General features: G+C 43.4%; 1 protein-coding gene, 1 non-coding gene and 1 pseudogene across 2 annotated transcripts; 2 read left to right on the top strand and 1 right to left on the bottom strand.

Moving 5' to 3' along the window:
• Nucleotides 1–181,850: 181,850 nt before the first annotated feature.
• Nucleotides 181,851–1,135,115, top strand: LOC126267344 (RNA-binding protein Raly-like). Its single transcript, XM_049972467.1, has 10 exons — nucleotides 181,851–182,079; nucleotides 467,067–467,232; nucleotides 529,593–529,700; nucleotides 758,806–758,884; nucleotides 845,556–845,573; nucleotides 959,772–959,962; nucleotides 1,015,381–1,015,509; nucleotides 1,026,266–1,026,486; nucleotides 1,097,157–1,097,342; nucleotides 1,132,523–1,135,115. Exons 2-10 carry the CDS (start codon nucleotides 467,088–467,090, stop codon nucleotides 1,132,604–1,132,606), a joined length of 1,161 nt encoding a protein of 386 aa, XP_049828424.1. The 5' UTR covers nucleotides 181,851–182,079; nucleotides 467,067–467,087; the 3' UTR covers nucleotides 1,132,607–1,135,115.
• Nucleotides 402,731–402,847, bottom strand: LOC126268423 (5S ribosomal RNA; annotated as a pseudogene).
• On the top strand, nucleotides 913,756–913,830 carry Trnas-cga (transfer RNA serine (anticodon CGA)). The gene has a single exon. It is a non-coding gene; the product is annotated as a tRNA-Ser (tRNA).
• Nucleotides 1,135,116–1,153,433: the final 18,318 nt, after the last annotated feature.

Below are 1,153,433 nucleotides of genomic sequence, written 5' to 3'. Positions count from 1 at the left end.
TGAAGGCCAGGATTGCCCTCTCAGAATAGCAGCTCCCTCATACTGGAGGTCAATATAGATCCGAGCATGGATTCGCTCTCCGTGACCTCAGCTGAAGGAGTCAGTATCATCGAGTAGGACGTGAGTCGTTCACAATTACAGATAGACTTGTGCTTTCTAGAATGGCGAACACTGAACTTCAAGAGAACAGAGTTTTTTTTCTTTCTTAGTGCTTCAGGTGATGCATGCATAGTCAGTGATAGCTGTAGTTATAAAACGCTCATGTGGCAAAGAAATTAGTTATATAATTTTTTTATCATTTATGTGATAAAACGAAATAATACACTACTGGTCAATAAAATTGCTACACCACGAAGATGGCGTGCTACAGACGCGAAATTTAACCGACAGGAAGAAGATGCTGTGATATGCAAATGATTAGATTTAAGATCATTCACACAAGGTTGGCGCCGGTGGAGACATCTATAACGTGCTGACATGAGGAAAGTTTCCAACCGATTTTTCATACACAAACAGCAGTTGACCGGCGTTGCTTCGTGAAACGTCGAGGAGAAATGCGTACCATCGCGTTTCCAACTTTGATATAGGTGGAACTGTAGCATATCGCGATTGCAGTTTATCGTATCGCGACGTTGGTGATCGCGTTGGTCGAGATCGAATGACTGTTTACAGAATATGGAATCGGTGGCTTCAGGAGGGTAATACGGAACGCCTTGCTGCTTCCCAACGGCCTCGTATCACTAGCAGTCGAGAGGACAGGCATCATATCCGCATGGCTGTAACGGATCGTGCAGCCACGTCTCGATCCCTGAGTGAACAGATGGGAACGTTTGCAAGACAACAGCCATCTGCACGAACAGTTCGACGACGTTTGTAGCAGTATGGACTATGGGCTTGGAGACCATGGCTGCGGTTACCCTTGACGCTACATCACAGACACTAGCACCTTCGATGGTGTACTCAACGACGAACCTGGGTACACGAATGGCAAAACGTAATTTTTTCGGATGAATCCAGGTTCTGTATACATCATGATGGTCGAATCTGTGTTTGGCGACATCGCGGTGAACGCACATTGGAAGCGTGTATTCGACATCGCCATACTGGCGTATTACCCAGCGTGATGGTGTGGGGTGCCATTGGTTACACATCTCGGTCACCTTTTGTTTCTACTGGCGGCAGTTTGAACAGTGGACATTGCATCTCAGATACGACCCGTGGCTCTACCCTTCATTCGATCCCTGCGAAACTCTACGTTTCAGCAGCATAAAACACGACCGCATATCGCAGGTAGCGTAAGAGCCTTTATAGGTGCAGAAAATGTTCGACTGCTGCCCTGGCCAGCACATTCTCCACATCTCTCACCAACTGAAAACGTCTGGTCAATGTTGGCCGGTACCTGGCTCGTCGCAATACGCCTCACTACTTTTGATTAACTGTGGTATCGTGTTGAAGCTGCATGGGCAGCTGTACCTGTACACGCCATCCAAAATTTGTTTGACTCAGTGCCGAGGCGTATCAAGGCCGTTATTACGGCCTGGAGTGGTTGTCTTGGGTACTGATTTCTCAGGATCTATGCAACCATATTGCGTGAAAATGTAATCATATGTCAGTTCTAGTATAATATATCTGTCCATTGATTACCTGTTTATCATCTGCATTTCCTCTTGGTGTAGCAATTTTGATGGCCAGTTGTGTATTTCTTCAGTTCTAGTACTTGTGTGCCATCTCACCGAGCAATCAGAGAATTCAGATATATGGCCGGTAGGCGATAGTTTCGTGTGGTCGTAGCAGATGGGATGTGATTTCTCGTGCTCGCTTTTACAAAAACGGAGAAATAATTATAAGGAAGAACAGAAGGTGCAATTTATAAAAGCTTTTTTCGTTAATTTCCGAAAGAAATTTGACAATAAAGGAATTTGTGATACTGATCGGCCTGTTTGTGAATAATCTACTGTGTTGTTGTTACTTCGAGCTCGTTGTAATCTATACAGCGTGCTTCAAAAATGACTTCACAACTTGAATAATTTATTGAAAGGAGATACAGAGCTGGCTTTTGTAGGGAAACTCATCAATTTTTTTTTACCTTCAACTTAAGATGTTGTATGTGGCTTCCGTTGGTTATCCTGCACATATCCCATCCGAAACTTTCTGGTACATTAAAACTGTGTTCGGGACCGAGACTCGAACTCGGGATCTTTGCAAGTTTGCCCGTGAAAGGGAAAGGTCGCGAGTTCGAGTCTCGGTCCGGCACACAGTTTTAATCTGCCAGAAAGTTTCTTATCAGCGCACACTCCGCTGCAGAATGAAAATCTCATTCTGGATCCCATCCGAAGTCACGTTTTTCCCAAACTCGCTGTAGCACTGCAGGCGTAACTTACACAGTAGTAGCGTAAATTCTTGCTCTAAGTTCAGGTAGAGAAGTGGTGGGGTGGTGCCAAATAGTGGTATGTAGAATTTACAGTTGGCGAGATGCTCCCGGGATAGATTTCATAGGGCTGTTGGCAAAAATGTTATCTCACTCGCTCAACTACGTCGTCAGATCTGATTAGACGACCTGATGATATTCCATATCTACCGAGCACCCTGTCTCTACAAAACATTTATGCGACCTATAAATTGTTCGCCTACTAGGAAGATATTTAGCGTACTTGGTACCGAAACTACGCTGAACTGTTGTCGCCGACTTCGAGTCTTCAAACAGAAATACACAGCTAGCTCGCTCCGGTCCAGTGAAGGCAGCCATCTTTAAAGCCACTGACGCTAGCGCTCTTACAGATACGATCCGGCACTAGCGATCTATGGGAGAGCAAACTTGATGCATTTCCCTACAAATTGACACTAATGTCACATCTGTAGGTACTATGAATTAATTTATATGAATTTTAAAGTCTTTTTGAAACTCCCTACATTGTTGTCTCGTCTCTTTTGACTGTCAATAGTTTAGAAAAATCATAGTTACCATTTGTTTTGAAATACGACTTCTGACGATAGTTGGTAGGATTCTGGATGGAAAATTGTATTACAATTTTGCTCTTTCTTCCTTCCCTTCGTCCTTCCCTCACAGGACCTCCCACGACGATTGATAGCGGCCTTTTTGCGAGCTTTCATTATCTCAACAGACTTATTCGAGCGACCGCTGTGGTAATTTAACGCAGGTCAAGTTCGTGCTGTTTCTCTTACTTGCACAAGCTCGTGGCGTACTCTTTGAAGAATGAAAATCTAGCTGGCCTTTTCAGGTTTTCCCTCACAGCCGCGGGCTCGCAGGCGAAATGCGCCCTGGCTACGCGCGCTGACTAAACACAAAAACAAAGGGTCAGCATGAGAAATACGTAAACGCGCAAACAAATAAACACACACACACTCACACACACACACACACACACACTCACACACACACACACACAGACACACACACACACACACACACACACACACACACACACACACACCACTACCTCTCTTCTGAATTCACGCAACCGCGAGATTACTCATCGCCTCCCAAAAGGGTCCCCCATGTCAGCAGTTGGTGTAACAGTGCCCTGTCGGAGCGTCAATGCTGACATAAGAAGTGTGTGTAAACATATTTTAATATTGCAGTCATATTAGTTCGAAATTTGCTTCCAATACCAATTTAAGATAGTAAAATTCAAATAATGTGTTCATATAATAAGCTAATGCTAAAGAAACTAATGAGACGATCAACAAAAGAACACATTTATTCAATTCCTTTTCCTTTCTTTTTTTGGGTAATTCTATTGTAGATTCCTGCTCACTCCTTCGTTTACAACTCTACACAGGAAACAGTAAGTATTGCAGACCATACCTCCATTAAATAAGATATCTGATAGCGTTAACAGGAGGAGGAGGAGACTTTTGTCATGGGAATATATTAGTGCACTTTTTTAAGTGCAGTTCACCTCTTCCTTCCAAAAGCTTCTGCAACTGTTGCTCATACATACGAAGGGGAGGGAACTAATGATATCAGCTGCTGGCACATTATGTGGGATGAGCAGCGGCTAGTGTTCATGTGTCGCAGACTGGTAACCTGAACCCGTGATCTGCTTACTAGACAGTTAGGTTAACCACCCAGACACGGTGTTCATAACATACGTGCGGAATATCTCAGCACGCACACACACCGGCTGACTCACATTCCAACTTAGCGCCACCTATCCACAGTCCTGTCCACATCCTCTGCGATCGCTAATTTTGGTCCCTGCTCGATGTCGTACGTAAATGTTCACCAGCACTGAAAATTGAAGGTGGAGGGGGAACAAAGGAAAAGAAAGGGTAGGAACTACACTACTGGCCATTAAAATTGCTACACCACGAAGATAATGTGCTAGAGACGTGAAATTTAACCGACAGAAGCTGTGATATGCAAATGATTAGCTTTCCAGAGCTTTCAACAATGTTGGCGCCGGTGGCGCCACCTACAACGTGCTGACATGAGGGAAGTTTCCAACCGATTTCTCATACACAAACAGCAGCTGACCGGCGTTGCCTGGTGAAACGTTGTTGTAATGCCTCGTGTAAGGAGGAGAAATGTATAAAATGTGTACCACCACGTTTCCGACTTTGATAAAGGTCGGATTGTAGCCTATCGCGATTGATCGTATCGCGACATTGCTGCTCGCGTTGGGCGAGATCCAATGACTATCAGCGCAATATGGAATCCGCGGCTTCAGGAGGGTAATACGGAACGCCGTGCTGCATCCCAACGGCCTCGTATCACTAGCAGTAGAGATGACAGGCATCTTATCCGCGTGGCTGTAAAGGATCGTGCAGCCAAGTCTCGATCCCTGAGTCAGCAGATACGGACGTTTGCAAGACAGCAACCATCGGCACAAACAGTTCGAAGACGTTTGCAGCAGCATGGACTATCACTCGGAGACCAAGGCTGCGGTTACCCTTGACGCTGCATCATAGACAGGAGCGCCGGCGAGGGTGTACTCAACAACGAACCTGGATGCACGAAAGGCAAAACGTCATTTTTTTCAGATGAATCCAGGTTCTTTTTACTGCATCATGATGGTCGAATCCGTGATTGGTGACATCGCGGTGAACGCACATTGGAAGCGTGTATTCGTCATCTCCATACTGGCGTATCATCCGGCGTGATGGTATTGGGTGCTATTGGTTACAAGTTTCGGTCACCTCTTGTTCGCATTGACGGAACTTTGAACAGTAGACGCACACATCCATGCCCGGGGCAGGATTCGAACCTGCGACCGTAGCCGTCGTGCAGTTCCACACTGTAGCGCCTAGAACCGCTCGGCCACGCCTGCCGAAAATGTTCGACTGCTGCCCTGGCCAGCACATTCTCCAGATCTCTCTTCAATTGAAAACGTCTGGTCAATGGTGGGCGAGCAACTGGCCTATCACAATACGCCAGTCACTACTCTTGATGATCTCTGGTATCGTGTTAAAGCTGCTAGGGCAGCTGTACCTGTACACGCCATCCAAGCTCTGTTTGACTCAATGCCCAGGCGTATCGAAGCAATAGGTGCTTCTGGGAACTTATTTCTCAGGATCTATGCACCCAAATTGCGTGAAAATGTAATCACATGTCAGTTCTAGTATATTTGTCCAATGAAGACTCGTTTATCATGTGCATTTCATCTTGGTGTAGCAATTTTAAATGCCCAGTAATATAGATAGCAGCGGCATCCGGACTTGATGCGGATCAGCAGCGATTAGTGAAAATGCGTGCCAGACTGGGACCTTCTGCTTACTATACAGCTGCATTGACCGCTGTACTTCCGGAACACATTGTTTATCCCAAATGCACGCACTGTCCCGACATGTTCACTAGTCGACACCCACTCCCTCCTAATGCCACATATCCGCAGTTCCCATCCTTCACACTCGCTGGATACAGATTTCCACTGGACATCGGACGTAAGTGGGCATCAGCACCGATGGCTGTGGAATCATTGCCCATGGAGGTGGATCATTTAATTGTACGAATGTGTGGTGTGCATCGTTTCGGACGTCTCTAAAAGAACAGATACCACTCGCGACCTACAACCGTGAATCATTGGCAACAATTGAAACTGCAAGCCAGCCAAGGACCCAAATATGCTATCTCTTCCTTCCTAGGCAGTTGCATGAACCACAACGACACACCTCCTTTATCCTGAATTCGCGGACTGTCTCGGAATGATAACCGACCGACACACATTCCTATTTAAGGCCACCTACCCGTTACCCTGTACTGACTCTCACTACGTATGTTCTTCGGTACCTGGTGCAGACTGTACGACAGTTCCATGGTTCAGAGCCGCATTGTGTTTAATCTTCGCTTTTGATTTTATAGTTATTCCTTGTTTTGTCTCGTTTGGACATCGAATGTTATGCAGGCCGCGTACTTCTATGTAATAAAATTGCATGTGGAAATAAATCTTTTCACGGGTTAACCACATGTAACTGGCACCGTCGGACGCGATCACGCAAAACAGTACTTCCGAGCCGATTTCCACATTCCGTGTCGTGTCAAGACAATGGCTGTTGCTACAGCACCAGCCGCGTCTGTTTTTCACGCAGCGTAAAAATGAATTCCTCGCCTGTGCCTCCCTAGTCAGCCTCAAGTGATGGAGTTATCAGCAGGGTTACGACCAAACCACCGACTTTTTGCATCATACCCCCTTGTTACGGTTCGTGCAGTTAGGTTCAAATGGTTCAGATGGCTCTGAGCACAATGGGACTTAACTTTTGAGGTCATCAGTCCCCTAGAGCTTAGAACTACTTAAACCTAACTAAGGACATCGCACATATCCATGCCCGAGGCAGGACTCCAACCTGCGACCGTAGCGATCGAGCGGTTCCAGACTGTAGCGCCTAGAACCGCTCGGCTACCCCGGCCGGCGCGCAGTTAAGGATCCAGTTCATCTTAGCGCAGAATACGGCAAATGAAATATGTAGTTACGAGGCAGCTGCGTTAACGGAAGATTCTACCGAAGAAGACCAACGCATTCTCGCTACGCCTCCGGCAACCGATCGACATACTGCCATGAAAAATCCGTTGATTTTGCACTGTCCCAGTCTGAGGTTAAACGCCTGGAAGAACTTTTACGAAGAGTGGAATTGGGCGTGAGAACTCCGTCTCAGCTGCTTCGTCCGCTGCGTACTTAATACTGTCAGTGACGAGGTATTACGCAGTATATGGCTATCCCGACTACTGGCAAATGTGCAGAAGATTCTAACAGTATGTCCGGCAGATTTGATAGCATTAGCGCAAACAGTTGTTCGCGTAGCGGAACGTCACACACGACACGCGTTGCGACCATGCCTGCTGCAAAAGATAACACAACCTCAGCGAATTCGTCGTCACTACAGTCTCAATTAGTTTCACCCAAACCTCCAGATCTCAGACATTCAGATCGGTACTAAACTTGTATGTTGATAGACTATCAACCAAAACTCGTGTTCAGTTCGTGTTATGTGCTGTAATCCAGTAGAACATCTGTAAACTTGTAACACCAGAACGACAGAGGACAGGAAAAGCATATGTCTGAAAGATCGATTTGTAGATCTCGCACGGGAGAGTTGGTAGAGAATGAGGTCGCAGTACCAAAGGTTCCCCGTATAAACCCCATTGATAACAATTTTTTAAGTTGTTTACTTATGAAACTATTATAAGAGAGAACATATTCCTAATGTGTGAATTGACTTTCCAGAGTTTGCAGCAATGTTCTTTCGGCAATCTGCTTTCGCTTCGTTAGGTGAAAGTAGCCAATTAGCAAATGTATAGAGTTCATTTGTGCAGACAGGTGTGGTGTTCTGTCGGGCATGTGCGACAGAATAGACGCCACAGAATAAGCATAAAAATAAACAATCGGAACAGTAAAATAAAGAAATAATGGCACCACATTTGCGGAATTGTTATTAATCCAATAGAAAAACACTTCGACGCATAAAACAGTAAAAAATTGTTATCACTTTGGCATCATATAGGGCCCTTTGTAAAACGATAACGCCCAACTTCCCCACGGAAGTTATATGTATTAGTTACTGTGAAGAAGCCATGGGTAACACAAGACATACTTCAGTTGATGAAAGAAAGAAGAAAGTGCAAAAACGTTCGTCGAAATTCAGGAATACAGAAATACAAATGGCTGAGGAGTGAAATAAATGGGAAGTACGGGGAAGCTAAGACGAAATGGCGTGAGGAAAAATGTGAAGAAACGAAAAAGAATTTGTTGTTGGAAATACTGACTCAGCGTATAGGAAAGTGAAAACAACATTCGGTACAATCAGAAGCAATGGCGGTAACATTAAGAGTGCAACGGCAATTCCAATGTTAAATGCAGAGGAGAGAGTGGAGAGGTGGAAGGAGTATATTGAAGGCCTTTATGAGGGGGAAGATTTGTCTGATACGACAGAAGAAGAAACAGGATTCGATTTAGAAGAGATAGGGAATCCAACATTAGAACTGGAGAACTTAAGATGAAATAAGGCAGAAGGAATGGATAAAATTCCTCAGAAATTCTAAAATCACTAAGGAAGTGGCAACAAAAAGACTATTCCCGCTAGCGTGTAGAATGTATGAGTCTGTCAATGTACCGTATGACTTTCGAAAAAATATCATCCACACAATTTCGAAGACTGCAAGAGCTAACAACTGTGAGAATTATCGCGCAATCAGCTTAACAGCTCATGCATCCAAGACGCTAACAAGAATAATATGCAGAAGAATAGAAAAGAAAACTGATGTTGTGTTAGATAAAGATCATACAATGAAGGCTTCAACCACCGGATGGTACTCTTGTTGATAATTCTTCCGGGGTATACGGCCGTGGTCCATGGAATACTTCTATTCCTAACGTTTGGTCCAATACTACGTTGGACATCCTAAGAGGTATGGCTGATCCTGATGAGTCCTGGCGACTCGAAACGAAACATTAGGAGTATAAGTATTCCATGGACCACGACCGTATAACCCGGAAGAATTATCAACAACAGATAAGGATCAGTTTGGTTTTAGGAAAAGTAAAGGCACCAGAGAGGCAATTCTGAGTTTTCAGTTTATAGTGGAGGCTACAGTAAAGAAAAATCAAGACACATTCATAAGATCTGTGGACTTGGAAAAAGCGTTCGACAACGTCAAATGGTGCAAGATGTTCAAAATTGCTAGAAAAATAAGTAACCTATAGCGGGAGACGGGTAATGCACAATATGTACAAGAGGCATGAGAGAATAACAAAAGTGGATGACCAAGAACGATGTGCTCGGATTAAAAACGGTGTAAGACAGGGATGTAGACTTTCCCCCCTATTTTTCAATCTGTACATCGGAGAAGCAACATTGAAAATAAAAGAAAGGTTCCGGAGTCTGACTAAAATTCGAAGTGAAAGGGTATCAGTAATACGATTCGCTGATGACATCGTTAACCTGAGTGAAAATGAAGAAGTATACTCCTGGAAATTGAAATAAGAACACCGTGAATTCATTGTCCCAGGAAGGGGAAACTTTATTGACACATTCCTGGGGTCAGATACATCACATGATCACACTGACAGAACCACAGGCACATAGACACAGGCAACAGAGCATGCACAATGTCGGCACTAGTACAGTGTATATCCATCTTTCGCAGCAATTCAGGCTGCTACTCTCCCATGGAGACGATCGTAGAGATGCTGGATGTAGTCCTGTGGAACGGCTTGCCATGCCATTTCCACCTGGCGCCTCAGTTGGACCAGCGTTCGTGCTGGACGTGCAGACCGCGTGAGACGACGCTTCATCCAGACCCAAACATTCTCAATGGGGGACAGATCCGGAGATCTTGCTGGCCAGGGTAGTTGACTTACACCTTCTAGAGCACGTTGGGTGGCACGGGATACATGCGGACGTGCATTGTCCTGTTGGAACAGCAAGTTCCCTTGTCGGTGTAGGAATGGTAGAACGATGGGTTCGATGACGGTTTGGATGTACCGTGCACTATTCAGTGTCCCCTCGACGATCACCAGAGGTGTACGGCCAGTGTAGGAGATCGCTCCCCACACCATGATGCCGGGTGTTGGCCCTGTGTGCCTCGGTCGTATGCAGTCCTGATTGTGGCGCTCACCTCCACGGCGCCAAACACGCATACGACCATCATTGGCACCAAGGCAGAAGCGACTCTCATCGCTGAAGACGACACGTCTCCATTCGTCCCTCCATTCACGCATGTCGCGACACCACTGGAGGCGGGCTGCACGATGTTGGGGCGTGAGCGGAAGACGGCCTAACGGTGTGCGGGACCGTAGCCCAGCTTCATGGAGACGGTTGCGAATGGTCCTCGCCAATACCGCAGGAGCAACAGTGTCCCTAATTTGCTGGGAAGTGGCGGTGCGGTCCCCTACGGCACTGTGTAGGATCCTGCGGTCTTGGCGTGCATCCATGAATCGCTGCGGTCCGGTCCCAGGTCGACGGGCACGTGCACCTTCCGCCGACCACTGGCGACAACATCGATGTACTGTGGAGACCTCACGCCCCACGTGTTGAGCAATTCGGCGGTACGTCCACCCGGCCTCCCGCATGCCCACTATACGCCCTCGCTCAAAGTCCATCAACTGCACATACGGTTCACGTCCACGCTGTCGCGGCATGCTACCAGTGTTAAAGACGGCGATGGAGCTCCGTATGCCACGGAAAACTGGCTGACACTGACGGCGGCGGTGCACAAATGCTGCGCAGCTAGCGCCATTCGACGGCCAACACCGCGGTTCCTGGTGTGTCCGCTGTGCCGTACGTGTGATCATTGCTTGTACAGCCCTCTCGTAGTGTCCGGAGCAAGTATGGTGTGTCTGACACACCGGTGTCAATGTGTTCTTTTTTCCATTTCCAGGAGTGTATTACATGATTTGCTGAATGGATATAAAAGTCCGATGCGAACAGAACATGGAATGAAAGTAAATCGAAGAAAGAAGAAAGTAAAGAGAACTAGCGGAAATGAGAGCAGCGAGAAACTTAACATAAGGATTGATGGTCTCGAAGTACATGAAGTTAAGGAATTCTGCTACCTAGGTAGCAAAATAACCAATGACGGACAGATTAAGGAGGACATCAAAAACAAACTAGCACTGCTAAAAAGGGCATTCCTGGTGAAGAGAATTCTACTACTATCAAACACTAGCCTCACTCCGAGGAAGAAATTTCTAAGAATGTATGTTGGGAGCGCAGCACTGTATGATAGTGAAACATGGATTTCGGGAAAACTGGAACAGAAGGGAATCGAAACGTTTGATATGTGGTACTACAGACGAATGGTACCTGGATTAATAAGGTTATGAATCAGGAGGTTCTGTGCAGAATCGGAGAGAAAATAAATATGTGAAAACTCGGCCAAGGAGAAGGGATTGGGTGATAGGACATCAGTTAAGATATCAGGGAATGATTTCTATGGTGCTAAAGGGAGCTTTAGAGTGCAATAACTGTAGAGGAAGACAGCTATTGGAATACATCCAGCAAATAATTACGGGAGTAGCTGGCAGGTGCTACTCTGAGATGAAGAGATTGGCACAGGAGAGGAATCCGTAGCGGGCAGCATGAAACCAGTCAGAAGACTGATGACTCAAAAACAAAAAAGGAGAAGAATAAGGATTATTGTTTAAAAACCTCAAGGAATTCAAGGCAGGAGACGAGATACTCTTACATGACGAAAGTGTGAGACAAAAGCCGTCAAATGAGTTTACAAACTCCTGGAGAGGAAGTTATCGTGTCGTGAGGACTAGTGGACGGAATGTAGTAATCTAGTTAATAAGCCGCGGAGTGGCAGCTCGGCTTGAGGCGCCATATCACGAATTACGCAGCCCCTCCTGCCGCAGGTGCAAGTCCTCCCTTGGGCATGGGTGTGTGTGTTATCCTTAGCGTGAGTTAAAGTTAGATTAAGTAGTGCTTAAGCCGAGGGACCGATGACCTCAGCAATTTGGTCCCATAGTCCTTACCACAAATTTCCTATTTTTTCTACTTAATAAATACTAAGTTCATAATTACGCACGCGATCAGATTAAAGGAGTTCATTTAACTTTACATATGGAGCTGTGATAAAATCGAGTCCATTCTGCAATATAAAGGAGAAGGAATAGGCTGAATTCTGTCTTAAACTTGGTTGAAGAGAGATCTAGGTACAGGAATTCGAAAGATGCGGGCGAGGGAGTCACCGTGATCGGTTCTCGGAGACACATCGGTTCCAAATCACTTTGCCTCTATTCGCCTATACCTGGCAGCGTTAGGAAATAAAAAGGACAGCACAACATATTGATGAATTGAAAAATGAGTGAATATTACGTAAGAGAGGAGTAGAGGCTGAGAGATCCACTTTGAAAAGCCAGTTTCTGTTTATTCGTTAATAACCACCACAGCCATTGTACACAGAAAACAGAAGTTTAAGCATCTCAACTTCAGCGTCCAGATTAGAAAGGGGAAAGAAAAGAAGTGTTACGACCATATGCGTGTGAAATGGAAAACTCTCAACAGGAAAGGCAAATTATTCCTAAGCCGAGTGTATTGTCACCCGATAATCAAGATCACAGGTTAAGGTCGATGGAGATGTGATTACTTGTTCTTCATATTGGTGCACGTATGTTTATATGATAAAAGAAAAGACAAACCCATGTATTTATGTACATATATGTACACACCAGAGTAAATGGTACAGGAAAGAACTGTAGAATTAGTGTTTAAAATCTGAGGGGGTATTTCCTTCCGGTAAGAGAGGTGTAATAACAGAATCATGAAATGGTGCCAGAAAAAAGAGAAAAAATTACCTGAGTATGAATGATACCTGTAACCCCCGAAACTTACAGTATGCCATCAAAAGTATCCGGAAACTAGGCTCAAAATGACATAACAGTTCGTGGCGCCCTCCATCGGTAATGCTGGAATTCCGTATGGTGTTGGCCCACCCTTTAGCCTTGATGACAGCTTGCACTCTAGTAAGCGTACGTTCAATCAGATGCTGAAAAGTTTCTTGAGGAATAGCAGCCCTTTCTTCGTGGAGTGCTGCACTGATGATAGTTATCTATGTCGGTGAGGCCTGGCACGATGTCAGCTTTCCAAAACATCCCAAAGGATTTCTGTGGGGTTCAGGTCGGGACCCTGAGCAGGCCAGTCCATTATATGGATGTTATTATCGTGTAACCACTCCGCTACAGCTAGTGAATTATGAACAGGTGCTCGATAGTGTAGAAAGATGCAATCGACATCCATGAATTGCTCTTCAACACTGGCAAGCAAGAAGTTGCTTAAAACATCAATGCAGGCCTGTGCTGTTATAGTGCCACGCAAAACAACAAGGGGTGCAAGCCTCCTCCATGAAAAACACGACCACACCATAACACCACCGCCTTCGAATTTTACTGTTGGCACCACACACGCTGGCATATGACGTTCACCGGGCATTCGCCATAACAACACCCTGCCATCGGATCGGCAAATTGTGTACCGTGATTCGTCATTGCTCACAACGTTTTTCCAATGTCCAATCGTCCCATGTTTACGCGCCTTACACCAAGCAATGTGTCGTTTGACATTTGTCGGCATGGTATGTGGCTTATGAGCAGCCGCTCGACCATTAAATCCAAGTTTTCTCACCTTCCACCTGTCATAGTACTTGCAGTGGATCCTGATGGAGTTTGGAACTCCTGTAGGAAGTTCTGGATAGATGACTGCCTGTTACACATTACGAACCTCTTCAATTGTCAACAGTCTCTGTCAGTCAACGGACGAAATCGGCCTGTACGCTTTTGTGCTATACGTGTCCCTTCACATTTCCACTTCACTATCAAGTCGGAAACAGTGGACCTACGGAGTGTGGAAATCTCACGTACAGAGGTATGACACCCAGTCACCTGACCATGTTCCAAGTCTGTGAGATCCTCGTAGCGCCCCATTCTGCTCTCTTACGATGTCTAATGACTACTGAGGTCGCTGATATGGAGTAACTAGCAGTCGGTGGGATCACAGTGCACCTAATATGAAAAACGTACGTTTTTGAGGTATCCGGATAGTTTTAATCACTTAGCGTCTGTAGGAGCCCACAGTGCAAGCTGCTTTCGTCAGGCTATTAAGAAATCTTATCTATCGAGAAACCGCTGATTTCATTCTCTCTGATGGCGAAATGGAGGTAAAAATCGACGCAGCCACGTGTTATCTGTAAGCAAAGACCCAAAAGCGCCGTACATGGATGCCCAAGCAAGGCAGAGTTCTACAGAGTTCGAGTGTTTACAATTCCCAGTGAAAGAAGAGACGGATGAACGAGCCTACGGCAGATATGGTGCTAGAGAACATTAAACTCAGTTAATGTGGCATATTAAGAAGGATTTGTGAAAACTTGCCTTTTAGGTTATTGATTTAAACTCTACATTTGTCTTAATGTACCCACGACTTTGTGTCACTTTAGTTGTGACACGCAATTGAGCCTTAGGGTTTGATTTCAGTAACAGTATCTGGGACTTCCGTGGTTCGAGTTCACAACAATTTTATAGGTTGTTGTAACTGTTTGTTCTGGTAACTGAGTAGAGAATCCAGTTAGTTTCAGCTATGTCTTTATAAACGTGTATCTGTGCTCTTCTGAATGTTTATTGCTAATATGCGAACAGGCACCAAAGAGCAGACAAAGAAACCAAACCTGACCCTCACATTCCTATCAGCACGATATCTGCCGCCTTAGCCTAACATTCAAGTCTTTCTGTTTGCAACCACAGAGACCTAAAATCTAAGCTTGACCCCACTGCCTTTTCACTCCTGCATGCAGCCACTCGTGTACTACGAAATGGACGACCTTTAAATCCCGCATCATCACTCATCGGAGAGCGAGTTTCTAAAGCTGAGACCCATGTCAGGTTACGCTCTTCTGGTCTATACGAGTAACTAGACCACTCACAGCGTTCTGATCTGTTAAAATTTGGGGATCTATAGCTGACAAGTATGACACTGAATGCTCAACACCGCACGAAAATATTCTTAGAAAATAAATCATATTCTAAAAAACAGCAGTCTGGGTCCTTCGCAAAAAGAACTGCGTGTTTCATCATGAGAGTAATTTGCGTCATTCACTATTCAAGATCTAAGAGAGGAACTTTGGTACCGTGAAGAAAGAAGTTTATGGGTTGGTTGATTGAGGGTGAGGGAATCAAACCTCAAGATCATAGGTTCCATGATCTAAGATGGCAGAAATTACGTGAGGAACAACACAAACAGGACAGTCCTGTCAAGAGGAAGGGATAAGGCGAACGAAGAGGAAAAATTGACAAAATGGCAGCAGGAACTAGAAAGAACAGGAGAGAGATGAGGGGAAATGGGGATAGCTAGGGTGCCCCAGAAACTCTACGTGTGATTGGGCACCAGTTTCGCCACCAACCCATCCATTATCGCGATACACGATACACCCCACCATTATCACGGTACAGTGGGGACAACATCAGAGAAAGGAGACACAAGAAATGGGAGAACAAAACTGCTCATCACACCGGACAAAATGTGTGGGAAAGGCAGGAAGAACCTAGTCAGCACAGGGGCAAGGTCAAGGCCTCCATAACCAATATCTAGGCTGTCCAAGGGACTCAAATTGCAGAAGAGAATTCAAGGACTTAAACCTGTGGGGACAAATCACTTAAACGAAGAAAATCAAAGAAAGACGTAACCATGCGATGGTCATCTACAAACACCTGAGACAAGAAAGGTGCCAGGAAATATTTAGTGTGAAAAGTCAAAAGACGGAGACAGTCCAGCAATATATGGATCACCATGAAAAGAGCACCAAAATTAAAGGAGTAAAAAGTGATGGGGTAACCTAGCGTGACCAATACAAAGGAGTCAGAGGATAGTATATACTCATCAGAATATGTGGTGGGAAGAACATCATATGGAGGGAGTCACCTTGAATGCGCGAAGTTTATTATAGAGGGGGATGGCCTCCCAAGTCAGCAAAAAGGTATTTCATGTAAAGCCGCAAATCTGCCCCCAGAGGAGAAAAGGAGAACAGGGCTATGTGACCACCCTGTGAGCCAGACAATGAGCTACTTCGTTTCCCAGGATAGCCACATGGAACGGAAACCAAAGGAAATCAACTAAACGAGCAGCATCACTATGATCAGCGAGACGTCTGAGGATGGCAGAGAACATGGGATGGTGGGGAAAGCTCCAAGAGATAGTGTGAGGACCACTCATTGACTTTGTATATAACAAAATGCTGTTCAGTGAGGTATGTTTACTGAAGCTGAGGGTCTGATAGATGGCCATCAGTTCTGCAGTAAACATCCCACAAGTGACAGGGAACAGATTGTATTCCATGCCAACGGAAGATGTGAAAGCAAATCCTACATGATAGGCGGATTTAGAGTCACTGGTGCCAAAATTGCCACCTGAAAGTCCCAAAGGAACGAATGAACAATGGGACGCAACTGGAATGATGGAGGCACTCAGACTTCGGAAGAGATCTGTCTCAATTCAGGGCCAAGGAAGTATCCGAGTATAGATGGTCAAGAGAGAAGCAGGGAGAAGAACAACCAGTAAAGGCACCTGGTGGAGAGGTAGTGGGTGTATTATGGCCTGAAACCGCGAGAATAGTAGAATATGATGTGTGAGCAGGGAAAGAGTGGATATTGATGGCCTGGCTGTGACCACTGAATCAAGAGGGGGTTGGGGGATACCAGCGTTAGCTAGGAGACTGTCAACGGGGCTAAGGTGAAAGACATCAGCAGCTACACAGATACCACGATGGTGAACCAGGTCCAAGAGGAGCAGTGAGGAAGCACCAGCTGATCAATAAATTTGACAACCTTACTTAAGGCGAGACAGAACTCATGCCCAATAAAGGCAGAGAATGGTTGAACGATCTGTGCCCCAAGACATGTGAGCAAGGAAGCAAAGGACAATGAGTTTACGAAAACAGCCAACATTCAGATGACAGAATGGGGCAACCAAGTAAGTTTGGTGTCAAAAAGAGACCCAATAAACAGACGTAGGGGCCATGGTCAGGTGTTGGATGTCGACGTAGAGCTTTGGATCACAAAGGTCGTATCATAGAGATGCAAATGCATCAACCTCGAGTTAAGGGGAGAAAATTGAAAGCTGTTTGAGAGTGTCCATATTGAAGTGCCCCACAAGCCACCCTGAAGCTCCCACTGAGTGAGTGCTAATCCAGGTACATAAATCATCCACATTCAGGGCAGGAGTGACCAACAGTCTGGCAGAGGCCAGAAGTCCATTAATACCAAGGAGAAAACGAAGGACACTTTATACACTGTCCTATGGAACACCATTCTTCTGACTGTGAGGAGTAGAGAGCACTGTAAACTCGGACACAAAATAACTGTTGGGAGGGGTCTCAAAACCCCCTCCATAGAGCATAGAACGGCGCCTAGCTCTGTCATCAGCTTTACGAAGATGAAAAAACGGTGGCACTGAGAAAAGGCCTGCCAAACTGCGGTTTCCAATCGAAGCAGATGGTGAATAGGAGACTGTCCTTCCTGAAAGCCTCACTTATAAGGAGGTTAAAGATCCTGCGATTCAAGGACACAACTGAGGCGATAAGCCACCATCCATTCTAGTACCGTGCAGGGGGCATTGATGACACCGATTGCCTGGTAACTGTCAAGGCACTGTGGATCGCTGCCAGGCTTAAGGGCAGAAACCGCAATACTGTGTCTCCATTTGGAGCAGAAATATGCCTTCGTGCCAAATATGGTAAACACCTGGAGGAGATATTGTTATTGTGGAGGATATAGGTGTTGAAGCAAGTGGTTATGGATGGAATTAAGGCCAGGAGCTGAATCGTGGGAAAAAGAAAACGCCAGATGAATCTCCCACGCAGTATGAGGTTGATTGTAGGATTCTGCCTTACAGGAGGTAAAATTTAAGTGTGAAGCATCAGCCCACTGTTTCCAGAGAGGAAAGATGGTTGGGTAGGAGGCTGATTCCAGTGCCATTGCAAAAAGCCTCATGAGCTGTTCTATGAAAACTAATGTAGGGCAAAGTCCATCTGGAAGGGCAAGGCCCAGAATGTAAAACTGTCACTGATGAGACATGGCGGCCTAAATTTTGGTGGGCATGGCACTGCTGGCACCAATGACTGCTTGGGCTGCCGAAATCGATCCTAATTATACGTTGGGAGCTAGTGCCTTTGGTCGAGGGATGTGGTGTTGGTTTTTGGGAGGGCACATGGCTGGCAAGTTACTGATTTTAGGGAACTCTGGTTGTCCGTTACAGGTCTCGAGATGGCGGGAGTGGTTAAACTGATCAGAAGCAAGCCCTGGCGGCTCTATTAAGGACTGACTGAGGCGGGTCGTGGGAGGAGCAGTGGATGCCTCATGTAACCTGGTCACTAAGATCCTGACCAACTCTGCACCATTGAGTTTTATGGTACCTACAGATTGGAGACAATAACACCTCTTTTTGGAATCCTGGAAATCATGGCTCCTTCACACCTGAGTGGAGTTAAGTGCTGTTTTTTTAATTGCCACTTGTTATTCGAAGGCCACACCTGTGTTAATGTGGAATTAGACCCGTCATATTAGCGCGCCTCGGGTATGATCATTGAGTCAGTGTAACTGATGATAATTTGTTGTTCCAGACTATGTTCCATGCAAGTGTACAACTATTACAATATCATTCCTATCAGTTCAATTTATAATAGAAAACATAGTCTGTGTCGAAGGCAAGAGACCATTTTATAGACGAGTATATCCTAGTAATTTGATTTGCAGGTGATGATATTTCACTCTGTTAATTGTTAAGTAATTTTAAGGAGCGTTAAGCTTGTAATTTGTATGTGTAGTCGAATAAATTAATACTGTCTACACCCTAAATAGTATCGTCTGTAGCCTCATTTCGGCAGTTTACTGTTCCCTTCTGATGTGTGATGGCAGGGTAGTTTTGGCAACGAACGTTGCTTTCCTGTTTCCAGGGTCGCGAGCAGCGACGTGTTCTGTTGCTGCTGCGGCGACACTTCCGTCATCGCACGACGTAAAAGCTGGCCCGCAAACTGGAGCCTCTACCAGTCGCCTCGTGTTGACTCAAGTTAAGTAAAGTTGATCGTTTGTTACATTTCACAGCCGAGTGTTGCCGATTAATCAGGAACTCTTCATCTATTCAATACTGTGAACTGAGCAAGCACATAAGATTTGAAGCGTGTCCTGCAAGACCAAAGTCCCTCGCCACTATATGAGCTCGTTAACTACTCATTTAAGCCTTGCACCCTTGTTGCTGGAACGTGTTTTAAAGCCTTTTCTTACGAGTATGAACAGCTGAGATTTTCCTTTTTATCCACAGTTATTAGCTAACTCCACTCATTGTACAACTTACCTGCTTGTTGCCTATTGGCTGTGATAGCAGCCTGCCGTATTTACCATCTTATCTTGTATTTTGGGGAATTGTAAATTTATTTGATGGATAGTTTCTATGTTTCAGCTAATGTGTAACAGTTGAGATTCACATTTAAATGTCATGTCTTCCCAGCTTATCTTGTATTTTGGGGTATTGTATATTTGTTTAAGGGTCATTGTCAATCTTTACGATGGTGTGTGCCAGTTGGGAGTCACATTCTAAATTTTATAACTTGCCACATTTGTTTGCATTTTGGGAGATGGAGTACTTTATTGCTTAAGATATTTCATTGAGGCTTATTGATTCTTAAATGATTTCCAACAGCCACAGTCAGTGGTGTGACGTGTTACCCTTTTTGTATTTTTGGTGGACGTTGTCTATTCGTTTAATGTGTTATCCATGCTTGTTAGTACATTTAGTGGCAGTGATTTGTTATTTATTTTGTTAGTAAATTTAGTGGCAGTCATTTGTTATCTATTTTACTCCTAAAACTCTCTTCGTTTGAACCCACTTACTGCCACGCCTAGCTGGTGTGACTTCTTACTGGTATTTGGAGAATATTTATTCCTGGTTTCAAAGCCTGTTCTCTATGGTATAAATTGTTGATGTTTGTTATTAATGAATTGATCATGTTCAAGTTCTTTAAACTACTGTGAGTGCTGTTATTCTTTTGACAAGGGTTTCAGTTTCCAATAATATTGATCCATGTTAAGCAATAAAGCGTATTTCATGAAACAACAAATGACGAAATGTGTGGTTCCACCTCCCATGTAGTTTTCCTTAAAATTATCTCAACCCTGGTTTTCAGCAGTCAACACTGTCGGGTGTGGAGTGTAGCCTCCACCTGTACGAAAGGACAGAAGAACATACAGAGGGGACAAAGCATTCCAAACACACCCACTTACACTGTTAGATTAAGTTAGAGGCTTTAGCGTGAAGACATAATGTGATAAGACCACTGTATAATGCGTGCCGTCTAAGATGTTGCAAGGCGCGACGAATATCACGGTTAGTGATGGCAATGGCTCGCTCATTGAAAACGGGTCCTGTCAAGTGGGGAATGGCAATGCTGGCAGCACAGATTATCTTACTAGTTACATCACGGGCGACTTCATGCAACACGATATGGGAGGTACATAGGGTCCAATCAGCGCGATGGAAATCCCGGCAGTGTAATATGGTCATCAAGAGGCTGGAAGGGAATGAGAAAATCAATGGAAAGTGGTCACTATCATAGAGGTAATCGTGTGACGACCAGTGCAAGGAATGAAGAAAGCGAGGGGAAGAGAGCAAAAGATCAGAGGAAGAGTAGGTGCTGTATAAAACCTAAAATAAATAAGGGGACCATCATTAAGAAGGCACAAGTCAATGTCTGCAAGAAATTGGACAATTCGGCACCGCTGACTAGGTGAAAAAGCACTGCCCCAGAAATGGTTATGGGCATTAAAATCTCCAAAGAGGAGGAAGCGAGTAGCGAGCTGCTGAAGGAGTGCAAGTTAGTGAGTGGCCCATCAGGAGGCATACAGAGACTGAAGATAGTGACAACAGATAGTAGCAACTGTTTCCAATGTGGGATGAAGTGGGACCCTACTACCAACAATATTCATTGAGACTAATATGCAAATATAATCAGAAGCCCTCAAAGGGCTGACCTGGTTCTGACTGAAACCATAGAACAAATGAAGGGCCAGATAATGAGCATCAGTAAATTAAGACTCCCAGGGGACAACACAAGCTGATCAGTAAAAGGCAACTCAGTGAGGTGGCGATAATATGCATTTCAGTTCCAGTGAGTAAGTGCAGAGCAGATATCCAAATTGGTGGTGAATGAGCTGGAGCAAATCACGCTGCCAGGTCAGCATATGTCATGTCCATAATGAAGATGTAACATATGTTGTGAGGTGAGGGGAGGGGTGAGATTTCACTTCTGGAGCCACCAGGGTGAATCTGGTCCTGGGGCTTCACTTTCGTAGGCTGAGAAGTGCAGGGCTTGGATGGAGAGCAGGTTTCTGCAAGATTCAAATACAAATGAGAATAGGTGACCTTGGATCGCACAGACTGTGTGTCCTGGTGCCACGTTGTGGTGGCAGGCCTCCAGTCCGAGAGACACTGTGGGGAGGCATCCCAGGAAAGAGCCCAGTCAACAGTGGGCGCTGAAGAAGAGGCAGGGGTATGGTACCTCGATGATTGGGCATGGGAACTGGAGGGGAGAGGGGGTGGATAGTGAAATGGGACTGCATAAGAAAGGAGTGGGATGGAGAAAGGATGTAACAGAGCAAAAAGCTGAAGTCATCGAGACAGGGTGAAGTTGGTCGTTTTTATTACAAGCATCAGTGTAACACAAACAATCAAGGGAGCTACACTCCTGTAGCTTCTTTTCTATAAGCTTGGTCATCTAGTGAGTGTGGAGAGTGACGGTTGTGACAATTAACACAAACAGGTGGCAAAACATAGGGACTCCTCTCATGGAGTTGGTGTCCACATTCACTACACTGAGGGTCCGCCATGCATCAGTAAGACACATGCTCTAAATGCAAGCACTGAATGCACCTCACGAATGGTGGGATGCATGGTTTCTTCTCACACCGATAACACATAAGCTTCATCTTCTCTGTGGGAATACAACCCTCGAAATCCAAATAAAGACGCCGATATCGGTGCTTTTGTCCTTGCGACCTTTCTGAACACGCCAAACAAAATGAACGTCCCGTCGTTCAGACTAGCCCAGTTTCTCATAGGTTTCCGGGATGAGGTTCCAATGAAAAATCTTGAGCCATATCAAAAATCTGCTAGTTGCAAAGGACACTGGACGTCGCCAAGAAGCACGAAGGGCTGCAGATTTGGTGGGAGCCCAAGTGCGTCTCACTGAGAGACTCCACCAAACTTGTCTTCGAAATTTTCGACATAACATAATGGTGTTGTGTTGGTGAATGTGTTTCTATCCATCTTAGTACGGACTAGGTAGTAGGTAAAGTGTTTCATCCCAGGCTAGTGAGCCTGGTCTTCCTCCGAGGGTGTAACCATTAAAGGATAGGCCAAAGGATTGTAAGAAGCAGCATTAGGGGATCCATTACGAACCAAAGAGATGGCCATAGAAGAATGACGGATTGTTGGAGCTTGGTATGTTCCACGTGACGGAGAGAAAATTTAGATCTGGAGGTCAAGCAAGAAAGTGGGACCTAAAACGCCAATAAGGGTGGATGAAAAAGGCAACTGGGTAAAACCAAAAGGAATACAGAAAACTAGGTGGATAGCCAAGTCGTCATAAGTACCAACACAGAAAGAGGGAAAGGAGGAGGCACAGGTGGAGGAGTGAGGACATGGAGGCAGGAACACGGGGAAGGAAAATCAACTCTGTGTGTGACATTTACGAACCCACGAAAGAACCGGGAGTCCCTTGGAGGCTGAAGATACAAAATGTCGATTCAGTAGTGTAGCACGCTCCAGACATTGCTACCGAAGTCACAGCAGATATCTCGGTGTGTACATTACTAATCATGGAAGCTCTATACGAGAAATATCTTTAATTTTCCTAGACTACGAAAAACTACTATTAAAGGTACTCTATCATCATTTCATCCATCGGGCTTAACACTGAGCGTTTCAATCAACTTTCTGCACCAAAGAAGAAACCTACGTTACAACATGTTTGGAAAAATGCAGGACATGACACTTATATACCAATATCATCTTTTGAAAATGTGATTAGTGTGGCGTCTGATGTTGGGCTGCTTGAATGCAGAAACGCTTTTGTGTGTGAAACAGTGGCTTTAGTCAGATGTGCATATTTTTGTGTTCCACTTTGCTTTGACGGGTTCACTAATATTCCACACCAGCACTTTGAAGACTGTACAGCTGTGCAGGTCTATCAGATCGGTAGAGAAAGTTTGCGGTTGAAAGGGCATCGTTATGTGTAGAAAATGGAAATATAACAAATAAATCACGATACTGAAATATCTGTGTTGTTTCTAATACTATGTAAATATCTTCTTTCTTTGTGACACCAAAGTTCATCCCTTATACGTCGAACTGGAGATCATTTAAATGGCTGTCGTCATAAGAGGAGCAGCTTTTCACGGAACGCTTCATACCAACGTTTATTGGATGAGCTATTTATATTCCACGCACAGTTTAGTGTGATCGTCAGCATTCTAAGTCAGGAACTTCCCTTGTGAATGAAGCCCAGCCTGAAAAACAAATGTACACGAAATTATTAAAGGCGTGGCGTGGTCGGCTATGAGGTCTGTAAGAAGTCATAAAGATTACAATTTGATGTATCGTTGTTCGTATCTGTACTCCGGATGTTTTTTCAAACAGAAGTCCTCAACAATCGATGTGTTACGGCTCTGAAGTTGTGTTTGTGAACACAAGCAGCGTGATCTTAGGTTGTCAGTAGCATTTCCGTTGGCAGTATGAAGTGAGTGAGAGACCATGGTGCTGGCTCACGCTAGTGAACAGTCTGAAAATAACTTCTGGAACACCGATAGGAAACAAACAGGATGTTGCCTTTGGGAAATATGATTATGTAAAGATTAATTTGAAAAGTGTGAAGATACTTTGTTGTTGCATTGCTTGACAATGTATAATTTATCGTGAGTCGGAGAAAAGCTAATTTTTGCATCATTCTTCTTTATTTGCTCAGGTTAGCTAATCTGATTGCAAGGACGTGATTAAACAAAGTTATTTGCTCGCATAGCATAGCGTCAGAGTAACAACTTCACCTCTCCTTCACAATTTCAGTCACGTATTCCATGGCAGAGTATCGTTTTTCTTTCAATAATATATGAGTTTCGTAACTGATAATACAGTTTCTGAATGCTAGTGTCTTCTAGATTGTCTAGTAAATTCAGTTTCTACCACCTTCTCTTCGTGAAAGATTTGTTTCTTAATAGCGTGTTGCACTGTACTTGGCGGAATGAAGTTGCTGAGACCTAATGTATGATGTGGTTAGCATAGTTGCATTTCTTTGCATTCCTTTTGGGCTGCGTTCAGAGAGGCGTAGAAAAACTATGAGAAAAACTCTTGTAGCTATGAAACGGATAAACACAGAGTTTTATGCGAAAAATTACAAAAAATATGGTAGATGGTAGAGCACTTGCCCGCGAAAGGCAAAGGTACCGAGTTCGATTCTCTCCCAGGAAGTTTCATATCACCGCACACACTGCTGCAGAATCAATGTCTCATTTTGGAAACAAAAAATATAGCTTAAAAAGGAAAGACGATACTGAAGTATTTGAGAAAAATGATATCATTGTTTAGCCGTGCGTGGCTGACGTTCGTGCCATCCTTATTTAACACCTTGTTTTTACCGTACGGCCGCATTGTCATTTTTAATTTCCATTAATGATGTCACTGGACTGCTGTCTTGCCTGCCTGTGAGCGGCAGCAGCAGCGCGTATCGGTAAGCGCATGTCGTACTATCTCTGGCCACCTTTAGTGTTTCCGGGTAGTCGTGTGTCTGGAAGTGAGTTGGAGTTGGAACGCGGCAGAAATGCTGTCGGGGACGGAGCCCCAGTGAGGTCCGCATAGACAGGACCAGCGGGGATGACTGTTGGTTGGTCTTTCGGTCGGTCGTCTCATGAATGACGTGTATTTGCGTCGGTTCCTTCCTGTGCAGAGATGGCGGTTGTGTTCCCTCTGGATGGTTGGGTCCGAGCCAGCGTCTCCGGGACGTTGTCCATCAGAAGGAAGTCAGTGTATGGGAGACGCACCAGCAGTGCAGTCGCGACGGAGCAGCACACGCGGACGGACGAGTAGTCAGTCGGTCGATTGGCGCGGAGCAGCAAGCCCTCGTCGCGCCGAGTCGGCCCTTCATCCGAACTTTATTGGAGAGGTTTTAAAACAAGGCCTTCTGCCTTTTAGATTGAATCCCTTTCGAAGCCTTAAGCCGTTAAACATATTTTGTTGATATGTGGTCTTCAGCCAGGTATTTTTTTAATTTTTTTTATTTTTTCTATTTTTTATTTATTTATTTATTTTTTTGGTTCATCAGTCTACTGACTGGTTTGATGCGGCCCGCCACGAATTCCTCCCCTGTGCTAACCTCTTCATCTCAGAGTAGGACTTGCAACTTACGTCCTCAATTATTTGCTTGACGTATTCCAATCTCTGTCTTCCTCTACAGTTTTTGCCCTCTACAGCTCCCTCTAGTACCATGGAGGTCATTCCCTCATGTCTTAGCAGATGTCCTATCATCCTGTCGCTTCTCCTTATCGGTGTTTTCCACATATTCCTTTCCTCTCCGATTCTGCGTAGAACCTACTCATTCCCTACCTTATCAGTCCACCTAATTTTCAACATTCGTCTGTAGCACCACATCTCAAATACTTCGATTCTCTTCTGTTCCGATTTCCCCACAGTCCATGTTTCACTACCATAGAATGCTGCACTCCAGACGTACATCCTCAGAAATTTCTTCCTCAAATTAAGGCCGGTATTTGATATTAGTAGACTTATCTTGGCCAGAAATGCCTTTTTTGCCATAGCGAGTATGCTTTTGATGTCCTTCTTGCTCCGTCCGTCATTGGTTATTTTACTGCCTAGGTAGCAGAATTCCTTAACTTCATTGACTTCCTGACCATCATTTCTGATGTTAAGTTTCTCGCTATTATCATTTCTACTACTTATCATTACCTTCGTCTTTCTCCGATTTACTCTCAAACCATACTGTGTACTCATTAGACTGTTCATTCCGTTCAGCAGATCATTTAATTCTTCTTCACTTTCACCCAGCATAGCAATGTCATCAGCGAATCGTATCATTGATATCCTTTCACCTTGTATTTTACTTCCACTCCTGAACCTTTCTTTTATTTCCATCATTGCTTCCTCGATGTACAGATTGAAGAGTAAGGGCGAAAGGCTACAGCCGTGTCTTACTCCCTTCTTAATCGAGCACTTCGTTCTTCATCGTCCACTCTTATTATTCCCTCTTGGTTGTTGTACATATTGTATATGACCCGTCTCTCCCTATAGCTTACCCCTACTTTTTTCAGAATCTCGAACAGCTTGCACCATTTTATATTGTCTAACGCTTTTTCCAGATCGACAAATTATATGAACGTGTCTTGATTTTTCTTCACCCTTGCTTCCATTATTAGCCGTCACGTCAGAATTGCCTCTCTCGTGCCTTTACTTTTCCTAAAGCCAAACTGATCGTCACCTAGCGCATTCTCAATTTTCTTTTCCATTCTTCTGTATATTATTCTTGTAAGCAGCTCCGATGCATGAGCTGTTAAGCTGATTGTGCGATAATTCTCGCACATGTCAGCTCTTGCCGTCTTCGGAATTGTGTGGATGATGCTTTTCCGAAAGTCAGATGTTATGTCGCCAGACTCGTATATTCTACACACCAACGTGAATAGTCGTTTTGTTGCCATTTCCCCTAATGATTTTAGAAATTCTGATGGAATGTTATCTATCCTTTCTGCCTTATTTGACCATAAGTCCTCCAAACCTCGTTTAAATGCCGATTCTATCTCTTATAAATCGACTCCTGTTTCTACTTCTATCACATCAGACAAATCTTCACCCTCATACAGGCATTCAATGTATTCTTTCCACCTATCTGCTCTCTCCTCTGCATTTAACAGTGGAATTCCCATTGCACTCTCAATGTTACCACCGTTGCCTTTAATGTCACCAAAGCTTGTTTTGACTTTCCTGTATGCTGAGTCTGTCCTTCCGACAATCATATCTTTTTCGATGTCTTCACATTTTTCCTGCAGCCATTTCGTCTTAGCTTCCCTGCACTTCCTATTTATTTCATACCCCAGCGACTTGTATTTCTGTATTCCTGATTTTAGCGGAACATGTTTGTACTTCCTCCTTTCATCAATCAACTGAAGTATATCTTCTGTTACCCATGGTTTCTTCGCAGCTACCTTCTTTGTACCTATGTTTTCCTTCCCAACTTCTGTGATGGCCCTTTTTAGAGACGTCCATTCCTCTTCAACTGTGTTGCCTACTGCGCTATTCCTTATTGCTGTATCTATAGCGTTAGAGAACCTCAAACGTATCTCGTCATTCCTTAGAACTTCCGTATCCCACTTCTTTGCGTATTGATTCTTCCTGACTACTGTCTTGAACTTCAGCCTACTCTTCATCACTACTATATTGTGATCTGAGTCTATATCTGCTCCTGGGTACGCCTTACAATCCAGTATCTGATTTCGGAATCTCAGTCTGACCATGATGTAATCTAATTGAAATCTTCCAGTATCTCTCGGCCTTTTCCAAGTATACCTCCTCCTCTTGTCATTTTTGAACAGGGTATTCGCTATTACTAGCTGAAACTTGTTACAGAACTCAATTAGTCTTTCTCCTCTTTTATTCCTTGTCCCAAGCCCATATTCTCCTGTAACTTTTTCTTCTACTCCTTCCCCTACAACTGCATTCCAGTCTCCCTTTACATACTGCATTGCCCTTTCAATATCCTCATACACTTTCTCTATCTGTTCATCTTCAACTTGCGACGTCGGCATGTATACCTGAACTGTCGTTGTCGGTGTTGGTCTGCTGTCGATTCTGATTAGAACAACCCGGTCACTGAACTGTTCACAGTAACAGACCCTCTGCCCTACCTTCCTATTCATAATGAATCCTACACCTGTTATACCATTTTCTGCTGCTGTTGATATTACCCGATACTCATCTGACCAGAAATCCTTGTCTTCCTTCCACTTCACTGACCCCTACTATATCTAGATTGATCCTTTGCATTTCCCTTTTCAGATTTTCTAGTTTCCCTACCACGTTCCAGTTTCTGACATTCCACGCCCCGACTCGTAGAACTTTATCCTTTTGTTGGTTACTCAATGGTAACTTCCCCCTTGGCAGTCCCCTCCCGGAGATCCGAATGGGGGACTATTCCGGAATCTGTTGCCAATGGAGAGATCATCATGACACTTCATCAACTACAGGCCACATGTACTGTGGGTACACGTTACGTATCTTTAATGCAGTGGTTTCCATTGCCTTCTGCATCCTCATGTCGTTGATCATTGCTGATTCTTCCGCCTTTAGGTGCAATTTCCCACCCCTAGGACAAGAACCTCTATCCGCTCCTCCGCCTTCTTTGACAAGGCCGTTTGCAGAATGAGGCTGACTTCTTATGCCGGAAGTCTTCTGCCGCTAATGCTGATTATTTATCAAAATTTGGGCAGTGGCGAGGATCGAACCCAGGACAGAAGACGTTTTGATTATGAATCAAAGACGCTACCCCTTAACCACCGGTTTTAATATATGTTAAGTTAACGTTCTTATCTTGCCCATAAAGCATGGGGTTGTTATTCTTAATTTTGCATGAAATGTTTTAAGATACGACCTTCAGCCTTTTAAAATTGGAGCTCTTCTTCTAGGGCGTAAGCCGTTAAATTATTTGTTGGTGAGCGGCCTTCAGCCCAGTTTTATTATATCATAAATTAGGCTTCTTCTCTTGTCCTTAAGGCGTAAGATTGTTATGCTTTTGAATGTGGCCTTTAGCCCAACTTGCCTGAAATGTATTAAAATATGGCCTTCTGCCTTTGGATTGAAACTCCTCTTATTGCTTAATATGTGACCTCCACCCATTAAAATTAAATTGCTAACGCCTTCAGCCGATTATTTTGAAGATTTAGAAAATATTCTTGGGTGGAATCTCTAGAAGAACCTTATATTGCAATTTTGATTAAGTCTTCTGTCTTGGATTTTGAGTGTGGCCTTCAGCCGATCTAAAGTTAATCAAAGGAGGTCGATTAATTTTTTCAATGTTTTTCATCTTTGTTGTAATATTGTGTGCTGATAAATAAATTTTGTAGGTTGAGGGCAGCTGACAAGAACTCATTTTGGCCACTTGCCACAACCTAATCGTCTCTGTCCTGCTAGACCAGGCATTTCAATTGCACTTGTAACTGTTTATCTGCGGTCTTTTACTGTTTTATATATACAAATGTTCTCACTCTCCCTAGCGCACGCTCTCTATGTTGCGGTCTTAAGAAGCGTTATTACGTGTAGTGCTTATCCAGGTCTATAATGTAAAGTGGTTTACTGAGCTGATCTCCGACAGTCAATAAGCTAATGAGTGTGCCGAGTTTTGTTTGTAGAACTGGTAAACCTAAGTGAAGTAATCCCAGTTTTCATAATTACAGCTTCTTCTGCAGCAGAGAGGAAACAGCATCGCTGGAGCGCTGCAGTCCACGGCCATTACGTGGCACATTTAGTATTTACGGTATTATTTAACTGCATCGTCCTTATCAGCGCTGATTATTTAATGATTATTCTTCTGGCAAAGCTGGAGACTTGGACTACGCAGTTTAATGACGAATTTGCCAGTCATTTGAAGGTATTGTATGAAATTAGGCACTGACCTGTACTACGTCCAAGAACGACTTTCATTTCAAAATATAAAATTATATTTGACAAAATACGTTGGAAAGCAAAGTGACAGCAACGCATATTATTTTCACGAATAATTCTCAAACTGCATTTGGTTGTGTTTGAAAGTCTTTGTAAGATGTTGCTCGTATGTTGCTCAGAATTTGCATAGCGTTGTTAGATTGTTTTTACTGTTTCATCAATTTTACAACATTAGGCCATATATAGAAAATTTCGCTCAAATAATAATAACAGTATTTAATAGACATAATAATAAAAAAAACTTAAATATTAACCTATTTTCAAAGATCTTACAAAATATAATTTTATTAGTGTATGCGCATATTAAAAAAGTACGTCACAAAACATAGTAGGGGCAGTTTAAAATCAGTTAGGACACAGTAGAATCGTTCACACTCAAGCTTCGCATTTCCAAATAATCAACACGTTCACTTCAGTAAATATTTATTCCCGACTCGTTTACTTTATCAGACACTGTGTGTGTGTGTGTGTGTGTGTGTGTGTGTGTGTGTTTTTAATTTAGTGTACTGGATTCTTTTAGTCAGTCTGCATAGGTAAATATGGTAAATATACAGGACATTTTAATAAAAGCATTTAGGAAATATATTCATTCAAATTAAATTTGTAATATATAGAATTCTTCTTCCATTAGTATTGTGTGTTGGAACTGTGTGACAAGTACTGTGACGTCATGCGTTGTAGCACTCTCCACTGGACTGCACAATAAAGATTTTCACAGGATAACTTATTTAGCATACAGTTCTACGTTTACTAGCTATTTTTGGCGAAAATAAATTTTAATACAGTTTCAGATGGATTAGGTGGCACTTTTTATCAAATAGCCCTTACTTGAGTACATCACTTGTATTATTCAGGTTCACGTTACAACACAGACACACATGAAATATAAAGTGTAGGAAACCAGTTCTCATTGACAAAAAATAAATAAAACGGTTACACATTTCAAAATACTTACTGTGTCTATAGCGAAGTCTTAAAAGGAAAGGTAGTTAATGTAAACGGGCTTTACAGTATTTAGTGAATTTGTTAATTGAGAGTAGGTTGACGCAACTGAAAGACGTGTGAGCCACGACCATGTGAGTGTCAAATACACATTACTGTTTAATGAAACCTAGCGGCAATAAATACAACGGAAAAATGCAATATCTCAAAAATAATATGTTTAATTTTGAATAAAATTTGCAAATCAGGTTTGCTTGATAGTTTGCAAGCGTTGGTAGCATCATATTACTGCACAAACTACACTCCTGGAAATGGAAAAAAGAACACATTGACACCGGTGTGTCAGACCCACCATACTTGCTCCGGACACTGCGAGAGGGCTGTACAAGCAATGATCACACGCACGGCACAGCGGACACACCAGGAACCGTGGTGTTGGCTGTCGAATGGCGCTAGCTGCGCAGCATTTGTGCACCGCCGCTGTCAGTGTCAGCCAGTTTGCCGTGGCATACGGAGCTCCATCGCAGTCTTTAACACTGGTAGCATGCCGCGACAGCGTGGACGTGAACCGTATGTGCAGTTGACGGACTTTGAGCGAGGGCGTATAGTGGGCATGCGGGAGGCCGGCTGGACGTACCGCCGAATTGCTCAACACGTGGGGCGTGAAGTCTCCACAGTACATCGATGTTGTCGCCAGTGGTCGGCGGAAGGTGCACGTGCCCGTCGACCTGGGACCGGACCGCAGCGACGCACGGATGCACCCCAAGACCGTAGGATCCTACGCAGTGCCACTTCCCAGCAAATTAGGGACACTGTTGCTCCTGGGGTATCGGCGAGGACCATTCGCAACCGTATTCATGAAGCTGGGCTACGGTCCCGCACACCGTTAGGCCGTCTTCCGCTCACGCCCCAACATCGTGCAGCCCGCCTCCAGTGGTGTCGCGACAGGCGTGAATGGAGGGACGAATGGAGACGTGTCGTCTTCAACGATGAGAGTCGCTTCTGCCTTGGTGCCAATGATGGTCGTTTGCGTGTTTGGCGCCGTGCAAGTGAGTGCCACAATCAGGACTGCATACGAAAGAGGCACACAGGGCCAACACCCGGCATCATGGTGTGGGGAGCGATCTCCTACACTCGCCGTACACCTCTGGTGATCGTCGAGGGGACACTGAATAGTGCACGGTACATCCAAACCGTCATCGAACCCATCGTTCTACCATTCCTAGACCGGCAAGGGAACTTGCTGTTCCAACAGGACAATGCACGTCCGCATGTATCTCGTGCCACCCAACGTGCTCTAGAAGGTGTAAGTCAACTACCCTGGCCAGCAAGATCTCCGGATCTGTCCCCCATTGAGCATGTTTGGGACTGGATGAAGCGTCGTCTCACGCGGTCTGCACGTCCAGCACGAACGCTGGTCCAACTGAGGTGCCAGGTGGAAATGGCATGGCAAGCCGTTCCACAGGACTACATCCAGCATCTCTACGATCGTCTCCATGGGAGAATAGCAGCGTGCATTGCTGCGAAAGGTGGATATACACTGTACTAGTACCGACATTGTGCAAGCTCTGTTGCCTGTGTCTATGTGCCTGTGGTTCTGTCAGTGTGATGATGTGATGTATATGACCCTAGGAATGTGTCAACAAAGTTTCCCCTTCCTGGGACAATGAAGTCACGGTGTTCTTATTTCAATTTCCAGGAGTGTATATTACAGACTCCGAAATGAATGCACAACTGATTCTAACGTCACAGCTGCGGTTTCCGTGCGGATTACCAACCAAGCGGTTGTCTCCGGATCTGAAAACTAACGGTGGCTGCTAGAAACCTCACCAAAAGCGCCCGCAATGGGGCTATGAGGGGTTACCCACCCTCTCCTAGAATCGGGGTACAGGCGTTTTGTTCATTGGCGAATTTTCCAACATTTCTAGCAATAATTATCGGCGACTCAACTGAACTGAAGGTTTAACAATGCTGAGCCCGAGGGGACGTAGTGTAACTCCATGCCCTTCATTATTTAGGTTGTCACGTTTATCACGGGGGATTATGCCGATTGCTAGCTACACTATACTTAGACTACACAGAAACACACATACACATATAGGGTGTTCAAAAAATGTGTCGTATACATTGAGAGGTGGTAGTACACATCGAAAGAAGAAACATAAGTCCTATAAACATTGGTCCGGAAACGCATACTTGCCGAGATAAATACTTGTTTATAGGGAGGGCTGCACGACGCTTGGTTGCTGATATTAACGCAGTCGATGCATTGGCGCTCCGTCAAATAGGGTATTATGATGTCCTACTCACAGTAATCTACCTACTGTTACGTGGTCTGCTGACATTTGTGCGGTTCGAGTGGCGTTGTAAGCTACGTTAGTTTTCGTGGTATATGTCTGCCTTATTGTACGGTACTTTAAAGCCTAGTTACAGGTTATCGTGTTTCATCTTATGCTTAGTGTTATTGCGTTGGGCAGAATAGGTTTACATTTTCATTTTCCTTCTTCCACCAGTTGTTAGCAATGGAACCCTATTACTCGACAAGTGAAACTGCAGATATGATATTCTGCTACGATTTAGAAAACGGACGTAGCCTGCGAGCCCGTGCCCTCTACGCTGAAAAATATCCACAGAGCAGAGTGCACTGTGACAAGATGTTAGGCAGACTTTTCCAGCGTCTGAAGGACACAGATGGCTTGCTCCTCTAAAGACTGACCGTGGAGGATCCCTCTCAGTCGGCACGCCTGACACAGAGCAGCGTGTGCTACATTCGGTGGAAGGAATCCATGTTACCAGTGTGCGACGATTAGCAGCAGCAGAAAGCGTGTCTCACTCTGTTATCTGGGGGGTATTTCATGAACAATTTCTGTACCCATATCATCTACAGCACGTTCAGGCCCTAAGGCCACATGATCATCATGGCAGATGGCGGTTCTGCAAACGACTGTTGCAGAAGTGTGTCGCAGATCAACTATTTACATACAAGGTTTTATTTACCGTTGAGGCACTGTTCACAATGAATGGTGTTGCGAATTTCCCTAACCAGCATGTATGGGCAGATGTAAATTCCCAAGCGTTCCAAGAAAGGGGGCATCAACACCTATTCTCAATTAAAGTATGAGCAGGCGTACTTGGCGATACATTAATATGGCCATACATGCTACAACAGAGGTTAACTGGGGTTCACTATCTGGACTTCCTGACTAATGTGTTGCCTACCGTGCTGGAAGCTGTGCCGTTGCAGCAAGGAGTTCCAACATGGTTCATTCATAATGGCACACCAGCACACTTTCGGCAGAGTGTGGACGAATCTAACTCACAGAACCGTTGTCTAGGTCAGAGATGGGGAGGGGGTGAGGGAGGAGGGAGAGGGGGAAGATGGCAGGGAGCCCACACCTTGGCCTACACGTACCCCAGACCTCAATCCCATAGACTTTTTGTTATGGGGATACTTGAAGAAACTGGTCTATGCCATACAAATCATCGCTGTGAGGACACTAAAAGGTCGCGTCGTCAATGTGTGTCAGCAGGTATTGCGACAACCGAGTATACTTTAAATGGTGCGTCATTCCTTACGCCAGAGGGCAGAGGGATGCATTGTCGTGAATGGATATACCATTGAACACCCCCTGTAAACATGTGTTTATCGTAGAAAGTATGCTTTACCATATCCGTGTTTACTGGATGTATAAAATATGCATTTCCGGACCGATGTATTGGACTTATTTTTTTGTTTCTATGAGTTACACCAGCTCTCAAAACATTCGACACGTTTTGATAACACCCTGTATACACAGAAATATGAGAACAAAAACAATGGGCACAATTAAATTCATTAACAGATAGTATTTCAAAAATATCATTTGAAGAATACCTAACGACACTATAGACACGCTTATATGCAACGCAACAATGATCTCCAGAAGGAGGACAGCGACACACATATTGACAGCAAATACAGTGACACTGCAGAGGAACAGGAAGAGAAAAAAAAATTAAAAAATAAATAAGACACCTAGAATTATGAATGGGATGTAACTTGCCAAAATGCACTGACAAATTTTACGTATCACTCAAATAATAGTAAAGGATAGTAAATGTAGTGTAAGGTGCTGGAAATCTAGCCAAGCAAGCACCCAATGTAGTACATAGAAGAATACCAATTGTTAACGCATAAGATTTATAATACCTTTTCTCTTTTGCTAGTTATAAACTATTTTGTTGTGACTGGCGGTCAACACGTCGAAGAAAGTATTCCGAGGTATTCACCACCCGTAGCAATTGGTGGTACCACTAATAAATCTCTCCTCTATTCTATGATCTTTTTACATTTTTTTAAAACAACGAAATTCCATTTATATTTCAACCTCAAATTATTGTTATTTTAGAAACAGTGTTATCTACATCTACATTTATACTCCGCAAGCCATCCAACAGTGTGTGGCGGAGGGCACTTAAGGTGCCACTGTTATTACCTCCCTTTCCTGTTCCAGTCGCGCATGGTTCGCGGGAAGAATGATTGCCGGAAATCTCTCTAATTTTATATTTGTGATCTCCTCGGGAGGTATAAGTAGGGGGAAGCAATATATTCGATAACTCATCCAGAAACGAACCCTCTCGAAACCTGAACAGTAAGTCACACCGCGATGGAGAGCGCCTCTCTTGCAGAGTCTACCACTTGAATTTGTTAACATCTGCGTAACGCTATCAAGCTTACTAAATAACCCGGTGATGAAACGCGCCGCTCTTCTCTGGATCTTCTCTAGCTACTCTTTCAACCCGACCAGGTACGGATCCCACACTGATGAGCAATGCTCGTGATTAGAACGAACGAGTGTTTTATAAGCCACCTACTCTGTTGATGGGCTGCATCTTATACACTCCTGGAAATTGAAATAAGAACACCGTGAATTCATTGTCCCAGGAAGGGGAAACTTTATTGACACATTCCTGGGGTCACATACATCACATGATCACACTGACAGAACCACAGGCACATAGACACAGGCAACAGAGCATGCACAATGTCGGCACTAGTACAGCGTATATCCACCTTTCGCAGCAATTCAGGCTGCTATTCTCCCATGGAGACGATCGTAGAGATGCTGGATGTAGTCCTGTGGAACGGCTTGGCATGCCATTTCCACCTGGCGCCTCAGTTGGACCAGCGTTCGTGCTGGACGTGCAGACCGCGTGAAACGACGCTTCATCCAGTCCCAAACATGCTCAATGGGGGACAGATCCGAAGATCTTGCTGGCCAGGGTAGTTGACTTACACCTTCTAGAGCACGTTGGGTGGCACGGGATACATGCGGACGTGCATTGTCCTGTTGGAACAGCAAGTTCCCTTGCCGGTCTAGGAATGGTAGAACGATGGGTTCGATGACGGTTTGGATGTACCGTGCACTATTCAGTGTCCCCTCGACGATCACCAGAGGTGTACGGCCAGTATAGGAGATCGCTCCCCACACCATGATGCCGGGTGTTGGCCCTGTGCGCCTTGGTCGTATGCAGTCCTGATTGTGGCGCTCACCTGCACGGCGCCAAACACGCATACGGCCATCATATTTTCCTAGGCAGAAGCGACTGTCATCGCTGAAGACGACACGTCTCCATTCGTCCCTCCATTCACGTCTGTCGCAACACCACTGGAGGCGGGCTGCACGATGTTGGGGCGTGAGCGGAAGACGGCCTAACGGTGTGCGGCACCATAGCCCAGCTTCAGGAAGACTGTTGCGAATGGTCCTCGCCGATACCCCAGGAGCAACAGTGTCCCTAATTTGCTGGGAAGTGGCGGTGCGGTCCCCTACGGCACTGCGTAGGATCCTACGGTCTTGGCGTGCATCCGTGCGTCGCTGCGGTCCGGTCCCAGGTCGACAGGCACGTGCACCTTCCGCCGACCACTGGCGACAACATCGATGTACTGTGGAGACCTCACGCCTCACGTGTTGAGCAATTCGGCGGTACGTCCAGCCGGCCTCCCGCATGCCCACTATACGCCCTCGCTCAAAGTCCGTCAACTGCACATACGGTTCACGTCCACGCTGTCGCGGCATGCTACCAGTGTTAAAGACTGCGATGGAGCTCCATATGCCACGGCAAACTGGCTGACACTGACGGCGGCGGTGCACAAATGCTGCGGAGCTAGCGCCATTCGACGGCCAACATCGCGGTTCCTGGTGTGTCCGCTGTGCCGTGTGTGTGATCATTGCTTGTACAGCCCTCTCGCAGTGTTCGGAGCAAGTATGGTGGGTCTGACACACCGGTGTCAATGTGTTCTTTTTTCCATTTCCAGGAGTGTATGATCATTCCACTTCAAATCGTTCCTTACGTATACTCCCAGATATTTTACAGATGTAACTGCTACCAGTGTTTGTTCCGCTATCATATAAACATACAATAAAGGATCCTTCTTTCTATGTATTCGCAATACATTACATTTGTCTATGTTAAGGGTCAGTTGCAAATCCCTGCACCAAGTACGTATCCGTTGAAGATATTCCTGCATTTCGCTGCAATTTTCTAATGCTACAATTTCTCTGTATACTGCAGCACCATCCGCGAAAAGCCTCATGGAACTTCCGACAATATCTACTAGGTCATTTATATATAATGTGAAAAGCAATGGTCCCGTAACACTCCCCTGCGGCACGCCAGATGTTACTTTAACGTCTGTAGCCGTCTCTCCATTGAGAACAACATGCTGTGTTCTGTTTGCTAAAAACTCTTCAATCCAGCCACACAGCTGGTCTGATATTCCGTAGGCTCTTACTTTGTTAATCAGTCGACGGTGCGGAACTGTATCGAACGCCTTCCGGCAGTCAAGGAAAATGGCATGCACCTGGGAGTCTCATGAACAAATAAAGCGAGTTGGGTCTCACACGATGGCTGTTTCCGGAATCCATGTTGATTTCTACAGAGCAGATTCTGGGTTTCCAGAAATGACATGATACGAGAGCAAAGAAAGTTCTAAAATTCTACAACAGATCGATGTCAGAGATATAGGCCCATATTTCTGCGCGTCTGCTCGACGACCCTTCTTGAAAACTGGGACTACCTGTGCTCTTTTCCAATCATTTGGAACCTTCCGTTCCTGTAGACTTGCGTTACACGGCTGTTAAAAGGTTTGGCAAGTTCTTTGGCTTAGAATCGAATTGGTATCCCGTCAGGTCCAGTGGACTTTCCTCTATTGAGTGATTTCAGTTGCTTTTCTATTCCTGGGATACTTATTTCGATGTAAGCCATTTTTTCGTTCGTGCGGTATTCCTCTGTGAAACAGCTTTGGAAAAATTCTGCGTTAAATGTCGCAGATAAAAAATTACAAAAGAGATGGTAAACGATAACTGTGAGGCGTATGACCTGTCGTAAAACACCAGGTAAGTGGTCTTTAAATTTACAGTAAGTAAATAAACAAGTAATAGCAAACATAGCCTATACTGGACTGCAGATTCACTTATACACGAATTTTGACCCGATTTCCCAGATCGGCGCAGACATGGTAACAGCATACGTGATGGTAATAATTTCTCCAGTACCCTTAAGGTAGCCCCCATCATTTGCTGCTTAACGAAATCACAACAGCAGTTTAACTTTTCCAGAGGGCGAAACAGTCTGCCTTTCTCAATACAGATTCACATTTACAATAGAGAGCTACTGTAGTGCTTCGTAAAGTGATGTCGCCGCTCTATGCAGTAAGCGCCTTCATTAATTAAAACTTGAGAGCTAAATACAACAGTCGAAAAAAATACCGATTGTTGAGTCGGAAGAGAGGGAAAAAACTGCAAAATTTCAAGATCAAAAAGATGTCCTATGCAGGGATGGGATATTTCTCAATCTCTATGGGGCGCAACACAGTGCCAAATGCAGTCACAGAGCTACGAATTCTGCATTCCAGCTGGTCTGATTGAACAACAGTGTGACAAAATGTAGAGAGCAGGACTGCCCTGATTAACCCCTAGACTTTTAAAAACCGCTTCTGTAGGCCGACTTAAGAGTGGTTGCGGGAGGCTTGCCACAGTTATCCAGTCGAAATCTGACTCTCGGACACAGTTTTTAACGAACAATCACAAAATGTTGATTTATAAAAACATTTTTTATTTCAAAAGAGTTACATCACTGAACATTAAAAACATAAAGGATAGAAATAATTAAGTAAATACGTTACCGTGGTCAGATGTGAAGTTTCGTAACTAAGGCAAGTGTTATAGACCGCGCCGAAATTCAAGAAGTGTTTACAGTTAATTTCTTATTTCTACACTTTGTGGAACATTAAAACGACATTTTTTCTTAGTTCCTTTTATTCGTATCCAACGTGATTTATAAAGCGTGTCTCAAACCTTTTGTGATAGGTGATAGTGTGTCCACAGCCGATTACATGGAGATAGCAGCCTGTAGTTGGAAATGTATATTTCTTGTTTTATGGACGTATACAGTGGACAACGTCTAAAAATAACGTAGCTCATAGTAACTCTTCATAGCGACCGCCAGTCAACGTCTACGTCTACATGATTACTCTGCTGTTCACAATGAAGTGCCTGGCAGTGGGATCAATGAATCACCTTCAAGATGTCTCTCTACCGTTACACTCTAGAACGGCGCGTGAGGAAACGAGCACTTAAATTTTTAAGTGCGAGCTCTGATTTCTCAGATTTTATCATGATGATCATTTCTCCTTATGTAGGTGAGTGCCAACCAAACGTGTTCTTAATCGGAGGAGAAAACTGGTGACTGAATTTTCGTGAGAATATCTCGTCGCAACGAGAAACGCCTTTGTTTTAATGATTGACACTCCAATTCACGTATCATATCTGTGGCACTATCTCTCCTATTTCGCGATAATACAAAACTTTTTCGTGGTGTAAGATGTCTCTTTAGTAGACTTGTTGCACGTTCTAAGTGTTCTGCCAATGAATCGCAGTCTTTGATTTGCTCTACCCACAACATTATCTATGTGATTGTTCGAATTTAGTTTATTTGTAATTGTAATCGCAATGTTTTTAGTTAAATTTATAGTCTTCAGATTTGTGCGACTTATCGTGTAATCGAAATAGAACGGATTTCTTTTAGTACTCATGTGAACAACTTCACCCTGTTCTTTATTCTGCGTCAACTGCTACTTTTCGCACCATACAGATATCTAAATCATTTTGCTATTGGTTTTGATCATCTGATGACTTTACGAGACAGTAAATGACAGAATCATCAGCAAATAATCTAAGAAGCCTACTCAGATCTAAGAGGCCTACTACCTGTATTTCGTAATTAGTTGGTTACTCTGGACGAAATCATATTGTGATGTAATTTGAGGTTGTTGAATAAAATTAAAGGTAACATTTTACTCACAACAAAAAATCAAAAGATTACGTACATTACTCAAATATGCACATAGTTTACGTGTCAAAGAAATCTACACTTCTGGCCATTAAAATTGCTACACCAAGAAGAATGCAGATGATAAACGGGTATTCATTGTACAAATATATTATACTAGAACTGACATGTGATTACATTTTCACGCAATTTGGGTGCACTGATCCTGAGAAATCAGTAGCCAGAACCACCACCTCTGGCCGCAATAACGGCGTTGATACGCCTGGGTATTGAGTCAAACAAGGCTTGGATGGCGAGTACAGGTACAGCTGCCCAAGCAGCTTCAACACGATACCGCAGTTAATCAAGAGTAGGGACTGGCGTATTGTGTCGAGCCAGTTGCTCGGTTACCATTGACCAGACGTTTTCAGTTGGTGAGAGTATGTGCTGGCCAGGGCAGCAGACGAACGTTTTCTGCATCCAGAAAGGCCCGTACAGGACCTGCAACACGCGGTAGTGCATTATCCTGCTGAAATGTAGGGTTTCGCAGGGATCGAATGAAGGGTAGAGCCACGGGTCGTAACACATCTGAAATGTAACGTCCACTGTTCAAAGTGCCGTCAATGCGAACAAGAGATGACCGAGACGTGTAACAAATGGCACACAACAACCTTTCACCATCAACGCCGGTCAACTGCTGTTTGCGTGTGAGAAACTGGTTGGAAACTTTCCTCATGTCGGGACGTTGTAGGTGTCGCCACTGGCGCCAACCTTGTGTGAATGCTCTGAAAAGCTAATCATTTGCATATCACAGCATCTCCTTCCTGTCGGTTAAATTTCGCGTCTGTAGCACGTCATTTTCGTGGTGTAGCAATTTTTATGGTAAGTAGTGTAAATGGGTAATAACCAATCATTTGAGACAAAATTTTTTTTAGTGCTTGGTAAACAACATGTTCATAAACTGTCCGAATAAGTTATATCAAAATTGACAGCTTTTAGATTTTTGTCTCCTATTGGACACATTTCTGCAAACGGCCGTGCTTCTCGCACGGTACTCAGTGCTCGAAAATCGCAACGCGTGATGCAGTCACTTTCTGACCTCGGCGGTACCTCTTGCTCTCTGCAGTGCAAAGACAATGGGCAAAACCTCCTTTTTCCGGATGTAAAGGGGAGACATAGCCGTGCAGCGAAAGTTTGTTAGTGCGTAGCGCATACGTTTTGATACTACCGTACGAATATCTCTGGTTAGGGCGCGCAGGAGACAGTGCGAACCGCACCGAGGGAAACTAGAGCCACAAAGACAAAGGAGCGTGGTGGCCTGTGGAAGGTGGTGGGGGGAATGAACCGCAGTCTGAAGCGGCGGCCAGCGCTGAGCTTCTGCTGCTGCCGCTGCGACTTTGGGCTCCCGCGGGGACCCGGCCCAATATGCGCGCTCGTTTATCTTCTTTAAACTTGCTTTAACTAGGGACGTGTGTGATCCCATTTCCCGCGGCTGCAATCTTGTCTTTGTTATTTCGCCGGCGCTACTCGCCGCTCCCCGCTCGCCTTTGCCGCCGGCCGGACGCTGATCCGGCGGGCTTCTGGACCGTCTCTCGCCTCGCTCCATCGTCAATCCCACACCCGCCCCAGCCGACACGCCCTTGTTTCCTTTTTGTTCCTTCTTCTTTATCTTTCAGCCGCTGAAAAAAGGAAGTTGTGTCACCAGCCATCCGTCTTTTGTCGTCGCTCCTGCCACAAGCGGAGAATACTGATGCGGGAATTTCGAGTTGCTGTTCACATAACGCGGAGAAATCTGATACCAGGCACTGATACTGGCTTACTTACTGTACTAAGTCACCGCAGTAAAGCGGCGCCCAAAACACTTTGACATATGGGTGACGCAAGTAAGGTCGTACCAGAACGACAAGCTGTGTTAGCTATATCTTTGCAAACGCTTTACTACTTGTTACCAGAGATGACAACAACATCCGCTACTTAATAAGTTTCAAATTGCTGCTCATAAAAACGGGATTTTTCAGGGGCTCATACCTGGGGTTCTGTGGTGTCACCGCCAGACACCACACTTGCTAGGTGGTAGCCTTTAAATCGGCCGCGGTCCGTTAGTATACGTCGGACCCGCGTGTCGCCACTATCAGTGATTGCAGACCGAGCGCCGCCACACGGCAAGTCTAGTCTAGAGAGACTCCCTAGCACTCGCCCCATTTGTACAGCCGAATTTGCTAGAGATGGTTCACTGACTACATACACTCTCATTTGCAGAGACGATAGTTTAGCATAGCCTTCAGCTACGTCATTTGCTAAGACCTAGCAAGGCGCCATATTCTTCAAGAACGTGTTCTGAACTGATAATATTGTGAATCAAGTACCGTCAAGAGCGACGATCATCATGAATGGATTAAAGTTAAGTGCCACACTAGCTACGTCCGCTTTCGGGATTCTAATTCCTTGTCATGTTCCAGACCTCACGACAGTATAGTTCATCCCTCCTCACGCCAGCCTGCGTGAGCTAAAACGCTTGCATTTCGGCCTCCTCTACTAACACGGTGTTGGCTCTTCAGCCAACACAACAGGTTCTATTGATGATAAAAAGGTAAGGTCAAGTCCTTTGGGTACACCTCCGGCTAGGGACCATTTGTACCGGGTGTATCATTAATAATGGCGAAATCAATTACAGTTGAAAGTACACGATACTAGAAGCAAAAAAGTTCTCAGTAAACATAGGTTCGAAAATGCATACCTTAAGAGCTACGAGCAATTTTTCACTTCGATACTGTGAAATAGTATGTTATTCAATCTGTATATTGAGCAAGCAGTAAAGGAAACAAAACAAAAATTCGGATTAGGAATTAAAATCCATGGAGAAGGAATAATAACTTTGAGGTTCGCCGATGACACACTAATTCTGTCAGAGACAGCAAAGGACCTGGAAGAGCAGCTGAACGGAATGGACAGTGTCTTGAAAGGATGATATAAGATGGACATCTACGGAATCAAAACGAGGATAATGGAATGTAGTCGAATTAAGTTGGGTGATGCTGCGGGAATTAGATTAGGAAATGAGACGCTTAAAGCAGTAAAGGAGTTTTGCTATTTGGGTAGCAAAATAACTGATGACGGTCGAAGTGGAGAGGATATAAAATGTCGACTGGTAATGGCAAGGAAAGCGTTTCTCAAGAAGAGAATATAGTTAACATCGAGTAGAGATTTAAGTGTCAGGAAGTCGTTTCTGAAAGTATTTGTGTGGGGTGTAGCCATGTATGGAAGTGAAACGTGGACGCTAAATAGTATGGACAAGAAGAGAATAGAAGCTTTCGAAATGTGGTGCTACAGAAGAATGCTGAAGATTAGATGGGTAGACCACATAACTAACGAGAAGGTATTGAATAGACTTGGAGTGAAGAGAAATTTGTGGCACAGCTTGACTAGTAGAAGGGATCGGTTGGTAGGTAATATTCTGAGGCATCAAGGGATCACCAATTTTGGATTGGAGGGCTGCGTGGAGGGTAAAAATCGTAGAGGTCTGTAACATTATTTTTTTAAAATAACATGGACACCTCTGATTGTTAGCTTAACTTAAAGATTCGGCATCAATTTTTGTATTTCCGTATGTAGTGCATAGTAACACTCGCACATTTGTTTCGATGCAGCAACAGAGTATGCAGTGCTAGGGTCCAATGCAGTTGCCTCATCTGTTTCACGAAATGGTCAATTTTTAAACGCTCCTGTAGTCTGTGGCTGTGGCTTTTTCCAAGTTTCTCACCTATGTCTTTAACTTGTTGCTGTTGTTGTTGTTGCTGTCTTCAGTACCGAGGCTGGTTTGATGCAACTCTCCATGCTACTCTATCCTGTGCAAGCTTCTTCATCTCCCAGTACTTACTGCAATCTACATCCTTCTGAATCTGCTTAGTGTATTCATCTCTTGGTCTCCCTCTACGATTTTTCCCCCACGCTGCCCTGCAATGATAAATTTGTGATCCCTTTTTCCTCAGAACATGTCCTACCAACCGGTCCCTTCTTCTTGTCCAGTTGTGCCACAATCTCCTCTTCTCCCCAATTCTATTCAATACCTCCCCATTAGTTATGTGAACTACCCATCTAATCTTCAGCATTCTTCTGTAACACCACACTTCGAAAACTTCTATTCTCTTCTTGTCCAGACTATTTATCGTCCACGTTTCACTCCCATACATGGCTACACTCCATACAAATACTTTCAGAAACGACTTCCTGACACTGAAATCTATACTCGACGTTAACAAAATTCTCTTCGTCACAAACGCTTTCCTTGCCATTGCCAGTCTACATTTTATATCCTCTCTACTTCGACCATCATCAGTTATTTTGCTTCTCAAATAGCTAAACTCCTTTACTACCCTTAAGTGTCTCATTTCCTAATCTAAATCCCTCAGCATCACCCGACTTAATTCGACTACATTCCATCATTATCCTCGTTTTGCTTCCGTAGATGTTCATCTTATATCCTCCTTTCAAGACACTGTCCATTCCGTTCAACTGCTCTACCAAATCCTTTGGTGTCTCTGAAAGAATTACAATGTCATCGGTGAACCTCAACGTTTTTATTTCTTCTACAAGGACTTTAATACCTATTCGGAATTTTTCTTTTGTTTCCTTTACTGCTTGCTCAATATACAGATTGAATAACATCGGGAAGAGGCAACAACCAATCCTGTCTCACTCCCTTCCCAACCGCTGCTTCCCTTTGATGCCCCTCGACTCTTATAACTGCCATCTGGTTTCCGTACAATTTGTAAATAGCCTTTCGCTCCCTGTATTTTACCCCTGCCACCTTTAGAATTTGAAATGGAGTATTCCAGTCAACATTGTCAAAAGCTTTCTGTAAGTCTACAAATGCTAGAAATGTAGGTTTGCCTTTCCTTAATCTATTTTCTAAGATAAGTCGTAAGGTCAGTATTGCCTCAATTGTTCCAACATTTCTGCGGAATCCAAACTGATCTTCGCCGAGGTAGGCTTCTGCCAGGTTTTCCATTCGTCTGTAAAGAACACGCGTTAGTATTTTGCAGCCGCGGCTTATTAAACTGATAGTTCGCTAATTTTCACATCCGTCAACACATGCTTTCTTTGGGATTGGAATTGTTATATTATTCTTGAAGTCTGAGGGTATTTCGCCTGTCTCATACATCTTGCTCACCAGCTGGTAGAGTTTTGTCATGACTGGCTCTCCCAAGGCCGTAAGTAGTTCTAATGGAATGTTGTCTACTCCGGGGGCCTTGTTTCGACTCAGGTCTTTCAGCGCACTATCATACTCTTCACGCAGAATTGTATCTCCCAATTCGTCTTCATCTACATTCTCTTCCACTTCCAGAATGTTGCCCTCTAGTACATCGGCCTTGTATAGACCCTCTATATACTCCTTCCACCTTTGTGCTTTCCCTTATTTGCTTAGAACTATCTGAGCTCTTGATATTCATACAAGTGGCTCTCTTTTTTCCAAAGGTCTCTTTAATTTTCCTGTAGGCAGTATCTATCTCACCCCTAGTGAGATAAGCCTCTACATCCTTACGATTGTCCTCTAGCCATCCCTGCTTAGCCATTTTGCACATCCCTTCGATCTTGTTTTTGAGACGTTTGTATTCCCTTTTGCCTGCCTCATTTACTGCGCTTTTATATTTTCTCCTTTCATCAATTAAACATTTCTTCTGTTACCCAAGAAGCTCTACTAGCCCTCGTATTTTTACCTACTTGATACTCTGCTGCCTTCACTACTTCATCCCTCAGAGCTACCCATTCTTCTTCTACTGTATTTCTTTCCCCCATTCCTGTCAATTGTTCCCTTATGCTCTCCCTGAAACTCTGTACAACCTCTGGTTTAGTAAGTTTATCCTGTGGTGTCACCGCCAGACACCACACTTGCTACGTGGTAGCCTTTAAATCGGCAGCGATCCAGTACTATACGTCGGACCCGCGTGTCGCCACTATCAGTCATTGCAGACCGAGCGCCGCCACACGGCAGGTCTAGAGAGACATCCTAGCAATCGCCCCAGTTGTACAGCCGACTTTGCTAGTGATGGTTCACTGACAAAATACGGTCTCATTTGCTGAGACGATAGTTAGCATAGCCTTCAGCTACGTTATTTGCTAGGACCTAGCAAGGCGCCATTATCAGTTACTATTGATATTGTGAATCATGTAATTCGTCATTAATGGATTCAAGTTAAGTATTCCCCCAGCTACGTCCGTTGTTTCTAAATTCTAATCTCCTTGCCCTGTTCCAGACCTCACGCCAGCCTGCGTGAGCTAAATCGCGTGCCTTTCGGCCTCCTCTAGTAACACGGTGTTGGCCCTCCTGCCAACCACAACATTGGCGACGAGGCAAAACCGCGTTCTCATCGATATTGCCCTGATTTAATTGTGTAATGGCTTCGCCACAATCTCCAGATGTACTGTCCGAGTTTTATCCCTTACAGAATCAGCAGACGCAGGCCTTACTGGATGCCCTTGGACAGCTCGACCAGGGTCAACGTGCGATGCAAAACAATGCGGCCGCAGCCGCTCCACCGCTAACGCAGCCACAACACGCTGTTGCACCCACTTTTCGACCTTTTGATGCTGCACTGGAAAGCTGGACGGAGTGGTCACGCCAATTTGGATTCCATCTCGCCGCCTACAAAATTCAAGGTAACGAGCGGCAGCCATTTTTGTTGTCTTCGGTAGGCTTCCATACGTACCGAGTGATAGTCAAATTATTTCCCCGACCCGACGTAGCAACTTTGTCCTACAACGAAATTTTGTGTGGTTTAGATGCATATTTCAAAGAATCACTCAATGTAGTAGCAAAACGGTATACCTTCTTTCGTACAAAACGTACGGCAGGTCAGACTAATCGGGAGCGGGTTGCAACCTTGCTACGCCTTACTAGGGATTGTGCGTTTGAGTGCCAATGTGGACTCCCTTAATCAGATACTATGGTACGTGATGCAATTGCACAGAACGTTTCTGATGTTCGTATAAGGGAACAGATTTTGAAATTAGTAAATCCCTCCCTTCAACAAGTGATGGACATATTGGATCGGCAGGGCACACTTGACTTTGTTCAGGAATCATTTTAAACTTTGCCAGGAGTGTGTCAGGTTAATCGGCCCGCCGGGCGAGCTGCACGGAGCAGTAAACAGCCCTCGAGCCCGGCCGCGCCGCTGCCGCCAGGCTCTCAGCCACGTGTGGCGCGCCGGCAAGCAAATGCAGTGATCAAATCCTGCCCGCGGTGTCCTACTAAAAATTCGCGTGAGAATTGTCCTTCACGCCAAGCTATTTGCTTTTATTGTAATAAAAAAGGACATGTTCAGAGTGTTTGCCAGAAAGAGCTCAAATCGGAAGGTCAAAGCCGTTCCAGGCCCTTTGCTTCGCACCGGAATCGGAAACGAATCAAGAATACTCAGGCTCGCGAAACGTTCCCCATGAAAATTCATGTCGTTCATTCCACTCCGCTCAGTGCCACTCTCTCTAACAGCGACTGTGTTCGTCCCAAAAACAGTGTGCGTCGACATCGCCAGTACTCCCGTCAAGTCGCACGTGATTATGTACCAGTGCCCGTTCACGTTGCACGAGACAGTCGCTCTTGTCGTCAGCTGGACAATACGTGCCGCAAATGTTAAGTTAATTAGTTATTGAGGTCAAGATATCCCTGTGTTAGGACAGTGCAGCCTTCTTGCAACATACAAAGGACAAACAAAACTTGTGTCACTTTACGTCCTTCGTTCTTCTTCTGCAGTGAACTTGTTTGGTTTCGATTTATTTCAGTTGTATAGTAAATCAGGTCCTATCAGTAAACCAGACTGTGCCTTTAGACAGTGTTTCTCGTCTATGTGAAGAATTTTCAGACATTTTTGCTCCAGGCCTTGGTTGCGCTAAGAACTATTTAGCACATTTGGAACTGAAAGTAAACGCACAACCGAAAGTTTTCAAAGCGCGCAATGTTCCCCACGCATTCCCTGATGAGGTCGCAAAAACATTACACGATTTGGAATCACAAGGTGTAATTGAACGTGTGCAGGCTTCTCTCTGGGCATCACCCTTAGTAATTTTGCCAAAACCTTCCGGAAGGTGAGACTTTGTGTGGACTTCAAGGCAACAGTGTATCCACAACTAGTGGTTGCAACTTTTCCTTTACCCCGCCCTGGTAAATATTTTTCGAAGTTGGACCTCGCAGATGCGTACTTGCAAATACCGGTGGACGAAGAATACCAGCGCGGTTTGGTGGTTAACACGCATCTTGGTTTGTATCGATTCAAACGACTGCCATTCGGGTGTGCATCAGCCCCTGCATTGTTTCAGCAATATCTACAAACTGTTTGTGCGTCGGTCCCTACTGCAGCAAATAATCTGGACGATATTGTGATCTCCGGAAAGACGGAAGAACATTTGGCCAATCTCAGAACATTATTTCAGGTCTTGCTACAAAATGGTCTTCGCTTGCGAAAAGACAAATGTGTGTTTTTTACTCGGGACTTGCCAGACTTGGGACACGTACTCAATGCCCAAGGCATACATTCCAGTCCCACGCACCTTCGTGCCATACAAAACTTGCCGTCGCCGCAGAATTTGAAGCACCTACAGAATGTTCTGGGAAAAATCAACTATCACCACCGCTACGTGCCGAATGCCTCTTCCATTTCAGCTCCGCTTCATCGCTTACGCCGTAAAGGTGTTCCGTTCCTCTGCACGACGGAATGCGAACGCGCCTTTCGCCAGTTGAAATTGGCGTTGCTTTCCAATACTTGCCTTACGCCGTTCGATCCCCAGAAGCCACTTTTGTTGATGGTGGATGCATCAGATTTCGGGATCGGTGCTGTGCTTGCGCACAAACATGAATCGCACGATCACCCTGTTGCCTTTGCGTCCAAATTGCTCTCGTCTGCTCAAAGAAATTATTCACAGATCGAGAAAGAAGCATTGGCTCTCGTATTTGGTGTTAGAAAGTTTCATGATTTCTTGTATGGTCGTCACTTTACTATCATCACAGACCACAAACCTTTGACATCGCTTTTTCATCCGACCAAGCCTCAACCTACACGTACAGCGCAGAAATTCATTCGCTGGTGTATTTTCCTCTCGCAGTACCGCTACGATATCTTGTATCGGTCCACTGCGAAGCACGGAAACGCCGATGCTTTGTCCCGCTTGCCTGTTGCTGAGGATAGGGCATTCGATTACTCCGAACTAACTTGCATGTTCATTGATGCGGAAACCGAAGACGTGGTCGAATCGTTTCCGATTGATTTTCGTCGTGTAGCTACAGCCACAGCTGCCGACCCTGTCCTTGCTCCCGTTCTGCGTTTTTTTACTACGCAATGGCCCTTGTCAACGTCACGGATCGGGGACCCGTCGGTTCGCAGATATTTTGCTCCCAAGGAGAGACTTTTTGTACGACGTGGTGTTTTATTGCTGCGTTCTGATAATGAGCAGTCTAGGGTCGTGGTACCACATTCGGTACAGTCCTTTGTCTTATAGCTTCTCCACCAAGGACAATGGGGTATTGTGAGAACGAAACAACTTGCTCGTCAGCACTGTACTTGGTTCGGAATCGATGCCGCGATTACGAATATGTGCTCTTCTTGCATGGTGTGTGCTGAACAACAATCAGCACCACCACGGAAATTCTTTGCATGGCCAAAAGCAACTTCCCCTTGGCAACGCTTACACATCAATTTTACTGGTCCATTCAGGAATGCTCGATGGTTGGTTGTGGTAAATTCATTCAGTAATTTTTCTTTTGTTGTGCGCATGTCTTCCATGATGTCATATACCACCATCCAAGCGTTAACCGCTATCTTATGCATAGAAGGTCTTCCACAGACTATTGTTTCCGACAATAGCCCACAATTCATGTCCGCAGATTTTCAGTCATTCTGCAAGGCCAATGGTATTCAACATCTGACGTCCGCGCCGTTTTCGCCACAGTCAAACGGTGCCGCTGAACCATTGGTCAGGACTTTCAAGTCACAGATGTTCAAGTTGAAAGAGTCTCATTCTCGGGAAGACGCGTTATTGCTCTTTTTGTCCTTGTATCGCTCTCAGCCCCGAGATGGTCGCTCGCCGGCTGACTTGCTCCCCGGTCGCCATCATCGACCCTTGATGTCTTTGCTACATCCACCGCATCAGGTTCCTGTGCAGTGGCAGACACCTGCTTTTGCTCCAGGCGACGTTCTCTACTATCGCCACTACCGAGGTACACAGCGTTGGCTCGAAGGGCACATTCTTCGCTGCCTCGGTAGTGCTATGTATCTGGTTTTGGGGGCCTCTGGTGAGGTGCGTCGGCATCTCAATCAGCTGCGCCTCTGTCGTAGCACGGGATCTGCCGCTCGCCGTCTGCTTTCAGCGACCGTGCCGTCCGCCCTGGGGACCCATCTACTGGCTCGCCTCAGCCCCAGGTGTTAGCGACGCTGCCTTCCATTTTGCCCCATGGCGACGCACTGCCGCCGCCGCCGCCGCCGCCGCGCGCAGTGGACGCGTCGCTGCAACCGCCGGGCGCCTCCCTGGGTCACTCGCTGCCAGTCGCTTCCCGTGACCAGTTGTCCTCCGACATGGAACTCTTGCCCGCTCCGGACCAAATGTCGTCTTTGCCCGTCGGGTGCCCCGGCGTGATGGAGGTCGACCCTTCGGCCCCTCCTGTCTCTCTACGGCCGCTTACACCGCATGTTGTCGTGCAACCTGGAGCAGATTTCAGGCGTTTCCTAGCTCCCGCGGTCCGAATGGCAGGGTGCGGGTGGCACACCCTCGCCTGTTGTTAGGCTCCCCACCTCGTCGCGTACATCAACATGTGATCCTCCCCACGGCGGGCGGAGGCCTTATACCACAACCGTACGCCGATTTGAGGGGGAGGAATGTGGTGTCACCGCCAGACACCACACTTGCTAGGTGGTAGCCTTTAAATCGGCCGCTGTCCGGTACCATACGTCGGACCTGCATGCCGCCACTATCAGTGATTGCAGACCGAGCGCCGCCACACGGCGAGCCTTCAGCTACGTTATTTGCTAGGACCTAGCAAGGCGCCATTATCAGTTACTATTGATATTGTGAATCATGTAATGTCAAGAGCGACGTTCGTCATTAATGGATTAAAGTTAAGTATTCCACCAGCTACTTCCGTTGTTTCTAAATTCTAATTTCCTTGCCCTGTTCCTGACCTCACGCCAGCCTGCGTGAGCTAAATCGCGTGCCTTTCGGCCTCCTCTAGTAACACGGTGTTGGCTCTCCTGCCAACCACCAGGTTCCATCTCCTGAAATTCTCACCTTTTTGCAGTTTCTTCAGTTTTAATCTACAGTCCATAACCAATAGATTGTGGTCAGAGTCCTCATCTGCCCCTGGAAATGTCTTACAATTTAAAACCTTGTCCCTAATTCTCTGTCTTACAATGACATAATCTATCTGATGCCTTCCTTTATCCCCAGGATTCTTCCGTGTATACAACATTCTTATATGATTCTTGAACCATGTGTTAGCTATAATTAAGTTATGCTCTGTGCAAAATTCTACCAGACGGCTTCCTCTTTCATTTCTCGAGCCCAATCCATATTCACCCACTATGTTTTCTTCTCTCCCTTTTCCTATTCCCGATTTCCAGTCACCCATGCTATTAAATTTTCGGCTCCCTTGACTACCTGAATAATTTCTTTTATCTCATCATACATTTCATCAATTTCTTCATCCGTATAGCTAGTTGGCATATAATCTTGTACTACTGTAGTAGGCATGGGCTTCGTGTCTATCTTGGCCACAATAATGCGTTCACTATGCTGTTGGTAGTAGCTTATCCGAACTCCAATTTTTTTATTCATTATTAAACCTATCCCTCCATTACCCTATTTGATTTTGTATTTATAAACCTGTATTCACCTGACCAAAAGTCTTGTTCCTCCTGCCACCGAACTTCACTAATTCCCACTATATCTAACTTCAACCTATCCATTTCCCTTTTTAAATTTTCTAGCCTACCTGTCCGATGAAGGGATCTGACATTCCACGCTCCGATCCGTAGAACGCCAGTTTTTTTCTCTCCTGGTAACGACGTCCTCCTGAGTAGTCCCCGCTCGGAGATCCGAATGGGGGACTATATTACCTCCGGAATATTTTACCCACGAGGATGCCATCTTCATTTAACCATACAGTTAAGCTGCATGTCCTCGGGAAAAATTACGGCTGTAGTTTCCCCTTGCTTTGAGCCTTTCGCAGTACGAGAACAGCAAGGCCGTTTTGGTTAGTATTGCAAGGCCAGATCAGTCAATCATCCAGACTGTTGCCCCTGAACTACTGAAAAAGCTGCTGCCCCTCTTCAGGAACCAAGCCTTTGTCTGGCCTCTCAACAGATACCCTTCCGTTGTGATTGCACCTACGGTACGGCCATCTGTACCGCCGAGGCACGCAAGCTTCCCCACCAACGGCAAGGGCGATGTTTCCTGTGGGTAGCGCTGCGAAAATCAGACGTCTTTTTATAAGATCCAGGCCAATCAAATTAAATTATTAGCCGGGGCCAGAGTGTAGGTAGATCTCACTAAAAAGGATTCTTTCGACTGCGGATTTGGCACAGGATCAGAGAACACGGCTTCCGATAGTGACCACCAGCACGCAAAGAATTTGGAGGCTTTTTATTTCTTGAGAATTACGTTAGACTGCGCTGGCAATTTCACAGAGAGACAGCAGATCAAAGCGGGGTGAAGGGCACCATTAACGTAACTCTGCCTGTAAACGATGATGCCGACACTAGGTAGGACAGCGTTCAGCGAAGGCTGTTGCGTGTACTGGATAGGATGACTGGGCACCCGTCGCGAGATGACACAAGGCAGACAGCCGGCAACTCCGTCGTTGGTACTTCGCACGAGATGATCACCACTCCCAGGTTGTATTGTATTGCATTGTATGTTAACCTGGGACCTAGAAACGACGGGGAGGCTCCGTCACCGCCGCAGCCGAAGTGTTCCACAAACCCAAGACGCCAGACCACTTCACCCCTCCGAAGCTCCACACCGAACCCAGAGTTATTGTGCGGTTCGGACCCCGGTGGACCCCCAGGGAACGTCTCACACCAGACGAGTGTAACCCCTATGTTTGCGCGGTACTGTAATGGCAATGTACGCGTACGTGGAGAACTTGTTTGTGCAGCAATCGCCGACATAGTGTAACTGAGGTGGAATATGGGGAAACCAGCCGGCATTCGTCTTGGCAGATGGAAAACCGCCTAAAAACCATCCACAGACTAGTTGGTTCACCGGACCTCCTTCCCGCCCGGAAAGTCGTGCGTTAGACCGCACGGCCAATCGGGCGTGACACTCCCAGGTTACTGAGGCGTGTGTCTGAGGTGAGGGCGTTGTAAAGTACAGTAAAGGTTTCGGAAGTCGGGCAGCGATGAGCCGTGGACGGAGAATGCCGGGAAGACGGCACTACTCTGACGATAGCAAAACAATAAGCCTGTGGACACTATGGAAAGATACAGGTATTTATGGCACTATGCTCTCGACAGAACACGGCATGCAGGTGTGAGTCTGCCACTTTCTAGTACGAAAAATACCTGTAGCTGGTCACTCATATATACACTACTGAGCGTTAAAATTGCTACAGCAAGAGAAATGCAGCTGATAAACGGGTATTCATTGGACAGATATATTATACTAGAACTGACATGTGATTACTTTTTCATGCAGTTTGGGTGCATAGATCCTGACAAATCAGTACCCAGAACAACCACCTCTGGCCGTAATAACTGCTTTGATTCGCCTGGGCATTGAGTCGAACAGAGCTTGGATGGAGTGTACAGGTACAGCTGCCCATGCAGCTTCAACACGATACCACAGTTCATTAAGAGTAGTGACTGGCGTATTGTGAAGAGCCAGTTGTCGGCCACCATTGACCAGGCGTTTTCAGTTGGTGAGAGATCTGGAGAATATGCTGGCCAGGGCAGCAGTCGAACATTTTCTGTGTCCAGAAAGTCCCGAACAGGACCAGCAACATGCGGTCGTGCATTATTCTGCTGAAATGTAGAGTTTCGCAGGGATCGAATGAAGGGTAGAGCCACGGGTCGTAACACATCTGAAATGTAACGTCCACTGTTCAAAGTGCCGTCAATGCGAACAAGAGGTGACCGAGACGTGTAACCAATGGCACTCCATATCATCACGCCGGGTGATACGCCAGTACGGCGATGACGAATACACGCTCCAGTGTGCGTTCACCGCGATGACGCCAAATACGGATGCGACCATAATGATGCTGTAAACAGAACCTTGATTCATCCGAAAAAATGACGGTTTGCCATTCGGGCACACAAGTTCGTCGTTGAGTACACCATCGTAGACGGTCCTGTCTGTGATGCAGCGTCAAGGGTAACCGCAGCTATGGTCTTCGAGCTTTTAGTCCATGCTGCCTCAAAGTCGTCGAACTGTTCGTGCAGATGGTTGTTGTCTTGCAAACTTTCCCATCTGTTGATCGAGACGTGGCTGCACGATCCGTTACAGCCATGCGGATAAGATGCCTGTCATCTCGACTGCTGGTGATACGAGGCCGTTGGGATCCAGCTCGGCGTTCCGTATCACCCTCCTGAAACCACCGATTCCATATTCTGCTAACAGTCATTGGATCTCGACCAACGCAAGCAGCAATGTCGCGAAACGATAAACCGCGATAGCGATAGGCTACAATCCGACCTTTATCAAAGTCGGAAACGTGATGGTAGGCATTTCTCCTACTTACACGAGGCATCACTACAACGTTGCACCAGAAATCGCTTGGAAACATTCCTCGTGTCAGCACGTTGTAGGTGTCGCCACCGGCTCCAACCTGAAAAGCTAATAATTAACATATCACAGCATCTTCTTCCTGTCGGTTAAATTTCGCGTCTGTACCACGTCATCTTCGTCGTGTAGCAATTTTAATGGGCAGTAGAATATAAAACAGATAGGAATCTTAGGAGGTTCGTAGGAAACAACATGCTGTAACAAAATAATGCGCTTCTTTGAGGCAACGACAAGGCAGAGCCAAAACACATTCCTGATTTAGCTGTAGGTCTGTGGGAGGTAGAATGCGGGAATTCAGCTGGTCTATCTGGTCGAGAAGAGGGTGAACCCTCCAGGAGAATGAACACTTGACACTGCATGTCTGCTTGTGAGTGGCTACCTTTTGGCTCTCGATGAGTGGACAGACGTTATGAGGGAAGACAGGAAGATGGAGGAGATTTGCGTTTAACGTCCCGTCGACAACGAGGTCATTAGAGACGGAGCACAAGCTGGGGTGACCGAAGGATGGGGAAGGAAATCGGCCGTGCCCTTTCAAAGGAACCATCCCGGCATTTACCTGAAGTGATTTAGGGAAATCACAGGAAACCTAAATCAGGATGGCCGGAGACGGGATTGAACCGTCGTCCTCCCGAATGCGAGTCCAATGTGCTAACCACTGCACACCTCGCTCGGTGACAGGAAGAACTAAGGTTGTATTTCGTCCACTACTAGTGAGAGAATCACTTAGAATTCCGCTTGCAGTCATTTCACTTTGGAGCCCAGACGGGAGCATGATGTAAAATTTGCGTTGGGTAGTTTTTCAGGCTTCACAGCCATCGTCCGACACAGTAACTGCCGACAGCAGCACTGTTCGGGCAACGCAGCGACGCTGTTAAATACATAATAAGATCTGCCCCCAGGTTCTGCGTGTGTAGGTCGCTATGTACTCAGTAAACGTTCGAGTGATTATGAGTTGGTGGAAGTCATCCGTCTGGCATTAATAATTTTACTAATTTAAATTTTGGCAGTCACTGTCGTCGGATCGCAGAAACGGATCAGTGTGCCAAAAGAGTAGAAACCTACCTGTAGTCTCCTTGTCTTGAATCTCCGCCAACCTAGTTACTTGTAACTGTTTCGTGTTCTGTTGTAGTTTGACACTGAATAAGACGGTAGTAAACATGTTAATGTTACACTTCATCGCAATTACTGCATTCATTTCGTATGAGGATTTATAATAGTAGAACGTCAGATAACTATTTCATTACATACGTATCTCACCTTGTCATAAAATTAAATTACAGTTTCACTACTCCGTCATACTTCTGAAGACTGCACTGGAGTAATTTAGCGTTAGTAAAAATGTTTGTACAACAAATGATAGTTTATAGTCTTCATTCGGTATCTACCTTAGATGTCGATACAGGTAAATACCTAAAGGCGTAGGTGGTGGGGTAGTACAATAGAAGAACTGATGTCTGCCTTGTTGTTTATGTTACCTGTAGATTCGTACAAAACATTCGTGTATGCAGCGTTTGAAGTTTTTATACTATTTACATATTCAGTAGCAATGAAATTCATTAGGACTGCTTTTTCAGTAAATCACTATACAGCTCTCGAACTTTCATGCATGCTTTTGTTTAATGGACGAATGGAACTCTTATTCCATGCTCGCTCTGTACTGCCTGCTAGTTAATACCCTTCGTCACAGGAAACCAAAATTTAAGAAGTGTAGGGCCAGCGATACGGAAGCAGAGAACGACAGCAGCGCTCTTTGAGGTCTGGTAGTGAACTATGAATACAGGTACAACTGGAACAAAAATTCGTGATTTTAATTCGAATATATACTGGGTTGGCTTTGTGGTCTATTTACAGTGTATTACTGTAAACTGAAAATGTTTTGTTACCTTGCATAAAAAAATAATTGAGAAATCTAAATTGAAAACAAGGATTAACTTATAATACAGTGGCTGGTGGTTCGGAGTCATGTAAAATTTTGTACCTGACGCCGTGGTTGCCTTCTGATACTAAAATCATTTATTTGTAGAAAACGGTATTGCAGTCACGACTGTGTGGCCTGTATCAAGTGGAATTAATTCCGAATGAGCACTGGTCAACACCTCAAAATCATCTGATGTGATCTGACACAGAAGTTGATTTCATTGCACTGTGATCTAGTTGGCGACATCTTTTGCGCACTGTACTCCACGTTGTGAATATATCCGTCGTAGTTTGCTTATTTTTCTTCGTATCCGTAATATTGGATAGAGCATATGGTTTCATATTCATATTTGTTTCGTATAAAATTAAAGGTCGTTTCGTGACGTGGTGCTCTGTCAAGTCCGGCACACATCCTGCTTACGAATCCGTGTGAGAACAGATTGATTTAAATGCATTTTAACAGCGTTGTTGTATTCCTTCATTTTGGCTCGCATCTGTTTCTGTAACTTCTCGCATTTCATGGAGAAGTTGATTTGAGAGAAATGGTACTTAATTTTACTACATTTAGTCACGGAATGATTATGTATTGCTATTTCTAACGGTGTTGCTTTTTGTCACTGACTATGTTTTGCAGTTTTAATAACTTCAATGCACTACAATCATCCGACCTTAATGAAAATTTGAAAGTAGATAACACGCCCTCCCATGCTTACTTCATCGGATGTACTGCTGAAATATGTACGACCAGAGCTTATTAAATGCTGCAGTATTCGGTAATATGGAGGTACCTTCACTCTAAACCACACAATAAAATGTACAAATATGCAGCGTAGAATATTTCTGGTGCACAAAAGTACCTATCAGAATAATTACACAGTTTCAGTAATACCACAGAGCGTACTGAGTTGCTAATAGCAACATTATTCAAACAAGGAATATTTATTCTTTCTCTAAGAAGATGTAATGAACAGCAATTCTGTGGAATGCTGCTGACTTTTAGTTTTCCACTAACTGCAAGAACTTTCAAAATACGGATGCCAACTAAAATAAAACAGAACACGAGCATTAGACTTACAACGCATTTAAATCGAGCAGTTCTCAAGTGGATTAGTTAGCAGGAAAAAATATACATGAGTCCACAGAAGAATATGCGATAGAAACAGCTTCTGTTTTATATAAAACAAAGACAAATATGGAATTATTTACTCCACCCAATATAACAGATAAGAGCGAAAATAAAACAGAATATGAGCCTTATATTCACAATGCAATCCAAATACTGCAGCAGAAGTAGCACAATGCTTCTGTATACTACGAAACCAAAACAGGTATGGATGCCTTTAAACCACCCAATAAGAATTGAGATGATGGATTAATAAACGTGCAGGGTTCCATGTGACCGGAGCAGCGAACCACCTACTGGTAGATAGTTCCTGAAAAAGTTTCATCTCCCTGCGCTACGTCTTCAACTATGGAAAGATAAACACGGATGTAGGCAGAGGAATACATTCTATCTTATCGGTGGATTACCGTTATCTGAGACCGACATTAATAGCTAAATTAGTGCTTTGACACTTTAAATAACAACTTTACGCGTGTAATTTCCATCCACGATGCAAAGTGAGGTGTAAATATTTGGTTATTCAAGCAGGATCGATACTCCATCGGGCGCTGAGGTGTATCGGGAAAATTCGAACCTGTTCAAACAGGAATATCGTTTGGCCAGCCCTTGCATTATGTCGCTGTTTTCGTGTGATCGGCAACAGTGAAACGTCCACTTTTCAAGAAAAGTAAACAATTGATGCAGCAAGCTCCATATTACTCGACCTAATGATGCCTGCACACAGATACCGAACACACGAGTACGCCATATTTTTACCCGAAACTGTTCCTTACTGTACTTACAAAACGTAGAATATGTTACATTTGAAAGCAACTTGTCAGAAACTAACTAATTCAGAAAACTGAAACTGAAACTCTGTGTTTGGTATAAGTTGCTTTTAGCTGACATTTGGGAAAGTATCATTTAAACTTTTACTCACGTTTTACGTGACAGTGTTTCCACTTTTCTGAAGAATGGGAACTTCAGTATGGTGAAATAAATTCCGCGCTGTATGCTCTAACGACAGACAGAAATATTTCAGCGCCTAGGTGTGCATTCTGAGCCAGTGTAAGGATATACTGATACTGTACGGAAGTTACTAAATACGCCGACTAGTGCCTGTTACTTTTCAGTTGCTGATGTCTTGACTTAGTTGCTGTTGCCTTTATTTGACTTGTTTCGAGGTACAAACCCCAAAATAAGGCAACCATTGCAGTCTAAAAAGACTTATACAGTGATTTTCTCAAAACTTTTTCTGTTAACTTCCTGACTTTTCACACTAAATGTCATGCTTCTGAAGAAATACGGGTTGTCCTCTACAGTAATCTCTGGAGTCAGCTACAGCGGTGGAAGAAGCCAATGGCGCGTGAAAAAATTTTCGCGAGTGATAAACACAATGGTTTCCAGCAAGTGCCAAAATAAGAACAGCACTGAAAGAAACTACACTATGTGCTCAAAAGTACCCGGATACCCGGTTGAAATTGAGTTGTAAGATCGTGTCACCCTGACGCTGGGGTTCAATAGGGCGCAGTCTTAGTCTCAGCTTTCACTCTCACAGGCATACGTTCAGTCAAGTGATGGAAGGTTTCTTGGGGAATGGCAGCTCATTCTTCACGGAGTGTTGCATTGAGGAGAGTTATCTATATCGGTCGGTCAGGCCAGGCACGAAGTTGGCTTTCCGAAACATTCCAAAGGTCTGTAAGATTAGGTCAGGACTCTGTGCAGGCCAGTCCATTACAGGGATGTTATTGTCGTGTAGCCACTTCGCCATAGGCCGTGCAGTATGAACAGGTGCTATATCGTTTTAAAAGATGCAATCGTCACCTCCGAATTGACATTCAACAGTGGTAAGCAAGAAGGTGCTTAAAATATCAATGTAGGAATGTGCTGTAATAGTGCTATGCATCACAAGAAGGGGTGCAAGCCCCCTCCACGAAAACACGAACACACCACATCACCACCGCCACCGAATTTTACTGTTAGCACTACACACACCGGCAGATGACGTTCACCGGGCATTCGCCATATCCACACCCTGACATCGGATCGCCAAATTGTGTACCGTGATTCGTCTCTCCACACAACGTTTTTCCACTGTTCAGTAATCCAATATTTAGCTCCTTACATCAAGCGAGGCGTCGTTTAGCATTTACTGGCGTGATGTGGAGATTATGAGCAGCTGCTTGACCAAGTTTTCTCACCTTCCGCCTAACTGTAGTGGATCCTGATGCAACTTGGAATTCCTGTATGATGGTCTGGATAGATGTCTACCTATTACACATTACGACCCTCGTCAACTGTCGGCAGCTTCTGTCAGTCAACAGACGAGGTCTGCCTGTACATTTTTGTGCTGTACATGTCCCTTCACGTTTCCACTTCACGATCACATCGGAAACAGTGGACCTAGGGATTTTAGGAGTGTGGAAATCTCGTGTAAAGGCGTATGACACAAATGCCACCCAACCACCCAACCACGTTCAAAGACCGTGAGTTCCGCGTAGCGAACCATTCTGCTCTCTCACGATGTCTAATGTCTACTGAGGTGGCTGATGTGAAGCACCTGACAGTAGGTGACAGCACAACTCACTAATATGAAAGAAGTATGTTTTTGGGAGTGTCCGGATACTTTTGATCACATAGTGTATGTGTAGTGCTGACGTGGTTCAATTATAATGACATTTTTGTCTAGGAGTCAAGGTAATTTGAATGCGCTGAAAACTGGTCTCTTGCTGCGAGTCAAAAGAATCTGGACGTTACTTAATGTGTCTTGACCGGAGACATGCGAATTACTGGCAACTACTTCCCTAGCTGGAGGCTGTAGTGAAGTATTCCCAAAACACAGTTTCCACAACAACATCACCAACAAGGATGTAGAGTTATATTTTTAAGGGAAACGGCTGAAACATAACAGAAATCTAGAGTGCCTAGAGGTGGCTCTAGACAGGACGCTCAGCTTTAAAGAGCACCTTCTGGGAACTCCGCTAAGATGAAGACCACAAGCAACATCTTGAAGAAGCTTTGTTGTAGTACATGGGATTCATCAACTACAAGAATTTCTGCTCTTGGACTTGTATCCTCTGTGGAAGAATACCGTGCTGCTGTCTGGACAAACAGCAAATACGTAATACTTGTGGACACGCATCTCAACCAGATTATGTACACCACCACAGGAACACAGAGAAACCCTCTGCCTCTCTGTTTGCCTATTCTCATTTTTGAGACAAGAATCTGCTCTCAAGCGAGAGTTTACAGAAACAGCTTTTATGCCTTATCTCCCTGTTCATGAGGACATTCCTGCGTTCAATTGAAGCACAAATCGCTCCGTTCATTCACGATTGCATGAAGTAATAACAACAGACCGATGGGCAGAAACACGACAAAACAATGCTTCACGGGAAGAGTTTAAGTGGGCGAGCACCTCTTCCAGGCCTCTAGCTTTTGAAGAGCATCACTATATTTGTTTTGCCCTCAGTGGAGAAAGGACAAATAGTGGATATGTGCTGACTCAGTGTACAAATGAGGATTAATAACGACGCTCAGCTGCGACTGTGGTGCAGGACGAAAAACTATTGAATATACCATACGTGCTATCCCAAAGGATCATTTCCTGGAAATCCGAAGGATTTCCTGGAAGCAGCAATCACTTCAGCTGAATGTATTCAGCAGCATGAAAAATGTATTTGAGTCAGTAAATTTAATTAATCTATAACTATGAATGTTTCTGTGGGTGCATGTGTACCGTTACAGAAAGAAACTTTTCCTTGTGTGATGTTATAACAACTTTATGTTAAAAAAATAATGTGTATGAACACGTCACACCAATACAACGTTAGCAATATCGCAACCAGCTCTGAGTACAATTAGTTATTGACGATGTATTCTCTTATTTTCTATTTTAAAAGGGTCATTATTAGACATTAACCTTTTCTGCCGTCATGAAAACCTTTCATTCAGGCTATCAGTCACCTACATTTTGGCCTGTCTGGGAAGTCTGAGCCAATTTCGCCAAATTGTAAACACATGTTGTTGCTCGTGGGAATGTCCGAACAGCCCACAACGAAATTCAAACGACTCAATGTGAACAGTTGGGGCTGGCTGGTAGATTAAGTAAACACTCACCTTTTGTTGCCCGGGTCGGTGAGCCACGGACTTCGTCGCAATGGAAACGGCCTCCCACACACCGACCCCGCGTGGACGCCGCCAGCGGCCTCGGCCAGACACGCGCCACGGACACTTCCTCGCTGCTCCACGCCAACCGACCAACTCCCAGGCTCGGAAACGGTGAAAGGACCAAATACACGTCGGCCGATGAGACGACCAACCGAACGACCAACCAACGGTCGTCCCGCTCCAGTCTGCCTCCGTCGGACAGTTCACGTGTGTCGCCAACGGTCGGCGAGCACTGGTTGTCGGCGCCTCACCGGCGCTCCGTCCCCGACTTCACTGCTGCTGCTTCCCGACTGCTGGTCCATCCCGAACTCACTGCCAGACACACGACGACCCGGAAATAGTATCGTCCACTCCTAAGATAGTACGACAGTGCACTTATCGGTACTCGCTGCTGCTGCTGCCGCTCACGGGCAAGTGAGGCAGGAATTTAGTGAAGCCAGTAAATGGAATAAGAAAATGAGGCGACAGAACGGTAATAGATGACAAACAATAAAATGGCATGAACACGAGGTTTGCACGACTCACATTCGACGGTGGTATAAACAGTTTGAAGACACAGGGTGCCTCTGTAGGCGCAAAAGTCCTGGTCTGCCACGCGTTCCCGAAGAAACAGCGGAACAAATTCGACGAGCATTTGAGCGGAGCCTCCGCAAGTCTATTCGTCGTGATAGCCGAGAACTTGTGTACCGCGCATGGCAGTGTGGAGTGTGCTATGGCGTCGCTTATCCCTCAAACCATACTGATTACAACTGTTACAGGCTCTTCGAAATACTGACAAGGTGAAACGAGTGGACTTCAGCAGTGCTTATCTAGAGAACATGGAAGAAGACACTTTTATGTCACGGTTCATATTCAACGATGAGGCAACTTTTTATATTAGGAGCAAGGTTCGTTCTCATAATGTGCGTATATTGGTCCTCAAAGAATCTCATGAAAGAACTAAACACGAACGTGATTCACCAAAAGTGGATCTTTTTTGTGCTGTTTCGCTAAGCAAGGTTTATGGACTCTACTGTCTTGAGGAAGAAACCGTAACACGACAATCATATCTTGTAATGCTACAGATCTAGTTATTCCCACAACCTGACTGCGACAGTTTCATCTATCAGCAAGATGGAGCACCACCGCACTGGCACAACAACGTGCACAGTTTCCTCAAGGCCACCATGTCTCAATGTTGGGTAGGGCATACAGGACTGCGAGACCAGGCTTTACACTCTTTGCCTCCTAGGTCCTCTGACTTATCACCATGTGATTTCTTCCTGTGGGGATATGTTGAACAACGTGCTTATGTTGCTCCCTTACCTCTTGACACTTATGAAAATAAAATCCAGAATATTAGATGGTGTAGCTTCAGTGACAGGAGACACCTTGCGCTCAGTTTGGGATTAATTCGGCTATCGGCTAGATGTCGTCCGTGCAGCCGATGGAGGACATATTCAACATTAATGATGGATTTTTATAAACTTCTTTTTTTTCTGAGTAATTTAATAGGCAATTTGTGGGTGTTAAGCCCTTATTCCTAATATATAATTCTACTTAAAATCGGATCAATCTTTTTGGGACACCCTTTATAATTGGTTGGGGCCCACCGTCACCTGTTTCGATTTGACCCAAAAGCTTGTGTATGTGGATGTCACCCGAGTAACAAAGACAGGAGGAACAAATCAAGTTTTATAAGGCTGTCAAAGTCAAGTGTGGGTGATGTGATTATGAAGTGGAAACGCCTAGGAACTGCCACAAATAAAGCAAGACCAGACAAGAACGGACAGACCTCATATACTGACTGACAGGGACAGCCAGGGGGAAGGAATCCCTCGTGAGGACCAAAGTGATGCCAGCCGTCCAGCTACCACAACGACTGTCCGGAAGAAGTTAAAAGGAAGGTGGTACAACGGTCGAGAAGCTCCTCATAAACTAGACATATCTTCAGAATGAAACAGCAGGAGTGTACGCTGTTATGGAACTTCATACCAGATTAAAACTGTGTGCCGCGCCGAGACTCGAACTCGGGACCTTTCGCTTTCGCAGTAGAGCGTCTGCGAAGTTTGGAAGGTAGGAGACGAGGTTCTAGCGGAATTGAAGCTGTGTGGAGGGGTCGTGAGTTGTGCTTGGGTTGCTCAGGTGGTAAAGCACTTGCCTGCGAAAGGCAAAGGTCCCGAGTTAGAGGGTTGGTGCGACACTTAGTTTTAATCTGCCAGGAAGTTTCACAGACATATCTTGCAGCAGTGCCGGGTGACGTTTAAGGAGGTGTACAGAGTGACGCAACTGGACAGTGGATGACTGGAAGCGAGTGATTACGAGAGACGAATCATGCTGTACCCTGTGGCAATCCGACCTGCCAAGTGCCTGGAGAACTGTATTTGCCATCATGTCTAGCGCCAGCTGTGAAATGCGGAAGGGGTGATGTTAAGGTAAGGCGCCGTTTTTCGTGGTGGTCATACAGAATTGTGTACTGCGTGCACTAGAGGAACAGTTGTAACAGCATGAGAACACACCTACTCATATACTAGCATCTGTGAGCCAGTGGTTTGTGGACAGAAACATTTCTGAAATGGACTGAAATGCTTAAAGACACATCCTGAACCCCATGACTTACGTCACCAAAATGTGTATTTGACCGGTTGGCCTCTTAGTCAAGTGGTATAGTGTGCGATTGGAAAAGATTCTGTCACCTGACAAAGTAATATATTCGGGAAAACTCGGTCTAAATATAGGATTAACTTTTCGTAGTTAGAGTTCAGAGTCATAGAAAATCTTATAAGTGACATTATACTAGCCATTTACAGTACTATTATTTCTTTTTAAAATCCAGTACTGCAGTTTTGTCTGATTTCATCGCATTGGATTCCCGATTGTTACATAAATTGCACTCTTTTAAAAGCAATGTTTGTATTCTATTTGATTTTTTACCGTGTCCCTAATGTTGGGTCGTGTGACTGATTCCACGTTTGTGTTTGCCTCTGCCGAGGGCTTAAACGTCATTTGCAGGATATGCATGAAGATTTAGATACAAAACAGGAGCTGATTTCGTAACATAGTGTTATCTGGGCTAGCAGACATTTCTTTGTACCTTCGGATCCGGGTGTGAACTGTTCGGTTTTGATACAAGGTAAGTATACTACTCGTAATTTGCTCTGTTTTAGTCCGAAAGGCAGCAGCGCTAGCCACGAGACCACGAGCTGCGGACTAGACGTTCGAAATCATGAGGAAAATACGAGTAAGCTACAGGTAAAGACAGGTAGAACACAATATGTGCAAGAACCAAGAGGGAAGCAATTAGAGTGGAAGACCAAGAACGAAGCGCTCCGATTAAACAGAATGTAATACAGGGATGTAGTCTTTCGGCCCTACTGTTTAATCTGCACATCTAAGAAGCAATGACGGAAATAATGTTTCTAGGTTGAAATGAAGGTTTAAGGTGAAAGGATATCAATGGTAAGATTCGCTGTTGAGTGAAAGTGAAGAAGAAATACAGGATCTACTGAACTAAACGGACAGTCTAATGAGTACAGTTTATGGACTGAGAGTAACTCGAAAAAAGACGAAAATAATCACACGCAGCAGGATTGAGAATAGCGAGAAACTGTTTATGTCAAAACAGATGATGATGGTGTTGAGACAGCAACCAGCCATAACTATATTTTCAGTTCCTTTATTCAAAAGGTACCGTTACCGGTTTCGAATCATCACGATTAATCTTCAGACGGTTTTCGTGCTTTCATTAGAACATGTGGTGCGTCTTTTTTCTTTGCGTATTAATTCTCGTGAAATGTCGGTTTGGAGTGATTGATTTCATAGTTTTCGTCCAACAGATGTGAATACATTCCCTCTGCGTTCTTATCGTTCCACACGTACGATTTTCTCACTGAACACTACATTTGTCACAGAATGCATTCACAACATGCACAACATGTTTTGATACATACAAAGTGCTTACAAACATAACAACATTAACATTCGTCTTCAAATAACAGCCACGGTCTCCAGCCATGTCAACATATGACAAAATTGCACTACGTACATGATGTTAAGGAATTCTGCCAGTTAGGTAGCAAAAGAACCCATAACGGACGGAGCATGGAGAACATAAAAAGCAAACTAGCACTGGCAAAAAGAGAATTCCTGACCAAGAATGTATACTAGTATAAAACATAGACCTCAATCTGAAGAAGACATTTCTGAAAACTTGCGTTTGGAGCACACCATTGTGTGATAATGAAACATGGATAGCTGGACAACCGGAAAAGAAGAGAATCTAAGCATTTGAGATGCGGTGCTTCACAAGAATGTTGAAAATTCGACGAACTGGTATTGTAAGGAATGACGAGATTCTCCACACAATAGGCGAGGGAAAGAATACATCTAAAACACTGGTAAGATGGATTGGTTGGTTCGTTGGTTCGGGAGAGGGGACGAAACAGCGAGGTCATCGGCTCTAATAGATTAAGGAAGGATGGCGTAGGAAGTCGGCGGTGCCTTTTCGAAGGAAACATCCCGGAATTTGCCCGAAGCGGTTTAGGGAAAATATGGAACACTTACACAGGAAGGGAAAAGATGGTAAGACGTCTGTTATGACATCACGAAATAGCTTCCATGGTACTATAGGGAGCTGTAGACGGTGAGAACTGTTGAGGAAGACAAAGAGTGGAATACAGCCAGCAAATAACTGAAGACGTAGGTTGAAAGTGCTACTCTGAGTTGAAGAGGCTGGCACAGGAGAGAAATTCGTGGCGGGCCACACCAAACAAGTCAGAAGACTGATGACTAAAGAAAAGGTGCCTACTAATTTCGAAACAGAGAAAATACAAACATAAAGAAACTGTAGAACGCATCTAGGAATTGAACAGAGGTACGCTCCTGAGTCACAGAAATTGTTCGCTACACCCTCGACGCTTCCGTTGAACAGCTATTTCCTTATGGAAAAGTAAGCGGCGGTCCACAAAATTTATTTTCTCTATTTCTAGAAAATTACCTATTTTTGGACCCATTATATGTCGATTAAAAATACCCACTTTCCTGTTATCTAACGATCACATGAATTCTGAGTCGACCGTGTGTTGTGAACTTTAGGGACAGTTTTCTCAAAAACAAAATACTTTAGAGTCTTTCAGTTTAGGATGTTGTGCACAAGCAGCATGCCAAATAAGAAACGATCACTCGGTCTTGTCTGAGACCTTCCCCTAGTAAGTAGTCCATCGGAATTTGTAGAGGTTCGCCGTAAACCATCTCTGTGACATACACTCCAGTAACTGGTCTGCGTGCCCTTCTGAGACGTATTTGCAGAAAGGGAATGGATCTGTACGCACTCCTTTGTGGCATATTAACAACGTCAACATTCTCTGTCAATCTTCAATGACCCCATTACCAGCAATGTGACAGCTGGTTAAGTTGTGTCGTTGAAACCCGTGAACTTTGGCCCCTTCCTGGAACAGCATGGATTCGGACTGATGGCCTGAATGGTTGGAATGTGGAGGGGGAACCCTAGATCTGCACTCCATGATGTACACATAAAATGATTTTGCTGTAGTTACAGCAGGTATGTCGCCGATGAGGGTTGCCTCCACCCATCTCACACACCTGTCTACTGCTGTGAATAAGTACCTTATCCCCCCCTACAGTGTAAGACGGTCGATCAGATCGATGTGAACATAGGCGAGTCTACTGGTACACCTTGAAAGTTAATTGTGCTGGCTTGTTCGAGAGGGCCAATTTTACTTCGTCTGTTCAGAATGCATGAACGCGCGCATCTTTCTTCATAGAATGCTACACACAGTAACCCACAATTAACCTTATCATAGTGTTGGCCGCAGTTTAAGATAAGCCATGGATGCTGTCGACGACTCTTTTTGAACTTCTTAGAACTGTTGAGAGGCCAGACAAACGTGTGGTTCCTGAAGGTGGCAGGAGCCTTTTCAGTAGGTGCAGGGCAACAATCCGGATGTTTGACTGATCAGGCCTTGTAACAATAACCAAAACGGCCTTGCTGTGCTGGTACTGCGAACGGCTGAAAGCAAGAGGAAACTACAGCCGTAATTTGTCCCGAGGACATGCCACTTTAATGCATGGAGAGTTGCATCAAACCAGTCTCAGGACTGAAGACCACAACAACAAGAACAACAGAACTGTGTGGTCTGGTCGTAATTTTCTCCAGGAAAAGTCACACAACTACTTCAACTTAGAACTGTGCTCAGGCACCTGTTTGAGGTTTAATTCTGCAGACGGTTCATTTAACAGCTGTCATAATTGCAGTTCTGCTGCCTGCTACGTAGCGAGTTCCTGATAGCCATAACCCCACATATTTGAAACGAATAGTCACTAAATTTTCAACACCTTTTATGTTTCCAATGTCTGACTTAAACTGGTTTATAAATTCAACACATCAAAACTATCTAGATTCTAGGTGAACACTTATAGCTAACATTATTGCATTCAGAGGTAATTGTTTTATGATCTGTAAAAATGGTATCTGCTTCAGTTGCTCTTGAGGCTGGAAGTACATAACTGCATCGTATATTGCCGACAGTGCCTTATCATATGCACCCCAATTGTGTTGGGACCATTGCAGCTTTTTAGAGAAATGCTTCGGTGGTTACCACTGTTGATGTACTGTCGACCGGCTCACATACGTAACTACAGCCAAGTCTGTGTTGGGAAATAAGCGAGCAGGTAACACTGCCTGGTTTACACTCACCTGGAGGTCCTGCAAAGCCTTGTCCATTTCGAGTGTTCCTTTGGGAGATATGCGTCCTATGGTATTGCGCCCTGTGAGTACATCACGAACAGTATCTGTACAGCTGCCAATGCTGGGACCTCACAGCCAAAATTTACCGTTCCCAGAAAAGCCCTAACTTGTTGATAATGTGGTGGGTTTGGCAGAGTTTGTAACGTTGTAACGTTTTCCGCGAATTGGCAAATGCCATCAGCTGAAACGATACGGCCCGGAAGCTAACTGAGTCTCACCCAATGAAGCATTTGTTTCACTGAATACTACTCCATGCCAAACAGCCACTAGCATATTATGCACAGACGTTGCTCACGCACTTGAGCGCCTAGCGGAACACCAAAATGTTTTTCAGGTAAGTGAAACAGAATTGAAGTCATATTGGAGCTTTCGGTTCAGTTCCCGTGCTTGCAGAAAAACAAGATTGGATTAAGGACGGGTTCGCCTTTTTTCAAGGGCAGAAACTGGTGTTCCGTTTCATCAACCAAACAAGTTTCACCACAATTGTGGCATCCTCAGAGGTTTTTTTATTATTTTCCCGAAATATATACTTGCTGGTTATTTCTGTGTTAAGGAATATGATACATCAGATTCTGTTGTCATTTAAATTGTATGTGCTTTTTACATTTTATTTTTTGTAGCGTGTCCTGTGGCTATCAACCAAAACAACCCACGAGCCTAAATTAATACACCATGTAACCTGCAAACATAAAGGATGTTATAAAACGTTTTGTTTAACGTCTGATATCTAATATTTATGTTTTCAGAATGAAATTTCCACTCTAAAGTGGAGTGAGTGCTGATATGAAACTTCCTGGCAGATTAAAACTGTGTGCCGGACCGAGACTCGAACTCGGGTCCCAAGTTCGAGTCTCGGTCCGGCCCACAGTTTTAATCTGCCAGGAAGTATCAAGATTTATGTTGTAGTAAAACTCGTGGCATGTGCCCATTTTTGGCCTTACTATTGTAATATTTTCATTGCCCTAGCTGGGACATGTTTGTTTTGATGTATGAGATGTGTATAGTGTAGTTGAGCTGATCCTGTGGACATCGAAAGAAGTTTTGTGAACCTTAGGTGAAGGAGGAGGAGGAGAATGAGAAAGAGATTAGTCTTGAACGTCCATACGACAACGAGGTCATTAGAGACAGAGCACAAGCTCGGATTAGGGAAGGATGTGAAGGAAATCGGACGTGCACTTTGAAAGTAACCATCTCGGAATTTGCCTGTAGCGATTGAGGGAAATCACAGAAAACCAAAATCAGGATGTCCAGACGACGGTTTGAACCGTCGTTTTCCGGTATGCGAATCCTGTGGTCTAACCACTGCACCACCTCGCTCGGTGAGAAGTTTAGGTACGATGAACTACTTCGTGTGAGTCCTGTTACGTTGCTGTCTTGGAAACAAGGTTCACAGCACAAATTTACGTCTCTGACGGGCTTCTGACTGTCGTTTCTTTACTCTTTTGTTTTGGTTTGACATCCGCAAACTTTGAATATGTTCCGTTTGTTTACATTCTATGTTTGTGTGTGTGTGTGTGTGTGTGTGTGTGTGTGTGTGTGTGTGTGTGTGTGTGTGTTTGTGTTGTATTTTCTGTCTCCCTATAAATCGTTTGGAGCGCAGAATAATATTTTGTTACACAGTACCGTTTAGTCATTGATAATATTTTTGCCCTTTGTGATAGCTTTCTAAATGTGGTAGTTTTCTGCTATTGTTAAAAGTGGACAGATGGTTAACATGTCTTAGGATTTGGAGGTCTATTTCTGTGCTGCTGCTGTGGTGGTTGTTTTTGATGAGGTATTTTGCAGATGTGGAATGTGTGCTATCCCTATTCAGTTCTCTTAATCCTTGGATGCGTGAGTGTTCGGACTGACTTTATTTGATGATGCGCATCTCAGAAGCCCCCTCCCACATTTATGTAAATATCGTTATTTTTCAGAGTTGTTACGCTTATTACGAAAACTTATTGTTATAAATGACGTAACTCAGTATTATAAAACTTATTTGTAGTTTAAAATAGGAAAACATCGAAGAACAGGTTTAGTCACTAATTTAATTTCAGTCGAATAAGTTTCAACTTAATAAAATGGCTCGGTGCACTATGGGACTTAACTTCTGAGGTCATCAGACCGCTACAACTTAGAACTACTTAAACCTAACTAACCTAAGGATATCACGTACATCCATGCCCGTGGCAGGATTCGAACCTGCGGCCGTAGCGGTCGCGCCGTCCCAGACTGTAGCGCCTAGAACCGCTCGGCCAATACGACCGGCTCAACTATACTTATGTTATTGTTTTGGCATTTAATGACTTTCATTATCATTTATACACTCCTGGAAATGGAAAAAAGAACACATAGACACCGGTGTGTCAGACACACCATACTTGCTCCGGACACTGCGAGAGGGCTGTACAAGCAATGATCACACGTACGGCACAGCGGACACACCAGGAACCGCGGTGTTGGCCGTCGAATGGCGCTAGCTGCGCAGCATTTGTGCACTGCCGCCGTCAGTGTCAGCCAGTTTGCCGTGGCATACGGAGCTCCATCGCAGTCTTTAACACTGGTAGCATGCCGCGACAGCGTGGACGTGAACCGTATGTGCAGTTGACGGACTTTGAGAGAGGGCGTATAGTGGGCATGCGGGAGGCCGGGTGGACGTACCGCCGAATTGCTCAACACGTGGGGCGTGAGGTCTCCACAGTACATCGATGTTGTCGCCAGTGGTCGGCGGAAGGTGCACGTGCCCGTCGACCTGGGACCGGACCGCACCGACGCACGGATGAAGGCCAAGACCGTAGGATCCTACGCAGTGCCGTAGGGAACCGCGCCACCACTACCCAGCAAATTAGGGACACTGTTGCTCCTGGGGTATCGGCGAGGACCATTCGCAACCGTCTCCATGAAGCTGGGCTACGGTCCCGCACACCGTTAGGCCGTCTTCCGCTCACGCCCCAACATCGTGCAGCCCGCCTCCAGTGGTGTCGCGACAGGCGTAAATGGAGGGACGAATGGAGACGTGTCGTCTTCAGAGATGAGAGTCGCTTCTGCCTTGGTGCCAATGATGGTCGTATGCGTGTTTGGCGCCGTGCAGGTGAGCGCCACAATCAGGACTGCATACGACCGAGGCACACAGGGCCAACACCCGGCATTATGGTGTGGGGAGCGATCTCCTAAACTGGCCGTACACCTCTGGTGATCGTCGAGGGGACACTGAACAGTGCACGGTACATCCAAACCGTCATCGAACCCATCGTTCTACCATTCCTAGACCGGCAAGGGAACTTGCTGTTCCAACAGGACAATGCACGTCCGCATGTATCCCGTGCCACCCAACGTGCTCTAGAAGGTGTAAGTCAACTACCCTGGCCAGCAAGGTCTCCGGATCTGTCCCCCATTGAGCATGTTTGGGACTGGATGAAGCGTCGTCTCACGCGGTCTGCACGTCCAGCACGAACGCTGGTCCAACTGAGGCGCCAGGTGGAAATGGCATGGCAAGCCGTTCCACAGGACTACATCCAGCATCTCTACGATCGTCTCCATGGGAGAATAGCAGCCTGCATTGCTGCGAAAGGCGGATATACACTGTACTAGTGCCGACATTGTGCATGCTCTGTTGCCTGTGTCTATGTGCCTGTGGTTCTGTCAGTGTGATCATGTGATGTATCTGATCCCAGGAATGTGTCAATAAAGTTTCCCCTTCCTGGGACAATGAATTCACGGTGTTCTTATTTCAATTTCCAGGAATTACATATTGGTAGGTAAAATGCAAATCGATAAGCGTAGAGCATCCCAGTACACCAACCAAACAAACAAGGGTTAGACTGCTTGTCACAAAGGTCTACACATTAGTGGAAACTCTTCACAATCAAACACACTATGTTCACTGCATAGATTGTTAGAACATTTTAAATAACACTGAGCAGATTTCCTTTTCAATTCATGTGGACACAAAAAGTATCTTCTTCTGAGCATTTTTCTTTGTGGATGATACCCGTTTAATGGCCCCTTTTGACGCCACATCTAGCCAATGTTGTAGGACAGTTCTAGGCAAATTTAGAGTTTTCGCTGTGGAGTTCATATGCGGACGAATGAGTACTAGGGCTAGGCCTCTCCAGGAAATCCTCCTTTCATGTGGTACTCCATTGGGATATTATGGCTTTTGATTTACAAATAAACCGTATTTATAGTTTCAACTGCCATTACATTAGCCCATAAACAGGGTTACCGGTATTGTCGTGAACTAGTTCTCTTACAGGAATATCCCAACTCCTGTAACTGAGAGTTGGATAATTCCAATAAATGCATTGATCTCCTCGCGTATGACATTACGCCACGTATGATCTTTTATATCTGCTGAGTGTCGTCCTTCCACATTTGTGCAGTCAACTACTTCACTCACAATACTGTTTGTGATGCAGTAACGCGTAGCGTTTTTTGGCATTCATATATTTGTTCCTCTAACTGGACGGAGAAAAATTTTCACTATATTATGAATAAGCGCTCTGCTAGAAGAAGGTGGTGTTTTGCTCCAGTAAGTTCCATAGCGTTTGATAAAATAGTTCAGAGGCTGCGCTGGCTTTACTACATTCTTTGGATCTTCAGGCTAGGTTGTGATTGGTCCGTTATTTTTATTTGCAGGCTGGGGTGTTCTTGCTACATTATTTGTATTTTCACGCTGTGTTGTATTAACCGGCAAGTCTATCCCTGGTAAGCCTACATCATTTACATTCCAAGATTCATTACTACTTTCTCCGGATTCTGAGATGTCCAACATATGTCTATACACTAGATAAATTTCATTTTCGTAAGCCATAGCACATTCACATTCGTCCAACCATTCAAATAATCGCTGAAGTGTTTGGATCACCTATATCTACAGCATCAGTAGGTCATCTATTTCGAGAAGTACAAGATGATTCCATGCTGTAAAAATGAACGTTCCTTGGATAGAAAGGAATTATAAATAGTTACTTTGCCGGAGAAAGAGAAAAGAAAGAACAACAAAGAGAAAAACGAAAGTAATTCCTTACACCAGCTATGAGAGCAACACTTTTCACGAGGTGAACCACCAGAACGTGCATGCCTGAAAAGCCCCCGTCATGCACTGCGCACAGTATTAAGAAAGCACTGTTTTCATACAATCTGTGCTGTATTAAACACAGTTGTCTTAGGGTTCATCATCCTAGAGGTATTTTTAAGGATTACGTAAAATAGGGTCCAACTATGTATGATTTTAATGTGATTAAACGAGGTTATTAATTCACTCTTGGGCTGAATTTCCACCATCAGGCACCAAAAGGTTAAATGTTCTGCATGTCTTACCCTAAAATTTCCACGTGTCTATCTAAAGTACGCTGAATCACAGTCTTTAGCTGGTACACTTGCATTGTTGAATTGATCTGTGACGGTGTCACGTACTTTTAATCTTTTCTGCGTAGTGTTGTTTGTTTTATATGCCACATTTAAACCTTGTTTCTTTGAATAGTTTCGCATTCTGTGTGTTAATTTGTTGTAAAATGATTTCTTATTTTTTGTGGTTTCATCGCCTTCTGTGCTTGTGTGTTCTCTATTGTGTGCTTCTTGCTGGTGTATTATGTTGTCATAACGTTGTGTGTGTTCCGTATCAGTTGTGTTTTTAGTTTACAGTGTAGTTCGTCGTTAACGTTTATTTTGTAACCATTTACTCAAGTCCTTTCGGTACCCTATCGATGACCATTGACGCATCTGGATATCTGGGCAGCACTTTTTACGTCAAAGCGAATGAATAAAAGTTCAAATGAACCAAATGGTACCATCACCAGTCTCTAGGGTATAGCGGGTAGCTATTGATATCTGGTCGTATGCTATTTTACCGTCAACGATGATAAGGACCTTTGTGCTAGATAGCGTACACGTAAAGTATTGTGTGCAGGGCACCAGATAATTGTCCAAAATTATGTTTGCGTTTAAAGGCCAATAACAATCATATGGCCTCCACGAGCTATCTTACGTGAAAACCAGATATAGAGTTGGATACCATCACCTGTCTCATCGACGAATAACCCCAAACTTAACTTTTCCTCGAAAATCGCCATCGTCTCTGTCAGCGATTTTAGTGAAATTTTGTGCGCTTTTAGTGAGGCAGGATGTACTGGTGTAATGTGGATATGGAAGTGAAGTTCCATGCTGCTTGTCCGAGCGCAGCGGAACGATGCGGGAGACCCACACCCCCATCCTAGGCAAGATGCTAATGGAGGTGGCTTGTCGTTGCCTATCTCCGGCCGTAATGGCGATGAATGATGATCAAGACGACACAACAATAACCAATCATCCCGGGTCAGATGAAAATCCCTCACATTGCCGGGAATCGAACCCGGGACCTCGCGCTCTGGAAGCGAGAACGCTACTATAAGACCACGAGCTGCAGACAACGTGGATATACTGCACCTTATCGTGTTGCTGACGTAATTGCGTTCGTCGGAAGCTGCTTGTTCCCTGTGTCCTATATAGCTACTCTAAGCTTGATGACATCTAGCTTATGTTATAGCACTGTTCCTCACTGAGCTTAGCAACCATGTTCACCGCAGGTGAAATGCAAAAGCAAAATGTGCAAGGAAGTCTGCGCTTCGTACAGGTTCTGATACTTCGGTGACTACAGAAGACCATATGAATCGAGAAGACACCACCGACCGTTCACATATTGTATTCATAAGAGCTGATCGTGGATTTATTAACTGCCTTCAACCGTGACTTGAATATCCTCCTCGCTGTGCAGTGCTTGCTTGACAGGAAATGAGCTGATGTCTGAGGCTGTGTTAACAAGGAAGTCGTGCAAGTAGTGTAAAGAGAGGAAGATTGCGCCCTTAAGCTTAATTACAATCATATTTACTGGCCTTTCATCTGACTTCGGCCTGTTATATAAGAGATTTAGGCAGTCATAAGTACATTTTAACCTGAATTGTGCAGTTAGTGTGAGCTGCGCTGACCCCAGCTTATGCGTTGCTTTAAAACTTGACTGTTACTCTGCGTTTGGTTTCCTGTGGTTATCGCTGTTTTGCCACGGTTCTTCCTCTTTCTACGTGTGACAGCAGCGGTGTGTATTCATATTTGCAATTATACCATCTTTGGTATGGTGTTTATAGCTCCGGCTTGGCCGTGTGCAGCGAGTCGGTTGGCTGGAACCGATCAAGTCTCCGCGGGGCGCAGTCGACCGGGCCTGCTGGCGGTCCCTACGCAGTGTTAGAGGTTCGTGGATCACCGACCAAGGACATGAAAGTTGAGTGGTGATTTAATTACCAAAGCCGCGTCTGTTCACATTGTCCCCTTGGTTGGTGGTTCGCTGTTGGCGGTATTCCTGGTAGCAACAGCAAGTGTTCGATTTGGTGAAGATGTAGCCGCCGTCTGGTGGAATTAATTATACACTCCTGGAAATGGAAAAAAGGACACATTGACACCGGTGTGTCAGACCCACCATACTTGCTCCGGACACTGCGAGAGGGCTGTACAAGCAATGATCACACGCACGGCACAGCGGACACACCAGGAACCGCGGTGTTGGCCGTCGAATGGCGCTAGCTGCGCAGCATTTGTGCACCGCCGCCGTCAGTGTCAGCCAGTTTGCCGTGGCATACGGAGCTCCATCGCAGTCTTTAACACTGGAAGCATGCCGCGACAGCGTGGACGTGAACCGTATGTGCAGTTGACGGACTTTGAGAGAGGGCGTATAGTGGGCATGCGGGAGGCCGGGTGGACGTACCGCCGAATTGCTCAACACGTGGGGCGTGAGGTCTCCACAGTACATCGATGTTGTCGCCAGTGGTCGGCGGAAGGTGCACGTGCCCGTCGACCTGGGACCGGACCGCAGCGACGCACGGATGCACGCCAAGACCGTAGGGTCCTACGCAGTGCCATAGGGGACCGCACCGCCACTTCCCAGCAAATTAGGGACACTGTTGCTCCTGAGGTATCGGCGAGGACCATTCGCAACCGTCACCATGAAGTTGGGCTACGGTCCCGCACACCGTTAGGCCGTCTTCTGCTCACGCCCCAACATCGTGCAGCCCGCCTCCAGTGGTGTCGCGACAGGCGTGAATTGAGGGACGAATGGAGACGTGTCGTCTTCAGCGATGAGAGTCGCTTCTGCCTTGGTGCCAACGATGGTCGCATGCGTGTTTGGCGCTGTGCAGGTGAGCGCCACAATCAGGACTGCATACGACCGAGGCACACAGGGCCAACACCCGGCATCATGGTGTGGGAAGCGATCTCCTACACTGGCCGTACACCTCTGGTGATCGTCGAGGGGACACTGAATAGTGCACAATACATCCAACCCATCGTTCTACCATTCCTAGACCGGCAAGGGAACTTGCTGTTCCAACAGGACAATGCACGTCTGCATGTATCCCGTGCCACCCAACGTGCTCTAGAAGGTGTAAGTCAACTACCCTGGCCAGCAAGATCTCTGGATCTGTCCCCCATTGAGCATGTTTGGGACGGGATGAAGCGTCGTCTCACGCGGTCTGCACGTCCAGCGCGAATGCTGGTCCAACTGAGGCGCCAGGTGGAGATGGCACGGCAAGCCGTTCCACAGGACTATATCCAGCGTCTGTACGATCGTCTCCATGGGAGAATAGCAGCCTGCATTGCTGCGAAAGGTGGATATACACTGTACTAGAGCCGACATTGTGCATGCTCTGTTGCCTGTGTCTATGTGCCTGTGGTTCTGTCAGTGTGATCATGTGATGTATCTGACCCCAGCAATGTGTCAATAAAGTTTCCCCTTCCTGGGACAATGAATTCACGGTGTTCTTATTTCAATTTCCAGAAGTGTATTTGTTGGTTTGAAATTCTAGTGCACCAGCGGAATTTTCTGCCTTGTGGCCGTTAGTGCTCCAGTTGCCTGGCCTGCTCGCTGACGTAAATTCAGTCAGTGTCCTTTCCTCACCTGTTTTCACTGTCCAACATTGTGGGTAGTTTTTGACAGCTTAATGTATTTTTGTTTGTGGGCTGCAGTGTCTGTAATGTTTTGGCTTTGGAATTCTCGTATACATGTCAGTGGTTAGCAAGTCATCTAGTCAGTGGGGTCCCTGTCTGTCACTTTGTTGTGCTACCGGAGGATGGAGTATAGTTGAGCTGATTTCTTGCCTCACCTAAGCGAACGTTAAGATTTCTAGGGCAGACCGAGCCCCCTGGAAACTTCTGGACGCCGTTGCCTATACTGCCTTTCTTGTTGGCGTTTAACTGTGTATTTTCAATGGCCCATAGCAGATGGTTGGAAATTGTATGCCTGTAATCTTGTTTTTAAAATCAAAGACCTTCAGCCGTTTTAAAAGTAAGTCTTACATTGTCTGAAGAGAAAGCTTGGATCTTCTGCCTGTTGAAAATTTATTTTATTTTTTTAAACCATCGGCATTCAGCTGCTTTAAGTTTTAAAGTTCTTTCTTATCAAGCATTATATTCTTTCAAGATGAAGCTGTGAGCATTCTGTCTGTTGAAAATTTATAATAGTTGTATTGTTCTTAAAATGATGGGCCTCCAGCCACTTTGAAATTGTCGATTCTTACTTATCAAGTATTACATCACCTGAGCTTAAAAAGCTTTGGGCCTTCTGTCTTGAAAATTGTTTTTTTTTTTTTAAGCAAAGGCCTTCAACCGTTTTGGAGTAAGGTTTCTTATTGGTCATAAAGCTTATTCCTTCTGCCTATTGAAAGGTTATTGTAGTTATGTTCTTTTAAATCTATCGGCCTTCAGCCATTTTTAAAAACTTAATCTATTTGACAAGTCAAGTCTCACATCGCTTGAAGGTTGAAGCCGAGCGCCTTCTGTCTAAATAATAAAAAAAGTCCATAGGCCTTCAGCCTTTCCAGAATTAAAGACGTTTTCGGTCAATAGTGAAGCTTAATGTTTGGAGAACTAAATAAAGTGTTACGTTCCGAGTGTAACAGACAGCCGCTCATTCTGGCCCCCTTCCACAATTCCTACTACTTCTCCTGTCCTGTAGATTTATCAGGGCGTTTCATAGTGAAATAAGTAATGCAAACGTGCAGTCTTACCTGACCATGGGATAAGAGTGTGTTTCTAGCAAGATAAATCCGCGCGCGTTATCATTAAAAAGTGGAAAACATTTGTGCCATTCAATTTGTCTTCCTCCTGCAATTTATAGCATGCATATACGAAAGGTGACTTATTCGCAATAATTTAATGAACAGTTCTTGGACTTGTGAACAAAAACCTGTGGCCAATCAGAGGAAATTCTGTTTAACAGAGATCACAAATGAAGTGTCCAAAACCTTCGTTACAATAGCAGATTCTTACCACTACTTCCCGAACTTGAGACGTTGAACCCAGTCTTCTGTTGGTGGACTGTTACACAATGCTGTACGGTTTTAAGTTTTGCTTTGCATCCTTCAGTTTCCTTGATGAGAATCAAAACGCCTCCTCTTTGACTCTTTTTTATTTTTTTTTTGTTTTTTGTTTTTCTGTTCACTTAAATTGAATTCAAGTTGCTTCTGCGATGGGGTCCCAGATATTACTTTTGACTTCTTTTTTTCTGTCTTTTCGGAAACTTTTCTTGCTGGCTAAGGAATTATTTCATTTAGGGGAACATAGGTACATTGTTCTGGCCGTGGTTAATTTGTTAATAACTGTGATCTTCGGCTGCGGAGAGAGCAAACATCAACCTCGAATGCGTCATTAAAATTGTCACTCTGGTCTGTAGCAGAAGAAGAATCTTTCTTGGTGGGAATATATGACGATCGATTGGATAATGCCGCATATCTGGAACGCTTTCTTGCCGTTCTCCGAGAAGCAGTTCCAAACGATTCTGCAATAAATTACTGCTTGGCTACATATGCAGGGCGGTTGACGAGCTGTTTACATTCTTGTGGATAAAAGTCTGTGGCTGCTGTGTGGTGGAACGGAAAGCACATGGATTTTTTGGTCCCTGTAATAAAGAACGGTACTCAGATTCAAATGTGACTACCGATTGTTCAAAATTAACAAAATTGGATTCTTCTGTAGGCTAGTGCATGTTCCTCAAATTGATGTAACCATGTAAGATACAGATGTGAGTTGATGTATCAAGCGTCGGAACGCAAGCCTGTCGATCAGCTTATGATTTGTAGACGCTAAAATAAAGAACATTGTTTCTTTGCAGACCACTATCGGTGAGTAGTATCAACGAAAGGGCCGACAGTTACCCCACCTCCAATGCGTAAACATGCCCCATACAACACTGACAGAAGTAAAGCTGTGACGAGGGAGCGTGAGTCGTGCTTGGGTATCTCAGGTAGTAGAGCACTTGCCAGCGAAAGGCAAAGGTCCCGAGTTGGAGTCTCGGTCTGGCACACAGTTTTAATCTGCCAGGAAGTTTCATATCAGCGCACGCTCCGCTGCAGAGTGAAAATATCATTCTGGAAACACTATTGAAGCTTTTGTGTGCACCTGGAAATGGTTTTTGGGAATGTCAGCGTGGTAGTACATGATTGTATAAAGCTAAAGCAGGCCAGCCTGGCCATGCGGTTCTAGGGGCTTCAGTCTTAAATCGTGTGACCGCTACGGTCGCTGGTTCGAATCCTGCCTCGGCCATAGATGTGTGTGATGTCCTTAGGTTACTTAGGTTAAAGTTGTAGTTACCCGTGGTCTAGGGGCATTGCGGCTCTCGCAGCCGAGCGAAGCGGACGTGTGGTGTGTGCTCTCCACTGGCAGAGAGGGCCCGCGCGCCTTCGGCGGGGGGTGACATCACTTCCGATGTTCGCTTCTCTCCACCTTCACCATGAATAACCTCGCCCAAACAAGTCGTTGCCAGGCTTACCGCCTGGCGACAATGAATATCAACAAGATCAGTTCTCCTGTCAAGATCCAACTTTTGAAAGAAACCATACGAGCCATGGAGGTGGACTTTGCTTTCCTACAAGAAGTGAAAACGACTGCACTTCTGCACTTTTACGGGTACACCACACATGTAACGCCCGGTGGCCCTGCAGATACCGGAGTGGCAATATTAGTGCGTGAAGGTATTGAAGTTACCGACGTCGCGTTTCTTCCCTCCGCGCGAGGGATAGCATTTACGGCACTCAACACTCGATTCATTAATGTTTACGCGCCGTCGGGTACCACAAGACGTCACGACCGCGCCAGATTCTACTCCACAGATGTCGCTCCCCTTTTCCTTGGACGATACGACCACAGCGTCTTCGCCGAAGATTTTAATTTCGTACTTCACCCCAAGGACCAAATCCCACATTACATGCCTTGTCCGGAACTGGGTGCGATGATCCAAGAACTTCACTTGTGCGACACATGGGAAAAAGTCCACGTAACCGCTCTGGCCACACTCATCTTACCAGTCATTCGGCCAGCCGACTCGACCGCATATATGTGTCACAACATCTCACACAAGGTGTGATGGACGCCGAACTATTGCCTCAAGCCTATTCTGATCACAGTGCCTATATCTGCACTATACACCTACGCCCCCAACAAGTCTGGCGCAGCAATGGCTTTTGGAAGCTCAACATAACTCATCTCCAGGACCTGGATTGCCGTCGGCAAGTTGCAGCAACGTGGACTGACTGTGAACGCCGCCACCCTCGATACACCTCGCCCCTGGAGTGGTGGCTCCTCTGTGCCAAACCAGCAATCCGTAGGACACTTATGTAATATGGCAAGGACGTGACTGCGTGGCATCGACAGACCCTCGAATTTTACTACGCGGCACTCAGGGACCTCGACGCCTTACCCCCTTCCCCGGAGAGACAACATGATCAAAGCAGAATCAAGGCTCACATACTATCATTGACGAAGCGCCGACTAGAAGGTGCAGTCGTCCGCTCGCGACGGCACGACCGAACGTTTGCAGAGGAACCCACTATGCACCACGTTGTGGCGGATAAGCGCCGACAACGCCAACATTTAATCACACAACTCAGGACACTCGACGGTCGCTTATGTACGACCCAAGCAACCATAGTAAAGGCGGTGGAGGATCATTTTCGTCATCTTTACAAGGAAAGAATCGTCGATGACGAGGCCACTACTGAAGTGTTACAGCAGGTAACACGTGCTATCGACGAGGCTACCGTGAATGCACTAACAGAGGAAATCTCACTCGACGAAGTCGAAGATGCGGTGGACAAAGGTGCGGCCAATAAGTCTCCTGGACCTGATGGACTGCCCATCGAATTCTACCGGACTTTCCGTGACATCATGATGCCTCGCTGGATTATAATGTTCCGCGAACTTATGTCTCCAGACTGTGTTGTGCCGCCAGCGTTTGTAGAAGGTCTTCTCATACCGGTACACAAGCCAGGTGGAGGGCTATCGATTAACGACTATCGGCCGCTTACAATGCTGAACGCCGATTACAAGATTTTCACCAGGATTATGGCGAGCCGTATTAAGAATACTTTGCCGACGATCCTCGCTCCAGAACAGACGTCGCAGGGGGGAGAAGCCAACATACACATGGCCACCGGTGACTGCAGGGACTTAATAGCAATCGCTTCTGCGTGCCGTCTGAGAGCGGCGATCGTCTCCGTAGATTTCAACCGCGCCTTTGATAGAGTGCACCACAACTTCCTCCTACGAGTGATGGGCTGTATGGGATTTCCCCCGGGCCTCATCGACACCTTACGGCATCTTTGGACCGCAGCCAGCTCACACGTCCAGGTCAATGGAAGGACGGTAGGACCAGTACCCATTAAGAGGTCTCTACGACAGGGTTGTCCCCTTTCCACCTACCTTTATGCCATCGCACTCGAGCCACTCCTAGGGGGCCTTAACCACCGCCTATCTGGCATCACGCTGCGGGACGTCACCTTTCGCTATAGGACATACGCTGACGACCTGCTACTGCTGGTTCGTTCCAATGACGAAGTTCAAAGCGTACTAACCTGGATTGAGCGATACGGACAGGCCGTAGGCAGTCTTCGGAACATCAACAAGTCGGCGGCGTTGTATATTGGGCGTGGTCTCGAACCGGAAGCCCTCGCTCCCCTCCCACCTGTTTCTGATCTGCGATATTTGGGAATCACATTCAAGAAAGATGTACGTATAACAGCTGCAGCAAACTACCGACGGTTATTACAGATAATACGCGCAATGGTGCGACAGAACCTGCTCCGGGACTTGAATCAGCTACAACGTGTTGAATACCTAAACCTCTACGTGGCACCAAAACTCCACCACGTGGCACAAGTCCTCCCACTACCGATGCAGATACGTCGCCGGCTTCAGGCGGCCTTCAGTTACTACGTTTCCGCAGGTCATATCTTTAAAGTACGATACGACACTCTTACCCTCCCAGTGCATAAAGGGCTGGGATTGGTCAAGAGCGAGAGCAGCTAGCCTTTACATGAGCAACATGAGGAAACGATGGAAAAGTCAATATACCTCTCTCACGGGTCGTTTACTACAGGTTCTGATGCCAGTCTGTGACGTCCCGCTGGTGTCGGTTGCGCACGTCGCACCATAGCTCTCCCATGTGTTGACCTTCATTCTTGATTACAGCTATGTCAGCACGTACCTCTCCGCCACGGTTCCACCAAAGGCGAAAGATTTTTATACCAACCTTCTGCGTGCTGTTCCCCATAACGTGGTGGAAAACAAGTACCCTACGGTTCACTGGCCAAGAGTGTGGAAAACGATACACCACAACCTTCTGTCCTCCACGGTGCGTTCGAAGTGGTATCAGATCGCCAACAAAAAATATGCCACACTACAGCGACTTCACACTATTGGACTGGCAGACTCCCCTTATTGCCCAGATTGTCACCTTTTGGATATTGATGAACATCGTTTTACTTGCGCATCATCGTCCGGAGTTTGGCGACTAACACAGAAGATATTGGCTTGTTACCTCCGGGTCACACCTGATATGATTGACCCTCAGACCCTACTCTGTCCCGATGGAACTTACTTTCCGACTGCAAAATATCATGCGCTTACATGGTTCAAAGGACTTACCGTCACCTACATCTTTAGCGACGGAGAGAAAGAGCAGCTTGATTACTGGTGGTTCCTGCAAAATGCTCACAATGCCCTCGAACGCACACCAAAATACCGTACGCTCTTCGCACATTATTTACGCAGCATTTTCGTTAACCCCCCACTCAGCTGAGGAGTGCCGAGCTGCGGTTAATGTTCTGTGCCGCATCACACAAACGGCTGAACGTTCTGCCTTGTCAGCCATGAGCGAAGGAAGAGACAAGCTGCTGCAAGGATGCTGTTTTCCTTGAGGCACTAGCGAAGCTGAATGCCTCCGTTGCAGATGCCCTTCAAAGGCACAATTGGAGATATCAGATAACGATGGCGAGGCTCCAAGTGGAACCAGTTACATTATTGAAGAACCTTTTAGTTGGAATTACATCAGTGATTTATGTTTTTCCTTCTGGATTACTCTTTTATGCCACCTTTGTTGTTGTAGCACTTACTTGTAACACTTAGTTACTAGAATTCTCGTTTGTACACGTTCCCTAAATGTAATCATGTAAAAAAAAAGTGGTAAAGGATGGCCCTAACCTTGATTTCCCATATTTCTCCTGATATACAGGCAGCTCTCTGGGGTGGGTTTACACAGGAGCCAACGCCTGAAGTGGATCAGATTTTTTTGTTATAGGATGAAAAGTGGAGGTGGCACTTGGGGGTTTTTTTAGTTCCATTATCCTAAGGGGCTTTTTAAGGAAAATTTAAAACAAAGAGTAGTTAAGGCGTTATGATTTATAAAAAAAAGGGTCGCGTCTTAAAAAATTAAAAAGGGGGTAGCATCTTTGACTAAAAAAGGGTAGCAAAAAAAGAAAAAAAAAGGGTAGCGTCTTTGATTCATAATCAAAACGTCTTCGGTCCCAGGTTCGATCCCCGCCACTGCCTAAATTTTAATAAGTAATTAGACTTCCGGCATAAGAAGTCAGCCTCATTCTGCCAACAGCCTTGTCAAAGAGGGCGGAGGAGCGTATAGAGGTTCAGGGCAATATCTTGTCCTAGGGGTAGGAAATTGCCCCTAAAGGCGGAAGAATGAGCAATGATCAACGACATGAGGATGCATAAGGCAATGGAAACCACTGCATTAAAGACACGTAACGTGTATCCACAGGACATGTGGCCTGTAGTTGAAGAAGTGTAATGATGATCTCTCCATTGGCAAAAGATTCCGGAATAGTCCCCCTTTCGGATCTCCGAGAAGGGACTGCCAAGGAGGAGGATACCATGAGAAAAAGATCGAATAATCAACAAAAGGATAATGTTCTACGAGTCGGGGCGTGGAATGTCAGAAGCTTGAACGTGGTACGGAAACTAGAAAATCTGAAAAGGGAAATGCAAAGGCTCAATCTAGATATAGTAGGGATCAATGAAGTGCAGTGGAAGGAACACAAGGATTTCTGGTCATATGAGTATCGGGTAGAATCAACAGCAGCAGAAAATGGTATAACAGGTGTAGGATTCGTTATGAATAGGAAGGTAGGGCATAGGGTGTGTTACTGTGAACAGTTCAGTGAGCGGGTTGTTCTAAACAGAATCGACAGCAGACCAACACCGACAACGATAGTTCAGGTATACATGCCGACGTCGCAAGCTGAAGATGAACGGATAGAGAAAGTGTATGAGGATATTGAAAGGGTAATGCAGTATGTAAAGGGGGACGAAAATCTAATAGTTGTACGGGAAGGAGTAGAAGAAAAGGTTACAGGAGAATATGGCCTTGGGACAAGGAATGAAAGAGGAGAAAGACTAATTGAGTTCTGTAACAAGTTTCAGCGAGTAATAGCGAATACCCTGTTCAAGAATCATAAGAGGAGGAAATATACTTGGAAAAGGCAGGGAGATACGGGAAGATTTCAATTAGATTACATCATGGTCAGACAGAGATTCCGAAATCAGATACTGGATTGTAAGGCGTACCCAGGAGCAGATATAGACTCAGATCACAATATAGTAGTGATGAAGATTGGGCTGAAGTTCTAGATATTAGTCAGGAAGAATCAATATTCATCGAAGTGGGATACGGAAGTTCTAAGGAATGACGAGATACGTTTGAGGTTCTCTAACGCTATAGATACAGCAATAAGGAATAGCGCAGTAGGCAACACAGTTGAAGAAGAATGGACGTCTCTGAAAAGGGCCATCACAGAAGTTGGGAAGGAAAACATAGGTATAAAGAAGGTAGCTGCGAAGAAACCATGGGTAACAGAAGAAATACTTCAGTTGATTGATGAAAGGAGGAAGTACAAATATGTTCCGGGAAAATCAGGAATGCAGAAATACAAGTCACTGAGGAATAAAATAAATAGGAAGTGCAGGGAAGCTAAGACGAAATGGCTGCAGGAAAAATGTGAAGACATCGAAAAAGATATGATTGTCGGAAGGACAGACTCAGCATACAGGAAAGTCAAAACAACCTTTCGTGACATTAAAAGCAACGGTGGTAACATTAAGAGTGCAACGGGAATTTCACTGTTAAATGCAGAGGAGAGAGCAGATAGGTGGAAAGAATACATTGAAAGCCTCTATGAGAGTGAAGATTTGTCTGATGTGATAGAAGAAGAAACAAGAGTCGATATAGAAGAGATAGGGGATCCAGTATTAGAATCGGAATTTAAAAGAGCTTTGGAAGACTTATGGTCAAATAAGGCAGAAGGTATAGGTAACATTCCATCAGAATTTCTAAAATCATTAGGGGAAGTGGCAACAAAACGACTATTCACGTTGGTGTGTAGAATATATGAGTCTGGCGACATACCACCTGACTTTCGAAAAAGCATCATCCACACAATTCCGAAGACGGCAAAAGCTGAAAAGTAGGAGAATTATCGCACAATCAGCTTAACAGCTCATGCATCGAAGCAGCTTACAAGAATAATATACAAAAGAATGGAAAAGAAAATTGAGAATGCGCTAGGTGACGATCAGTTTGGCTTTAGGAAAAGTAAAGGCACAAGAGAGGCAATTCTGACGTTACGGCTAATAACGGACGCAAGGCTAAAGAAAAATCAAGACACGTTCATAGGATTTGTCGACCTGCAAAAAGCGTTCGACAATATAAAATGGTGCAAGCTGTTCAAGATTCTGAAAAACGTAGGGGTAAGCTATAGGGAGAGACGGATCACATACAATACGTACAACAACCAACAGGGAATAATAAGAGTGGACGATCAAGAAAGAAGTGCTCGTATTAAGAAGGGAGTAAGACAAGGCTGTAGCCTTTCGCCCCTACTCTTCAATCTGTACTTCGAGGAAGCAATGATGGAAATAAAAGAAAGGTTCAGGAGTGGAAGTAAAATACAAGGTGAAAGGATATCAATGATACGATTCGCTGATGACATTGCTATGCTGAGTGAAAGTGAAGAAGAATTAAATGATCTGCTGAACGGAATGAACAGTCTAATGAGTACACAGTATGGTTTGAGAGTAAATCGAAGAAAGACGAAGGTAATGAGAAGTAGTAGAAATGAGAACATCGAGAAACTTAACATCAGGATTGAGGGTCACGAAGTCAATGAAGTTAAGGAATTCTGCTACCTAGGCTGTAAAATAGCCAATGACGGACGGAGCAAGGAGGACATCAAAAGGAGACCCGCTATGGCAAAAAAGGCAATTCTGCCCAAGAGAAGTCTACTAATATCAAATACCGGCCTTAATTTGAGGAAGAAATTTCTGAGGATGTACGTCTGGAATACATCATTCTATGGTAGTGAAACATGGACTGTGGGAAAACCGGAACAGAAAAGAATCGAATCATTTGAGATGTGGTGCTATGGACGAATGTTGAAAATTAGGTGGACTGATAAGGTAAGGAATTAGGAGGTTCTACGCAGAATCGTAGAGGAAAGGAATATGTGGAAAACACTGATAAGGAGAAGGAACAGGATGGTAAGACATCTGCTGAGACATGAGGGAATGACTTCCATGGTACTAGAGGGAGCTGTAGAGGGCAAAAACTGTAGAGGAAGACAGAGATTGGAATACGTCAAGCAAATAATTGAGGACGTAGGTTGCAAGTGCTACTCTGAGATGAAGAGGTTAGCACAGGAAAGGAATTCGTGGCGAGCCGCATCAAACCAGTCATTAGACTGATGACCAAAAACAAAAAAATCCTAGTGGACTGATGACCACAGATGTTAAGTTCCAGAGTGCTCAGAGCCATTTATAAAGCTAAAGTTCGTAAGTTCATTATTTCTGAGTAATAGCTTGTTTTAGTTATTTTCGATACAGAAAATCATAACTGAAAATGACGTAGAGCGCTTCTTACTGCATTGCGTAACCGTTAGAACCAGGACAACAACCAAACTAAGACGACACCGAATCAGCCACGGAGGCTGTTTAGTGCCCTGAAGGGTAGCTATCTTTTGGATTATTACCACCGGGGTGTAGGCGCTGTGCTGTCTTACCGGCCGCCTAGAGTTAAGCCACTCTACTCTTTGCCTATCTTGCATTCTTTTCGACGTGGTAGAACTGGTTTACGGGAGCGGCTGCAGAGGACGGCATGTAGACACCTAAGTGCTACAGCGGACGCTCTGGTCATCTGAATCGGAGCTCGAGATGTACACATTGCAGCATATAGCGGAAACATTCATGATACCAGGTCACATCGTAAGAGCATTTCTGCTGTCATGGTTCACGTGGCGTTGGCGTCGTCTTCAACTGACCATGGTTTCCAATTTTGGCGCCTTCTACTCGTCGCTGTGTGCGCATGCGCTTTGCCGGCGCTTCCACTGTGGCCTTAAATCTCATCTTGCATAGGAAACGCTCGGTGTTAGTAGTGGGGCGATGACCTCGCAGTGCGGAATTCTAGCCTAAGGTGATTTCGGCCGGCAGGGGTCTGTTTCCTACGGCAAGTGTGCCGATATAGTGGCAGTTGTTCCGAGCGTCTCGAATGTTACACTCTCTCTGCGGCCTGCAGCAGTTCCTTGGGTTATCTATTGTCCTATAATTCCAACACCGTCCGTACTTGTCAACAGTTGTTTCTGGCAAATGTATTGAAATGAACTGGCTGGCGCTGTATAGCTGTCTACTAAGTTGTACCGATGTCGCCATAATTCTAATGCGGTCTTGTCACTACGTTTCTCCTGGGACAGTTCTTGCCCAACTCAGAGGTCGATGGACTTCCTGCAGCGAGAGATCAGCCCTCTTTCTTGCTTATTATAAGCTCTGTCTGTTGTCGCGTGTGCTATCATGTTTGGCACCAGTTTTGTTGTTTGTTGCTACAAATTGCGATTCGTGATTAAGGGTCACCTTATTGCTGCCGGAATGTGTTCTCCGTCACCGCGAACCGCGTCTGCGGTTTATGGGAAGGTGAGGGGGGGGGGGGATTCGGGGGGGAGGGGGGGGGGCTAAGTGCTCGCATCCGCAGTCGCGTCGGGGATGAGCTGCTCTAGCTGGCAGGCAGACATTTTGTTCATTCGAACTGTGAATTCTTCGTTACCACGTCGTCGCGAAATGGGATTGGTCGGAAGCTACAATTTTTTTTTTTGTAAGTCTGGCTTCGAGTGGGCCAAGGTATCGACTGTACTGCGATGTATGGGCGCTGCAGAGCTAACGCCGGTTTTTCGTCGTGTTGTGTCAACTTCGTGACAGAATGTACCGGAACTGCCAGCTCCATAGCCTTTGTCATTTCAAAGTTTCTTAATTTTATTAGAGACATCGCGGATAGCTTGCTATCGTTGAAAAATTTTCTCTATTTGTATTTAGCTGATTGCCGCCTATGCCCTCCGCCGTAATATACGGACGTTTTTAAACGGAGTCATGAATTGTATGGCCTCGTAATTCATCCACATTAATAATCGCGCGTAATTCTAGTACGCACCGAAGTTATTTTTACTTCCGTAAGTATAAAGTGGAATAACATGAGACAAAAGCATTGGAACCACTACAGTGCAGCAAAGATAATACCACAAAACATGAGAAAGGGGTCACATGTACCACTCGATACCCTTACGAGGGACAATTACACATAAAGGACCAATACCACAATTCCTATCGGTACTCAAAGACTAGCCTAGGAATATACAGTTCTCTCAATTTTAAGTAGCAATCTTCTACATAAATTTGTTGTTTCAGAATCTTAACTCTCCGAATGTTCTTCTCCGAATGGTTTGAAATTTTGACGGAATGTTGCATTCGGATCTGTCCCTCCATTTATACATTCACTGGAGCAACATCTTGAAATAAACACACATATATTTCATATAGAAAGGCAGCTGTAATAAATATTCTGGACTAAACAGGCTACACTATTTTTTTGAACAACACTGTACAGGTTTTCTATTAAAACCGACTAAGGGAAAGAAAATACTTTGCTCTGCCTATCTGTGAATTCATGCGGTTTTCAGAACGTTGCAAAAAAAAAAAAAAAAAAAAAAAAAATGGGTCCGAGCACTATGGGACTTAACATCTGAGGTCATCAGTCCACTAGAACTTAAAACTACTTAAACCTAACTAACCTAAGGACAACACACACATCCTTGCCCGAGGCAGGATTTGAACCTACGCCCGTACCGGTCGCGCGGTTCCAGACTGAAGCGCCTAGAACTGCTCGGACACACTGGTCGGCTCTTTCTTGTAACCATTCTTAGCTGTAAGATAGTAGGGCATTTGAACCATCAGAAAAATTATTTCTCCCATACATTTTCGTTCCAGTTATGTATATTTCTAAAAAAAAATTCCAAAAATGTGTTGATCTGTTTTGTTCCTCACGGTATTCGCAGAAAATAGCTCATCAGCATTCCAATACAATACTATTGCGAAATCTGAATTAGCAGTAACAGTAAACAAGGCTCAAGATTAGAGAGAGGGGAAGGAGTAGATGGAGAAGAACGGAGGGAGGAACTCCTCCTAGAAAGAGGAAGGAGATTTTTGCTAATAACGTTACGTTATAACCTTTGTGTGCTACTCTAAGAATAAACAATTATGTCAACTTCACACAGGGATTACTAAACAAAAGAGGAACTGCACTGCACCTAACTGAATATAAATATCGCATAATCACACACATTATCTCAATAAGTAAAAGAAAACTATCAACTGCTGAACATTAATATAACCACATATTCTTCGAGTACAACTCATTGACTGCGCTTCGTAATATAAATGAGAATCGACCAGCATTACATTCAATTATTGCAGCCTGGTACAAATAAAATATCCATCTCTTAGGAACAAACACAAGACAAACACTGCTAGGTAGAATAATGATTTTATTTTTTCCATTTCTCCAGCTCGCTCGCATTCGTCCTGCGGGTACCTCTTCCCCGGGAGCTTACAGCTGGGTGGCGGTTTCTGCACCTCTTAGTCGTCGAGAATGTGTAACAGATTTATAGACAACTGTTACTAAAAGATTTCGTTCCCTTTTGTCGCCTTCTCCCATCACTGCAGCAACGTTTTTAATACATGTCTAGTTTTACGCTTAGAACTAGTTCTGTCGTGGAACAAAAAGGCGAATGTACTGGGCCATTACACGTTGATTTTGCACGTATTTCTTATCCTAGCAACTCGGGCTCGTGTCCGTGCTCTCATTGTTAGTTGTTGCTCTCGCACCGATATACATGTTTGAAATAAATAATTGCCATAAAAATGCCATACGATGTGTGCTGCTATCAACACGAGTACACCGCAGGTGTACACTTTGGAAATGGGTTTCCATTCTTGGCGATTTTCTGACATACTAAATAGGCAAATATAATACACAACCATTCGTACATACTGTCCTAGAAACACACAATTGCTCTTTTTTTGCAAATACTTACGTATTTAAGCCTCATGTTGCCTCATGGTGATGTATGTTTCGAAAGTAGTGTCTCCTGCTTTTAATCGTGGAAACTGCGGGAGGTATATAATTCACAGCATCACAGCTAAATAGACCAATGATTCTGCTACAGCCTGTCATTTTTCCATTAGTTGGTACCAATCGTTATGCACTTTTGCCAACGATGAACCAAAGCCTGCAGGCTGCGCTTGTGAAAATTGGAACCAGACGAGGCTAACCACAATCTCACAGCTTTGACAACAGCATTCGAGTCTGGAAAATGTTCGCCACAGAGTTCATCTTTTAGAGGCCCGCAGAGATGGACTGTAAGGTGGATGTGGTAAAACAATCAAACCGAATTTTGGAATGAGTTGTGTGGTCGCTAAACTGGTGTGGGACCAAGCGTTATCATGTTGCAGGTGGAAGTTGATCTTCTTCTCTGGCCTTACCTTGGAAATTTGGGCTCTCAGTTCATTCAGTGACATCCTGTAGCGTGCTGAACTGATAGTTTCTACAGGCACCAGGGTATCCAAAAGAACCAAACTTGGCTATCCCAGGAGACTGTGAACATCACTTTACCTGCAGACAATGTGTCTTTAATTTCTTCTTTGACGGAAAATTCAAATGTCGCCATTCGATGGACTGTATTTTGAATTCAGGCTCATACTGATCGCACCAAGTCTCATCTTTGGCGAAGATGTTATTTAGAAAATTGCCACATTCAGCTTCACATTGATCCAGCAAGTCCCGACAAATTTCTATTCAAGGAGTTTTTTGTTCTTCTGTAAGCATTCGTGAGACTTATCTTGCATAGGCTTTGTGATAACCAAGATGTTACATTGTTTCTAAGGTATTACAGCCAACTTCCAACTTTGTACACAATTCTCTGGTCGTTATCCCCCGATCAGCAAGGATGAGTTGATCAAGATGCTCTTCATCGTGAGAGATGACAGCTGCCCAGGGTCGACCGGGCCGCGACTTCTCAAGCACAGCCTCTTCAGCACCTTCAAGGTGCCATACCCATCGCCTCACATTGCTCACGTCTATTGCATCGTCTCCACACCCCCTTAGCAAGCGTCGATGGATTTAAATCGGCAGAATTTCTTCATCAGTGAGGAATTCAATCACACATCGCTGTTTTATACGCGCCTCGATATCAGAGTCCACTTTGGAACAATCCCCTTGCTGGTGCCAACGTAACCACCTCCAAATGAGACAGGAATGTTCAAGCATTAGCACTACACCAACGACATCTGGCACGGACACCCAATGTCACCACATACAGGAGGGGGCGTTACTTTCGCAACGACCCTCATACACTGACTGACAAAGAACGTGAAGCACACAGAAGACATTGTCTGACGTCCGTGCAACTTCGCACACTTTCCCACCATTGGCGGGTATGTAGACGATTACAGCGGAAATTTTATGTGACACGTAAGATGGACGCCAGGGCGGGTTAACATTGCTCGTGTTTAGTGTTGTTACCAGAAGCGTCATTCTATTACTGGGGGATGAACAGTGTCACTGTTCAGTGATCAGTGTGAAGTATGAGGAGACTGACCAAATTATGGGTATTAATCTCCACGACTGATCGATCTGTTCAATATCGAGATTTTGGGGCATTCCGATGTCATAGCAGCTCGATGTTAACTCTGTGGGCACATGAAGGCAGGTATATGCGTCATGAGAGTTTCGGTCGATCACGTCTTACCTTCACAATGGACGATGCCGTACTGTACAACACGCACATTGTAGCCTCTTCACATCATCAACTAATGGATTCACTATAACATTCGGTATAATTGTGCACTGTTGGTCGGAGGCTGACAGCAGCTGGAATAGGCAATCACCACACCATGCTTAGGCTGCCGTCAGTGTAAGAACACAAGACTAGGACTGGAGATTTTCTGAACCCAGGAATCACGGAATACTGATGAATGCTGTCACACTCTGCAATATCCCATATGAACATCATTGGCGAGTAGGACAGCGACCTGGGAAGAGGTCTCGGTTTTCTAATATTCTGGAGAGGCGCAGCAGTGTTACTCCAGACATGACGGTGTGGGGAGCCATAGGGTGTGGCCTCAGGTCATTGCTGATACCGACTGAGTTAACTATATTGACAGGAGAATGTGTCGTGGATCCTTAAGGCATCAACTGCAGAATGCTCGTCCAGACATGTAACGTACCTCTGTGAACTGTCTCCATAATACTGACAGACACCCATGGCCACCAGTAATCCCACTACTGCCTCTTACAGGACATTTTACAACACTGTTCCGAAATAACCGAACTTTTAGTCCTGTCACGGTTAAAGCCACATATAACACTAACATGCCGTGAAATTCGCTAATGTTACCCTCTGAGAGGATTTCAAAGTTTGACCGCGAGTGTGTCTGATGAAAAAGGGTATCGGACTATAATTTCGAATTTTGTGAAATAAACAGAAAATTCAAATGGCTTTTAACCTTGGGAGTAAACGAAAATGGTAAAATCATTAATGAATAAGAAAATGAAAGGTCGCCAGACTAATTAGGCACATTAATTAGGAAATATATACATATGAGGAAATTGAGTATTGGTTATTGAATTTACTTTTGTTGAGATTACCTTTTGAATAGCAAACAGGATACAAACTGACACATGTACTCTGTCCTGTGCGTAGTAGCAGTTGCCAATAACAAACACACCAGTAAATTACGGGGATTAAATTTGCATCAAACTCATACTAATGACAGCCACACTTAAGACCATAACTTAATCACATACTGAGATGTCACTGCATGAAGTCCAGAATTAAGTTTGAACATGAGGTGCTTCCCTCTAGGCTGACATGAAAAACACAAATAAATATGAATAACACCGTTTAAGTTCCTCTACATATAGTAATTTTCCTTAGTTTCTTCCTGATAGGTGGAAAATATGATGGGGACCCAGAAACTAGTACTGTTTCACTACTCGAAGAACTTTGATCAGTACAGTAGTAAAGACTAACTGTAAAAGCTAATCATTCACTTAACTTTGAGTAGTTCATAAATCACTTTGCAAGACAGTAAAATACAACACTGTGTTTAATTAACATCAGAAAAAGAAACTTTCATGATGAGTACCAAAGAAACACCTTCTTTAAAATTGTGCATAATTTCTCTTCTAACGATACTATCGTAAATGTGTGCATTAAAGATTTATATGTACTTGAACTTAAATTACACGTGAAGCAGGTATTCTTTGCAGTAATATTTACACAATCATGCACTGTAATCCTACAAAACCATATTTTATAATAAACTAAGGATACTTTAGCAAAAGCCTATCCAACTTCGCTTTTGTGGTTTTAGCTTTAACTTTTACTAATCGTTATACCTTAGGCAAAAAGTCACTTTTAATGACCACATACATTACTTAACTGAATGTATGAAGTTTGGCCGGCCGGGGTGGCCAAGCGGTTCTAGGCGCTACAGTCTGGAACCGTGCTTCCGCTACGGTCGCAGGTTTGAATCGTGCCTCGGGCATGGAAATATGTGCTGTGCTTAGGTTAGTTCTACGTTCTAGGAGACTGATGACCTCAGAAGTTAAATCGCACAGTGCTCAAAGCCATTTGAACCATTATCAAGTTTGTGAAGCAGTAGTGAAGACTGGTCGTAGGTTACATGGTGGCTAACTGTACTCACGGCTCTTGATGCACGAATGCTCTATAAAATCTCTTTTTGGAGTCGAATTTTCAACATATTAGAGGCATTATATTATTCCGTGAATACCAAATAATAGCCAGAACCACATCCGAGGCAAATCCCTTATAATACAGGTTCCACATGTCTCTCTTATCGCCATGGACGTGTACCGTGCTAAGGCTAGACACATGCTGCGTGTCATTCACACGAAAGAGCCTCTCAGTTCGACCTTTTACATTGCGCCACGCCACGTCCGTTGCGGAGGGACTTGCCTACAGTGTTTACATGTTGCAAATACGAGTGCCCTAAGTATGAACTAGCTTTTAACAAACATTTTGTTTTTATAAACATATTCATATTATAATTTACCATTTCAACATATTATTTTCCTTTTTTCATGTATACATTACAAAACTCTCATTTTCTTGCTATAGATCAAAGAGTTTAAACAACACAGAATAAACACTTCATCAATTGCAGATACACAGTTACATAATATAAACCTACTTTTAATCGATATAAGTGTTACAATTTGTGAGGGCAGCTCTGACGTCATCTGCATCCCATTGTCAGTATCTTGCCTCACGAGAGGGCAACACATCATTATCCCCTTCTAAGGCACATCTTTTGTAACAACTTATAGATAGTTTTTGCTGCCCTATCAGAACTGTGATCAACTAACTATATTTTTTGACAATTTTACTTTTGTGATTTAGGACCAAAAGCTAAGGTGATACATATAACACCACGGCACCTTTGTGAGGTATTAAAACTAGGGTGATGGATAGATGTACCACTTCCCCTTTGTGAGCACTTAGTGTTGCCATTACACGTAAAAAATAACGAACAGTGTTTCCACTTCTTATTTTATGTTTTCTTTTGCCTTATTTAAGAAATGTTTGTTACCGATATTATTGTTTATTTGTCACAATGTGAAAAAATTCTTGAACTTTTATCACACAATAAAGGTATGAACTGATATGGATCACAATAATGTATATAGCAGAAGCGAAGCTACGTGTTCCGACAACTGTAGTGATGCCACAACAAATAGAAACTGATTGTTGTAGAGGTTTTTATACACCTGGTGCAGTGTACTACCACACATAAACAGAAGTGGTAAGCCGTATTTCCAAAAGTTCTGGGATAAACCTAAGCTGGTGGTAAGCATGCTTCCCAAAGAGCACAAATGACATAGCGGCAAGTATTTCCAAATCCCTTCCAGAAACTACACTATTGGCCATTAAAAATGCTACACCACAAAGCTGGCGTGCTATATACGCGACATTTAACCGACAGGAAGACGATTCCGTGATATGCAAATGATAAGCTCCTCAGAGCATTCACACAAGGTTGGCGCCGGTGGCGACACCTACAACATGCTGATATGAGGAAAGTTTCCAACCGATTTCTCTTACTCAAACAGCAGTTGACCGTTGTTGCCTGGTGAAACGTAGTTGTGATGTCTCGTGTAAGGAGGAGAACTGCGTAGCATCACGTTTCCGACTTTGATAAAGGTCCGATTGTAGCCTATCGAGATTGCGGTTCATCGTATCGCGACATTGTTGCACGCGTTGGTCGAGATTCAATGACTGTTAGCAGAATATGGAATCGGTGGCTTCGGGAGGGTAGTACGGAACGCCGTGCTGGATCCCAACGGTCTCGTATCACTAGCAGTGGAGATGACTGGCATCTTATCCTCATGGCTGTAACGGATCTTGCTGCCACGTCTCGATCCCTGAGTTAACAGATGGGGACGGTTGCAAGACAACAACAATCTGCACGAACAGTTCGACGACGGTTACAGCAGTAAGGACTGTCGACTCCGAGAGCATGGCTGCGGTTACCATAGACAGACAGGAGCGCCTGCGATGGTGTAATCATCGACGAACCTGGGTGCACGAATGGCTAAACGTCATTTTTTCTGACTAATCCAGGTTCTGTTACAGCACATTGTAATCGTGTATTCGTCATCGCCAGACTGGGGTATCACCCGGCGTGATGGTATGGTGTGCCATTGGTTACACGTCTCGGTCACCTCTTGTCCGCATTGAAGGCACTTCGAACAGTGGACGTTACATTTCATATGTGTTACGACCTGTGGCTCTACCCTTCATTCGATCCCTGCGAAACCCTACATTTCAGCAGGATAATGCACGACCTCATGTTGCAGGTGCTGCACGGGCTTTTCTGGATACAGTAAATGTTCGACTGCTGCCCCGGCCACCACATTCTCCAGATCTCTCACCAACTGTAAAAGTCTGAGCAATGGTAACCGACCATCTGGATCGTCACAATACGCCAGTCGCTACTCTCGATGAACTGTGGTATCATGTTGAAGCTGCATGGGCAGCTGTACCTGTACACGCCATCCAAGCTCTGTTTGACTCAATGCCCAATCGTATCAAGGCCGTTATTACAGCCAGAGGTGGTTGTTCTGGGTACTGATATCTCAGAATATATGAACCCAAATTGCGTGAAAATCACATGTCCATTCTAGTATAATATATTTGTCCAATGAATACCCATTTATCATTTGCATTTCTTCTTTTTGTAGCAATTATATGGCCAGTAGCGTACTTTAATTGTATCCATACTTCCCAATAATACTACTCTCCACAGTACTGAAGGCTGCATTTCAAAACAAACCGAAACTACAGCTGGTGTAGCGCACTGCCGAGAGATGCCAGGGACGTATATAAGTGCTAACACACATTTGCTTAAACACCGTAAATAAATACATTTAGTTGTAAGTGTATCCGCAACGGCACACGAAAGGGTTATGACACCCTTCGAAACCAGATCAGTAAATCCAGGCTAGAGTTGGTGGGACGTCCAACTGGTAAGTGGTCTGGTATCCCCAAATTCTTTGTTAGCTTTACTAGAGTTTCTAGCTATCAACATAACATCACATCCTCTATCCAACAGTTTCCTCCACCTCTTCTAGATGCTTCACCTTGTTTTTCGTCATATTCTGTGCTTGCAGTTTGTTCGTTTTTAGCTGAGCTACACTTCCGTGCTAATCACCCACTACAATCAGTGGATTCTCCTGTGCTCGTGGCCTGGTGCTGATGCAGGGTGAGGCCGAGAGGGCGGGAAGCTGCGAGCTGGGGGTCGACCGCCGCCCGCCAGCCGCCATCCATCATTGTCGCCACCTGTCGGTGCGAAAAGTGGCTGACACAGTGGCGCGGGCCGCCCTGCGCGCTGCGTCGTTACTGATTTCGCCTGTCTGCGCTGCGCCTGCCCGATAACCAGCGAGCACCACCACAGTGGAAGCAGCCATCCTGCTACAGAGCTGACTGACGCGGTCGCCGTGCTCACTGGAGCGGTTAGCTCGTTAAAAAGCTGTTTTGCTTCAGCGAATATGCGAGTTGACGCGCTCCCTAAGGAAGACTAGACCTTGAGAGGGGAAAAGCAGAGGGCAAGGGATTACTGTTTATTACTCTTTACGTAGTATCAGACAGTTTGTAATGAAATAAATTGAAAATGCAAGAAATTCAAAGACGTAAGGTATTCCTTATTTGCAGATAAGAGAGCTTTTTACTTTAATTCCAGGTTTGTTATTTCATGTAAGCGAAGTGATTGTACAGTATTAGTACCGCAGTTCCTACGCGGTAAAGCACGAGCGGTTTGTTTCCTCACTATCTAGCAAGGATGGTTGGCCATAAGGCGCTATCAGAGCCAGTGGGATGAGGTGGCGATGCTCAGATCGTTCGTAACGTTATCAAAGAGAAACTTTAAAAAATGGCTCTGAGCACTATGCGTCTTATCTTCTGAGGTCATCAGTCCCCTAGAACTCAGAACTAATTAAACCTAACTAACCTAAGAACATCACAAACATCCATGCCCGAGGCAGGATTCAAAATTGCGACAGTAGTGGTGCCCGGCTCCAGACTGTAGCGCCTAGAACCGCACGGCCACTTCGGCCGGTAAAGAGATACTTAGGGAATGGCATATATTCTGGTTGGTATCAAGTAATGTTATTAATAAATATTTGTTAACAAAAGTTACCTTTCGCCCTTCGATGTTAGCAGTGCGCAGGAGCCGTGCAGTTCTAGGCACTTCAGTCCGGAACCGCGTGACTGCTACGGTCGCAGGTTCGAATCCTGCCTCGGGCATGGATGTGTGTGATGTCCTTAGGTTAATTAGGTTTAAGTAGTTCTAAGTTATAGGGGACTGATGACCTCAGATGTTGAGTTCCGTAGTTCTCAGAGTCATTTGAACCATTTAGAACTTCGATATTAAGAGGAGTTTTCGTGTCATAAATACTATATTTCAGTAATTTTACAACCTTAGGAAACGTTGATATTAATAAATAAATGAATAAATTTGGCATAAGCGAAGATGTACGATCTTATACGAACTGTACCGATCGTTCGCTAAAGTTCCAGACTCTGTGGCGCAGTCGACAGTCGTTGATGGGATGCCTTCGATCTAGTCATGCAGTAGGCCATGCTCTCGTACCTTTAATAGTTAGCTTATAACCAATGTGAACAAGTTCATTTTACGGTGTTTCTTAAATAACAGACAGTAGTATTGCACTTTTAGAATCCTACTGTGCTGCGAAGACTCTGCAAAGGGATTTAAAATTACCAGAGCATTTCCATATGGTACGAAGAATAACCACGCATCAGCTCACTAAGTGAGTCCAAGGACGGACTGGTTTACTTACCACAAAAATCGGGTGGTAACGCGTGGTAAGTGATACTTTGCACCTCTTATACCATCATCTTCGGACTCACCGGCTAAACAGAAATTTCTGGAGGTTTAGTAATGTGAAGTATCGAAAATCAAGTGGTCGTCCAAATCACTGGTACAGCCCATACAAAAGACATAGTAGCTTTCTGTGAAATAAATAGAAAATGCAAGGGAGTCAACCACCAAATGGATGCGAGAAGAATGTGAAGAAATCGAAGAAGAAGTCGTCGGCCAAGTGACTGATTTAGCATATGGAAAAGAAAAAACAATCTTTTGCGAAATTAAAATCGCAAGTGTCAACTTGAAGAGTGCAAAAGGAATTTCGCTGCTCAGTTTACAGGAGAGAACGGATAGGTGGGAAAAGTACACAGAATTCCTCTATGAGAGGTAGTAGCCGATGACGTGATTCAAAAATAGTTGAAGTGGAAAATATAGAGTATACGGTGCTAGGGTGAGAGTTTAACAGAAATTTGGAAGATTCTTTTCAAATAATTCGGAATTTCTGAAATCATTGGGTAAAGCTGTAACCGAAAACTACCCAAGTCGTGGAAAACCTGGAGACAGATCATCAGACTTACTAGTTAATCACATCAGCACAATCCACAAGATAGAAGAGGTAACGTAAGTGTGAGAAAAATTGCACAATCAGCTTAACAACACCACACACACCCAAGTTGCAGAGGATAAAACGTGTAGATGAGTGGAAAAGGAAACTGAAGATGTATTACGGGATGATAGCGTTGGGTATAGGAAAGTGGTAGGGAGATGGTTAATAAGCGGAAAGGTTGTAGGACCACAAAGTGCCGTGCTGCTATTGGCGCTTCAGTCTGGAACCGCGTGACCGCTACGGTCGCAGGTTCGAATCCTGCCTCGGGTATGGATGTGTGTGATGTCCTGAGGTTAGTTAGATTTAAGTAGTTCTACGTTCTAGGGGACTGATGACCTTAGAAGTCCCATTGTGCTCAGAGCCCTTTGAACCATTTAAGATTCAAGAGGATCTGTTCACGATTTCCCTTTCATTCCAAAAAACCTGCTGGGACAAGTTTTGGCCAGTTCGACAAGTCTTGTGGTCACTCCACAGTTTCCTGTATTCTTTTACAAGTTGAATGCATCACGTCAACATTTTCCTTCCCCAGTTCCTTGATCATATCACTAGATATACTATCTAGGCCAAGGATTTATAGACCTTCATATGTTGTATTGCGTTCTCTCCTCCGCTGCATAAGGTTGTTGGTTCCAATGTAAGTTGCTCAACTGCTTGACTTCCTGTACTGTTGTTAATCCTAAAATACAACTTTTCACAGCACTGTTTCCATTTTACAGCAGCTTCTTCCTTCTCTCCGGTGGGATTTCTATTCTCATCGTCTGTCGCCCACCGATGAGGAGTAAATGCACAGGGGATACTGTTGAGTTTATCAAAGAGATCACGTGCTTGATTGTGATTAGTATGTTGTTCTGTTTCATTGCAGATACCGTTATTGGACTGTGATCTGTCCTTTCTGCAATTTGTATATCTCTGCACAGGTTCTTACATCTGTCTTGATCCTGGGTGGTGGGCATACTGCTTTTCTATAGACAGCATCTCTCTTCAGTTATTTATAGTATGGACCGTGATATCAAAGGACATTTTCCACTTTGTGGTCGTTCCGGAGTAGGAAATGAGGAGGAAATGACCTTCAGTTGATCCCATGTTTTGTACTGCTGGTGCACTTTATCAAGGCGGATGTTGTAGATTTTTGTTGTTGCTGGCTCATCAAATCCACGAAGAGCTTCCTTTTCTGTGAGTCTTCGATATTTTTCTCTATTCTCCTTAGTGGATTTGAGCCTGATCTCCAATATCCCGGGCAGTACATTGTGATCAGTTTCACAATCAACTCCAGGAAAGGTCTTGCAGTCCACTACCTAAGTCTTCCAACGTCTCAGCACTAGAATGAAGTATTTCTGGTTTCTGAATCTATCACCAGGTTATATCCAAGTGTACAGTCGTCTTGGGTGATGTTGAGGCATAGTTTTGCAGACGGTCAAATCGTTACTCATACGGAAATCTAGCGAGTTCTTACCTCGGTCGCTACTCTTAGCTAGACCTTTTGGCTCAGCCACAGATTGTAGTTTGCGTCATTTGGAACTATACCCAGTTTTAGCGTAGAAGTATCCTTGAATTAATGTTAGTTCTTTGTTAGAGACCTTACTGAAAACTTGTTCCTCTTGTACATAGAATTACCCTATCTCCTTATCCGAAGCTGCAACGGTAGTAACGTGGATCGGGATAATATTGAGATTATGCAGAGAGCCAATAAATCTGATGGAGCTGTTGCTATCACTAATAGTCTAATAATCACGAACGCAATTGTTCAGATTTCTAGGAAGAATTATTGGAACGCCATTTCTGCCTTCATCGGTATTCCCTTTTTCCTTGAACCATTTAATGGCAAGTTCCTTCCCAGTGAGTCTCACTAAGCCCTGGAATATCCACGTTATTCGCACTCATTTCTCTTTCCATTAAAGAAATTTTTTCACGTCTTAAGAAGCCCACGCACATTCTATGATACAGTCTTTCTTACAATGCGCAGGGATAATTTACACTGTGGTGTTGGTCTAATTACTACTTTCGATCTGGTGACGAAAGTACAAATAACATTATCGTAAAACATGAGATATGGACTTTTGATTACAAAGTAGACAAACTAACGGAATTTTGCTACCTTCGAAGAAAAATTATGAATTATGGATGCAGCAAGGAGGACATCTATTACAAAGATCGCATTCCTTCCAAAGTCTGCTTATATCAAACATTTATCTTTACTTTACTAAGAAAACTTGAAGACCGTACGTTTAGTGCACAGCACTGAATCAAAGAGAATTTGGACTGTAAGAAATCCAGAAAACTAGATAATTGTAAGAAAACCTGAAAACTAGATAATCGAAGCGTTTGAGGTGTAATGCTATAGACGTATATAGAAAAGTTGGTGAACTGACAAGAAATGACGAGGTTCTCCGTAGAACCGACGAAGACAGTTACATACGTATTTCCAAAAGAAAGAGGGATGATAGGGCATCTATTAAGTCATCAAGAAAGAACTGTCGTGATACCGGACTGAGATGCAGAGAGTAAAAGCTCTCGGGGAAAAAGAGGCTGGAGCACATCCAATAAATAACTGAGGACGCAGGGTGCAAGAGCTACGCTGAGATGAAGAGATGGCACAAGACAGGAATTAGTGGTGGGCCGCGTGAAACAAGCAATATATTAACACCCTTCCGACGTTCGCATTTGTGGATTTGTCATCTCCCTACGATGCAGCTCCGAAAATATACCAAATCTCCCTAGAAGTGCAATGGGAAGAAGAAAAAGCGCAAATTAAAAAAAAATAGGATAACATGCTAAAACAGTATATATGCAACACGTGGTTTATACTGCAGTGGAATGACATCGATGTTGGCACCTGTACGATGTCACAATTTATTTGCTACGCCATACACTGCCAGTGTAATGGAAAAACAAAATTACCTGGCATTAGGATTCATCACCTCAAAAGATACAGTTTCACTTGTCAGTAGTGATGAACGGGTCTGAAATTTTTATTTTTTCTCCATTTCAGAGTATTGTCACGCCTTAGCACGCCTGTTGATACAGGTCACGTTGCTTGGACATTAAGAACACAGAATAGGATACGGCAGTACACGGTGAAGGAGCAAGTAGTCTTATATAGCGTCATCTGCTCTGGACCACTGCCATCGTCTCAGCGTAGCCATACAAGATCTAGCTTGGTCGGCCATATGTAAGCTCTACGACTTCACCCAAAGGCTGTACTGATGTCGTCATAGAATTTCTCTCGACAAAGTGCTTACCTGTACCAAACAGCGAGGTGGTGGCAGTTTCGCCTCGGTAGTGTAGGTACCACTCAGTTTGTCAGTATTTGTTACGTAATTTTGTGTTCGGTTGACAATTTGACTGGTGAGTTATGGTGCAGTTCTCTTGAATAATGAAAAACGATTCCATTACTATTATATATGTGAGGTAGTCATTTGCATTGTCCTCCTCAAGTGAAAATTTTGTGTAAAAGTCCCATTCTTTCGCCTACACTGATGGTCGAAATAGACTTTATCTATCAGTCCGTACAAGACAGTTCACGATATCAATACGTTCCAAAAACCCAAGCGAGGAATCGCGATTTTACTGGGGTTCTTATCTTGGATTCTATTGCTCACCAAAAATAAAGTGTCAAGTATTTTAGACAGCCCATGACCTAGTGCCCGTTTTTATAATCCTTGGAAGAACGGGCATGCAGTACAGGGTCAAAATTTAACTGTTGCACACTTCGTCCATCCTAGGCGAGTTAAGCAAATAGGCTGGTTCTAGTGCATTATGTGTGATGTAAAAGCGGTCGTAGGCTGCTTATAAATGCACCATTTCTTCATGGGTGTCTTCTGAGAAACTCAGGAACGCCATGATTTTTGGTACCAAAAATACCAGTTGTGGAGATGGAGACTTCTATAATTTCTATTCATGGAAAAACGTCTAAGTTTTCATCATATTTTCTTCAGATGGTGTTTGAAACTGTTCGCGATTTATCCGTTGCGAGATCCAAATGTTAAAACTTACATTGCGTATGAACGTAAAATGTGCACATAATATCCGATATGATCGGTAAATGTAGTTTCAAGTGACGTGAACACGTCGCAAGGGTTCGGTGGTCATCGCAAGGGTTGTGATGTCTCCAAGCTATGTTTTTAATCGCAATTTTTTCACCAATAAAACTTTACGCGCTGTCTCTGGATAATGGACGCATCACACCTGAACAGGTTTCTTCACATGGAAATTATCCGATGGTGGTATCTGGTGGCGTAAGCACCTAACAAAAAATTATTTGTGATACGAAATTCTTAGTACTTAACAACCAAACACCGCATTTTTAGTATACTGCAGGTGTAGCCTAAAAAAGTTTTGCGTTTTATGTAAACTTGTGTGAAGTGCACTTGCGTTGGATGATAGACGATATTGAGTTAACTTTATATGATGCGTACTTATTTGTTGTTTACGTGTGTCAAAGTCTGTAAGCGAACTGTGAAAAATTTACTGATCTACAGAATTCATTTTATACAGGCAAGCCGCCCATTTTTATCAGAGAAAAGGAGGGAACCACGTGAAGAATGCTCCTGTCGGAGCATTAAAGAAGGTGAATACGCTCTTCTTTAACGACTCTAACAGAAACGTTCTAAAATTTTGGCATGTGAATATATCCGCGCTTTTGGCTGCTGAAGGAGAGTAGTAGAGAACCAGTGATTGTGGTAGAGGGAGAGGCTCAAATGATTCAAATGCCTCTGAGCACTATAGGACAACATCTGAGGTCATCAGTCCAGTAGAACTCAGAACTACTTAAACCTAACTAACCAAAGGACATCACACACATCAATGTCCGAGGCTGGATTCGAACCTGCGACCGTAGCAGTCGAGCGGTTCCAGACTGAGGCGCCTAGAACCGCTGGGCCACACCGGCAGGCGATCGAGAGAGGAGACAGTAATCATGGGAGAGAGAAATTGGAAATGAAAGAGAAACAGAACTGGAAGCCAAAGACAAAGGAGATAGTGATGGACAGTTAGGAGCAGAGGCGGTGAAAGGGAAAGGGATGGAGACAGGAGCAATGTGAGCAAAAGGGACAGAATACAGTGGAAATGAAAAATAGAGATAAGTGGATACCATACATAGGCCTGAGGCCTCTGCAACCCCCAAGCCTGTGAACTTTAAGACGAAAAGCCTTGCCCACTTTCCCCCATCTCCTAGACCAACACGCTAGTTTCCCAGTGTAGGGGTCAAAACTCTGAGCAAACTCTCCTCAAACGCACCTCAGAGGAGACAATGGTTGTTCAAGAGAAAAGCAACAAAGTGTAAGCGAGAAAGAATGAGACAGAGGCCATGGGAGAGAAAAAGGATGCATCGAAGACAGTGCCAATGGGACAGAGAAACATGAAATCAGTGAAAGTGGGAGAGAGACGGTACGAAGTGCCACAGGGAGAAAAGCAGTGGACACACACACACATATATATATATATTCTTATTGTAGCAGTGAGACAAAGATGCTCAGTATAAAGGATTCACTAGAAATGGATAGCCGGCCGCGGTGGTCTCGCGGTTCTAGGCGCGCAGTCCAGAACCGTGCGACTGCTACGGTCGTAGGTTCGAATCCTGCCTCGGGCATGGATGTTTGTGATGTCCTTAGGTAGTTAGGTTTAAGTAGTTCTAGGGGACTAATGACCACAGCAGTTGAGTCCCATAGTGCTCAGAGCCATTTGAACCATTTGAACACTAGAAATGGAGAGGAGGTAAAATGATTTAGTCCGTTTTGTGTTACAATAGTAACGATATGTCCGCACGCCAGAATTTTTGAGGAGGAAGGGGGGATTCACTCAGCTAGTGCCCTACTATTCTGTCAGTGTCAGGAGTATATGTGCCTTTTTTTGTATTCTCGCTGGACCATTTAACAGCCTTTCCTTATTAATTGTATGTCTGTGACTGTGGAAGAAGATGTAAAGACAAAAAAATACAAAATCTATTTTCATTTGCACGCCCTGTTTATAATAATTTTGTCGCTTGTCATTATAACCTTTCTTAACAGACTGTGCAATTTGTGCTGGCAGAGACACAAAACTAGCACATTATTTTTTTAAATAATCTTCGCGGAATAGCGATACATAGCGGAACGTTTCTTGGGTTATTTGTTTGTCAGCATTCATTAGCTCGAAAAGTCAACCGTTCTAATACAGAGCTAATACTGAACAGAGAAGCACAGAACAAGAGTTATCCGTGTCTATCAAGTACACTGATATGCAGGTCACTTGTTTTCAAGTAACGATCTTTGACGATATCGAGCTGACTCCGTGTAATGTGTAAAATGTCAGCGCTCCATGCGTATTAAAATATTCGTATCTCAGTGCAGAACGTGAGCCATGATATGAATTATTCAAACTTCTTAAATTAAGAAAAGTCAGAACGTAGTGGCCCTTATTTGTGTGTTGCTGACATACATTTCAGACGTGAAAATACTGTAAAGTAAATCATTTACGAATTCAAGAGACATTTTTGACTTGGAATTAACATCCTGACATTTGACATAAACAATGTATTGTTGATGAAGCTTACGCATTTTTGACACGCGCTGATCAACAAGAACATTATGAACCCCGACCTCCTTTCGATATAAACCCGTTCAGGGGACGTCAGTCACATGGCGAGGAAAAAATTTCTGTTCAGACACATGCACTGTACATGTAGAGTCAGTGAACGTGTTGCCCGTTTGTAGAACGGGAAGTGCGTGCGATATATCTGAGTCTGACTGAGGGCAGATTGCGATGGCCCTGAGGTTCGGCACAAGCATTTCGGAAACTGCACGACTTTTCGGGTCCTCCAGGAGTGCGGTGGTAAGTGTCTTCAACATGTGGAGAAACCAAGGTGAAACCACGTCCTGACGTCGTGGGGTTTAGCGGCCACGGCTCATCACAGAGGTCGGACGTTTTAGGCTGGGCAGATTGGTAAAAGAAGACAAGCTTGACTTATTGTTAACGCCACGACTTTGGCAACTACGAATGAAATGGGCACGTCACTACCGGCACTGGACACTGCGCAGTAGCAGAGCGCTCCGTGGTCTGATAAACCCCGAAACCTTCTTAAATCATGCCGATGAGAAACCGTCGTCTTCCAGAGAGCAGCTGCTTCACACCTGCACTGCAGGACGGAGACAAGCCGGAGGAGGTTCGCGGAACATTCACGTAGGCATCCATTGATCCAGTGGAGCTCGTACAAGGCACCTGGCGGCAATGGAGTATCGTACAACGGTTGCAGGCCACGTGCACACCTTCATGATTATCATGTTTCCCTACGGCAGTGGCATTTTTAAGGAAGATAATGCGCCATGTCACATGCCCGGAGGTTTGAGGATGTAACAGGAGGAACACAGTGGCGAGCTCCAGTTGATGTGCTGCCCCTCCCCCCCACCATTCTCCTGATCCGAAACCGATCGAACACATGCGGGATGTGACTGAAAGTGTAGTAGTTGGCAGGAGAGCCAACCGTGTTCATAAAGGAGGCCTAAATGCACGCGTTTTAGCTCACGCAGTCTGGGGTGAGGTCTGGAACATGACAAGGGAATTAGAATTGAGAAAAACGGACGTAGCTGGTGGAATACTTAATTTTAATCCATTAATGACGAATGTCGCTCTTGACGGTACATGATTTACAATGTCAATAGAAAATGATCATGGCGCCTTGCTAGGTCGTAGCAAATAACGTAGCTGAAGGCTATGCCAACTATCGGCTCGGCAAATGAGAGCGTAATTTGTCAGTGAACCATCGCTAGCAAAGTCGGCTGTACAACTGGGGCGAGTGCTATGAAGTCTCTCTACACCTGCCGTGTGGCGACGCACGGTCTGCAATCACACGCGGGTCCGACGTATACTACCGGACCGCGGCCGATTTAAAGGCTACCACCTAGCAAGTGTGGCTTCTGGTGGTCACACCACATTCCTCCCCCGCAAATGGGCGTACGGTTGTGGAATAAGGCCTCCGTCCGCCGTCGGGAGGACCGCATGTTGACGTATGCGACGAGGTGGGGAGCCTAACAACAGGCGAGTCTGTGCCACCCGCACCCTGCCATTCGGACCGCGGGGAGCGAGGAAACGCCTGAAAACCTGCTGCAGGGTGCTCGCCAACATGCGGTGTATGCGCCCGTAGAGAGACAGGAGGGGCCGAAGGGTCGACCTCCATCGGGCCGGGGCACCCGACTGGCTAAGACGACATATGGTCCGCAGAGGACAAGAGTTCCATGTCGGAGGACAACCGGTCTCGGGAAGCGATCGGCGGCGCGTGACCCAGGGAGGCGCCCGGCGGTTGCTGCGACGCGTCCACTGCGGTCGTCGCCGGCGGGAGAACAGGCGTCGCCATGGGGCAAAATGGAAGGCAGCGTCGGTAACACCCGGGGCTGAGGCGAGCCAGTAGATGGGTCCTCCGGGCGCTGACCGGAAGCCACCGTCGCTGAAAGCAGACTGCGAGCGGCAGATCCCGTGCGACGACAGAGGCGCAGCTGGTTGAGATGAAGGCGCACCTCACCAGAGGCCCCCAAAACCAGATACATAGCGCGTCCGAGGCAGCGAAAAATGCGCCCTTCGTGCCAACGCCGTGAACTTCGGTAGTGGCGATGGCAGACAACGTCGCCTGGAGGAAAAACAGGAGTCTGCCGCTGCACAGGAACCTGATGCGGCGGTTGTAGCAAAGACATCAAGGTTCGATGATGACGACCGTGGAGCAACTCAGCCGGCGAGCAACCATCTCGGGGCTGAGAGCGATACGAAGACAAAAAGAGCAATAACGCGTCCTTCCGAGAATGCGATTCTTTCAACTTCAACATCTGTGACTTGAAAGTCCTGAGCAGTCGTTCAGCGACACCGTTTGACTGTGGCGAAAACGGCGCGGACGTCAGATCTTGAACACTATTGGCGTTTCACAATGACTGAAATTCGGCGGAAATGAATTGTGAGCCATTGTCGAAAACAATATTCTGTGGAAGACCTTCAATGCAAAAGATAGCGGATAACGCTTGGATGGTGGCAGATGACGTCGTGGAAGTCATCCTGACAACAAAAGGAAAATTACTGAATGAATCTACCACAACCAACCATCGAGCATTCCAGAAAGGACCAGCAAAATCGATGTGTAAGCGTTGCCAAGGGGAAGTGGCTTTTGGCCATGCAAAGAATTTCGGCGGTGGTGCTGGTTGTTGTTCGGCACACACCATGCAAGAAGAGCACATATTCGTAATCGCGGCATCGATTCCGAACCAAGTACAGTGCTGACGAGCATGTTCGTTCTCACTATACCCCAATGTCCATGGTGGAGAAGCTGTAAGACAGATTACTGTAACGAACGTGATACCACGACCCTGGACTGATCATTATCAGGACGCAACAGCAAAACACCACGTCGTACAAAAAGTCTCGCCTTGTGAGCAAAAAATCTGCGAACCAACGGGTCCCCGATCCGTGACTTTGACAAGGGCCATTGCGTAGTAACAAAACTCAAAACGGTAGCAAGGACAGGGTCGGTAGCTGTGGCTGCAGCTACACGACGAAAATCAATCGGAAACGATTGGACCACATCATCGGTTTCCTCATCAATGAACATGCAAGCAAGTTCGGAGGAATCGAATGCCCTATCCTCAGCAACAGGCAAGCGGGACAACGCATCGGCGTTTACATGCTTAGCAGTGGACCGATACAAGATATAATAGCGGTACTGCGAGAGGAAAATAGACCAGAGAATGAATTTCTGCGCTGTACGTGGAGGTACAGGCTTGGTCAGATGAAAAAGCGATGTCAAAGGTTTGTGGTCTGTGATTATGGTAAAGTGACGACCATACAAGAAATCATGAAACTTTGTAACACCATATACGAGAGCCAATACTTCTTTCTGGATCGGTGAATAATTTCTTTGCGCAGACGACAGCAATTTGGACGCAAAGGCAATAGGGCGATCGTGCGATCCATCTTTGTGCGCAAGCACAGCACCGATCCCGAAATCCGATGCATCCACCATCAACAAAAGGGGTTTCTGGGGATCGAATGGAGTAAGGCATGTATTGGAAAGCAACGCCGATTTCAACTGGCGAAAGGCGCGTTCGCATTCCGTCGCCCAGACGAACGGAACACCCCTTTCGTTTTTTCGGTAATTGAGATAGAGAATGGGGCTGCAGTCATCTATCGTAAACGAGTTTTCGAAAGCTAGGTTTAGAATTTCGGCCTTCTGTCTATCATCATCAGTTACAGTAACCGCAATGTCAGCAAGAGAAGGTATGGAATTATTTGTAGCGTTCACAGGTTTTTCGTAGGACCAAAATTTTTTGGGGTTATTTTTAAAATTTACAGATAAAACATTGCTTTCAAATTCGTTAAAAGAGTATATCATTGTCCTTCTGACAGCTGCTTTTATTTCGCATAATTTCTATTTGTCAGCGGGGCAGTGACTACGTTTAAAACGCCTGTGCAAAATTATCTGCTTTCTCAGTAACTTCCTAACATGTTTGTTGTACCAACATGGATCGTTTCCCTCCCCTATATTTTTGCTAGGCACATACTTCTCTAGCACGTGGTGAACAATACCTTTAAATTGCTACCAAAGATGCTCAATATCTTTGTGTCCTGCTGTGGATGCTTGTAACTGGCTATGAAGATATTAATTTATGACACTTTTATTTGCTTTCCCAAACAAAAAAACTCCACGCTGGCTCTTTGTTTTTTTGCAACTCCCACTGACATAGAAGCCACAACGACATTATGGTCGCTAATACCTTCTTCTAGATTAAGTTCCTCAAAAAGATCAGGTCTGTCGCCAAGATATGTAATATGTTCCCACCTCGAGTTGGTTTGCATCTCCAATGACTGTCAGTCACGACCATTCGATACACACTTTGGTCTGAGATGTTTTTCCGCTTCCCCTGTATGCGGTAAATCTTCGAAACGGCGCCTCTTAAAACAACAAACAATTCGGTTACCTGGGTTACAGAAGCCCTGACAACTTGACCACGTTCGAAATCATTTAGCTCCGACATAATGCACTCGCAACCACACGGAACACTATTCTAAGTACGTGTGACACTTGCAACGTACTGAGGACGTTGCTCAGATACCGACGGTACGTTAAAAAAAAAAAAAAAAAAAAAAAAAAAAAAAAAGAAAAAAAAACGTACTCATCAAGATAGTACTCATTCTTGCAGCTCTCCATACACGACTGGAACGGGAAGAAACCCAAATCTGTGATACTATGCTCTACTATGCATTTCACAGTGGTATTATGTGTAGATGTAGCTGTAGAACGTTTAAGTTCCGAAGCTGACAAACAACGTGAATTTCATACAGATTACATCGGAAGTCTTTGGAACATCTCATAGTCCAACATAAGGACACCTGCTGAGTTGTGTTGTGGTCTTCAGCCCCAAGACTGGCCTAATATGGGTGCCTCCACACTACTCTATAATGTACAAGAATCTTCATCTCCGAAGAATTGCTGCAACATACAGCCTTTTGAACCTGCTCACCACATTCGTCTCTACAATTTTTACGTCCCACACTTACCCCAAAAACTAAACTAATGTCTCAGAATGCATCCTATTAACAGATTCCACCTTTTAGCCAAATTATGCCAAACATTTCTTTTTTCCTTAGTTCTGTTCCATACCTCCTCATTAGCTACACGATTTACACATCTCACCTGAGTACAGCGAACAGAATAGTCTCTTAATATACATATGTGTCATACAATTACATTCTGAATAGTTCTGTGTTTATTTACTGCCTAGTCGGAAGCTTAGTGCTTTAGTTTTCAAAACCAAGCCATTGAGAAACAAGACCTGTGTTAAAACCGTCGCTCACGTTTATCTTTCGTAACCTCTTTCGTCAAGTGGTTGAAAATTGAAAACGGGCAAGGCAAAATCTTACCACAACTTTTGCAGTGGGTGCGACAAGTGATGTCTTACTTTGAATGAACTTTTTATGGATGTTGTAATTGATGTCCTGTATTCCGTAACTTTCCAGTATATGAGGCGTTTGACGTTTTGTAAGCGCCGTTTCCTTTCTATCGTAGTTCAAAAGTTCATTTAATTTGAAGGCAATCGGACCGTTACAAGAGAGACAAATTACAAACAGCTCACGTCTGGGAAAGTGATGGAACACTGTGCCTACAGCCTGTGATTTGTCTTTAATTAACTGCCGCACAAAATTAATAAGCAGCGAAAAGTATCGTCTGCGATAAGGGACGATGTCAGTTGACTTACTGCATTAATCTTTGAGCAACAGAACACGCCATATTATGCCCTCCTCATTTATACTGACATTATTCACAATTTTAAGTCCTTTCACTCCAGAGAAGCTACATCTGGTTTATGCTGGTACAAGTCGATGCTGATTGTGAGTACACAATCCGGTCTCTAAATAATTGTGGGCACCTGTACTCACGCTAACAGTGGATATTTACAGGAATCACGTGAGTTGGAAATCTGGTCCCATAAGTTTACCTCTTCTCAATATATCGCATTAACCAGATGACATATTTTAGTTAACCTATACATGTGAAATGTTGTGCAGCTCGATTCATCTACTTAAACACATACCTCCACTAATTTCTACGTGCCAATTTCCCGTGATTCTGCGGGTACATGATAATGCAGCAAATGTTATCTCCTGACGTGATATCACTGCCCGCTTTGGGCATTATCGTCGGAGCCACACAACACCATAGCCGCCAGAAAACATTCGAAACAAAATTCAAAACCTAAAATCAGAGCTCACCTAGTGCATGCTACGTCAAAAAGTCGTAAATACACTGTGCTCTGAAAATCCTCACGGAAACATGAATTTAGAAGAAGATGAAAATCTAGTTCTTTTTTATGATGATACAAGTATAGTAATCACACACAGTTAGCGTTTCGGGATATCTATAAACATCCCAACACACCATTGCAAAACCATCGGCAGGAGATGCTCGTGAATAAATCGATTAGAGATAAATGTAGTTGGAAACGGAAACAGTGTGTTTTCCTTTTTTGTATGCAGTGAATGTCAAGCAGTGGTGGAGCTTGCGAGAACAGGAACAGTAAAAATGGCATTACAACAACTGGCCGTCCGTAAGTCATGTGTGCCATGATGCAGCAAATGCCTAAATCCGAGAGCCATAAACGACGCACCAACAAGGGCGTAGTGAACAATTGAACAGTGGTATTTGTTTATCGGTGTTTCCTTTTCTCTCAGGTCCTACGTGTATGGATGTTTTGCATGTACTCAAGAGAGTGGTATTACCTTACAATTATTAAACTTATAAAAATGTTGGGCGAAATATACCCCTGTTTGTGAGAATTGTAGCTATTTACCTCATAGCGCAGTAGAGAGAACTTGAGGATGCATTCCAGGAATCTTCACGGCAGTTGGATCGACAGGGAGGTGTCACGGAAGGATCCGGACCACCAAACAACTGCTCTGCGAAGAGAGGATAAAAGTAATACTACTTACATCTGGCGGTGTACTGGGGTCGGCCAGGGACGCAACGTCCCGCTAGTACTGGTATAAGACCCATCACAAATCTTACACAGTAAGCAAAAGCAGGGAAAGAAGGAAAAATACACCCCATGAGCAAACAACAATCAGCTGAGGAAATTGTAAATAAGGTCATTCAGAAAATCATTAAGAGGTTCTCTGCAAATGGACTCACACTAAATTTTGAGAAACCACAGCGTGTACAATTCTGTACAGTAAATGGTATAACACCAATGATAAATATAGACATTGGACACAAGCGTGCTGCTAACGCAAAATATTAAAAATTTCTGTTTGTGTGCATTGATGAGAAATTAATTTGGAAGAAACACATCGATGGTCTGCTGAAACGGTTAGGTTCAGCTGTTTATGCTATTAGTTTTATTGCCAATTTTGGTGATAAATATATCAGTAAATTAGTGTACTATGCCTATTTTCATTCACCGATTTCATATGCCATCATATTCTGGGGTAATTCATCATAAAGAGAAAAAATATTCATTGCACAAAAGCGTGTAATTAGAATAATAGCTGGGGAACATCCAAGATCGTCTTGGAGATATTTATTTAAGGAACTCGGGATATTCACAGTGCCTTCATAATACATAGATTCACTTAAGAAATTTGCTATTAATAACCCATCCAAATTAAAAAATAACAGCTAAGTGCTTAGCTACAACGGTAGAAGAAAGGATTATCTTCACTGTTTTCAGTCAGATCTCACTTTGGCACAGAAAGGGGTGAATTATACTGCCACAAAAATCTTTGGTCGTTTGCCAAATAGCATTAAAAGTCTGACAGATAGCCAGCCAACATTTAAAAGCAAACTAAAAGAATTTGTAAATGACATCTTCTATTCGATAGATGAATTTTTAGATATGAAGTAGTAACTATAAAAAAATAATTTTGTGTATCTTGTGTCAAAGTGACACGTTCCACATCATTATGAAGTGTCGTAGTCATGATCCATGGAACAAGTACTAATGTACGTACGTATGTGTGACAGAAAAAGAGAGAGAGAAGACGAAACAAAGCAAATCGTAGCAAAGACAGAAAATGTGGAACGTCTTCTCTCATATGCGACAAACGTGACGTTATCGTTATGATGTCTTAACATATTCAAATATCTGAATTAAGTCACTACAGAAACTCCATGTGTTGACCTTACGCTGAACACTTGACAGCTTTGATAAAAGAAGCTACTGTGAAGCAGTGACCTAACTCGCAAAACATTGACGAATACAAGGGTAAAGAGCTGGACTTTTTTGTAACGTTACGCCGCCTTTGGACGGTCCCGCACAAAGAAGCCCTTCTCTCTGAGCTGTTGCAGGAGACGGCTGCCACACAAGGCTTTGTATCGCCGCGGGCGGGTCCTCGACCAGCCGGCTGCCGCTTTGATCCACTTCCCGTCCTTTCCCCTCAACGTTTCGTACCGTGACGAATCAGTTTTCAGAAAGCGAAGTAAAGATTACCATCAACACAAGTAGATTTTTCTACTACAGCTATTAGCTTCTGCCACCTCTCCCCGCTAAATGTTAACGATCACATCAATATTTTTTTTTTCGTTCCATATGACATGATAAATTTTATGGAAGCCTGCTGCTTGATTTCTGTTTGCACTTTTTTTTTATTATGTCACATTCTTCTATATCTAATTGACTCTACAGTTTCTTCTTCCGTAAAACAGGGATTTACATTGTTATTGCCAAACAAAAACACGTCCTGTTCCACCAGAGGCATGTTCACTGTTCGCTACATTCTGCGGTACTAACAATATTCCAAAGAGTTTATAAAATATAAGAGTTTACAAACTTTCTTAACAGAAGAAGAGTCTTCACCAGGCTGTATCATTATTTTACAAGTGGGTGCAGAAATAAATTTAATAAATATCGTCAGATTGTGCAAATTACTAAAAGGAATTTTAAGTATGCAAAATATTCCGTATTTTCAAATACTTCTAAAAGAAGGGTAATTTTAGCTGTAGACCAGAGTTAGTACGTATCGATTGTAAAATAGTTTATTTTTATGCATTTTACCTTGAAATATAGTGCATCGTATACAAAAACATATGAAATTCATTTAGTGAAACAGCTGAGACAATTTTAGCCTACACAAGATTCGCAAATATTCCTGGTATCGGCTATTTCTATTGACTCTGAGCTCTATGGGACTTAACATCTAGGGTCATCAGTCCCCTAGAACTTAGAACTACTTAAACCTAACTAACCTAAGAACATCACACAACACCCAGTGCTATTTCTATTAAGGAAGGTAATGTTACAGGAGGGTGTCGCATTACAATATGGGGTATCTTATTTTAGATACTATTGTTTCAGTTTACATATTTCACCCACATAAGTTTTTAATTTAAACATTGTACAAAGGAACAACGATTTCAGTTTTCATATACGAATATAAGGACTTAATTTTTAAACACGAAGGTAAACACATTATTCTAAGTGGACTGACTCCATTAAGTACACTTCACGCAATTGGACTTTATAGCACCAAGTTTAAACCTGTACATCTACACACATGCTCATTAATTAAGGATAAAGCCGATACATGGTGAAACAACGCCCTGGTGGGCGATTTCCGGGCTTAAGTCACCTTGGGATATCACCATGTGGTGCATTTGACCTGCGGGCGTCGCACGGTGGCGCTGGCAACAGTCCACATACGCAGAGGTGTTTTGGTGCATGTCAGAGTACGGTGCAGCGAGTAAGTGTGCGTATGTTTTTAGACGTGCTAATGGTGAAAATGGCTCAAAGAAGACATATTGATGACATTATCAGAGGTATAATTCTAGGGCGACTGGAGGCTGATCATATACAGCAGGTCATAGCACGGGCCCTCCGTGTGCAACAAAACGTGATCTCAGGATTATAGCAACGATTCCAGCAGACAGGAAACGTGCTCAGGCGCTACAGTACGCGACGTCCACAGTGTACAACACCACAAGAAAACCGATATCTCAGCATCAATGCCCGCAGACGACCTCGTAGTTCTACGGTAGCCCTTCTTGCAACCTTACCGCAGCCACTGGAACAGTTGTCTCGAGACACACAGTCTACAGACGGCTGAACAGACCCCTTGTCACAGGAAAGGCCGTAAAGCCTGGGGTCAATAACACAGTACATGGTCATGGAACAGTAGTCCCAGGTTCAGAGATGAGACCAGGTATTGTCTGAACAGTGATTCTCGCCGGGTTTTCATCTGGCGTGAACCAGGAACCAGATGTCCTTGAAAGGAACCTGTATGGTTTGTTGTGGCTTGATGGTGTGGGTTGGGATAATGATTGGTGCATGTACACCCCTGCATGTCTTTGACAGACGAACTGTAACAGGTGAGGTATATCGGGACGTCATTTTGCACCAGTATGTCCGCCTTTTCAGGGGTCCCACCGTCCTCCTGATGGATGATAACGCACGGGCCCACCGAGCTGCCATCAGGATGGAGTATCTTGAAATAGAAGATATGAGGCAAATGGAGTGGCCTGTCTGTTCTCCAGACCTAAACACCATCAAGCACGTCTGGGATGCTCTCAGTCGACGTATCGCTGCATGTATTCACAGCCCTAGGACACCTCAGGAGCTCCGACAGCCACTGGTGCAAGAATGGGAGGCTATGCCCCAGCAGCTGATCGACCACCTGGTCCAGATGGCCTGTGTGCGTGTGCAAGGTGATCATATCCCATACTGATGTCGGTGTACACGTGCAGGAAACTGTTTCGTTTTGTAAAACATGTGTTTCGGGACGGTTTTCTCAACTTATCCCCAATACCATGGACTTACATATCTGTGTCGTGTGTGTTCCCTATGTGCCTATGATATTAGCACCACATTTGTGGCACCACATCCTGCAGTTATCCTTAATTTATGAGCATGAGTGTACTTCTTTTATGTAATCAAATTTTTCTTATTTGCATCGAGTCTGTAAAGGGAGGACGTAACGTTGATGTGTGGAGGAAACAGCTTCCATCAGCTTTACAGTATTCCTTATGATTCCTTATACTTAATGCTCTCAGGTATTACATAATCCCTACCGGTCACGTCAGTTCCATCCTGATCACGACATACAGAAACTAGAATTTTTATTCGAGGTAAAAGTTCGTGGTAACGTTCGTGCTCCAGTCCCATACGAATGACGGACGCCAAACGACGTTTACTCAGATTCACATAACTGAACCACTGTTACCGAGAAATGTCCCGTTAGATATCCGCTAGGTGTCTGACCTTCTGACTCTTTAATACGTACCATACGCGGTTCCAGTCATGGGAAGAAGCTTTCTTAATCGCAGGTATGAAATGTTTGAAGCTTTCCCACTCCATACTCCTTATACGGTCACCAAATATCTATTCATGTTTGGTCCAGCTAGGTTAGTACCAGTTCCCACCTGAGTGTCACTAACAATTTTAGCACAGCACACATCCAGACAAATGCAAGGGTACTGAACGTTGCCTATCGTCCACAGTGTGCAGTGAAGTATCTCAATCAAAAACTTGATATGTTCGCCGGCCAGAAAATTCACGAAGTCTGGCGGCTGATTTGGCCACGACTGAGAGTAAACCCGGTCGATCAACCTACAGTGATGGACGTCATGTAAACAGCACCCAGCGTGTTGAGGAAATACGGACCAGAGCCCTATCATGCATTGGGCATTTTTCATTTCTGATGATGACATCACTGTGAATGGAACTACAGTCCGAACTGGGCGAGGGTAGAAAAGGCATTCGGCAATGGTTTCTTAAACGGAACATCCCAAAATTAGTCTTGCTAGAAAGAGGTAAATTGTGGAAGACCTGAATCAAAATGACCGTACTCTGATAACAGCCATGTTAATATTGAATGCCAATCCATGTGCTTGTTCTGTGTCAGATTCGGCTAACACTTAAACGCTTCAATTTAATCAGCACTAGTTATCGCGTACCATCAATATCCACCATGTTTATTTCCATGCCAGCAGTTTTATAACGAAGAAGTGAATGGAATGTTTTGTTTCGCCCAGTCTAAAAACAATATCTGTGTCAGTAACAACTTGATGTCAACCGACATGTTCCAGTCAGTTTTTCTACAGTATGGTCACCGGGAAAAACGAGCGTTTACATATGATATATCTTCCGGAAGAAGAAAAACAATTTTCGGAATCCGTATTTCACTGTCGTGTTTACTTCTTAGCGTCTGAAGCAATTTCGCTAGCCCAGTTAAATATGGTGCCTGGAAAACGTATGATAAAGCCGATGATTTACTCAGCACAATCACTGTTTCTCTTCAATTAGACGAGGTGCAAAGAACTTCAGTTTAATATTTCTACTTATCATTTCACTGTACAAAAAGGCACTCCATCCAAACTAGCTGAAATTTTTTAAAAACGAAACGAAGATTGATAGCCCAAGCTCGTTTCAAAACCAGTTGCGTTTACATGGGAGCGAAAATCGATTGCGGAATTGGAAAACCGGCAACCAGAAGCGAGTTTCCTGAATCGATTTTGATGTGTTTACATGACCACCCAGAAACGGAATTGGGGTATCGGTCTACCAGGTCCGGTTTTGGGAGCCCAATGTAAGGGGGGGGGGGGGGGGGAGGTGACAAATAATATTTTGAGATAACGACTTCAGAGGAATTTATAAAATTTTTATAGGCATGAATAGTGAAGTTAACTACATTGTTCATGTTAATGTCACCACCTGGCAATAGCCTAAATAAGCACCTACTGCAAGCCAGAGACTGCGGGAACAGAGTCATTGAGGTGGAAGAAGGTACCATCAGGGATGTGGAGCTATGCCAACTCCAGTAACGTGGACAACTGCGCTAGGCATCTCTGCTAAGGATACATGGCGAGAACGGCGTGTGTGTGATGGCCACACACATTCTCGATTGAAATTTAAATCCGTTGAGTTTGGTGGCCGAGGGAGTTCTATAAACTCATCCTGGTGTTCTTCGAAACACTCACGTACACTGCGAGCATTCCGATTCGTCTTATTGTCCTTCTGGTAGATGCCTTCGCAGTGAAGAAAATCAAACTACGTGTAGGGGTGAGGATGGTCACCAAGGATAGGTGCATACTCCTGTCGATCTATTGTTCCTTCCAGAATGATGATATCACTTGCGGAACGCCTCCTGCCTCGACCATTCCAATGATTGTTGTGGGGTGTTTGCTTGTCGATGTTTCACGACGTACGTGCCAACGGCCATCTGTCGCCTCTCAGTGGACTTCGACGTGACGTATTAGGGTCCAGATTGCAGCCTTAGTCGCCCGTTTACAGCAGTCGGCATTGGTGTTGTAGCGTCTCCTGGCAAATCTTCATAAAAAGCGTGTGACAGAATTTTTCCGTATGTGTAAGACCAGTGAACATGTATCGATCTAGTGCTATGCACACGGCGAAAGAAAAATTATTTAAATACGAATAAACATGACCAAGTGAAGCAATAAAGCAAGACTGTGTAAACATTTCACGAATATATTATGTGCGTATGTAGAACATTCATAATTATTTGACGTTCTATTCATTTTTTAACTTTGATCGTATTGTTGTTAAATGAATTAGTGATTATGATCTGTGCCTCAGATAAAAGGAAAATTCAGTGGCCAGCCGGGGTGGCCGAGCGGTTCTAGGCGCTTCAGTCTGGAACCATGCGACCGCTACGCTCTCAGGTTCGAATCCGGCCTCGGACATGTATGTGTGTGATGTTCTTAGGTAAGTTAGGTTTAAATAGTTCTAAGGTGTAAGGGACTGGTGACCTCAGATTTTAAGTCTCATGGTGCTCAGAGCCATTTAAACCAAATTTATTTTTTATTTTTTTTTACAGTTGAGTACATGTGTAAAGAGTAAAAATCATTGTAATAATTTCTCTGTTCTCTTTGGGTTTCGTTAAGAGTAACACTTGCGTGGTAATCCAATGTATATGCTGGCCGTGAGTCTTTTGTTCATGAAACTTGACATCCGCCATTAGGCGAGTTGTTGTAAAGAGGTGTGTAAAATTAATGCATTTTTGTTTGAATATGTAGAGTTTGAGCAAATACGTTTTTAAAATAATTTGGAAAGTTCCCAGCGATTTGTCCCGTAAATAATTTTGACATTTTCAGCATTTAATTTAGCGTAAGCCGCTGTACGAATCTGAGAGGGCAACGGCCGCAGACGCGGCACATTTAAAAAATATTTATTACAGGCATCGCAGTCGTCTCGCCGGTAAAGCGAGGTAACATAATAATATTTAACATTTTCTAACAGCTTTAGCAATGCCGGCAGACAATATTACATTATCCAGTGCATTTCTCAGTGTGATTTGGAAGGTACTGTGCGACATGTTCTATGCGATCAAAAATAAAAAAAGGAATAACTGTGTTATGACTTTATCATTTTCACATTTTGTGGCAAGGTCTGTTCTGTGAAACTGAAGCAATATTTTACATTTTTTCCTGAGATTAAGAGAATGCGGGCTAGCTGCGTGCCTGTTGTAATGAACAGTATTCAAAAATCCACTACATAACGTAGCCAACATTCAGTGCTGTGACGATCGTTTGAATGTCGTTGCTCACTTTTCTGAACACGATGCGAGGTAGTTAGTTCAGATACAGTTTTCTTTCTTCCTTGATTACGTTACAGTAGCAAGTGAATGTTTCCTACGTGATTATCCCGAGCAGATGTGGAAAAGCAATAATTTGGTCCACGCTGTGCCACATTTATGATAAAAGTGTTTATTCCCTCTCCCACTCCATGTCTGTACTTGACATATGTGTGCTAGTGTGACTCATACGGACAAAGTGGAATATTTACTGAACATTACTCAATGTTACTTGCTTTTATGAAGAAAGAATTACCAAGTAAAGACAGTGTAATAACATTGAATCAAAACCGTAGCAACTTGTCACAAATAGTTGTGTGTACTGCCATCTGCTCTCAGTTTCAGTTTTATATCAGTCTGAACACTGCAAGTTCAAATTTTAATGTCGTAAAGCAAAGTTACTAGTTACCATGTATCAACTTACTTGCTGCTACACATATATAATCATATCTAAATAAATAAAACCACAAGCCGAATAAAATTAACTCCAGTAGTAAAACAGTGAGGGGAGGAGTAAGGGAGACGGAATAGTGCATCAAACATTTGTTGCGGAGGCCCATACGCAGCAGCGCTCGCTGAACGGTTGTGAAGAGGACACTGTCGGTAGCCCCGTGGTTTATGTGGCCGGTCGGTTACCCAGGAGTCGCACGTCTACTCGCCCATACACATCAATACAGCCGTTTTTCACCCCTTTCAGCTACGGCCCGTGGTGTACTATAGATACATTTCGCCGGTTTTGAATAGCGACGTTTTGCCATCCACCGTATACTTCAACCACGGCACACGCGAATAATTTACAGACTTCGCCGTTTCGGAAACGTTTCCACCCATGGCCTGAAAACCTGTGATCATGCCCGTTTGGACGTCAGATAAATCGCTCCATTTTCACATAACGCCACGTGCCCCCAACATGCTTTATATGTCCTCAGCTGCTAGTATCACCATCTACCATATGTGAGCAGTAAGAGCAAGTTGACATACAATATAGGCGTTGGTGACATTCATGCCACTGGACCACACATGTTTACAGGGTTATTTTCCCCACCGTGTACAAACTGTAGGGATTGATCGATGAGAGGATACGAAACAAAAAAGGTTTAATGAATCTGTGTCCGGAAATGCTTGTTTCCATGCTAGAGGCTATTTATTCAGTCACACACTGTAACAGGCACTGTGGTATAATACGCACTGCACCATGCAGCCACGGTTACACTATCTATTGAAAATGTTTGCATTTGCCTCAACGCATGTGTGTACGCGCTGTAGCATGTTCTGTCACACATTCACATCGGCCACGCTGCATCTGAACAGTGTCTAAGGCACCATGAACAAGCTGCTCCAGTGTCTCCGTATATGGAATGGGCTCTGCATACGCGATACTTTTGAGATGCACCCGTAACTAGAAGTTATCGGGTTGAGATCCGGTGAATAAGCAGGACGTGAAACTGGACCCCCGCGTCTGATCCATCTACCAGGGAAGACACGATTGAGATGCGTTCAGAAGCTAATGGTGAAGGGGTCTGGAGCACCCTCATGTAGCAGCCACATAACCCTTATAATTGTCAAAGGCACTTCTTCCAGCAGGGGAAGCAAGGTCACTTACGAAATTGGAATATACCACTCCACATGAAGGCGACCTCATCTGGGACTAGGATGGATGATATAAATCCCGGAATCGTGGTTGCCTGCTGGAGGAATCAGTGACAAAACAGCTCCCGATATGGAATGTCTGTTGCTAGTAAGCGCTGCACACGCTGTAAGTGATGAGGATAGTAGCAATTGCCATTGAGAAAGTTCCACACGGCCGTTTGGTTACGCTGACCGGTACTGACAAGGCGGTCGTCTTCCACAATGTTAAACAGATTTTTCTCCATGCTTGGTATCCGAACATTTTGGGTACGTCCTTCATGATTTCCTAGTTCCGGAAAAGACCCTGTCTCAGACAAATGGCGAAACTTTGTTTGAAACGTTGAATGCTGTGGTTGTTGTCGGGGGTGGGGAATAGCCTTCATGATGCAACTGTGCTGTTTGCCGCCCGTTTCCCTTTGCCTTTCCATAAGCACACACCATGCCCGCAAGCTCTTGATTCTAATATGGAATAATTGTGTACAGCGCTGTATCACATTCACTACAAGGTGAGTTAGCATGTAAAGTGAATCAGACACAACATTACCTAATTACTGTGGCAGGAGAGGACGCTAGGGCATGACGTATGAGGAACAGTACTACCCTCTAGGAGGAAACCATGCATACTGTTGCTGTGCCTGCATGCTACAGCGCGTATTGGCCTGCAGTCTCTGCAACAACGTATGACTAAATAAGTGGCCTCTAGCACGCAAACCGTGCAGTTCCGGATGTAAGTTCTTTAGACATTTTGTTTCCGTATCCTTTCATCGATCAATTCCTAGAGCTAGTACACGGTGGAAAAAATCAGCCTGTATTGCTTCACTTGTTTGGAATTCAGAAATGCCCTTCACAGATGTTAGAAAGCCTCGGAGCACGAAAATTATTGATTACATACATCTGAGATGAATACAAAAGCGAAGGAAAAAAGAGAAGCAGTTGAAGGTAGAGTGGTCACTGATTGTTGGTGATGTGTGTCAAAAGAAAACTGTAGTTGTACGGGTGTCGTATGCATTTTGGATGAATGCGTAATAGCATAATAATAGTGGAAAGCCATTACTGTTCAATCCACAGTGGAAGAAACATGCACGTGTCAGCATAGTTTCTGTAGTGGAATACAGTGCAGAGTTACAGATGCAGGTGTTATGCAACCTCGCGCAATATAAATTGAAGATAATTATTTTTGGTAATAAGAAAGAAGTAGTGTTTATAATAGATATTGTGATAAAACTGTGAGTACGTGAATACTTAATTTCGTGTTTTTGTACACCTATCAGAAACTTCAACGTGGAAATCTCTCTATTAAATGAAGACAACAAATATAAGTTAATGCGAATGTGCAAGAAGATCAAACCCGTAATGTCCGGATACACTATTACTATCGCCCAGCTTGATACAGTCAAGTCGTTAAATATCTGCGCATTACGTTGCAAAGGTGGTGGTGGTGGTAGTTAGTGTTTAATGTCCCGTCGACAACGAAGTCATTAGAGACGGAGCGCAAGCTCGGGTTAGGGAAGGAAATTGGCCGTGCCCTTTCAAAGGAACCATCCCGGCATTTGCCTGAAGCGATTTAGGGAAATCACAGAAAATCTAAATCAGGATGACCAGAGACGGGACTGAACCGTCGTCCTCCCGAATGCGAGTCCAGTGTGCTAACCACTGCGCCACCTCGCTCGGTAAAGCGATATGAGGTGGAACGAGCATGTGAGAACTGTGAGAGGGAAGGCGAACGGTAGTCTTCGGTTTATTGAGAGAATTTTAGGAAAGAGTCGTTTACCTGTAAAACAGACCGCACAGACGATCCTGGTAGGACCTATTCCTCGAGTGTTTGGGATCCGTAATAGGTCGGGTTGAAGAAAGAAACAATTCAGAGGCGGGCTGCTAGATTTGTTACCGGTAGGTTCGAGCAACACCTAGTTGTTACGGAGAGGCTTCGAGAACACAAATGGGAATCCCTGCAGGGAAGGCGACGTTCTTTTCGTGGAGCAGTACTGAGAAAAGAACCAGCATTTGAAACTGACTGTTGAACGAGTCTACTGCGGCCAACATACATTTTGCTTAAGGACCGCCTATAAGATAAGGGGAAATTAGGGCTCACACGAAGGCGTACAGACAGTCGTCTTTCACTCACTCTATTTACGAGTGGATCACGAATGACAAGTAGTGGTACAGGGTACGCTTCGCCTTGACACCGTACGGTGGCTAGTGGAGTATCTACTTAGATGTAGATGTAGGTAAATTGTCACCCATATCCCTCACTACCTCTGTAATACCGTTTTTCGGATTTGAGAATATTGAAATACGTTGTGCGTAGAAATTTTGCACTTAGCGGATAAATTGAATAGCCATAGATGTTTCCCAACTACACACATTACGGCGCCGAGGAGCATCGTTCATGGAGAGCGAATTCTGTATTAGTAAACCACTGTCATGGAACCCAACACCAGAAACCGGAAATATCTCGAAAACGTCTCTTCCGGCCGATGGATGCGACGAGGTCGCCCGTTCACAGGTCCCGCTTACTCCACCGAACTCAAACTTTAAGATTTCTACATGCGTGGCCACCTGAAAGAGGTGTGTACGGAGCCATCTGAAATGTGCAGATACCGGAACAACGCATTCATACTGCCCCTGACGCCATTTGGTTGCCGGATAGCACACTTGAAAGTATGTGTCACTCGGTGCTGCGTACAAGGAATATTTTAAGTTCCAATTATGACAGAAAAAATACTAGCTTATGACTCACCACGCGCATTAGGAGGGCGACAGAAAATGATAGTACGGGAGATGCAAAGATCAAACTTCTATGTGATGTTTGTATCACACTTCGCAAAATGAACATCGTCGACATTCAAGAAGGGTGCAGAACAGACCATTAACTTGCAAGATGGACATCAGATGAATAGTGGCACGCCGTACTGATCACAAAGGTTCACACTATCAAAATCGAAGGGGAGCGCTTTTGGAGTTACAAACCGTGCTTGGTATTCCCTCTTGAAGAATGCATATGGAATCATATTGGTGCAACGGGGTGATGAGAACTGATGGAAGGCGAGATACTCTGTAATGGAGCTTATCGTAAAGCTGGTTGTCCTTTAAGGCGTAACTACATGTAGTGGGATAATGCGTTTTGCTGGTATGGAAAAAAACAACTACCAACCAGATGCTGAATGTGTCCCGTGGTCCCAGGTGGAAGGACGTGCAAAGTCACACATTTTTCGGGAGTGATAATTTGCTCTAAAGGAGTATGATTTTTATATGCAGACGAGTAATCAAGCAAAAGCAAGTTATTTTGACCAGTTATGGGCCACAATCAGTGCTCATGCCGTAGTTCTCTCTTACGCCCATTTTCCCACTCTTTACGGCTGTAGCGTGTACATTCCATATTCCCTCGCAAGATTTCGCGCATGAGAAAGAATCGTAGAGGGCAGAGCTACGCTTCGCAGCACAATAAATAGATTTCCAGCCAATGTACTTTCCAGTTTATCAGTCGTCACAATTATACACGAATGCGTTGATGTATTGATGTTAGTTGATATTGATACAATTTTCTTGGTATTTCTAATTTCCAGGTTCCTTTCATATGGATTTCCTCTTCAAATTATGATTTGTCGAAGATGGAAATACCTTCTTATTGAACGATGGGATAAGTTTCTTCATCTCATCTAAAAATTATCGGGCCGATTCCGCTGTTTGCTGTGTATCGTCAAGTTGATGCTTTCTTGGAAATATGCTTTCTTGGAAATTTCGTTATCTTAGGTCTTCCAGTTCTGTAGTTCTTTTTGAAGTTATGCAACCATCCACTACTTCCCATGGCATCACTTTAATCTGTATCACGAGCAGTTTGATGTGCATAACGTAGCAGGTCATAATTAAGCACATCCTGTAAATTCTATCGAGCATCCTTGCCGTAGTTTTTCTTATGCATTACACGGAGCTATTGTTGCCGACTCACTCGAAATCTGTCCATGATTGCTTTTTCACTATGCTGCGCATGATCGTCCATGTACATTTAGCACATGTATAGCACTCGCTCTTGGCATAACGATTGCCCTGTACTATGTTTCACTGGAGATTGGATTTGTGGCTCCCTGTCCGACAAGGATGACGAAACAGATGGCTCGACACCTGTTTCAGTAATCACTTTCTTTTGTTAAGCAAGTACCGTCACCGTTGCACTACTCATGTACAATATCCACACAATCGAGCGTATACGGCACCACAGACCACCCCCTCCCACCCCACAGACCACCCCCTCCCACCCCACTGACCACACCCTCCCACCCCACTCACTCTTGCTTTAAAAAAGCTAATATTTCATTAACCACTTCTTTCTCAATCTGCGAAATTCTTTGTATTCCTTTCTGACGAAATGTCAGTTTCGACAACTGTTGTAGTAGGCATAATGCAATGTGTGCTTTGTTTATCGTTGCCATTGGTGTGCTTTGTGGCAACACCACTAGCACTGTAGCACTGTTGGGAGTTATTCGTCGACTAAGCTGTTCAAATACCCTCCGTAGTCTCATGCTGTGTTCACCATTGGATAAATCCGGTCCCGCCATTTGCTGCCATTAGCAGCCAATATTGTGGTTGCATGGTGCCCCTCTCCGACCTAGCAGTCAAAGGGGTTCCTTGTTAGAGGCTGAAGGAGGCCATTTCGGACCCCTTGTCTGTATCTGTTTTCATCACAACATGTCGTGCAGTATACTGAACCGCACAGGCATGCTAAATTAATAACCTACCTGTAGCACAGACATCAGGAATTTACGGCCACACGTCCATATGATCTACAGGGTGCCCGAAAAGTCTTTCCCTGATTACAGGCTCGAAGTAAGATACAAATTTGAATCTTGCGTCGAATTGTTTATAGCTATCAAAGGTTTTTTTCTGTTTTAGGTTCGCAGTACGTAAGTACTGGGTGAGGTGCAGTGCCCAAGAAGCCATGTTAATCATTCAGGAGAAAGCTCAGTGTGTCCTGTGTTACCATAAGACATGATCACCAACCACAGTGCAAAGACACTTCCAGACAACATTTGGAAGGAAGCCATCTGATGTCAAAAGCATTAAAGCCTGGTATGAGAAGTTCAAGAACACAGGATCGGTTGCTGACCTTCCGAGGTCTGGTCGACCAAGAACTTCAGCCGATAGGGTGGAAGCTGTAAGGCAGTCTTATCTGCGAAGTCCAAAGAAATTGGTGCGCAGGGCCTCACGTGAATTACAGATGCCAAAAAGCTCTCTCCATGACATTTTACACAAACGTTTATTGTTTCGGCATACAAAGTGCCAATCGTTCAGGCCTTGTTGCCCAATGACAGGACACGTCGATATCACTTTGCGGTCGAAATGCTGTGACGTATTGAGGACGATGATGGTTATCTCAGACGAACTGCCTTTTACGACGAAGCGACCATTTTTTGTCAGTGGAGTAGTGAATCACCATAATGTGTGCCATGGAGTGCACCACAGGCAGTCCAAAGGTGAATGTTTGGTGGGCGCTATTGCACGATCGAATTATCGGGCCATTCTTCTTCGCTGATGCTACCACCGCATCTGCAGTGTATCTAGACATGTTGCAACTGTAAGCTGTTCCTCAGCTGCTTCGGTATCACCCCGATGTCTTGTTTCAGCAAGACGGTGCACCGCCTCATTGGGGTTTGGACGTCCGTGCCTATCTCGATATGACCTTTCCTGGGCGATGGATTGGTCGTGATGGGACAACGGTTTGGCCTCCACGCTCTCCTGACATAACCCCATTAGACTTCTTTTTATGGGGTTATGTCAAGGACGAGGTCTACCGAACACGTGTACCAGATCTTGAAACCCTGCAGCAACGGATAACCACAGTCGTTGAATCGATCCCTCCAGTGATGTCGCCTAATGTGTGGACGGAAATTGAATATCGCTTACATGTGCCACGTGCTACCAAGGGTGCTCATGTGGAAGTTTACTGACCTGTGAAAAAAACTTTGATAGTTTGTAAGCAATTAGACAGCAGTTTCACATTTGTATCTATCTTACTTCTAGTCTAAGTTATCAATTTATGTAATCAGGGAAAGACTTTTCGGACACCATGTACATAACAATTATTGCTCCTTATCGTCTCAGCAATGGTTTCCTGCAGTTTGTCTCCACTTAGCAAAATCATCCTGTATATGTAAATATCAACGATGAAACTGCCACTGCAAGTGCAGTATTTATTCGCAATTTTCGATATTTCTCACGAAACTTCGTTCCGCTGTTACCTCTTTCTACAGTCAGCAATCATCAGCTGCTGTAAACGGAGATGTAGATCCACCACATAAGAAGCAGTAGCTAATAAGCTAACAGTACGACTCAGTTTACAGTCGCTCATACAATAAACTACCATCGCCTAGTGACTGCTTTGGTTAATTTTTCTGCTTAGAGACGAAGCAATACGGAGACTGCGTTTAAGACTGGTCTGTTAAACAGCAGACTCTACGGTTTGCTATGTCACAATCCTACTGGTTGTTGCTCTTCGTGTGAAGAAATTTTACCTTTTGTTATGTTATGTCATATAGGATGATTACCAAGGAACACACCTCCGTTCGACGTCAACGTGCTATGTCTCACGGGTGGCAGGTGACAGCTCTATCGCAGGAGGGTATATAAAGGACACCATACATTCGTTGTCATAATGCAGAAACGGAGCCATTTATCTGACGTGCAAACGTGCATGACCGCAGACTTTCGGCGTTTCCGAAACGGCTAAGGTAGTAAACTGTTCGCGTTCCGCTGTGGTTAAAGTACTCCGCGCATGGCAAAATGGCGCCGTCCTCAAGTTGCTCCAAGGCAAATGTGGTGCACTTCGGTCCATAGATGACAGGGCTGAATGATGGCTGGGGATATGCCTACAGGCGAACAGACGTGCAGCAGTTGAGTAATTGACTTCCCAGGTTGAGCAAGAGGCTACGGACAGTGTCTTCTGAACGACCGTTCAGGGAACTTTGCTGCTTATGGACTTCCGCGATAGCTGACCCAGGCTGAGTGCTGTTCATCGACTATGAAGGCTGGAAGCTACAAGCCGATACCGCAAATCTACGTCCAGTCAGCGGTAGCAGGTGATCTATCCAGCTGAATTACGCTTCTACATCTACATCTCCATTTATACTCCACAAACCACCCAACTATGTGTGACGGAGGGCACCTTACGTGTCACTGTCATTACCTTCATTTCCTGTTCCACTCGCGTATGGTTCGCGGGAAGAACGACTGCCGGAAAGCCTCCGTGCGCGTTCGAATCTCTCTAATTTTACATTCGTGATCTCCTCGGGAGGTATAGGTAGAGGGAAGCAATATATTCGATACCTCATCCAGAAACGCACCCTCTCGGAACCTGGACAGCAAGCTACACCGCGATGCAGAGCGCCTCTTTTGAAGAGTCTGCCACTTGAGTTTGCTAATCTCCGTAACGTTGTCACGCTTACCAAATAACCCTGTGACGAAATGCGCCGCTCTTCTTTGGATCTTCTCTACCTCCTCTGTCAACCCGCTCCGGTACGGATATCACACTGATAAGCAATACTCATGTATAGGCCGAAAGAGTGTTTTGTAAGCTACCTCTTTTTGTTGATGGACTACTTTTTCTAAGGACCCTCCCAATGAATCTCAACCGGGCACCCGCCGTACCAACAATTAATTTTATATTATCATTCCACTTGAAATCGTTCCGTACGCATACTCCCAGATATTTTACAGAATAACTGCTACCAGTGTTTGTTCCACTATCATTCAATCATACAATAAAGAACCCTTCTTTCTATGTATTCGTAATACATTGCACTTGTCTATGTTAAGGGTCAGTTGCCACTCTCTGCACCAAGTGCCTATCCCCAGCAGATATTCCTGCATTTCGCTGCAATTTTCTAATTCTGTAACTTCTCTGTATACTACAGCATCATCCTCGAAAAGCCGCATGGAACTTCCGACAGTATCTACTAGGTCATTTATATATATTGTAAAAAGCAATGGTCCCATAACACTCCCCTGTGGTATGCCAGAGGTTACTTTAACGTCTGTAGACGTCTCTCCATTGAGAACAACATTCTGTGTTCTGTTTGCTAAAAACTCTTCAATCCAGCCACACAGCTGGTCTGATTTTTCGTAGGCTCTTACTTTGTTTATCAGGCGACAGTGCGGAACTGTATCGAACGCCTTCTCGAAGTCAAGGAAAATGGCATCCACCCGGGAGCCTGTTCTAATATTTTCTGGGTCTCATGAAGAAATAAAGCGAGTTGGGTCTTACACGATGGCTGTTTCCGGAATCCATGTTGATTCCTACAGAGCAGATTCTGGGTTTCCAGAAATGACATGATACGCGAGCAAAAAACATGTTCTAAAATTCTACAACAGATCGATGTCACAGATATAGGCCTATAGTTTAACGCGTTCAATCGGACAGATGACCTTCGCGTGTACGGCTTCAAAGATCGGAAAGCGAACACCGTGTATGCGGTATGGTCTGGGGTATGTTTTCGTGGCGTTTCCTGGGTCATCTTGTCATTCAGAAGGCACAACGGACTAACATCAGCACGCACTTATTCTTGGGGACCATTCTCACCCACCACCACTGGAATCCCCTTCCTAGACACTCATGCTGTGGACCTCTCGGACGTAAGGCAGAACACGAAGTTTTTAAGTTTTCTCACCCCTCCATGCAATTTGTTTTGCCTCGACTGAATCACAAGTACTAGATGGACAATGGAACTAAAAAGCTCGCTGTGTACGAACGTGGTTAGAAGAGCACCAGAATGAGTTTACTTTGGCTACCAAACTCCACGGATTTAAACCCAACAGGGTACCAATTGGACCACCTCTATCGGGCTGTCCGCTTCTTGGAAGCCTCATCCGAGGAAACTAGTATAGGAGGCCGTGACACCGGAGACATCACAGTTGTACATCCCTGTCAGTACCTTCCAGAACCTCAATGACTCTCTTCCTGCACGTCTCGCAGCTGTCCTCGCTACAAAATGTTGGTATTCAGGCTGTCTAGGGGTGGTCACATTAATGCCAGTGAACAGTGTATGTCAACTTGTCATAAGTTTATATTCGATCTATATGTCACTTGTCACTAAAGAACTATAGATGCCAGACAGCCTCTAATGTACTCTGTTAATGAATTCTGTTTGGACAGTAAATAATTTTTATCATTAAGTGTTGATTATTAGGAAAACGGCTAAACAAGTAGGATAAGTCGTTATGGCACTTGGTACGCTTTGGGAAGCAGCAGAATTTGAATACCCGGCCGACTTTACAGATTGAGGTTCACCCAAGTTTGTGTAAATCAGTGAAAGGAAATGTTCGAAAGGCTCTAGTTAAAAGAATATGGCGGAACTCCTTCCAAAATGTTCACTAATCCGAGCCTGAACACTGTCCGAAATGAAGTAGTTCTCGACGAGACGTTTGACCGTGATCTAAGTTTCGTTACCTAGGCTATCAATGCCTTGAAATCTGACTTACGAGGGTCGCCCACAAAGTAACGCATCGCATTTTTTTCTCAGCCGAAAACAATGTTACGGATGCGACACACAGAATATGTATTAGTTGAGGTCTCCTGAGTGAGTGAGCCAATTTTACGTAACATCCGAGAGATAGCATGATGTTGTCATTTCACTTGTTTGAGCCATTAAAAGATGCCATTCGTGGAAGGCAGTTTGAGGACGATGTGGAGGTGATTCACACAGTGAAGTACTGGCTCCGTCACCGGACAAGGATTGGTATCGACAGGGTATACACGCCCTTGTTTCGCGCTGGAGGAATCCATAGAATGGGATGGAGATTCCGTGGAAAAATATGGTGTGTAGATAAAACAACTTTCTTCCGTGTATGTAATTCTCATTATGTTCAATAAAGAATTGTTAAAAAATGCGGTGCATTACTTTCTGGGCAACCCTCGTACTTCCGCTTATTTGGGAACATTAAAGCAGTCAGGTAAATAGTTAGTAAAGTGTTTGTGAAGTAAAAGAAGAAACTTGGAGTACAGCACCACTTGAAAGGTCCGTTGACTTTTTTTGTGACAGGGTTTCGACAAATACAGGTTGTTTTCATTTTTAAGTGCTCTTGACTGATTTAAAGTTGGGCTACCAACACCTTCCCAGAAAAAAAACGACATGTGTCTACCTCGGAGAGTGAAACGACTGTCGTTTTAGGCACATCGGAATCGTCGGAAGCGAGAAAGCAATTACGGCTTTTGAGACAAATAATACGAAAGTAAATTAGCCGTCTCCCCGGGCGCGGAAATTAATTTCGGTCCACGCAAAACGGAATACTGTGGTCTTCACTTTAAAACCTTTTCTACCGTAATTCAGTTAACGCGAACAAAGCTGCTGCGGTTAGAGGAGGGTGTGGGAGAGGGGAAGGGAGGGGAGGGAGGGGGTGGAAAAAGTCTGGCGCATTAATATTCAGGAAACAGCGACCGGGCGGGCCGCCGTCACACATTTATCCGGTGATTTATTCCATTTAAATGTGCCGGCCGCCGCCGGTGTGACAGTTGGCAAGTGTGAAACAGAACACGTGCAAATTGCGTTGCGGCCCGTGGCGATGGACGCGCGCAGCGCTGACGCATACCAGAACAGGGCCGGGGACTCGGACTGCCGGGTCCACTCCCTAAGGGCCATAGGGCGGGAGGAAGGGAAGGGCAGCAGCGCGTCACGCCGGCCCTTCCGCTGTGACAGCGCCCCCACCGTGGGACACCACGTGCGTGCACCTTCTGGTTCAGTGCCTGTTCCGCTACCGTACAGGATGCTATGGTGGTATACCGAAGTAGCGTCTCAGCATGTTTCTATGGAAGTCCCTCCTTCCTTTTCTTGTGTTTATGTCCTGCATCGGCGAAGGCGTTGGTTATTGACAGATATGGAATGGATTGATTAAGGGGTTGTAGGATGCCCGGTCTGTCGTATCCCATTACACTCCTGGACGGAATGCATGCACCTCTATGAGCCGTTGTCAAATTTGCTGTTTTGAAGAGCGCGCCGCAGCGCATAGTGTAAAGCAGTCGCCTCCGTTTCTGGCGGTGGCGTCGCTGTGGCAATTGCAGCTTTGGTGTCTCCCTCTGATGGAAAAGGGGAAAAGTTGTCTGTTTACGTGCATTTAAGGGGCGCTATGAGCTCGGCAGTCGGTCTTCTGTGAGTTTCGGCGAGTCTGGTCAGTTGGTCAGCTGGGTCAGTGTGGGGCAGTCAGTGTCTGTCTGTCGTCCTGAGTGCTAGTTTGCGTTAGGCCTCCAGTCTGCTCGCGTTTGTTCAGGCAATGACCAGTGGCGGTTGGATCGATCGGTTGGTCTGTCGGGTACTGAGACACAAGATGACTTGTCCGTCTTGAGCGTCGGCGCATGTGAGGTCGCCACGTGAGTCCGGTGGGCCGCGGCGTATAGCGAGCGGTAGTGGCTTCGCGGCTGACACGAGAGCAACAGGAGCCAGCCTACGACATCAGTCTGGCCGGTGCGAACTGCGACGCCGTGAGACGGCAGATCGGCGCGCCTTCCTGCGTCCGTTGAGGCGGCTGACGGCGGACGGTTCGGGAGAGCGTTTTGGGGGTGCTGCGCCAGGTCAGAAATCGCAGTTGTTAGAAGTTAAGAGATCCGTGATATGTTGTTTCATTTACTTGTTAAATTCTACTTGTTTTCTTGGTCAGTCTCTCGTCCCCAGCTTGCTCGTCTGTCTCCCGTCCGCATTGTTAGGCAGTTAGTGTCTGTCTGTCTGTCTGTCGGTCTGCCGTACGTTAATAGCTGCCTCTGTCATGTTTGTCGGATTCGGTGTTAACGAATTTATCGCTTCAGGTGTAAAGGCCGAGTTCCTGAAATATGTTTTTCTCTTGCCTATCATCTTGAGAGGCGATATATGTGTAATTTAGAGCATGTTTGTACATCTTATGTAAGACTGCATTTCTTTGGTTTGTATTTATTGGTCATTTTACTACATAAAGTTGCCACCCTTCCACTGCAGAAATTTTCTTTCAAAACAGTTTGCACTTTCGGTGGCAAATAATTTTTTTAATGTCAGTGTTTTGTACCATTTCCATCCCTCCTACGGGGTGCATAGTTTGTGTTTGTGTGAGTTGTTAAAATTTTTAGTTTAAAGTAATCTGGTGTGTTGCAGATTTGCACCAGTCTTTCAGAGGTTGTTGTGAGCGGTCTTGACTACGGCCCTGTTAAAAGAGAGCGGCAAGCTTCTCAGCCTATTAAAAATAATAATAATAGTAATAATAATAATAGTAATAATAGTAATAATAATAATAATAGTAATAATAAAATTAAAATTAAAATTAAATGTTATTTCTAGCTCTGAATAAATAGTAACTCGATATTTAGAGGGTGATTCCTGATTTTAATTTTTGAATCTTTTTTTTTAAGGAGGGTTTTTAGGAATAATGTTTCCATTTGCTGCAAGAAATTTGTTTTCGTTACTTACCAATGGCAACTACTTCCAAGCCCACATAGTGTGATTACGTGTTCATGTTCTTGATGAATCGCTAGTAAATAAAGTAAATTCTCTAAGAAAAGAGTTTGAAAGGAAATCCACGGTTCACTCTAACTGTCTGTGTGTAATGTTATTCGCGTGGAAGTTAGTTGTAGCTTTCTAAATGTTTGTGAATTGTGTAACTGGAGCGTGATTTGGGTACCAGCACTACATTCACATACTGCGATGTGCAAAACCGCCTGAAAATCACCTGCAGGGTGCCTAGCACCAACCCTCGCTGTTAATCCGCCAGGCGCATTTGATAGGAGCCAGTGTCGCTCCCACTCTCCGAAGAGCGAAAGCGGCACTCAGTACGTACGGCTATCCGGGCATGTCGCTTTTACGGAAAGTGCTGCTGGATCAGTTCAAATTCGACTTACACCATGGATAATACTTATTTTTGTTTCGATCATCAGCATTATTACTGGTAGCCCACCTCTTCAACTAAGAGTCGCACCGGCACATAACGTCCTCATTTTGTTGAATATAGTAGTGGACCTGTACTAGTTCGCCGACAATGGTCCCATTGCCCTTGTTTCTGTAACAGCAAGCAAAAATGTAACAAGACATAGAGAACGCTCCACTTTACAATTTCAGGTAGGGAACCTGGGTTCGGTGGAGCCAACGCAAGGAAACTGGAAATTTGTGGTAAGTTTCTATGGGACCAAACTGCTGATGTCGTCGGTCCCTAGGCTTATACACTACTTAATCTAACTTAAACTCAGTTATGCTACACACAACATACACACCCCTGACCGAGGTAGGACTCGAACCTCCAACCGGGGGCAGCCGCGTGAACCGCGGCAAGGTGCCTGAGACCGCAACTCTGCCCCGCGGAGCCAGCTCAAGTCGATGTGGAAGTAAACTTGTCTACCGATTTCCCTAGCATTACTGTTTTCCAGATTTTTTTACAAGTAACATGCGTACAATTTTACACGTACTGTGCTGTTCATTTAGATGCACATTCTTTATTTCTTGCAAGGAAACGGAAGAGCCATATCTTTTACCTGGCCTTCTGAATGGTCACCAGGACTTGAGTTTCGCACAAAGAGTCCTACCTGAGTTGTTGGAGAACGTACCCTTGGCTGTTCGTGAGAAGATGTGGATGCACGATGTGGTGCACTGCCTCACTTTAGTGTGGATGTCCGCAACCATCTCAGTGTTGTATCTCCTGGTCGCTGGACTGAAAGGGGAGGTAGTATTCCATAGCCTGCGAGATCACCTGACCTGAATCCCTTTCATTATTTCCTATGGGAATACTTAAAACCACTTGTGTACGAATCCCCCGTGGATACGGAGATAGCATTAGTTGCCGGAATTGTGGCTGCCTGTGGCGTGATACGACATATCTCAGGGACATTTGAAAGTGTACGTCAGTATCATGTTTGCCGATGTCATTCTTGCACTGAGCTTAATGGCCTTCAGATTCAGCACATTATGTAATATACAGTAAAAATGGTAAGTTAATTTTGTCAGTGACAGTACTTGCAGTTAACGGTAACTAATGTAAATAGAAAAAGTACACAGCAGCGTGATTTTATTCCTACTATCTCCTTAAGCTGGCTCCTTCTTCCCCAGGTTGCTTACCTCAAATTCTTCAGTGGAGCATCCTCTACGTCCTCTTAAATTTTTGCAGGCTCTTAAGGAATCATCCTGTATAAGTAACTTGTCCTAGCTTCCCTAATCTAAACTAAGTACTCACTAGTGCCCGTTTTTTGTTGATTTAAGACCTAATCAATAATCCGTAAGTGTTACAATAATCACTGAAATCTATAGCCAAGGAGGCGGACAAGTAGCGTACTTCCATTAATGTCTAAATAGGTGTTAGTTACTGGGTAATGCTTAGAGAGTAAACTGTTAACTATCATCACAAAGCTAGATATTTACGTGCCAACAAATACCTCTCCTCCGCCACTGGTGCGGTCTCCTCCTATTGGTCTTCCTCTCACAACTGCCTCCAACCACTCTGTGTCTCTGGCACTGTGAGACCATCGTTCTTAGCTTGGCCCTCCCTCCAGCGACAGCAGCAGCAGTAAATTCGGGTGATATTCGCATATTTCTGACGTTGTATGGAACTTAACGGAATTTTCTTAGTTTTGGCAAATGTTCAGCAGGTTATCACAACCAGTGCTATTTTCTACTGCATACGATGTTTTTTACAGTGTCGTGACATTTTTTAAACAAGATGAAAGTTTCATTGCTTTTCTAGCGATTTTTATTTCCCCCCACCTGTTAAGAAGATACGCTTAAATTTTTCGTGACTATTTTTACTGATTTTATCAATAAGGCTAACTTAAATACAGATTTTGTAAATATATTATTGACTATGTGTTTGAAGACAGGACCCGTTGTGTATAACTGAAGAGGTGTCATGGTTATCTCGCCATTCTCAAAAGGTTAAAAACACTGAATAGCCAACGAAAGGATAACATTCTACTATTCGTGACGTAGAATAGCAGAAGCTTGAAGGTAGTAGGGAAGCCAGAAAATCTGGAAAGGGGAATGCAGACCCTCCGTCTCGATATAGCAGATTTCAGTGAAGTGGAAAGAAAGAGTTCTCGTCAGATGGGTTTAGGGTAACATCAACAGCAGCAGAAAATGGTACAACGGGAGTAGAGTTTGTTATGAATAGTGAGGTAGGGCAGAGAGTGTATTACTGTGAACAGTTCAGTGATAGGGTTGTTCTCATCAGATTAGACAGCAAACCAATACCGACAACGATTGGTGTACAAGCCGACGTCGCAAGCTGTGGATGAAGAGGTAGACAAAGTATATGAGGATACTGAAAGGTTATTACAATACGTAAAGGAAGATGAAAGTCTAATAGTCATAGAGGACTGGAATGCAGTTGTGGGGGAAGGAGTAGAAGAAAAGGTTACAGGAGAATATGGGCTTGGGACACGGAAAGAGGGAGGAGAAAGATTAACCAAGTTCTGTAATAACTTTCAGCTAGTCATGGCGAATACGCGGTTCAAGAATCACGAGAGAATAAGGGATAATCGGAAAAGGCCTGGTGATACGGGAAGATTCCAGTTGGATTACATCATGGTCAGACAGAGATCCCGAAATCAAATACTGGATTGTAAGGCGTACCCACAAGCATATATAGCCTCAGATCACAATCTATTAATGATGAAGAGTAGGCTGAGGTTTAATACATTAGTCATGAAAATATGCAAATAAGTTGGATAAGAAAGTACTAGGGAATGAGGAAACACACTTGAAGTTATCTAAGGCTATAGATAGATACAGCAATAAGGAATAGCTCTGTAGATAGTGGAGTTGAAGAGGACTGGACATCTCTCAAAAGGGCCATCACGGAACTTGGTAAACAAAGGAACAAATAAGGTAACTGCGAAAAAACCATAGGAAGTACAAAAATGTTTCGCAAAACTCAGGAATACAAAAATACAAGTGGCTGAGGAATGAAATAAATAGGAAGTGCAGGAAGCTAAGACGAAACAGCTGCATGAAAAATGTGAAGAAATCGAAAAAGAAATGACTGTCGGAAGGTCAGACTCAAAATATAGGTAAGTCAAAACTACCTTCGGTGACATTAACAGCAAAGGTGGTAACTTTAAGAGTGCAACGGTAATTCCACTATTAAAATCGTAGGAGAGAGCGTATAGGTGGAAAGAATACATTAAAATCTTTAATAATCTCATGTGATAGAAGAAGAAACAGGAGTCGATTTAGAGGAGATATGGGATCCAGTATTTTACAATCATGATTTAAAAGAGCTTTGGAGGACAAAGCAGAAGAAGTTACATAAGATTCCATTAGAACTTGTTCGGAAGATACGCGTAAATAAGTGTTTCGTGACTAGTTTTACTGATGTTATCAATAAGGCGAGCCAACTGGTCAGAGCTGGTTGCCGTCTACACCACTAGCGCAGGTCGCCGCGAATCCCTTTTATGTACCGACAACAGCCTGACCAGACCAGCCATAGGCTGGGGAGAATCGCGAGCCTGTTTCGCAGTGAGCTTTCGGAGCCACATTACTCATAAGGCTCGCGAGTCTCACGAACCACACGAATAGTGTGGACGCACCTCCAGTTTAATTCTAACCAGCCGGTACTATTCACCAGACACGCAATGGGCTTGGTTGGTTGCGCAGTGTAGTTGTACTGAGCGGATGAGGGTTGTGAATTTCGGATGAAATTACTGTCATCATGGGGGACCATTCCTCCATGTTGGCACGGTCGGCTTGTCAATCGTGGTTTTGGCCCCTGCTGATTCTTATGGAGTCACCTGGCGCTGTGCATGTGGACAGGCAAGATCTGCAGGACAGACACGGCGGCGAGCCTGCTGGTCGGGAAAACGTTGGTTCGGTGAGTGGAGCTTCCACTGCTGTCAATAACGACTTTCAGCAGCGGGAGAGCAACTGACTACAGCCACACTAGCACTGCTCTGTCTACCTTCCAACAGTCTCTTGATAGGCTAGATCCACCTCTGCTCTTTTAGTCTTTATTTCCCTTTGTCTTGTGAATACTGGGCGTGTTTTGTCTGTAGCTTTGTGACGAGTGCCACAGTAATTGCACGGACCAGGACTGTCATGATAATGGCCACATTCTGTACCCTAATGAGAACCTATACAGTGAAAACATGTAAGCCAGCTACAATACTGATTACCTCCGTCTCTTCACTGTTATTAAACGTATTGAGATACGACTTCTCCAAAGATTGCTTCCTACTGTAATAGGTTTGGTGTAGCGTTTGACTTTTGGTACAGCTACGCTCTACTGAATAACTTCAAATAATGTCCACACACCTTGACGTCATGGAAACCTCCATCTTATTTTTCGGAAACACTGCACACCGAACTAGTGCGTTTGCAGCTTCACCAGAGCAAGTTTCTACTTTTACACGATTGCGGCCTGGCGAAATTGTTTCTTATACACGGGCTCGTCAGAAAGAGTATGAATAGCCTTTAGGGGTGTTCTGCACGTAATGAGAAATAATTGTCAATAAGAAAACAACTTGAGCCGTTTCCGTAACATTTAGCACTGAAGTTAGTGAGTCAGGTCGTCGTGTGCAAGAATCTGGCAACCCCCCAAAGACAGTGTCACCAAACGTGTTCTTCCATTGGTCATCTTCAATTCATCACTCTCTAAAAGAACACTTTTAACTCGTAATGAGCATTTGAACAAGGGGTAAATCACAGACACACAGATGTCTGTACATTTCTGCATTTTAGCTCGTACAAGCGCTTGAATATGTAGGCGCAACGAACTGAATGGCTGTCTTTAATGCTAAATAACTCCGAAACGGCCCAACGTATTGAAATTTTTCCTGAACAGTCATTTCACAGCACATCCTCCTCTGCAGCTCCTTTACAAGATTTTCAGCCTGTTTCTAACCTGCGTGTATTTATTCATGACTTTTCAATCGTGATTTAAAATTTTACCCAAAGACATTGGATGTAGACGAACCACAACCTTATCGTTGCTTTCTAGGTAAACGTGGAAAGATTAAGACCAGATTCAGTGTGTATATTTATTTGGTTAACATTTTGAGCTCTGCCATTTACTGGTTCTGCATTTTCTGCGGCGGATTACGTGTAATGACTGACTACGTAGTTAGAGTAGCGCCTGCAATTTTTTTTCTTTTTTTCAGCATCTGCACGTTATATGTTATCAGGCATGCTCATTTACTGCTCGTTGTCAGTCGTTCATCGACCATTTCTAAGAGTTCTTTTCAGGAATTGTTATTTCGATGTCTTCATCTTGTTCACAGCTTTTAAAGTTTCCACTATGACAGCACTTAGTTCCGTCTTTGGTAATCGGCCACTATCATTGTGCGTTTCACTACCATTCGTAATGTCACCGTCATCAGCGCCCAAGGCACCGATGAGTCGCTAACTTTGCTGAGGAACTTAGAGTTTACGTTTCAGTATTCACAAAGTACCGAGAAAAACAAAGCCGCTGATCCTATCGGAGAATTGCTCTACTACATCCAGTACTCGCCTAAGGAGCACAGCGAACTGTGCTTTTCTCGCTAGAATTGTGAGCAAACTATTGTCAAAATTGATCATCACTTCCTGTCGAAATATTCTGTAAGGGATTCCTCTAACGTGGCAGAAGCAAAAATAAAATAAATCATTCACTGAAAATACCTTTCACCATATTAAGAAATATGTCAATGATCCTCAGATGTTATTATACTTCACTTGCGATCAACATTCTACTTTTATTCTTATTGTGATATAACATCACACAAGAAATTGAAAATATTCCTCCAGCAGAAAACAAGAAATTATGCCACTTAATTTTTCGTAATAATCACTGATCGGACTACAAGTGAGTGCTTCTCTGAGGAGCTGTGGCCTCCGACGAATTTCCAGTTGATGGATAGCCACTCCGCATGGCGCTTTGTCTGTGATGAGCCGCTACACGAAAAAGAGGATACACTTCTTTTTGTAACAACAAAACACATATACTTACACTTCTGTTAAGCTTTTACTTTCACTATTTAGCGAAATTTCGTCTGGTGTAAAGTCGGTGGAACAGGGACTGGATAATCTACCTAGTTGACGCATGTATCGTTCCACAGTGCTACTTGCTGTATGGTGGGCTGAAATATATTTTACTCGGACATTGTACTACTCCATACCCTCTTTGTCTTTGAAATATGCTGAGAACCATTACCTAATAACACTGATTTAGGTTTTCTTATGCTATTGAAGTATTCTACCATCCTACTCGATAACGCTTTAGCTGCTGCCTTCTTGATAGGGAAACGTTTTATAAATTTTGAAAACACTTCTAATATTGCTAAAATATTCTTCCGGAAGTTTTCGGTATGGGCCTTAGAAATCCACGGCCAGCAGGTCTAGTGTATCTTCCGTTATGTAGAAGACCTTCATTAGTTCGATTCTTTACCTTCGCTGTTTGAGAAATTTCACGTATCTTTTTACGGTCAGTTACTTGCTTGGTCGCATTATTGATTATTGCTATTACACATGTAAGCTTTTCGGCCCACAGTGTCCTAATGCAAGATGATAGTAGTCTATTACATCGGTCTCAAACCGAGACGATCAATATAGTTTCCAATCCCACCCAGATTCTTTCTCTTTTATAGAATGGTTTTTAGATCTTGTAATATTTAGCAATTTGGGGATAACTTTGACTATCAGAATTCGCTTTTACTATTTTCAGACTTCATATTCAATTTGATGATATCTCAAGTTTTTACAAAACCGTTCAGTTTTCTTTTCCCCATTCATTTCATTAATGAACCTCATTTTGAAGGTACTGTTTTCATTGCATTCTTTTTGGCGCACCTTCAGGTAACCTGCATGAGACATCTACTACATAACTGTAAGTCCCTTTCACACAGCAAATTTCGTAATCGAACCGTTGAAGATACTGTGCCCACCGGGTTAATTTGGCGGTTAATAATCAACAGTATTTCAGAAATGTCAGTGCTTCATGGTCTGTATGTATCATTACTTTATACATTCATAAATAATTTCGGAATTTTTTTCAAACCCCATATGATTGTTAGGGCTCTCTTGTCTGATACGGTGTAATTCCTTTCGTATTTAGTTAACACCCTACGTACGAAAGCTATTGTTTTGTGACATGATTCTTCTGTTTCTTGGAAAGTTTCAATCCCGATTCCACCCCGATCTGCACCCATGTGAAAGGGTTTCATTTTTACTGGGTGGTAGAAAACATTATTCGTCATTAGTTCACTTTTCAATTTTTCGAAGTCATCCTGACATTCTTTAGTCCAAATAAAAGCACTGTTATTTGCAAGTAATCTGTTCAAATGAGGACTATTAGATGCTTGCGCCTTTGCAAGTTTGCGCTAAAATACACAGAGTTCAAGAAAAGCTTTAAGTTGCCTTTTGGTCTTGGCTGGAGGCATTTTACAATAGCATTTAATTTTTCCGGACTCTTGCCTTTTCCCAGAAGTGCTATTGATATGTCGCAGAAACTTTTTCGTTCTTTTAACAAATTCGCACTTTTCAGTTTTAATGTCATTCACCCTGCTTGAAGATAAGAGAAGACTTCGTTTAACAGTTCACGGAGCTCTTGCCACTCTGCCATGGCGATCAACAAGTTGTCTACATACATTGTCAATCTAGCACTTAGTTTCTGTCATAGTGCTGAATCTACAACCGTGGGAAATACCGAAACAGATGTATGAAGACGAAAAGGGACAATTCTATACTTTCCGGCAAGTAAAAACGCGGTATATTTGGAGAGATTCTGCATTCAGAAGAATCTGCCAGTACCCAGTCGGTCTACTTCTCTTTTGAGAGTCTTATCTAAAATTTGTGTGCCAGTCACCACTCGCACACACTCATCTTTCTTACTCGCAATAATGAGGGGACTATTATATACGCTGTTGCTTTGTTGAGTTACCCCCATACAATAATTTCATCTATTTCTGCCTGTACAGCTTGTTTCCTGGGCAAGGGAACCGAATAAAGTCTCACAAAGAAAGGTTCGTGTGCCAGAGTTTCGATACGGTACTCAGAGTTCTTAACTAGCCCTGGCTTCTTCGAAAATACATTCTGGTTACTTTCTAATGTGCTGAACAGTTCAGATTTTTGTTCTAGTATAAGGTCGTGTAGTTTCTCAAAGATTTATTTCAAATCATCCTCTTTCTAGTTGTCACATGTGAAACTTTTAAATGGTACAGGCCAACGATACTAGACAAACCTTAATTTACAGGGTCAATTTCTAATTCCAAAGAATCGAATTCAGCCTCTTGTGAAATTTCAGATTCTTCAAACCCTATTCCCAAATTATCGCGTTTACTGGCAATTTTGACAACTGCGTTACTGCAGCCAGTAACCACACTTTCTTCATCCAGCCAATCTATCCGCAAACTCATTTCAGCGTTCAAATCTGGAACGACCATGTAATCATGTTCAAATTTTCGTCTTTTATTTTTTAATTTTTCTAATACTTGACCTTTAAATAGCTTACTGGTTTTAATAGTAGCCCCTAGGAATCTTACGCCATTTACGGACGTCATTATTGGTCTGAAAGGATATTTAAAAAAACGACTTTGACATGGCACTGACATGTGACTCAGTGTGTATGAGGACTTGTAGCCTAATATCGTAAATTTCGAAGGGAATGATGTTTTATTTCATTACGCTACTGTTGAAGTTGTTTTGCTTCTCCAGTAACAAGTCTTGGTCCATCATAAGGTCATTCCAAGACATATCGTCCTCCTGCAAATCTCATATGTATCGAAGTTTTTTCTGTTTTTGGATTTCAAAGTCTCTTATGACGTGAATTCTTTGTTGACTAGGTATCGTAAAATCCAATGGTTCTTTAGTTCTTGGTTCTGTGTTTACTTCCGCTTCTGCTTTTGAAGTTGCTATGTCTGGTGGTACAAAACAGTATTTCGTCTCGCCTTCCTCGATTTCTGTTATTTCAATATATTCTTCATCCAAACCGTCTTCTGTATCTGAACATTCTCTGTCGCTGTTCGGTTCTAACAGAAATGCCTTTCTTAGACACATGTTAATTTCCTAATACTACCTTGTGTCGGGTCGTAAATACATAGGGTCACGACTTCCTCCTAATGTTATTAGTTCTTTTTCTTTCACATCAGGTTCTTCGTATAAACAGTCATATACAACGATTCTAAAGATGTTTACCACTACTTCCTATTTTGTGTAGTCTCAGTGAACTTCAGTAATTCGTAAACAATTGTCTGTATTTACTTCCTCCGACTTACTGACAACAGTTTGATCTGCAGGCGACTCATTATTTAGGAATGCTTCATCAGCAACGCTGAGGATTTCATCTTCTTCCATTCTCCTCATGGCGACCGTATTTCTTTTCTTGCTATCGGGCCACGTCCTATTCTCGACGTCCCTTATCGTCCTTTCACTATTACCTAGCCGTTTGGTCGCATAATTCGTTTAGAAATCTTCCCACTCACACTGCTTTAGCCCTCGGTACAAATCATCGATCTGTTCACACCAATTAGTAATCCCTGAGAACTCATTTTCGCAAATTTTATGTTATCCAAATTGTCATCGGCGTCGTCTTTCCCTTGCTCCGGTGTTATTATCCGCTGAAAAAAAAAGTTCAAATGTGTGTGAAATCTTATGGGACTTAACTGCTAATGTCATCAGTCCCCAAGCTTACACACTACTTAACATAAATTATCCTAAGGACAAACACATACACCCATGCCCGAGGGAGGACTCGAATCTCTGCCGGGACCAGTCCATAACTGCAGCGCCTGAGACCGCTCGTCTAATCCCGCGTGGCTATTATCCGCTGAAGCGGGTTCATTACTTTCTGCTTTGACGCCCTCGTTGTTTTCTACTGCCGTAACCATAGCTTTCATACGAACAGCCGATCGGTCTGATGTAATCCTAGCTGGCGGGCTCTTGTCGCACGCAAGTATACGTTTCATCGCCTGCCTGCCGTGAGTCATCCCTGAACACATCTGTCGCTTTGCTTGCAGCGACCTGAGGTTTTTTCACAGTCGCCCTCTCGTGGCATTGATCCATTACTTCTACTCCAGTATTGTTACTTACGTTTGGACCATAAAAATCTGTTTGCGTTAGTTCGACCCGCAACATACGCTGACCTTTATTTTCCGAGTGGTTGCTGTCGTGGTAATGCCGCAGTGCAAATCCTCTCCGGCGAACGGCTCAAGTACCTCAACCACTGCCTTTAACTCGTTGAACAATATTAGAGCGATATCTATCGCCGTCATTTTGTTCACTGCCAAAGTCATCACCCCTACTGTTGTTGTTCTAGCTATGATCACGATTACTTCGCCACTGGTTTTCATCCCCTACTGTTTCTAGAAACACAGAAAATCATCCCTACTGTTGTTATTCTAGCTGTAATCACGACTACTTTGCCAATGGTCTTCATCCCGTACTCTTTCTAGAGACACAGAAAAGCTTTTATGGTTGTTTCCTACGAAGCTCTTCGAATCCTCTGGCAGTTTTTTCTGCAGCTCCCATGTAATCTCGGATTCGGATCAGTGCGTCAGTTTTCGGGGCCAGGATTTACAGAAATCTTTCATAGAGTTTCTGCCACTGCTGTCATATAGTCTAGCCTTTTAAATTCTCGTCATAAACAATCTTGTTTTTGTTCTGACCAGTATTCGTTGGTAAATTTTTGTCTGAATTTGCTATATGTCATATTATCAGTGTTTTGAGTTGATTGTCAAGACCACTGACTCGTGTGCTGAATTGGTTATCAAGACCACAAATTTGAGCCTTAATTTGACTGTTTGTGTAGACAAAAGTTAGAAACGGTCGTTCATGTTTAATGGTTCTTCATCATCCTGCTTTACGGCATCCTCAAGTTCTGATTCATCATCATACGACTCTCACGAGTTTTTCTCTATTTTGCGAAATACTAAGCATATCAAACGCTTCTTCATTATCTTCCCTGTACGCTTTCTCATTTGTTTTGCCCTTTGACTCCTGTTGTATTTACGATGGGCGCAACATCTGAATCTCATCATTTACGTACGCGTGGTATGCTGCGCAAGTCAATTGCCGTTCTGTGGCGCCATCTCTGTACTCATTTCGGTAACTACTCTCCGCCTCCATGATGTTTCTCGGTACGCTCTGTATTTTCTCGTTCAGTTCGCTTTGGTCTAAAACTGTTTTTGCGATTCTAGAAAGACAGCAGAACAAACGGGAGTCGATCCAAGGTTCTATTAATAATCAAGCAATCTGTAATTACCTAAAGATAAATAGTTGCCAGCCTAAATATGCAAAGTTGTACTCAGTACTAGCACGGTTCATAAAGAAAGTTAATTATTCAGATTGCCTTTCCTTGTTACTAAACTTCTGTTTAGCCGCTAGGATGCAGGACAGTTTAATAAGTTTTTTTTCCAGTGAATGGATTCCCACTACATTGGCTAAGTATTAATGCATTTAGGCAACAACTCGCATTCAATCTGTATGTTAAATTATAGTAAATTATTGCTGTTGAAGTAGTTATCAATTAAAATTACCTTTAGTACTGATTATTATTTTTATTTACCAGGAAACACCGCCGCTTTATATTATTTAGCTCAAATAAAATGTGTGGCTCGTGGATCTACTATAGTTTGAATATTTGTAGCCAGCCGCTTATTTTGGATTGTTGTTATTGAAATTTGACTTTTCAACTTGGCCCAACAACCAACGTGGCGACCCAGAAACTAATTTATTGGTTGGTTCAGATTGTGGCTGAACATTTTTTCACGACCCAAAATGGCAAACACTGTTAATTACATTACACATGAAACTGTAAACACTATCATTTCGATTAAAATAACCTTTGAACTGAATGCCTTAACTGTTCATTCATGAAAAATACGTGGAGTGTTTCAAAACATATGCACCCTATATAACTTTATACTTTACGACACCACAAAGTCTATTAACTTGTATTAAGGGAAATAATTGCTTTTCCTTTCAGTAAAACAGGATACACGGGTTGTTCGTTGAACTTGGAATAGGACCCTGTCTAGGTAAATGACTAAGAATCAAATACTGTGGCTGAACACAAAGTTAAAAGAACACAAAATCATAACTGAAAAAAGGAACCATATAACTGCCCTATGTAACCTAACTGCTACTGTGAGGTGAAGGTGGTGGCAACGTCGAACTCCTGTGCTAATCAAAAAGGGGTACCGAAAGTATCCATGGCTCTTCCTGTGTGACGAGCTATGAAAATTCTCTTCTTAGTGTCTGATTTTCAGAGAAAAGAGGTAACCCCCAAAGTACTCCATAAATAATAATCCGTATTACTTCCACATCCGAGGCTATATTACATAACCTTGCAGTTCTTCCCGCCTCTTTCAGTTCACAAGATGCGCACCCATTGCCGGCCAGCCACCGATTGACTCAGCCACACACGAACGTCACAGTTGGAAATTTTCTGTTGCCACCTAGCAGGTTCCGTTGGCGACGGACTCCCCTATAAGTTTTATATGATTACAAACCTATTTTCCCTATGCCTTAATCATTATTACAATTACATTTTTAATTTTTTCATTCTTTTATTGCACATTACTTTGGAACTAATATACGTACACTAATTTCAATTACATAAATTACCATGAGTTAAGAATACAACATTTACATCGATTTAGGTCAAAGAGCGTAGTTACACAGACGTCACATTAGGTAAAAAAAATAATTTAGATAAGACAATTATAGTTACATTACTGGCCATTACAATTGCTACAACACCAAGATTACGTGCTACAGACGCGAAATTTAACAGACAGGAAGAAGATGCTGTGATATGCAAATGATTAGCTTTTCAGAGCATCTACACATAGTTGCCGCCGGTGGCGACACATACAACGTGCTGGCATGAGGAAAGTTTCCAACAGATTTCTCATACACAAACAGCAGTTGACCGGCGTTGCCTCGTGAGACGTTGTGATGCCTCGTGTAAGCACGAGAAATGCGTACCATCACGTTTCCGACTTTGATAAAGGTCGGATTGTTGCGTATCGCGATTGCGGTTTATCGTATCGCGACATTGCTGCTCGTGTTGGTCGAGATACAATGACTGTTAGCAGGATATGTAATCGGTGGATTCAGGAGGGTAATACGGAACGCCATTCAGGATCACAACGGCCTCGTATCACTAGCAGTCGAGATGACAGGCATCTTATGCGCATGGGTGTAACGGATCGTGCAGCCACGTCTCGATCCCTGAGTGAACAAATGGGGACGTTTCCAAAACAACAACCATATACACGAACAGTTCGACTACGTTTGCAGCAGCATGGGCTATCAGCTCGGAGACCATGGCTGCGGCTACCCTAGACGCTGCATCACAGATAAGAGCGCCTGCGATAGTGTACTCAACGGCAAACCTGGGTGCACGAAAGGCAAAACGTCATTTTTTCGGATGAAGCCAGGTTTTGTTTACAGCATCATGATGGTGGCATCCGTGTTTGCCGACATCGCGGTGAACGCACATTGGAAGGGTGTGTTCGTCATCGCCATACTGGTGAATCACCCGGCGTGTTGGTATGGGGTGCCATTGGTTACACGTCTCGGTCAACTCTTGTTCTCATTGTCGGGGCTTTGAACAGTGGACGTTACATTTCAGATGTGTTACGACCCGTGGCTCTACCCTTCATTCGATCCCTGCGATACTCTACATTTCAGCAGGATAATGCACGACCGCTTGTTGCAAGTCCTGGACGGGCGTTTCTGGATACAGAAAATGTTCGACTGCTACCCTGGCCAGCACATTCTCCAGATCTCTCACCAATTGGAAACGTCTGGTCAATGATGGCCGAGCAACTAGGTCGTTACAATACGCCAGTCACTACTCTTGATGAACTGTGGTATCGTATTGAAACTGCATGGGCCGCTGCACCTGTACACGCCATCCAAGCTCTGTTTCACTCAATGCCCAGGCGTATGAAGGCCGTTATTACGGCCAGAGGTGGTTGTTCTGGGTACTGATTTCTCAGGATCTATGCACCAAATTGCGTGGAAATGTAATCACATGTCGGTTCTAGTATAATATATTTGTCCAATGAATACCCGTTTCTCATCTGCGCTTGTTCTTGGTGTAGCAATTTTAATGGCCAGTAGTGTAATAACGATAATTGCGTCACACAATGTCAAGTACGCTGATCCCTCTGTAGTTCTTGCAGTTACTGAGGCTCCTTTTTGTAAACAGTGATATAACTTTCGCTTTTGACCATGCTTCAGGAATAGCTCTCTTTCTCGCGTACATATCAAACAAGTCTTGTATTCTCTTTTGTAATAGGGTGTCCTTATATTTCAATAGCTCAGCGCATAACCGTCCGTACCTCCACTTTTTTTTTGTTTTTGTGGAGTTGATGGCTTCACTTATTTCATCCATACATAAATGTATACGTCCTGTTTCAGTTTCATCCTCTATATTCTTTGTATTGCACGATTCCTCATACCACAAGTTCTTCTAATGTTCTGTCTATTTGCACGTTGGGCGTCACTTATTTGAGAAACTTCTATTTCTGTGTGATTTAGCATTTTCACTGTTTTATATGGTTCATTTGTCCTCCCTGAATGTCATCTGTTGCGCTTATAAACTTACTGCAGGACTCTTGACAAGCTGTTTTCACTCCCAGATTTGCTGCGTTTCTCTCTTGTTTGTAAATTTGATGATTCTTCTCTGTTGACTCTTTGCGACACCTAAGATAAGTGCCTTGTTTTTTTCCTTCTATTCTGGTAGATTTTTACCCTTCCTTCTTATCATTTCCTTTTTCCTAAGGTTTCCTCAGCAGCTTTCTTAACTGTAGTGTTCCATATTTTTTCATTCCTTCTCTATTTCCTTAGCTTCTTCTTTCTTCTCCTTATCTTGATTATGTCTCTTTTGGGTCAGATATCGAATGATTTGTTCATTTAGTAGATAAACTTCGTAGATTTCTTTATTCACCCTTTCTTCTGTCAGATACTTGTTCTGTCTCCTTTTCGTGTACATATCTGTTTGATGTATCACCAACCAATTGCCACAACTACTGTCTTATCCCTCACACATTCTTCTCTTACTTTTCTTTCTAATTTTTCATTAATGATAATTAATTCAGTAAGAGACCTTCAACATGACTACGCATGTTCATGGATACCTTTATTTGCGGCAGAATAAGTTGAGCATCGCTAGTTTGTTGAAAGAAACAAAATATCTAAACAATTATCCATTGCCGTTTGTGACGTTTTCTCCGGTCCTTCCCACAATCTTTTGGATTGATTTATTCCTTACGCTTGCATTTAAATCTGATGTAAGTATTATTAGAAAATTTTTGTTATACTTGTATAAACCCGACTGCTGTTTGTGCTTGTCTATCAGAACCACAAATAAGAGTACTTAGATCTAAAGATGATCCAGAGTGATTGGAAAACGTAATCAAATTAAAAATATGTAAATGAGATGGAAACATATGTGAGAATTATGTTAAATAAACTAGCGATACAAACTAATTTTAACCAGCGAAGAAAAACTGTTAATCTTTTCGATTAATTATCGCTGATTATCATGTAACTGAACAAATAGTGGACACTACACAAGATATTCCGCATACATGCGAACACAACTCGAGCACCAACAGCTGTACATTAATATGCTTATGTAAACTGACAGTTCATCGAGAACGGGAATCGAAAATCTCAACGATTTTTCTCTATTACTGATATCGATACTGGCAAGATATTTGTCTACGAGTACCTGTGAAAAAAGAAATCTTACAGGACAGAATGTTGGATAACGAACAGCAAAATAAATAAATAAATATATAAATAAAAGTAAAATAAAATATCTTTTCACATAATTACGAATTAACAGCTTTCGGATCTTTTCCTTTAATTGTAGTGTTAAACGTTGATTCTTGCATATTTCATAACTATAGGTCAACGGAAATTACCCTACAGGTTTTGATGAGTGATCGTGAGGGTGTCTAAATATGAGATATAAACGACAGTATCTTTTCATTTCGTTGACTTAGAAACTTAAATGTTCTTCACTGCCAAATTAGTATGTGACATTAAGTTGAACTTTACATGTCCACGCGCTAGGAAAAAGGGTTCTTAACCATTTGACAGGAAGACGGAGCGACAACAAATAGATACTACCATCTAAGATTTCCGTTTTTCCGATGGAGTCACGGAACCCAAGAAAAGTTAAACCTGTTAGAAAGCAACAGGGCGATCGTTTTTACAGTAAAGGATAACAACACTCTCCAGAGTATAGAGCCTGGCAGTTTATCCGTCGTGAAACTATTTGGCGATAAATAATGGTTGGTGCGCGTCATGAATACGTCCATCATTGACGGCGTGTGTGTGTGTGTGTGTGTGTGTGTGTGTGTGTGTGTGTGTGTGTGTGTGTAAGTCTCATTACTGGGTAGCAGCAAGCGTCCTTTTACGTCCCACTTTCAAATGTAAACTTAGGGGCTGATCATATAACCGACGCAGAAAATAGCGCCTTAATGAACTTTCCTGACGAACAATAGTAGGTCAACCCTCCCCTGCTTTGTCGTTCCGAATATTAGTCGGCTGACATTCAACAAAAGGTCGCGGCCTGCCTTCAACTACTTACCCCCGGTGGTAATTCCATTGAACTGGGGGCGCAAACATTGAAGTTGTGGCGTGACAGCTCCCGTTAATGAGAATCATGTCATGCACACATCGCCACGAAGTTACAAACTTTATCTGAATATACACAACTATGAACAGCACTTCTTCACGAATGGGAATATTCGTTCTATGAACTGCAGCATTTCATCTACGTCCTGTTACATAAGAAGCACTTTCTCTGCACTGCACGCTTCTCACGTTTATTTGTTTATTTATTTCGCTCCTTCTCTTTCATTTACCCCTCACATTTTAGTTTTCTTTCTTTTTTGACAGACATAGCGGCTTTTCTTGAAAAAAAGAAAAAAGCAGGCAATGGAAAAGTAACAATTAAAGATGTCTGGTGTCGTTAAATAGCTTATTTTACTGGAAAATGTACTCCCGCATCACCATAGCTTCAGGTCATTACTAAAACCAGTGAAACAATATTGGCGGGAGCAACGACAAATATTAACTGAAGAAGTCCACGAAAATGATGTGTTCCGAAACTTAGATCGTTTATTAAAATAAGGTTCTCAGAAGACACTACACGGGTTTCATAATTTTCGCTGTTTTCATACCGTAGTTATAGATGTTTCATGTTACTGTGAAAATATGAGTTAGAACATACGAAATCTCGTTACCGTAAAGGCAAATGTTTTCGTAACTCCAAAGCTAAAATACGTTTCCAGACGAAATACGAAAATTCCGTATATAAGGTGGGGAGTATAGCAAACGAAGTGCAGTAATTGTTGACATATGTTTATAGGACGAACTGGGACGAGTTTCGAAACAAGCTTGAAAGAACATTCACGTCTACATAGTAGTAACATTGCTTTGTGGACAACAAATACTTCATCCACCCAGGAATCTACATATTTTGCATAGAGCGGATAAGGGGGCACATTATGAATTTTACAACTACTTAAAATTCACGAATACCAAATAAATTTACAAATGATGGAGCTGATCCCCATTTTTACACAAAAGGGTCAGTACGATACTGCAGGAGCAACGAAAACAGCATGCCAAAATTAAACGAAGACAATAACCCAAAGATTGGCGATATTTTACAGAAGCTCCAAATTTAGAGCAGACTTCAATGCGAGATGCTCATAGTAGTTTCCACAACGAAACTTTGTCTCGAAACCTGACAGAAAATCCAAAGAGATTCTGCTTGTGTGTAAAGTATGCTAGCGCCAAGACACAGTCAGTACCTTCTCTCCACGATATCAATGGAAATACTATTGATGACAGTGCAGCGAAATCAGAGTTACTGAAACCAGGCTTCCGATATTCCTTCACCAAAGAAGACGGAGTAAATATTCCAGAATTGGAATCAAGATCAGCTGCCATCATGAGTAAGCTTTAAGTAGATATCCTCAGAGTAGAGGAGCAACTTAAACCTCTCATCTAAAGCACTTCTTCCTTTCCAGACCATACACCAATTAGGATCCTTTAAGAGTCCGCTGATGCAAAAGCTCCTTTCTTAATATCCATATGCAACAGATCTTGCGTCGGTAGATCCGTAGGCAAGGAATGTAAAGTTGCAAAGATCACATTATTCAAGAGGACCAATAGGACTGCCGTACTAAATTACATACCAGTATCATTAAGGTCGATATGCAGCAAGATTTTGGAACATTTATTGTGTTTGAACATTTTGAATTGCCACGAAGAGATCGTCTATTGACATAGGCAACGCGGACTTAGAAAGCATCGTTCTTCTGACACACAACTAACTCTTTGCTCACACGAAATGTTGACCGCTGTTGATAATGGATTGCAAACTTATTCCTATTTCTAGATTTCCAGAATGCTTTGGACACAGAATCACAAGCAGTTGGTAGCAAAATTGCGTGCGTATAGAATATCCTCTTAGTTATGGGATTCGCGATTTCTGGTCAGAGAGGTCACAGTTCGTAGTAACTGATTGTAAGTCATCGAATAAAACAAAAATGACTTCAGACGTTCCCCAAGGTGGTGTTAGAAACCCACTGCTGTTTTCTTATCTTTATAAAGGACACAGGAGACAATCTGAGACCATCTTCGGTTGTTTGGAGATGATGCTATCGTTGGTCGTCTAGTAAAGTCACCAGAAGATCGAAACTAAATGCAAAACGATTTAGAAAAGATAACTGTATGGTGCAAAAATTGACAATTGACCCTAAATAATGAAAAGTGTGAGGTCACGCAAGTGAGTGCTAAGACGAATCGCGTACAAGATCAGTCAATGAAATCTAAAGGCCGTAAATTCAACTAAATACCTAGGAAAATTTTATTCCAGTCTTTGAGCACAATATGAATTCTGTAGACGATGACCGGTTTCAGTCCGTAATGACCATCCTCAGGTGCGTTGACGATGCCATTATGGCCTTATGACTTTAGGACATGGTGTAAAATAGATCTGAAGAGGGTCATTATGGACTGAAAGCGGTCATCGTCCAAAGAATTAATATTGTGATCAAAGACTGGAATAAAATACATTTGACAGTATTGGATCACTGCTTGTATACGCGACCATGTCGCAGTTGGTGAAAATACTTAGGAATTTCAGTTAGCGCAAATTAAATTGGAAAGCACACACAGAATACGTTGAGGGGAAGGTGAGCCAAAGACTGCCGTTTATTGGTAGAACAATTAGCAGATACAACAGCTCTACTACAAAGACTGCCTACACTGCACTTGTCCGTTCTCTTCCGGAGTACTGCTGCGCGGTCTGGGGACAGGGGAGTGAGTGTCACTGATATGATACAGGATTTGTGGTGGACATCATTAAAACAAAGGCTTTTCTCGTTGCGACCTAATCTTCTCAAGAAATTTCAGTCGCCAACTTTCTCCTTCCAATGCGAAAATATATTGTCGACGACGATCTACTTAAGGGGAAATGGACACACGAACCGCACGGAAAGATGTAGATGTTAGTCTTATCCGCCCTGTTCGAGTATGGAATAATAGAGAGTTATTGTGGACGTGCTTCGATGAAGCCTCCGCCAGGCACTTAAATGTGATATGCAGAGTAACCATGCAAGTGTAGATATACATGGTGGTCCAAATATGTCACGAAATAAGAGTCAAACGAAAAAACTACAAAGAATGAATCTTGTCTAGCTTGAAGGGGAAACCAGATAGCGCTATGGTTCGCCTGCTAGATGGGGCTGCCATAGGTCAAACGGATATCAACTGCGTTTTTTTACCAATAGGAACCCCAGTTTTTTATTACGTGTAGTACGTAAAGAAATATCAATATTTTAGTTGGACCACTTTTTTCGCTTTGTGATAGGTGGCGCTGTAATAGTCACAAACATATGACTCACAATTTTTGACGAACAGTTGGTAACAGGTAGGTATTTTACATTAAAATACAGAACGTAAGTACATTTCAACATTTTATTTCGGTTGTTCCAATGTAATACATGTACCTTTGCGAAATTATCATTTCTGAGAACGCATGCTGTTACATCGTGATTGCCTGTAAGTACCACACTAATGCAATAAATTCTCAAATTGATGTCCGTCAACCTCAATGCATTTGGCAATACGTGTAACGACATTCCTGTCAACAGTGAGTATTTCGCCTTCCGTAACGTTCGCACATGCATTGACAGTGCGCTGACGCATGTTGTCAGGCGTTGTCGGTGGATCACGATAGAAAATATCCTTCAGCTTTCCCCACAGATAGAAATCCGGGGACGTCAGATCCGGTGAACTTACCGGCCATGGTATGATGCTACGACGACCAATCCACCTGTCATGAAATATGCTATTCAATACCGCTTCAACCACACGCGAGCTACGTACCGGACATGCATCATGTTGGAAGTACGTCGCCATTCTCCCACAAAACACTACGTAGGAATTCAGCATACATTGCACGATTTAGATTGCCGTTGATAAAAATGGGGGTCAATTATCGTTCCTCCCATAATGCCACACCATACATTAACCCGCCAAGGTCACTGATGTTCCACTTGTCGCAGCCATCGTGGGTTTTCCGTTGCCCAGTAGTGCATATAATGCCGGTTTACGTTACCGCTGTTGGTGAATGACGCTTCGTCACTAAATAGAACGCGTGCAAAAAATCTGTCATCGTCCCGTAATTTCACTTGTGCCCAGTGGCAGAACTGTAGGCGATGTTCAAAGTCGTTGCCATGCAATTCCTGGTGCATAGAAATGTGGTACGGGTGCAGTCGATGTTGATTTAGCATTCTCAACACCGACGTTTTTGAGATTCCCGATTCTATCGCAATTTGTCTGTTACTGATGTGAGGATTAACCTTGAAAGTAGCTAAAACATCTACTTGGGCATCATCATTTGTTACAGGTTGTGGTTGACGTTTCACATGTGGCTGTACCCTTCCTCTTTCCTTAAATAAAGTAACTGTGTGGCGAACGTTACGGGCACTTGGATGACGTCGTCCAGGATACCGAGCAGCGTACATAGCAGATGCCCGTTGGGCATTTTGATCATAATAGCCATACGTCAACACGATATCGACCTTTTCCGCAATTGGTAAACGGTCAATTTTAACACGAGTAATGTATCACGAAGCAAATAGCGTCCGCATTGGCGTAATGTTACGTGATACTACGAACGTTAGTTACAGCGCCATCTATCACAAAGTGAGGAAAGTGGTCCATCTAAAACATTCATATTTCTTCAAGTACTACACGAATATGTAATAAAAGATGGGTGTTCCTATTTTTCAAAAAAGGCAGTTGATATCCCTTTGAGCTATGGCAGCGCCATGCAGCGGGCCAACCATAGCGCCATCTGGTTTCCCCCTTCAAGCTAAACGAGTTTCGTTCTTTGTAGGTTTTTCGTTTGATGCTTATTTGGTGAGATATTTGTCCCGGTCACTATCACTGGACCACCCTATAGATGCATATGAACACAACATGGAGGATTTTGAAAACTTGATAAACGATTAGACCTGTGGCTCCCGGAGTTCGCTTTTTTGCTGCCTGAGGAACTCGTCCCCCAATTAAGTGTACCACGACGGAGATAAGGGAACCGGCATCTGTTGGAGCATAGTGGTTATGAGGTACGCCCCTGCTGAGCCCTGCTGACGACTACGACAGTAATTGTGGGAACCACCATGACCGAGCACGACACCACCACATCGCCCACAGAAAGACCGCTACCCCACTGTCGTTCGTTTTATAGTAACTTCAATATAACAGTATTAGTACACACTCTCTTACCTACATAGTGAGATAGAATACCTTCAAAAAAACGAGAAGATTATTGTCTACAATAATATTTCGTAACCCGACATGCAACACACACCGAAGCGCCAAAGAATCTGGTATAGGCATGCGTATTCAAATACAGAGGTAAGTAAACAGGCTGAATACTGCACTGCCGTCGGCAACGCCTATATAAGACAAGTGTCTGGTGTAGTTGTTGGACCGGTTATTGCTGCTACAATGGCAGGTACTCAAGAGTTAAGTGAATTTGAACGTGATGTTATAGTTGGCGCATGAGCGATGGGACATAGCATCCCCGAGGTAGCGATGAAGTGCGGATTTTCCCGCACTACCATTTCACGGGTGTACCGCGAATATCAGTAATCCACTAAAACATCAAATCTCGGAGACGCTGCGGCCTGAAAAAGATGCTGCTAGAACGGGACCAACGACGAGTGAAGAGAGTCGTTCAACGTGACAGAAGTACAACCCTTCAGCAAATTCGTACAGATTTGAATGCTGGGCCATCAACAAGTATATGCGTACGAATCATTCATGGAACATCATCGAAATGGGCTTCGGAAGGCGAAGGCCCGCTCATGTACGCTTGATGACTGCACGACACAAAGCTTTATTCCTCGCCCGAGTCCGTCAGCACTGACATTGGACTGTTGGTGACTGGAAACATGTTGCCTGGTCAGACGGGTCTCGTTTCGATTTTTATCGTGCGGATGGATGTGTACGGATATGGAGACCACCTCATGAATGGATGGACCCTCCAAGTCTGCAGGAACTGTTCTAGTTGGTGGAGGCTCTGTAATGGTGTGGGGCGTTTGCAGTTGTAGTAATGTGGGAGCCCTCATACGTCTAGATACGACTCTCAGACATGACACGCGGGTGAACATCCTGTCTGATCACCTGCAATCATTGGTGTCCATTGCGCTTTCAGGCGCACTTTGGAAATTCCAGCAGGACAATGCGACACACCACAAGTGCAGAATTGCTGCAGAGTGGCCCCAAGAATTCACTTCTGTGTTTAAACACTTCCGCTGACTACCAAAATCCCCAAACATGAACGTTATTGAGCACATATGGGATGCCTAGCAACGTGCTGTTCAAAAGAGATCTCCAACCTCTCGTACTGTTAGGATTGATGGAGATCCCTGCTAGATTCATGGTGTCAACTTGCTGCAGACATTAGTCGAGTCCATGTAACGTCGTGTTGCGGCACTTCTGGATGCTCGCAGGGACCCTACGCTATTTCAGACAGGTTTACCAGTTTTTTTGGCTATTCAGTTTACAATATCGCACTTTCAACCACAACATTCAATAGGGAAGATAAGAATATTGTGCCATACTAATGTATATGCACCAAACAACCAAGCAGGCAAGCAGCACAAGAGAGTAACGAGAACAAGAAAGACGGTTACCGCGCCCACAGATTCATTAATCGATACCCAACAAACTGTACATTTTCCGACAGAATTTTTAAATGCTCTTGAGCCCCCAGGATTACCGCCTCACAACTTCGTTTTCAAAACAGGGTCCTCTATCATATTATCACGCAACATTGACCCCCCACTTCGGTGTACAACGGGGCATGGCTGGCTGTAAAGAACCCATTGCCGAGCGTAATAGAAGTCACTTCGTCACAGGGTGTGCCGCAGGTGACGACGTATTCATTCCTCGCACTTTGTTGATACCAGATGATTTAAATATGCCCTTCGATTTCAGGCGGGTGTATTTTCCCTTCAGGTTTGCATTTGCTACAACTACAATTATGTGGCAGGCATTAACTTGGACACACTATGTCTTCACGTGACCAGTTACAGGTGGCTTTCTCAAGAGTCGGCACAACGGTTAGTTTGTTTGTTTACACTCTAGACGGACAAACGAAGAACATTGTGTGCTTTGTGATAAGTGTTTTATTTTATAGTTTTATTCGAGTTTGGTAAAATTATACCTTTTCTGACTGTAAATACGCTTTTGTTATGTTTAGTAAAACGAAAGTTTCGCAGCTTGGTGTAGGAACTCAAACTTTTTTTAATTTTAAGAACTTAAGGTTTTCTTCACCGCTGCTGACTGTATATGTGTATTTAAATCGTAGAAAGCTCTAATAGATTTCGCAATCGAGGCGGATTATTCATAATTTATTTAACTCTAATAGATACTTGAAATATTTATTCATTAAGCATAAGTACATACTTTTAGAGTCAAAATACTTTCCCAGAAAATTAAGTGTACTGAAATGATAAAACTATGTATTTTGGAGTTAAATTTTGGGTATATTATCCATTACAGATATGTAATTTAAAAAAGAATTAAAGCACAATGCGTGACACAATTGACATTACCAAGCTTTTGGTCTAAAATAGGTTTATATTTGTAAAAGTCGGAACTAGAAGCCTAGAACATGATTTTTATGAATACCGCAGGTGAAGAGATATTCTTTTGTCGCAACCCGCTGGCACCCAGTGATTAAAATACGCCATTCGATTTAAAGCATTTGCACTTCCCCATGCCGTTTGCATTCGCTATGAGTATCGACAAGGCACAGGGTTAGTCACTTTGGGGAGCAGATATTAAACATCCCTGGCAAACCAAGCACTGCAGCAAGTTTCATTGGAAAAGTTACTTTTACAATTGGTTTTTAAAGATGACTTTTACCACTGATGTATTTATTTCATTAATGAAATATACTGAGAAATATTCACGATTATGGTTCTCTTACGTGCTCCTAGAAGCATGTATCATATATCAGAGGGAAATTGGTCCTTGCGATAAAAATGCCATATAAAATTTGTCAAATTTCTGTTGAGTACGGAGATACAAGTAAGTTCAATAGATTTTCGTTTCGTGTGTTGGTACACGGGATGCCATGGGTTGCTATGGGCGTATTTATCGAATGTCTGCAGTAGGGTGTTAATGTTCACTTTGTGAAGCTGTGCTATAGTTTACACTGAAGTTTTTATTGTGGTTTGTTAGCCAAGTCTACTGTACTGTAGCCTGTAGGTATGTCGCACGCATTTACATATGCTGAGTGTGCCGATATGGTATTTGTGTATGGGCTTTGTAATGGAAACGCTGCTGCTGCTTGTTGAGAACACGGTGTACGACTTCCTTACCGCAGACTAACAGATTCAGGAGTGTTAACGCGTGCTCTCGATACACTGTGTGACACTGGGTTGTGTTGGGTTGTTGTGGTAGAGGAGACCAGAGAGAGATGTCATCGGTCTCACAGATTAGGGAAGGACGGGGAAGGAACTCGACGGAGCCCTTTCAAAGGAACCATCCCGGCATTTGCCTGGAGCGATTTAGAGAAATTACGGAAAACCTACATCAGGATGGCCGGACGCGGGACTGAACCGTCGTCCACCCGAATGCGATCCCAGTGTGCCATGTGACACTGGTACAGTGCCCGGGAGTCATACTGCACCTAAACGTGCAAATGTGGATGAAGACATTAGACATTATTCAGTCGGTAGAACGTAGTCCTTCACAGGCACACGTAGAATTTTTGTATGAATCGGTGTTCCACATAAAAGAGTATGGCGGACAATACGTATGCACGGGTTCTATTCCTACCATTTACAGCCCATTCAACACCTTCGAGCCGGAGATGGTGATAGGTGATTGGAATTTTCTCACTGGATACTTGGAAATCGCCAGGTAATTCCATTTTTACTCTTCACTAATGACGTCGCTAAAGCTCTTGACGGCATGAATCAGTAGTCCTAATAAAATCCACGTGCCACTGTGGGGACGCATTTTCAAGAACGCTTCTCTGTAAGTGAAGTGGTTTGATAGACAATCAGTAATTGGACCTGTTGTTTTGCCGCATTGTCTTGCAGGACCCTGTTATCTATGCTTTCTTGAAAATGAGCTTCCTGCATTATTGGAAAGGGTTCCTTTGGCTACAATAATGCGTATGTTCATCCAGCATGACGGGGCTCCTGCGTATTGTAGTCGTCAGGTGACTTATTATCTAACCCTAACTTTTCCGGGAAGGTGGATCGGTAGATGCGGGCACGTTTCTTGGCCACCAAAGTCCCCTGTGGGAATGGTTGAAAGATGAATCCTGCAATGCAAAGGTAACCACAAGATTTAATGGTTCGGATTATGAGAAGTTCAGCGCTCGTAAAAGAATGCAAAGACGACGTCAAAAGAGCTACACGTGTTGTTATCAAGAGAAGTCAAAAGAGCACTCAAGTTGGCGGTGGAATTTTTGAAAATCAACTGTGAGCGTTCTCATTTGCCTTTGCTTTAAGTTTGTTGGGCTACGTATTAACAGTTGTATCTCTACAAAAAATAAAAATAGAAACATGTTATATGTCATGGCATGTTTTACTGCAGTTCGCCGGCCGGAGTGGCCTTACGGTTCTTGGCGCTACAGTCTAGAGCCGAGTGACCGCTATGGTCGCAGGTTCGAATCTTGCCTCTGGCATAGATGTGTGTGACCTCCATAGATTAGATAGCTTTAATTAGTTCTAAGTTCTAGGTGACTGATGACCTCAGAAGTTAAGTCGCATAGTGCTCAGGGCCATTTTACTGCAGTTCGTCTATATTATCATCTCATAACATGTTTACCATCCGTCCTGAAATACCCTGTATATGTCTTTCTCGCAGTGTCTCTTCTTTCTCCCATTGATTTACTGTATATCGTAGTACAATTGTCTCTTCTTTCCAAAATCAGCACTACCCAACAGCTACGTACTAATGTTCGTCGGTAGTAGGGAGTCCACATCCCCAAAACCTATTTATGGTCTCCATCACCTGTATTTTTCATTTCTATTGTCTCCTCTCTCTTCTACTCTCACTCCATTCATCTCTTTTCCTCTTTTCCTACGAATTTTATCTCCCGCCATCAATGTCTTCTATCTCTCTTTCTCTCCCATTAGTCTGTCTCTTCCACAGTCACCATTCCTCTGCTATTCTTTTTCAGCCCAAAAAACCACTTTTTTGGATAATTATGTTTTATTCCATGAACCGGTTTTCGAACCTTTTCTGGTTTAGCTTCAGATGGTTTCAGAAAGTTACATCATTATTGCTACCATAATGCTGGGTGTTTGCTCTATGGCAAAAAGATGGACATATTTTAATGTATCGCCGTGACTGTAGCTTATCTGTCGATATGGATGTAAATTTAGTTTTTTACTTACTGCGACAATATAGGCGCCTTTTTTTTTGTTAGTGTCCGTCTGTCTGCCTCCATTTTGATGTCCAGTTGTTATATCACTACACACACTTGCACACAAAGTATATTAATTTACACTTTCACAGCGAGACTTTTCCAGTATCCAGTATGCGCTTTATAACTGTTGCTTGTTGTAACGATTTTCGAAATGGAATGTCCCATACGGCTAGCTCCAACTACCATTCTGCGTCCGGAGCCTGTTAATCAAGTTGGAAATCTTTTCATATGAATCACCTCAGCAGAAATGGCAACTCGGCGAATGCACTGCCACTTTCTACCTCGTGTACGGTATACTACCGTTTTCTTTATGTGTCGATATCGCTATCCCTTGACTTCTGTCACCTCACTGTACAATCAAGTTTACTAACCTTTCAAGTTCGTAGCTCTGTTTGACAAAATTCCAGTGGCAGCGGCAAACCTTAAATTGTTAAGTCTGCTTAACATTTAATTAAGCTTCAGTATTTCTCGTTACTTCACTTAGAATATAATGAGAGATACCATACAACTTGATCTCCCTCCATTTTCTAATTCTGTGGCCTTTTCATGATCACCTGAAAGTATTACTGATGTCTGGTATGTTGGGATAAGTTGTGTGATATCGTACAGGTGATTGCATGGGGTAACAGCTTTTTCTTAGCTCTAGCGCTGGTTGATACATGCGCCAGAATCGCCATTGTAATGTCAACTTTGGAGGAGTAAGACTGCTCACGCGATCTAAAATAAAAAGAACAGTGTGGTTTGCATTGGCACTAATTTATCTTTTTCTAGTAAGTTTTTAGGTGAAAGAACAAAATTTGATGTATTGTGTTTGGCTTGCAAGTATACAACAGATATTATCCTTTATATATGTCTACTGTGACAATGGGTAACTCAAGTAATGACAATGTGGACTTCTATAGTGAAATAAAACTTGCTTTTACATGAAACCCGTGTGCCACCCTGGGAGTCGAACCCGTTACATTTCCCTTTTGCGGAAAAGTGCTATACCTACTGAGCTACTCAAGCACGGCTCATGATCCATCCTCACACACTTACTTCCGACAGAACCTCATCTCCAACGTTCTACCGCAGTAGTATATTCGGGTTTCCATTTAGGATTGCACTGAATAACACACAAACCATAAACATTTAATTTTTTACTGTTTTTTCTGTAATAGGAATATTTCAGAATTTCCCTTCTAACTCTCAACATATCTTATAGGGATTTGTCATCTGTCTAGTTTCCAAGTAACGGATGGCATCAGTATTCCTTCGCGTTTCTCTCCATTTCTGCAGAGCTCCAAATTATCTTCTTTGAGGTCGTCTTCTACCAATAGATCTATTGTTCTATACATAATTGATATGAATATTTAGCAGCCGTAGCGTAATAAAAGAGTAGTTCGACAAGACTCATACCAGTGAGAACCTGCATCTTTCGTTTTGTGATGATTAGTTTCTTGAAGTCCAGTGTCTCATAAAACCTGCAGAGCAGGTGGAACATCATTGTCATAGCCACTTCACCCAGAGATATTAGCAGATCTGGTGTAATGTGGTCATCTGCCTTGTTTACTCGTAGGTAGACTTCGAAGTCTACCCGTACCTTTTCATCATCCATGTACTAATCTTTTTCTATAATGTCGTTGCAAGGTCTCTTCTTTGCATAGCCGGTCTGCATGTTCCTTCCACCTTTCATCGCTCCGTTCTTTGCTTAGTACTAGCTTGCTATCTGAGCCGCACATATTCATATAGCTGCATCTCCGTTCTTTAAAAGTCTTCTTTAATTCTGTATTCTGTTGTCCGTGGTATCTGCTTTTCCTATAGTCATGCGTTTTTCTACACCTTTGCATGTGTTTCTCCTCTAGCCATTACTACCTACCCGTTTATGACAGCTTATCAATTTCATTTTTAGACACATTCGGTCCCAACATTTGCGGTGTTTATATGTTTCGTCCTAGTATCAATCAAATTTAGTATCATGATACCCGAAAGATTTGTGTGGGGCTTGTTATTTAGTGGCCTTGAGTATTTCATCTCTCGATGCTATGCACTTGTCGTTTTTGTATTTCTGTACCTTTTTCTTGTCTGTCGCTGCCTAAACCTCTATGAGGTACACAAAATAAAAGCTACAAATTTTATTTGTCCGTTAGTGGCAATCCCATTAATGGACGTCAAACCAGTATTATTAACATCATAATTTTAATATTTCGACAGAAGCAGTTACAGAAAACGCCATCTTAGTCAAAAATTACAACAATAACACGTCTGAATTCGAATGGATATCTGTATGTAACAGTGCTAGAAATTTCGGATTATTAACACAACTATTCTGAACCACAAAACTATTGCCTGTGAAAACAATATTCCATAAATACGGGGATATAATATCAGTTCCTACGAAACGAACGAAATATAACGGAGCGAAATTTACGATGGAGTTGATACTTATCGATGATAAGTTGGTAACAGGGTACCGTGCATTTCATTACAGCAAATAAGGATTTTAAGTACCCGTGATATTAGTTTTTTAGATGTTATCTTTCGGATCCCAAGATAATGTACTTTTCATTCTGACACTATTCTTTTGCCTGTCCTTAATTGAGTCTTAAACGGCACTACATTTTAAGGGATGATATATCTCATATACTATGCTAAGTTATGGAAGACATGGGTAGGGCCTAATTGGCTTCCTTTGTAGATTTTTGTTGTTATTCCTTAGTGGATATTTTTCAGGCTTATGATTCTGGGTGCTTGATTATTGATCAGCTTGTAAATTTGCACACGGAGTTCAACATCTAAACTGCAATATATAGATATATATCTGCTTATTGCGGCATGGTAATATTTAAACTTCTTATTTGTTGTGTCTAGTAATCGTAACTACTCGTTTCGCTAGACAAACAATCAAACAACTCATATTAACGACCTTACAATTAATGAAATACAATACCTAACTTTGGCAATTGCATAGATGTGTCGCAAGCCAAGGGCGACACACGAAATAATCAACAATTCTCAGTGTCGACGATCACAAGTCTGTGCTTCATTGAGAGTCCAAGCGAAGTGGCTACCGTTGACGCTGCTGTCGGAGTCGCTAATCTTGAAGCTGGTACTGAACTTCGCCGTCCCCAGTCGGTCGTGGCGCTTATGTCCTCTTCACATATGGGAAGCTGCTGTCGCGTTGTCGTCCTAAGGGTTTGGTTGACTTCTCAGAGCCTTTCCTTTTCTGCCGTTCCCAACTGGCGTGCCGGCCCTTGACTTAACGCCGTAACAATGCCTTCATTAAGTGGTTACGCTGATAAAAATTCTAAATATAGTGGATACTGTAGATTTTCGGTCTGTGTATTGAGGTAGCAGTAAAGGAAACAAAAGAAAAATTTGTAGTAGGAATTAAAGTGTAGGAAGAAGAAATAAAAACATTGAAGATTGCGATGACATTCTAATTCTTTGAGAGACAGCAAAGGACATGGAAGAGCAAATGAATGGAATGGACAGCGTTTGAAAGGAGGATATGAGGAGAACGTTAACAAAAGCAAAACGAAGTAATGGAATGTAGTCGAATTAAATCAGGTGACGCTAAGGGAATTAGCTTAGAAAATAATACAATGCCGTAGATATGTTTTGCTATTTAGGCAGCAAGATAACGGAAGATGGCCGAAGTAGGGATGATACAAAATGTGAACTGCCAATGGGAAGGAAAGCGTTACTTAAGAAGAGAAATCTATCAACATCGGGTATAGAGTTAAGAGTCAGGAAGACGTTTCTGAAAGTATTTGTATGGCGTGTAGCCATGTACGGAAGTGAAACATTGACAGTAAACAGTTTCGACAAGAAGAGAATAGAATATTTTGAAATGTGGTGTGACAGAAGACTGCTGAAGATTAGATGGATAGATCAAGTAACAAATGAGGAGGTACTGAATACAATTGGAGGAAGACATATTTTAAGTCATCAAGGGATCACCAATTTAGTGTGGGGGAAGCGTGGGGGTTAAAAATTGTAGAGGGAGACCAAAAGATGAATCCAGTAAGCAGCCTCAGAAGTATGTAGGTTGCAGTATTTACTCGGATATGAAAAGGCTTGCAGAGGATACAGTAGCATGAAGAGCTGCATCAAACCAGTCTTTGAACTCAAGACCAAACAACAACAATGGATTGTTAGAGTGAGATACTGAAGGTAGCTCCGATTTGTCCTCTTGGCCTCAGCATACAAAGTGCAGACGGTTTTCGCATGACACAACAAATAAAGTAGATTCTATTGCGGCAAGAAAAGTCTTTCATGGTTTGAAAAAGTTTGTAAAACTCACCTAGGTAGATGACAATCCCGGCACTGCTGAGTATTCATTTTGCTAATTTTCTGTTATCGATATATCATGAAAAGAAAGACCTTTGAATTTATGAAACAGTCAAAGAAAAAAATATGCAATGTGTACAAATGTATAGGAACAGAATACAAATAAAGAAACATGTTTACGAACAGTTTCTGTATACCGGGCGCAGCTGCCTCTCGTGTGTACAATGCGATTTTGTAAACGTCTCTATGGCAACACCTCTTTGTAGCTCTACAAACGCCTTATCGTTTTCACCCACAGCCGTTTGCACCCCGCAGTTAAAATCTGTCGAAAGCCCTGCCGGGTGTCAGGAATTCCCTTTACTTGACTCGACTGTAGGATGGTCAACTTCAGGCATGTTGCGTAATTTTGTCTCGTGTGTCAGTATTCATAATTTCTGTATCTTGAGCCTTGTGCCGTACAATGACAGGTACACTCAGCGGCGTATGCGGATACTGTCACCGAAATATGTTGCGAATAGAATTAACAGCAAAGAAGAAATAAATTTAAATGTCACGCATGATGCGGCAGTGTTTCCCATCTCACTGTCTATGACGTCTTTCCCCCTGAACAATGACAGGTGGTTGGCTGTTATCAAAACAACGATTGCTGTCTGACAGTAAGGTATGTGTGTACACAGTTTGGTTGAAATCGCTGTAGTGAAACATATGCAAACACATAAACACATACGCTGAGTTGGCGAAAGTTCCGGGATAGCGATATACACGAGTACAGATGGCAGTAGTTTCTCGAACATAAGTTACAAAAGGGTAGTGCATCGGCGGAGATAGCGTTTATACTTAGGTGATTCGTGTGAACAGGTGATTGTGGCGGCACTACGGAAATTAATAGACTCTGAATGCGAAATGGTAGCTGTAACTAGAAGCATGTGAGTTCGAAGTCAGTAATCCGAGATCTGCAGAGTGAAGAGTATGTCGAGACAACCAAATTACAGTCAGGACACTGCGAAATTTTTTCGTTAATGGGTTTTGGCAGCAGGTGACCGATGCGAGTGCCTTTTTTTGCCAATAGCACGACATCGCCTGTAATGAATCTCCTTGGCTCAAGACCATGTTGGTGGGACCCTAAATGACTGGAGAACCGTGGCCTGGTCAGTTGTCCGGATATCAGTAAGATGGTAAGAGCTGATGGAAGAGTTCGAGTGTTGGGCAGAACCCTTGAAGCCATGGACCCATGTTGTCAACAAGGCCCTGTGCAAGCTGATGGTGACTCCATAATGCTGCAGGTTGTGTTTGGAAAGAATAGAGTGGGTACAGTGGTCCAAATGGTTGTGTTCGGCTACTTGAAAGACATCTGCAGCCATTCGTGGACCTCATGTTCCCAAACAATGAATTTCTATTGATGACAATGCGCCATGTCACCGGGCCAAATTGTTCGAGACGCGTTTGGAGAACGCAGCCCAGATTGCCCGACATGAATCGTATCGAACATTTATGAGACATAGTCGAGAGGTCAGTTTATGCACAAATTCCTGCACCAGCAACACTTTCGCAATTATGGATGGTTGTAGAGGCATCATGGATCAATATTTCTGCAGGCGACTTCCAACGACATGTTGAGTCCATGTCACGTCGAGCTGCTGCACTGTGCAAGGCAGGAAGAGTTCCGACACCATACCAGGAAGTATCACATGACTTATGACACCTCAGTGACATACATCCATTTCTGTAATAAGTATGGATACTGTTTGATAATTGTGGACCAAACCAGCGACCTATGTCAGCACGATGTATTACTGGTGATAATTTTCAAATTTATTAATTATCTTTTGGTTTCTATAGTATGGAACCTACTGCAGCTGATATTGCTCACAATTTTGCATTTCTCTCTAGATATCAAGTCATGCAGTGGTATTGCTACTGATGGAACGGCAGATGTGCATTCTGAATGTTCACTGTTCGGCCCATTCTTTGAACCTTGGGACTCAAGAGGCAATACAGATCAATACGACGATGAGAGATTACCTATTAAACGTGAAGGAAATGGCCAATTTGGTACACAATACTTGAGTCTCTGTAAGCTGCCGAAGCTTCTACCTTTAGGCCTTTTTAATCTGCTAGTTGGTGCTGTAAAACAAGTTCGTGGAAAACTGTTTTCCAGAATTACTGACAGCTAATTTTGTTCTTCGAGCTAGAATAAACCATGGCCGGTGTTAAAGCTAAAGTTCACTTAAATTTTCTGTGTTCTTTTGAATTTATAACTGTCACTACACTTCCTTTTAAAATTTTAGACCCAGTTGAAATTTTTAATAGTTTTCTACGAAGTCCTTTGCACAGCTCCAAAAGCCGTGGCCGGTATTAACACTTTTGTGGGGTTATCTCGATCTGATGAAAGTTTCGAAGCGGTATGGGACCTTTCTTAGAACTGTAAGGTGGACATGTCACTGTTTATCATTACGCATTAGCACTTTGGACCATCTGGCATGTAACACTTTGAATATTTATTTAGAAACAGAAACAAAAACAGTTGCTGACAGCTTGGTGTTTCCTGTTTTGCTTTCGCGAAATGTGGGAGGTAGCCGAAAATTTTGATTATGGCTAGATAACTGTTTTACTTCAGTCGCGCATTTCTTGTATTCAGACCATTTACGGTTCAGTTCAGAAAGGTTTACATTCTATGTAAGTTGGATAACAGTTTGTGGGTACATAGTTTTGGTAATACGTAGATTTTCGTAGAGTGGGAAGTAAAGTTGGCTAAATTTCTTACAGAAACATCAGTACTGGGGAAGTTACAGAACTGACAGAAAAAAATGCACGATGAAGATTCCAAACTTCCAAACGTTTGATAGACTTCTCGAAAATTTCGTGACGGCGTTCTACCCTACGCATCCATTGCGATTATGACCGGAATATTTATTTTGAGATTTTACATATTGTGATTCATTTTTTCGAGGATCGATTATATGAAGTTTTTTTCGCTCACTTCAAAGAAAAGGAAACGTTTCTTCTTCCCAAAATTACCGGTTGTAGATATGTAACATAATTTTATAAGGATTTCTTTGACGCAGAAACATTAAAGTTGCACTGAAATTTGACGTTAGATACATGTAAATCTGAAAATTATTTCGTTGGAAGTACGGAAGACTTATTTTCTTCAAACGTGCACTTCGGTGAATTGATTCCAGAAGTGATGTATTTTATAAAGATCGTTTTAACTACTCCCGTTTCTATTTGTATAGCACAACGCTATTCTCCATCCTTAGAAGATTAAAAAATTACCTTCGCAACACCTTAAAGCAGAAAAACTGAACAACAAATCTATCATGCTTGTTAATAAACAAGGAACAAAACACTTGAACCTTGACAGTGTGGTGGATATTTTCATCAAATGATCTAATATTCGTAGGACCACATTTTCTTGTGAATGAGGATTGAGAAATTACACAAAGATCTGAACAAAGACGGCAGTTCTATGAGGATTATGGATGACTTTTGGTTTAATTAATCAGCGTGGAGGAAGAACGTAGTAAATATCAGTTGTTTTTTTACCTTCTTTAAATGCTGCTTATTGCAAAATACCTGAAACTGTATTTTTTGGAGGGTTGATTTTGCACATCTGTGAACAGCGATTTAGAGATCTCATTCAATATTAAAATCAGGGACATCTGCGAGCAACACTGAGAAAGGTGTGGTGTGGAACAAGCATTTTACAAGCCACTTCTTTCGTGAATGAATTGAATTACTATAAAATTTTATAGCAATACGAGCATTCTTTGACTCCATGAAGGAGTACAGGACAGATTTATGTAGCTACGATAAAGCAGTATAGAAAGGTACCAGGGGATACTGACATGCAAGAACAAACGGAAGACTATCGGAAGAAAAATACGAACATGAGAAACTAGTCTTTAGGTAGAAGGTAGTACTTAATTAGAAACGAACAAACTTGGAAGTACGAATCCACACTGCAAACGTTAACGGAATAACACAGATCTGCACCAAGTATCGTCTGTCAGTACAGAGGTAAATCTGGGATTCCGTATTTAAGACACAATATAAAAAAATAGTTCAAATGGCTATTTGGACTATGGGACTTAACAACTGAGGTCATCAGTCACCCAGAACTTAGAACTACATAAACCTAATCTAAGGACATCACACACATCCATGCCCGAGGTACGATTCGGACATGCGAACGTAGCGGTCGTACGGTTTCAGACTGAAGCGCCTAGAACCGCTCGGCCACATCGGTCGGCGACACAATATCGTTGGCTAAAATTTGAGTAGGTGCTTGTTAAACTCTACACAATGTGTTGCTAACAAAATCTTCGAGTGGTTGGTTGCTATAGCAAAAATGTGGCTACTTTGGATCGCGGGCGGCTGCAGAAAACATTGAGGTTAGTGTTCCTCTCTTTGCGAAAGTCCCACAAGAGCGATTTGCTCCACTGTAAGCCGTATAATTCTGCTGTAATTAAAGCAATGTTTAAAGCTGTCTTGTATCTCAGGAACGTTGTTATGGCAGTGTAGTTATGTGTTCTGCACTACACTGAAGCGTCAATGAATATAGTATTGGAATGCGTATTCAAATACAGAGGTATGGAAACAGGCAAAACACGGCACTGAGGTCGGCAACTGCTGTTAACAATCCTCTTGGTTCAGTTGTTAGACCCGTTATTGCTGGTACAATTGCAGGTTATCAAGATTTAAGTGAGTTTAAGTCGGCACATGAGCGATGGGCGGCGGCATCTCCAAGGTAGCGATGAAATGGGGATTTTCCCATACGACTATTTCAAAGGTGTATAGCGAATATCAGCAGTCCGGTAAAACATCATATCTCCGATGTCGCAATGGCTGGAAGAAGATCATGCAAGAACAGTACCAACGACGAGTGAAGAGAATCGTTCAACTGTTACAGAAGTGGAACCGTTCTGCAGGTTGCTGCAGATTTTACTGCTGGGCCATCAACAAATGTCAGCGTGCGCACCATCCAACGAAACAAAATTGATGTGGGCTTTCGAAGCCGAAGGCCCACTCGTACGCTCCTGATGAATGCACGACAGAAAGCTTTACGCCTCGCCTGGGTCCGTCAACACCGGCACTGGATTTTTGACGACTATAAATATGTTGCCCGCTCCGTCGAGGCTCGTTTCAAAGTGTATCGATCGAATGGACGTACGCGGGCATGGAGACAACCTTATGATTCCATAGACCCTGCATATCAGCCGGGGACTGTTTAAGCTGGTGGAGGCTCTGTAATGGTGTTGGGCGTATGTAGTAGGAGTGATATGGTCTGTGACACGTACATAAGCATCCTTTCTGATTACCTGCATACATTCATGACCATTGTGCATTCCGACGGTCTTGGGCAATTCCAGTGCGGCAATGCGACAACCCACACGTCCAGTATCGCTACAGAGTGTCTCCAAAGACACTAGTCTGTATTTGAACACTTCCGCTGACCACCAAACACCCCAGACTTTAACATTATTAAGAATATCTAGGATGCCTTGCAACGTACTGTTCAGAAGAGATCTCCACCCCCTCGTACTGTTAGGATTAGCACACTTCAGACATTACTCGAGTCCATACCACGTCGTATTGCGGCACTTGCGTGTTCGCTGGGGCTTCCTCATATTAGGCATGTGTACCAGTTTCTTTGACTCTTTACTTCTGCATAGTGTCTTTCCTTATAACACTATTAAACATGTAGTTTCCTCTCTAAGATGACTGTAATTTTCTACATAGTACACAGAAGTACTGAAGACTCTTCTGGGGTGACAAGTACGGCCTTCACTAACAAATATTCTAATACTAGTACGGCACTGTGTTTTTTGTATGCGCTGTCGAGAGAATGTTTATGAGAGCAAGCACCAGTTCACAGTCTCTGGCCAGGGTAGTCTCATGACGGCACTTTCATTCTACATTGGCCCAAATGTAGTAATATTCATAATACCACAATTCCTATTATTCAACGTTGTTTCTATTCGATACGCCAAAGCAACTGTCTTGATTATAATTAATGGTTCAAATGGCTCTGAGCACTATGAGACTTAACATCTGTAGTCATCGGTCCCCTAGAACTTAAAACTACTTAAACCTAACTAACCTAAAGACATCACACACATCCATGGCCGAGGCAGAATTCGAACCTGCGACGGTAGCCTAGAACAGCTAGCCCACCGTGGCCGGCGATCAAAATTATTGATGAGACATTATTTTCAAGATTTCGTCCACCACTAATAACGAAAAATACATAGATAGCTTAAAGCTTTTTCCTTAAAACATTATTTTGAAAACTATTTATGAAAACAATGTAGAAGGTAACATCTATGTACCGTCTGTTTAACTAACATGGACGACAGCTGTCACAGTTGTTTGGATTGTTTACACAAGCGTAGCCCATCACGTGATTTCGGTCACACATGTTGATGTAATAAATTCAGATGGCACTTTCTATTGACAGTCTGATTTTACTGGAACGCACAACAGCAGTTAGAACTGTTTAATTTCTTTAAGCAAGTGTCGTGTACAGCAAGAATAAAACGAATTAAATCAACTTTCATCGTCTCTGGTAAGTACGGTTTACTTTTATAACATAGTTTATTTAACTACTGATTAGTCATTACTTTACATCGTTTGCACTATTATATTACAGTTCTCCTAACCCCAATACCATTAATTTGCATCGCCATCATATGTAAAAGAAAAATTTACAGCCGGGAATGTTTATTTCTTATAAATTTTTCTTAACAAATTGATAATTACAAAACAATAAAAATTGTCAAATATCAAAAGAAATTTTTTCTTCTGTATATCTTCAACATTTTGTGGCCCATTCAGCAGCTGTATAATATTAATTTTAATAATGAACAGCCTCAGTTGTACCGTTTACCTAGAAATTACCTAGGTTCCAGTCGGGATAACCCAACCTTCTTCAGATTAACAGTATCTATCGTTTGTCCATAATGGAGATCAAGCTAAAACTACAAATCCTTAAAGTATCGTTCGACTGTAAAACTTATCTGGCACTGCCTCGGCCCCACTTCGCGATCGCGATGCGGCTGTTCCAGTACAGCACTCGCGGCTGCCACATCGCGGTCGCGAAGTGAGGCCGAGGCAGTGCCAGATAAGTTTCACAGTCTGACGATAATTTACTGATTTGTAGTTTTAGCTTGATGATGTCCATTATGAACAAACGATAGATAATGTTATTCTGAAGAAGATTGGGTTGTCCCGACTGAAACCTAGGTAAATTCTAGGTAAACGGAGCAACTGAGACTGTGCATTATTAAAATTAAAATTAATTTTCTCCTGTATTTCAGTTTTCCATGATGCCACGGGGCACAACATGCATACCGATGTGGAGACTCCCAAGCAGAGGTCGCTCCATGCCAATGGAACGCGTTACAGGCTGCAGAAGAAAAAATGCTTGTCAGAGTAAAGAAGAAAGACCAGTTCGACTTTAGAAAGATAGAGAACCTCACCGCAATCGTAGACAAGACCGATTTAGTGCTTAATGGCAAGAATTAGTGCAAGTCAACTACTTTGCGTCACCAATTTATCGAAGTCAACTCCATCAAAATATTAGTGCAAGGAGACCACTAGATATTCGTGCAAAACACAAAACCATATTCTTTTGCCCGCCTTTTCCCTAAAAACAATGAAGTGCCAACACGTAGTACTGGTGGTATGGATAAATCTGCATACAGTGGTCTGCAAGGTTATAAGCAAGGAAATTCAGTGGCAACTGTGTTGTCAAAAAGCAGAGGTTACCTTGGCGTCCATTAAAGTTTGTGAAAAGTATCTCATAGAGCAGAATAATGACTATGCTAAGAACTACCTAGAAGATATTAGACAGTATAACAGTGTTTAGGCATTCGCTTCAGTTCAGTTTAATTCGGTTGATATTGTTTTAAAGAACGTGGCTCAAAATGGTTCAAATGGCTCTGAGCACTATGGGACTAACCTAAGGATATCACACACATCCATGCCCGAGGCAGGATTCAAATCTGCGGCCGTATCGGTCGCGCGGTTCCACATTGTAGCGCCTAGAACCTCTCGGCCACACCGGCCGGTAAAGTACATGGGCAGGTGTATCACTTGCTAGGACGCATACAAACTGCTGCAGGAGTTACAATATTACACGCTTGGCTCCTCATTTAGAGATTCTGGAACAGCATTACAACACCATGTAGAGAGTACAGTTAATGGAACATGTCGCAGGGAAGCATACTTTACATGCAATGCTTAATACAGATAATCGTTACGTAAAGTCATTTAAATACATAAAAGTTGTAGATCACAGTACGGCTGATTTACAAACTAGAGCACTCACTACAATATCATACTTGAACCTGCATTCTGATCTAATGTGCTATCTATTGCTTTAGCCATGTGGTGATTCTCGATGGACTGTAGGTGAGGTGCATGTTCAAGACTATGCTACTGTGTTGAGAAGAGTAACAAGGCAGCTACAGTAGTATAGAATATCCATATCCTCCTCCTCCTTTTCACTGCTCAGCAGTGTCGGTCCGTTTGTGTAACGCCTGCAGTACAATCCGATACTACCCTCACAACACGCCGGTCAAAGTGCAAATACAATTGCATTGGTGGTTCCCTAAGTATTTCCCACTAAGAAAGGACTATTTTTTCAGTGCTAACTTTGAAACCTCACCTTAGAAAAAATTATGAAAGATTGTGCTGATAAACCCCTTACGTTATTTGATTTTCAAACAACTAAGTAGAACTGAACGTACTCAGACATTTCTCTCTTTACTTATCGTGATCAACACTGAACTGACACACAATATTCTTAGCGCAACGCAATCTGACTTTCAATAATCCCTACAAAAGAATGGCCCTGACTAACAATAACCTATACCTTTCATGAATCACTTACCTCACAAAAATCTTCGTTACTCGAACTACTGCAATACAGCGAGCGCCAATACTGCCAGCTAAATAAAAGATTCTAACTACTGAAGGTACTAACTACTGATAGGCATACTTAGCAAATGAAAGATTTTGATAGAGAACAAACAATTTATTTACATTAATAATGTTCAAAAGTCATAATATATATATACATCAGTTCATGATAAACAGTATTACAAATTCACTCTTTCTCATGGGCACACGTACAGATCGTCCGCTCTCAAAACTCCGCCATCTCTCTCCCCACATCCACCACTGCTGGCGGCTCACCAACTGCGCAATGCTACGAACTGCTCACATTCGACTGCCCAACACTACAATGGCGAGTATTACAACAATGCCAACCAGCCACAGACTGCACACAGCACAGTCAGTGATTTTCATACAGAGCGCTACGTGGCGTTACCAACATAAAAACGTAAACAGCATACTTACAACGTAACCCCCATGGTGAGGCAGGTCTTCTTACACCCACAGTGCTGCTTTCCATTATATCAAGTTTGGCTGAAACTGACTGAATGGGTGAGGAGGAGAGCTGGATCATACATACACACATACACACACTTGCAGGCACATGCATACATCCATTTTTATAATATACTAGCTGTTATGATGATTGATGATGAGTAAGTAAGCTACTGTACTTACAGTAACGTGAGCTGGCCTTACGTGGCTGGGTAAGAGCAGCTCGTGTTTCGTGACTCACCTCTACCCCCGCCCGCATCGCAGAAGTGATCCTATATATCGTGACGTCCAAACGGACGTAATCATTAGCTTTAGAGGCCAAGAGTGGAAGCATTTCTGAAAGGCCTAGGTTTGTAAACTGTCTGCGTGCCGCCATGGTTAAAGTATACCGTGCATGGCAAAATGGTGCTGTTCAAAATCGGCAGCAAGACCACTGTGGAGCACCATGGCCCACAGATGACAGGGGTAAATGGCGGCTATGGAGATGGGTATGGGCGAATAGACGTGCGACTACTTAGCACTGATCACCCAGATGAACCGATGGCCTAACGACTTCGTCTCTTGAACAATCATTCATTGCTGTGTATGCACCACCACAGCAGCTGCCATGTCCATGCACCCATGCTGGCTGCTGTTCGACGGTGATGAAGGCTGCAATTTGCACGCCAATACCGTAACTGGACGTCCACTGAGTGGCAACAGACGACCTTTTCGGATTAATTAAGTTTTATTCTCCATCAGATAGATGGTCGCTGGCGCATACGCCATGAAACGTCTAAAAGCAAACAACCTGCTTGCGTTATCCACTGGTGAAGTCTTCGTGGCGTCATATGGGGCATCTTGTCATTCTGGAAGGCAAAATGGGTCAACCCAGGTACGCTCCTATCCTTGAGAACCGTGTCCACAGGTACAGTCGTGTACAAAACGAGCCAGACCCCTCGTCTTTTCGTTATGCTGTTCCGCACAGCTTTAAAGTCTGCTACACAGCATACAAGTCAAGGAGACGAAGTGCTACTAACATACTATGCACAGGAGTGAAACTGAAAAACTATGCGAACTTTGTCGGATAGTTTTCAGTCACGTGTAAAATTATATTAATGCTGGTTAGTGTGTTAAACAACACGTAGCTATAAATGAAAGAAGAAACGCTAATTAGCATGACCTAAGGGACCGTATACCGCCGGAAGTGAGATACATTTCCGCTTATTAGGTCTACCTGTACTCGAGATATATTAGGTCTAGCTGTACTCGAGATAAAGGGGTTTCAAGGGTTGGGTAGACAGACACACGGTCAAGAAAGTGAGACTAGTAGGGTTCCATTTTTACCGATTCAGGTGACGAAATCCTAACAACGAAAATAGCTGCAACATTTACTGAAGATGAGGGCCCCATAAATAATTCCCCCTACTCTTTATTCGAAATGTTCTAGTTGAAGTCGATACATCGCAATATTAATCGTAGCTACGCTTTCTATCCAAATCACATTTACAGGAATGCAAATAAAATCCATTTGCCTATACACTTAGTAATTCAGATCCCAGTATTAATGCCACCGAGCATTCCAATCGACAGCTAGCTTAAGAAACACTTCGGCTAATGAACGTATCCTGGCTGTGGCGAGTCTAATGGAGAATTCGAAACATTGTAGAATACGTTTGGCAGCTGTGTAGTCGTTTATTTCCTGGAGTGGTGCAGAATTATTCTACTAAATTTACTCGCTAATAACGGTATTTTGTTATTTCGACAAACATCCCTAATGATTGTCACATAAGCGGTGACATAAAGGTAGAAAATTCATGTTTTTGAGTCCACAAAGCTCTATGCAACAGAAACTGCGGATCATTTTGCCATTTTCAGTGCGAAATTCAAGTGTGGGTAATAATAGAGGGCTGTTTTCCGGGGTTGTCTGTTAGCGTAGTGAAAGATATCGGTTCTAATCTCGATGGAGGCAGATAGACTGTCAGTAAAGCAATTGTAAGAAATTCTCGTGCACCCAATACGTTTTATTGTTACCTTTATTATGTACCGGCGCCCTGTGGATGTAAATATGAAAATCTTGTAGAATTTCATACTTGTTACTGCCTACTTTTTCCGCTCCTGTCAATAAATGACTTGACATGACGTGGCACCGAATGATTTTTAAATGAATTTCGTTATGAATCTTCACGCATTGCAAAATTTGCACACTTTTATGGTAGGTCAGCAACCGTAATCCAGTAACACTGGTCTGAACTTTGACACAGACCGTTTTGCGGCCGAATGCGCATAATGTTTTGCTAATTCATAACCATCTGGGGTACTTTGTCTTACTAAAGCAGTTATGTTATCTCGATAAGTTGCAATTCATTTTTATTAGTACAGTTCATACTAATTAGCGTTTCTTCTTTCATTTATATGTTATATTTACGTGTTGTTTAACACAATAACCAGCATTAATATAGTCTTACACGTGACTGAAAACTATCTAAGTTCGGACAGTTTTTCAATTTCACTCCTGTGTATAGTATGTTGGTAGCACTTGATCGCCTTGCTTTGTATGCTGTGTAGCAGACTTTAAAGCTGTGCGGAGCAGCATAACGAAAAGCCGTGGGGTCTCGCTCGTTTTGTCCAAGACTTTACGTGCAGTTTTCCTTTCATCGTCACGATGACATCTACCAGCACAACAATGCAACGTGTCGCACAGAGTGCAGTTTACGTGCATAGTTCGAAGAGCGTCAGGTTGAGTTTACCACACTTTCCTGGATACCAAGCGCCCTGGATTTATAAATCTGTGGGATCACCTAGATCGGGCTGTTCGGGCCATGGTTGGACAACCGCGAAATGTATGGCAGCTGACCACGGAACTGAAGTCCGCCTGGTTCTTATCCTGTCGATCCTTCCAGAACCTCGTTGACACTCTTCCTTCACGTCTAACAGTGGTACACGCTGCAAAAATGTTTATTCTGGCTTTTGGCAGCCGACCACACAAATGTGACTCTACAGTGTACAATGTGTGCTTTATGCCGCAGATTAACGACTTTTTAACACGGTTTAATGTACACCGAAGTGAAAAAGATGTATCATTTCCTACCTCACCATCTTTAGGGTCGAAATCACTTTTAATTTTTGAGGTGACCTCCGTTCTACCTCGGGAATCGAGCCATCTCCATGCCAGTTTCATTTAAATTGGTTCAACTGTTTAGTCTTGAAAACATGACAAGCTGAGTTACCTATCATTTATAATATCAGTATTGATGTATGGAGTAAACACGTTGAAGATTTTACAGGGTGAGTCAAAAATGACTTCAGAGCTCCGGGAGAATGTACAAATTTATTGAGATAACTTACGGAATCGGCAGATGTGTCGGTTTGTAGCAAACAACCTCAATTTTAATTCACACAGTGCGTCAGTACCGCATTCCACCAACAGGAGCGCCAGTGTAGTGCACAGCTAATATAGCTTTCACCGGTGTGTTTTGGTTCAGTGAATATCCACAACAGCAGAATGTGTACTAGCGAATATCCACATGCAGTTCTGGAACATCTGCGTGACAGCTTCAAAATTAAAGTGTTTTGTGCCCTTGGCATATTGAAAATGTGCGGCCATTCTCTTCGTGGAGAAATCTGTCACTGGTATCGTGTATCCTATCTGGATAGGCTATGTTTGAAAATTTTTTAATAAGGACTAATCAAAAGTCCACCTCGCTCCCTGGGCTTAACAACAGTGGATTTTTTTTAACACCCTGTGTTCGTTCCTCCGCTACCACAGAATTTAGCCGACCTGATAAATCGAAACTATGGTGCCGTTGCACGCAAGGAATGCTGGGAGAAAGTGTCATTGCCGCATCACAGATGGTAGTGACATCGAACACAACACTTACGTGAAACTTGAGGTTGTTTATTACAAAGCCGCGCGGTATTATCCACGCGGTCTCAGGCGCTGCAGTCATGGACTGTGCGGCTGATCCTGGAGAATGTTCGAGACTTCCCTCGGGCATGGGTGTGTGTGTTTGTCGTTAGAATAATTTATGTTAAGTAGTGTGTAAGCTTAGGGACTGATGACCTTAGCAGTTGTCCCATCAGATTTCATACACATGGGTTATTAGGCCGCGTCATGTTTTTTCTAAAATGTTCGACGTTTCGACCCCTCTACTGGGATCTTCCTCAGGACCTTTTAGTGTCCACTACTGTTCTAGCAATAGTGGACACCAAAAGATACTGAGTAATCCCAGGAGAGGGGTCGAAACGTCGTACATTTTAGAAAAAACGTGACGCAGCCTAATAACCCAGAAGATTTTAACTTCAGTGACAACTACCACGAAAGCCTGCAGACTTACATAAGTGTAACAATCTTCCAGTTGTTAAATATGTAGCATTACAATTTTTCTAAAGTAACCTATGTTCTCAGGTTTCGAACCATCTCCATATCAAATTCCACTGAAATCTGTTCAGTGGTTTGCTCGTGTAAACGTAACAGGATGAGTCACTTTCGTATTTTTAATATTAAGTATGGGCTATGGAAGATATGTACATATCCAGTGGTAGTGTAAGTAAAACCCCTGAGTTCTACTCCCCTTTTCAGAGATATTTGTGTTCCCTGAATAAGTATAAATTCTAATATGAAGTGCTTTTTGGACATTTCCGTAATAAAACGAACCAAAACTAGAAAATTAGGTTTAACATATACGGAGAAAAAGACGCGCAACAAGGCAGCTATATTTTTGTCATGCATCGAATGCTATTCAGGAGATAGGGAGGGAATTCCGAGCTACTACCAGATCGCACGACATGGAGGCGGATAGCTGTGATCCGTCCCTCGCATTTGGGAGGGACAGACTACAGCACAGACAGACAGAACTGCAGATATTTTGCTGCTGGCGGCGGAGACGATATTCATCTGTCTGCACAGTGGCGGCCCGGCTGCTGGCAGACAGCTGTGATGCTGCGGCACCGGCGGTAACAACTGTTGCACGCAGCGCGACCGCAGCGGCGGCGGCGGCGGTGGCAGCTGGTCGCAGCCTGCAGCCTCCGCCTCCAGGCGTGTCGCCCAAAGCTGATTACAGCCGACACGCCCGCCGGATTCTGCGCTGCGCTGAGACACGGGGCGAAGACTGCAGGGGCGGGGGTGGAGGCGGATGGGCTCCGTAGCCGCCGCCGCGCCGCGTGGCGCCGCCAGAAACGGCGAGCGTCGCAGCGCCGGCCGCACGTGACAGCCGGGAGACGCGCCGACAGGCGACCGCCGCCCGAGCGTACCCGAGCGCCGGCGGAAACGCCCGAGGCGAACGCGCGTCGCCCGCGGGCCGCTCCGCCCAGCCAGTCTCGAACCGACCGCCGAGGCGAGAGGTCGCGCGGAAGCCGCTCTGCCTGCTGTGCGCTCCCCCCGTCCTCTGAGGACAGGCGTCCGTTCCGTTGCGTAATTGGTCCTCTCTCTTTCTCACTCTCTATCTGTCCCACCGACTGACGTATCATTACCCAGCTGCAGCTAGGTGCGTTCCATCTGCACCTGTCGGCGCCTGCGGTAGTCGACCGTCGCCTTGCTGACTGGTGAGTTACCCTCTATGGCCAACGGTAAACATTCCGACAGTGAAGCGGATACACACCGACCGAGAAGAAAATGTAGCAAATCCGAATTAAATTGGCCCATCATTTCAGACATCCACTTTTGGTTGATAACCACTTCACGAAACAAACTTGTAAAGAACCTAATGTTCAGCCACAATTTAAAAAGAAGCAGAATTACATAAGATGGTATTCTGCCACAATCTCAACGAGTTTTTACAGCGTATTTGCTTCGTTATAGTGTAAAATCGTAGTTCAGGTTTTATGAACCCACTGTAATCTTATGCTGTTGCTAATACAACGTGGTAAAAATGAAACAGGCTGGGAAAATATGTGATGCACCTCAAGATAGGTAGTCCAACTTACATAGCCTGCACCTGGAGCGCATGATGTAATTTTGGGTTGCCTATTTTCACGGACTCCAAGGCAGCTTTGTTTTGCCACCCTCTTAAGAGTTTCAAGTCATAATGCAATGACATTAAATGCCTTTATTATTTTAAGAATAAGCTTCCCAGCAATGTGCTTTGCTCCAATGTTGCAATCTTCAGCTGTTGGCACTTTTGTGCCTTTTATGACGTGTTTTTCGACCTCTAGCTTCTGATCCACCAGATCATTTTCTAAACTATGACCCCACTCTTTTGAAGTATATATCATCAGTTCTTTGTGGACTGCATTCTTTGTAATTTTAATGAAGTGTGGATTTTTTTTTCAATCATCCAAGTTAACACTATACTTGAAATGCATTTCTGATAGTTTACAAATACTGAGATAAACTTTTCCAAAACTCCTCATGTAGAAAACTGCTAACAGTCAATTCCTTGTAGAAATATTAGAAGTTTCGCTCAAACAAGAGACCACTCCCGGCCATGAGAACGACATGGGATAATGGGATGCCGTTTGGCCGATACTCCAAGTATTTCAATGAAGAACTGACATAAAGCTAGTATACCAAATCATAATTTCTTTTGTTTAAAAGCTGTCCACCAGCACCTTCTCAAAATAATACCTGATAACAACTGTTCATACTTGCTACAATTTATTATCCAGCATCCCCTCACACCCCAATCCCTCGACTTGTATTTCCACATACCCGCAATATCGGCTTAATTAACATCAGCCATTGCGGCTAAATAATAATTTTTCGTAGCAGATGCTAGTAGCCTGCAACTTTCGTAAGGCATAATAAATCTGTCACACGTCTTCCGGCTGCATGTAAAAATATCCAGGAACATCCACTGTTACATCAACATGCGCTTGTGTACAACCCACATGATTGTGTTCAAAAGAGCTCATCACGGTAAATGTTGAGTACACTGAGCTCTTCTTGACGAACGTTTTGTATTATTATTTAATACAGATGTTAAGAACTTTTTCTGCATAATTTAAGATGATAAATTTGTGGAATGCATTTCATTCCGTACTGTTTCGCAATCCAATATGCCATAAAATATTTTTTTGCCGATTCATGATGTCAGTAAGGTTTATCAGCCCCTAAACTGTTTTACATTGCACTGTAAATATACGATGACATGTGATACCCACGCCATTACCAGTCTGTATCTAAAGTATTCCTTTGGTATAATTTGTTGGAAAGATTACGTTAGCGACATTATTTACATGAAGTAAAAAAACTTCGGCTGAATTACAAATAAATTTTAATAAAATATTTCTCCTTCATATTGGAGAGTCATAAATTATTTCGGTTAATAGGTGTGAGGGAAAACAGAGATAGAAATACATAAAAGTAGACCAAATTTCACAAGGGGTCCCACAAAGACCGTCCAAGGATGATAGAGTGGCCAGTTATCCAATGCTTTCTATGATTTACGTCACGATTTTGAATGCTTTGGCTTCTCTCCTCTTTATAAAACCGAAATTTCCATCGAGTGCCGGAGGTTTATTGTATCGCCTTCTAAGATATTTGTTATCCGGAACTGCCTTGCTGTGACAGTACCGTTATGCACCTTATATACGCAACTTTCTATACGAGAATATTGCTTTATGGAAGCTTGCTTATCGAATGTATGCTCTATTTCTTTGAATATATGCATTCATAACTAAATTCTGACGTTTCTTAATTACAAGGGAATTCGAATTACATTATTAATATAATAAATGTTGATTAAAGCAGTCATGACATAATAAGCGTACGACACATTTCCTGAAGGGTGTAAATACAGAATTAGAATCATATTGTATGTTATCAGATAAAGTCATTGAATCACCATTCACATTTACATAAAACAACCTACGTAACTATTGATTATAGCTAAGAATTCAGTACCTGAATAGCTTTTCTTGTACCTAACTTAGTATTGTCAAATATATTCCATAAAATTTTAAAAAAATTCTGCTGAGTTGCGTTACCTTTCACAGATGCATAGTTTATCGCTTTGATCTTTTGTTATTTTATGACGTCACGCATCGACAGGAATTGAAATATACTCGAATACATACTTGTGATCTAGTAAAAGTCCAATGTTATAAGTTTGTTTTATAGCTCTTGACGGCACGTTTCAGTTCAAAAACGCAGTTATCAACTGTATCCTCTTGTTTTTATTTCACTTTTATATTGAAAACACCATTGACAGTTGTATTTTGAAGTGAATATAAACACTATGCCAAAAACAAACAGTTGAAGATAGTGATATTTTTGTCAACTTTGTACAACACAGTATTAATTATAAACCCCCTGATTTTATCAAACTAAACAAATGAGTACAAATGACGTTCAAAAAGATACAATAGTAAGTTAACCTAACAACAATTTTGTCAGCGTGAGGGTTAGTGCATCCACAGGCAGAAATCTTGCTGAAGCAAAGTAACTAGTGAAGCAGCTTTTTATGCTGATACGTAGATGAAGCTATGAAGCGACAGACTGCTGGAATAAGTGGTCGTATTTTTTCAGAGTAGCCATTAGTCTGCTGAAAAATTGTTCGGCTTAAATTCTATTTGACGAAGACTAAGTGCATTCCTCATAATATGGACGTATGCCAAATCCACAGCGAATGCTGTAAACTTAAATTACTAGAGTTGTTTGAAAGAACCACAGTCCCTGCACGACAAATAGGAGATTTATATTGTGGGAATAAAAATGAATTTAGTGCTGCAGTAGATGCGAATGGGCAGTTAAAGCAAATACGAGAAGCAGAAAATGTATATCTGTAAAAACGTATGATTGTATTCCTTTTTAGGGAGAGAAGCATACGTAGAATATTGTTGCAGATGTGCTCGACTTCTGTTATCTCTGACATTTTCATTATTATGATGTACGGTATAATATTATCTGCTTTCAATGCGTGTGGAAGTGTACGTCAAAACAAAAGCAGATATAAACATAATAAAACTTTAATTTCTGGTACTTTTGTGTGGAGTCAGCTTGCTTATAAGTGAAAATGGCTGAGATCCATTAGTTATACCGTTTTATCATTGTATTTGTTTGTGAACAGGATTCCTGTGTTTTATTTAACAAATATAAATTTTTGTATGTTTAAAATTACATTCGTAAAAGAGTTGCTCTCAGCTTTGTTCAATTCTTGATTATTATTTTTCTCTTTACGAAAGTGTTTCTCGCTGAGACCTGACAGAGAATAATTAAAGGACAAATGTTTATCGCTTACTACATTCTCGCTCTACGTTCATGAAAACTGCAGCATGGAGCCTGACGTTTTACTTTACTTTTGGATTACCCTCTCTATATGCAATACGTGTTACAGTATCCACATATACCACTGAACGTTCTTCCAAAATTGTATCATTTTCCGAGCCGAAACCCCGGTGATATGGCGCTATAAACATTGAGATGTGTGGAAAGCTAGTATTTGTTAAAGGAGAGCGCAAATTAAACGGAATACACACACCTAGCGTTGAATAATCAGGGCACTTGCTGGTTTCCAAAAAAATTTTAAGCATCTGAAGCGGTTTTGTAGGTGAGAATTCGATTTTTTAAAGAATATGTTGTGTGAGGGAAGGGGGAAGGGAAGGCGTGAAAGGGAGAGGGAGGGGCTACTACTAGTTATTAAGTTGTTCCAGGCGAACGAATACTCAGTAATAATAATCGTTAATCCGTGTCCGTATGCGAATGTAGGCTTTCCCGGTGTATACTGCTGATGAAATCTTCTCCGGCTTACATACGGATAGCTGCGCTGAAAATCCACGTTTCGATGAGTGTCATTCTCATCTTCTGGCGAAGTGATCATCAACTTCGCCAGAAAATGATGAAAACGACATTCATCGAAACATCGCGGATTTTCGACGCAGCTACCCGGACGGTAGCCCAAGAGGATTTCATCAATCCATGTCGTGTTACGCTGTTGCTCCCAGACGCGTTTGGGTTTTCTGTCATTATCGGAAAACGTAACAGCACAGAAAGATCAGCGTAACTTCAGTAAGTACCAGAGGTGCCTAACAACGTAACACGGTTTTCAGAAAACTTCTTCAGTAAAGATCTTGCGATCTAGCACAACCGAAAAACGACACGACACAGTAATTGTGTCGACTACTAAATCTCATCGAGTCCACTATAGTAAGGTTTGATTTTCGTCACGCTTGTGGTGGTATTAAGATCGAGTAAAATAACAGCTCTACGAAACAGGAAGAATCAATATCCGACCAAGTGATAAAGAGAATAATAGTTAATAGCCCATAAGAATGAGGCACTTCTTTATATTCTATCCGGTGACCTCGGTTTACTAATTAATTAAACATGAATCCAGAGCGTAAATTTGCCATTTTTCACTTATGCTGACCACCTCCACATTTGGAAGGTACTTTAACGCCACATTCCGATAGCCCGGGTACTGAACGCTGATCGTCAGCATAATTTACCCGGTAAGCTTACATATTGCACCTGTAGTGAAAAGGAAGTTCCGGCTACGCAGTGACGTCATTAGAACTATCAGCCGAAGACCAAATGCTCAAGGTTGTACACAGATGCAGGTCAGTTGCCCTGTTCCCTTCCGTCGATTTAGGTGACCGAAATTCTCAAAAGATAGCGATTTTCGATCAGCACCAGGGTATTGCCGTGCCATATGTATGCTGCCGTTCACAACACAAACGGTTACACTTATAATGGTGCTGCGGCTGCGAGTCATGGACTGTTGACAGGAAGCATGGACTGTTGACGAGTGTCATCGCATTGTGTCCAGCAATGAATTGTGTTTCTGCACTGTCCTGGACGACCATCGTCGGCGAATATGACAGTGACCTGGGGAGACACCCCACTCTTTCAATGCTTTGGATTGGCGGTGGCTAATCCTTGAATCATGATATGGAAAGTCATGATGCGGAAAGCCATTGGGTATGACTATAAATGGTAGTGATTTTGGGAACTCGGAAGGTACAAAGATACTTCAAGGACGCCCTGCGTCCGCACGTGTTATCTATCATTTGGCAATATTCTGGTGCCATTTTTCAACTGGAGAATGCTCTTTCACGTATCGCATGTGTCATTATGAAATGTCTGCGTAATGTTGAGGTATTCCCATTGCAGGAGGATCCCCTGATCTGTCACCGACAGATCGGGCGTAGGACCATCTGGGCCGTCTACTTCGTCCCGGAAGTATCATAAATTTTGCTACATGTGCTATTTTTATATCATCTTTTGCTTTGATTTGTAGAATGAAATCACTGCTATAATGTTTCAAGTGGTCTCTAATTTTTAAAATGAAACTTTCTTGTACGGTGCAGCTGGCGTGTTCCGTATCGCTTTTTGCAAGTTTCCGAAAACAGTTGTTGTGTTCATGTGTCAACCGTTTCCTTGTGCTAGGTGATATTCAGAAGATATACAGCTAACGGCAGTCGACTAAAGCCGATGGCCTAAACTTCCCGCTTCAGATGACGTGCAGAATACCGAATAAAAGCTAAGCGTAGTGGTTTACATAGCCCCTTACTAGGAGCTCATGTTGAGTTCATATAACATTCGTCATAACTACTAAGTAATTTTTCTTTTATTGATGTCGTCACTCATAAATTTTTGTAACGGTATAAAAATACTGCACTACTTAAATCTGGTCGAGGTTTACCAAACGTAGTCTGTTTTGTAAATGGTGAAGACGAGATAACTATTACTGTGGGAATAACAGTACATCACTAACGTGAAGATTATCACTACACTGTTAACATGATTTGGATACTACACCAGAAACATTATTTTAATTAGTGTTCTATGGTATATTTTGTGAAATCAACACAAAAAAACTCGTTTGGTAACTGCATGACAACGTATTTTAGTGTAATTCGTTGATTTAAATTGGTCCCTCCCTACATTTGTACCGTTAAATATGTTTGATTAAATTTAAAGGATAGCGCGTCCTATTGAACAGATATAAATCGAGTAATTCATTAGGTCATTAAGGTGACACTGAGTTAACGAATATGTTTCTGTGATAGCACTTCGCATACCGACTATTTGTTTCATTTTTAGGCTTTATACAGTTATATAAGTTTTACTAGATTCTTATTTATTCTGAAATTGTGTAACTCGTGTTTCCTTAGCTCCTAAACGATTCATAATATATTGCTTTTGGTGAATAACACTTTCACTCTTCTATTGTTGTCGATACGCATTAATGGAAGCAAAAATGTATACCTATGACATAGTTTATAGTTCATAAAGAGCTAGGTTGCCCTCGTACTTTTATTAGCTGTTGTTACTATGTGGCGTAACTCGTAGGGAATTTACCTAAAACGAACTACAGTGTTTGATGGGTTACAAAGACACTATGGAATATGTCCTGTTCCAGTGCCGATTTTGAACTGCTGAACACTGTATTCCCCTTTTCAATGTATTGCCCGCCCTCTTCTTTTAATCTATCATATATTTTCGTTTATCTTTCAATTAGACGGAATGAATGTAGCTGTATATTTATTTTCTTCAGAGACCTATCTTTCATTATGTGTTCCTTCATTAAGATCTGCGGCACTCTGCAGTCCTGTACGGTTTTAGTTTGATATTTTTTCAATGCTGGCACGCTAAACAATTCAGAGCATTCTGCATGCTGTAATGCAAATGGAAAAGGAAATCAAATGTGTAAGCAGGACAAGGATTATAAATTGTATCTTGGTCATATAGTTTACAAGTACAGTTATGCGTGACTAAAATGGATGATAAAATATATGCATGTGAGTAGTGTTAAAAAATAATACGTGATCCGCTAATGAAATGGCTGATTTCGTAAATTGGTATCAGACCAATTACAGAAAATGTTACGTTTTATGAAAAGATGCCCGACACACAATGTTGACGAAAAGACATTACTAAAAAAGCTCGTAAACGAAAGATAATCTTTTAAGTAACAAAATAAAAAGATAACAAAAATTTTAACTGTAGACACGGCTACTCTTAAGTGTCACACAAACTTGGAAATCTGCAGGCTCATTTTCGACACGGTGGCTAAAGAGATCTGCAGAACCCAGACGCTAGAGAGACGTAGGTTCCAGCTGACAGATTCCACGTTGCTTCACTAATGCGTCTCAGACAGCTTCGTAAGTGGTGGATGTCTATATCAGTAATAATTATTTGCATTCAGCCACTTGAATAGTACCTGATACGATTCAATTACTTGTTTCTAATGCTAATACTGTCATTGTCAGGGGTCATCACCATCAACACCAGCGTAACAAGGGCTTGGGGAATGTATGGGATTTATTTTATCAAAATCGGAGCACGAAAAACGTATTTATAAATTCATAAGACTGTATGTATGCATGTTTTACATCTCCTCCGAAACCACTGGACCGATGTCAACCAGACATGGTATACATATCACCCACTGTCTGTAAAGAGTCGCTGAGGCATTAAAAACAACCTACACTAAGTGATCAAAAGTATCCGGACACCTGGCTGAAAATGACTTACAAGTTCGTGGCGCCCTCCATCGTTAATGTTGGATTGTCATATGGTGTCGGCTCATCCTTAGCCTTGACGACAGCTTCCTCTGTCGCTGACAAGCGTTCAATCAGGAGCTGGAAGGTTTCTTGAGGAATGGCAGCCCATTTTCACTGAGTGCAGCACTGAGGAGAGGTGTCGATGTCGGTCGGTGAGGCCTGGCAATAAATCGGCGTTCAAAACATTCCAAAGGTGTTTTATAGTATTCAGGTCAGGACTCTGTGTATGCCACTCCATTACAGGGATGTTATTGTCGTGTAACCACTCCGCCACAAGCCGTTCATTATGAATAAGTGCTTGATGGTGTTGAAAGATGCAATTGCCATCCCCGAATTGATTTTCAACAGTGGGAAGCATGAAGGCGCTTAAAACATCAGTGTAGACCTGTGCTGTGATAGTGCCACACAAAACAACATGGTATGCAAACCCCCTCCATGAAAACAACGACCACGTCATAACACCACTGCCCACACCCTGCCATCGAATCACCACATTCTGTACCGTGATTCGTCACTCCACACAATGTTTTTCCACTGTTCAATCGTCCTTATACCAAGCGAGGCGTCGTTTGGTATTTACCAGCGTGATGTGTGGCTCATGAGCAGTCATTCGGCCATGAAATCCAAGTTTTCTCACCTCCCACCTAACTGTCATAATACTTGCAATGGATCCTGATGCATTTTGGAATTCCTGTGTGATGGTATGGATAGATGTCTGGCATTACACAATACGACCCTTTTCAACTGTCAGCAGTCTCTGTCAGTCAACAGACGAGGTCGGCCTGTACGCTTTTGTGCTGTGCATGTCCCTTCAGGTTTCCACTTCATTATCACATCGGCAACAGTGGACGTAGGGATGTTTAGGAGCGTCGAAATCCCACATAGACGTATGATAGGTGACACCGAATCACCTGACCACGTTTGAAGTCCGCGAAGCGCCCCATTCTGCTCTCTCATGATATCTAATGACTACTGAGGTCGCTGATATGGAGTACCTGGCAGTAGGTGGCAGTAACATTGCGCCGTATATGAAAAAACGTATGTTTTAGGGTGTAACCGGTATACTTTTCATCACATTGTGTACATATCAAAAGACCAAGGAACGAAAGCACTTAATTACCTGCAACACACTTTACACGTATTTTCAAACGTTTACTAAAGTTTTCTCTCCAACGTCCCCCACAAAATGATGAACGGAAATAAGTCCGTCGCTTACTACATATTCGCTTTCCATTTTGTCATAAAGCAAGAATTTCTACTTTTCTTCTTCTTTACTTCTAACTGTACTAGCGACGCCTTTTGCAGACGCTGTCCACATATGCCAATGAACGAACCTACAAAATTATATCGTTGTGCAACGCATACCATCAGTGAAATCTGGTAACGAGGTAGCTTTAAAGCTGTGGAAGAACGTAGGTTAGTTTATAAAGTATGTTGTACAGAACACCTGCTGGTTTAAAAAGTATTAAACGAATTGGGGAAAAATACGTACTCTTTGAAAAATATATTTACTCTAGGATTTTTAAACTTTATTTGTGAATATGCATTTATTATTACATATGTGCTTAGTAATACGATTCTAAGTAATGAATACAATAGTTATACAATCTTGAATGATGTAATCCATACGCCCACCCTATTTATTACATAAGGAACATATCGCATACTTTATAGCTACTGTGCGTGCTGTCCAGTATTTGAGAACGAGAGTACTTAGTGACCTGCAACAAACTTAACGCATAATTTCAAACTTCTAGGGACGTTTTCGCGCTTACAATCTTCACAAAATGATGAAAGGAAAATGTTTATCCACTTACATTTTCGTTGTTACGGCAGGAAAATTGTCGCATCAAGGATCACGTCATGACCAGACCTCGGATTTTAGAAAAAATCCTATTCTGTTCTTCATTAAATGAAGGCAATATAAGTTGTACATACACGAATTTCGCCAATTTATGATCGAAAACGATAGTTCTAAGTCAACAAAAAATACCAAATTTCAGGTTAGTAGGTGCTGTACCTCAGTTTTAAAAATCCAATCAAATAAAATTTTTTATGTTACATAATCTTGCGATCTCCCCAGCTAAGAATTACGCAAATATTTTATCGAACATTTTAATTTTGTTGTTCCTGAAGTACCTTATTTCATACTAGAACCAGACTCTACCTCATTTTTAAAAATCTTAAAAATACCAAATTTCATGTTGGAACCTGACTGTACCTAATTATCAAAAATCCAGTCAAATAACATTTCTATTACTAAAACTACGCTTTTGATCTTCCCGGCTACTTAGAAAACAGTGGTTGAATGATAACTGGTTTGTTTGCATGGGTGAACGCTAATCATGAGTCAGACGACGACAACGCCGGCCAATGTGACCGAGCGGTTCTAGGCGCTTCAGTCCGGAACCGCGCTGCTGCTACGGTCGCAGGTTCGAATCCTGCCTCGGACATAGCTGTGTGATGTACGTAGGTTAGTTAGATTTAATTAATTCTACGTTTTAGAGGACTGATGACCTCAGATGTTAAGTCCCATAGTGCCCCGAGCCATTTGAACCATTTGAACGACGACAGCGTACGCCAGTCTGTTCCAGCCCGCCCTGCTCCGCAGACCGTTGTCGCTCGCTGTGATCCGTCAAGAGGGCCTGCAGGGCATGGAGGAGCTTCGTGATCTGCCTCCGGCGTCTTCCTGCCCTGTTTGAACAGCCTCTTTAAAACACCTGCACTGTCTTCATTCAGTCGGTCACCGTGCTTCCGAGATGTGGTGAAACATTTCACAGCGACAGAGCATTTGGGGAAAGTCCAGCACGCTGAAAGTAGCCAGCTCCAAGTCATCTGGTATTCATCGTTGGTTACAAGAATTTCCTGATTTCTCTACAGTCGGAAAGTTATTCACTGCAATTTGTGCAGCAGATACGTAAGGAAAATGTTAAACTTTTATCTGCTTCGCCCAGTTAGAGAACATTGATATCACTGTTTTTCCCCAATTACCTTGGACCACACAAATGCGAATACAAAAATGTAGTTTCTAAACCCTTAATGTAGGTTAATTTTGCCAAGTAGATCTTGCACGTAAACTTTTCCACAAAGTATTTCTCATTTCTTTTCGTTTTTAGGTACGCTCTGAACAGAGGTCGCTTTTAAGTCAGCATGTTGCAGCGATTAAACATTAGGCAAATTTTTAAAAATAAATATATCAAACTTTAAACAAACGCTTATAACTAAACCAAACGCAACAAACAAAACCAAATTTCATCATGACCTGTGTCGAGCCATTGTTGGAGCAAACATACCATTCAATGCACTTAAAAATATCCTGTTCAAAAGTTTTCTAGGGAAATACTGTCACCGCAGCATTCCATCAGAATTCACTAACTACTTTGATACTTCATATGAAAATACGTTGAGCAGGTTAAAGGAAAATATAGACGATTCATGCATGTGAATCTCTGTCGATGAGACAACTCACAGACAAGGAGGAGACAGTGAGCATTACTTCAGCTAAATTTCTTGTAAAGTTCCCAACAACTTCCAACGACAATGTATACATAATATCTCGTTATGCATTTTAGGTCCCTATTATTAAAGCTGTAGTGTATTCAGGGAAATTTGTCTACACGCAACTGCGATTGATAGAAGAAGTGACAGAAAAAATCAACTTGGTCCCAGGTTCTGTTGGTATGAAAATTTGTGAGAAACTAAAGGCAATGCTACAAAAAAACCAAGGACTGCCCACTCTATGCACAGTGGTTGACATCGCATCAGGTAAATCAACAGAACGTGAGTGTGTGGTCCCACTGCGCCTAATACCGTTATTTAAATATGTTCCGGTGACATCTGTTGTGGAACGCTAATTCTCGACATATAAGATGCTATTAACAGCAAGTGATGGAGTTTCTCAATGGAAAATATGGAGAAAGTGTTAGTTATTTACTGTGACTGCAATTATGGACATGGGCAATAATATAATGTAAATTTTTGTCAATCTATTTATTTCTCTAGACAATAAAATGTCACATTTTGATCACCTATTTTCTGGTTCTTATAACCTGTTTTTGTAAGTGATAGAACGGTAAGTAATTTAAGATTTTTAAAACCTACAATTCCGAGGTCTAGTCATGACGTTTAAATTTATTGCTTCTTCGCTACTAACTCTATTCGCAACACATTCAGCTGACAGTACGGCACAGAAAGAGGGGGCAGCGGCGATTGGCAGAGAAAGAAAAGAGGAGGAGATGAACATGGAATTGTGGGAAGAGGATATGGATGCAGAAAGGAGAGAAGGACAGAGAGAGATGGGGAGAGGAAGATGGACAGAGAGGGGCAGCAGGAGATGGGCAGAGAGTAGGACGAGAAAGTGGACAGAGAAGAGTGAAAAGGGAAAGAACAGAAAGCAGTGAAAGGAGGGGATGGTCTCCTAGACTTGAAATAAATTCGTCCGCATCACTCACAGCAACCCCACAGCAGGCCGTATATTCCTCTTCAACTGTGTGTAGCGACAGTGTTGACGCTTCTCCTGGTGTCCAGAGATATTGTGAGCTGGTCTGCTTGAGAATCTACTGCGCGTAAGTAACTGCTGTTTACATTTCCACAGATGTTATTTGGCTTGCTTTCTTGTACGTGTGCGTCCAGTGTATTTCGCCCTATTCAAGAAATATAAAAAATATTTACAATCCTATCTAGCTCTCCAAGTTGCCGGTGTGTATGGCAATCCATGCAAATGTGACATGTATTACGTCAGGCAGGGTGTCAGAACCGTCATGGAGAAATGCAAGGAACATCTCCAACTGTCGCAACTAAAACAATCAATCAAATTAAAGGACACCGACCACTGGCTCGAATAAAATAATGAAATGAAATGCGATGAGAACTCGAATTTCTGGGACTGCATAATCAGACAGTCTGTTGAAGTAAAGATGTCGGAAAGAATAATAAACATGAACGGAGAGTTCAGTTTTAAAATGTGCTGGAGTCCAGCACTCAATTTCTCGAGCACTCGTTGGTCTTAATGTCCAAGGACTAGGAAACACAGAGAGACTGAATGTTTCACGCAATAGCAGTGCAGCCTCTGACAAACAAAAGAGTATCAAAGGTCGAAATCGGCGTTGGGAATTGGACTCAGACACAAAGAACGGCGAGAGATTAGTTGGGATCCAGCCAGCGGATACATACATTGAAGACCAAAGGAAACTAGTATACTTAGCTAATACTCGTATCTGGTAGGGCCCATGCGAGCGCGCAGAAGTGCCGCAACACGAGGTCGCATGGACTCGACTAATGTCTGAACAAGTGCTGGAGGGAATTGACACCATCAATTATGCAGGGCTGTCCATAAATTCGTAAGAGTACAAGGGGAAGGAGATCTCTTCTGAACAGCACTTTGTAAGACATCGCAGATACGCTTAATAATATTCATATCTGGAGAGGCTGGCGGCCAGCAGAAATTTATAAACTCAGTCGAGTGTTCCTGGAGTCATTCTATAGCAATTCTGGACTTGTTGGGTGTCGCATTGTACTGCTAGAATAGCCCAAGTCCGTCGGAATGCAGAAGCGAAAAGAATAGATTCAGGTGATCAGGCAGGATGCTTACATACATGTCACCTGTCAAAGTCGTATCTAGACGTATCAAGGGTGCAATATCACACTAACTGCACACGTTCCACATAATTACAGAGCCTCCACCAGCTTGAACAGTCCCCTGCTGACATGCAGAGCCCATGGATTCTTGAGGTTGTCTCCACACCAATGCATCATCTCGATACAATTTGAAACGAGATTCGTCCGACCAGAAAACATGTTCCCAGTCATCAACAGTCACTTCTAGATGGCCCAGCATTAAAAACTGCAGCAATTTGCGGAAGGTTTGCACTTCTGTCACGTTGACCGATTCTCTTCAATCGTCGTTTGCCCGCTTCCTACTGGATCTTTTTCCGGCCGCAGCGATGTCAGAGATTTGATGTTTTACAGGATTTAGGATATTTACGGTACACCCGTGAAATTGTCGTACGGGAAAATCCCCACTTCATCGCTGCCTCGGAAATGCTGTGTCCCATCGCTAGTGCGTTGACTATAACACCACCTTCATATCTTGATAACCTGCCCATGTAGCAGCAGTAACTGATTGAGAACTGCGACAGACACATGTCTTATATTGGCGCTGCCGACCGCAACGTCATATTCTGCCTGTTTACATATCCCTGTATTTGAATACGTATGAATATACCAGTTTCTTTGGAGCTTCAGTGTATAACAGCCGAAGGCACATAACCTGAAGAAGGCATCTGGTTCGGTTTTCGAAATATTGTGTATCATGTGGAAACAACTACTCGGCAAAACACACTCAAGTTCCCTATTGACATTGACGATGTCTTGAAGAGACGTTGTAAGGTTAACATAACGAAAGTAATACAAGGGTAATGGATTGTAGTGGAAAGAAATCAGATAATCCTGAGTGTATTGCACGAGGAAGTGAGAAATTAAACGTAAATAAATGTGACTTGTTATTTGAGCAACAGAATACCCAGACTTAAAAAAAAAACAGGAGACGACAAGAATGCCGAAGGGGAGAAGGAAAGGAGACGAAATGAAGCTTCATGACTTCAGAGACTATGTTATATTATTTCAGTGGTTACAGCATTATGTCAAATTTCCGAAGAACCTGGTATTACGAGTCTACTTATCAGTATCAACTTCTATGCATACACCGTCTGGATTCGAAAATGCTACTCCTGAACCATGCTGGCCGAAAGCTGTGGTAACTGGTCTTTGATCTTCTGAACACTGGCACTGGGGCGCAGTTGACGTCCGAGCTTGTCCTGCATACGTTCATTCGGGAACAGATGTGGGTACTTTTCTCGCCAAGGGAGTTCCTAAACGTCACACAGTCGTAGAGACACTCGCTATGTGCAGGCGAGGACTGCACTGTTCAAAAAATAGCACGAAAGCACCGCGGCTTTCTGTAACACGTGAATTTCCTTGACGTACTGTTGCGCTGTCAGAATTCGCTCAGTCGCTGCCAGCCGTGGCCTGCATCCATTCCCGATGGCTCCCTAAACCATCGTTCCCGAAGCGCCTGTCGAAGACAGCGGAGGAATACGACTTCTCCCCAGGTCACCGACACGTTGGCCGACAACGGTCATCTGGGGCAATGGAGAAACGCGATTCACTGCTCAACATTACCCATAAGCCATTCATCAGGAGTCCATGCTTCCCGTCATGGCAGCGCTCCAGTCGTTTCTGTTGAGTTGTTGACGGGGCCCTATGCCTGGGACAGTAATTCCGGTCCTGCTGCTTCTGGTCCCAGACGAGTGGTGTGGGATAATACAGAATGTCGAATGGAGTCCTCTTCTTGCTGTTGTGGTGGTCACACGTTGTCGACCGAAATCCTGACGACTGGTGTTCTTGCCCTCACGTTTCCATGCCGCCACCATCTAAATGCCCCACGTACCTGGATACTTCACGATTCAACCAGCTAGCGAAATGGAGACCCACAGTGAGACATCTACCAAATTAGAGTTCTAATAACGACTGTCTGTCACAAGTAGGTCCTGGCCGATACAGTCAAGTCGTTTAAATAACTGGACGTAACGTTTCAGAGCGATGTAAGGCAGAACTAGCATGTTGGAAATGTGGTAGGGAAGAATGGTCGACGTCGGTTTGCGGGGAGAATTTTAGAAAACTGTTGTCCACTTGTGAACAATAGCGCATATAGGACGCTTGTGCGACCTACTCTTGAGTACTGCTCTTGTGTTTGGGTTCCGCACCAGGTCGGAGTAAAGGAAGACATCAAAGCACTTCAGACGCGTGATGCTACATTCGTTACCGATAGGTTTGAACGACGCCTAAGCCTTATGGAGATGCTTCGGGAAATCAGAGGGGAATCACTGGAGAGAAGGCCACATTCTTATCGAGAAACTTTGCTGAGAAAATTTAGAGAACCGGCATTTGGAGGTGTCTGCCGAGCGATTCTGCTGCCGCAAACATACATTGCGGGTAAGGACCACGAAGATAAGATACGAGAAATTACGGTTCATAAGTATGTATATAGACAGTCGTTTTCCCTTCACTCTATTTGCGAGTAGCACAGCATAGGAAACGACTAGTAGTCGTACAGGCGACGCATCGTATCGTGGCTTGCGGAATTTCTATTTAGATTTAGAAGTAAATGTACGTTGCATTTCCGTGTCGATATCTGACGATTTTCACGACTCTTGTGTACCCCATCAGGCATATTAACAACGTTAAACGCTAGCAACACTGCTGTCACAGACAATTGCAACCCCAGTAATACATAGACACCGATAGTGTTTTCGTGTGCCATGTTACACTGACGTTTGACCATGTCTTAATTTTGTCGGACATTGTAACTGACAAAGTTGAACTATGCAAGATTGAATGGTAGATTGCAGTTGCAAGAAAAACATATCTAGAAACAAATGGAATTTCTCGACATCCAATATAAATTCTAATGTTGGAATGTCTTATCTGTATGTATTTATTTGGAATGTAGCATCGTACGGGAGGAAAACGCAGATGATTATCAGTTCAGACCAGAAGAGAGCAGAAGCTTTTGAAATACGTTGCTGCAGATTCGACGAGTATGTTGCATAACCAAAGGGGGTTTACTGAATCTGATTAGGGAAAAAGAAATTTGTGATAAAAATTGGCCACAAGAAGGTATCACGTATCATGAGACCTTTTTATGGGTATAACTGTGCAGTATAAGAAATATTAGATTGAGGCTAAGAGATCGGACGCTTCGACAAGACAAAGTAGCGTGGAAAGTTGCATCAGACTGTTCTTCGAAATGAAGATAACAACAAGAACAACAACTACAACAGTGAAATCACATTTTCAGCTCAGTAATTCTCTCATTGCTAATTACGTCTGTATGGTTGTGATTTCTTTCTGGAGTCGGCTGAAGACGAAAATACTTAGGCATCAGAGTCTTGACGAGCCGCGTCGCAAGAAGTCGTAAAAGACTTGACTGCATGTTGATATCTAGAGAATAGGTGGAGATGTGTTCTCCTGAGATAAGAGCTGATGGGTCATACACCCATATAAGGAGTGCATGGCCCCAGAATGCATTTCACAAGTCGCGGAATGTGTAATGATGTGGGTAACAACGCGATGATGCGGCCAATGAACTATTAACGTCGCGGATGTGTCCCTGGCGAGGGTACAAGGTACGTAAGAGCTAGTTGAAATTCCCTTCGGTAAAAAGATCTTTACAAGATTCCTGGCGTGTACCGTTCTCACTCACTCAGCATGCAGCACTGACATATTATCGGATACTCTAAAGGACCTAAGAAGTACTTTCACATTGGTGCGTTAGTCGTTGTGCCTCTGTGCTTGGCTCACATGTAATAAGAGGTAAGTGTGTAGGTGTGTGTCCGTTTTTGAACACGTGCGCATGGATTCACCCTAAATGATCTCGCCCAAAATTGTCCTGGTGTCGTGCTTGGATTGAAGAATAACTTCCGTAACAATTCCTTAAGTCTGAACATCAGAAAAAAGTCTAATGGACTTTTAAATACACCCCTAACCGGACGAAATGCAGTACATTGCTGTATCAATGATAAAAAGGCTTTCCTTGGTGTAATGTTAGGTCGACATCTTTCTTCAAAAATGATTGAAATGGCTCTGAGCATTATTAGACTCACCATCGGAGGTCATCACTCTCCTAGAACTTGGAACTACTTAAACATAGCTAACCTAAGAACATCACACACATCCATGCCAGAGGCAGGACTCGAACCTGCGATCGTAGCGGTCGCATGGTTCCAGACTAAAGCACCTAGAACCGCTCGGCCACAACGGCCGGTGACATCTTTCTTGGCTGCATCATATTTATTTCTTATGCCAAAAATTAACAAAATAAATTAGTGAAATAAGGACAATGTCACAGTTCATTAATTACGAGCAAATAAGAATCGTCTACTATAGTGTATCCATGTGCTACGAACTCAACCGAAGTATAGGGGTACGGTGGAGCCGGTTATGTAAATAGGATACTCATTTGTCATTGAAAGGCAATAATGATTATTTGTAGGCTTAGCTATAATGAGCCTTCCGAGCGAATTTTCAAAAGCAGGATCTGATAAAACTGACATCAGTACATAATCAGCGACTGAAACGTTCCCGACGAAGACCGTACAGTCCAGAATCGGTTTGCCAATCAGTCAAAATTTTCTTGAGTACTGAGACAATCATCCCACCAGCACACCAGGCTGCAGATATCCTGGTATAACACCGTGACCTGTTGCTTGAAGAAGGCAGAAACGTCCGCTACTCATCCTCGACGAACAGGAACATTTTTTAAGGGACAGACGAGTGATAATGCCATGAGGGGCAATCTGGACTATAGGGCGTGTGCTCGAGTGGCTCCCATTCAGGCTGGTGTAACTTCTGCGTTACTACATGTGTGATACGGGGACCAGCGACATAGTGAAATGGCTGCACCCCTTGGTGCACCATTCAGAAACGGTTGTTATCGACAGGCATACTGCGATATACATATTTTTCATTCTCTGATGGATGTCTACCTGTGTTTTTCTTTTCGCAGCCAAGAAAATAATAACAGCACGTTCGTCCTGTTCGAACGCTACTGGTAATCAAGTGACCATACTTCACGTTTCCGCATTTACCGTACGCATTTTGGGAAGACACGAATGCCACATGAGAGGGGGGGGGGGGTGGAAGACAGAGATAAGGGAGAGATGGAGATTAGGACATATATCCAGATCCCATAAGTATTAGGAATGTGTGCTTCTAACGAGACTATGCAACAAAAAAGCGTCTCCGAATGCAGTTTGTGAAGCTATGTAATATTTCAATCTCTATTCAAAAATGATTGAAATGGCTCTGAGCACTATGCGATTTAATTTCTGAGGGCATCAGCCGCCTAGAACTTAGAACTAATTAAACCTAACTAACACGTAACGTGTATCCACAGGACATGTGGCCTGTAGTTGAAGAAGTTTCATGATTATCTCTCCATTGGCAAAAGATTCCGGAATAGTCCCCCATTTGGATCTCCGGGAGGGGATTGCCAAGGGGGACGTTACCATGAGAAAAAGATTGAATAATCAACGAAAGGATAATGTTCTACGAGTCGGGGCGTGGAATCTCAGAAGCTTGAACGTGGTTGGGAAGCTAGAAAATTTGAAAAGGGAAATGCAAAGGCTCAATATAGATATAGTAGGGGTAAGTGAAGTGAAGTGGAAGGAAGAAAAGGATTTCTGGTCATATGAGTATCGGGTAATATCAACAGCAGCAGAAAATGGTATAACAGGTGTAGGATTCGTTATGAATGGGAAGGTAGGGTGGCGGGTGTGTTTCTGTGAACAGTTCAGTGACCGGGTTGTTCTAATCAGAATCGACAGCAGACCAACACCGACAACGATAGTTCAGGTATACATGCCGACGTCGCAAGCTGAAGATGAACAGATAGAGAAAGTGTATGAGGATATTGAAAGGGTAATGCAGTATGTAAAGGGGGACGAAAATCTAATAGTCATGGGCGACTGGAATGCAGTTGTAGGGGAAGGAGTAGAAGAAAAGGTTACAGGAGAATATGGGCTTGGGACAAGGAATGAAAGAGGAGGAAGACTAATTGACTTCAAGTTTCAGCTAGTAATAGCGAATACCCTGTTCAATAATCACAAAAGGAGGAGGTATACTTGGAAAAGGCCGGGAGATACGGGAAGATTTCAATTAGATTACATCATGGTCAGACAGAGATTCCGAAATTAGATACTGGATTGTAAGGCGTACCCAGGAGCATACATAAACTCAGATCACAATATAGTAGTGATGAAGAGTAGGCTAAAATTCAAGACATTAATAAAAAAGAATCAATACCCTAAGAAATGGGATCCGGAAGTTCTAAGGAATGACGAGATACGTTTGAAGTTATCTAACGCTATAGATACAGCAATAAGGAATAGCGCAGAAGGCAACACAGTTGAAGAGGAATGGACGTCTCTAAAAAGGGCCATCACAGAAGTTGGGAAGGAAAACATAGGTACAAAGAAAGTAGCTGCGAAGAAACCATGGGTAACAGAAGAAATACTTCAGTCGATTGATGAAAGGAGGAAGTACAAACATGTTCCGGGAAAATCAGGAATACAGAAATACAAGTCTCTGAGGAATGAAATAAATAGGAAGTGCAGGGAAACTAAGACGAAATGGCTGCAGGAAAAATGTGAAGACATCGAAAAAGATATGATTGTCGGAAGGACAGACTCAGCATACAGGAAAGTCAAAACAACCTTTGGTGACGTTAAAAGCAACGTTGGTAACATTAAGAGTGCAACGGGAATTCCACTGCTAAATGTAGAGGAGAGAGCAGATAAGTGGAAAGAATACATTGAAAGCCTCTATGAGGGTGAAGATTTGTCTCATGTGATAGAAGAAGAAACAGGAATCGATTTAGAAGAGATAGGGGATCCAGTATTAGAATCGGAATTTAAAAGAGGTTTGGAGGACTTACGGTCAAATAAGGCAGAAAGGATAGATAACATTCCATCAGATTTTCTAAAATCATTAGGGGAAATGGCAACAAAACGACTATTCACGTTGATGTGTAGAATATATGAGTCTGGCGACATACCATCTGACTTTCTGAAAAGCATCATCCACACAATTCCGAAGACGGCAAGAGCTGACAAGTGAGGGAATTATCGCACAATCAGCTTGACAGCTCATGCATCGAAGCTGCTTACAAGAATAATATACAGAAGAGTGGAAAAGAAAATTGAGAATGCGCTAGGTGACGATTACTTTGGCTTTAGGAAAAGTAAAGGCACGAGAGAGGCAATTCAGACCTTACGGCTAATAATGGAAGCAAGGCTAAAGAAAAATCAAGACAAGTTCATAGGATTTGTCGACCTGGAAAAAGCGTTCGACAATATAAAATGGTGCAAGCTGTTCAAGATTCTGAAAAAAGTAGGGGTAAGCTATAGGAAGAGACGGGTCATATACAATATGTACAACAACCAAGAGGGAGTAATAAGAGTGGACGATCAAGAACGAAGTGCTCGTATTAAGAAGGGAGTAAGACAAGGCTATAGCCTTTCACCCCTACTCTTGAATCTGTACATCGAGGAAGCAATGATGGAAATAACAGAATGGTTCAGGAGTGGAATTAAAATACAAGGTGAAAGGATATCAATGATACGATTCGCTGATGACATTGCTATCCTGAGTGAAAGTGAAGAAGAATTAAATGATCTGCTGAACGGAATGAACAGTCTAATGAGTACACAATATGGTTTAAGATTAAATCGGAGAATGACGAAGGTAATGAGAAGTAGTAGAAATGAGAACAGCGAGAAACTTAACATCAGGATTGATGGTCCCGAAGTCAGTGAAGTTAAGGAATTTTGCTACCTGGGTAGTAAAATAACCAATGACGGACGGAGCAAGGAGGACATCAAAAGCAGACTCGCTATGGCAAAAAAGGCATTTCGGGCCAAGAGAAGTCTACTAATATCACGTACCGGCCTTAATTTGAGGAAGAAATTTCTGAGGATGTACATCTGGAGTACAGCATTGTATGGTAGTGAAACATGGACTTTGGGAAAACCGGAACAGATGAGAATCGAAGCATATGAGATGTGTTGCTATAGACGAATGTTGAAAATTAGGTTGACTGATAAGGTAAGGAATGAGGAGGTTCTACGCAGAATCGTAGAGGAAAGGAATATGTGGAAAACACTGATAAGGAGAAGGGACAGGATGGTAGGACATCTGCTAAGACATGAGGGAATGACTTCCATGGTACTAGATGGAGCTGTATAGGACAAAAACTGTAGAGGAAGACAGAGATTGGAATACGTTAAGCAAATAATTGAGAACGTAGGTGGCAAGTGCTGCTCTGAGATGAAGAGGTTAGCACAGGAAAGGAATTCGTGGTGGGCCACATCAAACCAGTCAGTAGACTGATGAGCAGATTGTAGCGCCTAGAGCCGCACTGCCACTCCGGCAAGCTCTATCTCTATTGTGTGTATCAGTTCGCACAAAGTAACGATGGGAAGTGTAAAATATGTGTACAGTCGAAAACAAATCCTCGTATTTGTGTATGGAGAATAAGTGAGTAAACGATGCCAGTCACAACGATGTCAAAGAATGTACGAATTCCCTGTTTCCATGAAGTCCAATTCGTTGCAATTATATGCTGCCGTAGCCTGTGTCATTTCGAGAGGAAGGCTAAACTGCAGAAACGAGCACACTTTCTGGAATGATGAACAAGTTAGATTTCTTTTTTTGTCGTATTTCATATGTGAGTATGATGGAAGAGATAATAATGGTAATATTTTGTTGCTCTTGTTGTTGTAGTCTTCTGTTGGCAGTCTCTCGAACACCATATTGCTACAGCAACGTACCTCTGTTTGAACCTGCTTAATGACTTCAGATGTTACCTCACTCTACAGTTCTCGCTCTTGCCCCCCCCTCCCCCCCCCAAAACACACACACACTTCCTATTATTACCAAACTGACAATATCTTAATGTCTCTAGTCTCATCTACAGGTCCCTCCTTTTAATCAAGTTCCGCCATATATTTCTTTTTTCCTCACTTGGGCCAGTACCTTCTCAACAGTTATTCGATGTGCCAATCCAGTCTCCAGCAACTCGTCTACTGCACCACATTTCAAATGCTTGTATTTTCTTCTTGCACGAACAGCCACTCTTCCGTACAAGGCTATAACCCGACGTCAATAGAAACTTTCTAAATCTAAAATTTGCACTCGACGTTAACAAATTTATCATCTTCAGAAACTGGATTCTCGCTATTGCCGCTCTTCTTTTTATATCTTCTCTGCTTTAGCCATTATGAGTTATTCTGCAGCCCAATTAGCACAATCCATCTACTGCTTATAAAGTTTAATTTTATGATTTTTAAAGCTACTCAAATGGTTTAGAGGGAATAATTCATTTTGTTGGGCCACTGATTGCGAAGAAAAGCACGAAAACCAGACACGCTATACCAGTGGCAAAAGTGATAAAACCTTCAGCGTCATTCCGAAGTTACATATGACTTGCGACACTGCCTCGTGGCTTTAGACGGCCAACACGTTGTTCTGCAGTTGCTGAAAACTTACACCTTGTTCGATCACCTAGAATGAACGAGAGCGGCTCACAGAGGATCCAGGACCTTACCTCGCCTTAGACATTTTCTTCGTTTTGTATGCGCGAACGGAAGTGTTAAACGGTCTAGAAAATGAGTAAGGATACATTGCAATTGCGAACTGATGTCGCACATAACGTATGCGACCATTATTATTAACCCAGTAAACATATACAGTGCTGATTAATCGCTAATAAAAGATATTGTGTGTTCCATAGAAAGGTTGTATTGAATCCACAGAGTTATTACGCTTTTCGAGCGTGCCCATCATCAGAGAATCTGTTACTAAATATATACATCATGAACACAACAGTAGTTCATAACCCACACAATAAGGCAAAATACATGACAGACAAATTTACAGAATACCTACCAGTGTACATAATAAAGAAAGTTATATAAGCACTGACATATAGTGTACGAGACTTCACAGAGAAAAACATTCAAGTGCAACGGTTGAACATGAAAACAAAAGTAAACAAATCGTGCTAATCAGAGTGAAGTAAAATAATATACTGCCAGATGGCGTGCCGAACTTAGCGCTCCAAAAGATGTAAAATACAAGAAAAATTACAGAAAGTGAAAAAAGGCTACAGTTAGCAGTGTATGACAATGAATATCATCAAAATTCACAACATTAATGGGAACAACCCATTTAGTACAGCAAAATATATTAAAATAAAAGTGTATTAACAGGCAATGGCAAATCAAAATAGACGTTTATACAGACTACGTGATTCAAACTTGTCCTGGATAAAAGATATGAAGGAAAGAGAATATATTACAAAAAAAAACTTATTTTTATGCAAGTAGAGGAATTCAGATTTGAAGTCATGCGATGAAACGATACGAATAAATCAAACACCATCAGTAAAAAAGCTGCCGAAAGCTGCTACACAATACCAAAATATATTTCCCACAATAATCGAAACTGATGGAAGTACAGCGGCAAACAGTAATCCCAGTATCAGGACCGTGCACATAAGATCAGTTTGAACTAAAATAACGAGGCAACTGAATATTACGAGAAAACTACCAAATCTTTGTTAAAAATCACCGAGAAACTGTCGCAGGAGGAGCATGCGGAGGTACCAAGTCATCAGTTATATCTGTACACAATAATACGAAACAAACTTCAGCCAATACAACGCCAGCGCTAGGAAAACTAGCAAAGCCAGACACACATTTCTACAGAGATTCACATGGGCAGCCCAAAAACAAGTATCCATTAACACAGAACTTAACACATGAAACAAACAGAAACTTCATAAACGACTGTAGTGAAGGCACCAGTCACAAAAGTAGTACATCATCAAAGACAGTAGAAAACAAAAATTACAGTTGCTTGCAATCCGCTAATTAACTATAGTTACAGGGTTTAATGTGTGTACTTGGTGTTTCTCCGGTGTATCAAGGTCCCTATCCTCAGGCTCCATGTGGATAATTCAGCACAGCGTATCTATGGATCATCCAAGATTGGTTATTAGCAACAAGTGAACATTGTCTTTGAATGAGGATATTTCGTAAGTAACGTTATTAAGCGTGAGCCATCGTTTGGAAGTGTGAGAATTGTACAATACATGGACCAGAGAAAACAAGACAGAAGCTACATGTATGTGATGTGGAACCGTGTGTATACTGTGATGCCGTGGCTACTCCCGAAGTGTTGACACTTTCCTCCATCTACCAAACATGAGGCTTTGAAAATTTAACGGATATCGGGAAAATTTATGAGGACTACTTCTGAAACAACTAATGGAACATCGATGTCTACTATGCCTGGCACCTCACCTGAGGAACACTATGGTCTCCCGAAAGCCACCCCGTTTCATCGGCCACTCCAGCAATAAATTCCGACAAACCTAGACGAAGACATCGCTAGAGCTGTTTATGCTTCAGGAGCGATCGTAGAGCTCAAGTACTGGAGGAAAGCCTTTCGTTTAATTCGTCCTGGTACGAGGCCCAAACCACCTTACTATGGCTTCCACGTAGGTAAGTGCTAAATATTAGCTTGTTCACACTGTTTTCGAGATAAGATTAAACGTTCAGATGCTCTAGCTGGTAGATGGACAGATTTGTCCAGACACAGAGTGACACCAGGACCAATATTCCTGAAAAGTATCCATCCTGGTGAGTGCAGAGAAAAAGCACAATTAAGGATATAAGATGCAATATTGACTGATACTAAGGAAGATAGGTGATTCTTGTTAACTTTAAAACAAACAAACAACAAAGAGAAATCATCGTCTCCCATTTCTTTCTCGCACATTTGTTTATGTTTCTTCCTCTGGTAGTCATACCAATGTTACTGATACTCCTACCATGTATTACGTTGTTTATGCACTGTGCCAAAACTACGGAACAGTATATTGGATTAAAAAAAATGGTTCAAATGGCTCTGAGCACTATAGGACTTAACATCTGAGGTCATTAGTGCCCTAGAATTATAAATTCCGTTACTTAAACCTAACAAACGTAAGGACATCACACACAGCCGTGGCCGAGGCAGGATTCGAACCTGGGAACGTAGCAGTCACGTGGTTCCGGAATGAAGCGCATAGAACCGCGCGACCACAGAGGTCGGCTAGATTAGATAGAGCGCAACTGTAATTGGGGCAGATGGTGCAATTTGGTTTACACACGATTAGGTGAATCGCGTACTTTCCATGTGAGTTTCATTTTGTTCATCCTTTATAAGTACCGACTATCGATCCTGTTGAAGATATATATTGTTTACTGAGACCAGTGAACGTATTTTCGAGAATTAATTAGAATGTGTTGTAACGTGGCTCTGTACAGCAGTACGTCACTTCAGTATGACTGCACGAGCATTGTGTGTGAAACAGCTACACAAATAAATAATCTAAGTATAGTAACTGATAGTTTTTGTATACACATTAGGAACAGTAGCGATCACAACGAACAAGTAATAGAAACTTCTGTAAAACAGTCTTGATCGCATAAAATCACTTTTTATTCGTAAGTGGTGACCGGTTTCGATCTGATGTTGATAATCTCAGACCTTACTCTGTAATGTAGCGTACAACAGAATAGAAGGGAAGATATAATGCCATAAATATTATGTTAAATCTAAATTATACTATGTTATATACAGAGATGACGTATGGAGACGATAGCACAGAGCAGGGACTGTGAATGCTACGCTCTGATGTCGACTGCTGAATATCTGGCTGTGTGATGGAGATAACTAGTAGAGGCCCCGCTTCAACACTGCGTTATGTACGTATTATTAGCGTGGTTGTGTTACTGGAAAGGCTGGTGAATGGTTATATGGGTTTTGCACAATACACAGTACTGTCTAAAATACTATCGGTCGTTGTTGAAGGAAAACTTACAGCCAACGCAGAGATGAAGAGCATATGCGGCTGAACCAAACTAAATGTAATACGACAATAGCATAGCAACTGTGATAGCTGTTGATAAGGTATCCAAGGTAACCAGCAGCATCCGACAGTCTATCTTTGGTGAACACAAAGTCATAAAGGCGGCAGTCTAGTAATGTGACGCATTTGACCGGTCAGTTATACTTTTCAACGTTATGTTATGCAAAATTTTAAGTGTATAACATATAAGCAAATAAATCACAGTACAAAAAAAATGCAACGCAAAATTCTTAGCAACAGTTTTGGAGCAGTACACAGAGATGGTATCTGGATGAAGAGACCAACTAAATAATTAGATGGACGTACGGACAGGCTCACAGACATGATAGGAAAATACCGACTAATATTCTGCTGTCACACACAAAGAGTCAACAACAACGTGATCGTAGAGAGGATTTTTGATTTAGTAAACAGCTCAATGAAAAAAAAATCAACTGTTTTCAAGAAAGAAAAGACATAAAACAAACATGGACGAGTATGGACATGATAAATGAAAGAGACACATTCAGAAACAGAATTGATGGAATAAAAGAAAGGAAGGAAACAGGAAAAATTTAAAGAAACAGTGACACAGCCAAGGAATGAAGAGTTTTCGGGATGAGAAGAAGAAGAAAGAAACAAAGGAAGAGAATAATCAGCTAACAATCACGTTTACCATTGTCCTAGAGTCAGTAAACAATTGCTGCTTAGCTATAACTTACGATTAACACTCAGTGTGGTACGAAAGTTCGTGTTTATGCCGTATGACATATATCAAATACGTTCTATTCCATGGGCAAAGATGACATAGGGGACAAGCAGCGGGCGGGACTTCTGGTGTTTAGCTCCATGACCCAGACACATAGCGATCTACATCAGTGGGTACAACATTGTATAATTTAGTCATTGCAGTATATTCTCAAACTCTGTGGCAGTGGTGCGGCAAACGTGGTGCTGTTACAGAGATAGTAGAGTTGGAGTTGGCTCTGAGCACTATGGGACCTAACATCTGAGGTCATCAGTCCCCTAGCACTACTTAAATCTAACTAACATAAGTACATCACACACATCCATGTCCAAGGCAGGATCCGAAACTGCGACCGTAGCGGTCGCGCGGTTCATGATTGAAAAGTCTAGAGATAGTAGAACTTTGTCCTAAACCAATATTAACATTAGGTTGTATACAACATTATTAGCAATACCAATAAAAGAGAGACAATCAACCCTACATTCTGTAGGTCTACAGTAATGCGGTAACGTATAACAAGGCAGTAATGCAAACGAAAAATATCTCTCGTAGGGTAACATCAAATCTGACATTTTAAAAATGCTGGTTCTGTCAGCAGCATAAAAAATCATATGGAGAAGGAAAACAGCACTTTTAAAATATGTGCACCATGACTTTATACAACAGGAGGAAACAAACTGTCTGCATGTCGAAAGAGCTAAGACAAAGACATTATTTGACTTCCAATGTGGAGACGACGACCCTTAAATAGAAAGTAGGGATTGGTTACATCTACCGTATATCCACAATTTTACGTGCTAGCTTTCGTATAACAGGACGAAAACTAAGGCCTACAATGTCGTAGTGTGTAAATAATTGGGAACAATTCCCAGTGTCTGAACTAATATAAATTCATAAACTCATTTGGAAGATGTGCATCATAGCATCGAAAAACAGTGACTGTTCTTTCATAATCCTCGGCAATTTGAAGCGAGCGTGTTTCGAAATTACTAATTACTTAAGCCAATGTAACTTTCGACCTATATTGCCTACGTGCAGGATTATAAGATACTCCAAACTAGGAGACTGATGACCTGAAACTCATAGATGTTCAGAGAAAGGGGAATATTCTCTTTTCATTTTTTTTGCCATTTTTCATTAGCAGGTGTTCGCTGAATCTAACGACAATTGACTCCCCCGTCTGTCCGATTTATTCGGCCGGGCATTCTGGACACCTAATTTTATAAACCATCTATTTCAAAAATAAATGATTAGTGGGTTGTTCATTATGTGGGAGAGCACAATGAATCGAGCTACACCGAGAAAAAGAATTTGGATATTAGTCTGTTTAAATAACTTTGCTAAATTATACGATAAAAGGCCTAAATATGGATTAGCATCTTCTGTAACCTCACATACCTCAGAATTGTGGGGAGGAGGAATGGCCCAGGCTTGAAGAGCATATTTGCGTTCGGAATGCACTCGGTGTGCCAACGATGGGATGTATCCATTTTTCTGTGCTACATATCAGAGATTGTTCAGTTGTTTCCTAATAGTATTCTCACAACGGGGGAGCACACAATTTCTTACAACAGCAGCTCGAAAATACTAAGCTTTTAGCATCACGGAGGGGATCTTAAACTAATTAGATCTTTCTTTGCAAATCTAGAAAATAGGATTTTCTTTAATATCTTTAGGACACCCTTCACCAGAGTGTCTGCTGTATATTCCACATCCAGTCATACGAGGCGCTACAAGCATAGCTATTCTCGAGATGCTGTTGTAAGAAATTGTGAGCTCCCATTTTCTGACAATACTAGCTCAGAAAAATGGATACAGCACGTCGTTGGTGCGTCGGGTACATTCTGAACGCAAATATTCACTTAAAACCCGGGTCATTCCTCCTCCCCACAACTCTGAGGCATGTGTTACACAAGTTGCGATTCCATACTGAGATATAGTTTAACAGTGTTGTTTTCCTTCTCTAGATGATTTTTTATGTCGTTAACCTATATTCTTGAAATGTCACATATGATGTTACCATATGAGACTTATTTTTCATTAGCATTGATGGGTTGTGGTATGTCTCCGCGTTACTGTAGAGCTTCATAAGGTAGGCTTTTGCCTGTTTCTCTTTTATGGCCATAGCTAATAATCCTGCATATGACCAAATGTCGTTCTTTCTGTAGGCTCAAAGTGCTACCATTGGCATTGTTCCGTAGTTTAGCTTTATTCATGCGCTTGGCCCAGCCTTTCCTGGGTGTAGTTTCATGCGTTTGACTCCTCATTTCATGGGATGATTATTTACTCATAGTTCGTAGGTGTTAAATTTTGTATTTCACACTATTGGAGCTAGTGCACTCTTTATGACCTCCTTCCTCCCTCCCCCCCCCCCCCTCCCCTCCTTCCTCAAACGCAGTTTTGGATCTGTTACTTTTATGTTGCAGGGATAAAGAATTTGTAAGTAGTTTTATTGTTTCAGAATTTTTGTGTCTGGGCATTACATTTGTACTGAGTGTTGTAATTTTCCAAGATTGTCCGAAGATGCGTTGCAATACAGACGAAACGCGTCGGAAATGAAGAACTCGTAAGTCAATCTTTATTGCAACCACGATTGAATACTCCTTATATCGTATAATTTATGTTTAACTTTATTATTACCACATTACATGTTTGCCTCTACTGTCTTGTACTCTAAGCTGCACAGTACAGTCCGAAGATGATCCACGTCATCTCGAAATCCGTCACGACATATGAATAAATAGTGTTTTTATATGATCAAGACTGGTCCATGTAATACTTTACAGCTGCAGTAATTGAGTTTATTACAACAGTCAGACACAACGTAGAACTCTGGTATAAACACAAATAGCACTCCCTGTAACAGACAACTTACAGTAACTGTATACGTAATTGAACAGGCAGTACAAGTCTCATAGTTTCTCATACAGCAAGTTATGTCGCGATATGACTTCCTGGAGACCCACTGTACTCGTGGTGGTTCCACTCTCCGATGACTGTGCAGCACAGAGTAGCTCCTTCTCTTCTTCGCGTGAACTCCAAAGGAGGACTGGTTGCACCGTTCACTCACTGCGAACTGTGTATAGAGTTGTCTAGAATCCCGGTGGTACTGGTTATATTATCACGCGGATGACTACATTCAATGCCTGTGACTGGCTACCACTCAATGTCCTGTGCATGATGTGAAGCCATCCGGCGAGTGATTTGCAATCTAGTTCCGTCGGCTTCGGTGCCCTCTTGAGGCGGCCGTTGCTATCAGCTTTGCCGAACGGCAGCGCCTGTTCTTTATGCAACCACTTACACTGCGCGGTACAAAGGGATGTCATCTTGCGGGTGCTGGAGGAAGTTAGAAATGCCGCTGACGTAAGTGGTAAAAGTGTGGTTATTGTAGATAGTCAAACGGCTAACGAGCCGATAGGCAACGCTCGGTCAGCAAGAGACCGCAAACAGCGCATCATGACACAATACGAATATGAGAGTTAATATCAAAATCTGAGGTCGAGCGATATGGATTCTGTCTAGTGATGGTATGTGGCTGTATAACGTCACAGACTGCTTTAGTAGGAATCTGGAAGTGCCGATGGTCCGCGTGGAATCATATGTGCGATCTATCACGGTAAATCCGACGTATCAGTAGTAGCGACATGCGAGCGATGAGTTGGTACACTGTCTTGCTACATAAAACCGGCGGTCTGTCCTGCCTTTCTATGGCTTTACGAACTCTGATAAACACCTGCAACATGGCGACTTAGTAGTACGTTCACGTGGCCTGCAAACTGACTGTACTATCCGTGGATGCGGATGTAAATGTAACATGTAAATGACCTACCATCCGTCTGACACTCATTACAGCGCCGGGAGCTATTTAAAACCTCGGTGCTCGAAGAAAACAATGGACTGTCCAGGGAGGGACTATTTTATACAATACAACTGGGATGAGTTTCTCAACTTTTGAGAAGAGTACAGAGATCCTTTAGGTAGACACATGAGAATCCGTTCATGCTCCCGCAGGCACTTTTGACGTGGAAAGCGATTGGGGGGAAATTACGGATGTATTATTGAAATGAAATAGGCGTCTACAAAAGTGATGAAAAAATCCTTATATACCTACGTACCTTCATTAGCTGTTCGACATCTCTAGTCTACCCTCGCATACTATGAATATGTGTCAATCCAAAACATTCCGTCTGAAGGTGTTGCTGCAACGCGTATGCAACGTAACGCTACTCCTGTGCTGGTACGAGGATGAGTCAAATGAAAACCTTAAATATTTTATTAAATAATATTTATTGTGCAGACGTCGTACAAAGCTGTATCACTTTTCAACATAATCTCCACCACGCTCAATGCGAGTCTTTTACCGCTTACAAAATGCATAAATTCCTTTAGAAAAAAGTTCTTTTGGTAGTCCGCGCAACCACTCATGCACCGCATGGCGTACCTCTTCATCAGAACGGAACTTCTGTCCTCCCATTGCGTCTTCGAGTGGTCCAAACATACGTAAATCACTTGGGGCAAGGTCTGATGAGTATGGTGGATGAGGAAGACACTCAAAATGCAGGTCTGTGATTATTGCAACTGCTGTACGGGCAGTATGGGGCCTTGCATTGTCATGTTGCAAAAAGACACCTGCTGACATCAATCCGCGTAGCTTTGATTTGATTGCAGGCCGCAGATGACTTTTTAGGAGATCCGTGTACTATGCACTGGTGACAGTGGTCCCTATAGGCATGTAATGCTCCAAAATGACTCCTTTTTCGTCTCAAAAGAGAGTCGGCATAACCTTCACTGCTGATGGTTCTGTTCGAAACTTGGTTTTGGTGATGATGTATGGCTCCATTCCTTGCTCGCTCTCTTCGTTTCCGGTTGGTGGAATTGAACCCAGGTTTCGTCCCCAGTAAAGATTCGTGCAAGGAAGATATCACCTCCTCGTTCAAAGCGCCAAAGAAGTTCTTCACAAGCATCAAAACGTCGTTCTCTCATTTCTGGAGCCAGCTGCCGTGGCACTCATCTTGCAAACACTTTGTGAAACTGGAGCACATCATGCACAATGTAGTGTGATGACCCATGACTAATCTGTAAATATGCTACAGTGTCATTCAGTGTCACTTGGCGGTTTTCCTTCACTATGGCTTCAATTGCTCCAGTGTTCTGTGGAGTCACAACTCGCTGTGCCTGACGTGGACGGGGAGCATCTTCCACTGAAGTCACACTATTTGCGAACTATCTACTTCATTTGTAGACTTGCTGCTGTGACAAACATGCATTACCGTACTGAACCTTCATTCGTCGATAAATTTCAATACGTTTCACACCTTCAGTACGCAAAAACCGAATAACAGGACGCTGTTCTTCGCTGGTGCAAGTCGCAATTGGGGCGGCCATCTTTATATTGATACTGCAATGATATGTCTGCATCTGCGCCATTCTGCACGCTGTTCGAAGCACGCTTACCAACGTACAGGATAACGGCGTGAAATTTCGATTTGTCATTACAAATTTAAGGTTTGCATTTGACTCACCCTCGCAGATAAGTCCCACATCTAGGGATTAGTGTGGCATCCCTGTCATTCCAACATTTCCGTCCGATAAATGGGGAAACGTGAGCTACGACGACGTAATTCGTATTAGCAAATGTTGCCAGACAGGACCAGCGTTCTGTTATTCTTCTCTTGGCTACAGAAGGACAAACGCGTGTAGATACCCAGCGGAGAGTGAAGAATGTATATAGGGCAGCATGTCTGTCGAACGGCACAGTAGTAGAATGGTTCGTTAAGGGTTAACTCTGCTTCATGATGACGCACGTCATAGTTAAGTGAAGTCTATATGGAAGACACAGGTTACCCAGTGTTAAATAAGAGTCAGAGTTTCATTGATCTTTGGAGGACTGCTGAGAAAGTAAGACAGAAAGACCTGTTTCGGAATTTCTAGAAATATTGGGGGCACTGACAAATAAAGATCCTCCACGCAACACGGAAAACAGCAAGGGCTAGAACTATCGCTTAATCAGCTTAACACCTCGTACATCCAAGTATAATACACAGAAGAATTGAAAAAAAATTGAGGATCTCTTAGAAGACATCTACATCTGCATGGATACTCTGCAAATCACATTTAAGTGCTTGGCAGAGGGTTCATGGAACCACCTTCTCAATTCCCTATTATTCCAATCTCGTATAGCGCGCGGAAAGAATGAACACCTACATCTTTCCGTAAGAGCTCTGATTTCCCTTATTTTATCCTGGTGATCGTTCCGCCCTATGTAGGTCGGTGTCAACAAAATACTTTCGCATTCGGAGGAGAAAGTTGGGGATTGGAATTTCGTCAGAAGATTCCGTCACAATGAAAAACGCCTTTCTTTTAATGATTTCCAGCCCAAATCCCATATCATTTCTGTGACACTCTCTCCCATATTTCGCGATAACACAAAAAGTGCTGCCTTTCTTTGAACTTTTTCGATGTACTCCGTCAGTCCTACCTGGTAAGGATCCCATACTGTGAAGCAGTATTCTAAAAAAGTACAGACAAACGTACTGTAGGCAGTCTCCTTAGCAGGTCTGTTACTTTAAGTGTCCTGCCAATAAAACGCAGCCTTTGGTTAGCCTTCCCCACAACATTTTCTATGTGTTCTTTCCAATTTAAGTTGTTAGTAATTGTAGTACCTAGGTATTTAGTTCAATTTACGGCTTTTAGGTTACACTGATTTATCGTGTAGCCGAGGTAGACTATCTGTTTGGCTATCGGAAAGGTAAGAGCTCCAGAGAGGCGACACTGTCGTAACAAATCACAATAAAGAGTTAAAAAAAAATCAAGACGACGTGAAAAATGTGTTTGAAAATGTAAAAACATAAAATGTTACATGATGTTACAAATTCGGAGAAAAATTTGACTAACTTGTATAGAAATGTGGAGAATATAAAACACGAGTAAATCAAGAGGGAACATTAAGAATGGAAGACCAGACACTATGTACCAGGATCAAAACAGTCGTAAGGCATGGATGCAGTCCTTAACTCCTACTGTACAGTTTATGTACCGTACAACCAATAACGGAGACAAAAGAGTGCCGGCCGGTGTGGCCGAGCGGTTCTAGGAGATTCAGTTTGGAACCGCGCCCCCGCTACGGTCGCAGGTTCGAATCCTGCCTCGGGCATGAATGTGTGTGATGTCCTTACGTTAGTAAGATTTAAGTAGTTCTAAGTTCTAGGGGGCTGAAGTCCTCAGATGTTAAGTCCCATAGTGCTCATAGCCATTTGAACCATTTGAGACAAAAGAAGAGATTGAATTAGGAATTAATATTCAGAGTGAAAGGCTATCAGTGATAAGATGATCTAATAAATTAAGAATATGAACTGACAGTGAACCTATAAAAGACGGAAGAAACTGGAAGTAGCCCAATTGAGGTTAGCGATAAACTTAAAGTCAAAATTGCGCATTACGAAGTAGACGAAAGTTAAAGAGTTCTTCTACCGTTTGGGAGCAAGATAACACTTGATGGGCGAAGCTACGAGCACGTAAGAAGCAGGTTAGCACGGGATAGAAGAGCATTCCTGCTCAAGATGAGTCGGACAGTATTTCACTGCTATCAAACATTGGTCTTTTTCGGTGGAGTAAATTTATGAGAATTTACATCTGGACCACAGTACTGTAAGTTAGTGAATCATTGATAGTGGGAGAAATGGTTCAGAAGAAAATTGTAAGGCTGTGGATATGGTGCTCTAGAAGTATATTGAAAATCAGGTGGACTGATACAGAATGAGGAGATTCTCTACAGAATAGACGAGGAGAGAAGCACGTAGATCCATTGACAGGAAGAAGGGAGAGTATGATAGGACATAGATTAAGGAATTATGGAATAACTTACAAGCTATTAGATGCACCTGTAAAGAGTAAAAACTGTAGGAGTGACAGAGATAGGAAGTATCCAAAAAAGCATTTGGGAGGGACATTGCAAGAACCACTTTGAGATGAAGAAGTTGCCTCAAAACAGGGTCTGGTGTCGGGCTGGATCGAACCAATCAGTAGACTAATAACAAAAAATCGTTCGTTATTTAAGTACATTCTGCCAGTCCTAGACTCTATAGTATTACAGTTTTCTTTGTTCTTTCCAGATAGTACTCATATTGCAGGAACCGTAGATAATCATTTACTTCACTCTGGCTATGGCCCTCGGACTTCACCAACTGGAAACAAGTAAATACGCGGTAGCCCCCACAAATTCCACGCGTTTCTCTTCAGATCACTCAGTTGTCGTGCTGACAAAAGCATAATTTGAATGCGAGCAAAAAACTGAATTATTCAGCAATCAGCGGCAGTAAAACAACGCAACGGACGAAGAGAACCGGCGACAGGCGCCCGCCTGTTCCACTATGCGTGCCTCTTCGAGTGACGTGGGGAAACTACGACGATGTACAGGGCGGACGGTCTGCACGCTCGAATCAGACGCACGTGTGCCTTCGTTCCGTTTCATGTACTCCCTTGCGTTTCCGTGCAGTGGCCGCATGCACCTGTCTGCGCGGAAAATTAAGCGGATGTAAATGCAGCTTAAAGCCCAGCTCATGGGAAAAGAGTTCACAGGAGCGAGTTACAATGAAAGACCGGAACGGATGTTCAGAAACAAACAATATGTGAATGGAAGGAGGTTTTTAGACACATCTCAGTGTCTCAATCAGCGGGACAAAGTTCAGTTTTAAAGTTCTCCAACTTATCAATGGTTCAAATGTCTCTGAGCACTATGGGACTAACCATCTGAACTCATCAGTCCCCTAGAACTTGGAACTACTTAAACCTAACTAACATAAGGACATCACACACATCCATGCCCGAGGCAGGATTCGAACCTGCGACCCTAGCGGTTTTGCGTTTCCAGACTGAAGCGCCTAGAATCGCTGGGCCACTCCGGCCGGCCTCCGTCTTATCATTTATGACAATTTAAAGCTGATTTCTGGAAGGAGTTTGAATCCGAGCATGTGCACTTTTGCCAGCAAGTACTCGTAGAACAAGTGCAAACACTCGTGCATCTTAATACATCTATCCAACCACTTGAATAAGTCAGTCTGCCACTGCTTGTCTCCGGCATCATCTTCTTCTTATTGTTCTTCTCCTTCATCATCACCTACTTCTACTTTATTCAAGGAGTGGCGATTTGCCTGATTCATTCACAGAGGAAGTTGCTATCAACGTTCCTTCGTACTCCACTGTCTCTTCTTCTATACAGTCTATATTATGATACCTTCTTACCCATGCATTCTATTTAATTTCTTCATTTTCAAATGTATTCATTTCCGTCCGCACATAGATTTCAATATACTCAGTTCCATGCATCTTTTCATGGTTCCGAGGAATCTCATTTCTGGTCGCTGGAGCACACTGAGGCACATAAAATTCCTCTGACATATCACAACTGGCACTTTATAAAATCTATTTTACTCCAGAAGTTTAGTTAACTTTAATAGGTGTAGATCCGCTATCTGAAGCGACATACAAAATTTGTGCTGACCAGTATTCGAGCACAGAATTTCTACTTATTACGATAGGTCGTCTTACCACTTAAGTACCAAGACTTCTGTATGTCACACATCTATCTATTTCTTCTCACAGCTTATTAATTCATTTACAAATCTTATGATTTCCGAGCAGATTCTAAAACAATTCAGGGTGCGCATGCACGGAAAATAAATAGTTTCGTGTCATCAAGAGCAAGGATCATTGTAATTGCATTGTGGTGCAATGTATTACTGTTGTGCAAATGACAACAAACGTTATTTATTCTAGTTTCTCAAAGATGAGCACTTGCAATGCAAACGAATGATCTGAGGCAAACGAGCTAACAAATGTTAAATGTCGTTGGCTCAAATCACACCTGATCATAACGCATTATTATCACTAAATCTTTATCGAAATAATGTTGATCATTATTTTCATCCAGTTAATTGGTTTAGAAGTAAATTTTAATTTCTAATCTTTTACTGCGTTATTTTAATCATCAAATTAACAAACTTCATACCCTTCATTTTTCTTCCTAAAATATTTTCTGATTTGGAATCTTTAGCATGTGATTTAAATTATTTTTAAAAATCTGGCATAGTATTTTAATACTTGAAAATGATTATCTATCAATTTAAAAAGAAAGTAAATAACCAATTTATATCGGCTGTGCAGTGATGTCAAAAATATATTTCGTTAAAAGGTTTACATATTCTTTGGATGGTAATTGTTAGAACCACCACGATGGAGGCTTGGATAGAAAGCGGAAATGATTAGAAAAACACATAATTAGATTTTTTATGTGATAATTTTACTTAACAACTGAGGTGACAGAAGTCATGGTATGGCGATAAGCATAGATGGTGGTGGTATCGCATACCCAAGGCACAAAACGGCCGTGGTCGTCACCATATCGGTTGGACCCTAGACGAATAGAAAACCGTGGCCTAGTCAGATAATTCCCGATATTAGCTGGTAAGAGATGATGATAGGATTCGAATGTGTCGCAGACCCCGCAACACCGTGGACCCAAGTTGTCAACAAGACACTGTGCAAGCTGGTGGTGTCTCCATAATTGTATGGGTTGTTTGTGTATACATCGGACTGGGTTCTCTGGTCCAGCCGATCAGAGACTGTAAATGGTTACTGTCATGCACTTGGGGACCACTTACAGCGAAATAACGATGGAATTCTAATGAATGACAATGCGCCATGCTACAAGGCCACAATTGTTCGCTATTCTGGATAACTCGGTCGAACGATTTGGCGACGCAGACTGCCCGACAGGAATGCCATCGAACATTTATGGGACATGATCGAGAGGTTAGTTAGTGCACAAAATCCTGCACCGGCAACACTTTCGCAGTTATGGACGGCTATGAAGGCACCATAGCTCAATATTTCTGTCTTCTAACGACTCGATGAGTCCTCACCACGTCGTGTTACTGCAGTACGCCGGTCAAGAGGAAGTTCGACACGACATTGGTAGGTGTCCCATGACTTCTGTCACCTCAGCGTAAGTTTCCAGAAAAAACTGTCCAAAATGTCATATTATCACACTGAGGTGCTAGAAAAATATCTGTACAACCAGTTTCAGTCATCTGACCACGATCTGGTTTATAAAGGTATTCACAGAATTGTGTTAGGAGGGATATAAAATCGTTATCGTGAGTTTATAAAACCATGAACAATGGACTGTCATCGTATCGTTTGCTAGTGGGTGTACACAACATGCCAGCAGTGCAATATGCGTTAACGCTATGAGCAGATTCGTACCGCACAGAGGCGAACCTTATGATGATCAGATGATTGAACCTAGCTGTATAAATTATTTTACCATCAGCTTAAGCAGTAATATGTCATTTTTCAAATTTTGCTTCACTTGAGCTGCAAGTCCGAGAAAGAGTCCTTTAATCAGATCCTAGTCGTCACACGTAAACACAATCACGCATGGATACTGAAAGCTGCTGAGACTTCGGCTGAGTTTGCTATTAGACAGAACTGGTCCCGTAGCAGCGTCTTGTGATGCTGGCTAGGTGGTGGCGCTTCGCGAGCGTTCAGCCGGAGGTGTGGCTTGAGGACAGGTTGGTGAGGCTGTCACGCGGTTTACTGCCAGCTTCGGGATGCGCTCTGCCTGGTGTGGTATCGATAATGCATGACACAACAGGAATCCTCACAGACACATCTAAAACAAAAATTCTTATTGCACTATCGGCAAAATAACACAGATGAAGATTTAAACAGAAGAAGCCATTACAATTAAAACGAAATTCTGTGAGGATGATGAGTAGATATAATGAATGCTGAGACATGGACAATAATGTAATACGATAAAACGGAAGAAATAAAATTAACATTGATAGATGCAAATAATTAAAATCAAATGAAAAAGATTTCAAATGAAAAAAAGACAATAAAATGTCAATACGACAATTAAAAAGATGTGACAAAGGATTAGAAATAAAAAAAATTACCTTGAAGTAACTAATAAATATAGACATGTACTGTCTATTCTGTTGCACATGTCAGACAGAACAGACAACATATCTATATAAATGTTGACAATTATTGAACTACACGAAATAAAATCTTCATAACTTCTGTAATGGTTTGCGTTAGGACGTTCAAACTGCACAGTTGGCCACGAGGCATGATGGAAATTACTATATGCATGTATGGTTTAGCTCATTGATGAAGGCAACTTTCATTTGGATCAGTTTATCAATAAGCAAAATTGATGGATTTCGGAAACTGAGAATTCGTATTTCGCGATCGAGAAATCTCTTAATCCTCAACGGGTTACTGTGTGGTGTGCAATGTCCAGTTACGGAATAGTCTGTGCGATATTCCTTGATGGCACGATGACTGCCGAACGGTACGTGTAAGTTTTGGAAGATGATTTCATCCTCATTATCCAAAGTGATTTCTACAAGATGTGGTTCATGCTAGGCCAAGCTCGATTCCATCGAAGCAGGAGAGTGTTTGATGTACTGGAGGAGCACTTTGGGGACCGCATGCTGACTATGGAGTACCCAGAAGCCACTGTCAATGGCCTCGATTAGTCGCCATATCTCCGGATCTGAACAGAAACCACTCCTTTTTGTGGGGCTATACTAAAGGCAAGTTCAACAGTAATAACCCCAAAACCACTGCATAGCTGAAAACAGCCATTCTGGAGGTCATCGACAGCATCGATATTCTGACACTTTAGAAGGGTCGTGCTGAATTTCGCTATTCATCTGCGACACATCATCGCCAATGATGTCAAGCATATCGGACATGTCATAACCTAAATCCGAATGTCTGTACTGTAGTTTACATGTTGAATAAAGTGTCTGCACGCCGTAGATTGTAACTAATTCAAGTTTTTTCTTATAGTGTACAATAAGTGTCACACTTTATGAGCGAGGATGGTTCTAGATCCCCTCAGCGCGATGCATCACAACTTCCGATATATTCTTGACTTTGCGATTGCTACGAAATGTGGCTAATGGCCTGGGGAGGGGGAGGGGTGCGATGTTTGCGGTGACCAGGAGGCGTGTGAGGGTGGACTTGGCGGTTTAGGCAACTGTTCTCGAGAAGCGAAGCATCCAGATTCGAGTCTCAGCCCAGGACAAATTTCCAACTTTTACCACTGACTTATTTCAGTACCTGTAAGTGGCTGAGTTGACAGTGTTGGAACCCACAGCCTTCAGCACGTTAGTTAAGAATTATAACCACTGCACTACACGACAACTGGGGTGCACTGGCTATGAGTATCACAAGTATGAGAAATGTCAGGAGTTGTGAAAGATACAGGTGTGCAATGACTCCATAACCTCTGATATACTTACAAGTGCAGTGAAATACATTCCAGGCTATACTGCGTTTACATGCCGAAGCAGTGATTAATCATTGGCTCTTCCAGCAGCAAAAAATGAAGTGCTTGAACAGGCTGAATATCACTTGGATTTTGTGAGGGTCTCTACTAACCAACGCCAAGGTAAAAAAACAAAGTGCTTTTCGTAGAAACGGACTGTTCAAACAAACAAAAATTTTCGTAATACATCTGTGCTCTATTTTGAAACAGAGGTTCCCTTATTTTCATGGTGTAGTTATTGCTCTTTGTGAAGGAACAAAAATATTTATAAGCTTTAGGTATCTAAACCAAGAAGCTAAGATAAAAACCCTGAAGGCGTGTGCCACAGCATGGAAAAGCTAGACGCTGCTTCATCTGCTGAATGGTAATAGAAATCTCGAACAGGCTACATTACCGTCTGCTCCTTCATCAAATGATTGAGTTACTGCCCGTCTTCACTATCGTTTGTTTAGTCCTAAGGCATAATCGCCTGTCATGCCACTTTGTTTGATTTCTGAAAACTTGTACTGAACCTAACCAAAAGAACACGATCGAGTATCACGCCGCAGCGTCTGTGATATGTCGCATCTGTCGTATAATCATAGTGTTGGGCTGCGCTACGCATGCTCGACGTGACGTCGGACTCTCCAGCTAGAAGAATGTGTTTTTGCCTTAGTGGCCTCCCCCTTCCTTTCACTAAGTGATATGCTGCATGTGGTTGCAGACAACACTCTTGGCACAAACGTCTAAGAGTGCTCTCATTTCATGAAATTATTTCCGATTGTCATGCTTTGCTGATGTAGCTGCGGATGTTGAGACACAGGTCATTCGACACCATGTCTAGTGGTGTGTGATGTCACATGTTTGGGAGATGATGCTCACTTCAATAAAATGTCACCTACACTCAGGCATGAGCGAAATTTGAGCTTATTTTTATGGGGACGTAATCGTAAGGATCAATTTGAAATACAATCGTACTGAAAATGACAACATTACATATTGAAGTCATTAGGGCATTGACCGCCAATCCACAGTTATCTCGAACACAGCTTATTTGCGAATCCATGTTTGCTGTAATTCCTTTGCTTCTCTTGTCATAGACATTCATCTGCCTCAGATGCTATTAACTACGATAACCCCCGTGTAGCTGCTCCTGGGTGCATTTCAGTTTTTCACTTTGGAATCTCTGTCTCAGAATTACGTAATATATCAGCCGTCTTCCCATTTATCCAGACGTTTTCGTGTATGCCGTCATCTTTTGTGTTATTTTTAGCAGTATATTTTTTACTTCCTGCTAACATTTATAGCTGAATGCAGTCATTTTCATCTGTCACTGCCACAACTGAGACCATATGTTTTAGTAATCTTATTTTCTATTCATTCACATACTTCAGTGTTCCAATATCCATTATTAGTATATTTTCATTATCTTGTACATAAAAAGTTACCCACTCAGCTGCGTCATATACTCTCTCCTCTCTCTCTCTCTCTCTCTCTCTCTCTCTCTCTCTCTCTCTCTCTATCTCTCTTTCTCTCTCTCTCCTTCTCTCTCTTTGCATCTTCCGCTTCTAGCGACGGCATGTATAAATGTATAACTGAACTATTGTTGCTGTCATTGGTTTTCTATCGATTCTGACAAGATTAATCCTATCACTTAACTGTTCATAGCAACTTACTCTCTGCCCAACCTTACATTTCATTACGAATCCTACTCCCGCTATAGCATTTTCTGCTGCTACTGACATTGTCCTGTATTAGCGTAACTACATATTTATACCTTCTTTGCATTTCACTTCACTAACTCCAACTATATCTAAATTGAACCTATGAATTTCCCTTGTAAGATATCCGAGTCTCTATGCCCCATTTGGACCTCTAAGTTCCCACGTCCCGACTCGTAGAACGTTCCAGTTTCGTTGGTTTTTCAATCTATTTCTCATGCTCACCTCTCTCTTCGCACTCCCGTCTAGGTATCCGAATGGAGGACTAATCGGTAATCTTTGGCCAATTTCGAGATCATAATGACACATTTTCAGTAACAGCCCTCATATCCTGTGGAAGCATTTCGTGTGCCGAAAATGTTGTATTATCCATTGCCTTATGCAGAGCAAGAGGTTCTCTTAAGTTCTGTTTGCTCATCCATCATCTTCGACAAGGTTGTTGGCGAAATTGGGATGACTCTTTCACCGGAAGATTTCAGTAGGCATCTTGAGTCTAAAAAGATCAATTTTTCAGGAGATTAAAGTGCATGGTTTCCTGAAAATGACAAATTTGAGAATGTAAAGTACCTTACTATTTTCATTTGAAAACCAGAAAATTTTGTTTAATAATGTCTGTCCACTTCAGCCGGCCGCTGTGTGGTCAGGCGGCTCTAGGAGCTTAATTCCGGAATCACCCGGCTGCTACGGACGCAGGTTCGAATTCTGCTTCTGGCATGGATGTGTGTGATGTCCTTAGATTAGTTAGGTTAAAATAGTCATAAGACTAGGGGACTGATGACATCAGATGTTAAGTACCGTAGTGCTTAGAGCCATTTGAATCTTTTTTTTTTTTTTTTTTTTTTGGTCCACTTTATCTTAAACTTGCTTCAGGGCATAGCAATTCTGCCTGTCTCGTTAGTATTTTCCACCTCTACATCGCATTCTTTAGTCGACGCAGCAACCGAGGACAGCTTTTCGACTTACGTCGTATAGCGGGGTTCTTAATTTCGTCAAATCATCACAAATTACTCTTCAAGCAAAGACCCTCCCATTACGCACTGCTCAGCCGTAGAATGCCGCTGAGTTGACGTCATTATTATTCTAGCACCACGTGTGCTACTGCCTGCTGGGTATTGTCTTCTATTTATACAGCGTTGCGGCACCTGCTGGTCACCCATCAGCAGGAGTGTTTATAGTGTCGTTCTTTTCGTGCATAGTCACCTCCAAGTTTTCGGGATGACAACATTATACGGCACGACAAATTCGACCGTTGTCGCGCCACCTGTTCTATTCGTTGAACGTTTAATAGGAACAGAGGCAGTTGATTCAACAAACTGAAAAACAGAAGGGAGTTCTGAAACCTATGCATTTTAGTGGATAAAGCTCAAAATCAACACTATTATGAATTGTACTTACTTCGTTATACAGGAAGAAAATATTGACATTTGTATTAGCGATTCTTCCTCTCAGTCGCATAAACGCGTTTGAAGTGTCTACAATATTGAAGGAACACCTCTTGATCATCTTTCGGCTATGGTATTGTTCTCAGCGTGTGGGGCCACTACCGTCAATTCTTCTCCTCAACCCCTTAAAACTTCAGTATTAACCCCCCGCTACGGTCTGTCCGTAACGGAAAGTCGTCCACAGTCGGTGTCGGCAGATTTCAATACCGACTGGCTTCCACGGAAGCAACAGGCTGAGTCGAATTCACCTGTATCAGGTGCCGTCAAATGTAACACATTTTGAAACAAACCCCGGTGGGGGGGGGGGGGGGGGGAAGGGGGGGGGTTGGAGTGAGGACTGCTGTGAATACCTTCAGTGCGGTCACAAAATTCAATCTGTTAAATTCTCTGTAAAGATATACAGAGTGCACTAGGAGATAAGGCTCAAGCCCTGATGGGTGATAATATTCCGAACAGAAATCTTCAAATGTAGATGGTCCTGTTCTTAATGGTATCCTAAATACAGGTGGTTGAAAATCACGTGCATCCGCCGCATGTCCTCACTCACCAGCACCCACGTGCAGATACAACTAGAATGACACTAGGCTGCGCAGTGTTTCTTATCTTTTCCAACCATAGGTCATTTTTTCTGAAACTACTCGTTTTTTCCACATACACATGTCGTAGTGGGCCCGCTGCTTCCAGCGGTCTGATAAGTCTTTATGATATCTGATTTTTACACCAGTTGGACTGATACTTCTCCAATGACGGACATTTCGACGAAAGCAACAGCCAAGATATTCCTTACTGCAAGGAAGATCTCGCTCGTGTTTTGCATGCGCCTACTGAAGTAAAGGACATTGTGGATAAACTCAGGTTACCAACACAGCGGTTGTATACAAGAGCTGCAATATGCATTGCATTTACAGTGGACTCTTTCAACGTATTTTGTGAGGAAATTAGATAACAATATTTCATTTACTGTCACCTGAGTTTGCCCTTTTTCCCATAATTTTCATTACTTTCCCCTGAAACTGTTAAGAAAAGAACATGTTGATATGACTTTTTTCCAGAATATCTGATACTGACTGTCGCCCGTCAAAGCATATACGTTTCCAACGCACCCTGTAAATCTATGACAGAGCAAAGCTTACTATTTAAAGTTAATCTAGAAAAATGTCAACCTCACATAATTAGTTACATTTTTAGTACAACTGAACTGCGTTTTGGTTTGTTCTGGATATACCATTGAAAACAGTTGACTTGTGCAAATGATCTTTTAGTGGTACACCCAATTAAGGGCTAAAATTAATAAGTCCTCCAAAACAAAACAATGGTTTCCTGACGATTCAGTTTCTTTACGACTCCGTAAGATCATGTCAAAGGAACCAGAGAAACGAATGCAATTTACTTCACTATTTTACATGCACCAAGTACACCTAACTTCGCAGTTTTCCTTCTATACTCACTATTCAGTTGTTCATTATAAAGTGGCAGTCTTAAACAATTTTGTTCAAAATAGCTCTGAGCACTATGGGACTTAACTTCTGAGGTAATCAGTTCCCTAGAACTTAGAATTGCTTAAACCTAACTAACCTAAGGACATCAGACACATCCATGCCCGGGGCAGGATTCGAACCGGCAACCGTAGCGCTCGCGCTGTTCCAGACTGACGTGCCTTGAACCGCTCCGCCAAATCGGCCGGCTACTGTGTTACAAACTAGATCTCACTGTCCACAACGTATCACATACGGCAACGCATTAGGAAATCGCGATATCAAGAACCGAAACACACAGTTACGTTGAAGCACCACAATACCTATACAAAATATTCTTACAAATAATATTCATACACGCGATAGACATAAATATTACGACAGAAGTAACAGCAACAACTGAAATATTCTAGCCACTTTCTCAAATATTACAATGTTTCCAATCTGAGCTCTATTTAATATTAATGAAAATATGAAATACAGTTATGCTGATGAGGCAACATTTTCTACCAATTTCTATCCTCAAAACAAATTTGTGAATGAAACAGAATTACTATGGTTGCTTTTAAAATATCAATATTGGTAATATTTTGGATAACGAAGTAGCGTGCTCTGGCTGCTTTTAGAGCAATTTAACACTGCGGGAGGAGAGAAAGCTGGAAGAAGTCTCCACCGTAGAGTAGTGTCAGGTAACGGCGCATCTGTGACTTTTTCGAGTTTGCAATGCACGCAGACTCCAGCGCCCCGTGACGTCACTGGCGAGCATGTCACCTGTGCTACGCAGGGGTCTCGACTCGTGCCTGCTGCACGTAAAATTGGTCCCCTTCTCAGGCAGGGAGTTGGCGTAGCAGTGGAAAACACCCTGAGTTTGCCTCAGAGACCGGCAGCAATTATGGATCCGTAACGAGGCAATAGCACGTTGGACGACCTGACTTATACTTTTCATCCCATGTATTAGATTCCCTGAACCAAAACAGTGCAATAGAAGGGGACTTAACGAAGTGTGAAATTATTGAGAGTTGTGCAACACTGCAACAGTGCCAGGCACCGCCACTGCCAGACTACATCTGTTGATGCAGTTTGCTGTAACAGACGCTACTTTCGTGATTTTTTTCTGCCCTCTTCGTTAATTCTGTTAATCAGCAAATATACTCTTTCTTATTTTCGTCTTGGCCATCTGAGGACCACGTGAGTTTGGGTCACTTCCGTTTCTTCTGATTTTTACGCTTGTCCACTGTTTTTTCATTTACGTAATGTGCAACCTTCTTCGTTCTTGTCTCTGACGATTCAATCCTTGATCTAATTCTTTTCTGGAAAACTATGGCAACATGAATTTTAGGTTTGAAACCCACCATGTTGTAAATCTCTATCTCCTGTGTTACCAGTTCTTTCAGATATCTGTTAACCTCTTGATTCCAGCGTACTTGGGTTCTTTTCCTAATAAGGAAATTCAGTATCCGACGTATTAACCGCCCATGATCCAGTCTACAGATACGTCTTAAGAATATGGTCCTCCTTTTTCAGGCGTTCTCTCAGGTTCTCTGCGTCTTTACGAAGATCTTAGTTCACCCGTCTTTTCTACTGATCCTCTCTTGTTCTTCGAGGTAAGGATATGTTCCTGAGAATCAACCCTACGTTGTACCAGTCCTAGCCTCTTAAGTAATGACGTCAGGCTTTTTTTCGTATAAGGATTCAGATTGCATATATTACTGTAGACGTTCGTAGTGACGTCGTACGCTAAATTTAATAGGTAAGGTTGTACCCCCACAGCTCATTTATTATTAGCAATTCTTTACCAAATTACACTTTAAGAACTAATATTTCATGGAATCTTTATTTCAGTATTCTGTGGAAAGGTACTTGCGTCATGGACTACTCATTGGCGCGGCAGTATCTAGCTTGTCCGCATCAGGAAGAAGAGTTTGCTTAAACCACTGCCCATGCGAAGAACTGGCGAGCTTGTAAGCCAGCAGCTGCAAAAAGCGAGCATCTGCCTCCGTCAGAATGTCCTTTCAGTGCACTGCGCGGAATTACACCGGCAAAGTGAACGAATATTCTGTTCCACACGATGAGCAGGAAGTGTAAAGAGAACCAGAAAAGAGTTACAATCGGGAACCGTGCATTCAGAAGGGGATGCTGCGTCCAAGTAGCTTTAAGTGTTAGGAAAAAGATTCAAGGATATGCTCGGGGGTCTGAACACGTTTTTATTTACCGAGAAAGGTTACACAACGGCTTATCAACACCACCTGTTGCAGAACCATTAGCATTTTGCCGCAGGACTTGGATGGGAGTGCTTACTGGGTCAGAGTTGTGCAGGTGTGAGCTCACAATTCGTCTGTACTTTATGAAAAATATAAATCGCGATAGCAGAGCGCATACTAGTACCAAAGCCTTTACGCTCAACCACTTAAACAGTTCAGTAATCGGATGACAAGAATCCAAACCAGTATTTCTTTTTTGTTTTACTACAATTATCTTATCTCAAAACTGGGCAAAAAGAAGCTATCTGAGAATTTGAAATATGTGTTCTTTTCATGCAGGAAAAAGAAATAATAATGCTTCTGCCCACAAATAGATTACAAAAGGAAACAAAAATAAAATATCAATTTTAATATAATAATAGTAGTAGTAATAATAGTTCCAGTAATGTAAAATATCCAAATAGTACAGACTGTCCTTATAATTTGTTTCTCCTCGTTAATTGTGCAATGAACTGTGTGTACCAGTCACTGACTTCCGTCTCTCATCAATTTTGCTGTTGAAATGTAATGAATTACAACTGTAGAATCATTATATTATTCGCATCTGACTGCTTCAAAATCCCTATTGCTATATTTGCTAACTTCTTAGTACTCTATAGTGAGGAATATATTTTCTCCCTCCTTTTTAAGGTTCCGTACCTCAATCGGTAAAAACGGAAGCCTTAATGGATAACTCTGTTATCCGTTCGTTAGTCCGTCTGTCCATTAAGATACCTTTTTCAAATTTTCAATACTAAGGTCTATGTCCTCTTGGTGGTGTAAAACGTGTAAGCATCTAATTCAGTGCAATCAAAAGATACGGGCATTTACGTGACATATTTGGATACTCGCAAACTCACTTATCAGAATCTATATGGTACTTCCCGTTGACCTAGAATCAGGAAATTTGGCATCAAGCAACGTTTCATAGCCGAGGTAACGGAAAAAGTAGGAAATTGTGTATTTGTGATCATAGCACGCAAAAAATTTAATTTTTGGGGAATTTGTTTTCCTGCAGTCGGTCGGTCCGTCTTTTAAGACGACTTTTTCTCAGGGGGGGGGGGGGGGGGTGGAGCTATCAATCGAAATTGGTGTCAGACACTAAGGCCTATGGTCCTTCATAGTCATAAAAATTTAAGCTTGTAAATCAATACAGTCAAAATATATGGACATTTACGTCACATATTTTGATTCTCGAAGTAACTCATCATAATCAGTACATGAACTGTCGGTTACACACATCAGAAAAATGTTTTGAATCACCCCCATACACAGAACTTCTGAAGATGGACGTTGTTGACTGTGGATATTGTATCACAGACACAGTACCGTAGACTGTAGATGTAAACCACCATACCTGAGCAGCATCTATTAGACAGAAGGGGTCCGACAGCTGATCAGTAGCAGCTATTCCACCAGGAAGAAGGTACATGGCTCTAGTTGTCTGTAGTTCAACCATGCCTAGACGGTCAATACCGCCGTTCTATCGCGTCCGCATTGTTACTTTGTGCCAAGAAGGGCTCTCAACAAGCGAAGTGTCCATTCGTATCGGGGTGAACAAAAGCGATGTTGTTCGGACATGGAGGAGATACAGAGAGACAGGAACTCAGTCGGCCCAAGAGCTACTACAGCAGTGGATTATGGCTCAGAGGATACCTGATAGCAACGCCACCATATTGAATAATTCTTTTCGTGCATCAGAAGGACGTCGTGTTATGACTCAAACTGTGCGTAGCATTCTGCATGATGTGAAATTTCACTACAGACGTCCATGGCGAGGTCCATCTTTGTAAACACGACACCATCCAGCGCCTTACAGGTGGGTCCAGCAACATGCCGATCGGACCGCTCATGATTGGCATCACGTTCTGGTCACCGATGAGTGTCGCATATGCCTTCAACCAAATAATCGTCGGAGACGTGTTTGGAGGCAACCCGGTCAGGCTGAACGCCTTAGACACACTGTCCAGCGAGTGCAGCAAGGAGGAGGTTTCCTGATGTTTCGGGGTGGCATTATATGGTATCGACGTACGCCGCTAGTGGTGTTGGAAGGAGCCGTAACAGCTGTACGACACGTGAATTCCATCCTCCAACCGATTGTGTAACCATATCGGCAGCATATTGGCGATGCATTCGTCTTCATGGACGACGATACGAGCCCCCATCGTGCACATCATGTGAATGACTTCCTTCAGGATAACGACATCGCTCGACTAGAGTGGCCAGCATATTCTGCAGACATGAACCCTACCGATCATGCCTGGGATAATTTGAAAAGCGCAGTTTATGGATGACGTGACCCACCAACCACTCTGAGGGATCTACGCCGTATCGGTGTTGAGGAGTCGGACAATGTGGACCAACAGTGCCTTGATGAACTTGTGGATAGTATGCCACGACGAATATAGTCATTCATCAATGCAAGAGGACATGTTACTGGGTGTTAGAGGTACCGGTGTGTGTAGAGCAATCTGAACCACCACCTCTGAAGGTCTCGCTGCATTGTAGTACAACATGCAATGCGTGGTTTTCATGAGCAATAAAAAGAGCGGAAATGATGTCTATGTTGAGTCAATTCCCCTTTTCTGTACAGGTTCCGGAACTCTCATAACCAAGGTGATGCAAAACTTTTTATTTTGTGTGTTATAATTTAGTCTGTACGGAACCCCAGAGACCTACTTGCCCGTGTCTGTTTTTTTTCTTTTCTTTTTTTTACAACTGGAATATCTCTCACTTAACATTATTTTTCCCGATGAAGATCTTTAGAGCACTAATTGAAAATTTCTTCTGATACTTTGAAATTCAGAGATTCTTGTAACTTAAACAACACCCAAAAATTGAACAAAACAGAACAATTTGCCTTGATTTAATTCTGATCTGCAACGATAATTCCTATTTATCTTGTTTCATGTACAACGACTGGACATGTGAACCGTATGTTAAATTCCTCTTTTCATACACTGCTCGTAGTTTTGAGTAAACATAAAAAATGAACACTAATTGTTACGCGTTACCACCAGTTTGTAACTAAAAGAAATACACTACACCACTTCAAGCGTTAGCTACCTCACCATGTTCCCAGACAGTACTTTATAGACTTGTTCGCAGCAAGACAACAATCCCCACGAGTAATGGTTCGATGTCCTGAGCACTACGGACCGACAGCATGGCAACCGCTGTGGCATCTTCCCTGAAGCAGGCAATCTCGAGAGGTGAGTCTGGACGCAGCGCTCGTATCACGCCGTTTTTTTCAGTGGAGTGTCAGTTCTCAGTACAGCATCCCGGCAGACGAATCCGTGCGTGAAGGCTCAGAACAGAATGAACCTTGCCATATTGTATTTGTCATAGTCGTTTGGACCAACTACTCATGTCATGGTGTGGCGTACCATCGGCTACACAACACGATCATCTCTGATTGGCGTATCCTTTTTTCGAGGTGTCCATTATCTTTCAGCAAGATAACGCAAATCCGCAAGTTACCTGTGTTGTTCGATCGGCCGTGCGCGATCATACCCCAAAGTCTCGAATCTTGTCCGGAGGTGGATTTGTTCGCTACCGGATGGCCTTCCTGTCGCCAAATTCGTGAGTTACTTAATGCACTGAAATCGTTTGCGGCTTCTGCCTGTGGATTGTGGAAACTTCCATCCGTATGGGACTGTACTTTAAATGTTTGTTTAATGTGTCAACTGAGGCAGAAGACCAGAATTAGCACAGACCAGCGTGCTAAACCGCCTAAAAGAAAGACTCATACGCTGGTTTGTGCACCAGCGACGGTCGTTAATCCGCTGCGTGTATTCCATTCGGGTTAGGTTAGATACTCCTCTCTTGTAATCCAGCACGCACCATGCCAGACTGTGGAAACAGGTCAATTCGAAGGGATAAATAAATCAAAAATATATTACATGTCACCTTAAACGCCGCTGCGCTGTCGAGGGCGCCTTGCCAGTTTCGAGCAGCTCTCCCCGTTGGAGGTTTGAGTCCTCCCTTGGGCATGGGTGTGTGTGTTGTCCTTAGCGTAAGTTAGTTTAAGTTGTCTGTAAGCCTAGGGATCGAGGACCTCAGCAGTTTGGTCCCATAAGAACTTACCACAAATTTCCAAATTTTTCGTAAACTCCATTTTACCTATGAATTATTTAAATCTCGACCACACATAATTTCCCAATCCACCATACTTCATATATCCATACATATGTATCCAGTAAACATTCTGCAGGTAGTTGTAAGTATTCATACTGTTATGAAGTAGTTTATTTGCTACTCTACCATACTTCCTGCCACCATTTTATTCTTCCATTCTACTCCCTTCGGTACGACTTTCCTCTCGAAAGTTTAGAATGTTTGGGGGAAGCTACATATTTTCTCAACACGTGCAATGTTAAACAGTCTGCACTGTACGACAGTAAGCTAAATAAATTATAGCACAACGCCAAAATTATCTTAACGCTACACCTAATTTACGACGTAGTCTCTTGTTAGATCAACAGGATTGATGCAAAGTTGTTTCATTAAATAGACTGTATCCCTCTATACACTGTTTTCTTTTTTTTTTTTTTTTCAATCGTCTGTCTTCTGGCTGGTTTGATGCGGCCCGCCACGAATTCCTCTTCTGTATCAACCTTTTCTTGTCACAGTAGAATTTGCAACCAACATCCTCAATTATTTGCCGATTGTCTTTCTCTACAATTCTTACCCTCTACGGATCCCTTCAGTACCACGGAAGTTGCTCTGTGATGTCTTAACGGATGTCCTATCATCCTGTCCCTTCTTTTAGCCATTGTTTTCCATATATTAGTTTCCTCGCTGATATGAACCTCCTCATTCGTTACCTTACCAATCCGTCCAGTGTCGAACGTTCTTCTGTGGTACGACATCCTAACAGCTTCAATTCTACTTTTACGGTTTTTCCACAGTCCAAGCTTCACTACCATACCATACAGTACATCAAGCGTACAGTCTCAGAAATTTCTTCCTCCGTTCGTCGTTGGTCATTTTGCTGCCTAGTTAGCAGAATTTCTTAATTTCATCCCTGGGTTACAACTGCCATAAACATTACATGGTATTTAAAATGAATTCCGACTACAAACTGCACAGATCCGTGAACTGGTGGCGAACATCTGGTTCCAAATTTAGTGAATAGAACGGTTACAACTAGAGTTTGTATTCGAATGTATCAATATGCTCACTGGTAAATCGTTTTAATGAGGAAGCTAACAGTCCTTATGATTCAATTTTACGACTTAGACATGTTCTGTCGTGACGCATTTATCAATTTAGTGAGTCGAAAAAAGTACTGATTAAAGCGAGGTCTTGCAGAAACTATTTTGGGAGAATAAACAGAATGTTCTCAAGAATATGCCCACGTAACACGATTCTATTACACGTAGAACAGCGCTAGCTGAGTGGTCAGTGGGGCGGATTGTCTTGCTAAGGGGTCCGGGTTCGATTCTCGGCTGGGTCGGAGATTTTCGCCGCTCAGGAACTGCGTGTTGTGTTGTCTCCATCTTATCCCCATTGACGCGCAAGTCGCCGAAGTGGAGTCAACTGCAAATATTGCTTCAACGTCTTAAGTTGATATTTTCCACATCAAACGAATCAACGTCATTTTTTCGGATGAATCCAGGTTCTCTTGACAGCATCATGATGATCGCATGAACATCGCGGTGAACGCACATCGCCATATTGGCGTATCACCCGGCGTGATGGTATGGGGTGCCATGGGTTACACGTCTCGGTCACCTCTTGTTCGCATTGACGGCACTTTGAACAGTGGACGTTATATTCCAGATGTGGTACGGCTCGTGGCTCTGCCCTTCATTCGATCCCTGCGAAATTCTACATTTCAACAAGATAATGCACGACCGCATCTTGCAGGTCCTGTACGGGCCAGCACATTCTCCAGATCTCTCACCAATTGAAAACGGCTGCTAATGGTGGCCGAGCAACTGTCTCGTCACAATACGCCAGTCACTACTCTTGATGACTGTGGTATCGCGTTAAAGCTGATGGGCAGCTGTACCTGTACACGCCATCCAAGCTCTGTTTTACTCAATGCCTAGGCGTATCAAGGCAGTTATGACGACCAGAGGTGGTTGTTCTGGGTACTGATTTCTCAGGATCTATGCACCCAAGTTGCGTGAAAATGTAATCACATGTCAGTTCTAGTGTAATATATTTGTCCAATGGGTGTAGAAATTTGTTCTAGTGTCCAGTAGTATAAATACTTCCCTAAATAGCTGTATAGATAAAAGTGTGGCACGCATCAAGCTACAGCACCCTCATATGGCAACATAACAAAGAGCCAGATACTGCCTCGATTCTGCGACACTTGTCGCAAGACTTGCCCTCCTGGCAGCTCTAAATCGATTGTTTGCTTTAGCTGCCCTGGCTTCAGCTCAGCAGGAAATGACCAACAGCCGACAATCAGGATATTAACAGTCTCTGCCATCTTCTCCCTCCCTAATTGACTTGCAGGAAATGGAAGTGAATGCAATATTGCTCATGCTGTTCCACGCTATATTTAGCTGAACTCCGTAGCTGTGTGTCTAAAAGCCCATTTGCAGGTTGCCGAGAGAGATAAATGCTGGAAATTTACTTTAAAACAATTCCAAGTTCAGTATCAACCGATTAAAGGAATTTTAGGTCGAACACTGACGCAGTGTCGTCGGAATGGAGTTCATCCTTATGGTGAGCTATTTCTTGATGTGACGCCATCAATGCAAATAAATGAACCCAGACTTTTCTTTTCGCCGACGTGTATCGAAGACTATTGGAAGGTCCTAACAAGTTAAAACCATAGGGGGTAGTCAAAAACTATGGGAACACTAAAAACACATCATCAAGTCTAATACGGTGTAGTAAAATCATTGGCTTTCAAAAGAGCTTCTATTCGTCTCATAATGGATAAATACAGGCCCTGTATCGTTTTCGTGAGACTCATACCATTCTTTTTTGCTTAAGCTGAGGTAACGGTGAGGTGGATAGCAATCACGCGCCCTTTTCTCTTAATTAAACCACAGAGGCTCAATAATACCGAGACCTGGTCACTATGGAGGCAACGAAAGATGCGACCATTCCCGTGCTCACAGTCCTCGATAATGAGAGAGCCGTCCGAGGGTGGCCGAGCGGTTCTAGACGCTACAATCTGGAACCGCGAGACCGCCACGGTCGCAGGTTCGAATCCTGCCTCGGGCATGGATGTTTGTGATGTCCTTAGGTTAGTTAGGTTTAAGTAGTTCTACGTTCTGGGGGACTGATGACCCATAGTGCTCAGAACCATTTTTGATAAAGGGAGCTGTGTGAACACGGGCCATGTCATCTTGGAACACAGCGTCACTACCGAGCAAGAAGCACTGTACCCTGCTGTAGTCCTAAACATTCGAAATGGTCACCTAATCCTTATCAGTAATGCGATTATGCAGAGTAACCATGAAGCCCGTGGAATGTCACGACACGCCTGTGCAAATCATCAACCGAGACCCCACCATCTTCCGTTCTTGGGAAGTAAATTTGGCCAAGAGGTGGATAGCGTGCAATAAAACATCTTTTTTCCGGTGCTCTATAGTTCTGGTTTAATGGTTTCTCCACCACGTTTTCCTCTTACGGGAATTTGCATCACAGATGAGTGCTTTTGCAATTCCACCTCGCCTTGCAATTTCCTGCTTTTGTGTTGTTTTGGTGCTGATGATGTTCACGATTGCGACATTCCCTTCTCCAGAGATTTTTTCAGCTATCGTCTTCTATTTTTTTGCCACAGTCCTGGTCAAGGACCTTCTGTCACGAACGCTCGGCATATATTTTAGTCCTCTTTGTGGCTTAGCGAATAATGAGTTCCCACTTTCCTTGCATGCTACATTAATATTCACTGTAGTGCCTCTTGAATAACCGAACTGTAGGGCTTTCTTGGTTACGGAATGATACACGATAGGCGCCAAAACTCTGTCCACGTTGAAATTCACTTAGCTCCAACATAATGTACTCATCACTGTTTAGAACAATACGCTAAGATGTCAAAAGTCATGGGATGCCATCTGATACCATGTTGAACTTTCTTCTGCCTCGCATAGAGCAGCAATCCGACTTGACATGGAAGTCTTGGGTAGACCCCTGGAGAAATATTGATCCAAGTTGCCTCTATAGCCGTCCACAATTGTGAAAGCGTTACCAGTGCACGATTCCGTGAACGAACAGATCTCTCGATTATCTCACACAATTGTTCGCTGAGATTCATGTCGGGCGATCTGAACGGCCAAGCAAGTCCATCGAATCACCCAGAATGTTCTCCAAACCAATCGCAAACCGTTGTGGTCCGGTGACGTGGCGCGTTGTCACCCATTATAATTCCATCGGCGCTTGGGAACATGAAGTTCATGAATGGCTAGCAACGGTGTCCAAATGGTCTGCAAATAACCATTCACAGTGAGTGATCGGTTTACATGACCAGATGACCAATACCATTCCGTGTAAACACAACCCACATCATTCTGGAGTCACCACCAGCATGCACAGTGCCTTGTTGAGAACTTGTGTCCATGGCTTCGTGTGGTGTGCGTTACACTTTAACCCTACCATCAGCTCTTATCAACTGAAATTGGGACTCATCTGGCCAGGACACGGTTTTCCATTCCTCTAGGGTCAAAGCGAGGTGTTAACGAGTGCAAGACAGGCGCTGCAGGCGATGTACTTTGAACAAAAGTACACGTGTCGGTCGTCTGCTGCCATAGCCCATTAACGCCTAATTTCACCGCACTGTTCTAACGGTTATGTTCGTCGTACATCGTTATTGATTTCTGCTGCTATTTCAAGCCGAGTTGTTTGTCTGTTAGCTCTGGAAATTCTACACAAACGCTACTGCTCTCTGTCGTTAACTGACGGCCTTCGGCCAACTGCTCAGTCACACGACTGTCGGAGGGGGATCGTTGCAGCTGTAGAAGGGGAGAGTCGCGGAGGTTGTTAGGGTGGGGATGGAAGAAGAATGGGTGATGGGGCACTGTATGTAGGAGTGTGTGTGAGGTTTTTTTACATATCTGTGGAAGACTGTGAATTACTTGGTTTTCTTCCGTCGCTCTTTTGTTCATTGAAAATCTTTTTATTTTTATTTACGACCTTCAATACAAAGAAAGAAATACTCAGTGGAACAAGCCAGTGCTATGGGCATTTAGTGCAAATGAAAAAACAAATGCTTGCGTGAGTATGATACAAAAGGAATATAATGAAAGAAACACAACCATATATATTTATAAACAGAAATAGCTAGTTTCAAGCAAACTACCAAAAAACCATTACAAATCTCATAGAAAAAAACATGTACTCAAATAGTTTTATATCTATTATAAGCACTGAATATGCCTAACACGAATAGGCGAAACATGTCTGGCATATAAGAATAAATTTTACTGGCAAAAGACAGTAGGTTTCTTATCTTCATGGTGAAACGTAATTCGTTTGACCAGTATTGGAAATCAAATAAGCTGCTTTTTACTGCATGTTGCTTCCCCGGTATAATTTAATTTAAATGAGTGGAGTGACTGTTACTGAGCACATTATGCTACCTATGCTTCAAATGGCTCTGAGCACTATGCGACTTAACATCTGAAGTCATCCGTCTCCTATAACTTGATTGGAACCTGCGACCGTAGCAGTCGCGCAGTTGCAGACTGAAGCTCCTAGAACTTCTCGGCCACAACGGCCGGCTATGCTACCCATGATAATGAAGTTTGAGTACAGGTGAAAATGTCTGGGTCACCACAATACGCGACATAATTATTTATTTCTTTGGATCTATAATCGTCAGGGATATTTGACGTCACCTTTTCAAGTTGTGGGATTCAATGTTGCAGTCTCGTTCCCACAACGTGCAGAATTTCTCAAAACGTGGTAGCCTAATGTTAAGGTCACTGGACTCGTATCTGGAGAGAACAGGATTCGAATGATTCTCCAGCCAACCAGACAGATTTTTCGCTGTATCCGTAGATTGTTACTTCTCATTCTGTTCGTATCCGAAACTGCGCTCCTTTTTCTAGTGATGTCGCTGTCGACGCAACGTTACACCGAAAGGTTTGTTTATTTCGCCCTCGAGGCAGTCACAGTCCAGCAGCGCAGAGCGGTCAAGACAGAAGTACGGCAGAATCAATCAACGGCGGTTTCCGTCTTCAGCAGCTGTGGCAACAATTTGGGGGCGGGGGAGAGTGATTTCGTGACGTGTCCACAACGACGACGAAAATATGGCGCAGAAAGCAACGTGAGATATGTTCCGCAATTTGCTGTCGGTTGTTACGGCAAACGGGCTTAATGGCGACAGGCGCGGGCGGTATTATTCAAAGGGCGGCGAGCCCTATCCGCTGTATAAATTGCAGCCCGTCAGACGCACTCGTTCGGCCCTTTGGCTGCGTGCACGGCCTCGCGATAATTGCGGGAAGAGCTTCCGCTGAATCGGAAAAGCAGCAATTTCATGTGCGCTTCTGGAAAGTGACAATTACATTTCCTCCAAAGGCAAATTCTCTATATGGATGCAACTCTTTGGTCAGTTATCAAACTTTCAGTAACTTTTAATTATTTTACGTATTTCATGCACTGGTATACGAAATACATACATGTGCAGTGATGCCGATGTTACGACACTGTTAATGTCCAAGGCTTCGTTTATTTTCGAAACAACGCAACTGAAGCGTAAATTGAAGACCTCCCTGAAAGAAGGTTCTAAATCGCATTTTTGGAAATGTTGAGTTTTCACTGTAATAACGTGAGACATGCTTTCGTGACAACGGATGTATTATTTTCTGCTAACAGTTTGAAATATTTGTAGTTGTAAATTTGTCCATCGTGGAGGAAAGTTGTATATCAATGATATGAATGATGTAGGTTTCCCCTCAAAGACTATTGCAAACCATAAACACATCAAAAGTGGTACGTAGAAGAACGTTACTTATCATTGCTATATAAAAATTGGTCTGACGTTGTGTAAGGCCAAACAACAATTGGACAGTGGTTCAAATGGTGCTGAGCACTATGCGACTTAACTTCTAAGGTCATCAGTCACCTAGAACTTAGAACTAATTAAACCTAACTAACCCTTGTCCTTGCCCGAGGCAGGATTCGAACCTGCAACTGTAGCGGTCGCTCGGTTCCAGACTGTAGTGCCTAGAAACGCACGGCCACTCCGGCCGGCATTGGACAGTGTTACTTTTGTACAACTGCCTTGTTTTTATAGGATATTTTATAACAGTAGAGGAGAAATGCGTGAGTTTCAGGCATAGCTTTCTGCCCCGTGACAACACTTTTGCAATAATCAGAAAAAAGAAGAATGATTAACTATGCATGAAAGTAGTAAGCATCTGAATTCTGTTTGAGAGCACCTTTTATTATAAAGGAGATGAAGCAGACTGAGTTTGTTGCTGTCAATGTTCTTGAAAGAATATTGCTATGTGACCCAAACTTAAAATTAATTGCAGTTAAGTGGTAGAAAATCAATACAGATGACGCAAATGCATTGTATGTGCAACTAAGCCTTAATGTCTTTCAACCTTGGGTATGTCATTCTCTTGATAAAAACAAGAAAGGAAATCAACTTCATAATTGCATCGCTACACCAATTATTAAATTTCCTTCGTTTGCATAAGTAGCTTCTTCCTCTATTTGAAGTGGAAAAGAAGGGCTTGTTAGATATATGTAAGTACCCTCATGTACAGTACAAGGAATGTTATGTGAATTTACCTTCTGATTGTGCAGTTCAATTTACTTTTTCTCTGTTTACATCTTTCTTTACTATAGTTTCTCGTTCTATGTAGAATTAGTTCTTTTCTTTTGTAATGCTTCAGTCTGTCAGATTCTATTCGTTCTTTTCATTACTTTTCCCACCGTAAAAGAAAATTTATATTTTTTATAAAACGTTATTTCAAAATGCACCTTTACAGTAAATGATAGTATCTTAAATGTGAAGCTACAAAAAAATTAAGATAACTTCGTAAATATTGCAGGATATACGAAATTTGGCTCATCTATGAAACGTACTGTATCACTTGATCACACGTATATTAATACAATGTAACAAAGGAATACAACGTTTTCTTTTACCCTATGAAATATTGTGAAATTATGATTTTCTTCTTTGAGGAAGGTCTTTCAATTCAAAATGATAAATTGCTCTCGTTTAATTTTATCATCATTAGGATGCCTAAGTAGTGGTAAATTGCGTTTTGACACCAAGTGTTTCTCCCATGCCTCATGAATATCTTGGCCTCCCAGGCCCCCATATCTGAAGTAGATGGATTTTTATATGAGGGTCTATTTAAAAGCTTTGATATATCTCTAGTTTGTTGAAAGAAGATCCAGGTGTACCTCATGTCAACAACGATGACCCCTAGGAACGCAATGTGGCTGCTTGTCAGTGCACTCGGAACACGAATTTCTGAACGTGTATGGACATCAGTGAGAAGACTTGGTGAAACTTGCCGTCACACATATGGCGTCCCTGCACAACACTTGTTGGCATGTATTTGTTAAACGCTTAATTAAGTTGAGATTGTTTGGGTCTCTGTTATCAGGTATTCATGTACTCCGTAGTGATACCTTTATTTTGGTTTCCGGACTTATTGCCAGCTTGCAGTAGTATGATTCAAAATTGTAGGTGTGGAAATTTGGCCCTGTATCTGACATACATTACATACACTCCAAAATAAGGAATTAGGAATCAAATGATTATTAAATGAAACAATAATCACTATTAATTCGGTTTACTCCATTAAAAAAACATTTGAAAAGCAATGCCATTATTATTCTAGTAAAACTTTGGCATATCTGATCAAAGGGTGCGGCCGCGGTGGCCGGTTCTAGACGATTCAGTCCGGAAGAGCGCTGCTGTTGCGGTCGCACGTTCGAATCTTGCTTCGGGCATGTATGTGTCTGATGTCCTTAGATTAGTTACGTTTAAGTAGTTCTAAGTGTAGGGGGCTTATGACCTCAGATGTTAAGTCCCATAGTGCTTAGAGCCATTTCAACCATTTTGATTAAAGGGTCTGGAGTACGATTCTAGTAATTACATAAACGAGTCACTTGCAATCGCAAAGTTTTTCCGTGATTGTCGTTACGTTAGCAGAAAAGACAGATAGTTGCCTACTACAGAAGGGATTGCGTTGTACCTCTGGTCGGAACTGAAAGCAAGATGGTCATTGAATCTTAATACAGATATTCAAATTGAAGCGTGGATGTATAAAATAGCTTTAACATCCCTACGTATTTATATTGGCTGCGGAACGATCTCCCCATATTAAGTTGTAGATGTAGGCTGAAAAGACTGCAGAAACAGTCATTGGCGGCACACCAACGACCATCGACAACAGTTAAGTGCAAATCAATCAAAAAATTTTCAAGTCCCTCGATACGTCGGCTCTGGGTGCACTCCAGCCTCGCTCTGAGAGATCGAGGTGGAGGCTCTCTCGAAAGAACTAATTTTGAACCACAGAGTGTTCGCTAAAAGGAAAACTTGAATTTCCGCCTTTTCCTACTTGTCTCTACTCAGGCTGCCCGGGGTATACAGGGTGAGTCACTTAACGTTACCTCTGGATATATTTCGTAAACCACATCAAATACTGACGAACCGATTCCACAGACCGAACGTGAGGAGAGGGGCTAGTGTAATTGTTTAATACAAACCACACAAAAATGCACGGAAGTATGTTTTTTAACACAAACCTACGTTTTTTTTAAAAAAATGGAACCACGTTAATTTTGTTACCACATCTGAACGAACATATAAACAAATACGTAATCAGTGCCGTTTGTTGCATTGTAAAATGTTAATTACATCCGGAGATATTGTAACCTAAAGTTGACGCTTGAAACATTGTGCTCACTTCATTGCAGGGGCCCAAACAGCTGCAACATACATCGCCTTTCTACAGAATGATCTGCCAACGTTGCTCAGAATAGTCCCACTGGAAATGCGTCGACGTATGTGGTATCAGCATGATGGTGCACCTGCACATTCCGCAATTAACACTAGGCTGACCCTTGACAGGATGTTCGACGGGCGTTTCATAGGACGTGGAGGACGCATAAAGTGGCCAGCCTGTTCTCCTGATCTTACACCTCTGGACTTCTTTCTGTGGAGTACGTTAAAGGAGATTGTGTACCGTGATGTGCCTACAACCCCAGAGGATATGTAACAACGTGTTGTGGCAGCCTGCGGCGACATTACACCAGATGTACTGCGACGTGTAGGACATTCATTACGCCAGAGATTGCAGTTGTGTGCAGCAAATGATGGCCACCACATTGAGCATCTATTGGCCTGACATGTCGGGACACGCTCTATTCCACTCCGTAATTGGAAATGGAAACCACGTGTGTACGTGTACATCACACCTCATGGTAGTGTACATGTGCGTCAGTGAAAAAGACCAATAAAAAGGTGTTAGCATGTGGACGTAATGTGCTGTTCCAGTGTCTTCTGTACCTAAGGACCATCACCGTTCCCTTTGGATCCCTACGTAATTCGGTGCTCTCCGATACAAACGATCGAACAGCGGAGGAGCGGCACTCAAGCGCCAACTTTAGGTTACAATATCTCCGGATGTAATTAACATTTTACAATGCAACAAACGGCACTGATTGCGTATTGGTTTATATGTTAAGATGTCCTAACAAAACTAACGGGGTTCCATTTAAAAAAACGTAGGTTTGTGTTAAAAAACATACTTCCGTGCATTTTTTTATGGTTTGTAGTGACCAGTTACATTAGCCCCTGTCTTCACGTTCGGTCTGTGGAATCGATTCGTTAGTATTTGATGTGGTTAACGAAATATATCCAGCGGTAATGTTAGGAGACTCACCCTGTATATCTTCCTGGACTTTCCTATAGGTGGGTAACCAGCAATGTGTGTCCTACCATTTGATACGGAAAAAGGTATATCGCTCCCTTTATAACTCTCTCTGAGGTGGGTCCTAATTGACACACTCAAGTTTCTCTGTCTAACCGGTAGGATTAGTCAATCCTGGCAGTTTTCATGTTGCCTAAATATTTGGTTTTTGTGAAGTCAGTGTTCAGCAGCGTCTCGTGCTACAAAACGCCCTAAAAATGCACTTCATTTTCGAGGTAGATCCGGCCGGAGTGGCCGTGCGGTTCTAGGTGCTACAATCTGGAACCGAGACACCGCTACGGTCGCAGGTTCGAATCCTGCCTCGGGCATGGATGTGTGTGATGTCCTCAGGTTAGTTAGGTTTAATTAGTTCTAAGTTCTAGGCGACTGATGACCTCAGAAGTTATGTCGCATAGTGCTCAGAGCCATTTGAACCATTTTCGAGGTAGCATGTGCAGCATCCAGCACAGTGTGAAGGAAACACAGCTCTTTACGTTTTGCGCAGAATAATGCGTCATGGGCTTCACTGTACAAAGCATTGCACCCCACTCCATGGTTGTAAAAACATTTCCAACTAGGGACCTTGCGTCACAGGAGATCTAATCTGCGTTTGCCTGCAGTGCCTAAGGCATCCAGTGGCGGTACTACAAAGACTGTGCTGTCGCCTGCGAGCCACTGACCTGTAGAGCCTGGCAGCGCTACCTTCTAAAAGCCGCTACATCACGTGCTGTGGCCTACTTGGCTTCACGGCTCTGCCGCCTCGTCTCAGTCAGCTTTCGAGGCAGTGTTACAGACAAGCGAATAGACAGGTCTGGTCCACAATTCAGATGTATTCACCATAAAACACACTAATTGTGTGGTAGCCTCCTACATTCTATGAGAGACTGATCCACTCACAATTGCAGAAATGCCCAGGGAACGTACTGTCTCATGTCAAGGCGTAAACAATAAAATGGCAGTGAAGATAGGAAATGGATATGAAAGTGTGTGCTAACAGAATATCACGAGAAACTTTGGAACTCCTGGTCAAAGGAGACATATTAATAGCCATGAGGTTTGATCTGAATCCTAGGCACAGGCAACAAGAACATCGTTATCACGTTAGCATGGAATAAGTTACATACCTATCGACAGAGATGCAAACAGTACCATGACTCCGAAGTTACTATGGGAATTCTATTGAGAAACTGTGATAGTAAAACAAACTCCTTCGTCCATTGCTGCTAATTGAAACAAGCGGACACACACTAAAAATTAGGGTAACTCCTGTTCTTGGTGTGGCTCTGACTAAGCTCTGCAACGAAATGGGATGCTAAGAGCGTATTTTGTAGATCTGTATGCTCACCACCGTAGATATATTGAAACCTCTCCTTAGAAAAATTTATGAATTACTGTGCTAGTAAACCCCTTACGTTATTTGATTTTCAAACAGCTCAGCAAAATTGAACGTACTCAGACATTTCTCTCTTTACTTATTCTAATCATCAATAAACTGACACACAATATTTTTAGCGCAACGCAGTCTGACTTTCAATAATTCCTACAAAAGAATGGTACTGACGAACAATAACCTATACCTTTCATGAATGAGTTACCTGACAAAATTCTTCGTTACTCGAACTAGTGCAATACAGCGAGCGCCAGTACTGCCAGCTAAATAAAAGATTCTAACTACTGAAGGCAACAACTACGGATAGGAATAGACAGCAAATGAAAGATTTTGATAGAGAACAAATAATGTATTGACCTTAATAATATTCAAATAATAATATTTGAATAATATTCAAATTTACTCTTTCTGATGGACTCACGTCCAGATCATCCGCTCTCAAAATTCTTCCGTCTCTCTCCCCACATCCACCACTGCTGGCGGCTCACCTCCAACTGTGCAATGCTACGCGTTGTTCACATCCAACTGCCAAACACTACAGCAAATATTCCAACAATGCCAACAAGCCACAAACTGCACACAGCACAGTCAGTGATTTCATACATGGCGCTACGTGGCGTTACCAACATAAAAACCTAAACAGCCTATTTACAATATGTGAGCGGAAAGATGGTCCTGGACGGAGGTAACAATATGTACCGATCAGTGACAGCCTGGCCTCAGAGCTCTGGAATTGAGGATACAGAAGTGGCACCAATTCTACAAGGGGGAAGGCATTGTACTAGTGCGAGCCGAAGTAGCTGCATCTTGAAACTCGAAGTAACGGCTCAGAAACTCTACTGGAGTTTTACTCCACTGCGAATAATTAGCAATAATTAATCCACTGTCTTGAAAATTTCTACACTCCAATTATCAGTAGTTTTCTATACAGGCAAGTCATCGGTGATCTCAGGTAGCCGGAGAAAACGGATTTAATATCATCTACAACCCATATAATTTTATCGTCTTCCGAATTAATAAATTGATCAGTCTGAGACTGGATATCATTATAGAGCCGTGCATGGATCGTGTCCGTGCCATATCTCATTTGACACCTTGTTTTTACTGTACGATCACCTCGTTATGATAATTTCTATTACCGGTGTCACTGAGTTGCCGCCTTGCCTGCCCGTGAGCGGCAACACGGTGCTTATAGATATAAGACCCTGGCGTATTATCGTTGCTGACTGCTATTACTTCCCGGTTACCGTGTGTTCGTAGTTAGTTCAGATCTGCCAGTGAGTTGGAAGGCGCTAGCAGTGCAGTTCGGACCTGGCAGTATTTGATTTGGCACGCGGCAGATGTTCAGTCGGAGCGAGGCAGCAGTGAGGTCCGGAACGCCTTGACTCGCCCGACGGCTGCCCACACACATGATGGGAGTGGGGACGGCTTTGGTTGGTCGTCGGTCGGTCGTCTTGCCGGACGACGCGTATTTGGCCTGCGATCGCTTATGGGTTGGTTGCGTGCGCCAACTCGCGATTCGTCGCTGTTATTGTACAGTCACTGCCGTTAGCATTGTCTAGTTGTTCGTGCAAGTGTTCGTGAAACTGTGTGTGGGTTGTGTGATTTTGACCGGCAAGTTATTTTAAATGTTGTGGGCGTACTGGCTGTGAGGAGTCGGTCGGTTGGCGTGGAGCAGCAAGGAATTCTCGGCGGGGCGTAGATTGGCCGGGACCTGCTGGCGGTCTCTATACGGTGTCGGAGAGTGTGGCGCTGTTCCCATTGCTACGAGGTCCGTGGCTCACCGACCCTGGACAAGGAAGTTGAGTTTTGATTTAACCTACCAGCAAGTCAAGACTGTTCACATTGTGTCATTTGGAGTTCGTTGTCGGCTGTTGGGATATTCCCGCGAGCAACAACGTGGTTTTAAAGTTGGAAAATTCTAGCAACCCTCAGGTGGAGTTTCACTGTATTTGGTTATTTGAATTAAAGTGCAACAGTGGAATCTTTTGCTTCGTGGTCGTTAACATTCCGGTTACCTTCCCTGGCCGTTGACCTAAATTTCAGGCAGTGTAGTTTCCTCATAGTGTTGTTGCTGTCCAGCACGGTGTGTAGTTTGTCAGCTCCGTGTATGATTGCTTGTGGGCGCCAATATCTTCTACGTTGTTCCGTTGAACTCCCTGTTGTGCCCTGGTCGGGAGAAGTGAAAGTTATCTTGTCGGTGGGTCCGCTGACTGTCAGTCGGTTTGTTTGTTGTGGGATCGTGAATGGTTGGCCAAACTCCCTGTCTCACTAAACAAGCGTTAGTGTTTGAATTACAGGCCGACACTCGAACATCTGGGCGCCCTTGTGTGTACAGCCTTATTTCTTTAATGTGTTCTTGTTTTTGAGACTTTTATGGCTTCTAGCCGCTTTTGTGTTTTAAATTAGAGTTCTTTTACTCCTAATGCCTCCAGCCTTGTTTAAAGAACTGTGTCACGTATACCCTTTGGCATAAAAAAAATTGAATTTTTAAGTCTTCACCTTCAGTCGGTTTGAGTTTCAGTTGTTTGTTCTTAAGGCCTTCAGCCTAAATTAAAGAACTGTTCCACGTAAGGACTTTCGTATTTTAAAAAAATAATGTTTTGGATATTTAAGTGTTCGGCCATCAGCCGATTTGAATTTAACTTGTTTACTTCAGCCTAACTAAAGAACTATTTTAAGATGAGGTTTGCCTTTTAAGTTTCTGCTCATGCTTGCGTTTTAACTTATTGTCCTTCAGCCGTTTTTAAATTAAAGTGGCTGTTAGCCGGTAATTAAGTCCCAAAGATTAAAGCGGTGTGTTTAAAATTTTTTTGGGCTCTTGTAATGTTTGATCAAATAATAAAGTTGTATGTTCGAGTGTAACTGACATCCCTTATTTTGACCCCTTTTTTTGTCCTGCAGGTTAAGAAGGGCATATGAATTAAGTTCCTAACTTTATAAACAGTCCGCATCTCTGATGGGATGTATAACTTAAATTTTATTAGCAACCCTCGCCTTGTCAGGAGACAGTGCTGCAGCAGAGGCTTCTCCAGTGTCATCGGATCCTGCACAAAAACATAAAAACTGATGATAGTGGTCGGTATAAATGATGTGGTACCGCTTACATGTGCAATGTCGTTGTCGTTGTTGTTGTTGTTGTTGTTGGCTGTACCACTGCCGGGTCACACCTCCGTGCTGCAAACACATGGGTAGCTTCAAAAATAATCACCGTCTTGGAGGACCATGGTGCTCTATACCTAGTAGCATGTCCGTGTGGGTACGTCTCATACTGTAAACAAGCCCAAGTCCTGGACGTGGCCTATACGATCCTGCACGCGCTAGTCATGCGGGGAAGTTGACATTCTACATCGTATCAATTTCCTTTACTTTACGTCTATGCTCACAAACTTTTTGTCTACAGATTACCGGTTTCGATCTATGACCATCTTCAGATCTGTTTTATAAACACAGTGTCCTGATGTACTAAAGCCATAGTGGCATCGTCAAATGTTAAATGCAAAATCAGCACTATGTCATGCAGGGACATTATATACACTACTGGACATTAAAATAACTACACCACGAAGATGACATGCAACAGACGCGAAATTTAACCGACAGGAAGAAGATACTGTGATATGCAAACGATTAGCTTATCAGAGCATTCACACAAGGTTGGCGCCGGTGGCGACTCCTACAACGTGCTGATATGAGGAATGTAGCCAAACCGATTTCTCATACACAAACAACAGTTGACCGGCGTTGCCTTCTGAAACGTTGTTGTGATGCCACGTGTAAGTAGGAGAAATGCGTACCATCGCGTTTCCGACTTTGATAAAGGTCGGATTGTAGCCAATCGCGATTGCGGTTTATCGTATCGCGACATGGCCGGCCAGAGTGGCCTAGCGGTTCTAGGCGCTACAGTCTGGAACCGCGCGACCGGTTCAAATCCTACCTCGGGCATGGATGTGTGTGATATCCTTAGGATAGTTAGGTTTAAGTAGTTATAAGTTCTACGTGACTGATGTCCTCAGAAGTTAAGTCCCATAGTGATCAGAGATTGCGACATTGCTGCTCGCGTTGGTTAAGATCCAATGACTGTTAGCAGAATATGGAATCGGTGGGTTCAGGAGGGTAATGCGAAACGCGGTGCTGGATCCCAACGGCCTCGTATCACTAGCAGTCGAGGTGACAGGCATATTATCCGCATGGATGTAACGGATCGTGCAGCTACGTCTCGATCCCTGAGTCAACAGATGAAGACGGTTGCAAGACAACAACCATCTTCACGAACAGTTCGACGACGTTTGCAGCAGAATGGACTATCAGCTCCGAGACCATGACTGCGGTTACCCTTGACGCTGCATCACAGACAGGGGCGCCTGCGATGGTGTACTCAACGACGAACCTGGGTGCACAAATGGCAAAATGTAAATTTTTCGGATGAATCCAGGTTCTGTTTACAGCATCATGACGGTCGCATTCGTGTTTGGCGAAATCGCGCTGAACGCACATTGTAATGGTGTATTCGTCATCGTCATACTGGAGTATCGCCCGGTGCGATGGTATGGGGTGCCATTGGTTACACGTCTCGGTCACCTCTTGTTCGCACTGACGGCACATTCAACAGAGGACGCTACATTTGAAATGTGTTAAGACCCGTGGCTCTACCCTTCATTCGCCGACCGAAGTGGCTGAAGTGCCCGACCGCTACGCTCGCAGGTTCGAATCCTGCTGCGGGCATGGATGTGTTGACGTCCTTAGGTTAGTTAGGTTTAAGTGGTTCTAAATTCTACGGGATTGATGCCTCAGCAGTTAAGTCCCATAGTGTTCAAATCCATTTGATCCATCTGAACTACCCTTAATTCGATCCCTGCGAAACCCTACATTTCAGCAGGATAATGCACGACCGATGTTGCAGGTCCTGTACGGATACAGAAAATGTTCGACTGCTGCGCTGGCCAGTACATTCTCCAGATCTCTCACCAATTGAAAACGTCTGGTCAATGGTGGCCGACTAACTGGCTCGTTACAACACGCCAGTCACTACTTTTGATGAACTATGGTATCGTGTTGACGCTGCGTGGGTAGCTTTACCTGTACACGCCATCCAAGTTCTGTTTGACTCAATGCGCAGGCGTATCAAGCCCCCGTTATTACGGCCGGAGGTATTTGTTCTGGGTAGTCATTTCTCCGGATCTATGGACCCAAATTGCGTGAAAATTTAATAATAGACCAGTTCTAGTATAATATATTGGTCCAATGAATACCCGTTTATCATCTGCATTTATTCTTGGGGTAGCAATTTTAATGGCCAGTAGTGTATTATGCATTGAGACCAATATGCTGCAATGTTCTATTATAGTTTTACCAGAATAGGCCTCCTGCGGCGTGAATGCCATCTTCAGATTATATCAGGTGATCTTGATGTACCTATGATATCACTGTCTTACTTGCTGTCACTATTGTATAAGCTCGCTCGTTGGATGTTACTGGACCTATAAGAGGTGTTAAACTTTAGCTTTAGCTATTATTTCTAAAGTTGTCGAATTACGAAAGTTTACTTCATAAGGATACTACTTGACAGACGTAACTGCTCGAGCTAAAGCTTAACACTCACTATAGTTCTACAAACAGCAAAGCACCAGATGTTTGCAGTAAGGACAGCAGTACCATATGGATAGCAAGACTTCCTGATATAACCTCAAAGTGGCAGTCACGCCGAAGTAGGTTTATTGTAATAAAAGTATAACCGAACACCATTACACTGCCATTATATTATCTTGGAAGAAAAAATTACATTTAAATGCTTTATCTCAGTAACAGTGCAGCGTACGCTTTACCCATATACAGAATGTAGAGGGCGTTCCTCCTTCGTACATCTACACTGACACGTCAACTATTTGTATACCCAAGCAGGGAACACCGTACATGCTAAAGTGAGGTTTGTTGCATGTGAACTTCACACTACCGTGCGCACGAGGTTATGGCTCCAGGTCTCAGTATTTTAGTAAATAACTACGATTATACTGTAGTATTTTTATCTTCTCTAGATTAGCAGTAACGGTCGAAACTGGCCATTTGTGTAAACAGAAAATAATTGCTTCGTGCAATGTGAGTTCCAACGTTTTGTCAGTCATGTGCTGTAGGCTTGAACATTATATCACTTTTTTCCAAAATCAGGTTTCCTTGTGCGCACTAGGGAGAGGTCCTGCTCGTAGCACTGAAACACGTTAAGCGTCCGTTAGTAAATGCCTGTTCTACCTAACAACTATATTTGGGATTAAATTAGTCTTGACATTAGCGGAGTACGACCTTTAGGATTCAAGCGTATGGGAAATTGACATGCATCTAGGTAATATCAGTTCGCCTTTTGCGGCTCAGTTTTAATGCAGTTTGAGATTATATGTCCAAAGTAATATCGTGCCAGATTAAAAGGAGTGTATAAACGGCTCGCTGCACAACCGCATGGGCGGTGAAAATGTCACGTTTTGCATGTCGGCAGTAGTAACGAAGTAACTTTATACTAGCGGCCCCGTTACGGGTGGATTACATTGTACTTATGAGTTTGATATTTCCCAATGGACACATCTACCAAGCTGTTTTGTAGAGCTTTTTTCTCGTTTGTAGTTTTACAGATCCTAATTTCGTTATGTAGGCACATACTCAAATGCACGAAAAAGTCCTGTTTCTCTGCAGTACAGTACGTCGTAAAATGAATCTTCGTGGAAATCTGGAACGTCTCGACTCACTTTGAAATGAAACAGAACCTCTGTACCTTAAGGGTAGTGTTCAACCGAATGTTTTTTACGACTTACTCTCCGTACGACGACGCAATGTTTCGGTCTGCAACTCGGAGTATTGTAATTGCATCTGCGTTGGTTCATTCTGCTAAGGTGAATTGCAGAATGTTCATTGAATTTTGAGGATGGCAGATCCAGTGCCAGATTCAAACTATACTGACGTTTGTGGACGTTCATAAAAGTATGCAGAAATGGAAAATTCTTAGCAGAAATCAAATTTTATCGTTCTTTTCAAGTTCGAAAAATCTGTAATTTTATCATAGGGACTATTTGTAAGCATCACTTCAGTACATTACTAAGGCATAATTTAAGTCGTCACTATAGTGTGATGATTGTCGACGCGTATCTAGTGCCATATGTGTCTGCCATAGCTGTTGCGACTCCTAATATTTATTCTTAGTTAAGATCTACACAACTGAATGGTTGAAAAGGTCAGCCGGTAACCCTCACCAAGGGGAGAGAATCGACGTTATAACAGAGCAAATGAAAGCTTCGAAGTTTGCAGATGACGTACTAATTCTGTCAAGCCGGACATAGAAGGGCAGTTGAATGGAACGCATAGTGTCTTGAAATGACATTATACGACAGACGTCAACAACAGTAAAACATGGATAGTAGAATGGTGACGTATTGACTTGGCTGATCCTGAAGAAATATGACATTATTTACTATTTGACCTTCAAAATATCTGATTAATTCTTCCGGGCTGTTAGGCCGCATCACATTTCTTTTACGTCACCGATATGTGGACGTCAGTAATGGAGTATTTCTTCAGGAGGTGAAAAAGTTATGTTCCGTTACGTGCAGACGATTGGCAGCTATTCGTGGACTGCATGTTCCCTAACAACGATGGAAGTAATGGATGGCAATGCGCCAAGTAACTGGGCCACAATTGTTCACGATTGGTCTGAATAGCTGTCTGTACATTCCAAGTCATACGGCGACCCACACCGCACTACATGAATCCCATCGAACGCTTATGTGACATAACCCAGTGAAACAACCATACCCGTTAACAACTGGAAAAAGTTTCATAATCGGGAGGCCAGTTCGTGTACAAAACACTGCAACGGTTACACTTCGCCGGCCGCTTCAGTTCGGAACCGCGCTGCTGCTACGGTCGCAGGTTCGAATCCTGACTCTGAATGGATGTGTGCGATGTCCTTAGGTTAGTTAGGGTTAGTTAGGTGTAAGCAGTTCTAAGTTCTAGGGGACTGATGACCTCCGATGTTAAGTCCAATAGTGCTCAGAGCCATTTGACCAATTTTTGACTGAATGAATAAACATCGAAGTTAAACTTACGTAAATCTATGACTTATTACATTTGGAGGATTGGACATTAACTCTAACTGCATACGGTTACAAGGCGTTCCACGTTCCAATCTGTAACCAGTTGTACAAATTACATGCCTCGGGCATGGATGTGTGTGATGTCTTTAGGTTAGTTAGGTTTAAGTAGTTCTAATCTCTAGGCGACTGATGACCTGAGATGTTAAGTCCCATAGTGATTAGAGCCATATGAACCATTTCTTGGTTACACTTTCGCAATTACGGACGACTATACAGGCAGCGTTCATAGCATTTCTGCAGGGGACTTCGAACGACTTCCTGAATACGTGCCACGTCGATTTACCGCACTACGCCGGGTAAAAAGAGATTCGGCACCATATTATGAGGTATCTCATGACTTTTGTCAACTCTGCGTACGTTCCACATCCTCTCATAAGTACTGGACCGATTTCAACCAAACTTGTTCACATATCACTTACAATCTGGAAAGAATCGCTGTGGGGTAAGAACAATCAAAATCATGGGGCTCAGGGAGAAAAAGCAGCGTAGCTTATGACGCGCGAAGACCCATACTTCAGTCATCCAGTATTTGAGAATGGGAACAGCTTGTTTCTTGCGACGAACTTCACACAATTTCGGCCTTGTATGAAACATTTTGTCGCTAATCACCACCACAAAATGATGAAGAAGTTTTGTCGCTTACTACATTTTCGCTGTACTTGCCGTATAATTGCCACTTTGTACGACACATAGTTCAGGCGATATGTCACAAACACTGAGGTGGTTGAAAAGCTGCCACCTCACGCAGGACATTTAAATTTGTTAATTCTTTGTTGCAAACTTATTCTCAAGACATGTCGCAGACATAAACTACATATACTACTGGATGTATCTGCAAAATTATATCATTATACGACACATAGTTCAGGCGATAAGAAGTCTTAAACAATGACCTGCTTGAAATGAAGCTGCAAGACGCAATTCGATAGAAATCGCGATGAGATATGTGTTCAAATGCGTGTTAAATATGTTAAATGTATGTGAAATATGGTTGATGTGTGAGTAAGGGGACAAAGCCACAGGAAAAGCTGTCATCCTAACCCCAGGAAAAATTTCAAGCAAATTTGGTACGCATATTAATTACGAACTGGGAAGAAATACTGTGAAAATAAGAGAGACAAGGAGGGGGTGGGAGGTAGGGGGTGGGGAAAGAGGAGACGGGCATTGATACAGAGCGGAGGAAATGGATGGAGAGATGGAGAGGGGGAAATAGAGGAGGAGATGGGCAGAGGAAAGAAAAAGGAGGAGCTCGAAAGAGACAGGTGGAGTAATAGAAGGGCAAAGAGAAATACTAGATGGAAACTTATAGAGAAAGGGAGGTGGAGGATGTGTACAGAAAGATGGGAGAAGCCGAGATGGACAGAGGAAGGAAAGAGGAGAAGGTAGACTGGGAGAGGAGGTGGAAATGAGTGGAGTGGGGGAAAGAGGAAATGAAGAGGGAGAGGGACATGAGGATATGGACACAGAATGGAAGGAGAAAATGTGCAGAGAGAGGGGTAGGACGAGAAGGACAAAGAGAGAGGGACATGAGATGCTGGAAAGAGAGTGGGTGGCGGTGGAGAAGGTGGACAGAGAGGGTTGAAGGAAGAGATGGAGAGAGAGATGGGGAACAAGGAGTTGCACTAATAGAAGATTGAAATACACTCGTATATACGAGGGTCGTTCAATAAGTAATGCCCCACATTTCTGTTTAAATCCAATAATATATATTAATGGATGAATATATCCATAGACAAAAGTCCTTGTTGGTGCTTCACATTTGATGTTTGTTCTGTGTGCCGGTGTAGTTTCGGACAGTTCTGGCAGATGGCAGATCCGTAGTACAGGGTCAAAATGGCGTCTACATATGACTCGCGTTACAAGGAGCTTGCTGTTATTGAATTCTTGTGTTCAGAAAAAACATACCGTGATAAGCATCCATAAACGTTTGTGAGAAGTGAATGGCGATGCTGCAGTTCAAAGTACAGTTGGGGGGTGGGTAAAGAAAGCTACAGCTTCAGGAAATGCAGAAACAGAGCTCCATGATCAGCCACGCTCTGGACGTCCTGTCATAGCCACTGCTCCTAAATGCTGAATCGTGCGGATGCCATTATTCGTGCCGAGCGGCGCATCACAACTCGAAAACTGGCTCTACAGTTTTGGATCAGCGTTGAAAGTGCGTCTGTAATGATGGAGACTCTCGGATAATCAAAGAGTTGCTCACGATGGGTTCCAGGAATGCTCACAGTGGACCACAAGATTCAAAGAAAGGTAATTTCATCTGAATTGTTGGAGCGTTTTGAGACCGACAGAGATGCCTTTATATCACGGATCGTTACGAGGGACAAAAGTTGGGTTAATCAATTTGCGCCGGAAACAAAAAAGACGGTCCATGGAGTGGCATCATTCTCATTCACCACAAAAGAAGAAATTCAAGACAACCCCCCACTGCCGGAAAAGTTGTGGTCCGACGTGTTCGATCGGACAAGAATCCAGAGAAATCTTACTCGAACACGATAATGCACACTCACAAAGAATCCTGAGGACCTGGGAACATATCGCCAAATTGTGTCGGACATCATCCATTTCTTTGGGCCGCTTAAAGATTCTTTACGGGGAACACACTTTGAAGATGACGAGAGTGTCAAATCATGCAATGTAGACGTGGCTACGCCTACAGGACAATAGTTTTTACCAGCAGCAATACATGCTCTTCCACAACGCTGGCGTACGGAAATAGAACGTGATGGAGACTACGTAAAAATATAGAACTTGGGCAATATACCGGGAGATCAAAAAGTCAGTATAAATTTAAAAACTTAATAAACCACGAAATAATGTAGATAGAGAGGTAAAAAGTTACACACATGCTTGGAATGACATGGGGTTTTATTAGGAAAAAAAAGAACACCCCATATTGCTAGACGCGTGAAAGATCTCTTGCCCGCGTCGTTTGGTGATGATCGTGTGCTCAGCCGCCACTTTCGTTATGCTTAGCCTCCCAGGTACTCAGACCTCAGTCCGTACTATTATTCGCTTTGGGGTTACCTGAAGTCGCAAGTGTATCGTGATCGACCGACATCTCTAGGGATGCTGAAAGACAACACCCGACACCAATGCCTCACCGTAACTCCGGACATGCCTTACAGTGCTTTTCACAGTACTGTTCTTCGGCTACAGCTATTGTTGAGGAATGATGGTGGACATATTAAACATTTCCTGTAAAGAACATCATCTTTGCTTTGTCTTACTTTGTTATGCTAATTATTGCAATTCTGATCAGAGCAAGCGCCATCCGTCGGACATTATTCCATGATTTATTCAGTTTTCAAATTTATACTGACTTTTTGATCACCCGGTATATTGGTGTATATTGTCACCAAATTCTGACTCTGAATAATAAATATGTTCTGAGGAAAAGAATATGGGGCGTTACTTACTGAACCACCCTCGTACTTACGCAAACAACGCCGTGTACTTATCTAACATAATACAATTTTAAGTCTCTTGATGTGTTTGGTGAAGGCATTTGTATGGAGTGTACCCTTGTATGGAAGACAAATACGGATGACGAGCAATCCAGAGAACAGAAGATTTTGTAATATGGTGCCACAGGACAAGGTTTGATGGGTAGACCGAGTAACTAACGAAGAGGTAGTGAACTGAATGGATAAATGCAGAAATTTTTGGAGCAAATTAAGTCAAGGTAGTGTCGGTTGATGGGACACACGTCCTGCTCCATGAACGAATCGTCAGTTTGGTAATGGATGTTAAGTGTGTGGGGCAAAATTTATAGCGAGGGGACGAGGCAGACTAAAATGGCCGCAGGTCGTGGTAGTTTTTAGTGACAGATAATGCGGCTTGTGCAGAGTAAAGTAGCGTGGAGAGCAGCGTCGTACCACTCTTCGGACTGAAGGCCACGGTGCACGGTGTCACGCAGTGCAGGAAGCGGTGGAGCAGCCTCGCATCTCGCGGACAGGTGGCGCCCGCTGCTCCCTGTGGTTTGGAGATGAGACGGCCGGCTCCGTGGTTTGGCTGGTTGGCTCGGTGGTCGCCCTGGTCCCTGATTTATCGGCCCACGGGTCCTGAGCGCAGCCCGAGCCACGCCTCGCCACCGCTCCATCTATAATTCACAACTCGTATGAGGCGGTCGCGGGTCGATAGCGCTCGTATAAGCGCCCGGCAGGCGGGCCGCCTGGCTTTTTACCGCCTGCCTAGTTCTCCAATAGTTGTCTCGCTCCATTCTTCTCCGCCGGCCGTCCGTATCTTTACGACGCTGGAATAGGCCGCGGAGTAGTGGTGCAGCGGGTAGAGAGCTCTAAGCGAGTTGTGATTCTGGGGAGTTCTTTCTATTGTTTCACCGTGGGCCGTTCTAAGCCACTGTATTTACGCAGGAACTTTATTGCTGCTCTGTTTTGACGGAAAAAAGTTGTCTATATAAGACTTGTCATAACAATATAGTTAGCCGGCCGCGGTGGCCGTGCAGTTCTCGCGCTGCAGTCCGGAACCGCGGGGCTGCTACGGTCGCAGGTTCGAATCCTGCCTCGGGCATGGATGGGTGTGTGTGATGTCCTTAGGTCAGTTAGCCTTAAGTAGTTCTAAGTTCTAGGGGACTTATGAACTAAGATGTTGAGTCCCATAGTGCTCAGAGCCATTTGAACCATAACAATTTAGTTACTGTTGTTCACTTGGAAGTCCAGTTTGATACTGATTTTTGCACAGTTCTGTCCTGCTAAAGCCACTCTTGGCAAAACTAATGTGACCTGTGGTGGGGGGGGTGGGGGGGAGAGGGTATATGGTAAATTTCATAACTGGTTGTCGATACCAACATTAATAAAAGCCTCGACATTAACTCACGTATGAATTATGTGATACCTGCGATCGTATATATAAGCTTTCAATTATTTAAAAGCAGAATGAGATTTTCACTCTGCAGCGGAGTGTGCGCTGATATGAAAAGTTTGGAAGGTAGGTAGCGAGGTACTGCCAGAAGGAAAGCTGTGAGGACGGGGCGTGAGTCGTGCTTGGATAGCTCAGTTTGTAGAGCACTTGCCCGCGAAAGGCAAAGGTCCCGATCTCGAGTCTCGGTCCGGCACACAGTTTTAATCTGCCAGGAAGTTTCTTATTTAAAAGCAGTCTCGATCGCAGCGGATGTTAACTTCTGACCGCTTTCGGTCTTTTAATTACAGCCCACCAACAGAGTTTTCGCTCTAATAATAAAAAGCAACAGTGCTATATTACATAGAGTAGGCAATGTTGTAAAAGTATGCTCTCAAATGATGTATCATTCGTACATTACCCACAGGAGTGACGGCAATGGAGCCTGACCCGCTGTGGATGCCTCAGTCACTGTAATTAATGCCGATGGCTTAGTAGCCATGAGTTACATAGGGTGGAGAGTGGATGCTCCAGAGCCTAAGGCATCGCCGTCAGCCAATGCGGAACGACTTACATTTCGTTTCGAGTCTTCATTCTTAAATATTTATTTATAAATTTAACTAATCAAGAAAATAATATATATTCATTTATGGTTCATAATCTATGTTACAGCCAGCCTCATAGCAGGCCCGACAATTTAACGCAAATCGTTAAAATGAGGTCCAGAGCGTCGTCTGGATGAAATAATTACCACTGTACGACCGTTAGTTCTATAGCTACTGCTATTTATTCGTAATGAAACCAAATATGTGGTGTATTAACATGTAAGTATTACATGCTGACTCATTTTTATTGGTCGTCAGTTATTTAAAGTCTTAAAAAATACTAGCTTTTCAATAATTTTATGACACTGAGATCACTGTTCTCCAGCAGTGTTATAAAAAATTAGATATATAAATAATTATTTCATTCAGCTTATGTTATAAACTAATAAAAGCATTCTTTTCAGTTACACTCAAGTACAACATGTATGTTTCCCGCCTGGTAATGGCGAATCATCATTAGGTCATGTACGTCAAATTGAAGGAAGTAACTGGAAACAAAAGGAGAGCTAATGATCCAAATGAAATGTACATTTCATCAGTGCCGTATCTGCACGGATATCTCAGCACTCTTAACAGCGCGGTTCCAATATACGGGGAGGGGCGCCGGCGGCGGATTTAGAATCCGTTCAGCAGGTCAACGCTGAGAGCCATAAGTTCTCTTTTTTTTTTAATATATACACTACTGGACATTAAAATTGCTACAACACAAAGATAACGTGCTACAGATGCGAAATTTAACCGACAGGAAGAAGCGGCTGTGATATGCAAATGATTAGGTTTTCAGAGCAAGGTTGGGGCCGGTGGCGACACCTACAACGTGCTGACACGAGGAAAGTTTCCAACCGATTTCTCATACGCAAACAGCAGTTGACCGGCGTTGCCTGGTGAAACGTTGTTGTGATGCCTCGTGTAAGAAGGACAAATGTGTACCATCACGTTTCCGACTTTAATAAAGGTCGGATTGTAGCCTATCGCGATTGCTGTTTATCGTATCGCAACACTTCAGTTCGCGTTGGTCGAGATCCAATGACTGTTATCAGAATATGGAATCGGTGGGTTCAGGAGGGTAATACGGAACACCGTGCTGGATCCCAACGTCCTCGTATCACTAGCAGCATCATGGTGGTCACATTCGTATCTGGCGACATCGCGGTGAACGCACATTGCAAGCGTGTGTTCGTTATCGCCATACTGGCGTATCATCCGGCGAGATGGCATGGGGTGCCATTGGTTACACCTCTCGGTCACGTCCGCATTGACGGTACTTTGAGCTGTAGACGTTACATTTCAGATGTGTTACGACCCGTGGCTCTACCCTTCGTTCGATCCCTGTGAAATCCTACATTTCAACAGGATAATGCACGACCACGTGTTGCAGGTCCTATATGGGCCTTTCTGGAAACTGAAATTGTTCGACTGCTGTCCTGGCCAGCACATTCTCCAGATCTCTCACCAATTGAAAATGTCTGGTCAACGGTGGCCGAGCAAGTGGCTCGTCATAATACGCCAGTCACTACTCTTGATGAACTGTGGTATCGTGTTGAAGCTGCGTGGGCAGCTGTACCTGAAGACGCCATCCAAGCTCTGTTTGACTCAATGCCCCAGTGGATCAAGGACGTTATTACGGCCAGAGGTGGTTGTTCTGGGTACTGATTTCTCATGATCTATGCATCGAAATTGCAAGACAACGTAATCACATATCAGTTCCGGTATGATGTACTTGTCAAATGAATACACGATTATCATCTACATTTTTGCTTGGTGTAGCAATTTTAATGGCCATTATTTCACATTCGTCAGCAGAATCAAGAAACAAATGTATATATATATATATATATATATATATATATATATATATATATATATATATATATATATATATATATATATATATATGTGTGTGTGTGTGTATGTGTGTGTGTGTGTGTGTGTGTGTTCAAAAAGAGATACATTGTTTCTTGATTATGCTGCCAAATGTGAAATTTGAGACTTAGAACGGTTAACATTTCCGCTGTTCGTTTCGCTCAGGTGCTCTGTTCACATACTATGGTAAATGGTGTATACACATTAGAATCTCTCTCACAACAGATCATAAATCTAGGGACTCATACCTTGTGAGCACGACGGTTTTTGGCCCATCGCGAAAACCGATTACACCGGTTTTAGTATATTGCGATAATGATTTGGCTATCTGCATACATCACACTGTCCATCGCCACTTCACGCCCCTCCCCCGTTCACCTCTTCCTCTTTCCTTCTCATCTCCTCCCCTCCTCCTACCTCAGTCCATCTTCTCCTGCCTACCATCTGTGCCCATCTCCTCCTTCTCCCCTCTCTGTCCGTCCATCTCCTCATCCCCCATCACTCTCCTCGCTATCACATTCACACCCGTAGGAGGATATTCTTAACCTCGAGGTATTTCTTCCCAAATCGTAAATAATATGTGTTCCAAATTTGGTTGAAATCATTCCAGAGGCGTAGGATGAAGTTATTACCCGTGGCTTTGGCCGCATACGCAAATGTCAAATTTGTTTAACATATATTTAACGCGTGTCATTCATATTTGTACACATGTTTCATCTGTATCTCTAGCGAATTTCCCCTGCAGTTTCAATTTCACGCAGGTCAATGTGTGTAATGTCATTTCTGCTCAACTATATGTCAAATAATGAAATAATTATGCACGTACTTCCAGCTGTTTGCGAAATGTTTTGGCAATAGAGTTAGTAGTCAAGAAGTAGCAAATTAAAACGTCGTGCATGTTGCTGCAGTTATTCACACATCTTAGTCTTTGTGACGTCATATCTCCTGAACTATGTGTGGAAAAATGACATAATTTTATATGTAGATTCAGTGATATATGTGGATAGTCTCTGCAAAATGTGTTGGAATAGAGTTAGCAGTGTACCACTTGCTTATGTGGAGCAACATCTGATTGAATAACGTAGAGAATCAGAACATTAGGCATTCATTAATTGAAAACACACAACTGGTGAATAAACTAATATGTCTCAAAGAGCTTTTTCTTGTCAGAAATGAACTAAAATTTTACAGTTGAAATCATAAAGCTAATTAGAAAAATGAGTTGAATTACCCGGGCTCATCACCACGAAGCAAGCAATATAGAATTAGTACAAATTTCACATTACTACAAAAAATGTGCTGGAGGCTATTTAGCGTCCACAGTATACAAGCATCTATGCTGAATTTCCGTACAGTCCATTATAAAAGATTCTGCAAGGCAATAATTCTGGTCATTTGAAAAAATAACAATTAATACACTGCGGCCATTATATTCCGTCCGTCCCCGCTACGACGCTAGCTGTAACAACCCAGCGCCACTCACACATACTGTTCCAATTAATGCAAGAAATTGATAAGAACCTCCTCAAATTTATTATCATACACATTAGGATAAGCACCACCAGACAATAAGCGAGTTCGGATTTTAATTACATGAAGAATTAAGTAATTTAAGATCACACCTCATTATATCACTAACGAAAGGAGTTCCACTAATCTTCGAAAACATCTCAACAAACCGATAAATATAAAACCAAAATATTCAAGACAGTAACAAGAGCAAAATTTGTCTTAAAATACAATTATAATTCTTACGTCATTCTACCTGCACACTGGAGGCGCCTCCTGTGAGCCCTGTATCAATAGTTCGCTTAATCGAACTTTAGAATCGGTAATGAAGTTCAAATGCAATGGCTGAAGTCACGAACTGGTAAAGACAACACTCGATTATACTACAGTCACAGAGGACACGAACCGATAAATTTAATGTTCCTACCACTGCCGTGGCTCTAAAAGGAAAAGAACGTACCTTCCGGAAGTTTAGCTGTGCCGATGTAACGCACCACCGCAGTATCGTAGTTACTTCCAGTTCAGACAGGACTCGCCGGCGTTGCAGAGTCTAATCAAACGCTGCTGTAACAGCAGATGCAGCGACCGTCGGAAGGTCAGCGCCCACAGTCTCAGCCCACTTCCTGTAGCCGCACCCGCTGACTCAGCCGCACGTTTACAGGTGCTTGCTGGGCCGTGCCGCTCCCCTCTTCACAATATAGGTACCCATTACTCTGCATCCCGCAGACTCACCTTCGTGCAGCGGCCAACAGGTGACACCACCGGCACCGGCCGAAGTTATTCAGCGTAAGTCCATTGTACGGACAATCGGTACAGTAGTAAAGAGGTAACACATTAAAACGTCATGCCTGTTGGTGAAGCTTTTCTGCATGAACAGCCAAAATGCAGTAAATGGTAAACTTTTTGCGTTTCATTATTTTGTGCTTGGTGTAGGGTACCAAAAGTTTCGAAAAGGTTTAATTTATTACCTGCAAGCTTTGTTAGAACTCCCTAAAAGTTTTCATTCTTAAATACATGATGCATGTATTTAGAATGATTTGCGCTTCTTGAGTTACACTGCCTCGAGATACACAGTTTCTAACTGTAAAACTTGACTTACTGTGTTGAAACTCTAACGTAAAGTTATACCTTTTAAGGGAACTGTTTCGTGAAACCAAAGGGAAATCTTCAAAAAAAAAAAAAAAAAAAAAAAAAAAAAAAAAAAAAAAAAAAAAAACATTCAAGTATCTAAATAGTGTAGCTCAAAGAATAAAAGTTGTAATCCCGTATAATGCGTACCATCATGTAACAGTTGGTTAGGGAACAATTTGATAAATGAGCCACAGCTTTTGGTCTCACACCTCTTACCGAATTGTAATTTGTGCTTTCAGTGAAATAAGGAATGTTAATTATTTATGTATAGCACAGGTACACAATACGAAATAAAAACAAAGCAGAAGTTTGATGTTTCTCTTGGAGTTCATTACACTATTATGTTTAAAACAGACTTTAAAAAGATGTTGCTGTCTTGAATTATGGTTCAAAAACGTCTTAATAATGATTATCAAAATTTCAGTAGTTTTTCTTTTAAGAAATTCTTTAATTTTCAAATTTAGGTCGTACGAATAGTGTGCTTTTTCGTTAAGTATGTTTTAAGACGGTATACAAAATTTCAGCCCGCCATTTTGAATAATTTTTAACCAATGTATGCTAGAACATAAAAAAATTCAAGGAAATTCATGTTAAAGCTAAAGCTAGTTTCTCGATCTATCCTGAAAGAGATTAGTGCACCCCAGGTCCCCATTCAACTTGTTTCTGGTGGTGTTCTCCATCCATTTTCTTTTTCAAACTACTTTTTCTTATTCTTGCTTCTTTGAAGCTTTCTGCTCCGAAGGGGTTTGCTGTGGTCAGTGGCAATTTTGGTTCTTAGCACATTTAGTCCACGAGGTACTGCCACCAACTGCATAAACTTACACCTTGACACTGCACTATCATTGAAACATAGCAGAGCATCCATTTTCAATATGTTCATTCCTAAGAGAGCATTTATTCGTATCCGTTCCCATAAATGCAGTTGTTAAAATTTGGGTGTTTAGTCCTGCTGTGTAACCTCTTCTCTAATAATATTGTTTTACTAAGAGAAAAGACACCAAAAAGTCATAAAAAACAAACAAATGAAAATAAAATTCTGTTTTTTATACAGCTACCTGCGTGACACGGAAAACGTCGTCATTTGTGCATGCACTTGTAAATTCGTCAAGTTTTGGGGCTTTCTTGGGCACAATGTCCTCGAAGTAAACCTTTCTTGGTCAGAAAACCACAGAAAATTTTTCTAAGACAAAAACTAAAAATCTGCTTTTTGACACTTAATTGATGTACTTGCCCCTTTAATGAGTAGATCGTGGGAAAATTTGAAATTTTGTCAATAATTACACGAAATAGTGAAACTAAAATTTTTCATTAGAAGGATGCACGAGAATAGGTGCTTGTAATCACTAACATTTATTCACGACAGTCGAGTTTCGGCATTTATCCTATTATCAAGTATTTGTGCATACAGTATTGGTGAGAACGTGTATAAATGTGAATTTCATTTACAGTGAAGTGACTATACTACACTCAGGTCTAGAATCATGTGATGTCTACATTACTTCGTTAGTGAACTTTATCATAACCATAAGATGGTAAATGACGTAAGTATTTTGAAAGTAGTATGTTAATTATGGTATGATAGTCCAACTATAACGACTTTATACGTTTGCAAAGATTATCCAGATGAACGGTGATATTACTTTATTTCGTAAATTTAGTTTGTTGCATATCTTACATCCGGTAATCGTGACAAAACATAGTTAATAAAAATAATATCGCTATTCATCTGCATAATCTTTCAAACATAAAACGATGTAAGAGTTGAACTGTCAGACTACAGTGGAACAATAATTAGTGTATTAGATTCAAAATATAAACGTCACACATAGTGAAACTGAGACGATAAAAAGTTTAGACAAGAATAAAAAATAAAAAAAGATTCAAATGCCCCTAAGCACAATGGGACTTAACGTCTGAGGTCATCAGTGCCCTAGACTTAGAAGTACTCAACCGTAACTAACCTAAGGACATTACACACATCTATGCCCGAGACAGGATTAGAACCTACGACCGTAGAAGCATCGCGGCGCCTAGAACCGCTCGGCCACAGAGGCCGGCAGACAATAAGAGAATAGGAGCTTTGGAAACGTGGCGCTACAGAAGAATGTTGAAGATTTGATGGATATATCACTTAACTAATGAGGAGGTACTGAATAGAATTGGGGAGAAGAGTAATTTGTGGCACAACTTGACTAGAAGCAGGGACCGGTTGGTAGGGTCACATGCTGAGTCATCATGGGATCACCAATTTAGTATTGGAAGGAAGGGTGGAGGGTCAAAATCGTAGAGGGAGACCAAGACATGAATACAGTCAGCAGATACAGAAGGATTAGGTTTCGCAGTACTTACTCGGAGATGAAGAGGCTTGCACAGGATAGAGTAGCATGGAGAGCTGCATCAAACCAGTCTCTAGATTGAAGACCACAACAGCAACAACATACGTCAATTACCATATAATCAAAACTATGACAGTAACTGATACGTCGTGGTATGGGAAAACTTAACCAAAACGTAAGGTAAGCAGAGCTCAAAGGTTGCAGGGAGTGAAAGCTTAGACCAAAATGAGGGTACAGTTTCAAACACAATTTAATTTTATTAAACATTAAAAACAATTGTCCACAAAACACAATAAATTTTTTTAAACTCCAGACCTGAAGGGCCGCTGCAAATTCACAACTGTAATGTCAGAATGACAGCCTTAAGATTCAACGTAAGGAGATAATCACGGTCTGATGGACCCAACACTTTTGATTAATTATTGATCAACACAGCAATTCTCTATAACACATAAAATAATAATTACTGTCTAGGCAGGAACTGTTAATGACGCCCACTGGCCTTCGTATATCTTCGACTCAGAAAATAAGACGACAACTACTAAATAATAATACCACTCAACAAATTGTAAAATACAAGATGGTTATTGCACTTGGGTCAGAATAAAACTTCAAACACAGATAATATTTTAGGTTCAGTTATTAATGCACAGCGAGTTAACACTCGTTTCTAGTGATAGTTACACTTGACAATATAACAGCAGATCATTGAATCGGGACTTCGGGCACGCCTGAGCCTACTAAAATTGCGAAACACCATGGCACAGGACCTTAGAGCAGAACACACCCGACGACACGGGCAGAAACTAAGTGAGACACATCAAGGCAAGGAATTCTCATCGTTAGTCCAGAAGGTAGACAAGCATTCGGCGACAGGTTGCAACCAGCACCAACTCGAGTTATGTCAACTGCCCCAGCTCCGCCATAGGAACGAGGACACGCCGCGTCAACAGTTGCCACTCTGAGCTTCCTTATCACACAGCCCGTCCAGAACGACTGCCGCCGTCCCGAGTACACGCTAATAGCAATCACGTGTGTTGACAGGAAGTTATACTACCTTTCTCGCATCATTGTGCTGCCACACAACCGGAAACTAAATTGGCCGTCTCACTCCGGCAGCAGCACTCGATACTCTCGTCGTCAGCAGTCTCTCCCTAGAACCCAGCACCCTCCGAAATTTAAAAGCAAACGGACCAATCGCGGCAGATCAAAGCCAAGGTTCCGGAAGACGACACACCACACCTAGGCAAATATGAAGTAATAAGTTCCCTAGCAACGTAATATGGACGCCACATCATTCTAGACCCGAGAACAACGTAATCCCCATAATATTAATGACATTCAAATTTCTACACGTTCTCATCGAAATTGTTTTCGCAGGTGCTTGGTAATGGCGATTACGTTAGTAAAGATTAGATATTATAAGCAGCTATTCTGTTGCATCTTCCCAATAATCATTTTATTATCTGACATATATTATGCAGCTGGTCTTAAAGAAGAAAAATTGATTGTGTTAGATAGGGAACCTGCCACACGTATCGGCGGACCGAAGTCGTTTAGTGTAAAACAGATCGTGGGTCACGGAAAGGGTGTGATGCTTGTGCAGGGCTGATGTCGGGCCCCGCAGAAAACGCGACGCACAAAGATGCCGACAGGGCTTCGAGGGCGAGCAGTCGGGCCGCGGAGCAGCGCGGGACTGCGAGAGAGGGCTTTCATTCCGTTGGCTTCCAATTCATGCCGGTGCGCCGTAATCTCTCCTCAATGTTAAGTGTATTAAATTACGCTCCGGCGTGCGCGTGGCGCAGCAAAGTAGTCGTGGGGTGGGTTGGGGAAGGGGGCAGGCAGCGGCTGGGGAAATCAATAGTTAATTTGTATGGCTGCCGCGTAGCGGGGCCAGTCTAGAGCTCACCCTCCTGTGGACGAAACGAATGCTGCGCTCTGCCCGGCGCCGGTATCCGCTCCTGCTTCCTCCCGACTCTGCGGCACTTTAGTCGTGAGGTCCATATTTAGTAACGAACACAGCCATCATCATCATCGTCGTCACCATCATCAGCGGTCCTTCCTGTTAGCAGGTTTCAGACACCATTGCTACCTCCATCTGACAATGTACCAGATAAATTGCTTCCTATTCTAGTACATTCCTCTTCATTCAAAATTACTGACATTTTTCTTCGCATTCCATTCTCTCTTTCCACTGCTTTTTTATAACTGTTATTACAACCAAATGTTTTTTTTTTTATTCCAGTCTCTGATCACAATATCAGTTCTTTAGACGATGACTGGTTTCATTCTGTAATGACCATCCTCAGATCCTCAGATCACCAAGTTCTAAAGTGATAAGGCCATAATGGCATCGTCAAAACATATAATTATAATCAGCACAGCATAGTCACATGGATCTAAAATAAGGTGTTGAACAGGCCACGTCGTCCACATAGTGATTGTTGCAACTGGACATGGTGTAAAAAAGATCTGAGGATGGTCATTACGCACTGAAACCGGTCATCATCTAAAGAATTGATATTGTGATCAGAGACTGGAATAAAAAAAACATTTGACAGTACTGGATCACTGTTTGTGTACGCGATTATGTCGTAGTTGGTGTTATTACAGTGCATTTCCTCGTAATACACACGGTGTCAAGAGGTGCAGATAATTTTGTTGGTGAAAGAGGACATAGTACTGCACAACATTATATCAGTATTTACTTCATTTGAACATTATAGAAGTATTTACATCATTCGTAGACTAGCTGTTTGGAGTAGAATGTTTTTCAGTTGGTTAGTATGTCGAAGTACATGTAACAAGAGGAGGTCATTAATGCTTTCTTTCCCCTGGGGCAGTGGGTCAGGTGTTGAAGTGTGGACGCTTGAATGCTAAACGCTTGTTCTCTTATGAAAGGCCTCGTCCACTTAGTGTTGCAGTAAAGTCCGTGCAGCAAACATCTAGTAGTCTTTGGGAAGACAGACTCGGAAAAAAACAACCAACACACTGGAATGGGTAGATATTAAGATACCAATGATCACAATATCTAGTACCATAATACCCTGTATTGTATTGAATTGTATGTTAACCGGGGACCTAGAAACAACGGCGAGGCTCTGTCCTCGCCGCAGACGCAGTGGTCCACAATCTCACGACGTCTATCGCAGTCCACGTCACCTCCCAGCCACCCAACAGTGGACCCCCCTAGGGAACGTCTCACACCTGACGAGTGTAACCCGTATGTTTGCATGGTAGAGTAATGGCAGTGTACGTGTACGTAGTAACTTGTTTGCGCAGCAATCGCCGACATAGTGTAACTGAAATGGAATAAGGGGAACCAGCCCGAATTCGCCGAGGCCGATGGAAAACCACCTAAAAACCATCCACAGACGGGCCGGTTCACCGGGCCACGACAGAGATCCGCCGGGCGGATTCGTGCTGGGGACCACGCGGTCCTTCCCGCCCTAAAAGCTGTGCGTTAGACCGCACGGCCAACCGGGCGGGCCGTAATACCCTGTACGTCGCACCTAGTCTGCTTTCCTTTTTTCAGCCTAGTTTGGGAGAGTTCCTTGCTCCTTTACCTCTTCCAGTACTTCCCTGCTCTCGACTTTATCCACACACTTAATTTTCGCAGTTCTTCTACAAATCCATATCTCGAACACTTCAATTTTGTCTCTGTCTCTCTTCAGTATCCACAGCTGCACACAAAAACACTCCTCTAGAAGTCTTAACTCCAACCCGGATCTGCTCTATAATCAGCCACTCTTTTTCTGGAAAGCTTACTTTGTTAATTCAGTTTTTTACCTTAGTTGCTTCTCACTAGTACAGTTATCAGGTAGCAGGGTCCCAAATACATGGCTGAGCGACATTAATGTGACCACTGCCCGTCTCCGAAGTCAGCTTGCAGTAACCACTCACAGGTGGTAGGTAGCAGCACTAGCAGTGGAGGGTACTTACTGGTGCCGGAAGGACGTGGCAAACAGTGCAGATGTGGAAACGGAGCGATTTATCAGAAGATCAAGAGTCAATCATCATTGACTTTCGGGCCAAGGGTGGAAGCATATCCGAAACGGTGTGGTCTGTAAAGTGTTTTGGTTAAAATGTACCGTGCAGGGCAAAGTGGCTCCATCCAAAACTGCCGCTGAGGCAGCTCTCCTGCAACACGGGCCGTAGATGACATGACTGAACGAGGTGAAACTATGGGTAAACTGCCCATCCAGATGAACCAAGGGGCTACCGAAAGTGTCTACTGAATTACCGTTCAACGAATATTGCTGTGTATGGTCCTCTACAACAAGTACTTGCTCTATGGTAGTGTGACTGCTGTTCATCGGCGACGAAGGCTGGAGTTTGCAAGCACGTACTGCATTTCGTCACCCACTAAATGCCGACAGGTAGCCTTTTCGGATTAATTACGTTTTATGCTCCATCGGACAGGTGATCATTAGCGGCTTGAAACACCTGTAAGCAAACACACTGCAAGAATAGACGTAAGGGTGCAGCACGAAAATGTGGATCTGAACGACAAAAACTAATTACAGACTGCACATCGTCAAGTCATTAGAGTTGAAATTCTCGTAGCGAAATTTAGCATAGTCTAGAGGCGCCACCGTATGAAATCAAGGAAACAGAGAGGATTCACGACGACACATTTTCAATGAGTAGCGGTGAGGAGTGATTGAAAGGAACACTGTTGTGAGGACATAGTATATCTAGGTTTTTTGATCTTCGACTGGTTAATAATCGATCATTTACGAGCCATTATATATAAGGCGTTCTATCATATGTAGCTGAAAATAGGCGCAAAATGTTCAAATGTATGTGAAATTTTATGGGACTTAACTGCTAAGGTCATCCGTCCCTAAGCTTACACACTATTTAACCTAAATTATCCCTAGGACAAACACCCATACCCAAGGGAGGACTCGAACCTCCGCCGGGACCAACCCCTGCAGCGCCCAAGACCGCTCGGCTAATCCCGCGAGGCTGAGAACAGGTGATTATAAGAAAATTTGAATATTAAACTGTGTTTTACTGAGAATTCGGTTCTCCATTTCGGATGAATTGTTTAGTTATAGACTGTTTGTCGCCAATCAGTGTTAGTTATATCGTTCTGTGTATATTCGCGTAAACGCAAGGAAGGCGGAACGCCACTTAGCACAACCAGCGAACGAGGCGGTAGATAACCACGAAGAGGTAAGAGAGTGTTGTGACCTATAGATATAAATATTTGAAACAGAAGGCAAATAATGGCACACTGTTGAATGAAACAAAATTTGACCGTCTGCATCGTCGTCACAAAACCGGAATTTATTAGTATAGTTACACACAGCTGTATGAGTGATAAAATTCTTTTACACAGTGTTTACAAACGGAGTATACAATATAGGATTAATCTCGCAGTTGCTTTTCCAGCACACTAATAAAACGTACGAATAAGAGAAAGTTAAATAGACGATACATTTCTCTGAGATTACTTACCGCCAACAGTAGAGAATTACCAAGAAACTGATGCTTCAAATACGGCATCTACACGTACAGGGAGTCTCAAAGTTTTAGAGTCGGTATCATTCAAGACGACAAGAGGACACAAAAATGAGCATTTCGATATGAAATATCAATCTGCAGTGAATACTACAGCTTGGCAGAGCAGTATTTTGCGTTTTTGTAGAGAAGCATGTGATTCGCAACAAACAGTTGCATGTTGCTTGGAAATTGGTGGCAGTACCATGAAGACAATAATAATTCTTGGAGGCAATAATAATCGTTTTCCACGGTGTACATTGTTGGATTCCTCCAATTGCGATATCAGCATCTTCGTACAGCTGTATCACAGATTTTATTTTTCGTGTTCAATTCATCTATTGTCCATTTCCATATAGCACAGATTGTTTAAGTAAAGTGTCTCGTTCTCTTAGTGGATCTCTACGCAGAACAAGAAACAGAAAGAAGTCCTATGAACACACATTCCAAGGAGAGCACAAAAGATCCAACGCACGTCAAACGAATGATGCGAATGGGACGGCAACCGGTAGATGTGATGTACATGTACTGGCAAACAAATGATTACAATTTCAGAAAAAAATTGATGATTAATTTAAGAGAAAGAGCTTGAATAATTGTGAATGTCAGTAACGCTTGGTTCACTTCTGGCCCTTATGCAAGGAGTCATTCGGATCGGCACTGATTGATGAAGATGTTGGGTGTCCAGTTGGAACGTTAGATGGTCAAAATCCCTAGCTGGTTGCAGGACCCTGCCCAAAATGCTCCGAATTTTCTCAACTGTGGACAGATCTGGCCACATTGTTGGCCAACGATGGTTTAAGGAACCACGAAGACAAGCAGTAAAAACTGTTGCCGAATGTGGGCTGGTATTATGTTGATAAAATGTAATCCCAGGATGCCTTGCAATGAAGCGTAACAAAATGGGGCGTAGTTTGTTGTTGTTGTGGTCTTCAGTTCAGAGAGTGATTTGAAGCAGCTCTCCGTGCTGCTACATCCTGTGCAAGCTTCTTCATCTCCCAGTACCTACTGCAACATAGATCCTTCTGAATCTCTATAGTGTATTCATCTCTTGGTTTTCCTCTACTATTTTACCCTCCACGATGACCTCCAATACTAAATTGCTGATCTCATTATGCCTCAGAATATGTCCTACAAACCTATCCCTTCTTCTACTCAAATTGTGCCACATATTTCTCAATTCTGTTCAATACCTCGTCATTAGTTACGTGATCTACCCATTTCATCTTCAGAATTCTTCTGTAGCGTCATATTTCGAAAGCTTCTATTCTTTTCTTGTCTAAACTATTTATCGTCCACCTTTCACTTCCATACATGGCTACGCTCCATACAAATACTTTCAGTAACGATTTCCTGCCCCTTACATCTATACTCGATGTTAACAAATTTCTCTTATTCAGAAACGCTTTCCTTGCCATTGCTAGTCTACATTTTATATCCTCTATACTTCGACCATCATCAGTTATTTTGCTCCCCAAAGAACAAAACTCATTTACTACTCTGAGCGTCTAATTTCCTAATCTGATTCCCGTAGCATCACCCGATTTAATTCGACTACATTTTACTATCCTCGTTTTTCTTTTGTTGATGTTCGGGGCGTAAGTAAGCCACACGGAGAGAATTTCTGCTGCTCGTCTTCTTGGTAGGCAAACCTTGCCTTGGCTTTAGTTCGCCAGATATCAACCTGATTAAGAGCGATTGGAACATTATGGGCGGGCCTAACTTGTATAGGATCCTACTGTCAAGGATTCATATCGTGTTTTCACCTACCATCAGATTGCGCAATACGTTTTGACTGCCGTCATCATAACGTTTTTCTTGAGTGCACTTGGAGTGCTGGAGCTGCCTCTCGCTTTGTGATTAGTGTAGAGATCCCCTCCACAAAGGACTCACATAGGCGAAACCTCAACGAAATTAAATTCTGAAATACCCTCACAGCTCACGTCGATAAATTAGAGAATCTAAAGGGTGGCGGGGATTGCATGGGGATGGATGGAGGTTAAACCCGTCATTTCAGTATCGTTCTGATAAATGTGTGATGAGACAACTTGGAAGCATGTACAATGCGAGGGCGTTATGAAAAGTAATGGCTCTGAATTTTTATATCAAAAGTCTCAAAGCTTTATAAATAAAACATATCTTTTTAACATTCCGCACCTTTATTCTTCGTGGTTACACATTTGCAGCCTTCTGCCCATAGAGGACTCAAAACTGTAGCGTGTAACACGGCTGTGTGTCACGTAACTATGTCGGTGAGTGAGAAACAGCGTGCTGTAAGGGAGTTCTTAATTCAGACAGCTCGTCCACACATGGAGCACCCGCGTCCTTCAGCACGACTATACCAGACCGTATCTGAGCACTGAGACATCTACAACAATCGGACACCTTGGGTTCACTGTTGTCGATCTTCATCTTATACAGTCCTGACTTGGACCCGTCCTACTTTTATGCATTTCCGCAACTTACAGATCTCCTTCGAGGGCTTCACTTTGATAGTGATGGAGCAAGCAAGCAGGGTTGAGATAGTGGCTTCACGAACAAGCCTTACACTTGACTTCATCCGTGAGGGATTATACAGGTCGATGGCGTCATAGGTGCACCACAAGCTGCTGTAGCAAATATTCACTCAATTACAAGCAGTATCTTCCTGTCTCGGTTAAAATAAGTACATGCTAAAGGAATTTTCCTTGGCGTCACAGTATGTAGGCGTAATGGTTTTCTGTTGTAGTTGTTACAGCCGAAAGCAGTTGTGTAAATAGCAAATGTCACTCCTAAGACGTTTCAGGCGTATTTTCTCTGATCTTCATCTACATCTGCATATATACTCCGGTAGCCACAAAGCACTGTGTGGCGGAGGCCACAATTCGCGCCAAAGTCATATTCCTCCCCCCCTCCCCCCCCCCCTTCTGTTCCACTCGCGGATCGCACGAGGCAAAAACGGCTGTCTGAACGCCTCAGTACCTCTTATTTCTATTATCTTTGAATGATGATTATTACGCGATTTGAAAGTTGGTGGTAATAATATATGCTCTACATCCTGGGTAAAGATTGGATTTCGGAATTTAGTGAGCAGCCCCTTCTGTTTAGCGCGTCGTCTATCTGCAAGTGTGTCCCACTTCAAACTTTCTATGAGATCTGTAACGCTCCCGCGATGGCTAAATGTACCAGTCAGGAATCTTGCCACTCTTCTTTGGATTTCTTAATCTCTTTAATCAGACCCAACTGGTAAGAGTCCCACACAGACGAACAATACTCCAAGACTGAAAGAACTAACGTATTGTAAGATATTTCCTTTGTTGAAGGAGTGCATCGCTTCAGGATTCTACCAATAAACTGCAATCTAGATTTCACCTTACCCGTTACTTGTGTAGTCTGATCATTCCATTTGAGATCATTTCAAATAGTCACACCCAGATACTTGACTGACGTTACCGCTACCAAAGACTGATCATTTATTTTGTACTCATACATTAATGGGGACTTTCGCCTTGTTATATGCAGTAGGTTACCCTCACTAATATTGAGAGATAACTGCCAGTAAGTACACCTCGCATTTGTTTTCTGCAATTCCTCATTGATTTGTTCACAACTTTCGTGTGATACTACTTTCCTATAGACTACAGCATCATCGGCAAACAGTCTAAGGCCGCTGTCAATACCATCAACCAGATCGTTTACGTAAATCGTAAGAAGCAGAAGACCTATTACGCTGCCCTGGGGCTCACCTGAAGTTACTCTTGTTTCTGTTGAAGTTACCCCGTTCAGGACGATATACAGCTTCCTGTCTGTTAGAAAACTTTCTATCCAACTGCATATGTCATTGGATAGAACGTAAGCGCACACTTTTTGTAGCAAGCTACTGTGCGGAAATGAGTCGAACGCCTTTTGAAAGACGATAAATATGACATCAGCCTGGGAGCTGGTATCTAGAGCCTGTTGTAAATCATGCACAAAGAGGGCCAGCTGTGTCTCGCATGACCGCTGTGTCTTAAAACCGAACTGGTTTCTGCAGATGAGCTTCTGAGTGTCTAGAAAGGTCATTATTTCTGAACACAAAATATGTTCCATGATTCTACAACAAATCGATGTCAGTGAAATTGGCTACTAATTATGTGCATCCGATTTTCTGCCTCTTTATAGATTGCTATGACCTGGGCCTTCTTACAGTCACGTAGAACTTTCCGCCGTTCCAGTGATCTCTGATAGGTGACGGATAAGAATGGTGCTATATTTGTAGCATAGTCAGCATAAAATCTTACAGGGATACCGTCTGGGCCAGATGCTTTTCCGGCGTCTAAAGATCTTAACTGTTTTACAATGCCAGATACACTTAACACTGTGCCAGTCATCCCTTCGTTTGTTCGATAATTGAAAGGGGGAATGGTGTTTCGACAGATATTCACAATTTTGGTTTTGCAATGTGTAGCTGGAGTCAGTCCAAAGAAATACTGCTCGTCATGTCTTTCATGTAAGGCCCGGTATCGTTGGAAAGAGCCAACTTGTTCCCTTTACAAGCAAAATAATTCTTAAAGCTTAATTCTACGTGTCCAGTTGAAGGAGAGGTCCCAGATTAGTCTAGTGCGCTATTCGTTTTATCAATGTGTGTTAACTGTGACGGTTAAAAATAAAGGATAAGCAGTACTGTAGCAGAGGCAGCACCGACACAGCCTGCGCTGATTGCTACCGCCTGTGACGAGGTGAGAGGAAATGCATATTTTGGCCAGAAAACGAATAAATGTGAAAAGTGATTTTTTAATGTAAAAAGATGATGACGTGAACGGTTTTATGCTCTATAAGTATCACATTTAAAAACAAAATTGTATTTTTATAGATTAATTCCACTGAACATACCTCGGTCCTAAAGGCGAAACGCGTTTGGAACATAAACAAATGTCAACAGCAACAAGATAAAGCTGTTTCAGTTTATAAAGCCGATATTTATGTATTACCTGCTAATAATGGGCACACCAAAGAGCTTATTAATTACGTATGAAATGTCAGTCGGTCAGAAGGGCTGGCGCAAAAAGTGGGCCACATACACATCCACTGAAGGAATTGACAAATGTTGTTTCTACGTCTATATACGTGCTTCGCAAACCGCCGTGTCTCGCAAAGCAGTCGGTATGTCCCACTGTACCACGTATAAGGATATCTGTTATTATGTTCCCAAGTACTTCAGTCATATTGGCTCTTCAAAATCTGTTAGAAGGCTTGCGTCGAATTGCGGCCCCACTCATTACTGGGGACTAATATCGCCACAAATTTTTACTATCAGTATTCTCTGACTCTCATTATGACTCAGTGTTATTGTAGCTATAGTATGCTACGTTTTCCGGGCATTGTTAAATGGAAAATATGGTAGATTTCTGTACATTTAGGCCGGCCGCGGTGGCCAAGCAGTTCTAGGCGCTTCAGTCCGGAACCGCGCGACCGCTACCGTCGCAGGTTCGAATCCTGCCTCGGGCATGGATGTGTGTGATGTCCTTAGGTAAGTTAGGTTTAAGTAGTACAAAGTTCTAGGGGACTGATGACCTCAGATGTTAAGTCCCATAGTGCTCAGAGCCAATTGAACCATTTGAACATTTAGACCTAGATGTCAATCTATGAACAACTATGAAATATTAGAACGATCTAGCTGAACACAACATTTCTAGATGATACTTGATTATAGATGGGATATATATGTATGGTACACAATGTCAAATTACTTTCTAAAGGGGAATGTCGTCTTCTAAAGTAGTGCTATATAAATTGGCCCTGTCTGATATAAATTCATTAGACAGCCTAAAAAATATTGAATTAGGAATTCAATGAAAACTAAATGAAACAAAAGTTTCATTTAATTCGTTTTATTCCAGTAAAATGACTCGTAAAACGAGTGACAAGCAATAACGGTATTAAAGTAAATCCTTGGCACACCTGATAAAAGGACATGTGGTAATCAGCAGTACATCTCGCTCTTTTTCTTTCTCTTTCTGTGGCCAATGAGATGAGTTCCCTCCAGCTTTCAATTTATTTGCATTAGCCAAGCTAGGCCAATATTATGTTCCATGAACATATGGTTTTTGTGAGGTCAACATTGTGAGAAATCTCATGATTCCAAAGGCACAGACTTGCTGCCCAGACGACGTATCCTTCTGGGAACAGTGCCGAGCGTGGTTCCTCTGTTTGCCCACATGATTCCACCGCTCAAACGAGCATTACCACCTCTTCCCAATCTGCTTTCAACGTCCTCTTACTTATGTGAAGCGCTCAGAATCGGACAAAAATTTAAATTACGGTCGGCCATGCAGGCCGAGCGGTTCCAGTCGCTTCACTCCGGAACCACGAGACCGTTACGGTCGCAGGTTCGAATCCTGCCTCGAGCATGGATGTGTGTGATGTTCTTAGGTTAGTTAGGTTTAAGTAGTTCGGGACTGATGACCTCAGATGCTAAGTCCCATAGTGCTCAGAGCCATTTCTTTGTGTAAATTACGACAGTCACTACTATCGTTAAGCAATAACTTTCTCAGTGTTATTTGCTCCTATGTGATGGGTTCCTATATTTTGATATTATACCAATTTTTGGGCAGCTATGGAAGAAAAAGTCATGTAACTGTCACACGCCTGAAGTACCTCTACACCTGCCAGTAACTCTACATCCAAGACGTCTAGCTGTTCCCTCCATAACAAGAGATTTATGATCTGTTCAAAAATTCCATTTTCAACCCCCATGCAACAGAACTTTCATTTATAGGCTTTGGTGTGGCACTGCTTGCACTGGGCTCATGAACAGTGAAGATGCAGTGTGCTCACACAAAAGCTGCAGATCGCCTGCAGAGAAGTCCTCACTGAATGCTCAAATGGGCCATGCGTAGGACGCTGGTACTAACACCTCATGTTAACAGCTCAAGTGACTGCTCGTTTGCTTCCCAGCAGTATTGCACTGGCTATGGTCCATAGAAACGGCACCCTACAGCCGTATGTGATTCTTAATTTAGAGTATGTTGGCCCTCGGATGCATCTTGTCCCTGATAATGACCGATAACGGTGTGCGAGACGACTATCTTAGGACAGAGGGGGGGTATGATTCAACAAGACACAGTTTCTATGTTACTAAAAGTAACAATGAACTAACAGATTTTCTTGCGTGTACACTATGTGATAAAAAGTATCCGGAGAGCCCAATGTAATGCGGAATCGACCCGCTGGATGATAGAGATGTGGACCCGCCAATACAAAAGGAGGGGGGGGGGGGGGAGTACTGTGTTGGCAGCAGAGGAGGAGTAACAGCAAAATAGGTCGGTAAGGGACCTCGAACTGGATACCAACTGAGTAACAATATTAGCAGGGACATTTCAACTCTTCTAAAGCCACTCAAAAACACTTTTGGTGATGCGATTATGAAGTGGAAACTTGAAGGAACACCCAGAGCTACACCAAGATCAGACAGATCTCGTGAGGTGACAGACAGGAATCGCCGAACATTAAAGTGGGCAACTGTAAAAACTCGCATAAAATCATTGCAAGAAACCAATCGTGCATCCGAAAGATCTACTAACAGTCCAGCTAGCAGAATCAGGAAAAATGGTCGAACATATCCTCATGAGCCATCCATTTAGAACAATGGTCAAACATCTCCTCATTAGCCACCCATAAGCTTGAAGTGGTGTAAAGACAGACACCAGTGGACACTGGGTGACTGGAAACGAGTGATCTGGAGTGATGACTCACTCTATACTCTGCGGTAATCCGATAGAAGGGTTTGGGTTTGACGAATGCACGGAGGTTGTTACCTTATAGCTTGCATAGTCTCAACAGTGAAGAACATAAAAGACAGGGTTACGGTATGGGGGTGTTCTTCGTGGTTTAAGTGCGGTATAGTAAAATTTCCGGGATGATGGCTGACAACGCATCCTGTCATATAGCAACATCTGTGACAAAATTACTTGTGGACAGCAACGCTCATGTAATGAACTAGCCTGCGCAGAATCCCAAACTGAACCCATTGTAAGATCTATAGAACTATCCTCCAGACCCCGGCATCACACGTCACTGCCTCTTCAGTTTTCAGCTCTTGAGGACGAATTTGCTGGCATTACTCCACAGACAGATACCTCATTGAAAATGTTCCAAGTAATATTCAAGGCATCATGAGACGGAAAGTGGACACATCCCGTGTTACTGTCAACTGATAGGTTTGCGGTGTGTGAACTGAACATCCAGCACCTTCTCGGTGTGTTTTTCTATACGACAATATCTTACATTAGTTTGAAGTCTTTGAGCACAACATGAATAATACATGGCTCGTTTTTTTCTTTACAACATTATAAGGTTCAGCTTTGCATTGATTAAATCGAGAATGTTCACGAAAGATGGAAAAGTGCTGTTTGTTGGATACTCTGCAAAGTCCCCAAACTTACAATACATGAAACATAAAATTTAGTGACACAGTCCCCACACAAAGAACAGGTTCTCTCAATACTTTGTCACAATGTGTTTTGCTATCAAACATGAACCACAGCCCTCCATATGACTCCCCCCTCGACACGCAGAATCGGCCCGTCCCCCATAACAGAACACCCCCTCCACTTCATCTCACTATGCGAACTATATACGTCAAATGTAGAAGTTCACCTGGACTGTGTGTCTCCTGTAATGCGCGTAGAAAAAGTGAAGATCTGCATGGTGTTAGTCTATACACGCGATTCATATTTGATAGTTTTTTTTGGTCATCAGTCTACTGACTGGTTTGATGCGGCTCGCTACGAATTCCTTTCCTGTGCTAACCTCTTCATGTCAGAGTAGCACTTGCAACCTACGTCCTCAATTATTTGCTTGATGTATTCCAATCTCTGTCTTCCTCTACAGTTTTTGCCTTCTACAGCTCCCTCTAGTACCATGGAAGTCATTCCCCCATGTCTTAGCAGATGTCCTATCATCCAGTCCCTTCTCCTTATCAGTGTTTTCCACATATTCCTTTCCTCTCCGATTCTGCGTAAAACCTCCTCATTCCTTACCTTATCAGTCCACCTAATTTTCAACATTCGTCTATAGCACCACATCTCATATGCTTCGATTCTCTTCTGTTCCGGTTTTCTCACAGTCCATGTTTCACTACCACACAATGCTGTACTCCAGACGTACATTCTCAGAAATTTCTTCCTCAAATTAAGGCCGGTATTTGATATTAGTAGACTTCTCTTGGCCAGAAATGCCTTTTTTGCCATAGCAAGTCTGCTTTTGATGTCCTTGCTCCGTCCGTCATTGGTTATTTTACTGCGTAGGTAGCAGAATTCCTTAACTTCATTGACTTCGTGACCATCAATCCTGATGTTAAGTTTCTCGCTGTTCTCATTTATACTGCTTCTCATTACCTTCGTCTTTCTCCGATTTACTCTCAAACCATACTGTGTACTCATTAGACTGTTCATTCCGTTCAGCAGATCATTTAATTCTTCTTCACTTTCACTCAGGATAGCAATGTCATCAGCAAATCGTATCATTGATATTCTTTCACATTGTATTTTAATTCCACTCCTGAACCTTTCTTTATTTCTATCATTGCTTCCTCGATGTACAGATTGAAGAGTACGGGCAAAAGGCTACAGCCTTGTCTTACACCCTTCTTAATACGAGCACCTCGTTCTTGATCGTCCACTCTTATTATTCCCTCTTGGTTGTTGTACATATTGTATATGACCCGTCTCTCCCTATAGCTTACCCCTACTTTTTTCAGAATCTGGAACAGCTTGCACTATTTTATATTGTCGAACGCTTTTTCCAGGTCGACAAATCCTATGAACGTGTCTTGATTTTTCTTTAGCCTTGCTTCCATTATTAGCCGTAACGTCAGAATTGCCTCTCTCGTGGCTTTACTTTTCCTAAAGCCAAACTGATCGTCACCTAGCGCATTCTCAATTTCTTTTCCATTCTTCTGTATATTATTCTAGTAGGCAGCTTCAATGCATGAGCTGTTAAGCTGATTGTGTGATAATTCTCGCACTTGCAGCTCTTGGCGTCTTCGGAATTGTGTGGATGATGCTATTCCGAAAGTCATATGGTATGTCACCAGACTCATATATTCTACACACCAACGTGAATAGTCGTTTTGTTGCCACTTCCCCTAATGATTTTAGAAAATCTGATGGAATGTTATCTATCCCTTCTGCCTTATTTGACCGTAAGTCCTCCAAAGCTCTTTTAAATTCCGATTCTAATACTGGATCCCCTATCTCTTCTAAAACGATTCCTGTTACTTCTTCTATCACATTAGACAAATCTTCACCCTCATAGAGGCTTTCAATGTATTCTTTCCACCTATCTGCTCTCTCCTCTACATTTAACAGTGGAATTCCCGCTGCACTCTTAATGTTACCACCGTTGCTTTTAATATCACCAAAGGTTGTTTTGACTTTCCTGTATGCTGAGTCTGTCCTTCCGACAATCATATCTTTTTCGATGTCTTCACATTTTTCCTGCAGCCATTTCGTCTTAGCTTGCCTACACTTCCTATTTATTTCATTCCTCAGCGACTTGTATTTCTGGATTCCTGATTTTCCTGGAACATGTTTGTACTTCCTCCTTTCATCAATCAACTGAAGTATTTCTTCTGTTACCCATGGTTTCTTCGCAGCTACCTTCTTTGTACCTATGTTTTCCTTCCCAACTTCTGTATGGCCCTTTTCACAGACGTCCATTCTTCTTCAACTGTGTTTGATAGTTAAACACAGTAAGACAACAGTACTGGCTGAACCCTGTGTCACTGTGCGTGGTGTATACCGTGAGGTGGGAATATTCCTAATAGTCTTGTAAATCTGCCATATTACTCCCCACTTCCTCTTTCGTACAGAGTCTGAAGCAATGCACAGTGGCGAATGGTTACACTGGGAAATAACTTCTTGTTTTTGTATCAATGGATGCACGAACCTGAGTTATTAATGACTATAACGTCGACAATTGTCGAAAGGTCTCTTAGTCACGCGATGGCCATTTCTGTGGGCCCATAATGATACAAATAATGGTTAAAAACGCACAACTGATCTGTTTGATACGGTATGAACAACTTGTCAAATCCCTCTCTCCCTCTGTCTGTCTCTCTTTCTTCTAGTCTAGTTATTTCCGATTCTTTGCGACCATATAAACTAAGGTACGCCAGTTTCGTCAGTGTTCTCCCTTAAGTCTTTGTACCTTAGACTCCTCTAGTCCTGTGATGTAGTCACTACATCTCATCCTTTGTCCCCTTTCTTTTTCTTGTTTTGATGGTTCCCAGCATTTACGCCTCTTCCTGCTCAATAATGCCTTCTTACATCTGCCCAAAGCTCGTCGGTTTCTGTTATATTGTCAGACATTCCAAGGATAAATCAGGTTTTATTTGCAGTAATATCGTCCTATTCTTTCTCTTTGGAGTCAATGGTACTTAAATTAGGGTCTTTGAACACCGCAATTCAAAGCAGTATGTTTTACAAATTTCAGCCATTGTTATGATCCAGGTAGAACATCCCTATGTCGCAATACGAAAGACCATAACATTCAATGTACGGATATAATTTTGACAGTGTTATGTCTCTACTCCTTAAAACAACTTCTAAGTTACACATTGCGTTTATACCAAGAAACAAGCGTCTCTTGATTTCGTGACTGTAGTCACCATCAGCCGAAATCTGGTAGACGAGATAGTCCAAATTAGAAGCAATTTCCATTGTTTATCCCACTATATGAAGTGATTGGTGCATTGGCATAACTTTCGTTTTTTGAGGTTTCGCTTGAGTCCAATCTTTGCCAGCCATATCGTAAAACTTCCTCATAATTTACTAACTTGTAATGAATGGCTCTTGACGAACTGATTTAGCTCACTCACAACATTTTTTAGAGCTAATCGCGATTCTACGTCACTACGACATCTTGCACCCGTCATCTGCATTACACACCGATCCTGTTGAAATCTGTTCTTCTTTTTATTTGATTTTAACAGAGATTTCCTCTCTCTCAATACGTCCCGTTACCCCTACAGTACATCTATCTCCACGCACACAGAACCAGTTTTTCTGATTTACCCAATATTCTGATATAGTAATGTTTCCTAAATATTTTTAGCCCACTGAACTGCAAGATGGTTGATAACGGTGTTAACATGTTGCCGAATGAAATCCTCAACATCAGTCGAAGATAATGTAACCCCTGTATTTTAAATTTGTAAAATGGACTATTGGGGAAAGCGCAGTAGTCTTGCTGCAGTATCTCGGTTCGAAGAGGAAATATTTATGGGTACTAGCAACAAGAGTGTAGAACTGTCTCGCAGTATTTCAGAGAGATGGATCGATCCAAAAGATGCAACTGAGCCATCAGAGGACGTGCTGCAGCGCAGTCGCTAGCAGCTAGAATCGATAACTGCTCAGATCCGCACGACTGAAACAAAATACTGGCCACGGGGACTGAAGGAGGCGTCTTCAGAGTTCTTTCCTGCGTTAATGTTTTTCTTTAGGAATTTCATTAACTGTAATTAAAAAGCAGTATAGTGACTCTCGGGTCTTCACATACCCCCAGAAAAAGGCTTGTAAACTAGATAACGATACTTTAGTTTTGTTGATGGTTCAGTTCAAGCGATGTTGTTGTATGTCGTTTAACAATGTAGAAGACTAATTCTGCTGATCTACATTCATAACATTAATTACATTGAAATCAAGGCAAATTAAAACAGATTATACTGAAGAGTAATTTTTGTCTTCAGACACACATACCACAAGAAATCTCAGCAAGTCTTCGAAAAAAACGCTACAAATTATATATGAAACGATGTGTAGCTATTATTGGATGGGGTATTCAGATTCATATGACGTCGTGTGCCTGCAGCTGGCAGCATAGTGCGATACAATTTTAAGTTTATTAATTGCAATGTTATTAATTGAAGGCATGTGAAGGGAAGCAGGCTACTGTACGGATTTTGAAAATGGAGAAAAAGAAGGTTGTCGTAAATGGCACTGCAAAAATATTTCAAATTACTTTATTCTTCTTTTAACCGAAACTCATACAGAAAGGACCAGTTTCTGATCACTCATATCCCTTATAATCCAACTTGACATAAGCAGTAATAATTTGCTAATATTAGCCGTTGAGATAAAAATCATTATTTCTGTTGCAAATCGACTTCAATCACTGCGTGACCGACTTCAACACTGGTATTATAGCCCTGTGGATTATTAAATACAAGCAGTAAAATTACAGCATCTGCACATATCAGTGAAGAGTACTTGCCATACGAAAGATACGAATGTAAATGAATCAACACAGCTTTAATACTAGCACTGTTGATGGTTACACAGAGATTGAAATCGATTTACAACAGAAATAAATACTTCTATTTCAACGACCGGTGTTAACCCGCCTTTTGTTATTAAAACTGGTGTGGTGTTTACCGTGCACGCAACTCCTGACGAAATTCCCATTCAAATAAATGCTGAACCCCAAAATGGTGATCGCAGGGTACAGATGTATAACCAGATACTAGATATATTCTACAACATCGAATTCTGCTGATTCTTGTGAGGGTAAGAGAATTTCCAGATGCTTTGCGCCCAAATTTTTGAAAATAAATCGTTTAGTTTATTGAGGGAGAAATGTCATGCTAAATTTGAATATAGTCGAACAAGCCTTGTTAGCAGAAGATATGTTAATTTTTCATTTAGCAAAATTGTACAGAGGTTAAAAGTTAAATTATTTGTTGGGAAAATTTGATAAGGAGCAGGCATAGTTTCGTGTTTGTTGTTATTATTCCGAGGTATACCGTACGAGCTATGTGCCGCCCTAGTAATATTAAAGCTGTGTGTTCAGCGGCAGCAGAGAACTTTCTGCACGGAACATGGCATCATGGATTACCAATCACCAGAAGATAAATAATGTTAATGATGATGTATAAGATTTTGTTTTCGGCTTTGTAAGCTTGAAGCTGATTCATAGGTGGTTCAGATCACACTTGTAATAAAAGCCATAATAAAAGCATTCACACAAATCACAGTTTTTCAGTTCTGGCTTTGGATATGAACAGAATTCCTCCATAGACATAAGAAGACTTTAACAATAAGTAGGGAGCTCACAGACTACTCGCAGCTAAAGACAAGTGATGAGGTAATTTAAAAAGTAACTGAACCTTCGCACTTTGTTACGTACATACAAAAGCTAACCAAGGAGAGGTTTCCGTTTATGCCCAAAACAAGAATCTAAATACAAAATAAGACGATGTGCGTTTTTGTGATCGATGCTATTTCTACAGACAACTGGGGCGTTAGCAGACATTGTTTCATGTCGAAAGCTACGCCAATAACAGAATAGTTATTTTTTGAATATTCTTCTTTCGATTTCAAATTTTCATAGCCTATAGTAGCCTGTTTAACATGAAAGGTTAGTTTTGCTTCCAACTAATTATCTTGTCATTTCCTTCAAGTGCAATTTATATCAAGGTAATTGAAAACTTGACAGGTGTCACTCTATGGTGTTGCAAAGCCAATATGGAAAAACTGATAAAATGTTTTGCGATACATATTAAGGCCAAGGGGTTCCTTACTGCTGCTTTTGCACTTATCTTGGTAAAGATTGTACATATTGCTAATGTTTCGGTCTGCATACAAATATATCATGTTTGGATTATTTTCCCTGAAGTAGTGACTCGACTGCGTTAAAATGTTCATTACACAGGCCAACGAAAAATTTTTTTTCGAAGACTTTTTTACTTTGATAGCAGATCTTCATAGAATTTTACGAGCTGAATCCAAATCTAACATTAATTTTTTGTATCACCCATAGTTTTCGATCAATATGCTTTTTACTATATAGTATGAAAACCCTATGTTATACGCTAAACTAGGAAATTAATGAAACGCTTTATTACGACATAAGCGTGCTTTCTGTTTACAGTACGCTACTTAAAACAATGATATGTGTTAATAGAGGTCTCACTTGTCAGCTGGAATTGGTTTGTATTTTCTTTTTCTTTTTTCTTTGACGCTTCTTGTGTAGCTTTTCCTACGATGAGTCGCTTGATAAACTTTTCAGTGAAGTGACACACAGTATTTCCCTACCATGTTGGTGTTCCAGCGGCCTTGGTAGCGTTTTCCCATCACTTTAACATCCTCGTGAAAATGCTCTCCTTGCTCCTCACAAACATCTCTCATATTGTATAGGAATTAATCAAGGAGACTGTTCAAAAAGTGAACTTTCAGGCTCGTTAAACATCCTAAAGTTTTAAACTTCTTTAACATTCTAGCTATAATAGAAACATATTCTGGGTCCTTTTCATGTCGTAGGAACTTTTCTAACGACTTGCTTGAATGCTACCCATGCTTCCTTCTCATTTAACGTCATTGTAGATTCAAAGTTAACATCAAACATCAATTTTCTAGTGTCAGGCCGACAAATACGCCTTTCTTTAGTTTAGCTTCTGAAAGTTGTGGAAACTTTTAGCAGAGATACTTAAAACGTGGTCCACCTTTAGCAAAAGCCTTTATAAACTGTTTCATTAGACCTAACATTATATATAGAGGTGGTAGGAGTAAGTTTTATGGATCTACAAGGCTTTTGCGTAGAATGTTCTTCTCATCAGGGTTTAAAGACTCCCTCACAGGCCAGTTCTTTCTGCACCAGTGTTGATCCCTCGCCGTACTGTCCTATTCACACAAGAGACATAGAAATTTGGTAAAGCCAATTTGCTGAACAAGGAGCATGTATGTTGCATTTAGATCGCCACATATCATCCAACCATGAGCATAATAGCCCATTTTATTTAGCACTATTTCTATGTTTTATTAGCTTTCTTTCATAAGTACAGAATGTCCAACAGGTATAGGTGCATACATGTTACCATTGTGTAATAAAACAACCTTTAATCTAGTTTTTGACGCCGGGCGGATTGGCTGTGCGGTTCTAGGCGCTACAGTCTGGAGCCGAGCGACCGCTACGGTCGCAGGTTCGAATCCTGCCTCGGGCATGGATGTGTGTGAGGTCCTTAGGTTAGTTAGGTTTAAATAATACTACGTTCTTTGCGACTGATGACCTCAGAAGTTAAGTCGCATACTGCTCAGAAGCATTTGAACGATTTTTTAGTTTTTGATGAATCATTAAACAGCCTCTAGTTTTCCTTTTTCTGTTCGATAGCAAACTCATTCATCAGACTGAGAATGACTGAGCAGTATACTAAATCACCTTCTTGTTGAAGAAACTTAGAAATGAGCTGCTCTATCTTCCTGTAGGTGTATATGCTGGTCCAACTGCCAATAAGTTATTTTCTTTTAATCTAGAGCCAAGAAATTCAGCAAATCTACACTATGCCCTACTGGTCGGATGGCGGACGGAAGGTTAGGGTAGATTATTACCGTCTTGTTTTTCGAATTATGACCAGTAATGTCAGAACTGCAAAAGTAGCAAACATTGGACTGATTTCTTGGCTCCCTCCATATCATAGGAACTTCAAATCAAAAGGAGGAGGAGGAGATTAGTGTTTAACGTCCCGTCGACAACGAGGACATTAGAGGCGGATCGCAAGCTCGGGTGAGGGAAGGATGGGGAAGGAAATCGGCCGTGCCCTTTCAAAGGAACCATCCTGGCATTTGCCTGAAGCGATTTAGGGAAATCACGGAAAACCTAAATGAGGATGGCCGGAGACGGGATTGAACCGTCGACCTCCGGAATGCGAGTCCAGTGTGCTAACCACTGCGCCAACTCGCTCGGTTTCAAATCAAAAGGCTTTGGACCATTTTGTCTGATATTCAACACACACATACCTCATGTGGAGCCCAAGGTTTATCTTGATCACCAACTTTAGATCCAAAGTATGATAGATAAACCATTTTCACAAAGTCTGTAATGTTTATTTGGTGTTTTTAATCACAAATTCGCCAGAAATATGAAAAAAAACTCTCAGCAGAGTTTTTACAACCACGATTAGATATTGTATTGAGCATATGTTCAGGAAAGCAAGGTTAGGTTAACAGTAAGCAAAACACCATTTGTTAACAGAAAAATCTACCACTGCTTCCAAAACTTTTAAAATGCAGTTAATTAAATTTGTCTGTTTATCATGTGGCACAGTGTTGACTATCCTGCTACTCATCTGTTCAACTTCTTTCCACTTTAGGGAGGTTGGAGTGCGGCAGAAGATTAGTCCATTTATGGCGTTACGGAAATTGTATCTAGAGAAGCCTAACAAGCGCTATGTGCTGTATTACATACTAATGTGGTAGTTAATCGTTAGATCAATGAAAATTTTTTAGCTATCGGACCCGTGAACAGACTGCAGCACTTATCTTATTGTTTTTTTTCTTTTAACTGTAGAATTGACCCATTTTCTCGTTCATATCTTAAATTGGAGATATCAACAGACCACCCCAAAAGCAGTTTTGTTTTGAAAATAATCTTTATGTCGGTTTGAACTTTGTTAAACATTTGCTTTTTACTGTAACAGAATTTCTGTACATTTGTTTATTTAGGCACTAATTTTACGTGTTGTATTATCACTGACATACATACAATACGCCAAAGAAATTTAATGAAGGGCAACTCGAAATAGAATCTCAGTTCTGAAGCTCTAGTTTAAAAATGAAAAAGATATGCAGTCTATAATCAATTGCCAAATTTGTCCTATCTCGTCGGTAGTCACAGATGTCTTAGCAGCGAAATATCTACAATCCACCGGAAATGCGAAAGTCAAAATGTAGGCTCAGCGTCTTGTAATGCAAAGGCACTTTTTTGCATAGATCGACTTTTGTGGACTTCTTTCATACTAAGCCATTTTCCATATTGTTGTTGTTGTTGTCTTCAGTCCTGAGACTGGTTTGATGCAGCTCTCCATGCTACTCTATCCTGTGCAAGCTGCTTCATCTCCCAGTACCTACTGCAACCCACATCCTTCAGAATCTGCTTAGTGTGCTCATCTCTCGGTCTCCCTCTACGATTTTTACCCTCCACGCTGCCCTCCAATGCTAAATTTGTGATCCCTTGATGCCTCAAAACATGTCCTACCAACCGATCCCTTCTTCTAGTCAAGTTGTGCCACAAACTTCTCTTCTCTCCAATCCTATTCAATACCTCCTCATTAGTTATGTGATCTACCCATCTAACCTTCAGCATTCTTCTGTAGCACCACATTTCAAAAGTTTCTATTCTCTTCTTGTCCAAACTAGTTATCGTCCATGTTTCACTTCCATACATGGCTACACTCCAAACAAATACTTTCAGAAACGACTTCCTGATACATAAATCTATATTCGATGTTAACAAATTTCTCTTCTTCAGAAACGCTTTCCTTGCCATTGCCAGTCTACATTTTATATCCTCCCTACTTCGACCATCGTCAGTTATTTTACTTCCTAAATAGCAAAACTCCTTCACTACTTTAAGTGTCTCATTTCCTAATCTAATTCCCTCAGCATCACCCGATTTAATTTGACTACAATCCATTATCCTAGTTTTGCTTTTGTTGATGTTCATCTTATATCCCATTTTCAAGACACTGTCCATTCCGTTCAACTGCTCTTCCAAATCCTTTGCCGTCTCTGACAGAATTACAATGTCATCGGCGAACCTCAAAGTTTTTACTTCTTCTCCATGAATTTTAATACCTCCTCCAAATTTTTCTTTTGTTTCCTTTACTGCTTGCTCAATATACAGATTGAATAACATCGGGGAGAGGCTACAACCCTGTCTCACTCCTTTCCCAACCACTGCTTCCCTTTCATGCCCTTCGACTTTAATAACTGCCATCTTGTTTCTGTACAAATTGTAAATAGCCTTTCGCTCCCTGTATTTTACCCCTGCCACCTTTAGAATTTGAAAAAGAGTATTCCAGTCAACATTGTCAAAAGCTTTCTCTAAGTCTACAAATGCTAGAAACGTAGGTTTGCCTTTTCTTAATCTTTCTTCTAAGATAAGTCGTAAGGTCAGTATTGCCTCACGTGTTCCAACATTTCTACGGAATCCAAACTGATACTCCCCGAGGTCTGCATCTACCAGTTTTTCCATTCGTCTGTAAAGAATTCGCGTTAGTATTTTGCAGCTGTGGCTTATTAAACTGATAGTTCGGAAATTTCACATCTGTCAGCACCTGATTTTTTGGGATTGGAATTATTATATTCTTCTTGAAGTCTGAGGGTATTTCGCCTGTCTCATACATCTTGCTCACCAGCTGGTAGAGTTTTGTCAGGACTGGTTCTCCCAAGGCCATCAGTAGTTCTAATGGAATGTTGTCTACTCCGGGGGCCTCGTTTCGACTCAGGTCTTTCAGTGCTCTGTCAAACTCTTCACGCAGTATCGTATCTCCCATTTCGTCTTCATCTACATCTTCTTCCATTTCCATAATATTGTCCTCAAGTACATCGCCCTTGTATAAACCTTCCATATACTCCTTCCACCTTTCTGCCTTCCCTTCTTTGCTTAGAACTGGGCTGCCATCTGAGCTCTTGATATTCATACACATGGTTCTCTTCTCTTCAAAGGTCTCTTTAATTTTCCTGTAGGCAGTATCTATCTTACCCCTAGTGAGATAAGCTTTTATATCCTTACATTTGTCCTCTAGCCATCCCTGTTTAGCCATTTTGCACTTTCTGTCGATCTCATTTTTGAGACGTTTGTATTCCTTTTTGCCTGCTTCATTTACTGCATTTTTATATTTTCTCCTTTCATCAATTAAATTCAATATTTCTTCTGTTACCCAAGGATTTCTAGCAGCCCTCGTCTTTGTACCTACTTTATCCTCTGCTGCCTTCACTACTTCATCCCTCAGAGCTACCCATTCTTCTTCTACTGTATTTCTTTCCCCTATTCCTGTCAATTGTTCCCTTATGCTCTCCCTGAAACTCTGTACAACCTCTGGTTCTTTCAGTTTATCCAGGTCCCATCTCCTTAATTTCCCACATTTTTGCAGTTTCTTCAGTTTTAATCTACAGGTCATAACCAAAAGATTGTGGTCAGAGTCCACATCTGCCCCTGGAAATGTCTTACAATTTAAAACCTGGTTCCTAAATCTCTGTCTTACCATTATATAATCTATCTGATACCTTTTAGTATCTCCAGGGTTCTTTCACGTATACAACCTTCTTTCATGATTCTTAAACCAAGTGTTAGCTATGATTAAGTTGTGCTCTGTGCAAAATTCTACTAGGCGGCTTCCTCTTTCATTTCTTAGCCCCAATCCATACTCACCTACTATGTTTCCTTCTCTCCCTTTTCCTACACTCGAATTCCAGTCACCCATTACTATTAAATTTTCGTCTCCCTTCACTATCTGAATAATTTCTTTTATTTCATCGTACATTTCTTCAATTTCTTCATCATCTGCAGAGCTAGTTGGCATATAAAGTTGTACTACTGTAGTAGGTGTGGGCTTCGTATCTATCTTGGCCACAACAATGCGTTCACTATGCTGTTTGTAGTAGCTTACCCGCATTCCTATTTTCCTATTCATTATTAAACCAACTCCTGCATTACCCCTATTTGACCTTGTGTTTATAACACTGCAGTCACCTGACCAGAAGTCCAGTTTCTCCTGCCACCGAACTTCATAATTCCCACTATATCTAACTTCAACCTATCCATTTCCCTTTTTAAATTTTCTAACCTACCTGCCCGATTAAGGGATCTGACATTCCACGCTCCGATCCGTAGAACGCCAGTTTTCTTTCTCCTGATAACGACATCCTCTTGAGTAGTCCCCGCCCGGAGATCCGAATGGGGGACTATTTTACCTTCGGAATATTTTACCCAAGAGGATGCCATCATCATTTAATCATACAGTAAAGCTGCATGTCCTCGGGAAAAATTACGGCTGTAGTTTCCCCTTGCTTTCAGCCGTTCGCAGTACCAGCACAGCAAGGCCGTTTTGGTTAATGTTGCAAGGCCAGATCAGTCAATCACCCAGACTGTTGCCCCTGCAACTACTGAAAAGACTGCTGCTCCTCTTCAGGAACCACACATTTGTCTGGCCTCTCAACAGATACCCCTCCGTTGTGGTTGCACCTATGGTACGGCCATCTGTATCGCTGAGGCACGCAAGCCTCCCCACCAACGGCAAGGTCCATGGTTCATGGGGGGAGGATTTTCCATGTTAATATTATGATATTGTAGGCTTTTATTTTCTGAGCTCGTAAATAATTTTTTGTTTTGCATTGTGGATGGTAGAGCCTACGTTCCGGCATATAAGTTTAAGACAAACAATATGACCGCGTATCTACCTTGGAGAATATTAGAACAATGAAATAGGTACCAAACTGCTTAGTTTGGAAACTGTTGACAAGAGGTGAACAGTTTGTACGTTGCTTAGTTAGTTACGCCTTTTTACGGTACTGTGACTTCATCTGACAGGATCAAAACACTTTATAAACTTATGTTATCAACCAAGTCAAATGAAACCAAACGCAATGAATGGAAAGAAGCCAATACAGAAGGTCCGATAACAGCGTATTTGCCTTCAGGTTGCACGTCACACACAGTGTCACCGGTTTGTGCCTTTAGAAGTATCGCGTGATCTATATGAACACTAACAATTATCCTTTCTCCAGGTGATCTGTAACAGAATTGAAAAGTATAGAAATATAAAAGTACCTATTAATTATTAGCAATAGTCCGCTTATCAGACCTGTGGGTATCACATTGAATGGCCCGAAAACTTCAGTAGACGTTGTTTTAGGTTTTCTTGTAGTCCACTTGCTCAGATTCCTACACATATTAAATGTATATCAGATATATTCATACTTTAAATGTTTCAGTTGTAGTCATTCCCGTGCGAAGTAAGAGAAATTGGAGACGTATTCCGCCTTATGGAAGACACCGGTTTGTAGCTTTTTTTCACGCAGACATATATCAGCCGTGTGTGTGCTATCTTCAGTGGGTTTATTTGTTCATTTTCTGTCTGAAAAACTGTCCTTACCCTTGTTAACATCTCAAGTGTAAGTTTGTACAGTGAATTTACATTTGTAAAATGGGCGATTATTGTCAAATATTTCACATTAGCTTGCATACAGTACAGAACTGTGACATGTATCACTGAGTTGAGACATTCTATGTTTTTCATTTACAATATGTGTGAAGGTTCTTCTTTCATAATAATAAATTTAGAAATTAAGTGCATGTACACATTTGTTTAGATATCTCACATTACGCTGTCGGTTGTTTATGCTGATTTTATACCGAAGTTTCCTTAGAGTTTTACATGTAACAATAATTTTGACGAAAGAAAACAAACAAATAATCATTCAGAAGATAACACAAAGAGCGCTGAAACATTTGTGGTCGAAAACAAAACAACAAAACGTAATCTCTCTTTTGGCAGGATTCCTCTCCAATGACTCATAATATTTACAGCGAACAGCACTGAAATGATATACGGGGAATCGTTTCCCAAAAAGCTTGTAGCAAAAAATGAGTAAACGATATTGTGACATGCATCAGAAGAAGTTATCCTATAAACAAGCATATCATTTGTATAGTTCCAGGCTCTCAGCAACCATTTGTTATGAATAAATTAGAATAAAAAATGAATAAATAAATGGTTGTTTTGTGACTCTAGTTGTGTTCTGTGCTGTGTGATATGTTAGGGAAAGGATGAATGCTGCCTTCTGGTGGGGAAATGTATATCGGAAATTTCGTAAGACAATAGGGAAAGAATAAAAGGCGGGTCCACGATTGCTCACGTAACTTGAGAGAGGCACCGAGGCGTGTTGTTGGCCACGGTGGGAAACTCCCCCTTTCCACTAGGGGAGCGGATGATTGGCGGGGCGCGTGGCAGGGGGAGGACAGAGAGAGCGGGGTAGTGTTGCACTGACTTGTCCCTGACTGAACGGCGCTGAATAAGTAACGCGGGGATTACATCCGGTGGCAGCGGCTGCCGTGCTACGCACTCAGATACGGCTGACGTCCTATCGTGGGGCGTCGCGGACACTGGAGAGCAGGCGTTCAGCGGGAGGGTATACACCATAGGCGACCTGGTCAGATTATCGGCCGTGGCGGCGAGCGTGATTCGCGCTCGCAAGTCTTCAGCGGCTAGGAGCGTACAGGCTTGTACGTACAGGGGTTAGAGAAAAATACAAAATCACAGTGAGAAGTACGTCCTTGTACACAAATTCAGATACTAGCCAGCCCTGCAAGTTGTAGTGCTGTATTTCAGCATCTGTGCAATGTCCTCAATACGTTGCAAGTGGCAGTCGTGGTAACAACACTGTTCTGTGTACTTACGAGTGTGTTATGTCGCAAGTAAGTGAATTCATACGTGGGAAAATTGTTGTGTTAGTATGGTGGAGGCTTCCGTAAGCAAGGTTCCAGAAATGTTTCAAGAGGCACCATATCGAAGATTAATAGCGCAGACAGGGAAACCCGAGAAACACGATCCGCTAAGTCACAGCGGGGACGGAAGTGTGTGCTGAGTGCTTGTACAGGCGGTAACTGAAGATGATCATGAAGAAAATTAATGGGAAGGCAGCTGCAAAAGTTGCTAAGAAAATTATTAGCCACTTTCACATTGATTGACGAACAGTACCATCAGGGTGTCATGCTGGTGGCGCTGTATGGAATATGCCACGCCAATTCTGCATTGCGGAGACGGCACCAAAGGCCTTCTGTAAGGAAGACGGGACACATAAGTGTTTAGTTTAAGCTAGTTTCTTTATTCCCATTTCCATGTCCGAGTGCATTTCAGATGATTCTATCGGTAGTTAGAATTTAATGTATGCTGGTGGTAGAGAAAAGAAAAGTACAGTAGGTCGGCAAAGGCAGTTTGTTTTTTTCTAATGATAATGAAAACTTCTGTCAACTCGAAACTTTCGTTACTTGCTGAGTGTCAAAGACGCGCCTTGCATGAATAAGACCCCAAACATTGAGGAAAATCTCTCCCCTCCACCTGAGTCACTGAGGGTGTGAGAAAGGGTCGTTTTGATGAGAGAGATGACACGCTGTGGGACAGACAATAAGATAATCATTCGCTTGTTGAAATTGTAACGAAAATTCCACCCAGCCACTCGGTAGAGAGAGCCACTTTTTAGACTGGAGAGAGAAATGGGTATCCCGCACAGCCTGGGATTGGTGTCTTTCTAATGCACAGATCGCTTCTTCCCCCTCTACCTGGGGACGAGCGCCGATCTGGAAAAGACGAGGAAGGCCTAGTGCTAGAGAGGCAGAGGAAAGAAGAGTAGTAAACCTTGTAATGATTGGATGTTCCAAATTCTAAAGCTTTTACCCTGTGTCTTTGGATCGGAAGTAACACGCTGGTGGGACGTGAGAGCTAGATGTAGATTCACTTACATTGTTTGGAAAGATGATAATTGGTCACTTTAAGATTCAATATATTTTGCTTTCCTCATTCTTAAGCACTGTTTACTGATCAGAGTGTCTCGTGACAAGAGTGTCCGAGTACGTGGTTCTCTGGAAGTCGGTAGTTAGTCCATGTTAAGTTGCGTTCTGTCGCTTTCGTATTTTGCTCACTTGTTTCAATCAGATCTTTCGCAGATCAAGGTACTGGCGGGAGATTCGATGGTGATTTTGGGCGACCACATCGTGGTATTGCATGGGCTATGTCGGTACTCAGTAAGGCTACATTAATGCTAAAAGATTATTTGAACATTTTGTTTTGGGCCCCAGTGGTGATGCTGTGTTCCAACACGACGCAGCTCCTGTTCACATTTCTCGCGTCATCAGCGACTGAGTTTGTGAGCAGGAGGATTCTGTGAAGCATCAGCAGATGTGCGTTCCCCCAACTAAAGCAATCCTACACTCTCCTCCAAGCCATCTTCCACCAATTACGAGTGCAACGATGTTTCTGTAGCACCAGAATTCGATGATTACTACCTGGGCCGCGATTTAATTTCTCGTCCTAATTTCTAAAGCGGCAGGGATGAAAACTGATTAGGGGTGCATAAAAAGTTAATATTCCATTTATCCTGTCCCATTGTAAACTACTTTAATCCCCTTGGATGCTTGAAAGAAGTACTTCCAGTTTAGTTTTTCTAGTAGGATGAGTAACTAAGGAGGAACAGTAGGCTTTCAACTCCAAATTTGAAAATCTTACTGGCGAACCAAAAAGGAGCACAGATTTGCAGCGTCTTGTGGAGTCCATAAGCAATTCATCAATGATGCAGATGTTCGTAACGAAATCGTGGCGCAGAAGCCATAAAACGTGGACTAGGGACAATGGAAGAGTGTCTTTTGAACGGGTGACTCTGGTACAGTATTGCTTTCCCAAAGGCGATGCTGCGTTCCATGGCGACAGGGACTCTGTTCACACTGCTCCCATCGTGCAGGACCGGATGTGTGTACTGGAGTATGAATTGGCGCGTCTTCCCTGACCACCACAGTTACCTGATGTGAATTTTGTTCAGTTTCTGTGGTGTGCTGTGGAGAGAAGGATGAGTGCAGGAAGTACGGCAACCATTCATTTTAAAACCATATCGTACCTGTATTTATCCATTCCGAGGCATGTCTAATCTGTTTTGAACGCATGAAGCTTTCTTACTTCGTATTAGAACTGGTAAAGGGTTGTGTTTCTAGTGGTTCCATATTTTTGTCCAACGGCTGTACATCAATTTTTACCTGTTTATTGTATTTATCTCTATGTATCCGTCTATAGTTTTTATACCTCACAATTACCTCCATTGCCAAATCGACCATTCCTGAATGCTTTTGTGTGTCCTTCTGATGCTGAAGTTGTGCTTTTTCCCCTAATTCTGTTAACTACTTCATTAGTTACTCGATTTACCAATCTAATATTTAGCATTCTTCTGTGGAGCTACAGTCCGAAAGCTTCTCTTGTTGTTGGAAGTGCTCATTGTCCAATGTTTCACTTCCGTACAAGTCTGCACTCCAGACAAGTACACGCAGCAAAGAACTACCTAACACTTAAATTTATATTAGACTTGGGATACTCCTCTTTTTCAGAAGTGCTTGAAACAATTTACATTTTATATCCTCTCTGCTTCGCCCATCATTAGTTAATTCACTGCCCAGATACTAATTTTAGTGTCTCATTTCCTAACCTAACTTCTTCAGCATCAGGAATTACATCCAATTACCACTGCTTCAGTTTTATTATTGTTCATTTGATAACCTCTTTTTCACAACACTAAGCATTTCATTCAGTTGCTCTTCAACTGCCTTTTCTGTCTGTGACAGTATTAGAATTTCATTATCAAACATCAAAACTTTTTTTTTGTCCCTGAACTATAATTCCCTTTCCAAACTTCTTCTTGATTCCCTGCAGAACTTGCTCAATGTGCAGATCGAATAAAATCTGTTCCACATAACACACCAAACAGTTCATCTACATTGGTTACAGAAACACCCACCATAAGATCACCAACAATTTTCCCACGTTCTAACTCACGTAGTTCGGACATAATGCACTCACAGCTGACACTTTCAATCTACTGGAGACTTTGAATACGATACTTTCACGGCCAAATACAACAGTGCAAGCTGCTGGCTTGCTGTCATCTGCATTTATATTCATACTTGCATTTCTAGCAGTGTTCCCATAATTTTGTCCAACCCCACGCATATAAGATTTGAGTAGCAATGGGCTTGACTATTGCACCGCGACACTGACACATGAAAGGCTGCTAAAAAGATTCATCTAACTCTACTGGTTAATCTTTAGGCAGCGTTTTACATTTTCCTATGGCCTACTCATGGGAAATATTCTAGGAATCTGAAAGGAGCATTTACCTGCTTCCACTCACATAGCTGTAGCCGAATCGATGTTTCCCATCGCTTGTGCTGTATACAAATTCGTAGTACGTCCACGAAAGTCTCTCTCTGTTCTCGGAAGACCTACTGGACAGGGGCTTATGTGGCTAATCGTCTGCAGAAATCGCCAAGCTGCTTGCACAGTACTTTACTCCCACTTAAAAAAAGAAATAGCCTACTGCCCTGGTGCTGTAGCATCCTCAGTACCGGAAGGAATTACGTCATATCAGGGCATCTGCTGTCGGAAAAAGATAGCAGCCTCCCTTCTGTGAGCTGACTATAGTGCAGCTGGCCATCATTTCAGCACTCGGCACTGGTTTCTTGATATTCCGGAGAAAGCACTACAAAACATATTTTGCTCTGTTTTATTTGCTTAGCAGCACACTTTCGAAGGGAAATGGCGTAATATTTGTGCGATTTCTGACTCGGATTCGAAGAGAAACGGTACGTACAATTCTAGTGTGATATTTACAGTGTGGTGAAGCACAATAGCACATGATCACTGGCCGTCACTACATGCAACACTAGTTTGATGTCGGTTTTGAACAGAAGACTGCTCGCCCACACGTGGCAAGTGTATCTACGAATTCTCTGTTTGAGGTTGAGATACTCCCCAGACCAGCAAGGTTTGTTCCCAGTAGATCACGCCAAGTCCGTAAATCAGTCCCAGTGTCAGTATTCAGATTACCAGGGGTCTTTTATACCCCAATGGGGGACCAACGTGGCTCCCAAGAGAACACAACGGCGGTTTGAGACCCCAAACGAATCAGCGCATGGATCCAGGCCAGAGGAGGTACAACGTCATTCTCATAAGTCGGCCCTATGTTGTTTATAAATCTGACTCGGTTTTCTACTAACTGGAATAACATCAGATACCTTCACAAGCTGTGAAGTTCCATTGCGTTTTATCCCCCCCCCCCCCCCCCCCCATCTGGGTGCTTCACTCTTTTTGTCAGGTTGCGTATTATTTCCAGTTCACTTCAGTTTTCATTGTACAGCTCCGTACCGCCATTTTTTGGGTGTGGGAGGGGGGGGGGGAGGATGGAATCAACACACTCTTTCACGGGATTCGGCACGGTGTGAGCGTCGCTAATCGCCGCCATTATTTTGCCGGGCCTCACAGGCGGAGCAGTTGGCGGATTACGAGCGACAGTCGACAGTCGTTGTGGAGGATTAGCGCCCGGTGGCGCGTCCAGAGGGCAGCTCTGTCTGTGTGCGTACACGCCGCCGAACCCCAGCCCCAGCTTCCGGCGGACAGGCAGCTCTGTCCGGAGGCGACACGCCGCTGTTTGACTACGAAGAGAGCTGTTTTATCCTGTTTGACAGCTCAGGAATTGGTTCTTTGCAAACATTTGCCGTGTCGCGTATAAATATTTGCCCGTGAGTCCTTTCACCTTCCCATCAATGAATTACACAATTGCCCTGAGATAAAGTCAGCTTGACTTTTCCCGGTACTGGTATGAATATCTGTTTTGTATTATTTATACACACGGAACTCATCTGAAGCTTACAAAGGAGACCTGCAAGCTAAAGCTAGCAGCGTTAAACTCAGTTCCTTATGAAGGATTTCACTCTAATAATTTTGTTTTTGTTAATTTTTTGTAGTTTTAAGAGGGGTAGGACGTCAGACGGGACGACTTGGGGCAGGAGAGACACCACAGAAGTTTTTAACTGCCTATACTTTTACAAATAAATTCATAAAACTTTGTCAGAATGACCAGAAAGGATTGGTTCAAAAATGGTTCAAATGGCTCTGAGCACTATGCGACTTAACTTGTGAGGTCATTAGACACCTAGAACTTAGAACTAATTAAACTTAACTAACCTAAGGACGTCACACACATCCAGGCCCGAGCAGGATTCGAACCTTCGACCGTAGCGGTCGCTCGATTCCAGACTGGAGCGTCTAGAACCGCACGGCTACTCCGGCCGGCCAGAAAGGATTCAGGATTTACACTTATAGTGGTGGAAGTTCAAAAATATAAGAAAATAATTTACTTTTTACACTTGTATTTCACCTTTTTTTCACTTACCATTGGCTGCTGTAGGTACACTTTTCTTCATAAGTAAGGGAGATTCTTCGATGAATTTTCAACAGCATACAAACCATACTTACAGGTGTATGAACCTCTAGAATTTTCCAGAATATATTAGAAACTGCGGTAAAAACTGAGTTAATTAACTATAATATTGTAGTTTTTTCTAAACATAAATTCATTTTCCATAAATTAAATAATTATGAAGAAACGTGTACCTATAACAACAAACGCAGCCATTATAAGTGAAAAAATGATTAACTTTCACATGTAAAAAAATTATTTATGTATTTACTTATTTATTTATTTTTGAACTTCCACTGCTATGAGTGTCAATCGTGAATCCTTCCTGGTCATGATGACAAATTTTTATGAATTTATTCGTAAAGGTACAGAGAGTGGAAATTAAAATGTCCTGTGGTGTCTTCCCTGCTCCAAGACGGCCCGCTTGACGTCCTACCCCCTTCAACCGTAGCCACTACCGGCGACTGCTGGGACGCAACTAAAATTTTCACAAAGAATCGATGACATGGTTATACCAACTCTCCTACAAACTCAAACGCGATGATAATTCGATTAATACCTTTGAATACATGGTTTACCTATAAATGCAACTAACATGGTTCAAATTGTTCAAATGGCTCTGAGCATTATGGGACTTAACATCTGAGGTCATCAGTCCCCTAGAACTTAGAACTACTTAAACCTAACTAACCTAAGGACATCACACACAACCATTCCTGAGGCAGGATTCGAACCTGCGACCGTAGGAGTCGCGCGGTTGCGGACTGCAGCGCCTAGAACCGCACGGCCACCGCGGTCGGCGCAACTAACATGAAAGTCGATTGAAAATACAGAGAAATATGTTAGTAATATTTCTGATTATTACGTTTCCAGAAACATGAACCTCTGACACGACCTGTAGCTATTTAATATTAACGTGACTTAAGTGTTAAATCTGATGTGTGCATTTTCATGGAAAGTGCCTACGGGCAGAAACCAACTGAGTTTAATACGAACAAAAGGCAGCGCGGTCGCACTTTAAATAACTTTATTGTGGGGTAAGGGTATGGTGACGATGGTCAGATCATCACACTCCGCCTTCAGGCCACGAGTGGCCTACCGGGACCATCCGACCGCCGTGTCATCCTACGTGGAGGATGCGGATAAAAGGGACGTGGGGTCAGCACACAGCCGTCCCGGTCATTATGATGGTATTCTTGACCGAAGTCGCTACTAATCCGTCGAGTACCTCCTCAGTTGGCATTACGAGACTGAGTGCACCCGGAAAAATGGCGACAACGCATAGCGGCTGGATGGTCACCCATCCAGGCGCTGGCCACGCTCAACAGTGTTTAACTTCGGTGATATCACGGGAATCCGTGTATCCACTGCGGCAAGGCCGTTGCCTCATATCATCAGACCAGATGTAAACCTAACGGAGCTATGCACTATTTCATCAAGCACTGTTTGTAATTCTGAAGTGCTCTTAAGGTTGTATAACAAGGCACAGCCAAATCCTTCCGAATTCAGTTAACCAATTATTCTGACAGAGCTGATCGTTGGGTATATTTTGCTAATCTCTCTACACCGTTGTCTTCATCATTCCTACCCGCAACGGTCAAAGTTGTTAAAAGTGTTAATCTACATCTGCCTGATTACTCTGCAATTCGTACGAATAGGCAGAGGTTTCATACAACTTTAAAACTGCACTGTGGGTCAGAAATAATGATTGTGTTCCATTACGACTCGTCAGTTTGACATTGGGCTCAAACGTGCCTACAACCTTCCCCTACAATGGTGGAAAAACATGGCACTCTGGAACATCACCCACGGGCTCGACGGCGCTTCAAACAGCAAGGTGTCGATACATAAGAGAAAAAGATCCACTTCAGAAGTTCAGCTGAAGTGTAATGTGGGGGTAGATGTATCGCAATGTTGCATAATTGCACCGCTCTTTTACCTAATGCTACCGCACACATGTAAACGATGGGAAGATTGTCATCGTCCTCTTATCCACATTTCATGGTTTCTTTTGACGCCTCTGCTGGCACTGAAGAGACTTCCGAGAACAGAAACCAGTTCTGCAACTGAAGGTCATAACATCATTTAAAACTACACGTAGTTCATTCGTTTTCCCGTTTATGAATGCATCATATCCGGAAAACAAAGCTGTGCTGTAATTTTATTTCTGGGTTCCTCCGGCGTGAATGTAAGTGGAGAAGGAAATGGGTATACACCCCATGTTCTTCTGCTGATCAGAATCTTTCCGCCAAATTTATGTATTTATTTATTTATTGGGTAAGTTCTCTACCGACTGAGTAGTCCAAGCACGACTGACGATTCGTCTTCACAGCTTGACTTCGCCGTTATCTCTCTTCTGTCGTTCAAGATACATAGAAGTTCACCTACATAGCTTGCGGGACTTGAGCTCCTGGAAGAAAGGATATTGTGTAGGTGTTGTTCAGTCACAGCTTAGGGTGTGTTGTGCTTGAATAGCTCTGTCAGTAAAGCACGCTTCCGCGAAAGGTAATTTTCCAACTACACCTCGTGAATGTACCAGAGTGGTTCAAAGAACAAGGTAACCAGTTCTCAGCCAATACGACTTTATTCAGAGAATGAGAGAGCTACACCTCTGCGACGGCATTGGTGCACTCTGCCTGTCCACATAATCACCGTGGTTGTCTCACCATTTGTCCTAACAGTGTACTAATATGTCAAACTCGGCATACCGCGCGGTGGTTGGTGGTGGTTAGTGTTTAACGTCCCGTCGACAACGAGGTCATTAGAGACGGAGCGCAAGCTCGGGTTTGGGAAGGATTGGGAAGGAAATCGGCCGTGCCCTTTCAAAGGAACCATCCCGGCATTTGCCTGAAGCGATTTAGGGAAATCACGGAAAACCTAAATCAGGATGGTCGGAGACGGGATTGAACCGTCGTCCTCCCGAATGCGAGTCCAGTGTGCTAACCACTGCGCCACCTCGCTCGGTATACCGCGCGGCATTAGCCGAGCAGTATAGGGGGCTCCAGTCATGGACTGTGCGGCTGGCCCCGCCGGAGGTTCGAGTCCTCCCTTGGGCATGGGTGTATGTGTGTCTCCGTAGGATAATTTAGGTTAAGTAGTGTGCAGGCTTAGGGACTGATGACCTTAGCAGTTAAGTCCCATAAGATTCCGCACACATTTGAACATTTGAACTCGGCATAAAGGAAATTACGAACCAGAGGTGCCTCTTTATGCAGCCGAAGAAGTGAATACGGCTTGGTGCGAGATACATGATGAATGGAGTGCCACCCAAAACCATCAATAGATAAGTAAAAACTACAGCTGCATGTGGAGAGGACCTCGTCAATCATAGGCTTTGTAGCAAGCATCTGGGCACAGTGGCATCGAGGCGCGGTGAACGGGCAGTGAGGGGTGTACTCCTCATATTAACAACGGTCTTTGGCACCACGTCAACGGAAGCTACACTGGTTATCCTAGAAAGCTATCCAGCTGATACATCGGCAAGATGTCGTCCAGCCTTCTACAGTTAACGTAAATGGGATTTGATGAAACTCCAACAAATCATAGCAAATGTACACAGCCCACTCACATAATGTTATAGCTTTCTATTTTCGACGTCAGCGTGCAATAACCACACGCAGACGGCATGTGGCAGAACTAGCAGTGGAGGAGTGTAAAACACGCTAGGGGTACCCGGAAAATAGTGCAGCCGTTGTGGTAATACGGCGTAATAAGGCGTGATCATTGGCTGACGGGCCAAGGGAGGAATAATTTTAGAAACGCCGAAATTTGTAAGCTGTTCGCATGCGACTGTGGTTAAAGTACATCGTGCATGGCAAAATTGTACTATCCGAAAACGGTGCCGAGGAAACTATGGTGTACCACGGGCCATATATATGACAGGTACGACCTATGGCTGCGGAGGTGTGTACAATCGAATAGACGAGCAACTGCTGAGTAACTCATGGTCAGGGGGACCAAGAGGATAAGCATAGTATAATCTCAGTGACCGTTCAGCGAACGTTGATGTGTATGGCCGTCTGCAAAATGTAAGAGGGTCATGCGTCCATGTTGAACGCTGTCCATCGGTGACGAAGGCTGGAATTAGCACACTAGTATCACAACCGGACCTCCACTGACAGGTGGGCTTTTCAGATAAACCACATTCCATCGTCTATCTACGTGCAACGTATGAAAGCAAACACCACAAAACAAAAGTTGGGACAATCCAGGCATAAGGACGGAGATTTTTGGTCTGGGGAATGTTGTCGTGGCATTCAGTGGGTGATCTCATCATTCTGAAAGGCGCAATGGATCAACACTAGAATTCGGCATACATCTACTTGAATCTCGGTCTCCTTCTACAATCATTCCCCCTCCCACCTCTCCGAACACTGGACACCATTCCCATATCGAGTCTCCCTTCATACCTGAGGATATGTACTCTCAGTCTATACCTTCATTAAGTTTTCCCATAAAATCCTTTGACGTAATTTTCTCTGGTTGCCTGCTGACTCGGGCGTCGTGTCGTCTCAAGGTTTCGACAGGTTTCCCGTTCATCATCTTCGGGCGAAGTGTCGGTGTCACGTCCCCGATACTATCTTATATGCCCATTATTATCTGAAACTGCCCCAAACGTATTTTTTTAACATTTTATACTGGTTTCGCTAGATAAAATTGTGTATACTAGCAGTGCATATGATAACTGAGTTAAGATTTATTTTATCCAGTGAATGTTCTTTTTATTGCTCAGTTTGAGTCCTGTAAGTTAGCTAGTGAAAATAAGTAGTCTGTTAAGAGGAATTGGCTACCATAAAAACGTTCCATTACCAATGCAACTGGAGGTAGTCGAACAAAAATTCAGTTCCCTCACTCCATGTAACGCAGGTGTGACTTTGGGTGGTCTTGTCCACTATAAAATATATAGGATTCTTCCCAGAAACCTTTCAGCAAGAAGAGACATGTAGCCTGTTGTGACTTTCCAGAGGACTATTGTGTATCTTCGTTACAACGCCTTGAGACCATGTTAGGTTTAGACTTTCTGGTCGATACTTACTGTTATTTTTTTCGTAGAGCACGCAGATTTTTTAGTTGTACATACGTGTCCCCAGTATTACAGGTCAGTTCCAAACTGTGCCATGTTGTTAGAGAGCCTGTCTGCCTTCCTCCCCACCTCAGAGCACTGTCGACTGAAAACAGAAAAGATCTACGAGAGCAGGAGATTGTTTAATGTCTATCCTTGAGTTTTTACTGGACGGCGAGTTACTGCTCTAGCGAAAGGCGGCCAAGTTAAATAGTGTTCGCAAAGAGAACATTTTACATTAAGGGATGGGAGTAAACACTTGACACTAGGCGACAGAAGCGTGATGACTTCTTGGTAGGATACAGAACAGTAATTACAAAGGCTGCTGGGAGATTAATACGGCGAGCCTGGCGGTCACACATATAGATGTTTCCACTTTATTACTACCAACAGGTAGAGAGATGAAGTCAGGGCCTCCAGTAGTACTGACACTGCCTTTCGCATTACGCTAAGAGTGAGGTAAGATGCGCCGCTGGTATAGTCCACAGATTCGTTGAGAAGAAATATTAGCTAACTCACAGCAGGAGACAGCTGTTCCATTTCAATACCCTGTTTCCCAAAATTAAAGCAACAAACCGCCATTTTCCCCGTCCTGTGTCTAATTCACGTTATGATTATACAAACCGCCTACAGTACGACTGTGATCTGCACGGGAGATGACATTCCGGTCAACGGACAACCACGTCGGCGATGATATCAGGGCACCTTTCAAACGTGGTAGTGTTTGCCGGGTGGCCCCACATTCACAATTGGTATGCACACAGTCATAGGCGGTTCAATATGACACAGAGAAGACGCCTACCTGACTCTGAGGACCATAGGAAGAATGGTAGCAGGATAGTCACCAACGGATTTGGCAACAGTTCACAGTGACCGAAACGGTATCATGAAAATTATTGCAGGGGCGAACACGTGTGACATCAGAAAGAGATGGCCGTTATTTGGCTGTATGGTCATGACGGTACTACCTTAGTACTTCACGGCAACTGACATATCCACGGGACGCGTTGTATCGAGGAAAACCGTATACAGAAGGCTTCTGCAGACTGGTCTTTATTGTGGGAGACCTGCTGTATGTGCACCAGCGACGCGTCTTCACAGAAGGGTGCGCCTGGAGTGGAGTCGTCAATGTACCACCTGTACGCTCGAATGTTCTATTCAGAGATCAGTCCCGATTATGTCTGGAGAGTAATTCTCGAGGGGTTCGCATGTGAAGCGAACGTGGAACTAAAATTCGGGACACAAACATTGTGGAAAGTGTCCGATATCGAGAAGAATCCCTACGAGCGTGAGCAGGAATTATGTTGATCACTTGAACACCTCTTCATAAAATTGTATGAGTGAATCGGCAAGTTTTAACTGCTATCAGGTATCGTTACGAGATATTGGGACCTCATGTGCGGTTTTTGCGAGGTGCTGTCGACCCATATTTCGTGTTGATGGATGGTAAAGGTAGACCTCTTAGAGCGCAGGTGATTGATGTTTTCTTGGACACGGGAGATATTGCAAGCATATCGTGGACTGACCGCTCGCCCGATTTGAATCCCATGGAACAAGTCTGGGAAGCACTCGGCATACGAATTGCATCACGTCAGCAACCAACAACCACTCTCGGCAAGACTGCGAGCACATCTGCAGGAAACAGTGGCGATACTGCTTCAACATGAGACTGAAGACGTCATTCACAGCATACGCCGTCGTTGTCTGGCCTGTATTGCTACCAGAGGTGTTCACACCCCATACTGAGCACATTCACCAGTTGTCAGAATGTGTGTGCAAATCCGTGAAGTAGGAAAAAAGCGGAGAACATTTTTGTCAACCATTATGTGAGTTGCAGTTATTTACGAGCTGTATTCTTTACATTGTTCCTACTTTACTATCACCTATTTATGCTACTTCGTGGTAAAATAATCGCAACGTTGCAAAATTTACTTTTGTTGCATTAATTTGGGATACCAGTGGATTTCGCAGCCGGCTAGTTTGCTTTCAATATCTGCTTTGGCGGTATAATGAAATGTCGTGTGACGAGGGCCCCCCGTCGGGTGGACCGTTCGCCTGGTGCAAGTCTTTCGATTTGACGCCACTTCGGCGACTTGCGCGTCGATGGGGATGAAATGATGATGATGATTAGGACAACACAACACCCAGTCCCTGGGCGGAGAAAATCTCCGTCACAGCCGGGAATCGAACCCGGGCCCTTTGGATTGACAGCCTGTCGCGCTGACCACTCAGCTACCAGGGGAGGACTGCTTTGGCGGTATAACTGGTATTCAATCCTATTTTCCCGTGTTCTTCCAGATATTTACAAAACATTCTTACGGTCACAAGTTGTATCCGTGTGTTATCTGTGTAACTTTGCACTTATTGATTCCCCCCACTTGTCCCAAGACTACAGTTCACCATTAGAACCCTCTTTTTTGTTAATAGCAGTGGGTAACAACGGTGAAGTGACTGAAGACAGTGCAACTAAAGGAGAGTTATTAAACACGGTTTTCCGAAATTCCTTCACCAAAGAAGACGAAGTAAATATTCCTGAATTACAATCAAGAACAACTGCCAAGATGAGAAACATAGAAGTAGATATCCTCTGTGTAAAAAAAGCAGCTTAAATCACTTAATAAGGACAAGGCCTCCGGTCCAGATTGTATATCAGTCAGGTTCCCTTCATAGTATGCTGATACAATAGTACCATATTTAGCAATTATATACTCACAGAGAGATCCGTCTAAAGAAACGGGAAAAGGGAATCGGTTCAATTACAGGCCCATATCACTAACGTCTATTTGCGATAGGGTTTTGGAACATATACTGTATTCGAACATTATGAAGTACCTCGAAGAAAACAAGTTACTGACATAAAGTCAGCCGGCCGCTGTGGCCGAGCGGTTCTAGGTGCTCTTGCTACGGTGGCAGGTTCTAATCCTGCCTCAGGCATGGACGTGTGTGATGGTCTTAGGATAGTTAGGTTTAAGAAGTCCTAAGTCTAGGGGACTGATGACCTCAGATGTTAAGTCCAATAGTGCTTAGAGCCATTCAAACCAATTTTTGATACATAGCACGGATTCAGAAAATATCGTTCTTTCGGAACATAACTAGCTCTTTATACTCATTAAGTAGTGAGTGGTAGCGACAGGGGATGTCAAATTGATTCCATATTTTTAGATTTGCAGAAGGCTTTCGCAATAGGTCTTCTAACCAAACTGCTTGCCTATGGAATATCACGGTAGTTGTGCGACTGGATTCGTGATTTTCTGTTAGAAATCTCACAATTCGTAGCAATAGACGGAAGATCATCAAGTAGAAGTAATATCCGGCGTTCATCAAGGAAGTGTTATAGGCCTTCTATTGTTCCTGATCTATATTAACGACATAGGAGACTATCTGAGTAGCCCTCTTAGATTGTTGGCAGATGATGCTGTCGTTTACCGTCTTGTAAAGTCATCAGATGACCAAAACGAATTGAAAAATTATTTAAATAAGATACCAGTATGGTGCGAAAAGTGACAATTGCCCCTGAATAAAGAAAAGTGTGTCACATGAGTACTAAAAGAATTCCGCTAAATTTCGATTACGCGATAAGTCACACAAATCTGAAATCTATAAATTCAACTAAATACTTAGGGAATCAATCACAAATAAGCTAAATTGGAACGATCACATAGATAATATTGTGGGTAGAGGAAACCAAAGACTGCGATTCATTGGCAGAACACTTAGATGGTGCAACAGGTCTACCAAAGATGCTTCTTACATCACGCTTGTCCGCCATATTCTGGATTGTTGCTGTGCGGTGTGGGATCCGCAACCGGCGGGACTGACGGATTACATCGAAAAAGTACAAAGAAGGGCAGCTCATTTTGTATTACCGTGGAAGTGCCACAGACATGATACGGGAATTGGAGTAGAAATCATTAAAAAAAAGGCGTTTTTCGTTGCGACGGAATCTTCTCATGAAATTTCCATCACCAGTTTTCTCCTCCCATTGCGAAAACATTCTGTTTTCTCTCACTTATATAAGGAGAAATGATCATCATGATAAAATAAAAGCAATAAGGGCTGCACAGAAAAATTTAAGTGCTCGTTTTTACCCCGCGCGCCATTCGAGAGTGGAACGGTAGAGAGACAGCTTGAAGATGTTTCATTGAACCCTCTGCCAGGCACTTTATTGTGAATAGCAGAGTAATCACATAGATGTAGATTTTAATTCATGTGCTGCTGCACAGGCACTGCATTGAACGTTGCCAAGATGCCGTACAGAAGATACCGCCGCCGTTCGAAACAGACAGTCTACAAGACCATCGAGAACATCGAATTTGCTACAACAGCTGGAGACAGTTAAGTCTGTCGCTGCTCAAGCCCTGCTGGATGGTCCTGCCGTTTTCGTCAGTTGCAGACTTAAATTTAGCTTAGATATAAACGATACGTTTGGCCATCGTAACGGATGGTTTACCGTAGCCATTGTTCGTGGTGGAACTGGAGTACCAAATGTTCCTGGACTTGAAAGTTTTGTGGACAGAGACATTATTGCTTTTCGCACCTACCATATTTCTGAACTAGCTAATAAGGATTTTTATTTCCTTTACTTAAGGTTTTATGTGATATGAGGTGCTTTCTTCTCTGTAGATACCAACGGTCGGCCATTAGTACTACATGGTAAGCGAAACAGCCCCCGACATCACGCAAGTTGCCCTTGAATATGGCGATTAGGAAACTCGTCGAAATGTTGTTGTAACACGATTCTGCTGCTAAGAAGATTTCATCAAAGAAATTCGATGGTAAATGCTGCACTCCCGTAACTTAGGAAGTGGGGATGAGGCGTACACATAGGATGGAAGGTCAAGGCCTCTATAATGTCAGTCCTTAAACAAAACAACTAGCAGGTCAAGAAGTAAATTAACAATTTATTTTAGACCACGTTAATGAAATAGGTAACATACAACCGACATGTGGCCATCAAAAAATGGTTCAAATTACTCTGAGCACTATGGAGCTCAACTGCTGTGGTCATCAGTCCCCTAGAACTTAGAACTACTTAAACCTAACTAACCTACTGACATCACACACATCCATGCCTGAGGCAGGATTCGAACCTGCGACCGTAGCAGTCGCACGGTTCCGGACTGCGTGCCTAGGACCGCGAGACCACCGCGGCCGGCATGTGGCCATCATTAAGACAATATCGATAAATGACAGCTCACTTCTTAAGCAAGCAGGAAATTATTGTTACTTAACGAACAGTAAATTACATCAGAGCGATTTAAAGAAATGTGGAATGTGGCACCAACTATATATATATAGCAGGAGACCAGCCGTCCAAACAACACCCAAACGCCGGGACCCAGCCGGGAGTCACTTCCCATTAGACGGCACTTCACAGCTTCTGTGCACCAAAGCGAGACGTGGCGTCTCATTCGCGCACCCCAACTCGCAGAAAACTCGGACACAAACAGACTGCAGAAAACACGGCAAACACCAAGGAAACATCAGTTAATATTAGAACCAATAAGTGCTTTCAATAAAACGTCTAAAATATCAGATTTTTACACTCACATAAGCAAAGAATATTTGCACAAACCAAAAAGACCGACAATGTGTACACAGATGAAATGGAAATAATTTAAAGACAAATTACGTTATTCAAATGCACAACTGCATCACATAGTAGGATTTGTGCACTTTAGTTTCCTTGCATAAGTCTGCAATTTACTGTGAATAGTGTAAGCTTGGTGTTGTGTACATAGTTCCGCGTAGTCAGCGCGTACACAACTTTCCCACTAGAGCGCACCCCGCTAAGCACAACAGCACAGGCGCAGCGCTCGTCCGTCTCCGCACTACGAGATGGCGCTGTCATTGAGTCGGACCAAATTGTGCTTCCGCCGATCCGCGTATTAATATGTAACGGAGCCAATGAGATTGCTGCTAACGTAGAACCGTCTCCCCTCGCGGATCACACTCGCGCGGTGATACCTGAACGCGCAAGGTATTATAACGAGTGTACAGTCCCCTTATTAGTTAGTCAGCATTTGTCTGCACCAGTCTGTACCAGTCTGCATTTGTCTGTACCAGTCTAAGTCAAGTTTCAGTCTGCGCCCAGTAAGATAATCAAATTCCTGTACATAGCCATGAAGAGAAATTTATAGACACTTAGTCAAGTATCAGATATATGTGAGAATAAGATTAATGTACCAAATCCAAAGGAACTTCAGATTGTCAATTGTAAATAGCATCCAGAATCAAGTTAATTAATTTAATGCTTGTTACTATTTTAATAAATGTGTGTGAAAATTAATCAAATTCTGTTTTAAGTTGGTCACCGTCAACCTGCTACTCCAAGCGTGCAAGTGTCATTTCTATTGTCTGACCTAAGGGCAGAACATAAACACGCCACGATAAGACCACGAGACGTATTGGTGACACTCGCCTACTTCGTTAGAGCGACAAGTCAAATGATCTGATGGTGTGTGTACTGAAGGTCTTACAGTACGCGCACCACACTTGGTATGCAGAAAACTACAACTCGACTATGACCTAATACACTCCTGGAAATTGAAATGTCCCAGGAAGGGGAAACTTTATTGACACATTCCTGGGGTCAGATACATCACATGATCACACTGACAGAACCACAGGCACATAGACACAGGCAACAGAGCATGAACAATGTCGGCACTAGTACAGTGTATATCCACCTTTCGCAGCAATGCAGGCTGCTATTCTCCCATGGAGACGATCGTAGAGATGCTGGATGTAGTCCTGTGGAAAGGCTTGCCATGCCATTTCCACCTGGCGCCTCAGTTGGACCAGCGTTCGTGCTGGACGTGCAGACCGCGTGAGACGACGCTTCATCCAGTCCCAAACATGCTCAATGGGGGACAGATCCGGAGATCTTGCTGGCCAGGGTAGTTGATTTACACCTTCTAGAGCACGTTGGGTGGCACAAGATACATGCGGACGTGCATTGTCCTGTTGGAACAGCAAGTTCCCTTGCCGGTCTAGGAATGGTAGAACGATGGGTTCGATGACGGTTTGGATGTACCGTGCACTATTCAGTGTCCCCTCGACGATCACCAGAGATGTACGGCCAGTGTAGGAGATCGCTCCCCACACCATGATGCCGGGTGTTGGCCCTGTGTGCCTCGGTCGTATGCAGTCCTGATTGTGGCGCTCACCTGCACGGCGCCAAACACGCATACGACCATCATTGGCACCAAGGCAGAAGCGACTCTCATCGCTTAAGACGACACGTCTCCATTCGTCCCTCCATTCACGCCTGTCGCGACACCACTGGAGGCGGGCTGCACGATGTTGGGGCGTGAGCGGAAGACAGCCTAACGGTGTGCGGGACCGTAGCCCAGCTTCATGGAGACTGTTGCGAATGGTCCTCGCCGATAACCCAGGAGCAACAGTGTCCCTAATTTGCTGGGAAGTGGCGGTGCGGTCCCCTACATCACTGCGTAGGATCCTACGGTCTTGGCGTGCATCCGTGCGTCGCTGCGGTCCGGTCCCAGGTCGACGGGCACGTCCACCTTCCGCCGACCACTGGCGACAACATCGATGTACTGTGGAGACCTCACGCCCCACGTGTTGAGCAATTAGGTGGTACGTCCACCCGGCCTCCCGCATGCCCACTATACGCCCTCGCTCAAAGTCCGTCAACTGCACATACGGTTCACGTCCACGCTGTCACGGCATGCTACCAGTGTTAAAGAGTGCGATGGAGGTCCGTATGCCACGGCAAACTGGCTGACACTGACGGCGGCGGTGCACAAATGCTGCGCAGCTAGCGCCATTCGACGGGCAACACTGCGGTTCCTGGAGTGTCCGCTGTGCCGTGCGTGTGATCATTGCTTGTACAGCCCTCTCGCAGTGTCCGGAGCAAGTATGGTGGGTCTGACACACCGGTGCAAATGTGTTCTTTTTTCCATTTCCCGGAGTGTATCTTCAGTAGCTTACAATCACTACATCTTTCGGGGACGATTTCCTTAAAGGATATATTGACTGCTGGTCTCCTTCTGATCACACACCTTGCCGGCTACTCTTACTTCATCAACAAATACACTAGACCAACCAACGAACCCACAAGTGACCGTCGCTACAACGCAAATGGTTCCACGAAACGAAGGCACCAAAACCCCTTCCGCCTCCTACGGAAAGCGTTGTTCGAGATAGTCTCGAGGAAATGGTCTGTTTGAGAAAACAGGCACCAAAGCAATGCGACGAGCAGCGCCCGCCGTTGAGATCAGGCAGGTGCATCACAAACTCGCGACCGTCGTGCAAGGTAGACCGGCCGCGACGCTGCTGGCCGAGCCCGCGTGTTTCGCTCCCTCATCCCCTGAAGCATTTCCTAACGCCTCGTAGCGAGACCCACGACCACCGAAATACCCGCCGCCGCCAAAGATTGTAATACAGCCGGGTAATCGATAGTATTGCCAAAGACCTGGTGTACCGGAAAAGGCGCACCACAACTCAACTCCCATATAAAATTCATTTCTCCCAAATCCGGTTCAGTATCTCCTCATTTTCCGATCCAGCAACTAAATCCTGAGTATTGTTGTGTAGCATCATATTAAGCTCGTATTCTTTTCTAGTTCGGTTTATTGTCAACGTTACACTTACCCCAGACTCATTAATGAGGAAGACTTCACCTGATGTGAAGCTACGTCAGTACGCCATGGACAGCAGCTTCTGCCGACGGGCGTCGTACGCGACAGGTCAGGTCGACGGGGCGGGAGGAGGCGGAGGAGCGAGTCGCGCCGGCGAGTTTCCGCCACATTGGCGGCAGCCAGCGGCGCGCACGGCGTCGCTGTCTGCGTCGTCGGCGCCGCGCCACGTCGCGTCGGCAGATAGCGCACAGCGGCAGCCGTGGGCGGTCGTTAGGCCGCTAATGTGATGCGAGCTAACGAGCTGCATTCCAGGCAGCGCTCGCCCGCGAACACAAATACACGCGTAGCGCGCTGGTCCCGCCCAGTTACCGCCGGCGGCGTGTGTGGAAGTTACTGAGTGAGTCAGCGGTGATGCTGATTGTCCCTGTGTGAGGCTACTCGTTTGCACTAACATTGGTCTGGAAAGGTGCATACAGAACATAGAATTAATCTCAGTTAGTCTAAGATTAATTGCGATCGTATACGCAAGCAGTGTATTGTCATAAACTGAGGAATTAATAAATATAAATACCCTAGCGCTGTGCGAAATAAATACGCTACTGGCCATTAACACTGCTACACCAAGAAGAAAAGCAGATGATAAACGGGTATTCATTGGACAAATACATTATACTAGAACTGACATGTGATTACATTTTCACTCAATTTGTGTGCATAGATCCTGAGATATCAGTACCCAGACCAACCACTTCTGGCCGTAACAACAGCCTTTATACGCCTGGGCATTGAGTCAAACAGAGCTTGGATGGCGTGTACGGATACAGTTGCCCATGCAGCTTCAACACGATACCACAGTTTATCAGGAGTAGTGACTGTCGTATTGTGACGAGCCAGTTACTCGGGCACCATTGACCAGACGTTTTCAATGGGTGAGAGATCTGGATAAAGTGCTGGCCAGCGTAGCAGTCTTACGCTTTCTGTATCCAGAAAGGCCCGTAAAGGATCTGCAACATGCGGTCGTGCGTTATCCTGCTGAAATGTAGGGTTTCACGGGGACCGAATGAAGGGCAGAGGAACGGGTCATAACACATCTGAAATATAACGTCCACTGTTCAAATTGATGTCAGTACGAACAAGAGGTGACCGAGATGTGTAACCAATGGCACTCCAAAACATCACGACGGGTGATACTCCAGTATGGCGATGACGAATACACGCTTCCAATGAGCGTTCACTGTGATGTCGTCAAACACGGATGCGCCCAACATGATGCTGTAAACAGAAGGTGGATTCATCCGAAAAAATGACGTTTTACCATTCGTGCACCCAGGTTCGTCGTTGACTACACCATCGCAGGCGCTCCTGCCTTTGATGCAGCGTCAAGGGTAGTCGCAGCCATGGTCTCCGGGCTGATAGTCCATGCTGCTGCAAACGTCGTCTCACTGTTCTTCCAGATGGTTGTTGGCTTGCAAACGTCCCCATCTGTTGACTCAGGGATCGACATGTGGCTGCACGATTCGTTACAGGCATGCGGATAAGGTGCCTGTCATCTCGACTGATAGTGATACGAGGCCGTTGGAATCGAGCACGGCGTTGCGTATTACCCTCCTGAACCCACCGATAACCTATTCTGCTAAAAGTCATTGGATCTGGACCAACAGGAACAGCAGTGTCGCGATACGATAAACCGCAATCGCGATAGGCTACAGTCCGACCTCTATCAAAGTCGGAAACATGGTGGTACGCATTTCTCCTCCTTATACGAAGCATCACAACAACGTCTCCCCAGGCAACGCCGGTCAACTGCTGTTTGTGTATGAGGAAACGGTTGGAAAATTTCCTCATGTCAGCACGTTGTAGGTGTCACCAAGGACCCCAACCTTGTTTGAATGCTCTGAAAAGCTAATCATTTGCATATCAAAGCATCTTCTTCCTCCCGGTTAAATTTCGCGTCTGTAGCACGTTATTTTCGTGGTGTTGGAAATCTCATGGCCCGAAGGCATGGAAACATCATGACCTATGTCGATATGCAGCAGTATTTTGAAACATATACAGTGTTCGAACATTATGTATCACCTCGAAGATAACAGGCTTAACAGATTTAGAAAATATTGCTCTTGTGAAACGCAACTAGCTCTTTACACGCACATGAAGTCTAATGACAAAGGATTTCTAATTAATTCTGTATTTAAAGATATCCAAAAGGCTTTTGACACTATACCACACAAGCGGCTTGTAGTTAAATTGCGTGTTTATGGAATATCGTCTCAGTTATGTAACTGCGTTCGTGACATCATGTCAGAGAAGTCAAGGTTTGTAGTAACTGACGGAAAGTCATCGACTAAAACAGAAGTGATTTCTGGTAATGTTATAGGTCCTCTGATGTTCCTTATGTGTATAAACGATTTAGGAGACAATTTGAGCAACCGTCTTGGATTGTTTGAAAATGATGCTGCGGTTTATGTTCCAATAAACTCGTATGAAGATCAAAATAAATTAAAAAATGATTTAGAAAAGATATCTGGATGATCCGAAAATTGGCAATTGAGCTCATCTTCTTGAAAGCTAAAATACATCCGTTAAATTTTGGTTACCTACGAATTACAACTTAAATTGGGAAGAACACATAGAAAATGTTGTGGAGAACGCTCACCAGAGACTGCGTTTCATTGGCAGAACACTTAGAATATATAATACATCTACTAAAGAGACTACCTACACTATATTTGTCCGTCCTGTTTTGGAGCACTGCTCCGCGGTATGGGATCCTTCCCACAGAGGATTAAAGGAGTACATCGAGAAAGTCCAGAGAATTATCGCAAAATACGGGAGGGAGTACCACGGACATGAAACAGGAACTGAGATTGACATCATTAAAACAAATGCGCTACTCGATGCGGTAGGACCTTATCAAGAAATTTCAGTCACCAGCTTCCTCCTCCGTATGCGAAAATATTCTTCTGTCGCCCCTCTGCAACGGCAGGAACGATCATCATTAGAAGATAAGGTAAATCAGAGCTCGCACAGAAAGATATCGGTTTTCGCTTTCCCACGCGTTGTTAGACACTGGAATATTATACAATTATTGTAAAGGTGGTTCAATGAACCCCCTGACAGGTACTTAAATGTGATTTTCAGAGTATCCATGTAGATGTAGATGTTCATTGACTTCAGGCAGACATATGACAGCATTAATCGACCAGCCCCCTGGAAGATAATGGAAGAGCAGCATACTAGTGAAGTACATTGGGCGGACTGCAGCTGGTTACAACGTATCAAGTTTGCAAGTAAGCTTTGCAAATCAGTTGTCGGCTCCCTTCGCAATTAAGAAGAGATCCTCTGTCAACATGCCATTTCAAGATGACATTGAGAAAGGTGAGGCGTGCAGTTAGCCATAATACACTCCTGAAAATGGAAAAAAGAACACATTGACACCGGTGTGTCAGACCCACCATACTTGCTCCGGACACTGCGAGAGGGCTGTACACGCAATGATCACACGCACGGCACAGCGGACACACCGGGAACCGCGGTGTTGGCCGTCGAATGGCGCTAGCTGCGCAGCATTTGTGCAGCGCCGCCGTCAGTGTCAGCCAGTTTTCCGTGGCATACAGAGCTCCATCGCAGTCTTTAACACTGGTAGCATGTCGCGACAGCGTGGACGTGAACCGTATGTGCAGCTGACGGACTTTGAGCGAGGGCGTATAGTGGGCATGCGGAAGGCGGGTGGACGTACCGCCGAATTGCTCAACACGTGGGGCGTGAGGTCTCCACAGTACATAGATGCTGTCGCCAGTGGTCGGCGGAAGGTGCACGTGCCCGTCGACCTGGGACCGGACCGCAGCGACGCACGGATGCACGCCAAGACCGTAGGATCCTACGCAGTGCCGTAGGGGACCGCACCGCCACTTCCCAGCAAATTAGGGACAGTGTTGCTCCTGGTGTATCGGCGAGTACCATTCGCAACCGTCTCCATGAAGCTGGGCTACGGTCCCGCACACCGTTAGGCTGTCTTCCGCTCACGCCCCAACATCATGCAGCCCGCCTCCAGTGGTGTCGCGACAGGCGTGAATGGAGGGACGAATGGAGACGTGTCGTCTTCAGCGATGAGAGTCGCTTCTGCCTTGGTGCCAATGATGGTCGTATGCGTGTTTGGCGCCGTGCAGGTGAGCGTCACAGTCAGGACTGCATACGACTGAGGCACACAGGGCCAACACCCGGCATCATGGTGTGGGGAGCGATCTCCTACACTGGCCGTACACCTCTGGTGATCGTCGAGGGGACACTGAATAGTGCATGGTACATCCAAACCGTCATCGAACCCATCGTTCTACCATTCCTAGACTGGCAAGGGAACTTGCTGTTCCAACAGGACAATGCACGTCCGCATGTATCCCGTGCCACCCAACGTGCTCCAGAAGGTGTAAGTGAACTACCCTGGCCAGCAAGATCTCCGGATCTGTCCCCCATTGAGCATGTTTGGGACTGGATGAAGCGTCGTCTCACGCGGTCTGCACGTCCAGCACGAACGCTGGTCCAACTGAGGCGCCAGGTGGAAATGGCATGGCAAGCCGTTCCACAGAACTACATCCAGCATCTCTACGATCGTCTCCATGGGAGAATAGCAGCCTGCATTGCTGCGAAAGGTGGCTATACACTGTACTAGTGCCGACATTGTGCATGCTCTGTTGCCTGTGTCTATGTGCCTGTGGTTCTGTCAGTGTGATCATGTGATGTATCTGACCCCAGGAATGTGTCAATAAAGTTTCCCCTTCCTGGGACAATGAATTCACGGTGTTCTTATTTCAATTTCCAGGAGTGTAAGTTGATGAGGTTACTGGGAGTCAGACGATCCTGGCATTTCCTGGTGACATGGCGATTGTTGGCGAAATTCTGAATGAGATGACAGCAGATACATTTCGATTTTTCCTAGAAGCGAGCAAATCAAGATTACAGCTCAGTGATGAGAAAACCAAATGTATTCCCGTTTCTCGTCGACACAATTATAATGACGCCACCCGTAAAGAATTTCGTAATTTTGAAAGATAACATCAGAAGATAAACTTCAAAACCAAGACTGCTACTAAAGCATTTACTTCGAGAACCGGTAAGACTACGACATCATCTTCGAATCTTGTACAGTACATACATTTAAGTAACTGGAGTCAGTATCGGCGAATAAAAGTGTGATATAGAAGGAAATTCGACAAAGAATAATAAATGCGAACCGCATGTGCTACAGTAAAAACGACATTTACTATGCTGTATTGTTGTGAGACACGGGCAAGCTCACAGGCAATTGGAGAGCGCATCCGCAAATTCGGGGGGAAAAGTTTAAGAAAAAATTGCGGTCCAGTAGTGAATACAGATATACTGAGGTGGGAAAGAAGGTGCAAAGAAGATCTGTGTCGGCGGCTTAAGAAAGCTGATTTTGTGAGAATTGTTGCAGGAAGAAGACTGCTGTGGGCAGGGGATGCTCTGCGAGCAGAGGGTACTCTCCCTAACAACGTATTTGCATGAGCTAACTGGTAGACGTCCAAGAGGTCTTCGGCGATCGAGGTGAAGAGATCAAACATAAATGACCCTGGAATAAGCAGATCCAACAGCCCGCATTGAGGATGCCTGAGGCAGAACTACATGTGCAAACTTGTATCATACATTTTTGTTGTGGTACAATTGTACTTAGTCGTAATTTCTGAACTGCATGTGTGTTTCGCTATGTTTTATGTTTATGTATTTGTATATTTTTGTCTTCTGCCAAGGCCTAATTGCCTATTTATGAGCATTAGACGATGATGGTAACGTTTATTATTACAACACATACTCTGGCAAAAAATGTGAAGCACCTGGAAGACACGGTCACAAGTCAATGTAACCTCGCACGGGTACACGCCTTATACTGATATGTAAATGAGTGAGTGATTGTGACACGTTGAGCGGCGATCAGAAAGTATTCGTATTGGTGTTTAATACTGTTAGCATGTCCAGGAGCATATACAGGATGATTCACGAAGATATGCAAATATATTATACTTCAAGCAAGAAAAAAGTTCATATATACATATGTCAGCAATAGTTTAGTTTCAGAGTTACGACTAATAAAAGATTTTGCCTGAAATTCAGCAACTTCGCTAATATGAAGCCACCGAAAACCTGTACGAGGGTAAAGTAAAGCGCGACTTCCACTTATTTTGTTGTTATTGGTCTGGTGAATCTAATAAAACATGTGCCAGGCGTGTATCTGCAGTAGTTTTCCGCAACATCCAGATAAGCAAAGACTATTGTACAAGTAAATGTTTATGTCAGTTTCGGCAACCGTTAGTGAGTTGTGAACTCGGAAGAGATATTTTTGAACATTTGTGAATGTATTGTGTAATTGTATGTACTGTTTAAAAAATCCTTAACACAGAGCTTTGTATTTATCCGGTTCAACATGAATTCACGTGTGGTATGGCATTAATAAAAGTAGAAAATCTGAGACATTCATACAGTTTCAGTTAACGTTATTACCGTCATCTTTCCAAAATTAAATTCTCTAAAACTTGTGTCAGTATGCAGCACGTATCAATTGCAACTGGTGTTGGCCAGCTAGTCTCAGGAGACAACAGAACGCCATTACGAGATCCCTCCCAACGGAGTAGTAGCTTCCAGAGCAGAGCGGAGTGCAACGTCGTACCAACATGTGGACTCATAGTGTCAAGTTCCTCGAAAATTTGTCTCGATAGTGTACTCAATTAAGAGGGTTGACCAGGATGACGATCGATTTCGGAACCGGTATTCATGATTTTTTCCAATAAAAATAATAATTACAAAACTGACTTTGGGCTTTCATTGTACATCCCTAGGATTTAATTATACATTTTTATAGCTAAAAAACTAGCACCCAGAGGACACCGCATATCAACGGAAGACATTTGTGGAGTGCGAGAGCGGTTGGTTGGAACTCTTATAGCCATAATTTTCAGCTTGGAACAAAAGTTCAAAAACTGCTTTTGATTCTAATGTAGCACGTAGGGATATTTAAGAGAATAGTTTTTAAGAAAATAGCCTCACACTGAAATAAAGTCCAGTTTTCGACAAAAAATTAGTTATCAAATCGTGCAACAAAAGCCGAAATTAAAATAGATCGAAAAAGTGTACGTAATTCATAAGAAAAAGAAAGGCGACACACAAGTTAGAAAAAGGTATAACGTAATTTCATGTATGTTTCATGAGTTATAGTTTCAGCCAATTGAAAATAAAACAAGCGTTTAAAGTCTCAAGTTGTGTCTTCGAATACTGAAACTGAACAAGCATTTAATCGGCAATCCCAGCAGCGTACAGCTGGAGTGTGTTTCGACCGTTGCGTCGAAACACATTCACTTTAATGAAATTATATCGATTAAGTGAGTTCCTTTTGCCAACTGAAGCATCTTTTACACGACTGGGACTACTTTTCGATCCTTTTCTATCCGCAGAAATGTGTTTGTTAATTTCAAGCACCTCCATTTTACTTCGTATAAAAAACACAACCGAAATTACAAGAAGACGCGAGACAAGCACATGCTTTCTGACTGTCTACGAATCATGTTATAAAGGGAAATCTTGTTGAGAGTAGTACTGTAGTTGACCTTGGTGCCCTCTTTTGTACTATCCAAAACTAATAGGACCACTATTCCGTCGGTAACCACCGCGGTATTACATCGCTTGCATTCGAGCGATCGGATGTGCCGTAGCCCCTAGTAGTAAATCGCGGTTTTAACATATTTTAACATGTATGCAAATTTTATATGGTTGAATCTTAAAAACAGACATCCAAAGGAACATTTCAAGCCAATAAAAAATTAGACTACAAGAAAATTTCTACCCTGACCGCGGTGGACGAGCGGTTCTAGACAATTCTGTCCGGAGCCGCGCGACTGCTACGGTCGCAGGTTCGAATCCTGCCTCGGGCATGGATATGTGTGATGTCCTTACGTTAGTTAGGGTTAAGGAGTTCTAAGTTCTAGGGGACTGATGACCTCACATGATAAGTCCCATAGTGCTCAGAGCCATTTTAACCATTTTTTACTCTCTTAAATAACATCATAATACCCACTCAACGTGCGAAGTTTCATTTCCCTTCCTCCTCTCCTTCTGGCTGCTCCACTTTTTTGTTCTGGCAATGCGTTTCACAAAGCATCAACATAAAAACGAAATCGTGGCTGCTGACTCGGCGTAGACACACATCAGTAATTTGTCATATAAGAGTGTGGGCCTGGGGTAGGGAAACAAGCAATTTCATTTTACTACATCACAGAGCAGGTGTTACGTGCAACCAGTGGAATACGATGCGAGTGAAAAGGACATGTCGATCTCTTGCCAGATTTCTTCAAGTGTCACGTGCCTATTGCTTTACACTTAGCTGCCTTCTTCAGGGTATAGCGCAGCTTTCAGGGCCACACTGCGTGCAGGCGAAGCCCAACCTCGCTCGGTTCAAGTCGCTCTCCAGGTAAAACGGCACCAACCAGCCGACGCGATGCTATCGCCCTCACCTGAGTGGACGCTCTCTGGCTCCAAATATGCTCGTTGCGTCAGGGTTTGAAGTTGTGCTCAGGCAAGGGAGACGCAAAGATTCAAGCATCAGGATGCAGTAAAGACAAGGGCTCAGTCTACTACACTGTCACTCAGTGAATGGTCGACAGGATAACCATCCTCGTTAGTCACAGTAAAGATTTTTCTTTGGAATGTGGGAGCTCCCGAGTCCTTCTAAATGCGTCGACTACCACCCTTGGCCACACATTCCCCAGCAGTTCAAAAGCTAGATTTTCTTGTCTGAAAATTCCTACAGGCGTTACCTGATGTTCCGGAGATATCAAGAAAGCTGCACCTGAACAAGCCCATCTGTCACGGAATGCTTTGAAACCCTCGCTTAGGAGTATTAGGTGCCTGTAGCTCGGCTGTGTTTCTCAGTTGTTAGTTAATTTTTTAACACGGCACCACTTTCACAGCATAGCAGGCACTTCTCTGTCCATCTTTTGTTGATTTTGGAACTGACTCACAAGATTATTTTTTCGAGAGACGAGCTATAAAGTATTACAGTTGATGTCATTCTAGCGGATTTATTGAGATAGTTACGGAAAATAGCAGCCGAACGCTTATTCGGATTTGTGTGTGTGATAAGTGTGTAGTCATTCACACAACCCCAAAATCAGCAAGGCAAGATTTCACAGTGCCTCACGGAGATACTGTATATATTATGTTGAAGCCGATGCGTTTGTAACTTGAGGCCGTAACTCTTCTGACTGGTTATACGCGCCACATCACGACCTCCCCTTCCGTGCCAATCTCTTCATCTCAGAGTAGCACCTACATCCAACGTCGTCAACTACTTGTTTGGTATATTTCATCGTTGTTTACATTTTTACCCACCACTGCTCCCTCCAGCATCGCGTAAGTTATTCTTGGATGTCTTGACACACTTCTTGAGACACATTGACAACAAAATGTCAGTGTTTTCCTCATGTTCCTTTTAGATTCGGCACACAAACACGACATTTTTTACCATTTTACATAATTTTCAGCATCCTTATTTAACACTATACTCCAAACGCTATGATTCTTATCTCTTCTGGCTTTCCCACAGTGCACGATTCACTTCAGTATAATTACCTGCCCCAGATGTACATTATAGAAATCTTTTCGTCAAATTAAGGTCTATGTCTGATACAAGAAAGCTTATTTCAGCGAGGTACCCCCTCTTTGCTTCAGCTGCTCTGGTTGTCAAGCCTCCCCTGCTTCGTCTGTCACGCTTTATTTTGCTTCCGAGGTGGGAGAATTTGTAGCTCCCTGGCCTGTCTAGGGTGTAATAACCAAACCCACTGGAAAAATGCTCCAATCGGAACACAAAAAAAGCGAATTTGCTCTTGTTTAAAAGACTCTTCACTGAAAAGTGTGGTACCTGTTGCATCAGTCTACTTTCCTCAGCAGCACCTATAAAAATGTTCCAAAATGTCTGTACATACGAATATACTCGCGATCTTTTTAATATGCAACTCACTTCTCAGTGCCACCAGCTGCCCTTACTATAACTCGCTCAAACCCACTAGTCCGTTGCTGTTGTGGTCTAGTGGCTGGATCAAGCGGTCCAAGGTTCGATTCCCGGCGGGGTTGTAGATTTTCTCTGCTCCGGGAACTGGGTGTTTGTCTGTTCCTCATTATTTCATCATCATCATTCGTGATAGTGGCTAGACTGGACTGTGTAAAAATTGGGACTTTTTACAGGTGCTGATGATCGCACGGTTTAAAGCCCCACAAACCAAACATCATTATCCGTCGCTGTCAAGTAGCTCATACCTTTACTTTCCGACTTGCCCATTCTTATTTACTCATTCAGCCCAACTCCACGTCGTTATCGCTTTATATCTCTCTAGCTGTCAATGTCCCCTGTCTCCTTCGTTCTGTTCTACTATCACTGTCTTTTCACACTGTCACTATCTCCCTCTTGCTTCTCTTACTGCTACTTTATCATTCATTACTCCTCACTGCAGCTGCCTCTTTTCACTGTCAATATATGTCTCTTCCTCGTTGTCATTGCCATATAATCTTTCTCTCAATATAACTGGCTCTGATCCAATTCCACTTTCTCCTTCTCTTTATTCCTCTCCCACTGACATATCTCATTCACTCTTTTTCTGGCATTTTTCTGTCAAATATGTTTCTTTCACACTGCCACTGGCCCCTCCGCTCCTTCTGTTCTACAACCACAATAATTATCTTCCAGTATTAATTATCTTTCCGTGTCTTTCCCACTGCCACCGTCTCCTCTCTCAGCATAAATGAGTATGCCAACATTTTTGGGAAAATTTTTATTGATGCCGATGGGCGTAGAATGAGGCAACAGGTAACCCACTTTTGAGTCAGACCTTTTAAACATGACCATATTCGCCTTTTTTATGCTCTGATAGGAGAAATTGTCTGGTAGTTCACTTCTCTTTCCCTGTCTCAGCAGAATATGTCACATACATGAAAACAAATTTATGCTTGAGTAAAATTTTAAGAATACACTTATGTGAAACTGAAATAACGCGAAACAAATCTTACACCCCATATCGGATTTTACGAGTACAAAAACTTCGGCAAGGCCTTCATTAGTACATCTGGTTACTAGGACGTTTCGCATGATAACGGTGACAGCATATATCTCCTCGACACGTTACTTTATAAACAACGTTTTCGAATCACGCCAGATTTTACGTGTGTGTTTTACGTACATAAGTAAGGGGAATTTGAACCTCTGGATATCGTAAACGAATAAAGATATCAAGAAAATTTTCAAGCTTATTCGATATAGTGATATTAGCAATGTATCGTTGATAGTTCACCCATTTCCTATGCATAGCTGTCTTGGAACTCGCGGCTGTATTATTGTACGGAAAAAGGGAAATAAAAATCCTTTTAGGAGTTTTTTGAAGAATCGTCGATGAATTAATGGTGCCTCCATAAGTCAGTTAAGGCGCACCGTAGACAACATAAAAAACAAAAGGAACCAACCGATTCTCTCAATTTGCCTAAGCAGGAGGAAGTGCATAATATTCGTAATTTGACTCTGTACCGTAGGTTAATAAAACTATGACGTTCCTTTGCTGGGTACACAAATGGTCCCTCAAAATTACATTATTGGTTACAAAACTGTTTAGACAAAACCAATAATTAAAACTCCTCTTTTGCACAGCACTTTCGTATTTCTGGTCATCCTCCATGGAAACTGGAAGACACAGTAATTCCATGTAAACAGGTTAAAGGCTGGAAATTAGATTTGTTATAAGAACGTGAAATGGTCCATCAGTTAGATAATAGAGATGGTGACATATTGAGTGGTCAGTTGCAGTTGGCAAGTAAGAACTTCCTCAAACGGCTGTAAGCCGCTGTCCACAGCCGCATAGCATGTGTTCTCCACTAGCTTCGGCGAGCAGACCCCAAGTCGTTTTCTTCAAAACACTTTCTCTCTACAATAATATAATGATGCCTTCATTTGTATGATAATTTTGACGAGTTCGTAACGTTGTTGTCAGCCTTTTTGACAAATTCAAGAAATGTTTTGAGACTAATCTGAATTTGTTGGCTGTTTTGCTTCATGTGCTGTTCGTAAAATTCGCTAATGATAAGAGGAAGTTTCTTCATTTTAGGAAATAGTTTTAACAAATTTTAGGTCATGGTCCCTCTTCCCTCCCCTTCCTAACAGTATTTCTTACTTTTAATAGACCTATTCACCACATGGTCAGCGAAATGTCACTATTATGTTACTTCGTTATGAGATACCGTATGTAAACTACTTTAATGGTAAGTGGTAGTTACTTCATTATTGCAATTAGGCGTTAATAAATTTTAGTTCATGTTCCTCCTCCCTCCCCCCCCCCCCCACTTCTTTACAGCGTTTACTACCTGTAATAAAATTTTATACTACATACGCTGTGAAAAGTCTTTGCAGTATTACTCTGTCGTAAGAATGTTTTCAGATTTCGTTTTTACACACACTTTTTACATCTGTTTAATTTATTATACCTTTAGATGAACAATGATTTTTTTTCTATTTCAATTTACATAAGCTACTCACTGCATTCTAGACGTATTTTTTACACGCTTCCATTTAGCGTCCTCTGCACGTTGATTTCCTTGGTGTTAGACTATGTACATTTGCCCACTGGCCTTTTGCTATTTTTCATGTGCATACTGTTATTTTCTGGATACCATCATCGTGTTTTAATTTACCTAGTCAGCTTCGACGTCGATGAAAGCCTTATGTTAGTGGGCCACTACACTTGGCACGTATCTTCACATCCGAAATAATATGTTGCTGTAGTTGTAAGTCATGGATTGTGTTTATTTGCGTTAGTAAGATGAGTGCCTCGTATGATAAGATGCGTCTCAATTTACTCAGTGTACTTCATTGGCATGTGATGTAATAAGTGAGTACTCTCAACTCAAAATGGTTCCAATGGCTCTGAGCACTATGGGACTTAACATCAGAGGTCATCAGTCCCCTAGAACTTAGAATTACTTAAACCTAACTAACCTAATGACATCACACACATCCATGCCCGAGGCAGGATTCGAACCAGCGACCGTAGCAGTCGTGCGGTTAACGACTGCTGCGCTGAGAACCGCTCGGCCACCGCGGCCGGCGACTCTTATCTCACAATTTGTGTGTAGAATCGTTACTTCTGTTTATTTAAAATATTTTTGTAACCACTAATGTTATTTTTGAGGTACGAGCGCATTTTACTTTCTAAAGAAGACACGTTTAATGCTATCGAAACGTCTGCCATGGGTTCCACTAAACCTATATTGGCAACTGATCAGCTGTTTCTTTTGGCCTCTCCAGGATCACTCACTGCATTCTGAAATGATATAAATACAACTTGGGAGGGCGTGCTCGTTTAGCTGGTAGCGATCACGATGTTGGGACACGAAACCACGTTCACGAGAAGAGGAGTAAAAACTATGCTTTGATCCGAGTAGTCGTAATTAGCGGCGGCAGCACTCGACGACACTACATCACAGCACGTTTTAGGGGTGACGAATGGCGCACGAGGGTCCAACGGGCCCTACGACCTGCCAGCCAAGACTTTCTGGACAGCCGCAGTAAAACGTGTTTATGGTTTCTCCGAGAGTAAACAAGTATTTCAGACGCTAGCCCACAGTACTTGGCTGCATCCCAGGCTGCCGCCCACAACATTTGCCTACAAGGAGATCACTTTTCATTGGAGTCGTCTGCATGTGTGTTCGTCCTAATTGCATCCGAATGAGAATGCAGGCGCTCCGACTCCAGTGTTGTGCCAGTTCAGTGGTATTTATTTTATTTACTGACTAATAACTTAAGTGGGACATAATTTCAATAGCACTGGCTTCCAAAACGCTCTGAGGCTGAGACAAAACAACTGATGAGATATCAGAAGTTGTCTGCTAGTCTCACACTAAGGCAACAGAACAAGCACAACAATTAGTGTTCGCTTTCTTCCGGCACCTGGGATGTTTGTGGCTGTTGCGAGGCACGTCGACCCTAATTACGTAAGAGTAATAACATTTTTTCTGAATGATAATAACCAACCACATAGGTTGTCATCTGGTGGATTAAAATTATTTTCATGTTGCAATCAGCACCAGTTACGCCTGTGCAGGCCTTTCCGCGTGGTTGCCTAGAACATCACATGGACAGCACATATTTATGTTATAGTGGAACTGTTCTGCTAGACAAATAATCGTAAAAGAATTGGCGATTCACCATAGGCCAAATACAATCATTTTGCTCCGGTTGGAAGCTCTTGTTAACGTTCTCTCCACGTTTTCGAATAAAGTTCAGTGTTTTTAAACTTTTTATACAAAACACAATGTATTTAGTTGTCTATTTATCCACTCATGTTTCAGCATGTGGGTCTCTATTTATTTCTGTTAAATGACATACATTTTTCACGGTGTTCTTTTTCTATTTTCGACCTAAAAGCTATAGCATGTGTATTGTATTGAACTTGTTTTGATTTCACACCTGAAATTACACTACTCGTGAAAGTGACTTGTTTTTATTTCTTTTTATCGTTCTGACAGCATTTTATCTACGAAGTAGTCCTCAAAATTTTCTAATTTTTTAAACACTTTTGATCCGCAAGGTGGTTGTGTCGGAGAAAACATGAAATTTATCGTATACCTACAAATATCCATAATGGGGCGACACCCAAATTTTCGAATAACCACACCGGGAAACAGGTTTACGAAAAATTTCAGTTTTAACTCTACTTCACGAGCTCTGTAACTAGTACGTGTCACATTTGATGTGGTGTATTACACGAACGGTATAAAACGACTATACATACGAAATTCCGCAGTAGTGGTGAATGCAGAACAAAAGGATAATTTGAACCAGCTGATGACAGCCATTGCACACGTTATTATGATTCAGACAAAAACTGTTTTGCATTTCGGGCCCATTTCAAGTAAAATAAGAAGATATAAAAGCTTTTTTTACACAAAAGGATGTATGTTACATGTTTCGGGTGTTGTACCTCGAACACTACATGCCAACGAGCATGGGCTGGCTGAAAACATCGATCATACAAAACGCAGCTTGCACATTTTTTACATTACATCCCGGAAGCAAAGAAGGCCATCCACAGGAGGGAATATTTATTGATTCTGAAAAAGCATTTGAGTGGGGTCGATACCAAAGATTATTAACAAATGCACACTATTAGGTGGGATGCGGAGTATGATGTAGATGTATATTATACGGCGCGTAAAACAAAATTTGTGATGGAATTGAGGATGCTCTTGATGGAGGGGACGCAGCATGTTATCTTGGATGGACAGTCATTATCAGAAGCGGAAGTCTCTTTAGGCATGCACCAGTAAAGTGTGTGGGGACCCTTATTGTCCGTATCGTGTGTTAGTGGCGTGGTAGACAAAGCCACCTACCTCAAAAGCTGCAGGAATATCGAGTCACGTGCAGATAATGTTTCTAAGTGTTGCAAAACTTGGCAACTTGTTTTAACCATTCATAAATGCCAAATTTTATGAATTCATGAAACGCAGAGAAGAAGTGTGCTGTGAGTAGGACAGTGACTCATAACTGGAATCAGTGACCTCGTACAAATACTTGGGTGTTACTGTGCGTACGGATATCATTTTAAATGATCGCATTTTCGGACCAAGAAGTTTCGAGACTCGAGTAATAATTATTACTTAAATAAGTTTAACACGTTTTTAAAAGGAACTGAAAAGTAAAAAAGAAATTTCTTCCAGCGTCATACAGATTCCTGTCTCCACACGGATAGTCCTGAAAACATTTGCTTGTGATTGTTTTGTTCTAATGAAAACAGTTGTAGAATTTAAAACGAAAAATAGGAGCGCATGCAGCAGATTAACATTCATGTATCAATTATGTATCGCATGCGCCCCAATTTCCTTCTTTCTAAATTCTAGAATTCTTTCCATAGCTATTAAAATTTCAAATCCCAGATTTTCAGGACTATCTCTATGGAGATAAGAATCTGTATGGAGCTAGCAGATTTTTTTAAATATTTTGTAGACCGTTTTCAAAACTTGTGATGTTAAAAAGGTTTTATTTAAATAATTATTTTCTCCTTTTTAGTCTGACTGTGTGCAAGTTTTTTTTTCAATCGAATTGAAAGATTTCCATGTGGTTACAACAGAGAAGAGTTCCAAATGTGCGGATTAATTCCGTGACTCTTCATGTGGGTCGACAATGCATCGCTTCCTCCTAAGTTTATCTCACAAAAAGGCGTCGAAGGTAAAAGTTAGAGAGAATGGAGCTGCATTGGGACCGTTCTTACAGCAAAACATTCGCAAGTTGGAGGGGAGATGGGAAAAATTGTAATGGTACACAAAGTACAGCCCGCCGCACACCAGAAACCAAAGCGGGTTAGTATGGCATCGTCATTGAGTTCTGAGCTATGTTTGTAGTTTCAAGTCTCTAATTCAACGAGAAATGATAATACTAAACAAAGTACTCTCCGCCAAACAACAGACAGTTCTGAGCTATGTTGAAAGTTTCAGATCTCTAGCTCATCGGGAAATGACAGTGGTAAACGATGTATCCTCCGCCAGACACCAGACATGAAAGAAAGTTAATATTGCATTTTCATCCAGTTATGAGCTATGATGAAAGTTTCTCGCTTCTAGCTCATCGGGAAGTTAGATCAAAATTAATAAAAAATTTGCACCGAACAAGCAGACAAGAAAGCGACCTAAAAACAGTCTTAATAAATATATATAATTGAAGATAGTGATTTTAATAAAACATTTGTTCTACATACTCACCACCCACATGCCTCAACGCACAAATCGTTCATACAGCCATTTGAAACTCTCAGTAAAGTCCTTCTTGAGAATGCTGTTTTACTTACGTTTCTCATTGGCTGGGATTTCGTTAACAGCGTCAAAGCGTTGACTCTTCAAGCGAATTTCTGCATTTTGTCGTCTTCTGATAGGTTCCTACTGGTAACACGGAGTCTCGTCATCAGTGATGGTTTTACTAGGAAAGAATTTTTGTACTTCACTCAGATCGCGGCAGAAATCCATGCACCGTTGTTTTTGTTGGGGAGTCAAAACGTGCGGGACAAACTTTACACACATTTTTCACTTCTTCAAAACATTCTGGAGAATGTAATGTACATAGCATTATATCAGAGATGTTGCTCCGTGGTGATTTGTAACACAACAACGTTGACACGTTATGGTCAAATGGCCACCACTTCACACTGCCTGGTCGAATGCACATGTGTCGTTTACAGTTGTCAGTTCATGTTGCAACCTTAGTTACTGTACTGGCGTCATATTTACACCAGCAATAAAACTAATAACTTTCTGGACGACTGTGTAGGCTCTGTCGTAGATAATGCAAGTAACAGACTCAGACAAGAGGCCGAGAAACTGCTATCAAATCGACAAACGGTAAACCCAACGAATCACTTGAGGTCCCATCTTCGAAAACTACTTAGGTGTGTGGTACCTGCAACAAACAGGCCTAGAAGGGGACGTTCAATGTATACAAAGAAGGAGTCTGGTTTGACTCACGGAAGAGCGTCACAGAAATGTCGAAAAATCTGCGTTGGCAGATGATTCAGTATAAACGCCGATTATTCCGCGAGGCTCTTCTCGTGAAGTTTCGTGAGTCAGTATTAACTGAAGGATCCAGAGATACAGGTAAATACCCTACGTATCACCGCTGCAGGGGCCGTTATGCCGGAATCAGACCAGTTGCAGCTTTTAATGAGCCTCTTTTTTAAAGAACTCGTTCTTCTCGCTCTGGAACGGGAATAAACACGGAGTACCGCGCTAACTACCCGCTGCAATGCCCTGTGCTATGGTAAGCTGATTATGTATGTGTACATCGAGCACGAAAATTTACGAATTCAGTTATGGTTCTTTGTTACACAACTAGGGATCCCACCGTCAATATTTATTTCTGTTAAAAGTTCACCCGCAATTTGGCCGTGATCGATGTATAAAATTATTTTCTAACTTGAAGTATTATGGATAAGTGATTGCAAAAAGCCGAGCGGTCTAGGGCGCTGCAGTCGTGGACTGTGCGGCTGGTCCCGACGGAGGTTCGAGTCCTCCCTCGGGCATGGGTGTGTGTGTTTGTCCTTAGAATAATTTAGGTTAAGTAGTGTGTAAGCTTAGGGACTGATGACCTTAGCAGTTAAGTCCCATAAGTTTTCACACACATTTGAACATTTTTTATTGCAAAAAGTATTCCGTGAAAACCAAAAATATGAGGGTATAGGAAGTTAAATTTTAAACAAAGTTTCATTCTGAAAACTCCGCAGAAGTTGCAGAAAACGATTTTTCTCGTGCTCCGATCGAAACATGTTTGAACGAGAAAGTTATAAGTATTAAAATTATCAATCGACTGCTATTTTACGCGAAATGTTCGCGCTCTAACGTTTCGAGATGTTTCCAAAAACCAGTTAAAATTCAGGTTCCCTATAATGAGGTAAAATACACTATTCTTATACTTGCTGTTTACTGTTAGCATAGTTCGCAGTAAGCCCAGTAAGTACTGGTATGCTATACTAGAATGAAGTGCCTGTATGAAAAACAAGCAGATAATAATTACTTTTCAGATACATCGAAGTTTTGAAAAAATACTTCGGAAGATTTGCCCCTTTTTTGGGCGCAAGCAATATCTTTTAATGACTTTTTTCATAAAATGAAAAATGAGGTAGTTAAAAAACACTCCCAACAAAAGTGCAAGTTCGAAGTCTTTTTTGATACGATTAATAAAATATTAAAACTTATTTAATATCATGGCAGCACAACTCTTTCAAAGAAATGTTCAAATATGTGTGAATTCGTAAGGGACCAAACTGCTGAGGTCATCGGTCCCTAGACTTACACACTACTTAAACTAAATTACTCTAAGGACAGGACACACACCCATGCCCGAGGGAGCAGTCGAACCTCCGGCGGTAGCAGCAGCGCAATCCGTGACATGGCACCTCAAACCGCGAGGCAACTCCACACAGCCACAACTCTTTGCGAAGATAATATACCAAAAAGTTACTGTAAGGCCATTTCCTGCGATCTATCCAATTATCGAGTGAGCCTTATTTTTCTTTCAAAAAGTCGGTGTATCTGGAAGAGTAACTGGCACTTTTGAATTTATCACATAAATACCATTTTGACTTAAAAGGGACGATACTCACAGTAAATAGCAAGTATGGCTACGTTAATGTCAACGAATGAAAGAAACCCAAATTTTAGCTGATTTTTTCGATACATTTTGACATGTAAGAAAGTAATCGTTATAAAAAGCAATCGATATATCATTTTATCCCCTACAACTTTATCATTCAAAATTTGTCGATGAGAGCTGTGGTTACTTACTTATTGAAGGAAAACATTCTATTGTAAGTCTGCGGAATTTTTTGGCTATGTTCGGCAGCTTGGATCCAGTTTCATGAAAAACAAACTCTATTTAAAATTTTGTTTCCTACCCGCTCAAATTTTTTGTTTACACATAATAATTTTTGCAAATTTAAAATTAGGCCGTCACAGACTGCAAGGACTAAATGTGGAAATTCTGTCAGTGCGTGACTTCACACTCAGTGTCTTATCTCAGAAGATGGCTGCAGCAGACGGTGACGAAGTGTGCATTGGCCACAGTGTCGTAACCAGGAACTTAAGATGTTTCTTGTACTAGATAGCCTAATCATGAATTGAACTCCAGAATGAGATTTTCACTCTGCAGCGGAGTGTGCGCTGATATGAAACTTCCTGGCAGAAGTAAATCTGTGAGTACCGGGCGTGAGTCGTGCTTCGGTAGCTCAGTTTGTAGAGCACTTGCCCGCGAAAGGCAAAGGTCCCGAGTTCGAGTCTCGGTCGGGCACACAGTTTCAATCTGCCAGGAAGTTTCATATCAGCGCACACTCCGCTGCAGAGTGAAAATCTCATTCTGGAAACATCCCCCAGGCTGTGGCTAAGACAAGTCTCCGCTATATCCTTTCTTTCAGGAGCGCTAGTTCTGCAAGGTTCGCAGGAGAGCTTCTGTAAAGTTTGGAAGGTAGGAGGCGAGATATTGGAAGAAGTAAATATGTGAGTACCGGGCGTGAGTCGTGCTACGGTAGCTCAGTTGGCAGCCGGCACGGTAGCTCAGCGTGTTCGGTCAGAAGGTTACGTACCCTATGTAATAAAAAAAAAACTGAGTCAATCGATCAACAACGAACATAAATGGATGTCTTACGACGTCCGCCCCGAGCAGATGCAACGTTCAAAAGCGACCAAAATGAGATTTAAAAAAAAAAAAAAAGTTGGTAGAGCACTCGCCCGTGAAAGGCAAAGGTCCCGAGTTCGAGTCTCGGTCGGGCACACTGTTTTAATCTGCCAGGAAGTTTCATGAATAGAACTGAATACATAGGCTTATGTGAGTGTAGAACCCAGCTGTGCCCCAGTAACGAATATGGTGTTGTGATTTCATGTTGAAGGTGTAGTCTGTACGGTAGTTGCGTGACTCGTTCGCCAGGATATGACGTTGTGTGGCTGTCAGAGACCCGAAATACATCTAATGTAAACATCTCCCAAACGGTAGTACCTTCACTAGTTGCTTGTGGTAAAATTTCTGGCGTCAGAAATGTGTCAAGTTTTTCATGAAATCATGTTCATGCGAATGTTACAGAATAAAAAATATAGGACTGTTATTAAAAAAAAATCTTCTGATCTTCGTATCTTAGTAACGAACGAAGCTATAAGAAAGGCTGTCATGTTACTTAATGTTCCTCTGGTAGCTAAACAGTGTTTGCCCAATGCCCTTGTTCTGCATAAAAATTCATTTGGCATGGGCAAAATAAATGGTACGCCCTGCATACTTAGAGCGCGTAGGGCAGGCTCGTTAGTTCCCATTAATGAGGAGGTGCATGTCTGTATCATGGCTGCTAGCCAGCTGCTTGTGGTGCTGTGTCCTCAAGAGGTGTGGCGCAATTTCTGGCCTCTCGTCAGCTTCGTAGCTCACGAAAATCAGCTGTTAAATGGGAGTTCAGGTTCGTTCACTTTCCAACGCAGCAAGTACACCTAACGATAATACAGACACATGGAACATAAAAGTAATGGATAATAGCTCGCGAGGGTGAACTGTAATTTCCTGCAGATATGAAGTTAGATTGATGATAGTGTAAAACTGTACCACATGCAAATATGCGATGCTACAATACCTTCATGTCGTCTTTGTTTTCCTGCACAATAAAAGGGACGTTACAGGATCATTTAGTAATCGCGAAAGCGTTACGGTAATGACAGATAAACTCCAGTGAAAGACTTTGCAGGAGAGACACTCAGTAGCTCGGTAAGGGCTTTTGTTGAAGTTTTGAGAACATACCCTCACCAAGGATCAAGCAGTATATTGCTCCCTCCTACGTATATCTCGCGAAGAGATCATGAGGATAAAATCAGAGAGATTAGAGCCCACACAGAGGCATACCGACAATCTTTCTATCCACAAACCATACGGGGCTGGAATAGAAGGGAGAACCCATAGGGGTACTCAAAGTACCATCTGCCACACACCGTCGGGTGGCTTGCGGAGTATGGATGTAGATGTAGATGTAGATTCACTTGCCCTAGGTATTAGGAAAATTGCAACACCTTCAGATACCACATGTGGGATTTTCGTATTCTCTGACTCACTACATGCAGCCTATTAATCCTATAGAAAAAAAATTAACACGATCTTTTTATAGGAAATACACTGCAGTTAAATTTTTCTCCGGGATACATTTTAACTGTAGGCCACAGTTTTCGAGTTATTCAAGAAAAACGTATTTGAAGGTCACTTTTGTACGTTTTTATTGAATAATTCGAAAATTATGACTGGGGAAAACATTTCCGAATACAAAATTTAACAACATCAAATTTTCTACTCAGATGTCCTGTTCATTTTTCGTGGAGGACTAATACTTTGTGAGTAGAGAGCGAGAGATTGTAAAACTCTTGCTCATGGCATTTGAACGTGTTGCGGGGTGCATAGGACCCAGGGGCAGGGCAGCCGAGTCAGCCTGTTGACTGGTCTTTGGATGTGAGAAGAGAACACTGGCATTGCCAGCACTACCGACCGACACTGGTCCGCCACCTACCTGAATATCTAACGGAATGATGTGATACATGTCAACCAGGAAGGATACCAAAAACGTGCATCATGTAAAACCCAGCTTGCATTTTTCTCCCATAACAACCTCGAAGACCCAGATGAAGGAAAGCAACTACATGCAGTATTTCCACACTTCCAATAAACATTTGAAGAGCTACCACATAGTGATTATTAACAAAAGTAAGATTGTGTGGGGCATCAAACAAAATATGTGAATGGGTTGAGGATTTCTAAGTGGGCAGGACGCAGCATGTTATCACTCATGGACAGTCATCGACTGAAGTAACTTCATGCATGACTCTGGGGACTGTGTTGGGGCCCTTGCTGTCCATGGTGCGTACTGATGATCTGCAAGACAGTATCAACAGCAAACTCAGACTTTTCGCACGTGATACAATTATCTGCAATGGATTGTGCTCTGCAAAAACACACAGAGATAGTTAATCAAAATTTCATAACACTTCAAAGTGGTTCACCGACAGGCAAATCTCTTAATATTGTGCTCTTCACAAAACGGAAAGTAAACGTAGTATCGTACGACAACAATACCAATGAATCACAAGTAGACAGTCTACGAATTCAAATATCTTGATGTTGTGAATTGCTACCAGCTACACCCGTGCATCAGCAAACGAGGTGGTGACGTTATAGCTGAAGAACACACAGCTTTGTATGATGAATGTGTTAGTAAACGACAGAAATGGGCGATCTCACAGTGCTGGGTTGGCAAAACTGTACTGGCTGCTTTTAAGATGTAAGTTTTGCACGAAATACAAGATGTTTCTGCAGTGTATTAAATGTTATTCTGTATAGATTTATGTCCGCTACAAAATTTTGTGAGATACGGTGACAATACAAAGAAAATTCGAGCTGTGAGTTACACGTTAAAATGTAGTCTCTCAAAATTATGAGTATTTATTTGAGGTCAGGATCGAAGACATACGTATTTTTAAGAGATGTAATGACCCTTACCATTCAATTCCTAAAATTTATCCGACGCTGTGACCGAGCGGTTCTAGGCGCTTTGGTCCTGAACCACGATGCTGATACGGTGGGCAGGGTCGAATCCTGCCTCGGGCATTGATGTGTGTGATGTCCTTAGGTTACTCAGATTTAAGTAGTTCTAAGTCTAGGGGACTGATGACCTCAGATGTTCTCATAGTGCTTAGAGCCACTTGAACCTATTATTTACACACATATGAACACTGTAAAGTAGAAGACCGTTCTCATCTGCTTCGCAACAATAAACTCAGCTTTACATCTAAATTCAATGGTGTAAACTAGAACAAATTTTAACAGTTTTTTGTCAAATTTAAAGGAGGACAGCAGTCATTCGCAAAAATCCGTAATTTGTTGCAAACAAAGATTTCGATTATAACACAGTCATCATCTGTGCTAAGAGACAGAAATAGGCAGAACCAGACCAGGTATAAATAACGTATGCACCACAGTTATACACAGCCGTATAAGTGGGAACATGGTAATAAAATACCATTACCAGAAGAGTCATACAGATACCATCACGTCAGAGTCATTTGTGACAAATGACACTACCCTTACCATGACAGAACCAAAACTGAGACCGTAGCTTACAATCAGCATAGACAGTATGACCATGTGTAACCCAGGCTCTATAGTGCCGTATATTGGAGTACAAATCCAAGAAGATATATTTTAATTTTACCGAAGACGGGAACAGCTAAACGAACCTTAACATACGGTATATCCGGGATATGCAAATCATATAGTGAACATGCAAATGTATAAAAACAAGCAACAGAATTACACGCAAAGAAAATCGTAACAGTCATGTGGCGTCACCTGTAGGACTGCACTGCGACAAAAGCATATCGAATTTTATAATAATCATAATGTAAGAATGCAACTTGTCCTAATATTTGATTTAATGGTTCTGTTTTTTAGGTATTGGTAGATAATTTGATATTATGCAAAAAGAGCGGCGAAGAGGTGTCAGACAAGGGAAATGCCTTAAAGATCAATCAAAAAAACAGCAAACAACGCACATTATTTCATTTATTAAGATGAACGGTTTTGGGAATGTGTAATCGGCAATTAAAGTGCTAAACCCAGTCGTTTTAATAAATGAGGTACTTCGCGATGTTGACTGATTTTATTAATTTATCACCAACAACAAATCGCCGTTACCTCCTTACCATACTAGTTAAAATTAGTAACTGCCCTAGCTTTTTGTCTATGATTTGTACCTTGTTATACTATGACGAATTTCACCTTAAAATATTTTTTAACAGTATTTAACGGTTCATTTTTTAACGGACAGCAATAAGAAACTGTCTGAATGAATATTTGTCCTAATATTTGGTTCTTTAACTCAAAGCTCCTTAGATTATTACCTCACTCAGTAATCCCAGAGAGGCATCCTCATGACGCTTATAGCACGAATTTAGGAGATTTTATTTTGCTGTAGAATTTTCACATGTTTATTCGCGATACATCTTGATATCTTTTGACACAAATTAATAAGATACGTTGCATGAATCTTTCATAAACTAATATTAATTCATTAGTATTATTATAAAAGCCAAAATGAATTTGTCACAATGGAGTCTTACATGGGGACGCCACATGAGTATTAGCAAGTAAATTCTGTTGCTTGTTTCTATGCATTTATATATCCACCGTGTTGCTTACGTAAGTCAGCTACACCGTATTTTGTGATTCATTTAACCAGTTAGTCTTCAATGAAATTAGAATATAACTTCTTGAATGTATACTCCAATATAGGGCACTACAGGTCCACGATGACGTGGTCTGCGCTGGTTGTAAGCTAGTTTTGTTTCTCCCATTTAAAAACTATTGTCATTTGTCACAAATTTGTTCTCTAACATGGTGGCATTTGTACGAATCTTCTGTTAAAGGTATGTTACGGCCATGTTCCCACTTACACTGTGGCGGAAATCAGTATACACTATGTGATGAAAAGTATTCGGACACCCTAAAAAACATAAGTTTTTCATATTAGGTGCATTGTGCTGCCAACTACTGGCAGGTATTCCATATCAGCGACCTCAGTAGTCATTAGACACCGAGAGAGAGCAGAAGGGAGCGCTCCGCGGAACTCTCGGAATTTGAACGTGATCAGGTGATTGGGTGTCATTTGTGTCATACGTCTGTATGTGACATTTTCACACTCCTAAGCATCCCTAGGTCCATTGTTTCCGGTGTGATAGTAAAGTGGAAACGTGAAGGGACGCGTACAGCACAAAAGCGTACATGCCGAACTCTTCTATTGACTGACAGAGACCGCCGACAGTTGAAGAGGGTCGTAATGTGTAATAGGCAGACATCTATCCAGATCATCACACAGGAGTTCCAAACTGCATCTGGATCCATTGCAAGTTCTATGACAGTTACGCAGGAGGTTAGAAAACTTGGATTTCATGGTCGAGCGACTGCTTAGAAGCCACACATCACGCCGGTAAATGCCAAACGACACCTTGCTTTGAGTAAGGAGCGTAAATATTGGGCGACTGAACAGTGAAAAAACGTTGTGGACGAATCACGGTACACAATGTGCGTATGGCGAATGCCCGGTGAAAGTTATCTGCCAGCGTGTGTAGTGCCAACAGTAAAATCCGGAGGCGGTGGTGTTATGGTGTGGTCGTGTTTTCCATGGAGAGGACTTGCACCCCTTGTCGTTCCGCGTGGCACTATCGCAGCACCTTCTTGCTTCCCACTGTTGAGGACCAATTCGGGGATGACGACTGCATCTTTGAACACAATCGAGCACCTGTTCATAATGCACAGCCTGTGGTGGAGTGGTTACACGACACTAACGTCCCAGTAATGGACTGGCCTGCACGGAGTTCTGACCTGAATGCTACAGAACACCTTTGGGATGTTTTGGAACACCGACTTCGTCGCAGGCCTTACCGACCGACATCGATACCTCTCCTCAGTGCAGCGCCCCGTGAAAAAAGGGGTGCCATTCCCCAAGAAAGCTTCCAGCGCTTGCTGTAACGAATGCCTGCATGAATGGAAGCTGTCATATAGGCTAAGGGTGGGCCAACAACATATTTATGTCCAGTAATGCCGATGTAGGGTGCCACGAACTCGCAAGTCTTTTTAAGCCGCGTGTCCGCATACTTTTGATCTCATAGTGTATATGCATGAATATTCGTAGAAAAATGTACATTGTCCTTTGGAATAGATGAACACAGTGTACATTCAATAGTATGAAATTCAGTTGTCCGCAGGTCGTGGTCGTGCGGTAGCGTTCTCGCTTCCCGGGCCCGGGTTCCCGGGTTCGCTTCCCGGCGGGGTCAGGGATTTTCTCTGCCTCGTGATGACTGGGTGTTGTGTGATGTCCTCAGGTTAGTTAGGTTTAAGTAGTTCTACGTTTTGGGGGACTGATGACCATAGATGTTAAGTCCCATAGTGCTCAGAGCCATTTGAACAATTCAGTCCATGGTATCGCATTTGATGTCACTAATACAGTAGATAATAAGACATCTACGGTTCAATTCATGGAAGGTGGAGCTCGGTGTAATGGCAGTCGACCACCTGTGGTGTTAGTGTGTGCGTATACTCGTACTTTCCTATGGACAGCAAAGTTTCGCCATTAGTGACTGTGCGTAGTATGTACATAGTCCACGACCGCTATTATGACCACGCGGAACACATTTATCACTCGATGAAGTGGAGCGCTGGAGCGCCGCTACTGGTGAATAATATAAGACAACCCGGCGTAGAACGGAGTACCGGGACATAATGAAGCCGTACGTATTTTCGTGTCGAGGAGGTGCTGCCAACGATCGGCAGTAAGTAGAACTAGTTCAGACAGTTACTGCTTAATCTACGCAGCCACGTATGTTTGATTTTCGTAAGCGCTGGATCTTGAAGTTTTCGTTGTGGTAATTTTTTGCTCCTGGCTTGTAACTTCTGGCGAGTTGGAATAAAGGAAAGGTATACCTACTTATTTAGAATACGACTATTGTTAGTAGATCCTTAAAATATTTTAATTATCCATATGTTCGTGCGGTTAAATGTTTCTTTTCGTATCTTTGTTTAGTGGTCTTACCTCCATAACCTAAACCATGTACAAGGGGTGGAACGGGGAGGTACCCCATTCTGCCCCGCTACATTTTCAACAAAGAGATCGCTTTTATTAGGATCCTAATCTATTTTGCTTTCGTTTTCAGATGGTTCAATATATAAGAGAAAAACAATAGGCAGTTATGTCTACTGAGACCATGAACAATGCTGTGGGGGCAGTTAATTCTGGCCATAGTGGGTATTGGAAGACTTCAGACCAATTTGACGTTCCCCAGACAACCCTGGAAAGATACGTTAGAAAAGAAGGGGAAACCCTGACTATATAATTGATAAAATGGCTGGAAAGTTGATAAACTTATTTACAGAAGAACAGGAACTTCAGCTTGTTAAGTACTTTAAAAGTATGGAGGCTTAACAATCAAAGACCTGCGCAACATAGCTTATCAGTTGGCTGTAAGAAATGGTATTGTTCATAGAATTAAAAATGAAATTGTAGGTGAATATTGGGCCAAAAGATTCCTTAAAAGGCGTCCTACTTTATCTGTTCGCAAAGCTGAAGGAACATCTGGTGCAAGAGCCATGGGTTTTAATAAAGTAGCTGTCGACTGGTTGTTTTCGTTACTAACCAGTGTAATTGACAAACAAAAACTAATAGCGTCTCAGATATTTAATTGTGATGAAACAGTGGTTCATGGTGTGGGTTCCTGTAGTCATTTCCTAGTTCATGAACCACGGGCAAGGTATGAGTGGCCACGTAAGTGGCCCCGACAGTCGAGATACCAGTTACTTTGGAATAAGGCAGGGCATCTCGGACATATTCTGAGTCGTGGTCACCTTTGTGCTCATACGGCAAAGACTAACATATCCACCGGTTGGTACTTAAACCGTTAGGGGTAATACTCAATGGGACTCGGGGCAAGTAAGGCTAGCAACCTGCTTCCCTGGTACTTTAAATATGATGGTGGCAACAATCAGAGCAAAATGCCTCGGACCTATGGAGGTGACGGAGTCCCACCGCTAACTGGGATTCCTAAGATACGACTTGGCAAACAAATGGTTATGAGATGGGGAGCTATTAAAATCAATGGGGGCTACTCTGGAAAGACGGTAGAGCTGGCAGAGGCAGCAAGTAAGATGGGGCTGGACGTTTTAGCTGTTAGTGACATTCGGGGAAGGGGTGAAAAAGAAGAGGAAGTTTGAGAATACAAGGTCTACCTGTCAGGAGTCAAAGCAGGAATAGCACAATGGGGTGTAGGGCTTTATATCAGGAAAGAAATGGAACTCAGCGTAGTTGCAATAAGGTATGTAAACGAACGACTGATGTGGATAGATTTGACAGTGTCTAGCAATAACATTAGGATTGTGTCGGTATATTCGCATTGTGAGGGGACAGATCAAGATCAGATGGATAGTTTTTATGACGCACTCAGTGTGTAGTTCTTAGAGTAAAGGACAAGGACAGTGTTCTGTTCATGGGTGATTTTAACGCCAGGGTCGGAAATCGAACAGAAGGGTATGAAAAGGTTATGGGTAAATTTGGAGAGGATATGGAGGCCAACAGGAACGCGAAACACCTCTTGGATTTCTGTGCCAGTATGGGCTTAGTAATCACAATCTCCTTTTTTAAACATAAGAACATTCACCGGTATACTTGGGAAGGCAGGGGAACCAGATCTGCCATTGATTATATAATAACAGATCAGGAATTCAGGAAGGCTGTGAGGGACACATGTGTATTTAGGGGATTCTTTGATGACACTGATCATTATTTAATCTGCAGTGAAATTGGGATTGTGAGGCCGAAAGTGCAGGAGGTCAGGTCCATATGTAGGAGGATAAGAGTGGAGAAACTTCAGGATAAGGAAATCAGGCACAAGTACATAGCAGCGATCTCAGAAAGGTACCAGTTAGTTGAATGTAGTCAATTACAGTCATTGGAAAAGGAATGGACAAGGTACAGGGACACAGTACCAGGAGTGGCTAAAGAATGTCTTGGAACAGTAGTGTGTAAAAGTAGGATGAAGCAATCAGCTTGGTGGAATGACACAGTCAAGGCAGATTGTAAAAGCAAAGAGAGGGCTTATCAAAAATGGCTACATACTAGAACTCAGGTAGACAGAGAAAGTTGTGTTGAAGAATGAAACAAAGCCAAATAGATAATGGCAGCATCCAAGAAGAAATCTTGGGAAGACTTTGGAAACGGGTTGGAGACTATGGGTCAAGATGCTGGAAAATCATTCTGGAGTGTAATTAGCAGTCTTCGAAAGGGAGGTAAGAAGGAAGTGACAAGCATTTTGGACAGGTCAGGAAAACTGCTGGTGAATCCTGTGGATCTCTAGAGCCGATGGGGGGAATATTGTGAAGAGTTGCTCAATCTAGGTGAAAATACGATCAGTAATATTTCGAGATTTTGTGGTTGGAATGGGATAGGAATGATGATGGAAATAGGATCACATTTGAGGAAGTGGAGAAAATGGTCAATAGATTTCAGTGCAGTAAAGCAGCTGGGGTGTATGAAATTAAGTCGGAACTCATCAAATACAGTGGAATGTCAGGTCTTAAATGGCTACACAGGATAACTGAAATGGCCTGGGAGTCGGGACAGGTTTCATCAGACTGAACAAAAGCAGTAATCACACCAATCCTTAAACATGAAAACAGAAAAGATTGTAACAACTACAGAGGTATTTCTTTATTCAGCGAAGTGGGTAAAATCTTCTCAGGTATTGTTGAAAGGAAAGTGCGAGTATTAGCTAAGGACCAATTTGATGAAAATCAGTGTGGGTTTAGGCCTCTTAGAGGTTGTCAGGACCAAATCTTTAGCCTACCGAAAATAATGGAGAAGTTTTATGAGTGGAACAGGGAATTGTGTCTATGCTTTATAGATCTAGAAAAGGCATATGACCGAGTTCCTAGGAGGAAGTTATTGTCTGTTCTACGAGATAAAGCAATAGGGGGCAAAGGTTTGCAAGCAGTTAAAGGTCTTTACATGGATAGTCAGGCAGCAGTTAGAGTTGACGGTAAATTGAGTTCATGGTTCAGAGTAGTTTCAGGGGTAAGACAAGGCTGCAACTTGTCTCCACTGTTGTTCATATTATATATAGATCATACGTTGAAAACAATAGACTGGCTGGGTTAGATTAAATTGTGTGAACACAAAATAAGCAGTCTTGCATATGCGGATGACTTACTTGTGATGGCAGATTCGATTGAATGTTTGCTAAGTAATATTTCAGAGCTAGATCAGAAATATGAGGACTATTGTATGAAGATTAGCATCTCCGAAACAAAAGTAATGTCAGTGAGAAATAAATATAAACAGATTGAGTGCCAAATAGGAGGAACAAAGTTAGAACATGTGGACGGTTTCAAGTACTTTGGATGTATACTCCCACAGGATGGCAACATAGTGAAAGAACTGGAAGCGATGTGTAGCAAAGCTAATGCAGTGAGCGCTCAGCTACGATCTACTCTCTTCCGCAAGACGGAAGTCAGTACCAAGACTAAGTTATCTGTGCACCGTTCAATCTTTCGAGCAACTTTATTGTATGGGAGCAAAAGCTAGGTGGATTCAGGTTACCTTATCAACAAGGTTGAGGTTACGGATATGAAAGTAGCTAGGATGATTAAAGGTACTAGTAAATGGGAGCAATGGCAGGGGTTGCCAACAATGAGGAAATCAAAGAAAAACTAGGAATGAATTCTATAGATGTAGCAGTCAGGGCGAACAGGCTTAGATGGTGGGGTCATGTTACACGCATGGGAGAAGCAAGGTTACCCAAGAGACTTATGGGTTCAGCAGTAGAGGGTAGGAGGAGTCGAGGCAGACCAAGGAGAAAGTACCTAGATTCGGTTAAGAATGATTTTGAAGTAATAGGTTTAACATCAGAAGAGGCACCAATGTTAGCACTGAATAGGGGATCGTGGAGGAATTTTATAAGGGGGCTATGCTGCAGACTAAACGCTGAAAGGTGTAATCAGTCTTAAATGATGATGATGATGAAACAGGCGTTTTGGTTAACCCAAAACCAATCAATCATCATACCTTGCAAGGGGAAACGTCAAGTAGGATCGTTAACACCTGCATAGAGGGGCGAAACTGTAACCTGCCTCATTTGTATGTGAGCAAGCGGAGCTTACATGCCACCAGATCTTATTTTTCCGCGAAAGAAGAATCAGAAAGAATTTGAGTTAGGACTACCACCAGGAGGTTGGGTTGAGGTCCACAGCACCTGATGGATGACCACAGAGTCATTCTTTGTATGGTTTCGAAAATTTGTGGGATTATATATGCATCATAAGACTTCCCTGTTTTTCTTATATTTAATGGCCACTCAACACATTCCAAGAACACTGACGTTATAGATTACGCAAGGGAGAGTGGCGTTTCGTTGCTGTGTTTACCACCACATCGCTCTCACAGACTGCAGCCACTTGATGTTCCTTTTATGAAGCCTTTAAGTCTTCATTATAGAGTAGCCTCTCCCCATGAACCATGGACCTTGCCGTTGGTGGGGAGGCTTGCGTGCCTCAGTGAGACAGATAGCCGTACCATAGGTGCAACCATAACGGAGGGGTATCTGTTGAGAGGCCAGACAAACGTGTGGTTCCTGTAGAGGGGCAGCAGCCTTTTCAGTAGTTGCAGGGGCAACAGTCTGGATGATTGACTGATCTGGCCTTGTAACAATAACCAAAACGGCCTTGCTGTGCTGGTACTGCTAACGGCTGAAAGCAAGGGGAAACTACGGCCGTAATTTTTGCCGAGGGCATGCAGCTTTACTGTATGATTAAATGATGATGGCGTCCTCTTGGGTAAAATATTCCGGAGGTGAAATAGTCGCCCATTCGGATATCCGGGCGGGGACTACTCAAGAGGATGTCGTTATCAGGAGAAAGAACACTGGCGTTCTATGGATCGGAGCGTGGAATGTCAGAACCCTTAATCGGGCAGGTAGGTTAGAAAATTTAAAAAAGGGAAGTGGATAGGTTGAAGTTCGGTGGCAGGAGGAGCAAGACTTTTGGTCAGGTGAATACAGGGTTATAAATACAAAATCAAATAGGGGTAATGCAGGAGTAGGTTTAATAATGAATAGGAAAGTATGAATGCAGCTAAACTACTACAAACAGCATAGTGATCGCATTATTGTGGCCAAGATAGATATGAAGCCCACACCTACTACAGTAGTACAAGTTTATATGCCAGCTAGCTCTGTAGATGACGAAGAAATTGAAGAAATGTATGATGAAATAAAAGAAATTATTCAGATAGTGAAGGGAGACGAAAATTTAATAGTCATGGGTGACTGGAATTCGAGTGTAGGAAAAGGGAGAAAAAGAAACGTAGTAGGTGAATATGGATTGGGGCTAAGAAATGAAAGAGGAAGCCGCCTAGTAGAATTTTGCACAGAGCACAACTTAATCATAGCTAACACTTGGTTTCAGAATCATGAAAGGAGGTTGTATACATGGAAGAACCCTGGAGATACTAAAAGGTATCAGATAGATTTTATAATGGTAAGGCAGATATTTAGAAACCAGGTTTGAAATTGTAAGACATTTACAGGGGCAGATGTGGACTCTGACCACAATGTATTGGTTATGACCTGTAGATTAAAACTGAAGAAACTGCAAAAAGGTGGGAATTTAAAGAGATAGGACCTGGATAAACTGAAAGAACCAGAGGTTGTACAGAGTTTCAGTGAGAGCATAAGGGAACAATTGACAGGAATGGGGGAAAGAAACACAGTAGAAGAAGAATGGGTAGCTCTGAGGGATGAAGTAGTGAAGGCAGCAAAGGATAAAGTAGGTAAACAGACGAGGGCTGCTAGAAATCATTGGGTAACAGAAGAAATATTGAATTTAATTGATGAAAGGAGAAAATATAAAAATGCAGTAAATGAAGCAGGCAAAAAGGAATACAAACGTCTCAAAAATGAGATCGACAGGAAGTGCAAAATGGCTAAGCAGGCATGGCTAGAGGACAAATGTAAGGATGTAGAGGCTTATCTCACTAGGGGTAAGATAGATACTGCCTACAGGAAAATTAAAGACACCTTTGGAGAAAAGGGAGCCACTTGTATGAACATCAAGAGCTCAGATGGAAATCCAGTTCTAAGCAAAGAAGGGAAAGTAGAAAGGTGGAAGGAGTATATAGAGGGTCTATACAAGGGCGATGTACTTGATCACAATATTATGGAATTGGAAGAGGATGTAGATGAAGATGAAATGGGAGATACGATACTGTGTGAAGAGTCTGACAGAGCACTGAAAGACCTGAGTCGAAACAAGGTCCATTGGAACTACTGACGGCCTTGGGAGAGCCAGTCCTGACAAAACTGTACAATCTGGTGAGCAAGATGTATGAAACAGGCGAAATACTCTCAGACTTCAAGAAGAATATAATAATTCCAATTCCAAAGAAAGCAGTTGTTGACAGATGTGAAAATTACCGAACAATCAGTTTAATAAGCCACAGCTGCAAAATACTAACACGAATTCTTTACAGACGAATGGAAAACTAGTAGAAGCCGACTTCGGGGAAGATTAGTTTGGATTCCGTCGAAATACTGGAACACGTGAGGCAATACTGACCTTACGACTTATCTTAGAAGAAAGATTGAGGAAAGGCAAACCTACGTTTCTAGCATTTGTAGAGTTAGAAAAAGCTTTTGACAATGTTGACTGGAATACTCTCAAATTCTAAAGGTGACAGGGGTAAAATAGAGGGAGCGGAAGGCTATTTACACCTTGTACAGAAACCAGATGGCAGTTATAACAGTCGAGAATATGAAAGGGAAGCAGTGGTTGCGAAGGCAGTGAGACAGGATTGTAGTCTTTCCCCGATGTTATTCAATCTGTATATTGAGCAAGCAGTAAAGGAAACAAAAGAAAAATTTGGAGTAGGTATTAAAATCCATGGAGAAGAAATAAAAACTTTGAGGTTCGCCGATGACATCGTGATTGTATCAGAGACAGCAAAGGACTTGGAAGAGCAGTTGAACGGAATGGAGTCTTGAAAGGAGGATATAAGATGAACATTAACAAAAGCAAAACGAGGATAATGGAATGTAGTCGAATTAAGTCGGGTGATGCTGAGAGAATTAGATTAGGAAATAAAACACTTAAAGTAGTAAAGGAGTTTTGCTATTTGGGGAGCAAAATAACTGATGATGGTCCAAGTAGGGAGGATATAAAATGTAGACTAGCAATGGCAGGAAAGCGTTTCTGAAGAAGAGAAATTTGTTAACATCGAGTATTGATTTAAGTGTCAGGAAGACATTTCTGAAAGTATTTGTATGGAGTGTAGCCATGTATGGAAGTGAAACATGGACGATAAATAATTTGGACAAGAAGAGAATAGAAGATATTTAAATGTTGTGCTACAGAAGAATGCTGAATATTAGATGGGTAGATCACATAACTAATGAGAAAGTATTGAATACGATTGGGAAGAAGAGAAGATTGTGGCACAACTTGACCAGAAGAAGGGATCGGTTGGTAGGACTTGTTCTGAGGCATCACGAGATCACCAATTTAGTATTGGAGGGCAGCGTGGAGGGTAAAAATCGTAGAGGGAGCCCAAGAGATCACTACACTAAGCAGATTCAGAAGGATGTAGGTTGCAGTAGGTACTGGGAGATGAAGAAGCTTGCACAGGACAGAGTAGCATGGAGAGCTGCACCAAACCAGTCTCAGGACTGAAGACTACAACAACAACAATAACGTAGTGTTGAGCTTCCAAATGGCCACGAAGCAACTCAGGAAATGACATAACGCTCTTTCAAATTTCAATGCTTTTTCGTTCAGCTTTCATCACAAGTGCAACAATGAAAACCGCTATTAAAGGTTTCGAAGCAACTGGAATATGGCCCGCTGACCCAACCATATTCACCTATGCAGATTTCCTCTGGGCAGACACAACTGACAACGAACTTAATAGGCCGTCAGATAAAGAGGTTATTATAACTGGAGCTGAACAATTGGAATTGCCTTCACCTAGCAAACCAGCTAAAAAAGACGACGCCAATGGATTGGATGATCAAGCTGGCGAGGTTTCAGCGAATTGTAACAATGAACTGCCGCATAAGAATGACAAAGTTATTGGCTAATTGTTCTAGTCCTGGGTGCTGTTTGATAACAACTAACATCACGGCCTCTTCATTTCATATTTCACCTGAAATTCTGATGCCCTTACCAGAAATTAACGAAAGCACGAAAAGGGCGATGCGGAAGAGGGGGAGACCATTGTCTTAACTGATTCGCCGTGTTAAAGAGAAAGAGGAAAATAACTTTGCCAAAGAAGAAAGAGCAAAGAAAAAACTATTAACGAAAGAGAATATATTTGAAATAAGAAAGGAAAGAGCCTGAAGATAAGTGGAAAAAGAAGGAGAGAGCATCCAATACTAACGAGAGTAATTATGAGCCGTATTCTGACTTTGAATGTTTATACTGTGGTGAGATTTATTCAAAATCAGTTGAAGGTTGGGTCGCTGGTTCCATGTGCAAAACATGGGCAAACGATTCTTGTGCAGGATTAGATAGCGAAGATGATGAGTCTCTCCTGGTGTGTGAATTTTGTAAATAGCCTTAAGAAAAGGATACAATACACGAAAAATGTAGTTTGACATCAACATTCACTTTAAACTAAATAATTACCGAGCAAGCCAATAGTTTCTGAATTTTCTATAATTTTATACGTTTTTATAATCACTTGTACTTACCACCCCAATCTGCCCCGTGCACAGGGCAGAATGAAAAAAATATTGTTATTTTATTTTATGGCAATGTTCTTGTATTTTGTGATCAATACCTCATAATGTGTACTTATAAAAATTGATAACTCTCTCATTTATCACTTTTGTACTTTTAATAAATTTTTTCTACTTTGTACCCCGTTCTACCCCGGTTTCCCACCCTACATATGCCAGTCCGAACGCTACCCTTTAAAACTGCGATTTGCGGACACACTTTTCCGAAAAAATGGACGTCTAGCCTGTAGCGCGTCCGTCGAGGTTTTCCTTAAAAATGTGCATGTATGGACAATATGACCATGGAGTCAAATTAACTTGTAATAGAAGTCTGTGTTAAAAGAAACTGGTTCTTTACATTATATTTTATCTTTTTAGTTTCAGACTGTGAACGCAAAACATTACTGAGAAGATGCGCTTCACCATAAAAAAACGTCGTTTAGCGTTATTGTTACTGTGATATCTCTGTTCTGTGGAAGATAAAAATATTTCTAGATCCGTCCTAGTTCCGTTTACTGTCATGTTATGTTAATTACCTACATACACTGAACAGCCAGAACATTATGACCACCGATCTGCTATCGATATACACCTGTCCAGCCCATAGCAGTGCGACCTGGTGGGGAATGACTGATAGAAACACGCACGGTGTATGTAGTATCAGTCAGCGTGCTTTACGTGTTTAGAATGCAGAAGGCGCGCGATTAATCTGAGTTTGACGAAGGGCAGATGTGGTGGCACAGAGGTTCAGGACGAGCATTGTCGGGTGTTAGAGGATTGCTGTGGTGAGTGTCTTCAACACGTGACGAAGCCAAGGTGAAACAATGTCCAGCCTAAGGCGTCCGACACCTTCAAAACTTTGCAGATGTTCTGCAAGGTTCGCAGGAGAGCTTCTACAAAATTGGGAAGGTAGGAGGCGAGGTACTGGCAGAATTAAAGCTGTGAGAACGAGGCGTGAGTACTGCTTGGGTAGCTCAGTTGGTAGATCAATTGCCCGCGAAAGGCAAAGGTCTCGAGTTCGAGTCTCTGTCCGGCACACAGTTTTAATCTGCCAGGAAGTTTCATATCAGCGCACACTCCGCTGCAGAGTGAAAGTCTCATTCTGGACAGTAAATACATCTCAACTGGAATTCAGTACGGCCTAGACGTAAACGCGAACTACGGCGAGTACGAGACTGCTAGGGTAGCTTTTTTCTTTACTGTCATTTTAACACCTTATGCAAGGTAGACCGGCAGCGGCAGGACTGCGCCGCTCTCCTCCCACAGATATCACAATTAGTACAGAGGAAGACATAGAAAATAAATGAAAACAAAACGATGGATAAAAAACAGTAGACAGTCAATGTAAAATACATGGAGCCGCTTACATGTGTAGTGAAACTGAAAAACGTTCAGCTCTAGTACACGAACGTAGATGACAGAAACGACACACGTGAACGATGGAGCACAGGCGGTGAAACACTAACGCTTTAACACAATGGCACGCAAATAGAAGACGGCGACGATATCTGGCGCGCGAATGTTCACTGTACGTGTATGAGTCCGGGAACCTGTCAAAGTGGAAAAGGTGGGGGAGGAGCGAGAGGGGAGGGTGTAGATGCCAGCGGCAGTGGAGCAGGTAGGGGGAGAAAAGAAGGTAGAGGGGTAGGGGAAGCCCAGGGGGGAGAGGAGGGAGGGAGAGGGAGAGGAGGGAGAGAAGTGAGAGAGGCTGCCCTTGGGAGAAACATAGGGGGTGGAAGGGGAGGATCAAAGTAAGTAGGAGGAGTAGATGGAGGGGATGAGGGCATCATCAGGGAGGGTGAGTTGGCGGAAGGCAATGGTGGAGAGATTGAGAGCGGGTGGGATGTGGGAATATAGGTGCAGCAGCAGACGGGGGTGGGAGGATTGGAGAGACATTCGGATGATGGGAATCAAGTTTGTGGGAGGTATACACGATCTGTATCCGTTCGAGCAAAAGGAGGAGGTGCGGCAATGGGAGGGGAGGCGGATCAGATAGGGGAGGCAGAATACATGGCGTTCCAGGATTTGAAGGGATTTATATAAGGTAGGAGGGGCAGAGATCCAGGTGGGATGGGCATAGGGTAGATGAGGGATTTATAGGTGTGGAGGATGGTGGAGGGGTCCAGACCCCAGATGTGGCCAGAAAGGAGCTTGAGGAGACGGAGTCAGTGGGGTGCCTTGGCTTGGATTGTCCGCAGAAGGGGGGTCCAGGAGAGGCGACGGTCCAGGGTGACGCCAAGGTACTTGAGGGTCAGGGTTACGGTAATAGGACAGCCATAGATGGTGAGCTATGGTAGCACCCTGCAGCAGTCTAAATATGTTACCACGGAAAACGCGATTGGCTGCAGACTTCCCGTGGCATGGAGAGTGGCTCCCTTCCACGGCGACGCTCGCGAGGTATGCGTGCCAGAGCGCAGTGGCCCTAGTGGGTATCCAGGTCCATACCCTCTGGCGCCCCTGCCAACACCAGAGTTGAAATCATACATGGTAGCCTTACCGCCGAGCAGTACATCGAACAGATCCTGCTGAACCACGTGACTGCTGCATACGGTGGTGAGCCTGAGTTCCTTGTAATGCCAGAGCCTATGTGGCGGGCGTCGCCAGGGGTGTCTTGCGAAGCCTGGACATTGAAGCATTTCTGGCGGTGAGTGTCCCACCAAAATCCCACCATTCATGTGTGGGACATTGTTGTCAAAAGCATTCATGGTCGTCCTGTTCCTCTACAGACTCTCCAAGTACTCTCGTGGTTCCTCGTTGAAGAATGTGAAAGATACCAGAGGGTGACCTCCCTAGACTTATATGGAGCATGCAACATAGTTGTCGGGCAAGGATAAACGCTGACTGGCAGCTCACACGTTATTGACGCTGTCACAGTCCAATGAAAAGCACCCATGATGACGGGATGAATGATGGTTTCCACTTTGTTTTCAACACGTGTTGTGTATTTTAGTTTTTATTATATTGTATTCAAATATTATGAATTACTTCGAAGAGAATGGTCAACACAGATATAGAAAAAATCTTTCTTGTGGAACCCAACTAGCTCTTTGCACATACGAAATGATGAGCGCTTTTGACAAGGCATTTCAAATTGATTCCATATTTTTAGGTTTCCAAAGGGCTTTTGACACTGAATCACACAAGTTGCTTGTAGTAAAATTGCAGGTGGCCTTTGTGGCCGAGCGGTTCTAGGCGCTTCAGTCCGGAACCACGCTGCTGCTACGGTCGCAGGTTCGAATCCTGCCTCGGGCATGGATGTTTGTGATGTCCTTAGGTTAGTTAGGTTTAAGTTGTTCTAAGTCTAGGGGACTGATGACCTCAGATGTTAAGTCCCATAGTGCTTAGAGCCATTTGAAAGTAGAATAGCGTACTTATGGAATATCGCCTCAATTACATAAATGAATCCGTCATTTCCTGTCAGAGATGGAAAGTGTTCGAGTAACACAGAAGTGATACTTGGCGTTCACCAAGGTAGTGTTATAGACCCTTGTTGTTCCTTAGCTAAATAAACAATTTAGGAGACAACTTGAACAACCGTCTTAGGTTGTTTGCAGATGATGCCGTGGTTTATCGTCTAGTAAAGTCATCAGAAGGTCAAACGATTTAGAAAACATACCCGAATGATGCAAAAACTGGCGATTAACCCTAAATAATGAAAAGTGTGACGTCGTCCACATGAGTGGTAAAAGAAATCTGTTAAACTTCGGTTACACTATAAATCAGTCTAGTCTAAAGGTCGTAAAGTGAAATAAATAGCTAGGAATTAAAACATCTTAAATTGGAAAGAACACAAACCTAGAGAATGTTGTCGGTAATGCGAACCAAAAAACTGCGTTTTATTGGCAGAAAGAAAATGTAGAAGATCTAATAAACAGACTGCCTACAAGAGCCTTCTCTGTCCTATTTTGGGGCACTGCTACGCGATCTCGCATCCTTACCAGATAGGATTAACGGAATACATCGACAAAGTTTAACGAAGAGCAGCACGTTTTGGACTATCGTGAAAGCACACTATTAAAACAAAGGCGTTTCTCATTGCGGCGGAATCTTCCCACGGCATTCAGAGCTCTCAAGGAAAGACACATGTGTTCTGTTTCCTCCTAGCACTGTTAGAGAGTAGAATAATAGAGAATTATTGTGAAGCTAGTTCGATGATCCCTCTGTCAGGCACTTAAGTTTGATACGCAGAGTATCGATGTAGATGTAGATGCCAACAGTGGAGGATGTAATTACGTTTTGTTGTGTATTTGACATGTGAGTGCTTATAGTGCAGTTGGTTAACATACCCAGTGCTCAGTTATACCTCGCAGTCACCCAACCTCATATTCCCCTAGTTCTTTTGAGCAGTACATTATTATCCCCGAATATCAAAGTCTTCAGACAGAAATGACAGTATTCGTGCAAACCGTTTCCAATTCTCCCAACAGATGGCAATACTGGTTGCGGCGAAGAACATTGGCGCATACTTGGGGTTGGGGTTGTTTTGGGGGAGGAGACCAGACAGCGAGGTCATCTGTCTCATCCGGCCGCGGTGGTCTCGCGGTTCTAGGCGCGCAGTCCGGAACCGTGCGACTGCTACGGTCGCTGGTTCGAATCCTGCCTCGGGCATGGATGTGTGTGATGTCCTTAGGTTAGTTAGGTTTAATTAGTTCTAAGTTCTAGGCGACTGATGACCACAGATGTTAAGCCGCATAGTGCTCACAGCCTAAATCAGGATGCCCGGACACGGGATTGAACCGTCGTCCTCCCGGGCGCATACTTTGAGAAATTCCAGTTCGGATTATGAACTGAAATTAATAAACTCAGAAATTATGCTGTGCTTCTGTGTTCCACAAGAGAGTATCTTAAGGGTTTCGCATAACCGTGTCGTTGCAAGGCGAGGAAAGCACACTGCGAGTGGCGATGTAAAATGTACCGCGAGAAGAAGAGTCGAGAACGAGCGGACATCTTTGCAGATGCTAGCAGAGCCACCTGGTTCCGGGAACAGAAGGCCGGCGAGCCGGCAAGGAAAGCCCCCAAGGCTCTGGCGTATTCAGCTTATTTTCGCGTTCTCTCTGAAAGCGCCACCCGCGGTTTGAAAGGAAACGTTTAACGTAATTAACTTGTCGTCGGGACACAAAAGAATGGCTTGGGCGCGCGCAGTCGCCGAGGACAAAGGGAGCGGCCGGGTGCGTTCCTTTGTCGCGCGGCGCTTTATCGCTCGCGGCACGCGAACCGAGGACGCGCAAAGGAGCGCGCCCGCTCGCCGCTGCGGGACACGCCGACTGTCTGTCCGACACGGGCGCCGAGCGTTGTTTATTGTCGCAGCTCGCGGCTCGCGACGCGACGCGACACGGGCCGTCTTTTGAAGTCTCCCCGGGCCGGGCGCCGGCCGCTTGGCACAGTATCTGGTGCTCTGAAGGCGAGGAGCAGAGTGGACAGACAGACAGCTGGCAAGCAGACAGTGCAGCGGCGCGGAGGACACTTGACTGCGCCTCTGAGGGACAGCACTGTACTTCAGGGGCGTTGTACATCTCATTTCGCCACTGCATCTACATCATACTGCGCAAGCCACCTAAGGGTGTATGGTGGAGGGGACTTACTTCTGCTACCACTAAAGCCGAGTTTACACACGCAACAAAAGTGGCACCACAGTTAATGGCACACTGCATTGCTTGTGTGAACTCCTAATTTAAGTGCCGCAACTCTTGTGACGCCACAAAAATTTCAGTTTGATCTAACTTCGTTGTGCCACTTTCCTGCCACCACTGCTCCCTGGAGGCAGTATTTCAAAACGCGAGCATTCTGTCGCACTTTTTGTGCGGAAACTGCTGCAGTACTGCTTGCGATTTCAGTGCATTTTTATTTCATTTCTATAAAAAGTGAGAAAAATTGTTGGCAGGTATACTTTCATAACATCTGGAACTACACTACTGCCCATTAAAATTGCTACACCAAGAAGAAATGCAGACGATAAATGGGTATTCTTTGGACAAATATATTATACTAGAACTGACATGTGATAAATTTTCACACAATTTGGGTGCATAGATCCTAAGAAATCAGTACCCAGAACAGCCACCTCTCGCCGTAATAACGGCCTTGATACACCTGGGCATTGAGTGAAACAGAGCTTGGATGGCGTGTACAGGTACAGCTGCCCATGCAGCTTAAACACGATACGTGTCGTCAATGCGAACAACAGGTAACCGAGACGTGTAACCAATGGCACCCCATACCATCGCATCAGGTGATAACCCAGTATGGCGATGACGAATACACGCTTCCAATGGGCGTTCACCGCGATGTCGCCAAACAGGGATACGACCATCAAGATGCTGTAAACAGAAGGTGGATTCATCCGAAAAAAATGTTTTGCCATTCGTGCACCCAGGTTCGTCGTTGAGTACACCATCGCAGGCGCTCCTGTCTCTGATGCAGCGTCACGGGTAACCACAGCCATGGTCACCCAGCTGATAGTCCATGCTGCTGCAAACGTCGACGAAATGTTCGTGCAGATGGTTGCAATCGTCCCCATCTGTTTGCTCAGGGATCGAGAAGTGGCTACACGATCCTTGGGGATAAGATGCCTGTCATCTCGACTGCTGGTATGAGGCCGTTGGGATCCAGCACTGCGTTCCGCACTTCCCTCCTGAACCCACCGATTCCATATTCTGCTAACAGTCATCGGAACTCGACCAACGCGAAAAGCAATGTCACGATACGATAAACCACAATCCCGATAGGCTACAATTCACCCTTTATCAAAGTCGGAAACGTGATACAACGCATTTTTGCTCCTTGCACGAGGCATCACAACAACGTTTCACCAGGCAATGCCGGTCAGCTGCTGGTTGTGGATGAGAAATCGGTTGGAAACTTTCCTCATGTCAGTACGTTGTAGGTGTCGCCACCGGCGCCAACCTTGTGTGAATGCTCTGAAAAGCTAACCATTTGCATATCACAGCATCTTCTTCCTGTCGGTTAAATTTCGCGTCTGTAGCACGTCATCTTCGTGGTGAAGCAATTTTAATGGCCAGTAGTGTACAAGAACATCAACCTATGATTTTCCGCACTGGCAGGGTTTGTGTGTGTGTGTGTGTGTGTGTGTGTGTGTGTGTGTGTGTGTGTGTGTGTGTGTGTGTGTGCGTGTGTTGGCAATAATTGCATACCAATGACTTATCTGACAATCTTAAAAGAATTTTAGATATGTAAATAAAATAAAGGTCAATAAATCTAACCAAGAAGGCGAGTTGTATACCAGTATGAAGCCGTAATTTCCCTATAGATGCTGCTAGCCATTAGTGTTGGGCCACGTCTGCGGCCCCATCTACTCCCTGTACCGTCTGAAGACGAATGTCGACACACAGTAATCCAAGTTTCATTCATCGGTATCTGTTTAAAACCAATAAACATGTCTAGTATGTGCCTACAAACTACGATTTGCGCACAACAGCGGTTTTCTGTTATCATTTGAAGAAAACTGCTGCAAAATCGCATCGAATGCTTGTCGAAGCTTTCAGCGAACATGCTATTTCGAAAATAGTGTTTCTAGTACTCCGTCTTCAGACCACGAGTGGCCTACCGGAAGCATCCGACCGCCGCGTCATCCTCAGCGGAGGATGCAGTTAGGGGGGGCCGAGGGGTCAGCACACCGCTCTCCCGGTAATTTTGATGGTATACTTGACAGATGCCGCTAGTATTCGGTCGAGTAGCTCAGTTGGCATCACGAGGCTGAGTGCATCCTGAAAAATAGCAACAGAGCAAGGCAGCCTGGATGGTCACCCATCCAACTGCCGACCACGCCCGACAGCGCTAAGCTTCGGTGATCTCACGGGAACCGGTGTATCCACTGCCGCAAGACCGTTGCCAGAGCATTTCTAGTGCTTCAAAAAATTCAAAACTGGTGATTTTGGCGTGAGAAACGACGAGCGGGTGAAACCACCGAGAAAGGTCGAAGATAACGAATTGCAGGCCTTATTGGATGAAGATGATACTCAGACTCACTAGGAACTCGCGAAACAACCGAATGTGACGCAGAAATCCGTTCCTCTTCTATTGAAAGCTATAGGAAAGGCGCAGGAAGTGTGAAAGTTAGGTTCATCATGAACTGAACAAAAGCAAGCAACCCGAAAGACCATTTGTGAAATCTGCACGTCAGATACCAAAGAAAGTCGTTTCTCCATCGAAAAGTGACAGGTGATCAAAAATTGATATATTTTGAGAACACTAAACTTTGTAAATCGTGAGTGAATAGAGGCAAACCATCGACATTCATTGTAAGAAGAAATGGCTTTGGAAAGAAAACAATCCTCTGAGGTCAGAAAGGTGTCATCTATTATGAGCTGCTAGACCCCGGTGAAACAGTTAATGCTGATCGCTACCAACAGCAAATAATCGATTTAAACCGAGCTTTGTGTGATACCCGACCAGAATATGGAAAAAGGCAACACAGAGTAATATCGCTCCATGATAGCGCCCCATCACAAACAGCAAAACGGGTCAGGGAAACGAGGCGTTCGGTTGGCAAATACGAGGGCATTCGGCTTATTCTCCAGACTTGGCTCCGTCCGATTATCATCTGATTGCATTACTGGAACGCGCTCTCGCTGACCAACGCTCCAGTTTGTATGAAAATATACAAAAATGGCTCGCTGACTGGATCGCTTCAAAAGAAAACATTTTTGGCGTGGCGGTCATAGCCTGCAGGAGAGGTGGCAAATGTGTAAATAGCAATGGAGATTATTTTGAATAAAATATTGTTTATCTGTTTCAAACAGCAGACGTGTAATTATTGCAACAATATTCCGGTTTCATACTTCTACACTTGGTAAACCTCGCGATTTGTGAGATCAAAGATTATATAAATTGTGGATAATATGCAGGAAATAGCTCCACAATGTGAGTGGCTGTTGTGAAACGGAAAACTAGTTGTTTGAAATGCCTGCATCAATGAATACTAGATTCAAAAATTTTGGAAGAGTATCTGCAGATGGTATTAAATGCCAGCTGTTGGATACTTTGCCACTGCAGACTTTGTGTCTAAATTTTATTTCTGTTATAAAGGTGATTGTGGCCACTGATTTACATCCATCCGAAATCTTATTTTCGGATCCAACATCTGTGTTTTGTCTTTCTTCTATTTAACAGCTCATATGATTTCAACTGACACCGTATTGGGAGCTGTGTAACTACGTAGAATTTGTGGCGTCCTGTGTGAAGGATAGCTCACGATGCCACTACAGAAAGCCACAAGTTGTGGTGCAACACTTAGACGCATATGTGTATCCATCTTAACTGATCCCCCTCAAGTCTTCCGCACACGGACCGTGCATTCGAACATTGCGCATTGAACGTGCCAGTTTCTGACGTCATAGCGGTGAAAAAGCGCGATGGGGAACCTTCCCGAAAGTGCAGAGCAGTATCTAGTATGATAGATATTCTGAATGCGTTTTAAGGTCGACCAGTGTGACAGAAGACGCTACCTAAGTCGCGTGTACACTGTCTCCATCCAGTACAGAGTCGCGAGATGTCACGTGTTCATAAACGTCGTTACTTAGCATCAACTCATTGAGCATCTCTCGAAAACATGTCTCTACTTTTATGATTTTCTGTAATGGAATGACGGTAAACTCATATGGATGGTTAAAGAATTATTGTAACTTTCGTATTATGAAAGTATGCCGTAAATTGGACGACTAAAGCTCTCAGGAAACGCTAAGTCGCAAAGTGTCAGAGCGTAACTGTTATGGCTGGTATAGTGCAATGAGGAGAGTCGCAGAATTGTAAGATAATGAGTGATTTATTACTGGTTCGCATCTGACAGGATCCACAAACATTTTACTAGCCTTCGCGTGTTAAGATCCGTTGTGATAGTTTCCTATTAGTTTAATAAAAGTATGTTCTGTAATATTCGTTGTTATGTAAAAAATAGGTGCGCTCTTTCTGAGGAGTGAGTTTGTTCGACTGGCTTAATCAGCAGGGCAGCTTCCGTTTCTTGCAGTAAAATGTGTTTGGTATATCATGAAGATTCTTTTACTAAATAGGAACAGTGATCAAGTATGGTTAGGATTTTACTAAAAAGTGAGAGTGGTGGAATAATCTCTGTCTTACGTGGAGAACTATTGTAAATTTGTATTGTACTATTTCTAATGCAACTTTATAAGCCGATGTTCTTACTGAATGGACATAGCACTTCCTTTTCTGCTTTATAACATGTTCTTCGATATCAAAGTTTTTACCTACATATATTACAGAGGAAACAAAATGACTAGTAAATGGACAAGGGAGTATATGGGCGTTTAAATAGAGGTAACGTACGAATTTTACGCCCGTTGTCATGTGCGAACCAGATACAGCCGACAACTGCCACTGGAAGGCGATTTGACTGTATATAGCACGTTGGGTCTCACGTACCGTATACAGAAGTCGCACCGTTTCCGAACGTTCAGCAGCACGTTGCACTCAGCAAGGTCGAAGCTGACGTTAGAAGGCATGGCGTGCGTGCCGGGGGCTTTATCCTGCTCCATTCGCAAATGGCGCGTGGGAAGAACGATTCTCACTAAATCTCTTGTATCGCCTCTAAAGTAATGAATTTGCTCGTCACCAAATCTTGAGATGTATGAGGGAGGAAGTAATATGTTTTCCGACTCTTCTTGGTAGGTGCTCTCTCGAAATTTCAGCAATAAATCTCTCCATGATGCACAGTGCCTCTCTTGTAACGTCTGCCACCGAAGTTTGTCTGTAAAGCTCTTGCGCCGACTAAACGAACCCGTGGCTAAACGTGCCGCTCTTCTTTGGATCTTCCCTATCTCTTCTATCACTCCTACTTTCAAAGATCTCAGAGTGATTATATATTCAGGAACCGATCGAACACACTCTTTGCTAACCACTTTTTCCGTGGATGAATTACATTCCCTTAAGATTCTTCCTATGAATCTCAATCCATCTGTCCTTCCTACTTCGAATTTGTTTTATGTGTTCATTCCACTTTAGCTCGCTCTGAATAGTTACTCCTGCAATTTTTATGGTAGATCCTGTTTCCAGCAGTTTTTCATCGGTAGTGTGGTTGTACAGTAGTGGATTTCTATCCCTGTGAATGCGGTATATGTTACAGTTATGTACCTTCACTGTCGGCTGCCAAAGACTGCACCATTCCTGAATACTCTGCAGGTCATTCTACAAATTGATACTGCCTTCTGGAGATGTTGCTTTCCTGCCGGCAACCGCACCATCTGAGAGCAATCTTAAAAAGCTTCCGGCGGTTTCTGCTTGTTCAATTACGTACGTCGTAAGCAGAAACGTTCCTGGTACCCCTCTTTGAGGTGCTCCGGAAGTTACCTTTACATCTGTCGATTTTGTTCAAAAATGGTTCAATTGGCTCTGAGCACTATGAGACTTAACATCTGAGGTCATCAGTCCCCTAGAACTTAGAACTACTTAAACCTAACTACCCTAAGGACATCACACACATCCATGCCCGAGGCAGGATTCGAAACTGCGACCCTAGCGGTCGCACGGTCCCAGACTGAAGCGCCTAGAACCTATTTCGTTCCTATAAGATCGACGTGTAGAGTTCAGTCTGCAAGAATGTCTTGAAACCAGTCGCAAATCTCGTCTGATATTCGATAAACACGTATTCTTTCACCAACCGGCGGTGCGTGACGTTGTAAATGCTTTCTCGTAGTGAACGAACAAAGCGTCAACATGAGTGGCGTTGTCTGTGGCGCTATGAATCCCACGGAGGAACACAGCGAGCTGAGTTTCACACGATGTCGGTTTGCGGAATTCACTTTGCTTTCAATAAAAGAGATTTTCGTTCTACAGAAATGTCATAATTCCTTCGCATGAAACATGTTCCATAATTCTACAACAGATTGACTTCAACGATAGAGACCTATAACTACGTGCACACCTCCTGCAACCTGTCTTGAAAAGGGAAGGACCTGCGCTTTTTTTCCAGTCGACGAGGTACCCTCCGTTGCTCCAGCGATCTACGATAAAGAGCTGCTAGAAGAGGAGCAAGTTCCTTCCCATAATCTTCGTAGCATCTTATAGGTAACTCGTCTGGTCCCGATGGCTTTCCAGTACTAAGCGACTGTAGTTGCTTTTCTGTTCCTGGCCCGGTTATCTCGGTACCAGTCATTTCGACATTCGTACGGTGACTAATAGGAGGGATCGTGTTACGATCTTCCGTGGTGGAACAATTTCGGAAGACCGAATTCCGTACTTCACCCTTCTCCCTGATATTTTCCATTTCACTGCCAGTACGGTCACTGAGTGAATGAAGAGACGATTTCGAACCACTTACTGATTTTACTTAAAATCCAAAATCTTCCAGGGCTTCTATGCCTGTTGACAAGATTTTACTTTGAGAGTCACTTAACGCTTACCTTACTGCTCTCCCATGCCACTGGCACGAGCCCTGAAAGACTATCGGACATCTGTCACCAGCAGCGACGCATACACATGGAAGAAACGGTGGACATATCAGAATTTTTAATTCTCCATATTAACGAGAATTTTACATGGAAAAGGAGCATTTTGGAAATTCTAAAACAAATTAGTTCATCACATATGCATTTACAATCATTGCAAACCTTTGGAAGAGGCAAATCAATAAGTTGGCGTGTTGTGCATATTTTCATACAATAATGACATATGGAGTAATGTTGTGGGGTAACTCATCTTTGAAAAGGAAAGTCTTCATTGCTGCCGGTCGTTGTGGCCGAGCGGTTCTAGGCGCTTCAGTCTCGGGCATGGATGTGTGTGATGTCCTTAGATTAGTTAGGTTTAAGTAGTTCTAAGTTCTAGTGGACTGATGACCTCAGATGTTAAGTCCCATAGTGCTCAGAACCCATTTATTCAAAAACGTGTGTAATGAGAATAACCAGTGCTTGCCCACAGTCGTCTACTATTGAGTTGGGCATTCTCGCTACTGCTTCACAATGTATATATTCCCTCATGAAATTCGTTGTAAATAATTCACTGTAGTTCAAAAGAGGCAGTGATGTACCTAATTACAATACCAGAGGGAAAAATTGCATTCATTAATTTACGTTATGGTTGTCTTTAGCACAAAAAGGGGTGCAAAAGCTAGCACCGAAATTTTTGATCACTTAACTAAGAATATAAACCGTGTGACAAAAAGAAAAGTTAAATTTGAAACCAAGAAGAAGAAGTTTCTTCTAGACAACACCTTCTATTCACTAGATGAATTGCTAATTTTTTAATGTATAAAATTTGATGGGTGAGAACTCACAACAGTACTATAAAGTTGTAGATGATCAGCATATAGCCATATTTACATGTGGAGGTGTAACGTTAATCTAAAATCCCGCCGGCCGGAGTGGCCGTGTGGTTCTAGGCGCTACAGTCTGGAGCCGAGCGACCACTACGGTTGCAGGTTCGAATCCTACATCGGGTTTGTATGTGTGTGATGTCCTTAGGTTAGTTAGGTTTAATTAGCTCGAACTTCTAGGCGACTGATGACCTCCGAAGTTGGGTCGCACAGTGCTCAGAGCCATTTGAATCATTTTTTGTAAAATTCCTCGTTACACACCATTACGATTAATCCTAAAAATGATCCACGGAACACGAAACTAATCACCTAAGCAATCATAAGAGGCACGCTTGTCTTCCTGAAGCTTGTAAAGTGGTATGTCACACCATTCATGTAACCACGTTCTACACAGTGGACTACATTCTGGTAGTGCCACTCTCTAAACAAAAGAGTTATGTCAGAACCGCAGTCAATTTGCAGCTGAGCAATGAACATACCTTTTGGATGTCAGAATGACCAGTACCGGATGACTTTAACGACACAAATCCGTCCCCATAGAATCACATGATTTTAGTTACATATGCCTCGCAGTGGTTAACTTATCGAATTTTCCTAATTAAACATACGTAACACATATGAAACATGCGTGCTACAAGTCACGACGGTAATATAACAAGGAGTTCATCGAGCTACTGACTGGAAAAGGAAGTCGCTACAAAGGCTTATTTATTACAAGTCCCTCAAGACTACAAATTGAGCACGAAGTGCACAAACGACTGAGAACAGTTGGGTCCATGGCAAAGTTCGGATAATCGATCTGTAGTGACTACTTGGAAACAGCACAACGTTTAGGGAAGAAAGTAAGTTCGCAGAAGCTGCACAGTGATTACCTATCATTAATCAGGAAGCAAGAAACTATTACGTCGACTGACAGCATGTTGAAACCCTGACTGTTAATTAAGGGTACTTAAAAGATCTAATAAGGCGGCAGTCTCTCTTTCATAACGTAGTTAAATAATATAGTTATGGAGCTCCGGCAGCATCTGGCTCCCACTAGCTGTTCCATTCTGTGTTCCAGCCAATTAGATCTCCTCCACGTAGCCACAGACGAGCTCCGTTCTACTACTCGAGAATTTATTTATATTAGTCAACGGTGACTGCTCTTATTGGTTCCTAGCAAATTCAGTAACCTCAGTTAGCCTGACGCTAGCCCGACAGCCGCTGGTACCATGCACCCAAGCACAGAACAGCATGTCCACTACCATGGACATTTCCTATAAACTGTCACTTGCCCAGCATTTCGCAGTATACTGGACGTCGCGCTTTCCTACCTGGCCTCCCGCTTCGCCTGGCGATGGACCGGTTGCCCGCTCGGGACTAATAGCCCAATACTGACACTCTGGACTCTGCTCTGCTGGACTTCGCGCAGAATGCATTCTCAACCACGAATTTAAGTAATCCTCCAGAAGAAGAAATTAACATGAAATCTTAGTTCTTAGATATGGCAATCACTGACACAAAATCTACCAGTACTGGTAATTTCATTTCTCTGTGGAAATTATCACTTTAATAGAGTTTTATTACACGTTGAGGTAACACTACTCATGGGATACCTGCTAATACCGTGTCGGATTCCCTTCTTCCCGGTGTAGTGTAGCAATACGACATAGTATTGACCCAACAAGTCGTTGGAAGTCTTCTGCAGAAATATTGAGCCATGCTGCCTCTATAGCGGTCCATAATTGCGAAAGAGTTGCATGTTCAGGGCTTTGCGCAAGAACTGATTTATCGATTATGTCCCATAAATATTCGATGCGATTAATGGTGGGCGATCTGGGCCTCCAGATCACTAGTTCGAACTACAGGGTGTTTCAAAAATGACCGGTATATTTGAAACGGCAATAAAAACTAAACGAGCAGCGATAGAAATACACCGTTAGTTGCAATATGCTTGGGACAACAGTACATTTTCAGGGGACAAACTTTCGAAATTACAGTAGTTACAATTTTCAACAACAGATGGCGCTGCAAGTGATGTGAAAGACATAGAAGACAACGCAGTCTGTGGGTGCGCCATTCTGTACGTCGTCTTTCTCTAGTAAGCGTGTGCTGTTCACAACGTGCAAGTGTGCTGTGGACAACATGGTTTATTCCTTGGAACAGAGGATTTTTCTGGTGTTGGATATCCACCACCTAGAACACAGTGTTGTTGCAACAAGACGAAGTTTTCAACGGAGGTTTAATGTAACCAAAGGACCGAAAAGCGATACAATAAAGGATCTGTTTGAAAAATTTCAACGGACTGGGAAGGTGACGGATGAACGTGCTGGAAAGGTAGGGCGACCGCGTACAGCAACCACAGAGGGCAACGTGCAGCTAGTGCAGCAGGTGATCCAACAGCGGCCTCGGGTTTCCGTTCGCCGTGTTGCAGCTGCGGTCCAAATGACGCCAACGTCCACGTATCGTCTCATGCGCCAGAGTTTACACCTCTATCCATAAAAAATTCAAACGCGGCAACCCCTCAGCGCCGCTACCATTGCTGCACCAGAGACATTCGCTAACGATATAGTGCACAGGATTGATGACGGCGATATGCATGTAGGCAGCATTTGGTTTACTGACGAAGCTTATTTTTACCTGGACGGCTTCGTCAATAAACAGAACTGGCGCATATGTGGAACCGAAAAGCCCCATGTTGCAGTCCCATCATCCCTGCATCCTCAAAAAGTACTGGTCTGGGCCGCCATTTCTTCCAAAGGAATCATTGGCCAATTTTTCAGATCCGAAACGATTACTGCATCACGCTATCTGGACATTCTTCGTGAATTTGTGGCGGTACAAACTGCCTTAGACGACACTGCGAACACCTCGTGGTTTATGCAAGATGGTGCCCGGCCACATCGCACTGCCGACGTCTTTAATTTCCTGACTGAATATTTCGATGATCGTGTGATTGCTTTGGGCTATTCGAAACATACAGGGGCGGCGTGGATTGGCCTCCCTAATCGCCAGACATGAACCCCTGTGACTTCTTTCTGTGGGGACACTTGAAGGACCAGGTGTACCGCCAGAATCCAGAAACAATTGAACAGCTGAAGCAGTACATCTCATCTGCATGTGAAGCAATTCCGCCAGACACGTTGTCAAAGGTTTCGGGTAATTTCATTCAGAGACTACGCCATATTATTGCTACGCATGGTGGAAATGTGGAAAATATCGTACTATAGAGTTTCCCACACCGCAGCGCCATCTGTTGTTGAAAATTGTAACTACTGTAATTTCGAAAGTTTGTCCGCCTGAAAATGTACTGTTGTCCCAAGCATATTGCAACAAACAGTGTATTTCTATCGCTTCTCGTTTAGTTTGTATTGCCCTTTCAAATACCCCGCTCAATTTTGAAACACCCTGTATGTACAATGTTCTTCACATCAGTCACGAAGAATACGGCATTTGACTGATGTCTGGAAATTGTCCTAAGTGATTGCCCCTTTTTATGCTCCTTCCATGCTATTACTTCCTCGTGAGTTTCAGTATTCTTATATAAAAACGAAAACGTAATTCAAATAATTAGAAAGCCCGCTAAAGCGCTCCTTTGGAGTCGTGTGATGCCTGCGACGTCAATGGCAAGATCGATGCTCCTACCGTCATGTCAATTCACAGTGATGTCTTATTTTGGAATTTACGTTTCGGAAAATGTGCTACAAATGGTGTGTAGTACCATACTGTACAAACACGTGTATATAAACTCCTGAAAAGATGTTTTTGAGTGCTATCGACAATGAGAAGATGAGTAAAATGTGGCTATGCTGTATCGCCAGTACGTCGACGCACAAGTTCACTGACGTAATTAAAGATATATCGCACTACAAAGTTAACATTGACTTACGTCCGAGAATTGCTGTCCCATTATAGCAGGATTCAGCGAAATTAAACTCCTTGTGAAAATTATAGTTTTACCCACTTACACCGCTGTAACAGTTGTTAGGGCGGTAGACGGTCGAATTTTATAAGCTGATGTCCATAGACCGCCGGTTCCAATCTAACCCGAAAGAACATTTTAACTTATTTGTAAAACGACTCGTCAGTTCTCTCAAATGAAAACCAAATCGTAAGTACAAATCTTCACGACACCGATGAGAAAAAGAATATTACTGTGTTTTCCGTGTTGTTTACACACGCTTACATTTACAATCTCTGTTCACACACTTCACTTTCAGAAAGATATTTTCTGGTTTATGAGACCACACACTCCTTTAATGAGAATCAATGTCCTTGTCTTCTTACTGTCCACGTAGGATCCTTATTGATTGAACATCCACAGTTTCATCGCCTTTCGTAAAGATGAAGTTAGTTTACACTTACAAACATCACAGTCCTTTTCTTTTTATCACCTGTTTGTATTACCTGTATGTTGTACATGCTTTTTATCTCTCCGTATAACCTCATCGTCTTACATTTCGTTGTACTGTGGGCGTATGGTGATATTTTCACTACTATCATTACTTTCTAAAGAAGGGAATTGTCTGTTCGCAAAGTAAATGCACTTATCCTCTTTGGTCTATTTCTCAGACTAAGAGTAATGTGAAGCTGCTGCATACAATACATCCCGCAACCGAAACAACTGCTACACTCAGTTCTTGCTAAAGCTACTTTAGTATTTTGTGTAAGACTTATGGCTATTCAAAGATTTTTTTATCTAACTTTGATCGTTATTGTTCGTTGAATTTGTTCGGTGTGGACGTTTCATAACACCCGTTCATGGTCATCGTTAGTCCGTTCACTGAGTTCTTTATGACAGAGGGCAGCTAACCCTCTGACAAAACACGCTGAGCTACCGTGCCGGCTTCCAGGATTCGAGCATAGGACGTCTTACTCTGGGATCGAATGCGCTATCCGTTTCGAAACCGAACACCTTCTGAATGTAGAATCTCTGCTGACGTGACGTCTTCTAGAAAGGGAATCAGCACTAAGTTTGGCGAAAAATAATTTCATTGTGTTCTGAGTCGGAGCTCTTACTTTAGTCGACAATTCAGTTATAATATACGTTCCCATTTGCAACAGTTCTACAATTCCTTGGCTTTTAACGAGATTAATTATGTTTCAGGGAACAGGGAAATGAATATCCGACGTTGCACATATCGCCGTTGTAAATAGGCGGAGCATAAACGTATAAAAATTCGCAGAGCTTCGCCGTTCACAAAATTCCTTTCTATTGTTACTGAAATGTTGTAATTGCATTTGCCATCACTAAACAGCTGAACTAGAATGAAATTTTGCTCTCCAGCGGAGTGCGCTCTGATATGAAACTTCTTGGCACATCAGGAGTGTGTACCGAACGGATACTCGAGCTGGGGAACTTTGCCTTTCGCGGGCAATTGCTCTACCAGCTATACTCTTCACAGAAAAACTACATGTAAACGTCGTAACTTCAGCTAACGCTCCTGTAACGCACGTATAGCTTCGACTTATTGCTAGTCTGTGACGTCACTAGAGCGTCAGCCAATAACAGAACGTCTGTGATCAGGTGAACAGATATTAATGTTAAATGATTTTTAAGCTTTAACTACCTAAAAAAAAGAATATATATTGTGCAAATATTTACCGTAAATGCTATTTACATATTATAGTGAATGAGAATAACAACAATGCGAACCATATTTTTGACATAGGAAAATAACCTATTGTGGCCCTGTGACATGATGCATTGTCATCTGTAAGAACTGCATTGTTGTCCATGACTGGCTTGAAATGAAGTAGCTGATGATAATCAACTGCAGTCAATGAAGCCGGCCGGTGTGGCCAGCCGGTTCTAGGCGCTTCAGTCTGGAACCGCGTGACCGCTACGGTCGCAGGTTCGAATCCTGCCTCGGGCATGGATGTGTGTGGTGTCCTTAGGTTAGTTAGGTTTAAGTAGTTCAAAGTTCTAGGGGGCTGATGACCACAGATGTTAAGTCCCATAGTGCTCAGAGCCATTTTGAACCAGTCAATGATCCATTACTGAGACAGCAACATCTTGCTTAGTGCCTTGTGGACAACCCGGGTCCATGGCTTCGTGGGGTCTGCGCCATACTCGAACCCTAACATCAGCTCTTACCAACTGGAATCGAGACTCATCTTACCAGGCCAGATTTTCCAGTTCAAGGTTCAGGTTCAAACAGATCTGATCATGATTCCAAGAGAGGCGCTGCAGGCGACGTCTTGATGTTAGCAAGGACACTCACGTCGGTCGTCTCTTGCCATAACCCATTAACGAAAAATTTCGCCTCACAGTCCTTACAGACACGTACGTTGTACGTCCCACATTGATTTATTCCGTTGTTTCACTCAGTATTGCTTGTTGGTTAGCACTGACCGCTCTACGCAATCCGTGCTGCTCTCGGGCGTTACGTTGCCGGTGCTGAGAGGTTATGCCTGAAATTTGGCATTCTCGGCACAATCTAGACACGGTGGATCTCGAAACCATGAATTCACTAATGATTCCGAAGTGGAATGTCTCGTGGATCTAGCTACAACTACCATTCCGAGTTCAAAGTTTGTTAATTCCCGTCTTGCGGCTGTAATCACGTCGGAAATCTTTTGACATCAATCTCCTAAACATAAATGATGCGCCGCCAGGGCACTGGCCTCTTGTACCTTGCACACGGTGTACTACCGCCATATGTATATGTTCATATGGCTATCCCATTATTTTTCTCACTTCAGTGTAATACGACGCTGTTTGTTCATGCATTCGTTCCAGGTTTGATGAACAGTCAGGATTACTGTCACATCTTGACTGACACAGCCGGCCTCGGTGGTCTCGCGGTTCTAGGCGCGCAGTCCGGAACCGTGCGACTGCTACGGTCGCAGGTTCAAATCCTGCCTCGGGCATGGATGTGTGTGATGTCCTTAGGTTAGTTAGGTTTAAGTAGTTCTAAGTTCTAGGGGACTAATGACCACAGCAGTTGAGTCCCATAGTGCTCAGAGCCATTTGAACCATTTGACTGGCACACCAAGACACCTGATCTTAATCACACAGATAATATCAAGTACGATTCGGGACAGTGGATGAAGTAAAGTAACCCACATCCCCTTAAACTATTGACTCTGTGTGGCCTAACCACCAAAGAGTAGCTCGTATTAGATACGGCGGATTCTCTTCGTTGCCGGACTACTACTGTTACCAACGCTAGGGACGGTTTAGTCGGTATCTGCACGATTTCTCTTGGAGGTGATGAATATTTTGTCCAGGATCTGTGCGTGTTAGTAAATTTCTAAAACACAGACCCGTCACTAAGTCATACTTGCAAGCTCGTACCTAATGGCTTCCATGGACAACCAAAATTCCAGTTCCATTATTTCGCATAATTACCGACTGAATTAAAAAATTAAAATGCCGTGATGTTCTACTTATTAACATGTCTAATCTTAAGTTAAACTTTTTACAGAGCAAATGAAGTATTTATACCCATAAATGAGATCCGTCTTGATTCACGCAAATTAGGCAGACTATATTAATTCTGTATTTGCAAAACAGCACTTGGCGACTTCCAGAAAACTTGACCCGTAACTACAAACCTTTTCGTATCTTGTTCCAACTGACACACGGCAGAACACAAAGTAATGAAAGCAAAAAATTGTGCTGTTTACTACATTTTCGCTGTTGCTGCAGTAGAACTTCGGTATCAGCTGTAACGTTTAAATTTATTACTTTTGTGATTCTAGTCTAACCGCAAAACATTTTACAGATATTATCCACATATTAATACCTATTGTAACTGCAAAATTATGTCATTATAGACACATACCTCATAACATACCCATTCATACTGTAAAATGGTATTCATGTGTGTGTGTGTGTGTGTGTGTGTGTGTGTGTGTGTGTGTGTGTGTGTGTGTGTCCTCATAAACCACTGATCCAATTTCGACCAAACTTGGTACGCATAACCTTTACTGTTAGGCGACAATCACTGTGGGGCGAAATACCACATAACTATCATAGTTCAGGATAAGTTGAGATGCGAGAAAAATTGGAGCATCATGCATAACGTTTAAATTTGTTACTTCGCTGCTAGTTATACTATTCGCAATAAATTTCTCACATAGTATCCATATATTCCATTAAATATATTTACAAAATTATATCATTGTATGACACATATATCAGGGGATAAGACGTCATAAACACTGATATGCGTGAGAAACTGTCACATAGTGACGTTTCCATTTTCTACTTTGTTGATATTAACTCTGTTAGCAACACTTATTACACACAGTATCCCCATATTCCGCTGACTGTACCTACAAAATTATAACAACCATATGCTGCTGAATGTACCTACAAAATTATATCACTATGTGATATAAGTACCAGGAGATATGTCATAAACACTGAGATTCGTGAAAAAATGTCGTATCCTGCGTTAAGTTCTAATATATTCATCTTTTAGGCTAAGACACTCATATACAGTCGAATCACCTGGAGGAAACACCTGATACCTGGCGGCGCATTCGACAGCTTTCAACAGCGAAGAGTTAACGGCTGTATGTGAAAACAGTAGCCATCTACAGAAATATGAAAAGGCGTTGCCATGGACACGTTTAGAAAATCGCATTATAGACAGCGAAGCAAAAGCGTCCGGAGGACGTCAAATGTTGCGTAATTTCAGAGGTGTTTTCACGAATACAGGGACATGATTATTTTTTATATTATACTGCAAATACCTTTCAGCCTTTGTTTTCGTTTCTAATAGAAAACCCGCAAAATGATTACCTGAGAAATTCAGGGTTTGTAAGCTAGTAGCGTCACAAGCATCGATATACGTGAAAAACAAGCTTTTCTTAAAATGGAACACAAATTACCCATATTCTGCCAGTCCAGTCTGAAGCAGTTTTATATTTGGTAGTTTCATTTTTTAAAGAATCGTGACTGGAGAACGGTTGGCGTACTGGTGTTTTCGTCTACATTTACATCTACATGAATACCCTGCAGATCACACTTAAGTGTATGGCGGAGGTTTCATCGAACCACCTTCACAGTTCTCTATTATTCCAATTTAGTATAGCGCGCGGAAAGAACGAGCAGCTATATCTTTCCGTGCGAGCTCTGACATCCTTTATTTTGTCATGGTGATCGTTTCTCCCTATGTAAGTCGGCGTCAACAAAATATTTTCTCATTCGGCGGAGAAAGATGATAATTGAAATTTCGTGAGAAGATTGCTCCGCAACGAAAACGCCTTTGTTTTAATGATGTCCATTCCAAATCCTGTATCTTTTCAGTGACAGTCTCTCCCCCACTTGGCGATAATACAAAACGTGCTGCCCTACTTTGAACTTTTTCGGTGCACTCCGTCAATCCTATCTGGAAACGATCCCACACCGCGTAGCAGTATTCTGTAAAAGGACGGACAAGTGTAGTGTAGGCAGTCTCCTTAGTAGATCTGTTACATTTTCTGTCTAGTTTGTATACGCGACTTTCCTGCGACTTCAGCCACGGTATCTATTAATAGAAACTATCGATATGTAGAGGACAAGTCAGGACAATAGCTTATGGAAATCTCATGCTCATTATAAAAGTAACTGTGTGATTCCTTCACTCATGTAATTACAAACCCATACTTCTCATTTCGTTAGCTGTCGATGGCCCATAAAATACTTACACTGTTTCATTGAAGAACTGTTACTCATATAACACTGTAGGTAAGAAAATTTTGCATTTTAACTATATGCCAAAATACTATCAACTTTTCCAAAAAGTCATTTCGTTAACTCAAACTGTGAGATGTGATTGATATGAGGAATATTTCATTGTTATTCCTCTGTTTGCGTGTGTGACTGGAATTGGGTGCATTAACTACATATTTTTAGAACTGAAGATAGATATAGATCTCGTCTGAGATTTAAAGAAAAGTTCAGTGTTATAGGTTAAATATTGCTGCATACGAAATGTACCTAACATACACTAAAGACAAGCTCATTGCAACCCCCGCCCCCCGCCCCCCTTTTTTCGAATTTTATGCAGTGCCTTACTTAACGTGGAAATATTACAGTTTATGACTATGACCTTTAACGAAATGATGGGTAGTTCATCATGAAAATCGTGGATAACGCTACGAGAAGGGAGCGAATGAATTTTTTTCCGAATAGTTTCTTAAGACGATTTGAGAAGTTGTTATTAAATTTTCCCCGAGATATTTAAGTCTCATCTTTAATTACGACAATGATGAAAGCGGAACAAACGAATTAAAATTTGTGTCACGGCTGATACTCGGCCCCGGGTTTTCTTGCTTTTTGGGCAACATTGTTGCACGAACCACCCAACTCGAATGCCCTCCCAAATGCAATGTAGGGAGAAAATAAGCTGAAGAAAAAATTGAAGTTTGCACTGGGGAGGGCAATCGCCTTGCGTAGTTGGTGCAGCAATGTTGACCATAGTGCCGCGGAGGTGTGATGGTCAGCTCTTCTGCCTAGCAAGCGGGAAAACACAGATTCGACACCCGGTATTCTCACAAACTTTAATTCATTTCTTTAGCTTCCATGATTTGAGAACGATTTCTGAATAGCCAACGTGTGCACGCCTCGGAGACCGATCGAGATGAGAACGAAAATGTGTTTCTGTACACGGATCAAGATCTTGCTCTACCAGCACCAGGCTGGTCTCGCGTTGTTTCTATGCAGTCATGCGCCTGTCACCTTGGTCTACATGCAGGCCTGTCAAACCCTACCCATGGGGCTCACTCCGTAGAGTCCCACAACACCAAACCCACTGTGTCTGATGGTGATATTCCGATATGTAACGTCACACACTGTTGGTGCAGTTTGCAGAATTTATCATGGTACCCCACAAGTGATAATACCACTGTTAGTAAGGGAAACAAATATTCTGAACAAATTTACTATCAGTGAGGTTATTTTGTGAACTGAAGCCATCTAGGTCTCACGTACATTTCCTTATTTCTAACGTCGTTTCGGCTACTGTCATCATCATATCAAAACTTAAAGTTTGTAAAAATATGTTCATTGCCAGTTCCTATGAAACTTTTGCATAAGGGAGCCACTTAACTTAGGGCTTGGCAGCTGACACTGAACGTAGTTTCACAAGTTTTAAGTCAGCAGCCAAGATGATGTTATTAATAAACGAATATATTAAGCGATCTATACGGGTTTGTTTTCAAAATACTCATCACCGAGTTGCGGTGTCCTGAACAGTATAATATTTTGGATGATGTTCATCTATAACGATTCTGGATAAGTAATGTTTTTATCGTAGTGGCATGTAGATAAAGAAAAAGTTCGCTGAGTTTTCATCCTGTTTTGAATATGATACTGTAATGTCGAAGAACTTCGCCCTGTAAGTAGGGTGTTTAGGTTTTTATGTTGGTAACACCACGTAGCGATCTACGTCAAAATCACTGACTGTGTTGTGTGCAGTCTAAGGCTGGTTTGCATTGTTGGAATTTGCTATTGTAGTGTTGGGCAGTTGGCTGTTAACAGCGTGTAGCGTTGCGCAGTTTGAGGTGAGCTGCCAGCAGTGGTGGATGTGGGAAGAGAGATGGCGGAGTTTTGAGAGCGAATGATCTGGACGTGTGCCCATCAGAAAGAGTAATTTGTAATACTGTATATCATGAACTGATATATTTATATTATGACTTTTGAACACTTAAGGTAAATACATTGTTTGTCCTCTATCAAAATCTGTCATTTGCTAACTATGCGTATCAGTAGTTAATGCCTTCAGTAGTTAGAATCTTTTATTGAGCTGGCAGTATTGGAGCTCGCTGAATTGCAGTCGTTCGAGTAACGAATATTTTTCTAAGGTAAGTGATTCATGAAAGGTATAGGTTATTGTTAGTCAGCGCCATTCTTTTGTATGGATTATTGAAAGTCAGATTGCGTTGAGCTAAAAAATATTGTGTGTCAGTTTAAGCACAGTCATTTATAATTTTTCTAAGGGGACGTTACAACTCGCTGTTTCTTGAGCAATAAAGACTCATTGGTCTCGTCATACAATAAATTATTTTCTTCATGACGAAATAGTTACCATGTCATGACATTAAATGAGGAAGTGTGCATTGTAATGTACCACCAGTTCCGTGTGTAGCAATCTTTCTTTCTTCGTTATTTTCGCTGTTTGTTTTGGTGTATACTTCTAATTTCTGGCGAATATTTACTATGTAGTTCAAAATATTTATCGGCGTATCGGAGAATGAACTTTGAATAAGAGTGAAGTGCATTGCTTTGGAAAAGGGTTGTACACATAGCGAAACCAGTACCTAAAGTGAACGTTGCCAATTATGAGAAAGGTGGTAGTTTAAAATTAACAGTCCAAAATGTACAACAAAGACAGGTGTACAGGTCAACCAAGACACCGAATGAAATAGTTCATCCGCCAATTAGCTAAAAATATTTTATTTACGACAAGACGTACTTCTAGTCTCGTAATACGTACTGAAAATCTCGTAATCAACAAATTCACAACGCCTTTTCGGAAGAAAGCCAAATTGCTTAAAGTAAGCAAGGCATGCTATTACTTCTTACGATTTCATGTTGATAAGCAATGAGGGTATGTAATTTTCACACAGTTCCAGTTTGTTAGTAAGCCAACTGATTGGTACTGGTATACACTACTGTTTGAGGCGCAACGAAAATATGATCTTACGAAATCAGTGACATTTATTCGTAATAATTAGTATTAATCACATCGTCCATTAAATCCTAATTGTTTCCAGCTTTTATACTTTCCACTTCTGACGCAGGGTATTTGTAATTACCCCTTGCCGACAATGGAGAAACAGCATTGGCGTTAGAACAATACCGAGTAAATTATGCGACGCAAAACAAATTTAAAACTGGTTCGCCACATTATTCGCTGACGCCCCAGTATATATCTCTTTGACAATTTACAGGGAATCGTGCGAGCGGATCGGCGGGCGTTAATTCCGGTATTTCTGGACAATTAAAAGCGCCGAGTCGCCATTGTCCGCTCTATTGTTCTTTTTGCGCATGCGCACCGTATGAGTGTTGTGTTTACCGCTGCGCTGAGCCATATATTTGCAATAGGCCCCACGGGCGAAAAAAAGAAACACTACCGCAAAATGCCGCTGCACCAGTGGTAATTCAATTATTGGTTCATTGTCAAACGTTCGCCGATATTCGCGACTTCTACTAAACTGCGATCTATTCATTTATTGGCAGTGGAAAGAATGGAACTGTAGCTGAAATGGAATTCATCGCACGTCCGGCGGCAAAGAAAGTGGTACAAAAATACATAGTGAAATAGTTACTGTTTCGTGAGTCACATGCTTAGAAATTTTATGAACCTATGAAAGGAACAATGAATAAGAATTGAGACAGATGAGACATTGTAAAATATCAGTGACAAAATAATTAATCCCTTCCACTAGACCATAATTTCTAGACTTTTGCGAGAAGAGTATCTTACTGTAAACATTACTTCACTACATTAGGTTTTGAAGTCAACTCATTCTTACTCGAAAAAATACTGTTAAATTCACAACTTAAGGACAGCCAGGCAGCATTATTCGTTTTATTCAGCCCTGCTATTTTAGGTAGTCATGGGAAAAGTTTACAGAGGAAAAAAAATCAGAAAATCTGTGAATGGAACATTTACAGAATGGAATTTTCTCTATGCAGCGGAGTGTATGCTGATATGAAATTTCCTCCCACATCAAAACTTTGTCCTGGACCTAAACTCGAACTCGGGACCTTTGCCTTTGACGGGCAAAGGCTTTACCATGTCTCCCTCACCTTCATGTTTCTGATTACAGTGAACTACTTTCTTCAGTTGCAGCTTGATTTTGAGCATATGCGTGGATGCCATAAAACTAAATTAATCTATAACCAACATATATGAAAGAAAACTGTACAAGTTAGCTATGATTAATGGCAAGTGTATGTCAAACTGTATATTTAAGGCAGCAGGAGACAATGGGTGGATAGGTAAGAGAATAAATGGAGAAGACACTGAGGATGACGACATGGTTGTTGTTGCAACATGCTGCTTGGTGTCTACGTAATGGAGGCTGTTCGTACTAGACATATGACATGTCTTCTCTCAGAAGTTTAAGACAACAAACATTCTTATTGCGCCTCAACAACACCTACAATTTTCGTGAAGTATACAGAAACCGTTTATTATGATGAAACACATGCATATGAACGTTCATTCTTTTGTTACAGCACGTTGAAAAAAAAAAAGAGCTGTTTGATGTGTTGCAGTTTACAATGCCCAGGTGATGGGGAAATGTATCTATAATGGATGAATGTAACGAGATTTAGTAATTCCAATAATATAGGACTCTTTTCAGAACTGATGAAACAATATATAAGTGGATGTAGAGTTTCTCCTTAAATGTCCTGCGTTATGAATCCATGTACCTTATTTTCATTACAATTCTGATTGTTTATGGTGAAAAAGATAGCCTATCAACATTTAATCACTGGATTTGCAAGCACTTTACCTTCCATGAATTTAGTTGATACTTGTCGGCTGTGGCAGTATGTTTTCCTAAATGGTTAGAAGAAGCTGTTGTTATTTCGAACTTTTATTAGATAATCTAAATCACTAATTTATTAGAAACATCAAAATCGCAAACACAGGTCAGGTCGTAAAAACAAACCTGTGATGGAAATTTCTAACAGCAGAAATTGTCTTTTGGCTTGTCACTATGCGACGTATCCTAGCATCATCTGACGACGTTGCAGTGAGAAATGGAATTCTTGTTCGATTTTCTGATGTCTTCTACACAACGACGCGGTAACACATTATACTGCAGCCATTCGATACCATCAAGTACCCAAATTCTGAGAAAACTATCACGAAATTGTCGCTAAACGTATCGTGCATTACTAGGTACTTAGTTTTTGGGCTAAAGTTCGAACGCGATAAGAACATACAAGGAATTCAGTAGTGTCCATTTCGAATGACTACTGAACTGAACTGTTCACAAGTGTCATAAAAAGTCTTAGCAAGAGACAGTAGAGACGATTGCTTGTGGTTCCTACATAATAAAAAGCAAATTACTGAGTGGTATATCAGAAACTACGGCGCCCATTTACTGTCTAAGACGTGTCTGGTGGTGTCCCGGACAACGGTGGAATGCCAACCTATCACCAGCCATACAGCCGACAACCAGGAGTTTGGGGTCAGATGTTTTTCATAGCAAGACCGTTAGGATTATCATCTGCGATACCCGTACATCACAATGGTACGTCTTCTACATTCTGCGTCTTTTGTTGCCCTTCATGGCAAGCCATCCTGCGCATATATTTGAGCAAGATAATGCCCGTCCGTAGACGGCGAGGGTTTCTACTACTTGTGCTTCTCAACCCTACTTTGGCCAGCAAGTTCTCCGGATCTCTCTCCAGCTGAAAACGTGGGCAAGGTCCTCCATCCAGTTCGGAATTATGACAATTTAATGCGTACGTTGGGCGGTATTTGGCACTATATCACTCTGCTGGACATACAGCAACACTGTCGATCAATGCCAAGGCGAAGAACTGCTTACAGAATGTCCCGGGGCGGACCAAGGCGTTATTAATTTGCTCAATTTGTGAAGCCATTTCTCTTGAATAAGTCGTCCAATTTTCCTGAAGTTGTAATGCGTTCCTTGTCTGTACATGTACACCACATCCACCTTTTCGTCCCATTCTGATAATTCCATCTTTTTCTTGCCTTAGAGTATAATTAATGCAATCATCGTGGTCTCTCGAAATCGATCTGTTTGGGTAGTTGAGCATGGAAGAATTGTTGACAGGAAGGGTTAAAATCATATAAAACGTTTTGGGCATTTTCACAGTCTCCAGAAGTATGGCATATTCATTTCAAAGAATTATTATACCACTGTGAAATATTTCATAGAATTTCCGATACGATAAGAGAATAAAGGAGATGACAGATTAATTGTGAATGGTGGGCTGAAACTTATAGCAGGAAAAAGAAATAGAAGGAAGTTGTAGGAGAATATGAACTGGAAGAAAGAAGTGGAAGGGGAAGACACCTGGTATATGTTTGCACAGATAACAATATCATCATTGCAAACATTTCTTTAAAGAGACGTGAAAGAAGGTTGTATTCATGTGAGAGAAGTGGATACATCACTATGTTCAATATAAAAGAGTTAGACAGGGATTTCGATTCCAGATTTTAATCAAGAAAGTATTTCATGTGCACAAATGGACTCTGACCATAGTTGGCTAATAACTAGAGACTGAAACGGAAGAAAATTCAGAAACGGTAGAAATAAAATGGTGGGGCCTGAAAGAGACATGAGTGCTTGAGTGTTTGACATGGAACACTAGTCAAAAAAAAGCTAGTTGATAGTTGTACGGTATTGTCTTGTGAAGGCAGCAGAGGCACTACCAGGCGAAACATTATAAAACCGTGGATAGCTGAACTGATGAAGGGAGAATATATAAAAACCTCACAAGTGAATCAGACGTAAGTGAATGCCGACGTTTAAAAACTAAAATACGCAATAAGTGCAAAATGGGAAAGGAAGGAAAAGTGAAATGAAAAGATATAGAAGGACGCATGAATACAGGAAAATTGTAGCCTATACGAATATGAGAAAAAAAATCTCTGTAGAGAAACTGCACCTGAGTTCGATTGCAAAATTATCTCTTAGAAAGCCGATACCGAGTGAGCGCACGAGCACTCACTTTCAGTAACGGTCAAATTCAGAAATCACTTGAAATATCTTGTTTATTAGATGTTATTGAAACTTTACTGCCCAATTTCGCAAAACAATTAGTTTTACCCCTGCCAATGTTTACAGCTCAGGTCTTAAACATTAGACTGTATCTAAACTTTGTCTTGCTTAAAGCAGACAAAACCGTGTAAATGTAGGAAGTAAGAAGCTGGGAATTGTAAGGTGCCGGGCCACGAAAGACGTAACGTCTCACCCACAAAACACAGATTTATTCGGGTAATAGTGAAATTTTTACAGTTTCAAATGAATGTAAGAAAATCAGCAATAAGTATTTAACATTTGAAATTAATTTTCATTTAATGTTTGTCAGCATTACCCTGCGTAGAGCTCCTGTCTCAAAATGGTTTCACTAAAGCGGATTATGAATTCAGGTAATATTGGAACGCACAGTAAATATTTCAGTGAACACCTCAAGCGTCACTAGACATCTAGTTAGCACGTCAGTTAACACCTAAAAGCACAGCAGAACAGAACATTCAGAGAGCGGCTATAAAATAATTTACAATATAACCTTAAAATATATCACAGATTTATTATTTGAAGTGTTGAAAGATACAGGGTACTATTAAATGGTGGAATAATCGAATTTTTTATAACTCTATTAAATATATGCTTTTCTGATTACATTGATATACAGATTACAGGGTTTCATACGAAAAATAACCTATTTATTCCATATTTTAAAGGTACGATCATGTATACCACCACGCACCCTTTATTTCCTTATAGAAACCAGTATTATTGCGAAAGTAACAGTGAACATTCTGTTTCTAGCGGTTATGCGCATGATACATTGCATATGTTGGTAACAGTGCAGGCTTCTGTAAATTATTGTCTTTGCTAGTATTTGCTTTTGTTTTGCTAAAGCAGTTTGTTCTCGTGTTACTTAAAGTTTTTAGCCCAAGTGCTACAAATACTTGTGGGAGTAAATATCCTTTAGTGTGCAATAAATACGAACTATGACAAGCATCAAGAAAATCACTAAATGGAAATTCCGTGATAACCAGTTCACAAACAAAGCAAGCCACACTGTTGAAAGTAACCTATGTGTCAGTTTTTCAGGGCAGAAACTCCTACATGACAGGTCTCCTGGTGATTCAAATTTTGGTGTTAACAATGACGCTGTTTGTAGTGGGTTTTAGTTGCTGATGTGGGCACCTTATCTTCTCTGATAAAGGAAGTGGCGAAATGTAAACAATGTGATGGTGTAGGCTGTCTGGAAATAATTGAACAACAGAGTAACAGGGACGGTTTAGCGTAAAAATTTGTTATTCTGTGTAGATCCTGCAATAAATCTACCTCGAAAATGACTTCGAACATTGTGCATAATTCAGATGATGTGAATTTCGTGCAGTCAACTCGTGCAAGAGGAAAAACAAAAAAGGCTGCTCAGACGTTTTGTGGTTTGATGGACCTTCCTCCTCCTCCCAGTAGGTTAAGCAAGTACATAAAAATACTTTTAGGTGCCTTGACGGTTGTGTCTAAGGCTTCTATGTAACGTGCAGTAGAAGAAACTGTAAATATTTGTGGAACGAGGGACATCGTTCTAGCATTTGATGGGACATGGCAACGTCGAGGACATCATTTCTTGAATGAAAAGTTATTAATGTTGAGTGCTTATCTAAGTTCAGCCACACCTGCCATGGTAACACTGAAGGACATATTGAACTTCAGTGTTCTAAGAATTACGATGGTTACAGTGGAGGTATTCAGTGTCATGGAGCTCTAAAAATATTTCAGAGGTCGGTACCCGTTTATAATGTTAGATATACGAAGTACCTATACGAAGGGGACTCTAAAGCTTTCATCTACATCTACATACATACTCCGCAATCCACCATACGGTGCGTGGCGAAGGGTACCTCGCACCACAACTAGCATCTTCTCTCCCTGTTCCACTCCCAAACAGAACGAGGGAAACATGACTGCCTATATGCCTCTGTACGAGGCCTTATCTCTCTTATCTTTGTAGTCTTTGCGCGAAATATAAGTTGGCGGCAGTCATCTGGCTAGTTTAATGCGGCCAGCCACGAATTCTTCTCCTGTGCCAAACTCTTCATCTCATACTAGCAGTTGCAACCACGCCCTTCATCATTTGCAGAATTTATTCAAATCGCTGTCTTCCTCTACAGTCTTTATCCTTTACAGCTCCCTCTAGTGCAGTGGAAGTTATTCCCTGGTGTCTTAAAAGATTTCCTATCGTTCAATCCTTTCTTCTTGTCAATGTTTTCCATATGTTCCTTTCCCCGTCGATTACGTGGAGATCCTCCTCATTCCTCACCTTATCAGTCCAACTACTGTTATGATTCTCCCACAGCCCATTTTCCAGCGCCGTGTTCCAAACGTACATCCTCAGAATTATCTTCCTCAGATTAAGCCCAGTGTTTGAAACTACTATGTAGGCTACTCTTAGCCAGGGTTTGCCATTTTTGCCACTGCTAGCTTTGTTTTTGTGTTCTGCTTGTTATGTGCGTTATGAGTTATTTTGCTACCTCGGTACAGAATTCCTTAACATCGTCTGCTTTGTGATCCCCAATTCTAATGTTACGTTTCTTGCTGTTCTCATTTCTGTTACTTTTCATTTCTTTTGTTTTCTTAGATTTACTCTCACTTCAAATTGTTTACTCATTAGACCATTCCATTCAACAGAACCTGTAATTATTCATTTCACTGAGGATAGCAATGTATTGATGTCACTGATACCCTTTCATGCTCAATTTTAATTCCACACTTGAACCTTTCTTTCATCTCTGTCATTGCTTCTTCTATGTTTAGATTGAACAGTAGGGATGAAAGACTACATCGATGTTTTACGCCTTTTTTGATCCGAGCCCTTTGTTCTTGGCCTTCCACCGTTCTTGGTTATGGTATACTCTTTGTATTACCCATCTTTCCCTAGAGCTTACTAATTTTTTTCTCAGGATTACGAAATTCTTAGCCAATTTTATATTGTAGAAATCTTTTTCCAGGTCATCATTTCTTTCAGTCTTGCTTCCATTATCCACAGCAAACTCAGAACTTCCTCTCTGGTGTCTTTCCTTACCTAAGGCCAAACCGATCGTCATGTAACAGAGCCTCAACTTTCTTTTCCGTTCTTCTGTATGTTATACTTGTCAGAAAGTTGGATGGGTCAGCTCTTAGGCTGTATGTAAGAAAATTCTCGAACTTGTTGGTTCTTGCTATCTTCGGAATTGTATGGATGATGTTTTTCTGAAAGTATGATGGTATATCCCCAGTTTCACACATTCCACATACCTACGTAAACAGTCGTTATGTTGCCACCATCCTTACTGATTTTAGAAATTCTAATGGGATGTTACCTATCCCTTCTGCATTTTTCTATCCGAAAACTTCCAGAGCTCCTTAAATTTAGTTTCTAACACCAGATTTCCTATATCTCCTATATCAATTGATGTTTCTTCTTCTATGAAGCCATCGGAGAAGTCTTCTTCCCCATAGAGACCTACAGTACACTCTTTCTATCGATCCGCTCTCTCCTCTGCATGTAGCAGAGTAATATCCATTGCACTCTTAAAATTAGCGCCCATGCTTTTAATTTCACATAAGTCTGTTTTGACCTTTTTTTATGCTGACCCAGTCTTTCCTCAATCACTTCTTTTTCATTTCCTCACATCTGTCATGCAGTCATATTGCCTTAGCTTCCCAACACTTCCGCCGGCCGCGGTGGTCTCGCGGTTCTAGGGGCGCAGTCCGGAACCGTGGGACTGCTACGGTCGCAGGTTCGAATCCTGCCTCGGGCATGGATGTGTGTGATGTCCTTAGGGTAGTTAGGTTTAAGTAGTTCTAAGTTCTAGGGGACTAATGACCACAGCAGTTGAGTCCCATAGTGCTCAGAGCCTACACTTCCTGTTTATTTCGTTCCAAGATGACTCCAAAATTACAGGAATGTAAGGAGACTGGACGTGGATAAAGAGCCAGAGGTTGCAGAGTGTTTCAGAGGGACCATTAGGGAACGATTGAAAAGAACAGGGGAAGGGAATACAGTAGAAGAAGAATGATTAGCTTTGAGAGATGAAATAGTGAAGGCTGCAGAGGATCAAGCAGGTAAAGAGAGGAGGGGTAGTAGAAATCCTTGGGGAATGCCAGAGATATTGAATTTAATCGATGAATGAAGAAAATATAAAACTGCAGTAAATGAAGCAGGTGAAAGGGAATACGAACGTCTAAAAAATGAGATCGACAGGAAGTGTAAAATGGTTAAGCAGAAATAGCTACAAGACAAGTTGTTCTTCCTGACTTGTCAGCAGTTACTGGTGGTAAACATGATATGCTGACATTTTGGCTGAGAGACTAAAAATAGCTGTGGTTCGTAGTTTTTCATACAAGTATTGCTTTCATTAAAATTGGCGTTTTGCTATTTTGTTGCACATATATTCGTGTATGAAAAAAACATTTTCGACCCCATTAGAAATTAGAAAGGTGGCTGCAGCCGTTGTCAAATTATGAGCCCCCTGGCATCCTGATTTGCTCTATTTGTGGAATTCATAAAAATAGAAAATTCTTAAATCAGAAAGAATTTACGGACTCATCAGATGGTATTCTAAAAATACCTCAAAACAAAAAATGTTTGCTATTTGAAAAACATTTTAAATTCTTCCCATGTTTTCTTAGTTCAAATGTTTGAAAAAATCATTTAAAAATTCAAATGAATAGGTTAATCTGTCGAGGCTCTAGAGCGATTCGTGCGCTTAAAAATTCTGTTTAAGATAACGGGTTTAAAAAAAAAAACTTACAGTTAACCTGTGATCTCGGGATCACATAGGCGTCCTTGCTTGTCCTCAAACAATGCTCTTGCTCTGAATTTGTATTATTTCAATCTTGGCTCTTTTAATAAAAGCAAGGGAAAATCCCCGTTGTATTCACCTCAGATTTTGTGGTAAGAGGGCACAGTGGACAGCCTGTCGAACATTACACACATGGAAACAGGAAGAAGTTGTACTGGACTGTAGAAAAAGAGCAAAATAGAAAATGTGAATGGTCCAAGAACAAGAAGGGCAATATAACGAAGCCATGAATAAACGTGGCGTCGTGATTGAGTGGCTATGCCGGCACGGTGCTGGTAGCTCTGCATGTTCGGTCAGAGGATCCGCTCCCCTCTGTGTGTGGAACTCTATTAGCGACCGAATGGAAGTGGCTTTCTAATGGGAACCGCAAACGTTTGATGGCAAGGTGACAAGGTAATCGAATCCTCCACCGGTAAACAACTCTTGTGTGTCATTCACGGAATTAGTGACAGTATGTGGGTCGTATGAAAAGAATATCTTACCGACGCACCTAAGTTGTACTCCTGGTAAAAGTGTGAGATATGCCTCCTTGCCCGATTTGGGTGTTCGTATGAATGTGAACGTGATTCTCCCAAGAAAATGATGAAAATATAATAGTTTCACACATAAGCTGCATAAAATGAACGCAACAGTTTTACAATCACGCAGTTCCTCTGTGCTCTGTCGAATGAATATGTACTTAAGGTTTTTGAAGTTGTTTCCCCGTTCTGGAAGAAAAAAGATAGCTCTGAGCACTATGGGACTTAACTGCTAAGGTCATCAGTCCCCCAGAACTTAGAACTACTTAAACCTAACTAACCTAAGGACATCACACACATCCATGCCCAAGAAGGATTCAAATCTGCGACCGTAGCGGTCGCTCGATTCCAAACTGTAGCGCGTAGAACCGCTCGGCCACCTCCGTCGATCGTCCTGGAAGCCTCGACTCTTAAATTCCTTTCTAGTAACATAGTTCACATCCTTTTATTTGTTTCTTTTTTTCATTTCTGTGTGACGTCTACGTGGCATCTCGCCTGCTCTCACTATTCATCACATCTGCTTGCGACGGTGACGTATTTTGTACCATATGACTCCTATTCTATAAGCAATGTGTAGTATGACAACTGTCAACACTACAGAAAGAGAAAAAACATTTCAATGTCTGGACGGACTGTCATAATGTTGTGAAAAATATAAGTAAATAAATGGCAGTCCCACACCATGACCACTTACCGACGTTGCCGTTGCTGTTTCAGGCTGCTCCATATTGCACTTCTTTTTCTTGGACCGTTCACTGTTCCTATTTTGCTTTTTCTTCACAGTTCAGTACGCCTTCTTCCTGTTTTTATTGTTAATCTGTGTGATATCTCCTCGGTTATCTCACCACTGAATGTCAGGGGGTTGCGATGGGGATTTCCCCGCGAGAGAAATTATTTGTTCCGCGGCTGCCACTTATTTCCTGCCATATGACTCCGTGACTCTGTGAAGTTTCCACTGTTCGTCCCTACGACGATTCTAACAAGTTCAAATGTTCAAATGTGTTAGAATTCCTAACGGAGCAAACTGCTGAGGTCATCCATCCCTAGACATAAACACTACTTAAACTAACTTAAACTAACTTATGCTAAGGACAACAAACAAACACACAGACACACACACACATCCTCGAGGGAGGATTCGAACCTCTGGCGGCAGGGGCCGCGCAATCCGTGACATGGCACCTAATACCGCACCGCCACTCCGCGCGGCAACAAGTCCATGGTCTATAAAATAGGTGACTATCAGTCGTTGAATATACCTGTAACTGCATATGTTGCTATTTCAGCAATTTTTGCCACAAAATGAAGATATTTCGCTGCTATTCTCAAAATGCACGCTTTGAAGCTCTCGTTTTCATTTTGCGTATTTGCACCGGTGCATCATTTAAGCGAGTCTTCATCGACACAAATTCACATGTTGGTCAAACTTTTCCTCGAAACCGTAGTTCATCGAGGTCCTAAGCTGCCTATATTCCGTTGGAGCACGGTTCCAGTCATTATGCCGTAATTTCTAAAATATGTTCACTATCTAAAACTCCTTTTGCCGGCATAATCTAGATAATTCAGGAGGGAAAATTACAAAAAACAAGAAATTCTATTTTTTTCATTGGTCTCGCCCAGCATCTCTGCTTAAGTCGATGCGGTAGAGTACGCACTTATCTCCCTGGCGGAACACAAAAAAAGCAATTGCTAAGCTACACAGGTAGACGGATTATACCGTACTTTCAGTTTCATGTCGAAGCACTCTAGTGTCGAAAGTAATGAAAGAAGTAGAGTTTATCACTTACTGAATGTTAGGTGTCCACGCGGTAATAGTTTCTGCCCAAAGCATGAGGTTCCAATGAATTATTAGTAGTGATTAAACCAACGTCTCATTTCCAACCACAAAATTTTATGTTTTTACTGTCCAATATCTGACACATTACCTCATTTGTAAAGTAAGCAACTGTTTCATGCATTGGAATTCAATTCTTTAACGAGTCACTGGTGGGTGGGGGGAGTTACCGTTTCTCTTCTACTTAGTGTTGAGGTTTACGCAATCCCATCTCAAAGCTGGTTCAAAATTCTGAAAGTTTGTAGTCGTTGCTGTTATAATAGCTCTTGGTGGTCATTAATTGGTTTCGTGTGTTTTCAGTAGTAGCCATTGAGTTTGCGTAGAGTTCGTTGAGTCTGTCGCACACCGGTTGTAAAAATTTGAAGCTGTCACCCACACTAGCACTTGTTCGTCCACAACACGTATCTATGGGATGTGGCTATCTCTTCCCTTTTTATGAAATCGGAATTAATCTGATAAAGCTCCTCCTTAATGTTTACCGCAGCAAATTATTGTTCCACACGTATTACTTGTTAGAGATAAATACCATTAATGATATATTTTCAGTCAATGAAATCTGACAGGAGAAAATTTTTATTTAAATTGTTGTTGGTGTCAGCGTCCAGGAGTTATGATATCTGCATAACTTTGTTTGAAAAAATGAGGTCCTGGTTTTTTCACCAGAACAAGCTGAAGAAACATTTGGCTTGATTTTCACATACCATACATTTATTTCCACTTCTTGATGTTCAATAAGCACAAAGTCCCAAGCAGTCTTTAACTCCACTCAAATTGACACATTTGTTACAATACATCTACACCTGTATATACGCTATTGGCCATTAAAATTGCTACACCAAGAAGACATGCAGATGATAAACGGGTATTCATTGGACAAATACATTATACTAGAACAGACATTTGATTACGTTTTCATGCAATTTAAGTGCATAGATCCTGAGAAATCAATACGCAGAACAACCACCTCTGGCTGTAATAACGGCCTTGATACGCCTGGGCATTGAGTCAAACTGAGCTTGGATGGCGTGTACAGGTACAGCTGCCCATGCAGCTTCAACACGATACCACAGTTCTCAAGAGTAGTGACTAGCTTATTGTGACGAGCCAGTTGCTCAGCCACCATTGACCAGACGTTTTCAATTAGTGAGAAATCTGGAGGATGTGCTGCCTAGGGCAGCAGTGGAATATTTTCTGTATCTAGAAAGGTCTATACAGGACCTGCAACATGTCGTCGTGTATTACCCTGCTGAAATGTAGGGTTTCGCAAGGGTCGAATGAAAGTTAGAGTCACGGGTCGTAACAAATCTGAAATGAAACGTCCACTCTTCAAAGTGATGTCAGTCTGAACAACAGGTGACCAAGACGTGTAACCAATGACACCCCATACCATCACACCGAGTGATACGCCAGTATGGCGATGACGAATACACGCTTCCAATGTGCGTTCAACGCGATGTCGCCAAATACGGATGTGACTATCATGATGTTGTAAAGAGAACCTGGATTCATTCGAAAAAATGACCTTTTGCCATTCGTTGCACCCAGGTTCGTCGTTGAGTACAGCATAGCAGGCGCTCCTGTCTGTGATGCAGCGTCAAGGGTAACGGAAGCCATGGTCTTCGAGCTGATAGTCCATGCTGCTGCAAACGTCGTCGAACAGTTTGTGCCTATGGTTGTTGTCTTGCAAACGTCCCCATCTGTTGACTCTGGGATCGAGACGTGGCAGCACTATCCGTTACGGCCGTGCGGAGAAGACGCCTGTCATCTCGACTGCTAGTGATACGAGGCCGTTAGGATCCAGCTCGACGTTCCGTATTACCATCCTCAACCCATCGATTCCATATTATGCTAATAGTTATTGGATCTCGACCAACGCGAGGAGCAATGTCCCCATACGATAAACAGCAATCGCAATAGGCTACAATCCTACCTTTACCTAAGTCGGAAACCTGATGGAACGCATTTTTCTCGTTACATGTGGTATCACAACAACGTTTCACCAGGCAACGCCGGTCAACTGTTGTTTGTGTATGAGAAATCGGTTGGAAACTTTCCTCATGTCAGCACGTTGTAGGTGTCACCACCGGTGGCAGCCTTGTGTGAATGCTGTGAAAAGCTAATCATTTGCATATCACAGCATCTTCTTCCTGTCGGTTAAATTTCGCGTCTGTTGCACGTCTTCTTTGTGGTGTAGCAATTGTAATGGCCAGTAGTGTATGAAGCGTCGCGGGGACGCAGAGAACAAAGCAGTCGTCATAGAGCGGAAACCGAGCTCTTCACTTGAGGTCCTAAAGAGCATGAGCGCTTCGTTTTGGTCATCGTCAGTGATCAGAACCTTTAGTAAAAGTTTATCGTGCTTGACAGAATGGCTCTATCCAAAACTGACGGCGAGGCAACTTTGGTGCATCACACGAGTGGAGAACGGCTGTGCATATGTGTACGGACGAACAGACGAGCAACTCATCTCCCAGATGAGCCAAGTGGCTACCAACAGCATCTCCTCGACGACCTTTCAGCAAACGTTCCTGCGTATACGGGTCTCCGCTGGAGGTGCCTGGTTCATGCACAAATGATGGCTGCCGTTCATCGACGGTGAAGGCTGGAATTAGACGTCCACTGAGTGGCGACAGGTACCTCCTTGAGATGGAAATGAGCGTTTGGCTTCATTGTCAGGGGTAGGTCCGGTCGCCTTTGTGCAGGTATTAATACATTTGACGCCCCATTGCTCGACCTGCTCGTCGGATGGGAATGAATTGATAATGAAGACAACAAATCACCCAGTACCTGAGCGGAGAAAACCCCAACCCAGCCGGAAATTGAACCTGGGCCAGTTAGGACGGCAGTTCGTCACTCTGACCATTCAGCTATCGGGTCGGACATATTTTTCAGATGGTTCACGTTTTATGCCCCGACGGACAGATGGCCTTTGGCGTGTGCAGCCCTGCAAGGATGCCGGCCGGAGGAGCTAAGTTTGCGGTGTGGGGAACATTTTCGTGGCACACCCTCTGCGAGTTGGTCACTCTGGAAGGGATTTACATCTACATCCATACTCCGCAATCCACCTGACGGTGTGTGGCGGAGGGTGCTCTCAGTACCTCTATCGGTTCTCCCTTCTATTCCAGTCTCATATTGTTCGTGGAAAGAATGATCGTCGCTATGCCTCTGTGTGGGGTCTAATCTCTCTGATTTTATGGTTATGGTCTCTTCGCGAGATATATGTATGAGGGAGCAATATACTGCTTGACTCCTAGGTGAAGGTATGTTCTCGAAAGTTCAACAAAAGCCCGTCCCGAGCCACTGAGCGTCTCTCCTGCAGAGTTTTCCACTGGACTTTATCTATCATCTTCGTAACGCTTTCGCGATTACTAAATGATCCTGTAACGAAGCGCGCTGCTCTCCGTTGTATCTTCTCTACCTCTTCTGTCAACCCTATCTAGTACGGATCCCACACTGCTGAGCAGTGGACGAACAAGCGTACTGTAACCTAATTCCTTCGTTTTCGGATTGTATTTCCTTAGGATTCTTCCAATGAACCTCAGTCTGTGCATCCGCTTTACCGACGATCAACCTTATTCGATCATGCCATTTTAAGTCACTCCTAATGCCTACTCCCAGATAATTCACGGAATTAACTGCTTCCAGTTGCTGACGTGCTCTATAGTAGCCCAATGATAAAGGATGTATTCGCAACACATTATACTTGTCTACATTGAGATTCAATTGCCATTCCCTGCACTATGCGTCAATTCGTTACAGATCCTCTTGCATTTCAGTACAATTTTCCATTGTTACAACCTCTCGACATACCACAGCATCATCCGCAAAAAGCCTGAGTGAACCTCTGATGTTATCCACAAGGTCATTTATGTATATTGTAAATAGCAACGGTCCTACGACACTCCCCTGCGGCACACCTGAAATCATTCTTACTCCGAAAGACTTCTCTCCATTGAGAATGACATAGTGGATCAACTCAAGTGTACAGCTATCCTTGGAGATCATTTCCACCCTTATATAAAGTTTTATTTTCCTTTGAACGATGGCATCTACCAGTAGGACAATGTAGAGTGTTACACGGCTCGCAGCGTACTAGCGGAGTTGGAAGAGTACTAGGGTGAGTGAACCGTACTCCCCTTCCCATCAGACCCGCCGGGTCCAAACCCAATCGAAAATCGATTGGACCATCTTGGACTCTTTAACGCCATGGATGCTCAAACTTGAAAATTATCGCAGTCGGCGTGGCTCCCCATCCCTTTAGGGACTCACCGGAGGCTCACTGATTCTCTTCTTCCACGTCCGCACTGGAAAATATAGTTATTCAGGCTTTTGAAAGGTGGTCACATTAGTGTGCGTAGGTCGGGCACACCTCGACCCGACACCTTTAATTGACTAGTTCCTCTACCGTTACTCTTCTAGAGATTGTGAAGTCTCCGATACGTGCTCCAATACATCATTTTAATCTGATATTACACTCCGCAGTCACTTGCAGAGTACGCGAATCGTTTTAAGAACAGTTGTGAAAAAGCACACAGTATAGAATTATCCGATCTCAAATACAAACACAAACCTGCAGTGGTATGGCAGATACTCAACTACTACCAGTTATACACTCTCTTATCAAAACTAATCTGACACACCTGCGTAATGCGATTTTGACCACTAGATGTCACGAGAGCCGTACCGACAAGTATAAAAGAAGCCGTCGGCCGAGAATTGCGTTGTTAACAGAGAGGCATTGTTACCAGAATGAGTCGACCAGAAGTTCTGAGGGATCGTAACGTGGACTAGTCACTGAATTTCACCTCAGTAACAAATCCATCATGGACATTTCAACCCAAATGGACTGTTGGTGATGTGATCACGAAGTGCAGCACGAAGGAATTGCCACAGGTAAAGCGGGAATAGGCAGATCTGATATGCCGACAAACGGAGACCGTCGATTTATGTGGCGGATGATTGTACAAATCGAGTGAAATCAGCGCAATGGATCACTCGTCTGTCTCAAAGTGCTACCACGAGTCGAGCTAGAAACATGACCGTGCGTGTGCAGTTGAAAAGAATGCGGGATGCCATGGTCGGGCAGCTCCTCATAAACCACATATGTCTGCAAAAAATGCTACGTGACGCTTGAGGTAGCGTAAAGAGATGTGCTCTGTGGCAATCCGAGTGAATGTTTCCGTTTCGGCAGATGCCTGGAGCTTGTTACCTGCCATCATGTACAGAGCCAGTACTAAGTTGCAGTGGAGGTCTGGCGGATTTTTTGTGGATTGTGGTTTCCTACTGTGCTTGAGAAAACTCTAAATGCAGGACGATAGGAACATATTTTACGACGTTGGGTATTCGGCATAGTAACGGACAGTTCAGACACGGTGATGGTACAAATGGTTCAAATGGCTCTGAACACTATGCGACTTAACTACTGAGGTTATCAGTCCCGTAGAGTAAAACTGAAGTGATATCAGGTGTTCCCCAGGGAAGCGTCCTGGGACCTCTGCTGTTCCTGTTCTATATAAATGACGTGAAAATCTGAGCAGTTGATGCTGTAATTTACCGTCTAGTAAGATCATCCGAAGACCAGTATCAGTTGCAAAGCGATTTAGAAAAGATTGCCGTATGGTGTGGCAGGTGGCAGTTGACGCTAAATAATGAAAAGTGTGAGGTGATCCCAATGAGTTCCAAAAGAAATCCGTTGGAATTCAATTACTCGATAAATGGTACAATTCTCAAGGCTGTCAATTGAACTATGTACCTCGGTTGGAAAGATCACATAGATAATATTGTGGGGAAGGCGAGCCAAAGGTTGCGTTTCATTGGCAGGACACTTAGAAGATGCAACAAGTCCACTAAACAGACAGCTTACACTACAGTCGTTCGTTCTCTGTTAGAATATTGCTGCGCGATGAGGGATCCTTACCAGGTGGAATTGACGGAGGACATCGAAAGGGTGCAAAAAAGGGCAGCTTGCTTTGTAATATCACGTAATAGGGTGAGAGTCTTTCAGATATGATACGCGAGTTGGGATGGAAGTCATTACAGCAAAGACGTTTTTCGTCGCGGCGAGATCTTTTTTACGAAATTTCAAACTTTCTTTCCGAATGTGAAAATATTTTATTGAGCCCAACCTACATAGGTAGGAATGATCAACAAAATAAAATAAGAGAAATCAGAGCTCGAACAGAAAGGTTTAGGTGTTCGTTTCTCCCGCGCTCTGTTCGGGAGTGGAATGGTAGAGATATAGTATGATTGTGGTTCGATGAACCCTCTGCCAAGCACTTAAATGTGAACTGCAGAGTAGGCATGTAGATGTAGATGTAGAACTTAGAACTACTTAAACCTAACTAACCTAAGGACATCACACACATTAAAGCCCGAGGCAGGATTCGAACCAGCGACCGTAGGGTAGCGTTGTTCCACACTGAAGCGCCTAGAACCACTCTGCCACACCGGCCGGCAAGTGAATGTTTGTTTTTGTCGTGTAGTTATTTGTCTGATATGTCACATGACTCCTTATCTGTGCAAAAACTGTCATTTGAAACCAGGTTAGTTGCTGTCAAAATGGTTGCCATGTTGGTAACATGGGCTCAAATCTCATACTATTTTAACTTTCTCTTTATCAAAATGCTTTTTGGTTTAGAACGGTAGAGCAACCCGCTATATTTTCCAAGCCTGGCAACATAAAACTGGTCTAGAAAGATATTTCATGCATCTAAAGATAGGCAAGTTAACTTAGATCATCTACACATGGCTTTGATGATGAAATATTTACGGTCCCAGTTTTATTTTTCCTGGCCCGTATATACAGCGAATGATAGCGCGGAAGTATCTTCCAAAGCACTACTTGTTCGTATACGAAATGTGCCGCACAACTTATATTTCCGCTAGTCGTGATGAAAACAATAAAATTTAACATCATACTAAAGAGAGAGAGCGTAAAAGTCCGCCACGGAACGACTTTCCTCTCCGCCCGCGCGGCATCATCTCGTACTCTCGGCGGGGACGCACGCGAGCTTCGACGTCATCCCGATTGTCGGTCGAAACAAGTAGTCGTCAGAGCGCGTCGCGCCGTCGGCAGTAAAGGCGGGCCCGCGGAGCCGCGTGTTCTCTTTGCGTGCGCCCAGTGTCGCAGCTCATCATAAAGACGGCGGCGGACGGCTTTACGCCAGGAGGCGCTGTAAAACTCGAGCTCTACGGCTACTAAACACTTCTGATGACTTTTCGGTAAAATGCTGTGCGGACGCCGCCCGACCAGGTCGCCGTTTCAGTGCGTCGTAACGGCGGGGCGGTCTTTACAGCAAACACACAGACACACACACACACACACACACACACCACACACACACACACACACACGCACGCACGCACACACTGTCACTCATACTCATAGACAAGCGTCGTAAGCATCTCGTTCAGGAGGACCGGGCGAACTCCAGCGCTGAGTGACGGCTTTTTTATCGGCGAACTATTACTGGGTACGTAAGTTGTAATAAGTCATGATCTTGTGAATTTCTCTTAACTACGGAAATCTACGATATAACTTGGTTTCATACTACCTTGACACCAGTTTTGGGTTGTAAAACACATGATTTATGTTTTTGGACGTTTACGATGTTTATAGGCATTCAGGCGAAGCTTGTGTTTATGTATATATTAATGATTATACACTGATACGCCAGAACATTATAACCACCGACCTACTATCAATAAAAGTAGTCCTGGTGATAGCAGTGACGGCTCTTTTTATCGACGAACTATTACTGGATACGTATGTTGTAATAAGTCAGGATCTTGTGAATTTCTCTTAACTACGGAAATCTACGATATAACTAGGTTTCATACCACATTAACAACAGTTTTGGGTTGTAAAACACTTGATTTATGTGAAACTTCCTGGCAGATTAAAACTGTGCGCCCGACCGAGACTCTAACTCGGGACCTTTGTCTTTCGCGGGCAAGTGCTCTACATCTGAGCTACCCGAAGCACGAGTCACGCACGGTACTCACAGCTTTACTTCTGCCTGTATCTCGTCTCGTACCTTCCAAACCTGCGAAACTTGCAGAACTAGCACTCCTGAAAGGAAGGATACTGCGGAGACAAGGCTGTTAGCCACACCCTGGGGGATGTTTCCAGGATGAGATTTTCACTCTGCAGTGGAGTGTACGCTAATATAAAACTTCCTGGCAGATTAAAACTGTGTGCCCGATCGAGACTTCCAGGAAGTTTCATATCAGCGCACACTCCGCTGCAGAGTGAAAGTTTCATACTTGATTTATGTTTTTGGACGTTTACGATGTTTACAGGCATTCAGGCGAAGCTTGTGTTTATGTATATATTAATGATTATACACTGATAAGCCGGAACATTATAACCACCGAACTACTACCAATAAAAGTAGTCCTGGTGATAGCAGTGACACCTGGCGAGCTGTGACTGCTAGTCAGACACACGCACTGTACTTGCAGTATCAGTGAGCGAGCAGTCCGTGTGCAGATTGGCGGAGGTGCGCCATCTATCTGAGTTTGACGGATGGAGAATTGTGAAGGCGCAGAGGCTCGTCGCGAGCATTTCGGATACTGCACGACATGTCGGGCGTTCGAGGAGTGTTGCGGTGAGTGTCTTCAACACGTTGTGGAACAAAGGAGAAATCACGTGAAGACGTCACGGGGTTAGCCAGCTACCCCTCATTACAGATGTCAGACGTCGTGGTCTGGGCAGACCGGTAAAACAGGAGAGGCGGAACAGACTTCAATGCCGGGCAGGAATGACTAGCAGTGGTAGAAGGTACCTTACACCACGCAGCGTACGGTAGCTTGTGAAGTGTCTATATACGCTACTCACTCCGTCGTCAGGCCGTGAGGGGCCCACCGGGACCATCCGAACACCATGTCATCCTCAGTGGAGGATGCGGATAGGAGGGGCGTAGGGTCAGCACACCGCTCTCCCGGTCGTTATGACGGTATTCTTGACCGAAGCCACTACTAATCGGTCGAGTAGCTCCTCAATTGACATCAAGAAGCTGAGTGCACTCCGAAAATTAGCAACAGCACATGGCGGAATGGATGGTCACCCATAAAGTGCCACCCAGGCCCGACAGCGCTTAACTTAGGTGATCTCACGGGAACCGATGTAGCCACTGCGGTAAGGCCGTTGCCTTTATGTACACTACTAGCCATTAAAATTGCTACCCCACGAAGATGAAGTGCTACAGACGCGAAATTTAACCGACAGGGAGAAGATGCAGTGATATGCAGTTGATTACCTTTTGAGAGCATTCAAACACGGCTGGCACCGGTGGTGACACCTACAACGTGCTCACATGAGGAAAGTTTCCAACCGATTTCTCATACACAAACAGCACTTGACCGGCGTTTCCTGGTGAAACGTAGTTTTGATGCCTCGTGTAAGCAGGAGAAATGCGTTCCATCACGTTTCCGACTTTGATAACCGTCGGATTGTAGCCTATCGCGATTGCGGTTTATCGTATCGCGACATTGCTGCTCGCGTTGGTCGAGATGCAATGACTGTTAGCAGAATATGGAATCGGTGTGTTCAGGAGGGTAATGCGGAACGCCGTGCTGGATCCTAACGGCCTCGTATCATTCGCAATCGAGATGACAGGCATCTTATCCGCATGGCTGTAACGGATCCTACAGCCACGTCCCGATCCCTGAGTCATCAGATAGGGACGTTTGCAAGACAACAACCAACAACAGTTCGACGACGTTTGCAGCAACACGGACTATCAGGTGGGAGATCATGGCTGCGGTTACCCTTTACGCTGCCTCACAGACAGGAGCGCCTGCGATGGTTTACTCAATGACGAACCTGGGTGCACGAATGGAAAAACGTCATTTTTTTTTTTTATGAATGCAGGTTCGGTTTACAGCTTCATGATGGTCGCATTCGTGTTTGGCGACATCGCGATGAACGCACGTTGGAAGCGTGTATTCATCATCGCCATACTGGTGTATAACCGGTGTGATGGTATGGGGTGTCATTGGCCCCACGTCTCGGTCACCTCTTGTTCGCATTGACGACACCTTGAACAGTGGACGTTACATTTCAGATGTGTTACGACCCGTGGCTCTACCCATCATTCGATCCCTGCGAAACCCTATATTTCAGCCGGATAATGCACGACCGCATGTAGCAGGTCCTGTACGGGCCTTTCTGGATACAGAAAATGTTCAACTGCTGCCCTGGCCAGCACATTCTCCAGATTTCTCACCAACTGAAAACGTCTGGTCAATGGTGGCCGAGAAACTGGCTCGTCACAATACGCTATTCAATACTCTTGAGAACTGTGGTATCGTGTTGAAGATGGGCAGCTGTACCACTACTCGCCATCCAAGCTCTGTTTGACTCAATGTTGAGGCGTATCAAAGCTGTTATTACGGCCAGAGGTGGTTGTTCTAGGTACTGTTTTCTCAGGAGTTATGCACCCGAACTGCGTTAAAATGTAATCACATGACAGTTCTAGTATAATATATTTTTCCAATGAATATCCGCTTATCATCTGCAATTTTAATGTCGAGTAGTGCATGCCCTGCTTTACTAGTGCTGCCATCTGCTGTCTATGAGCCATTATTGCACTTTGATGTCCATCAATGTGACTGGAGCGTGTATGATCGCAATACAGATTCGGCAAAAGCACGATCCGCGGAAAGTAATCATCCACCCTACTGTCTAAGACTGACGTACACACAGGAAATTTGGATACTGTATACACTTGCGCCGTAGAGAGAAAGATACTGTCTGTGTTTAGTTTGATTAGAGCTTCGACGATGCCTTCTTTTATTGTAGTCTGTAGCTGGAGTAAGCTGTGAAAGCCAACAAAGCTACAGTGGGCGAGGGACACGGTGGCATCGGCGCTTGGATACGGCGCGTGTTTAACGTGACGCACAAGTGAACTGCGTAGCTTGTCAATACCGCAGCCCGAGGGCCGACGCGAGTGCTTGCGTGGTTTTGCCGGTCATTCCGCGGAGTGGTGAGCGCCGCTAATATTGGCATTGTAGCCGCGTCCATCTGTCGCGGCCGATCTAGCGGATTGCCGACCAACGTGCGTCTAAGGGAAACCTCCACAATACGCTCCCATTGCCAGTGCGATAATCTTTCTTCTGTTCTTTTCGGACGTAGTATATTTCAGTTCTTTTTTTTCATATCATCTTGTTAGGTAGATATTCTTCGCACGCTTCAAATAAAGCTCCTGGAAGCTGAGTTACGCAGTAGTCGTCAGCCAGTTGTGTTTCTAAAAACACTTGTTCAAACTGTTTACCGTTTGATTACAGTGCCCATTCTTCTGAACTACGCGACATTCTACACTGTTGAAAGAATTAGGGGATCAGGTGAGACATTCACGTATGGTAACGTGTTTTATTCAGATATCAGTTACAAAGTTCCACTGGACTGGAAGAAGGCCCAGGTCATACCAATTTATAAAAAGGGTAGAAAATCGGATGCACATAATTACCGGCCAATGTCACTGACATCGATTTGTTGTAGAACCATGCAACATATTTCGTGTTCAGATATAACTTTCTACACTCTGAGAAGCTCATCTGCAGAAACCAGTACGGTTTTAGAAAACAGCGGTCAAGCGAGACACAGCTGGCACTCTTTGTGCATGATATACAACAGCCTCTAGATACCGGCTCCCAGGTTCATGCCATATTCCTCCACATTCCAAAGACGTTCGCCTCAGTTCCACACTGTCGCTTGCTACAAAAAGTGTTCGCTTGCGGTCTATCCAATGACGTATGCGTTTGGATAGAAAGTTTTCTAATAGACAGGGAGCAGTATGTCGTCCTGAACGGGATAACTTCAACAGAGACAAGAGTAACATCACGTGTGCCCCCGGGCAGAGTAATAGGTCCTCTGCTTTTTACGATTTACATAAACGATCGGGTTGATGGTATTGACAGCGGCTTTAGACTGTTTGTCCATGATGCTGTAGTCTACAGGAAAGCAGTATCACACGGAAGTTGTGAACTAATCAATGAGGATTTGCAGAAAATAAATGCGTGGTGTAATGACTGGCAGTTATCTCTCAATATTGGCAAGAGTAATCTACTGCGTATAACAAGGCGAAAGTCCCCATTAATGTATGAGTACAAAATAAATGATCACTCTTGGGAAGCGGCAACATTAGTGAAGAATCTTGGTGTGCCTATTCGAAATGATCTCAATTGGAATGATCAGATTACCCAAGTAACGGGCAAGGCGAACTGTAGAATGCGGTTTATTGGTAGAATCCTCAAGCGATACAGTCCTTCAACAAAGGAAATAACTTCCAATACGTTAGTTCGTTAGTCTTAGAGTATTGTTCGTCCGTATGGGACACTTACCATTTGGGTCTGATTCAAGAGCTTGAGAAGGTCCAAAGAAGACCGACAAGGTTCGTGATGGTACATTGGTACATTTACCCATCGGGAGAGCGTTATAAATCTCAAAGGAAGTTTGAAGTGGGACACACTTGCAGATAGACGACGGGCTAAACAGAAAGGGTGCCCACTAAATTCCGAAATCCAATCTTCGCCGAGGAAGTACGTATATTTTTACCATCAACTTTAAAATCGCGTAATGATCATCATTCATCATTCAAAGATAAGGGAGCCCGTACTGAGGCATTCAGAGGGTCGTTTTTCCCTAGCGTGATCCTCGAGTGGAAGAGAGGGGGGGGGGGGGGGGGATATGACGCGAATTGTGCCCTCCACCACACACAGCTTGGTGGCTAGCGGGGTATATATGTAGATGTATGTAGATGTAGAATTATAGTTTCTGTGAGATACAGTGCGATATTTTGCTATCTCAAATCTTTACTTGAGGTTCACGAAGCATTTACGTAGAGCGATGCAGCATGGGGCTACTATAGTTGCTCTCTAATATGGTGTTTGATCACCTCGGACGGCCAGCACAGATTCACACCTGCGTGTACAGTATGAGGTTCACAGTGAGGGACTGATGGATATTTGGCCATTCTTCCATGAGTGCAATATCTAGCTCTGCAACTGTTGTGGGAGATGTTGGTCTGGCTGCAATGCGTCTGCCAAGTGCATCCCAGACGTGTTCAATCTGGTTTAAGCCCGATGAATAAGATGACCATTCCGCACGATGGAGAGGCCTACTGTCCATCTTCCGACATCGTATGTTCCGCGAATAGTCAAACAACACATTACTTCCTCTTACATACACAATGTGCTCCAAAGTATCGGGACACCTCCAGAAACATATGTTTTTCAGGTGCATTGTGGTGCCACCTACTGCCAGGTATTGCATATCAGCGACCTCGTCATTACACATCGTGAGAGCAGAATGGGACGTTCCACCGAATTCACGGACTTAGAACGTGGTTAGGTGATTGGGTGTCACTTGTGTCATACGTTTGTTCGCGAGGTTTCCACACTACAAAACATCCCTAGCTCGACTGTTTCCGATGTGATAGTGAAATGGAAACGTTATGGGACACGTGCAGCACGAAAGCGTACAGGCCGACCTCGTCTATTGACTGCCACAGATCACCGACAGTTGAAGACTGTCGTAATGTGTAATAGGCAGACATCTATCCAGACTATCACATAGGAATTCCAAACTGCATCAGGATTCACAGCAAGTAGTATGACAGTTAGGTGGGAGGTGAGAAAACTTGGATTTCATGACCGAGCGGCTGCTCATCAGGCCACACATCACGCCGGTAAATGCCAAACGACGCCTCGCTTGATGTAACAAGCGCAAACATTGGACGATTGAACAGTGGAAAAACGTTGTGTGGAGTGACTAATCACGTTACACAATGTGGCGATCTGATGGCTGGGTGTGGGTAAGGGGAATTCCCTGGTGAACCTGATCTGCCAGCGTGTACAGTGCCAACAGTAAAATTCGGAGACGGTGGTGTTATGGTCTGGTCGTGTATCTCATAGAGGGGGGTTGCACCCCTTGTTGCTTTGTGTGGTGCTATCACAGCACAGGCCTACATTGATGTTATAAGCACTTTCTTGATTCCCACTGTTGAAGAGCAATTCTGGGATGGCGATTGCATCTTTCAACACGATCGAACACCTGTTCATAGTGCACGGTGTGTGGCGGAGTGGTTACACGACAGTAACAGGGACTGGCCTCCACATATCCTGACCTGAATCCTGTAGAACACCTTTGGGATATTTTGGAACACCGACTTCGTGCCAGGCCTCACTGACTGACATCGATACCTCTACTCCAGTGAAGAATGGGCTGCCATTCCCCAAGAAACCTTCCAGAACCTGACTGAACGTATGCCTGCGAGAGTGGAAGCTGTCATCAAGGGTAAGGGTGGACCAACACCATACTAAATTCCTCCATTAACTATGGAGAGCACCACAAACTTGTAAGTAATTTTCAGCCAAGTGTCCGAATACTTTTGGTCGTATAGTGTATGTTTCGTGAAACAATCAGCACGAGAAAAAAAAGAAGAAATTAGTAAATCCTCATTACACGCACCACGCATGAGTAGCACAGGGAAGTCAGGAATTTTACTAGAAGCGACGTTTCCTCCGCCACACACACCGGTATCCAATATTAAAGCAACAAACTGCTATTTCGCAGTCCTGTGTCTGATTCACTATGTAATCAAACAAACTATCAACAGATGTCGTTACGATCGGGTTCTGCACGGAAGCTCCCATTCCTACCAACGGACAACCACGCCAGAAATGACTTCAGGGCACCTATAAGGCAGGGTAGTGTTTGCAGGGTAGTCTCACATCCAAAATCGCGGAGTACATAGTCACAGACGGTACAGCATGCGCCAGACAAGACGACTACGGGCACTCTGCTGTCGAGGACCATAGTGGAAGCAGGAGAGTCGCAAACTGATGTGGCCTGATGCCTTAATGTGAATCGTTCTGTTGTTTCTCGGATGAGGCGACGGATTATAGAGACCTAAACTGTGACACGGAGACCAGGACAGAGCTGACCACGCCATATAGAGTGGACCGTTATTTGGGTGTAAGGGAATGACGGTACCGCCTTACCAATGCACTGCAAGCTGCACCCGGACCTCGCCGCACTCCATGGACGTGTTGTAGCAAGGCAAACAGTATACAGAAGGCTTCAACAGAGTGGCCTTTAGTGTCGGAGACCTGCTGTATGTTTATCTCTGGCCTGAACATCTAGAGTGGAGCTGTCAGCTTGACATCTGGACAGTCATACAGTAGACCCCTGTTTTTTCACAGATGAGTCTCGATTTGGCCTGGAGAGTGATTTTCGACCGATTCGTATCTGGAAGGCACGTGGAACACGATTTCTGGACCGACACATAGTGGAAAGAGACGGATATCGAGGAAGATCCCTAATGGTGTGAGCAGGGATCATGTCGACCACTCGAACACCTCATGAAACTCTATAGGTGAATCAGCAAGACTTAAAGTGCTGGCAGGTACCGTGAGGAGATCACGGGAGGTGCTTTGGGCCCAGACTTCATATCAAAGCACTCCGTCTTAAGGCCACAAGTGGCCCATCAGGACCGTCCGACCACCGTGTGATCCTCAGTCGATGATGGGGATAGGAGGGGCATGTGGTCTGCACACCACTCTCCCGGTCGTTGTGATGGTTGTCTTTTACCGGAGCCGCTACTATTCCGTCGACTATCTCCTCAGTTGGTATCACGAGGCTGAGTGAATCCCGAAAAATGGCAACAGCGCATGGCGGCCGGATGGTCACCCATCCAAGTGGCGGCCACGTCCGACAGCGCTTAACTTCGGTGATCTCACGGGAACCGGTGTATCCACTGCGGCAAGGCCGTTGCCAGACTTCGTATTAATGGACGATAATGTTCGATCACATGGAAGAAAGGTGGTTGATGTTTTTGAGGAAATGGAAGGCATTGCACGCATGGCGTGACCTGCTCGTTCTTCCGATTTGAATCCCATGGAGCATATCTGGGACGCACTAGGGAGACGTGTTGCATCGACCACCAATCACCCTCCATGAGTTGTGAGCAGCTCTGCAGGAAGAATGGGAGTTATTTCCTCAACATGAGATTGATGACGTCATCAACAGCATGTTCCGATCGTTGTCAGATTTACACTGGTGCCTGAGATAGTCACACACCATATTGTGCACATTAACCAGTTGTCAGTATGTGTAAGAAACTAAAAGCATTTTTGGATACCGTTACGCATGTTGCTGTTGATTACGTTTTGTATTCTTTACGTTGTCTCTACTTTAGTATGACCTATTTGTACTGTTTTTGACAAAATAAACGTAACCTTGCAAAATTTCCATTTGTTGCTTTAATTTTGGAAACAAATAGAGTTTTTGGAATATTGAAGTAGATAGATGCAAATGTACACTCCTGGAAATGGAAAAAAGAACACATTGACACCGGTGTGTCAGACCCACCATACTTGCTCCGGACACTGCGAGAGGGCGTCTTCTGCTGACGCCCCAACATCGTGCAGCCCGCCTCCAGTGGTGTCGCGACAGGCGTGAATGGAGGGACGAATGGAGACGTGTCGTCTTCAGGGATGAGAGTCGCTTCTGCCTTGGTGCCAATGATGGTCGTATGCGTGTTTGGCGCCGTGCAGGTGAGCGCCACAATCAGGACTGCATACGACCGAGGCACACAGGGCCAACACCCGGCATCATGGTGTGGGGAGCGTTCTCCTACACTGGCCGTACACCTCTGGTGATCGTCGAGGGGACACTGAATAGTACATCGAAACCGTCATCGAACCCATCGTTCTACCATTCCTAGACCGGCAAGGGAACTTGCTGTTCCAACAGGACAATGCACGTCCGCATGTATCCCGTGCCACCCAACGTGCTCTAGAAGGTGTAAGTCAACTACCCTGGCCAGCAAGATCTCCGGATCCGTCCCCCATTGAGCATGTTTGGGACTGGATGAAGCGTCGTCTCACGCGGTCTGCACGTCCAGCACGAACGCTGGTCCAACTGAGGCACCAGGTGGAAATGGCATGGCAAGCCGTTCCACAGGACTACATCCAGCATCTCTACGATCGTCTCCATGGGAGAATAGCAGCCTGCATTGCTGCGAAAGGGCGATATACACTGTACTAGTGCCGACATTGTGCATGCTCTGTTGCCTGTGTCTATGTGCCTGTGGTTCTGCCAGTGTGATCATGTGATGTATCTGACCCCAGGAATGTGTCAATAAAGTTTCCCCTTCCTGGGACAATGAGTTCACGGTGTTCTTATTTCAATTTCCAGGAGTGTAGATCAAACAGCCATTGGCGCTCTTCCTGTTTACAGAACTGGCAGCAGAACAACAGCGTTTTAAGTAGGGTTTTGAAGAAGAGCATACTCGTATTAAGCATCTACACATTTGCAGTACATTGTGTGGTGGCCAGCGCAAAATTTACTGAATTTCCGTTTACACGCAGAATTTGCTTCCATCGTTTATGAAGGAATTCATGCATGGCGGTTCTCTTTCAGTGGTATTATTCAGTACATCAAGAGAGACACTATGAAACTCAGCAATGTTTCGAACGGCAATCATTTTCTTGCCTGAAACGAAGGCGAAAGAAAGTAATTTGCAACTAAGACTGGAAGATAGTACTGTGATGTCACACGGTTTACATTTCATACGACTATACAGGAGAAACAGCAAACACACAGAGAAGAGAACGATTTTAAATTAATAGAAGCGCAAATTGACTACAAATACAAGGCTTGGAGATTATGAAATGAAAGAAAATTTGTGGAGTTGAAAGCCTTAATTATCTATTACATCACCTACCTATGATCACATATTTTGAGCAGCCGTGGTTTATTCTCTTAGTCCAAAGACCCTACGTTCTAAATAATGCAAACAGAGACAGTACGTACCAATGAAAAACCAACAGCCGACGAAATAGCTTTACAGATGTTCCAGAAAATTTGAACCATGTAAACCCACTGTTTTTTGGACGCCGAAACACCTCGTCATTTGCCGTAATTTGTCAATGCCGTAATTTATCAATGCCGCAATTTGTCGGGAAAAGCTGCAGAAGTTGTGGCTGACTATTTAAGCGAGGCGAAAATGTCACTGCGAAAACAAGTACTGACTTTAATTTAAGGAACTAAATAGCTCACAATGCCCAAACTGGAGAAGCTAGGTAATTACAGACTGACAACAGAGAGAGAAAAGTAATAAATCTCTAAACTTTTAATACATAAAGGCCTCCATGAAAGTATTTGTATGTAGTGCACCCTTGTACGGCAGCGAAATGTGAAGAATTCAGGCAGTAAGAGAATGTCGTGCTACAGAAGAGTACTGAATACTAGGTGCCTAAACAGTATCATTAATGAATAGGTATTAAATCGATTTGGAGGGAGAGAGGAAATTTGCGGCACAACTTGGCTAAAAGAATGGCAGTTCATGACTCATCAAGGATCTTTCAGTTTTTTTGGGGGGGAGGGGGGGAGGTAAGAGGTGGACAGGGTGAAAAGTTTTAGAGGAATAGCAGGACACGACTACAGCAAGCAGGATCGAGTGTATCTACATTGCATCAGTTTTGTAGAAATGTAGACGATTGCACAGGAGAAACTATTGTGAAGAACCACATCAAAACAATGGTCAGCACGTACAGGATGGTAGCAGTTTCAGTGCTGGTATTTTTATATTTGAATGAGGACAGTGCACTGAGCTACATTACATCAAAACTTACTTCATTTCCAAGTCAATAATTAGAAATTATTAGGAGTAGTACGTTTTTAGGTTGATTAGTTCCTTCAAGTACATATGGCAAGAGCTAGCCATTAACGCTCATTTTGTGCTGGGCAGCAGGTCCGGTGTTGAAGCTTGGATGCACGGACGAAAAACGGGTAGACTATTCTGACAGGTGTACTCCACTGAGTGTGGCAGTTACGACGATGCAGAAAGCATAATGTGGTCAATTATGTGATGTGTTTACAGGAGGACTGTTAGACACAGAGAACAGACACACTGACATCGGTAGATAATAAGATAGCAGTGACCAGAACATCTGCACCTATACCCCTTACATACCGTGTACAGGGTGTTCTGAAGTGTCACCGCGAAACCTCTAAGGGTGGTAAATCACTTCATGAGGAATAGCTTTTGTTAGAGAGAAGATTTGTATTTGTTATGCACTGCGAGGCAGCAAGGATTACGCAATGTGTGTGGTTCGTAAGTAATGTGCGATCTGCCTATCATCCAATTACCGGCTCTGAAAGGTTGTAGGCCCAGGAAAACAGAACTTCGCTATACGCTCTAAACTATCACTCTCTGCAAGGAGAGACATATCCTTACGGTTGTCCTGATGAAAACCACTCTCATCAATTTACTCGTGTAGGTACTTGCCTGCCCACCTATTTGGTGAGCCCTGTTACTTCGGTGAAATCTCGTCGGTCCAGGTTCAGCGAATGTTAAACGAAACGTCGCCAGGAAGAGTAAGTGAACATTTTATCTCTAACATGTGTCGTTCCCCATGAAAAGATCTAGCACTCCTAGATTTTTATCGCCAAGGCTTCAAAACACCCAACATCCAGCAAGAAGTGTATCCGACTAGTTAATAGCCGTTCTCAAGAACTGTAACACATCACTTCTATCTAGTTGTGAGTAGGCCGGCCCGTGTGACCGAACGGTTCTAGGTTAGAATCCTGCCTCGGGCATTGATGTGGGCGGTTAGTTAGGTTTAAGTACACTACTGGCCATTAAAATTGCGACACCACGAAGATGACGTGCTACAGACGCGAAATTTAGCCGACAGGAAGAAGATGCTGTGATATGCAAATTATTAGCTTTTCAGAGCGTTCACACAAGGTTGGCGCCGGTGGCGACATCTACAACGTGCTGACACGAGGAAAGTTTCCAACCAATTTCTCATGCACAAAAAGCAGCTGACCGGCGTTGCCTGGTGAAACGTAGTTGTGATGCCTCGTGTAAGGAGAAGAAATGCCAACCATCACGTTCTCGACGTTCATGAAGGTCGGACTACAGCCTATCGCGATTGCGGTTTATAGTAACGCGACATTGCTGCTCGCGTTGGTCGAGACCCAATGACTGTTAGCAGAATATGGAATCGGTGGGTTCAGGACGGTAATAAAGAACGCCGTGCTGGATCCCAACGGCCTCGTATCGCTAGCAGCCGAGATGACAGCCATCTTATTCGCATGTCTGTAACGGATCGTGCAGCAAAGTCTCGATCCCTGAGTCAGGAAATGGGAAAGTCTGCAAAGACATCAACCATCTGCACGAACAGTTCGACGACGTTTGCAGTAGGATGGACTATCAGCTCGGAGACCACGGCTACGGTTACCCTTGACGCTGCATCACAGAGAGGAGCGCCTGCGATGGTGTACTCAACGACGAATCTGGATGCACGAATGGCAAAACGTCATTTTTTCAGATTAATCCAGGTTCTGTTTACAGCATCATGATGGTCGCATCCGTGTTTGGCGACATCGCGGTGAACGCACATTGGAAGCTTGCATTCGTCATCGCCATTATGGGCGTATCACCCGGCGTGATGGTATGGGGTGCCATTTTTTACACGTCTCGGTGACCTCTTGTTCGCACTGACGGCATTTTGAACAGTGTAAGTTACATTTCAGATGTGCTACGGCCCGTGGATCTACCCTTCATTCGATCCCTGCGAAACCCTACGTTTCAGCAGGATAATGCACTATCGCATGTTGCAAGTCCTGTACGGAGACAGAAAATGTTCGCCTGCTGCCCTGGCCAGCACATTCTCCAGATCTCTCACCAAATGCAAACGTCTGGTCAATGGTGGCCGAGCGACTGGTCGTCACAATACGCCAGTCACAACTCTTGATGAACTGTGGTATCGTGTTGAAGCTGCATGGAGTGCTGTACCTTTACATGCCATCCACGTTCTGTTTGACTCAATTCCCAGGCGTATCAAGGCCGTTATTACAGCCAAATGTGGTTGTTCTGGCCACTGATTTCTCAGGATCTATGCGCCCAAATTGCGTGAAAATGTAGTCACATATCAGTTCTAGTGTATTTGTCCAAGTAATACCCGTTTATCATCTGCATTTCTTCCTGGCGTACCAATTTTAATGGCCAGTAGTGTAGTTCTAAGTTCTAGGGGACTGGTGACCTCAGATGTTAAGTCCTATAGTCCTCAGAGTCATTTGAACAATTTTAGTTGTGAGTAGACAGCGAAAGACAATTTAATTTCGAAAATATGAATGGAAATTTTAGCGTGTGACTGTTATTCGTATTGAGTAACAAGTGGAATGGAATTCCTGCGCTGTTCTAGAGCTGACTGAACAGAGAGTTTTTGTCGCGAAATGCTTAAACAGCCCGCATTCAGCTGCTAAACCGAGAACCCCACAATTCAGTTTCCGACCATCGCCCATCTGGTCGCGGCACGCGGACACTTGTTGGTAGAAGCAGGCCCCTTCCCTTCGACGCGCCGATGGCTGTGCTTATATAGGATTCCGGGTCCGTCCGCCGTCCGTGGAATTCTCTCCCGAAAAGAATTCGATTTAAATTAGAGCGCCTTCATTTGTTACGATGTCCTGCGGGGGTGGCAGGCGTGAGTGGGTAGTGGTGGGAGTGGGGGATGTAGGGGTGGGGGTGGCGAGGACGGATCACCCCCGGACGGGGATTTATAGCCGGCTTCCGCACCATCAGATAGCGGCGACACTCTGCGCCGCCCCTTAAACGCCCCTCCATGACGACACTTGGGCCCTTCCCGCCGACAGTATTTACCCCCGCCGCTGAAAAGATCCGAGTCGTTTTTATTACCTGTGGTGGAATATTTTCTCTCTAGAAAGTAGTACATCGCGCAAACGCTTTAGTGACGGTCCATGGTGGTTATTGAGATATATACTGATAAGCCGCAACATTATGACCACTGCCCACTGCGAAGTTGGATGCCGCCTCGTGGTGTTATGGGTACGTGACACGATTACAAAAAAATGTAAGCAGAGTAGACAGGGACGGGGGATCACCCGAGCGAAGGTGTTGTGACCGTAGAAAATTTTACTTTTTATTCTTGATTTTATGACCATAATATGAATACAGGCTATATAAGAAATAGTCCACCAGGACGTAGGGACAACATAAGCGGAGGAGGCTTGACTTACTGCCAGAGGAAGCAGCGTGACTCAACCTTGCGCAATGGAAGACGCAAACACCAGGGCGATAATACGGCAAGAGAGAGTGTCAGTCACGTGCGGGAAAGAGTCGTGTGGATCCAAATTAATTTGTGTGCAGCTAGAAACGAAAGTGTCGTGTGGAACCGAAGGCATTCTTGCGCAAGCTGACCAATTAGGAACGAGAGTGTCGTGTGGAACCGTAGGCATTTTTGTGCAAACCGATCACTTAGAAATGAAAGGGTGGTCGTCATCATCATCATCATCATCATCATCAAGACTGATTATGCCTTTCAGCGTTCAGTCTGGAGCATAGCCCCCTTATAAAATTCCCCCATGTTCCCCTATTCAGTGCTAACATTGGTGCCTCTTCTGATGTTAAACCTATTACTTCAAAATCATTCTTAACCGAATCCAGGTACCTTCTCCTTGGTCTGCCCCGACTCCTCCAACCCTCTACTGCTGAACCCATGAGTCTCTTGGGTAACCTTGCTTCTCCCATGCGTGTAACATGACCCCACCATCTAAGCCTGTTCGTGTGAAAGGGTCGTGTGAAACAAATTAACTCGTTTGCACCCATGTACATGAGAAACGAAATGAAAGGCGAGGCAGCGGAATACCTAGAAGCAGAGATTCAGATGCAGATTCAGAGCCACTGCCGGTAGTTTGGAGATTTCGCAGTGAGTGGAGCCGAGTAGGACAATAGGGGCCGATACTGCTGATAAAGACTTCGACTGCGAGAAGATGGTGACAAACTCTGGTGGACACTCAGGAACTGCAGGTCAAGTAGGATTTTTATATTAAATAACTTACGGGTTTGCTGGCAGGTGACGTAGTCGACCACCGGTGGTGGACTACGTCACCTGGCAGCAAACCAGTAAGTTATTTGAACATTCCATTCGCCGGGAAAAGTTAAGGTATCACAGGATTTTTAGAGGTTCATTGCAATAGTGTTGAACAGAGGCTGTAGTCTTTCTCTCAACTACTTAGGGAGATTTCAGTGCTAACCAAGAACAAGTGATTGCTTTGTACTTCTTTCACAGAGTCCGTGAACGAGTATCTCGAAAACGGCGAAGCTGGTCAAATGTTCACGTGCTACTGTCGTCAGCACCTACGGAAAGAGGGAGAAGTGCAGTGAAACTACCAGTAGGCCTTAAATGGGTGGTCGTCAACGACTCTTCACAGAACGTGGGACTCGGAGGCTTCCGTGCTCTGCAAAGTAGGAAATATGCAGGATCTGTGGCATCTCTATCGAAAGAGCATGATGCTAGTGCACGCACAAGTGTTTCGGAGCACATCGTTCGTCGTACAGAGTTGAACACGGAGCTCCGCAGCAGGCCACTCCCGCGTGTTCATATATTGATCGAACGACATCGTCAGTTACGACTGCAGTGGATTCGGAACCATCGGGATTCGACTGTCGATCACTAGAAGCGTGTCGGCTCCTCCAATGAATCACAGTTAGGTAGACAGCAGTCTCCACATACGCGTTCACGGAGGTGAACGGCGGCACGAAATGTGCATTGCGCCACAGTAGCAGGCTGGTGGGAGTAGCATTATGCTATGGAGACATACTCCTGCTCTTGCATGGGACATGCAGTAGTAATCAACGACACGCTGACAGCTGCGAATCACCTGCAACCCTTCAGGCTTGGTGTCTTCCCCGACGGCGACCTCATCTTTCAGCAGTATAATTGTTCGTGTGTCGGAGCTAGAGCCGTGCTACAGTGGTTTGAGGAGCGTTATACTGAACTCACGTTGATGTCTCGCCGTCCAAATTCATCTCACGTTTTATCGTATGGAACCCATGAGGATCGCCAGGATCTCTATCGGGCACCATCATCGCATTCGTAAATCAGCGGCCGTTATTTGAGTGAATTAGACGGTCTGTACATATACTTTTAATGACACACACCTGCAGTAAGCTACGAACATACCTTCAGTTCCCCAATACGCAGAATCAGTGATTATTTCGTTTCAAAGATGGACAAACAAGCTATTACGCTGGTAGCCATTATGTTTTGGCTGAACACTGTAATTTTGTTGAAGCACTTCCTCTGCCAGGCACTTAAATGTCATCTACAGAGTACCCATGTATATGTACATGTAGATGTAAAATGATGTAGGTGCTTAGGTATCAGCTTATCATCATTTAAGAGTGGATGTTAAGTTTTACAAGGCTTGCATATAAATAAGACACATAATTTAGATAACATTCCTTCGGAATATGTAACACCATTGTGGACGGCAACCAAAAGACTCTTCAAGTTAATGTGTACAATCCGTGAGGCAGCTGACACACTAGGGCTGTTCTTTCCTTCATCAGGTCGTTACGAAATTACAACCACAGTGATAATCAGTTGCAACTTTGCATGACAGTCTTGTGCAGTGTCCCTAATATGATCGTCTATCGCGTCACATCGCAATTTTCAGTCCTGAGTGCGGTGGGACACGTAAAGGTGTCTAGAACATAATGTGTCCCTCCAAGCATGACCGCTTACTGAGGCATTTCGCCTGATTTCATGCAACCCATATAACGTAACTGTCATGCGTTTCCTCCTTCATGACAGTTCTCGTCCGCATGCTGCAGGTATGACAGAGGCGATTCCTGTGACGTTTTCGATGCGGAGCGTTTGATCACCACACCAGACAACCCGGTTTTATGTCCCTATGAGTTTCGTCTTCCTTCTCACATAAACCACTGGGTATGACGACAGCATCTTGCCACAGACAACGAACTGTATACCAGTATAGGGAATTGATGGAATTCACAAGCGACTGACTTTAATTACGAGGCTATTGGTACCACGTTACAGCAAATATTTATTGTGGAGTGGCTAGCTAACTGTTACAAATAAAATATTCTTGATTTTCCCCATGGGTTCTACTGCGTGAAGAAGGTAGAAAAAAAAACCCTCGTACCATCGGTGTCGGGAAAAGAATTATCCATACACTACCATACATAGAAAGGATACAGAAGATGTGGCCAGCGGTTCTAAGCCCTTCAGTATAAATCGCATTGCGCCTACGGTCGCAGTTTCGAATCCCGCCTCGGGCATGGTTCAAATGGCTCTGAGCACTATGCGACTTAACTTCTGAGGTCATCAGTCGCCTAGAACTTAGAATTAATTTAACCTAACTAACCTAAGGACATCACACACATCCATGTCCGAGGCAGCTTTCGATCCTGCGACCGTAGCGGTCGCTCGGCTCCAGACTGTAGCGCCTAGAACCGCACGGCCACTCCAACCGGCCTCGAGCATGGATGTGTGTGATGTCCTTAGGTTAGTTAGGTTCTAATTGTAGTGGACTGATGACCTCAGATGTTAAGTCGCATAGTGCCTAGAGCCATTTGAACCATTTGATACCGAAAAGGCTTCACCGTGTAGAGCTGCCTGTATAAAATATTTCTTGCGTTAAACGAGAAAGTCTGGTTTGTGCGGTTATGCAGCATCTTCATTTGAAAAAGATGGGGTGAAAGCAAATAGTATTTGCGCAAAACTATAATAATCATATAAAGTGTTAGCAGTTGGCACTTTCCGTCCATTAGCGCACACACACTACGGAATCACATTGAAATCCTTTGTCCATAGCACTCAACACTTCCTGTGAATAAAGAGCTAATTATGTTTTACAAGAACAATGTTTTGTAAATCCGTGTTGAATGTGGGTCAACACACTACTCTCTTCGACGTTACTACAACTCAGTTACACGGATTTGCATTACACTGTTAGCGAAAAGGTGAAATATGGTTCTACATTTACCAATGCAGTCCCTTTCACAGAGACACTAGAAAGTTCACTGGGAACAATACAGCTGCACCTTGTGGGTCACTGGCGGCGCAGTACGCAGAAATCCCCCGAAGCTGTTTATTTTCCACAAGGTGTATTGAGACTGCGCGGATTATATTCATGAGTTAGTAATAATGCTAGCACAAGGAACGCTTATGGACAGGCTTTAGGTAAATCTCTGCTCACCCTTCTACACCGCTTGGGTGGAAACTGATCCTGCGTCATCCTGTACGACAGCTTCCCGTCCAGTTGTCATAAGTGAGCGGACAAAATAACCTCATAGAGCTTGTGTTTCCATGGCGGAGCTATTTCCAGTTTATTAAATGCGTGTTCATTTACGGTTGTTAAGTTAGTAAGTGTATTGTACAGCAATAACAGCCTTTCAAAACACGACCTAACGGGAATCAAGTAATTTATAGCAATACAACACTTTCAAAAATTTAAAGAACATTAGTAAACAGCCTACTAAAGTAAATACAGAACTTTGTTAATAAAGTACGGTGAGGCAGCGAAGCTACCAACACCGCCATTAAAAAAAGAAATATCTATTTTACTGCCGCCAACTTACATTTCGCGGAAAGATCAGAAAGATAAGATAAGAGAGATTAGGGCTCGTACAGAGGCATATAGTCAGTCATTTCCACTCGTTCTGTTTGGGAGTGGAACAGGGAGAGATGATGCCCCACCCCTACGCACACACCGGTGAAAATGTTTAGTGTGTTGTTCGTGACACTCTCCCCTACGACTGAAAAAATATTTGCAGCTCCATGATTTCTTTCCCTATTTCTCCGTCGTTAACTGGACTAGCAGCCGTATTACAGTTTTGCTTGCAGGCCGTTAACGTACAAACTCCCATTAGCTGCTCTACAGCCGGCCGCTGAGGACGAGAGGTTCTAGGCGCTTCAGTCGGGAACCGCGCGACTGCTACGGTCGCAGTTTCGAATCCAGCCTCAGGCATGCATGAATGTGATGTCCTTAGATTAGGTTTAATTAGTTTGAAGTTCTAGGGGAGTTCGAATCTCGGTCCGGCACATAGTTCTACTCTGCCAGGAAGTTTTTGTCATTTATATTTATATTTCAACTTTTTAGTTTTCCTGTGACAACTTTCTGTATGAATTTCATGCACCATGCAAATCGACTTTCATCATCTGCCCCAGGTGAGAAAGATGTAAGCCTGTTTTCCTGCCTTAAGGTTCATGAAATATTTTACAGGGACTTATGACCTCAGACGTTAATTCCCATAGTGCTCAGACCCATCTGAATTTTGCTCCCTCTACAGTTTACAGGCCTGTTAAACATGAAACCGTATGACCTCAATCCGGCGACCAAAGTGGACGCCAACCAAAAGACTCTTCAAGTTAATGTGTACAATCCGTGAGTCAGCTGACACACAAGGGCTGTTCTTTTCTTCATCAGTTGGTTACGAAATTTCAACCAAAGTGAAAATCAGTTACAACTTTGCACAGATGTCTTGTGCAGTGTCCCTAATATGATCGTCTATCGCGTCACATCGCACTTTTCAGTTCTGAGTGCGGTGTGACACGTAAAGGCGCCTAGAAAATAATGTCTACCTCCAAGTATGACAGCTTACTGAGGGGTTTCGCCTGATTTCATGCAACCCATATAACGTAACTGTCATACGTTTCCTCCTTACGACAGTTCTCCTCTGCATACTGCAGGGATGACAGAGGCGTTCTTGTGACGTTTCAGATGCGCTGCAGAGGGCCGATATAATTTTGCGAAGCACCCTGTAGTTGCTTCTTGTGACACAGTTGGCTAGAAAGAGTGGGAATCACTTGTTAGCTGCTGAACGGGCTGCTTAGAGGCAAAGGTTGGCCTTTTTCATCGTTTCATGACGTTTTTAGGCCTGTATTCCTGCCCTCTTTGTTCGTTGCATAAGACACCTTCTCCAACCCTTGAATTTTCTCCGTATTGTTCCGTTACACCTTGGATGTGCAAAATAATAGTGGTGGGACTTTCGCCTTTCATGGGCAAGTGCTGTACCACCTGAGCTACGCAACCATGACTCACACCACGGCCTCACAGCTGTACTTCCGCCAGTACCTCGTCCCCTACTTTGCAAACTTCACAGAATCTCGGGAAGAAAGGATACTGCGGAGACATGACTTTGCCACAGCCTGGGGGATGTTTCCAGAGTGAAAATCTCATTCTGATAACTGACAAAGTTACAAAAATGTTCAAATGTTTGTGAATTCCTAAGGGACAAAACTGCAGAGGTCATGGTCCCTATACTTACACATTACTTACAGTAATTTAAATTAACCTATACAGTTACAAAACTGAATGGAAGTGAATATTAAAATACACTCCTGGAAATGGAAAAAAGAACACATTGGCACCGGTGTGTCAGACCCACCATACTTGCTCCGGACACTGCGAGAGGGCTGAACAAGCAATGATCACACGCACGGCACAGCGGACACACCAGGAACCGCGGTGTTGGCCGTCGAATGGCGCTAGCTGCGCAGAATTTGTGCACCGCCGCCGTCAGTGTCAGCCAGTTTGCCGTGGCATACGGAGCTCCATCGCAGTCTTTAACACTGGTAGCATGCCGCGACAGAGTGGACGTGAACTGTATGTGACAGTTGACGGACTTTGAGCGAGGGCGTATAGTGGGCATGCGGGAGGCCGGGTGGACGTACCGCCGAATTGCTCAACACGTGGGGCGTGAGGTCTCCACAGTACATCGATGTTGTCGCCAGTGGTCGGCGGAAGGTGCACGTGCTCGTCGACCTGGGACCGGACCGCAGCGACGCACGGATGCACGCCAAGACCGAAGGATCCTACGCAGTGCCGTAGGGGACCGCACCGCCACTTCCCAGCAAATTAGGGACACTGTTGCTCCTGGGGTATCGGCGAGGACCATTCGCAACCGTCTCCATGAAGCTGGGCTACGGTCCCGCACACCGTTAGGCCGTCTTCCGCTCACGCCCCAACATCGTGCAGCCCGCCTCCAGTGGTGTCGCGACAGGCGTGAATGGAGGGACGAATGGAGACGTGTGGTCTTCAGCGATGAGAGTCGCTTCTGCCTTGGTGCCAATGATGGTCGTATGCGTGTTTGGCGCCGTGCAGGTGAGCGCCACAATCAGGACTGCATACGACCGAGGCACACAGGGCCAACACCCGGCATCATGGTATGGGGAGCGATCTCCTACACTGGCCGTACACCTCTGGTGATCGTCGAGGGGACACTGAATAGTGCACGGTACATCCAAACCGTCATCGAACCCATCGTTCTACCATTCCTAGACCGGCAAGGGAACTTGCTGTTCCAACAGGACAATGCACGTCCACATGTATCCCGTGCCACCCAACGTGCTCTAGAAGGTGTAAGTCAACTATCCTGGCCAGCAAGATCTCCGGATCTGTCCCCGATTGAGCATGTTTGGGACTGGATGAAGCGTCGTCTCACGCGGTCTGCACGTCCAGCACGAACGCTGGTCCAACTGAGGCGCCAGGTGGAAATGGCATGGCAAGCCGTTCCACAGGACTACATCCAGCATCTCTACGATCGTCTCCATGGGAGAATAGCAGCCTGCATTGCTGCGAAAGGTGGATATACACTGTACTAGTGGCGACATTGTGCATGATCTGTTGCCTGTGTCTATGTGCCTGTGGTTCTGTCAGTGTGATCATGTGATGTATCTGACCCCAGGAATGTGTCAATAAAGTTTCCCCTTCCTGGGACAATGAATTCACGGTGTTCTTATTTCAATTTCCAGGAGTGTATTAGCCTCTTGCATTCTCCCCCAATGCGATGGTAACAAACGTTGTTGTTTTGTATTGCTATACTGGAATGAATTAAATGCGTTTTTAATAACGGATGTAAGGAACTAATAGCTGTGGAAATCGTAATAAACTGATAAAAAGAATGAAGAATAGATTTAGTGACGGAATAAAGTCGTCATTGAACCCATTAAGAAATATTTTAGAACATTAGCATAATTAAAAGTGGTGTAACACAAGCGACGCTGCAAAGGGCTTAAATAAGGGAATAGACGAGAAATTCAGAAGTGGGGAATCGTTAACAACAATCTGATAGTCCAGATGAAAGACACGAAGAAGAAAAGTCGAGGGTTACCACTGTAGGATAAGACAGATTTCTGTACCTTAGAGCACTAACAAAAATATCTTCAAATGTCAGCGTGTTAAGATGTGGCCTGCAATATGTAACATATATGTTTGAATCGAAATTATCAGAAACAGGCTACCCAGAAATAGTCCTCCATACCCGTCCATCTTTAATGTTTTCAGTTGTTCGCCATGGAGACGTCATGTTTTGTGATGCAAACAACATCAAAACTGGGCTGTGAATCAGTGGGGACAAGTGCTGTTAACAGATGATTCAAATAGTTCAAATGGCTTTGAGCACTATGGGACTTAACATCTGTGGTCATCAGTCCCCTAGAACTTAGAACTACTTAAACCTAACTAACCTAAGGACATCACACACATCCATGCCCGAGGCAGGATTCGAATCTGCGACCGTAGCGGTCACGCGTTTCCAGACTGAAGCCCCTAGAACCGCACGGCGACACCGGCTGGCTGTTAACAGATGGATCACGCTTCGGTTTGTACTCAGATTCAAGAAGAGCACTTAAATGAAGGTGACCAAGTGACGCAGAAAGCCTTATGAAGGTACAGGAAGGCCACAAATTTCACTGTACTTCACCATGGTCCGGGTAGAAATAACGAGCAATAGAGAAACAGACATAGTTTTTGTTCATTGAAAATGCCAACAAACCCAAAACAACTTGGGCAGTCCGTTAAACGAGTGTATGCCCGGGGTGATAAGAACTTTGATATAAGTAACATCTATAAACTAATAGTAATGGACGGTGGGATGATGTTATGACTAAAACGTGGCCGGACAGTTATGTCTATACAGGAAATCTTTCTACCGATTAATAGGATTTGTACAATCTTAAAATGGAACGCTGTAAGAGTATCAGCTGGGGACTGAAGAAATATGGAAAGTGGCTAAAGAAAGACTTGCAGACATGCTTACAGGACTCATACTCGTGAAGAAGTAAGACTCTCAATACGCCGATAACTTTGCAAGTAGTAAATCATTGAGACAGTTGAAGTCACACAGTTATGTAACGGACGTGTAGTGGCAGTAGAAGTGTTGCTACTACTTAATCATTGGTATTGAATCAATAAGTATTGTCAGTATAGAAATGAATCTGAAGTGTGATTATTACAGATATGATAAATAATAAAGGCATTTTAATTTTATATGCTAAGTCACTGATGTGATTTAAGTGTACACTGGATTAGAAAGGGCCCGCATTGGAAGACATAACTGTGGTGTTTCACCTACGTGTGGAAAACGAAGAATGTAACCCGCTTACCTACAACATTAGAGCAGATGTGGAAACTAATATTGATGCATCCTTAGCGTCAGAAACAGTGGCCATTCAAAATACCTACTAGAAAGTCTTAGATGCGGTCACACCTAGCGATCATAATGTGATAGAGATTCAAATAGGAAATATGCAAGAAGAACGGCACACGTGGCTAACTGATAAGAATTTTTCTAAAACAACCTGGGATCTGCATCACCGCGACTTCAGACCTCCAGAAGCGGCTGAAGATGTTGATGTTGAGGTATTTGCAGAGGATTTAACAGCGTAGATTCAAGAGATGATGAACAAGATTCGTACAGGTGTCAGGGAGTCGCGTGTATCATGTCTGGTGTGATGGTTGCCAGAGCTGGATGAACTTCGTCGGAATACTCGGAGAACGCCCGAGGTATCGAAGAAGTTTCATACTAGAGGAAAGGCAGTAATTGTTGAGGATATAGAAAGAATAAGGCTGTTTATAAGGGTAAATACAATGAAGACAGCTGGAAAAGATGGGAAAATTTCTTAAAGAAAATTTTTGTTTAAACCTGTGGCGAATTCCGTGAATTATTATAAAAGAGAATTAAGATCCCAGAACGTCCTCTCCACATTAAGTGGACCGAGGGAAACGCCCAACATACTGCGATAGCATCGCAAGTGTATTGCTGAATGTTCCTCTGCCGGATGGTAATCCGGCGGATGGAACTCCAGGACACGTCCAGTAGAGAGATTCCTTTCAGGAAGACTATGCTGGTTTATTCATTTTTAATGAAGAAGTAAAGAACGAAATTTTAAGTTTAAGAGAAGTAAAACTCCGGGCGCTGGTAATATTCCAGTACAAAAATCAGCATTTAAATTGGCGGCGTTTTTAGCAGCATTGTGCAATGTTTCTTTAGAAAAACACAAGTATACCAAGTGTTAGAAAAAAAATGAGGATAGTGGTCGTCTAAAAGGCTCCTGACAAAGATCCAGTCAAGTCGAAGTCGTACAGCGCAAATATTGGATGCATTAAGTGAAACGTTTGAAAAACGTCTTTGCGATGGGTTCGCGAGTCATAGAGTGCCGCACGGTCTGAATGAGTGGCGGCCGGGTAAGTCGACAGCTGATGCTGCCAAATAAGCCATCAGTCTCGTCCACTCGCCAGAAATCGAAATGTAACTGGGGTGATGGTCAATACTACGGAGGCCTTTGACAACCAATGTCGGAACTGGCTGTTCTCCTGCTTGAGGGAGATGGAGCGTCGGCGGCGGCTGTGTGGTTCTTTGAAGGCCCGTTACGTTGACAGAACTGTGGAGTTGGCAGCTGCAGGACGCACTGCCTCAAAGACCGTGACTACAGGCTGCCCTCAGGGCACTGTCTGCGGTCGAGTTTTCTGCGACCTAAATTCGGAGCCGCTGCTGACCGTCTTGCAGGAAGACGCGGCAGTGCTGGTAGCTGCCGCGTATGTGGACGACTTGCTCGTTCTGGTGAAGTACAGATCACGTAAACAGCTAGGAAGAGAGAGCCAGCGTATCAATGACATGTTTATATCATCAGCCAAACAGTCGCAGGAAAAGATTTGTTGAAATCCTTGATCACGGTTTCGGTATATCTAAATACACCGTCTTCAGAAGCAAAAATACACCTGAACAGGGAGACACATTCATTAGCAAAAAACTTAGGGACGATACGAAAGAAAAAACATTTATAGCTTTAAGTACTAAGAAAATTGCCAAAGTATTACAAGCACAAATCTTTTATTCACTTACTAATATCACATCTGCATTAGAAGTACGTAAAACAATCGTGCCAAAGGTGCCGTCAGAAGTTAAAATTAAAATATCATTTCCATCTGTACAGCATATTTGTGAAGAGTTGGTCGATGTGAACACGGCAAACTATCGGTACTTACCCTGTGAAGGAGCGTGAAGAGGTGTGGACTAGAGCAGACAGTTTCACCGAGAGAAGGCACTTGTGGTATGCCCGAGACATTCGCGCACATTAAAACCCGGGATAAATACTCATGCGTGTCAAAATTTTACAGGTTATGCTACTTCAAATCCTCTGTCTTAATAACTAAAACGTATCAGAATCATTTAGAACACCTGCATCAATTGGAAATATGAACACCAATTTGCCTGTGTCCTAGTGTCAAGCAAGTAAAGCTTGCGCTAAGGAACATATCCAACGAGAGAGGACACTAGTCTAATGCGCGAAAATCTCGCGCAAATTAATGTCTACGGCACATACCAGCGAAAACGAACAGAATATTGTAGTAAGGCGAAACCATCTGTCATTACGAATAAAAAACATAACTGAATCATTTAAACCACCCATACACATCAAAAACCGCGATGAACAGTCGTCAAAAATACGTAAAATCCCAACAAGAGAGGAAAGGAGCATCTCACCAGCATTAACAGTCAAGCAAATTAGCTTCTAGTCAGCCAGACAATATTACGTTAGAGCAAGAAGAGGTTTGAAACTATAGAAAAAAATTTAGTTTCTAAGCTGCACCTGTTCGTTAAGAATGAATCCATATTTTTGAGATAGATGTTTGAAAATTTCTAATTCCTCGAACTGGTCCAGTTTGTAACCCTTACTCTCTTCGTGCAGCAATTCTACGTCATCCAGTTTACGTGGCGTATGTTGTAAGAGCAATAGATGTTCAGCAAACGTGGAATTGTACACGTTTCCCCCATTTTTACCTAGCATATGTTCTTTATATCTTACTTTCATGGCACTACCTGTCTGTCCAACGTAACAGCTTGGGCAGTCATTACAAGTAATTTTGTATACTCCGGATTTAATGGCAAGCTATTGTTTACGGAAAAGGCAAATCTGTAATCGTATTGTTTCTTTAGAAGTCTCCTTATCTTGTATGATACATTTTCCATATCGGAATAGAATCGAAAAAAGCCAAAGATTTAGAAATATATTCGCTTTTATGGGCTACAACGAACGAGTTTCCTTTATTGGATTTCGTGATAAGAGCATTATTTTTAAATTTACGGTTAATGATAGTGATAATGCACCCCTCCCTCTGTTGTAAGCCCTTACTTTTTACAGAATTAACCTCTCTTTCTAAAATAGCTCTACATTCATGTGCAGTCCTAGTTTGTTGGAATTTTTCTGTTTTTACTGACTCAAGACCAACTTTAACGTCAACAATAATATTATTCACCACTTTAGGGTCTTTAAGACTAGGCATAAAATTATATTTAAAGCCTCTTGCTAGCATGGCACTTTCTTGGGTAGGAAAACTTATGGAAGTTTTATTTAGCACTCTATCAAAAAAATTATTTTCACTATCAAAACTTCTTAGTGCAGGAACAACCTTACATCTAGGCATAGCATTTTCCAGCTTAAGAAGTTTAGAATCATGCCTAAGCTGACAGCTTAAGAAGTTTAGAATCATGCCTAAGCTGATTTGGCTCCTACGATTCTGTAACCACTCACTAACACAATGCCAAATACTATCCAAATTAAAGTTAAAATAATCTTTTTAAGTTCTAGTAATCAAAAGATACAAAGAGTAAGCTTCTTTATTTAGTTTATCTTTCTTCTTATAAAGGACACAGATTCTGTCAGCCGGCTGCGGTTATAAGTCACAGAATGAGACACAGAATCAGTTCAAAAATGGTTCAAATGGCTCTGAACACAGTTGGACTTAACATCTGAGGTGGAAAGTCCCCTAGAACTTAGAACTACTTAAACCTAACTAACCTAAGGACATCACACACATCCATGCTCGAGGTAGGATTCGGACCTGAGACCGTAGCGATCACTCGCTTCCAGACTGAAGCGCCCAGAACCGCTCGTACAAGGCGGCCGACAGGGTGAGGTCTGTGGAGTTCGCATTCCAATATACGGTTTCACCTTCTCCTAACATTCCACCAAGTTAATTTTGTTGTAAATAAAGGGTGCCTGTGGTTGATATGATTCTGTTTAGTTAAAGTAGTGGCAGTGGTAGTTTAACATTTTTTCCATTGAGATGGAAAAATTTTTTATGGTTAGCAGTAAGAGTACGACCGGTGGTTTGGCTATATACACTACTGGCCATTAAAATTGCTACACCACGAAGATGACGTGCTACAGACGCGAAATTGCGAAATTTAACTGACAGGAAGAAGATGCTGCGATATGCAAATGATTAGCTTTTCACACAAGGTTGGCGCCGGTGGCGACACCTTAAAAGCCCTGACATGAGGAAAGTTTCCAACCGATTTCTCGTGCACAAACAGCAGTTGACCTGCGTTGCCTGGTGAAACGTTGTTGTGATGCCTCATGTAAGGAGGAGAAATGCGTACCATCACGTTTCCGACTTTGATAAAGGTAAGATCGTACCCTATCGTGATTGCGTTTAATCATATCGCGACACTGCTGCTCGCGTTGGTCGAGATCCAATGACTGTTAGCAGAATATGGAATCGGTGGGTTCAGGAGGGTAATACGGAACGTCGTGGTGGATCCCAACGGCCTCGTATCACTAGAAGTCGAGATGACAGGCATCTTATCCACATGGCTGTAACGGATCGTGCAGCCACGCTTCGATCCTTCAGTCAACAGATGGGGACGTTTGCAAGACAACAACCATCTGCACGAACAGTTTGATGATGTTCGCAGCGGCATGGACTATCAGCTCGGAGACTACGGCTGCGGTTACCCTTGACGCTGCATCACAGACAGGAGCGCCTGCGATGGTGTACTCAACGACGAACCTGGATGCACGAATGGCTAAACATCATTTATTTTTTGATGAATCCAGGTTATGTTTACAACATCATGATGGTCACATTGCGGTGAAAGCACATTGGAAGCGTGTATTCGTCATCGGTAAACTGGCGTATCACCCGGCGTTATGGTATGGGTTGTCATTGATTACTCATCTCGCTCACCTCTTGTTCACATTGACGGCACTTTGAACAATGGACGTTACATTTCAGATGTGTTACCACCCGTGGCTCTACCCTTCAGTTGATCCCTGCGAAACCGTACATTTCAGCAGGTGAATGCACGACCGCATGTTGCAGGTCCTGTACGGCTCTTTCTGGATACAGAAAATGTTCGACTGCTGCCCTGGCCAGCACATTTTCCAAATGTCTCACCAACTGATAACGCCTGGTATCCAAGCAACTGGCTCGTCACAATACGCCAGTCACTACCCTTGATGAACTGTGGTATCGTGTTGAAGCTGCTTGGGCAGCTGTACCTGTACGCTCCATCCAAGCTCTGACTCAATGCCCAGGCGTATCAAGGCCGTTATTAGGGCCAGAGAAGGGTGTTCTGGGTAGTGATTTCTCGGGATCTATTCAGCCAAATAGCGTGAAAATGCAATCACATGTCAATTCTAGTATATTTGTACAATGAATACCCGTTTATCATCTGCATTTCTTCTTGGCGTAGCCAAGGTCGGTAGTGTAGAAGTGCCCGCCCGCTTGCTTGTGGTTGAGGACGGGTACTGGCCCTCCTTTAGGTGGGATCATACGCGGCATGATAGTATTTTCAATAGAGACAAACAGAGACAAAGTCACTGTAACTGAAAAAAAAACGTAATATAGTACCATTGTTGAGTAAAGTTTAGGTTACTTTAAGATACTACACTCCTGGAAATGGAAAAAAGAACACATTGACACCGGTGTGTCAGACCCACCATACTTGCTCCGGACACTGCGAGAGGGCTGTACAAGCAATGATGACATGCACGGCACAGCGGACACACCAGGAACCGCGGTGTTGGCCGTCGAATGGCGCTAGCTGCGCAGCATTTGTGCACCGCCGCCGTCAGTGTCAGCCAGTTTGCCGTGGCATACGGAGCTCCATCGCAGTCTTTAACACTGGTAACATGCCGCGACAGCGTGGACATGAACCGTATGTGCAGCTGACGGTCTTTGAGCGAGGGCGTACAGTAGGCATGCGGGAAGCCGGGTGGACGTACCGCCGAATTGCTCAACACGTGGGGCGTGAGGTCTCCACAGTACATCGATGTTGTCACCAGTGGTCGGCGGAAGGTGCACGTGCCCGTCGACCTGGGACCGGACCGCAGCGACGTACGGATGCACGCCAGGACCGTAGGATCCTACGCAGTGCCGTAGGGGACCGCACCGCCACTTCCCAGCAAATTAGGGACACTGTTGCTCCTGGGGTATCGGCGAGGACCATTCGCAACCGTCTCCATGAAGCTGGGCTACGGTCCCGCACACCGTTAGGCCGTCTTCCGCTCACGCCCCAACATCGTGCAGCCCGCCTCTAGTGGTGTCGCTACAGGCGTGAATGGAGGGACGAATGGAGACGTGTCGTCTTCAGCGATGAGAGTCGCTTCTGCCTTGGTGCCAATGATGGTCGTATGCGTGTTTGGCGCCGTGCAGGTGAGCGCCACAATCGGGACTGCATACGACCGAGGCACACATGGCCAACACCCGGCATCATGGTGTGGGGAGCGATCTCCTACACTGGCCGTACACCTCTCGTGATCGTCGAGGGGACACTGAATAGTGCACGGTACATCCAAACCGTCATCGAACCCATCGTTCTACGATTCCTAGACCGGCAAGGGAACTTGCTGCTCCAACAGGAAAATGCACGTCCGCATGTATCCCATGCCACCCAACGTGCTCTAGAAGGTGTAAGCCAACTACCCTGGCCAGCAAGATCTCCGGATCTGTCCCCCATTGAGCATGTTTGGGACTGGATGAAGCGTCGTCTCACGCGGTCTGCACGTCCAGCACGAACGCTGGTCCAACTGAGGCGCCAGGTGGAAATGGCATGGCAAGCCGTTCCACAGGACTACATCCAGCATCTCTACGATCGTCTCCATGGGAGAATAGCAGCCTGCATTGCTGCGAAAGGTGGATATACACTGTACTAGTGCCGACATTGTGCATGCTCTGTTGCCTGTGTCTATGTGCCTGTGGTTCTGTCAGTGTGATCATGTGATGTATCTGACCCCAGGAATGTGTCAATAAAGTTTCTCCTTCCTGGGACAATGAATTCACGGTGTTCTTATTTCAATTTCGAGGAGTGTAGATAATGTGTCTAGAAATCCTGCCTACCTGGTTCGCTAGACAAACAATCAAACAACCCGTGTTCATGAGTTTTACTACAATAAGATAAGATACAATACTCAATTTTGGCAATTGCGCAGATTCATCGCAAGCAAAAGGCGACATACGAAATAACCAGTTTTTGCAGTGACTGCTGATCTCTGACTGACAAAAGTCTTTCGTGATCTGGTATCGAAGTGGCTAACGTTTACGCTGCTATCCAATGGGGATGCCACCAGTCCGGTGTAGTGCTAATGTTGTCTTCATAGAGGGGCCGCAGCTGTCGCGTTGTGGTCCTGGAAGGAAGATCGGTCCGTGTACGATTGGCCTTCTCTTCTTCGTCGTTTCCGACTGGCGTGCCGGCGGTTGACTTTACGCCGTAACTAGATAATAAAGATAGTTGTAACTGACGATGTAAAAAAATAGGAAATAAAAGTCCAGAAGAAAGGTACCAAGGAAAGCCGAGGTTAACCATTGCAGGACAAGACCAATTTCTGTACCGTAGAGCACTGACATAAAGATCTTCAACTGCCAGAATGTTAAGACGTGGCACAAAATGTAAGTAACAAATGTGTTTGAAGCCAAACTGTCAGATACAGGCTACATGAAAGAATCCTCCATGCCCGTCCACCATTGAAGTTTCTACCTGTTCGCCATGGAATGGAAACGTCGTGTTTTGTGGTGCCAACAACAGCAAAATTGGACTGTGGATCGGCGGGGATAAGTGCTGTTAACAGATGGATGACCGTTCAGTTTGTATCCAGATTCAAGAAGAGCGCTTACATGGCGCAGAAAGGCTTAGGAAAGTACGGGAAATCCACAAATTTCAGGAAGCGTCTACCGTTGTCTGGGGAGAAATAACGACCATTAGAAAAACGGACTACGACGTATTTTCGTAGCAATACAAGGAGCAAATAATTATTTTCAAAACATTTGGCAGCGTTTGGTGCTTGGGATCACTGAACAGTGTGGACCTAATTACCACACATACATGATAATGCCGGACCCATGGTGCCGGCGCGGTGTCTGAATGGACAGGAAGAGACAATATTCGAGCTCTATAGTGGCTTGCTCAGCTTCCTCACCTAGACCCCAAAGACCACCTTTGGGATAACCTTTCGAGGAGAGTTTAGGAGGACGTAACAACATCCAGAGTCTGGATCAGCTGTACTGGCTCACACATCACTGTCTGTAAATTTTTAAGATAATTTTCACAATTCTAGGACTGTTTCTCTAAAATTGTCATGGTGTGTCACTTACTCTGAAAAAGATTGAATATTCTTCTAAAGTAATATAATGAAAAATGTGATGATACATGTTTATGATAAGTTACCTGTAGGTGGTAGAAATATACTAAATTGACCTGTGATTTTTCATGAAGATAAAAGCTATATGTTCCTTACACAATTTTTATGTGTATCAGTTAATTTTCCTTACGCTGTATAATCTGTCGACATGATGAAACAAGTATGGTTTCTTTGAATTAGAATAATGATGCAGTTTTGTCATCAATGTTCGGTGCCTTGCGACACGTAGACTTTAGTAATATAATAATTGTCGTTGCTCACAGCCAACTTTTCCTTGAGAAACCGGAAATTTTATTCATTTCGTCGTTGATATACTCACGTTCAACGAATTAACCGCTACTGAGGCCTACTGCAAGTACATAATGTAACGGACTATACCGCCGTGTCAACATATTTCCCAATGCATTTTTGGAAGCAATAAATTTTAAAGTGATTGTCGACTTATCCTACTATTTTTCCACACACATCAAGACAGCTAAAATTCCAAACTTAACGTTACTTATTCGGCTAAAATTTTTATTCAGTGTGAGTATACATTTTTTTTGTGAATACAGACGGATTTCATTAGTGAACCTTTAATCACTTGTAAATGTTTCGTGTACGAATTACCGCCTCGAGTAGGTATTTACCTATTTATGACTACATACATATATATTAAGCACACGTAAAATACTCACATCCTTTGTGGCATCCTGTAACTGGCTCCATATTACAGCAGCACAGAATTTCCTGTGGCATTTTTATAAATTAGAAAACGTTTATGGTCCAGTGCTCGTCACTGAATAAGTGCCTGCCTCAGAAGATTGTTTAAACAGAGGAACATCCACTTCTTACCTAGCGTCGAACACTGATATTTCCGAAGACGTAGGCCACTGGTTTAGCGGTTTTCTGTGAGTCCTCCCAATACATGTATCAAAAAGCTCCGCTAGTGTTTCCAAGGACTATTGAAAAGCGTACGTAGTTCTATTAGGATATAGCTCATTAAAGTGTTGGCAAATAAAGAAATACGTAGTTAAATATCCTTCTGTTATTATTATTATATGCCAGAAGACTTGTAAGAATATCTTTCATCGGTTTTGATCTAGAGAGTATCAATTTTGTAGTAAAACACACACGCACACACACACACACACACACACACACACACACACACACACACAAAATTCCTTTGCTCTACAGTTATATTCATGTACATTAGAAATCAGCAAAAAATATGCTGCATGAACCCATTCGAAAATAAAATGAAATCTTGAAATCGATTCTGTATTTAGTATATTGGTCGAGGCTAAAAGCTTTGTTAAATATTTTGTTAAAAATTTTACACTTGCTACACTGTAACAGCCGTGGAGGCCAAACCTTTTCTTTGCATCTGAGACAAGGAATTAAACTACGTATATCGGTGAAAAGCAACGGGGCAAAAACACAGATGGTTCCAAAAGATCCAAGACCGTACACATCTTTGAAATCGTACCAACTATATTAGATTGTAGTTGCAGCTCATAAATTGGAATCTTATCCTGTATATTTATACAACAAAGGAGTGATACTTAGTACGTGCGCTGAACTAGAAAGTAAAAATGACGCCCTCGAATGGTACACTTTTGTTACTAAAGGTAGCTCGGATGATTTTTATCTTTTCAACGTAACCGACCCCAGCGCAGTTTCCATTCCCCGACCGATACCACAATATCGTTCCGATACCATATTTTTGTTGTCTAAATGCAACTATTGCCACACAACCTACTCGGACAAAAGAATCTCTCACACATTCGCAAACAAGGGCAAAATGTTTTAAGCAATTTCTTCACCCTCGAAGCTAAAAGGCTCACGAGTATATATTAGAAAATCTTGCGACTCATCTGCCTGTTAAAAGCTGTTCTACTGTAAAAGCTTCGTGCATTGATAATTTATCTACATGTGTTTCATTATACCGAAAGCGGGCGTTCCGCTATGAAGACGAAACGAAAGTTTCAGGAAAAATTATCATAGCCTTTGTCTTTTTGTTACTCCCCCGTCTACTTCTTTCCGTTTTTGCTCATAGTGGACCGCCTAGTCCGAAGTCAGTTGAGGATCACTAGTAGCTAACAAACAAATTTGTAGAGTTGACCATTTGCTCGTCTTTGACATTACGAGACAGAGCACCACCTTTTGTGGCCAAGAACGATTTTGAAATGCAGGTATGGTGTGGATTATCTCGATATAAAAGGTCTAGAATACGCGTGGTTGGACAGGGACTGAAATTCTACCTGAAAAATAATCAGGTTCCGTAAAAGGAGATTCTATGTATCCTCTATTAAGCGGATGTATAGCCTCATAAGGTGTCTAATTTAAGCTCTAAAAAAACTGAAATACTGTATCAGCACATAGTTCGGCCACAACTCCTTTCCTCGGTGCTTCAGATAAAGTTACTGCAGCCCACGTAGAGAACAGTTCACTGTTCGTCGTAGAACGTGACCTAAAATTGCTGTAATCCGCATTTATATAGGCTAGCATATTTGAGAGTTTTGTGGAAATCTTCTTAAATATTTAACTATGGCATTTTCTGATCATAACTTGCGTGTTTCCTCCTGAATTTCAGTATTTAAGAAAAATGCGGAAACGAAATTGAAATAGTTAGAAAGGCCGCAAAAACTTTTTGATTTGAGTCATGTGGTGCCTGTGATGTCACTTGCTATAGTTCGCTGCTCCTGCTGTTGTTACGATCATTCAGAGTGATGTCTTGTTTTGGAACAGGTATTTCCGAAAATGGGTTACAACCGGGGTATAGTAGTACCACGTTGTACACATATATCTATATAAACTCCTGAAAAACTGAGTTTGACTGTTCATGAGATTAAGAGGATGCCTAAAATGTGGTTGCACTGCACTGTCCAAATGCCACCACGTCGATTCACGAATTCCCTGAATTAATTAGGAATGTTTTGCGCTCTGAAATCAACATATCAACATTAAGTTATTTCCGAGATGTGCTTTCCCACTGTTACAAGAAAGGACGATGTCACTCAACGAAATGAGACACGCAGTAAAAATTGGGAGAATTAACAGTCGTTGTATACAATATCACGTATTCACTTCGGTAGTTTAGTTGGTAAAAAATAATACTAATAAAAAGAAGAGCTGGTACAACGGTCGAGAATTATGGTTACTAAGTAGTTACCCATAGGCCACTAGTTCAAATCCAAATCTACATCTACATCTTCATTTACATCCATACTCCACAAGCCACCTGACGGTGTGTGGAGGAGGGTACCTTGAGTACCTCTATCGTTTCTCCCTTCTGTTCCAGTCTCGTATTGTTCGTGGAAGGAAAGATTGTCGATATTCCTCTGTGTGTGTTCTAATCTCTCTGCTTTTATTCTCATGCTCTCTTCGCGAGATATACTTAGGAGGGAGCAATATACTACTTGACTCCTCGGTGAAGGTATGTTCTCGAAACTTCAATAAAAGCCCGTACCAAGCTACTGAGCGTCTCTCTTGCAGAGTCTTCCACTGGAGTTTATCTAACATCTCCGTAACGCTTTCGCGATTACTAAATGATCCTGTAACGAAGCGCGCTGCTCTACGTGGGATCCTCTCTATCTCTTCTATCAACCCTATCTGGTGCGCAACCCACAGTGCTGAGCAGTATTCAAGCAGTGAGTGAACAAGTGTACTGTAACCTTCTTCCTTTGTTTTCGGACTGTATTTCCTTAGGACTCTTCCAGTGAATCTCAGTCTGGCATCTGCTTTATCGACGATTAATTTTATACGGTAATTCCATTTTAGATCACTCCTAATGCTTACATCAAGAAAATTTATGGAATTAACTGCTCCTAATTGATACCAATACATTTTTTGAATTACGTACCTTACGGTTTTGTTACGTGCGTTTTGTACATGCTTCATCTATCTCCGCATACAAAGCCTCGTAGTCCTACACCTCTCTGTACTGTTGTCACGTGGTGATACCTTCGCTACTACCAATGCCTTCCCAAAAAGTGATTTGTGTGTACGCAGATTAAGTGTATTTGTGCTCAGCTGTCCATTTCACTGACTAATATTAATGTGAAGCTGTATATAACACATCTCGCCATCGAAACAACTGTGACACATTGTTCTTGCTAACGTTCATTTTGTATAAGACTACCGTGTCAGAATTGGAAGTGATATCCACCTGATAGGAAGTCAGCGGCATTATCCGTTGCAGCGCAAAGCCGATCAACGACGCTTTGCCTCTGTTGATTCTCTTGCATACAAGGAAATCAGCACTAAGATTTAAGAAGAATTTTATTGTCCTTTGGCTCGTAGTTCACGACTGCAGTGACAGTATACCATGGTACGCTTTACAAGTTGAGCTCATCTTAGTTTCTGAAGACGTATTTCATTTGAACTTTATTGTCCACAATTTGCATACAAAGTACAGACCCTTTGCAAAACGTTCTACAATTCCTCAGTTTTGAGTGAATTTATTGATGTTGCAGGAAGAAAGGGAAAGAATTACGTCCTAGCACATGTCTCCTTTCTAAATGGTCGTAGTATAAACGTCAATGTTTGGAAGGTTTCCACTGTCAGGGTTCACAAAATTCGTTCTTATTGTTACTTAAAATTCGTAAACGTGTTTTCCCGTCACTAAATAGCTAAACTGTTTGCAGAAAAATTAAGGAAAAACATAGTAACTTCGGCTAATACTACTCTAATACACGTATAGCTCCGTCTTACTCCTAGCATGTGTCGTCACCAGAGTTCAGCCACTAACAGTGTTTTCGTTGACGTGATCAAATCTTGCAATTTAATGAGTTATGAGCTTCTTTTACGTTAAAATAACACTTTTTTGTGAGGATATTTATCGGAAATTCTATTTGAATGTTATAATCATTCAAAACAATAACAATCCAAAAAATATTTTTAACATAGGGAAATAACTTATTGCCCTATATATGCATCCATAACGATTTCCAAACAACTCTTCATAAACACTTTCTCAATTAGAAGCACTGCACTTAACTATAATTACACTCGTAGATTCTTGTATCAGAGTGAGGCACTGTTTTTTATAGACTACTTACACTTTTTTGCGATAAAATTTGTTAGTTTGGTTTGTTGCCACTCTTCTGAAAGATTTCTCTTTTTTTTTTTTTTTTTGTTATAGTTCTGAGAAAACGCCCTCCTCATCTGATTTCTGCGCTAACCAAAATCACCAAAACGAAGAATGTTACGAGGCAACCAAAACAACAGCCTTCTTGTAATCTCGATATTTAGCTTCAGTAATTGGGCCCTCAAATTAGTTTCTCTAATACCGGAGGAGTTAATTCAACAATAGCAGTTGGGTAAACTAAAGGACGATACTACAAGCGTAGGCTTCCACGGCCGTTGTCACAGTAAACAAAATTATTCTGGGTATGGGATCTTACTGTCTAAGTGTAATACTCTACGACTTTTCAGCCACTATTGCAGATGGCCTTCCTTAGGGTGTTTTTGGTAGCTGCTTTCAGTAAAGACACCATGACGAAAGCCATTTTCAACAGTGGCCGAAACGTTGGAGAATTTTACCGATTGACGATGTTGCCACATTCCCAGAAGAATTTTGACAACGATGGAATACTTGTTTGCTGGTAATAAATGTCGAAATCTACGGACGTGTCCATAGACTTTAATCTGTTTTTCTATTATTTTCTGCTCGGCGACTCCTCTTCACTCGGCAAATTACGAAACACCCGCTGTGATCATGTGAAAGTAATCATAACGGAATTAGCCTAAAGTGAAACAATGGGCAACCTAAATCACATCGTTCTGCTGAGAATTATAATTCAGCTTCTGATTAATTCCGTACTAGTGCTTTGCTACTGTGTTACGCTGTGTGCAACGCTTTCTCCCAGCAGTGTAAGGATTCTGTCAATCAGGAAAGACTACATTTCGTTGATTCTGTTTATTTTGACACACAATATGAACCCCAATCAATTATTTGAATTAATGTATAATACAAACAAGCTTTTCGTTCTCGATTAACCTTTTTTAGATACGATTTTCAAGTGTATTATTTGGTACTAGTTTTTTCTGTTATGTCGTCCATCTGGCATCAGAACTAATAAAACACAGTCGTTAATAGCCCCTTAGGTGTTTGTGAATTTATGCTTTCCTAGAAAAAAGATATCAGCAGCCACGATGGAAAACATAGTCCGAAACGTGGAGACAAACATTAGGGGATAATACTTTTACGTTGACTGTAGATACAGTTTGCGCTTTTTAACTGAATATGATGCAGCCTTCACAGTTGAGCTCAGTGTCAGTAACTTGTCTACATACCAAGGGTGTCCCAAATTAAAGCAAGAAAAGGAAATTCTTCATGGTTGCGCTTGTCACCATACGGTATAAACAGGTGATAGTACAGTAGAAGCAATGTAAAAAAAAAAATCAGAATGCAAACAACTGCAACGTTCATAGCGGTAGACAAAAAGGTTTCTCGTTTTTTCAAACTTACCGGATCTGCACATACATTTAGACAACGAGTTAATGTGGTCAGTATGGGATGTGACCACCTCTGGCAACAAAACAGGCCTGACAACGAGGGCATATGCTCTGAATGATGTCATACGTTTCATGTTGAAGCAGTAACGCCAATTCATCCTGCAAATGTGCTCGCAGTCTTGGAGAGTGGTTGGTGGGTGCTGACGTGTCTCTATCGCATCCCAGACATGCTCTCTGGGTTTCAAATCGGGAGAACGAGCAGGTCACGCCATGCGTACAGTATCTTCTGTTTCCAAGAAAACATTGACCACGCGTGCTGTATGAGGTCGACCATTATCGTCCATCAATACGGCGTGTGGACTGACAGCACCTTGCAATGAAGCCGCAAGTTCTCGCCACGATACTTGACAGCAGTTAGACCTTGCTGATTCGCCCGTACAAATTCATGAATCGGGGTTCGACTTGTAAACAGGATCCCTGCCAACACAGATAAGGATCCTCCTTGATCTCGGTCTCTTTCCACAACGTTTGGGGCTCGAAATCGTGCTCCACGTATCCTGCGGATGAGAATCCATCAAGAATCACTCTCCAAACTAAATATGGACTCGTCTATGAAAACAACATTGGTCCACCGTTCGACCTTCCAGGTAACATGTTGGTGACTCCACTCCAGACGTTCCCTTGTGTGGTGACGCGAAGGAGGTAGACATACAGCATGTCTCCGGCAGTAAAGGACACTCTGCCGAAGCCTTCTGCACACCGCATACCGCACACCTTTTGCACACCGTTTGCCTCGATACAATACGTCCAGTGCATGCTGCGAGCTCACACGCCAGTTTCCGTGCATTACTAAGGCGAAAATATCGTGCCCTTACAGCCAAATAACGGTCGTGTCTTCTGAAGTCACACGTGGTCAGCCTTCCCCTGGTCTTCAGGATAAGGTTTCGGTCTCTTCTTCTTCATCTTATTCTCCTTACAGCCTCTGTAGGACCATGGTTCCCCTTCGTGGACTGGGTTTTCCTCTTCTTCTCCCAGAACCTCTTCATTCTTTCTCTTCTTCTCCCCCGCTCTTCTTCCGAGAGCTTCTGTGTATATTTTTTCCTCCAATTTCCCTGTCCTTCGACCTTGATCCCCAATGCCAACCAGTCCTTCCAATGTTAAATAACCCACTTGGTTCCTGTCTTTCCCCTTGTCCTGTATAAATTATACATGTTTCGGTCTCTATAAACTGTCACCACATTCGAGAAACAACAAAACGATTCACATTAAGCCATTGGGCGAAATCAGTTTGCTACTGTTCTGCTTCCATCCCAGAGAGTCTGGTAGCTATCTTCTCTCTGTCGTACTGCCCCGTCTGTGAGTATGTACACAGCGATTGTGGATTTGAGGCTACCCACCAAACACTACTTCGATTCATATGTGCCCGAACGTCATCGTTGAAATGGTTATCCATCGACCGAAATGTCATCTTCCCTGCAGAACATGATCGTATGGACATCTGGCTGACAGTTTGTATGATTATATCGTGACTGAGACACAGGACGGGTAAACACAGGTTTGTTGCTTTAATTTTGGACACCAGTATAGGACATGCAGACCCTATTTGACGTCGACCTTATGAAGAATCAGAAGACACTAGAATCTGAGTATCTGTACTAGCAATTAGTGATGACAGATGGCAGAATTCTGTACGATCACAGATCGGATTGTCCCCATAACTATGTCCTCATTAGGTTCCAGCGGCATTCACGTCCAGACAGACCGCGCCCTAATGACAATGAGATAAACAATTGATTAATTTACATAAGTAATCTGTACATAACTTCATACTTTCAGCAAAGTCAGAAGACGCAAACACATATAGCGTAGCTAAAAAGACCAACAATAGACGGTCGACATGACAGATACAATTTTTGGGATTTGAGGTCCGCCAGTTACGCAAAACACCCTTTTTCTCAGTACCCAAACATGTTTCGACACCATTGTGCCATCATCAGTGGGTTTTCGTTTGAACACTCCTGGAAATTGAAATAAGAACACCGTGAATTCATTGTCCCAGGAAGGGGAAACTTTATTGACACATTCCTGGGGTCAGATACATCACATGATCACACTGACAGAACCACAGGCACATAGACACAGGCAACAGAGCATGCACAATGTCGGCACTGGCACAGTGTATATCCACCTTTCGCAGCGATGCAGGCTGCTATTCTCCCATGGAGACGATCGTAGAGATGCTGGATGTAGTCCTGTGGAACGGCTTGCCATGCCATTTACACCTGGCGCCTCATTTGGACCAGCGTTCGTGCTGGACGTGCAGCCCGCGTGAGACGACGCTTCCAGTGTTAAAGACTGCGATGGAGCTCCGTATGCCACGGCAAACTGGCTGACACTGACGGCGGCGGTGCACAAATGCTGCGCAGCTAGCGCCATTCGACGGCCAACTGCGCGGTTCCTGGTGTGTCCGCTGTGCCGTGCGTGTGATCATTGCTTGTACAGCCCTCTCGCAGTGTCCGGAGCAAGTATGGTGGGTCTGACACACCGGTGTCAATGTGTTCTTTTTTCCATTTCCAGGAGTGTATTTATTCTACAATGTGAACATTTTTGTTACCTGTTTATAAAATTATATGCATTTTTAGTTCAGACAACAGATCGCTTCTTTTTGTAAATACCTTTACATTTGGTGAACATAAATTTTCTGGTCCCCTTTGGTGTTAATTATTACAGGTAGCTTTTCATCTGCAACCAAACGGTGTTGATGAGAAAGTTTTTTTTTCTGAGAGTAAACATATCTTCTACAGTGTAATTTAGTTTCTCGCAATGTTTTCGCGCCAATTTTCATATTTACTTACGTTTTCGTGTGGAAAGCAATTACAATTCTGCGCATCATGCTGAGATGTTGTGATGCATACGTATCTGTAACAAGTATTTTAGCAGAAATAACGTAGTAAAGCGCTTTTCACTACACCAGAAAACAGTGTGACTGTGGTTTGTTATGTATCCCAGCCCAGTCAATGTTCATTTGTTCAACAGACAGCTCGGCGCCAAATTAGTATTTTATTTGCATTTTATCTTTGTGTGTGTGTGTGTGTGTGTGTGTGTGTGTGTGTAGCTGGCGGACCTCAAATCCCAATAATTTTAACTGCAAACACTGCCAATACAAGGAGCTGCAAATCAAAAGATGAATATGACAGATATATTTTTCTAATTGACCGCAAATGGACCGCAAATGCGAAAACAACGTTGTACCATAGGAAAGTAACTGATGAAAGAGGACTCTTCCTTCAGGACGCTATACAAGAACAGGGCCTTCATGTCATGCTTAGGCCTCTGCACCAGTCTACTTTTCACAGTCGTGCAGGCGCAGCAACAAATTAGATTTCACCTTCGCAAACTCAGAAGTCAGTGGCTACATGGCAGACTGGGAGGACTATGATGGACGAGTGACCATTATCTTGTTTGTTTTCACAGCTACAGATGCATGTAATGACTCTTAATTCGGCCTGAGTGGCTATACAGTCTAGGAAGTTTTAAAGACAGAGTTTAAGATACAACCACTGCAAGGAAATGGATTTGATGCTGACATCAAATCCGACGGACTGGTATGCGCGTTGCAGACTGCGCAAGACGAGAAGATACCACAATTTGTTAGCAAATGGAAATGGTTTAAAATTCCCTGGAGTCTCGCCCTGCAGTCATTAAGATGCAGAGCGAGGCGGGCGAGGAAATACTACCAGAGATTCTTAGGGAAAACGGAATGATAAGTAAATCTGTGCTTTACCGAACAACAAAGGACATTAAAAGAAACCATTAAACCAAACAAGAGTAGAAAAATGAGTTGCATACATCAACGACTCTATGGTAACTGATGTTTCGGGTTTTGCATGCAAACTTGCAACGAACAAGGTTGGTTCACCCAGTTTATTATCAGTCTTACGGCGCGATGACGATAGAATATGAAGCATCATTGCAATACCTACTCAGAACTGTGTTACCGGACGACACACAGTACCGCAGCATCTTAGATCTCGAATATGATGAAAGCTTATGCTAACAGTGATGTAATTTCAGTGTTGCATTAGCTAATGGACCAAATTGTGCCAAAACTAGCACTGCTATTAAACGAATGTTTTTGCTGGATGTACAGAATATAAATCTCGAATATTATGTTACTAAAATGGAGAAGACAAAGACCAAGAGAACCAAAATTATACAGTTCTGTTTGTTTGGTAAAAGCTCTACCCAAAGTACAGGAGAAGCTTCTGTGCCACCGCCTGGGAGACCACAGACAAGTTGTAGGCATGAGTATAATAAACTCCTGTGGCTTCATCTTAGCTGACCATATGCTAATCGTAGTTTCTGTCAAAGGGTTAAATTAGGGGAAATTGGTAAGATAATTGATATGGTTCAAATGGCTCTGAGCACTATGGGACTAAACAACTGAGGTTATCAGTCCCCTAGAACTTAGAACTACTTAAACCTAACTAACCTAAGGACATCCCACATATCCATGCCCGAGGCAGAATTCGAACCTGCGACCGTAGCGGTTGCGCGGTTCTCGACTGAAGCGCCTAGAACCGCTCGGCCACAAGGCCGGTAGGTAAGATAATTATTGAAAGACTAAATAACTGGTGCGTAGCAAACAATCTAACGATAGTAAAACACAAAACTATTTATGTTTTACTGAAAGGTAATTATCAAGATCGAGAAATTCCACATTGAGAAGAAATGAGATAAATGAACAACCTCGGAAAAGAAAAGTTGTATATATCCACTTTGGCATAAACGGCGACGAAAAGAGAATGCTTCACGCACAAGTAAAAAAGTCCGACAGGGAGGTATTAAAACCTTGAACAAAATAGAAACAATTGGCCAAAGAGGTTGCCGCTGCCACTTACATGTAATAATAACATGGCACAATGCTCTCTTAATAGCTATTGTGGGCTGCAGACGGAGAGTTTGTGCGCATAGAACGAGAAAGATAAGGACATTATATGCTCTAGTGTGAGCACAGTGAATTGTAGTACTACGTTCGACATAAGCGTATAGAACTATCCCGACTGAGACGCTATTTGTTATACTGAGCTCGCTGCCGCTGGACCTAGCAGTAAGAAAGGCAGGTGCACAATATAGGGTCAAAAAAAAGGTGATTATGATAAGGTTAAGAATATACTGGGCATAAGAGCTGCTTCGAATATGACATGTCCTCGATGGGTTGGGGAATGGGTGGGGCGGTATTTTCCCTGAATATCCTCTCAACTCAAGAGCTCGTCCACCGGCGCCCGGCACTATTCCATGCGGTTATTCATAAGAATGAAGTTGGACCGAAAGCACTGCTGAAGAAATGCACTTGCAGAAGTAGTACAGTGCCACAATAATGTTTCCACCGTGTCGTGTTCAAAGAATTGGATGGGAGTACGTCCATGCAGCATTATGCCTCCACACATCCTCATCCTAATCACGAAAACGATCATGTTCGACAGGTGGGAACTCATAACGCATCCGGAAACACACACTGCAGCACGTCCAAATGCACCAATGACCGTCTAGCAGTTATCAACTGCGCTGGTTGAGGAATGGAAAGCTTCATCACAAGTCCTCTTTACAAACCTTGCGGCCAGTATGCGAGCACGTTGCGGATGATGCATTGTCGTTAGTTGTAACCTCACACCCTGTTAAGAACCATGTCCCGCCATTTGTGATGATCAGGGTACCACCGTAAAGAGCGGTGACTTTGGTGTAATTTTTCGAATAAAAGCGTCATTTTTGTTCGTCTCGTTGGGTACTTCTTTCAACTATCTTCCACAATGTATTGTTATATAATGAAGCACCAAAGGAACTGCTATAGGCGTGCGGATTCGAATAGAGATATATGTAGTAAGGCAGAATACGGCGCTGCGGTTGGCAACACCTATACAACACATGAGGTGTCTGGCGCAGTTGTTAGATCAGTTGCATCAATGGCAGGTTATCAAGATTTAAGTTAGTTTGAACGTGGTGTTACAGTCGGCGCACGAGCGATGGGACACAGTATCTCCGAGGTAGCGGTGAAGTGAGGATTTCCCCGTCCGACCATTTCATGAGTGTAGCGTGAATATCAGGAATCCGGTATAACATCAAATATCCGACATCACCGCGGCCGGAAAAACATTCTCCAAGGACGGCACCAACGACGAGTGAAGAGAATCGTTCAATGCGACAAAAGTGCAACCCTTCCGCATATTTTTGCAGATATCAGTGCTGGGATATCGAGAAGTGTTGGCGTGCGAACCATTCAATGAAACAACAGCGATACGGGATTTCGGAGCCGAAGGCCCATTTGTGTATCCTTGATGACTGTACAACGCAAAGGTTCGCCTTACCTTGGCCCATCAACAACGATTCTGGATTGTTTATGACTAGAAACATGTTGCCCAGTGTGACGAGTCTCTTTTCAAATCGTAACAAGAGGATGAACGTGTACGAATACGGAGAAAACCTCAAGAGTCTATGGACACTGCTTGTCAGCACAGTACTGTTCAAGCTAATGGAGGCTTTGTAATGGTATTGAGCGTATGCTGTTGGAGTGATATGGGAACTCTGATACATCTAGATGCGATTCTGACAGAGAACACCTACAAAAGCTTTCTGTCTGATAACTTGCAGCCATTATGACCACTGTGCATTCCGACGGATTTCGGCAATTCCAGCAGGACAATGCGACACCCCACACGTCCCGAATTGCTACAGAGTGGCTCCAGGAACACTCTTCTGAGCTTAAACGCTTCCACTGGCCACCAAACTCCCCTGACATGAACATTATTAAGTGTATCAGGAATGCCTTGCTACGTTCAGAAGAGATCTCCACCCACTTATACTGTTACGGCTTTATGGGCATCCCTGCAGGGATCGTGGTATCAGTTTCCTCCAGCACTGCTTCACACGTCTGTCGATGTCATGCCACGTCATGTCGCAGCACTTCTGCGTGCTCGCAGGGTCACGACACGATATTAGACAGGTGTGCCAGCTTCTTTGGCTCTTCAGTGTAGTTCTTTCTCTGTGTGGTGCAAGTTTCATCGAGCTATGATAGATGGCAGTGCCACATCACGCAAAAACTACTTACGTCATTGTTTTTTCCAAATCTGTATGTTTACGGAAACTTTGCGAACGACGAGAATTCACCATAGGTGGAGCAATATCTTAATTATTCTCCTTCTTCAGAGTGAGAATGGACAAGCTATAAGAAGCGGTTGCTCTTAGGTGCCTTCATCATATTTAATAAAGGGACATAAACATCACAATAACATTAAGCATTGGAACAGTTGAAATGTAATGCTACACTACCAACAGCCGTTATTTTGGTATTGCTATATTCGTTTGTTTTGTTGTTTATTTTGACTCCTCTCTCTAGTTTGGAGATCTACAGGACCAGGTATAGTTATTGGTACCTTGTGTTATACATACACAGGCAGTACTTGGTGTTATTCACCAAGGCCTGAAGAAGACTTGCGTGGAACGTCGAAACCGGTTGCCTTAGAAAATAGTGTCAAAATAACGGCTGTTGGTACCGTATTGATACAAGCCATCGAGCAGGAAGCTTTCCAACGCTCCTGGGCCCAAGATGGAGCTAAATTTATTGGAACGCATTGATTATAGAAGTGGTATTACTTTTTAGACCAAACGGTGAACAGAAATTATAGAATGGAACAAAGACTAAGAATTAGCCCTCTGACTCTGCCCCATAGACCCTGAGTAAGGGCTGGAGTTCGTTTTAATCAGGTTTATACTAAAGGCACTTGAGACACTAATTCAGTAAGTTATAAGGTACCCCTTATTTTCAGATGCGACTGCATTTTATTTTATTTCCAGTTTTGCAATTTTACATACGTGAGGTTAAGTATCAGCGCTGCAGTAAGTACGGAGTAAGGGGCGAGCCTTTGGCCATCTTTTGGAACCAGCGGGATGAGGTCCCAAGGCAGAAACCGCTCGTGACGTTGGCAGGGAGATACGGAGGGAAAGTAAATTTATTCTAGGGCGCATCAAGTAACAGTTATTAATGAATATTTGTTAAGAAGAGTTGCATTTTGTCAGTCAGAGGAGTCTACAGATCATAAATATTATCTTTCGGTAATTTTACAATGCCAGGAAACGTTGATGTTGATAAATACATGAATAACTTCGGCATGACCGAAGATGTACGATCTTACACAAACTATAAAAATCGTAACTCAAGTTGCAGACTGAGCACCATGGTATGCAGTCGTCGATAGGATAACATTCGATCTAGTCATACAGTGGACCAGGCTGTCAATCTGTTAACACCTTAAAATCAGTGTGAAGAAGTTCATTATACGATGCTTCTTAAATAAACGCACCATCATGACATCCTGTGTAAACGTTATTTGCACAAAGAACTTCTTCTCGCTTCGTTACGTAAAACATAGACGATAGTATTGCGCTTCCAGAATCCGATGGCGCTGCTGCGGCTCTGTTACTGCGAGAGCGTCTCCACATATCAGATGGGAATAATTCGTGCACGGCGGCTCACGAAGTCAGTTCAAGGGCGGGAGGCGTGTCCAGTTATACTTACGCCCCTTATACCACCATCTACCTATCACCGGCTAAACTGAGGCATTTCTACATTTCCGGAGGTTTAGTATTAGTGGAGGGCGGGGTTCATGCAAAGTCCCCGGATTCTGAAGAATATACTTATACAACCAATGCAACAGACTTGACTACAACAGGATAGAGAGAAATTTAGAATGGAAGAAATAGTCAGGAGTCAAGTCATCTCGCTTCTGCACGTGTCCTAAAGACACTTACTCACTTTACAGGTTGCTGCCTCATAGTTTTCTCTTGGAATCGAGCAACGAATTTGCTTGCAAGCCTTCATCCTTGATACATACTCAGTTTAACTGTATTTAATACATATCTACATTTCTCACGGACTATACATTTTTGAATAGTTTTACATGTATTAGTGCCATAAGTAAAATGTGATAATACACGGTGCTCTGACATGTTTATCAGTCACATGAAGAATATTAATAAAAATTAAATACACTGTACTGATGTTCCACAATACTATTGATCTTGTAATTCGTTATGAGCCGACTTCGAAATTTGTAGGTAATTCTCAGACAACTTAAGACTAAAAGGACACGCAACATAAGCGAACATCATAACCAAAAACCATTGTTTTTACCGAGATATGTGACATTTTGAATCTACGTATCTATACAAAACAAAAACGTAATTGAATTCGCAAACAAAGCTTGGCATTATAAAATTCGGAAACAAGCGTTGAAGATACAATTTTATATTGCTTTATACTCGAATATCAAAAGTGTAAGAATGTGCTAGCGAGAAATGGTGTGCAGTTGGGTACTGGCATGGACTGCAATGCTATATGGACAAAATAAATAGAGAAAGTAATGAAAAGTGAGAGGTAGAAGGGGGGAGGGGGAGGGAACAGAGGAGAAAAAGGAGTCTGAGCAACGTGTGAAAGGGCCATGCGTATAACAAGCATATTATTTAACGTCGAGAAAAGTACCATATGGTTGCTGCTACTTTATTAAGGAACAGTGAAACTATGTGCGGTCGGTGAGGATGAGGTAGGGATATAACTGGCAGACTATGAAAGTGGTTTTGAGATTGAAAAAAAAAAAGTTCCAACTTTGTTGAACGTGGTATGAATGAATGTCATTCTCCTGATGTTAAATGTGATGTGCTCCATAGAGGAACCAAAGACTAACATTGCTATTCAAGGAATCCCGACCTGAAACTTATTTATCAGTTGTGTGTTATCTTTTTACTCTTAAGTTCTCGGAGGGTGGCCTAGAAATCCGAAAGCCGGTTCATAACGAAGTATCAAATAAATATTACTGTGGAACGTCTCTACAGTGTATTTAAGTTTTAGATATGTCTGCATTTCTCCATGCACCGAAGAAATATTCCATAAACGTTAAAGAGCATTAGAGTATTAGAGTTAATGTTAAAGTGTATTAGAGTTTTGTGCTTAGCTTACAAGAGGAATTTACAACTATTTATTCTGAAAGAATTTTTCCTTTTTGTTTACGCAGCCGATGTCCTTAGCTCTCTTAACTAACAATGCCAGATTTCATAACAGCATTGTTAATTTGTGTAATTTTCTATCTAATCTGATGTTTGTACATTCCTTTATCTGCAACATACGCAAATATTTCACAGTTACTGTCTTTTAGTGAATGTAGTTTTTATTGCTAAATTTTATTTAGCGTATTCTCAACACGTACATTCATTGTCATGGCGCTGATACTGTTTACTTTCCTTTTCATATATACAACAGTTGTATGTGATAATTTTACCCTCCGAGAAATGCTTGTTATTTTTAAACAACTTGTTTATCTCATTGTTTGTTTTTCATATGCGGTTACAGATCTGTCTGTCGCATTTAAATCGCTCGTTGTCACAACAAATAACGTTTGCTGAAACGATACAAATATTGCAGGAAGATACCACAGTCGGTCGCTTTCGCTGAACATTCACATATCTATGGAATATAAATTGTGGAAATATTTTGCAAGGCGTTAATGATCTTGTGTAAGATGTTTCAGTCTTATCAATATAAGCGTGTGAGGGTGTGCAGTGGTTAGGACACTGGACTCGTATTCAGGAGGACGACGGTTCAATCCCGCGTCTGGCCATCCTAATTTAGGTTTTCCGTGATATCCCTAAATCACTCCAGGCAAATGCCTGGATGGTTCCTTCGGAAGGGTACGGCCAACTTCCTCCCCGTCCTTCCCTAATCCGATGAGACCACTGACCTCGCGGTTTGGTCTCACAACCCAAACCCTCTCATATCAATACTCGATTTTTTGATAAGCTTATACGAAAGAATGTTTCAGAAGATTTCTTGAGACGAAGTTAACAACAAGTATGTACATTTTGCGTACGACTTTCTAGGATACAAGTAGAACACAAACTACTGTGATTAGTTACATACGCCAAATCAATTCAATTAAGGGCGAAGTGTGGTGTTCTTCAACAAATGAGAAAAAATATTTATGTATAAAATAACTATTTTATCTGCAACGGCGTCCGCAGTCAAAAAGAAGTTCTGAATGATAACAGTTTCCCCTCCTGCTGCCGTTAGCGGGATTAAAATATCCTGTTACTTTAGGTCCTCTGCTACTACATAATGTCGACAGTGTAGCCAGTTTCAAGTATGTATAGTGTATCACGTTAAATTCTTTTGTTGGATTCCAGTCAAAAAGTTGGTTTAAATTTCTGAAATGGCAGCAGTTAATAACAGGACACAAAGTGTTTCTTGAAAAGCAGAGAATTAACATATTTCTTTAATTGATATTTTATTTTAGTTTGTTATCTGAATTGGCATGAATGTACCAGAGAACATTTTAACATTAATTTCAAATGTATTAGTGTAACCAAGGATTATGTTGGCCCGCATCTCGTGGTCGTGCGGTAGCGTTCTCGCTTCCCGCGCCCGGTTTCCCGGGTTCGATTCTCGGCGGGGTCAGGGATTTTCTCTGCCTCGTGATGGCTGGGTGTTGTGTATTGTCCTTAGGTTAGTTAGGTTTAAGTAGTTCTAAGTTCTAGGGGACTGATGACCATAGATGTTAAGTCCCATAGTGCTCAGAGCCATTTGAACCATTATGTTGTTTGACGGTAAAATCTGCATAAAGTATCTATATTAAAAAATAATGATTTTTTAAAGAAAAAAATCTACATACGACCCTTTGGTATACATCTTAATTTGGAATCCAGAAGGAATATGCTACTGTTCTCCTGTACTGAACGGTATTGCTGAATCATAGTTTTTGTAATTTGTAATTCTGGATTACAGTACTGTACAACACTATGCTTCTCAGCCTGCAGTACACCACACTAAACTACACTTACTACGCTACTGTGCTTGGTATCATAACCCGGCAAATGTTCTCATTTACCTGGACCGTTGACCCCCGGCGCACTGAGGGATAACTCAGGAATCACAGGGGCTGTGCTGGTGTGCCACCCAAAGCAAAGAGATTGGGAGATGGCTGCCGGGAGGCGGCAACGCTTTCCTAGTCCTGTCCGGGGCTCGTTTTATCAGCGACTTCAGCTTATGCCACAGTTCCTCATTTCTCATTGTGTTATAGACTACTGTGTTATCAAGACGTTCCTGTCCTGGCCTGTAACGTCTTGTTTAACGACTCTTGGTTCACTAGGAACTTACATGCATGATGGATCCTGCACAGTTATTTCCTTATCACAAAAGATGTTGTTTCCTCCCTGTGTAACATCATAGCAGCCGCACATAGTCGCAACTGTCTGATATCAAACGTTGTTCACTCACTCCAATTACATTTTGTTGTAATACGTAATTAGCATGGAATTATATCATTATGTTGGTCACTGTTAATAAAGTTACTGTGCAGCTGCTATTCCAGTTATGAAAAGTTTAAGTAGCTGCAAATATATCATCTAACGCAACTAGTTGTGAATGCATATACACAAACAACCAAGTCTTGGTGAAAACATATCTGACCTGGTCTGACGCAGTTGCTTGCGATTACTCCTACTGACGGCTTTGCACTCCATCATATCTTTCAATGTATTACGACTTAATTATTTGCTTTTATTTCTTTGATCTTTACCATCTGTGGACCAGGTGAGAAACAGTCCTCATGAATATGTCTTCTCTCTGAGTTTTGGTCTTTCACACTATTCTTTCCTTGAAAGTTCCTGGCAGATTACAACTGTGTGCCGGTCCGAGACTCGAACTCGGGACCTTTGCCTCTCGCGGGCAAGTGCTCTACCAACTGAGCTACCCAAGCACGACTCACGTCGCGGCCTCACAGATTTACTTTTGCCAGTATCTAGTCTCCTACCTTCCAAACTTTACAGAAGTTCTCCTGTGAAACCTGCAGAACTAGCACTCCTGAAAGAAAGAATATTGCGGAGACATGGCTTAGCCACAGCCTGGTGGATGTTTCCAGAATGAGATTTTCACTCTGCAGCGGAGTTTGCGGTGATATGAAACTTCCTTCTCCGAAATATCCTTTCATTCAGGAGTGCTAGTTCTGCAGGGTTCGCAGGTGAGTTTCTGTAAAGTTTGGAAAGTAGGAGACGAGATACTGGCAGAAGTAAAGCTGTGTGGGCGTGAGTCGTGCTTGGGTAGCTCGGTTGGTAGGGCACTTGCCCGCGAGAGGCAGAGGTCCCGAGTTCGAGTCTCGGACCGGCACACAGTTGTAATCTGCCAGGAAGTTTCATATCAGCGCACACTCCACTGCAGAGTGAAAATCTAAGAAAAATGGCTCTGAACACTATGGCACCTAATTTCTCAGGTCATCAGTTCCCTAGAACTTAGAACTACCTAAACCTAACTAAACTAAGGACATCACACACATCCATGCCCAACTCAGGGTTTCAACCCGCCACCGTAGCGGTCGCGCGGTTCCAGACTGTAGCGCCTAGAATCGCTTGGCCACTTCAGTCGGCGAAAATCTCATTCTATTCTTTTCTTGTTTGATTTGTCCCCAAGGTGCGCTTTCCTATCTTTCCCTGAAAGCGCCGAACTTCCTAATCTTGTTCCGATAAATTGACCTGTCCAGAATTTCTACTTTTATAATGTTAATTTCTACTAATTCCTTTTTTAATTCCCTGAAAAAACTGAAAAGAACTTTGGGATTTATTTTTCGAAATGGAAAAATATTTATTTCAGTCAGTGTGTCCGCATACATTTGAATCAAATGATTATAAAACGGAATTCTCTCTTTCCTGAAAGTATCAGATAATTTTTTTTCTGTTGGGATGTAGATTTCTTCATTGCTTCTTCTCATCCACAGATGTACCTTACATGGACAGACGAACAAATGATTGCAATTTCAGAAAAATTCTAAGATTTTTTCAAGAGAAATTGTTTCACAAAGTGAGAAAATCAGTAACGCGTCGGTCAATCTTTGGCCCTTATGCAAGCAGTTATTCGATTTTACTCTGATTAAGAGAGTTGTTGGATGTCCTCCTGAATTCTGTCGAGCCAAATTTCGTGCAATTTGCACTTTATATCGTCATAGTTTCAAGATGCTAGGAGGGCCCTACCCAAATGCTCCAAATGTTCTCACCTGGGGAGAGGTCTGGCGACGTTGCTGGCCAAGGTAGGGTTTGGCAAGCAAAAGATCAAACAGTACAAAACTCTCGCCATGTTTGGGCGGACATCATATTGCTGAAATGTAAGTCCAGGATGACTTGTCATGAAGGACAGAAAATCGAGTGTAGAATATCGTCGACGTACCGCTGTTCTGCAAAGCTGCCTTAGATGATAACCAAATTGGTCCTGCAATAAAAAAAAAAGCACCAGTCTTGGTTGTAGGCCCGTATGGCGTGGGACAGTCAGGCTGGAAGCACACCACTGGCTGGGGTGTCTTCAACCATGCCTTCGGTGATCATCTGGGCTCATTTCGAAGCGGGATTCATCACTGAAGACATTTATAATCCAGCCAATGAGATTCCACGCCGATGACGTGTGTGTTGCCCTGGACAGTGATGGGATGCTACCCTTACTGTGCCCCGCCGTATCGGCCAATAATGAGGAGTGATGGTTTGGAGGACCATTTCTTCTCTTACCAGGACCCGTTTGGTTGTCACGCTTGGCACCGCAACAGCACAGTGTTACGTCGACGATAATCTACGGGCCGTTTCGTTGCCCTTCATAGCAAGCTATCTAGGGCTTACATTTGGATCAAATAACACCTGACTGCACAAGGCCAAATGATACCTGGGTCAACAAGGTCGCCGTACCTCTCCCCACCTAAGAGCATTTGGAGCATTATGGTCAGAGCACTCCAATCAGCTATGGATTTTTAAGATCTAACGCCCCACTTTGGCAAAATTGGACACGATATCGCTCATGAGGACACTCAACAACTATCAATAACTGTCTGCATAAAAGCCAGAGATGCTGACTTGCTCAGACTGTGAATCTCTTCAACTATTTGCTTGTCTCTATATGTCCATCACATGTACAGATTTCCGTCCCATTCGGGTAACCCCTTCGTGGTAAAACACTCCGTCTTCAGGCCACGAGTGCCCTACGGGGATAGGAGGGGCGTGGAGTCAGCACACCGCTCTCCCGGTCGTAAAATGGTATTCGTGACTGAAGCCGCTACTATGCGGTCGAGTAGCTCCTCAACTGGCACCACGAGGCTGAGTGCACCCCGCAACATAGCAACAGCCCATGGCGGCCTGGATTGTCACTCATTCAAGTGCCCGCCACACCCGACTTCGGTGATCTCACGGGAACCGGTGTATCCACTGCGGCAAGATCGTTGCCAAACCCTTCATGGTGCGTCGATTTTTTTTTCTTAGAGAGTTTTTGATTTGTCCTCATTATAGTCCATGTTGCAGCAAGCCCAAGAGGAAACGGCTCATACAGTAATTTATGTGGCGTCAGTATTTATTGTTGGCAAGCTTGGGAAAACAGCCTCATTTGTGTAAGATAGAAATAGTCACCATCTCAACGAATTTTCACTCTGCAGTGGGGTGTGCGCCGATTCGAAACCTCCTGGAAGATTGAAACTATGAGGCTGGGTGGGCCTCAAAAGTGTGACCTTTTGCCTTCCGCGGGCAAGTACTTTTCTGGCTGAACTGCCCAAGCACGAAACGCGACCTTCCTTCACCGTTTTACTTCCGCCAGTTACCTCATCTCGTACCCACAGAACCTCACAAAACGTCCACAGCACTCCCTTGTGGCAACAGCACTTTTTTTGGAAGAAAATATCAGGCGCAGACAAGACATAGTCACAGCCTGGGACATAGTTTCCAAAACTAATTTTCACTCTGTAAGGGACTTTGCGCTAATTTGAGGTTTCCTGGCACATTAAAATGAGTCGACGTGAAAACAGACGCATTTAATCGAGCAACAAGCACAGGGCATAGTAACTGGTGCAGCATTGCTGGGACAATACAAATAGGTGACAAAAGTAATGGTATGGCAACATGCACATACTCAGATGACAATAGTATCTCTTACACAAGGTATAAAAGGGAGCGCATTCGCGGAGCTGTTATTTTTATTTAAACGATGCATGTGAAAAGGTATTCGAAGTCATTATGGCCTCAGGAAGGGAATTCACGGGCTTCGAGCTGGAGACATTCCATTTCGGAATCCGTTAGGAAATTCAGTATTTCGAGGTACACTGTGTCCAGAGTGTGCCGAGAAAACCAAATTTCGGGCATTACTTCTCACCAGTGACAACGGAGTGGCCGAGGGCCTTCATTTAGCGACCAACAGCTGCAGCATTTGCTTAGAGTCGTCAGAGCTCACAGAGAAGTAACATTGCGTCAAATAAACGCAAAATGTGAGACGTACGACGAACGTGTCCTTTAGAACAGCGCCGCGAAATATGGCGTTAATGGTCTCCGGGAGAAGACGGCTGAGTTTAGTGGCTTTGCTAGCAAAACGAAATCGCCTGCAGCGCCTCTCCTGGGCTCATAACCATATCCGTTGGACTGTAGACGACTGGAAAACCCTGACCCGTTAGGTGAGTCTCCACTTCAGTTAGTAAGAGCTGATTCTAGGGTTCGGGCGTAGCTTAGACCCCACAAAGCCATAGCCCCAGCCTGCCAACAAGGCACTGTGCTAGCTGGTGGTGGCTTGATCATGGTCTGGGCTGCCTTTATATATAAAAGGCTGGGTCCTCTGGTCCAACTGAACTGATCATTGAGTGCAAATAGTTATGTTCGGATACCTGGAGACCGTTTCCGGTCGTCCATGGACTTCATGTCACCAGACGATAGAATTTTTATAGATGACAATCCGCCATGCCACCGGGCCACAACTGTTCGCGATTGGTTTCAAGATCGTTCTCAACAATTCCAGCGAATGATTTGGCTACCCAGGTCCCCCAACGCGAATTTCATCGAACATTTATAGGACATAATCGAGAGGTCAGTTCGTGAACAAAATCCTCCACAGTTTCGCAGTTATGGACGGATATAAAGGCAGTGGACATCTAACGTCTTGTTGATTCAAGTGGTTGAAATGGCTCTAAGAATTGTGGGACTTAACATCTGAGATCATCAGTCCCCTAGACTTAGAACTACTTAAACCTAACTAACCTAAGTACGTAACACACATCTATGCTCGAGGCAGGATTCGAACCTGCGACCGTAGCAGCAGCGTGGTTCCGAACTGAAGCTCCAAGAATCGCTCGGCCACAGCGGCCAGCCTTGTTGACTCCATGCCACGTCGACTTGATGCAGCAGGAGGTCCGACACGATGTTTAGAAGGTATCCCATGATTCTTGTGACCTCAGTGTAAGGCCTCTTTTGCAGTGTATCGTGGCTTGAGGTACATGCAGTATGCAAGAATTGCCATTATCTCATTTATACGGAAGTTTCTGGCTGTCGTCGCTGTTCATCCGGTGTATTGCAGTGTGGAATCAATCTTGTATTTAATATTTTTAACAAGTGACGTAGCTATGAAGTACAATGTTTCATTTGATTTGAAAGATTAAAGATTTGTCTGTCGTTTCTGTGAAATACGAGTAGTAAAATAGGAAGGAAAGTATGGTATCAGTGATAAATTAAAAACTTAAAATTTCATTCATAGTATACAATAAAAGCAGGAAGTAGCTAATGTGTTGCTTGTATCTACAGAATACGCCTTTATCTGAAACTGCCTGGCAGGTTAAAACTGTATGCCGGATCTTGACTCCAGTCGGGGCCTTTGCCTTTCGCGGGAAAGTGCTCTACCAACTGAGCTACCCAAGCACGACTCACGCCCTATCTTGACAGCTTCATTTCCACCAGTACCTCGCCTCCTAAAGCTGTGAGGACTGGGTGATTTGTGCTTGGGTGCGAAACGCAAAAGTCACGAGTTCCAGTCTTGGTCCGGCACACAGTTTTAATCTACCAGGAAGTCTCCGTTGCAGAATGAAAATCTCATTCAGGAAGTCCCTTTATCTGTTTGTAACTCTTGAAAACTGGCATTTCAACACAAAACATAGTTCTTCAAACTCAGTTTACACCTTTAACACTGACTGTCTCTAATTTCCAAACTGACTTCCGAACTGACTATGCGAATGTAGACCAAATGTGGCTCAAATTCAAAGACATAGTAGCAACAGCAATTGAGATATTCATACCTCATAAATTGGTAAGAGATGGAACGGATCCCCCGTGGTACACAAAAAAGGTCCGAACTCTGTTGCAGAGGCAACGGAAAAAGCATGCGAAGTTCAGAAGAACGCGAAATCCCGAAGATGGGCTAAAATTTACGGACGCGCGAAATTTGGCACGTACTTCGATGCGAGATGCCTTTAATAGGTTCCACAACGAAACATTGTCTCGAAATTTGGTAGAAAATCCAAAGAACTTCGGTTCGTATGTAAAGTACACAAGCGGCAAGACGCAGTCAATACCTTCGCTGCGCAGTGCCGATGGTACTGTTATCGATGACTGTGCCGCTAAAGCGGAGTTATTGAACTCAGTTTTCCGAAATTCCTTCACCAGGGAAGACGAATGGAATATTACAGAATTTGAAACACGAACATCTGCTAGCATGAACTTCTTAGAAGTAGATACCTTAAGGGTTGCGAAGCAACTCAAATCGCTTGATACGGGCAAGTCTTCAGGTCCAGATTGTATACCGATTAGGTTCCTTTCAGATTACGCTGATACTATAGCTCCCTACTTAGCACTCATATACAACCGCTCGCTCACCGATAGATCTGTACCTACAGATTCGAAAATTGCGCAGGTCGCACCAGTGTTCAAGAAGGGTAGTAGGAGTAATCCATTTAACTACAGACCTATATCATTGACGTCGGTTTGCAGTAGGGTTTTGGAGCAAATACTGTATTCAAACATTATGAATCACCTCGAAGGGAACGATCTATTGACACGTAATCAGCATGGCTTCAGAAAACTTCGCTCTTGTGCAACGCAGCTAGCTCTTTATTCGCACGAAGTAATGGCCGCTATCGACAGGGGATCTCAAGTTGATTCCGTATTTCTAGATTTCCGGAAAGCTTTTGACACCGTTCCTCATAAGCGACTTCTAATCAAGCTGCGGAGCTATGGGGTATCGTCTCAGTTGTGCGACTGGATTCGTGATTTCCTGTCAGGAAGGTCGCAGTTCGTAGTAATAGACGGCAAATCATCGAGTAAAACTGAAGTGATATCAGGTGTTCCCCAGGGAAGCGTCCTGGGACCTCTACTGTTCCTGATCTATATAAATGACCTGGGTGACAATCTTAGCAGTTCTCTTAGACTGTTCGCAGATGATGCTGTAATTTACCGTCTAGTAAGGTCATCCGAAGACCAGTATCAGTTGCAAAGCGATTTAGAAAAGATTGCTGTATGGTGTGTCAGGTGGCAGTTGACGCTAAATAACCAAAAGTGTGAGATGATCCACATGAGTTCCAAAAGAAATCCGTTGGAATTCGATTACTCGATAAATAGTACAATTCTCAAGGCTGTCAAATCAACTAAGTACCTGGGTGTTAAAATTACGAACAACTTCAGTTGGAAGGACCACAGAGATAATATTGTCGGGAAGGCGAGCCAAAGGTTGCGTTTCATTGGCAGGACACTTAGAAGATGCAACAAGTCCACTAAAGAGACAGCTTACACTACACTCGTTCGTCCTCTGTTAGAATATTGCTGCGCGGTGTGGGATCCTTACCAGGTGGGATTGACGGAGGACATCGAAAGGGTGCAAAAAAGGGCAGCTCGTTTTGTGTTAACACGTTATAGGGGAGAGAGTGTGGCAGATATGATACTCGAGTTGGGATGGAAGTCATTACAGCATAGACGTTTTTCGTCGCGGCGAGACCTTTTTACGAAATTTCAGTCACCAACTTTCTCTTCCGAATGCGAAAATATTTTGTTGAGCCCAACCTACATAGGTAGGACTGATCATCAAAATAAAATAAGAGAAATCAGAGCTCGAACAGAACAGTTTAGGTGTTCGTTTTCCCCGCTCCCTGTTCGGGAGTGGAATAGTAGAGAGATAGTATGATTGTGGTTCGATTAACCCTCTGCCAAGCACTTAAATGTGAATTGCAGAGTAATCATGTAGAAGTGGTACGATCCCAGATTACAACATTAATTAGGAACTGAGTTCCAAAAAAATTTGAATCATTTGGAGAAAACTGTTTAGTTTTTTTGTAACATTTAAGCACTTATCTCTTTTAGGAAAAAGCAGCGAATGGTGATTGGGCAAAGATATCTTTTATTTGCCTATTTAATATTTTGATGCTGTGTATCTTGAAAATGAGGGAGTCAAAATTTTCCAATATTCGTTCAGTTTCTACGTTTATTGAACGAAATAATACCAAAAAAACACCGAAAATCGGTTATTTCAGAAACCGGTTATTTCGACCGGTTTCAACAGTGGAACTGGTGCGGAATAAAACGATATGACCGAAAACCGTTTGTTTCAACCATAACCGTCGTCCCTACCATCGATTCACACATGCAGTTTACTATAGACATTCGGATGCGGTCCACCGAAGTCCTCACAAAACGAGCTTCGTCACAAACTTCCACTGCACACAAAATGTTTTCGTACAAATTTTCGCGAGGCCACCGTACATGAATCGTTCCTCGTTCTCCACGGAACAGACGGACAGGTAAGCGGTAAACTGCTCGTCTGCTGTCACCGCGTTGAGAAATTTTAACCGAGACAGCGTCAGAACGTTGTTCGACATATAAACCCAGTCGCGCAGTATGACGCCAAGTACAGTGAGTAGCTGATTTTTTTGGTCGAGGCATGAACGCACCACCCCTTGCGCACCTGCAGGTTCAGTGACCTTTGCAGACTCCGGCAGCCGTGCGGTGCGGGGGCCCGCAGCAGCGCCAGACCGCTACAAAGGGCCGAGCAGGGGAAATGTCCCGGGCCCGCGGCGCTCACTGTTTGCCGCGGTCTGGTCTCCGCCTCGCGCCGCCGGAGATACGAGTCTCATTAGGCCGGCGCCAACTTTGCCGTGCCTGCCGCAGGCTTGCCAGCGTCGCGCGCTCTAAGTGGCCGCGTGCGTGAGAAATGGTCCGGCTCGGGTCGCCGCCTGCACCACCGCTCTCCATCCTACCTCCCCGTATGCCGCTTCCACTATGACCGTCCTGGCCGACAAGTCTAATCATCGCCGCTCATCACTTACCCCCACTCTCGAACTCCGAGCACCCTTATCCTACACAGGGTGGTCCATTGACAGTGATCGGGCCAAAAATCTCACGAAATGAGCATCAAACAAAAAACTACGAGGAACGAAACTCGTCTAGCTTGAAGGGAGCAACAAGATGGCGTTATGGTTGGCCTGCAAGATGGTGCTGCCATAGGTCAAACGGATATCAATTGCGTTTTTTTTTCAATCGAAACCCCCATTTTTATTACATATTCGTGTAGTACGTAAAGAAATATGAATGTTTTAGCTAGACCATTTTTTTCGCTTTGTGATAGATGTCGCTGAAATAGACACAAACTTATAAGTACGTGGTATCACGTAACATTCTGCCAGCGCGGATGGTATTTGCTTCCTGATACATTACCCGTGTTAAAATGGACCGTTTACCAACTGCGTAAAAGGTCGATATCGTGTTGATGTATGGCTATTGTGATCAAAATGCCCAACGAGCGCGTGCTATGTATGGTGCTCAGTATCGTGGATGACATTATCCGAGTGTCCGGAGCGTTCGCCGGATAGTTACGTTATTTAAGGAAAAAGGAAGCGTTCAGCCACATGTGAAACGTCAACCACGACCTCCAAAAAATGATGATGCCCAAGTAGGCATTTTAGCTGCTGTCGCGGCTAATTCGCACATCAGTAGCTGACAAATTGCGCGTCAATCGGGAGTCAAATAAACGTCGGTGTTGAGATTGCTGCATCAACATCTATTGCCCTAGTACCTTACTTCTATGCACCAGGAACTGCATAGCGACGACTTTGGACGTCGTGTACAGTTCTGCCACTGGGCACAAGAGAAATTACTAGACGATGACAGATTTTTTGCACGCATTCTATTTAGCGACTAAGCGTCATTCTCCAACAGCGTTAACGTAAACCGGCATAATATAAATCCACGATGGCTGTGACAAGTGGAACATCAACGACCTTGGCGGGTTAATGTACGGTGCGGCATTATGGGAGGAAGGATAATTGGCCCCCATTTTATCGGTGGCAATCTAAATGGTGCATTATATGCTGATTTCCTACGTAATGTTCTACCGATGTTACTACAAGATGTTACACTGCATCACAGAATGGCGACGTACCTCCAACATGATGGATGTCCGCCACATAGCTGGCGTGCTGTTGAAGCGGTATTGAATAGCACATTTCATGACAGGTAGATTGGTCATCGATGCACCATACCATGGCCCACACGTTCACCGTATCTGACATCCCCGTATTTCTTTCTGTGGGAGAAGTTGAAGGATATTTGCTATCTTGATCCACCGACAACGCCTGACAACATGCGTCAGTGCATTCTCAATCCATGTGCAAACATTACGGAAGGCGAAAGGCAAACTACTCGCTGTTGAGAGGAATGTCGTTACACGTATTGCCAAATGCACTGAGTTTGACGGACATCATTTTGAGCATATATTGCATTAATGTGGTAATTACAGGTAATCACGCAGTAACAACATGCTTTCTCAGAAATCGTAAGTTCACAAAGGTACATGTATCACATTGTAACAACCGAAATAAAATGTACAAAGGTACCTACGTTCTGTATTTTAATTTAAAAACCAACTGTTCGTGTAAAATTGTGAGCCAAATGTTTGTGGCTATTACAGTGCCTTCTATCACAAAGTGAAAAAAGTGGTCCAACTAAAACATTCATATTTATGTACGTAGCACTCGAATATGTAATAAAAATGGGGGTCCTTATTTAAAAAAAACGCAGTTGATATCCGTTTAACCTATGGCAGCGCCATCTAGCAGGCCAACCACAGCTCTATCTGGTTTCCCTATTGAAGCTAGACAAGTTTCATTCTTTGCAATTTCTTCGTTTGACGCTTATTTCGTGGTCGGCCGCGCTGGTCTAGCGGTTCTAGGCTCACAGTCCGGAACCGCGCAACTGCTACGGTCGCACGTTCGAATCCTACCTCGGTCATGGATGTGTGTGATGTCCTTAGGTTAGTTAGGTTTAAGTAGTTCTAAGTTCTAGGGAACTGTTGACCACTGATGGTAAGTCCCATAGCGCTGAGATATTTCGTGAGATATTTGGCCCAGTGCCGATCAATGGACCACAGTGTATAAAGAAACCTCATGCGACCTCATCCATGCGTTACTGCGACAATTATTGGTGAAATACACTGATGGAAAAAACTCGCAACAGCAAGGAGTTGCGAGATGTAAACGGAAGTCGGTACTCGTGTTTCTACATCTGTAAGACCAGGGGCGGCCAGCATTTCGGCTCGCGGGGTGTGCCCGTACATGAGTGCCGAAGCGCTCAGCCTCACTTCGCATTCCCCCCATTGCCTCAAAAAAATGGTTCAGGTGGCTCTGAGCAGTACGGGAGTTAACTTCTGAGGTCGTCAGTCGCCTAGAACTTAGAACTAATTAAACCTAACTATCCTAAGGACGTCACACATATCCATGCCCGAGGCAGGATTCGAACTTGAGACCGTAGCGGTCGCTCGGCTCCAGACTCCAGCGCCTAGAAACGCACCGTCACTCCGGCCGGCCCCATCGCCTCACCACGCGATCTGTGCGTGAGTTGCGGGAAGAGGGGAAGACTGCGAATACGTCTCATTTAAACGCCTGTGCAGTCGCACTACGTTCTATTTCGTATTATATATTTCACATTTCTCAACAACATAGGATGCAAATGAAGTTTTCGGTATTATTTATTTTGGGCGCGCTGAGGACATAATACAATTCTTACCCGGTACGAATTGTCGGTATACCGAGAGACGCAAATAATTTCAGAGTTTCGCACCCAAGTTGCCATGGTACCGCAACTTATTTAGTTCCATAATCGAGAAAAGGTCTTTCGCACAAATGCGTCGATCGAAATGTTGGAGCAATTTTATGAAGACTTGGGTACTCTACCTGAAGAAAGCAATGCACACAATTTTAATGTAAACAGATTTGTCATTAAAATAGGAATTGTCTTCCAAGTTAATTAGTTACATCTGCACATGCACAGGGGCGCTTTTAACTAAACCGACAAACGGTCTCTAAAACATCTGGGAAACAAATGTCCTCAAAATACTTATAAAACTATCCTTGAATTCTTTCAAGGCCACAATGAATTCTTCAGTCCTTGTGTTCTCTTTAACACCAGTGAGCTTAGGGAACAGAACTGACGTTGTCTGAATATGTCGCTTCTACACCGCAAGTTTCTATTTAAAAGCATCCTTATCATATCAGAAAGAAGTTACCTTGCAGTGTCTTGAGTATTGAGTATTGCACCGGGCACCTAGAAACGACGGAGAGGCTTCGTCCCGCCGTAGCCCTTAGTGGTTCACAACCCCACAACAGGCCACAGCAGTCCACCCACCCCACTGCCACTCCACACCGATTCCAGGGTTATGGTGCGATTCGGCCCCCAGCGGAGTCCCTACCCCGCCCTCCTCGGGAACGTCTCATACCAGACGAGTGAAACCTCAAATGTTTGCGTGGGAGAGTAATTATGGTGCACAGTGTTTGCGCAGCAATCGCCGACATAATGTAACTGAGGGAAACAGCCCGCATTCTACAACAGCGAGTTTTAAATCGAAAAATCGTTCCGGGCATGTCCCTTCACTTAACCAACGTACTTTACAGTAATCTATGAAGTCTCCGTACTCTTTATTCGCTTGTGACGGACACTTGAATAACGCGTGTAATTTCAGATATTTTACTTTTCGTGCCGTGCTCCAGGTCTGCAAAAATAGCTCAAAGGGCTTATTCATATACGGAACAATGAATATCGTCTGTCGATTATTCAAATTTTTTGCTCTTTCATTGTCGGTTACATCCTTCTCTTTTTGCTTGGTATTGCAATGTCGTTTCATAGCAGAATGTGCAATAGCTGTTCCTTAAGCACACTGAGAATTCTCATCAAATTTCGCGCCAGTAGCGCCGCTATGAGGACGCTCATCTGTTTTCTATTCATATCGACGATTTGCCGCTTGTGAGTGCTAGTTACGTTTGAGATTCGACATGGTCAGTTGATGTTAGTCTAGAATGCCTCTAAGGCGACAAAGATGCCTTTATCACCACCTCACTTAGAACGAGGTCGTGTAACAGGGCTACGAGAACTGGATGTTGTTTATGGAATACTGCAGAAAGGCTTGGCAGATATGCAGCCACGGTGCATGGTTGCTGGCAGCCATGGTCATGTGAATGGCAACAAGAAGACCGGGCTTCGGACGGCGCCACCGAGAGGGAAGACTATCGTGTTCGGAGCATGTTTCTGGCTCAATTTGAGCAGTAATTTGGCACCACAGTGTCACAACGAATTGTTACTTCAAGGACAGCTCCGATTTACCATAGATGCCCTGCAGGATGCATTCTATTGACCCCAAACTACCGTCACTTGCATCTTCAGTGGTGTCAAGTGAGAGCTTATTGGAGGGCAGGTTGGAGGTCTGTTGTGTTTTCTGATGAAAGCTGGTTCTGCCTCGTTATCAGTGATTGCCGTGTGTTGATTAGGAGGCCAGTTGAGAACCTGGAATCAATCTGTCTGGGTGCCAAACACATAGGACCCACATCGGCTGTTATGGTCTAGTACTCGATTTCGTATAACAGTAGGATCACTTTGGTTGTTATCCCTCCCACTCTGACTGCAAAACTGTACGTCAGCCTGATGATTATACTTTTTGACTTTTTGTGCTGCCATTCATGAACAGCATTCGAAGACGTGTTTTCCAGCAGGATAACGCTGGCCTACATGTGTTGTAACCCAACAGGCTCTACGGAATTTGGTCATGTTGCCTTGCCTGCTCGAATACCACTTCCATCTCCGATCGAGCACATACGGGACATCAACGGACGACAACTCTGGCGTCATCCTCAAACAGCATTAATCATCGCTGTATTGACCGGCCAAGTGCAACAGGCATGGAATTTCATCCCCCAGACTGGCATACAGCACCTGTACAATAAGATACATGCACGTCTGCATGCTTGCATTCAATGTTCTCCTGGTTACACCTGTTAATTATGTACCAGCGTTTGACATTTGCAATGGCTTATCTTCCACTTACATTAACCTGTGGTCTTGCATTGGTAATCACTTAATAATGTTACGTAGGCAAATACATTATAGAAATGTCATTACCCTACATTAATTATTTTTGGGTGTTTTGATTATTTTTATATCAGTATAGACATACAGGGTAGTCCATTGATCGTTACCGGGCCAAATATCTCAGGAAATAAGCAGCAAAAGAAAAAACTACGAAGAAGGAAACTTGTCTAGCTTGAAGGGGCAAACCAGATGGCGCTATGGTTGGCCCGCTAGATGGCGGTGCCATAGGTCAAACGGATATAAACTACGATTTTTTAAATAGGAACCCCCATTTTTATTAAATATTCGTGTAGTACGTAATGAAATATGAATGTTTTAGTTGGACCACTTTTTCTTCTTTGTGATAGATGGCGCTGTAATAATCACCAACATATGGCTCATAATTATCGATGAACAGTTGGTAACACGTAGGATTTTTAAATTAAAATACAGAATGTTGGTACGTTTGAACATTTTATTTCAGTTGTTCCAATGTGATACATGTACCTTTGTGAACGTATCATTTCAGAGAACGCATGCTGTTACAGTGTGGTTACCTGTACATACCACATTAATGTAATAAATACTAGAAATGATGTCCGTCAACCTCAATGAATTTGGCAATACGTGTAACGACATTCCTCTCAACAGCGAGTAATTCGCCTTCCGTAATGTTCGCACATACATTGACAAAGCGCTGACGCATGTTGTCAGGCGTTGTCAGTGGATCACGATAGCAAATATTCTTCCACTTTTCCCACAGAATGAAATCCGGGGACGTAAGATCCGGTGAACGTGCAGGCCACCTGTAATGAAATATGCTATTAAGTACCGCTTCAACCGCACGCGAGCTATGTGCCGGACATCCATCATGTTGGATATACATCGCCATTCTGTCATGCAGTGAAACATCTTGTAGTAATATCGGTAGAACATTACGTAGGAAATCAGCATACACTGCACCATTTAGATTGCCATCGATAAGATGGGAGCCAATTATCCGTCGTCCCATAATGCCGCACCATACATTAACCCACCAAGGTCGCTGATGTTCCACTTGTCGCAGCCATCGTGGATTTTCCGTTGCGCAATAGCGCATATTATGCCGGTTTACGTTAGCGCTGTTGGTGAATGACGCTTCGACGCTAAATGGAAAGCGTGCAAAAAATCTGTCATCGTCCCGTAATTTCTCTTGTGTCCAGTGGCAGAACCGTACAAGACGTTCAAAGTCGTCACTATGCAATTCCTGGTGCATAGAAATATGGAAGGGGGGGGGGGGGAGGGGGGAGGCAATCGATATTGATGTGGCATTCTCAACACCGACGTTTTTGAGATTCCCGATTGTCGCGCAGTTTGTCTGCTACTGATGTGCGGATTAGCCGCGACAGCAGCTAAAACACCTTCATGTGCGTCATCATTTGTTGCAGTTCGTGGTTGACGTTTCACATCTGGCTGTTTTAGCACACGCCCGTTGGGCATTTTGATCACAATAGTCATACATCAACACTATATCGACATTTTGCAGAATTGGCCAACGGTCCGTTTCAACACGGGTAATGTATCACGAAGCAAATACCGTCCGCACTGGCGGAATGTTACGTAGTACTAATTACGTGTGTGGCTATTACAGCGCCATCTATCACCAAGCGAAGAAAGTGATCCAACTAAAACGTTCATATTTCTTTACTTACTACACTACTATGAATTAAGAATGAGGGTTCCTATTTATAAAAACGCAGTTGATATCCGTTTGACCTATGGCAGCGCCATCTAGCGAGCCAACCATAGCACCATCTGGTTTCCGTCTTCAAGCCAGACAAGTTTCGTTCTTTGTAGTTTTTTCGTTTGCTGCTTATTCCGTGAGATATTTGGCCCGATCACTATCAATGAACCACCCTGTATGTAGGATTTAAAGTGTATAAATGCATTTTCTTCCATCAGTGTATTAAGGCAAGTTCTCTTCTTAATGTTTCGGCTCACTTAGCACATCACCATGTCCCGAAGATACCACAACAGAAGAAAACAGTCGGTGGTTTGAAATGCAAGCATATGGAGATACTTCATAGAGCGCGAACGGTATTCAAATCACTTAATTTCATCTATTGTACGAAATGGCTGAATCAGTCATCCCTCATGTGCATGCACTGCGCCAGTTGCAAGCTGCCTGTCTAACGGTTTCCAGGTCAGCAAAAAAAAGATTTTCAGTATCTCCTATTTTCTATAAATCCGTTCTTCTTCTTCTTCGTATTCTTCTATCGTCTTCTACGTATGACCGTTTCTTCTTCTACCTATACACATACAAACTGCCATAGGTGGAACATACCGCTACAGTTGTAAGGTTCTTCTATTTAGCAAAGACCGGTTTTGGGGTCTTATACGCAAATCTTCACGTATGTCAACATGGTGCTGTGATATCAAGCGCCGCAGTGGACGACAACAAGACGCGGTGAGCTACCTATTAGCGCAGAGCATCAACCTCTGCTGTAATGAATATTGCGGATGCACCTCCGACAAACTGAGTATACATGTCGTGGTTGCTGCCTAACCTCAGGAACAAATGGTTCAAATGGCTCTGAGCACTATGGGACTTAACTTCTGAGGTCATCAGTCCTTAGAACTCAGAACTACTTAAACCTCACTAACCTAAGGGCATCACACACATGCATGCCAGAGGCAGGATTCGAACCTGCGACCGTAGCGGTTGCGTGGTTCCAGACAGTAGCGCATAGAACCGCTCAGCCATCCCGGCTGGCACCTCAGAACATTTTCAGTTTTTCACACGTTCTGCGCTGACAGATAAACTGATTCACGAGGAAGGCTTGCGTGTATACACGGTACAGTCACATTAATGTGACCACCGCCTATGTTCGACTTCAACGTGCTAAAATCACTCATAGATGGCACGTAGCAGCACTAGCAGTGGAGGGAAAGCTGATGAGCGGGACGCGGGAAACACAGCAGTCGTTGTCGTATGCGGAAGCGGAGCGATTTTTCTGACGTTCAAAAGGGATTGGGCATTAGATTTGGGGCAAAGGATGGAAGAATTTCCGCAACGGCTAAGCTCATAAACTGTTTGCGAGCTCCGTGGTTAATACATGCAATGTATGGCAGAATGGCACAGTCCAAAATCCGTGCCGAAGTGGTGCAACACAGACAGTAGACGGCAGGGACGAACGACGCATGAAAAGACGTGTACGAGCTAATAGTTGTGTAACTTTTGAACAACTGGCCGCCCAGACGATGCAAGCGCCTACTGACAGTGTCTTCTCGAGGTCTATTCAGTGAATATCTCTGTGTATGAACCTCCATGACAAGCGTCTGGTTCATGCATCAATGCTGACTGCTGAAAGCTTGAATTAGCACGCCAGTACAGCAGTTGAACATCCACTGACTGGCGCCAAGTCACTTTTTCACATAAATCACGTTATGCCCCATAGGAAACGTGGCTGTTTGGGCGCACGGGGTGAAACGTCTCAAAGCAAACACAGTAGAACTGTCGTCGGAAGGGTCCAGGCCGCAGGGGGGATCATTATGATCTGGGTGATGTTTTTATGGCGTCACCTGGTTAATCTATCCTTGGGGACTATGTTGACCACTACATCTGGTTTATGCATCTTCGATACGATGGCATTACCAGCAGCAGAATGGAAAGTGCCATACACTTCTCAGTGTACGTGCGTGGTTGCTAGAGCAACAGGATGAGTTTACCGCAGCCCCCTGGCTGTCAAACTGCGATATTTAAACCCAATGGAAAATCTGTGGGGCACCTCGATCGCACTGTTCACACCATGGCGTAGCTGACCAGTCAGCTTGGCTCCGCAACCCTGTCGGCACGTCCCAGAAATTGGTTGACTCTCTTCCTGCTCGTCTCGCAGCGGTTAGCACTGAAAAAGTGGTTATTCAGGCTGTTGACAGTTGGTCACATTAATGAGACTGGAGAGCATAGTTTATAAATATTTGTGGCAATGTGGCATAACTGTGATGGACTGAAGTCCGCTGTGAAAACGATAACATTATGATCCAATGATCACTAGCAAAACTCCTCGGGAATGCTGTAAGCCGCACCCACGGTGTTGTTTCGTGGCAGCGGGTACTTTGTACCGATGTTGATGGCAGACTGCGTTCCGTACCGATGTTACGTGGCACAGAGCATTTCCTACCAATGTCACCTCGCTAATGGCGCTTCATACCAAAGTCTGATGGCAGGATGCTTTCTTCATTGTTGCGTGACGGCGTCCTTTGTACCAATGTACGGTGGCATAGGGTGCTTCGTACCAATATTGCAGGGCAGAGAGGGCTTCAGAACATGTTGCCTGGCAGAGGGCGCTCCTAACCGATAGTGTATGACATAGCGTGCCTATTAGCAATATTGTGTGACGGACGATGCTTCGTACTGATGTTGCGTGTTGGTGCGTGCCACATACCACTGTTTTGTGGCAGAGAATCCACTCTATCGATGCTACACCGCTACGTAGTGATGATGCGCTGGGAATTATAGGAGTGTGTCTCACGTAAAATGAGGTTCGCGATTGTCTGGTGCTACATTCAAGTGGACCGACCGGTGCTGTAGCTCGCAATTCCTATCACTGGCTTGGGATGCCACTCTAAACGCCACTTAAATATGGAACAGACAACGTTCATGCACTTTCCTGGAATGTGCTGCTTAAATACACTCCTGGAAATTGAAATAAGAACACCGTGAATTCATTGTCCCAGGAAGGGGAAACTTTATTGATACATTCCTGGGGTAAGATACATCACATGATCACACTGACAGAACCACAGGCAACAGAGCATGCACAATGTCGGCACTAGTACAGTGTATATCCGCCTTTCGCAACAATGCAGGCTGCTATTCTCCCATGGACACGATCGTAGAGATGCTGGATGTAGTCCTGTGGAACGGCTTGCCATGCCATTTCCACCTGGCGCCTCAGTTGGACCAGCGTTCGTGCTGGACGTGCAGACCGCGTGAGACGACGCATCATCCAGTCCCAAACATCCTCAATGGGGGACAGATCCGGAGATCTTGCTGGCCAGGGTAGTTGACTTACACCTTGTAGAGCACGTTGGGTGGCACGGGATACATGCGGACGTGCATTGTCCTGTTGGAACAGCAAGTTCCCTTGCCGGTCTAGGAATGGTAGAACGATGGGTTCGATGACGGTTTGGATGTACCGTGCACTATTCAGTGTCCCCTCGACGATCACCAGATGTGTACGGCCAGTGTAGGAGATCGCTCCCCACACCATGATGCCGGGTGTTGGCCCTGTGTGCCTCGGTCGTATGCAGTCCTGATTGTGGCGCTCACCTGCACGGCGCCAAACACGTATATGACCATCATTGGCACCAAGGCAGAAGCGACTCTCATCGCTGAAGACGACACGTCTTCATTCGTCTCTCCATTCACGCCTGTCGCGACACCACTGGAGGCGGGCTGCACGATGTTGGGGCGTGAGCGGAAGACGGCCTAACGGTGTGCGGGACCGTAGCCCAGCTTCATGGAGACGGTTGCGAATGGTCCTCGCCGATACCTCAGGAGCAACAGTGGGGAGTGGCGGTGCGGTGCGGTGCGGTGCGGTGCGGTGCGGTGCGGTCCCCTACGGCACTGCGTAGGATCCTACGGTCTTGGCGTGCATCCGTGCGTCGCTGCGGTCCGGTCCCAGGTCGACGGGCACGTGCACCTTCCGCCGACCACTGGCGACAACATCGATGTACTGTGGAGACCTCATGCCCCACGTGTTGAGCAACTCGGCGGTACGTCCACCTGGCCTCCCGCATGCCCACTATACCCCCTCGCTCAAAGTCCGTCAGCTGCACATACGGTTCACGTCCACGCTGTCGCGGCATGCTACCAGTGTTAAAGACTGCGATGGAGCTCCGTATGCCACGGCAAACTGGCTGACAGTGACGGTGGCGGTGCACAAATGCTGCGCAGCTAGCGCCATTCGACGGCCAACACCGCGGTTCCTGGTGTGTCCGCTGTGCCGTGCGTGTGATCGTTGCTTGTACAGCCCTGTCGCAGTGTCCGGAGCAAGTATGGTGGGTCTGACACACCGGTGTCAATGTGTTCTTTTTTCCATTTGCAGGAGTGTAGTTTAAGTTACCTGAAAGTGACGTTATTTAGTTTCGTAACGTTGTTTTCTAAATGTTTATTACAACTCAAAGCAAGGCTCTCTTCTAGAAAATTAAGGCTACAGTTACGTAACGTTGTTTTCTAAATGTTTATTACAACTCAACGCAGGGCTTTCTCATAGAAAATTGAGGCTACGCCAGACAAGTCTCCCGACCCTAGGTATTTAGTGCTATCCGTATGGAGCTGGGGCGGCTCGCTAGGTTCGTATAAATACTCACCGAAGTTAATAATTTAAATTGATATAAAAATCTTCTTATTAAAGGCTTAACGAACTTTAGACATAATTTCAAACGTTTTCGCAACTTTTTCTGTCCAACGCTCCCGACAAAATAATGAAAGGAAAAGTGTCACGACATTTTTCGCTGTTCACGTAGTAAAACTTCAGAATCACGCTTGGCATTTTATTACTGCATTACTCATTGCTGTATTCGCAACACGTTTTGCAGGCACTACCGACACGCATCACCCAATGTACCTACAAAGGAACACTGCTGTACGATAGGTAGTGCAGGAGATCTCGCATCATGAAGACTAAGATGGGCGAGAAAAGGGCCTCTGTTAAAACAGAGTGCGCATTTCTCTGTGCACATCCAGCGTCAGATAGTGAGGGCACTTATCTACTTCCAACGGACTTTAAACCCGATTTCACACATTTTACGTGGTTAAAGTCAAGTTTTTAACGTAAAGTTTCATTTGTAAAGAAAAAACAAAAACATGGGATTTCGATTCATAAAAGAATCGACAGATGCGGACTTATTGCTATGATAGTCGTCCAAAGATCATATTTTAGTACTGGCGGCGTGTTTCTTCAGGAAAGCGGAGTTGACGTTGTACGATATCTGAGTCATGCAGTCGCAACTAGCAGTACGCAACTTATTTGAATAATTTGAATTGGCGTCTTTTATATTCTCCGATCATTTGCAAGCTTTGCGGCATTGCAGTCGTACAAGTCAATGTGATGCCTAATAAATTGAATAGGATTTATTCTCCGGCAACAATACGCAAAAATACAATGTGCCGTTAACAGACAAAAGTAAAGAATTCTCAAAAGCATGAATGTAGCACAGACCAAATCTAAGGAGTTTGACACTACGCATTCGGAAAGCCGTTCCAGACTACTCTATTGCCTGTATGCGTGTTCACTGAACAAGATTCATTCCGTTAATCCGTTATTCATGCTGGATGTGATGTTGGAAACCTGGCTCCCAAAACAAATTTGATGGACAGTAATTTACAGAATCCTAAGCAGTCGATGTTCATAATCAAAATTACGAACTGCCTCTAACCCTCAAAATTAAAATTGTTATTTACCCGTCGTAAATATATAGGTTCTTACCAAATTGGGAAATGAATCAAGAAGGCTTCTGATATTACAGCGCTTAAGTGCAGTATGTATTAATGATGACGGTGTTCAAATAAACCTGAAAATATAATTATGTTGTCAGTAACGTATCGCTGTTATCGTGTGCACGGCCTCGCTTTTCAACAAACCATGTTTTCTTCCCGTCATATTGTCTCCATTCTGCTGTTTTGTCACAATATGACATTATTAGGGTTGTTTTGAGTGAACACATTATTTCACCAGGTGAACAAGACTCTGTAATTTCTTGCTTTGGTATGTGAGTCAGACGTGTTGAGCTATTCACACATTTCACGGGTTTCCCAATTTCTTGTTTGCAGACCACCCTCGCTGAGCGGGCTATGAAGATGAGCAAGGTGGGCAACCAGACAAACTCACAGGACCCGCAGGCTGTCAACTCGCGGGTCTTCGTGGGGAACCTCAACACCTTCCAGTGCTCCAAGACCGACGTCGAGAGGATGTTCCAGCGCTACGGCCGGATAGCGGGTGAGTCCACAGCGCCGTGCAACTTTATACACCAGGCGCAGGGCACGCGGGATTAGTGCTCAGAACGGGCAACTTATGGGTCGCGTCCTTTATCAAAGGTACTATCTCGCACTGGCCTTAGGTAAACCGAGCAAACCTTAAATCCTCTGTATCACATGACGTTTTGATCCCCGTCCTACCCAGTGTGTTAACCTTCGGAGCAGCAAGCTCCAAATTCAACAACATGTACCAGGAGGAGACAAATGAGACCCCACACAATAATAATCACAGAGTATCAAAGTGGAGGGGGAAGATTTGTCTGATGTGATAGAAGAAGAAACAGGAGTCGATTTAGAAGAGATAGGGGATCGAGTATTAGAATCGGAATTTAAAAGAGCTTTGGAGGACTTACGGTCAAATAAGGAAGAAGGGATCTACATCTACATCTACATGACTACTCTGCAATTCACATTTAAGTGCTTGGCAGAGGGTTCATCGAACCACAATCATACTATCTCTCTACTATTCCACTCCCGAACAGCGAGCGGGAAAAACGAACACCTAAACCTTTCTGTTCGAGCTCTGATTTCTCTTATTTTATTTTGATGATCATTCCTACCTATGTAGGTTGGGCTCAACAAAATATTTTCGCATTTGGAAGAGAAAGTTGGTGACTGAAATTTCGTAAAAAGGTCTCGCCGCGACGAAAAACGTCTATGCTGTAATGACTTCCATCCCAACTCCCGTATCATATCTGACACACTATCACCCTATAATGTGATATTACAAAGCGAGCTGCCCTTTTTTGCACCCTTTCGATGTCCTCCGTCAATCCCACCTGGTAAGGATCCCACACCGCGCAGCAATATTCTAACAGAGGACGAACGAGTGTAGTGTAAGCTGTCTCTTTAGTGGACTTGTTGCATCTTCTAAGTGTCCTGCCAATGAAACGCAACCTTTGGCTCGCCTTCCCGACAATATTATCTATGTGGTCCTTCCAACTGAAGTTGTTCGTAATTTTAACACCCAGGTACTTAGTTGAATTGACAGCCTTGAGAATTGTACTATTTATCGAGTAATCGAATTCCAACGGATTTCTTTTGGAACTCATGTGGATCATCTCACACTTTTCGTTATTTAGCGTCAACTGCCACCTGACACACCATACAGCAATCTTTTCTAAATCGCTTTGCAACTGATACTGGTCTTCGGATGACCTTACTAGACGGTAAATTACAGCATCATCTGCGAAAAATCTAAGAGAACTGCTCAGATTGTCACCCAGGTCATTTATATAGATCAGAAACAGATAACATTCCATCAGAATTTCTAAAAGCATTAGGGGAAGTGGCAACAAAACGACTATTCACGTTGGTGTGTAGAATATATGAGTCTGGCGACATACCATCTGACTTTCGGAAAAGCATCATCCACACAATTCCGAAGACGGCAAGAGCTGAAAAGTGCGAGAATCATCGCACAATCAGCATAACAGCTCATGCATCGAAGCTGCTTACAAGAATAATATACAGAAGAATGGAAAAGAAAATTGAGAATGCGCTAGGTGACGATTAGTTTGGCTTTAGGAAAAGTAAAGGCACGAGAGAGGCAATTCTGACGTTACGGCTAATAATGGAAGCAAGACTAAAGAAAAATCAAGACACGTTCATAGGATTTGTCGACCTGGAAAAAGCGTCCGACAATATAAAATGGTGCGAGCTGTTCAAGATTCTGAAAAAAGTAGGGGTAAGCTATAGGGAGAGACGGGTCATATACAATATGTACAACAACCAAGAGGGAATAATAAGAGTGGACCATCAAGAACGAAGTGCTCGTATTAAGAAGGGAGTAAGACAAGGCTGTAGCCTTTCGCCCCTACTCTTCAATCTGTACATCGAGGAAGCAATGATGGAAATAAAAGAAAGGTTCAGGAGTGGAATTAAAAAACAAGGTGAAAGGATATCAATGATACTATTCGCTGATGACATCTGCTATCCTGAGTGAAAGTGAAGAAAAATTAAATGATCTGCTGAACGGAATGGACAGTCTAATGAGTACACAGTATGGTTTGAGAGTAAATCGGAGAAAGACGAAGGTAATGAGAAGTAGTAGAAATGAGAACAGCGAGAAACTTAGCATCAGGATTAATGGTCACGAAGTCAGTGAAGTTAAGGAATGACCAAAAAAAAAAAAAAATAGTCAAAGTGGAATGCCTAGGTTCTGCTGACGACCTGGCTGTTCTCACTAAGACTAGCGTGGAAACGGAGTAGCACACGAAGTAATACGAGATAGCAGGCTTTCAAATATCATATGAGAAGACTCTTTTGATGAAAAATTACATAAAAGTATCAGAACAAACGAAATATGGGACAGATTTACGTGTGTTGTCTTCTAAATATCTCCGATAAATCATAATGCCCTCTGTAGTAGGCGGTAAAACAAATTTAGAAAGTTACCAAACTCCATAAAGCGTACAGAATAACGTGAAAACACTGCAAAAAACAAGTTATATGTAATGCGAATCTTTGTCATTACAAAACAATGCATGAAGCAGTATACGAATGAGAAGCTATCTCTTTAGGAAGCCATTCAAAAACTGATGAAACTGCAAAGAACGAGCGAAAAATTTTAAGAAATATTTCTCGTCCCACTCACGTAAATGGCAGATAGATTAAAAGAAAAATGACTGACCTATACACATACCTTGACAACTTCAGTGAAGCAATGCACAGAAGACAGTAGAAGTTATATTTTTCATCTGGTCTAGCGCAGTTCCAATTGCGAAGCCGTGCGGGCAGGACGTTGTTTAATTTTGCTACGGGTATTGCGAAGGTTGGCATTTACGTGACGTATTGTGCTTTGTGTGCCTGCGTTCTACGCCGAATACGTCTTCGTGTTCGTTTAAGTGTGCTCTTAGTAGCAGCACTGATCGCTTATGTTTTTCCCCGGAGTGAATGTCTATTTCACGTAAAGGTACAGTGAGTTCTTCTTTTGGTAAGTCGACCCGTCATGTACAGTGCAGTTCTCCGGAAATACATGACCGGTAGATGCTTTTGCTTTGACTTCAAATCATATACAGACAGCGTGTTTTGACACGGAACTGTATGTTCTCCTTGTTGTATTTGTGAACCCCAACAAGTAGACATATAACTGCTCAAATAGGGTCCAGGTTCCTTTCCGTCAGTACAGTCCTCCCTGTTAACGCTGAAGTTCAATGGACGAATTTTCGTGTGTTCAAACTGCCTGCTGAGGGTGATAATGTTTACCTCAAAGGCGATTTGCTCAAGGATGGAGGACTTAAAAAAATTCGACTAGAACAGTTGTCATACAGTACAGACTTCACTGCTACAGCGGGGTGCGTTCCGTAGAAATACAGTTAAAACGGGGTATTCCGTCTCGTTTACGTGTAGGTAATTAATGGGCACATACAGCGGGCGGGTGTGGACGTGCTTTTTGTGTAACGAGAGTGTTTGAGAAGGGTTTTTGTTTTGCGATCTGCTCTTGAACACTGACGTAAGTCAACGATGATTGACCGCGAATCAGTGACTGGACAATGTTGTGCTAATGACGCCCACCGGGCATATTTGAATTTCACTGTGGTTAATTCTCCGCCGTTACGACCTAAGACGGCTTTTGATGTAACGACTCATCGCACGAATGTTTATGTCATACAAAATAATAGGCACCGTGCACTGATACTGCTGACGACGTTCTCCCAGTCTTGCCCCTCTCCCATCTCTCCCCTACCTCTCCTACGAACTCCGTACAATTACTAATTCTCCGGGTAGTAGAGATGGAGTCAGGACATCACTGTTTAGATTTCTGCAGAGGTTTCCTCTGAATTTCTCCAAGGTCGCAACACTTGCTGTCTTATCATAGCTCCCAGCTGTTCGTTGTCTAGTGGCCTACACTATTTTCTTGCTCTTAGAAAATCCGCACACGGGTGGCGAAGAGGGCGGGGGGGGGGGGGGGGGGGGGGGCGAGCTTCACATGATTTGCCTCCCTTGTCTTGTTGACGTGGGTCGGTCGCTTTCGCTAGAGGCTCCTCGTGTGCCGACAGCTTCCGATTCAGGGCCGGCAGTGAGTGACTTGGATACAGCTAACTATCCTCCTACCTCGCCAGCGGAGAAGGATAACTTGCCTACCACACGCCCGACGTAAACGACGAATGCAGTTAGACCGTGCTCTTGCAAAGACTAAACAACAGCGTAATGGTTTCGTAGAATGTGGCACTAGTCCCCTCACATTTGTCGATTGATGCAGCTATGGACTGTGAATGTCGAATGGAGTAATACGTTGGGCTTTCTTTTTCTTTTTTTTTTTTTTTTTTTTTTTTTTTTTTTTTTTTTTTTTTTTGCCGCTTCAGCCTGTTCTTATTCTGATTGAAGACTGAAGCAACAGCTTTATTAAAATAAATGTTAATATAATTGAATCAGATCTGCGTTTGGCTTCGTTGCGTTAGTTTAATTATGATTTCTGTGCTGATATCTTACTTTAACAAGATGTTTTATTCACGTTTCTCTTCCTGTATTTCATACTGTTTTTAATGTAGCTCCCGAAAATGTGACAGGTGCCGCTCTTTTCTTTCGTGAGTATATTCCTGTAGCCGATAATGAAATCCTTGATTCTGGTAGTGAGATAGGGTGTCGTCTTTTTTAGTTTTTTACACGCACTGTCTGGTTCGGGTCATACAGTGGAGCGTTCGCGGTTTTACAAAGAGGACGTTGTCTACCTTTTCGCAAGACTCTTCGGTGTCTCGTGTTAGTTGGAGATTTAAAATATTGTTTTATCTCCTAGCGATTAGTTGCTACATTATATTTTTTGCCGTGAGTTAAGTGAATTGCTCATTCGATGTGCTTGCGTGACGTGTGGGAGCACAAATATTCCACCCTGGTTAGTTAGATACATGTTTCTTATAGCCACCTCTTGGAGTCGTACCGACAGTTTTTTTTTATCTATCTGATGGTTTATGACTGTGGGGCTGGTCCCGGTGGAGGTACGAGTCCTCCCTCGGGCATTGGTGTGTATGTTTGTCCTTACGATAATTTAGGTTAAGTAGTGTGTAAGCTTATGGACTGATGACCTTAGCAGTTAAGTCCCATAACATTTCCCACACACTTTTTTTACTGTTTATGCGACGGGATTTTTGCAAATTGGGATGGTACCCGTTTCCCTTTCCGACCACTTTGTTGCGGCGGCCATTGTAAACCTTGGACGACAACATGCAAGCCGACCGGAGTGGCCATGCGGTTCTAGGCGCTACAGTTTGCAGCCGAGCGACCGCTACGGTCGCAGGTTCGAATCCTGCATCGGGCATGGATGTGTGTGATGTCCTTAGGTTAGTTAGGTTTAATTAGTTCTACGTTCTAGGCGACTGATGACCTCAGAAGTTAAGTCGCTCAGAGCCATTTGACAACGTGCGAAACTGTTACGACCACAGTGGATGCTGAATGTCTGCCACCTGAAGGACAGCGTGCTGGATGATGCGGCTTTCACCTTATGGGAGCGTTGGGTCCACTCCGCTGTGCGTTGTTCTTCGCCTTCGGATTGGTGGACAGAGATTCAGCGGAGCCGTAGTTTCGTCAGTGTTTAGTATCACAGTGTGCCGCTCGAACGAGGAAAACTTACAAATTTTTATCACACTCGTCTATGTACTCTACGCAAACAAGCAGTTGACTCCCTCTACGGATCCAAGACTTTCGCCGCATTAAAGCAAATCCGCTGCAGCTGAAGCGCATCAGATGGAGGGTTTATAGGTAAAATCTAAACCTCGTTCGCTTCTTGAAACGGAATTGACGCCCTTGTATCAACTACTTCCCCATAAGCCCCGACGTTATCGCTCCTTCATTATGTCTCTCACAGCTGCTGAAGGCTGGCAAGTGACTGCACAAGGCGGTATTGTACGCGGCAGCCACCAATATCACGCGGAACTACAAGATGCTTTTTTTTCCATCGTGTACAAACTATAGAGATTGATCGATGAGGGCCTATGGAACGAAAAGGTCTAATGATCTTATGTCCGGAAATGCTTGGTTTCCACGCTAAGGACCATTTATTCAATCACACATTGTTGCCGAGACTGCGGTCTAATGCGCGCTGTACCATGCAGCCACAGTTACAGTATGTGTTGCAAATGGTTTCCATGTGTCTCAACGCATGTTCTGTCTCACACGTTAACGCCAGCCATGCTGCATCCGAACGGTGTCAAAGGTAGCACGAATACACTGCTCCAGTGTGTCCACATCTCGAATGGGCTCTGCATGCACGATACTTTTTAGATGGCGCCAAAACCAGAGATCCGCTGAACGAGTAGGCCATGTAACTGGACCCCTTGTCTGATCCATCGACCAGGGAAGACACGATTGAGATGCGTCCGGATGTTAACAGCGAAGTGGGCTGGAGCACCATCATGCAGCAGCCACATAACCTTTCGAATCATTAGTGGCACTTCTTGTAGCAGGGGAGCAAAGTATGCCGATAATTCTGGCCTTTTAGGCGACATGGAAGGAAAACTGGTCCCAAAATACTGTCAGCAAATTATTCCGGCCAAACACTCCGGCTTCACTGATGCTGATGATTCGCTGTCGCCAAACCTTGGGGCTTCAGCATGCTATCCCACAGATGACTGTTATCAAATTTGAAGATACCGCTCCTCGTAAAGGGGGCCTCATCTGTGAAAACGATGGATGACAAATCTGGGAAACGTGGCTGCCTGGTGAAGAAACGAACGACAAAGCTGCTGCCGATATGGGAAGCCTGTCGCTAGTAAGCCCTGCAGACGTTGTAAGTGGAAAGGGCAGTAACAGTTGTAATGGAGAACGTTCCACGCGGGGGTCTGGCTTACCCTGTACTGGTGGGTCAGCTGCCTGGTACTGACACGGCGGTCGCCTTCCACAGTGTTAATCACATTTTCCTCCAAGTCTGGTATTCGAAAATTTCGGGTACGTTCTTTATGACTTCCCGCTTCCTGAAACGACCCTGCCTCATACAAACGGTGAAACACTCTTCAGGCTTTGAATGCTGTGGTTGTTGTCAGTGGGGATAGATCTCCTGGTACAACCTTGCTGCCCACCGCCCGTTGCCATTTGCCTTTATGTAAGTAAACTCTATCTCTCGGCAAGCTCTAGACTGGAATACGGAATCCTTGTGTACAACGCTCTACAAGGTGAGTCAGCAAGAGAAGTGAATCGGACACATTATCAATTACTATGGCAGGAGACGGCGCTAGGGCATGACATACGAGAGATAGTACCACCCTCTAGGAGGAAACAATGCTGTAACTGTGACTGCATGGTACAGCGCTATTAGAGCGCAGGCTCTGTAATAATGTGTGATTGAATAAATGGTCTCTTGAATGGAAACCATGTATTTACGTACATAACTTCATTAGACCTTTTTCGTTCCATGCCCTTTCATCGATCAATCTCTAGAGTTTTTACACGGTAGGAAATATCACATGCTGCGGTTGACCATGTGAGACCCCTTCCCAATGGTGCTCATAGTGACGTAAGTGGGAAGATCAGAACCTTGAATTTCCGGTCTCCCGTAAATCATCTGGTCTAGAGTTTTATGTCCACTTCAGTCCCATCCTGAATGCGAATTTTACGACAATGTTAAACGGGATTATATCAGGGGAGACCCGCGCCCGCAGTATGTAAGTAGTATAGGATAATATTAATAATAAAACACACTGACCCTGTCATGGTGCATTCTTTTAGCCCTCACACTTTGCTAAATTTTGATTATAAAACTTTATCGAGGGAAACCACTAGGCAGGTTATCTTCACTATTGGCGAACGCGACTGAGGACAGCATCGGTGTTGCTGTCCTAGCCGCTCGACTTTTACACCAAGTGGAACACCAGGATGTGGTTTCTGGTGCTGTAGACACTTCTGTTCACTGCGTTCTTATTTTTATAGATTTTAACAAGGCGTTTGACCGTGTTTCTCAGAATTATTTGCTCGGTGTGTTCCAGATACTTGGTTTCACTCCTGAGGTCAGTTTTATGGCATTGTGGAGAAAATACGTGTTAATGCTCAGCTAAACCCACCGATCGCAATTAGTCGGGGTCGGGACGCGCCCCAGGCAGTCCGTTAACGTGGAATAACAATTTCTCGTGCGACCCACATGGATGGGGCGTATGTCAACGATGTGGGGGCTCTCCTCCGCCGTAGTGAGAAATTTCCCTTGCTAAACGCGCTGTTACAAGGTTACTGTCGAGTCTCTGGTGCACGGTTGAATGAGGGCAAAAGTAAAATTCGAAGCTTCGTTGAAATTGCTGTACCTTGTGGTAGACCGGCATGCGTCAGTGGGTGTTATCACTGATCGTTGCCGTGTAAAATGGCGACACGTAACTGGAAACATGCAACTGCCAAAATCGAGGAGGCCCTCCTCGAAAACAAACGGCGCCGAGTTACGCTTCTCCAAAAAGTTCGCATTTTGCATGTACTGTGTAAGACAGTTTACTTTGCCAAGTGATCTCACTCACTGAGATAATGCAAAAAATATTGCACCAACAGTCTAGGCGATATTTTTGGAAACGTTACATATTTAGGTTGTATTATACGACGAACCACCAAATCATCTATTTTAGGAGGTTTTGGGCACCTATGACATCAAGACTACAGATTCTACTTTATACATATGGCGCGCGATTCTCATTGTTACCCATAATTTTTAACTAAGCCACGTCAGAGAATTTTACCTTGCAGTGAGCTGTTTGGGTACCGATGTACCGCAGAGATTAGTTCTTTGCTCGCTCGCTGGGAGGGGGCGGTCTGTCCCAGTCCCATAGAACTACTTCTGTCGCGGATCCACTGGAAGGCAGTGTGGAACTGTGTTACTCTCTTGGATCATATCATGGCAGTGGCCTCTTCTTCGCATAGAGTCGTAAATAAATTGATTCCCACTAACGACCATTTGCATCGGATTGGGTTCAGTGAAATTGACAGATACAGTAACCTTGGCCCCTATAGATACCATCCATCAACGGTTTACCTACGGTGGACATTTGGCGAACCTGTACTGGCCCCGGTAGAAACAGTTGGCTCTCCTTACCAGATATACCTATACCACTGATATTGTTCCGTGACCTGCAGCTTTGTTTTACAGAGAACGAAGAACAAAACCAAAATTTGGGTGCTTGGTCATTTTGTACACTGACGTTTCGCCTGTATATGCGTTGTGCATAATGGTGCTGCCGGCAACTTCCCCGCTTTCAAGACACCTTTGTCAACACTGTTATACGTACTTTCTACCATCAGGGCATTGGCTGAGATCAGATGCGGATGCCTTTACGTTGCAATAAAGGCTGGCGGGTAGAGGAAACGTAATAGCATTTATGTAGGTAAATAAATAAATTAAATTTAATGTAGAGTAGTTAGCAGAGACAATGTGTTACAATGGTACAGGAGTTGGCGTCTCACTGTGTCCAGAGTTTCTTTCCGTCTTCCGGTTTCCTAAATCACTGTGGTACTTTTTATATGCAATTAACAAAGATAATTTTTAATATAAAAATGTGATCTACCGGTTAAGTGCATACATGAAAACAAGAGGTTGTGGGATCTGATCTCGGATGGATCATTCTTTTTCACTCTGTCTTTTTAACTGGCATTCATCTTTCAATGATGTGGAAAATTCCCCAGAAACGAAACGTGGCTCGGAATGTAGCTCCACTCCCCCCTGTTGAATATTTGGTTAGGGACATACAAGTCAGCTAAGTGACATTTAATGGGAGGCAATCGCTTCAGAACAATTGCATAGCGAAAAACAACGTGCGAATGGAAAACCTATGGTTTTCTGTTCTGAAAATCTACTTCAGCATGAGATGCAGCTTTCCTTGGTTTATACAAAGGCTTGCACCAGATACCTCAATTTTCGGCTTTCTGGTTTCCTTGAGCCAGCGGAGATGCGAACACAATCCTTTGTGTCATGGGGCAAAGGGTATTATTTTCTGAACAGTTTCAAGTTATAGACAAACGAAACAAAAGACTGATGAATCTCCACAGGTCTCTTAAAAACTGAAACGCAAATTGCTTCTTCACTCTCTTGGGAGATTTTTTCAGTGTTTTTTTTTTTTTTTTTTTTTTCAAATGATAGGTGAGATTCAAGTTTGGTAGCAAGCATTCTCGTATCCGTTTTCATAGTCTTAAAGCCCTTTCCTGATCTCATCTTCCTCAAGAACTGCCAAAACTATCACATGTTATGCAGCGCTTTCGCTTGTGTCTGTTGTACTATAAACAGGCCCTGAGTCCCTTTGTTGCACAATCCATGCCACTGAAATGGCGTGGTTGAGAGATGAAGAAATGCCTTTGTGGTTCTTAACCAAAAACGAAACTACCCTAGAAGGCCGAAAACCGACTACCTTCGAGACATGTAAGTGCTTATCGATGAACGTATGAATACGTAGAACGAAGGATGTCCGTTACAGATACCTTTAACACTACGTCGAACATTTCCCAGGTTAGATCCGTCTATGTGCCACTGAATAAAACCAATTTTATTATACCGTACGCGTTTCGCCTCTATAATTCAAAGGCATTATCAGTGGCCTGAAACGTGTAAATATTTTATACATGTGTTTGACATTGCATTAGTCGTTGGGGGCTATGTGAAAATTATATTACTCTTGAAGAATCATGATTGCCTAGATCATTAGCAGTTCCTTTTATTACAGGTTTAGATGGATCTACGTTCTTATCATCTGATCTGAAAGTTACCAAAACAAAGATCCCACGTGAAGGTGGTTCAAATATATAAGACTTCATGTAACTATTGTGTACACTACGTCAACGTTGGAACGTAGAGCGTAAAATTTTTAAATGTACATGCTAGCTATTAATATGAATGTTACGTAGTGATGTTGCATCAAATTGTAATAAAAAGTGGCAAGGAACATCAGCATGTCATAAATAAAATTAAAATAAAATATACAACATATTGTGCTGGTCTTCCAGCATACGCTAATCGTTTGACACCAAAATGGCGACTCAGCCAATATAACATTTTCACAAGTAAGTCAGTCTATACTTTTTTTACATAGGGGTGACAAATAACCGATAAATTTCAACACATGTGCCATACTTCAATTATGTTTCGTCTCCAATGTCACTAAAATTATTTTAAGATACTTTATGCAAGATTTTAAAACGCCGATTTAAAATAACATTATGGTCTCAAAATGTACAGCGTTATATTTAAGATGTAAAATGTACCGTGAAACATTCATTGTCATCCTTTACATGGAAACTTGTAATAAACTATCGTTTTTCAAAAAGGAAATAAGTTTACAAAAAACACAATTCAGACTACTCATCAACAGAGAGCCATATCAAAAGTCCTGACAGGGAAAGGTCATCAGGGTAACTATATGCAAAAGAAATATAGGCCATAGGCGTGTTTCATACAAAATCACTCAATGAAATACGCCCAAGTTCACTTAGTTGTATTCTTCGCCCCATATGAAATGAACTACACTAAGTCTTATGTGCCAGTGATGAGGTGTTCGTGATCTAAGTACAGCGTGTTCCTTAAAGAATTACAGGTTAACGTGTTGGTCTAAATCAGGGATTCCCAAAGCTTCCTAGGGGTCGACATACACGAAAACTGATTTTGGGGGTCGACGAGGTCTAAAAATCGACCCCTATTAAATTAACACAAGTTCTTATTTAAAACTTGAAGCATTGCTAATTCTCACCCTGTCTTCTTCTATTGACCTAAGTCAGAATGAAAAATAACACTCTGTACCAGCTGTTTTAAGTTAGCGGATCATTATGAATAAGGGGGTTGAACTTAAAAGTAGATAATTTGGCCGTGGGGGTCTGAGGTAACAGTTCATTTTGGAAAAGAGGTCACTTGTCCAAAATACACTCCTGGAAATTGAAATAAGAACACAGTGAATTCATTGTCCCAGGAAGGGGCACCTTTATTGACACATTCCTGGGGTCAGATACATCACATGACCACACTGACAGAACCACAGGCACATAGACACAGGCAACAGAGCATGCACAATGTCGGCACTAGTACAGTGTATATCCACCTTTCGCAACAATGCAGGCTGCTATTCTCCCATGGAGACGATCGTTGAGATGCTGGATGTAGTCCTGTGGAAAGGCTTGCCATGCCATTTCCACCTGGCGCCTCAGTTGGACCAGCGTTCGTGCTGGACGTGCAGACCGCGTGAGACGACGCATCATCCAGTCCCAAACATGCTCAATGGGGGACAGATCCGGAGATCTTGCTGGACAGGGTAGTTGACTTACACCTTCTAGAGCACGTTGGGTGGCACGGGATACATGCGGACGTGCATTGTCCTGTTGGAACAGCAAGTTCCCTTGCCGGTCTAGGAATGGTAGAACGATGGGTTCGATGACGGTTTGGATGTACCGTGCACTATTCAGTGTCCCCTCGACGATCACCAGATGTGTACGGCCAGTGTAGGAGATCGCTCCCCACACCATGATGCCGGGTGTTGGCCCTGTGTGCCTCGGTCGTATGCAGTCCTGATTGTGGCGCTCACCTGCACGGCGCCAAACACGCATACGACCATCATTGGCACCAAGGCAGAAGCGACTCTCATCGCTGAAGACGACACGTCTCCATTCGTCCCTCCATTCACGCCTGTCGCGACACCACTGGAGGCGGGCTGCACGATGTTGGGGCGTGAGCGGAAGACGGCCTAACGGTGTGCGGGACCGTAGCCCAGCTTCATGGAGACGGTTGCGAATGGTCCTCGCCGATACCCCAGGAGCAACAGTGTCCCTAATTTGCTGGGAAGTGGCGGCGCGGTCCCCTACGGCATTGCGTATTATCCTACGTTCTTGGCGTGGATCCGTGCGTCGCTGCGGTCCGGTCCCAGGTCGACGGGCACGTGCACCTTCCGCCGACCACTGGCGACAACATCGATGTACTGTGGAGAACTCATGCCCCACGTGTTGAGCAATTCGGCGGTACGTCCACCCAGCCTCCCGCATGCCCACTATACCCCCTCGCTCAAAGTCCGTCAACTGCACATACGGTTCACGTCCACGCTGTCGCGGCATGCTACCAGTGTTAAAGACTGCGATGGAGCTCCGTATGCCACGACAAACTAGCTGACACTGACGGCGGCGGTGCACAAATGCTGCGCAGCTAGCGCCATTCGACGGCCAACACCGCGGTTCCTGGTGTGTCCGCTGTGCCGTGCGTGTGATCATTGCTTGTACAGCCCTCTCGCAGTGTCCGGAGCATGTATGGTGGGTCTGACACACCGGTGTCAATGTGTTCTTTTTTCCATTTCCAGGAGTGTGGTTTGGGGACACCTGGTCGAAATAGAAAAATACTGTGCAGCTGATGGTGTAGTTCCTGAGCTTTTCATGACAGCACTCGCATCCACATATGAAAATATTTTATGGGTATTGTGGATTCAAAGGTTACGTATGCTAAATATATGTAGTACTATATAAGTCGCCATTGGTGTATCAAGCAATTCGTATAAGCTTGGATATCAGCACAGCATGTGGTATGTTTTAACAGTGTTTTTATTTGTGACATCCTGATGTTCCTTACCAATTTTTATTACAATTTGACGCCACATCACTATGTAACATTCATTTTAATAACTAGGATGTACATTTAATAATATTACTAGATACGTTCTAACTTTGAATTACTGTACACAATGAAATCGTATATGTCCGAGGCACTTTCACTTGTGATGTTTGTTTTTGTAACTTTCAGAATCGATGATGACAGCGTAGATCTGTCTAAACACGTAGAAGTAATAAAACGAATTGAAAACAATCTTAGCAAACTTTATTCTTCAAGAATAGTATAATATTTACTGTATACCATTTTACTTTACAACTGGACGCTGCGCGTTCCGGTTATAAGCAATTCTAGCACTTTCGAACTTTGCAGAACGCAATAATGGTGCAAATAGTTGCCAATAACATTCAAAACAGTATGTGATAAAATCTTGTGTTCAAATTCTCATTGCTGTGCAAGTGAAAATATGAAGCACAGGAAGGAGAACAACAGATATTTTTTTTTTTTTAAATAATGGCTCTAGGCACTATGGGCCTTAAAAGCTGTGGTCATCAGTCCCCTAGAACTTAGAACTACTTAACCATAACTAACCTAAGGACATGGCACACATCCATGCCCGAGGCAGAATTCGAAGCTCTGACCGTAGCAGTCTCGCGGTTCCGGACTGAGCACCTAGAACCACTCGGCCACCGCGACCGGCAACAGCCTTAAAGCCCACATGCAAGCACACATGTAGAAGAGCATCTACATACTTTGGAAGTAAAAGTTTCGATCATTATTATTGTAACTGTCAATAAAATTCACCAACAGCCGTGTACTTTTAAGATATTGATTTATTTCATTCTGAAGGTCACGAGTTTCGGCATTTCGTTATGCCATCTTCAGGCTCCATACACTTCTATCCAAATAAACTACCTTGTGGAATAGCACAATTTTTCAACCACGACTTATTTAACTGATAGTTCGGTAATTTTCACACCTGTCAGCACCTGCTGTGTCGGCCGCGGTGGTCTCGTGGTTCTAGGCACGTAGTCTGGAGCCGTGCGACTGCTACGGTCTCAAATTCGAATCCTGCCTCGGGCATGGATGTGTGTGATGTCCTTAGCTTAGTTAGGTTTAAGTAGTTCTACGTTCTAGGGGACTGATGACCACAGCAGTTGACTCCCATAGTGCTCAGAGCCATTTGAACCATTTGAAGTACCTGCTGTCCTTGGAATTGGGATTATTATATTCTTCTTGAAGTCTGAGGGTATTTGCACTGTCTCATGCATCTTGCACACTAGATGGAGTAGTTTTTCATCCCTGGCTCTTAGTAGTTCTGACGGAATGTATTGTGATGGTAGAAAATTGTAATTTTTATTCTAGCTTTTGTAACCATAATGAGAGTCGAGGCTCCATAGGCAAACAGGCAGAAATGGTCCACCAGGACGTAAGGACAAGATAAGCGGCGGAGGCAGCCAAGTACGGCTTGTTGATCAAATAACATAGTGTTTGGCTGCCTACCAGAGGAAGCAGCATAAATCGAACTTGCGCAATGGAAGACGCAAACACCAGGGGGATAAAACAGCAAGAAAGTGTCAGTCACTTGCGGAAAAGATACGTGTGGAACCAAATTAAGTTGTGTGCAGCTACAAACAAAAGTGTCGTTTGGAACCGAAGGCATTCTTGTGCAATCCGATCACATAGAAATGAAAGGGTCGTGTGAAACAAAGTAATTCCTGTTCACCCAAGTACATGAGAAACGAAATAAAAGGCCAGGCAGCGGAATAGCTAGAAGCAGATATTCAGATGCAGATTCAGATCCAGGGCCGGCAGTTTGCAGATCCCGCAGCGAGACGCCAGCGGGGCTGAGTAGGCCCATAGCAGCCGATACACCTGATAAAGACTTCAACTATGAGAAGACGGTGATAGACTCTGGTGGACACTCAGGTACTGCAGGTCAAGTAGGATTTTTAGAGTTTCATTGGAATAGTGTTGAACAGAGGCAGTCAATCTTGGTCTCAATTACTTAGACAGATTTCAGTGCTAAACGAAAACAAGTGATTGCTTTGTAATTGTTTCTTACATGTACCTGCAATTAGTTTTGAAGTAGCAAATCGAAATAAATAGACAATCTTACTAAGGGGTTTATGGTCCAACACCTAAGTATATGTGAGAATAAACTTGATAGAAACCAACCAAACTTTTCTGCCTATTGCAATTCTGTAACCTATTTTCAGGAAACTTATTTGCTTCAAACCAAGGAGACTCTCTCGTTCTCATGTCCGATATAACGATTGGCAGCAATTTATAACTAACTCATTGTCGTTAACGTCACGATTGCGTTACGCAGTTTGCACTTACTTGGTTCTGGTATAGTGAGGTTGTGCCGGGAAGCGACAGACGTCGTCTATTTCAAGTTCCTTGTTTCGATTTAGGTCTTGTTACGGCGCAAAGTCAAACGCCGGCACGGCAGTTGGGAACGAGAGAGCAGAGAGGGCTGTGAAGAAGACGTCAGCCAATCACATGCTGACCGACCCCTCTCCAGGATGACAACGCGAAGAGGAAATAAGCACCGCGCCCGACTGGTCGCGGCCCAGTCGACGAGAAGCGTCAAGAATAACGACCTGAATGGAAGCGTCAAAGCTCATTACTTCGTTTTTATGACTATAGTTATACTGAAGAAGCTTGTGTATTTCGGATGTCGCCCTTTGCTTGCGACATTTCTGTGTAATTCTCCAAGTTAAGTATTGTCACTTACTTTTCTTAATAAAACTCATTAATACGATATGCTTGAATTTGTCCAGCGGTCCTAGAAAGTAGGTTTCCTAGATACCCCATATTCGACGACTAGGCAGGATTCAACAGGTCCTTAGCGCACAAACAAGTTTATTATTTTGTTATATAAAAACCGAAAGTGACTCTAAGTGAAGATGTAGTGCCAGTACACTACTGGCCATTAAAATTACTACACCACGAAGATCATGTCCTACAGGCGCGAAATTTAACCGACAGGAAGAAGTTGTTTTTCACAGCATTCACACAAGGTTGGCGCCCGTGGCAACACCTACAACGTGCTGAGTTGACGAAAGATTCCAGCCAATTTCTCATACACAAACAGCAGTTGACCGGCGTTGCCTGGTTATGCCGCGTGTAAGGAGGAGATATGCGTACCATCATGTTTCCGACATTGATAATGCTCGGACTGTAGCCTATCGCGATTGCGGTTTATCGTATCGCGACATTGCTGGTTGCGTCGGTCGAAATCCAATGACTGTAAGCAGAATATGGAATCAGTGGGTTCAGGAGGGTAATACGGAACGCCGGGATGGATCCCAACAGCCTCGTTTCACTAGCAGTCGAGATGACAGGCATCTTATCCGCTTGGCTGTAACGGACCGTGCAGCCACCTCTCGATCCGTGAGCCAAAAGATGGGGACGTTTGCAAGATAACAACCATCTGCACGAACATTTGGACGACGTTTGCAGCAGCATGGACTATCAGCTCGGAGACCATGGCTGCGGTTACCCTTGACGCTGCATCACAAACAGGAGCGCCTGCGATGGTTCAAATCAAATGTGCGTGAAATCTTATGGGACTTAAATGCTAAGGTCATCAGTCCCTAAGCTTACACACTACTTGACCTAAATTATCCTAAGGTCAAACACACACACTCGAACCTCCGCCATGACCAGCCACACGGTCCCTGACTGCAGTGCCTGAGACCGCTCGGCTAATCCAGCGCGGCGCCTGCGATGATGTACTCAACGACGAACCTGGGTGCAAGAAAGGCAAAATGCCATTTTTTCCGATGAATCCAGGTTCTGTTTACAGCATCATGATGGTCGCATCCGTGTTTGTCAACATCGCGGTGAACGTACATTCAAAGGGTGTATTCGTCTTCGCCATACTAGTGTATCAACCGGAGTGATGGTATGGAGTGCCATTGGTTACACGTCCGGGTCACCACTTTTTCTCACTGAGGCACTTTCAACAATGGACGTTACATTTCAGATGTGTTACCACCCGTGGCTCTACCATTCATTCGATCCCTGCGAAACCCTACATTTTAGCAGGATAATGCACTACCGCATGTTGCAGGTCATGTACGGGCCTTTCTGGATACAGAAGATGTTCGACTGCTGCCCTGGCCAGCACATTCTCCAACTGGAAACGTCCGGTCAATGGTGACCGAGCAACTGGCTCGTCATAATACGCCAGTCACTACTCTTGATGAACTGTGGTATCGTGTTGAAGCTGCATGGTCAGCTGCACCTCTACACGCCATCCAAGCTTTGTTTGCCTCAATGCCCAGGCGTATCAAGGCCGTTTTACGGCCAGAGATGGTTGTTCTGCGTGAAAATGTAATCATATGTTAGTTCTAGTACAATATATTTGTCCAATGAATACCCGTTTATCATCTGCATTTCTTCTTGGTGTAGCAATTTTAATAGCCAGTAGTGTACATAAAAAAGTAAACGTAAACAAAACCTAAAGAACACTCAGAGTTTAGACGTTAGGCTTATTCCGACTACCGACTTGCTGCTTATAAGGCAATACCATCGGCGCAACATGTAGCAGTCGCCCCAGCCACCATTGCCAGCAGGTGACTCCTGATTACGCCGCTGCTTCTTTATTCAAGTAGCTACTCCTCTGGCCTGATAAGTCAGAGTGCACCCTGCTCCAAACCTCCCTACCTCAGAGAATGAAAGACAGGTCCTTCAGCACCGAAGGCAGCAGCGCTAACCATTCAACTACGGCGTTGGTAAGGAAAATAGAATCGCATAAATACGTTTATCCTTCAGGTCACTGATAATATCTTTCATAAAGTAAGCCGGCCGCGGTGGTCTCGCGGTTCTAGGCGCGCAGTCCGGAACCGTGGGACTGCTACGGTCGCAGGTTCGAATCCTGCCTCGGACATGGATGTGTGTGATGTCCTTAGGTTAATTAGGTTTAAGTAGTTCTAAGTTCTAGGGGACTGATGTCCACAGCAGTTGAGTCCCATAGTGCTCAGAGCCATTTGAACCATTTTTTTCATAAAGTAAAGAGTGAACTCAAATGGTAAGCATTCAGTTTCAGACAGAGAAACCTGAGAAATTGTCAGCATAGGAACCGACCACTTCATGATGGATTTTTTTATATAACATGATGAAGCTATTGGTGGATTCAGCATCTAAGGACAGCTGAAGTAATGAATTAAAATTTTTGCCATGGCCGGGATGTGAGCTCGGGTTTCCTGCTTATTGGTTAGATGCTCTATCCACTACATCAGTCTGACATCACTGCTGCACCGACTTTCCTAGTCCGTTGCCTTCTCTAATAAAAACTTCAGTACACGCCTTCATCCCATTTTCCTTTCAAAAATGGTTCAAATGGCTCTAAGCACTACGAGACTCCACATCTGAGGTCATCAGTCCCCTAGAACTTAGAACTACTTAAACCTAACTAACGTAAGGACATCACACACATCCATGCCCGAGGCATGGACCTGCGACCGTAGCGGTCGTGCGGTACCAGACTGAAGCGCCTAGAACCGCTCGGCCAGCAATTTTCCTTTCTGAAATCGTTGATGTTGCCGAGGTTCTACGACATTGGAACAGCACTCCACCTTTTTGTAATGGGAAATACTGTCTGTACCTCAGGCGAACATGATCCATTGATCTGATGTAATTACATTTTCCTGGAGACACACTGGTTCCCAACATTATCTATCCTTACCGAAGTTAAAGTTGAAACTCAATATGTCTCCAAGAAAATGTAATTACATCAGATCAATGGATTATTTACCTTTTCTGAAGATGGCAATCAACTGTCGAAGGTAGTGACCTCAATATTTTTTATCTGCGTTGATCGAAAGTTCTTCACGTGACATCAAGAAGAGGGCGTAATTAGTTTAAATTTATGCTCCATGGTAGAAAAATTTCTTCTTGGAATGCGAATTAATTATGCTCTGCTGCTATACGCTTATTACGATACAGTTTTCTGCGTATTGAGATATCAGCTATTCTATGTGGAAATTATCAGATGCTTCTAGCTGTTTGTAATGTAAACCAACTTCCTAAGAATTTAAAGAAACTTCAGCAAGTCTGGCACACTCTTTAGCAAGAACCATTGTTTCCTGTACTGGAGTTGTATCTGTTACGTCTTCAAAACGGCTCATTCAAGGTTTCTCCACAACTTTTGCAGCGAGTGTTTTGATGAACATAGTGGATAATTTAGTTTACTAACCAGACGTATGGTTATTGCTTGCTACATCCTACACGTTGCATGGGAGAATTTTTAGAGAAAAAGTAGATAGCTGCGAGAAAACAGGAAAGATTATCAACGCATACAGAATTGTGCGCTGATGCGGTAGCGTTGTCAAAATTCTTCGGAATGAGCACCAACTGTTTCGAAATGGTTTTCGATCTACATAGAGCTTGCTGCTTCTCCCACAATACAGAGTTTCCCTTTACTTCTTCGCCTTAGAAAGTTAAATAAGTAGTTCTGACTTAATTATTTGCTCCAGATTATTAACAAATTAGCAACCGATGAGTCGTCAGGAACTGAAAACCGCGAAACACTTAGCGCTGCTCACGTTCATAAGAAGAGTTGACCAAGAATAACATAGATAAATACCTGGTGGTACAGTTCGTGATGAGAGGAATCTTTCAATGTAAACAGCCTCTATACAAAAAAAAACTTTTAAACAAACTGATAATACTGCGCACAGGAGTACAACAAGGAATAGAGCTCAATGAACCACGTTTCGCTGTCAAAATGGCAGTGTGTGAAACCTTTAAAGACCATCGCCGCCGATTCTAATGGAAGCATCTATCACGTGTACCCTAACTCAACAAGAAACAGTGAATCAATACAGGAAAGGTCATATGTGAATATTGCAGTACTGTGTAAATCAGGAACGCTTCCGTAATATCTTCAGAAAAAGCATTTACATTCTGATAACCTTTTGAATTTAGACAGAGATTGCTTCTTGTGCAAAAAAGCAGTATAATTTACGCAACTTCCCCTTGTAAACAGAATAATGCGGTAGTAACTCCGGCAAAATCCAATATCCCACAAGTAACTAAAGACTGGACAGGCAGCATGGAAAATTAATTAAACCTGCTTTTATTTACCTCCTATTTTTGGCTAACGCTAGCACATTACGGATTGTAAAGCCACTGTGCGTTGTTTCGTAAATTTAAAACTTTTGCCCTGCAAGATACAATAACTGTCGCGTAAACAAATATTCCCCCGGACATGCGATAGTCCGTCTCCGATTTACTCCGAAAACAACATGGAAACCACTATTCGTGCAGTGTTAACTTCGGCTGTTAAATGTAACTGTCCTGAAAAGCCGGTATGAAGGGGAATTGCGAGACACGGCTGAACTCGGTAGGCAGTCGGGGGCAGTGTCTGGTGCAGAGTTGCGTGCCCACACTGCATAAAGTCTGTTTCCTCCAGATAGTAAGAGGCACGTCTCTTCTTCCTGCTACAAATTCATTTCCGATTTATTAACACCATTTAGTACGTGGCAGCGACTCCAGTGTTGACAGAGCGTATTCAAGGAACGCAGTTCCCAGAAAAAGCTCTCTGCGTAATATTAGTGGATTATTTATTGTTAATTTTTAAACATCATAAAACTATAGAAGGTGGTGAGAAACAGTCTGAAAAGCTTGTAACGGTGATGCAGGGTAGGTTGTCCTGAGAAAAAGTTGTTAAGAAAGAGATTCGGATCGTTGCGTCATTTATGAGTTCATTAGCACTGAAGATAGTCAGTCAACGCAGTCGCGCGAATATTCAAGCGCCCCCCAGAGCAATCAACACAGATGACAGAGCACGAGACTGCTTCGCCTTTGGCCCAGTGCAACGTGCCACTTGCGTCCAATAATAAGACACGAAGCAGCAGGGTGATAATTACCAAACATACACACCTAGTGTTAAACAGTGTTTATTACCTTGCACAATTTAATACAATAAAACAGATTAATTTAACAACCTCAAAGGAGCACAATAAACTTTTTTTTTAACCCCCTGTTAAAATCTGCATAACAAATGCATAAAACATTAACAAAATTTCTGTTGGTGTAAATATTTTATAAAATCAAAACTTGCTAAACTCTGAGCCCGCAAGACTATCCTGTAAAATGACTTTTCTTTTGCAACATAAATTCATACGACGGCTGGGTTGGGTTGTTTGGAGGAAGAGACCAAACAGCGAGGACATCGGTCTCATCGGATTAGGGAAGTACGGGGAAAGAAGTCGGCCGTGCCCTTTCAAAGAAACCATCCCGGCATTTGCCTGGAGCGATTTAGGGAAATCACGGAAAACCTAAATCATGACGGTCGGACACGGGATTGAACCGCCGTCCTCCCGAATGCGAGTCCAGTGTGCTAACCACTGCGCCACCTCGCTCGGTCCATACCAAGGTATAACATTTTATATGTCCTCCGTTGATCCTATCTGACGCGGATCCCACACCGCTCAGCAATACTCTTGAAAAGGACGTTCAAGGGCAGTGTAGGCAGTTTCTTTAATAGACCTGTTGCACTTTCTCAGTTTTCTGCGAATAAATCGTAGTCTTTGGTTTGCTTTACCCTGAACGTTCTCTGTGTGATCGACCCAACTTGCGTTGCTCAGAACTGTAATCTATAAGTATTTAGTTGAATTTACAGCCTTTAGACTTGTGCGGTCTATCTTGTAATCGAAATTTAGCGGATTCCTTTTGGTACGTAAGTGGATGGCTTCACACTTTTCATTATTTGGAGTTAATTGCCACTTTTCGCGCCATACATATACCACGTCAAAACCATTTTGCAATTAATCACTAAGTTATGCGTTAATAGTGGATAAAAACTGACATTTCTTGGACACTAAAAGAGCCACGAAAGTGAAGCCCAGTGTTCACACCGCTAATATTAAGGTTCATTACCAAATGTTTCTGTTCTTTAAAAAAATCTTAGCCTTTACATTTGGCAAAGAAGAAAAATAATTCTGGAAACATTAATCTTGAATTTAACGTTGCTCATCTATTGTAATCCTGTAGCTGCCGTTTCTACAGTTCTGTTAAATTGTTCGTCCCATCTGTAGCTCCGTTTCTTACAGTCCAGACTGATGAATGAGAATCCATTTTACACTGACAGATTAAGGAAAAATGAAATGTGAAGCATAAAAATACTGCAGCAAGCAAAGAAATGGTGTGAAGTCTGAGTGACAAACGGTTCCATCTAGTACTCCATACACTTTGCGACGTGTGTCAGCTTTTCAAAAGTGACGGCTAAAGGCATTCATAGTGTACGTTGTGAACTGACAATGGCGAAGGAAATGCTCACGTAAAAATGGCTACGTCAAGAGCAGTCCAACAGTGGAGATCCCTAAAGAGATGTTTGCACTGTCCGCGAAGAGCACTTTACAAGAAACAGCCGAGGCGTTAATGGAGCCCATTACAAACAATTTCTCCACCGAGGGAAGTTTGAAGTGCGATTTTGCTGCGGCAGGAGGGATTATTTGCCTACCTGCTGAACGGAGGGTGCCGTTACGTAAAGGATAAAGGAGCAGTGGAGGACAAGAATAGTCATTTGTTATCTCCGTTCCCCGCCAGGTTACGCAAGCGCTTGATGTATTGCTCGTGCAGGAATGATGATAAATTATGACGCGCCGGGGCAATCTGCAAAGTGACGGCGGGCGCTGGGGCAGCCGCCGTGGTGGCGGTCCCGTCTTCCCGGAAGGAGCTTCCGCTCGCTTCCTCACCTTAACTCGCCCGCCAGTCGTCTTTAATCACCGCAGGACGCGATTCGGTATCCCCATTGTAATTCTTTACCCTCCTCCCTTGCCCTGTGGTGTAATAGTCATTTCTTTTCTTAACTCATCACTTTAGTCCGCAGCTCGTGGTTGTGCGGTAGCGTTCTCGCTTCCCGCGCCCAGGTTCCCGGGTTTGATTCTCGGCGGGGTCAGGGATTTTCTCTGCATCGTGATGACTGGGTGTTGTGTGATGTCCTTAGGTTAGTTAGATTTAAGTAGTTCTAAGTTCTAGGGGACTGATGACCATAGGTGTTAAGTCCCATAGTGCTCCGAGCCATTTGAACCATTTTTTCATCACTTTATTGATCTTTCATTGCATCCTTTATCTGTTTTCACTCATCAACGGTGCTGTTTATTATCTGTCTTCCTGCTAACCACGAAAGTTATCAACTCACAAGGGTACAGTACGAACTTCGTCACACTCATTTTATTCATACTGTGTAAACTGATGGTAGAGGGGCGAGAAAGGAAAGGAAATGAACTAATGTTCTCAGTTGCATCAGGATTTTATGCCTAATGAGAAGCGGTGAGTGAAAATGTCTTTGGACACGGACTCGAACTCGGGACCTCATGCTTAGTAAGCAGCTGCGTCAACTACCGACTGTTCGGCACGCACCCTGGCAGACCGACACTCCCACCTAACGCGACCTATCCGCAATCCCCGTCCATGCCCTCAGTGTTCGCCAATTTTAGATTCCCGCTGAATGCAGGTAATATGATACATGTTGTAACTGAACTAGAGTATGTAGTGTCTCTGTATGTCTGTGAAGGACAATATCAGTTTCCAGAGGGGCGTCGACTACTCCCACAGCCTACGTAATTTCGTACTCGTAGACAAGTTAGTCTCGTGTTGTAGAAGCAGCTGCTGACTCCGACGGTTGCGTTTTCTCGAAATGTAAGAGAAAGAAGACTTCTCTAGGATCTTCTCGAATTTCGATACTGACATTCGCGTTTGTTTATTCCATGATTGTCTGCAAGTAAAACGAGTTCGTTTTAGCAGAGAAAACTTTATCTATGCTTTTGACCGCGTTATTGAAGCAGGATCTATACCAAACATCGACCACCATATACTCGAAGTCCTATACAAGCGCCGGTCTGGGTGGCCGAGCAGTTCTAGGCGCTACAGTCTGGAACCAAGCGATCGCTACGGTCACAGGTTCGAATCCTGTCTCGGGCATGGATGTGTGTGCTATTCTAAGGTTAGTTCGCTTTAAGTAGTTCTAAGATAGGGGCCTGATGACCTCAGAAGTTGTCTCATAGTGCTCAGAGCCATTTGAAGCCTATACAAGCTTCTCGTACATTACAGTTGATCATAGACTCTTTTGATCAAAAATAAATACGCGACATTATCTTTGAAATGAACCAGACTGTACTGTGGATGTTATTAAATTCCACGTTATGGTTACATTTCACTTGTGAATCTCAGAAACTGCTAGTTATACAATATGGCTGTCAACAATGATTGTTTCATAGCACATACTTCATACACGCCCTCTCGTTATCCTGACTCGCAAGAAAGTCCGGTCACATTTCTTACATTTCGTCCCTCGCTTTGGAGCAACACTAAGTTAAGGAATAAATATTTCGCTCGCGCAGACGAAACGCACCGCCTTTGAACTAAGATGAATCAATACGATCAATACAAAGTCAAACCGCTCGACTGCTATGGTCGCAGGCTCTAAACCAGCCTCGGGCTTCAATGTGTGCGTTGCTCTTAGGTTAGGTAGGCCTAAGTAGCTCTAAGATGCACACGCTCGGCTGCCGCTGTAGCCGAGTGGTCTTAGGCGCTTATGTCCTGCACCGCGCGACTGCCATTTCTACCACACTTACGCTCAATCTCCAATGGGAATCAAAAATTAGCAAGCATGGACGATACGGACTGGGACTGCAGATCAGGATATGTCTGAAAGAACGGACACGACGCATTCATATACCACCGTCATAGCGATGGCATGTACAGGGCACGACAAGCCACTTCAACATACGTAATCAGAAAGACATAACTCACAACAGTTCCGGAGGACATCGAGTTTGAAAGTTTTACATGTACCAGTATACCTCGTACAGTCGCCTGCCTTCAGCGAGTCCACAGGCTAGCGGCGAAGTGCTGAGTTTTATAAGCGTGACATCTCTGGACCGAATCTCGCTGCCATTACTGCTTTTTTTTTCGTTCCCAAATAATTCAAACGTCAGGCCCATTATGACTGCGCATTTTGATGGTCTTTAGCCTGAAAAAACGAAAATAAAATGGTTTTTCGTAAGGAAACTTAAATAGAAAAATGATGCAAGGGCCGTAAATTCAATAAAATACAAGGAATTACAATTACAAACAATTTAAAATGGAAAGAACACGTAGAAAATGTTAAGGAGAAGGGTAACAAAAGACTGCGTTTTATTGTCAGAAAGAAAATGTATCAGGTCTCCTGAAGAGACTGTCTACACTAAGCTTGTCCGTCCTCTTTTGGAGTACTGCTACGCGGTCTGGGATACGTATCAGATATGATTGACGGAGTACATGAAGAAAATTTCAAGGAGGAGCACGTTCTATATTATAGCAAAATAGGAGAGACAGTCTCATGGACATGATACAGTGTTTAGCGTGGACACCATTAGAACAAAGGCGTTTCTCGCTGCGGCGGATCCTTCTCACGATATTTCAGTCATCAACTTTCTTCTCTGAAGGCGAAAATATTTTATTGACGCCGACCTCCATAGGGAGAAACCATCATCATAAATTAAGGGAAACCAGAGCTCCAGTGGGAAGATATAGGGTCTCGTTTTTTTTTCGCGCGCTGTTCAAAATTCGAGTAATTGTAGAATTACAGTGAAGGTGGTTCTATGAACCCTCTGCCAGCAACATAAATGTGGTTTGCAGAGTATCCATGTAGATGTAGAGACACGACAACTTTCAGAAAATCAGAAAGTCGTTTTATCTACGTTATAGTATCTACAGTTGTATGAAGTATAATACCTAACATACGGAGCACAGCGTGAATCATGATGACACCGATCGTACAACACGAAAACCGATAATTATTGCGAAATAATGCACACGTAATGAAGGGCGACTTTTTTTAATTTTCTTGGTTTTTTTAAATGTACACCCCTGGAAATTGAAATAAGAACACCGTGAATTCATTGTCCCAGGAACGGGAAAATTTATTGACACATTCCTGCGGTCAGATACATCACATGATCACACTGACAGAACCACAGGCACATAGACACAGGCAACAGAGCATGCACAATGTCGGCACTAGTACAGTGTATATCCATCTTTCGCAGCAATGCAGGCTGCTATTCTCCCATGGAGACGATCGTAGAGATGCTGGATGTAGTCCTGTGGAACGGCTTGCCATGCCATTTCCACCTGGCGCCTCAGTTGGACCAGCGTTCGTGCTGGACGTGCACACCGCGTGAGACGACGCTTCATCCAGTCCCAAACATGCTCAATGGGGGACAGATCCGGTGATCTTGCTGGCCAGGGTAGTTGACTTACACCTTCTAGAGCACGTTGGATGGAACGGGATACATGAGGACGTGCATTGTCATGTTGAAACAGCAAGTTCCCTTGCCGGTCTAGGAATGGTAGAACGATGGGTTCGATGACGGTTTGGATGTACCGTGCACTATTCAGTGTCCCCTCGACGATCACCAGAGGTGTACGGCCAGTGTAGGAGATCGCTCCCCACACCATGATGCCGGGTGTTGGCCCTGTGTGCCTCGGTCGTATGCAGTCCTGATTGTGGCGCTCACCTGCACGGCGCCAAACACGCATACGACCATCATTGGCACCAAGGCAGAAGCGACTCTCATCGCTGAGACGACACGTCTCCATTCGTCCCTCCATTCACGCCTGTCGCGACACCACTGGAGGCGGGCTGCACGATGTTGGGGCGTGAGCGGAAGACGGCCTAACGGTGTGCGGGACCGTAGCCCAGCTTCATGGAGACGGTTGCGAATGGTCCTCGCCGATACCCCAGGAGCAACAGTGTCCCTAATTTGCTGGGAAGTGGCGGTGCGGTCCCCTACGGCACTGCGTAGGATCCTACGGTCTTGGCGTGCATCCGTCGTCACTGCGGTCCGGTCCCAGGTCGACGGGCACGTGCACCTTCCGCCGACCACTGGTGACAACATCGATGTACTGTGGAGACCTCACGCCCCACGTGTTGAGCAATTCGGCGGTACGTCCACCCGGCCTCCCGCATGCCCACTATACGCCCTCGCTCAAAGTCCGTCAACTGCACATACAGTTCACGTCCACGCTGTCACGGCATGCTACCAGTGTTAAAGACTGCGATGGAGCTCCGTATGCCACGGCAAACTGGCTGACACTGATGGCGGCGGTGCACATATGCTGCGCAGCTAGCGCCATTCGACGGCCAACACCGCGGTTCTTGGTGTGTCCGCTGTGCCGTGCGTGTAATCATTGCTTGTACAGCCCTCTCGCAGTGTCCGGAGCAAGTATGGTGGGTCTGACACACCAGTGTCAATGTGTTCTTTTTTCCATTTCCAGGAGTGTATTTATTGCAAAACAAACTTGGTATCCATTCATCAAACAACTTCGCGGCCTATTACGCATATCGAAGTACGTAAAGAGATATTGGTACAGATAACTGGTAGTGAGGGACTGGAGTGAATTTTCATGCAATATTCTCTAGACGCTACCTCTCTATTCTGTTCGATGTTGTACGCCCATTTTTGCCGTCTTTCAATACGGGTTTTCATCTACGTGTGGAAAAAATCGTCACAAGGCTGCATCAGAGGAGAACATTTTGGAGGAATTACTTTAATACTGCGCGTTCGGAGACCACCTCCATATTGGAAAGTTTACTTGGCAATAAAAAACACTACCCCCAGCGACATTCGATCTGATGGCCTCGGGATTACGAAACTAAGCGCTTGCTAACCCATCTGAGGATTTCTTGAATGCCAGCAGCCATACTTAGTACGTGGGGTCGCTGAAAGCTAAAGCCTCCGCATTTTTCGTAGGAAAACCATGAAGGATTTGTAAACAAAATAAACATTATTAGTATTCTGTATCCTTATTCTTCATGTGCACACATTTATTTCTCAACATAGTCACACAGGTGCCGAGCACATTTCTCCCAAATAGAGACCGGTTTGTAGATGGTGTAACTATAGAATCGTCTGACCCTGTTAACGCAGACACAACCTCATCTCTGCTTCCACGGCCTCATCACTACCTAAGTGACGTTCTCTATCCTGTTCTTTCAGTTTTGGGAACAGGTGAAATTCGGATGGCGCCAGGACGGAACTATAGGGAGGATGAGCAATGGCAGTGTACTCAAAGCGTCCCATTGTTGCAGATGTCACAACACTCGTGTGTGGTCCGATGCTGCCATGCCAAAACAGCTGGTGGTCCATGTGTGCACGAATTCATCGAATTCGGATCTCGATTACAGCAGGATGTTTCTCGCGCACCCACCTTATGTTGCACACCGCTGTTACAAGGCTGCAAATACAGACATGGCGAATGAGGGTGTAGAATGTTGATGAGGTTACTTTTATTTAAAAAGATCTCACAGTTTCGTATAAAAAATTTGGAGGCGTTAGTTTTCAGCACTACCTCGTATACAACCAGGTCTAAAATTTTCTATCTAGATTCTCTCGAAAACGGTTGAGGGTTACGTCTTCTTGTTCACAGACGTCTGAGTCGCAGTTGTGCCATATACACTTTGCCAATACGAATCAAATCGGCGAGTTGATGTTCGCAAGACCTTCTTGTTAATCGGTTTAGCAGAAACACAGCCAGTGTAATGCTTCTAAAGTAAGAAGAGTCTTAAAATTAGACTGATTACACGTGTCAACAGGGTGTATAATTATATTGAAGTGTCTTTACCCTAAAAAAAAAAAAAACTTAGCTGGTATCATTATGTCTGATTTTAACTAATAAGTAAAGAAAAGTTCTTGCGTTAAAACGTTTGTTATGTCTTGTGTCATGAAAACAAAATGTTCAAAAGTGTGTGAATTCCTAAGGAACCAAACTGCTTAGGTTACTTAAAGTAACTTATGCTATGAATAACACGCACACACCCATGCCCGAGTCAGTCTGGAACCGCGCGACCGCTCCGGTCGCAGGTTCGAATCCTGCCTCAGGCATGGATGTTTTGTGATGTCCTTACGTTAGTTAGGATTAAATAATTCTAAGTCTAGGGGACTGATGTCATCAGATTTTAAGTTCCATAGTGCTCAGAGAAATTTGAACCATGACCGAGGGATGACTCGACCTCCGGCGGGAGGGGCCGCGCTGTCCGTGGCACGATGCCTCAAGCCGCGCAGCCACTCCGCAGCGGCTTGAAAACAAAAGATTTTTGTGAAGTCCAGCCAATTAAACTATTCCAGAAAATTAATAAACCGAAAATAAATTCTTTTTGTTACTAGTACGTTTACACACTCTCTCGACATTTTAAGGTTTTCACTCGGATCTGATCCTCAAAGTATTGCACTTTCCGATAGTTAGCAAATAGTTTACAAATACACAAGAAGCTTAACAGCTTTGAATTCTCGCTATGTAGATCATCACTTGTGCATGTAAAAAGTTTTCGATTTTGATAGCACAGCATGCTGAAGTCTATCTTATAGAACAAAGTTTCAGTTCTCACTGAAAAAATAAAAAAAATCTGCAGACATCATCTGCGCTGTATCACAAACTTTTATTGATCAGTTATAGCAGAAAACGTATTTTTACTCACTTTCAACGAAATTATCTACGGGCTACGTGATCTGACCCAAGCGCCAATTCCCTCTACCATTACTAAAGCGCGCAAAATCTATCTTCTCAAATATGAAGGACTTATTTCAATAGTGGTAAAAGTCAATTTTTGTTCATTGTGAGATACAGAGTCCTAAAGTGAAATGAGCGCTGAAAAATCTGCAGTTGATGTACCAGAAATATCAAAGCATATGGCTTCTTGCTAGGGATGAACCTTTCTTTCTGTTTGTTTGGATCATTAATTGCAGAAGTATTATAGGCAGAAAAGTGGAGGTAATGGACTTGTACCACTATTGAAATAAGCTCTTCTTACCGCGGTAGTCAATCACCTTTCATATTACCCGGTACTCTCTTCCTTGCACCCACCCTCCCCTTCCCTTCCCCGCGCAATGGAACAATCCCCGTTCCGAAACAAATTACATAATAACTCATTCTCAAAATACAAATGAAAACGAATGAACTCCAGACTGAGTCTTTCGCTCTACAGCGGAATGTGAGCTAGTATGAAACTGTTAGATTAAAACTGTGTACCGGACTAAAACTGGAACTCGAGGCCTTTGCCTTTCGCGACCTAGTGCTTGGGTAGCTATGTTGGTAGAGCACTTTCCCACGAAATGTAAAAGTCCCGATTTCGAGTCCTCGTTCGGCACACACATTTAATCTGGCAGGAAGTATTATATTAACCACATCATTAATCGTCTAAATTATTTTTATGTTGTTACGATATTGAAAACTGACACCTTCACAATTAACACTTTCGCCCCACATATGACAGCCGTACCAGAACTGCATGTACAGATCCTCACACTAGCACCGGCACAACCGTTGCTGACACCTAATTACTCACTTTTTCAATATTCACATACACGCAGCATACGTTCCCTCATTCACTCATGTGAAACTAACGTTGTCCAGCAGAAATAATTATAGCAGTATGAAACTAAAATTTTCAAGTGAATTTTAGTCTTTTCCAAACTCTTGCTGACATTGTTATTTGAGGATCACTTTTTTAGCTAATTTATTTAGCAGACTTCTATACGAAACCCATTAACATGTCAGGAATTTATTCAGAGCGAAGTTATGGGACAATGGGACAATGATATACACATAACAGATGGCGGTAGTATCTCGTATTATAAAAGGGAAGCATTTGGCGGAGCTGTCTTTTGTACTTAGGTGATTCACATGAAAAGGATTCTGACGTCATTACACGTTATTACAGCCACACGACGGGATTTAACGGACTTTAAACTCGGAGTAATAGTTTGAGCTACACGCATGGCACATACCATTTCGCAAATCGTTAGGGAATGCAGTGTTCCAAGAGCCACAGTGTCAAGAGTGTGGCAAGAATGCATTTCAGGCATTACCTCTCACCACTGACAACGCAGTGTCAGTTCACTACAGAGAGCAGCGGCGTCCGCGCAGAGTTGTCAGTGCTAACAGACAAGCAACGCCTCGTGAAGTATGTGCAGAAATGAATGTGCGGCGTACGTCAAACACATCCTTTAGGACAGTGCGGTGAAATTCGGCGTTCATGGACTGTGGCTGCAGACGACCGAGGCGAGTGTCTTTGCTAACAGCACGACATCGCCTGCAAGGAATTTTGCAAGCAGGTGGTGGCTACACAAGTGTGTGGGCTGTGTTTATATGGAATGGACTGGGTCCTCTGCTCCAACTGAACCGGTCATAGACTGGAAATAGTTGTGTTCGGTTACCTGGGGTCCACTTGGACTTCAAGTTCCCAAACAACGATGTCATGTTCACGATTGGTTCGAAGGACAATTTGGACAATTCGAGCGAACGATTACGTAATTTCTTGTATATCTAATGACACTTTAGATAAAAAGTGTATTACAAATTGACTTTAACTGTTATCACTACAGAAGATCGTACAAAATTTCATAAAACTTCGGTTACTGCAAACATCTTTAATAATTTATAGTAATTTACGAAATATTTGAGTGTGGTTCTGTGCACATACAAAGCACTGCTTCAGCAACCTGCTGACTCTGGCGCGAACGTATGTTACCCTGAGACCATGACGCATTGCCTGTGGTGAGACAGCTCCTGTCAGATTCCTTACGGACGTGGTCTATTGCTGTGCATTAATTATACATTCGATGACCCCTACAACTTCTTTTAGTATTTTCTAATTTTTATCCACATTTATAATTTCCCACAGTATTTCTCCTTCACGCTCCAAGTTATCGGTTGCTGGATACAGAGCAGAAATCCCGTCAAACTGTTCGTCATTCTGGTGACTATCTTCAGTATACTGTATTTCCAGCCCTTCCTTTTCATTTCATATTCTACGTACCAGAAGGCGTTCCATGAAAGTATTTGTTCCTACTCTTCTAGTGTTCCTTGAATGTTCCTTTTCATACTTCATTTGTCCGAGTACTTTCTAACTCTCGTCTGGATTCACAAATTAGCTGCCGAAAATTTCAAATCGCCGTTAGTTAAATATTGACGTTACGGTACACAAGGTGGTGGCAGTCAATTTGCACAAGTTCCCAAAGGGGGGCGGGTGTAGCTGGTAGGTGTTCCGTGCACTTCTCGCACTTCTCTAAATGCATGATGGTGCTTTCTGTAATGAATTTATACGTTTCGAAGTAACCGTGCTTAGAAGAACAAGTAACTGATAGAATCAGTTCTCTTTAGGATTAAAAATTCTTCTGTAGCAGTGTATATCATATATTTTCACTCTCATCTTTTCATGTTAGCCAACGGTCCCCATCCAGTGGTTTCACTTATACAAAATGCTGTGACTGTAACGTGAAAATTCAGTCGTCTCGTCCCAGGTAGAGTATTTCGTAAGACTGAAAGTCGCTTCACATTTGGACTTGCGGACCTTTAAAACACTGAACCAGAAAGTCTCATATTTCTTTAAGAATTAGGTCTATCGCTCCGATTACAGTATACCATCTACATATTATCTCATTATCCGTATCTAATTTGATCACTCTTCTGCGTTTACTGGATATCAATTTTCAACATAGATTTGAACTTGCTGACCTTGAAAACATCCGCAACCAAATAGTCTCGTAGTTCTTTAAAAATACAGTCGATCGCTCTGGATAGAATACATCATATACGTATTAGCTCATTAACCGTATCTAATTTGACCACACTTTTGCGTTTACTGGGTACTAATTTTGTAACATTAGCATTTCGTCGTTTAAAGTTTTCGAATCGTTCGTATTTAATTTCAATGGGGTGAAAAATTACAAAATCATAGTATGTTCCGGAAGGAACGCATAAGAAATTCTGTAAAATTTGGAAACTACGGCATGAGGTACTGGCGGACGCGAAGCTGTGAGGACAGGTCGTGATCCGTGCTTTGAGTAGATCACTGTGTATAGCATCTGCCCGAAACAGCAGAGTTGCCTGATTAGAGTCCTGGTCCAGTGCACGGTTTTATCAGCCAGATAGTTTAAAATCTTAAAATCGTTCCTCAATTTTCTTTTGTTCAAAGGCCGTTTATTCAGAGCTGTGAGCCCATTTGTTCTCCTTGAACAGTTTGTATTTTGAATAGCGTCATTGTGCTTGTATCTGCATATTTATGTATATATTATATTTCACAATTATAAAGATTACATTTCGATGTGTAAAGAACTTCGAATGGCGTACATTTAGAGATGAAGCTTATCAGAAAGTTACAAGGGCACCAAAATGTAAGTCAAAGATTACTCCGGCTCACAAAGTAACATTTATTGAATTCTGAACTATAAAGAGACACAGGTACACGACGCTAAGTTCCATCACTTGTTCAGTTTCTCGACGAAAGAAATGCTCTCGTTAGTAACGGAGGCATTCAAGATCAGCCGTGTGGAATTCCTCATAGCTGGAAAATATTTGTCCATCCAGATGTCACTCTAGCTTGCCGAAAGGACTGCCTTGACACTGTCATCTGTGCTCGATGTCGATGGCTTCCTTATCGATCAGCATCACCCGCCTGAGGGTGGTCTTGTTCAAATTATTGGCACCATTTCACTACTGCTGGAAGCGACATTGTATGTGGCCCGAATTTAACTGTCAGTCTGTCCACAAGATTCGAACTACATAGCGTACTTCAACTCTGGAGTACTTCTGCAGTTGCCAAGCACTTTCACTCGCACAGTGCGACGTACCTTGTACCCGCACCGCAGCTAAAGTTGCCAGGTCCAGAAACAGACAAGCGGTAATAGCAGTTATGTTTAGCCGGAAATTTTGCCCTGAAAAGCAGACTACATACTTTAAGTAGAAATGGAGTTAGTTCAGTGCTTTCACTTCTCTACTAATAAGCAATATTAGTAGGTTTTCTGCCAGTTCAACTTTATAATTGCTTAAACTAAAAAGAATCATAAAACAGCCCCCTCATTTAACGACTACGGTACAAACTGGTGCTCTGCCGTCTTACTCTCGCATTCTTCCTAAGGTAATCTTACATCAAAATGAACTAAAAGTTCTTCGTTAAACAAGAAAACAGTTTACTATTCTTCTCAGAAAGAAACAGAAACGATATTCGCTGCCTTTGATCATTTCAGTTAAGCTTCTAAGTAAATAACAGTGATCTTTAGTTAAGTATTAATATCCCTCCTTTGAACCCACTTGAGCAAGAAGCTTACTTTTGTTGAAAAACGTTTCGTGAATCTGTTGATAATTTTGAGTTAACCCGTCACTGATGCTTCTCAACCCGCTTCTCGTTTCACATGGCCGTAACTGGACACCTTCAGATGTATGAAGTTCTTTGCGTCATGATGCTTTCGTTTCTTACTTACAAAGATTTTGTATTGTCTTTATTATACCTTCGATATTAACGATAAGCAGCAACAGTTTGTCCTGCAGCAGAAACGTAACTCTTCATCTGTGAAATAAGCAGAAAGAGGAGCAAGGAGACATACCATAAGCATACACACATGTATCAGGCAAAGCCATCCGTACGCCTGTGTACTACGTTTTTCTTCGCAGGCTGTGTTACTCGCAAAGTGAGCGAGATGAAACACAATGTGTCGACCCGCCCCGTCACGTTCGCGCAAGTTCGAACAAACAGTGAACAATAAAAGCTGACTGGCTGGACCAAAACTTTAGTCCAAGTCAAAGTACTTGAAATTTAAAGGCGTGTATCAGAAACACGTCAAAATCACGTGGAAGGATTTACAGGAAACAAAAATAATTTGTACATATTTGGCAAACACTACTTAAAATCCTGAACATGTTAAGTTTTTGTTGTTGTTGCTGTGATCTTCAGTCCAAACCTTGGTTTGATGCAGCTCTCCATGCTACTCTATTCTGAGCAAGCCTCTTCATCTCCGGGTAACTACTACAACCTACAAACTTCTGAATCTGCTTAGCGTACTCACCTCTTCGTCTCCCTCTACGATTTTTACCTTCCACACTTCCCTCCAGTACTAAATTGGTCATCCCTCAAGTTAAGTTAGCACCCATTTAAAGAACTTCCCGTGGATGACATTAGCTGATGTTTCAAATCTGGGAAAATCACTGGGAACTATAGACTTTTTTATCTAGAATAAAAGCCATGTTACATGACAGTAACTTCTCTGATCAGAGGAAAAATTTCGAAATGTTCATGTAACTAAAAAAGAGAACTTTGCCTTGAAACATTTTTTACCACATAGAAAGCTGTCGGTTTATTCCTCATGAAATCATAGTGAACAATTTCATTCGATGTTATCGAAATTGCCACAGTATTGCTTTCTAGTTGAATCCATAACGTCAGGGTCTAAAACTTTTCTCTTCCTATACATCAGAAGGACAAAACAGTGCAGTAAATAGTCAACCGACACTGTCACAAAGATGGTGATTTTGTTGTAGTTGTTGTTGTTGCTGTTGTTGTCGTGTGATTTAAACTTATCCTGCCAACGAAAGTAAATTCTTGATCAAGTGGGTTCGAAGCAGGAATATTAATAATTGACTAAAGATTACTGCCCTTAGAAGCTTAACTGAAATTACCAAGGATGGTGAGTGAATATCTTTCCACCCGAGACGAACAGTTAACTGTTTCTTTTGTTTAACGAAGAACTATTAGTTTATTTTGACATAACGTTATCTTAGGAAAAGTGAGATGGCAGAGCACGTAATTCATATCATAATCGTCAAATGGGAAGGCTGTTTACTGATTCTTTTTAGTTTTATCACGTCTAAAGTTGATCTCACATAAACCTTACTTCTATCGATTATCAGTTGTGGTCTCTAGTCCCGAGACTGGTGTGATGCAGCTCTCCATGCTACTCTATCCTCTGCAAGCTTCTTCATCTCCCAGTACCTACTGCAGCCTACATCCTTCTGAATGTGCTTAGTGTATTCATCTCTTAGTCTCCCTCTTCGATTTTTACCCTCAACGCTACCCTCCAATCCTAAATTGGTAATCCCTTGATGCCTCAGAATATGCCCTACCAACCGATCCCTTCTTCAAGTCAAGCTCTGCCACAAATTTCTCTTCTCTCCAGTTCTATTCAGTACCTCCTCATTAATCTTCAGCATTCTTCTGTAGCACCACATTTCGAAAGCTATTCGCTGCTTGTCTAAACTATTTATCGACCACGTCTCACTTCCATACATGGTTACATTCCATACAAATACTTTCAGAAACGACTTCCTGACAAATCTATTCTCGACGTTAACAAATTTCTCTTCTTCAGAAACGCTTTCCTTGCCATTGCGAGTATATTATATATCGTCAGGGGAAAACATCCGGCTAAATATAACTGCAATTACTGTTTGTCTGTTTCTGCGCGTGGCAACTTCAGCTGCGGGGCGGGTATAAGAGGTGCGTCAGTGCGGCCACCGCAGATCTTCTCCAGAATTGCAGTATGAGAGTGAGTTCGATTCCTCTGGAAAGAACGTCTACATTGCACTCAGATTCACAGTTAAATTCGGGAGGTTTACGGGCCAAACACAACGGCGCTTCCGGCAGTAGTGAAATGATGCCAACTATTTGACCAAGGCCACACAGATGTTGCTGATGCCATCGACATTGAGCACAGGCGACAGTCTCCAGCCAGTGTTCCCGGCAAGCTGGAAGATCATCTTGGGGGCAAAGATGTTTTCCAACTACGAGGGCTTCCACAAGGCCGAACTTGAATGTTTCCGTTGCCAACGACAGCGTTTCTATCAAGGATAAATTGAGTGACAGTTAGAACGTTGCGGTCCTTGTTCACAAAGACTTGGTGACTGTGTTGAGAAATAGTGTTGTATACCTATGTCACTTGAAGGTTTAGTTCAACATTCAATAAATATTACTTTGCCTGCCGGAATAACGTGTCACTTATTTTTTGAAATCCCCTTGTAACTTTTAGATACCATTCATTAATAAATGTACTACATTTGAAGATATGTATGCATAGGAAAGTCATATTTATAATTGTGCAATATACTATTTAAATAAATACACAGATACAATCATTCCGTTATAAGTGCTTTTACAACCAAAACGAATTTAATGAAATGGAAATAATTACAGCACGTTTATACGTTCAACCAAAGTCAACAGTCTATCTTGTTACTGTACAGCGTCAGTTCGTAGTTTCACCGGTTACTAGCTCCCGCGAGAACTGGATCCAGTAACGGGAAGAGCTGGACGCGAGAGTTCAAATGGTTCAAATGGCTTTGAGCACTATGGGACTTAACACCTGAGGTCATCAGTCCCTTAGAGCTTAGAACTACTTAAACGTAACTAACCTAAGGACAGCACACACATCCAAGCCAGAGGCAGGATCGAACCTGTGACCGTTGCAGTGACGCGGTTCCGGACTAAAGCGCCTAGAACTGCTCGGCCGACCTGAACGCGAGAGTATCTCAACGTGATTGTGAAGCTACAGGTACTGGTGCAGTGGCAGATTTAGCGTTCTGGACCGCGGCTCTGTGACAAGACAAGAGGCCCAGAATAGGCTGCCGGCCGCGGTGGTCTCGCGGTTCTAGGCGCGCAGTCCGGAACCGTGCGACTGCTACGGTCGCCGGTTCGAATCCTGCCTCGGGCATGGATGTGCATGATGTTCTTAGGTTAGTTAGGTTTAAGTAGTTCTAAGTTCTAGGGGACTGATGACCACAGCAGTTGAGTCCCATAGTGCTTAGAGCCATTTGAACCATTTGAACCAGAATAGGCTGCCACTACGCGTCTGTCGGGAGTTAAGACGACTACGAATACTTCCTTCATCTAAAACTACTACTCTTAAAGAGAAATGAGTAGAATAAAGCATGAAAGAGATTTGGTGTGAACAGAACCTTCTTAGCTGCAGATGAAGACTGAAAACATTTCAAATTTGATACTCTATTTTAAGAGTTCGATGACATAAAAAGTACAAGTTAATCGAGAAGAGAATGAGACAGGATTGTGGAATATCTTCTGTGGCTCCTCTGTGGCATTAACACTGTACCTATAGCTCGGAAACGTAGCCCGGAGAAATTTGTAAAAGAAAAGAAACGACAAGACAAAAATACTCTCAGACGCAGACAAAGGATTTGGCAAGGTTAGCTGGAAGGAATAGATAGAACATGAAGAGCGATGCAATGTCATAGGATTATATCAGGCTCTAGTGTAGGAGCTCGGTTAGGAAAAGAGTCTCTGGAAGCAGCGTACGAGTTTTGGTATTTAAGTAGCAAAATAACAAACGATGGCCGAGGAAAAGAGGAAGCTTGGGAATTTCAAGAATCCTTTTTTTCCGGAAGAGAGAAATTTCATATCGTCCAGTGTAAATGTGTGCTTTAGAAATTATGTATCTCGAGAGTGGTTTTATATAGTACTGAATCATGGACGATGGACAGAAGAGACAACAAAAGAATAGACGCTTATTAAACGTTGTGTTACAGATAGAGATAGTACATCGAATTCGGTAGAAAAGGGGTTTCTATATAAGTAGACTAAAATAAGTCATAGGTTGTTAGGATAGATTCCGAGACGTCAAAGAACAAATCTGGTAACAGAGAGAAATATTGAGGGGGGGGGGGGGTGGCGCAGACGAAATCTATCAGTTTGCAGTGCATATAGGCGGCGAAAATTACGCGCAGATGAAGAAATTTGCGCATGTTAGGCAGCCGTAGAAGTGCATCAAAGCAACCTTCGGACTGAAGACGACATCAGCAACAACTGACTCAAGTTCTTTTGACTGATGATATGTCGTGGCATGAAGTTTGGCTTCAGACGTCTGAAGTTCGATATTTCGTCCACCCGACTCACATGAATTAATTTCCATGACCAAGACGAAGTACACGGCACCAGATATGGAAGTATTGCACGTATTTCGTTATCTGGTCAACGTATTGTTTCTTCCGTCCTCTGTGTGTGACATTCTGCAAAAGTGTTGTGACAGAACATGATCTACATTCGTATTATTGTTATCGTACAGTTCCAACTACTCAGTATGTTTAATCGTGCTATTTTCATAAACACTTTCAACTTGAAACCTAACTGTATTTATACTGTTACTGTTATCTCCAAAATCCTCTCAAAACGTATAATGTTTTTCCTGGAGCTGCTACGTTTTTCCACACCAACGCTGAAAATTTCTAACAAACGCATATTGGTGCACAAGTTATAATCTCAAATATTTAAACGTTTCTAACTTGCTCGGGTCGTATAAAACAACAAACAGCTACTTTAAATTCAAACAATTCATAATTAAAAACGATACCATGCGGATACGGCATTTAAATGAATGTTCGTGGCAGCTCAGAGAGTATTTATTTTTCCGCTTTCGGCAAGAGCTCTGTTCGTGATGCTATTACATTAAGACAGTATATAGCGAATTATAGGCGAAAGGGTATCAAAGGTCTCGCAACTCTGCTGCTGAAAGAAACCTTAGTGGCAGAATAGAATACAGTAATTGTCGCGTTACGGCAGAGAACAGGTTTTTCTCTCTTCATTTGGCAGCGTTAAATCCATATTAAACGTGTGGTAACGAGAAAAGTCGTCTATGGTGAATTTATGCTCTTACGAAAGAGATGAAGAGATGATGGAATGGCAGTTTAAAAGTTCTATTATAATTGCCTCTTGCTTAAGACTAGGAAAAGGGAAACAGAAAAAGGTCCACCGAGTAACTATACTGTCACTTTGTGGTGTGGTTATATGTGCAACGGTACAAGGGAATTACGGCGATGTCTTCTTATAGTTGAGATGAAACTGTCAGATGATAAAAGCTTACAGTATGTTCACAAAGGACCTTACATTTTTGCAGACGCCTGTAAAAGGATTTAGTTCTGGTCTATAGCTGTGGCGTTGCAGACGTCTGCATCTTAAGCGTAATGAAGCCGAAGTAAAGTCAGCTGGTAACATGTCACACGTACATTAATGTTGCAATACTGCTATGAGCCCCGCAATCCCAGAAGCAGTAAGGAAGACGTGTGCTACCCGAAAACATCTTTTCGGGGCTGTCACCTTTGGTGACAGGTTACTTGCTGCCAGTTATGGCTTTCTAAACCGAAAAGTGGTTCGTAATTACTACAAAATACAAAATAACTATGACTGTTTTATGGGTAGATGTTTTCTTTAAACTCATCAGTTGTTTTGGTCTGAAAATTTCTGTTGCTAATTCTTGTGAAGCATTCGACCTCTGGTTATCATACAGCACAATTTACACATCACACTTCACATTATTTTCAGAGCCTTACAAATAAATCTTTTAAAAGTCTTATCAGTCAGCAATCCCAAAGTAGCTTGGATTATGTCTCATTAATTTCTTTTTCTGGCAAGTATTTTTTTATATTCAGTCTTCGGCTACTCACTCTAGCACCTCTTCATTTCGAAATTTTTCTGCGCATATATAACAGAGCATTTTAATGTAATTTAACCCACGAGACTATAACTTACCTTTCCAACAAAGTTCCCCTCTACAAGTGACAAAACAGGTATAAACGATTGGTCGCCAAGACTTGTAACTGCAATATTCTGAACTGGCATTTACTGATGGCTGTAGAGTACTTGAGAGAGTTAATTGTATGTTTACATAGTTGTACAGTTTATTTTTTAAAACAACCAGTATCCGTTAGCTTAGAACCCTCTTCAAGTTACCTGCATACAGAATATTTAAGACTGTAGCAGTACACTGTAGAAAGGTTCGAAAATAAGGAGACAGGTCTTGGATTAGTTGAACGATGTGGAGGTTGTTGAGAAGTTCAAAGACCAATTGACTGAAATGGAGGAAAGAACCACAACGGAAGACGAATGGGTAGCATTGAGAGATGAAACAGTGAAGGCAGCAAATAATCAAAAAAGGTAAAAAGAAAATTCCCGAGAAAAATAATTGGATAATACGTGAGATACTGAAATTAATTAGGGATAGGTGAAAATATAAAAAGTAGCAAATGAAGCAGGCTTAAAGAATACAGACACCTAAAAGCTGAGAGTGATAGGAAATGTAAAATGGCAAATTACCAATAGCTATACGAGAAATGTTAGGCTGTAGAAGCTTTCATGTCGAGGGGAAAAACAGATGCCACGTATAGGAAAGTTAAGATATGGAAAAAAAACAGAAGCAGCTGTATGAATAATGCAGCTGCACTGTATCGTTAAGTGATGATGGCATGCTCTTGGGTAAAATATTCCGGAGGTAAAATAGTTCTCCATTCGCATCTCTGGGCGGGGACTACTCAGGAGGATGTCGTTATCAGGAGAAACAAAACTGGCGCCCTATGGATCATAGTGGACAGGTAGGTTAGAAAATATAAAAAGGGAAATGAATAAGTTAAAGTTAGATATAGTGGGGATTAGTGAAGTTCAGTGGCAGAAAGTATAGGACTCCTAGTGAGGTGAATACAGGTTTATCAATACAAAATTCAAATAGGGGTAATGTAGGGGTAGTCTTAATAATTAATGAGAAAACAGGTACTCAGATAAGCTACTATGAACAGCATAATTAACGCATTATTGTAGCCAAGACAAAGTAGAAGCCAACACACACCACAGTAGTAAAAGCTTTGTATTCCAGCAAGCACCGAAGATGATGAAGACATAGAAAAAATGCGTGATGAGATAAAATAAGTTATTCATATGGTTAAGGAGACGAAAATTTAATAGTAATGGGAGACTAGAATACGATAGAAGGGAACGGAAGAGAAGGAAAAATAATAGATGAATACGGACGTGGGGAAAAATGAAAGAGGAAGCCACCAGATTGAATTTTGCATAGAGCATAATTTAATCATAACTAACACTTGGTTAAGGATCATAAAAGAAGGTTGTATATGTGAGAGAGACCTGGAGATAACAGAAGGCTTCACATTGATTATACAATGCTAGGACAGAGATTTCTGAAACAGATAGTAAATTGAAAAATATTTCAAGAGGCAGATGTTGAATCTGACCAGAATTTGTTAGTTATGAATTGTAGATCAAAACTGAAGAAATACAGCAGAGGAAGGAGATGGAATACTTGAGGCAGGAGACGATCAAGTAGGTAAAAAAGGTGGGTTAATAGAAATCCTTAGGTAATACAACAGATACTGAATTAATTGTTGAAATGAGAAAATATAAAACTGTAGTAAATGAAGCAGGTGAGATGGAATACAAACGTCTCAAAATTGAGGTCGATAGTAAGTGCAAAATGACGAACCAGGAATGACTAGGGGACAGATGTTAGTATTTATAAGTGTATATCACTAAGGAAAAGGTATATTCCGCCTATAGGAAATCTAAAGAGACCTTTGGAAAAACGAGAACCACCGGCATGAACGTCAAGAACTCAGATGTAAAATCAGACCTAAACAAAAAAGGGAAAGCTGGAAGGTGGAACGAGGAAGTAGAGGGTCTGTACAAGGGAGGTGTAGTTGCGAGCAGTATTATAGAAATTGAAGAGAACGTGCATGAAAATGAGATAGGAGATAAGATACTGCGTGAAGAATTTGACAGAGCACTGAAAGGCCTAAGTCCAAACAAGACACGGGAAGTAGACAACATTCCGTTAGAACTACTGATAGCCATGACAAAACTCTTCAGTCAGGTGAGCAAGATGTACGAGACACGCAAAACACCATCAGATATCAAGAAGAAAACAATAATTCTAATTCAAAAGAAAACAGGTACTGCTAGGTAAAAAAATTGACATGAATTATATACAAAAGAATCGATAAATTAGTGGAAGCTGTGGTGCCACCGCCTGACACCACACTTGCTAGGTGGTAGCCTTTAAATCGGCCGCGGTCCGTTAGTATACGTCGGACCCGCGCGTTGCCACTATAAGTGGTTGCAGACCAAGCGCAGCCACACGGCAGGTCTAGTCTAGAGAGACTCCCTAGCACTCGCCCCAGTTATACAGCCGACTTTGCTAGCGATGGTTCACTGTCTACATACGCTCTCGTTTGCAGAGACAACAGTTCAGCATAGCTTTCAGCTACGTCATTTGCTACGACCTAGCAAGGCGCCATATTCTTCAAGAATGTATTCATAACAGATAATATTGTGAATCATGTACCGTCAGGAGCGACGTTCATCATTAATGGATTGAAGTTAAGTATCAAACTAATTACGTCCGCTTTCTGAATTCTAATTCCTTGCCATGTTCCAGACCTCACGTCAGTATAGTTCTTCCCTCCTCACGCCAGCATGCGTGAGCTAAAACGCGTGCATTTCGGCCTCCACTCGTAACACGGTGTTGGCTCTTCTGCCAACACTACAGAAGCCAACATTGGGAAATATCAGTTTACGTTCCGGACAAATGTAGGAACATGCGAGGCAATACTGTCTCTACTACTTCTCATAGAAGATAGGTTAACGAAAGGCATTTGTAGACTTAGAGAAAGCCTTTGACAATATAGACTGGAATCAATTCTCAGGGTAGCAGAGGTAAAATACAGGGAGGGAAAGGCTATTTGCAACTTCAACAGAAGCCAGATGGTAGAGTCGAGGGTCATGAAAGGGAAGCAGTGGTTCAAATGGTTCAAATGGCTCTGAGCACTATGCGACTTAACTTCTGAGGTCCTCAGTCGCCTAGAACTTAGAACTAATTAAACCTAACTAACCTAAGGACATCAGACACATCCATGCCCGAGGCAGGATTCGAACCTGCGACCGTAGGCGTCGCGTGTTTATTTTCTGCTGGACAGTATGTCAGATGGGGCATGGAAACGTGGACGCAAAACGATTCGTCTTTATTGACATGTGTAATCCACTTAGTGGTTTTGTTACAACTGTGCAAAAAAACATGAGTTAGTAGCTTGTCTGCTGACACAGAGTACAAAGAGCCAACCAACTGATGTGTATGCATATTGAGGTACCACATGCATCAGTTACATCCTGTACACAATGAGGCGTTCATACTCACACAGGAGGGCACACACTCCCTACCACCCACCCACGCAACCCACACACACACCCACCCACACACACACACACACACACACACACACACACACACACACACAAACACACACACAAAACTATGAAAAGCGACTCATCTAGCTGTTCCACACAAACTCGCACATACACATAAACAATTTAGAAAAAATATACAACCACACATTCAGTCACTCCAGTGAATAATGTGAGTACACTAGAATGCTGATCCTATCGCCGCACCTCAACTGTTTTTGCCTTCGTGACGAGGTAGCCCTACTGTCAATTACAGTGAAGGATGTACGTCACAACCCCTGGATCGAAAAATTACCTGGTACATTACATGTGGAGCTGTGTCAGCACCCTTGTAATCTGTAATCGTTAAATCCTTGGAGTACGCATGATGCGCACCGTTAGCCCAGCTATGATACCTGCATGTATACATTATGTATACATCTTTGATCTGAGCCCCATGAACTCCACAGTTTGCAACCCATTCGTCACGTCTTTTATCAATCCTTGTTTTGAAGTGATGTTCCAAAAGGACTATCAGTCGCATATCCAGACGTCTCCAGTGTTTCGGAAGTGTACCTAATTACTCCATACGGACCGCAGCCTTTTACCCAGGAGTTGGAACTGTCTGTATCCATATAAGGTAACTTAGCGGTCTGGCTTCGCTAAGACATAACGGAAGCGGTACATGTGGAATTTGGAGGGGTCCAGAACACATATACCGATATAGGAAGGCTTCGTCTACTGCATTGAAACCTTAGCCGCTTAAAAACCGACTAGTAGTTAATTGTAGATGGTGACCGGTTAGAAATTTGGTCTGGAGATGTAATCTCTTGCGCCATAACGCCCAACTCACCGATAAACCAAATGAAACTCGTGGTTTCATCTAACATTATCCACGGCTTTTTACAAGACTTAATTTTTAATTTACCAGTAAAAGTCTTTCAGAATCCGACTTCAAGATAGTCATCTGTTCTGTCTCAACACTAAAGTACTCCCCCCACAATCTGAACAGCACTCTTAGATTAGTTGCATGTGATACTGTCCCATACCAACCTGTAAAGTCATCAGATCCAATTGCAAAATGATACAAAGAAGATATCTATACGGTTCCAAAATTGGCAATTGACTCTGAGTAATGAAAAGTGTGAAGTCATCCACATGAGTACTATAATGAATCCGCTAAATTACGGTTACACGATAAATCACAGAAATCTAAGGGTTGCGAATTCAGCTAAATCCTCAGGGATTACAGTTACGAATAATTTAAACTGGAACGATCATGTAGATAATTTTGTGGGGAAAGTACATCAAAGATTGCGATTTATTGGCAGAACACTAAGAAAATGCAACAGGTCTACTGAAGAGACTGCCTACACCACACTTGTCAGTCAGGAGTGAGAGTGTCGCTGATAAGATAGGCGAATCAGGATGACAATCATTAAAACAAAACAAAGGAGAATGTCCTTGGGGAAGGATCTTCTCATTAAATTTGAATCACCAAATTTCTCCTCCTGATGCGAAAATATTATGTTGGTGCCCACCTACATAGGAAGAAATGATCTTTGCAATAAAATAAGAGACATCAGAACTCGCACGGAATGATTTAAGTGTCCCTTTATCCAGAGCATTGCTAGAGGGTGGAACGGTACAGAAATACCTTCAAGGTGGTTTCATGAACACACCGCGAGGCATTTAAATGTGAACTGCAGCGTAATAAAGTAGATGTAGATGCAGACGGTCCTTCACAGCGTCGGACATCGCTTCAGCATCACTATGAGTCCGGCAGTAACCCTCAGTGCTCTGTTAAGGACCACCAAATAAGTCCTGCTGCTGCGTTGGATTTCTCTGTGGTTGGTGGCGGTTTTGGGAAGAGGATACCATAAGTTCGTCCTGACAAAAAACCAATGTAGGCTACCGATGTCCTGCCACTTTCCTTAATGCCTTCGAGACGTTTTCGAAAAGATGCTCCCCGAAATCATCAACCACCTGTGGTAACATGCCGTTCAGTATAACACTAGCCCCATATTATGAGCTAACGCACCTCTCGAAGCAGCGAAGTGATACAGGCGAAGAGAAGATCGTCTTGTTAATGCGGTGGAGAACTGGTCTGATATTGTGGAGCGATTCAATCGCAGAGTGGCTGGAACGTTCTTTAAGACTGTCACACCCTCTGCCATTTTTCCGAAATGTATGAAACAGGAACGGGTGAGGCACTCAGCCATGTATTTCAACTCAGTATGTGTACTACGATCCACGTAATGTGGATTCCAATTCCATCCGTCTTCCCAAAGATATTGCTACTAGAAGAAGCACATATTAAGGTTCAGAAACTTGACGAGAGGGCTGTATATTCCTGTTCATTGCCGCTTCTGGCTACAAAAGGATTTTATGGTGTTCAGCCTGAGCTTATAAGCATATGTGAAAAATGTAATATCCATGGGAATTACAATTTCCAAGGCATGTCATTCCCGCAAAACTCCAGGATCTACCAGAATTCGAGAGGCAGAACCCTGATTATTCAAGTCCCGTATACACCCTGGATGTTGATACTAGCAAGCGACAAGATGATGACTGTGAACACATTATGCAGGATAGAGAAGTGCAAAGCAGTTGGAGCCCCTCTACGTTTGAACATTAGCCTATCAGTGCCCAAAACATGTCGATTTGTTGCTGTTCTCCAAAAGCTACAAGCAAAACTACATGTAGATTGTAAGCATCTGCCCCCTACTTTCCGCCCAGATGAGTACAAAAGAATGTGCAAGGTATTTCTGCCATGGATGTCTTCAACTCACTTACCACGAGTCAGTATTTCAAAAGGCACTTCATTGGTAGCTGTAGCTAGGAACCAGTACCAGTGGGAAGGTCTACATAGGAGAAAAAGTTCTTACAGTTCAAGAACGGTTATCACCATGAGCTATGTCTTCTCGTCGTACACGGCGACTTCGAGTGGTGCATTTTCAAGGCGAATCCACTGCCTTCCGTAGTACATCCACAGAACGCCATACCTTAAGCACCATCATATAAACTTTTATGCTCGTGTGTCTCCAGTCACAAGAAATTCGAATCATACTTCGGCGATAATGACACCAGATGGTTGTTCTCTTACTTAACTTGATTGGATTTATCGCAACCAAGCCCCCATGACTCACAGGAGAATGATGCCCTGTATGGGCAGGCATGTATGTGGGCTGCCATTCGATACAGAAGCAGAAACTCCACGTGGGGATCATAGTCATCAAAAGGGGAACTTCACGGTGCAGCTCACAATCCATGCGCTGTAACAACTGATGTGGCATATAACAGCCTTCTTTCAAAAATTGAGCAGGAATTATGTCCACTTCATCTTTCAGCAGTTGAAAAATGCATTTTGGTTTTCAAGAGAATCACACCAAGAATAAGGCTGTGATCCCTGGATTCGCTTCGCTTCAAGGTTGCGTCTTGGATTACTTCCTATACTTGCTGTATAAGGACGATTTGCACATCACCAGATCTACGTATCCCAATGATACAAAGCTTCACCTTATGACGAAGATGGATGTCTTTCTATACGAATAATTGGATTCGATAAAGAGACTCCCTGAAACCATGTTGCCTAACATAATGGCATTCTCCAGTAAACTAACAGGCATTGCCTTAATGGATATAGATTATGAGTGCATGGTAGGTTTAGGCAGGAGTTCGGCATCTCTGATTTAGAGGAATATACAAGATTATATATGAGCACTGACGTGCCACTGATCACTGATATTTCCGAGCAATTCCAGAGCACGAACTTTCTGGATCCTGCATTCACTGTGCCAAAGCTTTTGTGGGACACGATGAAGAGCAGCATGTCGACATTGGTGAAATGCGGAAGTGGTGGGGGGATTTGCTAGTGAGTACACAGGTACGCCAAGACGAATAATTCGTTGATGAGTCAGGAGGTGTACCAAACATCTTGACGATTTACGTTACGTCGTTTATCTAGTTGTAAACAACCTCTACAGGTACACCATGAAAAATCTTCTGGTGGTTTCCGATCGAAGTCCTGAGGAAAATTCGCCAGACTGAAGGAAAAGACCCGTGATGTGGATGCACATGCTGGTGAAGGATGTAGTCTGGGGTGGAACTAGCATTGCATGACGAGCACAGCAACTTGTTGCCATATCGGAAACACCTAGTCCTGCGAAATAGTTCGATCCCGAAGCTGTTGACAACCGTAGGGAAGAAGCAGTGGTGTATTCTGTACTACAAAAGCCTCCAGCAATGTCTCAGGTTTGTGGTTGGATCCTCTTAGTATCACCTGCGGCATCTCCCTCAACCATCATTGTTTTTGACGGGAGTTCATTGATGTAAACACTGACCAGAAGGCTCTCACCATTTGTGACTCTAAAAAAGATTTGTACAAGTTATCAAACAATTGAGTTTTCGGAAAAAAAAAACATGGAAATGTTACAGAGAATTGCGATATTCATTTTGTTTAGCGTTGGGATGGGCGTTATGGCGTAGGAGATTATATCGCCAGACTAAATGTCAAAGGCATCACCATCTTCAGTGTACGCCTATTTGTTTTAGAGATGGCCAAGATTTCAGAGCAGTTCAGAAGACTGTCTATACTGGTGTGTGTGTGTTTTGGATCTACACATGTACTGATTGCATTACAAGTTTAGAAAACCAAACTCCGCCGATCCCGCGTTACTTTATTTGTGTACATACAGTTGTATCTTCTGGGTGCGAGGCTGTGATCCGAGTGACGTAATTAGGTACAGTCACGAAGAATTCGAGACGTCTGGATGTGTTGTCGTTAATACATTTGGAATAAAACCACCGAACATGAAGGTTGTTGGCATGAAGAATGACGAGACGAATGGTTGACATATTTTGAAATTTGTGGGGCTCAAAGATTAATTCGTATCGTATAGATTGGGGGTCACCCAGAGGCGGGCTAGGGGTGCATCGTGCAGTCTCAGAGGCAGTCTCGGTAGATGGTCACAAGAGGTGCTTGATCAAGAGTGTTGGCGCCGCTCCACATATGGAGTCCATGAGGTACGTACTGCACTAGAGCTGAAAGCACGGTGACAGTTGGTTCATCCGTGGGATCGGATTGGCACTCACAATTCACCGAGTGACTGAGTGTGTGGCTGTACTGTATTTGGAAGGAAAATGTAAATATTAAATGTAGAAACAAAAGTGGAAATATAGTATTTAAGTTCTGCTAGTTTTAGTGTAATGTATCTGGTAGTCCTAGGTCATTGGAAAATACAAATAAAACAGATGTAGATAAACATAAGAAAAAAATTCTGTTTAAATACACCAACAGAAATTTGGCAATTATTTTAGATAAGAAAAAAATTTGCAAAAGAAAACTGTTTGTATAACAAATTTTTATAAAGAAAAAAGTTGTTAATAAACAACAACCAATGGTTATAAAAATTTATTGCAGAAACAGAATTTGTATTTTAATAAATTATTAATTAATTTGTCATATCATTATTATTTTACCAAATCCTGTCACTATAGCATTATTGTTAGTAACAAACTTGAACATCCATCCGTAGGGTCCAATCCCCCTCTCCCCCCTTGACGCACAGACCTCAAAATAATGAAGAGATGTACACTGTTGATCTGGTTATAAAGTATAACAAGTGGGAGGGTCAATGAGGTATCCCACCATTTTAAGGTGCTTGCATTGGTCTAGGTGTTCTTCAACCAGTATCGAGTTATGTCATGGCCTCGCATAACTGCCTATTCGGAAAATTCATGGAAAATGTTAGCGAACATTGCAAAATTCATTTAATTTATTATTGGAATCATAATTGATTTTCGTGATATTCTCTAACATTTTCCATGGACTTTCCTAAATTAGTTTTACTCATTAACTTGTAAAAATCTTTCACACCTACACACCTTTGACAAATGTGCGAGCTATATTCAAGGTCATCCAGGGGAACCCCCCGCACCACCTACTCACTCGGATAACCTTAATGAATTGCCGATGGATCCACAGGGAGAGGAAAGAGGTAGGTGACCTCAGTTATGTCACCCAAGACAGCGGAAGTCCTTATCAGTGATCTTGTGATAAGAGCGTCATCCTACACAGAACTGTCCTTGATAACCAACTGCTACTCACTTACAGCATTATCATACTGCAGGAAGTGATGAATCGCCCGAAGTTTACCTGTCTTAGAACTCACCTTGCTATCCTACTCGTAGGATTATATCTCTTAATTATGATAGGACTTTATTTTGAAATTCGTTCAAAAATTACGTGAAATACTGAAAATTAAAGTTTTGTTGCCACCTGGACGTGGTTAGACAGCTGTAGCTGGAACTGTGCTCCGGGTAATCAACTAAGTTGTTGGAACTCAATTATTGTCTCAAATAGTAAAGTTTACAACGCTTTCATGAATAACACAGTGCTAGAAAGGCATTTTCAGTCGAATGTTTGAACTTAAATGCGTATGTATCCCGTAATACAACGCATTTTTCCCTTTAGTGTAACCATCCTTTTGTTATACGCTTCCAGTAACCAATAAGAGAAGTATGTGACTTGGAAAGCCTGCTGAAATAGCAGTCCAGCATTTTGTTTAATAACGTCGTCTTCCAGAAAATGCTGAGAACATAGTTTGCTATGCTTGGTCGGTATCCAATCTCTCCTTCTCATAGCACTCTGAGAGCAAAATGAAGAAATGAAACCAGTACTGCAGCGTTTTAGAACTCAAACAAAATTCGTGAACATGAAAGAAAAAATCGCGTGAATACGTCCACTTACGAATTAAATGTCATTTCTTTGCACATTATACTAAGATCAGAACGATTAGTACACCCATAAATAACGCAGGCTGGCATTTTTTATCAAAACACTTCATCCAGAAGCTAGTGTTTGGAGCTATTTACATGGCAGACGTCTGTTTCAATTTTGTGGCGTCATGTCGTGTATACAGGATGCGACGGATATAGGTGGTGACTTGATACGTACACACATTACTGCGTTGGTTGGTTGTCTCTGTGGCGAACTGTCTTCCCTCGAACGTGTCCCACAACTTACTGCCTGATGTCTTCTACATGGCCATAACTGCACCACCAAGTGAATCGCTGATTTCGAAAACCTCCGAAGTCCACTTTTCTGCATGTAGCTCCACCAGACTCAGCACGAAAACAGCCAAAGTCATTATTTGCTGTAGTTCAAACAGAGGTAGGAAGTTTGAAATGAGTGCAGAAACGTCCGGAGTCCAGAACTTAGGTTACTTTTCTTCTCAACTGTTGGCACTACAGTAAAGTGCGGTACATCTGTACGGAAGATATCGGCATTGTTGATTTTAGTATTCTTGTGAAAATGGGTGAAGTGGCGTGTACCAGCAGTTATGAGAATAAAATGGTGAAACAGTCTTCGGAATATCAAAGAAATATTATGAAGAAAATTAAAATGCATGGAGAGGAACATATGAAAGCAATTCCGAAAAGGGTGACAGAAGAAGACCGCAAGTGTCGAGGAAGCTGTCTTAGTGTTATTGCGGAAGACAAGAGAATTCAACCCCCATTACTGAACATGGAATAGAAAAAGACCAGGAACATTTCCTGTAAGGACTGATCACAGCTAGTAATGTTAAAATACGCTGTCCAAGAAGTAAGAAGAGGTTCAGGCGTGAAAAATCTTTTAGCTACTGCGTCCTCGTTGGAGACAAACTGTTTGAGGTATGTAGAAAATCTTTTGTAAGTATTTACGCAGTAAGTAATGAGAGAGGTAAAAGAATTTGCATGCTGCTGTGTAGTGGGCAGACACCGAAAGGCGAAGAGGGAAATGTAAGGGTATTAATGCTATGAAGTCAGAGGAAATTGTCAAAATTACGGATGACATTAGATCATTTCCCATTAAGGAAAGTCATTATGGTAGTCGCACTGTGTACTAACTTGACTGTGAACTATCTGTGACAAAATACATACTTTTAACTGCCAAACATCCTAGCTCGCCAGTGAAATGCGAGTACTATAATAAGATTACTCGTGAAAACCTTTCACTTGCTTCCGGAAGACCTAAAGCAAACACTTGCTGCACCAGCGAAAAGTTGACGTTAAAGATTAAGTCAAAAATACTGAATGAGGTAGCAAAACGAGCAGCAGTAGCAGAGAAGATTTTCCTTTTCCGAAGATCTAACAAGTTTTATGATGAACTGCAAGATGGGAATAGGCAGCCGGAGACAAATCCTAAGACTTCTGCTTTATGTTTCGACTACATGCAAAATGTTCAACTTCCTCGTGACCCGGTGCAAGAGCTGTTCTATTTGCGCCATTTGACTGTTTCAGTATTCTGTATACATAATCTACGTACAAGGTCATCTGTTTTTTATCTCTATCGTGAAGGGAATGCGAAGAAAGGACCCAATAACGAGGCCGCCGCCAGATTGTCTCCGTCCCGTAGTACAGGTGACAAGGAGCTGCTCCCGTGGAAGACGACAAATCGTCGCCCTCCCATCGCCCTGATGATGAAGGTATTGTGATTCTTCACACCATGCAATGCTCTGCCTCTGCGCCAGTGTCCAGTGCCGATTTCAGTCGTAGTTGCAGATGTCGCGGTGTAAACATCGACACATGCATGGGTCGTCGGTTGCGGAGACACATCGTTAGGAGCGTTCGGTGCACTGTGTGTTCAGACACACTTTCACCCTCCCCAGCATTATAGTCTGACGTACGTTTTGCCACAGTTCTCCGCCCGTCCTGTTTTGCTAATTTCCCAGCTTAAAACGTCATCCCTAATGAGGGGTGGTCCCACGACGTTTGTGCGTGATTTCACCTTGGTTTCGCCACGTGTTGAACACACTTGCCACACCATTCCTCGAACACCCGACAAGTCGTCCAGTTTCTGAAACACTCGTGTTTAGCCTCCGGGCCATCACAATCTGTCCTCGGTGAAACTCAGATACCAGTAGACCGCGCGAATTCCCCATTCTATACACGGACAGCACGCTCACCGGTACTACATGCACCGTGCTTGTGTCTGACTAGCAGTCATTCCTCGTTAGGTCGCTGGTCATAATATTCTGGCTGATCAGTGTGTACGTTCGTTAATTTCGTTTCTTATTAACAATATCAGCTTACATCTACATCTACATCCATACTCTGCAAGCCACCTGACGGTGTGTGGCGGAGGGTACCCTGAGTACCTCTATCGGTTCTCCCTTCTATTCCAGTCACGTATTTTACGTGGAAAGAAGGATTGTCGGTATGCTTCTGTGTGGGCAGTAGAAGAGAAGATTGTCCTTTTCCGAAGATCTAACAAGTTTTATGATGAACTGCAAGATGGGAATAGGCAGTCAGAGACAAATCCTAAGACTACTGCTTTATGTTTCGACTACATGCAAAATGTTCAACTTCCTCGTGTCCCGGTGCAAGAGCTGTTCTACTTGCGCCATTTGACTGTTTCAGTATTCTGTGTACATAATATACGTACAAGGTCTGCTTATTTGCAAAAATTAGAAGCTTTCACTCATTTAATACTATCTATAAATCCAATCTGCGTTTTTATCGCTGACTTTTATGCAGAAACGCGTGGGGTAATCTGCATATCCGTTATCAATAATATACTACAAGTATTCCAAAATTTGAGCAGTAATCCATACGCTGGCAATTTTAAACTTAAGAGTTTCTATTCTGTCGAGGAGTTCTTTCAAAAATTAAGGTACTTCTTGGGTTACATTATTGATTGCCTTTATGTAAACTAATAGCTTGCCTTCATTTTAGTATTCATGAACATTTTATTTTATCTATCATAAATTTTCTGTAGTAATTTCATTTACTGCCACGTTACATGACCATGGGAATTTGCTCCTCAGTGTGGTACTACGGAACTGGAGTAAAATGAAAATAAACTTTCATTCGGTATCTAATGCTAGGGATTTGTTATTGTCTAAAGTATTTATGTCCTTAGGAAGGCCGTATTGTATTCGTGGTAGCAGTTCCTGATTTTTCCAGCCACCACTATAGGAGAGGAGCTTGATGATACTTTGAAAGGCCTTGCGCGCGCATGACGGCAATGCAGTCTGTCTATACGATGTTGCTTGATCGGTATCTTTCACATTTTTTTTAAGACAGGCAGTAACATTTGAGTGGTCCACGCTTCTGGAATGGTACTTGCTGTCTAAATATTGTTGAAAGTGCTCACTACAATGTGATTAACGTTGTCAGGCAAATTTCTGGCCAAAGAGCAATGAATCTTGTCGTACCAAGGCGGCTGGTTCGCAGAGTCTTTCAGAGTTTTGTGTAGCTCGTCGAAAGAAAACGGTTTTGGTGAAACTGCTACGGAGGTTGTTATTGGGACCTGATGACGTGAATTCAGGTGGCTCGTACATTACCGTGGGAGGTGCAATAGCTTCTGGAACTCAGCAACTGCTTGGGAGAGAACTGTTTTCTTTTGAGCTAGCAAGCCATTGTCCGGATGGGGGTGTTTTTTCGTAATTTTCCCCCCAAATTCCTTCCAGTGTTCTCTCTTATGGATCTCGATAAAGCGTTTGGCGGCCGCATTCGTCCTCTTATACGCGATGTTGTTCTCCCAAGTCGCATGTTGCTTAAGCCGATTACAAGTTTGCCTCCTTCTCGCTACCCAAAGCGAACACTCTCGATTTCACCAAGGAACTGGTAGTTTGATGGTGTGTGCAAACACTCTTTCCTGTCGAACAGAGCCGACCGGGGTGGCCGAGCGGTTCTAGGCGCTACAGTCGGGATCCGCGCGACCGTAACGGTCGCAGGTTCGAATCCTGGCTCGGGCATGGATGTTTATGATGTCCTTAGGTTAGTTAGTTTTAAGTAGTTCCAAATCCTAGGGGACTGATGACCTCAGATGTTAAGTCCCATAGTGCTCAGAGCCATTTGAACCATTTTTCTTGTCGAACAGAAAGGGAGCTGCTGCGATTAATATCATCGTTGAAGATAATTTACCTTGTTTCTGTGGACTGCACATTCGGTAACAACAAAATTTTTGCGTCCATCATACCTAAACCAATCAGACTTGTTAGGTGGATTATATACTGTGACATGGTAATGGATGACAGTTGAAATAACTTTTTCGTAATGGTCGGATGCATTTTGACAGCAGCCCTCATTATACCTCCACGATATACGTGGTTGCAGATTTTAGAGCCTTTTGTCTGAATTGAAAAAACTTTCTTTTCAAGTAAATATTTTAAATAATTATACGTTCTCTCCACTTCTAAAAGTTTCTATCATTTGGAGGTGATTGTATTTTGTTACTTGTTTTGCGTTTCATACACACTCTCCGTTCACACTTACGTGACCCCTCGTCAAAAGCCTAAATAACTACCTATCGCAGTGCGGACCGTAGCGAAACAAGCAGGAAGAGAGTCACAGAGGCTCTGGAAGGGACTGATAGTGATGTGGAACTCCACAGTGATTGACAATTCCAGTCCGTCAGTACTTGACACACGGCTGGTCTTCATTTACCTGTGATTGTTCCTTCGCGTTTCCAGTTCACAATCACATCGACGACGGTCGATTTGGGAGCTTTAGATGGGATGGATTTGTTACTCACGTGACTTTCACGTTCGAAGTCACTGATCTCTTCTCGCCGGCCCATTATGATGTTGCTGTCTTTCTGCTGACAACATTATGCTCACCAGCTGTTTTTATACTGGTGGACCAGCCTTTCGTGACATCTAGAGATCAGTTCCATATTACCAGAGTTTGAAAATACCGCTACAGTTGTAAGTTTCTTTCATTTAACACACGACCGGTTTCGGGCTTTTACACGTCCATCTTCAGGTGTTGTGCCTTGGTGCTGTGACCCCGAGCGCCTCGGTGGACGATTAAAGGACTGCAGCGGTATTTTCTATCTCTGGTATAATGCTCAGTTGCGGATGTTCCTCCGACATTACTTTTTGTAGTTCCACATTACATAGGGGTGTCCGTGTACTTCAGATAAGATGTATGTTTAGCGATAATTCAGCGTCTGCCATTCCTGTGCAGGCTTTGTATTTGATTTCTGATCTTACTGTGCTCTGTGTGTTACTGCAGTCGCTCTTAACGCGTATCCTGTGCTCTGTTGCCGGCCGCGGTGGCCGAGCGGTTATAGGCGCTACATTCCGGAACCACGCGGCTGCTACGGTCGCAGGTTCGAATCCTGCCTCAGGCATGGATGTGTGTCATGTCCTTAGTTGGGTTTGAGTAGGTGTAAGTTTAGGGGACTGATGACCTCAGCTGTTACGTCGCATAGTGCTTAGAGCCATTTTAACCATTATGTGCCCTGTTGGCGAGTGGGGACTATAATGAAACTTCATAACAGATGAAAAGCTTTATTGGAACGCGGGTCGGAAGTTGCTCTTATCTGGAAAAATAACGGCAGAGCTGCCACTGAATTGAAGGTCCTTGTCGGGTCGATATATCCACGGTCCACTTACATTAATATCATCGTCTGTCGACAGCGTAAATAACCAAGTTGTACGGAGTAGACGTGCACAAAAAGGGACAGAAAAGTTCTGGAATGTACCGAATGGGATGTGAAGTCGTGACCGGCTGCGCTAAAATTCTCGGCTGGGGTTCCAATTTAGGTGGTCCCAGAGATTCTCGACTGGTTTAAATCCGTAGACATTGGTGGCTCGCGGAGCACGGTAAACTTATCGTGGTGCTCTTCGAACCACAAACACACTGTCAGCTGTGTAACACGTTACACTGCTCTGCCAGTAGGTGCCGTCATGACGACGAAAAGCAAAGTGCTTGTAGTGTTGAACAGGGTCCCCAAGGAAGGATGCATACTTGAGTTGATTCATGGTGCCTTCCAGAATGACGTGATCACCAAGGGAATGATACAAAAACATTCCCCAGACCATAACGCTCCCTCGTCTAGCCTGAACCCTTCTGACCATTGTTACAGGGTGTTTGCTATCAGTCCAATAGAGCATAAGACGGCATTCATCTGAATGGACCACAAATCGCCACTCGGTGGATGTCCAGTTACGGTACTGACATGTAACTTCCAATCTTTGTCGCCATTGAAACAGGCGCCTACTGAGGAGGTCTATACACTGCAGCGACGGACGTTGAGGTGTCACTGTTGCTAGCCCATTGGTACATTTGGATGGTCAGTTGGTCAACATTTGCACGTCTTTTCCCACGCACACATCTCCTCAACCGTGGTTCACAAGTGTAATCGAGAGCCCATGGTGCGACACAGTAGCCTCGACGACGGGTTTGGCTAATGCCATTTTTCCATGCGCGGTGTATTTTAACCATGGCGGTAGGCAAACCTACTAACTTAGCAGCTTTGGAAATGCTTCCAGTCTCGCCCGAAGGTATATGTTCATGGCCTTTTAACGTGAAATAAATCGCTCCGTTTCAGCATTAGCACAACGATTGCACTGTTTTGTCCGCATCCACCCAACACGCTTTATATGCCCTACACTGTAAGTGCTGCCACTTCCCGTGAATGAATGCTATTGCACGTTGATGCCTGTCATAGGCGGTGGTCACGTTAATGTGACCTGACCGTAATTTTAGACAATGCGTTTTAGACAGGAACGTGCCGAGTAAAACTGTGAGGGACGGGAAAAACCCACCGTCGTTCAACAACAAAGTTAGTAAACTAATGCGAAAGCAAAGACAGCTTCACTGCAAAGTTAAACGCAGCAAAAACATCTCAGGCAAAGCTAAACGATGTCAAAGTTAGCGTAAGGAGGTCTACGCGTAAAGCGTTCAGTGAATTCGAAATTTAAATTCTATGTAACGACTTGACAGAATATCCTAGGAAGTTCTGGTCCGACGTTAAATCAGTAAGTGGATCGAAACAGCATATCCAGACACTCTGGGATGATAATGGCATTGAAACAGTGGATGACACCCTTAAAGCTGAAACAATAAACAACTTTTTCCAAAGCTGTTTCACAGCGGAAGACCGCACTACAGTTCCTCGCACGAAAAAAATGGCTGACATCGAAATAAGTGTAAAACAAATAGAAAAACAACTGAAATCACTCAACAGAGGAAAATCCACTGAACCTGCTGGGATACCAGTTCGATTCTACACAGAGTACGCGAAGAACTTGCCCTCCTTCCAACAGCCGTGTACCGCAAGTCTCTAGAGGAATGGAAGGTTCCAAATGATTGAAAAAGAGCACAGGTAGTTCCAGATATCTAGAAAGGTCGTCTAGCAGATGCGCAAAACTATAGGTCTATGCCTCTGACATCGATCTGTTGTAAGATTCTAGAACATGTTTTTTGCTCGCGTATCATGTCACTTCTGGAAACCCAGAATCTACTCTGTACGAATAAACATGAATTCCGGAAACAGCGATCGTGTGAAACCCAACTCGCTTTATTTCTTCATGAGACCCAGAAAATATTAGATACAGGCTCCCAGGTACATGCCATTTTCCTTGACTTCCGGAAGGCGTTCGATACAATTCCTCACTGTCGCCTGATAAACAAAGTAACAGGTTACGGAATATCAGACCAGCTGTGTGGATGGATTGGAGAATTTTTAGCAAACAGAACACAGAATGTTGTTCTCAATGTCTACAGACGTTAAAGTAACCTCTACTTTTCACAATATATATAAATGACCTAGTAGATAGTGTCGGAAGTTCCATGCGGCTTCTCGCGGATGATGCTGTAGTATACAGAGGAGATGCAGCATTAGAAAATTGCAGCGAAATGCAGGAAGATCTGCAGTGGATAGGCACTTGGTGCAGGGAGTGGCAACTAACCCTTAACATAGAAAAATGTAATGTATTGCGAATACATAGAAAGAAGGATTATTTATTGTATGACTATATGATAGCGGAACAAACACTGGTAGCAGTTGCTTCTGTAAAATATCTGGGAATATGCGTACGGAATAATTTGAAGTGGAACGATCATATAAAATTGATTGTTGGTAAGGCGGGTGCTAGGTTGAGATTCATTGGGAGAGTCCTTAGAAAATGTAGTCCACCAACAAAGGAGGTGGCTTACAAAAACTCGTTTGACGTATACTTGAGTATTGCTCATGAGTTTGGATTCCGTTCCAAGTCGGGTTGACAGAGGAGATAGAGAAGATCCAAAGAAGAGCGGCGCGTTTCGTCACAGGGTTATTTGGTAATCGTGGTAGGGTTAAGAAGATGTTTAGCAGACTCAAGTGGCAGACTCTGCAAGAGAGGCGCTCTGCAACGCGGTGTAGCTTGCTGTCCAGGTTTGGAGGGGATGCGTTTCTGGATGAGGTATCGAATATATTGCTTCCCCCTACTTATACCTCCCGAGGAGATCACGAATGTAAAATTAGAGAGATTCGAGCGCGTACGGAGGCTTTCCGGCAGTCGTTCTTCCCGGGAACCATACGCGAGTGGAACAGGAAAGGGAGGTAATGACAGTGGCATGTAAAGTGCCCTCCGCCACACACCGTTGGATGGCTTGCGGAGTATAAATGTAGATGTAGAATTATCTAGGCTGATTTTCCATGTTTACAGTTTGCTACAATTTGTAAAATATTTGTAGTAGTTCACAATAGACTGCTGTCGTATATAATTTAGTGACCAGTTTCAGTGCATAGTGGCAATCCTCAGACCATTGTAATAGTAGAAGGCGTACCCCAGTTATAACTATGTCTACAGGTATACGCCATAAGTCACTCTGCGGACTCTAGCGATGTTTACGGCCTGTACCAATGTCAGTTCCCTCGTTTCCAGTTCCAGTCGTCGATGGTGCGTAGAAAAATCGGTCTAGTGTTAATCATGTGGTCCTTTCTCAAGATGTACGTAGGAGGAATCGAAATGTTTGTTCCATCATTGCGACACACCCAGTACTCGTGTATGGCGTTTTGGCGGCTAGAAACGTCACCTGGGCTGACGTAATAGGGCTTCAGTACATCCGCTGCCGCCTCGGCCTTGTATGATTTAAAATGGGTACGAACAGCTGCGGAGATCAGCCGGCGTTGGACGTGGACATTACCAAAATGTTGCGCAAGGTGTTGGAAACTGATCCATTACTGATTTGAACTGTTCCGACTGTCACCCTGATTCTGACACGCTGCATGTCGAGCACCAGAGCCTCCACTTCTTTTGCGGCTACCGATTACTTAAAAACGGATGGTTTCCTATGTGGTTCTATGACTTTCAGACTTACATAATTGTCTCTGCCACCTACTCTCTGCGTTATCTGATGCTACATGATTTTTTATCAATTTCACAATCGCGGCCTGTATTCTCGCTGCGAAAACGAATTAGCGTGACATTAATACAGTTTGCCAGTACTCTCTGCTATATTGCACTGGATCATCTAGCGTAGCGGCCTGCTGCGATGCTGCGTCGAGGGGATTTTAATGTGTACCATGACTGCAGACATGTACCTGTAAACAAACTTACAAGCAAATTAATTACGTAACTTTCTTTTTCCGGCTGACAATTAAAGATTTATGACTACCCTCGTACAGATTACAGCTTGCGAAGCATATAAACGGGAATACATTTTGGATCCGTATTGACAAGTACGGAAGATCCTAACGACTGATTTATTTACTTGTCAGGTGCAATGGGATTAAGCGATATAAAGGCACTCTGTTGTGGAACGAGTCCGTTCGAAGTTTGCGGAACACTGACTAGTAAATTTATAAACAACCAATTAAAGACTTAATTGGAGAGTGCACAGAACTGCAGCAAAATATAGTCCCGTTCAAGATAACAGATTGAACATAAGTGAAGTAAGATAAGCCTTCACATTTAGGTGTCAGAGACAGAGGAATTCTTTCATATAGTGAAGACTGCAACTGTTATGGTAATAAGGGTAATCTCTACTGGGCACCTAGCGGAAACCGGCCAGTCTGGAGACTGGCTCAGAGTGGAGAAATAGAAAAGCAGAAAGGGACAAATCATAATTTCTAGTATGTATGGGTGCCGAATGGAAGTCGTAATCTCCTCCTCCTCCTCCTCCTACTCCTCCCCGAAGCCCTATGTGATAACTTCCTCCTTCTTTCCCTTCTCTGACCATCATCTCCTCTCCCTCTCTCTCTCTGTCCATCTTCTCCTCCCACATTCTCTACACCTCCTCTTGCCCTCTCTCTCTCTGTTCATTTCATCCTTCCCGCTCCCCATGTCCTTCCACGCCCTTATCCATCTATTATTCCCTCCCTCCCTCTCTGTCTTTGACCCTGATTTATTGTTCCTTCAAATTCAGATTCTAGATTAATATCCAATCATAAGCAGGTAAACCAGAAATACAACTTCCCTCTTTGCCGTCAAAACCGTCTGTGACGAAGGAAAACAAAACATCACACTGTTGATTATACAGTTTAAGTTTAAAAATACCTATAATGAGAAAGGAATATATATATATATATATATATATATATATATATATATATATATATATATATATACCCAGAAGTACAATCACTTGTGTGTGTGTGTGTGTGTGTGTGTGTGTGTGTGTGTGTGATTGTACTTCTGAAAATTTTTTATGACGTTGTTTCACTTATGTATATTACATATTTATGTATATATGAATTATAATAAAAACATGTAGCCTATGTCCATCTAAATGTTCAGTGGAACATCGTGTAAAAATCTGAAGTAAATCGTAAGAACTTTTTGAAATTTTTTCCAGTTTTGTATTATCTACTTATTTACATACTGTAAACATTTAAAAATGGGAATAAAAAACATTCATTTATTCGAATGCAAATTTTTCAAGCACAAACATGAGAAGGCTGAATATATATATATATATACACCCACTTCAAAGTGTTTTTTTTTTTTTTTCTCTGTGTCTAGCATTTCCCGCAAGCACATCACGTAATTCACTGCCAAATATTTTTTGCATGCTCGTCATTCCGCTTTGAAATGGGACTGTTCATCTTCAGTCCACGTGTCCATCTTTCAGCACCTGACCTGCCACCGGGCTTGGTCGCCAGGTTTTCTGTGAGGTACTAACCAAACATATTGCTCATAATAGCTGGGCCTATATTTATTAGTCTGCAAATTCAGTAAATACTTATATATTATTCATTATACGGTCCTCAGTCACTAGTACATACACCTGCATTTACGTCCCTTACACCCTTTGTATTAATGTAAACAGACCAGTATGGATGACGTATTTCCTACGTTGTTTTTTGTTGCAGGGATCTCGATGCACAAAGGCTACGCGTTCGTGCAGTTCACGAACCCCTTCGACGCCCGCAGCGCCTGTCTTGGCGAAGACGCCCGCACCGTCCTAGGACAAGTCCTCGGTGAGTAGAATGCCGTAATGCTCTCGCGTTGAATCTGTATACTTCTACTTTGTCGTGATGGCTAGTAAATTTGTCAACACTTGCCGCCCCTTTATGGATTGTTAATTGAACTCTGACGAAGATCTTGTATTCGCTGCTTCGGTTGCCATAACTTTTCATAAGGCAAAATATCTTAGAGTTTCCGGAAAAAAGAGATTTGTCATGGCGATGGATCCGTTTTGGATCATGTGGAATCTTCAGAGAACTGAAAAGTAGATGAATTATATCTAAAACATGTCCCCAAAGTAATAGTTTCCAAGATAGGAAACTATTATCGACTGCGATCGGTTGCAAACATGCGTCAAAAGCTGTACCAACGATTCTTGCAAAATGGACGGTGGCCTGTTTACACCTACCATCAAAACCAATGTCGACACACTGTGAGCATCGCTTTGGTCTGTACTTTCTTAAATAAATTTTCCATTTCGCAAGAGAATACAGTCTGTCACGACATTATTATGACGTTACCTTAAATGTGTTTGTACGTGTGTGTTCATCTGTATGATTGTCACAAGTGGCAAAACACAGTCAATACCGTCACTGCGCGGTAGCGATGGAAATGTTACCCATGATGGTGCCACTAAACAGAAGTTACTGAATACAGTTTTCCGTAATTCCTTCACGAAAGAAGAGGAAGTAAATATTCCAGAATTCGAAACCAGAACAGCTTTTAGCATGAGTGACATGAAGGTAGTTAACTTAGGTATTGAGAAACAACTCAAATCACTTAAGAAAGGCAAGTCTTCCAGTCGAGATGGTATACCAATCAGGTTCCTCTCAGAGTATGCCGATACAACAGCGCCTTTCTTAGCAATCATATACAACTGCTCACCTGACGAAAGGTGTGCTCCTAAAGACTGGAAAGTAGCATAGGTCACACCAATATTCAAGAAAGGAAATAGGAGTAACCCGTTGAATTACAGACCCGTATCACTGACCTCAATTTGCAGTAGGATTTTGGAGCATATACTTGACTCGAACATTATGAATCACGACTATGAAGAAAATTACTTATTGATACATAACCAACACGGATTCATAAAATATCGTTCTTGTGCAACACAGCTAGCTCTTTATTCCCATGAAGTAATGAGTGGTGTCGGCATGGTATCTCTGATCGATTCCATATTCCTAGATTTCCAGAATGCTTTTGATACCGTTCCTCACAAGTGACTATTAATCAAATTGCATGCATAAGGAGTACCGTCTCACAACGGGACCATCTATACCGTAAATCAAAGATTTTGATCCGCTTCAAATATGTTGCAGGGGCACTTACCCTGAGTACCTGGCTATCCGGTTTTTTTAACGACGTGCCTTGGTTTTTGAGAAAATCGATATTGCAGTTCATCGCGTGCTTTTTATATCCGTAACATTACATATATTCCGAGCAAGTCAGCGTAGCGCAGCGGTAAAGATTAACGGCTCCCGCGATGGATGTACTGACCATAGTTTGTAGACACTAGTGCTGTATCAGAAGCGGATAGACGATCGAAATCCTTCGTTCTTCCTTCTTCTTCTGTGCTTTGCGCATTCCTGCGAGGGTGTTTCCAGCAGTTAGAGACGTGGCGCACCATTTAAGATAATGGTTTCGCAATAGTGACATGAAATGTTCAGATCCTCAACTCATTAAAATATATTTATTTGCGTACTCCCCTTAATCCACTTCTGTAAGTACTAGGCCTGTAAGAGAACTATGTGTGACGTACTAACCACTTATTAGCAACCTGTATAAACAGAGTAGTCGGACGACCTCAGGATCTATATAAGTACTTCCATCATTGCAGCGCGTCATCATAGTAAGTATCGAAATAATTATGAAAAATTTGCCTAGATGGCACAAACTACCTGGAGTTTACCTAGGTTTCAGAGTGGCTCAAGGCTAAAATCAACACCTTGCCGCTGTCAGTGTTGATTTTAGCCTTTGACTATGCCTATTTAGGCAAGCTGTTTTATATTTGTTCTGAAGAAGGCGTGGTTACCCACGCTGAAACCTAGGTAAACACCAGGTAGTTTGCGCAATCGAGGTGGATTTTTGATAATTAGTCAGAAAATGTCTCCCGCAGATGCAGACGAAACGTTAGGTGGAAATTTTAAATATCGACCACGGCCTCTCAGCCCGCAACTTTCAATTGAAGACAACACCGGCAGTGAAAGCCTACATTGTCTAACCTGTATAAAGTTGATAGCTTTCGGCTGCCTCAAGTACTAACCCTCCCAACGTGGTTAACTGCAAATTCTTCAGTCTCCAGTCTCACTAGAACCCGTTGACCCCGTGAGACAAGGGTAACTCACTGTGGCTCAACCGGTCCTTCAGACTGCTCATTTCCAAGAGACCCAACATCCGTCCAGAGAATCGGCGAATGCTGAATGCTGAATGCTGAATGCTGAATGCTGCAAAACGCACGAATATAAACGGAAATAAATGAATGACTCTTCCGCTCACTTACGTCTATCACAGTCAAATATTACACAACGTAATGGGAAGCAGCCGTAACACAAAATGTCTCAACACATTTTAAAGAAAATAAACGCAAACAATTAATAAAGATACGACAGTTTAAATTGAATGTGAAGTTCCTTTACTAAATTTAAATTCACAGTCACACCATCAGACTAAAGTCCTCCAATACCTGGACGCGTGTCTCTATTCAAGTAGTTGTTAAAACTTTGATATGTCTCTGTAGCACCCGTACTTCCTCATATGTTCCCCTGAAAACAAGTAACAGTAATAGAAAACTAGCGATCCAATCCCTATTCATTCAGTATCTAAGAATGAGGGCACACAGCGGCTGCCGACAAAATTAGGACATAATTAAAAACTCTTTCAAAATAATTTCTCGCCAACACCCTCCGAAATATAATGAAGAAACACGTTTCATCGATATGTCCGAAGGAACTTTCCCCCTTTTTTGCTGCGGTGTACCGTAGGTATCTAGATTTCAAAAGATTGGAAAAGGGCACAGGTCATCCCCGTTTTCAAGAAGGGACATCCAACAGACGTGCACAACTATAGACCTATATCTCTAACGTCGATCAGTTGTAGAATTTTGGAACACGTATTATGTTCGAGTATAATGACTTTTCTGGAGACTAGAAATCTACTCTGTAGGAACCAGCAAGGGTTTCGAAAAGGACGATCGTGTGGAGCCCAGCTCGCGGTATACGTCCACGAGACTCAGAGGGCCATAGACACGGGTTCCCAGGTAGATGCCGTGTTTCTTTATTCCCGCAAGGCGTTCGATACAGTTTCCCACAGTCATTTAATGAACAAAGTAAGAAGATATCCACTTTCAGACCAATTGTGCGATTGGATCGAAGAGTTCCTAGATAACTGAATGCAACATGTCATTCTCAATGGAGAGAAGTCTTCCGATGTAAGAGTGATTTTTGGTGTGGTGTGTCGTAGGACCGTTGCTATTCACATTATATATACATGATCTTGTGGATAACATCGGAAGTTCACTGAGGTTTTTTGCGGATGATGCAGTAGTATATCGAGAGTCTGCAACAAATGGAAAATTGTACTGAAATGCAGGAGGATCTGCAACGAATTGACGCATGGTGCAGGGAATGGCAATTGAATCTCATTGTAGACAAGTGTAATGTGCTGCGAATACATAGAAAGAAAGATCCTTTGTCATATAGCTACAATATAGCAGGTCAGCACCTGGAAGCAATTAATTCCATAAATTATCTTGGAGTAGGCATTCGGAGTGATCTAAAATGGAATGACCATATTAAATTAATCGCCGGTAAAGCAGATGCCAGACTGAGATTCATTGGAAGAATCCTAAGGTAATTCAGTCCGAAAACAAAGGAAGTAGGTTACACTTGTTCGCCCACTGCTTGAATACTGCTCACCGGTGTGGGATCCGTACCAGATATGGTCTATAGAACAGATAGAGAAGATCCAACGGAGAGCAGCGTGCTTCGTTACAAGATCATTTAGTAATCGCGAAAGTGTTACGGAAATGATAGATAGACTCCAGTGGAAGACTGAAAAAAGAGAGACGCTTAGTAGCTCGGGACGGGCTTTTGTCGAAGATTCGGAACATACCTTCACCGTGGAGTCTAGCCGTATATTTCTCCCTCGTACGTATATCTCACGAAGAGAGCATGATGAAAAAGTCAGGGAGATTAGAGCCCACACAGAGGCATACCGACAATCTTTCTTTCCACGAACAATAAGAGACTGGAATAGAAGGGAGAACCGATAGAGGTACTACGACACACGCCGTCAGGTGACTTGCAGAGTATAAATGTAGATGTAGATTATTACATTTCCGCTGCTCATACAGTTTGAGGCGTGACGTTTTAATTTATTACTTTTTTACTGCTAACTATTCGCTGCACGTTTTGCAGATACAGATATAGCGCTGAATGTACTTACAAAAGTACATCATTGTACCATTATTGTAACGCATATAGTTAAGGAAATATGACATTACTTAGGATTATATTTATCCAGTATATTAAAATGGGTCTGTATTTTGTAAAACATCCTTTGCGTAAATTAGAAAATTGATACGGTAATATTCACACGTAAATATACTGTTGCATTACCATTTTGTGACTTGCTTTTTTGACATGATTTTGCTGTGACCAAGCTCAGCAAAATGAACTGACACTATGCACTTCTTGGCAAAAATGTCTTGCTGGAACATGGACTGAGGTGAAAAAAGTCACTGAATACCCCCTAATATCGTATCGGACTTCCATTTGCCTGGATGAGTGCAGCAACTCGACGTGACATGGACTCAACAAGTCCTTGGAAGTCCCTTGCAGATATACGAATATGGGACCATGCAGCCTCTATAACCGTCTGTAACTGCGGAAGTGTTGTCGGTGAAGGATTTTATCTGCGAACTGACCTTTCGATTATGTCCCATAAATGTTCGACGGGAATCATGTCGGGTGACTCATCTGACCTTGCCACCGTTTTGCAGTCCAACCGATATGGTCACGGGCCCAGGAGAGGCGGTGCAGGCGATGTCTCACTGTTAGCAAAGGCACTCGCCTCTGCTGTCTGCTACCATAGCCCATTAGCACCAAATTTTGCTGCACTGTCCTAATGGATACATTCGTCGTACGTCACACATTGATTTCTGCACTTATTACACGCAATGTTCCTTCTCTGTTACCTCTCACAACTCAACGCAAACAACGATAATCAAGGCCGTTACGTGAAAGCCGTCGGCTATTGCGGTGTCCGTGTTGAGAGTTAATTTAAGAAATTTGGTATTCTCGGCACACTCTTGACGCTGTGACTCTCGGAATAGGAACCGCGCGACTGCTACGGTCGCAGGTTCGAATCCTACCTCGGGCATGGATGTGTGTGATGTCCTTAGGTTAGTTAGGCTTAAGTAGTTCTAAGTTCTAGGGGACTGATGACCACAGATGTTAAGTCCCGTAGTGCTCAGAGCCATTTGAACCATTTTAACTCTTGGAATATTGAATTCTCTAACGAAATCCGAAATTGAATGTCCCTCACGTCCACCTTCAAGTAGCAATCCGCGTTCAACACTGTTACGTCCTGTCCGACAGCCATATTCACGTCGGAAACTCACCTGAGCATAAATGACAGGTCCATCACTGCATTCTTTTATGCCTTTTGTACGCAATACCACTGCCGTCCGCATATTTGTATATCCCCAACCCATATGTGCATAAGACTTCTGCACCTCACTGTATAAAGAGATTATCAGTCTCTTGGTTTACCTGTTTTAGTTTTGACTGTGGATCGATAATCGGAAATTAACAAAAGCAACATCATGGTGTTTTGAACAACAAAGGTTTAACGTACTTAAACTCTACTATTTTTCACATTAACTTATCTATAAAGTATTCAAATGTTTTAAACTGTTTTATACATAGAACCTCGATCCTTTAAAGAGTATGGAGTGGAGATTACAAGTGATATGGAAATTGAAGACTGGATGTCTCAGGGCATCGTGAACATTTTTGGCTGTTGATATACTTTCCGGGATGTGAGGTCGTGGTCCAAGAACTTTTTCTGCTCCTTACGTTTCGTCCAGGACTGCGCTGGACTTCCTCAGAGGCGCTGCTCCGCTGAGTCTTGCCGACTGACTGGTCGGGTGTCTGAGAGCGACTTATATATTGTGAGAAAGAGGGGCGCGTGGTTCAGGTGACACGTGACGAGCAGTGATAACCCGTAGCAAAGATAAGGTTGACTATCGATTACCACCTTGTCAAGATAAAAATTGTTAGCAATTTTGTAGAGCCACTGTCCATATATCGCTGAGTTTCATAGCCTCCTCTTTCCTATTAAAATTATCATGATGTTTATAAATTTCAATAGCTTCTCTGTATAGGCGTGGATAGTAATTTAACGTTGTAGATAAAACTCCGGTATCCGAAAACTTTACTTGGTGGTTTCCTGGTTGAAGAGCATGTTCCGCAGACTTTTTTTTCTTCGATATGTGGAAGAACAAGAGCTTAAATTCCTCTGTTAGCGTTGTACGAGTAAATTGTCTGATACTGTATTAGCATTCGATGTGGATGGGAAGGGTAGGGTACAGGGGTGCCGACGTGCAGAAGGCTCTAGTATATTCCCAGGTTCCTCGCTTAAGACTGGTTCTCCAAATTTTGTAAATAGGTTTCCGCGAGATAATTGTAGTATTCATCCGAGCGTCTACGTATTCATTTTTTTTATTTTTTGTAATTTCTGTAACGATCTTCTGTTAGTAGTACAGACCCCTATCCAGTTGCCATCCTTTGTGTACACTCAGTATCCTTTGTTCTATTTGCTATGGGTCCAAAATAAGTGAGCAGTTCAAATGATTCAAATGGCTCTGAGCTCTATGGGACTTAACTTTTGAGGTCATCAGTCCCCAAAAACTTAGAACTACTTAAACCTAACTAACCTGAGGCCATCACACACATCCATGCCCAAGGCAGGATTCAAGCCTGCAACCGTAGTGGTCGCGTGGTTCCAGACTGTAGCGCCTAGAACCGCTCGGCCACTCCGGCCGGCAAGGGAGCAGTATTCTCGTGCCACTCACGCAGGTATTCTGTAAGCAGCCCTTGTCATAGACCGACCGCGTTTCAGGGATGGTTTCTCCGTTAGGGCTAAGGCTGTTTTCCTGACCCATCAATCCTCCTTGGAGTCCGTTCAGAATGACCACACCGTTAACGACACTTTTGGTCCGTAACCTTCCTTTCTTACTTTTCAGCGGCACACAGCCACATTTGGCGAGAAATAGGCTAGCCTTCTTCGAAGAAGAATGAGCACAGCTGTTTTCCACCCTACGCACAGACGTAGGCCAAAAACATGAAAATACAGCGAGCAATGAATGCTTGAAATTAAACTTATGCGTTATTGTATTTCACCACGGACGGTAATGCAATGTCCTCAATACTGCTAGGTTCCAAGTATTAGTCGCGATCAGAACTACGTTCTGTTTAGTTGTGAGTTTGGAGCTACGGCTATTCGAACGAGAGCAAATTTTTGGTGTTCGTATGGTAGGTACACCCATAACCAAGACAGCCGTAGTGTTTGATATTTCAAGAGGCACGGTTTCGAAGCTTTAATCCTCATATACAGAAAGTCGTAAAACTTCATGCGCTAAGTCACAATGCGGACGAGAGTGTGTATTGAGTGATAGTGACGGACGGTCATGGAAGACGATTGTGACGAAAAATAAGACGACACCTCAAAATTTCACGTCCGAAGAGAATGTAAGCACTACCGAACCCTGTGAGCACCAAAACAATGCGAAGGGACCTTCACAAGCAGGGCAGGCAGGAACCATGTACAATTCATCGGTGACGCAAAAGCCCGTAACAGGAAAACCTGCTGCCTAAGTCACATAACCTGGCCTATGGATCAATGGAAGAAAGCCATTTGGTCGGATGAGTTTCTGTTACCAACTTCCGGGCTAGTTTACGTCCCAAGAGAGAGACATTGCGGGGATTCAGTGATGACCCGTGTTGTCATTCGTTGTATCCCACGAGCAGCATAGTTACTCTGCAAGGCGGAATTACTGCTAAGGATAGTGTGAGCGTTTTCGCTGACCAGGTCCTTCACATGGTACAGCGTTTGTTGTCCAACTATGGACCTGTGATCAATCATGACAGAGTCTCTGTTCACAAAGATCGCATCGCATCGCTTTGCTTCTCAATTAGCGTGACTAAATTTCAATATTACTGAGTGTCCGTGGTCTATCTCGGAGACAAGGGTGAGTGAACGCTACCGACCTCCATCATCGGTACCTAAAATTGCCGGCAGAATGGTATAAGATTCCGTTAAAAGCTGTACAGTATCCCTCCTTCCCAAAGAACTAGGACTTGTTTTGAATGCGAAGGGATTTCTGCACCGTATTATGCGAGGTAATTTGGTTTCGGTGTTTCCAGATATGTAGTTCCGGAGACTTTTCAATAACGATGGAAATCGTATTACATATTCAAAAACAGATAGTCCCACAATGATTACTTTATGGATCCTTTACCTAGTTTATTCTCAGTCGTGATTGAACCAGTGTGGAAAAATTTCTACTACTAACACTGCATCTTCGCATCGAAGTTTGCTGTCGTTACATACGTACAACGCCACAATATGCATTGCGTATTGTAGTAATTCACACGTACCACTTGTATCTTTCATTATGCCATATTTTTGTGCTTAGCTTGATTAATAGCTGGAAATCAGGAAACTTTATACCTCCGATTCTGTACGTAATCCAGCTCCAGTGTTTAAAACGGCTTCAAAAGTTTTGTTTCAAATGATTTAATGTACAAAACATTTGGCATTAAACATGTAGTACGGTTGTCACTGAAGACAGATAACTCCATTTAGTTCTGTTTTATTAGTGTCGGAAATGTCTTTTTACACAACGGATGAGTATGGGCTGGAAAAATTTTCGTTCCGTTTTAAGAAGAGCTGGTTTTTCAAGAATTTGAATTTTTATGACGTCCTGAAACATGAATTAAAGGTCATACAGTGAAAGAATTTTGCAGGTGAGTGCAGCGATGTATGCGAAAACAGTTTGCAAAATCTGCTAAAGTGTTGATAGTACAAAAGAAGTCATAAATTAAATCGTCGTACGTAGTGTTGATAGTACAAAAGAAGTCATAAATTAAAAAGTCGTACGTAATGTTGAAGTTGTAGTGTATGAATAGTTAAAACGCGGTAAGCTACAAGTTTTTTTCGGTCTATAATTTTTATGGGTGGATGTCAACGAGAAGAAGTCTTGAAGAGGTTTTAAATTATTCGTCAAGTGTGTTGGAAGTGGCTAGGTGCTCTCGCTCTCAAATAGAGGAAAATATGTGGAGTCGGCAAACTTTCTTGACCGCGATAAGTGTCACATATAATTCGTTGTACGTAAACTGAAAGTGGGGAGAGGAAGAAAGTAAAGAAAAGCTTCAGTGGTACGTTACGCGTAATCAGCGAAGACGAACGGGAAGCCGGCTTCTGTGGCCGAGCGCTTCTAGGCGTTAATCCGGAACCGCGCTGCTGCTACGGTCGCAGTTTGGAATCCTGCCTCGGGCATGGATGTGTGTGATGTCCTCAGGTTAGTTAGGTTTAAGTAGTTCTATGTCTAGGGTACTGATGACCACAGATGTTAAGTCCCAAAGCGCTTAGAGCCATTTGAACCATTTGAACCGATGAGAATGGGTACCGCGCTGGGAGTCAAACCCAGGATTTCCTGCTTACCAGGCAGGTGCGACAACCACTGCGCCAGTTGGGACACAGCGTTGACACCTCTGCGAGGACTACCTCGGCACTCTTCACGGCTTTTTCACACTCCCATTGAGCGCCGCCTATCAACTGTCGGATGTTCTTGTGAATTCCCACCGAAGAAGGTGGATCCGTCACCCAGCTAGGCGAATGAAATATTTGAGTGCGTGGCGTCTGTTCCTTTCGGAAATGTCCGAATTCATACAACATGTATTTCGGTTGCCGTGTGGGTAGACTTTTTGCCGCACGAATGTTGCCCGGGGCGTCACTGCTACCACATGCACGAGCGAGCGCTAAAAACAGATCCTGCTGTGCTCCATCCAGGAATGAATCTCTAGAAAAGCCAATGGAGTGTGGTTCATTGAACCCTCTGAAAGACACTTAATTGTGAATATCAGAGTAATCACGTAGATGTAGATGTAGCAGTGTGTCCTCAATCGCATCAGAACAGGACACACCCGAGCGGAAGAAAGTCTCTGCGTGGATGTAGAATGGCCGACGCCCATGTTGCGACTGTGGAACCAAAGAACGATCAACAACGCACATAATATACGAACGCCCGACGAGAAAGTTCGGGGAAACCACGAAGGCAGGCGGCAATGAGCTGGTTAAGATCGCTAGATGCACAAGTGTGATAATAAGATGAAATTACTTTAATATTGCAAATACCCGGTCTCCTCTGTCTGATCTTTTCAGCGTTCTGTGATTTTACGTCTAGGTGTAGTTGTCAGTGTGACGTTTAAAAATTCGTAATTAACCATATTAGATCTACATCTTTATCTACATATATACTCCACAAGCCCCAGTACGGTGCGTGGTGGAGGGTACATTGTACTACTACTTATCATTTCCTTTTCTGTTCCATTCGCAAAAAGAGCGAAGGGGAAAACGACTGTCTAGATGCCTCCGTATGTGTCCTAATTTGTCGTATCTTATCTTCATGGTCGTTACGCACGGCTCATCTTGGCGGCAGTAGAATCTTTCGGCAGTCAGCTGCAATTGCCGGTTCCCTAAATTTCTCAATAGTGTTTCCTGAAAAGAACGTCGCCTTCCCTCCAGGGAGTCCCAGTTGAGTTCCTGAAGCGTCTCCGTAACGCTTACGTATTGTTCGAACATACCGTAGCAGCCCGCCTCTGAACTGCTTCGATGTCTTCCTTCAATCCGTCCTGGTACGGATCCCAAACACACAAGCTGTACTCAAAAATAGGTCACACTGGCGTCCTATATGCGGTCTCCTTTACAGGTCAACGAATGTTTCCCAAAATTCCCCCAATAAACCGAAGTCGACTATTCGCCTTCCCTACCACAGTTCTCACGTGCTCGTTCCACCTCATACCGCTTCGCAGTGTTACGCGCAGATATTTAAACGACTTAACTACGTCAAGCATGACAGTAGTAGCACTGTACTCTAATAGTACAGCTTCGATCTTCCTACTCATTCGCATTAACTTCTATTTTTCGACACAGGGAGCTAGCTGCCATTCGTCACACCAAATGCAAATTTAGCCTAAGTCCTTTTGTATATTCGTAAAGTTACTCAATTTCGACACCTTACCCTCCACCCATCATCATCAGCAAGTCGACAGCAGATTGTTTACCACTCTGTCCGCCAAATCATGAATGTAGATGGAGAACAACAGCGGTCCTATCATACTTCCCTGGAGCACTCCTCACGATACCCTTGTCTCTGATGAACATACGCAGTCGAGGACAACGTACTTGGTTCACTATTTAATAAGTCTTTGAGCCACACACATATATTTCTGAACCTATTCCACATGCTCGTACCTTCATTAACAGCCTGCAATGGGACACCGTGTCAAATGGATTGCGGAAATCTAGAAACTATCGAATCTGCCTGTTGCCCTTGATCGATTATTCTCAGCACTTCGTGTGAGGAAAGGGCAAGCTGAGTTTCGCATGAGTGATGCTTTCTGAAACCATTCTGATTCGTGGACATAAGCTTCTCTGTCTCATCAAAGTTGATTATTTTCGATTTGAGGATGTTTTCAAGGATTCTGCAGTATGCAGAAGTTAGGGATATTGGTCTGCATTAGTCTCTGCTAGTAACAACATTTATTTATTGCTATATATAATATCCAAACACTTTACAGTATATATATTCACTTACGAAATTTGTTAATAACAATCGCCGGCTTGTGTGGCCGAGCGGTTCTAGGCTCTACAGTCTCGAACCGCGCAATTGTTACGGCCACAGGTTCGAATCTTGCCACAGGCATGGATGTGTGTGATGTACTTAGGTTAGTTAGGTTTAAGTAGTTCTAAGTTCTAGGGGACTTATGACCTCAGAAGTTAAATCCCCTAGTGCTCAGAGCCATTTTATTAACAATCCGAACGAATTCAAAAGTAATAGCAGTGTAAATGGCTACAACACTAGGACAAAGGATGATCTTCACTACTCAAGATTAAATCTAACTTTGGTTCAGAAGGGGGTAAATCATGCCGCCACAAAAGTCTTTGGTCACTTACGTAATACCATCAAAAGTCTGACAGACAGCCATATAGCATTTAAAAGGAAATTAAAAGAATTTCTGAATGGCAACTCCTTCTACTCGTTAGACAAATTTTTCGATATAGTAATTGGGTAATTTCCCCAACCCCCACAAAGAAATAAAAATATTAAGTGTCATGTAATATTTTGTGTAATGTAATATCTTGTATATCAAAAAGTTTCAGTTAAAGTGAGAGGAGAAAGTACAAACTGGATCAGACTAGAAAAAGGAGTAAGACAAAAATGCTATCTATCACCTACTCTTTTCAACCTCTACTTGGAAAATATGATTGACCAATGCTCATTAGATGACAAAGGAGTAGAAATTGGAGGAAGAAGAGTGGGGTGTTTGAGGTTTGCTGATGACACGGTCCTTTTAGCCACAAGAGAAGAAGAATTACAGGATTTGGTGGACATCATTGCAACTAACGGAAAAAAGTATTGGCACTAGGAGGAAATAAGGAAATAAAAATTATGCTGAACGGAGAAATATTACAACAGGTACAAAATTTTAAGTATCTTGGAAGCAGGATAGACACCGACTGGAAGTGCACCATAGAAATTAAAACAAGGATAGCAATGGCAAAAGAGGCGTTTTATAAGAAAAGGAGAATTTTCTGCAGCGCTCTGGACAGAGAACTCAGAAAGAGGCTCATAAAATGTCTTGTATGGAGTGTTCTTCTATATGGCGCTGAAACTTGGACTATGAGGAAAAAGACAGAAAAAGGCTGGAGGCTTTTGATATCTGGACATGGCGGAGGATAGAAAGTATAAGTTGGATGGACAGAGTAAGAAATGAAGAGGTACTGAAAAGAGTGGGAGAGAAAAGACAGTTACTAGATGTAATAAAGAGAAGAAAAAGAAATTTGATCGGGCATATATTAAGAGAGAATGACGGACTGATAAAAACAGTTGTAGATGCTTATCTAGAAGGGAAAAGAAGCGAGGAACGAAGAGATTCTAGATACTGGATAACATGATGGACGGTACAACATACAGCAGCCTTAAGAAGGAAGCAATGGATCGCAGAAAATGGAAAGGCAAGGGACCTTTAAAACAGAGGATAACTGATGATGAATAACTTGTATAGACACCTTTCATTAACCTGACACGTTCCACATCATTACGAAGTGTTGCATTCATGATCTATGGAACAAGTACTAATCCGATCTAATCAAATCTAATCTAATCTAAACTTTAAAAAATTAATTTAAATATACCACACGATTCTGCAGATGCGCCATCGATATGATGATATATACTGGGCTACTTGCGATCCGTGAGCTACTCTGCGTCTACCTTTAATATTCATTTATTCCAATGAAATTCTGACATGATGTTATACCGGTTAACGAGTAGATTACGGTATGACAGAAATTTTAATTTTCAAATTAGGGATATAATTATATGAAATACCGAAAATCGAATTGTTGTTGCCTGTGTAATCCCGAAGATGAGCATTGTGGAACTTGGAAAGGTTGATAGGGTGTTCGTCCTTTAGTAGTGTAGATGTCGTAAGAATAAAATCTGTTATAAGAATTTAACTATAAGTAAGCTGGAAGCTCGTAGATGTTATATAAAAGCTTCAAAAACTTGTAGTATGTAATTCTGGGTGAGTGTGTGCTCTGCCAAGTTGTCAACTAGACGAGTACGCTGAAGAATATCTTAATATTATTAGCGTTATGTAACACTTACAAAAACACTGGGAAGACCACCGCGTGTTAGGTTAGTCATTCCCCAGAAGTTTTTTTATTTCGTGATAGTTTTTCTCTCCTGACTTTTAGGAGCGCCAGCTGTAGAAATTTAGGCATTAAATTACTTTCTTTTTTCCCCTTTATGTACTGAGGGGCGGGAAGAAATTCCCACATCCACAGTGAGAATTCCCCGCACTCGCAGAGATGAAGTAGCGACAAATTTGTCACCTCGCTCACCGGAATACCGCCTTAGGACGCCCCCACCCCCATACGTTATCACCACAGAGAATCCTCCTGGCGTCCATTGAAGACGACTTCCGAGAACCTCTCTCCCGCTGGCGGAGCGAAATCTGCGGCTGTATTCTGCGGTCGGTTGTGTCGGCCGCCGCGCTGGCACTCGACTGCGGATATTGTCGCCGCCCGCAGAGTAGACCAGATCCGACTGCAGCGGCAGCTGGGCGTCTCGCTCTTCTAAGCCGCTCACCGCACGCCCACTGTACTCACAAGTCCCCCCGCGCTGTCGCGAGTGAAACGGACGCCGCCCGGCGGAACTGCCGAGGAGTGGTGCCCTAAAGTCGTTGGGACATGGGGATCTCGGCGGGGCGCCAATCCTTTTACCGAGCGAACTGGCGGGAAGCTACCAGCGGAAGAAAAATTCCACCGCAATTTACGGTTCATTTCTCGGACTGTTCATGTGAATAATATACACTACCGGCACATTAAAATTGCTACACCAAGAAGAAATGCAGATGATTAACAGGTATTCATTGGACAAATATATTATACTAGAACTGACATGTGATTACATTTTCACACTACTTGGATGCAGAGATCCTGATAAATTAGTAGCCAGAACGACCACCTCTGGCCGTAATACCACAGTTCATCAAGAGTAGTGACTGACGTATTGTGACGAGTCAGTTGCTCGGCTACCATTGACCATTGAGAGATCTGCAGAATGTGCTGGCCAGGGCAGCAGTCGAACATTTTCTGTATCCAGAATGCTCGTACAGGACCTGCAACATGCGATCGTGCATTATCCTGTTGAAATGTAGGGTTTCGCAGGGATCGAATGAAGGGGAGAGCCACGGATCGTAACACGTCTGAAATGTGACGTTCATTGTTCAAAGTGCCGTCAGTGCGAACAAGAGGTGACCTAGACGTGTAACCAGTGGCACCCCATACTATCACGCCGTGTGATACGCCAGTATGGCGATGACGAATACACGCTTCCAATGTGCGTTCACCGCGATGTCGCCAAACACGGATGCGACCATCATGATGCTCTAAACAGAACCTGGATTCCTCCAAAAAATGACGTTTTGCCATTCGTGCACCCAGGTTCGTCGGTGAGTACACCGTCGCAGGCGCTCCTGTCTGTGATGCAACGTCAAGAGTAGTCGTAGCCACGGTCTCAGAGCTGGTAGTCCGTGATGCTGCAAACGTCGTCGAACTGTTCGTGGAGATGGTTGTTGTCTTGCAAATGTCCCCATCTCTTGACTCAGGGATCGAGACGTGGCTGCACGATCAGCTACAGCCAAGCGGATAAGATGCCTGTCATCTCGACTGATAGTGATACGAGGCCGTTGGAATCCAGCACGGCCTTCCGTATTACCCTCCTGAACCGATTCCACATTCTGCTAACAGTCATTGGATCTCGACCAACGCGAGCAGCAGTGGCGCGATACGATAAACCGCAATCGCGACAGGCTACAATCCGACCTCTATCAAAGTCGGAAACGTTATGGTTCGCATTTCTCCTCCTTACACGAGGCATCACAACAACGTTTCACCAGGCAACGCCGGTCAACTTCTGTTTGTGTATGAGAAATCGGTTGGAAACTTTCCTCTCGTCAGTACGTTGCTGGTGTCGCCACCGGCGCCAACCTTGTGTGAATGCTCTGAAAAAATCATTCGCATATCACAGAATCTTCTTCCCGTCGGTTAAAATTCGCGTCTGTAGCACGTCATCTTCGTGGTGTAGGTAGCAATTTTAATGGCCAGTAGTGTAAGTAAAAACTGCATATTCTCCAAGGCAATTGTTGTGTGGAAATCTGTGGTCGCATTAATCCGTTAAATACCAACTTTTTTCTGTGTTGCCTGATTGACTTACATATGAAGGAAAGGAACATAAAATATTTTTAAAAAATGCAATAACCTTGAAATAAATGATTTGTTTAAATCGATCCCCAAACGGGGATCATGGCATATGCCACTCTCCTTTTCCATTTTCTTTTATTTTTTGTGCCAGAAAACAAAACAATCAATATGGATTCAAATACTGCACACAGAATATTTTCTCACTTTTTTCCTTGCAAATTGCACATTTTCGTTGTTTCCCCAGTGTTGTGCGTTCAATTACATGTCCGTTTTCAGAAATCCTGGGTTTAGTTGGAACACATGAAAGAGATGATTTTTGGAATGACGGGCGTCCTGCCGCTTCCGGAACAGAAGCACCAGATGATTGAACAAGATGTGCCCTTGACTCCATCCTCTGGAATTGAAGAAGTGGAAGAGATTCATTCCAGAGGGAGCAGAAGGCGTTCGCGTTGACCAACGCTACAGCTAATTCATTGGTGAACAATATGAAGTATCACTGCTTACCTCGAATCCTCACACGATATTTCTGCACAGCCCAGTCCAGTTTGTCCACACCTCCCATTTGATTATTATATTTTGAAATAATTCTTGGTTGTGGAACGTGCATTTCTTTTTTCTCAGCTTTGCTCCATTTCTGTACTTGGCTTACTGGATGCACTGCCTCATGCTTTGACAAGGGCTTTACACTTTGTTATCCTTCCACATTATTGCCATTATCTCCGTATTCCTATCAAATCTATAGTCATATGCACTTCTTAGTTTCTTCTGTATGCTGTTCTATTGGACAGTAATTCATTCGGTTCCACTTGCCCTCACTCACGTTTCTGAGAGATCTTTCATCACACGGAAGCTCCTGAAAAAGTTGACAAACTGTGTTTTGCGAAGTTCAGGAATCAGCAGAAAATAAATCATGTTCAACACAACTGATCCGCCAAGTTACAGAACTGAAACACCACGAGTATCTTCGTTTTCCTTTCATAGACCGACATATGGTAACAGAAACCGCTGTTTGAATCCAAAACTCACTGATTTCCTGCGAATGAACTGTTTTAGGTAATGATGTCCATAATAGAAACTGCATTGAGAACAGCACATTGCCCACTGTTTGAATCCAGATCTCACTGGTTTCCTGCGAATTAACTGTTCTAGGTAATGGTGTCCATAATATCGTACCATTTACTCATCAATGCTCAAGCTGTCGGAAAACACTTGAAATTACATGAAATCATTATTCAGTTAGCCCATCAACTGACAAATTTTAAAAGCTTATCCCTTTCGTCAAGTGGCATATATCTTCAGAAGTGTGTGGTCATTGAAATGAAGGTGACGCTTTATTTCCAGATATCTGTTGCCGCTCATAGACTGTCGTACACACATCAGAGTCCTCACCTTTATTCCAGCGTAGCTTTTCCAGTGGAAGAGCGTGGTATCCAGTAAGGAGTAATATACCTACGAACATTTTTATGTATCCATTGGATAACTCATTCCTGTGATTATTGTTCTGTGTAGCATATCGGACACTTTCACAGACAGTCAAGATCGTCAAAAAATTCTTTAAAGCACACAACAGCAGATTTTCCTTTTAGTGCTGCTACCAAACTGTATTCTCGCTGATCAATTTTTGCTGTATCAGGATAGGTTTTAGAGTCAGTCGGTTTTTCTGTTGTTCAATTAGAAGTGACAATAGCTGTCATATTCTTCCTTCGTAAGCCTGTATGTTCCTTTTCTCTATTCACATGAATTTCCAAGGAACCTGGCACGTCAGATAGAACAGTGTTTTCAAATATATTTTCATCGATATCTTCACGGTTACACAGGGAGCTCGACAATGTCAATGATCTCATTCACATCACCATAATCACGAAAAGAGGCCATGAAGTTCGGCTCATTTACAATTTCTTCAAGTTCACTTATAGAAAGTGCTTCATAGCAACTCATTGTGCCTGTGGAGCAAATAAAATCAAAATAAAGATTTAAGTAGAAATTGCCATCAGCCCAAAATGGAAATCGACGGGCAGACAGGTGTCATGCAGAAATGAAATAGGTCACTGAAATAAATGACCGAGCTACGTCTTCTCAAACCATTACAGAACATTCCTGTTCACATATACTGGAAGTTATTTACATAACAATATAACTTACGCTGTTTTGCAAATGTTGAACTCTTGTAACGCTGAAAAACTTAGCTTATACCAAAAACCAAAAGTGTACAACTCACTCGTTTAACAACAACTGACGAAACTCCAATGCATGCGCTCGCAAAGGTCTGGACAACAATGTGAAATGAGAGCATTCGCTGCCAGTATTATTAGAGTTGCAAAATTTTCGTTACAATCGCAAGTACCCAAATGGGGATCATGGCAGTTAATGGATTAATTACTGATCTGGTCACAATGTAAGGTTATAAATGATCTACACTTGCTTGTTGAGAACATTCGGAAAACCGAAAAAGTACTAGAAGAATGGAAAATAATGTTAATCCCCCTACAACATAAAAAGGGAGACAAATAAAATGTTAACAACATCTTCATCTTCATACCCATCCTACTCGCAAGCTATGTAACGGTGTGTAGCGGAGAGTACCACTAACTATTTCCCCCTACCCTTTTCCACGGGAGAAATGTCTCGAGTTTTCTCATCGTGGTTATGTATATGGGAGGAACTAATATGTTGTCCGGCTCTTCCCGGAAAGTGATTTCCCGAAATTTCAGTAGAAGACCTATCCGTGATGCACAACGCCTCTCTTGTAGTCTGTCCCAGTGGCGTTCAGTATGCGTCTAACGTTCTTACGCCGACTAAACGACTCCGTGACGAAATGCGCCGGTCTTCTTCTCTTGCTCTTCTAGAAGCCCTATCTGGTAAGGATCCGAGACTAATGAACAGTCCTCTAGAATTGGTCGAACAGGCGTCTTATAAATCACGTCTTTCGCGGATGAGTTGCATTTCCTCAAGGGGGGACGTTGATGAAAAACACACACTATTTCAAAAAAGACACCAATTCCACAGTTTTGGAGATATCACAATGAAATTTTGTGCTACGCTTTACATGAAAGTAACAGATTTACCTATAAAATCATTTGATTATGTGTAATTAACTTTTTTTAATGAAATTTGAAGTTTTATTTTCAAAAAATTATGTATGTTCCTTTTTCTCAGAAACTTTTCAAGGGAGAAATGCACGCGTTTTAGCTCACGCAGGCTGGCGTGAGGAGGGAAGGACTATGCTGACGTGAGATGTGGAACATAACAAGGAATTAGAATTCGAAAAGCGGACGTAATTAGTTTGATACTTAACTTTAATCCATTAATGATAACGTCGCTCTTGATGGTACATGATTCGCAATATTATCTGTTCAGAATTCATTCTAATTCCTGAGTATGGCGCCTTGATAGGTCGTAGCAAATGACGAAGCTGAAGGCTATGCTAAACTATCGTCTCTGCAAATGAGAGCGTATGTAGGCAGTGAACCATCGCTAGCAAAGTCGGCTGTACGACTGGGGCGAGTGCTAGGAAGTCTCTCTAGACCTGCCGTGTGGCGGCGCTCGGTCTGCAATCACTGATAGTGGCGACACGCAGGTCCGACGTATACTAACGGACCGCGGCCGATTTAAAGGCTACCACCACAATTTGTGCTAAAATTTCTTTCTTTCATCTCTTTGTATGTTGTAAGCTTCTCTTATGAGGTTTTTGGAATAGGTCAAATAGGATAATTTTCACAAATTTTTAATTGTAATTCCAGAAGTACGATTTTAAATTCATGTTAAATTCCAAGCACTTTGCCCCATATCTCAGCTTGCAGTAGGAATTTCAACATTTGCTCTTGAGACAACATTTATTAGATTTATAGAAAGATGTGTACAAAATTTCATAATTCTAGCATTCATAGAATCTGTGGAAAACGTACATAGAATTTAAAAGCAAACTTTTCAGGAAACGCAATTTAGAGTTCAACCTAACTCTCTTCCTTATGTAACTTCTTCAGAAGGCACCACATTTGTATTCTAGGTAGTCTTCCCCTTTAGACATCACTTCTGGTTTCACGTTGTCTGTCTTATTTCCTTTATCAGGTCTTCAACTGATTTTTCAGCTGTAAATCTATTTTCTCAGCATGTTTTGAATAAAATTTCCTATCTTCAGGCCCATTCTGTCTAATACCTTCATCCTCCCGACGTTCCCATCATTAAATACAATAAATGCATCATAAGATGCAATTCTGACAACTGTAGCAGATGCAAATGTGTTTTTAGGGCATCGTTTCCATATGAGTGAATTTAAAAACTCATTTCGATTTTGGGTTTTCCATGAACACACTTTTTGATAAGTGCAGGATCGGCCATAGATGATCTATAAAACCGACGAGTATGTGTCACGGCCTTCTAGATCCATCCCACACACGGTTGGTTGAAAGTAATACACAGAATCGTTGTTCACTGAGGTGGTATTGAAGTGATGTTTCAAAACGTGGGCGTGGCAGGGAGGCCGCATAACACTTTTAATTAATTTTCAAGCACTTCGGATGCGATTTCAACATTGAAACCTTGGGAACTTATTGTCCATGAGTTTTACTAACAAATAACAAATAAATCGAAAATTTACATTTACGGTCAAATTCATCAATGTCCCTCCTTAAGAGTCTTCCTATGAATCTTAGATTTGCATCAGCTCTTCCTACTATTACTTTTATGTCGTCATTCAACTTAAGGTAACTCGTAATTTTTACTACTAGGTACTTTCTGGTAGACAGTGTTTCGAGCAACTGTTGCCAATAGTCTAGTTCAGGCTTGCTCACACCGCGTATTGAGGCTAGTGGGCGCCCGCTTAATACACGGAGGCGAGCGGGCAGGGTGGTCGCGTGTTGTTGTCAGTCTTCGCTGAGTAAACAAACCTACTGGCTCGCTGTGGTGACAGCTGTCGCTATGAATATGGATTCAGCTGAGAAGAGGGGAAGTCCACAAATAGCGTGCAACAAGAATCCCATTGGGAATTGCAGAGGCTTTTTGTTCGCAATGGGAAACGTGCTGCATGTTTAGTACGTCGACATTCTCTTACATACCAAAAAATATATACAGGGTGGTCCATTGATAGTGACCGCGCCAAATATCTCACGAAATAAGCATCAAACGAAAAAACTACAACGAACGAAACTCGTCAAGCTTAAAGGGGGAAACCAGATGGCACCATGATTGGCCAGCTAGATGGCGCTGCCATAGATCAAACGGATATCAACTACGTTGTTTTTTTTTAAAATAGAAACCACCATTTTTAATACATACTCGTGTAGTACGTAAAGAAATATCAATATTTTAGTTGGACCACTTTTTTCCCTTTGTGATAGGTGGCGCTGTAATAGATACAAACCTATAACTACGTGGTATCACGTAACATTCGCCAGTGCGGACGGTATTTGCTTCGTTATACATTACACGTGTTATAATGAACCGGTTACCAATTGCGGAAAAGGTCGGTATCGTGTTGATGTATGGCTATTGTGGTCAAAACGCCCAACGGGCGTGTGCTATGTATGCTGCTCGGTATCCTGGACGAAATCATCCAAGTGTCCTAACCGTTCACCGGATAGTTACGTTATACAAAGAAACAGGAAGTGTTCAGCCACATGTGAAACGTCAACCACGGCCTGCAACAAATGATGATGCCCAAGATGGTGTTTTAGCTGCTGTCGCGGCTAATCCACACGTCAGTAGCAGACAAATTGCGCGAGAATCGGGAATCTCAGAAACGTCGGTGTTGAGAATGCTACGTCAACATCGATTGCACCCGTATCATATTTCTATGCACCAGGAATTGCATGGCGACGACTTTGAACGTCGTGTACAGTTCTGCCACTGGGCACAAGACAAATTAGGGGACGATGACAGATTTTTGGCACGCGTTCTATTTAGCGACGAAGCGTCATTCACCAACATCGGTAACGGGAACCGGCATAATATGCACTACTGGGCGACGGAAAATCCACGATGGCTGCGACAAGTGGAACATCAGCGACCTTGGCGGGTTAATGTATGGTGCGGCATTATAAGAGGAAGGATAACTGACCTCGAGTCTATCAATGGCAATGTGAATGGTGCAATGTATGCTGATTTCCTAAGTAATGTTCTACCGATGTTACTCCAAGATGTTTCACTGCATGACAGAATGTAGATGTACTTCCAACATGACGGATGTCCGCCACATAGCTCGCGTACGGTTGAAACGGTACTCAATAGCATATTTCACGACAGGTGGATTGGTCGTCGAAGCACCATACCATGACCCGCACGTTCACCGGATTTGACGTCCCAGGATTTCTTTCTGTGGGGAAAGTAGAAGGATATTTGCTATCGTGATCCACCGACAGCGCCTGAAAACCTTCCGCCAGCGCATTGTCAATGCATGTGCGAACATTACGGAAGGCGAACTACTGGCTGTTGAGAGGAATGTCTTTACACGTATTGCCAAATGCATTGAGGCTGACGGACTTCACTTTGAACGTTTATTGCATTAATATGGTATTTACAGGTAATCACGCTGTAACACCATGCGTTCTCAGAATTGATAAGTTCACAAAGGTACATGTATCATTTTGGAACAAACGAAATAAAACGTTCAGACGTACCTATGTTCTGTATTTTAATGTAAAAAAACCTACCTGCTACCAACTGTTCGTCTAAAATTGCGAGACATATGTTTGTGACTTTTACAGCGCCATCAATCACAAAGCGAAAAAAGTGGTTCAACTAAAACATAAATATTTCTCTACGTACTACACGAATATGTAATAAATATAGGGGTTACTGTTTAAAAACGCAGTTGATATCCGCTTGACCTATGGCAGCGCCATTTAGCGGGTCAACCATGGCGCCATCTGATTTCCGCCTTCAAGCTAGACAAGTTTCGTTCTTTGTAGTTTTTTCGTTTGACACTTATTTCGTGAGATAATTGGCCCGGTCACAATCAATGGACCACCCTGTATAACGTCGTGCGACACTAGAATTCCAAAGATTGTAACGTGTATAACATTTTCTAGGGATATAGTGACTTCATTTAACTGTAAATTTAAAAGAATTTTGCCGCAATGGTTGGTCAGTTGGTTTGGCAGAGGGGACCAAACAGCAAGGTCATGGGAGCAATGGGATTAGGGAACGATGGGGAAGGATATCGGTCGTGCCCTTTAAAAGGAACCATCCCGGCATTTGCCTGAATCGATTTAGGGAAATTACGGAAAACCTGAGTCAGATTTGAACCGTTGTCCTCCCGATTGCGAGTCCAGTCTGGTAACCACTGCGCCACCTCGCTCGGTCTGCAGCAATGAAGTAAGCTCGGATCTCTCAATTAATCTTACTTCAACTATTAATATCATGCAAGTTACATTACAATTAGATTTACCTGACGCTTTTGTTTCTAGGATTTTGAAGCTTCAAATGGAGTTGCAGTGAGGAAGAGCCTTAGAATTGCCCATTTAAATGTTCGGGAACTTCGACCGTTCCCCACAGGGCAGTTTGTGAAAAAGCGCTTCAACATTGGTGGTGAATCCGTATTTCCTCTAAGTACTGCAAAATTTCATGCAATTTGCCCGTCCTGATACATAATTGCACGCTGTATAGAAGACCTTAGTGCAGATGCCGAACGACATCCAATGGTGGAGGGCAACAATTCTTCACATATTCTCTATGTCTTGATGGTTCAAATGGCACTGAGCACTATGGGACTCAACTTCTGAGGTCATCAGTCCCCTAGAACTTAGAACTACTTAAGCCTGACTATCCTAAGGACATCACATACATCCATGCCCGAGGCAGGATTCGAACCTGCGACAGTAGCGCTCACGCTGTTCCAGACTGAAACGCCTAGAACCGCTCGGCCACAGCGGTCGGCTATGCCTTGATGAATGTGCCGACGTTACTTATAACAGCACAGTTGGCTATATGGCTATATCCGTCTGAGGCGTGGTTATAGATTTAAATATCACAGAGCATCTTCTTGATTTGTTCCCAGGACACATATACCGACGAAGATATGTATAGTGCTGTTCAACATGCTGCTACGAAACTGAGTCTGCCCTGAAGTAACACCGTTCCCGTCGCCACTGATGGCGCTTCAAATAACGCTGGCTGTAACGTGGTACTTGTGGGACGTCTAAAACCCAAGATGAGCCCAGGACAGCATTGTGCACTGCGTAATTCAACAAGAGGCACTTCGTGCGAAGACTGCGCAATCTAACAGGGTTATGAATGTCGTTGTTAGGACTGTAAATTTCATACGATCTGCTGGACTGAAACGCAGACAGCTTCGATAGTAATGCATTCACTGGAATCAGACTTCAACAATATACACCATTTTTGTCAGGTAAGATGGCTGAGTAGGGGTAAAAGCCTTGAACGTTTCCTCCTTTTTCTTGAAGAGGTAAATATTTTTTATGGGTTTTAAGGGAAGGTCGGTTCCTGAGCTTTCTGACCCTCAGTGGGTTGTTAACCTAGCATTTGTTAACAACATAACGAGTCATTTGAATAGTCTCAGTCCTTCGTTGTACCTCTATTTTCTAGAATTCGTGAGATCCGAAATTCCAGGACCGAAATTTCACACATGTTCCGAATGCGACGCGGTTCGCAGCTAACGTTAATAATGGCCTTGTTGTGTCGTTTGTTCAGTCTCTAGATAATTTGGATGCAGCTTTCACAAAACGATTCGAGGCTTTAAGGTAAGTAGTGTCATATTTTGATATCTTCGTGTCAGCATGCTCGGTGGACGACAGAACTGTCTACTCAGAGGTGCAATTAGAACTGATAGATCTGCAATGTGACCGCTTCATTAAGTATCTAACATTCATGGTGGTGTTTGTTTGTTCCGTATCATGTCTCCCTACCACTTTCGCGCAATGACGCTCTGAGCGTGTTTTTTAGGAAATGGACTATTTTGAACCTGGGACCTGTTGCTGGTAAGGAGACGCCAGACCACACATGACATGTAGAATTCAGAAGAGTTCAGTGAGACTAGCGATGATATAACCAAATACTAAATGATTTCAGCGTCAGCTCCACTGCACTCCCTGTAAAAGAATCTTAATACTAACTAAATTTAGTGGAAGGGGTTCAAGGCTTTCCTATTTTTAGTTAGCTGGTAAAATAACGTCGAAAAAGCAGTTAAGTTTGCCATTGGAAATTTTATTCTACTCACAAAACATTGTTTATAAATTGCACTATTGATAAAAGGAAGTGTTTTAAAACCAACAGCGTTCAACAAAAATGTGAACGAATATTCCCTGAATGGGTTTCCAAGTTCTACAATGGATCGAAGGATGACCTATGCCATATCACATCTATAATCTAGGTTTAAATTAAGTTTCACAAAAGAGAAAACTATCAAAATGGTTTACAGTGACCCTCAATTATCTTTAATTACTTATCTAACTTGTCGTAAATTACAGTGGCTGATGTGGCTTCTTAATAACTATACAACAGAAAAATCATCGCGTTTCAGATTTTTACTTCAAGTGGCAAATATGAACACCATGAGCTTTAATTGACGATCGACACTAGTATTACGCAAAAAGGGGGTGTAACTGATGAGACTTCTGCAGTTCTGAGTGAAGTTTCATGCGCTCAAAAAATGCGGCATCTCGTGCGTTCATTACCTTGTCGGCGTTTAGGCAGCGTCAAGGCGCGGCGGGCAGCACAGCTCCGCTTACCTCACCATCTCGGAAGAAACTAACCTCCTAACTTCTCCTTACTACCATTTACCGAAGTTGGTTTAAAATAAACTTTCTGGCTGTGTTTTCATCTGACCAATTAGGGTCTCAATGTTAACCTTAAGCTCCGCCTTCAAAAATTCTGTCTATCCAATGAGAAACGTTATACTTTTCGTGGTGGGGCAATGTTTTTAAAGTTTGCAACCTAACAGAGAAGGGAGAAAGTCTCACGCTAAAACTTGCAGCTGGTGTGGTCCCTTTAGCGTTATGGTAAGATCTATTCTGGTTTTCTGGAGGGCTCTATCTTTTAACATGGGCTGGGGAGTGGTACTAACTTAACAGAGACGCGAAAAAGTCTCACGCTAAATCGTGCAGGTGGTGTGGCTCTAGTGGTTAGCTGGCGACGTGGGTGTCCAGTCCGTCCCTTATCGTAGAGCCTTCTAGCTTAACACGGTTGTGCTGTCGTCTTCTGTTCTCGTTTCTCCCCTCGGAACTGCGCCTGCCTCACAGTGGGAACGTATGACATGCATTTAGGCATTCTTGTGTTAGTCTGTGGTACTCCATTTGCTCACTCGTTACTCTTATTACTTTGGTTAATTTAATGTCACGATTTATTCGGAGCTTTGTGACATACTACTGGATTTGCTTATCATGTCAGGATTTTCATGGAAGGTGTTGGATTTGCCTGACATCTTACAAGTACAAGTTTAGAAAGGCGAATGACATCATTCAGTTCTATTCTTGCCTTCCACGGAATAGATTTCTTCAACTTCAAGCAGAAGTAGCAGCTAAAACGTGCACGTTTGGTTCTACTCATTTATGTGAGCAACTTTGTCCAACCTTAAGGTCTTCCAAATCGAAACAGAAACCAGAAAAGACAGCCACGCAAGGACCGTTCTTCGATTGCACACGACAGGTAGTATTTGCCCGGACATTCCCTCGCTTGCAGCAAAACATGGGAAACATGGATCACATTATGTGCACCGGACTAGGGCATACGGGCGCCCGGCTTACCACATCTGGCCCAGATGTACAGTAGTGGATTTCCTTTCCTATGTAGACTTAATATGTTACATTTATTATGTTCTGGGTCAACTGCCAGAGCCTGCACCATTCGTTATTTCTCTGGAGGTCATTCTGCAAATCGATACCGTCTTCTAGCGTTACTTCTTGGTTATAGACAATCGCATCATCCGCGAACAGTCTTGCAGAGCTTCCAACGCTCTCTACTAGATCATTAAATTCTAAACAGTAACGGTCCTATCACACTTCCTGCATTTACTGTGGAGGCATACCGCGTCTGTAAGCAGAATACAAACTATTATTAATAAATTCTCCTCAAAAGAGTTGAAATAACTTTAGCCGAAGAACTGGGACAGTGTCAGAGATGTTTTGGCGAGGGAATATCTCACACACAACAGATTTTTAACTTAAAATCATTTATTCGCCACAGAATATTACCCAGCAAATCCATAATATTATCAGTTATTGATTTCTAGAAAGTATTGGAATCGGAAAACAGAAAAGCAATAGGCAGAATCTTATGGAATTTGGTATTACATCAAAATTAGCTAACATAATTCATGAGGCATTAGCAAATAGGATAACTGAAGTAAAATTCATGGGAGAAGCTTCTCACACACTCCAAACACAAACGAGTCTAAGTTGAACGGGCAACTTGTCACCTATACTTTGTAACCGCCTTTTAGAAGAAGTAATAGGAACGATCTAGAATTCGGAGCTAAAAAATAAAAACAATCAAGTACTAATCCTACGAAGTAAATCTAGCTTCTCCAAGCGATTGTGTAATACTTTCAAAAAAATTTACGGAAGCATCTAGTCAAATAAATATTCTGAAAAAAATGAATTTGAATACCTTAAATAAAGTATACAGCAGAATGAATCAGAAAATTTTTTAATAGGTACAAGAACGAATAAAATGGAAAGAGCATAGATTTGACAAAACCTGTAACAAGAAATGCATTTGCAGAAATGCAAAATTGGAACCTTATGCCAGAATGGTAAGACCAGAAGTCTGTATGCATGTGAATGCTTTACGACAAATTGTTAACTGTACAACACAGAGACAGCTGCAAGACGGATTATTAGAAAATAATGGGTGAAATACAAGCTACACCTTAGCGGAGGTCGCTAATACACAAGTGTTCGGTGGCACTTAACTCTGAGGTAGCTGTTGTAACTGCAACCAGGACGGTCGCGGGGTTGCAATGACGGAGAGCGCGGTGGGACCAGCGGAGAGGCCCGCAAATAACAACACGACGGAAGAGGACGGACACGACCAACGAAGGACAGAACGAATACAACAAGACCGAACAACGGAGTCATAAGGAAACAAATACGTCCACTCGTACACGAACCAGGAAGTTGGCAGTCTAACGCAAAGCGAGGTGTAAACCGACGTAAGCGAGATTAGACTGACTGGCTGAGCTTGTTTCTTTTTTTTTTTCGTTTATTGAATTTTAATTCCCCCGAAGGGGGCGGGCTGGCAGCAGCTTAGTACGCTGCTCTACAGCCTAGAAACAATAAAAACAGGCGATAAAACGGTGACTGTAAAATGGCGGAAAATAGTGGGAAGTTAAAACAGAAAGCAAAGGGGTTGGCAATGTTAATAAAATACACAGGAACCAGACAAGTAACATAGTAGACACACAATTAAAAAAAACATGGCGACAGTCTGGTTTCTGCTTGCAAGAGATGAAAAATCACACCCAGCGATAGTATGATGGCGGTTCGCAACAGTTCCCAAAAAGCACAGAACATGGAACACTCACTGTAAAAAACTTACTGTAAAACACTGAGTGAAAGTGTCAGCACAAAGATGACACTCCCTAGCCAAGGGCAGATGGGGGGGGGTCCTGGAGGAGGGGGAAAACAAGGAAGGAGGAGATGAAAAACGAAGAAGGGGGCTGGCTGAGCTCTTTCTTTTCCTTTATTGAGTTTCGATTCCCCCTGAAGGGGGCAGGCTGGCAGCAGATTATTACGTCGCTCTTCAGCCTACAGAATGTGTTTTAAAAAGATGAAGAGAATAAAAAATAACAGTTGGAGATAAAATCGGCGACTTAAAGGTAAAATGGCAGAAAATTCTGGAACTTAAAACATAAAACACAGGGTTGATGATGCTAATAAAATACAAAGGAAACAGAAAAATAATAGACAGTTAAAAAACATGGCGACAGTCTGGTTTCTGTTCGCAAGGGATATAAAATGCACTTCCAGTGACAGCATGATTTCTGTTCGTAACACTGTGGAAAGACGCACAACACTGAACGCTCACTTAAACACTGCATTAAAAAGTTGGCACAAATATGACACACTACAGCCAAGAGCAGTTGGGGGAGGGGGGGGGAACTGGACAAATGATGGGAAAACATAATAGGGGAGAAGGAGAGGAAAAGTGAAGGGGAGGGGGGGGAAAGCAGCCAAAGGAGGATGAGGACCCAGAAGAGGAGTGGGGGATGCTGAGCAGTGCCAGGGAGTGGGGAAGGCAGAGGAGGGGAATACAAAAGGACTCGGGGGGGGTGGGAGATAGGGAGAGATTAGGTGGGGAGAAAACACAGGATGAAAGGGGGAAGAAAGAGTGAGCCCCGGGAAAGGACGGAGGAACGGAGGAGGATCAGAGTTGATAGGAGGGATACATGGAGGGAGAGAGGGCATCATCCAGGATGGGGAGTTGATGGAAGCCAACTTGGGAAACGAGATCAAGGGTGTAGAGATGTAGGGTAGGGAGGATACAACAGTGAAGACATGGCAAGGGGCTAGGATGGGAGAGGAGAGGAGCAATCAGGGGCTGAGGGGGTTCAAGGTGGCGGGAGGTGTAGAGGATGCGGATATGTTCGAGGAGTAGGAGCAGATGGGGGGAAGGAATGAGATCATAGAGGATCCACATGGGGGACGGGAGGCGCATACGGAAGGCGTGGCAGAGTGCATGACGCTCAAGGATCTGGAGGGACTTATATAATTTGGGGGGGGGGGGGGGGCAGATATCCAGGTAGGACTGGCATAACAGAGGATGGGACGGATTAAGGATTTGTAGGTGTGGAGGATGGTAGAGGGGTGCAACCCCCATGTCTGGCTAGAGAGATTGAGGCGATTGTGGGCTTTGGATTGGATGGAGTGGAGATGAGGATCCAGGTGAGGTGACGGTCAATGGTGAGGCCAAGGTAGGTGAGGGTGGGGGTGAGGTGGACAGGGCGTGCGCAGACAGTAACAGGCTGCGCGAGAGGCCGGCGCTTAAGTACGCTGTTGGGGGCGCCGCTATTGGCCGCTGGGACCACATGTTCCACTGTGGCGCCCTCACACTAAAAGCGCGCCAGGAGACGCGCTCCGCCACAGGTTACGGCGCGATGGTGCAGAGACCTCTAGGGGTCTTCGACGTCTATGACGTCTGGCCTGGATTCAAATTTCGCGGCGCGCGGTACCAGAGTAGGCTGTTCGATTCCTGGTAGTGGACGAAAGTTCACCACCAAAACAATGCCAATATTCTGGATCGAAATTCAAACCTCTCTGCAGTGTCTCATGGTATGAGAGAATGTGGCACCGTTTATAGTTATCCATCTGTCTGATGGGATATCAAGCTCACCATTCGCGTTGGCTATCTACGGAAAGAGGAGGCTATGTGCCTACGTCGGCTTTCGCCCCTTGCCTTCTCTCGTCATTGTACACCACAAACATGGCGCGATGTTACGTACACATGCCTGAAACTGCCCCTGCATTTGACAGGGTCAATAAAGGCACAACTCTCAAATACACATGGAATGGGGTCAAAGTACACGGAAGAATAAAACCCTTCCCTATTAGTGTGCTGATCCTGTTGACCATTTTTCTTTCTTCCTTCCCTTCTGTCCGTTTGTGGGCAGGAATGTGCCTGTTTTAATAAAATCTACCTTTCGTTGCAACTAAATACATTCGTAAACAGACACTTTTGCTCCAGGCTATCAAATCTCTGTGAAGTAGGCCTAAGAGGAGCTACAGAACGAATTCACAGCTACACTTCTTGAATCCTAACTGGTCGCTATAAGCTATGTGAAAGTGGAATCACATACCACCAAAGAACGTAACTATCAGTGTTTCAAAGAATATTGGTTGTTGACCAGAATTAGAGAACTGTTATTCAAAGAAGAAAACGTGTAGGAATCATGATGTTCCATAGTCGTTTATTCCATCAGTGTCAGAATAGGTAATGTATCATCTTCCCAGTATGCTTCTTCATTACTTAACTTATCCGATGGATTCATACATATCAGGTACTTTTGGATAAGATATGTGATGCACACACAGGATGTTATGGGTGTAAGTGCAAATATTTTTATTGGTGACTGCGAACAGTGTACTGAACATTACACCAGTATTTACTTCATTTCCAGGCATATAATTACAGCTATTAGGAACAGTATGTTTTTAGGTTTGTTAATACTTCTAGTTATCTAGTTACATGCAGCAACAGCAAGACATGCGGGGGGTTGAAGGGACCAGAATAAAAAGTCCATCGGTAACAGCAAACCATTAATGTTTATTTGTCTCTGGGCAGCAGGTCAGGTGGCCAAGTTTAGATGCATGGACGCAAAATGGTTAAGTATATACTGACAGGTGTAGTCCACTTAGTGGTGCTGTAACGACTGTGCAGAAAACATCAGTTAGTAAATTATATGACGTGAAACTTCCTTGCAGATGGTAGAGCACTTGCCCGCGAAAGGCAAAGGTCGCTAGTTCAGTCTCGGTCGGGCACACAGTTTTAATCTGCCAGGAAGTTTCATATCAGCGCACACTCTGCTGCAGAGTGAAAATCTCATTCTGAATTATATGACGTGTTTGTTAGACACTAACACCCTGTGCAATCGTAGCATTTAATAGTAAAAGTGCACAGGTTTACTACAAGTCAATTACAACCTGAAACATTGGTGTGTGAATGCGTGTCTTTATGTTACTCACAATCGTGGTTAGTACAAGTACTGCTTACAGTCATGTACTACCAAGTGGAAGATATGTATGTAGTGTTTAGTGTTATCGGCTGTATTGTTATTTATGCTGCCATTTTATTACATTTACATGTATTGCAGATAGTATTGGCATATTTTTGATGTATGCAAAACACTACTGATGAGTTACATAATGGAAATCCATACCACATATATAACATGTATGTTTTTCCGTCATGACTAGTTGCGCTCGACACAGATCAAACGAAGTCTTTGCGCCTTTTAAATCATGGGACTGCATAATAATTTGGACGAGCTCTCCTCATCCCTCGACATTCCGAAACAGTTCGGAATGACGTCGTATCAGCACAACTAAAATGTAAAGAGCATAAAATTATGAGTCAGAATGGACCCTTGCATCAAGGTAGTGTCAATCATAAATCTTAATCAAAGAGATTGTCGAAACAGATATAACATTGCTGCACTGCGTAGCCTCATTCAACATACACGATTTGTTTTCAACTGTTATTCAGATTGTGTGTTAACATAGTTCCACAGATCAGAAAGGCATCGCTTGCCTAGCGCACGTCGTATATCTCGCCTCCTCTGGTAGGTGTAGTAGTGCTTAATGCCATTTTTGCTAACACACTGTCTGTAAGCCCCAAATAAGGATTTTTCCGATGGTGGAAGGGGGTGATGATATGTGTCCTCCATTTAACTTCGCTGGGTACGTCCATGATGATGAGTGCGCGAAATACACTTGAACGGGAAGTGCAAGGATTTTCAGACTGCATATATGAGGGAAAAAATAGCTTGTCATTTGTAGATGCGAAGTACAAGGAACAAAATTTTACGCAGAACTTGTGGTTTGAATTAAACCATTAATTAACTTTTCGCAAAACAAAAAAATATCGCTTTAATAATTAGAAACAGCGGTGAATATACTTTTTAAATAAACAGAGATGTCTATGTGGATGAAAAATAACTACACTACAGCACGTAAACAGTAGTTGGTGTGCTATGAACGGAATTCAAACTTGTATACGTGAACCGCTGAGGAAATGGTCGCTCCAATGAAGTTGTTACTGCATACGAAATGTGGCACTTTTAATGAACACACGAGGAATTTTTATTTAATTTTTCTCATCAGAAGTAAATCTGTTTGCCGCGTATATTAATTTCCTCATTTTTTCTACATTTCATACATTTCTGTTAATGTATACTCTGAATGGAATCTATACTTCACAGCACTTATATATCGTGCAACCGCACTGTCACCGATGTACCTGAGGTAAAGATTAAATATTAGGATGTATACTCTCATTGATAGCTTTTATCTCCTCATGTTAGGTGTGATTTTTTCATGATATGGGAAATATATTTGAACTTCGTAACTGAATGCCTTACATGTAGAATCACTCGTTAGGTAACAGTTAAGTTGTGGTGGCCATTTATCTGTCGATATTCTGTGCATTAGACTTTTAAACTGCTCGTGTGTTTTCCAGGATGGACAAAATAACACCTGTTTTGTGTACCTTGTGTTGAGTGGTAAATTCGAGGGCGAATTTCTCCAAAGGGTGGAGGTATGTTGAGTGGTACTTAAGTAAATAAATTACTCAAATCAAAGTGAACTAGAAATTATAAAATAAGTGAAAAACGTGGTTTAGTTTAGACAGTTACATACTGGCAAACACCGGGCAGAACAGCAGAGCAGAAGAGACAATGACCGTCAGCAAGTTCCACATCAGCGGACGCTGTCGATTCAGCCGTCAGGGCATCGCCCGACCGTCCCACGTGTTTCTCAGTTGTCACATGTGTTTAAAGGCCCTCGCCTACATTCCAAGAGCCAATGACCGACGCTAAGAAGATTCTTCGAGAAACTTTTCAACGTGACAAAAGAGGCAATGACCGTGAAGTCGTTCACCTCCAGTAAACTGAAGTGAATAAATACGCGAGACCCAGTGGGAACGACAGACGAAGGAAGAAGAGAAGAGTAGCAGTAGTTTTCAGTCAGTTTCGGTGCTGAAGACCGTCATGCAAGAAGAGACTACATCATGCACAGACGCGCCAAGTCCGCCGCTGTAATGGAATAGCAAGCAGCAGCCTCGGAGCCAGAAGACAGAAGTTAAAAGGTATTTGGTCTGAATTTTACGTACCCCGGTGACTCGTGCGGACGGAAGGAGACGGCCTCACATCAGCAGTCACCTGTGAGCTGGGATGAAGATCTGACAGCCGAAGACTGGCAAGCGGGAGTCCGTTGTTCGAGTCCGGGACACTGGCCTTCCCCCGCCGCGCTTCTCCGCTGCCGACGCACAACACACGCGGCCACTTAGAGAGGAGAAACACTGGTACGCCATATCCAAGTATCACAATCCGATGCACGACTTCGCTCTCAATAATTAAACGGGCCACCTCTAGCTGCGCGTCTCCAGTCAGCTGGGCGAGACGGCGACACGAGATACACACTGCCACGCGTAATCAGACGCCGCCGCTGCCGCTGCCGCAAACGACACTGCTGCCGCTCTCAGAGCCAGAACATCGAGTAAGGAAACAGTTGTACAAATCTGCAATAAAAGTTATCTTATGAAAAAATGCTGTTTCATTCTACCTCATACCCGAGCTAAGGAAGAACCCACCCTGTCCACATGTTGTTAAGAGAGAAAAATTAATTAATTTAGTATTTTCACCCTGACATAATGCTGTAGAATTAAATGCCCATTGCAGTAATGCTCATCCTGACAATTGACTAGCAACAAAAGAGAAAACCCAGTTACATTTAGTATCACAACTGTTACACTTAAGATAGGCAGCCCAAATTGCATCAGCTACCTTTGTATGCAGATCATGCAAGGCGGGTTGCCTACCTTAACGTGCACGGAACATTTTTCGGGCAAGTGTTATTTTGCCCAGCTTGTGTTTCCTAAGGCGGAGATGGGACCTGCACCAGCATTCGCTTACAGTTGTTTGGAAAACCGTCTAAAATCCACACACAGTAGGACCAGCGCATTAGAGCAACAGTTCCGATTCACCACGCGGAAACCATGCTAGTGTGAATCTCATGACCGTCTCGCAAGATGGCGAGGTGTGAGTTAAGCTATGCCAGAAACTGTAGCTGTATGAAATGCCGCTTTGAGCTCCACCTCTGTTTTCTAGAAAATTTGGCTCATGCCGTACGTTGGTGTTACTGCATCTGAACACTTTCCGAATCGAGCGTAAATCCTTACGGTACCTCGCCTTTCCTTGGTCTTAGTGACTCGTATTTTCCTCTACTGTCTGCGCTCCTGTACGTCTCTCTAACACTGCCCCACAACTCGCCAGAGTGCGCATTTATTATGACCCACACACACTGACCATTTTTCTCCTCTGCTTTTCTCTCTCCATCTCCTCCTCCTCCTATCTGTGCGCATCTCTCTTTTCCCCTCAATGTCTGTCCACCTACTTCTTATCCCCCCTCCCCCATCTCTCTCCACATTATCATGTCACCCCAATATCAGGGTGGTGGTTCTTACATCCTAGTGTTTCTTTCCAGATTATAACTAATACAAGTACCAAATTTGCCTGAAATGGTTTAGCATGAGATTTGTCTAGATTTCACGTAGTAGTAAAGAAATAACGAGTAAAAACTTCATGCTTCATGCGGCAGTTTCACTGCATGGGCATTGAACTTGCAGTAAGTGATAAACTTTGTTCCTTAGATCATTCTCTGAGGTGGTCTGCGAGAGTTTTGTAAAGGTTTCCAATTATATGTAAAGTGTGATCCAGGTCACAAAGGTCTCACCTACTGGATTATTAACGTATGGGTATTCGTGCCTCGTGGGATACAGTACCATTACATCCACTCCATTTGATTGCAAGGTTATTTTTACCTCCACAGCAAAAATTTCCAGACAGTAAGTGATATGTGTGCCAGGTGGGGGTGAAGTCTGGCCAGTGGTTTAGGAGTAGATATGGAAAGAAGATATATTAAATAAATAAATACATATATGCAAATAAGTTTACAATATTTCTTTTACGTATACTGAAAAATAAGGGTGTGTCTCACTGATACAAATAATGTTTTGTAAATGTAACTAAATGATGTGATGTTGGTTTATTAAAGAATTATTTACAGCTTTTGAGCATGAATAAAAATTATTTTAACAATTACACATACTCCAAATCCGTTGTGTGTTGAGATCCAAACTGCAGAAAAAAATAATAAAAACAAACTGCCATTTTTTCTAAGTACTTTCACAACTGCTACAAAGTAATGAAAAAGCAGATGTAGAACAATACTTAAGCAAGCAAAACAAGGTTCTATTATAAGGGACTGACAAATGAAAACCGACACTTGCCACAATGTGCCTTTCTTCAGGTCACCAAATACACTCCTGGAAATTGAAATAAGAACACCGTGAATTCATTGTCCCAGGAAGGGGAAACTTTATTGACACATTCCTCGGGTCAGATACATCACATGATCACACTGACAGAACCACAGGCACATAGACACAGGCAACAGAGCATGCACAATGTCGGCACTAGTACAGTGTATATCCACCTTTCGCAGCAATGCAGGCTGCTATTCTCCCATGGAGACGATCGTAGAGATGCTGGATGTAGTCCTGTGGAACGGCTTGCCATGCCATTTCCACCTGGCGCCTCAGTTGGACCTGCGTCCGTGCTGGACGTGCAGACCGCGTGAGACGACGCTTCATCCAGTCCCAAACATGCTCAATGGGGGACAGATCCGAAGATCTTGCTGGCCAGGGTAGTTGACTTACACCTTCTAGAGCACGTTGGGTGGCACGGGATACGTGCGGACGTGCATTGTTCTGTTGGAACAGCAAGTTCCCTTGCCGGTCTAGGAATGGTAGAACGATGGGTCCGATGACGGTTAGGATGTACCGTGCACTATTCAGTGTCCCCTCGACGATCACCAGAGGTGTACGGCCAGTGTAGGAGATCGCTCCCCACACCATGATGCCGGGTGTTGGCCCTGTGTGCCTCGGTCGTATGCAGTCCTGATTGTGGCGCTCACCTGCACGGCGCCAAACACGCATACCACCATCATTGGCACCAAGGCAGAAGCGACTCTCATCGCTGAAGACGACACGTCTCCATTCGTCCCTCCATTCACGCCTATCGCGACACCACTCGAGGCGGGCTGCACGATGTTGGGGCGTGAGTGGAAGACGGCCTAACGGTGTGCGGGACCGTAGCCCAGCTTCATGGAGACGGTTGCGAATGGTCCTCGCCGATACCCCAGGAGCAACAGTGTCCCTAATTTGCTGGGAAGTGGCGGTGCGGTCACCTACGGCACTGCGTAGGATCCTACGGTCATGGCGTGCATCCGTGCGTCGTTGCGGTCCGGTCCCAGGTCGACGGGCACGTGGACCTTCCACCGACCACTGACGACAACATCGATGTACTGTGGAGACCTCACGCCCCACGTGTTGAGCAATTCGGCGGTACGTCCACCCCGCCTCCCGCATGCCCACTATACGCCCTCGCTTAAAGTCCGTCAACTGCACATACGGTTCACGTCCACAGCTGTCGCGGCATGCTACCAGTGTTAAAGACTGCGATGGAGCTCCGTATGCCACGGCAAACTGGCTGACACTGACGGCGGCGGTGCACAAATGGTGCGCAGCTAGCGCCATTCGACGGCCAACACCGCGGTTCCTGGTGTGTCCGCTGTGCCGTGCGTGTGATCATTGCTTGTACAGCGCTCTCGCAGTGTCCGGAGCAAGTATGGTGGGTCTGACACACTGGTGTCAATGTGTTCTTTTTTCCCATTTCCAGGAGTGTATGTGAAAATCACATGGTGAAAGATCCGGGCTGTGCGGAGGACGTTGCAGTGTTTCTCAACCAAGTCGTTGAAATGTGGCGTTCGTTTGATTGGCAATGTGGGGGTAACAAGATGATTCCGTCCAACAGCATTAGTCGGCTTTTTGATTTCATCCTATGGATCCACGGTCGAGGAACTCGACGAGCAGGTGGGTCCTGCAGTCGTAGAAAGAGATCATCGTGATCTAACCGAGCGTGTGTGAACAGCTTTGGATCTCAGACGGGGGAGATGGGGTGTACCCCCTGTTGGCTGGACGGAATGATCCTGTCGCACGGTAACGGTCGCCACAACACTGACAATAAATGAAGGCGACTCTTCAGCAGGTTGGTTGGGAAACACTGAAGGGTCCTCCGTACAGCCAGGATCTTTCACAGTGTGGTTTTCACATCTTTGGTGACCTGAAGAAAGACATAAGTGACGCCGGCTTCGGTTGTACGAGGAAATGGTAGGCCGAAGTTGAGAATCAGTCATGAAACAGGAATTGATTATATCGTTTCCCAGTGGAATAAATCCGTTAACTCATGTGGGGATTACTTTTAAACAGAACCATACCTTGGTTCTGTTGTAGCGGGTGTTCTGTTTTCATCTGACTCCCCTCATAGTTCATTGTTAAAGAAATCAATAAAAGTCATGTACTATTGAATGCACCATTAGTGAAGGGGTGGACAGTAAGTGGTTAAGAACGCGTAATTTCGTACCATGCCCTGATCTGATAGTCAATGTTCAATTGTAAAATTTTTCCCATTTCGAGGGCCAGCGGGTTATGAATTGCCTCTCTGTACATCAGGGGTCGTTTCTAGGAAAATTGTTGAGGAATGTAAAGGCAGCTACTCCCTCCATACTGCCGCAAATTGTCCTAAGCACATTCCGCGATCTCGTTACCTCACAAGTTGCCTCAATCACAAGAGCAATGTCATTTCCTAATATTCATCAATATATGGAAGCGACTGTTTACAAAATGGAAGGAGGGGCGAATATTTTTCTAATAATCGAAAAACTATGTTTGCCAAGCCGCAAATATAAAATTGTTCGCTTATGGGAACCATGCACTGCTTTCAAGGATATCACCTGTCCCATGAGTACAGGGATGCGGGAATATAGCGTATGAAGCATACGATGATGTACACAAAAAGAAAATTCGAAAAGACAGAAACCCACTAGAATATTAGGCCCCAGTAATCCGCCAAAGCGCAGTGTTAAGCACGAAAAGCACTTTTGTACTTTCAGATTTTAGCCTCACATATACCACGATCTTCCACACTATTGTGAGAAATGTTTCACTACGAACATTAAACATGTTCTCAGTCTTTTACGAATTACCAAATGACATTAACAAAGTAGACACATCTATTAAATATTATAGGTTTTATATATCATTAAATCACAAGTCTCCGTGCATTAAAAATCACAACCCATTGCTACTTACATGTACCCGAAACCTCACACAAAGTTATTTCTACCACAGCAGCCATCTGAGATTTTCTTTTCCTGTAACTGAGCCGGCCACTGTGGCCGAGCGGTTCTGGGCGCTTCAGTCCAGAACCGCGCTGATGCTACTGTCGCAGATTCGAATCCTGCCCCGGGCATGGATGTATGTGATGTCCTAAGGTTAGTTAGGTTTAAGTAGTTCTAAGTCTAGGGGACTGATGACCACAGATGTTAAGTCCCATAGTGCTTAGAGCCATTTTCCTTTAAACTGAAAATATATAATACAAAGAAAGCGGAGGGACGGAAAGTAGTCTGTCTCGCTTACGCCGAGACAATTAGAAATGGATCAGTAGCTAGGATTGTGGGAGGATAGCAACGGAAATGTGCCGTGCACTCTTCTACACACAATAAAAAATTAGTATTAGTGTAGGTTAGGCCGGCCGCAGTGGTCTCGCGGTTCTAGGCGTGCGGTCCGGAACTGTGCGACTGCTACGGTCACAGGTTCGAATCCTGCCTCGGGCATGGATGTGTGTGTTGTCCTTAGGTTAGTTAGGTTTAAGTAGTTCTAAGTTCTAGGGGACTGATGACCACAGCAGTTGAGTGCTCAGAGCCATTTGAACCATTTGTAGTTAGGGTGTTCAAGTATAGGGTCAATAGCGCCAAAGCAGATAGAAGTATGTGGCAACAGGCGTAAGATACGCTGTAAAATAATTTGAATGGAAACAATGGCTGATAGAGAACGAGGTACTGAGGCGATGACATTTGGGACACTTCTTTTACTGATTTACTAGCAGCTCCAGGAAATTTCTTATTGGTTTACTAGATGTACCTGGACATTTATTATTGATTTACTGGCTTTACCTGGACATTTTATTGATTTACTAGTGGTACCCGGTTACACGTGGCCGAAGCTCTGTCTGGTTAAACGGAAAAAAGAGAGAAAGCACACGTTTCTAATATTTTTCCGCCATTTCTGTGTCCACCGTCTCTTGACCTCTTCTCTGTCCATCTTCTTCTCACCCTTTGTCTCAAACTTCTTTCCCCCTCTCTCTGTCCATGTGTTCCTTTTCACTTTTTATGTCCGTTTCCTCCCTCCCCTCTGTCCGTCTGCTCATCCCCCTCCCCGCCTCCCCCCCTCTATTTCTCTCTCTCTCCCTCTCTCTCTCTATCTATCTCTGACATCGAGCTTTGTCCACTGCTGTTGTAAATTGAGATTCCTTATTAGTATTCTAACCATAATGTTTCCTATCTTCTGCGAAAACTGTGTACTAGGAAGAAAACAAAATAGCACATTGTTATATGTGTATATACCGTCTAATTACGCACTGAACGTACTTTACATAGAAAACTTTATGACACACATATTGTAAGATATCTTACACCTAATATGAAATCCAAGTATGGGGGAAGTAGTGAAGCTGTAGTAGCTATAGAGGGAAAAAAGTTGATATTCATTCGTTAAAAGTTGAAGTTAAGCATCTTTTTACGCTTTACTTAAATTTGCCAATGTAATTTTGAAACAACTCTTGAACTAATCGATGATCATTTTCAGGAATGACCGTGTGATAACGCTATCTGACTAGGAAGACATAGCAACAAACGGTTAATTTCTCCCAAGCGTAGGGTGGGTCAAGTAGATACGTTTCGGAAGAAAACTTTAACAGGCAAATCTGAAAGAGTAATGACTGCTTCTTTAATAAGTCTCATCTTATTCACGAATACTAGTGCAATGCAACTGTTTTGCCATTTGTACAATCAGAATGTAAGCACATAGGAAAATAAATGTTTAAACTGTAACAGTTAACACCGACACTGCGTACAAGACTGACCTGAACCCTGACTGCAATCAACAACAAACTGCAAACCTACCGTGGAGCCTAAGATATTACGTAAGATACAGCACAGGGTGTGGCGATACGAACAGTGTGCATTACCTGCAGCAAAGATGCCGTTAAATACGGCAAAGAATCATGAGAAAGCTGGTATAGGTCACGAAAAAGCAAAGTCGCGAGCTCTCATGTTAACACAAATGGAGACTTTAATATAGTAAAAATTTGTTTCCGATACACCATTTATAAAGGCTGTCCAAGTAATTTGCTTACATGCCAAGCCGCCCTAAATAAACGACTGAAAACCGTTTCAAATGTTATACAAAAATCGTCAAATTCATTAGTTTGCAAAACACATAAATAAATAATACGTTCAACATAATCTGCTTACTAATGGATGAGAAAGAGGAGGACTGGTTTGTACTTCAACTGACTTGTGCAATAAGTTCAAATGGATATCTTTATACTTGTGGGACCCATTCATCTGTACCAACGAGCAAAAAGGTATACTGTGTTCCATTACAATATGAAAAACATGTGTACGAAATTACTCCATGAGAAACATAACTAAAAAATATTACATCCTATAAGAGACGTAAGTGAAGAACGCATGGAAACGCCGTTTTTTCCAAGAGAATAAACCGATCTCTCCCAAACAAGTGCAGCAGCTTGATGAAGCGATAGGTGAACGCCAGACCCAAACAGCATTCAGTGGCCAAATCTACTAGAAGTGGCAAGAAATTACTATAATACACTACCGGTTATTAAGTATCCAAAGTCAGGCAAATAAGCGATTATCAGTACCAGGCAGTTATTTCTAGTGCGGGCGTAATGTGTTTTCCAGTGTGCGTACGTTATACCTCAATACTCGCCTTCGGCCTCGCTCCGTCTTGTCACGAATAACGAACACGTTGATCATTTGATGTTCGTGCTGCCATGGAAAAAGAGGCGAGTAACTGCTAATGCAACACTTCATCTATTTACCTCCTAATTCGGTCTCGCTCTATACGCTACTGCCACATAACGAAACTTTCAGTTAATCAGCATGTGTATAAAAGCAGTCGGGGCCAGTTCATAACAGAATGTATTTTAACACATAAAATATTTTCTTTTATTTACTTTACATTGTTACCGCACTTATTCAGCAGTTAAGTGCAGCTTCAGGCATCTTCTTCGCCTGCACGGCTGCCAGGTCAGGGTTGTTAAAAAATGGTTCAAATTGCTCTGAGCACTATGGGACTTAACATCTGAGGTCATCAGTCCCCTAGAGATTAGAACTACTTAAACCTAACTAACCTAAGGACATCACACACATCCATGCCCGAGGCAGGATTAGAACCTGTGACCGTAGCAGTCGCGCGATTCCGGACTGCACCGCCTAGAACCGCTCGGCCACCGCGGCCGGCCCACATCAGGGAAGATTACCTCTGGGACGCTCACTGCTCTTGCATCAGCCGAAACAGCAGTTTCTGGGTCGCTGGTGTAACTAACAAACGTACACAAACGTTTTGTAGTCTTCTTGTTTTTCTAGTTTCATTCTCTACTAATGTGCATTCCCTAACCTGAAGGGAGAATGGCAAGGTGACTCGGCACATACCGCTGGCGCGGCACGACTAGGGAATGATGTACTCCGATATGCAATGTATCATTACACACTCATAAGTTTGAAAGTTTCTCCACAATCATTTTCCGCAAAGAAATCCAGAGCAGTACTTAACGCACAACGATCACTCGTTAGACTAACGGTCGAAATGCCATCCAGGGCAGTACTTAACGCACACCGATCACTCGTTACACTGATGGTTAATCTGCGGAAAGATTCATCTACATCTACTTCTACATCCATACTCCGCAAGCCACCTGACGGTGTGTGACGGAGGGTACCCTGAGTACCTCTATCGGTTCTCCCTTATATTCTAGTCTCGTATTGTTCGTGGAAAGAAGGATTGTCGGTATGATTCTGTGTGGGCTCTAATCACTTTGATTTTATCCTCATGGTCTCTTCGTGAGATATACGTAGGAGGGAGCAATGTACTGCTTGACTCTTCGGTGAAGGTATGTTCTCGAAACAAAAGCCCGCAGCGAGCTACTGAGCGTCTCTCCTGCAGAGTCTTCCACTGGAGTTTATCTACCATCTCCGTAACGCTTTTGCAATTACTAAATGATACTGTAACGAAGCGCGCTGCTCTCGGTTGGATCTTCTCTATCTCTTCTATCAACCCTACCTGGTGCGGATCCCACACTGCTGAGCAGTATTCAAGCATTGGGCGAACAAGCGTACTGTAACCTACTTCCTTTGTTGTCGGATTGCATTTCCTTAGGATTCTTCCAATGAATCTCAGTCTGGCATCTGCTTTACCGACAATCAACTTTATATGATCATTCCATTTCAAATCACTCCTAATGCGTACTCCCAGATAATTTATAGAATTAACTGCTTCCAGTTGCTGACGTGCCATTTTGTAGCTAAATGATAAGGGATCTATATTTCTATGTATTCGCTGCACATTACACTTATCTACATTGAGATTCAATTGCCATTCCCTGCAGCATGCGTCAATTCGCTGCAGATGCTCCTGCATTTCAGTACAATTTTCCATTGTTGCAACCTCTCGATACACCACAGCATCGCCTGCAAAAAGACTCATTGAACTTCCGATGTCATCCACCAGGTCATTTATGTATATTGTGAATAGCAACGGTCCTATGACACTCCCCTGCGGCACACCTGAAATCAGTCTTACTTCGGAAGACTTCTCTCCATTGAGAATGACATGCTGCGTTCTGTTATCTAGGAACTCCTCAATCCAATCACACATTTGGTCTGATAGTCGGTATGCTCTTACTTTGGTCATTAAACGACTATGGGGAACTGTGTCAAACGCCTTTCGGAAGTCAAGAAACACGGCATCTACTAGTGAACCCGTATCTATGGCCCTCTGAGTCTCGTGGACGAATAGCGCGAGCTGGGTTTCACACGACCGTCTTTTTCGAAACCCATGCTGATTCCTACAGAGTAGATTTCTAGTCTCCAGAAAAGACATTATACTCAAACACACTACGTGTTCCAAAATTCTACAACTGATCGACGTTAGAGATATAGGTCTATAGTTCTGCTCATCTGTTCGACGTCCGTTCTTGAAAACTGGGATGACCTGCGCCCTTTTCCAATCCTTTGGAACGCTTCGCTCTTCTAGAGATCTACGGTACACCGCTGCAAGAAGTGGGGCAAGTTCCTTCGCGTACTCTGTGTAAAATCGAACTGGTATCCCATCAGGTCCAGTGGCCCTTCCTCTTTTGAGCGATTTTAACACGAAGTCCCCTCTGCTCACAAGCAAAACTGTAAATGCTAGATTTCAAGGTGTGGGCGTCGCACTAGCCCGACAGTCATACCTAGAAGTTTGGAACATTATGTGAGCTGCGTATTCTCATGTGGCCATAGGTGGGAACACGTAATGAGCGCGGGAACATTGTTGAACATTATTGTTTTGGTGGTGTAGGTGTTAACTGAGTGGACAGCTATAATGTTGCAGGCGTACTGGCCTCCAAATCTCTGATCACGGTACACCCAGTGATCAGCGTTGATGTGAAGCTATACTCCTTCCCCATGCGTGACTCCTTAGGGATACATTCGCTCCTGACTTCGTTTTTTTCAGATGGCAATGCGAGACCGAGCAAGATGCTTTACCTCTACGAAAAGAAAGCTTAGCGCCACATAAGAGATAAAAAATGAACAAGAGTTCGAGTCATAAAGATTTGTAATTGGTTAGTCAGTTTCTTACTCTGGTAATAAAATATACTCAGTTGATAAAGTATCCGATACCTCCAAATATCGTGTCGATCTTCCTTTCATCCAGCGTAACGCAGCAACTCGACGTGGCGTGAACTCAAGTAGTTGGAAGTGCTTTGCAGAAATAATGAGCCATGCTGCCTCTACAGCCGTCCATAATTGCATTGTGTGGGCGGTAAAGGAATTTGTGCACGAAGCGACCTCTCAGTTACGTACCATAAATGTACCGTTGGATCAATGTCAGGCTATCTGGGCATTGTACAGAACGTTCTTCAAACAACTGTGGCCCGTTAACATGACACTTTGTCATTCATTAAAATTCCATCGCTTGGAGGGAACATGAGATCCATGAATTGCTGTAAATGGTCTCCAGGTAGTCGGACATAACCATTTCCAGTCAATGATTGGTCAGTTCGAACCCGAGGAACCAGTCCATTTCATGTAAACACAGCCCACACCTTTACGAAACCACCATTACCTTTCGCACTGTCTTATTGACAAATTGGGTCCAGGCTACGTCGGGCCTGCGCCACAGTCGAACCCTACTACCAGCTTTTGCCAACTGAAATCAGGATTTATCTGACCAGGCCACGTTTTTCCAGTCGTCTAGGCTCCAACCGACATAATCACGAGCCCAGGACATGCGCTGCAGGATAAGTCGTGCTGTTAGCAGAGGCACTCGCGTCGGTCGTCTGTGGCCACAGCCCATTAACGCCAAATTTCGCCGAGCTGTCCTAACAGATACATTCGTCGTACGTCCCACATTTGTTTCTGTGGTTGTTTCAAGCGGTGTTGCTTGTCTATTGGCACTGACAACTCTACGCAAACGCCGCTGCTCTCGGTCATTAAGTAAAGCCGTTGACCTCTACCTTGCCTCTTGTGAGAGGTAATGCCTGATAGAGTGCTGCATCGCTCTGTGTTTGACCGGTCACGGCTCGCCTGTTTACGGGAGGACCGAGCCGCTCGCGTCCGGCCCCACACGACTCGGCTCGGCCACGTAGTCGCCCCATGCCTGTTGTCCGGATTCTGGACACGCGGGTAACCGAGCATCACCGCTGACGTCTCACCTAGCCTCGCCCCAGCTCGCAGCACTGTACTGTACAAATCCAACGCCTCTCTCCCTCTCTCTCTCTCTCACACACACACACACACACAATGTATTTATCTCTATCTCTCTCTCTCTTTTAATACAAAAGTAACGTTTCCGAGAACGGGTACGTGACACAGCAACATTCATGCAGCACTCGTTAAGTTAAATCATATTTCAGTACGGTCGAGGATAGAAGACGAGTTCCATTTCCGAACAGAAGATATACTTTTCCTTCCATTAACAGGAAACATTCAATAAGTGCTGTCCCTCTAATGTAGAAGACGCCATCTTCATAAAGAAAGCATACAAAGAACACTAAACATTTACAGACGTAACTTGTCATACTTTTCACGTGTTTGCAAACAGAAACAAAATTATAGTTATTGTTAATCAGCAGTAAATTACTAACGCGTACCGGATTTAATTGGCTGCGCCGATTTGTTAGTAACATTCCGGCTTTACTAAAGCGTCTTTCACTAGGTGCGCTTGTTGCTGGAATACATAAAATACGTCTTGCAACTGCATCAAGGCCTGGCAGATCTGTTTCATGTCCGTTCCGCCACTTTAAGATGTCATCATTATCTCCGGGGTGCATTAAAATGTGGAGATCTATTTCATCTGCTGCGGGTGATCTGTTGTTCATCCCTTCCTTGAAACGATATCTTTTTGTGGGTGGTGATGACACAGTACTTGAAGGATATATGATAGTAAACAGAACTGATATGGAAATCGTCGAAACGTCCCAGTAAAAACGAGGTGTTTTACGTTAATGAAATATTATACGATTTATAACATTCCTGTATCTCTATAATACAAAACCCACTATGTAAAAACGATTATGTTAATAATTGCATGTTGTACCTGGTTATATTAGGCTAGGTTAGTGTTGTTTAACGTCCAGTCGACAACGAGGTCATTAGAGACGGAGCACGAGTTCGGGTTAGGGAAGGACGGGGAAGGAAGTCGGCCGTGCCCTTTCAAAGGAACCATCCCGGCATTTGCCTGAAGCGATTTAGGGAAATCACGGAAAACCTAAATCAGGATTGCTGGAGACGGGATTGAACCGTCGTCCTCCCGAATGCGAGTCCAGTGTGCTAACCACTGCGCCACCTCGCTCGGGTTTGTTGTACCTGCGTAAGCTGCACACATTTGTCGCACATTGCTAAGAATTTCCGGCTTTTCATTTATTACAAGCATACTAAGATCACGGAAAGTCGGCCAATTTCATGTCACGGAGTGATCACAATCTTCTCACAAAGAAAGGTCATGGCTCGAATTTTAATCCTTTGTACCTCCTGTAAAAAATACATATCTGTTAGTACACATCAATTACGTTAGTTAATTATAAATTTATAGCGTATCATAATGAAACAGTGCTTTTAATTGCAGTAATTAGTATACTCAGCTGACAGTCAGTGTCATTGTCACTGCAAATTTGTTGCAGTTTGTGAAAACAAAGAAGAACTAACTGGATTGTCGGTTCTTTTTCGCCTTCTAATTCATCTGTGACCTCTTTAAATAGTCTCAGAAAATGCGCAATTTTTCCTGCGAGCTCATTATCATACACTTGCAATCTGTGAGCGGAGTCCATTTCCGTCAGCAACGCAGCAACTTCGTTATACTGAGTGTGTAAGGATTCCAGCATAGTGTGCAAGCTGTTCCAGCTTGTGCAGACCTCTTGATTCAACGATGATTTCAAAGACGAGCAGAGGTCACTTTTTAATGTACCTTACAATGCATTTTGCGGTATTTGTTGTTGATGTGATGTTCGTGGCACGATTTAACAAGAAGTTATCTTCATCGAAAGTATGGCCAAGTGCTGTGTTTATACAGTGAGCAGCACATGGAATCCTTTCGTGATTTTCCAAAGGCTTTATTACATTGGCATCCTGGTCGGAGACAAAAACAAAACCGCGCAACATGTCCGACGAAATGTCCCAATCAGCCATCCTCTCTTCAAATTCTTTCCTAATATTTACTCCCGTCTTCTTAACGTCCGGGAATTTTGTTGCAAATAAAAACTTGTTCACAAGAGACCAATCTGTGTTAAGGTAATGTGTTGTAAGCGTCAAATAGTGCACCTATTTAAGCGAATCAGTCATCATATCAACTGCCGCAGCACATATTTTATTAATAACTTCAGCAATAACGGAAGGCATTATGCTGTTTCATATTGTATCAGCTTGTTCTTTGACATATCTGCTTATAGTACAGGGATGTGGCATGGCACGTGACACGTTAACTTATCCATAATGTGCACCTACATGTATCAATTCTTGGCCTAGTTCTCTGAAACCTTTACCTGAAACAACATTAAAAGGTCTCACATCTTTAGCATACATTGCAACACACTTTGCTGTAATACTGTTCTTTTATTACTACCGTATCCCTGAAGGAGCTCTAATTTTTTTTTAAGTTTTTAAATGAGTGGTTCCTGACTGGAAATACAATAACGTGGTCCAGTTTATGCCCGATACGTACCCAGTAGACACATTGTTTTCGTCTACAGCCAACAGAAATGTACTCCATACTTGGCTTTTTGGACCTTCCCTTTTCTTCAATGCGTAAACATTGCTTTCAGTCTTAACATTTTACTGCATTGGCTTCCTAGCGCTGCATGATTACTGAGAGAGAGAGACGCCACTAATGAGAAGCCCATACTGGCAGCAGTCTTACACGGATGATGGCACGTGTAATGTGTTTGCAGTTACGTGCTACGTATTCGGTCACGGCATCTATGCTCGGTCACAAGGACTACTGAAGGCAGCCTATCCAGTTAGGATGTGCTCGCCCTATCTCGTATTTTGTGCTCCCTTACTCGGTCATGCAGGACTCAAATGCCTGAAATGCGGTACTATGGGTACACTCTTGACAGTGTGGGTCTCGGAATACTGAATTCCCTAACAATATCCGAAACGGAATTCCCTGCGCGTCTAGCTGCGAATACCGTTCCGCGTTCGAAGTTGTTAATTCTCGTTGTGGCGCCATAACCAAGTCTGAAACCTTTTCACATCAATCACCTCAGTACAAATGTCAGCTCCGCCAGCTCACAGTTCCTTTACACCCTGTGTACCCGACACTACCGTCAGCTGTACATATGGATGTCGCTATGCAGAACTTCTGTCTCTTCGGTGCAAATTCTTTTGCTTAATTCAGAGCTTTTGCCTGTTGTTTCTAAGGTAAAGTTGTTTGTTCCCTGTATTTTTAGTATTTTCTTATACCTTGTAATTAAAAGACTGTCCATGTTGAGCCATGTTAAGCCTCATATTTTTCTTCAACAAGCCAAAGTTTGACAACTATTTGTGAAAAAGTTTTTGTAAATCATCGTACTTATTTAAACATGTATCATCTGTCTAATTAAGGAAATTCAGAATGGTGAAGAGAGATATAAACGACTGACGTAGTATTTTGTATCCGTAGAAAAAGTAACAGAAACCCGATCTGTTATTTTACTTCTTATGAGCTTAACATCAAGTACAATTATGCCAAAGTTTGATCGTTTCTAAAATTTTTAATTGTTTTTCAGACGTTTTACTCGAAACCAAAGGTTATTGTATCTACTTTTGATACAATCGTAAAAGTACATTTCATATGTGAAGACATTTACCCATTACATTTATCGTTGTGCAGCACATATCGCAGAACCAACTTGATCTGCACATTAAGTGTGAGCCCTGAACGGTTGATAATTTTAGCCACATGTTATTACTTTTGTACGAGACACGTTTTAGCAGCTTCAAAACAGTAACAGCAAGTTATAATTTTCCTACCGTTTTTTTCTAATCGGCGATATTAGAATGTATAAGGTGACTAACGCAGTAAAACGCCATAAGACTGGCTCCTAAATATATTTTTGTGTAATTAATGATAGTTTTCCGTGGACAACATCGAAATGATCAAAGACAGTACCCGTTCCTCAGTACAATCACCTCTCCTAAATAACCGCTGTGACATACTATTTCGAAGCAGGAACATCTTCGCACATGTTCTGATACATTGTTACTGCGGTACAAATAGAAACACAGTCCACCTTCATGGTCGTTTGACTAAAAACAGGCCAGCATCTGACGGGTGAATTAATGGAACGATATTTTAGGAAAGAGGCTAGGGAATAAATCTACTGCTGTCGTAAATCTTTGAGAAAAAGAACACAGTTTACAGAAGGAAGCTACGACGGCGAAAGTAAAGTATGTTGGCTACTTTTAATAAAGTAGGCCTAATGTTGAAATTCTGAGCTGAGATTCACGCAGCAAGTCTGCAAAATATTTGAACCTAAAATAAAATGCTTTCGACCTAAGTTCTTAAACCAATTTGTTGGCGGGAAGATGGAACGCCGCTAAGGCTTTATGATGTTTGATTCAACTTAAGGATGGTTCGTTATTATAAACTGGGGTCACTGTGCTCGCTAACCTATAAATGCTTGCCTTTTCGAACATACTTATTTACTCGACAAAACAGTACAAGTATTGTACTGTGTTACGCGTCGTTTTACTCACAGTTCAGATATATTGATATTAAGCTTAGCCAGTACTGACGTTCAAGAACCCGTGACAGATTACTGAGTATAAATACAGAAAACTGCAACCAGCACTTTTTTAACTAATTAATTATTCGATGATGCGATTACCGAACCTTTTCAGGCTGATCCTGATACGGCGTAAAAGAGGTGACTGAGCTATATCAAAGCGTCATGCTAGATGCTGACTCGGTCACAAGAAGATGTAACAGAGCGAGCACCCAGCATTCCACTCCAGAATAGCTGTGTAACCTGCCGTGCACCATCTGAACATGAGCCTTTAAAAGTTCGAAAATCTGTTCATGGGAGAAATAACTGTTTCAAAAAAGCGACTGGTTGCAGTTGCCTACATTCATATCAGATGAGCCGACAGTCAAAATAGTGTATGCTAAAAGTTTTGGAAATTAGGTCAGGATAATGCGAAATTGAACGTACCAATTACTAAAATCTGAATGAATTTGTGAGATCACATGACTGGCATAAAAAAAAGAACTTGGAACAACGATATTCCGTTTACTGAGAAGAGTAACTGAATTATTAATAAACTTCGCTCTATCTTTAACAAAACGTATTTTTACACTTACATATACTGAATGAATAATAATAAATTGTTTGGTATTATTATTTGCTCCAAGACACAACATCGACAGATATCCGCCACCTAGTTTCAGCAATGTGTAGCTCGCGTCAGCCGAAACACGCCCTGCTCGTCTTCCGTGCGGCACCCAGCGTTGACGGAAAGTGTCAACCAGAACTTAACGCTTCCAATCGTTTGAGCGGTCCCAAAATTAGCCTAGTGCGACGTTTGTTTTATCTATCTGTATTAATAGGGACAATAAACCACGAAACTCTCCGGCAACGATTCGCGTGCCGCCCTGGCCCGCGCTGGTCGCTAAAGCAATGCAGCAGCGCGCTGCTCTGTCGCTGCTGGACTACTGGCTGTTAATGGCGTTTTACTGTCCCGCGTCATACATATCGACAAAACGAAAATCGCACATGACAAATTCGGGACAGTTCAATCGCTATCGCTTTGACACGCTAAATTCCGCTTTAAAAATCCTTGTCTTTGTAACTGAGAAAATGTGCCGGACAAAATATATATATACCACTAGTAGGAGAGACACACTATAGATACAGGGTGGTCCATTGATAGTGACCGGGCCAAATATCTCACGAAATAAGCGTCAAACGAAAAAACTACAAAGAACGAAAACTGTCTAGCTTCAAGGGGGAAACCAGATGGCACCATGGTTGGCCCGCTAGATGGCGGTGCCATAGGTCAAACAGATATTAACTGCGTTTTTAAATACAAACCCCCATTTTTATTACATATTCGTGCAGTACGTAATTGCGGAAAAGGTCGATATCGTCTTGATGTATGGCTATTGTGATCAAAATGCCCTACGGGCTTGTACTCTGTATGCTGCTCGGTATCCTGGACGACATCATCCAAGTGTCCGGTCCGTTCGTCGGATAGTTACGTAACTTAAGGAAACAGGAAGTAAAACTTTGAACATAGCTGATAAGGTTTAGTGACAGTGTCAGAATTATATTGAAACAATAAGCCCTCGGTCACAAATATTGAGTCAAAATTGACCTGGTTTCGACGCTACTATGAGCGTCGTCTTCAGAATTAGACTAACTGTAATAAAACATTAGGTATATACTACATTAATAAAATTAAAGTTTGTACTGACTCGAAAAGGTGCAGTACTTACAAGTCACATATTAAAAAAGATCTAAGCCGGAAAGGCGACGTCATGCACACTTGTCAGATGGCGAGCCGCTAAGGGCTCATCGTACTGTGGACAAGGCTTGCATGCTTCGGCTAACGTCCAAATTTTGTCGAATGATTTTGAATGGTGCCTACTGATTCCAACCTGTACAGGAAAGTCGCGCTGCATTCCAAAGTGCTGCCGTCAGCTTCAGTGGGGATGCAGCCTCTCACTTCCATTTGAGAAGGGCTGTAACATGCACGGTGTCGGCAGAGCCAAGAACAGCTTCCTGTTGCACATCGAACTGCGATCTGTCATTTTCGATCTTGAAATATGTGGGAATCAACGCCCCCGTAAAAAAGGTGGTTTAGTTAATACCTTTTACGCCAACCCCTGATGCCTTTTAGTGTCAGTTCTGAGTGGCGGTGTGTCTGAAATGTTTTCCTCGGTCACCCTTAATAGAACCGTGTGATTTCAACTCTGAGTATCGAGGTTCTGACCTCCTCCGCAGACGAGTCAAAAGAAGCGGTAAGATGGGACTTCCTGGCCATCGTGTGACACGTCACTCTGGCGATGGGCAGAGCTATGGTGAAATGTGGCGTCAGTGTGCCATCCTTAACCCATCCTAGAGCTTCTGACTCGTGGCCTTGTGCCGACACCTTGTTGTTTGGAGTGGCCGACCCCGGGGATAACATCGTAGGGCGCAATTCTCTCGTTCTATCACAGAGGTAGGATGTAGGCATCTTGGAGCGAAATTTAAAATTTATTTGTCGCAGTGGGAGACAATTATGTTTCGAATGAGTGAACTTTTTATTTTGTTGCACAGTGTAGTAATGACGTTGACATATTACACTGCAACCCAGGTGAAAATATCTGAAATTGGCCCTTATGCACCCAGATCAGTACTCATTTGTGTGGCATCTAAGTCGTGACTGTAATAAATTACCATTTGTTGGTCTACGTTCCCAATATTCCCACAGATTTCAAAATTTGTCTTTCTATGGATAGTTTGGCAAGTCACAAACATTTAAGAATTGTAAGACGTGTATATTTCTATTGTCTCTTGTCAAACCACAATTTATGAAAAATGTTTATATTTGATTAATAGAGTTAAGCAGGAATAATTAATATTTGTCATGTTGGAAATAACTGTGGTAGCAGGGAATGTCTGCACCGAAGTATTGTTGGCAAGAGAGACCGTAAATTGATATAATTTTAAAAAGGACGGGAGAGACCACGTATGGATACATTTTAAGAAAAGAGCGTGCAAGACCGCGCATTGATACATTTTGTAATGGTAGCAGGGATTGTCTGCCTCAGAAAGTATTGTTGGCAGGAGAGACCGCACTTTAGCGTTCGTAGGAAGTCAGTAGTAAGCGAGAAGTGAAGCGATTTGGTAGCAGGTCTGAAGCGAGAGGTTGAGACGAGCAGTGTGCCTGCCAGCCACCACCTATGATTTACAAGAGATTATAAACGGATGTACAGAGACATCAACTAACTATTATCATCAGAGGAACTAATATTATTGAATTATTTTCTTTGCGAAACTCAAGGCTACTGAAGGTACGTTTGCGCAATGCTAGTTCTAACATTATTGTAAAAAGTAAGTCCCATTTGAAAGTTTGTAAAATCATTTCATTACCAACAGTAAATATCTGAAGCTTTTTCAGAATATAATAAATTTTTCCAGTAATGTTGCATTACTGATTATAATCCATCCCAAAAACCGTCAACGTAAAACTTTGCAAAAAATTTATTGTTGTCAACAAAAAGTGTAACAATGCAGTACCTAACTTCAGTCAAATTAATTAGAGGATAACGTCAACTTTCCTATTAAAGAATAACGTGAGCTTTGGTAATAAATACAGCCACTTATTATGACAACCCACCAGCAGTTAATAGAGTATAGTAAACCAGAGTAAGTATATTCATGTCGCAGTTCGATGTAGCAGTCAGATGGCGATACAGTAACAGTAAAAAAGGTAAGGAACAGTTTTGGGTTATGGCAGATAACGACTGAGGGCCACGACGACGACACATTCCATGTTTCCTCGAAATAATCAGAAAATCACTTTTAATAAGCATCAATTAAATTTGTATGCGAAGATCGAGAAAGAGAATAAATTTTAAAGGGAAGATTTCATTTGTTATTATTAAGCAAGAGATAGAAATACTAAGGAAAGGTTTCATAGGTTATTGCAAAGGGAAGGTTGCGTATCAAAAGAGATATAGAGGAGACGGGAAGGTTTCAGAATCTTTGTGTTTTTAACGGCTGACAATGATATTACAAACTATTGCAAGCAAATCAGTTAATATCACAGGGATGTCTCTACAATTATCAGCCATCAGTCCCTACTCGTAGTTACGAAAACGTACATCTGCAAAAAAAAAGTGTGGGAAAGGCGTTAAAAGAACCTAGCGTAAATAAACTTCCCTCCCTTTCCTGTTGACAGGCATCGTACAGTTCGGGGGAACTAAATTTTTCATTGTAACATTTCGTAAAAAAATTAGATCCCATATCGAAGAGTTCATGAGAACTGGTGATGGACCGCGTACAGATATCAAACAAGAGCAGTCTTTACCGTCAAGAAAGAAAAACAAAATAACTAATTTCCTAACGGAAATAAAAACGTAGAAGAGCAGGAAAATCTTAAGACGATCTGAAACCAGTATTAGTAGCTTAATAATTGACAGAAAGTGTACGATTTGAAGAGGAAATACTTTTTAAAAGTAGTCGCCATCGGCCAGCGCGGTAGCTTCCGCAGAGGCGACCTCTGTTTTCCATGTGGATGCCCTCTTTCTGCACACAGCTCGAGGAAAAGATCTCGATGGAAGTGGAGCAGGTCAGTTTCGCAGCACGAACGGGAGACACCGCTGGCTGTGTACCTTATCCGTGACCTCGCCCCAGCCACGCCTGGAACAGGGCCACGGCCTAACTCTGCCTGCTTTCTCCTCCGTTATTTGCATTCCAGAGCAGTCCCGACAAATGAGGTACTTTCCTCGGCTCCTCTAGACAGCGCCGTTATCCTGCAGTGTTGCTTACGGATAATTTGCCAATATCGTTCTCACCGCCAACACCTACTTGTGCCGTTCTACGTTCCTGCATTGGTTGCTGCTACCTGCGACTAAAATTGAAGAGTAGTTTCGTGTGACTCCGTTCTTATATCATCCATAACTGGAAAAGTTTATCTCATGTTTATGTACAACAAATCACGACAGTATTACTCTCCCTATTAATACGTATCGATAAGACGAATATCGCAACGGACTAATTTGTGGGCTCTATAGAATGGGTACACAGAAATTCCGCTTTAAAAGTCAGTTTGTTTGTAACCAGCAAAGAAACCGTCGCTCTCAGTAGACGCTGGGTGTCGATTGAAAGACGTGATACGCAGTTTGGAGTCCAATTACACATCGTAGAAATTTGAAATACCTGCCGAATGTTAAGGAAACAAGTGCGTCATGACCCTTCGGAGACAACGTGCTGTATATATAGTGTACCTCTGAAGGAATGGTCGTTATTCTGAAACATGAAACGAACGACCAATCGAAGCAACAAAATCTAGTAAACATGGACCCTGGAATGCACACTTTAAGCGCCATGAACACATCCCCGATACTGTGAAACAGCTCTCTTCTACTACAAGCCCTCTGTTTTCCATATTTTGTGAGGAAGTAAGACACAGAAAAAGAGGAAAAAGTTTCTCTAGTCAGTAAATACATATGCCACAGAAAATGTACCGGACCACTAGTTGGGTGAGTCATCTAACATTACCGCTGGATATATTTCGTAAACCACATCAAATACTGACGAATCGACTCCACAGACCGAACGTGAGGAGAGGGGCTAGTGTAACTGGTTAATACAAACCATAAAAAATGCACGCAAGTATGTTTTTAACACAAACCTAAGTTTTTTTTAAAAGTGGAACCCCGTTAGTTTTGTTAGCACAACTGAACATGTAAACAAAAACGTAATCAGTGCCGTTTGTTGCCTTGTAAACTGTTAATTACATCCGGAGATATTGTAACCTAAAGTTGACGCTTGAGTACCACTCCTCCGCTGTTCGATCGTGTGTATCGGAGAGCACCGAATTAAGTAGGGATCTAAAGGGAACGGTGATGGGCCTTAGGTACAGAAGAGACTGGAACAGCAAATTACGTCCACATACTAACACCTTTTTATTGGTCTTTTTCACTGACGCACATGTACATTACCATGACGGGTGAGGTACACGTACACACGTGGTTTCCGTTTTCAATTACGGAGTGGAATAGAGTGTGTCCCGACATGTCAGGCCAACAGATGTTGAATGTGGTGACCACCATTTGCTGCACATAATTGCAATTTCTGGCGTAATGACGTGGCGTGTGACGACCTATTTCGCGCCTTCCTGTCACTTGATTACGCTGGAGTGCAATGTTAACGTGCACGTAAATAAAGCAGAAAAAGGTTCCTCTAACTCCATTCCTCCCAGTTCGGCAACGTCCTCGGCGCCACCGACGCACTTTTATTAGTCACATTACAAATGTACGTGTCGGCCGCTCTAGCACGTCAAGGTAGGCAAGCCATACCCAAGGAGCGTCGAAGGAAACTGACCCTCATGCGAGGTTGTGACCTCCATCTCAGAGACGCCAAAAGAAGGGGTGAAATGTGCATAAGAGGGGCTGTGACGGCCTCCCCATCGTGTGACACGTTAGCGGTGTAGTTGGGCAGAGTTGTGGCGAAATTTAGTGCCAAAGTGTTATTATTAACCCCAAATAACAGCTCACATGAACTTCCGAGCTGTGACCTTCCTTTAAAACGTGCTGGTACCTCTCACGATTTTGCACCATTACAGAAGAATATACTTATACGGATATGGTGTCTGGTCTTTTGGTAATGTCCGAAAGAACAGACACCATACCCATATAAGTATACAGTACTGGCAGTACCAGCGACGACCTTCTTCTTTCTTGCGCATGCACACATATTCCCCGAACTCTTACGGGATTTGTTAAGAATGTCTTCCACGAGTAAAGAGTATGTTGGGGTGGGACACTACGTCTGTAGTGTGTGGACATACAAGGTGAGAATGTGGGTCTCGCGGGAGGCGTGAGCGAGATAGTCCCTGCAGTTGCACTATCCTCCGTGCCCTCGGTGGCTCAGATGGATGCCGGCACGGAAGCTCAGCGTGTTCGGTCAGAGAGCTGGTTGGCCTCTGAAATAAAAAAAAAAAACTGAGTTAAAGGATCAACAACGAATTTGAAAGGATGTCATGTGACATCCGCAACGACCAAACACAACCATCAACAAAGAACAAAATGGGGAAAAAATCGATAGCGCGTCTGCCATGTAAGTAGGAGATCCCGGGTTCGAGTCCCGGTCGGGGCATACATTTTCGCCAGTCCTCGTTGATATAGATCAACGCCCCTCAGCAGCTGAAGATATTAATATAACTATAATTACAGGGGAAGGTTGTAAACACTTTTGAGCTGAGTTTCTAACTTATCTCTGCAATGGGTGACAATTAAGGGGTTCCGAAAAGTGATCATTCAATTCTGTTGCGCAGTGTATTTTAGTTATCCGTCCGGAGAGCGTTAACGGGCCGATCCAAGAACACTGGGAGGCTACGCTGACTCGGATCGTATGCACCTCGTGGATTGACAGGAGTCAATGCTCCGATCAGCCTGGATATGTTTTTCAGGCACCTTCCCACACACCACAAGGCAAAACGCCTGTCTAGTACCCAAGTGCCGTCTCGGATACACGCTACGCATACATTTAAGAAACGTTCCCACACACTAACATGCGATTCACGCCAGATGAACGCAAATGGATTGCACAAATTCCGCGCTGGTAGCTTTTTCGTTGCCGTGTGCTGTAACATATCACAGCGAGAGGTTATAAACTGCTCAGAACGGGCACCTACCACATAACACTCTTAATATTCTACAAGAATGTCTTCCAACTTGGATTTCCAAATCGCAGTTTTTAATTGCATTTTTCTGATGGAGTTGATGTGATTTACCCAACTTTCTCTTTTGATCCTACCACTTTGTCTTAATAGTAGCATTTATACACTCCTGGAAATTGAAATAAGAACACCGTGAATTCATTGTCCCAGGAAGGGGAAACTTTATTGACACATTCCTGGGGTCAGATACATCACATGATCACACTGACAGAACCACAGGCACATAGACACAAGCAACAGAGCATGCACAATGTCGGCACTAGTACAGTGTATATCCACCTTTCGCAGCAATGCAGGCTGCTATTCTCCCATGGAGACGATCGTAGAGATGCTGGATGTAGTCCTGTGGAACGGCTTGCCATGCCATTTCCACCTGGCACCTCAGTTGGACCAGCGTTCGTGCCGGACGTGCAGACCGCGTGAGACGACGCTTCATCCAGTCCCAAACATGCTCAATGGGGGACAGATACGGAGATCTCGCTGGCCAGGGTAGTTGACTTACACCTTCTAGAGCATGTTGGGTGGCACGGGATACATGCGGACGTGCATTGTCCTGTTGGAACAGCAAGTTCCCTTGCCGGTCTAGGAATGGTAGAACGATGAGTTCGATGACGGTTTGGATGTACCGTGCACTATTCAGTGTCCCCTCGACGATCACCAGAGGTGTACGGCCAGTGTAGGAGATCGCTCCCCACACCATGATGCCGGGTGTTGGCCCTGTGTGCCTCGGTCGTATGCAGTCCTGATTGTGGCGCTCACCTGCACGGCGTCAAACACGCATACGACCATCATTGGCACCAAGGCAGAAGTGACTCTCATCGCTGAAGACAACACGTCTCCATTCGTCCCTCCATTCACGCCTGTCGCGACACCACTGGAGGCGGCCTGCACGATGTTGGGGTGTGAGCGGAAGACGGCCTAACAGTGTGCGGGACCGTAGCCCAGCTTCATGGAGATGGTTGCGAATGGTCCTCGCCGATACCCCAGGAGCAACAGTGTCCCTAATTTGCTGGGAAGTGGCGGTGCGGTCCCCTACGGCACTGCGTAGGATCCTACGGTCTTGGCGTGCACCTGTGCGTCGCTGCGGTCCGGTCCCAGGTCGACGGGCACGTGCACCTTCTGCCGACCACTGGCGACAACATCGATGTACTGTGGAGACCTCATGCCCGACGTGTTGAGCAATTCGGCGGTACGTCCACCCGGCCTCCCGCATGCCCACTATACGCCCTCGCTCAAAGTCCGTCAACTGCACATACGGTTCACGTCCACACTGTCGCGGCATGCTACCAGTGTTAAAGACTGCGATGGAGCTCCGTATGCCACGGCAAACTGGCTGACACTGACGGCGGTGGTGCACAAATGCTGCGCAGCTAGCGCCATTTGACGGCCAACACCGCGGTTCCTGGTGTGTCCGCTGTGCCGTGCGTGTGATCATTGCTTGTACAGCCCTCTCGCAGTGTCCGGAGCAAGTAAAGTGGGTCTGACACACCGGTGTCAATGTGTTCTTTTTTCCATTTCCAGGAGTGTACATTGCTTAATCGGCTATTTTCTGGATAAATTTCTGTCTCTGTCTCTCATATTCCATTTTCCTTTATTAAAGTGATTTTCTGACCTCTTAAGACTTTGTCGGACATCATACCCTTTGCTTTAACGGGAGTTTTCTACATATTCATTGCCTCTTAAATACCACAGACAATGTCCAAACTTTTATCAGTACTTTTCAGTATCAAGACCGTCTGAATTTCCATATCCTAAGTGCTTCGTTTCTCTTCCTCTCTGGTTTTACCACAGCCCATGATACACCTTCATTCAATTTTACGCTGCAGACATATTTTCAAAATTCCTCCTATGTTTGAAAGTGGTAGACATCTTCTCGTGAGAAATGCCTTCTGTACCTGTGCCAGTCCCCTTTGTTATATCTTTCTTGTTTCTTCCCTTCACTGCATCTACTAGAGGGTACGCAGTTATGGTGTTAAATACATCGCGAATATCATTTCTGCTAGTCAGCAGTGTGAGCGTGTGGGTGCTATTCTGTCATTCTGTGCAGCGGATTAATCTGAGATGTAGCCTTTACCCTGTGGCTCTTGCAAGATGCAATTGCCACCCCACGCTTCTACAGAAGTCAGACAAACGCTCCTAACGTTCTAAAGAGAAATGCCTGAAAACCTTTCAGCAATAAATATCTTCTGGAGTCGTGCGCTGTAAGGAAATGACACAAAAATTCACAAAATTTCTTACGGAACTAGTGGGATACTTGGGTACTGGAGTAGTGCTAGTTAGTGTAAGAAACACATGAAATAACGAAAATTATTATTATTACTTTTTTTTGCAAAAATTCTGAAGAATTACCATAGCACTTATAGTTATGAACTTAACACCTTATTTCCAAATTCTTCTCGGAATGTGAAGTTACCTTTCAAGGATAGGATTCGCAAATGAAATTTCTATACAATGTTTATGATTGTTATTGACTTGGCAGAATGGCTGAGAGCTGCACCTACTCAACTTGAATAATTATCCATTAGAGTGTTGCTAGGCACGGTCGAGACTGTCGCTTGTGAAATGCAGTGAAGTGTATTGTTGTGGAGGAAATATGGGGCTCGCAAGAGCTTAGCGCACAATACCATAAGCTGCGATGACTGCTGTCGGCGCCGCTCGCTGCTGATAAATAAGATAACTCTCGTTCTATCTAGATTGACCTTCGCCAATCAAACTCTCCCTACGCCTTGATGAAGTCCAGGGCTCCTATTCGCCCCTATTCTAACTATTGGCGTGGTACACCGGTCAGATAACCAGTCCATTGTGATGCCACTCAAAAATTCGTACGCATGCGTTTAACTATAAGTCTGTCTCTTCACACCACACAATAAGTGTGGCGGCCAACACAGTAAACAAAGCTTAATCGCAAGGACACAATATAGAGCATCACTTCCATTCGCTCTCGACGGAGGTGCTCTCCCAGTGAAGTACTGAGGACAAACTTGTTCCTTGCTCTTTGAGCACACGAATGAGCGCGCACGCTCATGCTGCGTGTTCTCGCTCCGAGAGCGACAATGGAACGGTCCCTCTCCAATCCAGATGGGAAGGGTTATATCTTTCGGTCTCTTCCATTACTCCTTTAGCTCAAGGAGTCAGAAATATCGTCTGCCAATCAGCATTGCTCTTCTAAAACGGGGGAATGACGTTTCGTTTAAGGTGACCAATGCGGAAATCTGTAGTATCGGCGTTTGGTGTTTGCTGTCTCCCTGTGAAAATCTCTGAAACTACGTGTTATTTGTAAAGAATGCGTAGGCTGGCCGCTCCCTCACAATGTAGCGGAATTTGCTTATAAGCCGAACACGGGGTCGTCCTTTCACTCGGGCAAACGCTGTCTGCTCTACAGGCGGTCACCGGCTGACGTAGATCGGTTGGGACCGGCCTCCTGGCGTGAGGTTGCCCCTCTCGAACTAAAAGCTCCTGTAACTGTCGTGTCTGGAATGTATGTGTGTACGCCAGCCTCGAGTATATCAACCACGGTGCGCACTTGCGATTTATTAGTTATTTGCATATCGTTTACATGAATTCTTCATACAACATTGACTTTATCTTATCGAGTTTGGGTTCTAATTAAGTGGCCTGATGTGCGGAATATGATTCTGAGGGCGAAATGTGTAAGCAGTGAAGGCCAGGAGACCACGACGTCTTACAGCAGTACTTTGATCTTTCTTTGGTCTACTCTCGGTACACAACACTTGCTAATCAAATGTTAATTCTACATGTCCAGTAATTACTTCTCAGATTAACGAAGGGTATCCAGTCTCAAAGTTGTATCATTTCTCCGTGAATTGTAATTCCACTCTGGATCTCTATGTTATTTCCATTGCAGCTTCTCCGAGTACACGTCGAAGTCTATTGGAGACAGACACACCTATCCCTAAAACTCTCTTTAATCTGACTACTCTCTTGATGTTATTTTGCTATAATCCCCAATTAGTTGTTCTATCTTTCTATCTATATCCGGATCCCGCTCCAGCTACTGCCGGGTCTGGGTGCTGATGAGTCCTTTCCATTCGGCTCGGTTCTCCCACCACTTTTCTTCCTCCACTTGCTGCCACACTTCTCCTTTCCACAGATATTCTCACTCCCGTTTTCCACCCTGTTTTTGGGAGCCCTCAAGGTCTTTTTCCATCCACCTTTAATTCTTCCATAATTCTGGAAGTCTCTGCCCACGCATCCTCTTAACATGCCTGTACAGTCTTAATCTCTTTGTCTTTTTCCAATTTTTTCTCTCATACTTTCTTGTTTAAGGATCTTTCTAATACCTACATTCCTGACTCTGTCCATTCTTGTTTTTCCTTAACTACTCTGAGAAATTTCATTTCCCCTGCTTGCAGTCTACATAGTTGTTCTGTATATTGAAGTTACCCATCTCGCCCTAAGGTTTGCACCTAGTCGCTGCGTGTTTGAAACGGCTTGCACTATTTTCCGTTGTTAATGTATTTTTCTACGGAGACGAAACTGTGACACACCTTTACTTCTTTTAAGCTTTACAACGTCAGAATTGCTTGGCTGGTGACTTTAGCTTTTCTATTGTTGTTGTGACGGTACTGGCCAGTAGGATTAATGGAGGAGTCGTTTTATTGAGTTTTAGTTACTTGGATGGAAATTATATGTTTATTTTTGTCATAAGCGATGTAAGATATAAAAGTTCTCAGGCACAAGCTTTAAGCAGATCTAAAACGATCAAAACGATCATATTGATATGTGAGGGGTAGTCGAATGAAAACCACAACTCTACCATGGAATGTTTATATTCAAATACAATCACCACACACGTATGACTCAAACTGACGTCCACACGTGTTACTTCAGATCTCCAACGTGTGAAGATCACACGGTGAAAGATCAAGGTTATACGGAAAACGTTGCAGTGTTTAACAACTAAATTGCTGAGGCGTTGTCTTCTTTTGTTTAATAGTACAGGGGCGGACGCTATCGCGCAATAGGATGATCCCGCCCAACAGCATTCCGAGAGCCCAAGGGCAAACAGCAAATCCACCAGTGGAAAAACATCAGCATCTCCATTGTCAAAGATATCCAAAACTGTTCACAGAACTCCCAGTAACGTCATGAGGACTACCTTCTTCCACTGCATGGCCAGTCTACTCGACCAGTTTCTCGAGAGTTTAACCACAATCAAAGTGCAGCTCTATGCATACAATTTGCAGGAACTGCGACGCACCATGCTTTCAGACGGAATTGTCCTGTTGCATATAGTGCCCGCCGTCACACTGTCAATCGGACCAAGGTTACAATTCAACGATTTGGTTGTGAAGCACTGAAACGTCCTTTGTACAGCCTGGGTATTTCACCACGTTATTTTCACATCTTTGGTGACGTGAAGAACGACGTGCATGGACGTCGGTTTCAGTAGGACGAAATTGTGAAGGATGAGTGTGGTTGTGCATCTGTCAGCAGCCTACTGAGTTCTACTAAACAGGAATCAATTGTTTCGAGTCCCATTGGAATGATACTCTTAACACGTGTGGTGATTACTTTTGAATGGAACAATTTCATGCCCGTGTTGTGACATGTGTTCGATTTTGATCTGACTGCCCCTTATATCTACATCTACATCGTACTCCGCAAGCCACCTAATGGTGTGTGAAGGAGGGTACTTTCGGTACAACAATTTGATCCCTCCTACCCTATTCCCCTCACGAATAGTGCATGGAAGGAATGATTGTCGGTAAGCCTCTCTACTGGCTCTAATTTCTCGAATTTTCTCCTCGTGGTCAATACGCGAGTGGTATGTGGAGGGAAATAATATGTTGTCCGACACCTCCTGAAAAGTGCTGTCCCGAAGTTTCAGTAGTAAGTATCTCCGTTAAGTACAACGCCTGTCTTGTAACGTCTGCCAAATGAGTTTATTTAGCATCCCTGTAACGCTCTTCGGCCAGCTGAAAGATCCCCTGACAAAACCCGCAGCTTTTCGTTGGATCTTCTCGTCCATCAGTCCTAATTGATAGGGATCCCAGATAGATGAACAGTACTGAACAAATGCCTTATGAAATTCAGATTACATTTCCTTCAGATTCTTCCGATGAATCTGGTATCTGCATTTCCCACTACTTGTTTTATGTAGTCATTCCCTTTAAGGTCGCTCTGGATAGTTACGCCTAGATATTTTACCGCAGACGCTGTCTCCAGCCATTTGTCATCAATAATGTAGCTGTAAAGTAGTGGATTTCTTTTGCTATGTATGCGCTATAAGTTACATTTATTTACGTTCAGGGTCAACTGCCAGAGCCTGCACCATTCATCTATTCTCTGCAGGTCTTTCTGCAAATTCTTACTATTTTCTGGCGTTGCTATTTTGGTATAGACAACTGTATCTTCTGCGAGTGGCCTCAAAGAGCATCCGACGATTTCTAATAGATCATTTATTATGTTGTAAACAGCAGCGGTCCTATCACACTTCCCTGTGATACTCCGGATATTATCTTCACATCTGTTGATTTTGTTCCATTAAGAGCGACGTGGTGAGTCTTATCCACAAGAAAGGCTTGAATGCAATAGCAGATCTGCTCCAGTAATCGGTAAGTTCAAATTTTTTCGTTAACAGGCAATGCCGGACGGTGTCAAATGCATTACTCGAATCAAGGTACACGTCATCAACTTGAGCGCCTTTGTACACTACTGTGTACATCTCATGGAGGAACAGAGCGAGCTGAATTTCGCAGGATCTCTGTTTGCCGAACCCTTGTTGATTTTTATATAGGAGATGTTCATTTTCCAAAAACGTCATAATTCTTGAGCATAAAATATGTTCCATAATTCTAGAACAGATTGACATCTACGATGTAGGTATATAATTGTGTGGATCTGTCTTACGGCCTTTCTCACAAACGAAAATGATCTGCTCTTTTTTCCAGGCGTTAGCTACCTTTCGTTGCTCAAGCGATCTGCGATGAATTACTGCTAGAAGGGGAGCAAGGTCTTTCACTTGATCTGCATAGAATCTTTTACGTATCTCGTCCTGATGTCTTTCGACTACTAAGCGACTGTAGCAGCTTTTCAATTCCACGATCAGTTATCTCAGTATCTGCCATTTGTAAGTTCGTACGACGATTGAAAGGAGGGGCAGTGTTACGATTTTCCGAGGTGAAACAATTTCGGAAGACCGAATTCAGTATCAAAAGCCTCCTAGCTATAAAATCTGTAACATTACCAGACGAATTTGAAAAAGAGTTAACAACAATTAAAATAAAATGCTTAAACTCAGAAGAACAGTACAGAACAATTAATTTAACGAAATAACCGCACAGCAAAATGAAAGACAAAATCAAATTCCTAAATTTCTATAGTATCTTGAAGAACCAGTGTGTAAGAGTCACAAGTGTACAAATTCAGGCCAAAAATTAGCGTTTTGGAAAGAACACTGATGTTCGGTGCCTGATTTGACTCTCAAGAATATCCACCTTTGTCCAATGCCGCACGTAGTGTGTACATGAAACAACTATGCACTGATTCAACTGAAGCAGTTCAATGTCAGGCACAGTAATCCTTTATCAAAATTAATTACACGAATGTAGCCAATCATGCGCTCTTTACACACCCACTTATAGCAGTGTCCCTTCAGAAATTTATTAAACCTTCTATGCAACCAGTGCCATTACGACAATTCATTATAATGTCTGTATCTAAAACTCAGCATATCGTTCACTCTCGATAGTCACTTTAAAGCAGCCAGTTATAGAAATCTGTACCTAGCCACAGTGTCTCTATGATCGTTAGAAACACATCAGCTTATAGTACGCTCTGGTAGCTCTATACTTCTCGGCAGAGGCAGTCATATTCTCGTACTACTCATGTCATACCGTCCCTTGACTAAAGTGGTAGGTAAAACAGGATCAGCTGGAATCCGACATCCATGGATCACGTGTTCCACCACTCCGTGTATGCGCTCCGCCCACTACAGTAGGCCACGAGATAGCTCCGCTGCGGTCGGATGTCCTCCATAGTGGGCTCGCAGCAAACTTACCTACCGTCGGCCGTTCTCCCCAGTCAACAAATTCGCAGCTTGGCTCACAGTGCAAACCACTCTCTCCACACATCACCGCCAGATATCACAGTTTCAGTCAGAGAAGTCATAACATTGCTGCCTACTGACTTAGTGATCCAGAGTAATGCCAACTTCTGTACCAAAATAAGACATACGAGTACACTGTGGTGACCAAAGTCATTTGATGCCTCCTAATATCCTTTTGGGCCTCCTTTTGCCGGGGATAGTGAAGCAACTCAACGTGGCATGGATTCAAATGTCGATGGAAGTCCCCTGCATAAATATGGTACCATACTGCCTCTGTCGCCGTCCATAATGGCGAAAGTGTTGCTGTTGCAGGATTTTGTGCACTATTTCCCATAAATCTTCGATGGGATTCGTATCAGACGATCTGGATGGCTAAATAATTGACTTAAACTGTCCAGTTCAAACCAGTCGCGAACAATTTTATCCCGGTGACATCGTTGTTTGGGAACATGGAACCGATGAACGCAAATGGTCTTGTAGTAGCAGAGCATAATCATTTGCAGTCACTGATCGGTTCAGTTGGACCAGAGAACCCGGACCGTTGCATGTAATCACTGCCCATATGATAATAGTCACTACCAGTTTTCACAGTACGTTGTTGACAACTCGGGTCCATTGCTTCGTAGGGTCTCCACCGACACTCGAATCCTACCATCAGCCATTACCTACTGGTAGCGGGACTCATCTGACCAAGCCATGGTTTTCCAGTCGTCTATGGCCGAACCGATATGGTCACGATCCCAGGAGAGGCGGTGTCGTACTGTTGGAAAAGGCAGTCGTGGCTGACGTCTACTACCATAACCAATTAACGGGAAATTTCGAGGACAGTCCTTACGGATACCTTCGTCGTACGTTTCACATTCATTTCTATGATTATTCTACGAAAACTCCACTGCTCGTGGTCGTTAAGTGAGGACCGCCGGCAAATGCGATATCCATGGTGAGAAGTAACGCCTGAAATTTGGTGTTACCGGCACGCTTCTGACACTGGATTGCCTAATAATTTCTGAAATGGCCTGTCTCAGGCGTCTAGCTCCACCTACTAATACTCGTTCAAAGTTTGTTGGTTCCAGTCGTGGGGTCATAATCATATCGGAAACCTTGTCACATAAATCATCACAGTAGAAATGACAGCTCCACTAGTGCACCAGCCTTTCATACCTTATGTACGCGATACCACCGCCACTTCTCTACATGCCTATCGCTATACCGTGACATTTGTCAGCTGAGTGAAGTGCCATCCTTGGCACACAGCTATGTGCACCGATGAGATTCAACGACATCCAGTGTCGTTTCAGCCCCTTGTCGCTGTAAGGAAAGTACACTACTGGCCATTGAAATTGCTACACCAAGAAGAAATGCAGATGATTAACGGGTATTCATTGGACAAATATATTATACTAGAACTGACATGTGATTACATTTTCACGCATTTTGGATGCATAGATCCTGAGAAATGAATACCCATAACAACCACCTCTGGCTAAATAACGGCCTTCATACGCCTGGCCATTGACTCAAACAGAGCTTGGATGCCGCGTACAAATACAGCAGGTCATAGAACTTCAAAACGATACCACAGTTAATCAAGAGTAGTGACTGGCGTATTGTGACGAGCCAGTTGATCGGCAACCATTGACCAGCTGTTTTCAATTGGTGAGAGATCTGGAGAATGTGCAGGCCAGGGCAGCAGTCGAACATTTTCTACATCCAGAAAGGCCAGTAGAGGACCTGCAACATGCGGTCGAGCATTATCCTGCTGAAATGTAGGGTTTCGCAGCGATCAAATGAAGGGTAGAGCCACGGGTCGTAACACATCTGAAATGTAACGTCCACTGTTCAAAGTGCCGTTAAAGCGAAAAATAGGTGACCGAGACGTGTAACCAATGCCACCCCATACCATTACGCCGGGTTAAAGTCAGTATGGCGATGACGAATACATACTTCCAATGTGCGTTCACCGTGATGACGCCAAACATGGATTCGACCATCATGATGCTTAAACAGAACCTGGATTCATCCGAAAAAATGACGTTTTGCCATTCGTGCACCCAGGTTCGTCGCTGAACACACAATCCCAGGCGCTCCTATCTGTGATGGAGTGTCAAGGGTAACCGTAGCCATGGTCTCCGAGCTGATAGTCCATCCTGCTGCAGAACGTCGTAGAACTGTTCGTGCAGATGGTTGTTGTCTTGCAAACGTCCCCATTTGTTGACTCAGGGATCGAGACGTGGCTGCACCATCCGTTACAGACATGCGGATAAGATGCCTGTCATCTCGACTGCTAGTGATACGAGGCCGTTGAGATCCAGCACAGCGTTCCGTATTAACCTCCTGAACCAACCGATTCCATTTTCTGTTAACAGTCATTGGCTCTCAACCAACGCGAGCAACAATGTTGCGATACGATAAACGGCAATCGCGATAGGCTACAATCCTACCTTTATCAAAGTCCGAAACGTGATGGTACGCATTTCTCCTTACACGAGGATCACAACAACGTTTCACCAGGCAACGCCGGTCAACTGCTGTTTGTGTATGAGAAATCGGCTGGAAACTTTCCTCATGTGAGCACGTTCTAGGTGTCGCCACTGGCGCCAACCTTGTGTGAATGCTCTGCAAAGCTAATCATTTCCATATCTCAGCATCTTATTCCTGTCAGTTAAATTTCGCGTCTGTAGCACGTCATCTACGTGTGTAGCAATTTTAATGGCCAGTAGTGTAGATAAACCGAGCAGAGACGACGAGGCAACTATTATAGCGATAACATGGTTTCCAAATGGGGAAAACCTCTGATATATTTGTGTCTCAGCATATGAGAACGTGCATATTAGAAAAGGTTTGCTGGTCAGCTGTTCACCTGCATCTCTCATGAGCATCTATGAAAAGTGACTGAAGGATGGTGAAACTAGCAATAGGCACAAGATATTGGACAACCACGTCACATCACATAACGTAGAGGTCAGAGGCTTGCACACTTTGTAAAGCAGGATAGGCAGGGCTGGCGGCAGAGTACGGTACTGGTGCTCGCACAAGTGGTTTGGAGCACACCATCCAGAGCACGTGGTTGACGTAGGGGCTTCACAGCAGGTGACACTTATTTGTTGTCATGTTGACACGGTGACATCACATACGAATGTAAAGGGTACGGGCTTATGGAGACTGCATCCAGAAAAACGAGTTGCCTTGTCCATTGAATCACGTTTGTTGTCTGACCAGGTCGATGATCTTGTGTGGATACGCGTCATGCAGGTTACTGATAATTCATCACGCTACATAAGGGTAGATCACACAACTAATGAGGAGGTATTGTATAGAATTGGGAAGAAGAGGAGTTTGTGGCACAACTTGACAAGATGAAGGGACCGGTTGGTAGGACATATTCTGAGGCATCAAGGGATCACAAATTTAGCATTGGAGGGCGGCGTGGAAGGTAAAAACCGTAGAGGGAGACCAAGAGATGAATACACTAAACACATACAGAAGGATGTAGGTTGCAGTAGGTACTGGGAGATGAAGAAGCCTGCACAGGATAGAGTAGCATGGAGAGCTGCATCAAACCAGTCTCTGGACTGAAGACCACCACAACAAAAATATTAAGCTATGAAGACACTCACCTGGGCCCTCATGTAGCTGTGGTAACAACAGTAGGCATCATGAAAGTTCTGGACTGCCCGAACATTAGTGCGGGCATCCAGCGTCCTTTCGTGGTTCTCGTTTTTCCCAACGGCGGTGTCATCTTTCAGAAGGATATCTTTGCCTTTCAGTAGGGGAGAATCGTGCTTCAATGGGCTAAGGAGCTTGATAATAAACTTACGTTCACATCTTGGCCCATAACCACGCTTCAACACGGTGGAACACATCTGCGACGCTACTACACGCCACTTCCGTCTCCAGAAACCAGCGCCCTCTAATGTATAGGAAACACGCGACCTCTGGGAAGAAATCTGGTGCCACATCGAACACCTCAGGAAACGCATAACGAAGATTAGCAAAACTGTACTTATTTATCGCAGGGAGTTATCCCCGATCCTTATTTATACAGAACAGGCTCAATTGCTGTCGGTCGCTCACTGTTTTTGTTTGAAAATGACCGTTATCGGGCGAAGCCGTCCATATTCAGATCTCGTACTAACAGAGTATCCAGGCTTAGAGGAACTATCAGTACGCTGTCACATGACAGCAAACTGGCAGTTACTTTCAGACTGGTTACTCTCTAACGGCAAAATGTGATGTGCAGATGCGTGATATTCCACGTAGCCGTTCACTACGAATGCAGGACCCAGTCATATTTGAACAGTGAATTTACTTTCCAAACACTTTCTTAAGAATCTGCTTTATTTACTAGCGCTTCATCAACAACATGAACACATTTAATCACACTATGTGAGCGTGGAAGAAGTTGCTGGTGGGTAACTGATGAAAACAAATCAAATTTCTTTCAACAAATGGAAATTTTATTCCTAAAAATCCTTTTTTTTTTTTAGACACAGATTTAAAATTATAAGCAGAAAGCAGCCTCTAAATATTAAGTTACAATTATTCCGAGGCAGAAAGAACAAATATTGACAGTATGAGCTTTCAGCCTCCCTCCATGAACCATGGACCTTCCCGTTGGTGCCTCAGCGATACAGATGGCCGCACCTTAGGTGCAACCACAACGGAGGGGTATCTCTTGAGAGACCAGACAAACGTGTGGTTCCTGAAGAGGGGCAGCAGCCTTTTCAGTAGTTACAGGGGCAACAGTCTGGAAGATTGACTGATCTGGCCTCTTAACACTAACCAAAACGGCCTTGCTGTGCTGGTACTGCCAACGACTGAAAGCAATGGGAAACTACGGCCGTAATTTTTCCCGAGGGCATGCAGCTTTACTGTATGGTTAAATGATGATGGCGTCCTCTTGGGTAAAATATTCCGGAGGTAAAATAGTCCCCTATTCGGATCTCCGGGCGGGGACTACTAAAGAGGACGTCGTTATCAGGAGAAAGAAAACTGGCGTTCTACGGATCAGATCGTGGAATGTCAGATCCCTTAATCGGGGAGGTAGGTTAGAGAATTTAAAAATTGAAATGGACAGGTTAAAAGACATAGTAAGAATTAGTGAAGTTCGGTGGCAGGAGGAACAAGACTTTTGGTCAGGTGACCACAGTGTTATAAATAGTGAACGCATTATTGTGGCCAAGATAGACACGATGCCCATGCCTTATACAGCAGTACAAGTTTATATGACAACTAGCTCTGCAGATGATGAAGCATATGATGAGATAAAAGAAATTATTCAGGTAGTGAAGGGAGACGAAAATTTAACAGTCATGGGTTACTGGAATTCGAGAGTAGGATAAGGGAGAAAAAGAAACGTAGTAGGTGAATATGGATTGGGGGTAAGAAATGAATGAGGAAGCCGCCTGGTAGAATTTTGCACAGAGTATAACTTAATCATAGCTAACACTTGGTTTAAGAATCATAAAAGAAGGTCGTATACATGGAAGAATCCTGGATATACTGACAGGTATCAGATACATCGTATAATGGTAAGACAGAGATTTAGGAACCAGGTTTTAAATTGTAAGACATTTCCAGGGGCAGCTGTGGACTCTGACCACAATCTATTGGTTATGAACTGTAGATTAAAACTGAAAAAACGGCAAATAGGTGAGAATTTGAGGAGATGGGAACTGGATAAACTGATTAAACCAGAGGTTTAACAGAGTTTCAGGGAGAGCATAAGGGAACAATTGACAGGAATGGGGTTAAGAATGGATAGCTCTGAGGGATGAAATAGTGAAGGCAGCAGAGGATCAAGTTGGTAAAAAGACGAGGGCTAGTAGAAATCCTTGGGTAACAGAAGAAATATTGAATTTAATTGATGAAAAGAGAAATTACAAAAATGAAGTAAATGAAGCAGGCAAAAAGGAATACAAACGCTTAAGAAATGAGATTGACGGGAAGTGCAAAATGGCTAAGCAGGGAAGGCTGGAGGACAAATGTAAGGATGTGGAGGCTTATCTCACTAGGGGTAAGATAGATACTGCCTACAGGAAAATTAATGAGACTTTTGAGCTGGCCGCGGTGGTCTCGCGGTTCTAGGCGCGCAGTCCGGAACCGTGTGACTGCTACGGTAGCAGGTTCTAATCCTGCCTCGGGCATGGATGTGTGTGATGTCCTTAGGTTAGTTAGGTTTAAGTAGTTCTAAGTTCTAGGGGACTGATGACCACAGCATTTGAGTCCCATAGTGCTCAGAGCCACTTGAACCATTTGAGACTTTTGAGAAAAGACAGCCATTTGTATGAATATCAAGAGCTCAGATGGGAACCCATGTCTAAGCAAAGAAGGGAAAGCAGAAACGTGGAAGGAGTATATAGAGGGTCTATACAAGGGCGATGTACTTGAGGACAATATTATGGAAGAGGATGTAGATGAAGATGAAATGGGAGACACGATACTGCGTGAAGAGTTAGAGCCCTGAAAGACGTGAGTCGAAACAAGGCACCAGGAATAGACAACATTCCATTAGAACTACTGACGGCCTTGGGATAGCCGGTCTTGACAAAACTCCACCATCTGGTGAGCAAGCAAGACGTATGAGACAGGCGAAACACCCTCAGACTTCAAGAAGAATATAATAATTCCAATCCCAAAGAAAGCAGGTGTTGACAGATGTGAAAATTACCGAGCCATCAGTTTTATAAGTAACGGTTGCAAATTATTAACGCAAATTCTTTACAGACGAATGGAAAAACTAGTAGAAGCCGACATCGGGGAAGATCAGTTTGGATTCCGTAAAAATATTGGAACACATGAGGCAATACTAACCTTACGACTTATCATAGAAGAAAGATTAAGGAAAGGCAAACCTACGTTTCTAGCTTTTGTAGACTTAGAGAAATTTTTTGACAATTTTGACTGGAATACACTCTTTCACATTGTAAAGGGTAAAATACAGTGAGCTTAAAGCTATTTACAATTTGTACAGAAACCAGATGGCAGTTATACGAGTCGAGGGGCACGAAAGGGAAGCAGTGGTTCGGAAGGGAGTGAGACAGGTTTGTAGCCTCTCCCCGATGTTATTCAATCTGTATATTGAGCAAACAGTGAAGGAAACAAAAGAAAAATTCGGTGTAGGTATTAAAATCCATGGAGAAGAAATAAATTCTTAAAGGTTCGCCGATAACATTGTAATTCTGTCAGAGACAGCAGAGGACTTGGAAGAGTAGTTGAACGGAATGGACAGTGTCTTGAAAGGAGGATATAAGATGAATATCAATAAAAGCAAAACGAGGATAATGGAATGTAGTCCAATTAAGTCGGGTGATGCTAAGGGAATTAGATTAGGAAATGAGACACTTAAAGTAGTAAAGGAGGTTTGCTATTTGGGGAGCAAAATAACTGATGATGGTCGAAGTAAAGAGGATATAAAATGTAGACTGGCAGTGGTAAGAAAAGCGTTTCTGAAGAAGAGGAATTGGGTAACATCGAGTATAGATTTAAGTGTCAGGAAGTCATTTCTGAAAGTATTTGTATGGAGTGTAGCCATGTATAGAAGTGGAATATGGACGATAAATAGTTTGGACAAGAAGAGAATAGAAGCATTCGAAATGTGGTGCTACAGAAGAATGCTGAAGATTAGATGGGTAGATCACATAACTAATGAGGAGGTATTAAATAGAGTTGGGGAGAAGAGAAGTTTGTGGCCCAACTTGACGAGAAGAAGGGACCAGTTGGTAGAATATGTTCTGAGGTATCAAGGGATCACAAATTTAGCATTGGAGGGCAGCGTGGAGGGTAAAAAAAAATAGAGGGAGAGATGAATGCACTAAGCAGATTCAGAAGGATGTAGGTTGCAGTAAGTACTGGGAGATGAAGAAGCTTGCACAGGATAGAGTAGCATGGAGAGCTGCATCAAACTAGTCTCAGGACTGAAGACCACAACAACAACAACATGAGCTTTCTGGCTGAGAACCTTGTCCGTAGTCACGACCGCTCGCAACAACCTCTGAAAGACTACACATGACAGAGGCGGCTATTAACGTATGACAGATTGATAGATAGATTACTGAACAACTGGAACCGCAGGTTGTTCTAACCCGCCCATACTCCACAATGGAAAAACCGACCAACCAATTCATAAATAACCACCTTACCGCGGGTGGGGAAAAGGAGAAGAATGGTGGGACGACCCCAAAACAAAGTGGCTGGTGACTTCAGCAAAAAAACAAATAGAATTTAACAAGTAAATGAAACAAAATATCACGAATCACCTAACTTCTAATAAACTGCGATGTCTGGCGAAGACCTAGCGCAGCACCCCCAAAACGCTCTCCCAAACCGTCCACTGCCAGCCGCTTCAACGGACGCAGGAAGGCGAACCGATATACATCTACATCTACATCTACATCCATACTCCGCAAGCCCCCTGACGGTGTGTGGCGGAGGGTACCGTGAGTACCTCTATCGGTTCTCCCTTCTGTTCCAGTCTCGTACTATACGTGGAAAGAAGGATAGTCAGTATGATTCTGTGTGGGCTCTAATCTCTCTGATTTTATCCTCATGGTCTCTTCGCGAGATATACGTAGGAGGGACCAATATACTGCTTGACTCTTCGGTGAAGGTATGTTCTCGAAACTTTAACAAAAGCCCGTACCGAGCTACTGAGCGTCTCTCCTGCAGAGTCTTCCACTGGAGTTTAAATATAATCTCCATAACGCTTTCGCGATTACTAAATGATCCTGTAACGAAGCGCGCTGCTCTCCGTTGGATCTTCTCTATCTCTTCTATCAACCCTATCTGGTGCGGATCCCACATTGCTGAGCAGTATTCAAGCAGTGAGCGAACAAGCGTACTGTAACCTACTTCCTTTGTTGTCGGATTGCATTTCCTTAGGATTCTTCACATGAATCTCAGTCTGGCATCTGCTTTACCGACGATCAACTTTATATGATCATTCCACTTTAAATCATTCCTAATGCGTACTCCCAGATAATTTATGGAATTAACTGCTTCCAGTTGCTGACCTGCTATTTTGTAGCTAAATGATAAGGGACCTATCTTTCTATGTATTCGCATCACATTACACTTGTCTACATGTAGATTCAATTGCCATTCCGTGCACCATGCGTCAATTCGCTGCAGATGCTCCTGCATTTCAGTACAATTTTCCATTGTTGCAACCTCTCGATACACCACAGCATCATCTGCAAAAAGCCTCAGTGAACATCCGATGTCATCCACCAGGTCATTTATGTATATTGTGAATAGCAACGATCCTATGACACTCCCCTGCGGCACACCTGAAATCAGTCTTACTTCGGAAGACTTCTCTCCATTGAGAATGACATGCTGCGTTCTGTTATCTAGGAACTCTTCAATCCAATTACACAATTGATCTGATAGTCCGTATGCTCTTACTTTGTTCATTAAACGACTGTGGGGAACTGTGTCAAACGTCTTGCGGAAGTCAAGAAACACGGCATCTACCTGTGAACCCATGTCTAAGGCCCTCTGAGTCTCGTGGACGAATAGCGCGAGCTGGGTTTCACACGACCGTCTCTTTCGAAACCCATGCTGATTCCTACAGAGTAGCAATCTCCCGTATCACGGCGTCGCAGCTCGCACAGGTCAGACCGATGTTGTGGGTTGTCTCCTGTTGCTCTCTCGTCGGCCGCGAAGCCACTATTCATCGCTATATGGTGCGGCCCACTGGACTGACGTGGCGACCTCACATGCGCCGACGCTCAAGACGGACAAGTCATCTTGTGTCCCAGTGCGTGACCGACCAACCTAATCGATCCTACCGCCAATGACCATTGCCTGAACAAGCTCGAGCAGATTTACGACCTAACACATACTAGCTCTCCGGACGACAGACAGACACTGATTGCCGCACAAACGCGAACGGAATACAGACGAGCAATTGGTGACGCTGGACTGACCCAGACTGACTCCGACTGAGCAACCGCTTCACGTGGATCGGCACGGAGATAACTTGTCCTCCGATGTCTGATGGAGGTTGCAGCAGTTAGTGCTTTGCCTCCCATGCATGCCGATGTAATGCGTCTTCACATGTATATTGTCTTGTCGGGTGTCTCCTCCTGAGTGACCCTGCGATAGTCGTCAGCAGTGCGGAGTGTGACCCCGTACAGGTCTCGCCCGCTAGGCTTCACGGTGTACACGGCCGTTGTCCAGCTGCGCAACAACTTCTGCAGTTCCCATAGAGCGGCCGAAACTGGAGGACAACCGGCGGAAGATGGGAGTCTTTCTTTGGCGCAGGATCGCGCGGCAGCTGGTCCGGCGCGTCGAATGAGTTGGCGACGGCAGTTCGAAGCGTCGACGATGACTGCATGCGTCTTGCAGTTCGCCGGGCCGGGACAAAACCATCAGCGTCAGGGGGAAATCTTGCTTGGCCCTCTTCTCGATCGGCGAGCTGCGAACAGCGGTCGTCGCGGCTGTTGCCCTCCTCTTCTGTTTTCCGCTTCGTCCGCGTGGCTGAGGGGCGGTGGAGCTCTCATCTTCAGAATCGGGGAGCGGAGCAGACAGCGTTGTCTTCAAAGTTTCCGGAGCTGTGTCCACCAAATCCATAGCCATAGCACTGGTCGTCATAAGTGGGGGGCCAGATGGGGCCGCCGACGGCGCAAGCGCGGCCGGACGGCGATCTGCCACACCCTTCGCGTCGCTAGCAAGCGCAGGTACGTTCTTCTCGCGGCTGCACATCTCAGCGACGTGTGTGTGTATGCCCGTGACCAACCGCCGAGCTGATAGCGCCCCTTAAATACACGTGAACAGGCAAACTTTTCCCTTTCCCACCAGAGGAAGACACCAAAGCTACCATTGTCACAGCGGCGCCACCGCCTGAAACGGAAGGCGACTGCTTCACACAACGCGCTGCGGCCCGCTCTTCAAAACAGCAATTCTTACCGCGGCTCAAATGTGTTAGGTATGTCGCAGTGTGCGCGGTTAGAAGAACACAAGGAAAAGTGTACCGTAGTCCACTGGTCAGCAAGCTCTCCGGATTTAAACCAGATCGATAACCTACAGGACCCCTCGATCGGGATCTTCGCGGCATGGATCCACAAACGAGAGACCTAGCGCAGTTCGCCACGGCACTGGTATCGGCAGAGCTCCAAATCTCCCGTATGCTCACTAACATTCCTCCTGCACGTCGCACAATGGTCTGCCCTGCAAAAGTAGGTTGTAAGGCTTTTGACACGAGGTCACATTAAGGTGACTGGCCAGCGTATAAATAGAAATTAACGGATAGAAAGTAAGCCTATTTTATAATTTCTAAGACTTTCCCGACTATTTGTTGTCATCTCGTAGAATCGGGTGTACTGCCGGTGGACCACGTCTTCCCAGCACGATATTTCGACGTCGTAAATCGGCGTCTTCATGAGGTGTTCCCTGAGACTGGTTGACGAGCTGACCTCGTTCCATATTTATGCCTGGGCGGTGTGTGGTGCTCCCTATGCCGGCCGCGCCCACTGTGGTCATTTCTAGTGGTGGTATCAATCTCTAGGCGCTCCCTCCTCGGTCCGCGCCCGTTGCAGCTCTCGGACGCGGACCGGACCGCCTATAGATTGATACCACCGCTAGAAATGGCCACCATGGGCGCGGACGGCATAGGGAGCGCAACACCGCCCAGGCATAAATATGGAACGAGGTCAGCTCGTCAACCAGTCTCCGGGAACACCTGATGAATACGCCAATTTACGACGTCGAAGTATCGTGCTGGGAAGACGTGGACCTCCGGCAGTACACCCGATTCTACGAGATAAGCCTATTTTGTTCCTCAAGACTTGTGTAGCCACGCAGTATCGATGCTGGAATGTATTTCAGCGGTGGTCAAACACGCTATTAAGGAGGCTAGTCAGTATACCGACGTCGTATTAGCAGGATATGCGTACGACTCGCAGACGCCCATTGACTATTACCCTTACTAGCAGTCAGTGTACAAACGGGTGAACCACTTACAAGCCTGGAAATGACCTAGCTGCGCCTTAGTGAGTATTCCCCTTTCCTTACACGGGCCTTACAGGCTTCCGCACTAGGTGTCGGCCAGAGCGGGCCAAAGTGCAACATCACCGATGCCGTTACCGCCCCTCGGACGACACGGCCCGGCATGAATTCCAGCGTAAGCGCGGGCGGAGCCTGTGGACCTGGCCTTCATTAAGGAAGCCGTTGGCCCTCCGCCGGCTCGCCTCGCCCTGCGCTGCTGGGTCCCAGCCGGGGTCGCCGGCAGCCGCGGGCTTTACGACGCCGTTCCAGAGGCGGCGGCTCTTTGCAAGTTGCCCTCCGCGCCGCTGAGATACCGGCGGGACGGCGGGGACAGGCGCCGTTTCCGCGCCGCCAGGGCGCGCCAGATAGCGAGCCTTTATCGCCGCCGGGCGCTAACTCTCCGGGGCAGACACGCTGGCGGGAGGCGCGCTGCGCCGCGGTGACAGCTCCTCCGCCAGAGGTCCGGACAACGCGCGTGCCTCAGAATTAGGCTCCGACACCGTCTCTCTCCATCTGTGGAGGCTTCAGCGCTATGTGTCGGGAGGGAGAAGAGGCAGAAGGACGGCTCTGTGGCTGTAGCGTGCTTATCTCCATCATGCATGGACCCGTCGTCTACCGTCTCTCGCGAGTAACACTGGCTCCCAAAATTTAGCCTAGCCACTGATTGAATTCTGAATAATAATAATCAACAGCGACGGCCTAGTTTTGTCGTTTTGCCTAAGATCTAGTCTGAGAGGGCGGGTACAGATTTAGTGTACTCTCTTAGAGTGTATCAGCAGTGATCAAGAGAATGAGGTTGCAGAAGACGATGGAAACCAATGCATTTTTTTTTATTCGTTTGATCAGTCTTGTGACTGGTTTGATGCTGCCAGCCACGAATTCCTCTCATGTGTCGACCTCTTCATCTCAGTTTTCTACATCTACGTGATTACTCTGCTATTCACAATAAATTGCCTGGCATAGGGTTCAATGAACCATCTTCATGCCCTTCGCTTCACTAAATCGCCAGGTAACAGTTCATGATGCCCATGGATTTTGTACGGATAGCAACAGAGGGTACCCATGAATGCCAACCAAAGAGTAGTGTATGGAATGCCGGTGAGACGTGCGACTGCACGAGCGCTGGCTTCCCCTTGCATAGACGAACCCGTTACAGTCTCCATTTCTTTCTGAACTGTCTCAGGAGCATTACGCCTTGTGCTCGGTTGGCCACTACGGGGTCTATCGTCTAAACAACCCGTGACTTCGAACTTCGAAATCATTCTCGCCACAGCTGCATTTGTCAACGGACCTTTACCCGTTCGAATCCCCTTCCTATGGCGATAGGATCGTAACGCTAAACTAGCGCATTCCCCATTCTGATAACACAGCTTCACTAAAAGCGCCTTTTCAGGTAATGTCAACATACTGCGACTGCATCTGATTCTCTCTCTCATTACAGCTCCTTTTACACACTGACGTTTTGCTGTCCAGCGCCATCTGTCGGACATTTTGTGAACTTTGTTCTTTTTTGGTTCCAATAAAACCCCATGTCATTCCAAGCATGTGTCAATTTTTACCTCTCCATCTACATTATTCCGTGGTTTATTAAGTTTTCAAATTTATACTCACTTTTTGGTCACTCGGTTTCTAGATTACCCGACTCTCCCTGGCTTTGAACAATAATTACACTGGGCAACAAAAAAATAATTTTTGAATGTTTCGAGCACTTCATGAGGCAATTCCTACTAATTTTGGGTTGAGAAAAGCAAATATGACAATGAAAAATTTTTATTGGCTCTAGTTTCTATGACATACACAAGGTGGAACTATTACATATTAACGGATTGAGAGAAAAGGATACATTTTAATTACATACATGCTAACAACAATGAAAGTGCATTTGATTTTTTAAACTGGTAATTACATGCTAAGAGTTCTAAATTGCTGGAAAAATACTTCGCAGATGGTCGTGTCTGAAGAGAATCATGTGGTGACCTACTGACTTCGTCGCCTTTTAGCTTGCCTCTTGTAATGGAGTTCCGCAGAATCCCTACACAAAGACCAACAGTAATCGGCAAGCATTACTTCAGTCCTACGGCCATGATATCTTTCGTCCATAACAGAAATGTCCTGCTGGAGTCGAGACATCAGAATTTCTGCATTCTCCTTTAACAGGCCAAGGTCTCTAATGAGATCACTCAATTCCGCCTGACTTAGTCTGTGCGGCTTGCCATCTTTTCCCTCAAAATCAGGGTCATGGGAGTGGGTGGCTTGTTTGTTTCTTCTTGTACCACACTGTCTTCATTTTCTACTTCAAACACGCAATTTTCGGGTGGAGTAGGAACTGGTAAACTATCCGGATGTGGAATGGGCCGATTAGCAGATGGAAGATTCGGGTACTGAACGGTTCTTCTTTTCTTCATAGATAACGCTGCCTTTATAGGTGGAGTCAGGGAGAAATAGCAGTCATCTGTATGGCTTGTAGGCTCCCGCCAAATCATAGGCACAGCGAAAGCCATACATCGTTTCTTCTTTTTCACCCATTCTCGCAGTATAACTGAACATGCGTTGCAACATATATGTGGATTCCAAGACATCCTGGTCACTTACTTTCAAACCGAAATAATACTGATAGGCAGTCTTTACAAGATGCGTCAGATTGCGTTTCTGTGAGGAAAATGTTATTTCACTACAAATGTAACAAAAGTTATTCACCATATTTACACATTTTCGTGGCAATTTCACAAATTTTACACTAAAAAAGCAGTCGCGAACCAGAAATTTTGCATTAATTTGAGTAGAAACTACATGTAATTCACAGTCACAGCAACAGTATCTATGTTTATGACTTACAAACAGCTGAAGGGCATTTGTGTTTTGTTATTTGACAGGTGTGCCAACTCCAAAAAAAATTTCCCCAAATTTAAAATCTTCACTTTAAAAAAGGAAATGTCACTTTATTTTCAAAACAAAAGCTAATCTGTCATTTTTGTGGTGATTTTTGAATTCAGCAGATGGAAATACGTGTAAATGTACTATATTTAAGCCCGAAACATTTTCATTGTCGCCCAGTGTTATTAGTGGTATTTTCGTGTATTCTGCGTTACAATACACGTTTTCAGCTGTGGATACCGCAATTATCAGTATTAACGGCAGAGATGAACAACAACGGTGACTTCCCATTGTTTCATTGTTGCGAAGCTGAACTGTGAGAGTTAACCGTTCAATTAATACACGTATTTCTGAAAAAAAAGTGATTAATGAAGTCACAGGGACTTTTTCCTACTGTGCCATTCGTTTCGAATCACCCTATATAATTTTTACTGCATCGAGAAACGGTGACAGAAAGAAGATAACTTATCCCTCGCAACATACAATAGGTAATAAATGCACATCAGCAAAATTACAGGATACGAACCTCCCCTACGAGCAGGCGGTCCGAATTGATTGTTCAAGGGATAAATTATGTAATCATCTTCACTAAATGTGAAATCATTTCACGTGCGCCATTATTTCCCCGAAAGACGGTCGTTCCTCAACATTTTCCGCCCTCCCTCCCAGCTACCATCACCAAGCCGCCTCCTCACACCGCCTTACCGTAAATGGATACTTCGTTTCTGGAATCTGTGGGAACCGAGGCTGCTGCGGGAACTTTTACGTCGGCCCCGGACTGTCTGCGAGATACATAACAAAGTTGTGGGGAACATCTGAGCGCCGGAAGTGACTGGTAACAAAGGGGGTCTGGAGGGGGTGGCAGGGAGGGGTGGCGCGGAGGCGGCGGTGCCAGCCGGCGTGGCGTGGCGTGCCGGCTGGGTGCTCCCGCTGCCCCAGTGCCAGGCGTGGGCAGCGCGGGGGCGGAACGTGGCGTGCGCACGCGACCGCCCCCACCGGCCGCCCCCGCCCCGCTTGTTTACACCGGCCTGCCTACCTCGCCAGCCTCAGCCGGGGCCTTCGACTTTATTAAGGCCTTCCTACCCGGCAGCCGCTTTACGACTTTTCGCCGCAGAACGAGCCGGCCATATTTCTCCGCTCTGTAATTGGCGCGAAAAGTAATGCCCCGGACTCGGACGAGAAATACAGGTGGTCTTCAGCGTAAAAAAAAAAGAAGGAAAAAGGGAAACAGGCTCACAGCGGCGATGATGGAGCTGCAGTTTCCATTTTCGTTCCGAAGCCGGAGGATCGATGTTTGGAAAGTAACGTCTAGTTTACTTTCAGGTCATTAAGGCCGGTAAACTGGCTCAGCTGGAGGAAGATAGAAAACGGAGCGATTTTGACATGTCTAGGAAATCATCAACATCTATACTGTGCAACCACTTACAGTGTACTTGCGGAGGGTACTTTGCGCAACTTGCACTGCCTCTCTTTCCTGTTCCTGCGAAGTTGCAAGTCTTGAGAAGAATGGTGGAAAGACCACAAATCTCTCTTTTTTTCCTAAATGGTCAGATGTAATCGATGTAACCACCGCAGAGTATTGAATGCAAGCATGCAAACGTGTATGCTTTGGCTAGTACAGGCGACCGATAACAGTTTGTGGGAAGGATTTCCAGGCCTGCTGCACTCCTTCTGTCAATAAAGGAATGTTTGTGGATGACGCCGCAGTTGTTGCCCGATGATGTCGTATGCGTGCTCGGTTGGAGTCAGATCTGGTGATCAGACAGGCCAAGGCAACATGTCGACATTCTGTAGAGGATTTTGTATTACAGCAGCGTTATCATGTTGGAAAACATCCAGTGGAATGCTGACCCACCAGACTGACGTATAAATTGGCAGTCTGGAGCGTGGGATAGCTACGAGAGTTCCCCTGCTGTCACACTAAATTGCACCCCAGAATGTAACTTTAGATGTACGTCCAGTGTGTCTAGCGTGTAGGCTGGTTGGTTGCACACCCTGAACTTGTCTCCCTCCAACCGACACACGGCCGTCACTGGCACCGAGGCAGAACCATCTCTCACCAGAAAACACAACAGACCTTCACTGTGCTCTCCAGCGTGACCTGTCGCTTGTCGATACTGAAGCCGCAAATGGTGGTGGTTTGCAGTCAGCGGGGCGGCCGTGGTAGCCGAGTGGTTCTAGGGGCTCAGTCTTGAACCACGCGACTGCTACGATCGCAGGTTCGAATCCTGCCTCGGGCATGGATGTGTGTGATGTCCTTAGGTTAGTTAGATCTACGTAGTTCTAGGGGACTCATCACCACAGATATTAAGTGCCATAGTGCTAAGAACCATTTTTTTTTTAAGTCAGTGAAATGTATGCTATAGGGCGTTTGGCTCGATGCTGTCCTTGTTAAACGATTTGTAACAGTTTATTTGTGTCAGTTTGCTGGCAACTGCTACTCAAACTGCTGCTGCAGGTTCAGTACGATGCGCCAGAGTCTAATGCCCTACACGATGGTCTTCCCTCTCGGCAGGGACAAGCGTGCGTCCGGTTTTCCCGACTTTCTACGACCGAACGTTCCAGTGACCACCACTGCTAGCAGTCATGTACAGTGGCTACATTCCTGCCAAGACTTTCTGAAATATCTCAAAGAGAATATCCGTCTACTCATAGCCCTATTACACGACCTCAATGAGGTGTTGACACTGGCTTCTTTGTCGTAATAAGGCATTCTTGATTAACGTCAACTCATCATATCCAATATCAAACGTAACTAACGCTCATGACCGTTACAGTGTGACTGTAAAGCAAACCTTATTTACATCCTCATAGCGGAGTTACTACCGCCACTCGTGTGCAACTGGCACGAAATTTGAGTGGACATCACCTTTAAGTTACAGAAACACGCCCACTAACTTCCGCTCATGTCGGTGAACTCCTTCTCAGTGTGTATATTTTAACATTAACTATAACCGTACAAGACCAGATTATAAACATCGAAACTTTCACAACAATGGCCGGCCGTGGTGACCGAGCGGTTCTAGGCGCTTCAGTACGGAACGACGCGACCGCTACGGTCGCAGGTCCGAATCCTGCCTCGGGCATGGATGTATGTGATGTCCTATGGATAGTTAGATTTAAGTAGTTCTAAGTTCTAGGGACTGATGACCTCAGATGTTGAGTCTCATAGTGCTCAGAGCCATTTGAACCATTTTTCACGACAATGTCTTTTCAGATCAGAGGTTCCCCTAATCTGCGATGACGAAATGAACAAGATACCGGTAGGCCAGAATGTCGTTTCTTTTTTTTCTTGTACTCTGTGGGCAGACACACTGATGTATCGCGGCCACAGAGATCTACGCACAGGCCCCGCCATCTTCTCTATTTTCTCTATCAAATCTATCCGTATGTGTCCCACACTGCAGAGCTATACTGAAGTTCCTGTCGAACGTGGGTGATCTGCAGTATCAGAGGATTCTTCCACTGAATCTGAGTCTGGCAGCTGCCTTTCCACTTTAAATCGCTCTACATCCGTACTCCCACATATTTAACGTGTAGGGTGATTATAATCTAACTCCCTGTACATGAGCCAGTGTAGACAGAAAACTATTTACCGTATAGGTACCCAGGTTTATAGGTGTAGCGTCCAGACTGTGCGCTGCAAGATTTGTTTTGTTAGTATCATGACTTGACGTCAGGCGCCGCTGTTGGTACGGCGACGCGAGGTTGAAATGCAAACATCAGTGAACAGTACAGTTGCAGTCACTCAGCATCGTTATGGACAAGCTGGGCAGCACAGTGATTTACCCATAAAGCAATTCTATCAAAACAACAGCAACAGTGCTCTGTTCTCCGCGAGCATCGAAGCATTAAAGGAATACGGTGTGATCCGGTTTCCGCACCAGTGTTGAAGAACATGAGTTTGAATCTCTAATTACCTGGAGATGCTGGAATTGCTCCTGGGAGACGCAAACTACCCACTGTGTCGCCAACTGTTGGTACTTTCGCCATGGCCGAGAATGAAGGACGCATAATGTGTGCACGAGCTGTGTCACGACAGCTAAACATTTCATGGCCCACCATTGTTTCGGACACCATTAGACCATTCTCTATTGTGGTTTCGGAATGTAGTGGATACAGATAATCGTCACACTGAGCAGATTTTCTGACGTGGAGCACAAACGTGGTACGGAGTTAACAAATGATACCCCTTCATGTGGAAATCAAAATTTTTTCCTGGAATTGTTTATTCATTGTTCGTCTTGAGCACGTCCTTGCAAGGGTTTCCACAATGTTTCACTGTTCTAAGATTACTCTCTTTTTACGGGGGTCCCATTCAAATAGTCTCACTATAACCACTCTACATGATTGTTTCAAGCGATTGTTGTGCAGGCGTGTAGTCATACGATGACGTCCACCCGTTCATGTTGAGGATCAACTGCCTATCCGTGTAAGAAGCGTCGATCCTTCCGCAGTGTTGCTCCTCTTCGGTGCCATTTCCTTGCGTTACCACTTTTCTATACATGCGATTTTACAGCCCCTGTTGCATGCTGCTAAGGATTCTACTGAAGGTTTGGTAGATAAAGATTTTATGAGGGATACATGTACGGAAATGTAAGACTTGGCGGCAAAATAAGTTTCAGTATCGGGTCATTGTGAAATCTATCGCTTCAGGGTGTGCACAGAGCGGGTACAATGTAGTCTGACAAGTGGCCTCCACAGGAACCGCTCCACGGGGTCATTCTGCTGTTCGTTACCCAAGATGCAGCTGCGACGCATGCATTCATACACACAGTTCAATAACGCTGATGCGACTTCGTGGAGGACCAGAGTGAACGCCCCTAACTGTGAACGTTATCAGTTTGTTGCTGACGGCTCAATCGGATGAAAAAGATCTACAGTTCGGGATGAAAGAATCTATGGTGGCAGATGTGGCGGGCTGTGATAGGTCAAGATGCAGTGCAGTTCACGAAAAGAAAACTAATTAATCTTTATTTAGACAGGGAAAGAAAGTTTAAATTTTATTGAAAAGTGATTAATTAGAAGTCGAAAGTTATTCCATTTAATTATAGAAGATTGAGATTGACAAAGTAGTTTATTACGATTAAATTTCAACAGAGTCAAGGATGTCGGTGTAGCAAGGCGCTGCTTACAGAGGTTATAGTTAATTGACTACGAGATATAAACCATATTCAGTTACGTCGTTGACTTGTGAACGTATTCTCCGATATACGTAAAAATTTATAACGTTCACACTGATTGATTGTATATACGTTGAAGCTTTAAAAGAGGGGCGACTGCGAGAGGCAACGGATCTATATGACGTATTCATCAATTATATACGAAAGCTGTAGTTTCTTGTACCTACTTGTTAGTTGTGCTGTCAGAGTGCGCAGAGTAAGCTTCGTTATAGGTTGCTGTTGTTGGTAAAGTAAATAGTTGCCACTAGTTACTCACAACCAATACAAAAGAGTTACATGTTTGGAGCTGTTCTTCAAAGTAGTCACCAGCGTTGTGTACAACCAGTTGCCAGCGATGTGAAAGACGTAGTATACCGTTAGCAGAGCCTGTTCTGTTACTGGTACGGATGTAGCGGTCTACTGCCTGTCGAATTTCTGGAAGAGTTCTGAAGCGAATGCCACGAAGCCAAAACTGAAACGCCAATCCAACGAATGGCTTCATTATGCGTCGCCGCGAAAGTCGAAAGTGTGTCACAGCCCCAGTATGGTGAAAGTTACTATGATTCTCGTACAGGACTGTGGTCGCGTTATCGTAACGCATTACGTTCCTCCATTGCAGACCACCAATGCACAGTGTTACTGAACGTTTTTGGAGCATCACCTGCGACCAGCTTTCCGAAAGAAGAGGCAACACTTTCTGCGCAACCCACCCATCATTTTGCACGACAATGCTCGGGTGCATACAGCGCAAGCTGTGGTTGCTCTGTTCGGTTGATGGTACTGGGAAATACTGAACCACCCACCATACTCCCCGGACTCCTTGTGACTTTGGTTTGAATCCAAAGATGAAGGAACCATATCGTGGCATTCGCTTCATAACTGTTCCAGAGATTCGACAGGCAGTACACCGCTCCATTCGCACCATCAACAGAACAGGCTGTGCTAACTATACTACGCCTTCCACATCGCTGGCAATGGGCTTTACACAACGCTGGTGACTACTTAAGGACAGTAACAGGTGCTAACATGTAACTCATTTGTGTCGGCTGTGAATAAATAGTTGCCACTATTTAAGTTCCAAACCTCGTATATCATTCCTAAACCATGTAGAGTCTCGCATTTAGTATTCTTTGGGTTAATGATACTAGCTTTCGTGGTAGTTTGCCTTTCGAACCTAGTGAACACTGAGTGTCAGACGCGTTGCAATTAACATCCAGATAGCTACCACTGACCCCATTACACCACGAAAAATGTTATTGTGTCCATCGTTTTGTACATAGTGATGCCGCAGAGAGATGCAGTGTGATTTATAGCGTGATAAGCTGAATACGAAATCTTACATAACGTCTTTATGTCAGTACAGATGATAATCTCAACTCACACAGATTAAGTCGTTGCGTGTTGGCAAGGTTGTCAGTACACCTTACTGCAGTATTATAAGAGTGATCAAAGTATTGTAGTGCTGTTAGAGCCTGCTCATGCAGTATATCTCCTACGAGTTGGTTGCATGTAAAGGGTAGGGCAGTACAACCTAACAGGGCGTGACTGTAGATGGTGGTGAGTGCTGGAAGGTGATACAACATGGAAACATTTCTGAATGAATAAGACTTTTATTGTTTAACCATTGCAGCGGCGGAGACAGAGCTAGCAGACGGTGAGGCAATGATGAGCGAAACGTGTAAGAGGCAACAAAAAGCCCGTCTAGTACTGGGGTGGAAACTACGCCGGATGAAGTACATGACTTGGCGCAGCTCCTCACCTCCACGTGTTCGAGGCAGCAGAGATCAGACTGCAATTTCAGGCGCAGATGGTTCCCGCTCCAGGCGTGTGCTCTCAGAGTCAGCTTCGCTATAGGTTGCTGTTGTGGTAAAGAAAATACATCATTCCCGCTTCCCGTAGGCTCCCGCCTTTAGTATTATTCTGGTGATTGATGCTAGATCAGGGTGACGAACAGCGCCAGCGTGCTCTCTTGGGTTGTGGTGTCTGGTCAGCTAGGAGGCCCAGACTCGAAGCCAGAGCCCACTGGGATGCAGACAGTAGTAGGCGCCCAGCGAAAGACCCAGTGGTGTGTAGGCGTCGGCATTCTGACTCAGCTCAGACAGTGGCCTGCAACTAATGGCATAAAAGTCAGATGGTGGCAGCGCCCTGGTTCTTCTCGGACCCGAAGTGGTCAAGGACCTCTTCTTGTGGCCCGTGGGTGGCGTCTGCAGCATAACTTAGCATACTGACTACGAATAAACACAACTGAGAGCCTGACGTAGCTGGTATATGTACGAACGGAGCTGGTGTTTGTCAAATGGCATCACTTCTGCCCTCTAAGTTATAAAAGACTGGAGCTGCCAGTCGCGTTCTTGCCTTGTGAGCTCCCCAAAAAGCACTGTTGCAACTGTAATGTGCCACTACTCAGACTTTCAGAAACGCTGAGTGGCGTCTTCCGCAATGTCATCGTACTTTCTATGCCCTCTTGAGTTCTGCAAACGTGTTATTGTGTCATGGCTCCTTATAACCAAGCTGATTTACGATAACCTCCATATGACTTAGGTCTGACGAAGAAGATACAGAAACCATACGCTTTCCCAGGGCTGAGTCGATGCGAGAAAAGTTCCCGATACTTGTGAGTGTGTGTGTGTGTGTGTGTGTGTGTGTGTGTGTGTGTGTGTGTGTGTGTGTGTGTGTGGTAGGGGGGGGGGGGGTGTGGATGTATGTGGGTGGGTTGGCGGAAGGGTGGGTGAATCAGCGATCAGTTACACTGCACTACATCTACATATACATCTCCATCTACGTGCTTACTCTGCTATTCACAATAAAGCGCCTGGCAGAGGGTTCAGTGAACCACCTTCATGCTGTCTCTTTACCGTTCCACTCTCGAACAGCATACGGGAAAAACGAGCACTTCAATATTTCTGTGGTAGTCCCGATTTCTCTTATTTTATCGTGATGATCATTTCTTCCTATATAAGTGGGTGCCAACAGAATGTTTTCGCAATCGGAGGAGTAAACTGGTGATGGAAATTTCACGAGAAGATCCCGTTGCAAGGAAAATCGCCTTTGTTTTAATGCTTGATACTCCAATTCCCGTATCATGTCTGTGGCACTTTCGCGATAATACAAAACGAGCTGCCCTTCTTTGTACTTTTTCGATGTGATCCGTCAGTCCCACCGGATGCGGATCCCACATCGCACAGCAATACTCCAGAATATAGCGGACAAACGTAGTGTAAGCACTCTCTTTGGTAGACCTGTTGCACCTTCTAAGTGTTCTGGCAATGAATCTAGTCTTTGGTTTGCTCTACCCTCAATATTATCTATTTGATGATTCCAATTAAGGTTATTTGAAATTGTAATCCCTAAGTATTTAGTTGAATTTACAGCCCTTAGATTTGTGTGACTTACCGCATAATCAAAATTTAGCTGATTTCTTTTAGTACTCATGTGAATAACTTCACACTTTCCTTTATTCAGTGTCAACTGCCACTTTTCGCACCAAACAGATATCTTATGTAAATCATTTTGCAAGTGTTCTTGTGGGGGTGTTCTTCATTACAACATTGCTCGGTGAAATCGTTTGGACACCTACACGGGAGAAGAAGCATCGGGAAACTGTGTGAGACGTGTAGCCCAGGCGTTTGTTAATCGTGCATGAGGACCATTCCAAACAATGGGCACTACTGTGTAAAGGAAAACAGGTGGTCGACCATGGTCAACTACAGTAGCAGATGGCCACTGCATTGTGTAACAGCCAGCCGTTGTGGTCGAGCGGTTCTAGGCACTTGAGTCGGGAACCACGTTGCTGGTACGGTCGCAGGTTCGAATGCTGCCTCGGGTATGGATGGATGTGATGCCCTTAGGATAGTTAGGTTTAAGTAGTTCTATGTTCTAGGGAACTGATAACCTCTGATGTTAAGTCCCATAGTGCTTAGAACCATTTGAACCATTTCGTAACATGGCAAAAAGGGAACGACGTCAAACAGCGGGTGCGATTGCAACCACATTTAACAGGACTGAAAGGTCCGTGGCTTCGTTTGCTATGGTGCCATGAACATAGAGACTGGACGAGCGATGAGTGAGGTCGAGTGCTCATCTGTTATGGCAGCAGATTTAGTGTGACTGGAGACGCAGTAAGACGCTATTTGCCCAGGAATATCGTGGAACGTGATCGTTCTGTGGTCGAAATTTTATGGTGTTGGGATGGGCGTACTGCCCTCCAAATTTATAATGCGGTACATTCACTGGCCCATGTGACCATGCCACTATAGTCCTTCTGTAAGTGCCTCTTTTCATGGGTACATTCGGCCATGACTTTGTTTTTATGGATTATGTGCGGCCACACTGAATAGCACAGATTGAGAAGCTAATGAAATCAGAGGATATTTGGCAAATGGACTGCCTTCCAGTCTCCACCCGCCCCCCCCCCCCCCCCCCCTCGCCCACCCTGAAATAAATCGCATGGAGCAACTGAGGACTGTATTGCGCAGACGTATTGCAGCGCGTCCACAGGCACCAAACGACCGCCCAGCAGGTTGTCATGCACGCTACCGGACGAATGGAACGCCCTACCACACGGACTTCTCACCAACCTTCAGAGCAGCGTGAGAGCACGTTGAAGACCGTGAGTTGCCTTCCGTGCTAACACACATCCGCTTAATAACTACACCTCCCCTACCCCCTCCCCCCCCTCCCCCCGGCCCCCTTTGTAGTGTCATGGAGACCGTTACACACCACAGTGACTTCAGAGTAATTATTGTCTTTGAATAAAGGTGCGATTGCTGCTAGTCTCACTGCATATTTCCTTAACTTACCTTATCTACTATGCTATAGCAGTTGTTTCTGTGTATAGTCCAATCTTCGTCGAGCTAAGTTTTCAGTGATCTATCATATGAAAGTTAATTTCGTTCTTACGTTGCGCACATCATTGTGTAAAAATTTAATTTTATGCTTTTGACCGGTCGGGAAGAGAGATTTCATAGTGCGCACGCGATGAAAGAAAACTGAACATGTCTTTTTGTACAGTGGGAGAAGACTAATTGGCAGCAGCGCAGTCATATTTAAAGAAGGATAAAGGGTTACATAAGATTAATAACGAATTTCACAGTTATGAATGAGATGCGGCGGCAAAATGGCAAGGAGAGAAATTCTCTGCTTTTGGAAACATGACATGCCACAATACATTAATGTCTGTTGCCTTAGAACCGCAACCAACTGGAGCATACTTGGTAATCGGACTGCGATTAAGTAAGTCAAGACTACACGGCAGAAAATTATGCCAACCAGAGCTCAATTACGTGACGATTTCCTCATTTTTCCGCGGAGGAAGGCAATATTTTCTTAAAGTTTTTTGCGTAGTTAGATTTTCTCCGATTAATATGAAGTGCAAGCTGTTCTCTTGCTGTAAAATCATACCTTCCTATGTGGATATGACGTTTCTTTATTTCCTCAGAAGGATGAATACCAGGATTTAATTTTTCCAGGTTGTATTGTCCATGCTATAGAAGCAGTATTCTTACGCTGCAGTTAGTATTATTACTGTGAAACTAAACTCATCTCTTTCAAAGTTCTGAGGCTTCATAAAGCTTGCAAATAATAGTCGCAGCTGGTTATTCCGTTCGAGAGGGGGCGGGTGCATTAATGACAATGGTTTCCGTTACTAATCGAGCAATATCTGAGGACAGCTTTGATCGTTGGTAACTTTTACGTGACGAATGGTGATATTAAAGAGGTCTATTAAGAGGAAACTTTAACTTCTTTGAGTCTTCTCAGTACGACATCGGCACTTGTGCCTTAAAAATTAAACATTCAGTCCTGGATGAATGCACAGAAAGAAGGTGGAAGGAAGTAGTCCAGCGGAATTCATAATGAATGCTGTATATCAAGATACATAGGAGCTATGAAGTACATAACCATCGACCATACTCTATTTATTACTTTTCCGAAATTGGAAATACTGGAAAAAGACCCTAATGAGCTGGTACGTCAGATTAAGTGCCTTTGTCAGTACATCATCAAGAAGGCATCGGTAAAGAAGTTGCAGAGTAGCCTTCTGTTTATGGTTCCAGTAGCAGCTGTAGGAAGGTGCTGTGGTGATCATGTTCAAAATCATAAGACAGGAATCCCCGCCTTATATCAAACAAGGTACGAAATAATTACTAGATAATTTACATTATTCATGAATGTTTGGTCCTACAATAAATCGTGATTGTTCACTCAGTGATAGCTATATCCTGAAATTTTCTATTCAGACAGATAAAGTACTGGAAACCTACTGGTTTATCAATATTTTTATGAGTCCGCTGATCCGTCAAGCGTATTTCATTTATCTTCGTGTTGTAAGACCCGTATCTGTGCTCCATTTTGCTAAAGGGTATTCCGCTGAAAATGGAATAAATATAAACTGAGGCTTCCGCGGCCATTGTCACATTCAACAAACTTTTTCTGGCCTTATGACCGCATTGACAATGTATATAAAACCACCGACGTTTGTTGCAAGCGCCCTTCTTCAGAGTGTTTTTCTTTGTAAACAAGCGACCTTCATCAGGGTACTTTTGTTTGTAAACAAAAACGCCCTGAAGAAGGTCGCTTCCAACAGGGTTCGAAACGTCGGTAGTTTTATATTTACTGACAATGCGGTCACAAACCAAGAAAAATTTTATTGAAAAATGGAATAACTTGGGTATCTAAGCTGCTAGCAGCTGCTGCCCAGTGCGAGCAGGAAGTTTTTCTTCATAAGTGGTCTGGTGCAGCGAAACGTATGCGTCGTGACATGTATCGAACGAGAAGGAGCGATTCCCAAAACAGCCAACTGCCAGGAGATTTGCATGGTAGCCACATGCTCCTGTGGACCACTCCTAACGTCGTCGTTGAACAGAACGCTGCTAAGTGCACATGCCTGAAGCGAGGAAAGTAGATGACAGTTTACTCCTGCAACGGATGGCTAAATTCTGTGCAGTGCGTTCGTGTGCGGAATACGTCAGATACGATGGCGTACTGATGATGTACGGTCTGTTAAATAAGATTCTGATCGGGTTAGTCAGGAGAAGAATGCACTTGGAAACTTAAACATATAGGCCCTAAATATATCACATATAAACAATTGAAATACGCAATTACAATTCATAACACATCCATTCACTCGCAGCGTCAATAAATGCATGGCTCCTCCGATACTCAAATGTTCAGATGTGTGTGAATTCAAATGTTCAAATGTGTGTGAATTCCTAAGGGACCAAGCATCTGAGGTTGAAACGCCCCTTAGAAAAATTTGTGAATCACTGTGCTGGTAAACCCCTAACATTATTTGATTTTCAAATAGCTGATCAGAACTGAACGAACTCAGACATTTCGCTCTTTACCTATTCTGATCAACACTAAACTGACACACAATATTTTTAGCACAACGCAGTCTGACTTCCAATAATCCCTACAAAAGAATGGTCCTGGCTAACATTAACCTATACCTTTCACAAATCACGTACCTCACAAAAATCTTCGTTACTTTAACTACGGAAAAACAGCGATATATCAGTTCATGACATCCAGTCTTACAAATGCACTCTTTCTGATGGACACACGTCCAGATCATCCACTCCGAAAACTCCGCCATCTCACTCACCACATCCACCAATGCTGGCGACTCACCTCCAACTGCGCAACGCTACGCGCTGTTAACAGCCAACTACCCAACACTGCAATAGCGACTATTCCTACAATGCCACCCAGCCACATATTGCATACAGCACAGCCAGTGATTTTCATACAGAGCGCTACGTGGCTTTACCAATATAAAAACCTACTTACAAGGTCATCTGTCCCTAGACTGACACACACACCCATGCTCGAGGGAGGACTCGAACATCCGGCGGGATGGGGCGCGGAATCCATGCATTGCGCCTCAAACATCGCGGCATCTCCGCGTGGCTTGGCATCTCCGAAGCACGCTTGAAACCAATTTCTCCCCGTAATCACGTGGAAGAGACCCCCAACCACGCAGAATTTGCGCTGACAGCTAGATCTTTCTTCCTTGTGATTTCGTTTGGACATAAGACCATATATTTTCAATAGGATTAGCGGCAGGCGACTGTGAGGTCGATTAGGTACTGGCCACATTTCTCGTTTGCCCAGTCACAGCAAAGCCTGTTGCGCTGTTTTGGATCATTGTCCCGCTGCGGTAACCAATCTTCATTCTCGTCTGTGAACGAACGGTTGGCAGTCGCCATGACACAACTTCGATAAATGCGACGCGTCAACTGGACTCACGTCTCTTCTTGTGTATCCCAGTGAAAGATCAAAGTAAAATAATCCTTTATGGACGTTGCTTGGGCTGTAAAAGAAGTAAGGCGATATCCTTTACCGTATGTGTGTGGTACCCACCGCGCTCTTATTTAACAAACTGTAGCCCCCTACCACTGTGTAATGGTCCCCATCTCGGACTGGGCAGGTGCCGTGTTGTTTTTAGCTGAGCTACAAAAGCAGCGATATAAGGAAGTCTGTTACAACTGTTGCGCCGTTTAGCACTACGAACTGATGCCACGAAGCATTTGTCATTATTGGAACTAGCTTGGTATATTACTTTCATCATGTAGAATATGTAAATTTGTCGAACTGTAAGCAAATGAAAAGAACATGATCATTAAAATCACTGATAACATGGGTATGAATAGGCAAAACACATTTGTTAAAAACAAAATTAATAGTCAGTTGGAAAAGAAGAGCTGTTCTAATCTGCGTGATAAACAGAACTGATGTAGCAATTGAGAAAGATTGGCTGCAAATACAGCAGTGACCAATACTTAACGACGAAAGTAGTTTCCATATCTCTCTCTCCCAAGTAAAATAACTGCCCAAATAACGAAAAGTGAGAGGTCATCCACATGAGTGTTAAACAGAATCTGTTAAACTTCGGATATATGATAAATCAGTCAAATCTAAAGACCGTAAATTCAACTAAATACCTAGGAATTACAGTTATGAACAACTTAAATTGTAAGGAACACAGAGAAAATGTTGTGGGGAAGGCTAACCAAAGATTTCGTTTTATTGCCAGGACACATCTACTAAAGAGACAGCACACACTACGCTAGTACGTCGTCTTTTAGGATACTGCTGTCGGGTGTAGGCTCCTTACCAGCTTGGACTGACGGAGTATACTCGTATCGAAAAAGGTTTAAAGACGGGTAGCAAGTTTTCTATTATCGCGAAATAGGGGAGAGTGTCAGGATTTGGGATGGACCATGTTAAAACAAAGGCGTTTTTCGTTGTGGAGGAAACTCCTCGCAAAATTCCAATCACCAACTTTCTCCTCCGAATGCGAAAATATTTTGTTGACGCTGACCTACATAAGCAGAAACGATCACGATATTAAAATAAGGGAAAGAGAACTTTTAACATTGCAGCATGTCAGCAATCGTGGATAATTTAATGATTATAAAGAATCCACATCGATAGCAAATAGAAACCGAATGTTGACCCAGGCTTCGGCGCCGATAACAACGCCTTCTTCGGAGCACACTCAAACTACAAAATGCCTAAAGAGGCATGGTCCAATATTAATACAGAACACCCAAAAGGGCAAAAGACTCGAATAAAACGTAAAATAAACGGTACGTGTGTACCATGTCAATAGCTGTACTTAGCTCAAACGTCATAAGCGTGCTTTCTCATCCCAGCCAACGTTCGTTGGGCCGTGGGCTCTCAGGTAAACTGAGGTGGCCCCACAGCTAGGCTCTGAGAATGTCAGAAAGGAACGCACATGCTCAAATTGACAAACCGTCTTCTTCCATGTGATTGGCATAAAATTAGTTACGAAAGTGATCCGATGACCTGGTCAAAGGCGCAGGAAGTTAATGCGTGTGCATTTATAACGGCCGGCCACGGTGGTCTCGCGGTTAAGGCGCTGAGTCCGGGACCGCGCGACTGCTACGGTCGCAGGTTCGAATCCTGCCTCGGGCATGGTTGAGTATGGTGTCCTTAGGTTAGTTAGGTTTAAGTAGTTCTAAGTTCTAGGGGACTGATGACCACAGATGTTAAGTCCCATAGTGCTCAGAGCCATTTGAACCATTTATAATGTCCTAGCTCGAGGATGATTTTATAGAACTGTAGAACGTGGATAGGCTGAAACTATATATATGGGATAGCAAATTCCACGGATGGTCAAAACGCATGCACGCAGGTCAGACAAAATATCATCAGCTAGAAGCAGGATACAAATATGGGGGACGAATAACCCACTTTTCAATTACTAGGGGTCGGTGATAGTATTTGACGACTACGCTTGGGTAAGCGTGTAAAGTTACTACACTCCTGGAAATTGAAATAAGAACACCGTGAATTCATTGTCCCAGGAAGGGGAAACTTTATTGACACATTCCTGGGGTCAGATACATCACATGATCACACTCACAGAACTACAGGCACATAGACACAGGCAACAGAGCATGCACAATGTCGGCACTAGTACAGTGTATATCCACCTTTCGCAGCAATGCAGGCTGCTATTCTCCCATGGAGACGATCGTAGAGATGCTGGATGTAGTCCTGTGGAACGGCTTGCCACGCCATTTCCACCTGGCGCCTCAGTTGGACCAGCGTTCGTGCTGGACGTGCAGACCGCGTGAGACGACGCTTCATCAAGTCCCAAACATGCTCAATGGGGGACAGATCCGGAGATCATGCTGGCCAGGGTAGTTGACTTACACCTTCTAGAGCACGTTGGGTGGCACGGGATACATGCGGACGTGCATTGTCCTGTTGGAACAGCAAGTTCCCTTGCCGGTCTAGGAATGGTAGAACGATGGGTTCGATGACGGTTTGGATGTACCGTGCACTATTCAGTGTCCCATCCACGATCACCAGAGGTGTACGGCCAGTGTAGGAGATCGCTCCCCACACCATCACACCATGATGCCGGGTGTCGGCCCTGTGTGCCTCGGTCGTATGCAGTCCTGATTGTGGCGCTCACCTGCACGGCGCCAAACACGCATACGACCATCATTGGTACCAAGGCAGAAGCGACTCTCATCGCTGAAGACGACACGTCTCCATTCGTCCCTCCATTCACGCCTGTCGCGACACCACTGGAGGCGGGCTGCACGATGTTGGGGCGTGAGCGGAAGACGGCCTAACGGTGTGCGGGACCGTAGCCCAGCTTCATGGAGACGGTTGCGAATGGTCCTCGCCGATACCCCAGGAGCAACAGTGTCCCTAATTTGCTGGGAAGTGGCGGTGCGGTCCCCTACGGCACTGCGTAGGATCCTTCGGTCTTGGCGTGCATCCGTGCGTCGCTGCGGTCCGGTCCCAGGTCGACGGGCACGTGCACCTTCCGCCGGCCACTGGCGACAACATCGATGTACTGTGGAGACCTCACGCCCCACGGGTTGAGCAATTCGGCGGTACGTCCACCCGGCCTCCCGCATGCCCACTATACGCCCTCGCTCAAAGTCCGTCAACTGCACATACGGTTCACATCCACGCTGTCGCGGCATGCTACCAGTGTTAAAGACTGCGATGGAGCTCCGTATGCCACGGCAAACTGGCTGACACCGACGGCGGGGTGCACAAATGCTGCGCAGCTAGCGCCATTCAACGGCCAACACCGCGGTTCCAGGTGTGTCCGCTGTGCCGTGCGTGTGATCATTGCTTGTACAGCCCTCTCGCAGTGTCCGGAGCAAGTATGGTGGGTCTGACACACCGGTGTCAATGTGTTCTTTTTTCCATTTCGAGGAGTGTATATTAAATGCTAAGCGCCATTGACCAAAAAAAGGGTCAAATTAGTATGACAGGCTTAATGTAATTGCGTGAAACGAAATACAGCGTCACCTTCTTCGCCCTTGATATCTAATGACCGACAGAGGTCATTTTGAATAGTTCTATCGGATATGTACGAAATAGTGTAAAAAAGAACCTAAAGCTAAACTAGTTTCTTAAAATCAGGTACTAGAGGTATTGAGTCATGAAGCTTAATCAAGTGAGGTCTATGAACGCATATTGCTGGGAACAGACAACCCACCCTTTATGTTCTAATAGCTGTTGACGTGGAAGGTCAAATAATGTAAAGGGCTTAATCTAAGTGCGTGAAATTACGTACAACGTCGCATTCATCGCCCGTATTATCTACTGACCGACCGAGGTCAAAGTGATTAGTGCTATCAGGTGTTATCAAAGTGGTATGCAAAGTTATGTGTATTAATGTTGGACCGTGCCTCTTTATGCATTTTGTAGTTTTAGTGTGTTCTGAAGAAGGCGTGGTTATCCGCGCCGAAACCTAGGTCAACATCCGGTTTCTATAAGAAGTCGAGGCGGATACTTTATAATAATTAAATAAGGGAAAGCCAGGCTCGCACAGAAAAATATAGACGTTCGTCCTTTTCGCGCACTATACGAGACTGGAGCAATAAAGAATTGTGAAGGTGGTTCGATGAGCCCTCTGCTAGGCAATTAAATGTGATTTGCAGAGTATCCATTCAGATGTAGATGTAGGCCTAGGTGAGTATATTGCAGAAGATACCAGACAGAAATACACTATGAAACAAACAGAAATCACTTATTCAAAACCAGTAATTATAAGATTTATGATGGTTCCCTCAACGTTATAAAATGTGTGACAGTTCTTAATACGATGTGTGGTCGCTGCGAACGGCGGTGCAAGCTGTGCACCGTGGTCCTACACAGTCGACAAGGTTGGTGACGAGTTCTTGTGGTGGGGCGTTCCATTCCTGCACCGGCGATGGTAGTTAGTGCAGGTAGACGGGTCTGAGTACTTCTCCCAAAGCATCCCACAATTGTTCGATGGGATTCCAGTTGGAGAAATGGACAGGTCAGGTCTTTTTCCAAGGGCTCCTCCATCTGCGCTGTTCGATGTGGTTGCAAATTATCATCCTTATAAATGATGTCACGGCCAAATTCGCCACTGAAGAGGCGCTCATGGAAAAGTAGTACGATCTCACAATAACATTTGTCACTGAGTGTGTCATGTTAAAAGATTTGGAGGCCAGTACGCCCTTACGGCATTATACCTACACACAACATGGCACGTGCACTACCAATACGATCATGTTCGACAATGGCGCTAGGTGCATTACGTGATGCCATCCCCCGCAATAAGAGGGTAGTTACAGAATCACTACTGAGACTGTCAGATTGATTTTGCTCTCGTCGGAGAAGATCACTGGACCGCAACACTTGAAACGATCGCAAAACGTGCCGACATTGTGCTACTGGCCATCGGGCAAAGAGACCGCCCCTTCAGACGCCGTGCCACTGTCGGGTGTGAGAGTGAGTACCTTGAAGTCCTGTTAAATTTTGTTGCAGTTGTACACTCTGTCTGACGTGGATCCCTTTATTCCTGTTGCAAAATGCAGCGGTCATCTGCAGCTGCAGTTGACTGTGGTCTATCATCTACTCTGCTTCCGGCAGGTGTTCCTCTCTGTTTCGGAACGCTGCCCATGTAGTTGAAACAATGCCGCCAACAATTCCGAACTCTTGGGCTACAGTCGTCGCACTTCGTCCTTCTTCCAGATTCGCGATGATTCTTACCCGTGTGAAATTATCCGGAGTTTTCTCCGTGCCATTTAGAACACGAGCACGGTAACTGTTCGGTGTACGACACACACTGTCTTTTCCCACTCCATCAACTGCCTCGTGTGGCAGGGCCAACCAAAAATAACAGAGGAGATCAGGAAAAAGGACATCTAGTGAGAATGATGGTAAACAGTCCACCGTATTTTACGGACTACAAGATGCACTTCTATCTTCGAAACATTGCCTCCAAAATTCAGGTGCGTCCGATACTCAAAATTAATATAAAACTGTCCAGTGTTCGATTTAAAATTCCGGCCAGTCTTAAAAATTACCTCATATTCAGTGTCACGGGAAACCTCCATCTGGCAACACAGAATTCAATTGGCAGCAGTAGTGCGCCGATGAGACGAACATGAGTTGCGGGGATTCACAAGCTTGCGAACACTCTCCCCCTCGAACTCAGCCATTAAAAACCCAGAACACTGTGCAGCCTATGGTGCATCATTGCAGTCTACGGTGCCAGTGAATATGAATTGAAAGTTTTTTGTGTTATCGGTAGAAGTACAATATTTTTGTCAGTAGGTAGTTTCGCGATCAAAAAAAATAATTGGTATTCATTTGATCGGGGCTGTAAAGTGAAAGTAATAGGACATGCAGAAGAAATGGATATAGAGCAACTAAGCGGAATTTCGGCCCTCCACCAATAGGAAGAAGAACTGAAAAAAAAATGATGAGGGCTAAATGAGCAAATAGAGGATTGAATGAAAAATGGCCAAAGCTACTCTACTGGCCAATAAAATTGCTACACCACGAAGATGTGCTACAGACGCGAAATTTAACCGACAGGAGGAAGATGCTGTGTTATGGAAATAATTAGTTTTTCAGAGCATTCACTCGCTGGCACGAGGAAAGTTTCCAACCAATTTCTCATACACAAACAGCAGTTGGCCGGCATTTTCTGGTGAAACGTTGCTGTCATGCCACGTGTAAGGAGGAGAAATGCGTACCATCACGTTTCCGACTTTGATAAATATCGGATTGTAGCCTATCGCGATTGCGGTTTATCGTATCGCGACAATGTTGCTCGCGTTGGTCGAGATGCTAGTATTGTTAGCAGAATATGGAATCGGTGAGTTCCGGAGGGTAATACGGAACGCTCTGCTGGATCCCAACGGCCTCGTATCAATACGAGTCTAGATGACAGGCATCTTATCCGCATGGCTGTAACGGATCGCGCAGCCACGTCTCGATCCCTGAGTGAACAGATGGGGACGTTTGCAAGACAACAACCATCTGCACTAACAGTTCGACGACGTTTGCAGCAGCTCGGGGACCATGGCTGCAGTTACCCTTGACACTGCATCATAGACAGGAGGGCCTGCGATGATGTACTCAACGACGAATGTGGGTGCACAAATGGCAAAACGTCAGTTTTTCGCATGAATCCAGGTTCTGTTTACAGCATCATGATGGTCGCATCCGTGTTTGGCGACATCGCTGTGAACGCACATTGGAAGCGTGTATTCGTCATCGCCATACTGGCGCATCGCCCGATGTGATTTTATGGGGTGTCATTGGTTACACGTCTCGGTCACTCTTGTTCGCATTGACGGCACTTTGAACAGTGACCGTTACATTTCAGATGTGTTACGACACGTGGCTCTACCCTTCATTCGATCCCTGCGAAACCCTACATCTCAGCAGGAAAATGCACTACCGCATGTTGCACCTTCTGGCCGGGCCTTTCTGGTACAGAAAATGTTCGACTGCTGCCCTGGCCATCACATTCTCGAGATCTCTCACCAATTGAAAACGTCTGGACAATGGTGGTCGAGCAACTGCCTCGTCACAATACGGCAGTCACTACTCTTTATGAACTGTGGTATCGTGTTGAAAGTGCATGGGCAGCTCTACCTGTACACGCCATCCAAGCTCTGACTCAATGCCCAGGGGTATAAAGCCATTATCACGGCCAGAGGTGGTTGTTCTGGATACTGATTTCTCAGGATCTATGCACCCGCATTGCGTGAAAATCTAATCACTTGTCTGTTCTAGTACAATATATTTGCCAATAAATACCCGTTTACAATCTGCATTTCTTCTTGGTGCAGTAATTTTATTGGCCAGTAGTATAGAAGGCAAGTGTCAGGAATTTTAAAGGTCAGTTCGCTTTTATAAACTCATATGTTTGTTTTAGTCTGGATTTGTAGTCAAATATTTAAAAAATGGTAAAAATGTTATACTTTTAAAATTGCTTAAAATTAAAGTGTGTGTTACAGTCCGTAAAATACGGTAACAAAGAAGAAACAGAAGAACAGATCAAATTTGTGCGGATGCAAGACAAAAATGGACTGAGGAGAAATGTGATTTAACGGGAGAACGCACTCACCAAACTAGTGCTACAAGTAAAGGAACTGGAAGCATTTCCAGGAAGACAGAAGAAAAAGAAAATTACGCAGTCGGTTTTCGGGTAATGTTCTCCTCGTCTCACCTAATTCCGTAGTATGTAGACTACAGTTCTAAACACTAAGGAAGTGGGATGACGTTTTCTCAACGACTTCGATGTTCACAACATTTCGGCCACTTTTGCTATCACTTTCTTCGCCTTGCAGGATTGGCCATTCCGGGCTCCCGGGTTCCGCAGTGGAGGGAGACAAGTGCCGCACGAGCGGTACTCCGCAGAGCTATCGACCTGCACACTCTGTCCAGAACAGCTTTTGCGTCGCATACGCGTATTCTGCGCCACTGGTTGGATAACGACCACTTTAATCCTAATTGCCGCTACGGCCTGTCAAAGGAAGGCGATAAATCTTGTTCGCACGTACCTCCAACTGAAGAATCGAAAGCAGTCTAAGAAACAAAACGAAAGTCCTCTTCTTATTTAAAATACTTTCGCAGGAGTTCCATACGAATGAAGTCGTGTGTTGAACGGACTGCATGCCTTTATATCTATGTGCTTACTCTGCTATTCACAATAAAGTGTCTATCATATTACGTACTTAGAAGGTGTGTCCAGCAGATGAGAATGGCTTCTGACGCTTAAAAAACATCCACCGACGTAGATTTGGTGGTGCTACAGTGGAAGAAAAGAAGGCATCTAATCAATCTTCAGCAACAAAAATTTTTGATCGTTTGTCCCATAACATAAAAGTCTGACAGATTGCAAAGAGAGTTTTAAATATAACTTAAAATCATTTTTCCTGGACATCTCCTTCTGTTACAGTGACGAATTTCTGCTGAAAAACTGGTAGACGGTGAATGGACACCTTATTTTTTAGTGTAGTTACATGATTCGTACTAAAACCATAATGTTTTAATTAATGGCCACACTAGTCATGTATACATATCCTGTAAACTGATTCTTTCCACATCATTTCGATGAAAGTATCGTTCAAATTATCTGTGGAACATGTAACCAAGTAGAGTACGTCAGTTAATTACGTGAGGGCTTAATTTTTATATATTTAGTGGCCCCGTTCTCCCTTGGCAACATTTGGTGAGACGTGGAAGGATTGTCCTCTTTCTCTCACATGAGATTTACCCTTTATTTGGGCAGACTACGTAAAAATTAAATTTATTTTTTGTTTTAACCATTGTTAAAAGCATTTATTGAAACATGATTTGTTTAGGTTCTTACATGTGATTAAAAACGCATTATTTCAGACGTCCAAACCAGGGTAGTATTCGTACGGACAAACAGACAGGCAGACGAAAAGGCCCCACGAAAATAGTATTGATTGGTTTGATGGACCCCTAAAAAATTTACCTTTTACTGATGCATTATATACATTAAATATCATTGGACACTTACTAATTTTTAAGATAAAAGGCAAAATTGTTTGTATCTTCACTTCAACCATATAAATACTTAGCTCTTCAGTTTCTTGGTTTGTCCTATCACAAAAAGAATTCTTGTCCGTAACCTTCAGGTCAACTTCCTTTCTCAGTCGAATAATCTCTTGCTCACGCGTGTGTTTCGACTTGTCGGCACGCCGGTTACCATACGTATGATCTGAGATTGCTTAGCGCTGCATACCGCAGTGATCATTGGCAGTATCCATTGCATGCCGTTCCCTTTGCCCCGTCTCCTCAAAATGTACCCGTATTCAGTGATAGAAGACATTCCTGCTGAAGTTGTAACTGATTTCTCCTTTATTTACAGTTTTTGGTATTTCCAATAGTTTTACGTAATTTTCCCATATTTTTCAAAAATTTTCTTACTTTTCGAAATATTTATCAATTTACAAGAATTCCATTCCATTTCTTTCAACTTTACAACATTGCATCATATCACATCAGCATCACAGTGCGGAGTTGGTGCATCAACGTCACATCACAGCCGCATCACATCAGCGTCGAGTAGAGTAGCGTAGAGTTGGGTCAACGTCATGATGCTCTCAGCTAAAACAGTGCAGTAACATCTGCCCAAAAGCTTCTGAATTATATATCATTGCTAAGCCACTCTCTCCTTAGTTATATGCGGGTGGGTGGGTGAGACATCATAATGTGACATCATAACGGTCACGTCCCCGTATTGATAAAAGACTCGACGTCACGACGTATTCTACAAAATTAATGGCATCATAGCAAATTCTATCAGCACTACAGTTTTACTAATTTCCACACAAAGATACACCTACTGTATATCCTACCACAATGCGATTGGTAAATCCTTGAAAAACCACCATGAGATTTCTAGATAGTGTGATGTCAACCATGTCTGAATGTTGAAATTCATGACGTAACAGCAAAATATTGATATTTAACCAAATTCCAGCCAAAGATACGGTACGTATCTATACGAATTAGCACAGCACTGCAAAATACACCGGTACAGAGTATGAAATTATTTCTTAATTTGATTTTTGTGAGATATTAGAAGTTCTGCAAATGTTAGTCCATCCACACACCTTGGTCAATTATGTGCATCCATTACCTGGGTGAGAATCAAATCGTAGAAATACCACAGCTCGATTTATAAACTCTTGCTAAGTCATTTCTACTTTACTAGTTTGTGTGCTGAAATGACTTTTTCTCATATTCATAGAAATAATGACACCATTGCTCACGCCTCTAGGTATTAGCAAAATGTATGACACAACTGTATGCCGTAATAGCATAATTTTGAGGTTTACCAATTTCTAAGACTATTAACCTAAGACGTGGGTAATTACAAAATGTATAACAACTTACTCACTGTTACAAGTACACACCAAGATTACGAGAAACTCGCCGTTGCATTCACCTGATGATGGAGGTTGACTGCCCCCAAGTAGGATGCATGCAGTGGATCCATGGTCACTACAGAATTACATAATACAAATTCTACAATACAGTTTTACCGACTTTCATCCACAGATACTGAACATATAGGAAATACCACACCACACTAAATAAACATGTGCTAAGCCAACACTACATTATTAGTTTATGTGTGTTAAAATGAGCATATTGTCGAAAATAATAATGATGAAACTGTAAATTTATGACATTTTTAGCAAAATTATGAGGTTTTATCGATTTCCAACCGAATACACGTTATGTGTCTACAAGAATTAGCACAGCACTTAGAAATACGCATATACACAGCATGACACTGTTTCTAAATTTTATCCTTGTCAGTTATCAGACGTATTGCAAAAGGTTATCTATCATCTTGGTCATTTGTGCATCCGTCACATCAGTGATATGGATGGGAATACCTAGCAGATATACTACTGCTTGATATATAAACTCTAGCTAACTGAGTCCTACATTATTAGTGTAGTTATTAAAATAAGATTGTAGTCGTATAGGTAGAAGTAATTATGACACAGCATATTCGGATAAGTATTAACAAGATGTAAATATGGTAGGTATACCAATTAGCACACTGATACAAATGAGGACCCACAAAACGAGGAACTCGTATCTGCATTCACCGATAATACACGACAGATGCGGTATGGAGGATGCCCGCAGGGAAGCAAATCAACGAGCTGCCCCAGACGCAACTGAATCCCAGGCCGTGAACGAGAGAGCTCCATATGACTGCCAAACAGCGCGCCAAATCATTTCTCAGGAATGGCAGTGTAATTAGCATTATTTAATGGTGTAAATGTCTCCAACGTGACTGACCCAGTGGCTCGAACAAAAAGACCCTGCCACGAAATTCAGAAGTCAGAGAGTAAACCAGCCACACCTCACCAGTATCTTCTGTCACCAGCCGAAATTTGTTGACAACATTGGAGATCAGAGCTGCTAACAGTTTAAGAGGTAAGCACCTCCCTCCCCTCCTACAAAACATTCTTCCCCCGTCGGAGTTTCGAGTCCTCCCTCGGGCATGGGAGTGTGTGTTGTTATTAGTGTAAGTTACTTTAAGTGGGATTTTAAGGAGATGGGACCTAGATAAACTGAATAATGCCGAATTTGTACAGAGCTTCAGGGAGAGCATAAGGGAACAATTGACAGGAATGAAGGAAAGAAATACAGTAGAATAAGAATGGGTGGCTTTGAGGGACGAAGTAGTGAAGGCAGCAGAGGATCAAGTAGGTAAAAAGACCAGGGCTAGTAGAACTCCTTGGGCAACAGAAGAAGTACTGAATTTAATTGATGAAAGGAGGAAATATAAAAATGCAGTAAATGAAGCAAGCAAAAGGAATACAAACGTCTCAAAAATGAGATTGACAGGAAGTGCAAAATGACTAGGCAGGGATGGCTAGAGGATAAATGTAAGAATGTAGAGGCTTATCTCACTAGGGGTAAGATAGATACTGCCTACAGGAAAATTAAAGAGACCTTTGAAGAAAAGAGAACCATTTGTATGAATATCAAGAGCTCAGACGGAAACCCAGTTCTAAGCAAAGAAGGGAAAGCAGAAAGATGGAAGGAATATGTAGAGGGTCTATACAAGGGCGATGTATTTGAGGACAATATAATGGAAATGGAAGAGGATATGAAATGGGAGATATGATACTGCGTGAGGAGTTTGACAGAGCACTGAAAGATCTGAGTAGAAACAAGGCCCCGGGAGTACACAACATTCCATTAGAACTACTGACATCCTTGGGAGAGCCAGTACTGACAAAACTCTACCATCTAGTGAGCAAGATATACGAGACAGGCGAAATACCCTCAGATTTCAAGAAGAATATAATAATTCCAATCCCAAAGGAAGCAGGTGTTGATAAATGTGAAAATTACCTAACTATCAGTTCAATAAGCCACCGCTGCAAAATACTAACGCGAATTCTTTACAGACGAATGGAAAAAGTAGTAGAAGCCGACCCCGGGGAAGATCAGTTTGGATTCCGTAAAAATATTGGAACACGTGAGGTAATACTGACCCTACGAATTATCTTAGAAAATAGATTAAGGAAAGACAAACCTACGTTTGTAGCATTTCTAGACTTCGAGAAAGCGTTTGACAATGTTGACAGGAACACTCTCTTTCAAATTCTGAAGGTGCCAGGGGTAAAATACAGGGAGCGAAAGACTATTTACAGTTTGTACAGAAACCAGATGGCAGTAACAAAAGTCGAGGGACATGAAAGGGAAGGAGTGGTTGGGAAGGGAGTGAGACAGAGTTGTAGCCTCTCCCCGATGCTATTCAATCTTTATAGTGAGCTACAGAAGAGTGCTGAAGATTAGATGAGTAGATCACATAACTGATGAGGACGTATTCAATAGGATTGGGGAGAAGAGAAGTTTGTGGCACAACTTGACTAGAAGAAGGGATCGGTTGGTAGGACATGTTCTGAGGCATCAAGGGATCTCCAATTTAGTATTGGAGGGCAGCGTGGAGGGTAAAAATCGTAGAGGGAGACCAAGAGATGAATACAGTAAGCAGATTCAAAAGGATGTAGTTTGCAGTAGGTACTGGGAGATGAAGAAGCTTGCACAGGATAGAGTAGCATGGAGAGCTGCATCAAAGTAGTCTCAGGACTGAAGACCACAACAACAACAGTTTAAGTAGTGCGTAAGCTTACCGGCCCATGACCTCAGCAGTCTGGGCGAAACGCTGGTGTATCTAACGAGTAAAACCAACAGCTGTTTAAATATAGAATGAGAATGGAAACTAAATTTTTAGGACTTACCACAAAGGATATTCAACAAATGGCTTTTCAGTTTGCCAAAGCCAACAATGTCTAGAATCCACCTTTGTGTGATCAGGCTGGAAGATGGTGGTAGTGCTCATTCTTGAAGCGGCGCAAAAAGGATACTTGGATTCGAAAAGCCAGAGAAACCTCATTTAGTAGATTTTTAGATGTTCGTCTTCTTCTCAAAGTGGGAGATAGCCAAAATAATGTTAATAGCGAAAGCTGTTAGTACACTGAATTGTTTTGCGCACTATAACATCGCAGACTGTTGGTGTGTGGGTAATGTAAACTTGCTTCTTACCATGAGGTTATCTCTTGTTAATTAAAGCATATCGAACTCGCGGTAGCGTTCTCGTTTCCCGAGCACGGAGTCCCGGGTTCGATTCCCGGCGGGGTCAGGGATTTTTCCTGCCTCGAGATGACTGGGTGTTGTTGTGTCGTCTTCATCATCATCATTCATCCCCATCACGGTCGGAGGAAGGCAACGGCAAACCACCTCCACGGCGGTGCGGGTATCCCGCATCATTCCCCTATGCTCTGTAAAGAAACATGGGACTTCATTTCCATTTTTCATTCCTATTTATTAAGCATTCGATGGTCTATGTGACTGCAGGGCATATAAGAAAACATAGTCACATTTTTAAAGTAATTTCCATTATTTTAGCACAGACTGCGCCATCGCACATTGGCAAAAATTTAGGAGTGAGGTAACAAGAGTTTATTTGTTTAAATATCGTGTTCTGTCAGGTTAATTGTAATTACATGTGTTTTTATTCTGCATGAAAGTGCTGAGTGTCCCTGCTGTTGGTGCTGATCATAATGAACACAAGAACAGAATAAGAAAGACGCCAGTATACATATCCTCTGGTATTAATGCAACGGGATGGTTGGGGACAGCTTGTTTCTTATTGGTCCTGAGCGGAGGATCATGCTTGGCTCTTAAACTGTCAGCAGCGCTTATCCGCAAAGTCGCTCGCTGTTCCCGGGGCCGCGAAGGCGCTGGCGAATTACGTTTCGTTTGCTGTGGCGGGCTGCCCCACCCTGTATATTTGTTTTCTTAGCAATATCATTTGTGCAAGCCATCGGGGCGGTTGGGTCGGAGACGTTTAAATACACACGTTAATTAAATAACGCCAATTTCTGTATCATTTCTTGGAAATGGTTTGGCTTTGAGATGTGCAGTCAAGTGGAGCTCTCTCGTTCACAGGCAGGGATTCGGAGGCGACTGCGCATCTCGAGCAGTTGCGTTCCCTACAACCAGCCCACTTGGTGCATTTGACCTGCATTATTCGGCGAATGCAAGGGCGAGTTCCCAGTAATCTTGATATGTGTTTGTAGCAGTGGGCGTACGTACTACACTCCTGGAAATGGAAAAAAGAACACATTGACACCGGTGTGTCAGACCCACCATACGTGCTCCGAACACTGCGAGAGGGCTGTACAAGCAATGATCACACGCACGGCACAGCGGACACACCAGGAACAGTGGTGTTAGCCGTCGAATATCGCTAGCTGCGCAGCATTTGTGCACCGCCGCCGTCAGTGTCAGCCAGTTTGCCGTGGCATACGGAGCTCCATCGCAGTCATTAACACTGGTAGCATGCCGCGACAGCGTGGACGTGAACCGTATGTGCAGTTGACGGACTTTGAGCGAGGGCGTATAGTGGGCACGCGGGAGGCCGGGTGGACGTACCGCCGAATTGCTCAACACGTGGGGCGTGAGGTCTCCACAGTACATCAATATTGTCGCCAGTGGTCGGCGGAAGGTGCACGTGCCCGTCGACTTGGGACCGGACCGCAGCGATGCACGGATGCACACCAAGACCGTAGGATCCTACGCAGTGCCGTAGGGGACCGCACCGCCACTTCCCAGCACATTAGGGACACTGTTGCTCCTGGGGTATCGGCGAGGACCATTCGCAATCGTCTCCATGAAGCTGGGCTACGGTCCCGCACACCGTTAGGCCGTCTTCCGCTCACGCCCCAATATCGTGCAGCCCGCCTCCAGTGGTGTCGTGACAGACGTGAATGGAGGGACGAATGGAGACGTGTCGTCTTCAGCGATGAGAGTCGCTTCTGCCTTGGTGCCAATGATGGTCGTATGCGTGTTTGGCGCCGTGCAGGTGAGCGCCACAATCAGGACTGCATACGACCGAGGCACACAGGGCCAACAACCGGCATCATGGTGTGGGGAGCGATCTCCTACAGTGGCCGTACACCTCTGGTGATCGTCGAGGGGACACTGAATAGTGCACGGTACATCCAAACCGTCATCGAACCCATCGTTCTACCATTCCTAGACTGACAAGGGAACTTGCTGTTCCAACAGGACAATGCACGTCCGCATGTATCCCGTGCCACCCAACGTGCTCTAGAAGGTGTAAGTGAACTACCCTGGCCAGCAAGATCTCCGGATGTGTCCCCCATTGAGCATGTTTGGGACTGGATGAAGCGTCGTGTCACGCGGTCTGCACGTCCAGCACGAACGCAGGTCCAACTGAGGCGCCAGGTGGAAATGGCATGACAAGCCGTTCCACAGGACTACATCCAGCATCTCTACGATCGTCTCCATGGGAGAATAGCAGCCTGCATTGTTGCGAAAGGCGGATATACACTGTACTAGTGCCGACATTGTGCATGCTCTGTTGCCTGTGTCTATGTGCCTGTGGTTCTGTCAGTGTGATCATGTGATGTATCTGACCCCAGGAATGTGTCAATAAAGTTTCCCCTTCCTGGGACAATGAATTCACGGCGTTCTTAATTCAATTTCCAGGAGTGTATATTTACGACATCTATGGTTGACGGTCTCCGAAAACAGTGAACCTCAAAATTTTGCTACAGCGTCCCACACTTTATTAACATTTACCGGAATGTGATATGGCGTCATTATTTCTAAAAATACGAGTACTAACACGTTTTAGCACAAACACACACCCTAATAATGTATGGCGACTTGGCAAGGAACTTCCTGGCAGAATAAAAACGTGTGCCGGACCGAGACTCGAACTCGGGACCTTTGCCTTTACTGGCAGAAGCAAAGCTTTGAGGACGGGGCGTGAGTCGAGCTTGGGTAGCTCAGTTGGTAGAGCATTTCCGGCGAAAAGCAACGGTTCTGAGTTCGAGTCTCGGTCCGGCACACAGTTTTAATCTGCCAGGAAGATTCATATCAGCGCACACTTCTCTGCAGAGTGAAAATCTCATTCTGGTGACATAGCAAGAGTTAATAGTACGTAGACTGCAGGTGGAGGAGGCAGAAAGGAAAGAAATTACTCATGTCAGCTGCATGGGGACATCAGCCGCGACGAGAGGAATTGTGTGCTGAACCGGGATTCTAACTCTAGATCACCTGCTTTCTAGGCAGGTGCGGTAACCACAGTGCCACCCGGGACAAAGTGTTTTTTTGCAACTGTGTGGACAATCACGGCACGCCTCTCCGCCGACACAAACACACCCACAGAGTGCCACCTATCAACAGCCTGTGTCCGATAGCTCCATGCTCGCTTCTCTGAGACTCCAGCAGGAGGTCAGACGTAATCGTGCATCCGTACTGAAGAAGGTGGATCCATTGCCCATCTAGACGAAACATTTATATGAATACGAGAATGCCCGAAAGAACAGACACCACGCATTCATATAAGAGTTTATAAATCGAGCTGTGCCATTTCTGCTATGTGTTCCCATCACGCTAATCTCGCCGAGGTAATGAGAGTTTACGGAATTGACTTGGGTGTGTAGATGGATTACCATTGGCAGAACGTCTAGTAACTAGCATGAACTAAATCTCGAAACAGAGTCATACTCTGTATATTTTCTAGTACTGTGTTAATGCTTATGCATCTTTGTTTATCAATCGGTAAAACTACAGCATTTATTATGACATCTTCTGTTTACCGTGATTACATTATTATTCGAAACAGCACTCTCGTTTTTACACATAAACTACGGCATCAGACTATCTAGTAATCCAGTAGTGCCTTAGCAAGGGTTTATCAACTACAGTGTAGCGGTACATGCAGTATCTTTGGTAGGAAATTGGTAAATCTGCTGTGACGTTTAATTTGCGGAGTATGATATGCCGTTATCATTTGTACCGCTGGGGGAAGATATTCGCTTCTGACTCACACAAACTTGGCTGAGAGCATCATGACTTAGACCCGACACGATGGCGACCCGACATCGCCATGACACCATGCGACTTTTGGAGAGCGTCGACGTGACCTGTCGGTGACTCGACGTCATGTCGCGATGTGATGCTGACGTAAGGCGAGAGCACTGTGCTGGAACTCACTCACGTTACTGGGTAGACTTAGAGTGACCGTCTGCCGTTTGATTCAGACATGTGTCAATGTCGCCTCGCACTGTGATCACGTCACAGGAGGTCCGGAGAACGCGATGGCCGAGAAAAGATAAACACTCTTACCTTCTTGGGACAGCATCGAAAGATACTGAGCAGCTTTGGTTGTTGCACGCTGGACACCAGAGCAAAATTTGCGCCCTAACTGAAACCCAAAGGAGTGTGGTCACTTTCAGAGGGGTCGCTTGCCGACGATACCCTTACACAAGGGTTGCATCATCTGGATGGTATCGGTAGTGTCGAAGGTTGCCAAGAACGGCCTTCTGTTAGTCATCTTCCTGCGAAATGTCGTGACCGACGGCGAAATGTGCTGGAACCAACGGCCCAAAGAAAGGAGTGGTTTCATTGGCGCCCTTTCTGCCACCGCTGAATATCTTCTGGTGTCGATCTTGAACGACGATGTCTGTGAAATGGTTTCCTCGGGCACCGATAAGGAAACCGAGTGGTTTTAACTCAGGGGGTCAAGGTTCTGGCCTGGCGGAGGCGTGAATAGCAAGGGTGGTAAGTGGACAGTGAGGAATGTGGAAACCTTCCCAGTGCGTGGCACGTCCATGATGGCATCGCGAAGAAACGTGGTGAAATTTGGTGTCATTGTGACATTATTAACCGGGCTTACACCACACGAACCGCTGAGCTGTGGCCTTTTTTCGCATGTATCGGCGTCTTGTTGTCTGGGGCGTCACGGAGACCGAGGATGACGTCACAGGGTGCTACGTCTCTACACCACTACAGAGGCAGGCTGTAGGCATCTTTCAGCCAGACTTGTAGGTAGCAACGAGAGACAGTTACGGAGCCTCGCCCTGCAGTCATGGACTGTGCGGCTGGTCCCGGGTGAGGTTCGAGTCCTCCCTCGGGCATGTGTGTGTGTGTGTGTGTGTGTGTGTGTGTGTGTGTGTGTTTGTCCTTAGGATAATTTAGGTTAAGTACTGTGTAAGCATAGGGACTAATGAACTTGGCAGTTCAGTCCGATATGATTTCACGCAAATTTGAACCGATCCTAGAGAAAATGGACCTTTCTTTGTATTTTGATTTTATTTTACGTTGCGCTCGCGAAAGTTCATCGTTGTCACCAAATAACTTTGAGTCAGCTGCGTTATCTCAAGTGTATGCCTGGAAAACGTCAAACGTCTGTTAATGAACGCCTGGGATATGTTTCAGAACTTTGGTTTGAATATTTAAGATATAGTTTGAAGGTAGCGGTTAACTTTCAAAATCCTGTCCTCTCTGACGCGGATATCGATATTTTTTTTTTCCTTTTGCCGTGGTACAGAAGCTAGTGTTGTGCACTAAAAATATACTACAGGTACATCTCCGTCTAGTCACTCTTTTACGGCGTTCAGACAGTGGACTCGATGGACTGTGTAGCTGTCCAAATTTTCACCGTGGGCGTGCCTTCCCTGTGTTAGCGACAGGACCAGCTCTTCCGCAGTTGCGTGTACGCAGTGTTCGTGCGACTGATTGCGGGGTAGGGTAGGGACGCACAGGCTGGGGAGCGGATGAGCCAGGCCTTCGGAATAAAACTTTTACACAGGTGGGGGCGAGGAAACACGGAAGCTGGTATCGACCGGGCGTGCTGAGGACTTGGGCGCTGGTGAACATCGGTCACGCGGCCGGCGACTTCCGTGTCGGCGGCGGAGAACATTGGCGCCGGACATAAATCAAGACCTCAAGATCGCGCAGGTGGCCGCGACACATGCGAATTGGCGTGCGCGCTGGAGTCACCCCGTGGAAAGCTGCCCCCCGTACCGTGCAATTTCGTACACGTTTTCCAGTCCCGGTTTTTGTACCCCGGCCTTAACGACCCTTTAGAAGCAGCAATAAGCAGAGGGTGCTTCATTAGAAAGGCGTACGGAACGCTACCAACGGCACCAACAAAAACTGAGACGTGTGAAAATGGCTCACAAGTTTCCCTGTTAATCGCGTGTAATAGTAACAAAGTAAGACACGTAGTCTCCACACGCTATGTACATCATCTGAGGGTGGAAGGGTAACAAGACAGCTGCAGTAATATTTGTCTGATTTCTCTAACTCTTGTACAATGCTCTCTTCTCCTATGCTTCCAGTTAACGAGCGAGACACTGCAATGGGTCAGATACTTCTCTGCTGCTGGAATCCTATAGTTTCTTTGAACGACCTGTTCCATTAACAAGATATAGAAGAGACGTTAATCTCTGTCTTACGATCATACTCATTCTTCTCATCTACTTCTTTCTTTTCACCTTCATTAGAAGCAATAGTTACCATATAGTCCCTCGACATCAAATTTCGCTCTCAGTATGGTTAAAGATTAATGAAATTGTTTATAGATCGGTTTGCTGTAGTTCTTAATTCTGTTTTCATTTTTTAAATATATTTTATAACATGATTATTTCATAACGGAAGAATTTGTAACACTTTTGCAATATTTTTAAGTGTTAAAATTTTCACGATTTAGTTTAAGTGTGTCCTTCTCGTCTGAAGAGCATTACTAATTCTACACTACTGGCCAATAAAATTGCTATACCACGAAGATGATGTGCAACAGACGCAAACTTTAACCAACAGGAAGAAGATGCTGTGATATGTAAATGATTAGCTATTAAGAGCATTCACACAAGGTGGCGACACCTAGAACGTGCTGCGATGAGGAAGGTTTCAAACCGATTTCTCATACGCAAACAGCAGTTGACCAGCTTTGCCTGATGAAACGTTGTTGTGATGTCTCGTGTAAGGAGGAGAAATGCGTACCATCACGTTTCCGACTTTGATAAAGGTCGGATTGTAGCCTACCGCGATTGCGGTTTATCGTATCTCGACATTGCTGCTCGCGTTGGTCGAGATCCAATGACTGTTTACAGAATATGGAATCGGTGGGTTCAGGAGGTTAATACGGAACGCTGTGCTGAATCCCAACGGCCTCGTATCACTAGCAATCGAGATGACAGGCATCTTATCCGCATGTCTGTAACGGATGGTGCAGCCACGTCTCGATCCCTAAGTCAACAGATGGGGACATTTGCAAGACAACAACTTTCTGAACGAACAGTTCGACGACGTTTGCAGCAGCATGGACTATCAGCTCGGAAACCATGGCTGCAGTTACCCTTTTACCCATGACGCTGCATCACAGACTGGAGCGCCTGCGATGGTGCACTCAACGACGAACCTGGGTGCACGAATGGCAAAACGTCATTTTTTCGGATGATTCCAGGTTCTGTTTACAGCAACATGGTGAACGCATATTGGAAGCGTGTATTCTTCATCGCCATACTGGCGTATCACCCGGCGTGATGGTATGGGATGCCATTGTTTACACGTCTCGGTCACCTCTTGTTCGCATTGGCAGCACTTTGAACAGTGGACGCTAAATTTCATATGTGGTACAACACGTCGCTCTACCCTTTATTCGATCCTTGCGAAACCCTACATTTCAGCAGGATAATGCACGACTACATGTTGCAGGTCCTGTATGGGCTTTCCTGGATACAGAAAATGTTCGACCGCTGCCCTGGCCACGACATTCTCCACATCTCTCACCAATTGAAAACGTCTGGTCAATGGTGGCCGAGCAACTGGCTCGTCACAATACGCCAGTCACTACTCTTGATGACCTGTGGTAAGTTGTTGAAGCTGCATGGGCAGCTGTACCTGTACACGCCATCCAAGCTCTGTTTGACTCAATGCGCAGGCGTATCAAGGCCGTTATTACGGCCAGAGGTGGTTGTTCAGGGTAGTGATTTCTCAGGATCTATGCACCCAAATTGCGTGGAAATGTAATCACATGTCAGTTGTAGTATATTTGTCCAATGAATACCCGTTTATCATATGCATTTCTTCCTGGTGTAGCATTTTTAATGTCCAGTAGTGTAATAATTTGTAACACTTTGGTAATATTTCTAATCTTAAAATTTTCACGGTTTTCTTTAAATGTGTCCCACTCTTTAATAGAGTATTGCTAAATTCGATATAATGATCTGGTATTAGCCTTGTTAACGACCAATTTGTGATTTCCAGACGCTTGTTACCTCTTCCATATACACTCCTGGAAATGGAAAAAAGAACACACTGACACCGGTGTGTCAGACCCACCATACTTGCTCCGGACACTGCGAGAGGGCTGTACAAGCAATGATCACACGCACGGCACAGTGGACACACCAGGAACCGCGGTGTTGGCCGTCGAATGGCGCTAGCTGCGCAGCATTTGTGCACCGCCGCCGTCAGTGTCAGCCAGTTTGCCGTGGCATACGGAGCTCCATCGCAGTCTTTAACACTGGTAGCATGCCGCGACAGCGTGTACGTGAACCGTATGTGCAGTTGACAGACTTTGAGCGAGGGCGTATAGTGGGCATGCGGGAGGCCGGGTGGACGTACCGACGAATTGCTCAACACGTGGGGCGTGAGGTCTCCACAGTACATCGATGTTGTCGCCAGTGGTCGGCGGAAGGTACACGTGCCCGTCGACCTGGGACCGGACCGCAGCAACGCACGGATGCACGCCAAGACCGTAGGATCCTACGCAGTGCCGTACGGGACCGCACCGCCACTTCCCAGCACATTAGGGACACTGTTGCTCCTGGGGTATCGGCGAGGACCATTCGCAACAGTCTCCATGAAGCTGGGCTACGGTCACGCACACCGTTAGGCCGTCTTCCGCTCACGCCCCAACATCGTGCAGCCCGCCTCCAGTGGTGTCGCGACAGGCGTGAATGGAGGGACGAATGGAGTCGTGTCGTCTTCAGCGATGAGAGTCGATTCTGCCTTGGTGCCAATGATGGTCGTATGCGTGTTTGGCGCCGTGCAGGTGAGCGCCACAATCAGGACTGCATACGACCGAGGCACACAGGGCCAACTCCCGGCATCATGGTGTGGGGAGCGATCTCCTACACTGGCCGTACACCTCTGGTGATCGTCGAGGGGACACTGAATAGTGCACGGTACATCCAAACCGTCATCGAACCCATCGTTCTACCATTCCTAGACCGGCAAAGGAACTTGCTGTTCCAACAGGACAATGCACGTCTGCATGTATCCCGTGCCATCCAACGTGCTCTAGAAGGTGTAAGTCAACTACCCTGGCCAGCAAGATCTCCGGATCTGTCCCCCATTGAGCATGTTTGGGACTGGATGAAGCGTCGTCTCACGCGGTCTGCACGTCCAGCACGAACGCTGGTCCAACTGAGGCGCCAGGTGGAAATGGTATGGCAAGCCGTTCCACAGGACTACATCCAGCATCTCTACGATCGTCTCCATGGGAGAATAGCAGCCTGCATTGCTGCGAAAGGTGGATATAAACTGTACAAGTGCCGACATTGTGCATGCTCTATTGCCTGTGTCTATGTGCCTGTGGTTCTGTCAGTGTGATCATGTGATGTATCTGACCCCAGGAATGTGTCAATAAAGTTTCCCCTTCCTGGGACAATGAATTCACGGTGTTCTTATTTCAATTTCCAGGAGTGTACAATGGAAAGGGGGTACCCATACTGAATGCAAAGAACCAAACAAGTTCTCTCCACTACACAACACGAATACAGATAGCATCGATCATCTGAAACTCATATTTGCTGTCCCTTCCTTGTCTGCTTTCAAAAGGCTGTGTGTAGCTGAAATTGCGTTTCTTGAACTTCAGGGAAGTCTTTCACATATTTTAATACTGTAAACGATAAAAAAATAATTAATATTATACAGACAAATACTGATTCAGTCATGCTGAAGCAGAATTTCAGCGTCTCCTCCAAGAAGTTTTTGTTGTTGTGATCTTCAGTCCAGAGACTGGTTTGATGCAGCTCTCCATGCTACTCTATCCGTTGCAATCTTCTTCATCTACTACTACACCCTACCTTCTTCTGAATCTGCTTACTGTTTTCATCTCTTGGTCTCTCTCTATTGTTTTTAACCTCCACGGTTCTCTCAAATGCAAAATTGGTGATTCCTTGATGCCTCAGAATATGTCCCACCAAGCGATCCCTGTTTCTAGTCAAATTGTGCCACAGATTTCTCTTCTCCCCAATTCTGTTCAATACCTCCTCATTAGTTGTGTGATCTACCCATGTAATCTTCAGCATTCTTCTGTAGCACCTCATTTGGAAAGCTTCTATTTTCTTTTTGTCTAAAGCATTTATCGTCCACGTTTCACTTCCATACATGGCTACACTCCATATAAATGCTTTCAGAAAAGACTTCTTGACACTTAAATCTATACTCGATGTTAACAAATTTCTCTACTTCAGAAACGCTTTCCTTACCATTGCCAGTCTACATTTTACACCCTATTTACTTCTACAATCATCAGTTATTTTGCCTCCCAAATAGCAAAACTCATTTACCACTTTAACCGTGTCATTTCCTAATCTAATACCCTCACCATCACCCGATCTAAATGGACTGCATTGCATTATTTTCGCTTTGCTTTTGTTGATGTTCATCTTTTATCCTCCTTTCAAGACAACGCTGTCTCTGACAGAATTACAATGTCATCGGCGAACCTCAAAGTTTTAATTAATTCTCCATGGAGTAATTCCTACTTGTAATTTTTCTTTTGTTTCCTTTACTGCTTTCTCAATATAGAGATTGAATAACATCGGGAATAGGCTGCATTCCTGTCTCACTCCCTTCCCAAGCACTGCTTACCTTTCATGCCGCTCGACTCTTGGGTAATTTTCAAATTCATGCTTCCTCTCACTGAGCTCGTTCTCCATCTTTCATACTATATCATTGGCGAGTCACTGAAAAGGAAACTTCGTTTATCCCTTCACAGCGGACTAGTGTGGTAACGGGTTGAAAACTCTTTAGTAAACCCAGTAAAATCTCCTTAGCGTACAGAAGTTGTCACAGCTGTCACGGCCCAGGATAGTAAGGGATAGAAATTAGAAATAGAATATTAAAAACTCACATTGCCTCAGGAAAGTCAAGCCAGAGACAGAGGTGGAAGCAGTAAGCGAGACAGCACGTCGCCAGTGGGTCGCGTCGACGACACTGCCTGCCTAGTGAGAATAAGCATTCAGTGAAAAGGAGTACAAAAGCCAAAGGAAGTGAGACAAGCATATTTGATAGCTCGATAGGAATGTTGGAAAGAGCTGTATGTGTGATAGCGAGGGACCGATACAGCAGTTAACAGCCTATTAAGTGAATGCAGCAGAACAAATCGAGTTTTTTTTATAAACTCCACTTCCGACTGCAATGTACCCTCGAATTCTCATGAAAACATATAGGGTAGCGCTTTTGCGGTCGTTTTTGGCTTCCTGTTATGATGACACTACTGTTCATAATCCGAAAAATCCTTTCATCTCTACAGTTTGCTTGCTATGTATATACTTCTCCTTTCAGGCAGCCCTACAGGCAAATACCTCAAGACCACACCGATAATACGAGGGTCACTCGAAAAGAAATGCATACTATTTTTTTTTTAATCCATCATTTATTCTACATGTTTGAAAGTTTTACAGTGTGTAGATACATCCTTTAGGAATAATATTTTAATTTCTTCACATTATTTCCCTCCCTCTCAACTGTCTTACGCCATCTTGGAACCAGCGCCTGTATACCAGCACAGAAAAATCTGCACCAACCTGTTGGAGCCACTGTTTGGCAGCATGCACAAGGGAGTCATCATCTTCAAACCTTGTTCCACGAAGCGATTCTTTCAGTTTTCCAAAGACGTGATAGTCACATGGAGCCCGGTCAGGAATGTAAGGCGGGCGTTTCAGTGGCCGTGCATTGTCGTGAAACAGCAAAACATCCTGCTTTTGCCAATGTGGTCCAACACGACTCAGGCGAGCTTGAAGTTTCTTAAGTGTCGTCACATATGCATCAGAATTTATGGTGGTTCCACTTGGCATGATGTCCACAAGCAAGTTTCCTTCGAAATCGAAAACAACCGTTGCCATAACTATTCCAGCAGAAGGTGTGGTTTTGAATATTTTTTCTTCTTGGGTGAATTTCCATGATCCCACTCCACTGATTGCCTCTTCGTCTCTGGTGAAAAATGATGGAGCCATGTTTCATCACCTGTCACAATTATTCCACGAAATTCATCTCCATCATTCTCGTACTGTTCCAAAAGTTCACTGCATACCGTTTTTGTTGTTTCTTTGTGAGTCACTGTTGACATCCTGGGAACCCACCTAGCACAAGCCTTTTTAACGCCAACACTTTCAGTATTCGGCGAACACTTCCTTCCCCTATCCCAACGTAGCGTGAAAATTCGTTCACTATGATGCGTCTGTCAGCAGCCACCAATTCGTTAACTCTCTGCCCATTGTCTCGAGCGTGTGCAGTACGAGGCCTGCCACTGAGAGGACAATCCTCAATATTGCCGTGCCCGCTTTTATCACGTAACCTGCTTGCCCACCGACTAACTGTACTGCGATCGACAGCAGCATGTCCATACACCTTTTTCAACCTCTTTCGCATGTTTACCACTGTCTCGTTTTCACAGCACAGGAATTGTATGACTGCACGTTGCTTCTGACGAAAGTCAAGTGTAGGAGCCATCTTGAAGACATGCTGTTCCACTCACGGGAACAGGTTGAACTAAGGTTGAGAACAAGCGGGAAGGATGTAGCTACACACTGTAAAACTGTCACACATGCAGAATGAAAATTGTATTTTTACAAAAGTAATGTGCATTTCTTTTGGAGTGACCCTCGTAGTTATGAGCACTGTTCATACCGTCACGTTAGAAGTTGCCACATTAGGAAATGGTGTTAATAGAATTACACTCATATTCAGAAAAGGTAACAGAACACCGTAAACGACTGGGGTAGTCATAGTCCTAGGAATGTACTTTAGTATGTTCTGCAGAAATGATAAGCGTTCTGCACTCGTACTTTCACCATATGCCACACATTTTCGATTAGCGACACGTCTGGTGGTATGGCGGGCCTCGGCAAAAGGCTAATATTCTGTGACACTAAGGAGGCACGTGTTCGTGTAGCAACATGTGGTCATGCACTGTCTTGTGGGAAAATGGTGTCCGGGGTGTTGTGCAGAAAGGGTATGGCTACCGGTCGCAGGATTTCGCGCAGGTCACAGTGGTCCCAATACCCTGGAAACGACACCAGCTGCGATTTGTGGTTGTACACAATAGCACTTCACACGATAAGGCCTTCACTTGTTACTGTAGGTCTTGTGAGAATGCGTCGCTGTTATTCTGTTGCCCCTGTCTGCGGCAAACAAAAATCTTTCCAGACCATCACACAGGATTTCCACACTGTAGCAGGATCCACTGCAAGTACTATGTAAGTTAGACGGGAGGTGTGAAAACTTCGATTACTTGGCCGAGCCAGGATTTGTCCGAAGACACTGATACTATTCCTGTCCAAACTGACGTCGTTCCATACACCGTTGCCTTCTAGCATGTTTTTGCACATTCGTTAGAGGTAGGAGGAGACGTGGACAACGCATACGTAAGCCATGCCGTAATAAAGGGCGACGGACTGTCATTCCTGATAGCGTACGATGTGTTACACCGTTCCACGTAGCTGAGGAGGACGCAGACCTGTCTGGCAGTGCCATTCGGTTGAGGAGCCGACCTTGTTAGGGGGTGATCTAGGTGGTGCGATCTGACCCATTTCATCGTGTTCTACGGCATTTCCTGAGCCATTTCGCGCCCACCCGTTGCACTGCCGAAACACTTAGTCCCACACGAACAGCAATTTCCCGGATGGATGCATTACATTCTCTCATGCCAGTAATGCGCTCTCTTCCAAACACACTAATTTCTCTGGGCGGTTAGTGAATATGACTGTGTGGGCACACTGATCCATTACTTTCGAGAGAAACAAGTACATTTTGTTGGTAGGTAACGTTGCTCCGCGATATCGACGTTGACCTTAAACGCGCGGCCTGACACGGTTCAAATGCTGATCATTTCTGCAGAACATACTAATGTACTTGTCCTGTGACTATGAACGTCCTATCTCTACTAGTTCAAGGCGTTCTACACTACTGCAAATGGAAAAAAGAACACATTGACACCGGTGTGTCAGACCCACCATACTTGCTCCGGACACTGCCAGAGGGCTGTACAAGCAATGATCACACACATGGCACAGCCGACACACCAGGAACCGCGGTGTTGGCCGTCGAATGGCGCTAGCTGCGCAGCATTTGTGCACCGCCGCCGTCAGTGTCAGACAGTTTGCCGTGGCATACGGAGCTCCATAGCAGTCTTTAACACTGGTAGCATGCCGCGACAGCGTGGACGTGAACCGTATGTGCAGTTGACGGACTTTGAGCGAGGGCGTATAGTGGGCATGCGGGAGGCCGGGTGGACGTACCGCCGAATTGCTCAACACGTGGGGCGTGAGGTCTCCACAGTACATCGATGTTGCCGCCAGTGGTCGGTGGAAGGTGCACGTGCCCGTCGACCTGCGACCGGACCGCAGCGACGCACGGATGCACACCAAGACCGTAGGATCCTACGCAGTGCCGTAGGGGACCGCACCGCCACTTCCCGGCAAATTAGGGACACTGTTGCTCCTGGGGTATCGGCGAGGACCATTCGCAACCGTCTCCATGAAGCTGGGCTACGGTCCCGCATACCGTTAGGCCGTCTTCCGCTCACGCCCCAACATCGTGCAGCCCGCCTCCAGTGGTGTCGCGACAGGCGTGAATGGAGGGACGAATGGAGACGTGTCGTCTTCAGCGATGAGAGTCGCTTCTGCCTTGGTGCCAATGATGAGCATGTTTGGGACTGGATGAAGCGTCGTCTCACGCAGTTTGCACGTCCAGCACGAACGCTGGTCCAACTGAGGCGCCAGGTGGAAATGGAATGGCAAGCCGTTCCACAGGACTACGTCCAGCATCTCTACGATCGTCTCCATGGGAGAATAGCAGCCTGCATTGCATTGAAAGGTGGATATACACTGTACTAGTGCCGACACTGTGCATGCTCTGTTGCCTGTGTCTATGTGCCCGTGGTTCTGTCAGTGTGATCATGTGATGTATCTGACCCCAGGAATGTGTCAATAAAGTTTCCCCTTCCTGGGACAATGAATTCACGGTGTTCTTATTTCAATTTCCAGGAGTGTACTTTTCTGAACGTGAGAGTACTTGGCGGTTTCTAATCAGCCAACAACAAATAAGTGAAGGTACTGAATTGTTAATGATACAGATAGAGGCTGTGCGTACGTAACACCCGCCATATTCTTGTATCTGGATCACCGATAGGTGTTGGATCTTCTGCACGTGCTTGTTGAGCTCCTATGATCCACCAAAGGAATGATGTCTACTACTCCACACTCTTTTTATAGGACATCTTGTTCACACCAGTGACTGTTATAACTTTTTATTACACTATTGCAATTTCGGCCTTAGCCCATTATCAAGTGCTGATATTATGGTTTTAAGCCATGTCAACGTAATGTAAGCTATCACATCTGTATGTCGTTGTCAATACTGTTAAACATATTCGTGACGTTGTTACACAGTGCGAATATATTTAACTGTATTGACAATGACATACAGATGTGACAGCTTACATTACGTTGACATGGCTTAAAGCCATAAAGTCAGCACTTTATTATGGCCTAAGGCCAATATTGCAATAGCGTAATAAAAAATAAAGCCATAATATCGGAACCTCGTAATGACCTAAGGACGAAATTGCAATAGTGTAATAAAAACTTATAACAGTCACTGGCGTGAACATGATGTCCTTCAAAAAATTTCTCATGACTGCGAATCCCATCTACAACAAGTTTACTCCACACTTTGTTCAGTTGCATGTTTATACGAAACATGACCGCTGGGCACATCATCATGCTTATGCAGTGGAATAAAAACACGAGTAGACCCTCTTAAATATGTTACTCCGTGAAAATAAATTGTCTACCACATTCTTGATAAGCAGCAGCAGTAACTCCATCACAAACTCGTTCATAAATACCATACCGCCATAATCAGCATTTGTAAAAACTTGCGGCATGCTAAACGATACAATATTGGCAAACTAATCATTATTAGAAAGACATTTGAAAAATTCAGTTACGTAAACACCAGCACAATATACTAATTCTACAGTTGAAAGCTATTTCACTTGACTTTTATGTACGTATTATTAGACTTTAATTATTGAAAAATACTATCAATTTAATTTAATTACTTTAATGTATGCCAAAATGGTCACTAGTAATTGAAATGTTATCTCTTTTTTCTTTTGATATCTTTAGTGTGACCTTTAAGTTTGCTTTGATCGACTGTGCAGTACGCGATAATGTCGCTTGGACAATGGTTTGTGCCTATTATTTAATTTGTAAAACAAGTAGTAGAAAATTGAATCAGATTCCGAATATTCATGTTCTCTAGTCTTCACCATGAACCGGTAACAATCCCGTACCAGTTGAGGTCGCAATTACATGAAAAAAAAGTCATTATGAATTTCTAGTAGCTATACAAATTTCAACATACTACATGGGTCTCACAAATGGTTCTATATTCAGGTTTATAGATCCAGTTAACGTTGCATTAAGCACGTTAATAGCACTCGTACAATTACATTCAATCTGCCAGTATTCATTTGCGAAAGTTTGATACGTCTTTTTCTCTTGACAGACGATAGCAGAAAAGTGTTATATATTCATACATTTTTCCTAAGAAGTTATCGACCAAAAGAATGATGCCAGAGACAACAATTCGTGCACAGGCGGATTTTATCGCAATTCCCTACCAAATAGATATTCTCTTTGGCGTATAACGTAATATTATATTGATATATCATATTGCACCCTGTGGGAGCGGAAGTCATTAATACTCATATATCACTGCTACCATTCACAATATTATTCTGATATTTTGTTACAACTCCACAGTTTTAGCGTCAAAACGAAATTCACAGGCGATAAATAAAACCATAACAATATAGAATTAACATGGAAAAGAATGGCGGAAAGTGACAACCTGTCTCTGCGAACAGCTGTGTCTCTTCCAAAAAGAACTGGACAACAGTTACATGGAATGTTTTATTCGAATTAATCTGTAAAATGTATTTACCACACAGAACAACTTATATGTTCGGACAATCTGTCAAATATTTTATTCATAATCTGTCAGTGATCTTAAGATAACGTACAATGAGCTGACATGAGAATTCCTCACACCTAAGGCGTTGCTTCTTAATCACTTGCTCTTTTCCGTAAAGAGTGGCTGGAAACACATGGGAAGTGGTTGCCCTGAATCCCAAGTCGGCCTGTGTGACCGAAGGGTTCTAGGCGCCTTAGCCTGGAACCGCGTGACTGCTACGGTCGCAGGTTAGAATCCTGCCTCTGGCATGGATGTGTGTGATGTCCTTAGGTTAATTAGGTTTAAGTAGTTCTAAGTTCTAGAGTATTGATGGCCTCAGATGTTAGTCCCATAGTGCTCAGAGGCATTTGATCCATTTCTGAAGCCAAATTTTAAACATCGAGATTCTGCGATACTGAAGTACTAATACAACACGTACATCAACAGAACTTGTTGTTAAAACATTGAAAAATTTAATATGAACACATCCTTGCAGGATATGAAACTTTTTATAATTTTCGCTGTAATTCAGAGGACCCGGCGGGGCAGTTACATTCGGCAGCGATTATCAGCATAAATATTCTCTCCCACCAGAGGGTATTCAAAATTGTTGGAATAAGCTTTTTTTCGCTGAAACAAATGCAGTGTTGCAGCGCGGTTAATTAAAATTAAAATGACAGCGGCGGCGGTGCTTATTAGGACTGTTGCGGTTCTACGGTTAGCGGTCTACCAACGTAATCGGTTAAAATGTGGTCCGTCTCATGTCTAAATTATGTTCCGTATTCAGTCGGTGAAATATCGATTCATTTTAATGCCTGGTTGCCTTGTTAAATGAAACTTACACGCTGGGCCTCGAAAGTGAGAGGAAGCTATTTCTAGCGCAATGCCTCTTAAAAACATAAATAAAAGTTTCGATGATGTCATTTAAATGATTGTATAGTTGTGTAGCAGCAGCTTTTCAGAATATTTGAAAGTGGCTGTTATGAGGGTTTTTTTATGGAGTAATGGGTCTTTTTCCTTGGTACACGAGCATTAAGGTATTCAACAAACAATGGTACAAAAGCGTTGTGGTAAATAAAAGAAGAAACGCAGCTTTGTGCAAAAACGCTAATTTGGAAAGTGAAATAAAATAATGTAAATTTGACCATCGACATCTCTGAGATGTAGCGCCATCTGGCGGAAGATTGTTGTTATCTCAGTTACCTGCCACGATATTCAGTTCAGAGGTCAGAAACAGTCTGAATAGGTTGTAAGGATGTTGTAAGAGAGCCATCTTTAGTGCGCAACGATCAACGACAGCCCCCAAAGGTGTATGTCGATCCACAAAACGTGCCCAAGAACGGACAGTATCCTCTAAGCTGTGTAGGTTGAGAAATCTGCATTTGTTTTCATTTAAGCCTGCACTTCGTAACCGACCCTGCTGATTCCACCTGTGACCAATTCGCCTTTGTACTTTAAATGTCCGAATCGCGTTTAATCAAACCGTTTTTTAACGTTACGTAGCAGGGAAAGGAATACTTTATAATTAGGAACTTAACAATAGTTATTTAAAAAACTCACGACAACGTACTGCATAAACTGGATTTTATTAGTACTGGCGGTTTCGGCCGTGAGTCATCATGTGGTAGAAAAATCACTTAAAACATTTCGTTTTTCACGAATATTGGTATTTGTTGTTGTCGTCTCATGTGAATAGGATGATTGACGCAATTTTAAATGCTGTGATTGAGTTTTTTATTACGTGTTTCATGTGGATTAAAATTTTCAATGCTTTGTGTTCCAATATTCATGACAAACAAAATGTCTTAAGTGATTTTCGGACAGGTGATGGCTTACGGTCGAAACCGATGGTTGTTCTTGTTGTCTTCAGTCCTGAGACTGGTTTGATGCAGCTCTCCATGCTACTCTATCCTGTGCAAGCCTCTTCATCTCCCAGTACCTACTGCTACCCACATCCTTTTGAATCTAAACTTGTCTTGTCTAAACTGTTTATCGTCCATGTTTCACTTCTCTAATTGGATACACTCCACGCAATTACTTTCAGAAAGTACTTCCTGACACTTAAATCTATTCTCGACGTTAACAAATTTCTCTTCTTCAGAAACGCTTTTCCTGCCATTGTCAGTCTGCATTTTATATCCTCCCTACTTAATCCATCATCAGTTACTTTGCCTCCCAAACAGCAACCCTCATCTCCTTTAAGTGTCTCATTTCCTAATCTACTTCTTTGAGCATAACCTGATTTCATTCGACTACATTAAGTAATCCTCGTTTTGCTTTTGTTGAAGTACGTCTTATATCCTATTTTAACGACACTGCCCATCCCGTTCAACTGCCCCTCAAAGTTCTTTGCTGTCTTTGACAGAATTAAAATGTCCTTTACGACTTGCATAGTATACAGATTGAGTAGCATCGGGGATAGACAACAACCCTGTCTCACTCCCTTCTCAAATATTGCTTCCCTCTCGTGCCCCTCGACTCTTATCTCTGCGATCTGCTTAAGTACAAATTGTGAATAGCCTTTCGCTCACTGCGTTTCACTCCTGCAACCTTTACATTTTGAGAGTATTCCATTCAACGATGTCAAAAGCTTGCTCTAAGTCACCTACAAACGCAGGTTTCCCTTTCCTTAATCTATCTTCTATGAAAAGTCGTAGGGTCAGTATTGCTTCTCTTCTACCTACATTTCTGCATAATGCAGACTAATATTCGCCAAGGTCGGCTTCTACCAGTTTTTCCATTCGTATGTAAAGGATTCGTGTTAGTATTTTGCAGCCGTGACTTATGAAACTGATAGTTCGATGATTTTCACATCTGTCAGTGCTTACATCTACAACTACATGGTTACTCTGCAATTCACACTTAGGTGCCTGGAAGAGGGTTCTTCGAACCATTTTCATACTACTTCTCTACCAATCCACTCTCCAATGGCACTTGGGAAAAAGGAACACCTAAATAGAAATAATTCAAAAGCCAAGATCGCTTAAATACTGTTTACTGGATGACCGCTTTCAACACACTAGAGGTGCCAACATCCGATCTGAATGTAGCATAACATTTATAAACCATTTGGATATAATGATACATGAGGAAGACCAGTTGATATAAAATCATTGTCACGGAAATAAAAAAACTAAAAATAACTGCTCTCATGGACATTCTATTCCATTAGAAATAGTTTCGTCAAGTGACTTCGGTTTTATATATCTGATGGAATAGAATGACCATGAGAGCAGTTGTTTTTTGTTTTTTATTTCTGTGACAGTGATTTTGTATCAGCTGATGTGCCTCATGTATCGTTATATCCAAATGGCTTATAAATGTTAAGCTACATTCAGATCCGACGTTGGCACCTTTAGTGTGTTGAAACCGGTCATTCAGTGAACAGTATTTAAGAGATCTTGGCTTTTGAATTATTTCTACAACAGAGTGATCGCCCCACAACACACTATGTGTTCACTGCATAACACCTAAATATTTCCTTTAGAACTCTTATTTATCTTATTTTATAATGATGATCATTTCTCCCTACGTAGCTGGGTGTCAACAAAATATTTTCGCATTCGGAGGAGAAAGTTGGTGACTGAAATTTCGTAAATAGATCTCGCAGCAAAGAAAACTGCCTTTGTTTCAATGACTGCCACCCCAACTTTCGTATCATATTAGTGACACTCTCACCCCTATTGCGCGATAACACCAAACGAGCTGCCCTTCTCTGCACTTTTACAACATCTTCCGTCAATCCTACTTGGTAAAGATCCCACACCGCGCAGCAGTATTCCAGCAAAGGACGGACAAGTGTAATGTAGGCTGTCCCTTTAGTGGGCTTGTCGCATCTTCTAAGTGTTCTGCCAACAAACATCCGACTTCATTTCGCCTTCCTCACAATACTATCTGTGTGGTCTTTCCAATTTAAATTGTTCGTAATACTAATTCCTAAGTATTTAGTCGAACTGACCGCCCTTATATTAGTGCGATTTATCGTATACCCAAAACTTATCGGATTTCTCTTAGTACCCATATGGATGACCTCGCAGTTTTCTTTGTTTAGTGCCAATTGCCACTTTTCGCACCACACATAAATTCTCTCTAGATCATTTTTTAATTGAAATTGATAGTCTGATGATTTTACTCTACAGTCAATTACAGCGTCATCTGCTTACAATCTAAGGGGGCTGCTCAGATTATCATCTAGATAAATTATGTAAATCAAGAACATCAAAGGGCCTATGACACAACCTTACGGAACGCCAGATATCACCTCTCTGAGAGGGAATCACTTTCTTTGGAATTAGAATTATTTATTCTTCTTGAACTCTGAGGGTATTTTGCCTGTCTCATACATCTTCCACACCAGACGGAAGAGTTTTGTCTTGGCTGGCTCTCCCAGGGCTACCAGCACCTCTAACGGAATATTGTCTACTCCCAGGGCTATTTCGACCTTGGTCTTTCAGTGCTTTGTTAAATTCTTCAGTTAGTATCATATCTTCGTTCAGATATTTATCTACGTCCTCTTCCATTTCCGTAATTTGTCCCTCAACATTACCCATAATATTGCTTAACATATAAACTGGGGATCCTCAACCAACTGTCCTCTTATTCGCATTCATGTTGAAAGGCTCGTGACGAGAGATCGCTATACTACCTCTTTCTGCGAAAACAGCCACTGGATCTGTGAACGTCCCCCATACCACGAAAATATAGAGAAGCGTAAAGAGCGATGGCACCACGATACTGCAGCACACACACACACACACACACACACACACACACACACACACAAACACACACACATTACTCGTATGAGGTTTGGCAAGCCATAGTCTGTTTTGTTATACAGGATAGCGAATGTTTGTCACAACCTGAAATAACCATGGCGAGACCTTAAGAAAGGATAAAACGTAAAAACGTCCTCTGACGTTGTCAATTACACAAACGCCTCTCAGGTAAGACCAGCAACACTATCACATTTTCACTGGTGGTACCGTTGTCTCCAACAAGGTGCTGTCGTTAGACGATCCTCGTAAGGAAATGCAAAGACAAACGTTCAAAACTGTCTTTCTGAGTGCTTTCACGCAAGAAGACTCACCAGTTTGAAATAATCTGTGTTCCTTTTTCGGAAGTAAGATACTGAAACAAGCCGTATAAACTGCCTAGCTAGTATCGTGCAATGTTAAAATCGTCGCTTTGGACTAGCCTTTCAGCTACATGCAGTGTGAACCTTTACAACTAGTTAAAGTAACATTACATGTTAACTACCTGGCGGTATTGAATGAAAGGCATGAGCATGTTGCCAGAGGACTCCCAATCAAACACAGTAACTTGGAAGACTCGTGGAGTGATTTCTTACGCCAGATGTGACTGGCCACGCAACACAATGCAATTCAAGGGCCGGGAAAAGATAGTGTGCGTCAGTCAGCGAAAAATTACGGTGCATTGTGGTGGTGTTCTTTATTACAGCATGGCCTAGGGGCGATATCTTCATGACTTCACAGAGGTTATAATCGTAGGGAAACTGGAAGAAGGACGAAGTGTGACCGTAGGCATAGCCGCCCAAAAAAGAGGAGTTGGTCCGCCACGATTAGCTGCCGTGGTAGACGAACGTTACACAACATGCAGGAACAGCGAGCGTAATTGCAACTACCCTTAACAGGGCTTCAAGGCAAGCAGTGTCACGTTCTACAGTGGCACGGCGACTGCTTTGGGAGTGGTTCCTCTGCCGCACGACCAGTACCGTATGGTCTGTTACATCCACACATCGACAGCACCGTTTACCGTGGCGCCAAGAGCTTGGGGCTGAAGAAACGAGGAGGTTGGGTGCTTCTCTCGGACGACAGCAGTTTCAGTCTGAGTTGTGGCTCTAGACAAACCTTCAAATGGAGAGTGGCAGGAAACTAAACTACTAGCCATTAAAATTGCTACACCAAGAAGAAATGCAGATGATAAATGGGTATTCATTGGAGAGATATATTATGTTAGAACTGACTTGTGATTACATTTTCACGCACTGTGGGTGCATAGATCCTAAGAAATCGGTACCAAGAACAACCACCTCTGGCCGTAATAACGGACTTTATACGCATGAGCATTCAGTCAAACAGAGCTTGGATGGCGTGTACAGATACAGTTGCCTATGGAGCTTCAACACGATAGCACAGTTCATCAAGAGTAGTGACTGGCGTATTGTGACGAGCCAGCAACTCGGCCACCATTGACCAGACGTTTTCACTTAGTGATACATCTGAAGAATGTGCTGGCCAGGGAAGCAGTCCAACATTTTCTGTACCCAGAAAGGCCCGTACATGACCTGCAACATGCGGGCGTGCATTATCCGGCTGAAATGTAGCGTTTCGCAGGGATCGAATGAAGGGTAGAGCCACGGGTGGTAACACATCTGAAATATAACGTCCACTGTTCAAAGTGCCATCAATGCGAAAAAGAGGTGACCGAGACGTGTAACCAATGGCACCCCATACCATCACGCCGGGTGATACGCCAGTATGGCGATGACGAATACACGCTTCCAATGTGCGTTACCACAATGTTGCCAAACACGGATGCGACCATCATGATGCTGTAAACATAACCTGGATTCATCCGAATAAATGACGTTTTGCCATTCGTGCACCCATATTCGTGGTTTAGTACACCATCACAGGCGCTCCTGTCTACGATGCAGCGTCAAGGGTAACAGCAGCCATGGTCTCTGGGCTGATAGTCGATGCTGCTGCAAACGTCGACGAACTGTTCGTGCAGATGGTTGTGGTCTTGCAAACGTCCCCATCTGTTGACTCAGGGATCGAGACGTGGCTGCACGATACGTTACAGCCATGCGGATAAGATGCCTGTCATCTCGACTGCTAGGGATACGAGACCGTTGGGATGGAGCACGGCGTTCCGTATTACCCTCCTGAACACACCGATTCCATATTCTGCTAACAGTCACTGGATCTCGACCAACGCTAGCAGCATTGTCTCGATACGATAAACCACAATCGCGATAGGCTGCAATCCGACCTTTATCAAAGTCGGAAACGTGATGGTACGCATTTCTCCTCCTGACACGAGGCGTCACAACAACGTTTCATCAGGCAAAGCCGGTTACCTGTTGTTTGTGTAGGAGAAATAGCTTGGAAACTTTCCTCATGTCAGCACGTTGTAGGTGTCGCCACCGGCGCCAACCTTGTGTGCCGGCCGCGGTGGTCTCGCGGTTCTAGGCGCTCAGTCCGGAACCGCGTGACTGCTACGGTCGCAGGTTCGAATCCTGCCTCGGGCATGGATATGTGTAATGTCCTTAGGTTAGTTAGGTTTAACTAGTTCTAAGTTCTAGGGGACTGATGACCTCAGATGTTAAGTCCCATAGTGCTCAGAGCCATTTGAACCATTTTTTGCCAACTTTGTGTGAATGCTCTGAAAAGCTAATCATTTGCATATCACAGCATCTCATTCCTATCGGTTAAATTTCGCGTCTGTAGCACATCTTCGTATTGTAGCAATTTTATTGGCCAGTAGAGTAGCTTTGGCCATTTTTCATTCAGTCCTCTATTTGCACATTTAGCCCTCATCATTTTTTTTTCAGTTCTTCTTCCTGTTGGTGGAGGGCCGAAATGCCGCTTAGTTGTTCTATATCCATTTCTTGTGCATGTCCTATTACTTTCACTTTACAGCCCCGATCAAATGAATTTCAATTATTTGTTTAGATCGCGAAACTAGCTACTGACAAAAATATTGTACTTCTACCGATAACACAAAAAACGTTCAATTCATATTCACTGGCACCGTAGACTGCAATGATGCAACATAGGCTGCACAGTGTTCTGGGTTTGTAATGGCGGAGTTCGAGGGAGACAGTGTTGGCAAGCTTGTGAATCCCCGCAACTCATCTTCGTCTCATCGGCGCACTACTGCTGCCAATTGAATTCGTGGTGCAGCAATTTTAGTGGCCAGTAGTGTAGATGTACCGGGGAACGCTGTCGCATATAATCGAATTACTTATCCAATTATTATGGTATGGGATGAAATAATTCTGCATGAAGCTACAGTCCTTCGAATCTTTCTACATGGCACATTCACCGGTCAACGTTATTGCAATCCTGCCCTTCTTCCCCATGACCCTGTGTTCATGTCTAAGCATGACAATGCTCGACCACATCCAGAAGTGAGGGCGGAGTACATTTTAGAACAAGAGAATATTGAACGAATATACTAGCCTGTCCGTCCTTCCGATTACAGTCCCATGGAGCACATGTGGGATGCTTCGGGCAGATGCACTGCAGCACGTCCACACGCATGAGCGACCATTGAACAGCTATAAACAGCGCCAGTGGCAGAAAAGTATGCTCTACCCCAAGAACTCTTTACCAGCCTTGTGGTCAGCATGAGACGCCATTGTGGAGCATGCATTGCCATCTGTAGTGAGCCGTGCGTTTCTCGTTTTCCCGCCATCATCTATTTTACACCCAGTTTTTAACGTACTTTCACCTCACTACGTTAACTTAAATTAGTATTGTCACTGAGCTGATGCGTTGCCTGACCGTGACCGGTGCTAGCAGCGCATATCGATGTATCCCTTCTCGTAGTATCTTTGCTCGACTGCTATCACTTCCCGGTCGTTGTCTGTCGTAGTGCGCTACTGCCGCCGTTAGATTAGCAGCTGCCAGCAGCAAGTCGTATACCCCTAGCTTACTTATTTGTTACATAGTTTAATTCTTAATTTATTTTGTTAATTGTGAATTGTAGAGTAATCATGTAGATGTAGATGTAGGTCGTTCGGGTCAGGATTTCTAGTCTGCCTGTCAGCTGGAACGCGTCTGGAGCGCAGTCCGGACTTGACAGTCAGGGAGTTGCCATGCGTCACTTTGCAGTCGGGTCGGAGCAGCAGTGAGGTCTGCGTCGACATGGGTCATCCGACCATTGCCGCCACGCATCACTTGAGCCGGGCCACGGTCTTGGTGGATCGTCGGTGTGTCGTCCCACCGGACGACGCGTTTTGGCTCGTCGATCGCTCATGAGTCGCCCGTGTGTTTGTGCGTCGACTCACGATTTGTATTCGTGCGTGTATAGTTACTGTTGGGTATCGTTCAGGTCTTCGTGCAAGTGTTTGTCAGGTTGTGTGTAGGTGAAGTTATTTCCACTGACGACTATTTTAGATGTTGTCGGCACTCTGGGTGCTGGTTGCTGCGGGCCAGGGAAGTTATCTCCGCTTGGTGCAGTCGGCTGGGTCCGCTGGCAGTCCCTGCGCACTGTCGGAGTGTCTGTGGAGTTGTCCGATCGCTACGAGATCCGTGCTTCATTGACCAAGGACGTCAAAGTTGATTAGTGGTTTCAACTACCCAAGCCACGTCCATTCATGTTGTTGTGGTTTCTTTCGGTGCTTCGCGGTTGGGGAAGTTTTCCTGTGAGCAACACCGAGTGTTTCTATTGCTGAAATATAGCAGCCATGAGGTGCAATTAAATATATATTGGTTGACTACACTTCAAGTGTACCAGCGGAATGTTCTGCCCTGTGGACGTTAGTGCTTTGGCTACCTGCAACGCCACTAACGAAATTTCAGGCAGCGACCTTTACTCACCTGTTGTCGCTATCCAACACGATGTGTAATTTTGACAGCTAATATATATTTCATTGTGGATAATCACGTTCGTAACTTTTTGTGTTTGAGTTCTCATGTACCGATCGGCGGCAAACAAGTCGTTTTGTCGGTCGGTCCGTGGCTGTCCCCTGGTTGGGTTCCGACGGATCAAGTATAGCTGGGCTCACCACCTGTCTCACCTAAGTGAACGAGGGCAGACCGACCTCCCTGGTGGCTTTTGAGTGCCGTTTTCTTTATTGTCCTTCTCAATGGTGATTAATTCTTTGCTCATTATGTATTGTATCCAATGATTTAAAAAATTTCTTGCTTTTACTGGATTATATGTATTTTCTAATTTTGGAAAGTCAGTTGTGGATCTTCAGTGAGAAAAATGCCTTCTGCCTTTGAAAGGTTATGGTAATTAATTTTAAAATCTTGAAAATTTTATTGTGGGCCTTAAGCCGTTTGTATTGCATCTTGTTTATGTCTGTATATTCACTTTTGCCTTGAGCCTCTCAGCCTCGCTGTGTATGTACCGGGTGAACAAAAAGTTAGTATAAATTTAAAAACTTAGTAAACCACGGAATAACGTAGATAGAGAGGTAAAAATTGACATACATGCTTCGAATGACGTAGGGTTTTATTAGAGCAAAAAAAAAAGAAAGTATTGCTAGACGCGTGAAAGATCTCTTGCGCGCGTCGTTTGGTGATGATCGTGTGCTCAGCCGCCACTTACGTCATGCTTGGCCTCCCATGTCTCTAGACCTTAGTCTGTGCGATTATTGGCCTTGTGGTTACCTGAAGTCGCAAGTGTGTCGTAATCGATCGACATCTCTAGGGATGCTGAAAGACAACATCCGACGCCAATGCCTCACCATAACCCCGGACATGCTTTACAGTGCTGTCCACAACATTATTCCTCGACTACAGCTACAGAGCATTTCCTGTAAAGAACATCATCTTTGCTTTGTCTTACTTCGTTATGCTAATGATTACTATTCTGAGCAGATGAAGCGCCATCTGTCGGACATTTTTTGAACGTTTGTATTACTATTATTATTTTTTGTTATAATAAAACCCAATGTCATTCCAAGCAAGTGTGTCAATTTGTACCTCTCTATCTACATTATTCAGTGATTTATCCAATGTTTTAATTCATACTGACTTTTTGATCACCCAGCACATGTTAATTATTTTATTGGCAATTGTAACTGCATATTTTTACCACTTCAAATTTATTTTGTTGCTTTTTAGATTTCTTGTTTGGAGGCCTTCAGCCGTGAAAGAATTTGAGTTTGAAACTCGTTGTTGTAAAAGCACGGCTATATCCCGCTTTGGTTTAAAGGCGTTACTGAATTATAATAAATTACAATTTTAAGGTGAAACTAACGCTGACCTTATTTGGCCCTTTCGACAGTCCTAATCACCTGTTCTGTCCACCAGGTTTAGCGGGCGTTTCATGCAGTAATCATCACTCCATTAAGAACCATGTTCCGCTTTTAGTAATGTCCAGGGGATCAAATACATTGTGCTGACATAATTATAGCCGGCCGCGATGGCCGAACGGTTCTAGGCTCTTCACTGCGGTACCACGCGACTGCTACGGTCGCAGGTTCGAATCCTGCCTCGTTGATGGATGTGTGTGATGTCCTTAGGTTAGTTAGGTTTAAGTAGTTCTAAGTTCTAGGGGACTGATGACCTCAGATTTCAAGTCCCATAGTGCTCAGAGCTATTTTTTGACATAATTGTAGTTGTCGTCATAGAAAAATATTGTCCTTTCTGTTCGTCACATAGCGTATTTCTTCCAGTTAGCTTGTCTAATATGCTGTAGCGGTTCTTTCTTTTGATGGCCCAAGTTTGATAGAGCTACGTTTCTTGGCAGTGACACACCATGCATCACGCGAAAGTTATTTCTGTTCTTATGTTTCGCAATCCAGTGTGTGTGGACACAAACTCATTTAAGTACAAAACACACACCCGAACCGACGCACAGGCAGAAAGATGGACGGAAGCACACAATTTACCTTAGGTGACACAGATCACAGCCGTATCAAATGCATTGTGATGGGTGCTGCTGCTTTGAGCTGGCATGGGGTAATAAATAGCGAAGCAGGCGAGGCATAAGATATTAATATGTCTCTCTCGATTTATACGTGCATTTTCTCGGGAGCAGAACCGCTGAAACGTGGCGTGACACTTGTGGACTCAGGAACAGACGGCGCCAGCTGCAGTGGACACCCGGCCGTAGCCAACTCGCGTCGGCGACCGCCAACGCGGCGCATCTAACTGCCGTCCCGGCCGCCGGCGTCCGGACGAATCGCGGCCGCTCGTGTAGAGCAGCACCTGCTGTCTGATGCTTGCAGTCCCACTTCAGAAGGTCTCTGATAGGTTTCCCAGAAGGTGACTACCGGTTTGCTACGTAATCTGTGACCATGTTGCCGACAGAGTACACTTAATTGGGCAACGGAGACACAGAGACTAATCACCGGTGGCGACCACCAAAAATTTGCTGCGTGGTCTGCAATCATGCTCCCGATAGAGTGTACTTCAATGAACGATGGAAACACAGTGGATAATCACCGATGAGAATCACAAAACAAACTGTAAATTATCTGTGCAGGTTATCTTATTCGATGTAGCATTTTGCTGAAGAGTTTGATTCCCAGCTCATCGTCAAGTGACTGTACTGAATTATATGTTAGCTAATTTATTCATTACTTGTTTAGCCTGATCAGATTAGAGCCTCAGGCTCTCTGTTACATCTGTCCAAGACCAACACATTCCAATAATGTTACGAAACTTTCCTTATAATAATAATAATAATAATAATAATAATAATAATAATACCCGTGGAGGCCCGGGAAAAGAATAGGCCTCCGGTATGTTCCGCCAGACGTAAAAGGCGACGAAAAGAACAAACCCCTAATAGGGTTAACCTCCCTTTCAGTGTGATTGGTTGGTTCAGGACAGAACTAATTAAGCATCGGACAAACGCTGTCATGGTCGCGGACGACGCCTGAACCCTATGTCCGTCCACAATGGTAACGACACTGCTAGCCACACGGAAAATGATTTAAATCCTAATAGAGGTGTTTTGCAGAATATACTTCCTCCAACCACTCTAGAAGGAAAACAAAGACAGAGTATGAGATGGTCAAATGAAGTAAACCGAAACCTCATGTTCTGTCATTACCAAGCAATAAACTTAGGAACCAACACAACTGGATACAGATCACAAGTATACACAACATTTATTACCAGGTACCCAGAATTAAAATTTTTAACAGAACAACGACTAGCCGATCAGATCCGTGTAGTCATCAAAAATAACAGGGTACCCCAGTCAGAATTAGAAAACATCAAACAACAAGTACAACAAATACTGGAACAAAATAATGCGCAATCAGAAGAAGAAGAAAATACAGTAATGGACTCAAACGTCCCAGAGCAAACAAACAAAGAACAGCACGTATCAATTAAACATTCAGAGGAAAACGAAATCTTAAGACAGCCACCAGAACAAGCACAAATAGAACACGAAGTGACACACATGTTAGATATAGAAGAAAAATTTCAGCTGACATATATAGAATACAAATACAAAAATACAGACATTAGACCATTCTTGCATGGACCACCAAATAACCCACAAGTCGAAACAACAACTATCAATACAATCATACACAACAAAATAAATGAAAATACAACTATGGAAGAGTTACAGCTATTGGTTTATATAACAGCACTCACCACACTAACTGAAGTTAGAAAGAAAAGCATGGATAGAAAGAAAGTAACTCCAAAGAAACCATGTTGCCGGCAGCTGTGGTCGAGGGGTTCTAGGCGATTCAATCCGGAACCGCACTGCTACTACGGTGGCAGGTTCGAATCCTGCCTCGGGCATGGATGTGTGTGATGTCCTTAGGTTAGTTAGGTTTAAGTAGTTCTGAGTCTAGGGGACTGATGACCTCAGATGTTAAGTCTCATAGTGCTTAGAGTAATTTGAACCATTTGAAACCATGAAACCATGGGTAATAGAAGAAATACTTCAGTTGATCAATCAACGGAGGAAGTATAAAAATACGCCGGTAAATTCAGGAATGCGGAACTACACGTCGCTGAGGAATGAAGTAAATAGGATGTGCAGGGAAACTAAGATGAAATGGCTGCAAAAAAGATTTGAAGAAACTGAAAAAGAAATGATTGTCAGAAGGACTGACTCAGCATATAGGGAAGTGAAAACAACCTTTAATAAAATTAAAATCAAAGGTGGGAACATTAAGAGGGCAACGGGAATTCCATTGTTTAGTACAGAGGAGAGAGCAGATAGGCGTCTAGGAGGTGGAAGATTTTTCAAATGTGATAGAAGTTGCTGACAAGAATAACATACAGAAGACTGGATAAGAAAATTGAGGATGTGTTAGATAACCATCAGTTTGCCTTTAGGAAATGTGATGGCACCAGAGAGGCAATTCTGACCTAGCTGTTGATAGCGAAAACAAGTCTAAAGAAAAATCAAGACACGTTTATATGATTTGTCGAACTAGAAAGAGCATTCGTCAATGTAAGATGCTGCAAGATGTTAGAAACACTGAGAAAAATAGAGGTAAGTTATAGAGAGGGACGGGCACAAAGCCAAAAGGAAACAATAGGAGTGGACGACCAAGAACAACGTGGTCCGATTAAAGAAAGGTGTAAGACAGGGATGTAGTCTTTCGCCCCTACTGTTCAGTCTATATACTGATGAAGCAATATTGGAAGTAAAAGAAACGTACAACAGTGGAAATGAAATTCAAAGTGCAAGGATATCAATGATGCGGTTCGATGATGACATTGCTATCCTGAGTGAATATACAGAAGAATTACATTATCTGTTGAATGGAAAGAACAGCCTAATGGGTATAGAATATGGACTGACAGTAAATCGAAGAAAGAAGAAAATAATGAGAAGTAGCATAAATGAGAACAAAGACAAAACATAAGGATTGATGGTCACGAAGTAGATGAAGTTAATGAATTCTGCTGTCTAGGCAACAAAATATCCCAGGTCAAGGAAGACGTCAAAAGCAGACTAGCAACGGCAAAAAGAGGTTTCCTGGCCAAGAGAAGTATACTAGTGTCAAAGATAGGCCTTAATTTGAAGAAGAAATTCCTGCGGATCTACGTTTGGAGCACATCGCTGTATGGTAGTGAAACAAGGCCTGTTGGAAGACCGGAACAGTGAAAGAAGGCCTGTTGGAAGACCGGAACAGAAGAGAATCGAAGCATTTGAGATGTGGTGCTACAGACGAACGTTGAAAATTAGGTGGACTGATAAGGTAAGCAATGAGAAGTTTCTGTGCAGAATCGGAGACTAAAGGTATGTGTGGAAAATATTGACAAGGAGACGGGACAGGATGATAGGAAATCTGCTTAGGTGTACGTAAATGGTTTCCATGGTACTAGAGGGGGTTGCACAGGGCAAAAACTGTAGACGAAGACAGATACTGGAATACATCCAGCAAATAGTTGAGGACGTAGGTTGCAAATGCTACTTTGTGATGAAGAGGTTGGTACAGAAGAGGAATTCATGATGGGCTGCATCAAACCAGGTAGTGGACTGATGACCCAAACAAAAATAGTCCGACAGTCTCTATGCTTATCGACATGTAGGAATGATAGTAGATGTGATAGGGCAGGAAAAGGGTGAGTCATAAACGTATTGATCACGTGCATTGATCACCAGTTCCTGCCTGCATGAGCTTCTGTACGAAATTCCTTGGAGAATGAAATCACCAAAGTGCCGTGAGTATTAGTGTGTCTACGAACATTTTTTAAACTCTAAAGGAAATACTTTGTTGTATTTCTGTAGCGAGTGAAGTAATGCTGACACCTTCTTACAGACTGCAGCTGTGTGTTTTGTCAAATCTAAGTGTTGATCCATAATTATCCTAAATTTCTTTGCAGAAAAAAGAAAAACATATTTCCGTGCTGTTTGGGGCTCATGGTGGAAGAGATTCTGGAACCGAGGGATAAAATGTCTTTCGTGAGCAAGTAATATTACTTGCCTTTCATGTGGGATAAGTTTCAGACCTATGTTCTGCGCTCACACTGTAGGGAAAGTGAATTGGCAATACATGCTTGATGGTTGTCCTTAGGTTTGCTAGACTTGCTCTTAGATATTACTGAATGTCATCAGCGTGTAGGTTATATTTGCAGGGGCAGAGAATAGTTCATATCTCATTAACATATGACGAGAAGAGCGGTTGGGCCAGTACTGTTCGGTTGTGGGACCCCTGATACTACGTTGGGACCTTTGTGTTCCAGTCATTAGGCCCTGTCGGCGAGATATAGATTGGTGCGCAGAACTTAACCAATAAAATGATCATGTTCAACAACACTCCTGCGGACACTACGTGCCCCATCTCTCGCTATTTCAGGGTACAAGCACAGTCGCCACTCAGACTGAATCGGCTCTCATCCTATGCTCTCGGTGCTATGACAAATGGTGTGGGTGTCAACGGATCGCAACGTACTGGGCAAGGTCGTCATCCGCACCCAGTCACCGTACCACTGCGCATCGTGGGACTGCGTGCCTTGCAGTTCTCTTAAATGTACTTGTAATTGCACCAGCTATATGACGTTGGTCTCTTCTTCCCTGTTTAGCAGTCATCTGCTACTGTAGCTGCCCCTTTTCAGCCACCTCCTCTCCTTCGAGTGGCAGTGCATGTGATTCGAGTGCTCGCAGAGCACGTGAGAACGATACTGTGGGCAACACCAAACTCCTGGGCTCCACCCGCCACACTCCATTCTTCGTCCCGTGCCTGGATGATTCTTCGCCGTGTAAAGTCACCCAAGCTTTGACACCGGACTGTCTTGTAATGACAAACGCCACAACTTCCCCACAACTGCTTGTTAACTAAAACTCACTGTCTTTTTCCCGTTAATTCATTTGTCTCGTGTTGCGGGTCCAGTCCTATTTCACATTATGGATACGCTGTTGCCCAACTTTACGTGAACGACTGGGAGACCTCTGGCATCATTCATTCATCTGCTTCGAGTAGTTGATATGTCATGTTACTTTGTCTATCTCATTCTTAAGTTTTACAGAACATTGTGCTATCTTAAGGTTCGACTCTGATGAGAACTCGAAATCGCCACTGACAGTGAAATAGTTGGCATGCCATTCAGCTCTCTCCTGCATCTGTTTTACTGAAGTTCTTGATCATGACTTTCTGCCATACTAGATATACTTACCATAGTTTTCTGCAGCAATAATGAACACCACATGGTTTCATCCTATTATACAATCCAGTATTGTTGCTTAGTTTCAGCGAAGAGGAATAAGCTGTAGAAGTATATTTGATAAATAAAATTTTCTCCAAATATTAGTATTTTCATTAGTTTTCCTTCAAAACATAAAGATAGTAACGAATAAACTGAAGCTAATTAAATATGGCAGTTGTTCAGTGTTCACATTCAGTAACGTAAGACAATTGCTATAGTGTGAACTGACACACAGAAAACAATTAGCAACACATATCTGTTTAATGATAGCTGCTAATTTACTTCAACCGTTCATTAAATATCTGTACTAACAGTCCATATATCTACCTATGCGTATGTACTTCTGAAACCAATTGATGGTGTACAGCAAAGGATACTTTACATGCCACTACCAGCATGGTCCAGTCGAGAATACTCTGCGAGAAGAACAATGTTGGTACGCCTGTGGTGTGCTCTCGAATCTCTCATGATGATTTCTTGAGATATACGTAGGAGATAGCAGTATACTGGTCGACTTCTAGGGAAGTACGCTCTTGTAACTTAACAGGAAACCAGAACGTGATGCTCAGTGCCTTTCGTGTAGGCACTACCACGCCTACTAACTGAACCTGTTAACAAAACGGTATGCTCTTCTTTGGATCTTGTTTACTTCGTCTCTTTCCTACCTGTTAACGGGTCCCAGAGTGATGAGCACTATTGATGTACTGGTCTAACAACTGTTTCGTTAGGTATCTCCTTCGCGGATAGATTACACATCCTGCGTATTTCACGTAGTCATTCCACAGCAGTTCACGAGACATACAAGTCGGAACTAAACAGGTGCTCCATGCACAAATCCTCACGTGAATAGTCTTATAAATATAAACCGATAACCAAAATTAACAGCAAAAATATAATCCAATTTTGATAGTCTTTTATTTAAAAAAAAACATTAACTCCATCATTTTCTATCTACCTCTGCTTTTCTTTTAGTCCTCCACTGTCTAATCCATAAAACTCCTAGTTGTGTCATCATAAGGATGAGAGACTCACACTACGTTTTATTCCACGTCAGTTCATATAATATTTTCTGTCACAGATTTTGAATAAGATGGTTGCGGCCTCCCGAAATTACATCTACATCTATATCTACATCTACATAGATACTTCCAAAGCCACCATACGGTGCGTGGCGGAGGCACTCTGCACCACTACTTGTCATTTCCTTTCGTGTTCCACTCGAAAACACAGCAAGGGAATAACGACTATCTATTTGCCTGCGTATGAGCGCTCGTTTCTGATATCTCATCTTCGTGGTGCTTATGCGAGGTGTATGTTGGCGGCAGCAGAATCGTTCGGTATCATCTTCAAATCCCAGTTCTCAAAAATTTCTCAACAGTGTTTTCCGAAAAGAACGCCGAATTTCTTCGGAGATTCCCACTTGAGTTCTCGAAGCATCTCCACAACACATGTGTTCAACCTATTAGTAACAAATCTTGCAAATCGCCTCTGAATTGCTTCTATACCTTCCTTCAATCCGACCTGGTACGGATCGCACTCGGGCATTACTTAAGAATAGGTCACAGCAGCGTCCTATATGTGGCCTCCTTTAAAGGTGAGCCACTCTTTCCTTAAATTCTCTCAATAAATCGCAGCTGACCATTCGCCTCCCCTACCACAGTTTTCTCCTGCTCGTTCCACCTCATGTCGCTTTGCAACTTCACACTCACATGTTTGAAAGACTTGTCTGTGTCAAGCAGTAGTGATACTGTACCATTCATTGAAGTGAACGTTCCACTTAGAATATGCATCGGAAGAATTTGTGTTACAGCCATTTCTGCGTCTCCCTGTGAATCCAAGAACGCGAATTATTATTCGCCACGTGAAACGTAACTGTCGATAAATGGATCCTGATGCTCGCGAAGAGAGCTGTCGGTCTGTGTGTGTGTGTGTGTGTGTGTGTGTGTGTGCGCTGACACCTGTGGCGGCGCCAGCTGCTGCCGCCCCCTGGCCGTTGCCTCGCCACTCAGTCACCCACCACACGTCACCTCAGCCGGCAACAGCTGGGCTCGTGGCGGCAGCCGTCAGCAGAGCGCGCCTAACTGCCGACTCAGGCCGTTGAGCTTCGGCGTGACGTTCGAGTTGCAGGCGTGGCACCTGCTGTGCTGCCCGCAACTATTATTCTCAGAGCATCGTAAGCCTCGAGTTGGTTTCTCAACAGCAGGCTAGCTACCTACCACGTAATCCAGCGTCTTGGTGGAAAGGTAAACAGCGATTGGTCAGTGGACATTATGCTATAAACTTTTCTAGTACTAAGGACGGAAGGAAAGTTGAGTACATGAATTGGGAGCTGTATGGTAGCGCCTCTAGCGGATTATGTAGCGACAGACACAGTTAATCTCTTCACGGTGCGTCTTGAGTAAGTAAGCTGTTTAGGTTTTTATATTGGTAACGCCACGTAGCGCTCTGTATGAAAATCACTGTCTGTGCTGTGTGCAGTCTGTGGCTGGTTTGCATTGTTGTTGGCTATTGTAGTGTTGGGCAGTTGACTTTTAACAGCGCGTAGCGCTGCGCTGTTGGAGGTGAGCCGCCAGCAGTGGTGGATGTGGGGAAGTGAGTTGGCGGAGTTTTGAGAGCAGGTGATCTTGACAGAGACAGTAAATTTGTAAGACTGGATGTCATGAACTGATTTATATATTATGACTTTTGAAACACTATTAAGTTAAATACATTGTTAGTTTTCTATCAAAATCTTTCATTCGCTAACTATGCCTATCAGTAGTTAGTGCCTTCAGTAGTTAGAATCTTTTATTCAGCTGGCAGTAGTGGCTCTCGCTGTTTTGCAGTAGTTCGTGTAACAAAGATTTTTGTGAGGTAAGTGATTTGTGAAAAGTATAGTTTAATGTTAGTTAGGGCCATTCTTTTGGAGGGATTATTGAAAGTCAGATTGCGTTGCGCTAAAAATATTATGTGTCAGTTTAAGCATAGTCCTTTATAATTTTGTAAGGGGACGCTACAATGTTACTTGGAGCGGGTGTTGACAACGAGAGCGGTGCGATACCAAATCGAGTGCGATAATTTTGTTTCTCTCTAGTTGTCTTTTCTGCTGAAATTACGTTGCTTCTTGCTCGTATTTAATTTAACTTTTTGTTTACCCTTTTCAGAATTAAGTGGCAGCTTTTGCGAAAGTAGCAAATACCGTTTTCTTCCTGTTCTCACAACAGTGCAATGGTGCACTATTCGTTGCCAATTTTCTATTATTTTAGTTCTTTGTTTCTGCCCACTGTGTGAGTAAGGCGCTGATTTTGGAATACGTCGCGATTACTGAGGTGCTGTTTATGACGAGGCCTCAGAGCACTTACTGCAAATGAAAGCAGCAGAAATGACTCTCACTGTCGTCATCACACCTCGTGTTTGACATTTTCTTTTTAGATATATACATGTTATCCAAGGTGGTATTTATGCTGGAACTTAGAGCAGAGCTCCGTTAGTTCGTTACTTGCATGTCCTATGGACTATAATTGCAACAATGTTGTGGAACAAGCTAGTGTTACAATTATACTCGTAGTATGTTCTGTCAGACAAAAATACGGCCGGCCGTGCTCTGAGCACTATGGGACTTAACAGCTGAGGTCATCAGTCCCCTAGAACTTAAAACAATTTAAACGTAACTAACCTAAGGACATCACACATATCCATGCCCGAGGCAGAATTCGAACCTGAGACCGTAGCGGTTGCGCGGTTCCAGACTGTAGCGCCTAGAACCGCTCTGCCACATCGGCCAGCTACGAAAGAGTGATTCAGCTGTAAAGCAGATCGCGTATAGGACGCTGGTGCGACCTGTTCTTGAGTACTGCTCGAGTGTTTGGGATTCGTACCATGTCGGACAGAGAGAGAACATCCAAGCAATTCAGACGCGGCCGCCAGATTTGTTACAGGTAGGTGCGAACGAAAAATAAATGTTACGGAGATATTTCGGCAACTCAGAAGGGAATCCCTGAAGGGAAGGCTACGTTTTCTTCGAGAAGCACTATTGAGTAAATTTAGAGAACCGGCATTTGATGCTGACTGACGATTTATTCTACTAACGCCGACATACGTTTCGCATATGGACCACGGAGATAAGATTAGGGACATTAGGGCTCATATGGGAACATACAGACAGTCGTTCTTCCCTCGCTTTATTGCCGAGTTAAACAGGGAAGGAAACGACACGCAGTGGTAAAGGGTACTCTCTGCCACACATCGAACGGTGGCTTGCGAAGTATCCACACTACTGGCGATTAAAATTGCTACACCACGAAGATGACGTGCTACAGACACGTAATTTTACCGACAGGAAGGAGATGCTGTGAAATGCAATGCTTTTCAGAGCATTCACACAAGGTTGGCGCCGGTGGATACCTACAACATGCTGACATGAGGAAAGTTTCCAACCGATTTCTCATACACAAACAGCAGTTGACCGGCGTTGCCTGGTGAAACGTTGTTTTGATGCCTCGTGTAAGGAGGAGAAATGCGTACCATCTCGTTTCCGTCTTTGATGAAGGTCGAATTGTAGCCTATCGCGATTGCGGTTTATCGTATCGCGACATTGCTGCTCGTGTTCGTCGACATCCAATGACTGTTAGCAGAATATGGAATCAGTGGGTTCAGGATGGTAATACGGAACGCCGTGCTGGATCCCAACGGCCTCGTATCACTAGCAATCGAGATGACAGGCATCTTATCCGCATGGCAGTAACGGATAGTGCTGCCACGTCTCGATCCCTTAGTCAACAGATGGGGACGTTTGCAAGGCAACAACCATCAGCACAAACTGTTCGACGACATTTGCAGCAGCATGCACTATCAGCTCGGAGACCATGGCTGCGGTTACCCATGACGCTGCATCTCAGACAGGAGCGCCTGCGATGGTGTACTCAACGACGAACCTGGGTGCACGAATGGCAAAACGTCATTTTTTCGGATGAATCCAGGTTCTGTTTACAACATCATGATGGTCACATCAGTGTTTAGCGACATCGCGGTGAACGCACATTGGAAGTGTGTATTCGTCTTCGCCATACTGGCGTATCACCCGGTGTCATGGTATGGGCTGTCATTGGTTACACCTCTCGGTCACCTCTTGTTCACATTGACGGCACTTTGAACAGTGGACGTTACATTTCAGATGTGTTACGACCCGTGGCTCTACCCTTCATTCGATCGCTGAGAAACCTTACATTTGAGCAAGATAATGCACGACTGCTTGTTGCAGGTCCTGTACGGGCCTTTCTGGATATAGAAAATGGTCGACTGCTGTCCTGGCCAGCACATTCTCTAGATGTCTCTCCAATTGAAAACATCTGGTCAATGGTGGCCGAGCAACTGGCTCGTCTCAATACGGCAGTCACTATTCTTGATGAACTGTGGTATCGTGTTGAAGCTGCGTGAGCAGCTGTACCTGTAGACGAAATGCAAGCTCTGTTTGACCCAATGCGCAGGCATATGAAGGCCGTTATTACGGCCAGCGGTGGTTGTTCTGTGTACTGATTTCTCAGGATCTATGCACCCAAATTGAGCGAAAATGTGATCATATGTCAGTTCTAGTATAATATATTTCTCCGATGAATACCCGTTTATCTTCTGCATTTCTTCTTGGTGTAGTAATTTTAATGGCCAGTAGTGTTTGTAGATGTATATGCAAGTTATGATTTGTATAAGTGTGACTTACAGATAAAAACTTGACGACGTTCGGTTTTAGAGGGTACACGTCCGTTATGAGGTTTGAAATGCAGATTAAGTGCTGTCATCATCCTTATGTGAAACTTGGTAAAGATAAAGTCTCTTCCGAAACACCCTCAGGAAACTGTCACGTCTTATATGAACGTGTGGTGTCAGGCAGAAAAGACACCTCGCATTCATATAATTGATATGCCTCTATGGGCAATTAGGGCAACGGCCTTGCGGCAGTGGATACACCGGTTCCTGTAAGATCACTGAAGTTAAGAGCCGTCGGGCTTGGCCGGCACTAGGCTGGGTGACCATCCAGGCCGCCATGCACTGTTGCCATTTTTCGGGGTGCACTCAGCCTCGTGATGCCAATTGAGGAGCTACTCGACCGAATAGTGGCGGCTACGGTCAAGAATCCCATCGTAACGGCCGGGAGACCGGTGTGTTGACCCCACGCCCCTCCTATCCGCATCCTCAACTGAGGATGACACTGCGGTCGGTTGGTCCCGAAGGGCCACTTATGGCCTGGCGACGGAGTGCTTTTATGGGCAAAATCTATAAACTTTAGTAAGGTACACATTTACATTCGGGCTCCAGCGTGGATCGAAATTAAGCGAGCATGGAGCATATGGACACGGACTGCGAAGAGGTGGCGCTGGGTGGGCTGTGGGTCATGCAGCGAGCGTAGCGTCATAGTCCGTGCATTTGCGATAGCAACTGTGTCGGAGTGGCGCAATTATTAACGCAACTGCCTAGTTAGCAGGATATCGGAAGTCCCCGTCCCGTCCCGACATACATTTTCACTCGTCCCCGCTGATCCCGCAAAGCGGATGTGTGTAAGTGCCTGTCTTTACTACGATTTCTGGAGTTAGGAAGAAATGTAAGAAGCTGGTAACCATTGTAGGTGTACTTCAGTATTTTCCTGCCGTATAAAATGAGTGTCTCGACACGCCGTGGTTGGTGTGGCGCGTGTGGGAAGCGTTGTGGCGTGCTCACATTATCGAGGTGCGGCGCCACTGTATGCGCGCGGGAACACGTGTGTGGGTAGCAGAGTGGACGCGGCGCGTCGGCGAACACCGAGCGCCGGCGCCGCGAGCGGGGCTTTAGCGGCGGCCGCCGACGCTCTCGCAGATGGTATCGGGGCCGGCGCCGGCGCCGCCGTCCTATTAACAGTAACGGGCGGCAGCGCGGGGGCGGTAATCTCGCAAATCCCGCCCCCGGGGGGCCGCGTGGGCGGGCCGCTGAGTGGCGAGCGGTGTGCACGCGCCGCCGCCGCCGAATATTTGAGGAGCGTCTCTCCCGCGCAAAGCTGGACAGAGGCCGCGGTGCGGGCATTTGGAAGCCTCGCGGACAGGCGACAAGGCGGCGAAACCACAGGCCGTCCGTGTTCCACAACTGTCACCGTCCACCGACCACGTCTCCCCTTTTCCGAACGATTTACAGTTTAACATTTCATAACGTGATGCCTTGGAACACTTGCGATCCTAGAGGGTCTAACGAGTGTAACTGCATATACAGGGCGTTTTTTTCCACCATGTGGGAACTCTAGGTATTGGTCGATGAGAGGATACGGAACAAAAAAGGTGCTGTCGGCTGTGGCCGAGCGGTTCTAGGCATGTCAAAATGGCTCTGAGCACTATGGGACTTAAACCTAACTAACCTAAGGACATCACACACATCCATGTCCGAGGCATGATTCGAACCTGTGACCGTAGCGGTCACGCGGTTACAGACTGAAGCGCCTAGAAACGCACGGGCACACCGGCCGGCCTTTAGGCATGTCAGTCTGGGATCACGCGACCTCAACGATCGCAGGTTCGAATCCTGCCGCGGGGATGCATGTGTGTGATGTCGTTAGGTTAGGCCGGTATTACACTAGTGTAATACCAGCCTTACTTAGGTTTAAGTAGTTCTATGTTCTAGGGGACTGATGACCTCAGATGTTAAGTCCCATAGTGCTCAGAGCCGTTTTTGAACAAAAAAGACTTGGTGAACTTCACTTTGTCGTAGAGACTGCGGTCTAATACTTGCTGTATCATGGATCCACAGTTACAGTATGCATGGTTTCCTCCTAGGGGGCGGTACTGTTTCTCATACACTCCTGGAAATTGAAATAAGAACACCGTGAATTCATTGTCCCAGAAGGGGAAACTTTATTGACACATTCCTGGGGTCAGATACATCACATGATCACACTGACAGAACCACAGGCACATAGACACAGCCAACAGAGCATGCACAATGTCGGCACTAGTACAGTGTATATCCACCTTTCGCAGCAATGCAGGCTGCTATTCTCCCATGGAGACGATCGTAGAGATGCTGGATGTAGTCCTGTGGAACGGCTTGCCATGCCATTTCCACCTGGCGCCTCAGTTGGACCAGCGTTCGTGCTGGACGTGCAGACCGCGTGAGACGACGCTTCATCCAGTCCCAAACATGCTCAATGGGGGACAGATCCGGAGATCTTGCTGGCCAGGGTAGTTGACTTACACCTTCTAGAGCACGTTGGGTGCCACAGGATACATGCGGACGTGCATTGTCCTGTTGGAACAGCAAGTTCCCTTGCCGGTCTAGGAATGGTAGAACGATGGGTTCGATGACGGTTTGGATGTACCGTGCACTATTCAGTGTCCCCTCGACGATCACCAGAGGTGTACGGCCAGTGTAGGAGATCGCTCCCCACACCATGATGCCGGGTGTTGGCCCTGTGTGCCTCGGTCGTATGCAGTCCTGATTGTGGCGCTCACCTGCACGGCGCCAAACACGCATACGACCATCATTGGCACCAAGGCAGAAGCGACTCTCATCGCTGAAGACGACACGTCTCCATTCGTCCCTCCATTCACGCCTGTCGCGACACCACTGGAGGCACGCTGCACGATGTTGGGGCGTGAGCGGAAGACGGCCTAACGGTGTGCGGGACCGTAGTCCAGCTTCATGGAGACGGTTGCGAATGGTCCTCGCCGATACCCAAGGAGCAACAGTGTCCCTAATTTGCTGGGAAGTGGCGGTGCGGTCCCCTACGGCACTGCGTAGGATCCTACGGTCTTGGCGTGGATCCGTGCGTCACTGCGGTCCGGTCCCAGGTCGACTGGCACGTGCACCTTCCGCCGACCACTGGCGACAACATCGATGTACTGTGGAGACCTCACGCCCCACGTGTTGAGCAATTCGGCGGTACGTCCACCCGGCCTGCCGCATGCCCACTATACGCCCTCGCTCAAATTCCGTCAACTGCACATACGGTTCACGTCCACGCTCTCGCGGCATGCTACCAGTGTTAAAGACTGCGATGGAGCTCCGTATACCACGGCAAACTGGCTGACAGTGACGGCGGCGGTGCACAAATGCTGCGCAGCTAGCGCCATTCGACGGCCAACACCGCGGTTCCTGGTGTGTCCGCTGTGCCGTGCGTGTGGTCATTGTTTGTACAGCCCTCTCGCAGTGTCCGGAGCAAGTATGGTGGGTCTGACACACTGGTGTCAATGTGTTCTTTTTTCCATTTCCAGGAGTGTATGTCATACCTTAGTGCCTTCTCCTGCGATAGTAATTGGTAATGTGTCGGATTCACTTCTCTTGCTGACTCACCTTGTAGTGGATGTGGTTCAGCGTAGTGCACAATGGTTCGGTATTCCGACCGAGAGCTAGCCGACATCGTATTTACTCACTGGAAGTTACATGGCAACGGGTGGCGGGCAGCGAGGTTCTATCGGAAGCCTATCCCCGCCGACAACGACGATATTCAATGTTTGCAACAGTGTCTCGCCTTTTGTATGAGACAGGGTCATTTCACGAATAAGGAAATCATGAAGGCCGTACCACAAATGTTCGGACACCAGAATTGTAAGAAAATTTAATTAACACTACGGAAGGTGACCGTCATGTCAGTACCAGGCAGTTGGCCCGCCAGTACAGGATAAGCCAGACGACGGTGTGGAATATTCTCCATGCTGCTGTCACCAAGCTTATCAGTTGCAGCGTGTGCAGGGCTTACTACCGACAGACTTTCCACATCGGGAACAGTTTTGTCACTGGTTTCTTCACTAGCAACCACGATTCTGAGATGTGTGTGATCCGACCTATGCACAGATGAGGCACCCTTTGCGCAGAGTGGTATCTTCTACTTTCATAGCAGTCATCTGCGGGATAGTATGCAAAACCCTCATTGTATGGTGACAGCGAATCGCGAGCATCGAAGCAGCCGGTATGTGTGGGCCGGGATAATTGGCGACCGCACTTTGCGACCAGTCATCTTTCCATGTCACCTAACAGGCCGTTACCATCGGCTTCCTTGCGGGTGACTTGCCTACCCTGCTGGAAGAAGTGCCTTTAAGATTCGATGGATCATGTAGCCGCTACATGATGATGCTCCAGACCACTCTGCCGTTAAAGTCCGGAAGTATCCCAATCGTGTCTTCCCTGGTCGATGGATCGGACGAGGGGGTCCAGCTGCATGGCCTAATCGTTTACCAGATCTCGATCCGTGCGCTTTTCTGCTTATGGAGCTACCTCAAAAGTAGCGTGTAAGCAGAGCCCATTCCAGATGTGGAGACACTACTGCAACTGTGGCTGCGTGGTACAGCGCGTATTTAATCGCAGTTTCTTTAACAATATGTGATTGAGTAAATGGTGTCTAGCACGGAAACCAGGCATATCCGGACGTAAGTTCATTAGACGTTTATCGTTCTGTATCCTCTCATCCGTCGATACCTAGAGTATCCACACGGTGGAAAAATCACCCTGTACTTCCATTGCTGACGGAGGTCTCAGTTATCTCACAGGTATTAACGTCATTGATGCTATAATTTTGTTACTGTGCAGAAGGAGCGCTGCTGTCGCTTCACATTATGAGGGGAGTATGAGTAAGTATGTTAATCAATGCTGGGGTCTACCAAAGGATGATTATGCCTGATTTCAGCCAGCAAGCAGTTGCATGCCGCACCTGTTTGAAGGTCGGAGCACCTTTGTGTGTGAATCCCAGTGGACATATCGCTATTGCAGATTCGTATGTTACGTGGCGCGTACCGTGTCTTAAAGGGAAACAGTCCCATCAATACACGACGTTTTACTATGCCCTACCGATGGTGGTTGAAACCTGGGAGCGTAGAGGTATAAAGGCCTCTAGCTCTGTTTGTCAACGGCGATTACCATTTGTGGGGAAAAAATCTTTATCTGTACTATTTTCGCCCTGCAGTGCATTTCAAAGATTTTACGAGAAACAGACCTAAGGAATTACCCCAAAAAGGCTAAGTTGGGAAAGATACTGTACGCGTAAAAAGGCACAGCCAACATGCAAAGTGCCGCAATATAATTCTGTTCAAACATTCACAGCCTGCTGTCTTTTCATTTACATTTTTCCTTCATAATGTTTAAAATTCAGAAGCAAAATTACTCAATGGAGAACATCGAAGGGCCGAATGACTACAGGCAGCAGCAGTTGTTTACTTGTTTTGTAATGAAATTAAATAAGTTACAATGTGAATGGCTCGAAATACCGGTTTGCATCGAAAATTGAGCAACATAGGGATGACGCAACTCCGTATATCAAAGACTGTCAAGAATAACAAATATCACATATTAATTTTGTAGAACTATATCCACCGTGGATAGAACGCTGTATTTACCAATGTTGTAAACAGAGCAAATGACGGGAAAATTGTATTATCTTGCGCTGCTACGAGAAACGAATGCAAAGTAATTTATAAGCCTATCCACGACGAATTTAGCTCCGTTTAACCGTGTAGCACTGTGCTTCGACACGGAACAACATAATAAATTGTCACGGTGTGAAAATACGCGAATCACTGCAGTACAAATAAATATCCCGGCGGAATACATTGGTCTGGTGCCCGCACACGACAGCTGATAAAATTTACGTTGGCATACAGTCGCAACAACGTATTTCACCTGTTGCTCCCGGCGTCCGTAACATTCTCGCTCGCTGCTCATAGCACAGTGCAGCGCGGTTCGTTGTAAGAATGTGGTCAGCGATTCAGCGGCCGCGGCCAGGTGGATCCACGGGTTCCCGGCAGATCGCGAACCTCCGCACCGTTGGTCGTGGTCAGCACTTGTATGAATGACTGTCGGGATACATCACATGTTGTTGCCAATTTTCGCTCTACGGTAGAGTGGTGATGGCGCAAAATCCCTAATCACCGTCATTTGCGCCAAATTCAGTTCCAGATCTCTCCTCAGTGTCCCGTAAAATGAAGACATTGTGATCCGTCCGTCCGATGGGGATGTAAAGTGGGAACGACAGGGTGACAGGAGAAAAACTATTGAATGTTGATTACGGAATTGGAATGTACATACATTGAAGAATTATTCCCCAACATATTAAGCGCGAACAGCAAAAAAGTAATGATTTTGTGAGTGTTTGAAGTCGATCGTGCTCGCTTCCTTAGATGCGTCCGTGAGATGTTTAGGGTTGATTCTAATGGTGAAAATGATACGGTTGAGTTTATCAATGAAAGCTGTTCGTGATAACATCGTTTCTGTTCAAAATGTGTATAATGGTATTTGGGCCACACCATTTCACTGAAGTTCATCGGATGACAATCCCCAACATTACATCTGTCCTGCTGGTGAGCGATCCTGGGACACTTGCCAGCGCTCTAAAGCAAACGTTGAATTGTAGAGTTATAAACAAAAAATGCCATTGCCGCAAGTCGTTATCGTTGCCATCACCACTATTTATACCGATATGAGTATACATTACTTGCCGGAACGTTGATTAATGTGAAAGAAAGTTTCAATAGTCTCATTTGGAAACATACTCCAAAAATAAAATCCCGACGAAGCGAAATTGTCAACATTGCTTCAAATGTGGCCGTATCTCTAGTCAATGCAGGCTATACTGCATTAATCCACGTGGAAAGACCAAAATCGGCGATGAAACGCGCCGATTCCGTTAATATAGAGACGCCAGAAGCGATGCTCTCAGAGACCCAAAAGGGTCTTGAAGACGAAAATGAGGGCTTATCAGATCAAAGTAGCAGAAAGCTGCCATCCACTTGCCAGGGCGATAGTTATTATTGACCAGGCATTAATGATATCCCGTAAGTTTAAAGCCTTGTCCCTTTTTTTATATAAATACTTGTCAAACTTTTAACGCGTTGTTCTTAAAACCATGTTTTTCGGCATGGATTTTGTCGCCCACGCTACAATTTTCATCGGATTTTATGTCTATTGAAGCAAACAGAATTCTCTTCAGTTCATCGTAGCTGATTTTTTATGTTGATACTCAGCATCTTTCGGCCAAAGAAAAGGGTACAAAAGGGATAATTTTCTTCAAATATCTACAATTGCGCCAAAAAATTCATTTTTTTTGCAGATCCCTACTACGAACTAAAATCACACCTCTAGGGAACAGGGTGATAACGCCCGGGTTCGATTCCCGTAGTGGTCAGCGATTTTCTCTGCCTCGTGATGGCTGGGTGTTGTGTGATGTCCTTAGGTTAGTTAGGTTTAAGTAGTTTTAAGTTCTAGGGTACTGACGACAATAGTTGTTAAGTCCGACAGTGCTCAGAGCCATTTGAACCATGTTTTTGAACAGGGTGATACGTTAATTCCATGTTTCAGATATCCACAACCGGAGTTGCAACGACAATCGTTTATCCATCTTCTTTCACAGCTGCCTAGGGAAATCCCAACTACATAGTGAAGATATTAATATTTTTCAATAAAAACTTCAATGTATGCTGTATTAATTTGTCTCCTACATTACAGTACGAAGAAAAAATAAACCACAATTTGAACAATATTTTAGGCCGTCACTCTGTCGGGCTAAACATTCTCTCTTCTCTGATATTCCCCAACGCGAACACGACACCGCACAATACACACATTACAATCACCTACACTTACCAGCTACCCTTACGCACAAACTACTCATACTTGGTGAAGGAACGTGCCTACAAGCGCGAAGGATAAAAAAAGTCCTTCGAAATACGCTACTGAACCTGTCCTTCGGGGTCTCCCAACCATTCGTCTATAAGAATGAAATTTTTATTCTACAGCTGAGTGTGCGCTGATATGAAACTTCCTGGCAGATTAAAACTGAGCACTTGCCCCGCGAAAGGCAAAGGTCCAGAGCTCGAGTCTCGGTCCGGCACACAGTATTAATCTGCCAGGAAGTTTCTTTCGTCCGTAAGTCTTTATTTTAGAATGCCACCAAAGGTGAAATACTTGGGCTGCGATACACGTAAACAAATTAGAATTATAAAACTCACGCTTATTGGTTCAAATGGTTCTGAGCACTCTGGGACTCAACTTCTGAGGTCATTAGTCCCCTAGAACTGAGAACTAGTTAAACCTAACTAACCTAAGGACATCACACACATCCAAGCCCGAGGCAGGATTCGAACCTGCGACCGTAGCGGTCTCGCGGTTCCAGACTGCAGCGCCTAGAACCGCACGGCCACTTCGGCCGGCTCACGGTTATTGCAAGTGGGGCTAAAATAAAAGTGTCCATCCCATCATCACCATTGGCAGCAGCATTATCAGCATCAATAACAATAACATCAAGGATTCGTGTTGTTAAGTGTGTTTTTCCTTAGGTGTTCAAAAAATGGTTCAAATGGCTCGAAGCACTATGTGACTTAACATCTGAGGTCATCAGTCCCCTAGACGTAGAACTACTTAAACCTAACTAACCTAAGGGCACCACACACATCCATGCCCGAGGCAGGATTCGAACCTGCGACCGTAGCAGGGGCGCGGTTCAGGATTGAAGCGCCTAGAACCGTCGGTCACAGCTGCCGGCATGTAAGCGTTTCAATATAGGTTACTGCATCTTTTCTGTGGTCTGTCTCTAGTACACTATCTAATCAAAAGTGTGTTCAAATGTTCAAATGTGTGTGAACTCTTGTGTGACTTCACTGCTAAGATCATCAGTCCTCTAGCTTACACACTACTTAACCTAAGTTATCCTAAGGTCAAACACACACACCCAGGCCCGAGGGAGGATTCGAACCTCCTCCGGGACCAGCCGCAAAGTCCATGACTGCGCCGCCACAGACCGCTCGGCTAGTCCCGCGCGGCTAATCAAAAGTCTCTATTCACCCCTAAGTATTGCAGAAATGACAGTTACATGTTATGAGACGCTGACCTGTCATTATAAAAGGGGATAGTGAGAGGGAGGAGCCATACTGTGTCATCAGTAGAGAGGCAGTAACAGTAGATTAGGTCTGTCAGGAGAGCTGATTGTTGTGCCGTTCTTCGCAACCCTCCGTAAAGTTTTGGATTTTTCGACTTTGTGCCTCTCTGGTAGAATACCTGGTTGTGTAGAATCTTTTCTGCCAGAGAGGCTTCTGGTGCGAATGTGCTCCGCTAGGCGGCACACATTACAGTCACGGGCAGCGACAGGAGTCTCGGTGTAGTATCGGCACGAGGAGGTGGGCTAGCGGGGACCTGTGCTGGGAACAGCAAGTATATGTGCCGGAAAACGACATGGTCGCACCTGGAGGGATAGCTCGGTATACTTGTAATCGAGAGCCGTTGTTTTGCATGCAAGAACGCTTCTGGTGTTGCCCGAAGGAAATCTGTGGTTGGAGTTCAGTACAGCGGCAACAATACTGCCGCAGCGGCCTGGTTTCATTTACCAAGAATCCTGCATAACTCCACGTGGACCTGAGTAGCTTTATCATTGAGTACTTGTACATTTGTTTGATTTAGATCTTCATTGTGCCACATTTTAATTGAGTTGGCCCTTGTGGGTACAATTAGTTCCACTATTTCGCATCTCGTCATTTGTTTGTTCATGTTGCAAGGTGTTTGATTTAGATGTTCATTTCGCAAAATTGTAATTGAGTCTGCGCTTATGGGCATTTAGTTTATCTATTTCGTTTCTGGTCATTTGTTCGTTCATGTTACAAGGTTGTCATTGAGTTTGGCCTGGAGGAGGCCATTATGCTAAATTACCAATGTCATGTAATTTTTAAACAGACCTCGCATGCTGTAACGACAATCGTTCCCTGATTCTCCAGAATTTCTGGTTGCACTCCACGTAGAAAGATAGGGTAATTTCCTCTGTTGCGCGTGTTAGGGAGAAGATAAGGACCATTCAGAAGGCTATGAACCATTCCAGCTCCAAAATTAATGTTAAATACCCGTTGATATTAGAATACCTGAGTTCCCAGAGAACTAACTCTTAGACATGGCTAATGAAGCTGTTCAACTGTTAACATTGGCATAAGAAAGGCAAGGATGAAACACTTCAAGGACACCTATTGGGGAAACCGCACATTTAGTGATGTTTGTATCAGAATTTTGTTTACACACTGTATGTTCTTCGATCTTCTAAGATAAGACTAATCAGTGCATAATTCCCCAGTGTTCTTGGTACAACTTTTTTCGAAGTTCAGTCAAAAGCTTTCCTCATATCTACGAATACAAGGAAAAGTGATGATTAACACTTACTGGTCCGTTCCTTAACTCCATCCACGTCTTGGTTTTAACAATGGAGAGTTGTACTGAAATGCAGGAGGATCTGCAGCGAATTGACGCATGGTGCAGCGAATGGCAATTGAATCCCAATGTAGACAAGTGTAATGTGCTGCGAATACATAGAAAGAATGATCCCATATCATTTAGCTACAGTCTATCAGGTCAGCAACTGGAAGCAGTTAATTCCATAAATTATCTGGGAGTACGCATTAGGAGTGATTTAAAATGGAATGGTAATATAAAATTTAACGTCGGTATGGCAGATGCCAGACTGAGATTCATTGGAAGAATCCTAAGGTAATGTAATCTGAAAACAAAGGAAGTACGTTACAGTACGCTTGTTTGCGCACTGCTTGAATACTGCTCAGCAGTGTGGGATCCGTACCAGATAGGGTTGATAGAAGAGATAGAGAAGATCCAACGGAGAGCAGCGCGCTTCGTTACAGGATCATTTAGATATCGCGAAAGCGTTACGGAGATGATAGACAAACTCCAGTGCAAGACTCTGCAGAAGAGACGCTCAATAACTCGGTACGGGCCCTTGTTGAAGTTTCGAGGACATACCTTCACCGAGGAGTCAACCAGTATATTGCTCCCTCCTATGTATATCTCGCGAAGAGATCAAGAGGATAAAATCAGAAAGATTGGAGCCCACACAGAGGCATACCGACAATCCTTCTTTCCACGAACAATAAGAGACGGGAATAGAAGGGAGAACCGATAGAGGTAGTCAGGGTACCCTCCGCCACACACCGTCAGGTGGCTTGCGGAGTACGGATGTAGATGTAGATGTAGACTGCGCGGGGAGGCACTATCTTGAAGCAAAAACTATGAACAGTGTCGCCATATTTGAGGCCGTTCCCATCTCATATTTTCTCGTTCGCGTCGCATCACGTCCCGGGAGTACCATCGATTAACAGTGAGTCTCTGTGGCACGAATTCATGATGAATTAATTCTTCAAAGAGAAAGAAAACGTCAGCTTGGCTTTGACAATGAACCTGGCCTGGCCTGGTCTTGGAGAAATTTTCCAGACACATTCTGATGAGTGAACCTTGGTGTTAGCATCGTAACCTTAGACTCACGTCTCATCACCAGTTAAGTGTTAATCGATGATACTATCGGGACGTCTAGCGACGGGTGCGAGAAAATATGAGACGGAAGCGGCCTGAAATGTGGCGAGACTGTTCAATGCTTTTGCATAACGATAACGAACCCACACATTCATCTCTATTCTTGCTATTTTTGGGTACTGCACAAAAAACGAAATCACTGTGGTGCCTCACAATATCTCGTTCTCATTTGCGCGATCCAAAAGCTCTTCACAGACTGTGAGGCGAAAATCTTTCTGGTCTTGATCCATGAGCAGTGGAACAAACTTGGCCGCAACACGACGCACTCCAACATGCTGTGTCAGGATTTCATGACATGATCCAGCTGAAATGTTTCATTCTTCTGCAGTCTCTCGGCCGCTCAGTGTTCGATTGTTATGCACAATTTCGTTGACGTTCCTGACATGAGCTTATTCGGTAGCCGTCTAAGGGCGCCCTTAACGAGGGTCATCTTTAACTTTCGTCTGGCCATTTTTAAACCCTGTGACCATTGCCGGCCAAAGCGGCCGAGCGGTTCTAGGAGTTACAGTCTGGAACCACGCGACCGCTGCGGTCGTAGGCTCGAATCCTGCCTCGGGCATGGATGTACGTGTTGTCCTTAGGTTAGTTAGGTTTACGTAGTTCTATGTTCTAGGGAACTGATGACCTCAGAAGTTAAGTCCCTCAGTGCTCAGAGCCATTTGAACCTGTGACCATTACTGAGTACCGAGTACCAGAACGGAGTACGCGTTAAGTACTGATCACCGTAGGCTTCCTGCACCATTTGGCGTGTCTCTGTAAGGATTTCTTGAGTTCCACGTAAAATTTAATGCAGACGCTTTAGTCCTCTAACTCTTCCGTCTCGAAATTTACGAACTGCGACGCAACGTTCTGCTCTTTATAGCACTGGCGCTAAATTACCAATGTCACGTAATTTTTTGAACAGACCTCGCATGCTATGACGACAATCGTTCCCTGATCCTCCAGAATTTCTGGTTGCACTCCATGTAGAAAGATAGGTTTATTTCCTCTATTGAGCCTGTTAGGGAGAATATGAGGACCAGCCAGAAGGCTATGAACCATTCCAGCTCCAAAATTTATGATAAATACCCGTTGATGTTGGAATACACGGGTTCCCATAGAATTAACTCTGAGACATGGCTAATGAGGCTGTTGAACTGTGAACGTTGGCATAAGAAAGGCCAGGATGAAACACTTAAAGGACAGCTGATTGGGGAAACTGCACATTTAATTATGTTTGTGTAGCGTAAAGAATGTGTTTCGTTTATCCCTTATAACAATTCTATAAATTTTAATAAGAATTTTTTTATGCACTATATTTCCTTCGATCTTCTAAGATAAGACGAAACATTGCATAATTCCCCAGCGTTCTTGGTACAAATTTTATCGAAGTTCAGTCAAAAGCTTTCCCCATATCTAAGAATACAAGGAAACGTGATGATTAACTCTTAGTGGTCCGTTCCATAACTCCGTCTACGTCTTGGTAATAGTACACTGTGGCATGTCCACTGCGCTACGCACTTCATGTTGAGAGCGGAATGCAGGTATGGCAAAGAATTCGGCATAGGAGCCATGCTCTGGTTCACGTGCTGCAGTTCCTTCACATTGCTGCACATTCCCACGATCGGCAAGGCACGGCAAGGCTTGAGGAGCAGGAAGATGGGGAAACTGGACTCGGTTTTATGTTTCACATTCCTCACAGCATATATAACAAACAAACCAGCTTTCAATGTTACTTAGCTATTTTTGGTGCGTTGAAGGCAGAATATAATTTCTCTTCTGGCATATGGTCAGACGCAGACGCAGACTTCCATGCCGTGAATAAGCAACGAAGGGTACAGTTGGCGAAGGATATGGTAGACCATGTCCTGTGACCAGTTTTCGTCCAAAGCGCTGGGCGAGTTCATTTGTTTCTTCGGAAAGGGAGGCCGATAGTGTCTGAAACCTTTTGGCCAGTCGGCAATAACAGAATCGAGGCGCAGGCTCTGTACACTTTCTCAAACGGTTTTACTGGAAATATTCCGTAAAAAAAAATTGGCTTTATTTATAGCTTTATTTATCAGGTTCATAATGCCGTTCCCATCATTTCGTTAATGGTCATTGTTACTGTGATATTTACGTGGAAGTAAGAGAATGCGTGAAATTAGAAAAACTTTGTAATGAGAAACAGAGGTCACTATGATTTTCGGTTTGGTGTACATTATACAATATATTGCAGTGTATGAAATTTAGCTAACATATTTAATTTTTCTGTAGTCTTAGCTGGAGATCTCTATCTGTCACCAGTCTCCAGAATACTCTTTTGCGATCGCGCCGCGCCAGTATAGAGACAGAGTGAAATATCTACAACATTCCTCTATTTCCTAAACAGTTTTAGATATCGAAATGCGATTTCGGCAAATAGTGGTTCACAAAGAGGAGAGTATTTTTCGATATGATTATTATGCTAAACTTTGTTATCTACCGCATTATTCCACTAACTACAGACTTTTTCGATGAAAGATTCCAATTTTTAAGGGCCATCGATAGCTGGTGAAACGAGAAATGCTATGGATTTTCAAACAACATGAGTGAAGAAATTACACATTTATTTTGTACTGAGGGTGTGCTTTTTCGTAACCTACTGAGCTTATCCTCCCTTGGTTCCCCACTCAGTAATTTTAATAAACAGCTTTGTCGGAATTCTTTGGCAACTGTGTCTGCACAATAGGTTAGTGAGGTGAGAATCTGTAAGCTCTGCTGTGTTTCGGAAAAAAGAAGCAAATTTTAACATGGAAACCAGAAAAATGCGTAGGTTTTACTCAGAATTCATGATGCTTCTCTGAAAGTGCAAATGGTTAACAATCCACGCGAAAATAAATCGCTTCATTTTTGGTGAAATTCTTTTTAGATACTAACCAAATCAGATGTGACAATATATCTTTTTGAATGGCCACCATGCAAATGTTGGCGTGGCGGGCCCCCACTTAATATTTACAGAACATGTGAGTGTAGGCTGCAGTTTAGAACGGCACTTCCCCTCCGGTACTCGTCATTTCCCCTACACGCCTGCCCGTAGCCCCCACCACCATCGCTATTCACAGGCATGCACTGCCGCCGTCTGCGCTTCTAGCGGCCATGACATTATGCTCGCACTATAAACAGCGCTGACACCGCGATTCTGCTGAACTGAAGAAAGACGTGTCGACAGTAAAACGTCGCATCGCAATGCTAAATGAAATTTCGAACTGTATCAGGTACTTCTGAGAAATACTGAGCAGAGCTGAGTCCTGGCCCACGCATCGTATTCGCGTGCATTTCGGCGTAATTGGAGTCGATCTGTGATTTGGAAGCACGATCAGGCATATTCTATCGGTTCTAAACGTGGGGACTCTCGAAACCCGACATCTGCCAAATACCGATGGACATTTCGGATACAAGTCTGAAATTCTCAATTCAATACTGACAACAAATGTTCTAGCCATTTAGTGTGATGTAGTCTTACAAACATTAGTAAAATGTATGAATGGCTGTCAGAACTAAAAGTGATACCGAGTCCAATTCGTAATTCCTGTTACCAGACAGTTAATATTACTCACTTTTTTCCTTGTGGAATTTGGAGATGGAGAGAGAAAGAAATTGGCTAATTCCAGTCACGGTCTTGATTGTGCTATGGTAAGATAACAAGTTACTCCCTAGTGCAGAATATCACAGCTAAAAGTCAATGTATTGGCAATGCATGCACTACAAGCTGAAAACATTACGTCCTTGAATACTGCACTATCAGGACCATCTCCTCCAGCAAAACTGAGTACAGAAACTTCAGCTTTAAGAGATATAATGTTACATCTGTTAAAAGCACTGAAAGCAGACTGAAAAAGATGGCATAATAATTTGATTCTCATTTTAATGTCCTTAAAAGAGGATTGGCTCCATCAATAAGGTTTTAAAATATTATACATATTTCTCAATTTAAATTTTCTGTATCAGATTTAATTTCTTTTGTGTTGGCATCCAGTTGTGTTAATTGACCTTATGTCGTATTATCCAGGGACGGATAAAGTAGAGGAAAACAAGACTGGGCTTCTACAGTACAAGTACCAGCAGTTACTCCTGTGCGGAAGGCACCCCTCATTTCCCCAGAATGAATTTTCTCCCTGCAGTGGAGTGTGTGCTGATATGAAACTACCTGGTACATTAAAATAGGGCCCCAGAGCATGGTTCAAAGCTGGTACGTTCACCGCTCACGAGCAGTTCTCTACCAGTGGAGCTATCCGAGCATGACTCATGATGCGGCCTCACACCTGTACCATCAACTGTCCAGATGCGAGTAGGGCTCACTCTCTGAGGATCCCATTGTGTAGACCATTGGACCATCCAGGGAATCTTGACGACTAGTACCTCTTGCCGACATTGATACTGGCGAGATGTCGGCCCCAAGAATTCCAAGACTTGCGAGAATGTTTTAATTCTAATTTTGATGTCGGATTACAAATGAGAAAAGAAAAACTTTTTTCGAGTGATATAATGAAAAATTCACAATTTTCGGATTTTCCCGCTCTATTTGTACTGTGGCACCTTGCCTCCTGATTCTAGGTCAGTGGGAAATACTCTATAGGTTTTGATGAGAGAATTTGTAGCAATATATGGGACATAAAAGGCCGGATCTCTTGGTTGCATGGACACATTACATTTATTACACGGCCACGGAGCCTTAGACCTCAGTATGTGACATATCCGACCGACAGAAAAGCAGTGGGACAAAAAAAATTTCGTGTGATGTAATCACAAATGTACACTTTTTCAGATTCTTCCTTCACTTGTGCTGCGAAGTCCTGCTCTTGTCAAATTTCATGATTCTAGGTCAACGGAGCCATACCTATACGTTTTGGTGATTGAGACTGCGAGTATCAAAGTATGTGATATAAATGGCAGTATCTTTTGGTTGCAATCAGTCACAAGGGCAATTCCCCATCGCACCCCCCTTAGGTTTAGTGATAAAATGGCTGAGTAGATAACCCGTCAAAAACTGAACATATATCAATCATGAAAACATGAACTGGACTGTTAAAAACTGGACTGTTAAAAAAGAAGCAAAATAGAAATAGTGATCGCTCCAAGCCCATAGATGTGCAGCATTGGGCGAAATGCAATAGTCGCAGCGTCATCGTTGTGTGGTCGCCGTGTTGGAGTGTGATACGGGAGATTCGTGTTCAAATCTCCGTCGAATCCATTTTTATTTTTTTCAGATTTATGAACTTTCCTTACACTCATTGACGTGTCTGTTCTCCTTCTGTAATTTTGGCAATCGTCATACTATAAACTGGTTACAGAATATGAGTCAAGTGGTAAGAATTACCATCGCAAGTAAATGTTATAAATAGTGACAGGAATCGGCATCCGTTGCAGACCTGCCACAGAAATGAGAACAACGTATAAACAAGTGCGAACTATGTCACAAGAAAGATATTAAGCAGTTAAAATTTTCAAAATGGACCCAAGACTAGCAACTTGGGATCCTCTTTAGAAAAAATAGGAGATACATACGTCTGGAGGTCCCTACCTTGCTATTGCATACGGACGTTACGACTCGACATAGATAGAAATCTGAGTGCGGTGAACAGACAAATCAATGGCAGGATAAACACGAGGGAGGTTTGTACACGGTTCTCCCTCTTCGGAGTCCAACACCATAACCTGAGAACCACAACGCAGTGGCTATCTAAATACGGTCGACGTAAAAACGTGTTGAACTTAAACCGTCCAATGTTTCTGTTTCGTTTTTTTTTTTTTTTTTTTTTTTCACAGTTCATTACACCTTCTTCGTGTTTGCACGCTCGATCTGTATTCAGTTTTTGACAGGCTATTCACTCGGCCATCTTACCACTAAATCTGAGACGGTGCAATGGAGAATTTCCCTTGTTAAAAGCTTACATTTACTACACCACAAAGGGACTATAGATTTTAGATTTGACGAAAATGTTAACGTGATACATCTATCCATTCTGAGAGGAAGAGTCTTAACAGACAAATCGACAGGTAGACAGCCGGTACACAAATAACGAAAAAATTTTGTGTGTGATATAATTACAGCTTTCGGATTTTTTCCTTTAGCTGTACTGTTAAACTGCTCTTATTGCCAAATTTCCTGATTCTAGGCCAGCATGAAGAACCCTTTAGGTTCTGATGAGCGAGTTGGCAAGTATCAGAATATGTGACATAAATGTCCATAGATTCCGAGTGCATTGATTGAGAAACTTACACTTATTACACCACAATGGAACTATAGACGTTAGTATGCGACACAAATTTCAACTTGATAAATCTACACGTTCCTGAGAAAAATGGACCTTGACTGTCGGATAGACAGTCAGGCAGTTAGGCAAACTGACGAGCAACAAAATGATCATACAATGGTGCTATTTTACCGATTAAGATGTAGAATCATGAAAATAAAATAAAAAGAAACAAACAACCTACAGGCACTCATTGCGTAAGTGCCTGAATAATCATACCAATGTCAGTGGTTCGATACAATTTTTTTGGCGGTTATCGCCTGTTTGAACGCTGGCAGTTACTTGTCAATGTTATAAATGCAGAGTAGCTCCGTGACTTGGAGTTTACCTTAAACTGCCCCCTTTAATTATCTGTATTAGACAGCACAAAGTGTGGAGGAAACCGAGCGTGTAATACGACCAGTAGGGCCACTGCCAGCAAATTGCAATGTTCAAACCAATTTTGGGGTAGTGGACAGTTTCACTTCACTAGCTTCTACATCGTTACTATAGGAAACTGGCTGTTTAATCCCCTACTGCTTATCAAGGTTTCATCTGGCTATGTTACTGTTTTTATCGAGTTCAGTCACAATACTGTTGGATCTTATTTGGATGGATACTTGCACCGTCCGCAGTACGCAGCAAAAATAGAAATGATATTTCTTGGTTTGCTCGTTGTTTAAAATGCCTACCGTCTGATAGTTAGCTCTGTTCCTACGTAATATTAATACACAAACACACACACACACACACACACACACACACACACACACACACACACACACACACAAGCAAACACACACACACACACACTCACACACACACACACACACACACACACACACACACACACACACAACCTGTTGCCCTTATGCCGTGCGTGAAGTTTCTACGAAATTGCAGCAGCGCACTCGTGCATCTTCAGCTCTGTAGATATTTTCCCCGTCTTCGTCGTCTCTTCCCGCACAGTCTTCTCTTTCCTAGTTTCCTTTTACACTGTGGGTTCCAGCAGAGAGATCGTCTCTTACTGCTTCCTGGTTTTTTCTGAGTTTATGTCCGATACAGCTCCACTTCCCCCTATTGATTTGGATGGCGACAGATTCTCTCTTCATTCTATTCCAAAATTTTCAGTTGGATATCACATTTGGACAAGAGGTTTTAAAAATTTTCCTAAGACGTCCATTGAGGGTGGCTTGCAACTCTTGGTGATGGCACAGGGAACCTTGCAAGATTCATGTCCGTATAGCACCTTTGCTTTCACATTTGTTGTAAGTATTCGTATTTTAGTTTTCATGGAAATCGTTCATAATGGATACAGATGAATGAAGACTGCATTCGCCTTTCGTATTCTTATTATGACGTCAGCAGATACTCCTCCGCCTTCAGTAGCTACACTCAGAAGATGTGTGAACTTCTTTACTTTCACAACATCGTCGTTCTTCACTCTATTGTATTGGATTTCATCATCTTCGTCTTGGAGGCATTCGCTTTCAGCCCCAAAATCTTGGCACACGTTCAAGTTTCTGCCGCTTTCATTCCACGTCCACATCGTATTACGAGAGAAGGCAGATGTCGACGGCAAACTTGAGATACCAATGCTCCGTCAATTTCCATTATATCTCTCTGTTATTCTTCTCCACCTCTTTGCTCATCACTCTATTCAGCACCAGTAAAAAGATAAAAAAGATAGTTTGAGGCAAAAAACATCCTTGGTGAACTGCAGACTTAACAGGAGAGGTCTCCGTAATTTTACCCTCCTGGACGACTCGGTATTTGTAGTTATAGCTCCCTGATAACCTTTACTGTTTCCTCCGGTACTACGTACTTTTTTGAAGACTTCCACACATGACCTTTTAATGGGCTGAAAGGCCTTTTAATAGTATCAAAAAGAATATGAAGACTAGTGATGAATTCATTTGAAAGCGTGGTCATTTGATCTGCACAAGAATGGTTACTTCTCAATAGAGGTTTTGTGAATTTTATGTTTACATTGGGACTACTAGTTTGATGTACGTTTTCATACTTGTCTCTTTTACTTTATAAGTTTCATAATAACGTTAGTTCTTCCTTTCTGATTTTTTCTCAGAATTGTACGTCTGTGTCCTAGTGTGCCACCTGTTACTGACAACAGGCTGATTGCGGCAGTCGTGGTCAAGGAAACGGACAGAAAAGCCTCTTACTGGCTACTATACGTTAGGGCTCATGCTCTGACCATCACTTTGATGTTGACAAGTGGCACCTACTAACGACGTTGTAGTGGTCAACAATGGTTCAAATGGCTCTGAGCACTATGGGACTCAACATCTTAGGTCATAAGTCCCCTAGAACTTAGAACTACTTAAACCTAACTAACCTAAGGACATCACACACACCCATGCCCGAGGCAGGATTCGAACCTGCGAGCGTAGCAGCCCCGCGGTTCCGGACTGCAGTGCCAGAACCTCACGGCCACCGCGGCCGGCTAGTGGTCAACAATGTACTTACGTACCAGTTATAGAGTACTCACAGTATATTTTTGAGTATTTTAAAAACTTTAAGAATTTTATGAAAACAACTTTTGATTTTTAATCATTATAAGGAGGGTGTCATAGTAAATGAAAGGCAATTTTTCTCTTTGATTTCGTAGGTCTGAGGATGATTGTTCATCAACTAAATTCGATTATCGTATGATTGTTATTACGTTAGACGGCGACCATACAAATATGTAGGACATACGAGCGTTAACATTTAGCCTGTAAGACAAACTCTACGCATATGTGGGAAATTCTGGAAGCTTACAGATGCGGGGCCGGTTCACCACGAGTTTCCTTTAATTCACTCCTGCCGTCATTTCGCACGCTGCGGCTGTCTTTCGAATCGCCGAATTTCGGGCCCAAACGCCAACCGCCTGCGCGCACGACTCTCCGATGCCTATCTGCCCAAGCGACGGAAATTTCGCGAATAAACACTGAGGGACGACTGTTCCAGACGGAAGTAGCGATAAGCGCGTAGCGCCACGGCCGCGAAAGCCACGTTCCCGCTCTAAATCCGATTCAAATCCACTCGCACGTAATTCCGCTTCCATGAAATTACGACTTCTGTTTCGTTTGTAATGTGTTTTAAAGAGTGAAGCTATCATCGCGATTGTTTCTGGGTATGAGATTAAGCAGCACTATGAAATGTTTATTGGTAGGGTGAGGAGTGGAAAAATTACGCAGATATGGGGGTTTTGAGTGATGTTTTATACACCTAGATGCTTAACTGAAACGGTAAATTAGTCTTCATAAGTATAGTTTTGTACTGGCTGGTGAAGTTTACATGAAACGTAGAGAGAAATTTAAACTTTATCCTTTATTTCACCTTCGCAGTTAGGCATTTATTTTTCTGATGACTGGTTACGCTCGATATTTGATTATATTGAGATCTACATACTTGCATAAGCAACCAGTCGTGTGCAGAAGGAACTATCATCATAATACTGTATTCTGATATGCAGTTTTTGTGGATAGTAACTTTAAGAATTTTCAAATAAAAATTTCGGGGCTTGCTTTTCAGCTCAGCTTCGTAGAAGCTTCGGAAATGTGGTGCTACAGAAGAATATTGAAGATTAAACACGCAGATCCAATAACTGATGGAAACAAACTCAATAAAATTGGGAAAAATAATTTCAGAGCACAGGATAATTAATAGAAGGGGTCGGGTAATAGGAAATGTCCTGACGCATCAAGAACTGGTCAATCTGGTAATGGAAGTAAAGTGTCGGGCTACTAAGTGTAGTGAGGGACTAGAGTACAGTATGAGGGTTACACATTAAAATATGGAAAAACAACTTTACAGCTCAGGATGACAAACAGGAGGGGTCGGTTGATAGGAAATGTCCTGAGGTATCAAGAACTAGTGAGTTTGTTAATGGTAGTAACGTTTAGAGAGCAATTAGAATACAGTAAGAGGGTTAAAATGTATGTAAGTTGCGGTAGGTGCGTGTGTTCAAGAACAAACATTATTTAGAATACCAAAAAGTACCACATTAAATTCAGTAACAAGTCTACAGTCTTCCAAAATGAGTGTGAAGCATAGTAGAAAAAATGCGTTTATGCATCAAGAAAGGTACTTACGTTAACATTATAGATAATATGCACTGCCTGAGACAAAAAAGTTAAGTACGCAGTGCTTAACAGTGCCCCATGTCCTTGTATCTTCAAGTTTTATCGCTTCAGAATGCATACGTTACGAATGTACTCTAAAATTACTCCCTGTGACAGAGTTTCAAAGACAGATTTTTCATGTAATCATTTTAGCTATTCTTTATATGGCGGTTATTTTTATTTTTGGTTTGAGTTTTGTGTGTCTGTATTGGTTTGCTAGTATGAATTTTAATTACTAGTTTTACACACTTTTGTTTTTCGAAAATGTGCCTTAAGTCGGTCATGCGCGCCACATCGTCATAGTAATGTTTGTGTGCGCGCCGAGACAGACATTGCCGTATGCACTTGTACCGCGGTTTTGTAATCTATCTTATAGTGCCACGGCGGAGCTGTCTAATGTGATTAGATTAGATTAGTACTTGTTCCATAGATCATGAATACAACAATGATGTGGAACGTGTCAAGTTAATAAAAGGTGTCTATATAAGACATTACGTTACACAAAATGTTACATGCCACTTAATATTTAAATTTTTTTTGTAGGGGTGGGGAAATTACTCACTTACTCTATCCAAAAGTTTATCTAATGAGTAGAAGGAGTTGCCATTCAGAAATTCTTTTAGTTTCCCATTAAATGCCATATGGCTATCTGTCATACTTTTGATGCTATTAGGTAAGTGCCCAAAGACTTTTGTGACCGCGTAATTTACCCCTTTTTGAGCGAAAGTTAGATTTAACCTTGAGTAGTGAAGATCGTCCTTTCTCCTAGTGTTGTAGCCAGGTACACTGCTATTACTTTTGAATTCGCTCGGATTGTTAATTACAGATTTCATATATATATATATATATATATATATATATAGTGAGGCTACAGGAAAGATCCCTAGCTCTTTAAATAAGTGTCTGCAGGATGGTCTTGGATGAGTTCCAGCAATGACTCTGATTACACGCTTTAGTGCAATGAACACTCTTTTACTCAGTGATGAGTTACCCCAGAATATGATGCCATACGAAAGCAGAGAATGAAAATAAGCGTGGTAAGCTAATTTACTGAGATGTATATCGCCAAAATTTGCAATGACCCTAACAGCATACGTAGATGAACTCAAACGTTTCAGCAGATCCTCAATGTGTTTTTTCCAGTTCAACCCCTCATCAATGCATACACATATAAATTTTGAATATTCTACCTTACCTCCCGATTTCTGATCCAAGTCTATATTTATTAATGGTGTCATTCCATTTACTTGTGGAACTGTATATACTGTATTTTGTCAAAGTTTAATGAGAGCCCATTTGCAGGAACCACTTAATGATTTTCTGAAAAACATCGTTCACAATTTCATCAGTTAATTCTTGTCTTTTGGGTGTAATAGCTATACTTGTATCATCGACAAAAAGTACCAGCTTTGTATCTTCGTGAATATAGAATGACAAGTCATTAATATGTATTAAGAACAGCAGAGGAGCCAAGACCGAACCTTGAGGCGCCCCATTCTAGATTGTTCCCCAGTTTGAGAAACCACCAGTGTTTTGCACATTATGTGAACTGCTTATTTCAACTAAAAGTAAAGTACAATAAACGTGAAAAAATTTTCCGTCACGTATTTCTTCTCTCTGGGTGTTATTCTGGCTGTTTCCCTCCTGTCACTAGCTCAACTTCATGGTTTAGATGTTTCATGAAGGATAGGTTATCTGTTCAGTTACCTATGTGCCGATTTTAGATTATATGTCATTTTATCTATCCAGCTACTTTTACTATTTTACATTATATGTGGTTTTCTGACTGATGGGTCACATATTCAGCTTCTTTCACGTAAGTTTTTATTACCTTTAGTTGATGTTGTCTGCGTAGCCATGCAAGATAGGACTACGCCCTTTTCCTCCATTTGTATCAAACTGTTGGTTTCTTCGTTTTGTATACAATCTGATGGTGCCCCAAAAGGGCGAATTGCTTTATTCCGCAACCGAAAATATTTTTGTTCTGAAACGGTTTTGAAGCGGTTGCTGTAATAGCCTGTCACTATGGAACGGGGAAATTTTTATTTCGGTGATAACAGTCTCGAGTCAAATTTGTATATAACTAGAGAGCATGAGTCCACTAATCAGTGTGACGTTGCACCCTGTCTGGCTTGGATGCATGCACTGGGAAGTATATCAAAAAGCCGTCGTATCTTCGAATCAGGTATGATGACTCAAAACTATTGCAACTGGTCATTGGTATACTGGCAATGGGTCCAACTTCACTGCCGAGCTAGTCTCACACATGTTCTATCGAGGACAGATCCGGGGATCTTGCTGGCCACACAGGCACCTGAGCATCCTGCAGACAGTTCTAAGAGACACTTGCTATGAGTGGACGGGCGTTGTCCTGTTGGAGAATCACATGTGGGTACTGTCACCCGAGAAGTTACACGTGAGGTCATAGGATGTCTGTGACGTATCGCTGTTTCGTCCAGGATCCTCAGCCACTCCCAAACATGACCTGATTGCTTACAAAACTAAATAGGTCTTCTGTATCATTGATAGAGATCACACAACATCTGACGCTGTTCACGCCCCTTATACATTATTAGTCCTGGTAACAACATTAAAAACGAACAACACTAGTACACTCTTATGGCTGTGACCCAGTCACAGAAAATTGTAACCTACCAATGATGCGTATGTGTACGAAGTTGCATTAGCACCCGACCACGCCGTCTGCGTATGTTTCTTTCTCCAGTTAAATATATTTCGGGTGCTTGAACGACGACATAACTTGTACTGATGGCTCTAGCTGCGATGAGGCGCAGAATGCAAAAACACTCACAGACGGCAGGTGGTAGCATAAGCGGTGGAAGGTGTATACAGGGTGTCGGAGAGACGTAGCAGAATAGTGCGGTCGTTGTCGTAATGCGGAAACGGAGAGATTTATGTGACGTCCAAATGGGAGTGATCAGTGGTTTTCAGGCCAAGGATGGAAGCATTTCCCAAACGGATAAGTTTGTAAGCTATTCGTGTTCCGTGTACGTGAAATGGCGCTACCCAAAACCTGCGCCGAGCAGGTTTGGTGCACCACGGGCCGCAGCTGATAGGGCTTAAAAGCGGCTGCGGGGATGTGTCCAGCGAAATTGGCGTGCAACGGCTGAGCTATTGAGAGCGCAGATGAACCAATGGACTACCAAAAGTGTCTCCTCATCGACCGTTCAGTGATTGTTGCCGTGTATGGGACTCCAAAACAGGAAAATAGCTTACGCATCCAAGCTGACAGCCATTTATCGGAGACGAAGGCTGGAATTTGCACTCCAGTACCGCAGCTAGTCGTCCACTGAGTGGCGACTGGAGGCCTTTTCAGATGAACCACGTTTTATGATACATCGGACAGATGGCCATTGACGTGCTCTACGAGAATCGTCGATAGGGTCCACGCCAGAGGAGGAAGCGTTACGGTCGGGGGAATCTTTTCTTGGCGTTCCTTGGATGATCTCGTTGTTCTGCAAGGCACAGTGAATAAGCACACATATTCATATATCTTTCTGGACCCTGACCAACCCTACATACTGTTTAGGTTTCCTCGGCACGATGGCAACTGCCAAGAGTTTACCCTTCTCCCCTGGTCACCGAACTACGCTTGTTTAAACCCAGTCTAGAATCCGTGCGACCAACTCGATAGGACTGTTCGTGACATACGAGGCCGTCAATGAAGGGACGTAGTCCATTTGACAGCGGCACTGGAGTCAGTATGGCACTACATCCCTGTCATTACCTTCCACAACCTCATTGACTCTCTTCTTGCACGTATCGCGCTCCAGAACGCGGTTGTTCGTGCTTTTGACAATTGCTCACATAAATGTTACTGGGCAGCGTGTAACTCAGCACGTCGTTCATAACGGAACGAAATCGGAACATTAAAATGTATTTTTGGGAGTACGTGAAGGTACTGCACTAGATCCGCTGCTATTGATTGATAACGTTGGAGGCTCCGCAAAGCTATCCCCGGATCACGCTGTTGTCTAAAAGGCTTCTCACAATTACTTTACAGGCTTCAAGCGCTTATAGAGGGAACACTTTTTTTTTTCCGTCAGTCTATTGACTGGTTTGATGCGGCCCGCCACGAATTCCTTTCCTGTGCTAACCTCTTCATCTCAGAGTAGCACTTGCAACCTACGTCCTCAATTATTTGCTTGACGTATTTCAATCTCTGTCTTCCTCTACAGTTTTTGCCCTCTACAGCTCCCTCTAGTACCATGGAAGTCATTCCCTCATGTCTTAGCAGAAGTCCTATCATCCTGTCCTTTCTCCTTATCAGTGTTTTCCACATATTCCTTTCCTCTCCGATTCTGCGTAGAACCTCCTCATTTCTTACCTTATCAGTCCACCTAATTTTCAACATTCGTCTATAGCACCACATCTCAAATGCTTCGATTCTCTTCTGTTCCGGTTTTCCCACAGTCCATGTTTCACTACCATACAATGCTGTACTCCAGACGTACATACTCAGAAATTTCTTCCTCAAATTAAGGCCGGTATTTGATATTAGTAGACTTCTCTTGGCCAGTAATGCCTTTTTTGCCATAGCGAGTCTGCTTTTGATGTCCTCTTTGCTCCGTCCGTCATTGGTTATTTTACTGCCTAGGTAGCAGAATTCCTTAACTTCATTGACTTCGTGACCATCAATCCTGATGTTAAGTTTCTCGCTGTTCTCATTTCTACTACTTCTCATTACCTTCGTCTTTCTCCGATATACTCTCAAACCATACTGTGTACTCATTAGACTGTTCATTCCGTACAGCAGAATATTTAATTCTTCTTCACTTTCACTCAGGATAGCAATGTCATCAGCGAATCGTATCATTGAGATCCTTTCACCTTGTATTTTAATTCCACTCCTGAACCTTTCTTTTATTTCCATCATTGCTTCCTCGGTGTAAAGATTGAAGAGTAGGGGCGAAAGGCTACAACCTTGTATTAGCCCTTCTTAATACGAGCACTTCGTTCTTCGTCGTCCACTCTTATCATTCCCTCTTGGTTGTTGTACATATTGTATATGACCCGTCTCTCCCTATAGCTTACCCCTATTTTTTTCAGAATCTTGAACAGCTTGCACCATTTTATATTGTCGAACGCTTTTAACAGGTCAACAAATCCTATGTACGTGTCTTGATTTTTCTTTAGCCTTGCTTCCATTATTAGCCGTAACGTCAGAATTGCCTCTCTTGTGCCTTTACTTTTTCTAAAGCCAAACTGATCGTCACCTAGCGCATTCTCAATTTTCTTTTCCATTCTTCTGTATATTATTTTTGTAAGCAGCATCGATGCATGAGCTGTTAATCTGATTGTGCGATAATTCTCGCCCTTTTCAGCTCTTGCCGTCTTCGGAATTGTGTGGATGATGCTTTTCGAAAGTCAGATGGTATGTCGCCAGACTCATATATTCTACACACCAACGAGAATAGTCGTTTTGTTGCCACTTCCTCTAATGATTTTAGAAATTCTGATGGAATGTTATCTATCCCTTCTGCCTTACTTGACCGTAAGTTCTCCAAAGCGCTTTTAAATTCCGATTCTAATACTGGATCCCCTATCTCTTCTAAATCGACTCCTGTTTCTTCTTCTATCCCATCAGGCAAATCTTCACCCTCATAGAGGCTTTCAATGTATTCTTTCCACCTATCTGCTCTCTCCTCTGCATTTAACAGTGGAATTCCCTTTGCACTCTTAATGTTACCACCGTTGCTTTTAATGTCACCAAAGGTTGTTTTGACTTTCCTATATGCTGAGTCTGTCCTTCCGACAATCATATCTTTTTCGATGTCTTCACATTTTTTCTGCAGCCATTTCGTCTTACCTTCCATGCACTTCCTATTTATTTCATTCCTCAGCGACTTGTATTTCTGTATTCCTGACATGTGGCCTGTAGTTGAAGAAGTGTCGTGATGATCTCTCCATTGGCCAAAGATTCCTTTCATCAATCAACTGAAGTATTTCTTCTGTTACCCATGGTTTCTTAGCAGCTACCTTCCTTGTACCCATGTTTTCCTTCCAACTTCTGTGATGGCCCTTTTTAGAGATGTCCATTTCTCTTCAACTGTGTTGCCTACTGCGCTATTCCTTATTGCTGTATCTATAGCGTTAGAGAACTTCAAACGTATGTCGTCATTCCTTCCGTATCCCACTTCTTAACGTATTGATTCTTCCTGACTAATGTCTTGAACGTCAGCCTACTCTTCATCACTACTATATTTTGATCTTAGTCTATATCTGCTCCTGGGTACGCCTTACAATCCAGTATCTGATTTCGGAATCTCTGTCTGACCATGATGTAATCTAAATGAAATTTTCCCGTATCTCATGGCCTTTTCCAAGTATACCTCCTCCTCTTGTGATTCCTGAACAGGGTATTCGCTATTACTAGCTGAAACTTGTTACAGAACTCAATTAGTTTTTCACCTCTTCCATTCCTTGTCCCTAGCCCATATTCTCCTGTAACCTTTTCTTCTACTCCTTCCCCTACAACTGCATTCCAGTCGCCCATGACTATTAGATTTTCGTCCCCCTTTACATAATGCATTACCCTTTCAATATCCTCATACACTTACTCTATCTGTTCTACTTCAGCTTGCGACGTCGGCATGTATACCTGAACTATCGTTGTCGGTGTTGGTCTGCTGTCGATTCTGATTAGAACAACCCGGTCACTGAACTGTTCACAGTAACACACCCTCTGCCCTATCTTCCTATTCATAACGAATCCTACACCTGTTATACCATTTTCTGGTGCTGTTGATATTACCCGATACTCATCTGACCGGAAATCCTTGTCTTCCTTCCACTTCACTTCACTGACCCTACTATATCTATATTGAGCCTTTGCATTCCCCTTTTCAGATTTTCTAGTTTCCCTACCACGTTCAAGCTTCTGACATTCCACGCCCCGACTCGTAGAGCATTATCCTTTCGTTGATTATTCAATCTTTTTCTCATGGTAACCTCCCCCTTGGCAGTCCCCTCCCGGAGATCCGAATGGGGGACTATTCCGGAATCTTTTTCCAATGGAGAGATCATCATGACACCTCTTCAACGACAGGCGACATGTCCTGTGGATACACGTTACGTGTCTTTAATGCGTGGTTTCCTTTGCCTTCTGCATCCTCATGTCGTTGATCATTGCTGATTCTTCAGCCTTTAGGGGCAATTTCCCACCCCTAGGACAAGAGAGTGCCTTGAACCTCTATCCGCTCCTCCGCTCTCTTTGACAAGGCCATTGGCAGAATGAGGCTGACTTCTTATGCCGGAAGTCTTCGGCCGCCAATGCTGATTATTTATCAAAATTTAGGCAGTGACGGGGATCGAAACCGGGACCGAAGACGTTTTGATTATGAACCAAGTCGCTACCCCTAGACCACGGGACACGGGTAGAGGGGACATTATAGATAAAATTTTGATGAATGAACCAAGTCCGTAAATGTACCGTTTAGATGTAAAATGAGTTTGAAGATAGGATCAGTTTCGAATCTCCAGTTTCACGGTACTCACACTGCGGATTTATTGAGCTCTGAAGCCTGTGGTGTTGAGCAGCTCATAGAGTATGCAGTACTTGATGCAGTTGTCATCGGGTTCTCTTCCAAGTGACGAAACATAGCGAGGTGGCGTAGTGGTTAGACACTGGACTCGCATTCGGGAGAACGACGGTTCAATCCCGCGTCCGGCCATCCTGACTTAGGTTTTCCGTGATTTCCCTAAATCACTCCAGGCAAATGCCGGGATGGTTCCTCTGAAAGGGCACGGCCGACTTCATTCCCCATCCTTCCCTAATCCGATGAGACCGATGACCACGCTGTCTCGTCTCCTTCCCCAATCCAACCAAAAATAATCCAAGTGACGAAGGCCATCGAGAGTGCGGTGCGTTGGTGGAACACCGGAGTCAACCTTGGTATCAGAGAGCGTACCAGTTAAATCGCTGGATAAATGATACGCGATTTCATAACTACAACAAGACCGGACGACGGTTCCCTCTTTTCAAATCGTCCGCTCACCGTGAAGCGGGAGGTAAACTACCGTGAGGTTTGGAAGGTGATTCAGTGCTGTCCTTCGTATAATTTCAATATCCCCAGTTTGTCTCAGTTGATATACCTTGACAACAACGGTTTAGCTTCTTTGAGATAAAAATGATAACTATATCATCTGCAAAAAAGGACGAAGTTACTATTTACATCGTCTAAAAAGTCATTAATATACAGAAGAAGGTCTGTATGAATAACACTGAACTGCCCTATCAGCAACGCCCAGAGTATTTGCGAGTTACTCCAGATAAGACCTTACCCTTAAAAAAATATGTGGAAAATGTATCCCATAAAATAAGTTAACGTTCAGAGGCTCTGCAGCACTAAATAGGCAGCGTCACTGCATACTCCACAAATCTCTGTGTTCAGCTTATTGTAATCTGCAACGGAGTAATGCGCACTATTGTGTTTATCCAACAGGCATGTCAAGAAGGTGGGCACCATCTCTACGCTTCTATGAGGATTGTAAGAGGATCTACACTGAAGAGCCAAAGAAACTGGTACACCTGCCTAATATCATGTAGGTCACCGCAAGCACATTCAAGTGCCGCAGCACGACGTGACATGGACTCGAATAGTGTCTGAAGCAGTGCCGTAGGGAACTGACACCATGAATCCTGCAGGGCTGTCCGTAACTCCGTTAGAGTACGAGGGGGTGGAGATGCCTCCTGAACAGCACATTGTAAGGCATCCCTGATATTCTCAATAATATTCATGTCTGGGGAGTTTGGTGGCCAGCGGAAGTGTTTAAACTCCTAAGAGTGTTCCTGGAGCAACTCGTAGCAATACTGGACGTATGGGGTCTGGCATTTTGCTACTGGAATTGCTCAAGCGTGTTCGAATGAATAATGGACATGAATGGATGCAGGTGATCACATGGGATGCTACATACATGTCACCTGTCAGAATCGTATCTAGAGGCATCAGGGGCCCAGTATGACGCCAACGGCACGCGCCCTACACCATTATAGAGCCTCCACCAGTTTGAACAGCCAACTTGCATTGCAGGATCCATGGATTCGTGAAGCTGTCTCCATACCCTCACAGGTCCATCCGCTCGATACAATTTGAAACACATATGAATGATTTTACGTAGAATACTTCGCAGGCTGATACTTGTTGTGGCCCAGCACTGAAACCTGCAGCAATTTGCAGGAACCGTTGTTGCAGGATCTTTTTCCGGCCGTAGCGCTTTCGGTGATTTTGTTTTACCGGATTACCGTTATTCACGGCACACTTGTGAAATGCTCGTAGTCGTACGGGAAAATCCCCACTTCATCGCAACCTCGGAGATGCTGTGTCCCATCGCTCGTGCGCTGACTATAACACCACGTACAGACTAACTTAAATCCTGATAACCTGTCATTGTGCCAGCAGCAATCGATCTAATAGCTGGGTCAGACACTTGTGTTATGCACGCGTTGTAGACCGCAGCGCCGTATTCTGCCTGTTTACATAGCCCTGTATTACACCTATTCTTGTTTCTTTGGCGCTTCAGTGTTTTTGCTAGCTGTATTCCTATTCTGTCTTCCTCTGCAATTTTTGCCCTCTACAGCTCCCTCTAATACAACAGCAGTCATTTCCTGATCTCTTGTCATATCATCCTGTCCCTCCTTCTCGTCAGTGTTTTCCGCATATTCCTTTCCTCTCCGATTCGGAACAGAACCTCTTCATTCCTTACCTTATCAGTCCACCTAAGTTTCAACACACGTCTGTAACACCACATCTCAAGTGGTTCGATTCTCATCTGTTCCGGTTTTCCCACCGTCCGTGTTCCACTACCACACAATGCTATGTTCCAAACGTACGTACTCAGAAATTTCTTCCTCATATTAAGACCTATGTTTGATACTAGTAGACAGGAATGCCTTCTTGCCCGTGCTAATTACCTTTTGATGTCCTCGTTGCTCTGTCCGTCATTGGTTATTTTGTCTCCTAGGTAGTAGAATTCCTTTATCTACTTCGTGACCAACAATCCTGATGTCATTTCTGCTATTTTTCATCTGCGTAAAAGTGAGAGGTTACTATACAGATCGTCTAAAAAGTTGTTAAGATACAGTTGAAGGTTTTTATGAATAACATTGAACTCTCCTATCAGAACCATCCACAGTATTTGAGAGCTACTGCTGATAAGACCTTACCCTTTAAAAGACGTCTTGAAAATGTATCGCATAAGATACATTCAAGCAGTAATTTTATTCAGGGGCTCTGTAGCCCTAACTAGGGAGCATCAATGGATACAGTACGAACCTCTGTACTCGGCATAGCGTACTCTTCAATAGAGTAATTCGCGCCAGTGTTTTTAACTAGCAAGCACGTCCAGAAGGTGGACATTCAGCTTGATGCTGCTATGAGGATTATACTTGGATCTATAAATACTACCCTATTACATTGGCTCCGAACGCCTTGCCTTATAACTCCACCACCCCTGTGGAAACAAGAAGATTTGGTGAAGGAATATACGAAAGTAATGGACAATTCTCTGCTTTCCATCCATATAGCAAGAATTCTAGTATCAGCTTGACTTCACCCTAGGAACTCCCTCTCAGAGTAGCCGAACAGCTGGTAGCTACCAACTTCAGCAGCAACACCTGATGGCAGGACGGTCGGACTTTTACTGCCCTCCCGTGGAACCGTCACCATATTAGTCCAGTAGCAAAGCCTAAGGGCCTTGAACTTCCACGGCAGACATGAAAAAACTTAAACAGACTCCGAACGGGACTTGGAATGGGTACAGAGTATTTCCACAAATGGGGAACGTTACACAGCTGTCACTATGGGTCTGCAAAGCAAACTGGCCACCACCTCGCCCAGGGCTGTGAACTGAGAGCCTATCAGGGTAGCCACAGAGTCCTGCCTGGCACGGTTCACCAGTCTGGGTGTTAGAACACGAAGACAGAAGTTGCGCAGTTTATCTGCTGCCATGATATGTTCCGTTTATTGTCTTATTGTATTCTATATTTCATCTCACGTTATTTTACTATGCATCCTTCGCTGATGTATTCTATAATGTATTTTATCACTGATCGTATAACTATTGTAAGGTGTCACGCAAATCCAACACCTTCCATTAAAACCCTGACATAATAAGCAAATCTAGTAGTATGTCACATAGCTCCGAATAAATTGTGACATTAAATTAACCAAAGTAATACGAGTATCGAGTGAGCAAATGGAATAGCACAGACTAACACAAGAATACCTAAATGCATGACGTACCTTCCCACTGTGAGACCGACGCAGTTCCGAGGGGAGAAACGAGAACAGAAGCCGAGAGCAGAACCGTGTTAAGCTAGAAGGCCCTACGATAAGGGACGGTCTGGACACCCACGCCGCCAGCCTACCTGTACGACTACCACCCGCACGTTTTAGCGTGAGACTTTTTCGCGTCTCAGGTACGTCAAGGATCACCCCCCAGCCCATGTTAAAAGCTAGAGCCCTCCAGAAAAACAGTATAGATCTTACGATAACACAAAAAGGGCCACTACCACCCGCAAGTTTTAGCGTGAGACTTTTTCGTGTCTCAGGTACGTCAAGGACCACCCCCCAGCCCATGTTAAAAGGTAGAGCCCTCCAGAAGAACAGTATGGATCTTACGATAACGCTAAAAGGACCACACCAGCGGCAGGTTTTAGCGTGAGACTTTTTAGCGTCTCTGTTACGTTGCAAACTTTAAAAACATTGCCCCACCACGAAAAGTATAACGTTTCTCATTGGATAGACAGAATTTTTGTAGGCGGAGCTTAAGGTTAACATTGAGACCCTGATTGGTCAGATTAAAACACAGCCAGATAGTTTTTTTTAAAACCAACTTCGGTGAATTGTAGTAAGGAGAAGTTAGTGTAGGGATAGTTCCGTGACGGCTAGCTGGATGGCTGGTGCGGCGGCCGCTGTCGTCCTGACGCTGCCTAAACACCGACAAGGTAATGAACGCACGCGATGCCGCATTTTTGAGCGCATAAGGCTTCACTCAGAACTGCAGAAGTCTCATCTGCTACACCCCTTTTTTGCGTAATACTAGTGTCGATCGTTAATTAAAACTCATGGTGATCACATTTGCCACTTGAAGAACAGATCTGAAACGCGATTATTTTTCTTTTATATAGTTATTGAGAAGCCACATCAGCCACTGTAATTTACGACAAGTTAGATAAGTAATTAAAGATAATTGAGGGTCACTGTAGACCATTTTGATAGTTTTGTCTTTTGTGATACTTAAATTAAACCTAGATTATAGGTGTGATATGGCATAGGTCATCCTTCGATCGATTGTAGAACTTGGAAACCCATTCAGGGAATATTCGTTCACATTTGAGTTGAACGCAGTTGGTTTTTTACCATCCTGTATTAAAACATTTCCTTTCATCAATAATGCAATTTATAAATGATGTTTTGTGAGTAGAATAAAATTTCCAATGGTAAACTTATCTGCTTTTTCGACGCTATTTTACCAGCTAACTAAAAATAGGAAAGCCTTGAACCATTTCCACTATGTTTAGTTAGTATTAAGATTCTTTTACAGAGAGTGCAGTGGAGTTGACGCTGAGATCATTTAGTATTTGGTTATATCATCGCTAGTCTCACTGAACTCTTCTGAATTCTACATGTCATGTGTGGTCTGGCGTCTCCTTACCAGTAACAGGTTCCAGGTTCAAACTAGTCAATTCCCTAAAAAACACGCTCAGAGCGTCGTTCCGCGAAAGTGGTAGGGACACACGATATAGAACAATCAGACACCACCATGAATATTTAGACTATTATAAGCCATATCTGTAGTACCATACTCTAAATAATAAATTATAAAAAGTGGTTTGTGTGTGTATGTTTTCCGCGTCCCTTCCTAAATCAATGGACCGATTTCTACCAAACTTGGAACACATATTCATTACAGTCGGGCAACAATCGGAGCGAGGGTAATAAACACCTACCTTTCAAAGTTCACGAAATATGACGTCATAAACACTGTCAAAATCTGCTGCATTATGAACGAAGTTTAAATTTATAAATTCTTTTCTACTAACCTTATTCGCAACATATCTACATCTACACACATACTTCGCAAGACACTGTCCGGTGCTTGGCGATTGAAACCACTACCTGTCATTTCCTTTCCTGTTCCACTTGCAAACAGAGCGACTTAAAAACGACTGTCTGTGAACCTCCGTATGGGCCCAAATTTCTCGTATCTTACCTTCGTGGTCCTTATGTGCAATATATGTTGGCAGCATTAGAATCTTTCTGCAGTCATCTTCAAACACCGCTTCTCTATATTTTCTCAATAGTGTTTCTCGAAAAGAACGGCGCCTCCCCTCCAGGGATTGCCGTTTGAGTTCCCGAAGCATATCAGTTATGCATGCGTGTTGTTCGAACCTACCGGTAACAAAACGAGGAGCCCGCCTCCGAACTGGTGCGAATCCCAAACCCTTGAGCAGTACTTTAGAACAGGTCGCACCAGCTTTCTATGTGCGGCCTCTGTACATCTACATCTACATCCATACTCCTCAAAGTACCTGACGGTGTGTGGTGGAGGGTACCTTAAGTACCTCTATCGAATCTCCCTTTTATTCCAGTCTCCTGTTGTTCATGGAAAGAAAGATTGTCGGTATGCCCCTGTGTCGGCTCTAATCTCTCTGCTTTTATCCTCATGGTCTCTTTGGAGATATACGTAGGGGGGAGCAATATACTGCTTGACTCCTCGGTGAATGTATACTCTCGAAACTTCAACAAAACCCCGTTCCGAGCTACTGAGCGTCTCTCTTGCAGAGACTTCCACTGGAGTTTATCTATCATCTCCGTAACGCTGTCGTGATTACTGACTGAACCTGTAACGAAGCGCGCTGCTCTCCGTTGGATCTTCTCTATCTCTTATGTCAACCCCACCTGGTACGGATCCCACACCAGTGAGCAGTAGTCAAGCAGTGGGCGAACAAGTGTACTGCAACCTACTTCTTTTGTTTTCGGATTGCATTTCCTTAGGATTCTTCCAATAAATCTCAGTCTGGCATCTGCCTTACCGACGATTAATTTTATATTGTCATTCCATTTTAAATCACTCCTAATGCCTACTCCCAGATAATTTATGGAATTAACTGCTTGCAATTGCTGACCTGCTGTATTGTAGGTAAATGATAAAGGATCATTCTGTGTATTCGCAGCACATTACACTTGTCTACATTGTGGTTCAATTCCCATTCCCTGCACCATTTGTCAATTCGTAGCAGATTTTCGTGCATTTCAGTACAATTTTCCATTGGTACAACCTCTCGATATACGTGAAAAAATGTCGCATCATGTATGACACTCCTACCGTCTTGCCATTTAAGCAAATCCCCGATATCAGGTAGCGCTTTTCACAGCTTTCAACCGTAAACGCAAAAGGCTGTAGGCGGAAACATTCGCCTTTTACAAAATCGTGTTGCAGGCAAGCGAAGCAGCTGCGCCCAGCGTACAGAATCTGCCGGGGATATTACACTAGAAACACAGGTGACTTTTATTTTCATTTCTAGCAGAAAGCTGCCAGAATGAATACAGTGGCAATGCTGGGTTTGTGAGATAGTAATAAATAAATATGCAACATAAACAGCAAGGGCTCATAATACTTTCCTGAGCCAGTCCTGAACTTACTACGTCGAAAGTAACTTATAAAATTCTATGTTTTTGCTGACGTTTGTATTTACTAACGTTCCTGGCAAACATCTTAATATACAGGAACTGAAATCAGATTACGGTTTGGTTTTAGGTCACGAAATAATTGATGCGTGTGATCCGTTTTTTTTTCCTGAACCTGTAACTCCGCGAAATTACGAACACTAAGAGACTGCAACCATGTCATCAGTATCTTACGGCACCCCGTTTGCTATTATCGATTCGAGTCATCGTTATTAATACAACAGTTTATACAATGCGATCTATGCAGTCTTTGAGAAGAAATGTCTGTAATTATCTCTCCGAAGATCTAATTACGAAAAGTCGCTCTTCGAAAGATATTGTCACTTGAGTTGAAATGACACCGAAGAAATTATTTACTTCTTTCGACAGTAGTCTGTAATCGGGTTAATTGATTTTTCCGTTGCCGTTTCCTGTTTGGTGAAACGGTTTCATTCTCCTTACAGAACCACAGACCTTCAACGTCGTACGGTACAACATATACATCCGTATTTTTATTACTAAGCTCTGTGTACCTCCCTACATTTTCATGGTCCCTTACCAGAATGTCATTATTGAATTTTATCATAAGCTGAAGCAAACAGAATTAAACGATTCACTGTGTCTTAGTTTCCATATAAGTTTAATGTGCAGAGCCGGCCGTGGTGGCCCAGCGGTTCTAGGGGTTTCAGTCTGAAACCGCGTGCCCCGCTACGGTCGCAGGTTCGAATCCTGCCTCGGGCATGGATGTGTCTGGTGTCCTAAATTAGTTAGGTTTTAGTAGTTCTAAGTTCTAGGCGACTGATGACCTATGATGTTAAGTCCCATTGTAGAGTCATTTGAACCCTTTTTTTTAAATGTTCAGATATGTACGGCGTGAATTTCAAAAAGCTCAGAAAAGTGTCATCCACTGAGGTCAGCATCAATGAGTCACCACTGGAATCAGACAGATACGGCAGGTGCCACGTGTGGGTTAAATGGCAGGAGACAGGGACGTGCAGTCCGTGTACAAAGGAGACTACTTTAAAAAAAACGTTTGAGGGCCTCATCTTAGAATATTGCCCCAGTGTGTGGGACTCATTCTACTTAGGACTGGCAGGAGATACTGAGCGTATACAAAGAAGGGTGGGACGAATGCTGACAGTTATTTTATTCCCTTTACTCCCACGGGAGTGGCACCAAAATATTTAAAAACCTGAATTGGTAGATTGATAGAAACCAATTATACCACGAAAGCATATTTGCAAAGTTTCCAAAACCATTATTTAGGAATCATGCATTCTCCGCTCCATGAGTGACTGGAGCAGAAAAATACCCTAAAAATACAGGGCCGGCCACGGCGTGACAAATCGCACGCGTGCTGGGTGTGCGGGCAGCGTGTGGAACGCGGCCCTGCCTTACTCTTCTTAGCTCGGTCCGTCTCGGAAGTATTTGGTCACAGTGCGACATATCATTTAGCACTGCGTTGAGGCATTTCTCGGTCGGCACGACAACCTTCAGTTCACCCTTATCGTGGTGTCTGCGCTGTTCGTCCTTCGCTATTTGTTTGCGGTGCAAGGAAAGTTCACAGGTTCAATGGCTGTTTGCACGAAAAGAGGGAATTAGCGATCTATCGTCACAAGTTCAAAAAAAATGGTTCAAATGGCTCTGAGCACTATGGGACTTAACTTCCGAGGTCATCAGTCCCCTAGAACTTAGAACTACTTAAACCTAACCAACCTAAGGACATCACACACATCAATGCTCGAGGCAGGATTTGAACCAGCGACCGTAGCGGTCGCGCGGTTCCAGACTGTAGCGCCTAGAACCGCTCCGCCACCCTGGCCGGCATTACGTTGTTTGTAAGACATACAATGTCAATTATTTTATTATTCGAATACTTCTGCCTTGGGCTCGGTACGTCGTATAGCATTGACAGCGTCAATGCAAGAAAAAAAAACAGAAGTAAATAAACAGAAACGCCGTCACAAGGACACCCCACACGTGAGGCAAGGGTCAGAATTTGTACGCCTCCTGAATTTCGGCTGGCTGCTCCGCCACGTGGCTAGCGGTGTTGACGGATGGGCCTGAGGAGACAAAAAATAAAGGCCCGCGCCGGCTTGCCCCGCTTTCGCGGTTGGCCGGCCGCGCTATTCCTGGCAGCAGCGGCGGTTCGGCCCCGTGGTGTCACCGCACAATCCCCCGTGGCCGACAGGTGACCAGGGCTGTCCAGCACGGTCGCGCCTCCGTCCGAAGCCTAACACAGTCGCTACAGTAGAGTAGCGCAGTGATGCACCTCGCTTGCCTAGCCAACACAACAGTCGATGAAGGATACAGAGACTGGTAAATATGGAAAAACTGCGGTTGGACACCGAACGGTTTCAACAACTCGTACGCCAATCGCCTTGTTTATCCGTCCAGTCGGTCGTTTCTTCTTTCAACCGCCCCCCTTCCACCTGCCGACCGCGGTGGTCTCGCGGTTCTAGGAGCGCAGTCCGGAACCGTGCAACTGCTACGGTCGCAGGTTCGAATCCTGCCTCGGGCATGGATGTGTGTGATGTCCTTAGGTTAGTTAGGTTTAAGTAGTTCTAAGTTCTAGGGGACTGATAACCACAGCAGTCGAGTCCCATAGTTCTCAGAGCCATTTGAACCATTTGAACCACCTGCCGCCCCGCCCTCCACCCGCCCCGTCCAATGAAACCAATCTCTGCGACTTCGTCAGCTATATCAACATTGGTATCTCACTTTCCGGGTGCGCAAAGTTTGACTTAACGTGAACAACCAACTCTCAAGGTTACGTTTGATTTATTAGTGCTTTCACTCAGTCTCCCTGTTTGAGTGATTTCACTTACATTCTTCTTCAGCTTACTTTAACTTTTAGTGTCTGGAAGCCACTCATAGACTTTAAGTCCAGTAACGAGCCACGTCTACGTTCGACAGCAAATCGTTTAGTTTGCATCTGTAGTGACAGTGTGAACAGTCCAGGAGGTGACCCGAACCTTGCATAGTGGCACAACAATCGCACTTGTCGTCATCCACTTTACCCTGGGCCCAACTGACCATGTTAGTTTTCACTGGAGCTAAACCTTTTCTTTCTGCGGTTTGGGATCCTCCATGTTGCTATGGGAACCGCCAGGAACTATCCGTACTGGAGGACAGACAGGTGGTGGTTCTTCAAAGGCCGTGTTTAACAGCATTTTGGTGAACGCCAGTCGTCCAGGCTCGCACTCAGTGCCATAGGATGAACCTCTCTGTGAATTCGTGAGATGTTCTTCGGGCGCTGGGACTTACACGAGCAGCAGCTTTGTAAAGATTTGGTAGGGGTGTGCGCCCATACACCCCGTTGTTATTCGACATGTTTCGTTAAGACTTGTGTCAATTTCTTCAAGAGCGATGATCTGGTCTACACCGGGGAGGTGTTTGCAGCCGAACAGAAGCATAGTGCTTGTGTAGTGGTTCCCAGGACAGTAGTCTTTCAAAATGTACAAATGGGTGTGAAATCTCATGGGACTTAACTGCTAAGGTCATCAGCCCCTACGCTTACACACTACTTACCCCAAATTATCCTATGGACAAACACACACACCCATGCCCGAGGGAGGACTCGTACCTCCGTCGGGATCAGCCGCACAGTCCATGACTGCAGCGCCCCAAACCGATCGACTAAACCCGCTCGGCGACAGTAGTCTTTGCTCCTCATTTGCGCTTTACGCGTTTCCGTAAAATATTGTTTCTGAAGGCCACCTGACGAAACATTCCACAGTGGTATCTACATGTTAGAGATCTGCCCTACGTCACAGCCAGGTATTTTTGTTTATCTGTGCGTCCCAGTGTGACTTTGCAAAAACAGACATAATTTCTGATGGGATACTGCAACCACTGCTTATACAATGTCACCTATAGTCCGTCTTGATTGCAAAAATGTTTATTCGTATGACCGGTTTCGGTTCCTCTAGATCCATCTTCAGATCTGCAATTTCGGTTATAGAAACTGCAGATCTGAAGACGGTTCTAGACGTACCGAAATCAGTCATATGAACAAACATTTTTGCAATCAAGACGGATTATAAGTAACATTGTGTAACCAGCGTGACTTTATTCCAGCAGACACTGAACTTCAGCTTTGCTTGGCGAGATCGAAGGTGGGAAGCGCTTACTCGAGTCTCCGAAATGAGTTATTTTGATAGTATACTGCCAAGCAGAACGAAAGGTAAATGATTTGTGGAATAATACCAAACTGGAACACACAGCTAAGCATGTTCGGTAATACATCAACCACGACTAGAATCACCAGATTTTTAAAGACAGGTTAAGCTTCTTAATCCAAGAAATGTGAACAAAAGCTATGTTTTTAAAAATATTGTGTATTTATTTACTTGAACAAGAATTTTTCCTATATCCGACAATTAAATCGGCATTTATCTTTGGTTTCAAAGTGTTACAAATATATTTTTACATAAATAATTACTTTTTTAATTAAATTTATTGAAATTCTTTTTTCCTCTTTCCACTGGTTTTCAGTCATTACCGAAACCTTTCTATCAGTAAATACTAGGGTTAATCTGCAAAAAGCACAAAAGATGCAATTTTTAATTGTCTGTTGACTTAATTGTTTCCATTTTAAGCAGATACCGCCACCTGTCGGAACTAGTTTTTTCGCACGAAAGATTGCTCCTCAATCGTTAGTTTTGTTATAATTTCTTTAACAGGGAAACTGAGAGGTCAAGTGGTCAAAGTGAAATTCCAGAAGAAAATGATCCAAATGCACATTTAGTACGCTAGAGTGTAGATCTCATACGAGTAAGAGAAGTACAGGCGATTTCCTGCGTAGTGTTACAATATGTGATGATGAAGTTTGAGCTCCATGTATGTGCCTGAGCTGCATTTAGAATGCAACCAGTACAAGGGAAATGGTGGAAGAAGGCAGAAGTTCTGCTATCTGTAATGAAGTCGCAGGTATGCAATTTCTGAAAACACAGCAACAGCCTAATGTGTGCACTTTCAAGAGTACTTATTGTAACATTTAATGCATGTTTAAACAGGCCATAATTTGAAATACTGAATGTACGTGTTAACACAACATCAACATTCTGATGAACTAGATCACAAAGCCCTTGATCGTGAAATATGATAATGACTTTGGGCTATCTGAAAAGCAGTGAAGGAGGTCAGCAGGAAGTTATTCTTAGTGGAAACGAACTCAGAAGCTATCTTTCAAGTCAACTCATGGATGCCATGGCAAAGGAAAAAGCTGCTGAAGACACAGAAGGAGAGAAAATTCAGTTGAGAGACATCACGTGGTGCTAAATCAGCAGAGAAAATTCTCGATAATGCAGTTCAACTATTCACTAAACTTCGACCTTAAATTGATAGAAACGGACTTTAGGGGGCCCAGTATTGATCCCCCAGCAATACCTCTTCTGCAGACTTTGCATTAAGAAGAACTTGAAATAAAATTTGATAAGCGTACAGTATCTTCAGAAGATAATGAACTACAGCCCTGCACTTTATCACGATTTATGTAACAGTACAGCAAAATGAACATTCGCAACACATCGGTACGGCATCATAAGTGTGGCTCCAAGAAGGATATTCTTCACGAGTATCGCAAAAGGAAATTAAAGTGACACTGACTCTGTGTGGATTATGGAAAATGACTATGAATCATCTCTCGTGTACGTTGGAACCACAGCAATATATTTTCGTTAGGTATATTTATTTGCTGTTTACCTACTGTTTCCTTCAGAATGTCGTATGAATTTCGTTATAATTAATAACATATCATTATTTATGGAATATTACGTCGATTCTTGCAGGAACACAAACATATTAATAACTTGAACAGAACGTACTAATGTCCAACAATGACATTTATACGTTCGTCATGAACCTCCTTTCAACTTCTTAGGCTATCGCCAGACAACTTAATGTTGAACAGATACTCCACACAACTTCAGCGAGAATCCATAGCTGTAAAAAGAATGCCGTACAAAGATGTGTGACATTTTCTGGCTTTTGTCGATATAAAACACAAGCATGATGTAATACCTGAAGAGAGACTGAACAAATAAATCTTACATCACAGTATCATAATATATTAAAACTATGTGAATACTTAAAATTTTAACGTTCTACAAGTGAGTAATTGCACAGGCTAGTATGTCATATGGACAAACTGGTGAATGTGATGAACAGACCGAATAAAGGGTGGAGGTGTTTACATTTTAAAGTTGTTCACAAGTCATTCTTACACCTTTGTGAATTCGACGTGTTTGATAAAGCAGTCCGAGAAAAGGCGATTGCCACAACAAACCTGATATATTCGCAAAATTCATTTTTCTCATATACTACTATCAGTCGCGAGCCATCTGCCGAGAACGCTATGGCTGAAAGACCAGCCACGTACAAGGCATCCCAGATGTGCCCAATAATGTTCATCTCTGTGGAGTTTGGTAACCAGCGGGCGTGTTTAAACTCAGAAGAGTGTTCCTGGAGACATTCTGTACCAATTCTGGACTTGTGGGGTGTCACGTTGTCCAGCTGTCCGTTGGAATGCACAATGGACATGAAAGGATGCAGATGATCAGACAGGATGCTTACGTACGCGTCACCTGTCAGAGTCGTATCTAGACGTATCAGAGGTACCATGTCACTCCAACAGCACTCGCCCCACACCATTACAGAGCCTCCACGAGCTTTAACAGTAACCTGCTGTCAAGTAACGCCCACGGATTCATGTAGTTGTCTCCATACCCGTACACGTCCATACGCTCGATACAATTTGAAACAAGACTCGTCAGGCCAGGCAACATGTTTCCAGTCATCAACAGTCCAATGTCGGTTTTGACGACACCAGACGAGGCGTAAAGGTTTGCGTAGTGCAGTCATCAAGGGTACACGAGTGAGTTTCGGTCCCAAAAGTTCACATCGAAAATGTTTCGTTGAATGGTTCGCACACCGACACTTGTTGATGGCCAAGCATTGAAATCTGGAGCAATTTGCGGAAGGTTTGAACGTCTGTCACGTAGAACGATTCTGTTCAGTCGTCGTTGGTCCCGCTCTTGCAGGATCTTTTTTCAGCCCCAGATATGTCAGAGATCTGATGTTTCACCTGATTCCTGATATTCAAGGTGCACTCATGAAACGGTCGTACGGGAAAATCCTTACTTCATCGCTAACTCGGAGATACCCGATCTAACATGTGCGCCGGAAACTTGTCTTATGTAGGCGTTGCCGACCGCAGCGGCGTGTTCTGTCTATTTACGTACGTCTGTATACGAATACACATGCCTATACCAGTTTCTTTGGCGCTTCAGTATATATGCACCGAGAAATTATGAAGGGAGACTAAATGTTCATCAGTCCGTGGTAAGAACGGTAGACCCTTTTGTTAAACCCTTCGTGACCAGGAATGTTTTAACAGGATAATGTAAAACCCTACTCTACTTCACTTCTTAACGCTTCGAAGAACGTAAGGATCCTAGCCTGGCCAAAGCTTTCCATCTGGTTTTTCATACATCGAACATGCCTGGGATGCGATGCGAAGCCTTATACTTCCAGATTAGCGTCCAGCATGTCTTTCACGCTCTTTGCTTTCATGTCTCAACGAATACAGGAATGCATCACTGCAGGTGGTGGCCACACCTCATACTGACGCTAATAATGGACCTCAGTTCCGAATGGAATGAGAGTTTAATCATGTGATACCTGTCACGTGATGAATATGTCCTTCTACTTTTATACATCTGGGACTTGTCTTTCGTGATAGAGCGTTGTTTCGAGTGTGTCGGGCAAAAGTCTCGTGCAGTGCATCGTTGAATGGTTTAGGGAGACACATAACTTTACAATCTTGATTGTTACATGTTATTTCAGCGAAGATGCAACGCACAGCTTCGTTCCATATCGCTCCAGAAGCGATTCTCTTACTTTAACTAGGTGAACGCGGTAACTGTCATAAATACACTTTGTTCCATACTGACTTCATGTTCTCTGTTACAGGGTGTTTGTTACATCTATTAAACGCGAAACTCATGTAACCCATTTTTAAAATCAGATATTTAAATGTTGTGGCTGAATGAAAAAATTATGCTTTTCTCGCCGTTTTATTTGCACTTCCATGTGTTCACTTTCAAATGGTCGAAATGGCTCTGAGCACTATGGGTCTTAACTTCTAAGGTCATCAGTCCCCTAGAACTTAGAACTGCTTAAAACTAACTAACCTAAGGACATCACACACATTCATGCCCGCGGCAGAATTCGAACTTGCGACCGTAGCGGTCGCGCGGTACCAAACTGTAGCGCCTAGAACCGCTCGGCCACATACGCCGGCTTGTTCACTTTCTTAAAGTCTCCAGGAGGTATGCGAGCTTTGCTCACGATCTATGAACAGCCGTATGCCTCAGTTTTCCATTATATTCAGCGAACACTCATTCGAATGGAATTCAACGGTCGAGCACAGGTTAATGAGTGGGTCTACGGCGTGATTCCTCGACCTACGGGTCCGAGGCTCTTGCGACCTACATTCACGGCTGGTTCGCGGTCTCTCGTATATCACAGCCTCCCTGCCGCCCGTCGATGTCGTCTCACGTACTGATTAACTTGTCTCGCGGTCAGGCGCTTTGCCAGTGGCAAGTGCCAAACATTCCCACCGTGCGTCAACATTCGCCCTCCACATTGTTAGGCAGATCGCTGGCGAATACTTCCCAGATGAAACGTTTTCTTCCGTAGTCACCGATTGCGTAGTTTTTTAACCTCAAGCCGTTATACCCAAGGCGCACAGTGATGAATATGAAGTCGCGATGTACTGACGGGTAGGAAGACCATCGACAGTCCTCAACAAAATCAAATATCACTTTTTCGAAACCATTTCATTGTCTCCACTCCGACGTATACCTTTGAAATTCGGCTCAAAGATAGATACAATCTTCCTCTTTAATGGTGCAAAAGCGTGGCGCCCTGCCCTGTGACGTCACATGGCAGTGGCAGTCGGACTACACTCCAAAGAGGTGCAATCACGTTCAATGGACATGCAGACCAACAGTGTCCTTATAGAAGGCTTGAAACGTTGGGGGCGCCGTAAGTGTCAAAGGCTGTTAAGAACATCGTCCTGTTGCTCATCCCACTGCGAACTGTCATTTGTGAGCGACAAACGCCCCAAGGAAAGGGGTAGTTTCACTGACGCATTTTATACCACCCCCTCACGCTTTTATTTATTTATTTACACGTCTAGTTCCGTAGTACCGAACTGAGAAGCAAGTCTCCAAGGTCATAGAACATTTCAGTACACGAAACTACAACACAAAAGTATTAACAGACAAAAATAAAATGTTTATGAATCCAAAAAAGTCCAGCCATAAGCAATGAATAATATAACATAAGAATTAGTTTAATTTTTCAAGGAACTCTTCAGCAGAATGGAAAGAGTGACCTATGAGGAAAATCTTCATGGATTACTGCAAACATTTTTGAATTGTTATGGTAGGTTATCCAAAATGGATGCTGCACACCTTTCTGCGCAGGAGTTAAGGAAGTCCGATCCAAATGCTGATACGGTATCTGCGTAGTATTAACTCAATGAAAGCTGCTAATTCTTGGGAATAAGCTGATATTGTTAAGAAGAAAAGACAGTAAACAATATACATATTGAGAGGGCAATATCAATGTACCCAAACTAGTGTACATGGGTCGACAAGAGGGTCGCGAATTTGCACCACCCATTTCCCGAACCGACCGTTTCTGAGCCAAAACTATCCTTTTAAAACGATAAGAGTTAACCCAAAATGTAATACTATACAACATAAACGAATAAAAATAAGGAAATTAGTCTAATTTTTGTGTCGAGCAATCACTTACTTCAGATACCGCTCGAACAGTAAAAATGGCACCATTATGTCTTCGAACAAGATCCTGAACGTGAGCTTTCCACGACCGTTTAATATCCATCTGAATACCTAGAAACTTGAACTGTTCAGTTTCACTAATCGTATGCCCATCCTCTGAAATTAAAACACCAGGTTTTTTGAATAGTGTGTTAGAAACTGCGAAAAATGAGTCTTCTGTGACTTAGCGTTAGTTTATTTTGTGCAAGGCATGAACTTAGTTCATGAAATGTGCTACTTGAAACCGAGCCGATGTTGCACACAACATCCTTTGCTACTAAGCTAGTGTCATCAGCAAACAGAAATACACTCCTGGAAATTGAAATAAGAACACCGTGAATTCATTGTCCCAGGAAGGGGAAACTTTATTGACACATTCCTGGGGTCAGATACATCACATGATCACACTGACAGAACCACAGGCACATAGACACAGGCAACAGAGCATGCACGATGTCGGCACTAGTACAGTGTATATCCACCTTTCGCAGCAATGCAGGCTGCTATTCTCCCATGGAGACGATCGTAGAGATGCTGGATGTAGTCCTGTGGAACGGCTTGCCATGCCATTTCCACCTGGCGCCTCAGTTGGACCAGCGTTCGTGCTGGACGTGCAGACCGCGTGAGACGACGCTTCATCCAGTCCCAAACATGCTCAATGGGGGACAGATCCGGAGATCTTGCTGGCCAGGGTAGTTGACTTACACCTTCTAGAGCACGTTGGGTGGCACGGGATACATGCGGACGTGCATTGTCCTGTTGGAACAGCAAGTTCCCTTGCCGGTCTAGGAATGGTAGAAAGATGGGTTCGATGACGGTTTGTATGTACCGTGCACTATTCAGTGTCCCCTCGACGCACACCAGAGGTGTACGGCCAGTGTAGGAGATCGCTCCCCACACCATGATGCCGGGTGTTGGCCCTGTGTGCCTCGGTCGTATGCAATCCTGATTGTGGCGCTCACCTGCACGCGCGACAAACACGCATATGACCATCATTGGCACCAAGGCAGAAGCGACTCTCATCGCTGAAGCCGACACGTCTCCATTCGTCCCTCCATTCACGCCTGTCGCGACACCACTGGAGGCGGGCTGTACGATGTTGGGGCGTGAGCGGAAGACGGCCTAACGGTGTGCGGGACCGTAGCCCAGCTTCATGGAGACGGTTGCGAATGGTCCTCGCCGATACCCCAGGAGCAACAGTGTCCCTAATTTGCTGGGAAGTGGCGGTGCGGTCCCCTACGGCACTGCGTAAGATCCTACGGTCTTGGCGTGCATCCGTCCGTCGCTGCGGTCCAGTCCCAGGTTGACGGGCACGTGCACCTTCCGCCGACCACTGGCGACAACATCGATGTACTGTGGAGACCTCACGCCCCACGTGTTGAGCAGTTCGGCGGTACGTCCACCCGTCCTCCCGCATGCCCACTATACGCCCTCGATCAAAGTCCGTCAACTGCACATACGGTTGACGTCCACGCCGCTGCGGCATGCTACCAGTGTTAAAGACTGCGATGGAGCTCCATATGCCACGGCGAACTGGCTGACACTGACGGCGGCGGTGCACAAATGCTGCGCAGCTAGCGCCATTCGACGGCCAACACCGCGGTTCCTGGTGTGTCCGCTGTGCCGTGCGTGTAATCATTGCTTGTACAGCCCTCTTGCAGTGTCCGGAGCAAGTATGGTGGGTCTGACACACCGGTGTCAATGTGTTCTTTTTTCCATTTCCAGGAGTGTATTTTAGAGTTATCCGTAGTACTAAAGGGCATACCATTTATAAAAATAAGGAACGGCAGTGGGCCCCAACACTGATCCCTGGGGCACTTCTCATTTGTTTGTAACCCACCCAGACCCCACATCACAGCCATTGTAAACACTGTGAATAATGACTTTTTGCTGTCTGTTGTTAAAGTAGGAGGTGAACAAATTGTGAGCTACTCGCTGTATTCCATAACGGTCCAACTTCTGGAACAATATTTGCGATATAGATAATCAAACGGCTTAGCGTTCGAAACTTTTTTTAATCCATCCAGTACTTCACAGAGTAATGAGAATACAGAATTTTCAGTTGTTGAAAGACTTCTGCAGTGAAACTGTACATTTGATAGAAAATTATGTGACATAAAATGATAAATTATCCTTACATACACAGCCTTTTCAATCACTTTAGCAAACACTGAAGACATCAAAATGGGTCTAAAATTGTCTACATTATACCTTTCTCCCCATTTATAAAGCAGTTTTACTCCTGAGTACTTCAATCGTTCAGGAAACTGAACATTCCTAAAGGAAAAATTACATATGTGGCTCAGTACAGGGCTAACACGTGCAGCACAGTACTTTAATATTCTGTTAGGCACTCCATCATATCCATGAGAGTTCTTTGCTTGTTTTTTCTCAGTAGCGGTGTGTCTGAAACGTTGCTCTTCGCCACTCACAAGAAACCCGCTTCATTTCAACCGGGCTTCTGACCTCCATCGCAGAGTCTTCAAAATAAGTGGTGAACTATGAGTAACAAAAATTGTGACGGCCTCCTCATCGTGTGACAAATCCCCAGTGCAGTTGGGCAGAATTGTGGTAAAATTTGGCGCCAATGTGACGTAATTAAAATGCATTACAACTCATACCAACTTCTGAGTTGTGATCTTTTTTCACGTCTGTCGACACTTTACTGTTCTAAGCGTCGCCTAGCCCGAGATTGAAGTCACTGGGACCCACTGTTTCCCACTATTACAGAGGAAGGTTCTGCGAATCTTTGAGCAAAATTTGAAAGTTATGCATCGGAATGGGTTTTCGAAAAAGCGATCCTTTAATTAAGTCGTACCCTAGTGCTCAGTTACGTAGGATTAACCAGGACAGATCCCAACATTACACACATTTTACATTCACAACATACTGCAACGAGTGAACAAGTCGAAAATGTAACACAGGATATACAGAGGTAGGAAGTCATAAAAATCCTACTATAGGGACCTGAAAAAGAACTTCCATTATTGGAGAGGCCGATGTGCGAATTGTGACGGGGTTACTGATGTGGAGAAAGCATCGATAGATAGCGGTGTGTGTGCCATTTTCTAAAGGCACAGTGGCTTGGCTAGCTGAGCATCGTGCGTTTGTTGTGCAGGAGTACATCCGTAATGCTGGTCCGTTATGATCATTCAACGTGAGTTTCGCATTGAGTTTGGGTATCAGACTTCAGAGCATCAGGTTTTGCACTGAAAAGAAAATCTACCGCCCGACCTCGGACTCAACAACGCCGGAAAAATGGCACATGTGGTAGCGTCCGTCCAGTAAGCTCCATCCAAAGCGTTCAGCACTCAAACATACGTCTGCCCTTGGACTGACTGACAAGACTATCTGCACAGAGATCTCGACGCGCACCCCTACAAAATGGTGGATGCCGAAGTTTGAAATGAGTGAGATATCCTGAAACTCGCAGAGATGTGTCTGTGAGAAAATTCTTCAATACGTTCCCGCACGCACTGTTTCGTAACCAAACAAAATTTCCGCTACTGGGCAGCAGAAAACCACCAGGAACTTTACCAACGACTACTCGCGGCCATCTTGTGCTGTCTGATGCGCTGTTGCGGGATTAGGTGTGTGCGTTCCGTATTCTCTCGAAAAAGATGGCACAACGGTAACGGTTAATTCACATTGCTACCGTCATAAGATAGCGACCTGTGTCAACTCACCTTTATGGTGACCTTGAAGGGGGAGGTCTGTAACAGATAATACGGAGCCACAGCTCACAACCTTCGGTGTTCTCTAGAAATTTTGAGAGAGCTGTTTCCTGTACTTCTCTCTTCGATATCCTGGAAGCACGTAAGGAGACATCTGCTGATGATATGGCTGACATTCCACCAGAAATGACACGAAGAGCTTATGACAACTTCCGGGAAAGGCTTCATCATTGTGTTGACAATGGAGGACTCCATTTAGCGGACATAGTTTTTTAAACCAACTAACATAAAATGGCACGATATCTGTATAGATAAAACTACTTTCAATGTGTCTCTCTTTCCTTGTTTGTAGCTACCTTTTGAAATACGGGATTTATTATTTATTTATTTTTTTGGCCGGACCATGTAGTAACCGAATAAGAAATGATAAAACGCCGTTGGTACACATTTGCTATATTCCCAATTAAATTCATATTAATAATTACGTATCTAAATTAGCAGTAGAATATTCTTTATATGTCCTGCAAAAAATGTTTCAACTGAACATTTGTGTAGGTACCACGTAGAAAGAAGATGAGAACAACATACAACTACCAGGTATATGTGCTACGCCCGTACATATAGACACATCAGTGTTCGGGCACTTACATGTAAGAGGCACATAGTCACATGCATTTATAATATAGGCTAAGCGTTCCCTATCCTGCTGAATATCACCTGACAATATAGCTATATAATTGTGCTTCTGTCTTCCCCTGGCATTCCAATTACCAAGCGTTAAATTAGTATTTCAGACGTTGCTACGTCATTGGATGCTGACAAGGTTTGGAGGCTGCTTCGGGACTGCTGAACCAAGAGTCGGAAGATTATTCACAAGGACGTTTATGTGAAACGCGTTCAGAGGATACCATAGCAATACATGGTTTGGATCTTCTTCATCTCCGCAAACACACAGAGAGGTGACGCGTAAGTTGTGCCTATACAGGTGTTCGCTAAACTTCCAGCGATTAAATTTCAGCCGACGCCAAAATACTCATATCTGTCATTTGTGGATGCTACCGGAGACGCTGTACCTCATCCTCAGTCTCGTACAAACTATTAGGCAGATTTTTTAATTTTTTTTGTCCTAGTGTGAGATTATAACTTACGGTCAGAGCAAAGTCTAAGCTGTATGGAGACGGCTTGTGACATGAAATGGCAATCAAATGACAAAGATACAAATTGGAAAAAGTAAGTAAACTGCTTATTATTTCAAAAGTATGCCCCATAACTGTGAATGATTTCATCCCACTGTGGGAAAAGATAGTCCTTACCTTCATGGACCAAAGTTTACGGTTGCCTACGAAAGCATAATTGTAGCCCGGGGTTTTCCTCCTCGTACGAAGCAGATGACGACTACGAATGTTTTCCTTTGGGGTTCCAGGCTGTGCTTCTCCCCAAGTCCCACCAAGGTTGTTTCGACTATGCTACAGACGTTTCTTGGGAAGATTTTACACATCCTCCATACAGTCCCGATCTCTCCCCACGCATTTTTCGTAGCTTTGAACCTCTGAAGAAAGACATTCGTGGCCGTAGATTTGCTTCGGACTAAGAGATGCACACCAGGCTGCAACGATAGTTCCGTAGTCAACCGCAAGTTTATTTCCATTGAGGCGTTAGCCGTCCTGTCTCGGAGTGGGAAATACACTCCTGGAAATGGAAAAAGAACACATTGACACCGGTGTGTCAGACCCACCATACTTGTTCCGGACACTGCGAGAGGGCTGTACAAGCAATGATCACACGCACGGCACAGCGGACACACCAGGAACCGCGTTGTTGGACGTCGAATGGCGCTAGCTGCGCAGCATTTGTGCACCGCCGCCGTCAGTGTCAGCCAGTTTGCCGTGGCATACGGAGCTCCATCGCAGTCTTTAACACTGGTAGCATGCCGCGACAGCGTGGACGTGAACCGTATGTGCAGTTGACGGACTTTGAGCGAGGGCGTATAGTGGGCATGCGGGAGGCCGGGTGGACGTACCGCCGAATTGCTCAACACGTGGGGCGTGAGGTCTCCACAGTACATCGATGTTGTCGCCAGTGGTCGGCGGAAGGTGCACGTGCCCGTCGACCTGGGACCCAACCGCAGCGACGCACGGATGCACGCCAAGACCGTAGGATCCTACGCAGTGCCGTAGGGGACCGCACCGCCACTTCCCAGCAAATTAGGGACACTGTTGCTCCTGGGGTATCGGCGAGGACCATTCGCAACCGTCTCCATGAAGCTGGGCTACGGTCCCGCACACCGTTAGGCCGTCTTCCGCTCACGCCCCAACATCGTGCAGCCCGCCACCAGTGGTGTCGCGACAGGCGTGAATGGAGGGACGAATGGAGACGTGTCGTCTTCAGCGATGAGAGTCGCTTCTGCCTTGGTGCCAATGATGGTCGTATGCGTGTTTGGCGCGCGTGCAGGTGAGCGCCACCATAAGGACTGCATACGACCAAGGCCCACAGGGCCAACACCCGGCATCATGGTGTGGGGAGCGATCTCCTACACTGGCCGTACACCTCTGGTGATCGTCGAGGGGACACTGAATAGTGCACGGTACATCCAAACTGTCATCGAACCCATCTTTCTACCATTGCTAGACCGGCAAGGGAACTTGCTGTTCCAACAGGACAATGCACGTCCGCATGTATCCCGTGCCACCCAACGTGCTCTAGAAGGTGTAAGTCAACTACCCTGGCCAGCAAGATCTCCGGATCTGCCCCCCATTGAGCATCTTTGGGACTGGATGAAGCGTCGTCTCACGCGGTCTGCACGTCCAGCACGAACGCTGGTCCAACTGAGGCGCCAGGTGGAAATGGCATGGCAAGCCGTTCCACAGGACTACATCCAGCATCTCTACGATCGTCTCCATGGGAGAATAGCAGCCTGCATTGCTGCGAAAGGTGGATATACACTGTACTAGTGCCGACATCGTGTATGCTCTGTTGCCTGTGTCTATGTGCCTGTGGTTCTGTCAGTGTGATCATGTGATGTATCTGACCCCATGAATGTGTCAATAAAGTTTCCCCTTCCTGGGACAATGAATTCACGGTGTTCTTATTTCAATTTCCAGGAGTGTATATGTTGAAAGGTGATTGAAATAGTTTATATACTTTTTTATTTTCTGCCTCGTTTTCATTTCACAGCTTTTGATAAAGTTCTAATATTATAGGGTGATACTTTCATGATATTACATACTTTCGGGGATGATGGAGAATGGTAAATGTGTTAGTTTGATGTAAGCGATTCTGGTCCCGAAACGATCGATTCGAATGTTGTAACCGAAAACCGTTCGGATACTTCTGACAGTTGAATAAATGTACAGGTACTGTTGTTGCTAGGGTAGCTAGCTGTCAGATGTGGTAGTATAAACCGAAAGAAGAAAAATTTGTAGTACACAGGTATCTAAAGTGCATACCTTAAGAGCAATGGGTAGATATTCGTCTTCGATGTTGCGAAATACCTTTCTTCTACTGCAAGCTTTTCGGTTTGTATATTTTTGGAGGAGAATACGAACTAAAGAAAGAAAAAAATCTATTAAAGGGCTGTAAACTGCATCCCGCAAGGCTTATCAGCACTTGTGCAGTAAAATACTTGTGTTCCACAGTATCGAAGATAAACATACTGCCACCGCCACGGAAGATAAGAAAGAGAAAGCAGAAATATTGATTTCGGTTTTCCAAAATCGTTTCGCCCCCTTACAATCGTCCTAAGATCGTCGAATTGACTGATATTGAGATATCGTGAAGTAGAAGAGGAACTATAATTGCTTAGGAATGGAAAGGCATCAAGAACAAATAACATACCTGTAAGATTCTACAAAGATATTACGAAGGAAGTTGCTCCCATTCTAACGGAGGTTTATCGTAGATTGCTGAAGAAACGACGGGTACCAAGCCATTGGAAACAAAAAAAAAAAAAAAAAAAAAAAAAAAAAAACAGGTGATTTCAGTTTTCAAGAAGAGGCGCAGAACATAAGCACATAGTGATAGGCCTGTGCTGCTGGCGTCAATTTGTTGTAGAATAATGCACGTGTTTTATGCTAACAAATTTTGACGTTTTTGGACAACGAAAATCTCATAAATCAACTTGGATTCCGCGGAGATCTTGCGAAATTTAGGTCCCTCTGCTCATCCAAGAGATCCATAGCTCAGGAGGTTGTTGTCGCGAAAAAAAAAAAAAAAAAAAAGAAGCTTATCGAGTATCGGGCCAGATTTGCGGCTGGACTCAAGGCTTCCTTGAAGAAGAAAACTCTCAACACGTCGTCCTTAACGGAACAAAAGTGACAAATGTAAAGGTAACTTGCGGAGTAGCCTAAGGAAGTGTGATACGACCGTTACTGTTTACAATGCCTTTAAATCATCTAATAGAAAGCGTCGGAAGCTCTTAAGGAGTGTTCGCTGATAAAGCGGTTGTCTATAAGAAAGTAGCAACGCCAGAAGACAGCGACAGTTTTCAGAATGATCTGCAGAGGATGATGAATGGGTGGGGCGCTGGCAGCTGACCATGAACGGGAATAGATGTAACTTGTTGCACATGCATAGGAACAGAAACCGACTACTGTTGATGACGAACTGACGAAAACAGTGTCTACCGTAAAATACCTAGAAATAACTATCCAGAGAAACCATAAGTAGAATGATCGAATAAAACAAATACTAGGACAAACTGATGTCGGAATGAGATTCATAGGGGAAATATTATAGAAATGCATCTCATCTGCCAAAGAAGTGGCTTCTAAAGCGCTTGTTTGACCGATTCTTATCACTGTTCATCATAATAGGATCGTTATAAGGTAGGACTGATAAGAGAGATTGAGAATATCCAACGAAGAGTGGCACGTTTCGTCACGCGTTCGTTTAGTCGTCAAGATAGTGTTATACATATGTTCAACAAACTCCAGTGGCAGACTTTATAAAAGAGGCGTTGCGCGCCATGGATAGGTTTACTATTGAAATGTCGATAGAACACTTTCCGGGAAGAGTCGGACAACATAGTACTTGACCCACATACATCTCACGAAATGACCACAACGAGAAGATTCGAGATATTAGGGCTCATAAGGAGACTTGCCGACAATCATTCTCACCACATGCCATTTTCGAGTGGAACAGGGAAAGGGGAGGGGGGGGGGGGAAATCAGTTAGTGGTGACAGAACTATCCTCTGCCAAAAACTTTTAGATCGCTAGCGGAGTGTAATGTAGATGTAAATCTCTCTTACCCAGATTAATACATTTACCCTTCTCCCTCATCCTTGACACTTTGCAACAAATTCATAGAATCACCATGTACAAAGGCACAGAAACGTTTAGTTCTATTCAGAATTCTTTTCAACTCATTATTGGATAACCTTTTAATTTTAATCTGAGAATTTAACACACTTCAAACTGTTGAGAGAGCAAGGAGAGTTATTTATGTGATCACTATATAGTTCGTTATCTATCGAGCTGCAGACGGATAGTCATAACCTTTTTTTATGTGAATGCAGTCTTTTTCGGGGTGTACTGCTGATGAAATCTCGGGTTGTCGTCTGACTTGCTGCATTCAGATTCCGCGACGTGTCGAAGAGGGTCGTTCTCATCATATTGTGACGAAGTTGAATCCCGCAGTATTTCAGTGAGTGTCGTCCTCAACATGTTGGAAGAAGTTGAAGATGATGAGAATGACACCGAAACGCCGCGGAATTTGAGCGTAGCCACTCGGATGGAAACCCGAGAAGATTTTTTTAATGTACACATATACGGCCCGCCACGAGTTTCTCTCGTGCGCCAAACTGTTGTTGCAGTTGCCAAGAACGCTCAAACCCACGGTCCTTTGGGAGAAAGGGGGGGGGGGGAAGACCCCCTCCCCTACCCCTAGCTCTCACGGAAAAGAAAAAAATATAGCTTAGTCAGCTGCTTCTCTTTCAAGAAAATGATTTAAAGTCGGTATACGCAGGTTTTTAACGGGGTCGGAATTGGAACTTCCTTGTGGCTATTTGAAGTCGCCACTCATCTTCCAAAATATTAAAAATAATCCGTACCCACGTTTCCCTCTACAAACCACCAAATAGGTGCCCTGGTCACTTGAAACCTACATCCTCAATTATCCTTGATGTGTTGCAATCCCGTTTGTTAAATGATAGAACGTGCTTCTTCAGTTACTCGAGAACTTCTCCCGAATGAAACTGACAAGTATCCTGTATGTCTTCCTAGAACTCTATCACGCGACAGGGACCGTTCACCGATCCTGTTGAGGGCGTCGATTTTATGTTGCAACTTTAAGCCTAGATACGTAAATGAATCATACAGCATACCACAAGCAGAGGAAAGTGTTGTGCTGGATTGATAGTGTACCTAGGAACACATGATATTACCTGGCCGTGTTTCAGTCTAGGAGACCGATATTAGAATCACATGATGAACACGCTCTAGAGACATTCATAAATATGTTTCGACATTTTCTCCCATTTCTATTGTTGTGAGACAGGAGCTTGTGTTCGTAAATATGTGTGCCGTATAATACGCTAATCTACTTGGAAGATACATTTTACTCTTCGGTTACAAAAGTTTATGACGAATAATGTATTATACATGTTTAAAACTAGTTATATAACTTGTGGACAAATAAGCCATCCTTCGGCCGTTGCCCTTGTGATGGAAGACGATATTGTACCGTGGAACATGTGATATTTGGAAATGAAATGAGTTTTTTTAATGTACTAATAATTTTACCTGTCATGAAAATGGAAATTTGTCTTAGAATCTGTTTAAAAATATGTTTAACTTCGTTTTAATAATACATGTGTTTAATTTGATTCTGTTTGCTGATTACTGGTATGAAGTACAGAAATAACGTAATATATAGATTATTAAATATAACACTGCGAATGTTTTAAATTTGTATACAATATGTGTTCGAAGATACATGACAATGTTGTACCTCAAAACATTTTTTCATATTTGGAAAGCCTTACGTTTCCGGAGTATGATTCGAATATGGCAGCAAAACTTGACAGATATGCTAACGCGTTAATACAGAACTGATTTACACTGGAAAAAATTAGTTCTAAGTTTGGATACCAGGTGCAAATCTGGCGCTGTACAGCACCTCCTCGACGTCTCTGTTGCTCATACTGAACAAATAGTGAAAGTGGTTAATAATAAAATCAACATTATGTCGTTCTCACTTATTTGACTTTTTCTGCCGTCTTCCCGTTCCAGATACATCAAAAACAGGAACATTTCTATACGTCTTTGTTGCCTTCACAGAATCAGATTTGCGCCTGGTGGTCAAAACTAGAACCAATTATTTGTCAGCATACATCGATTTCGTATTTATTCATTCGAATACCTACCAAGTTTTTCTGCCATACGATAATTACAGACCCATAGTGTAACGCCCTCCCCCTACCTCTCGAGGGCCATGTGACCTTAATTGTTTTCGATGATATCACTGGTCAACATAGGAACACGTAGGGGGCGGCCGCTGCTTATCCCTATGTTGGACAACGTATGCTGAACGCTAAGCTCCGAAACACTTGTGCCTACCCTACGCCGTGAGATCTGCCACGGATGCGACCTATCGTCTGTTACACAGCGGACAAGCCTCCGACCTTTACGTATTATAACATATGGACGTCCAATACCCTACAGCCAACTCATGGTTACACCGACCTGCACTACATCAAGCGAAAACATGTTCGACACGATATTATGACGTACACATGACTTTTGTCGTCTCGGTGTATTTCGGCTACGAACATGTCTCTTATCCCGTTTATATTTCGTGAAAGATGAGTATCGTACTTAGTGGCTTGCTTTACTGTGTCATGTACACAGCTTTCTGCAGTCATTCTGCATATAATCATGACGGGCTTAACTGCACGTGCTGTATAACGACTGAATGGTATCCGTTGCCTATCTTTAAATCCGAGCTGAAGTCGCAGGCGTTTTACAGTATTATTACTATTTAGTATCAAAAATTAATAACTGTACTTGTATTATAAGTACATTCCTGCTGATATTGGACTCATTTTCCTTCACCAAACATTGTAAATCGGGTCTTTGTACCTTGTTTAATGTCAGGAAGAATTAAAATCATCAAGCTAATAAGTGAACGTGTGACAGAATCATTCCGTACTTTATATTCTTCATGGGTACTTAACTGATCGACATGTGGTTCAAGATTCCGCCACGCAGTGCTACCAACTTCTTAATACTGAAAGTTCCCAAAAGCCATTTTAAAAGTCGCCGTTTATAATCAAAATAACCCAGATTTAAAATTAGAGAACATAAGCGACGTGGCTCATGCACATGTATCTTTCGTCTCCAGCGTGATACATTTCCTCTCGTCTAACCGCCGTTACTTGTGTGCCTTTCTGTTCCTGTCCACGCACATAACTGATAGTTACCTTACGTAAAGCTCGTTTGAAATAGGGGTACTATATCATACGTGCCAACTTTTGAAAAGGGCTCCCAGAAAAACCCACGCGCTACAAAAATCTAACGATTTTCAACATACCGCAGCTTGAGAAAATTAATAATACTTCTGGGCTACAAAATACAATAATTCATGCTGGAAACAGGGTACTTCAATGAATTCAAATCTACTCAGATCATATACCGATTACTTGTAGATGAACATAACAGTCAAGAAGAAATCCATGTTAAACAGCAGCAGGCGTGGTAATATTGGCTTGGAGCATACATAACAGAACCTCCTTGGTAAATTAAGCAGATATGCGATAACTGAAGAAGGCTTTAAACATTAAAACTTCCTTAACGTAACACAGGCAAGTAATAGTACAACATATACTGCAAATCACGAACTAGTTCGACTTTGATCTCATAGTGGTGGCTTTTTAGCTTCCTGCAAAAAGACTTGAGAAAATGTTTTGTCTTCGAAATACAAATAAGCTCCAGAGATTCATTGGACATGGATGATCTGGACTCTGTTCTATTTTTCTTCACAAGGCTGAGAATAGAGAGCATTGCTCTAGAGATTCGGTTATACTTAAGAAGTCCATCGGCTCCACGAATTCTTGATATTTGTGTCCAACCGGAATCACTTGTAGCATCTTGATTTGCAGCCAAAGTATCATCTCTCTGAAGAGATGCTGACTGCCTCTGAAGCTCAGTCACTACCTCACCTGTAGTTTCAATGTCTTCCTTGCGTAACATGATAGCAAACTTTACCAAGAAAAAAGGAATGGAAGAAAGCTGTGCATCATCAATTTTATGTAACCTAGCAACTTGAGCATGCTGTAAGACATTATTCTTGTGTGGAAACTTCTTAATGATGTAGTCACAGGCAGTACAGAGGTATTCACCTTGGGTATGCTTGTTTGCCGTGCAAAAGTAGTTTCACACTGATGAAAAGAAAAGAGTGTTGTAGCACAAGTGTAATTTTTAGATTGGTTTTGTCACTTTTGGAAGACTATGTTATTCCTTTTGAACATGTGTAGTGGGAAACTCAAGAAATCTCTTCTTCTGATTCTTTTTGGATCCACTTTGTTCAACTCTAGGAATTCTGAAAGATGTCAAGCTTGTAGAAATGTATCGGGCACGTAATATTATTTAGTCCTTGAAGAAAGAAAGAAACGGATCCCACTGGTCCAGTAGTCTATACAAACATCTGCCTAAAGGTAACCATCTAGAACATACATGCATCAGAATTTTCTTTCTCCTTTCATTCTGCAAGTTCTGAGATTTTTGAAGGCATTCTTTTCTTTTGATACTTTTCTTTACGAAATAAAACATATCAACAAGGATCTCATCCAATTTAAGTGGTAATCTCCCAACATCTCTTTCAGTCAGCTGCCAAATTAATCCGGTGGCAAATGCAATCTATGATGGCAATATCTGATCGAGCTTCCTTGAAAACGGCTGAACCACCGTTTTGTGCCCTACCATAAGAGGAGCATTGTCGGAACAGAAAGCCACGCAGTTTTCAGTTGGTATGCTATGAGAATTCAGCTGCGATAACATGAGGTTACCTATATTTTGCCCTGTTGAGTCGCCGTCTGCCGCTGGTGTGATAGCGCAGTGCTCGCGGTTTTTTCCCGCCTAATATCATAAAATGTAACAACAGAAGGATACAACTTCGTATTAGTATCATTGCTTTCTTCCGTTGCCAAAGAAAATGCTCCGTTCTGAAAGCATTTAACACCAGCAGATGATACATTTTTTGCCATTTTACTTACAAAGCATGTCGTTTTCGTTCGACCTCAGCTATATATAGCACTGTAACTTCTGATATGGAAAACATGTTCTTAAATAAAGCACCAGCATAATCAGCCGTACTTAAGGACACATTGTGTTCCACCAAGAAAGAAGAACACAGATACTCGGCCCTAATTACGTCACTGTCAACGTTTCCAAACTTGGCAAAAAAGGTATTGATTTTCTTGTTGCCTTCCTTTGACTTAACATAAAATTTTTACCGCACTTTAAATGATGACTTATATCGTTTCTTCCACCAAGCGCAATATTAATATCACACCCACTGCCCGTATAAAAGGCAAATTTTTCTCCCTTTCTTGATTTTAGTATGCACGGAAAATCTACATAATTTGATTCTTTAAATGTCTGTAATGTACTGTCTCTTGTCGGATTTATTCATGAATCCTACAATAGGAATACAGCGTATGAAAATGTCCAAGAACAAATGTCTCGATATGTACTGAAGCATCTAAAGGAATCTGGATCACTGAACGTCACATACAATTGTGATAAAAGCACTCAGGCAATCAAACACTTTACTGAAACATGTCAAAGCAGACAAAGTCTTAAACCATTAAATGAAGACGACATCAACCTCGTGATCAAAGAATATGCACATGGCAAAAAACACACACACGTGGAACGAGTGCAATTAGCCCACACGTGGTCCAAGAATATGACATAAATCACAACTATCGAAGAGAGAGGGACAAAGAATTTGCGGACCAGAGCCTGTAGACATGTAAGATTCACGTGAAAGAACTGTTATCCCGGCTTTAAATTCTATTCCAACAAAGACACTATCGTCACACCGTTAAAAGTACCAGTCATATTGAAGAATGAGTAATTTACTACAATAGACTTGTCGTTGCCCACCCAAACACCCCACGGACGTGGAGTGGTTATCGAATGTTAATGTTTCAAATTTTTGTCAGCGAAGTCGTAAAATAACACCTTCCATCCGTAACACCGTAAAATATTCTAATTTCCTTACATTTTACGGATAAACTGTAAAAGTTGGCAGGTTTGCTGTACGATACAGCTTCTGTTGTCCAGCAAGATACGAGTACATTGTAATCCACGTGAGTTTCGATGACACGGTTAGCGTTCCACATTAGGTCAAAATGATTTGATCCCGGAAATGCACTGTAACGCAGTCTCGAAGTCCCCATACTTTGGACTTTATACTCGCACCATGCTACACGCTCTAAAGCGATAGGCAAACCATCACCAATAAAGTCTGTTCCGTTATGCGAGTTATACGAGGGTTGTTCAATAAGTAATGCCCCACATTTTTTTCTCAGAACATATTACTTGTTAAGATTCAGATGTTGGTACCAATATACGTCAACATGTCTTGTCCATGCCCTATTTTTGTATGTAGTCTCCATCACGATCTATGGCCATACTCCATCGTTGTGGAGCAGCATGTATTCCCTGCTGGTAAAAGCCCTTGTCCTGTAGGTGTAGCCATGATGTCACTGCATGACAGATATTTGCTTGTTACGCATAGAGAATCTTTCAGCGTCCCAAAGAGATGGAACTCGAGGGTGCCAGGTCTGCACTGTAGGGATGATGAGGCAATGATGTCCAGCCCAATTTCGCGACGTGTTCTCAGACTTGTGTGTGGGTGTGCATTATAATGTTGGAGCAAGATTACTGCTGGAATCTTGTCTGATCGAACACGTCGTAAACGGTTCTTGAGTTTATTGAGAGTCTACATGTATGACACTGAATTGATTGTTGACCCTCATGGCATCTCATCCACGAGAATAACGCCATCACAATTCCATAAGACTTTCACTGTGACTTTTCCGGCAGAGGGGTTTGTCTTGAATTTCTTCTTCTGTGGTTAATGTTGGTGATGTCACTCCATGGACTGCCTTTTTGTTTCCGGCGCATAGTGCATCCAGTTTTCGTCGCCCGTAACGATCTGTGACTGAAAGGCCTCTCCGTCGGTCTCAAAAAGCTGCAACAGATCAGATGAAATGGCCTTTGAATCTTGTTGTCCGCTGTGAGCAAAATGGCTCTGAGCACTATGGGGCTTAACTTCTAAGGACATCAGTCCCCTAGAACTTAGAACTACTTAAACCTAACTAACCTAAGGACATCACACACATGCATGCCCGAGGCAGGATTCTAACCTGCGACCGTAGTGGTCGCGCGGTTCCAGACTGTAGCGCCTAGAACCGCTAGGCCACCTCGGCGCTGTGAGCATTCGTGGAACCCATCAGGAGCAACCCTTTGAATATCCGGGAGTCTCGATCATTGCAGACCCACTTCAATGCTGACCGACAACTGTAGAGCTAATTGTCAAGTTGTGATGCGCCAGTCGGCAGGAATATTGGCATCCGCATGATTCAGCATCTCTGGAGCAATGGCTGTGACAGGACGTCCCGAGCTTTGCTGATCATGAAGCTCAGTTTGTGCATTTACTGAGGCTATAACTTTGTTTACCCATCACCTAACTGCGCTCCTACCTATTGCAGCATCGCCGTACACTGCACACAAACGTTAATGGATGTTCGCCACGGTTTCTTCTTCTGCGCACAGTAATTCAATAACAGTAAGCTGCTTGTAATGTGATTTGTATGTAGACGCCATTTTGATGCTGTACTACGACTCTGCCATCTCCCATAACGGTTCGAAATTTCACCGGCGCACAGAACCAACATCACTTGTTAAGCACTAAAAAAACGCTTGTCTATGTAGGTTACGGTTTTAAAAAATGTTGTACATTACTTATTGAACGACCCTCGTATAATGCTTAGGGGACCGCAAGGCAAAGACGAACTGTACCACCCATGAGTTTGCAAGAAACTCAGTTGTATCAAGCAATGATCAATGGAAGTTCAGAGCAGCAATTTCCCTTGTAAGAGGTCCATGACTAAGGAATTTATTGCTAGCCCACACGAGCAGATGCAATTTCGATGGATTGCTCACGCGCTGCGTGCGGTATGTTAGCTATAATAGAATCGCAGACCAGAGAGCAGTGTCGGCTGCAGTAGGAGCAGTGTCGGTGGTAGTGGTGGTAGCTCGCAGTCAGGCGGTTGGGCCGGCGGTGCCTGAGATATGTAGTACAAGGTAAAAACAGCCGAGCGCATATCTAGTTTTTTACAACTAAATTTGCACTATTGTGATATCAAGTCCCATGTAACTGTATTAAAAAGTCTTTTAATAATAAACTTTTTTATAAAATTGACTCTTTGACAACCATTCAACGGAATTTAAAGAATTTACTAATTTTTGCAATCCATTACGATTATCGTACAGAAACATCAGTTGTTTCTTTTTATACATGACAAATCTAGCGGCCAGAATTACACTGGGCTGCGCGAAAAAAAAATCTTATAGGAGCAGACACATACGCGTTATCCAGCGACTTCTTTGAGATAAGAATTTTCAATTTATTCATAATGATCTTTCAGGGCCATGACGCAGCACTGCTGATGTCCAAATTTACCAGTTTAGATTCACAGTCAGTTAATAATTGAAAGGTTGTGTATGAGTCACAATTTTTTATTGGGAGGTTAGTTACGTTATTATTGCAAGGTTTACGGAATAATAAACTGTTGGGAGGTTACACTAAAAGTGAATGTTATAATTATATAAGTATAATTATATACATTTTTTCTGTTGGGATGTTACACCCTTCAACACCGAATTACTCAGAAGGCCTACCACCTAAAAGACCTCTTGACTTGGCCCATCCGTACTGCGGAACAAGAAGCTACTCCCATCGACCACGTTCCATCTGCTATACGGACCTCGTTCTTCTCTGAAGGCAGTGACTCAGTCTGCACAGACTTATAGCCACAGGAATCACTGCAAATTTCCACGTCATTTATCTTTGCCTTTGCCCACTTATCACGCACACGTTCAGTTACGTCCCGCCCCACATTCAGCCCACTTGTTCTCGCTCCGCTCGCTCCCACGTCACAAACGTGCTGCATGCCGCCACCGACCTCCCAGCGATGCACAACACGCAGCCCACATCCTGTCGTCAGGCAAAGACGTGCCAACTGGTACAATAGCTGACTTCCAAACGACCCAGTATTTGAGAACTAGACAACTTAGTGACCTGCAAGAAGCTGTACACGTATTCTCAAACCTACGTCAAACTTTTTCTCGCTGTCTCCTCCCCACTAAATGAATGAAAGAAAGTAGATTATCGCATGTTACATTTGCGCTTTCCGTGCAGTAAAATTGTAAATACAAGCATGAAGTTTATATTTATTGCTCCTTTGCTACTAACTCGGTTCACGACGAATTTAGCAGACAGTATGCACAAACGAATGGAAAAACTGGTAGAAACCGACCTAGCGGAAGATCAGTTTGGATTCCGTAGGAATGTTGGAACACGTGAGGCAATACTGACACTAAAACGTAGCTTAGAAAATAGATTAAGGAAAGTCAAATCTACGTCTCTAGCATTTGTAGGCTTGGAGAAAGCTTTTCACAATGTTGACTGGAATACTCTCTTTCAAATTCTAAAGGTGGCAGGGGTAAAATACAGGGAGCGAAAGGCTATTTACAATTTGTACAGAAACCAGATGACAGTTATAAGAGTCGAGGGGCGTGAAATGGAAGCAGTGGTTGGGAACAGAGTGAGACAGTGTTGTAGCATATCCCTGATGTTTTTCAATCTGTATGTTGAGCAAGCAGTAAAGGAAGCTAACGAAAAATTCGGAGTAGCAATTAAAATCCATGGAGAAGAAATTAAAACTTTGAGGTTCGCCAATGACATTGTAATTCTGCCAGAGACAGCAAAGGACATGGAAGAGCAGCTGAACGGAATGGGCAGTGTCTTCAAAGGAGGATATAAGATGAACATCGACAAAAGCAAAACGAGGATAATGGAATGTAGTTGAACTAAATCGGGTGATGCTGAGGGTATTAGACTAGGAATTGAGAAGTTTAAAGTAGTAAATGGGTTTTGCTATTTGGGGAGAAAAATAACTGATGATTGTCGAAGTAGAGAGGATATAAGATATAGACTGGCAATGGCAAGGAAAGCGTTTCTGAAGAAGAGAAATTTGTTACCATGGAATATAGATTTAATTTTCAGGAAGTCTTATCTGAAAGTATTTGTATGGAGTGTAGCCATGTATGGAAGTGAAACGTGGACGATAAATAGTTTGGACAAAAAGAAGCTTTCGAAATGTGGTGCTACAGAAGAATGCTGAAGATTAGGTGGGTAGATCACATAACTAATGAGAATGTATTGAATAGAATTGGGGAGAAGAGAAATTTGCGGCACAAGTTGACTAGAAGAAGGGATCGGTTGGTAGGACATATTGTGAGGTATCAAGGGATCACCAATTTAGTACTGGAGGGCAGCGCAGAGGGTAAAAATCGTAGAGGAAGACCAGGAGATGAATACACTAAGTAACTATTTAGTGTATTCATCTCTTGGTCTCCCTCTGCAATTTTTACCCTCCACGCTGTCCTCCAATACTAAATTGGTGATCCCTTAATGCCTCGAACATGTCCTACCAACCGATCCCTTCTTCTTGTCAAGCTGTGCCATAAACTTCTCTTCTCCCCAATCCTATTCAATACCTCCTCATTAGTTATATGATTTACCCATATAATCTTTAGCATTCTTCTGTAGCACCACATTTCGAAAGCTTCTCTTCTTGTCCAAACTAGTTGTCGTCCATATATCACTTCCATACATGGCTACACTCCATACAAATACTTTCAGAAACGACATCCTGACATTTGAATCTATGCTTGATGTTAACAAATTTCTCTTCTTCAGAAACGTTTTCCTTGCCATTGCCAGTCTACATTTTATATCCTCTCTACTTCGACCATCATCAGTTCTTTTACTTCCTAAATAGCAAAACTCCTGTACGACTTTAAGTGTCTCATTTTCTAATCTAATTCCCTCAGCATCACCCGTCTTAATTCGACTACATTCCATTATCCTCGTTTTGGTTTCGTTCATGTTCATCTTATATCCTCCTTTCAAGACACATTATAGTGTTAAATATATCTATTATCGACCCCATTTCCTTCATTCCCTTAAATGGCACAAAATGCATATATTATATCTCCAGATTTATTCACTCATTTTCAAGAATTCACCTGTGGTTTCGAAGGAGTTGTCAAGGAGGTATGATTTCAATTTGTTTTTGAAACTATTAATGCTGTCTGTCAGACAATTTATTTTATCTGGTAATTTATCTAAAAGTTTTAAATCAGCATATTTTACCACTTTCTGTACCAAAGATTGGTTAAGTAAAGGATAGTGTAGTTCTTTCTTTTTTCTGGTATTATAGTCAAGAATGTCGCTGTTGATTTTAAACTGGTCCATGTTGCTCAGAAAAAATTTCATTTCTCAGTATATGTACTGTGAAACAGTTGTAAGAATTCCCAACCCTTTAAACAGATGCCTACAAGATGTGCGACTATGAACCCCACACATTATTCTGACTACTTTCTTTTGAGCAGTGATTACATTTTGGCTAAGTGTTGAGTTGCCCCAGAATATTATTCCGTATGACATCAGAGAGTGGAAGTATACAAAGTATGTTAGCTTACTAATTTCTCCATCCTCAAAATTGGCAATTATTCTGATTGCAAAAGTTGCTGAATCTAGTCGCTTTAGGAGAAGACCTCAGATGTTAAATCCCATAGTGCTCAGACACATTTGAACCATTTGAACCTAACACTATCGATTGTGGATGCGCGGCCTTTCTACGGAGAGTTGCTGGTTCATTTGGGACCAGCATTTCCTTTCTTTTCCTTGTGTTATCATAACGACACCATTTATTGCCATCAGTAACGATGCAGGATGAGAATTATCGGTGTTGTACAAGAGCCAGTCGATGTAGAGCAAGCGTACATGCACATACTGCTGATTTCTGTAATTTTGGCTTAGAGCATGCGTTACCGATACACCTGCTTTTTGAGCTTTCCCCACTCCCTGAAAAGGACGCAAGACGGTGGAATAGTCACAGTTCATTACATTTGACAGTCCTCAAGCACACTCACGTGGATCATTGTGGATTAATGCGTTTAAGCGTTGCCGTGCTCTGTCCCGTGGCACTATCCCCACACACTACGCAGGTGTTTCTGGCTGCTCGCGCTGCAGTCATCTCATTACTGAGTTCAAGCGTCCACAGCTACAGTCACCATTTCCAAATGATAAAATGACGATGTGTAAACTCAAAGAGCGCCCGTGAACTACAAATAAAAAAATGCAATCTATAAATAAACCCATACGAACCGGACTACCATAGCGCAAAGAAAGAAAAAAAAAGAAACCTACGAGTTTATGCAGCAAGAAACAGACCATTTACTTAAGTCCATTTTAAATGCGTGTAATGGATAATTATTTTTTTATGGTCTGGGGCTTGCTATGTTGGTGGTGCCTATAGTTGAATTCATGAACAATGACCGTCAGCGAATTATAGAGGCACGCACGGGGATTACAGTGTTGCCGGTTGCGATCAGCTGTGGTAGGCGCATGGAGATGTAGGCGCCAAACAGATCATAAGCTTGCTTTTACCGCGCAGGGGGCAGCGGAGAAAGTTATTCGGTCAATTTTCATTCAGTGTTGCTTTTCAGCAGAAAGTTAAGCTTCCTCCACAACATGACTACCGCTGTGATATAGTCGGATTGAAAGTAGTAAGACACGCAATGTCGTCTGGCACTGCTAGTTACAGTGCTTCGTCCCGAGCATCTACGTACAGGGAAGTACAAATGCTTGCATCCAAAGATAAAACTAAAGTTTACAGAAAATTATTTCCGGAAAACACCAAAAAATTGGTGCAACGTGCAGTGCTTAACTACTTCCAACATGGACGCAGTCTCCAGAAGGAGATTTTTCACTCTGCAGCGGAGTGTGCGCTGATATGAAACTTACCGGCAGATTAAAACTGTGTGCGGGACCTAGACTCGAACTCGGGACCTTTGCCTTTCGCGGACAAGTGATCTACCATCTAGCGGAAGTAAAGCTGTGAGGACGGGGCGGTAGTCGTGCTTGGGTAGCTCAGATCGTAGAGAACTTGCCCGCGGAAGGCAAAGGTCTCGCTCGGGCACACAGTTTTCCAGGAAGTTTCATGGACACGTTCTACCACAAATTACGTGCCATATACCATTCTAAATAGAATAATTTTGCTTCCACAAAAATGCTGTGTGTAATATTGGAAAATCTTTCGTCTTTTTGCGACTGTCATACACGTTTCATTTATACCAGACGCATTTCGCTTTCTTTAAAGCACCTCGATTGAAACATAGTTGATAAAGTATACAAAGTCAGTTGTACACTCATTAAAGCATAAAGACTAAAATATACTGAGTGTCGGTAAAGTGCAATGTGACAAAAAACTAACTTATTTGAGTGTGCCTGTCACACACAAACAGCAATTATTTGCTAAAATATAGATCGGTCGAGACAAACGTTGAATATCGTCTTACAATGGAACGATGCACAAAACTACGACAGATAATCAGGTAGCAGTGTAGGAGCCAAAATATTGTTCACCGAAGATGCTTCAAAATTAAGCAGAACGCGTCTGGAATAAATATGACTCTTATTACAGTCGCATAAGACAGAATATATCTCAGTACTACTGGCAAAACTGCAGCTGCGGAAGAGAAGCTATAGAAAAAGAAAAAAAACAACGAGAATGTTCTATTCGTGACCCTCCTTTAGTTGTTTTCAGTCGCTGAGATAGTAGTCGTTTACATAACTGCACTCCATGTCAGTTTCTGACTCATCCGATCTTAGAGGGATGACGATGGGATCAAGCAGATTATCGATTAAAATCTCTCTCTCCATGCCCTCTTCCTGTAGCCGTTCTGCGTGCCGAACACATTCGGCCCATGCTGAAGTAGTTATGCTGTCAAGTGCTCCGTGCAAAAGACTCTCTGTGGCGCCAATTTTAAATGTCTGTTTTGTTTTGCGACATGTGATCTCTATCGGACTGCACTGGCAATGAAGTGGTGGGTAATCCAAAATTGTGTAGAGGTATGCTCCTGTGCAATACAATCGATTTCATACACTTTTACACCAGAGTATGAAACCCTACAAGATTTAACAAGTCACCCTGAGTTCGACTGGCACTGTGCGGTATCTTTTTACTTGCAAGCTACATCATGATTCCTGCTTTTTGTAGTTGATGTGGGAGCCTTGTCAACAACTGAGTGATAACTTGCATTGTCCAGTACAATCACCGAGTTTTGCAGACAAGTAAGGGAGAAACTGTCTCTTAAACCATAATGTAAATGTCTCTGAGTTCCTTTCATAATGATAATCACCTGAAGTACTCTTTTTTGTCCGGAACACTAATTTGATTTCTGGAATGAAGGCGGAAGCTGAACCAGCGTGAAGAACAACTTTTCGTCCCCATTAACAAACTTATAGTTTAAAACCACCTGAACTGTCAGTTTCCAACTCGCTTTCTTGTATGATTCTGGTTTATCCATGTTTAGTCCCAGTAAAAAGCTCTGATTGGCAGATTTTCTTATTTCAAGAACACTTCTTAAAAACTGTGCCCTTGAAGCAGCGATATCACAACGTTCCATTAAAAATTTTCGTTAGTCATTTGTATTTTCATGTTTAAATCTAATGTCTTTCAGTAGTCTTCGCACTGAGGTAACGCAGCATTTAAAATTTACAGTTTCACGCATTTTCGACGTATTTTTTTTAACAGAAGGGAATTCGGCTGTCTTGTACATATTTAGCACAGCTCGCCTTACTACATCTTTGTTGTAGAACATCTTTGTGAAAATCGTCTTACTTCGAGACAGTCTCCTCAAGATTGTAATGTTTCCCTGGCGATCTGAAAACTGGGCTTCCACTGTGAAACACCCTCTTAGAAAAATTAGTGAACTACTGTGCTGATAAACCGCTTACGTTATTTGATTTTCAAACAGCTGAGCAGAACTAAACGTACTCAGACATTTCTCTCTTTACTTATTCTGATCAACACTAAACTGACACACAATATTTTTAGCGCAACGCAATCTGACTTTCCGTAATCGCTACAAAAGAATGGCCCTAACAATAACCTATACCTTTCATGAATCACTTACCTCACAAAAATCTTCATTACTCGAACTACTGCAATACAGCGAGCGCCAAGACTGCCAGCTACATAAAAGATTCTAACTACTGAAGGCACTAACTACTGATCGGCATAGTTAGCAAATGAAAGATTTTGATAAAGAACAAAAAATATATTTACCTTAATAATATTCAAAAGTCATCATCATATATATCAGTTCATGATACCCAGCATTACAAATTTATTCTTTCTGATGGACACACGTCCAGATCGTCCGCTCTCAAAATTCTGCCATCTCTCTTCCAATCTTCCCACATCCACGACTTCTGGCGCCTCACCTCCAATTGCGCAACGCTGCAAGCTCTTCACATCAAACTGCCCAACACTACAATAGCAAAAATACCAACAATGCAAACCAGCCACAGACTGAACACAGCACAGTCAGTGATTTTCATACAGATCACTACGTGGCGTTACCAAACCTAAACAGCCTACTTTACAACTGGTCTAGATGGATGACCACTCAGCAATTCTCAAGCTGACGCCACTCGCTTCAGGTACACGTTGCCGAGATTTCTGATAGGTCCAATGTTTTCTGCTTCACGCTTGAGGAAAGCGTGTATCTTGTAAATTATTCTCTCGCTCGTTTATAGGGAATTTGTCGTTTACCATTACTATCAGCCATGTCAAATTGCAACAAAGTGAATAAAAATGCACCGAATAACTGCCATAGCCACTGTTAACACTCGCATTGGCCAAGACTTTCACAGCAGGGGTTGAGAAAAGTACTGAACGCTCATTGGCTGTCGAACGATGACGTCACATATAAATTGTGTGTCCCTTCGGAAGTCAGAGATATGGAGAGAGCGAATATGAGTCTCACACTGTACTTTCCACCAACCTGTCGTCTTCTAAAATTGTGTCCCCAGCATAGACGACAACCCGTCGATCTTGGGATTTTCTTCGGCTGAGGTTGCTACGCAGTCAGTTCGAATGTTTGTGCTTTTTGCAGGATGCCACTTGCCCAGGTTAGTCTCCGTATCTACAGAGGACATCTGTAGTACTGACAATGATGGTAGGCGGCACCGCTCGTTAATATATCCTGTTTGGTTATTATTCAAATATTTACACATTTGGTTTGCCTTTAACAACACTCGACATAACTTTCTTAATTGTATGGTAACTTTTCCATCCAGCTTCCGAATTAGATTCACACGTCCAGATACGGCACGCACTGGACAGAGTGAGTATTACATATTCACAACTAGGTTATGCCCGATATAGAATACAACAGGTAGGCTCTGAAGAACATCCGAAACAGAGTGACTGTTACGTATTCACATACGAGTAACGCACGATACTGAGATACGTGTCCGGCGGTGCAGAACGCCCGAAACACAGTGACTAGCGCAACCGAAGTACTTCGTCTCTCAGGCGCGCCCAAGCGACCCAAAGGTGTCCGAAGCACGTCGGTAGCAATATTGTTAATCTTATGTTTCTCAAAACTAGTGAAATTTAATAAACAAAAACGATAGACTCGTAGAGTAACCATGAGAGATTGTCATACTAAAAACTGGTTTCAACATAATGAACAGTATGTAAATAATCAATAAGAGAAGTTGGGAGTTTTGGCTCTTAGCACCAGAATGTGCCGACCAATCAGAAGCAAGTTCAGTAAAATTGGGGGACTCTCCCACGAGACTGGTAAATACTGTACCATCTGTCGCTTGTACAGTCGTGGACAAAACGAACGAGACTACTCGCGTTTTCGTTATGCTGATCCGCACAGCAGTAAAGTCTGCTACACAGCATAACAGGCAAGGCAACCAAGTGCTACCAACGTACTATGCACAGGCGTGAAATTGATAAACTATCCGAACTTTGTCAGACAGTTTTCAATCACGTGTAAGACTACATTAATGCTGGTTAGTGTGTTAAGCAACACGTAAATATAACATATAAATGAAAGAAACGCTAATTATTATGAACTGTACTAATAAAAATGAATTCTCTACACCACCAAGGGACCGTATACCGCAGGAAGTGCGATACATTTCCACTTATTAGTTCTACCTGTACTCGAGAAACGGGTTTTAAGGGTTGAGTAGACAGATAGACGGTCAAGAAAGTGAGACATTTTTACCGAAATCCTAACAACGAAAATAGCTACAACTGTTACAGAAGATGAGGGCCGCATTAATAATTCCCCCTACTCTTTATTCGAAATGTTCCATTTGCAGTCGATACATCAGCACATTAATCGTAGCTGCGCTTTCGATCCAAATCACATTTACAGGAATGCAAATAAAATCCATTTGCCTATACACGAGGTAGTTCAGATCCCAGTATTAATGCCACCTCGCTTTAGAAGTTCGAGTACTCCTATTGCTAGCTAACTTAAGAAACACTTCGGCTAATGAACATTTTCTGCCTGTGGCGATTCTAATGGGGAATTCGAAACATTGTACAATACGTTTGGCAGCTATGTAGCCTTTTATTTCCTGGGGTGGTACAGAATCATCTTACTGAATTTACTAGCTAGTAACAGTATTTTGTTATTTCGACAAACAACCCGAATAATTGTCACATAAGCGGTGACATAAAAGTAGAAAATTCATGTTCCCTGAAAGATCTACGCAAAATAAACTGCAGATCAATTTGCCATTTTCAGTGGGTATAGAGGGCTGTTTGCCTGGCTTCAAAAAATGGTTCAAATGACTCTGAGCACTATAGGACTTAACATCTAAGGTCATCAGTCCCCTAGAACTTTGAACTAATTAAACCTAACTAACCTAAGGACATCACACACATCCATGCTTGAGGCAGGATTCGAACCTGCGACCGAAGCGGCCTGAGTTGTCTGCAAGTGTAGTGAAAGGTGTTTGCTACTGCAAGGGAGGTCTGGTTTGTTTTCGGTTCTAATCTTTATGGAGGCAGATAGACTGTCAGTAAAGCAACTGAAAGAAATTCTCGTGCCCCCAATACGTTTTATTGTTACCTTTATTCTGTACCGACGACCTGTGGATGTAAATATGAAAATCTTGTAGAATTTCATACTTGTCACTGCCTACTTTTTCCGCTTCTGTCAATAAATGATCTGACTGAAGTGTGGCACTGAATGATTTTTAACTGATTTTCGTTATGAATCTTCGCGCATTGCTAAAATTTCCACACTTTCATGGTAGGTCAGCAACGGTAATCCACTATGACTGGTCTGAACGTTGACACTGACTGGCTGCGGAATGCGCATAATATTTTACTAATTCGTAACCATCTGGGGTAGCTTTGTCTTACTAAAGCTATTAAGTTATCTCGATAAGCTGAAATTCATTTGTATTAGTACAGTTCATACTAATTAGCGTTCCTTGTTTCATTTATTTCTAACACCTACGTGTTGTGTTAACACATTAATCAGCATTAATATAGTCTTACACATGATTGCTAACAGTCTGACCAAGTTCGGATAGTTTTTCAGTTTCACGCCTCGCATAGTATGCTGGAGCACTTCGTCGCCTTGCCTGTTATGGTGTGTAGCAGACTTTAAACCTGCGCGGATCAGCATAAAGAAAAGGCGAGGGGTCTCGCTCGTTTTGTCCAAGACTGTACCTCACTCCAATTTTAATCCACATACTACTTGACGTGTATCAAGCTGCATCAAGGCGAGCTTCTAGCAAAATAAAATACTGTGGCCACAGCCAGGAATACCACACGCGTCAGATGAGCAGAACGAGCCTAAACTCGACAATTAGAAAAAGGAGGTTACCAAGGAAATTAAATATTTACTGACAGATCACGAATGCACAGTTCGGTCATAGCGGATATTACAGTCAGATCTACGAAAGATGGCCTTCGCGATTGCGAGGCATGGAAGAGGCTTGCATTGTTGACGATTCCAAGCGTAGGTGCGCAGAACAAGTATAAACGCGAAGGTCGTCGTTCGCAACTGCAACAATGGTACAGCTGCAGCAAGCAGCAGCAAAACAGATGCTTACTCTTATCCGCACTCGTCACTTTAGACAAACAGCGATGGAGAGACGCTGGAACTTGCGAACATTGTGTGCGCCAACGCAGCGGGTCGCCGACAAACGCTGCAGCTGATGGTGGCAGCGAACTGCGGAATTATCCCCGGCTGGGAGTGCGGAGCGCGAAGGTGGCGGCGCGGCCGCAGGCCGACACGCCTCGCGCTGCGCCGCTGTTTATCTTGGTTGCGGTGGTGGGGGATTCCCCCTGGGAGGCAGGCGTCGGCGGCGGCGCCGCTGGCGATGCGGCAGACGCGGTGGCGGCGCGGGCCGGCGGGCGGCGGCGCGACTCCCAGCGTCTTGCGGGGGCGGAGCTAGTGGTACTTCGGTGGTGTGCAAGTACGGATGCGCACTGCGCAGACGGAGAGTACTTTCCGACATCGACTGTGTGCCTTAGAGGCGACGAAAAGTAACTGAAATGACTGAAACTGCCAGTTACAGAGACATAGCAGTTACCGTAATGACCGCTCGTCAGTTAATAGCAGTTCTTTTAATAACTGCCAATAGCACGTGATGCCATCTGTTTACCGAAGTGCGTACTGCGCCTTCACAGCATTTGATATGTGACCACGGATGAATGATCAGAGCAGAGGGACAGACCACCTCATAGAGTATACATATACACTACTGGCCATTAAAATTGCTACATCAGCAAGATGACGTCCTACAGACGCGAAATTTACCCGACAGGAAGAAGAAGCTGTGATATGCAAACGATCAGAGCATTCACACAAGGATGGCGCCGGTGGCGACACCTGCAACGTGCTGAGGAAAGTTTCCAACCGATTTCTCATACACAAACAGCAGTGGACCGGCGCTGCTTGGTGAAACGTTGTTGTGATGCCTCGTGTAAGGAGGAGAAATGCGTACCATCATATTTCCGACTTTGATAAAGGTCGGATTGTAGCCTATCGCGATTGCGGTTTATCGTATCGCGAAATTGCTGCTCGCGTTGGCCGAGATCCAATGACTGTTAGCAGAATATGGAATCGGTGGGTTCAAAAGAGTAATACTGAATGCCGTGCTGGAACCCAATGGCCTGATAACACTAGCAGTCGAGATGATAGGCATCTTATCCGCATAGCTGTAAGGGATCGTGCAGCCACGTCTCGATCCCTGAGTCAAGAGATGGGGAACGTTTTCAAGACAGCAGCATGGACTATCAGCTCGGAGACCATAGATGCGGTTACCCTTGACGCTGCAGCACATCTATGTACAAAAATGTCACAGGAGGCGAAACAATCAGAATCATCAAAGAACCAAAGGAGAAACATAGGAAGACAACAGACATAGAAATGGGAGAAGTGGTAGCCATTCTGCCACACAACATAACGAAGCTACTTCTCTTTCAACAACGAATTCTGTTCATAAAAAGAAGGGTTACAATTACCTCGCGCCGAGTAAATGATTATGTGACGAAACACGCCGCTCAGATTTGGGTACTCTTCTATTAATACAGCCTAGTACGTGTCCCACTGATGACCACAGTCCCTACTCAAGATGCCTGCGATGGTGAACTCAACGACGAACCTGGGTTCACAAATGGCAAAACGTCATTTTTTCGGATGAATCCAGGTTCCGTTTACAACATCGTGATGGTCGCATCCGTGTTTGGCGACATCGCGGTGAACGCATATTGGAAGCATGTATTCGTCATCTCCACACTGGCGTATCCCCTGGCGTGATGGTATGGCGCGCCATTGGTTACACGTCTCGGTCATCTATTGTTCTCCTTGACGGCAAATTTGAACAGTGGACGTTACATTTCAGATGTTTTACGACCCGTGGCTCTTCCCTTCATTCGATCCTTGAGAAACCCTACATTACAGCAGGATAATGCACGACCGCATATTCCAGGTCCTGTACGGGCCTTTCTGGACACGGAAAATGTTCGACTGGTGCCATGGCCAGCACATTCTCCAGATATCTCACCAATTGAAAACGTCTGGTCAATGGTGGCAGAGCAACTGGTTCGTCACAATACGTCAGTCACTACTCTTGATGAACTGTGGTATCGTGTTGGAGCTGCATGGGCAGCTGTACCTCTACACGCCATCCAAGCTCTCTTTGACTCAATGCCCAGGCGTATCAAGGCCGTTATTACTGCGAGACGTGGTTGTTCTGGGTACTGATTTCTCAGGATCTATTCACCCAATTTCCGTGAAAATGTAATCACATGTCAGTTCTAGTATAATATATTTGTCCAATGAATACCAGTTTATCATCTATATTTCTTCTTCATGTAGCAATTTTAGTGGCCAGTAGTGAACCTGTGGGATGGGCATTCTGAAGCGCAGAACGAAGAGAATTCTGTCCGCAACATCTCCTTCATCTCAAGTCACGTGACTTTGGGACGGCGCTTTGCAGCCCACGTAGCGCTTTGCGTATTTTGAGTGGTATTACTTCGCTAGTACAGACGGAGCACCTCGAGAAGTGCAGTGAACACTTGTATACGCGCTTTATAGACATCACAACAATTTGATAATAGGAACTGAAATTGGCTTAAAGATGTGAGGAGCAGTGGTATTGTGTTTTTCCGCCACAATATCATAACTCTTATTCCACTTTATTCATGTTTTTTCGGAAACGGGATAAGAAATAACAGCCCACTCTTGGACAAATACGTATTGTCGAATGTCTGTGCTAAGGAATTACGTTACAGTGACGTTGTAAACAACACCGAAGTGTGATGAAAAAACAACGATTTTGGAACTATTAAATGTTTAAGTATGGTAAGCATTTCCCGTCACCTGGTTGTCCATTATTAGTTTTTACTTCCCCTACCACTTTTTATACACAAGTAAAATATCTGTAACAATTTTTAGCCATGTCATCAGAAAAGTAATACCATACACTTTGCAATATAAGATCAATGCTCAGATTCTGCAGTAATAAAAGAAGTGACACCCAACAACATTTTCTGTTTTAGGTTTTCTGTTGCACTAATTAATACTGTTGAATCTGTTCTCATTGATTATTTTACAGTTACACCTGTACAGGAAACTGTTTCATGCAGAAATACCTGGATACATACAATGCTTTGAGACGCTGCATAATATGGAAAAAATTAACCAGATTGTCATGTACAAATTTTATCTGCTTGTGAACAATAAAACAGCAATGTGTGTGTAACGACTGGCTGTTTACTCACACACACTTGCAAATTTGTCCAGCACTTGTCTCGTAAGCACCGTACAAGACGGGTCTCGATACTGGATGTAGAAGTATTAAACCGGAATCTAGTTACAACCATTACAGACATGTTGTTTGCAACTGATAAACAATATTTTATTCAAAATAATCTCCATCGCTACTGATACATTTCTCTCACCTCTTCGGCAGCCTGTGAATGCCACGCAAAAAAAATAAAAAATAAAAAAAGAGTTCTTCGTTTACAATTATACATTTGTTGTACATACTTGTGAAAAGTAACTGGTTCTCCTTCGACGTAACTTGGCTTCACTTCCGTAGCAATCATAGCTGTTACTGAAACTCAGAGGTGCAGAAACGTGTACAGAACAATGTGAATACCAGCAATCTTCAAGTTTCTCCTAGTGATGGGACAACCGACTGGCCAGCGGACGGTTTTTTTCCTTGAGTGGTTTTATCGGTCTACTGGACCAACCGAAACTAGTCTCTGCGGCCACGTCAGCTACATGAATATTTTCACTGATTCGCGGACTTGAGTGGCTTCATTCAGTGCGAGACAACCAACCGACGCAAGTACACTCCTGGAAACTGAAATAAGAACACCGTGAATTCATTGTCCCAGGAAGGGGAAACTTTATTGACACATTCCTGGGGTCAGATGCATCACATGATCACACTGACAGAACCAAAGGCACATAGACACAGGCAACAGAGCATGCACAATGTCGGCACTAGTACAGTGTATATCCACCTTTCGCAGCAATGCAGGCTGCTATTCTCAAATGGAGACGATCCTAGAGATGCTGGATGTAGTCCTGTGGAACGGCTTGCCATGCCATTTCCACCTGGCGCCTCAGTTGGACCAGCGTTCGTGCTGGACGTGCAGACCGCGTGAGACGACGCTTCATCCAGTCCCAAACATGCTCAATGGGGGACAGATCCGGAGATCTTGCTGGCCAGGGTAGTTGACTTACACCTTCTAGAGCACGTTGGATGGCACGGGATACATGCCGACGTACATTGACCTGTTGGAATAGCAATTCCCATTGACGGTCTAGGAATGGTAGAACGATGGGTTCGATGACGGTTTGGATGTACCTTGCACTATTCAGTGTCCCCTCGACGATCACCAGAGGTGTACGGCCAGTGTAGGAGATCGCTCCCCACACCATGATGCCGGGTCTTGGCCCTGTGTGCCTCGGTCGTATGCAGTCCTGTTTGTGGCGCTCACCTGCACGGCGCCAAACACGCATACGATCATCATTGGCACCAAGGCAGAAGCGACTCTCATCGTTGAAGACGACACGTCTCCATTCGTCCCTCCATTCACGCCTGTCGCGACACCACTGGAGGCGGACTGCACGATGTTGGGGCGTGAGCGGAAGACGGCCTAACGGTGTGCGGGACCGTAGCCCAGCTTCATGGAGACGGTTGCGAATGGCCTCGCCGATACCCCAGGAGCAACAGTGTCCCTAATTTGCTGGGAAGTGGCGGTGCGGTCCCCTACGGCACTGCGTAGGATCCTACGGTCTTGGCGTGCATCCGTGCGTCGCCACGGTCCGGTCCCAGGTCGACGGGCACGTGCACCTTCCGCCGACCACTGGCGACAACATCGATGTACTGTGGAGACCTCACGCCCCACGTGTTGAGCAATTCGGCGGCACGTCCACCCGGCCTCCCGCATGCCCACTATACGCCCTCGCTCAAAGTCGGTCAACTGCACATACGGTTCACGTCCACGCTGTCGCGGCATGCTACCAGTGTTAAAGACTGCGATGGAGCTCCGTATGGTACGGCAAACTGGCTGACACTGACGGCGGCGGTGCACAAATGCTGCGCAGCTAGCGCCATTCGACGGCCAACACCGCGGTTCCTGGTGTGTCCGCTGTGCCGTGCGTGTGATGATTGCTTGTACAGCCCTCTGGCAGTGTCCGGAGCAAATATGGTGGGTCTGACACACCGGTGTCAATGTGTTCTTTTTTCCATTTCCAGGAGTGTATTTTGAATTACGCAAGTTCTGTGAATGATTCCACTGAGTCTCTGGGTTTGGATGATTTCACTTCCATACGTCATTCGCCCTTTCCCGCGGAGGACGACGGCCGGTCGGTGGGTGGCGGCCGCGTGGCGCCGCCGCCGTACCAGAAGCCGCCTTCTGATGCTGCCAGGGCCAGGGGTGCAGCCGGTGCAAGGAGGTGGCCACGTGACTGCAACGAGCGCAGGGGGACCTACGCTGGTGGAAACTGACTACCGCGCCACCGGGTGGGAAGCCATTGCGCACGCATCTCATTCACCTCATCTTACGCACTCAGATTTTCCCCTTTTCCGTTCTCTACGCCAGAAACTTTCTTTCCGGATGGAAAGACGTACCGAACATGACTTCACGGGTCCTTCGACACAAAACCAAGTGATTTCTACAATCGCGGAATCGAACAGTTACCCCAGCGTTGGCACACTGTTGTAAGGACATTTTAGTATTGATGAGTAAAGCCTGTGTCATGAGTATCTGTTGTGTTTATTAAGCTGTGTAAAAACACTACGTACGTATGCACCAACACAATACATATACATGTAACCTCATGTACTTAAATTAAGGGCTGTCTGGCGTAGCCGGCACTTGGATGGGTGACCATCCGGGCCGTCATGCACTGCTGCCATTTTTCGGGGTGCACTCAGCCTCGTGATACCAATTGAGGAGCTACTCGACCGACTAGTAGCGGCTCCGGTCAAAGAAAACCATCGTAACGACTTGGAGAGCTGAGGATGACACGGCGGTCGGATGGTGCCCATGGGCCACTTGCGGTTGAAATGGCTCTGAGCACTATGGAACTTAACATCTATGGTCATCAGTCCTCTAGAACTTAGAACTACTTAAACCTAACTAACCTAAGGACAGCACACAACACACAGTCATCACGAGGCAGACACATTCCCTGACCCCGCCGGGAATCGAACCCGGAAACCCCCACTTGCGGTCTGACGACGAAGTGCAATGTACGTAAATGCTTAATATCTCTCTAATATTAGTACAAGAATTTCAGCCAAATAAATGGCTAAAATGTAAGTTTTAGTAGTTTATGTTTTACGCCTTATACAGGGTGTTACAAAAAGGTACGGTCAAACTTTCAGGAAACATTCCTCACACACAAATAAAGAAAATATGTTATGTGGAAATGTGTCCGGAAACGCTTAATTTCCATGCTAGAGCTCATTTTAGTTTCGTCCACCTACGCTCAATTGAACACGTTATCATGATTTCATACGGGATACTCTACCTGTGCTGCTAGAACATGTGCCTTTACAAGTACGACACAACATGTGGTTCATGCACGATGGAGCTCCTGCACACTTCAGTTGAAGTGTTCGTATGCTTCTCAACAACAGATTCGGTGACCGATGGATTGGTAGAGGCGGACCAATTCCATGGCCTCCACGCTCTCCTGACCTCAACCCTCTTGACTTTCATTTATGGGGGCATTTGATAGCTCTTGTCTACGCAACCCCGGTACCAAATGTAGAGACTCTTCGTGCTCGTATTGTGGACGGCTGTGATACAATACGCCATTCTCCAGGACTGCATCAGCGCATCAGGGATTCCATACGACGGAGGGTGGATGCATGTATCCTCACTAACGGAGGACATTTTGAACATTTCCTGTAACAAAGTGTTTGAAGTCACGCTGGTACGTTCTGTTGCTGTGTGTTTCCATTCCATGATTAATGTGATTTGAAGAGAACTAATAAAATGAGCTCTAACTTGGAAAGTAAGCGTGTCCTGACACATGTCCACATAACATATTTTCTTTCTTTGTGTGTGAGGAATATTTCCTGAAAGTTTGGCCGTACCTTCTTGTAACACCCTGTATAAGGATCCGACCCAACACTACTGACTTTCTTCCCTGCAATTGGCCTGCATGGTTGTGGCGTAGACGTGACGTCACGGAGCGAGTAGACATGGATGTGCTCGCTGGAGGAGAATGTCACCAGATAGAGTTTTTCTTTTGTTTGCCTTCCCCACATTTTCTACTCACACAGCCTCCAATACATGATGCGTCACAATTTAAAAGGTTCATCACACTTACACATACCCAAGACTCACATGGAATATTTATATTGGTATGTACAAATGGTGTATACAGTATGTTTGTTTTGTGTTGCAGATGTTAACATGGTGGCAGAACCCAAGCCACATCAGACGGGTCGGAAACGACAGAATGTCGCCAAGACCGGCAACGACTGGTAAGTACCTACTGCAGTCACACTGTATGGACAGGAGTACGTGCTGCCGCGTAAACATGCCTTTTCGCTTAATTCGCAAAGCATAATATACGCAGCGTCATAAATACATAACCTTCCATAGTCCGTATCAGTCTCATTTAGGTCTTGCAGTATGTGATGCCAACAGAAGAATTTCGGTAAGAATATAGGCGGTGTCAGACGCAAAAGGGAGTTATTTTCGTAATTGAGTCACTGGTATCTAAAGTATTCTCAGGTAGTTGTCGTCTCGCGTACATGTACAATTTTGGAGCGCCGACATCATATTGCCGATGTGCTCGTGAGGGTCTGGTGGGTGAGCTTCCATTGATATTGCTATCTTCACCTCACAGCTGTCTTTGTGACCATTACTCCGAAGGCTGGTTTGACGCAGTTGTGCACGCTGTTCTATCTTGTGCAAACCTCTTCATCTCGCTTCCTTTAGTGCAACCCACATCCATTTGAACCTGCTTAATATAATCGAGAGCGAGTGTCCCCTACAAAATACCTCATCGTCCCCCCCCCCCCCCCCCCCCCGGCCCCCTTCCATATACACATTCCTCCATTACCAACTGACGATTCTTTCATGCCTCAATCTCTTTTATGTCGACTGACCCCTTCTCTTAGTCGAGTTGTGGCATAAATTTCTCAACTTTCCATTTTAGTTCACTAACTTCTCATTAGCTGTTCAATCTACCCATCTACTTTCAGCATTCTTCGGTAGCAACACATTTTGAAACCTTCAATAGTCTGAACTTTGTATCGATCACTTTTCATTTCTGTACAAAGCTAGATTCCAGGTAAACACCTCCAGAAAAGATTTACTAACACTAGAATGTAACAAATTTCTCTTATTCAGAAGCGCATATCTTGCTCTTGCAAGTCTGCGTTTTACATCCCCTCTACTCGGACCATCGTTAGTTATCTTGCTGCTTAAATATAAAAACTCATCGGCAGCGAATTGCGTTTCTTATCTTTACCCACCTTCGTCAGATGCAGTCAGCGTTTCCAATCTGCTGACATAGCACGTGTGTGCGGCAGTACTGAGTGTTGGATTTGGATGTGCGCCCTGCATTCATTTTGTCGTTCTCTTTTAAATTGTGTTTTAAAAATTTCACTCTGTGCCTTCGTACGAGATTGTACTTTTCTACTGAAGAACGCAATATTTTTTACAGCGCGATTCTTTGCGTACCAACCGTACGAAGGTGGTGCTTATTTTCGGTAGAAAACGATGTCAAAGAAGGGCATTTTGGTAACAGTGTAATTAAGTATGCCGCAAGTATCGTAATTCCTTGGTATGCGCAGTTGGTGAAGCTATTAGAGTATTGCGTTAGAATACTCGAGTTGGAGAGTTCGGTTCCCTGTGTAGGTTTAATTTTTTTGTTTTCCAACTTTGATCTGCTGCCCAGCATTGCCATAGAACACACTGTTATTTAAATGACGCCTATACGATAATTTTTTATTTTATTTTAATGGTGAACAAAACAGTGACTGGTCAGACACCAAAGGTGTCATGCATGTCTCCAGTACAGTTTGCATCAAGCACTAGACTATACTGCATTTCGCGTTTGCCAGACGTACGCCTGCACATTTTGAAAGAAATTTACGGCTCTTCGAGTCCTAAAAATATGAAAAATATATAATTTTAAATTTTTTTACAAAATAACCTTTATTGTAATAGTAAGGAATTAATGCAAGAAGTAATTGACAAAAAGCAAACAATCAATTGTTTTAAGGTGGTTTCTCTTTGCAATAACAGTTTACAGCCACCCATCATTACATTGGAGATGTTTGAAATCAAATTCTCATTTTTGCCAGACCAAACCAGACCAATTCAACATCACAAAACTTCCATGAACATGTATCGCCTAAAACAAATTATGCTCCTAAATAACAAGCAAAAATGGCCCTACAGTTGAATATAGTTTAATTTATTGATTTTTGTGGGCATAGTGTCCGTAGTTCCTTTATAATTCATGAGGGTATTTTTGATCCGTCGTTGCAACTACAAAAAATCGTGATTTTTTCACCAGGCGCGTTTCGCTTTATTCAGGTAAAGCATCATCAGTGGTCTGTAATTAAGAAAATCAAAATATAAATAACTTAGTTATAGACCAATGATGATGCTTTACCTCAATAAAGCGAAATGCGTCTGGTGAAAATATAACGCATTTTTGTAATTGCAAAGATGGGTCAAAAATACCCTCATGAATGAAGTTTGTATACAAATTCCGATTTACGTTGCACTAACTTTTGATATACTTAGTATCACTGTTAATGACTCCTCAGAATGGCCACAGTAAATTAATAATAATAATAATAATAATAATAATAATAATAATAATAAAAGAAAAAAGTAAGACACGAGCTTTTTCAAAAAAGCAGCAAAATCCCCATGCCAACTCGTGCTCTCAACACTATAAGTGGCTGCTACTATGCATTACGTTCGTAGAAGTTCCTCAGTATACCACTAAATGTCTGTCTTGCAACAGCATCGGAGGTATCATGGCAAAACCACCAGCAAAAATTTATAATAATAAAATGGTCGTTTCAGGTTGTGGCCCATCTTAAATCCCTTGTGTGTATTTTTTTTTTTTTTTTTCGGATACACTTTTACGCTGCTCAGCCGATGAATGTGAAACAACATTGCTGCTCTTGTAACAGCAGATGCACCTACGCTGTGGAGCGTTCAGAGAAGCATGGTGTAGCGACTCGTTAAATGTTCGCAGATTTAAGGAGGGCACTTCGAGTAGCTGCTGCGAAGACGATGCATTTTTCATTAAAGACATCTCATCACTGACATGGCTACACTCCATACAAATACATTCAGAAACAACTTCCTGACACTTAAATCTATACTCGATGTTAACAGATTTCTCTTCTTCAGAAACGCTTTCCTTGTCATTGCCTGTCTACATTTTATATCTTCTCTACTTCGACCATCATCAGTTATTTTGCTCCCCACATAGCAAAACTCCTTTACTACTTTTAAGTGTCTCATTTCCTAATCTAATTCCGTCAGCATCACCCCACTTAATACGACTACATTCCATTATCCTCGTTTTGCTTTTGTTGATGTTCATCTTATATCCTCCTTTCAAAACACTGTCCATACCGTTCAACTGCTCTTCCAAGTCCTTTGCTGTCTCTCATAGAATTACAATGTCATCAGCGAACCTGAAAGTTTTTATTTCTTCTCCCTGGATTTTAATACGCACTGCGAATTTTTCTTTTCTTTCCTTTACTGCTTGCTCAATATACAGACTGAATAACATTGGGGAGAGGCTACAACACTGTCTCCCTCCCTTCCCAACCACTGCTTCCCTTTCATACCTCTCGACTCTTATAACTGCCATCTGGTTTCTGTATAAATTGCAAATAGCATTCCGCTCCCTATATTTTACCCCTGCCACCTTGAGAATTCGAAAGAGAATATTCCAGTCAACATTGTCAAAAGCTTTCTCTAAGTCTACAAATGCTAGAAACGTAGGTTTGCCTTTCCTTAATCTTTCTCCTAAGATAAGTCGTAAGGTCAGTATTGCCTGACGAGTTGAAATATTTCTACGGTATCCAAACTCATCTTCCCCGAGGTTGGCGTATTCCAGTTTTTCCATTCGTCGGCAAATAATTCGTGTTAGTATTTTGCAGCTGTGACTTATTAAACTGATAGTTCGGTAATTTTCACATCGGTCAACGCTTGCTTTCTTTGGGATTGGAATTATTATATTCTTCTTGAAGGGTGAGGGTATTTCGCCTGTCTCATACATCTTGCTCACCAGATGGTAGAGTTTTGTCAGGACTGTTTCTGCCAAGGCCATCATTAGTTCTAATGGAATGTTGTCTACTCTCGGGGCCTTGTTCCGACTCAGGTCTTTCAGTGCACTGTCAAATTCTTCACGCAGTATCGCATCTCCCATTTCATCTCCATCTACATCCTCTTCCATTTCCATAATATTGTCCTCAAGTACATCACCCTTGTGTAGACCCTCTATATACTCCTTCCACCTTTCTACTTTCCCTTCATTTCTTAGAACTGGGTTTCCATCAGAGCTCTTGATATTCATACAAGTGGTTCTCTTTTCTACAACGGTCTCTTTAATTTTCCTATAGGCAGTATCTATCTTACACCTAGTGAGATAAGCCTCTACATCCTTATATTTGTCCTTTAGCCATCCCTGCTTAGCCATTTAGCACTTCCTGTCGATGTCATGTTTGAGACTTTGTATTCCTTTTTGCCTGCTTCATTTACTGCATTTTTATGTTTTCTCCTTTCATCAATTAAATTCAGTATGTCTTCTGTCACCCAAGGATTCCTAGTAGCCCTTGTCTTTTTACCTACTTGATCCTCTGCTACCTTCACTATTTCATCTCTCGGAGCTACCCTATATTCCTCTACTGATCTTCTTTCCCCCATTCCTGTCAATTGTTTCATTTTGCTCTCCCTGAAACTATGTACCACCTCTGGTTTATTCAGTTTATCGAGGTCCCATCTCCTTAAATTCCCACCTTTTTGCAGTTTCTTCAGTTTTAATCTACAGGTCATAACCAGTAGATTGTGGTCAGAGTCCACATCTGCCCCTGGAAATGTCTTACAATTATAACCTGGTCCCTAAATCTCTGGCTTACCATTATATAATCTATCTGATACCTCCTAGTATCTCCAGGATTTTTCCATGTGTACAACCTTCTTTCATGATTTTTAAACTAAGTGTTAGCTATGATTAAGTTATGCTCTGTGCAAAACTCCACCAGACGACTTCCTCTTTCATTTCTTAGCCCCAATCCATATTCACCTACTATGTTTCCTTCTCTCCCTTTTCCTACTCTCGAATTCCAGTCACCCATGACTATTAAATTTTCGTCTCCCTTCACTACCTGATTAATATCCTTTATCTCATCATACATTTCATCCATTTCTTCATTATCTGCAGCGCTAGTTGGCATATAAAACTGTACCACTGTAGCAGGCGTGGGCTTTGTCTCTATCTTGGCCACAATAATGTGTTCACTACGCTGTTTGTAGTAGCTTACCCACACTCCTATTTTCTTATTCATTATTAAACCTACTCCTGCATTACCGCTATTTGATTTTGTATTTATAACCATGTATTCACCTGACCAAAAGCCTTGTTCCTCCTGCCACCGAACTTCACTAATTCCCACTATATCTAACTTTAACCTATCCATTTCCCTTTTTAAATTTTCTAACCTACCTGCCCGACTAAGGGAACTGACATTCCACGCTCCCATCCGTAGAACGCCAGTTTTCTTTTTCTTGATAATGACGTCCTCTTGAGTAGTCCCCGCCCGGAGATCCGAATGGGGGACTATTTTACCTCCGGAATAATTTACCCAAGAGGACGCCATCATCATTTAACCACACAGTAAAGCTGCATGCTCTCGGGAAAAACTACAGCCGTAGTTTCCCCTTGCTTTCAGCCGTTCTCAGTACCAGCACAACAGAGCCGTTTTGGTTAGTGTTACAAGGCTAGATCAGTCAATCATCCAGACTGTTGCCCCTGCAACTACTGAAAATGCTGCTGCCCCTCTTCAGGAACCACACGTTTGTCTGGCCTCTCAACAGATACCCCTCCGTTGTGGTTGCACCTACGGTACGGCCATCTGTATCGCTGAGGCACGCAAGCCTCCCCACCAACGGCAAGGTCCATGGTTCAAGGGGGGAGAAATGGAATGCAAAATTTTTTTTTGTACTCATTATTGTCATAAACAACGCTGATGGACTTCAGCGTCAGTTTTAACTTTGGAAATCTTTTCAACAAACAAGGGATAATAGCCGTTATTAGCTGCAGTAGCTTTTAATAAATTCATCTCTGCATTAAGTTTTTCAGATGACAAAAGTGTAGAAACTGCATCATGAATGGCTGAATGGAAAAGGGCTTTTTCATTCGAACGTGGATGCAACTGAACTAGTGTGTACAGTATGATCTGTATTAGTGGCTTTACGAAAAATACCGAAGGAAAGCGTGTCGTTGTCAAAGCAATACTAAGATCCAAAAATTGAAGCTGAGCATCGTTATTTTATAATTCACAAGTGAAGCTGATTGTTGCATGAAGACTATTAAAAATTTAAAACAACTGTTCAGTTCCTTCCAGGAATGATGTCTACATACCGAGGATACGACAAAATACTCAGATCAAATTAAGTGGTTCAAATGGCTCTCAGCACTATGGGACTTAATATCTGAGGTCATCAGTCCCCTAGAACTTAGAACTACTTAAACCTAACTAACCTAAGTGCATCACACACATCCATGCCCGAGGCAGGATTCGAACCTGCGACCGTAGCGGTCACGCGGTTCCGGACTGAGCGCCTAGAACCGCACGGCCATACCGGCCGGCATACCCAGATCGGCAGCTGAAAAATTATTGAATTTTTCTTCCACTGAATTAACGAAAATATCGGCCAAGATGCATGCCAGTGTGCCAGGCAGTCAGGTTGATGGCACAATTTGCCAGTGAAAACAGAATAGTTGTATTTTACGACTATTCTTAGCAAACGATTTAGGTCAGTGATTTGCACATCAGAAATACCTTTATTAAAAGTGTGTAGGTTTTTTTCAATAATGCCAGTAGTTTTTTGAACAGGTACATTAGTATATAGGTTCGTACTATCTAGTGAATACAATTTAGAACCTTGATCGCACTCCAAAACTTCGAGTTCACTGGCTAGATTTTGACTATTGATGATACAATAATTATTTCGATAAACAAAGGACTTCTTTATTTTTCGCGAAGAAACTTTGCTAACTCATGATATGCACTGTTCATACTGTCTACAATCGGACGTATCGGATGATGAATTTTATGTACTTTTAACTGGGAACGCCATTTTCCCTGTGTGGATTCGCGTTAATAAGCTGTTTCTGCCCGAAACGATTTCCACTCCTGCGCTAACCTCTTCTTCTCAGAGTAGCACTTGCAACAATTAATTGTTGAATGCATTGCAGTCTCTGTCTTCGTCTACAGCTTTGCCCTCTACAGCTCCCTCTATAACCATGGAAGTCATTCCCTCATGTCTTAACAGATGTCCTATCATCCTGTCCCTTCTCCTTACCAGTGTTTTCCATATGTTGCTTTCCTCTCCGATTTGCGGAGAACCTCTTCATTCGTTACCTTATCAGTTCACCTAATTTTCAACATTCGTCTGTAACACCACATCTCAAATGCTTAGATTCTGTTCTGTTTCTGTTTTCCCACAATCCAAATTGAGACCGAGAATTTATATTAGAAGACTTCTCTTGGCCAGGAATGCCCTTTTCCCCATTGCTAGTCTGCTTTTGATGTCCCCCTTCCTCCGTCCGTCATTGGTTATTTTACTGCTTAGGTAGGAGAATTCCTTAACTTCATCTACTTCCTGATTATTAATCATGATGTGAAGTTTCTCGCTGTTCTCATTTCTACTACTCATCATCTTCGTGTTTCTTCGATTTACTCTCAATCCACACTCCGTACTCATTAGACTGTTTATTCCGTTCAGCAGATTATGTAATTCTTCTTAACTTTCACTCAAGATAGCAATGTCATTAGCTAATCATATCATTGATATCCTCTCACCTTGAATTTTAATTCCTGTCCTGAACCTTTCTTTTATTTCCATCATTGCTTCCTTGACGTAGAGATTGAAGAGTAGGGGGGAAAGGCTACATCCTTGTTTTACAATCTTTTTAAAACTAGCGCTTCGTTCTTTGTTCGTACACTCTTATTATTCCCTCTTGCTGTTGTACGTATTGTATATGACCCGTCTCTCGGTATAGCTTACTCATACGTTTTACAAAAAATTCGTACATCTTGCACCATTTTACATTATCGAACGCTTTTTCCAGGTCAACTAATCCTATGAAAGTGCCTTGATTTTTCTTTAGTTTTGCTTCCATTATAACTGTTACGTCAGAATTGCCTCACTCGTGCCTTTACCTTTCCTAAAGCCGAACTGATCGTCATCTAGCGCATCCTCAATTTTCTTTTTCATTTTCCTGTATATTATCTTTTAAGCAACTTGGATGCGTGAGCTGTTAAGCTGATTGTGCGGTAATTGTCACACTTGTCAACTCGTGCCGTCTTTGGAAATGTGTGGATGATGCTTTTCCGAAAGTCAGATGGTATGGCGCCAGTCTCATACATTCTACATACCAACGTGAGTAGTCGTTTTGTTGCTATTTCATCCAATGATTTTAGAACTTCTGACGAAAATTTATAGATCCCTTGCGCCTTATTTGATCTTAAGTCCTCCAAAGCTCTTTTAAATTCCGATTCTAATACTGGATACACTATCTCTTCTAAATCTAATCCTCTTTCTTCTTCTTTCCCATCAGACAAATCTTTCCCCTCATAGAGGCTTTCAATGTATTCTTGCCACCTATCCGCTCCCTCCTCTGCATTTGACAGTGGAATACCCGTTGCACTCTTAATGTTATTACCCTTGCTTTTCATGTCACCGAAGGGTGTTTTGACTGTATGCTGAGTCTGTCCTTCCGACAATCATATCTTTTTCGATGTCTTCACATTTTTCCTGCAGCCATTAGCTACCATACAATTCCGATTTATTTCATTCGTCAGCGAATTGCAATTATGTATACCTGAGTTTCCCGGAACATATTTGTACTTGCTCCTTTCTGCGATCAATTGAAGTTTTTCTTCTGGTTCCTATTGTTTCTTCGCAGTTACCTTCTTTGTACATATGTTTTCCTTCCCAACTTCTGTGATTTTAGAGATATCCACTATTCTTCGACTGTAATGCCTACTGAGCTATTCCCTATTGCTGTATCTATAGCCTTAGAGAACTTCAACCGTATCTCGTCATTCCTTAGTACTTGCGTAACCCACTTCTTTGCGTATTGATTCTTCCTGACTAATGTTTTAAACTTCAGTCTACTCCTCATCAATACTATATTGCGGTCTTTGAATACTCCTGGATACGCCTTACAATCCAGTATCTGATTTCAAAATCTCTGTCTAACCATGGTGTAATATAACTGAAACCTTACCGTATCACCCGGCCTTTTCCAAGTATACCTCTTCCTCTTGCGATTCTTGAACAGAGTATTCGCTATTACTAGCTGTAACTTGTTACAGAACTCAGTCTTTCTCATCTCTCATTGCGTATCCCAAGCTCATATTCTCCTGTAAACATTTCTTCAGTTCCTTCACCTACAACTAGAGTCCAGTCCCCTATGACTATTAGATTTTCATCCCCCTTTACATACTGTATTACCCTTTCAATAGCCTCAAACGCTTTCTCTATCTCTTCATCTTTAGCTTGCGACGTCGGCATATATACCTTCTTTAAGGAACTGTTTAAGTGAATGCGTAGTGTTCTCAATGGTGAGGCTAATTTCTTTTTGTATAGCCTGAGTTGGATCCTCACCTTCCTCCGAGACATTGTTCTCTTCGAATAATTGTGAAGTTGTAGACGCATCTTCGTTCTGAGTAGCAAAGATTAGAGTATTACCTTTTTCAGATTTCGGTATGAGGGCATTGTTTTCTTTTAGCTTGACATTTACATTTTAATGAATGTTTTATCACAATTATGTATCACGTAGTATGCTAAAGTATAATGACGTTTCTGGAGCCTATAAATCTTCTCTGTAGGAATCAGCATGGTTTCGAAAAAGATGATCGTGTGAAACCCGGCTTGCGCTATTCGTCCACGAGACTAAGAGGGCCATAGACACGGGTTCCTGGGTAGATGCCGTGATCGTGACTTCCGCAAGGAGTTTGATACAGTTCCCCACAGTCGTTTAATGAACTTAGTAAGACCATATGGACTATCAGACCAATTGTGTGATTGGATTGAAGAGTTCCTAGATAACAGAATGGAGCATGTCATTCTCAGTGGGGAGAAGTTTTCCGAAGTAAGAGTGATTTCAGGTGTCCCGCAGGGGAGTGTCGTAAGGCCGTTGCTATTCACAATATATATAAATGACCTTGTGGGTAACATCGGAAGTTCACTGAAGCTTTTTGCGGATGATGCTGTAGTGTATCGAGAGGTTGCAACAATGGAAAATTGTACTAAAATGCAGAAGGATCTGCAACGAATTGACGTATGCTGCAGGGAATGGCAAATGAATCTCAATGCAGACAAGTGTAATGTGCTACGAATACATAGAAAGAAAGATACATTATCATTTAGCTACAATATAGGAGGTCAGCAACTGGAAGCAATTAATTCCATAAATTACCTGGGAGTAGGCATTAGGAGTGATCTAAAATGGAATGACCATATAAAATTAATCGTCGGTAAAGCAAATGTCAGACTGAGATTCATTGGAAGAATCCTAAGGAAATTCAGTCCGATAACAAAGTAAGTATGTTACAGTACACTTGTTCGCCCACTGCTTGAATACTGCTCACCGTTGTGGGAGCCGGCCTCGGTGACCATGCGGTTCTAGGCGCTCAGTCCAGAACCACGCGACTGCTACGGTCGCAGGTTCGAATCCTGCCTCGGGCATGGATGTGTGTGATGTACTTAGGTTAGCTAGGTTTAAGTAGTTCTAAGTTCTAGGGGACTGATGATCACAGATGTTAAGTCCCATAGTGCTCAGAGCCATTTGAAATTTGAACCGGTGTGGGATCCGTACCAGATAGGGTTGATAGAAGAGATGGAGAAGATCCAACGGAGAGCAGAGCGCTTCGTTACAGGATCATTTAGTAATCGTGAAAGCGTTACGGAGATGATAGATAGATTCCAATGGAAGACTCTGCAAGAGAGACGCTCAGTAACTTGGTACGGGCTTTTATTGAAGTTTCGATAACATACTATCACCTTGGAGTCAAGCAGTATATTGCTCCCTCCTATGTATATCTCGAAAAGAGACCATAAAATGAGAGAGATAAGAGCCCACACAGAGGCATACCGACAATCTTTCTTTCCACAAACAATACGAGACTGGAATAGAAGAGAGAACCGATAGAGGTACTCAAAGTACCCATCGCCACACACCGTCAGGTGTCTTGCGGAGTATAGATGTAGATGTAGGTCATATTGACAGGATCTTTTAACTGCATGGTTCTCAAAAATACCACATAAATCATAAACTACCCTCGTTTGTCGAGAAGCGTCTAATTTGACGACGGCTGTGGAGATGTGTACGGGCGAATATACGTGCAAATATCGAGCAAGTGACCGCCCAGACGAGCCAAGGGGCTACCAACTGCATCTCCACAATGATCGATCAGCGAACGTTGTTGCGTATGGTTCATTCACCCAAGCTCACTCCTCCTCATCGGCAGCAAAGGCTCTAATTTGTTCCGCAATATCGGAACTGGACGTTCGCTGAGTACCGACAGGTGGCCTTTTCAGGTAAACAATGTTTTGTACTTCTTTGGACAGGTAACCGGCGTGAAATACCTGAAAGCATACCACCTGCAACAGTCGTCCGATGGTCTATGACGGTTGAGTTATCTTTATGCTCTGGGGGGAATGTTTTCATGGCATTCGCTAGGTGACTTCGTCATTCTGGAAGGCACAGTGGATGAATACAGCTGTGTATCAATCCCTGGGCACCATGTCCCCCGCTACATGCAGTTTGTTATCCATGGCACTATGGCGTCTTCCAGCAGGGCAATGAGACGCGTCACACAATTTACAGTGTACATGCATAGTTCGAACTGCAGCAGGATGAGTTTACTGTAGTCTCTTAGTCACAAAACTACCTAGATTTAAGCACAATCGTGAGTCTGTGGGACTACCTCCATCGCGCTCTTCGTTCCATGGATCGTCAACCGAGAAATTCAGCGCAGCTCGCCCTGACTCTAGAGTACGCATGGCTTCACATCCCTGTCGTTAACTTCCAGAACCTCACTGACTCACGTCTCGCAGCGGTCCGAGATACAAAAGGAGGTTAACCAGGCTTTTGACAGGTAGTAGCATTACTGTGTCTGGGCCGTGTGTATAGACTACATATCTCACCTTTGCTTTGTAGTATTTTTTGGTTTAGTACTTCATCTGTCCTGTTACTTTTCATCATTCTTCGATAAAATCTCATTTAAAATGCTCTCAATTTCTTCGTTCTCTGTTTTCGGATGCTCCAACCAATCTCCCCCAAAACTTTAGCTATTCCTCAATAGTCGACATCGAAAAAGATGGTGATTAATTAATCACTTCTAGAATCTCAAAAGCCACAGATTCAAGATTTCTGGAAACACAGTGAAAAGAAGCATGCTTATACAAGGATACACTCTACATCAGAATGTGTTTACTACTCCTGATGATGTGTTCAAAAAATGGCTCTGAGCACTATGGGACTTAACATCTGAGGTCATCAGTCCCCTAGAACTTAGAACTACTTAAACCTAACTAACCTAAGGACATTGCACACATCCATGCCCGAGGCAGGATTCGAACCTGCGACCGTAGCGGTCGCGCGGTTCCAGACTGTAGCGCATAGAACCGCTATGCCACCTTGGCCGGCGATGATGTGTTTCGGCCATATCCATCACAGATGAATCGTGAAACATAGATGCAACGTAGCACGTTGAAAACTCTATTGCAGTGATAGGTGCTAGACTCATTGTAGTGTAAACCAAAACTGTTCGCATGGCCCATTGTACTTGCATGAACCATAGGTTGCCCAAGTATATTCATCAGGGGACATGCAAATCGACAAAGCCGCGTCTAATGAAAGACATGGAACAGGCCGGCTAGCCATATGAAATTTTTGTAATTACTATGATTAGGACTTATTTTGATCTGACGATGGTCAAGGGTGATGCGGGTGTTAATGAGTGATAAAGACGTTGAAGTCATATTTTCTGTGGGTAAGAGCTAATAACGTTGTCTCCGATTTGTGTAAGGATCCCATGTCCAGCGTCACAGGCTGTGTAATAATGTGGGACGTGTGCAGTTGGAGTGATCTGGACCCCTGATACGTCTAGATACGACTCAGACAGATGAGACATACGACTTGTGATTCGGTAACTAAAGTAATAATTTTGAAAATATCATTACAATTATTACTATTTCCTGACGCTCTCTACATCTACATCCATACTCCGCAAGCCACCTGACGGTGTGTGCCGGAGGGTACCTTGAGTACCTCTATCGGTTCTCCCTTCTATTCCAGTCTCGTATGGTTTGTGGAAAGAAGGATTGTCCGTATGCCTCTGTGTGGGCTCTAATCTCTCTAATTTTATCCTTGTGGACTCTTCGCGAGATGTACGTAGGAGGGAGCAATATACTGCTTGACTCCTCGGTGAAGGTATGTTCTCGAAACTTCAACAAAAGCCCGTACCTAGCTACTGAGCGTCTCTCTTGCAGAGTCTTCCACTTGAGTTTATCCATCATGGTCTGATAGTCCATATGCTTTTACTTTGTTCATTAAACTACTACGGGGAACTGTATCAAACGCCTTGAGGAAGTCAAGCAACACTTCCATCTACCCAGGAACCCGTGTCTATGGCCCTCTGAGTCTCGTGGACAAACAGCGCGAGCTGGGTTTCACACGATCGTCTATTTCGAAACCAATGCTGATTCCCTCAGAGTGGATTTCTAGTCTCCAGAAAAGTCATTATACTCGAACATAATACGTGTTCCAAAATTCTACAACTGATCGACGTTAGAGATATAGGTCTATAGTTCTGCACATGTGTTCGACGTACCCGCGTACTGGTATGACCTGTGCCCTTTTCCAATCCTTTGGAACGCTACGCTCTTCTAGAGACCTACGGTACACCGCTGCACTGATTGGTGAGTTATCAATGATTACATTATTTTACTGCAAAAACTGACGTTAGCGTCTGGCATAATATGGTGAACGTTAAAGCTGGTGAAACGAAGGTGTGAATATCTTCCTCACGTTGCCCACCTACCCATACTTTGACACTGCATCTATGACAGAAAAATTAAGACATCTACACTGATGAGCCACAACATTATGACCACCTACCTAATAGCAGTATGTCCACCTTCGACACGAGTAACAGCAGCGGTATGTCATGCCATGGAAGCAATCAGGCCTTGGTAGGTCGCTTGAGGGAGTTGGCACCGCATCTAGACACACAAGTCACTTATTTCCGGTAAATTTCGGGGAGGGGTGATGAGCTCTGACACCACGTTCAGTCACATCCCAGATACGTTATGTTGGATTCAGAACTGCGGAGATGAGGGACCAGCACATCAGCTGGAGCTCGCCACTGTGTTCCTCGAACCTCTCCATCACAATCCTAGCCTTGTGACATGGCACATTATCTTCTTGAGATATGCTACTGCCGTCGTGAAACATGACGGTCATGAAGGGATATACGTGGTCTGCAACCAGTGTATGATACTACTTAGCCGCCATGGCATCTTGAACGAGCTCCACTGGACCTATGGATGTCCAAGCGAATATTCCCCAGAGCGTAGTAGAGCCGCCGCCAGCTTATCTCCGTCACGCAGTACTGCTGGTAACGAATTCGAGACCTCCTATCGGTATGATGTAGAAGGTATCGGGATTCGTCAGATGATGTAACGCTCTGTCACTACGGCGCCAATGTCCAGTGCCCATTTCAATCGTAGTGTCGTGGTGTTTATTGTTGCGGAGGCTCATCATTGGAGTGTTCGGCGCACTGTGTGTTGAGACACACTTGTATTCTGATCAGAATTAAAGCCTGATGTTAGTTCCGCCAAAGTTTGCCGTCTGTCCTCTTTTACCATTCTACCCACCTTACGACGTCCGACATCTATAATTAAAGGTAGCCGCCCAGCCCCACGACGTTTGGCCGTGGTTTCACCCTCATTTCACAACGAGTTGAAAACACTCACCATACCACTCCTTGAAAAGTCGTGCAGTTTCTGAAATGCTCGTGCCGAGCCTCGGTTCCATCGCCATCTGCCTTCACTCCACCTCAAAATAGATCGCTCGCCTTCCCCATCTACACACGGACAGCAAGCTCAGTGGTACTACATGCTCATGTGTCTGACTAGCAGTCATTCTTCTCCAGGTGGCGCTGCCATCGCCTGGACGGGTTTATATGAGTAGTAGATTGGTGGCCATAACGTTCTGGCCTATCATTGTATATCATACACCATATGTGCTTCTTCATGTTTTATAGTCCCGAATAGACCAGAAACTGCCTCATTAGTGACGACACAACAGATAAACGAACTAATCTGAGAACACAACAGTAATTATGTAATGGCTACTACGACCCTGTAGGGCCTACGTGGTGTTTTATTTGTTATTATTATTATTATTATTATATAAGTATTACTATTATTTTTGGTCAGGCAAAAAGCCTGCACTCTTCCAATTTCTGCCATTTCAGAAGTAAAGAGATCAGCAATGAGTTGATTTGCAAACAGTAGGGCAATGTCCAATGCACACATTTTAATTTGATTGATTCTAAATGATGGTGAGGTTGTAGGTGAGGTATCGCCAAGGAGAGGAGGTTGTAGAGGAGGCACGTATTACATAGCAACTGTCAACCATCAATCTTTCTATTCTGAGAAATAGTTGTAGGTAGCGATCGCGATGCACCAAGAATTGCCTCGTCATTCTACAAAAACGTTTACAGGAATAAGAAGTATCAATTGTCTCACTGATTCAGTATCTCGTGGTTTAGTAAAACACCTGCAAAAACTAAGTGCAAATGCCATTTAGCAGGCCGCGGTGTCCGAGCGGTTCTAGGAGCTTCTGACTGGAACCGCGTGACTGCTACGGTAACAGGTTCTAATCCTGCTTCGAGCATGGATGTGTGTGATGTTCTTAGCTTAGTTAGGTTTAAGTATTTCTAAGTTCTAGGGGACTGATGACCTCAGATGTTAAGTCCCATTGTGCTCAGAGCCATTTGAATCAATTTGTAATTTATCTTTCGTCATTTGGAAACTGTTCAAAGAGACATTTTCAATCTTAAGTGTAGTTAGGTTCAAATAGCTCCGAGCACTATGGAAATTAACTTCTGAGGCCATCAGTCGTCTAGAACTTAGAACTACTTAAACCTAACTAACATAAGGACATCACACATATCCATGTCCGAGGCAGGATTCGAACCTGGGACCGTAGCGGTCACGCGGTTCCAGTCTGTAGCGCCTACAATCGCTCGGCCACCCAGGCCGGCCTGTAGTTAGGTGTCAGTATTGATGATGGTAGGGTCAGGGCGGACTGACGGATGTGTGATTATACTCAGGCGTAATAATCTCATAGAGGTTCTAATTACTTGTTGTTGTTGTTGTCTTCAGTCCTGAGACTGGTTTGATGCAGCTCTCCATGCTACTCTATCCTGTGCAAGCTGCTTCATCTCCCAGTACCTACTGCAACCTACATCCTTCTGAATCTGCTTAGTGTACTCATCTCTCGGTCTCCGTCTACGATTTTTACCCTCCACGCTACCCGCCAATGCTAAATTTGTGATCCCTTGATGCCTCAAAACATGTCCTACCAACCGATCCCTTCTTCTAGTCAAGTTGTGCCACAAACTTCTCTTCTCCCCAATCCTATTCAATACCTCCTCATTAGTTACGTGATCTATCCACCTTATCTTCAGTATTCTTCTGTAGCACCACATTTCGAAAGCTTCTATTCTCTTCTTGTCCAAACTAGTAATTGTCCATGTTTCACTTCCATACATGGCTACACTCCAAACAAATACTTTCAGAAACGACTTCCTGATACATAAATCTATATTCGATGTTAACAAATTTCTCTTCTTCAGAAACGCTTTCCTTGCCATTGCCAGTCTACATTTTATATCCTCTCTACTTCGACCATCATCAGTTATTTTACTTCCTAAATAGCAAAACTCCTTTACTACTTTAAGTGTCTCATTTCCTAATCTAATTCCCTCAGCATCACCCGATTTAATTTGACTACATTCCATTATCCTTGTTTTGCTTTTGTTAATGTTCATCTTATACCCTCCTTTCAAGACACTGTCCATTCCGTTCAACTGCTCTTCCAAGTCTTTTGCCGTCTCTGACAGAATTACAATGTCATCGGCGAACCTCAAAGTTTTTACTTCGTCTCCATGAATTTTAATACCTACTCCAAATTTTTCTTTTGTTTCCTTTACTGCTTGCTCAATATACAGATTGAATAACATCGGGGAGAGGCTACAACCCTGTCTCACTCCTTTCCCAACCACTGCTTCCCTTTCATGCCCCTCGACTCTTATAACTGCCATCTGATTTCTGTACAAATTATAAATAGCCTTTCGCTCCCTGTATTTTACCCCTGCCACCTTTAGAATTTGAAAAAGAGTATTCCAGTCAACATTGTCAAAAGCTTTCTCTAAGTCTACAAATGCTAGAAACGTAGGTTTGCCTTTTCTTAATCTTTCTTCTAAGATAAGTCGTAAGGTCAGTATTGCCTCACGTGTTCCAACATTTCGACGGAATCCAAACTGATCCTCCCCGAGGTCTGCATCTACCAGTTTTTCCATTCGTCTGTAAAGAATTCGCGTTAGTATTTTGCAGCCGTGGCTTATTAAAGTGATAGTTCGGTAATTTTAACATCTGTCAGCACCTGCTTTCTTTGGGATTGGAATTATTATATTCTTCTTGAAGTCTGAGGGTATTTCGCCTGTCTCATACATCTTGCTCACCAGCTGGTAGAGTTTTGTCATGACTGGCTCTCCCAAGGCCGTCAGTAGTTCTAATGGAATGTTGTCTACTCCGGGGGCCTTGTTTCGACTCAGGTCTTTCAGTGCTCTGTCAAATTCTTCACGCAGTATCGTATCTCCCATTTCGTCTTCATCTACATCCTCTTCTATTTCCATAATATTGTCCTCAAGTACATCGCCCTTGTATAAACCTTCTATATACTCCTTCCACCTTTCTGCCTTCCCTTCTTTGCTTAGAACTGGGCTGCCATCTGAGCTCTTGATATTCATACACGTGGTTCTCTTCTCTCCAAAGGTCTCTTTAATTTTCCTGTAGGCAGTATCTATCTTACCCCTAGTGAGATAAGCTTCTACATCCTTACATTTGTCCTCTAGCCATCCCTGTTTAGCCATTTTGCACTTCCTGTCGATCTCATTTTTGAGACGTTTGTATTCCTTTTTGCCTGCTTCATTTACTGCATTTTTATATTTTCTCCTTTCATCAATTAAATTCAATATTTCTTCTGTTACCCAAGGATTTCTAGCAGCCCTCGTCTTTGTACCTACTTTATCCTCTGCTGCCTTCACTACTACATCCCTCAGAGCTACCCATTCTTCTTCTACTGTATTTCTTTCCCCTATTCCTGTCAATTGTTCCCTTATGCTCTCTCTGAAACTCTGTACAACCTCTGGTTCTTTCAGTTTATCCAGGTCCTATCTCCTTAATTTCTCACATTTTTGCAGTTTCTTCAGTTTTAATCTACAGGTCATAACCAATAGATTGTGGTCAGAGTCCACATCTGCCCCTGGAAATGTCTTACAACTTAAAACCTGGTTCCTAAATCTCTGTCTTACCATTATATAATCTATCTGATACCTTTTAGTATCTCCAGGGTTCTTCCACGTATACAACCTTCTTTCATGATTCTTAAACCAAGTGTTAGCTATGATTAAGTTGTGCTCTGTGCAAAATTCTACTAGGCGGCTTCCTCTTTCATTTCTTAGCCCCAATCCATATTCACCTACTATGTTTCCTTCTCTCCCTTTTCCTACACTCGAATTCCAGTCACCCATTACTATTAAATTTTCGTCTCCCTTCACTATCTGAATAATTTCTTTTATTTCATCGTACATTTCTTCGATTTCTTCATCATCTGCAGAGCTAGTTGGCATATAAACTTGTACTACTGTAGTAGGTGTGGGCTTCGTATCTATCTTGGCCACAATAATGCGTTCACTATTCTGTTTGTAGTAGCTTACCCGCATTCCTATTTTCCTATTCATTATTAAACCTACTCCTGCATTACCCCTATTTGATTTTGTGTTTATAAACCTGTAGTCACCTGACCAGAAGTCTTGTTCCTCCTGCCACCGAACTTCACTAATTCCCACTATATCTAACTTTAACCTATCCATTTCCCTTTTTAAATTTTCTAACCTACCTGCCCGATTAAGGGATCTGACATTCCACGCTCCGATTCGTAGACGCCAGTTTTCTTTCTCCTGATAACGACATCCTCCTGAGTAGTCCCCGCCCGGAGATCCGAATGGGGGACTATTTTACCTCCGGAATATTTTACCTAAGAGGATGCCATCATCATTTAATCATACAGTAAAGCTGCATGTCCTCGGGAAAAATTACGGCTGTAGTTTCCCCTTGCTTTCAGCCGTTCGCAGTACCAGCACAGCAAGGCTGTTTTGGTTAATGTTGCAAAGCCAGATCAGTCAATCATCCAGACTGTTGCCCCTGCAACTACTGAAAAGGCTGCTGCCCCTCTTCAGGAACCACACGTTTGTCTGGCCTCTCAACAGATACCCCTCCGTTGTGGTTGCACCTACGGTACGGCCATCTGTATCGCTGAGGCACGCAAGCCTCCCCACCAACGGCAAGGTCCATGGTTCATGGGGGGAGGTTCTAATTAGTATAAAGGGCGAACAAAAGGTTTCAGTTTCAGGAATCTGGTACAGCGCATACGCAACGTAACGTGATTCCGATGTGTGTGTGTAAGCATCGACATAAAGGCAGGGGATTATTGTGGCATTCGTGTCTCTCCGACGTGCCTTGGCAAAAGCGGGAACATGAATTATGGTGACGTCACTATCAAATGCGCCAATCAGGACCAGTGCGTTGTTATTCTTTTCTTGGTTGCAGAGGGAGAAACACGGGTAGTCACCCATCGGAGGAGCATGCCTATTAAAAACTACCATTGCGGAAAACTGAGACAAGGTTCGCTGCTGCTTCATGATAACGCACGTCCCCATACCGCCATATTGCAAAAGTCGTAATGGAGGAGTTGCAACAACTCAAGTTGGAGAGCACCCGCATTTGGTTCTATAAAAAAGGCCTTAAATGAGTCGAGGACTAGTATTGAACGAGGATGTGCAGTATGTAGTTCTGGACTTTTTCACGCATCAGGACTCGGTGTTTTTCAAAACGAGTGCCTTCAAGCCGGTGCGTGGGTGGAATGATTGTCTCGATGCGCGAGGCGATTTTCCTGAGTTGCATACCGATTCTGGTCTGTACCACCTTTTAACGGGAACCTTTTAATAACTCGTCATAAAATAAAAACGCTCAGTGTAGTAAATGTTTGAGGTAATGTGGGGAGTACGCTTTAAACGTTGAGGTATACGAGACGTCAGTGAGTTTCTGTGGACAGAGATTCCACTACACATCTATTGGTACTAATGACGAGTCGACTTCTTGAGGAGAAAGAGTGATCCGGAGCGAGACGACGACGAACACTCCGCGGCGCACGGCGGTGCGGGTAAATATAGAGGCCGGCCCAGCAGCCCGCACAAAGCAAATTTCCGTAGGCGGCGATTTGTAAAGGGCCGCGGCGGACGGGCCGAGATCGGCGGGGATAAAGAAACAGCGGTATCGATTCTCCGGTGTCGGTCGATCGGTTCTTCTGTTAGCGGCGCCCGGGAGGCGAGGCGAGAAGGGCCCCGGGGTGGCGGCGCCGGTATTTTGCTGTCTCTCGCGCCGCGCCGCGCCGCGTCGCGTTGTTAGGTCCGCATGGGGGCGCCCGACGCCGCCTCCCGTGCGGTCGTTATCTCGCTCGCGTGGCTCCGCGCCAGCGACGCTGCGGCGGCCGACGCCGGAGAGAGGCGCTGCGAAGACGCCGGCCGCCGCCGCCGCCGCCGACGCCTCCGCCTTGTTAGCCGCGCAGGCGACGTCGGCGCCCTCCGCCTCCTTCTAGGAGCAGAGGCCCGCCGTCCCACTGTGCCCTCGCTGCTCACGATGGGATTACTCTCGAAACGCAACTGAGCGCTGTTTACCAGCAACGCCGGATCGGTAACCTACTGTGCCGACGTGGGGTTACGTATGGGTGCAATGGCCTTTCTGGGGAGTATGGGCTTCTCATTACCGTGACGTTGTTATGGCTCGTCTGCTACCTATGCGTCAACCATGCCAGTGTTACAGCACCGTTTTTTTTTCCAAAATCAGAGGCACTAAACGCATTTAAATTCATAATGAATGCACTACTTGTCAGTACATGTTATATACCGTAATACTACACTGAAGAGCCAAAGTAGCTGGTACACTCGGCCAATATCGTGTACTGTCTCTGCAAGCATACACAAGTGCTCCAGCAGTATGTGGCACGATATCGGTTAATGTCTGAAGTAATGATGGAGGGAAATGACACCATTAATCCTGAAGGGCTCTCCATAAATCCATAAGAGTATGAGAGTTCAAAATGGCTCTGAGCACTATGGGACTTAACTTCTGCGGTCATCAGTCCCCTAGAACTTAGAACTACTTAAACCTAACTAACCTAAGGACATCACACACATCCATGCCCGAGGCAGGATTCGAGTCCCATAGTACTCAGAGCCATTTGACTGGGTTTTGTGTGATGTTCTTAGGTTAGTTAGGCTTAAGTAGTTCTAAGTTCTAAGGGACTGATGACCATAGCTGTTAACTTCCATAGTGCTTAGAGCAATTTTTTTTTTGAACCATTTGAACCATCATGTATACAGGGTGTTCGAAAACAGTGTCGCAGATCATCGAGATAAGAAAAATAAAAGAAAACAAAATGAAAACAAACTGGATCCGGAAACAAACACCCGAGATAAACATGTCTTTTGTAGGAACTGCTGCACGACACTTATTTGCGGATATTTGCACAGTCGCTGCACTGGCGAGCCCTCTGTTGGAGATTGTCATGTTTTACTCACAGCTCTATCACCACATAATGTAGATCACTGTATTGCTAGCGCACTACCAACACACCTGCTTCCCCACAAGGCGTGGTATGATTGCAATATGAATTTTAACTGATACTTAAAAAAATTCATATTTACCCACCTAGATAGGACATCAGTACCTATAGAAAGAACCAGTTCTCCATAGATAATACTCCTAATACCTGTGCACAGAAAGTAATTTGTGAACGCTAAAACATCACATAGACACTCAGACAGAAATATTTTACACAAATGTTTCATACATTTTCTGTAATTCAGAGACTTCTCACAGACTCGGAGAAGCCTCAGCAGCTGTCGCGCTCAATTCATTAGAAAGAAGGAGAGCTTAATTAAACTTAATGGATATTTGAAATTATAGGTTGGCAGAGTTCAATGGCAGTAATCAATTAATTAAAAATCTATTTATACAATGAAATCTATTCTCCCCGGCCAAATGAAATCACCGATGGCTCACCTCAGCAGAGAAACGTCAAATGAGGGGAGGAGGAGGGGGGTGGGGGGCGAGAAACTTTCATGTTCGCCAGTCAGTTAGTTCAGGAAATTCACAAGATGGAAAATATCTGTAGAAGTGTTTCAACTACACATCCTTTCCGAATAGTGAGACTGAAAACGAGAATAATGCTCGTTTGCATGTACTAGTTCCAATCAATTAATTTAATCGTTAAACCAACTATGTTTCCATTGAATCACTGGAATTTTATTACCCTTACCTACTTTAAATTAGATTCAAAGTAAAACTTTCGTATTAACACCAAATGAAATACACCGACGGAGAAAAATAGTACTACGAAGAAGGAGTTTTGCGACATAAACGAAAGTTGACAGGCATGTCTCTATATCTGAAAGATGATGTATATTATACTTTCACGCCGGTCGCTTAAGAGTGGCGCGAGTAGTGCCATTATTAGGATGGAAGACATGTTTGCTTTAAAAGCACGTTGTAACGGTCGTGAGTTAGCTTTAACATTGACGTGGTGAACTGATAGTACTCAAGACTGCCTTCTGGGTGACAGAGACGCCAATATTAACATCTCACTGAGTTTGAATGGGGTTGTGTTATACGACTACGAGAAGTTGGATGTTCCTTCTGCGATACTGCGAAAAGACTTGGCAGGGATGTAGCTGTACATGATTCCTGGCAGTGGTGGTCATGAGAATAAAAGACCATAGTGCTCGGCGTACGGCTTTTGTAAAGTGACACAACGAACTTTGCAAATGGTTTACTTTAACAATAGCTCCTAGCCAGACGTTCTGTAGCGTGCATTCCACTGACCTCAAATCACCGCCATTTGCGACTTCAGTGGTGAGAAGCGAGAGCTCATTGGAGTTCAGATGTGTGTGAAATCTTATGGGTCTTAACTGCTAAGGTCACCAGTCCCTAAGCTTACACACTACTTAACCGAAAGTATCCTAATGACAAACACACACACCCATGCCCAAGAGAGGACTCGAACCTCCGCCGGGACCAGCCGCACGGTTCATGATTGCAGCGCCCTAGATCGCTCGGCTAATCCCGCGCGGCGAGCTCATTAGAGGGCTGGGTGGAGGTCTATTGTGTTTTCTGATGAAAGCTGATTCTGCTTTAGTGCCAGTATGGCTAGCGTGTTCGTTATAAGGAGGGCAGTTGTGGGCTGGTTTTCCCATGTATCAGGACTGCCAATTTGTTGTGCTGTCTTTTATCAACAGCAATCCATTGGATGTTTTTCTACAGGATGACAGTCCCTCATATACTGCTGTTGTAACCCAACAAGCTCTGCAGATAGCAAACATGTCGCCTTTGCCCGTTCGATAACCAGAAATGGCTCCAGCCTTGCACATGCGGGGCATCATTGGACGACAACTCCAGCGTCATCCACAAACAGTACTGACTTACGAAGCGTAACAGCCATAAAAATCTATACTTCAACCTGACATCCGGTATCTCTACAACATAATGCATGCACGTCTTCGTGCTTTCATTCAACATTCTGGCATCTACACCGGTTATTAATGTACCAGCATTTCACATTAGCAACGACTTTTCTCGCCCTTACATTAACTTTAAATGTTAATCACTTAAATAAGTTACCTATACGTACGTATTCCCGAAAATTATTACTCTGCAAACATTATTTTTTGGTGTTGCGGTACTTTTTCGGTCAGTGTATGAGGAAGTCAGTTTATTAAATTAGATGCCTCTAAGGCGGCGAGACAAAAGTAACGTCACAAGCGCAATTTAGTAGGCAGTTTACAATGATTTCGCGAATTAAATCATATTAAGTTTTTAATTACGAACAATAAGGATATCAACAGTTATGTTTGATACTGTACGTATGACATAGTAGCTATTTCAATAACTATTTCTGAACACGTGGGAAAGGACCTCGGTCTTTGTATAAGAATGCATTCGCCTCATCTTCACACACATGCACATTCATTCCACAATGCACGCAAAGGATGAGAAGAATATGAAGATAATTTTGTAAACCATAAAGAAACGTCATAGGCTAGAAGAACGTTAGTTTTACTGATCAACCACTTTGTCGGTAGCTTGCTTGGAAGTACCCACCTCGAAGGTACAAAACATACCAAAATAAATGAGGTAAAAGCAAATGCTTGTTCGATTCGAAATTAAATTGAAACAACTCGCTGGAGTGAATGATAACGTTGTTTGTAGGCTATCCACGTGGCGAGGAGGCACGTGGACTGGTTCAGCTAGCCAACTCAAAAAAATGCCGAACTCGCAAATTGGCTATGAAATTGAAACACGGAAAAAGAATTCCAACAGGACGAACGGATTAACACACACACACACAACGGAGTCACGTTTTCAGATTCACTCTAATTGAAAGAAGATATGGACTGAATAAAACGCTCTCTCATGGATAACTAGCGGTAGAACAAAGAATTAACTGAAAGTTTAAAGAATTAACTAAAATATTAACAAGATTATACTTTTAAGAAACGTATTAACATTTCAGCCTCAACATAATTCTTACACATTCCAGCTTCCTAAAATACATTATAAGATATGATCAGGGCAGTTCCAACAACCCAGCGTGTAGTTCTAAGCTACTGGACCGAGAATTTTTTTTCTTATGGGACTTAAGTGATAGGGTAATCAGTCCCTAAGCTTACACACTACTTAACCTAAATTATCCTAAGGACAAACACACATACCCATGCCCGAGGAACCAGCCGCTCAGTCCATGACTGCAGCGCCTTAGACCGGGACCGAGGTCCCCAGGTAGAAGCGGAACTGGCCAGAGACAATACGTTGTGGCTGCCTGTGCCAAGGTGAGCAATAGCTGCTGACCAGCCTCCTCTGATGTTTCTTTGGTCCTGCAAAAGCTGCTCATTCTCTTCAAAAAAATTGACGTAACTGACAGCACCATTCAAAGAATCCCTGCCAAACAACGAAATTACATAAACTCAGCACCAAGAGACATCCCCACACTATCTCTAGCAGCGGAGACCAGGAATGGAAAACAGAAACATAGTTATGTAATATGAAAACCTAATAAGCAAGTGGAAAGGGAAACCTAAGACTATACACTGAGGTGGCAATATATAAAGATACAGATGGTGGTAGTACCGTGTACACCAGGCATAAAAGGGCAGTGCCTTGGCACAGCAGCCATTAGTACTCAGGTAATTCGTGTTAGGAAGTTTCGGACGTGATTATAGACGCATGAGGCACTGCGGGAATTAACTGACTTTGAACGCAGACTGGTAGTTGGAGCAAGACGAATGTGACATTCCATTTCGCAAATCGATAGAAAATTCTATGTTCCGCGATCGGCAGTGTCAGGAGTATGCCACGAATACCAAATTTCAGGCATTACCTCTCACCACGGACTACGCAGTGCTCGATGGCCTTCACTTAACAACCGAGAGCAGCGGCGTTTGCGTAGAGCCGTTAGTGCTGGAAGACAAGCAACGCTGCGTGAAATGACAGCACAAATCAATGTAGGACGTATGAAGAGCGTATCCGTCTGACGTTTATGCGCTGTGGGAAAAAGGCGACTGGCGTCAGTACCTTTTGCTAAGAGTGCAACATAGCTTGGTTGCTTTCCTAAGCCAATGACCATATCGGTTGGACCCTAGACCACTGGAAAACCGAGACCTGGTCATACGAGTCCCGATTTCAATTGGTTGTAACTGATGGTAGGATACTAGCGTGGCGCAGGTCCCAGAAAGCCATGGACCCAAGTTCTCAACAAGACACTGCGAAATCTGGTGGTTGCTCCATGATGGTGTGGGGTGTGTTTACATGGAATGGACTGGGTCCTGTGGTCGAGCTGATGCTATCATTGACTGGAAATGGTTATGTTAGCCTAATTGGAGCCACTCATAGAGCTCATGTTCCGAATCTAAGATGGAATTTTTGTGGATGACAGTGCACCATGTCACCAGGCCACAATTGTTCGCTATTGCTTTGAAATACACTGAAGCACCGAAGAAACTGGTATAGGCATCCGCATCCAAATATAGAGATGTGTAAACAGGTACACTAAGACGCTGCGGTCGGCAGATCCTATGCGAGACAACAACTGTGTGGATCGGTTACTGCTGTTTTAATCGCCGGGTATCAAGATTTAAGTGAGTTTCAACGTGGTGTATAGTCAGCGCACGAGCGATGGGACAGAGCGTCTCCGAGGTAGCAATGAAGTTACAATTCTCAATACAACCATTTCACGATGGTACGTGAATGTCATGAATCGGTAAAACATCAAATCTCGAACGTCGATGCGGCCGGAAAAAGATCCTGCAAGAACGGGACCAACGACGACAAAAGAGAATCTTTCATAGTGACAGAAGTTCAATCCTTCGGCAGATTGCTGCAGATCTCAGTTCTGGGCCATTAACAAGTGTTAGAGTACGAACCATTCAACGAAACATCATCGATATGGGGTTTCGGAGCCAAAGGCCCACTCGTGTATTCTTAATGACAGCACGATACAAAGCTTTACGCCTCCCCTGGACATTAGACTGTTGATGACTGGAAACAAATTTCCTGGTCAACCCTTTTTAAATCATTGTTCTTTTTTTATGCATAGTAATGTTCAGTGTTATGTCTGAAGTCCACTCGAAGTTTTACTCTGTCATATCCAGTACATCTACATCCATACTCCGCAAGCCACCTGATGGTGTGTGGCGGAGGGTACCCTGAGTACCTCTATCGGTTCTCCCTTCTATTCCAGTCTTGTATTGTTTGTGGAAAGAAGGATTGTCGGTATGCTTCTGTGTGGGCTCTAATCTCTCTGATTTTATCCTCATGGTCTCTTCACGAGTTATACGTAGGAGGGAGCAATATACTGCTTGACTCTTCGGTGAAGATATGTTCTCGAAACTTTAACAAAAGCCCGTACCGAGCTACTGAGCGTCTCTCCTGCAGAATCTTCCACTGCAGTTTATCTATCATCTCCGTAACGCTTACGCGATTACTAAATGATCCTGTAACGAATCGCGCTGCTCTCCGTTGGATCTTCTCTATCTCTTCTATCAACCCTATCTGGTACGGATCCCACACTGCTGAGCAGTATTCAAGCAGTGGGCGAACAAGCGTACTGTGACCTACTTCCTTTGTTTTCGGATTGCATTTCCTTAGGATTCTTCCAGTGAATGTCAGTCTGGCATCTGTTTTACCGACGATCAACTTTACATGATCATTCCATTTTAAATCACTCCTAATTCATATTCCCAGATAATTTATGGAATTAACTGCTTCCAGTTGCTGACGTGCTATTTTGTAGCTAAATGATAAGAGATCTATATTTCTATGTATTCGCAGCACATTACACTTGTCTACATTGAGATTCAATTGGCATTCCCTGTACCATGCGTCAATTCGCTGCAGATCCTCCTGCATTTCAGTACAATTTTCCATTGTTGCAACCTCTCGATACACCACAGCATCATCTGCAAAAAGACTCAGTTAACTTCCGATGTCATCCACCAGGTCATTTATGTATATTGTGAATAGAAACGGTCCTATGACACTCCCCTGCGGCACACCTGAAATCACTCTTACTTCGGAAGACTTCTCTCCATTGAGAATGACATGCTGCGTTCTGTTATCTAGGAACTCCTAAATCCAATCACACAATTGGTCTGATAGTCCATATGCTCTTACTTTGTTCATTAAACGACTGTGGGGAACTGTGTCAAACGCCTTTCGGAAGTCAAGAAACAGGGCTTATACTTGTGAACCCGTGTCTATGGCCCTCTGAGTCTCGTGGACGAATAGCGCGAGCTGGGTTTCACACGACCGTCTTTTTCGAAACCCATGCTGATTCCTACAGAGTAGATTTCTAGTCTCCAGAAAAGACATTATACTCGAACATAATACGTGTTCAAAAATTCTACAACTGATCGACGTTAGAGATATAGGTCTATAGTTCTGCACATCTGTTCGACGTCCCTTCTTGAAAACGGGGATGACCTGTGCCCTTTTCCAATCCTTTGGAAAGCTACGCTCTTCTAGAGACCTAAGGTACACCGCTGCAAGAAGGGGCAACTTATAATTTCTCATCCTGGTCCATTCGCAAATTCAGAGAAGGGGAAAACGACGTACATCCACCTTATGAGCCCTGATTTCTCACATCTTATCTTCGTGGTCCTTACGGGCAATCTATGTTGGCGGGAGCAGAATCGTTCGTCAGTCAGCTTCAAATGCCACTTCTCCAAATTTTCTCAAGAGTGTTTCCCGTAACGAACGTCGCCTTCCCCCTAGGAATTACTGTTTGAGGTCCCGAAACAGCTCCGTAAAACTTTGATTTTGTTCGAACCTACCGGTAACAAATCTTGCTACCCGCCTCTGAACTACTTCGATGCCTTCCTGAAATCCGACCTTGTACCGATTCCAAACACTCCGGCAGAACTCAGGAGTAGGTCTCACCAGCGTCCTACACCCGGCCTCCTTTACAGGTCAACAACTCTTACCTAACATTCTCCCAATAAACTGAAGTCGACCATTTGCCTTCCCTACCACAGTTTTAACATGCTCGTTCCACTTCATATCGCTTTGCAACATTACGCCCAGGTATTTAAACAACTTGTATATGTTCCAAAAAGCCGCGAGCCAACATACACTACTGGCCATTAATATTGCTACACCAAGAAGAAATGATGATGTTAACGGGTATTCATTGGACAAATATATTATACTAGAACTAACATTTTCAATATTTTTTTTGGGTGCATAGATCCTGAGAAATCAGTACCCAGAACAACCACCTCTGGCCGTAATAACGGCCTTGATACGCCTGGGCATTGTGTCAAACAGAGCTTGGATGGCGTGTACAGGTACAGCTGCGCATGCAACCTCAACACGATACCACAGTTCATCAAGAGAAGTAATTGGCGTATTATGACGAGCCAGTTGCTCTGCCACCATTTAACAGACGTTTTCAATTGGTGAGAGATCTGGAGAATGTGCTGGCCAGGGCAGCAGTCGAATATTTTCTGGACCCCGAAAGGCATGTACAGGACCTGCAACATGCGGTCGTGCATTATCCTGCAGAAATGTAGGGTTTCGCAGGGATCGAATGAGGAGGGGTACAGCCACTGGTCGTAACACATCTGAAATGTGACGTCCACTGTACAAAGTGCCGTCAATACGAACAAGAGGTGACCGAGACGTGTAACCTATGGCACCCCATACCATCACGCCGAGTGATACGTCAGTATGGCGATGACGAATACACGCTTCCAATGAGAGTTCACCGCGATAGGAGGCGCTCCTGTCTGTGATCAGCGTCAAGCGTAACTGCAACCATGGTCACCGAGCTGATAGTCCATGCTGCTGCAAACGTCGTCGAACTGTTCGTGCAGATGATTGTTGTCTTGCAAACGTCCCCATCTGGTGACTCAGTGATCGAGACGTGGCTGCAAGATCCGTTACAGCCATGCGGCTAAGATTCCAGTCATCTCGACTGTTAGTGATACGAGGTCGTTGGGATCTAACACGGCGTTCCGTATTACCCCCCTGTACACACCGATTCCATATTCTGCTAACAGTCATTGGATCTCGACCAACGCGAGCAGCAACGTCGTGATACGATAAACCGCAATCGCGGTAGGCTACAATCCAACCTTTGTCAAAGTCGGAAACGTGATGGTATGCATTTCTCCTTCTTACACGAGGCATCACAAGAACGTTTCTCCAGGCAACGGCGGTCAACTGCTTTTTTGTATGAGAAATCGGTTGGAAACTTTCCTCATATCAACACGTTATAGGTGCCGCCACCGGCTCAAATGGTTCAAATGGCTCTGAGCGCTATGGGACTCAACTGCTGTGGTCATCAGTCCCCTAGAACTTAGAACTACTTCAACCTAACTAACCTAAGGACATCACACACATCCATGCCCGAGGCAGGATTAGAACCTGCGACCGTAGCTGTCGCGCCTGCCCTTTAGAATTTGTTTCTTATAACCAGCACACCCTGCAATAGCTTTAGCTGGAAAAAAAAAGGGAACCAGAGGAAAAAATTCTCCTGTTGGAGCATACAAAAGGCGAATATTTTTCTCTTTAAAAGAGTCTGACCGAAAAGTTTGGACCTAGCTGTCTCATTCCCATTCCGCCTTCCATACCAAAAATTTTGGCATTCGTAGGCATTCGTATTTTCGTGCTCAAAGAGAGTAGCAGGAAGGTGGAAGAGAGAGAACAAAGTATCAGTGGGAGATAAAGGGAAATGGATGAGGACAATAGCAGTTTGAGCCAAACTGGGAGGAGAGGTACGTGAGATACAGTATGGGAGGGGGGGGGGGAGGAGAAGTACGTGAGATACAGTAGGGGGGGGAGGAGGACTGTAGGCTTAACTACAAAGAGGGTAAAAGGATTTAGAATGTTCTGTTTTAAAAGATTCTACTCAAACCCTAAAGATGCTAACACTTATGCCAGACTACAGAAATAAGGATTTCGTTCCTGTCACACGAAACGTGTGTCCGCTAAAAGTCGGGAACTTTTAGTTTACGGAATGTATTGAGGCTAAAACAGCTTGATAAAACTAACTTTGATTCTACGAGGGCTGTCCAGAAAATAAGTTACGATCGGTCGCGAAACGGGAACCACAGTGAAAACCAGAAACATTTTATTTTCAACAGTTAGGTACACCTTCCACCTACTTCTCTACATAGTCGCCGCTCCAACTTCGAGTTTTGTCGTAGTGTTGTACCAAATTTCCAATATCCTCGTCATAGAAAGCAGCCGCCTGTGCTTTCGGCCAGGTCTGCAGCTCGTTGTCTGTCGAAAAATTTTGTCTTCATGGCCAGCGGTTTTTGTGAGGAGAAATGAGACTCAGGGGGAGCCAATTACGGACTGTATTGTGGGTGATCAAACACTTCTCATCGGAAACGTTGCAGGAGCGTCTTCATTGCCCCAGCAGTGTGCGGCCGAGAATTGGCTTGATGAAGGAACTGCTCGACAGTTGTCTTATGTGGGCTGCATAAAGACACAGGCGAAATCTCTAACCGGGCCCTCATGCGTGGCGGGAGACGCTGTTCCCTACGCATCTTTACGTGCTCACTGTTCACTCAGAACTGAAAAGAGCATCGCAACACGATTGACGGGCGTACTAGAGACACTGACCAACACATCTGTGCGAAGCTTTACCGCATTTTCCCAGTGGTTTCCATTTAGCGACCGATCGTAACTTACTTTCTGGACAGCCCTTGTATAAGAAACCGTCGTGCAGAGCGGCCGTAAGCTATTTAATGAAGGATAGTAAGACAGTAATCAGTCAGAATCTCGTTGGATTTTATTATTCTTGCATATCCAGATTTCAACTATAAATAACTATATTCTTTGCTAAAATACAAGGAAATTAGAATCAGAAATAATTTACCGGTACATAAAACATTAAGTAAAGCACCACGTTATCCAATTGCAATGATCCATTCTAGTCAGCATACCATCTGAGTAAGTTACCATCAAAGAAACTAGCACCAGTAATGGCGTACAAGCAGTCGGAAATCAAGCTTGTTGTTTGTAACATGTACAGCAGCCTCAGTTTACCTCATGTAGTGGAAATAACACCCTCTGTAATACAAAAATAGCTAACCCGAATGATACCAACAAAGTCTAAGACAAAACGATCCAGTGATAGTACCTTATGTTCTCATATGCCTAGTGTTGTCTTAATAAAGGCGGGCAACAGTTTCCATATTTTGACCGTGTATACTCTAGGCCACAATACAAATGGTAGTATGTGAGAATATAACTTATTATTGTCAGTGGACCGTTTATACTTTTGATTTGTTGCTACCATGCAATGTTATATCGGTTTTACCATCAAACAACTAAAAGACTAGTGAGCTCTTATCTTTAGGGTCTAAGCATAAGGCTATTATACCATACTTATCAAGCAACTTACCGCAACTGGAGCTACACAATAGTTTACGGATGAATTTTCGTCAGTAGAGGACATTTGTATATTATTATTAAATTTACCTAATGAAATAAGTTTTGTCATGCTGATCTTCAGCATTTTTGCTATCTTTTACCAGATCTTCCTTTCACATTAATTATTTAGTGCTTCATTCAACTACTATGACACGAGCGACTACGCTAGTTTTTAGCTTTTGACGAATTTCAGATTGGCGTGTAACGGTATTTTATCAAGAGTCTGCAAATTTTTGTTTAGTTTTTATTTCTAACGCGATGTAACAATTCCGATTAAGACAGCTACTTGGAGCTATTAATTATTTTTTTTGCAGAAGATTTGGTGGGTCACTTCACCACGAGTATATGATCAAACACATTGTAAGTCAGAATGTCTTCATGCATTGAAACGTAGTATGCAGATGTACTTGCTGATTTTATTTATTTACTTCAAAACAACCATATTGCAATGAAACTGGATTATTTATTTTTGTACGATAGGGGCGTTCTATTACAGTGAGATTGCTGTACTTCTCCTACACAGAAACCTCAGTTTCCCTCTGCCTGTAAGTCATATAGTGACATACATTGCCGTTGGTTCATTGGACTGCAACTCACTCGAATGGAATGTTGACTACAATGAATCATTGCTGTTGGACAATGTGGTGTTTTGCTTAATGCTTTATGTGAAGCAATTCTCATTCCGTAATTTCCTTGCATTTTAGCTCTTAAGATAATTTATAGCTGAAATCAGAATATGCAAGAAGAATAATTAAAATAATGGGATTGTTCCTGTCCTTCCTTATAACTTGATGGAATATCTAACTTGTTTCCTTTGTCTTTCCAACACACATGGAGCTTAACTATCTCCAGACGAAATAATAATATGTAAAAATCAGAAATACTCGCCAGCTTACGAAATCGTACTCTAAGCATATGATGTAAACAGTCTCTTAACATCCTAATAAACCACTATGACACGAGAGGCTATGCTAGTTTTTAGCTTCTGACGAATTTCAAATTGGTGTGTAACTGCATTTCGCCAAGACGGGCTTCGACTTTTTTTTTTGTTTCTAATGTAATGTATCAGTTCTGTACTATAACACTAAATTGAGGTGTAGGAAGACCGTTACTATGTCTGTCGGGGTACTGTGTGGAGGTCGCACGGAAAATTTTGGAAATTTCTTTTAAGTCCTTTGGGACCAAACTGCTGAGGTCATCGGTCCCTAACCTTACACACTACTTAATCTAACTTGAACTAATTTTTGCTAAAAAAAACCACATACACCCATACCCGAGGGAGGACTCGAACCTCCGACAGGGGGAGGTCGCACGGTGGCGTGTTTACCGTGAGGGCTCTGCTGGCGCCGTTTCTAAGTCTGCCGGCCTTCACCGGCGGTCTGCGTCGTCTCCTTCCTTCCCCACAACCACCCCTCCCTCCCTCCACCTCCTCATACTGTCGGGCACTTTGCCAAAAGGCTGTGGAAGAGCGCCGAATTCTTTTTGCTCTTTTCCGAATGACTTTCTCCCCTATGCACAAACGACTTCATTTCGCTGAGTGGGTTGGTAGCGTACTGTCCAAGGACGGAGGATGACAGCGGTTTAGTCGCGCAAAAGAGAACAGCACTACGTGACGTCACTTTTCGGCTGCAGTCCCACAAAACTGTCAATAACCGAACGTAGTGGCGTCTTCACTGAAAATAACCGAATTTGTTTTAGAGAATTTAGTAAATGAATTCAGTGGCGTTTCTCGTATTACACTGCCTGTGCCACTAAACTTTCTTGACTCTAATACCTTGTCTGACCTTTTCAGGGTGTTACCAAGCTCATTCCACCCAGGTTAAAATTCAGTAGGTACTCGTTGCACAGTAAACAACGAGTTTGTGTGCCTTTGTTAATCAACGAGAAAAAAACATCAACATTGTTGTTTGACTATAGTCGACAGAATCGTCTTGACAGATTCGCCAACTACATAGATAGTTCAGGTAATTGTTATCTATTGTTTCGTCCCAGTTGCACATTTTTAATTATATCACATGTTTCGATCACTCTGAATCACCTTTATATTTAAGTAGTTGCGCCAACAGCCTCTCTTGTCTATTCAGAACCAACCAGAGTACTGTGTTTAGTGGTTCTGGGAAGACAAGACGGCTTCTTGACGGAACTACTTAGATCTGAAGATGATCCAGAGTCATCTAAACATGCAACCTAATTAAAATTGTTCAACTGATACGGAACAGTAATTAAGAATTGTCTTAAATTTTTGTTTGATATATATCTACTAGACATTCGGATACAAAATATATGTTTCCGATAAGACAAAAGGAAATATGCGACCGTTTATTTGTGTGTTTGATTATTTATTGATATATGTACTTTACGTTACCATGTTGTAGCATTTGTTTCAAATAAAACAAACTTTATTAACATTCTACCTCTTTATTCTTCATGTCTACATATTCATTGCTGAGCATAGTCCCTCTGCCGATGAAAACATTTCACCCTACGGGAGACCGATTTACTGATACTGTTACAGTAGAATGTTTGATCTAGTTGAAAGAAGCACAACATTATCTCTTATTGCACCGCTTCATCACTATTAAAGTGAAGTCTTCGAAGGTGTTCTTTAAGTTTCGGAATCAGATGAAAATCGCATGGGTCCAAGTGTACGGAGGATGATCAGTGCCTATGAACCGAGTGTGTCGGATTGTTGCATATTTCGCAGCGCTTTGTTTGGTGTCGCACTGTGTTGCTGAAGGAGATGGAGCTCCACAGTATTGTCCAACTCTCTGAATTCGATTACAGCACACTGTTTCTCTCACACCAACATAGTTACGTCACAAACGGTCATGTTAAAGGCTCCAACTAGGAGCCAACTGGTGGAAGAGTGCAAATATGTAGACATGAAAAGTAAAGGTGTAGGACGTTGATTTGTTTTGTTTAAAGAGTTTTAAGAGTTTTCACAAAAAATTAATAGTAATTTCTTTTCAACACGTCCTTTTTAGTTAACTTAGCAGCGTGTGTGGTACATGAGGAGTACATAGAAATACAAGTAACAATAAAACAAGAAAGTACATAATGTATATATAACAAAATAACAATCTTCAAGAATACACAGCCGAAAGCAAGAAGCCTGATAGTGAATGAGAAAGGAGAAACGGAAGAACTAGAGAAGAAGGAAAGGAAGAAAATTAATAAAAATAATCGGACCACAGCAAAGAAACAAGGGTATATGAAAAAAGAAGAAAAATGTAGATTTTTATAAATAGATGGAGAAGTTCACAGATACTACACGTAAGAGAAATTTTACGGTCGTCTCTTGAGGATGAGCGAATGCATATCGAGGAAGAAAATCTTCGACTACATCGTCAAATTAAAGGCGACCAGAAAATGATATTAGCGAATAAGAAAGGACATGGAAAAATTGGAATGAATCACAAGGAGATGTGAAATAAAGACTTTTTGGAAAGAAGGTTGACAAATTCAAAGGACCAAAGGACCAAGATCATATGGACAGAGGAAAAGTGAAGAGATAAGAAGAACAGATGATTAATGAGCAAACCAATTGTTTTCCGTAGTCTAGAGTTGGTCGAAATCGAAAATTTAAATACTAATAGTAATAATAACAATAATGAATACAGTATGATGATGATGATATCAATATATACGATCCAACCACATTAATGTAATCACTGCCTGTGTTCGACATCATAATGCAATAACCGCCCACAGATGGCAGGTGGAAGCAATAGCATTGGATGGTGTAGAGAGCGTGTCCGGTGGAGGAGGGGGAGGGAAGGGGGTGATGAGCAGTACAGTCATTGTCCTAATGTGGAAACGGAGGAATTCACCTGAAGTTTAAAATGGGGAAAGGACTTTCGGCCCATGAGTGGAACGATTTCTGAAACGCCCAAGTTCACGTGCCAGCGTGGTTAACATATACAGTGCATGGCAAAATGACGCTATCCGAAACTGGCGTCGAGACAAATGTTCTACGGGCCGTCGATGACACGGTGAACGACGGCTGAGGAGGTACGTACGGGCAAATAGAAGTGAAATTGTTGAATAAGTAATTGCGCAGATGAACCAGGAGGTTACCAATAGTGTCTGCTCAACCACCATTCTCCGAACGTTGTTGCATTACGGGGTCCGCAGCAGCAATAGCCGAGACTAGCTGTCCACTGAATGGCGACAGGTGGTCTTTCTGGAAAAATCACGTTTTACGTTCCATCGGAGAGACAGCCTTGGATGGTTGGAAAGGAGGAGACCGGAGGAAGGAGTGTGGGAAATATTTTCATGGCATTCCCTTGGTGATACGGTAATTCTGCAAGGCACAATGGATCAATACAGGTTGACGACTATCTTTGTGGACCATGTCCACCCCTACATGTATGCGTTGTTCATTGCCACGATTGAATCGACTAGCAGTACAAGGCAACGTGTCATATGTCTCGCAGTGCTCGTGCCTGGTTCGTAGAGCTGTAGGATTTTACAGTAGTCCCCTGACAACTAGACTCCCCAGATTTAAACTCAATCCAAAACCCGTAGGACCACCACGATTGGGATGTTAGTGCCTTGGATCATAAATCGGAAAACCTAGCGGGGCTGGCCACAGCGCGGGAGTAGGCAAGATTCAGCACAACCAGGAGCTCCCCCGAAGATGCCCAACGTAGCTTTGGACGAATCATCAGGGACAGAAGAGTTCCATGGACCACGGCCATACAACCCGGAAGAATTCTCGGCAGCTGAAACATCCGGTCGTGAAAGCCTTCATTGTATGAGGTAGAGCTTTAGTGTTCACTGGAATGCAGAGGGGTTTCGGATGAGAGACAGGTTCCTGTATATTGCATCCTAGTTTTGTATGCATGAAATGAAGAAGGAGATGGAAAAAGCTTTAGTTCAGTGCATAGGCACACACTAGATGCTGGGCGAATCAGATGTTCTATTGTCTTTATGAAATGATGATACATATTTGATATCCGAGCGCGCTCGTGGTGAAAAACTGAAATGTCATCATTTGTAATTCACATCATCTGTATGGTTGCATCCATTGAGTCAAGCATGCTAGGTGAATACAGGAAGGACTGACGTGATCAAACAGCCGAATGTTACACGTATATCTCACATAAACATTCAAAGCTAGCTCATGTCTGTAGTATTCATTATTTCTGCTGTGATTACCTCCTCACAGAACAACGTACTCTTTAGGCGGAAAGGCTTTATTAATTTTTACTTTATTTCAGATTGAAATATTTTTTTATGAATTAGATGAATACCCGTCGTTCCCTGAGTATGTATTTTTCCAGTCTTACGTCAGTCCACATCCACCTGGCTCTCTGTCCACATCCTCCCCCGCCACTTTTTCCGTCACCTTCTGCGCTTCTCTCTATCTGTCTGATCCTCACACGTGTGTATGTTCCGTCCGCAGCTCATGGGCTCGCGGTCGCGTTCTCGCTTCCCGAGCACGGGATCACGCTTTCGATTCCCGGCGGGGTCAGGGATTTTCACCTGCCTCTGTATGACTGGGTGTTTGTGTCGTCCTCATTATTTCATCTTCATTCGTGAAAGTGGCGAGACTGGACTGAGCAAAGATTATGAATTTGTACGGGCGCTGATAACCGCCCAGTTGAGCGCCCCTTCTATGTCCGTCTCCTCGTCACCCTCTTTCTGTTCATCTCTTTGTCCTGCTCTCTGTGTCCATCTCCTCATCTCCCACCTCTCTGTCCTTCTCCCCCTCTGTCCACATCCTTCCCCCTCCACTCTCTGTCAGTCTCATCCCTTCCTTTGTGCCTTTCCTCCTTCCATCTCTGTCCATCTTCTCCTCCCCCACGTTCTCTCTCCATCACCAAATTATCACCACTACACTGCTGGCTGGTGGTTCTTACCTCCACACTATTTCTTTCCAGATGGTAAGTAATATGTGTACCAGTTTTGCTCGGAATCGAACCATGAATTTCGAAGAGCTTTTTAGCTGCGACAACGCTAGAGTACGAACATGTCACATGTATTTGACGGATTTCACATATACTTGTACACACATTTCACCAATAGCTGTAGATAACTTAGTTCTCGCGCTGCTCTTTATGACACCACATCTCCTGAAGAATGTGTTGTACAGTGATATATATATATAATTTTGCAAATACGTCCAGTGGTATATTTTAATACTATCTGCGAAATGTGTAGTGAACCAAGTTAGTAGTAAAGGCGTAATAAATTAAAATGTCATTCATGATGCGGATGTTTTCCACGCATCTCACTATTTATGATGTCATACTTCCTGAATTACCTCTTGACACGCCAGGGTGGCCGAGAGTGCTAACGCGCTGCTTCCTGGCCTCAGGCAGGCGCACCGCCTCCGAATCTAATACGTCCAGTAGATTATCGACGAGGGCCGGTGTGCCGTCCAGCCTGTATGTGGTCTTTAGACGGTTTTCCACATCCTGCTAGGTGAATACCGGGCTGGTCTCCACGTTCCGCCTCAGTTGCAAGCGTCACAGACATTTGAAACACGTTTGCCCTATTTCACGATTTACACTAGACGCAGACAGTTGGAGTGCACTGATTCCGTTCTGGGGGGTACGGGGTTGCAGCAGGAAGGCCATCAGGCCATCGCTAAAACTTACCATGCCACACCCGTTGTAACCACGACAACCCTGCGATCGCTGCGGGACTATGGCATAAGCGCAAGAAAGGAAGAAAGATCTCCTGAATTACCTGTTGTACAATGATATAATTTTGCAGGTACATTCGATGGTATATGTGAACACTGTCTGTCAAATGTGTCGTGAACACAGTCGGTTGTGAGGAAGTAATTAAATCAAAATTCATGCCTGATGTAGCAGTTTTACTGAATCAATAGCGAAAACGTAATAAGCAATAAACTTTTTCTCATTCATTATTTTGTTGGGGTTGTCAGTCAGAAAAAGTTTCTTAAGCATATGAATTGCGTCTACACTTGCCGCAAGTCACTAAGTGCTCTTATTGTCAAATACCAGATGAATAAAGTCTCCGATTTGCGCGTCGTGTGGTACACTCTTTTTCAACCCCACCACCACCCGTTTAATAGGGAGGTGCTTTTTCTCCACACAGCAATTTCTTCCAGATGGTACGTGATATATGTACCGTGTTTTGTTGAAATCGGTCCAGTGGTTTAGGAGGTGATGTGAACATACATGCCGTCCGCTGTGGCCGAGCTGGTCTAGGCGCTACAGTCTGGAACCACGCTACCGCTACGGTCGCAGGTTCGAATCCTGCCTCGGGCATGGATGTGTATGATGTCCTTAGGTTAGTTACGTTTAAGTAGTTCTAAGTTCTAGGGGACTGATGACCTCAGAAGTTAAGTCCCATAGTGCTCAGAGGCTTTTGAACTATTTTTGAACACACATACAGAGGTGTACAAAAAAATTTATCCACTGTTTAAAACTCCTTAAGTGGCAAACTAATTGACGGAGTTGTGTCATCTTTGGTAGTATAATAGTTTGTAGTTCCGCCAATCGCCACACAAGGGTTGTATTGCGTTGTTTTGTTTTTTCAGATGACAGTCGCCAGATAGTCAGTGTTTTGTTCTTAGTTGCACCTAATTACTTGAGTAAACATGGATGACGCAAGGCTTACATTTGATGAAAGGAAGTCCGTTTTGAAGTGGTATTTTAAGTACGAAAACATTAGGAGGTTCAACGGCAATGGCGGAATGTGTATCAAAGAGAGCCACCGACACGTTTAACGATTCGTTGCATTCGAGACAAATTTGAAGCCGAAGGCTGTGTTAAATATGCACACAAACAACGATCTGGACGACCTGTAACAGTAAAAAGTCCAGCTAACTCCCATGGTGTGTTACAACAATTCACTCGCTCACCACAGAAGTCTGTGAGACAGTGTGTCTGTGAAACTGGAGTGAGTCGCCAAAGTGTTCGGCGAATTTTGAAGACAGCAAAGTGGAAGTGCTACACCCCAGGATTGCTACACGCAGTGAACGAGGAAGACCCAGATCGTAGAATGGAGTACTGTGAGTCGTTTACTAACATGGTGTGCAATGATGAAGAGTTTGCAAAGATGATTGTGTGGTCTGATGAGGCACAGTTCAAACTCAATGATACAGTAAATCGTCACAATTGGATCTACTGGGCCCGCCGAAAATCCGAGTGTCCATGTAGACAATGCCGTGAACTTTGCAGAACTAGATGTGTGGTGTGGGTTGTCTTACCGGGGCTTGATTGGGTCATTCTTCTTTGACGGCACTCTTACCTTCAGAAGCTTCAGAAATCCATTTTACCTGCCACCGAGATTTATATGGAGACGGAAGAGTTTACTTTCAACAAGATGGTGCCCCAGCTCACTACCAAAATCGTGTTAGGGCGTATCTCGACGAAAATCTACCAGGAAGATGGATAGGCCGTAGAGGTGCTGTGGAGTATATACCACGTTCCCCAGATCTAACTCCCCTGGACTTTTACTTGTGGGGAACAATAAAGGACGTCGTTTTTCGGCAAAAGCCACGCACATTGGATGAATTTCGAGAATCCATCGTATATTCATGTGCAAATATACAACTGAACACTTTGTAGTCAGTAGTTCGAGCTGTAGTTCGGCGGCATCGTTTGTGTGTGGATGTTAATGGTGACCATTTTGAACACCTACAGTGATATCTTTAAGTTGGGCTTTAAGCTACACTTTCACCAAAAATGAAACATCTCCGCCAATTAGTTTGCAAGTTATGGACTTTTAAACAGTAGGTAATACATAGAATTTTTTCTGAAAGTGGGATGAATTTATTACGCACTCTTTTGTCTACAACAGACCATTTTGTAACATGATCTCCGTTCTAGGCAACAGCCTTACTCTACCTTAGTGGGAGGCCTGTATGCCCAAATGGCACTACTCTACTGTTCCACGTCGGATCCAAAGTCTTGCTGCACCAATAGCCAACCGCCAACCCCCCAACCCCCCCCCCCCCCCCCTCCCTCCATCATCAATTTAATTTACTGCTTCCCGCGGAACGCATCCATCATTGGGCCAAACAGACGGAAATCGGAAAGTGTAAGATCTGCGCTGTAGGGTGGCTGACGGAGGACGTTTCAGTGAAGATTTGTGAGCTCCTCTTGGGTACGCAGACTTGCGTGAAGCCTTGGGTTGTCATGGAGTAGTTCGTTTGTACTTTTGTGTCGACGAAAACGCTTAAATCGTTTCTTCAATTTCCAGAGGGTAGCAGAGTACGCTTCAGACTTGATCGTTGCACCAAGAGGGAAGAACCCAAGCAGAATAACCCCTTTAGAGCTGCAGAAAACCGTCACCATGACTTTACCGTCAAGGACTTTTTCCTTGGAGGAGAGCGCCACGGGGAGTTGGGACGGGCTTCCGCGACCCTGTCGGGATGATGATAGATGCCACGCCGAACGACTAACCGTGCTTTTATTCACTGCCAGATCCCCGTAGACTATAACCACTTCCGAAACATTGGCGATGTATAATTTAACTCCAAAATAAACTCAATGACAGCCATCTGCTTTTAATTCACCTCTTTTGCAGATGCCATTTTGAAACTACGTATAGCTCCGCCACCTATTGGAAGTTCACGAGCGTGTAGGGGCTGAAGCAGGAATACTTCACGACGTTCCACAAACAAATTCCGATATTTGTCAGCTGAAACTGACGGGAAAAAGTTTTTTCACTGCTTATTCAAAGCCTCTCTTATATACATACATTCATTTTTAATATGTATGGATCTTTGGATTACATGCTAACAAGACGGAGAGTTTCTGTACTCTGTAACAGTGTGTTAGTGTGGAACAAGTCTGACAACGCATTGCCGCTTACAAATTCTGAGCCGCGCGGGATTAGCCGAACGGTCTTGGGGGCTGCAGTCATGGACTGTGCGGCTGGTCCCGGCAGATTCGAGTCCTCCCTCGGGCATGAGTGTGTGTGTACTTGTTCGTAGTGTGTAAGCTTACGGGCTGATGACCTTAGTAGTTAAATCCCATAAGACTTCACACACATTTGAACATTTTGAACAAATTCTGAAACATTGGTTTTCCTCCGTTTTTCTTTCGAGCGCTGTTTCTTCATCACCTTCGCATTTAGTGCGCTCATCCTTAAGCCAGATTCTATGTTAAATATTGTTGCCCATTGCGTTTACTAAGCCTCCTAAGCCTTTCTTATATGCGCACTGAAGGGCCGTGTAATCTGCGAATATCACCACAGATTTTTTTTTTACTGATATGCTTATTAATTTATCATTATGGTATTTCGGCCTTAAGAGCCTCTCTTACATCAAACCGTAGAATCTTCATATTTTATCATCTTTCTTCACCATCAGCGTTTGTTTGACGTAAAAGACAAAAATGCTGATATGCGGCAACCCTGTCTTACATGCTTCTGAACAACAGATGGTTTTTTTCTTTCTTTACTGAAACACACAAAAATCCTATTATTCTATACTTTGAGGCCAGTAAAAAGTGTGCTTCCTCCGGTAGCTATTACTGATACTTTTCCATATCTTTTGTAAGTGTTTCTGGGTGTTGGACTCCATAGAAAATGAGAGAACTCTCTTCGTACGTTTTCTGATAATACAATATGAAGATTCTACTGTTTGATGTAAGAGAGGCTCTTAAGGCCGTAATACCGTCATGATAAATTCATAAACACATCAGTAAAATAAGAATACGCTTATCGCCTTGTCTGTTGTGCTCGGAAAGTGGCGTGCCTTCCCCTCACCTTTGTCTAGTGCTCCCTCTAAAACAGTCAGTGAGAAAACACATTTTTTATTTGAGGGGCCGATTGTAATGTAGATATGCCCTGTGACAGACAGAACTAGTAGCTCTTCACTCATATTGAAAGCCAATGAAAATTATATTAAGTTATGGCGCACACATTACACAAGTAAAAACGCAGAGGTGACTGCGGCAGTGCAGCACAAAGTGAGTTTGTTACCTGCCGGACCTACTGGAAACAAACGAATACACTCGCCGTATTATCTGAATTACTCCGCTGTCGAAATCATTAGAAAGCGTTCGGCATACACTTCCGTCATCCACTTCGATAAAATTTTCGATAGCATTTTCTCTATCAAGTCTCTGTTACTAAGAATAATTACACATTTAAAAAGTATCTAGAAATTAGTAATGACTGTGCAATGTAAATATCGGGTTAAGAAAATGCTATTGATTAATTTCGAAACACCTGGAACCAGTATCCATCTACGCTTGGAGTTTCCGAACTAGCCTTATTTACGACTGGATATTCGCAGTTTATCGCGCATGACTTACCTCAGTGACATCTATTCCATTTACAAATGACACAAAATGTTGCAACGAGATCTGAAGCAGAAATGCGGAAATTTTTCACCAGTGGAGATGATGAAAATTGTTTTTCCGAATAAAGGCGACGTACCGAAGGAGATGTAACGATCAAATAACGTCAATTCAGTCCTTTAAATTGGAGCTGTAGCTCCGAAATGAATTGGGTTAACACAAGAAAATAAAATGTTTTGATTGGTGATGTACACTCCTGGAAATTGAAATAAGAACACCGTGAATTCATTGTCCCAGGAAGGGAAAACTTTATTGACACATTCCTGGGGTCAGATACATCACATGATCACACTGACAGAACCACAGGCACATAGACACAGGCAACAGAGCATGCACAATGTCGGCACTAGTACAGTGTATATCCACCTTTCGCAGCAATGCAGGCTGCTATTCTCCCATGGAGACGATCGTAGAGATGCTGGATGTAGTCCTGTGGAACGGCTTGCCATGCCATTTCCACCTGGTGCCTCAGTTGGACCAGCGTTCGTGCTGGACGTGCAGACCGCGTGAGACGACAGCAAGTTCCCTTGCCGGTCTTGGAATGGTAGAACGATGGGTTCGATGACGGTTTGGATGTATCGTGCACTATTCAGTGTCCCCTCGACGATCACCAGAGGTGTACGACCAGTGTAGGAGATCGCTCCCCACACCATGATGCCGGGTGTTGGCCCTGTGTGCCTCGGTCGTATGCAGTCCTGATTGTGGCGCTCACCTGCACGGCGCCAAACACGCATACGACCATCATTGGCACCAAGGCAGTAGCGACTCTCATCGCTGAAGACGACACGTCTCCATTCGTCTCTCCATTCACGCCTGTCGCGACACCACTGGAGGCGGGCTGCACGATGTTGGGGCGTGAGCGGAAGACGGCCTAACGGTGTGCGGGACCGTAGCCCAGCTTCATGGAGACGGTTGCGAATGGTCCTCGCCGATACCCCAGGAGCAACAGTGTCCCTAATTTGCTGGGAAGTAGCGGTGCGGTCCCCTACGGCACTGCGTAGGATCCTACGGTCTTGGCGTGCATCCGTGCGTCGCTGCGGTCCGGTCCCAGGTCGACGGGCACGTGCACCTTCCGCCGACCACTGGCGACAACATCGATGTACTGTGGAGACCTAACGCCCCACGTGTTGAGCAATTCGGCGGTACGTCCACCCGGCCTCCCGCATGCCCACTATACGCCCTCGCTCAAAGTCCGTCAACTGCACATACGGTTCACGTCCACGCTGTCGCGGCATGCTACCAGTGTTAAAGACTGCGTTGGAGCTCCGTATGCCACGGCAAACTGGCTGACACTGACGGCGGCGGTGCACAAATGCTGCGCAGCTAGCGCCATTCGACGGCCAACACCGCGGTTCCTGGTGTGTCCGTTGTGCCGTGCGTGTGATCATTGCTCGTACAGCCCTCTCGCAGTGTCCGGAGCAAGTATGGTGGGTCTGACACACCGGTGTCAATGTGTTCTTTTTTCCATTTCCAGGAGTGTATTAACAACGAAAAGTAATGCTAGTGTATACGTCTCTGTAACGGCAGCCATCTGTGAAACATTTGTTAATAAATTAATAAATGCCTGTTTTATAACATTTTTGCATCGTAATATCTTGTTGCATGTACGAAAGTCTGCATCAACGAATTTGTCTACTTGAGAACTCTTTCATTGAAAACATTAGGATATAGGGCAATATTTTATGATGCCTTTGGGACTTTTAGGTGAGGTTATCAATATCTTCAACTAACGAAAAGAAATTTAAGTTGAAGGAATTATGTGAGACAGACTAGTCTGAAAATCAATAAATCTCATCTATTCTTGAATAGCTTACACATTTGTGGGTATGTTGATTCATTGTAAACATTAGTTCGTATGATCTGTTAGTTCATTCACATGAAACAGGTCTCAACTAAAAATGCTTTGTTTATATAATAAGTTATATAAGATCAGAGTCCTTATCTGCAAACGTTTAATATCCGTTACGAACCCCTCATTTTGCTATTAGCAGACAGGACAGCATAAAATTCTGTTAAACACTTAAACTGTCGCCTTCGTTAGTATTTAAAGCCTACGATACATACACAAATTTTATGCTTTCCGCTACAATTTAATACAACGTTATTTGCGCAGCTTTTCATTTCGACTTGAGAAGTAACTGTAGTATCAACATAACATTCCTGCTCTAGCGATCATTAAAGCGTCTTTGCCTTAGGAATTATCTCATTTACCTCGTGCTGCTTGATAAACAGCATATGTGGCAGGGACAGTTTCTGTCCATTTTGTCTAGAGTCATTACAAAGCGTACGAAATGGAGGATGTGGGGGATGGGATTGCAGTGATTGTTTGGCAGTTGTTCAGATCAATCTATTACTTTTTTACAATAATGTGGTTGTGTTTTTTCTCGTACATTTATTTTTGTTTCCTATTCGGGCAACAATTTGTTTTTCTGTATGTGCTAAATGTATGTAGTATGAGTGTTTCTCAGCAGAGGTTTCTTTGCACATTACCTGTACTGTAGTAAAGTGCATACGGTTGCACTACTCTTCGTCACATGGTTTAGAGTTCACTAAACGAGCATAGGAATAGACTTAGATATCGTGGAAAAGTGTAGTAAATGTTGGAGTAGGGTTGGTGAGGAAGGGTGGGTGGGGGAGGGGGGCACTATACAACAGTTGACTGTGAATTAGGTTGAAATTCTGTGTTCTGTTGTTGTCCTTTTGGTAGTTGAAAATATTTTCATTTTTATTTTTGACCTTCTATATGAAATATTCTCCCTGCAGATTCAGCATTCCCAACAAAAAACAGGGAATGCCCTCTCTGCGGGTAGAATATTTCATATAGAACGCCATAAATAGAAACAGAAAATATGCTCTATTGCCCAGAGGGCAGCAGCGATACAGTAATATACAAACTAATTCACACTCTACAATAAAAACTAAACGAAACACCGTCCAAACAGGCCATGAAGGCCCATCGATGCCGACCGGTCACCGTGTCATCCTGAGCCCAGAAGCGTCACTGGATGCTGATATGGAGGGGCATGTGGTGAGTACACCGCTCTCCCGGCCTTCTGTCAGTTTACGAGACCGGAGCCGCTACTTCACAATCAAGTAGCTCTTCAGTTTTGCCTGACAAGGACTGGGTGCACCCCACTTGCCAACAGCGCTCGGCAGAATGGATGGTCACCCATCCAAGTGCAAGCCCAGCCGGACGGCGTTTATCTTCGGTGATGTGACGGGAACCAGTGTTACCACTGTGACATGGCCGTTGGCTACAGTTTACCGTAATAGATATAATTTAAAAAGTAAGGTAAAATAGAGTAAAAATAAAAAGTACTCACAAATAGTGTCCCATCACCCAGTTTTCATCCATTCTCACACCAACACTCCACTCCTCATTATCCCCTAGACAATCCCCACAAGCCCTCAGTCAACTCTAAAGCATGCGACCAAGAGCAGTGCAAGCATGTTCAGTTTATAGGTTATTTATATAATTATATTATTATAGTTACTGGAAGAAAGCTATAATATGTGCATTTAGCACATACAGAACAAAAAATCGATCCATAAGCAGACACAGAAATGAGTGCAAATAAAAGAAACACGACCATGGAGGGTGAATCACCTAAAACGTGAACCGCAAATAATGCGGAAATGAAAAGTGTAGCCAACGTGTTGTTTTCAAAGAATGTATTAGGAGTCAGGGGCTCGTATTGTTAGCCAATCAACAAATTGTAACAATACTTAGCAAGTGTATTTTTGTGCAAACATACAGTTTTTTAAATGCAACAGTGCCTATGGGTATTAACAAACTGAAAGTGGGGTAAATTAGAATATCAGTTATGTTTGTTTCAGGATGCTAGCGCGAATCATTGACGAGATATCGTGTTTTAATAGGTTTCCACGGTGACACTTCTTTGTACCATTCGGGTACTGCGTTGTTACGTTTGCTTACGGTGTGCCTTTGCCCTTTGAGTGCACTGTGGCTTACTAATCATATAGCGTATGGCAGTCCAAGCCGTAGGACGTGAGAGGACGATTGGCTTTACCAATTCGGAAAAAGCCGACATCCTCATCACAGAGTGTACGAAGAATACAGTTCGTTCTTGTACGGTGTATGAGGCAGGATATCCCAATAGACGTCAACCATCTCGGTAGTTATTTTTCAACCTCTTCAGCTAGGTAGGGTAACATCTAGACAAGGTAACAGAAGGAAAAAAGTGACGATAGAAGGGGAAATAAATGTTCTTGCTGCTGTTTCAGTTGATACGTTAGCTCCTGCGTAATAGCACGAGGAGGTCGCATGAGTCAGGTAAGTGCCCTACGCATTACCGTAACATCACCTTCCATCAAGAGCTGCATGGAAAGGATTATGAGAACCGGTTTAACTTTTGTACATGGGTTTCAGACAGGATATTCCAGATATACCATGTATTTTGTTTAGTGATAAAGCCACATTTACCAGTCATGCCCAGGTAACCCAGCGAAAGTTGCGCTGTTGGTCTGTTTACAATCCCTGTCGTTTTCGTCAGGTGGAACGTCAGCGTCTATGGGGCGTAAATGTTTGCTGTGCTCATAGGCCCGTTTTTCGTAGACGGAACACGGAACGCACACGAGTATCACAGTCTCCTAACAGACCACCTTACACGGATGCTAGAAGACGTACCAAGAAGATTGCTACCCAGCCGATAGCGCACGAACTAGTAATTCGTTTCTTCACGAGTTTGTCCCAAATCGTTGGATTGGACGTAGAAGACCTATATCTCGGCTAGCTCGCTTGCTGTATTTGATGCCTGTAAAAATGTTTCTGTATACAAAGCTGAGAGATGCTGTCTGCAAGGACATACTAGCTACATCCAACTATACGTAATACTGTACTATTGCAGGCTGCTAGGGTATCTCCGCTGAAATGATAGCAGGTATGCAGCCGTCGATCTGCACCAGCCTGGAGAGGTATACTGGCGCCGCCGGTGGTGATTTTGAACGCAACCTGTGATGGTCAGTTGTCCTGCTAATGATCACAATCCACATAGCTCATGTATACACTTATGCTGTCCTTTAGTGTGTACTACCACTGCTACTGAAAGACTTTCGTTGTGAGAGCTTTTCAAAATACGATATCTCGTACATGACTCGCACTAGAATCATGAAACATAAACTGCTGACATTCTAATTTACCCTACTTTCAGTTTTTTAGTAACAGTTCATTTTGTTCCATTTAAAAATGCATATGTCTGCACAAAAAACGCATTTTCTTAGTTATGTTACAATCTTTTGATTGGCTAACAATGTGAACGCCTGACGAGGAATCCATTCTGTGATAAGAGCACATTAATAGCTGTTTACATTTCCGCAATATTTACGGTGCAAATTTTAGGTGATTAGCCCTGTAAAGTTGGAAAAAATAGCTAAATAAATAGCTAAATCCAAACAAACTGTAAAAATCACTACAAATGTTAAATCAAAGTATGTAGAATCAAGTAATTTTATGTGTATTGTAGACCACGCAAGGTGTGTAACATGAATAGGCAAAGCATATCTGATATTCAAGAATAAATTTCATTTGCAAAAGATTTATATTTATAATAAAACATGTTAAAGTTGGCAGTTGATGATGTTGATTACAATTATTAACAACATAGTTTCTACATCTGTTGCACAGCTGTGTCCTGGTTCCAGACAATGCTGCACAACGTTGGCATTGTTTCGTGCAGCCTCCAGATCCGGTTATTTCTTCAAGGTCGCTGCACACTGACCTATCCGTGTTTCTGATGTAGTATGAGCAACACCATTTGGATATGATCTTCCAGACACCACGTTTGTGCAGGGGCACTGCTTGTGTTTGTAAGTGAACAAATTCTAGCTCGCTTTCCTTGAGCCCCATTTTATAGGAACCAGTGAATGGATAGAATTCTCGTGCATAAAACAGCTTCAGACATCTGCGTACTTCACAGATGAGTAAGTGTGCTAATTCTTTGACGTCAAGCACTTAAAAACGTTATGCTTGAAGACGCAAAATCCTAAGTATGTTGGCTTCGTTATTTTCGGAGTATTCATGCATTGACTAAAGAAGAATTTTAGAGCAGCATGAAATTTTAATTAAAGTGTGTGGAAAGACGGGAAGTGTTGTGATTATAAACCATTGGATGCATGTTGTGTTGTTGTTGTGGTCTTCAGTACAGAGACAGGTTTGATGCAGCTCTCCATGCTACTCTATGCTGTGCAAGCTTCTTCATCTCCTAGTACCTACTGCAACCTACATCCTTCTGAATCTATTTAGTATATTCATCTCTTGGTCTCTCTCTACTATTTTTACCCTCCACGCTGCCCTCCAATACTAAACTGGTGATACCTTGATGCCTCATAATATGCCCTACCAACCGATCCCTTCTTTTAGTCAAGTTGTACCACAAATTTCTCTCCAATTTTATTCAACACCTCCTCATTAGTTATATGATCTACCCATCTAATCTTCAGCATTCTTCTGTAGCACCACATTTCGAAAGCTTCTATTCTCTTCTTGACTAAACTATTTATCGCCCATGTTTCACTTCCACACATGGCTACATTCCATACAAACAGTTTCAGAAACGACTTCCTGACACAAATCTATACTCGATGTTAACAAATTTCTCTTTTTCAGAAACGCTTTCCTTGCCATTGCGTCTACAGTTTATATTCTCTCTACTTTGACCATCATCAGTAATTTTTCTCCCCAAATAACAAAAGTCATTTGCTACTTTAAGCGTTTCATTTCCTAATGTTATTCCCGCAGCATCTCCCGATTTAATTCGACTAAATTCCATTATTCTCGTTTCGCTTTTGTTGGTGTTCATCTTATATCCTCCTTTCAAGACACTGTCCATTCCGTTCAACAACTCTTCCAAGTCCTTTGCTGTCTCTGACAGAATTACAATGTCATCGGCGAACCTCAAAGTTTTTATTTCTTCCCCCTGGATTTTAATACGCACTCCGAATTTTTCTTTTGTTTCCTTTATTGGTTGCTCAATATACAGGTTGAATAACATTGGGGAGAGGTTACAACCCTGTCTCAGTCCCTTCCCAACCAGTTCTCTATATACATAAGTGATTTGTTCAATGTACAGTTTGAATAACATCGGGGATAGGCTACAACCCTGTCTAACTCCCTTCCCAGCCACTGCTTCCCTTTCGTGAGCCGCGACTCTTATAACTGCCATCTGATTTCTGTACAAATTGTAAATAGCCTTACGCTCCCTGTATTTTACCCCTGCCACCTTCAGAATTTGAAAGAGAGTATTCCACTCCACATTGTCAAAAGCTTTCTCTAAGTCTGCAAATGCTAGAAACGTAGGTTTGCCTTTCCTTAATCTGTCCTCTAAGATAAGTCGTAGGGTCAGTATTGCCTCACGTCTTCCAACATTTCTACGGAATCCAAACTGATCTTCCCCGAGGTCGGCTTCTATCAGTTTTGCCATTCGTCTGTAAAGAATTCGAGTTAGTATTTTGCAGCTGTGACTTATTAAACTGATAGTTCGGTAATTTTCACTTCTGTCAACACCTACTTTCTTTGGGATTGGAATTATTTTCTTTTTGAAGTCTGAGGGTATTTCGCCTGTCTCATACATCTTGCTCACCAGCTGGTAGAGTTTTGTCATGACTGGCTCTCCCAAGGCCGTCAGTAGTTCTAATGGACTGTTGTCTACTCCCAGGGCATGGTTTCGACTTAAGTCTTTCAGTGCTCTGTCAAACTCTTCACGATGTTTCATATCTCCCATTTCGTCTTCATCTACATCCTCTTCCATTTCCATTATATTGTCCTCAAGTACATCGCCCTTGTTTAGACCCTCTACATACTCCTTCCACCTTTCTGCTTTCCCTTCTTTGCTTATAACTGGATTTCCATCTGAGCTCTTGATATTCATACAAGTGGTTCTTTTTTCTCCAAACGTCCCTTTAATTTTCCTGTAGGCAGTATCTATCTTACCCCTAGTGAGATAAGCCTCTACGTCCTTACATTTGTCCTCTAGCCATCCCAGCTAAGCCATTTAGCACTTCCTCTCGATCTGATTTTTGAGACGTTTGTATTACTTTTTGCCAGCTTCATTTACTGCATTTTTATATTTTCTCCTTTCATCAATTAAATTCAATATCTCTTCTGTTACTCAAGGATTTCTATTTGCTCTTTTTTTTTACCTACTTGATCGTCTGCTACCTTCACTATTTCGTCTCTGAAAGCTACTTATTCTTCTTCTACTGTATTTCTTTCCCCCATACTTGTCAATCGCTGCCTAATGATCATCGTGAAGCTCTCTACAACCTCTGGTCCCATCTCCTCAAATTCCTATCTTTTTACATGGATGTAGTCTGGTTAATTTGCATTCCGTGTAAGTAAAAGCTCTTAACAAGCAATTCAGTGTGTATGGAGTCATATCTCCTGAGGTTTTTGTTGCGCAGTGGAATCGTTTTGGAGGTGCACTCAGTGGTACTAGTGGATACTGCTTGCAAAATGTGTTGCGAATATAAAGAGCAGTAAAGGATTAATCAACTAAAGCAAAAATAGTAAATAATTTATGAAGCAGTGGAGAATGTGTGGTATTTTATGTAATCAGAATATTTCATCAAGTACCAAAAGTTAGACAATAGCCGGCCGGTTTGGTCGAACGGTTCTAGGCGCTACAGTCTGGAACGCGCGGCCGCTACGGTCGCAGGTTCGAATCCTGCCGCGGGCATGCGTGTGTGTGATGTACTTAGGCTAGTTAGGTTTAAGTAGTTCGAAGTTCTAGGGGACTGATGACCTCAGAAGTTAAGCCGCATAGAGCTCAGAGACATTTTAACCATTTTTCTTACGACATTGCAAACAAGTGCCAAATAATTTTTAACCAATATAGGAAAGGCATTTGCGTGCGTCCTAATCACACCAAGTGGTAACATCAGGAGCTTTAGGGTGCCAGTGATCTCTTTAAAGTGTGCCCTGCCCTGCGGGATATCGCGTGCGACAGAATCACACAAAGTGCTGCCACTCCTCCGAAGCGTTAAGTCAGGACGCCCTTTGTTGACGCTGTCACACGGAGATGGATGGTGCGACCGCCGAGTTCGGGGCTCGGTCACTGGCTACTCCTCAGACACGGCCGCTTGGGAACTTCAGCGGATCCCTGCGCGATACTGCCTGTGATACTGTGATCGCCGTCAGATGTTCCTCACTATATTAAGAGCCAGCTATTGACGTGTAAGTAACGCTGTGTGCAGCGCTGCAGAGAAAGTACTAGCATTCAGGGTACGTTACAGGCCCGTTATTGCTTACAGTACAGAGGGCTAACGAAGATGCACCCACCTCGACGCCATAGCACACTTCTTTATATAATAACGGCACAAAAATTGTCTCTAAAAACATTTCACACCATGGATACCCATCTGTAGAAAACTGGCGTCAAAGAAAGTCACTTTAGCAATACTATAAGCATCTATGCGACAAACATCTTCATTCACTATTATTTAGCTTTGTTGTCTAGTGGGTAGAGTTCTGCGTTGAAACTACTCGAGTTAGAGAATTCGATTCCCGGAGAAGAATTATTGTGTATTTATTTCTAATTTTCATTTGCCAAATAATACTGTAGAATTGTAGGTAACCCTGTTCCCTAAAGTACACCTAGAATTACTGATTTTTTAACGTTGAAAATACCAGTTATTGGTAAGATATGTGACAAATATTCATGAAGAGTGACAGTCAGGCAAAATAAATTATTTACCTGCCGGAGGGCAAAAATTATTACAAAATTTATCGATTTACAGGTGTTAAACCAACGTACCACAATGAGATCAGCGAACTGAACGGTAATGTATCATAACAGTCGTTCCGTGATAATGACAGAGTCTCATGTTGGTTGTTGGCCCTACTGTTCACGAAACGCCCTGAAAAATCCAATGGACATGAATGTAGTAAATACACTACAGGCCATTAAAATTGCTACACAAAGAAGAGATGCAGATGGTAAACGGGTATTCATTGGACAAATGTATTATACTTGAACTAACACGGGATTACATTTTCACGCAGTTTGGGTGCATAGATCCTGAGAAATCAGTACCCACAAAAACCACCTCTGGCCGTAATAACGGCCTTGATACGCCTGGGCATTGAGTCAAACAGAGCTTGGATGGCGTGTACAGGTACAGCGGCCCATGCAACTTCAACACGATACCACAGTTCACCAAGAGTAGTGATTGGCGTATTGTGACGATCCAGTTGCTAAGCCACCATTGACCAGACGTTTTCAATTGGTGAGAGATCTGAGGAATGTGCTGGCCAGGGCAGCAGTCGACAGTCGAACATTTTCTGTATCCAGAAAGGCCTGTACAGGACCTGCAATATTCGGTCGTGCATTATCCTGCTGAAAAGTAGGGTTTCGCAGGGATCGAATGAAGGGTAGAGCCACGGGTCGTAACACATCTTAAATGTAATGTCCACTGTTCAAAGTGCCGTCAATGCGAACAAGAGGTGACCGAAACGTGTTACCAATGGCACACCATACCATCACGTCTGGTGATACGCCAGTATGGCGATGACGAATACACGTTTCCAATGTGCGTTCACCGCGATGTCGCCAAACACGGATGCGACCATCATGATGCTGTAAACAGAAACTGGATTCATCCGAAAAAATGACGTTTTGCAATTCGTGCACCCAGGTTCGTCGTCGAGTACACCATCGCATTCGCTCTTGTCTGTGATGCAGCGTCAACGGTAACCGGAGCCATGGTCTCCGAGCTGATGGTCCATGCTGCTGTAAACGTCGTTGAACTGTTCGTGCAAATGGTTGTTGTCTTGCAAACGTCCCCATCTGTTGACTCAGGGATCGAGACGTGGCTGCAGAATTCGTTACAAAGAAAATGGCTCTGAGCACGACGGAACTTCTGAGGTCATCAGTCCCATAGAACTTGGAACTACTTAAACCTAACTAACCTAAGGACATCACACACATACATGGCCGAGGCAGGATTCGAACCTGCGACGTAGCGGTCGCGCGGTTCCAAACTGTAGCTCCTAGAACCACTTGGCCACTTCGGCCGGGTAAACACCGATGAGGACAGGAAAATATGGAGAGGTGCAGTGCGTGTAAGACAACAGAGTAAACAAAACATGGGGCAATGAAAACAATTGTATTTTCATTCTTGTGTTAGTATTAAATAATTGCAAGTTTTTCGTACAATAACTGTTGTAATTTCCGTGTATGAAGTAGCCAGATGCCATTTCATGCAGTTTAAAGTATCAGAAAAAAAAGTGTAGGCTTGGAACCGAACTCTCAAACTGGATTATTCCGACACCAAACTTACTATCTGCTAACGCAGTTGCGTAGTATTGGTATGCCACGCTTGCCGCAGTGTTGCCAAACTGGCTCCTTTGACGACCATTTGGCACTGAAAATTCGCACGGGAAGAAATTTTGTTGCACAGAACTTTGTACTGCCACTAAAGGAGTCATCCGGTGGCATGGGAATGTGCCATTTTTAATCCACCCTGTGCAAATACGGTTGACAGCGTTAGAATCACCGCAAGGCTTTTCAGATGTTACTTTTGACTGATGGAAACAACTTCAACTTTTTTATCACTTTATTGAATTCTGTATTCTCTCTTGCTTACATTGATATATCCTCCATTGAGTATAGAATGAAAAAATGACCGCTATACACTAAATTTTAGAATAACAGCCATGTACTCTGCCGTGCTCCCATTATTTAAATTACACGAAACCATCAGTATTTCGCAAACCAAATGGAAAATTTTGGCTTCCAGCATTTCCTTTTGGGATATACTGTATGTTGGTGACACTGTTCCGGTCGCTCTTCATTTCATGATTCACTAACACACAACGCTAAACTGCACATTCTCGTCTTCCTCAAATTCACTAATATGACTGACTCTAGCGGACTTCTTTTGGACCGGAATGACTTCTTTGCCTGTGGTAGACTGATTTATACGTCCTTCTTGCTTGTCCGTCATAGACTATTTAGCTTCAAGATAGAAAAATACCTTAAAATCGTCTACTTCTTGATTACTAACTCGATGGTAATTTCCTCGCAACTGTCATTTTGTAACTTATTACTTTCGTCTCTTTTCGGTTTACCCGCAATCCCTTTCTTTTACTTACTAGACTCTTCATTCCGCTCGGAAGATGTAGTAAATCTTCTTCAGCTTCACCGAGGACAGCAACGCCTTAAGTGAATCTTAACATTAATATCCCTTAGCCCAGGATTTTAATCTCACTCTCAAGCCTTTTATTTATTATATATGAAGATAGCAACTTTTCTCGAAAGTACAGGTACCACTTATGACTGTGCAGCTTCTCTAGAATAAACGATAACTGATTGAAACCCTCAGCTGTCGACAGGTGTTGTTGATATGACTCGAAGACGACTGCTGAAATTGTGTGCCCCCGCCGGGATTCGAACCCGGGATCTCCTGCTTACATAGCAGACGCTCTATCCATCTTTTTTTTTCTCTCATTTTGTTCGTATTCGGTCATTTACTCGTGGCCGACGGCACAAGACACCCATTTCAGTTCGTCGTTGATCCATTAACTCAGTTTTTTTATTACAGAGGGCAGCTAACCCTATGACCGAACACGCTGAGCTACGGTGCCGGCTGTCCACCTGAGCCAGCGAGGACACACATGAATAGCGCGACTGCAGGGACTTATCCCTTGCACACCGCCCATGAGGCCCACATTCTCAACTGTCCACAATGTACATACGTAATGTACCTAATAGATATTTGTCCATCCACTCATTGCTAGCTCACATTAAGGTGTCTCTCTTTCACTATCAGGCGTCACGTCTCTGGTTGCTCTACCTTTCCTAAAGCCAAACTCATCGATATCTAACAGTTCCTTAATTTTTTCTATTTTTCTGTATATTATTCATGTCACATACTTGCACCCATGAGCTGTTCCGACATTGAGATAGTTCTCGCAATTATATTTTGTTTGCTATCTACAGAATCGATGATATTTTTCGCCGGCCGCTGTGACTGAGCGGTGACTCTGTAACAGGGTGTTATTGTGGAATAAGTCTGACAACACATTGCCGATTACAAATTCTGAGCCGCGCGGGATTAGCCGAGTGGTCTTGGGCGAATAGTCATGGCATGTGCGGCTAGTGCGGGCGGAAGTTCGAGTGCTTCCTCGGGCGTGGGTGTGTGTGTGTTTGTCCTTAAGATGATTTAGATTAAGTAGTGTGTAAGCTTAGCGACTGATGACCATAGCAGTTAAGTCCCTTAAGATTTCACACACATTTGAACATCTTTTGAACTGGTCCCTTAAGGCACAATTAGTTAAAGCATATCCTGCGCCATGTTACCATCTCACAGGCCCTGGGACCCCGAATAGCCTCTTTGCCCACCATGTGCACTTTGTCCGCCCCCCTTCGCACTTGTGTTTCTCTTTCTGTCTGTGAGTGCTCTTTTCAGAAATGACTTCAAAGATAATAGCAAACGTGATGATGAAGTAGTGTAGAAACCAGGAGCAAGTGGCGAACCGCGGGCGTTGAGTCCTTGTTTGGTCAGTGACCTGCGAGCGCCGCTCGGACACAGACAGCGGGAGCACTTAAAGCCGAGTCCGCCCCTCCACGTCCATTTGTGTCTCAGGCGCGGGCCGTCGTTTGCGTAAACACTTGAGCCGGCGACGTGTGCGCGGCGGGGTCAGGCCGGCAGCAAACAGCAGCCCCTTTGAGAGCGGGCCAGCCAGGTAGCGGCGGCAGCAGCGGCTCCAGCCCTCGGGAGCACAGTGACGCGCGACAAACAAAGAACTCGACCGCAGCGTAATTAACTGTCCCCCCAGTAATATCTCATTATTCTGGCAGTTTAATTTTACTCTTCAAAAACACCGCCTAATTGCTGCGCGCTCGCGGCTCGCGGCATACGTGTGCTCCAGCTCCGCACATCAGCCTCCTCTTTCCTGCACGTCTCTTGTGTGGCACCGGCGTCTGTCCTCTCTTTTAAAACGGAAACACTGCGCTGGATGGCGAAAAACAGGAAAAAAGTGAAACAAACGACACCGTGATAAAGGAGAACCGGAAGAGAGCAGTAGCGACTCCAAAGGTGAGGGTTAAGCGTTTTGTCGAGCAAGTGCGTAACAACAGTGTCACCAGCAGCTGCTACTAATTATGATCAAACGGCCAACACCCTCTGACGATTTTCCGACGTGAGCAGAAAACAACAGCTGTGACACTATGAACTGCAGGACGCAACACCACTGCCAGGGTAAAATTATTTATTCTGAACTTAACGTTAGCGTGGTACAAAACTTTGATGCGGCTAGGTAGTGTGGCTACTTATATCGAGGAAGTTTATTTTGGAAATGCACACGGTCCAGTAGCATCTTTGTGACTGAACCGTGGTTTTTATTTTCAAAGAATATTCTTAAGAATTAATTCTACTTACCAGCGATTTATCAAGAACATTAACACATTTGATCACGCTATGTGAGCGTGGAAGTAGTTGCCAGGGAGTAACTGATGATATCATAATCAAATTGCTTTTAACAAATGTGAATTTATTCCTAAAAGCGTTTTTTTAAGGAAACATTTAAAATTATAAGCTGAAAGCACCCTCTAAACATCAAGTTACAATTTATTCAGAGGCAGAAGGAAACTAATTTTAGAGTGTATGAGCTTTCGGGCAGAGAACCTTACCACTCCCTTTTGACACGGCCGTAGTCACGACCGCTCGCAGCAACCTCTGAAAGACTACACTGGTGCAAATCTGCAACACACCAGATTACTATAAACTAAAAGTTTTAACAATTCACACAAGGACACAACCTTTGCAAACCGTAGGAGCGATGGAAATGGCACAAAAAACTAAAATTAAAAGATTAACTTGCTACCGAAAGTGCAACTTGATTTTTATACGAAAGGTCTTACGGTGGGAGGGTTCCAACTTTATATACTAAAATGGCCGTTTAAATAAAAACCCATCAAAAGGAATCTTATGTAAAATTATACAAGGTTGACCAAACGAGTTAACTTTCTCTACAGTACAAATATACCGCCTCTCAAGATGATATGCAAGATAAAAATATATTTCAGGAATTAGGCCGTTACACTCCAAGCAATGAATTCGTTAACACATCGAATCCGATAAACATGACAGAGGCAGTTACTAACGTACTGCAGACAGACAGACAGACACTAACTGCCTAAGAAATGCGCACGAGAGACAGACGAGCATGCTGGGGACGAGAGACAGACCAAAAAAACAAATAGAATATAACAAGTAAATGAAACAACATCGCCAATCACTTCTAATAAATTGCGATTTCTGGAGAAGACTTGGCGCAGCACCCGCAAATCACTCTCCCTAACCGTCCGCTACCAGCCGCTTCAACGGACGCAGGAAGGCGCGCCGATCTCCCGTCTTTCTTGGTCCGCACCAACCGACCTACTGCCCGCTGCTCCGTCGCGACTGCCCTGCTGGTGCTTATCCCACTCGCTTCCAGACCCACGACGGCGGAAATACTGGCTCGGTCCCAAGCATGCAGAGGAAACACGCCATCCCTCCACCAGGAAAGTACCGAGCCAAACTCCACAAGATGGTAACTGAAGAGGCCCAGAAGCGCTCGGAGAACCAGCTACACGACCGCAGTCAAAGCTCGCACTGGCCACACTGATGTCATGGGTTGAATCCTGTTGCTCTCGTGTCGACCGCGAAGTCACTACCCCTCACTATACGCCGCGGCCCACTGGACTCACTTGACGACCTCACATGCGCCGACGCTCAAGACGTACCAGGCCACTTGTGACTCAGTGCGCGACCGACCAACCGATCGATCCAACCGCCAATGACCATTGCCTGAGCAAGCTCCAGCAGACTGGCGGCCTAACGCGGAGACTCAGATGCAGGAACTAAGCCCCGTCCGGGCGACCACTGGCTGAGTTCTCTTACAGGCGGAGTGGAAAGACTCTCAATTTGCCGGCTTTAAAGGTTGATCCGAACGACGAACATACTAGCACTCCGGACGACAGACAGACACCTACTGCTTCAAAATTGCGGACGAGAGACAGACTTACAAGCTTGGGACGAGAGACTGGCGCAGGCCGAATGACTCCGACTGATCCCAGATTGCCTCAATGGCGAGTTCATAGCGCCCCTTAAATGCACGTGAACAGGCAACCTTTCCCCTTTCCCACCAGAGGGAGACACGAAAGCTGCGATTGCCACAGCGGCGCCACCGCCAGAAACGGAGGTCGACTGCTGCGCACTACGCGCTATGGCGCGCTCTTCAAAACAGCAACTTTTACGACGGTGCAGTGATAAGCTCCCAAGTTCAACGTCAACGTACAATAACCACTCACAGACGTCAGGTAGCAGCAGAAACAGTGGAGGGTACATAAAACGTGGCGGGGGGACACTGAAAACAGTGCAGTCCTTGTCGTAATGCGGAAACGGAGCGATTTATCTGACGTCCAAAATGGCATGGTCATTGGATTCCGAGCCAGGGATGGAAGTATTTGCGAGTAGGTTAACTCTCAAACTGTTCGTTTGCATCCCTGGGTAATGTATATTGTTTATGGCCCTATCGAAAAACCGACGGCGAGGCAACTCTGTCGCACCAGGACCGTAGGTGACAGGGTGAACGACGGCTGTGGAGGTGAGCACGTGCAAATAGCCGTGCAGCTGTTGCACGTTTAACCCCATAGGAAAATCAAGGGACTGACAACATTATCTCCTCAACGATCATTCTGCAAACTTTGATGCATGTCGGCCTCTGCAGCAGCTGCCTGGTTAATGCATCCCTGCTGAGTGCTCTACATCGGCGACGAAGTCTAGAATTTGAACGCCAGCGTCGCAACTGGGTGGCCATTGAGTGGAGACAACTGGCCTTTTCCGATGAATGACCTTTTGTGCTCCATTGGACAAATGGCAGTTGTATCGCCAGAAGCAAGGCCTCCAGTGCAGATTGTATACCAGTCAGGTTCCTCTCAGAGTATGCTGATAAAATAGCTCCATATTTAGCGATTATATACAACCACTCGCTCACAGAAAGGTCCGTACCTAAAGACTGGAAAATTGGTCAAATCACAGCAATACCCAAAAAGGGAAGTAGCAGTAATCAGCTGAATTACAGGCCTATATCACTAACGTTGATTTGCAGTAAGGTTTTAGATCATATACTCTATTTGAACGTTATGAAGTACCTCGAAGAGAACGATTTATTGATTTAGAAAATATCGTTCTTGTGAAACACTATTAGCTCTTTATACTCACGAAGTAATAAGTGCTATCGACAGAGGATGTCAAATTGATTCCATGTTTTTAGATTTTCGGAAGGCTTTAGACACCGTTACTTATAAGCGTGTTCTAACCAAACTGCGTCCTACGGCGTATCGCCTCAGTTGTGCGACTGGATTCGTAATTTCCTGTCAGAAAGGTCACAGTTCAAAGTAATAGACGGGAAGTCATCCAGTAAAGCAGAAGTAATATCAGGCGTTCCACAAGGAAGTCTTATAGGCCCTCTATTGTTCCAAATCTATTTTCACGACATAGGAGAAAATCTGAGGAGCCGTCTTAGATTGTATGCAGATGATGCTGTTATCAGATGATCAAAACGACTTGAAAAATGATTTACAAATCTATATGGTGCGAAAAGTGGCAATTAACCCTGAATAATCAAAAGTGTGAAGTTATTGTTCAAAAAATGTTCAAATGTGTGTCAAATCGTATGGGACTTAACTGCTAAGCTTACACACTACTTCCTAAAGTATCCCGAGGACAAACACACACACCCATGCCCGAAGGAGGACTCGAACCTCCGCCAGGACCAGTGAAGTTATTCACAAGAGTACTAAGAGATATCACCTACATTTCAATTCCGGGATAAGTCACACAAATCTGAAGGCTGTAAATTCAACTAAGTACTTAGGAATTACAATTACAAATAACCTAAATTGGAACTATCACATAGCTAACACTGTGGGTAGAGCAAACCAAAGACTGCGATTCATTGGCAAAACACTTGGAAGGTGCAACAGGTCTACCAAAGAGACTGTTTACACTACGCTTGTCCGCCCTGTTCTGGAGTATCGTTGTGCGGTGTGGGATCCGCATCAGGTGGGACTGACGGATGAGATCGAAAAAGTAAAATGAAGGGCAGCTCATTTTGTATTATCGCGAAATAGGAGAGATAGTGTCACAGACATGATAAGTGAATTGGAGTGGCAATCATTAAAACAAAGGCGTTTTTCGTTGCGACGAGATCTTCTCACGAAATTTCAATCACCAGTTTTCTCCTCTGATTGCGAAAACATTTTATTGGCACCCACATAAATATGGAGAAATGATCATCACAATAAAATAAGAGAAACCAGGGCTCGGATAGAAAAATTTAAATGCTCGTTTTTCCCGTGTGCCGTTCGAGAGTGGAACGGTAGAGAGACAGCATGAAGGTGGTTCATTGAACGCTTTGCCAGGCACTTTATTGTGAATAGCAGAGTAATCACGTAGATGTACATGTAACATCGATGCCGGAGGAGTGAGCGTTATGGTCTGGGGGATGGTTTCGTGCCACTTCCTAGGTGATCTCCTCATTCTGGAAAACACAATGGACCAACAAAAGTATGTGACCATCGTTGCGGTCGATCTCCACCATACATACAGTTTGTTTTACGTCAGCACCGTGGCATCTACCGGTAGGATTATACTCGAAGCATACGTCCATGATCGGCAGACAACCAGGATGAGTTTATCATATTACACTCTGGATTTAACCCCAAATGAGAATTATGGAACCACCTCAATTGGGCTGCTAGCGTCATGGGTCCTCAACTGAGAAACCCGGCGCGGCTGGCAGTGGGACTTGAGTCATCACGATCCGACAACGCTGTCACTAACTTCCAGAACTGTCAGTAACTTCCAGAACATCGGTCACTCTTTTCCTGCTCAACTCGCAGCAGTCTGCTGCACTGCAAGAGGTGCTTTATTCAGGCTTTTCACAGATGGTCGTATTAATGTGGCTGGCCAGTGTAAGTAGAGTGATAATGCCAAGAGAAGTACGTCTTACACTTCTGAATTTAGTCTGCATTAGCGCTGAGGGACTACAACCGTTAAAGGTATAGAAAAGTATAACCACTGGAATTCGTTGGTGACACACAGAACAGAATTTTCTGGAGACTGAGATCCAGTATGAGGCAGGAGTTGTACCAATATATGTTGCTTGAAGACTGGGAATCACGGTGACAGACATACGTACACTGACGGAAAAAGGTCTCAACACCAAGAAGTAGTGGTGCGACGTATAAGAAAGTAGATATCCGTGTTTCTACTTCCGAAACGTAATGTGTATTCACATTTGACGCCAGTCACATCAGACTGGCACCGGTAGCGCCACTACTACAGAAATCAGGTTTACTTTAAATACACGCTGTATCGGTGGTGTGTGTTCGTTACCTTTGAGGTTGGACGTGATGAATTGATGGTATCAATAATATCTTACAAGGTACGAAGTCGCCATTATCAAAATGTCTCTAAGTTTGTAATACAGCTACGAGAAGTTGGATGTTCCCTCTGCTATACTGCCGAAGTATATACTACTCTTCAAGAATCATCATCGCTAGTGATTCTTTTTATTGCTGTTACCAGTTTCGATACATCTGCATCACCATCATCTAATAATTTTACGAGATTCGGTGATGAGAGCATAGATCTACCTAATCATAGACCTATCATTTGAAATAGATTAAGAATGGGAAAAATTCAGTAGGACATAATTAAACCTGAGGAAGATCAAGACACCTTTACTTTACATATGCATACAGTGTGCCATGCTGTTGCTCAAAATGGCGCACACGCTCAAAGGTTAAGCAAAACATTTACACATTTATTTACGCACCTTTTCAGAGGAACGATATGCAAAAAAAAACATGTCACAACATTTACATTTAACGTAGTATCCTCTAAGGAAGATAATTAGACACTTACCTGCAAGTTCACTGATATGTGATAAAACAAAGCCATGACAGGTCTAATACAATAATATGAGCAACTGCATGTGATATTTAAACACAAAGATATAACACAAAGTAAAACTGTCGTTTTCACTAAACCGTTCACAGATGTCGCTAGTTTCATCTATGACACCTGGATTCTTACAGCATCAGTTGTCACTCTTGTTCCTGCGTGTCTGTGAGCTGCCACAGAGTTATCCTTACAACATATGGAAATAACGTTTATCGTTTCTATGACTGAAGAAAACTTTGTAGTCTTTAATTGTTATACATCAAAAGCGGCACATGTAACTTATTATATCAATTTACTGTAGTGATAAACTCGGGAAATTATTTGTGACATCAGATACCGGTCGGCCTATTTTGGGAGCCAAACGTGTAGTGAACTCAAGAAATTAAATAAAATCCAACATAAAGGGTACGAAATTAAGGGGTTCATGTATGAATATAAAAGATTGCTTATATGTTCAAAACATGAAAGAAATGTACCAAAAAAAATCATAAATCTTAGGGTGAGTTTGACTGGGCGTGGACACGACTCAGTTATTAAGGAGAAGGAGGAGAGAACGAATCGTCTCACCATTATTCGTTATCGTTCGTCGTATACTGCTGTCGCCAGCAAGCGCTGCGTCGGCGCGTCGCGTCGCGTCGGAGCTGTGCTGCGCGGGTTGGCTGCCCTCTTCAGCAATCGCGGCTTTGCGGCGGGTCCCTGTTACGACCTCCGTGTTGTCTGCCCGTTGTCGGTTGCGTGGCCGAAGCTGTGCTACCATGGCACTGGATGGCGTATTTTGACGATGGGTGGAAGAGCGCCTATGTACTCTCACTTTCGCGGTGTCTCCACGACTTTCACTATTTGCTTCTCATCTATCTCTCAGCTCACCTCCTCTTCGAATCATAATTCCCTTCGGCGTTGTCATTGGCGGACGAAATTTACGATGTAGCCCAATGACAGATCGCCGTTTCATTGCCACGCCTCTCCGTGCAGGGTGGACATTTTCTATCTGGCGTGGGCTGGCGTGTGCCTCGTGAATTGGCATATTTCTCACGATTCCACATTCTTGAGATGTTTTCCTGCCTTCAACGGCTGTTGGGAGAGCAGCTACACAACACTTCTTTATAACTGCTCTCTCTGCGTGACCTCTGGACAGACTCATGTTTGGGCTCCGTCATTTACGAGGAAAATCCCAAAAGTAAGGTCAAATTTTTTTTAATAAGTACATAGACCTGTTTATTTCTACTCTGGTTTACATCAGTTTACAGCTGAAACATTTAGCTATTTTTCGACATAACCAGCATTTCTGTCGATGCATTTTTGTACACGTTGTGGCAGTTTTTGTATGCCCATGCCATACCAGCTCGCCGCCATGCTGTTCAGAAAGTTATGAACCTCTTCTTTCACCTCGTCGTCGGAGCTGAATCGCTTTCCGGCCAAATGTTCTTTTAACCTAGAGAACTGGGCGCCAAGTCAGGACTATAGGGTGGGTGCGTGATTATGTTCCACTAAAACTGTTGCAGGAGAGCAACGGTTTGCCGAGCGATGTGTGGGAAAGCGTTGTCATGGAGAATGTGTACGCCTTTGCTCAACATTCCTCTTCTCCGGTTTTAAATTGCCCGTTTGAGTTTTTTCAGAATCTCACAGTACCTGTCATCGTTAATTGTGGTCCCAGCGATTCAGCTCCGATGTCGAGGTGAAAGAAGAGGTTCATAACTTTCTGAACAGCATAGCAGCGAGCCGGTATGACACGGGCTTTCAAAAACTGCCACAGCGTCTACAAAAATTCATCGACAGAAATGGTGGTTATGTCGAAAAATAGCTAAATCTTCAAGCTGTAAATTGATGTAAGGCAGTGTAGTAATGAAGATGTCTGTGTACTTATAAAAAAATAGGAGTCCTTACTTTTGGGATTACCCTCGTACAAGGAGAGTCCTCACTGTCGAGGAAAACATGTTCATAAGAATGTTGGCTTCTCTCACACGCCTCCCTACGCCGATTCCCCATCCTCCCCCTCTCCCCCTCACATTTTTTTTTTTTTTTTTTTTTTTTTGCCGTGGGGTGATGGAATTGTCGGTATATGTCTGTTTTCGAAGGCAAGTAAAATGACTGAAATGACTGCCGCAAGGCAACAAGAACTCAGATGCTTTCGCGCATGCATTCTTGGCGTTCCGTCCTAATTGCTGCAGATGTCCATCAGTTCTCGGCACGCTTCTCGTTCTCAGACAGGCCCTTCGCACTGTGTCCCTCTTTGAGCGAGGCGAGAATGAGTGCACCCGATGGTGCGCCAGTTTGTACTCAGTTATTAACTATGTAATCAGTTTTCAGATCTATGCTTTATGACATTAAAATTTCGTCGGTAATAAACAAGAGGAGAATAGCCTGTCCACAACCATAATGAACGGATTAACGAAATCGAGCCATCAGCTTCAAATTCTACATTGACGAATAGCAGCACTGCCAGCCACAACGTAAAACGAAACCGTGTCAAAGGCTTTAGCGGACGACTGATATGGAAAGCAAACTCTCATACGCAGAAGTTTATGTATTTCTAATTTTCTATTTAAGACTGAAAGTTATTTCTTTTACAATAAATCTAAAGTTGTTGATTCGGTATTTGAAAAATTTTCATTTAGCCCTCCTGATCATTTTGTAGTGACACTGAAGTGACGCATACAAGTATCCTTCAGCATATCAGTTTGTGTATTATATATTTTGTTTCGTAAATCAAAACTGAAGTGTAATAATTTCATATGCCATATGCACGTTACTAAGGTGTCAATGAGCAGAAACTTTATTTAAAAATTAAATTTGTTTTCTAATCAAATAGGAAATTTATACTGTTGTAGAGCAGTTACTCATTAATCGACATTATTATTCAGCATATCACAGAGAAAGACCGTCACATAGTAAATATTCCCCTCAGTATCATTTATTTATATAATAATACCGACAAATATTCAAAAATCCTTCAACGCCAATTTTAATGTTGTTAGGCTGTAAGCTTCCACACAGTAAATATTTCCAAATTTGAAGTGTCGATGTATGTGCGCAATTAGACGGCACGCCCATGCACTATTATAATGTCTGACTACTTTCTCATTGTCTAAGAACTCGAGCCGCTGCAGTAGATGACAGCAGGTGAAAGTGTGTTTTATTGTTTACGGTAACGTTTCTTGCAAAATGTTTCAAATGGCTCTAAGCAAAATGGTACTTAACATCAGAGGTCATCAGTCCCCTAGACTTAGAACTACTTAAACCTAACTAACCTAACGACATCACACACATCCATGCCCGAGGCAGGATTCGAACCTGCGACCGTAGCAGCAGTGCGGTTCCGGACTGAAGCGCTTAGAACTGCTTGGCCACAACGTGTTGCAAGTAGTTTAAGTTTTTATAGTAAGTACTGTCACTAGAATAAAGAACTTGTGAGTGCAAGAAATCATTTTGTCTCTCATTAATGGTGCTACATGTTGATGGGTAACCAAATTTAGTGAGACTGAAGAATAAATTCATAACGTTTAGGTGTTGTGTCTTCATAGTTAACAGATTATTTTAGGTGTTTGACAAAAAATATAGGGAAGTGTAAGAGCTACGCAGTAAATTACTTTCACTGTTTTGTTACGTTATATCTGTGATTTTCATATATATTGATTATCATATGCAAGCAGCAACACCATAAATAAAACTAATTTATGTGACCCTCATTCTATTTATAAAATCTTTATCGCTCAAGCTGTTTTGTTACAGCATTTTATGCGCTCGAACTTAGTCGGAGGCTGCCTGTTCCATGTTGCAGATAATACTATAAATGTGTCATCACAGCAGGTTGCATATCGCGTGCACAGCATGCAGATATATTAGTGGGAAAAAAATTCATTATCAGCAACAGTGTGAAATATTTTCTTGGCATCAAGTATTAAAGACCAGTGTGTAACTTTGTTTCTTAATGAATGTTAGGCGGTTTATGCGACTATGTTGTAGAAAATTGAAAAATTAAATGTCGGTGTGATAGTGAATTTCGTCTCTATAGAACAAAAGTACATATTCTTAGTATGAGAACATAAATATTGTCTGTGTTTCGAAACGAAGCACATTAAGTCAGGCATATAATTTTCATTTGCCTTGAAGTTTCGGACGTTTTATTCATTTTGTGTTTGGGAAACAATTTCGGATGAGTATCTGAATGAAAATAAAAACAAATTCTAAGAAGTTGAAACAGCCCCTTAGGAAAATTTATATTTTACTGTGCTGGAAAACCTCTACGTTATTTGATTTTCAAACAGCTGAGTAAAAGTGAACGTACTCAGACATTTCTCTCTTTACTTATTCTGATCATCACTAAACTGAAGCACAATATTTTTAGCGCAACGCAATCTGACTTTCAATAATCCCTACAAAAAGAATGGCCCTGACTAACAATAACCTACACCTTTCATGAATCACTTACCTCGGAAAAATCTTCGTTACCCGAACTACTGCAATACAGCGAGTGCCAATACTGCCAGCTAAATAAAAGAATGTATCTATTGAAGACACTAATCACTGATAGGCATACTTAGCAAATGAAAGATTTTGATAAAGAACAAACAACGTATTTACCTTAACAGTGGTCAAATGTCATTACATTGGTTCATGACATCCAGTGTTACAAATTTACTCTTTCTGATGGGCATACGTCCAGATCATCCGCTCTCAAAACTCTGCCATCTGTCTCCCCACATCCACCACTGCTGGCGGCTCACCTCCAACTGCCCAACTTTACGCGCTGTTCACATCCAACTATCCAACACTACTATAGTAAATATTCCAACAATGCAAACCAGCCACAGACGGCACACAGCACAGTCAGTGATTTTCATACAGAGCGCTACGTGGCGTCACCAACATAAAAACGTAAACACCCAACTTACATAAGAGCGCTACGTGGCGTTTCCAATATAAAAACATTAACAGCCTACTTACAAAGTATATTAGTAACTCACAGTACTTTAACAGGGCGTGCACAAAAATATCGGAACAACAAAAACCTTGCCAGATATGGTATAGAAAATCCTTTTTCACTCAAAACAGCTCCAGTCTTCTCGAAATGGATAAATGTTGGTGCTGCATCGTTTTCCAGGGTTTCTTATACCACACTCCCCACAAAATAGTACCAAGTTCAGGTAACGATGATGAAGGTGGATAACGACCACGCAGACATCTGCCTAAAGTAGAACAGAAAAGGTGACTGTGGTGAACAGGGGAGATGAGACAATTCGTCTACGAGCCTAAAAAAAAAAAAAACCCTCATGGAACATGCGAACTGTGCGAACAGGTGCCGTGTGGTCTTTGAAAACAGCATTACCACTGGGGAATTTACTGTACATTTTACCCAGCGATTGACCTAACAAGTGAGAATAGTCACATATTCCCTGTCAGTATTACGATCTTCCAGATTATCCATGGGCCCAATGGAATACCACGACATGGCTTCCCAAATCATGACCGATGGGTCCAATGGAATACCATGACATGGCTTCCCAAATCATGACCGACGGGCCCAATGGAATACCACAACTTGGCTTCCTAAATCATGACCGACGGACCCAATGGAATACCATGACATGGCTTCCCAAATCATTACCGATGGTCCCAATGGAATACCACGACATGGCTTGCTAGATCATGACCACTGATGGACCCAATGGAACACCATGACATGGCTTCCCAAATCAAGACCGAGAGGCCCAATGGAATACCGCGACATGGCTTCCCAAATCATGACGGGCCCAATGGAATAACACAATATGGCTTCCCAAATCATGGCCAAGGGGCCCAATGGAATACCATGATATGGCTTCCCAAATCGTGACCGATGGTCCCAATGGAATACCACGAGATGGATTGCTAGATCATGACCACCGATGGGCCATGGAATACCATGATATGGCTTCCAAATCATGACCGATGAGCTCAACGGAATAGCACGACTTGGCTTCCCAAATCATGACAAACAAGCCCAATGGAATACCACAACATGCCTTCCCAAATCATGACTGAGGGGCCCAATGGAATACCATGACGTGGCTTTCCAAATGATGACCGATGGGCTCAATGGAATACCACTACACGGCTTCCCAAATCATGACCGATGGATCCAATGAAATACCACAACATGGCTTCCCAAATCATGACCGATGGGCTCAATGGAATACCACAACATGTCTTCCCAAATCATGACTGAGGGGCCCAATGGAATACCATGACGTGGCTTCCCCAATCATGACCGATGGGCCCAATGGAATACCACTACAAGGCTTCCCAAATCATGACCGACGGACCCAATGGAATACCACGACATGGCTTCCCAAATCATGACCGACAGTCCCAATTGAATACCACAACATTTCCTAGATCATGAACGACGGGCCTAATGGAATACCACGACATGGCTTCTCAAATCATGACCAACGGGCCGAATGGAATACAATGACATGGCTTCCGTAATAATGACCGACCTCACCGCGTTTCAGTCTTGGCAGCGAGCATTCTGCATCGTAGGTTTGCGATGGCGTACACCAAAAACAAAGGCGGCCAGAAGTTACAAACAATGCCAGAACAAACGACTTTTTTCCATCCTTCCACAGCCCAGGTTCCATGCCTTCGTTACACCTTTTTCCTGTTAAGCGCATGTTCATCAATGATGTGTGCTCTTGGGTATTAATAAACCGCTTCAGCTGTATTTAGTCCTTGGTTATTGGATCACTACCGGTTTCGTGGCACTAAAGGTCACATTTTGTGGTGAACATGTAACTAAAGTATATGATTTTTATTAAATCTGCGACCGGTTTTGCACCACTTACCGGTGCTTCCTCAAGCAATATACGCCCTATTTATAACATAGTAACGATGGACATTGCCCTGTATCCACTTCTCGCTATTCACGTCCAATATAACGTCATCTGGTGAAAGCGGTAGTTAAAATTCAAAAACTTTTTTTAATGTTTTTAATGATGGGAGTGGCAAAGACCGTGCAAGCTGAGAGGAGCCGCGCGGCAGCCGACACGGCTTGACTGGAAAATGAGGCGACCTCAATCCAGTCCACAGAGACAAAGCAGGCTCGGAAAATCATGCGGAAAACAAGCGTCATCTGTGCGAGCAACGAAGGGTTTTCGTGCAAATCAGCCTAAATTCCCACCAGCTCCCCTAATTGCAGCTCGCTCAGACTCACTAGCACATCGCTGTTAAGTCGCTCGTATTCTATCGCACCCAGTCCAGCGCATTTTCGTCATCTCTTTGTTTCTCTCTGCCTTTTTTGTGGTCCGGAGGAGAACTTTTTCGCTGGTTCCCTTCTTTTTCTTGCTGCAGTTGGGCACATAATTCACATGAAAATAAATTGCAATGGCTACTAAAAGTCACGTATGTAAAACAAAAGTAACTCAAAACTTAAACTTCCTGGCAGATGAAAACTGTGTGCCCGACCGAGACTCGAACTCGGGACCTTTGCATTTCGCGGGCAAGTGCTCTACCATCTTTTTTCTTTTTTTCGTTATTGTTCGTTTCAATTGTTCGTGGCGGACGTCACCTGACGCCCGTTGAAGTTCGTTATTGATCCATTCACTCAGTTTTTTTTATTTTATTTATTACAGAGGGCAGCTAACCCTCTGACAGAGCACGCTGAGCAACCGTGCCGGCACTGAGACTCGAACTCGGGACCTTTGCCTTTCGCGGGCAAGTACGACTCATGCCCGGTCTCACAGCTTTACTTCTGCCGGTATCTCGTCTCCTACCTTTCAAACTCTACAGAAGCTCTCCTGCGAACGTGCAGGAGAGCTTCTGTAAAGTTTTGGAAGGTAGGAGACGAGATACTGGTAGATGTAAAGCTGTGAGACAGGGCGTGAGTCATGCTCCGGTAGCTCAGATGGTCAGCGTGTTCGGTCAGAGGGTTTAACTGCCTTCTGTAATAAAAAGTGAGCTAATCGATTCACAACGAACTTAAACAGATGTGTTACGACGTCCGCCCCGAACTAAAGCGAACAAAACGAGATTAAAAAAAAAGAAAGATGGTAGAGCACCTACCCGCGAAAGGCAAAGGTCCCGAGTTCGAGTCTCGGTCGGGCACATAGTTTTAATCTGCCAGGAAGTTTCATATCAGCGCACACTCCGCTGCAGAGTGAAAATCTCATTCTGGTAACTCAAAACTAGTTTTACATATCAGAGCTGACTTGCGTGCAAAAAAATTTCACATGTGCTTGAGTACTATATCACGATGATAACGGAGACATTTTTATAGTATAGTGCTGCGTCCTGTGTCACGTTATAGACTATGTTCCCGCCTCACACCGATTTTTACGTGAATATTTTACTTATACAGATAGGGTAAATTTGTGTCTGTGTATCTCGGGAACGGATAAAGATATGAAGAAAATCTTCAAGCTTCATCGATAACTTGATCTTAGGAATACATCGTAAAAATTACAGCCATTTCTTGTGGTATAGACGTCTCGGATTCCCGGGCTGAGTTTTGATATATAAAAAAAAGTTTATGGTGTTTCTCGATAACGGATAAAGATTTAGTAAACGGGAAGACCGTTCTTCTAGATAAACGCCTAGAGAATATACTGCTCAAATTCGAGCATCTTGCTGTGGTTATTTGTTATTCAGATTTCGTATCATACCGGATTTTAAGTGTAGAAGTAGAGTCAGTTTGAACCTCCGTATCTTGGAAATGTATAAGGATATCAAGAATAATTTCAAGTTATTCGAGGTCGGGATATTAGGAGTATATTGCAAAAAAATCAGGCATTTATCGCGTGTAGCCGTTTTGAAATCCCCTGATGGGTTTAGCTCGGTTCGTCAGGGTGAAAATATAATAAAAGAAATCATTTTTTCCGTTTTTCAGAGAAATCGTCGTTGAAATAAGTCCCATCAAGCCCAGGGTAACCACATCTGATTCAAAAAGAACCAACCACTTTACTCCATTTGCCAAATCATGAGGCAGTGTGTAATATTCATACTTTCACCGTGTACAATGGGATAGTGACACTAAGCCGATACTTCTTTTCGGCTACGCAGAGCACTTGTCCCTACCTGTCTATCAGCAGTGGAGCCCTGGGAATGAGCACTGGAAGAAAACCAGCGTTTTAGCTCGGCGTTCTGGAACGGATTAGGTAGTGCATGCTGTTGCACGCAAACCGACAGCTGTAATGTCGTGAACAGCACTGTATAGCATATCGATAGGGATGGCGGGAAAGTGCCCGCCGATTTTAGCATACCTAGTGAGGTCGGACGTTCGCGGTAGACTTTCGACTTCAGCTAATTTCACAGCCAATAATCATACGGATAGAGGCCCGGGAATGCGGGAGACCAAGCATGACAGAAGCGGTGGCTCTGTAGGCGATTCTGACCAAATGATGTACGCAGGAAATCTTTCACTGGTGCAGCAATAGGGGGTAGTTTACCTTCAAGCAGGTGTTTATCAGCCAGGTTTGAAACGGTGCAATTCTGTAACATACCGACGTACCTCGCATCCGTCATGCTGAGTGTTTGAAAGCAGCATTCAGCATTTCCTCGGAAAATCCGCACCACACCTTGATTTTATCGTATTGCAAAGGGGTTTTGTCGACAGTTGTAGGATTTTCGGCGATGTTTGGTTTGTGGGGCGCTGAACTGTCCGGTCACCAGCGACCGTACGAGGTCCAAATTGTTACACAGTCCATTTTTTTTTACTCATTCCAGTCTAGCCACTGTCGCGAATGGTGGTGATGATTGAATGATGAGTCAACACAAACACCCAGACCCCGGGCAGAGAAAATCCGCTACACAGCCGGAAATCGAACTCGGTACCCCGTGTTCCAGAGGCAACAACGCTACCCACCAGACTACGAGCTCAAATTTTGCGATTGTGGTTGTCGAGATACCGTCGGTGTGTGAAATGCGCGTCACCGGTCCACAACACGTTAGACTACCAATTGCAATCCTTTCGGGTTTCAATGATTCTTCGTTTCATTGTTCGTCAAGTTTTACCTCTCTCTCTACATTGTTCTGAGGACTAGTCAATTTTCTGATGTTAATGGACTTTTGGGTCACCGTGTACAATGTGATGAAAGCTAATTTTTGGCGCGTTTCTGTTGCAGCCCCCACTGTTGCGAACGCGGAAAATTTTCCACTAAATGAGGCGTGAGCGCAAATGTATTGAAATGCGGTGACTGTGTATTTCATTAGCAATAATGAACTCTTCGGAGCAGATAATATTATTTTCACGCAAAGCTGATAACCAAATGATTCTTTCGGGGCAATATCTGAACGAGCGGTCGGGTTTTTGATGTGGGGCCCGATGCCGTTAGCCGTTTAAATAGATGGCGCGAGCGCCGGTCCGAGGGGTATCATTAGCGGCTAATGTGACATCGGCCGCGGGGCCCCGGGCGCAAATGTTTGTTGTGTGCCGCGCGATCGATGTTACACGAGCCGCCTCCGAGATCGGCTGTGTCACATGCCGCTAATTATGTTAAAACCGTGTCGCGAGGCAGCCGAGCCGGCCAACCCGGCAATAGATTGCCCCGGGCCGCGCGTCACAGGCCGACGTGAAATTTTGATACAGCTTAATGAAAATCTAAGTCAACGATTCGCTTACCGTCCTGTCGCACGATGTCACTACCACGTGTAATCAGCGCTCCAGTCATGTCGTGGACAATGCGCCCACTCACTGTAATCCGTCCCCTAATTATGGATTGGCTAGCGCCGAAGCAAGCGACTTGCGCACATAGAGTACTCGCAATCTGTAGTGCATGTTTAATATTCTTACGCTTGTCGGCTGTACAGGCCTCAGCATATTATAAGGGGGTTACAAAAAGGTAGGGCTAAACTTTCAGGAAACATACCTCACATACAAATAAAGAAAAGATGTTATGTGGACATGTGTCCGGAAACGCTTAATTTCCATGTTAGAGCTCATTTTAGTTTCGTTAGTATCTACTGTACTTCCTCGATTCACCGCCAGTTGGCCCAATTGAAAGAAGGCAATGTTGATTTCGGTGCTCGTGTTGACATGCGACTCATTGCTCTGCAGTACTAGCATCAAGCACATCAGTACGTAGCATCAACAGAATAGTGTTCATCACGAACGTGGTTTTGCAGTCAGTGCAACGTTTACAAATGCGGAGTTGTCAAATGCCCTTGATGTATGTATTAGCACGGGGCAATAGCCGTGGCGCGGTACATTTGTATCGAGACAGATTTCCAGAACTAAGGTGTCCCGAGAGGAAGACGTTCGAAGCAATTGATCGGCGTCTTAGGGAGCACGTAACATTCCAAGCAATATGACTCGCGATTGGGAAAGACCTAGAACGACGAGGGCACCTGGAATGGACGAGGCAATTCTTCGTGCAGTTGACGATAACCGTAATGTCAGCGTCAGAGAATCTGCTGCTGTACAAGGTAAAGTTGACCACGTCACGGTGTGGAGAGTGCTACGGGAGAACCAGTTGTTTCCGTGCCATGTACAGCGTGTGCAGGCACTATCAGCAGCTGATTGGCCTTCCCGGGTACACTGCTGCGAATGGTTCATCCAACAATGTGTCAAACCTAATTTCAGTACAAATGTGCTCTATACGAATGAGGCTTCATTCCAACGTGATCAAATTGTAAATTTTCGCAATCTACATGTGTGGGATGACGAGAATCCACACGCAATTGTGCAATCACGTCATCAACATAGATTTTCTGTGAACGTTTGGGCAGGCATTGTTGGTGTTGTCTTGATTGGGCTCCATGTTCTTCCACCTACGCTCAATGGAGCACGTTATCATGATTTCATACGGGATATTCTACCTGTGCTGCTAGAACATGTGCCTTTACAAGTACGACACACCATGTGGTTCATGCACGATGGAACTCCTACACATTTCAGTCGAAGTGTTCGCACGCTTCTCTACAACAGATTCGACGACCGATGGATTGATAGAGGCGGACCAATTCCATGGCCTCCACGCTCTCCTGACATAAACCCTCTTAACTTTCATTTATGGGGGCATTTGAAAGCTCATGTCTACGCAACCCCGGCACCAAATGTAGAGACTCTTCGTGCTCGTATTGTCGACTGCTGTGATACAATACGCCATTCTCCAGGGCTGCATCTGCGCATCAGGGATTCCATGCAACGGAGGGTGATTGCATGTATCCTCGCTAACGGAGGACATTTTGAACATTTCCTGTAACAAAGTGTTTGAAGTCACGCTGGTACGTTCTGTTGCTGTTTGTTTCCATTCCATGATTAATGTTATTTGATGAGAAGTAATAAAATGAGTTCTAACATGGAAAGTAAGCTCTTCCGGATACATGTCCCCATAACATGTTTTCTTTCTTTGTGTGTGAGGAATGTTTCCTGAAAGTTTGTCCGTACCTTTTTGTAACATCCTGTAGAGGCGGGTATATGCCCGCCAAACATTGTGCGTAATGATAGCATCAACAGGAAAAAAAGAAAAGAATTTCGCCAAGTGCGAGCAGGAATGGCTCACTGTGGGTTCCGTATGTGCGTCATGTGTGTAGACAATTCAGGCATTCCGGGAATCCGAAATCTCGACGATTTTTGCCTGTCTCTGTTGGTCCATCATGGTGGCCAGGGGACATCGGCTAATAAGTACTTTTCAATATCAATGAACTTCACCAGCAGCCATATCTTTTTTACATATTTTACGCCCACATTGGAGCACTTTATTCAATCTATATACATTTAAGTCTTAAGGCTAGTTGTAGGTTTGGCTTTCCTCTTCTGCTCCCAAAACTTCTTCATCCTTTCCGACCTAGCTGCCCTTCTTCATCAGTTGTAGTGTATTTTTTGCGTGTAGAAGTCTTTAAATATCGTGTCACTGTGTTTCAGGACCTTCTTCTCTTCTCTGCCTTCAGTTTGTTGCATTGTCAAGCCTAACTCGTCAAAATCATCTTAAACTTCCTTGAACCAGTTGTTCTTGGTCTTACTTGTCCGACAGTAGGAGAAAGTTGTTTTAGTATCCTGGTTTCTGGTAGTCTGGAAATGTGGCAGAAAGAAGCAACCCTCCTTTTCAGCATTGTGTCAATTATTGACTCAGTTTCTTGGTATAAAACTTCGCTAAGTAACAGTCGCCACTGTCCCTCTACTTGGTATTTTTTGTTTATAATTGTTCTAATGACTCTCCTGTCTGCCTTCTGTGGTTGATTTGATGTACATCTCGAACAGTGTTTCACTAGCATAGGTTGCTTCAAGTTTAATAGTAGAGTGGTAGTGTCTTGAGTTTTGCATTTATCGAGAGACATTTCTTCTTGTATGTTGGCCAGGTTGTGCGTTGCTCTTGCTTCAGGTTAGTTGTTCTGCTTTATACTGACATTTTATCGTTTGAATTCCAACTTATAACCACTGCACGATACTTAAATTTATTTACAATTTTAATTTGTGTACTGTCAATCAGCCGTATACTTTAAGATAGTTTATTTTATTCTGAAAGCTACCTGCTTCGACAGTTCATTTCCATCTTTAGGCCCCATAAGCTTTTATCCAAATAAACGAGCTTATCGTACAGAACTATAAAACACTGGGTATCGTGAGCTCCAATCGTTATATAATGCTTCATACGAAGACGTGACAGCAACAGTTTTTGCCTGTTGTCGACTTTGATTCTGCTAGGGAGTCCAAGTCTTTCTTGAAAGGTTTAATTTTAATTCTGGATTTTGATAGCAAAAAAAATTATCTTGTGATGTAATTAGAAATTAACAGTTATCTGATTTTTCCTGTACTTTTACTGTCAAACCTTGCTTCTTGTAAAATTTCTTCATTCCGCGTCAACGGAAAACATCCTGTTGGCTTCGATGAGTGAGTTTGCGAGAGTCTAAATACGTGTCATAAAAGGTAACGTTTGTTATACGACGGATTAACCTTCGGCTTTAGTAAGTGACATACATTCCAATTTGATACGTCTGCCTATTCCTGAGAAAAAGAGGTCTTACCGACGAACGGACTGACACATAGGCGGTCCGATGAAAAATGACAATTTTTTATCCTCTCGTTGACCTGGAAAAAGCGTTCGACAATATAAAATGGTGCAAGCTGTTCAAGATTCTGAAAAAAGTAGAGGTAAGCTATAGGGAGAGACGGGTAATATACAATATGTACCACAACCAAGAGGGAATAATAAGAGTGGACGATCAAGAACGAAGTGCTCGTATTAAGAAGGGTGTAAGACAAGGCTGTAGCCTTTCGCCCCTACTCTTTAATCTGTACATCGAGGAAGCAATGATGGAAATAAAAGAAAGGTTCAGGAGTGGAATTAAAATACAAGGTGAAAGGATATCAATAATACGATTCGCTGATGACATTGCTATCCTGAGTGAAAGTGAAGAAGAATTAAATGATCTGCTGAACGGAATGAACAGTCTATTGAGTACACAGTATGGTTTGAGAGTAAATCGGAGAAACACGAAGGTAATGAGAAGTAGTAGAAATGAGTACAACGAGAAACTTAACATCAGGATTGGTGGTCACGAAGTCAATGAAGTTAAAGAATTCTGCTACCTAGGCAGTAAAATAACCAATGACGGACGGAGCAAGGAGGACATCAAAAGCAAACTCGCTATGGGAAAAAAGGCATTTCTGGCCAAGAGAAGTCTACTAATATTAAATACCAGCCTTAATTTGAGGAAGAAATTTCTGAGGATGTACGTCTGGAGTACAGCATTGTATGGTAGTGAAACATGGACTGTAGGAAAACCGGAACAGAAGAGAATCGAAGCATTTGTGGTGCTATAGACGAATGTTGAAAATTAGGTGGACTGATACGGTAATGAATGAGGAGGTTCTACGCAGAATCGGAGAGGAAAGGAATATGTGGAAAACACTGATAAGCAGAAGGGACAGGATGATAGGACATCTGCTAAGACATGAGGGAATGACTTCCATGGTGCTAGAGGGAGCTGTAGAGGGCAAAAACTGTAGAGGAAGACAGAGATTGGAATACGTCAAGCAAATAATTGAGGACATAGGTTGCAAGTGCTACTCTGAGATGAAGAGGTTAGCACAGGAAAGGAATTCGTGGCGGGCCGCATCAAACTGGTCAGTAGACTGATGACAAAAACAAAACAAAAAAAAATTATAAATTAAGTTTTCGGATTTTTACCTTTGTTTTTACTGTGAAACCTTTTGTTTCTTGCCAAATTTCTTGCTGCTAGACCAACGAGAAGTACCCTATAGGTTTTGAAGGCTGAATTTGTACCTTTTCTTTATATAGTCATCAGGCTGGTTTGATGCGCCTCGCCACCTTTCCATCCCAGTGTAGTACATGCACACTACGTCCTCAATTATTTGCTAGATATATTCCAATCTCTGTCTTCCTCTACAGCTTTTACCGTCTCCAGTTTCCTCTTGCACCCCACGGAAGCCATTCCCTGATGTCTTAACAGATGTCCTATCATCTTGTCCCTTCCTGTTATGAGTGTTTTCCATATATTCTTTCCCTCAGCGATTCTGCAGAGAGCCTCCACATTCCTTTCCTTATCGGTTCACCTAATTTTCAACATTCTTCTGTAGCACCGCAACTCAAATGTTTCGATGCACTTCTGTTCCGGTTTTCTACCAGTCCATGTTTCACTACCATACAATTCTGTGCTTCAGACGTACATTCTCAGGAATTTCTACCCCAAATTTGAAACTAGTAGACTCCTCTTGGCCAGAAAAGCCCTTTATTCATGGATTATTTTTCTACCTAGGCAACAGAATTTCCTAACAGCATCTGCTTGGTAACCATTAATCCTGAGGTTAATTTTCTCGCTGTTCTCATTTCTGCTACTTCTCATTACCTTCGTCGTTGTTCGATTCGCTCTCAATCCATACTCTCTATTCATTAGGCTGTTGATTACATTCCGCAAATGCTGTAATTCTTCACTTTCACTGAGTATAACAATGCCATCAGTGAATCTTACCTGAATCTCAACTGAACTGCCTACATTGTAGCATATAGTGTTAGAGAACCTCAAACGTATCGGTTCATTCCATAGTACTTCCATTCAAATGGTTCAAATGGCTCTGAACACTATGGGACTTAACATCTGAGGTCATCAGTCCCCTAGAACTTAGAACTACTTAAACCTAACTAACCTAAGGACATCACACACATCCATTCCCGAGGCAGAATTCGAACCTGCGACCGTAGCAGCAGCGCGGTTCCGGACTGAAGAGCCTAAAACCGTTCGGCTACAGCGGCAGGCGCTGACTACTATCTTAAACTTCAGAATACTTACTAAGTTATGATATCAGTCTACAGGGTGTTGCAAAAAGGTACGGCCAAACTTTCAGGAAACATTCCTCACACACAAAGAAAGAAAATATGTTATTTGGACGTGTATCCGGAAACGCTTACTTTCGGCGGCTGCGAAGGCAGCCCTCTCTGCCGCAATGACGGCTCTGAGGGCTGTGGTGGCCTCCTTCACGGCGGCGCCGAGTTCGAGGTCACGTATCTTCTCGGGAGCGCGGGCTGCGTCCTGGCCGCTCGTTTCCAAGCGGTCTTCCCCGCTCCTGGCAGGTGGAGCTGCTGCTGCGCCGTCCCTCTGCTGCGCCGGGCTGTTCCGCGCCCTACGCCCTTCGCTTCTTTTGCTGCGTCGGTGCGGCCGCCTCACGCCCCCCCCCCCCCCCCCCCCCCCCCTGCCCCGGCACGGCTGCGGCTTGCGAAAGCCGCACAACCGCGCCAACTGGCGACATGCGGGCCGCCACACCGGACACAGGTCGGCAGAACGTTGCTGCCGCGGTCGCATGTGCGGCTGTCGGGCTCCCCTGAGCACTTGACGCACCGCACCGCGTTGCGGCAATACTTCGTGACATGGCCCTCGCCCTGGCACCTGAAGCACTGGGGCTGGGGGTCCATGGCGGTCGGGAGACCCTCTGACGTCACCGGAAAGCCCAGCAGCTTCCGCAAGTCGAAGATATCGCTCCCGCCGTCGACCGTATGCACGGTCACGGCATAGAGCGGCGCCCTCTTCTTGTTGGTCCGGTTGTGCAGCCTTGCGGTTACACCACCAAACCCGGCTCGCAGCAGCCCTTCCCGGACCGCTGCCTCGCCACAGCACCAAGGTAGCCCCCTGAGGAGTGCCTTGGTCGCCTTCATCCTTCCTGCGGAAGGTGCCTTCTCACGCGCCGGCGGCGCGTCGACGATGTGGTCGGCCACTGCGACCTTGATCGCCCTGTGGTCGGCCACGTTTGCAGCTCGAACGCAGACCAGCGAGTCTGTATCGACAGACTCGTAGACCACTTCGTTCCGAGCGCAGTTCGTCATGGTGTCGAACAGCGCTGTCCACCCACCTTTACACTTGATGTACAAAGGGGGGACAGGCCGCGACTCGTCTTCTCTGGAGTTCCTTGCATGGTCGGCAGACTCAGTGAGTTGCGCAACCGAAGGACCCTTCGTAGCGGCAGGTTTCCTCTGCGCACCCTTCTTTCCCATGCTGTGAGGCGCGGAACACGACAATCTGCACGCGTTGAGAAAACAACGCACGACAATTTGCTCTGCGCGGCTCCCACAGCACAGAAACCTCTTCACGAGCTCTCAACGGCCGAGTTAGCGTAGCGCGCAACGGCAGCGATGCGCTCGCCTCGCTAGCTCAGGCCGCTCTCGGTCGTTGAGGACCGCAGCGCTGTACTCTGCCTGTTTACATATCTCTGTATTTGAATGCTCATGTCTATACCAGTTTCTTTGGTACTTCAGTGTATAAGCGACACTATAGGTATTTTGACCCAGAACCCCCTTCCACCATGCCCTGGTGTTTGTAGGCGATTGACTAGTTTTACTGCACAGTACGTCCACGCTAGCGGAGCTCTAGTTCACCAGAATTTGCTATTGAAGTGGACACTGTCGACCATTGATGGCGATGCTGCTGGGATTGTTTTTGTTCGAGATTCTGTTCAGCAATCAGGCTATTCCAACGAAGGAGGGTGTTTGCTACAGATGTGGCCGATTGCCGTCTCTCGACTTGTGACCAGTAATTCCTTGCGTGGCTTCAGAGGCGCACGCCTCGAAAATAGTAGGTTTACGTTCATGACACCGACCTTATTTTCAATGGTTTTAAGAATTCCAGCTGGTTCTGCTGGAAGTATGTTTCGTACAAAAATGTATCGTGCAAGAATACACGGTGAATACTTTTCAAAATGAAATTTGTGGTAAGATCTTATGGTACCAAACTGCTGAGGTCATCGGTCCCTAAGCTTACATATTACTTAATCTGACTTAAACAAACTTACGCTAAAGACCACGCACACACTCAACCACGGCCGAGGGAGGACTCGAACCTTCGACGGGCGTAGCCTGGCGGACCTTGACAATTCGCCCCCTACACCGCACGGCAATACTTTTCAGTTGTGCTAACAGTGAACATTTTGGAATTACATGATCACAGCCGAGAAACTGAAATGCAGTCACATTTATTTCGGGCGTACTTAGTTCGTAGGTGGCTCTGCGACAAATTCAGTTAAACTGTTCAGTGACATAAATACACTGGTCCCTGTTTACTGTTTTCCTTTCAGCCTTCTCTGAATCAGTAAAATTATAAGTAAAGAATTATGTGAGGGAGGGGTACCGTACACTGAAGGCGTATTTCGCCTTTTCTTTGGTTCTTCTTCATTTCGGAGCAACTGAAAACAGAATACGACTTTTGGATACTACTGTTCCCGGAGGAAGATTCAAGTTGCTGATAGTGTACGAATGGAGATTTCCTAATAGTGTTTATGTCCTTCGATATTAATCCTATTGTGACACGGTTTTAACGTAATATATTAGTTATAGATGTTAACATACACGCGAAAGATGTACAGCCAACTGTTCAGAATAACTGGAAACTTATTAATTAAAAACAATCATGGTGTAATGAAAACGACTGTAACTCATTCGTTTAGCGACATTAAATCCGACGATGTGTATTTGACCACAATGAAAAATGCTCCTGTCATTACACAGAAAAAGGCGAATATGTCCTGGGCCGAGTTAGGCATAAACAAGTAGGGAACTAGGTTTTCTTCTTGTTTGGCAGCTTCAAAGACATTAAAATCACAACATCTTGACACGTCCTTGTGTTTTCACTACTTAGTATTAGTGCCCATATACGTACGAAGGTGAGTCAAACGGAAACCTTAAATATTTCTTAAATATTATTTATTGTGCAGAAGTGGTACAAAGCTGTATCTCCCCCACGCTCAATGAAAGTTCTCCGGCGTTTACAAAGTGCATAAACTCCCTTAGAAAAAAATTCATTTGGTAGTCCGCGCAATCGTTCATGCACCGTGTGGCGTACCTCTTCATCAGAACGGAACTTCCCTCCTCCCATAGCGTCTTTGAGTGGTCCAAACATATGGAAAGCACTTGGGGCTACGTCTGGTGAGTATGGTGAATGAGGAAGGCACTCAAAATGCGGGTCTGTGATTGTTGCAACTGTTGTACGGGCAGTGTGGGGCCTTGCATTGTCATGTTGCAAAAGGACACCTGCCAACGGCAATCCACGTCACTTTGATTTGATTGCAGGCCCCAGATGATTTTTTAGGAGATCTGTATATGATGCACTGGTGACAGTGGTCCCTCTAGGAATGTAATGCTCCAAAATGACGCCTTTTTCGTCCCGAAAGGTAGTCAGCATAACCTTCCCTGCTGATGGTTCTGTTCGAAACTTCTTTGGTTTTGGTGATGAGGAATTGCGCTATTTCTTGCTCGCTCTCTTCGTTTCCGGTTGGTGGAAGCGAACCCAGGTTTCGTCCCCAGTAACGATTCCTGCAAGGAAGCCATCACCTTCTCGTTCAAAGCGCCGAAGAAGTTATTCACAAGCATCAACACGTCGTTCTCTCAATTCAGGAGTCAGCTGCCGTGGCACCCATCTCGCAGACACTTTGTGAAACTGGAACACATCATGCACAATGTGGTCTGCTGACCAATGAGTATTCTGTAAACAGGCTGCAGTTTCATTCAATGTCACTCGGCAGTTTTCCTTCACTATGGCTTCAACTGCTAAAATGTTCTGTGGAGTCAGCACTCGTTGTTCCTGACCTGGACCAGGAGCATCTTCCACTGAAGTCACACCATTTGCGAACTTCCTACTCAAATCACAGACTTGCTGATGTGGCAAACATGCCTCACCGTACTGAACTTCATTCTTCGATGAATTTCAATAGGTTTCACACCTTCACTACGCAAAAACCGAATAACAGAACGCAGTTCTTCCCTGGTGCTAGTCTCAAGTGGGGCCGCTATCTTTACACTGATACTGCGACGGCATGTGTGCATCTGCACTATGCTGCCACCTACAGGCCATTCTGCAAGCTGTTTGTAGCACGCTTACCAACTTAACGGCGCGAAAATTCGGTTTGTTATATCAAATTTAAGGTTTTCACTTGACACACCCTGGTAAAATGATGCATCGTATCATGTAAAGTAACATGATACATGATGTCATGTCATACAACACGAGATATGCCATTACTTCATCTAACATGGTACTGCCATATGAGTAACTTCTCATTAAAGTTTTGGATGCATGTATCCCCATTCTGAGATATTTTCTATTATAGGTACACTGTCACCCTCAGATAGTTCCTATTGTACATGCATCCCATATCTAGAAACACATGTATTCGTGTCTATTTGTCCTTACACTCCTGTCCATACATGTAACAAGGAGTAGGTTTTGAGGGAGACATGGTCCCATTGGGGATAAAAATAAAATTAACTCTCCCTCCACCTACCCATCGACCTACCTTCCAAGACACACAAACACACACACACACACACACACACACACACACACACACACACACACACTAATCAAAAAACTGTTGCAGTGTCCCCCAAGGAACAAATCGACTCCCAGAAAATTTATCTCCCGCAGAAAAACTTTTTTTGGTATTACATGTCTGCAATATGACACTACATTTTGTCTTCTGTAGCTGGCGAATCTTCCGGATTTTGGGCACATGGTCAGGGACTTCAGCCCATACATTGCGAGGTGCAGGTGTGTCAATAACTTGCAGCTAAGAGAACTCATTGTGCTGAGGAAGTAGCGTAGCTCTAAAAAAAAACGCAAATATGTCAACATGTTTTGATTGCAATGTGTGTCAAGCCACCAGACAAGTCAACAAGCTAGTTCCCTTCTTTTACAGTCCTAGCTCTGGCGAAGACATTTTCGTATTCTTCTGGTCATTTTACATTCTCGTTCCCAACTTTTAGCTTACCATATTTTTGACGTTAGGCCGCCATAGCATCGCAACCGGCAGAGACTTTTGTTGACACAGGTGACGACTGATCCGGTGTCTTTTTATTGTCTTTCGAGCCATGTTGCTTATATCGTGGCAACGGATGAAGCCTTCACAAAAGAACAGTACGACTATAGACCATTAATTACATGTATTCGTCTTTGAAACAGTTTTCCACTAGTCTGAAATATAGAAGTGATGTGCTTCAAAAAGCTCCCCGAAAAACGTGTTTGTCTTTTTACGTGCTACATTTACATCCACTTTGAACAATCGTATCCCCACAACGGAAAAAGAATGTTGTATAAAAATTTGTTTTGACTTTATCCTTTTATCTACCTTTGTGCAAAGATCCGAATAACGTGATCTTTGTGGCTTCCGATCTTATGCTGCTGTATTGCGGAGTGTGCACCGAGAATGATGCGGCGTTTCCACAAATTGCCCATGTCAAGTGCATGTACTGTTGCGTTGCATTGTGTTTTGACCAATCCATGGACACTCCAAAAACAACAATATCAGAAATTGAGTACGCCTTGATGCGAAACACCTTGTTATTCGTTTATTTGTTATTTTCCAAAACAAGTTTCGCCGACCAATATCAGCATCATCAGTGGTTTTTTTTAATCTAAAACATGCAGAAAATTGCATGGTTATAAAACACAGTGGCATATTATTTTTTTTAATTATTCGTTTTCTTGTGTTATAATTTTATATGGGTACTTTCATATTCTTATTTATTGTATGTCACAGCATGTTTTTGAGGATTATTGCCGTTGTTTGCGACATATTTTATATATTTTCTGTGCGCTGTTTTTTGCAGTTCGATGACGAATAAGTGACGAATGTATGACAACACAGCAGCCTCAGTTTAGAGAAATAGGACATTTAAAAACTACATATGCTAAAATACATGTTTAAAACTATTTTCTAGCTTTCTTTGCCAAATAATGGATGTTTAGTGTCTGGTTATAGTTATTACCTGTTAAATGGTATTGTTTCGTCATGGAATTATACTTCAGATTCGCTACGCGCAGACAGGGATTACAGACAAATACAGAGTTCTTCAGATAAGTAAGCTTGTTGTGAGGGCAACACACATGCCCCGTTTTTAATGACTTTTATACAGTTCCATCCATTCCCATTTGCCCTACTCCTTTTGTTAGGTGTGCTAATTCTCCCAGAGAGGGGAGTCGAGAGTGTAGTTTGTCGGAACGTTTTCTCGTAGCAAAACTTAACAAAGATGAGCATTCAGTCTGCCGAAATACTGACCAAGAAAAGGCACTCTTTGCTTCTCCGCTGCACATCCACAATCGTCTGTCACCCACATCAGAAAATCTGGAAAACCACATTCATGGGAAAATATTAGAATCTTGCCTGTGTGACCCTCGACACATGGAGTGACTATAACTCGTGATGTCCCTATGAGAATTGTTAAGCGATATTGGGAGTTCAAAGGATATTTGAGTCGTATTGTTCGTTTTTATTTTCCCACTGGCATATTTCTCATGGAGTTTACCTTCCAATCTTTAGACAGTCATCCTTTATAGGATATCCCTGAAAATGACGAGCTCCCTTTAGAGGAATAATGTGAAGAACAGTTTTCGGAACTCCTCACGACGGACACAACGTTTTCTTCTGCACGTTTCACCAAAGCTTGTGGCTATATGTAATGTGAATCGATCACATTGCGTTACATCAAAGTAAATAAAGGGCCGAAAAGGTTAAATTTTTCTGAATGTGCATTTGTGGGATTGCGTCTTTAAACAACAAGACTGGTGCGTGTTAGTTTTTACAACCACCTCAGTCACTGTTTTGTTTCTCAGTAGCGAAAATAGAAAAGTTTGCACATTATCAATAAGTAATGCATGCCCAGTAAAACCGTAAGGGATAATGACTGACCGAATGTTAAGGATAGAGACTGACAGGTATGTACAGAAAGCGTGGACACTAGGTCACAGCTTCCTCCAAATCAGCAATATACAGTTCATCAGTAGGTCAATCACTACATATATGCATTTGCAAAGTATTGGCTGACACTAATGTCATCTTTGTCTTTTTCAGGGATTACTACTACGACAGGTAAGCGAGGCTGGTGAGGAGGTAGTTGTCGACATTACAAGTAAGTGACTGGCACATTTTCTTATTTAAGTAGCTGCGAAGGGGAAAAAATTCTGTTCGACAACAAATAGTGACAACAAAACGTTAATCTCGAAATTAAGTGACGTCTTGTATGAAGTAAGGGGTACGACTGATACGGGATTAAATCTTTATTGAACGGTCTAAAGTATTTCTTACCGTAATAATAATATCACGCTGCTGTGCAATACTTATGGACGAAAGTAAGTCTTGCAATAAGTGTTACTGCCAAGTAACGCAGCTCGACGAGACTGGACCATACGTAATTAGAAGAAATAGGCAATGAGGCGAAAATAAATGTCACTTTTCTTCAAAGACAATAATGGCGCTTAAGTCATCGAGATGTGCTTCCAGACATTACAGGGCGTGCGATCACCATGGATTGCAGGGTATGCTCTGCAACGTGCTCTCTTATCTGCCACAGAGGTGGTAAGGAGTCTATATGGCAGGGTGCTGCAATCCTCCACCAATACGGCCGAAAAATGCTGGATGGTCGATGGTGCACGTGGTCTTTCTGCAGTACGCCTCTCCAACGTATCCCAGTAGCGGTCGATGTGATTAAATTCGGGGAAACGGGCTGGCCAGTCTATTCGCCGAATATCCTCGTGTTCCAAGAACTGGCCCACCTGCACATGGGGAAGGAGAACAGTGCCACAATATCACTGACCTGTGATGTACAGTGTTCACACATTTGGAAGTCACTACGCTCATGGTGGTCAAGATTTGGTGGTGCTTATGACCTCAGAATCTTTAAAAGTGCTACACTCGCCTGTCAGTGTTGTTGTGACATTGTAAACATTACTCGCGCGCTTCTCTTCAGGGTTGCATTCGGCCCTAGCTTATTTTCTATGGAATACAGTGCGTCGGATAACGCAGGTGGAGGTGCCCTTTGAATGAGAGAACATTCAGAGAAGAGCTGCCCTGTACGTTCCTACACTTGAATCCAGCCGAGCACTTGTGAGATGCTTGCAACAGGCGCAAATGCACCACCGACCAGGCAGCACTCGTCAATCGAGCTGGTGGAGGAATGGTATGCCCTACAAGAAGAACTCCTTAGTAGCCTTGTACCCGGCATGGGAGCGCGCTGCAAAGCACACATTCCCGTCAGTGGTGATCACAACCCTATTAAGAACCATGTCCCGCATTTCGTACTGTCCAGGGGACTATCATCAATAGTGGTGAATAAAGCGTAATTATTTTCTTTCCGTATTTCTTTCTGTGACACATGATACGAAAGTTACTTTCATCCTTGCGTTCTGCACACCAGTGTATCATTAACATTGATATTTGTTATCTTTACTTCAGACGTCACATTCCGCATGACTAAATTGAGGAGCAAATCTCCAAGGTCATGGAACGTGTCAGTACATGAAATTACGACTTAAAAGTAATAACAGATAAAGTAAACTGTTTATGAAAGCAAAGACACAAGCCATTAGCTTATGTAAACGCAATCACTGGAAACATAAGAAACAGCTTAATTTTTCAAGGAACTCATCGACAGAATAGATGTGACCCTTGCGTAAACACTTCTGTTTCAATTTGAAAACGCGTCGATTACTGCTAAGACCTTTGACTTCTTGTGGCAGCTTATTCAAAATAGATGCAGCAGAATACTGCACACCTTTCTGCAGAAGAGTCAAGGCAGTGCGATCCAAATGCAGAATATATTTCTGCCTAGTATTAACTGAGTGACGGCTCCTAATTCCTGGAAATGAGCTGACACTGTTACCAAGGGTGAACAATGCATACTTTGAGAGACCAATATCAGAATACCGAGACTAGTGAACCGAGATCGACAAGATGCTCGCGAACTTACACCACTTATTGCCCCAACTGCCCGTTTCTGAGCTAAAAACATACTTTGAAACGGGAACAGTTACCCTAAAATGTAATAGCGTATAACATAAGGGAATGAAAATATGCAAAGTAGAATAATTTTAGTGTCGAACGATCACTTACTTCAGATACCGTTGGAACAGTAAATGTGGCAGCATGAAGCCTTTGAAAAAGATCCTGAACGTGGGATTTCCACGACCGTTTACTATCTATCTGAACAACTAGACTTTAGAACTGTTCAGTTACACTAATCATATGACCAGTCTGTGAAATTAAAACGTCGGGTTTTATTGTGTAGTGTATTAGAAACTGTAAAGATGAGTCTTACTGCGGTTTTGTGTTACTTTATTTGCTACAAGCCATGTAATAACTCCACTATTTAAAACAGAGCCAATGTTGGACACAACATCCTTTACTACCAAGCTAGTGTCATCAGCAAACAGAAATATTTTAGAATTATCTCTGATACTAGAGGGCATATCATTTATTTAAATAAGGAACAGGAGTGGCCCCATCACTGATCCCTGGGGAACCCTCCATCTATTCATTTGGTGATCGTCTTGTAAAATAATGTCCCCAAGGAAATTGTAAAGCCGAATACAGTACGCACAATTTTGATTTATGTTCCTGCTATGCGTGTATGACAACAACTAATACTTATCAGTGCATAGCTGAGAACTTGGCTGTTTAATTCTCAAATTCTAAATTCCTGTATGTATGTATCAAGCTGTCATTGGACGGAAGCAGTAGGAATAACGAACTGTTAACAAATTAATCTTTTTGCCGTAGCACTGGAACACACATAGGTGCAGATTTTTCCGAAATTTTTAAAATCTGAGTTCAAGCAAGGTACGTGTCTAGTTCTAGATATTGGGAGCCTATTGGTTGTGAAAGGGAAACAAATGGAGGCCCATGTTAAAACAGCAGTATCCTAGTCCTCTTTTTGTGGGACACAATGTCAGATCCTTCATCGGACTCCAGTTCCTTCCATGTAAACTTCCCACAAGTATCACCCCCTCCACACCCCCTTGCCATATTAACAAACGAGATGCATGACCTACTGTGGTCTCTGACGCTGCTAACAAGAATGCCTAAAACTGCAATGTGGAAACGAGGTGGGAGCACAGCGTGATGCGCTCTAGAAGAGAAGAGATTCTAGAAGCATTTTGATGAAACTATTGACAATGCACTGTTAACCCATTGGTGAGAAATATTTCCGGTGATAATCATTTACAACGGCGTAGTTCATTATGTGGTGTAGGAAGAGGTACCTCAAGTAGACGTAATTATGGACGCTTATCGGTACGAGATTTCTTTTCCTTTGATCATTCTTTATAATAGCTTTTATGTCAAGCAGTCATAATAATTAGATGCAAGGCTCAATCCACGATTATTAAAGTAAATGTGGGTAAGAACTGCCCTGTAACTTAAATCGCAAACGGAAGAACTAGGCTCAGAACCCATGGAATATTTCACGAACTAATTTCACAACAGTACTTGGGTGTATTAAAGGAAAACTATAAAGGCATTTAACCCCAAAAAAGATAATTCCCAAACTGGAGATATCACAGTGCACAGAACTACACTCCTGGAAATGGAAAAAAAGAACACATTGACACCGGTGTGTCAGACCCACCATACTTGCTCCGGACACTGCGAGAGGGCTGTACAAGCAATGATCACACGCACGGCACAGCGGACACACCAGGAACCGCGGTGTTGGCCGTCGAATGCGCTAGCTGCGCAGCATTTGTGCACCGCCGCCGTCAGTGTCAGCCAGTTTGCCGTGGCATACGGAGCTCCATCGCAGTCTTTAACACTGGTAGCATGCCGCGACAGCGTGGAAGTGAACCGTATGTGCAATTGACGGACTTTGAGCGAGGGCGTATAGTGGGCATGCGGGAGGCCGGGTGGACGTACCGCCGAATTGATCAACACGTGGGGCGTGAGGTCTCCACAGTACATCGATGTTGTCGCCAGTGGTCGGCGGAAGGTGCACGTGCCCGTCGACCTGGGACCGGACCGCAGCGACGCACGGATGCACGCCAAGACTGTAGGATCCTACGCAGTGCCGTAGGGGACCGCACCGCCACTTCCCAGCAAATTAGGGACACTGTTGCTCCTGGGGTATCGGCGAGGACCATTCGCAACCGTCTCCATGAAGCTGGGCTACGGTCCCGCACACCGTTAGGCCGTCTTCCGCTCACGCCCCAACATCGTGCAGCCCGCCTCCAGTGGTGTCGCGACAGGCGTGAATGGAGGGACGAATGGAGACGTGTCGTCTTCAGCGATGAGAGTCGCTTCTGCCTTGGTGCCAATGATGGTGGTATGCGTGTTTGGCGCCGTGCAGGTGAGCGCCACAATCAGGACTGCATACGACCGAGGTACACGGTGCCAACACCCGGCATCATGGTGTGGGGAGCGATCTCCTACACTGGCCGTACACCTCTGGTGATCGTCGAGGGGACACTGAATAGTGCACGGTACATCCAAACCGTCATCTAACCCATCGTTCTACCATTCCTAGACCGGCAGGGGAACTTGCTGTTCCAACAGGACAATGCACGTCCGCATGTATCCCGTGCCACCCAACGTGCTCTAGAAGGTGTAAGTCAACTACCCTGGCCAGCAAGATCTCCGGATCTGTCCCCCATTGAGCATGTTTGGTACTGGATGAAGCATCGTCGCACGCGTTCTGCACGTCCAGCACGAACGCTGGTCCAACTGAGGCGCCAGGTGGAAATGGCATGACAAGCCGTTCCACAGCACTACATCCAGCATCTCTACTATCGTCTCCATGGGAGAATAGCAGCCTGCATTGCTGCGAAAGGTGGATATACACTGTATTAGTGCCGACATTGTGCATGCTCTGTTGCCTGTGTCTATGTGCCTGTGGTTCTGTCAGTGTGATCATGTGATGTATCTGACCCCAGGAATGTGTCAATAAAGTTTCCCCTTCCTGGGACAATGAATTCACGGTGTTCTTATTTCAATTTCCAGGAGTGTATGTACCAAGTGCTACTGAAATTTTTTTATGTTTAAACTCTTTTAATATTGAAAAAAAAGTGTTCCCCTTTTTCTGATCTGAAGATAGCAATGTAAATTGCTGAAACTAGTTGCACATATACCTATTTTTTGGGATCTGGTCAAATAAAATTCTTTTCTAAGAAGATGACATTTTTCAAATTCAAAAATAGCTCTCAGATAACCAGTGTATTTTTAATTCCTGCGATTTTTTCGATATCGTGGAACCCGGAAATTATTAGTCCTACAGGAAAAGAATGGGATCTTTTTTTAGGAATATTAACGAAAGTTTAATTTTGTATTGGGAAACGTTTTCGATAGATGCCTCGGTTATTCAAGAAAAAGATTTAAAAAAAGTGACCTTTAAAGGCCGCCCTCCTTCCCCCAACAACACCCTATTATCAATTTACAACAACTGGCGACTACACAAAGTTTTTGCGTAATTTTCCTTAGATGACTTGGTCATGTACAGTTCAGTTGCTTCCCTTTACCAAAGTGAGATGTGGTACTGCTGTGCAGTGGTTGTTGTGTAGTGTGCTGTACTGCAGTACAAGGAAACCGTTTGGACAGAGTAGTGCGCGAAATAACGAATCCTAAATTACGAATTATTAGCACAGTGGGCCACTTGAAATAATACAAAGTTTCAAAAGGCCTCGGCGTTGTACTTTGCCAGACACTGAGTAAAAAGACGGAATATCTGTTTTAAACAGCAATAAAACCACTTGTGGACTGTCAGTCGTTCGATAATAATTAATTATAGCCAGATTTTTCCGAGGTCAACCTTATATGTTCTTAAAATAAAAATAACAATCAGTAAACATCCTTATCATTTGGCAGTTTTAATAGCAACTGAGTGATGAGTCTTCCTAATTGCTCAGTCTTCTTCTGTAGATAATATCAAATTTCTTCAGTAAACAAGAAACACTTATCTACGCTTCTGAGATAGAAACCGGAAATATATTCAATAACCCCGGCAGATACATTAAGACTTACAGAAATTAACGATGGTCCTTAATTAATATGTCTCATTTTAAACCACCTCATAGAAAACGTTATTTTTGTGGTAAATCATTTCGTAGAACTCTTGAACAAATAATTTTTAATCACGCGACACCAACATTATCTTAGTGATTGTGTCTGTTTCCATTTTATTGCGTTCTTTTGCCCTTTATGCGGTTATGGAAGATAATATCCTTTCGACGTTGGCTCTGTGGCCTGGAATTGCAAAGTAATATTCTGCCAATTTAAACTATTCCGAACCAAATTTTCGATTATTTCTTCATTTGAAATAAGCTGTCCACTATTCATGTGCCGAAACATCTTTTAAAGTCAGAGTCGTTTTTCATTTATTCCATAAATTTCACGAAATTCTGCCGCTAATCAAAGAATTTACTATCATCCACATTTAGGTTGTCCCTAGACACAGGTTGGAACGTCAGGAAATGTCGTCCACTGACATTGCTTTAACTGAGTTCCAAATGCATCTAGCCACGATTTTAAGTTGCAATTTTTTACGTACCTGTTATTCATTTCACTCTAAATTCCACCAGCCCGTATTGATGTGTCTCTCGTAGCTGCCGTCAAATTTCGAGGACTTCGAGTGGACAAAAGTTTTGCTCCATTATATCCGTTACGTTATCAACGAATTGCAAACACTAGTCGATTGCTTCATTGCGTAGCTCAACACGGGCAGCAGCGATGCTCTGGTAGCGGGACGGGATTGCATCGGATGACCGGTATATTCTAAGAGTACTGCCTCTCACACTCGGCCCGTCGCGTAGTCGTGACGTTGTGTGCTGAGCGTGTACGGTGGACGAAGGAAAGAAACGGGAAAAAGGCATAAGAATAACACTGGATAGTACATATGTATACCCATTTACATCTACTACATCTACATATACACTCTGCAAGCCACCGTATGGCGCGTGGCAGAGGGTACCCTATACCGCTATTTGTCATTTCCTTTTCCTGTTCCACTCGCAAATAGAGCGACAAGAAAACGACAGTGTATATGCCTCCGTATGAGCCCTAATTTTTCACATCTCATCTTTATGGTCCTTACGCGCAATGTATGTTGGCGGCAGTGGAATCGTTCGGCAATTAGTTCTCTAAATGTTATCAATAGTGATTTTAGAAAAGCACGTCGTCGTCCCTCCAGGGATTCTCTGTAGCACTTACTTGTTGTTCGAATCTACCGGTAACAAATCTAGAAGCCCGCCATTGAATTGCTTCGATGTCTTCCTTCAGTCCGACCTGGTACGGATCCCAAACCCTCGCTTCCTATATGCTTTCTCCTGTACGGATCAACCACTCTTCTCATAAAATCCTCCCGGTAAACCGTAGTCGACCTTTCGACTTCCCCACCACAGTTCTCACATGCTCGTTCCACATCGTATCGCTCTGCGTCGTTACGCACAGATATTTAAACGACTTGAATGTGTGAATCAGGACGCTAGCGATGCTGTATCCGAACAATATAGGTTTGTTCTTCCTACTCATGCCCACTGACTTACATTTTTTCCGCATTTAGGGCTAGCTGCCATTGATCACACTAAGTCGTCTTGTATGTTCCTATAGTCACTCAACTTCGACACCTTACCGTACACCGCGGGTTCATCAGCGAACAACCGCAGATTGCTGCCCGCCCTGTCAGAAAAAAAATCTTTTATGTACACAGAGAACAACAGTGGTCCTATCACACTTCCGTGGGGCACTCCTGACGATACGCTTGTCTTTGATAAACACTCGCCGTCGAGGACAACATACTAGTTTCTATTATTCAAGAAGTCTTAGAGTCACCCACATATCTGTGAACTTATTTCACATGCTCCTACCTTCGTTAACAGCCTGTAATGGGGCACCGTGTCGTATGCTTTTCGGAAATGTAGAAATAAGGAATCTGCCTGTTGCCCTTCATCCATTCATCGCAGTATATCGTGCAAGAAACGGGAAAGCTGAGTTTCGCATGAGCGAGGTTTTCTATAACCATGATGATTCGTGGGCATAAGCTTCTTAGTCTGAATGAAGTTTATTATATTCGACCTGAGAATATGTACACGCATTCCGCAGGAAACCGAATTTAGGATATTGGTCTCTAATTCTGAGGGTCCGTGCTTTTATCCTTCTTATATACTGGAGTCACCTACGCTTTTTTCCAGTAGCTTGGGACTTTGTTCTGGGCGGGAAATGCACCATAAATGCAAGTTAGGTAAGGGGCCAATGCCGTAGAGCACTCTTTGTAAAATCGAACTGGAATTCCATCCGGACTTGCTGATTTGTTTGCTTTTAAATCTTTCAGTTGTTTCTCCACTCAGGCATGCTTATTTGTATGTCGCCCATACAGGAGTCTACACGATGGTAAAATGACGGTATGTTTGTACGCTTCTAGTGTATGAACGATTTCGTAAAGGTGAATTTCAAAACTTCGGCTTTCGTTTCGGAATCTCCAACTGCCACAACACAATGGTCAACAAGGGAGTGAATGGAAGCCTTGGACGCGCTTGGAGTATATCTCGTTCATGTTCGCACTTACGTCGTTGCTTTGGATCTATTATTAGTTGTACATTATCGTCTCCATCACAAATGCCTAACAAAGGCAGTGCTGGCTGTACTTGAAGATATATGGCAGGAAATAACTTAAGGAGGCCGTCATAACCGGCTCGAGCCGGACAGAAACGGCTAGAGTCTGACACTTGGCAACCCTAGGTGGGAAGGACGCCATACTTGACTGTCACGTGACGCAGGAAGGACATGGCCAAAGTAAGTCAAGGCGACAGTTCAATGCGAGTGCTGTAGCACACATGGGTGAAAGCCTGGGATTAGCTGTGCTGCCAGTTTGGTGCTATTTATTGACCTATTGTATTACTTCTAAGATATTTCTTTTCTGTCGGTAATGCGGCAAGAAAGTAATTTAAACTAGTGTCGATGAATGTTTACTGTGCCACATGGCATAAAAACGTTGTTACAACTTTTAAGTTCCGCCGACTGATCATTATGCTTGCGACAGCAAGCGCAGGTTCTATTCGTGATAGACTGGTAGGGTTAACTGATTCGGACAGCTACCGTGCCTTCGTATACCCAATGGAAGTGTGGTCTTATTGTAACCACCGCACAGTGCGGGATGTATTTTTGTACATCAGATACTTCCTCCAGCATAGGTAAATGGAGCAAAATGGTTGTTTCTTTTTGGACTAGATGTTGTCAACAGTGCGCCTAAAGGGACCTCTAGAGGCACCATTTAATTCAAGGGCGGCTCTTGTGTAAACTCGAAAAGAGTGTATTACTTCATAGCTTTAGCGTCAGTAGTGGATACCTAAATAACTAACAGCAGGAAACTGCTCAAATTTTAATGCTATATTCTCTAGGGCATTTATCCAGAAGTACCATCTTCCCGTTTCGAAAAATATTTATCCACTATCAAGAAATACTTGGACAAAGCTTTTGGGTATCAAAACCGAACCGCGAATTACAAGGTGCCTATGCACAGCAAATGGCTGAAATTCTTATAATAAATTCCTAACAGACCGGTCTGGACGAAAAATAAAATGTTCTTGATATCATTATCCATTTCCGACATGCATATTATGCTAAGTTACCCTACTTCTGCACGCGAAGTATGCACATAAATAGGGTGTGGGGCGAAAACGTAGTTTGTAAAGTAGCGTAGCACGTATATAGTGTCTCCGTCGTCATTAGAAGGAATCTGGGACCCCCATGTTGTAGAACTGAACCTCATACAAAATTGTTGTGCATGTTAACTCCAGTTTGAGTTCTAAAATCAGTTTTCCGTATTTTCAGTTTCACTTAAGTAAATTATCAAAATTTTACTGACCCATTAAGTTCTTTACGCACGAGTGAGATGCCCTGCTGTAGCATGGAAAAGAAGGGAACCAGAGGAAATTCGTTTCTTGCGAAGCACAAGAACATCTTATATGAAACTAAATGAATTTTATCCACAGTGGATGTTGTTGAATTCCGTGATTGTTCCTTTACAGGGTGTAGAATTTCCGTTACCAATCACGATATTGTGACTGGTAGCGGAAATTTTTCTACATTTTATATAGAACTGTTTAAAACGCTCTGATTGAAATGTGGGATACGAGTTGCCTCATTCTTACTTCCTCGGCACCTTTAAAAAAATTGCAAGAATTTTGGAATGCAAACATATTCGTGCTTTTTTATGCTGAGAGAGGAGTCAGTGGCTGTGGGAAGGATGAATAGCAAAAAAGTGCGGGAAGATAGCAGAGAGTGACTGTGGTATAGAAAAAGCGAATGAGACACTGGCAGTGCTACAGGAAGAGAGCAAAACCTGAAACGTCCCCTTAGAAAAGTTTATGAATTACTGTGCTGATAAACCTTTTACATTATTTGATTTTCAAGCAACTGAGCAAAACTGAACGTACTCAGACATTTCTCTCTTTACTTATTTTGATCAACACTCAACTGACAAATAATATTTTTAGCGTAACGCAGTCTGACTTTCAATAGTTCCTACAAAAGAATGGCCCTGACTAACATTAACCTGTACCTTTCACGAATCACTTACCTCACAAAAATCTTCGTTACTAGAACTACTGCAGTACAGCGAGCGCCACTACTGCCAGCTAAATAAAAGATTCAAACTACTGAAGGCACTAAATACTGGTAGGCATAGTTAGCAAATGAAAGATTTTGATAGAGAACAAACAATGTATTTACCTTAATAGCGTTCAAAAGTCATTATATTTATATATATATATATCAGTTCATGACATCCAATCTTACAAATTTATTGTCTCTGTTGGACACACGTCCAGATAATCCGCTCTGAAAACTCCGCAGTCTCTCTCCCCACATCCACCACTGCTGGCGGCTCACCTCCAACTGCACAACGCTACGCGCTGTTAACAGCCAACTGCCCAACAATACAATAGCAAATTCCAACAAATTTGGTGAGAGCAGTTAGTCTACAGTGACAACAAGGAATGGAGAGGTACTGACAGAGAGACACAAAGAGATAATGGTAATTACTTGGCCTGAAAGAGTGAGCGAGAATGGTCGCAAGGCAGTGGATGGGCAAGAGCGGCTTACAGCGATGGGCTATGGCGTGCGAGACAGTTACGGTTAGGGAAGGTTGAATCAGAGAAAAGTGAGTTGCATGTTAGAACGAGCGCGAATGCAAAATTTCTTGAAAAACTGTAACGGTCTCTGGGGAAGGTAGAATGTGGCAGTTGGTGTCATATTTTTCAGTAACAGTCTTTTACATAGGAGCATATTCGCCCTTTTTTTTGTGTTCCGACAGGAGCATTTTACCACTGGTAGTAGATGATTGGGAAACTTGATTCGCTGCTCTGACGCATGCGTGAAGAGCAGTAGAAGTTACTTCTTAATTTTTTGGCAGTAAAGCCTAGTGACAACAAAGCTGTCCAGTATTTTGTGTACTTTTATACCAGAGTTACCAGCTGACGTGCAACGAGGCCTTCGTTAAACTGTAATAATAAGCTGCGTGGCAGTGGATAGAAAATATAGCTGCTGAGGTAATAAAGTAACTCAGACAGTGAAACATGATACGTATTCAAACATACTAGAACTCATAGAAACCTAAAAAGCTTTTCATTCCAGTCACGTGAAATATGATACCGGCTACAATACGAATTACATGTAAAAATCACAAACATTGCGTTAGTGTTGAAGATTTGGAGATCAGGTTTTCATTCCAATCACCGCACTTACACAAACAGGCGTAGCACGAAGGAATTATCAGGCTATCCAAATGGGACGAAATCAGTAGGTGTGATGTAAACGTACAGCCAAATGAATGACACCAGTTTCAGAAAAATTTGATAATTTATTCAACAGAAAGGGCTTCAAAAGCTGATCAACAACGCGTTGTTCCGCCTCTGGCGCTCATTCAAGCAGGTATTGGGCTTGGCATTGTTTCATGTCCTCCTGGAGGATATCGTGCTAAATTCTGTCCGACTGGTGAGTTAGATCAACAAGGACCCGAGCTGGTTGGAAAGTCGGGCTAGTAATGCACCAAACATTCTCAGCTGGAGAGAGATCCGGTGACCTCGATGTTCAAGCGAGGGTTTGGCAAGCCGTGTGCGAGCGGTAATTGTTTTGCTGTAATTTAAGCCCAAGATGGCGTACCATGAAGAGCAACCAACCCCATAGAATATCGTCGATGTAACCCTCAGCTGTAGGGTTCAAAATGGTTCAAATGTCTCTGAGCACTATGGGACTAAACTTCTGAAATCATCAGTCCCCTAGAACTTAGATCTACTTAAACCTAACTAACCTAAGGACATTACACACATCCATGCCCGAGGCAGGATTCGAAACTGCGTCCGCAGCGGTCACGCGGTTCCAGACTGACGCGCCTAGAACCACTCGGCCACACCAACCAGCTGCTGTAGGGGTAGGAGTGCCTCGGACGTCAACCAGAGGGCTCCTCTTATGATAAGAAATTGTAAGTAGGCTGTGTAGGTTTTTATGTTGGTAACTGAACGTACCGCTCTGTGTGAAAATCACTGGCCATGCTGTGTGCAGTCTGTGGCTGGTTGGCATTGTTGAAATATTCGCTATTGTAGTGTTGGGCAGTTAGATGTGAGCAGCGCGTAGCGTTGCACAGTTGGAGGTGAGCCGCCAGCATTGGTTGATGTGGGGAGAGAGCGGATGATCTGGACGTGTGTCCATCAGAAAGAGTAAATTTATAAGACTGGATGTCATGAAATATATATATATATATATATATATATATATATATATATATATATATATATATATATATAATGACTTTTGAACATTATTAAGGTAAATACATTGTTTGTTCTATATCTAAATCTTTCATTTTGTAAGTTTGCCTATCAGTAGTTAGTGCCTTCAGTAGATATAATCTTTTATTTAGTTGCCAGTATTGGTGCTCACTGTATTGCAGTAGTTCGAGTAACGAAGATTTTTGTGAGGTAAGTGATTCATGAAAGGTATAGGTTATTGTTGGTCAGGGCCACTCTTTTGTAGGGATTATTGAAAGTCATATTGCGTTGCGCTAAAAATATTGTGTGTCAGTTTAGTGTTGATTAGAATAAGTAAAGAGAGAAATGTCAAGTTACGTTCAGTTCCGCTCAGCTGTTTGAAAATCTAATAACGTAAGGGGTTTACCAGCACAGTAATTCATAAATTTTTCTAAGGGGAGGTTACAAAATAACATCCCAGACCATAGAAGAAAGATCCGTATCTAAAGACTGTAAAACTGCTCAAGTCACACCAATACCCAAGAAAGGAAACAGGAGTAATCCGCTGAATTAGAGGCCCATATCACTTACGTCGATTTGCAGTAGGGTTCTGAAACATATATTGTGTTCGTACATTACGAATTACCTCGAAGAAAACGATTTATTGACACGTGAGACCTGGAGGCGCCGGAAGATTTCAGATAGATTATATAATGCTAAGACAGAGATTTCGGAACCTGATATTAAATCGAAAAACTTTTCCAGGAGCAGATGTGAACTCTTACCACATTTCATGGGTTATGAACTGTAGATTAAAACTGGGGAATTGGAGAAAAGCAAAATATTAAGGAGATGGGACTTGGATAAGTAGAAGGAACCACAGTTAACTGAGAGTTTCAGAGGGAGCGTTAGGCACGGTTGACTGTAACAGCGGAAAGGAATACGCTAGAAGACGATTGGGTAGCCTTAAGAGATGAAATAGTGAAGCCAGCAGAGAATAAAGCAAGTAACAAGGCAAGACCTACTACAAATCCTTGTATAACACAAGAGATATTGGATTTAATTGATGAATAGATGAAATTAAAAAAAACTAAACTTTTGCATAATACAAATATTTGCAAAATGAGATTGACAGAAACTGCACAATTTCTAATAATAATTGCTAGAGGACAAATTTTGAGATTTAAGAATCATATTTCACTAGAGGTAAGATAGACAACCCCTACAAGAAAATTGAACAGGTCTTTGGGAATATGAGAAGCAGCTGTAGAAATATCAGGAGCTCAGCTGGTAACTAGTCCTAAGCAAAGAAGAGGGAGCTGAAAGATGAAAGGAGTAGATAGAGGGTCTATACAACGGAGATGAGCTTCAGAGAAATATTATAGATAGCGAAGTATGCTTAGATGCAGATGAGATGGGAGATATGATAGTGGGAGAGGAATCTGGCAAAGTTCTGAAAGATCTAAGTCGAAACAAGGCCACGGGAGTAGATGATATTCTCTTAGAGCTACTGGTAGCCTTGGGAGAATCAGTGATATCAAAACTCTTCCACCTTATGTGCAAGATGAGTGAGACAGGGGAAATACTCTCAGACAACAAGAAGAATGTAGTACGTCAAATTACAAAAAAAGCAGTTGCTGACAGTTGTGAAAATTACCGAACTTTTAATTTAGTAAGTCATGGTAGTAAAATACCGACACGAATTCTTTACGGACGATAGGAAAAACTGGTAGAAGCAGACCTCGGGGAATATTTAGTTTGGAACCCAGAGAAATGTAGGAACATGCGAACCATTACTGACCCTACAACTTACGTTTGAAGATATGTTAATAAAAGGCATACCTACGTTTATAGCATATGCACACTTAGAGAAAGCTTTTGACGATGTTGATTGGAATACTCTCTTTGAAATTTTGAAGGCAGCAGGGTAAAATGCAGAGAGCGAAAGGCTATTTAGAGCTTGTGCAGAAACCAGCCGGGAGTTATAAGAACCGAAGGGCAGTGGTTAAAAAGAAAGGGAGTGCCACAGGGTTGTAGCCTATCCTCAGCATTATTCAATGTATACGTTGAACAAGCAGTGAAGGAAAACAAAGAAAAATTTGGAGAAGGCATTACAGTTCAGGAAGAAAAAATAAAAACTTTACGGTTTGCCGATGACAACTTAATTCTGTCAGAGAAAGCAAAGTATTTGGAACTGCAGTTGACCGGAGTGGACATTCTCTTGACAAGAGGATATAAGATGACCATCAACAAAAGCAAAGTAAAGTCGAATTAAATCAAGTCATGCTAAGGGAATCAGATGAGGAAACGAGATACTGAAAGTAGTAGATGAGTTTTGCTATTTGGGCAGTAAAATAACTGATAATGGTAGAAGTAGAGAGGATATAAAATGTAGACCGGCAATGGCAAGAAAAGCATTTCTGAAGAAGAGAAATTGGTTAACATCGAAAGTAGATTTAACTGTTAGAAGTATTTTCTGAAGGTACTTGTCTGGAGTGTAGCCATGTGTGGAAGTGAAACGGTTTAGACAAAAAGATAACAGAAGCTTTTGAAATGTTGAGCTACAGAAGAATGCTGCAGATTAGATGGTTATGTAACGTAGGTAATGAGGAAACACTGAATAGAACTGGGGATACATGAAATTGGTGGCAGGGATCGACTGAGAGGACACTCTACCAGCCACCAAGGCACCACTACTTTACTTTTGTGGGGATGTATGTGGGGTATAAATCGTAGAGGGAGACCAAGAGATGAATAGAGGAAGCAGTTTCAGAAGGATGCAGGTTGTATTTATTCGGAGATAAGGAGGCTCGCACAGGATAGAGTAGCATCAAGTGCTGCATCAAACTAATCTTCGGACTGAAGACAACAAAAACAACTTGAAATATAGAGTACATGAATGCAGCACCCAATTAAAGTACTTTTACTGTATGACATTAGGTAACGGTCCAATCTGGGGACTAATGGCACAAACTACAAATATTTTTTCAACACAAAGCATAAAGCTCGGTGACACTAAAATCTTTGAACAGGGGAAGAATTTTACGAAATTACCTAGTAGACGACTCTGCCTCTAAAAGAATTTGGCGCATGAAATGTGGGCAACTTATTTCGTATTCCAACATGACGACGAATTTCCTTTGGAACTGTTGAATTTGGCAGAATATTACTGTGCAGTTCCAGGTCACAATGCCAAAGTCGAAAATGCCCTCTCTTTCATAAACGAATGCAATAAATTGCGAACCGGTATATATGAAAGTAATTTAAAGTTATGCTGTCGAGAGTTCCGCGAAATAGTTTTCCAGAAAAGTATCAAACTTAATAAAATGGGTTGAAATGATAAATTTTAATACTTAACTACAGATCGTTATTTATTTTTAATTCAAATGACCAAAATATATAAATAATTACTCTTTTTAATGAAGAAGGTGTAGCTCAGTTTATTTTGACATGAGATTATATTAAGAGGGCGACACAGTAATCAACAGACTGAGCACTTACTTTCTGTCATAACTGTCAAATTCTACGCCTGCTTTTCGTTGTGTTTTTAGTTTCAGCACGTTTAACGTTATTCTCGCATAAAACTGATATAATTCATTGTTATACATGGAAAAAGTGCGTGACACCATGCTGTCGGTGATAGTATTTAATTGCCACCGGTTTCAGTTTGAAACCACCTTTACAGCAGCTATAAAACACACAAAAATAAACAAAATGTGACAATGAAAATAAATCATGAAATTCATTGATGAGCATGTTTGAGACAAAATTAATGAGAAATTTAAAAACTGTCACTAAGATCTAAAGACATTGCCGTAGGTAAATCAATTTCAACAAATGTGACCAAACTGGAAATTAACATGACGACTGAGTGGAAAAGTGGCGGCAAACGGGTGTATAAGCTGAAAGCAAAACAAGTCAAAGATCTTAAGAGTGAAAGAAAAATAACATACAAAATCCCAGGATGCTGCCATTAACGAACAGTATTATAGACAGCACGGTGTCATGCATTTTTTGACGTTTGTAGATGCTGTTGCTTTTCGCCTAAGCTCAATGTTCATTGTGACTAACCAATTGAAAATACCGAACTAAACATACATATTTAAAATAGATGGTGTGACTTTTTGGGAAAAATGTTCTGGTAAATATGCCAAGTCCTGTTTTTCGGTTTCTGTGTCTGCCGACCCTAGGGGAGAATGCATATCGCTACACAAATGGAATACACACCTTGAAATTCTGAAGATTGCAGGAATAAAACAGAGGCAACTGGCGTGGAAACCCGACTCAACTTATAGAAGCAGAATTTGACAAAGGGTGTGAGACAGGGCTGTAGCCAATCCTCGATCTCATTAAAGCTGCACATTGAAAAAAAAAAGGTTTGCTATACGAAATTTGTGAAAAGAAATTAAAATTTTAGGAACATAAACTTACATTTTTGTGTTTGCGATGACCCTTTAATTCTACCAGAGACCGCAGAGGTCATGGAAGTGTAGCTGAAAGGAATTTATAGCATATTGAAAAGAGGTTATTAGATGAATTTCGACAAAAGGATAACAAGCGTAATTGAAAGCAGTCGTATTAAATCACGCCGTTGTAAGGGAATTTGATTAGGAAACGAGACACTAGAAGTGGTAGGTGAGCTTCGTTCTTGGACAACAATATAACTGGCCAAATTAAAGAGGGTGAGTATATAAATCATAGAATGCCAATAGGAAGAAAGGCATTAATATAAAAGAGATGTTAAAGTTAAATTTAAACTTGAACGCTAAGAAGTGTTTTCTGAAGGTGGTTGTCTCGGGCGTAGTCTTGCCCGGAATTTAAACACAGACAATAAACTGTTAAACAGTTCAAACAAGATGAGAATAGGAGTTTTCCAAATACTCGTGGCATGAAGGCGGAGTGCGTTTATAGTGACACACTGGAATACTGAAGATTAGATACGTAGATTGTACAAATAATGAACGGATACTGAATCGAACTGGGGAGAAAAGAAATCTACCATCCAACCCAATTGAAAGAAGGGCTCGGGTGACGGATCACATACTTACTCGTCAAGGAATCGTAAATTTGGTAATGAAGGAAAGCACGGGTGGATAAAAATTGCAGAGGCAGTCCAAGGCCTGTCTTCAGCGGAGGTAGGTTGCCGTAATTACACAAAGATGACGATGACAGCAGAGGATGCACTAATAAGGAGAACTGCAACAAACAAGTCTGTGGACAAAAAAACATAATGTCAACGATGGTTATTTATGTTCCCACCTACTTCTAAATTTTAGAGTGATAAAAGTTTTGCTATAACGTGTACGTTGCTAGGGCTAACTTTGTGTAGATTCACATTAATCTTTGGGTATCATCATTATAATCACACTGTTAATTTTGTCCGGTCTAAATTACTCGATATCAGTGATGGCTCTGTCCAGTATCAGTATCAGAGCCGTGCAGTACCATATTGTTTCAAATTTCGGGATATTTACTATTAATTATGTCAATGTTCATGAAATTTTCTTGAATGAGGACCCTGAGGGAGGTTTCTCGGTTATGTCACCGTCTTCTGGAATGAATCTCATCATTTTCGGGAATCCTGTTGACATGTCGAATGATTCATGTGCTTGGTACAGCATTCTGTACGTAACATAATATTTGAAAATATTAGCTCTATCGGTTTTGTTGTTTTGGGGGAAACAGAAGTTCAGCTGGAGAGACGGAATTCGGACTTCAAAGCCGTAATTCGCTAATTATTCTCCTCCTCTCGGATTACAGCGCAGCCATCTGATATCTGAGCGTTGTATAGACGAGAGGAATTCTCAAATGTATATTTCGAGTTTGAACTCTTTACGCGCATTCAGCGCAGAATGCGGCGTAAACAGCAGGACAGGCCAACCTCGCTGAGGCTGTTACAAAATATCTCTCATTTCCCAGCGGCGTTTCTAATTACAAAGCATCAGCAAAAACCTAAAAGAGCTCTTTGTGTTTCGTACATTTCATTATTTTCTGCATTCATTTTAATAATCGGCAACAGGGGTAATTATTTCGTATTTCGCCGTAGTTTCGCCCAGCGATAAGTTTCCATGTAAAATAAGACATCAAAATTTTTGCTCCATAGTTCCGACTACTGTTCCAACAGCTGTGCACCTCGCTACAATGAATAGGAAAAAATGGTGCGCTTTGTTCCACCGTATGCCTATAGTGAGCAATGATTCCGCTGAAATATTGCTATTTGTCTTACCCTGATATTTTTTGGTTACCCTCATCTGAATCTCATCTGAAGACAAAAAGAAAAAAAAGACTAACCACGGAGGACATCAGTGGATGTGATACACATGTACGGACAAATAAATTATTAAAGTATCAGCAAAAGTAAATAGTTTCTTCAGCAGAAAGATCTTCACAGATTGAGCAAGTTGTTCCACCTATGGCCCCTACGAAAGGAATTACTCGGCTTGGCAATGATATCATTCTGAAGGATATCGTGCCATATTCTCTCCAGCTGGTGCGTTAGGTCGCCCAATTTCGGAGATGGCTGCAGAAACCTGCCGATAATAATCAAAACTGGGAGAGATCCAGCCACCTTGATGACCGAGGCAGCGTTTGAGAAGCTCGAAGATAAGCGGTTACAACTCTCGCTGTGTGCGGGCGGACAGTATCTTGCTGTGATGTAAGATCAGGATGGCTTCCATGAAGGGCAACAAAACTGGGCGTAGAATATCGTCCATGCACTGCTGTGCTGTGAGTGTGCCGCAGATGGCAACCAAAGAGGTCTTGTTGTGAATGCTATCCGGGGCGTCGTCGTCGCTCGTCATTGAGGCTCAGTTCGAAGGAGGACTCATGAGTGAAGACAATTCTACTCCAGTCAATGAGATCCCAGAACGAAGACCTATCGTGAGATGTCCCGGATAGCACTGGGATACCAACGTGACTGTCACCCTCCAGAATGCCCGAAATCCAGCAGTGATCTACATCTACGTGATTACTCTGCTATTCAGAATTAAGTGCGTGGTAGAGGGTTCAATGAACCACCTTCAAGCTGTCTCTCTACCGTTCGATTCTCGAACGGTGCACGAGGAAAACGAGCCCTTAAATTTTTCCGAGCGAGCCCTGATTTTTCTTATTTTTCCGTGATGATAATTTCTCCCTATCTAGGTGGGTGCCAACAAAATTTTTTTGCTGTCGGGGGAGAAAACTGGTGATTGCAACTTCAGGAGAAGATCCGGTTGCAAAGAAAAGCGCCTTTGTTTTAGGGATTGCCATTCCAATTCGTGTATGACGTCTGTGGCACTATGTAACATATTTCGTGATAATACAAACCAAGCTGCCCTTTTTTGAACTTTTTCGATGTTATCAGTCAGTCCCGCCTGATGCAGATCTCACACCGTACAGAAGTGCACCAGGATAGGGGGGACAAGTGTGGTGTAAGCAGTCTCTTTAGTACACCTGTTCCACCTTCTAAGTGTTCTGCTAATGAATCGCAGTGTTCGGTTCTGCTCTACCCATAATATTATCTATGTGATCGTTCCAAATTAGGTTATTTGTAATTGTAATCCCTAAGTATTTACGTGAATTTACAGCCTTCGGGTTTATGTGACTTATCACGTAATCGAAGTTTATGGGTTTTCTTTTAGTATTCATGTGAATAACGTCACACTTTTCTTTATTCAGGGTCAATAGCCACATTTCGCGCCATACAGATATCATATCAAAATCATTTTGCAATACGTTTTGGTCACCTGATGACTTTACAAAAAAACAGCAAGATGACAGCATCATGTGCAAACAGTCTAAGAGGCCTACTCATATTGTCTCCTACGTTGTTAATATACAGCAGGAACACTTCCTTAGGGAACGCCGGATACTGCATTTGTTCTACTCGATGTCTATCAGTCTATTACTGTGAGGAAATCACGAATACAGTCGCACAACTGAGGCGATGGTCGATAGGCACGCAGTTTGGTTAGAAGAGGAATGGTGTCGAAAACCTTTTTTAAAATAATTAATTAAGGAGTGAATTTGACAACCCGTGTCGATAGCACTCATTACTTGAAGAGTATAAAGAAATTTTTTCACGTATACAGCCTTCTTTCATGAGTCTTAAACAAAGTCTTAACGGTAATTAAATTATGCTCTGAATTGTGCAAAATTCTACCAGGCGGCTTGCACATTCATTCCTTTCCCCCAATGCATATTCACCCACTATTTTTCCTTGTCTTCCTTTTTGTACTATGGAATTCTAGTCCCCCATCACAATGAAATTTTCATCTCCTTTAATTATCTGAATAATTTCTTTTACCTCATCATATATTCGTTAAATCTCTTCAGCTTCTGCGGAGCTATCTGGCGTTTAAAATGGTTCAAATGGGTCTGAGCACTATGGGACTTAACATCTGAGGTCATCAGTCCCCTAGAAGTTAGAACTACTTAAAACCAACCAACCTAAGGACATCACACACGTCTATGCCCGGGGCAGGATTCGAACCTGCGACCGTAGTGGTCGCGCGGTTCTAGACTGTAGCGCCCAGAACCGCTCGGACACTCCGGTCGGCTATTTGGCGTGTAAACGTGTGCTTATGTGGTGTCCTTTGACAATTGTGTACGTATTTTACATGTTTACTTTAAATTCTTCCATCTGATTTGATGCGTGTCTGATGAGTTGTGCGTGCTTCACTCACCTATAAAAGGCATAACGAAAGTCGGACAGCCGGGATTTGTATACATTTAGTCTGAAACGCCCGTGAAAGCGAGACACGTTCGGAACTAGCTGGGGTTCTTGGCGAGGGAGGGACTGCAGCGATGTGGCTTACGACGGATCGCCGCGATTCGTCAACTCGTGTGTGGGGCTCAGAAACCACGGCAGTGGCGACCTGTGTAGTTCTTCCCTCATTGTCGAGTTTCTCCCTCTGAAAGGTTGCTGTAGCGGCATGGAGCGGGTTTTGGACGTGGAACGTTAGTGGACCAAAGAATATAAACAATTTTATACAAAGTAAACTTTTATTACTGCACTATGCAGTAAATGTGAGAAGTACGGTAACACCAATAATAATTACTTAAAGCCAACTACAAAGGGAAAAAAAAGATGTTAGCATACTCGTAACTTTTGAATAACCAACGTGGAGAACGACAACGTAAGTCAACAAATTTATTAACTTTCGAGTGCACAACTTGAAGGAATGGTGTGAGGCACCCAACATTTATGCCAAATGACGAAAGTTGTTAGAATTCTTCTGATTTGCTGTTCTAACTCGAAGTGTGAGATACAAGGCACCAGAAATAATGTGCACGACCAGATTAAGATGAGTAGCAGCAAACATAGTTTACTTACCCACAGATATGCAGATTATGCACTTTCGTAATTTAGTAACTTTTAGAAAAGTCAGTTAAGGTTTCACTATTAACCACGGTGAAACCAAAATACAAAAGCCTTAAATCAGAAGAGCCCAGTCTGATTGTGAAAATATGCAGCAGAACTGAAAATAAAGCACTCATGAATAACAAAATTCGTAAATAACTGATAACAGAATTAGATATGGTGAAGGTGAAGTTTTTCGTGGCAGTTTAATAAAATAATTACATGGTACTCGCTCATAAGAGTTTCTTCGTCAATCAACATTGAGCTGTGCATGGCTCGCCGTCCCGCCATTTGGTATTTTGTAACCTGTTTTAAAGTATTTCCGTATCACCACGTAGATTTAAATTACTGGCGTTACTGAGTTGCTGTTTTGCCTGACCGTCATCAGCATTAATAGCGCGTATATATATATATATATATATATATATATATATATATATATATATATATCCCCTCTGATAGGATCTGTCGTGTATTGAGTCGGAGAGTGCGAGGAGGAGGGTTCACAGCGGCAGTTCGAGTCGTGAGTTGGGCCCTGCCGGGGAGTTGCAACGCGTCTGGAGCGCAGCCCGGGCCATCCAGTCGCCGGCTGGCAGAAGCAGTGAGCCCTGCGTCGACATCGCCAGCCCGGGCATTGCCGCCATGCATCACTTAGGCCGTGTACTACGTGAGCGACAGAAGCGAGCCACTCCTGGATACGCGACACTGCAGCGACAAGCAGCAGCATCAGGCGAAAACGTTGGTTATCCTGCGTGCGAGGGACCATGTCGCGCTACAAAATGGCTGCTTAGAGCCAACCAGCTGTTTCTATAAAACAGCGCCTTTAACCTGTAGAACACTGTAGCTGGAGAGTAAGGCTACAGAATTGGGTTTACTTAAGAAAGTAAGGCTAAAAGGAATGCTGTGCATGAAATTTACAGAGGGAGGAATCTTCATGGAGAATTTCATATGCATTGTCAACTAAAAGATCACCAGACAAATTCTTCGAATACACATGAATGAGCAGAGGAGCATTTAACTATCTCATCAATAAATTAAATGCGAAATTTTTTTTAAGTGATAAAGAACTTCTAACAGCCAATAAACGCAGAGTAATAACTATTACATGACTAACTAAGCTAAATAAAAACATAAGCTGCCAAATTAATCACAGTGGACAGTAGCTAGCTGTGGAGTAGCGGTAGCGTATTCCGTACATAAACAAGTGTTTTGAAATGGTCATGAGATCGATTCCCGGACAGTGTTACATTTTTACTAACTGTGTTACGATTCTTTATACAAAATTTTATGTATACTGTTTACAGTGCATCGTTAAGTATACGTTTTAGGTCTTGCCAAAGAACTTGTTCTTCACACCGATTCCCGTATATCACACACATTTAATTCCTAATAAATTACAATGAACCATGAAATTTTACAAATATTTGATGTTGCGAACGTAATTCATCAGCAGTCAATGTTAAGGCCAAGCGTTTCAATTACTCTAAACAGTCTGTAAAAGTAAAGCTTCCAAAGTTTTTTAAAAGAAATTAAAACTTTTTGTGTAATGATTTATCTCAAAGTATGAAATAAAAAATTAGAGAAACGTTCGGTGCACCTCATTTTCTATTCATGATTTCGAGCATCATTTAAAGGCACGTAGAACGTTGCTCTGATCTACTTATTACTTGTACACAAAGCATTTCATAACATATTTGACTGATTTCTTCCATTTCTGAATTTCAAGTTTTATTCAGAAAGTATTATCTTACTGACTTCTCGTTTGCCTTCGTAATGTACTTGATTGAAATGAAGTCTTTTTGACATTTAAACACTGCACCAGTGTATCTTTTTATGTCCAAAATAGCTAGGTCTTTAACAGATGAAATTTTTTACATTTCATTTACTGCAGCTTTTGATGAAATATTTCAATTTTTCCTCAGCCTATTAATTAAGTTTTCGTTCATTACTCTGATTACTTTTAAGCAGTTAAATATCTTCATGCCAAACTAGAGCTCATGCTGGTTACTTTGATACCCTGTTTACCTGTTTCTCTCCCTTTGTTTGGCTACGAAAATGTGAACAAAACCTCATGGTGTAAGTTATAGGGAGTCTTGTTTTCGCTCTGCTCACGCGTTTACAAAAATGGATCTACTGTTAATGATATGATGAAATAGTCCTTTCTGCTAGCTCCCATTTCCAAAATTCGTCGTTTAGATATCTTGAACAAGATTCGACGATTTTTACGACCACTTGATTCCTGAAGCGCAGGAAAGGTTCGGACTCGACACAAGTGACCCGTCCACGGATATAACAAAAAATATGTCCAAAATTAAAAATGATATCATTCCGGTTTCAACTTTAAATACAACAAATTGTTCAAATGGCTCTGAGCACTATGGGACTTAACATCTGTGGTCATCAGTCCCCTAGAACGTAGAACTACTTAAACCTAACTAACCTAAGGAAATCACACACACACATCCATGCCTGAGGCATGATTCGAACCTGGGACCGTAGCGGTCACGTGGTTCCAGACTGAAGCGTCTAGAACCGCACGGCCACGCCGGCCGGCACTTTAAATACAAGTTAGATACATTGGTTACATTTCATATGCAATAATGCATGGCCTTAAATTAACTATACATAAAGTCTACAAATCGTGATATCACCTTTGAAAATTCTTAAAAATTTCATGCAGCCATGTACTCAAATTCGTGCAGCACATTAACTGTGACGAATAACGAAAATAGATTCTGACCTTCATCATTTAAGGATATCAAGCTATAGGTTGCGGAAGAATCAAATTTTTTCACCAAATAATTTTCTTAAAATCGGATGTTAAGTAATCCATAGCTGCCGTAGCGTCCGCTCCACCGCTTTGCCGAGAAGACACATGGCTGTCGCTCTGTGCCGCGTATTGCAGCGACAAGATTGAAACACGTTTGAATTCAAACGTCGCCAGTTGCATTGGGACACAGGCAGTGACACATATGTCGCTCACGTAGGACACTTCCATAACCACACCTGTGGTTGTGTTTTGTCGCCTGAAGCTGTCGCGCGCTATCACTTGCTTCTGTCGCTCACGTAGGACACGGCCTTAAGCTGGGAATGACCTTTGGTTGATTGTTGGACGGTCGGGTCCGTGGACATCTCCATGCAGCCTAGTCGACTGGGCCACTGGCGGTCTCTGCTCACAAGGGAACCTCCCCATCGCACCCCCCTCAGATTTAGTTATAAGTTGGCACAGTGGATAGGCCTTGGAAAACTGAACACAGATCAATCGAGAAAACAGGAAGAAGTTGTGTGGAACTATGAAAAAAATAAGCAAAATATACAAACTGAATAGTCCATGCGCAAGACATGTAATATCATGGATAATGTCAGGAGCGCCGTGGTTTCGTGGTTAGCGTGAGCAGCTCCGAAACGTGAGGTCCTTGGTTCAAGTCTTCCCTCGAATGAAAAGCTTTTTTTTTATTTTTAGTTTATGTGACAAACTCTTACGTTTTCATAACTGTTTTGGGAGTGATTATCGCATCCACAAGAAAACCTAAATCGGGCAAGGTAGAAGAATCTTTTTACCCATCGGCCAAGTGTAAAAATTAGGTGGGTCGACAACATATTCCTGTCATGTGACGCACATGCCGTCACCAGTGTCGTATAGAATACATCAGATGTGTTTTACTGTGGAGGAATCGGTTGACCTATGACCTTGCGATCAAATGTTTTCGGTTCCCATTGGAGAGGCACGTCCTTTCTTCTACTAATCGCACGGTTTTGCGGTGCGGTCGCAAAACACAGACACTAAACTTATTACAGTGAACAGAGACGTCAATGAACGAACGGACAGATCATAACTTCGCGAAAATTAAGAAAGTAAACTTTTCACTCGAGGGAAGATTTGATCCAAGGACCTTCAGTTCCGCAGCTGCTCACGCTAGCCACGGGACCACTGCACTATTGAACTACTCCTATCCTTGATATTGCTTATCTTGCACATCGACTACTCAGTTTGTTTATTTTGCTTATTTTTTCATAGTTCCGCAGAACTTCTTCCTGTTTTCTCGATTGACATGTGTTCAGTTTTCCAAGGCCTATCCACTGTGCCAACTTATATCTGAGGGGGATGCGATGGGGAGGTTCCGTTGTCGGTGTCGGAGTCTGTCTGGAGCTGCCCCATCGGTACGACCATCGTCGTTTGCCGACCCAGGACGTGAAGCTTGAGTGGTTTTGAGCATTATGTTGTTGGTCCTGGCGTTGCTGTTTTGGAGGTTTTTCCGTGAGCAACAACGAGTGAAGTGTTCAAGATAGCCGTCGTCAGGTGGAATTGATTAAATTAATTTATCCATAGCCAAGTGAACCAGCGGAATTTTCTATCTTGTGGTGGTGGTGGTGGTTAGTGTTTAACGTCCCGTCGACAACGAGATCATTAGAGACGGAGCGCAAGCTCGGGTTACGGAAGGATTGGGGAGGAAATCGGCCGTGCCCTTTCAAAGGAACCATCCCGGCATGTGCCTGAAGCGATTTAATGAAATCATGGAAAACCTAAATCAGCATGGCCGGAGACGGGATTCAACCGTCGTCCTCCCGAATGCGAGTCCAGTGTGCTAACCACTGCGCCACCTCGATCGGTCCTATCTTGTGGCCGTTAGTGTTCTGCTTACCTGCCCTGACCACTAACGTAATTTTTAGGCAATGTCTTTTCCTCACCGGCTTTTGCTACCCATCATGGAGTGTAGTTTTGGCATCTCAGATCACATACGCATGGTTTGGGTATAGTGATACTTGTAACTCCTTTGAAGGCCTTGAATTTACGTGTACTTCTTTGTGGCAACCCAGCGGTTTGTCGGTCGGTCTGTGACTGTCCCTTTGTTGGCTTCGTACGAATCGAGCGTAGTTGGGCTCACCGCCTGTCTCGCCTAAGTGAAGGAGGACAGGCCGATCCCCTGGAGGCTCCTGCGTGCTGTTCAAAAATGGTTCAAATGGCTCTGAGCACTATGGGACTCAACTGCTGTGGTCATTAGTCCCCTAGAACTTAGAACTACTTAAACCTAACGAACCTAAGTACATGACACACATCCATACCCGAGGCAGGATTCGAACCTGCGACCGCAGCAGTCGCACGGTTCCCGACTGCGCGCCTAGAACCGCGAGACCACCGCGGACGGCGAGTGCTGTTCCCTAAATTATTCTAGTGTTAATGTTGTTGTAATTTATTTTAAGAGACTTTTGGGGGCTTAACTGTATTCTATATTTGCAGTTGAGCAAAGTTAATTGAGGGCCTTCAGCCCTGGAAAAATGTTCTCAGAGTATCCTTCAAGTCCAAAAATTGTTATTCCCTTCTTCTCTTGAAAGGTTATTGTAATTTCCTCTGAAAGATATTACAAGTTACGGTGTTACAAAAGGAACTTTGTAAACCTAATGTATTGTTTTACCGATTGTTGATTTTCAGAATTTAACCTTACGGCCTTCAGCCATCTTATTGCGTTTGTTAATCTGTTTCTGTACTTGCAGGCCATCAGCCCTGTTAGGATCTTGAAACAGTGTGACCTTCTGCCTCCAGTAATCATCATATTATATTTGGAATTTTGAAGATTTAATCCGGCTGCCTTCAGCCGCTCCGCATGCTGATATCATATATGTGTACGATTTATCTTATTACTAAATATAACTGTGTGTCATGTCTTTTCAAAATTGAACTTATTGTAAAGCAGCTGTTTGGATGCCTTCAGCCACGAAGAAGTGTATTTGTGAACTAAATGATAATAAATTACAATTACAATAAATCCGACCGCAACTCCCATGGCGCTTTTCACAATCCTGATTACCTGTTAGCCCTGAGTGATTTACCGGGCGTGGTACTAAAGATAAGTAAATACACTAGAGAAATTAGAAAATAAATGAAAAAGTTTAGTTTAGAAGGATTACACACTGGCAAACAGCGGTCAGAGCAGCAGAGCAGAAGAGGCAATGACCGTGAAGTCAGCAAGTTCAGAAGACATCGCCCTCCCCACATAAGCGGACGCTGTCGATTCAGCTTTCAGGGCATCGTCCGACCGGCTCACGTGTTTCTCAGTTGTCACATGTGAGCAAAGGCCCTCGCCTACATTCCAAGAGCCAATGACCGACGTTAAGAAGATTCTTCGAGAAACTTCTCAACGTGACAGACGAGGCAATGACCGTGAAGTCGTTCACCTCCAGTGGACTGAAGTGACTAAATAAGCGAGACGCAGTGGGCGCGACAGATACGAAAGAAGGAAAAAGAGAAGAGTAGCAGTTGTTTTCAGTCAGTTTCAGTGCTGAAGACCGTCATGCATGAAGAGACTACGTCATACACAGACGCACCAAGTCCGCCCCTGTAAGGGAGTAGCAAGGAGCAGCCTCGGCGCCAGGAAACCGAAGGTAAAAGGTATTTGAAGACGGATTTTTACATACCCGGGTGACTCGTGAGGATGGGAAGGAGACGGCCTCGCATCAGCAGTCACCTGTGAGCTGGTATGAAGATCTGACAGAATGAAACAGCATTTTTACATAAGATAACTTTTATTGAAAGTTTTGTACCACTGTTTCTTACTGGATGTTCTGGCTCGAAGAACGGCAGCTGTGTCGTTTGCGAAGCCTTCTGCTGCGGCAGCGGCGGCGTCTGATTACGCGTGGCAGTGTGTATCTCGTGTCGTCGTCTCGCCCAGTTGACTGGAGACGCGAAGCGCGAGGTGGCCCGTTTAATTATTGTGAGCGAAGTTGAAATCGGATGGTGATACCTTGGATGTGGCGTCCCAGTGTTTCTCTTCTCTAAACGGCCGCGTGTGTCAGTGTTGTGCGTCGGCCAGCGGAGAGGCGCGGCTGGGGAAGGCCAGTGTCCCGGACTCGAACAACGGACTCCCGCTTGCCAGTCTTCGGCTTCCCGTCCTCACGAGTCACCCGGGTATGTAAAAATTCGTCTTCAAATACCTTTTAACTTTTGTTTCCTGTCGCCGAGGCTGCTGCTTGCTACTCCATTACAGCGGCCGACATGGTGCGTCTGTGTATGATGTAGTCTCTTCTTGCATGACGGTCTTCAGCACCGAAACTGACTGAAAACTACTGCTACTCTTTTCTTCTTCCTTCGTCTCTCCGTCTCTTCGTTTGTCGGGCCCACTGCGTCTCGCGTTCTTATTCACTTCAGTTTACTGGAGGTGAACGACTTCACGGTCATTGCCTCGTCTGTCACGTTGAAAAGTTTCTCGAAGAATCTTCTTAACGTCGGTCATTGGCTCTTGGAATGTAGGCGAGGGCCATCGCTCACATGTGACAACTGAGAAACACTGAGCCGGTCGGGCGATACCCTGACGGCTGAATCGACAGCGTCCGCTTATGTGGGGAGGGCGATGTCTTCTGAACTTGCTGACTTCACGGTCATTGCCTCTTCTGCTCTGCTGCTCTGACCGCTGTTTGCCAGTGTGTAATCCTTCTAAACTAAACTAAGTTCTTCATTTATTTTCTAATTTCTTTAATTTATTTACTTATCTTTAGTACCACTCAACAAAACATGTAAAACTTTAAAGCTACAGTTATAACTGCGGATAAGTTTAGAATACCATAAACGGGAACACCTAAAACCTAACACCAAAAACAAACATGACAGAGATACAAGGCCAGTTAACAGCACATCTACCTACTTAAACAAAATGGATAAAGTAAAACAAGCACTCTCCAAATTATAATAAGATATGTCATTTTACTCGGCTGGCCAACTAAACAGATCTCTGAGCGAATATACCAACTAGCCTAGCGCCGGCTGCATTCTCAGGTAGACTGTGTGGTCAGTGCAGTTTTTCTTCTTTAATCGAATTTTTATGGTGTTCACAAGCTATAACAACTTCTAAACTTTTCATGCTAGTTAAGGCCATAGAAGCCTCGTTTGTCTGAATGTATCTCTGACCAAAATGCGATACTGGTAATTGGAGTCTTTCTTAATCCTGTCTTTTGAGTTCTTGTAGCGATATTTCCATATAAACTTTCATATCCTAATTATATTTATTTAGAAGCTAAATATTAATTTTCATAGATTATCTTTAAATATGTTTAAATACAATGAAATATTTTCATAAGAATTTTCATTCCTTATTTCGCCCACTTCGCGGTTAAATTTCCAAAAACATTGAGTAACGTATTTTTTAATTCCTAACCAAAAAGGCAAATAAAAATTTTCTTATATTTAGAATAAAAATGTTTTCTTAATGAACCATTGTCATAAAAATTTTCATTGGCAATTTAACCCCTTTAGAAGTTAAATTTCCAAAAATACTGAATCGCGAAGTCAGATCCTATTTTTCATAGAAGCTTGTTCAAAAATTCTTTAGTAGTACTTTCACAATGTTTCATTTTCAAAATAAACTTTCACTTACTATATTTTTTAAATTTATGACTGGGAATCCAAATACCAGTTTCCATAGTTTTAGCTTCAAAATATACTTGATAGCAGTATACGATTTTCAAAACACGTTTCGTCCCATACTTTACGCGCTTAGAGATGGAATTTCAAATAATCAGTTACTAAACAATGCCTACAATATAAGATCAAACTCATCCCCAAATTTCATGTTTCTATCAACAGCCGTTTGGGCTGAGCGAAGATTGGTCAGTGAATCATCAAGTACTGTTCCATTCCGTTAGGGCTTGTATTTCCGAAAACACCGAAACAAATATTTTTTGATTCCTAACCGTGCAGTCAAATACAAATTTTAGTATATTTAGCTTAAAATGAACTGTTGTCACAATAGTATTCATCTGCTGTATAACACTGAAACAAGTATTTTTTTAAATTTCTGACCGAAAAGTCAAAATCCATTTTCATAGATGTAGCTTTGAAATTGTTTTAGTATTCCTTTAATAATTTATTTTCAAAGAAATGTTTCACCCACTGTTTCACCCGTGGAGTGTGAATTTACAAAAATGCTGAAACACTTACTCTTTTACTTCTGGCAGAGAAACAAAATACCAATTTTCGTAGTTCTAGTTTAAAACTTGCGTTAATATATACAAATTTTCTAAAAAGTTTGCAGACCTTATTTTACCCGGTCAGGGGTGGAATTTCGAAAAATCGTTTTTCTGAAATGTTTTACAGAGGTGGAGCCCCTCCACGCCCACACCGACATGATGGCCAACACAAAAGGTCTACTGCCATCTCTGCATAAGGGTTAGTATTCACTAAAGTGAGGTGTCGCAGGATGTGGGTACTGCGATGTTTGCGTACGTCTGGTTAAGATTAACCATTAATACGCGCTCATCTGGAGATAGCTTGGTCGAAATCTGACGAAGGGTAGCGGTTTTAAGGGCAGAGGAAAAAAAGTGCCAAGGCAAGAGCCAAGGGAAAAAAACTCTGCGATAATTAGGTCGGGTGGTAAGAGCAGTAGCGGTTGTCTTGCTGCCTGCGATAGGTTGTGCAAGGATAGGCTTTGTTAGTAGTGGGTATCACGCTTGTCGATACCTTGGCATTGTGCTGCACGGCGGCTGGCGCTGGGTGCTGGTACAGAGTCCTCGTTCAGCGTCAGCAACCTGTAACAGTTAGGTTTGGTATCGATCTTGTGTCCGATAGGTCATATACCGGAGACACAGTGTGAGGGAATGTTGGCAGCTTGTTTGTGCACCTGTGGGCGAGCTCGTCGGTGTCCCTGCTGTGGCCTGTTGGTCGGCTCTAGTAGCAGCTGATAGTTGCTAGTCGGTGTTGCTGATATGCAGGGGCTACCGACGTTTGTCGCTGTTTGCGTATGTTGGTTTACCATAGGTGGCTATGCCCTAGCTAGCAGTGTCTTTGTTTCCACCTGTGGTTGTGATCGTAGGTTCCCAGAGTGAAGATGAAAGAATTGTTCGAGTGTCTCGCGTTCCTGTATAGTCGTGTGGCGTGTCTTTTGAATACTTCCATGAGGGTATCAAGGCGGTATTCATGGTGAAGATCCACGGTGCGTGTGTAGCGTGGAGCGTTGCTAATGATTCGTAGCACCTTGTTCTGTATGATCTGCAGGTGGCGCTGTCGTGTAGGAGCTGCATATTCCCAGACGGGAGCTGCGTACGTCATCAGAGGTCTAATCAGTGCCATGTATATGGAACTCGACACCCTCCTATTCAGTGTGCTTTCCCTGTTGAGCATTGGGTAGAGCTGTTTGAGCCTCGCGTGCGCTCGGTTGGCAACGTATTCAATGTGGTCCCCCCATGTAAGTTTCCGGTCCAGCCAGACACCAAGGTACCTGACTTTCTCTCGGAAACGTATTGGGCGTGTATGTAGTGTTATCGGTCTACTGTGTTGATGTTTGCGCAGTAGTTTCGGTCTGCGTGTGAACAGAACTTGTCGACATTTACTTTAATACGTCATCTCTCCAACCAAGGCTCAGCTGTTCTGAATGCTGTCTGTATTCGTGAATTGATGTTCGACGGTTTCCAGTCTTGAGCGAGGATGACTGTGTCATCCGCGTAGACGGCTAACGTCGTGTTTTGAGTCGCTGGGAAGTCATTAATGTACAGGTTAAACAAGATGGGCCCTAGAATGCTTCCTTGGGGTACTCCAGCTTGTATACCGTGTTGTGTTGATTGTTTGTCCTGCACGTTAGTGTTGGAACACTAAGATATGAGTGTATGAGACGTACGAGTCCGTCCGGGAAACCAGCTTCGCTTAGTTTGCGTAAGAGTCCATTGTGCCAGAGACGATCGAAAGCCTTTTCGATGTGTAGGAACACAGTCCCTGTGGCTTTGTTCATGTTGTAGCCGTGTGTTATATGTTCGACTACGCTGAGATGTCTACAGTATAAGATCAATACCCTCCCCAAACCTGAAGTTTCTGTCCTCAGCGATCTGGGCTGCTCACTTATGAGTTAGTGAGGACACTGCCTTTTACATACAGGACACGGCCTATGCCTTCAAGTACGTAAAATGGGCTCGTGAACATGAATAACGGTGCATAGACAGAATACGATATCGTGCATGTACAAGTCACTCGTGATAATGATTATAAGTATTTTTTGCAGTATAATAAACTTCGTTAATACACTTACCAGTCACACAAATTTGCATTTCACATTTACTTAAAGAGCCTACAAAAATGTGAAAACCAAATGAAGCAAATTTTGCAAGTGAAATTTTGGTTAACAAGCAACAGCGATCGACATTGCCGGCACAGGTCGTAACAGCTACTCTGTAGAAGCAGTAACGCAATAGGAGGACGTGAATTCAAAACTGGAAGCGGAAATCTAGGTCCTGCGGGAAAACGCGCGAGTACTTATTTGGCGACGCGCCTGCTAGGAAATAACACTCGCGCACCAGGTACGCCTACTGCTAACTGACATTACAACCCATGTACGTTCGGTACGCAAATAGGACAAGTACCAGGGTGGAGGGCTTTCTACCACAGGAAGCGACGGCCGCGCTGTGGGATACTGCCAACGGATATTACAACAGACACATCCTACGCGCCAATACGCAACAACGCCAACAGCTGCCATCACCCAGCACAACTAAAATCCGTGCTCACTATCCTTGTCCGCAGAGTTCATGACATATGCGACAAGGACAGTTTATCTACTGAGATTCAGCACTGAGCCGTGGTAATAATTGTTTTGAAGAGCGCGCCGCAGCGCATAGTGTGAAGCAGTCGGCCTCTGTTTCTGGCGGTGGCACCGCTGTGCCAATCGCAGCTTTGGTGTCTCCCTCTGCTGGGAAAGGGGAAAGGTTGCCTGTTCACGTGCATTTAAGGGACGCTAAGAGCTCGCCAGTAAGTCAGGCGGAGTCAATCTGGGAGTCGGTGCCTTGAGTCGACAGAGCCAGTCGGAAGGCAGACACTCGCATGTTAGTCAGTCTGCTCTAAGTCGCTTTTGGGTTGTGGACTGAGTCGGGTTCGTCGTTACTCCGCCGTTGGACGAGTTGGAGTCAGCAGCAGGCAGATCCGCACGGTGCAAGTACACGCCGGGACCGTGGTCGACGCAGACGGAAGGCCGTTGGTCGATCGGTCGGCTGGCCGCCGCATGGCGACATGTGGTCTGCTGAGCACTGACACCAGGATCAGTCAGGGAGAGTTGGCAGCCAGCAGCAGTCGGGTCCGTACGGTGTTAGAATTCGCCGTGACCGCTGTCGGCGAAAGCGGGCTGCCGTTGGTCGTTTGCTCGGCCGGTCGTCTTAGCCTACGACGTCTTGGATCCTCAGGATGGACACCATTTTCCGAGTCAGGATGTCGTTGGACCTTGTTGGTTCGTTGGAAGTGAGCAGCGACGTAGTCTCCACAGCGCGAAACGAGGCCGGGGCTTTTGGCGGCGGGCACGCGCTGTTGCATTTGGAGGCGCTAGCTGCGAGGGCGACTTTTCGCTCTCCTCCGAAGCGGGATCTTCAAGTTGAGTAATTAGTGACTTCCTTTTAAATCTCGACTGTTACGATTTGTTCGTTATTTGTGAATTGTTATTTCCTCAGCCGTTCACGTGTGTGATAACAAGTCGTGTGTGTTGTTGTCTAGAACCCACAGACTTCTTCCGTAGTGATTTGACAGTTGTGACTCGTGTTTCCTGTATTCTTTTAAACTTGTATTGAGTGGTGTTTGATGCCTTGATCTTGGTGAGGCCGAATTAGAAGGAGTAGGCATCTTGATTTACTCGACATCGGCCGATATTCTCTGTTGTTTGAGCAGTTGGATCTGACGATTGGAAATCGGTCAGATTGTCGATCGGAGTGCCGGTATTCCTGTCGTTCGGAACTGCCTCTGTCATGTTTTTCGGATTCGGTGTGTTAACGAATTTACTACTTGGAGTGTAACAGCCTAATCCCTGAAATATGTTTTGATCTTGCCTATCAACTCGAGAGGCGCAGTAAGTGTAATGTAGGTACAATTTTGCATAAGGTTGCATTTCTTGGGCTTTTATTTAAATGGTCATTTTAGTATGCAGTTGCCACCCTTCCGCCGTAAGACTTTTATTAGAAGTTAAAATCAAGTTGCACATTCGGTGGCAAATTACTCTTTTAATTTTAGTGTTTTGTACAATTTCCATTCCTCCTAAGTGGTGCATATTTTGTGTGCTTGTGTTACTTGTTAAAACTTTTACTTTAAGGTAATCTGGTATGTTGCAGATTTGCACCAGTGTAGTCTTTCAGAGGTTGTCGTGAGCGGTCGTGACTACGGCCGTGTCAAAATGGAGCGGCAAGTTTCTCAGCCTGAAAGCTCATATACTCAAAAAATTGTTTCTTTCTGCCTCTGAATAAATTATAACTTGATATTTAGAGGGTGCATTGTGCTTATAATTTTAAATGATTCTTTTTATTTTTACAGCAATTTGATTTTGATTACATCAGTTACTCCCTCGCAACTACTTACTCGCTCACATAGTATGATTAAATGTGTTAATGTTCTTGATGAGTCGCTACAAAATAAAATAAATTCTTACGTATATTATTGGAAAATAAATCCACGGTTCAAGCACCAGAAGGAAACCTTCCAGAGAATGGTTACACCGAAACTCAGATCAGACGCGCTCTCAAGATGAACAAATAGAAGGAGGACCTTCAGGAAGAAGAGAACAACAAAGTTCTAGATTTCGTCCCGTACGCAGGGCCGCCCACTGCTATGATTGCCAGGATGCTGGAGAAGAACAAGACAAAAGCCACCTTCCATCCACCAGCAAAAATCAGAAATATTCTGGCCTCAGTGAAGGACAACTTGGGTCTAAGAACACCGGGTGCCTACAGCATTTCCTGTGAATATGCAAAACAATATATTGCATAGAGACAGCCTTGCATCACGCACCTCATCTCTGAACATGTGAGAAACGTTCGCCTCTGACAAATGGAAAAATCCGTTGTAGCGGAGTCCTTTGAAGAAACCAAGAGACGGTGAAGAGTGAAAGGTTTCTAGGACTCAATTATTAAAGAGGCAGTGGAGATACGGGTCAGTGATAATCTGGTCAATCATCCTAGTGGCTTCCAACTCAGCACCGCGTGGAACACAACATTATCAAGAATAAGATCAGAGCGCACCGATGGAAGTAGGTCGGTGGCGGCGGATGAAATAAACAGGCCGCACCGAGGCGAGACGCCAGGACCCGGAGCCCGCGGATTTCCCCCCCCCCCCCCCCACTCCATCTCCTGCCCCCACCCCCAAACCCCATTGCACCACCACGCGCTGAGATGCAGCGAAGCCTGTGGTCCAGCAGCTATAAACATACGGACGAGACGTTAACCCGACACTTCGCCTGAAGATGGAAAGTAAGACTTGCTGAAACGTTGCCGGAGAACAACGCATTGACTCGGTTGTCAACTCGAGAAGATCTTATCAAGCTGCACATAGCCTTCAGCACCCTGTCTTTTACTCCTGCTACCTTCAAATTTTTCAGAGAAACTTTTCCAGTCAACATCGTAAAAAGCTTTCTCTAAGTCAACAAATACTACGAACGTAGTTTTCCCTTTCCTGAATGTGTCTACTAAGATAAGTCTTAGTGTCAGTAGCGCGTCGCATGTTCCCACATTTTTACGGAATCGAAACTGATCTTCGCCGAGGTCGACTTCTACGAGTTTCTCCACTCGTCTGCAAAGAATTTGTGTTAGTATTTTGCAACGTTACTTATTAAACTGACAGATCGGTAATTTTCACAGCCGTCAACACTCGCTTTCTCTGAAATTGGAATTATTATATTCTTCTTGAATTCTGAGAGTATTTCGCCTTTCTCATACATCTTGCTCCCCACATGGAAGAAACTCATGCTGGCTCTGCCAAGGCTATCAGTAGATCTAACGGAATGTTGTCTACTCCTGGTGCGTTATTTCGACTTAGGTCCTTACGTGCTCTGTCGAATTGTTCACGCAGTATCATCTCATCTTCGTCGACGTCCTCTTCCATTTCCACAATATTGCCATCAAGTACATCGCCCTTATATAGACCTTTCAGCTTTCCCATATGCCTTAGGACTTGTTTTCCATTTAAGCTCTGGATATTCATACACGTTTTTCTATTTTTCCAAAGATCTTTTTAATTTTCCAGTAGGTGGCATCTATCTTGCTCTCAGTGGCGCATTCTTCAACATCCTTACATCTAGGCACTTTGCACTTTCTGTCGATTACATTTTTGAAACGCTTGTATTGCTCTTCACCTGCTTCATTTACTGCATTTCTATATTTTCCCCTTCCATCGATTGAATTCAATATATCTTGTGTTACCCAAGGATTTCTACTAGCCCTAGTCTTTTTACTTACTTGATCCTCCGCTGCCTTCAATATTTCAGCTCTCAAAGCTACCCATTCTTCTTCATTCCTATCCCTGTTCTTGCCAGTCGGTCCCTAATTTTCCCTCTGAAACTCTCTACAACCTCTGGTTCTTTCATTTTATCCAGATACCATCTTTTTAAATTCCTATCTTTTTCAGTTTCTTCAGTTTTAATATACAGTTCATAACCAATAAATTGTGATCACAGTCTACACCTGTCCTTGGAAATTTCTTACAGTTTAAAATCTGGTTTCTGTACGTTCGTTTTACCACTATATAATCTACCTGAAACCTTCCGGTATCTCGAGGTCTGTTCCATGTATGAAACCTTCTTTCTTTATTCTTAAACAAAGTGTTAGCTATGATTATGTTACGCTCTGTACAAAAGTCTAACAAGCGGCTTCCTCTCTCATTCCTTATCTCCAGACGCTATTCACCTATTACTTTTCCTTCTCTTCCTTTTCCTACTGTTAAATTTTCGTATCCCTTTACTATCTGAATAATTTCTTTTGTCTCATTATACATTTCTTCAATCTCTTCATCATCTGTGGAGTTAGTTGGCATATAAACATGTACTACTGTGGTAGGCGTGTGCTTCGTGTCTGTCTCGGCTACAATAATGCGTCCACTATGCTGTTCACAGTATCTTATCCAAGATCCTTTATTTTTCATTATTAAACGTACTTCCGCACTACCACTATTTGATTTTGTATTTATAACCCTGCGTTCACCTGACCAGAAGTTTTGTTTCTCCTGACAGCGAACTTCACTAATTCCCACTATATCTAATTGTAACCTATCCATTTCCCTTTTTAAAGTTTCTAACCTATCTCCCCGATTAAGGAAACTGAATTCCACTCTCGCCAGTCTTGTTTCTCCTTATAACGACGTCCTATTGAATAGACCCCACCCGTAGATCTGAATGGGTGACTATTCTACCTCCGAAATATTTTACTCAAGAGAACGCCATTATCGTTCAACAATACAGTAAAGCAGCATGACCTCGGGAAAAATTAAGACTGTAGTTTCTCCTTGCTTTCAGCTATTCGCAGTGCCAGCACGCCAATGCTGTTTTGGTCGATATTGCAAGGCCACTTTAATCAATCATCAAGACCCTTGCCCCTGAAACTACTGAAAAGGCTGCTGCCCCTCTTCAGGAACCACTCGTTTGTCTGACCTCCCAACAGACAATATATAGTACGCCTATCTGTATCGCTGAGGCACGCAACTCTGGGTCCAAAGGACTCCTAGCACTATGGGACTTTACATCTGAGGTCATCAGTCCCCTAGAACTTAGAACTACTTCAACCTGACTAACCTAAGGAGAGCACATACATCCATGCCCGAGGCAGGATTCGAACCTGCGACCGTAGCGGTCACGCGGTTCCAGACTTAAGCGTCTAGAACCGCTCGGCCACACCGGCCGCCAACACGCAACTCTCCACATCAACAGCAGGTCCATGGTTCAGGGAGCCACTTTCACATAAGCTAAACAATTTCAGTAGCTGACAAATCTGCCTACTGCAGCGCATACGCGATCCGTGCATCAAAGGCGCAATCTCTTGGCGAGGCGGACGCTCCAACCCGCAGCGAGTACCAACGTCCCTATAGTATTTTATGTAAGTCTGCACGCTTTCTTGGCTGTTTTCACTGAAGTTTTCATTTAGTAATCGCGAAAGCGTTACGGAGATGATAGATAAACTCCAGTGGAAGACTCTGCAGGAGAGACGCTCAGTAACTCGGTACGGGCTTTTGTTAAAGTTTCGAGAACATACCTTCACCGAAGAGTCAAGCAGTATATTGCTCCCTTCTACGTATATCTCGCGAAGAGGCCATGAGGATAAAATCAGAGACATTAGAGCCCACACAGAAGCATACCGACAATCCTACTTTCCACGTACAATACGAGACTGGAATAGAAGGGAGAACCGATAGAGGTACTCAGGGTACTCTCCGCCACACACCGTCAGGTGGCTTGCGGAGTATGGATGTAGATGTAGATGTAGAAGTTAAAATATTTCGGTTCGTTAGGTAGAGTCATATATCTGTTAAACGATCGACGTTTCGACCCCTCTCCTGGGATCTTCTTGAGGACTATGTAATGTAGAGTCAATAGATCCTGATGAAGATCCCAGTAGAGGGTTCCAAACATCGACCGTTTGTAAGAGATATGACGCGGCCTAAAAAAACAAGAAGATTTTAACTTCATCCCTATACTAGTTCCTCAAAGTAGTCTTCATATACAGACAGACAAAGAACTGTAAATCATTGTAGCATCAGATATTTATGAATTATAGATACACACCTTCCTCGTGAATGACCTTACATTCCCTGCGTAAGTGACTGGGATTAGGGCTTATACATAGGCTGGAAAAGGCGGTGGGAAGCTGTAATCTTCTAGATATATAGAAGGTGAATGGTATGTATATACATACAGGTTGTTAGAGGTGTTAGTGCAGATATTGTGAGCATTAGTGCAGTGATATGTACTATCTGCAATGTGTAAGTTGTTTCTTCTCTACGTCTGCCTTCCTGCAGACATGTCACATATTTTACTACCTGATGTATTCTGTATGGTCGTAGCTGCACATTTAAGTATACAATGCCTATTGGTGTAGACTAAGCGTTTTGCATCCACGTGTCCATACTTCAACATCTGACCTTCTGTCTAGAGGAAATTAATAGCTAATGGCGTTCTCTTGCCACAAGTGGAGGTACTAAACAACCTGAGAAATACTACGCCTAACAGCTATAATAGTTAGTCTGTAAATGATGTGAATACTGAAGTAATATTGTTCAGTACACTGTCGTCAGTCACCAATAAAAGTATCTGCACTTGTACCCCCAACAGCCTGTGTGTATAGAGAAGAGAATACGACAGATAACTTCCTGTCAGATTAAAACTATGTGCCGGACCGAGACTCGAACTCGAGACCTTTGCCTTTCGCAGACAACTGCTCTACCAACTGAGCTACCCAAGCACGACTCACGCCCCGTCCTCACAGCTTTACTTCTGGCAGTACCTCGTCTCCTACCTTCCAAACTTTACAGATGCTCTCCTACGAACCATGCAGAACTAGCACTCCTGAAAGACAGGATATTGCGGAGACATGGCTTAGCCACAGCTTGGGAGATGTTTCCAGAATGAGATTTTTATTCTGCAGCTGAGTGTGCGCTGATCCGAAACTTCCTGCCACAGATTTAATCTGCCAGGAAGTTTCATATCAGCGCACACTCAGCTGCAGAGTGAAAATCTCATTCAGTGGAGATAACATCGTCTGGCTGAGGGGCAGCAATATCGCTGATAACAGACGTGAGTCCTCCCTGCTCTACCCCGTCGTGGACAGAACGAAATGATCAATTATAAAAATTAACGTAATTCAATACTATACTATAACTTTTTCTTTCCTTTCCTACACTGCTAGCTCTAGTGAGCCTGCACTTGTGTCCCTTCCTAAGGCACATGAGGCCCGTCAGAAGACAGTCTTGCGTGTGTTGCTCACAGTAGACTTTGGGGGCGGGCGATGCGTCAGCCAAACGGCAGCCGCCTCCGGCCCGAACGGCCGCCCGGGGGCGAGCCATAATCGTTGCCGCTTTTACGGTTCCTCAAGCGCAAATTTCGGCCGCGGCGCCACGTAGTTACCGCCGAGCGGCCCGGCGGGCGAACACAACACGTGAACGAGGGAACGGCGTTCGGACCCGGCGATCTCTCGTCTAGCGGAGCGCGTGTACGTCTGCTCATTGCTCCACGGATGTATCCCGTGTGCAAAGTTAGTCAAATTACACGGTATAAATCCTCAAATAAGACTTCTTCTTGATTATCGGTGGGACAGTTACTTTTATCTACAGCAAAGTGATTGAAAGATTACCTCGATTCGAATTCTGGAATATTTACTTCGTCTTCTTTTGTTAAGGCATTTCGGAAGGCTGTGTTTAGTAACTCTGCTTTTGCAGCGCTGTCTTCGATAGTGCTATCGCGAAGGCATTGATTGTTTCTTGCCGCTAACATACTTCATATACGATCAGAATCGCTTTGGATTTTCTGCCAGGTTTCCAGACAAAGTTTCGTTGTGGAAACTGTTGTAAGCATCTCGCATTGAAGTCCGTACTAAATTTCGAGATTCTGTCAAAGATCGAAAATCTTGGGGATTTTGCGTCTGTTTGAATTTGACATGTTTGTTTCGTTGTTTCTGCAACAGTGTTCTAAACCGTATGTGTTAATTTATTTGGTATAAATCTCTCAATTGCTGCCGATACTATTTCTTTGAATCTAAGCCACATCTGGTCTACAGTTGTATTATTAATTTGGAATGAGTGGAGAATGTCTCTCAGGAAGGCGTCAAGTGAATTTTTATCTGCTCTTTTGAATAGATATGTGTTTCGCTTATTTTTCTAGGATTTGGGGATTACAATATTCAATCTTGCTACGACAGCCCTGTGTTCACTAATCCCCGAATCGGTTTTGATGTTCGTTATTAACTCAGGATTATTTTTTTGCTAAGAGGTCAAGTGTGTTTTCACAAACTGAGGAGACTGCCTACACTACGCTTGTGCGTCCTCTTTTAGAATACTGTTGCGCGGCGTGGGATCCTTACCAGATAGGACTGACTGAGTACATCGAAAAAGTTCAAAGAAAGGCAGCACGTTTTATATCATCGCGAAATGTGGGAGAGAGATTATCACAGAAATGATACAGGATTGGAATGGACATCATTAAAAGAAAGGCGTTTTTCGTTGCAACGGATTCTTCTCACGAAATTGCAATCACCAACTTTCTTCTCCGAATGCGAAAGTATTTTGTTGACACCGACTTACATAGGGAGGAACGATCACAAAGATAAAATAAGGGAAATCAGAGCTCGTACGGAAAGATATAGGTGTTCATTCTTCACGCGCGCGCTATACGAGATTGGTGAAGGTGGTTCGATGAACCCTTTGCTAGGCACTTAAATGTGATTTGCAGAGTATCCATTTAGATGTAGATGTACTAGAGGTGTAGGAGAAAGTCTTTGTACAATAGTCAGAACATACTTGTATGTGCATTATTTTGTGGTGCGAGGTAACTCGAGAGGAGAGACGAAAGCATGGGTAAAAAAGTAATGAAATAAATACGGTGTGTCCCAGTAAGAAAGGTCAGTATTCAAGGATATTGCAAGAACCACCATTCGAAGCAAAAATATCTAGTACCTATGGGCTGTACAGGTTGAGTTTTTCCACCGTGTACAAACTCCAAGAATTTATCGATGAGAGGACACGGAACAAGAAAGGTCTAATGAACTTATGCCCACAAATCCATGGTTACCATGCTAGAGACCATTTATTCAATCATACTTTGTCGCAGAGACTGCGGTCCAATACGAGCTATACCGTGCAGCTACAGATACAGTGTGCATGTTTTCCTCCTATAGGGTGGTACTGTTCCTCGTACATCACGTCATAGGCCCTGTCCTGCCCTAGTAATTCGTAATGTTGTGTCACTTCTCTTGCTGACACGCCTTGTAGTGTATGTCATACAGCGTTGTACACAATGGTTCCGTATTCTAGTCGAGAGCTTACCGACATGGTGTTTACTTACGGCAAAAAATAACTCTGAGCACAATGGGACTTAACTTCTGAAGTCATCAGTCCCCTAGAACTTAGAACTACTTAAGCCTAACTAACCTAAGGACATCACACATATCCATGCCCAAGGCAGGATTCGAACCTGCGACAGTAGCTTACGGAAAAGCACTGGCTGCGGACAGCAACGTTGTATCAGGAAACCTATCCCCACCGACATCAACTACAGCATTCAATGTTTTCAACAGTGTCTCGCGGTTTATATGTGACAGGGTCGTTTCAGGGAGCAGGAAATCCTGAAGGACGTGCCAGAAATGTTCGGACACCAGGCTGGGAGAAAAATGTGATTAGCACTGTGGAGGGCGACCGCCGTGTCAGTCCAGGCGGTTGGCTCGCCATTACACGGTAAGCTAGACGACCGTGTGGGACATTCTCCCTGACACGCCTATGTATTGCGAATACATAGAAAGAAGGAGCCTTTATTGTATGATTATATGATAGCGGAACAAACACTGGTAGCAGTTACTTCTGTAAAATATCTGGGAGTATGCGTGCGGAACGATCTGAAGTGGAATGATCATATAAAATTAATTGTTGTTAAGGCGGGTACCAGGTTGAGATTCATTGCGAGCGTCCTTAGAAAATGTAGTCCATCAACAAAGGAGGTGGCTTACAAAACACTCGCTCGACCTATACTTGAGTATTGCTCATCACTGTGGGATCCGTATCAGGTCGGGTTGACAGGGGAGATAGAGAAGATCCAAGGAAGAGCGGCGCGTTTCGTCACAGGGTTATTTGGTAAGCGTGATAGCGTTACAGAGATGTTTAACAAACTCAAGTGGCAGACTCTGCAAGAAAGGCGCTCCACATCGCGGTGTAGCTTGCTCGCCAGGTTTCGGGAGGGTGCGTTTCTGGATGAGGTATCGAATATATTGCTTCCCCCTATTTATACCTCCCGAGGAGATCACGAATGTAAAATTAGAGAGATTCGAGCGCGCACGGAAGCTTGCAGACAGTCGTTCTTCCCGCGAACCATACGCGACTGGAACAGAAAAGGGAGGCAATGACAGTGGCACGTAAAGTGCCCTCCGCCACACACAGTTGGGTGGCTTACGGAGTATAAATGTAGATGTAAACCATTTTACTGCCTTACCACTTACAGTGTGGGCAGGGTTTGCTATCGACAGCCTTACAATCGGGAGCAGTTTTGTCGCTGCTTTCCTCACCAGGCAATCACTATTCAGGGATTTGTGTCATCCATTCTAGTCACAGATGAGACCACCTTTACACGGAGTTGTAACTTCAACTTCCATAAAAGTCATCTGTAGGACAGTACGCAGAACATCCATGGTACGGTGACAGCGAATCATTAACATCAATACAGCCGGAATGTCTACGCCAGGATAATCGGCGACTTTGTTTTGGGATCACTCTTCCTTTCATGTCGCCTAACATGCCGCAACTATTACGTTTCCAGCGGGTGACTTTGCCTCCCCTTCTGGAAGAAGTGCCATTGACGATTCGAAGGGTTTCGCGCCTACTACATGATGGTGCTCCATCCCACTTAGCCATTAACGTCCGGACACACCTCAGTCGTGTCTTCCCTGTCAATGGATCGAACGAGGGGTCCAGTTGCATGGTTTACTAGTTCACCATATCCCAACCTGTGCGATTTATGGTTATGGGGCAATCTCAAAAGTATCATTTATGCAGAGAACATCCCAGATTTGGAGACACTGCAGCAGCGTATCCATGTTGCCGTTGACACTGTTCGGATACGACATGGCAGATGTGAACGTATGAGACATAACATGCTATGGAGCTTACACGAAAACGTCGAGCCACATGGAAACCATTTTCAACACATACTGTAACTGTGACAGCATGGTACAGCGCATATTAGACCGCAGTTTATGTAACGCTGTATGATTGAATGAAAGGTTTCAGGCATGGAAACCATGCATTTCCCAACGTTTGTTCAGCAGGCCTTCTTTGTTCCGTATCCTCTCATCGATCAATCGCTAGAGTTCGTACTTGGTGGCACAAAATTACCTCAGAGAATGCCTATCCAATGTATGTTAAGCACTTTTTCATGTCCAATGCTGTGAAGCAAACCTCCCATACTGCAAGCTCTTTTCTTTCAATATTTTTCGAGGAGGTAGTATTGACAAAACAAAACAAAAAGGCTAGCAAATACGGTTTCTAATATATATTCCTTAAGAGCTGTGAGCACTCTTTCACTGAAGAGATATGTTTTATAATAGCGAAAATAAACAATTCTTCATAGTTCTTTAGGTACGCACTTCAGATGCTTGGTTTCTGGACGTTTTTACTTATTTTGATCGACACTACCACCTCTCAGAAATTGGAAAGTAAAGAGCTTGCAGAATAATAGATTTGTTTCACAGTATCGAAGGGGAAGAAGTTTCCATAGTTCTTAAGCTGTGCATTTTAAACCCCACGTTTACTAATCTATTTTGCTTCCGATGATCGTCCTTGTCATACCCCAGAATAATGACCGTTGCTTCTGGGAGCAGCGTGAGGCAGCCAACACTGGCCACATAAAATATTCCCAGGACGAGTAAATATACAATGAATACGAAATGCTGAAATGTGCTTCAAGGGTCTGACCCTGGACTTCGTTTTGCCAAAACATTCACAGTTATTTCGACCGTTTGGAATGTGTTTTGCAAATCATTTAAAACTCGCTGCTAAGAAGAATAAGTTTCCACTAATGCTAGCATTTCTCATCTCCCCGAATAGACAAATTCATTATTATTGTTTCTGTTTGATCCCGTTTACATTATAGTTTCTACTAACAGGTTCTTGATGACTCATTACACGATAATGGTTCCTCTGTGGGTGCTGTACCACACTTTGCCGTTGATGATAGAGAAGTCTTAGATGATGTTTTCCCCAACAGTTGATTTGGAAGGCCAGAGCCAATGCCATCATATTCCTCGATTTCACACCTGTGGATTTCTTCCTCTGGGCGTTTGGTGTATAATCCACCAAAGAAACTCTAAAAGATCTGCTTGTTTGTTTTGCTGAAAATGCAAGCATTATTCGTGAGACGTCAGATGGTTTCTAGAGTGTCAGAGAAGCATTGGTACAGCGGTAGCCACGAATTCAACTTGGGAGCCGTGCCCTGGCGTCAATGCCTTAGCGCGTGGCCACGCTGGCACGTTTCCCTCACCACCACGCCACGCTGTCTGAGCGTAAGGAGAGGAAGAGATGGAAACTGCGAATGCACTGTGTTTGAATGGCGACGTTTTCACACTGCATACGATTTCGTTTTATATTTCACGTTCCTCAGCAAAGTAAACAAAGAATAAAACAAATTTTAAATGTTATTTAATTATTTTTGGCGGGCTAAAGACGTAATATTTATCTGGAATAAACTGTACGCATACGGAAGACGAAAACAATTTTACAGATTTTCGAACTCAGGTTGCCACATAATCATACCTTATTTACACTACTGGCCATTAAAATTACTACACCAAGAAGAAATGCAGATAAACGGGTATTCATTGGACACATATATTATACTAGAACTGACATGTGATTACATTTTCACGCAATTTTGGTGCATAGATACTGAGAAATCACTACCCAGAACAACCAACTTAGGCCATAATAACGGCCTTGATACGCCTGGGCATTGAGTCAAACAGAGCTTGGATGGCGTGTACAGGTACAGATGCCCATGCACCGTCAACACGATACCACAGTTCATCACGAGTAGTGACTGGAGTATTGTGACGAGCCAGATGCTCGGCCACCATTGACCAGACGTTGTCAATTGGTGGGAGATCTGGAGAATGTACTGGCCAAGGCAGCAGTTGAACATTTTCTGTATCCAGAAACGCACGTACAGGACCTGCAACATGCGGTCGTGCATTATCCTGCTGAAATGTAGGGTTTGGCAGGGATCGAATGAAGGGTAGAGCCACGGGTCGTAACACATCTGGAATGTAACGTCCACTGTTCAAAGTGCCGCCAATGTGAACAAGAGGTGACCAAGACGGGTAACCAATGGCACACCATTCCATCACGCCGGGTGATACGCCAGTATGGCGATCACGAATACACGCTTCCAATGTGCGTTCACCGCGATGACGCCAAACACCTGCATTCATCCGAAAAAATGACGTTTTGCTATTCGTGCACCCAGATTCGTCGTTGAGTACACCATCGCAAGTGCTCCTGCCTGTGATGCAGCGTCAAGGGTAACCGCAGCCATGGTCTCCGAGCTGATAGTCCATGCTGCTGCAAACGGCTCCGAACTGTTGGTGCAGATGGTTGTTGTCTTGCAAACGTCCCCATCTGTTGACTCAGGGATCGAGACGTGGCTGCACGATCCGTTACTGCCATGTGGATAAGATGCCTGTCATCTCGACTGCTAGTGATACAAGGCCGTTGGGATCCAGCGCGGCGTTCTATATTACACTCCTGAACCCACCGATTCCATATTAAACTAACCTTCATTGGATCTCGACCAACGCGAGCAGCAGTGTCGCGATACGGTTAACCGCAATCGCTATAGGCTATCAAAGTCGGAAACGTGATGGTACGCATTTCTCCTCCTTACACGAGGCATCACAGCAACGTTTCTTCAGGCAAAGTCGGTCAACTGCTTTTTGTGTATGAGAAATGGGTTGGATACTTTCCTCATGTCAGCACGTTATGGGTTTCGTTACCGGCGTCAAACTAGCATGAATACTCTGAAAAGCAAATCATTGGCATATCACAGCATCTTCTTCCTGTCGGTTAAATTTCGCGTCTGTAGCATTTCATCATCGTGGTGTAGCCATTTTAATGGCCAGTAGTTTATTACAAGTTATATGTGCTTATGATAGATAGTACCTCCAGATACGTGTGGCAACAGCTAGCCATCATTTCTCATTTTCCCCTGAGTAGCGGATCTGGTGTTGAAGTGTGGACGCATCGGTGCACGTGTCTGTGGAAAGATTGTTCGACGCCGAGAAGAAACAACTAACACACTGATGTCTGCACATATTAAGACAAAACATATAAAAATATCTGTTCTTAAGCCCATTGCACCCTCTACGTCAATCGAAATATTATAGCACTTTTGCTACCCCTTTATGGAAACGTGGAAACCCTACCTTAGGATGGCAATGTAGACAACCTGGACAGTTATAACGTTAAAGAAATCTGTCTTTAATTTGTGAACTACCTTGCAGGTCAGTCAGTTACATCGGCACCTACTCTGGCCGCTTTCAACTAAAACAGCAAACCATCTGCAAAACAGCTCGAAAACAAATGTAAGATGGGCAGTGTCCTCGAAACGTTTACGAAACTGTCACTGTAATTATTTCAAAGTCAAAACCTCACGCTTTCTTTAACGCCAGTGAGCTTAGGGATCAGGACTGGTCAGAATGTGTGCCTTCTGCAATGAAATTCTCTTTTTAAATGGGTCCCCATCAGACCAGGAAAGAGTTGTTTCTCACGTTGTAATGTCTTACTGTGGGAAGCGTGCAGTCAAGTCGATTTAAAACGTAATGTCGGCAATTTATTTCTGATGACCTAATTTTCGTTACTGAACTCCTTTTTCCTTCATAATTCATAAATGGAGAATTTTAAATCGATAAATCGTTCCACGCATGCACTTTGATTTAAAAATGTTTCAAAAGGCTCTGAGCACTATGGGAGTTAACTTCTGGGGTCGTCAGTCCCCTAGAACGTAGAACTACTTAAACCTGACTAACCTAAGGACGTCACACACATGCATGCCCGTGGCAGGATTCGAACCTGCGACCGTAGCCGTCGCGCGGCTCAGACCGATGCTCCTAGAACCGCTCGGCCACATCGCCCGGCAATATAGGATGTCTCCATCGTCTTCGTTCAGTTCTGCATCGACATACATACTCCGTTAGCCACCGTACAGTTTATTGCGGAGGGTACCCTCTACCACACTACTACTCATTTCATTTTCTGTTCCACTCGTAAGCAGCGGTCGAGAATCGTCTGTCTATACACCTGTGTACGAACCCTAATCTCTTTAATCTTAACTCCATTGTCCTCGTCGGTGGTAATAGATTCGCTCTGCCTCAAGTGCCGGTTCTCTAAATGCCCTCAGAATTGATCCTTGAAAAGAACGCCGCCTTCCCTCCAAAGATTCCCATATGAGTTGCCGAAACATTTCCATAATTCTTGCATATTGTTCGACCCCACCGGTAACAAATATAGAATTCCACCTCTGAACTTCTTCCACGTCTTCCTTTAATCCTACTTGGTGCGGATGCCAAACAACAGAACGGTGCTCAGAAACGTAGTCCCCTTTACAGAGGAACCACATTTTTCTAAAATTCTCCCAATAACCGGAAGTGGACCACCCGCCTTCCCTTCTCAGTCCTCATATGATCATTCCATATCAGACTGCTTACCATCTAAAACTCGCAATTAACAGCGGAATAATGTGAACCAATTCAGAAGATTTGCTATTCTATCTCCATTTTCATCACGTGCTCCATTCACGCATATTTAGCACAAAGTGCTCGTCGATGCACAGGAAAATGAATCCCGTCCGTCGATAGTGGCCATTTTTCGTTCTGTCATTGTCCATCATATTTTTATATTCTTTCTGCACAGTACTGTAAAGTCGCTTCATAGAAAATTTTCAGTACCTGTCACTTAGGCGACTGCATAATATATACCTAGACGTCTCATTCCTCTCTTCAGTCATTCCCATTCATTTTTGAGAAGGCTAGTGACGAGTGATAGACTGTCTCTTTTTGGGTAAACAGTTACCGGACGTGTTAATGTCCTTCATTCCACGTACAAGCAGCTGTGGTGAACAGCGCTGACACCACGATTCTGCTCAACTTAAGAGAGTTATGCTGACCAAAAAACGCCATACCGCATTACTGAATGAAATATTGCGCCGTTCCAGGTATTTTCGAGAGGAACCAAGCAAATATGAGACAGGCTGGCCTTGAACCGCACGCTGCCCGCAAATCCTGCACGCATGCAGTTTGGCACGTTGTGGCCGGCCCTGCATTAATGCACTGATGTCAGTCGAGCATTAATGTAAACGGACTTTTCCACCATTATTTGTAATGAAATGTTCATCATACGTCTGATTTAAATGACAGGTGTCCTGTACAACAATAAAATTTATTTGCAGACTAATTATTGTAGCTATTACGTGTAAAATATTTTCAGATTAGTTAGTATGTCCAAGTAGACGCGGCAAGAGCAAGCTTATTTTCCTCTGGGCAGAAGAGCAGGTGTTGAAGTGTGAACCACTGTATATGAGGACGTAAAATATTTAGCCTATGCTGACAGTCGTATTCCAGTTGGTGGCACGGCTACACACTTGCATAAAATACCAGGTAGTATATTATGTGACATCTGTTCAGCACAGAGTAGAAACAGACAGCACACTGATCTATGTACATATTAAGGTACCACATATATAAATATCTGCAATTATACCTGTTGCAACATGTGTGCATAAACATGTAAAACATCATGCACAGCCTTATGAAACTGCAAGAGCCCAAATAACATACTATTATTGTGACATTGATCTCGCATAATGGACATGAAGTTAAAATTAGATACAATAGACCTCAAACGGAAGCATACTGATAGAGTTACTTCCCATATACTTTCATCAAATGGAATTGGAAGGCGGAAGATTGTACATTACTCCTTACATCCGCTGCCACACTCTGGCCGGTGGCTTCTTGGATTCAGATGTATATTACATGATCAGACCTACCCAGACATGTATTGGTGACCCTACTATGGACTCTGTTTAACGTTCTGCATTATGATAGTACCTCTGAAGCGTGTTGTGAACACTTTCAGGGAGGTGTCTGAATGTTTAGAGGAACAACAGCTCTTTTCTTCCTCAAGAGCTGAAGCCAGAATTGGTCGAGGTGCTGTTCGCTGGGATGTAGTGCGAATTCCTCACTTCTCACAAAGCTGTTCCATTGGGTTCAGATCGGGACCCAGGACATGCCATTACATCCAGGAGTGTTACTGACCACAAGCTGATCAAGTCACAGATGCTGCTCCATGAGATGGTGCGTTTTCATGCTGATACCGTCATTATTGCCGAACTGTTTCTCTGCTCGTGCAGCACTTAATGCTGCAAAATGTGTACGTATCTTTTGGCATTTAGCGTTTCCCTAAACGCAATAAGGGGACCATGCACTAACCACAAGGAACACTCTAGCACTATAGCACCACTGACTCCTTGCTTCACTGTTGACACTACACACGATCTCAGGTAAGGTTTTCCACGTTATTCGCCAAACCCAAACCCGTCCATCAGACTGCCACAGTATATAAAGGATTCGTGACTCCAAATCACTCATTTGCGGTCACCCAGAGTCCAGTGCCGCTGATTTTTACGCCACCTGAAGCGTCATTGCAGAAGTATGTGGCTTATGGGGAGATGTTCAACTATTCTGTCTCATTCTTTTTACCTCACTAGGAACAACCGTTGTGCTGGTAGTACTTGTGAATTCATGAGTGACTCCACCGAGCGAGGTGGCGCAGTGGTTAGACATTGGACTCGCATTCGGGAGGACGACGGTTCAATCCCGTGTCCGGCCATCCTGATTTAGGTTTTCCGTGATTTCCCTAAAATCACTCCAGGCAAATGCCGGGATGGTTCCTCAGAAAGGGCAGGGGCGACTTCCTTCCCCATCCTTCCCTAATCCGATGAGACCGATGACTACGCTGTCTCGTCTCCTTCCCCAAACCAACAACCGACCATGAGTGACTCCAGGTACGGTTTTTGTGAGATTTTTAGAATTGACCTTCCTGCCCGTAAGTATATGAGGTGTGCCTGGTCTCAATTTCGTTACAGTTGTTCCTTCGCGTTTAGACCTCATTATCACATTATCATCATCGGATTGGAACGTCATCGTGGATTTGGTACTCAGGTTTCATACGGCGGCCAGTTCACATTCGAAGTCACTGTGTTCTCACGACATATCCAACCTGCTGTTACTGCTTCTCCCCGCGTTCTTTAAGCCTTTCATTCGCTTCTAAACAAGAGGATCGCCGTCGGCTGTAGAAACGATTTATTATATAAACTGACTGCTTATGGAGTTATCTTTCCTGCAGTCTCATCGACTGTTACACTGGAGTATACAGAACACATTTTTCTTAGTCTTCCCATGGTAACAAATTGGAGTAATGTCAGGAACTTTGTAAATAACACTCGAATGAAGTTCACACTGTCCCTTACCACAGATCGTTTGCTCTTCTCTGCTGCTCTTGTTCAAAATGCCAACAATTCCTGAATCTTCATTTTTCAGCTCGTATACCGGCTGTATAGAAGTGAAAATGCTGTCTAATGCAACATTTTTGCCCTTTCGTAAGTAAAGTTCATTGAGACGCAGTGTAATATCTGATCTCAGGCTAGTATCCGCAAGTCTCGTTTCTTTCTTTTCCCAAATAAGGAAAACAATATTTAGAACATTTCTGATCTTAGGGTGTGAAAGCAGCCAGTACTTTATTCTCAACCTCAAAAATGCACCAACAGCGACAACGACCCATTATGGTTCCCAGTCGTACCATTAGTGACAACCGACGGAAAAACCGTTACATCCAGCACTTATGAAATTAATCATTGTTGGTTAGCAAATGCGCCAAATAAGAAACGGTCAACGGACCGCCAACGGAAACAAGTGGTGTATGTGAAATTATCTTAAAAGACTGTAGTTACAACGTAAAACAATTAAGACGAATTAAATCTCCTTGAAACAATTATAACTCACTAAATCACCGTGACAGACTATATTAACCAGCTAATAAATTCGCATCTCAAGATGTTTACGATGGCCGACCCGAACCTCGTCCGTTCGTCAGTTCCCCATTTCACTGAGTGTTCTTATACTTTTGATCAGACGTGTACAAACCTATAATCTAACCACTCCTTCCTACTTGCAGCTATTGCTCACATTTGACTTTTATGAAGATTTGACATGAGCGAAGATTAATATAAACTTATATTTTACTTATCTTTTCACCTAGAGGTGGCTCCAGTGTTTCTTGTCTAGGAGTCTGATTCTTTAAGCTGAAATTCTCCCATTTATGTTCTCATGGTTGAAATGATCAAAATATATTTGGAGATTGTTGTTGCAGAATTTTTGTTGTCACCATAACACACACATCAAAAAAAGTTTTACATCACCTCGCTTTCTAGAGTTCCGGAATCTGTACAGAAAATTGGAATAGAGAGCAATATCAACATCATTTCCGCCCTTTTTATTACCAATGAAAATCACACATTGTATGTTGTACTACCATACAGAGAGAGATCGTGGTCCAGAGTGCTGTGCACAGCTGTACCTCTAATAACCATTAGCACATGCTCTTGTATTGATGCATGCCTGTATTCGTCGTGGCATACTATCCATAAGTTCATCAAGACACTGTTGGTCCAGACTGTCCCACTCCTAAACGGAGATGCGGCGTACATGCCTCAGAGGTGTAGGCGGGCCAAGTCGTCCATAAACAGCCCTTTTCGATCTATCCCAGGCATGTTCCATAGGGTTCACGTCTAAAGAACATGCTGGCTGACCTAATCGAGCAGTGTCGTTAACCTGAAAGAAGTCATTCACAAGATGTGCACATCGGGGACGCGAATTGTCGTCCATGAAGACGAATGGCTCGTCAATATGCTGCCGACATGGTTGCACCATCGGTCAGAGGATGGCATTCACGTATCGTACAGCAGTTATGGCGCCTTCCATGACCAGCAGCGGCATACGTCGGCCCCACATAATGCCATCCCAAGACACCAGGTAACCTCCACCTTGCTGCACACGCTGGTCAGTGTGTGTAAGTCGTTCAGCCTGGCCGGATTGCCTCCAAACACGTCACCTACGATTGTCTGGTTGAAGGCATATGCGACAATCACTGGTGAAGAGAAAGTGATGCCAATCCTGAGCGGTCCATTCAGCATGGTGTTGGGCCCACCTGTACCGCGCTGCATGGTATCGTGGTTGCATAGATGGGCCTCGCCATGGAAGTCGAGAGTGAAGTTGCGCATGCAGCCCATTGTGCACAGTTTGAGTCTTAACACGACGTTCTAAGGCTGCACGAAAAGCATTATTCAACATGGTGGCTTTGCTGTCAGGGTTCCTCCGAGCCATAGTCCGTAGGTAGCGCTTATCCACTGCAGTAGTAGCCCTTGGGCGGCCTGAGCGAGGCGTGTCATCGACAGTTCATGTCTCTCTGTACCTCCTCCGTGTCCGAACAACATCGCTTTGATTCACTCCGAGACGCCTGGGCACTCCTCGTTGAGAGCCCTTCCCGGCACAACATATCGCTGCGGACTCAATCGAACCGCGGTATTTACCGTCTAAGTACGGTTGAACTACAGACAACACGAGCCCTGTATCTCCTTCCTGTTCGAATGACTGGAACTGATCGACTGTCGGAACCCCTCCGTCTAATAGGAGCTGCTCAAGCATGATTGTTTACATCTTTAGGGGGCCTTAGTGACATCTCGGAACAGTCAAAGAGACTGTGTTTGTGATACAACATCCACAGTCAACGTCTATCTTCAGGAGTTCTGGGGACCGGGATGATGCAAACCTTTTTTTATCTGTGTATATTTTGTCACGTTTTAGAATATCAATCAGTCTTAGGTTTTCCACATTAACAAAGCCGAAATTACAATGTTCGCACAAAATACAAAAATACGTCAGATGGCATCAGAGGCATGCTTACTATTGTCTCACTCCGCGGAAGTAACATTATTCAAAAGGTTTTACAATTTGTCTTTACAAACGAATTTATATTGGTTTCGATTGTTATTTTGTTAACGAATCAGGAAATTAATATAGTAAACAGTACTAGACTGCGTAATGAATAATAGAAATTTCGAGTGTACCAAATAATTCGTAATTTCATATGTTACTAAAAAAAATTAACTGTACATCCAGAAGCAGTACTTATTGATTATCACATCCAAATTAAAGTAATTCCTTTTGAAAAGGTTAAGCTTGAAATACAACACACTACGTATAAAATTATAAGAAAGTTTTCAGAAAATGCAACTGAGATAATATTGACCTGTCCAAAATTCGAAAAGTAATACTGGTATCGACAGCTACTGTTAAGGAAAAGTAATGCTACGGGAAGGTGTCCCGTTACAAACCTCAAACCTTGCTTCCATCTCTCCACATATCATCAGACTGGATGTGGGCTCTGTTCTGGCTTCTTTATCCACTTGAGCCTTCCTAGCAGGTAGGCAATGACTGTGGCGTGGCTGTCGTCTGCAAAATGGGGCACCACTAGGTCTTGTGGCATAGATGTATTGAACCGGCTTGGTGCGAACTTTATGCTGTCTCAGAAGAACAGTCATCTGAGTTCACAATAGCTGCCCTAGTATGCCCGTTATCTCAAATGGCTGCTTGTTTTACATATGGCAGATCTCAAGTTACATTATGAGATTAGAATTACGTCGTCGTGTGTTCTAATATATGGCTAGCTGCAAACAAATTTTTTATGTCCGATTTGCAGATTTCTGTTCTGAGCTCTCGTCCATAGACAACCATAGCATGTGATACTGTACAAGTACACGACATGATGTGTGCTTCTACACACTTAATGTCCACGTCCATTTGTGTACATGAGAATGACCAAACGCTCGAAATCCATGTAAACTAACAGACTGGTGGGAATGATAGCGATATCTGAACTTTACATAGTAGTTACCAAGGATTAACCACGACGCTTGGGCACTACACTTCTATTCCCAGCAACCTCAGATCACAAAAATACATCTAACATAATTTCATCTTATACATATTTTTAGTAGAAATTGGGCGGTGTGGAAAGGCAATTTGTTAACACTGTAGACACATGACTGATACACTACTGACCATTAAACTTGCTACACCACGAAGATGACGAGCTGCAGTCGCGAAATTTAACCGACAGGGAGAAGATGCTGTGATATGCAAATGATTAGCTTTTCAAAGCATTCACACAAGTTTGGCGTCGGTGGCGACACCTCCAACGTGCTAACATTAGGAAAGTTTCCAACCGATTTCTCATATACAAACAGCAGTTGACCGGCGTTGCCTGCTGAAAGGTTGTTGTGATGGCTCGTGTAAGGAGGAGAAATGCGTACCATCACGTTTCCGACTTTGATAAAGGTTAGATTGTAGCCTATCGCGATTGTGGTTTATCCTATCACGATATTGTTGCTCGCGTTAGTCCAGATCCAATGAATGTTAGCAGAATATCGAATCAGTGGGTTCAGGAGGGTAATACGGAACGCCTTGCTGCATCCCAACTGTCTCGTACCACTAGCAGTCGAGATGACAGGCATCTTATCCGCATGGCAGTAACGGATCGTGCAGCCACGTCTCGACCCCTGAGTCAACAGATGGAGACGTTAGCAAGACAACAACCACCTGCACGAACAGTTCGACGACGTTTGCAGCAGCATGGGCTATCAGCTCGGAGACCATGGTTGCGGTTACCCTTGACGCTGAATCACAGACAGGAGGGCCTGCGATGGTGTACTCAATGACGAACCTGGGTGCACGAATGGCAAAACTTCATTTTTTCGTACGAATCCAGGTTCTGTATTCAGCATCATGGTGGTGACATCCGTGTTTGGTGACATCGCGGTGAACGCACATTGGAAGCGTGTATTTGTCATCGCGATACTAGCGTATCACCTGGCATGATGGTATGGGGTGCCATTGGTTACACGTCTCGGTCACCTCTTGTTCGCAATGACGGCACTTTGAACAGTGTACACTACACTTCAGATGTGTTACGACCCGAGGATCTACCCTTCATTCGATCCCTGCTAAACCCTACATTTCAGCAAGATAATGCACGACCACATGTTGCTGTTCCTGTACGTGCCTTTCTGGATACAGAAAATGTTCTACTGCTGCCCTGGCCAGAACATTCTCCAGATCTCTCACCAATTGAAAACGACTGGTCAATGGTGGGCCAGCAACTGGCTCGTCACAATACGCCAGTCACTAATCTTGATGAAGTGTGGTAACGTGTTAAAGCTGCATGGGCAGCTGTGCCTGTACACACCATCCAAGCTCTGTTTGGCTCAATACCCAGGCGCATCAGGGCCGTTATTACGGCCAGAGGTGGTTATTATTGGTACTGATTTCTCAGGATCTATGCACCCAAACTGCGTGAAAATATAGTCACATGTCAGTTCTAGTATAATATATTTGTCCAATGAATACCCGTTTATCATCTGCATTTCTTCTTGGTGTAGCAATTTTAACGGCCAGTAGAGTAAAAATTTTCATTTAATGTGTGTGCTGTCCACTGAGTGCCATTGTTACTCAACTGTGTTTCTGCAGATAGTCATGTAACATATGCACATTCATAGCGAATTACCCATTTGGTCGGAATATTTAACTGACTATGAGGAATACGATAAAAAGCAGTACCAGCGATTGTCGGTAACTGACTAATGTAACCTTACTGATTCAGATTTAAATCAGATTTGACTGTGTTGCAGAAGCGAGAGAACAATGAAGGTATTCTTTGCGTTGTAAGTATAGTAAAAGTTGGCCATCACCTTTAGAGCCATTTCGCAGAAGGCCTCCTGACGCAGATGCTAGGACCAAGAGCCCACGGCCAGGCAGTCCTTTTTGAAGCTGCCCTGGAGCACCCAGTGTTTCGTAGAAACAAAAATGGGACCTCCTGGGACGCCGACTGCTCTGTCAATATTTCACAACCTGAAAAGAGATAAACATTTACAAAAATTACTATTGTGCACAAAAGTAGAAAGTAAAGTTCGTCTCCGGATAGCACTTTGTGCCATAGATAAAAATCTCGAAAATGGGATGGGGACCCACAGTTTTGGGCCTTAGAAGTCATGAGATACTACTGGACTTATTGATCCGACAAAAAGAAATCTTTTCATGTCATAAGAATTAAAGAAATCGGCTCACCTAAATAAACTACAGGTTAGAGAGAGAACTTTGGCTGCACTGACTGAATTGCGCGTCGTTGGTCACAGAAAGAAATAAAGTGAAATTTTTTTCTGTTTAAGATGGTTGGACGAACACTATTGGTTAACTAAATAGAGGAGAGCCCAGTGAATCGTATGCTTCATTGCCGGCTTCATCTAAGCCTCCAACTTTGACGTGCCAAGTGCAGCCTCCAAGGCTTATGTAACGAGTTGTTTAGAGAAATTTCTGGCTGATTTGCATTTTCCCGTTGACGAGGTCGTTGGTGCTGCCAAAGACGGATGATTCTGCGGCCACTTCAGCCTCCAACTACAATACTGTGGTGAGATTGATCAGCCACATGATGATGTGTAGGGAAAGTGAAGTCAGTTTACAACATTTCGATTACTTTAAGCTTCATTCTAAAGAGTTGCATTTCGAATCAATGACCTGTCTGCTTTCAACCACAACTGCAGGTGTGATGTTTTACATTCTGTAATACTAACTGCTTACAGTTAAGATCACGATAATCACTGGACACTTCACAAATGCAGATAACTGGAAAACTAAAAAAACTAAATTCTGTCTGAAGAGGCTTTAGAAAGCCCCATGGCACCGTTTGACTACCGTGTCATTCAGAACTGACAGGCGTCATTGGACGATGGTATAGATGGGCACGTGGTCATCACACTACTCTCATGGCCGTTGTGAGCTTTAGTGACCGGAGCTGCTACTGCTGAATCAAGCAGTTGCTCAGTTAGCCTCCCAGAGGCTAAAGGGATGCTGTCTGGCAACAGGGCTCGGCAGACAGAGATAGTCACCAATCCAAGTGCTAAACAAACCCGAAAACGCTTAATGTCGGATATCTGACGAGAATCAGTGTTAGCACTGCTGCAACGCCGTTGGTGCAGTTAATTCACTTGTGTGGTTATCCCACCGACCCCAATATCAGGTATGCCAAGGTCGTATTATATTAATGTTGCCAGTGTTTGTCATTTTGTGAGATACAGTAGACAGGGGACAGCAGACAGGAGAATGAATGTTCGAAGTATACCTGCCACAATATGAAAAGAGGGCGCACAGTGATCCTACGTGTGATTCACTGATGAAATTGCACGATAATTTGACAGGTGGGTGGATTTAAATGCTAAGCATAATGAGACTTGTAAAATGCTGGAATGTCAGCTTACTTTATTTTATTTCACCAATCGCAAACTTAATCATTAATTCCCGAGCACCAAGAATGTAAGAAAATGCTTCACACGATCTTAGGATCAACATGGAATCACAGAAATAAGTTTTCCGAGAGAACTTCAACAATTAATTCCGTCTTCACGCGGAGCTGCACTTCACACACTATTTCACGTGTTCCCACCTTGAATACCAGTTGTAGATTGCCTTGCATTAACAAAACATCGCACAAGTACGTCATTCGAGACAATTTTTCAACAAACTATTCCGTCTTTACGTGAGATCAGATTTTATACACAAGAGTGATGTAGCCCTCGAGCACCGTTGGTAGATTTGAAGTCTGCTATTGCGCCTGCCCTCTCAGGGCGCACTTGTGACTGGCTCATCCTTCCCATCAACAAGCACTGACAGAAAGTGAAAATTGTAATTTGCATTTTCTGATGAATTGAGTGATATTTAATGTATTATTAACAAGTTCGCCGTGCAAGTAACGTCACTTGCACGGTTTGAGCTGTATATAAATATTCAAACATTAAATACAAATAATAAGATTCACTTATTGACTTCCAGCTTTGTAGGTGAATCCCCACCAACTCTGCAGTAGGATACTACTCTTGCTCACCATGCCGTTCTCATGCTATGTAGCCATCTGGCGCTGCCTTATAATGCTACCAACTCGTTAACCTCCTGTAACAAAATCTTAATTTTCTGTGCGTGAAGCACCAAAAATGCAATAAAGGTGGGCAGCCATGTGACAAAAACGACGCAGTTTGTTTCGTAATAATTAGATTGTAATTCTTTATTTCGGAAGGTACTCTAATTTGTACCATATCTGCGAGCTTACAGATAATTTAAACGGGGTCACCTTACACAGTCGGTAGAGTTTTGGATTAGAATAGCACAATTCGAGAGATACATCCCTGGTTTAGGTGTAATTTTTTTTTATTTCCGAGTGTTAGACTGGATGTTAAGTATATCTAGCTTCTTAAACGTGATACTGCAACTGTAGTTGGCCTTATACGAGACTGCGGCCAAATGTTGTCTGCATGGTCTTGGAATACCCGGAAGCAATATCTTGCCAGTACCGCTACCGATATCGACTACAGGCAAAAATCGTTGAGATCCTCGTTTCCGAGAATGGTTGAAATATCATTAAGTTTGTACGGAGAACTCAGAACTCAAAGCGCGAATCCCACTCGCACTTTGCCAGTTTTTCGCTATTGTATATTCTTGAGTTGACAAATAATGTTTTATGTTACCAACGCTCATATTACAATTTCTTCTGTAAATACGATCATATTCCATACCTGTGCTGTAATCCTCAATGAAACAGTGTCATATTATTTCGGAATGTATATCGTGCACTTCGTTTTATTTTACGTTTCATTTAAGATGTCCTTTCATTTCGTACTTTTTGGCAGCTAACATCTTGTATGGAGTTATATTTTGTTTTTTTTTTTCGTCTGATGATTATATAGTTCGTGTTTTTATAGGCCTTACATCTGCATGGTTCCTGTATCGCTTTCAAGTTCACGTAGTTCATAACCAATATACTCCTTGTGTACTTTCCTATTCGTTACGTACTTTGATAGCCAAATATTGTCTGTATGGCTGCTAACGCCATCTGTTGAGGGCAGTTGTTTTCCTCGCCACTACACTTATCTATTTACGGTCAGTTTGGCACTTGGATCCACGTAAAAGTGAGATATATTGCCAGTACGCCATTTGCCCATGGCTGTGTGGCTTCTTTTTGTATTTCACTGTAAGTATTGATGGGAACCGCTGTCCACAGGCGACACAGATTCACTGTGTGTCGAACCAAACTTTCGGCTCTGTTAGTGGCATGCTCCGATGCTGCGATCGGTTGTTTCTAAGAACTGCAGCCAGTGACCAGCAAACAAAAAAAAAATATTAATTTTGAAATTTTTTTGTAGGTAAAAACCTTATGGCTGACTCTCATAGTCCATGGTACTTTGCTATTTGGATATTTGTTGGCTTACAAGAAATATTAACTGTACACAGTATTTCATGAGATTCCTTGGAGATAACTTGTGAACTGACGTGTAGTTTTACTGGTGGCTGATGTGGGTGGGATGTTGAAGTTCTGGTACTGTAACAGGAAGTTAGAAGTGAGCTGCAATTCGTGAGAGAAAATAAGGAGGAGGGGATGAGACGTTCTTTAAGGCTGATGGTGCTGATCTGCCGCGGAAGCAGAGGCTTTGGCAATGTTGGGATAATGCAATGGGAATGAATCGAAAGACTAACGTGACATAACTCTAGGCAAAAGAGCTATGCCTTGGGGGTCTTATAACTCACTGAAAGGCATGTGAACGCCGAAAACAGGGGTTAAGTAGTAGACTACTGACTTAGTCGATACAGCTTGACTTTACCTCTGGTACATTCCCGGCTTGATTTTGTGGTGACAGACTAGCTACGGTGGCTCAGCTGTGAGCTGAGCTCTCTCAGGTTCCAGGTTTCTGTTTCATACATCTCATTTCTGAAAGTATTCATATGGGGTGTAGCCATGTATGGAAGTGAAACATGGACGATAACTAGTTTGGACAAGAAGAGAATAGAACATTTCGAAATGTGGTGCTACAGAAGAATTCTTAAGCTTAGATGGGTTGATCACATAACTAATGAGGAGGTACTGAATAGGATTGGGGAGAAGAGAAATTTGTGGCACTACTTGACTAGAAGAAGGGATCGGTTGGTAGGACATGTTCTGAGGCATCAAGGGACCACGAATTTAGTATTGGAGGGCAGCGTGGAGGGTAAATATCGTAGAGGGAGACCAAGAGATGAATACACTAAGCAGATTCAAAAAGATGTAGGTTGCAGTAGGTACTGGGAGATGAAGAGGCTTGCACAGGATAGAGTGACATGGAGAGCTGCATCAAACCAGTCTCAGGACTGAAGACCGCAACAACAACAACATCTCACATGTAATACACAAAACAAGCATGAAAGGAAACTGTATCTACATAAAATCTCTCTCAATCACCTTCCACCGAAGTGGCACCATGCTAAATATCCCACGTCATTGCACTCACACAGTCATCTGACAATAATAACTAAAACAATGTAGATTATGGGTCGATATCCTAGGCACCTACAATGTTTCAGACTGGCTAGAGCAGCGGCCTACAATCAAGCTGTGACCATTACTCCAGGAATATATTAGGTAATAGCCTGTACCCGCAGCGAGGTTCAGCACCATCGATTGACCGGCAGGTGTGGCCGAGCTGTTCTAGGCGCTTCTGTCTGGAACCGCGTGACCGCTACGGTCGTAGGTTCGAATCCTGCCTCAGGCATGGATGTGTGTGATGTCCTTATGTTTGTTATGTTTAAGTAGTTCTAAGTTCTAGGGGACTGATGTCCCATAGTGCACAGAGCCATTTGAGCACCATCGATTAAAAAAAAATCCAAGTTTCTGTTTCTAAAGTGAGAAAAGGTAAAGCTTAGTTACAGTTCAAACAAATCAACCTAACAATGACACGGCTGATAACGTATTTCTAACAAACGTTTCTATTCCCTTTTGTGTCAGCCAATTAGCTGCGAAGTTACATTCAGCCCTGCGACAAGTAGAATCGATAATTTAAGGTCTTTTATAATATTTTACAATCAATTCCAGTTTGTTTCAAATTTCGGTATCCGAAAATATTCATTCAGTGTTTGAAAGAAAAGCTGCTGCTAATAGAAAATACTGCTGGTGACTAGTACTAATCACAAATTTTGGATGTACACCAAAAGGAATAAACAAAGTATTAAAAATATGCTAAATTGATTATTGTAAACCAATTAGTTTTCCAAAATGAAGCTTCTGGTGTGTCTTACAAGGAAAACTCACACGATTATTCGATTTTAGGATTTTTTGCTTATGGAAGTGACAACCATGGAAACAGATGGACAGCTAAGTGAGCAATCAAAAGGTGCTTATTGGGAGAAACAGGAGAACAAATAAATGAATCAGGAGAAGGATTTGCGTGGAAGGGGTAACAGTGATAAAAATGAGATGGAGCTGGCTGAGCGAGAAACGTAGTCAGGCAATTGGCGAGAGAGGGACATGCGGACTTCCTCGCTAATGCCGTAATATAAGGGCTGGTGGAATCAAATTAGAAAAAAATAGAGGAGCAGTACCGATGAGAACTACTGGCGCCAGCAGCTGACAGACAGTCGCTCTGCATAGCAGTGAGCTTCAGGTAGATGATGATGATGATGACGATTCTGTAATAAATAAGTAAAAGGAAATATGTGTGAAATCTTATGGGACTTAGCTGCTAAGGTCAGCAGTCCCTAAGCTTACACACTACTTAACCTAAATTATCCTAAGGACAAACACACACATCCATGTCCGGGGGAGGACTCGAACCTCCGCTGGGACCAGCCGCACAATCCATGACTGCAGCGCCTAAGACCGCTCGGCTAATCCTGCGCGGCATATATTTAAAATAAATTGGTAATAACTGTACCAAAATCATACTCATTTCTGTTTTTATGTCTCAGATAATTTAATTTTTTTGCACAGAGGCAACAGATGGAGACCTCGTTTATACGTTTTTTAAGAGGAATGGTAAAATATCTGTGAAAGTGAAATTAACGTTAAAACGAAATTTTTTATTATATTTCTATTAAACTCAAGTTCGCACAAATATTAGATACATATACGGTACTGTAACAGGTACAGTAGTTCAGATCGGCTTACATCTAAGCTATGGACAATTAAAGTCATTTTGGCCTAAAGAATGAATCAGTAGTAGTTTGTTTTTTGGAAGCAAAACTGTAGTCATTAATCAAGTTTTCACATGTTATCTCCGTAAACATCTTGTCATCATTAATGTTTCTCGACTTTATGTTGTGTTAGTTCCAGTGTAGTAACTGCTTCTTATAGACAGGGAGGGATCACAGATTCACCACCGGATTCTTCGGATTCCTGGTACTGGCACTGGTACTTTAATTATTTCATCCTCATTTTGTACACAACACATGGCAGTATCAGCATCACAGTTAACAAAATCATAAAATCACTTCCATTTGAAATACATGTCCAGTCATTGTCTTGTGGTATACCGAAACCTACTTTAAAACGTTCAACATTTCGAGCAGCGGCTTGAGTTTAATCATTTGTGATGCCAGCTTTTCGAAAGCAATTGCGTATTATGTGGGGCTTCAGTTGAGCCCAATCAGTCCTTATGTACTGCATTGCCTAGATAAGAAAAGTAAATTGAAAAAGCTGTATATTCGTATCTGTGCTGAATTTTAGCTAATTCATAGGTCTATTCTAAAACTTTTAGTGCAGTTTAGAGGGAACTGACATGGAATCGTATAAAAACATAGTGTACGTGTAAAGAGTGTCCTAATGTACACTGAAATTCTTTGGTTTACTTCAGAAACCGCGGCGCGTCGTGCGGCTGCTTGAGAACAGGTTTTGGCTGATGTCTGGTGCCGACTGTTCAGAAGTGGCTGCCCGCTGCTTGGCCATGTCAACAGCGCTCCTGAGTGGCGTTGTGTGAAGACCGGTATTGGGAGCAACATTCGGCCAAGTTATGCGATTTGAAAGCGACTGCCACACGGTCAAACAACAACAGTGTCGCCATGTGTACCGTAGCTAATCCCCGCAATAGTAGTTGCATGCAGACAGCAACCCAACAACCTCTGGTCGCACCACAGACGAAACGTTTCGAGACGATTTGGTGGCCTCTATAACGTATAAGTGCGACAAAAATGACTAGCGTAGAAGTGCGAAAACGTATAAATGGATGAAGTGAAAGTGAGGTAACTTTCTATAGAAAATCGAAAAAATGCACAGTATACAGCACACAAGTGCGAACAAGGGAGAGCTGAGAGACCTGTAAATGCGGTTTCTCTGTACTCCCAAGTTTGAGCAGCACCATAATCTAGATTATCGCGTGTAGAGTTCAAAACGAAGCTTTTTCCCAGCATGTGATTCAGAAATGACATACACGGGAGAACGGTGTGAATAACCTGGCAAATCCTCTACACCGGGTGATCAAAAAGTCGGTATAAATTTGAAAACAATAAATCACAGAATAATGTAGATAGAGAGGTACAAATTGACACACATCCTTGGAATGACATGGGGTTTTATTAGAACCAAAAAAAAATACAAAAGTTAAAAAAATGTCCGACAGATGGCGCTTCATCTGATCAGAATAGCAATAATTAGCATAACACAGTAAGACAAAGCATTTCCTCGAAGAAAAAAAGGCCCGATAACGGTAGATGTGGTAAATCCAACCCATACCATGACTTTCTCGTCGTGCAATGGAGTTTCCACGACAGTTCTTGGATTTTAGGTAGCCCAAATTCTGCAGTTGTGGGCGTTGACAGATCCTCGGAGAGTGAAATGCGCTTCGTCGGTCCACAACACGTTACTCAACCAATCGTCATCTTCCGCCACCTTTTGAAACGCCCACACCGCAAATGCTCTCCGCCTCACTAAATCGCCAGGTAACAGTTCATGATGCCGATGGAATTTGTACGGATAGCATCGGAGGGTACGTCTAAGTGCCAACCAAACAGTCTTGTTTGGAATGCCGGTGCGACGTGTGACTGCACGAGCGCTGACTTCCCCGTGCATAGACGAACCCGCTACGAATCCCCTTCTTGTGGCGATAGGATCGTAACGCTGAACTAGCACATTCCCCATTCAGATAATACAGCTTCAGTAAAAGCACCTTCTCAGATAACGTCAACATGCTGCGACTGCTGGCGCATCTGATTCTCTCTCTCTCATTACAGCTCCTTTTATACACGATTGTCATGCGCAGTCGCTGACATTTTGCTGTCTAGCGCCATCTGTCGGACATTTTGTGAACTTGGTTTTTTTCTTGTTCTAATAAAACCCCATGTCATCCCAAGCATGTGTGTCAATTTTTACCTCTCTATCTACATTTTTTCCGTGATTTATAAAGTTTTAAATTTATACTGACTTTTTGATCACTCGGTAGATACCAGAATAGTTTGACGTGCGAGATTACGCTAACATGAGTCAAATATGGAGCTCGGTAGAAGGACAAATCTCGCTGCTACGGTTTCCCGCGGCTGTTACCACTGTATGCCGTGACCAGTGGAAAAAGTGACAAGCGCTCCCGCTATGTTCGTGTTTAGAAAAGGGAAATATGTTTATTTTGTGGAGGGCGAGCGCCGGAGGTGAAAACAAACGGCAGCGTGTGGCAGAGCATCGCTACCGCGGCGGGCTGTGCTGTGCCGTGCCGTGCGTCCTCTTGAGTAAGCGCTTGGCCCGCTTTCCGTATTCGCATGAGTCAACGGAGTTAATTTGGCGTGCCCGGCCGGTGGTACACGTCACGCAGCCGGGACAACGGCGGTATTCATAGCGACGCACCTGTCTCGTCCCTCTCTCTTTCTCTCTCTCTCTCTCCCTCCCTGGGGATCCACGTGCTGTCACTCGGGGACGAGCGCGTCGCTACTGTGTGCCATGGCCGCACCGCGCCGGGCCCCCTGAAGGCGACACAGGCTATTCTGCATTCTGTCTCTAAAGAATCATCAATGAAACGGCGGAGTAAACTGGTACAATAATATACTTACATGGATATGGTGTCTGTTCTTTCTGACATGTCCGAAAGAACAGACAGCATTGATGACCTGCAGCCGTCTAGAACGAAATTAGAATTATATTAATACCGTCGGCTGCGCACGGGCCTTGATATAGATCAACGGTGACAGGTGAAAATGTGTGCTCCGAGCCGGCCGTCCCTGATGTCGCTTCGGCAGCGCGAGACGCTCCTTTTCAGTCTTTTGAGCACTTCCAAGTAGAAAGCTGTGTTCACTGTAGTCTCGGTAGGTACGAATTCGTTGTGAACAGTCTCTCTGACAATGAGCATGGTTTTGATCCTGGACTTGCTCATGCGTGCCTTCTTGGGACGGGGCGACAATGGGGCGTGCCACTGGCACTCTGAACTCTCCTTTCTGTCTCAGGGTCGTACTCAAAAATCCACGACTCATCACCAGTGATAACTGAGTTTAAGAAATGAGGATCATTTTCACACATTTCCAACATCTCTCGGCACCGACACACTCGCATGTGCTTGTGTTCGTCGGTCAACATTTTTAGGGCGAGTTTGGCACACTCGTCTCTCATGTTCAAATCTTCGGTCACAATGCGAAAGACCGTTGTTTTTGACATGTTTAGAGCTTGTGCTATCAAGTGAAGGCTCAGCCGTCTGTCAGCGTTCAAACAGTCGGGCACATACGTCACATTTTCGTAGACTCATGCGGTTGATGGCCGCCCACTGCAAGGTTCGTCGGTGATCTCCTCTCTGTCCTCCGTGAACGACTTGTGCCATCGGAAAGCTTGTGGTTTGGACAATCAGTCAGTTCCAAAGGCATGCTGAAGTAATGGAAACGTTTCGGGGGCGGACTTTAACGTAAAATTTGATAGCGTACCGTTGCTCTACAGAATGATCCATTGTGCCATGTTACATAAACTCAAAACAGTGTTGACGGAAATACACGTCCTGACTCTCTGGCAGCTCGCAGCCGAATGAGACAATGGGCGTTTTGAAGCTAACACTCCCGTCCCACAGCCGGTAACAACACGCTGTGGTGTACCGTTGCGTCAGAAAAAAATTGGTTTCATTACTTATGGAACTTACTCTGTACACACAACATACGACCTGTCCACACTGCTTTACTTCCGCCAGTAGCTTGTCTCCTACCTTCCAGATTTCACGGAAGCTCTCCGACGAATCTTGAAGGACTAGCACTTCTGGAAGAAAGGGTACTGTGGAGACGTGGCATAGCCAACCTCTGGTGGATGCTCCCAGACTGAAATTTTCACTCTGGAGTGGAATGTAAGACTTTGTACCGGCCCGAGGACTGGTATCTTTTCCTTTCGCGATCAAGTGCTCTACCACCGAGTTACCCACGCACCACTCACGACCCATGTGTCAAGATACACAAGTGAAAACACGTCTAGTACAGAATGAGATTTTCACTCTGCAGCGGAGTGTGCGCTGATATGAAACTTCCTGGCAGATTAAAACTGTGTGCCCGACCGAGACTCGAACTCGGGACCTTTGCCTTCCGCGGGCAAGTGCTCTACCCACTGAGCTACCGAAGCACGACTAACGTCCGGTACTCACAGCTTTCATATCAGCGCACACTCCGCTGCAGAGTGAAAATCTCATTCTGGAAACATCCCCCAGGCTGTGGCTAAGCCATGTCTCCGCAATATCCTTTCTTTCAGGAGTGCTAGTTCTGCAAGTTTCCCAGAAGAGCTTCTGTAAAGTTTGGAAGGTAGGAGACGGATACTGGCAGAAGTAAAGCGGTGAGTACCGGACGTGAGTCGTGCTTCGGTAGCTCAGTTGGTAGAGCACTTGCCCGCGAAAGGCAAAGGTCCCGAGTTCGAGTCTCGGTCGGGCACACAGTTTTAATCTGCCAGGAAGTTTCACGTCTAGTACAGTTTTAAACGTGACTGTTACTGCCGCGCAGAGTGACTGCGCTGATAGAGGCGCCATGTCACTAATTGCGCCGCCGGAGATTGGAGTCCTCCCTCGGGCGTGTGTGTGTGTGTGTGTGTGTGTGTGTGTGTGTGTGTGTGTTGTCATTAGCATAAGTTAGTTTACGTAGTGTGTAAGTCTAGGGACCGATGACCACAGCAGTTTGGTTCCTTAGGAATTCACAAACATTCAGACTGTTACTCAGTAACTGTACACTAATTTCGAAATACGATTATACAGCCAACCTGTTGCGAGTAACAGTTTGGTACATTGACCTAAGTTTCGCCACCTGCTAAAATTTTGATAAACATTGCGAAAAAGCTATACTGAAGTCAAAAATAATACCTAGTTTAGTGTATCAAACAGGTATTTGTAACTGGTTGGCTTATAATCCTATTTTGAAACAAATGTAATATGTCCTTTGAAACTAAACTAAACTCCGTCCGAACAGGCCTCGAAAGACCCTAACGGTATCGACCGCCGTGTGATTCTCAGCTTATAGGCGTCACTTGGTGCGGATATGGAAGGGCGTGTAGTCTAGTGTACACACCGCTCTCCCGGCCGTTGTCAGTATTCGTGACCGGAGCAGCTAGTTCTTAATCGAGTAGCTCCTCAATTTTCCTCAAAAGGGCTGAGTGCAGCCCGCTTCCCAACAGCGCTCGGCAACCTGAACGGTCACCCATCCAAGTGCTAGCCAAGCCCGAAACTGCTTAACTGTGGTGATCTGACGGGAACCCACTGCGTCACGGCCGTTGGCATGTTGTCCTTTAGTGTAAATATATTTAACATATAAGTGAGGTAAGTGCTCGGCAGGTGGTACATGAGACTACTTTCAGACTATTTCTCGATCTGTCCACTATCGAATAACGTATGGAAAAACGAAGACCCAGATCATTCAGTGCGAACTCTGATTTATCTTATTTTGTTAAGAGGTCATTTCTGCCTGTAAAGGTGTAAGTCAAAAAAATATTTTCGCATTTCTAGGAGAAAATTGATGTCTTAATTTCCTTGAAAAGATCCCGACGCATTGAAAAACCCCATTGATAAGCCTTCAGCAAAACACGAAGTAACGAGCGATCGGATGCTGTAGCGAAAACTGTGTATACTTACACATAAGGAGCATTTTACATTACGTGTAAATGAAGGCAGAAAGGTCGTAGTTCATATAGTCTGAAACAACTGGTGGTTCAAATGATTATAATGGCTCTGAGCTCTATGGGAATTAACACCTGAGGTCATCAGTCCCCTAGAACTTAGAACTACTTAAACCTAACTAACCTAAGGACAACACACACATCCATGCCCGAGGCAGCATTCGAACCTGCGATCGTAGAATTGGCGCGGTTCCAGACTGAAGTGCCTAGAACCGCTCGACCACCACGACCGGCTGACGTTTTATGGATTGCGTGGTTGCCATTCAAGTGTGAAGACACTTGGCAACGTTTTCATGAGATTCACATCACGGAATCTGTTCGTGACTTACCCTAGGTTGCTGAGCAACCAGTGCAGTTGTGCGATATGGCGTTTTCGACGAAACCAGTCTTCATCGTGAGTCGTGTTATCTTCCGGTACTCATGCACAGCCCAGCGAGTTCATTCTTTCCCGTGATAATTACATTGTTGCACTTTTCTTGATCACAGTTTTCGTTCTGCACATATCTTTCGTGTCTCTTACATTAATTATATTGATGCACAGACCAAATCAAAATGTCGTTAATTGTATCTTCTACACTAGTCCATTACAAATATGGAATTGGTAGTTTGAGAATGAGTATTTCAAAATAACGACACTTGGAAGAAGAGATTCAGCACGGTACTTTGTAACGTTAAGTGTTTTCATTATTTAGAAATGCCACTAGATAAATTCTGTCCTAGTTTTCAGCTGTGCAAAGATGCCACATGAACAATTAAGATTCTATCTGAGGGACGGTAGCAGTACACGCTAAGATGCGCTGGTCAGAGATAAAATTCCGTGGCAATTAAACGCACGAAACTATGCGCACGCTATTGTTTCAGGCAGATCAGGACACGAAGATAGGCCGCTTCAAAACCTGGTGTGCAGGGCCAGCAAACCGTCACACTTGTCCCTACAGCCTTACGTCAGGTAATCTTCCTTGCCAACAGCTTTTCACGTAAACGTTTTCCATTCCAGAAACTGAATTTCCACCCTCGAGCATCTGAAACTACCTGTTTCGGTTCGTACATAATTCGTCATGTGGTCGAACGAGCGTACGGCAGGTGTGCTGCCGGCATAGGTATCTCCCATAAATTATTACCATCGTCAATTGAACATTTAAAAGGCCTCACATGACTGAAATGCTCAATCAGACCTGAACTACGCAAGACCGCAAAGAATTCCTTGGAGCGGAAAACATACAGGTAGAGCTTAAAAAATACTTGTGTCAATGAGGTCGTTATAGAGTACTAGGGCCAAGTAATTGTAACGAATTTCAAAATGTCACTAGATAACTTGTGAATGTAGAAAATCGTGTACTATAAGGAAAATTGTTTGAAACTGTCAGGAAAATAGCTTGGAACTTTTCATTACTTAAACACGCGAAACTTTCCACACGGTGTTGTTTCAGGCAGATCAGCACACGACAATAGACCACTTCGCAAGTTTGCAGGGCCATCAATATTTATTATATTTTCATGGTAACAACTGATGTGTGACATAATACGTTAAAATGGTACAGATACGAGACGTGAAAAATTTGTATATTTCAGGGGTTCTATTGTCACAATGAGTTACGTTAAGATGACCTGGACACGTTGACAAGTCTGGAGTGATGTTTCACAAGCTCGTATATTGTTCGCAAAGCGACAGTGCGCAGTATTATCCAAAACGTTCCGGGAGACATAGACTAGTAGCAATTTGGGGGCCGTTGTATACAGATCTTCTGAGGTTATGTATAGCGAAAGAAAGCAGCATTTCTCCAAACGTTATTTGAGAATCCATTAAATTACAAAGACGAACTTCTCGTTCTCCGAGAAGGTCCATAATAAGCGAAAACAAAAGTGTGTTCCATAATTCCACAATAGCTCAATGGCATCTGTGTTGCCCCATAATTATGTACATATGCCTGATGACCCTTATTGGAAGACTCTTAACGCGCTCTTTCCCAGTCGCATGGACGGGTGTCAGTGGCTGAATCAATGGCAGTTGAGTCAATGGGAGTCGCCACAATATCTTATGGAAAAGAGTTGACAGTTGAGTCAATGGAAGTCGCCACAGTATGAATGAAAAATAGTATTGTACCATGAAATTAAAACAAAACTGACTCCAGGCAGCAGAAATCAACTTAACGCTGTGCAAAAACTACAGTCATCCAAAATGAAGCTATAAGACTACAGTGTAACGAATATATTGTTTGGAATTTAAGCACCTATACCGCCACTTCGCAATTTACTATAAAGGATATTAATTATTTTAAAATGTGACACCGAAGACATAGGACCACCCAACGTCATTTTAGAACGAAATTTCAGTGCGCGTAGTAAAACTATTCCACATTCATGTTGACGTACTGACAGTTGGTAATTAAAATGAAACAAAACAGCTGCGGCAAATGGAGGGTCAACATGGAACGGAAAGCGACGAGTTATGTTGCATCACTGACCCGCATAATAGTTCCATAACGTAATAACTACGATAATCGATCACACTGCCATACACGCACATTACAATACTGTTCATGGTATAATCAATGTAACTACTCGTATTTAAACTGATAGTGCAGTGCAGCTACTAAACTGAATAATTTACTGCAATGGCGAAAATAACACGGTCGTACTGAAACTAGGGTACCAAAACGGTTGTGAAAATAATTATTAAAAGTTATCATTAGCCTACACTAGCATTAATTAATGAGCTTCAAAAAGTGAACACAAACAGTTAATGAGAAACAGCACGTCACAAGCAAACAGAATTATTTGGCTGCATTTTTGCTGTGAGGCTGAGGTTCTATATCTTTCCTCGTTCCTTCTACTGCCACACTACCTTAATTGTTATATAATGGTACACCTCTCATTGTAGTCTGTCCACACACAGCCACGTTATTTCATCGGTCATCGTACACAGAACCCACTGCAATACCACAACGAACCGTCGCCACAAACTAGTACTCTCCAAGTCGTTGCCACAAAGGAACTTTCACAGTTTCCATTTTCTCATGTTCTTCATACTCTGTAACTTTTTAACACGCATTCAGCTCTTTTGTACACTTTAACTTCTGAAACAATTGATTCCACAAATACACTACTGGCCATTAAAACTGCTACACCAAGAAGAAATGCAGATGATGAACGGGTATTCATTGGACGAATATATTATACTAGAACTGACATGTGATTACACTTTCACGCAATTTCGGTGCATATATCCTGAGTAATCAGTACCCAGAACAACCACCTCTGGCCCTAATAACGGCCTTGATACACCTGAGCATTGAGTCAAACAGAGCTTGGATGGCGTGTACAGGTACAGCTGCCCATGCAGCTTCAGCACGGTACCACCATTCGAGCACCCATGTTCGTCGTTGAGTACACCATCGCAGGCGCTCGTGTCCGTGATGCAGCGTCAAGTGTAACCACAGCCATGGTATCCGAGCTGATAGTCCACGCTGCTGCAAACGTCCTCGAACTGTTCGTGCATATGGTTGTTGTCTTGCAAACGTCCCCATCTGTTGACTCCGGGATCGAGACATGGCTGCACGATTCCTTACAGCCATGCCGATAAGATGTCTGTCATCTCGACTGTTAGTGATACGAGGCCGTTAGGATCTAGCATCGCGTTCCGTATTACCCTCCTGAACCCACCGATTCCATATTCTGCTAACAGTCATTGGATCTCGACCAATGCGAGCAGTAAGGTCGCGATACGATAAACCGCAATCGTGATAGGCTACAATCCGACTTTTATCAAAGTCGGAAACGTGATGGTACGCATTTCTCCTCCTTACACGAGGCATCACAGCAACGTTTCACCAGGCAACGCCGGTCAACTGCTGTTTTTGTATGAGAAATCGGTTTGAAACATTCTTCATGTCAGCACGTTGTAGGAGTCGCCACTGGAGCCAACCTAGAGTGATTGCTGTGAAAAGCGTATCATTTACATATCACAGCATCTCCTTCCTGTCGGTTAAATTTCGCATCTGTAGCAAGTCATCTTCGTGGTTTAGCAATTTTAAAGGCCATTACTGTAGTATGGTCCGAAAATACTGAACTGTTCTTACAGATATGACGATATTAGTGCAAGAGTTCTTTGAACTACCAACACATACTGGTTACAGTATCAGAACAGTGGCGCGTACACTCTTCTTAAATATTCCCGATCATAGTATGAACTGAAATTAAAAGACCCACAGATAAAGTTTACCCCGTGCTTTTGCGATACGCAGGACAGTGGCTTATAAGTATATGTTACTGTCTTGACATACGTAAGTCGTTACACAGCTCAGATGACATGGCCAAATTACGTTGAAGGAGATATTTTTGCAAGGTTAATATCTTATTATCTGAGGTATTAAACAGAATCACCTTAATGTTTTCTTGAACTGACAAACATCTGCGTCTTGTTTTGAGCAATTAGTTCAGGAGCCTCGCCAACGGGTTTGCCCCAGTGGTAACACCGCTTCCCGTCAGATTAAGCGTCGTCGGCCTGGGCCAGTACTTGGATTGGTGACCATTTGGACTGCCGAGCGCTGTTTGCAAGCGGTGTGCGTTCGGCCCTTGTTAGAAAAACAGCAGGTACTTGTTTGAGAAGTTGCGGCTGCGGTCTCGTAAATGTGCATGCGCTCTGGAGAGTGGTGTTCTAACCACATGCCCTCCATATTGGCATCCAGTAACGCCTGAGGGCTGAGGTTGACACGGCGACCGGTGGGTATCTTTGGGCCTTCATAGCCTGTTCGGGTTTTCACTTCAGGAGTCTATTCGAAGTGCAAATATTTGCGAAAACATACTTGACCTCTTAGCAAAAAGTAATCCAAAGCAAATAGGGGGCATAATGAGAGATACAGGGATAAGTGGTCACAAAGTTGTTGTAGGTTGACTGCTTACGGTGGTATAAAAACACATCAATAATAAAAGCTTGAAAAAATCTATTTAGAAAAGCAGATGAAAATTGACTTGTCACCTTCCTAAGAGACAATCTCCTTCCAATCTGACTATGCAACTGTAGAGCAGATGTGGTTTGAATTCAGAAAAATAGTATCGACAGCAGTTGAGAGCTATATACCAAATTAAGATAACAAGAGGAAATACAATACCCAAGGAAGAAAATGGATTAATCCTCTGAATTACAGACCCAATCCACTAACGTCGATCTGCACTAGGATTTTGGACAATATACGAAAAGGAAAGATTTATTGACAAATAACCAACACAGATTCAGGAAACATCGTGCTTGTGAAACATAACAAGCTCTTTATTCTGACGAAGTAACGCGTACTGTTCACAGAGGATGACAAATTGATTCCATATTTTTACATTTCCAGAAGGTTTTTGATACAGTGCCTCACAAGCGCCTTCTAATAAAAATGCGTTTATGTGGTGTAAGTTATCGACTCAGTTGTGTGATGGGATTCGTCATTTACTATCAGTTTTTCCCAAAAAAACCGTCGACCGTGTGCTGTTCCCCATTAACATAAACAATTTAGGAGAAAATTTCAGCAGATATCTTTCATTGTTTCAGATGACGCTGTCATTTACCGACTTGTATAGTCATCAGATGATATAAACGAATTGCAAAATGAATTAGATAGGTTATCTGTATGGTGCAAAAAGAGACAGCTGACTCTAAATAATGAAAAGTGTGAAGTCATGCGCGAAAAGGAGTCCATTTAGTTATGGTTACACGATAAATCACACAAATCTGAGGCTAAGCGCAAATCAACACGCTCTGCGCTGACAGAAAAGAACCTCGCGCACACTGTATTCTTTCTCAAGCGATTTTACAGAAACTATTGAGTAAAAATATTTCATTTTTACCTTGCTTCTAGCGTTATATATTAGCTCCGTGGTGAAGTGCCGATCGTCTCGTTATTGGCCATACTGCGGTATACACAGACGCTATGCAAAATTCGAAAAGTTTGTAATGGTAAACAAGGGTCGTTATGATTTTGCATTTGGTACGTATTACACCATATGTTGCAGCGTATGAAATTGAGCCAATATGTCGAATTTTTCCTTAGACTACCTCGAGAAAATGGATCCTATGTAGCACGCTCACTCCAGATCTTAGGCCCGCGAGAATTAAATATGCACAAGATCCCTCCGTGGGAACTGGGTGTTTGTGTTATCCTCATCACTTATCAACATCATCGTCATCATCATTCGTGATAGTGGCTAGATTGTACTTTGTAAAATAATTGGACTGTCTAAAAATTGGGACTTTGTATTTTGTCAATTCGTAAACACACACAACTTTCTTATCTGTGGCGAAGTATCAGTAGTTATACTTCCTTTTTTATTTTATTCACTCAAGCGACGGTAATTTTTAAAGAATTAACAAAAGTTTCATAGCATGAAAATAAACATGAAATTTCTTCTCTTATGCTACTGCAAACAGACGCTATGGGATTTTTCATAAACTATTGAGCTCTTTGATTGTCAATTGCTTGTTTCAAATGGTTCAAATAGCTGTGAGCACTATGGGACCTGACATCTGAGGTCATCAGTCCCCTAGAAATTAGAACTACTTAAATCTAACACATCCATGCCCGAGGCAGGATTCGAACCTGCGACAGTAGTGGTCGCGCGAGTCCAGGCGGATGCTCCTAGAACCGCTCGGCCACAGCGGCTGGCATTACTTGTTTAATGAGGCACCCTGTTTCAGAATTCTGTCGCAGTAGCTTCTGCGAGATTAGTTTGTGCAATTTACACTGCGTTTTGGCAAAGAAAGTAAAATTAAACCTGTCAGGAAGACAAGTATGGCCGTTACCCATAACTGGTGATGCTTCCTCGAATGAGAAAAGGTTAACAATTCACACAAAAATAGATTGCCAATTCTGTTGGAATTTTGGTTGAATCCCCGTAACCCATCGTATTTTTAACACTGAACGACTGGAACGGTAATTTACAAAAGGATTTTGTTCCTCCTCTTTATAAGAGCAGTATTAAAATGATGGTGGGCGTTCCCTTCAGGCGGAATGGTAGGCACATGCCTACTCAGTGATATTAAAATTCAGTTCACAGTGAGGCTGTATTTTTCGGATAGGCAACACTTCCACTACCCATATACGCCATGCCGTAGTGAACACATCTCACGACTACCTTCACGCTCCCCGCCTCATCCCTCTGTGTTCGCGTGGTGCGCAGCGCGAGAAACTGTGCCGCAACCAGAACGCCGCGCGACCGGGAGCAGACGCGAGTCGCCGTCCAATTTCAATCTGTGAAGTTATAAACATGCGTGCTGCACTGGACACGCAACACGCGTATCAATTTGCGCTCTGTCGAAGGACTGTAAATTCAGCTAAACAGGGATTACAATTTCGAATAACTTAAATTGGAATGATCACGCAGATAACATTGCAGGGAAACCAAACAAAAGCCAGCGATATATCGGCAGAACACTTAGAAAATGCAAAAGGGCTACAAAAGAGATTGCTTACACTACGCTTGTCCGCCCACATCTGGAGTGTTGCTGTGCAGCGTATGATTCATATCGGATAGGATTGAAGGAGGACATCGACAAAGTTCGAAGAAGGGCAGCTCGTTTGTATTTTCGTGAAAGGGGGGGGGGGGGAGTTCATTGATATGCTACAAAGAGTAGTGGCCGAGCGGTTCTAGGTGCTACAGTCTGGAACCGCGCGACGGCTACGGTCGCAGGTTCGAATCCTGCCTCTGGCATGGATGTGTGTGATGTCCTTAGTTTAGTTAGGTTTAAGTTGTTCCAGGTTCTAGGGGACTGATGACTTCAGAAGTCATGTCCCGTAGTGTTCAGAGCCATTTTTGCTATCATTAAAACTAAGACTTATCTCTTTGCCGGAGGGTTTTCTCGTGAAACTTCAGTCACAAACTTTCCTCCCAGAGTGAGAAATATTTTGTTACCACCCACCTACATAGGAAGAAATGATCACCATAATAAAATAAGAGATATCAGTGCTCGTACGGAAAGATTTAAATGTTCCTTTTTCCCGCGCTCTGTTTGATAGTGGAACGGTATAAAAGTGGCTTGAAAATGGTTGAAGGAACACTATGCCCGGATCTTATCTGTGAACTGCAGAGTAATCATGTAGATATAGGTGTAGGTGTAGTATGTATCAGTAAAACACTTTCGATACCCGTATACGTCTGTGCTGCATCGGAAAAGGCGCTTGTCCAAATTATTGTCATTAGTCAGAGGTCGGAACTGTTGCGGGAATTTCATAACTGTGTTAGTAAATAACATGTTCCGCTTGTCTATGGGCTTTTGTGTTGAAACTGCGTTCCTGACTGTGAGTGAGCTCGGTGTAGTTGCATATACACAGCAATTCTGTAACACAGGAACTTACAGTCAAGTTATATATGCTTTTCACCATTCAAGCTACCAGCCTTTCGCAACACTTGCCACGTGAGGGTGATTACACTAACTTCCAGACATCTTACAACAAATGCATATGCTACCTTTTCAGCTGGATTTCACAAATGCCCAGTTAACAAATACGTGTCGGTGACGTGGAATACCATTTCTGAAGTTTGCCCATTGTGGGAAACGTTAACAGGACTATGTCTAGCACATCAGAAGGCGAAATGCTGAAACGAGTTTGCGTTTCCTCTGCCGAAAGATGGTGCACACACACGGAAACTAGAAACATATTTCACTAAAGTTGACACTATACCTGATAATGTATATAAACGTCTCCTTCATCAAACATGAATACTTAATAGCCGATGTAATAAATGGCGCACATTTGTAATTACTACAGATGTAAAACTGTCGTAGGCTATCGTAAGTAACCGTAGACTACGACTGTTTTGCTAGTAACTTTGTTCCAGTTAAGATGGTTATTGCGTTATCGGTACATTAAGTGTGTTGCATACCTATTGGGCGTTACATCATTCCTATCGCTTTGGCCGCGTGTGCTGTCAGCGTCTTACTAGATTCCCTTAGAAATCGGAAACGTTTAACCGTTTAGATGCTAGAAACTGAGGCGAATAAAGGGCTGCATAACTCTACATGAATATCCTCTTATATGTTACTTAAAAATAAACAGTACTTGTAGCAAAATTGAGAAATGTCAATGTTTCGTTGAGGTTTTACTCGAAAATTGTTCATTTTTAGTGTGAAACAGAGGGAAGCTGTAATAAAAAAAATAATAAATACAATTAACCGTACTGCGCTACAAAACGCAATTTCTTCAAAACGAAGTAAATTTTTTTAAAAAATGCAAAAAGTAAACATATCAAATGTCACTTCAGTACTTCGTCGCGATTTTGTTTGTTGATGTAAACTGTACTTGCATCAAAAGTAATTTCTTTAATTACATAAAAGCGTAGAAGTTATATGTCAGCCAATTTTTGTTCCATATTGAATGAGTTTATATTTTGCAAGGATATAAAATACACAATGGACTACAAATGAACGATGTGTTGTAAGTAGGCTGTTTAGGTTTTTTTATTTGTAACACCACCTCTGTATGAAAATCACTGGCTGTGCTGTGTGCAGTCTGTGGCTGGTTGGCATTGTTGTAATACTCGCCATTGTAGCGTTGGCAGTTGGCTGTTACCGGCGCGTAGCGTTGCGCAGTTGGAGGTGAGCCGCCAGCAGTGGTGAATGTGGGGAGAGTGATGGCGGAGTTTTGAAATTTGTCAGACAGGATGCCATGAACTGCTATATACATTATGACTTTTGAACACTATTGAGGTAAATATATTGTTTGTTCTCTATCAAAATCTTTCATTTGCTAACTATGCCTATCAGCAGTTACTGCCTTCAGTAGTTTGAATCTTTTATTTAGCTGGCAGTAGTGGCGCTCGCTGTATAGCAGTAGTTCGAGTAACGAAGATTTTTGTGAGGTAAGTGATTTGTGAAAGGTATAGGGCCATTCTTTTGTAGGGATTACTGAAAGTTGGATTACGTTGCGCTAAAAAATATTGTGTGTCAGCTTAAGCACAGCCACGGACAATTTTTATAAGGGGACGTTTCATAGTGTGATTCTAATTATGTGCTAAACAAACAAACAGAGAGGTATAGACTGATAAGTCGTGAGCTCACAGTTCCTTTCTCGCACATTTATTTATGTTTCTTTTCTTACCAATGCTACCAATAGTACCGGTAATCCCACCATTTACTACGTCATTTAAGTTACTGTACCAAAACTATCGAACTGTAGTTTTGATTTTCTGGTTGAGATCAACTCCAGCAATTACAGCGGTAAAGCCAAAGTTGTAGACGAAGACTGCAGAGATGATGGCGTTCAGATGCGTCAAGGTGGAAACGAAGTCTTAATAAGGCCTGTTGCTGGTTACTGATAGTAGCGATGGGGGTGATAATGGTGGTGTTCGTGGTGCAGATCACGACGACGGCGATCATAATGATGATGATGATGATGCTGATGATGATGATTATGATGGTGATGGTGATGAAGTACAATAACGTTCTGCCAAATCACACTGGCAAGGGGAGGCCATGACGTTGGGATCACAAATCTATTTCAAACATTGTACACTTTTAGAGGGTCATTAAAATAACGTAATGTGCAAGAAGTGAGGTGCACTACTCTGGAAATTAGTAGAAAATCCCAAGAGAAGTTTTTGCGTCTATTATATAACTTACATATTTCTACGAAGGTTCTGTTCGTAAAAAGTAATTGTGGCCAAGAGGCCTGGAGGTAGCTTGGTGCATTTTGTTAAAGTTGTAGTGAATTTCATATGTTATATGCCTATTTACTATTTGTCAAACCAAAATAAACAATGATGCTAATGATGTTGTTCACAATCAGTAATATAGTAAGCCACGAGGTGCCAGACCACAAAAGTAATGTGCAATTACTCGTCGCATATCGTCTCAACGACACACGTTGCAGGCATGGAAAACATAAATTGAAACTTCACGCAAATCCAAGCGGCTTTTTCTTTCATTATATTATCTGTCAAATGTAATATAAATTAAATATGACCAGTGATGAAAAAATGAGACGAATAATTCACTTTAAGTGGGAGTCGAAGCTCGAGTGCTTGTCACTTTTTTTTTTATTTGTTAAAGAAACCGTGGTCCATGGTGTGGGTTCCTGTAGTCATGTCCTAGTTCATGAACCACGGGCAACGCATGAGTGGCCAAGTAAGTGTTTCCGACAGTCGGGATACCAGTTACTTTGGAATAAGCTGGGCATCTCGGACATATTCTGAGTCGTGGTTACCTTTGTGCTCATACGGCAAAGACTACCAAATCCACTGGTTACTCCCTCAGCCATTCGGGGTAAAACCCGATGGGACTCGGGGCAAGTAAGGCTAGCCACCTACTTACCTGGTACTTTAAATATGATGCTGGCAACAATCTGAGCAAAATGCCTCGGACCTTTGGAGGTGACGGAGTCCCACCTCTAACTGACAAACCAGGGACTCTTAAGATACGACTTGGCAAGCAAAAGGTAATGAGATGGGGAGCTATTAATATCAATGGGGGCTACTCTGTGAAGAAGGTAGAGCTGGCAGATGCTGCAAGTAAGATGGGGCTGGACGTGTTAGCTATTAGTGACATTCGGGTAAGGGGTGAGAAAGAAGAGGAAGTGGGAGAATACAATGTCTACCTGTCAGGAGTCAAAGCAGGAATAGCAGAATGGGGTGTAGGGCTTTACATCAGGAAAGAAATGGAACCCAGAGTAGTTGCAATAAGGTATGTAAACGAACGACTGATGTGGATAGATTTGACAGTGTCTAGCAAGAAAATTAGGATTGTGTCAGTATATTCGCATTGTGAAGGGACAGATAAAGATAAGATAGATAGTTTTTATGAGGCACTAGTGATGTAGTTGACAGAGAAACGGACAAGGACAGTGTTCTGCTCATGGGTGATTTTAACGCCAGGATTGTAAATCGAGCAGAAGGGTATGAATAGGTTATGGGTAAATTTGGGGAGGATATGGAGGCCAACAGGAACGGGAAACAACTCTCGGACTTCTGTGCCAGTATGGGCTTAGTAATCACAAACTCCTTTTTTAAACATAAGAACATTCACCGGTATACTTGGGAAACACGCGAACCAGATCTGTCATTGACTATATAATAACAGATCAGGAATTCAGGAAGGCTGTGAGGGACACACGCGTATTCAGGGGATTCTTTGATGACACTGATCATTATTTAATCTGCAATGAAATTGGGATTGTGAGGCTGAAAGTGCAGGAGGTCAGGTCCATATGTAGCAGGATAAGAGTGGAGAAACTTCAGGATAAGGGAAATCAGGCACAAGTACATTACAGCGATCCCAGAAAGGTACCAGTTAGTTGAATGTAGTCAATTACAGTCATTGGAAAAGGAATGGACAAGGTACAGGGACACAGTGCTAGGATTGGCTAAAGAATGTCTTGGAACAGTAGTGTGTAAAAGTAGGATGAAGCAAAGAGCTTGGTGGAATGACACAGTCAAGGCAGCCTTTAAAAGGAAAAAGAAGGCGTATCAAAAATGGCTACATACAAGAACTCAGGTAGACAGAGAAAGTTATGTTGAAGAAAGAAACAAAGCCAAACAGATAATTGCAGCATCCAAAACGAAATCTCGAGAAGACTTTGGAAACAGGCCGGAGACATTGGGTCAAGCTGCTGGAAAACCATTCTGGAGTGTAATTAGCAGTCTTCTAAAGGGAGGTAAGAAGGAAATGACAAGTATTTTGGACAGGAGAGGAAAACTGCTGGTCAATCCTGTGGATGCCTTGGGCAGATGGAGGGAATATTTTGAAGAGTTGCTCAATGTAGGTGAAAATACGATCAGTAATGTTTCAGATTTTGAGGTGGAATGGGATAGGAATGATGATGGAAATAGGATCACATTTGAGGAAGTGGAGAAAATGGTCAATAGATTGCAGTGCAATAAAGCAGCTGGGGTGGATGAAATTAAGCCGGAACTCATCAAATACAGTGGAATGTCAGGTCTTAAATGGCTACACAGGATAACTGTAATGGCCTGGGAGTCGGGACAGGTTCCATCAGACTGGACAAAAGCAGTAATCACACCAATCTTTAAACAAGTAAACAGAAAAGATTGTAACAACTACAGAGGTATCTCTTTAATCAGCGTTGTGGGTAAAATCTTCTCAGGTATTGTTGAAAGGAAAGTGCGAGTATTAGTTGAGGACCAATTGGATGAAAATCAGTGTGGGTTTAGGCCTCTTAGAGGTTGTCAGGACCAGCTCTTTAGCTTACGACAAATAATGGAGAAGTGTTATGAGTGGAACAGGGAATTGTATCTATGCTTTATAGATCTAGAAAAGGTATATGGCCGAGTTCCTAGAAGGAAGTTATTGTCTGTTCTACGAGATTATGGAATAGGATGCAAACTTTTGCAAGCAATTAAAGGTCTTTAAAAGGATAGTCAGGCAGCAGTTAGAGTTGACGGGAAATTGAGTTCAGGGTTCAGAGTAGTTTCAGGGGTAAGACAAGGCTGCAACCTGTCTCCATTGTTGTTCATATTATTTATGGATCATGTGTTGAAAACAATAGACTGGCTGGGTGAGATTAAGATATGTGAACACAAAATAAGCAGTCTTGCAAATGCGGATGACTTAGTTGTGATGGCAGATTCGATTGAAAGTTTACAGAGCAATATTTCATAGCTAGATCAGAAATGTAAGGACTATGGTATGAAGATTAGCATCTGCGAAACGAAAGTAATGTCAGTGGGAAAGAAATATAAACGGATTGAGTGCCAAATAGGAGGAACAAAGTTAGAACAGGTGGACGGTTTCAAGTACTTAGGTTGCATATTCTCACAGGATGGCAACATAGTGAAAGAACTGCAAAGCGAGGTGTAGCAAAGCTATTGCAGTGAGCGCTCAGCTACGATCTACTCTCTTCTGCAAGAAGGAAGTCAGTACCAAGACTAAGTTATCCGTGCACCGTTCAATCTTTCGACCAACTTCGTTGTATGGAAGCGAAAGCTGGGTGGATTCAGGTTACTTTATCAACGAGGTTGAGGTTACGGATATGAAAGTAGCTAGGATGATTGCAGGTACTAGTAGATGGGAACAATGGCAGGAGGGTGTCCACAATGAGGAAATCAAAGAAAAACTGGGAATGAACTCTATAGATGTAGCAGTCAGGTCGAACAGGCTTAGATGGTGGGGTCATGTTACACGCATGGGAGAAGCAAGGTTACCCAAGAGGCACATGGGTTCAGCAGTAGAGGGTAGGAGGAGTCGGGGCAGACCAAGGAGAAGGTACCTGGATTCTGTTAAGAATGATTTTGAAGTAATAGGTTTAACATCAGAAGATGCACCAACGTCAGCACTGAATAGGGGATAATGGAGGAATTTTATAAGGGGGGCTATGCTCCAGACTGAACGCTGAAAGGCATAATTAGTCTTAAATGATGATGATGATGATTAAAGAAACCTTCCCGTCGCCGAAAGGGAGGGAAGCGACAAAGTGGGCAGGGGTCGGAATCCAAGGCCTGGCCACCATGTCTCGTTCCCACCCTCCAGGAATCAAGGAAAGCGTAGGGAACGTGGACTAGAGGCACCATGAACATCGTTTATTTGTCTATTTTCCTTTATTTACTTATTTTTGTCATTAATACCACCGAGAATATCAGGAAACGGGCGTCACAAGAGGAGGAGGGGGCAGCAAGACGTCAGACTACTTGAGACTATCAGCGAATAGTTTTTCCGAGAGGAACATTCTGATGACCAGTGAATGCATCGGTTCTAAGGGTGGAAGAGGCGGGGATCAAGTCTTCATGACAGGAACACCCCAGCTCTGGGTGGGGTTGGGGATGGGGGTTAAGGAAGACACTGCAAATGAAACTGGAGAAAAATTTTCTGTATTACATATTGTGGGCAGCAGCACAATGGCTTTCATTAAGGAACTGCCAAAAGTCAAGGATATTTTTCTCGCCATCAGCAAAGAAGTAGTGTGCTGCGTGATCACAAATCCACTTCAAAAGAGTTCGTCTTCGCCTACGGGCAGTGTCCCGCGTCTGGAAAGAGCAGCAGTTGAGTAGGTATATGATGAGGAGTCGTACGGGTAATTAGGGCCAGCATCTTCGCACCAAGAACCAGACACCTCTCGCCGATCTACACACCAAGCGGTGCTCGTCTCTGTCCATAACATCACAGTTGACACACAGCGAGGTGTCTGCAAGGTGAATCCTATGAAGGCGTGACCGGCGTACTGGCTTCCCATTAGCAGTAAGGTACCTTGAAGACGGGGCATCAGTGACAAGATAAGGAGCGCACACCGATCACCTAACGGCACGCTTCCCTTCACTTGATCACCTACGCAAATACGCCTCATAATAGACGCGTAAAATTTCTATTGAGATTTTCTCGGAATTGCCAGAATGGTGCACCTTACTACTTTGCACATTAAGTTGTTTCAATGGCCTACTAAAAGCGTACAAAGTAGAACGCAAATAAGTTATCCCATTGCCTTGGGCTCCCGTTGTGAGATCGAGAAGTTTGTTGACTAGTTCTTATCCAAAGCTAAGAGCACCAAGTGTATGTAATCGATCGTATTTCTGTATTCTGACAAGAATACAGGGTGTTACAAAAGGTACGGCGAAACTTTCAGGAAACATTCCTCACACACAAAGAAAGAAAATATGTTATGTGGACATGTGTCCGGAAACGCTTACTTACCATGCTAGAGCTCATTTTATAACTTCTCTTCAAATCACATTAATCATGGAATGGAAACACACAGCAACAGAACGTACCAGCGTGACTTCAAACACTTTGTTACAGGAAATGTTCAAAATGACCTCCGTGAGCGAGATTATATGCATCCACCCTCAGTCGCATGGAATCCCTGATGCGCTGATGCAGCCCTGGAGAATGGCGTATTGTATGAAAGCCGTCCACTATACGAGCGCGAAGAGTCTCTACATAAATGAAAGTTAGGAGGGTTGAGGTCAGGAGAGCGTGGAGGCCATGGAATTGGTCCGCCTCTACCAATCCATCGGTCACCGAATCTGTTGTTGAGCAGCGTACGAACACTTCACCTGAAATGTACAGGAGCTTCATCGTGCATCAACCACATGTTGTGTCGTACTTGTTAAGGGACATGTTCTAGCAGCACAGGTAGAGTATCCCGTATGAAATCATGATAACGTGCTCCATTGAGCGTAGGTGGAAGAACATGGGGCCCAATCAAGACATCACCAACAATGCTAGTACTTTAGAGCAATTAGTCGCATGTCAACACAAGCACCCAAGTCAACATTACCTTCCTTCAATTGGACCAACTGGCGGTCAGTCGAGGGAGTACAGTATATACCGACGAAACTAAAATGAGCTCTAACATCGAAATTAAGCGTTTCCGGACACATGTCCACATAACATCTTTTTCTGATTTGTGTGTGAGGAATGTGTCCTGAAAGTTTGGCCGTACCTTTTTGTAACACCCTGTATTTAGAAAAAAAGTACTTCTAATCGATTAAAAGATTCCGACGAGACCTGTTTATTCACAGCGGTCACTGGTAACGTAGCCGTCCGAAATGTGCCCGCGCATCTGTCACGCTTCCAAGAGAGACATCTGCTGGGAGGAGGAGTTGGCAGGCGGCGCCGCGGCATCCAGACAGGTGTTCCACCGCCGATACCCGATAGGTCAGAGCGAGACCGCTAGAGCGGTTCTAGCAGGCGGCAGCTAGCGCGCCTCTGTCGGCGGCAGGCGGACCGACAGCGGCCGCGTGTGTGCGTTCGTCGGCTGCCAAGAACGCGCAGCACGTGGGAAATTGCGTGAGGAGCGACAGGCGACCCTTCTGCTCCGTCCCCACCCGCCCACTTCGAAAAATAAACTCTTGTTCTCCGTGCCTACATTCCTGCCGAAAATAGTCGACTGGCTTGATGGGGGGGAGGGGGGAGGGAGGGGAAGGGGCGCGCGCTTGTGACGACGCAGGCAGCTCAGCGGCCCCCTCCCCAACACCGTCTGCACTCCTCCGGACACACTGTGCCCTGTGAGACACGTCACCCCGCAGACATGCCGGCAGTGGGGCACGTAGAGGGGGGGCTGCCGATAGATGTCAGCTGCACTCCACTCACCTCGCTACAGAGCACTTAGTGCTGGTATTTCTACAGAGGGCTACGTCAAATTGTACGCACTGCGTGCAGAATGCTGCTTTAACAATGTTGCAAACAGTAACGACAACAATTGAATCTTTTCGTGTTTCTTGCAGTAGTAAGAACGTAACGTTTCGGAAGGCGCCGGTGACTTTTTCCTACCCCAAATGGTAGATCAGCTTGTTTGAAATGCGCACTACAGAGTCGCGTTTCTTTGCGCAAATACAAAGTGTCTATTAATTACTTACACGGAAGTAACCTTTAAGTGCGAAAGAGGTAAATAACTTACAGAAACTTTGATGCAGTAAAACTTCCTGGCAGATTAAAACTGTGTGCCGGACAGAGACTCGAACTCGGGACCTCTGGCAGGAAGTATCATATCAGCGCTGTAGAGTGAAAATTTCATTCTAGAAACATCCCCCATCTGCGGCTAAGCCATGTCTCCTCAATATCCTTCCTTCCAGGAGCGCTAGTTCTGCAATGTTCGCAGAAAATCTTCTGTGAACTTAGGAAGGTAGAAGGTGAGGTGCTGGCGGAATTAAAGCTGTGAGGACGGGACCTTGCGTGGGTAGCTCAGCTTAGGCCGCCACGGTAGCTCAGCGTGTTCGGTCAGAGGGTTTAGCCATCCTCTGTGATTAAAAAAAAAAAAAAAAAAAAAAAAAAAACAGAGTCAATGGTTCAACGAACAACCAAAACAAGTGTCATAAGACGTCCGCCACGAACAAAGTCAACGAACGAACAATGTAGAACAAAATGAGATTTAAAAAATAATATTGCCCGCCGAAGGGAAAGGTCCCGAGTTCGAGTCTCGGTACGGCACACAGTTTTAATCTGCCATGGAGTTTCATATCAACGCACACTCCGCTGTAGAGTGAAAAATTTCATTCTTTGATGCAGAAGTCCAAGCAGCATCGCTACAAGTTTTATTAACAAATGTTCGGCGCGGCTACCTTTTGTGGCACTACAAATATCCCATCTGTAATCAGTTTCCTACCAAACCCAATAAGGCAAGGGCTTGACATATAGTAGCATCAGTTTGTGTTATCCGATGTCGCAGCTTGTCGATGTTTCCCGGAAGTGGAGGAACTAGCAGTCTGTTTTTAATGTAACTCCGTACGGAAAGGTCGATTGCGGTAAAGGCAAGTGATTGTGGCGGCCAGGTTACCGCTCCAACACGTCGAATCCGAGTCGAAACACTCCTAGGGAGATAAGCAACGGCTTCACTATGATAATATGGTGGCGCGCCATCTCGCTTGAAAATAAATTCTATGCTTGTGTTCTATTGTAACTGAGACGTTAGATAACATACAACAAACTATCAGCCTCGACTGCGGTAACGAAACCAACCTTGACCTAGGTTTCAGCCCAAATAATAGAGTTTGCTTCAGAAGATATACCTGAATCTATAGTTCGTCTAATAGGGCATGGTCTAAAAATAAAACTAAGACAGGCGCAGTCACATTTTAAAAATGCGGTACATACGTTATTTCTAGACCATGGCCTCTTAGACAGATTACAGATTCAGGTATATCTTCTGAAGAAGGCTCAATTATTTGGGCTGAAACCTATGTAAAGTTTCTTCGTATATCCATATTTGAAACGGACGACTTCAGGCGTCATCTAGTACAATATATGTTAATGAATGACGAAATTCCTTCAGCTTTATTAAGGTGTTGGTTTTATTGGTAACTAGTTTCGATGTTGTTACATCATCTTCAGGCCCATATTTGTTGATAGCAACAGTATGTGTCTAATACTAGTAGTCAGTGGTGAGATAGACGTGTTCCATGGTGAAGGAACTCCCCCCCTTCAGCATGGAACGCGCCTATCTCACCACTGACTACTAGTGTTAGACACATACGGTTGGTATCAACAAGTAGCTATGGGCCTGAAGATGATGTTGTAACAACATCGATACTAGTTGCCAATAAAACCACAACTGTAATACAGCTGGAGGGATTTCGTCATTCTTTAATATGGGTAAAGTTTGGTTTCACTACCGCAATCGAGGCTGCTGGTTTCCTAAATATTAGATTATCACGACTGCTAACTGTGCTGCAATGCTGAAACTACATTAGATAATGTTGCAGCATCTCCAAGTGTGGCATGCCAATCACAGTTGACCAGATAAAGAAAGGAATACCGTAACATTTGCTATAGTTTACAGCACAAAAAAACATTTGCCTTAGATTACGGTACGCTGTGGAAGTTGTCTTCCTCACTGAACACAATTTTATTAAGAAAATCATGTGCAGTCAGCATTTTGTTAAACATTTCCCACACAAAACTCTACTCGTTTTTGTCACTTTCTCTTAAATCTTGCAACAATTCCAGTATGTAGGGTTTGAGTGATAAGTGTAACACTAGACATGTTCAATTCTAAGCTAGCATGTCTCTTTGATTTATTTGGACTAATAGTATAACACTGTCCAATTTATTCAACTGCTGAGTCAGAGACTACTGGTCTGTGTATGTGATACACATCCTGTTTCGGTGATACAATTGTTTGTCTTTGAGGAGGTGCCTTGAGATATTTACTCACGAATAGTCTCTGAACGTTAGTAGGTTATGTGGATTCATGAAACCATAAACAACACTGCGAGTGCTCTTCACCGTAGCACAACTCCGTAATAACTTTTGGAATAACTAATTCGCGTGTGCCACCTAGCGGAACGTCGGGAACTAACAGTGGTAGGCAGGAATAAGATTTGAAGATATTCTGATGTATCAAACATTTCTTTAGGTTACAATTTTCACAATTAATCGTTACTTTTGTATAACGAATTGGTAAATAAGTTGTACAATGGGACTTCGAAAAGGAACTAAAGGGGCCCTCGCACGCTTAGTATTTATTTTGCAACAATAATTGTCTGAAAGCGATACTGAAGGTTTGCACAATATGTTTATGGTCGCTCAGTATAGTGTGCAGTGTATGTGCAATGGTGAAATTGCACAATACACAGCAGTTCCTTGCCCAGATTACGTGATTTGTGAACGTGTAAACAAGCGAGCAGCGACGTCATATGAATATGGGTACATCAAGGAAGACAGACGTAAAGAATCGTCTGTGGCAGTGGGTAGTTCTGTTACATATTTCATACGAGGAGGCTACGGCAAGTGGCATAATCGACTTCTCAAAAACTTTGCTTAGTAGAAAATTAATCAAAGTAGTCAAACACGTCTCTCGACATATACGCAGATACTCGACCTTTTCGGAAGAACGATGGGCAAAGTTTTTGACTTGATTCAAATGTTATTTTAGCGCCCGATATTCTCAGCTGAAAAAGTGGAACACTAGTTAGTACCGTTGTTTCTGACATTTGTGTCCCGCTTTCGAAATCCGATTATTGGTTCAAAAATGGTTCAAATGGCTCTGAGCCCTATGGGACTTGACAGCTGAGATCATCAGTCCCCTAGAACTTAGAACTACTTCAACCTAACTAACCTAAGGACATCACACACACATCCATGCCCGGGGCAGGATTCGAACCTGTGACCGTAGCAATTGAGCGGTTCCAGAGTGAAGCACCTAGAATCGCTCGGCCACACCGGCCGGCCCCGATTATTATTTATTTATTGCTCCATTCATCCACTAATTTCCGTAGATTGTATCACACAATTGTTTCTCATCATGTTAAGGGATAGAACGGCGATTGGGTTTCACAACAAGCGTCCGTCACTTAGAATATAATTTACGTTTGTATTGTGTTTCAAGGGTTTATAATCTTTTCAAATTCTCATAGTTTTAAACTTCATTCTTTTATTTTTTTCTTATGTTAATTCTTCTGGTGGATTTGGTACATTCCCTTGGATGATACTGATCGTAGAAAACTAGAAACGTAGGCACGTTTGACACACTGACATTTGTCTGTATGAGTCTCACTCGGGAAAGGAACGTCATTAACATTGATGAAGAGTTCACGCATTGGGGATAATTTCGAGGTAAATTAGTAACGGATCTCTTTACCGAAAACTGGAGCTTATAGTTGATTGTGAAGCAAGATACACTACAGGAAACAATTTCAAATAATTTTCTCATTTGTTAATTTCTTTTTAATTAACTCATGAGAGAGCTGGCCGGTGTGGCCGAGCGGTTTTAGGCGCTTCAGTCTGGAACCGCGCGACCGCTACCGTCGCAGGTTCGAATCCTGCTTCAGGCATGGATGTGTGTGATGTCCTTAGGTTAATTAGGTTTACGTAGTTCTAAGTTGTAGGGGACTGATGACCTCAGATGTTAAGTCCCATAGCGCTCAGAGTAATTTGAACCATTTTGAACTCATGAGACATGACATTGGTTGATGGATAAGGATGACAGAAGATGGTCACTCTCTCACTATTCTCCATATTCGAGTGCACACATTAATGTTGATTTTTCATCCTAGACACCTAGTGTTTGTGAGACGACAGGACGTTGTTAGAATGAACAAGGGTGTACATTGTTAAAGCATTTCTGGTCTTTATGGTGACTCTCTTTCGAATGGTTTTGCTGGAGTTGAGAACAAGATAGTAGTTTGGTCAGTTAACAGTTAAGTCTGGTTCGTGAAAGCCATGGGCAGGTATCAGGGAAAGGAACACCTCAAAGCACTCACTGCGGACAGATTACTGGGCCAAAAAGTTTATCCAACGGTGTACAGACAATGCGTTCGGTCGAGTAGGTGGAAAAATGGACCCACTGGAACCTACCTGTTAGGCACCTCTTGACACAGCGGAGGCCAGGGGCATGAAGTGAATATAGGTCGCCCAGCCAGTGGGTTATAACAGTGTCGTAAACACCTTTTGTGAACAGAGATGGTGCCCATAAAAATTCGTCAGCTTCCATGTTCATCGTGGACATGATGCTGTTGAGCAAGGCAGCAGGTCATCTTGTCCCACAGCCTCCAGAGCTGTTTGGGAATCGTCAGGCCTTCAGAACAATTTCAGAAGGAACGCAACATTAACGGCGTCTCGAAAATGACCTATGTTGGGTCACGAAAGTACTTCTCTTGGTTTGGCAGGGGCTCCTGGTTGGACACGTGGTAATGTTCAGGCCGTTCAGATAATAATCTCCATGGTAAGTGTGCTGTCCACTTTAGAAATTTATGGAAACTCAAAATAATATCCTGCCCGAAGTGTCCATGAGAATAAAAAACAAGTCAGGAACACAACGTCTCCCCACAGGAGACAGGGATTTGCCACTTATCCTGAAAAGATAAGAATACTGTGAAATCAGTTTAGGATTTGCTGATGAGTAGACCAGACAAGTTAGATGACAGACACGGAGTGTCTTGTGATTGGCACGAAACCTTAGTGGGGCTGTTGTGGGAGTGTTTTTACGGTCTCCTGAGATTCGATGGAAAGCGAGGAGAGGAGAAAGTTGGTTTTCCGATTGAAAATCACGTCTGAAGTGGGTCTTCTGATTCTGACTTCAACCTGTAGAGGATACTGGTTTTGAATTTTATTATGAGTGGGGTGCACTTGCGATACTTGTCCTTAGTGTGACTCTGCACTGGCACTGGTCTTGACTGGGGAGTCCCTGGGGAGGCAACAGGACCTCATTTATCTCAGACAACTTGTGTAAGTAGGCTGTTTAGGTTTTTTTATTGGTAACGCCACGTAGCGCTCTGAATGAAAAATCACTGGCTGTGCTGTGTGCAGTCAGTGGCTGGTTGGCATTGTTTAATACTCGCCATTGTAGTGTTGGGCAGCTGCAGTGGGTCTGCATCTCTGGTGGCCCACCAGTACCATAATCTCTACTAGGACTACAGTGGGTCTGCTCCGTGATGACCAACCTTCCAATATTCTTCAAAACTTCGACTGACTCTGCTGTGGGTTTGCTCTGTTGTGGCCCACTACCTGTCAGCATGTCTTTCCGTTGGAAGGACAACACTACTTCTTCAAGACTGCATGGAAATCCACTACTTCCGTGTGCATTTTCTTTTATTGCTCAGACATTGAGCAAAAACACTGCTATTTTACTGTGTTGAACGATCAGGACTGTCTTTATGGACTGTGAGAAAATTTTAGCTTTTGACCAACATTGTATCGATAAGTGTGCGCATTCCATTTCTTTGTCATTGTAATTATGAAAACGTTTTTCAAATCTGTATTGGCCACTGCCCAAAACAATTTGTAAAATTTTTTTGTGGGGAGCATGGGGGCTATGTAAGTAGGCTGTTTAGTTTTTTTTTATTGGTAACGCCACATAGCGCTCTAGCGCTCTGTATGTAAAATCACTGGCTGTGCTGTGTGCAGTCAGTGGCTGCTTGGCATTGTTGTAATACTCGCCATTGTAGTGTTGGGCAGTTGGATGTTAACAGCGCGTACCGTTGCGCAGTTGGATGTGTGCCGCCAGCAGTGGTGGATGTGGGGAGAGAGATGGCGGAGTTTTGAAATTTGCAAGAATGGATGTCAAGAACTGATATATACATACACACACACACACACACACATATATATATATATATATATATATATATATATATATATATATATATATATATATAATGACTATTAAGGTAAATACGTTGTTTGTTCTCTATCAAAATCTTTCATTTGCTAACTATGCCTATCAGTAGTTAGTGCCTTCAATAGTTAGAATCTTTTATTTAGCTGGCAGTAGTGGCGCTCGCTGTATTGCAGTAGTTCGAGTAACGAAGATTTTTGGTGAGGTAAGTGATTTGTGAAAGGTATAGGTTAATGTTTATCAGGGCCATTCTTTTGTAGGGATTATTGAAAGTCAGATTGCGTTGCGCTAAAAATATTTAGTGTCAGTTTAAGCACAGTCACGTATAATTTTTCTAAGGGGACGTTTCACTTGCTGTGCTGAGGGTAATCTTATCTGTGACAGGTCTGCCACTCTGACGTTTGATATCCTTGTGTGAACTGCCACCTAAGCGACTCAAATTGGTTCATGGTATGGCTTGTTGGGAGTGTCGCAAGCTGGAATCTGCCGAGATTTCAGGGCTTTGGTAGAGAGTAATTGCGATCGGTCTAACAGATGAACAGTCGCGACTTTGCATTCTTTGTGCCTGCGTTAGGGAATTACAGACGCTGCACCTTACTACACAGCAGGTGCTTGAACCACGACCACCATCTGTGATAGTGTCACACACTGAGGAAAAGGGTATTGTATTGCTGCTCTCTCTCGTTGAGGCAAACAAGATCGCAGTATCGTCACTTGATGTCAACCATACCAACGTAGTATAACTTCTGTTTAGAATAAATCCATCAAGGTCTATTTAGTGTTAGATAATTTCAGATTGCGTTATCCATATTTTGAGCCAGGGTAAATAGTTCAATCAGACAAACGTTAGCCTCTGACAACCAGCCACCACATTGGTTTGTTATCGGTTCGTTGCATATTTTTGCTGCCATCAGATCATGATTTACTTTTGTCATCACGTTTAATCTGTATTATTGTCCAATTTTTGATTAATAAACTTCTACCATACCTTTTATAAGAGATCAATACCATGTTGTTTCATGTAACACCGGTCAACAGTTGACAAAAATAATGACAGTGCTACCGTTATATTAGCACTATTTCAGTATTCAAGATCATTTACATACTTATAATTGCGATAACCTTTTTATGCTGAACGAACACATTTAAAGGGCAAAGTCAGTTTTGCGGTCGTATGGGGCAGGTAGTCAAGTGGAAGGTGTCTAGTTAACATGATTGCTGTCAGGGAAGTAACTCAGAGTCACCTGTCGCCTTGCAAAACATACTGCAAATCTAGTATGGTCTTGCAAGGACAATGTTACTTCAATATACATTGGAAAACATTTGTGTAGTGAAAGAATGAAAAACAAAAATAATAATAGTAAGTGGGTTGTGAATGTGGGGGCAAAAGTGTGAGGCTGCAACGTTAGCCACTGTGCCACCGAGTCTGTGGAACTATTTACTTGCTACAAGGCACATTAAGCTCCTGGAATCTTTAAAGGTCGTTTGGTTTTTGCGTAAACCGAGACAAGTATTAACTTATTTTGATTCCTCTTCCTCTGAGCGAAGTTTCTGGGAAATCGAGTTCTGGCACTTGCCGTGTTCAAGCATTGGACAAAGGTGTTTAAGTAGCTGAAAAAATACACAACAACTTAGTTGGTCGTTTCAGACGCTTTGAATTATTGTTACTGTGTAGAGACCATCTAAGGCCATATTTAAGTTTGATTTCTTTGTGTTTTGTTCTTTACTTTCCTTCCAGTATGCCTTGATCTGTTCACTGTGTTTCTTCTTTCTGTCTTCAGACTATTTTGAACCAGTCTTGTTAGCTAACGTGCCCTGGGATACCTACATTTTCAATATTTTCTCCCAAAAGGTATCTCAGTTGTGTAATTCTTCTGTTTTTAGATCGATTGTTACTAAATTCTTTTCCACTCCGTTGATCCAGCTTGTTGTGGACTTCTTACCCCACAAGTATCTGGAAATCTTATTAGTTAATCTACTGTCTTCAATTGAAACAAATGTCCAGAAAACACGAGACTTCTTTTCCTCATTACATTTGAAACTTTTTTTAAAATATTTTGGTAAATTTCGGCATAACTTCGTAATTTCCCACCTTCTGCTGTGTTTTGTTGTCCTAATATTTTCAATTCGCTTTTCTATTATTTGTAAATTGTCTAAATCGTAGTTTATCTTAATTTTAGTTTAACTGATTTATTTATGGCAGAAAGACATACTACCACTTGCTATCTAACTTCTACATTGGTCTATTTTAATGCTTGCGGGTTTATAGATGGCTTCCAGAAGTGCGGAAAGTGAAATCCGACGACTGTATCAACAGTACATTTTCTGTGTTTACAAAGTGTAATGAGGTTCACCAGTTCGTTGAAAAATCTATCGTACATCTGTAACAAATTCACGTAATTATCCAGCTCTGCTGCAAACACTATTAGCATGGTAACATGGTCACATTTAGGACGCCTTCTAAGACACTTTCTCGCCAATCGCCGCTTCCTTTTGTTCTTCTTTTCGTAGCAAATAGCGAGTGCAATCGCAAATGTTCACTTCGAAGGTAGAGTTCTAACTGATACGTTCCGGGCACGAATACTGAGCAGTAGTATTGTGCTGTTCTTATCCTCACACATTGCCGCATTATATTGGCACAGTATTATTGCGAAATAAATATTGCACCTGTGAGGACCCCTTTCCACATTATTTTGGCAGGCCAAGCCTCTTTTAATGGACCTTTTTCTTCCATAACCATAGTCATCAAATCTCTGTAAACAGCGATCGAAACGTTCTGACAATCGTCCAGTTGTTCGACGAGAGAAGCTGCTTTGTGAATGTCCTCATGTGCCGCAGTTTGTAACCGTGACAGAGTTGCCGTACTGCTGGGGTCATTTTCTATGCGTATTTCTGTCATACAGGGTGTATCAAAAATCATGCGATTTTAAGATGGTTCAAATGGCTCCGAGCACTTTGGGACTTAGTTCTAGAACTTAGAACTACTTAAACCTAACTAACCTAAGGACATCACACAACACCGAGCCCTCACGAGGCAGAGAAAATCCCTTATCCCACCGGGAATCGAACCCGGGACCTCGGGCGTGGGAAGCAAGAACGCTACCGCACGACCACGAGATGCGGGCCGGTTTAAAGAAATCATAACTATTATGTTATTAGAGATACGTGCGTGAACAACGTAGTGTTGGAAAAGTCAAACTGTCGAATTTTGAATGGGTCCTGCTAGGTAGCAGCGGTGTGCGCCCACTTCAGTTCTATTAAAAATGGTGTCTGAATAACAGAAAGTGTTTCGTATTCTACGTTATGCGCAGTTCCGGTCAGCAATTGTTATTCAGTGTGGCCTTCGTCCTAGGTATGCTGTAGAGCACGGTACAGAGCGTTAGACAATGGCACGAACAATTACGAGAAACAGGTTGTTTGTTTAAAGAAAAATCGCCGAGCCGACTCCGAGTGTCTGACACAGACGTCAAAGGCATCCGCCGTAGTTTCACAAGGAGTTCGCAGAAATCAGTTCGCTTTGAACTTCGGCAGCTCTATATGCCTCCGATATCCGTCTGGAGCGTTGTTGCGTCGACGTTTACACATGAAACCATACAAAACTGAGTTACTGCAAGCTTTTCGTGAAGATGACAAACATAATGTGTGGAGTTCTGTAATTTTGTTCTTGGTAAGATGACAATTTTCTTCAACGTTTTGTGTTTAGTGACATTGCAATGTCCCATTTAAATGGAAAGGTGAACCGTCGTAATGTGGGAATATGGGGTAAGGAACAACCACATGAAATTGTACAACATGAGAGGGACTTTGCAAAGTTTAATGTTTTTTGTGCAGTTTCATTATGAAAAAACTGTATGGCCCATTTTTATTTGCCATGAATACTGTTACAGGAAGCCCGTCTCTCAATATGCTTGAGAATTTTGTTTCCCACAGTTGGTGATTGCTTCAAGCAACTGCATTTACCAAAAGGATGGGGCACCACCACACTAGTATCTGGAAGTGTGGGAATTTCTAAAGCAAAGGATTACTCAACGATGGATTGGTCGCACTAGAGCAAATGATCCAGCCGTGCATTACAGGTCTTCTAGGTCAACGAAACTCGCATGTATGATTATTTCTAGTTGGGGGTATAAAAGACTGTTCATATGCCTCCGCACCAACAACAATGAGACACCACAAACAGCCGTTGTGGAAGCTGTAAGGAGGGGGGGGGGGAGTGCATATTGAAATACTGTGAAAAGATATGAAAAAGCTTTTTGAGTTTACTGCTCATCCAAAAACAAAATTCATAGTTCATGTTTATTAGTCGCAGAAATATAGATATGCCAAATCAGATGATTCTTTTTTATACAACCTGTACTGCTGCCAGCAACAGGCTAGAGTTAGACCATAGAACCTCCCAGTACTCATTCTGCGACACAAAGCTGAGGGCTTCCTGTAAATCTGTCGTCATCACATTGCTCCTGGGGCACAGTAATCACTTCACCATTGCAATACAGTGCTCCCCTCAGGGACTACCTCTCCCTTATATGGGTACTGCGCTTTGCATATGTCACGGTGACACTGTTGGAGCCATTCTGCTAGTGAATTTCTATGACACTGGTGCTGGCACTCGGCTATGGTCTCAACATGGAACCGTTTCTGGATGTCCAGTAGCTTGTAACCAAGTCACAGCTGCCGGCTTACTGTAAACTTTGCACCCTCTGATGGACACAGCGACACAGAAATTTCCTCGGCATCGCATTACTACATTCTTTCTACAGACGCCTCAGTATGATACTAACGCTGCCCCCGAGGAACTGCCTGTCCATCACACGGGTACTGACCTATTGAATATGTCTTGATGACACTGTTGGACTCGTTCTGCTGGTGTACATCTATAATGCTGCCGCTGACACTGGACAACGGTCTCGCCATGGAGCCTCTTATGAGCGTCCAGTAGCTTGTAACCGAGGCACAGGTGCTGGATTCCTGTACCCCTCACACTTTAAGATTAACGCTGGGACACAGAAATTGCTTCGCCATCACACTACTATGGGCTTTCTGTAGACGCTTTACCATGACTCTAATCCTGCCCCTCAGGAATTGCCTCTCCATCACACGGGTGCTGCGCTAGTGCAAGAGTCCCTATCACAGTGCTAGAGCCATTTTTCTTGTGTATTTCTGTTACATTGCTGTTGAAATGAGCTAGGGTCGCAACATGTTACCTCTTGTGGGTGTCCAGTACTCTTCCTGCGACACGAAGCTGATGGCTTTCCGTAATTCTCTCCACGTCGCATTACTCCTTGGAAATACGTTTCTCTTCGCCATTGGAATACAATAGGCGTTCTGCATATATCTTAATATAAAGCTCGTGCTGGCGTTCAGTTATGCCTCTCCATAACATGGCTGCTGGTCTACGGCAAGTGTCTTGTCGACATTGTTGGGGTACTGTGTGAGTGCCTTTTATGAATGTGTTATATGAATGTGGCACTGGTCTCACAATAGTAATTCCTCTGGGTGTCCAATAATTTGCCTCCGAGGCACAGTTGTTCATTTACTGTAACTATCGTGAAATCTTATTGTTGCTGAGAAACTAAAATTGCTTCGCCTTTCAATGCTGTACGCTTTCTGCGGACGCCTCTCCATTGCAGTAATGCTGCCCTTTAGGAACGCCTCTTGATCACACGGGTGTTGTCCACTGCGAGAGTCTCTTATCACACCACCGATCCAAAGAACAAGGGAACTGTGTGACTTGAGCACATGTATCTCTGATTCCACATATTGTTACAGGGAGTTTTCTGAAACAGTCACACAACATATGGAAATACCATATAAATTCGTATTAGATGCCCAATTTCTGATTGAATAATTAATTAAAATCGAAGAAATGAATTAATAACAAATGTATAAGTGACTCTCAGGTTCCAAGGTAAGATAAAACAGATTTTCATACTTGTTGGAAATACGGAAATGTTTTGAGAAGCACACATCCCGACACTGGCATAGCGAGTGGGGAGAAGGACGTAGAGGAGGAGATATTATGACGTTGGTTTTTTGTTACTAGGTGGGGTCGCGTCAGTGATATGAAGATCAATTTTTTTTAAAATGAGATGCTATAGTTTTGTATCTATTTTCTGATACCAGCTATCGAGACGAGTCCGATGATGTGTAACAGTAGGTCACAAAGGTGGCACGAACGTTCATTTACAGAAGATGTTCGATGTGATGTCTGTTGATATCAATGCAGTGCTGCAATTTTCTTATCATGGATTGAGTGGTATTCCTCATAACATCGGCATTTATCGAAGCACATGCTTTGACAAGTCTCTCTCACACATCTTCTGGTGTAGTTGGAACGTTTTTATAAAGAATGTCTTTTACGAATCCCCAGAGGTGTCAAGTCTGGCGAAAGAGCCAGCAGCGACACATCTCCTCCGCGTCCAATCCAGCGATATGGGAACCGTCTCTGCAACCCATTTCTAGCCGTCAGCGAAAAATTTGCCAGACACCCATCGTGTTGATTCCACATTCTGTTCCTTATTTCTTCCAATAGCAGGCCTGATGTTTCTTGCAGCAATGTGGTGTACTTCCTACCATTAAGTTTCCTTCGATGAAATAGAGGTCTGTAATTCTGTCCTCCAGAATCCAACACCATACATTCACCGACCACGGTTTTTGGTGTGCAACTTGCAGCAGGCAACATGGATTTTCAGTTGCCCAATAATGCATGTTATGCAAATTAACATTTTCATATTTCGTAAATGTAACCTCGTCAATAAATAAATATATTAATAAATGTGTCATCCCTATGAATCTGAAGTTGAGCCCATCGGCAGAATTCAATGTAACGGATACAATATGGACCAGTTAATTCTTGGTGGGGACTGATATGGTAAGGATGATATTTATGGTGCTGCATAACACGAACAACACTACTCTGGCTCATGCCGGATTCCCTTCCGATTTGACGCGAGCTAGCAGAAGGATCACTGACCCCTGTGCAAGAGTACCTATTGCCGTTACCTCGTTAGTATCTTTCCTTTGCCGGATATGTATCCGATGCGTTAAAGATCCAGTTGTTCTCAATTTATCATACACATATTTATGTGTACGACGTGTAGGGTGTGTACGTTAAGCATATCTTTCAGCCTGTAAGACTCTAGCTCGCACTGAATTTCGTTAGCATTCTCCGTAAAAGAGAAGCATATCGAGTTGTTCATCGAAGGAATACATCATTCACATTCGCCTGATTCGACGACACAAGTCTCGCCGTTCCTATTAGTGTTGTGTTGAGAAACCGTCGAGTGGTGTTTACACGTCAATGGCACGTTAGATGGATACGCCGTATTCGGCTATTATTGACTATTTGCACGATATACGAGAGAGAACTGTCAGAGCATGTGCTTCGAAAAGTGCCGAAGTGATAAGGAACACCACTCAATCCATGGTAATATTGCAGCACTGCATTGAGACCAACGGTCATCTCCTCGAACACCTCCTGTAAATCGACGTTCATGCCACCATTTCGACATTCGTCGACCTTCAAAGACCTTACTGTTACACATAATTGGATTTGTCTCGATAGCCGCTATCAGAAAATGAGTACCTAACTACAACATCCCATTTGAAAAAAATAGTTGACCTTCATGAAACGCGACACCACCTAGCAACAAAAAACCAACGTCATATTATGGCCGCGTTGGCCCATGCGACATTTGTCCCACAAACGTTTCAGCTCCTATCATACTTTAGGAGTTGTTCTAGGTCCCAACAGTTAGTGACTCACCCTGTATATGTCTAATGCATATTTGGGCAAAGATTCAGGAAAATTGTAGTCTATGTTTATATAACATTTTTTAGTGTCCCAAATTCTGCCACTTAGTTTATTGTTCTAGATAGTGTACATTAACGTTTTCTAGCAGATTAAAACTGTGTGTCAGACTGGGACTAGAAACTGGGACCATGCGGTTCGTGGCCAAGTGTCCTAGTAACTGAGCAGAGTGAGCGCAACTCAGAGCCGTAGTCGCAGCTTTGGAGAGATGACGCACAGGCAGAAGTAAAGCTGTTGCCTGCATGAAGTTCCTTATACTTGCGTTTATTACTCACCATCCAAAAGAACATCTGCTGCAAAATCGTCAATCTAGTCACAGATTTCTGTGATATCCTTTGAAACTGCAGTTTATTGGTAACTGTTGGTGTAGTAACGAATCAGATGCTAGAAATCCCTGGGCTAGCAGGACACAGCGGATGAGGTTATATTTGTGGAAAGGGGCCAAAATAAGTTACTGCCTGTTGCACTCAACATATAGAGTTCATTTCTTAAAACAGACAATCACACAATCAAGAATCAAAAACTCTCAAGGTTTTAACGAAAGACCTCCTTTGATTTAATTAGAACGGCTGAAGGCAACATCGAAAATTCTAGGCATAAGGCCTAAGCAAGGAACTGAGGTACAGGAGTTCTTCTGGAGGTTTCACTTCTTCAGAAATTCTTTTTACCTTCAATAGCCTTAGCCTTAGCTTAAATTTTTCCCATAGATCTCGGCTGAAGGCACCATATCAACAAAACAATTAAATGGCTTAATGCCTAAGAAGAAGAGCTATCAATTTGAAAAGGTTGAAGGCCTCATCTTAAAATATTTCGTATAAAACTCGGCTGACGGCCTCATACTAAAGAATAACAATGTTATGACTTAAGGGCAAGCCAAGGATTTTTAATTTTTAATTTAAGAGAGATTAAAACTCGTCTGAAGGCCGCACACCATACACAAAACAATTTTACGGCTTAACGCTTAAAGGGCAGAGCTTCCAAATGTCAACTAAATTAGGCTAAAGGCTTTACCCTAAAATACTTCACATAAAACTCGGCTAAAGGCCACATATGAAACTCAAACTATCTCATGGTTTAAAGCCCAGACAAAGAAATTTCCAATTTTTAATTTAAGCTAGAAAACTCGGCTGAAGGCCACATACAAATTAGAAAATATTTCTTACCGCTTAAGGCCTAGGCAAAATTTCTCAACTTTTGGTTTGAAAATGCTGAAAACTCGGCTGAAGACCACATACCAACTTGAAACAAATTTATGGCTTAAGGCCTAGGTACAAGGAATTTTCAATTTTAATTTTGAAAGGCTGAAACTCGGCTGAAGGCCACATATCAAAGAAGAAACATTTTTTTTTCGGCTTAAGGCCTAATAAGAAAAGCCTTGCAATTTCCATAAGCTAAAACTCGGCTGAAAGCATTACAGAGTACTTAAGACTAAAAAGGAAATCACTACGTAAAACACAAGGAGCGGCGCTCAGAAGGTTCCAAGGATTAGCCTGGGAAGTTAACACTAACGCATGTTTAGGTGAAACAGGCAGCCAGACCAACAACCTCTTAATTGGAAGGCAACTCAACCAAAAGCCAGCCGACGAACCAACCAACAAGATCAGTTTTGCTCCACCCAACCAGCTAAACGACAAAAAGATATCAATAGTACAACGTTCCGGATACTGGTGCCCAATCCAGCCAAGTCAGAATAAACGCCCAAAACTACCAACAACATCTCAGCTGTCGAACTAAACGCCGAGCTGGACAGCATCGACTCGACGAGGAAAATACACTGCCGAAAACTACGTCAACGAAAAGGCATGCAACCGGAACGCCAACGGCCACAATGCAGAGGATACCGCTGGCACACTTCATTAATGAAGGAATGAATTAAATTAAGTTAAAAACCACACAGGAAGATGGCTGCAATTCTAGCTGACTTCAATGCACAAATGTTGTTGCTCATAGGAATCTCCCAGAAAGAGACAACCAGGATCAAACGAAGAGGTGTGATAGCAGTTGAGGCTTAGGTTAAGTGAGCACTCAACTTTAGTGTCCAGGAAACATGGGCGACTAACTTCATAACCCGCGCAAGAAGCGCCTCAAAACTCCCACCACGCGAGCGCGCCGCCAGTGGCTCTGGTCTGACTACGTACCATGGAGACTCACTCGCTGCTCTGCCCCAACCAACTGACTCCTCACACAGCACACCCAGAAAATATATCCGCCACACCAAAGATAGTACAGCAGTACTAGTATCGATAGACGCTGCTGGAGACTTACTCGCTGCTCTGCCCAACCGACTGACTCCACACACAGCACACCCAGAAAATATATCCGCCACACCAAAGATAGTACAGCAGTACTAGTATCGATAGACGCTGCTGGAGACTTACTCGCTGCTCTGCCCCAACCGACTGACTCCACACACAGCACACCCAGAAAATATATCCGCCACATCAAAGATAGTACAGCAGTACTAGTATCGATAGACACTGCTGGAGACTTACTCGCTGCTCTGCCCCAACCGACTGACTCCACACACAGCACACCCAGAAAATATATCCGCCACATCAAAGATAGTACAGCAGTACTAGTATCGATAGACGCTGCTGGAGACTTACTCGCTGCTCTGCCCCAACCGACTGACTCCACACACAGCACACCCAGAAAATATATCCGCCACACCAAAGATAGTACAGCAGTACTAGTATCGATAGACGCTGCTGGAGACTTACTCGCTGCTCTGCCCCAACCGACTGACTCCACACACAGCACACCCAGAAAATATATCCGCCACACCAAAGATAGTACAGCAGTACTAGTGTCGATAGACGCTGCTGGAGACTCACTCGCTGCTCTGTCCCAACCAACTGACTCCTCACACAGCACACCCAGAAAATATATCCGACACATATAAGATAATACAGCAGTACTAGTATCGATAGACGATGCTGCTGCTAATCACGGAGAGAAGACAGCAAAGTTATGGCGGTAACCAAAGATGAACTAAGACACCATTGAAGTGCTACCAATGACAAAATAAAAACAAGGCATGACGCGAGCCAGCCACGGCTCAATGCTATTTGGAGGTCAATAATTACTTACTTCTTTGACTGCCTCGATCGACTGCTTTCAGGATGTAATGCTAGATTTCACATATTCCCTGTTTTTGGAATTCATGCTGCATAAATACAATACGGTACATTAAAGGGAATTTATAAGTAGCAAGGATATATTAAAATATCCAATCGCCCAGCCTCACTCACCTCCCATATGCTAGCTTTCTAGACATGCCACACTGCAACAGCATGAGGGCCTGAGACATAGTTCCATAGACTGTACACAGCAATGATGTGCCTACTCAACTGTGTATGCCTCTCTCATTTCACATATTTCTTTTAAATAGAGATTCCCCTTAATGTAAGAAAGAATCCAAAGAGCCATACGTACTTTGGCTACGCCTTCGTTAGTTGTATATTAAGTAATGCGATACTTACTAGGTATACCACGACCTCTTACAGGAACTGATGCAGTATGGTCTTTCGTCACTTCACACATACGACACGTTCAGAAAGTCATGGTTTTATCAGCAAAGACATTGCCTCACTTCACCTTCACTTACAAACAAAAACACTTAATTCTCAAGTATCCACTCGATGTTTTACAAACGATAAAATTTAGTTTCGTTCCAGTTTCAAAATAAGGATTCACGCAATTCATTCTAAGCTCGCAAGCAATAAATTACCAGACATAATATTTTTAGCCATTGCTGCACTTTTTTAGTTTTCAAATAATGTGTCAATGTTACTTAAAACCCACAACGCATTGAACGTCACGTAATATACTATAGCTGGGTTTATAGGAAACACTGAGATATTGAGTAGACATTTAGGAGTTAAATTGTTTACAGGTGGTTAGAAGTGTATTGGTTCTGTATCTGATGTAACTTCAAATACAAAAGAAATGATTTTAAATAATTCAAATAAATTACATCTTGAATACACTGCTACGTGATTTTTGTGTAGTATAACGGCTTGCGTATCAGCGACCATCCAAGGATTGCAACATCTCGAAGATGATTTGTATCTGAAGATTCTTAGAATACATTTTTATGGTAATAGGATCAAAGGTGATGCCGCTCGTTTGGTGCTGGTGGAATATCGGACCGAGAATGGTTGGCAAGCTGCTCAACTTTGTGTTCGTTTTGTTTGGTGGTATTGCACAGTAGAAGAAGCCCTTGGCTGTATTACGTTGTTGTGTCTCTAGCTCCCGTGCTGTTGCAGTGTACCGCGACCGCAGTGCTACAATATGGAAGGTGTGTGGCGGCGGGTCTATGGGAATTTTAATATATTTTTGGTACATGCAGACTCACCTTAATGTAAGCAAGAGTCCTGAACTCTCGTTATGATTCCATTAATCGTACGGGGCGTATTTTTTAAGTACCGTTTTGCCACACCGCGGCCGCAGCGCTGCGGTCGGCGTTCTGAGCATGCGCACTGGGTACCTACATCCGTTGTCTATGCACTTACGCCATTACAGTGTGAGTCTTCCTTGTTTACGTTGTGTACTGAGTGTTTAAGATGCCCCCGATAATCGTGAGTCCCGCCAACTGTGAAGTACGGGCTGTTACAAGATTTCTTAGTGCTAAAGGCCCAAAAGGGATCCATATTCATCGTGAGATCTGGGCAGTTTACGGACAAAACATTGTGAATGATGGGATGATAAGAAAGTTGGTGAGAGCATTTAAAGATAACCGCACAAATGTGCATGATGAACAACGGAGTGGGCGTCCTTCAGTCGTTAATGAAAGTCTGGTGCAGGAAGTGGACAATAAGGTGAGAAAAAACAGACGCTTTACGATTTAATCCTTGCAGGACGACTTTCCTAATGTTTCTCGTAGTGTTTTGTATGGCATTGTCACTGAGCACTTGAATTACCGAAATTTGTGCGCACGTTGGGTACCGAAAATGTTTACGGATGTACACAAAACCAAACGTTTATACAGTGCACTGACTTTCCTTGAGAGGTACCACAACGACAGTGATTATTTCTTAAGCAAAATTATTACGGGCGATGAGATATGGGTGGCCTACGTCACACCAGAATCAAAGCTACAGTCCATGGAATGGCGGCATTCAGATTCATCCAGAAAAGTGAATTTTAAGCAAACAATTTCTGCCTGGAAAATCATGTCCACAGTTTTTTGGGACAGAAGAAGAGTATTGCTTGTGGAATTTCTGCCTCATTATGAGACAATTAATGCAGCAGATTACTGTAAGACATTGTACAATCTGCGCCGTTCAATTCAGAACAAAAGACGTGGCAAGTTGAGTAAGGGCATCGCTTTGCTGCAAGACAATGCCTGTCCGCAGGTGGCGAATCAAACCAAAGATCTCATCACATCATTTCGATGGGAAACTCTACATCATCCACTGTACAGCCCCGATCCTGCACCCAGTGACTACCGACGAAGTCAAAACAGTGGTGATGCGGTGGTTAACAAGTCAGACGGCAAACTTCTATGAGGAGGGAATTCGAAAACTGGTACAACGTTATGACAAGTGCCTCAATATTGACGGGAATTATGTAGAAAAGTAGATTAAGGTTCAGGCTTTCATGTAAAAATAAAATTATAGAGATATCGTAGCACGTCATTTTTTAAATTTCAAAATGGTACTTACTTAAAAAACACACTTTGTATATTAGATATCGTTTCTGTGAAAAGTAGCGAATTCATCCGTAAAATGAGGAGAGGTTTTGCAGTGTTAGCGACTGGAATTTGGTGACAAGTTATGTTGTAGTTGAACCAAATTTATCATATTGTAACACAAATATGCTGTACAGTCAGAGATTCCTAATGTCTTTTCATTTAAAAGACAAGAAAACCTGTCTTTCCGCAATACTGTCAAGTTTACTGCCTTCATGTTTGTGTATGCCATTTTTAGAATGGCAAGGAACAGTTTTTGAAGCTAGTAGAACGCCATTTAAACAGGTCTTTGACGTTTATTTATCACTGTAGCCTCGAAAAAAACAGGATTACGTAGTACCGTGATGACTGTTTCACGTACTTTGGTCTTTCCACTTCGCTTTGCGTTTCTTGCCGTGGAGGAGATTACGCTTACAACGTTTTCATTTCGAAGCTTAATTGCCGCATTCATCGTTGCTTTTCATTCTGTGCAGCGCTGCGGCTCCTGCTAACTACTTGCCTCATTAGCTGAATTATCTTAGTTACGCCTGACGCTTTGTGCAAAGTCTATGTAGAAAGCTCCTCTTGTGCTAACGGTTTCTGCAGTTAGATGAAATCTTTACCTTGTCAGCTCCTTCTGTGCAACTACGTTTACGTTTAGTTACTTTAAACGAAATTTTCTCGAGCCTGAAGGTGCATTACACGACAGCAGTGGCCTGACTGCCCCTACCTAAGCCAGACAGATTTCTCCGATTGTACAGATAATTGTTGCCCTATCTTTGATTCGTTAAATAGTTCAATTAATCGCAAGTGTATTCTATGAAGGCTTGATGACCTTGTAAGATACGCACGAAATAAAGTCTTGTCTACACTCATGTGTCTCGTTATTGATCACTTTAAAATGCCCAATGAATTTTACCATAATTCTTCAAACAGTGTTTAGAATTTTTGAGGTTGCTCTTGACGTAATATGCCTGGGCGACCATACGATTTCTCACAGATCTAAATCGCCTGTGTTTCCGAGTTGGTTAATGCACACCTCTGCCGTAGCGCTCGTATTCGAGGTGTTCGGTCAAATCCTTATGGCGGAAGAAAATTTCATTACAAGTATTTGGTCCGCAGGAGGAGGAGAGGTGATGGCGTACAGTTTGCCACCAGATTTGTTGGCCATGTTCTTAGCAGTTTCTCTGAAACATTTCACTGTGTGACACGGACTGAGGCCATGTGACAACACTCATACTGTCCAAGGACACCTTTTTGTGGCCAGCAGATCCGTGATCTGCACATGGTTGCGGTGTGCGAGAGAGGACAGAGAGCGCACATAAACTTAGCACAAATTGATGATATTTTTACGAAAGGAGACCGATTTAACCTCGCCAAATTACACAAATATTAACAGTTCGTGAAACTTCATTAGCGTTGAGAAGTGCAAATAATCAGTCTAAGTCCAGAAACAGATTTTCACTCCGCAGCGGAGTGTGTGCTGATATGATGCTTCCTGGCAGATTAAAACTGTGCGCCGGACCAAGACTCGAACTCGGGACCTTTGCTTTTCGAGGGTAAGTGCTCTACCATCTGAGCTACCCAACAACGACCCACGCGCCGTCCTCACAGCTTTACTTCCGGCAGTATCTCGTCTCCTACCTTCCAAACTTTACAGAACCTCTCATACGAACCTTGCAGGACTAGCACTCCTAAAAGAAAGGATATTGCGGAGACATGGCTTAGCCATAGCCTTGGGGGGGTTCCAGAATGAGATTTTCACTCTGCAGCGGAGTGTGCGATTATACGAAAGTTCCCAGCAGATTAAAACTTTGTGCCAACTGAAACTCGAACTGTGTGACCTTTGCCTTTCGCGGGCGGGTCTGATAGAGCACTTGCGAGAAAGCAAAGGTCCTACGTTAGACCCTCGGTCTGACACACGGTTTTGATCTCCCAGGAAGTTTCAGTCAGTCTTAGTCTTCTTAGTGTTAAATCTCAGAGATATTACTACATTTCCGATGCTGTTCTATGCGTAAGAACACTTATTGTCATTGAACTGTTAATTTAAGCTCCAAATACCTCCCATTGAGCTATGAGAATAGTCATTTTAAAGTTGATTGACTAATGTTAATACAATACAATACAAATTAACTACTCCTATATTAATTAAACTCGAAACTGAACTATGTGTATGTGTATTACATACAATAATTCACCAACAGTTACTGGTCTGATATATCACAAATTTTTAAAGATAACACTCGGGCATCGGATAAAGAAGTGAATACAACATTAATAATTGAAATAATTCAGTATAGACAGTGTTTTCCAGGTTGCCTGCCGTTCGCTAGCCGTCGGTGGACGTCAATAGCGCACAGTACACACGTTGCCACATTGTCAGAATAGTACTGGAGCTCCTTGCGAACTCGATCGTGGGCCATGATACAAATACGAAAGAAACAGTATCAGTACATTAACTCATACAAAATTTACACTATAGGCTATTAAAATTGTCACACCAAGAAGAAATGCAGATGATAAACGGGTATTCATTGGACAAATATATTATACTTGAACTGACATGTGATTACATTTTCGAGCAATTTGGGTGCACAGATTCTGAGAAATCAGTACCCAGAACAACCACCTCTGGCCGTAATAACGGCCTTGATGCGCCAGGGCATTTAGTCAAACAGAGCTTGGATGGCGTGCACAGGTACAGCTGCCCATGCAGCCTCAACACGATACCACAGTTCATCAAGAGTAGTAACTGACGTATTGTGACGAGCCAGTTGCTCGGCCACCATTGACCAGACGTTTTCAATTGGTGAGAGATCTGGAGAATGTGCTGGCCAGGGCAGCACTCGAACATTGGCTGTATCTAGAAAGGCCCATACAGGACCTGCAACATGCGGTTCTATCCTGCTGAAATGTAGGGTTTCGCAGGGATCGAATGAAGGGTGGAGCCACGGGTCGTATCACATCTGAAATTCTACGTCCACTGTTCAAAGTGCCGTCAATGCCAACAAGAGTTGACCGAGACGTGTAACCAATGGCACCCCATACCATCACGCCAGGTGATACGCCAGTGTGGCTATTACGAATACATGCTTCCAATGTGCGTTCACCACGATGTCGTAAAACGCGGATGTGACCATCATGATGCTGTAAACAGAACCTGGATTCATCCGAAAAATGACGTTTTGCCATTCTTGCACCCAGGTTCGTCGTTGAGTACAACATCACAGGCGCTGCTGTCTGTGATGCAGCATCAATGGTAACCGCTGCCATGTTTCCGAGCTGATACTCCATGCTGCTGCAAACGTCGTGTAACTGATCGTGCAGATGTTTGTTGTCTTGCAGACGTCTCCATCTGTTGACTCAGGGACCGAGATATGGCTGCACGATCCGTTACAGCCATGCGAATAAGATGCCTGTCATCTCGACTGCTAGTGATACGAGGTCGTTGGGATCCAGCACGGCGTTCCACATTAACCTCCTGAACGCACCGATTCCATATTCTGCTAACAGTCATTGGATATCGAGCAACGCGAGCAGCAATGTCGCGATACGATAAACCGCAATCGTGATAGGCTACAATCCGACCTTTATCAAAGTCGCAAACGTGATGGTAGGCATTTCTCCTTCTTACACGAGGCATCACCAGGCAACGCTGTTTGTGTATGAGAAATCGGTTGGAAAATTTACTCATGTCAGCACGTTGAAGTGTCGCCACCGGCGCCAACCTTGTGTGAATGCTCTGAAAAGCTGATCATTTGTATATCACAGCATCTTCTTCCTGTCGGTTAAATTTCGCGTCTGTAGGACGTCATCTTCGAGGTGTAGCAATTCTAATGGCCAGTAGTGTATAATACAAAATTATAACATATATTAGTACAAGATCCTACCGGCTCGTCTTTTACGGAGTACCTAGGAAGCTGTTTTCTCGGATAGCTAGACTATATACAAGCAAATCATATTAATGGAGTTTATTACAGTAGCTTTCGTTTCTACATGATGGGTCGCAAGCAGTTGGCGACGTGGCAATAATCAGTATCCTTTGATAGATATAGTTTCTATGAAAGCTAATCGCACAAGTTCATATGTCACTGCTATCATTAATATCACTGCGGCGCTCCTAGCGAGCGTCATCTACTGTCCCCTCTTCTAGTGCGGCGGAGGCTAAGCGGCGCGTCGCTTTTATTCTCTTAGTTTAGAAGCCGCCCCAGTCGTGGTGACGTACTTGTCAGCGTGCTATTGGCAGATGTTGTCTCACAGCCCTCCCTACTGTATCGTTCTTCATCTTCGTGCCGGCGCTTGCCGTTACCGCAGGAACAATTACTATTTGCCTGCCGTCGCTCAGCGGAACCTGTCATTGTTTGTCATAACATATATCGTCAACATTGCAAGATCCAGAGCACTGTAATGCGTGTATACTAGTTATCCCAACCGATTTGCTCAATCACTTTAAGCTAATTCAGTTCCAAAGCCAAGTTTCGTTGGCAGTAACAATAAACAAGCTCCGAGGGAGGAGGAAGAAGAAGATGGACAGAGAGTGAGGGTGGGGGTTCTAAATAGACACAGAGAGGCGAAGGAGGAGATAGAAGGAAAGAGGAAGAGGAGCAGTGGAAACATATGGAGGATGTAGAGATAGGAACTTGTATCTAAATTTATTTTGAGTCATGAGTTTTCTGATTGGTTTGATGGGGCACATCATGAATTTCTCTTCTAATACTTATTCATATCTAGCAAATAGAAAGCATTGCCATGTTCGCTAGTCTTTATGTATATACGGCAGAGTACATGTCCAGTATGGCCTCCAAAATTCTGCATCGATTTGGCACAAAGATAGCAGTCCACAATTTGGGATTTATAAACTTCCACTTCCAAAAGGAGGAGAGATAGTGGCAAAAACGTGATTTTCCCACCTCCTGGAATATAAGCTACACTGAATGACAAGCACGTTGATTGGGAACAGTATCGGCACGCCAAATTGATGACTTGCATGGCTCCGAAATACAGGATGCCCTGCATAGTGGGTGTGTTGTGTTGAAGTAGTATCGATCTGATATGCATAACAGTCTGTATGTGAAGCGCCAATACACGATTTTCTATCGTCTGATATGCAGTGTGACCCGCATGTCACGTTTGTTATGGGAACAGTATTGACCTGCTTTATTGAACTGTATTGCAGGTGCACATGTGCTTAAGAGCGTGGCTGGGGGCAGGTTCTACATCTACATCCCCATCTATACTACGCAAGCCACCTGACGGTGTGTGGCGGAGGGTACCTTTAGTAACTCTATCGGTTCTCCCTTCTGTTCCAGTCTCGTATTGTTCGTGGAAAGAATGATTGTCGGTCTGTCCCTGTGTAGGCTCTTATCTCTCTGATTTTATCCTCATGGTCTCTTCGCGAGATATACGGAGGAGGGAGCAATATACTGCTTGACTCCTCGGTGAAGGCATGTTCTCGAAACTTCAACAAAAGCCCGTACCAAACTAATGACCGTCTCTCCTTCAGAGTCATCTACTGGAGTTTATCTATCATCTCAGAAACGATTTCGCGATTACTGAATGACCCTGTAACAAAGCGCGCTGCTCTCCGTTGGATCTCCTCTATCTCTTCTATCAACCCTATCTGGCACGGATCCCACACTGGTGAACAGTATTCAAGCAGTGGGTGAACAAATGTACTGTAACTTACTTCCTTTGTTTTCGGACTGCATTTCCTTAGGATTCTTCCAATGAATCTCAGTCTGGCATCTGCTTTACCAACGATTAATTTTGTATGGTTATTCCATTTTGAATCACTGCTAATGCCTACTCCCGGATAATTTATGGAATAGAGACAGATAGAGGAGAAGATGGATAGAGTGAGGGAAGAAGAAAATAGACAGAGGGGAGAAGGGGGAGATGGGGAGATGTATGAGGCAGGTGCAAAGTGTAGAGTGGTTGTGATAAGGTGGGAAAAAGAGAGGGGAAAGTACAGGTGAAAAGAGAGGGGGGAAGGGGTAGGAAGGTCGTCAGAGAGAGGGGGTGGAGCAAGTGATCATTGGGAAGTGGAAGAAGAGCCGAGAGAATGGGGAGGAGGGCGTGACAAAGCAACTACAGGAAGATGAAACTTCCTGGCAGATGAAAACTGAGTGCCCGACCGAGACTCGAACTCGGGACCTTTGCCTTTCGCGGGCAAGTGCTCTACCATCTGAGCTACCCAAGCACGACTCACGCCTGGTACTCACAGCTTTACTTCTGCCAGTACCTCGTCTCCTACCTTCCAAACTTTACAGAAGCTCTCCTGCCAACCTTGCAGAACTAGCACTCCTGAAAGAATGGATATTGCGGAGACATGGCTTAGCCACAGCCTGGGGGATGTTTCCAGAATGAGATTTTCACTCTGCAGCGGAGTGTGTGCTGATATGAAACTTCCTGGCAGATTAAAACTGAGTGCCCGACCGAGACTCGAACTCGGGACCTTTGCCTTTCGCGGGCAAGTGCTCTACCATCTGAGCTACCGAAGCACGACTCACGCCCGGTACTCACAGCTTTACTTCTGCCAGTACCTCGTCTCCTACCTTCCAAACTTTACAGAAGCTCTCCTGCCAACCTTGCAGAACTAGCACTCCTGAAAGAATGGATATTGCGGAGACATGGCTTAGCTGCAGAGTGAAAATCTCATTCTGGAAACATCCCCCAGGCTGTGGCTAAGCCATGTCTCCGCAATATCCATTCTTTCAGGAGTGCTAGTTCTGCAAGGTTGGCAGGAGAGCTTCTGTAAAGTTTGGAAAGTAGGAGACGAGGTACTGGCAGAAGTAAAGCTGTGAGTACCGGGCGTGAGTCGTGCTTCGGTAGCTCAGATGGTAGAGCACTTGCCCGCGAAAAGCAAAGGTCCCGAGTACGAGTCTCGGTCGGGCACTCAGTTTTAATCTGCCAGGAAGTTTCATATCAGCGCACACTCCGCTGCAGAGTGAAAATCTCATTCTACAGGAAGATATTCTGAACTTCACACTCGAATTACACTGCGTTGCAATCTAAGATAAGATTAGATATTTTAGATGTAAACCTGAAATAAAGGTGATTAAATTTTCAGTTAGACTGAACTTAAGAAATCCATTGTCCTACGGACTTAGCAGAGACGCGCTTAGCCGGAGGTCTTACCAATTCAGACGCTCGCCGCGGACCGACTGCCGTGGGCCCCTACCAAGGGTGCTTCCTGATACAAAACGGAAGTGACCAGAGAGGCAGCTTCCTTTACCAACATGACAAGGGACGGACAGGACCATACTAAGAATAGAAACCTCTTTGTTTTTAGAAAGCGTAGCTACCTGTTCCGACGTTGGTCCTATCGTTCTCTAGCAGAAAGGCTTGTCTGCTACCATCAAGCATGCAACTAGAAATACATTTGCTCATTCTTCCTTTTACACAGAAGGGAAGAGGGATGACAGTATCTTATCATATACAGTATATAAAAGAAAGCGGATGTAGGTTCCGTATGAGACTGCGTGACATGAATTACATACAAACTGTATTTGAAAGTGTAGTAGTGGGACAGATCGTTCTTGATTATGTGTTAAAGTAATACGTTCCACTGCTCAGTCTCCTCTCAGACAGTAAATTTTTGTGTGGAATGTATGCCGTAAGTGACAACAGTTTTAAAAAATTAACATGAAAGGAATCCAACGGAGACCTTTCAACAGCTTCACCATCGTACAGCAATAACGCAGTGCTGCAGACCGCGGCAGTGACCCGGCGCCCGCCGTGCCGTGTGTTGCAGCTACTACGCGTCGGCGGCGTTCCCGCCGCGCATCGTGCCTCCGCCGAAGCGGCCTCGGCTGATGGCGCCGCCGGCCAGGCCGACGCTGAAGGCCGTCGCGACGCCGCAGCACACCAAGACTGTCCCCCAGCAGGCGCCGCAGCAGCTGCAGTCCCAGCCCGCAGCCGGCGTCGGTCAGCTCAAGACCTACAGTGAGTACCGTCTCACCACTGTCTGACACCAATACCTACACCCGTATTCTGTAAACCTGCTCCACACACTTGTCATTCCGCAACTCTCTAAGGCTGGTTTACACGACAACATCGTGGCACTACTTTCGCGAAACCATTTTCACGGACGTATTTCTCGTACGGTTGTAGACACAGCGACACCAGTGTACTTTTCAGTTTCTCTCACCACTCTGTTACAACGCGGGCTGGGGACCTAACCGCACAATAGCCCTGGGTTCGGTGTGGGTGATTGGACTGCTATAACCTGTTGCGGGGTTTTGAACCTCTGAGGACTACGGCGAGGACGAAGGCTCTCCGTCGTTTCTAGGTTCCCAGTCCCAAAAAGTACAATATGTCCTGTTTCATTACGTCATCTACCCATCTAATCTTCAGCATTCTTCTGTAGCACAACATTTCGGAAGCTTCTATTCTGTTCTTGTCTAAACTATTTATCGACCATGTTCCACTTCCATACATGGCTACACTCCATAAAGATACTTTCAGAAAAGACTTCATGAGACTTAAATCTGTATTCGATGTCAATAAATTTCTCTGCTTCACAAACGCTTTTTTTGCCACAGCCAGTCTCCATTTTATATCTCCTCTACCACATCAGTATTTTGCTCCCCAAACAGCAAAACTCATCTACTACTTTTAAGTTTCTCATTTCCTAATCTAATACCTTCAGCATCACCTGATTTAATTCGATTACATTCTATTATCCTCGTTTTGCTTTTATTGACGTTCATCTTTATCCTCCTTTCAAAGCACTGTCCATTCCGTTCGACTGCCCCTCCAGCTCCTTTGCTGTCTCTGACCGAGTTATGATGTCATTGGCCAACCTCAAAGTTTTCGTATCTTCTCCATGGACTGTAATTCCAAATCCAAAATTTTCTTTTCTTTCCTTTTCTGCTAGCATAATATACAGATTGAAGAACATCGGGGATAGGTTACAACGCTGTCTCGCTCCCTTCACAACCCCTGCTTTCCTCTCATGCCCCACAACTCTTACAGCTGCCATGTGGTTTCTGTGCGAATTGTAAATAGATTTTCAACCCTGTATTTTAGTCCTGCCACCTTCACAAGTTTAGAGAGAGTATGCCAGTCAACAATGTCAAAAACTTTCTCTAAGTCTACAAATGCTAGAAGCGTAGTTTTGTCTCTCCTTTATCTATCTTCTAGGATAAATCGTAGGGCCACTATCGCCTCGCGTGTTCCAACATTCATACGGAATTCAAACTAATTAACATTTCATAACTGGGATTCACAGTCTTGTAAACTTTTTTGAAAGACATCATGTTTACGCCAGTGACTGTTAAACCTTTTATGTCCACTACTGCAGTTGCGACCTTAGGCCATTATCAAGTGCAGATGTTTGGCTTTAAGCCATGTCAACTTTATACACACTGACACATTTATACGACAGTAAATGACAACGACATATCAAAGTGTCAGCGTGTATAAAGTTGACATGGCTTGAAGCCTAAACATCTGCACTTGATAATGGCCTAATGCTGAAATTGTAATAGTGGAAATAAAAGGTTTAGCAGTCACTGGCGTAAACATGATGTCTTTCAAAGGAATTCAACCTGATCTTCCCTGAGGTTTTTCCAATCATCGGTAAAGAATTCGTGTTAGTATTTTGCGACTGTGACTTTTTCAACTGATATTTCGGTAATTTTCACACCTGCTTTCTTTGGGATTGGAATTATTAGCTCTTCTTGAAATCGAGGGTATTTCGCCTGTCTCATACATGTTGCTCACCAGATGGATCAGTTTTGGCATGGCTGGCTCTCTCAAGGCAATCAGTAGTTCTAATGGAATGTTGTGTACTCCCAGGACCTTTTCTGACTTAGGTCTTTCAGATTCATATCTCCCATTTAACCTTCATCTACGTCCTCTTCCAGTTCCATAATATTTCCCTCAAGTACATCACCCTTGTGTAGACCCTCTATACACTCCTTCTACCTTTCTGCTTTCCCTTCTATCCTTAGTACTGGTTTTCCGTCTGAGCTCGTGATATTCATATAGGTGGTTCTCTTTCCTACGAAGGACTGTTTAATTTTCGTTTAGGCAGTATCTATCTTACCCCTATTGATATACGCTTCTACATCCTTACATTTGTCCTCCAGACATCCTTGCTTAGCCATTTTGCACTTCCCGTCGATATCATTTTGGGCAGGTTTATATTCTATTTCGCCTGCTTTATTAACTGCATTTTTATATTTTCTCTTTTCATCAATTAAATTCAATTCTTCTGTTACCCAAGGTCGTCTACTAGCTCTCGTCTGTATACATACTTGATCCTCTGCTGCCTTCATTATTTTATCTCTCAAGTTACCCATTCTTCTTCTACAGTATTTCTTTCCCCTGTATTTGTCAGTCATTCCCTAATGCTCTCCCTGAAACTATCTACAGCCCCTGGTTCTTTCAGTTTATCTATGTCTCATCTCCTTAAATTCCTACCTTTTTGCTTATTCTTCAGTTCTAATCTACAGTTCATAACCAAAAAATTGCGGTCAGTGTCCATGCCCTGATCATACTGGTATCAACTTTCACATCCTCTATTGTACTCTCACCAACCTTCATATATTGGGTTTTTGACAAGCGTATTCTGAGACCTATCTTTAACACGTCTCTTTCAATTCCGAAGCATGAGCTCAGCGTCCTCCTCGTCTTCTAATATGATGACCTGGTCATTAACGACGAGAAATGTGTTCGAAATTTCATTGCATACAGCAATTCCATATTAGCTCCTCCGGGCTCAGCACAGATTTTAAATAGCATCGGTGCCATAACAACCCATGGGGTAGGTCTTTTGTAACAGGAAACTCCGGTAACACTGAATTTACTACTGTCACATCACACACGCAATCCCTGTAGGTAAGTTTAATTGCTTTGATGTAAACAGGTGGGACGTCACTGTTCTTCATAACTGTCCACTGAATGTTGTCTTGTACCGTACTTATTATAGGCCTCGTTTCTCATCTTCACCAGTTCCTCTACTTCTTTATTCCACCGTGGATTTCTCCTTTATTTTCCCAATTTTGTTTCTCTTCAGAGCTTCTAGGACTAAATGGGTCTCTATCCATCCTATAATTCTCTTCTCTATTACATTCCTTAATGTGAATATTCCAATAATACACGAGGTGCTGGACTAGAACCATTCTGTTCTTCAGGTATTATAGCCTACAGCTAAATTCTATCAACATTTTTCGGTATAGTCGCGCTAATGATCACTTTACCATTATACAGCAGGAATTTCCACAGTCCTGCCTATTCCCCTTCTTATATATTGAAGTAATAATAGACATTTTTCTATTCCTTGCGTACCTGTTCCACTTCCAAACGCTTATAATACAACAGGGCCAAGATACCATACACAGCCATATGTGCTTCCGTTACTAATATAATGTTTATTCCATCAAGTTCTGGTGATTTCCAATTTCCCATAAGCTTCACAACTTTACAAATTTCTTGCGAGTTTCTCTGCCGTGGACACGGATGTTCGACTTGTTCCGCCAAATTCAACATTTCTTATATAAATTCCTTTCTCTTTTCCGTGAGCAGGACTGGGCTTCACCCACTCCTCGATGCTTATTAGCGTAATTCCAGCACTATATTTCCTTTCAACTTTCATTGTCCGTAGTATCTTCCAATTCTGCTTCCTCTAAGTACCAAGTAAGTTTTCTTCTGCGAATTTTACCATGCTTTATTGTTAGCTATATTAATGGCCCTTTGTGTTTACCATCTTCATCCAGCTGTGTGCTCAGCCATTTATTATAGGCTTCCTTTCTCATCTTCACCAGTTTCTCTACTTCTTTATTCCACCGGAGATTTCTCCTTTCTTTTCCTAATTTTGTTTCCCGTGAGAGCTTCAAAGGCCGTCTCACGTATCACTGTTTTAATACATTGATACATTTTCTCTCTGCAGCGTCATCTTTCATACGACGTTCCTTGCTTGCCGGTCTAAGTCAATAGGGGAAGCGTGCTGAGTCCTCCTACAAACATTCCAGGTTACTGAGATTGGATACCATCAGGAAATTTGTGCACCACGGCTACACAAGTATTGCAAACAAGGGAAACTACAAGCATTAGTCATATAAATTGGAAACCGTTGCTGTACATTGATTTCGATCACAGAGTGATCATTTCCAGTGCAAGGCTAAGTTCTGTGGACTCACATAATAATGCAAAAAATATAACTTCAATCATAGCTGTTTATAGTAACTACTCAGTTTGAATCTTTCCTGCCAGTTGACATGTTCTTCAGTGCGAATCCCTATGTTTGAGTTATACTTTGGGCATGATTGTATCACGTCGATAGACTTAGTGCTGCACAGGAGATGATCACGATGTGAATGAAATCGCCATGCAATAATAAAAAAATTCGTAACAAACTTGTATGAACAGTGCTTGATCTTCTCTTGTTAACAGATTATACCAGCTCTCTGACCAGCTCCTGACACCAGTAGTTAATGGTCTGATCCTCATTCAGAGCCCTTTAAAACACTCACGTCATTAATAAACTTCATTGTATTTCAGAAGTTTTATCACAGTCAATAACTAATCCCAACTTACGAATAGGTTGTTGCCACGTATACTGTCGTATGGACTTACGCCTGAACCATTTGACTTAAGTCTATCAGCCTACTGCTAGGGCTATTTAACACATTTTCCCGAAACAGTTTTTACACATTCAACCTTAATATATTCCACTATCTAAACAGTTACTAACTACACTGAGCAGCCAGAACACTACGACCAGCTATCTAATAGCCTCTATGTACACCTTTGGTACGGATGACAGCTGCGATGCGTAAGGGTATGGAAGCAATGAGATCTTGGTATGTCTCTGGAGGGAACTGGCACGACGTCTGCACACACAAGTCACATAATTTCCCTTAATTTCGGGGAGAGAGGTGATGAGCTCTGACGCCACGTTCAGTCACATCCCAGATGTGTTCGATAGGGTTCAGATGTGGCGAGTTGGGGCCAAGCATATCAATCTGAACTCGCCACTGTGTTCTTGAAACCACTCCATGGCACTCATGGCCTTCAGACATGGCGTATTATCTTGTTGAAAAATGCGCTGCCGTCCGGAAACATGATCGTCATGAAGGGGTGCTCGTGGTCTGAAACCAGTGTACGATACACCTTGGACGTCATGGTGCCTTGCACGAACTCCACTGGACCCGTGGATGCCCACGGGAATGTTGCCCAGAGCGTAATAGAGCCGCTGCCAGCTTGAGTCAACCCAGCAGCACGGATGTCAAACAGCTGTTCACCCCCCCCCCCCCGCCCCCACCGCCGCCCTCCCCCACTACCACCACCGAGAGAAGGCGGATTCGCGTCCTCCCGTTGGCATGAAGAAGAAGTTACCGAGATACATCAGACCAAGAAATGCTCTGACACTGTGCCAACGTCTAGTGTCGGTGGTCATGTGTCCAATTGAGTCATAGTTGCCGATGTGGTTGTGTTAACATTGTCACATGCTTGGGTCGTCAACTGCGGAGGCCCGTCGTTAGGAATATTCAGTGCACGGTGTCTTCAGAGTCACTTCTACTCTGCCCACAACTGAAGTCTGACTTTATTTACGCCACACTTCTCCGCCTGTCATGGTTTACAAGTCTGCCAAAACTACGACGTCCGACATCCGTAATGAGTGGTGTCCGCCCAGCCTCATGGCGTCTGGATGTGATTTCACATTGATTTTGCGCCGTGCTGAAGACACTCACCACACCACTCCTCGAAGTCATGCAGTTGCCGAAATGCTCGTGCCGAGCCTCGGGGCCATCACGATCTGCCCTCGCTCCAACTCAGAAGGATCGCGCACATTTTCCATTCTATACACGGACAGCCAGCTCACTGGTTGCGTCTGACTAGCACCTCGCCAGGTGACGCTGCTATCGTCTGAACGACCTTATATCGATAGTAGAGCGGTGGTCATAATGTTCTGGTTGTTGAGTATACAGGGTGGTGTATTGATCGTGACCGGGCCAAATATCTCACGAAAAAAGCGTCGAACGAAAAAACTACAAAGAACGAAACTTGTCTAGCTTGAAAGGGGAAACCAGATGGCGCTATGTTTGGCCCGTTAGATGGCGCTGCCATAGGTCAACTCCGTTTTTTAAGAATATGAACTCTCATTTTTTATTACATATTCGTGTAGTACGTAAAGAAATATGAATGTTTTAGTTGGATCACTTTTTTCGCTTTGTGATATATAGCGCAGTAATAGTCACAAACATATGGTTTACAATTTAACACGAACAGTTGGTAACAAGTAGGTTTTTTAAATTAATATGCAGAACGTAGGTACGTTTGAACAGTTTATTTCGATTGTTCCAGTGTAATACATGTACCTTTGCGAACTTTTCATTTCGGAGAACGCATGCTGTTGCAGCGTGATTACCCGTAAATACCGCAGTAACGCAATAATTGCTCAAAATGATGTCTGTCACCCTCAATGCATTTGGCAATACGTGTAACGACATTCCTCTCAACAGCGAGTAGTTCGCCTTCCGTAATGTTCGCACATGCATTGACAACGCACTGACGCATGTTGTCAGGCTTTGTCGGTGGATCGCGATAGCAAATATCCAGTAACTTTCCCCACAGAAAGAAATCAGGGAACGTGCGGGCCATGGTATGGTGCCTCGACGACCAATCTACCTATCATGAAATATGCTATTCAATACCGCTTCAACCGCACGCGAGCTATGTGCTGGACATCCATCATGTTGGAAGTAATTGCTATTCCGTCATGGATTGAAACATCTTGTAGTAACATCGGTAGAACATTACGTAGGGAATCGGCATACGTTGCACCATTTAGCTCTCCACTGATAGAATGAGGGCCAGTTATTCTTCCTCCCATGATGCCGCACCATACATTAACCCGCCAAGGTCGCTGATGTTCCACTTGTCGCAATCTTCGTGGATTTTCCGTTGACCAATAGTGGATATTACGCCGGTTTACGTTACCGCTGTTGGTGAATGACGCTTCGTCGGTAAATAGAACGCATGCAAAAAGTCTGTCATCGTCCCTTAGTTTCTCTTGTGCTCAGTGGCAGAACTGTACACGACGTTCAAAGTCGTCGTTATGCAATTCCTGTTGCACAGAAATATGGTGCGGGTGCAATCGATGTTGTTGTAGCATTCTCAACACCGACGTTTTTGAGTTTCCCGATTCTCGCGCAATTTGTCTGCTACTGATGTGCGGATTAGCCGCGACAGCAGCTAAAACACCTTTGGCCCGCTCACTATCAATGGACCACCCTGTATACCTGTTCACGAGTAGCTACATCCAATCGTTCGGTGGCCTTCTTGAAAAGAAGTGCTCCCTACAGTGTCCCATAAATTTTCTGTAACACGTAATGTATAGTTAGTAACCGATCAAAAATTTTACATATAAATAATTTCTTAATTGTTGTTGTTGTTGTCTTCAGTCCTGAGACCGGTTTGATGCAGCTCTCCATGCTCTATCCTGTGCAAGCTTCTTCATCTCCCAATACTTACTGCAACCTACATCCTTCTGAATCTGCTTAGTGTATTCATCTCTTGATCTCCGCCTACGATTTTGACCCTCCACGCTGCCCTCAAATGCTAAATTTGTGATCTCTTGATGGCTCACAACATGTCCTACCAACCAGTCCCTTCTTCTTGTCAAGTTGTGCCACAAACTCCTCTTCTCTCCAATTCTATTCAGTACCTCCTCATTAGTTATGTGATCTACCCATTTAATATTCAGCATTCTTCTGTAGCACCACATTTCGAAAGCTTCTATTCTCTTCTTGTCCAAACTATTTATCGTTCATGTTTCACTTCCATACATGGCTACACTCCGTACAAATACTTTCAGAAACGACTTCCTGACAATTGAATCTATACTCGGTGTTAACAAATTTCTCTACTTCAGAAACGCTTTCCTTGCCATCAGTTATTTTGCTCCCCAAATAGCAAAACTCCTTTATTACTTTAAACGTGTCAATTCCTAATTTCATTCCCTCAACATCACCCGACTTAATTCAACTGCATTCCATTATGCTCGTTTTGCTTTTGTTGATGTTCAACTTATAGCCTCCTTTCAAGACACTATCCATTCCGTTCAACTGCTCTTCCAAGTTATTTGCTGTCTCTGACAGAATTACAATGTCATCGGCGAACCTCAACGTTTTTATTTCTTCTCCATGGACTTTAATACCTACTCCGAATTTTTCTTTGGTTTCCTTTAGAGCTTGCTCAATATACAGATTGATAACATCTGGGACAGGCTACAACCGTCTGAATTTCTTTATTACCAAACACAAAAGTCATAAATTTAAGAAACTATATGAAACTGGGAACTGATAAATTTCTGTATCTTATCCGAACATCTTATATGTAGAGCGGCTCCATACGTAACTAGCCCATGGGACGGCTAACGAGCGCCTCCTCCCTCACTAACCAGCAGACTCTAAGCGCAAGAAATGCTTGATTCTCATTGGCTGATAAACTGAACGGCAAATAAGAAGGCTCCTGCTGAGAAACTGTAAGGGTTATCCACAACCCAGCCAACTTGATAACAGAAAGTAAAGAAAAAAATCTAAATTTACAACAAATCTAAATATAAACACAAAACAAAGTCGGAATTATTTCCAGAAATAAAACATTAAATAATTTGACTAGTTTTGGCTGCGTTTATACAACATCCATACACAACACCTATGAGAGTAGTACAAAAATTTTCCACTCATACTTTTACATAGTTTCCAATAAAATAAACATCGGCACTTGATGTGTGCACTCCATATATTCTCTCTGTTACAAGACCTTGCAAATCAAAAGTTGATTAATTAATAATTTTGAAATAAATTTATGTCAGCAAGTTAATGAAGTCCAAACTGAATAAGATACTATATAAGGTATTTCTATAGACTGACGTTTTAACCGTATTTTCAGACGAAGTTACTAGTAGATTTATTACAATTACTAATTCTGTTTTGTATTGCAACCAAAGTTATTACGGTATCTAAACAAACTTTTCTATTTTTGAAAGTATGATCGATACTTCTATAATTTTTTTAAACAGTACAGTTTTATTACCAACGCAAGACTGTATATGAAAAATGAAATAAATTGGATAATAATTAATAATAATTATTTGTATTCATAGGAAGTGTGAATATAGGCTTCAACTGTACCCAAGGCTGCCCCGGTGCTAGGGAACAAAGTGTCAGCTGCTCTCTTTCTTACAGCAAGAACAAAGCTCTCCCCTGGCTATAAGAGAAGGCAGGCTGTAAACAAGGAAACATTACCAACTTGACCTCACACTTAGAGCACAAAGAAGTACAGTTGCAAAATACCAGCCCCAGCAATTGATACCACGCAAAAATTCTGGCCGTAATTCTGTTATTACGCAGTATCGACTTTCTGAAAGTACAGCTTTTAAACTTTCGGGCGCACCGATTGTTTGTCACTCTTCCACCCCACTGCAGCCGCCTAATACCCTGGTATGAATTACGGCACAGAGGAGTGAATAAGACGTTTGTGAAATACGGTTTTGACACATGCAACATTGTTTTGCATTGCGTAAAATTGCACGGTTTGCGATCGATAGTTCGTGCCAGAGATCTCTTTACAATGAACATTTTATGTGTTGCAGTTCGCAGATGAAGTGTAAATGAATGAAATAACTTTGTGTATGGTTACAGAAGCAGTGTAGAGGTATTTATTTACAGGCATCGCTGCTGGCCGTTATTTTGTTTGCATTTTAAAGCTGGCTCTGTTAAAGAAAAGTACATTTGTAGTAGATACTCTGTTCTTCAACGTGATTGGCATGATTAAATTGCAAATCCAAGATGATTGACTTCGTTTCATAATTATTCTTCAGTTACTTAGGTTTTGAAGTCCATATATAGCTGGAGACCATGAAGAAGACAATCTTGCTAAACTAAAATTGACTGTATATGTGCGTGACATTGACATATCATGTGTTCATATTACTTACCTACAGGGTGAAAATTATTGGATTACACAGAAAAACGTAAATTAATTGTAAGCTACGGGGTGCACACACTTTATTCAACATATTACCGTCACAGCAGATATTCGGATTAAGGTTATGCAATGTTCCATATGCCTGCAAACCTCATCTTTAGTATAGTCCCACAAAAAGGAGTCTGATGTTTTCAGATTCGGAGAATATGGGGCCAATAGAGGTTCATGCCAGTGCCGTCTGCGTATCCCAGGGCCAGAATGCAGTCCCCAAAGTGCACCTCCAGGACATCAAACACTCTCCTGCTTCGATGGAGCTCCGTCTTTTATGAACCACATCTTGTCGAAATCAGAGCCGCTTGGGGTAATGGAGATGAAATGGTCTTCGAAAACCTTCACCGTGCCATCAAGGAATATCGCACCAATTATTCCGTGATTCGGCATTGCACACCACAGCCACCTGTTGATACTGAAGAGACTTCTCGATCGCGAAATGCGAATTGTCAGTCCCCCAGACGCGCCAGTTTTGCTTATTGACGAACCCATCAAAATGAAAGTGGGCTTCGTCGCTAAACCAAACCATACACGCGCATACTAATTCCCATTGTGCCTCGCGGCCAACCGTGCAGTCTGAACGTCCATACGCAAACTGTTCAGTAGTTATGATGATTTTACTTCATATAGTTCAATAATTTAATGATTATAAAGAATCCGCCTTGATTGCAAATTGAAACCGGATGTTCACCTAGGTTTCGGCTCGGATAACCACGCCTTCTTCGGAACACAATAAAACTAAAAACTGCCTAAAGAGGCATGGTCCAACATTAGTGTGTTCTGAAGAAGGCGTGGTTATCCGCGCCGAAACATAGGTCAATATCCGGTTTCAATTTGCAATTTAGGCGGATTCTTGATAATCATTAAATTATTCACGATTGCTGACGCGCTGCAATGTAAAAAGTTCTCAAGTTCAAAAACTGTCACCCTGTATTTTTCGCATAGAATAACGTGACTGTTCTAGAACAAGACTTCAAAATACGTTGGGCAGAAGTGCCCACCTCCCTTTTCTCTTCCCTCGTCTTCGACAGCCCACGAATTGGAGGACCGGATCGCCACGCACGTGTACCGCAATTCGTGCTCTAGCATTAAGTGGATCAGTGGGGCGGAGCGAGTGAGAAAATCCAGTGCGCGCGAAAGTTTAAAAGCTGTACTTTCGGAAGCTCACCAACTGCGTAATAACATAATTATGCCCCAAATTTTCGCTAGGGATCGATTGCTGGAGACGATGCCTTACAAGTGTGCTTTTTTCTACTTAAAATTTGATGACGATTTGGTGGCATTTCCATGTAAGTCTCAAATAGTGTGTCGCTGAAAGTAAAACTAACGCGGAATAATCTGCTACATTACGGTATTTTGCTTCTCAGAGTAGCTGCTCCTCTCGGCGACTTTTCTTAACTAGATATGCATCTAGAAAGAAACGTTGTTACAAATTACGTACTGATTAAGGGTACAAAGCCGCTTCAGAGTACCAGTTTTGGTTGGTAATATGTATAGCGGCCTCACATTTAGGGTATCTGTACGACCTAAGTCTACATTAGTGAGTTGAGGTTCGTCACATAGGCGGCATCAGAGACGGAGTACGAGTTCGGATTTTGGAAGGATGGAGCGTGAAATCGGCCGTGATCCTCCTATGGCAGAATTATCGTACTCTCCTTAAACAGTTCAGGATCGACACAGGGAGTCTACACTTGCTGTTCGGCCGGAGTTTTGAGCGGCCGACCTGTGGAATCGGGACCGGTTCCTGTCCCACAACTGTAACATCTCGCCCTATACGCATATTTGATGAAAGAATCCACAAGTAAAGTAATCATTTGAGGTAGGTAAATAAAAGGCAAAATTCAAAACCCAAATGACTCACAGTAGAAGGGAGACGTGGCCCAATATTGATATAAGATACAATGCTAGTAGTTATGAGCTGAACATCGAAAAAAGACTAGCTGTTTAGGTAATATAACCAAAGTCGTCAGTCATTTAATTCAGACTGTTGTACAGCTGACTTTTATCCCTACTGAGCTAAAGTTTCAAGCGAAAGTAACGATGAAAGTGACTGATGGACATCTAATAAGCAGAATACGGAATAGACAGACTTGAGGAAAATGGAAATTCAGTATCAATCATTTGCCGCAATCAGAGCAGTCGAAATTTTGAAGAGAAAGCATTTGACGCCCAGTTGCCATTACAAAACGATTAACGTAGCAGACAGTCTAGCTCACAAGATCGAATGCGGTGAAAGAAAATATAACATAACCTCCTACTCACCCAAAATAAATCGCTTGCACGTAGTGTGAATATCAAACGACACCTACATTCGATTACAAATAGTGCTAAAAACAAGAGATAAAGTTTTACCCTACCATCTAGATTTGGAAAAAAACTAGAGCTAGACTGTGTTTTTTACGTATTTATGTTGGCATGAACAGTTGAAAATCGATGAACTCCGGTGAATTTCGAATGTACGGAAACTGCATGAGAGTATCTGTGAGAGTGTGTTACTTATGCCATTTAGTTCACATATGGTTAGATTTTTAAGGTACACAAAATGATGCTTATTGGTAACATAGATTGCTTTCCCATGTCTCTCTAAGTGAACGATCAAATATTAATCAATATTTTCGATTTGTTGCAGTATGGCCCTACCCCATAAAATATCGTTTTTCACAAATTGGTTTCTTAAAGAAAACCATACCGTAGATAGTTGTCTAGGACAGAGACGAATGCATAAACACGGAAGATAAAGAAATACTCGTTACCAGATTCCCAAAACCATTAATGGAAGAACTCATTCACAAAAGGAGAAATAACAGTATTCGTTCCCAAGATTTAATTTCCAGGGGATACGTATAAACACCGACAAAAATGAATGTGTCCAACCAGGGCAGAGATTAATATTTCTTTGTCTGCTGTAAAACCATCACGTACACACCGCCTAAGAAAGAAAAGGAAACACACAGAATATAATGTCGGACATGAATGTAACGTCCTAAACGTACACACCAGTGGCGTGTGCGTGAATAATTAGAGTTGCAATTCTCCGTGACAGGTAGGTCGGCTGCCAGAATGTATTAGTGTGCTGTGTGTTAACTGTTGTTACCGCGCCTGGTAGGGTACGTAAGAAGTAGTCACAGATACTGAGTGACCGCTGTGTAGGGCACACAGATTCCCCGTACCCGTGTGAGACAATGGTATCAGCACTTGAGACAGTTTTAATGGGGCTTCATTGTTGATGTTCACTTGGCCGCCTGATCACATCGTGCAATATCGACTTCTGTGAGGCATCCACAAGTGACGGTGGCTCGATGCTGGGCTGCATGGGAACCTGAAGGCCGTCATACCCGTCGTCAAGGTTCTGGACCAAAGTAGTGAGGAGTAGTAGAGGTGAGAACAGCGAGAGATTTAACAACAGGATTGATGGTCACGAAGTAGGTGAAGAAAGGAATTCTGCTACCTAGGCAGCAAAATAACTAATGACGGACGGAGCAATGAGGACATCGACTGGCAAAAAGTACGTTCCTGGCCAAGACAAGTCTACTGGTACAAAACATAGGCCTTGATTTGAGGATGAAATTTCACAGAATGCAAGTCTGGAGTACAGTATTATTTGGTACTGAAACATGGACTGTGGGAAAACCAGAACAGAAGAGAATCGGTGTGGTGCTACACAGACGAATATTGAATATTAGGGGTGCTCATAAGGTAAGGGATGAGGAGGTTCTACGCAGAATCGGAGAGGATAGGAATATATGGAAAACAAGGGACACGATGATAGGACATCTGTTAAGACATCATGGAATGACTTCTGTGATGCTAGACGGAGCTGTAGAGGGCATCAACTGTAGAGGAGGACCGATATTGGAATGCATCCAAGTCGGCCTGTTTGGCTGTGTGGTTCTAGGCGCTTCAGTCTGGAACCGCGTGACCGCTACGATCTCAGGTTCGAATCCTGCCTCGGGCATGGATGTGTTTGATGTCCTTAGGTTAGTTAGGTTTAAGTAGTTCTACGTTCTAGGGGACTGATGACCGCAGATGTTAAGTCCCATAGTGCTCAGAGCCATTTGAATGCATCCAGCCAATAATTGAAGACGTAGGCTGCGATTGCCACTCTTGAGATGAAGACGTCACAGAAGAGGAATTCGTAGCGGGCCGCATCAAACCAGTCAGAAGACTATTGACTCAACGAAAAGGTCCTGGCCAACCACGTTTAACGACTGAATGGGATGATCAACGTATTGTGCACCAAATACATCGTAATCCTTTCACATAAGTTCCTGGCGTTCGAGAACAAGTAATGGACTCCCTGCAACATTTCTGTGTCAATCCGCACCATTGGTCGGAGGCTAGTAGGCGACGGTCTAGGGAACTTCAGTCGCATGCATGGGCCGCCGTTAACATCATGGCATATATGTCTGCGTTTGTTGTGGTACCGTGAGCAGGAAGCATCGAATGCCGACGAATGGCATCTTTTTGTGTTCAGAGGTGACTCCCGGTTCTGCACTAGCCTACGTGATCATCAACGGCGAGTATCTCAGCCAACTGGCGAGAGGTCCCAAACTTTTCATCACTTGACAAGACTCAGTGCTGTTTTCCTAAAGTCATTGTGTGGGAGCCATCGGTTATGAACTGAGGTGACAGCTGGCAGTGAATGAGGGAACACTGTGCCACAACTGAACGCCACGGACATTATGCGTGTTAATCTGTTGTCTCTCGTACGACAGTACCTTGGTGCCATTTTCCAAGAGGACAATGTTCGTCCATAAATGACACGTATCTCTATGAGCTACTGAGGTACTGCGGTAGCCAGAAAGATCCCCAGATGAGTCCCCAATAGAACACATGAGGTACCAGAACAGACGTGAACTCGTCGCGTTGTCAGTAACCTGGATACCAAGAACTAGTTACAACAGCTGAGGGAAATCTTGCCTCAGAAGTCGACACGGCGGCCTTATGATAACGTCCCCAAATTAATCAATATGCCAAAATACGTATTTGCTTCTGACCGACGAAAGAAGTAAAGTTAGCTTTAAAACTGCCTTAATAGCAACATATTATGTTGGTGTATAAGTCCGTAGCATCTCTGTTTTGAATCTCGGTATTTCGGTTGCTATGGGTTTATTTATCGATTGTAATTTCTTTTATTTGAAGTTAACTATTCCTATCTGAGTTTAAATATTATAATTTTGTCATTTGGAGATCATGAGGGGAGCTGTGGACACCAGAAAATTGAGTGCCAAGAGGAGAAATTTGCATGCAGTCTTGAAGGTTCAAAAATCGGTTGCTTGGGTACGGGACGCTCTGTGCCAAAATCACAAAAGGCAGCGGGTAGCCAAAAATTCTTTTGAAATTTGTGGTAAGATCTTATGGGACCAAACTGGTGAGGTGATCCGTCCGTAAGCTTAAACACCACTTTATCTAAAACTAACTTACGCTAAGGACAACACACGCAGGAGAGGGAGAACTCGAACCTCGGACGAAGGGACAGCACGAACCGTGACAAAACGTCCCGGACCGCTCAGGTACCCCGAGCGGCACGGGTAACAATATGTGCATCTCTTCTTCCTTGTTATCACTGGCTCGTGAACAGCACAGTCCAGTGCTATCCTTCAGTCTTGGTCTTGACGAGAAATGAAGTCTTTGTGCTAACTCGTCGTTAAAAGGCCTGCGTGCATCCACAGAAGCTAATGTTATGCATCTGGTGGATCAGTGACGGTGTGGTGTGCTACGTATTGCTTCCCCGATGTGTAACCATCACTGCTGACCTTTATTTTGTCAACAACGTGGACGGCTTGCAGTCGCAGTCCAAGAACAACGACCAGGAAGACTACGCTAAGTGCTGCTACTCCACGATTATTACCTACCGCATTCTTTTGGACTGACAAAAAAATCTATACACGAGTTGGGTTGGGAAATCATTCCACAGCCACCTTATTACCTAATCTTGCGCCCTCAAACTTCAACATTTTTTGGTCTATATGGAACAATCTCCAGGCAACTTAATTTCCAGGTCAGAACGCGCTCAGAACGAGGCTAAATGAATTCTTCGCTTCAAAATCACGTGAGTTCTACAGTCGTGGAATCGAAAAGTTATCCTAACGTTCACAGTCGTAAATAGTGAGGAGAACAAATTGCCGGTTGGTGTGGCCGAGCTGTTCTAGGCGCTACAGTCTGGAACCATGCGGCCGCTACGGTCGCAGGTTCTAATCCTGCCTCGGGCATGGATTTGTGTGATGTCCTTAGGTTAGTTAGGTTTAAGTAGTTCTAAGTTCTTGGGGACTGATGATCTCAGCAGTTAAGTCCCATAGTGCTCAGAGCCATTTGAGAATATATTATTGATGACTAAACTCTCTGTTAGATGTATCTGTTTCGTTTGTTAGACTTACGGAAAAACGCTACATATATATATATATATATATATATATATATATATATATATATATATATATATATATATATATATGTGTGTGTGTGTGTGTGTGTGTGTACTAGGGCTGTTTTGTTTTTTTGCTCTTTTTTTCAACCTCCGATCGCTTATGAGAGCGGCAGAAAGTGGACATGCGCTGTAGGCTACTGCGCAACTTCCGCACAACACACTCCGCCATTGCCGATGTCAAGGAATCAGTCTGCGTTGCACTACAGCCACGTAAACACAGCTGCCGTCGTTGTTGCTCCCTCCAAGTGTGAATTACGAAGTGTAATTCGGTTTCTGCAAGCAGAAGGGAATAGTGCAGCAGAAATTCATCGGAGAAGGAACCGAGTGTACGGTGATAACTTCATGACTGATGGTGCTGTGCGTAAATGGTGCCTGAAAGTTTAAAGGTGGCCGAAATGACGTGCATGACGAAGGGGGCCAAGGACGCAAGTCTGTGGTTAGAGCCGACCGTGTTGAACGAGTTGACAGAATAGTTAGAGACAATCGCAGATTCACAGTTACTGTTTTGTCTATGGAAGTTCCAGAAGTTTCAAGATCTGTCGTACACTCTATCGTTATTGAACATTTAGGCTCCAAAAACTTTTTGCTCGTTGGTTTCCAAACCTGTTGAACGGACGGACACAAACGTCACCGAATACCGTCAGCTTTGAATTTCCTTGACCGTTATCACGATGATGAACAGAACTTTTTGAAATAAATTGTTACTGTAGACGGAACTCGGATCCAATACGACACAGCGGAAACAAAACGACAGTCACAAGAATGGATGCATTCAAAATCACAAAAATGACCAAAAAAATTCAAACATTCAACAACAGAAAGGTTATGGCTATTGTATTTTGGGACCAAAAATGGTGTGTTGCTTGTAGAGTTTATGCAGCCTGGGACCACTATCAGTGCAGCTGCTTATTGTGAAACTTGTCGACATTTGCGGAGAGCCATTAAAAAAAACGAAGAGGAATGCTGACTTCAGGAATTATGTTGATCCGTGACAATGCTCGTCCACATACTACTGGTACAATCAAATGGCAGCTTGAACTATTTCAATGGGGCATTTTCGATCATTTGCCATCCAGTATTGACCTGGCACCCAGCGACTTCCAGCTTTTCCTTGAACTGGTTAGGATGACGGCACTTTCAAACCAACGAAAATCTTCAAAACAACGTCAATGCTAATTTGAAATCATTGGCAGCAACATTTTTTGAAGAGAGTATTGCAAAGCTTGTCCGTATGTGCAATAAATGTTGAAAAGTAACCATAAGTGTACAAAACTTTTGGTAATAAAATAATTGTTTTCTATGAATTTGTATTTTATTTATAGACTCTCGGAGTTTGAAAAAAAATCCCTCGTATATACTACCTGATAAAACCGGCATTGCCCGGGAATTCATTTTGCCAGTTTTTTATTAGATACGGAAACAAAATTTGAATCTATCTGTGTTGTAACGTCGAAAAAATTTCGTGTCCATTTATTCGTAAAAGCTCCTTTGAAATTGTGAAACAGCCGTACAAAAAAATTCGCATAATGTACAAATGTGTAGGTACATCTGCTTCGCGTCTCTACAACGCGATTTTGTGACCGTCTCTACGGCAATGCCTCTCACAGCTCGATAGATGGCTGTTTTCTCGTATGGAGCCATTTGGGTTTCGGATTTGAAGGATCTGCCAGGTGTCTGGGATTTCCTTAAGTTGACTCGACTCTAGGAGTCACAATGTAGTAAAGAGTAAATGTATTAAAACGTCATGCACGATGCGACGTATTTTCACACATCGTAGTGTTTATGACCTCGTATCTCCCGATTTGTGTGCCACACAATGATATAATTCTGCAGGTGCATTCAGCGGCATATGTGGATACTGACTGAAAAATCCGTTGCAAATAGAGTAGAAGCAGAAGTAATAAATTTAAACGTCATGCACAATGCAGTAGTTTTCCACGCATCTGAGTGTTTATGACGTCATATCTCCTGAATTGTATGCCGTATCATGATATAATTTTGTAGGTGCATTAGTGGCATATGTGAATACTGTCTGCGAAATTTATAGCTAATAGATTTAGCAGCACTGAAGTAACAAATTGAAGCGTCATGGAGGATGCAGAAGTTTTTCACGGATTTCATTGTTTATGACCTTACATCTCCTGAACTATGACAGGTAGGTTGTTCTTTTGTCACAGCATGACACGAAGAACCTGTTTGAAAATAGTTTTCTAATGTTTGTTTTCTATCAGGTCAGGTTCTATTGCCTCACAGTCGAATCTGAGGAAAGATGCGGTTGATGCTAGCTAGTAGATGGGACATTTACGTCGTATTATCGTGTTAAGGTCTAATATTACGTTACATAATGTTCAGCAGCTTTTGCTAACAGAGCAAGTGGCCTGTGAGAGTAAATGGTCAGCAAATGAATCCTCCTCGCGGGTGTGCCGTGAAATAAGCAGCCATTAATCACGCTGCGTTCCGGAGAATTTCCCGGCAGTCGTACGCAATTTAGGGTCAGCGGGCGGCGGCTCGTTTGCGCTACGCCGAGCGTTCGCCGATGCAGCCGACGAGGCCCGCTATTCCTGGCTTTGGGCGTGTGAGGAAGCGGCCGAGCCCCGCCACTTGCCGCTGCATTCCTCGCGTCACACATTTCTAGAAGGCCTTCCGACGCTCATCTCCACAGGCGCTAAATCCCAGCGTCTAGGACGCGGCACTCAAACATCCAGGTCGCACTGAAAATAGCTCGCCGGTCGATTTAGTCGTCTCACGTGTGCTTTGCTGGAAAGTTCCTTGTTACGCGCTGGCCCGCGTATGAAACCAGTTCCCAACAGACTGCTGTGACTTCGCGATCTACGGCTTGTCTGAGATACAGTCACTATATGGCTCGTGCACTTGTGCCAATATCTGTTCCAAATGAAAAGAGAATTACATCATTTCATTGACAATCCGTTCCTGGTGCGTCGAAGTACAGAATTGGTATCACCATTTCTTCCGATGATTCCTCCCACCCCCTTTTATGCTGTTTCACCTCCCTGACCCCATATGAGTGCGGAATGGGCGGTCAGTTGTACACTAATCCACGCTTCAGATAAAAGCTTTGGCAGAGTATGAGTGAAATCATTATAACCAGATCTATCAATACAAAATTTAAAACAGTTTTACAGTCTACTAAAGGGATGATTGTATGATGCTATTTACAAAATATACCATGCTTGTTTTATCGTTTATAATTTAAAAAACACGAAAAAATGTTCAAATGTGTGTGAAATCTTATGAGACTTAAATGCTAAGTCCATCAGACCCTAAGCTTACACGCTACTCAACCTAAATTACCCTAAGGACAAACACACACACACCCATGCCCGAGAGAGGACTCGAACCTCCTCCGTGATCAGCCGCACAGTTCATGACTGCAGCGCCGCAGACCGCTCGGCTAATCCCAGGCGGCAAAAGAACACGAAATAAAGATATAGTAGGTAATGATAAAAACACAAAATAGGCATTTAAAAACATTTAGAAGACGGCAACCTTCATCGGAAAGCAGCACTGCTCTACCACGTAAACGCTGAAGTTTGTGACCTGGGTAAAAGTTTGGGTGTTGTGTTGTTGTGGGAGCAAATATATAATCCTGGAGGCGATATTTGTGTGGGTTTAGTGGGTGGGCACCGCTCTCGTATATTTTTTTATAATTTTTTAATTTTTTATTTTCTTGCTTATTCAGATTTGTGTCTGTGTCTTGGTGTAGCGTCCGTTTGCAACAGTGACGTTTCAGGTAGGGACCTATAATGACAAATGATTCTGTGATTCTGCACAACTACTCTACTAGCAGCCGAAAGGAAGTGGGTTTCAAATGAGACCGCAAAAGTTTAATGACAAGCTGAAAAGTCAACCGAATCCTCCACCGGTGAACACGTACGGTGTGTCATAGACGCATTAATGACAGTACGTGTGCCATATGATAAGAATCTCTTATCGGCGAACTAACTTGTACGCCTGATAAGTGAGGGACATATCCCCCCTTGCCAGATTTAGGTGTTCATATGACTGTGAATGTGATCACTTCCGAAGGAAATGATGAATAGATAATAGCTTATGACACAAACTGCAACAGACGAACGTAACAGTTTCACAATCACATAGTTTCTTTGTGCTCTGTCAAAACCGACATTTTTTAAGTTCCGTTCTGTTTTGGAAGTGTGCCTCTTGAATTCCTTTGTTGTAACATAGTTCACACCCGTCCATTTGTTGTTTTATATTCTATTACCAGAGTATAATGTGACAACTGCCAAGGCTACATAAAAAGAACGAAGAATTCAGTGACTTGACGGATAACTCATAATGTCGTGAAGTAACAAAGAAATACGGACACAAGAGTGACTTGAACTCAGGTCACCCACGTGGCAGGCTAACACTGTCACCATTTCCCCACGACTTTGCTGCTCTTCCAGGCTGCTTCTCTCTTAGGACCGTTCATTGTTTCTATTTTTTTTTCACAGTTCACCTTCTTTCTGTTTTCATGCTTAGCTCTGTTCAGTTTTAGACGGGCTATCCACTCACCCCTCTTACCACTAAATCGGAGGGGGGCGCGGTGGGGATTTTTCCTTGTGCTACCCGTGCGAAGTCGGGGTGACCACTAGCGTTAAATAGTATCAGCTGCAAAGCGATTTAGAAAAGATTGCTGTATGGTGTGTCAGGTGGCAGTTGACGCTAAATAACGAAAAGTGTGAGATGATCCACATGAGTTCCAAAAGAAATCCGTTGGAATTCGATTACTCGATAAATAGTACAATTCTCAAGGCTGTCAATTCAACTAAGTACCTGGGTGTTAAAATTACAAACAACTTCAGTTGGAAGGACCACATAGATAATATTGTCGGGAAGGCGAGCCAAAGGTTGCGTTTCATTGGCAGGACACTTAGAAGATGCAACAAGTCCACTAAAGAGACAGCTTACACTACACTCGTTCGTCCTCTGTTAGAATATTGCTGCGCGGTGTGGGATCCTTACTAGGTGGGATTGACGGAGGACATCGAGAGGGTGCAAAGAAGGGCAGCTCGTTTTGTATTATCGCGTTATAGGGGAGAGAGTGTGGCAGATATGATACACGAGTTGGGATGGAAGTCATTACAGCATAGACGTTTTTCGTCGCGGCGAGACCTTTTTACGAAATTTCAGTCACCAACTTTCTCTTCCGAATGCGAAAATATTTTGTTGAGCCCAACCTACATAGGTAGGAATGATCATCAAAATAAAATAAGAGAAATCAGAGCTCGAACAGAAAGGTTTAGGTGTTCGTTTTTCCCGCTCGCTGTTCGGGAGTGGAATAGTAGGGAGATAGTATGATTGTGGTTCGATGAACCCTCTGCCAAGCACTTAAATGTGAATTGCAGAGTAGTCATGTAGATGTAGATAGAAAACAATGCACATTATCTCTTACAGTAGTACGGGCTACGTAGTGTTCCACCACATGGTACTTCACTTGCCGGAAGCTGTGGACATTGAAAATCTTGTTCTCTCTTCTCTCGCCTACGGACTACGTTATTTCAATACGGTTTGTCATTTATCTTGTCCTTGTGAGGCTAACTGAGGAGCTATTTGAACGAGAAGTAGCAGCTCCGGTCACGAAAACTGGTAACGGCCGGGAGAGCGGTGTGCTGATCACATGCCTCTCCATATAAGCATCAGTGACGCTTGTGGGCTGAGGACGACTCGGCGGTTGGTCGGTACCGTTGGGTCTTCCTCTGACCGTTCGTTTACCTTAGCTCCAGCATTTTCGCATTAATATCATATGCTGTTCTTTCGTTTTGTCGGTTTTTAGCTATGGCTTATCTTGGAAACCAAGGCAGTCTTGGACATATTTCTTTTTGGATATCATCCTCCCTTACCCCAATTTTTGGTGGTTTAAAACGCCTCCTTGGTTTCTGTTTTGAGACGGTAAAAGATGTTTTTCTCTCAATCAATTAAGACAAATACCAGAAATGTGACAGAAGAAGACCTTTCTCTCCTACGAATGGTACCTGTGTTCTTATCTTCGTGTGTGTGGACTTCAGTCTCTGTGTCGTCTCCTGATTTCGCGATGTTATTTGAGTGGCCACAGAGTGGTGCTACAGAAGAATGCTGAAGATTAGATGGGTTTATCACATTACTAATGAGGAGGTACTGTATAGATTTGGGGAGAAGATAAATTTGTGGCTCAACTTGACTAGAAGAAAGGATCGTTTGGTAGGACATATTCTGAGGCATCAAGGGATCGCCAATTTAGTATTGGAGGGCAGCGTGAAGGGTAAAAATAGTAGAGGGAGACCAAAAGATGAATACACTAAACAGATTCAGAAGGATGTAGGTTGCAATAGGTACTGGGATATGAAGAAGCTTGCACAGGATAGAGTACCATGGAGAGCTGCATCAAACCAATCTCTGGACTGAAGGCCACACAGCAACAACATTTGAGTGGCCCCAGTATATTCGCCAACATCGTTCTGTCTCTCGTTTCCCATCTCTCGATCGAACTTTTCCTGTTGACAGCAAGTCGTTTTGGGCCATGTAGAGTATTAATGTCCATTAATGTCGTATCCTGATGTCAGGGGTGTTTACGATTTTAGCAGACCATTTTCTTAGTTGATACACCGTTTCTAGTTTTCAGGTCTTTGATGCAAAGGCTTCTTTGTCGGATGTGATTGTTAGTATTTTTCATAACAATTATTACAGTGAAATATGATCTGCCAAGAGGTCAGTAACATCAAAGCAGGGCTATATCTGTTACCCAAAATTCCGGCACTAACTGAAATGTCTCGCATTGTACTGCGGAAACTGTACTTCGCCTGCAGTATTGGCATTGGTATTCAAACGATATTCCAACCTTTTTTCGAAAAAGGTTCGTTCTTAACATTAACGAGCTTTCGCTCCTAATATGAAAATATGTCCAAGGCGTTAAACAAAGTACTTATCACCGTATAAAATTGCGGGGGCACTTTTGTAATTCGGTGGACAGAAAGAACAAGGGGAGAACGGCGACTAGCGTGGGCCAGCGAAGCCAAAATTGGTGCAAAACTTGTGCTGGTGGCTTGAAATAATGACAAACAAGACCTATATACGGACATTTATTTTTACATAAATGGTGAATGAATGATTTCTATCCAAGAGACACACAGCAAAAACAGGATTTCCAAGGCTTACAGTTCGAAATGTTAAGAAAAGTATCACATAATATGGGCCACACAACAAAATACACTCCTGGAAGTTGAAATAAGAACACAGTGAATTCATTGTCCCAGGAAGGGGAAACTTTATTGACACATTCCTGGGGTCAGATACATCACATGATCACACTGACAGAACCACAGGCACATAGACACAGGCAAAAGAGCATGCACAATGTCGGCAGTAGTACAGTGTATATCCACCTTTCGCAGCAATGCAGGCTGCTATTCTCCCATGGAGACGATCGTAGAGATGCTGGATGTAGTCCTGTGGAACGGCTTGCCATGCCAATTACACCTGGCACCTCAGTTGGACCAGCGTTCGTGCTGGAAGTGCAGACCGCGTGAGACGACGCTTCATCCAGTCCCAAACATGCTCAATGGGGGACGGATCTGGAGATCTTGCTGGCCAGGCTAGTTGACTTACACCTTCTAGAGCACGTTGGGTGGCACGGGATACATGCGGACGTGCATTGTCCCGTTGGAACAGCAAGTTCCCTTGCGGTCTACGAATGGTAGAACGATGGTTTCGATGACGGTTTGGATGTACCGCGCACTATTCAGTGTCCCCTCGACGATCACCAGAGGTGTACGGCCAGTGTAGGAGATCGCTCCCCACACCATGATGCCGGGTGTTGGCCCTGTGTGCCTCGGTCGTATGCAGTCCTGATTGTGGCGGTCACCTGCACGGCGCCAAACACGCATACGACCATCATTGGCACCAAGGCAGAAGCGACTCTCATCGCTGAAGACGACACGTCTCCATTCATCCCTCCATTCACGACTGTCGCGACACCACTGGAGGCGGGCTGCACGATGTTGGGGCGTGAGCGGAAGACGGCCTAACGGTGTGCGGAACCGTACCCCAGCTTCATGGAGACGGTTGCGAATGGTCCTCGCCGATACCCCAGGAGCAACAGTGTCCCTAATTTGCTGGGAAGTGGCGGTGCGGTCCCCTACGGCACTGCGTAGGATCCTACGGTCTTGGCGTGCATCCGTGCGTCGCTGCGGTCCGATCCCAGGTCGACGGGCACGTGCACCTTCCGCCGACCACTGGCGACAACATCGATGTACTGTGGAGACCTCACGCCCCACGTGTTGAACAATTCGGCGGTAGGTCCACCCGGCCTCCCGCATGCCCACTATACGCCCTCGCTCAAAGTCCGTCAACTGCACATACGGTTCACGTCCACGCTGTCGCGGCATGCTACCAGTGTTAAAGACTGCGATGGAGCTCCGTATGCCACGGCAAACTGGCTCACACTGACGGCGGCGGTGCACAAATGCTGCGCAGCTAGCGCCATTCGACGGCCAACACCGCGGTTCCTGGTGTGTCCGCTGTGCCGTGCGTGTGATCATTGCTTGTACAGCCCTCTCGCAGTGTCCGGAGCAAGTATGGTGGGTCTGACACACCGGTGTCAATGTGTTCTTTTTTCCATTTCCAGGAGTGTATATGTTTTTAAATAAAAAAAAGGTGTTTCTGTGGTTTACAAACAAATAAATCTGTGTATACACGGAAAGTACAATATAATCAGAAAACTGTTAAGTAAAAAATATATCTACATTTGATCGATTGAATCCTAAATTTATGGACTGAGGATTTCTATAAGGGAGTTGTGGGTGCTTCTTCATAAAGTTTCGATCCATATCTTTCTTTTCTCTGTTAAATCTTTGAGGGAGCTTGAAAGTTTCAACCAAATCACAAACAAGTTTAGAAACTGAACCTTAGCAAGCGACTTTAAGCGTAATTTTCGTCAACAGTCGATTTGCGAAAATCCATCTAAGGTGTCTCCTGATTGCAAAAACTATTTTAATCTCCTTTCCCTTCCAAAACGCTTGAAACCGCCTGATTCATTGCAGTCTTGATCACCCTCTTCGACTCTCAGCGGCACGTAGCTTACGACCTCACTGTGGTATGGTCCATACTGCCGGACCGATAACTCACTTTATCACAAGCACTGTGTGCGTCCACTGTTTTCCAGAATACTCTGGAAAAACCTATTGGGTCATACTAGCCGCCGGCCAATATTAAGTTTCGATCGCCTTCTTAGTGGCAGCTAAACACTCCTCAGTTCGTTCTTTCCATTATAAGATCTACACTCCTGGAAATGGAAAAAAGAACACATTGACACCGGTGTGTCAGACCCACCATACTTGCTCCGGACACTGCGAGATGGCTGTACAAGCAATGATCACACGCACGGCACAGCGGACACACCAGGAACCGCGGTGTTGGCCGTCGAATGGCGCTAGCTACGCAGCATTTGTGCACCGCCGCCGTCAGTGTCAGCCAGTTTGCCGTGGCATACGGAGCTCCATCGCAGTCTTTAACACTGGTAGCATGCCGCGACAGCGTGGACGTGAACCGTATGTGCAGTTGACGGACTTTGAACGAGGGCGTATAGTGGGCATGCGGGAGGCCGGGTGGACGTACCGCCGAATTGTTCAACGCGTGGGGCGTGAGGTCTCCACAGTACATCGATGTTGTCGCCAGTGGTCGGCGGAAGGTGCACCTGCCCGTCGACCTGGGACTGGACCGCAGCGACGCACGGATGCACGCCAAGACCGTAGGATCCTACTCAGTGCCGTAGGGTACCACACCGCCACTTCCCAGCAAATTAGGGACACTGTTGCTCCTGGGGTATCGGCGAGGACCATTCGCAACCGTCTCCATGAAGCTGGGCTACGGTCCCGCACACCGTTAGGCCGTCTTCCGCTCACGCCCCAACATCGAGCAGCCCGCCTCGAGTGGTGTCGCGACAGGCGTGAATGGAGGGACGAATGGAGACGTGTCGTCTTCAGCGATGAGAGTCGCTTCTGCCTTGGTGCCAATGATGGTCTTATGCGTGTTTGGCACCGTGCAGGTGAGCGCCACAATCAGGACTGCATACGACTGAGGCACGCAGGGCCTACACCCGGCATCATGGTGTGGGGAGCGATCTCCTACACTGGCCGTACACCTCTGGTGATCGTCGAGGGGACACTGAATAGTGCACGGTACATCCAAACCGTCATCGAACCCATCGTTCTACCAGTCCTAGACCGGCAAGGGAACTTTCTGTTCCAACAGGACAATGCACGTCCGCATGTATCTCGTGCCACCCAACGTGCTCTAGAAGGTGTAAGTCAACTACCCTGGCCAGCAAGATCTCCGGATCTGTCCCCCATTGAGCATGTTTCGGACTGGATGAAGCGTCGTCTCACGCGGTCTGCACGTCCAGCACGAACGCTGGTCCAACTGAGGCGCCAGGTGGAAATGGCATGCCAAGCCGTTCCACAGGACTACATCCAGCATCTCTACGATCATCTCCATGTGAGAATAGCAGCCTGCATTGCTGCGAAAGGTGGATATACACTGTACTAGTGCCGACATTGTGCATGCTCTGTTGCCTGTGTCTATGTGCCTATGGTTCTGTCAGTGTGATCATGTGATGTATCTGACCCCAGGAATGTGTCAATAAAGTTTCCCCTTCCTGGGACAATGAATTCACGGTGTTCTTATTTCAATTTCTAGGAGTGTATTTCCACAGACTGATAAGTTTTTTTTTTAATTCTTGGGAATTGCAACGTTGTAAGCGCAGCTGGATGTTTTTCTTCCGCGTGTAAATTTGGAGCCTATTTCATCGCATATTTCTCTCAGACTGATCTTCAGCGTCTCCAGAACAATGACGGCACCTGAAGGCACCTCTGACAAAGTAATTACTGAATAGATTTCACTAAAGTGTTATCAGTTTTCAGTATAACGTGCATGACATTAGTGGATATAGAGAAAGAATTCTGAATGGTCATGTGGGATATGTATTCAGTAGAGTGCAAATGAAGAGAAAATAAAGACGAATAGCTTACATAATTTAATTAAAGAAAACGATAGATAAAGTACAAAAGGAAAAATGGCAAGGTCTGTTTACGGCCGGGCCCGCAGCTTAAAATGCTTCATAATATGACATTTCATAATAAATAATTCCATGTGAGCTCCAGTAGCTTAATGATTAATATTTCTTGTTTACTACAAACTTATTTCGGTCGTAGCGTCATTCTCAACTAAACCTTTAGATGTTACATATAGTGAGTCTACATGCGATTATAAAAGTTGTACAAAAATGTCAGTTTACGTAGATGACCTTATTGCATCAGTGAGTAAACTGTCGACGGTCTGTTTGTTGCTAGATTGTTATAATAACGTTCTTCCTATTTGTATAGAATATTTTTGTGGAAGGATTTTGACATCTAGATTGAAAGTTTATTCACGTTGATGCTTTATGTGTTGTTGTTGTGATTTTCATTCGGAACTCTGCGTGCTGTTCTATCCCGTACAAGCCTCATCTTCGAGTAACTGCTGCAAATTACATCCATCGGAATATGGTTACTGTGTTCGTCTTTTGGTCTCGCTCTACGATTTTTACCTCCCACACGTCCTTCCAGTACTAAAGTGGCTATCCCTTGATGTCTCAGTATGTGTCCTGCCGACCGATCCACTTCTAGTATCCCCTTGTAGTCAAAATTCTATTCATTACCCCCTGACTACTTACCGAATCCACCCATATAATCTTCAACAGTCTCCTGTAGAACCACATTTAAAACGACTCTATTCTCTTCTTGTGTAAACTGTTCATCATACATGTTTCACTCCAATACATGGCTACACTCCAGATAGATACTTCCAGAAAAGACGTCCTGACACTTAAATCTATACTCCATGTTAACAAATTCTTCTTCTTCAGAAATGCTTTCCTTGCCATAGCCCGTCTACACTTCATATCCTATTTTCTTCTACCATCATCAGCTATTTTGCTGCCCAAATAGCAAAATTCGTATACCACTTTCAGTGTCTCATTTCCACATCTAATTCCTTCAGCATAACGTGATTCCATTCGGCTACATTTCATTATCCTCGTTTTGCTGTTGTTAATGTACATCTTGTATCCTCCTTTAAAGACACTGTCCATTCTGTTCAACTATTCCTCAAAGCCTTAGCTGTCTCTGACAGTATCACAATGTCATCGACAAAGCTCAAACATTTTATTTCTTCTCCCGGGACATTAATTCCTTCTCAAAATGTGTCTTTTGTTTCCTTTACTGCTTGCTCAGTATACAGATTTAATAACATCGGGGGTAGGCTACAACCCTGTCTCACTCCATACCCAATCACTGTTTCCCTTTCATGCCCCTTGACTCTTATAACTGCCATCTAGTTCCTGTACAAAATGTAAACAGTATTTCGATCCTGTATTTTACCCATGCTACCTTTAGAATTTGAAAGAGTGTATTTAAATCAACATTGTCAAAATCCTTTACTAAGTCTACAAATGATATACTCATATGTTTGCCTTTCCTTTACCTATCTTCCATGAGAAGTTGTAGGGTCAGTACTGCTTCGCGTGTTCCTACATTTCTCCGTGTTATCAAAGGATTTCTGCTACCGCTTGTCTTTTCACCTTCTTGATCCTCTGCTGCCTTCACGTTTTCATCTCCCAAAGCTACCCATTCTTCTTCTACTGTATCCCTTTCCCCTGTTCTTATCAATAGTTCCCTAATGCTCACTCTGAAAAGCTCTAAAACCTCAGGTTCTTTCAGTTTATCCAGGTCCCATCTTCTTAAATTCTAAGTTTTCTTCAGTTTTAATCTACAATTCATAACCAATAAATTGTGCGCGGATTACACGTATGCATCTGAAAATGTGTAGTTTTCTTTAAATTTAATGACTGGTTCCCAAATCTCTGTCTTAGCATTATATAAACGGTCTGAAACCTTCCGGTGTCTCAGATTCTCTTTCACATATACAGCTTTCATGATTCTTAAATCAAGTGTTAGCTATGATTAAATTATGCTCTGTGCAAAATTGTATCAGGCGACTTCCTCTTTCATTCCTTCCCCTCCGTCCTTATAAATTACTATATTTCTTCCTCTTCCGTTCTCTGCTATTGAATTACAATCCCCCATGACTATTAAATTTTCGTCTTTAGTATCCGAATAGTTTCTTTTATATAATCACACATTTCTTCAATCTCTTCATCATCTGTGGAGCTAGTTGACATATAAACTTGTGCTGTTGTAGTGGCTGTGGGCTTCGTGTCTGTCAAGGCTACAATAACGCGTTCACTATGCTATTCATAGTAACGTAACCGCGTTCCCATTTTTATTCATTATTAAACCTATTTCTGCATTAGCTCTATTTGATTTTGTATTTATAACCCTGTGGTCATCTGACCAGAAGTCCTATTCCTCCTGCCACCGAACTTCACTATCTCCTACTGTAGCTAACTTTAACCCGTCTATTTCCCTTCTTAAATATTCTAACGTACCTGCCCGGTTTGTGGATCTTACATTCTACGTTCCCATCCGTAGAACGATAGTTTCGTTTCTCCTGAACAGCCCGCGCCCGGAGATCCTAATAGGGGACTATTTTACCTGCGGAATATTACCCAAGAGGCTGCCATGATCGTTTAACCATGCAGTATACCTGCATGCCAGCTGTAGTTTCTCCTTCCATTCAGTCGTTCGCAGAACCATCACAGAAACGCCGTTTCGGATAATGTTACAAGGCTCGATCAGTCATCCAGATTGTTGCCCCTGAAAGTACTGAAAAAGGTTCTGTCCCTCTTCAGGAACCACAAGTTTGTCAGGAATCTCAACAGATACCCTCCGCTGTGGTTGCACCTAAGGCGTCTGTACCGCTGAGGCATGCAAGCCTCTGCACCAGTGGCAAGGTCAGTGCTTGATGGGGGCAGTGTAACCAATGCTAGTCAGGGATGTTAAATACGTTTCATTGATTTTATAATTTTGTTATGATCTGTACCGATGGTTACGTTTTGTTTTTTATTTACTGCATGTTTTGTCCCTTCTCGTTTCCCAAAGTGTCAATAAAATCTTGTAGATGAGTTTTATCTTTGAGGTCGGTTTGCTCATTAATATAATTTACTAACAATTTTTATATTTGAGATTCATGTGTTCATTAACGAAAAACTCGATCTGAAACATAATAATTTTTTGAAAATGTTTTTGAAATTCTGGTAAACAGGAACTGATATAGAACACAGTAAACAGAAAACAAAAGATAACTATAGACATAAATTGTAACAAAATTATAACACGAATGAAACACAACTAACATGCTCACTTGCTATGGTTACTCTGTACACAGAAAGCATCAACTAGAATAAACTTTCAGTCCAACTGTCAAAAGCATTTCACGAAATTATTCTATAGAAATAGGACATATATGATTACAACAATGTAGTAACAAATAGACAGTAGAATGTTTACTCACTAATGTAATATGGTCATCTGTGTAAACTGACCTATATGTACCACTTTTATAAAGGTACGTAGAGTCACGAAATGTAACATCTACAGGTTTACTTGAGAATGGTGCTATAGCCGAAACGAGTTTGTAGTAAAGAAGAAACATTACTAATTAAACTACTGCAACCTAACAGGAATTATTCATAGTAAAAGCAAGTTCGATTTGTGTGTCACATATCACCATGATTCTCTTATCTGTCTCAGACACAACGAAGGAAGGTCCGCGGTCGAAACAGATACGGAGAGGGAACAGACGTATGGGTAAACAATCCTGAGTGGAAAGTTATGCAGTGCAGCAAAAGGGACACTACTGCGCGGACAAACATTAGATTTGATGGAGGCATCAGTTAAGAAGTGAAGATTTTTATACCGTCCAGCAAACAAGACTGCACAGCAGAAACATAACAAAGTAGATAGGTAACATATAGTGCCGCAATAGATGGAAATATTCGTCAGCAAAGGCCATTTACAGATGTTTTGTTGTGGTCTCCAGTGCGAAGACCTGAACGCTGCCTGCACGCTGTTCTCACCGACGAAAGTCTCTTCCTCCCTGTACAGCTACCTCCTTACTGTAGTCGAACCTTGGTGCCCCCCACCCTCCTTCACCGTCGGTGACAGAATTAAATTGTCATCCGCGGACTTCAAAGACATTTTTTTTCTCTTTTCCTGGAACTTTAATTCCTTTTTCAGATTATGTCTTTCTTTTCTTTACTGTTTGCTTAATATGCAGATTAAATAAAGTGGATGATAGACTGCAAACTTCTCTCATTTCGTTCTCAATTACTGCCTCTCTTTCGTGACTACCGACGCTTGAAGTGGCACTTTCTAGCTGAACAAGCTGAAAATAACCTTTCCCTCCCAGTATTTCATCCATGAGTGTTTCGGAATTTCGCCAATCGATGCAAGATCCATTTTCGTTTCAATCTGTTTGGATGTTCCCCGGCAGGGCTCACTTACAAGGACACGTTTCCAGTGGTGCAAACAACTTTTTTGCAACCACCTACAGGTATATAGTGTTGTAGGCTAAGAACCCAAGTATCATACCCTGACGCCATTCACCCTGGAGAGCTCTCGTTCACGAATAAAAGCCGAAAAAGAATTTACCCTATTCAACTAAAGCATTACAAGAACAGTAGCTTTTTGATTGGTGCCGTAGCGTAATAGATAAAATAAAGAACAAGAAAATTGAAAGCGGCAGATTCGATTCTAGTAAAATTCCAGCAATTTTTATTTTTATTCCGTTATTTGCGTCAAATGTAATGCTTGTAAATTTTCTAGTCCTTTGCCAAGTCATTTTAACCGTTGTAATAACTTTTTATTTGCTCTAATTTCTCCATTGGGCTCAGAATCATTGGCGCTTTTCAGTTATTAGTCACAAATCACTTCTTTTTGTTCATTTTTTGCGTTTTCCTCTTACATTTGTTTTGTGAGTGTGCGGCATGAAAAATGTCCGACAATGCAAATTCATCAACAAGCAAACGTCATGACTTAAAAATGAAGGAGTCTGATGAAATGAGGATAACTTTCACGAATGTCTTAGGCTACGCATTGTCTGTTTACGAGGTGTCTCTCCTTCCTGAAAAGCCTCTAGATTTTATAAATGCAAACTCAATAGCGATGGGCGAACGAATCATAGAGAAAACGATTCGACTCGTGATGAAGCGTGTTATTATCCATGCGATGACCTCTGTTTAAACTGCAAGACTGATGAACAGTGTCTGATGAGGTAAGCATTTGTATACTATTGTCTGTTAACTTTCGGATATCGTCGTCCGCTATTAGCTCAAGAAATTTGTTCTTCGCAGTATACTCTCGTCAATGAAGACATGGAAGAGTGTTTTAACCCATCCAATTTTCAGGCACCTCCATCAACAAACATTCCATTAAAATGTAGTAGTAGTAGTTGTAGTAGTAATTTTAGTGTACAGCAAAAGCAGTTGCCTTCGCTGAAGCTCACCCAAATTCTCATTGAAAAGTATCCCACAAAGTGCTTTCTTTCGTTTATATAGAAAAATGTACTTAAGTAAATGGAAAAAGACTAACTATATTCGATAATCTCTGTCTAGTTGATAACATATGAAAAATTTGAGGATGCTCGGTCGCGCCACGACAAGTGACAACGCGTACACTGCAACAATGGGCAATGGCTGTAGCCGATCCGTATCTGTTGGGAAACTGCTTCATTCTTTGCACAAGCAAAGTGGACAGTTCGTTTTAAAATAAAAGACGGAATACGTTAGATAAATATGGCTGAATTCGTTAGTGCAAATGTTGTTGCAACACTTGAGGAAACTCTAGCGGCAGAACAAGTAGCGCTAATAATGGGTGATTACAGTCCTGACCCGGTTATTAATATCGATAAAACGGATTGCAATTACGAATCAACACATCATCGACCACTGGAGTTTCGGTGATCAGAAACAGTGGTGGTGCAAAAGAGAAATTTGGCGAAAGCCATACATCCGTATACAGACGAATATGCTTTGACATTCTCCGGTGAATTGCTACCACGCGTGTTCTTACGAACGTGTATGAAGGAGGTCAAAATAAATTCCGACCTAGAGTTCCTAAAGAAATTGAACGTTTTGAATTGGAATAGTCGTGCGGTAGCGTTGTCGCTTGCCGCGCCCGGGTTCCCGGGTTCGATTCCCGACGGTGTCAGGGATTTTCTCTGCCTCGTGATGGCTGGGTGTTGTGTGTTGTCCTTGGGTTAGTTGGGTTTAAGTAGTTCTAAGTTCTAGGGGACTGATGACCATAAATGTCCCATAGTGCTCAGAGCCATTTGAACCACTTTTGAACTGGAATACGGAAATGTGGTGGTCACCTCCTGAAAATCAGGAAAATTAGCGAAAGAGCTGTACAGTCAATATCTGCAATCTGTAGTGGACCATACGTAAAAGGAAATGATTTTCTCTTACTTGTCGATTCATGGAGTGGTCGGATGGACAACACATTATAGGACGACATATTTGTGAACACTGCTACTACATGCACTGTGAAAATTATTGCTCCAAACTGCAATCCCATGTGTCACCCATGTGACTTACATAATTATCGTCAGGTGAAAAATATTATTAGGAATCTTCACAGCGCAATTGAACTACTTCAAGAAAAACGCGAAACTGCTAATTGTGGAGACATAATAAAAATGTATTCACTTGTTCATTGAATTCTGTGTGCACCAGCCTTTCGAAACATGACAAGGTACGCCTGGCACGGATCGAAGTTTGGTAATGAAAAGGCAATATTGAATGAAGTGTGCTTCGCGCCAAATTTGATGAATAAACTACGTGAATATAGAAAGATAGATTTTATAGGTTGTATATTGTGCGAAGTCGAATTAAGTCGGGTGATGCTGAGGGAATTAGATTAGGAAATGAGACACTTAAAGTAGTAAAGGAGTTTTGCCATTTGGGGAGCAAAATAACTGATGATGGTCGAAGTAGAGAGGATATAAAATGTAGACTGGCAATGGCAAGGAAAGCGTTTCTGAGGAAGAGAAATACAGAATATAAATAAAATAGAATTAAAACCGTATGGACAAAGATTTGAAATGAAAAAGAATGACCGGAAGACAGTATGAAAGCAAATAAAGAAAGTTAGCGCAATGGTTAAAATAGCTTGGCAAGGAATTGGAAAATTTAAAAACATTACATTTGAAGCAAATAACTACAGAAAAATAAAAATTACTGGAAAATGACAAGACTCGAACCCACCACTCTCAAATTTGCAGTCTACTACACATTATGTTACGGCGGCAGTTTCAAATCTGATGTTAATGAGCAAGAGGAACAGGTAAAACTGTTATTCGGCTTCTGCTCTGAACGAATGTCCACTAGGGTGAATGGCTTCAGGGTATCATTCCTGGCTGCTTGACCTACAGGACCATATAGGTGGTTGCAAAAAATCTGTTGCACCACTTGGGTCCCGTCCTTGATACTTGCAAAAATTCATTGAAGATTTGCAATTCTCTGTCATAGTCCTTACAAATGTTTTATAGTGGCATCGAACCGATAATAGAGAATCTTTATTTTACCGCCGGACGATGTGGCCGAGCGATTCTAGGCGCTTCAGTCTGGAACCGCAGGACCGCTACGGTCGCAGGTTCGAATCCTGCCTTTGGCATGGATGTGTGTGATGTCCTTAGGTTGTTAGGTTTAGGCAGTTCTAAGTTCTAGTGGACTGATGACCTCAGATGTTAAGTCATATTGTGCTCAGAGCCCTTTGAACCATTTATTTTACCAGGGCGCCGAGAGAAATTCAACGTCATTTGCACAGAGAGTTTGGTTATCAGTAAATCGCTTACTATTGCCATTTGCGTACTGCACGTAACCGTTCAGGGTAATAGGGATAGCATTTACCAGAGCAACACAAGAATGTGATGGCTGCGAAACGTCCGATAGCTACTGTAAATGCGCCCGCCTTTCTCTCAGTGAATGCCAGTAATAACCAGCCATTATCAGGGTTGAATTTTCAGTTGGGAAGTCATTGCCAGGAGACAATGATACGCCACTTTCACTCTAGAAGGTAATTCTTACATAAAGACAAAAAAGCGGTCCAGAAAGAAAAGCGCTCTGGAAAAACATATTTTTTTATATCTGTAGACTGAAGCGGCGAATGAAAATTTATAGTAAGGCCGGTAATCAAACCAGAGGCTCCTGCTTTCGAGGCAAGTGCGTTAGCCACTAATCCACCTTGGCACAGTAGCTTATAGAACTGCACGGGTTACCTGGCACGTCCCGCTCCTCGATACAAATTCTGAGTGCCGCCCCAGACTACTTTAAATTCTCCCTTACACACGAACAGAATAGCCGAGCATTTCCATGTTCTGGAATAGCACCTCAGCATCGAACGTAATTGGGGGATGCAGCCTGAAACCCACGTGCTGGTACTTTTACTGCGCAGCACTGAGAATTGGTATTGAGGAGGGAGGATTGCCAGGGTAACACGTGCAACTCTGTAAGCTTCTATGTCAAGGTGACTTAGTAATTGATGTACCTGTCTATTAAGCACAATACTGGGGCTCGGTTTCCCGGCCATGGCACCAATTTTCATTCGCCGCTTCAGTCTGTATACATAAAATCATATCAGTTAAGTGTCTGAAATTGTATTTCACTATTTTCTCTCGTCGACCAATAAAAACAGCGCACACGCCGCCCGCACTCTCCTACCCTACTTGCAGTTCCTTTGTGTAGCGTGTGTAGTGCTCATCTGACCTGCTGATGGTGGCCTGCGCTTCTTCACTCGATAGCGACAGCCGAGACTTTCTCTCCCGAGGTAGTTGCAGAACCGTTTGAGCCTCTTCTAGTCGGTTCCAAACCAGAGAACCGCAATGTCCCTGGCTCCCTCCCAGCGAGTTGTACCAGCGGGCCTCACTAATCCAGCCAGCTACCTAAAGGAATTGAGGATTGCCTCAGCACCAAAGGGGCAAGTGTCATGATAATGATGATGAATGGTTTATGGGGCGCTTAACTTCGCGGTCATCAGCGCCCGTACAATGTCCCACTTTTTTTACACAGTCCAATTTTTACACAGTCCGATGCAGCCACAGTCACGAATGATGATGATGATCAAAGGATGAGGACAAGAGAAACACGCAGTCCCCAGGCACAGAAAATCCCCAACCCGGCCGGGAATCGAAACCGGCACCCCGTGATCCAGAGGCAGCAATGCTAGCCAGTACACCAAGAGCTGTGTACAAGTGTCATTCGTGTAGACGTGAGGTACGATTTGCAGTCATTTGCGTCCGGTACATCCAGTAGTCGCCGGCGGAGCATTCTCCTCCACGTCTTGGTGGAGAACTTCGGGATAGCTTATGGAGTGCACTCTAGCCATCTTTTCCAACCTGCCTGTTACTTCGCTGAGGGGTTCCATTAACAGCTTAAATCACCAGCACACCCTCTGTGCCCGTCTAGAGCTGCCAAGAATGCTGGCCACTGGCCGAACAGGTGGGGCATCCTTGCTGGCTCTGACCAATTCTGGGTACTGCCTCATACCTTCTGCTAATCGCAAGACATAAGCGAACAACAGAGTAGCAAGTCAAAACTTTCAAAGCTGAAGTTTGGTCAAGCTGGGGGTGTCAGGACAGACAGTGGACGGTGTCAGACACGTGAGGTTGCGAAGTCCCGTGAAGTCTACCTGCCAGGCTAGTGCAGAACTCAACATCCCTCGGCTAACAGTGTGGAAAATACTTCGTAAATGAGTCTGGCTTTACAAATTGCAGAAACAGCAGTCTGTAAGCCATGACCACAAAGTGAACCGTCTGGATGTACAACATGTTAGTTTCGCTGGCATATTAAACTTTGAAGCAACTTTTCATGTATCAGCAAAGTTCAGTCATCACAACACACGGATATGGGAGACAAGAGGATCCACGCAGCTGTCTAACACATTCCGGATTGCGTGTAACTGGGCGCGTTCTGTGCCGTTCCCACGCCTATGGACCACTGAAAATGATTTATTTAAGACACAACTGATTTCCGGCTTGAGCTCCACTTCTGGTGATTATAGATTCATTTGCATGTTTCCACATGCAGCGACGGAGTTCACTGTTTAAATAAAAGGCAAATTATATGGACTGTAAGTGGCGAAGTTGCATGTGTTGACAATATTAGTGTACTCACCTATAGCTCGAGTATACAGATCGCATTGCAAATCTGTCACACTTTTCACTATCGATTTTCACACTTCAATTGCACAATTGTCACCACAGTAATTATTTGAACAGCTTCATTACGCGTTTCACACAGTAATGGCACTTTAGAAGTTAATAACTGTATATAAGACGAGACTCTCGATATGCAGCATCTTTACGGTGTAAAACAGTGGTCATGAGTAAACAACTTACATCTAAGAAGGGCAGAGATGTTGTTTAAACAGTGAACTCCTACTGAATGTAGAAACTTGTGAATGAAAGTATAATCACCTTAAGATGGGCATAATCCCGAAACCAGTCGTGTCTTAAATGAATCACCTTGATTCTACTGGTAGCCTCCCCACAGTAAAATATGTATACAGCATTGACATTTAGTGTAACCTCCCAACAAAAAAATATAATTATATCATTCACATTTAGCGTAATCTCCCAACAGTTTATTGTTCCGTAATCTACCAATAATAAAATGTGACTAATCTCCTAATAAAAATGTGACTCATTTATAACCTTCCAATAAATGACTGTGAATTTAAACTGGTAAATTTTGGACGTCAGCAGTGCTGCGTCATGGCCCTGAAAGATCATACTGAATGAATTGAAAACTCTTACCCCAATAAGGTCGCCGGATAACGCATATATATCTGCTCCTATAAGGCACCGCCATCACCACACACAACCGATCCAGCCAACTCGACACACTAGTCACCTAGCTACTACTTACTCCTACTAACACACAGTTCCTACTGCATACAACACTGCTCTCTGGTCTGAGATTCTCGTATAGCTTACATATCGCAGGCAGCGCGTGAGCAGTCCATCGAAATTGCATCCGCACGAGTGTGCTACCGATAAAGTCCTTAGTCATGGTCCTCTTACAAGATCTTATACGAAAGCTACTAAAAAACAGTTCAAGAGCATACACTGTGCATGAAATTCACTTAATCTATGTATCCTTCTCCGTCGCTAAGAAAACTGTCAATGTTACACCTATCTTGACACGCTACAATTATCTTTCAACGAATGCCACCCCTGCACATTTCTATAGTTGTGCACGAGATCACTTGAAAGTTCGTCACCAACTTGCTGAATATAACCAGTGGCCACCACAGTTATTCGATTTGATGATATTTATGTTCCTCTACCTCAGAACCTTTAAGATTTGCGACACATAATCGTATCAGCTGTGCTGCGTTGGGTATGGGCGAAATCTGACTACCGATTACGTATGTGCCGTTTGACGAAGTGTGAACACAAGGAACCGTTATAACCTTAATAACAGATAAGTATCATTTGCTGCATTGTTCTTAGTCTGTACTGATTTTATTAGATGTTTCATTGACATCATAATTATCCTGTAAATTTAAGTAATTTTGTTCATTACTGTGGAGAAGAATTAGTGTGTCCTTTTGTATTTGTTTCGTGCTTGCCATTCGTAGGACAGATGGAACCTAACCACAGCTAGTTCCTTAAGCTATATGCATGTACAGAAGGGACAGAACATGTGGAATCCAAATGTGTCCTGACGTGTCAGCACCGCGAAACCGCGCTAGAGGAGCAGCGAGCAGCCGACATACCTAAATATCCCGGTAGACTGAAGGCTCGGTGGTAATTTCGCATTCCTGTATCAGGGGCGGCAACGCGGGAAAGCCCCCTGGTACGCGTGCACGCAAATGGACGGAGTCCAAATTGGAGCCATAAAACCCGCTGATTGCCTGCGACCACAAAGAGAATTTCAGCGACTGCGTTATAAAGGGACTACACAATAGAATCAGCAACCGAAATCGACCGGTCCACCACTGGTGAATTTCTAAAGTGCGAGTGGGAGGGAAGCGTCGACTAATCACACTGGCCCATTGGTTCTCTTTCTCAAAGTACTTATCAGCGTTGTAATAATTGGTGTCAAAAAATAAAATTAAAACTGTATGTTATTCGATAACTGCTAGTTAAGGAAAAAGTGTGAGTTGGATAAATTACATAGTTTTTAAACTTTATCTCGAATGGAAAATTACACAACTGGCCATTAAAATCGCTACACCAAGAAGAAATGCAGATGATAAACGAGTATTTATTGGAAAAATATATTATGCTAGAGCTGACATGTGATTACATTTTCACGAAATTTGAGTCCATAGATCCTGAGAAATCAGTACCCAGAACAACCACCTCTAGCCGCAAAAACGGCCTTGATACGCCTGGGCATTGAGTCAAACAGAGCTTGGATGGTGTGTACATGTACAGCTGCCCATGCAGCTTCAACACGATACCGCAGTTCATCAAGAGCAGTGACTGGCGTGCTCTGACGAGCCAGTTTCTCGGCCACTATTGCCTAGACGTTAGCATTGGTGAGAGATCTGGAGAATGTGCTGGCCAGGGCAGAAGTCGAACATTTTCTGTATCCAGAAAAGCCCGTACAACATGCGGTCTGTTCATTACCCTGCTGAAATGTAGGGTTTCGCAGGGATCGAATGAAGGGTAGAGCCACGGGCCGTAACACATCTGAAATGTAACGTACACTGTACAAAGTACCATCATTGCGAACAAGAGGTGACCGAGACGTGTAACCAATGGCACCCCATACCATCACGTCGGGTGATACGCCAGTATGGCAATGACGAATACATGCTTCCAATGTGCGTTCACCACTATGTCGCCAAACACGGATGCGATCATCGTGATGCTGTAAACAGAACCTTGATTCATCGGAAAAAATTGACGTTTTGCCATTCGTCCACCCAGGTTCGTCATTGAGTACACACCATCGCAGGCGCTCCTGTGTGTGATGCAGCGTCAAGGGTAACCTCAGCCATGGTCTCCGAGCTGTCGGTCTATGCTGCTGCAAACGTTGTCGAACTGTTCGTGCAGATGTTTGTTGTTTTGGAAACGTCATCTATTGACTCAGGGATCGAGACGTGGCTGCACGATCCGTTACAGCCATGTGGATAAGATGCTTGTCATCTCGACTGCTAGTTATACGAGGCCGTTGGGATCCAGCACAGCGTTCCGTATTACCCTCCGGAACTCACCGATTCCATATTCTGCTAACAGTAATTGTATCTTGACCAACGAAAGCAGCAATGCCGCGATACAATAAACCGCAATCGCGATAGGCTACAATCCGATCTTTATCAAAGTCGGAAACGTGATGGTACGCATTTCTCCTCCTTACACGAGGCATGAAAACAACGTTTCACCAGAAAATGCCTGCCAACTGCTGTTTGTGTATGAGAAATCAACTGGAAACTTTCCTCATATCAGCGAGTTGTAGTTGTTTCCACCGGAGCCAACATTGTGTGAATGCTCTGTAAAGCTAATCATTTCCACATCACAGCATCTTCGTCCTGTCGGTTACATGTCGCGTTTGTAGCACGTCGTCTTCGTGGTGTCGAAATTTTAATGGCCTTTAGTGTATTACTCTTTTAATTTCTCTAGTTTCAGAGGCTTATGAGTTGTTCTGGTCACCCTTCCGAGGAATGGTTTGTTGCATCTCTCCATGCTAGTTGGTCGTGTGTAAGTCACTTCATCTCTGTAACCTTCACCCATTTGAACCTTCTTTTTGTAGTAAGGTTTTGGTCATCTTCTAGATTTTACCCTCCACTCTTCCGTCCATTACCTGACCAACGATTTCTTGGTACTTGAGCCTGTTAGTTCCTGAGATTTAAATTCATATTAGATGTTAATACAATTATCTTTCCCAGAAACGTTTTCCTTGACGTGACAAGTCTGCGTTTCATACCTTCGCTACTCCTCCTGTTGTCAGTTAATTTGTTGCCAAAATAAGAGAACTCATTTTCTGGAAGTACTGAACGATCGGTCATGAAATGGAAACTACAGTCCAAATCCTATGAAGCTTTGCGCAGATATGCGGATAGCGTCTCATAAAGATTCCTGTAAAACGGTGTCCCTGCCAATAGGTGCCTGCCGAGAGATTTTGCCTGATTTCAAGCAACCACACATAACGTAACTGTCATGCCCTTCCCTCTCCATGAAAGTTCTCAGCACTGGTCTAAGACGGAGGGGCGGCTATTTAGAGAAATAGCCGCAAGGAGTAGCTAACTGCTGAAAAAAAGGCTAGGATTTTCACTGGGATTTCTATTTCGTGACCGATCGTTCATTACTTTGCAAATAGCCATCCTACGACTTTGATTCCTCACTTTCTAATCTAATTTCTTTTGCATCGCCTGATTTAATTTGACTACGTTCCGTTACCTTCGTTGTACTTATGTAGATAGTCATCTAATTATATCTTTTGCTTCCTTCCAGACGACATAATCCTGAATAGTGAACGATCGAAAATCTGAATTGGAGCCTATTTTACGTAATAAATATTTTATCCAAGCTGATGCCATAATCGTTAAACTGCACAATAGAAGCCAACAGAAGTATTCGAATAATATAATACTTTCCGTTGTTTGTATTATATACAACGTAATATTTATTTTGTAATGTTGAATTTCTATACATATAAACGTTACCATCGTGTTGCTAAAAAACTATATTTAAACTATCATAATTCGTGTATTTGTCACACAACCTATTGTGTTTACCTGCGGTCCCTAGTACAGGACGCCGTAATTTTTCTAACATAGCGAGACGACTGAGACACACATCACTGGATGTAAGCTTTACGCACCCACTACACAGCAATTGTATTCATTCTGTGCCTCGCAACGGTAACTCGCATTTGTACTGTACTCGCCAGTGTTTACATGTGAAGTGGGGCGTAAAGGTAAGGAGACAAAGGCGGAAGAGGAAAATGTTGAAACAAAAAGAGGCGTTCGCAATCTTTCGACGTTTCAAATAGACGAACAGTGTCGTGAATAAGCCGAGATATGGCTCTCCTTGTAAACTTACTACTATATGTAGTAGGCGAATAAAAATAATGAAGCCGAATGCGATGGTGACGGCAACTGAGAACAGAGGCAGCCTTCAGCAATATTCTGACACTGTGGATCACACAAAAACTATTGAACGGGTTTAAAATAGTGCCGGTTGCAATGTCTTCGTTTTTAGGAGGAAAACATATGTTGATAGTGTGAATCAGAAAAAGACTCTAGAATTTACTAACCCGTATATGGTGAAACCAACAGAATTCTGGATTCACGTTCCCTAATCGGACGAGAGCTAGTTTTTCTCATACAAGGGCAACGAATGTGTTCTAGTGTGGAGACTACCAAATGCAGAATGGGAACCTAGTCAGCTGCAGTGAAACATGGAAACAACAGCGTCATGGTACGGTGCAGTATGGCTTCATCAGGTTCTGGGGAAATTGTATACGTACATGGGATCATGAACAAGTCTGAATACAAGAGGATTCTTGAAAACAATCTCAAGAATAGTACAGAGAGGCAGTGATTTTATGGAAATGATTGTTATTTCCAGGAGAGCAACGACCCATAGCATACTGGTTAAATTGTGTGGCTTTAGATCGTATAGGGTACTCCCCAAACTTTGAAAACATCTTCCCAGACAGCAGATTTAAATGCTATAGCGAACATGTGGAATGAAGATCGTGTCAGGAAACATCACATCCAAAGGAGCTCCTTGGAACAGAGTGGCGCGATACAGTCACCAAAAAACATGTGCATTCAATGTCGAAATAGTTCACGGATGGACAGCCGGATGTCAGTGTCCAATGGGCACAATATTTTGGCATATTACCACGTTGCCGTCATCAGGTACACTGTTGAACTCACAGTCTGAGGCGCCGGAGCCGCGATAGTATCTTCCGCCCCTCTCCCTCTGATCGACCGTTCCATCGGCACTCCGCGCTCAGCACCTCTACACCCCTCCCTCACCTCTCCCTCCTCCAGTTTACACTGTGCTCTTTCCTAGATTCGTGACCACATAGGTGTGCTGGTGGCTCGTCTGCTTTCCTCCATCTGCCCCCGACGTCACTTCCAAGTCTTGTAGCACATTTCTCTTCTTGGGTCATTCTCATAGCAGGATCCTATGCCTTACTCAGGATGTACCGGCTGTCACGATTTATCAACGCTTCTCTTGCTGGAATCTCAGTACATTCTTTAATGACGCAGTCCCAGAAGTTTTATGTCTGTTTCAGAACCTGGGTGTGGTCATAGTCCATTCCACGTAATTACGTCAGGCCATGTCCAATGTCTCTCGATCTGTTAGCCTACTGCAGTCTTACGTGCCGTTGGTGTTCCTAGCAGGTGACCTGTGCATTTCTTACCACACTGGCAGGGTTTCTGACAGACAGCGGATTTCCGTGGTCCAAGATCGTCTTCCATACTACCAAGCAATGTCCGTGTTTTACACTATTGGCCATTAAAACTGCTACACCAAGAAGAAATGCAGATGATAAACGGGTATTCATTGGAGAAATATATTGTACTAGAACTGACATGTAATTACATTTTCACGCAATTTGGGTGCATAGATCGTGAGAAATCAGTACCCAGAAAAACCACCTCTGGCCGTAATAACGGCATTGATACGCCTGGGCATTGAGTCAAACAGAGCTTGGACGGCGTGTACAGGTACAGCTGCCCATGCAGCTTCTACACGATACCACAATCCATGTAGAGTAGTGACTGGCGTATTGTGATGAGCCAGTTGCTCGGCCACCATTGACCAGATGTTTTCATTTGGTGAGACATTTGGAGAATGTGCTGTCCAGAGCAGCAGTCGAACATTTTCTGTATCCAGAAAGTCCCCACAAGACCTGCAACATGCGGTCGTGCATTATCCTGCTGGAATGTAGGGTTTCGCAGGGACTGAATGAAGGATAGAGCCACGGGTCGTAACACATCTGAAATGTAACTTCCACTGTTGAATCTGCCATCAATGCGAACCATCGGTGACCAAGACGTGTAGTGAATGGCACCCCATACCGTCACGCAGAGTGATACGCCAGTATGGCGACGACGAGTAAAAGCTTCCAATGTGCGTTCACCGCGATGTCGCCAAACACGGTTGCGACCATCATGATGCTGTAAACAGAACCTGGATTCATACGAAAAAATGAAGTTTTGCCATTCGTGCACCCAGGTTCGTCGTTGAGTACATCATCGCAGGTGCTCCTGTCTGTGATGCAGCGTCAAGGATAACCGCAGCCATGGTCTCCGAGCTGATAGTCCATGCCACTACAAACGTCGTCGAACTGTTCGTGCAGATGGTTGTGGTCTTGCAAACGTCCCCATCTATTGATTCAGGAATCGAGACGTGGCTGCACGATCCGTTACAGCCATGCGGATAAGATGCCTGTCATCTCGATTGCTAGTGATATGAAGCCGTTGGGAACCAGCACGGCGTTCCGTATTACCCTGCTGAACCCACTGATTCTCCAGCTGCTGCCCCTAACATTGAAAAAAGTAATAATAATAATAATAATAATAATAATAATAATAATAATAATGAGGACAATAACAGGAATGGTACTGGCAGATATAAAAAGAATTAACAGGTGCACAACATAGATGTTTTCTGATACAGTGAGTTCTGGGAAAAGGAAATTTGAGAGTCTAGGCTGAGAGCACGTAGTAAAGAGAAACGTCTGGTTTGGAAGAGGTATGTACGAGGGTAACCTGTGATTAAATCGACAGTGCTTAGTAGATATGTCATTATTTGTCTTCGAAGCAGGAGATGTTTTTCAGTTCTGTAATATCAAACGGTTATTCCAGAGTCGGGTTCCTGCTACCGAGAAGGACTTCGAGGAACTGGCTAAACGATGGAGTGGTGCAAAAATGAATTTGTTCTGGTAGGAACGGGTGTGTCTGTCATGTTGTTCAGACAACAACCTTGAGGTCAAGGACAGATATGAAAGACAGTGTTCGTTGACAAGATAGTAGGGAAGACAGAGGGTAAGGAAATACCTTGGCTTGGCCACACGCAGCTCGAATAGCTGTCCACATGACGGTAAAATATGATTACAGAGTAGAACAACACACATATAACGAACATAGGCATTCATTACAAGTTCCACCCACCATGAAATTTCCTGAGAAAGATCTTGCAGAAAACGTGGCTGTAATCAGTAACTGAAAGTAAAAATGTTTGTACAATTTTTGTTTTAAATCAAGAGGAAACAGCTTTTCATATTTTCGTAGGGCATGCAGAGATGTCGACGCCTCGTTTCACATTGTACCTACTTGGTCAGTCCTATTTAGATTTTCATCTATTATTTCTCCTAGACTCTTCACTGTAGGAGAGAAGTTGGTATTTGCCTCATTTAGTGTTAAAAATGGTAGGGATACCTGATATTTCCGGCCCTTGAGTCTAGAATGACCAACCAGTACCGCTTGGGTTTTGGATGGGTTGTGCCTTAATCGCACATACCGTGTCCATTTTGATAGTGCACAAATATCGATACTCAAATTCTAGATAGCTGTTTTCAGAGTTGTTGATTTTGCCCTGGAGACAACCAGCGTACATGTGGTATTTACAGTAGGGCAAAACTGATGACATACTATTTACGTGCAATGAAAAGATTATAGGAGCTAATACTGAACCCTGTGGAATGCCTCATACTAGCTGCCTGCATTTTGACTTTATGGTGCCGCTCGCGACACTCTGTTGGAGAGACGACATTGCACGACACTTGGCGAGACATTTTTTGACAACAAAGCGAAAACACATTGTCAATATCTTTACTGTAGTAACCAGTTGGTTGGTTGATTTGGGTGAGGGGACTACACAGCGAAATCATCGGTCCCATCCGATTAGGGAAGGATGGAGAGGGAAGTCGGCCGTGCCCTTTCAATAAATCAGCCATGAATTGGCCTCAAACGATTTAGGGAAACCACGGAACACGTGAATCAGGATGCCTGGACGCAGGTTTGAACCATCGTTCTCTCGAATGCAAGTCCAGTGTGCTAACCACTGCGGCATCTCGCTCGGTACCAGCTAGTATTTAGAGTGAAACACACTACTGGACAGAAAGTAGTGCAAACTTGTTGAGGTTTCCATTTATTTCAAGGTTTATTGTTGTGACAGTTTACACAGAGAACATGAAATGTTTACATTTGCAGACCAATAGCACAAGCTATTCTGAGATACCAGGCATAAACCCATGCTGAAACACCCATACTATTATCTGGTGTAGCCTCTAAGGGCGGCAATGTAGGTGCTCACTCTGGCAGCCAGTCGATCGTAAAGATGGCGGACACTGTCCTGGGCACCATTACGCGACTCCTGATCGATCTTTTCACGTAGTACTGTAAGAGTTGTTGGCTGGCGAGCAAGACGAGTTCCGTCTAGTTTCATCAATCCCACTTGTGCTCGATGGCTCAAAATGGTTCAAATGGCTCTGAGCACTATGGGCCTTAACATCTGAGGTCATCAGTCCTCCAGAACTTAGACCTTTTTTTTGTCATCAGTCTAATGACTGGTTTGATGCGGCCCGCCGCGAATTCCTTTCCTGTGCTAACCTCTTTAGCTCAGAGCAGCACTTGCAACCTACGTCCTCAATTATTTGCTTGACGTATTCCAATCTCGGTCTTCCTCTATAGTTTTTGCCCTCTACAGTTCCCTCTAGTACCATGGAAGTCATTCCCTTATGTCATAGCAGATGTCCTATCATCCTGTCCCTTCTCCTTATCAGTGTTTTCCACATATGTCTTTCCTCTCCGATTCTGTGTAGAACCTCCTCATTCCTTACCTTATCAGTCCACCTAATTTACAACATTCGTCTATAGCACCACACCTCAAATGCTTCGATTCTCTTCTGTTCCGGTTTTCCCACAGTACATGTTTCACTACCATACAATGCTGTACTCCAGACGTACATCCTCAGAAATATCTTCCTCAAATTAAAGTTGGTATTTGATATTAGTAGACCTCTCTTGGCCAGAAATGCCTTTTTTGCCATAGCGAGTCTGCTTTTGATGTCTTCTTTGCTCCGTCCGTCATGGGTTATTTTACTGCCTAGGTAGCAGAATTCCTTCATTGACTTCGTGACCATCAATCCTGATGTTAAGTTTCTCGCTGTTCTCATTTCTGCTACTTCTCATTACCTTCGTCTTTCTCCGATTTAATCTCAAACCATACTGTGTACTCATTAGACTGTTCATTCCGTTCAGCAGATCATTTAATTCTTCTTCACTTTCACTCAGGATAGCAATGTCATCAGCGAATCGTATCATTGATATCCTTTCACCTTGTATTTTAATTCCACTCCTGAACCTTTCTTTTATTTCCATCATTGCTTCCTCGATGTAAATATGGAAGAGTAGGGGCGAAAGGCTACAGCCTTGTCTTACATCCTTCTTAATACGAGCACATCGTTCATGATCGTCCACTCTTATTACCCCTCTTGGTTGTCGTACATACTGTATATGACCCGTCTCTCCCTATAGCTTACCCCTACTTTTTTCAGTATCTCGAACAGCTTGCACCATTTTATATTGTCGAACGCTTTTTCCAGGTCGACAAATCCTATGAACGTGTCTTGATTTTTCTTGAGCCTTGCTTTCATTATTAGCCGTAAAGTCAGAATTGCCTCTCTCGTGCCTTTACTTTTCCTAAAGCCAAACTGATCGTCACCTAGCGCTTTCTCAATTTTCTTTTCCATTCTTCTGTATATTATTATTGTAAGCAGCTTCGATGCATGAGTTGTTAAGCTGAGTGTGCGATAATTCTCGCCCTTTTCAGCTCTTGCCGTCTTCGGAATTGTGTGGATGATACTTATCCGAAAGTCAGATGGTATGTCGCCAGACTCATATATTCTACCCACCAACGTGAATAGTCGTTTTGTTGCCACTTCCCCTAATGATTTTAGAAATTCTGATGGAATGTTATCTATCCCTTCTGCCTTATTTTTGACCGTAAGTCCTCCAAAGCTCTTTTAAATTCCGATTCTAATACTGGGTCTCCTATCTCTTCAAAATCGACTCCTGTTTCTTCTTCTATCATATCCGACAAATCTTCACCCTCATAGAGGCTTTCAATGTATTCTTTCCACCTATCTGCTCTCTCCTCTGCATTTAACAGTGAAATTCCCGTTGCACTCTTAATGTTACCACCGTTGCTTTTAATGTCACCAAAGGTTGTTTTGACTTTCCTGTATGCTGAGTCTGTCCTTCCGACAATCATAACTTTTTCGATGTCTTCACATTTTTCCTGCAGCCATTTCGTCTTAGCTTCCCTGCACTTCCTATTTATTTCATTCCTCAGCGACTTGTATTTCTGTATTCCTGATTTTCCGGGAACATGTTTGTATTTCCTCCTTTCATCAATCAACTGAAGTATTTCTTCTGTTACCCATGGTTTCTTCGCAGCTACCTTCTTTGTACCTATGTTTTCTTTCCCAACTTCTGCGATGGCCCTTTTTAGATATGTCCATTCCTCTTCAACTGTACTGCCTACTGCGCTATTCCTTATTGCTGCATCTATAACGTTAGAGAACTTCAACGTATCTCGTCATTCCTTAGAACCTCCGTATCCCACTTCTTAGCGTATTGATTCTTCCTGACTAATGTCTTGAACTGCAGCCTACCCTTCATCACTATTATATTGTGATCTGAGTCTATATCTGCTCCAGGGTACGCCTTACAATCCAGTATCTGACTTCGGAATCTCTGTCTGACCATGATGTAATCTAATTGAAATCTTCCCGTATCTCCCGGCCTTTTCCTAGTATACCTCCTCCTCTTGCGATTCTTGAACAGGGTATTCGCTACTACTAGCTGAAACTTGTTACAGAACTCAGTTAGTCTTTCTCCTCTTTCATTCCTTGTCCAAAGCCCATATTCTCCTGTAACTTTTTCTTCTGCTGCTTCCCCTGCAACTGCATTCCAGTCTCCCATGACTATTAGATTTTCGTCCCCCTTTACGTACTGCATTACCCTTTCAGTATCCTCATACACTTTCTCTATCTGTTCCTCTTCAGCTTGCGACGTCGGCATGTATACCTGAACTATCGTTGTCAGTGTTGGTCTGCTGTCGATTCTGATTAGAACAACCCGGTTACTGAACTGTTCACAGTAACACACCCTCTGCCCTACCTTCCTATTCATAACGAATCCTACACCTGTTATATCATTTTCTGCTGCTGTTGATATTACCCGATACTCATCTGACCAGAAATGCTTGTCTTCCTTCCACTTCACTTCACTTCACTGACCCCTACTATATCTAGATTGAGCCTTTGCATTTCCTTTTTCAGATTCTCCCTACCACGTTCGAGCTTATGAAATTCCACGCGCCGACTCGTAGAACGTTATCCTTTCGTTGATTATTCAATCTTTTTCTCATGGTAACCTCCCCCTTGGCAGTCCCCTCCCGGAGATCCGAATGGGGGACTATTCCAGAATCTTTTTCCGATGGAGAGATCATCATGACACTTCTTCAACTACAGGCCACATGTCCTGTGGATACACGTTACGTGTCTTTAACGCAGTGGTTTCCATTGCCTTCTGCATCCTCATGTCGTTGATCATTGCTGATTCTTCCGCCTTTAGGGGCAATTTCCTACCCGTGGGACAAGAGAGTGCCCTGAACCTCTATCCGCTCCTCCGCCCTCTTTGACAAGGCCGTTGGCAGAATGAAGCTGACTTTTTATGCCACCAATGCTGATGATTTATCAAAATTAAGGCGGTGGCGGGGATCGAACCCGGGACCGAAGGCGCTTTGATTTGAGTTAAAGACCCTACCCCTAGACCATAGGTACAACTTAGAACTACTTAAACCTAACTAACCTAAGGACATCTCACACAACCATGCCCGAGGCAGAGTTCGAACCTGAGACCGTAGCGGTCGCGCGGTTCTAGACTGAAGCGCCTAGAATCGCACGGCCACACCGGCCGGCCGTGCCCGATGGGAGACATGTATAGAGATTGTGCTGGCCAGGGAAGTTGGTGCACGTCTCGCACATCACGTTGAGTTCAGTGCGCAGTGTACAGGTGAGCATTATCCTGTTGGAAAAACTCATCACCTTCGTGTTCTAAGAAAGGCAAAGGAACAGGTCTAACAACATCTGCATGTACCGTGCGATGGTTAGCGTCCCTTCTAGAAACACCAAAGCTGTAGCTTATAGCACCCCAGACCGTAAGACCTAGGCCGGGGCCAGTGTGTCTTGGACGAGTGCACTCCATGAGACAGTACTCAGCAGGTCTACGTCGTACACACGGACGATCATAACTTGCATGCAGATAGAATGTGCTTTCATCGCTAAAGACCACGGCGTAGTTTCCAACTGATCCCCTCACGGCATCAGTCGAGAGCAAGTCGATGTTGTGGTGTGAGTGGAAGACGGGCAAAAGATCGGGTGCCCGTAGTCCGACTCCTAATAACTGGTTTGCAACAGTTCGTGTTGACACGTCAGCGCTCACAGGCCCTCTTATCTCTGAAGTCGTAGCTGTACGACCCGGCACTGCTACCGTTACAACACGACAATCCTGGCGGAGCTGCGTGGACGTCCACAACATCGTTTACGAGTGTGAGGATGTTAACGTGACCACTGATAACCAGCATCGCAGCAGTACGTCCGAAACGTGTGGAAGTTCTTCGAAAGGACCATCTCTCCACTCGGAAGGCAAAAATTTGGAATATGCCGTCATTGGATCAAACTCGATATCGTATTTACAGGTGTACTTTTCTTACGATGGTGAATATGCCCCACCAAATTTGTAGGATTCAAGTAAACGACGCTATCCATATGCCACAAAGGGCAGTTTTTTGAAATGCCGTCTCTGCTTCCGTATGCAGTTGCAGCATTCCCGGAAAATTGGCACTGTGATCCGTACTAACCGTTAGCCAGATTCACAGTCAAAATGCAAATTGGATACATTTGCGCCAGATTACGGCTAATCATGCAGTTCGACGTTCTTCTGAGTGTTTGAAAATGGGCTTTGTAGCATTGTATTACATACAACTTGCAGTTATAAATACTACATTCTATGGAAGAGGAAATCAAACAGTTTTTCTTACAAGGAAATCAAACAGTATTTCTTACAAGTGTTTAATGTGAATAGAATTCTTTACACACAGCGAATCAACAGGCGAGCGCTTCCCAGACTTTGTTCAGTGTGTCCGGTGTAATTGTTGCAACAAGTGCTTCAGTCCAGTTTCTTAATTCGGTTAGATCAATTGGTAGCGGAAGCAATAATACACGATCCTTTATCAATCTACAAAGGTGAAAATCGCTTGGCGTCAGATCAGATGAACGTGGAGGCCACGTGAAACAAACTCGCTCATCCGGGCCTTTCTGGCCAATGCAGCGATCTGGTACCACGTCGTTTGACCTGTAGCGTATTGAGGCGGGGCAATATTTTGCTACCAAATGAAGTTATTAGTTCAGCACCAAGAGAGGAAAGAGCTGTAGTTCTAGCGCATCAAGGTAATAAATGCCAGTTATAGTTCCTTCACCGAAAAAGAAAGGCACACAAACTTTCTCCCACGATATGGCACAAAAAACTTTCAATTTGGGAAAATCTCGTTGCAACTGTATCAGCTCGTGAGTATGTGCTGCCCCCCTCCACCCTCCCCCCAGATGTGCACATTACTTATGTTCACATTGCCACTTAGTGAAAAGTCAATTAATCACTGAAGACGGTACGATCCAGAGACTCTTCATCGTCATGCAGCAACATTTCATTTGCAAAATTGGCATCTAAGCCGCAGCCTATAGGCTTCAGAGGTAGCAACAAATGTGAACAAAAAAGACGTAATTGCAAAGGTCTCCTCAAAACTGTCCGCACAGACGTCACTGGAATCGATAATTCACGACTAGGGTTCCGAAATGATTTCTCGGTGGTAAGCGTGAAAGACTCTCTCACTCATTCACCATGATCTTCAGTCACTCTTGGTAGTCCTGTACTCTTCCCTTTGCAAAGGCAGAAGTTGTTGCGGCGCGGCGGTTCTTACCGTTTCTTAACGATGGACCTGCACCTACCTGTGAACATTGTCTCAGCATATCGTCAGTAGAAAAGCCGAGTGAAACCTACTGTACTTCGACGTGAACCAGGCTGCAATTAAAGTCACTAATCTACGTTTCGCGAGAAACACGAAATGAAAGGTTGCAAATTTTGTCCTCAATTAATACACTCCTGGAAATGGTAAAAAGAACACATTGCCACCCGTGTGTCAGACCCACCGTACTTGCTCCGGACACTGCGAGAGGGCTGTACAAGCAATGATCACACGCACGGCACAGCGGACACTCCAGGAACCGCGGTGTTGGCCGTCGAATGGCGCTAGCTGCGCAGCATTTATGCACCGCCGCCGTCAGTGTCAGCCAGTTTGCCGTGGCATACGGAGCTCCATCGCAGTCTTTAACACTGGTAGCATGCCGCGACAGTGAGAACGTGAACCGCATGTGCAGTTAACGGACTTTGAGCGAGGGCGTATAGTGGGCATGCGGGAGGCCGGGTGGACGTACCGTCGAATTGCTCAACACGTGGGGCGTGAGGTCTCCACAGTACATCGATGTTGTCGCCAGTGGTCGGCGGAAGGTGCACGTGCCCGTCGACCTGGGACCGGACCGCAGCGACGCACGGATGCACGCCAAGACCGTAGGATCCTACGCAGTGCCGTAGGGGACCGCACCGCCACTCCGCAGCAAATTAGGGACACTGTTGCTCCTGGGGTATCGGCGAGGACCATTGGCAACCGTCTCCATGAAGCTGGGCTACGGTCCCGCACACTGTTAGGCCGTCTTCCGCTCACGCCCCAACATCATGCAGCCCGCCTCCAGTGGTGTCGCGACAGGCGTGAATGGAGGGACGAATGGAGACGTGTCGTCTTCAGCGATGAGAGTCGCTTCTGCCTTGGTGCCAATGATGGTCGTATGCGTGTTTGGCGCCGTGCAGGTGAGCGCCACAGTCAGGACTGCATACGACCGAGGCACACAGGGCCAACACCCGGCATCATGGTGTGGGGAGCGATCTCCTACACTGGCCGTACACCACTGGTGATCGTCGAGGGGACACTGAATAGTGCACGGTACATCCAAACCGTCATCGAACCCATCGTTCTACCATTCCTAGACCGGCAAGGGAACTTGCTGTTCCAACAGGACAATGCACGTCCGCATGTATCCCGTGCCACCCAACGTGCTCTAGAAGGTGTAAGTCAACTACCCTGGCCAGCAAGCCGTTCCACAGGACTACATCCAACATCTCTACGATCGTCTCCATGGGAGAATAGCAGCCTGCATTGCTGCGAAAGGTGGATATACACTGTACTAGTGCCGACTTTGTGCATGCTCTGTTGCCTGTGTCTATGTGCCTGTGGTTCTGTCAGTGTGATCATGCGATGTATCTGACCCCAGGAATGTTTCAATAAAGTTTCCCGTTCCTGGGACAATGAATTCACGGTGTTCTTATTTCAATTTCCAGGAGTGTATATTCTGAAACTTAGGTGACCAAGTATCACTGCCAAGCCCGTGCTAGTCTTAAAACAACCACTCACAATCTCTTTCACTCATGTGAGGAAGTTTATGGTGCTGCATTTCCCGGAAACACAATAGCTACAAAAATACTGATTGTTTTAGATTGATAATGCTTGCGAAATATTAAGTCAGTCGGTACCAAATGCAGTCACAGTTTTTAGCCACCGACCTGCTCAATACGCCACGCGGAATATATGTCTTGTCTCGTCTCAAAATGCACATAAAAATGCCGAAATTTCTACACACCCGTCGGGATAATTATGCCATCAATTTCCAACACTTTTGATGTATGAAACACTGATAGATCCGACAACTTATCATTTCCATCTGAACCACTACTGCACATGTCCGATCTCTTTCATGGCTAAGCTTCGACCCCTCTGTAGAATACTCTGTCTTCTTTACCAGCAGAGAAAGGCGCGCGGAGAATATTGCTTTACCATTAGTTCAGTTTACTCAACAGCCAATAGGAAATCAACATTCTCCCGCGTCAATCCGCGCTTTTCATCAATAACCAATTGCAAAACAGTAAACCTAACGACTGCACTTTTTACCGATGTAATTATCTAATTTGCTGAAGTTTTGTTTATGCATAAAGTTATTTACTTTGTTCATTTATACCTGAATTAACTTTCCCTTTACCCTAAACTTACTTTACAAACCTATTCTACAAAAACCCCCTTTGCTTATATCCGTACTTCTTCGAAATGTTCCCACACTAAATTCTACTACATAACTCTTTAAACAATTATCTTCATATTAACCTTAAACCACACTCACGCATCATTCATAGTGCTAAAACACATTTACAACGTAAAAAGACATAATAACACTTTATGAAAATACTAGAACAGTTTATGAAAAACGTTCAATTACTTTAGTGCACTCTAGTGGGCACAATCGAAACTAAAATCACTGTCCCCCTATCCAATGTTGTCCTCTATCGGCCGATACATTAACTACGTTCGCGTCCAGTCTCTCGTCACCATCTGTGGCTATCCAGCTCTGAGACCCAACTCCCACCTAACCGCCTCCAAGCAGGATCGTTATATGGCGCTACTCCTCAGTGTCTTTAAACTGATGTCACCCTCTATGGATGTTATTATCACTTAGAGGATTACAATGGAACTGAATATGTAACACATGTTGCACTGTAACAACAGATAAGTACTTGCAAACTGTAAAAGACAAAAAGCTTTCTGTTCACTAGTCACCATGGTTACTAATAGCGCTTTGTAACGGAAGACGCAGGAAATAGTGCGTTGCAAGGGTACAGGTAAACAAACAAAAATTTGAGTATCATGTAGTGAATTATTTGTAAGTAAAACCGCGACATTCATTTTGAAACAACCCAGAACTTAACATTCTTAACAACACAGGTTTTCTCTCTCCATCTGGCTATGAACACCTTGCTTTTACCCTTTATTTCGCATTTGGTAAAGCCTGAGTTTCTTGTGGTTACAGGTAACCCTGACATTCTCATCTGCGGGAACTGCCGTGAGATGTTCACCGAGCTTCAAGAACTTTTGGAACACAAGAAGACGTACTGCAAGCTGCGATTCACGTGCAAGTGCCACACGCTGGCGGATAACAGTAAGTGATCCATGCTGTGATGTGTATTCACTTACTGATTTTGCATTGTGAGAGCTGTCTTTGTCAATACTGCAAACTGGTCCTTCCTTCACAATATTTTTAAAATTACTCCCTAACGCTGTGCCATCGCTGACAGGACACGAATTTCTACTCTAACACACACGCTTGACTGTTGTATTAGATTTAAAACTGTTGAATTTCATGCTGTAACAAATATATTCGGCGAAAGACCAACAACAACTCAACCATCCAGATTTTCAAAATTCGTTACGTTTTATCATCGCAAGCGTGTGATTTTCAATAGATAATTAATATATGATTAAAGAAGTCTCCTTGGATACTCGCCGTCGTTCGTAGCGATAAGTTTCGTATCCCTCTTTAGGCCTGATAAGTAAAATTAAACGTTGCAGAAGTTGGTACATAACAATTTATAGTAAATGTGAAACGTCCCCTTTGGAAAATTAATAAAGTACTGTGCTGGAAAACCTCTACGTTATTTGATTTTCAGACAGCTGAACGTACTCAGACATTTCTCTCTTTACTTATTCTGATCAACACTAAACTGACACACAATATTCTTAGCGCAACGCAGTCTGACTTTCAATAATCCCTACAAATGAATGGCCCTGACTAACAGTTACCTATACCTTTCATGAATCACTTACCTCGCAAAAATATTCGTTACTCGAACTGCTGCAACACAGCGAGCGCCAATACTGCCAGCTAAATAAAAGATTCTAACTACTGAAGGCATTAACTACTGATAGGCATAGCAAATGAAAGATTTTGATAGAGAACAAACACTGTATTTACCTTAATAATATTCAAAAGTCATTATATATATATATATATATATATATATATATATATATATATATATATATATATATATATCAGTTCATGACATCCAGTCTTACAAATTTACTCTCTCTGATGGACACACGTCCAGATCATCCGCTCTCAAAACTCCGCCATCTCTCTCCCCACATCCACCACTGCTGGCGGCTCACCTCCAACTGCGCAACGCTACCGCTGTTCACATCCAACTGCCCAACACTAAAAAAGCAAAATTTTCAAAAATGCAAAGCAGCCACAGACTGCATACAACACAGTCAGTGATTTTCATACAGAGCGCTACGTGGCGTTACCAACTGCGCAAAGCTACGCGCTGTTCACATCCAACTGCCCAACACTACAATAGCAAAATTTCCAACAATGCATAGCAGCCACAGACTGCACACAACAGTCAGTGATTTTCATACAGAGCGCTACGTGGCGTTACCAACATAAAAACCTAACAGCCTACTTACAAATGTTACACGTAGTGCAGGAGATCGGTTAGTAATATTCTCGTACGTTAAGGCTACGCACTGAAACTCGCTCTAAAGGGTGGGTAAATTGACGTGTTATTAGCTAATTGAATAAACCACTTCTCACATATCCCAGTAAGGAAACCACGAAGCATATGCCTGATTCAGAAACATAAACCGAGTAGCTTAAAGATAGTAACATACTTCTCGTTTATCTAAATATTAGTTTTTCTGGCTGATTTTAACTACCTCTGCTCGACAATTCATCATTAAAATACCGTCTGCCGTAAAGTTTCACAGCAATATCGGCGATACTTTTATCGTAAATTGTTCATGTCGAGTAATGTTTTTAGTGTTAATTCCATACTTTTCGATGTTTCACTGATACTTTTACGCTGTATATTACAGCATCTCCGAGCCTTGTGAAACACTCTACTCCATAACGGCAGTGCGTCTGTGTGTGTGTGTGTGTGTGTATGTGTGTGTGTGTGTGTGTGTGTGTGTGTGTGTGTGTGTGTCGGCGAGCGCGTTTGTGTGCCCGCCCACTCCACTGAAACTCTGATGAATTTTTATATTTCGGGCTCGTTTGACGTTACCAAGCGTCGCCCACCGGTTGGGGAATCCGCTGTCAGAGGACAGTTGTATACTGTTTACACCGTAAACAACGTGTTATTTGACCAGTAGACAAAGCAGCGTGGACCACGCACCGTAGCTCTTTTAACGGGACCTTCCTCACATATTTGTTGTAGTCCTTTGTTACACAATGTGTCCCAAAACACTGTACTCAGTTCTTGAACGTTCGTTTAGAAAATGAGAAACAAGGAAAACAGTATGTAGGTCTCCCAGAAAGCAGACGTTCCATGTATTCACGCGTCGACATGGTTTGTTACATTACGAGAAATAAGTACAAATGTGTTGTCAAAATGCAAAAAAAATTGAATTAGTTAGTATAACTGCGATTTTACGAAGTAGTCATCAAAACATTTGTACTGAAATATGGCTGACGTAGCTATAATAAATAAATAATAGATATCAAAAGATTATTACAAAAATGGTTTATGCCTTAGAAGTAAATCATAGTTTTAGAGCCATAGCTCTGGTCAGTTGTTATGTCGATTTATCGAACGCTGATTTTAGTATATGGAGCGATGAATACTAGTGTGCAAAACAAAAGGACGAAGTGACATCCACATGATCTGTCACTACCAAGTAACACAGCTCGAGTAAACTCGGACCATAGGTAGAAATAACTGTTAGAGTATAGTACAAAATGTAAGTGGAAGAAATGAGCAATGAGACGAACAGAGATGATGCTTTTATTCAAAGAAAATAATTTCACTGAAGTCACCGCATTTATGAGGGTTCCCAAGACGGAACATAGTTCGGAACAGGATGTGTGATCACCAGTGCGCGCTACGAGTTTACTAAGGAGTTCTTGTGGAAGGGTGTTCCATCCTTCCAGCAGGGCAGTTGACAGCTGCTGGATGGTCCTTCGTACATGACAACGTGCTGGAATACATCACCCCAACCCTTACCTCAGGTGCTCGATGGGTTGTGAGTCCCAGATATTCGCCGAATATCCTCTCGTTCCAACAGCCCCTCCACCTCTGTGTGGTAGATGCATTTCTAGCGCGTGCACAGGCACCAACAAGCATCCAGATGTTTTCAGCCGCACCGGCGTCTGAATGGAAGACGTTACCATAATAAAACCTTGTCATCCCTGTGATCAGCAAGATAGCATGCATGCTGTCCGTGGTGATGACATAACTTATTAATGACCGTGTCCCGTCTTTTGTAATGTCCAGGGGACCATCATGAGTCACGGTGACGGGAGTGTAATTATTGCCCCCGAGAAAGTGTCAAAAATGTTTCAGATGGCTCTAAGCACTAAGGGACTTAACATCTAAGGTCATCAGTCACCTAGACTTAGAACTACTTAAAACTAATCGAATAACATCACACACATTCATGCCCGAGGCAGGATTCGAGCCTGCGACCGTAGCAGCAGCGCGGTTCCGGATTGAAGCACCTAGAACCGCTCGACCACAGCGGCAGGCGGAAAAGTGTCACATTTCTTCGCCTCACTGCGCATTTCTTTAACTTACCTTGATTACTATACTGTAACCGTTGTTTCCGTGTATGGTCCAAGTTTCACCGAGCTGCATTATCTGGGAGTATCAAATCATGCGAAAGTTCCTTCCCACCTTCATCACGGAACACCGGTGTGGTAAAGCTTCGTATTCAGATAAGGCTATTCCAGCGAAACGCAACATAGTTTCGAAAGTTAATTTCTCCTTCCGCTTAAAGTGATATTGTATATTTAAAGCGTCTGCCTGCAAAAATACAAGTCAGTTCTTAAGTGGCACGGCAGTTGCTGATTGTATGATTTTAAACGTACGTAAACATTTTTAAAACGTTTCAAAACTCCTAGGTAAATACAATCATTTTATTCATTTTATGCACAAATAAACGTAGTTCGCCACGCCAAAAGAAATTTTTATGAATTTTCATTCGCTACAACAAGTCAACCAAGTGACATTTCTCTTCATTTTATTGCTGGTGCCACCTAAATAGTTTGATCCGACTAACAAACATCTTTATAATGTGTATCAATCTAATTCACAAAATACAGAGGCAAGTTTGCTCTTAGATCAACAAAATTTATATTGTAAAGGAAGAGGTACTCGGTTACGCTGGTAAAACCTCGTATGTCCTGCAGGAAGAAGCTATCTGAGAGATTACAACTTTTTGCCTGAGAAGAACTCGTTTCGGGCGTGGAATTTTCAAAAACATCTATCCTCTTACCTCCTCAGCTATGTTTGTTCCGTCTCTCGCTCCCTGTAACCCCTTCTTGTTCTGACCGAAGACTGCTTTACTCGTCTTTGCTTCTCCAACTTTGAATTTTCTATAACATTTGCTACGTATTCGTCAGATACCAACTGCACTGTATAATAACAGTTTCAATGAATTGGACAACTTCATTTTTTTCTTGTATGCCTTCTTCCTAGCTGTGTCGGTGTTTTAGTGCGTGAACTTCAGTGCAAGTAATAATGGGCACCAAAAACAATTAAACTACGGAATTAAACACGAGTCGTCCACTCAGGTGGCAGAAGTCATGGGATACCTCGTAATATCGTGACGGACCTTCCGCCCTGTTTAGTGTAGCAGCCGGACGTGGCATGGATTCAACAAATTGTTCGAAGTCCTCTGCAGAAACACTGAGACATGCTGCCTCTACAGCCGTCCATAATTGCGAACGTGTTGCCAGTTCACTATTTTGTGCACTAACTGACCTCTTGATCGTGTCTAACAGATGTTCGATGGGATTTATCTCAGGAGACTTGGTGGCCAAATTATGAACTCGAAAGTTCTACAAACCAACTACGAAGAACAGTAGGCCGGTAACATGACGCATTGTCATCCATAAAAATCCCATTATTGTTTGCGAACATGAAGTCCAGGAATGGCTGAAAATGGTCCCTAAGTAGCCGAACGTAACCATTTCCAGTCAATGGTCGGTTTAGTTGGACCAAAGGACCCTGTGCATTCGATATGCAGCCATTACCAGCTGGCATAGTGCCTCGGTGACAACTTGGGGAGGTCTACGCCACACTCAAACCCTACCACAGCTGGTACTAGCGGAAATCGGGACTCACTTGACCAATCAAGGACTTCCTAGTAGTCTAGATAATAACGTATATGGTCACGAGCATAGAAAATGCGCTAGGGGCGATGTCTTGCTGTTAGGAAAGGCACTTGCAGAGGTAGTCTGCTGCCATACCCCATTAACGCCAAATTTCGCCGCACAGTCCTAACAGATATCTTAGTCGTACGTCTCACATTCGTTTCTACGGCTATTTCTCGAAAGGTTGCTTGTCTATTAGCACTAACAACTCTACGCAAACGCTGCTGCTCTCGGTTGCTATGTGCAGGCCTTGCGTTAGCCGTGGTGAGAGTAAATCCCTGAAATTTGGTATCCTCGGCACACTATTAACACTGTGGATATCAGAATATTGAATTCCCTGACGTTTTCCGAAATGAAAAATCTGATGTATCTAAATCCAACTACCATTCCGCATTCAAAGTCTGTACTTCCCGCCGTGCGGCCATAATCACGTCCGAAACCCATTCATATGGAACACCTGAGTACAAATGACAGCGCCGCCAATGCACTGCCTTTTTATACCTTGTGTACTCGATACTACCGCTTTCTGTATGTGTGCATACCACTAACTCTTGTCGTTTGTCACTTCACTGCATGCTCGGTACTGCCTGGCCAAAATAAAAAAAATGGTTCAAATGGTTCTGAGCACTATGGGACTCAACTGCTGAGGTCATCAGTCCCCTAGAGCTTAGAACTACTTAAACCTAACTAACCTAAGGACATCACACACATCTATGCCCGAGGCAGGATTCGAACCTGCGACCGTAGCGGTCGCGCGTTTCCCGACCGCAGCGCCTAGAACCGCTCGGTCACTCCGGCCGGCAAAAAATAAAAATCCAGTTTATATATGTCATGAGAAACTTCAGTCGTGTTATCCTAGCCGACTTACTATCCACACTAACAAATATAATTTCCCAGGCACCACGCTGCTGCGTTCCGGTGAACCTTGCTAGAAACCACTGTTGTCTAAAGGTTAGTGTTGTTGTGGTCTCCCGTCGCTAGTCTACTCTGAGCAAATCTCTTCATCTCTGTATGACTACTGAATCCTATATACATTTCAAAACTGTATTCTACATCGGCCTCTACCCACAGTTATTACCTCCTTCCTCCCCACTTCCCACCATTACCAACCAAGGTTCTGTTGTATCAGCTGACCGCTTCTTGTACTCAAGTTACATTTTTCTCCATTTCGGTTCAGTACCACCTGATTAGTTTCTCTGTATAGCCACTCAATGTTGAGGATTCTTCGATAGCAGCACGTTTCAAAAGGTTCGTTTCCCTTTTTGTCTGAACCGCTTACTGTCCATGTTTCACTACCATACAAGGCTACACGCTAGATCAATACCTTCAGAAAACATATCTTAATATTTTAATTTATGTTCAATGTCGACAGCTTTCTCTTCTTCAAAAATACTTTCCTTGTTGTAGCCCTTCTGCGTTTCGTATCCTCTACTTCTTCCATCATCAATTATTTTGCTGCGAAAAGGGCAGAACTCTTTTACTCGTTTTGGTTGTAATACCTCGTGTCATTAGGCTTCATTGCATTACCCTTACTTTCCTTTACGTTCATTTTAAAGTGTTTTGTAACACGTTATCCATTCCGTGCAACTGCTGTTCCATGTCGTTCGCCGTCAGTGACAGAACTAGAATAATCCTGTATCGCTCGCTTCTCAGCTACTGCTTCACTCTCATTTCCCCCGGTTGTAACGGGACTCGTCAAGTTTCTGTACAAGTAGTGGACTACTTTTCGTTCCCTGTATTTTGTGCCTGATGTTTCTAGAGTTTGACAGAGTGTACTCTTATCAAAATGGTTAATTTTTTTCTTTTAATCTACAAATTATATTAAAGTAGATTTTCATTACTTTCACCTAAAAGCATCAGTATTTTCTCGCATGTTTTACATTTCTCCAGAACACAATATGACTTACCCCAACGTCGGAGCAAACTAACATCTAACATACGCCGTAGCGTCAGTATTGCCTCGCCTGTTCCTACGTTTTTCGATTTTCCGTCTTAGTATTTTGTAACCACGATGGTTCCGTGACACATTCACTTCTGACCAACACTTGCCTTGTTTAGAATTGGAATAATTAATAGTTCTTCAGTTCTAAGGGAATTTCTCCTGTCTCATATACCTTGCACACAAGGTGGAATACTTTTGCTGTGTCTGACTCTCCGAAGGTTATCAACAATCGTGTAGGAGTGCCGTCTGCTCAAGGGTCTTGTTTCGACTTAGGTCTTTCAGTGCTCTGTCAAATTCCCTACTGTGTGTTATATCTCTTATGTTCATCTACTTCCGGTTCCGTTTCTATACTAGACGCATAATTTCCTTTCATTAACCATTTTATACTGGGTGATATTTCTGATCCTGAATGAATAAGCAGCAAGAAAGATCATACAGTCATATCGCTACACTTGCGTTCCAAGGAGGGTATACCCCTTGAAGGTGGAGATAAAATGTCTGATAGTGATACCAGAATCTTTATTTTCGAAAAGTACTGCAAACTACATCCTTCTGAAACTGCTTATTCCTCTCTTGGTATCTTTTACGATTTCTCTCCGCCCCACATTTCCTCCAATAATAAACTGATAGTAACTTGATGTCTAAGAACGTATCCTGTCAGCCGATCCCTTCTAGTCAAGTTGTATCACAGATTTCTTTTCCTCCAATTTCTGTTCTATGCTGCCTTATAAGTTACGCGATATAGCCATCTAATCTTCATCTTTCTTCGGTAGAACCACATTTCAAAAGCTATTCTCTTCTTGTCTAAGCTGTTTATTGCCCATACTTCACTTCCATTCACTGCTGCATTCGGTACAAATTTCTTACAGAAAAGATTTCCGGATATTTAAATATATACTTTATGTTACACATTTTACTTCTTCAGAAACGCTTTTCCTGCCAAAACCAGTCAACGTTTTATGTCATGTCCACTTGGGCCACCATCAGCTATTTTGCTGCCCAAATACTACTACTTTAAGAGCCTAAACTCCTATCCAACTTTCTTCAGCATCGCTCGATTTAATTCAGCTACATTGCATTATCCTCGTTTTGCTTTTGCTGGTGCACATTTTGCATCCTCATTTCAAGGCACTGTCCATTCCTTTCAACTGCTCTTCCGATTCCTTTTGCTGTATGTGATGGAATTACGTTGTTTTCATTTCTTCTCCCTGAACATTAATTTCTACTCCACTTTTTTACCTTTACTGCTTGCTCAATTTACAGACTGAATAACATCGGGGATAGAGTACGACCATGTCCCACTCACTTCTAAACCACTGTTTCCCTTTCATCCCTCTCCTCTCCCACAATTGCAGTCTGGTTTCTGTAAAAGTTTTAAATACCCTTTCGGTCCCTATATTGTATCCCTGCTACCTTGAGAACTTCAAAGAGGGTGTTGGAATATACTTTCTCTAATTATGCAAATGCTACAAACGAAGGTTTGCCTTTCCTTAACCTATCTTCTAAGAAAAGTCATAGGGCTAGTATTGTCAGTATTGCCTTGTGTGTTCCTGCGATTCTCGGAAATCCAAACTGATCTTCCCCGATATCGGCTAGTGTGAGTTTTTCCATTCCTCAGAAAAGAATTCGTGTTAGTATTTCGCAACCATGAATTAGTAAACTGATAGTCCGGTAATTTTCACACGTATCAACAGCTGCTTTCTTTAAAATTGTAATTATTACACTCTTCTTGATGTCTGAGGGTATTTCGCCTACCTCATAAATCTTGCAGACAAGATGGTGGAGTTTTGTGACTGCTGGCTCCCCCAGGGCTATCAATAATTCTGACGAAATGTCGTCTACTCCCGAAGCCTTGTTTCCACTTAGATCGCCGGCCGGGGTGGCCAAGCGGTTCTAGGCGCTACAGTCTGGAACCGCGCCACCGCTACGTTCGCACGTCGAATCCTGCCTCGGGCATGGATGTGTGTGATGTCCTTAGGTTAGTTAGGTTTAAGTAGTTCTAAGTTCTAGAGGACTGTTGACCGCAGAAGTCAAGTCCCATAGTGCTCAGAGCCATTTTCAATCAGATCTTTCAGCGGTTTGCCAAATTTTTCTCATAGTATCATATCTCCCACCTCATCTTTATCTACATCCTCTTCCAATTCTACAACATTGCCCTCAAATTAGATCTTCCTTGTACAGACCCTCTATGTACCCCTTCTCTCTTCCCGCAAGCGGTACCTATCTTTCTCCTAGTCATCGGCTTCTAAGACATGTTCGATATGTCTGCCATCATTGGCGATGATGCGGGGCATATGAACAGCGAAATTCTGCATGAGCCGCTGAAGTGACGGAACATCGATGCCGTCGATTATCTCATGAATGGCTGTTTGCATCCCAGCAATGTTTTTGGTGTTACTGCTGAACGCCTTGCCTTTAATATAGCCCGAGAAAGAGGAGTCGTATGTGCTCAGAACCGGAGAATTTGGCGGCCAATCCAGGCCCATGCCAATGGCCTCTGGGTACTCCAGAGCCAGAATGCTGTCCCCAACGTGCTCTTCCAGGACATCAGATAGACTCATGGTTCGATGGGATAGAGTTTCGTCTTACATGAAGCACATCTTCTCGAAATCAACGTTACTTTGGATAATGGGGTGAAATCATCCTCCAAAGCCTTCGTGTATCGTTCGGCACTCACCGTGCCATCAAGGAGTATCGCAGCCATTGTTGCGTGACCGGATATTGCCCGCCACACATTTACGCGTTGAGGGTGAAGTGACATCTTTATTGCGTAATGCGGATTCTGCCCCCCCCCCCCCCCCCCTCAAATGTACCAATTCTGCTTATTGACGAACCCATCCGCATGAATGTGCATAGTAATTCCCAACATGCCCCACGGCCTATCGTGCAATTTGAATATCCTAACGCAAACCATGCAGAACCTATAACGATTATGTTTAATATTGTGATTCTTGAGTTTCTCCCTGCGTATTTGATAGTCAAAATATCCACGGGTGTACTGCCGGTCTATAGTGTCCAACGGGCACAATATTTCGGCGATGAAACATGTCGCCATCATCAGGTGAACTGACGGACTCAGCTCCTGTAAACGTGCCGGCACGGAGATCCGTACGCTATCGCTGCTGAGTTCCCCCTGAGCAGCCATAGCGTACGGATCTCCGTGCCGGCACGTTCACAGGAGCTCAGTCCGTCAGTTCACCTGATGATGGCGACATGTTTGATTGCCGAAATATTGTACCCGTTGGAAACTATAGACCGGCAGTACACCCGTGGATATTTTGATTATGTTTAATATTGTTCAATAATTGTCACCCTGTATATTCATTCTTCTTCGTTGTCGAGGAATGGCGTAGTTCAAAAATGGTTCAAATGGCTCTGAGCACTATCGGACTTAACATCAGAGGTCATCAGTCCCCTAGAACTTAGAACTACTTAAACCTAACTAACCTAAGGACATCACACACATCCATGCCCGGAGGCAGGATTCGAATTGGCGACCGTAGCGGTCGCGCAGTTCCAGACTGAAGCGCCTAGAACCGCTTGGCCACTCCGGCCGACGAATGGCGTAGGTACAGACGTTTTAAAAGTAACAGACGAAGGAAGTGAGACTGAGGGTGACATGGAAATAGAGAGAGTGAGATAGAGAAAAGAAGATAGAGAAACAGACAGACAGACAGAGTAAGTAGCCTCACAACTGTGAGGTCAAGGCTCGGGTTAAGTGTGGTCAGTAGCTAAATATATGTAGCGAGTGAGGAAGTCAGCGATCAGCGCACAGTGCAGACAAGGGTGAGAGGTGCTCAGACTGCCGGCGTTTCGCAGAGTCTCCTGGCGAGGACGGCACGGTGGGCCTGCTGTGCGCGCAGTGCAAGGACGTGTTCCCCAGCGCGTGGGACCTGATGGTGCACGTGCAGGCGGCGCACATGCTCAACATCTACCAGCTGGGCGCGCCCAGGGCAGCCCTCAACGGCGCCCCGGCCGGCGCCGCCCCCGCCACCCCTGCCGCCGCCGCCTCTGCCAACACCGTCAAGGAGGAGCACCAGGTAAGTTGCCGACGGTGTGCTGTCCGGTAGACAGATACTAACTCGATTCTACACAAAGTACACGAAAGAACCTGCCCCTCTTCAGACAGCCGTGTACCGTAAGTCTCTAGACCAGCCTCAACCAAGAATTGCGCCCGGCGGGCGTGCCCGCGCCCCGCGTGCGCAAGACAGTGTAGTTCAGAGCCCCGTCCACGACAGTGTGTCGCTAGTGTCGGCATAGGAGCGAGAGAGAGAGAGAGAGAGCTTCGGGGCGAGTGAGACCGCACAACACTGCTCTGCACTGGACTGTCCAGCGGCCAGATCTAACGTAAACAAAATATTCTATTCTAGAATTAACTTTATGTAAGGAGTATAGAGTCTCATTCTTACTGTTAGTAGTTACAAGTAAGTACTTTTTGTTATACTTCGTACCACAACTTTTTATATTCCTTTCCAGAGTTTAGAAATCTGATCCTTATGAAGGTGTCAGGCAAATCCTACACCTTCCATGAAAACCCTGACATGATAAGCAAGTCCAGTATTACGTCACATAGCTCCGAATAAATCGTGACAATAAATTAACCAAAGTAATACGAGTAACGAGTGAGCAAATGGAATACCACAGACTAACACAAGAATGCCGAAATGCATGTCAAACCTTCCCACCGTGAGACAGACGCAGTTACGAGAGGAGAAACGAGAACAGAAGCCGAGAGCAGAACCGTGTTAAGCTGAAGGCCCTACGATAAGGGACGGACACCCACGTCTCAAGCTAACCGCCACGTCCACCCCCCAGCCCATGAACAGTATAGATCTTTCGATAACACTAAAAGGACCACACCAGCTGCAAGATTTAGCGTGAGACTTTTTCGCGTCTCTGTTACGTTGCAAACTTTAAAAACATTATCCCACCACGAAAAGTATAACGTTTCTCATTGGATTGACCGAATTTTTGTAGGCGGAGCTTAAGGTTAACATTGAGAACCTGATTGGTCAGATGAAAACACAGCCAGATAGTTATTTTTTTTAAACCAACTTCCAACTTCGGTAAACTGTAGTAAGGAGAAGTTAGGAGGGTAGTTGCTTCCGAGACGGCGAGGTGAGCGGAGCTGTGCTGCGCGCCGCCCCCTGGCGAACACCGACAAGGTAATGAACGCACGCGATGCCGCATAACAGCGCATAAAGCTTCACTCAGAACTGCAGAAGTCTCATCTGTTACACCCCCTTTTTGCGTAATACTAGTGTCGATCGTCAATTAATGCTCATGGTGTTAACACTTGCCACTTGAAGTAAAAATCTGAAACGCGATGATTTTTCTGTTATATAGTTATTGAGACGCCACATCAGCCACTGTAATCTACGACAAGTTAGATAAGTAATTAAAGATAATTGAGGGTCACTGTAGACCATTTTTAAAGTTTTCTCTTTTGTGAAACTTAATTTAAACCTAGATTGTAGATGTGATATGGCATAGGTCATCCTTCGATCCATTGTAGAACTTGGAAACGATTCACGGAATATACGTTCACATTTTTGTTGAACGCAGTTGGTTTTTACCATCCTGTATAAAAACATTTCGCCGGCCGGAGTGACCGTGCGGTTCTGGGCGCTACAGTCTGGAACCGGGCGACCACTACGGTCGCAGTTTCGAATCCTGCCTCGGTCATGGATGTGTGTGATGTCCTTAGGTTAGTTACGTTTAATTAACTCTAAGTTCTAGGCGACTAATGACCTCAGAAGTTAAGTCGCATAGTGCTCAGAGCCATTTGAACCCATTAAAACATTTTCTATTATCAATAGTGCAATTTATAAACGATGTTTTGTGAGTAGAATAAAATTTCCGATGGTAAACTTAACTGCGTTTTCGACGTTATTTTACTAGCTAACTAAAAATAGGAAAGCCTTGAGCCCCTTCCTCTAAATTTAGTTAGTATTAAGATTCTTTTACAGGAAGTGCAGTGGAGCTGACGCTGAAGTCATTAAGTATTTGGTTATATCATCGCTAGTCTCACTGAACTCTTCTGAATTCTACATGTCATGTGTGGTCTGGCGTCTCCTTACCAGCAACAGTTCCCAGGTTCAAACTAGTAAATTCCCCCCCCCCCCAAAAAAAAAAAAAAAAAAAAAAAACCTCGCTCAGAGCGTCGTTGGGCGAAAGTGGTAGGCATACATGATATAGAAAATACAGACACCACGCAGAGTGTTAGACTTAGATTGCTGTTTTGTAAGTTATAATTTTAACTGATCAAGTTTGTAAATTTATTAAAATAGAATAAAGGTTATACAGCTCTTTAATCCTTATAGTCAATATTGTTAAAGAAGACAATTAACATTTTACACGTTTTTCTTTTTCGAGGAAACGATTTTGTCTGGACTCGGTACAATATTCCGTGAGACTGCTAACCTCAAAGAATTGGTCAACTTTTTATCGCCAAGGAACGAACGGTTTTTGGTTTTTGCAAGCTTTAAAAGAGAGAAAAAGCGCTTACAAATATACCTTGAACCAAACATTGAGAGAACTTTTGTCGCGTGCTTGTGCAAAAGAGGACATTTCTCTCGTGGAAGACCGCTGTAAAAGTAATCCAAAGTTTTACACATAAGAAAGCGGTCCTTCAGGCGGATATGGCACTGTAGGTCAATTAGCTCTAGTTGAAGCACTTGTGAGACGTCCTCTGCCCGAAGAGAAAACGGGCGAACAATTATATCTATCGGCTTGCGTTCGGCCGGTCCGCACGGCCAGCTAAACGGTACGGATCGGCCGCTGCAGCAACATACGAATTCGCCCGGGGCGCTGCCACGGACGATCGCGGGCGCTAGCGCCCCAGGGGCACAGATTGGACGAGCCTGCTCTAGAGGAACGGAAGGTTCCAAATGATTGGAGAAGAGCACAGGTAGTTCCAGTTTTCTAGAAAGGTCGTCGTGCAGATGCGCAAAATGTAGGCCTATATCTCTGACATCGATCTGTTGTAAAACTTTAGAACATGTTTTTTGCTCGCATATCAAGTCATTTCTGGAAACACAGAATATACTCTGTAGGAATCAACATGGATTCCGGAAACAGCGATCGTGTGAGACCCAACTGGCTTTATTTGTTCAGGAGACCCAGACAATATTAGATACAGGCTCCCAGGTAGATGCCATTTTCCTTGACATCCGGAAAGCGTTCGATACAGTTCCGCACTGTCGCCTATCAGACCAGCTGTGTGGCTGGACTGAAGAGTTTTTAGCCAACAGAACACAGCATGTTGTTCTCAATGGAGAGACGTCTACAGACGTTAAAATAACCTCTGGCGTGCCATAGGGGAGTGTTATCGAACCATTGCTTTTCAAAATATATATAAATGACCGAGTAGATAGTGTCGGAAGTTCCAAGCGGCTTTTCGCGGATGATGCTGTAGTATACAGAGAAGTTGCAGCATTAGAAAATTGCAGCGAAATGCAGGAAGATCTGCAGAGGATAGGCACTTGGTGCAGGGAGTGGCAACTGACCCTCAACATAAACAAATGTAATTTATTACAAGTACATAGAAAGAAGAATCCTATATTGTATTATTATATGATAGCAGAACAAACACTGGTAGCAGTTACTTCTGTAAAATATCTGGGAGTATGCGTACGGAACGATTTGAAGTGGAATGATCATATAAACTTAATTGTTGGTAAGGCAGGTGCCAGGTTGAGATTCATTGTGAGAGTCCTTGGAAAATGTAGTCCATCAGCAAAGGAGGTGGCTTACAAAACATTCGTTCAACCTATACTTGAGTATTGCTCATGAGTGTGGGATCCATACTCTGTCGGGTTGACAGAGGAGATAGAAAATATCCAAAGAAGAGAGGCGCGTTTCGTCACAGGGTTATTTGGTAAGGGTGATAGCGTTACGGAGATGTTTAGCAAACTCAAGTGGCCGACTCTGCAAGAGAGCCGCTCTGCATAGCCGAGGAGATCACGAATGTAAAATTAGAGAGATTCGAGCACGCACGGAGGCTCTCCGGCAGTCGTTCTTTCCGCGAACCGTACGCGACTGGAACAGGAAAGGGAGGTAATGACAGTCGCACTTAAAGTGCCCTCTGCCACACACGGTTGGGTGGCTTGTTGAGTGTGAATGTAGACGTAGATCTAGATGTAGAAGAACTGTGTTCTCACCTATCATGCAAGCTTTAAAAGGCGAGAGTTCTCACCGGGAGGTATATCGAAATGCCTTAACCTCCTAATACAGGGATGGCCAAGAACATGACTCACCCGAGCGAATCTGTGGCACCCAAGTGCACATTTCACCCTCTACCTCGCCACGCCGTCTCAGTGGGGGCAGATGAATGGGGTAAAATGCAAAGCATCACCTACAGCTTTGTTTCACACACTGCTCGAGAACTTCTAAACAACAACTGATACTATGGAACTAGCAACAATTGGTATGGGACACCTGACGGATGATAGTACAAGGAAATGGAGTTGGCACCACGTGTTAAATGGAGTGAAGCCACTGCACGAATTATCTGTATGCATTTGACAGTTCACACAGTACGGTGTTTGAAGAAGATTGTTATGGAACCCATTAGCGTGACATTCTATGTGTTATGCCACAATTTCTGTAAGACATCATTTCATTGCTTGCGAGATCGTGGACGAGCAGTTAAACAGCTCGAAGCCACTCATAGTGTAGCCATGGAATGTGTATGACCAAAAGTGTCATCTTGCAATTAATAAGAGTTACTGAAGGTGGAAATACTACAGAAAAGAACGCCACAGTGGTCAATAAGTATTACAAGTGGCAAAAATGAACTGATAGGTAGATTGTTGCAGACCTTACAACCGCCTCCGGTAAGCGTTTCTGCACCACAGTCATTTCGCGTTTCGTTTGTATGATCGGAAGCCTGTTAATTGTATCCCACTGCAGCCACGCAATAGTTGGGAAAAATTTCGCTGGTGAAGCGAGCATTTTGGTTGGAGTCGGCAACAATGTTCTCCGACGAATTCGGCTTTACTGTGGAAATTGTTTCTGGCCGCCAGTTAGTGTGGAGGGAGAGTGGAACACGTGAAGCACTAGATAACATTTTCGAACGTGGACGGTATGGCCTAGGTTTTAAGGTGTTGGCAGCCATTACACACCATCGCTGCATATCTTTGCGCGAAGTATGTCACAGCACAGTAGCAGTACAGGGAGGTCATTCTGGCTCATGTCCTTCTGTTAATGGGAGCGATAGGCCCCACTTTTCTGTTTGTGGACGACAATGCCCGCGCAAACGGGACCGCTGAGGTGTCGGAAACGCTGGAAAGTGCCAAACATGAAAGTTATTAATGTGTGTTATCCAGCTTTCTCATGTGGTGAAATCTGTCGTTTTCCGTTGTAAATAGGCTGCACATCTCTTACGCGTGTATTTTGTTTCCTGTCACCCATCATTGCCTGTGATTAATCCACCCAACAGTTTCCCATATTGTCATTCAGGTTGACACGGAATCATGACTTACTCAGTTTCATAATCGACAAAAGCCTTTCAGAAACATGTGTTGATCGAAACATTGATATCACGTTTGCAGCCTCATTACGGAGACGTGGAAATTCTTCCCAAAGAAGACAACGTAGAACTCATGGACCATTTTACCGTAAAAGAATCTGCCTTTAAAACTAGGATTACATTGAAGATGGCCCAGATCTGTCCGTAGATGCACAGGGGTGCTTCCAACTGAAAAGGCGAACTGTCTCTAAAATAGCTCAAATAGAAATGTAATATTGGCAGTGTCCTCAAACAATTACAAAGCTATTCCTATAACTCTTTCAAAGCTACAGTGGATTGTTTAGAATTCGTGTTTTCTTTAATGCGTGATCCACACCTATATACCCAACATGAAGTACTCTCTCACGCACAGAAAATTGAGTACTGTGCAAATTGTCTGCCGATCATTATAATTTTTAGCTGTTTCAATCTCAACAAAATCTTTAAATTCTCTCTGCATGGTGTTGTAATGCCTTTTCATAGCTAATTTGCAGTACCTCTCGTTTAGGCAAGCAAATAACGGGTACTGAAAGTTCTCATCCTTCTGTGTGACTCCTATTCATTTTTAAAGGACTGCAACGATGAATTGCTATTCTCCCTCTTTATGCACAAACAGCCACTTCCTTTATGCCACCAACAATGAAGGATAAATAGCGCTTACATCGTGATTCTACTGAACTGAAGATCATCGTGCTGATCAAAATTAGCCGCACCAAATGCTGGAAGGAAGTCTCGCACCCCACTTTTAAATGAAATTTCGTGCTATACCGTGAAGAGCCGAGCAAAGTCGATACGCACAAAGTTGTGCCGAGCCAGTCCGAGCATCGATTCCCACAGGACAGCATAGAATGAAGTTTTGCAAGCCGTGGTCTACCGTACCTGAATAAATTTCAGCTTCAAAGAAAAAATAAAAATTCTTATTTTTAACCAGTGAAAAGTGTCATAAAATACATAATGTCAAATCTAAGATATATCATATGTGTAAAAAATAATTTGGTATGCCGCTATTTGAGACAACAGGCATTTCATAAATTGAAGATGTACAAAACTCCACTTAGTTAAAGGTTTTAATTTAACATCTTGATGAAGCCTTGGTAGTATTGACATGATTAAAAATGCAATGTGACAAACATACAGTATAACACAATACATCCTTATTAGAGGAATACTGGGTAGTATCTTATGCTCTTGTTTAGACACAGAGGAGTATTATACTTGATACACAAGAATACTTTCTTTCTTTCACTGGTGCCATGTCCCACACTGACAAAGGGTCAGCATGGTTAGGAACGGATTTGGCAAGGTTGGATGAAGGGGGTGGCCGGATGCCCTACCTGCCGCCACCCCGCACCCCTCGGGACAGAATTAGTGTACCCCAACTGTCTGTGTCTACTGTAATTCATGGAATAGTGCGAACGTGTTCAGATGTCGGCGAGTCGTGTACCTGAGGCGGAACGTGGGGACCATCCCGGTATTCACCTTGTGGGATGTGAAAAACCGCCTAAAAACCACATCTAGGCTCGCCAGCACACCGACTCTCCTCGTTAATCCGCCGGGCGGATTCGATCCAGGGCTGGCGTGCCTACCCGAGTCCAGGAAGCAGCGCGTTAGCGCTCTCGGCTATCCTGGCGGGCTATACACATGAATACTGTCTCTCCTTTACAGTTTGGACTGTTTGTGTTTGTTCTGCGTTTGCAACTTGACGCCAGTGGCGTGATGGATCTGTTCAGGCAGACTTACCTGGCACCTGGTCTGCTGCATTCGATGCTTCTTCCATAGCAGTTCTGCTGACGGCCTACCCCTCTTTCTTGCCATGTCTTTTCCCTACTCGCAGAGTGCCGCTGCCTTTCTGTATTTGATTCCTAGTAGATTATTTTGTTTATTAGGGAGGGTTTTGGAACTGTCGCAGCCCCTCTCTGCCAAGAGACACGTGAGCTTTGAAATGACTTGCACTTCGTGAAACGTGAAGACTTGGGGATGCATTGCTAACAAAATAGGAACTTCAGAATATTAACTGTTCATCCAGTAAGAGTGAAACAACACAGGAGTCGGGTGTTGATATAAGTTATCGGAATCTTGAAATTACGCAGACATACATAAATAATGAACAGAACTGAACACTGAAGTGTCCTGATGCTGCGAATCAACGGAAATACTTGCTTTCATCACACTTAATTTCACCTGTTGCAACAGTACACAAACGCCTCATGTTGTGAGTTTTATACAAACAGTATTTTTGAATTCAAGTGCAAGTGGAACTTGATTATTACATCAAAATGTAATTTATGTCACGTTGCAGATACGATAGAACAAACAAATATTTTCAGAACTTAACGTATCTCTGCATATAGCTATAATTTTTCGAACAGTGACGAGAACTTACCGTTTGTGTGTTTTGAACAAACATGTGAACAGCAAGTCGCTCAATTAGTACCAGAAACGGTACAGGAACTAGCTTTGTGCAGAATCTGCACGTACCGTCAATGGTGCTCCAAAACAATCTACCTTCCATTTAACAGGATCGCTTTTGTATGACGTGAATTCGCAACATTGGGCGTTAGGAGGTTAAGCACCGGTTTGTTCTGTACCTAGAGAGTGGCTAAGAGCAGCAGGTACTGTCGCAGTTAAATAGGCATTTCACATGGTTCTGTTATTGACTACTGGCATTTATCAACGTCTACTGTGAACTGGCATCCTTATGAAACTACTCACAAGTCTTCATACGACATTATGAACACGTTTACGCTCTAAAGTGCACCATCAGACAGTGAGTATTGAGTTGGGAAACGACACGGATTTTGGAAAGTGGAACATACTGTCTGAATACTGGTTGTCAAAGAAATACTGTGAAACACTGTACTTGACAATAGCAGCCCGACATAGATGCAACACTGCTGAACAGTTACACCGTGCTTTACGACATTACCGTTAGTCCTCGTAACTCTTATGGAATTTAATTTGATATCTTTAAAGTGGCACTAATATTTGACCACGCAAAGTGCATGGGAAACTACTTAAGCTCACTTCAAGTTGTGTGTGCACTTTAAGCTAGCCACCTACACAATTATGAACACGTTTTCGAAATTAATCATGTATTACTCCGATTTGTTCACCATTTTTTTAATTGAAATGAGTGTATGGCATTGTTTGCCGGGAGGCCCCAGAAGGGGAAGTTCGGCCGCCAAGTGCAAGTCTTATTTCAATCCACGCCACACTGGGCGACTTGCACGCCGGTGACGAGGATGGACAACACAACACCCAGTCCCCGAGCGGAAAAAATTTCCAACCCGGCCGGAAATCAAACCCGGGCCCGCTTGCATGGTAGGCGACCATGTCACCACCCAGCTAGGCAGGCGGGCCTACTTTTTAAAAAAAAATACACTTTGATAATTGAACAGATGGGCTTAAAATAAAATCATTTGCGGTTGCTATGCTGCAGAATGTTGAATAAGACTTTTTGTTATGAACAAGGTTAAGCACAATGAAAATTTTTTATGTACATGTACGTTTCGTCTTTAGCCTTAACATGTACTAAAAAAAAATAAGCTGACTTCTTAATACCTACCCACTGTCTATGACCAGTAAGGCTCCAGACAGTTCTAGTACCGTCCCTCCCTGGTCTTAACATTAACGAAGGGTATTTGTGAATAAGATCCAAAGTTCGCATCTTTTTTTTATGGGACTTAACTTCTAAGGTTATCAGTCCCCTAGAACTTAGAACTACTTAAACCTAACTATCCTAAGGACTGGGTAACAGAAGAAATATTGAATTTAATTGATGAAAGGAGAAAATATAAAAATGCAGTAAATGAAGCAGGCAAAAAGGAATACAAACGTCTCAAAAATGAGATCGACAGGAAGTGCAAAATGGCTAAACAGGGATGGCTAGAGGACAAATTTAAGGATGTAGAAGCTTATCTCACTAGGGGTAAGATAGATACTGCCTACAGGAAAATTAAAGAGACCTTTGGAGAGAAGAGAACCACGTGTATGAATATCAAGAGCTCACATGGCAGCACAGTTCTAAGCAAAGAAGGGAAGGCAGAAAGGTGGAAGGAGTATATAGAAGGTTTATACAAGGGCGATGTACTTGAGGACAATATTATGGAAATGGAAGAGGATGTAGATGAAGACGAAATGGGAGATACGATACTGCGTGAAGAGTTTGACAGAGCACTGAAAGACCTGAGTCGAAACAAGGCCCCCGGAGTAGACAACATTCCATTAGAACTACTGACGGCCTTGGGAAAACCAGTCCTGACAAAACTCTACCAGCTGGTGAGCAAGATGTATGAGACAGGCGAAATACCCTCAGACTTCAAGAAGAATATAATAATTCCAATCCCAAAGAAAGCAGTGGTTGGGAAAGGAGTGAGACAGGGTTGTAGCCTCTCCCCGATGTTATTCAATCTGTATATTGAGCAAGCAGTAAAGGAAACAAAAGAAAAATTTGGAGTAGGTATTAAAATTCATGGAGACGAAGTAAAAACTTTGAGGTTCGCCGATGACATTGTAATTCTGTCAGAGACGGCAAACGACTTGCAAGAGCAGTTGAACGGAATGGACAGTGTCTTGAAAGGAGGATATAAGATGAACATTAACAAAAGCAAAACGAGGATAATGGAATGTAGTCAAATTAAATCGGGTGATGCTGAGGGAATTAGATTAGGAAATGAGACACTTAAAGTAGTAAAGGAGTTTTGCTATCTAGGAAGTAAAATAACTGATGATGGTCGAAGTAGAGAAGATATAAAATGTAGACTGGCAATGGCAAGGAAAGCGTTTCTGAAGAAGAGAAATTTGTTAACATCGAATATAGATTTATGTATCAGGAAGTCGTTTCTGAAAGTATTTGTTTGGAGTGTAGCCATGTATGGAAGTGAAACATGGACGATAACTAGTTTGGACAAGAAGAGAATAGAAGCTTTCGAATTGTGGTGCTACAGAAGAATACTGAAGGTGGATAGATCACGTAACTAATGAGGAGGTATTGAATGGGATTGGGGAGAAGAGAAGTTTGTGGCACAACTTGACTAGAAGAAGGGATCGGTTGGTAGGACATGTTTTGAGGCATCAAGGGATCACAAATTTAGCATTGGAGGGCAGCGTGGAGGGTAAAAATCGTAGAGGGAGACCGAGATATGAGTACACTAAGCAGATTCAGAAGGATGTAGGTTGCAGTAGGTACTGGGAGATGAAGCAGCTTGCACAGGATAGAGTAGCATGGAGAGCTGCATCAAACCAGTCTCAGGACTGAAGACAACAACAACAACAACAACCTAAGGACATCACAAACATCCATTCCCGAGGCAAGATTCGAACCTGTTACCGTAGCGGTCTCACGGTTCCAGACTGTAGCGTATAGAACCACTTGGCCACCCCGGCCGGCAGTTCGCATCTGCTAGTATCAGTAGCAGTTTCTATTACAGTGAGACCTAGGGCAATAATTCTTAGTGGCCAGGCTACACTTTTACAGAACACGTCTGCAATACAATTCAGTTATGTGTTCGACATTAACACTTCGTACTGGTGTGGCATAACATCTATACCCTAGCTTTAAACCCTCACAACGCCTTTTGAAGATTCGCGTTGTAAGGCATCATTTGCTTATGCAGCGTAGTCGATGGCCACCTGCGGTGTTCATTATTCACGGTCGTCGCATTCCAGACGGACGGCTAGTATCGCAGCGGCTCAGCGATCACAGGTTCTTCCAGCGCTTCACTTCTTACCGACAGCCCGGCTCTCTGTCGCCCTCTGTGTCTGTTCTCTCCCTCTTGCTCCGTCCGGATGTTACTCCAACACCCAATTCAGTTCCTGGTTGTCAGTTTACAACGTATCATTTTTGAGCTCCAGATAGAAACAAACCTTTCCTGTAGCAAATAACACTCGGGCTTCTGATTTATTAACTGAAGAACAAGTTTCCAATTGCACCGACAGCCTGGTCACATTTGGTACTGGCCCAAGTTCACCATTCCCTCCTTGCAAAAGGACGGCCGTCAGCCCTGTCACGGACGCGTCAGTCTGACGCACAAACTACTTTTAAAAATCAGCCACAGTTAACACCAGTGCGTTCAGCTACGCATATTTCATTTGTGACAAAATAAAACACCTACAGTCGTCCTTATGATTTGATTTTATTTTGTTGCAACCAGTTTCAGCGCTTCAATGCGCCATCTTCAAGCAGGTGTTAATGCGATATGGGTTTCCGTACCTCATCAACGACAGCCTGAAGATGGCGCATGGAAGCGTTAACACTGGTTGCAACAAACTAAAATCAGATCATAAGGACGGCTGTGAATGTTTTATCTTGTCGCAATAGTAACCGGCCGTCGTCTGAAAGACCTCTTGTCAAAAGGATGGATATACAAAAAGCATATTTTAGTCCTTGAAAAGTAGCTTGTTACGAATCCCTCCAACGAAACTTAAGGCCTGCCGCTAACTATGCAAAGTTAGGAACGAACTTTCTGAAGAAACCGATCATTCCAGTAAACTTGAGTACTCCTTCAACAGTTTTTGATGAAGGAAACTCATAAATAGCACACCTTTTTTAATCAACCTGTATCCCCTTCTCTGATATGATATTCTCCAAGAATGAAACGCGGGAAAGATTTAAAGTAACTTCTGATGATGTCACAACAAGATTGCTTAAAGGCTCTATTGACGTACATGATCCCAAAGTTCTTCTGATGTAGCACTATGTATCGAAACACAATATAAATATAGAAACACATATTAAAATTTTTAATCGTGTAATAAAGAATCTAGCACTTGTGAAAGCACAGTCGTTCATGTTTCCAAACCGAAGATTGCTGTTTGAAACGCATAAGGATTTAAATCTGTACAAAACGCTCTTGGTGACTCGAGGTCTTCAATAATATGTATCTGGTAATACGCCTGGCTTAAATCTATCACAGGAAAGTACTTGGCCACCTTACACCAAACAGAGCAGACATGCAAATCAAAAAGCAGTACTTTCTGCGAAACTATCTTCTTAATTTAACTGTCCATAAACAGCTACTGCTTTAATCACAGCTCCCCGCTCCCCCCCCCCCCCCCTCCCCAGCCTCAGGCGGGTGAAGAATAGGGTGAGCTAGATGGACGAATTACTCCTTGTTGTAACAACTCGCAAAGAATTTTTCCTTAATTTAAGGAGGAGGCGGTCTATACAGCCTGTATTAGACCAGCTACCGATCCGTTCCTTATAATATATTTTAAATTCTGTTAATCATACCCGCCCTCTGCATAAGAACATCGCTGTACTCAGGTAGTAACACCATCAAACTCTTTCAGTTACCACTATCCATCTGCACCAATATCACATACCGGGCTACCCGGAAATTGTGAACCCCACTATTTGTGATATGAGTACAAAACGGTTACTTCTTTCTTGCGCGAAATTTAAATGAAAACTACATTGCTGTCCAGCCTCAACTTGACCCCGTTCATCATGAGCTCACAACCTAATACTGAGATATCTTATAAATTATCAGCAACCAACAAAGATGTTTTCCAGCAATATCCCTTTGCACTAATTTTTTACCAAAACCTCTCCCATTATTTTTAACTCTGAATCACCTGCTGCTCTCAGAAAGAAACAGGTTCCTCATTGACCTGAGCACATACAAACTGAAATCTATTATTCTTACCCACTACGATTATGTTACTGTGTCTGACTGGAAATACGGTCTTAATTTACAAGGTGTTTCAAAAATGACCGGTATATTTGAAACGGCAATAAAAACTAAACGAGCAGCGATAGAAATACAGCGTTTGTTGCAATATGCTTGGGACAACAGTACATTTTCAGGCGGACAAACTTTCGAAATTACACTAGTTACAATTTTCAACAACAGATGGCGCTGCAAGTGATGTGAAAGATATAGAAGACAACGCAGTCTGTGGCAGCGCCATTCTGTACGTCGTCTTTCTGCTGTAAGCGTGTGCTGTTCACAACGTGCAAGTGTGCTGTGGACAACATGGTTTATTCCTTAGAACAGAGGATTTTCTGGTGTTGGAATTCCACCGCCTAGAACACAGTGTTGTTGCAACAAGACGAAGTTTTTAACGGAGGTTTAATGTAACCAAATGACCGAAAAGCGATACAATAAAGGATCTGTTTGAAAAATTTCAACGGACTGGGAATGTGACGGATGAACATGCTGGAAAGGTAGGGCGACCGCGTACGGCAACCACAGAGGGCAATGCGCAGCTAGTGCAGCAGGTGATCCAACAGCGGCCTAGGGTTTCCGTTCGCCGTGTTGCAGCTGCCGTCAAAATGACGCCAACGTCCACGTATCGTCTCATGCGCCAGAGTTTACACCTCTATCCATACAAAATTCAAACGCGGCAACCCCTCAGCGCCGCTACCAATGCTGCAGGAGAGACATTCGCTAACGATATAGTGCACAGGATTGATGACGGCGATATGCATTTGGGCAGCATTTTGTTTACTGACGAAGCTTATTTTTACCTGGACGGCTTCGTCAATAAACAGAACTGGCGCATATGGGGAACCGAAAAGCCCCATGTTGCAGTCCTATCGTCCCTGCATCCTCAAAAAGTACTGGTCTGGGCCGCCATTTCTTCCAAAGGAATCATTGGCCCATTTTTCAGATCCGAAACGATTACTGCATCACGCTATTTGGACATTCTTCGTGAATTTGTGGTGGTACAAACTGCCTTAGACGACACTGCGAACACCTCGTGGTTTATGCAAGATAGTGCCGGCCACATCGCACGGCCGACGTCTTTAATTTCCTGAATGAATATTTCGATGATCGTGTAATTGCTTTGGGCTATCCGAAACATACAGGAGGCGGCGTGGATTGGCCTCCCTATTCGCCAGACATGAACCCCTGTGACTTCTTTCTGTGGGGACACTTGAAAGACCAGGTGTAACGCCAGAATCCAGAAACAATTGAACCGCTGAAGCAGTACATCTCATCTGCATGTGAAGCCATTCCGCCAGACACGTTGTCAAAGGTTTCGGGTAATTTCATTCAGAGACTACGCAATATTATTGCTACGCATGGCGGATATGAGGAAAATATCGTTCTATAGAGTTTCCCAGACCGCAGCGCCATCTGTTGTTGGCAATTGTAACTACTGTAACTTCGAAAGTTTGTCCGCCTGAAAATGTACTGTTGTCCCAAGCATATTGCAACAAACGGTGTATTTCTATCGCTGCTCGTTTAGTTTGTATTGCCCTTTCAAATATACCGGTCATTTTTGAAACACCCTGTACATCTACATCTACATTTATACTCCGCAAGCTACCCAACGGTGTATGGCGGAGGGCACTTTACGTGCCACTGTCATGCCTGTCATTCCCTTTCCTGTTCCAGTTGCGTATGGTTCGCAGGAAGAACGAATGCAGGAAAACCTCCGTGCGCGCTCGAATCTCTCTATTTTTACATTCGTGATCTTCTCGGGAGATATAAGAAGGGGGAACCAATATATTTGATACCTCATCCAGAAAGGCACCCTCTCGAAACCTGGACAGCAAGCTACACCGCGATACAGAGTGCCTCTCTTGCAGAGTCTGCCACTTGAGTTTGTTAAACATTTCCGCAACGCTATCAAACTTACCAAATAACCGTGTGACGGAACATGCCGCTATTCTTTGGAACTTCATTCTTGCTGTTCTTACCCAGTCTTCCTTGTCCTAATTCTTGTCTAGCTACTTGTCTTATAGCGTAAGTCACACTCCATGAACCCTTCCTTACAACATCTAAAACACCCTCTATTTCCTATTAACTGAGCCTCATTCAACTGTCTTTCTATTTACGTATATTAAATTTCTTTGGATACTCTACGCTGGCCGGCCGATGTGGCCGAGCGGTTCTAGGCGCTTCAGTCTGGAACCGCGCGACCACTACGGTCGCAGGTTCGAATCCTGCCTCGTGCATAGATGTGTGTGATGTCATTAGGTCAGTTAGGTTTAAGTAGTTCTAAATTCTAGGGGACTGATGACCTGAGATGTTAAGTCCCATAGTGCTGAGAGCCATTTTTGAACTCTACGCTGCCTACTTAACACTTTTAACTCCTTGTAAGAGGTCCATGATTAAAGAGTTTGTTGCTAGCGCACTCGAGCTGATGTAATTTCGATGTATTGCTCACGCGCTGCCTGCGATATGTAAGCTAGAAGAGAATCTGAGACCAAAGAGCAGTATTGACTGCACTAGGAACTGTGTGGCAGTAGGAGTAAGTTGTTGCTACCGAGCAGTCGTGTATGGTGTATCGTGTTGGCTGGGCCGGTCGTGTGCAGCGATGGCAGAGCCTGAGCGTTGTAGGATAAGGTAAAAGCAGCCTCGCGCATATATATTATTGTTACATCAAGTCCAATGTAAATGTTTTAAGAAAAAATCTGTTAATAATAATCTTTCTCATAAAAAGTAACTATTGAAATTTATCTCAATTTGAAGAATTCACTAATTTTTCCAATCCTTGGCAATCCCGATTATTGAAAAGAAAAGTCAGTTCTTTCCTTTTTTATAAGACAAACCTATCGGCCAGCATTGCACTTAGCTGCGCCAGGAAAATTTATTATAGGAGCAGATATATACGCGTTATCCGGCGATCTAATTAAGGTAAGATTTTTCAGTTTATTCAGAATGGTGTATCAGGGCCATGACGCAGCATTACTGACGTCCAAAATTTACCACGTTAAATTGACTGTCAATTATTGAAAGGTTATAGGTTTGTCACATTGTATTATATTTTTCACTGTTGGGTAGTTATGCTAAATGAGAATATTATTCATATTATTTTATTTTTGTGGGGAGGTTACACTTGGCTACAGGATGTCAGATGAGATATGGAACGAACACGAGCCACGCACTTCTCAGTTGTCAACAACTACACTCATTAGGAACTGAATTTTATTTTCCTATGTTACTTGTGACATAACAATCTGCAAATCTGTAATCCTGTTTCCACAGTGAAAAAGGTGCGCCTGCAGCGTTTCGACGTGCGTGCTAGATGGTGCACAGGATTAAAAAAAAGGCGAACATACCGCGGAGCTCGTTTAGAGTATTTATAATTGTGGAACGGCTGCACTCACCTTGCCTCTTCGTTCCAGCGTGACGTGTTCAATGCTGTCAGCTGCACCCAGCATCCGTTGCGCCAGCGTCATCAACAACACCTTCCATATCCTCCCCTGTCAGTAGAAATTCGTATATCAAACTTCCCTTCTTTCAGTGCCAGTCCCAGGAATCTCGCGACATCTTACGTTACAGAAAATGAATTTGAATGGCTGTATCTATTCACAATAAAAGGGACGACTTCTCCGGACAGAGCGATGGTGACTCGTGTGCAACGGGAGAGTGAATTCTGACCCATTCGCCACATGTACACACAGGTTGGTGATCCCCGCCCTCTCCCCACATTTATGACTCCGTGTAGAAAATTTCCCCGTGACTACTGTTAGCCAATGTCTGCATGTTGAGGCCTCAGTGTGTCTTACCCAGGGCGAACCATTCCACTGACCTGAAAAATACCGTTGTGACGACACCTCTGACCTAACTGGATTCTTATGGTGTTCACACAAATCGAGAAGAAATACTTGCGATTCTAGTGTTACGAGGCAGCTTTTTCTAGCACTCATTATGCATGTGTTGTTCCCAATTTCAGTTATGTTGGTAGAAGCTTAGCTATGATCGAGTCTTTAAAGATTTAGCTTATGACAGACGGGGCGCCTTCTCTGCAGCTCTGTAATGTCGTATTTTATCCTATAGGGAGAAAAGTGTAGTGACCTCTATAAGTCGTTGATTTTGTGTGTACAAATAGGTTACTTTTTGCTGCTCTGTAGCCATTGCTGAGTCTCATTTGTGTGTGTGTGGGAGGGCGGGGGGGGGGGGGGGGGGCGAGAACATGTAAACCTTGGACTATTTTCGTATTTTTTTACGAGTCTTGTAGTGACGTCACACACGACTACTGTGAGAGTACATGTCTTTCGTACTCTGCCTGAGAGTTCAGGCAGATCTCTATCTCACTGTCAGCGCGCTTCTAGGATTGTGTTTTTGTTTCTAAAGTTTTCCCACTGTGTCCAGTAGAGTACATTTGTAGTTCCTACAAGACTGAAGGAAACTCCAGACGAACCTTATCACAGAAGGATTGGTAGCTATACTATTAGAATTTTTTACGCGTCTCAGTTGTGTTACGTGTGTTTATTCCACTTGGGAGTTCTGACTGTCCGAGATTGTTACCGCCCACTCATAATCACTATTTTTAAAGCTTCATTCGGACTAGTCCAGAGAGAAACAGAGGAAGCGAGGTAGGTGCTTGGCACTTAAACTGTTGGTAGCTGCTAAGATAGCCGCGGATCTCTGCTGGTGAATGTGTAGGCAGCAACAAGTTAAAACTGATTGGCTGTTGTGAGATTTTAGGTTTCGTAACAGTGCATTTTGTTCTCATAGTTATTCATTCGGCAGCGAAGTGTGCGCTGATATGAAACTTCTTGGAAGATTAAAACTGTGCGGCAGACCGAGACTTGAACTCGGGACGTGCCTTACGCGTGCAAGTCCTCTTCCAAGTGAGCTATCACAGCAGGACTCAGAAACCGCGCTTACAACCTTACTTCTGCCAGTACCTTGTCTCCTACCTTCCACACTTCACACAAGCTCTCTTGCGGAACTTGCAAGGCTAGGACTACTGGAAGAAAGAGACATGGCTTAGCCACAGCCTGGGGGATGTTTCCAGAATGAAAGTTTCACATTGCAGCGAAGTGTCCACTGATCGAAACTTCCTGACAGATTAAACTGTGTGCTGAACCGGGACTCGAGCTTGGTAGATAGGAGAAGAGGTACTGCCAGAAGTGAAGCTGTGAGGAGGGATCAAGTCTCGTGCCTAGGTAGGTTAGTTGGTAGAGCACTTGCCCGCGAGAGACAAGGTTCCGAGTTCCATTGTGGGACTGGTACAAGGTTTTAATCTTCCAGGAAGTTTCAGTGCATTTTGTGACAGCCACCAGGTCCGCAGCATAAGAGACGATTACACATATATACTGTTTAAATAAAATAAATTTCTCTATCATTCCTTGGGGGGGAGGGGGAGGGGAATAGTGTCGACAGACATGTGGTGCTCTCTGGCTCGCGGACAGGAATTCAGTGGTAGGCACAACCGCACCATTAGTTGCTTAGTGCCGCGTAATCCAAGTATGTAGCTGTAGTAGCCTTTGATATTTCCAGCGACGTATTGGAATATGTTTCGCTGTTTTTAGCGCGAGGAAAGTCTCACGCTTTTTACAAAAGCATCAGCGATTTTTTTTCCGACAGCGAACAAGCTGGGCGCTGATGACCACGCTGTTTAGCGCCCGTAAACTTCAAACACACACACACGCGAACAAGCCGAAGATCATTACACCTATAATTATGTGTATTCCCCGGACTTTGCTAGGTTGATAGGAGTTTCTCGTGGCTAGCCATGTCAGAGTACGAGAGATGGCTACCCTGCAGACGACATACGAGTACGAAATTAGAATTATATTAATACCTTCAGCTGCTGACGGGCGTTGATATATATATCTACGGGGACAGGTGAAAATTGGTGCCCCGACCGGGACTCGAACCCGGGATTTCCTGCTTACCTGGCAGACGTTCTCTCCATCTGAGCCATCGAGGGCTCAGAAGATAGTGAGACTGCAGGGACTATCTCGCGGAACCCTCCCGCAACACCCACATTCTCACCTTGTATGTCCATGCACTACGTTCGTAGCATCCCACCCCAATACATTACTTACCAACCCCCGTAGGAGTTTGGGGAATGTGTGTACATCCGCACAGAAGAAGAAGGTCATGGCTGGTATTGCTAGAACTATATACTTTTATGAATATGGTGTCGGTTCTTTCCGACATGTTCGAAAGAACAGACACCATTAATGAAATGCAGCTACCGAAAAAGAAATTAGAATTATATTAATATCTTCAGCTGCTGACGGGCGTTGATATACATCGACGGGGACAGGTGGAAATGTGTGCCCCGACCGGGAGTCGAACCCGGGATCTCGTGCCTACAGGGCAGACGCTCTATCAATCTGAGCCACCGAGGGTACAGAGGATAGTGTCACTGCAGGGACTATCTCCGCTCGCCTCCCGTGAGACGAACATTCGCAACTTAATGTCCAGCACTATATTTATAGTGCCCTTGCCCATCACGCACTCGTATATCCGTAGAGATTCTCACTTAGTACTGCTTCTTGAAGCTTTGTAGGTAGGCATCACAGGACAGACTTAGTTTATATTGTAGTCGGCCAGTTCACTTTTTACAGCAGTATCGCTTGTTAGTCCCAATTGTTACGAGTCACACACGCCACAACAGTATTGGAGGATGGGTGTTTGGAAGATGTCTCCTTTGTGGTATAGATGTAAATACAGTACAGGGTGGCGCAGGTAAAAACAGCTCGTATATGTACAAAGGAAATGCAATTAAATGACAGAAACGAATAGCTGAAATGGTCATACCATTTATTTACAAGGAGAAATACAATGAAAAATACATTTGTAGAAGATGTTGAAAGTACCCTCCTACAACATCAATACACAGCTATGCACGTCTAATATTCAGATACGCCTGGCGTGAAATTCGGGCATTGATGGCGGTAACTTCACGGCAGACGTTGTCTACTAGCTCCTGTACTGTGTGAGGATTTGTTTCACAAGCCTTGCTCTCCACGTGTCCCCACAGCAGAAAATCACATACTATTAGATCAGGCGAATTTGGTGGCCACTAATGTTTGCTGACAGTTCGTTGCTCAGAGAAAACAGCATGGTCTCTTCCAGGAATACCTGAGACGTGTGGTGTATTACCCCGTCTTGCTGGAAGAAGGAGTATAGTCTTTAATATTTAGTGAGTTGAGCACAAAATGTATCAAAAATTTCTATGCAACCGTGTTGAGGGCAGTGTCAAGAAATATCGGTCTAATGATGCGCGTTCCTCTTACACCACACTAAACTCCAATTTTTTCTTCATGGAGTGGTTGCCGAAACACAATGTTAGGTTCTTCCGTTATCCAGTACCTCTTGTTCTGTGAGTTCACGTGACCGAAAAGAGGACACTGTGCTTCATCACTCATGATGTAACGGAAAGGGTGTAACAAACCATCGTTACTGTTATTCAAAAACCACGTGCATTAATGTGCACGTTTCTGGTTGTCATCCCTCCGTAATTTCCGCATAACCGTCAGACGAAATGGCTTCAATTTAAGGCTTTTCAATATCTGCTGGCAGTTCCTCCTATTTAGATGCGCCTTTTGCGCCGATTTAAGTGTCGATTTCTTTGGGCTCTCAATAATTCTGTGTCTTCAGTAACTTCTGATGTGGGAACTGATGGAATGCTCTGTCGTTTTACACTTTTCACACATCCGTATGTGAACAAATTTTTCTGCTGGCTCTTTGCTGGTGGCCCTCTATCCTCATACTTGACCCTGAAAATTTCGCAAGTTTCTTCCATCGGACTTGTTTTCACAGAGCAACTATAATTTCAATTCTTTCTTCTATCGAGAAAGCCAATTTGCAAAACCGCAAAGATGAACGGCTAACTTCGATGATGAAGTAAGCTGAAACTCTCTGACAGAAAACTGCTAAAAATCGATTACTGCATAAAACTGTCCATTGTTGCAGCTCTTAATTCTATTTCTTAACTCAAAGTATTGCGTTCAGATTCAAAATGGAGGCGAGCCCTGTATTCTAGGAATGAGAGGAGGCTCATTTCTTTTCTTATTTGCGCCTCAAAGTACAAATATTAAGTACGAACGTGCTTAATGCGAGGACGACACAATTTAAGCAAGTCTTGGCGACGCCGTCGCAGCTACATTTCTATCTCAAGGCGTGTTAGCGAGACGGAGCAATTTCCCCTTGCACTGAAAAGGGTGCTCGCTGTTGCAGAAAACACTCCCAAAATTACTCTGCGGATGCACGGATCTCTTCAGCACTGGCATATGCGGCGGCTCCAAACCTCAGAAAGGCGTGCGTGTCTGTTAAATTGCTGCTCGGTTCTGCCACCACCGCGCAGGAGCTCCGCAGAGAAAAAACATCCGACTTAAGGTGTTCGCCTGGGCGCAAACTGCAAACTTCTGCGCCGACGCGTCGCTGGAACGCTGGCTGTGGACGAAAGCCACGGCGCTGAGAGAGAGCAAGAAGGTCGTTTAATATTCTGCGTCTCGTGCGCGCAGCGGCAGGGAGGAGAGTTAAAAAAAAAAGAAAGAGAGAAACGCAAGCCTAAGGGCATAAATACCTCAGCGGAAACGCCGCGTTTAGAGAAAGGCCAGCGACGCGCGTAATGGCGGCCAGGCGGGCGCGTCGTGTCGGCAACAATGCTGCAATTAATGGCGGGATAGGGGAGGGTGGAGAGGGGGGAGGGGGCGGTGGAGTGGGACCGCCTCGTAATGGCGGGCATCCCTCAACGTCGCAGCCAGCACGGCGCGCTTCCCAGCTTCGCGGCCCGGCGAATCGCCCGCGCGGCAGTCAAACACTGCGCGCCTCACTCAACGCGAAATTGCCTGCTCAGCCAACTCTGCCTTTTGTATTTACGTCCTTTTTGCCTTTCCCAATCCTCTGGCTTGTAGTCCTACTTTTGGGCGGTTCGTCAACGTATCAGGGTACAGGAAACCGAGTAGGTAGTTGACGGAATGAAGTCGAGAGTCGTGTCAGACGCGATTGAGCGTCCTCAATGTGAAGAAACAAGGTTGCGTATACTACATTCATACGGTTCACAGTGAGGCTTCTAAGGCATGATGGAGTTGTAATGGGTGCCATTTCCATAGGCGAAGTTCGGTAAAGCTTAAAATAATTTGGAAAGGAACACTGATAACAGGGTTATCTGTTAATAAACCTCCGTTTGAACACTAAAACAATTCGTCACGTGCGAGTCGGACTAGTGATCTGATGCTGCCATACAAACTAGAATTATGTAACTTCCTGGCAGATTAAAACTGTGTGCCGGACCGAGACTCGAACTCGGGACCTTTGCATTTCGCGGGCAAGTGGTAGAGCTCTACCCCTTGCCCGCGAAAGGCAAAGGTCCCGAGTTCGAGTCTCGGTCCGGAACACAGTTCTAATCTGCCATGAAGTTTCATATCCGCGCACACTCCGATACAGAGTGAAAATCTCATTCTAGGACTATGTATTTAGACAGTTCACCCATCCCAGGAATTGAGAATCTTTACGATTTCTGTCTGTTATTGACATTCATATTGGCAAAGTACCCTCCCCTGAATTCTGAGATATTCGAATGTGATCTTAATTTTGATGTCGGATAAGAAACAACAAAAGAAATATTTTTTTCGTGTGGTATGATTACGGATTAACAATTTTCTGATTTTTTTCCTTTACTTCTAATGTCAGATGTTGCTTCATCCCAAATTTCATGACTGTATGTCAACAACATGTTAACGAGCGAGTTTGCGAGTATGAAAGTGTATGACATAAATAGCTGTATATTTTGATAGCAATGACTTGGAGGATTCACTTTTTTGCACCAAGAAGATACTGTACACCCTAATACCTGACATAAGTTTCACTGTTCCTGAAAAAATGAGGTCGTAACAAACGGACAGAAAGACACTCATATAACAAGTGAGAATACATATATAATTAGAAATATACACTTTTCAGATTATTTCCCTTAGCTGCACTATGAAGCGCGTGGTCTTGCGGTAGCGTTCCGGGGATCGATTCCCGGCGGAGTCATAGATTTTTCCTGCCTCGAGATGACTGGGTGTTGTTGTGTCGTCTTCATCATCATCATTCATCCCAATTACGGTCGGAGGAAGGCAATGGCAAACCACCTCCACTATATATCACAATACGTGTATCTTTAAGAGTTGAATGGACAGACTATATATATATATATATACTGAGAAAAGGGTTTTTTTAACAGTTGGACGGACAGACAGATGGACGGATGGAAAACAATGTGATACCATGAATGATCCGTTTTGCCGATTGAGGCACCGAACCCTAAAAAGAAAAATGTTTCCGTGAGTGCGTTTCCCGTATGCACAGTATAGTTTTCGGGAAAACGGCAAAACAAAATCATAAATAATGTTGTAAATTGGTAAGTAACTTAATTACTGATATCTTCAGTAGATTGAAGGATGGGAATACCAGGCTGGAATATCAACAGTGCTATGAATAGGATTCATTGTTGCTCACTGCACAGATGAGACGCTGAGTAACAAACAGACATGATGAAAGGATTTACGGCCAAAGCCTTTATCAGAAAAGAAAAACGCACACACATACACGCAAGCAAGCATACCTCACAAACATATGAGCGCTAATCTCCGACTGCTGAAGCCAGAATGCCGGAATGAGAGGGAAGTGTGCTTGAATCTTGTTGGGCTAAAGGGAAAAGGAGGGGTAGGCGGAGGGGCGAAAGGTTGGGGGTGATCTTAAAGAATTGCCGCTTATTTCCCCGGGGGAGGGGAGCTCTGTGTGATGTTGAATGTAAGTCGTCCAGTTACGCAACCTGAGGTTGTAAGTCCTTATCAATATTCTTGGTTCAAATGGTCCAAATGGCTCTGAGCACTACGCGACTTAACTTCTGAGGTCATCAGTCGAACGTAGAACTAATTAAACCAAACTAACCTAAGGACATCACACACATCCATGCCCGGGACAGGATTCGAACCTGCGACCGTAGCGGTCGCTCGGTTCCAGACTGCAGCGCCTAGAACCTCACGGCCACGCCAGCCGGCTTAATATTCTTGGGATACGAACGTTATCTTGCCCATAACGCCCACTGACAACGTCATACCGTTCACTACATCTACACTCTACCAATCACTGTAAAGTGTGTGGCAGAGGAAACACTTCAGTGTACCACTTACTAGGACTTTTCCCCATTTATAACTGTCTCCGTATTCTTTTCTACCTTGTTAACTGAAATAAGAGGTCGATTAAAGCTATTTTGTGGCCATTGCAAAGAGCAACGGTGATCGGCCCAGAAAGGGATGTGTTGTAGTGGTATTTCAAGGCTGTGTACTACGCTGGTGTGCAAAACGTAAGGACAATAGTAACTGTCGTATAATGTGTCACAGGGAAAGTAACGCAACTGGTTGAAACGTGGACCGTACCTTGAAAGAACTGCTGCAATGTGACAAACCGAAATTATACTTTTGTTCAAAGACAACAATTAGACTGAAGTAACCACGATTTATGACAGTGCTCTGGGCGTTACAAATGGCAGGACTTGGTTATTAATAAGGTGTGCGATCACCATAGAACGCAATTACATCTTGTGCATCACCCTCCCATGTTAGCCGCAAATTTGGTAAGGAGCTCTTTTAGTAGGCCCTTCCAATTCTCCAGCAGAGCGATTGGTAGCTGCTGGATGTTCGTTTGGGTATGTAGACTTTTTGATTTATGTTCCCCAACACATCCCATATGTGCTAGATAAGATTAAGTCAACAGAACCGGCAGTTCAGTCCCTCTGCCGAATATCGTCTCATTCCACTCCGTACAAACCTGGCATAATTTACTGCTAAAAAATCATCCATAAAAAACTTGAAAATAGCCTAAGGCTGAAACTGTACTATCGTTCTTGAGATAAGGAGATTGGCAGCTGAAGGCATCATGAAATCTTTCAAAAACCCTATCTAGATGTTGAACAGAGCTGGACACAGGTCACATATTAGTCTAACACGCTGTGCTGTTGTTAACAGTTAGACACGTTATCCCTATCTTCAATTATAATTTTGTCTTTTTGCAAGGAGCTGTTACAGAATGAATCAGATGAGTTCGGAAGCCCCTTTCTTCCATAAACTGTCGCAGTAGGTGTTTACCGGCTTTGTCAAAAGTTTTTTCATCATCTAGAAGCGCTACATGCGTCTCTAAGTTAAATTGTTACCTTTGTCTACCTGTTCAAGACCGTCCTTTTCTAAAGCATATTTATTCTTATTGTAAATCTGGTCAGAGATAGGACGTAATCTTTTATTAAGAACAATGCTAGCCTGCGTTAGCGAGGCTAATTCCTCGACAGTTGTTTGGATCGCTCCTGTTGCCTTTCTTGAATTTGAAGAAAAATTTACCAACACTTCAGTCAGTCGGCACATTATCCGCAGTTCAACACAGATTAATGAAACGTTGCACTTACACTCCTAAAATAAGGGGCATCGTTGTTTAAGCAATTCGTCGTTTATTCTGTCTGTCAAATATTAACAATATAATTACTGTACGGGCCATCTCATAGATTCCAAGGATCTTGAGTGTAAACACCAGTGCACAATCTCGCTTTTCAGTCTGAGTGTGGATCCTTAAACATTACTTAATTTTATAACTCCCTGGTTATCCGCACAACTTCAGGTTCCGCATCCAAAGCCGTGCCGCTACATCAGCATTGAACTGGCGGACATAACTCCAAGGCCAATACTGAACTCATACTAACACACACAGCAAAAGTCACGAATTCTTTCAACAACCAACAAGGAGGCGTGGCAGAGGTACCAAGTGGCTATTTCTTGGGTCTGCCTGCACAAAACCGCTTGAGTGAGTTGCACTCTCTTGTGTTTTAGCTATGCTCTAGAGCAGACGGATTTGGAGTGTCTGCCTCCTGCTCTGTTGTATTCTGCCTCAAGACAAGTAGCTTAGGCCATCTGCCTCTGTCCCTCTTGTAATGCATCTCAGCCTTTCTCCATTACTGAGAATTAACCCTGAAAATACAAGCGCTATTAATAAATTAACTTCGGATGCATATCAAAAACGAGTAAACGCTTGTAGCTTCATGGCGCTTGCGTGTCCGGAAAAGGGGACTTTGACGGCCGTGTTGTGTCAATCAGCTTTCTTTTACGAAGAAAAGCATGCATGGTCCGCAGTAGGCTGTATTATTTTTATTATTTATTAGCTGTGCACAGCAAATAAATACAATTTAGCCTACTACGGACCATGATTTCCTTTATAAAATTTGTACAGGTTGTGAACGCGCAAAAAAGCTGACAACGTTTTGAAATAACAACGGACGTGGACTAAAATGTTAAAACTGAATGAAGACATACGGTTTAGTAATAAAAAAATAAATAAAAGCTTACTATGAGCCACGCTTTCCTTTATAAAATTTCTGGAGGCTGTGGCCCCATACAAATGCAAAATTATAATCAGATCTCTGTTGCGTCCGTCAGTGCTGAAGCTGCAAATTCCACTGAATCGGAGAGAGTTATTCTTTCTGCCGCATGTTCTCAGGTGTGTTCTGGCATTCGCCTGTTGCCGGCAGAAGGAGTCCGTGCCAGCGAGATTCATCGTCGATTGTGTCGTGTGTGAATGGGAATGCGACTACTGGCAAAGCTAGTGTGAGGGAGTGTTGCACAAAATCCAAGGTCGTTCGCACAGATACGAAAGTGGTCGACGAACGAATATAAATGCGAAACTCGTCGACGAAATCGTGAGAGCGAGACATCCGTTCACAGTTTACGAATGTTGTGAAGGCGTGCCTCAGATTTAAGTCACAACCCTCTTTAACATTGTGATAGACGGTTTAGGTTACACTAAGCTGTGGCAGTAACTATTATGCTGTATGAATTTGAAACCTGGGCGTTCATCCGAAAGGATTAGAGCAGATCCAAATGTGAATCGGAGAATATCGCTTCAGATATGAAGATTTTCCAAACGAACTGCAAGCTGGTTTGGTACACAGGAAATTAGATATAAACTGAAACAGACAATTGGCACGTGCTTAAAATAGACTGCCAAAGCCAATTTCAGATTTCATACCAAGAAGAAAATTTTCTTCCATTCGCCCATTTCAAAGCCGAAATATTTTTTGTGTCACCAGTCTCCTCACATCTTTCATGATATCCACAATAATGTCCTCTTCTATGTCATTTTCGTCGCTCAGTAATTCTATGAAATAATAACGTTGATACTGTTGGCAGTGCTTCTACCACCACTGTTGCCGCCACTAATAATGATACAATAGTAATACTAATAACAATGGCAATAATAGAGACAATAATGGAAAGAGTGATAGTGGTAGATATAAAAAGAATTTACAGGTGCATGAAATAGCTGTTTCATGGTATAACGAGTCGTGGGGAAAGGAAATTTAGGAGACTGCATCGATTGAGAATACTGGGAAACGAGGAAGATCTGTTTGGAAAGAAGGATGGACAGGGGTAATGAATGCGTACAGGAGCAATGGTAGTGATTATCTTTCCTTTGATAGATAAGTCATTAACTGTCTCCTGAACCTGTAGATGTTCCGTTCTCCAGCATAATGCGGGAAGTTACGCCATTGACAGGTTTCTGCTACTGAGAAGACGTGGATAGAGTGGTGAACGATGGAGTGGGACAGAAAAGATTGTCTTCTGATAGGAACTGGTGTTTCTGCAATGTTGTTCAGATAACTGCCTTAGGGTCGAGGAAAGATAGGAGGGACAGTATACATTAACAAGACAATAGACGGGCCCGATGGTATAAAAATTTCTGCGCTTGTCCGCACTTAGCCAGGTTAGCCATGCATAATGATCGTGAACTACACTCCTGGAAATGGAAAAAAGAACACATTGACACCGGTGTGTCAGACCAACCATACTTGCTCCGGACACTGCGAGAGGGCTGTACAAGCAATGATCACACGCACGGCACAGCGGACACATCAGGAACCGTGGTGTTGGCCGTCGAATGGCGCTAGCTGCGCAGCATTTGTGCACCGCCGCCGTCAGTGTCAGCCAGTTTGCCGTGGCATACGGAGCTCCATCTCAGTCTTTAGCACTGGTAGAATGCCGCGACAGCGTGGACGTGAACCGTATGTGCAGTTGACGGACTTTGAGCGAGGGCGTATAGTGGGCATGCGGGAGGCCTGGTGGACGTACCGCCGAATTGCTCAACACGTGGGGCGTGAGGTCTCCACAGTCCATCGCTGTTGTCGCCAGTAGTCGGCGGAAGGTGCACGTGCCCGTCGACCTGGGACCGGACCGCAGCGACGCACGGATGCACGCCAAGACCGTAGGATCCTACGCAGTGCCGTAGGGGACCACACCGCCGCTTCCCAGCAAATTAGGGACACTGTTGCTCCTGGGGTATCGCCAGGACCATTCGCCACCGTCTCCATGAAGCTGGGGCTACGGTCCCGCACACCGTTAGGCCGTCTTCCGCTCACGCCCCAACACCGTGCAGCCCGCCTCCAGTGATGTCGCGACAGGCGTGAATGGAGGGACGAATGGAGACGTGTCGTCTTCAGCGATGAGAGTCGCTTCTGCCTTGATGGTCGTATGCGTGTTTGGCGCCGTGCAGGTGAGCGCCACAATCAGGACTGTATACGATCGAGGCATACAGGGCCAACACCCGGCATCATGGTGTGGGGAGCGATCTCCTACACTGGCCGTACACCTCTGGTGATCGTCGAGGGGACACTGAATAGTGCACGGTACATCCAAACCGTCATCGAACCCATCGTTCTACCATTCCTAGACCGGCAAGGGAACTTGCTGTTCCAACAGGACAATGCACGTCCGCATGTATCCCGTGCTACTCAACGTGCTCTAGAAGGTATAAGTCAACTAACCTGGCCAGCAAGATCTCCGGATCTGTCCCCCATTGAGCATGTTTGGGACTGGATGAAGCGTCGTTTCACGCGGTCTGCACGTCCAGCACGAACGCTGGTCCAACTGAGGCGCCAGGTGGAAATGGCATGGCAAGCCGTTCCACAGCACCTCTACGATCGTCTCCAAGGGAGAATAGCAACGTGCATTGCTGCGAAAGGTGGATATACACTGTACTAGTGCCGACATTGTGCATGCTCTGTTGCCTGTGTCTATGTGCCTGTGGTTCTGTCAGTGTGATCATGTGATGTATCTGACCCCAGGAATGTGTCAATAAAGTTTCCCCTTCCTGGGACAATGAATTCACGGTGTTCTTATTTCAATTTCCAGGAGTGTATTATAGGTAATAGAAATCTTAAAAAGGAAGGATTTGTTTGTATTCAATATAATAGTTTCAGACAAGAATTAGAAATTCTTTAACATCACAAAAAACGGACCATTTTGGAAATAAAAAGAATTGGTATTTCTACATTTAATGGGCACTCAGCCTCAAAAATAATTACTTGAAGACAATAACCATTTTCAAAAATAAAGAAAGACAGTTTTTGTATAAAGAAGAGGATTTATGAATAATAGCAAATATAAAAATTGGCTAAAATTTTAGGAAATATTAAAATAGGAACCTGTAAATAATATAAGATCTAGAAGATGGTTTGGATCGAATTCTTTTGCGCTTACACACGCAATTTTATTTATTGTAACTGTTTCGAATTTCTCTGGAGTAACTGGATTATTCAGTTTAAAAAATCTGACATTATCATTGGATATTTGTAATTAAATCCTTCTAAACTTGCTGTATACTTAGAAATATAATAATATCCAAATAAATACCGAGTTTGAAATAGATTTCTGTAGCTGCAGTAGAAACACGGTAAACATTATATCTTAAGTAGCTAAATAACATCATATACCATTCTATTTCTATAAATACCAAAGTTATTTAAATGAATATATCTTTTTCCCAAGGTGCAAAATCATTATGAATAATGTAGGTTATCTATTTATTGAACTTAAAAATTATTGTATTAAAATATTTTACTTTTAAGTGGAGGAAGATTGAGATTCAAAAATTTACATCCTTTTTACAAGAATAAAATGCATTTCCAAGATATGAGAGAAAAAATACATAGTTTGCTAGATGAGGAATACCAATTAGAATGTTTGGATATACTTTTACTAAGAACCTATTAAAAGACAGTATAAAAACTGCTTTCTATTACAAAGAAAAAGATGTATTTGTAAAATTAAGTGACTTAAGAAGATTTAGTGGGAAGAAATGTAAAAAAAAGTGTCTTAAGGCAATACTATATGGGAGAAAACGATCTGGATTCCAGTGAAGAAATAAATAGTGATAAATATTATAGAGACTGATATCCATTTCCACAAGAAAAAACTGTAAAGACAATGGTGGACAAGTTTATGGAAGAAGAATTAAATTTTTGTTAGTTGTTAACTTTATTGTCATTTCGAATTTGTTAAACGTGAACAATATGTTTTCCACTTAAAATATTCTTAAGTATGGTAATTATGATAAAATTAACAAACAAATTAATAGTCAACTTTAATTGACATAGATCAATGTTAATGATCATATGATCAACATTGACAATCAACAAAACGACAATAAACGAATAAAACAACCGACCAAACACTACATGAACGTTATATATTAAACAAACAGATGCCAGGCATTGAATCTATCATAATTAAGAAAGTATTAACATAAAAACGTTGGCATCGAATATTCAGCTGAGTCTTCTGTAAATTCATACACCATTGCAGGCACTTACAGCTTCCTCTTGGGGCAATGAGTGTGAGACTTTATAATATTTATCACTATCAGTTTCACTTCCTTTGCTCGAATCTGAATGCTTTTCTTCCATATAACATTTGTTAATTTCCTTAAGAATCAGTTTTATACAATACTTTCTAACACTTTGCTAAGACTTCATATTCTACAAATGTGTCTTTGCCTTTAGTATAGCAGTAATTTTTACACAGCTATTTTTAAGTAAAAATAAATCAAAACATTTTACTTGGTATTTTTTGTCCAGCCAACTATGCGATTTTTCTCTTGTATACTGGTAATTCATTTTATTCTTTTTAAACAGATTTAAATTTTTTTCATTTCTGTCTTGCTTCTTTGTTAAGTAATTTTTTAATATTATAATTTTTTATTTCAATAGAAAGATAAACTAATTGTTTATAAAGATATTGCGCCTTGGGAAGCAGATAGACTCATTTATATAAATTAGAAAATTGTATAAATGGAATAGTTTCTGTTTGGTTATATTCTTAGGACTGAGGATTAACATATTTATCCCACAGAAGATGTAAATTTAATTCGATCTTGATATTTGTTAACTAATTATTATGTTCATTAATATATAGCAAATTTATTTGGCCTTAAATGCGAATGTCCACCATTAATTTTGACTTTTTAAACAGAATAATATAGTTATTTCAGAGAAATTCGAAATAGTGAAAATACATACTATATGAAGCATATGCACAAAAAATTGAAAAACGTCATCAGTCTTTCACTATTTTTCTTTGGTGTTGTTTCGTTTTTTTGACTTAACTTTAATCTTATAATTTAAATCTGTTTTTTGTTTCTAATTTCATCCTCTGTCCAATAATAGGAGCAATGACAGTCTTGTATGTTTGCGAATTAGAAATATATCGATCTTTTACATGATAATTTTGGATTGTAGTGTTGGAATAAATCGCTTTAAACCTCCTCCTACACTTTATAGTCGTTCACAATTTTATTTTATTTTAATATCTCCAAGTAATTGATCCATTTTTTATCGTTATCCTCTTCAGGTATATTATTTTGGGGAGTGAGTGCCCATTAAAAGTAGAAGGACGATCTGCTTTTATTTCCTTGATTAGCTCTTCTTTATGATAGTAATCAATTTCTATTTCTTATCTGAAACTATTATATGGAATAGAAACTAATCCTTCTGTTTTAAGAAGATCTCTGTTATCAGTAATATTTACAAATGTATTCTTAGTAACACCTTTAACAATATAGATAAATTTTATTCCATTTTGTTGTCCTAGAACACCAACTTATGTAATTTTCCATTATCATATACAGCAAAAGCACATATGTTACATATACCATTTGTTCCAAAATCCATTCATCAGCATTTAAAATAATATAATTTTTTATTTCTTCTTCAATTTATTTTGTCTTTTTGTTCCTTTTCCAAAATAGTTTGGTATTCGTTCTTAGAAAAGGGTATTTGTCAAATATTATAGTTCCCTTCGTTGTACCTTTAAATTTCAAAATTTTTGTTCTACTTTTTCAGGACATTGTAAATATACAGAATTAACTGGCTTAATTTCTTTAATAGGATATGGAAAAAATTTGTGGAAAATATTAGTTCTATTTCTAGATACATATAGAATAATATTACTTGCTATTTTTGTTGTTGTTGTTGTTGTCTTCAGTCCTAAGACTGGTTTGATGCAGCTCTCCATGCTACTCAATCCTGTGCAAGCTGCTTCATTTCCCAGTACCTACTGCAACCTACATCCTTCTGAATCTGCTTAGTGTACTCATCTCTCGGTCTCCCTCTACGATTTTTACCCTCCACGCTGCCCTCCAATGCTAAATTTGGGATCCCTTGATGCCTCAAAACATGTCCTACCAACTGATCCCTTCATCTAGTCAAGTAGTGCTACAGACTTCTCTTCTCCCCAATCCTATTCAATACCTCCTTATTAGTTACAAGCTCTATCCACCTTATCTTCAGTATTCTTCTGTAGCACCACATTTCGAAAGCTTCTATTCTCTTCTTGTCCAAACTAGTTATCGTCCATGTTTCACTTCCATACATGGCTACACTCCAAACAAATACTTTCAGAAACGACTTCCTGATACATAAATCTATATTCGATGTTAACAAATTTCTCTTCTTCAGAAACGCATTACTTGCCATTGCCAGTCTACATTTTATATCCTCTCTACTTCGACCATCATCAGTTATTTTACTACCTAAATAGCAAAACTCCTTTACTACTTTAAGTGTCTCATTTCCTAATCTAATTCCCTCAGCATCACCCGATTTAATTTGACTACATTCCATTATCCTCGTTTTGCTTTTGTTAATGTTCATCTTATATCCTCCTTTCAAGACACTGTCCATTCCGTTCAACTGCTCTTGCAAGTCGTTTGCCGTCTCTGACAGAATTACAATGTCATCGGCGAACCTCAAAGTTTTTACTTCGTCTCCATGAATTTTAATACCTACTCCAAATTTTTCTTTTGTTTCCTTTACTGCTTGCTCAATATACAGATTGAATAACATCGGGGAGAGGCTACAACCCTGTCTCACTCCTTTCCCAACCACTGCTTCCCTTTCATGCCCCTCGACTCTTATGACTGCCATCTGGTTTTTGTACAAATTATAAATAGCCTTTCGCTCCCTGTATTTTACCCCTGCCACCTTTAGAATTTGAAAAAGAGTATTCCAGTCAACATTGTCAAAAGCTTTCTCTAAGTCTACAAATGCTAGAAACGTAGGTTTGCTTTTTCTTAATCTTTCTTCTAAGATAAGTCGTAAGGTCAGTATTGCCTCACGTGTTCCAACATTTCGACGGAATCCAAACTGATCCTCCCCGAGGTCTGCATCTACCAGTTTTTCCATTCGTCTGTAAAGAATTCACGTTAGTATTTTGCAGCCGTGGCTTATTTAACTGATAGTTCGGTAATTTTCACATCTGTCAGCACCTGCTTTCTTTGGGATTGGAATTATTATATTCTTCTTGAAGTCTGAGGGTATTTCGCCTGTCTCATACATCTTGCTCACCAGCTGGTAGAGTTTTGTCAGGACTGGTTGTCCCAAGACCGTCAGTAGTTCTAATGGAATGTTGTCTACTCCGGGGGCCTTGTTTCGACTCAGGTCTTTCAATGCTCTGTCAAACTCTTCACGCAGTATCGTATCTCCCATTTCGTCTTCATCTACATCCTCTTCCATTTCCATAATATTGTCCTCAAGTACATCGCCCTTGTATAAACCTTCTATATACTCCTTCCACCTCTCTGCCTTCCCTTCTTTACTTAGAACTGGGCTGCCATCTGAGCTCTTGATATTCATACACGTGGTTCTCTTCTCTCCAAAGGTCTCTTTAATTTTCCTGTAGGCAGTATCTATCTTACCCCTAGTGAGATAAGCTTCTACATCCTTACATTTGTCCTCTAGCCATCCCTGTTTAGCCATTTTGCACTTCCTGTCGATCTCATTTTTGAGACGTTTGTATTCCTTTTTGCCTGCTTCATTTACTGCATTTTTATATTTTCTCCTTTCATCAATTAAATTCAATATTTCTTCTGTTACCCAAGGATTTCTAGCAGCCCTCGTCTTTGTACCTACTTTATCCTCTGCTGCCTTCACTACTACATCCCTCAGAGCTACCCATTCTTCTTCTACTGTATTTCTTTCCCCTATTCCTGTCAATTGTTCCCTTATGCTCTCCCTGAAACTCTGTACAACCTCTGGTTCTTTCAGTTTATCCAGGTCCCATCTCCTCAATTTCTCACATTTTTGCAGTTTCTTTAGTTTTAATCTACAGGTCATAACCAATAGATTGTGGTCAGAGTCCACATCTGCCCCTGGAAATGTCTTACAACTTAAAACCTGGTTCCTAAATCTCTGTCTTACCATTATATAATCTATCTGATACCTTTTAGTATCTCCAGGGTTCTTCCACGTATTCAACCTTCTTTCATGATTCTTAAACCAAGTGTTAGCTATGATTAAGTTGTGCTCTGTGCAAAATTCTACTAGGCGGCTTCCTCTTTCATTTCTTAGCCCCAATCCATATTCACCTACTATGTTTCCTTCTCTCCCTTTTCCTACACTCGAATTCCAGTCACCCATTACTATTAAATTTTCGTCTCCCTTCACTATCTGAATAATTTCTTTTATTTCATCGCACATTTCTTCAATTTCTTCATCATCTGCAGAGCTAGTTGGCATATAAACTTGTACTACTGTGGTAGGTGTGGGCTTCGTATCTATCTTTTCCACAATAATGCGTTCACTATGCTGTTTGTAGTAGCTTGCCAGGCATTCCTATTTTCCTATTCATTATTAAACCTACTCCTGCATTACCCCTATTTGATTTTGTGTTTATAACCCTGTAGTCACCTGACCAGAAGTCTTGTTCCTCCTGCCACCGAACTTCACTAATTCCCACTATATCTAACTTTAACCTATCCATTTCTCTTTTTAAATTTTCTAACCTACCTGCCCTATTAAGGGATCTGACATTCCACGCTCCGATCCATAGAATTCCAGTTTTCTTTCTCCTGATAACTTGCTCTTATAAATCCTAATTCCTTATTACTTATATCTTTTGGTGCTGTAGAAAATAAGCTACTGGACTTAGAAAAATATCTGTCTGCAGATTTTATAAAGCATATTTGCTTTACAGAACTGATTTTCTCTGTCTCTTCGAAAATTTCTATACAGTTAATATGCAAAAAGCTAAAACTAGAAGCAGGTAAAATTCTTTTCTTTCTTATGTATTAACTGCTTTAATTTTTTGGAATACTTTCAATTTTTTAGCATTTTTCTTACCCCAAAAGGTAAACTGTAGAAAAACATTAAAAATATTACAACAACTGTTTTGTATATTACACTATGTCTTAATTTTTCCATGTTTTACATATTGGAACAGAAGAAAAAGCAGTTTTTTTGAAATGTTTTCTATTACTTTGTATTAATTATAAACAATGTTTACTGGCTCAATTTCTTGCATTTTTTTTGAAACTTCGTAAATACAATTGTGAATAGTTGTACCTACTGTTGTAATTCCATTTTGCCTTGGTATGTTACAAAAAAATGTTTCTTTTAATCTTATATCTAGGCAGTTTCAAAAACCTGTAACATGATTACCTAATTCTTTGCTTACTCCTGAGCTTGTTATTTGGGAAATAAATTTATTGTAAATGTTTCCTCCAAAATTAGAATATATACAAATTAAATAATCTTTTGCAACAGAGTTATTGTTATTACCTATTACATTATATTCTTCTTTATGTCCTAAAGGCATTTGAAAATTAAAATTGTTTATTAAAAATTAATTCATTCCTTCTTTGTTACAATAAAAGCAAAATCTTGTGTTATATCTACATCTCATAAATAATAATGTTTTTTTGTGAGTTCTTTTAAAGTATCTGGTAATTTGATAAATAATGAATATAGTTGTACCTCTGTCAATTCTCTTTTATAATGATTAGCAATAGGATGTTTATATTTTTGCTTCATAATCTTTACATCTCTACTAATAATTCTTTTAATCCCTTTAATTATTTGTGCATTAGAATCTGATAAATAAGGACTTTTTGCCTTAGCACACGTCCTGCTAAAATAAATTTAAAAAAACTAACTCTTAAAATACTATTAAAGCTCTACATTCCTCTTTTTTTACACGAAATTTTCCATTTTTCATTTATGATTTGCAATCTCAAAATCTGTCATTTTATATACCAAAATATGATAACAAAATGGATCAGTAATGGGCTTAAATTCCTTTGATTTTTCTTCTTTATTGGTGTAGATAAGAGCTCCAATACTTGTTGGATTATTATTGTTACATAAATTTTCTATAAGCATCCATAAACCAAATGTTTCATTTGTTAATTATACTTTATATTCCAAAAGTTCTGTTATAGAATATGTTTTGTTTGTTGTACACAGTTTATTTACAGTGCACATTTTATTTCCCCTTCTATTTATTGAGAAAAAATTCCATTAGATTTGTGTAGATGTAGCTAGCTTTAAAAAAGTGTAAGATATTAGTTTTCGAATTCTCGTTTATATACTACTGCCACTCTTCATCTGTCCAGTCCTAATTCTCTAGTCATTATCACAAATGCTGCCACCAATGTGAGTATATCACCAAAATACAACATGCTGATCATCGTGTAAAGGGCCCATTCTGATGCAGTCGCCGTGCCACTATGGAGTGTGAGACAGTCTTATTAAATCTATTTGCTACGGCACCCATCGTTTGAGGTGGGCTGTTGCACAACATAGTGATCATCTGCTGCTGTAGCTGACCATGGTTGGCCAAGTCTCCTTCAGATGGCAGTACCTGTGGTTCAGAACTCTCCCCAAGAAATCGAAATAACGTTGGGAGCAATACCAAACTTCTCGGTAACACTAGTCTCACTTCATCCTTCCTCCAGTTACACTTGTGAAGTAGTCCAAAATCATCAGGGCCATGTTGTAATGAAGAACTCCAAAAAAGTGCATCGTAAGTGCTCGGTAACTGACACAACTGTCTATTCCTGTTCCTTACACTGCTTTTTTTGTGGGGAATGTCCGATTCGGCGCTATAATCAAGATGACTGTATTGGACTGGGAGAGCTGTAGCAGTATGCTACCTCAGTTTATTAATTTACACCGAGTAATTTAGAAGCTATCTTCCTTCGTCTATTTCGTCCTTAAGTTCTCTAGAGCAGTCTAGTTCATACGCCTTAAGACAGGTAACATACCTTACATTGTTTCCCAGTTGTGGATTATGGGGTTGCCTGTGTTAAAACAGGTCCATGAGACGTTTTGTGGGTCAGTTTTATTTTATGTACACGCTACACTATAATGTCGTCTACAAAACCTGTGGTGCGAAATTTGAATAAGACATAGTTTTCTATTGTGCTTTTTTTCTCTAGTGTTCTTGTGTAGTGTTTAGCAAGCTCGAAAAATTTTGACACACTATTCCTCAAAAACGGTTGAGAACAGCACCGCCCTACAGCAGTTTTCATCACATCAGGGTATGCAAATGATGTGGGAAGTCGGTGATGTCAGATGGGTATGTAGAGTTAGGTGTATATTGTGGACACTATAGTGCGACAGTTTTAGGTGGGAAAGGGAGGTGGGGGGGGGGGGGGTAGAAATATCGTTTCGTAAGGTACCTGCAGAGTTCGAAACTGAAATTCCTAGTTTACAGCTCTGCCAAAATGGCAGTTTTTGCACCACAGCTGTTCCTGAATGATTAGTCACCCCTATTTACTTCTTGTTGCATATTTGCTTCATTTCTTTATATTTCGCCTGCAGAGTCTGTACTGTCCTTAGCCACCTAAAACTCAGATTTACATCGTAAATATTTAAATATGTATTTTCAGATAAAAAAATTCCAGCTGTCACAATGTTTCCATAATACGTTTATGGCAAATAGCGTTAGAAGTAAATTAAGTTTTTTGTGCTATCGATTGATCCTGTTTCTTAAGTTTAATCATAAGTGCTGTATAAAAATCAAACCATGAATGCTGTAAAAGTCTATAGATCCTTCCTCACACACTGAAGGAAATTAAAACAATTTTATAATGGTGAATGTCTTTAGTTAAGAACATAAAGGAAGCTGATGGAGGGAGGTTACTCGTCAGTAAGGATTCTGATCAATGTCTTCAAGAATTCTTATCTTTCGCAGTCTAATTTCGGACACGAAAATAAGATGTGGTTTACATCAGCTTCTAACTCCCAATCTCTCTCACACATGCAGGAGATCTATAGAAGTTGATTTTCTGTAGATGTAGAGGAAAAGAGGCCAGGTTCAAACAGAATATAATGATAGTGAGAATCGCTGAGTGTTCCAAATGTGTCCGCCTAAAACACAGACTTTTAGATATTATATGGACCTTTCATTTGTTGCGACATATTCCGCACCTCTTGCTATTGACCTTCCCCGTGGATCTTGACTACAAAGAACTAGTCTGTGTACAGTAGTGTCAAATCTACGATTGTTCCTACAGATGAGGCTTCCTTCGCTAATTCGTCAAATTTTCGTTATAGTGGGCACCAGTGGGGGAATTTATCCACATCATAAGGAGTGTCTGTCCTCCCTCCCCCCCCCCCCCCCCCCCGTTTACTGCAAACATGTTCCAGTGGCACTTCCAGTACCCTTTATAACATCTCCAGTGCTGAATACTGTTAATGATAGAATGACAGCCAAACACGATTAATAGCTTTAATAAGTGAGATCTCCAAAGATTTCCTCTGTTTCGGGCATGAACTGCTGATCGCTTTTAAGATTTCACTGACTTAGAGATGCAATCACAGAGAACCAGATCGAATATTTCCTACTGGAGAATTTTGCATTCACCTTTATACATGTGTATATTTATACAAACGGTTTACTGAGCTACAACGGACGGTCTACAGTTTATATTTATAATTTGTGAGCATTTTCTTAAATAATAGATTGGAACTTGGCGGCTGTGTGTGTGTGTGTGTGTATGAAAATTATATATGATAAAAAATTATTGAAATATAGAATGTAAAATAGGAGACCAAGTTTCAATGCTGGTACTAATGGACAAAATTTTATTTCTTCATTTGGAGATCCTCCACAGCTGGTAAATGCAGGCCTCTGCTTTTTTAGAGAGGATTCTGCATGAATGTCATGCCTTGAATGAAAATTTATGTTACTACACCTGCGACGCCATTTCTCCTGCTTCCACAAACAGAGGATTTGTAAGTGTCAAACGCATAGCTCCAAGACAGTTGTAATGGCGCTCTATTGAAGACTACCTATGTTATGGATTTAGAAATTGAATGATATTCTTAATTTAGTCGTAAGGTACCCAGTTGGTGAAAACTTCTTCCCTGCTATGGTTCCTTAATGGTGACTGATTTGCACGTTTGCAAATAAACTCTTATTTGATAGGAAGACAGTGTAACGAAGATGGCAACTCAATAAGAAATAACAAATAACATTTATTAAGTGTATGCTACAAATGAGAATGCAGTATCGTCCAAATTAATGGAAGACACTTGACGTCATAAACGTAATACAATGATATCTAAATTACTTCGCAGTCTCTTGGCAGGCTGTGATATTATAAATATCAGGGGTAGTAATGTTTGCAGACACTCTATTAGTGGTCATTATTCTTTATAAGTAGCAACTGCTAAGTTGGAAGATTATCTTCAGAGTACTGAATTCACTTAAGCGCAGGTACTGAGGTGAAATGTCTGACAGTTGTTCGCTAACTATCCGACTGATGCAGAACTGTTCGAACATTAACGGCGAGACATGTATTGAACTTTGTCAGTGCAGGAATCTCCATGTCTGCCAGTACAGCGTGGAAGCGCCGAAGTCCGCAGTTGACAACATGCCCCACTGCAGCAGCAGAACTACGCGATGCGCTGGAGGAGGTGGCTTGGAAGGACAAAGAGATCCGCGATGGTGAATACTGTGCGGAGGCTGCCGCACTGAGCCAAGAGGTACCAGGTGAATGGCTCGCCTGTGTCGTGGGACCGTCTCACATGTCTGCTGTGCACCCCTTGCTCCACACACAACAATCTAGTTTGCGTGAGATAAATCTTGGCCGCACATTGATACACTGAGTTCGGCTACACTTCAGTTGCTCGCGTATCATGTCGTTTCTGGAAACCCAGAATCTACTTTGTGGGAATCAACATGGATTCCGGAAACAGCGATCGTGTAAGACCCAATTCCTTTTGTTTGTTCATGGAACCCAGAAAATATTAGATAGAGGCTCCCAGGTAGATGCCTTTTTTCTTGACTTCCGGAAGTCGTTCGATACAGTTCCTCACTGTCACCTGATAAACTATATAAGAGCCTACGGAACATCAGACAAGCTGTGTTTGCTGGATTAAAGAGTTTTTAGAAAACAGAACACAGCATGTTGTTCTCAATGGAGAGACGTCTACAGACGTTAAAGTAACCTGGCGTGCCGCAGGGGAGTGTTATGGGACAATTGCTTTTCACAATATATATAAATGACCAAGTAGATACTGTCGGAAGTTCCATGCGGCTTTTCGCGGGTGATGCTGTAGTATACAGAGAAGTCGCAGCATTAGAAAATTGCAGCGAAATCCAGGAACATCTGCAGCGGATAGGCACTTGGTGCAGGGGGTGGCAACTGACCCTTACATAGACAAATGTAATGTACTGCGATTACATAGAAAGAAGGATCCCTTATAGTATGATTATATGATAGCGGAACAAACACTGGTAGCAGTTACTTCTGTAAAATATCTGGGAGTATGCGTACGGAACGATTTGAAGTAGAATGATCTTATAAAATTAATTGTTGGTAAGGCTTGTGCGACGTTGAGATTCATTCAGAGATCCCTTAGAAATGTAGTCTATCAACAAAGGAGGTGGCTTACAAAACACTCGTTCGACCTATACTTGAGTATTGCTCATCAGTGTTGGATCCGTACCAGATCGGGTTGACAGAGGAGATAGAGAAGATCCAAGTAAGAGCGGCGCTGTTTGTCACAGGGTTATTTGGTAAGGGTGATAGCGTTACGGAGATGTTTAGCAAACTGAAGTGGCACACACTGCAAGAGAGGCGCTCTGCATCGCGGTGTAGTTTGCTGTCCAGGTTCCGAGAGGGTGCGTTTCTGGATGAGGCATCGAATATATTGCTTCCCCTTACTTATACCTCCCGAGGAGATCACGATGGAAAATTAGAGAGACTCGAGCGCGCAGGGAGGCTTTCCGTCAGTCGTTCTTCCCGCGAACCATACGCGACTGGAACAGGAAAGGGAGCTAAAGACAGTGGCACGAAATGTACCCTCTGCCACATGCCGTTTGGTGGCTCGCCGAGTGCAAATGTCGATGTACATGTAGACGTCTAGATCGAATTATCTGTCGGTATATTCTGAGGAGAATACTTTGACGCTCTTCCAGCCAGACATGGCTAAATAACCGCACAACAATTAACCCTTTCTCCTGCGTATTCAAAGTGAATGGAATGTGAGATGTGTTAGGCATCGCTCGTTGTAGATTTTCACTTATACTGAAGTGTGAGATGAGTCATACTAGTACATAGTGGGTGTCAAGTATGACTCCTACAACACCGCAATGGTTCTTCGACCATGTTACATCACCATTTTCCCACAGTCACATAACATATACGGATGCATAATGAAAGACCCATTTTATTGTAATATTTAAATGATGCAGTGCAAATTAAAACAAGAAAACTAGACACTATTTCCCCTTCGTGTGCCTCATTCACGATATAACCATACAGACCGTCAACAGATAGTTGGAGGCTCACGTCCTGCACGGAACATGGCATTCCAGGCAACGGACAACCACACCAACGATGACGTCAGGGGACCTATGAAACGGGGTAGCGCTTCCTGGCTTCGTTACGTGTCCACAATCACTGCGTACAGTCAAAATGGTTCAAATGGCTCTGAGCTCTATTTGACTTAACATCTATGGTCATCAGTCCCCTGGAACTTAGAACTACTTAAACCTAGCTAACCTAAGGACATCACACGACACCCAGCCATCACGAGGCAGAGAAAATCTCTGACCCCGCCGGGAATAGAACCCGGAAATCTGGGTGTGGGAAGCAAGAACGCTACCGCACGACCACGAGATGCGGGCACGTACAGTCACAGACGGTGCAGCATGGAAAAGAGAAGACGCCTGCCAGACTCTCTGCAGTGGAAGGCCTAGGTAGAATGGAAGCAGGATCGTCACAAACTCATGTGGCCCGCTGGTTTAATGTGAATCGTTCTATCAAGGGTGTGGCGACAGTTCGTAGAGACCGAGACTGTATCCTGAAAACCAGAGCAGGGCTGAACACTTGTGACTTCAGAATGAGAGAACAGTTATTTGACTGTAAAGGCATGTCGGTACTTCCTTAGTAGTACACTGCTACTGGCGTCAGGCCTCGCACCATCACCTGGACGCGGTGTATCGTGGCAAATTCGACAGAATGTCCTTCATTGTCAGACACCTCTTGTATGTGTACCTCTGAAGCGTCTTCAACGAAGGGAACGTTTAGTGTGGAGTCTTCAACATGCCACCTTGACGTCCTTTTCAAGATGAGTCTCGATTTTGTCCGAAGACTGATTCTCCAGGGTTCTCATCTAGAGGGAACGTAGAAAATCATTTCCGGATCCAAACATTGGGGAAAGAAACCAGTATTGAGGAGGATTCCAAATGATATGGGCCGGGATTATCTTGACCACTCTAACACCTCTTCATGAAACTGTACGTGTGAATTGTTAAGATGTAACTGCTGACAGCTGTCAAGACAACACTTTGCGATCACATGTGCGGTCGTTGCAAGGTGCTGTGGGTTCAGACGTCGTACTGATGGTCGATGAAGCTCTTCCTCGTAGAGTAAAGGTGGTTGATGTTGTTTTGGAGACGGACGATATTGCACCGATGGCGTGGTCTGTTCTCTCTTCCGATTTGAATCCGATAGAACACGTGTGATATGTACTAGGGCGACTCTCCAAGAGGCGACAAGCTCTGCAGGAATAATGGGCATTACTGCCTCAATATGAGAGTGATGGCAGCGTGCTCCGTCGTTGTCAGAGCAGTAGTGTTGCCATAGGTGGTCACACTCCATACTGAGCACATTAACCAGTTGTCGAAATTTATGTGCACATCCGCTTAGTTGGAAAATGGTTCAAATGGCTCTGAGCACTATGAGAGGTCAGCAGCCCCCTAGAACTTAGAGCTACTTCAACCTAACCAACCTAAGGACAACACACACATCCATGCCTGAGGCAGGATTGGAACCTGCAACAGTAGCGGTCTCGCGGTCAGACTGTTAAGTTGGAAAAACGAAGAACATTTTTGTCTACCGTTACGCATGTTGCAGTTGTTTACGATATCTAATCTTTACATTGTTTCCATTTTACTAGCGCCTGTTTACACTGTCTTGTGGCAAAGTAAGTGAAATCGTGAAAAGTCAATTTGTTGCTTTAATTTGACATCAGTGTACGACAAACAGCAGTGGTAGTCACTGTTTCTGACTTTCTAATATAACCTTTCTCCTCGTTTAGTCCTCATTTGGATTTGTACGTCCTGTAGAAATGGGAGAACGTTGAAAGGAGTCTGATGGTGCAGGGAAAGTACGCGACGGCTGTCACCGTTAAAGCCATTTAATGGACACACGATAGGACATAGTGTGGCGCGAGCTCCCACGGTCGAAATTTTTAATTCTGGAAAGAGAGAAACGTTTTAACAGAAAACACTACTGTGCAAAACAATACAAAGTAGTTTTTTCCCATTTCCACTGGATATCGAGTTAAGGATCTCGAAAATGGGTGGGTCTTTGAAGACGTGAGAGAGCTCTGGATAGGTTGACTCCGCAAAAACCAAATTGGTACGCCCTGCGTAACCAGCAGGACAGGAAAGGTAGTTTAAATTGTGGAAAGGGGCCAAAATTAGCGGCCGTCAATTACAACTGGAACATACAACTTTATTAGTTTTAGCAAACATTACAAGAGCCAAGAAAATAAAAAAAAAACACAGCATTATTTTGTGGAACTTAATAACCGGCTGAATACGCCACACAGACCCTTACCTTAAGGGAAAGACCACTTTAATTTATAACCATCTGAAAGCTAATTACTTAAAACTCAAACCGAAATCAGAAATTTAAAAGGCAGAACGCCTTCTTTCAATTAGGCTGAGGGCCCAAAGAATCTCACACCTCAAGAGAAAAACGAACATAATTATAAAAAAAAATTAAAAAAGTCACCTGAAAGCCTATCTCTTAAGACTCAAACCTAAATTAAATTTTTTTGAAGGGAAAAAGGCCTTACCTTAAATCAGTTTTTGATGTATGCTGAAGGCTCAAACAATCTGACACCTTACAGGCAAAACAAGTTTTTATTCAAAACCGGCGGAAAGACCACGAAAATAAATTTTTAAAAGGCCAACGGCCCTACCTTAAATAGTTCTTTATTTAGGCCTAAACAATCTGATACCTTAAGGGCAAAACAAATTTAACTCAAAATCGACTGCAGACTCAACAAAATTAAATTTTTAAAAAGGCCTTAGGCCTCACTTAAAATCTTTAAATTAGGCTGAAAGTCCATGCAACCTTACACCTTAAGAGCAAAACAACCTTAATTTAAAAATCGGCTATAAGCCATACAAATACAAATAACAAGAGCAAATAAGAAAAGGCAGTACACCCAAAGGCGCTCAGAAGTTTCCGAGGGTCGGTCTGGACTTCAAACACTAACGCTCGCTTTGGTGAGGCAGGCAGTAGGCCCAACCATCCTCGATCCGACGACAACCCAACCGACAGACCGTCAACGGGCCCACCGACATCATAACTTCCGCTCCACCCGACCAGCACACAACAGTGAGTTCAAAGGAACAACGTACAAAGTATTGGCGCCCACAACCAATTATACATTGAGCTGTAAAACTACGGATCATGCTGTACAGCGATAACACGATGAGGAAAATACACTGCCTGAATTTACGTAAACGACCAGGGCAGGTAACCGGAACGTTAACGGCCACGAGGCAGAAGATTTCAAGATAACCAAGTACAGTTAAACTCCACCGGAGGGTGGCTAAAATTTTCCAACCTGAAAACACACGTTGCTCACGGGAATGTCCCGACAGCCGACAAAGCAATTCAAACGACACAATGTGAACAGTCGTCACTTGCTGGTAGATCAAGTCAAAACTCAACTTTCGTGTCCAGTGTCAGCGACTGACCTCGTAGCAATGGGAACAGCACCAGACACTCCGACCGCGCTTAGACGCCGGCAGCGGTCCTGGCCAAACTACACGCCGCGGAGATTCCCCTCTGCTCCACGCCAACCTATCAACTGGTCGCACACACCACAGCCGGAAACTACAAACGCCAGGACAAGTTTAGTACAAGGTGCGAATATCGATACACACCGCAGCTGCCACTCGCGGAGAGAGAGGATAACAGCATAATCGCTATAACCGCTGGAGACTAAATACAGATTAGGAACCAAGGTTTAATCCAACGCATGACATGAGCCAGCCACGGCTCACAAATGTTCACATGACATAAGAAATTCAGGGATTGGCTCACTTAAATAAACTACATGTTGGACAAAGAAATTTGGCTGTGCTGGCAAACACTGCCTCATTGGTCCCAGAAATAGAGGGAATCAATTTTATGCTGTGGAAAACGGTAGGATTATCGTTACTGGATAACCAAATAGATGAGAGCTCAGGGAAGAGGACTTGCGTGTTCCATGGAGCGCTTTTATCGGTCATCACTGGAAAGAGCCGGTGCAGTGCCAGTCTGCATTCAATAAGAAAGGCAAAATGTGGCATTGCGAAGTTTCCTTTTAGTAAACATATGCTCAAAAATCAGTTCATCTTCTTGTTCATCATCAGCCTCACGTACGCCTCCGTGTTTTACGTGATTGCCACCAAGTGCTGCCACCAGAGCTGATGTATAGAGGTAGTTAGAGATCTTTCTGGGATGATTTGCACTTTGCTGTTGGTGAGGATCGTTGGTGTCGACAAATGTCTGATTTTGCAACCAGTTCAGCCTCCACCTACAACACTATGATGATATAGAGCTGCAACCGCGCAGCAATGCGTAGGGAAACTAAAGCCATTTTAATACGTTTGGATGACTGCAAGCTTCACATTGAAGACTTGTATTTCGAATCAGTTAACAGTCTGCTTTCAACTCCTTGCACAGGAGTACTTATTCCCTTCTGTAATGCTATCAGTTTTCTATTAACATAACAACAGGGACCCCTCAGCACTTCGTGGCTGAAATTAATTAACTTGAGCAACTAATAATATCTTTCTCTCCAAACCCTGTTTCAGATACACGTCAAGACCTTATTAGATTAATGTTGCCACTGTTTGTGATTCGTTTTGTTAATAATTTTATCAGAACAGGTCGCTTTATTTGTGATTCCTGACTCATTTAGTGATGATGAGTTTCCTCATTCATTATTCTGGAGGCCACCCTAATTTCTGCGACGCCTGCCAGGCATACAGTTCTTTTAAATCCGGCCCACTGTTCAAAAAAGAGTTACAGAGAGGGAGCGGGAGGGTGATTATATACGAGTGTATGATAAATCCCTTCCCTCGAAAATTACCTCTTCTGTGTTACTACAGATGACATGTCACTGATCTCATTTGTACCAGGACTACAGTACACGCGATGTGCCTATTTGCTTCCATCGCCCTGAGGGGAATGCATAAGAGCTAATAATGTTCACCATCTTGAAGTCTTCTATAGTTGTTGTTCCCTGCACAGAAAACAGCACGTAGGTCGTGAATCCGTTACCTTGAGGCCGTAATAAACTCTTAGCGAGGAACTACTTTTTCTCTAAAAATTAAATTTCCTATTAGTTAGTTATACGAGACACCACTTGCTTTTTATTAGTGGAGTACGAGAAATTGTTCTCAGTTACATGTCCACATAAGCAGAATTTGCTAGGAAAGTCAGAACAGCCATTCACGGCGGCAAACAACAAGTCTGTTTTCCGTGACTGCCGGACCAGCTCTCACATTTACAGTCCCCAGATTGCTAATAAAATCTTAACTGACACCGACCACGGCAGACAAACAACTGTGATCTTACAGCCGAACTACTTCACCCACTGTCTAAGTTAGGTGCATCCCCGAAGTGCTTCGCCTGCCTCTTCGTTTAGCAGTTATTTATTATTCTGATACCTGTTAACACTTTCGAAATACTTGGATGATAGACAACTATTTAGAATAGTTATTGCTTAAAAAGCAAGTAAATAACCTACTTAATTTTTTCTAGTATTAATAATAGAAAATTATCATTTTCACCCGCAACCTCCGAACGCAGCAGCGAATCGGGGAGAAGGATCAAAATGTAGGCTGTCCTTCTCACGATATCCGTACCAACCAAACAATCTGTCATCTGCACCTCACAGCATATTACGTCGTATTCTGTGGTGTGCGTACAGTAAGACCTTCGGTACACACACCATCAGATTATTTGACTTGTCGCTCTAATGAAGTAGGCAAGTGTCAGCAATATGTGTCGTGGTCATATCGTGGCGTGTTTGTCTTCTGCCGTTAGGTCAGACGATAGAAATATCACTTCCACGCTTAGAGTAGCAGATTGGCGGTGACCAACTTTAAACAGAATTTGATTAATTTTTAACACACACTTATTAAAATAATAACAAGCATAAAAATTACTTAACTAGGTTCTGGATACTATTTACAATTGACAGTCTGAAGTTCCTTTGGTATTGGTACGTTCATCTTATTCCCACATTTATCTCTGATACTTGACAATAGTGTCTATAAATTTATCTTCATGGCTATGTACAGGGATATGGTAATCTTATTAGGCGCAGACTGAAACTTGACTATAGACTGTTACAGACAAATGTAGAACTCGTACAGACTGGTACAGACTAATGCAGACTGGTGCAGACAAATGCAGACCAATGCAGACTGCCTAATCGGAGGTCTGTACGCTCGTTATAATACCTTAAGCGTACATGTATCACTGCGCGAGTGTGATCTGCGAGGAGAAAAAGTTCTACGTTGGCAGCAAACTCATTGGCTGCGTTACATATTAATACGCGGATCGGCGGAAGCAGAATTTGGTTTGTCTCTATGGCAGCGCCATCTCGTAGTGCAGAGACGGACGAGCGCTGCTGTTATGCTTAGCAGGGCGCGCTCTAGTGGGAAAGTTGTGTACGCGCTGACTACGTGGAACTATGTACACAACATATTCCAACTGTTGTCTTCTCAACTGCTCTACGAAGAGCTTGTAGTATCTAAATATGATTGTTTCAAAGCGATTATATTAAGCCCTTTGGAATCACTAGCAACACGCGTCAGTTCTGAAAGCAGATAGGAAGCACAGAACACACGATGTTCGTTCCTCCACTCCTCTCCCTTCATTCTCTCTTTTAAGTTCCCGTTTGTTTACGGTCGCGGCCGACCTCCACGTCAGAGTGTCCGCACTGTGCCTCTCAGGCCGCACTGAACATTGTTTACACACTCGGCACGGAGCAGTTGCCAGTGCCTGAGGAAGGGCGTCTGGAGTCGCACTTCTGGCTCTCCACATCTCGGGGCGTAACGAGCCGTGTAAACGAGCCGGCGGCCGGGATGGCCCGAGGACCTAATCGTGGCGTTGCTCGTTAGCGGGCCGCGTGGCCGAGTGTGGGGGCGGGGGAGCGACGACCTCAGGGCTCCTTTGTGGGTCCACCGCTGCCGGCGCGGCTCGAGACGGCGCCGTGCGTGCCGACAACCCGCCGAGCACTTGCCGAGCGGACCCTCAGGGTGGTTCCCGTCAAGTGCGGTCCGCGAGTGTGTACGTACACAGCCCCGAGGCCACATTGTGCCATGGGGAGACGGTGCCGTTCTTGTCGTTCTATCTCTCATTAACCTCACTGGTTGGTTTGCTTCGAATCTCCATTCGTGTCACTTGCCAGATATCCTTTTCATTTGATGAAAACTGCAGCATTCTACATCAACAAATGACTCGTATCTAGGAAGTCTCTTGACATTTTTTTTTTTACATATACACTGTTTGCTCGAAAGTATCAAACAGTCTTATTAGTGGACACTAATATCATTGCTGCGGACACTTTAAGTGAGGTGTCTGAATGTCTGGGGAGGAATGGGAACCCGGGCTCCATCAAGAGCCGACATCGGGAAAGGTAGTGAGAGGTCGAGCGGTGGGGTCTGGATCGAAATCGACGTTCCACAAAAGTGTTGTACAGAGTTCATAATGGTTCAAATAGCTCTGAGCACTATCGGTCTTAACATCTGAGGTCATCAGTCCCGTAGAACTTACAACAACTTAAACCTAACTAACATAAGGAAATCACACACATCCATGCCCAAGGCAGGATTCGAAGCTGCGACCGTAGCAGTCGCGCGGACCCGGACTGAAGCGCCTAGAACATCTCGGCCACCGCGGCCGGTACAGAGATCAGTCTGAGACTCTGGGATCGCCAATCAAATTCACGAATCCTAATGATTGGCAAATGCTGTTGCACAGGGTGAGTAGCCTAAGACCCGCACCGCAAATATTGAGGAAATGGATATGGAAAGTAGAACTATGACCTCTCAACTTGGCTAGGAGGGGAAAGGAGGAATCACTAGATCAATGACGATTTGGCACAGTTCATTTACTACTGCAACATTTTATTTTGTAGAGATTGAATTACGTTAAACATAATTGCGAATTCAATTAAACACCAATTACTCTGAATAATGAAAAACACTAATCAGATAAAAGACTAATGGTACAAAGTTCAAGCAAGCTGTAAACAGGCTGGTTCCGGCGGAGGTTCGAGTCCTCCCTCGGGCATGGGTGTGTGTTTGTTTGTCCTTAGGATAATTTAGGTTAAGTAGGGTGTAAGCTTATGGACTGATGACCTTAGCAGTTAAGTCCCTAAAGAATTAAAAAGAAACCGGTCACATAATAGAGAACTGCCAACTCATACTACAATACAAGGTGAGCAAAGAAGGAACGCTAAAGAATCATAACCTCATAAAACAGACACGTTAACAAAGCTAACAAGATTCGTTAATAACATTCAGATAAAATTTGTGTTAAGTAAGAATGGCAGTTGAGATCTCAACCACCAGTGATGTGTTTAAGTAATTCAAAGAAGCAAGAATGCTACAAAAAGGGAACGAATTGCTCTAAAAATCCATCTGAACTTTAAACAGACACATTAATGGCCGCGGCTGCTCTTGGAAGAAGTAACACTGCAGAAGACGGACGGCGTGACATTTCGCTGCCCAAGGCTTGTGCACAGAATCGCATAAACAGGCGGTCGTGTAAGCCGACTGGGCTCAGAATGAGTGGGCCTGAAAAGGGTCGGTAAACAGCACTGACGCCACAGCACAAGCAGCCCTACCAAATTCCCTTTTTAACACATAAATTGTTGGCCGTACAATTTAGTCTGCAAATTCCTTGGAGGCGCGGACTTCAGTACCAACAAAAAGGTGCGGAGCATCCAGAAATTCCAGTAAACACGCTTCCGACAGCTCGGTGGGTCTTCAACAATCCACTCCTGAGATTTGTCGGCACTGCAAGCCAAACACAGGCCAACATGACCCCTCCGTATCCTTCCCAGTTTAACCCAACACAGAGATAGGTGGGTGGCAGCATAAAGCCTCCTTTCCGAGTAGTTGTTCCACTGATACCCGTGTCATCGTGTAACTCGCGTACTGCCCCTGCGTGCCCTCCAGGACACGCCAGAGGTCGCTGGGGCAACATCTTAGAGACAAAGGAAAGATAACGGCATATCTAAATCGATACACTGCGACACGCCACCACGGTTCAAGATAATGCTACTAACGAGCATTGTTCACAGAATGGATTGGTAGTCAGGGGCTCGTATTGTCAGCGAATCAACAGACTGTAGTAATACTTAATGTATTTTTGTGCAAACATACACTCCTGGAAATTGAAATAAGAACACCGTGAATTTATTGTCCCAGGAAGGGGAAACTTTATTGTCACATTCCTGGGGTCAGATACATCACATGATTACACTGACAGAACCACAGGCACATAGACACAGGCAACAGGGCATGCACAATGTCGGCACTAGTACAGTGTATATCCACCTTTCGCAGCAATGCAGGCTGCTATTCTCCCATGGAGACGATCGTAGAGATGCTGGATGTAGTCCTGTGGAACGGCTTGCCATGCCATTTCCACCTAGCGCCTCATTTGGACCAGCGTTCGTGCTGGACGTGCAGACCGCGTGAGACGACGCTGCTGGCCAGGGTAGTTGACTTACACCTTCTAGAGCATGTTGGGTGGCACGGGATACAGGCGGACGTGCATTGTCCTGTTGGAACAGCAAGTTCCCTTGCCGGTCTAGGAATGGTAGAACGATGGGTTCGATGACAGTTTGGACGTACCGTGCACTATTCAGTGTCCCCTCGACGATCACCAGAGGTGTACGGCCAGTGTAGGAGATCGCTCCGCTCACCATGATGCCGGGTGTTGGCCCTGTGTGCCTCGGTCGTATGCAGTCCTGATTGTGGCGCTCACCTGCACGGCGCCAAACACGCATACGACCATCATTGACACCAAGGCAGAAGCGACTCTCATCGCTGAAGACGACACGTCTCCATTCGTCCCTCCATTCACGCCTGTCGCGACACCACTGGAGGCGGGCTGCACGATGTTGGGGCGTGAGCGGAAGACGGCCTAACGGTGTGCGGGACCGTAGCCCAGCTTCATGGAGACGGTTGCGAATGGTCCTCGCCGATACCCCAGGAGCAACAGTGTCCCCAATTTGCTGGGAAGTGGCGGTGCGGTCCCCTACGGCACTGCGTAGGATCCTACGGTCTTGGCGTGCATCCGTGCGTCGCTGCGGTCCGATCCCAGGTCGACGGGCACGTGCACCTTCCGCCGACCACTGGCGACAACATCGATGTACTGTGGAGTCCTCACGCCCCACGTGTTGAGCAATTCGGCGGTACGTCCACCCGGCCTCCCACATGCCCACTATACGCCCTCGCTCAAAGTCCGTCAACTGCACATACGGCTCACGTCCACGCTGTCGCGGCATGCTACCAGTGTTGAAGACTGCGATGGAGCTCCGTATGCCACGGCAAACTGGCTGACACTGACGGCGGCGGTGCACAAATGCTGCGCAGCTAGCGCCATTCGACGGCCAACACCGCGGTTGCTGGTGTGTCCGCTGTGCCGTGCGTGTGATCATTGCTTGTACAGCCCTCTCGCAGTGTCCGGAGCAAGTATGGTGTGTCTGACACACCGGTGTCAATGTGTTCTTTTTTCCATTTCCAGGAGTGTATATTTTTAAAGTGTAATAATGCCTATCAGCATTACCAGGCTAAATGTAGGGAAATTATAATGTTAGTGCTGTTTGTTAAAGGATTCCAGTGCCAGTCGTTTATAGGATATCATATTTTGAAAAGTTCCCACACTGACACTTGTAGAATACTTGTGGTAGCATAGACTAAAGAAAAGCTTTTAAGAAAACTGTGTCACTTCGCATTTACTACAGAAATGCTTATATTGTTTATGTGTATAGAAATGTGTAAACTGCTCGACAAATAAATGTAAAGCAGCATGAAAAGTTATTAAAACCGAGATAAATTATCAAAATAAGCACAACATTCCAATTGAACTTAACACCTTAAACGTACACTTTACCAGTTCTGGCCCAAATAAGAATCTCGATGAAGACGCAAATGAAGCTGTAGTTACGTTCCCAAACCTAGATAGTAAGCCACCTGACAACATCCGATGGTTTTTTGTATCCTGCGGACAAGGTAGTGAAGCAATTGGCAATCTTACCAACTCAAAAACAAAAGAGTTTTGTGGACTTTCAAATCATGTAATAAAAAACATAAAGAAAGAAACTCTACTGCCGCTAACAAAAATTATCAGTCAAATTATGCACGAATCTATCTAGATTGCCTAAAAATTGCTATTGTAATACTTATCGATAAAAAGGTGATAACGCATTCCCTGATGCCTACGTCCCATCTCACTCATACCAATCCCATAAAAAACAATAGAATACTGAATGCACAAACAAGGGGTAAAATAATTTACTTAGCCCCTCACAACAAGGTTACAAATCTCATTCTTTCCGGTGTCAAGGCAGTAGAGACCATCAACACAACAATACATGGCTCTCTTGAGAGTAAGGAAACAACTTGTGCAACTCCTCAGGATTTGAGAAAAGCTTTTGGTAGTGTCTTCCATAGCATACTTCTCAAACCAATTCCAATACGACGGAGTTGGAGAGAATGCTCTTCACTTTAATTAGTGACTAGGTCCATTCTTCTTCCTTGTATATACGCGATTTACTGTCATTCTTAGCACATGAGGCAGTCATGTACGCAGATGATACGACTCTAATCACACAAGATAATGATCTAGAGGAGCTGCGACATAATGTAAATATAGCAACAGACGAATGTACTAATGGGGTTTCATGCAAATTATTTGGAAATTAATAACAGTAAAACTGAATACATTGTTTTCAGTTTAGGTGTCTCCAATAAAGATCACAAAATAATCAAACTGTTAGGTTTCTACATAGATCAGAAAGTCAGAACACAGAAAAATTCTGCTTAGGTGATTTATCTGTCAACTAAATTGAAGAATAATGTAAGCCATACCCTACGAGTACATGCTTGTTTTTGATTTTCCCACTCCCAACTTGCCTATGGAACTCTTCTGTGGCTAACTTTTCCAGTTAAAAAACTGTATTGAAGTGGCGAAAAAACGCCATCACATGAATATCAGCACTTAATTCGAGAGAATCTTGTAAAGATCACTTCCAAGAGCTCAAGTTTTTGTCAATTCCTAGCCTCTATATGTATAGCTGCATCTCAATGCTAAAGAGAATTTAAATAATAAAACCTTAGGATGCCTGTACATTAGCACAACACAAGAACTGTACAATCAAGTAATGTAGCCTACAGTAATCCAGCTATGATTTACAACAGCCACAGTTATCTGCACCCCATATTTTTCAGAAGATTCCCAGAAGCTGCCCATTCATTGTACACCTGAAATTGTTCTAGCAGAGTGCTTTAAGAAGAAAGCATACTACTCCATAAAAGGGTATGAGGAATCACATCTAAATGACATAAGGGTGTGAGTACTGTCACATTAAGTTGTAATAAATCACTGATTACAAGGTTCCTGCATATGTAATTTTCACATTGAAGGTAACAATATCTAACTAATATAAATACCATGAAATTTCATGTACGTCATGTCTCTTAGCCTCGTAAGTATATATTTGCACCATTAACATGTTATGTGACGATCAGTTTGGCTTTAGGAAGGGGAAAGGTACCAGAGAGGCAATTATGACATTGCGGTTGATAATGGAAGCAAGACTAAACAAAAATAAATACACGTTCATTGGATTTATCGATCTAGAAAAAGTGTTCGACAATGTGAAATGGTGCAAGACGTTCGAAATTCTGAGAAAAATAGGGGTAACCTACAGCGACAGACGGGAAATAAACAATATGTAAAAGAACCAAGATCAAATAATAAGAGGACGACCAAGAACGAAATGTAAGCATTGAAAATGGTGTAAGTCAGGGATTTAGTCTTTCACCTCTACTGTTCAGTCTGTACGTAGAAGAAGCAATAATGGAAATAAAATAATGGTTCAGGAGTGGAATTAAAATTCAGTGCAATCCTGAGGTTAAGCATAGACGAATTATATGATCTGCTGAACTGAATGAACAGTCTAATGAGTACAGAATATGGATTGAGAGTAAATAAAAAAAGACGAAAGTAATGACAACAGCGAGAAACATAATTTCAGGATTCTTCACGGTAAATGATGAGAGCCTTAACAGTTGCAGGATGAAGATTTATTAAAATTCTTGACCACGATTTCGGTATATCGAAATATACATTCAATTGTTTTATGAATCTCCATTGCAGGATGCGATTTTAGTGTATTTTACTTCTGATGATGGTATATTTAGAAATACCGAAATCGTGGTTAAGAATTTTAATAAATCTTTATCCTGCAACTGTTTAGGCTGTCATCATTTACCGTGAAGAATTTCAACAGTTGCTGTTTCAGCCATATTTAAAATCTTGATATATCAGGATTGGTAGTCACGAAGTAGATGAAGTTAAGAAATTCATCTTCCTAGGAAGCAAAATAACCAATGATGGACGGAGCAAGGAGCCCATCAAAGACCATCAAAAACAGGCTAACACTTTCAAAAAGCGCATCGTGGCCAAGGGAAGTCTACTAGTATCAAACACAGCTTTCATTTGAGAAAGAAATTTCTGAAAAGATAGGTTTGGAGCACATCATTGTATGGTAGTGAAACATGGAGTGTGGGAAACCCGGAACAGAAGAGAATCATAGCATTTGAAGTGAAGTGCTAAGGATGAATGTTGCAAATTACGGGGATTGATAAGATAAGGAATGAGGAGGTTCTGCGCAGAGTCGGAGAGGAAATAAGTATGTCGAAAACACTAACAAGGAGAAGGGGCGGGATGATAGGACATGTGTTAAGAGATCAGGGACTGCCTTCCATGGTACTAGAGGGAGCCTGTAGAGGAGAAAAACTGTAGAGGAAGTCTACCAGTATCAAACACAGCTTTCATTTGAGAAAGAAATTTCTGAAAAGATAGGTTTGGAGCACATCATTGTATGGTAGTGAAACATGGAGTGTGGGAAACCCGGAACAGAAGAGAATCGTAGCATTTGAAGTGAAGTGCTAAGGAATGTTGCAAATTACGGGGATTGATAAGATGAGGAATGAGGAGGTTCTGCGCAGAGTCAGAGAGGAAATAAATATGTGGAAAACACTAACAAGGAGAAGGGACAGGATGATAGGATATGTGTTAAGAGATCAGGGACTGACTTCCATGGTACTAGAGGGAGCCTGTAGAGGAAGACAGAAATTAAAATACATCCAGCATATAATTGAGGGCCTAGCTTGTAAGTGCTACTCTGAAATGAAAAGGTTAGCACAGGAGAGAAATTCGTGGCGGGCCACATCAAAGCCATCAGAAGACTGATGACTCGGCAATGAAGTCTATCTACTCTGTTCTATCCTATTCATTCCCTACACATATTCACTGTGCTAGCTGGACTGCCGGTAGCACTTTGGTACTCACAAGTGTGGATCCTTCCACTGATTTGATGCCATTTTATAGAACCACTCTCCGTAATGGCTGACGGTACCTCTCTTCGGTTTCAGTAGACGAGGTATTCCTCGTCCTGCTTTAGCGGTGATTGTTCCTTCGCGTCTGTGCTTCACCGTCACATCACCAGCAGTTCCCTTGGCCAGATTTAGAAGGTGTGAATGATCCCAGATGGGTTAGTTGCTCAGACGGCATCCAGCGACCATACCACGTTCCACGTCACAGAGCTCTCCTGATCGAACCATTCGCTGTTCCTGCTCCCCCGCTGAAAACATAATTCCCTCATATTATTACGTTCTTGGTGTATGTATGTCTTCAAATGGTTCAAATGGCTCTGAGCACTATGGGACTTAACTTCTGAGGTCATCAGTCCCCTAGAACTTAGAACTACTTAAACCTAACTAACCTAAGGACATCACACACATCCATGCCCGAGGCAGGATTCGAACCTGCGACTGTAGCGGTTGCGCGGTTGCAGACTGTAGCGCCTAGAACCGCTAGGCCACCAAGATATGCAAGTCAATGGAGGTAAATACAAGACTCTTTATTTTCATGCCATACACGTTTTGTTAATCTTTTATTTGTGAAATATCTTCAGTGGTAGTTTTTTAATAGTTTTTTTGGGTGATTGTTATCACGTCTGTATCGCTATGCAAGTGTACCCATTTGTCCTCCGCATAGCCTGAAGTCCGATCTTCGGCGTTCTTCGCTTTTACAGAGTTTATTTTATCAATAGGTATTCTGGCTGTATGTGTTTATTGTTTAAATAATATCGTGCACACACGCAGACGTACACACACACACAAACACACACACACACACACACACACACACACACACACACACACACACATTCAACACAGGTTTTTAAGAAATAAACGCTGTGAAAGTAAAGTGTTTAGGTGAAATGTGCCCGCAAACGCCGAAAATCCGATTTCATGCTCTGCACAGGACGATGTGGTACACTTGCAGGGCGACACACATGTGATCACAATATCCCTTAAAAAACATTGCTGACAATTTTAGTTGTATAGAAAGACGGCATTTTCAGGAAGATATTAATAACAATAATGAAGGGTGTCCGGAAAAAAGGCTCCAGTACTGACTGGAGGTGTAGTATGCTACAACGGGAGAAACAAACTTCCTGTGAACATTGGTCATAAATCTTGTATCTTCATTGAAATGAGCCGCGCGGTGCAGCCGCGTGGTCTGGGGTTTCTTGTCACGGTCCGCTCTGCTCCCGACGTCAGAGGTTCGAGTTCTCCCTCGGGCATGAGTGTGTGTGTTGTCCTTAGCCTCAGTTAGGTTAAGTAGTGCGTAAGCTTAGGGAGCGATGACCTCAGCAGTCTGGTCCCATAAGGCCCTACCAAAAATTTTCAATTCTTTTTTCCCCGGCTATGGTCTTCTACCACTACTGTCAGTGATCACCATGTCTCTGTGCTACTCTTCACAACATGTGCTCTATGTGACTGCCATCCACTGCAGTGCAGCTTTCCACCCTCGGTCTCATGGAACCACGCATTCATTGGAACACCATTGGTAGGTGAGGGATTGCATTGCAGACATTGAACAGGCGTTCTCACAGTGTACGCACAGCATTGATGGTGACCGCATACACCAAGGTCTTAACATATCCCCGAAGAGAAAGGTCCACAGGGTTGTCAAAAGAACAGTCAAGCCATGGTACTGGTCCTCCCCATCGCTGCTGAGAGACTAGTGTTTGCAGATGCCTCACCTGAAGTCGATAACGGGCAGGTGCCCCATATTTCATGTACCATACCATATTTGCAGTTGTTTACGTAAATGGCACATTCTGCAACAGCACAGGTAACTGATTCCGAAGGAAGTGAAGTGCCTTGTGCAGAACACAGGGACCTAGTAATGTGCCCCTATGGACCTCTGCATAAATGTTGATACTAAAAGTGTGCTGGCGTCGTCTATCTTCAAGTGCATGCTGGTTGGCCTCGGAACATACATGCGTATTATGGTAATTTACGATACCGCCTCTCGAGCAGCCCGACTCAATAGTAAACATCTCCTCTGCCGTGAATTGCGCATGGGTACACGTCTGGGGAAACCAATGGCAGAGTTGCGATATGGCGGACTCATCGTATTGCAGTAGATCTTGGACTCGCTGCATGTGGTAGGGACAGAGCAACTGCTCACGGAGGTCTTTCAAGACTAAAGACTTAGCAACATCCTCCGCTGCAGCTATCCCACGGTCATCCTCCACGCTTTCTAATGCTCATTTTTATATATCATCTACATCTACATGGATACTCTACGAATCACATTTAAGTGCCTGGCAGAGGGTTCGTCGAACCACCTTCACAATTATCTATTACTCCATTCTCGTACAGCGCACGGAAAGAATGAACACATATATATTTTCTTACGAGCTCTGATTTCCCTTATTTTATCTTGGTGATCGTTCCTCCATATGTAAGTCGGTGTCAACAAAATATTTTCGCATTCGGAGGAGGAAGTTGCTGATTGGAATTTCGTGTAAAGATTCCGTCGCAACGAAAACAGATTTTCTTTTAATGATGTCCATCCGAAATCCTGTATCATTTCTGTTACTTTCTCTCCCATATTTCGCGCTAATACAAAACGTGTTGCCTTTCTTTGAAATTTTTCGATGTACTCCGTCAGTCCTATCTGGTAAGGATCCCACACCGCGCAACAGTATTCTCAAAGAGGACGGACAAGAGTACGGTAGTTAGTCTCCTTAGTAGGTCTGTTACATGTTCTAAGTGTCCTGCCAATAAAACGCTGTCTTTGGTTAGCCTTCCCCACGACATTTTCTGTGTGTTCCTTTCAATTTACGTTGTTCGTAAATGTAATACCTAGGTATTTAGTTGACTTTCCGGCTTTTAGATTAGACTGATTTATCTTGTAACCGAAGTTGAACGAGTTCCTCTTAGCACTCCTGTGGATGACCTGACAGGTTTCGCTACTTAGGGTCAACTGCCACTTTTCGCACCATTCAGATATTTTTTTCTAAATCGTTTTGCAGTTTGTTTTGTTCTTCTGATGACTTTGTCAGTCAATAAACGACAGCGTCATCTGCAAACAACCGAACACGGATGCTCAGATTGTCTCCCAAATCGTTTGTATAGATAAGCAACAGCAAAGGGCCTATAACACTACCTTGGGGAACGCCAGAAATCACTTCTGTTTTACTCGGCGACTTTCCGTCAATTACTACGAACTGTGACCTCTCTGACACGAAATCACAAATCCAGTGACATAACTGAGATTATATTCCATAAGCATGCAATTTCACTACGAACCGTTTGTGTGGTACAGTGTCAAAAGCCTCCCGGAAATCCAGAAATACGGAATCGATCTGAAATCACTTGTCAATAGCACTCAGTACTTCATATCAGGTGTGCGAGTTATTCCGAGTTTTGTCACGATCTCTTGTATGTGGTGCAAAGGCTCTCTTTCAGAAAATCGCTGGAACAAGGTACTAAACATCTTCACAGATGGTATTCGGCGTCTTCGATGTTTTGTGACAGACAGATCACATGTACGTCGGGTGCTCCCCTCTGCTTGCCCATTGAGAAGGCCATATCTGCCTTATCTTGCTTTGAATAGTTCTCCCCTATTTGGAGCTGTACGTCCAGTAACAGACACGGAAACAAATTGCAGTAATTTACCGCTCTGCCACTACAAACAATGCGCTATATGACAACTACGAGTACACCAAATAAAATTAACATACCTGACCAATATATTACGTACTGTAGTACGCTATGGAATACCGTACTTGTTCTTGTGCTGGATGCTTGCTTAATACTAATGCAAACACGCTGTGCTGCAAAAACGTCTAGAATGTACGCTGTTTCCTCGTTTGTCTCTTGCCAAAGTGCTCGGTGTGCAAGGTTATGATCCTAGTACATAGACAGGCCTTAACATCAATGATATAAGGTTTACTGCCAATGTCTATACGAACTTTTTTATTCCTTTGATACATAAGACATACTGTAACATCTGTACGTTATGGAACCTTGTTTCCGGACACCGTGTGTAGAAGGTATGGCAGAAAACATAAAAATGTTGAAAAAAATATCCATGTTTCATAAGTTTCTTGTATAACACCATGTTCATGAAGCTGAAATTTTTACTTCCAGTAAAATGGATTGCAAAAGCCAGGTGTTTGTCACCACGTATATGTATGAGTCCCGGACGCAATTACATTTTCCTTAGCGAAAGATACATCATACCAACATTGTCGACTATGAATCTTGAAATTTTTCCAGCGTTCTGAATACTCGCTGCACGTGGTAGGGACAGAGCAAATGCTCATGGAGGACTGTCCAGACAACAGACTTAGCAACACCCTCCGCTGCAGCTGTTCGTCGGTTACTCGGCCCACTCATCCACACTTTCTAATACCCATTGTTACATATCAGGTGTTTGGTAGCGTAGCTGGTAGCAGTTTCCACAATTTCATCTGGAGACCTTCCGCACTTCTTCGCATGATCTGAAGATATATGTTCAGGTATCAAAATGAAACGTCCTGCTCGGTAGGAAGTGACTACCAGCTGTGCTCCCTAAGCATCAACTCCTGCGTCCAAATACATAATCAGCAAGCCATCATACGGTGCGTGCTGGAGGTACACTGCACCACTAATAGTTTTTGCCTTTCCTGTTTCATTCGCAAATTGAGCGATGGAGGAACGGCTGTCTACATGATTCAGTACGAGCCCTAATTTCCCTCAACCTCTAGATCCTCAAGCACATTGTACATTCATGGCAATAGTATCGTTCTGAAGTAAGCCTCAGATGCGTGCTCTCTAAGTTTTCTCAATAGCGTACCTCGAAAAGAAGGTTACCTTTCCCATCCAGGGATTCACATTTCAGTTCCCGAAGCACCTCCCTAATACTTGGGCGTTGTTCGAACATATCGGGAACAAGAATGAGAATTTCACTCTGCAGCGGAGTGTGCGCTGATATGAAACTTCCTGGCAGAATAAAACTGTGTGCCGGACGGAGACTCGAACTCGGGACCTTCGCCTTTCGCGGGCAAGTGCTCTACTACCTGAGCTACCAAAGTACGACTCACGCCCGGCACTCACAGCTTTACTTCTGGCAGTACCTCGTCTCCTACCTTCCAAACTTTACAGAAGCTCTCCTGCGAACGTTGCAGAACTAGCACTCCTGAAAGAAAGGATATAGTGGAGACATGGCTTAGCCACAGCCTGGGGGATGTTTCCAGAATGAGATTTTCACTCTGCAACGGAGTGTGCGCTGATATGAAACTTCCTGGCAGATTAAAACTGTGTGCCCGACCGAGACTCGAACTCGGGACCTTTGCCTTTCGCGGGCAAATGCTCTACCATCTGAGCCACCGAAGGACGACTCACGCCCGAGTTCGAGTCTCGGTCGGGCACACAGTTTTAATCTGCCAGGAAGTTTCATATCAGCGCACACTCCGTTGCAGAGTGAAAATCTCATTCTGGAAACATCCCCCAGGCTGTGGCTAAGCCATGTCTGCGCTACATTATTTCTTTCGGGAGTGCTAGTTCTGCAAGGTTCGCAGGAGAGCTTCTGTAAAGATTGGAAGGTAGGATACGAGATACTGGCAGAAGTAAAGCTGTGAGTAGCGGGCGTGAGTCTTGCTTCGGTAGCTCAGATGGCAGAGCACTTGCCCGCGAAAGGCAAAGGTCCCGAGTTCGAGTCTCGGTCGGGCACACAGTTATAATCTGCCAGGAAGTTTCATATCGGTACAAATCTAGTAGCCTGCCTCTGAATTTCTTCGCTGTTCTCCCTTAATCCGACTTAGTGCCTATCCTAAATACACGAGCAGTACTCAAGAATGTGTCACACTAGTGTCCTCTATGCGATCTCCTTTACAGATGAATCACACGTTTCTAAAATCCTCCCAATCAAACCGAAGTCCACCATTCGCCTTTCCTACTACAGTTCTCACATGCTCTTTTTATTCCTTATCTCTTTGCAGCGTGACGCCTAGATATGTAATTGATGCGACGACGTCAAGCACCACACTACTAATGTTGTATTCAAACGTTATGGGTTTGTTTTTCCAATTCATCAGCTTTAACTTATATTTTTCTACTTTGAGAGGTAGCTGTCATTCTTCACACTATCCCAAAATTTGTTCTATGTCATTCTGTATCCCATTACGGTCACTCACTGATCGACTTCCCCGTACACCACTGAATGATCAGAATCAGCTGCAGAGTGCTGACCACCTTGTCTGCCAGATAATTTTTGTATAGAGAAAACAATAGCGGTCATACCACATTTCCTCGGGGCATCGCTGACGGTACCCTTGTCTCTGATGAGTACTGGCTATCGAGGAGCAGGAGATTACTGTTTAACGTCCTTTCGACAACGAGGTCTTTAGACACGGAGCACAAGCTCGGATTCGGGTAGACAGGGGAAGGAAATCGGCCGTGCCCTTTCATAGGAACCATCCCGGCATCTGCCTGAAGCGAGTTAGGGAATTCACGGAAAACCTAAATCAGCATGGCCGGACCGCGTTTCAGCCGTCGTCCTCCCGAATGCGAGTCCAGTGTGCTAACTTCTGCGCCACCTCGCTCGGCACACGCCGTCGTGGACAACATACTGGGTTCTGTTACTTAAGACAGCTTCCAGCCACGTACTTACCTGGGAACCTATTCTGTATGCTGGTACCTTCATAAACAGTCTGCGGTCTGGCACTGTCAAATACTTTTCAGAGATCTATATGTGTGTTATCTGCCTGTTGCCCTCCATCCGTAGTTGGTTGAATATCACGTGAGAAATAGGCAAGCTGAGTTTCGCACGAATGAGGCTTTGTAAAACCGAGCAGATTCCTGGAAAGGACCTGTTCCGTTTCAGGCAAAATTCTTGTAATCGAACTGAGCATATGTTTAAAGATTCTGCAGCAAACAGGAGTTAGGAATGTTAGTCTGTAATTGGCCGTTCTTTTTCTTTATTGTCATTTTGCACCTCATACAAGGTGGGCTGGCGGAAGAAATTTTACTCTGCTCTTCAGTCACAAGCAATACAGTAAAAGAGAAAACCAATGAAGACAGAAAAGTAACATAATGGCTGTTAAAAGGCAATAGATACAATATTAACAAAACATGAAGCAGTTCACACTCGACGAAAAACAAGAAAACTGTCGGCACTGTGCACAAACAGTGATGATTCAGACGACACACGTGAACGAAGGAGCGTGGGCGGCGAAACACACCGAATCACAAACACGGCGGCACACATACGAAAAACTGATGGCGATGATCTCCGGCGCGCGAATGTCCACTTTACAGGTGCGAGTAGTAATTTGCCGTTCTTTTGCCATTCTAATATACAGAAGTTACCTGCGCGCTTATTATTCAGTCGTTCCGATCATTACCGAGTATAATCGACTTTGATTTCTGTTCCAGTAGTGTCGCGACTACATGATGGTCCATTGATCCTGACCGGGCCAAATATCTCACGAAATAAACGTCAAACGAAAAATCTACAAAGAACGAAACTTGTCACGCTTGAAGGGTTGGCCTCCTAGATGGCGCTGCCATAGGTCAAACGGATATCAACTGGTTTTTTGTTGCTGTAAGGAACCACCATTTTTATCACATATTCATCTAGTACGTAAAGAAATATGAATGCTTTAGTTGCACTACGTTTTTCGCTTTCTGGCAGATGGCGCTGTAATAGTCACAAACATATGGCTCACAGTTTTAGACGCAAAGCTGTTAACAGTTAGATTTATTAAGTTAAAATATAAAACGTAGGTACGTTTGAACATTTTATTTCGGTTGTTCAATGTGATACATGTACCTTTGTGAACTTATAATTTCTGAGAAAGCATGCTGTTACAGCGTGATAACCTGTCCTGAAAATGATGTCCGTCAACCTCAATGCATTTGCCAATACGTGGACGACATTCCTCTCAACAGCGAGTAGTTCGCCTTCCGTAATGTTCGCACATGCATTGACAATGCACTGACGCATGTTGTCAGACGTTGTCGGTGGATCACAATACAAAATATCCTTCAGCTTGCCCCACAGAAATATATCCGGGGACGTCAGATCCGGTGAAAGCTCGGGCCGTGGTATGGTGCTTTGACGACCAATCCACCTGTCATGAAATATGCTATTCAATACCACTTCAACCACACGCGAGCGATGTGCTGGACATCCATCATGTTGGAAGTACATCGCCAATCTCTCATGCTTTGAAACATCTTGTAGTAGTATCGGTAGAACATTACTTAGGAAACAGCATACATTACACCATTTAGATTACCATCGATAAAATGGGGGCCAGTTATCCTTCCTGACATGATGCCGCACCATACATTAACCCACCAAGGTCGCTGATGTTCCACTTGCCGCAGCCATCGTGGATTTTCCGTTGCCCAATAGTGCTATGCTTCGATTTACGTTACCGCTGTTGGTGAATGACGCTTCATCGCTAAATCAAAAAATCTGTCATCGTACCGTAATTTCTCTTGTGCCCAGTGGCAGAACTGTACACGACGTTCAAAGTCGTTGTCATGCAATTCCTGGTGCATAGAAATATGGTACGGGTGCAATCGATGTTGATGTAGCATCTTAACAGCGACGTTTTTGAGATTCCCGATTCTCGCGCAATTTGTCTGCTACTGATGTGCGGATTAGCCGCGAAAGCAACTAAAGCACCTGCTTGGACATCATCATTTGTTGCAGGTCATGGGTGACGTTTCACATGTGGCTGAACACTTCCTGTTTCCTTGCATAACGTAACTATGCTTCGAACGGTCCGGACCCTTGGATATGTCGTCCAGGATACCGAGCCGTATATACAGCACACGCCCGTTGGACATTTTGATCAAAATATCCATACATCAACACGATATCTATCTCTTCCGCAATTGGTAATCGGTCCATTTTAACACGGTTAATGTATCACGATGCAAATACCTCCCGCAATGGCGAAATATTACGTGATACCATGTACTTCTACGTTTGTGACTATTACTGCGCCATCCATCAAAAAGTGAAAAAAGTGGTCCAACTAAAACATTCATAGTTCTTTACGCAATACACGAATATGTAATACAAAATCCGTTGATATCCGTTTGACTTACGTCAGCGCCATCTAGCTGGCCAATCATAGCGCCATCTGGTTTGCCATTTCAAGCTAGACGACTTTCGTTCTATGTAGTATTTTCGTTCGATGCATACTTCGTGAGATATTTGGCCGGGTCAATATCAATGGACCACCTTATATATGTTATGGCATTACACGTTATTTTGTACTGAGAATGTGCTTATGGAAGCTACTGACTTTACTTTTCTTCAGTTTTTCATTTAATAAAATTAAAAAAAAAACAGTATTTCAGAATTCTCTCGCAGTTGTGTGTGCAAACTCCGTTAGTGAGGAGAGCGAATGTAAACTCCACTGTGTTTCGGCAACCAAAGAAACGTGTAGGTTTTATTCAAATTTCGTCAGTTATAACGTTTCTCTAAAAGGTATAAATGGTTAACAAGACAGGTGAAAATAAATCGCTGCATTTTAGAACGTGACTGATTTTAGATACTAACTGAATCAGAGGTGGCAGTAGGTCTTTTTGAATGGTTACCGTGCAAGTGGGAAGTGGAGGGCTCCCTCTTAATATTTACCGAAAATGTGAGCGTAGGCTTCAGCATAAAACTGCAGTTCCCCTCCAGCTCTCGGCATTTCCCATACAACGCTCAGATCGACCGCCCCACTGCCAATCTCCCCAAGCACACCCAGCCGACTACCCATCTGGCGGCTAGGGCATTTTGCGGTATTTCTTTCTTTAAACCTTCCGTGCTCTGTCGTAGTAGATATGGTGCAACATTCATCGTGCTCTATACTTGTCTGTGACCCATCACGAGAAAGTTACTTACGTCAATAAATTTTGCACACTAATATTCTTGATGTTGTTGTTCTTGTGGTCTTCAGTCATGACTCTGGTTTGATGCAGCTCTCCATGCTACTCTGTCGTGTGCATGCTTCTTCATCTCCCAGTACGTACTGCAGCCTACATTCTTCTGAATCTGCTTAGTGTATTCATCTCTTGGTCTCCCTCTACGATTTTTACCTTCCACGCTGCCCTCCAATACTAAATTGGTGATCCCTTGATGCCTCAGAACGTGTCCTACCAACCGATTCCTTCTTCTAGTCAAGTTGTGCCACAAACTCCTCTTCTCCCCAATCCTGTTCAATGCCTCCTCATTAGTTGTGTGATCTACCCATCTAATATTCAGCATTCTTCTGTAGCACCACATTTCGAAAGCTTCCATTCTCTTCTTGTCCAAACTGTTATCGTCCACTTCCATACATGGCTAAACTCCATACCAGTACTTTCAGAAACGACTTCCTGACGCCGGCCGCGGTGGTCTCGCGGTTAAGGCGCTCAGTCCGGAACCGCGTGACTGCTAAGGTCGCAGGTTCGAATCCTGCCTCGGGCATGGATGTGTGTGATGTCCTAAGGTTAGTTAGGTTTAAGTAGTTCTAAGTTCTAGGGGACTGATGACCACAGATGTTAAGTCCCAGAGTGCTCAGAGCCATTTGAACCAGCCGTTTTTGACTTCCTGACATTTAAATCTATACTCGATGTTAACAAATTTCTCTTCTTCAGAAACGCTTTCCTTCCCATTGCCAGTCAACATTTTATATCCTCTCTACCTCGACCATCATCAGTTATTTTGCTCCCCAAATAGCAAATCTCCTTTACTACTTTAAGTGTCTCATTTCTTAATCTAATACCCTGAACATCACCCGACTTAATTTGACTACATTCCATTATCCTCGTTTTCCTTTTGTTAATGTTCATCTTATATCCTCCTTTCAAGACACTGTCCATTCCGTTCAACTGCTCTTCCAAGACCTTTGCTGTCTCTGACAGAATTACAATGTCATCGGTGAACCGTAAAGTTTTTATTTCTTCTCCATGAATTTTAATACCTACTCAGAATTTTTCTTTTGTTCCTTTTACTGCTTGCTCAATATACAGATTGATTAACATCGGGGAGAGGCTACAACCCTGTCTCACTCCCTTCCCAACCACTGCTTCCCTTTCATGTCCCTCGACTCTCATAACTGCAATCTGGTTTCTGTAAGAATTGTAAATAGCCATTCGCTCCCTGTACTTTACTCCTGCCCCCTTCAGAATTTGAAAAAGAGCATTCCAGTCAACATTGTCAAAAGCTTTCTCTAAGTCTACAAATGCTAGGAACGTAGGCTTGCCTGTCCTTAATCTTTCTTCTAATATAAGTCGTAAGGTCAGTATTGCCTCACGTGTTACAGTGTTTCTACGGAATCCAAACTGATATTCCCCGAGGTCGGCTTCTACTACTTTTTCCATTCGTCTGTAAAGAATTCGCATTAGTATTTTGCAGCCGTGACTTATTAAACTGATAGTTCGGTAATTTTCACATCTGTCAACGCCTGCTTTCTTTGAGATTGGAATTATTATACTCTTCTTGAAGTCTGAAGGTATTTCGCCTGTCTTATACATTTTTCTCACCAGATGGTAGAGTTTTGTTAGGACTGGCTCTCCCAAGGCCGTCAGTAGTTCTAATGGAATGTTGTCTACTCCTGGGGCCTTGTTTCGTCTCAGGTCATTCAGTGCTCTGTCAAACTCTTCACACAGTATCGTATCTCCCATTTCATCTTCATCTACATTCTCTTCCCTATCTATAACATTGCCCTGAAGAACATCGCCCTTGTATAGTCCCTCTATATACTCCTTCCACCATTCTGCTTTCCCTTCTTTGCTTAGAACTGAAATTCCATCTGAGCTCTTGATATTCATACAAGTGGTTCTCTTTTCTCCAAAGGTCTGTTTAATTTTCCTGTAGGCAGTATGTATCTTACCCCTAGTGAGATAAGCCTCTACATCCTTACATTCGTCCTATAGCCATCCCTCCTTCGCAGTTTTACACTTCCTGTTGATCTGATTTTTGAGACGTTTGTATTCCTTTTTGCCTGCTTCGTTTACTGCATTTTTATATTTTCTTCTTTCATCAATTAAATTCAGTATTTATTTCGTCACCCAAGGATTTCTACTAGCCCGTCTTTTTACCTGTTTGATCCTCTGCTGCCTTCCTTACTTCATCCCTCAAAGGTACCCATTCTTCTTCTACTGTATTTCATTCCCCCATTCCTGTCAATTGATCCCTTATGCTCTCCCTGAAACTCTGTACAACCTCTGGTTCTTTCAGTTTATCCAGGTCCCATCTTCTTAAATTCGCACCTTTTTCCTGTTTCTTCAGTTTTAATCTACAGTTGATAACCAATAGATTGTGGTCAGAGTCCACATCTGCCACTGGAAATATCTTACAATTTAAAACCTGGTTCCTAAGTCTGTGTCTTACCATTATGTAATCTATTTGAAACCTGTCAGCATCTCCAGGTTTCTTCCATGTATACAACCTTCTTTTATGATTCTTGAACCAGGTGTTAGCTATGATTAAGTTATGCTCTGTGCAAAATTCTACCAGACAGCTTCCTCTTTCATTTCTTCCCCCCCCCCCCTCCCCCAATCCATAATCACCTACTACGTTTTCTTCTCTCCCTTTTCCTACTATTGAATTCCAGTCACCCATGACTATTAAATTTTCGTCTCCATTCTCTACCTGAATAATTTCTTTCATCTCATTATACATTTCTTCAATTTCTTCATCATCTGCAGAGATAGTTGGCATATTGACCTGTACTACGGTGGTACGCCTGGGCTTCGTGTCTACCTTGGCCACAATAATGCGTTCACTATGTTGTTTGTAGCAGCTTACCTGAACTATTTTTTTATTCATTATTAAACCTACTCCTGTATTACCCCTATTTGATTTTGTATTTATAACCCTGTATTCACCCGACCAAAGTCTTGTTCCACCTGCCACCGATATTCGCTAATTCCCACTATCTAACTTTAACCTATCCATTTCTCTTTTTAAATTTTGTGATCTACTTGCCCGATTAAGGGATCTGACATTCTACGCTCCGTTCCGTAGAACGCCAGTTTGCTTTATCCTGATAACGACGTCCTCTTGAGTAGTCCCCGCCGGGAGATCCGAGTGGGGGACTATTTTATCTCAGGAATATATTACCCTAGAGGACGAAATCATCATTTATCCATACAGTAAAGCTGCATGCCCTCGGGAAAAATTACGGCCGTAGTTTCCCCTTCCTTTCAGCCGTTGGCACTGCCAGCACAGCAAAGCCGTTTTGGTTAGTGTTACAAGGCCAGATCAGTTAATCATCCAGACTGTTGCCCTGCAACTATTGGAAAGGCTGCTGCCCCTCTTCAGGAATCATACGTTTGTCTGGCCTCTCAACAGATACCCCTCCGTTGTGGTTACACCTACGGTACGGCTATGTGTATTGCTGAGGCACTCAAACCTTCCCACCAATGGCAAGGTCTATGGTTCATGGGGAGGGGGGGGGGGAGGAGTATTATTGATAAGGAGTCGAAAAATTGGAACAATACACTACAATTAGTCGCAGTAACGTCTTGCATGAGATTTACAGAGTCATTGCATTTTCTCATTCGCTTTCTCTAATACCGATTTCATTTTCAAGTGATGATACTGCTATATAAATATTATATAAACTGACTTTTGTGAATCACATTGTAACTTAGGCTTTTACTACGTCGAAGAAAATTGCCTGCATAGCGCAGAATAAAGCCTGATGATTAAATGTCGATCGTGTAAAGTTTCTTTTCATTCAACAACTTTTTGTCGTATAAAATCAATGATCCTCCTCCTGCAGAACTTATACCGACGGAAGAAGTTACACCTTAAGACAATGGTCATATTTTGTTCGCTGTTTTTTTTGGTCCTATTATACCGACAAGTTACTTGTTTGCGTTAGGAATTTTCCTCCCTTAGTCGTGCGGTCATGGACAGTGCGGCTGATCCCGGTGGAAGTTCAAGTCCTCCCTCATGCATGGGTGTGTGTTTGTCCTTAGGATAATTTAGGTTAAGTGGTGTGTAAGATTAGGGACTGATGACCTTAGCACTTCAGTCCCGTAAGATTTCACACACATTTGAACATTTTGCCTCCCTTACATCTTGAATGGGTGACCATCCGAATGTCTGTGGTCGTCAGGTGCGCAGTTTTGCACTGTTTCTTCAATAAGCTGTTTATATTCTAATTATACTTTCGTGCAGTCCCGGTCGTTCGAGTCCTAGAACTTTCCTTGTTAGTGATACTTGTCAAGTACCTTCCCAAGTGTCTGGCAAACAATGAGGGGAAATGTTACAGTAGTTCTTTGCGTGTTCACAGGAGTGCCGCGGAGAGCGTGAAGGTACACCCGGCGCCGACGACGACGATGACGTCACGCTGGCGGAGGTGCCGCTGCCGGCGGACGAGAAGCAGCAAGTGAACGGGCGCCGCGCCGACGGCGAAGGCGCAGACATCGACGAGCTGCTGATGGACGAGTCTGCGCAGCAGTCCTGCACCGTGCACATTGTCAGTACATGTCCCGCGCGCACTGCTTCACGGTAGCCTGGCGGAGCCGGCAAAAAGACAGCCGGGTCATTTGCTCCTCTTGTAACTGCGCCCCAGCAATACTAGCCAGCGTCGCACTTTCCCAGCTGATTTGGTACTCGTATACGTTACAGTTCATTGAGACAAAGAAATAACTTGCAAAACATAGGGTAGATTATTTAATTTTTTATCTCGCAATGTGGCCAACAAACTTTATGTTGGCCACGTTTTCTCTACCGGAAAGTTTTTCTAAGACTGCCTGTTTCTTATACTCCTAGGAATTTGTCATCTATTTCCGTTTTAAAAGAATGCAAAATTCTCTACAAACTCGATTATTACAATTATTTTCTGCAACACCACCGTTGCTACACACTGTCAACAAATATTAGTTTTCATGTTTTCTGCAAAAATGAAAAAAAAAACAGTTTTTGCGCACTCTTAGTATGGCAGAAACATACTACATGTTATGTTATACACTGAAGCGCCAAACAAACTGCTACAGGCATTTGTATTCCACTAAAATGTAAACAGGCAGGACATGGCGCTGCGGTGGACAACGCCTGTATAAGACAACCAGTGTCTGGCGCAGTTGTTACATCGATTATTGCTGCTACAATGGCACGTTGCAACTTGCTGTTCAGAAGTGACCTCCACCCTCTCGTACTCGTACTGATTTATGGACAGCCCTGCAGGATTAATGGTGTCAGTTCCTTCCAGCACTACTTTAGAAATTATCCGAGTCCATGCAAAGTCATGTTGCTGCACTTCTGCGTGCTCGCGGTGCCTCTACACGATATTCGGCAGGTGTACCAGTTTCTTTGGCTCTTCAGGGTATATTGAAATTGAACCCCTCACTTTGCCGTACTCAGTTACTCCGCGTGCAATCGGATGATTTCTGGGCATCCATCTATTGAGATTCGTACATCAGTAGTCTCATTCACATTAATGAAACTGCAGCATTACTCCGTATGTTGAACGTGAATGTCGTGTGAATAGGGCCTTCCGTCAGGTTGGCCGTTCGCCGGGTGCAAGACTTTCGATTTGACTCCACTTGGGTAACTTGCAGGTCAATGGGGATGAAATGATGATGATTAGGACAACACAACGCACAGTCCCTGAGTAGAGAAAATCTCCGACCCAGCCGGGAATCGAATCCGGGCCCCGCTCAGCTACCGGGGACGGACACCCCTTACGTTAAATATATTAAATAACCAGCAACAGAAAATTCAACTCTTACAAACTAGGCAAACCGAAATGTACAGTTGATTATACTTGCATAAAGAAACCATGCAATACAAATGAAACGTAAGTAGGTTTGCTACAACTGAAAAGGAATTATCATTTGCTAACACTTATTACTATCACTTCTGGATGCGAAATACTTCTGACATTGTACTTCAACCTTTGGCGCCCTTTACGTGAATATGTGCCACCTTGGACATTTTGATTGACCAATTTCCTTGGTGTCACCAGGAATGCCATGGGTGTTAGAAGGAGGGTATTAGATGGAGCGTTTTTGCATCAGTGAGTAAGCACCCTCCAGTTTACTGATTTCAACATCTGTTTCTTCAACAATTTCCATAAAATCTACTACTTCTTCACCTTCAGCGTATAAACATTCTGGCACGTTTTCACGTTTGAGTCCACTGCAGTGCTTGCAAGCGGAGGAACACTTCAAACCTGATGTACTGCAGTATCGTGCTCCGCCAGAGCTCACTATACATGAACCACAGGAAGAGCTGAGGTGCTGGATCGTGGCTCATTACAACATGCCTCAGACCCTTGTTACTGTAAGTCCAGCCCCATTTTCCTCGAAATTTCCAGTTTTCCAACCAACTTCCTACTTGTTGGTAACTCCGTAACGAACGGTGATGCGCTAGAGCACCTCACATCCAACAAATGCGCAGCATCTTTTGTGGGTGGCAACCTTGTAAAATTCAAATAGCTTTTGTGACAGGCATGGCGAATAACTGGTAACGCAAATCGTCTAGCGGCTAACAACTGCTGACACCCTATCTGTACAACGATACAATAAATGGTTTTTCAACTGTTATTATTTCTTCGAATAGTATCTGGTTTCTTGAGCATTCCAAGTGCCGAGTTTAGCAGTTCATGTTCCTTGGTAATGATTCAAAACTTCATCTTTCCTTGAGTGAGAAGAGCAGATGTAGTACCACATCCAGTAACAGTATGATTGAGCAGAATCTGTTCACTGCCGAACTTGTAAGGTGCAGTGCAAAACCTCTTGTCTTTTGCACTTCTTCTCCTTAGCTTTAGAAAAACAGTGACTTGTCCTAAACCAGACAAGATCACAAGGAGGGCAATATTTTCACTTACAAAATCGTCAGTTCTGGTAACAGAAGATGTTACAGTCATAACATCAGCATTTTCTTGTAACTGGTCCACTTCAGTACCTACACTCTCGCTATTCCTTTTCAAGAAGTGTGATGAAGCTATTCTTGTTTCGTTTTGTTCTTTCCTGAGGGACTTAATTTACTATCTCTGATTTAACTATAACTTCAACCGAAGAATGTTTTCTACACCTACAAATTCTCCGCAGTCTTTGTGCTGTATTGCTCTCCCTTGCAAGGGTACCTACAAAATATAATAGCTAAGTGAGAGGCAAAACGACTCTTCCGGTAAGAGTCATAACTTTGGCTACTGATTGGAACGAAACAAACTTTTTTATGTGGTACTCTTCACGAACGAGAAAAAATATACTCGGTGCAAATGGTTGATATCCTTCACTGGAACAAAAGCGTTGTAGAATGAAGATTTTGTTCCTTTTCAGACGCCTTTTTCTGAGAATAGGGACACAGGACAAGGCGCAAGTTCATATTTCAAATGGGTTTTCAATTCTTCTTTCCGTTCTTTCATTAAACAATAGGTGAGTGCCCAGGAATCACCCTATTGCACATGAGGAAAATCTATAGTGCATAGTGAAATGTTTGAATCCAGTTAATAACATAATACATGAACAGAAACCGAAATAAAAATGCTGAAAAAGTATTTTTTCATAAAACATAAAATTTGATAAACTCATATTTTTGGATGAATTGTAGCAATCTTAGTATTTGGTGCAGAAAAAAGTTGCAGTAATCAAATTTCTAGAGAATTTGCGCTCTTTTGAAAAGCAAATAGTCTCCAAAGTGCTAGGAGCTCAAAAAACAGATTTTTTTTTAAATGGAAAAAGTCTGAAATTTTCATAATTTTTTGACTATAGAATGTTTAGCCAAGATAAATTTTGTTGGCAAAACTTGGTCTTCCAATATTTCCAACCATGTGAACGAGCTAAACAAATAAAATCTTCTACTCCACTTTTGCAAGGTATATACCTTTCCCGTAACATTTTGACTGGACTATTAATAAAGACACATAAAATGCTTCAAACTAAGAGAGAAATGGAGTTGTGGCTTAGTCTTTTCTAGAATGTGTACAGCAACAATTGACATATTAGCATACAACAATAGCTTTCAGCAGTCGTGAACCTCCTTCTTCAAATATTACCGTAGTCCAAAAGTAGTTTCCAGAATTACCGTTGCGTTTCAGCGGTAATAACTAAAGTATTATTAAAAAAGAAATGTCAATTACAGAGCATGAAAGTTTGGAAGAACTGTGTTGGCATGTATGCCTAGAGCGGATTTGAAAAAGGCACATTAAAACTCTGAAAATGCATAAACGCAAGCGTACGATTTACAAACTTCCTCTCGGAGTAATTTTTCATAAAAATATGTAACATTTTTACTCATGTTGCATGCTAGTACTGAATCACACCACCGCAAGCTCTAGCTAAGTTGTAACAAAGATGGCTACCTACTCTTGCTGTGTGTTTTGGTTTGAACAATCAGAGCCTGCAACCACTGTTAAACGTTAAGTGTCGTACCGGGTACAGAAACGACCCTATTAACTGAAGTAACACTCAAACTGTTTAGCTACGGAGTAAAATACTCGGAGAACTGAAACGAATCACGCGAAAACGATGTCTGTAAGTCCTATTAATAAATCTATATGAACTTTCAAAGCTGTAAAGTCCTTTCAGAAACACTGTTCTCTTCACAACTGATCGCGAAAAATAGTGTCGTAGTCTAAATTACCCTTATGTACCCCTAGGTTAGAGGCATATTACTTGAAATTCACGTTCTAGATTTGTAAATTCTCAAAGTTTGCTTTAAGGTGACTTTTTTACGAAGGTGCTAGTACAGCAAAATACTTTGTCCACAAAATTATACCCTGAAATGTACTTATCACTCTATAATTGTAGTTGACCAGAAGCCTGAGGATTTTATGAACATGTATGAAACTGCAGTCATTAATGTAGTAAGAAAAACGTTTTGATAAAAAACAGGAATGTTTTGCTGAGGGCAATGAAAAAATAACAAACTAGGAACATCTGTAATAAGGCGTAACAATACATATATGACAAAAAACGTAAATAGGGCAGGGATTTTCATTATGTCATCACTAAAACCATAAAAGTCGGTAGGGGTGTCACAGAAGAATGCGGTCCCTCTTTTGTTATTTAGTTTGTGACAGGAAAAATAAAATGAATGAAGTCTTAAAGGTTAACAGTTCAGTTTCACTTAATGAAACCTCATGTAGTTGTTTCACTAATTATCTCATCTGATACAGAGTTTGGGGTTTGAACCAGATGTTAGCGAGTCCACTGCCTTAAACAATGAGCCACCTCACATTGTTCTAATGATAACAGACGAGAGTTAAATAATCCTATAATGAAACAACTTGCTTTTGAAAATACAGCGTTTTCTTAGTTCCGTTGTAGAAAGCTGCTTATGTGCAGTCATCAATCGATCCAATTTATCACTTGTAGAATTTCGTAATATAAATGTTTTATTTTTAATAGTAATGAGAGCTTTTTGTACGTCTGTTCTTAGTCGCTAAAATAAACTGTGATTCTTGCTTATTTCACGATGACAGTGCCTGCAATTAGATAAAGCAATTTTCATGTGTCTCACTTATGGACTTGGCTTCCTTTAGTTCTAGAGCAAGCGAAGTTACTTAAGAAATAAATGAATCGAAAACAATATGGTAGATACCTAGAAAAAATATTTTTAGTCGCAGATGGTGTCCAGGAATGAAACTAAACGAGAAAACAAAGGCTTGGGCCATCATTTCCATACCATTATTAATGTATTCTAATTTTTAAAGTTTACCTTAACTGATCAGGAACATCGGTGACGATAGACTTACAATGCATCTGTCAAGCGAAAATTTTCCTAAATTCTTGTCGCTTTTGGTGGTACTGTTGACACACTTTTTTTCTTGGATACGTACATGCACCAACAATCTATGTGGCAATCTGCTGACACCAAGACAAAATTGCCGTTGTACTAATTAAAATAAATTCTTAAACTAAAATGAAATCATTTTAATGGTACCGAAACATTTTTTAGGTAAATGAAACATGAAGAGCCACACGGTTCATTTGTAGCAGTGTATGACTGAAGACGTCGTAGCTCATGAGAAGTGATGGGACTTCGACGATCTCTGACAAGTTTATGATGAAAATTTACCGAAAGCTTTGATATTGCAATACCAATTGAAAGTAAAAGAATATCATTACCATTCTTTCTTTCAGTGATTAGGCTATTGCCTGTTCCAAACTCACAAACAAAATCTTTCCGGTATTTTCCGAGATCTTCCAATACCGCCTTTCACATAGTACAGGATATTCTAGGATTTCTGAGACGCCCACTAGGTTTTGTATCCAGTTTCCACAATAATTTGGAATTTTTTCATTCATGTTGAAAATATGTAATTCTGTTCTAATATCTTCATGTCTAATCATGTCTCTTGTAACCTCACTCCTATTGGGTAACCTCATCTCTGCTGTTTGAATTTTGTTTGTTTGTTTTTTAGTTGTAAACCAGCTTTCGCTTCCATAGGATAACAGAGGAACTGTCATTATCATGTAGATTTCACGATGGTCTCTTTCTGCACTATAAGGCCCTATGATATGCTCCTGGTACCGCGTGCATCAATCTAGTTCGTGTACTTTATTTTCACTATGAGAGTCAAAATCAAAACTTATAACACACCTTAAATTAGTTATTCCACAGCCGTGTTCTCAAAGTGAATTATCGGAAACATTGCTTGATGCGACTAGATTTTTTCCTCCATTGTTTTTCTTCTTCTTACTAGAACCGTTTAAGTTGTATGTCTCGCAGATTTCGTTCAGCTGGTATACTGGTATTTGGAGATAATCTTCATAACAATATTATTTGGAAACAGGTTCATCCTTAGCTGTTTTATTTCCTTTAATTACTTCACATTTGCCTTTACGAATAATGAAGTCAATGTAAACATTCATCCCGCCACCCTTTCAACTAACATTACCACGTCCGTTTGACCATGCCTACCCTGCGTATCCGCGAGAAAAACGGCACAAGCAAAATAAAAGAAAATAGAAGCCAATGTAAATATTAAAACGGGTAGGTGGTAGTCGACAGCCTCGTCTTATACCTGGGTTAATAATTATTCCTCCAACTTTTTCTTCCTTTATTTATACAACTAAGACCATCTTTATAACTAAAATTAAGCATGCATTTGCACGTCTCGCGTTACATGATAATCACTTGATAATGTTTTAACACTCCTTGTTTCCTTAAACTTTAGGGAGAATATATTTTTGCTTTTGTATCGTTACCAAAATATGTGTCATTGACAGGCATGTTTTCATACGTTCCCGCTACAGAAGCATTCTGCACATACATCCTTACTCCACAGGCTACGATATGGTGGTGCGCAGTTGCAGGAATGCACTGGAAATCAAATGATAGCAATGAAGTAGTTAGGTTATCAGTTATCGTTCGAAACCAGCGGTGAATTCTAGTTCTCTCATCCCGTAATTCCGTCGGCAAGCCATAGCAACTGGAACATCGAACCACTAGCACGTATGATTTCAACAGTCAACGCAGACGTCATTGGTCAGGAAGCTCCGTAATCCACTGATATCTATTCCTCCGCGGCATGAATATGCACGGACGAAAATTTGCTTAACGAAGTGCTTGAAAAAAACTGCAGGGAACCGCGATCGAATGAGAATTGTCCCGCCATTTTCTGCGCCGTCATAGTAAATATTAAATTATCCCTTTGACTATTGTTCCGGGCGCTGTTCACGCCCAATTCCGGGCATTTCCGCGACTCTCGTTACCCATTGTAATCCAAATGAAGCATTCTGGGGCGGCGGCCGCCGACGCCCGCCGGGCCGCTCAAATATTCATAAGTTTGATCAATAGCGCCGGCGGCGGGCAGCCGGCTCTACAAGGAGGGCCGCGCAATCCGGCTAAAATAACAATGAAACGCCGCGTCTGGATCTGGCCGGTAGCGGCTGCAATTCACGGCGACCGCGCCAAGACACTGTCGCACCGAGGCCTTGTTTGTTCACTAGCTCTCTGCCCGCGAACGTATTTGCCACATACACTACTGGCCATTAAAATTGCTACACCAAGAAGAAATGCAGATGATAAACGGGTATTCCTTGGACCAATATATTATACCAGAAGTGACATCTGATTATATTTTCACGCAATTTGCGTGCACAGATCATGAGAAATCAGTACCCAGAACAACCATGTCAGGCTGTAATAACGGCCTTGATACGAGTTGGCATTGAGTCAAACAGAGGTTGGATGGGGTGTAAAGCTACAGCTGCCCATGTAGCTTCAACACGATACCACTGTTCATCAAGGGTAGTGACTGGCGTGCTATGACAAGCCAGCTGCTCGGCCACCATTGACCAGACGTTTTCAGTTGGTGAGGGATCTGGAGAATGTGCTGGCCAGGGCAGCAGGGGAACGTTTTCTGTATCCAGAAAGGCCCGTACAGGACCTGCAACATGCGGTCGTGCATTATACTGCCGAAATGTAGGTTTTCGCAGGGATCGAATGAAGGGTAGAGCCACAGGTCGTAATACATCTCAAATGTAACGTCCTGTTCAAAGAGCCGTCAACGCGAACAAGAGGTGACAGAGACGTGTAACCAATGGCACCCCATACCATCACGGCGGGTGATACGCCAGTATGCCGATGACGAATACACACTTCCAATGTCCGTTCACCTCGATGTCGCCAAACACGGATGCGATTCATCCGATAAGATGTTTTGGCATTCGTGCGCCCAGGTTCGTCGTTGAGTACACCATCGCAGGCGCTCCTGTCTGTGATGCATCGTCAAGGGTAACCGCAGCCATGGCCTCCGAACGGATAGCCCATGCTGCAGCAAACGTCATCGAACTGTTTGTGCAGATGGTTGTTGTCTTGCAATCGTCCCCATCTGTTGACTCATTGATCTAGACGTGGCTCCACGATCCGTTACAGCCATGCGAATAAGATGCCTGTTATCTAGACTGCTAGTGATAAGAGGCCGTTGGGATCCAGCACGGCGTTCCGTATTACCCTCCTGAACCCACCGATTCGATATTCTGCTAACAGTCTTTGGATCACGATCAATGCGAGCAGCAATGACGAGATACGATAAACCGCAATCGTGATTGTCTACAATCCGACCTTTATCAAAGTCGGAAACGTGATGGCACGCATTTTGCCTCCTTACACGAGGCATCACAACAACGTTTCGCTAGGCAACGGCGGTCACCTGCTGTTTGTGTATGAGAAATCAGTTGGAAACTTTCCTCACGTCAGTACGTCGTAGGTGTCGCCACCGGCGCCAACCTTGTGTGAATGCTCTGAAAACCTAATAGTTTGCATATCAAAGCATCTTCTTTCTGTCGGTTAAATTTAACGTCTGTAGCACGTCATCTTCGTGGCGTAGCAATTTTAATGGCCAGTAGTGTATATTTCATACACACGTACTCTGATCAGCCACAACATAATGACCACCGATCTACTGTCGATATAAAACCTGTCTATGCAATAGCAGCGTCACCTGGTCAAGTCACACGCTCGGTGCACGTAGTATCAGCGGGCCTGATGAGTGTGTGTAGGATGGGGAAAACACGCGATCTGTCTGAATTTGACGTAGTGCAGGTTGTGATTCGCCGGAGGTTCGGCACGAGCATTTTGGAAACAGCACGACTTGTCGGGTATTCTAGTGAGTGTCTTCAACCGTGGCGAAACCGAGGTGAAACCGCGTCCACAAGTCGTGGGGCTGGGCGGCCACCCCTCACTACACATGTCGTGTATCATAGGCTGGGCAGACAGATAAAACAGGACAGGCGGTGGACTGTGGCGGAAGTAACAGTAGACTGGGCGGTCTACAGTTGTGTCTGAACACACACTGCACTGAACACTCCTAACGATGGGCCTCCGCAGCCGGCGACCCATGCATGCGCCAGGCATAACTCCACGACATCGGCAGCTACGACTGAAATGGGCACGTGACCATCGACACTGGAAAATGACTTACAGTAATTCTTATGATGTCATTTATTGTGTGGCTACCTGTTTCGGCGCTTCAATGTGCCCTCTTCAGGTATTACTTGACTCTGAAAGTGTTAAAACCATTTATATACACGATGCACAGCGGCCAATATAACTGGTTCACGCAGACTACCTGTAATTGTGCTGTTGGATATCCAACCACAATGAGTTGATGATTGGAGAGCCGACATCACATTTACAGGCAGTCTGCGTAAACCTGTCAAGTTGTCCACTGATGCATCATGTATGCAGGCGGTGTTAACCTCTTCAGCATCAACTCAGGAATGAAGTTAGTACATTGAAGAGCCAAAACTTGTAGCCACACGATGAATGGCATAATAAGGACGGTTGTAGGTTTCATTTTCTTACAGAAGTGAACAGCTGTAGTTCCACAGATCTCCAGTGACAAGGATGTACACACAAAAAAATTGGCACTCGAAGTTGGCTTAGTGGCAGAGCGTTGCACGGTCTGATGTATCACGTTACCTTCTTCATCATGCCGATGGCAGGGGGCGAATCCGTAGGCTTTTAGGGGAGCAGCTCCTTGACGCCTGTAATGCGAGACGAAGACAAGCTGCTGGCGGCTCCACTAGGCTTTGGGGGACACTCATACGGACATCCGCGAGTCCAGTAGTGTTCGCGCAAGGCCCCTGAACGCTGGTGGAGACCACGTACACCATTTCATGACGATCATGTTTCCCGATAATTTACGGGAATTGGGTGACTTGCATGTGAGATATTGTGCCAGCTCCCTCCAGCGACCTACCAATGCCTCACTGCTTCCACGTCACGAGGTGCTGCCGCTGTTGTCTGTGCCAAGGGTCGACACACCGTATGTTAGGTAGATGGTCATAATGTTCTGGCTGAACAGTGTGTATTTCATTTCTTCGCAACAGTTTCTCCTTTGTTTTCCTTTTTAGTGGTATTATCGTAGATTCAGAATTCCGTTAATGTAATAACTTTCGAAATGTGGTGCTACAGAAGAATGCTGAAGATTAGATTGGTAGATCACATAACGAATGAGGAGGTATTGAATAGAAGAGAAATTTGTGGCATAACTTGACTAGAAGAAGGGATCGGTTGGTAGGAAATAAATATCCTGAGGCACCAAGGGATCACCAATTTAGTATTGGAGGGCAGCGTGGAGGGTAAAAATCTTAGAGGGAGACCAAGAGATGAATACACTAAACATATTCAGAAGGAGGTAGGTTGCAGTAGGTACTGGGAGATGAAGAAGCTTGCTTGATATATAGTAGCACGGAGAGCTGCAGCAAACCAGTCTCTGGACTGAAGACCACACAGACAGACAATAGCTCATCATACGTATTTCGACGGCGTTGTATCTGAAGCATAGTATTAATAGCACCGTCTAACATACAGTTAACAAGCACACACTCCGATCGTTTAGCGCAAATTACTGATTCAGATAACATTAATTACTTATTAATTGCGCCGCGCCGCTTTCCCTGGAAATATAAACTTTGATTACCAACAACCAACTGCGAGACAAACCTATCATGATAGGGACCGTAAGATTAAAACCCTTGGCTTAATCGCTCATATGGATACTAGAGCGCAATAAGGCAGCGTTAATGCGTAGCTCGTGTCGTTGGTAGCTTGCTATGGATACGTAGGCCAGGCGACTACGCACAGGGCACGCAATTCCCGTAAATTGTGGAGCAATGGTTTGTGGGCATGGAACTGGTCTCCGATTCTGTCCCAGTTGTGCTACACCCCGTTCACATCAGGCGAGTTTGGTACGTCAGGCATCCACAAGAGTTCAGTATAATGCTCCTCAACCCATTGTGGTGTCGCCTGGTGTCAACGACAGTTATTGTACTGGCAGACGGTATAACTGTTGGGGAAGAGGTAGAGCATGAAGAGATGCAAGTGAAAGTCAACCAAAGCCACCCCTGCACCCGTGGCGTGGTGTTCTCATCAACTGTTCACTTGGATGACGGTGCATCCGTTTACGACAATTGAACTGGTGAAACAAAAATGGTTCAAATGGCTGTGAGCATTAATGGACTTAACATCTGAGGTCATCAGCCCCATAGAACTTAGAACTTTTTAAACCTAACTAACCTAAGGACATCACACACATCCATGCTCTAGGCAGAATTCGAACCTGCGACCGTAGCGGTCGCGTCGTTCCATACTGAAGCGCCTTGAACCGCTCGGTCACAATGGCCGGCTCATGAAACAAGAAAAATTCGACCAGATAACACTTTTCTATTGATCCACGATGAAAATTCGATAATCTCGAGCCCACAGCAATTGTAATTGGCCATGTCGTTCTGTAACATGGGAACACGAAAGTGATTTATTGCATAGCCCACGATCAACAATGTACACTGAACCCTGTGCCCCAAAACACTAGTGCCTACTCCTGTCGTCAGATCTGCCCCGGTTCGCTACCTGACAAGCCATAACAAAGGTGTATTGACTAACTTCCGCTATTCACAAGGTTTTTGTACACAACAGGAACTATGAGCGAATGTGAAAGTGTACAAATTGAAGAAAGAAACGAATGTTTGTGAGTGAAGAAACAAGCGTCTTGATACGGAAAATACGGAAAACAGATACTTCACAACTGAAGACGTCGAGGTTTACTTTTTACGTGACGCTGGTGACCTGCTTTCGCGATTCACAGCAATACGAGGCGCACTAAGGGCACTTAATGATGGCGGCTGTGTACGGAATTCCGCTCTGTTATAGCGCTTTTAAATATTCATTGATCTCTTACCAGCCATTGGCACGCAATGAATAATGAGGCTCTCTGGCACGTGTTTAGCATTCTTTACGTTCTTCCCTGTCCCCTCGCAATGACGGGGGATGCATTAAAGAATTGACAGCTCACTAACGTCTGTATGTAAATAAATAATTCATGTTCACGCGCGTGTGGTACCCGAACATGCATCAGTTCAATTATTGCACCTTGAAGGTGCAAGCTTCACAGCAAAAAGAGGAAGTCTCATCTTCGCTCGCAAAGGCATCCTAGAAAAATTTATGTCGTACTTTAACTTCATTACCCACTGATGTGTAGGTAGACGCTCATTATCGAAACCTGGATATGTAGTAGTCAATATTAGCAGACAGTCAGAATGTTATTATAGGTGTAATAATAATATTTGCCAGCGGCCTTGCCGCAGTAGTAAAACAGGTTCCCGTCAGATCACCCAAGTTAAGCGCTGTCGGGCTGTAATAAGCACATGGATGGGCAAACTGAGGAGAAATTTGATTCAGAAGCAGCGGCTGCGGTCTGGTAAACTGACATACGATCGGGAGAGCGGTCTGTTTACCACATGCCCCTCCATATCCGCATCCAGTGATGTTATGGTCTGAGGATGATACGGCGGCCGGTCGGTACCACTGGGCCTTCCAAGGCCTGTTCGGACGGAGTTTAGTTTTTAGTAATAATATTTGCGCAATGCGTACCCTACAAAAGGGAAGCCGCTCTCAGTATGACGACAGTAACAAGCACACTGTATGTAATACACTGGTGTGCAAAACTGAAGGACGAGCGTAGCTTTCGTTTGATGTGTCGTTGCCAAGTAACATAGCTCAATGAAACTTGGCCCATACACAGGAAGAGCTGCTGTATTGTAGTGCAGGGCACCGTCGAAGGTAACTGAAAAAATACGAAATGAGACGAGCAGAAACTACACTTATATTTAAAGACAATGACCCCACTTAAGTCACAGCGATTTACGGTGGTCTCCTGAGCATTACAAAGGCGGAACATTTCATATGGTGCGTGATCACCACGTTGTTATCTACTACATACACCCGACTTTTCGTTATATCTCCAAATCAGATGGAGAGGCCACAATAATCTTCACTTTAACGGCGACTAAATTTCGGGTTTTCATAGTAATGATTAATGTTGACTTTTTGCACAGTCGATCACCATTCATTTGTTGCTGCGCTACGGAAGACAAGATGGTTAATAATATCTTTGGATGTTCGTTGTTATTTCAACTTCCAATTTCCGACGTTACTGCTTATCTTCAGTGTTCCTGATGTTGTATTATTTCTCCCCGATTGGAAATGAAATGTTAAATAGCTTTTAAGTCACAATTTACAACTGGTAATATTTTACAATCGAACCATCCGTCATCCAGACATACGGCTTGCAGATTGGCTATGATTATCGTTGACTAGTACACACGCTATATCCTCACCAGCATTGTGACCAGCATGGGACCAAGTTGTAATGAATGCACTGCCGTCTGTGGTGATTACACACCCCAAGAGAACCAAGTTCTGGCCTTTGTTAAGTTCACGTGACCTTCATAAATTGCGGTAACTTCAAGTGCCATTATTGTCTTTGACAGAATCATTTCTCTTCGTTTAATTTCTTTCACTTCTGTACTGTGCTGTAGTAGTTCTTTCAATGTGTGGTCCAAGTTTGTTGGAGGTATCTTATTCGGCACTGACACGTGTGGGCGTTGTTTTCGTTCTTATGTTCTGCACACCGGTGTGGTTTAACACAAACTTATGCAAGTGAATGCAATACACACACAAAATGGTTCAAATGGCCCTAAGCACTATGGGACTTAACTTTTGAGGTCATGTCCCCCAAAACTTAGAGCTACTTATACCTAAGTAACCTAAGGACATCATACATATCCATGCCTGTGGCAGGATTCGAACCTGCGACCGTAGCGGTCGCACGGTTCCAGACTGTAGCGCCTAGAAACAAAAATGGTTCAAATGGCTCTGAGCACTACGCGACTTAGCTTCTCATGTCATCAGTCGCCTAGAACTTAGAACTACTTAAACCTAACTAACCTAAGGACATCACACATATCCATGCCTGTGGCAGGATTCGAACCTGCGAACGTAGCGGTCGCGCGGTTCCAAACTGTAGCGCCTAGAACCGCTCGGCCACTCCGTCCGGCAGTACACACGCACTTTTTTGGTTTCTTATGTGTCTATCAAACTGACCATTGACCGGAAACATTTTGAGTGCCTCGACAAATTTGGTGCTTTCAATTCACTTATGTTGGTTACTCACAATGTCCTTTATGATAACAGTTTTAGTTGTGATCTGAGGACGATTCTTAATGCTCTGATACCAGCTATTTGCAAACGTGGTTGATATAGGGATAGCATGTTTGACTATTGATCGAAACGTCCTGGGTCGCTGCTTCGAATCCAGCAGTTGTTTGAATGTGAACAAAGAACATGAGCAATGGTGGCCGAAGATTCGGCATCAGATGTCATCTTGTTTCTGCCAACGGGCGTGTAAAATAGGGCGAACGGACGGACAGGGGTTCAGGACCCTCTCTTTCCCGTGGGATGGGAATCTGAACAAAAAGGCGGAAGAATCAGCGAGGACCAACAGCGTGAGGATGAAGAAAGCAATTGGCAACGCTGATTTAAAGACACATAATGTGTATTCACAGGAAATGCGGCCTGTAATTGAAAATGTGTCATGCTGATCTCTCCACTGGGAAATGGAAACTGAGTTGTGAACAAAACACGAGATACGGGACTCCTGTCAATAAAAGAGGAGACAGTACATACCAGGAAATGATTTTTTCTTGCGCTGCACGTCCACATATATCTAGCTGTTGAGCATTCACTTTTTGTTACACGAGCAATTGCCTCAGGCATAATTATATCTCTACGGCCTTTAGCACTTTCCGCCATGTGCCACGACACGCTTGTGGAATCAGACATAATAGTCTTTGCGGAAACTTTTCCGTAAGTCGCTTCAGTGTTTACTAATGTCTGAACGACACCCAGAGCCCTTCACTTCATATAGTACCGTACGACCTTAGGTCTTCCACGTACACACTCATTTATTGACAATTATCTCCCGAGCACTTTCGGAAGGCTTTTCTCATTAACACAAAACTGTTAGAAATATGTGGAGGGCGAGGAATTTGCGAAGGGCCACTTCAGCCTTTAGCATGGGTATGTCCATATTTTCAGAGATGGTTGCTGCACTCTGCTGTTCAGTACGGAATGTCAAATCAAACTCGTTTCAGCCATCTGTTTCCAAACTGTTATTTTATTGTGGTATCAGTTTCGGCGATTTATTACGTACGCTATCTGCAGGCCCCTTGACCGATGTGTAGGAAATTTCCTACTTCGGTTCCGGTGAAAATAGCGGCGAGCATTTAAAGACTGGTATCTATTGATTTCTACTTGATAACAGAGATCACTTGAAACATCAGTCACAGGTGATGTTTGAAGTGCTCGCTGCTATCAAGCAGAAATCTACGGATAACGGTCTTTGAATGCCAGCCCCTATCTTGACCGGAACCGAGGTTGGAATCTTCCTACACTTCGGTCAACGTATCTGAAGATGGCGTAATAAATCGCCGAAACTTATAGACGAATGAAATAACAGTTTGGAAATTAGACGGGTGAAAACATTGTGATTTGACACTCTTTATAATGAGCGTAAATTTGTGTGCATTGCGAACAGCAAACAAAATTAGCGTTTTGCCCATCGCCATCCAATATAAGCTTGAATATCGTCCTAAAAACCGAACTTTTAAATTTCGTTTTAGGCTGTATCGTTATATACTCCGACTAGTTTTTCCTGTACTTACTTTTTTCTTGACATGCTCTGTTTCCTCTTCAAACAACATTTGATTTCCGCAGTCTTTATCTCTGTTAAGAACAAAAATTGGAGACGTCGCACCACTCCACTACACATTGCTCTACTCGCCGCCCGTAGTATGTAGCTCGCAAATGCGGTCAGTGCTACCACCCTACCCGCCCATAGGCTGAGCACGCAAGAGCTAGCGCACGTCACTGGCTGGCCCATGTGGTGACGTCACGTGCTCGCACGGTGCGGAGCAGCGCGCGGGCTGCATCTGCAGGCGCGCCTCTCTGCACAGCCCGCAGCACACCTGTGCATGCGTACCGCAGTTCTCGATCCGTGCTGTGACGTCACGGACTCGCTTACTACGATGCTGTTGTACTCCAGTGCGGCCGCAGCCTAGGGCCGGGCCTTTGTGCACGACTCTGTTTGGGTGACTATTTGGACAGCCATACCGTGGTATTCCATGGGTTACACGGTTACTCTACCGTGTCGCAAGACAGCCGAGCTTTATGTGACCATTTTGGATGATCATGTCCAATGTTTGTTACCCACCGATGACGCTATAAGAGGGCTTTCAGGCCACACCAGTAGCCTTATCTGAATATTATAGAACCAATGCAGCCTGCTTTTCTAGAGAAGTGTGCTCGATCGCTATCCAACGTTACCATAGTTTTCGGAACTTTTCATTAGTTTGCATGAAACATTCCTAAATGATTCCCTTGAAAAACATACAGGATCAGCATTTGCCCATTCCGAAATGATTCCAAACTGATTTGAATGGCTGTAGGTTTCTTACACAGTATTAGGCATGGTAATGTGTTGTCCTCTCATTCTATAACTGACAAGGTCGTTGGGTCAATATGGTACAACATAGCGACCATCTGTTTCGGAGGCATATGATCGACAGCGTGCACTGAACGGGTTGTTCAGAAACAGCTGCACCTCCTCCAGAATTGCACTGTGTCGTGAGATACATCACGTATCGCTTCCTACCTCCACGTTCTGCGAGAGGCGTTGACGTCCAAGACCTGGCCGCCCTCTTCTGGTTTCATCGTGCCGGAACCACTACCCGCCGATGAGCGCGACAGTAGAAGGCAAACACCCGGGCAGGGTCGCCATTTCTCAGATAATGATTTCCAGGTGCCGTGTCACATCAAACTGCCATTTATCAAAGTCAATTATGCCTGTGGCTGTGCCAAGTTGCGGTTCGTATCACCGCTGAAAAGTTTCCGCAATCATTTCACCTCTGCTTATACAGGGTGGTCCATTGATAGTGACTGGGCCAAATATCTCACGAAATAAGAAACCAACGAAAAAACTACAAAGAACCAAACTCGTTTAGCTTGTAGGGGGAAACCACATGGATCTATGGTTGGCCCGCTAGATGGCGCTGCCATAGGTCAAACGAACATCAACTGCGTTTTTTAAAAACAGGAACCCCCATTTTTAATACATATTCGTGTAGTACTTAAAGAAATATGTATGTTTCAGTCGGACCACGTTTTTCGCCTTGTGATGGATGGCGCTGTTTAGTCACAAACGTATAAGTACATGGTATCACGTAACATTCGGCCAATGAGGACGGTATTTGCTTCGTCATACATTACCTGTGTGAAAATGGACCGTTTACCAATTGCGGAAAATGTCAATATCGTGTTGATGTATTGTTATTGTGCTCAAAATGCCCGACCGGCGTGTGCTATGTATGCTGCTCGGTATCCTCGATTTCATCATCCAAGGGTCCGGACCGTTCGCAGGATGGTTACGTTATGTAAGGAAACAGGAAGTGTTCAGCCACATGTGAAACGTCAACCACGACCTGCAACAAATGATGATTCCCAAGTAGGTGTTTTATCTGCTGTCGCGGCTAATCGGAACATCAGTAGCACACAAATTGCGCGAGAATCGAGAATCTCAAAAACGTCGGTGTTGAGAACGCTACATCAACATCGATTGCGCCCGTACCACATTTCTATGCACCAGGAATTGCATGGCGACGACTTTGAACGTCGTGTACAGGAGAAATTGCGGGAAGATGACAGATTTTTTTACACGCGTTATATTTAGCGACGAAGCGTCATTCACCACCAGCGGTAACGTAAACCGGCTTAATATGCACTGCTAAGCAACGGAAAATCCACGGTGGCTGCGACAAGTGGAACATCAACGACCTTGGCGGTTTAATGTATGGTGCGGCATTATGAGAGGTAGGATAATTGCCCCCATTCTATCGATGGCAATCTAAATGGTGCAATGTATGCTGATTTCCTACGTAATGTTCTACCGATGTTACTACAAGGTGTTTCACTGCATGACAATGGCGATGTACTTCCAACACGATGGATGTTCGGCACATAGCTGGCGTGTGGTTGAAGCGGTATTGAATAGCATATTTCACGAGAGGTGGATTGGTCATCGAAGCACACACGTTCACCGGATCTGACGTCCCGGATTTCTTTCTGTGGGAAAAGATGAAGGATGTTTGCTATCGTGATCCACCGACAACGCCTGACAAGGTGTTAATGTACGTGCGAACGTTACGGAAGGCGAACTACTCGCTGTTGAGAGGAATGTCGTTACACGTATTGCCAAATGCAATGAGGTTGACGGACATCATTTTGAGCATTTATTGCATTAATGTGGTATTTACAGGTAATCATGCTGTAACAGCATGAGTTCTCAGAAATGATAAGTTCACTAAGGTACATGTATCACATTGGAAGAAGCGAAATGAAGTGCTCTAACGTACCTACGTTCTGTACTTTAATTTAAAAAATATTCCTGTTACCAAATGTTCGTCCAAAATTGTGAGCCATATGATTGTACTATCTATCACGAAGCGAAAAAAGTCGTCCAACTAAAACATTGATATTTCTTTACATACTGCACGAATATATAATAAAAAATGAGGGTTCCTTTTTAAAAAAAGGCGATATCCGTTTGACCTATGGCAGCGACATCTAGCGGACTAACCATAGCGCCATTTGGTTTCCATTTCAAGCTGGACCAGTTTCGTTCTTTGTAGTTTTTTCGTTTCACGCTTATTTCGTGAGATATTCGGCCCGGTCACGACCAATGGACCACCCTGTACACATCTCTGTAGAAAACTAGAAGTGCAGGTAGACAAAGTAGAGTAGTAACAACTAAGTGAAAGTGAGTTGAAGTGTGGGAGTGTGTTGTCAGAGGTCTCCCAGTCGTGGACAGGAAGGTGGACGTCACATTACGTAAGCATGGCAGTAGCGCCAAATGTGGCGGGCCCCGCAACACGAGGGAGATGAAAGTACGGGAAAAAGTAGCGTGTGTAACTCAGCCAGCAGTTACTGTGCACTGTGGCGGTTGCGTCTTCATTACGACATCGATCGGATACAGCATTTGGATGATCTCACACAGAGAAGAGTCATTGGGAAACTGGAAGAGTGACGATGTGTGACGAGTGTAGCAAAGGACTGTGATACTGCTGGCAGCATTTTTTTCGGTCATGGGGAGCGTTCCGAACCATAGGCACTGCTGCCCGTAGGAAGGTGGTGGTCAGTCATGGTCAACTACAACCGAATATGATCACTACATTGAGCAAGACACAAGAAGGGACCTGTCTCAAACAGGGCCTGCAATTATAACTTCGTTTAACAAGACTGCAAGTCAGGGAATACATGGGTTGATCTCTTTGTCCCCCATCTGTACATTGCATTCCTTCGACAATCCGCATGGGCGGCGTCTTTGCGATGGCGCCAAGACCATAGGCGTTGGATCAACTAGGAGTGGTGTCAAGTGCATTTCTCGGACAAGGACAGATTCAGTCTGAGTAGTGATTCTGGACATACCCTGACCATCGTTTTGGTGGTCGAGGTGGTATGGTGTCGAGAGCCATAATACTGCATGGGTGTATCTATCTCTAAATCTTTGAACACGGTAGTCTACACCTACATCAGTGGCACTCTACTCCTTCCTCATGGGCGTATTTTTAGGAGTGCGTTCAGAACTGACTCCATTTTTGTAGATGACACCATGCAGGTCAAGTGGCTCTTTGTAGAAAAGTATATGCGGGGAGTAATCTGAGGTTCCACCCACCGAACGGTGTGGGATGCATTGAGGAGCTGGACTGCTGCACATGCACATACACCAACGACAATCCAGCACTAATCCACCGTGCTGCTGATGGAATTGAACGCCCAGTAAACCCTGTTTCCAGCATGGGGACAGGTTGCAGAGCATGCATTGCTGTCCATCTTGATTACATGTTGAATTAAGAGCATTAAGAACCGGTTGCTGCCTTTTGTAATGTCCTGTGAACCATCATAAATCGCGGCGAATTGAGCATAATTATTGTTTTTGAATGATTATAGCCTATTGCAACAGAACTTTCTATGTTTTGTCCAAGTTTCATGCAGCTGGTAGTGACACGTCATGCATAAGTTACTTTGGGTCTGAAGTTTTCCATACGTGTACTTTCTGTACCACATCACATGGCCGCAACAACAGGTGGCGGCATTCAGTATTGTTTTGGTTCATCTGTGTATCTGCGTTCTCATTTCGTCTCAACCGTTTCAGACATGTGGGACAGAGTCTTCTGAAGCCCTTTGAATTATGGTAGTTCCGTGTGCTACGGCTGTTCTACACCATGTCTATCTGCTACTCCACTCCGTGACAGCTGAAGGATGCCACTGTAAACACACACAATCAGCAATAAATTGTTACTCTCTGCAGTTCACTCTTCTGGCAGCAGTTTTCAGGCATTGAGGTACTAGCGTTACGGTCCTGACGCGCTAGAATGTGAAAGGCTCCGTACCTCTATGACGTCAAAGATGAAGTGAGAAATGACTTTAGAACCCATAAATTGGCAGCAGTTGATCGCGATCTGCTAAATTTAAACCAGAAGGTTCGTAAAGTGCCCAAGAAGTTGGACCGGAAACGCAGACCTTGACAGTGTAGTCATCGACGTTGTCGTCGTCGTCGTCGTCATCGCCATCACAATGTTTCCCGCCACGTAGGAAGTTGCTATGATCGTTTGCTGTCTACTCTGATCCTGTTCCAGGCCACGTCGCTTAGTAGTCTGGTCTCCTTCCTTAAAATCAACCGTATGCACTTAATAGTTGGAACTGCTGAGAATTTGCAAAGTATCACCAGCTGACGAGTCGCAACGAACAAATAAGAGAGTCTGATTTTTTATTTTGCTTCATGAAACAAAATTTACCTTCAAATATCTAAGAGTGCGGTACTGATTGTATAGGTCTTTGACTATGACAATGGGAGGCATAGGATGAGCAAAAGGAATGTTGCCGGAAAGTATTCCATGCGCCTTATGATAGGCGACACAAAATGGGAACATGTTAAGCAATTAAGAAACTCCTGAACCAACAGCGATATTTACTGCGATGTATCGGTTATAAATATCCGCGATTGTTGTGTAAGCAGAGCAACTCCAACGGAAGAGTCGTCACTACTTCTCTTCCTCCATCTACGATTGGGCGCTGGAGCTGATAGACTTGACCCTCTCCTCGATTTGCTCACCTTTGCAATCTTACATTTACCAATGTCGCTTCGACAACCGTCTTGGTCTGCCGCTTGTTTGTCGCTTGTGCCTTGTTCCCGCAGTTTTCGCAGGATCGGCATCGTTACAGTCGGATGTGGCGATGTTAATGTGACGGGGTGGCCGGATGCAGTTCCTGCTGCCACCCCGTAGCCCCTGGGACAGTGTACCCTAGCTGTCTGCGTCTAGTGTAAATCATGAAATAAAAATGGTTCACATGGCTCTGAGCACTATGGGACTTAACATCTGAGGCCACCAGTCCCTTAGAACTTAGAACTACTTAAACCTAAGGATATCACATACATCCATGCCTGAGGCAGGATTCTAACCTGCGACCGAAGCAGGCGCGCGGTTCCAGACTGAAGCGCCTAGAACCGCTCTGCCACCCTGGTCGTCAAATCATGAAATAGCGCGAACGTGTTTCAACTCTCTGCGAGTCATATAACTGAGGAGATATGTGGGGAACAGGCCGGTATTCACCTAGTGAGATGTGGGAAACCGCCTGAAATTCATATCCTGGCTGCCCGGCACACCGGCCCCCGCCGTTAATCCGCTGGGCGGATTCGATCCGGGGTTCGGCAACCGTCTTGGTACGGGACATTATTTGGAAACAGTCGCGTGGCATAACACTTACGTTAGCTTCTCTGTTAGCAATCCAATCTCAAGAAAGCAAAATATTTCATTGATATTATTTTTACTCAGTCCCATGTGCGTTAGCAGTGAAATGGGACTGAAATGAAGAAAATCGGTTTCAACTAAGCCATTTTGCACTAGGAATTTCGTCGACATTATGGTGCTGGCAGTTTTTGATCTGCAGCCCTGTAACTTCCAACAACAACACCTTGTCCATTGCAGAGTCGATTTTTTCCTATTTGAATTTACTCTCTACAGAAAGTAACGTATTTTCTTTCCTCCTTTACATTCTCAGAACTGTAGCGAAGTTCAGAACGTATAACAGTGTAAAGTATATGTGCAAATATTTTCATATGTGGTACCTTTGTATGCACATACATCAATATGTTGGTTGTTTTTTCTCTGCATCTAACGATCTTCCCACAAACACTTCAAAAACTTTATGACCTAATGTTTTCTGCATGCTTGTAACTGCATTACGAACTGGACTACGCTTGTCTGTGTAGACGAACCGTCTTGTGTCCACGCTTCCACCCTTCACCTGACCTGCTGCCTAGGAGCAGATGAGCACTAATGGGTTCCTCTTACCAATCATATATGGAGGTACTACCCATAAAAAAATGTTATTATTCTCTTTGTAATGTGGCCATGCCTTTAAGGCTTAAAATAATGAGGAGTATCACATACCAACCACAAGATAATTTCTTTCTTTCTGCTGCTTGCATCTGTTTCCCACAATGACACAGGGCTGGCATGGTTAATCGGATTTGGCAAGGTTAATTGAAGTGGTTTCCGGATGCCCTTCCTGCCACCACCCCATACCCTGTGTCTAGTGTAATCCATGGAATAGTGTAAATGTGGTCAGATGACTGTGAGCCATATAACTGATGTGGGGACCAGCCCAGTATTCACCTAGTGGGATGTGGAAAACCGCCTGAAAACCACATCCAGGCTGGCCGGCACACCGGCCTCCGTCGTTAAGCCGCCGGACGGATTCGATCCGAGGCCAGCGCGCCTACCCGAGTCCAGGAAGCAGCGCATTAGCACTCTCGGCTAACCCGGCGGGTCTAAAACAAGATAATGTAATGTGAATTAGAAGTACAAATTTAACTTGAATGATTAGTTTGAAAAATTTAAATTTCAGAGAGTAATCGGTGTTCTTCAAGCCAATCGCGATCAATTGCGGCCCGGTGACACGACGCTTTGACAGATATAAAAATTTCATCGATGTTTACGAACATGAATGCATGTATAGCTGAAAATGGTCTCCCAAAAACCGAACATAAACATTTCTGCTCCTCGATCGGCTCAGTTGAACCACTGGACCCAATCCATTCAATCTAAACACAACACGTACTATTATGGAGCCACCACAAGATTGCACAGTGCCATGTTTGCAACGTGGGTCATGGCTTCGTGAGATCTACGCCACACTCGAACTCTACTGTCAGCTCTTACCAATTAAAATCGGGACTCATCTGATGGGGTCACGGTTTTCCAGTTGTCTAGCTTCCAACAGGTATGGTCACGAGTGTGGGAAAGGCGCTGCAGGCGATGTCCTGCAGTTAGCAAAAGCACTTCTGCTGCCATAGCTCATTAACGACAAATTTCGCCGCTCTTTCCTAATGGATACCTTCGCCGTAAATTCGACATTGATTTTTGCTGTTATTTCACGCAGTGTTGCTTGTATGTTAAGACTGACAACTCTGCTCTCGGTCGTTGAGTGAAAACCGTCGGAAACTGCGTTGTCCGTGGTAGGAGATAATACCTTGAATCTGCTATTTTCGTATCGCTCTTGACATTGAGAACTCCTGAATACTGAATACTGAATTTCAGTTTTCAAAACTGAATGTCCCACGCCCTTTGCTCCAACTACCATTCCGCGTTTGAAGTCTTTAATTCCCATCGTGCGGCCATAGCCACGTCGGGAATCTCTTAATGAGAATCACCGTAGTACAAATGACAGCTCTGCTAACGCATTGCCCTTTTCTGCCTTCTAATACAACCGTCATCTATATATGTGTGCGTCTTGTTAGCCTAAGACTTGTCACCTAAGTGCATTTACAACCACAGATCTGTCGTCTTTTGCCATTTGCGGAGTACAATATTTTTTCATCCTCTGTTAGTTGACCGATTGATTTCCTTGCAGCTAACGTATCTATTGATGACGTTCATATTGCCGAGGACTCTCTATATGTAAGTGGCTTACATAGAAGTTTCCATGGGCTCTGGCTATTGAAGACGAATTCGTATGATACGTTTTCAGACTGCTTATATGTATGTTTAGTATGGTATTTCAATAGCGGTGACTCGACTGATCTTTAAGCATAGCATTTTATTAGGTATGGACTTGATTCCAATTTCGTTCCTGCCACGAGCTGTGGAACATCGACCGGTATCGCGGATCGGCTGACCTGTAACCTTTGAGCAGATATTAAATTCCGGTACCCACCTGGTGGAATTGCAAATTTTCTGAAAGGACCTGCAGTGCCAAGAATTCGTTTCTTCGTTCTTGGGTAGAAACTGGGAACTTCTGGCCCACTGCACATCCAAAGCTCAGTGCATGACTGGGTTATTAACTGCATCCTCGGATGCTCACCGCCTACTTACTTGTAATTTCGTTTTTGGGACACTGTGGAGATATGTTTAAAGGTGGTTTGTATAACAGCGTTACTGAGATGTCTAGAGGACTGCACTAGATAGATTGTGTACGTATAAATTGAAATAAATTGTGAACTGAGCAGATGCAAAGCTGCTGCTTTTTCTCATTGTTGTGTAGCTGATCCCTTTGCCTTGATCTAGGATTTTTAGCATCGTGAAATAGTACCAGTCGCATACTATCTTCTTGTACTTACCTACGTCCAGCCAATGTGTTCCTTCCTGTTGGACATGACATATCCCCCAGATTTCTTACCTTCGCAAGTCCCTGGGCTTCTGAAGTCAGAGTCAACTTCCAAAAACCTTTTCCAATGCTGTTTTACATAATTTGCAGATGAATTTATTGTGTAAACACGTAAGAGGTCTTATGTGCACTGATTCATTTCATAAATTACACCTATTGATATTCGAGCTGCACGTTAACATCCGGTGTAACAAAAGGAAGTACAAAGGTCCGCGTATATTAATATTTGCGAAAATTGCAACACGTTACCGCCTCAAATTCTGCCCTCAACAGCTATCTCTAATGGCATGGAGCCTTACTCCAATATCCCAACAGTCTATTCCTTCGTTTAACATTCCATATATACCTCTCCCCGCCAGTTCTGCAGGTTTCACCATAACACTACATAAAAAAAAGCGCATCGATTCTTTCCTTTTTCCCTTTTTTTCTCACAGTCCATAATTCGGTTCGGTACAATGCTAGTCATTTTCAGTTTTGATTCCTAAGGTCGATACTAGTAGATTTCGTTTGGTCCGTACTGCTCTTCTTCCTATTTCCTCCCTGCTCCACTCGCCATTTGTCATTTAGCGTCCAAAAAGTAGAATTCCCTGTGTTGTATGGTCCCTGATTTTAATGACAACATTGTATCTGATGTCATTCATTCTGTTCTTCACAGTTCTCATCTTTCTTTGATTGACTCTCAGTTCTGCGGCATGTAGTCTTCATTCTATTCAGCAAGTCTTTTAATTACCAGAGGGGCAAATTAAATTTGGCCCCGAAAATGTCTCATCCACCATAAGATAGGCAGCCCAACTCGCATCCCCACCCCCTGTATTTATCGTCTTCACTGAGGGGAGCAATGGCATCAATGAATCCTATCGTTGATATCCGTTGACAATGAATTTGGGTCTCACTCATCAAACTTTGTTTTACTTACTTCATTACTTCTTCGATATGCGGAGATCAACGGGAAATCTGGCTCTACGTCTCTGATATAACCTCCTTTTAATTCGATCACTTTCCGCTTGGTCTATTATTTTCATTGTTCCCTCTTAGTTCATGGGAATAATGGACATTGTCCCTCGTTTCCTATAGTGTACCTGTATATCTGTATTTCTGAAGATGTCAGGCACCTTTCACCACTGCACATCGGCAATTTTTATTTACTTTGTGGTTAACAGATCGCGTGAACGTACTTGTCCCTATTTTCAATCGTAACTCTACTTTTATTGGGAAATTAAATGAACATTAATTTTATCATTCGATAAATTCTCCATTTTACCGCACGTGAAGAGCGTCAAGTATTAGGCTAGTAGCAAAACACTGAGAATAGATAGTATCCGCTCATCCATATCGAATTAATGGCTTACGTTGTGCTTAGATTTGTTAATCAGCTAAACGATTGATCAGTTATCGCATGATTACGAAGTAGCACAGATTATGTTGACGACCGATGTGTGTGATGAACGACGTATTCCACGAGACACAACAAGCAGTATGAGAACTGTATTAGTGTGTCTGTAAGGGTTTCCTTATGGGCGTACGTGAAACTCCTGTCTTCAAATCGTAATTCAGACGTGAGCCACACATGTGTACTGTTTTCTTATGCGTTACCCAGCTTTCGTGTCTTCTTGACTCACACTGTTTAACGACTTAACTCGTCTTCGTCAGCAGATACTCCGACGTTCTCAATCACTCAGGGAACATATATTCCCTACATGAATGGCATTAATACTCGTTTTCGACTTTTCGCAGCACCGAGACTCACGTTCCATGTGCAATTTTGTTAATTGTTGAAACTTACTGGCAGATTAAAACTGCGTGCAGAAGTAGGTGATTCGTGCTCTCATAGCTCAGTCAGTGGAGCACTTGCAATTGTGGTCCCGCGTTCGAGACCCAGTCTGGCACAGAGTATTAATCTGACAGGAAATTTGAAATCAGTGCACACTCCGCCGCAGGGTGGAAACTGATTCTTGTTCATTGTTGCTTGTATCAATACACCGTGAGGCATGCCATCATGGAGGGTGTTTACCTCCTCCCCTGCCCTCTATTTCTGCCACCACGTGTAAGCGAACTTCATCCCGCCCACGTTACACTGGATGCGGACATGGAGGGCCATGCGGTCAACACACCGCTCTCCCGGCCGTACATCAGTTTACGAGACCGGAGCAGCTACATCTCAACCAAGTAGCTCTGCAGTTTGCCTCACAAGGGCTGAGCATCAGATTTCTGCTGTCCATTAATTTTCTTTGATGTACCGTCAGTCCACGTTATGTCCCTAGAAGGCTCTTTATCCAGTTCGACAATCCCTGGAGTACACGCTACCATTTTATACAAAGCACAACTATACCGTAGGATGCCACCAATCCCATGGGACAGTTCAAGTTCAGAAAAGAAGTAGAGTTGAAATTCATTCAAGTCCGTGGCAGTTCCCTTCTACAAAGGAGCAGGCCTGTGTTTGAGTGCAATTTGACAGCACAGAATTCAGAGAGCTGCAGTTCAGCATCATCGTATGTTTAGTTTCTTTAATTTTGTTCCGGCGAGCTCCAGCAATAACGGGTCCTAATTAAAATTCCCTGGGAAAAAATGAAAACTGCAATAAAAATCATAACTGTGGCTCTAGATTAACTCCCGATTTTGTAAAAAAAAAAAAACCGTTACGCCGCTCCATCGCCACTAACAAAACAATTGAATCAAAGGTATGAATTTTTAGGAGTAAACTGTTGTCATAACTTCAGTGATTATTTAGAACCTGCACGCTACCCAAAATCACTGAAAATTAAATGAGCATACTTTGGCGTCAGTACTGCTCTGTTAAATAAACCATTGATCACTGAATTAAAAATATAATATGTCTTTCCAAAAATACTACAGGCACATTGCCTTGTAGAACTAACTTTCTCAGAGCAACATGATTGGGGATAAATTCAATAGCCTTGGCCTGGCGCGACCGTAAACAAGATGGTCCAAAGTAAATTCAGTACAGGGAGTACGTATTGGTAGAAACAAAAAAATAAAGGCAACTGGGGGAAGAGAAAAAATACAAGATCTATATAGAAACGTAGAAACAAATTAAAAAACGCCAAGGGATGCCTGGAAGAGACAAGAAAGGGCTTGAGAAAACTTAACGTCGCAGAAGGAACCCCATACAGAAGGGAAAGTTTCAGGCTAGTGATCAGTAATATAAAATTTCCTGTCGAGCAACGAAATTCACAACCTAGGAGGCTGATGTCAAGTGGCAGAGGCAGGCCATGAAAAAGTTCTGGGGAGATAAAAAAAAAAGACTGTACCTTTGTCTTAGGTTCTAAGTGACCTATAAGTGGCCAGATTCTGTAATAAAGAAAAATACATCATGGTACTAGTCTTGGATTGTGGCAGAACCGAAAAACAACAGACTCGAAGACTATGAGATGAAGTGCTCTAGCAGGATGTTGAAAATTAGGAGAACTGATAAAGTAAGAAATGAGGAGGTTCTCCAGAGAATCGGCGAGGAAAGGTTATATGGAAACACTGAAAATAAGGGACCGAATGATCAGACATCTCTTAAGACATGAGAGAATAACTTCCATGGTGCCAGAGAGCTACAGACGGTAATAACTGCAGGGTAAGAAAGGAAGTGGAATACATGCAACAAATCATTGAGGACGTAGGCGGCACGTGCTACTGTGAGATGAAGTGATTTGTATTCCTGGCTGGCCGCATCATACTGATGACTCATAATACATAAGTCTTGAGATAAACACTGCTGACTATGGGTGGGTGTGTTAGCTCTTACTCTTCCTGTCAGATCAGTACTCTTCACACCTGTCTGGTCCTCATCAGTCTTTTGAGTGCTTCGATGGAGGGTCAGACGTTCTTAGCCAACTATAACATGCTACAGATTTTAGCAGACAGGTTAATAAAAGATGATTATTTCAAGTGTCACTCTTCACTCGTCCCTCAACAACTGTACCATGTTCAGGGAATAAAAACATTTATCGTACTGGGCCGTTACATGTTGGTATGCAAGCAAATACCCCCAGTTAGAAGCCTCTAGACATAATATGTTGCTTAGTTCAGTTTCTCAATGAGATACGCACCTAATGCACCTAATCGACGTTTTGGCACACTTAGCACTTGGAGACATAAAATAAACTTTCACCAATGCGCTGTTAGTGGAAGCTTCCGAAATGATACTAAAGATAGGAAACAGACGTCTTCAGACCCATTCCTCTTCAGTCGTTTATCGATATCAGACAGTTACTCGATGAAGTCTCTGAATTCTGGAGACTACAGGATGTGAATATACCTTCCTTTCAGTATCCACTTTATATCAACTTCAATACAGCCCCAATGTCATATTCTCCTTATGATTTAAGAAATGGGAAGGGCACAAATCTCGAAATAGAGCAGTTTATTGGAAGACATGGCCACAGTACGCCTGTATGTACCATATGGCTCTAAAACGAAAGAGGGAGTGGATACCTCCTCTTCGGCCCCATAATTGCGCTTCCACCTGAAACGTTTGTTTATACAATGTAGCTATTGGCCGTGAGGGAAGCCACTTGTTAAGAAATTCAGATTTTTAACCTCATATTGACGCTCATCGGCTCCCAAAACGTTTTGCATAAATCATACATTTCAAAATTCGTTAAGCATAGTTTGGTTGGTTCAAGACCATTCCAAATTCAACGAAAAATGACAGGTAATTCCATTTTGTGCAGATAAAAGGACATGATGTAATGTTCCTCAACGAAATAGTCGACCAAATAGCAAAGAATAGCACTAATGGGGAGCTGTTGCGTCTACCACCAATCTCTCATATTGATTTCAGATCTACGATGAAGGAAATTTCTTACCATGGCTGGACCCCCTGTGAAGAGTAGCATGCATTTCAGCAACCTGAGAGCAGAAACCTAGAGGCCGTATAGCTGGACATCTTTCCTAGATCGCAGCTCCACAATATGAAGCTAAGTAAAGTCATATGAGGTCTACGATTCGTATGAGACTGGGACACGGATGTTACCCTGCACGTTTATACAGTGCGTCCCAGGGGGCGTGGTCGGTGTTAAGGATATAACAGGAACAATCTTTCGAAGGAAAGAAGACTAGTAAACGTAGACTGTAAAATGCATACGCTAAAAGCTGTTAGCACCTCTTCGTGTTAGTTTCTGTGAAACAAATCCCTACTAATGCAGGCTCTTTGGTTTCCATGATTTGGAATTTTTGTAAGGCCCAAGGACCACAAAAATAAAAAGAACCTTCTAGTGAACGTGAGCTCTAAAATGTTTGCCTCAAAAGCTCTGAGTACTTGTGCAATGGGAGATATGTCTTTTACAGCAGCGAAGGCGAATAAGTGCTCATCGCTCTTAACGTATGCCCTTTATAGCTCGTGTTTACTGAACATTTTTTTCTTATGTTTATTCATACTGCCTCCTCCTAAAATTTGGAAAGCAAAGTGCTAGTAGTATATGTGATTTGTTTCATAGTATCGGAGCTGAGGAAGTGCATTTTAGAGCCCATGTTAAATAGACATATTTACTTCAAATCATGGGTACCTGCCACATCTCTGAATACTTACAACCAGTAACTAGTTTCTGAAAACTGTGAACAGGATGAAGCTGAGGTGGACAACTTGAATCATAGGAAACTGACATGCACGAAGATGAAGGAAGCACAGTAATTAATGCGCAGCCAACTGGTACAAAGGGCTTTCCCCCACCTACATGTGTTACGTGCTTAGTTAAAGATTCGAATTAAGTAAGTTTAGTGTGATAGCCGAATGCTAGAAAGAAACAGATATGCAGGTTTAAGCCCTGTTTTAAAATTCCACGTGGTCAGTCCGGTCGTTGGTAATTGGAATGATGATTTGTGTGTATGTGTAGTTGTTGTGGTTTCTGGTCCGAAGACTGGTTTGATGCAGCTGTCCATGCTGCTCCATCCTGTGAAAACCTCTTCATCTCTGAATAACTACTGCCACCTAAGTGCTTCTGACCTGCTCACTGTATTCGTTGCTTTCTCTCTACGATTCTTATCTCCCCCACCCACGTCTCTGTAATACCTTATTGGTGATGCTTTGATGTCTCAGAATAAGTAACATAAAGAAGAATGCTGAATATTAGATGTGTGGATCGCGTAACTAATATTGAGGTACTGAAGACAACTGGGGAGACAAGAAAATTGTGTAACAACATGACTGAAAGAAGTAACCGATTGATTCATGGTTGATTCGCCATGAATCAACCGGTTCCTTTCTTCAGTCACGTTGTTACACAAATTTCTTTTCTCTCCAGTTCTGTTCAGTACCTCAATATTAGTTACGCGATCCACACATTTAATATTCAGCATTCTTCTTTGGGGCGACATTTCAAAATCTTCTGCTCTCTTCTTGAGTGAACTGTTTATCGTCCATGGCTCCACTCTATACAAATACTTTCGGAAAAGACATTTTAATACGTAAATCCAAATTCGATGTTAACATATCTTCTTCAAAAGCGGTTTTTCCAGTCTTACAATTTATATCCCCTTTACTTTGGCCGTAATTAGTTATTTTTCTGCTCGAATGGCAAAACTCTCATCACCTACTATAAGTGTCTCGCTTTATAATCTAATTCCTTCCGCGTCATCTGATGTAACGTGTTCTAAAACAATTCATTCATATTAATACACGCTGCCGCGGTGGCCGAGCGGTTCTTGGCGTTTCCGTCCGGAACCGCGCAACTGTTACAATCGCAGGTTCGAATCCTGCCTCGGGCATGGATGTGTGTGAGGTCCTTAGGTTACTTACGTTTAAGTAGTTCTAAGGTCTAGGGGGATAATGACATCAGCTGTCAAGTCCCATAGTGCTCAGAGCCATTCGAACCATGTGAACCATATTGATACAGGAGGTAGAGGAAATCAAAACAAAAAATGTTTGGTTAAGATACATAAGGTCCACGACAGCTATTACTGATGCTAGGGACCATTTAAACATATGGTAGTTTAGCATGCTTATTACAGCAGTATCATTCAGAGTGCCTAAGTTCTTGAAAACCGTCCCCCTGCAGGCAATGCCTGCTCTTGCTAAACTAACAAGACCTGTTCGAATACGATGCCACTGGCCTATATGCACGCAGTACATCGTCGGGCCATTGACTGTTGTGTCCGTTCGAAGATTCCCGGCATGGCCTCAGTGGTTCCATCAACGACAGCAATTCCAGCGAAGAGGGCTTCTTCTTTTTCAATAACAATACACATTCGTAGTCAGCAGCAGTAACAAAGGGTTCCATAACATTGCAAGTAGACTTCTGGCATCATATATCCCTTATCGAAATATTCTTGGTTTGATATTAGCTCTTCTAATAATTTGAGCGTAGAACATGTATACTGAAGCCCCCCTGCTGATTGTGTCTGTGTTTTGGGTTAAGATTTCACTAATAGAAAGACCAAACCAGGAGGAAGGTTTGTGTATATAATTTATCAATAATTCGTGAAATGCTGAGCTAGAGTTCCCCACCCTTGCCAAAACGCCGTCACTGCCATCTAGTGAGGAATGGCGGAATTGCGTGGAAACACAGGAGATGGCCACCCGATTGCACCATAAGGCCGATACGAGATTTTTAGACAACATAGTTGTGTGGAGATAACAGCGATTAGTTCACTTATAATCAATTATCCAAAATGACAGTCACAATCTCATTATTTATTTCGCCGCCTACCGGTTTCAACCCTTATGGGGTCATCTTCAGGGCAATTAACACCATTTGATCGCTCGCAGGAGACGTCACCCTGCCAATGCACGGTTGGTTACCACCTGGTGTTAGTATGTAGAGTTAACATGTAAGAAGTGTGAAGGGAAGTGTGGGCTAGGTTACACTGAAAACATAGCTCTTGTCGTACTGGATGTGCGGTCGGGCATCTGATAAGTGGGCGTAGGTTACGCCGAAATCTACAGCGGGCGGGAAGCCTGGGTGATGCAATGGCTTTCAGCTGCTCTCGTTGCCATGAAACATCAGTCGAAACTGCAACTGAGTATCGAATCGATAACATTCTACGTCCTGAGAACTTTGCTAGAGTTTCCTGCTTAAATCGTTTGCAATAATGACCATTGTAATAGACTTCCTTCAGTTGACTTCGGTTTCTCGAAGGAATCATACAAGATACGTCTGAATAGTTCGGTGTATGGTTTCAGAAAATAAGGAAAACAATTGTTACAAACAAAATACATTTGCTAGCCTTCAAGGAAATCACCAATAGCTACAAGTTACGTAAGGCTGTTGGGAACTGTCAGCAAAAGTACCTTACGGAATTATCCAAACACTGTGGTCAACCGTTGTTGGATATCCACTCTATTACAGGAGATGAGATCTGGCGCTACCAACACGATGCGGAAACAAAAGCGGCCGTCAGCACAACGGTGAGCATCGCTTCCTCGCCTGTCAAAACATGTCGGCTCTTACTAAATCCAAGATTGATGTTGATCGCCTTTTTCGACAGCCAGGACTGGATCCATCATGAATTTATACCCGAGGGAAACGGGAGACATAATGAACACCTTGCCACTGACTCGCCTGGTTACCGTATCGTACTGGTAGCACGAGGTCTAATCTCCTGTAGCGATGCGGATATCCGACAACGTGTGACCACGGTGCTTCGAGGGAATCCACAAGATGCGTTTACTGACTGTTCCCAACAGCTTTACAATCGATGCCAGGCGTAACTTGATTTCCTTGAAGGACAGTTAAGGTCGTTTGTAGCACTTGTTTCCATTATTTCCTGAGAGCATTCACCAAACTTTGCTGATGCACCCTGTACTTCCTACTGACCCTAACACCGCACAGGGAACCCTGCTGCATGAGTACCGTGGCGGTTCAAATGGCTCTGAGCACTATGGGACTTCACATCTGAGGTCATCAGCCCCCTAGAACTTAGAACTACTTAAACCTAACTAACCTAAGGACATCACATACATCCACGCCCGAGGCAGGACTCGAACCTGCGACCGTAGCAGTCGCGCGGTTCCAGACTGAAGTGCCTAGAACCGTTCGCCCACCGCGGCCGGCTAGGACCCTGACATAATGATAGTTTTGTTTATGGGCCTCTGGGTACAGCTGTGATCAAAAATTCAGAGAGCAACACTATGTAACTGACCATCATCACTTTCTCATATATATTAAAAGCTTTGCCGTCATTTGGCTTTGATTTCCTGAAGGAATCATCTATATCACTTTGGTTTCCCGAGAATTTGTGAGTTTTGCTTCTGTAACTTCGGGAGCGATGACGAACCGAAATTTGGTTGTGTCCATAGCTCGAGAAGTCACAGCGGACGCCTTTTTCCCAACGAGACGAACGAATATGCATTTTTGTGGAAGAGATCTGCGAAACTACTGTAGATTCAGTCGTCTCGTGAGCTCAAAAGCGTCCCCGGTACCTTCTCGAGCTGTAGACACAACCAAAATGGCCGTGGAGAGTTGGTTGATTGGATTGGGGGATTAAAGGGAGCAGGCTGCTACGGTCATCGGTCCCTTAAACCGTGGAGAGAATTTCGGCTAGTCGTCGCACATGAAGTTAGAGAAGCCATACTCCACAAATCTTCGGGAAACCAGAGCTATGTAGGTGATGATTCCCTCAAGTAATTAAAGCCAAATGACGGTAAACCTTTTAAGTTACACTAAAGTGACAATACTCAGTCACGTAGTTTTATTCTCTGAAGTTTTGATCACAATTCTACACAGAGGCATATAAAGAAAATTACGGTTACCCCAGGCTACTCACCCAGCCGGGATACCTGTGCCCAGCAGGTGTGGGTCAGTGGGTACTATGCACAGTGTTGAGCTTATTACTTCAAACTCAAAGTTTCATAATGAGCACTTGCTTTGCCTGCAGGGCGAATTGTGACCGTTGAGAGTAACATTGTGCAGCAGCCGCTAGTTGCATTTAACTTTCCTTTGGTTTACGTGTTTCACTTGCCAGACGCAAGCGTCTAAAGAAAGTGAGTAGCCGGCGGCCACACGTTAAATACATTTGGCTGTGTATCGTACCGGCGTCAGTCGAGTGCAACATGTATTTCTAAAGTAAAGTTGTAAGCGACTCGGTGCAGCTCCATAGTTTTATGAAACTTGTGTGTTAATTCTGCAGTCTGGCACTGTGCTCGTCGCTCTTAGCCACCGGCTGACGTCACGTTTTGCCTCGCCTGTGCAGGAGCAGACACCGGCGACGCGCGGCCCGGCGCAGCTGGTGCTGAAGGCGCTCACCAACGGCGAGATCGGCGCCGTGGACTCATGATGGGACGCGACACCGCTCTCCGGCCAGCGCCTGGGTCCTCCAGCGTAGGCGGCCCGGAAGTCGCTGGAACGACCTGCCTGGAGGCCGCTGGAAGAAGGGGCGGGACGGCCTCTGGCCCGCCTGCCTCACCCCGCCACCCACACGCCCCTCTTCACGTTACCACGAGTCGTAACCGAGAGCAATACTCGTTCTCCCCCAAACCCCCGTTACTTTTCCACGCCGAATCTTCCGAAGGAACTCACAACATTTACAAGCAATTCGAGAAGTTTCGGGCGTGATTCATTTTTCCACCCGAACGCTCCAGTTGCGCTGTCTGAGTGTATTTTGCTACGTTTCTTCTTGCTTGTGCGGAGACGGGACTTACGAAAATTGTCCCAAGTCACGAATGTGTCCGGAACGTTGGAGAGGTGCATTTATCTTGTTTTGGATTCGTCAAAGTAGAAAAGTGTTCTGACAGGGAGGCACTGTGTGTTAAATTTTCCATTTTTCCGCTTCAGAAGCAGCGTGGCATTGAAATATTCTAGTGTTATGTAATCTCAAGGAATATAACTTGATAAAAGAAAAATAACCATAACCTGTCTCGTATGTATTTGTTGCACAGTCAGCGGAAGTGTTCACCATGTCCTTCGTGACTGAATACCAATGCTTCGTACATCATTAATACAGCATGTGTATCAAACACGGTGGTGTGTCAGAATCAGACATCTATGACTTTACTGAAACTTAGTGACTACCCGCTTATCCATTCGGCTGCCACAGCTTTCGATTAACAAAAAGAGAGTTAGGATTTTAATAAAGCAGTCCAAGAACAAAATCGAGGTGCAAGTATTATGATAAGTGGTGAGTGTTTTTTTGCGGTAATATATGGAAACCTTGACGTTTGAAAGTCCCTACATTGTTTACACGTTAACTGTTTTACTTCGGTCTGAGTTACAGACCGAATGATGTTCGTTCGTGTGATCAGAGAGATGTGGACAATCTAAAATTGAATTCTGGTAAAACGTGCGAGAATGTTTAACAGTACACTGACTAAACTGCTTTTAAATGTTGAAATAGCTGCTGTCTAAAATACAAAACTCCCCTCAGAATACTGGTGCTGAAACGGGAGACTCAATAGAAGTTGACAGGGGGCGAGTGTAGCCGCTTTGACTTGGGGCTTCATTAACTTGCTTGGAAAGAAAACCTCAGGATGGGACACAAGTTCTTTAGGCAGACAGCAACGTCGTGTTTGCTTCTGTAATCAAAGGATGAATTTGTTCACAGAGTCTGACATCACATTATTGTGTGAATAATTCATGCACATGCTTTATTTAAATATTTCTTAAAACTGTCTAACATGTGGGTAGAAAGCAGAACTTAGCTAAAATTACTAGATGAGCGAATCCAACAAGGTTGAAAGCACCACAAACTGAGAGTATGTACTAAGAAATCACAGATATGAAATATCGAACGGTATTTTTTTGTGCTTTGGTGAAGGACATGTGTTTCCGATTGGTTACTCTAGAAAACCGAAGAACAGAACATGTGCTAAGTATATGATACTGAGAACATTGCAGTTTATACTCATACTGTAAGAGAATGACTCACAGTGAAAAAAAAGAGTGATAGTTTCATATCAACCGTAAAACTGGTCTAATATTTTTATGGTCAGATGTAACTTGTTCGATTCGGTAAGGGTGACCGTAAATGCTGTTCTGTTTCCAGATACTTGAGTCAGTGAATTATACATAACAAAAACCCAGTAAAATCTGAACACAATGTATGTGCGAGTTGCTGAAATGGAAAACTTTTACATATTGATAGAAGACACGTTCAGAAAAAGTTTTCGCTGAGTGACCAGGTACATATGTTTGCAACGCTATTTTAGTATGAAAAAAATAATCCTGCACAGTTATTTTCAGTCTTTACATACCCTTCCGTTGTCTGGAACCTCAACAAAGCAAGGCAAGCGCCTTGCTTCTTTTAAATCTTCCTAAATCATTCGACTCTAAATCGGAACCCATGCAATTACGGCCAGAAAGTGTTATTTTTCTAGCGAAATATGGGACCTATGTAAAAATTTCATAACATGTTGAACGTTATTTTACTTATTGTTTAAGCTGAACATCAAAGACATGTTGCCACACAGACGGGTCGAAGCCATATCAGAAAATGATGCAGAGATTATTGTAGAAAATTATAGTTTAAGATCGTTGTAAATAAATTTTGTGAGAATTTTCCCAGTTCGTATATTCATTAAGTTAGGAACTATGAAGAATTTTATCGCTACGTCTTACGTTGTGGTTAAATGACATTTTAATTACGAACAACAAGAAAAACTTCAGATCTATGAAAGTACGTGGTTTTAAGTGAACAATTGTAGAAAACAGTATTTTACTTTCCGAAAGAAGAAAGAAAATTTACGAATCTGATTCGCTTCGTGTAGTGTTCCCATGTGTGTTTCTATTTCTATGTAGCTGCATTTGTAATAGAGAGATGATGCATAAAAATAAAGCATTTCGTTTAGAAACTTGTATTGACTTATTATGTACGATCCACTGCAGTTACTTATGTTCATTTGTAATTTCAGCAACCTTCCATCGTATTTTGGGCAGTGCACCTAGCTGAGAAGAGGTTAGTTTGTTCAGTAAAGGACCAAACTTCGACAAGTGGTCTATTAATGAACTGATTTGAAAACGTATCCACTCACACATGGAAAAAATTGGTATTATATAATCAAAATAGTATTTAGAAATACTTATCCAACAAAGAGTAAATATTCCATGCAATAACAGACTGATATTTCACAACCCTCTTGCATCTCATGAAAGGTAAGGTAGCTAAGGGGATAAACTACAGTGATGCAGACGCACTACGTTACTAGTAGCTGCCGACGTAGGGCCAGGTCAGTCTTGGTTCCGTAGAAAAATAGCGACTCGCGAGGTAATAATGTCACCATGACGTTTCTTAGAACACATAATGAAGGAAGGCCAATTTACATTTTTAGCACTTATTGAGTTACTTTGAAATTCTGAAAGTGATGTGTGTAAAATACAGGCAGCGAAAGGTTTTGTACAACTTTTACAGAAACCGAGATCGAAGGACATGAAGAGAGTAAGGTAGAGTTGTACTCTAGTCCCGATCTTGTTCAGTTTCTAGACTGAGCTAGTGCTAACGAAAACTGAGGTGGAAGTGGGACAGCATATTAAAGCTCTGAGAGAAAACTAAGAAGCTGAGGTTTGCCGATCACATCCGTAATTCCGTCGGAGACGTTGAGAAACTGGATAGGATGGATGTTGTCTTGCCAGCTGAAAGTCAATAGAGGTAAAAAAAAAGTATGTCAGACAGAAATCGGAATAAAGCAGGAAATACTGACGAAAGTAGATTACGAAATGATGCAATGAAAGCCTCAAATAAGATTTGCTGTTTGAGGAGCAGAACAACTGCTGACGGCCGTAGCTGAGACGAAGTAAAACGTAGGATGCGTCGCAATTACAGTGTCTCATGCAAACACAAATTTGTTACGGTAAAACATTAATTTAACTGTTAGAAGTTCTTTTTTGATGTTATTTGTGTGGGATATAGCCGTAAACATAAGTAAAACGCGAATAATGATCAGCACAGACAAGAAGGGAATTGTAACGTTCGAAATGCGGTGCTGCGTAAGAATGCTGAAGATTAACGCGTATGTCGACCAACTGTTATCGATTAAATCGAATCGCGAAGGAAGGTAAGTGTTTCCAAGTTTAACAAAACGAAGAGTCGGTTTATATGGCACGTCCTCAGGCTTCAATAAATTATTATAGTGGTAGTGGAAGGAACTATGTGTGTGCGTGCGTGCACGTGCGCATGTTTGTGTGTGTGTGTGTGTGTGTTTTGGGGGCGGAGGGGGAGAGCCTAACAATGTAGTGTCTGTAACAAGACCACCATCGGTTGGTTGTAAATGCGTAGGAGGGGGGGGGGGGGGGTGAGGGGTTAGAAACAGGCTGAAAAGCTGATGCAGAGCAAGTTATGCTGAGAAATAATTGTTAAGTAAAAAGTTCGGAACGTTGCGCCGAGTTAATTGGAATTGAAGTTAGCCAATTAGGCAGCTATGCCCGGAAATTCAAGCTGACCGCCATATACAGTTAGTGTCAGATGTTCTCATAGTGTACGACAGCGCACAAGACGGCTCAGTCTTCGTTTCGGGTTGGGGCCCTTACTACCGTCCCTTTTCCAATTTTTGTTTCGCTCTCTGGTACGGTTTTAGGAAACTAAACGAAGAACAAATTTGGCGACACTGTCTCTGCCGGACCGCTTCATACAAGGACTGTTCAAATAATTCCGGAACACTCGTAATTTCACACCAATGGTATGTTGCGATTGGCATCCTTGCGTACGCCTGTTTACGCTGATGAGTACTGAAGCAGTACTCTGTGTTAAGAATGGTTCACACGGTTTAAAAATGGCGCACAGCTACCCGATTGGCCAGCTCCAATGCTAATAAACCGGAAACGTCGCAACATGTCGATTTTCTTCTTAACAATTATTTCTCAGCAGAATGCACCCTGTAAGACCCTTAACTTTTCAGACTGTTTCTGGGCAATAATTCTGTATGATCAACAGGAGCACATAGGCTTCGTAACGGATCAGATACAATAATTTCACACCTGTAACTATAGCTGAAGGACAAGTTATTAGTTCTCTACGATAAGGAGCTCAAATTGCACATAGTCCAATAAAATGGAAAGAAAGATGAACGAGTCCGTCACTTCGTCTCGTGACACAGTAACTGCGGAAGCATTCGTCGTCCACCTTCAGTGAGCTCGCTTTAAAAGGTCACCTGTTAGCTTCGATTATCGATCATACAATTTTCCAGCCAGTGTTGAAATTTCTTTTGACTCGTTACATTCTTGTTATTCTTATGAGCACATCAAGAAGCAATATTTATTAAAGAACAACAATAGTCTGGGGTGCTGCTGTCATGGACTGTGCAGCTGGTCCCGGCGGAGGTTCGAGTCCTCCCTCGTGCGTGGGTGTGAGTGTGTTTGTCCTTAGGATAATTTAGGTTAAGTATTGTGTAAGCTTAGTAACTGATTACCTTAGCAGTTAAGTGCCATAACATTTCACACACATTTCAACATTTTTGAACAACATCAGTAAACTGTCACCAAACGCCAGTTAGAAGTTGCCTGTCTGGTGTCTTCTAGGGAGAAAAACTGATTTCCACTAATTTATATAATTATTGATAGAAATTAACGACTTAAAATTCTGTCACAATTTAAAAATTAATAGGTATAATCTTATGTTAAAGGTTTAACATAATGAGTCAAATATTGAAGTTAGAAGCTGTTTATACGTTTGAGGCAGCGTGGTTCACTCGGGTAACTTATCCAGACCATATACAGTGTACCAGTGTTTCAGAATTGGATAGCTTGGAGACTTAGTGACAAACTCTACAAATAATTTCAAACTTTTTCTCGGTGAAGGCCCTATACAATAAAGAGTTCGACGCTTACTTTATTTTCACTGTTCGTGCCGTAATACTTCAGTACGAGGCATGATGTTTTAATTTATTATTTCTTTCCTACTAATCTACTCTCAATACACTGTGCAACCAGTTTCAGCGTATGGCACTGAATGTTCCAGCCAAATTGTGTGATTCGGGGCACATATCTACATTACATCTACATCCATACTCCGCAAGCCACCTGACGGTATGTGGTGGAGGATACCTTGAGTACCTCTATCAGTTCTCCCATCTATTCCAGTCTCGTATTGTTCGTGGAAAGAAGGATTGTCGGTATGCCTCTGTGTGGGCTCTAATCTCTCTTATTTTATCCCCATGGTCTCTTCACGAGATATACGTAGGAGGTAGCAATATACTGATTGACTCCGCGGTGAAGGTATGTTCTCGAAAATTCAACAAAAGCCCGTACGGAGCTACTGAGTGTCTCTCTTGCAGCGTCTTCCACTGGAGTTTATCTATCATCTCCGGAACGCTTTCGCGATTACTAAATGATCCTGTAACGATGCCCGCTGCTCTCCGTTGGATCTTCTCTACCTCTTCTATCAACCCTACCTGATACGGATCCCACACCGGTGAGCAGTATTCAAGCAGTGGGTGAACAACTGTACTGTAAACTACTTCCTTTGTTTTCGTAACGCATTTCTTTAGGATTCTTCCAATGAATCTCAGTCTGGCAACTTCTTTACCGACGATTAATTTTATATGGTCATTCCATTTGAAATCACTCCTAATCCCTACTCCCAGATAGTTTATCGAATTAACTGCTTCCAGTTACTGACCTGCTAAATTATACCTAAATGATAAAATATCTTTCTTTCTGTGTATTCGCAGCACATTACACTTGTTTACATTGAGAATCAATAGCCAGTCACTGCACCATACGTCAATTCATTGTAGATCCTCCTGGATTTGAGTAAAATTTTCCACTGTTACAACCTCTCGATATACTACTGCACCATCCGCAAAAAGCCTCAGTGAACTTCCGATGTTATCCACAAGGTCATTTAGACATATTGTGAATAGCAACGGCCCTACGACACTCCCCTGCGGCTCAGCTGAAATCACTCTTATTTCGGAAGACTTCTCTCCATTTAGAATAACATGCTGCGTTCTGTTATCTAGGAACTTTTCAATCCACTCACACAGTTGGTCTGATAGTCCATATTCTCTTACTTTGTTCATTAAACGACTGTGGGGAACTATATCTAACGCCTTGTGGAAGTCAAGAAACACGGCATCTACCTGGGAAGTCGTGTCTATGGCCCTCTGAGTCTCGTGGACGAATTTAGCGAGCTGGTTTTCACACGATCGTCTTTTTCGAAACCCATGCTGATTCCTACAGAGTAGATTCCTAGTCTTCAGAAAAGTCATTATACTCGATCATAATAAGTGTTCCAAACTTAACTGATCGACGTTAGAGATATAGGTCTATAGCTCTGCACATCTGTTGGACGTCCCTTCTAGAAAACAGGTATGACCTGTGCCCTTTTCCAATCTTTTGGAACGCTATGCTCCTCTTGAGTCCTACGGTACACCGCTACAAGAGGAGGGGCAAGTTCCTTTGCGTACTTTGAGTAAAATCGAACTGTTATCCCATCAGGTCCAGCGGCCTTTCCTCTTTTGAGCGATTTTATTTGTTTTTCTGTCCCTCTGTCATCTATTTCGATATCTACCATTTTATCATCTGTGCGACAATGTAGAGAAGGGACTACAGTGGAGTCATAATCATTGAGATGCACGAAGAAGTAGCTTTTGTTAGAACTGAGTGCCAGTTACCCAGACTGCACTCTTACTAGAAGCTCCTGTGTTACAAAGGTGAGACGATACCCCCGCCCACTGCCGTCTCTAACTTGTCAGCACTCCAGTGCCGTGCTGAGAACCTGGTATCATTTCCTCGTAGCGCCACTTATTCTTCCTTCGTGGGAGGACCGAAACGCTGTGTATTCAGCCTCCAGCTTGGCAGCTGAACAGCTACCAGGTAGAGAAGTAGCGGTTCTAGTCTAGGAAGCTCTCAACGGCCCCGGCATACCGCATCCGAATCTATAGCTATAAATGTACTCGACAAACCATTATGTAGTACATGTCAGAGGGTTCATCAGTCAGTTATTCCTCCTGATCCACTCGCAAACGGAACGAGGGAACACGACTGTCTGTGCGCTTCCATTCCAGCCATAGTTTGTGTTATCCCGTCTACACGATCGTTGCGCAAGGTGTGTGTTGGTGGCAGCAGAATCGTCATGCTGGTTGTCGGGAGCGCCGGTTCTCTGAGCCTCGTCAACTGTCTCGCGAAAAGGGCGTTTTCCTCCGATCAGTGGTTCCCATTTGTGCTCTCCGAGCATTTTCGTAACACTCGCGTGATGATCGGACCTGCCGCTAACAAATATACACTCCTGGAAATGGAAAAAAGAACACATTGACACCGGTGTGTCAGACCCACCATACTTGCTCCGGACACTGCGAGAGGGCTGTACAAGCAATGATCACACGCACGGCACAGCGGACACACCAGGAACCGCGGTGTTGGCCGTCGAATGGCGCTAGCTGCGCAGCATTTGTGCACCGCCGCAGTCAGTGTCAGCCAGTTTGCCGTGGCATACGGAGCTCTATCGCAGTCTTTAACACTGGTAGCATGCCGCGACAGCGTGGACGTGAACCGTATGTGTAGTTGACGGACTTTGAGCGAGGGCGTATAGTGGGCATGCGCGAGGCCGGGTGGACGTACCGCCGAATTGCTCAACACGTGGGGCGTGAGGTCTCCACAGTACATCGATGTTGTCGCCAGTGGTGGCGGAAGGTGCACGTGCCCGTCGACCTGGGACCGGACCGCACCGACGCACGGATGCACGCCAAGACCGTAGGATCCTACGCAGTGCCGTAGGGGACCGCACCGCCACTTCCCAGCAAATTAGGGACACTGTTGCTCCTGGGGTATCGGCGAGGACCATTCGCAACCGTCTCCATGAAGCTGGGCTACGGTCCCGCACACCGTTACGCCGTCTTCCGCTTACGCCCCAACATCGTGCAGCCCGCCTCCAGTGGTGTCGCGACAGGCGCGCATGGAGGGACGAATGGAGACGTGTCGTCTTCAGCGATGAGAGTCGCTTCTGCCTTGGTGCCAATGATGGTCGTATGCGTGTCTGGCGCCGTGCAGGTGAGCGCCACAATCAGGACTGCATACGACCGAGGCACACAGGGCCAACACCCGGCATCATGGTGTGGGGAGCGATCTCCTACACTGGCCGTACACCTCTGGTGATCGTCGAGGGGACTCTGAATAGTGCACGGTACATCCAAACCGTCATCGAACACATCGTTCTACCATTGCTAGACCGGCAAGGGAACTTGCTGTTCCAACAGGGCAATGCACGTCCGCATGTATCCCGTGCCACCCAACGTGCTCTAGAAGGTGTAAGTCAACTACCCTCGCCAGCAAGATCTCCGGATCTGTCCCCCATTGAGCATGTTTGGGACTGGATGAAGCGTCGTCTCACGCGGTCTGCACGTCCAGCACGAACGCTGGTCCAACTGAGGCGCCAGGTGGAAATGGCATGGCAAGCCGTTCCACAGGACTACATCCAGCATCTTTACGATCGCCTCCATGGGAGAATAGCAGCCTGCATTGCTGCGAAAGGTGGATATACACAGTACTAGTGCCGACATTGTGCATGCTCTGTTGCCTGTGTCCATGTGCCTGTGGTTCTGTCAGTGTGATCATGTGATGTATCTGACCCCAGGAATGTGTCAATAAAGTTTCCCCTTTCTAGGACAATGAATTGACGGTGTTCTTATTTCAATTTCCAGGAGTGTAGTACGACGCCTCTGAACTGCTTCCATGTATTCCGTTAATCCGACCTTGTGGCGATCCCAAACAGCCGAAGAGTATTCATTAATGAGTCACACAAGTGCTATTTCGACGGTCTCCTTTACAGACGTCCTACAATAGCTAGAAGTCTCCCAATAAACCGAAGTCAATGATTCGCTTTCCCTCCCACCGACTTTATGTGCTCGTTTCTATGTGATGAAGCGGTTCAGGCAAGAGCTTCGAGCAGGTCAGTACGTTAATTTCATTTCATCTTTTCCGTGGCCTTCGTTTTCTGAACAAGAACGCTGTTATTCTTGATTAACCCTCTTTCACATCGGCTAAAATTAATCTTAGTTGCTTTCGTAATATTGATCCCACATATGTGCTTGCTTGTTGTGCTAAAAGATGGAGACTTTTCAATGCACTAACGCAAGTCTAAATGCCGTGAAGCGCTTATGTTATACTCCAAAGGAATAAGTTTCTCGTTTTCTCCGATTATCGTAGACTGAAACTGTTGTGCGACTTTATAAAGAAATTTGGAGCCCAATACTCTGTCCAGATTCTTGTGCTGGGAAATTACGCCTTACTAGGGACAGGGAAAAGATCATTTTTATGACTAGATGCGGTGTTATATTTTGCCCAATTCGATGTTATTCTTCGCTAAATTCTATGTTATTATTTGCCAAATTCGGTGATGTTTACTGCCAAATTATGAACTAGTTCGAGGCCTTTTGCCAGCTTCAGTGTTATTTTTCGCCATTTCGATGTTGTATTTCCTGTAACATTTTATTTTTTGCTGATTTCGGTGTTATTTTTCCCATTGTCTGTGTTACTTCTTCGCCAAATTCGGCTTTGTATTTTTTTACCAAATTCGACTTATGTCTTTGTCAATTTCGGTGTCAGTCTTTGACAAATCGGAGCTATTTTTTGTCGGTTTCGGAGTTACTATTTTGCCATACTCATTGTTTCTTTTGCCAAATTAGGTATATTTTTTTCAAATTTGGCGTTTTGTTGCCAATGTCGCTATGATCGTTTATGTCAATTTCGGTGCTATTTTGACGTCACATCGTAGTGTACGTGGTAAATAAACTGTCATTTTAAGATTAAACACGATCTTGAATCTTGAGGAAAAAAGAAGGCAAAAGTATTTTAACATTGAATAACTGTCACTTACGGATATTGGTAAGTTGTCATAAGGTTTACAATATTTTTGTAAGGTAAAATGACAAACGACGCGATATTTCGTAAAAATCACCGATTTCGCTTTACTTATTTAAAAATCGCAAGTTTCGCATTATGTTTCGCGTTATCGTTTCCGTGAAATTTTGCTTCCCCTACGCATAACCTTTTGCTGTGATTCCGACCGGCCACGTTTGAGCACCATAATGGAGGATTACCGTGTTGTGCGCTTGCCGTCGAATGGCACTCCACCAAATAAATTTGAACTTTCTAGAGCTTTCTGACATTTTTTCACTAGCATCTCGCTGAAATTGTGAAAAGAGAAAGAAGCCTGTAAAGTTTCTCAGTCAACGGAATACTCTATTACGCGACTGTGGAGCGCGGAGTAAAGGGCGACCGAATGGAACCGCCAGTTTTCTCTTACGAAACGTTCGCTGTCTCTCCAGATGTATTATTATGCTCACAGTATCATTACACGATGTAATTACAAAGTTTCCTGAGGAACTGTTTTATGGTCGCACATTGTACACTCCCAAATTTGTGAGAGTTTTCTGATCAGATCGACAATGCGTGGCCCGTGGAACAATGTTGACTGATTACACCTCCCACAGCAGTTATTTAAGTCATTTGGCCCACCGAGAAAAGCTGGAAATTGTCCACTGGAAATGATATGCGTGGTAAAGTCCGCTGTTAATCTCCTTGCAAGAAGGGAAAGTAAGTCTCTGAATAATAATTAAGAGAACTAGAGGCAAACAAGCAAACATATTCCCCTCTAATGGAGCAAAACAGTTTATTTCTGCTTTAGTGGACTTAAATACGTCAGTTCCTTGGACCGTACCATACTGCAGATTGCTCTGAGCTCCAAAAATTAGCAAAATGTGCTCACGCCTAGGCTGTCATAACACTCATCTTCGAAAAATCCATGCTGCCGAAACCTTCTCTCCCCAATCCCCTGAACTGTGATTGCCAACAAAATGTATCATGTTTTAAGACTGATTTTACAAGACCTCCAATTTACAACTATTTCTACAATCATTTAAACTTCAGTCCTTTCAAACACATGGCATCCCCATCACTGCTTCATTGTCTTCCCGCATAAAAATTGGGCATTCTTGTTCGTTTTTGTCCCTCATCTGTTCGTTGCATTCCTGTGCCAAGTGCCGCCTCCCAGTCCTATATCTCAAAACTTGTATTGCCCTACTAACATTACGAAAATATTTCGTTCGTCAATTGGGAAACCCTCTGATACTTAGGAATGCTCAGAATGCGCAAGACACATGGCGAGCAAACAGGGTCCGCTAAATATTCTCTAAATCCCAAAGGCGCAAGACTTTTAGAAATTCGAAGTGCGCTTATAAAGCTGTGCCTTACTTATAATCATCTGATGCGGTAAGCCACTGTCGTTTCTCATCTCTCTGACAGGAAAATCGTGCCTGCTCCGCAGCAGTCTCCTGTACTGCCGTTAATGTGTATAACACCACTCTTCACATTAATGTCTTAACGGATAATTAGAATTGGCCGTTTCCTGGAGACTATGAAATGAGACGTTGAAAGGTTACCGTCAGACCTCCTTGCCTAGGGGCGCAAGGTGAAAATTGATGTCGTCAAGAATCCCTATCCACACAATGATGCTGAACCGATGGAACCGCGCGGAGTGACCGAACGGTTGGAGCCCCTCCCGCCGGAGGTTCGAGTCCTCCCTCGAGCATAGTTGTGTGTGTTCTTCCTAGCATAAGTTACTTTAAGTTAGTCTAAGTAGCGTGCAGGGACCGATGATCTCAACAGTTTTGTCCCTTAGGAATTCACACACATTTGAACGTTTTTGAACCGATGGTGATGAGATGCCTTAACCATTCGCCGACGATTGTCTGTGGCCGGCAGATGAAGATTATGCAGACTGATGATGGCCAGTTGTGGTCGAGGTTGCATAGTCAGTGAAAGGGCGGTTGACAGAAACCCCATGATTGTGATGGTCTGGTGCAAAAACCATCGACAAAATCCCATACAAGATATTCGCTACTAATAACTGTTGCACTTGTTGCAGGTGATAAGAATAGTAGCAGCTGTCATGGAGGATATACATGATCATAGTTTGGCTCACACCATCTGACGGGTCACTTCCTGAAGCTTGTACTAGTGTTTGTCTCAATATCCTGTAGAACCCAAATTTCGTGCACGCACAGTTTGCCGCCTCTCTGCAAGTTAGTGTATCTAAAAGGACCAATGATAAAAAAAAGCCCAAAAAAGGGCTTAAAATGCTGTGTGATGTGGTTGGTGACTACGTGGATACTTGTTTCGGTACGGCCGTGCTGTATCTGGACCGCATCCATCTGCTTGGCTGTACACAAATTCCATCTCGGCTTGTTCCCGACCTGTCTGCTGTTTACAGTACGCTGCGTCAAGCACACAGCCTGCAACACACGGTGAACTCAGGGCACGTAGTCAGAGGAATTGTCATTCGTCAGCGCCATCTACTGTAGCAATGATGCGTTTCGGGACAAATCTTCATTGGACCTTTCTTCTTTCATTTCCAGTCAGCAATCCGTTACCGCAGTTTGTCGGTTTTAATAACTTTTAGCACGTATTGTCATTATAAATTAATGTACAATCTGTAGTGCTAAACTCGCGAAAAGGGTTCTGGCCTCCCTGCAAGCGGTGAGCCGTGTCTCTTGTTTCATTAGCCACAGCACCCAAGAGCGGGGGGGGGGGGGGGGGGGAAGCAGGTTGAATGGACCTGCGACTGTACCTCCAGTACTCGAATAAAGAGAGTGCCCCACATCTCCAGAGGACTGAACAAGTGACCTCGCGATCGCATTCCAGTGTTCTACCACTAAACGACCGCGGCACAAACGTTCAGTATCATCATTTGAAATCATTGCATGCAACTGTATACAATATAGTTCTGGGTGTGGGCGCTCATTGCCTGCATGGTATGTTATCAACACCCTTCATATGGGTGTTTAGGAATTAACACACACGGCACTGATAAACAGTACCAGTCTTAATCAGTTTTTGCCTGACAGATATTTGAAATGTAATTAGATAAATTAACTGCAGAGCATCTCGTGAGTCTGTATTATTTTTAACAAACAACTCCACTTCAGCATTACAGTTCGCCGACACCTCAACAACATCTTCGCCGGGTGTTGGATGGGATACATGGCTGTAGGATGGCCTGCTAAATCAGCGGACTTGAACACTCTGGATTCTTTCAAATGGTTCAAATGGCTCTGAGCACTATGGGACTTAGCATCTGCGGTCATCTGTCCATTAGAACTTAGAACTACGTAAACCTAACTAACCTAAGGACATCATACACATCCATGCGCGAGGCAGGATTCGAACCTGCGATCGTAGCGGTCGTGAGGTTCCAGACTGAAGCGCCTAGAAACGTTCGGTCACACCGGCTGACACCTCTTGATTCTTTACCTCTGGGGTCATATGAAAAGCGAAGTGTGTTCTGAACAGTTCCTGATGTGCAGACCCTTCTACAGTGTTTCCACGACACTAATAACACTATTCGGAGAGACGGGGGAACGTTTAATCGAGTGCGGCAACACATGAGGCAACGTGGCGTGCATTGAATACCACGGAAGCCACTTGAACATATGTTGTGACGTGGACACTATGCAGTTCTGTATTCTGTTCCGCGACGATTTGTCGTTGCTGCATTCACACCGTCCATTTATGGACACATGTTCATTTCCAGCCAAGAATGCGTCCCTGCACTTTGTCGGTATTACTAACGTTCACCCTGTGTACAAAAAAGTACAGTAGCCCAAGATTTTTTTGGCATATTGGAAAGACGTCACGAAGGTGCTGAAGAACCTGAACTGAGAGATAAGTGAAGACAGATGCAACCTATTCCGAGAAAGAAAAAAATGTTCAAATGTGTGTGAATTCCTATGGGACCAAACTGCTGAGGTCATCGGTCCCTACACTTACACACTACTTCAAGTAACTTACGCTAACGACAACACACACACCCATGCCCGAGATAAGGCTCGAACCCTCGGCGGTAGTGGCCGCCCGCTCCGTGACGTGGTGCCTCAAACCGCGCAGCCATTACGCGTGGCGAAAAGACTACTTATGCAGTTTCAAGACTAACTTTTAATGATGAATCTGGGAATACCTATGTTTATCATTCCTAAAGGGATGGTGAGGACAAAATCACACTACTTACAAGTGTGTACCGTGGTGTTTAAGCAGTCCTGCTTCTCACACTCCATATGTGAATGGAACGTGAAGAAGCTCTGTTGCTAGCACAGTGGAAAGTAATCTGCATCATATATTTCTCTGTGGTTTCATAATATGAATAAGGATGTAGAAATATTAAAGAACTACTCACTTTTAGGCCAATCGCTGCCATAAAAATGTGTGTGAATTCCTAAGGGACCAAACTGCTTAGGTCATCGTTCCCCAGACTTACACACTACTTAAACTAAGTTATGCTAACAACAACACACACACCCATGCCCGAGGGGGGACTCGAACCTCCGGCGGAAGGGACCGCGCAGTCCGTGCGGCCAATGCCACACCCCATCGTCATTTTCTCTCTTATCAAATTATCTGTTCTCAATCACGAACCCATTAATTCTGCCAAAGCCCAATAATACTTTTTTTCTCGTTTGTGCTTCCGCAGCCATTTGAGCCAAGTACATTTTTGTATCCATGTCTCTTTACAGTAACATGTGCGTCCCGATTTGGAAATTTGTGGTAAGTTCCTATGGGACCAAACTGCTAAGGTCATCGGTCCCTAGGCTTACACATTACTTAATGTAACTTAAACTAACTTATGCTAAGGACAACACACACACACACATGCCCGAGGGAGGACTCGAACCTCCGACGGGGGCAGCCGCGTGAACCGTTTCAAGGCGCCTGAGACCACTCGGCTACCCAGAACTGCCGCATTCAGATCTCCCATTAGAATTGTGTTCAACGAAATAATCTGCTTCTGTAACTGTTCTTCAGAATCCTCTTTTTTATCTCATGTGCGTCCCATCTTGGGAGTAACGCTTGTCATATCGTCACATTCTCCTATTCAAAGTTTCATTTATCATTCTCACCTTTATTCTAGCTATTTCCTCTTTCCGTCCACGTTTAACAAAGATATCCATTCCACTTTTCTCACAGCCCATCCATCACAGCCTACCAACACAGCAGTCGGATTGATAACTCATTTACCAATTCACACTTTCCTTTGCCTTGTTTCTGCCACCGAAACTCATCCAGCGTTTGTCTTTCCATCAGTTCAAGTTCTATCTCTTTTGCTTTCGATGTTCTTACGTTTGCTGTTTCCATTAGCTATCCATTCGATTGCTGTGCTTACATTCATCTGCCTTTCCAGGGATTTCTGCGTCTCTGACGGCTTCTTATTTTCTCAGTATTGGCTTGTTGGATCTATCACTGTTTCACCAGTTTCTCAATGTACCAGCACTTTTCAATACTCCTGCGGAGCTTTCACAGGCTTGTATGTTTCATCTACGTTTAAATAGTGAACTAAAAGTCGTGGCTTACATTATTTATCTGCCTGTGTAAACTGTTTTACATTCTTGAGGATTAAATTTCTGTTTCTATATTTCTGCGGAATTCCGTTTTCAGTTTGATTCATTAAGATATTTTATAGTGTGTGTGAAAATGACTTCCCATTTCACATGCAGGTAAATAACATGCAGCGCAACATTCAACTCACCATGTAAATGGGAAAAAAAGAAAAATGCACTGCCTCTATGACATAACCTAGCAATAGACTCACATTCAACATTTCGTGAGACGAACAGTCACGTGCATAATAATTCACGAGAAATCAAAAAACCAACATTCTCAAAAATTGTGGAGACATAAGGTACACAAAGGATCCAGAACACTTATTAGGAAAAGGACCTATCAAAAAGAACCACAAATGATCATCAGCATAGTACAATACTTTGGCTTCAACAGCAAAACAGTACAGAAACTACACAACAACGTTAAAATGTAGATATGAACAGAAGAGAACAAAATTAAAAACAAGCTGGATACCAACACCTAACAGCAACACACGATTCAAATTCACAGGAGAAAGCTCATCCCTCGAAACAAACCCAAAATGGCATACTATAACATATTACAACTAACACATGTACAAGATAAATAACACCTTCAAAAATACATAAAATTAATAAACACCAGGCTGATTTGTCTCTAAGCTCACACAAAAATCAAAACATTGATGAATGATAAAATGTATATTAGTCATCTGACTATGATAATAGTGTATCTAGTGATTTATTCACATTTTCAAAGAAAACTTGAAGCATTAGTGCCTTTTTAACTGTCCCCAAAGGCTGCAATTAATACCTGATTCACATAAAGAATTTTTAATCCACGTGGTCACAACTCGCAGATAATACCTAACGAAACTGAATATAACTAGATACATGGACATCGCTTTGCTGCTGCAGAAAATTGTAATATGGAGGAGGCTATTCAAAGAAAATTATTTTTTTGGAATAACTATCGTCTAGAATAAGATTAAGGTGTTCTTTACTAATGTATGGTCTGACAATGTTACAATGATACCAGAAAAATCACACATAAAGGTGATATGAATTTTTATTCAACTATTACTTTTAATCTCTGCTTACAAATGTGAGCACTGATGGTACTCACCAAGCAACAAAGGAAATATTTAGTTACAACTGAGTCAGCTGATCAAGAAAGTTCAAAGCATAAAAATTCAGTCTACTACACAGTAATAACAAGTGTAAAAGAATGGAGAAAACTACCTCCAATATTTATTTCTGGACAAACAGGTGGGTTAATATATACAGTGAGACAAATTTTGAATACATGTGGTTTCCGAACACACTTGACAAAAGAAGTTTGTAGAACATCCTGACAAAAAATTCACAAATTATACTACCAAAATATCTTGTGCAAAACGACTGAAGGCCTGTCTAAAAGGGATCATTTCGAGGTAAACAAGCAGTCTTGATGAAACTTAGTGGGTACGTAACGGGATCAGAATAATGTTTTATGTACTTTTTCTTTGACCAGTTTCATTTTTGAGGGGCAAAACACTCCCTAAAAGGTAATTTGGTATACTAGGTGTGGAGCTGTACAAATTTGATCTTTGAGTATTTGCAACATATTTAATTAAAATATCAAAATATTTATTATTATTCTAATTACTTTCTTTTGCTTATTTCTGTTTCGTATTTTAAACTGTTATTTTTGTTTTAAATTAATAGTCTTGTTTTAGTTTCTTGTTTCGCTTACTTTTATAAATGGAAATAATAAGTACACATTATATGATAAACTATAATTACATTAATGATAGTATGTGAATGAAAGCTATAAAATAACTTTCCCTACATCATGCACATGGAATGAAAGAAATTTGTCCACACAATACACTTGACGGACCACATGTTACGAAATCAGAACTCGGCAGGTTTTTCAAATTGTGGTGGGTACACTTCTAAGTTGTGAACAGTTCAGTGGTAGTATTGTTCTCATCAGAATCGACATTTGTTAGTTATAGGATACTGGAATGCAGTTGTAGGGGAAGCATAGAACAAAGTTCTACGGCAGAATATGGGCTTGATAGTAGGAACGAGACCCTAATGAACCACGGATCTTGCGGGTGGTGGGGAGGCTTGCGTGCCTCAGCGATACAGGTAGCCGTACCGTAGGTGCAACCGCAGCAGAGGGGTATCTCTTGCGAGGCCAGACAAACGTGTGGTTCCTGAAGAGGGGCAGCAGCCTTTTCAGTACTTGCAGGGGCAACAGTCTGATCTGGCCTTGTAACATTAAGCGAAACGGTCTTGCTGTGCTTTTACTGCGAACGGCTAAAAGCAAGGGGAAACTACAGCCCTAACTTTTCTCGAGGCCATGCAGCTTTACTGTATGGTTAAATGATGATGGCGTCCTCTTAGGTAAAACATTTCGGAGGTAAAATAGTCCCCATTTGGATCTCCAGGCTGGGACTACTCAGGAAGACCTCGTTATCAGGAGAAACAAAACTGGCGATCTATGGATCGGAGCTTGGAATGTCAGGTCCCTTAATGAGCAGCTAAGATAGAAAATTTAAGAATGGAAATGGAAAGGTTAAAGTTAGATGTAATGGGAATTGGTGAACAAGATTACTGGTCAGGTGAATAAAGAGTTATCAACACAAAATCAAATAGGGATAAAGAAGGAGTAAGTTTAATAATGAATAAAAAATTTGGAGCGCGGGTAAGTTAATTCGAACAGCATAGCGAATGCATTATTGCACCCCAGATAGAAAGGAAGCCCACGCGTACCACCGTAGTACAAGTCTATACGCCTACTACCTCCGCAGACATCGAAGAGACTGAAGAAATGTATGACGAGGTAAAAGAAATTATTCAGATAGTGAAGGAAGACGGAAATTTAATAGTCATGGGGGGCTGGAATTCGACAGTAGGGAAAGGAAGAGAGGGAAATGTAGTAGGCCAATATGGAATGGGGATAAGGAATGAAAGAGGAGGCTGTCTGACAGAATTTTGCACAGAGCATAACTTAATCATAGCTAACAGTTGGTTTTCGAATCCTGAAAGATGTTTGTATACGTGGAAGAGGCCTAGAGACACTGGAAGGTTTCAGACAGGTTATTAGTGGTAAGATAGAGAGTTAGCAACCAGGTTTTAAACGGTAAGACACTTCCAGGGGCAGATGTGGATTCTGACCACGATCTATTGGTTATGAACTGTAGATTAAAACAAGAAGAAACTACAAAAAGGTGAGATTTTATGGAGATGGTACGTGGATAAACTGAAAGAACCAGAGGTTGTAGAGAGTTTCAGAGAGAGCATTAGGGAACGATTGACAAAAGAAAGGGGGAAACAAATACAGTAAAAGAAATATGGGTAGCTTTGAGAGATAGAAAAGTGAAGGCAACAGCGGATCAAGTAGATAAAACGTGGAGGGGTACTAGAAATCCTTGGGTAATAGAAGAGACGCTTAATTTAACTGATGAAAGGAGAAAATAAAAAAAATGCAGTAAATGAAGCAGGTGTTAAGGAATAAAAACGTCTCAATCATGAGATCGACAGGAAGCGCAATATAGCTAACCAGGGATGGCTAGAGGACAAATGTAAGGATGTAGAGGCATATATCACAATGGGTAAGGAAAATTAAAGAGACTTATGGAGAAAAGAGACCCACATGTGTGAATATTAAGAGCACAGATGGAAAACCAGTTCTAAGCAAAGAAGGGAAAGCAGAAAGATGGAAGGAGTATATAGAGGGCTATACTAGGGCGATGTACTTGTGGGCAATGTTGTGGAAATGGAAGACCAGGTAGGTGAAGATGAAATGGGAGATATTATACTGCGTGAAGAACCTGGCAGAGCACTGAAAGACCTGAGTCGAAACAAGGCCCTCGGAGAAGACAACATTCCATTAGAACTACTGCTAGTCTTGAGAGAGCCAGCCCCAACAAAACTCTACCACCTGGCGAGCAAGATGTACGAAATACTCTCACACTTCAAGAAGAATGTAATAATTACTGTCGCAGGCCGGAGACGCCGAGCGGTTCTAGGCGCTTCAGTCTGGAACCGCGCGACCGCAACGGTCGCAAATTCGAATCCTTCCTCGGGCATGGACGTGTGTGATGTGCTTAGGTTAGTTAGGCTTAAGTAGTTCTAAGTTCTAGGGGACTGATGACCTCAGACGTTAAGTTACATAGTGCTCAGTGCTATTTGAACCAGTAATTCCAATCCCAGAGAAAGCAGGTGTTGACTGGTGTGAAAATTACCGAACTATCAGTTTAGTAAGTCACGGCTGCAAAATACCCACGCGAATTCCTTACAGACGAATGGAAAACTGGCAAAAGCCGACTCTGAAGAAGATTAATTTGGATTCTGTAGAAATGTTAGAACGCCTGAGGCAAAACTGACCCTACGACTTATCTTAGAAGATAGATTAAGGAAAGGCAAACCTACATTCCTAGCATTTGTAGACTTACATAAAGCTTTTGACAATATTGACTGGAATACTCTCTCTCAAATTCTGAAGGTGCCAACTACAGGGAGCAAAAGGCTATTTACTATTTGTACAGAAACCAGATGGTGGTTATAAGAGTCGAGGGGCATGCAAGGGAAGCAGTGGTTTGGGAGGAAGTGAGACAGGGTTGTAGTCTATCCCCGATGTTATTCAGTCTATATATTGAGCAAGCAGTAAAGTAAACAAAAGGAAAATTCGGAGTAGGTATTAAAAACCACGGAGAAGAAATAAAAACTTGGAGGTTTGCCGATGTCATTGTAATTCTGTCAGAGTCAGCAAAGGAACTGGAAGAGCAGATGAACGGAATGGACTGTGTCTTGAAAGGAGGCTATAAGATGAACATC

This window comes from Schistocerca gregaria, chromosome 4 (assembly GCF_023897955.1).
Source record: "Schistocerca gregaria isolate iqSchGreg1 chromosome 4, iqSchGreg1.2, whole genome shotgun sequence".
Taxonomy (NCBI): Eukaryota; Metazoa; Arthropoda; class Insecta; order Orthoptera; family Acrididae; genus Schistocerca; species Schistocerca gregaria.
Note: the sequence above shows the minus strand (reverse complement) of the source record. Positions and strands in the feature narration are given on the sequence as shown.

Excerpts from the sequence above, each read along its gene's own strand:
- LOC126267344 (XM_049972467.1), top strand. The coding sequence starts at position 467,088 with ATGAAGATGAGCAAGGTGGGCAACCAGACAAACTCACAGGACCCGCAG. Across the intron at positions 467,233-529,592 it reads GCGCTACGGCCGGATAGCGG|GGATCTCGATGCACAAAGGC; the intron begins GTGAGTCCACAG and ends TTTTTGTTGCAG. Across the intron at positions 529,701-758,805 it reads CGTCCTAGGACAAGTCCTCG|ATGTTAACATGGTGGCAGAA; the intron begins GTGAGTAGAATG and ends TTTGTGTTGCAG.